Here is a 1,153,433-nt window from a genome sequence, read left to right as displayed (position 1 = left end):
ACTATTATGTTGTTAGGATCTGTCCTATAACTTGGGTCTTATACATCCAAAGCCAGTGCTTTTTTCAGAAGGACCATGTCCTTCTTCCCTCCAAATGTCATACATCACAGTAATTAGTATTCTTATTATTTTAACTATTAGCTACATTTTTAATAGATTTATAGTCTTCTTGGTTTGTTTCACATGTAGCATGATTATCTTCTCCCTACTTAAAAAATTAAAAAGACCCATGGTTACAGCAGTCAGCAGAAAATTATTCAGGCAAGAATATTCATTAAATTCAACTGACTCTTTTTTCCAAGTAAGTTAACTCAGATCTAAGCCTTCAGGGAAGTATAAAGTTAAGTTTTTATAGAAACTGTAAGGTATATTTCATAACTCACCTATTAGAATATTTTGAATATTACATCTTGCCCATAATGTAGCAATATTAAAGAACTTAAGAATCTCTACTTTTAAACACTTTATATATAATTTTATATTCCCTCAATATGTCTTGTGATTTCTTACTAAAGTGATGTTTTATATTAGATATGTATATTAGAATCTAGCAATATTTGAGAAATTTGGTTAATCAACTTGGTTAGTTTTCCTTTAAGGTCTATGCTTGAGGAGACATTTCTCAATGAAAGCTGAGGTAGTTCATCCAGAACAATATAAAATATTGACAATAGGATTTATATAAAATAATTTGAGGGCACAGTTAGTAATATACTGAATGTTTGTTTTACCGGGAGTTCAAGTATCAAGAGTCTCAAGTATCAGCACCAAGAGTTCAAGTAGTACACTGAACACAAACTAGATCTTTCTTTACTTCTGAACATAGGTGGGCATGAGCAATTCTCTGTGGTTGTAAATGGAAAAATATCTACTTTGTACTATATATAACTAAGACCTTTAGGAGGAGACCATGAGTTCTCTGGGCATTTTGAGGCTTTTTGAGGAGAGGCTGGCCAAAGAGGTATCAGTAGTTTTGAAGCAGTAAGAGGTTTTGAGGTGACAGCAGAAAGTGAGCAGTCTTTCAGGAGACATAGCACTGAAATATGTGGAATATCAGGAAATAATTCCAGGTGAGGGAACTGTGTGACCGAAGACACAAAAGTGGGACTGAACTTGGACATCTTTGGTTGGCAAGGACACTGGTCTCATAAGTAAAGGCACTCAAGCTGGGAAGTAAGATTAAATAAATGAGATGAGAACAAATCAGAGGGAACCTGAACACCGAACAGGAGAGATGAGATTTAGAAAATGTGAGGAAAGAATAAGAAGACACTGAGTAGACAAGTATTGTGTGTTGCGCCATCTATATCTTACAATTAGTCCAGCAGTAAAACCAGCTAGGTTTTGGCCACATGAAATTAGAGGACCAAGATTTGGCTGGTGGTGTCAAAAATTAAGAAGGGATGTGTATGAGATTATAAAAGTTCAATAAAAGATTTTCACTGATCAGATATAGGAGATAAATTTTCATTTATAATATATTTTTTACTCTGAACGTCTTCTTTTTTAACTTCTATAAAACACAAAGAATTTAGACCCAGGAGGACTAGGAATTAGTAGTTATAAAGTATAGTGATGAGAACTGAGTCTTTAGAGAAGGGAACTGGTTGGTCCAGGGCTATACAGATGTAGTGGGTTTGTTGTCAGGAGGCCTGGGTTCAAATTTGAGCTTTGCTGCTAACTATCTTCATGACCTAGGGCTTCCCAGGTGATGGGAAAGAGTCTGCCTGCCAATGGAGGATACACAGGAGATGTGGTTTCTGTTTTTTTCTTTTTTGAGCTTTTGTTTTTGTGTGTGTATGTGTGTGTGTGTGTAAACAACCATCCTGCTGGTCAAGCATTCTGACAGGTCTTAATCACAATTTTTGGAAATAATTTCAGAGGTTCAAATACTTGTTTGGGTCTGAGAGAAAGGTTCTGATGCTCTCTATGGCTCATTCTTCCAAGTCTGACCTATTAACACGTAAAGTTCTTTGGGAGCTATTTTGTATTTTATTGCACCAAAATTAAAATTCCCATAGCATTTCAATGTCCATAGCGTTTCAGTGGCCTTCAGGTGATGCTAGTGTTAAAGAACCTGACTGCCAATGCAAGAGATGATAAGAGATGTGGGTTTAATCCCTGGGTCAGGAAAATTCCCTCGAGGAGGGCATGGCAACCACTCTATTATTCTATTCTCTCTCAAATAATAAATATATACTAAATAGAAAGGAGCTAAGAGACAAGAAACTTTGCAGCTTTGAAAAAGTATGGTTCTAGTTATAAGGCAGGATATTGCAGGTGGGATATAATGATGACAATTATGAACATCTAGTTTGAGAAGAAATGACTACTGTCTGGGCTGGAGATAGCAAAATTGTCACTGACGAGAAATAAAATTGGTTCCATAGATAGCCTAAAGGAAAAGCTGAGAAGGCAAGTGACTCTGGTTATGGGTCTAATAAAAGATGCTGGAAAAGGGTAATGCAGGCTGTTGTGCTTGATATCTTGTATGACACAGGTTAGCGTTCTTGCCTCCTTTTGGCTAAAGTTACATGCTTTATAACTGACACTTTCAGTAGCCATTTTTTTAAATCATATTGACTGTTACTTCTAGATCTTTTATCTTTTTGAACTAATTGAAAATGGGATCTTTACTTCATAGTTTTTACTGCTTTTTATAGTAAAAAGTAATATTTTCATATTTACTTGGTAGCTAATCTCACTAATTCTCTTATTACAAAATTTTAGAGTTGATTTTTCAGAAGGTTTTAAATAGGTAATCATATTGTGTCCTACATTCAAATATATATAACTCATTATTTCCTTTTTTTCTTATAGAGGGACATTTCTTATTTCCTTCATGAGAATTTGCAAAAAAAAAAAATACAAAAAAAGTTATGGTGTTATGTGTAGGCATGCTGTTTTTCTTCCTGGCTTCAATGAGAATTACCACCATTTCAGTTGAGAGTGACCCCATGGACTGTAGCCTGCAAGGCTCATCTGTCCATGGGATTCTCCAGGTAAGAAATACTGGAGTGGGTAGTTATTCCCTTCTCCAGGGTATCTTCCTGACCCAAGGATCAAACCTGGGTCTCTTGCACTGCAGGCAGGTTCTTTACTGTCTGAGCTACCAGGAAGCCCTATATTGGCTATTAGTTGATCACATACCTTTTAAAATAGTCTTCAGTTCTATCAGTTAACACTCTGGTAGATCCATTAAGACGATGATATAATTTTTCTGCTTTGATGTATTATTATTTCATTAATTACATCAAAATAATTCTGTTAATGTAATTATAGTAATATAATTAATATGATTAATTGTATAATTATTAATATAATAATCAATATTCATATGTGATTAAATTAATAATTATATTGCTATAATTATATTTATAATTATAGTAATATAATTATATTAATAGACTCTCTTATGTTCTTACTTCACTGAACTGACCATACTTAATTTACAGAGCTTGAACATTTTTACTAGAACACCATTCTCTTCTGGCATGCTTACTATTTTTTTTCTCCCTCTCAGTTTCCTTTGCTAGTTTTGTCTAATCTGTTAATGTTTAAGTGCTACAAATAAATCTGATTTATTGCTTTCTGCTCTTGAACCTATCTAGTCTCATGGCTTTAAATACTATATATATGCTGAAGATTTATAAATTTATGTCTCCAGTTTTGACTCTTTCTCAAGCTCCAAAATGACAACCCACTCCAGTATTCCTGCCTAGGAATTCCCGTGGACAGAGGAGGCTGGCGGGCTACAGTCCCCGGGGTCACAAAAGAGTTGGACATGACTGAGCAACTAAGCAACAATGCTGAAGATTTATAACCTTGTATCTCTAGTTTTGACTCTTTCTCAAGTTCTAAACATGTTTATCCAGGTGCCTACTTGTCTCCTATTAGACATCTAAATTCCTCTTGTGTGCAACATGTTCAGAACATTTTTTGATCTTCTCCTTCAAATTTGCTCAGTTTATAGCCTTCCCAATTGCACTTGATAGTAGCTTCATCTTTCCAGGTATTGAGGATAAAAACCATGTAGTCACTGTCATCTCCTCTCTCGCCAATACATCAGCTATTTCTGACGGTTGTGTTTTCAAAGTATATCCAGACTCCAACCGCTTCTTACCACCATGCCAGGAACCACACTGATCTAAGCCACTCACTTGCCCAGAATACACAATCATCTCCTGTATTCCCAGGTCCCATCCTTTCCCACTACAGTCTACTCTCAGTACAACAGCCAGAGAGATTCTTTTACAATGTAGATCATCTATGTTATTGCTCTGCTCTAGTCCTCCAAGTCTCCCCATTTCACTTGGGCTTAGCCTGGAACCCTAGAGGATCTGGCCCTGGTATTTCTCCCACCCCAGTCTCCAGCTCCTCCCATACTTCACTCTCCTCCCACTCCACTGGCCTCTGTTGTTCCTTGAGCCTCCCAAGCATAATCTGGCCTTAGGGTCTTGGCTCTGGCTATATCCCCTGCCTAGAATGCTATTCCACAGAGTATCCATAAAGCTGACTCCCAGGTCTTCATGTTTTCGCTCAAATGCTATCATCTCAGTGGAGATCTCTTCCTGAACATTTATTTAAAATGGCAATCCACTCCTGATCTCATCACCCTGATCCCTATCAGTTCAGTTCAGTCGCTCAATCATGTCCGACTCTTTGCGACCCCGTGAATCGCAGCACGCTAGGCTTCCCTGTCCATCACCATCTCCCGGAGTTCACTCAGACTCACATCCATCGAGTCCGTGATGCCATTCAGCCACTGTATTCTGGGTCTCCCCTTCTCCTCCTGCCCCCAATCTCTCCCAGCATCAGAGTCTTTTCCAATGAGTCAGTTCTTCGCATGAGGTGTCCAAAGTACTGGAGCTTCAGCTTTAGCATCATTCCTTCCAAAGAAATCCCAGGGTTGACCTCCTTCAGAATGGACTGGTTGGATCTCCTTGCAGTCCAAGGGACCCTCAAGTGTCTTCTCCAACACAACAGTTCAAAAGCACCAATTCTTTGGTGCTCAGCCTTCTTCACAGTCCAACTCTCATATCCATACATGACCACAGGAAAAACCATAGCCTTGACTAGATGGACCTTTATTGGCAAAGTAATGTCTCTGCTTTTGAATATACTATCTAGATTGGTCGTAACTTTTCTTCCAAGGAGTAAGCGTCTTTTAATTTCATGGCTGCAGTCACCATCTGCAGTGATTTTGGAACCCCAAAAAACAAAGTCTGACACTGTTTCCACTGTTTCTCCATCTATTTCCCATGAAGTGATGGGACCGGATGCCATGATCTTCGTTTTCTGAATGTTGAGCTTTAGGCCAACTTTTTCACTCTCCTCTTTCACTTTCACCAAGAGGCTTTTTAGCTCCTCTTCACTTTCTACCGTAAGGGTGGTGTCATCTGCATATCTGAGGTTATTGATATTTCTCCCAGCAATCTTGATTCCAGCTTGTGCTTCTTCCAGCCCAGCATTTCTCATGATGTACTCTGCATAGAAGTTAAATAAGCAGGGTGACAATATACAGCCTTGACGTACTCCTTTTCCTATTTGGAACCAGTCTGTTGTTCCATGTCCAGTTCTAACTGTTGCTTCCTGACCTGCATACAGATTTCTCAAGAGGCAGGTCAGGTGGTCTGGTATTCCCATCTCTTTCAGAATTTTCCACAGTTTATTGTGATCCACACAGTCAAAGGCTTTGGCATAGTCAATAAAGCAGAAATAGATGTTTTTCTGGAACTCTCTTGCTTTTACCATGATCCAGCGGATGTTGGCAATTTGATCTCTGGTTCCTCTGCCTTTTCTAAAACCGGCTTGAACATCAGGGATTTCACGGTTCACGTATTGCTGAAGCCTGCCTTGGAGAATTTTGAGCATTACTTTACTAGCATGTGAGATGAGTGCAATTGTGTGGTAGTTTGAGCATTCTTTGGCATTGCCTTTCTTTGGGATTGGAATGAAAACTGACCTTTTCCAGTCCTGTGGCCACTGCTGAGTTTTCCAAATGTGCTGGCATATTGAGTGCAGCACTTTCACAGCATCATCTTTCAGGATTTGAAACAGCTCAACTGGAATTCCCTCACCTCCACTAGCTTTGTTCATAGTGATGCTTTCTAAGGCCCACTTGACTTCACATTCCAAGATGTCTGGCTCTCAATTAGTGATCACATCATCATGATTATCTGGGTCATGAAGATCTTTTTTGTACAGTTCTTCCATGTATTCTTGCCACCTCTTCTTAATATCTTCTGCTTCTGTTAGGTCCATACCATTTCTGTTCTTTATTGAGCCCATCTTTGCATGAAATGTTCTCTTGGTATCTCTAATTTTCTTGAAGCGATCTCTAGTCTTTCCCATTCTGTTGTTTTCCTCTATTTCTTTGCATTGATCTCTGAAGAAGGCTTTCTTTTTTTTTTTTTTCTTTTTTTAAATTTTATTTATTTATTTATTTATTTTAATTTTAAAATCTTTAATTCTTACATGTGTTCCCAAACATGAACCCCCTCCCACCTCCCTCCCCGTAACATCTCTGTGGGTCATCCCCATGCACCAGCCCCAAGCATGCTGCATCCTGCGTCAGACATAGACTGGCGATTCAATTCTTACATGATAGTATACATGATAGAATGCCATTCTCCCAAATCATCCCACCCTCTCCCTCTCCCTCTGAGTCCAAAAGTCCATTATACAGAGCTGTGTCTTTTTTCCTGTCTTGCATACAGGGTCGTCATTGCCATCTTTCTAAATTCCATATATATGTGTTAGTATACTGTATTGGTGTTTTTCTTTCTGGCTTACTTCACTCTGTATAATCGGCTCCAGTTTCATCCATCTCATCAGAACTGAATCAAATGAATTCTTTTTAATGGCTGAGTAATACTCCATTGTGTATATGTACCACTGCTTTCTTATCCATTCATCTGCTGATGGACATCTAGGTTGTTTCCATGTCCTGGCTATTATAAACAGTGCTGAGATGAACATTGGGGTACACGTGTCTCTTTCAATTCTGGTTTCCTCGGTGTGTATGCCCAGCAGTGGGATTGCTGGGTCATAAGGTAGTTCTATTTGCAATTTTTAAAGGAATCTCCACACTGTTCTCCATAGTGGCTGTACTAGTTTGCATTCCCACCAACAGTGTAGGAGGGCTCCCTTTTCTCCACACCCTCTCCAGCATTTATTGCTTGCAGATTTTTGGATCGCAGCCATTCTGACTGGTGTGAAGTGGTACCTCATTGTGGTTTTGATTTGCATTTCTCTAATAATGAGTGATGTTGAGCATCTTTTCATGTGTTTGTTAGCCATCCGTATGTCTTCTTTGGAGAAATGTCTATTTAGTTCTTTGGCCCATTTTTTGATTGGGTCATTTATTTTTCTGGAATTGAGCTGCATAAGTTGCTTGTATATTTTTGAGATTAGTTGTTTGTCAGTTGCTTCATTTGCTATTATTTTCTCCCATTCAGAAGGCTGTCTTTTCACCTTGCTGATATTTTCCTTTGTTGTGCAGAAGCTCTTAATTTTAATTAGATCCCATTTGTTTATTTTTGCTTTTATTTCCAGAATTCTGGGAGGTGGATCATAGAGGATCCTGCTGTGATTTATGTCTGAGAGTGTTTTGCCTATGTTCTCCTCTAGGAGTTTTATAGTTTCTGGTCTTACATTTAGATCTTTAATCCATTTTGAGTTTATTTTTGTGTGCGGTGTTAGAAAGTGATCTAGTTTCATTCTTTTACAAGTGGTTGACCAGTTTTCTGAAGAAGGCTTTCTTATCTCTTCTTTCTGATCCCTTTATCCAACTCTAATTTTTCTTTTCTTATCTCATTTGTCACTAACGTACTGTGAAATGTACCTGTTACTGATACCAGTGTGTTGCTGTTGTTCAGTTGCTAAGTCATATCCAACTCTTTGTGACATGGACTGTATCATGCCAGGCTCCCCTCTCCTTCATTGTCTCTCTGAGTTTTCTCAAATTTATATCCATTCAGTCAGTGATGCTATCTAACCATCTCATTCTCTGCCACCTCCTTCTTGTTTTGCCTTCAATCTTTCCCAGCATCAGGGTCTTTTTCAAATAAGTTGCTCTTTACATCAGGCGGCCAAATATTGGAGCCTTAGCCTCAGCAACAGTCCTTCCATCAGGGTTGATTTCCTTTAGGAATCCCCTGCTATGAAGTAATTTCCATGAAAGAGATATCTTTGTTTTATGATGATATACTCCAAATACTGAGAATTATAATTGTATTATAAATGCTTAATAAACATTTGTTGAATTGAATTAATAGATAGATTGAATCCCACTTAATTATGTCAGATACTTCCTTTGATTCATTACAGGATATGATTTACTAACATTTTGCTTTGGATTATTGTATTTATGTTAGTGAGATTGGTATTTTAATATATTTTTTGGGGGGTGATACATCTACTCTGGTTCTAAGTATCATGATTATAATAGCTTTTTATAAACAATCAACAAGTTTTCAAGATTTTTCTATGCTGAAGGAATTAAAATCGTCTGGGGAATGATCTGTATTTTGAAGAAAGAATTCTTCCCTAAAACTGAGTTTGGCTTCTCTTTGGACATCTTGTTCAATTTCTTTCAACTTTTATCCTAGAAAATTATTTCATCAGTGATTCTAATTTTAATATTATCATAGTATTGCTCATAATTGAAAAATCTGTTTCTGAAGTTAAATCTCTCTTCTCATTCCTTATGTTAAATGTTTGTATTATTGTTTTTGATGAACTCATAGCTTATTTCCCCAGCTGCACATTGGGTATCCAAAGTATAAAGAAGGTTATAATCCTGGCTTCTTTTGAATATAATTCACTCTAATGTCTGAATGTAGCATTTCCCCAGTTGAAAGTATTATGACAACCAGAACTTAAGTTTAATGTGTAAAATGTTTTATATCATAAATGAAAAATAAAAGTAAGCTTTTATTGATTTTTAGCTTTGGAAGGGATTATAGAAATCATATTGGCCAATGGCCTACCCACCATTTTTGTATGTGTGTGTGTTTGTGAGGAAATCAAAGCTCTAAGAAACTGATTTGCCCAATAACACACCTATTTGTTAGAGTTAACATATAGAAAAGAGGATATTTTCATTTGTTTGTAAAATTCATAACTTTTTAAATTAAGAATTCATCAAAATGTTACATAGATAAAATGATGAAGATGCGCAATGTAGCATTTTAACAGATGGTTCTTTTTGACATAGTGTGTTAGAAAAGTAACGTGATGACATTCTGCATTTGCTGGAGCAGACAGACATTTTGCAAATGTTAAGGCAGCTTATATTTAAAAATACTGAAGAACTGGGCCTGGGAGTTCTGACCTCAGTCAAAGCTTCCTAGCCTAATTTCTCAGATCAGTCTTCTTTACCACTGGTGTGGACATTTGACAACATCTACAGGCATTTTTGGTTGTTACAGCTGGGTGGGGGAGATGGTGGTTGCTACTGGCATCACTAGGGCTCATTAGTGAGTACTGTCAAACATGCTACATGCTCTGGACTACCCCCCACAGCAAGGAATTGTATGCCCTCAGTTATCAATAGTGCCAGGTTGAGAAAATCTGACTTGTGGTGATGACTCTAACATTGATTGTGCCAGTCCTGAATTTACAGATGTTTGTAATCACTTCAAAATGAACACTACATTGTATTTTTTAATGAGAACATCTTACCCAAATGTGTTCTGTGAAACATAAGTCCAGCAGATATTCTGTGAAGAAACAGCCAAATATGCTTGGGAAACAACACGTATGATAGTGCCCTTTTAGTCTTCTTCATTGGAAGGACTGATGCTGAAGCTGAACCTCCAATACTCTGGCCACCTGATGCAAAGAACTAACTTATTGGAAAAGATCCTGATGCTGGGGAAAATTGAAGGCAGGAGGAGAAGGGGACGACAGAGGATGAGATGGTTGGAGGGCATCACCGACTCGATGGACATGAGTTTGAGCAAGCTCTGGGATTTGGTGATGGACAGGGAAGACTGGTGTGCTACAGTCCAAGGGGTCACAAAGAGTCAGACACAACTGAGTGACTGAACTGAACTGAACAGAAAGTTCCTCAGCAAAATCCAGCATATTAAAGGCTCTGATATGTCCTTCAGTGAAAATCCCTATAACATTGCTTCATTCATAATATTCTAGCTTTATTATACCAATGTAATGTTTTGACATAAGCTCTCTATGCATTGCTGAAAAGAGCCTTCAAGAAATTCAATCACTATGCTTCTCAGTTCTCAAACTTCTTTCATATTCGATCTCATTGGATTCTATCAATCATTCTATAAGATATAATTCTAAAATAACCTCAGCATTTTCCCCAAATAATCTTCCTATCCTAACATATTCTTTCTCCTTCATTTCTTAGAGCAGTAAAGATTTTATGTCAATTGAGATGAATTTACTAGTACTAGAAATAGGCTATTCTTTTGGAAAATACACAGAATGCAAAGAAAAAAAACAAAAAAGTTCTATAACTCCTTCATTGTTGACATGTTCTTATATTTTCAGTTGTTTTCTTGTCAGTATATTTTAAAATAACAATGTAAATGCTTTTCATAAACTTAGAGGTTTTTTTAAGTCAATACCTTTAATATTCTAGCATTTTCATTTAATACTATTATTACTATCACATGATAACAACATAACATGCATAGTGAAGTATCAACTGGATAATTGCTGGATATTTCATTACATAGAATGTGATGCTTTATTTAAGGAGTCCTTTATTAATGGGAAACTACTAGTTTCCTTTTTTGCCTAATTTTCAGTATACTCTAATAAATGCTTCATACATATTTTTTCACATATTCTTAGTTGTTTCTTTAGGAAGGTTGCTAGAGATGGAATTATTGTATCAGTAGGTAGGGAAAAGAATATTGTCAAGAGAGTGGTGACAATGTGGATGGATATATTTTAAGGCATTCCTGGTGAAAAACTGCCTTTTAGAAAGCCTATACAACTTTAACATTTCCAACACTAGTTTATAAAAGTGACGTTGGGCCTTTTATTTTATTTTGGAAAGAACACTTAATAAGAGATCTATTGTCTTAACAGATTTTTAAGTGCATAATATTAATACATTATTATATTTTACTGTTGATTGGATTTAGGTCTCTTTCTTTTCATTCCCCTGCTGTTAGACTTCTCTTTTGGCTTCCTGGTTATCATATTATATTATTCACCTCCATTTTTTTGTTCATGAAAACTCTGTCTAAATTCTTATTTCTCTAAAATGTCTCCCTATGTCAATCAGCACCAGATTCCATATTTCAGTTTGACATGGGCTTATGTTGTGTTTAACTGCATTATACATGCATGTCTTAGCTATTTCACCAGGTTGTTAGCACTAAAAGAGACCAGATCCAAACACTCAGTGTGTCTCAGTCCTGTGTTAGGCTCCAAGGCTGTGGGAATAAAAAGCCCTAGTTCTTGAGCTGCATACAGTTTATAGAGAAAACAGAGGAACGGTAGACTATAGAAATCACTATGACAGCAGTGAACAGAGTACTAGAGGAATATAGACTGGGATTTGGTGCCAGGGAAGACTTCCTGGGTGAGAGGTCCTCACAGGGAGATTTAAAGGATGAAAATGAGTTCTGGGTAGTGAAAGATAAATGTGTGAAGACATAGAAAAGTCTTTGTGTTGTGACCATATATGTACATTTGTATGTGTATGCTATGTCAGGAAAAGATGAGAAAGAGCATGAAATGTACACGGAGGAGTAGCAAGAAATGAATCTGAAGATATAAAGAGAATGAGGACGAAGTCAGAAGGGCTGTATGGGTGCTGCTAAGATATTTATGCTTCATCCTGATGATGCAAGGAGTATGGAGGGTGAATTGACTGAGGCAAGGATGCTGGGAAACCATGTTTACAGTTTTTTGCAAGCCCAGGGTAGCAAGTGAGGGATTGGTCCCAAACCTATGTGTGTGTGTGTGTGTGTGTCTTTTTGATTGGTTAAGATTCCTGGACCTGTCATTTAATTTTCTTGATCCCTGACATCCTAATCAATGATTATGTTCACAATTATACTTCTAATACAAGACTTAATAGGAATGGGAATGGAGCATACTGTTTAGTGAAAATTGTCTGAAGTGATAGGGAAGTTATGTTAATAGTTTCCCTCCTCCTGTTTGGCCTACGTATGTTTTAGATGCATCTATGTCCTGCTACTTCTACTTCAAGCCCAGTTAATGAGGTTGTGATATGTAGGGCTGCGTTATTGAATCATTTGAGTTGCCTTGGGAGACTTTTTCTTGATTATGCACAGAAGAGAGATAAATAGAGTTAGATAGACAAGAATGACCTCTCTCAGAGAAATCATATTTTTGTCAGGAAATGAAAATCATTTTTATTTTACTGAGATAAAAGGAAATTTTGTTTATGAAATGATTTAATATTTAGAAATCTAATTATAGCTTTTAATATAAAACTTTGGATTCTGAAAACATAATAGTAATAACAATAGACACCACTGAATTCTCTTTCTTGCACAGGGATTTCTGCTCAATTTAAGAGCTCATTGTTTAACAATGAGGCTTCAAAATCACGTCTATTTGCTGTCTTACTCATATTTTAGCCAGATAAAAGAGTCTGCAATTTTATCATGAGAGCTTTTTTAAATGCAGAATGAAGATGCCGATAGTAACTTTTCACACTTTGCCAGCTACCTCTACCTAGTTAGAATAATTTACTACATTGACAAAGAGTGCTCAGTAACTGGAATCACTCAGGAGAAAAATATTCTTTAAATTCAAATTGCTATACTGTAATTATTAGTAAATTGTATTAACTTTCTTTAAAGAACCTTATTAAAAGCCTGAAGCATACTTGTCATCCCATGAGGTGTTTGCTTCTCACTTTATGGATGGTGAAACTGAAGGTAAATGATTTACTCAGTCAAAGGAAATGATTACGTGAGATCTGGTATTGAGACGAGGTACCATTTTAAAATATATATATATTTATTTATTTTTGTCTTTCTTAGTTATTTATTTTAAATATAGCAGTGTGTTCATGTCAGTTCCAAACTCTCTAACTATCCCTCCGTTCAGGTAATGATAAGCTTGTTCTTTAAGTCTGTGAGTCTGTTTTGTAAATAAGTTCATTTGTATTATTATTTTTTTTAAGATTCTGCATATAAGCTACCAGTTCAGTTCAGTCGCTCAGTCATGTTCAATTCTTTGCGACCACATGGACTGCAGCATGCCAGCCTTCCCTGTCCATCACCAACTCCTGGAGCTTGCTCAAACTCATGTCTATTGAGTTGGTGATGCCATCCAACCATCTCATCTTCTGTCATCCCCTTCTTCTCCTGCCTTCAGTCCTTCCCAGCATCAGGGTCTTTTCCAATGAGTCAGTTCTTCACATCAAGTAGCCAAAGTATTGGGGTTTCAGCTTCAACATCAGTCCTCCCAATGAATAAACAGGACTGGTTGGATCTCCTTGCTATCCAAGGGACTGTCAAGAGTCTTCCCCAACACCACAGTTCAAAAGCATCAGTTCTTCGGCACTCATCGTTCTTTATAGTACAACTCTCACATCCATACATGACTACTGGAAAAACAATAACTTGGACTAGATGGACCTTTGTCAGCAAAGTAATGTCTCTGCTTTTTAAGTATATAAGCCATATCATATGATATTTCTCTTTATCTCTTATTTCACTCAGTATGACAATCTCTAGGTCCATCCATCTTGCTTCAAATGGCACTATTTCATTATTTTTAATGGCTGAGTAATATTCTATTGTATATATGTACTACATCCTTATCCATTCATCTGTCAATAGACATTTAGGTTGCTTCCATGTCTTGGCTATTTCAAACAGTGCTACAGTGAATATTGGTGTACACGTGTTCTTTCAGACCATGTTTTTCTCCAGATATACGCCCAGGAATGGGATTTCAGGATCATATGGTAGTTATATTTTTTAGTATTTTAAGGAACTTCCATACTGTTTTCCACAGTGGCTGCACCAGTTTACATTCTCACCAATTGTGTAGGAGGGTTCCCTTCTGAGAAGAGATATTATTTCTTAGACAGGTTTCTAGGACTTGACTCAGACCATTGGTCCAGACCTACCCTACCTTCCTACATAAAATTGCCTTTGGCCTACATGTGCTGTCAGAGGCAATCTGGCAAGTTTCAAAGGATCTCTTCTTTGATCAGCCTCAAGAGTCAAACAATTGACATCCCAATAAAATCTAAATGATAGGTCACCAAGTGTGTTTGGAAAAGAGACTGTGAAGCATTTCCTGTTTGTCATACAAATATCTAAGGAGCACAGCTATCAACTGAACTTTAGTTATACATACTTACATACTTATAAGAGACTGATACCTGATGTATCAAAAAGGAAGGAGACATATAGATTTACTGGCATTTAAGCGTTCAAGACACTCAGTGATGTATGTTTCCCTAAAGAACTTTGGAACCACTAATGTGGTTCATTGCAGAAATATGTTTCTACCTATAAATAAGCATAGTAATTTATTGTTAAATTATAATAGAAGATAATTTCCAATTTATCAATTTATTTTGGAATTTTTAGTGGATCATTTACCTTGTCTTCTTTGCCACCCTCAAGGACTCATGCAGAAAATGTTCTTCTTTTCTGTATATTTTGGAAATATTGTTGTACATGGAGAAAAATGAACCATTTAATGCTTCAGTTGCATTAATAATCATTAGCAGCAGAGTCTAACCTGGCAACTCTGGCAGTTCCAGTCTACAGTGAGAATCTATGTCTTGGATGAAATGTGCATGTCTACCTCCTCTCATACCCCTTAATGATCCTTGCATGACTAATACACAGTGACATTTAAGGAGCACTCATCTAAAACTGCTCATATTCATTTTGAAAATATTCATCTGTGGCGTATTCACCAGCAAGAAATGCAGCTGAAAAATTGTTAACCCATTCTCCCTCAGTATTAGGGGATCTGGTTTTCTGATCACATTCTGCTGACATAACCAATGCGATACTATAGAGTGAGGTATTTAAAACATAATCAAAGACATTATTAGAGATGCAGTCTGTAAAATGATGAGAAGCTTTGAGGAGGCCTATAAAATAGGGACCCCAGGGTAGAAACCAGTTCAATGGGAAATAGCCTGAGGAGATCATGTAGGAAAATGATTAGAATAATAAAGTGATGTCGGTACTGAGATGAAAGGAGTCTATCGGCTGGTTGGATTGCTGTATGATATAGTTTATCACAAAATGATTGAAAATGTCTAATGTTTGTACAAGTTAGTATGGCAACCACAGGTCTCAATCATGAGGTTCTTCATATTGTTTTAGGATAGTATATTTGGAAAGATTTTGTGAGTGAAATTGTTCCATTTGACTTCATTGATTTTGCTAGTAGTGATTCTCCTTTGAAACTTTCCAAGTCTGTGTATTAAGCTCAGTTTGTCATATCTTTCTCTCCTATATGCTGGTTCTCATTTTATATGTCTAGTATTTTCATCTAGCTACTTGATTCTATTTTTAAGTCTCCACCCTGAACTCCAGGATTGCAAAGAAAAGAATAGGGAAGAGGTACTCAGTAAGGTATCTTGATTGTCTTTACCGCTAGTTGAAGAAGTTTCCAGCATTCTCTCAGGTATGACCAGGCTTCTTTTGGTGGGAAGAGAGTTCATTACTTGTCAAAAAGGCCCACTAACTTTGTATTTGTCAATTACTTGTTGCAACATTTTCTGCATATTTAGTTTAATTCTGTGATCTCTAGCTCCTGATTCCCGGTAGATCTGGAGACTTACTCAAGCACTCCTTCCTGTCATGTTTCCACTCAGTGTACATCTCATTTTTGAACTGTAGTACCATTTTTTAGCATATCTACCTCTTTCTCTTGTCCTTGATTTTCTTAATTCCAGTAGTTTTCCCTGTGCCTGTGCAGGTTTAAGAAATCAACAAGAATTTGCTCAGCAGATCAGTGAAAGGCCTTTCTCCATCTGATCATGATGGTTTCTCTTAGTCTCTTGTCTCCAGGCAGGTGTGGTTGAACTCAGCCACTGCAGGTACCTGTGATCTGCATCAAGAATACTCTGCACTAAAAACACTTCTGTGGTCAGTTTTCAATTACTTGCTCTGTCCCACTTAGCATGTTGTGGAATCTACAGAGGAAGTTTAAATGCATTTGGCCAGCAATACCATCTTCCATCTCCAGCTTCAGAGGCAGCTAGAGTGTGCTGTTCTACACACACATATGCACAGCCATTTGATATGTTAAAAAAGATGATGGAATGTTGAAGGGTGTTTTCATCCTTCATATATTTTTGTGTTTATGTGTGTATGTTAAAATTATGGATCTTCAAACATTTGCTCTTTTCAAATGCACTCTATTTGTTAACCACTAGCCTGGTACCAAAACATGAAATAGTGATTTACATTTTTATTACTTTTTTCAGACATTGAGACAGTAAGTAACAATGTATCCTTCTTATAGAATGTCACGTCTAGGAAGATGTTATGATCAACAATTGCACTAAAAAAGCAAGAGTCAGGAGAGATGAGAGTACATAACAGGGATACGTTGAGTCACTAAAAATCTGTATATACTCCTTTTATGATTAATACAAAACAAAGACAGGTGGATGAGAAGAAATGAAAGCTAGAGAAAATCAGCACATATGCTGAATGAGAAAATGTAGAAGATTTAGTTGAAATTTTAAGTAAAGTTTTGCAATTGAGGAGAGACGACATGGAAACAGATTTAAAAGGAAATTAAAGTGCAATTGTTAAAATCAAGAATTTAGTGCCATGAATAGAGATGGAGAAATGCAGCTGGGAGGGGGGAAAAAGAGTGAGGAGGAAGTAAAATTAGTCACAGATGTGAGTACTTAGGGAATTCAATACTTGTTGATTTGCTGTTTGCAATGATGGTGGATCCATAGGTTAAGCAATCAGTGTTAGGGTTCAGAGCTATGGAGAAAGAGAGAAAGCTCACTCTGGAAAAGTGGTTCTCAGTTTTGGCTACATTGTTACATTGGGGTAACATGCGGAGTTATATACATTACTGAATCTTCGGTTCACCTCTCCTTTCCCCTGAGACTCCAATGTAATTAGTTTGGTGTGCGGCTAGTGGGCTGAGTTTCAAAAACTGCAACTCATTCTATTGCGCGGCTAAGATTGAAAACCACTGCTCTAGTTTGTACCAGCCCTGCAGATGGCGCTAGTGGTAAAGAACCCGCCTGCTAATGCAGATAGACGTAAGCAACACGGTTTCATCCCTGGGTTGGGAAGACGTCCTGCAGAAGGGCACGGCAACCCACTCCAGTATTCTTGCTTAGAGAATCCCATGGACAGAGAAGCCTGATGGGCTACCGTTCATAGGGTCGCAAAGAGTCGGGCACGACTGAGCGACTTAGCACGCACACACGCCCTGGGGAGGAAGGTCTGAAATGTGCCACTCTCAGGAACACAGTGGAATCGGGACCACGGGGATATGTGCTAGTCCTTACCCAGTGGCCTCTGGGCGCCACAGGACCAAGTGATCAACATTGAGGACTCAGCAGTGGGCGAGACCTAGTTTCAAAGATCGGCTGTTTTATGCAGTTTGGCTCTTTAGTTGCTGTTTCTTTGTGTGTCATTTTTAACTAAATAAAGTCATAGAGTTTGGCATCAGAAAAAGAGAGAAGGCTAAGATAATGTTTTAGGGAAAAAAATGAAGAATATTAGTTAGAATTAAGCACCTTGTCAGGACTCAAAAAGTATTTGAGAGAGGAAGGTAAGGATAATAGAAAACTAGAATTGGAAGACACCTGGACTGGGAACATAGCATTTTTACCAAGAAAAAAATAAGAAAAAAAAAAGTGAAAATTAAGAGAGTAGAATGTGGAGCTGAAAGCAGAATCATCATGGAAACTTAGGTAAGGTTCATTTAATTATTCATTTAACAACTATTTACTAGCGCCTACTACTATACATACTTCTGGCACTGAGCTTCGTGTTATAGATACAGCAGTAATCAATAGAGTTGCTGATTTCAATCCAGCTAAAATTTTAGTAAAGGAAAGAGGGGAGGGTGGAGAATGTGAAACTCTTCTCCAGGACAAGAATCTGGGCCTCATCAAAGAACATTCTCCAGCCCCAGGTGGGATTTCACAATTATTGTGGAATGAATCCCATGGACGGAGAAGCCTAGTAGGTTACAGTCCACAGGGTCGCAAAGAGTCAGACACGACTGAGTGACTTCACCTTCACCTTCATTGACTACTTTGGGTCTTCCAATTCTTTTGCTCTCTAAATGAGAGTGTTTATTGCACTTACTCTGTTCCTGTTCCACTACTGTATGCAGGCAATATACAGTGAAGATAGTTCATTTTTAAATTTTTTAGTGTTTTGAGCTTATTACACATCACCAGGAAATGCTAAACACAGCTTGATACTGTGGCCAGGTGCAATTTTGAGTAGCTTCAGAAGCATGATAGATAAGCACAGGGTCTGTGGGAAAGATGATGAATGTAATATTTGCTTACAGGAGGGGCAGAGGGTGATAGTCATTAGTGCCGTATACTGACTATTTCTAGTTCTTTTCCGTCACTCAGATGTCATGATTGATTGCAGCAACAGCATTACCTAACCTATCCTGACTAATGTTGGAGGCTTTTTCAGAAACCTCCTGAGAGATAATGGTGGCCATGAATAGGGTGATTGCAGGAAAAATGGAGGAAGTGCTGTAACTCAAGGTATACACTAAGGATAAAAGCATACCTGCTAAGTTGCTTCAGTCATGTCCAACTCTGTGCGACCCCATAGGCGGCAGCCCACCAGACTCCTCCGTCCCTGGAATTCTCCAGGCAAGGACACTGGAGTGGGTTGCCATTTCCTTCTCCGTAAAAGCATACAGACATTGCTATTAATACTTAGATATGGGGAGGGAAGGAAAGGAAGAATGTTGGGTTGTGTACTATTGCTGCTTATTGAGATCAGAAAGAAAGAAGGAGGGGTGACATTGAGAGGATAAATGTTTAGCTTTAGACACATTAAGACAGATTTCTGTGAAATATCCAAGTATTAAATGGATATGCCAAATATTAAAAAGCAGCTGGATATATGAGCCTGGGGTTCACAGTAAAGATTCATGCTGGAAACCGAAGTTTCTAGGAGGAAAACATATGAATAGTATTTTTTTCTTTTTAAAAATTTATTTTTAATTGCAGGATAATTGCTTTACAGAGTTGGGTTGGTTTCTGCCTTATATCAACATGAATCAGCCATTGGTATGCAGATGTCCCAGATTCCCTGGTGGCTCAGATGGTAAAGAATCTGCCTGCGATGCAGGAGACTCAGCTTCAGTCCCTGTGTGGGGAAGATCCCCTGGAGAACGAAATGGTAAACCACTCCAGTATTGTTGCCTAGAGAATCCCACGGACAGAGGAACCTGGTGGGCTACAGTCCATGGGATAACAAAGAGTTGGACACGACTGAGCGACTAACACACACACACATACACACACAAACACACACACACACACACGTCACCCACCCCCACCTTGAACCCCCCTTCAACCTCCCACCCCATTCCACCCCTCTAGGTTGTCACAGAGCACTGGGTTTGAGCTCCTTGCATCATACAGCAAATTCCCATGGCAATGTATATGTTTCAGTGCTACTCTCTCAATTCATCCCACACTTTCCTCCCCGCACTGTGTCCACAAGTCAGTTCTAATGACATGGATGAACCTAGAGCCTATATACAGTGTGAAGTAAGTCAGAAAGAGAAAAACAAATATCATATATTAGTGCCTATAAGTTATGACCAACCTAGATAGTATGTTCAAAAGCAGAGACATTACTTTGCCGACTAAGGTCCGCCTAGTCAAGGCTATGGTTTTTCCTGTGGTCATGTATGGATGTGAGAGTTGGACTGTGAAGAAGGCTGAGCACCAAAGAATTGATGCTTTTGAACTGTGGTGTTGGAGAAGACTCTTGAGAGTCCCTTGGACTGCAAGGAGATCCAACCAATCCATTCTGAAGGAGATCAGCCCTGGGATTTCTTTGGAAGGAATGATGCTAAAGCTGAAACTCCAGTACTTTGGCCACCTCATGCGAAGAGTTGACTCATTGGAAAAGACTCTGATGCTGGGAGGGATTGGGGGCAGGAGGAGAAGGGGACAACAGAGGATGAGATGGCTGGATGGCATCACTGACTCGATGGACGTGAGTCTGAGTGAACTCCGGGAGTTGGTGATGGACAGGGAGGCCTGGCATGCTGCGATTCATGGGGTTGCAAAGAGTCGGACACAACTGAGCGACTGAACTGAACTGACTGATGGAATGTCAAAAGATGGCGGCCTTCCGTTGTGGTTCAGATAAGAAAGAGTCTGCCTGCAATAGGAGAGACCTGGGTTCATGATGAACCTATCTGCATGGCAGCGCACATGAATAGTATTTTTAGTCAAAATACACAAGATCCCATAAAGTGGGAAAGAAACTTGAGCCAGGACAGAGCGTGGAGAGTCACCAACACTTCTAGGTTGAGTTTGGGGGAGAAGAAATCTCAAGAGGAGATTGAGAAGGAGTAACCAGGGAGGTAGAAGAAAACTCAGAGTACAGAGTCCCGTGCTCAGTGGAGGGGTGGAATTGTCACCTCTGATGAATGCTCCTGAGAGCTTCGGGGAAAAGACGTGTTCACCAAAATGGTGGGGGCAGAAACCAGACTGAAGTGGGTTGAAGGATGAAAGGGAAGTGAGAAAGTGGAGGCAGCACAGTTAGTGCTTCTTTAGAGGAATTCAGCTATGAAGGAGGTAACAGAATATTTTGGGATTGAGAGAGTTTTGGTATTTTTTGTTTTGGGTTTTTTTTTTTTTTTTTAGATCCATGATACCGCAGGGTATTTGTATAAAGATAGCATTGCTTTCATACAGAGGGGAAATGCTAACATAGAACAAGAGGAACTGACTAAAAGCAGTGACATCCACCAGCTAGAGGGTGGGACCCTGATCACACAAGGAGGGACCAGGACTTGATAGGAAGGAAGAAGGAAAAATGGTGCACATGCTGAGAAGATAAAGCAGATCATTGACTTTCTTATTTTCAAAGAGTAATGAGGTGAGGCCCTCATACGAGAGGGAGGATGAAGTATGTATGAAATAGTTCTCAGTGAATTAGAAGTAATACTACTTGAGAGAAACACGGTAGGACTGTCAGGCATTAGTGAGCATCCACCTGTCTGTAGTCATGAGTTTAAAGTGAAACCAGTCAGCTGGGTTGAGTAATTTTTCTTGAGGAATGTTCAGCTGCTTATCTGTAGGCATAGATAAGCCAGCTTATCCATCAGTTTAGTGAAGGGAGAAAGGAGTAAAGGAATTGAGAGTATTTGCAAGGCAGGGAATAAATACTGGCTCTTGAGTATCTGGGCTGGGTAGAAGGGCAGCAAATGTAGGAGGGGATTGATGGAAGATGAAGTAAGTGGTGACACTGAAAATGATGATAAGTGTGTGGTTGAAGGAAAGTTGTGAGCTAAGAGTTAAAATAGTCAACAAATGATTGTGCATGAGTAGGGCTTTGGCAGATGATTGCAACAAGTGTGGGGATAGAGTGATATATCTGGTTAGCAGGAGTCGAAGGAGCAAGGATTTTTGTTAAGAGTCAGGAAGACATGGGTGAGGGGAAGTGAAAGTTGCTGGGGAGGAGCACAGGGTAAGATAAATAAAATAGCATTTCCTTAATAGGGATTCAGAGCAGGTGTTCTCCAAACAGAGATCTTTAACAAGAGGCGAAGTGTTCCAAGAAGAGGCTGAGGATGAGGGGGCTGGATGGCTCCAGGGGTCACAAGTGGGAGGGTTTGGGATGGGGTGGGGGGAAGCAGAGATGGGAGATTGGATCACCTTAGGGACTTTGTGGGATGAGAAAGTGCATAACAATGTAGAATTGGGGAGAGAATTTAGCGGCAATGTTACGTGAGTAGATTTTTTTCTATGTGTGTATGTGATAGTCATTCAGTCGTATCCAACTCTGAGACTCCACAGACTGTGGCCCACCAGGCTCCTCTGCCCGTGGAATTTTCTAGGCAAGGATGCTACAGTGGGTAGCCATTTCCTTCTCTAGGGGATCTTCCTGACCCAGGGATCGAACCCAGGTCTCCTGCATTGTAGGCAGATTCTTTACCGTCTGAGCCACCAGGGAAGATCCCTCTTTTTCTATAGTCATCCATTATATCTGCATTCTGGTTGCACATTTACCCTCAGCATTATTTTTCCAACCCTAATGTGCCACCTGCTTCTGTTATGTCTTCCCGTTTGCTAGGGGAAGAGCTGGAGTTTGCAGTGACTATTGGCATTGCTTCCCCACACTAGATGTCACTGTTGCTCACCTCCTAATTTCAGTCCTTCCACAGCTTATTCAGTGTGACCGTCAGGGTGGCAGTGATCACTCCTGGCCCACCCCGTGGCTTACCCACACACAGACACACATAAGATTTAATAAGACTCTGGTACTTACAGAACCACTGAGATGTTAAATAGCTTAGGGTTAAACATAGCTTCTTCTGTGTGTATTCTAACAGGCTTATTATTTAGTTGTTTCTCCCCCCTGCATTTAGGAATTAAAAGACTGAGTGAGAAATTAGACTGGAATTCTTTGCAGAAAACACATCTCCTTCCTCCTGTGAAAATATGGCATTTTACACTTACATTCAAATTTGGTTAATGAGCTGCCTCCTCACCCTCTGGTGTGGGGAGCTGGAAACCTGCCGTGAAATTGTCCTCAGGTACTTCTGATACCTTGATGTGCACTAAGGAAACGTTGTGTCCTGACCTTGGGTGTGGTGTTTCCACACGAGGGTGTCTGCTGATGGTCTGATCTAGGAGGACAGCACTGGATGGCTGGTTTCTTAGTCCAGAGAGGAGCACAGAAGACCCTGTTGGCAAAAGAAAGTCCAGGCTGATGTTTGGAAAAATGGCAGACTCCATACACCTTTTTTTTTTTTTAATTGGAAGATAATATCTTTATAATGTTGTGTTGGTTTTGCTGTACAACAATGTGAATCAGCCATAATTATATATATATTTAATTATATATATATATATATATATATATATATATATATATATATATATAAAATTCTCTCCATCTTGAGCTTCCCTTCCCCTCACATCCCACCACTGTATGTCATCACAGAGTGCCAGGCTGGGTTCCCTGTATACACTCACTTGTAAGCCCCTTTTATTAGCCAAACCAGAAATTGCTGGCACCTGTGGAGCCTTTTTTTTCTCTCTTTCTGGCACCTACTCAAGAAATGAGAGGAACTTTCAGAAAGAGGAATGAGGTGTAGATGGGAGACACCATTATTTTTTGGGGTTTCCAAAGCAGACCAAGCATCCAGTGCTTCCGTCAGGCAGGCAGGTAACCGGTATTTACTGTGTAACTTTGATGTGTCAAATGTGGCTTAAGGCACTGGGGACATCTACAGAGCTGGATTGGTTCTTGCTTGCATTGAGTTTAATTGAGAGAGAAACAACATGCCAGATTTGTTTTTCAGAAAGCAGCTTTGCAGAAAATAAAGCAGAGTGATGGGACTGAGAGTCTTTGGGTGATGGTGACATCTAAGCTGAGAACTGACTCATAGGACGTAACTAGGAAATGATCTGAGGGTTGAAGGTGGTTTGTGCTGCAGAAAAGCTGACACAGAGGTCCTACAGCGGGAATTTGGTGGCTTGTTCAGGGAAGGGAATGAAGGCTGGATGGGCCAGCATGCAGTGGGTCAGCCCTTTAGCAATGGGCAGCTTTGGACTGTCAACCCTACTCTCAAGTCAATAATTTGAAGCTTCAGGATGCTTCTATCACCAGTCAATTCCAGGTCTAAGGTGAGGAATGGGGGTAGGGCTGGGCAACGCAGCAATGGAGGAGGAATAGGAGGAAAACATCGTCTGGAAGAAGCTGGGGGAATCCAATGGTGCTTCTCCGTTGCTGCTCTCCTTGTCTAAATCATGAGGGCGTTTCATCTTGGAATAAACTTCCTGATACTGTTTTCAAGGCAGAGTTGAGGTTTTGTGTTTTGTTTTTCCTTTCATTTAATGTGACAGAGGCCGGAAAACGACCATGCTGGCAGCACCACTGCCGCCGGGAGATTCCAGGGTCTGATACCTAGGGGGATCACTGGGTCTTTTGGTGAAATCACTGAAAGATCAGGGGAGAGAACGCTAATCCGATCTGTGTTTACCTTTCCAACATAAATTCCAACAAATCTACATGTGGGAATATAGGAGAGGCTTGTGGTGATGAGTGGTGCTTTGGGGCCACACATATAACTGGGGACAAATGTATCATCAGATAATAGACTTAACTGACATGTAGGCCTCCATCATCTGTAAACTCTTTTTATGAGTTACTACTGTGCTCCCAGATTCTGGGATTAACTCATGTTAGTTCTGTGAACTCAGTGGTACTGAAACACACATTGCATAAAGAAGAAGGGTGTGATATAGAACAGTTAAAATCACATGACTAGAAAGTGGCAAATTAGAATTAAAACCCAGAGGCTTCTGTGGTGGTCCAGTGTCTGAGACTCTGTACTCCCAATACAGAGGGCCTAGGTTTGATCCCTGGCCAGGGAACTAGATCCTGCATGGCACAACTAAAGATCCAACAAAGCCCTGGAAAATGCAAATAAATATTTTTTTTTTAAAAAAGGACTTGAAATCCAGGTCCCTAGTCTTAATGATTATACTATGCTGCCTCCTAAAGTCTTTTGCTAGTGATGTCTTTCTCAAGTGATGTTTTTACTTATATACAGTTGGACATTTGTGAATTTTTCTGTTTAGTCTTTATAAACAAAGCTTTTTTAAGAGCTGAAAGTATTTGTTTCCACGATTTTTAGTAGCTAATCTTCTGTTATGCCTACTATATGACATATAACACAACCGCAATATTAATTTTGAATAATTCTGACTAATCTATCTCTAAAGTGATGTTTTAAACTGGTGACTTTGAATTATGAGGCTATTTATTATACAAATAGTCACATGAAAGACTGGGTAAATTCTCATCAAGTGTTCTTCTTTTCATACTTAGAACAAAACTACTGGAGCAGCGCTGACAGCACTTAACAGTAAGTAAACCCTCTTTTTATCAGTTAGTGTTCTTTGTTGTAAGCGTCGGAAGCTGATTCTCTAACTTCAGCAAAGAGAGAGCTGCTGGCAGGCTGTCAGGAAGCTCACTTGTTTGCCGAGAGGCCTAGAGACCCTGTAAATTGCAGGAATGCACGTTCAAGCAGGAGGAACCAAGGCCAAGGTCATGGTGCAGAAATAGCCTGGTGAGGACATTCCCCCTGAACTGTGCTGACTACCACGCCTCCCCTGGCCACCACCCCAGACAGCGGATGCTGCTACTGGCACTGGGAGACGCCTCTTGGAATGAATTCTAACCTGTCCCTGTTTCTTTCTTTCACTTGCTCACAATTCAGGCAAAATCATCAGATTGATCAATGCTGGGTCACCTGTCCTACCTGTCTGTGGCAGACAGAGGCAGCCTCTCACCTGCTAGGATTTTCAGAGACAGATGAAGAGTTGCCTTTTACCAGGTAGGAAGGGGTTTCAGATGCTGGACAGTTAAAAGAATGGTGTATATCTTTTAAACTATAAAAGTAACATCATTTTAGGTAATAAGGGCTCCCATAGAATTTTTCAGGTTTCTTGAAAAGGCAACATAGTTCTGGAGGGAAACTGCTTTCCTATGTAGTATAGATTTCAATTATCTCAAAATAGCTGCTGAGCAGGGAGGGGTCACTCCCTCTGCATTTGCATACAGACGATCTTGCCAGCCATTTGGTTTTGTGTTGAGAATTCCAATATGACATTCGGCAGTTATTGGAACAAAGACCGCGTCTGCGTCTTCCTTCCATTTATTTCATTTATCTCTGATAGGCTTTGTGGGAACAGTTGTCTCTAATCCAAGCCATCAGAAAGCCTTTTACACGTTCCTTCTGTCGATGTCTAATTTTCAGTGTTCTTGGAGTAATCAGTTGGCATTTTTTGTTAATTGAACTCATTCAAGAGCAACTCCTCCCCGCAAAGGAATGTTATGTTTTTGAATTTTATTGTTTTGCTCAGAGATCAAGCATTTTGTATCACCATAATCTGAAACCTATCCTGCCAACCTATTAGTACTATGTTGAAATTGATGTGGCAAAGTTTTAATTCATGCAGTAATTTTTAGCATTTACCCCTCTAGCTTTAAAAGCACAAAGACCAGAGGACATGCAAAAGGCCACATGAAATTTTTAATGTAACACGTTTACTGTCATTTTGGGGCAGTCTTTATTCTCATGTGATAGAAGCTAGTCAAATTGGGTCTATTAAAAATGAATTAAAAGCCATTATTAAAAATACAGACAAAATAGTAAAATTAACAGTGCTACATGTTATGGAAACTGCAACTGTTAGCAAAAGGCATTATAGGAAGTGTAATAGAATTAAAAACAAGAAACCTATTTGAAGCAACCAAGCATTAATCTTGTCCCAACAGGGGCACTCAGTATAATCTAGACCTAGTGAGACTGCATTCATAAATCATTTATGCCCCACTTGACAGTAGAATCCATGAAACTTATGTGATACGGAGAAAAGTAGATTCATCCTATCCAGGATCTCTCAGTACTCCTTCTTTCAGCTCATACCTAACAAGCCTAAATTCATTTCTGTAGTTTCTAAGTATGCTGTACAGAGAAAATCCAAAGAGTCAACCTCAAATAGACCTCCTTTGAAAAAGGATCAAAGTATAGTACAAATTAGAGAAGAAAAATCCAGGATTACCATCTACAGAAAGTGAGTACGAGAGTCAGGCCAAAAATTCTTACTTGTGGATATTACAGAAAATAAAAGGTTTTCATTGGGAAGAAAGTCAAAGAGTGTAAAAATATTTTATTCTTTCTGCACACACTAATTAGTTATTGTTTCTTGGCATTGTGTTAACTCTTATTTTATTTTTCACATGCCAGTCACCGTGCTAAGGATTTTGTATACCTTATCCAATTTGATCTCTCAAATAGCCCCATAAAATAAGTATCACTAGCTCCATTTTATAGTTAAGGAAACTGAGGCTTTAACAAGCCAAACTGGGACTTCCCTGGTGGTCTGGTGGTTAAGAGTTTGCCTTCCAGTGCATGGGGTACAAGTTCAATCTCTGGTCAGGGAACTAAAATCCTACCAGCTTCTGAAACATAAAACAGAAGCAATATTATAACTAATTCAATAACAATTTTAAAAAATGGTCCACATGTAAAGAAAGAAAGAAAAAAAAAAAAAAAGCAGAAACTCCTTTGAAATTAAGCAACTTAGTATCTGGACTCTGTCTAGGATTCAGTGTGTACAGCCTTTAACCCCCATGTGCACTACTGCCCTGAAGTATACTCCTTCCTTTAATGCTCATAAACTACTCAAAGCCATGCTAAGTCTCACTTTATGCTACTTGAGGGTAGGAATAACATTCCACATTTTAGACACCATGCTCGCCTAAGACAGTGCCTGAGTTCAGTTCACTTCAGCCGCTCAGTCGTGTCCAACTTTTTGCAACCCCATGGAACGCACCATGCCAGGCCTCCCTGTTCATCACCAACTCCTGGGGCTTGCTCAAACTCATGTCCATTGAATTGGTGATGCGATCCAACCATCTTATCCTCTGTTGTCCCATTCTCCTCCTGCCTTCAATCTTTCCCAGCATCAGGGTCTTTTCAAATGAGTCAGTTCTTCACATCAGGTGGTCAAAATATTGGAGTTTCAGCTTCAACATCAGCCCTTCCAGTGAACACCCAGGACTGATTTCCTTTAGGACTGACTGGCTTGATCTCCTTGTAATCCAAGGGACTCTCAAGAGTTTTCTCCAACACCACAGTTCAAAAGCATCAATTCCTTGGCATTCAGCTTTCTTTATAGTTCAACCCTCACATGCGTACATGACTACTGGGAAAACCATAGCTTTGGGAGATGGACCTTTGTTGCTAAAGTAATGTCTCTGCTTTTTAATATGCTGTCTAAATTGGTCATAACTTTTCTTCCAAGGAGTAAGCATCTTTTGATTTCATGGCTACAGTCACCACCTGCAGTGATTTTGGAGCCCCCCAAAATAAAGGCTGTCACTGTTTCCATTGTTTCCCTATCTATTTGCCATGAAGTGATGGGACCAGATGCCATGATCTTAATTATCTGAAAGTTGAGTTTTAAGCCAACTTTTTCACTCTCCTCTTTCACTTTCATGAAGAGGGTCTTTAGTTCTTTGCTTTCTGCCATAAGGGTGGTATCATCTGTGTATCTGAGGTTATTGATATTCCTCCTAGCAATATTGATTCCAGCTTGTGCTTCATCCAGCCCAGCATTTCTCATGATGTACTCTGCATAGAAGTTAAATAAGCAGGGTGACAATATACAGACTTGATGTACTCCTTTCCCTATTTAGAACCATCTGTTGTTCCATGTCTAGTTCTAACTGTTGCTTCCTGACCTGCATACAGATTTCTCTTGAGGCAGGTCAGGTGGTCTGGTATTCCCATCTCTTTAAGACTTTTCCACTTTATTGTGATTCACACAGTCTCTTTGGCATAGTCAATAGAGCAGAAATAGATGTTTTTCTGGAACTCTCTTGCTTTTTCAAGGATCCAACAGATGTTGGCAATTTGATCTCTGCCTTTTCTAAAATCAGCTTGAACATCTGGAAGTTCACGGTTCACGTATTGCTGAACTCTGGCTTGGAGAATTTTGAGCATTACTTTGCTAGCGTGTGAGATGAGTGCAATTATGCGGTAGTTTGAGCATTCTTTGGCATTGCCTTTCTTTGGGATTGGAATGAAAACTGACCTTTTCCAGTCCTGTGGTCACTGTTGAGTTTTCCAAATTTGCTGGCATATTGAGTGCAGCACTTTTGCAGTGTCATCTTTCAGGATTTGAAATAGCTCTACTGGAATTCCATCACCTCCACTAGCTTTGTTCGTAGTCATGCTTCCTAAGGCCCACTTGGCTTTGCATTCCAGGATTTCTTGCTCTGGGTGGATGATCACACCATCATGGTCATGTAGGTCATGAATGTCTTTTTCATATCATTTTTTTGTGTGTTCTTGCCACCTCTTCTTAATATCTTCTGCTTCTGTTAGGTCCATACCATTTCTGTCCTTTATTGTGCCATTTTTGTACGAAATGTTCCTTTGGTATCTCTGATTTTCTTGAAGAGATCTGTAATCTTTCCCATTCTATTGTTTTCCTCTATTTGTGTTGATCACTGAAGGCTTTCTTATCTCTGCTTTCTATTCTTTGGAACTCTATTCAAATGGGTATATCTTTACTTTTCTCCTTTGCCTGAGCTTCTCCAAAAAGAGTTGAAGTGATAAAGTTATTGATTTTTCCAGACTTGCAGTAATAATCATCAGAGTCTCAAAAATCAGGCTTCATTATACTAGATTGGGGGTTCAGTTTTGTAATTAGCTCATATAGGCAACCTCTGTAGGGAGAGGGTGCAAATTTTGCTGGGCTCTTAAAATTGTGACTAAAGAAAAAGTCCTGACAAGGTTACACTTGAGACCTTTCCCCCTAGGATAAAAAGAGAATTCCATCAAAGGTGCTGTACTGCTTTCTAAAATGTTAAGCAAAAACAAACAACAACCAAAAAAACTGGATCTGGTGGGGATCCACAGATAAATTCTATTTCATTGAGAATTGTCAGTAGAATGGAATAAAAGAAGTGCTATATATTTTCCTATATTTTCTTAATATGTTTCACCTTGACCAAGACACATTAGTCATCTCTTCCCTAGTTTGGATCCCATACGTCTGCTTCAATACATGAATAAGTTATTTCATTTAACTTGTGTAAAATCTTAAATACTTAGAATCAATTAAAAGAAATAACCACATCCCCACCATCCAGCTTTCCCAATTGTTCATTTAAAAGCAACCCCCCAAATTTCAGTTCACAGGAAAACATTATTAATTTTCCACTACAAAATATTCTCAATGAGACCAGGGTTATTTTTATAGTGATGTTGAAAGTCTATTTCTCATGAAATCTGAGAAACAGATACATAGGACAAATGGATTATATTTGATATAGAGTCCTGAAGTTATTGCAGGGACTCTTTTATTGTGTTATAAACCTGTCTTTCAGACACTGTGGGATTGCTTGAGGGCATTATATTACGTCATATTACATTATTAACTTCAATGTTTGAAAGTGTTTTGAGGAGATGAGATAACCTTGCCAAGAAAGGAAGGGAGGAGTATATAAAAGCTCAGCACTTAGAGAGGATATCTGTATTCAAAGATGAACATGAACCATCATATCCACTGTTTTTCTGTATCAAGCACTCTACCTGGCATGAGGCATCAGCATTACATATCAGTGGCATCAGTTGAAGTTTAATTTCAGTGGAGATGAAACTTGCATAAGGAAAATTTTCTTGTTAAGATTGCTGGGTTTATTCTTTTACTGTAACAGCAGATTGAATAGTGTCTCCCACTGTGTTGGAGGACTACTTTAGGTGATAATTACATGAAGGGAAGCATATGTGTCATTTTACATGGGACCATCTTGTTGCCACTGTTCAAAAAAATCCATAACACATATGTTATGCATGTATATGCTACAGTACAGAAATATAATGATGAAAGCAACTTTACCCCTGCCCTAAAGGAGTATGTGAAATGAGATTGTCAGAAAATTTCAGTTTAATACAGTTTGTTGATGATACACCCAAAGTACTGTCAGAATGGTGAGGCGGGACCTCTGTCCATCCTAAGGGTTCCAAAAATCTTCCTGGACATCTGAATTTTAAAGGACCATAAGGGCCAAGTTTTTTATCAACAAAGATAATTATTATGGAAACATGACCTTTTACTTCCTTCTATATAAATAAGGAGGGTTATTTTAATTGTTTTTCTTATCCATTGTTTGTTCACATTTCCAATAAAACATAATACTCAGGTACAATAGAGTTAGCTTCTTACTTACAGGAACACAAACTACTAGTGACTCCGTTACATTCCATTCTCAGAACTAGTGCAAATATCTCTATGTCAGGGTATAAGACAGGGATAGGAGAAGATAGAAGTTTTTTATTTTTTTCTCCAAGCTGAAAATACTTATCAAAGAAGGAAGCCAGCATAGTGGGGAGTGTGGGAAGGACATTAGGCAAAACATTTCTGACATTTCTGCCCATTACCGTTTTGTTTTTGTTTTTTCAGTTCAATCACTATAGGTCTTCCAGAGTATTTCTTAGTATCTCAGCTTCCTGAGAATAATGCGTTATTTTCTGTACTATTCTTATCTCTTCTGAGGGAACTTAGAACTCTAAATCCATCAATCTATGTCTGAAAGTTGCTGAGACATGCTTGTTAAATGGCCTAATTCTAGCAAGAAGAGTAAATCTGGGTAACCCTGTATCTGCTCTCTTTTTCTGCTTCCATTGTGTTCATGCACGAATGTAGTCTTTTGTCAGTGGACATGTTTTGCAATCCATTCCAATCACCAACTTTTTGAAATGTCTTTCTCCCTTTTTCTCTCCTCTGCTTCCTCCCTTCCTCTCCCTTTCTTTCTCTCTTTCTTCATTTTATATATTTACTGTGTGTCAGATATTGTGCAAGGATTTGAGGGTTTGTTGGTAAATAAGCAGATGTGGCTCCCCACCGCATTAGACTTCCATGTTTTCGGGGCAGATACTCATTTTAACAAGTAACAGCAATGCGAGGTTAAGAGTATGATATCGTCTATATGGAAGTAGATACTGATGAGAAAAGTGAGGGAAGAGTGCCCTCAAAGAAAAGTGTATTACATTCAGATATGAAAGGTGAATAAGATGTTTAGACACTGTTACTGCTGCTGCTGCTAAGTCGCTTCAGTCGTGTCCGACTCTGTGCGACCCCATAGACGGCAGCCCACCGGGCTCCCCCGTCCCTGGGATTCTCTAGGGAAGAACACTGGAGTGGGTTGCCATTTCCTTCTCCAGTGCATGAAAGTGAAAAGTCAAAGTGAAGTCGCTCAGTCGTGTCCGACTCTTAGCGACCCAATGGACTGCAGCCTACCAGGCTCCTCCGCCCATGGGATTCTCCAGGCAAGAGTACTGGAGTGGGTTGCCATTGCCTTCTCCACTAGTCAGGCAATTTACCAATTTTTAATCAGTTAGTGAATTTAAGCACTGATATTCATCAACTGCTCACATTACAATAAGAGGGACAAACCAATATTATACATTCTTTGAGTGAAGAATAAAACACAACCTATGAGGTAGTCCTGGGGGAATAAACACTTGATTCTTATTGTGTTTAGATACAGGTACCGAGTTACAGCAAATATGGAAGCCAGAAAGTGAAAGTGAAGTCCCTCAGAAGTGTCCAACTCTTTGCGACCCCATGGACTAAAGCCCACCAGGCTCCTCCATCCATGGGATTCTCCAGGCAAGAGTACTGGAGTGGGTTGCCATTTCCTTCTCCAGGGGAATCTTCCCAACCCAGGGATCGAACCCAGGTCTCCCGCATTGCAGGCAGATGCTTTACCATCTAAGCCACCAGGGAAGTCAACAAAGATGCCATCAGAATTATCCGGGATCTGGGGCACTCTGCTAGACATCCAACCCATTTTCTTCAATTAATAAATTGCAAAAGATGGAAGAGCTATCTGAGATTAAAAAAGACTTCAGTGCTGTATCAATTTATCACAATGTACTAAACTTCTGTGGCTCTTGAGTCACATAAAGGAATTATAAGTATAAATAATTTTACATATATGGAAAATATGAGGCAGTTGGATGCTTGATCTCTCCTGGATAGTTTAAGATTTTAATTCATTTTTAAAATACAAAAATAATGATGTAGTTATGGTAAAAAAAGTCCTTATAATTTAGAGGTACGTATTGAAAATTTCACAGATTTTACAGAAAATGTAATGGTTATAATCCCAGCTCTTTGAAATTTATTGAGACTAGCATTACATTTATTTGATAAATTTTGTAATTGTTCTCCATGAGCTTGAAATTAATATGTATTCTACAAATGATGAATCTAGTTATTTATATATGTTTATGTATATAAAGCATATTAATTACATGAATTGAAGTTTTCAGTATCTCTACTAGACTTACTTAGACTTACTTGTCTGCTTAGATTAATTTTTCCTGTAATTGCCTTGATTTTTTCTCATTATATTTAAAGACAATGCCTCTGTTTTTTCAGGATTTTTATATATTTTAATTATATAAAGTTTTATAACTATATATTTATATGTTTTAATATATTTTCTGAATTTTTATGTATTTCTGAATTTTACTAAGTAGTGACCTTTTATCTTAAAAAATTTTTTTTTTAGTTTAAATCTATTTTGTGTGATAATAAGAGAGGGACACCAATTTCTTTTGGTTATTGTTTGAGTGATCTATCTTTTTCCATCATTTGTCTTTCAATATATCTGAATTCTGTATCTTTTTTCTTTTTTTGTATCTTAGATGTTCCTTAAGAGATCCAAGGTAGACATCCAATAAATTAGTCGTGATATTTGTCTTAAGTGAAACATTTTTTCATTTATATTTATTGCAATTATTAAAGTATTTGATTTTATTTCTACAGCTGCATTTTTTTATTACCTTGCTTATTCTGTATTTTTTCTTGATTCTTGCTTTTTTTTTTTTCCTTTGGATTAGTTTATTACTTTAAAATGATTATCCCAGAAAATTTAGCATGCATATTTTTGAAGTCTAAATTTAATCAGTTTTACTCTCCCCTTCAAAAAAAAAAAAAAAATATATATATATATAAGGGCCTTAAAATCCTTAAATTCAGTTACTTCTTTCCTAATTTTATGTTATTATTGTCATCTATCTTTTTATTCCACAGTACATTATTATTGTTTAATTCAGTCAGTATATATTTAGATTTATCCAAATACTTACCAGTGTTTCTCTCTTTATTTTCTCTTGCTTCTCAATCTTATTTATTCTTGCTACTCAGATCATTTTTTTTTTTTCTGATCTGAGAATCAATTTCCTACTGCCTAATGTATATCATTTATGTTTAACTATAGTAAGGTTCTATAGATAAGCAAACACTCATGTTTTCATTATATGATAGTGGCTTATTTGTCCTTTTCTTTGGTAAGATATTTTTACTTGATTTAGGATTCTAGACTGATGTTTGCATTTTTTTTCTCAATATGTTGAAAGCATTCCCCTTGCTTCTGGCCTGTATTGGTGCCATTGAAAAGTCTGCTATCAGTATAATTGTATTTTCTTTAAAATTCAGCCTATCTCTTCCTTCTGTTTTAAGATTGTCTTACTTTTTTGGCAGATTTACAGTGATTTCACTAGGGAATTGGTATCTTTTTTATTCATATTGCTTGATATAAATTAAGACAGAAATGTTAGACTTTCTTATTTTCTCTTCCATGTTTCAACATTTAAAAAATTTCTTTGTCTGTCTCTGCCTTTCTGTGCTGCAGTTTTGTTATATTGTACTGAATTAAACTCATCTATTAAATCCATTTATTGAGTTTCAAATTTCAATCATTTTTCATTTTCAGAAATCACTTGATTATTTTTCAAATATGACTGGCCATTTTATAGTCTCTTGTTCTTTATTTACTTTATTGTTCCTTTATTATTTTTTAAAAGCATAATAAACATACTTATTTTATATTCTATATGATAATTTCAATGTCTGAACTGTATACTTATTTGATATGTCCTATGTTTTTCCTGTGGCAATTTATTCCAGTGTTTCCTGATTTTGGCTGATAGTACTTCTTGGAGTTTAATCTATAGGAATAATTTGAGATCCAGGATAAATGCATGTTCATACAAAGAAGAGTTGTATTTTCTTCTGCTAGTTCCAGTCAAGAAACACTTGAAATTCTCATCTTGAGGTTTTTCAGATTAAATAAGCAGTATGCATTTAAGTAAAACCCATGTGAGGCCTGGATTATGGTTAAAAGTTCTCAAGGGTGTTAACTTTTGCTCAGAACCAAGGCAACTCTCTTTGCAGTCACTCTGAGAGGTAGGTGGTTGGATAGAATTGTTTCAAGCTCACTCTCACCTTTCCCCTGAGGTTATAGCCATTTGAGGTCCAGTTTTATGGTGGAAGATCTTTTGACATTCTCCAAGTTAGGAGACCCTGAATTTTTTTCTTCTGTCTGTGTTCTCTAATTTCAAAGTCATAGAAACCGAGCAGAAAATGTATCACAATTTGGCAAATATTCACAAGGTGAAAGCCAAGTTTTGTCATTTTGGTTTTTTCCCCCAGTATTTCCTACTTTCTTTTCAACTCATAGGTAAATTTAAGATTTTAAAATGACATTTGATCCATACTTTTTCTTCATTTTTCCCCCTCTTTTTGGTTAGAGTTTCTATCAGGGTACTGATTTCACCAGATTGTTACTAAAAAGTGAGCTGTGGTATCAGTAACTAGGGGCATCCTTGAGAGAGTATTTCAGAGGATTGGTAGGTGGTTTAAGCCCGGTGCTAGCAGATTAAGGAGAGAGCAGAGGGTGAGGCTACGTGGTGGGAGGGGAAGGAGTCCAGAACTGTAGTCTCTATTTAGGCTCTTCCCATAGAGTCGGACACGACTGGAGAGATGCAGCGGCAGCAGCAGCGGCAGGTCCCCTCCTTCTTGCTCGCTTTCACGCAGTCCACGTCTCAGCGCTCTACCAGGATGGGGGCCACAGTATCTATTCTACAATCTGAGTCTTTATTCATAACAGATTCAAATAAATTGAATTAATTAAAGATTCTATCATTGAAGGACTTTTCGAGCCCATTGAAACCAAGTTTTATTCTGTTCAAGATTCAGAGCCAGGGAATAAATCTTGGTATGATTTATCAACTTCACTGATTACTAGAAAGCTGCGATATTTCCTCCAATATTTGACTCTTTATTACATTCCAGGCCTTATAATACCTTGTATCAGTCTTGGGTCTCTTTCGGCTCAACTGGCCTTTTTGGAAGCCATCCTACCTCTGACAAGAGGTGCCATGTCCAGATATGTGGATTCAGCATAGCTGAATAGAACGGGCAGCCCAGCAGGAGCAGCGGCAAACCATAAAATCCACAATTTTAAAGTGTCAGGATAAGTATTTCACGGACCCATCCTGTTACTCTAAAATCCGATCAACTGGGAGCATACTTTCCAGCCAAATTTTGACAGGTGCAGCTACTGCCACAGCTCTGCTGTTCTTTCTCTAATCTGCCCATCTGCTCCCAGGATTCCTCTGTTTCTCTTAGAATATTCCCTCTTCTGCTTTCTGTAGCCTCATATCCTCCACTTTATAGTTTAAGACAAGGTCCACACAAACAAGTCAAAACAGACAGGATCAGAGCTATTATTATGTAATTAGAGCAGTAAAGCCAGCCAGTTTGAATAATTCCATCTTGCAAATTGGTTTTCTTATCTGTATTAGTTTAATTTACCCAGTATTCTCTGAATTTGGGGGGATTTTGCTGGCTGTATATAAGCAAATGAGATAGCTAATTAAGCTGTAAATAATGGATAAAAATGTTTAAATAAATTTATTAACATAAAAGTTTTCTATGAGCATCATCTAAGTACTAAACACTATCTTTCCTTTATAGCAGTTAACAAAAACACTATTTTGTATTTTTCAGAGTTTATTAAAAGCAATATTTGTTAAATCTTTATCATCTTTAAATTTTGGTATGAATTATTAGGTTAAATTTTTAGTAGGGATCAGAAGAAAATAATGTCACATTGCTGGTTATATCCCTTGCAGGACATACTATAGGTAGCTTACAGCCTGTACAAAAACAGGAGATAAGCTAGATTTGGCTGATGGGCCAGAATTTGCTAACCCTTAGAACAATCATAGAAAAGATTTATTGTTCTCTTTTTTTCAGAAGAAACAGACCAAGAGAAATTAGGTCAAGAGAACTTAGGACCAAGAGAACTTAGGTAGCAGAGCTAGAATTTTTTTCTCTTATTTCACAAAAACCTGTGATTCTCCCTTTCTAAGTTGTACAGATTCCTAGGAAGGATGGGGACATAGACTGCAGTGTTATGTGGAAAGTTGGGGAATTGAGGACTCCTAAGATAAATGACATCTGTATGTCTTTAAAATCCTGTGTCTATAAATCCTGGTCCTCTCTGGAGTTGGTGACTCATGTGACTGGTACCTCCCTACCTCCCTGAAAGCATATCTAGCCAGGCTGATTCCATTCTAGATCTTGAGAGTATAAAATGTATTTGAAATGCAGAGTGTCTCCCACACCCTTTTCTCTTGTTAGTCAATCACCTTTGGGTTCTTGGATTCTTTATATTCTTTCTAATATCCTGGTAAATCCCTACTTAAGGAGAAATATCATTATACTAAGTTGTTAATGAATGAGGAGGCTAGTGATGTTCCCCTTCTCAAGGATTTGAATTTTTACTTTGGACAAAGCCCTGAATCACAATATTTAATATCCTAATGCTATATCTATCATCTATGGGTAATGTAGGTATGGAGAATATTTTTGTGGGTCCCATAAACAGATGTCCATACTTTATATCTTGTCATGAAATTTACATGAGCCAATGTTCCTTAAAGTATTCCTCAATTTACTGTTAAACTCTTTCCCAACTTGCTGGAGTCTTTAATCTTTTTATTACTAAGAAAAAGGTAGGGCCTAAATATACGTGTGTGTGTGTGTGTGTGTGTGTGTGCACACACATGTGCATGTGTATGCTTATATATATGTAGAAAAATGACACTGTATCACATCAATTTGCTACTGTTGGTAACAGACTGCCCCCAAATTATTGGATTAAAATAACAACCATTTATACACTGATTCTTCTTTAGTTTTGGCTAGGTTCAGCTAGCGATTCTTCTGCTGATCTTGTCTGGAGTCATTCCTGTGTCTGCGGTCATCTGGGGTTTTACTTGTGGCTGGATGGTCCACAGTATATCACTTGCATGTCTGGGGCTCTTGGCTGAGGTTGCTTAGTTCTCCTCCATGTAGTTTCTCCAGAAGGATAATTTGATGGGAGTCTTCCAGAAGAACATGCACCAACATTTTAGCACTTATTAAACCTCTGCTTGTGTTATATTTGCTGTGTTTTACTGGCCAAAGAAAGGCATGTGGGCATACTGAGAATCAGTGTGGGAGCAGACTACACAAAGATGTGGCTATCAGGATGGGGGAATTCATTGGGGGTTTTATGGTGGAGATAAGATCTCCCTCCAAAATGTTATGTTGAGAAAAGTTGATGATTCTTACTATTGCAGAACAAATGATCCATAATGGATGTTTCACAACTTTATATAGCTGATTTTAAGTATTGCTCTGTTTAATGTTCTGTGCTATGGCATTCTGAACAATTAAAATGATTTTCCTAAGATGTTGTGTCCTTGCAAGAGGTAGAGGACATGGAGTGAAGCTACATTATATTTCAGCAGTATACTATGATGCTCCACAGTGCTTAAGAGAATTTTGGTTAAAAACATGGGCTTTAAGGGACTTCCCTGGCTGTCCGGTGGCTAGAACTCAGTGCTTCAAATACAGGGGGCCTGGGTTCAATCCCTAGTTAGGGGACTAGGATCCCACAAGCCACATGGCACATCCAAAAAATTGAACCACCCCCCAAAACCATGAGCTTTAATTGCAAACTCTGACATTTGCCGAACATCGGACAAACTCTAAGCCTCTCTGAATTTTGTCAGCTGTAATAGTTGATGGTAAGAGTTTAAAGGACCCTTACATATACTTTTCCCAGTGACTGGCACATATTAAACCAAGAAAAGTTTATCTATTATTATTATTTAATAGTAGTAGAGAAAATTTTCACTGTGTATTCAACCTGGATTCTTCAATAACTCATCATCCATGTATCTGGTCAGTCTTTTCTTTACCAATTTAGAATGAAATTGTTGTTATACATACTATATGCAGGTGCCACCATCACAAAAGACAACAAGCAGTTTACTTCCAGTTGGCTCCCTTTCCCACTGTATCTGCTGGTTTACATAGAGAAACCTACATTATATCCCTTGCAGGATATACTAGAGATAGCTTACAGCCTGTACAAAAACAGGAGATGAGCTAGATTTGGCTGATGGGCCAGAATTTGCTAACCCTTAGAACAATCATAGAAAATATTTATTATTCTCTTTTTTCAGAAGAAATGGACCAAGAGAAATTAGGTCAAGAGAACTTAGGACCAAGAGAACTTAGGTAGCAGAGCTAGAATTTTTACACCTCATTCTCCTGAGATCTCCTTCCTGAAATGAGCTAATATTATTTGGGGATCATAAAAATTTTGTAGATATTTATATAACCCTATTTCTTTCCATTCTACCTTTTGTATATAAAAAAAAGCCAAGGTGACAGAGTAGTGGAAATCTGAGAATTTGGAATCAGGGAGAGCTGTATGGAGATCTCACTGCTGTCACATATAGCTATATGACTCACATATAGCCACATAGAGTTATATGAGTTCAGTTTTTCACCTGTAAAATGGGAATGATAATATAGCCTTAGCTGGATTGTAAAAATTCAAAAAGATAATATTTATAAAATGGCTAGGTCAGAACTGGGCTAAATAAATAGCTTCTTTTGCAATAAATTTAAAAGTACTTTTGCAGGATTATGTGGATTCATTATCTAATCACAGTCTAAAAATCGAGCTTTATGACACCTTGGTGTATAAGAATATTTCTGCTGCCAAAGCTATCACTGTAAGTTTTAATCAAAGCTTCTGGATAACTGTGATTACTTTGCATTTCTGTGTCAAGATTGCCTCGGGACATATCCAAGAACAAATAGCCTACTGTCGGGTGGAAATATGGAAACAGACTTTGGAACGCTCGCATGCAGCTAGCTCACCATGACTATCTCTCAGACACTTCAAAACTACTCCAAAAGACATAAAAGACAGAAGGAGCCATCAGGGAATATTTATGGAAAATAATCAAGAGAAGACAAATTAGCTTTAGAAGTGTTCTGTAATAATTTTCAACTTATATGCCTTTTCAAATGAATGTGATAGTTTTAAAATTTTGAGGGAAACTGTACAGAGCGAAACAAATATCTGAGCAAATGAAACAAAACTTCATTTCTTTCCCTAGAAATTTGACCTGATTATGTTCAGCTCATTTTAAAGTGACATTAACTCTTTAAAACCTTCAGGTTACTGTTTAATAAACTGCACATCTTCACTGCAGTTAATAGAATCGTAGGAGAGTGATGTTAAAGATCTTTCTAAAAACATCAGGATTCTGGCCATGGTATAGTGGGGGTGGTGGGCGGGGTTGGGGGTTGGTGAAAGATATAATATCTACTTTACAAACCAATTTCATGTTTCCTGGTTCCCTTTGGTCCAGAGTGGCTGGGTGTCTGGGAGTGCAGCCTGTAGAGGTCAGCATCTCTTAGATACAGAGCTGAGTGGAGGAAGGGCTCGGAAGGAATTTGAGGGCAAATTAGGTGAGCCAAAAACCAGCACAGGAAGCCTGACACATGAAGATTCTTTTACCACAAGAAGATTGAAGATCAATGGTAAACATATAAACTAAATTATTTCATATTGTGTTAGAAGAGGATGAGTGCCAATGGGGGAAAAAGTAGAGGAAGTCGAGAGAGACAGAGATGGCCAGATAGGATGAAAAGAGTTAAACAGGATGTTTAGGATATGTTTCCTTGAGAAGGTGAGAAAAACTAGAAAGAGGTAAGGAAACCAACAACACAGCCATTGAGGGCAGAGTGTTCTAGGTTGAAGGAGCAGTAAATGGGAAAATGCCCCAAGGTGAAGTGTGTTGGGCAAGTTCAGGGACCAGCAGAGAGGCCAGTGTGGACAAAGCAGTGAGTGAGGAGGAGGATGGCAAGAGAAAGGTGCAGAGGGCCAGCTGGAGCTGTGTCATGTAGAGCTTTATGGGCCAGTATAAAGGTTTTGGGTTTACTCTGGTGAGTGGAGGGCCTTGGCAAGGTTTTGAAGAAAGAGACACTGCATAACTTCAATTTCTTAAAGATCCGTCTGGCTGCTGAGCTAGGAATAATCTATAGCAGTGGTCCTCAACCTTTTTGGCACCAGGGACCAGTTTTGTGGAAGATAGTTTTTCTAGAGACCAGTGTGGGATGGGGGGATGGGATGGTTTCAGGATGATTCACGAGAATTACACTCATTGTGCACTTTATTTCTATTATTATTACATCATCTCCACCTGAGATCATCTGTCATTACACCCCAGAGATTCAGCACTCCTGCTCTATAGGGATGAAGGTGGAGGAGGCAAGGGTAGCATTCAAGAAACTTGTTAGGAGGCTTTTGCAGTAATCCTGATGGGAAATGATAGTGGCTCAGACCATTATGAGCTACCATCATCTCATTATTTCAGTGTTGTATCCTGAGATGATCAGAAGTGTCATATCATGAAGTTATTTTGAATGTAGAGCCAACAGGATTTCCTAATGGAAGTCAGTGAGGACTTTGGCACGTTCATTTTTGTTAGTCTACCAGTGATTCCAAATTTCTAATTATCGGCTGAGCAATCAATTATAATCCTTCCCAGCTGCTCAAGGCAGCACACTGAATCAGACAGCGATGCATCTGACCTTCCAGGCACACTGGGATTGAAGCAGAAGGAGCCAGAAGGGGCTGGATTTGAACATGCACTCCTCTTGTAAGGTAACCCCCCCAGGTAAGGAGGAACAGTCTCACAGACAGTGAGGGAATGGCAGTTCACAGAGGTGAGAATGAAAGTTGGGGTTCAGAATGCTTTGTGTCTCCCAAAGCCTTTTATTTACCCCATCACAGTTTATAGGATACTATTCTTTCTTCATTGCTACTGTAACTTTTATGTGAAAGAAACCTGAAGAAGCTTTAAACTTCAGTGGACATAATTGAATAGCTTTTGGCCACCTCAACCCTAAAGTTTCAAGATTTAAGAAATCCTTTAATCTATTCAGAGAAGGTCTAATCCCTATTGACCTAATATCCAGGTATTAGTTTGTTTATTAAGGCAAACATTTAGGGATATAAACTAGTCATTCTCTTTAATCTGTTCAGTGCCCCTGGAAGAGGTGTCACCAGCAGGTCTTGACACTCACAATTCCTTTCTTGATGTGTGGCCTTCCATATCTTGCCCTTGTTGGTGCAGCCTCCTCCAGGGGACCATTTTTGTTGTTCCTATTGTTGTTGTTCATGAAGTTTTCTAGTTTCAAGCAACAAAATGAAATCTGACTATTTCAGCTGAAAATGAATTGTCAGAAACACTAATGGATTAGCCTAGGAATAGCAATCAATAAGGCATTTGTAGCAGGCAGTGCAGCCAAGGTCATGTGTCAGAGCAGTCTGTTTGGGTTTCCTGCTGGAGACTTCCAGACTCTGCCTGATGACTGGAGCTGACATGGCTCTAATCTGAGCTTCTGCATTAGACTCCAGTCACTGAGCTTGTGCATCACACCCACAAGACTTCCAGTCCTCAGTGGGAACACCAGTTGGCTAACCATAGATTATATACATTCACTCTCTCTGAGGGCATGAAGTTCCTAGGAATAGGAGGAGGAGACTTCCCTCATAAGGTACAATGAGGGATTTTCCTCCAGAAGAAAGTATTTGGATGCCGGGTAGCAAAACATAGTAATGAAATGAAATAATGCAACTGGAAACATTTTAAAGGAAATACATTTGCATAGAAATGCATAATGATTTGGATATGCCTTACATTTGCACTAACAGACTCACTCCATACTCTATCCTCAGATACTTTTCTATTTAAAATGTTATTACTGTTGACTTGGAAATATTCTCCTTTTTAAAAATAAAACTTTTGAGTTCTTCACTGTTTATCATCTTCCGCTCTTCTTGCTCAACTTTTATTTCTTCCAGTGTGTAAGCATTTCTTTTCTTCCTTCTTTTTTTCACTTCTTCTCTTATTGACTTCATATCCTCTTTCTCTCTACTTATTTGATTGAAAATATCTTGCTGATATCTTGTTTTCCTTTCTTATACTGTTATAAGAAATGTACTGGTAAGAACCCAACTGAAGTCATGTATCAATAGTTCTGTTTATTTTCAATCCTACTTCACCATTAACCCCTTCCCCATATCCTGACTTTGACCGTTATCACTTTCAATATTTTCTGCCATTTCCCAGATATCCAGGGGTTCCAAAGAGCTTGCAATTAACCTCAGAAAGGCACTGCAGTACATGACTGAGAGCATGTCCTCTGGAATCAAACTGTTGCACGTGTGCTAAGTCACTTCAGTCATGTCTGACTCTTTGCGACCCAATGGACCATAGCCTGCTAAGCTCCTCTGTCCATGAGGTTCTCCAGGCAAGAATACTGGAGTGGGTTGCCATGCCCTCCTCCAGATAAAACTGAGTATCAGTACGTTATTGGGTTTTTAAGAAGTTTAAATGAGTTATTACTTATTATGTATTTAGAACAGTGGCTGTAACACAGCAAACACAGTGTAGGTGTGAAGCTGCCCTTGTTATTATTACTATTTTCGGTATCAAAGTATATCTGTTCTCAGTCCCATTATTCCAGAGCCTCTTTCTCTGATTTCTGAAGTATTAAGAGGATGTCCTTAGCATGATGTATTCATGGATTTAAATGGTTTAAGTTGTGGTCTCATTCCAGGCAACATGTCTCTATTTCTTCGGGAGCCTTAAAGAGCTATAAATATCTTAAGCAAAAGAGATGTTAATGTCTTTTTGGCACCCCAGTGAAGGTGCCCTTGGGCCTTTAAGCCTTTTGGTATTCTTTGTAAGTAACATGGTAATGTCTAGAGTTTCCTTTCTAATTAGATCTTTTAAACTTCTAGGTATCTCGCTAACCCCAAATGGTAACATTTTATTTTGAAAATTTTCAAACACCAAACCAAGTTGAATGAATTTTGCAGTGAATTCCTTAGTTCTACTACAGATTCCTAGAATCTACACTGTACATTTTTTCTATTTTGTGCATCATTAGATTTAGTTGTATTAGGGGAGCAACACAGAAAGTGGGAAAGGATGAATGTTACATTCAGAAACCTATATCTGAATCCTGTTGCTTGGCTTAGAGCTATATTCCTACAGTTGATTTCTTAAATTCTTTGAGTTTAGTTTCTTTAACTATAAAGTGTGAATATTAATACTGACTTTAAAGTATTACTATGAAGTTCAAATGACACAGCTTATGTATATAGTAAGCAGTAGATAAACATAAGTATACTTTTTCTTGTATTTTTTGCATTGTTTATTTATTGCAGTCATTTTAAAAATAATTACACTCCAGATCATTGGCTCTTCTTTAGTGTTTTCATCTTTCAAATTCATGAAAGAAATGAGACAACTGATATAAACAAACATGTTTTATAAAAAAAACTTTACACTAGCTATTGTGGTAACTTATTGTGGTTTATTCCTTTTTTTAATTTATTTTTTATTGAATGATAATTACAGAATTTTGTTGTTTTCTGTCATATCTCAGCATGAATCAGCCATAGGTATACTTATATCCCCTCCCTTTTGAAACTCCCTCCATCTCCCTCCCCATCCCACCCCTCTAGGTTGATACAGAGCCCCTGTTTGAGTTTCGTGAGCCACACAGCAAATTCCCCTAGGGTATCTCTTTTATATATGGTAATGTAAGTTTCCATGTTACTTTTTCCATACATCTCACCCTCTCCTCCCCCTCCCCATTTCCATAAGTCTGTTCTCTATGTCTGTTTTCCATTGCTGCCCTGTAGATAAGTTCTTCAGTACCGTTCTTCTAGATTCCCTATATATGTGTCAGAATACAATATTTGTCTTTCTCTTTCTGACTCACTTCACTCTGTATAATAGGTTCTATGTTCATCCACCTCATCAGAACTGACTCAAATGTGTTTTTGATTATATACTTTCATGAACTTTAGGTGTTCTGTTTAGTTGTTTGCAATCTTCTCTGTAGTTTCAAGTGAGATTTTATTGTTTAAATCTCTTATTTTCTTGGCATGTGGTTAGCATTTATGTCTGTGCTTCAATATTTGAAACACGTTGCCTCTGTTAATTTTTATTTTCGGTATATCCCATATCTGTGTGACCTTTTCCAAATCTTTTATTTCTGCTTAAGTTTCCCTCCTTATTTCTGTATGTGTGATCTGGGTTTATCAGTACCTGCATGCTTATTTTCTCCAATTCCCACTGCTCCATCCATTCTTCTTTGCAGTGTTTCTTGATCTTATTCATGAATTCTACAATAAGGAAGCACTTAAGTTATTTCTGCCTAGCTCCTTTTTCTATTTGGAAAAATGCAGACATTTCTTCCATCAATCAAGCTACTCCTCATGCATATTTATATGTTACTCTTATTGGCCTTGTAGCATTATGGTATCATTCCTTTTCTAGTTCCTTCCAAGTTTTCAAGCCACATTATTGAAAGATGTTCTTATCACTGAATGTGATTCAGCTTTTCATTTGTTATTAAACAGTTTTTATGTACTCCTGCATTTATCCAATCTGGTCTTTACCTTAGTGGATCTACTGAATTCTACTTTTCCTTTGTACAGACATTTCAGAAACAACCAAATTTAAAAAGCCTTTTGAATTTATTATTAGCAGGTTATTATTTTCAATTTATATTTTAATAATCTAGTTCAGTTCAGTTCAGTCTGTCAATCATGTCCAACTCTTTGCGACACCATGAATCACAGCATGCCAGGCCTCCCTGTCCATCACCAACTCCCAGAGTTCACTCAGACTCACGTCCATTGAGTCAGTGATGCCATCCAGCCATCTCATCCTCTGTCGTCCCCTTCTCCTCCTGCCCCCAATCTCTCCCAGCACCAGAGTCTTTTCCAATGAGTCAACTCTTCGTATGAGGTGGCCAAAGTACTGGAGTTTCAGCTTTAGCATCATTCCTTCCAAAGAAATCCCAGGGCTGATCTCCTTCAGAATGGACTGGTTGGATCTCCTTGCAGTCCAAGGGACTCACAAGAGTCCTCTCCAACACCACAGTTCAAAAGCATCAATTCTTTGGCACTCAGCTTTCTTCACAGTCCAAGTCTCACATCCATACATGACCACTGGAAAAACCATAGCCTTGACTAGACAGACCTTTGTTTGCAAAGTAATGTCTCTGCTTTTGAATATGCTATCTAGGTTGGTCATAACTTTTCTTTCAAGGAGTAAGCGTCTTTTAATTTCATGGCTGCAGTCTCCCTGGTAGCTCAGAGGGTGAAGTGTCTGCCTGCAATGTGGGAGACCTGGGTTCGATCCCTGGGTCAGGAAGATCCCCTGGTGAAGGAAATGGCAACACACTCCAGTATTCTTGCCTGGAAAATCCCATGGATGGAGAAGCCTGGTAAGCTACAGTCCATGAGGTTGCAAAGAGTCGGACACAACTGAGAGACTTTACTTTACTTTTTAAAAGATGGCTTTCTGTTTGATAAATTCTAATGGATATGATAGCTTATATTTCCATTTATCTTTATATATCTCACAAGTATTTTATTAATAATTGCACTGGTGATAGATGTTTCATGTGTAGTTATAAACCAAATAAGTATAGTTAACATTGTAATTATTTGGCATCTTAATTATAGGAAACGGGTATGAGTCCAAAAGTAAATAATACAACCCCAAGTTTGAGAAATGCAAAAAAATATCTCAGAAGATGTAAATATGAAGAGGTACTATGTTCAACAGAGTTCTCTAATCCTAGTGCTCTGTTCTTGAATTTGGTGGGATTTCTGAAGGTTAATCCCACTGTGGTTGGGAGCCCTCCTAAAACTGTGACTCTGAGGAGTTTCTTACTTTGATACTAATCCACATTCAACTTCTAATAATTAGTCTAAATTATCTTTATGTGCTCCCACTATTTAGTGGTTGTATGTGTGTTGTGTGCTCAGTTGTGCCAAGCTTTTTGTGACCCCATGGACTGCAGCCCACAAGGCTCCTCTGTCCCTGGGGTTCCCAGACAAAAATATTGGAGTAGGTTGCCACTTCTACTCTAGGCAATCCTCTCAATATAGGGATCAAACCTGCATTTCCTCTGTCTCCTGCACTGGCAGGCAGATTCTTCACTACTTGAGAAGACGCTTCACTACTTGGCCACCTGGGAAGTGCTTAGTGGCTTCTACTCTTAGATTAAAAGATTGAGCTGTGATGCTTTAGATTCACTTGTCTCTCCAGGTTTCAGGGGTGGCAGTTTGCCCTGCAATCTCATTTCTCTGTTGGGTCCAAGAAAAGTCATTGATTTTCAGTTTGTTCAGTATTTTTCTTGTAAGGATGGAGTGATGACTTCCAAGCTCTTTGCATGTTGGAACTGAAGCTGGAAATCCAGGATCGTTTTTCAACAGATGGTGCTGGAACAATTGAACATCTATGTGAAACAAAAAAGAATCTTGATTCATATCTTGCATCCATTTAAAAATTAACTCAAAGTAGATCATAGACCTCAATGCAAAACCTAAAACTATACAACTTCTAGAAATAAACATGGGAGAAAATCTTTGTGATTTCAAGTTCAGCAAAATTTTTTTAGAAATGATATCCAAGGCTTGATGAATAGAAGGAAAATTTGATTTCATCAAGATAAAAAACTTTTATTTTCCATAAGGCAGTTTAGAAAAATCAAAAGACAAGTCACTGAATGAGTAAAATATTTTCAGATTCCTACATCTTTTATGAAGAATGAGTAGCCAGAATCAGAAGATGATTGCTTCTTGACAGGAAAGCTATAACAAACCTAGAGAGTGTATTGAAAAGAGGAGACATTACTCTGCCATCAAAAGTCCATATAGTCAAGGTTATGATCTTCCTAATGGTCATGTATGGTTGTGAGAGCTGGACTGTAAAGAAGCAGAGAGCCAAAGAATTGATGTCTTTGAACCGTGGTGCTGGAGAAGACTCCTGAGAGTCCCTTGGACTGCAAGGAGATCAAATCAGTCAGTCTTAAGGGAAGTCAATCCTGAATATTAATTGGAAAGACTGATGCTGAAGTTCCAGTATTTTGGTCATCTGATGGGAAGAGCCAACTAATTGGAAAACTCCCTGATGCTGGGAAAGATTGAGGGTAGAAGTAGAAGAGAGCATCAGAGGATGAGATGGCTGGATGGCATCACTGGTGCAATGGACATGAACTTGGGCAACCTTTGGGAGATTGTGAGAGAAAGAGAGGCCTGGTGTGCTGCAGTTCATGGGGTCACAAATAATCAGACATAACTGGGCACCTGAACAACAGTATCCAAAATATAGAAAGAAATCTCATAACATAATCATAAATTTAAAAAAAATGATTTAAAAGTGAGTAAATTATTTGAATATATACTTTACCAAGAAGAAAGATGGATGGCAAATAAGCATTTTTCTTTAAGAAAATGCAATTTAAATCCACAAAGAGATAACACCACACATTTGTTAGAATGCTTAAAATATAAAAATAAAACTGCTATTACCAAGTACTAGCAAGGATGTGGAGCAACTGGAACTCTTAGGCATTGTTGTTGTTCTATCACTAAGTCATGTCCAACTCTTTGTTTTCCCAGGGATTGCAGCACAGCGGCTTCCATGTCCTTCACTGTTTCCCAGAGTTTGCTCAAATTCATACCATTGAGTCAGTGATGCTGTCTAATCATCTCATCCTCTGCCTCACTCTTCTTCTTTTGCCTTCACTCTTCCCAGCATCAGGGTCTTTTCCAATGAGTTGGCTCTTTGCATCAGCTGGCCAAAGTATTGGAGCTTTGGCATCAGTCTTTAGGCATTACTGATATGAACATAAAATAATATAGCTACTGTAGAAAATAGTTCTCCAGTTTTTTATGAAGTTTAACATAACACTTAAAATAAGGTCTGGCATTAATACTCTTAGGTAATTTATTTAAGAGAAATAAAAATAATTGTACAGTAATGTTTATAGCAGGTTTATTTGTAATAGCTCCTAAACTAGTAACAACCAAAATGCCTGTGCTGTGCCTGTGCCTCAGCTGTGTCTGACTCTTTGCAGCCCCATGGACTGTAGCCCACCAGGCTCCTCTGTCCATGAGGATTCTCCTAGAGTGGTTTGCCATGCCTTCTCCAGGGGATCTTCTCAACCCAGGGATCAAACCCAGGTCTCCTGTATTTCAGACAGATTCTTTATCATCTGAGTCATGAGGGAAACCCACCAAAATGTCTAGCAGCTAATAAATGTATATATCAACTGTGGGACATTCATAAAGTAGAATACTAAGCCATAAAATGAAATGGACTACTGATACAGGCAATGGGTAGCTGAATCTCAAAAATACTAATGTGCTGGGTAAAAGGGAGACAGTGAAAGAGGGGAAAATCTGGCATGCTGCAGTCCACGGGGTAGCAAAGAGTTGGACATGACTGAGCAACTGAATAACAACAACACTGAATGATTCCTTCTGTATGATGTTCTGGAAAAGGCAAAAGTGTGAGACAGGCAACAGATCAGTGATTGCCAGATAATGGGTGTAGAAGGAGAGTCTTAATATGTTTGGGCTGCCATAACAAAAATGCCGTAGACTGGGTGGCTTAAAAATGAAAGAAATTTATTTCTCATAGTCCTAAAAGCTGGAAAGTTGAACATCAAGGTGCCAGCAGATTCAGTGTCTTTGCTGTGTTCTCCATGGTGGTAGTGGTTGGAGAGTTCTGTGGGTTCTCTTTTATAAGGGCACTAATTTCATTAATGAAAAACACAACTTCATTACCTAAGACCTCCCAAATACAATATCTCTTAATACCATCAAGTTGGTAGCAGTGTACAAGTTTTGGAAAGATATGAACATTCAATCTATAGCAGGGAGAGCTTAACTACAAAAAGATATAAGAGAATTTTATGGAGTGATGGACCTGTTTGTTGGTTTGGTTTGTTGGTTTCATGAGGGTTATATAATTCTAAGCAATTATCAGAACTGCCTATAGAACTGAACACTATAAAGCATGAAGTTTGTTATACATGTGAATTGTACATCAATAAATATGACTGAAATAAAGAAGTAAATAATCTATGAAATTAAAGCCAAGAGTTAGTAAAATTTTTTAGTATAAAATACACACCATATCTTGATGTGTGATTGTTGCTGTTAACTGAAGAATAGCAACAACACATCATACAGTATTTTTCATCTTTATTTTCTTAGTACTGTCCTTAGGGCAAAACATTTGATACATGTAATTCATGGGGTTCTTTTTCTCCCTTTTGTAATACCCCCAGTGTTCATATTTGAAGAGATGATATTTACTAAAGAATTGTTAATACAACAGCATCTCAGGATCTTTTTAATTAATGAAATTTACAGTAAATATGTATTAATAGATTTCATCTGCTATAGTCTATCTGAACAATAATAATGGTCTCACATGGTTCTAGGTTTATAATTTCAAATTAACCATGATACAAGACATACTTTATTCTGTATGTCCAGTATCTATCACTTTGAGAATGCACATCCATTTATTTTGCTTCTACTATTTTATTCATGAAGCATTATTTTAGGGGTTCATATGTGTAATTTTTAAATCACACTTTTTAAGCCAGGGATGTGGAAAAGCACTGTAGAAGCTATTGGGCCTTTTATTTAGTTCTGTAATTCTAAAACTTCATGATACAGTGATGACTCTTTCTTTTGGGAAAAAAAAAAATGCATGTGCCTGTAGAGTAGTTAAGGATTAAGGCAACTTGAATTTTCCTTTTTCTATTATTTTAGGGTGTATCAAGATTTTTCTAAATCTGTATCTCCCGTTAATATTCTAATTCAGCAATTCAGTTCCACCATAAGTGGTTTGATAATTGAACAATTTTTCACCCATAGGTTCTGATTTAAAGTAGAGACAGATTATCTTTAACAACAAACTTGACCAGTTCTCATGATTTGCCTACCATGGGAGTGAGACTGAAAGTGAAGTTTGCTTGGTTGTGTCCAACTGTTTGTGATCCCATGAACTATACAGTCCATGGAATTTTCCAGGCCGGGATACTGGAGTAGGTAGCCTTTCCCTTCTTCAGGGGATCTTCCCAACCCAGGGATCAAACCCAGGTCTCCCACAATGCAGGTGAATTCTTTACCAACTCAGCTATGAGAGAAGCCCATGAAGGAAACAACTTATAGGAATTAATTAATCTAATAGGGTATTTATAGCCCAGTTTCATTAGTTTCTAGTACCACAAATTTGAGTGTTATAAACTGATGAAGGTAAAAGAGGAGACTGAAAAAGCTGGTTTAAAACTCAACATTCAGAAAACTAAGATCATGGCATCTGGTTCCATCACTTCATGGAAAATAGGTAGGGTTTTTCCAGTGGTCATGTATAGGTGTGAGAGTTGGACTGTAAAGAAAGCTGAGTGCCAAAGAATTGATGCTTTTGAACTATGGTGTTGGAGAAGACTCTTGAGAGTCCCTTGGACAGCAAGGAATCTAAGCCAGTCAATCCTATAGGCGATGAACCCTGAATACTCTTTGGAAGGACTGATGCTGAAGCTCCAGTACTTTGGCCACCTGATGGGAAGAGCTAACTTATTGGAAAAAACCGTGATGCTGGGAAAGATTGAAGGCAGGAGGAGAAGGAAGTGACAGTAGATGAGATGGTTGGATAGCATCACCAACTCAGTGGACATGAGTTTGAGCAAACTGCGGGACATAGTGAAGGACAGGGAAGCCTGGTGTGCAGTAGTCCATGGGATTGCAAAGAGTTGGACACGACTTCGTTACTGAACAACAACAACAACAACAAGCCACAAATTCAGTGTTATAAATGGAAGAAATTTATTGTCTTACAGTTCTGGAGGTTAGACATCCAAGATCAAGGTCTTTACAGGGTCGTATACCCTTCTGAAGGCTCCAGAGATGGATCTGTACCAGACCTCTCTCCTAGCTTCTGGTAGTTGCCATGGTTTGGGACAGCATAACTCTAACTGTCACATGGTGTTCTCCCTGTGTGCAAGTCTGTATCCAAATTTCCTCTCTTTAGAAGGATGACCTAATCCTGTATGATTTCATCTTATCTAGTTATATCTCCAATGGCCCTATTGTATTGTATGTTAGTCACTCAGTCGTGTCTGACTCTTTGTGACCCCATGGACTCTAACCCACCAGGCTCCTCTGTCCATGGGATTCTCCAGGCAAGAATACTGGATTGGGTTGCCATTCCCTTCTCCAGGGGATCTTCCCGACCCAGAGGTCGAACCCTGGTCTCCAGCATCACAGGTAGAGTCTTTACCGTTTGAGCTACAGGGAGATCTCGTCTACAAAGGCCCTATTTCCTAATAAATTCACATTCTAAGATACTGGGGGTTAGGACCTCAACATATGAATTTTGTGGGGAAGATACAATTCAACCTATACACCTGTATTCACACTTGATGTCAGAGACAGAGGTTTCAGTGAAGGCCAGCCAGCTCTTCTGACATATGATTTCCATAATATGACTGCAGACTATTGTAAAAAGTAAGGAATGAACATTAGAAGCAGGCCATTCCAGTGATTTGATTTGATTTCATTTGAGTTGACTTTTTACTGAAGTATAGTTAATGTGCAATATTATGTTAGTTTTGGGTGTGCCATATAGTGATTAGACAAGTAAATATATTATGAAATGATCACTGTGATAAATCTAGTAACCATCTGTCAGTATACAAAATTATTACAGTGTTATTATTAACTATACTTCTTATGCTGGCTTCCCTGATAGCTCAGTGGGTAAAGAATCTGCCTGCAATGCAGGAAACCCTGGTTTGGTTCCTGAGTTGGGAAGACCCACTGGAGAAGGGATAGGCTTACCCACTCCAGTGTTCTGACCTGGAGAATTCCACAGACTGTATAGTCCACTTTTGCTTTCACTTTCACTTGTGCTACGTATTCCATCCCCATGACTTACTTATTTTATAACTGGAAGTTTGTATCTCTCAGTCCCCTTCACCAGTTTCACCTAACCCTCCATCCACTCCTCTCTGGCCACCGCCTGTTTATTCTTGGTATCTGAGAGTCTGTTTCTGTTTTGTTTTTTAGATTCTACACATAGGAAAGATCATATGCTATTTCTCTTTCTCTGTCTTATTTCACTTAACATAATACTCTCTGTGTCCAAAAGGTTTCGTTCTTTTTTTATGACTATTCACTTAAAATTTTTTTTCCTGTCTCTCTATCTCTATGTATGTGTCCTTCTCACATCTTCTTTATCCATTCATCTATTGATAGACACAGTTGCTCCCATATTGTGGCTATTGTAAATAATACTGCAGTGAACATAGGAGTTCATATACTTTTCGAATGAGTGTTTTTGTTTTCTTTGGATAAAGGCTCAGAAGACCACTCCACTGATTTTAGTGTTTAGAGGAGTCTTTCCAACTTCTTTTGTTAGCGTATCTGCTTAACAAATAAGTTACTTTGATTTTTGTGGTTTGTGATATTATATTCCTCTTACTTTCTTTGAATTAAGCTGTGCTTAAAGCAATTACAGAGACAGATCAGATCTTTATGACAGAAGGTTAGTAGCTAATGCTTATGTTTCAATTCGTCCTGTTCCAATAAAATCGTGGAAAAGATTAACTTATACCTTTAGAAGATGATTTTGTCGTATAACCGTTTGCTTTGTCCAAATTCCTTTTCATCCCATGTAGTTATTATTATTAGCTTCTGGTCATTAAATCTTTTTTCCTCTCTCATTTTCACAGCATGATGTAGCCTTGGTCCTTGACTACTAAGGTTTGATGAGAAAAAATATAGGAAAGAAAAATTTAGGAAAGCTCACATGCTAGATATAAAATGTCAACCACACTTTTGCACCCCCTGCTTTGGTTGGCATTTTTCACTCAATGTGCTGGGTGTTATTTCACTGCTTTTATTTTACTTTTATTTCTTTATTCTTATAGTTAGTAGACTTTTTCTCTTTTTAAAGATTCTCTTTTTATGTAATATTTAGAAATGTTATTGTTTTTTATTCATTTTACATTACTCAGAATTATTAGTTAAAAAATATTTCCTCCATGTTCTCATTGTATATGTTGCTATTATCTATTTACACATATTTTCTTTTACTCCTTTCAGACTTCTTCAATTTTTCAGGTGGGACTGACCTCTACTTTTGGTGACAACATAACTTCAGACAGGAATGACTACTCTCTATGTTAGATCAAAACTGAGGGTTTGGGGAAGCTATTTTCAGAAAATAGGCACAAACAGGATCTTTCACTATTTTGGGTCTGGTCATCAGACAGCTAGAAAGTCACTAAACATCATTCAACTGAAATAGAAGGAGTCATTGCTCCCAACATTCATTCAGGTCATTCACAATGTCCACCCCTCAAAGGGAAGCAGAGTATTGCTTCTGTGCAAAACAGAAAAACTAAATGAACGCTGGTCCACTTGAGGATTCTGTTGTTGTTTTAATATCTATTTATTTGACTGCACCGTGACTTAGTTGCAGCACCTGGGATCTCTGATATTTGTTGGGGTATGGGAGATCTTCAGTTGCAGCATAAAGGATCTAGTTCCCTGACTAGAGATCGAACCCCACCTGCCTGCATTGGGAACACAGAGTCTTAGCCAAGGGAAGTCTCATGGATTCTCTTCTGAAACAAAGGTCAAAATAGATCTTTAGTTTCCTGGAGGACAAGAACCATGCAGTTTTTAATTTGACGTGGCACCTAACCCACTGTATTGTGAGCACTCTCTAAGAACTAGATCAAACTATTAACTATTGGTTCTGGAATTCACATTCTTCTGGATTGTTTGACTCCTTATTCATATAGACTCTGTAGAAATTGACTGTGAGGTTCTTTATTCAAGATCCTTATCCACTTCTGTGTTTTGGTTTAAAAAACAAGTCAAAAACCACTGAAGTGTTAGTGAAGACTCCCTCTAGTGATGAAGAAGAATCCCCTACTCCCACTCTTGAGAGGATGTCAAAGAGGCACGTTGGAAAAGGAGGGGAGGTTTCAAATCCTGCTTTTGAGATCCCAATGGCTCCACAGGGATGCTTCAGGATGGTGAAATAGCGAAGTATTCTCCACCCAACAGTTAAAATTTTAACTGCCCAAGGAACTCACCATTTTTTCCATTTTGTATGATGATGTATATCATGTACATTACATGATATATGTTATAAATATGTGTCATATAATAGAATTCTATATTGAAATATAAAAAGATAACTGCTAAGAATGTTCATATCATATATGTGCCTTAATGTTTTGGGGTGAGAGAAAAAAATGTCTTCTCCTAGACATCTGCTTTAAAAGGAAAGAGTTGAATTCTGTTCCTTTCCAACCAGCTTGTAAGTTCCCTGAAGCATTTCTTTATAATTTGTATTACTCTTTCTTTGTTATTTGTTGATTCTCCATGGCCAGCACATTGTAGGCCTCCACAAATTTGTATTCAATGAGTAATTGAATGAAATGGTGAATGGGCCAATAAACATACAAGCAAAGACCCTGTAGTATTTTGTTTTGGTGGCCAACCGGCCGCCAACAGCCTGACTTTGGACAAGACAGCTAACATGGAAATAAGAGAGTTCTACTAAAGTTGAGCTGTACTAAAGTTGCAACTTTCTCCTGTCTTGTTGGGAATTTGGAAGTTCTATTCTTGCTCTGCCCTGATTCTGAGCATCAATGAACTAGTATACATGGGGTAGCAAATAGGCCAGGAGATATTACCCTTTCATCTTCTGTTATCAAAGTTAGCATTTTTGGATTATTTACATTTAGCTTAGTCTCTGTGACAGTGCTTTCACTGTAGCTTCCTACAGGATACATGGGACAAAAATCTAGTAACGCAGAGTCCCATCTGATTGCCTGTTGTAGGTGCAATAATAGAATTGGTGAGGAAATTACTCTTTTTCTTTTAACTATGTATAGGTGCAAAACTATAAAAACTATAGAGAGATAAAGAATAGCACAATTATACAACTGCCAAGGAGGTATATGTCATATCAAGAACCAGAACTAGCATATTTTTCATAATTTTTGGCTATATGTACATAGATATATATGGGATTTCCCTGGTGGCTCAGTGATAAAGAATCTATCTGCCAATGCATGAGATGTGGGTTCAATCTCTAGGTCAGGAAGATGCCCTGGAAAAGGAAAAGGCAACCCACTCCAGTATTCTTGCTGGGAAATCACATGCACAGAGGAGCCTGGAAGGCTGCAGTCTTTGGGGCTGCTAAAGAGTCAGACATGACTTAGTGACTAAATAATAATAATAATATATATCAAATATACATATAATGTATGATAATATAATATGACAATTTTTATTTTCCATTTTGATTAACAATTATTTAACAGACCACTATGTGTAGGTCAAATATGACAAATGGGTTAAGATATAGACTTTGTGTTGAATAGGCCCTGGAATTCAAAGTATTAATAGAATACAAATAATTCTAATTAGGAACAAGTAAGAAAAGTACCAATAACTTATATGGAGTTGAAGAGCAGAAACTAGTTCATGTAACTAAAGTCCATGAAAAGGATGACGTTTAAGATGGACATGAAGGGGTAGGATTTTGTTTGGTGGGGAGCAAAGGAATTGGAGAAAGAAGAGCATGAGCAGAGCTTTGCTGGTGGGAAAGTGTTCTTCTGTTTTGAAATAGTGAATATTTGAATACTCACTATTTTGTAATTGTTGAATGCATCTAGATCTAAGTTCACTTGGAGAAGTGGTGGAAGATGAAGATAGACAGGGTGGCCTTACTGCAGAAAGGCCTAAATATTAGTTGAAATATTAGGTGAAATATCTCAGACTTCATTTAACTGGAAGTGTGGAGCCACTGAAAGAGTCTGAGGAAAAGAAGAGTAGGTTTGGTGCTATGGTATAAGAAATATGGTCTGGCAGATATGATGGTGGGGAAAGATAAGGGGTGAGAATTTGAGAAGTATTACATTATTGCAGTACTCTAGCACCTAGATTATTGAGAGAGGACTGGAGATTTAGTAAGAATGTAAGAAGTGTTACATAGGGTCCAGATGGGAAACAAATGGCACATTCAATTTGGATCATGGAGGAGAATTTAATAGAAGTAGTTTTCAAAGGTAAGACTAGTTATGTGGGGGGAGCCATAAAGGATAGATAACACAGTTCTTTGGGCTTTGTTAGAGTAGGAACCATCACCACTGCTAGGTCTGAAGTGGTATGAGACAGAAGTTTTATCAGGACCAGGAGAGAACTCTGCAGAGCAGAAAGCCTTTGGGAGAAAGAGGCAGTCAGTTCAGAGTAATTTTAGGGAAAATATCCTGACCTTATTCTCCTCCCTACTTCTGCTTTCTCTAGAGATCTCCCACCTTGACCAAGCATGAATGGAAGCCAGAGGTCAACAGAGCTGTTAATGTCTTCCATTTGGGTCAGCCTCCAGGGCACACAGCAGGATGGATGGTGATCTGGAGGGCAATTGAAAGCTGTCCTGTGTAGTTATAGACCAAATGCAGGGCACTTTAGCTGAGATGTCAAGCAGAGTTAAAAATGCGATTTGGAGCACATGGTAACATTGGGCTCAGGAGGAGGGGTTTGAATTGCTGAAGTTATGAGAGTGGATGAGACCATGGGGAAGGAGAATGTACAGAAAGATAAAATAAATTCACAGGATACAACTTTTAGGAAAAACTATATTTATGCAGAGGAGAGAGTGAAGAAGATGAGGATTGACAGGAAATAAAACCATGAGCAAAGAAGAATGGGGATCAGGAGAAAGAGGGGGATCAGCAGAAAGGGGCAGAAAGGAAGCCAGGGGCAGAAAATATTTTAAAGAAATGTTTTGCAGAAACCTTGCCATCGACTCTTTGCCAGTGTAAGGTAAACAGTCAGCTTTGTTCCTGATGCCCAGAACTTCCATTGTGGTTGTGGTTTGAATTTGGGAAGATATGAAAGAGAAAAACAATCAATGATTGTGGTTAAAGTGAAGGAGTTGAAGCCAAAAATGAATAGTTATATCTCCTCCCTTTTCCATTTCATTCTGTTTTCTTCTTAGTCTCACTACTTCTCTTATTTCTTTTTTCCTTCTTTGCATTTATTGAGCATCTATAATATACTAGACACTTAACTTACTTACAGCATCCCATTTCAAAGCAGTGGAGTCGAGTAGATACCCACATCATACATGAAAGAAAGTTTCAAAGAGCTCATGAATTTGCTCATTGTCATGCATTTAGTAACAACTCTTGATTAAGGTGAAAGAGGAGAGTGAAAAAGTTGGCTTAAAGCTCAACATTCAGAAAACTAAGATCACAGCATCTGGTCCCATCACTTCATGGGAAATAGATGGGGAAATAGTGGAAACAGTGGCTGACTTTATTTTTATGGGCTCCAAAATCACTGCAGATGGTGATTGCAGCCATGAAATTAAAAGACACTTACTCCTTGGAAGGAAAGTTATGACCAACCTAGACAGCATATTAAAAAGCAGAGACATTACTTTGTCAGCAAAGATCTGTCTAGTCAAGGCTATGGTTTTTCCAGTGGTCATGTATGGATGTATGGATGTATGGATATATGGAGAGTTGGACTATAAAGAAAGCTGAGTGCCAAAGAATTGATGCTTTTGAACTGTGGTGTTGGAGAAGACTTTTGAGAGTCCCTTGGACTGCAAGGAAATCCAGCCAGTCCATCCTAAAGGAAATCAGTCCTGAATATTGATTGGAAGGACTGATGCTGAAGCTGAAACTCCAATACTTTGGCCACCTGATGCAACGAGCTGACTCATTTGAAAAGAACCTGGTGCTGGGAGGGATTGGGGGCAGGAGGAGAAAGGGACAATGGAGGATGAGATGGTTGGATGGCATTACCAACTCAATGGACATGGGTTTGGGTGAACTCCAGGAGCTGATGATGGATAGGGCGGCCTGGTGTGCTGAGGTTCATGGGGTTGCAAAGAGTCAGACACAACTGAGTGACTGAACTGAACACTCGGGCTCCAAACCTGTGTACTCTTTTCATGGTATCAAGTACTGCATTTGACACATAGGAGTTATTCATCCACCGGTTGAAAAAGGAATGAATGAAGTGTGGCATAGAATACTGCCTAAGAGATAAGCAACCTGGGTTTCCAGTGCTATAGCCATGCTGTTAAATACAAAGCAACTTCTCTGTTAAAAAAAAACAAAACAAAACCAAACACTTGCTTTTAACTGTTCTGAGAATAATCATGTCATGGAAACACTTTCCTTAGAGAAAGCTACTATATAAATATTAGATGAATCATGAATATTTTCCATAATGCAAATATTGAAGGCAGATTAAATATCTTCTTTGTAAGATCTTTAAAGTACAATATCTTTATCATGTCATTGTTACTGATTTTACCTCAAGGAAGTGGATGACTTAATTCTAGATGCTTTGTCATGTGCTATGTCCATTTTTCAGTTTACAGTATATAAAACAAAGATATTGCCAATTACTCACAATGTGATCATAGTAAATTGTTGTGAAATTAGTGGCATCTAAGAGTTCAGGCCAGATGATAATGCAGAATCCTGTGCAAATAAAAAATAATGGGAGCCCTCTGACTAATGCCCTTCCTCAAAAGAAAAATGAAAGCACCCACTGCTCTTCCTCTTTGCTGAAAAATCAGAACTGAGCAATCTGGTCTGTTCTTGAAATGTTTGCCTTAAATAGGAAGTGTCCATATTTTTTTTTAGCATCCCGCCAACACAATTAACACTTAGCCTTCCATTCATGAACTTTTGCTATGCTGTCAAGAGAACACCGTCTGTCTACCATATAACATTTTGTAATGATTCTGTGACTTTTTTGATATCAAAGGCATTGAAATGACAGAAATTATTGGCTAAATACCTTGATCATCTTTTAAAACTTGTAATTCAGCCAGTATATACATTTTCTCATTTTTTCCCTCCATAAATCTGTTTCTCTTTAGAAATCCCTTCAGTTTTGTGTAGCTCTCCATAGTGCTGTCCTCAGACTACTTGAGACATATTGTAGATAATTAACATCCCCTCACACTTGTAAAGTAGAAAAGTGACATGTTTTTATAATCCTCATAACACAATCAGAATACGATACCCAGAAATGTTAACTGATTTATTTGACATTGGGATTAATGTGGAATTAGGGGGGGTGCAAAGAATGACCCAGTGTCCAAATAACAAGTCCAGTGCTCTCAGTTAAGTTCAGTTCAGTCGCTCAGTCATGTCTGACTCTTTGTGACCCCACGGACTGCAGCATGCCAGCCTTCCCTGTCCATTACCAACTCCTGGAGCTTACTCAGACTCATGTCCATCTAGTCGGTGATATCATCCAACCATCTCATCCTCTGTTGTCCCCTTCTCCTCCCACCTTCAATCTTTCTCAGTATCAGGGTCTTTTTCAATGAGTCAGCTCTTCGCATCAGGTGGCCAAAGTACTGGAGTTTCAGCTTCGACATCAGTCCTTCCAATGAATACTCAGGACTGATTTCCTTTAGGATGGACTTCTTGGATCTCCCTGCAGTCCAAGGGACTCTCAAGAGTCTTCTCCAACACCACAGTTCAAAAGCATCAATTCTTTGGCACTCAGCTTTCTTTATAGTCCAACTCTCACATCCATACATGACTACTGGGAAAACCATAGCTTTGGCTAGATGGACCTTTGTTGGCAAAATAATGTCTCTGCTTTTTAATATGCTGTCTAGATTGATCATAGCTTTTCTTCCAAGGAGCAAGTGTCTTTAATTTCGTGGCTGCAATCACCATTTGCAGTGATTTTTGAGACCCCCAAAATAAAGTCTCTCACCAATGCTCTAGAATTCACCAATTAGTCTATGTTCAGAGCACTATATTCTTTCATTACAGCCATAGAATATTCTCCATAGAATATTCACCCACTTTTGAACATACCAATCCATTGGTTAAAATGGATGCAGCTCTGCAGTTGAAAAGGTCTGAGGTCTTCTGGATCTCTCATCTTATTTTTATGTTCATTTACAGACACTTTCACAGTTAGATTTTAATTCCCTTCTGTTTCTTCTATTGCATATCTTTTAGTAACTTCAAAAAAAGCTCCTTTAAGGCAAGAATGAAGTCATTCTACATATTGCTAAAAATGAAAAACTCAATATTACTTTAGAACTTTTCATCTATGATGAATTTTGAGGGAAGTGTTAGGAGTCAAGTGAGCGCAAATTTTTCAAGCAAATAATGTTCACATATGACTGAAAAATGAAAATGCAAAGAAAGTCTGAATGATTATGACAAATTTAATGCGGTATTAAAATATCAGGGAAAGAAGAAGATGATGTCTTTGAAGTAGTAGATCCTAAATTCATTTCATGACAAAAGAATCCATTCATTTGATCAAAGATGTTAATGTAAAAGGTTTTAGAGTATGTAAAATGAAATTTACTTTCTCCTGACCTCATAGTCTCCTAAATTATCCACATGGATAACTTTTGTAAACAACCAGCTTATTTATTCAGCAAAAATAGCTTTTAAAGGGTTTGTGTTGGGATATTCTATCTTCAATGAGAATCTATGATTATTTAATATAGTATCTAACACAGACATAGTGAACTGGATGGTTAGTTGGGATCCAGACAAAAGGAGAATTTGGGAATCCTATGTTTGTTTTGCGAGCATAGTGATATCACTGTTATTTCTGGGTGAGTCAGTATTTTCTTAATATATCAGGCTTATTATCATCATATAAGTGAAGTGAAGTCGCTCAGTTGTATCCGACTCTTTGTGACTCTGTGGACTGTAGCCTACCAGGCTCCTCCGTCCATGTGATTGTCCAGGCAAGAATACTGGAGTGGGTTGCCATTTCCTTCTCCAGGAGATCTTCCCAACCCAGGGATTGAACCTGGGTCTCCTGCATTGTAGGCAGACGCTTTACCTTCTGAGCCACCAGGGAAGTCTTTATCATCATATACATACATTGAATTAAAAAGCATTTGGTTCCTCTCAACTATCATGCATCATTTGGAAATAATGACAATTATCTGCTTGTTTGAAGTTGTTAATTGATGTATTAAAAAAACAATTAAGTCCCTTCTATGCCCAGTTGTTGTGTTCAGCATGGGGATTCAATTCATCCTACTAGCCCTCCTGAGCTAACAATCTATGGATCTTTCTGGAAAAGATGCAGAACAGTGTAAATTTCGACATAAAGAAAGTTGAATTGCAAAAGAAGTGAGGAACGAAAACTTAGAGATACTTGAAATTTTATCTGAAAAGTTCTTTTCTTTTTTTCTGGGAATAATTTGGAGATGTATTTGATTGGGGGTTGGAAGATTCTAGAAGTACCCTCTGCACATGCTTCCTCTGTGTGGTTTCTTCACTAGCAGTACTGGCCTCTTCTACCTCAGGATCAAGATGTTAGGTAGTTAGAATAGGAAACAGGAGTCCAGAATGGCGGTGGCTAAAAGACAAGGAAGGGAAAAGCCTGCAAAAACAGAACAAAGGAAGGTCCAAGAAGCCAAGTGAGGACCTCAGGTAGAAAAAACAGCACTCCTGGCCAGCCCAATTTACCTAGGTCAGGCCCAGTGGGGAGGAAAAGACATATAAAAGGAGGAGACAAAGGGCCAGGAGTCTCTCTTTCTCTCTCCTGCGCTGGGGTGCTCTTCTCTTCGCGCCTTTGGGTCGACATGTCCTCATACCTTGAGGATGGATTTTCCTGCTAGTTTCTAAATAAAATAGAGCTGTAACACAGAGCTAACACTGATTTGTCTAAGAGCTATAACACAGTCTGTCCAAGACCCGTGAGCCGTGACACACCGAGGGCTTTAACGTCCGTCACTCCAAATCTCTGTTGTGATGAGACAGAACTGAGGAGCATACACTCACCTGACAAAGGGAAGGGCTGTGTGAGTCCACACACAGTGTGAGTGGGCTCACTGTGAAAGCAGCATCTGCCTGGACTGTTGGCACTCCATTCTAGAGCCAGTGAGTGACCTAAAGCACATCTATCATTACTGAAGTTTACATTTGTGGGTAGGGCTAAGATGGCAAGGGAAGAAAAATATCACAGAGGTTTAGGGACTCTAGTCTTTAAACTTCTTCTGTGGAAAATTATGAAAGGAGATGGGAATACCAGACCACCTGACCTGCCTCTTGAGAAACCTGTATGCAGTTCAGGAAGCAACAGTTAGAACTGAACATGGAACAACAGACTGGTTCCAAATACGAAAAGGAGTATGTCAAGGCTGTATACTGTCACCCTGCTTGTTTAACTTATATGCAGAGTACATCACGAGAAATGCTGGGCTAGGGGAAGCACAAGTTGGAATCAAGATTGCCAGGAGAAATATCAGTAACCTCAGATATGCAGATGACACCACCCTTATGGCAGAAAGTGAAGAAAAATTAAAGGGCCTCTTGATGAAAGTGAAAGAGGAGAGTGAAAAAGTTGGCTTAAAGCTCAACATTCAGAAAACGAAGATCATGGCATCCGGTCCCATCACTTCATGGCAAATAGATGGGGAAACAGTGGAAACAGTGGCTGACTTTATTTTTCTGGGCTCCAAAATCACTGCAGATGGTGATTGCAGCCATGAAATTAAAAGATGCTCATTCCTTGGAAGGAAACTTATGACCAACCTAGACAGCATATTAAAAAGCAGAGACATCACTTTGTCAACAAAGGTCCATCTAGTCAAGCCTATGGTTTTTCCAGTGGTCACGTATGGATGTGAGAGTTGGACTATAAAGAAAACTGAGCGCAGAAGAATTGATGCTTTTGAACTGTGATGTTGGAGAAGACTCTTGAGAGTCCCTTGGACTTCAAGGCGATCCAACCAGTCCATTCTGAAGGAGATCAGTCTTGGGTGTTCATTGGTAGGACTGATGTTGAAGCTGAAACTCCAATACTTTGGCCACCTGATGGGAAGAGCTGACTCATTTGAAAAGACCCTAATCCTAGGAAAGATTGAGGGTAGGAGAAAAAAGGGACGACAGAGGATAAGATGGTTGAATGACATCCCCAACTCAATGGACATGGGTTTGGATGGACTCCAGGAGTTGATGATGGGCAGGGAGGCCTGGTGTGCTGTGGTTCCTGGGGTCACAAAGAGCTGGACATGACTGAAAGACTGAACTGAACTGAACTGAACTTTGTTTCTAATTTCACAGAAAAGGGCAACGTATTTCTGATCAGAATTAATTAAATGGAGGTGGAACCAGAGTGTTGGTCTCAGGAATGGAAATTCTGTGTCTGTTCTAAGACCACACTGCCCTCACAGTGATTGGCAGAGGCAGTGTTGAGGGAAGAGAAACTTTAAATAGGTAGGATCATGGAGCACAGAGCTCCTTTCCATCCTTTCATGGGATTTATTTTCTCTTTCTGCATCTTCATCTCTGAAAGACAAAAAGTCTTTTTTAAAATTTTTAAATGAAAAAGAAATTTATTTTAAGCTACAAGCATACCTTTAATTCTTTAACCACATTCAATTCCAAAATAGAGGTTCAGCTCTGCAAGAAGTGTCTGGTGTTCCTTTTTTTTTTTTTTAAGAAATTTTAAATTGAGGTATAATTGATGTACTACTTATAACATAATAATTTGACATTTATACATATTGCAAAATGATGACCACAAGTGTGATATTATCCATCACCACATATAATTACAACTTTTTCTTCTGATGAGAACTTTTAAGATTTACTCTAATAACTTTCAAGTTTGTAATACAGTATTATCAATTATACTAGTCACCATGCTGTACATTATTTCCCCATGATGTATTTATTGTGTAATTGTAAATTAGTACTCTGACCCTCTTCTCTCATTCTGCCCAACTCCTAGCACCCACTTCCAGCAACCACCAATCTGTTCTCTGTATCCATGAGCTTGGTTTTTTTGTTTAGATTCCAAATATAAATGAGATCATATGGTATTTGTCTTTCTGTGTCTGACTGACTTCTCTCAGCATAATCTCCTCAGGTTCTATCTGTGTTGTTGCAAATGGTAAGATTTCCTTCTTTTTTTAACTCGATAATAGTCTATACAATCACATCTTCTTGATCCATTCATCCATCAATGAACAGTTAACCTGTTTCCATATCTTGGTTATTTTAAATAATGCTACAGTGAACATGGCGGGGGGGGGGGTGCATATATCTTTTTGAGTTACGGTTCTCATTTTTTTGGATAATACTAGAAGTGAAATTGCTATATTACATGATAATTCTATTTTTAATTTTTTGAGGAAGCTCCATACTGTTCTCCTTAGTGGCTTCATCAGTTCACATTCTCACCAACAGTGCACAAGGGTTCCTTTTCCTCCACACTGTCCCTTTCACTGGTTACTTCTTGCCTTTTTGATAATAGCCATTCTAACAGGTGTGGGATGATACATTACTGTGATGATGAGCATCTTTTCATGTACCTGTTGGCCCTCTGTATGTCTTCTTTGGATAAATGTTATTCAAATCTTCCGTCCATCTTTTATTGGATTTTTTTTTTTTTTTTTTGCTAATGTGTTTTATACTCTTATACACTTTGGATATTAACTCCTTTTGGGACATATGATTTGCAAATATTTTCTACCATTCAGTAGGTGGCCTTTTCATTTTGTTTATGGTTCTGGCTGTGCAAAATATTCTTTTGAAATGTAGATCAGACCCTGGCCTTGGAGGAGAGACCGTCACAGATTAGTTACTATTTACTTATGGAACCTCAGACTAGTTTCTGAATTTTGGGGGGCTTCAGTTTTACAAATCTGTAAAATAAGAGCTTGAATTAGAAGATTTCTAACATTCTATTTCACTTAAAAATGCCACATTGGGTTATGATTTTATTTGATGTCAGTAATGTTGTGCATATTAAAACATCATTATCTCCTAAAATGTCTACCTAAAAATTAATCAGCAACACAGTTAGATTCAGGAGGTTCCCTGGTCCTGGTAAAGAAGAATGTGACTTAAACATGTGAAGAAAGTTAGCAAATGCTGCTAGCCTAGGACTTCTAGCATTTAAGTACACAACTGCCCCTGAGAGAAGTAAACATATCCTTTCAAGTCACCTTTCTGGGACAATCTGAATGTCTAAGTTACTTTCTCAGAATAAAGTTTCCACAAATTAAAAAACATTCTGTTGTTTGTTGACACCAAAGCGTTCTCTGACAGTATCACCTGTTGCATGTCGTCTCCTCTATCGGAAGTGTAAACTCCTGGAAAGACAAGATAGAACCAAGCACAAATTTGTATTCTCTACATTGCTGCATTCTCTACTGCCTTCCATAGATTATGTGCTCAACAAATATGATTGAATGAATGATGCTAGGATAAGTGAACTGGTTTTGGAATATAGCTTGTTACCTGTGGGGTAATAAGGTAAAACATAAATCAATACCCATCGTCTCAGTCTGTCTACTGCTAAGATCAGCATTTTAAATCAGATTTTGGAAATTTGGAAAAGATGAAGAGAAGAAGAGGACTGATTTCAACTTTGAGGGAATAGACCTTGTGAGAAAAATCTCAAGGTAATGGCGTTACCTAAAAAAGAACAGATTATTTGAAGAAATAAGGATAGACCACACTCAATTAGGTATGAAGGCATGCTGTCATCACCTTTTATAAAGGTGGGCAAAGTTAAAATTTGGTTTATGGTAAATATTTTTGGAAACAAGTTGAATTTCATGTCATATATTAATTCATTAGGCTGAAAATATGTCACTAAAATCATGTACTTTCAGTTTACAGCATGCTTTCATAATTATTATTTTATTTGTTTTCATTTGATTCTCAAAAAATATCCAGAAATGTAGGTGGAATAGATATTTTTTTCATTTCAGGAAAAATAAATCTGCAGCTCAGAGAGGTTTTGCCCTTTTTCCGAGGACTCACGATAAGCAAGGGGCAGATGGAACCAGAACACAGATTTCCTGACTTCACTGTAATATCCTTTGCATTAGGCCACTCAGCCTGAAAGGCAAGAATGGAGTCACTTCCTGTTTAAAAACTTTAGGTTCTCAAATAACATGCAAGGGCTTCATGCACAATTTAATGTTATGTTTATACCAATCTTTTGGATCACACCTGGTTAGTATTAAAAATGCCTTATATTTGTATAATCACACTAAATGTACAAAGCAAGTTTAAAGACATCATTATGGGATCTCTTAATCTGAATTCATGTTCCTAAAATTAACTTCGTTCTGAATATTTGAGGATAAAATTGTGACAACAGTCCACACTGCGATGCTGATGGGTTAATTTCCCCTTTCTACCTTTAGATTTGTCAGGAAAGTCACTTTTTCTCCCTGGTTTGCCTCTTCACTTCAGAAGATGAAGCAAGAGCCCATTGGGAGAAATGGCTTGGATACACAGTATGCTGTGTGGATCACAATAAACTGTGGAAAATTCTGAAACAGATGGAAATACCAGACCACCTGACCTTCCTCTTGAGAAACCTGTATGCAGGTCAGGAAGCAACAGTTAGAACTGGACATGGAACAACAGACTGGTTCCAAATAGGAAAAGAAGTATGTCAAGGCTGTATATTGTCACCCTGCTTGTTTAACTTATATGCAGAGTACATCATGAGAAACTCTGGGCTGGGGGAAGCACAAGCGGGAATCAAGATTGCTGGGAGAAATATCAATAATCTCAGATATGCAGATGACACCACCCTTATGGCAGAAAGTGAAGAAAAACTAAAGGGCCTCTTGATGAAAGTGAAAGAGGAGAGTGAAAAAGCTGGCTTAAAGCTCAACATTCAGAAAACTAAGATCACAACATCTGGTCCCATCACTTCATAACAAATAGATGGGGAAACAGTGGAAACAGTGTCAGACTTCATTTTTCTGGGCTCCAAAATCACTGCAGATGGTGATTGCAGCCATGAAATTGAAAGATGCTTACTCCTTGGAAGGAAAGTTATGACCAACCTATATAGTATATTCAAAAGCAGAGACATTACTTTGCCAACAAAGGTCCATCTAGTCAAGCCTATGGTTTTTCCAGTGGTCATGTATGGATGTGAGAGTTGGACTATAAAGAAAGCTGAGTGCCAAAGAATTGATGCTTTTGAACTGTGGTGTTGGAGAAGACTCTTGAGTCCTTTGGACTGCAAGAAGATCCAACCAGCCCATCCTAAAAGAGATCAGTCTTGGGTGTTCATTGGTAGGACTGATGTTGAAGCTGAAACTCCAACACTTTGGCCACCTGATGCGAAGAGCTGACTCATTTGAAAAGACCCTGATGCTGGGAAAGATTGAGGGCAGGAGGAGAAGGGGATGACAGAGGATGAGATGGTTGGATGGTATCATTGACTCAATGGACGTGGGTTTGGGTGGACTCTGGGAGCTGGTGATGGACAGGGAGGCCTAGCATGCTGAGGTTCATGGGGTCACAAAGAGTCAGACATGAGTGAGCTACTGATCTGAACACAGTATGAGCTGTCTAAACTGGCTTAAAGCAGCAGTTCAGGCAAAAAGAAAAACTAAGAATTTCAGTTGTCTGTTTTAGCACCCAAATGGAATTAGCAAGAAACAGATAAAGACTATAGATAATAATTATATTCTATCAAAAAGATCTCTAGCAGACATTTCCTGAAGCTATCATCAAAACAGGAGGAAAAGGCTAAAAGTGTAATTTTCTCCTGTATCATTTTTTGCCACTTTAGTGATTAGAATAAATTAAGCAAGTGAACAAAGAAAATTACCTACTGGGTCAATGAAAATCAACTTGTTTCCTCAAAGGAATGGTAATGTAGATGAATTTTTTTCCCTTTCTAATTATGAAATAATCTTTAATGAGCATCTTACTAGAATAATTCATATACTTACACAAGTCTAAAATTCAGTGAATACTTGTGTAGCTCCTCCAGTGCACGAGGCACTGATTGAGTGCTGCCTCCAAAGAATTTGCAGTGATGTGGAGCTTCACATAGTATTAATAAATAGCTCCAATAAATGCTAGAAAACTATAGTCTTGATTCAAGGGATATAGGAAAGAAACGATGGGAATTCAAAAGCAAGAGAGATTATTTCTAGTTAGAAGAAATCAAAGAGATCTTTTTGGGGGAATTAGACTTTGGCTAAATTAGGAAAATCTCACAGATTTGAATATGTAGAGATGGTAGGGGCATCATTAAAATATTCTAGGTGAAAGAAACTGTGAAAAAAAAGGATCCCATGTGTAGCAAGAAAATCACAAAATGTCTTAGATCACACAGAGTGAAGTTTAACCAGGGCACAGGGCCCGTGAAGATTAGTGGGAAAGTAAGATTGGAAAGGTTGCTTGAAGGCCATCAGGAATGTGGATTTATTCTGTGGGCAATGGAAAACCACTCAAGGTTCCTGAGCTGAGAATGAAATGATCAGGGTTCTACATCTGGAAGATTCATCTGGCAGTGAATCATATAGTGTGCTAAAAGGGGAAGAGACTGGGGGATGGGGATTCCAGTTAAGGAGTATTATAGTAACCTAGGAAAGTGATGATGCCCATCTCACTTGGGAGAGGCAGTAGGTATGGGGAGAAGTGGGTAAGTGAAATATACTGTGCCTTCATTCAATCAATATGTACTGGATACCCCAGACTCTGCTAGATTCTGAAATAACCCTGGCGAGCAAAACAGAAATTGACTTTGACTTCATAAGATTTATGACATAGTAGAAGGCAATGGCAACCCACTCCAGTACTCTTGCCTGGAAAATCCCATGGATGGATGAGCCTGGTAGGCTGCAGTCCATGGGGTCCATGGGGTCGCTAGGAGTCAGACACGACTGAGTGACTTCAATTTTCATTTTCTTCACTTTTCACTTTCATGCATTGGAGAAGGAAATGGCAGCCCACTCCAGTGTTCTTGCCTAGAGAATCCCAGGGATGGGGGAGCCTGGTGGGCTGCCATCTATGGGGTTGCACAGAGTCAGACACTACTGAAGTGACTTAGCAGCAGTAGCAGTGGGTAAGAAACTGCAGTCCATGGGGCCGCAAAGAGTTGGACATGACTGAGTGACTGAACTAACTACTAACTAGTGGGCAAGAACCTATTCAAATAATTGCAAATAATTACGTAAATACAATCACTGGGCTATGAAGGGAATAAACTTGGTGCTACAAGATGATGGATTAGATGATCTGACCCAGGGAAGGGTTCCCTGTAGAAGTAACATTAGATAAAAGGGTAAGAAGTACATACAAAAGAAGGGGGGTGGGGATGAAATAGTATTCCAGGCAGAAGGACTAGCTTATTCAAAAGCTCAAGGTGAGGGAGAAACTGGTGTTATATTCAGGCAACTGGGTGGAGACCCGTGAAACTGAAGCAGAGGATAAGAGGGAGAGCAGTATGAAAGGAGAGGCCAGATCACTCGAAGTCAGATTAAACCTTTGTGTTTTACCCCAAGAATGAAGGACTTAAAACAGTAGAGACATATGACCCTGCAATCCCACTACTGGGAATAGTTTCCTGAGAAAAACCATAATCGAAAAAGATACATGTACTCCAATGTTCACTGCAGCATTATTTACAGTAGCTAGGACATGGAAGCAACCTAGATGTCCATCAACAGATGACTGGATAAAGAAGTTGTGGAACATATATGCAATGGAATATTATTCAACAATAAAAAGAATGAATTTGAGTCAGTTCTAGTGAAGTGGATGAACCTAGAGCTTGTTTTACAGAGTGAAGTAAGTCAGAAAGAGACAAATATCATATATTAATACATATATATGGAATCTAGAAAAATAGTACTAAGGAACCTATTTGCAAGGATGGAATGGAGATGCAGATATAGAGAATGGACTTGTTGGACACAATGGGGGAAGGAGAGAGTGGGATGAATGGAGGAAGTGACATCAACATATAGACACTACCATGTGTAAAATTCATAGCTGTAAGAAGTTGCTATACAACACAGGCGCTCTGTGATAACCTAGAGAAGTGGGATGGGAGAGGGGAGAGAAATTCAAGAGGGAGGGGATTTATGTATAATTATGGCTGGCTCGCATTGTTGTAAGGCAGAAACCAACACAACATTGTAAAGCAATTGTCCTCCAAATAAAAAAACAACAACAGACATTTGGTTATGATCTAAACTTAATACTCTTGTCAGATAACATGGAGAATGGTCTTGTGATGGGCAAAACAGACCTGGGGAAACTGATTAAGAGGCTATTACATGAGTGAGGTGATAGTTTGAATAAAGTTGGTTGAAGGGTATTACACAAGTGAGGTGATAGTTTGGACCAGGTTGGTTGCAGGGAAGAAGAGAAAAGTATTAGTAAATTATGTAAGTGAAAGTGAAATCACTGAGTCGTATCTGACTCTTTGCGACCCCATAAACTGTAGCCCAAAGTCTCCTCCATCCGTGGAATTTTCCAGGCAAGAATACTGGAGTGGGTTGCCATTTCCTTCTCCAGGGGATCTTCCTACCCTGGGACTGAACCTGGGTCTCCTGCATTGCAAGCAGATGCTTTCACCATCTGAGCCATGAGGGAAGCTCATGTAAGGCCAATTAATAAACTGTATGTGGGGTTAGAGAAAGGGAATTATTTTTGTTGTTGCTGTTGGGGTTTATAAAGCCATTCAAACAATTAGAGGGAAAACTATGATTTTGGATTTGAGATGACAACATAAATATCCTTTGAGACATCTAAGTGGAGAAAGCTGGTGGGCTCTGGTTATTTGGGCCTAGAGCTAGAGATAATTTGAGAATCATCAGATGGATTATAGCATGAGTAAGGTGAAATCACCAGGAAGATCAACGAATATGTAACTATAGAGAGCAGAAGAGAGGGATTAAGCCTGGCACTTGAAGATATTGACTGTAGTGGCCAATGTGGGGAGAAGGAGCCAGTGAGTTAAGAAAGAGAAGGAAAAGCCAGAGGTTTTTGAAGAAGAATTAAGTGAGGGGTGTCGTGGAAGCAAAGCAAAGAGAAAGGAATAGTGACAAGCACTGTTGAATGTCAGATAAAAGAAGCCCTGCAAATATCCAGTGAATTTAGTTATTCAGATGCCATTGCAGACCTTAGAAGGTGGCACTTCAGTGGTGTGATTTTGCCACAACAGATCAAAATCAGATTACAGAGGTTTGAGGAGAAAGGAAATTGATCAGTGAGTTAGAAAATCCTTAGGAGAATCTTGAGTATGAAGGAGATGAGATAGACTGTTAGAAAGAGAAGTAGAATGAAGAGATTAAAACCAAAAGGTTACTTCCTATAGAAGATAATTTGTGTAACTTTGTGAAAAATATTAAATATTTAATACTGTCTAAACAAAATAAAAAAGCAAAGTTTTGTAAAAGCAAAGATAGAAAATAGTCTGTTCATGAGGGGTAATTTAGTTAGTACACTTGAAGGTTAAATTTTACTCAGGACTCCTCAGATACTTAGGCAAATAAAGACAGTGATATGTATATATATGCTTCATTCAATTCAGTTCAGATCAGTCACTCAGTTGTGTCTGACTCTTTGCAACCCCATGGATTGCAGCATGCCAGGCCTCCCTGTCCATCACCAACTCCCAGAGTTTACTCAAACTCATGTCCATTGAGTTGGTAATGCCATTCAACCATCTTATCCTCTGTTGTCCCCTTCTCCACCTGCCTTCAATCTTTCCCAGCATCAGGGTCTTTTCCAATATGTCAGTTCTTTGCATCAGGTGGCCAAAGTATTGGAGTTTCAGCTTCAGCATCAGTCCTTCCAATGAATATTCAGGACTGATTTCCTTTAGGATGGACTGGTTGGATCTCCTTGCAGTCCAAGGACTCTCAAGAGTCTTCTCCAACACCACAGTTCAAAAGCATCAGTTCTTTGGCACTCAGCTTTCTTTATAGCCCAACTCTCACATCCATACATGACTACTGGAAATCTGATAGTAATTATAAAAGCAACTAATATTAATGAGTAATTTCTGTCACACATGTAGTATCTCATTTATTTTTCATTAAAGCAGGCAATGTAGGAGACTCAAGTTTGATCCCTGGGTCAGAAAGATTCCCTGGAGAAGGAAATGGCAAACCTCTCCAGTATTCTTGCCTGGAAAACTCCATGGACAGAGGAACCTGGAGGGCTACAGTCCATGTGGTTGCAAAGAGTCAGACACAACTGAGCACACGCGCACTCAAAGCCCACGAATTAGTTACTACAATAATATTCATTTTCCACACGTGGACGCCGACCGAAAGATGGTACATCTAAACAGCTTCTTTTAGAGAAGATGACTGTTCCTTTTGGTTCTAAACCCTAAAAAGAATTGGTCACATGGGGTCTTACACTAATGAATGTCGAGGTGGATTGGAATTTTAACACCTACATTCTGGTTCTTACCTGCTGCATATAACAACAGCAGCTGCAGTTCTCCATGTCTGCTTAGGAAATTTGTCCAGGTTTTTCCTACACTCAGTCTTTAAAGCCCTCACTTACCTGTCCTACAGGGTTTCATTCTTGTCTCCTATACATACTTCTCCTTCGTGAGCTTCTTAGGATTGGTTACTTTCTGAGACAGTCAGAATGAGGTTTTGTTGTTGTTGTTGTTTTAAATAATAATAATAATATCTGTTTATTATATAAAATTCAGAGAAATCAGAAAATTATAAAGAAGAAATCAAGGATCACTTGTAATCTCTCTACCTCTACATAACCATTGACAACATTAAACATCCTACTGTCTTTGTTCTTTGGATTTTCATGTGTTTTACAAGTTTCATTTTATCTATGCTCTGTGCTAGAAACTTTGTACTAATATTTATACAGGTGAAATAATACTATAAATAACATTTTGTAAAATGCTCTCTTTACTTACATATTTTGGATAATTTCCCAGGGTATTAAATATTTCTTTTTGAAACAATTTAATCTTATTTTGTCAAAAAGGGTGAACATTTTGTGTTTACCCAATTCTATATTTTTAGGCATCCAGGTTTTCTTCCCACTGTTTTGACAGTTATGGGTGATGCTGCTATAAACGTTGCATATAAATTTCTGTGCATGATACTTTTCCCCTAGAAAAAAATTTAGAAGATAAATTGCTGTATGAGACGAAATTTTAAAATTTTATCTGCTTATTTGGGAAAAACTGGCTCTTCTCCAGGGTAACGCATCTTTTTTTTTTTTGAAACCACTTTGTTTAGTTATGGTTGACATACAAAAAGCTGTACATATTTACTGTTTAATATGTCATGAGTTTGGACCATGAAGCTATCACTATAATCAAGGCCATAAACTTACCCATCACTCTCAAAAATTATCTCCTGCCCCTGCTATTTATTTTTAAAATATTTTTCTTTTGTGGGAAGATCACTTAGCATAATATCTACGTTCTTAGCAAAATTTTAAGTATGTGATATTGTGTTGTTAACTATAGGCCTTATGTTATCCAGAGCTAATCATCAAGTGTAACTGAAACTTTGTAGAAGGTACCAAGTGTTAGATTAAATCTGAATGCATATAGTAAATAACATAGTACTTTGTACTTAGTAGTTCCTCAATAAATGATAACTATCAAAATCACTGCAGATGGTGATTGCAGCCATGAAATTAAAAGATGCTTACTCCTTGGAAGGAGAGTTATGACCAATCTAGATAGCATATTGAAAAGCAGAGACATTACTTTGCCAACAAAGGTCCGTCTAGTCAAGGCTATGGTTTTTCCTGTGGTCATGTATGGATGTGAGAGTTGGACTGTGAAGAAAGCTGAGCACCAAAGAACTGATGCTTTTGAACTGTGGTATTGGAGAAGACTCTTGAGAGTCCGTTGGACTGCAAGGAGATCCAACCAGACCATTCTGAAGGAGATCAACCCCGGGATTTGTTTGGAAGGAATGATGCTGAAGCTGAAACTCCAGTACTTTGGCCACCTCATGCGGAGAGTTGACTCATTGGAAAAGACACTGATGCTGGGAGGGATTGGGGACAGGAGGAGAAGGGGATGACCAAGGATGAGATGGCTGGATGGCATCATGGACTCAATGGACAAGAGTTTGTGTAAACTCCGGGAGTTGGTGATGGACAGGGAGGCCTGGCATGCTGCGATTCATGGTGTCACAAAGAGTCAGACACGACTGAGCGACTGAACTGAACTGATTATCATTTAAGATGAGCAAACTGTAATGTGACACTGAACTTAATTATAAGAATATTTGCCTAAAATGGGAATTATTTTCAAATTAACTGTTTTACTATCTAATTTTCTTACACAGAGTCCATCTTCTTCTTGGTATTCCTATATAATAATGATGATGATAACGGAAAACACTCAGGTTTTTTTTCTAATGTAGCAGACACTGAATGAAGCATTTTATGTGTAACATGTCACTAACCTTTACATGCACAGCCACTATTATTATACCCATTTCACAGATGGGGAGGTTGAGACTGTAAGGGGATATGTCCAAAGTTACATACGTTTTAAGTGGCAGAGCCAGGCTTCAAAAAAGGCATTCTGATGCCAGAATCTGCACATTTCACCACTGTTCTATGAGAGAGAAGGCAAATAATGTGAATATACCACAAGAACCTGTTTCTTGTTATTGAAAACATAATTAATGCTGACTTCAAAGTTAGTCACTTGCAGTTTATCTGTATCATGTTGAACAATAATTTTTCTGTATCATTTTGGGAAATAATTTCTCTCTCTCTTTTGTCTAAATTCATTCTGAGGTTTCTCATGTTTGTCATCCATTACTGCTATCAAGCTGTAGTCTTATAAATGGATCTCATACATCATTTAAGGTTTCTCAGAATTTGCAATTGTAATTTAGTAGGAGCTAGCATTTTAATCCAAACTCTTTTCTAAGTCTAATGATGGCATTTTCAACCTTAGAAAGTTGGTTGGGTAAGGAAATTGGTGAGGCAGGAAGCCTTTCTGAAAGAACAGGAGGTAGACAGCTACACACAGTACCCACTTAGAATGCCAGCCCTTAACTTTGGTCTCTTATTTCTCTCTCTCCTTCCCCAACCTCTTTCCTCAGCTATTTCTTGAGAGCAATTTAGGGCAAGTGTCGTTAGGAAAGTAATAAAAATGAATGCACCAATGCTTTTGGAAGCAAGCAAAGTGATTGAGAAGTGAGGTTTATGTTCATTACTTTCTCTCTCTCTCTTTTTTTTTCAAAATTATGGCTTTTGGCTTCAGAACCTTTGGTCCACAGGAAAAGCATGCTAGACTGGTTCCAAAGAAGGGGAATGCAGACAGACAGCATCAGTGGGAGGGCAGGGGTGAAGCAGCTTTAGATATTAGGAACCTTCACTGTGTTTTTGTTTTAACCCTCTATGTGGCTTAACAACACTGTGTGGCTCAGTGTTGACAGCTCTTAATGGAAGGATTTCCTTCAACTAAAGGAAAATGTTTAAGAAAATGATGGATTTTCTCCCTCCCATTGGCTGGGGAACTAATAAAGTTTTTGCCTTGATTGCGTTTTCAAGAAGAAATTGGGAGTGGAAATTACTCAGGACATCAGCTTTTATTGATTTTTCTCATTTCTTTCTCCAGGTGGGTGGAGGATGATTTTGTGAAGTTGGGAGACATGCAAGTAAATATACAGGGCTTCCCTGGCAGCTCAGAGGGTAAAGCATCTGCCTGTGATGCCAGAGACCCAGGTTTGATCCCTAGGTCGGGAAGATTCCCTGGAGAAGGAAATGGCAATCCACTCTCGTATTCTTGCCTGGAGTATACCATGGACAGAGGAGCCTGGTGGGCTATAGTCCACAGGGTCACAAAGAGTCGGACACAACTGAGTGACTATACTATGCTACACACACGTAGACAGTAGTGAAGAAGGACAGAAGAAAGTTGGAATATGTGTGCAATGGCCCTGATAATGTCTAGAATCAGCCATATGTGTATGTGCATGTTTGTGTGCCCAGCTGTGTCTGACTCTTTTCGACCCCATGTACTGTAGCCTGCCAGGCTTCTCTGTCTATGAAATTTCCTAGGCAAGCTTAGTGGAGTGGGTTGCCATTTCTTCCTCCCGGGGATCTTCCTAACATAGGGATCAAACCACGTCTCTTGAGTCTCCCACATGAGCAGGTGAGTTCTTTACCAGTAGCTCCACCTGGGAAGCCCAGGACCTTTCAAACCAAGTTTAGACTTCTACTATAACCAACATCCCAGCCAAACAGACCAGCCAAAGAATTTCACTGGACACAAGGGGCAAATTGACAGTTTTTAAGTGTTATCAGCAAAAGTCTTCTATAACTTAGAGAGAAATTATTCATTTACTCTATAGTTGTAAGCTCAGGCTCAGCAGTATCATAAATGACGTGATTTATGAGCCCACTATAGTTTATCTGGTATACCTTAAGGGTTTGCTGGTCCTTGCCTGTATATTGAGACCTTGGAACTAACCAACTGAGCTATATAGCTCAGATATCTCACTGATTTTTAGTGAAGGAAGATAGTTGTAAAAGAGTTTGAGAATTAAATTCTTGTTCTGTTTTTTTTTTTCCTAAGGTCACTATGTTCTTACTTTTTATATTAGTTTGTACAGTGTAAGAGGAGGAACTGAGGTAGACGTGAAATTTTATTCCTTCCTTCAGCTCTGTAACAGGTGGACCAGGAAGAAACAAAACTTTCATCTCCATAGTATCTCTAGTCCCATTTTGACAACTGAGTTCACTTTTGAACTATTTAAGTCAAAAAGAAGGAGAGCCAGGATAGGCTTCTCTGAAATGTGGATAGAAAACTGAATTTTCAGCCTGTACATGTGACCTGCTAGTCTGGTTTCCAAACAGCTTCTAAAGTCTGCCTCCTCCACGTGCTTTCCCCTCCCAAACCTCTAATTCTAGCTGCACTAAAGAAGTACTCCAGTCTTCCTATCATGATCCTAGTGGTGTTGGGCTTGATAAGCAGGTTACACAAAATTGTGAGGTCAGATGGGAAACTGAGACTAAAGAAATCATTTTCAGTTCTCTGATATGGCCTTGTTGAGTGAAACTGGAAAAATTTGTGAGGAATTCTGATGAGAGATGGGGGAAAGAAAACTTCTAAAACAAAGTGTTTGTATAACACACACACACACACACACACACACACAGTGTAAGCCAGAAAAGAATGCAAAATAGTGCAAAAATACAAATCTTACAAGTTCACTGGGGGCTCTTTGAGCTTCTTCTGCTGATGCTTATACAGATTCTTGACCCTTGAATGTGTCCATGCATGTCCCGGTGTGGACACATAGAAATATGTTTGCAAATTTTGCCAAGCAAAGGCAAAGGAGGGGAGCCATCTGGTGTGGGAGGTGCATGCTGGTTAACTCTATCAGGAAGCAGGTGGCTGAGCTGCAGGAGGTTTGCAGAGAACTAGAGAACTAGAGAAAGGGCAGAGAACTAGAGAAAGGGCAGACTTCCTTGGTGGGATGGACACTGAGACCTCAAAGTAAGAGAAAGGCACTTATGGACCCCGGAGAAAGAAGTTCAGAAGGAGACACTGCTTCTTTCGCTCTGTTTTCACATCGGCTAGCATTCAAATTCATTCCTCAGGCATGTATTGAGTGCTGCCAGATATGACTCTGTGCCTTTTGGGAAATATGAAGAACTGTCATGGATGAGAAGGAAGAGTAATTCTATGGGGAAGAAACAGTTCTAATGGGCATGATGCCTCATAACTCCCTAAATGCCTGAGAGACTGTAACACATACTGTGCAGAATGTTTCTGAAGCTGAACTTCTTCTCCAGAAGGCAACAGTGTATATACACAAGTCAAGTAAAACTGAAACCTAGGTTTGTTTTAGAAAGGGATATTCATTTATCTTAAACACATATGTATTTTGTTAGGTGTGAACTCGTTGTCTCTTTTTCTCACAGATACACCCCTCCTTCTCAAATACAGTTTATTTTAACCATTTAATATTTGTTACTCTTAAGTTTCTGAAAGGTTGGACCAAAGTAAAAAATGAGTATTGAAAGGGTTGCAATAAAAACACAGAACAAACATAGAAAAATTAGAAGTTTATATAGTTTTCTATATATTTTAATAAAATAAACATGTTTATATTTGTAACAAAATTATAATTGAAATGATCAATCCGTTCATTCAATAAAAAGTCAAAGTTCAAGTCTATGTCTGATGCAGGATACAGCATGCTTGGGGCTGGTGCATGGGGATGACCCAGAGGGATGTTGCGGGGAGGGAGGTGGGAGGGGGGTTCATGTCTGGGATCGCATGTACACCCGTGGTGGATTCATGTCAATGTATGGCGAAACCAATACAGTATTGTAAAGTAAAATAAAGTAAAAATAAAAATTAAAAAAAAAAAAAGTCAAAGTTCAGAGAAACTGAATGACTTGCCCAAGGTCATGCAACCCATTAGAGGTAAAATTGGGGAATAAGTCAGTTCACTTGCTTTTTAATCTAGAGGTTATAAAAATGACAATGTCACTTCTTGAATTTGAGAAAACAAAATATATCGCATTGGAACATGTATGTGAGCTTTATCTCCACCTTCCTTTCTTTAGTATTGTCTGGGAGACTCACTTTGTTGTTATTATTTAGTCCCAAAGTCATGTTCAACCCTTTTGCAACCCCATGGACTGTAACCCACCAGGCTCATCTGTCTGTAGGATTTCCCAAGCAAGAATACTAGAGTGGGCTGTCATTTCCTACACCAGGGGTTCTTCCTCATCCAGGGATTGAACCTGCATCTCTCGTGTCTCCTGCATTGGCAGGCGGATTCTTTACAACTGAGCCCTCAGGGAAGCCCCCAGGAGACTCACTAAGACTCAACAAATTTCTTTTTTGCCTTATGCAGTTGCCCTTCTGCAATGTATGTGCTTCTAATAAATTGTTTTATTTTTGAAAATATGTGCAGTCTCTAGTCAATAATCATTTGATGAAGCTTTAGCATTTATTCTTTCATATTCTACTGACAGATTAAGTTTTCAATTTATTTTCTAAATTAGCTGTCTATTCATGGTTAAGCTTTCTGGAATTGCATTTTGACTGAGGCTGGATCTTTGCACAATACTCTGCCAAAATTTAGCATGAGGCTTCAGCTCAAAATCACTGAATTCCTAGGCTATACCACACAATGAGTTATATTGTCACAGGAAGTGCCACTTCAGAGAAAATTAGAAAGAGCCAGAGCATTCTTGAGTATGTTTCCCAGTAATGTGATATGACCTCCTTTCTTTAAATCTAGAATTCTATAGTGTAGAATCTTCACAAAAATTTATTTTGGTAACTTGTCTGTTGTGAGTGGGGAGAAAATATTAGAGGGATTATTTTTGATATGATGGAAAGAATGTTAATTCTTGGTTTTGGGGATAATTGTAATATATATATATCTATATATATTCTTATAGCAGTAGAGATATTATCAGGAAGAAAATGACAGAAAAGCTAAGGAGGTGGAATCAATGTTTCAGAGCAGATTTTAGTTAGTTTTGACAGAAAAGATCTGTTCTTGTCTGTATTTTATTTATAACTTTTTCTTACAAAGACACATTATGTGAACAATACTTTCTGGTGGGTAACTGTAATGAAATCATGACACTGCTGTTCTTATAGGCTGTAAATAGTTAGTAGGGCCCTGGTGAAAATAGCAATTTATTTCTGCTACTGAACCCTTCATGTTCTTTTGCCCTGTACATCGTACCTTTGCCTTGAGTCTACCAACCATAGGTTAGAATTCCTTATACATAGGTACTTTGATACCAGATTTAAGGCTTTGCAAGCAATTCTTTAAAATATCCGCTATGCCCCTTTAATGGCTAACATGTATTGATTGCCCATTGAGTTCCCTGCTAGCTCAGTCAGTAAAGAATCTGCTTGCAGGGCAGGAGACCTGGGTTCGATCCCTGGGTGGGGAAGATCCCCTGGAGAAGAAAATGAAAAACCACTCCAGAATCCTTGCCTGGAAAATCCCATATACAAAGGAGCCTGGTGGGCTGCAGTCCATGGGATCACAAAGAGTTGGTCATGACTGAGCGACTCACACTTCCACACTTTTCATGGCATTCAAGGCATCATGCTAAGGCTCTTAAAGATAAATACCATTTATAATCCTCCCAACAACCTTGAAGACAGCTACTTTTATCTCTATTTTACAGATGAGAAACTTAACACTCGCAGAGGTGAAGTTACTTGCCAAGGTCACCTAACCAGTAAGTGGGACAATTAAGATCTGAAATTGTAACACCCAGAGGTTAGTTATATCCTCCGTCACTGTGCTCTGGTACCTCACTGCAGATTCAGATGGTCCTGCTCCTTCACTAGTAAACTTCACTAGTAAATCGAGAGCTGGTGTTGCTCTTTGAGATTGATCTCTGTTGTCAGTGGGCTCATAAAGATGGATGTTAAGTAGGAAATGAAGATAAGATAAAATCCATCAAGGCATTAGAAAGGGGCTTGAGAGCATCCAGTGACTTATGAAAAGGCCAGAGACATTAGCACCACCTGGAAGCTTGCCGGAAATGTAGACTCTCTGCCTCCCCACCCACCCAGCCTCTCAATTAGAACCTAATTTGATGGTTTTCACATACTTGGACGGTGGAAATTTCTAGACTCTGAAAGAGTCTGCCTGGGCTGTAGAAGCCTGAAGCGTTCATTCTGCCTTTTTAGTCAAAGAAGCTCAGGTTTGACTTTTTTCCCTTTCATTTCAACTTTTGTCAAATCTGAGACTCCAATATTTCACTTGAACAGTACATTTTGCTGCTTAAAAAAAAGTTCAAATCACCAATGTATACACGATTGTGCAACTTAGGAAACTAAAGTTCAATGAATGATTTGCCCCAAACAAATTATGGCAAATACAGAACTGGAACTCAGAATTCCTGCCTTTTGTTTAAATGTATTTGAGCATTGTGTTTATGGAATGGGGAATGCTTTAGAATCAGAAGACCAAGGCTCTGTCTAGAGTCAGCAGGATCATCTCCAATGGTCCAAAGCCCTTTTGGCACAGAGATGGGTTTCATGGAAGAAAACTTTACATGGACTGGAAAAGGGGGGCTGGTGTTGGAATGATTCAAGCACATTACACTTATCATGCACTTTATTCCTAATCTAATGCCGCCAATTCACCTGATAGGAAGTACTGGTCTGAGGCATGGAGACTGGGGACCCCTGATCTCGATTAAACAATGACTATGTCATTATTTCTCTATGACTTGGTGTTTATAATCTTTATGTTCCTATCAAGCTTTTATATTTGATGTAAATCAATCAATTCAGTCGCTCAGTCGTGTCCGACTCTTTACGACCCCGTGAACCACAGCACACCAGGCCTCCCTGTCCATCACTAACTCCCAGAGTCCGCCCAAACCCATGTTCATTGAGTCGGTGATGCCATCCAATCATCTCATCCTCTGTCGTCCCCTTCTCCTCTGCCCTCAATCTTTCCCAGCATCAGGGTCTTTTCAAATGAGTCAGCTGTTGGCCATCAGGTGGCCAAAGTATTGGAGTTTCAGCTTGAACATCAGTGTTATTGTCACCCAATTCCTAAAATGTCTTATGTTTAAAGCAGGTTTAAAAATAATATGAAAATAATGCGATGGTAAAAAAAAAAAATCAAATAGTACACGAGTCTAAAACAACGATGAGTCTCCTTGCCTGTTTCCACCACTGGCCTGTGCCACACAAGCAAGCATTAGTGGCTTTTGTTTTTACTTCTTTCAATGATTACCATTTAAACAATATACTTGTAGGTTGATTTCTAGTTTGACTACTAGAAAATATTGATTCCCTTTATAAAAGATGAAGGGAAAACATAAGTCAAAAAACAAATATCAGAGTTTTCCTGGTGGCTCAGTGGTAAAAAATTTGCCTGCCAATGCAAGAGACAGTTTCAATCCCTGATTTGGGAAGATCCCACAAGCAATGGAGCAATTAAGCCCAATCACCACAACTGTTGAGCCTATGCTCTAGAGCCTGGAAGCTGCAACTATTGAACGCCACGTGCCCTAGAGCCCGTGCCAATGAAAAGCCGGCAATGCAACAAAGGGTAGCCCCCACTTGCCACAACTAGAGAAAACCTTGTGCAGCAACAAAGACCCAGCACAGCCAAAAATAAATAATACAATAAATAAAATTCAAAAAATTTTTAAAAAGCTACCAGGAAACTATTCACTTTCCTCCTATTTTTTTTAAAAAATTATGTCTTATTTTTAGTTTTTCCAGTGGTCACCTTTATGACTTTCAATAACATACCCTCCATTTATTCATTTACCCACTTTAGAACATATCTTTTAATATTTTTCATCTCTCCTGTTATGAACTTTATAATGAATATAAATAGCTATTCTTTGTAAGTTGATTCTGCAATTTCAAAAGCAAATTAATGTATAGTAATATTATAGTGCAAATGTTGTAGCAGACAGACCCTAGGATGGCTACCATGTTTACGTCTGGCCCTTGAGTATAGGTGACACCTTTGACTTGCTTCTAAAAATAGAATATGGCAAACGTAATGGATGTACTAGGTAATATAATCACTTCCATGATTACATTAGGGTGTGTAGTGGGCTTCCCAGGTGGTGCTAGTGGTAAAGAACCTGCCTGCCAATGCAGGAGACCTAAGCGACTTGGGTTTGATTCCTGGGTCGGGAAGATCCCCTGGAGTAGGAAGTGGCAACCCACTCTGCTATCCTTGCCTGGAAAATCCCATGGACAGAGAAGTCTAGTGGGCTACAGTCCGTGGAGTTGCAGAGTCAGACATGACTGAAGTGACTCAGCACAACACACACTAGAGAGAGAGAAGATACTTGGTTTTCTTGGAGAGTTTTGGCTTCATTCTACTCTGAATCTAGGTTCTTCTGCCTTCCGTGAGAGGTTTTCCAAAGGACAGGAAAAAAACTCAAACCCCAATTTAGGGTGAACAGAAGTGAGGGGACATGAGCTGTGAAGTCAGGAAGTTGAGGTGTCAGAGGTCAGACTGAGGTCCTTCTGTCCATCTGGGTCCTGGCATTTGGCCTGATGTGGCTTTAGTGTAGTGGCAGGTGGAGGGCCTACCCATCAGAAGTCTGTGTCCTTTTCAACAATTTCAAAACTTTGCTCCAGTAATGTATCTGAGCAATGATAACCAGTGTACAGCCCAACCATTAGGTGAGAAGTTGGTTGTCCTGGGAGCAGGTAGTATCTACACAGGCCCAGTTAACCCAGAACTGGATTAAATAGTGTTCCCTATTATTAAAGTCCTTATAAATTTGAAGGGGAAGGGAGGTAGGCATGGGTTAGGCAGACATGAGTCAAATATGTACAGTAAATTATAATAGATGTTATGAATAAAACTGTGTATGATATAATAGTTAAGGGACAAAGGAGAGAGAAATTGAATGTCTTAGGACAAAAGAACTCTGAGAGTTGGTATGGTGGTTGAGCTGAGTGTTGAGGAAAACACAGAGGCTCATTCTCATGACACACTGTATTTTTCTTCTGGAGCACTAACAAATTCTAATTTATTAACTATTCATAAAATTAAATTGCTTATTATTATTTTTCCTGCTTGAGACTGTAAGCTCCTCTGGAGCTTTTGTTCACCTTCATATACACAGAGTTCTGTGATTTTACTCCACACTGCATATATTCGGCACTTTAAAACATTTTATTATGGAAACTTTCAAAGATACAGAAAGTAGAGAATGTTGTTCGGTGAACCCTCAGGTACCTATCACCAGCCTCAATAATTTCCATAATTTTTCCAATTTTATTTTAACTATAATCTACTCATTTTTTTTTGCTTAAGTATTTTAAAGCAAATTCTATGTCATTTCACCTAACATGAATCTCTGACTGAAAAGAATATTTTAATACAAGAGCCACATAATTATAATATCTAACTAATTAATGATCATTTCTTAATATCATCTAATACCCAGTACATACTTAAATTTGTCTAATTATCTCAAAAATATCTTTTTAGAGTTATTTTGTTGGAATTAGGAGCAAAATAAGATCCACCTATTGCATTTGGTTATGATGTATCTTTGTATCTTTTATTCTGTCCCATATTCTGCATTTGGTTAATTGTTTCTTTGGGGTGTCATTTAGCTCGTCTTTCTGTTCATATGTTTCTAATAAACTGATTGTTAGACTGAGGAGCTTGCTTAGATGGAGTTTCTACTTTTTTGAAATTATATTTTATAGGCAGAGATGAATATTTCCTAATGTATCACATCCATATCATGAAGCACATAATGTCTGATTTTTCCATCATTAGTGCCCCACCATATTTGGAAAGATTTCACTGAGGAGGTTTCATTTGAACAAGAGTCTTGAAAGAGCCTTGGCCAAGGGGTCAAGCAGAGTGGGTTCTTCCCAACTGAAGGGAAAAGCAAACACAGAGGCTTAGAATCATCACACAAGGGCATGATGTGAAAACTAGCAAATTCTGCTTTTCTTTTTATCTCAGATTTAGAATTGATAATGCCTTTCAATTTTAAGATTGAATTTTAAACTCAATTTCATTCACCATTACTTTTAGGATAATTACTTTTGAGACTGGAACATTCTGCACTCTTGCTAAACATAGATTTTGCTATTTAAGTCACTCTTAATAATCACATTTTCTTTTTTTATGCCTTAATGGAGAAAGTTTACTATTTTAATCTTGAGAGATATTTTCTGGCCTGTTGTGTGGAGGTCATCTCTGACACAAGAACTTCTAGTTTGATATCATTGTCTGATCATTTAGCAGCACATAAATAAAGCTCTTAGCAATGTAATTTGCTAAATTTTGCTCAATTAAATCTCAGGTTTTCCTTTCTGGAGTAATTGACTCTAGAGATCAAGAAAGATGTTTTACTGAATGAAGAACACTGTAGAATTTATCAGGAACATCCTGAGATGATGATATATCAATTTTATTAAATTAAAGACCTTGACATTTGGTTAATAGGAAACAATAGAACCTGATAGGAAATCTAATTACTGGCAGTGATAGGAGAGGCTGCCATTTAATTACTGTCTTCAATAGAGTTTAGTCATGTTGATCATTTACACTTTGGAAGCCTGAGGACTAAGGCTAGGAGGTCAGTCCATTTTGTGTAGAAGAGATAAGTAGGTTCCTGTGAGAAGGATTTCTTCCCTGGAATATCTCCTCTTAATTTTGCTGCTGATGACTGAGATTTGACCACTAGTGAACAGTTGCTCATCACTAGAATGAAGCTACTCAAAGCCTGATTTTGTAATAAGCTTTACCAGTGTTAGCAACTTAGTGTGTATTAGTTTTGGTGGGAAAGTCTCTGCTTGAGAGGATAAGCAGATGTCAGTAGAATAATGAGAAAAAATGGTCAAAATGAAACAAAAGGGAACTTCCAAGGGAGTTGAGGCTCAGGAGAGGGAATGTGACCAAATGAGTTGGGCTGAGATCATTATTTGGATTGAGGTGAACTCCCTGATGTTCAAACTGGTTTTAGAAAAGGCAGAGGAACCAGAGATCAAATTGCCAACATCTGCTGGATCATGGAAAAAGCAAGAGAGTTCCAGAAAAACATCTATTTCTGCTTTATTGACTATGCCAAAGCCTTTGACTGTGTGGATCACAATAAACTGTGGAAAATTCTGAAAGAGATGGGAATACCAGACCACCTGACCTGCCTCTTGAGATATCTGTATGCAGGTCAGGAAGCAACAGTTAGAACTGGACATGGAACAACAGACTGGTTCCAAATTGGAAAAGGAGTACATCAAGGCTGTATACTGTCACCCTGCTTATTTAACTTATATGCAGAGTACATCATGAGAAATGCTGGACTGGAAGAAGCACAAGCTGGAATCAAGATTTCCAGGAGAAATATCAATAACCTCAGATATGCAGATGACACCACCCTTATGGCAGAAAGTGAACAGGAACTAAAAAGCCTCTTGCTGGAATTGAAAGAAGAGAGTGAAAAAGTTGGCTTAAAGCTCAACATTCAGAAAACGAAGATCATGGCATCTGGTCCCATCACTTCATGGGAAATAGATGGGGAAACAGTGGAAACAGTGTCAGACTCTATTTTTCTGGGCTCCCAAATCACTGCAGATGGTGACTGCAGCCATGAAATTAAAAGATGCTTACTCCTTGGAAGAAAAGTTATGACCAACCTAGATAGTATATTCAAAAGCAGAGACATTACTATGCCGACTAAGGTCCGTCTAGTCAAGGCTATGGTTTTTCCTGTGGTCATGTATGGATGTGAGAGTTGGACTGTGAAGAAGGCTGAGCGCTGAAGAATTGATGCTTTTGAACTGTGGTGTTGGAGAAGACTCTTGAGAGTCCCTTGGACTGCAAGGAGATCCAACCAGTCCATTCTGAAGGAGATCAACCCTGGGATTTCTTTGGAAGGAATGATGCTAAAGCTGAAACTCCAGTACTTTGGCCACCTCATGCGAAGAGTTGACTCATTGGAAAAGACTCTGATGCTGGGAGGGATTGGGGGCAGGAGAAGAAGGGGACGACCAAGGATGAGATGGCTGGATGGCATCATGGACTCGATGGACGTAAGTCTGAGTGAACTCCAAGAGATGGTGATGAACAGGGAGGCCTGGCGTGCTGCAATTCATGGGGTCGCAAAGAGTCGGACACGACTGAGCGACTGAACTGAACTGAAGATCTGCTAATCCTTGAATGACAGTAAGTCAAGCTAGGCATGGTCATAGGTGAGTGTATTTATTTTTATGGCTAAGGTGTTTAGTTGATGAAACTGGTAAAAGATGAGAGTTGAAAAGATGAGCTTCATGTATCTGATACTTTGTCATGCTGAGAAAATCTATGTTAAACATACTTATTAGCACATATAATAATGCATGGTTTGCATGATATATTCTATTGTAGATCAAACTATTGTACCAATTCCTTCTGTAAACTCAGGGCAAACCAGATGAAAACTACCGCCTGGGGTGGTATGTACATCTAGAGTTCTAGTGGGTAGAAACAAAGGGGCTTTGTTTCTGGGAGCATTTGCCAAAATGGAGAGATGAAGCCGTGAGCAAGAGAATAGCCAAGGTCAGAAAACTAGGATTGATGGGATTGTGTGTCAATCCAAGGTGTCAGCTAGTTCATGAGTTTCACCTATTAAGGGAAACTTGGATCTGGATGCTCTGTATGTGCTTAGTGGCATATGCTTCTGGGACAGACACACATGCTATAACGAGACATCATGGGGAGTGTCCCAGTAGTTCAGCAGTGTTTTTTCTAATGTAAGTATTCAGGAGAATGACACGTGGATGTGTCAAACAATAAACAATGTTAATGTCACCTAGAAAAAACAAATTCACAAAGTCACTTAAACACTCAATTTAAAGTGTAGCTGTGCTCTAAGTAATGACATCCTATGTTCTGTTCTGAATTGGTGTTTGGGGACATTAAAACCTCCCAAACAAATAGCCATGGAATACATTTGGTGGTAGAAGAAGAGTTATTTCTACCGATTGGTATTTGAGCCAATATTTTTTCTTAATTATAAACGTAAAATGTGACTAGAATATATTCTCGAGCTATTCCACAATCAAATGGGTGCCATGAATGTGTGAACTTCACAAGTAAATAAAGTAAATGTGATTTTGAATATGCATGTCTGTGATATAGAAGAAAACTGAGCTGCTGGTAGAGTGAATTGGCAAAGAAGGTGAGACGGTATGAAGTATGGATGCCCTAGCCTCGATAGTACCATTTCAGAAGAAAATGTTATATTTCAAGAAAGAATGTTAGGTGTCAGCTGTGATTAAAATATAAAAAGATACTGTCAACTTCTTTGCCCAGAGTGGCTTCCTTCAGGAACCTCATAAAACTAAAATGGTAGAGACAGAAGATAAAAGACAGGGGGTCTCTCAAGCTGTATTTTTCTCTGCTCCTTTGTGTGGGGGCTCACTGATGGATAACATCTTCCATAAGCTAACTTCCTGTGTTTCTGTATCCTGCTTGGCTGTGTTTCCTTCTTCCTAAAGAGCTGCCTGGTCATTTATTCATCCAGTAAACATCTATTGAACACCTTCTATGTGTCACATATGATGTGCCTGTTGGGGATAAAAGATATAAAGAAGACACAGACCTTGTTCTCCCGGAGCTCACAGTCTAGGAAGCTAGTTTATAGCATATTCCTTAGAAGGACAACTGCTTGATGTTGCCTATTTCAGATAAAAATAGAAAATATGTTATTCCTTTTCTCTCTTTTTCTCTCCTGTCTCCCTGTGATGCTCACCTTCCAATCAGCAACAGTTATATCTTTCCAAGCTTCTATCAGTGGCTATTTTTATTCTGGCCAAGGCACCCACCCTTCTTGGTGCCTCCCTCCTCCCCTCTTTTTTGCTCCTGATCATTAGCTCCTAAAGATAAGGTTTTCTTTACTGAAGCAAGTGGACCACTGATTTCAAAGTTGCTTCTTTCTTCCTTGCCCTTTCAAACACATTTTTAATATACCAAACACATTTTATTCAAAAAGCATACTTTTCAAAATGCTTTTTTATTATGATCCCTGTTCACCAATTGTATAGATCAGGGGTACCTGATATTCTGAAAAAGATGTGTGAATGCTTGTGTACTCAATTCAACCAAGGAAGCCACCATCACATTTAGAGGAGTTTTATAAATTTCTACTATCACTGACTCGTTTAAATGAAGGCTGCCTTGACAGAAGGGAAATTCATGTTCTCAGGGATTTGATGACTTTCTCAAAGGCCAGTGTGTTAAAAGCTGAAAAGAAGAGCATACACCATAATCCACCCAGCTTTCCACAGAGGAAAACAGATACTTCCCTAAAGTGGTAGACATCTGCTCGCTCAGTCTTTGGTCTATTATTTGTTGTTGGTAAGACACCGCCACCCCTGTGCTGAGATGTCAATTGATATTCTCTGAGTGGTGTTATGTTGGAAACTGCTTAATGAAAGCACTCTTTAGCTTTCACTGTATCTCAGGGAAAACAACCTTCAAATATCCAAAAGAAAGTTTATTTTTAAAGGCAAGGGAGTCTAATATTTTCCTTTTTGAGAGCCTGTACTGTTGTTAATTCTTCTATGACTTTGTTTTGTTGTAGTGGCCTATGACAAGATGCCATTGTTTGAATGTCCTCGAGTTGGACTGAATATCTACAATATTCAAGATCTTTAGGACCTCGTATAGCCTCTCCACATCCTTTGAACATTCTATTAATGAAAATGTAATTCATCTCCAATATATCACTATCATGGAGCGTAATTATAAATATATCTGAAAGCATCAATTGAATCAACTGATTCAATGGAAACTAACAAAACCTCCTATACTTCCTGTAAGTTAGGTATTTATAGTCTGATATCCTTTCAGTCTTCCCTGCTAATGCATTAATTTTCTTCTTTTGATGGTGCAACCTTTTCTCTAGTCAGTAATCTAGAGGTGATGGAACAGTATTTTAACAACTATCTCTTCTTTTTATATTGTATCCTCCAAAAAATGTGTGTCTTACATGTCTACTCTAGATAGAGGAGGAATTGGTAAAATATTAAGCCTTCTATTCTTGTATGTACTCATGCTCTGCATTTTTAACAACAACACTCCTCCCTTTTAAAACTTTTACGTAGGGGGAAAATTTTTTTTAAATCTGTACCATCAAAACTTTGGTAAGTTGTGGAAATATTTCAACCTTAAACAATGCACTTTCAAATGAAAGCTTATGAAGCTAGTGCTAAGTTGCTTCAATCATGTTCGACTCCTTGAAACACTATGGACTGTAACCAGCCAGGCTCCCCTGTCCATGGGATTCTCCAGGCAAGAATACTGGAGTGGATTGCCATTTCTTCCTCCAGAGGATCTTCTCCACCCAGGAATTGAACCTATGTCTCTTATGTCTCCTGCATTGGCAGGTGGATTCTTTACCACTGTGTACTCAGTCACACAGTAGAGTCTGACTCTTGGCAGCCCCGTGGACTGTACTTCTCTGTGCATGGAATTTGCAGGGCAAGAATACTGGAGTGGATTACCATTTCCTTCTGGAGGGGACCTTCCTGACCTAGGGATCAAACCTGCATCTCCTGCGTTGGCAGGGGTGTTCTAGCATCACCTGGGAAGCCCATGAAAAGCGTGGTAGAATAAAATAACTGGGAGAAAAAGACTTTCAAGTACACTTTGGAATGCATATCTGGGAATTATAAAGAACAAAGATTAGTAGAGCAATGTTAAATATTTTTATTTTATTGCAGGTATAAATTAGGACCACTCATGTATTGAAATATAGCCCTTAGTTCGTGGTATACTTTTTGCGGTAAACTCAGGGAAAGCAGCACACATATGTGTTCCAGTTTGTGGAGTACCTCTCCCAGAAGAGTGACTCAAAATATTTAGCCACGACTCTCCAGAAAATAGAGCCCAGAGTGGAACATCATTCTAGGAAGCGAGGCAGTAGCGAGGCAAAACGGAAGGAGAGGCAAGGGAGGAGAATCAGTCAGCGTGGGGTGGTTCATTACCAAACTTGCATGACAGTGAAAAACCACAGTGAGTTGTGGCTGAGATGAGCTGTGGAGCCCACTGCACTTCAGAACAGTCTCAGAGAGGAAGGAAGGGAGAGGGATCTGTCAGCTCCTTATTGTCATCTTCTGCACTTCCGGATTTGGGGTCTTAGAAGCTAGATTGTATGTCCCATGTCACAGCACTTTACATGAATATGGAAGAGTGGGAAAAACCAGAATTCTGGGTGGGGCTTGGGGCCTGGAGCTGTGGCAGCTGCTGCCTCAGTGGGTGGAACAGAGGCCGGCATAGCCCAGCCCTAACACAGGACGAGATGTGGTGGCAGAAGCAGCCATGTGACCTTGGACACTTTTTTTCTCTTTAAATCTTTTTTGGCTTCAGAGTCCTTACCTAAAATTAGGGGTAGTTCATGTCTCTCTCAGTTCCAAATCTTATGAGCTGTCACTAAAATCATATGATGTTGGCAAGGCGTGCCCTCTTTAGGCTCATTACTGTCTTCAGGCTCGTTCTGCAAATTGAAGAAACTGATACAGGTAGAGAAAATACTTGGTGGTGCAGTGCAGACCGGGGCTTACAGGCAGAAAGACAGAAAGGCATTAAAGCAGATAGAGATAAAATATGTTTTTTTAATCTTCTGGAATGAATATGATTAATATAATCACTGTACATGAAGTTGATAAATATAAACATATACAGGGAACAAGAGTTGAAAGAGACAAGAAGCTCAGTGCAACATCTTTCCTTTTTAATACCACTCATTCTCACTGTCTTTTGAATAGGTGCTAGAGGCATTAATTCTGAAGCTGCTTTTCTTAGGAGCAGAAGTGTTGGCGGGTCAGCTGCTGAGGGCACCTCTGCCATTGTTTGGCAGCTGAGTGCATTGGCCTAAAATCCCTGCAGCCCTTCTCCCTGAACTGCTGTCTCATGAAGGAAGCTGTCACTTCAACCCTCAGGTTCTGTTCTTTGAAACAGCCACTGATAGGACATCATAGGTTTGTCCCGTTGCTCATTACATATTTATGTTGAGGGGAGTCTTCAAATTACCTTTTAGTTTCTCATTATCATTTAATATTTCCTACTTCTAAGTGAAATCAGGCTAGAAAGACAGGGAGAAAAATTATGCACGGGTACTCTTATCTCTTTCTATTGTTGAAACTCTTTGGATTCACCTTTCAAGCAAGGGGAATAACAGTAATGATGGAATAACAGTAATGATAAATTAACTGCCCTGAAGTTGTTACAGACGTTCTTGCCTTGCTTTGATTTCACTGTTTAGGCTTCTCAATTTCCCAGCTTCTTACGGAAATAGGTACTTTAGCATGAAACCAGACTATTGCTTCTTCTAATCTTTGAATTTGTTTGCTTTTTAATATTTTATACTTATTCTTACAACTCTCAGCTTCTCTCCGGTCATCCACTGAATTATTTTTAAAGTAAGCATATTTTTAAAGTTTGTTCTTGTTCCCTGATTGTTCCTTTTTCATTAAAGCTTAGTTTTCATTTGCAAGGTAAAAATTCCTCTGAGAATAATAATTGTGTGTATATAGATTATATGTAATATGTGTATTATATATAATTTATGTATATATATTATATATATATATATGTATGTGTGTGTGCTCAGTTGCTTCAGTCGTGTCCAATTCCGTGTGACCCCATGGACAGTAGCCCGCCAGGCTTCTCTGTCCATGGAATTCTCCAGGCAAGAATACTGGAGTGAGTTGCCATTCCCTGATCCAGTAGATCTTCCAGACCCAGGGATTGAACCTGCATCTCCTGCAGTTCCTGCACTGCAGACAGATTCTTTACCACTGAGCCACTGGGGAAGCCCCCATAAGACATATATATATATATATATATATATATTTATATATATATATTTATATATATATATATATATATTTATATATATATAAATCTTATATATATATAAGATTTCCCAGGCAAGAACACTGGAGTGGGTTGCCATTCCCTTCTCCAGGGGATCTTCCTGACCCAGGGATCAAACCTGTATCTCCTGCACTGGCAGGCAGATTCTTTACCACTGAGCCACCAGAGAAGCCCAATATGAATCAGAAACCCGATGAGGATACGAGGGCTTAGATAGGTTTGGAAATCTGCTCAAAATTATAGAATCATGCATAGAGAGGCTTGGAATCCATCCCAGGGGGTCTGATTCTAAGCACACATTCTTAGCCATTTCACATTCTGCCTCTTGATACTAAAGGACAGAATTATTTTCCAACAAAAGGTTTTGGTTTCTTGGTGAGGGGAGGGTAGTATACTATTTTGGTTTATCTACGATTGTGATTTATTTCATTAATATGAAAAATAAGAACTAATTAAGCTAGACATAGAAAACACAGCTACATAATTATGGGAATACCCAGAAAATTTGCCATATTCACAAGAGAAAAGTGCTAGAAATAATGCATTTAAAATTTTACTTTTATCTGTAAATAGCTATGAAGTTGTTCTGTGTGTATGTATTTTAAAGACTAGAAGTATCAAGTTTTTACTACTCTATGGTTGATTCTAAAAAAAGCTACATATATGGAATCCATCTTGTTAAAACAAACCAAAATAACACTATAAACAATTTTAAGTATCTTATATTTTAAAAGCCCTGGATTCAAATCTGAAACTGATATAACATTTTTATTAAAAATGTCTCAATGCTTTGTTTTTCATGGTCAAAAATTTTCAAGACTTAATTTTCAAGGTTTATTTTCATGTGAGATTCTTGCTATGTAAGGAATTTTTCTTTCTTTAATAAAGAATATTTACGGTAGAAGAGATTTTGATTGCTTCGTCCCTATGTGTCCTTTTCTAAACATAATTTTGAACAGCAGATGGTTAGATTCAGACAACATAGGATTTAGTTCATTTCTTTGTCATTACTCATAGCTTGAAATTTAGAAAACTCAAATTCAGGGAAAGAAGGAAGATAATCAATTTATAGTAAATTTGATCTCGCATTTCCCACTCTGTGTGAGTGGGATTAACCATGTCTTTATAGTGTCGAGATGCATTTTACATCTATTCTAGGCGTTTGAAATGTTTTGGATCAGGTTGTTGGCCTGCCCTCAAATTATCACATACTTTTCAAGCTGCTTTGACTTCAGAGGAGCTCAATGAGCTCTCATTTTTGAAAATGGAAATGAGGCGATGGTTTAAAATATTTTAAATTTCTTCTGGTTTTGTCAGTCAATAATACTTATTTCAAAACCACTCTCTGCTGAGAGATTTTCTTGGTGGCATAAAGTATTGAGGGTGAAAGTGAAACTGTTACTTTCATTTAATGTTGCTGTAATATACAAAACATGAGATCTGCTATTATCCACCTTTTTCACAATGCATTAGAGACAAAGTCAATATCATCTGTTCTGGCATCTATAACATCTCATCTCTTCTCTGAATCCTTTTGCCATTTAAGAAACAGAAGTGATACATTCATTCTTTTTTAAAGAGAGATAATTGACATAACATTTTGTAAGTTTAGAAGATATAAAGTATTGATTTGATACACTTATACACTGCAGTCTGATTACCACCAAAGCATTAGCTGACACCTCTATCACATCCCATAATTATCATTTCTTTTTTTTGTGGTGAGAATAATTATGACCTATGCTCTTAGCAGTGTGAAGGATACAGTATTATTGGCTATATATAATTACTATACTGTGCATTGGGTATCCAGAACTAATTTATCTATTAGTTGTAAATTTGTACTCTTAGACAAGTTCTCCCCAATCCCAGTTTCTGGCAACCACCATGCTATCTCTGTCTCTATAAGTTCAGCTTTTTTAGATTCCATGTATAAATGATATCAAACAGTATTTGTTTTTCTTTGTCTGACTTATCTCACTTGTCATAATGTTCTCAAGCCCCATCCATGTGGTTTCATGTGGCAAGATTTTCTTCTTTCTTATGGCTAAATAAATTCCATGATTTCCTTCTTTCTCATGGCATAGGGAGAAATTGAACTGTGATGTAGGCCTAATAAGAACCTCAACCAATCATAAGGGAAACTCTGGACTGAAGTGGCAGTTCAGAGTTGTCCCAGGTTAGGCCATGTCAAGCCCCCATGAGATGTCGGAAATCCAGGGAAGCGGTATCACCCAGGGGACTCTCTGCAGCTGATGGGGCTGACAGTGGAATATGCTCACAGCTAAGGTAACAGGATCTTCCTGGATAGGAATCTGGGCAGCACACCACAGTATCCACCATCAAGACTCAAAATCCCTCTTAGAAAGATATTTCAGTTAAATAAAATGTTATATATATAAATCTAATTATTAACCTCAGAAGAATTTTTGCCCATGAATCAAGAATAAGCTTTAATGGAAAAGAAACAGAGAACAAGAAAAAACTTAAAATTGTTTACTTAAATAAAAACCATTCATTGGATGACTGAGGAGTAAAATAGACTTGTGTGACTGCCAAGCCTATTATTTGGAAGATAAACTTGAGAACACAGAGCTAGGCAATAAAAAGTTGAACAAAATATTACAGAAGCTAAAATACATCAGTGAATATTTTAACTGATAAAGATATTCTTCTAATGTGAAGTTTAAAATAGGAAATAAAGTTGAGGGAGGAGAGGGATATTAATGAGTCACGAAACAGAAAACAAAACATCAACACAGGTCTGAAGAAATAGACAGTTTTTAAATGAAAAAAGTCCATGAAATTCCAAGTGTGTTTAATAAAAAGAAAAAAAAAAAAAACTGACCAAAACCTCCAAACCACACCTAGATACAATCTGGTAAAATTTAAAACCCATAGGACAAACAAAATTCTAAAGCCTTTCGGAGAAAAAAAGGAGGTCACTTGAAAGGGGTGAGAACTACTCTGGCATCAATAGAAAGCAGAAGATTATGAAACAATTTCTTCAAAGTTTTGAGGGTTTTTTAAAAATTATTTTTATTTATTTATTTTTTTAACTTTACAATACTGTATTGGTTTTGCCATACATTGACATGAATCCGCCACGGGTGTACATGAGGGTTTTTAAAAAAAATATTTTAGAGCCCTCAGTCAGACGGGCGCGGAGACGCTTCTGGAAGTAACATCGCGATGGCTGCCCAAGGAGAACCCCAAGTTCAGTTCAAACTTGTTCTGGTTGGTGATGGTGGTACTGGAAAAACTACATTCGTGAAGCGTCATCTGACTGGTGAATTTGAGAAGAAGTATGTAGCTACCTTGGGTGTTGAGGTCCATCCTCTTGTGTTCCATACCAACAGAGGACCTATTAAGTTCAATGTATGGGATACAGCTGGTCAGGAGAAATTTGGTGGACTGAGAGATGGTTATTATATACAAGCTCAGTGTGCCATTATAATGTTTGACGTAACATCAAGAGTTACTTACAAGAATGTGCCTAACTGGCATAGAGATCTGGTACGAGTGTGTGAGAACATCCCAATTGTGTTGTGTGGCAACAAAGTGGATATTAAGGACAGAAAGGTTAAGGCAAAGTCAATTGTCTTCCACCGAAAGAAGAATCTTCAGTACTATGACATTTCTGCCAAAAGTAACTACAACTTTGAAAAGCCCTTCCTCTGGCTTGCTAGAAAACTGATTGGAGACCCTAACTTGGAGTTTGTCGCCATGCCTGCTCTTGCCCCGCCAGAGGTGGTCATGGACCCAGCCTTGGCAGCACAGTACGAGCACGATTTAGAGGTTGCTCAGACAACTGCTCTCCCGGATGAAGATGATGACCTGTGAGAAAGTGAAGCTGGGGCCCAGCGTCAGAAGTCTAGTTTTATAGGCAACTGTCCTGTGATGTCAGTGGTGCAGCGTGTTTGCCACTTTATTATATAGCTAAGCAGAACATGTGCTTAATCTTTGGATGCTGAAGGAGATGGATGGGCTTTGGAGTGAATGTGGCAGTTAAAAAAAAATACCTTCATTTTTTGGACCTGCATATTTAGGTGTTTTGGAACACAGTTGTTTCCTCCTTGAGTTTCAAATATAAGACTGCTATAGTCACATGACAATATTGAGAGGTGGAATCTTGTTTGTTACTGTCATTCCCATTCCTTTTCGTTTAGAATCAGAATAAAGTTGTATTTCAAATATCTAAAAAAAAAAAAAAAAAAAAAAAAAAAAATTTTATACTAGAGTTTGCTGACTAACAACTTCAGGTAGACAGCAAAGGTACTCAGCCATACATATACACGTAACCTTTCTCCCTCAAACTCCCTTCCCAGCCAGGCTGCCACATACAAGCAGAGTTCCCTGTGCAATACAATAAGTCTTTGTTGGTTATCCATTTTAAGTATAGCAGAGTGTATTTTAAAACCCCCAAATTTATATTCAGCTAAATTATCAGAAAAATTAAAAAAAATTTGAACAGAATGGTACTTGGAACACTTACTGTTCATATACTCTATCTGTAAAGTATCATTCTCAGGGAGTAAGTACTTCAATAAAATGATCAAAACAATAAAATGAATACAATAAAGATGGAACAGGATACAATAAATAAAGGTAGGCAATTATATCTAAGAAAAGTGAAATTTGAGAAAAAGTTGAAAGAGAATTCAGAACAACAAGATGCTAGTTGCTTATCTTTTAAGGGAAAGAAATTTTAATTATTTCACCTTAGGTCCAGTCACACCACTTACTATTACCATAAATAGTAGGGAGGTGATGAACAATGTCTCACAGTGTGAATCAAAAATTTGAGTCTTCAGTGTGCTATTTAAACTTAAGAGAGAAACCATTAGAAGAACTACATATAATAACATAATGAAACAAAATGGAGAAGTGGCAGGAGTTATAGAATATAATATAAATTCATCTTTAATCAAAAGTATCAGACATTATATTTATTAACTATAAAAAAGAAGCTCAATTACATTATGTAGAGCTGTGATGGCAGTCTCCCCAAAAACCAAACCACACACAATATAAAGTGGCCATTTTTGGGACCTAGACCTCAGAAAAAAGGGTACAGGGAGATGTTACTGATTTTATATTCTTCTAAGTAGTTATTATTTTTTCTATCATGTAGAAATTATATTCATTATATAAAAGCTAGTCTAAAAACACTTATGTGAATAGAATATGAATGTGTTGATAGATTTCTCTGTGTTAGAATAGTATCCAGCAATTGGTTTACAAAAATATATGAGAGCAGTAACAAAACAACTCCAGGTCTAAAACCCACAGGGTAAAACATTCTATTGAGTGGATTTAATGTAAAAATGTGGACACTGACTAAGCCTTTCAAAAATACTTATATTTATAATATAATTATTTGATGCAACAAAGAGATTATTCAGTATAAAATTATCTAATTTATAGAAATTAAATCTTGCTCCCCAACACTTTTTGTGGGGAGGTAGAATGGGCAGAAGACCATAGTTCCTTTCTTATGTAGGTTTCCCTGGGAAATAGACTCTGGGACAGAGATTTGCATGCAAGTGATGCAGATGACACCACCCTTATGGCAGAAAGTGAAGAGGAACTAAAAAGCCTCTTGATGAGAGTGAAAGAGGAGAGTGAAAAGTTGGCTTAAAGATTAACATTCAGAAAATGAAGATCATGGCATCTGGTCCCATCACTCCATGGGAAATAGATGGGAAAACAGTGGAAACAGTGTCAGACTTTATTTTTTTGGGCTCCAAAATCACTGCAGATGGTGACTGCAGCCATGAAATTAAAAAATGCTTACTCCTTGGAAGAAAGGTTATGACCAACCTAGATAGCATATTGAAAAGCAGAGACATTACTTTGCCAACAAAGGTCCATCTAGTCAAGGCTATGGTTTTTCCTATGGTCATGTATGGATGTGAGAGTTGGACTGTGAAGAAAGCTGAGTACTGAAGAATTGATGGTTTTGAAGTGTGGTGTTGGAGAAGACTCTTGAGAGTCCCTTGGACTGCAAGGAGATCCAACCAGTCCATTCTGAAGGAGATCAACCCTGGGATTTCTTTGGAAGGAATGATGCTAAAGCTGAAACTCCAGTACTTTGGCCACCTCATGCGGAGAGTTGACTCATTGGAAAAGACTCTGATGCTGGGAGGGATTGGGGGCAGGAGGAGAAGGGTACGACAGAGGATGAGATGGCTGGATGGCATCACGGACTCGATGGACGTGAGTCTGAGTGAACTCTGGGAGTTGGTGATGGACAGGGAGGCCTGGCGTGCTGTGATTCATGGGGTTGCAAAGAGTTGGACACCACTGAGTGACTGGACTGAACTGAACTGAACTGAACTGAGGTATTGGGAGTGCTTTTAGAGAAAACACCTGTGAAGGAGAGAGGACAGAGGGATTGGGCAAGGGAGAAACTGAACTACCATGAAGTTGCAACACTCAGTGGGCCCCATGGGGATCTTTGGGACTATAATGGACTCTCAGAGTTGTCCTACCTGGAGTCAAGGGTGCTGGACTTCTGTACCCCCACACTGCTTAATCACTGAATAGAGGTTACCCCCAATGAGGGCATAAGATTGGGTGAAGACACTCTCTTTAGTTGAGGACAATGCTTCCCTGATGGCTCAGATGGTAAAGAATCTGCCTGCAATGTGGGAGACCCAGATTCTATCCCTGGGTCCAGAAGATGCCCTGGAGAAGGAAATGGCTTTCCACCTCAGTATTCTTGCCTGGGAAATCACATGGAGAGAGGAGCCTGGAGGGCCACAGTCTTTGTGGTCACAAAGAGTTGGACACAACTGAGCAGCTAACACTTTTCAATGCTTACTTATAGCGAGACTCAGCTGTGAACCATTGTTGATAAGCGCATCTGGCAGCTGCAGAAGTGTCTCAGGTGGTCCTAAATAGATCTGGATGGAATACCAAAGCATCCTCCTCAGGACACCAACTTCAACCTAGTTTCCTTGCTGGTCCCTCAGTCCCCTGGGAGTGTCTCCCCCATTTGGCTGCCTAGATGATCACTATGAGTAAGAATATCAGGATATCTGGTCAAAACAGGGTCCAGAGCCTGTGTCAAGTCTCAACCTCCAGTCTAAGGAGAGTGGAAGAGCAGTAGGAAGTTCTAGAGGTATAATGAATGGTGAATGCTCAGGGCTTGTTATGTTTAACAAATCCTAATACGTTGGATCTAGATGCGAAGAGGAACGTTCAACTCTGCTACAACCTACAGATTTTGATCACAAAGATACTGATGTCCAATATATATCTGAAGTTTCAATAACCTTTTTCATGAAATGGAAGAGTGGAAAGTGGTAATTATAGTAGACATGACGAGAATCAGATCCTTCATAAACATTTTGAATTTTTATTTTCTAGATTTTCTACTGAATTCTGTAGGCTTCCCTTGTGGCTCAGCTGGTAAAGAATCCACCTGCAATGGCAATGTGGGAGACCTGGCTTTGATCCCTGGCTTGGGAAGATCCCCTGGAGAAGGGAAAAGCTACCCACTCCAGTATTCTGGCCTGGAGAATTCCATGGACTGGATAAATCCTTGGGGTCGCAAAGAGTCAGACATGACTGACTTTCACTTTCACCTTCACTTTACTGAGTTCTGTATAAGGTACAGAAAAGATGTCCGTAAATTTTTGCATTTCTCCTGCATGTTATTAATACTAACCATGATTTAGTGTGTGTAGAATATACTATTGCATACCTGAATAATTAAAGACCATTAATTCTGGAAAGAATTGCACAAATCACTGGGTGCTGCCTTCTTATTGCAGATGTCTTGTCTTAAACCAGCAATCCAGAGAGAGATCCATACAACTCACCCACAGTCACATAGTGACCTGCTATTTGAGACAGGACTCAAGTTATGGAAGCTGTCATCACCGCTGGACCAAATTTGTGTTTGTCTTAATATTTGTATCAGATCTCTGTATAATTAGGGAAAGTTACTTGTTCTTCTGGATCCCAATTGCTTATAGAATTAAAGTTGTATGAATTAGATAATCATCATTAGTATCTAATTATGAATTTGATTGAACCAATAAGTGATCCTTTCCTTCATGTTTAGTATGTGATACCGTATTTCAGTAATTCTAAGATTCCCATTTTTTTCATAATTAACACCTTTGAAGTGAAGATGTGGCATACAGTTGATGACATAGCATAGTTTAATGTCCATTATCTGTTTTTAAAATGGTATATAAAATACTTGTGTGCCATATACTTGATAATGCCTTACATTCAATGAGATAAAGTATAATAGAAGCAGACATCCAGAGTAGTGCAGAATTAGTAGCAAAGTATTGGCTTAGGTATTGGCTTACAAAGTATTGGCAAGTGCGGCGATGCTTGAATTCCTGCTGTTTTGCCAGGTTGTCCTGTGTTGTTTAGCTTCTTTAGACCTTAGTTTCTTGAAAATTAAGCAGTTTGGCAGCTTTATCTCTAATATTCCTTCTAGTACAAACATTCTATCATTTTTGAGGATGACGACAGTGATGATGATGACAATTGACACCATGACTGAAAAAAGGGATGATATACCTGCAAGTTGACACATTCAAAACCAGCAAACCATAATTATCTGACTCTATCCATCAATCTAGGCTTGCTGGTTGATGCAGCAGTACAGAATCCTCCTGCCAATTCAGGAGATGTAGGAGACTCAGGGATGGAGGAGCCTGGAAGGCTGCAGTCCATGGGGTCGCTGAGGGTCGGACACGACTGAGCGACTTCACTTTCACTTTTCACTTTCATGCATTGGAGAAGGAAATGGCAACCCACTCCACTGTTCTTGCCTGGAGAATCCCAGGGACGGGGGAGCCTGGTGGGCTGCCATCTATGGGGTCATACAGAGTCAGACACGACTGAAGCGACTTAGCAGCAGCAGCAGCAGCAGCAGGGAAGATCCTCTGGAGGAGGAAATGGTGACTTACTCCTGTATCCTTATCTGGAAAACTCCATGGACTGGGGAGCCTGGCAGGCTGCAGTCCATGGGTCACAAAGAGTCAGACATGACTGAGCATGCACACACCGTCCATCAGTCCACTCTATTTCAAAAATGATAGGAGATAGCTTAATTTTTGACTGGTTAAAGGCCTATATATTCGTGCTACCGAAGAGGAATGATTTCATACAATGACTCATGGATGGCTTTCCAAAAAAGTGTGGTTGCCTAAGTTTAGTAAAAATAAAATGTCACTGCATGCTATTTTATATCCATACAGTTAAGTGCATGCATCAGATCAATTATATATATTGAATATTATGAGAGACTAGTTTAAATTTCAAACCTATCTTAAATGTATTTTTAGCTTTCATTATTCCATGCTTTCAAATCCTGTGGGTTAATGCCATTTTGGTTAGATTCTTGATTATTCTTTAGAACTCTATCTGGGTTTAGGATATAAAAACAATAATTTTAATATTCCCAAGGAAACTGCTGAAAGGTGCTGTGTGTATGTAAGATCGGGGCTATCTTTATTCCTTCATCTACTACTTGCCATCAGTCTTTTGTCAGCAGTAAGTAAGAATGGAAGCTGTCATCCAGACCTCAGTGTCTACTTCAGAGCCTTCAGGCAACACATTTCCATTCACTTTTCTTAAGCACTGAGCTTCTTTCTGTCCTTTCTTGATAACCAGAACTTGACTTTATCAGCACCTGTCACTCCAGCCAGTACACAGATTTTCTCATTACACTTGTCTTCCATATCATTTAAAAGACTTAGCTATGATTATAGCTTGCTTTCAAAAACACTTCCTTCTGATCATAGCTGTTTATATCTTCTTATGCAGAAAAAATATGCAGACATGAGGGCCCTATGGCAACAGAAAGAGTGCCCATAAAATGCTGAGGATACACACTAGTATTAATGCACCAACTCAAGTTAATAGAGGTAAAGCTAAATTTTCAAGCCTACCTTTATGCTCTTGTATTCAGGAACTGAGAAGTGTCTGTTAAGTAAAGCATGTGCAGCAGTACTTTGTACAAAGTGATTGTGAAAAATGTGCCTTCTGAGTTTTTTTTATCCCCTTAATGATAAATGTGATCTAATCAAACCATTAAAATGACTTAAATGCAGTGGAATGTCATTTGTTGCTTGCCATAGTGCTTTAAGAAAAAATAGTCATTATGAACTCTTTAAAAGGTCTTAATTGCTTTCTAATCTATGACAGCTCTGGGTGACTGGCAATAGTCATTTAGCTTTTGTGGAAATTATGAACTTTGGAGGTCTAAATGTCATGTCTATATGAGGGTATAAAAAGCGTTCCCACTTATTTTTCCTTTTTTTAAAAAATTATGTTTTTATAATCATCTAGAAAGATCTGAAGAAGTTAGAAGTTGAAATAGCCTAATGACTTGTTTCATTCAGTCAGTATGGTCTCCTGAGCTCTGACCTAATTTAAGACATTTGAGGTCAGTCATCACTGACCGAATAGATGAGGTAGTCTTGGCTCTATTATCTTCTGGGTCAAAAATAGTTTTTATTGAGAAGAAAAGACTCTGGTCAACAAATGTGCCACCCCTAATTAAAACTTTTATATATGTGAGTTGTAGAATATAGTGTTTCATAGGTTAGAAAAGAGAGCAGTAATATCAAAATCTTGGAGAATATTATATAGAACAAGTAAATGGAATATCATATCATTAGGTGAGTATAATTCAGCTCCATAATGAGTATAAAGATAGGTTGATTTTCTTTATCATTAATTTGCTCACTGATTCGGCAAATATTGATTGAACTTCTATTGTGCTTAAGATGTTACAATGTATCTTTTGGATGTTGGTAGTAATAATCATTTAGCTTTTATTTTTTTAACTGGGTTGCCATTTATAAAATTACACACAGCATCTGTATTTTTCTAAAAAGTTTCCCCTTAGATGAATAGGGGTAGAGCAGACTAAGTTTTTCTCTGAGTCTTGTTATTCAGTGAGTGAATAGCAGTGAGCAGCTGACAGAAGAAGGGCACCCTGTCTTTTAGTGACTCTCAATGAGGACAAGGCCAGAGGATAAATGTGATCCTTAATTCAGATAAGGAGAGAAGACACCACAGCAGTTTTTCAAATAGAGTTGGGTCAAAAGAAAGTAGCTGACACAGTAAGAACATGTATGGCCCTGGAGCCTTGAAATATTATATGTTTCAAAGTAAGCTTTGATCTTAAATCTATAGATTGGTAATGATCTTATATCTACAATGTTAATAATTTTATCAAGCAAATAAAATTTTAGTCACCATTATGTTTAGGGTTTTTGCAATTATAAATCTTGCTCCAAGTTGCAAATAAATCCAAATAAGAAGAATGTTAGGAGTGTGTGTATTGAAGTTTAGAGGAGACCACATATGTTCCATGTATGCTACCAGAAAAAAAAAATTGTTGCTATCAACTTAAAACTGACTCTGAAATTATGAAATATAAGTCATATTCTAATGTACAAGTTGGTAAGAAACTTATTTATCCACCAAGAGAGAAAATAAAACAAAGGGACCGCAGGTGCTTTAGCATCCTTCAGCTGATGATGCGTTCTAGTCGAGACGGTCAAGCCCGGCAGATATTGGTCCTGCTCATTTGCCCGTGTTGACTCTTTCCATTTGCTCTACATTTCTTGGTACTCATGTTTCTTATTATGCTTCAGTTACATAATACTTTGGCAAGAACTACAGCATCCTATGTCTTTGAAGATTTTGTTTCAAGTATTTGAAATTGATGTCATTAGTGCCTGGACCATTGTCTGGCATGTTGTAAGCATTCAGATGCTTGTTTACTCAGTGGATCAAATCATGTCTGGTGACTCAGTTCCCTTTCTTTCTCTCTAGCAATCTCCCAGGGACCCTGCCTGTCCCTTATAAAGCCTTAGACCATTAATTCTCCCTATTCCCTCTCAATTTCTGCTCCATCACAACATCCCCTCTCTCCTGCTACTTTAGAATTCTCTGCACAGATGGTTCAGCAAGTCATCAATGTTCCAGAGATGGGTAGTGTTGATTTGGGCTTCCAGATAATTGCACATATGTGCTACCCTGCTCTCTGTTTTACTTAGCATAGGGCAGCTCTGCTGTTTTTTCATTTCAAGTAATTGTGAAAACTGTGTTTCAATACTGAATTTCATTTTGTCTACCTTCAAGAAAAACTAACTTTTCTTGATTATTGAGGTTATAGGCAAATGAAATATTAGTTGAGTTTAGTTTGGTTTCCTAGATTAAGTACAAGCTTCGTAAAGTTCAACTGTCATTATAGTAATTTGATTTTTTTCCTAATAATGAGATTGAGGATAGATTTTAAATTATTTAAATATTTAATTTAAATGTTTGGTTTTCTATGTATATTATGTAAAGTAATATTAGCAAAAAGTAAGACTTGCACTCCTATGCATGGTTCACCACTGTATTATAAGATAACTTATGTTTACATGTTCTACCAGGGCAAAAACAAAAATACAAAGAAAACATTTTCACAGAGCCAGTATTCTAAGCATAGAATTCATCATGATAGCACCATACATTTCTCTGGACTCTTGATAACTCATAAATGGAAGAGCTTGGAATCTCAAGGAGAGTTATTTTTTGTCATTTTATTTAGGAAAAATATTCTATTGGATAATTAAAAACTACGTAACAATTCGTTTAAAACTATGGACTACACATGATGTATGATCCAAGTGTCTTACAGTACAAAACAGTATTACAAAGTAGCCTACATGCTAGCAAAACATATATGAAGTAAACAAGGATTAAGAATGAAGAAAAGAAAGCTCATATGTTTCTTTCATTTCTCCCCCACCCTCATCTCAAGAGGCAGAGTACATCCTAAGAAACAAAGCTGTGGATTAGGAGCTCCACCGCTATCCACATCACCATCAATTAGGGATTTGTTTGTTTAAGGAGTATAATACTTCCGGGAAATTGCTACCTGGAAGATTTATCTTTTTCAGTTTATAAACCAAAGTCCCCTGCTTCAAACTTCGCAGAACTCAGAATGTGATTAAAGTTTTAAGCTAAATGAAGTAACTGGGAAAGAATTTCTGATATTAACATGGTCAAAAGCTCTCTTTATTTTGGCCTTTAACTCTTGCTTACATGTTTATCAACACAAGTAAAATAAGTGATGTGAGGTCCCACGTTTTAGTGTATCCCTTTTCAAAACAGACGCTCTTTTAATCCCCCCCCCCCAATACTATTAATTTACTGAATAGTCTCTCAAAAATGTGTGCCATTCTTTGGCTTATAAATTACAAGCCTGAAGTTATTGGTCAATATTCCATGCAAAATATAAGGAGGTGGTAGTGGTGGGTTGTAAATGCCTATGATAGTTAAGTTTTGTACAAGTGAGATGGGCTTCCCTGGTGACTTAGCGGTAAAGAACCTGCCTGCCAACGCAGGAGATGATCCTGGGTTTGATCCATCCCTGAGTCAGGAAGATCCCCTGGAAAAGGAAATGACAACCCACTCTAGTATTCTTTCCTGGGAAATCCCATGACAGAAAAGCTTTGTGGGCTACAGTCCATGGGGTCACAAAGAGTCAGACATGACTTAGAGGCTAAACAGCAGCAACAACGAGTGGGACAGCTATGGTTCCTATCCTTAGACCTTACAGCCTAGCCAGGAATATTAAATATATCTTTATATCAGGGTTCAGTTACAACCATGATATAAAGATTATGGACCCATTAACTGACTAGTTATTCCATTTAAATTGTTTAAAGCTACTTGCTCTGCTTACTTCAGAGAGATGAAATGGACTTACACGAAGGTTTATGTATCCTTGGAAGGGGTTTCACTGGTCTGTTCACCATGTTTAGCATGGTTATGCTCATAGCATGTTTCAGGAAGTATTAACTCCCTAATGCTCATTATCTATCAAAGCTCTGGTTGAGAGAAACTGTATTTAAGAGGGATTGGGTTTAAAAATATGCTCTTCATCCTCTTTTATATACCCTGTCCTGGATGAAATCAGTACAATAGGTTGCTGTCTGTGTGGACTGCATTTTATTGCTCACCTTCCCATGTGGAGTTTGTATTGATTCTCACTTCAACACAATGCCATTAACTTATGTTGAAGGATGTTGCAGTAAACAGCCTGATGAAATGCATTGCTATGCACTGTAAGGGTGTTGTCCATTTCATTTATACCTTGTCTTCCAAGAAAGCCCAGGGGGATTTTCCTTCAGGGTTTATGGACAAGTATTTGTACTTCTTCCTGTCAACTAGGTTGTCTTTATTTCATTATCTATGTCAATTAAATAACTACCACTACTTTCTGTCTTCTCATTTGATGCTAGGTTTGTGGCTTATGTGTAAGAAATTTATAGTATTTTAAGACATGCATTAAAAAAACACCAGCCTTCTTTCCTTTTCTTTGTTTCCTCCTTACTTTGTTTTCCCGTCTACAATTCATCTTATCTTGCTGTATGATACATACCTTAGTAAACCATCTTAAACTGTTTAAGAACAAAGAGGGGTATAAAAAATAAATCTAGTCAATAGCTAAGCAATTAGCCTAGTAGCATTTATCGTAAAATAATTCCACTCTATTTTAATCCATGATGTCTACTTTATCATATATTTAATACTTTATGTATACTGAGCTCTGTTCAGGCAGTTCATTTTGTTTTGTTGTTGTTTAGTTGCTGAGTCCTGTCTAACTCTTTGTGACCCTTGGACTGTAGCCCATCAGGCTCCTCTGTCCATGGGATTTTCCAGGCAAGAATACTGGAGTGGGTTGCCGCTTCCTCCTCCAGGGGATCTTCCCAACCCAGGGATCGAATCTGGGTCTACTGCTTGGCAGACAAACTGTTTACCACTGAGCCACCTGGGACACCCTTCATTTTGTTTTTTGCCCAACCCAGGGATCGGGCCCACATCTCCTGTGTCTCCTGCATAGCAAGTGAATTTTTCACCCGCTGAGCCGTCAAGGAAGTGCTTCATTTTATTTTGCTCATTTGCAATACTGTATTGACTCAGAAATTTCACTGCTTGAAATTCATCCTAGGAAAACAAGGATAAGCACAAAGATTTAACTATAAAAATACCCATTGGGTCATTTTTTATAATAGTAAAAATTGGGAAACAAGCTAAATATTTAGACATAGAGGGTAAACAGCAAACTGAAGTTTAGTACTGTCATGGAATACTTGCAAGCAAGATAACATTATGGTTTGTTTATTGACATGTTCACAATTTAGTAAGTGGAAAAAAGCAAAGAAAATGTACAAATGATCATATTTATGTTAATACATAGTTAGCTGTGATTCTTTCCTTAGTTGTTTAGGGAGAAAATAATGTCTTTCAATAAATAATATCCAACATTTATGTTATGACAGTGGAGCATCTTCTTACAAATAGCAATAAATTTTTTTTTTCACTTTGGTTCCTTCTTCACTGATATTTCCAAGAACACCTAGGGATGTTTTTTTCAAGTTGAAAGGACCCATCCTGCTATTGCTAGCCATGTTGCAAGAGTCAGAATTTAGCCACTCTGCCTTGAGGGTGAAGGACAGTATGTTAGCACTGAATGCTGGTTGCTTTACCAGGTTTCCAACAAGGCAGGAAGCAGGTGTTGCCCCTGTGGTTTGTCAGCATGAAATGATAGGGTTGGGGCCAAGCCTCCTGCTCTTTCACTGTCCCCTCCGTGGGTGCACATCCCTGCTCAGCCCAAGGATCCTGGGAGTGTGAGGGAGGAACACTCTTTATTCAGTGTTATTTTCTTCAGCCAGAAATTCTCAACAGGAAGGTTGGCTCTGCTCACAAACTTCTGATCCTTTTAATGTTCACTCATGGCCCTATTTTCAAGGCAAGTCCACAGTAGCTGGGTCCAGAGGGTTTTTCAAGCTGTCACAACTGTAAAATCAGCACATCACTTTTGTCCAGCACTTAGTTCCTGTTGCTACAGATAAATTCTATTTCTTCAAATACAAACCACCACTTTTTTATACATGTACATACTTTGAAAAAGATTTGGAATGGTGTTTATCACAATGACATTGTAATTTTAGTTTTAATTGTGCTTATCTACGTATTTTAGTTTTTCTACAAATCATACATTACTAAATAAAATCTTCCACTACATCTAAATCCATTTACTACTTAAGTTAGAAAAAAAATTTTATATTATAGAAACCTTAAAATATACACAAAAATAGACAACACAGTATTATATAATTATCTCCAATGTACTCATCACCTGGAGACAAAAATCATCATTTATTTTCATCATTTTTTATCGCTATTATACCCAACATTCTATTTTGCTGAGACATTTTAAAAGCAAATCCAAGATATCATGTCATTTTTACCTATAAATACTTTCATATTCATTTGTAACTGCAAAGGCATTTTTAATATACTCATTCTCTCATTATCATGCCTATTCTAATTAATCATAATTCCTTAATATCATCTGATTATCCAGACTATATTCATATTTTCTTGTTTCTCAAAGATGCATTTTTACAGTTGGTTTATTCAAATCAGGAATCAATTGTGTTTCACATATTATTTTTGTACTTGGTCTCCTAAGTCCCTTTTATGGTATAATAGTCTCCCCACCCACCCTTTTGATTTGTCATTGTTTTGTTAGAAACTAAATCATTTGTCCTTTAGAAGGTGCAGGATGAACGAACCTTGAGTAAATGAGAGATAGAGGAAAGAATGGGTAAGCTAAAAGCTTCATCTTTGAATACAGAGTTAGTAATTCTGTCTAAAATAGAGCAAAAAAAAAAAAAAAAGTGATACTAAATTTTGTATAGTAACAAATGTAAAAAATAGATGAACTGAAAATAATGATATAACTATATTAGGAAAGAGGGGACGTAAGACAGAGAAGTGGTGTGAATGAGCTAAGGCCCTGTCTATTGATCTGCTGGAATAGATGGTATCTAAAGTTGATAAATCAAGAAAGAAAAGTAAAATCATGTCATTTGGAGCACCAGATCTAGCGTCAAGATTAAAAATGGAAATTTGGGACTGGGGATACAAAGATCTGACATGACTCTGCTGCTGCTGCTGCTGCTGCTAAGTCACTTCAGTCGTGTCCGACTCTGTGCGACCCCATAGATGGCAGCCCACTGGGCTCCCCCGTCCCTGGGATTCTCCAGGCAAGAACACTGGAGTGGGTTGCTATTTCCTTCTCCAATGCATGAAAGTGAAGTCGCTTGGTCGTGTCTGACTCTTCACAACCCCATAGACTGCAGCCCACCAGACTCCTCCGTCCATGGGATTTCCCAGGCAAGAGAACTGGAGTGGGGTGCCATCGCCTTCCTCCCTGTTTTCTACTCACCAGTCTGGAGTGGTTTGCCTCATTCCTTGGTCTCTCCTTGCTCTCTGTGTTGGGGGCTGGTTTCAGATTTCACCAGAAAAAATCCCAAGTTTGTGAAGCAACAAATGGTAATGAGCTATATTGTCATCTGTGTGGTAAGGTTGCATTGATATTTTCTCTGGAAGCTCAGAAAAAAAAGATAATTAAGCACATTCCACAGCAGAAACTGAAGAGTTCCACTGTGCTTGTGCTTAGTTGCTAAGTGGCTCGGTCGCTTCTGCCTCTTTTGCAACCCCAGGGCCCAGGGCCCACCAAGCTCCTCGGTCCATGGCATTTCCCAGGTAAGAATACTGGAGTGGGTGGCCCTCTCCTTCTGCAGGGGATCTTCCTGACTGACATATCATATACATACATATATATATATATGTACATATATATATCTATATTTGATATATAGTCACTTATGCATATGTATGGTCTTTAGCCAAATGCAATCAGACTCTGTATTATTTTCTGGCTAGTGTGTAAGAATGACTGTTACATTGTCAGTATTTCAGATACCTCCTGTTTTTCCATGCCTTTATCTCAATGTTCCTTAATGTTTACCATGGTAGACATTTTATTATTTTACATATATATTTTAAAAATGGAGTTTGACTTCCTCTTTCAAGTCCCACCTTGCTCTTCATAACTTTTTTATGCAGAGTAACCATGAAAGATTCAAGAATACTGAGATAAAAGCTAGTGGGAAAAGCAAGGTATGAGGTGATTACAGCAACAAAAGTCAATCATCACAGCAGTGTGTGAATTCTAACCAGAAAAATCTTGGCTAATGCTCATCTATTTGCCAGTACACAGGGTGGGATTTTTAAAAAATGTTCTTTTCACTGTTGTAGTTGATTTTGTGTATCAAATCACCAGTCTGTGGGTAGGCTTCAATTAGAATATCTGTTCTTTTGATTTTTAACATTTATCACAATTTGCAAGAATATATTCACATATCTTTTCACAGGTATAACACTGATCACTTACTGAATAGTGAACTCCATGAAGACAGAGTGTGAGTCTTCTGTTTGTCAATCTGTAACACTTGACCTATAAGGGGGTTTCATAAATAAAGACTATTGAGTGAATAAATGAATGAGAGGAAATACTACTGTTAACTGTGTGTTGAGGTTAGTGTTTGTCATTCACTACTGATTGAATTCTTAACTTATTCTTCCAGCTTTGACTGTAGAAAAACAGACTGGTATATATCAGAGATCAAGGCCCTGCTAAACTTTCTGTCACTTCATTTTGATAACTTACCAGTAGGAAGAAAGTGAGTTCTTTTAGCTTAAAAGGAACTAGACAAAGGGGGAAAACATATTAGGGCAGATAATTGGAAATGCTCTAAACTATAAACTATATTATATAGAAAATATTACATTAAAAATATAAAAATGTTTATATTTTTAATATGTCTAAGAAATTGTAAAGAAGCTATGTGATTTGAAAAAGCTGTAAAAGTATAGTGTTGTTTATACTGAAGACATGAAATTTAATAGCAATAATTATTTTAATGTTTCCCAAGACATGATTGCAAGATATGAATGTACCATAAGGCTTGAGAATCACTACTGACATAAAAGTTAAATTTATCACTTAAAAATGGAAGCAATGACCTTGAGAATGGTGAGTGAATTTTGTTAGTTTGAAAATACCATAAGAACCTCATTAATTCAGAGTCTATTTAATTTGGAATTGGCAATCATTTGCCAAGACTGACATTTCCTTTAATATTATATTGAAGAAAATTTTAACTGAACAGATGAATAGCTTAAAGAAGATAATGGGAGGTATTTAACCTTTATGAAAGAGAAAACATAATTTTAGAAGACTTTAGAACATTGTTCATATGTAAATGCATGCTATTATTTATGAATTGATTTTTGTCTGTTTATTAAAGCAAGCCTGGAATAATTTGTTTTTACAAATACAGATTTAGTTACTTTAGCATACATATAATAATTCCAACTAATTATTAAAGACAGTAAATTGTAGATGCTTATTATTCACTTATCTATTAAATAAGTATTTATAAGTGTAATCATGTGCAAGGCCATTTGAAGGGGACAGAGACAGACATAATCCCTCCTTTTGTGGACTTTATGGTCTACTGCAATGCTTTTAATGTTTGATTGAATAGCTTTATTAGAAAAATATTTTTAGAAGCAACAGTTAGCATATGCATAGTTATTTATAAATTACATGCCTGTACTATTTTACTAATTTATCAAGTGCATAAAATAAATACATTTTGATGGGATGAAATAAAAAGAAACATAAAAAAAGTTTTAATAATGGAACCTCAAATGCAGCCCATGTCAACCTGCTAACCTTGTGAGAAACTCAGCCCAGTAGGTGAGATAGACATTGAATCATTAGAAAGAAAAATGTTTGTTTAATTTTAAATATAACAAGTTTGTGAAGAAAATACAATGATATGGGAAGGGAAAAAGGGGAGATCTAAGTTAGACAGTGATGTTGGAAAGACCATTCTGAGGAAGACACATTTGAGCAGAGGTCAGAATTAACCAAGTCAAGTAGGGTGGGCAGAGCATTCCAGGATGACAGCAACCCAAGCTCAGATTTCTTGTGGTAGGAAAAAGTTCAGTGCATTTGAGGAGCTGAAAGAAGTCACTTTGGCTGGAACACAAGTACTGAGAGCATGTGTGGCAGATAAGTGAGGTTAAAGATCCTGGAGGGCTTATAATAAGAAATTTGGACTTTTTGGCTCAGTTCACAGACAACATTTTGAATGGTTTTAGGTAGGGGATTATCATAATCTGATTTATGTTTCAGAAGTAGATGTTGGGCTTATGACACCAAGGTGTTAGCCCCAAGAAGCTGAGTGATTGGTGCTACATTTATCAAGATGGCCAAGAGTGGGCAAGGAATGTCCTGGAGATGGAAAGTTCTACTTTGGACATGTTACCCTTGAGAGGTTATACTCAGAAGATCAAACCAGTCAATCCTAAAGGAAATCAACCCTGAATAGTATGAATTGGAAGGACTGATGCTGAAGCTGAACCTCCAATACTTTGGCCACCTGATGTGAAGAGCTGAATCACTGGAAAAGACCCTGATGCTGGGAAAGATTGAAGGCAGGAGGAGAAGGGGGTGACAGAGGAAGAGATGGTTGGATGGTATCACCGACTCAATGGACATGAGTTTGAGCAAACTCCAGGAGATGGTGAAGGACACAAAAGCCTGGTGTTGCAGTCCATGGGGTTGCAAAGAGCTGGACACAACTGAGTAACTGAACAACAAAACCCTTGAGACGTTATCCTTATTAGACTGATGCTGGCTGTCATCACAACTAAACTTCAAATTTCATTGGCTTAAAAACATAGAGGGTTGTTTTCCTGGTGGCTTTTGTCTGTCCGTTGAATGAAGGATTCAGGCTATTTCCACCTTAAATCTCCCCATAATAGAAGTCCTTAAATTCCCTTGAATCACCAGCTGGTGGAAAAGGAAAGAGAGTAGAAAGAGTGAGCACTTGCTTCTTCTTACTCTTAGAACAGAACGGCTTCCAGTTTCTTCTGTTTATATTCCTTGGGGGGAGGAGGAATTAGTCATGTGGCTCCACCAAGATTGAAAGGGTTGAGCATGTCTAACAGATGCCTGTCACTTAATGGACATGAACTTGAGCAAACTCTGGGAGATAGTGGAGGATGGGGAAGTCTGGCGTGCTGCATCCATGGGGTCCTCCCAGGGAGGACCTCCACCCATGTATTCTATTTCCTCTGAGTCCCCTCCCAGGGGCACAGGTCCTGACCTGATCACTCCTCTTCCATTCCTACCCAAGTCCATGTGGCTCTTTCTCACAGTCTTGGTCATACTGAGTCTTTCAACCAGTTTTTGGTTAGTGTTCAGTGTGAGTTGCTTCACATGTAGATGTATTTTTGATGTGTTCTTGATGAGAGGTAAGTTCTGTGTCCTCCTACTCCATCTTCTTGATCTGAATCTTAGGTTATATGATTTGGATTCATATTTGTTTATATACATGTATCCATCAGATTTCATTTTCAAATTAATGAAATTTCAAAATTTAACATTGGAATAATCACCTTGATTTTAGCCATAAATTTCTACTTAAATTTATGAGATTGTTTGGATGCTAAAAAGTCAACACATAAGTAAATGGAATCCATAGGCATAAGAATTGAATAAAAGTAAATAGATCTTTCATTAAGCCATCAGTTTAATTTAATTTGTTAAAATACCACTACTTTAGTTTGTTAAAGTACAGATCATACTGGGGTAAATTTAGAGCAGAGATTAGCAAACTCCAGTCTGTAGGTCAAATCCAGTCTGACACCTGTTTGCATAACTCACAAGCTAAGAATAATTTTTGCCTTTGAAAACAGTTCAAAAATAGTTACAAGAAGGATATTTTTGACATAAAAATTTTTATGAAACTCCAATTTCAGCCGAAACAAATAAAGTTTTATTGCAACAAGGGACTCCAGTTATGTACAGTCCATGGCTACTTTGATGCCATGTTGACAGTTAATAGTTGTGACAGAGATAGGTAGGGCCTAAAATACTGTCTAGCTCTTCACAGAAAAAAATGTGCCAACCCTTGATTCAGAGTACAGAAGGGAAGACAATTGCTATTGAAGAGGATCTATGTAATATGCTGAAACAGAAAAGACACAGAGAAAGGCCTTCAGTAAATATTAGTTCCTTTCCCATCCTTTTCCCCATGATTTTTCATGTTTTTTGTAGAGTCATTTGAGGAGATTTCAGAATATTCAGAGCACACTCATACTGTTGAATTCAAATACATTTGCTTATTATGTTTACTTACTAGGAGAGCTTCATATATTTGAATATGGATTAGAATCACAATTTTTTTGTTAAACATCTTAAGTGTATAAAAGTGTTCTAAGACAGACTGTTGTAAATTTATAAAATGGTTGTAGTAGGCGTTTAATAGCAGTATTACATAAAGGTGGCATCTTCAGTTCACAGAATTTCCCTTGCATTAAAATTTGCTGTCTTTGAAAATCCAAGTATTAGAGGCAAATAGGGAAATTCAACTTTGTCTTGAATCTGTTTTTTATTTAATATTTAGGATTTTGGTATGGTGATCAGGTTAGTTGAATATCTCGGCACTACTATAAATTAAATCTAAATAAAATTGTCAAGCAAGAAAGCATAATAGAATAAATATATTAATATCATACTATAAATACTGCAATAATCAGGAACTCTGTCTTTTAACTCTTGTATTCTCCTTTAAATAGAACAAAAGTGTTTCAATTTGTATAATGTAACTGGTAGTCAGTTTAAAAAATTTCAAAGCGAATTGAACATCCATTTTGGATAAAATATTTGATCTAGTTTCCCATTTTGACAGAATTTAATCTAGTTTATACATATTTAAATTTCCCAGAAAACTATGCTACTATAAATTATAATACCAAGGGCTTGAATTTTGATTCAAATCAAAATCAAATCAAAATTGTGTTACCTTGTGATTAAAAATAATTTCTCTCCTGGTAATCATGTAACTTTCTTCTTAATCATTTCATTTTTTCCCTTTTTGCATATATCCTTGTTTTGGGGGAATGGCACTCATCATTAAATACCTTGAGATGCACATTTCTTTTAAGGTAGCCTGAAAAATAATATCCAAAATGTCATCCAAGTGTAAAGATGTAAAGGAAACAAATTTCTCTGCAGTTGTGCATTATAATGGAAAAAATAAACTCCTCACTCCCCAGGACTGCCAAAAATATTATTTCCTCTAGAACATCAGCTTTAAATATTTCATGGAAATACTTCTATGCTAATAGAAGAAAAGCTTAACTCATCAAGAATAAAACTTACTGCATATATAAAATGTATATATTATAAATATATATGTGTATATGAATATATATACATATATACATATGTACCAGTTTATGTCACAGGTGGTAAAATACGTGAAGTCAATCTGCTTTACAATATTATATACATTTTTTTCTGAGTGTGGGTATGAGAATGTGGTACAGCTATCTCTCAGGTTGATGAGAAGGAAAGCATTTCTGTGTTTGTGGAAAGAATACAAGAGGAGATGTGGTCAGAGACGGACCTTTAATCATGTCTAGGGTTCTCCATGTGAACAAAAGAGAACATTAATCTTGGATGTTGGTATAGTTTTCAGTCCTGATTTTTCCAGCCTGAAGCCTTGAGACAGGTGTTTGTTGTCATTAATGAATTTTTTCTTTTCGTGTTTGCCTTTTGTGAAAGGATCGGAGGGATCTCACCGTGTCTTTCTACTTACTGAGTATAACTTTGCCCATTATTTTTCTTATTACTTTGAGGTTTGAGACAAATCTAACTAGATTCCTCAGCTGCAGCTAAGATTTTGTGCTCATTCATATGTTATTGGCAGTGGGTGAGAAGAGATACTAGATATTCCTTAGTTATGTGTGAATAACTGAGCAGCCTCAGGAATGTGCAAACGGATTTCACCATGGTCTCAGAAAAGCTCATGTTGATATTTATTTGTAATAAGATATGTATATTTAAGGCAACTACAGTTAACCATAATAACAAATGAAAAAGGAAAAACAAAGAAAACTTCTGCAAATAGAATCTGTCTCTCTTTAAAAATAACAGTAGTTTTTAAAGATTTAATTGGTTACCAGGTCTGACAGTTGACACTCTGATTCCTCTGAGAAAACTTGTTCTATCTCTCCAAGGTTATCTCACGCATCAACATTACTATTTGGACCAACTAGGTCAGATCTGCTCTTTCTCTTAAAAACAACTTCTTTGTACAAAAATGCTCTTTCTGAGCAATTAAACTTCCTTTCTTCTTACAGTCTCAGCCTCATGCCTTTTCTTTTCTAGTAAACATTTTTTTTTTATTAGACGTGGCTCTTGCATTTTACAATATGGCCTCATGTTCTGAAGGCTACACCATCATTTTTCCTTATAAAGTCCACAAAAATTAATGCAGCTTAGCAGAAACTAGATTTTCACCAAAATGGATATGCACTTACTGAGTATAAAATAGTTTTAGCTGATACTCATAGAAACAAAATACCGTTGATACATTTAAAGGAATGTAATAAGTTTTGAGATAATACTGAAAAACCTACTTTAATGATTACTGTTCTTAAATCTTTGAAATAAGGGTATCATTCACTGATTATATTTTTTGAGATAATGAAGTAAATGACCTTCCTCTCCATCAACTGCCCAAATATTTAATTTCAGATTTTGTTTTAGAAGATTAATTATTCTTAATTTCTTTTGTATACATTATTAGTAGCAACAACCCTATTGGAAATCTTTGTTTTTCATATATAAATTAAATATATATCATTTTTCTTTTTAGTTGCCTAATTTTTATAGCTTAGATTTATTAACCATGGGTGGCTAAGTATGAAACATAATGCAAAAGAAAACTCAAAATAGGTTCTCATTTTCTGGAGGTTGGAGTAATGATACTTGTAGCTTCTCTCAAAAAAAACACAACAACAACAACAACAACAACAACTGAATATTTATAGCTTACATTTCTATACTGCTTCAAAAGTAGGTTCCCATAGAAATCCTATGAGATATATTATTATTTGGTCCAGTTGAGACAGATTCAGGGAATTTACAGATAATGTCAATGTCCCACTTGTATCCCTTTGGCTTTTATCATTTCTGTGCATGCCAGCTTGCTTTCAGATTGACAATAAATGTGACCTTTTGCCTTTCCAGCAACCACAATCAAAGGGCCCACAGAATGTCTGATTTATCATAATGGAATCCCACATGACATTGCTTGGATCAAGGGAAGCACTTACAGGGTTAGAAGTTCAATAATGAGTATATGACCTAGGGACCCATTAGTTCTACTATTAATGCATCACCCAGAAGATGCTGGCCTATGGAATGCTGTTCTTTAGTTTTTAAAGGCATGGTTATAAAGCCAGCTGGGGATGAAGCTTTGAGGAGGTGGGGTTCTGCTTTCAAGAGGTATTATGTACTTTGAATTTCTTGCTATTGTATGACTCTGTGTCCCTGACAGAAAAAGAACTGAGGGATGGAAGTCAGAGTGGCCCATCAGTTTGATTGCGGAATTTGTGATTCCTCTCTCCACAACTTTAAACTCTGCTGCATTAGAGGTCTTGGTTTCCAGAATGGGAAGTAAGTCTTCTGAAAACAGACGTGGTGAGTGTTCCATTCAGTCTTAGCCAGGACTGTCATCTGGTAATTCTGTGCTTCTCATAGTAGTAGTAGTTGTTGTTCAGTCGCCCAGTTGCATCCAACAATTTGCAACCCCATGGACTGCAACACACCAGGCTTCTGTGTCCCTCACCATCTCCTGGAGTTTGCTCAAACTCATGTCCATTGAGTTGGTGATGCCATCCAACCATCTCATCCTCTGTTGTCCCCTTCTCTTCCTGCCTTCAATCTTTCCCAGCATCAGGGTCTTTTCAAATGAGTCAGCTGTTTGCATCAGGTGGCCAAAGTATTGGAGCCTGACAAGCAGGCAAAGAAAGAAATTACCATACTGGCAGGATAGCATACCCTGATTATCAAGAGGGGATAGAGTTGCTGATAGCTAATGAGGAAAAGAAAGAGCATGTCTGGAACCCAGGGGATTCAGTGAGATGTCTCCCATGCCTGATAACTTTGATTAAACACTGCAGCAGTCACATTCTGACAAGGCTATGAGAATCAGGACTCAGACCCTTCAGGGATGAGAGTTTGGGCTGCCCTACCAGGCAAGCAACCTAGAGAAACAAGTGCTGGCTGAAAAGGAAGAAAAAGCGAGCATGAATGATAAAGAAGGACGCTCAGTCGTGTTCGACTCTTTGCGACCCCATGGACTGTAGCCTATCAGGCTCCTCCGTCCATGGGATTTTCCAGGCAAGCGTGCTGGAGTGGATTGCAATTTCCTTCTCCAGGGGATCTTCCCAGCCCAGGAATCGAACCGGGGTCTCCCGCATTGCAGGCAGACGCTTTACTGTCTGCACCACCAGGGAAGCCCTAAAGAAGGACATAGGGCATATCAATCAGGGTCTCAGGATCAACTGGAGCACTGGGAACTGCTCATATTCCTAAAGTCATTTTACAAAAGAAATTGTGAACCAGTGATATGATGGAGTGACCTTCATGAAGTATGAGAGAATCTGAATGGTGCAAGGGACAGAATATAGCAGGACACCACAGGTGTCATACTCATAGCCCTTTGATAATCGCTACTTCCACGCACCCTGCAAAATCTTCAAACTAGTAGGATTTGCTGCTCTTTCACTGAGTGTTTACTCTGATAAACTGATCCTTCTCTGTCTGTTCTAAAGGAACACTATCATAGAAGTAACATCTCCTCCCCCCACAAAAAAGCTCCCAATCAATGTCTGATAGAAACTGCTGTTTAAATACCCCATCTTCCTCATCCTGGAGTGAAGTTAACTCTGAAGGTATCTCCTTTATAGTCTCTCTGAGTTCCCAGAAGGAAATAGCTCCAGTTGCCCACAATGATTATTTGATTCATAATTTGTTACTCCTTTTTATAAATGTCTTTATTTTATATTGAAGCATAATTAAGTAACAATATTATGTTAATTTCAAGTGTACAACAGAGTGATTCAGTTTATATACCTGTATCCTTTCTCAAATTCTTTTCCCATTTATTACAGAATATTGAACAGCATTCCCTTTGCTATACAGAAGGTCCTTGCTAATTATATATTTTAAATATAGCAGTGTGTGCATGTCCATCCTAAACTCCCAATCTATCTCTCCCTCTCACCCTCCTCACCTGGTAACCATAAGTTCATTCTCCAAGTCTGTGAGTCTGTTTCTGTTTTGTAAATAAGTGCATTTGTATCATTCCTTTTTTTAGACCCGCCATACAAGCAATATCATATATTTGTCTTCCTCTGACTTACCTCACTTTATATGGTAATATCCGAGTCCATTCATTTTGCTGCAACCATCATTATTTCATTCTTCTTAATGGCTGAGTCATAGTCCCTTATATATATGTGCTATATCTTCCTTATCCATTTATTTGTTATTGAACATTTAAGTTGCTTCCATATCTTGGCTATTATAAATAGTGCTGCAGTGAACGCATTGGGGTGCATGTTTGTATTCTTTTGAATCATCTTTTTCTTGGGATATATGCTTTTTTGTGCAGGAGATAGTCAAGTACTATGGACTTGAACTTTGTAAAAAGAAAATAAGCACAGTCATAATTTTTCTCACTCCAGTGCCTACTTTAAAAGAGGGAGAATTCCACTGTCCAGTGATGGATCAATTTCCAGTTCCTTTCTTGCACAGAGTAGGGCAGAGTTTGGCTGAGGTGCTGATTCTTGTGAGAGAAGCAGATTCACTGCACCTCTTTCTTCTGCACTTTGGAATGTTCTGGAGAAGATTGGTGGATGAAGTGATGGCCTGAGCACGACGGGAGAGAAATTGGAAAGCAGTGTGCAGACCAGGGGAGCTGCATTCATGAACGAAAGGAGGAGTGACTTTTAACCATTAACTTTAGGGAGAAAATATGGAGAGAAGGAAAATATGGGTTGAGTTTTTGAGAGCATCTCTGCCTGTGCAGAGAACATTGAGAGTAGCAATGATGGCTAGTAAGGATTTTTAAGGCTCTTTCACTATGTATTGGAGAAGGAAATGGCAACCCACTCCAGGGTTCTTGCCTGGAGAATCCCAGGGACAGGGGAGCCTGGTGGGCTGCCGTCTGTGGGGTCGCAAAGAGTCGGACACAACTGAAGCGACTTAGCAGCAGTAGCAGCAAGGGAAAAATACAGATTTGAAATAACTTTTACTTACTTTTATTTGTTTGCCTATGTTTCTTTGATCGTGGTACCCTGCCAGACGAGATCACAGCAGATCCCTGTAATTTCCAGGTTAGAAGTAATTACAAATACTTGAGAAAATACAGTTCAAATAGACTGCATATTAAGTTTAGCTTGTGGACCTTCTTATACTTGTGAGAGAGGCTTGTATTTCTGACGAGGCAGTGAGACTGCCCTTGGGATGAGGGGTAAAGGAAGAGCAAAGAAGAAAGCACAGCACATTTAATTTACAGAAAATATCAGGAGGAAAGGGCCCAAAACTCCTAAAGCAATTTTCACTGCTTCCAGTTTTCAGTCTACAGCTAAGAGCTCAGGCATCACTAGTTCAGGTGCTGGAGGAGTCAGGGGAAAGCAACAGTTGAGCATTTTGCTCAGGCGACTGTGGTCCTTGTGGAGGGGAAAGGTACAGCGGGTGCCCACCAGGGGGCGTTTGCTTGTGCTGCGCTGTTAGCGGAGGTCCTCAGCTCAGCCAGGCCTGTGTCCCGCAAATGGGAGATTTCAAAGAGAGGAGAGGTAGTGTGAGAAGCTGAATTGGTGTGGAAAGAGAAACAAAAGAAGGAGAGAAAAAGGAAAACAAGCTCACCTTGTTGGCTTAGATATTTTTTAAAGATAAGGACCAGTTTCAGGAGGAGTTTTAGAGTAAGCTTGAAAGATGTTGTTGAGGCTCTAAAAGGATGCTGCTGGCAATGCCTTGGAGGGAAGAATTGCAGCGAAGATTTGCCACAGGGGGTTGAGATGAGTTGTTCAACCAGGGAACACTGATTAGAAAATCAGTTGGATTGAACACAAGAGGCATGTTTGAGATAATTAAAATCCTTGTTATTAATGGATTTTCTGTAAGCTTCAAATTGGTGGGGAAAGAAAAAATGGATCAGACTTTGGAGAATACATGAAGGAAGAGAAGCCAGGACCCTGAAGTGATCTTAGTGATTCCTCTGAATAAGTTAAGAAAAAAGAATGCTACACAAACAAGTAAAGGTCAGAAAAGGTGTGACTGAGAGACACTGTGGCTTTGATAGAGGTACAAGCGTGGAAGCTATAACAGAAGTGGAAATAGGGAAGAGGAAAGAAATAGAATTGAAAAATATGGTCAGAATGGCAGTAGATCAAGAGGAGAATTCAAAGGATGTTTTGAGAGAATCAATTAAACACACTGTATTAACAAAATGAGAGTGAGAACATACTATAGAGCAGGGTGGCACTGTAGAGTCAGACACGACTGAAGCAACTTAGCAGCAACATTGCTATTCTGATTGGCAGAGAGAGATTTAAAGGAATAGTTGAGGACAATGGTGTCATCTCGGGAAGAGGAGGACAAGAGAAAAATGATTGCTTAGAAGAAGCCAAAAAAAAATGAAAATGACAATGAGAGAAACCAAAGTAAGATTTTAGTTCTCTTAAGATATTTGAAAGGCCACAGCAGCAACTGTCTTCTTTAGAGAGCAGGGAAAGCCAGTCACTGAGATAAATCGAAACAGAACACCAAGTCGGAGCGTAGCAGTCCTTCCACCATTGCATTTCATCGTCTGGCCTCTTCAGAAAGGTACCATAGAGCTATGTAAATACGCAAATAAAAAAATTAGCAACTCCTGTTCTCCAGAGTAAAGAGACCAATCAGAGAACTGGAAGGTAACTCAAATGGAAAGAGGTATTTCTAGATCTCATAAGAAAAACTGAGTCAGTGTTAATTTATACATACAAGTGTCACTAATTTATTACATTAGAGCAGGAAGGAATTACTTAGCAATGTCTGCATCACTGTTTTCTCAGTTGTACGAGAAGTGGGGATGTGGGGATACAAGAAGAATAAATAAGAATCATTTTAAGTTCTAACTTCGCACATGAAGATATATTTTCTATCAAATTCTTTATGGCCATGGCATATTAAAAACACAAATATTTTGAGCCTTTAGGAAAAGTTGCATATTTAATATATTCAGTTTAGAACAACAGAGCTGATGCACTTTGGAATCATTTTGAATTTACACATTCAAAACATGGATTTATTTCTAATTTAATATTTAAGCTATTACCATTATGCTTTTCTACTAGTCAGTACATTTTTTTTTGTCTAGTTGCTAAGTTCTGTCCAATTCTTTCACGACCTCATGGACTGTAACCCACCTCTGTCCATGGGATTTCCCAGACAAGGATACTGGAATGGGTTACTATTTCCTTCTCCAGGGGATCTTTCTGACAAGGGATCAAACATGCATCTCCTGCATTGCAAGTAGATTGCTTACCACTGTGCCATGAGGGAATCCTAGTCAGTACTAACTGCTGCTGTTGCTGCTGCTAAGTCGCTTCAGTCGTGTCTGACTCTGTGCGACCGCATAGACGGCAGCCCACCAGGCTCCCCCGTCCCTGGGATTCTCCAGGCAAGAACACTGGAGTGGGTTGCCATTTCCTTCTCCAATGCATGAAAGTGAAAAGTCAAAGTGAAGTCGCTCAGTCGTGTCCGACTCTTAGCGACCCCATGGACTGCAGCCCACCAGGCTCCTCCATCCATGGGATTTTCCAAGGAAGAGTACTGGAGTGGGGTGCCTAAGGACCTCCCCCAAAAGTAATATCTGTTTCATCCATGTGCTCTTTGTACTTGTAAACCCTTTTCTTCTTCACCCCAATTCTTCTAATGAAGTAAGTATACACAGTATGCCTCTCCTCCCCTTTGAAACTCTTTCTTGAAAAGACAGGGCTGAAGAATGGGGAAATTCCTTGCCATGTAAATATGTTAGCATTATGCTTTCATCCTCCTTCGCTCCAAGTTCTCTGCCCAGGTAACAGGAAAAGATGATGGTTTAACTGGGGAGAGGGACATCTGAGGCAAAGAGAAATGGGTATTGTGAGATCTAACTCACAGGTGGAAATTATAGGCAGGATTTAAGTAGGCTAAATTGGGAAAGGGGAGGAAAGAGGCATCGACTGTAAGACTATGTGTTTAGCCTGTATAACAGGAAAGGGGTTGGTGCCATTTACTGATATGGGAAAGATTAGGAGAGGGGGTTATGTTAAAAGATTCATCTGGAATATGTCAAGTATGAGATTCCTATTGTATATCTAATTAGAAATACAGGATGTCTATGAGAGGAGCGTGGTGCTAGAGATAAAATTTTGGAAGTCAGTTCAAAAGCATCAGTTCTATCTGTAGAGCTGGAAGAGATTACAGATGGTGAGGCTAAATACAGAAAGATTAAGAACAAACCTCTTGGGACTGAGCCTTAAGATTCTCCAATATTTAGATGTTTGGAAGAAGGATGAAGCAGCAGAGGAGAGAGAAGATAGAATAAAAGGAAAACCAAGACTGTGTGACAACATGGAGGTAAAGAGAAAAGTATTTTAATAAAAAAGGGAGTGTTCTGTGAATTCTACTAAGAGGCTAAGGAAGAGAAGACCAGAAAGATGGGCTTGGATTTGACCAGATGATGGTTTAACGGTTGCCATATAAAGAACAGTTTTGATTCCATTGTGAAGGAAACCAGAATGATTGAAGAATGAATGAAAATTGAGGGAATAAAAAGGAGGGCAGATTTTTGAGAAGTTCTGCTGTGAAATGGGGGTCAGAGATAGAGTATTAGCTATATTAGCTATAGGAGTATTTAGAATTAAGGAGAAAGTTTATGTTTTAAGGAAAGCATACCCTAGAACATGTCAATGGTTGATGGGAATGGCATGGTCAAGAAGAAGGAATCAATAACGCAGGAGAGAAAGAGATAACTGCAGAGGAAAAGCCTTTGAGAAGGGAAATGGAAGTAGGATCTGGAGCACAAGTAGAGGGTTGGCAGGCCATGTCTTCCATTATAACAGAAGACAAGGTAAAAAATCAGGGTAAGGATATAGTTAGATTCATTGATTTCATTGTGAGAAGACCAAGGAGTTCCTATGGGGGAAAGAGGGGGGAATCTGCATTTGACAAAATCCAGAAGAGGTTCCAGGCAAATGTCACTTTGATCACACTGGCCAAGTGACGTGCCAGTTCCTCAGGGGAGAGGAGGTGACCTGGAACTGATGCTCACACCTTAGAATATACTTTATGTAATTTCTCTACAGAGAGTCAATTTAGTCATTGCCAACAAATCCTTTTATCATTGTCAGAAAATCTCCAAATAAAGAACTCTTCTATGTATTATTAAAAATAGATCCAGAGATTTGAAGGACTCCCATCTTTCCACTGGATCATGGTCCTGGTGCCCTCTGTGTGGAGGAGTGGAGGTCCTGTGTCCTGGTGTGGAGGACAAAGGAAGTTGACTTGTCTCAAGGAGCTGAGGGACATTTTGCATATGAAATAATATTAAAACAGTGAGAAAGAGGAGAAGAAGAATAGCTTAAGATCTACTAAGTATTGGCACTGTGTGGAACACTACCCTGTTTAACTAGTATCCTATGTAATTCTCATAACAGAGCTCTAAGGTATGTCTTGGAGAAAGAAATGACAACCCACTCCAGTATTGTTACCTAGGGAATCCCATGGACAGAGGGGTCTGGCAGGCTATAGTCCATGGGGTCATAAAAAATTGGACCTAATTGAGTGACTAAACAATGACGACAGCAAGGTAAGGATACTACTTTCTTTTCACATTTGAGGAAACTATGGCATAGCAAGGGAAGTGTACAGCTAGGGTGTGAACTTAGGCCAGTGTGATTTCAGAAGTGGCAAAGGGTGTGTATGTGTGCTTATGTGTTCACGAACTAAGCAGCTTGACAAATGTTGCCAGATTTGAGACTTCTAGAGCAGAACATTTACAGATTCTGGAATCTGATTTCTCTGGAGTTCAGACCAAAAACAAGAAGAAGTAGACAACAAATAAAGTAGAAGTTAAAGTTAAAAGGAGCAAAAAAAAATAATATTGCAGAATTTAGGACTGGAAACTCAGAGAAAAGTTTGGTTCTAGTCTTATGTAAAAACAGAAAATGGGGAACAAGATGACTAGGTATAGATGCAGCCAGACAGGCACGGATACTATTACTGATTCTTAGAGCTACAGAATTTCCAGCACGGGCTGTAACCCCACACAGCAACCCCAGTGAGTTTTCTTATTTACAGTGAGGAAAGAGAGGCCCACCGAGGGGCAGTGGTTTTCCTAAAGTCAAAGAGAGAGTTAATATGCCAGAAGTCACTCCAAATCTCTTGCCTCTCCTGGGCTTTTCCCTTGTATCATGGGGCCTCCTGTATGCATAGATAGAAAGAAAAAAGAGAGTGAAAAATAAAACATAAATAGTTAAAGAATATAGTTAAGAGATGGTGAAAAGGCTAAGGAAAGAAAACCAGAAACAAACAAGAGAGTAGATGCAACTTACATATACGGAAACATGTCCAAGTAAAGCATATTGACAGTTGTAAGAGAGCCATGCTCAGACGTATATGAATGTACCAGAGAAGAGGGAAAGCATTGAAAACGTTACATAAAATGAGTTCAGAGATCACTAAAGAAACAGAATTGGGAGAAGAGTGTCAAGGTCCATGAAGCGATGGAGGAAGAAGTTTTCACTGAAAAATTACAGAAGTTATGGTGGGCCAGAGATGTGCTGAATTTTGGATGTTTGAAAATATTCTTATCTAACTCAGATGAAAATCTTCAGTGATGTATGGAAAATGTCAAATGACTACAATATTGAAATAATAACGTTATTTTAAAAAGAATATGGCAAGAGAGAAAACCTTGATGTTGGTAAATGTAATTTTCCAGTCGTCTTTTTTTTTTTTTCCTAGTAATCCTGCTGCAAATGTTCTCATGAATAGTTTATTGGATGACACATGAAGCACAGTGGTATACCATAAATCAGAAGGAAATGATCAGTGAATAGCAAAATATGCTATTTGAGGAAGGTAGGGAGAACACTTTAGATTAGAGAGACTGTGTTTTTCTGCTCAGGACCACACTGGGATACGTGAGAACATGACATTCAAATGAACCTAGGGTTCCCACACTCAGTAGTGGTGGGAAAAGATAAAATGATAGGTGGAGTGGGATAAATGATCTTTCTTTAGTGGGTGGCCCTATGTTCCTCCTCATAAGGAGACCTGTCACATTTATGCTAAGCTAAGTTACAGTGAGAGGCTTTCAAAAAAAAAAAAAAAGACTTGTACAGGCTTTGCTTGTCAGATGATGTTGCCTGGGCAGCTACAGAAGGATGGATGAGAATGTGTGACAGACTGTAGCAATGGGGATAGTATTAAAGATGAAAATTAGTAAAGCAGTAGGCAACAAATCTTTAAAAATACTTCTATTGTTCTTTGTATGCCTTATAACTTACTAGTATCAGTAATAACATGGGTTTTATAGTTATAATGTGGTAGGATAAAACATTGAGCTATTAATTTATGGCAGGTATAATCACAGGTTTTTAATTTGGAAAAAAATAGAAAAGTCCACCACCACTGACAACATACTTTATGATATGCAAAATATTTCTCTCTGTAGTAAAACATGCTAGTTAAAAAAAATCATAAACTTGGATTGACAAGCTTGAAGCTAGACATGGTATGTTCCAAGATTACATTTCTAACTAAGTAAATGAAACAAGGAAAATGAACACATAGATCAGGTATTCATATTTTTATATCATGTATTATGTTAAGAAAGTTGAAATGTGCTATTTTTATTTTGTTGCGTTTTCTATCATTTCAGTAGAAATTTTTTTGTTAGAGGATCAGTGCTTATGTTTCATTTCTCTTAAGGTATAGTCTAATTAAAACTGTCATTCCTACATTCTAAGAACATTTAGATTTTAATCATGCAATTGTATAGGGACTTAATTTTAATACTGTATTTCTTAGATAACTGTGTTTCCCTCATATTGCTATCCTGGTTAAAATATACACACACCTGTTGGATTTTAATTATGAATCTTGGGATATCCCCAAAGGAATACTTTAAAAATATCATCTGTAGTGCAATATTCTAGGATTCTTTTTACTCTTTGTTTTTAACTAAATTCTCACAAGATAAGTGCATTGAGAAGGATATCCAGTGTTTATTCTTACTTCATTTTACACTGTTCCCTGTTTTGTGGGCCCAGAATCCTGGGAAATCCCTGATTCTTTTGTTGGTATGACTCCAGTTTTTATCAACGAGAGGCACTTGGTAAAATTTGAAAGTTGTAAGGAAAGTAGAGAATATTGTTCTTTTGCTAAAGTAATAAATAAATATGTGTGCTTCAGCAAACATGACTTTTGAAAAACCTTTCAATTGAGATGTAACATGTATCCTGTAAGGTGCATTAAGATTATGGCTTGGTGAATATCTGTGTGTGTATTTATTTATGTAATCAACACCCTGTTAAAGACACAGAATATTTTTAGCACCCAAGAAAAATCCTTCCTGTTACATGTCAGTCAGTTTCACTCTCTAATTAATCTCTGAGGTGACCACTCTTCCAACTTCTGACACCTTAGATCATCTTTGTTTGCTTTTGGAATTCATATAAATACACACAGCATTTACTCTTCCCCAGATTACTTGAAATATAATTTACAAACAGAATTATAATATATTTAAAGTGATGATTTGATATATGTATGTGTTGTTGTCAACCACTTCACGTATTTACTTTTCTTTTTACACTGGTATTCCTTCTTAGGAAATTTATGCAATACAGTATTATCAACTATAGTCACTATGTTATAAATCAGATCTTCAGACCTTATTCATTTTATAATTAAAAGTTTGTAACCTTTTACCAATTTCTTTTTCAATTAATTTATTTTTTATTGAAGGATAATTGCTTTACCGAATTTTGTTGTTTTCTGTCAAACCTCAACATGAATCAGCCATAGGTATACATATATCCCCTCCATTTTGAACCTCCCATCTTCATCCATCCGACCCCTCTAGGTTGATACAGAGCCCCTGTTTGAGTTTCCTGAGCCATATGGCAAATTCCCGATGGCTATCTATTCTACATACGATGAGGTAAGTTTCCCTGTTACTCTTTCCATACATCTCATCCTCTCCTCCCTTCTCCCCATGTCCGTAAGTCTATTCTCTATGTCTGTTTTTCCATTGCTGACCTATAAATAAATTCTTCAACACCATTTTTCTAGATTCCATATATATGTGTTAGAATATGGTATTTACCTTTCTCTTTTGGACTCACTTCACTCTGTATAATAGGTTCTAGGTTCATCCATCTCATCAGAACTGACTCAAACGTGTTCCTTTTTATGGCTGAGGAATATTCCATTGTGTGTATGTCCCACATCTTCTTTATCCATTCACTGTTGATGGACATCTAGGTTGCTTCCATGTTCTAGCTGTTGTAAATAGTGCTGCAGTGAGCAATGGGATACATGTGTCTCTTTCAGTTTTGGTTTCCTCAGGGTATATGCCTAGAAGTGGGATTGCTGGGTCATCAGTTCAGTTCAGTCGCTCAGTCGTGTCCGACTCTCCGCGACCCCATGAATCGCAGCATGCCAGGCCTCCCTGTCCATCACCATCACCCAGAGTTCACTCAGACTCACATCCATCGAGTCCGTGATGCCATCCAGCCATCTCATCCTCTGTCGTCCCCTTCTCCTCCTGCCCCCAATCCCTCCCAGCATCAGAGTCTTTTCCAATGAGTCAACTCTTCGCATGAGGTGGCCAAAGTACTGGAGCTTCAGCTTTAGCATCACTCCTTCCAAAGAAATCCCAGGGTTGATCTCCTTCAGAATGGACTGGTTGGATCTCCTTGCAGTCCAAGGGACTCTCAAGAGTCTTCTCCAACACCACAGTTCAAAAGCATCAATTCTTCAGCGCTCAGCCTTCTTCACAGTCCAACTCTCACATCCATACATGACCACAGGAAAAACCATAGCCTTGACTAGACGGACCTTAGTCGGCATAGTAATGTCTCTGCTTTTGAATATACTATCTAGGTTGGTCATAACTTTTCTTCCAAGGAGTAAGCGTGTTTTAATTTCATGGCTGCAATCACCATCTGCAGTGATTTTGGAGCCCCCAAAAATAAAGTCTGACGCTGTTTCTACTGTTTCCCCATCTATTTCCCATGAAGTGATGGGACCAGATGCCATGATCTTCGTTTTCTGAATGTTGGGCTTTAAGCCAACTTTCTTGCTCTCCTCTTTCACTTTCATCAAGAGGCTTTTTAGTTCCTCTTCACTTTCTGCCATAAGGGTGGTGTCATCTGCATATCTGAGGTTATTGCTGGGTCATATGGTGGTTTTATTCCTAGTTTTTTAAGGAATCTCCATACCATCTTCCATAGTAACTGTATCAATTTACATTCCCATCAACAGTGCAAGAGTGTTCCCTTTTCTCCACACCCTCTCCGGCATTTATTGTTTGTAGACTTTTGGATGATGGCCATTCTGACCAGTGTGAGATGATATCTCATTGTAGTTTTGATTTGCATCTCTCTAAGAGTGAGTGATGTTGAGCATCTTTTCATGTGTTTGTTAGCAATCTGTATGTCTTCTTTGAAGAATTGTCTGTTTAGGTCTTTTTCCCACTTTTTGATTGGCTTGTGTGTTTTTCTGGTATTGGGTTGTATGAGCTGCTTGTATATTTTGGAAATTAATCATTTGTTTCATTTGTTATTATTTTCTCCCATGCTGAGGGTTTTCTTTTCACCTTGCTTATAGTTTCCTTTACTGTGCAAAAGCTTTTAAGTTTAATCAGATCCCACTTGTTTCCATTTGTTTTTATTTCTGTTACTGTAGGAGGTGCAGAGAAGGCGATGGCACCCCACTCCAGTACTCTTGCCTGGAAAATCCCATGGACAGAGGAGCCTGGTAGGCTGCGGTTTCACGGGGTCGCGAAGAGTCGGACACAACTGAGCGACTTCCCTTTCACTTTTCACTTTCATGCATTGGAGAAGGAAATGGCAACCGACTCCAGTGTTCTTGCCTGGAGAATCCCAGGGACGGGGGAGCCTGGTGGGCTGCCGTCTATGGGGTCGCACAGAGTTGGACACGACTGAAGTGATTTAGCAGCAGTAGCAGGAGGTGGGTCATAGAGGCTCTTGCTTTGATTCATGTCATCGAGTGTTCTGCCTATGTTTTCCTCTAAGAGTTCTTTAGTTTCTGGTCTTATATTTAGGTCTTTAATCCATTTTGAGTTTATCATTGTGTATGGTGCTTATCATTGTTGTATGGCTGCACGGCACTGGAGTGGCAAGCAGCTGAGAGGAGATATCCCACGTCCAAGGTAAGGAGTTGCTGGAGCAGCCTTGAAGAGATGTCCCACATCCAAGGCAAGAGAAACCCAAGTAATATGCTAGGCACTGAGAGAGGGCACCAGAGGGCAGACAGACTGAAACCACAATCACAGAAAACTAACCAATCTAATCACATGGACCACAGCCTCGTCTAACTCAATGAAACTAAGCCATGCCATGTAGGGCCAACCAAGATGGATGGGTCATGGTGGAGAGTTCTGACAGAATGTGGCCCACTGGAGAACGGAATGGCAAACCACTTCAGTATTCTTGCCTTGAGAACCCTATGAACAGTATGAAAAGACAAAAGGATAACACACTGAAAGATGAGCTCTCCAGGTTGGTAGGTGTCCAATGTGCTACTGGAGATCAGTGCAGAAATAACTCTAGAAAGAATGAAGAGATGGAGCCAAAGCAAAAACAACACCCAGTTGTGGATGTGACTGGTGTTAGAAGCAAGGCCCAATGCTGTAAACAGCAATATTGCATAGGAACCTGGAATGTTAGGTCCATGAATCAAGGCAAATTAGAAGTGGTCAAACAGGAGATGGCAAGAGTGAATGTCCACATTCTAGGAATCAGGGAACTAAAATGGACTGGAATGGGTGAATTTAACTCAGATGACCATTATGTCTACTACTCTGGGCAAGCATACCTTAGAAGAACTGTAGTAACCATCATAATAAAAAAAAGAGTCCTAAATGCAGTACTTGGATGCAATCTCAAAAACGACAGAATGATCTCTGTTCATTTCCAAGGGAAACCATTCAATATCACAGTACTCCAAGTCTATGCCCCTACCAGTGATGCTGAAGAAGCTGAAGTTGAATGGTTCTATGAAGACCTACAAGACCTTTCAGAATTAACATTCAAAAAAGATGTCCTTTTCATTATAGGGGACTGGAACTTAAAAGTAGGAAGTCAAGAAACACCTGGAGTAACAGGCAAATTTGGCCTTGGAATATAGAATGAAGCAGGGCAAAGGTTAATAAAATTTTGCCAAGAGAGCACACTGGTCATAGCAAACACCCTCTTCCAACAACACAAGAGAAGACTCTACACATGGACATCACCAGATGGCCAACACTGAAATCAGATTGATTATATTCTTTGCAGCCAAAGATAGAGAACCTCTATACAGTCAGCAAAAACAAGACCAGGAGATGTCCGTGGCTCAGATCATGAACTCCTCATTGCCAAATTCAGACTGAGATTGAAGAAAGTAGGGGAAACCACTACACCATTCAGGTATGAGCTAAATCAAATCCCCTATGATTATACAGTAAAAGTGAGAAATAGATTTAAGGGCCTAGATCTGATAGATAGAGTGCCTGATGAACTATGGACAGAGGTTGATGACATTGTACAGGAAACAGGGTCAAGATCATCCCCAAGAAAAAGAAATGCAAAAAGGGAACGTGGTTCTCTGAGGAGGCCTTACAAATAGCTGTGAAAAGAAGAGAAGCTAAAATCAAAGGAGAAAAGGAAAGATATACCCATTTGAATGCAGAGTTCCAAAGAATAGCAAGGAGAGATAAGAACACCTTCTTCAGCAATCAATGCAAAGAAATAGAGGAAAACAATGAAATGGGAAAGACTAGAGATCTCTTCAAGAAAATTAGAGATATCAAGGGAATATTTCATGCAAAGATGGGCTCGATAAAGGACAGAAATTGTATGGACCTAACAGAAGCAGAAGATATTAAGAAGAGGTGGCAAGAATACACAGAAGAACTGTACAAAAAAGACTTCACGACCCAGATAATCAAGATGGTATGATCAGTCACCTAGAGCCAGACATCCTGGAATGTGAAGTCAAGTGGGCCTTAGGAAGCATCACTATGAACAAAGCTAGTGGAGGTTATGGAATTCCAGTTGAGCTATTTCAAATCCTAAACGATGATGCTGTGAAAGCATTGCACTCAATATGCCAGCAAATTTGGAAAACTCACCAGTGGCCACAGGACTGGAAAAAGTCAGTTTTCATTCCAATCCCAAAGAAAGGCAATACCAAAGAAGGCTCAAACTACTGCATAATTGCACTCATCCCACATTCTAGGAAAGTAATGCTTAAAATTCTCCCAGCCAGACTTCAACAGTACATGAACTGTGAACTTCCAGATGTTCAAGCTGGTTTTAGAAAAGGCAGAGGAACCAGAAATCAAATTGCCAACATCCGCTGGATCATCGAAAAGGGAAGAGAGTTCCAGAAAAAAAAACACATATTTCTGCTTTATTGACTATGCCAAAGTCTTTGATTGTGTGGATCACAATAAACTGGAAAATTCAACAACAGATGGTAATACCAGACCACCTGATCTGCCTCTTGAGAAATCTGTATGCAGGTCAAGAAGCAACAGTCAGAACTGTACATGGAACAACGGACTGGTTCCAAATAGGAAAAGGAGTATATCTAGGCTGAATATTGATACCCTGATTGTTTAACTTATATGCAGAGTACATCATGAGAAATATTGACCTGGATGCAGCACAAGTTGGAATGAAGATTGCTGGGAGAAATCTCAATAACCTCAGATATTCAGATGACACCATCCTTATGGCAGAAAGCAAAGAAGAACTAAAGAGCCTCTTGATGAAAGTGAAAGAAGAGAGAGAAAAAGTTGGCCTAAAGCTCAACATTCAGAAAACGAAGATCATGGCATCTGGTCCTATCACTTCATGGCAAATAGATGAAGAAACAGTGGAAACAGTGGCTGACTTTATTTTGAGGGGCTTCAAAATCACTGCAGACGGTGACCACAGCCATGAAATTAAAAGACGTTTACTCCTTGGAAGGACAGTTATGATCAATCTAGACAGCATATTTAAAAAGCAGAGACATTACTTTGCCAACAAAGGTCCATCTAGTCAAGGGTATGGTTTTTCTAGTAGCCGTGTATGAATGTGAGAGTTGGACTATAAAGAAAACTGAGCATAGAAGAAATGATGCTTTGAACTGTGGTGTTGGAGAAGACTCCTGAGAGTCCCCTTAACTCCAAGGAGATCCAACCAGCCCATTGTAAAGTAGATCAGTGCTGAGTGTTCATTGGAAGGACTGATGTTGTAGCTGAAACTCCAGTACTTTGGCCACCTGATGTGAAGAACTGACTCCTTGGAAAAGACCCTGATGCTGGGAAAGATTGAAGGCAGGAGGAGAGTGGGACAACAGAGGATGTGATGGTTGGATGGCATCACCAGCTCAATGGACGTGGGTTTGGGTGGACTCCAGGAGTTGGTGATGGACAGGGAGGTCTGGTGTGCTGCAGTTCTTGGGGTCACAAAGAGTCAGACACGACTGAGTGACTGAACTGAACTGATGGTGTTAGGAAGTGTTCTAATTTCATTCTTTTACATGTAGCTGTCCAGTTTTCCCGGCACTGTTTGTTGAAGAAGCTGTCTTTACCCCATTGTATATTCTTGCCTCCTTTGTCAAAATAAGGTACCCGTAGGTGCATGGGTTTATTTCTGGGCTTTCTATCTTGTTCCATTGGTCTATATTTCTGTTTTTGTGCCAGTATCATACTGTCTTGATGACTGTAGCTTTGTAGTGTAATATGAAGTCAGAAAGGTTGATTCCTCCAGCTCCATTCTTCTTTCTCAAGACTGCTTTGGCTTTTCAGGGTCTTTTGTGTTTCCATATGAATTGTGAAATTTTCCTGTGAAAAAATGCCTTTGGTAATTTGATAGGTATCGCATTGAATCTGTAGACTGCATTTTGTAGCATAGTCATATTCACAATATTGATTCTTCCTACCCAGGAACACAAAATATCTCTCCATCTGTTTATGTCATCTTTGATTTCTTTCATTAGTGTCTTATAATTTTCTGTGTACAGTTCTTTTGTCTCCTTAGGTAAGTTTATTCCTAGATATTTAATTCTTTTTGTTGCGATGCTGAATGGGATTGATTCCTTAGTTTCTCTTTTTGATTTTTCATTGTTAGTATATAGATATGCAAGTCACTTCTGTGTATTAATTTTGTATCCTACAACTTTGCTAAATTCACTGATTAGCTCTAGTAATTTTCTGATACCATCTTTAGGGTTTTCTATGTACAGTATCATGTCATCTGCAAGCAGTGAGAGCTTTACTTCTTCTCTGATCTGGATTACTTTTATTTCTTTTTCTTCTCTGATTGCTGTAGCTAGGACTTCCAGAAATATGTTGAATAATAGTGGTAAAAGTGGACACCCTTGTCTTGTTTCTGATCTTAGGGAGAATGCTTTCAGTTTTTCACCATTGATAATAATGTTTGCTGTAGGCTTATCACATATGGCCTTTACTATGTTGAGGTAAGTTTTTTCTATGTCCATTTTTTGAAGAGTTTTAATCATAAATGGGTGCTGAATTTTGTCAAAGACTTTTTTGCATCTACTGAGATGATCCAGAGAAGGCGATGGCACCCTACTCCATTACTCTTGCTTGGAAAATCCCATGGATGGAAGAGCCTGGTAGGCTGCAGTCCATGGGGTCGCTAAGAGTCTAACACGACTGAGCAACTTTACTTTCACTCTTCACTTTCATGCATTGGAGAAGGAAATGGCAACCCACTCCAATATTCTTGCCTGGAGAATCCAAGGGACAGAGGAGCCCAGTGGGTTGCCTTCTATGGGGTTGCACAGAGTCAGACATGACTGAAGTGACTTAGCATTGAGATGATCATATGGTTTTTATCTTTCAATTTGTTAATATGGTGTATCACATTGATTGATGTCTGTATATTCGAGAATCCTTGCATCCCTGGAATAAACTCAACTTGATCATGGTGTAAGAGCTTTTTGGTGTGTTGCTAAATTCTGTTTGCTAAAATTTTGTTGAGGATTTTTGCACCTATGTTGATCAGTGATATTGGCCTGTAGTTTTCTTTCTTGTGTGTTGTCTTCATCTGGTTTTGGTATCAGGGTGATGGTGGCCTCATAGAATGAATTTGGAAGTATTCCTTCCCCTGAAATTTTTTGAAAGAGTTTTAGGATAGGCATCAGCTCTTCTCTAAATGTTTGATAGAATTCTCCTGTGAAGCCATCTGGTCCTGGGCTTTTGTTTTTTGGGAGATGTTTGATCACAGCTTCAATTTCAGTGCTTGTAATTGGGTTGCTCATAATTTCTATTTCTTCCTGGCTCAGTCTTGGAAGATTGAACTTTTCTAAGAATCTGTCCATTTCTTCCAGGTTATCCATTTCATTGGCATATGGTATGCTCTTATAATCCTTTGTATTTCTGCATTGTCTGTTGTAACCTCTCCTTTTTCATTTCTAATTTTGTTAATTTGATTCTTCTCTCTTTCTTTCTTGATGAGTCTGGCTAAGGGTTTGTCAGTTATGTTTAAATTATCAAAGAACCAGCTTTTAGTTTTATTGATGTTTTCTGTTGTTTCTTTCATTTATTTTTCATTTATTTCTGCTCAGATCTTTATGATTTCTTTCCTTCTACTAATTTTGGTTCTATTTTTGTTGTTGTTGTTCTTCTGTTTCCAGTTGCTTTAGGTGTAAAGTTAGGTTGTCTATTTGATGTTTTTCTTGTTTCTTGAGGAAGGATGGTATTGCTATAAACTTCCCTCTTAGAACTGCTTTTGCTGCATCCCATAGGTTCTGAGTAGTCATCTTTTCATTGTAGTTTGTTTCTAGAAATCTTTTGATTTACCTTTTTATTTCTTCAGTAACCTGTTGGTTATTTAGAAGCATTGTTTAATTTCCACGTGTTTGTGTTTCTTAGTTTTTTTCTTGTAATTGATATCTAGTCTCAGCATTGTGGTCAGAAAAAATTCTTGATATGATTTCAATTTTCTTAAATTTACTGAGGTTTGATTCATGACCCAAGATGTGGTCTATCCTGGAGAATGTTCCATGTGCACTTGAAAAGAAGGTATATTCTTCTGCATTTGGATGGAATGTCCTGAAGATATCAATGAGATCCTTCTCACCTCATATATCATTTAAGATTTGTGTTTCTTTATTAATTTTCTGTTTTGATGATCTATCCATTGGTGTAAATGGGTGTTAAAGTCTCCTACTATCATTCTGTTACTGTCAATTTCTCCTTTTATATCTGTTAGCATTTGTTTTATATTTTGAGGTACTCCTATGTTGGGTGCTTTGATATTTATAATTGTTATATCTTCCTCTTGGATTGATCCCTTGATCATAATGTAGTGTCCTTCCTTATCTCTTGTAACCTTCTTTATATTAAGGTCAACTTTGTCTGATATGAGGATTCTTTCTCCAGCTTTCTTTTGCTTCCCATTTGCAGGGAATACATTTTTTCATCCTCTCACTTTCAGTCTATATGTGTCGTGAGGTCTGAAGTGGGTTTCTTGTAGACAGCAATATATATGGGTCTTGTTTTTTTATCCATTCAGCCAGTCTGTGTCTTTTGGTTGGAGCATTACATCCATTTACATTTAAAGTAATTATTGATATATATGTTTCTATTGCCATTTTCTAATTGTTTGGGATTGATTTTGTAGATCTTTTTTCTTCTGTTGTATTTCTTGACTATTTAAGTCCATTTAACATTTGTTGTAAAGTTGGTTTGGTGGTACTGAATTCTCTTAACTTTTGCTTGTCTGAAAAGTTTATTTCTCCATCAAGTTTCAATGAGATCTTTTCTGGGTACATTAATCTTGGTTGTAGATTTTTCCTTTTCAGTACTTTAAAGATATCCTGCCACTCCTTTCTGGCCTGCAGAGTTTCTGCTGAAAGATCAGCTGTTAAGCACATGGGGTTTCCCTTGTATGTTACTTGTTGCTTCTCCCTTGCTGCTTTTAATATTATTTCTTTGTGTTTAGTCTTTGTTAGTTTAATTAGTATGTGTCTTGGTGTGTTTCTCCTTGGGTTTATCCTGTTTGAGACTTTTTGTCCCCCTTGAACCTGGTTGACTATTTCCTTTTCCATGTTGGGGAAATTTTCAACTATAATTTCTTCAAAAATTTTCTCACACCCTTTCTTTTTCTCTTCTTCTTCTGGGACTCCTATAATTAATTCAAATGTTGGTGTGTTTGATATGGTCCCAGAGGTCTCTGAGACTGTCCTCAACTCTTTTCATTCTTTATACTGTATTTTGCTTTTCAGAATTTATTTCCACCATTTCATCTTCCAGCTCAGTAATTTGTTCTTCTGATTCAGATATTCTGCTATTGATTCCTTCTGAAGTGAAGTGAAGTCGCTCAGTCGTGTCCAACTCTTTGTGACCCCATCGACTGTAGCCTACCAGGTTCCCCCATCCATGGGATTTTCCAGGCAAGAATACTGGAGTGGGGTGCCATTTCCTTCTCCAGTAGATCTTCCCGACCCAGGGATTGAACCCGGGTCTCCCACATTGTAGGTAGACGCTTTAGCATCTGAGCCACCAGGGAAGCTCTATTGATTCCTTCTAGAATATTTTTAATTTCAGTGATTGTGTTCTTTGTCTCTATATGTTTATTCTTTGATTCTTCTTGGTCTTTGTTAATTGATTCTTGCATTTTCTCCATTTTGTTTTCAAGGTTTTTTGAACATCTTCACTATCTTTATTCTGAATTCTTTTCAGGTAATTTTCCTATTTCCTTTTCATTTATTTGGACTTCTGTATTTATAGTTTGTTCCTTCATTTGTGCAGTATTTCTCTGCCTTTTCTTTTTCTTTTTTTTTTTTTTAAGTTATTTTGTTTGAGGTCTCCTTTTCCCAGGCTTCAAGGAAAGTTGAATTCTCTCCTTGAAGAAGGTTGAATTCTTTCTTCCTTTTGGTTTATGCTCTCCTAAGGTTGGTCCAGTTGTTTGTGTAAGCTTCATAGAGGGTGAGATTTATGCTGAGTTTTTGTTTTTTTGTTTGTTTTTCCTCTGATGGGCAAGGCTGAGTGAGGTGGTACTCCTATCTACTAATGATTGGGTTTTTATTTTTGTTTTGTTTGTTGTTTAGATGAGGTGTCCTGTGCAGGGTGCTACTGGTGGTTGGGTGATGCTGGGTCTTGTATTCAAGTGGTTTCCTTTGTGTGAGTTCTCACTATTTGATACTCCCTAGGGTTAGTTCTCTGGTAGTCTAGGGTCTTGGAGTCAGTGTTCCCACTCCAAAGGCTTGGGGCTTGATCTCTGGTCAGGAATGAAGATTCCACAAGTGGTCTGTTATGGCATTAAGTGAGATTAAAACAAATATCCAAAAATGAGAAACTGAAGATGAACCCCAGATGAATGGCAGTTACAAAATGAGGCAAATAATAATTAAAATAATGAAATGTACACATATACATATACACCCATGGGCAAAGTGAAAACAGTCCAACTAAAATAAAGTACAGTAGATTGATCTGGTGAACAAAGGAAATAAAAACTTATATTTACCAGTTAAGAACAAAACTAACTTAAGCACAAACTGGAAAATAAAACTAAAACAAGGTGCCAAGTGGGAAATAAAGTAATGGAAACTAAACTAACAAAATGTTGAATGGAAAGGAGGGAAAGAATAGATATGCAAAGTTAAGCAGAGGTAGATGAAGACGATTTATATACATTAAAGATTAACTGCAAGGGGAAAAGAACAGTAGTAAAGGCAAACAAAGAAATAAATGTAGAAAAATTACAATAGGTTTAAAAAATTAAAAATTAAAATCATAAAAAGGAGAAAAGAGAAGAAAACAGAAGAGGAAAGAAAAAGGGGGGAAAAGGGAAACTCTGAAGAACTGCAAATCTCAATGTAGAGGCAGAGGTTTATAACAATAGAAAATGTGACTAAATATACACACATATATATACACCCATAAGCAAAGTCAAAACAGTCCAACAAAAATAAAGTACAATAGATTGACCTGGCGAACAAAGGAAACCAAAAATTATATCTACCAGAGCAAAACTAATTACAGCACAAACTGGAAAACAAAACTAAAGCAAGTTGCCAATTGGAGAATAAAGCAATGAAAATAAATCTAACAAATATTTTGAGATGAGAGAAAGAAAAGAAAGAAAGAATAGGTATGCAGAGACAAATAGAGATAGATAAAGAAGATTTATAGACATTAAAGATTAACTGCAAGGGGAAAAGAACAGTAGGAAAAGCAAACAGAGGAATAAATGTAGAAAAAATAATAATAGGTTTAAAAAATTAAAATTAAAAAAAGAGAAAAGAAAAAAGGAGAGGAAAACTCCACAGAACTGCAAAAGCCCAATGTAGAAGCAGAAGTTTATGACAACAATAAAAAATGTGACTGAGGAAAAAAAACACTCAAAAGCTTAATTGGATTTCTTAGTGCCAATAAGGAGAAGGCAATGGCGCCCCACTCCAGTACTCTTGCCTGGAAAATCCTATGGACGGAGGAGCCTGATGGGCTGCAGTCCATGGGGTCGCTAAGACTCAGACACAACTGAACGACTTCACTATCACTTTTCACTTTCATGCATTGGAGAAGGAAATGGCAACCCACTCCAGTGTTCTTGCCTGGAGAATCCCAGGGACGGGGGAGCCTGGTGGGCTGCCGTCTACGGGTCGCACAGAGTCGGACACGACTGAAGTGACTTAGCAGCAGCAGCAATGCCAATAAAATTGACAACTGTCGGGGGTGGGCGGGGGGTGGCGGTGGGTAGAAAGTCCGAAAAAATCTACAGAACAAGTCAAAAAATAAGGATAATAAATACTTTTATTGAGTCACGGCTGTCAGAGTCCTTTCCTGTGCTGGGAATCACAGTTTACCTTACCTCCCTAGGATGCCCTCCAACACTGTGCTGATTTCTGGACCTGCTGTGGGGGCTGCTCAGATTCTAATCAGGTCCTACTCCTGTGTGTTCTTGCCTCCAATGTCCACAGCTATCAGAGCTAGTGTGTTTTCTTTTGTGGGCACTCTCAATGGCCTTTTATATATTCCATAGGCACAGAGTCTGCATAGTTGATTGTGTGGATTTAATCTGCAGCTTGTACAGCTGGTGGGAAGGTTTTAGGTCTTTTTCCCTAGCTACACTGCCTCTGGGTTTCAATTGTGGTTTTATTTCCACCTCTACATGTGTGTTGTCCATGGGCTTTAGCTCCTGAGGCTGTCCTGGAGGGCTTGGGTTTGCCCCTGTGAGGGCCAGGTATGGAGGTGGTGCAGCTGCTTGGGTCACACGGGTTCTGGCAGCACCAGGTACTCAGGGGGGTTGGTGGCTAGGGTAGTAGGAAATATAGTGCTCTAAAAAGATATGGCAACCAGTCTTGTCCAATATGCTCCAGTATTCTTACCTGGAGAACCCACTCTCTGACGGAGAAGCCTGGCAGGCCAGTCTACAGGGTTGCAAAGAGTCGGACACAACTGAAGTGACTCTGTGCGCATAAACGCAAGACTTTTTTTTTTCCTGTGGCAGCTCTGCCCCAGTGAGAGTTGAGCATGAAGGTAGTGCAGCTGCTTGACTTGCGGGGACCCTGGTGGCACCAAGTGTGCAGGGACACAGACCGCCTCCACCACAGGAGTTATGGCCCTATCAGAGACTTTTTTTAAGCCTCTTCTAGCTGGCAATCAGATGGCCTCTTTGGCCAGTCTTTCTCTGTTGCTCTGCCCATTCAGGCACTTAGAGGGCTCCCTTGCCTGGGGTCCTTCTCCATTGTTTAGTGGGTCAGGCACATAGAGGGGCCCCCCTGACTGGGGTCCTTCCCTGTAGAACAGATCATCAGTCACCCAGGGGCACCCTGGGTGGGGTCCTACTCTGTAGTTCAGTGCATCAGGCATTTGATGGGCCAGCCTGTCTATTGTTCAGCTGCTGATCCTGGCATGTGGAGAGAGAGGCTGTGGTGATGGCTCCACCCCTTACATGTGACTCAGCAGTATTGCTTTGCTTCCATGGCTGCGTGGCTTTCCTCCACCGGCATTTCCCACCATGATCTCCCTCACATTCCCTCAATCTGTCTCTCCTCAGTCAACAGCAGCCCTTGTCCTGGGATTGCTCCACAATCCCTTAACTCCAGCTCCCGCCCGCTGTCCCTTCCAGGAGACCAGTGTTCCTGTCTGAGGTATGTATGGCTGCAGCAAGGACTGTCTGTTCTCACTCCATTTCAGTTCAGTTCAGTTCAGTTGCTCAGTCATGTCCAACTCTTTGCGACCCCATGAATCGCAGCACGCCAGGCCTCCCTGTCCATCACCAACTCACGGAGTTCACTCAGACTCACGTCCATCGAGTCAGTGATGCCATCCAGCCATCTCATCCTCTGTTATCCCCTTCTCCTCCTGCCCCCAATCCCTCCCAGCATCAGAGTCTTTTCCAATGAGTCAACTCTTCGCATGAGGTGGCCAAAGTACTGGAGTTTCAGCTTTAGCATCATTCCTTCCAAAGAAATCCCAGGGCTGATCTCCTTCAGAATGGACTGGCTGGATCTCCTTGCAGTCCGAGGGACTCTCAAGAGTCTTCTCCAACACCACAGTTCAAAAGCATCAGTTCTTCGGCGCTCAGCCTTCTTCACAGTCCAACTCTCACATCCATATATGACCACAGGAAAAACCATAGCCTTGACTAGACAGACCTTTGTTGGCAAAGTAATATCTCTGCTTTTGAATATACTATCTAGGATGGTCATAATTTTTCTTCCAAGGAGTAAGCGTCTTAATTTCATGGCTGCAGTCACCATCTGCAGTGATTTTAGACTGCCCCATAGCAGCTGTTTCACGCTCAGCCTTAAATGTTTCTCCTCTGACTCAGACAATTGCCTTGATGTGGGAATCAGACCCCTGCTTCTGTTCCCCCACCCGCCAAGGGCAGGTCCAAACCTACAAACACTCCTGTTTCTCCCCCTAGTTCCTTTGTCCTACAGAGTTTTGCATGGTTCTATATATTCTTTTCCACTGGTCAGGTACCCCTGTCTGCTCTCAGCTGATGTTCTGCATGCATTTCTGTGTCTGAAGGTGTATCCCTGATGTATCTGTGGAGAGAGATATATTCCATGTTCACAAAACTGAACTGAACTGAACTGAACTCCTCTGCCATCTTGTTTTCTCCTACCAACTTCTTATTACCCCAATCTGCCAGCCACTGACAACCACTTTTCTACTCTGTTTCTATGAGTTCTTTCATTTTGTAGATTGCACATATAAGTGAGATTATATAGTACCTTTATTTTTCTTTCTCTGACTTAATTAGCATAATGTCCTCCATGTTCATCCATGTTGTTGTAAACGGCAGGATTTTCTTATTTTTAAGGCTAAATTATATTTCATAGTTTATATTCACTGTTCTTTCTTTATCCATTCATCTGTCAACAGACACTTCGGTTGTGTCCATTCCTTGACTATGTGCTCCAAGGAACACAGGAGTACATATATCTCTTCAAGGTCCTGGCTCCATTTCCTTTAGGTAGATACCCAGGAGTGGGATTGCTACATCTTATGGTAGTCCTGTTTTTAATTTTTTGAGGAACTTTCTCCATACTGTCTTCCACAACTATAACAGTTTACATTTCTATCAACTATGTACAAGATCTCCCTTTTCTCCACATCCTCACTAGCATTTATCTCATCTTCTTGATAATAGACATACTAATGGTGTGAGGTGATTGTTCATGTGGCTTTGACTTGTATTTCCCCAATGGTTAGTGATAGTAAGCACTTTTCATATACCTTTAGACCATTTGTTTCTCTTCTTTGAAAATAACATCTATTCAGCATCCTTTACTCATTTATTTTTTGGCTACTGAGTCATATACATTCTTTATATATTTGGACATTAACCCCTTATCAGACATGTGGTTTGCCTAGCCTTTAGATAGCTATGCCCAGTGGAACTGTTTTCTGGCAGTTTCTGAGTGGGCACTAACAGTACACATGAGGTGTAAAAGGAAATTTCCGTGACCTTTATTTTCCTTCCTTCTAGTGTAGTTTTAAGTATAGAATTCTCTGTTTAATCTTATTCTGCTTGAAATGCCTAAAATGATTTCTGTTAACAGAAATGGCTCCAGGATATAGGATGTCAGAGATAGAAATCTGATATTATTTATCTCACTTAGAGGTGCCGGATAAAATACACAGCACCCAGTTAAGTTTGAATTGCTGATAAACGACAAATAATATTTTAGTACAAACACATCCCATACAATCTTTGTATTTTTATTGGCTAAACCTGTCAGCCCTAATTAAACCTAGTTAGGAAAAGAGCAATGATGCTTTATCATCAATGGATACTACCAGCTCATGGGATGCAGAGGAAATACAGTCCCTTTGTTTCCCTGTGGTTTCTGAGAGTGAAGCATAGATGAAGGCAAGGCCTTGGGAGACCAAGTGGGGTTTTAATGATTTTGTCAAATCTCAATTTTCCATGTAATTGCTGTAATTTTGAATGATTGAGAATTCACCCCAGAGAATAAGATAGAAAAAGGCACTATATCAGTTAAAATTTCTTTTGTTTCTATTGACAGTAAATCCAACCTGAAACAACTTCCTAAATAATTGTTTATTCATACACTTAACTAAAAAAGACAGAGAAAGGAATGGAGACAAAGATCTAGAAAATGGGCTTTTGGACACAGAGGGAGAATGAGAGAATGGGATGAATACAGAAAGCATCATTGACATATATACACTACCATGTGTAAAATAGGTGGTGAGAAATTGTTGTATAACACAGGGTACCCAGCCTAGCACTCTGTGATGACCTAGAGAGGTAGGATCAGGGGAGGGGAGAGAGGCTCAGGAGGGAGGGTATATGTGTAATTATGGCTGATTTGTGTTGGCACTAGTGGTGAAGAACCCTTCTGCAAATGCAGGAGACATAAGAGAAAGGGGTTCTATTCCTGGGTCGGGAAGATCCCCTGGAGAAGGAAATGGCAACTGACTCCAGTGTTCTTGCCTTCGCCTCTTCAGCACCCCCAGTTCTCATCATTTGCAGAGACTCCTTAGATCACTTCAGAGCTCTGCAAACAAACTTTAATACTTGCCTAAATAATACTCAGTGTTTGCCACATCTCTTGTTGGGCTTCTCTGGTGGCTTAACCTGTAAAGAATCTGCCTGCAATGCAGGAGACCTGGGTTCGATCCCTGGGTTGGGAAGATCCCCTGGAGAAGAGAACAGCTACCTACTCCAGTATTCTGGCCTAGAGAGTTCCATGGACTATATACTCTATAGGGTTGCAAAGAGTTGGACACAAGCCCATTTTGCTTTCACTTTCATGCTAAGCAGACCTGATCATTTCCTGTCTCTACTTGACTTTTGTCTGTTTATTTTTTTATATGTTAGAACAATTTATTAATGTAAAATTGGAACACCATAAAATGAATGCATCAAAAAGGTACAGTTTCAGTGTATGGATTTATCATTCCCCAAAGTTTCCATTAGCTCCTTTATAATCCTGCCCCTTCCCCTCTATTCCCAGACAACTTCTTTCTTGCTTTCTATCACCATAAATCAGTTTTCATTTTCTAGCTTTCACTCAAAAGGAACTGGACAGTGAACACAGTCCTTTTACTCAGCATAATTATTTTTCATCCACCATGTTATGTGCATCAATTGTTAATTCATTTTTATTGCTGTAAGTAATCCAGTGTATGCCTACACCAGTTTGTTTATACATTTACTTACTGATGGACACTTGGGTGGTTACCAGTTGTGGACTATTGCAGGAAAAAAAATACCATTATGACTGTTCATGTTCAAGCTTTTGTATGGATATGGCTTTTCATTTCTTTTAGGTAAATACATATTAGTGAAATAGCTGGATCACAGTATAGGTATATTTTTAAGTTCTTAATAAACTGCCAAGTTGTTTTTCAAAGAGGTTGTACCATTTTACATTTTACAAGAGGTGCACTTATCATACTTGGTGTGGTATATTTAATTTTTGTTTTTTTTTCAGTTCACTTGCTCAGTCATGTACAACTCTTTGCAACCCCATGGACCACAGCATGCCAGGCCTCCCTGTCCATCACCAAATCAGGGAGTTTACCCAAACTCATGTCCATTGAGTCGGTAATGCCATGCAACCATCTCATCCTCTGTCATCCCCTTCTCCTCCTGCCTTCATTCTTTCCAAGCATCAGGGTCTTTTCAAATGAGTCAGCTCTTCCCATCAAGTGGCCAAACTATTGGAGTTTCAGCTTCAACATCATTCCTACCAATGAACACCCAAGGCTGATCTCTTTCAGCATGGATTGGTTGGATCTCCTTGCAGTCCAAGGGACTTTCAAGAGTCTTCTCCAACGTCACAGTAAAAAGCATCAGTTCTTTGGTGCTCAGCTTTCTTTATAGTCCAACTCTCACATCCATACATGACCACTGGAAAAACCATAGCCTTAACAAATTGGACCTTTGTTGGCAAAGCAATGTCTCTGCTTTTTAATACGCTGTCTGGGTTGGTCATAACTTTCCTTCCAAGGAGTAAGCATCTTTTAATTTCATGGCTGCAGTCACCATCTGCAGTGATTTTGGAGCCACCCAATATAAAGTCAGCCACTGTTTCCACTGTTTCGCCATCTGTTTGCCATGAAGTGATGGGACTGGATGCCATGATCTTAGTTTTCTGAATGTTGAGCTTTAAGCCAACTTTTTCACTCTCCTCTTTTGCTTTCATCAAGAGGCTCTTTAGTTTTCACTTTCTGCCATAAGGGTGGTGTCATCTGCATATCTGAGGTTATTGAGATTTCCCCCAGCAATCTTCATTCCAACTTGTGCTGCATCCAGCCCAATATTTCTCATGATGTAGTCTGCATATAAGTTAAATAAGCAGGGTGACAATATACAGCCTTGACGTACTCCTTTTCCTATTTGGAACCAGTCTGTTGTTCCATGTCCAGTTTTGACTGTTGCTTCCTGACCTGCATACAGATTTCTCAAGAGGCAAGTCAGGTGGTCTGGTAGTCCTATCTCTTGTTGAATTTTCCACAGTTTATTGTGATCCACACAGTCAAAAGCTTTGGCATCTTCAATAAAGCAGAAATAGATGTTTTTTTTCTGGAACTCTCTTGCTTTTTCAATGATCCAGCAGATGGTGGCAATTTGATCTCTGGTTCCTCTGCTTTTTCTAAAACCTGCTTGAACATCTGGAAGTTCACAGTTCATGTACTGTTGAAGTGTGGCTTGAAGAATTTTGAGCATTACTTTGCTAGCATGTGAGATGAGTGCAATTGTGCAGTAGTTTGAGCATTCTTTGGCATTGCCTTTCTTTGGGATTGGAACAAAAACTGACATTTTCCAGTCCTGTAGCCACTGCTGAGTTTTCCAAATTTGCTGGCATATTGAGTGCAGTGCTTTCACAGCATCATCTTTTAGGATTTGAAATAGCTCAACTGGAATTCCATCACTTCCACTAGCTTTGTTCATAGTGATGCTTCCTAAGGTCCACTTGACTTCACATTCCAGGATGTCTGGATCTAGGTGAGTGATAATACCATCATGATTATCTGGGTCATGAAGATCTTTTTTGTACAGTTCTGTGTATTCTTGCCACCTCTTGCTAATATCTCCTGCTTCTGTTAGGTCCATACCATTTCTGTCCTTTATCGAGCCCATCTTTCCATGAAATGTTCCCTTGGTATCTCTAATTTTCTTGAAGAGATCGCTAGCCTTCCCATTCTATTATTTTCCTCTATTTCTTTACACTGATCACTGAGAAAGGCTTTCTTCTCTCTCCTTGCTATTCTATGGAACTCTGCATTCAAATGGGTATATCTTTCCTTTTCTCCTTTCCTTTGGCTTCTCTTCTTTTCACAGCTATTTTTAAGGCCTCCTCAGACAGCCATTTTGCTTTTTTGCATATCTTTTTGAGCGATGGTCTTGATCTCTGTCTCCTGTACAATGTCAGAAACCTCAGTCCATAGTTCATCAGGCACTCTGTCTATCAGATCTAGTCCCTTAAATATGTTTCTTACTTCCACTGTATCTAATAGATATGTAGTAGTCTGTGGGGTTGCACAGAGTCGGACACGACTGAAGCGACTTAGCAGCAGCAGCAGCAGCAGCAGCAGCAGCATCTCACTGTCATTTGAGTTTATATTTTCATATTAGTTAATCATGTTGACCATATTTTCATATATTTATCTGCTGTTGAGATATGTTCAATTATTATCTTTGGTAAAAGTCTCCGTTCAAATTTTCAACCCATTTAAAAAAATTGGATTGTTTATTTTCTTGTTAAGTTTTGAGAAGTATTTATATATTGTAAATACAAGTCCATTATTGGGTTTGTGCTTAGTCGCTTAGTCATGTCCAACTCTTTGTGACCCCAAGGATTGTAGTCTCACGAATTTCCTCTGTCCGTGGGGATTCTCCAGGCAAGAATACTGGAGTGGGTTGCCGTGCCCTCCTCTAGGTGATCTTCCCAATTCAAGGGTCAAACACAGGCCTCCCGCATTGCAGGCAGATTCTTTACCATCTGAGCTACCAGGGAAGCCAAGTCCCTTATTAGATTCATGATTTTTAAATACTTTTCTCTTGATCTGTGATTTGCTTTTATATTTTCATTTCAGTGTCTCTCAAGGAATAGAAGTTTTTAATTTTGAGGAAGTCCAGTTTATCAGTGTTTCTTTTCTGGATCATGCTGTTAATGTATCTAAGAAGTCTCTGCCCAATCGAAGAAAAAATATTTTTTACATTATATTTCATTCTAGAGGTTTATGGTTTAATGTGTTATATTTAGGCCTATGATTCATTTTAAGCTAACTTCTGTGTAGAGTGCAAGATATGAATTAATGTTCATTTTTTTTGCATATGAATATCCATTTGTTTTAGCACCATTTGTAGAAATCATTATATTTAATGACTTTCCTGATGGCTCATGTGGTAAAGAATCTGCCTGCAATAAGAGAGATCAGGGTTTGATCCCTGGGACAGAAAGATCCCTTGGAGGAGGAAGAGGCAACCCATTCCAGTATTCTTGCCTGGAGAATCCTATGGACGGAGGAGCCTGGTAGGGTGCAGTCCATGAGGTCGCTAAGAGTTGGACACAACTGAGCGACTTCACTTTGACTTTTCACTTTCATGCATTGGAGAAGGAAATGGCAACCCACTCCAGAATTCTTGCCTGGAGAATCCCAGGGATGGGGGAGCCTGGTGGGCTCTCACTTATGGGGTTGCACAGAGTCGGACACGACTGAAATGACTTACCAGCAGCAGTAGAATGAAAAGGATTATTAAGTTTAACTTGGTGAGCTACTACATCATTTTCTTCAAAGAACTAACATTTTAGAAAAATAATAGAATACAAATGGAAAGCTTAAGTATATCTGAAATGATGAACTGGTGCATGCAAAAAAAAAATAATTCAAACTTTATATAATTATACCTGACTTCAATTAGGGGTGGTTTGTGAGAAGTAGGCCAAGTGTAAATTAAATGTGTCCAGTGAAGTGGCTCCCAGCTAGCACTTCCTAATAAGCATTGCATTGTTCTGAAGAGTAAGCAGATATACCTTAATTTATGTCACAAAATGTTGATTGAAAGAACTCTTAGTCTACTACTTTTAAAAGTTTTAAAATGAATTTAATACCACTTTAAATAGAGTTGGAAAATGGAAAGGATTCTGATATAAATTGATTCCTTGTTACTAATTCATAGTAAAAAAAACTGAAAGATCTATTGAATAACACTTTTTAATTATATTTTAATGGTAATCCTACTTTTAAAGAAACCCTAGAAAGTGTGGAAAAGATCACTGAAAAATAAGTAATATATGCTTTGATGATAATGTTGTTTTCTTCCCCAGGATATATTTACCTACCCACAGGTCATTTAGAAACACAAATAAAAGGGGAAGAAATGTGTACTTTCACCTTATTGGCTCTGTTCACAAGAGGCAGTGTGAAATCCATTGGTCAACAAGGGATAGGTCACCTTATTTAAACTTAACTTAAGAAAAGATAAATTTTAAAAATCTTTACTAATAGTCGCTATGTGTTTGCAGATTCCTGGTCTTTAATATAAAATGAATCATGAAAGTTTTTATTTTACAGAATTGCAAAAAGATATCTTGAAAAGTTAAATAATTGAAAAAGTGATGCAAACGTTTAATATAGACTAAAGGTAAAGGCAAGTCTTTTTATTTTCAACATTTTCTTAGCATTTTCTCTGCACTTGGAATATTGTATTAATAAAAGTGTATTTTGCTTATGACTTTGAACAGAGAGCATTTATAATACTGAACCAGAGAATTAATTTATGTGTCTGCACAGTCGCTCCATTATGTCTTACTCCTTGTGACCCCATGGACTGTAGCCTGCCAGGTTCCTCTGTCCATGGAATTTTCCAGGCAAGAATACTGGAATGGTTTACCATGCTCTCCTCCAGGGCATCTTCCCAACCCAGGGATTGAACCCAGTTCTGCTGCACTGCAGGTGGATTCTTTACCATCTGAGTTACCAGGGAAGCCCGAAAAAATTTATAAACAGGGCCAAAAATTTGAACAGACATATCACCATAGAAGATTTACAGATAGCAAATAAATACATGAAAAGATGCTCCATGTCATTAATCATTAGGGAAATGCAAATTAAAACTACAATGAGATGAAACTGTGCACCTACTAGAATGGTTATCCAGTGTTGGGGAGAATGAGAAGAAATGGGAGTCCTCATATTTTGCTTGTGAGAATATAAAGTGGTATATCCAATTTATGAAGCAGTTGGGAAGCTTCTTTAAAAGTGCAATATCCACCTGCCATATGATCTAGCAATTCTACCCCTACGTATTTATCCAAGAGAAATGAAAGCAGAAATGAAAGTCAGTTAAAGTTCTTTTGTCTTTATCTTCCTGGGTCAAAGGACATACCAATTATTTACTCAAGGAGCATCTTAGTGCCCTATCTTCAAGTTTCAGTAATCCACAGGCTAATACAATAAGGGCCTAATGGTCCTATGCATGGGAAGGAATTTGCACCGTAGGAGAGAGATTCTAAAATAATGAATCTCAGATTTTATAGAGAACAGGTGGCAAATATACCCCTTTTTCTATTCCAGAGAGAGAAAAAAGCAAGCAAGCTTTGCTCCGGAGTATATAGAATGTAAGTGAAGCCTCTCTAAGGAGGTGAGGGAAGGTCTCTAGCATCATCACCATTTAGAATGGAAATGAATGATGTCTTTAGGGAGAGAGAAGGGGCTTTTCAGGTGTCTCAGTGGATAAAGAATCTGGTGCAATGCAGGAGATGCAGAAGATACGAGTTTGATCTCTGGGTTAGGAAGATTCCCTGGAGAAGGAAATGACAACCCACTCCAATATTCTTGCCCGGAGAATCCCATGGACAGAGAAGCCTGGCAGATTACAGTCCATGAGAGTCAGACATGACTGAGGCCACTGGGCACACATACACGCAGGGAGAGAGAAGACTTCACATCTCTCTCGTTGTCTCCATTTTTTAAAATTTATTTTTAACTGAAGGACAGTTGTTTTGCAATATTGTGCTGGCTTCTGCCATACATCAATATGAATCAAACATAGGTATACATACGTCCCCTCCATCTTGGCCCTCCTCCCCCCTCCCACAACACCCCGCCCCTCTAGGTTGTCACAAATTACCTGTTTGAGCACCCTGAGTAATACAGCAAATCCCCACTGGCTGTCTGTTTTACATATGGTGGTGTATGGGTTTCCATGCTGCTGTCTCCATGTGTCCCACCTGCTCCTTCCCCTCATGTCCACAGTCTGTTCTCTATGTCTGTGTCTTCACCGCTGCCCTGCAAATAAGTTCATCATTACCATCTTTCCAGATTCCATATATATGCATTAATATATGATATTTGTTTTTCTCTTTCTGACTTACTTCAGTCTCTATAATAGGCTCTCAATTCAGTTCAGTCACTCGGTCGTGTCTGACTCTTTGTGACCCCATGGACTGCAGCATGCCAGGCTTCCCTGTCCATCACCAACTCCCAGAGTTTACTCAAATTCATGTCCATTGAGTCGGTGATGCCATCCAACCATCTCATCCTCTGTCGTCCCCTTCTCCTCCTGCCTTCAATCTTTCTCAGCATCAAGGTCTTTTCAAATGAGTCAGTTCTTTGCATCAGGTGGCCAAAGTATTTATCCATTTCATTAGAATTGACTCAAATGCATTCCTTTTTATGACTGAGTAATATTCCAGTGTGTGTGTATGTATATACACACACACACACACACACACACACATACACCACAGCTTCTTTATCCATTCATCAGTTGATGAACATCTAGGCTGCTTCCATGTCCTAGGTATTGTAAATAGTGCTGCAATGAACACCGAGGTACATGTGTCTTTTTCAGTTATCCTTTTCTAGGGTATATCCCCAGTAGTGCTACTTGATTATCTCTTAATACAAATACCAATGTTCTTAGCTCACAGACAAGTGAAAATTTTCGCTGAACGTTGTTTCCCAACAATGTCCATGTACAATTTGTATATGAATGCTCATGGCCCCAAAGTGGACACACATCCATCAACAAATCAATGAACAGCATTCTTGATATACCCACACAATGGAATATCAGTCAATAATAAAAAGAAATGAATGACTGAAATATACTGCCACATGGATGAATCTCAAAAATAATTGTGCTGAGTGAAAAATGTCAGGCCAGAAATATCATACTGGATGATTTCATTTATATATAATTATAGAATATGCATTTTAATTTATAGAAACAAAAAGATCAGTGTTGCATGGGGAGAGAGACTAGGATGGATAGAAGGGAAAGACTAGAAGAGTACAAGGAAACTATCATCATTATTTATTTTTTGGCTGCACTGCACATCATGTGGGATCTTAATTCCCTGACCAGGAATTGAACCTGTGCCACCTTGCACTGGAAGCACAAAGTCTTAACCACCAGACTGCCAGGGAAGTCCCTATACTTATTATTTTGATTGTAGTGTTGGTTTTATGGGTTTATCCATGTTTCAAAACCTATAAAATTATACAAGTTAAGTATGTGACGTTTATATTACATGTTTTACCATGGTACAGTTAAAAAGATTTGGAAAACCAGCTCCTTTAAACTTAAAAAAAAAATATTTCCCTCAATTTCTGGTTTATGTGTACATGGAGTGAGAAAAGAACATGAAATAGTCTTTTCTACTGTAAGGGAGGTCATAAAGGCCACAGTGATTAAGTACCTCAGGACCACACTTAACCTGGGGGCTATAGCTGGACTTTGGTGATCTCAGTCTGGGAGTGGTATAAACAGAGGAAATTTCTCCAGTCCCTAGGTGAAGCTGCTCCAGTGTTAAAGTGACATCTGTGGTTTGTGATTAAGTTATGGGATAAGTGGCTCGTTTGGTGAGTTTGTGAGATGACAACTGATTTTCAAAATGCAGTGGGTAGCATTGTCATGAGGCTGAAAGGCTGAAAGCCAAAGGGGTTTATGGTCACATAACTCAGAGTCAGGAAAATGTTGAACCTTTCTTGGCTAGTGCTGGCTGGCTCACACATTTCAAAAGGTGATATGGTGTGGAAAACATTAAACCTGAAGGTGAGGCAAGTTCTGTGGATCAGGATGCTGCCAAAGAATTTAAAAGTATCTCTAAAATGTTACACAGAGAAAGGGTTATGTGGAAGAGCAGGTTTTCAATATGGATGGTGCTGGCTGATTTAACAAGGACATTGGCAAATGAACCTCTATAATGAGAGTGGTGTTTGGGTTGACAAAGATTTTGTGACCTGAGCCTCACAGGAGGCTAACCTTGTATTTCTTCCCGGAGAGATAGTTCAGTGTTGGCAGCAACTTTGTTGTTGCTGTGCTGTGCCGTGCTTAGTCATGTACAGATAAGAATACTGGAGTGGGTTTCCATTTCCTCCTTCAGGAAAGCTTTCTGACTCAGGGATCGAAACCTTGTCTCCCATAACTTTGGGCATTGCAGACAGATTCTTTACCCACTGAGCTTTCCGAGAAGCCCAGCAACCTTACAGAACATCAGTTCAGTTCAGTCGTTCAGTCGTGTCCAACTCTTTGCGACCCCATGAATCGCAGCATGCCAGGCTTCCCTGTCCATCACCAGCTCCCGGAATTTACCCAAGCTCATGTCCATCGAGTCGGTGATGCCATCCAGCCATCTCATCCTCTGTTGTCCCCTTCTCATCCTGCCCCCAATCCCTCCCAGCATCAAAGTCCTTTCCAATGAGTCAACTCTTTGCATGAGGTGGCCAAATATTGGGTTTCAGCCTCAGCAGCAGTCCTTCCAATGAACACCCAGGACTGATCTCCTTCAGGATGGACTGGTTGGATCTCCTTGCAGTCCAAGGGACTCTCAAGAGTCTTCTCCAACACCACAGTTCAAAAGCATCAATTCTTCGGCCCTCAGCTTTCTTTACAGTCCAACTCTCACGTCTATACATTACTACTGGAAAAATCATAGCCTTGACAAGACAGACCTTTGTTGGCAAAGTAGTATCTCTGCTTTTGAATATGCTATCTAGGATGGTCATAGTTTTCCTTCCAAGGAGTAAGCATCTTTCAATTTCATGGCTACAGTCACCATCTGCAGTGATTTTGGAGCCCAGAAAAATAAAGTCAGCCACTGTTTCCACTGTTTCCCCATCTATTTCCCATGAAGTGATGGGACCAGATGCCATAATCTTCGTTTTCTGAATGTTGAGCTTTAAGCCAACCTTTTCAGTCCCCTCTTTTACTTTCATCAAGAAGCCTTTTAGTTCCTCTTCACTTTCTGCCATAAGGATGGTGTTATCTGCATATCTGAGATTATTGATATTTCTCCCAGCAGTCTTGATTCCAGCTTGTGCTTCTTCCAGCCCAGCGTTTCTCATGATGTACTCTGCATATATGTTAAATAAGCAGGGTGACAATATACAGCCTGATGTACTCCTTTTCCTATTTGGAACCAGTCTGTTGTTCCATGTCCAGTTCTAACTGTTGCTTCCTGAACTGCTTATAGGTTTTTCAAGAGGCTGGTCAGCTGGTCTGGTATTCCCATCTCTTTCAGAATTTTCCGCAGTTTTTTGTGGTCTACACAGTTGAAGGGCTTTGGCATAGTCAATAAGGCAGAAGTAGATGTTTTTCTGGAACTGTCTTGCTTTTTTGATGATCCAGCAGATGTTGGCAATTTGATCTCTGGTTCCTCTGCCTTTTCTAAAACCAGCTTGAACATCAGGGAGTTCACAGTTCACCTATTGCTGAAGCCTGGCTTGGAGAATTTTGATCATTACTTTACTAGCGTGTGAGATGAGTGCCATTGTGCGGTAGTTTGAGCATTCTTTGACATTGCCTTTCTTTGGGATTGGAATGAAAACTAACATTTTCCAGTCCTGAGGCCACTGCTGAGTTTTCCAAATTTGCTGGTATATTGAGTGCAGCACTTTCACAGCATCATCTTTCAGGATTTGAAATAGCTCAACTGGAATTCCATCACCTCCACTGGCTTTGTTCGTAGTGATGCTTCCTAAGGCCCACTTGACTTCCCATTCCAGGATGTCTGGCTCTAGGTAAGTGATCATACCTTCATGATTATCTGGGTCGTGAAGATCTTTTTTTGTATGATTCTTCTGTGTATTCTTGCCACCTCATCTTAATATCTTCTGCTTCTGTTAGGTCCATACCAGTTCTGTCCCTTATCGAGCCCATCTTTGCATGAAATTTTCCCTTGGTATCTCTAATTTTCTTGAAGAGATCTCCAGTCTTTCCCATTCTGTTGTTTTCCTCTATTTCTTTGCATTGATCGCTGAGGAAGGCTTTCTTATCCTTCCTTGCTATTCTTTGGAACTCTGCATTCAGATGCTTATATCTTTCCTTTTCTCCTTTGCTTTTCACTTCTCTTCTTTTCACAGCTATTTGTAAGGCCTCCTCAGACAGCCATTTTTCTTTTTTGCATGTCTTTTTTTGGAGATGGGCTTCATCCCTGTCTCCTGTACAATGTCACGAACCTCCATCCATAGCTCATCAAGCACTCTGTCTATCAGATCTAGTCCCTTAAATATATTTCTCACTTCCACTGTATAATCATAAGGGATTTGATTTAGGTCATGCCTGAATGGTCTAGTGGTTTTCCCTATTTTCTTCAATTTAAATCTGAATTTGGCAATAAGGAGTTCATGATCTGACCCACAGTCAGCTCCCAGTCTTGTTTTTGCTGACTGTATAGAGCTTCTCCATCTTTGGCTGCAAAGAATATAATCAATCTGATTTTGGTATTGACCATCTGGTGATGTCCATGTGTAGAGTCTTCTCTTGTGTTGTTGGAAGAGGGTGTTTGCTATGACCATTGCATTCTCTTAGCAAAACTCTATTAGCCCTTTCCCTGCTTCATTCCGCATTCCAAGGCCAAATTTGCCTCTTACTCCATGTGTTTCTTGACTTCTTACTTTTGCATTCCAGTCCCCTATAATGAAAAAGACATCTTTTGGGGTGTTAATTCTAAAAGGTCTTGTAGGTCTTCATAGAACCGTTCAACTTCAGCTTCTTCAGTGTTACCGGTTGGGGCATAGGTTTGGATTACTGTGATATTGAATGGTTTGCCTTGGAAACAAACAGAGATCATTCTGTTGTTTTTGAGCTGCATCTAAGTACGGCATTTCAGACTCTTTTGTTGACCATGATGGCTACTCCATTTCTTCTAAGGGATTCCTGGCCACAGTAGTAGATATAATGGTCATCTGAGTTAAATTCACCCATTCCAGTCCATTTTAGTTCACTGATTCCTAGAATGTTGATGTTCACTCTTGCCATCTCCTGTTTGACCACTCCAATTTGCCTTGATTCATTCCAGGTTCCTATGCAATATTGCTCTTACAGCATTGGACCTTGCTTCTATTACCAGTCACATCCACAACTGGATATTGTCTTTGCTTTGGCTCTGTCTCTTCATTCTTTCTGGAGTTATTTCCCCACTGATCTCCAGTAGCATATTGGGCACTTACCGACCTGGGGAGTTCCTCTTTCAGTATCCTATCATTTTGCCTTTTCATACTGTTCATGGGGTTCTCAAGGCAAGAATACTTTGTGTGGTCTGTTGCAGCCACTGCACTTCTGTGCGGTCCCTTAAAGAATATAACTACTGAAAATAGTAAGAATCAACTGTATGTATTTAATCATCTTTATTTTTTCTCCTACCAAATTGAATTTCTTTGCTACTTTATGTCAGTGGGTAATCCTTTCTATAACTATTAGATATTTATTTCTCCAAACAAATTTTTATACAACTCTTGTCAGTTCCATGTGTAAATAATCAGAAACAATAGATACTTTCAGACTCAATGCATGAAAAAGTCAAAATACACAGACTATAGGTAGTTAAGATTTAAAAATTTCCTCTCTAAGGCCATATCCCAATCCAACCAGGTATGTTTTTATTAACCCAGGAACCTGGCTTGGGGAGGGGGATGTCTTTGTAAACACTTTATTATTTTTAGAGGCATAGAATTCTACAATAGACTTGGGTTTGAAAGAACCAGAACCCTTAAAACTAATGTCAGAGACTTCTTGAAATAGAGCAAGATTTATATGTGTTGAATGTGAGGAATGTGATTTAGTCGAACTCCTAATAAAGTAATCAGTTTTACTATACTTTTTTTTAAAAGACTGTATGAGTAAATCAGTGTTATTATTCCTGAGGTAAATTTTTATGGTTATTTCATTTCCTTTTCTTATATTTAACTAGTATTTTTTATAATCTTGTCTCATATAGCCAAGATGTAAACAATCAACATCATAGAAAGGTATAACTGTCATTAAACAGGTAAATAAGATCACATGGTGTATTAAGATGTTAAGAAATTCCATTTCAGTTTTTCAAGCTTAGTATTAACCATCTGGCAAGTTATAGCTGCAGAACTACCCATATGTTTAAGTCATTTCTCTTATTCCGAGTGCATAGTTTTAAAACCAGTCTTTAGCTGCTATTGTCAAAAAACCCTGCAGAATGTATCCCAAGGTATTTTCTTAATAACAAAGGATAATTATTTTGAAGGAGTTTAGTTGTAGTCATCAGTAAGGAAATATCTTCTTGTATTATATTGAATAATTTTAAAGCAATGATTTTATATCTGCTTTCAGCTTTTAATTATTCAATGAATTTAGTAAAATTTAGAGACTTTACATATATAATGTATGTAAAACTAAAGCATATTATTTTCTTTTTCTAAGAGTTTCTTCTAATTATATATTTGGCAAGTACAGGCTTTTTCATTTTGAACTTGGTTGTTAAATTGACTATTTTTACTTTATATGGAAACTTTTATTAGTCTATTGCCAAGAGCATAATGTTTGATTTACTGGCTTCTAGTTTTGCTAACTTTAATATAATTATCATTTATAGATGCTAAGAAAAACAGTTAAAATTTTTTCATTTGAGCACACTCATGTTCATAACAGCATTATTCACAATAGCCAGAGGTGGAAGCAACCCAGTAATCATCAGCAGATGAATGGATAAACAAAATGTAGGATGTCCATGCAAGTGAATATATTCAACCTTAAAAAGGAAGGGCATTCTGATACATATTACACCACGGATGGACTTTGAGGACATTACGCTAAGTGAAATAGGCAGTCCAAAAGGACAAATACTGTCTGGTTCCACTACATGAGGTGTCTAAAATGGTCAAAGTCATGGAAACAAAACAGAATGGTGGTTACCAGGGGGTGGAGAGAGGGAAAATTAAGAAACTGTTTAATGAGTATAGAGTGTCAGTTTTACAGGATCGAAGTTCTGAAAATTAGAGACCTGGAACTACACCCGTGGCAGGAGAAGATGCTAGAGTACAAGGGAGCAAGAACAGGATGCTCATCTGATTCTCATGAACTTGCTGAAAACTTTGGGTGACCACTCAACAAATCTCAGTTTCTTTATGTGTTGAAGAAGTGGACTGGGCAGTTCTGGAGATATTTTCTGCCTTTAACATTCTGCGATTTTGATCTGCTGCCCATGCATAGCACAGGAGAGACATGGCTTACTAGAGGTTCATTTGAAAAAGTGACATGACTTTCAAAAATGTGAATTTGAACTTAGATTAAAAAGAGAGAGATCTGAGTGGAGAAGGACCTTGGGTTCCATGCTGGGTATAGATGAACTGAAGTAAGGAACTGACACAGATCAGTTTGGGTGAAAGTGAAAGTCCTGGCCAACTCTTTGCGACTGCCTGGACTATACTGTCTATGGAATTCTCCAGGCCAGAATACTGGAGTGGGTAGCCGTTCTCTTCTCTGGGGAATCTTCCCAAGCCAGGGGTCAAACCCAGGTCTCCCGTATTGTGGGCAGATTCTTTACCATCTGAGCCATAAGGGAAGCCCAACAATACTGGAGGGGGTAGTCTGTCCCTTCTCCAGGGGATCTTCCCGAACCAGGAATCAAACTGGGGTCTCGTGCATTGCAGGTGGATTCTTTACCAACTGAACTATCAGGGAAGCCCTAGTTTGGGTGAGAGAAGACTAAAGTGAAGAGGCACGATGACTCTCAGAAAATCCCCTGGAGAAAGGACTCATTATCATCTGTGGGTACCATGGGGCCAAGCTACACGCCAAGGATTAAATGCCAGAGAGGTGAGTGCTAGGAAGTATTAATATCCAAGATTAAAGAGGTGAAATCACAGGAAATATAGCCAATAATGTTGTAATTACTTTGTACGGGGACATGGTAACTAGATTAATTTGTGTGATCATTCTGTAATGTACAAAAATATCAAATCACTGTTATACACCTGAAACTAATATAATATTGTAAGTCACTTATACTTCAATTTTTAAAATCTAGGTAAAAACTGGGTAATATGCAAGACAGAGTTCCGCATGCAGATCTATGACTTATATTTGTCTGGATAATTCATTGTATTATCATGAATTGTGTCAGTTCCTAGATATGTGTCTTTGTATGTCTATGTGTATGTGTCTTTGTGGTTTTTACTTGAGAGTGAGCCATGAAAGTCTAAAAGTGGTCCATGATCTGCAGGAAAAAATGGTTAAGTAGATAAAATATGCTTGGGAATATTGTTTCCAATTTTTTATACATACTTTTAACATTGGGTGAGCGATTTATCAATATTTGCAAAAATTTAGATAATTATAATTTAAATTTGTAGTGTGTTTCATTCTCTTCTCATTACTTTAGCTCCCTGCAGAACTAAATAAAAACACTGACCCTGCTCAGCATCACACAATTTGCTCCAAAGCTTGAGCTTTGCTCAACTGCTGAAATGTGTTAGAACACAGAGCTTTGCTTTAAGGGGAGTTTCATAAACCTTAAGAAAGCTTGCTGTTCATGTTTGTCTAATCCCATAAGAGCTGAAAGGTCTCAGAATTTTTATTGTCCATGAAGAAATAAAAGATAGAAAAGACCCATTTGGCAGCCTGGTCCTGGGCCAATGAAGGATTACTTTCTCAATAGCCCTGGAAATAATTTTCACTTTAACTTTAGAAATGTTAAATTACTGAACTTGAACTACTTGCCTTAGGAGACCATTTCAGAGAACAAATAACTGCTTGAGTTTATCCCCGTTCTATATTTAAATTATCATATAAAGCATTCTAAGGACTAAAGACTAGATAAATCCTGATCAACATCAGTAGCCTAGATTATCTTGGCCAACTGTGTTACTGATCCTCTTACTCTTCAAATTTTCATTTCAAAAACAGTGAATGTTATCCCTCTACATAAGAGGAATCCACAAGTATTTACAGTACAAAAAAAATGCTTCTTAACTTTTTAAAATTTGGTTTGAGAATCTCCCTTGAATTGCCCATAAATTGGTGGCAAAATCTGTACTTGAGCTCAAAACAGGGCACAATAGTCTTGATTTTGTTTCAGGAAAGTAGCAGGAACCTGATGCTGCTGTTCACAGTGGATGTAGCATCCTCTCTATTGTCACCTAAACTTTTATCTTTTCCTCTTGGGATTGGTTTGGTATGAGAAGCCAGGATGTCAAAGCCACTTTAGTTCTTGTGTTATATAGTTAGCACTGACCACCATCTTCTCTTTGGGTCTTCTGCCTTTCTGAAATCTCCTACTCACAGTCATGCCTGCAGCCACATGACCAAGATGGTTTGCTGTTGATCTGAGAGCAAAATCCCAGATTTATCTAGGCTCTTGGATTTATATGGGTGTGGATCTTACTGTGTCCCTTTTCCTTGTGAATTACAAGATCTATATATCGCCTTTTCTTTCTCTTGCCTTCTCTTAGATTCTCAGCAGCCTAGTTTCTGGTGCATTAAAATCATGTCCTTATTACCAGTTCCAAGTGTATAGTCTCTTTACTTACCCTTCTGGTGTTCATCATTGACTTTGTTTCTTCTTCTCCCTTGAAATCATACTTCAGGATCTAGAAAGTGAAAGTGAAAGTCAAGTCGCTCAGTTGCGTCCGACTCTTTGCGACCCCGTGAACTGTAGCCTACCAGGCTTCTCTGTCCATGGGATTCTCCAGGCAAGAATACTAAAGTGGGTTAACATTTCCTTCTCCAGGAGAATCTTCCCAACCCAGGGATCAAACCTGGGTCTCCCGCATTGGAGGCAGGACTCTGCGACACCATGAATCGCAGCACGCCAGGCCTCCCTGTTCATCACCAACTCCCAGAGTTCACTCAGACTAACGTCCATCGAGTCCGTGATGCCATCCAGCCATCTCATCCTCGGTCGTCCCTTTCTCCTCCTGCTCCCAATCCCTCCCAGCATCAGAGTCTTTTCCAATGAGTCAGCTCTTCTCATGAGGTGGCCAAAGTACTGGAGTTTCAGCTTCAGCATCATTCCTTCCAAAGAAATCCCAGGGTTGATCTCCTTCAGAATGGACTGGTTGGATCTCCTTGCAGTCCAAGGGACGCTAAAGAGGCTTCTCCAACACCACAGTTCAAAAGCATCAATTCTTTGGCGCTCAGCCTTCTTCACAGTCCAACTCTCACATCCATACATGACCACAGGAAAAACCATAGCCTTGACTAGATGGACCTTAGTCGGCGAAGTAATATCTCTGCTTTTGAATATACTATCTAGGTTGGTCATAACTTTTCCTCCAAGGAGTAAGTGTCTTCTAATTTCATGGCTGCAGTCACCATCTGCAGTGATTTTGGAGCCAAAAAAAATAAAGTCTGACACTGTTTCCACTGTTTCCCCATCTATTTCCCATGAAGTGATGGGACCGGATGCCACGATCTTCGCTTTCTGAATGTTGAGCTTTAAGCCAACTTTTTCGCTTTCCTCTTTCACTTTCATCAAGAGGCTCTTTAGCTCCTCTTCACTTTCTGCCATAAGGGTGGTGTCATCTGCATATCTGAGGTTATTGATATTTCTCCCAGCAATCTTGATTCCAGCTTGTGTTTCTTCCAGTCCAGCATTTCTCATGATGTACTCTGCATATAAGTTAAACAAGCAGGGTGACAGTATACAGCCTTGACGTACTCCTTTTCCTATTTGGAACCAGTCTGTTGTTCCATGTCCAGTTCTAACCGTTGCTTCCTGACCTGCATAAAGGTATAGTTTATTCCCTTATTCTTCTGCTTTATTTTAGATGGATATTTTGACCATTGTCTAAAGTTTTTTGCTTTAACTTATTCCAAGCCACTAGCTTCCCTAGTGGCTCAGATGGTAAAGAATACACCTGGAGTGTGGGAGACCTGGGTTCGATCCCTGGGTTGGGAAGATTCCCTGGAGGATATGGCAACCCATTCCAGTATTCTTGCCTGGAGAATCCCCATGGACAGAGGAGCCTGGAGAGCTACAGTCCATGGGGTCACAGAGAGTCGGACACAACTGAGAGACTAAGCTCACAGTACATCCCAATTATTGCCATTTTCCGGAAGGTTGTTTTCTTAAGACTGCTACCAGTTGTTCTATGTTTCCCTCTTTTTTATGGGGTAATTTGTGTTGGGAGAAAGCATGTGATTGTAAAGGGTGTGTCTTAGGTATGACTAGTGAGTCTGGCACTCAGCCTTGTAAAGTTAGAAATCCAGTCTCATATCTGTATTCCAGTGCTAAGAAGCTGGCATGTTGAATCATGTAAACAAGACGTCACAAAAGACCAGTATATAAAGCAAGAATACAGCTTATTACTTTAAAATGAGTATATAACTATTCAAAAAATCAGGTATATTTCTGGCCCTGACTTGCCCCTCTCTCTCTATAGACAAACAACTTGGGATTAGTGATGGTATAATTAGAGCAAGGGGTATTAGTTAAATGGGCTTGATGTGTAACAGCAACCATCTTTGAAAGCTAATAGTGTCCAACTATATAACAGAAATACTCTATCCAGATCAGATCTATGTTTATGCCTGCCTGGAAAGGTATTTTTCTCTCCTGGTAAGTGTTTGTATTATCACTGAGGATGTTTACCTCTGTGACAATCTTTTTCTGCTCTTATAGCTGTCTTTTTTGAATGGCATTTTCTATGCTCAGTTATAGCGATAATGTTGATTAGGTTATGGTCAATTCTTGCTGGCCAGATAAGTAAGTAAAGAAGTAAGTGTCAGTCCCTCAGTCGTGTCCAACCCTTTGCCACCCCACAAACTGTAGCCCTCCAGGCTTCTCTGTCTATGGGATTCTCCAAGCAAGAATACTGGAGTGGATTGCCATTCCCCTCTCCAGAGGATCTTCCTGACCCAGGATCAAACCCAAGTCTCCTGCGCTGCAGGCAGATGCTATACTGTTTGCTGGCCAAAGACTGTTTTTATATCTTCTGTATTTGCTTTTTTAATTTAATTATTGGAGGAAAGTCCCAACTACCCTTCTTTTCCTCTGTGTTCTTAGATGACTTTGATAACTATCCCTTTGATCACATACAAATTTCTATTTTTTAAATGCATGCCATGCTATATCAAGGTTATTATTTTGATTTTTGCTCTGAAAATAATATGGTGAAAGAATATATGTGCTTCCAATCTGTCTCATGTATACTTCTAAGCACCTGGCAAATATCCTTTCCTGTTATTATATTCTAACATTCTGGAGGCATAAGTGTACTTTGCACATTGGGTAAAATAATGTACTTAAGGAAAACTATAGGTTAAAGCATCAATGTGAGCTTCAGTATTTGTACTGATTTATGAGATATAGCAGGCACTGTATTAGAAGTAGAGGTGAGCATGTCATCATATTTGTTTTGGCACTCGAAGTATCATGGAAGAGGTGGATTTTCAGCTATTCTGGAAGGAGGGCAGGGGCTACTGAGAAGTCGTATTTGAGGTTTGTAAAAAGCAAGTAGAATTTTCCTGTCTGACAGGAAGACTGCCTGTGTGTTTGGGGGAGTTGAGTTTGGCCATAAGTGGGATGCACAACAGGAGATAAAGGTGATGGGAGAAGAGGGATCAACAGGTGATTCTGAAGGATCTTTTTAATGCTGATGAGGGATCTTGACCTCTTCCTATAGGCAAATGGAAGCAGCTGTAAGAACAGAGCTAGAAATTGACAGAGAGACAGAGCTGAAGACATGGAGTTGGGAGAAATCATAGATCACTGAAGCTGATTCTAACCAGAGACGGTTAGATACAGAAGTAAAGAGGCTCAGGGAGGCCAAGAATCTTTCCCTTGGTGTGGTCATGGATTCTTATTTTGGAATGAATTGAGACACCAAAGGATATACAATAGATATAGGGACTATCTATGCAAAGCAGATATTCTAGAAATCTGCACAAGTGTCTTGTTGAAAGGTAAGCCTTCCAAGCAAGTGAGAACAACAAGGAAAGTTTCTCTCCACCTCTTGCTCCACAGCCCCTGGGTCATGTTTGGACTATAGACTTGCAAACATAAGTCAAACAGTATAATGACTTTAGCTGTAAAAATTGTCATTCTAGCTATTAATCCATCATTAATCCATCTGATTAATCCATCAAACCTCTGACACTCATTTCTTTTTATTATTTCTAAACTTTGTCATTTATTTTTAATTTCTTGCCTTGTGTTTCTTTAGTCACGTAATAAACTTTCTTTCCCATCAACTTTATTTCTTCTAACTCCTTTGCTTTTTTCTTTTGACATCACTTTGAGAAGGATCCTCACCCTTTATAGTTTTCACATGTCCATCTGTTGCTCTTTGCAGCAGATTCCTTTCCTGGTTTCAGAGCATTCTTTCAGTGTCTTTTTGTATATCTTTATATATGCTCTGTCCTTTCCCTTGCCTCCAGCCAAATAACCATCCTCTCCTTTTTCTTGCTCCATCTAGTAAATCCTTGTCTAACACTTTTCTCACTATTCCCTTTCTTAACTAATTTACTGGCCTCTGTAAATCTCTTTTTAAGTTTAAAGCTTACTTTGAAAGAAGTCCTTCGTTAATTTATCTCATAGCACACCTTCATCAATCTTAGATACTATTTCTGAGAAAGGAACTGTCACATTTGGACATTTGTCCAGTTTGAGATGTTCTTAAAAGAAAGTTTTAAGTTAAACAACAGTTCTGTCATATTCAAAAATCTTCCTCATGCTTTTTGATTTTTAAAATCTGTTAATCTATTGTGTGTGCATGCTCAGTCGCTCAGTTTGTCCGACTCTTTGTGACCCCATGGACTATACCTGCCAGATTCTTCTGTCCGTGGAATTTCCAGGTAAGAATACTGGAGTGGGTTGCCATTTTCTACTCTTCTATCTATCATGAATAGAATTCTAATGGAAAAGATTTGAAACCATTCAATTTCTAAGAACTTATAGGTCCTGATACTATACCATATGTACATATACATTTATCATGTGGAGAGGATTCATAATTTTAGCTAATTCTTGTAGATCTCAAAGATGAAAATAAACATGCTTATTTAACAGTATAAGGATCAAGATCTTACCTTCAGCCTCTACAAGGAATAAGTTCAGTTAGATTTTTATATGAACTTAAAGTAATTGTGTATAATTGATATTGCTCCTTTTCTCCTTACCCTGTCTGCTTAGTACTAATATTACTTTTTATTAACTTACTGATCATTTTCAAGAAGATTTTATGTTTATGGACTGTCTTCCCATGAAATTAGCTATTTTATAATGATTGTGAATGTAGCTCTCTTTAAATTTGTTCTTTGAAAAAAGTTTTTTTCATTTTTTTTTTTTATTTTTAAGAACAAAATCAGAAACAGGAAAACGGGAGCTTCTGGCAGCCTAGAAGCAAAGTGTGTAATTTTCTAGCCATTCAGCTGCCACCTGCCCTGCCACCAGAGATTCAGTCTAATTATACTCGTTGATCTGAGCCAGCCACTGAAAGAGACATGATGTATGTGAAAGGGGAGGTTCTTTGAAGAGTTAAAGCAATCTTTCTTTAAAAGCTGGTTCTGTTTTTGCCTTGATGCTTGCTTTAACTGCTTCTTCCTGCCCACGACGTAAACCCAGATTCCATCCAAGTAGGTGACGGAGCGGAAGCTGAAGGTACTCACATTAATCAAGAGGAAGTTTAATTTTTCTAGCCTTCAGTTCCACCAAGTGACAGGGTGATTTTTACTTTTCTCTTCCAGAATCTTAATGTGCTGAATGATATTTAGAGTTCACACTCTCCTTAAAGTATCCTGATGTCAGTCTGACAAATGACCACATCTTCTGTAAGATGCCAGGGTTGGGATTATGGGTGCTTCTGGCTTATTTTCTTTTTTCCAGTGAAGAGGAAGGTTTGGTAAGTTTTCACCTATCCCAGGTAGTATGGGTTCAGGATTCTGGCTGACCCTTTCAAATCAAATAATGATTCTCCATTTCTGAATAAGTGCCAGAGGCTCCGATGGCTCCCATATCTATCCTTATCTGACATAGATACGGATACTACAAGTTTATCTTGGTGGTGTTTCACTCAATATTTTAATTCACATAAATTGAATATTGGGAAAGTGATGTTATATGCATTTAGTGAAAAGTTAAAGTGAAATTTGCCCAGTCGTGTCTGACTCCTTGTGACCCCATGGACTATACAGTCCATGGAATTCTCCAGGCCAGAATACTGGAGTGGGTAGTCTTTTCCTTCTCCAGGGGATCTTCCCAACCCAGGGATCAAACCCAGGTCTGCCGCATTGCAGGCGGATTCTTCACCAGCTGAGCCACAAGGGAAACCCATATGCATTTAGCTTAAATGTGTATTTGTTAGGTAATCAGTTGTGACTTTTGAAACTCTATTTTATTCAGAATCTAAGTAAATTTAATTCATGATAGTGCCTCTTAAGATACATAGAGTAAGCCTTTTTACCATTTTAGTAAAATCACATGCAAACAATTTCATATCTTAGTTTAATGTCCAAGTTTTATTAACTTTGGAACAAGTGATAGTGTCATTGCTTTATAAAATAATGCTAGTTTTGTCATCATTTGGAATAAGTTTTAAAACTTCCTTGTTTTCAGAAAATTTAATTTACTAATTATCTAATTTTCCTGGAACTTTAAGTTTAAAGCTCAAATTGTTCCTGTCTAGAGACTTCAGTCAAAGCTCTCCTTGCTCCTGCCTCTTTTCATTATGCTGACTTCAATAGATCATCTGATTCTATAGAAATTAATCATTTCCACTTGATTCAATAGAAATCAAAGTATTTCTCACCTCCTCACTATGCACTGTTTTCCTAAATTACTCTATGTAAATATGACTTGCTATACATGTCTATGGGGTCGCACAGAGTCGGATACAACTGATGCGACTTAGCAGCAGCAGCAGCATACATTTTATAAGAATACTTTAATAGCAAAGTCAGGGATGTGGTGGGCAGTGCTGGATGGTGTATTTGTTTTCTAATACTGTGTAACAAATTACTAGAAACTCAGTAGCTTTGCAACAATATCTATTTATTAGCTCAGAGGTCTGTAGGTTAGCATTCTGGCTCAAGGTAGCTGTGATCAGGGTCTCACAGGCTGAAATCAAGACATCAGCTGAGGGCTTCCCTGGTGTCTCATTGGGTAAGAATCCACCAATGCAGGGAACACAGGTTTAATCCCTGGTCTGGGAAGATTCTACATGCCTTGGAGCAACTAAACCCGTGCACTACAACTACTGAGCCTCTGTGCAGCAACTACTGATGCCTACATGCCCTAAAGTCCACAGGCTGCAGCTACTGAGCCCCTGTATTGCAACTACTGAAGCCCGTGCATCTAGAGCCTGTGCTGGGCAATGAGAGAAGCCACTGCAATGAGAAGCTGTGTCCCACAATGAAGAGTGGCCCCGGCTCAACTCTTGACAGAATTCAGTTCCTTGAGGTGATAGCCTGGGCTCCCCATTTCCTCACCTGTCACTGGGGTTGCTCTAATCTCCTGAGGTTACCTCCTTCCTTGCCTGTGTCCGCCTCCATCATCCAGCCGAGACAATTGCCTTGAACGCTCCTTGACTTCTCAGTTTCTGACATCTAGACCTGGTATTTAAGGGCTATGCGATTAGGTTAAAACCATCCAGATTATCTCCCTTTAAGTCAGGTGATTTGGGTCCTTAATCACATCTGCAAAAATCCCTTCATAGCAGTACTTACAGTAGAGTTTGATTGTGTAACTGAGAGGTGTGTCCACACTGGAGGCTGAGAATTTGGGGGCCTGTCTTAGAATTCGGACTGCCATGGATGAATAACCTAATTTTCTTCTCTCCTACTATGTGCAGTATAGAAGCTGGACAGCCACGTACTGTTTTCCAGCCTCCCTTCCAGGTAGGATAACTGGTTGATCTGGCCAATGGAGCATTAAGAGGGAATTCCCTGAAAAGCAGGTGAGAAGCCTTTGCTTTTCTGATAAACAGGTACTCCAGAACATTTCCTTCCTGTATGGAATGCAGGTATGATGCTTGGGGCTGCACTGGCCACTGATGACCATGAGGTGACACCCACACGTGACAAGCCATCTGTGTACAAGCATGTACATGATGCTCTTGATGATCAATTGATGATGTTCTTATTTGGTAAAACAACATCACTAAGGTGATGGAGAAAAAATTTAAACAGTCCACGAGGGCATTGTTGAGCTACTGTGTCAGGCTTAGATCTTTGTACTTCCAGACTTCTTAATTTTATAAGACAATTAATTGTGTTTACCAACAAAGCTACTATTATTTGTGCTCAAAACATCCCCAATGATAAAAGGCAAAAGGATATATTAATATTTATGAGTAGGTACTAAGTACCAGCTGCAGTATAAGATGTTTTTTACATTATTTCACTAATCTTCACAGCACTTCTGTTAGGAAGGAATTAGTATTACTCTTGTCCAGAGCTCTCCTGTCACAGAGATAGCAAGTGCTGGAGTACAATTTCAAGACAAATCTGTGGGGTTCCAAGTGCCCATATTTATTTCACTAAATCATGCTGCATCTCTTAAAGGTTTAGTCCTGTTCTTGAGAGCTTCTTAATCTTCTTCCTTCTTAGTGCTTCATCATGATAATTTTGGTATTTCGTATGTTTATAGATACAGAACAATAGTGTTGAAGTATTTAGAAACTCTATGCTGGGGGCTGAATTGTGTCTCTCTCAGATTCACATAACTGAAGCCCTAACTCCCAGTGTGATGGCATTTGGAGATGAGGTCTTTGGGAGATTATTAGGTTTTTAGATGAAGTTATGAAGGTGGAGTCCTCATGATGGGATTAGTGTTCTTACAAAAAGAGACACCAGAGAGCAATCTCTCTCTGTCTTGCTTTCCCTCTCCCCCAGCTCCCCATCTCTGCCATGTGAGGACATCATAAGAAGGTGGCTGTCTGCAAGCCAGGAAGCAAACTCTCACTTACACCCCACCTTGCTGGCATATTGATTTAGACTTCCAGCCTCCATAACAGCGAGAAATACTTTCTGTTGTTTAAATCTCCCAGTCTGTGGTATTCTGTTATGACAGCTGAGCAGACTAAGACAGGTGATACTGGCCAGGTCCCACTCTTCTTGCATTAGCGTCACAAAAGCCCACCCTTAACTTTGGATGTAGTAGATGCTGACTATACTCTTCAGTCCTTGGAGATTTCCAGGCCTTTTTCTCTTTGCTCTATAGCCAGATGAATTTAAATCTCTCACTGGGTACAGAAGAAATTGCTGAAGACAAGAAAAAGTATTTAGATATCTATCTTTCCAGAAAATTTATGCCTGCTTGGAGACTGTTCTCTCAAGTTAGTCCTCTGGAGAGAACTCTACCCTTTGTGAGCATTTTAAAAGGGTGTAACTCATTTCTGTAAACACCTGATCTCTGCCCCTTAGACCACTCTATTATTCATGTTTCTTCTAAAGGAAGATCTCTCGGGTCATGAAACTTCAATCTAAATCTTGAATTTATCATAGCTGTGCCATCCTTGCAATATATCCTCAGAAGACACTAAGCAATGTGTATAAACATGATCACTAGCTAGAGCATTGAACTCCAACCCCTCTCTTATCTTTTACTCCAGTGAAGCTGGTCTAAACCACAAGTGAGCCTCAAGAACGTTTTTACCTTCCTTCTGTAAAGGGACCAGACTAAAAGTAGAAAAAGGCTATCTCCTTCCACTAGATACATATATGGTTTTGCCTTTAGTTTCTACTTTAAAAACAGGAAGAGAAATTTGGGAAAGATCAAAAGAGGAACTTCATCTCCCATTGCTGGAAGTGCCCCCTATGCATCTCCTGCCTTAACACCACTCTAGTCCCATGTCTTTCTCATTAAAAGGTATTATTACTCCATCTTCCTCCTTAACGTCCTCAACTCTGTCTTAAATGGGAGTGAATGGAGAGGGTTCCGCGGAGGCAGATAGAAACAAGTCCCTCCCAAAGAGTGCTTCCATTCAAGTTCAGTGTGTAATTCCACTTACTAAAAGCTGTACTTCCTTACAATCTGGCCTCATAGTCTCCTTAGAGCTGCATTATATCCATCTCTTCAAGGGGAGGAGTTCAGATATAGAAGTGAGGAGTAAAGAAAAATTTGAGTTCCCACTTCTGAAGTAATTTGCAATATCTTTAGCCACATACTCTTTATTCCAGTAAAACTTTGCCTGTGCTGTGCTTCATCACTCAGTCATGTCTGACACTTTGCGACCCCATGGACTGTAACCCGCCAGGCTCCTCAGTCCCTGGTAATTCTCAAGGCAAGAATACTGGATTGAGTTACCATGCCCTCCCCAAGCAGATCTTCCCAACCTAGGGACTGAACCTCGATCTGCCGCATTGCAAGCAGATTCTTTACCATCTGAGCCCCCAGGGAAGCCCAGGAATACTGGAGTGGGTAGCCTATCCCTTCTCCAACGGATCTTCCAGATCCAGGAATTGAACTGGTGTCTCCTGCATTGCAGGTGGATTATTTACCAGTTGAGCTACCAGGGAAGCCCCAAAACCTTGCTTACTATCCCATTTATATAACTATTAAAGTTCAGAGATTCTCTTGTTGAATAAAGGAGTAGGTGGCACCCTAGATATTGGAGCACTGTTAGAAATAACTGACTTAGAGGTTAGAAAATGTGACCAATATCTCCTGGTCCAGGCCCATATTCCGAACATGCAGATAGGAAATAAGTCGTGGGGATGGAGAGAAGACTGGATCTGAGCTTTGGTAGGTCTGCAGCTGTGTTTTGCCTTACTCATTTTGATAGAATTGGTATGTACCATGGCAGAGACTAAGTCCTATAGAGGTGTGAAATATTTTTCCTCTGCATAAAATATTTTCATTCAGTAAGTAGCTTTTTGGTATCTAGACAGCACTCCTGGCCTGCTTCAGTCAACGGTGGAGAAAAAACGAGACATTATATACTCCATTTAAGCTCCAGCTCCTCCTTCATTTGTATCCTTACACATACCATAAGGAGAACCAGACGAAAGGCATTCTTTAAGAAAGAGAATGTCAGGAAGTCTGATTGTCAGTTTCCTAGGGTCACACAGCTTTCTTGCTTGGTGCCCAGGCAGAGGGTGGAGAGACCAGTGTTACCTGCTTACCACTTCCAGGTTCCTTTTACAACCTCTGAGGATCTGTTGATTTCCTTGCTACCAGCTCTGTTTCTGCACATGAGTAATTGGGGGCAGAGGCTGACCCTGCTGTTGTATAGAAGTAATTGACAACAGTAAATTTAGCCCTTTGTATTGCTCAGGTATAGAGAGTTCTTTATTTCACACTACCTCGTAAATTATCCACCTACAGCTGGGTCCTGAAATTGTCTTTCTCAACTTCAGTTAAAGTTCATGGAGTTTGATGTGTGGATTTAGTATGGGATTAATTCCAGAGCCATGACCTTAGACCCTCTTACACATGGGTATTTCGTGTATGGCATTTCCTATTAAGATAGAATCTGATTAGAACATAGATGTTTCTCCAGAGGTATTGATTGCAGAAGCAGTTCTCAAATACTTGTCTCAATTACCACTAAACCCTCTCCTTACAAAACCCTATTGATGTGGACTGTTTTTGTTTTTCCTTTGATGATTATTTAACTTTGATTTTCACATCACTTTATATTTAATCAGTCATATGTGAAAACATAAGTGAAAGGAACCACGTGAAAGTACAAAAAATTAAAGGACAGGCCCACATTTAGAGTTATGAATTATAAAAAAAAATACATAGAGAGGAGTTAGTATTTACTTGAATTTCTATCATGTTGATTGTCCAATTGCTAAACCAGCTCACTAACATTGAGCTGAGTCTCAGTTGTATTGCCTAATAAATAATATATTTTTGTGGTATAAATTAAGATATGATAGCCATACAAAGAACACTGCTTGGAAAGTAAACCCTTAAAGCAAAACCCTATCCCATGGTACCCTGTTTTAAGGCCAGGGTTGATAATTCCTAGGAACTTAGCCTAGTTTTGACCAATCTCAGTTCAGTTTTCCAATGCTGCTCTTTTTGTTGTCCAACTAAGTCATGTCTGACTCTTTGCAACCTCATGGACTACAGCACACCAGGCTTCCCTGTCTTTCACTATCTCCCAGAGTTTGCTCAGATTCATTTCCATTGAGTCAGTGATGCTATCTAACCATCTCAGCCTCTGCCACCTTCTTATCATTTTGCCTTTCATCTTTCGCAGCATCAAGGCCTTTTCCAATGAGTCGTCGTTTTGCACCAGGTGGTCAAAATATTGGCACTTCAGCCTTAGCAAAAGTCCTTCCAATGAATATTTAGGGTTGATTTCCTTTAGAATTGACTGGTTGGATCTCCTTGCAGTCCAAGAAATTCTCAAAAGTCTTCTTTAGCACAATTCAAAGACATCAATTCTTTGGCACTTGACCTTCCTTATGATTCAACTCTCACATATATATATGACCAGAAAACTGGAAGACCATAGCTTTGACTATATGGACCTTTGCCAGCAAAGTAATGTCTTTGCTTTTTAATATGCTGTCGAGGTTTGTCATAATTATTCTTCCAAGGTACAAGCACCTTTTAATTGCATGGTTACAGTCACCATCCACAGTGATTTCAGAGCCCAGGAAAATAAAATCTGTCATTGCTTCCACTTTTTCCTCATCTATATACCATGAGGTGATGGGACTAGATGCCATGATCTTCATTTTTTGAATGTTGCATTTTAAGCCAGCTTTTTCGCACTTATTCACCTTCATCAAGTTCTTCACTTTCTGCCATTAAAGTGGTATCATCGGCATATCTGAGACTGCTGCCCTTACCACTAAGTATAATCCCTATCTCTGCTTAGATAATTGGTGTACCAGTTTTTTCTTTGCTCATCATTCTGTTGTTTTTGTGGATACACTGAAAAGAAGAAGCTGTTAGCCCCAAATCTTTAATCACAGACATGCTTATTTCCTATAGAATTTAGGTATTTAAATGTCTGTGCATATGCCAGGTATTGGAATGAAAATAGAACGTTAGAATCTTGGAAGTTACCTGGGAAATTCTTTCTAATTGAACTGCTCTAACTCTGATGGAAATCTTAGAGTCCTTAAAATGGAAGGTAAATTCACTAGTCAGAGAAGGCAATTGGAATTTCAAAATTGTGTGGACAATCTAATTTTATGCCCTAAAGAGATTATAGATTTCCTTAGAATGTCCTATGAAATTCAGTAGTCAGTGGCGGAGAGCAGAAGATATGAGTAATGGGCAAGGAAAGAATGATTGCCAAGACATAACCAAAATAAACAGTAAAGGAAATGTCCATGTTGCAAGGACTTAGTGACCTGTAAGGAGAGACTTGTGGAACCCTCATGGGTCAGCAAGGTCATGACAACCGAGGTTGGAAGTAGAGAGTTCAAAGAAGATTTATTTTGTATTTCATGTCCTCTGTGACATGAGGGAAAGAAGGAATGATAAGGAAGCAAAAAAGACAAAAAAACAAAAAAAAACCTGTGAGACAATTACATAAATACTTTAGTGGAATAATTGCTAGAAAACCAAAGGGGATGCATGTATGTAGCAATGTGATGTAGCATTGGTCTTCCACTTTAAATAATACATCTATGGACCCTATCTCTACCTCTGTGCCCTTTACTTTCCAAAAGTTCTTCAACGAGTAGCTTAGCCATTGTAAAAATCAGTTTCTTTACCTGTAAAATAAACATGTTACCTATCTCATGGGGTTATTTACAAATTAAATGTTAATGCATATAAAGTGCTTGACACAGTATCTGGCCTGTGTCAATGTTCTATATATGTGAATTGATATTTATTAATAGTTATTATTCTGATTCTAATTATTTTAATTTGGTCCCACATCAAGCTTTGGGATCCATCCTATAACAAGGGCTGGCAGCTGTCTGATATGGAAACCTCTATCAATAGTTTCAAGTTCAGCATCAGTCTAACTACAGGTTCTGCTTGATTTATTTTGTTCATTCATGCATTTATTTATTCAACAGATGTTTATTGACTCTCTGTCCTTGAGGAATTCTATTCTAGTATAGAATACTATGATAAACAAAAAAAAATATATCAACAGAGAAGATAATTTGGGTGAATGATAAGTACTATGAAGAAAAATCAGGAGAAGGAATGAAAGGTCGGTGGGGTGGGGAAGACTGTTCTATAGAGAGTGTGTTCAGGGAAAGCCTTTCTCAGCAGATGATGTTTGAACAGAGACTGAATGAGGAGATGAAGACATCACAGGAAGATATTTTAGGAAAAAATTCCAAGTGGAGGAAATGGTAGAAATAAAAGCAAAGAGATGAGAAGGTGTTTGGTACATTTGAGTTTTAGAGATTTAGAATCAATATTGAAGCATCTAGACCACAGGGAACAAGGATGCTTCTGGGATGAGAAGGGGCTGGTGAGGCTGGGAGGGCAGATGGCTAAGGCCCTGAAACCTGTGATGAGGTGTTTGGATGGTTTATACCCAGCTGCCTAATTAAGTTGCTCTTGATCACCTCAAAAGCAATTCAAACTCTGCATCATCTTTAAATAAGCCTTTAACAATATTTTTGGAGGGTAAAAACTGAAATACCATTGTGGTTTTAATATATGGCCTTCATTATTTTAGTGCTTTCAATAACCTACTATACAAAAAGGTTGCAAATTTAGGAGCATTAAAAGTGTTTCAGTATCCCTGTTGATCTCTCCTAAGGGACCTTATGCCTTAGCCTCCTTCCTCTAAACCATCAACACCTTTCTCCTGGGCCACAGGAGCTGTCTGCCGTGGTCTCTGTTGGTTCCTTAGGTACACAGAATATCAGCATTCAAGCTACAGGCATAGGCCTGAGTTAACTCCTAATGCCAGAGGATTTCTGTTGTTAACGAGATACTTGAATTCAGTTTCAGACTTTTCTCTGACCTCCCCAAAGTGAGTTTAACCTATATATTCTGGTCCAAGGATCCAAATCCAAAAATATCATCCTGAAGAAATACTTATGTGCTCTAGTAAAGATATATAATGATGGAAAAAAAGCATTATTCTGTAGACCAGAAGAGCCCAAATGTGAACCTAAAATGGAATCATCATTGTATTCACTTTGTAGCCGGAGGCTTTGTGACCCATCCTTTCAGAGTCCTATTCACTGCGATGCAGGATCCACTCTCACATCTTCCTAAGGTCCAGTAATACCTTCTCATCAAAATTTATGAACCCAACTTCAAGTTACTCTGGTTGTACTTCCAGGATTAGCTGCTACTGCTAAGTCACTTCCGTCGTGTCTGACTCTGCATGACCCCATAGACTTACCCCTAAATCTGAGAAGCTGGTCTCTAAACCAGAGACATCATTCCTTCTCATTCAACACAGATTTACTTGGTCAGTATCATGTGCTATGTACTGGGGGCTTCCCAAGTGGTGCTAGTGGTAAAGAACCTGCCTGCCAATGCAGGAGATATAAGAAACATGAGTTTGATCCCTGGGTCAGGAAGATGCCCTGGAGGAGGGCATGGCAACCCATTCCAGTATTCGTACCCGGAGAATCTCATGGGCATGAGACTCTGGCGGGCTATATATAGTCCATGGGGTTGCAAAGAGTCAGACATGACTGAAGCGACTTAGCACAAGTGCAGTTCAGTTCAGTTCAGTTTCGTCTCAGTCGTGTCCGACTCTTTGCGACCCCATGAATCGCAGCACGCCAGGCCTCCCTGTCCATCACCATCTCCCGGTACACAGATGTGCCAGAAGCTCAGGTCATAGCACTTAACAATATAGTCCCAGAGTTAGTCATCTCTGTGGTAAAGTAAGTGGGGAAATTCCAAAGACCAGGCAAGTTCAGAGTGCTTAGTGCACAGAGCAGCATGTTAACGTAGATGGTGTATCTATTCTGGGACCTGGGTGAGGAGAAGAATTTAGGTACATGTGAAGTATTGTATTGGGAGGGAACTGAGCTTGAGGGAAGGTTGTATAATTCTGTAGTGATGACAACATATCTCTCTGTATATTATTTAAGGAATTACAGATTGTTCATACATAAAAAGAGTATGCATTCTTTCCCTAGAACATACAAATTTTCTACCATATAGCATGATTTTTTGTAACAAAGAGTGATTTCTTCACAATATATTTCAGTCGGACCCCTGGTGTCAAATTGGGTAAACTTTAAAATATCTTGGCAGCTTGATTCTAATATCTAGTGGCAAAACTTCTGGAGGGAGACTGATATTCCTGAATTTCTATCAATGTATTCTTACCACCGCATAATCATTGCACCACATGTTCTTCCATTTCATAGGCTATCTAACTAGCTCCCAAAGATAAAACACTGAAACAGTTACAGAGGTTGTAAAATCGGAAAACTTGGGGTACTCTTTCCCATCATACTGCTTGAGAATATTTTCTTTTTCTTTTGGAAGGGTTGAGAATCTATGATTGTTTGGGGTTGTATTGATTAGGGTGAGAAGAGTGGCTGAAGCATTGAGTCTGTAGAAGAAGGAAGATGAGTGACTTTCTCTTATTGGGCTTCTTCCCAGAAAGAGTCATCTGGCAAGTTGGCAAATACAAAATCCAACAGCCATGTGCCAGATGTGCATGGCTGCTGTTGAGCCATCTGCAGCTTGCTTTTGTACCATATGCCACTTTTACATTTGGTTGATTGGGCTATGAAAAGCAAAATTCACAATACAATTTTTTTTACATCATTCTTGTAGATGTAATCAGGAAGAAAAAAGAACTAATATCCAGCAAGGTTAGGGAATGAGCATAGCATAGTTGGTACAGAGAAAAATACTGCCAGGATTGTCTCAGGGTCTTAACTCAAAAGCCAGAAGCAACCTTTGACTACTTTTTGAGAAAACAAATGACAAAGAGGTTCTGTGATTCTGACTCTTTGGTGGCTTGTTAACTTGAGTCATCTGCCAGGCCATTTTTTCTTTCCTATTTTCTTCCTCTTAATATGTTCCATCCATTTTACTTTTCCACTTGTCTATGGGTAGCAACACTACTCTACCAAATAAAAACCTAGCCAATTGTTTCCTCTTTATTGAAGATGGGCTGTAGTTGAGGTTTTATATTTCTGAGTAGTTGGCTCACTTGGCACAGAAATACAACACAGGAAAAAAAAAGATTGCTTTGCAATTTGAATTCCATAGGTAATATAATAATGTCATGGACAGTGTAAAAGCAAGGAAAATTGATTATGATATACTTACATTTCATAACAAGAAAATAACTTCTTGTTTTCTTCCCAGACTTTTCCAAGACCATCAGCCATTTGTGACCATTTATTAATATGTTTGCTTTTTGCCAGCTTGGAATCTAGATGTGACTGAACTCTATTCAACACTTCTCTGAATCAAAGCCTAGCGTCTTAATCAAGCTAACAAATGACTACACTTCTTAACAGAAATGGTCATGACACTCCGCTATTTCCAGCAGCTGACATTCTTATTTTGGATATAGCATATATATATATACTGCGACGGTATATAAGCCAACAGCACACCTAAAATTAAGGTAGCTTATTCTTTTTAAAAATTTTGTGAATATTCTGTTGTTGTGTTAATGTATGAGTGAAATAAGTAAACCTCAGAGGCCTTAAAGATACATGAACAGTTAGTTGACATACAGGAAAGAAATTCAGAGGAAGTAGCATGGAAGCTATATTAAATCTACATTGTTTAATTAGAGCTAATTTAATATTTTGGGCTTCCCTGGTGGCTCAGAAGGTAAAGAACTCACCGGCAATATGGGGAATCTGGGTTAGATCCCTGGGTTGGGAGGATCCCATGGAGGACGGCGTGGTAACCCACTCCAGTATTTTTGGGTCTATTTTAAGGATTTTCTTCTGTAAGTGTTTTAATAAATGTTCTTGGTGATCAAAATGACTACAGTTTGTAATGTTTGGTGTATTCATATCAGTCTAAATTGCCACTTATGTTAAATCCCATTTAAAATTTTAAAATGATCATGAAGAGACCCTTTTAGATGTTTGGCATTTAAAGTTTGGGTTGAGAGGCATTCTGTGGTATCCTGATGGACTGGTTGTATTGGAAAATTTGCAGGCTTTTATAGACCATGATCTTAACATAGAATGGTGATGGGGATTCTCTGTGAGTGACTCAGTTCAGATTCCTCATCTGAAAAAATAGCATGATGGAGCAATTTATTTGAGGTCCAATTCAGCTCTTTAGAGTGTATGGTTATCACTTGCCGTATTTGGTTTCCCATCCCATGGCTATCTTCACGAACACAGAAAATTGAGAACAGATTATATGTAAAGGTCAGCAGCATCCATGGAGAATTGAGAGGAATATGAGAAAACATTACTGAGGCTTGAATATATTCCAGGAAGTGGGTAGGATGCTCTTCACGTATTATTTCTATAATCCCCTCAGCATACATATTAGAGTTTGTTATTAACTTAAACCACATGAAATTGCTGTCTTTATAGATAAAAAGCTGTGGAATATCAGCAGTGCCATATGGGCCATCCTAAATGTTATTCTCTCTATTTTACAGATCAAAACACTGAGGCCTCAAGAAGATAAGTAACTTGTCCAGCTACACAGCTACTAAGTGACCACTGGAATTTAAACCAGTCCACATTTTAAAATACTATATTAAACACTGCTTCTAAAAGCTGGATAAATATAGTTTATTATCAGCTATTTCCATTTGCATGTAAATAATACCCTAAAACTTTTTCAAATTGTAGTTTTAATGGATTAAATACGCCCCACCACGTACTTTTTCTTGCTGGAAAGCCCCTTTCTTTTTCTATTCTAAAACGCTATATATTAACTTTTAACAAGGAAGTGTAGAAATACAGATACTGTATCTCAAATGCCCACAATTAACATATTAATAAGGTAAAATTAACTTTGTATATAAGGTTGTAAAATAAGTGCCAATCCTTTCAATTTATTTCCTTTAGCCTTAAGCTTAAATTTCACTGATGGTCCTTTATTAGAGATTTTGTGTGTGTGTGTGTGTATGTGTGTGTGTGTGTTTGTGTGTGTGTTTGTGTGTGTGTGTGTATGTGAGGTATCATTGTGCTTTAGGAAAAAATGCATTTCTTTCCTTATGTTTCTTGTATTTAACATTTGGTAAGAACCCTTAAGATCCACCCTCTTAACAAATCCTTAAGGGCACGATACAGTGTTCTTAACCACAGGCACAGCTTTGTATGGCACATCTCTGGATTCTATCTAAGTGAAACTCGATATCCATTGAATTGCAACTGTCTAGTTTCTTACACATGTTTTTTTTTTGTTGTTGTTTTTTCATATTTGATTTGACTTATCTACGATTAACACACGTTGGATGCAGTTCCACCGGGTGGGCAAAGCAGGCAAACTCTATGTGTCTAAAAATATGCCTCCTTGGGCTATGTTTAAAGCCATTGCATGTGTCAGAATTTGAGTTTGGCAGGCTTCGGCATTTAACAGTCCTAGCCTGCCGTGGAGAAGTCAACAACAGAGAAGCCAATGTACACAGGTCATCTTTGGCCCGTTTATATAATAGTGGTTACCCAGGTATGTAGCTGTAGGGAAGGAGGCAGGGTGCAGCAGCCACTACCTGTGGCTGAAATACTACCTGTTCTTCAGCAATCACTGTGCTGCCAGAGGACAAAGGAAAAGGGCCACCTCTCAGAAGTCAGGAGCGGCCCCTTTAGTCAGAGTTGCTTCTCTATTCTCTGTGATCCTGTGGGATGAGGCCTAGGTCCTTATGTATTCAGACCCAAGTATGTGCCATGCATAGTGCTGGGTGAGTTACATAACCAGAAGTATTCTTCACATTCAGGTGCTCAACAAATACTTTTGAATAAATAAATGATCCCCAATATTCACAACAATATTAGAAGGTGGATATTGTTATGTGTACATTAGGGTCCCACTTCCTAAGCCCATTGATTTGAGTGGGCATTTGAGATACAGCAGCTGTATTTCTGTGTCTCAAATGCCTACTAGTTGCATTTCTAGGCTTCCCTGGTGGCTCAGTGGTAAAGAATCCACCTGCCAATGTAGGAGACATAGGTTCAGTCCCTGGGTTGGGAAGATTCCCTGGAGAAGGAAATGGCTACCCTCTCCAGTATTCTTGCCTGGGAAATCCCATGGACAGAGGAACCTGGTGGGCTGCAGTCCATGGGGTCACAAAGAGTCGGATGGGACTTAGCAACTAAACCACAACAGCTGTATTCCTAGTTCTTTGTCAAAAGGTAATATATATCAAATTAGAATAGAAAAAGGAGGGGCTTTCTAGTTAGAGAAATTGTCTGGTGGAATACATTTATCCCCTTAAAAAGAGCTTTTGAAAAGACTTTAGAGTATTGTTTATATGCAGGTAGAAATAGGTAATAACACACTACGTTTATCTAGTTTATAGAAGCAGCATTGTATATAGTATTTAAGAGTGTGAACTGGGTTTGGATCCAGGCTGGATAATTTCGCTGCCTCTCTGTTGTTGACAGGTGAGCACCGACACAGGAACACGTAGTGGGAAGATGATGTCTCTTTAAGCTGATGATGAAAAAGAGGACCAAGCCCTCCTGTACCTTGCTCCAAACAGTGTTAGGTCTCTGTTTCCATGTCTTCTCATATTCAGGCAGGCAACACTGTGTTGGGGAAAGGTCATTCATTTTGGAGTCAGACCTGAATTTGAGCCCTGATTTGTCAGATGGTACACATAACCTCTTGTGTCTTCAGTATCAGAACCTGTAAAATGGGACCAATAGTACATATCTCACAGTGCAGTTTTGAGAATAAAAATTTAAAATATCACTAGAGCATCTAGCAGATGATTTGGCTTGTAGTAAAACGCTCAACAAATGTTAGTTTCCATCCCTACTTTTTGAGCCTGCATTTTCTACATCAGGGCTTGATGAGACAAAACTACAGTTTTGCCAGTATAGAAATGTTCAGAGTGGGGATTGTTGAAGACAGTGGTTTGCTTCTCCCTAGCCCCTTTTCTTTTCCCAGGCGTAGTTCTAGAAATGGGTTTAACGCTAACATTTCCTCGGAAGCCATGGTGGTGGTGGTTTAGTGGCTAAGTCATGTCTGACTCTTGCAACCCTGTGGACTGTAGCCCACCAGGCTCCTCTGTCCATGGGATTCTCCAGGCAAGAATACTGGAGTGGGTTGCCATTTCATAATATCCAGCAATAAATGAACTGGGAAGCTAGGTTATTCTTCTTACTGAAGAACACAATAGAACCTGGGGAAAAAATGGAATGGAAGTAGAAAGATCAATGCACATGCAAGGACCTAGAAAATCCCAGTTTTCCTTCATGTGACATAAGCAGCTTGTTTTGGGGGTGAGAGAGAAGCTTGGCATAAGATAAGGTACTTTCTCCCAGTAAAAATATGCTGTCTTTGAGATGATGTCAGCAGGTAGAACTCCTGGCTCTAGAAGACTGCACACCAGACATCTTTATCACCTGTTAGGAAGTACTTATAGTATGATTCATATTAATATTTATTTATTCACTTGGAGAAATGTTTTGCTCTTTGTTTTTATATTTCTGGATGCTACATATATTTTTTTTCTCTTTGAAAATTCTAATGACCATCTGTGGCACTAGTAACTAGAGAAGTTATTATGACAGCTATATTTCAGATTCACTTAAGATTACTGCTAAAGTGCATGCATTAGCTTTTAAAAATGTGGGGCAGACTCTAAACACCTATGCAGTAGCTTTTAAAACAAAATATGTCCCTCTTAAATGCTGGAAATTTCTCAAAAAAGACAAGAACATAAAATCTGTTTGGCATGTTTCTTCGAGAATATTTTTCAGGGTGTAAAATTTTAACTTCACTTAATTAACTTTGGTTGAAACAGAACCATGCTTTTTCTTCCAGTAGTTGGCTTCCTTCGTGCTCTGTAGCCACTAACAAACACGAACAACCAACTCATTCTTCTGGAAGCTCTCTGCTCCCCTGATCTGGTTTCTCTATCCTAGTGTGACTCTTTTTCTATTCCTCTGACCTGTTTTCTTTATTCATTTTTCCTTCTCCAAAAGTGTGTCTTTAATCCTATTCTTTTCTTTTCGCATCCTCCGTTCTTTACTGAGCTCACATCTTCACACGACTTCACTGATCACCTCTAAGTACTGATTTTCAAATATCACTGTCAAATATCAGCCATTTTCCAGTTCTAGCCCACATATCCAATTCTTTGACAATACCCCAGAAGTTCCAGTAGCACCATAATGAAATCATTTCCACTTTTTGATACTGGCATTAAGAATTAAAACCCAAAATCTCAGCTCCATATTTGAGTCCTTCTTTTTCCACTCTACTTTCAGTTATTCAGTTATCATATTCTGTCAAAACTTTTAATCTCTTCCTCTTCATTATAGTCATTATAGTATATTTAATCAATTCTAACATCCATATTTGTTCAAATGTTAACATCTCTGAAAGTAAAATGCGGCATACAATTGATAGTATTAGGATTGTGTTAATTAGCCGTGCTTTCTGTTAATTCACAATAGCACATAAAATAATGACGCATCTTACAACTGACTTGATGTCCTACTTTTTATAAACTCCTATTTACCACTCTCTTGAATTTTGATAACTATTTTCTCAAACTCCAATTATTCTTTTCAGCACCAGAATATTCTTCTTAAAGTATAATTCTGATCAGTCACTCTCGTGTCAGGAACTTTTTTATCCCCATTAGAAATTATACAAATTCTGTGTCTTGTCATTCAAGGCCCTCTTGATGTCTTGTCTTCACATCTCTCCAATAGTCTTGCCATTTCATGCTGTAATGTCTTGTCTCTGTTCCTTCACTAAAGGCAGTACCCTGCTTCAAATGTTGCATTTTTTCTTCCATCTGTTGATGACCTACCTTGACTAAAGTAAGTTTAAATGTCACTAACACCAAGAAACCTTGATTTGCCCAAACAGTCTCTCTCACATGATACTACTATTCCTACGTAATAAAGGAGGAAGTTAAGAAATTAATTGGAGAGTTTTCACTCAAAGGTCAGGGACACTGACAAAGATAGGATTTGAACCTAGATCTTTTTGTTGTTGAATATTTACTTATTTGGCTGAATCGGGTCTTCACTGCAGCATGTGGGATCTTCATTGTGTCATGTGGGATCTTTCATTGCAGCTCACGGACTCTCTAGTGTGGCACCTGAACTCTCTAATTGTGGCATGCAGGCTCCAGAGTGAACGGGCTTCTGTAGCTATGGTACATAAGCTTAGTTGCTCCTCATCATGTGGGATCTTAGTTCCCCAACTAGGGACTGAACCCATGTCCCCTGCACTGCAAAATGGATTCTTTACCACTGGATCACCAGGGAAGTCCTTGAACCTAGATCTTTCCTACTTGAAATAATACACACTCTTTGTTTACATTTGGTGCATAAGGAATGAGCTGAGAAAAACAAGGAAAAGAAGTCCAAGCCTCTGTTTCTTGTGTTATAGAAGTAGAAGCCTAGTAATAACTTTATTTAACTTTAATATCTACTTATAATGACATAACCTGAGATATTCTATTTTCAACTGGGTAATTTATCAATTACTATGGGGAGAACTTCCCTGGTGGGTCAGATGGTAAAAAATCTGCTTGCAATGCAGGAGACCCAGGTTTGATCCCTGGGTCAGGAAGATCCCCTGGAAAAAGGAATGGCTACCCACTCCAGTATTCTTGCCTGGAAAATCCCATGGACAGAGGAGCCTGGAGGGCTACAGTCTGTAGGGTCCCAAAGATTCAGACAGGAATGAGCAACTCACACTTTCTTTCATGAGGAGAACTTAGAGCCATAACATTCAGTGTCTTTTTATGTATCTGGACACTGAACCATAGTAATTGATGTAGCAGAGAACTACATTCAACAGTGTTGCCAGCCATAGTCTTTGCTAATCAAAAAGTAAATAAATAAAATTAAAGGATACACTAAAAAGATAACATGACAAAACAATAAAAAGGTGAAATTAAAGAGAAAAATAGATTCACATGCATACATATACAAGAGATAAAATGTACAGCACAATTTTTCCACAGGAATAAATTGGCTCCTTTGAATTGAAGAGCTCAATTTCTTTCCTGTATTTCTATATTAGTCAGTCTTCTCTAGAGAAATAGCACCAACAGGATATGTAGAGATATGGATCTAAAGAAATTGATAATGAAAGACTAGCTCTTACCATTATGGGGGTTGAGAAGTTCCACCATCTACCCTCTGCAGGTTGGAGGTCTTGGAAAGCCAGTGTTGTCATTTCAGGGCAAATTCAAAGCAACTTCAAGGCCCTAAGAACCAGGGCCACCAATGTCTGAGGGTGGAAAAAGAAGGGTGTTCCAGCTCAATTGCAAGCAAATTCACTGTTCCTGTGTCTTTTTGTTCTAGTCAGGCCCTCACCAGATTGAATAATGCCCACCCACACTGGTACGGCTCATTTCTTTACTCAGTCTACAGATTCAAATGCTAACCTCTTCTGGAAACACTCTTATATAAATTATGTTTTGCCAGCTATCTGGACATCTCTTAGGCTAGTCAAGCTGATCACACAAAATTAACCATCTCAATCTCCATACAGAAAGCAGACAGTCTTTTGAGACCCCTGTTATAGGATGCCTCAGAACAACTTCCTCTGTCTTATGCTAAAAGCTTGGAGATAGTTTGTCCAACTCTACAATTATGTGTGTGGAGAGAAAGTCAGTGAGCTCAATTCAGGATCAGTTGGAGTACTCTGCACTCAGCCTTCCAAATCTGAAGTCCAGAATCTATTTTCTCTTAGAATCTGCTCTATAAAATCTCTCACTGCAGACCAAGTACCTCATATAAAATCCATCACTCACATGCAGACTCACCACCAGTATAAAAAAAAAATCAGCTTTTGCTTTTCAAAATAGCAATTTAATTGATGTATAATTTTTGTGAAAAAAGATCCATTAGAAGTGTAGCATTCCATGAATTTTCACAAATATAGCGATCACCACAATCAAGATATAGAAAATTTCCATCATCTTGAAAGTTTTCCTTATGCGCCTATCCTGTCTGTTCTCACCTTCTTCTCTGGCCCCTAGCAACCACTAAAATTTCTGCCACTATATACTAAATTTCTTGTGTTGAGACTTTCATATAAATGGAATCATATAGTATTCTTTTATATCTGCCTTTTTTGCTGAGCATCCTGTCTTTGGAGATTCAATTACGTTGTTGCATGTATCAGTAACTAGTTTCTTTTTCTTGCTGAATCCATTGTATGGTTCTATATGCTTACCCATTTACTTATTGATGGACATTTAGTTTATTCCCACATTGTGGCTATTACAAATAAAGTTGTGTGAATATTCTTGAAAAAGATTATTTATGAACATATGTTTAATTTCTCTTGAATAAGTACCTAGAGATGGAATTTTTGTGTTTTATGGCATGTTTAGTTTTATGAGAAACTGCCCTAGCATTTCTAAAGTGGCCATATCATTTTGCATTCCAAGTAACAATATATGAGTTCCTCTTCAAAACTTGGTAGCATAAGTCTTTTTAATTTTGGCCATTCTGGTGAGTTTGTGTTGAATTTCATTATAGCTTTATTTTTCATCTCAGAATGATGTTGAGCATCTTTATTGTGCTTTTTGGCCCTTTATTTACCTTCTACTAGGTTGCTTGCCTATCAAGTTATATAGGAAACACTCATTTTCTTTATTCACTGCTGGGAATACTTGTGATATGTGTGGATTTCCCCCCAATGCTGACCAGTTCTGTGACAACAGCTGAGTTTTCTAACAATTCAACTCAATTCTGACACTAATCAGAGTTAATGAATATCCCTCATTCTAAGGGCTCAATCTCACAAGATTGCTCCCTACTTCAGATACCAATCACAATCAGTGGGTCCCAGGTTACCTGCAACTTCTGCCTGACTTGGCTACAAATCAGAGGTTCCCATGATCCTCTTCTTAGTGTTAGTAATTTGCTAGAGTGGCTCACAGAACCCAGGTAAACAATTTACTTACTATTGCTGATTTGTTACAAAGGATACAAATGGATAGCCAGATGAAGAGCTATATAGGTGGAGATCTGGATGGGTCTTAAATGTAGGAGCTTCAGTCTCTTTGTAGTTGCGGTGTGCTATCCTCCTGGTACATGCGTATGTTCACCCACTCTGCACTTTTGGAATTTTTAATGGTGACTTCATCATATGGACATGATCAATTATTAACTAAATTTCCAACCCCTCTCCATTCTCCAGAACAGGGTTCAGAGTTGAAAGTTCCAAGCTTCTAATCATGGCTTGGTTCTTTCTAAAGCCCCCATCCAGGAGCTCACCAAGAGTCACCTCATTGGAACAAAAGTTGACCCAATAACCTAGAAATTTCAAATAATTTAGAAGCTCAATGTCAGAAACTGGGATCAAAGATCAAATATTAGCAGAAACAGGGGGCAGAGACCAATATATATGTATTATATATATATATGCACACACATGCAGGGAAATATATTTATTATTTCACAAATTGTAAGATTTATTAACATATGAGTACAAATCTTTAGTCATATATACAATATATATTTAATAATGTCATCACTATTTGCAACCCCATGAATTGCAGCACGCCAGGCCTCCCTGTCCATCACCAACTCCCGGAGTTCACTCAAACTCATGTGCATTGAGTCAATGATGCCATCCAGCCATCTCATCCTCTGTTGTCCCCTTCTCCTCCTGCTTTGATTGTGTGGATCACAATAAACTGTGGAAAATTCTGAAAGAGATGGGCATACCAGACCACCTAACCTGCCTCTTGAGAAACCTATATGCAGGTCAGGAAGCAACAGTTAGAACTAGACATGGAACAACAGACTGGTTCCAAATAGGAAAAGGAGTATGTCCAGGCTGTATATTGTCACCCTGCTTATTTAACTTATATGCAGAGTACATCGTGAGAAACGCTGGGCTGGAAGAAACACAAGCTGGAATCAAGATTTCTGGGAGAAATGTCAATAACCTCAGATATACAGATGACACCATCCTTATAGCAGAAAGTGAAGAGGAGCTAAAAAGCCTCTTGATGAAAGTGAAAGAGGAGAATGAAAAGGTTGGCTTAAAGCTCAACATTCAGAAAACTAAGATCATGGCATCCAGTCCCATCACTTTATGGCAAATAGATGGGGAAACAGTGTCAGACTTTATTTTTTTGGGCTCCAAAATCACTGCAGATGGGGATTGCAGCCATGAAATTAAAAGACGCTTACTCCTTGGAAGGAAAGTTATGACCAACCTAGATAGCATATTCAAAAGCAGAGATGTTACCTTGCCAACAAAGTTCCGTCTAGTCAAGACTATGGTTTTTCCAGTAGCCATGAATGTTGGACTATAAAGAAAGCTGAGCGCTGAAGAATTGATGCTTTTGAACTGTGGTGTTGGAGAAGACTCTTGAGAGTCCCTTGGACTGCAAGGAGATCCAACCAGTCCATCCTAAAGGATATCATTCCTGGGTGTTCATTGGAAGGACTGATGCTGAAGCTGAAACTCCAATACTTTGGTCACCTCATGCGAAGAGTTGACTCACTGGAAAAACCCTGATGCTGGGAGAGATTAGGGGCAGGAAGAGAAGGGGATGACAGAGGATGAGATGGAGGTAGTATGTATTTCTGATTCATAAATTTGGCATATATTTATATTAGTTTAGATCCTTAGGTTTTGTCAAAAATGTTTTACAGTTTATAGTGTACAAATATGACATGTATTAGTATTTTATTAAAATTTCCCTAACTATTTCATGTTTAAATATAATGAAAATAATAAAAATTAAAAGTTAAATTTCTAGTTTTTCATTATCAACAAATACAAATGCAGCGAATTTTTTTTTTATATATATAGTCCCCTTGTATCCTGTGAACTTGCTATTTTGCCTGTGAATTATAACACTGATAATTTTTGGTAGCTCTTTAAGGACTTTCAAGGAGCTTCCCTGGTGGCTCAGAAGTTAAAGCGTCTGCTGCAATGCAGGAGACCTGGGTTCGATCCCTGGGTCAGGAAGATCCCCTGGAGAAGGAAATGGCAACCCACTCCAGTATCCTTGCCTGGAGAATCCCATGGATGGAGGGGCCTGGTGGGCTACAGTCCATGGGGTCGCAAAGAGTCGGACACGACTGAACGACTTCTCTAAGGACTTTCAATATGCACAACCATTATTATGTTGTTTTAGAGTACGAATGGTTTTTACATATTTTTACCTCTTTTCATCTCTTCTGTTCCTTTTTTCCCCTCCTTTTTTGCATTATTGTACTGGCTATAGCCTCTTTTGCAATGTGGAATAAAAGTGGTGTGAGCAAGCATTTCTTTCTTATTTCAAATCTTAAGGAAATTTTTTAATCTTTAATCATTGATGATGTTAGCTAAAGGTATTTTTTGGACAACATTTATTAGATGAAAAACTCATTTATATTGCTAACTTATAAATGGATGTCAAATTTTGTTAAATGCTTTTTAAAAAAATTTCTTGAGATAATTGTGTGCTTTTCCTCCTTTGTTAATATGTTGAATTACATTGACTGATTTTCAAATCTTGAACTAACCTTGAGTTCCTGGGAAAAAATATAGTTGGTCATGGTATAGTAAGCTTTTCAGAGACTGTTGGATGTGGCTTGATAATATTTTGCTGAGGGTTTTTGTGTCTATATTCATGAGAGATTCTTGTAATATTTGTCTCTTGGTATCAAGGCAGTGCTAGCCTGTACTAATAATGTAAATTGGAAAGTGTTTCCATATTTTCTATTTCCTGAAAGAGTTTGTACAGTTTTTGTACTATTTCTTCCTTTGATGATTGATTAAATTCATATTGAAGACATTTGGGCCTGGGATTTTCTTTATTGTAGCTATTAATTGAAACGCTTTAATAGGTATATGGCTACTCAGAATTTCTGTTTCTTCTTAAATCACTTTAGATAATTTTTGTCTTTTAAGTAGTTTATCTGCTTGATTAAGTTGGCAAATCTATTGGCATAAATATAGTCCTCTAATATTTGATGATGGCACCTCTTCCATATCTAGCAGAGGTAACCTTGTTCTCTCTGTTTCTTTCTTTCTCTCTTTCTCTTTAGATATCTCAGTATATCTCATATGTTCATAGTCCATCAACTTTATTTTTAAAAAAAAGACAGCTTTTGATCTTCATGATTTTCTCTTATATTCACTCTCTTTATTTTGCTGCATACAAAATTCAAAATATAAAAATACAATATGATACAAACAGGATTTCTTTGGTAGCAAACAACTGAAATTTATTTCTCAGAAAATTATCAATTCAATAGGTAGAAAGTAATTAGTTTTGAAAGGATTAATAATAATTTATGTATGCTGCTAAGTCACGTCAGTCCTATCCGACTCTGTGCGACCCCATAGAGGGCAGCCCACCCCTCTCTGGGATTCTCCAGGCAAGAACACTGGAGTGGGTTGCCATTTCCTTCTCCAATGCATGAAAGTGGAAAGTGAAAGGGAATTCGCTGTCGTGTCCGACTCCTAGCAACCCCGTGAACTGCAGCTTACCAGGCTCCTCCATCCATGGGATTTTCCAGGCAAGAGTACTGGAGTGGGGTGCCATTGCCTTCTCTGAATTTATGTCTAATTAAGTATAAATAAATAAATATCAAATTCCAAAGAAACAGAACATGTATCCTCTTTTAAAGCCTTCTAATATATTAAAAATATTATGCGCATCAAAAGCTACATTTTTAAAAGTAGAATAAAGACATTTTTTATTCAATGAAAGAATAAATAGTAAAACTAGAAAAGAAAAATCCCATCATCTGAAAATTTAAGATTCACTTAGAAAAGCTTCATGATTAAAGGAATTCCCAATAAAAATATCAGAATCTAGAAAATTATAATAATTATTTCACAATCTAGTAGAACCATTTGTATTCAGCCTAAACAGTATTCAGAGAAAATACATATACTTAAGAATCCGTATAAATAAAAGAGTAAGGATAAAAATAAGCATCAAACTCAAGAAGTTATAAAAACATGAAAAAATTGGTTAAATGAAAACAGAAGAAAGGATTTGACAAAGAAAAAAGACACACAAGACTTGAAATCAGAAAGCAAAAAATTCCATAGCTGAACAACAAACCCAAGAGCTGTTTTAATAAAAGCAACAATATCAGTAGCATGAGTAAGGCAATAATATATTAGCTTATCCAAACAGCACATGAGAATAGAGAAATAGCCAGGACTTTGGTGGAAATTAGAGTCATAAGTAAAGTGAAGTCGCTCAGTCATGTCCAACTCTTTGGGACCCCATGGACTGTAGCCTACTAGGCTCCTCCCTCCATGGGATTCTCTAGGCAAGAGTACTGGAGTGGGTTGCCATTTTCCTTCTCCAGGGGATCTTCCCGACGCAGGGATCAAACCCGGGTCTCCCGCATTCCAGGCAGATGCTTTAACCTCTAAGCCACCAGGGAAGCCATAAGAGACTACAATTAATCAGAGACTGTATTTGAAAATAAAAGTGGAGGAAATGCAAATATAATTTATAAGTTATTGAAAATGAATTTAGAAAGAAATTCTAAACAAACCAACTGCCATAGTAGAAAGAAAGCTATTAAAGAACATCATGACAAAATGTACCAGGGCAAGATATAACAGAGATAAATTCTATCAGATCATTAAATAAAGATAATTTAAAATGTTACAGACTCCTCCTCAGCCTAGAAGGAAGGATTATAATGGAAGGTTCAGTCACAAAGCAAGTTTACTCTTGTCTGCTACTGTCCTTTGAAATTTGCTTAGCGAGCCTGTTTTTTCTTTTTAAAACCTCTGTCCATGGAGTAGTCCCATGACTTTCCTGGTCACAATGAAATAATAAAATATTGAATAACTTAGAGACTAGAATATCCATGCTTTTGTAAAATGGATATTTTTTACTTATCCATGCTTAAGTAAAATGGGTTTTCTTGTATCCCTTTTTCCTCAAGGAAGAGCTTACTGCGAATAGAAACTTGTAAGCAATGAGGAGGAGGCCAATGTCTTTCTACTATAGATAGCTGCAGGCCACTAAATTTTTGCAAATTCTTCTGAGTGTTCCATCTTACCACACATTTAGGGAGTTGCTGTCTCTCACTTAGGGTCTTGACCAACATTTCTATTGTTACATTGTGATATAAGAATGATTCAATAAAATTCACTAGATGAATAATTCCAGTGAAAGAAAGCATATGATTATTTATAAAGATAATAAAAATGTGTCTGATAAAAATAAATATTTATTTAATTTTTTAAAATATAGTAAGATTGGGTATATGGTTTCTTAACTTTATAAAATAAATTTATCTCAACTTCCAAACTGGTGAAATAATTAATATGTCTATTAGTGTAATGGTGACCCCTCTCACCATTATTATCTAACTTAGTCTGAAGGTTTCAAGCTTAATGATAGATAAGAGAAAGAAATGAGAGATATAAAACTGAAAAGCAAGAGGTAAAATCATTCCTTTTCTTAATAAATGATGTGTTGTTATCATACCAGAAAAATCCAAAGAATCAAAATAGTTTTCCAGAAGTAAGAAAACCAGCAATATTGCTGAGGATTGTTTTTGCAGAAAAATAATAACCAAAAGTAATAGTATTTTTTTTGTAGTTACACAAAAACCAATTTGAAAATATAATTGAGAAAAAGATTTAATTACAGAAAAATATAATATATAATAAACTTATAAGAAATATACAACACATAGAAAAAGAAAGCTCTCATGTGTTAATAAGATACCAAATTATAAATGAGAAAAGAAAAGGCATTTCTGTTCTTGTGTAGAAAGACATAAAATCATGAGAGTATTATTTTCTCTAACAATATGGGAAACATTTAATTTTAATAAAATACTAACAATTATCTTTTTATAATGCAAAATATGATTCTGAACTTTAGTCAAAGAAGAGAATAACAGTGAACTGGTTATGTTACAGATATTGAAAGCATAAACACTACAGAATTTAAAACAGTTAGCAAGGCAAATAGACCAGTAAGACTAAATAGAGTCTAGAAAAAGGTACAACTTATTAATAAATGATTTTAGCATATAATCAAAATCATATTGTTTTCTGATGGGGAACAGAATACTAATTATTCAGCAGATTAGGCTGGAGCAGCTAAATGACCAGCTAAAAAAATTTCAAAGATTTAAATATAAAAAGTCAAAGCAGAAATACACTAGAAGAACCATGAAAGATTTTTTAAAAATCCTTGAAGAGAGTCTGTTACAGATAATATAAAACACTTAAACTAAAAAAGAAAGCATATATAACTTTATATAAAATAAAGGAAATATGAGGAGATTAAATGGATTAAAATAAATACAGTAGACAAAGGGTGGAATTTATGAGTACATATAGTTTTCCTGAAAAATAAATTTTAGAAAAAGACCATTAACCCAGTAAATGTGAGACAAGACCAGGAAGAAATAGTATATAGAAGGAGACATGAGAATTACTCTTAAATATATAAAAGGTCCTAAATTTACTCTAAGGAGAAAATGTTCATATGTAGGATTGGCAGAGATTTTTTTTTAAAAAAAAAAGGATATACTCTAGATGAGGGTGCAGGGAAACAAGGACTTACAGTTATTGTTAAAAATGTAAATTGGGACAATTCTGTGGAGAGCAATTTGTACTGTCTATCCAAGTGAAAAAAATACATAATATGCTTTCACCACTGATATTGCTTCTTGAAATTCATCCTCAGGCTATACTCACACAGGGAAAAATAATCTATGCCTAAGGATATTTTCTTCAGTGATACTGCTTCAAGAGGGTGGATATGAGTTAATTTTCTAATAATAAGACACTACTCATTTTAATTACTGTATATCCAGGTAGCCATCAAAGAGGATGAAACAGTTTTATATGTATTGAAATAGAATGAACTCTGGGATAAATTATTATCATATAATCATGCAATGTTATTATTATGACATGTTAGCAGCCTGTTGAACAATGCACATAATGCCATATTAGTCACAGTGAATGGAAGATTACTCTTCTCTGTATATCCTTTGTACATTTTTAATTTTGTAGCATTTGAGTATTTGATGCTCACAATGACTGCTTGAAATCCATTATATAATACCCAGTTTACAGATAAGGCAATCGAGGCTCAGAGAGGCTAACTAATGTGCCCAGTATCATAGGATCAGTGACTCATTTACCACCTGGAAACCAAGTCTGTCTAACTTCAAAGTCAATGATAGCCAAGGTTTGGCCAAATTCAACTGAGCATCACATTTAACTAAGTTTAAATAGATGTTAACCATTTCTCCACCTCATTGAGCCAAATAGCACAACTTCTTCTCTTTAAGTACCAACTTTGATATAAATTAGCTAACTTTATCGCTATAGTTTGTGATTTTATGTACATGAAATCTTGTTCTCCTGAAAGATCCAATTAAGATTACATAAAGGTTTACAACAGTCCTGTTGTGTAAATGGTTCAACATTCCAACAACAAACTAGATAAACATTTTGCCAATCACTAATTAAAACACTGGCTCTAAGTACAATAACCTGGAGTCAGTTTGCATCCACATTTCTATTAAAGGCTAATGAATGCACAGCTAAACTAATTTAGTCAAATTGTTTCTTCATTGTGTTCAAAGTTAAAACTAACAATTCAGCTTTAGCCCTGAGTCTTTTAAATTATTTTTTCCTCCCCTGTTGAGTAAAAGTCTAATTAAAAGCTTTTAGTCTTTCACATTGTGCAGGCTGCTAAGTGATATTGTTTAGTCTGCAGGGATTCAATTATTACTTGGCTTTAAAATATACATCTCCACAAGGATTTTTTTTTAAGCTACTTTGCCTGGAAGGTTTTGTGGTCTAAAATTTAATTTGATAACAAGATTATTGAATTGTGAAACAAAAGAAAAATTATCTTTGGTGTAAGATTTTACTTGGTGCACAGTTTTAACTCAGTCCTAAGATTTACTGACAGTTTGCTATTAAAGTTCAAATTAGGTGGAATGGAGATGTAAAAAGTCTCCAAAATAATATGTAGTAGGTATGAGTTTAACTCTGCAAATTCACAAACAGGACTAGTTATAATTTGCAAGGCCTGGTACAAAATCAAAATGTTGGGTCCCTTGTTCATAAACCAGGAATTTCAGTATGGCAACAACAAAGCTTTAAACCAAGCACAAGGCCTTTTTGACCATGGATCTCTAATGCGTGCCTATGAAGCCACCCCTGGTCTCAAGTGCAGGGTGTAGAAATCTCACATTATGTTATTATTGCTTTTAAGATGAAAATGATTCCCCCAATCCCGTTCTACTAGATGATGGAGAAGCCCAGTTCTTCTAGCTCCCCAGTTTAAAGGTTGGAGGTCTCATAGACTCTGAAGGCTCCTGGTCTGTAATCTTCAGTGGTTGTCACTGCAACGTTTCTGGTCCAAGGCCCCCTCTTCTGTTCCTGTTGCCAAAGACACCTGACTTGCCTGGGGACTTGGTGCCTAGCATTCAACCTTTCTAGCTACACCAAATTTATGATCCAGATCAATAGATTTTGAGAGTGAACAGGGACCCTACTGACCTAACTGGCTGATAAGGTGGCCTATCTAGGCCAACCGGACTGTGTAGTCACCTCCCTATAGCCATTTACTCCTGAAGTCCAGTTGCATCTCCAGGCACCGGATGGGACTAAGGTGGGACTTCTACACTTAGCAGAACCTGCACACTTCCAGCTTCTCCATGAGTCTGCGGACACTCTCCCCTCTCCCACCTGATGTGTAAAACTTGGGATATTGTGTTAGTTGCTCAGTCGTATCCAACTCTTTGCGACCCCATGGATTGTAGCTCTTAAGGCTCCTCCATCTATAGGATTCTCCAGGCAAGAATACTGGAGTGGGTTGCCGTTCCCTTCTCCAGGGTATCTTCCCAACCCGGGAATTGAACCTGGGTCTCCCATGTTGCATGCAGATTCTTTACTGTCTGAGACACCAGGGAAGCCCTTAGCATATAGAAGACAGTCAATTCAAATTCATCTGAAATGCCTATTATTTTCTTCCATTCCCCTTTCTTTACTCAAATAAAGTAGTCAGAGATAGTTCTCACTTGAGTCTTTCTAGCTATTTAACTTCCCAGTGAGACATTTAGGCTATAGGTAGCCAAAAATTTTAAGTACTGTACAGCCAACCAAAAAAAACAAAACCCCAAGTATTATTGAAGAATGATTTTTTTCTAAAATAACAAATGTATAAATGTAAAGAAACAAACTAAAAATGTGAAAATATTTTTGTAGAAAATGTTTCTTGAAAACATAACTATTTCCCTGTTTTCTAAAAACATGTGTATTGTGTATAGTAGATTTGTCCTTTGGCTGTATAGGGTCATTGTATGAATTAGAATAGAGCTGTTTAAAGCATATGCTCTGGAGTTCAACCACTTAGATAGGAATCCAAGCTTAGTCGTAAGACAGTTTACTTAAATTCTCTGTGTCTCAGTTTTGCCATCTGTAAAATATAAATACTAACAGTTCCCATGTTATAGTACTATGGTGAGCACTACATCCTAATGTAAAAATATAAAGTATTTTGGACAGCACCCTCCAGGGGATCTTCCCAACCCAGGGTTCAAACTGAGGTCTCCCACATTGCAGGTGGATTCCTTACCATCTGAGCCACCATGGAAGCCCAAGAATACTGGAGTGGGTAGCCTATCCCTTCTGCAGGGGATCTTCCTGACCTAGGAATCAAACCGTGGTCTCCTGCATTGCAGGCGGATTCTTTTCCAGCCGAGCTACCAGGGAAGCCCAGTCAATCAATAGGAATACCTAGAATTAATACATTATACTTGATAAAATAACTCAGAGGCATTTATGCCTCCTTTAAATGATCCCATTTTGTAGTTATAAGTTTGTTTTAAAGTAAAAATAATGTGTCTGTATTTCAAATATTATACATCACTTACTACTATTCTTAAAAATTGTATACATCACGTTAAGTCACTTCAGTCATGTCCGACTTTGTGCGACCCCATAGATGGCAGCCCACCAGGCTCCGCCATCCCTGGGATTCTCCAGGCAAGAACACTGGAGTGGGTTGCCATTTCCTTCTCCAATGTGTGAAAGTGAAAAGTGAAAGTATACATGATAACAGCATGCTGTTCCTTTACTGAATGGCTTTATTAGTTGTTTTCTAATCATGTGCCGAATTTTCTTAGAGATGCCTAAAGTGAGGAGACCAGTCCTGGGTGTTCTTTGGAAGGACTGATGCTGAAGCTGAAACTCCAATACTTTGGCCACCTCATGCGAAGAGTTGACTCATTGGAAAAGACTCTGATGCTGGGAGGGATTGGGGGCAGGAGGAGAAGGGGACAACAGAGGATGAGATGGCTGGATGGCATCACTGACTCGATGGACATGAGTCTGAGTGAACTCCGGGAGTTGGTGATGGACAGGGAGGCCTGGCGTGCTGCAATTCATGGGGTCGCAGAGTCGGACACGACTGAGTGCCTGAACTGAACTGAAAGTGAAAAGAGGTTCGGAGTAAAACTGAGGGGCAATCGTAATAGTAGAATAGATTACTGATTTGAGTTGATTAAAATGTTTTGTTTCTTGCTTCTCTCTAGATGCTTGATCATACTTCTCAATAATTGAGATAGCTAATAAATGGGCCACTAGTTAAGTGAGCATTGTAATATCTCACAAGTTTGTTGTGAAGATGAAATGATATATTGTATATGGAAATTTTTTTTAGATACCATAGTGATACATACATTCAGGGTTTTATTATTGCTGATTCACATGCTAATATTGTTAAAGGTAGAACTCTTTCAATGCAAAACCCTACAAAAATTTAAATGGTATTTTTTCCACAGAAAGAGAAAATAATTCTAAATTCTGTAGAGAATCACAAAAGACCCATCATAGCCAAAGCAGACTTAAGAAGAGCAAAGCTGAAGGCATCACACTTAATTTCAAACCATATTACAAGGATGTAGTAATCAAAATAGTATTGCATTGGCACAAAAATAGACATGTAGATCAACTGAACAGAACAGAGAGCCCAGAAATAAACCCATCAGTAGATGCTCAATTAATTTTGACAAAGGAAGCAAGAAAGCCAAGAATATGCAATGAGAAAATGATAGTCTCTTCTAAAACCAATATTGGGAAAAGTGGACAACACATGCAGAAGAATGAAACTGGACCACTCTCTTATACCATGCACAGATTAACTCAAAATAAAATAAAGACTCAAACATAAGACGTGAAACCATGAAACTTCTAAAAGAAAACATTGGAAGAAAGCAACTTGATGCCTATCAAATATTTTCTGCATTTGACACAAATAGCAAAGGCAACAAGCAAAAATAACTTCAATTGCTTCCCTTTATACATTCTATTTCCCTATTCAGTGTCCTTGATATGGGCTTTCTTTTTCTTATTCAGTCTCTTCAGTTTTTTCCAAAACTCCAAATCATGTGAATAAAGCCAGAGATGTTTAAGTTGTAATATACATACAGTTTACATCTTATTCAAGCACAGGTTCCATTAGCATAATGGACATTTGAAGACTTGTAATCCTCTTATACTCATACAATTGGAGAAAACTCACTTCCCCAGCCTGAGAGAAGCCCCTCTCCTTTGAAGCTGGCAGGACCTCAGACAACAACTTATACAGCCTTGATTTCAACATAACCTCATGTTTCTCATTTAAAGCCTATAATGATAGTAATTAGGTAAAAATTGACTTTATTGGGTTTCCCACTCATTGACAATGTCACCTTAACCAACTTTTCAAAGAAAAAGAGAAACAGAGAACCCTGCAATTTCCTCTTATGGTAATTTTTACAGAACCTTAGCTTCAGTTACAATGAGATGCGACATTCAGATGGAAACCTTGAGGGAGCAGTTAATGGCCAGAATGAATTCCCCTTGTTACCCCCACTAAATTGTCAACTTGCTACCATAAGACTGTCTCAATAACAGTTAAATTAACAGTGTAAATGAATGAGATGTCAGTACAGAAGAACAAACTGGTGAAACTTTCTATTTAAACTCAATTTTCAAGTTTCCTAAGTTCTCAAGTCTTCAGAGAGCTATCATTTTGCTGGAGGAAAAAAGATCATATTCATGATTGTCTAGTTAGGTTTCATTTGTATCACTTTAGTCCCTTAAAAAAGAATTTTGTCTTAAACAGTCACTTTCTGTTTTCACAGAAAACAGCCTAGCTTTCTCTGGATTTTTCATAATTGCCTTTTGAAAGTGCGTCCCTCCCCCACAGGAAGTCATGGCACTATTTGAGATTCTGAAATGCTTTAAGTCCATAGTAACGATGTCAAAGCGAAGGACTTCATGAATACAATAATTTTTTTTTTTTTCCAGAGAAGCACTCCTCAACTATCTTCTTTGTCTCATCCCCTGCCCCTGTCTCTCTTTCACTGGTTTGAAATCTGGAAGGATCTATAAAAGTTGTATGTGTTCACCAAGGGGCCAATGAAACTAATATAGTTGTTTAAAGTTCTGGTCCAAGCCAGAGGCAGAGCTGAGACTAGAACTTAGGCCTCTATCACTCTTTTTGTTAACCAAGTCCAAACTTGCTGTATGACAGGTCAATAAATAGAGAGATGAGGTATTGCAGAAATAAAAAGCAACTTTATTCAGAAAGCCAGCAGACTGAAGAGATGATGAGCTAGTGTCCCAAAGAACCACCTTGCCTGGGTTAGATTTCAAGCTTCCCTTGTATTAACAGGAGGAGAGGTATGGCTGGTTATTGCAAACCTCTTGCTGCAATAATCCTTCATTCTTTTAGCTGTCTATGTAGGTCTGATCATAATGGTCCTACAAATCTCCAACAGGACAAATGCTATTTTCTGTTCTGTAACTTTTTATATGGATGGAAAAGTGTTATCCCTTCAAAGGTCAGAGCCTTGAGAATGAATTGTCATGTATATAGGTAACATTCTTTTACAGAATATTTGCATTTTTACAGAGTGCAAAGCCAACATGACTAAGCACAGGCAATAGAGCACAAAGGTTAGAGCTAAGGAATAGATCCAATATGGAGTCAGGTTTATTCTTCTCTGTTACATTTTTATTAAGCCAACTATAAAATAACCGTGGATTCTTTTTTTTTCTTTCTCACCGTGAGAAAGATGCTTTTGTTCTTTTCTACTTGAATCTCTCAAGACTGATAATTTCTTATTTCACTTACATTTATATTGTCGTATACTCTTCACGTTTATCAAGACTTTTTGGATCTTCCATTTCATAATATCTGTTGAATAAATGAATAAATTTGATGAATGAATCCAAAGAGAAATTAGAATGCCAATTTGATAGGCCTATCAAATCATAGGAAATGTTGATAATCCAAAATTACAAAGATTTATACCTAAATTTTCTGAGTTTCTTCAAGCTCTATATTTAGCTATCTGATCTATTTTGAGTTTTTTCCTGAGACAGTTGATTTTTAATATTTTCTTTAAAAAATATAAAGGAAAGTAACTCTTTAGGTCAATAAAGCTCTGGAAAATGAGGTTATTTTAAGTTAACTTTTGTATATAGTATGGACTATATAATATGGTGTGGGATCCAAAGTCACTTTGTAACATGTTTGATATCCAGTTAAACCACCACCATTTGTTGAAAAGACTATTATATTATATTGCCCTTTTGAATGGTAGTGACAGTTGTCAAAAATCAATTGACTATAACAGCAAAAGATCAGAAACAGAAATTAAGGAAACAACCCCATTTATCATCATATCAAGAAGTATATAGTACCTAGGAATAAACCTATGTAAGGAGACAAAAAACCTGTAGTCCAAAAACTATAAGACACTGATGAAAGAAACTGAAGGTAACACCCACAGCTGAAAAGATATGCAATGTTCTTAGACTGGAAGAACCAATATTGTTAAAATGACTCCTACCCAAGCAATCTATAGATTCAGTGCAATTCCTAATAAATTACCAATGGCATTTTTCACAGAACTATAGCAACTTTTTATTTTTTAATTTGTATGGAAACACAGAAGACCATGACTAGCCAAAGCAATCTTGAGAAAAAAAAAAACAAAGCTGGAGAATTCTTGCTTTCAGAATACACTACCAAGTTGTAGTAATCAAAATAGTATGGTACTAGTACAAAAACAAACATATAGATCAACAGAACAGGACAGAAAGCTCAGATATAAGCTTACACAGCTTTGGCTAATTAATCTTCAACAAAGGAGGCAATAATATACAATAGAAAAACACAGCCTGTTCTGGGAAAACTGGAAAACCACATATAAAAGAATGAGATGAGAAAATTCTCTAATACCATATGTAAAATGAATACAAACTGCATTAAAGCTGATAGATTTTTAATGACTTATTGAATGGTTAGTTTTACTCTTTCATTTAGATTCATTTTAGTAAGTTGTTTTTTTCAGAAAACTTTGTCTACCGTTTCACATTTATTAGCAGGAAGTCACTAATAGTATTCTTTTATATTTATTTTTTTACTTTCTGTAGTTACAACTCTTTTATCATTGTTAATATTGTTTTTCTTAATAAATCTTATAAATTTGTCAACTTCCTTAGACTTTTCAAAAATATATTTTAGATTCATTCTATACACATGGTTCAAATTTAGTCTACTGATTTTTTCCAGCTTTATAAATATAGCTCTTAACTCAGCAATTTTTATTCTACCTTTTTTTCTCTAAGTAGTTAAGGCAATAGGTCAGACTTTCAGGAACATTCAGCCCTCATTCCATAGTTTTGCTATGTTGCAAGTTTATTGTCATTCTTTTCCAAGTATTGTCTAATTTCCATTACAATTTTTACTTTTTTGCTCATAAATTGTTTAAAAATGTTGCTACATTTTAAAATTTCTAATGTTTTTCTTATCTGGTACTTGGTGTTCATTTATTCATTCAAGTTTATTCCTCTTGGACAGTTTCTCCTCCCTCTGTAATTAGATATCCTAACTCTTTACCCCCCATCAGTCTCCCAATCATCTTAACGGTCTTTCCACTTTAAACAGGGTTGCACAGGTGTTAAGCCCTGTTTTTATACAGACACTCTATCTTCCACTCTGCCTCAATGCTTGACTTTTCTTCACTCTATTTGGTTGCCAGTTTCTAACATTCCTGTCCTTATTCTGCATATTATCCTGTGGGCTGCTTCAAATCCTAGCCCTACTCTTCTTTCTTATATACACACAGGTATAGTCCTAGGATTTCTTTCCAGTGGATAAGAAGATGACTTGCAGATGTCAGTTATCACCAACTTTCCAGGAATTTTCCAGTTCTGTGGATTTCTCTTTTAGCACCTGGCCGTACCTTAACTCTGGCCTCATAGTGTTATCTATTCCATCCCATGGAGAAGCAGTAGTGGCTCTCTTTTCTTTTGCCTTAGCTGAATACTGAGCAGAATACTGAACACTAATCCCAGTTCTCTTGGCCCCTTTTCCTATCTTCAATGTATTTAAGGGCAACTGAGGTACATTTTTGTCAAATGGTAAAGAAGTCATGTACTGGCTTCATTGTCTCTTCTGCTCACAGGAACATTTTCCTGTCATATTTAGCATAATTTAGTGATATCTCTCTACTTGAATGGTCATCTTGGAAAAAATAAAAGGCTAGTATCTTGATTTCCTTCATTCCAGCAACCTCAAGTCATTCTGCTGAACAAAAGGCTTTTAAAGTTTCACTCCTGATTAAACACCATATGCTGAGAAATAACTCTCATAGCATAAATTCTATGAGATCTTCTCTTAGTTAAATACCTACTATTGGGTTTTTCTCCAGAATGCCTCACCAACAGAGGATGTACTGATTTATTTACTGCCATATGTTTATGGTTACCCAAGCCACTGCCTTGGCAAGAGAGCTGAGGCAAATTTCTGGGTTATAATTCCTTCAGATTTATATTCTTTGCCAAATTCTATTGACTCCCCACCCCACCAAGAGTATTTTTAATGGCCTGTAGACAGAGCAGCTGAAAAATGCACCTACATCTTTGGTTGCTTAGACTTAGTATGAGATAAGCAGTGAAACTTAGAGTCAGCTAGTATGATTACCCACCATTGCCCTTTGATATATAGAATTTGGCTCAAGTATGGCAGTTGTGACCAGAGTATGGCCATCCACATACGTGCTCCTTGTTAGTGATGACTTAACATCAGAGGTCCTAATTTGTATGTGAAACTCAGACATTCACTTTCAGTCAGATGGCCTCACCAAAGCTTTTGGCCTTTACACTTATTTTTTGTCTTGACTCAATCTCTATACTCCCAAACCTCGGGATCTGGGTCAATAAGGACATCACAGAGTATCGTCAGCAGAAGCTGCAGCAGGGTTCGCACTGGAGATTCTATACCAGGTCTTGACATTCTGTTCAAGGTGGGCACCCTGAGCTCTAAGAAAATATGGAGATCTGGAGGTGACTTGGGCTGGGAATCTAATCACCTAATGGGCTTCTTCTGATTTCCTTGGCTTTCCCCAACTGTTCATTAATAAAATAGAACCAAATAATTAAGCAGTTTAGTAGTTTGAAAACAGTTTTTCACACAAAAAGCTCTAAGCCCCAGTCATTTTTATTTCTTTATAATTGGTAGAGCATTGCCAACTGGTGTTGGATGGTAATGGTCCAGCACTGTGGACTCACTCTGTGCTTGAACACTCTGTGCCCAAAGTATTTGAGAAAAATTGGGAAGAAATGAAAGCTTCCCAGGTGGCACAGTGGTAAAGAGTCCACTTGCCAATGCAGGAGACACAGGAGTCACGAGTTTGATTCCTAGGCCAGGAAGATCCCCTCGAGGAGGAAATAGCAACCCTCTCCAATATTCTCACTTGTACAATTCCACAGATAGAGGAGCCTGGTGGGCTACAGTCCATAGCGTCACAAAGAGCTGGACACGGCTGAGTGACTGAGCATGCACAGGATGAAATGAGAAATGAGAATTGGTAATTCCAAAACTGTCCTCTCCAAACTGCTCAATAGTTTAAGTTGTGGTTACTCATGTTTCTTCCAAGTCCTATAGAGAATAATTACTTCATTTAATTAAAGTAATACTTCTGGATAATTGGTATCCCTAATTACCTCTTGTGTTAATCAACAAGAAATAGTAATTGACCCTGAAATATCTAGGACTTAAGTTTCAATTTTTTAAAATTCCACAGAGCATAGGGCAAAAGAAGTTCTTTGTCATCATAAATCATGGGTATTTTTCTAAATATTTTGGAGTGGAAAGAGATTCATTATCTTATCTTTGAAGATAATGAGAAGGGAGAAAGATTGTGTGTGTGTGTGTGTGTGTGTGTGTGTGTGTGTGAGTGTGAGTGACAGAGCAAGAGTGTGTGAGTGTGAGTGAGAGAGAGAGGTACTGGATTCCAGAATACACTAGGAAAGGACAAAAGTGGGAAAGTCTCAAGATCAGAGCCCAAGAGTGGCCTGCAGAAGGGGCAAACACCTCGAAAGCCCACCTGCTGTTTCCTGAGTCCTCTGGACTCTACATACAGGTACTCATTGCTTCAACAAAGATTTCTGCACTCCACACGTGACTAATGAGAAGCAAAGCTGCCAGGTCTGAATGGGCTGGCTTCCCATTTTCAGTAATAGGCAGGAGCAGTCACTGAAGAGGACTGTGCAATCCCTAATGTTACATGCTGTGTTCAGTCCCTCAGTCATGCCGTGACCCCATGGACTGTAGCCTTCCAGGCTCCTCTGTCCACGGGGATTCTCCAGGCAAGAATACTGGAGTGGGTTGCCATGCCCTTCTCCAGGGATCTTCCCAACCCAGGGATCGAACCAGGGTCCCCCTCATTGCAGGTAGATTCTTTACCATCTGAGCCACCTGGGATGTTATGTAAGTTCCTGGAAACTCTGCATATCTCAGGGAATTGGGGGTGCGAAAGAAGAATAGAGATATTAGTAAAAGTTTCGTTGACGTAAAGGAAAAAGAGAAATGGTTTAGTTTTTGCTAACTCGAGATTTTCATCAAGATTCATATTTGCTAAAGAAGGATAACATTTGTGTACTAGAAAAGATCACACTGAAAAAGAACAGATACATGTATATGCATAGCAATAACTTTGCTGTACCCCTGAAACTAACACAGCATTGTTAATCTACTATACTCCAATATAAAATAAAAGTGTTAAGAAACGATCACAGAAACTGCTGACACTGGTGCCTTTATAAACTAGGCTCACTTGATTACTGGCTGGCAATGAGTGAATGGCCAATTCCTGAAATTTATATATTCCTCTACTTCCTGGTGTTTTAGTTAGCTCTGAACATCATGGATGACATAAGTAAGTCTTTCTTTTTCAGTTACATTCACATTTCATTAACATGCCTCCATTCTTAACCACCATTTTGGGGATTAAGTTGGCAATATCTCTTAAAGTTGGAAATGAAAATGAACAAACAATACCCAATAATTCTGTGTCTAAACATATACTCTAGAGAAACACTTGAAAATAGGCAGAGGAAACAGTTACCAGTATGCTCATTGCATGACTATTTCCTCACCAAAAAGATGGGGAAATAAATATTTAATATCCATTAATAGGAGAATGAATGAATCATGGTATGTTTATCAAATGAGGTACATAGTAATTCAGATGAATGAACTAGATTCATATGTACCAGTATGGGCAAATTTTTAAAGTTTAATATTGAGTAGAAAAAGCAAGGTACATGGTTTTACCATTTATTTAAACTTTTAAAATGCATAAAACAATACTAATATTGTTTAGTATCACATATATTACTGAGCATATAAATAGTATTAAAAATTAAAAACTCAGGTGAATTGGATACAGAGTGATTTCATGAGAAGTTGCTTCCAGTGAGAGAGAGGAGAAAATGAAACTATAGATTGAATACTAGAGGGACTGCACTGTATCAGAAATATTTTGTTAAATTAAAAAAAAATCTGTGGCAAATAACACAAAATGTCAACATTTGTTGTTTATTTCTGGATGAGTGTTTAGTACATTAGTGTACACATAATCTACATGTAGTACATTAGGGCCTTAGTGTTCATTATAATATTTTTGCCCTTTATTTTAGAATTTTATATAATTTAAAAAATTATCCCCTCTTCTCCCTCATCTTTAGCAAGTCAGGATAATCTAATATCCTGTATTAGATATTAATTGTGAATTTTCCATTTTAAAATCTCCTTTGCAAAACATGCATGTAGTCAGTTAACACAAACTACAGTCACCTAATGCTTTAGCAAGGACAGACTCTGTGCTATGTGTGTAGCCAGAGGGGAGGGCCAAAGGGAGGAGAGGTGGAATTTCACTGGGCATTTTGGAAGGCTTCTCAGTGGTGGGGTCATTTGTATTGGACTTTACTGAAATCCCTTTCATTCTTCAGGTAGAGCATTCTAGGGAACAGAGATATGAAAGCTGCACAGTGCCCTCAGACAACAATAAGACATCTGCCATCCCCGGAGAGAGGAATTCTCACAGGAATGGCTGGGAAATGAGGCTGAAAGCAGGGCTGGAATCAGACCTTGAGAGAGCCATCATTGCCAGGGAATTTACACAGTGTTGTCAAAGGAGTGGGAAGCCACCAGGTTTTCTAAGGAGGTGAATGCTGTGATTTAGCCTGTGTTTGGGGTAGATAATTGAAAAAGTTTAAAGAATTAAAATAAAATACAGCCTGAAAGCTGACAGATGAGCCAGAAGGATGAGGTTAAAGTTAAAAGGACTACGTCTACCCTACATGGTAGTCAGAATCCATAAGGACTGTCGGTTAGAGATAAAGAGGGCCAAACCAGGGGAGCATTTACAAAGGGAATCACACGGTAACAAAGCCCTTGTGGGTGGATCATCTAAAGCTGGGAGCTGACGGAGAGGAACCGGAAAGGGGTTGAGAGGAATGAAGAAACAAGCTTGATATCAGTGGAGGCGAGGATTTCTAGGAGAGGATGTGAATGTCAACTGTTCCATGACTTTAAAATAGATGAAGTTTCAGCTGATGATCTGCTAGAGAGCAGCTCCAGTCTGGTGATGAGAGAGGAAGGCAGGCTGCAGGCTATGTCAGATTGAGATGGACTTTTCATTCTAGAAGTACAATGGTAAAGAGAAGAAACTCAGGGTAGTAGTTTCAGAAGAAAGAAAATTGATTCATAATTGTATCTGAAGCTTATTTTCAGATCCATTACATAATATCTGCCTTTCAGATATATGACATACACAACACCAGAATTATAATAAGATGGGTTATTGGGAGCTTTCAATAAAGGGAGGCATAGCAGAGTTCTGACTTTTAGCAAAGGACCTATGAAATATCTCATCATGAATTATGCTATTCATTTCCTCTTTCATTTATACCCAATACTGGATTGAAAGAAGCTTTCATAAGCAATTCTATCAGAGTAAAGTTCAGGGGTTTATGGGACAAAAGTACAGCATTTTTAGACAAGGGTATCTTTTTTTATTTTCTCATTCCTTGCTGGATGAGGTTTCCACAGCTTGAGGAACTCATGTTTTGGGAAAACAAAAAGTTGTGCTAATGAGAATTCTTTGCATTTCCAAAGGCTTTATAACATGTAATACAATAAAGAGAAGGCAAGCCGTCCAGGGAAAGCACTGAGTAAATTGCATGTTGTGGAGGAGTGCTTGGGGAGTTTTGAGATGCCCAGAAATAGAACCGTTTTTCAAACTTTCTAGGCAGCCCAGGTGCCACCCAATCCAGGACTAGGTTTTCTCTGTGCACAGCTGGCTGTGGGTGGATCACTTGTACCCACCCAAGCTGTGAACTGAAGACCAATTTCTTTGAAATTGCCTTAGTTAGAAAGTATTCTCTTCCTCAATTCACCCACCAGTCAGCCTCAGGCACTGGATGTTTTCTGTGTCTGGAACCACTGAGGATAGTGAAGGTCCTCTCCATTCCTTTTCACCAGATCCAACCATATATTATAGTTATAATATTTTACAGTTTATTAAATACACTGGCATCACCGACAAGATGGACATGAGTTTGAGTAGGTTCCGGGAGATGGTGATGGACAGGGAAGCCTGATGTGCTGTAGTTCATGGGGTTGCAAAGAGTCGGACATGACTGAGTGACTGAACTGAACTGAATCCTGGCAGCAGGAATTCTAATCTCTGTGTTACAGTGGAAGGACACAGAGGCTCAAAGGAGTTGAAGGAAATTATCCTGACTACCAAGAGGTGATTGGGAAGCTCAGCTCACATGGAAGGTTTTACCCTTTATTCTTTCAACTGGGGAGAGTGTCAGTGGAAACCATTCACTCCTTCATACACCTCACAAAAGAACATGATATTCTGCTCAATGTTTGGTACGCTCCTTGGTCCTTATATGAATGGTAAGGTCTTTGTGGTCCAGGGGCAGAAACAAGCAGCCCACTTTCCTCTTTGACATCTGGGTTCTCAGGAGGTGGGTCTCTTCCAACTTCATCTTTGTCATATACACATCTGGGCAAGTGATGTGGCGTTAGTTGTAAAGAACTGCTCTGCCAATGCAGGACAGGTAAGAGATGTGAGTTTTAGCCCTGGGTTGGGAAGATCTCCTGTAGGAGGGCATGGCAACCCACTCCAGTATTCTTGTCTGGAGAATCCCATGGACAGAGGAGCCTTGCAGGCTGCAGTCCACAGGGTCTCAAAGAGTCAGACATGACTGAAGTGACTTGGCAGGCAATGCAAGAGCCAGTCATTCCCACACCCACTGTAAAGGCTTGTGGGTAAGATGGTTAAAATTGAGTCTGAAGCTTATAACACCTGGGTTCAAATCTCAAACCTGTGCTTCTACAGTTCCTCTGCTCGCCGTTTTCTAGAAACATCTGGACAAGCACCACATGGTCTTCATAGCGCCTATGCTCCCTGGAGTGTGCAAGGACAGTCAGCAGAGCAGACATAAGTAAGTAGAACCCTTCTTTATTACTTTTCAAACAAAAGTAAAGCTTTTCTAATAATCCGTATACGAATTAACACTGGATCCCACACCCCTGACATCTCAGCCAGTAATCCAGGCCCTTGAGGCCTCCTGAAGGAGAAATGGAAGTTTCTCAAGGTGGAGGTGTTGACAGGGCTGCCCTCACTCATTTGATTTTGCCATCTTGTGACAAAAGTGTAGTTTATTTGCTGTTTACTGCCACCAAGGTGATTATTTTAATAAAAGCAAGAGCTGGAAATTTTATAATTTTTAAATACTTTGCAGTGAGAAGTGGAATGACTTTGAAAGTCTATTACCCATAGAAGTTTGCCATTTATCTGGCAGCAAAATCTATACAACAGTTGTTGAAGTGTAAAAGCTATATATTTTTATTTCATGAAAAGATAAATATTTTAAGTTTGCTAAATATTTTTGTGAGGGAAATGGCTTTCAACAGTATGCTATCTAGGAGCTATCAAAAAAATCTCACCAAATCTGTCCCTCTCAAAGGTAAAGATGACATTTAAACAATAAATGAGAAAGAAAATGTTACTTCTTAAAAAAACTCACTACAATGAGAGTCCTTCAAAAATTAATATTTGCAAATGTTTCCACTGCTTGTGTGATTTATTACTGAAAATAATGTGTCACCTATAAAAACTCTTGTATTAATAAACTCTACATACTTTCAAAACAGGAAAACTGAATTTCTTAACTTGTTTTTAAAATCTTCCAAATAAAGTTATTCAGTGAATTTTGAACTACTTTGTTTTTAAAAAAATAAGGAAAAATACCTTTCAATTTGTATGTAAGAACATCTTTTTTTTTTTTTGATAGTAGGTGATGTTTTTTTTTTGTTTTATTTATTATTTTTTTTTTTAAAAATCTTTAATTCTTACATGTGTTCCCAAACATGAACCCCCCTCCCACCTCCCTCCCCATAACATCTCTGTGGGTCATCCCCATGCACCAGCCCCAAGCATGCTGTATCCTGCGTCAGACATAGACTGGCGATTCAATTCTTACATGATAGTATACATGATAGAATGCCATTCTCCCAAATCATCCCACCCTCTCCCTCTCCCTCTGAGTCCAAAAGTCCGTTATACACAGCTGTGTCTTTTTTCCTGTCTTGCATACAGGGTCGTCATTGCCATCTTTCTAAATTCCATATATATGTGTTAGTTTACTGTATTGGTGTTTTTCTTTCTGGCTTACTTCACTCTGGATAATCGGCTCCAGTTTCATCCATCTCATCAGAACTGAATCAAATGAATTCTTTTTAATGGCTGAGTAATACTCCATTGTGTATATGTACCACTGCTTTCTTATCCATTCATCTGCTGATGGACATCTAGGTTGTTTCCATGTCCTGGCTATTATAAACAGTGCTGCGATGAACATTGGGGTACATGTGTCTCTTTCAATTCTGGTTTCCTCGGTGTGTATGCCCAGCAGTGGCATTGCTGGGTCATAAGGGAGTTCTATTTGCAATTTTTTAAGGAATCTCCACACTGTTCTCCATAGTGGCTGTACTAGTTTGCATTCCCACCAACAGTGTAGGAGGGTTCCCTTTTCTCCACACCCTCTCCAGCATTTATTGCTTGCAGATTTTTGGATCGCAGCCATTCTGACTGGTGTGAAATGGTACCTCATTGTGGTTTTGATTTGCATTTCTCTGATAATGAGTGATGTTGAGCATCTTTTCATGTGTTTGTTAGCCATCCATATGTCTTCTTTGGAGAAATGTCTATTAGTTCTTTGGCCCATTTTTTGATTGGGTCGTTTATTTTTCTGGAATTGAGCTGCAGAAGTTGCTTGTATATTTTTGAGATTAGTTGTTTGTCAGTTGCTTCATTTGCTATTATTTTCTCCCATTCAGAAGGCTGTCTTTTCACCTTGCTGATATTTTCCTTTGTTGTGCAGAAGCTTTTAATTTTAATTAGATCCCATTTGTTTATTTTTGCTTTTATTTCCAGAATTCTGGGAGGTGGATCATAGAGGATCCTGCTGTGATTTATGTCGGAGAGTGTTTTGCCCATGTTCTCCTCTAGGAGTTTTATAGTTTCTGGTCTTACATTTAGATCTTTAATCCATTTTGAGTTTATTTGTGTGTGTGTGTGGTGTTAGAAAGTGATCTAGTTTCATTCTTTTACAAGTGGTTGACCAGTTTTCCCAGCACCACTTGTTAAAGAGATTGTCTTTACTCCATTGTATATTCTTGCCTCCTTTGTCAAAGATAAGGTGTCCATATGTGTGTGGATTTATCTCTGGGCTTTCTATTTTGTTCCATTGATCTATATGTCTGTCTTTGTGCCAGTACCATACTGTTTTGATGACTGTGGCTTTGTAGTAGAGCCTGAAGTCAGGCAAGTTGATTCCTCCAGTTCCATTCTTCTTTCTCAAGATTGCTTTGGCAATTCGAGGTTTTTTGTATTTCCATACAAATCTTGAAATTATTTGTTCTAGTTCTGTGAAAAATATCTGATTAACATCAGGGAAGATGGACATTTTGCTATCTGAATTTTGACAAAAAATTTTATATAATTGGCAGATGGCAGTGAGTTTTATGATTTTGTAAACATAGATAGTGATGCACTTTTTTCAAACTATGTATACTTTGGGGATGTCTTTTCAACTACAATAGCAAATAAAAATCAAGTACTCATAAACCAGACTTAAAAAACCAGAACTTCTTCAAATAACTGAATCATAAAGTTGAAGCCAGTTAAAAAATAATAAAACATTTTACTAAATTTATTATAGACAATATTGTAAAAGGAGCAATAAAGATTATCCTATTATTAAAATTAATGTTTATAATTATTTACTCTCTCAGTTCAGTTCAGTCATTCAGTCGTGTCCAAATAATTGTGACCTCATGGACTGCAGCAGGCCAGACTTCCCTGTCCATCACCAACTCCTGGAGCTTACTCAAACTCATGTCTGTGATGCCATCCAACCATCACAACCTCTGTCATCCTCTTCTCCCGCCTTCAATCTTTCCCAGCAACTTTTCCAAGGAGTCAGTTCTTCACATCAGGTGGCCAAAGTATTGGCGTTTCAGCTTCAGGATCAGTCCATCCAGTGAATATTCAGGACTGATTTCCTTTAGGATTGACTGGTTGGATATCCTTGCGGTCTATGGGACTTAAGAGTCTTCTCCAGCACCACAGTTCAAAAGCATCAATTCTTCGGCGCTCGGCTTTCTTTATAGTCCAGCTTTCACATTCATACATGACTACTGGAAAAACCATAGCTTTGACTAGACAGATGTTTGTTGTCAAAGTAATGTCTCTGCTTTTTATTTTATTTATTTATTTATTTATTTATTTTTTGTTGGTTGGAATATTTATTGAGCGTCCCCAGTGCATTCCAGGAAGTGTCTCTGCTTTTTAATATGTTATCTAGGCTGGTCATAACTTTTCTTCCAAGGAGCAAGTGTCGTTTAATTTCATGGCTGTGGTCACCATCTGCAGTGATTTTGGAGCCCAAGAAAATAAAGTCTGACACTGTTTTCATTATTTCCCCATCTATTTGCCATGAAGTGATGGGACCAGATGCCATGATCTTAGTTTTCTGAATGTTGAGCTTTAAGCCAACTTTTTCACTCTCCTCTCACTTTCATCAAGAGGCTCTTTAGTTCTTCTTTTCTTTCTGCCATAAGGGTGGTGTCATCTGCATATCTGAGGTTATTGATATTTTTCCCAGCAATCTTGATTCCAGCTTGTGCTTCACCCAGCCTGGCATTTCTCATGATGTACTCTGCATATAAGTTAAATAAGTAGGGTGACAATATACAGCCTGGATGTACTCCTTTCCCTATTTGGAACCAATCTGTTGTTCAATGTCCAGTTCTAGCTGTTGTTTCTTGACCTGCATACAGATTTCTCAAGAGGTAGATCAGATGGTCTGATATTCCCATCTATTTAAGAATTTTCCACATTTTTTTTTGTGATCCACACAGTCAGAGGCTTTGGCATAGTCAATCAAGCAGAATATATATAGATCCACATCTTAACACAGAACAAATTTTAAAGGATGACATAGAGATTAAATGCTCCTAACAGCATGAAAAGGCAAAAAGATAGGAATATTTAATCTCTATGTCATCCTTTAAAATGTTCTGTGTTAAGATGCAGATCTACATATGTTCAGAATACATGCTCAAAAGCTTTTTACTACTGATCATAGTAGTCTGTCATTGCTCAGTCGTGTCTGACTCTGTGACCCCACGGAATGTAGCCCACCAGGCTCTTCTATCCATGGGATTCCCCACACAAGCATACTAGAGTGGGCTGCCATTTCTTTCTCTAACCACTGGGAATACCTAGCTAGAAACTTGCTCAGAAAATGCAGTCAGTGGTGGGAATACAAATTTCCCTAGTGGTGGGAATACAAATTATATCCTTTCTCTATGGGGATACTATAGTGAAGGTCTGCTGATTTGCTCCTGGAAGCTCACATTAGTAATTACGCTTCTCTTCAAATCCCTGATGTCCTGATACACCTCCAAATATACATTCTTCCAGCTACTCTTGGTGGCACATGTGTTGATGTGTCCTCCCCAGCTGCAATAATTATGTAGTGCCCTTGGTAAGTCAGGTTTCCTCCAATCCCTAAATCCATGTTGATTTTCACTGCCTGTTTCTTTGACCTTTGTCTTGAATATTTCTCAAGCTGTTCTAAAACTTACATCACAATTCTAGTTTGATAATCCTCCCTTGTGTCTATGTAGCATTTCCAGCAGTATTATTCACACACCAGTTAACTGCCTTATTCAATCACAGCTGCTTGTCAAAAAACAAAACAAAAGACAGGTACAGGGATAACAGCAGAGATATAACGTCGATTGTAGAACTCACTCAATTTAGAGTAGAAAACTCACTGTCTGAGTCCGTGGCTCAAGAGGGCACAAAACAATCTATTACTCTGATTTTTAATAACTATAAAGAGTCTTTTTATTAACATGAATTCAAAACTAGAAAAGTCAATTGAATTGGTTCAGCCTGTTGCTGAATTGTACTCTTCATAAAAATCCCTTTGATAAAGCTCTATTTCATGTCCACTTAGAACAGGGAACAAACTTTTTTGTAATCAGTAGGGAAACTCTGGATACAAACATCAACTAAAACTGTCGATTTCTCTCGGGTGTAAACCATCTGCACAGTTGTTTATGTATCTATCGCCTATATTCATGGTTCAAAGCTAGATGCATAGTAGAACTTCAAGAGATACTTGCTAAGCTGTGGGTTGATGTTGGTTGGTGAAATGGAGCAATGAATCTTGTAATGCAAAATTGCAAATATGGACTGCTAAACAATTTAATGTTGTTTTGAGTTCTGGATACTCCTGTATCTGACATTTCCATAGTATATACATTTCAAGATATGTGCATGTGTGCTCAGTTGTGTCTGACTCTGCAACCCCGGGGACTGCAGCCCACCAGGCTCCTCTGTCCATGAGATTTTCCAAGCCAGAATACTGGAGTGGGTTGCCATTTCCTTCTCCAGGGGATCTTTCCCACCCAGGGAGTGAACCCACATCGCCTAGGTCTTCTGGATTGCAGGCAGATGCTTTACTGCTGAGCCACTGGGGAAGCCCCCATTTCAAGAACGCATATTATTTATTCTGTGAAAACATAATTCAGAGGTGGTTGAAAGACAATGACTTCAGTTTCTTACCTCAGTGCTTTTAAGAGTCTTTAACCACTCTTTGATCTCAGTGGTGGAAATCTCTACATCAGTCTCTAAAGTTAATGTACTTTGAGCAACACTCTCCAGATTCTGCCTCAGTTTCCTGATTTCTCTGGAAGGAAAGTCATTTAGGTCTGTGCCTCTTCTTTGCTCTCCCCTGCTCCTTCTCTGCATTCCAGTAAAATTGAACTCACCTGGAGGGCTATTGAAAGAATGATTTTCTTCCCTCTCGGCTCCTGCTTAAGAAGCATAAACAAGTACACAAACACTGAAAAAGCGAACAGTGGTTATTAAATATAGACTCCAAAGTTATAATGTTGGAGCTCGTCTGAGAGTTTAGCTAAGATTTGATAAATTGAAGCTCTAGACTTTTCCCTTGGCTCCCTCTGGTTACCTTTTGGGTTCAAGCACTGGATTGAAAGGATTGATTCCTAGATACCCAGATTACTAAACTGACTAACTCTTATGGAAGTTCCCAAGGATCGAGTGCATTTTCTTATAGTAACATAAATCCAACTTAAAAATATATTAATATATACATCTTGGTGCTCTTTATTTCTCATTCTCCCATTTTAAAAAGTGAATGTGTGTGGTTCTCCTTCCTCCCAACTCTGTCTTTCCCTACAGAGCATCAGACTGAAGGAATGACAGAGATAGCACATGGCACCTTTATTACACTCCTTTTATTACCAAGTATTAATGCTTCTCAAATATTATTTTGTTTAACAGTATTATTTTCTAGACCAGTTTTTCCCAATTATTTTCCATTTCTACAGCTAATCCTGGATTTCATTTAAAAAGAGGAAAGAAATGGCATATTTATAGTTAATAGCCTAAACATGTCAACCTAAATGAGGTTCAGAGGACTCACATATGTATTATGCTTCTTACATGGGGAATTGGTGCTAACAGATTTCAAGTGCGTACAAGAAGGCTGCTTCAGGCATGCACATACAGGCCAAATACCATGAGTCAGTGATGCCAGAATGTACTGCAACAATTTGATAACATTTTCATGAAAAGCAACAGAAAGAAAACATGCAAAATATGATACACTGAGTAAGCCTTTTCTCCTTGTAAAAGGCCACAAAAATTGAAAATACATTCCTGGTGCAGACTTCAGACAGCTTGAAATAAATTACAGGACAACATTAGTTAGGTTCATTTTAACTCTCATCTGAAAATATATTTTCCATCCTTTATTTTGGTTTCTCTCTATCTTCCTTTTCTCTCTCTGTGAAGTATGTGATTTCTATGGTTTCCAGGCAAAAACTGATCTGAATCTTCTACTACCTTAGAAGAACATCAAGTGAGAGTTTATAGTAATAATAGTTTTAGCAAATTATTATTAAATTCAAGTCAATTATTGTTAATATCAAGACTTAAGAGAGTTCAGGGATAATTTCTGATGAAAGTACAATCTTTGGAAATTAGGAGAAGAATTTTTGTTTGACTTAAGATGGACCTTAGTGTGTATGGCTCATTCACACAGTGGTAGAACAGTGATGCTAGTTAGTCTTCATGGGGCCACGCATGCACACACGTGCACGTTGTAAGGTGTGACTTCCAGGCAACAGTCTTGAGTCGGAGGCTCACTTGCTCCTCCCTAGTCTAGGGCTATGCCATAGGCCTGTGTCCTCCTCTAGGTCTGTCTATCTAATTAGCGGTAGGAGCTTCCAAAGAGATTTTTTAAGTCCTTGAATACTGAATATTACATTTGTTTGTCTGCTGTACTCAAAATGCATACAATATCTAGTAGCGATATCTTGAAGTTTTGCCAAAGCTACAATTACGTCTTTCTAGTGAAGCAAGGATCAGAAGACCTTCTTCACACAAATCTCAACAAAATGCTGCCCTTATACCAACTGCTCTCTTTCTTACACTTGCAGAATCACAGCTGGGTCTCCTGAAAAGATAGCACATAAAATTGTACTAAATATGCATTAAATTACTTTGTAAAATGATAGTGGCATCCATTATAAATCCTGCATTGGAGGAGTTTAATCAGCTATTTAAATTTTCATCAGCATGCAAGTCAACATGCGAGTTCTTGGCCAAAGGCATTCTATTTACCACGTAAATATTTGTTGATTAAGAAAAGCACAGACCCCTACGTTTTTCTATGGTTTCAGAAGCACACAAGTATTTCTCAGGAGCAATAAATAAAAACATGAAATTAAAAAAAATTAAACTTGAATATTGATACGTTCTTTAGTTGGCAACTAATAATATGCCACTTCACAGTGATTTAATATTAATATTTTTCAGGAAATCAGGTTTCAGAGAGTGGAATTAGAGGGCACAGAAAATTCTAGTAATTGTATTTTAGAATAACAACGCTAATAAATGTGAAGCAAACTATTTACTGATTGTATTACACATTTTTATCTTAGGTTCTTCTGTGTTAAATCTTTTGTCCACCAGGCCACTTATTACAAAATGGCAAGGAATGGAGTATTTGAGATTATAGTATTTTATTTTCTTATTTATTTTCACATTTATCTGATCTGAGATACATTCAGGGTATGGATCTATATTGATCAGCTTCAGAAAACAAAACTGATACATTTTCCATCTGCTGGGGTCCAGGGAAGGGGTCAAGGGGAAGGTGTCTTCTTGTCCCCATCAAAGTAAGTCCTTCATTTACAGAGCCCTGGGTGTCACACAAGTGCTGGAGGGAGGAACGTGAGAAAGAGAGCAAGGGAAGGAGGATAGAAGGGAACTGAAGTCACCTTGAACTTGGTAAGGACTGATAGTAGATTACTGAATAAATTGTTTTACACATTTTCCTAAAATCATTTATTATTCTGAGATGAGAGGCAAGAATGGTGATTCTTTATAGAAAATGGAAATGGAACTCCCCAGTGAAAAAAGAGAAAAAGCACCGTACTTGGATACTATGGTTTTGCTCTTGGAATGGGAGTTTGTAATATCAGAGATGTTTAAATTCTCAGTTATGATTATATTTCTAATATCTAGCAATTAATCTGACAGATGTAAAATGATAAGGTTCTAAAAGACAGTAGAAGATCATTTAGGAGAACCTTTCTTTCCTTTTGTGAGAGATAGTTTAAGCTATATGTGTATCCTCATAAAAGCCATGAGGTATTTGGTCTACTCTGCTTTACTGTATTCATCAGAATTTACGTCCAGTGATGGAAAGAATTTTTCTATTTCGTTACCTTCCTTATTCCTGTAACCTGGGATGGTGTCTGGAACACAATGTTCATTGAATGAGAGGGTGAATGAATGAATGAATAAAATTGTGCTTAGGAGACTAACAGAACGAAGTGGAGGCAGGTGACTTTTTAAACCGGAAGCACAGTGCTTTTGCAGGGTTTCCTCTATGTAGATCAAAGCTGCTGAGTTCAATCCTTAGGGCTACTATTAGGTGAGAGATTTCAGTGAAGACAATAGTGCTTTTATTCAGTTTGTGTACCGTTATGTTATACTCTCCCCTCTTTGAAGATGTCACTACTAACATCTATATAATTGAAAGGAATTTTAAACAGAAGGCAATGGCACCCCACTCCAGTACTCTTGCCTGGAAAATCCCATGGACGGAGGAGCCTGGAAGGCTGCAGTCCATGGGGTCGCAAAGAGTCGAACACGACTAGCGACTTCACTTTCACTTTTCACTTTCATACATTGGAGAAGGAAATGGCAACCCACTCCAGTGTTCTTGCCTGGAGAATTCCAGTGGCAGAGCCTGGTAGGCTGCTGTCTGTGGGGTCGCACAGAGTCAGACACGACTGAAGCGACTTAGCAGCAGTAGCAGCAGCAATGGCAGCTAACGCACACTTCCATTATTCATGCATAAAGTCTTACCCTTGTTTTTACATGAAATTTTTGGCAGGCATTGGTTAGCAAACTGCCTTTAAGACTGTGTCACTCCGAGCCTTGGCTCCACAAATCTGTAATGCTACTTGACCCACCATTGCTAAGTAGGCATATGACCCTAGGCAACTCATTTACCTTCACGGGGCCTCAAATTCTTCATCTAAGGAGGGCAAGTTAGGGTGTTCTGGGAGACCGCCAAGATTTCTTCCAGTGTAATAGTCTATGAATTTACATTCTAAGATCTACCGTCACTGCTGCTTGCAATCTACATTATATGGCTATGTCACACTTGGGTGTATTTCACAAGTGTGTCTCTTGTTCCCTGTTGCCCTTAGTAACTTGCCATTGTCATGCATCTGCCCCTCCTCAATTGGGAATTGAGGTGGGTAGAGTTTCCATTCCCACAGGCACAGATACCTCAATCACTGAGGCCAGCGGGTGAGACAACTATGGGGCTGGTGACTATCTTTTCATTTAGTGTCGATAAGATCATAGGTAAGTCATGTCAGTATTCAAGAAGTTGCAAACAAGGTATCTCTTCAGTCGTATCGCAAAGCTACATGAAACACAGATTACTCATTTTCCTGCTGTGTAAGTGTTTGTGTGTATGCATGTTTGCTTGTTGAATGACTGTGAGTGTATGAGCCACTACCAGCAGAAAAGAAACGAAGATATGATCCTGAGATAGAAAACCATCAATTCTTTCATAAATGCAGAAACTCTTACAAGCAAAATGAGAGCAAGTGTTTTCAGAACCACAATAGTACCAATTAGTTCACAAAGCATCTCGCTAGTTGGATGGCAAAAGATTGACTCAGAAATCTAGTCTGTTCTCTGGGGCAATGAGAAGTCTGTCTGCTCACAGTATATTTAATCCTGCTCTCTGCTTCTATGTACTCCAGGATAATGGCTCTGCTACCAAAATCTTTCCTGATTTTGAGCCTCATTTCCTTTTTCTTCTTTCCATTCATTTCATCTTAATCATACACTTTTAAAGCCTCTTAAAATGTTCTCTTTTCAATGCATTTAATCACTTTTTCTATAAGTATTTGAAAGATGATTATAAAAACTCTACTCATTTAAACAATTTTAAGTTAATCATACTGCACACTTTCTCCTTCTTCCCTCCTCCTCCCGCCCTCCCTCCCTCTCTCATCATATTGAGAACTATGAGATTCTCTTGGCAATGATTTAAAGTTTATCTGGTTAATCTGAACAGCTGTTTATCTGATATTTGGAAGCTCACTAGAGCAATATCCGGTATTCAAGGTAAATAAACTTACCCCTTTCCCTCAGAGTTGTTGAACGTTTTGGACATTTTGAATTTTCAAAATCAGTGTCTTTACCAACTCCCCTCATCCTGTTTTATAAACTCACGATCATCTGCAAACTGTTATCAATACCCAGTGTGCCAGTCTCCTGGGAAATAAAGGGTAAAGAGATTTAAAATATTGTCTCAGACTTCAGAGGAAAGGGAGCTCATGAACATGAATATATTTTTAAAGTCATATATTGGTAGCATATTCTAAATGTTAAATTCACGAGGGAAATAATAATTACTGCAGGAGTTCAGAAGGAAAGATAGGGGCAAGTGGAAAGCTCCATGAGGAAGGAGGGCAGTGGTCTTCTAGGCTTCAGCCTCACAAATGGAAAGAAACCCAGTTATTGTGAGAGTGTTCCATCCACCACTAGAGGATCCACAGATGGATTTCAGATATGACAAGGAAGGGAAACATCCCTGGCAGTCCAGGGAGTCCAGTGAGTAAGATTTCATGCTTCCAATGTTGAAATGACAGGGGTCACCTGAAATGGCTTGGGAATTTTTGTTCATGCAAAGACAGGCTCAATAAAGGACAGAAATGGTATGGAGCTAACAGAAGCAGAAGATATTAAGAAGAGATGGCAAGAATACACAGAAGAACTGTACAAAAAGGATCTTCACAACCCGGAAAATCACGATGGTGTGATCACTCATCTAGAGCCAGTCATCCTGGAAAGTGAAGTCAAGTGGGCCTTAGAAAGCATCACTACGAACAAAGCTAGTGGAGGTGATGGAATTCCAGTAGAGCTATTTCAAATCCTGAAAGATGATGCTGTGAAAGCACTGCACTCAATATGACAGCAAATTTGGAAAACTCAGCAGTAGCCACATGACTGGAAAAGGTCAGTTTTCATTCCAATCCCAAAGAAAGGCAATGCCAAAGAATGCTCAAACTACCGCACAATTGCACTCCTCTCACATGCTAGTAAAGTAATGCTCAAAATTCTCCAAGCCAGGCTTCAGCAATACGTGAACCATGAACTTCCTGATGTTCAAGCTGGTTTTAGAAAAGGCAGAGGAACCAGAGATCAAATTGCCAACATCCGCTGGATCATGGAAAAAAAAAAGAGAGTTCCAGAAAAACATCTATTTCTGATTTATTGACTATGCCAAAGCCTTTGACTGTGTGGATCACAATCAACTGTGGAAAATTCTGAAAGAGATGGGCATACCAGACCACCTGACCTGCCTCTTGAGAAATCTGTATGCAGGTCAGGAAGCAACAGTTAGAACTGGATATGGAACAACAGACTGGTTCCAAATAGGAAAAGGAGTATGTCAAGGCTGTATATTGTCACCCTGCTTATTTAACTTCTATGCAGAGTACATCATGAGAAATGCTGGACTGGAAGAAACACAAGCTGGAATCAAGATTGCCGGGAGAAATATCAATTAACTCAGATATGCAGATGACACCACCCTTATCACAGAAAGTGAAGAGGAGCTAAAGAGCCTCTTGATGAAAGTAAAAGAGGAGAGTGAAAAAGTTGGCTTAAAGCTCAACATTCAGAAAACGAAGATCATGGCATCCGGTCCCATCACTTCAGGGCAAATAGATGGAGAAACAGTGGAAACAGTGTCAGACTTTATTTTCTTGCAGACGGTGAGTGCAGCCATGAAATTAAAAGACGCTTACTCCTTGGAAGAAAAGTTATGACCAACCTAGACAGCATATTCAAAAGCAGAGACATTACTTTGCCAACTAAGGTCCAACTAGTCAAGGCTATGGTTTTTCCAGTAGTCATGTATGGTTGTGAGAGTTGGACTATAAAGAAGGCTGAGTGCCGAAGAATTGATGCTTTTGAACTGTGGTGCTGGAGAAGACTCTTGAGAGTCCCTTGGACTGCAAGGATACCCAACCAGTCCATTCTGAAGGAGATCAACCCTGGGATTTCTTTGGAAGGAATGATGCTAAAGCTGAAACTCCAGTACTTTGGCCACCTCATGCGAAGGGTTGACTGATTGGAAGACTTTGATGCTGGGAGGGATTGGGGGCAGGAGAAGAAGGGGATGACAGAGGATGAGATGGCTGGATGGCATCACTGACTTGATGGACGTGAGTCTGAGTGAACTCCGGGAGTTGGTGATGGACAGGGAGGCCTGGCACGCTGCGATTCATGGGGTCGCAAAGAGTCGGACACGACTGAGCGACTGAACTGACTGACTAACTGTTCTGATTTTTCCTAGGGAGTCAGTTTTTTACTGAGTTAAGGAAAACTTTTCTTCTGTTTATGACTGGAGCTCCTGACTCCCAGTGTAGGATTACTCCTGCTCAAGACCTTAGACTACTCTAGTCCTTAGGGTTTTTGCCTCCACTCTGGCCTCAGGACTGTACTGATTTCCTGAATTCCTGTTTTGTAAATCAGGAGGTTAATTCTGATACTTCAGTTCAGTTCAGTTCAATCGCTCAGTCATGTCTGACTCTTTACGACCCCATGAACCACAAGACGCCATGGCCTCCCTGTCTATCACCAACTCCCGGAGTTTACCCAAACTCATGTCCATTGAGTCGGTGATGCCATCTAACCATCTCATCCTCTGTCATGCCCTTCTCCTCCTGCCTTCAATCTTTCTCAGCATCAGGGTCTTTTCAAATATGTCAGCTCTTTGCATCAGCTGGACAAAATTTTGGAGTTTCAGCTTCAACATCAGTCCTTCCAATGAATACCCAGGACTGATTTCCTTCAGGATGGACTGGTTGGATCTCCTTGCAGTCCAAGGGACTCTCAAGAGTCTTCTCTAACACGACAGTTCAAAAGCATCAATTCTTCTGTGCTCAACTTTATAGTCCAACTCTCACATCCATACAGGACCACTGGAAAAACCATACCCTTGACAAGATGAACCTTTGTTGATAAAGTAATGTCTCTGCTTTTTCATATGCTGTCTAGATTGGTCATAACTTTCCTTCCAAGGAGTAAGCATCTTTTACTTTCATGGCTGCAATCACCATCTGCAGTGATTTTGGAGCCCAAAAAAATAAAGTCTGACACTGTTTCCACTGTTTCCCCATCTATTTGCCATGAAGTGATCAACTGGATGCCATGATCTTCGTTTTCTGAATGTTGAGCTTTAAGCCAACTTTTTTACTCTCCTCTTTCACTTTCATCAAGAGGCTCTTTAGTTCTTCTTCACTTTCTGCCATAAGGGTGATGTCATCTGCATATCTGAGTTTATTGGTATTTCTCACAGCAATCTTGATTCCAGCTTGTGCTTCCTCCAGTCCAGCGTTTCTTATGACGTACTCTGCATAGAAGTTAAATAAGCAGGCTGACAATATACAGCCTTGACATACTCCTTTTCCTATTTGGAACCAGTCTGTTGTTCCATGTCCAGTTCGAACTGTTGCTTCCTGACCTGCATACAGGTTTCTCAAGAGGAAGGTCAGGTGGTCTGGTATGCCCATCTCTTTCAGAATTTTCCACAGTTGATTGTGATCCACACAGTCAAAGGCTTTGGCATAGTCAATAAAGCAGAAATAGATGTTTTCCTGGAACTCTCTTGCTTTTTCCATGATCCAGCGGATGTTGGCAATTTGATCTCTGGTTCCTCTGCCTTTTCTAAAACCAGCTTGAACATCAGGAAGTTCATGGTTCACGTATTGCTGAAGCCTGGCTTGGAGAATTTTGAGCATTACTTTACTAGCGTGTGAGAGGAGAGCAATTGTGCGGTAGTTTGAGCATTCTTTGGCATTGCCTTTCTTTGGGATTGGAATGAAAACTGACCTTTTCCAGTCATGTGGCCACTGCTGAGTTTTCCAAATTTGCTGGCATATTGAGTGCAGCACTTTCACAGCACCATCTTTCAGGATTTGAAATAACTCAACTGGAATTCCATCACCTCCACTAGCTTTGTTCATAGTGTTACTTCCTAAGACCCACTTGACTTCACATTCCAGGATGTCTGGTTCTAGGTAAGTGATCACACCATTGTTGTTATTTGGGTCATGAAGATCTTGCCACCTCTTCTTAATATCTTCTGCTTCTGTTAGGTCCATACCATTTCTGTCTTCTATTGAGCCCATCTTTGCATGAAATGTTCCCTTGGTATCTCTACTTTTCTTGAAGAGATCTCTAGTCTTTCCTATTCTATTGTTTTTCTCCATTTCTTTGCATTGATTGCTGAGGAAGGCTTTCTTATCTCTTCCTGCTATTCTTTGAAACTCTGCATTCAAATGGGTATATCTTTCCTTTTCTCCTTTGCTTTTGGCTTTTCGTCTTTTCTTAGCTATTTGTAAGACCTCCTCAGACTGCCATTTTTCTTTTTTGCATTTCTTTTTCTTGGGGATGGTCTTGATCGCTGTCTCCTGTACAATGTCACAAACCTCTGTCCATAGTTCATCAGGCACTCTATCTATCAGATCTAGTCCCTTAAATATATTTCTCACTTCCACTGTATAACTGTAAGGGATTTGATATAGGTCATACCTGAATGGTCTAATGGTTTCCCCCACTTTCTTCAATTTATGTCTGAATTTGGCAATAAGAAGTTCATGATCTGAGCCACGGTCAGCTCCCAGTCTTGTTTTTGCTGGCTGTATAGAGCTTCTCCATCTTTGGCTGCAAAGAATATAATCAATCTGATTTCAGTGTTGACCATCTGGTGATGTCCATGTGTAGAGTCTTCTCTTGTGAATTGTTGGAAGAGGGTGTTTGCTATGGCCAGTGAGTTCTGTTGGCAAAACTATTAGCCTATGCCTTGCTTCATTCTCTATTCCAAGCCCAAATTTGCCTGTTACTCCATGTATTTCTTGACTTTCTGCTTTTGCATTTCTGTCCCCTATAATGAAAAGGACATCTTTTGGGGGTGTTAGTTCTAAAAGGTCCTGTAGGTCTTTGTAGAGCCGTTCAACTTCAGCTTCTTCAGCATTACTAGTCGGGGCATAGACTTGGATTACTGTGACATTGAATGGTTTGCCTTGGAAACAAACAGAGATCATTGTGTCATTTTTGAGATTGCATCCAAGTACTGCATTTCAGACTCTTTTGTTGACCATGATGGCTACTCCATTTCTTCTGAGGGATTCCTGCCCGCAGTAGTAGATATAATGGTCATCTGAGTTAAATTCACCCATTCCAGTCCATCTTAGTTCACTGATTCCTAGAATGTCAACGTTCACTCTTGCCATCTCCTGTTTGACCACTTCCAATTTGCCTTGATTCATGGACCTAACAGTCCAAGTTCCTATGCAATATTGCTCTTTACAGTATCGAACCTTGCTTCTATCACCCTCAAGTTTCCAATAATCAAGCTTCCCCTGGGCTTATGTGGATGTATCCATCCCTCCCAGCTACCCATCTCTACCCTACCCCTCCAGAGAAAGAATTTTCTGTTGCTAAATAAACTTCTCCAAGATAGTTTTCTAGTATCTCTTTCCAGATTTTCAAATACTGGCCACTTGTCTCTCTGCTCTTACGCTGTTGCCTGACACCCAGCTTGAAAGGATGTCTTGAAATTCAGGTATGGTCTAGAACCTTTGACTGGGCATGGTTCGGTTCTATCTGTTTTTTCCCCTTGATCAACTCATTTAAAAATTTCATTTCTTCCTCTGGATCCATAATCTCATGCTTTGAGTTACTAATGTCCTTAATCCCTACCATCATTGTCCAACCTTTTAGGATTCAATGCTTGTCTAACCCTAGACAAGAAGTATAAGTAATCTTGAAGGATTTGTTTTATTTTGCTTATTACTCTTAGACTTGAACAAAGTATTGAAATTAATATAAGACCTAGTGCAAATTGAGGTGGGTAGTAGGGGGTTATTGAGAAATGGAGACTATCCTAATTAGAGGTAAGGGAAAATATTTAAGGACAATTAGAGAGGTAATCCTAGAGCAAGTTTGGGGAGAAAGAAGCAGTTATATGAAATAATAAATATCCTTTTATATAGTGGTTTTGATTGGAATAAAGTGTTGATACTTTGTTTATAATATCCTCTTAAACGGAGCTTCTAAAATTTTTAAAATTTGCAAAATCTCTAGAGATCTTAGGCAATATTGTTTCCTCAGAGTCAATACTTAAAGCTTTTATTGAGTTTCTATTTGTAGGTAATTCAAAATTAGGTATAATGTGTATGCAAGTACAGTCCTCATAATGCTTAGCATAGAATTGATTCTTGCACTGTGTTCACTATCACATTATGATATTTTGGAAGCACCATTTAGGGATTAAATGCCAAGATTCCAATCTAAATCTTGCCTCTTGAAATAATACGCATTGCTAATAACCTGTGATTGTCACACCAGTAACAATTTGTACAATACCATAAAGCATTATCACAAACAACCCATTTTATTTGACAGTTTTATATTTCTAAATGTACTTTGTTTTTTAACATGTGAATATTTCAGTTTTAAGCTACTGTGCCATGTGATGTTCTCCTTTTATAAAATTATTAACAGCACAAGCCTTGACTTTTAATTTAGCTTGGGTTTAGCTTATAATTTTTAAAGCATTTTTATGACTAGAAGCCATTTTTCGGTGATAATTAAAATTATATTAAGTGAATCTTGTAAAATCTAACACCATAAACTGTTATGGTAGTGCTAATCTGATAAATCTCAAAAGCAATGAACGTCATTAGCACTTTAAACATGTGGAAAACAAACATAAAGGAAGATACAGAAGCAAACATAATGGTAGTCCTTAAAGTTTGAAATAATTAGCAATAATGCTGATTTATAAGCTGAGTGTTTTCTGAGACTCTTGCAAGGGAATTAGCAGTTTCAAATTATGTTGCTTTATTTTATTAGAAGAGGAAGAATACCAAAATCATTTTGCTAAAATATTTGCCTTTGAAGAAAAATGAACCTATAATTGGTAAACTGAGCATTTACCTGCAAACAGAAAATAGAAGAAAACCTGGGAGGGAAACACAGCATGTCTTTATAAATGCATATTAATTTTGTGAGCCTGCAACTTATGCTTCAGACTTTCTCTAAGCTTCCCTGGGAATTCTGTTACAGGTTCAGGCTGGATGTTATAGCCCAAGGAACCTATGAAACATGAGGACAACACTGAAGTCCTTTGAGGCCCCAATACTCCTTTGAAGAGGAAGAATTAAGGTACCAAGGTTAGTGTAGCAGCATAGCTTAGAATCACATATGGCTATCCTGCTGCTGCTGCTAAGTCACTTCAGTTGAGTCCGACTCTGTGCGACCCCATAGACGGCAGCCCACCAGGCTCCCCCGTCCCTGGGATTCTCCAGGCAAGAACACTGGAGTGGGTTGCCATTTCGTTCTTCAATGCATGAAAGTGAAAGTGAAGTCGCTCAGTCGTGTCCGACTCTTTGCGACCCCCTGGACTGCAGCCCACCAGGCGCCTCTGTCCATGGGATTTTCCAGGCAAGAGTACTGGAGTGGGGTGCCATTGCCTTCTCTGATGGCTATCCTAAAACAGTCCATTTCTCCCCAGGGCCAGTTATCAGGTCCAGGCGCAAAGGAGACCATATCTTTACAATGGTCATTAAATTGTGTTTGAGAAAGCCCTGGACATTTAGGCTATAGAGCTTTCTACACAATATAATAATTTTTCTTCTAAAATCAAAATGTGAGATCATTTTTACACCCCCACCCTCTCAAATATAACAAGCATTAAAAAGGAATCAATCAAAAAAAAAAAGAAAAGGAATTAGTCAAATTTTGAAGTCTACTTAAAGTGAAAGTGAAAGTAAAGTCGCTCAGTCGTGTCGACTCTTTGCGACCCGGGGACTGTAGCCCACCAAGCTCCTCCGTCCATGGGATTCTCCAGGCAAGAATACTGGAGTGGGTTGCCATTTCCTTCTCCAGGGGATCTTCCTGACCCAGGGATCGAACCCAGGTCTCCCACATTGCCGGCAGACACTTTAACCTCTGCAGTTAGGGAAAGAGCAAATGGTTTCCTTTGAGGAAAATTTTATTAAATTAAATTTTACCTTATTAATGTTCAATACCATATGTATAATACAAAAAAATTACCATAACAGATTTTTGAGTTGAAATTTCTTAATTTAGTTTGTCCTCATACAAGTTTCTTTCCCTTGAGAACTGGGTTCAAAAAGTGCCTCCTCAACGTGGAGAATTTCAGTTTTAGGAGATGTGGAATTTGAAGCAATTTTGTGGCAGAAAATTGAGTGAGATTTAGGAGACAAAATGAGCCCCAGGGGAAGTGCATGGGAGAAGCCAGAGAGGAGGGTAGACCTGTTGCTTCTCCTCACTATCACAGTGTAGTGTCCCAGGTTCCGAATAAGAAGAAAAAAATGATAACCCTTAGAAACAAGGCAGAATTGTCCACAGATTTATGAAAGATAATCATCATTCTGGGACAGTAACTTGTCTTCTTCAGTTGTTATCTAAAAACAACATAGACTGTGCTGCTTAAGCAACCAAACTTCATTTCTCGTATTCCTGGAGACTGGCAAGTCCAAGATCAAGGTGCTGTCTTGATTCCTAGTGAAGGCTTTTGCCTCCTGGCTTGCAGTCATCTCCTTGCCATGTCCTCATCTGACAAATGAAGAGAGATTGAGGGAGAAAGAACCTCAGCTTGGGGGCACAATTCAATCGATAGCAGACTATATATTTTTTTCTTTTATTTCTTCTTATATGTTTATTTCCTAGTCAAAGCAGAAGATAAAAAACAGAGGTTGACTAGTTCATCACTTGTGGAAGCACCTAACACCACATTCTAAAAAGGGAAGTTTTATTTTTTCAGCTCTATATCACAGAGGTAGATAAAACAATGGTAATCAGCAATGCATGGGAGAGGATTTTTCAGTGTTGCCTTAAAACAGATATAAGAAGATGAAACAAACAACCCTAAGCCTTCCCTGTTAGATAGGAAGCAGTTAAAAAGTGTCAGAGAGGGCTTCCCTGGTGGCTCAGTGGTAAAGGATCTGCCTGCCAACGCAGGAGACCCAGGGTTCTATCCCTGGGTCAGAAAGACCCCCTAGAGTAGGAAATGGCAACCCGCTCCAGTACTTTTGCATGGAGAACTCCATGGACAAAAGAGCCTGGAGGGCTACAGTCCATGGGGTTGCAAAGAATCAGACACAACTGAGCACACACATGCCAAAAATATTTATAGGGCTTTCACAGGTCCCCTCATGCCATCAATTCCCTAAACCCATTCCTACAGAGTCTTAAATCCCTCAATAAGTTTTTCACATGAGAGTATTTCAAGAACACAGTGGAAGTCGAGGCGTTGTTTTTGAAGTTAAAAGAGACCTATACTCTGACTTCCTTTCCTGGTAATGGGGAAGTATTTGAAGTAATCCACCCATCCTCTTTCATCGCACCCCATCTTATTTCCAAGAGGTGGATAGTCACATGGATTTGGAGAAGAGGTTTCCTTGGATCACACTGTTGACTAATTTTTCAGGAACATGGCATTCAATCAGCTGAACTAATGCCTTATACTGCACCATCCATTTGAGTCAGCATGGATCAGGTGATGATTATATTAAAAAAAAATACATTCTTTGGTATTTTTTTCATTCTTTAGTCTTACCTAATGTTTTCTTTTGGGGGAGTGACACTCTTTATTTCTTGTCTTTGTTGGGTCTTGTCTTTTCCACAAACTACATTACACAGTAGCAGCTTAGAAAAGTAGAATACACATTCCATGCCACTTCATTATCCATAATTTTCGGGAACTATGGAGGAGCAGTAAATGGCTTTGTGTCTCTATCCTTTTTAATTCCAGCCACCCTTACACCCATCCAGATGTGAGACATTGCTAATTGAGTGGGTAAATTTTTAAACCATATCCTTGATGAGCAAGGACAACATATGTTAAAAACTGATGAACTCAGACTTATTTTTCCTTATGGGATTCAGCTTTGGATAGGAAATAATAAACCTAGTTTTGCCTTGAGATATAATCTGATTGTTAATAATAATAAATATGGAGGGTACCTACCATTTTATTAGTGAATGTAGAGCAAAAAGCAGTAATCTTATTGGCATCAGCCCAGCTTGGAAAGAGAGGGTACTTTGATTTTCATTTTCTCTTATTTCTTTTTGTTTAAATTCATGTGTTAGCCTAAAATCCTAAGTGTGACTATGAAGTAGAACTCCTTACCAACTCTTGCAAGATATTTACCCTGAGCAAGAAACATGGTTTTTAGCCAATAAGAATTAGATTAGTTTTACCTTTGGATATGTGGTTCATCATACTCCCAGGGTCTTTCCCTTTAACTATTCGTGGATGATTTGAGGTCTGATCTCCAAGTCATCTGGATTTCACTCAGGAATGAGGAGAGTGGTGTCTCTCAGCATTGTCCCAAGGTGAGCTGGATTGGTGTCTTCAGCTGTAACATGAAAGCCAGGTCTTGGTCTCTTCATAGTCAAGCTGAGAGATCAGGAAGGCACTACTAAATTCCTTTTCAACCCTTTGTTCTCAACACTGATTTCACAAACACATCCACTGAATTCACATCAGACTTGCCTGGCAAGCTTAAAAAAAATATATCAATAACCCTCACCCAGGACCAATTCATGGGGTAGGAAGGTTGGGCAGGTGTGGGTATTTAATATGCTGGTGCTTCCAAGTGCAGCTAGAACTGTGAATCCTCTTTGGGGAAGAAAAGGAAGGCTCTTTCTTATATTGTGATATTCTGGCAGGTGAAAATGATCCATATCATTTGAACATCACTCTTATTACATTATTTACTTACTTATTTTCTCCATTAATATCTGCCCTAACTAGACCATAAAAGTTTTATGAGATCAAGGACTTCTCTATTTTATTTGCTTCCCAGCAAATATTGTCTAGTTTTCCCAGAACAGGGAGCAGAGATCAGGGCACAGTTGGTGCTCAATAAATAACCATTGAATGACTAAAATATCACTGGAAACAGAAGTAAGAGATGAATACTGATTGTGAGGAAAACTTTGTCTAAGTATGACCAAGGGTTATATAATAAAGCAAATCATAGTAAAACATAAACACTGTAATAAATAGTAAAAAGATGGTCAAAAAACAGGAACAGATAATTTAAAGAAGAAATATAAAATGTATGAGCTATGAGAAAACAAAATTTAATCTCACTGTAAGCAAACATTCAAATTAACATATTAGTTTTACATACATTTTATATTAGTTTTATATATGCAACCCCGTGGACTGTAGCCTACCAGGTTCCTCCATCCAAGGGATTTTCCAGGCGAGAATACTGGAGTGGGTTGCCATTTCCTTCTCCAGGAGATCTTCCCAACCCAGGGATTGAACCCAGGTCTCCCATATTGTAGGCAGATGCTTTACCATCTGAGCCACCAGGGAAGTCTCTAGTTTTATATAGTTTTTATCAAGTTGACAGAGATTACATAAAAGTAATATTCATTGCTGAATAGGATGTAGTTTGATAAGGACCCTCACACTCCAAATTAGTGCAGCCCTTTGGGAGAGCAATTGGGAGCTATGTATAAAGAGCCCTGAAGAAGATAATTCCTGTTGACCAAAAAATCTCATTCATAGGATATATCTTGAGGAAATAAACATCAATTGTTTCACCCAATATTTGTAATCAAGGGCATTTATCCCAGCATTTTTCAAATAGTAGATTGGAAACAGTCTGTTTCTTAAATAGAGGTGTTTAACTATATCACAATAGATCCTCATAGGAAAGACTATAATAAAGCCATTGTTAAAATATTAATGATAGGAAAAAATGCTCCCATTATATTAAGGGAAATGGTTATAATAAAATGCCAGGCACCTTGCTTTTAAATATGTAAATTTGTAAAGCATTGCTGGGTGGTTAGCTTGATTTGTAATTATTTTTATAGTTTGTTCCTTCGTATTTTCAGAAGTATGTATCTGATTATATCTTGTATATACAATCTGGCCAGTAATAAACAGTTTATGTAAAGTAGGTTCTATATGTGAAATACTATTCAGAAGACTTTCCTTATAAAGCTTTGAAGTACACAGGTAGGGACTTTAGACAAGAAGTGATTAGGCAGTTTGCTCAAGGTCACCCAGCTCATAAGCTTGAGAGCTCATACTTCTACACAGTTAGAAAAGTCAACATAGGGAACAGGTTTTGGTTCTGAGGAAGAGTGTGTAAGAGACCACACTGGACAGAGCCCACCCAGGGTCTAGAAGAATTAGAGTTCTGAGGCAGTAGAGGGCTTTTAGAGATCAAATATGATCTGCCTTTTTTTCCCCCTTGATGAATAAAATTTATATTTGCTTTCTTTATCAATTTTTATTTATCTTTTCAGCCATACCTCACAACTTATGGGATCTCAGTTCCTCGACCAGGGATTGAACCTGGGCCCGTGGCAGTAAAAGCATGGAGTCCTGACCGTTGGACCACCGGGGAATTCCCAACATTTGTTTTCTTTAAAAAGCATGTTACAGCCTGGAGAATTCCATGGACAGGGGAGCCTCGTGGGCTATAGTCTATGGACTCTCAAAGAGTCGGACACGACTGAGCAACTAACACTGTTATTTTTCAACATCTATTATCCTACTTCAAAGCAGAAGCCTGGAGAGGTGATGTGATCACAGAGACACTCTCAGGGCTAGGAAACTCAGTCCATCCCTTCTGACCACTTTGCCCTGCCACTGCCAACCACCAGCCATCAACTTCCCTGACAGCCTGTTGTGGATGCTGCTGCTGCTTCTCTCCTGGGGAAGACACCTTGGGAAATAGCCCATGTGTTCTTGAGTGAAGTCTAACCCAGGGCACTGGTGTGACTCCATGACTCTGCTGCTTGGAACAAAATAGGGAACCCCAACCTTAGTTCATGGAGTCTGTGTTTCTGCTAGAGGTGAGAGATGTCCTCTTTACTAGCACACCCAGGGCAAGGCCAAGGGCTCTGCTCTTTCTCTGTTAGCTATCCACATTTCTTCTATTAGCAGCATCAGAAAGAACTTTGTGAGAAGAGAAGGGGGCTGGTGAGAATTAAATCATCCTTCTCAGGGGCAGGGGAATGGGCAGACTGAAGAGTTGTTCATCACTCTGTATCACTGTGCTCATACAGTGATTGTATAAGTGTCAGGTAGCAGTTTTATATCTGGTTTTCCAGAGATCCTCACTCAAGGGTATTGCCAGACAGAAGGGTCTGTGTCCAAGTAAACTCTTAAACCATCACTTCAGGCCAGTCCTTTGTCCTTACTCTCAGTGCAATAAGTGACTCCAAATCTACACTTAAAATGTGATTGGTGCTAATATTTACTGGCTTAAAGATATTTATGAAACTTCTATTTAGGTATCATTTTGTTCTCCCTATCTTAAACAAAATTTTTTTTGATATTTTAATTTAAAAACATACCACAAGGAACTTCTCCCAAGGTGGTGGTGAGATTTTCTTCATTGTGGCTTCAGTTAATAAAGCATTTTGGGATAATGAAGGGTGAAAATCACAGGATAAATGTAAAAATTCTTATATTAATGAAGCATAACATATTATTGGACCCTTCATGGAATTTTCCATTGCCAAATCAAGGCTCATTATTCTGCACCTGAGCACCACAGTCCCTAGAGTTCCATGGCATGTTTTAATAATAAGAAAACTGTCCCATTTTGTCTTATAAAACCTATTTTCCTTTTCTGATGGGCTTTATTTTTTTTTCTTCACTAGCTTTTAGTATGGCCTCAGAGATTCATGCTTTCAAATATAAATTCCCTTAAGACATATCTTTTTCAATTGTGTGGGTTGAAGCAGGGTAGGGGGTTGCTATTATCTGAAAAACAGATTAGCAAGTCTTTCCAGAAAATTTCCATTGGAAGATGTGTAATGAAATATTTCCGACTTTGGGTTTATGATCCAAACCATGACGTCTACAGCACAGACTTCATGGTATTTTAAGAGTATATATATATATATATATATATATAAAATGATAATCTTGTCTTTTTAAATTTCTGTCATGGACCGACATGTTGAACAATGTATATTGGAGACCCTGTTAGGAAAGGCAATGATTTCCTACTGCCTTCATTCATTGTTCGCCCAGGATTAATTTCTCCCTACTGTGTTCTCTCACTGGACTCTGTGTGTGGCCCTCTGTCTTTTTTTGTAATTGCACAGTTTTCTCATTCATAAAATCATTTCCATGCTTGACACATTGTTGAGGTTCAGTTGGATTGGGTGAATGGATATAATTACATTGATAGAATCAAAGCATTAATGCCAAATAGTGATTTCAGTTTATTCTATGAATGATAAGTAGTGATTTCAGCTTATTTTTTTTATCAGTTCAGAGAAAGAACAAAGAGCATATGAATAAATTTTAATATTAAATTCAGATTTACTATTAGGTGTAAATGTACCTATTAAAATTTTAAAAGAATCTCATATTGACCATAAATGTAAAACCTGAAGATTTTAAGAAGTAAAATCAGTAAAAAAACAAACACATTTTTCACCAAGAGCCATAAAGCAGGTTATAGTAAAAAAAAAAAAAGAAAGAAAGAAAAGAAAAAGAAAAGGAAAAGAAATCAAGGAAAACTGAAAACATTAAAAAAAAACAAAACCCACATGTATACAACTAAACCTCTTTCTTCCTCCTAAAAATAATTTCTGTCAGATTCACAATTCAATTCATAAATCAAAGAAAATATCAAAACCTGCTGAAAGATAGTATCAAAACAAAATGGTTGTAGGATTTCTAAGAAATAAAGATAAACTATATTATAAATCAAAAGTTAAAGGATATGGCTAAGAATGTACTCAGAGAAAAATACCAGCATTAAACATTTAACTTATTAAATACAAAACTAAAAAGATGAATTACTTAAATATCAAACTCAAGAAATTAGGAAAATAAAAATATACTCAAAAATACAGGGAAAAGTAATGTTAAAATAAAAATATTGGAAGAAAAGAAAGCAGTGGCATAAATAAATCAGAGAGCTATTTTGAAAAAAAATCTGGTTGAAAAAGCTAAGCTAGTAGATACTTTAATGAAGGGAAAAAAGGAAAGCAAAACACAAATAGGAATGAAAAAAAGCAATATTCTCTTAATTGAGGGGAAATATATACTTTAAATGTTAAGAGATTTCTTTGCATATTTCCATATTAATCAGTTGGGGAAAAGTTCTGGACAAAATAGTTTAAAAAATAAAATAAAATAAAAGGACTAATCTTCTTTAGGATGGACTGGTTGGATCTTCTTGCTCCAAGGGACTCTCAAGAGTCTTCTCCAACACCACAGTTCAAAAGCATCAATTCTTCGGCACTCAGCTTTCTTTTATAGTCCAACTCTCACATCCATACATGACCGCTAGAAAACCATAGCTTTGACTAGACAGACTTTTGTTGGCAAAAGTATTGTGACTACATTATAGTTACTAATTTTGAGGCTTGGGTATTTTCAATTTCTACCTCACATGTTTTATTTATTTGTAGCTTTAACAATGAGAATGTATTTTTTTAAGCACAAGTAAAATAGAATTTTAAACAGATTAAAAGGAACAGTGCAAACATATTCCTGACATATACTTAAGTTCCGTATAACAGAGATCCAGGACTACAAGTCAGGCTGAAGAGTGTATATAGTATCTCTATAGTTTCTAGGAAATAAAAAATGATAAATTATTTCTGGATAATACACAGCAAAATATTCAATATGATCTCTCTTACATGAGCTCTGAACTATGTTGCCTTGAAGGAAATGAACTTCAAAAAGTGTTTTACTTATTAACTTCTGTCAATGGATATGCTTTAAAAAAGTGACTTTTTCTAATCTTTGTGATTGTCTTTATTTTATCTTTAGAAATAGTTATTTCTACTAATGTTTGAGAAATGTTCTCAAAGTAAATTGAGTATGAGGAATTAAAAAAGGGATTTAGTAATATGTCTTTTTGAAATGCTAATCCTTGGAACATTTAAAAATTTTACAGCTCACATCAGTCTCCTGGTTACACTGAATAAATTGGAACATTTGCACTTAGCCAGTTAACTTCCTTGAGGAGGAAGCTTAGCAAGGAGCTTTTCTCTTTAAGTATACCCAAGTGACTTCATGCATTCTAAAAGATCCTGCAATTCAACACGATTAAAAGCAACATTGTATACTAAAATCTTAACAGCAGGTAATTATTTGAGAAAATACTAATTTTGAGACTGAGACAAGTCCAGACCACATGAAAAAGTCAAATTGCATATCTTTGTTCCTGCAGACTTTTGTCTCCCAAAGAAAAGAGTAACAGACTTTCTCCAGGAGTAGTTCTCAGAATGCAATATATTTATTCAACATTTACCAAAACTTGTAGTACTTATCATGTGCTCAACATTATTCTAGATGTGAGAAATATAGTATTGAGCAAAACAGACAAAAATACCTTCTTGGAGTTTATACTCTTGGAAATAAAACCACAGTTATATCATTCCTAAATATGAATTCATTTTAGACTGAGACAAGTGGGCAGGGGCTAAGTTTGTCAATTGTTTTGCTTAGAAATATTCTCCTATTAAAGGAAGAGTTTAAGAATCTTGGAGTTGAGCGATCTTTGAACTATCCTGAAATGAAAGTTTCTTAAATATTTTAGAAATGAAGCATTAATAATTTATGAACTTAAAAGTATAATATGTAAGGAATGATTACAACTAAACTAAATATGGGCTTAACTAATATTTGAGTTTTATAAATTACAGATATCAAGGGAATATTTCATGCAAAGATGGGCTTGATAAAAGACAGAAATGGTAGGGACCTAACTGAAGCAGAAGATATTAAGAAGAGGTGGCAAGAATACACAGAAGAACTGTACAAAAAAGATCTTCACGACCAAGATAATCACGATAATGTAATCACTCACCTAGAGCCAGACATCCTAGAATGTGAAGTCAAGTGGGCCTTAGAAAGCATCACTGCGAACAAAGCTAGTGGAGGTGATGGAATTCCAGTTGAGCTATTTCAAATTCTGAAAGATGATGCTGTGAAAGTGCTGCACTCAATATGCCAGCAAATTTGGAAAACTCAGCAGTAGCCACAGGACAGGAAAAGGTCAGTTTTCATTCCAATCCCAGATAAAGGCAATGCCAAAGAATGTTCAAACTACTGCATAATTGCACTTATCTCACACGCTAGTAAAGTAATGCTCAAAATTCTCCAAGCCAGGCTTCAGCAATATGTGAACCATGAACTTCCTGATGTTCAAGCTGGTTTTAGAAAAGGCAGAGGAACCAGAGATCAAATTGCCAACATCCGCTGGATCATGGAAAAAGCAAGAGAGTTCCAGAAAAACATCTATTTCTGCTTTATTGACTATGCCAAAGCCTTTGACTGTGTGGATCACAATAAACTGTGGAAAATTCTGAAAGAGATGGGAATACCAGACCACCTGACCTGCTTCTTGAGAAACCTATATGCAGGTCAGGAAGCAACAGTTCGAACTGGACATGGAACAACAGACTGGTTCCAAATAGGAAAAGGAGTACATCAAGGCTGTATATTGCCACTCTGCTTATTTAACTTATATGCAGAGTACATCAAGAGAAACGCTGGACTGGATGAAGCACAAGCTGGAATCAATTGCCAAGAGATATATCAATAACCTCAGATATTCAGATGACACCACCCTTATGGAAGAAAGTGAAGAAGAACTAAAGAGCCTCTTGATGAAAGTGAAAGAGGAGAGTGAAAAAGTTGGCTTAAAGCTCAACATTCAGAAAACAAAGATCATGGCCTCCAGTCGATCACTTCATGGCAAATAGATGGGGAAACAGTGGAAACAGTGTCAGAATTTATTTATTTATTTTTTTTGGCTCCAAAATCACTGCAGATGGTGACTGCAGCCATGAAAGTAAAAGATGCTTGCTCCTTGGAAGGAAAGTTATGACCAACCTAGACAGCATATTGGAAAGCAGAGATATTGCTTTGCCAACAAATGTTCGTCTAGTCAAGGCTACGGTTTTTCCAGTGGTCATGTATGAATGTGAGAGTTTGACTATAAAGAAGGCTGAGTGCTGAAGAATTGATGCTTTTGAATTGTGGTGTTGGAGAAGACTCTTGAGACTTCCTTGGACTGCAAGGAGATCCAACCAGTCCATCCTAAAGGAGATCAGTCCTGGGTGTTCATTGGAAGGACTGATGCTAAAGCTGAAACTCCAATATCTTGGCCACCTGATGTAAAGAGCTGACTCATTTGAAAAGACCCTGATGCTGGGAAAGATTGAGGGCAGGAGGAGAAGGGGACAACAGAGGATGAGATGGCTGGATGGCATCACTGACTCAATGGACATGCGTTTGGGTGGACTCCGGGAGTCAGTGATGGACAGGGAGACCTGGCGTGCTGCAGTTCAGTTCATATAAGTTCAATTCAGTTGCTCAGTCATGTCCGACTCTTTGCGACCCCCTTTTCCTATTTGGAACCAGTCGGGTGTTCCATGTCCAGTGCTAACTGTTGCTTCCTGACCTGCATATAGGTTTCTCAAGAGGCAGGTCAGGTGATCTGGTATGCCCATTTCTTTCAGAATTTTCCACAGTTTATTGTGATCCACACAGTCAATGCTTTGGCATAGTCAATAAAGCAGAAATAGATGTTTTTCTGGAACTCTCTTTCTTTATCCATGGTCCAGAACTGTTGGCAATTTGATCTCCGGTTCCTCTGCCTTTCCAAAAACCAGCTTGAACATCGGAAGTTCACAGTTCATGTGTTGCTGAAGCCTGCCTTGGAGAATTTTGAGCATTATTTTACTAGCGTGTGAGATGAATCCAATTGTGCAGTAGTTTGAGCATTCTTTGGCATTGCCTTTATCTGGGATTGGAATGAAAACTGACCTTTTCCAGTCCTGTGGCTACTGCTGAGTTTTCCAAATTTGCTGGCATATTGAGTGCAGCACTTTCACAGCATCATCTTTCAGAATTTGAAATAGCTCAACTGGAATTCCATCACCTCCACTAGCTTTGTTCGCAGTGATGCTTTCTAAGGCCCATTTGACTTCACATTCTAGGATGTCTGGCTCTAGGTGAGTGATTACATTATCGTGATTATCTTGGTCGTGAAGATCTTTTTTGTACAGTTCTTCTGTGTATTCTTGCCACCTCTTAATATCTTCTGCTTCAGTTAGGTCCCTACCATTTCTGTCCATTATCAAGCCCATCTTTGCATGAAATGTTCCCTTGGTATCTCTAATTTTCTTGAAGAGATCTCTAGTCTTTCCCATTCTGTTGTTTTCCTCTATTTCTTTGCACTGATTGTTGAGGAAGGCTTTCTTATCTCTCCTTGCTATTCTTTGGAACTTTGCATCTGATACTTATATCTTTCCTTTTCTCCTTTCCTTTTCACTTCTCTTCTTTTCACAGCTATTTGTAAGGCCTCCCCTGACAGCCATTTTGCTTTTTTGCATTTCTTTTCCATGGGGATGGTCTCAATCCCTATCTCCTGTACAATGTCATGTGCTGGGGTTCATGGGGTCACAAAGAGTCAGACATGACTGAGCAACTGAACTGAACTGAATATATTTGAAAATTAAAGAATTCATAGCTTTAAAATACCTTATATTATTAGAGTATTACATATATTATATATACATATAAGAATAATTTTCTTAAGGTATTGAGTTATTTAATTAAGTTTGGAATTTGAAATTCAAAGATTTTGAATAAAAGAATATTTCGTTTTTATTTTTATTTATTTGCTTTTCACTGTGTTGGGTCTTTATTGCTGCTGAGGCTTTTCTCTAGTTGTGGCGAGCAAGGACTACTCTCTAGTTAAGGTGCATGGGTTTCTCATTTTGGAGACCTCTTCTGTTGCAGAGCATGGGTTCTAGCATGCTGGGGTTTCAGCAGTTGCTGCTCCCAGACTCTAGTGCTCACACTCAGTTGTGGTGCACAGGGCTTAGTTGCTCTGTGCCCTGTGGGATCTTCCCAGACCAGGGATCAAACCCATGTCTCCTTCATTGGCAGGCGAATTCTTTACCACTGAGCCACCAGGGAAGCCCCAGGAATATTTTCTAACATGTCCTTTTGGTCAAAATGCTTCAAATTACTTAATGGAAATGTAACTAAATTTCTCAGGCTTCTATGCAGAGGTGGTTAAGGCTTACTTTGTTTTTGTTTTTTGTAATCAGATTAGCACAAGTTAATAAAAGCTAATAAAGAATAAAATCTGTTCTACTGACCTTTAGAATAAAACAGTTTGATACTCATGTTTTCTTACCATTTAGTTCAGTTCAGTTCAGTCCAGTCGCTTAGTCGTGTCCGACTCTTTGCAACCCCATGAATCGCAGCACGCCAGTCCTCCCTGTCCATCACCAACTCCCGGAGTTCACTCAGACTCATGTCCATCGAGTCAGTGGTGCCATCCAGCCATCTCATCCTCGGTCGTCCCCTTCTCCTCCTTCCCCCAATCCCTCCCAGCATCAGAGTCTTTTCCAATGAGTCAACTCTTTGCATGAGGTGGCCAAAGTACTGGAGTTTCAGCTTTAGCAACATTCCTTCCAAAGAAATCCCAGGGCTGATATCCTTCAGAATGGACTGGTTGGGTATCCTTGCAGTCCAAGGGACTCTCAAGAGTCTTCTCCAACACCACAGTTCAAAAGCATCAATCCTATGGCAATCAGCCTTCTTCACAGTCCAACTCTCACATCCATACATGACCACAGGAAAAACCATAGCCTTGACTAGACGGACCTTAGTCGGCAAAGTAATGTCTCTGCTTTTGAATATGCTATCTAGGTTGGTCATAACTTTCCTTCCAAGGAGTAAGCATCTTTTAATTTCGTGGCTGCACTAACCATCTGCAGTGATTTTGGAGCCCACAAAAATAAAGTCTGACACTGTTTCCCCATCTATTTCCCATGAAGTGATGGAACCAGATGCCATGATTTTCCTTTTCTGAATGCTGAGCTTTAAGCCAACTTTTTCACTCTCCACTTTCACTTTCATCAAGAGGCTTTTTAGTTCCTCTTCACTTTCTGCCATAAGGGTGGTGTCATCTGAATATCTGAGGTTATTGATATTTCTTTCGGCAATCTGGATTCCAGCTTGTGCTTCTTCCAGTCCAGCATTTCTCATGATGTACTCTGCATAGAAGTTAAATAAGCAGGGTGACAATATACAGCCTGACGTACTCCTTTTCCTATTTGGAATCAGTCTGTTATTCCATGTCCACTTCTAACTGTTGCTTCCCTACCCTCATATAGGTTTCTCAAGAAGCAGGTCAGGTGGTCTGGTATTCCCATCTTTTTCAGAATTTTCCACAGTTTATTGTGATCCACACAGTCAAAGGCTTTGGCATAGTCAATAAAGCAGAAATAGATGTTTTTCTGGAATGCTCTTGCTTTTTCCATGAGCCAGCAGATGTTGGCATTTTGATCTCTGGTTCCTCTGCCTTTTCTAAAACCAGCTTGAACATCTGGAAGTTCACGGTTCACGTATTGCTGAAGCCTGGCTTGGAGAATTTTGAGCATTACTTTACTAGCCTGTGAAATGAGTGCAATTGTGCGGTAGTTTGAGAAGGAAATGGCAACCCACTCCAGTATTCTTGCCTGGAAAATCCCATGGACAGACGAGCCTGATGGGCTACAGTCCATGGGGTCACAAAGAGTCGGACACGACTGAGCAACTTCACTTTCACTTTGAGCATTCTTTGGCATTGCCTTTCTTTGGGATTGGAATGAAAACTGACCTTTTCCAGTCCTGTGGCCAATGCTGAGTTTTCCAAATTTGCTGGCATATTGAGTGCAGTGCTTTCACAGAATCATCTTTCAGAATTTGAAATAGCTCAACTGGAATTCCATCACTTCCACTAGCTTTGTTTGTAATGATGCTGTCTAAGGCCCACTTGACTTCACATTTCAGAATGTCTGGCTCTAGGTGAGTGATCACACCATTTTGATTATCTTGGTCGTGAAGATATTTTTGTACTGTTCTTCTGTGTATTCTTGCCACCTCTTCTTAATGTCTTCTGCTTCTGTTAGGTCCATACCATTTCTGTCCTTTATCGAGACCATCTTTGCATGAAATGTTCCCTTGGTATCTCTAATTTTCTTGAAGAGATTTCTAGTCTTTCCCATTCTGTTGTTTTCCTCTATTTCTTTGCATTGATTGCTGAGGAAGGCTTTCTTATCTCTTCTTGCTATTCTCTGGAGCTCTGAATTCAGATGCTTATATCTTTCCTTTACTGCTTTGTTTTTCACCTCTTTTCTTTTCACAGCTCTTTGTAAGGCCTCCCCAGACAGCCATTTTGCTTTTTTGCATTTCTTTTCCATGGGGATGGTCTTGATCCCTGTCTCCTGTACAATGTCTCAAACCTCAATCCATAGTTCATCAGGCACTCTATGTATCAGATCTAGGCCCTTAAATCTATTTCTCACTTCCACTGTATAATCATAAGGGATTTGATTTAGGTCATACCTTAGTGGTCTAGTGGTTTTCCCTACTTTCTTCAATTTAAGTCTGAATTTGATAATAAGGAGTTCACGATCTGAGCCACAGTCAGCTCCTGGTCTCGTTTTTGTTGACTGTATAGAGCTTCTCCATCTTTGGCTGTAAAGAATATAATCAATCTGATTTCAGTGTTGACCATCTGGTGATATCCATGTGTAGAGTCTTCTCTTGTGTTGTTGGAAGAGGGTGTTTGCTATGACCAGTGCATTTTCTTGGCAAAACTCTATTAGTCTTTGCCCTGCTTCATTCCGCATTCCAAGGCCAAATTTGCCTGTTACTCCAGGTGTTTCTTGACTTCCTACTTTTGCATTCCAGTCCCCTATAATGAAAAGGACATCTCTTTTGGGTGTTAATTCTAAAAGGTCTTGTAGGTCTTCATAGAACCATTCGACTTCAGCTTCTTCAGTGTTACTGGTTGGGGCATAGACTTGGATTACTGTGATATTGAATGGTTTGCCTTGGAAATGAACGAGATTGCATCCAAATAAATGGTTAAGCAGCATTTACTTAACATCTTCAACTACTCTCACCTTTTTCTAAAATAGATTCATGTCTTTAAGAAACTGAACAGTCTATATTTTTTTCTTGTTCTTTTCCTTCTTTCCCCACAGATGAAAGACAATGATCATTTGTTGATGGTTGTAAGTTCAAAGTACTTGACATATATAGACTGGGAAGCATTAAATATTTTAGCTGCACATTTAGGACTTTAAATCATTCTAAATGCATTCTGAATTTCCTAATGTGCACTGACAGAAAAAGGTTGCTAAAAATGAATCTATTTTCTAGGATTTACAAAAATCATTTAATCATTCATCTTCAACTATCTTTATAAAATTTGGTTTTCACTTTTGAAGAAAATGTTTATTAGCATGTCTAAAGGTTTTTTTTTTCTTTGCTAGGTGAGGGTAAATTCAAACAACCATTACAGTCTGTGACTCTCGATTTGGTGGATTTGTTTTTCGCCTTCATGATCTTTGTTCAAGATAAATCACACGCTCCTTTTTGGCAATACGAAATTTGTTGATTTGTCCTGGTCGTTTTCCACTGGTACATTGGTTTCCTGCACTTTAAATGGGGGCTAGGCTCATTTAGAGGATTGGTTTATCTTATGTCAAAAAAGCAGATAAGTGAGCAACATTAAATGTTGCTTTGATGCCAGAATGGTTTCAAGTAAGCGCATCTTGTTTTATGGTGTAATATATGTAGGTATAATCTGCATCATCACCGATAAAGGGTAACAGAGCATAGAGGAGTGATTCGGGATCAGGCAAAGAGTAGAATGTGATTTTTTTCACCCCCAAAGAATATGTGGAATACAGTTTTATCACTCAGGTAAGTGAACTGTGTGAGAAATAGATGGTAGATGCTATTAATGTGTCTGACAAGCAGTTTGTTTTCAGATAGCCAAATGAAATTAAAATTACCCATAAGGTGACTCAGCTGGTAAAGAACCTGTCTGCAATGCAGGAGACCTGGGTTCAGTCCCTGGGTCAGGAAGATCCCCTGGGGAAGGGAATGGCAACCCACTCCAGTATCTTGTCTGGAGAATTCCATTGACAGAAGAGCCTGGCAGGCGAAAGTGTCAGACACTACTGAGCGACTAACACTTTCACTTTCAAGGAAAAGCAAGGCACATTCTATCGAATTAGAAGTAGTGTTTTTGAATATATATATATACATATATGTATATATATATTTAAAAGATACTGTAAGTATGCTAATTATTAGATGATGATAAAATCTATTTCTGCCTAATCACAGAACCTAACACTTTGGTCTTGTTAGGAACTGAATGGTTGTTCCCTCAAAATTTATATATTGAAGCTCTAACCACTAATGTAATGGTATTAAGAGATGGGGCCCTTGGGAGGTAATTAGGTCTGGATGAGGTCATGAGCATCGCCAATTGGATAACATCACAGATTAAATGGATGTGAACTTGGGTGAACTCCAGGAGATGGTGAGGGACAGGGAGGCCTGGCATGCTGCAGTCCATGGGGTCACAAAGAGTCAGACATAACTTAGTGACTGAACAAAAACAGGGGTATAGAACATGTCAGATTTGCCAAGGATTAACATTTGATTTTAGGGTAGCTATGCCTTGAATATTACATTCATAATAATTTTCATTCCTATGTGCTAATTTTGAGTGGGACAGAAAAAGGATAGATTTGTGGCTTATGTGCTGGAAATAATTGGAGCTAGTTCACACTTGTGAGACTCATTTGTGAATTCCAAAAAAGAGGTTGAGAACTTCAGGGCCTAATTTAGGTGGTCTGTAAGACTCTCTGTTCCATAACATTCCATGACCCCATTATTCCACTAGGGATGTTCTCCAGTCTTCACTCAGGAACCAAATGGATATAAAATATTCTTGGATTACTTTGTCTACCGCTGGGAGTTATCACTTTATTTCATTTTATTAATTCAAAAGAAAAAAAGTGAAAGTGTTGGACGCTTGGTCGTGTCTGACTCTGTGACTCCATAAACCCACCAGGTTTCTCTGTCTGTGGAATTCTCCAGGCAAGAATACTGTGGTGGGTAGCCAGCCATTCCCTTCTCCAGGGGATCTTCCTGACCCAGCGATTGAACCTGGGTTTCCTGCATTACAGGCAGATTCTTTACCATCTGAGCCACCAAGGAAGCCCAATTCAAAAGAAATCTAAGTGTTAAATGTTTGGAATAATTTGTTCTAAATTTACAACAGCAGCATTCCCGCTTATTTGTGTGTGTGTGTGTGTGTGTATGTATTCTAAGTGTGAACAGTGATTAAAATTGCTTTAAAGAGTCACCAAAACAAAGAAAAAGACAATGGGAAGGACTTCCCTAGTGGTCCAGTGGCTAAAACTCCAGATTCCCAGTGTTGGGGGCATGAGTTCCATCCATGGTTAGGGAACTAGATCCCACATACCACAACTGAAGATCCCACATACCACAAGTGAAACATCCCATGTGCTGCAATTAAGACCTGACACAACCAAGTAAATAAGTGCTTAACAAAGAGACACTAGGAAATGCAATGTAATCATTTAGTTCATCAAACTGAAGAACTATCCACTCACAGCGGATGTCAAATGTAATAACAAGGCTTAGCAAGACTGCAAGAGACAGGGAAAAACAGGTATAGCAGAAGACGACGATATTTACCTTTAGAGATTAAAAATGGTAGTGGGATAATTTACTGACATGTGACCAATGATGACAGCGTCCCCACATAACAATGAGGAGAGGGAGAGAAACACCCATTCAAACATTACAGTATTCTGAGGACACTTAGTGTAGGGCAAGTTAGGTTCTGCATGACTCAGTAACCCTCTAGGGATTCTTAGTGCCAATTTAAGACTAAAGCTCACCAATTAGAACAGCACAGCATTCTGGAATTATACAGTGTTGGGGAAAGCAATCTTTCTTACTTCCAAGAGCCAAAAATAGCAATATATTGCTGCATGGTTCAGTTTGTTGGTTGTTCATAAAAAATTTTGATTCATCAAGAAAATTTAAGAAATATTTTGAGAAACTTCTATTTTATAAAGCAGAAAGCTAAGTATATTTTCAAAAGACTTTATTGATGAAAAGAACACTTTTTGTGGAGTCTGAAGATTCTGATATTGTGTCTTCTGCTTACAAGTTAAGTGACTTTGAAAGTCATTTAACTTCTCTGAGCTTTCGTTTTTTATCCCCCTCTGTTTAGTGAAAATATTTGTTTTACAGACCTTGCAGAGTGAAGGAGAGGGTCCAAATCTAATTGAATAATGTAAGTTCTTCGAGTAATTGAAATGCATAAAGTATATTTGTAAGATTATCTTATCATAATTAAAATTTTTAAGGTTTGAAAGTATAGCTTAAAAGATAGGCAATCCTCCCTTTTTCCAAAAACCTCATTTCTCATGCCTGGTAAATAAAGCATGATTGAAGAATAAATCAGTTACTATTGATTTCAGGGGCCAGAATTCTTCAAAGGAAAAATGAACCAAATAAGTAAACAACAGGGAGATGACTTTATTTACATATTGGGAATGGAATTTTACTTGTATTGTAATTAAACTTGATTAAATTTCTGTTTTATACATATCACAAGGTATCTTCAAAATAAATGCAGTTTTCAGCCTCCTCAAAGCATACAGAAGTCTAACTGATGCTCTGTGATATTAGCTTTAAACATGATTTTATAAAAGATCAGATTTGCATTTAATGGGATCTTAACACTGACACATACTTGTCAGAGATATGAAGGAGCTGGCATTTTCATAATACAGTTTCTGCTTAATAGAAGCTCTCCTAAGTGGGAACCCAGGAGACCCTCAGCTGGGTTTAGCAACACTTGACTCCTTAAGGTGGCTCTGCCAGTTTCAACACACTGAATCTATCTCTAGTTACGTAAAAACATAGTTATTGCACATCTTTATGTGTACCTTTTTCATCTAACCAAAAGGATTGTAGTTTCATAAACACAGTGAATTTCTTATCAGCTTTGTCAGTGCTAAGCAGTGGGCTGGGGTAAGGTAATAAATCTCCGAATAAATTGGTTATTGTAGATGAACAGCATGATACATCAGGAAATATTGACTATTCATGTTTTCTTGCAGAATGAGATTTGTATCAAAACAAAGGACTTCTCCACCAAAGTCATGTTCATTTGAAAAATGAAAGAGCTTTATGCTTTTGTGATTGGTCATGTGTGGAGGCAGAATGGGGTGAATTTGTATCCTATCTTGCAGGCTTTCCAAACTAGAAATTTTTTGATGGAAGGACAGACCGGAAGATTTGCAAATTCATTTGGAAAGGTATGAGGACAATAAAGAGTTATTTCTTTCTGGTTTTTCATTATAGAATTTGCTGCAAAGCAAAAATGGGGGAAAGCAGGGTAGAAAACTTCTATTTTGGATACTTTCCACTATAGTTTAAAATATATATTCTCTGCTATTGAAAGACTGCTTTCACTGTTTTACTGATGAGAACAAAGCCTTTTTCAAAAGGTAAAAAGGACATCAGGTGAATGGCATTAGGCCACGTGATTCCATGAATTTTGCTGCTGGCCTTACTAGTTTGCAAGGTAGTGATGGAAACAGAGCAGAGTCTGTCTGCCTGCCCTGGGGGCTCTTCCACATACTTCATCAACTGGAGATTCGTTTGAGTGAATTCGTTCTAATTTGGGGAGGGAGGTTTGGACTCACTGTTCGTTCACCACTTCCTGTAAACTGTCTTGGGATCTGTTTCAGTGACTGGACATTTTGATGGGAGCCCGGTGGATAGAACAGAAAATGAGGTAAAGGAGACTGTGCCTCTGGAGACATATGGCTCAGACACATGTTCCCAGATCTTGTCTCCATTTAAAAAACTCTCTGTCTGTTGTATATAATAAGCTTTTCCTTGATTTGGGATTATAGAAGTCTAGGATAAAACCCTGTGACTTCTCAGCTATAGTTGCCAAATTTTCCTACCTGGGTAAAACACTCCTGCCAGGTAGTGATAGCCTGATCGGGAGTGTCAGGAGATAATGACTGATTAGGTGATGTCAGCGGACATCAAAACCATTGGAATGCTCAGGAGACAAGCTTCTTGTGCTCCTTTAGGCTGGAATGTGAGCTCATCTTCAACTAATAGTGGAGATTATGTGGTAATAATAACTAGTAGTAGTTATGGTTCAAAGGAATGAAGAAAGTGGAAAGGGGTGAGTCATGTGCTGGAGGGAGTCTTGGGGGTGGAATCTGCAAGCACGTGTTCCTGGCTTTCAGATGGCGATGTCCTCCATAGAGTTGTTGTATAGTGGGAGGGATATATGGAGCCGGATAATGAGGTGGTTCCTCAGAGCTGAGGTGGAGCAGAGCCAGGGCCAGATGTGGGGCTCTTCCTTGAAATGGGGAAAAGGAGGACTTCCCTCACTCTCCAGTGGTCAAGAATCCACCTTGCGATGCAGGGAACATGAGTTTGATTCCTGGTTGGGGAAATAGGATCCCATGTGCTACGGAGCGACTAAGCCCACGGTGCAACTACTGAGCTGGCATGCTCTAGAGCCCGGGTGCCACAGCTTAGAGTCTGTATGCCGCAACAAAAGATCCCAAATGACACAACCAAGACCCAGTGCAGCCGAATAAGTAAATGAACATTAAAAAAAAAAAAAATAGGGCAAGAAGGGGTTTGTGGAGGGTACTCAAGAAAGCCTCCAAACATAAGCAAAGTGGTGACCCAACTCCACATGAGGCTGGCTGGCCTTGTTGTCTTGTCTGGTGCCCAGTGGAACAGGAATGAAATGAGATCACGGAGTTAATGTCAAACACAAAGGATTCTATATTTTTAATTATTCTTCTATGTCTAAGCTTTTGCATTTTCATTTGTCATGCTTTCTTCCATTTGTTCTCAAAATACTTTAGAAAAGCTGAAACTCTGTTATCTAAGAAGTTGCATGGAAGGAGTGTACTCTCCACTTTTCAATCCAATGACATAGGAGAATGAAACTGAAAGAGGACCTGGGACAGAGTCCATGGGGACTAATAAACCTAATACACCTAAAAGTTTCTTTGAAGTCCCATGTCTTAAAGTCCTTATAAAATTGACATTATGTTATATAAACTAGTCATGCATGCTTATTTTAATATAAAGTCATGTGTCAAATTTCTTCCCAGTTATAATCCCAACACAGCAGCACGTTACTGTGCTGTTGTTTAATTGCTAAGTCATATCCAACATTTTGTGGCCCCTATGCTAGTAAAGTAATGTTCAAAATTCTCCAAGCCAGGCTTCAGCAATACGTGAGCCATGAACTTCCTGATGTTCAACCTGGTTTTAGAAAAGGCAGAGGAACCAGAGATCAAATTGCCAACATCTGCTGGATCATGGAAAAAGCAAGAGAGTTCCAGAAAAACATCTATTTCTGCTTTATTGACTATGCCAAAGCCTTTGACTGTGTGGATCACAATAAACTGTGGAAAATTTTGAAAGAGATGGGAATACCAGACAACCTGACCTGCCTCTTGAGAAATCTGTATGCAGGTCAGGAAGCAACAGTTCGAACTGGACATGGAACAACAGACTGGTTCCAAATAGGAAAAGGAGTATGTCAAGGCTGTATATTGTCACCCTGCTTATTTAACTTCTATGCAGAGTACATCATGAGAAATGCTGGACTGGAAGAAACACAAGCTGGAATCAAGATTGCTGGCAGAAATATCAATCACCTCAGATATGCAGATGACACCACCGTTATGGCAGAAAGTGAAGAGGAGCTAAAAGAGCCTCTTGATGAAAGTGAAAGTGGAGAGTGAAAAAGTTGGCTTAAAGCTCAACATTCAGAAAACGAAGATCATGGCATCCGGTCCCATCACTTCATGGGAAATAGATGGGGAAACAGTGGAAACAGTGTCAGACTTTATTTTTTTTGGCTCCAAAATCACTGCAGATGGTGATTCCAGCCATGAAAGTAAAAGATGCTTACTCCTTGGAAGGAAAATTATGACCAACCTAGATAGCGTATTGAAAAGCAGAGACATTACTTTGTCAACTAACGTCTGTCTAGTCAAGGCTATGGTTTTTCCTGTGGTCATGTATGGATGTGAGAGTTGGACTGTGAGGAAGGCTGAGTACTGAAGAATTGATGCTTTTGAACTGTGGTGTTGGAGAAGACTCTTGAGAGTCCCTTGGACTGCAAGGAGATCCAACCAGTCCATTCTGAAGGATATCAGCCCTGGGATTTCTTTGGAAGGAATGATACTAAAGCTGAAACTCCAGTACTTTGGCCACCTCACGTGAAGAGTTGACTCATTGGAAAAGACTTTGATGCTGGGAGGGATTGGGGGGCAGGAGGAGAAGGGGACGACAGAGGATGAGATGGCTGAATGGCATCACTGACTCGATGGACATTGAGTCTGAGTGAACTCCGGGAGTTGGTGATGGATAAGGAAGCCTGGGGTGCTGCGATTCATGGGGTCGCAAAGAGTTGGACATGACTGAGTGACTGAACTGAACTGAACTGAACTGATGGACTGTGGCCCACCAGGCTTCTTTGTCCATGGAATTTCCCATGCAAGAATACTGGAGTGGGTTGCCATTTCCTCTCCTGGTTGTAATCCCAACACAGCACCACATACTTCTGGCTACACGGACTATAGTTCTACATTCATGGGGTAAAATTTCATCTTTTATCCTTTCTTGTTTTCTGACCTTAGTCAAATTATTTACCAGTTCTAAATCTATGTCCTGAATAAAAAAAATCAGAGTAAGGACATTTCTGAAGTTTGCTCCGAATATTAAATGAGAGAATGTCTATAGCACTTAGTAGGCCCTCAATACATGGCCCTAGTACTGGAAGTCATTCTAATGAGCTTCCTTCCTGGGGGAGGAGTATTACCTCTACAACAGGATATTTTGGGAGGGCAGAATGTCAGCCAATCTGGGACTGGGAGGATATGGCAGTCAAATAGCTGTGGGTGGGCACTTTAGTAACATGATATCCACAGATTAGGCTAATTCTATTCTCAGGTAGAGAATCTGCCTGCAGTTCAGAAGACCTGGGTTTGATACCTGGGTTGGGAAGATCCCCTGGAGAAGGGAATGCCAGCCCACTCCAGTATTCTTGCTTGGAGTATTCCACAGACAGAGAAGCCTCGCAGGCTACAGTCCATGGGGATGCAGAGTCGGACAAGACTGAGCAACTTACACACACACACACACACACACACACACAGGAACCAATATAATTTCTAACTTCTGCCTTTGCCCATACATGTTATGTTGCCCACCTTCCCTTCTCTGCTAGAGTGTTCTCAGATTTTCATCTTTTAATGGCTATGGAAATTTTGATATCCTACTCTAATTGAAGAGTAAATTTTTAGCTTCTATTATTGTCATCTTCACCATCACATCCAAAAAAATAAAATAAAATTTTAGTGCTTCATTTTCTTACTGCAACTAGCAAAAGCACAGGGGTTATCATGTTACTTTATATATATGGGTGGATTCACAGAAGTAGGACCTTGAGCCCACCCCCACCTTCACTCTCTGACCATTGAGCCAAGAAGGGCTGGGGAAATCTTTATGTTTGACCCTTCACAAAGTTTCAGTGTGCTATTATGGGGCACTTCACCAGATTCTAGTAATTGTCCCTTGAGGGAAGAGGGAAAAAAAGAACACTAGGGTGCCTTTGAATATAAACTGAAAATGAGGCTGTGTTATACTAGAAGCAAGAGTCAGAGTACACTGGAAATGGCTCCGATGATTGTGTATCTATTCAGCAAATACAAGAATGGAAAAGCCAACGGCCATCTCTTGTTTGAAATGATTTTAATGATGGGGTTTTTAAAAACCAAAAATGCATCATATTTATCTATATTTCCTCTATTTTCCATTGCCTTTTCACTTAACAAAGAAGGGCCAACAGGACTTGTGGGTACACTCACCACCTTAGTTCCTTCTATACTCTTACAGATTTTTCACATCTTTTATACTTTTGTTGTTCTCCAGTCAAGAATTGATGCCTTTGAATTGTGATGCTGGAGAAGACTCTTGAGAGTCCCTTGGACAGCAAGGAGATCAAACAGTCAGTCCTAAAGGAAATCAACCCTTAATATTTATTGGAAGGACTGATGCTAAAGCTCCAATAATTTGGCCTCCTAATGCAAAGAGCCAACTCACTGGAAAAGACCTTGCTGCTGGGAAAGATTGAGGGCAAGAGGAGAAGGGGGCGACAGAGGATAAGATGGTTGGATGGCATCACTGACTCATGGACATGAGTTTGACAAGCTCCAGTAGATGGTGAAGGACAGGGAAGTGTGGGGTGCTGCAGTCCATGGGTTGCAAAGAGTCAGACACGACTTGGTATTCATTCAAAGTACCATAGTACTTATTCACAAAGCAAGTTGGATTGTTGACATCTAAATATGTTTTCTTGCCTTCAGCAGTTTCTTCTGTGTCTAGTAAAAGATTTAAATGCATCTAAATATGAAGCAAAGATAGAAAGGCTTGGAAGCTTGCAAGGATTGAAGAGTTTGGTCAAAATTAGCTGTATACAAATTGAATTTATTTATTAATGTGTTAAATTGATTTATTAGAACTGCTCTGGACAGTGAACACAGTTTGTTTACAGTGAGGAGTTACCTAACTCTGAACATACTGTACATGGTAATTAGAAATTATCTGAGAAAACCATAGTCTGTCTGCTGCAACCAACACAAAAACAGCCAGAAACAGTCGGGGAAATGTAGGGATGAGGTGGGGTTTCGTTTTATTATTAAAGAAAAAAAAATAACTCCTCAGGATTCTTAACAAAGGAAGTGAATATCTCACACTCAGGGAATAGATAACACAATACAAAATTACAAGTGTTTTGACTCCAATACAGTTCCCATTTCTTCCAAGACCAGAGATGGGAAAGAGACAAGCCATTCTGAGAAACAAACACTTAGAAACCCTACAGATATGACTAAAATCTAAGCTTCTGTTTGTCTTTAAAAATTTTTTAATATGTCAAATGATTTGCTTCAGTGATACACTAATCCCATCAGTAAATAACCCCTATACCCTCTTATCAGTAACAATCTCAAGTTGACCAACGAACATATCTCCAAACCCCTGCGTGTGTATGTGTGTCTTTTAAACCAAAGCTCGAGGGCTCAGGTGACTACTACTACTATCACGGGCTTCCACTTGTTAAACCAACCAGTATCAGTCTCCGCAGCAGGGTGAGCAGGGCACATAGAAGCCCTGAAGTGGTAGTGAGGGAATAACAGCCCCAAATAGCCAAATTTTCAAGCACCACCTCCCCACCCCTACTCCAAAGAAGATGCTTATTTCTACCCAGACTACTCCCCCCAAATTTGACTCCCTGTGACCAGAATGGTATTTTTCTCTTAATGAAAAAAAATACACATTCATCTTCATATCCATACAAATACTTTTTTTGTTTCTACATTAAAACATTAAAATACTACTCTGCTTAGTGTTATAAATGGAGGACCAAGCAACAGAGCTTTTTCTTTTGAGGTAGAGCTAACTATCCATTTATGGGCTTCCCTTGTGGCTCAGCTCATAAAGAATCCCCCTGCAATGGGGAGACCTGGGTTCGATCCCTGGGTTGTAAAGATCCCCTGGAGAAGGGTAAGACTACCTACTCCAGTATTCTGGCCTGGAGGATTCCATGGACTGTGTAGTGCATGGGGTCACAAAGAGTTGGACACGACTGAGGGACTTTCACTTCACTTCACTCCATCCATCCATTTATGGGGGCTCCCCTGGCAGCTCAGCTGGTAAAGAATCCACCTGCAATCCAGGAGACCTCGTTTGGATTCCTGGGTTGGGAAGATTCTCTGGAGAAGGCATAGGCTACCCCTTCCAGTATTCTTGGGCTTCTCTGGTGGCTCAGATGGTAAAGAATCTGCCTGCAATGCGGGAGATCTAGGTTCAATCCCTGGGTTGGGAAGATCCCCTGGAGGAAGGCATGGCAACCCACTCCAGTATTCTTGCCTGGAAAATCCCCACGGACAGAGAGGCCTAGTGGGCTACAGTTCATGGGGTTGCAAAGAGTCAGACACGACTGAGTGACTAAGCACAGCACAGCATATTCATTCATCTATACTGAGCTTGTCAGGGCATTTAGTCCCAAGCAAGGGAAGCACTACACCAGGAGATCTACCTGGAGGGCACCCAGGAGGGCACCCACCCACAGGGCATTTTCCTACCCGATTTCCCACCCTTCCTTCTCCCCTAATTCTTACTTTTAATAGAAAGTTGGTTATAACCTTGTAAATAGTGGGACTTCCCACCAAGAAGGAAAATCCTAACTTAACCACAGAATCAAGTCCCCCACCCTTCATTTCAGCTACCTCTCAGAGAAAGCCCTTCCCTTTCCTTCATGTGCTCTCTGTCTGGATAGCTATGCCTATTGGATAAACATACCTGATTAAACAGAAGCAGTGATTATGTTTCCCTATCCCCCTCCCTGTTTATATTGGTCTTTAGAAACATTGGTTCAGGAGAAGTAGGACCTGAATGATATCACATGTTTTTGTTGGCTAAACAAAATACCATAAATTGGATGACTTTAACAATGATTTATTTTCTCATTGTTTTGGATGCTGGAAGTCTGAGGTCACTGTGCCAGTATAGTTGGGTTCTGGTGAAAACTCTTCCTGGCTTTCGAACGGCCACTTCACTGTGTCCTCACATGAGAGAGAAAGAGAGGGTTAGCTCTGTGTCTCCTTATAAGGACATGAATCTTATCATGAGAACTCTCATGACCTCATCCAAACATAATTATCTCCTAAAAAGTCCAGTCTTTGGGGGGACTTTCTTGGTGGTCCAGTGGCTAAGAATCTGCACTCCCAATGCAAGGGGCCTAGGTTTGATCCCTGGTCAGGAAACTAGATCCCATATGCCACAGCTAAACACCCTGCCTGCTGAAACTGAGACCTATTACAGCCAAATATATATATATATATATATATATATTTTTAAGTAAAATCTGCAAATGACATCACAGTAGGTGTTAGAGTTTCAAAATATGAACTTTGGGAGGACACAATTCAGTCTGCAGTGTCATACAGCTCTAGGTTCAATCATGTCTCTTTGTCCCTAAAGTTGAGCCTGGCCCTGGAAAGCAAGGCATGCTCAGGACTCTTTTTCGCCTGGTGTTCTGGGTCAATGCTGAAGGAGCCTTGCTGCTGGTTCTCTTCTGACCTTAATGGCATCATATTTTTTTAAGAGATTTTATTTTTTAGAGCAATTTTAGGTTAATAGGAAAATTGAGCAGGAACTACAGAGGTCCTATATACTCCCTGACCCTCTGCACACACACAGCTACTCTCACCATCAACCTCCCCCATCAGAGTGACACATTTGTTACAACTGATAAACCTGCATCGACAGATCATAATCATCCAAAGTTCACGCTTGCGTTGGGCTTTACTCCTGGTTTTGTACATTCTATGGGCTTTGACAAACATGTCATGACACATCTCCACCATCATAGTGTCACACAAAATTATGAAATGATTACCATAATAAGTTTAGTGAAACTTCATCATCTCAAATAGATGTAAATTTACAGAAATAGAAAAAAAATTTTTTTTCCTTATAATGAAAACCCTTAGGATTTATTCCCTCAACAACTTTCACATATAATATACAGTGGTGTTAATTATATTTATCATGTTGTACATTACATCCTTACTATTTATTTATCCAATACTGGAAGTTTGGACCTTTTGACTGCCTTCATCCAGTTCCCCTTCCCTTTCCCCCCTGCCTCACAAATCTACTCTCATTTTCTACAAGTTTGTTTCTGAAGTATAATTGACTTACAGCATTCTGTTCATTCCTGGGACACCTTATTGTGATTTGATATTTATACACATTTCAAAAGCATCACCACTCCTCCACATCTTTTCATAGATAGTTCTTTTGTGTGTGTGTGCTGAAGAGGGTACCATCTATAATTGTCTGGATTCCTACTCTTGACTGTGAGTCTCTTTATGCCTAGATACAGCCCCAAGTGTTCTCTCTTGAAGTGCCCGAGTCTCCATCTCTGCTGCTAAGATCTTGGTCCTCAGAACTTGAGTTCTGTCAGCCTTCGTCTTTTTACTCATTTGTCTCTCATCTTAGATCCATGTTCCTTTTTACTGCATAGCTTGGTATCTCATTGACAGCTGCCCTTGGGTAGGTCCCTGGCTTCTGCTAAACCCACCGGTTTGGTTGGCCTTCCCTTGTGTGAAGTCTTATCCTTGCCAGAGTCCTTGGCAGTTGACAGGCAGGGAATAGCAGTAATGCTATAGAAATATTTATGCATTTGCCCTTGGCAAAATTCAAGCCTCTTCTAAGCAGCAAACTGGAATCTTGCTCCTGGGGAGAGAAATATGCAATGGCATGTGAATCTAATAAAAAAAATTCATGAACACACACACGTGTGTATACACCAAATGACTAATATATTAGGTAAGGTAAGTTATTAAAATATGTTTTTCTTATTTTCTTTTCAAAATGGGATTACTATTAGTAGCTAAGGTACAAAAAAACCCACTAACATAGTAGTTATTAAAATATTTTTAACAAAACCACTAACATATTAGTTATTAAAATATTTTTTTCTTATTTTCATTTCAAAATGGGATTAATGTTAGAAATTTTTGAAACTGATAAATTAACACTGTTTATCTTTACAAAAAAAATGATTTGAATGCAAAACATATTACTTTCCCTTCCCTCTCTCCCTCTCCCATCCTGGAAGTTAAATAGGAGAAAATCCAAACAGTGAGGAAGAAAGTTGGTAGCTTCATGGGTACCTATAATGTAGCAAGTCAGGGATATTTCTGAGAGCCAAGGCTTGACTCAATATCATTAACATGATCCGGGCCTATTTGGTTCAGTTCTTTTATCACCATCTGTAATTGTACTCTTCTTTTCCTCACAGAGAAATAAAATGGTATGATGCAGAAAGAACTCCATTAAGAGCACTGGAACATTAACCTTTTCTTAGTTTCCCTGTACTGATATAAATGACATAATTGCATATGGTGTTTGAATCTACATGGGAAGTCTGAAGGGATGTTGTGAGAATTCATCTGCAGGTTGTTCAAGCTCTATGGAAATATGAAAAGCCGCTATATTGGGGAAATACTACCATGGTAACAAAATGCATTGTTGTTTAACAGATGGAAATACGATGGAGGGGGAAGGTGGACTTGAGAAAGCACAGTGATGGGTCAGGTAAAGGAGATGGCTTTAACCACTGATATCTAAAGCAACCTTTTTGCTCCCTGTTTGATGAAAGTGGAGACAGTGCCAGGATTTTATGAATGTATGTCATAATTATGTTGGAGTATACTCACAATAACCTATTCTTGACTCATATCTGAGAACAGTTTGGTAGTTGTTTTTTTTCCAAAGGAGTAGTTGAAATCTTTTTTGTTTCTCTTTAAGTGTATGGCCGAATTCATTGTTATAGAACTACAGATGATTTTATTTAACATGAAATGAATGAAAAATGGACATACTCCCAACTTGATTGCTGTCAGCATTTTAATAGTGGAAGTGTCTTTTTACACCTAGAATTAAACAAGATCTGGGGGAGAAAAGGCTTAGACTGCAGGGCTGAGGAAGCAGCATGCTGTCTGTCCCCAGGGAGAAAAGAGATCTGTCCTCATTTTGAAATAGCTTTTGGCTATGGCTCAGAACCACTCAATGGGCAGCTTTAGAAATTGTAGTACTTTCTTTGACAAACAGAAAAATCACTGTATGTCTGTTTACTCTTAAGAGAGACAGAGAAGGTTAAGAAGTAGATGCAGAAATTTATTATGTGCTTGTAACAAGCACCCATACTATGAAATATCCCCCTTTTTTTAAAAAACACTATGCATTCTTCTGTAAATATAACTTAATTTTTTCCTGGGAAGTTTCAGATTTCAGTTATTTTGTTTCATACTGAGATCATGAGTTCCAGTTCTACATTAAGGAATAGCTGCTGCTGCTGCTGCTAAGTCGCTTCAGTCGTGTCCGACTCTGTGTGACCCTATAGACGGCAGCCCACCAGGATCCCCTATCCCTGGGATTCTCCAGGTAAGAACACTGGAGTGGGTTGCCATTTTCTTCTCTGACGCATGAAAGTGAAAAGTGAAAGTGAAGTTGTTCAGTCGTGTCCGACTCTTCGAGACCCCATGGACTTCAGCCCACCAGGCTCCTCCATCCATGGCATTTTCCAGGCAAGAGTACTGGAGTGGGTTGCCATTGCCTTCTCCGAAGGAACAGCTAGCTATATGTATATAAATTAATCAACATGTTAAATATACAGGAGGACTTTCACCACAGTCTTAGTTTTATTTTATTTTTTTCTTCAATGCTCTTCAATCTTTAAGAATATCTCATTTTGCAGAGAAGTGAACTGGGGGTACACATCTCCTTTTTCTATCAATGATATCTTTCTTTTCCACACTTGACTGTTTAGTCTTAGATTTCCCTCACTTACTTTATTGCAGGCAGTATAAAGTGTCAAACTTAAAATCAAGTTTTGAACTTGAAGAGTTTTTATAGGGTCAGTGGAGTTGAAAGTTAGAATTCTTTTCTGTTTAAAAGCTATGTCAACCAGGAAAATACAAGAATCAGCAATTGTTTTATTTGTTTTCTGCAGGATGCACTGTAAGAAAACTGACATATAAATAAGACATTTCAACAATATGCGAGATAAAGCCTTGAAAATTAGTTTAGTTTCAAAATGTTTCAGAGTTGTCCTTCTGGGAAAAAAAACTACTTTTATAGAAAATAGGGCAACACTATTTTGAAGATGCACTGATGGTACTGATGTGAAACCAAGCATATTATCAAAATACACACTTGGCCAGGAGAAGGCCTCCTATCACCTAGTACCTTTCATTTTCAAAATGGTATTTCTTTCTTATTAAAGTCACTCCTAGGGAGTAGAGTGAAAGAGTCTGAACTTCAGAAGTAAGCAAAACTATGCTCAACAAACATGAGTAGACTGAGGAACTGAGTACCCTTCAATGCCAGTCTCTATAACTTCTTTGCAGGATTGCTTTAGGCAGAGTTAGTGAGATAAATATCCAAAACACCTATTGGAGTGTCTCCATATAACATATAGTGGGTTGGGCAAAAAGTTTGGATTTTCCTGTAAGATGGAATGGAAAAAACTGAATGAGCTTTTTGGCCAACTCAATATTTAACAAAGTTTTGTTGTTGTTGTTGTTGTTGTTTTTAACCTTCTTCAATCTAAAAACCAGGACAAGGACACACACACAAAAAGTAATACTGTAAGTTCGCCATCAGATTTTATAGGGGAAACTTGAATATGGAACTCCTGCCAGAGTTACACAGTGATAAATGAGTAATCTCGGGGAAAAGAAGAAATAATTAGATTATAAGAGCTGTTCCAATAATTTTGTCTTAGTGACAGCAAAGGGGCAGATGCACTGCTGATGTATGCATTAAAAGCCCTGGGTCTTCTGAGCACAGTCGGATGGAATCACTATCTTCTAGAATTGTCCAGTTACTAGCAAAACAGAGGCTTACTTATGAAACTTGACCATCTGCAGTGATCATTCCTTGTATCTGATTATTAAATTCTATCTCAGAAGAAAAAAAATCAGTTTATAAGTTTGGGGAATAATTTTGTAATATTTTAGCTAGTAATTATGCATGGACACAAAAAAATATGTGATCCATAGTATACTATATAATGTTGTGCTTTAGATGTTAGAAATTATAATTTTTACAATTAAATTATTTACATTTTTTAAAATACTTGTGGGATAATAAGACTTCTTCAGTAAATCTCAACTTGATAACACATACAAAGACTTTTTCTAAATAAGGTCACATCCATAGGTCTGGGTAGATATGAATTTTAGAGAGACACTATTCAACCCAGTTAGAACTGGACATGGAACAACAGACTGGTTCCAAATAGGAAAACGAGTACGTCTGGCTGTATATTGTCACCCTGCTTACTTAACTTCTATGCAGAATACATCATTAGAAACGCTGGGCTAGAAGAAGCACAAGCTGGAATCAAAATTGCCAGGAGAAATATCAGTAACCTCAGATATGCGGATGACACCACCCTTATAGCAGAAAGTGAAGAGAAACTAAAAAGCTTCTTGATAAAAGTAAAAGTGCAGAGTGAAAAAGTTGGCTTAAAGCTCCACATTCAGAAAACTAAGATCATGGCATCTGGTCCCATCGCTTCATGAGAAATAGATGGGGAAACGTGAAATAGTGTCAGACTTTATTTTTTGGGGCTCCAAAGTCACTGCAGATGGTGACTGCAGCCATGAAATTAAAAGATGCTTACTCCTTGGAAGAAAAGTTATGACCAACCTAGATAGCATATTAAAAAGCAGAGACATTACTTTGCCGACTAAGGTCCATCTAGTCAAGGCTATGGATTTTCCAGTAGTCATGTATGGATGTGAGAGTTGGAGTGTGAAGAAAGCTGAGCACCGAAGAATTGATGTGTTTGAACTGTGGTGTTGGAGAAGACTCTTGAGAGTCCCTTGGACTGCAAGGAGATCCAGCCAGTCCATTCTAAAGGAGATCAGTCCTGGGTGTTCATTGGAAGGACTGATGCTGACGCCGAAACTCCTATACTTTGGACATCTCATGCGAAGAGTTGACTCATTGGAAAAGACTTTGATGCTGGGAGGGATTGGGGGCAGGAGGAGAAAGGGACGACAGAGGATGAGATGGCTGGATGGCATCACCGACTCAATGGACAGGAGTTTGAGTGAATTCCGGAGTTGGTGATGGACAATGAGACCTGGCGTGCTGTGATTCATGGGATGGCAGAGTCGGACATGACTGAGCGACTGAACTGAACTGAACTCATTCAACCCATATATCCCAGTTCTACGATTATCTCTAGAAATGTTTATTACTTGGGTCCAAATGCTAAATGAGTTTAATCAGGGTGATAGTTATAAAATTATTATGGTACCACTTCCTGTACACATTAACTTTAGACACAAATTATTAAATTAGTGTTTTTAGTGAATTTTGCTAAATGAACAAAATTTATCTCCTTTATAGAAATATTTGTTTTCAAGTTAGATTATGAGTTCTGTGTGTTTCTGATGATTTTGAATGAAAGATGAACACAAAGAACTATATATTTTTGCAGCTCAGTGTTTGATTTCAGATACATTTCATCATCTGGATAATGGTCAAACTGTGGAGGCCTGGGTACTGCTCCCATTTCACCAGTGACTATGATGTGATCCTGGGTCTGTCAAGACTATCACATTTTAAAATTTTTCATCTCCTCACAGATTTAAAAATATTAATAAATCCCTCCTCCAGAGTTTACAAATAAGTAGACAGAAGCCTATAGGAATTAACTGAGTTACAAAGACATTATATTTATGGGATTTTTCAATCAAGAATACCTGAGTGGGTTGCCATTTCCTTCTCCAGGGGATCTTCCCGACCCAGCCAGGGATCCAACTCAGTCTCCTGTACCTCCTGCATTGGCAGGAGAATTCTTTACCACTGAGCCACCTGGGATCACGTAAGAATCAGATCATGAGAGTCCCTTGGACTGCAAGGAGATCAAACCAATCAATCCTATAGGAAATCAGTCCTGAATATTCATTGGAAGGACTGATGCTGAAGCTGAAGCTCCAATACTTTGGCCACCAAATGGAAGAACTGACTTATTTGAAAAGACCCTGATGCTGGGAAAGCTTGAAGGCAGGAGGAGAAGGGGATGACAGAGGATGAGATGATTGGATGGCATCACTGATTTGATGGACATGAGTTTGAGCAAGCTCCAGGAGTTGGTGATGGACAGGGAAGCTTGGCCTACTGTAGTCCATGAGGTTTGCAAAGAGTCAGACATGACTGAGCAACTGAACTGAACTGAGCTACCTGGGAAGTGGTAACTCTTTTTAATGGTTATTATAAGTATAGAATGAAGAGAGAGAAATGAAAAATATTTGTGAATTCTAGATTGTCCTCCGTTATGGCTGAGACCATTTTCCAACAATTCTGGTTTCTGACACTTGGACCTTGACTCTGAAGTCCCTTATTGTAGTGAAATAGATACAGCAAAGTATGTATAAACATGAAATCTATGTCTTAATTTAAAATTAGTGAATAGTGGAAAATATTATAGAAATTACTACATTTCTTCCATTTTATCCCTCAAAATAGCAATTTTAATTAACAGCTATCATCAGAAATGTTTCCATATCACAGATTCTTTTCTTCTGTTTTCCTAATTACAGTATATATGTATCTAGTATTGTAGAAAGTTAGCAATTTGTCAGCCTAGAATAGCAAACAGAATATCAGGGACACTGTGTTTGAGCACATTTCCAGTTTATAAGCAAGTCTTGGTTGGATGGCTCTGTTTGTAAAATAGAAATATGGTCAACAGACCCTTAGTCCCTACAGTCCACAGAGAAGACTAAATCTGCTTCTGATTCTTACATGATCAACTACATAAAATATTGATACAGTTAAGTGATGCATTGCCGTTCATCTCTTTGTACTCAAATTCCATGTATATTTACAAAGGGACACTGATCTGGAAGCAGATTGAGACAGTTATCTTAATATATTAAAAGTTGGTACAACAGATTGCAAAATAAGTTTATTTTCCAGTTCTCACACTTTCCATTTGTATACAGAGTTTGGACCTACATTTTGATCCTAGCTTCTAGTCTATTTATTTTCTTTCCATTTTAAGCTTAATTTACAGAATTAAAAACCATATAATTTACAGATCCTAAAAACCGAATTCTATTACCTCTGTTGTGTGCTCTCCTACAGTGCATGTCCAAACAATCCCAACAACTCGATCCAACAGTCCGTGTGATCCTTTAGTTGGAAGGAATGTGAAAGGTAGGAGGTCGGCAGTGTCCATATTCTTAATGAATGTCAGCCCTTGAAGCTGGGGTCACCTGCAATAAGAGATTCAAAAGCTGCTAATTAGCATCACTACTTTAAAGTAGAAGAGGAAAAATCTATCAGGATCCTGGTCAGTTCGTCTATAACAGCTTTCTACAGCCTGGATGACCTCTCTAGGCAGGGCCCGTTACGGAGACAATAATTATGTATCTAACAACTTCTTTTATGATGAACTGAATTAATCAGAATGTTTCCCTGCAGAATGAAAATTAAATATAAAGCCCTATTCAACATTCTGAACCTAGTTTACAAAGTTTGTTTGAATACAAGCAAATATACAAGTGAACAGTATCCTATCACTGGAACAACCCAAGAACACAAAGTTCTTGGAGAGTGCTGGACTGCTATACAGTCAGAAAGTTGGTATAAGCTCTGGAAGGTATATCTTCTTTCATAGAGGAAACAGCTAGGAAGGTATTATCATTAAGGACAAATAGTTATTACTAGAAGTGTCTTTATCTTTAGTTCTTCCTTATTGCAAGAACTACTCTCTTGCCAAAGGATAGCCTTTAGTTTCTGTTGAGAACACTCTTACAGGATCAGATCAAATTCTGGGTTTTTTCCTTGGACTCTAACAAAGGCTGAGAAATGCCCTCTGCTTGCTTTTAAGCTGGCTTCCCCTCTGAGAGGCAGCTGCTTCTGGTTTCTGGCTCCGGATGAATCTTTCACTCAGGGGGTTGCTGAGGAAGCAGATCTGCTCAATATGAGTTGTTGCATATTCTCCAGCCCTCCATATTCCCAGCCTGAACTGTTGGGCTTTACCCCTCGCAGCTTAGTAACAGCATCTGAAACCCTCGGGATAAGAGAGAGCTGGGCAGATACTGCTTTGTTCTGCCTGCCTCTTCTCTTGTACCAGAAAGAACAATAAACTACAAAGTTGTGAATCCCAGTTTTGCCTTTGCTATTTGTTTGTCCATAGGCAAGTTACATACCTTTCTATATTTTAGTTTTATTATCCTTAAATTAGTAACTATAGTTTTGACAAGATTGTTCAGAGTCATATGTGATATTTTATGTAAAACATTTTGGAATAGGGTAGGACTTATATGGGCTTCCCAGGTGGCACTAGTGGTAAAGAAGTTTCCTGCCAATGCAGGAGAGGTAAGAGAAGTGGGTTCGATCCCTGAGTCAGGAAGATCCCTGGGAGGAGGGTATGGCATCCCACTCAAGTATTCTTGCCTGGAGAATCCCATGGACAGAGGAGCCCAGTGGGCTATAGTCTGTAGGGTCACAAAGAGTCAGACATGAGTGAAGCAACTTAGCATGCACACACACGTGCACAGGGCTTATATAAATAGCTATTTTTCCCCTCTGAAACTTTTTATTAAGCTTCCAAGAAACAGGAGAGATTAATGGTAGGTGGGGAATAGTCCTGAGGATTTGTGTTGGCAGTTCCTCCATGATATGACCAATTAAGATGCTGTTTTTTGAAGAAACATGTACTTCTGTCCCTGTGTGCCTTATCTCACCCACAGTGGGACCCCCTCTACCTGTCCGTATGCCTAAAGATCTTCAGAGTTTCTTCCCTCCTTAGTTGCAGGTGGGATGGGGAGTCTAATAAGAAATATTTTCTAGTACAATGCCTCTCTACTAGATGCCACTTGTGTGCCAATACATTCCGACTTTTATAACAGTGCTTTCTACAAAAGAAGGAGCAAGAATGTTATGGTCTAGCTAATAGAAGTGACTGTATACCTTTAGAAATATCTTGCAAAGTATATTGCCTCCATTTTTCCTCATTGTTTCATCTTCATTTCCTTAAAACATATACAAATACATGCTAAGATAATTAATAAATAAGTAAATTAGCTAGGGGTTGAAGAAGGACTTGGCCAGTTAGAGACTGGAGAGAGCAGGGGACAATGATAGTGAGAAAGATGAGGGGAGACAGTACAAAGTAACCTCAAGAACCTAAAACTTAAATTAGTAGGAAGGGTGGATGAGAATCCTTGGAATGCTCACAGATTTATAGACATTTAAGTAGAGTACTTGAGGAATACTTTGGTCTTGGTACTATTTCAGTAGTCCAGGCAGAAGTGAAATGATTAAGTGAGCAAATTTTGACACTGAGAAAGTTGGAATGCATTATGTGTGGAAGATGCTAAATGGAAATAGATTTACACATGAAGTAATAAACTGTCTATAAAAGTAGAAGAATGAGTCATTTCTGGTGACTTGGAGGTCTCATTGATGTGTTGAGTCTGGATATGGTCACATCCAGAATAAAGAGGATCAGTTGTATGTTTTAGATGCCTAGGGAGATGGGAAAGTGCATTGGAGGAGGTACTTAGGTCTCTCTGCCACCTTTTCTTTTCTGGGGGGTGAAGGGTAACTCTTCCAGAAAAAATAGCAGGCAAAAGCCTTGAGAGTTCAGAGTTCTGGCAATAATGATCTTCTCTGACTCACACTTTCATACGAAGAAGTTAAAACAAGGGTCCAGAGCAACCCCACACACTCACCACAACCTTAGCACCATAATACACCTTGGAGATCATTAGGCTTAACCCCTACTTGCCTTTTCTCCCTTTTTATAGCATCTTTGCAAGAAGCCTGGGGCCTCCAGGTTATTCTCTATCACTTCTCATCTCTATATTGCTGTGTACCTCTCCAAATCCCAAACATTTCCACTGTTCCCCTTGGAACTCTTCGTCTGGACACTAGGTATCCAGACGTAGAACTATCCTTAACCCACAGTGTGACTCTGAGTAAGTATGTTTGTTTAGATTTCATCATCTGAAAAATAATGTTGTCAGACTAGGTTGGTGGTTCTTAGCCTGGGGTTGAGGGGCTGATAAGCCTTCAGTGGGCTTCAGGTGATATGTGCATCTCTTATACTGTATGCAAGATTTCGAGGCTATGTGCCCAAGTGTACATTTTTTTCCACATACCAAGATCTGCGACCCTGAAATGGAGTAGAAGTCCTTGAAGTTCCTTACAGTCCTAACTTCATATGATTCTAAGTTTTGAAGGTGGATGGCAGAAGACCGTTTGATGTTGCACTGCCACAATTAGGAGGCAGTCTCAGTCCTGCCACATCCTGAGTTATTCATGCCTCTTTTCTCACCTTGGTTTATATCGCTTGTAAAATGGCACTGAACTAGATTATTCAAACAGTTTCTTCCAATTGAATAAATACATGTAACAAACCAGATGAACACAAAGAAACAAAACCTGGTAGTAAGCTTGGAAATTCAGAGATCCCTGCTGAGTCCTCAGGAGTCAAAATCCCAGACATGCTAATGTTTTAAGAGCATTTTGAGAAGGAAGATGGAGAAGTGGTTCCTTCATCCAATTCAAGCTGAGGGACTCAGCTACCTTCTCAAAGATGGGAGATCAGGGCTTCAGGATGACTGGGAATGACTTTCTCCAGAGAGACTTGGGATCTGATATCTTAAAGTTTAACTTCATAAATCCTGACACAGATTATGGAAAAGATATTACAGTTTTGGAGAATTTATTTTGAAGGTTTAAATGGGTGTGTATAGGCTAAAGTTCCCCTGTGAGTCCACTTTTCTCATTAGAATCCAGATAACATTTTATTTAGAAAATGAATTTGTCACAACTTGCATAATTTTGATTTGTTTCACTTTTCTCTCAGCTCTCTCCTCCTGCCCCTCATGCCCTTTCCAGTGCGTGTTATTTCTGTCTTTATGAGTGTGTCCTGTTTGCTCTGGAAAAGAAATTCACGACCAGGTTGGAAACGAAATTTACAACTAGGTTCTAAGAACACACATAGCACTTAGAGGAAGTTGCCTGATGCCACCTCTCTTTCCCCGAAACAACGTGGTCTTAGGCCCAGCAAGGTGAAAGTGGGAGCCTGAGCCCAGGAATCCCTTATTCTTTCATTCTGGACCTACTGCATGCCAGAGCCTATGCTTACCACAGCCAGATGAGGCACACTCCCTACATTCTCAGAGTAACAACAAAACAAAGCTGGATCCTTCCGCCCAGGGATTTGCCGCAGAATCTACTCTGTGTCCAGTGTTTCGCTCCTCCCTCCCCTGGAAGTGGGGAGGCCAGTCCTGTGATGACAAGGAAAGTGTCTTTGGCCAGTAGACAAGTTGTCTTCATTACTCCTGTGAGGCAGTGGGATTGAATGGGATATTTTACTGGGCCTGGCCCGAACTTGGCTGTACCTCGAGGGCCCATTAGGCTGCAGGTCACAGCAGCTGGAGCCCAGGCGCCCAGAGCCGGTCACGCGTCTGTGCTGCCCGCTCCAGGAGGCACAATGGAGTCATTGACTATTTATTTACTCCGTACAACAAGGCCGCTGTTGACTTAATTACGGGAGCCTCCCTTTCACCCTAGGGATCTTTAAATGATTAACTGGACGCTACATTGCCACTAACTCATCTACCTTAACTTCTCTAAAACCCGAGTGTTCCCTGTCTGGCCGTGGGCAATAGGCATGCAGGGAACCGGAGGGCCTGGAGTGGTGACCCGCCGGGTAGACTGGTGGTTTTGCTTGAAAGCCGGATAGCGTTTGTCGGGAGTAAGTTTCTGAGAGCTTCAGGGCTGGTCTGAGTCAGGCGTTAGCCCCAGGGTGTGGAGGGCCACAAGGCTGAGTCGGGAGCCGACAGGCGAGGGCTTAACTCTACCAGGACTGCAAGAAAGGAAGCAAGAAAGGACACAGGCTTGTCTCCAGCTTAGACAGCCAGTCCCTTGGGGGTGCAGGATCTCTCTACTTCCGGAGCTTAGGAATCAGAGACTGGAGTGTCCCCAGGGATGAGGGCAGCTCCCCGGGATCTCACCAGGGCCCCTCTTTACACAGCCGGTTTGAAAACTGTCTCCTGGCCCAGCGCGCCCAGCCTGCTGCCGCTCATCCTCAAACTTCCCAGCGAATCCGGCTGCTTGCCAACTTTCTCTGGGGGCAACTTTCAAAGTCTCTGCTCTAGTTAATATTGTAGGGCCGAGGATAAAATAGCGACGGTATTGAATAGATGTTGACTTTTCCGACCCAGAGGAGTGGAAATCGGGGATTGTTTGCAGAAGCTAATCGTTTCTACTCAGAAGCAGGGGGAGCCGGGTTTGCTCGCCACCGGCTGCCCCTCCCTGGAAGCCGGGCTTCGAGAAGTCTCGGAAATTTAGGTACCCCCTCCCCAATTCAGGCCTATTTAAGAAGTTTACTGGAGATTTTAGACCGCGGCCGCCAGGCCTGAAGGCTCTCCTTGGCTTCCTTCGCCAGTCTTTGAGTCAGAGACCAACGGTTCGGCGCCCACCAGATCTCGAACCCAATTTCCTTCTGCGATTTATTTGGATTGGGAGGTCAGGGATCTGGGAGGAAAGTAGGCGTCTGCCACTGAGGCTCCAGACGGGCTCAGAGACTGTCCGCTGACCCTTCTGCCCCCAGCCCCTGACTCGGGATTGTCTCTGTTTTTAGAGATGGAGGCATGGAGATGGGCGCCGTGACGGCAGGTCTAACGGAGTACGAATACCCGGGGGAAGCCCATTGATAAGGGTGCATTTGAGGTGGAGGTGGGGGTGAAGCGCAGGTCAAGGTTTTCTCACAGGGAAATGACAGAAGTTGGACTAAGAGGGCCACTTTGGAGACTACCAGCTTGCTCTCCAAATCCTGGCAGCAGAGTAGATTCGTTGCTATGGTTTCGGAGAGGTATAAAAGCCACCACCCAGAACAGAACGCGCGCGAGCTCCTTCTACCTGTTGTCCACCACCCAGGGCCAGGCAAATCCGTTGGCGATTTGCATCACTCCCTAACCAAGCATCATGTTTCCAGTCGCCCCATCTGAGTAGGCAGGCGCATACGGTGGGGGAAGTCCAGGCCGGGGAGTTCATTATGTCCAAGTGTGTGTGGACGCCCAGAATTTTCTCACCTTAGCTCCTACGGTCCAGGGCCGAGCGCTGCGCCCTGGTGGCCGCGGCGGCCCGGAGCGTGTAGGGACCGCGGGGAATAGAGCGCGGCGCCTTTAAAGCAAGAGGAGAGGAACCCCCGCCAGGAGGCGTGTCTGTCTCCGCCGCCGCCGCGGCTCCGCGGTCTTCGTCTCCGCCGCCGCCGTCACTCTCGCTCGGCGCCCGCGGCTGCGCTGCTCTGTCCGGCAGCCGGGGACTTCCCGCCCGACCTCCTCCGGCTGCTCCTCCCCGAGGACCACCCCTCCCCCTTCCCGCCCACCTCACCCCCAGCAAAAGGTAAGGGCTTCCCTCGGGTGGGCTCCGCTCCGGGCTGCCTCCGGAGACGTCTGTTCCCACGAGGACAGGAGAGACCCGGGGTGGGCGAGGGGCATTTTCCGCCTGGAGAGGAAGAAGGCGCGGTGGAGCTCGGTGCTCTCGGGGCACCCGCTGGACCGACTAGCTACGAGTGGCTTTGTCCCGCTCGCCTCAGCCAGTTCCCGTCAAGGATGCAGCTGGCTCGGTTGGCTGCAGGCGCTCGCGTTCTCTCCATGAAATAATTTAATAAGTGGACGTGTCAGGAAGTGGCCTCAGCTACTGGGACTCACGCGAGGCGAAGAGAGACAGATGGCAAGAAGCTGTGTGTCCGCCTGCGGGTCTGACCAACTCCCCAGCCTCCCTTCCATGCGCCCATTCATCTATTAACCCTGCTCCTTAGTTCGGTGCTGAGGAAGTACAGACATTCATTTTAACCGGTGCCAGTATTAAGAGCCTCTGAAAAAAACTCGGAGGGTGTCCCTTTAGGGTGAGGGGAGTGGTGTTACCAGGGTGGATCATAAACGTCAAGAACTTTTAATGACTCTCATCCTCTGATATTTTTACCTTCAAAGAGTTCCTTACTAAACTAGGGGACCTAGCTGAGGCACCTTAGAAAACGATATCCAATTTAGGGACTAGGAGAGGTTAGAAAACTTAACTACTACTATCCTGATGGTAACGCACAGATTATCTTCTCTCATTTCTTCATCTTCATGCTGTAAGTATCATGTCATCAGAAATTACCTTATGGATTGATGGTTATTTTAATTTCACAGCAGATCATGATTCATTTGAATCTTAGTTTGTAGTTTAGCTGCTGAAGATAGGCACTGATATGTCAATCTTGATTCGTATAAGTTCATTACCTTGTAACTTTTTATATAAATCATTCCTGTAACCACCAAAGCAGCTTCCAGTGGCCCTAGAAACTTATTAAACAAACAAAATGAAACACACAGAGGGAAGGTGTTAGAGAAATAAACGATGCTAGAAATCTTACCTGTTTTCTTCTATTTAAACCCATTAAAGATTACACAGTTCTGAAAATTTTTTAAACAGGTTTCAGGTCATGTGAATCTATTCCAATTCAATTTCTTAATTAAGATACACTTCTTTTCTCATCTAAAAATTAATTAAGCTCTAAATGTCATTAATCATCAATGCAGCAGAATGTTGGTGTAACAGCTGAAATGTGTTCAGAATCACAAGGGATTGCATAGCATAGCACTCATAGTTAGGAAGGGTGAAGTGCAAATATGCAACAGTGTGGTTTTAACTGATATCAGCTCTGACATTATTCTCTGGCACCTCTAATGCTATGGATGAACAGGCTGTTTATTTTGGCTTAGCTGCAATACAACAGGCCACATGCATGGAAGAATAGGTCAGGTGTTACTATAAGATGAGGTTTTTCAAATGTCACATATCAGCAGGACTTCAGTGACAAGTCAAGTGGAATTCTTAGAAAAAAATTCCATGTGAAAAACTGAAATATAGATATAACATGAAAGAACCTTTGAAAAAACCTTTGAAATTCAAGTTATCCTGGGATATGTATTTGCTATTTCTTGCAAAAGGTAGAGGCATTGTCTTTTAAAACCTTGTGCTGTAAGGATTATTACACATTTGTACATGCCCCAGCAGGTGGCAGCTAACTAGAATAAGATTCATTTTCACTGGGAGAATAGAAAACTAAAATTGCTTCTCAAGTAATAGTGCCCAAGAATAAGAGGTCATTAGTGTCAGTAAATATAAAAATAGAGTAAAAGATGAAGCTAATGGCTTTTTGTTGTTGTTATTGGAACAAGCTCTGGGTGAACATGGAATGCATTTTGTTCTTTGCTAATTTATCATGGGCTTGATATCTTTCATGTCAACCTTCTATCTGTGTGGTTTCTTTTTTCTTTTCTTTTTTAGGCTTGCTTTTAGACACAGCTCCTCTGTGTGTGTATGTATATGTGTGTGCATTTGCAGTTTGTCATCACTGCTTTGACCTTGGAACCTACAGAGCTTTGGCTCCTGGAAGTAAAGGTTGCCATATGGTTAAAATGAGAAACAAAAGCAATCAAAACCATGGAATAACATGTATGAACCTCAGAATTACTAAATATATATGATTGTCTGACACCACTAGCGTTTTTTTTTTCTTTTGAGGAGCAAATTACAAATTTAAAAGAAGAGTTAAATATGATCAGTAAATACTATATAATGACTCTATCAATCCTTCATATAGACCCAAAACTATGATGTATGGTATCAGTATTGTGGAGAAACTTGTAATGACTTCAGAATTGACATACTATAAGGCATCTTCTACACCACCAAATAATTTTGTTCTGATATTGGGGGGGTAATTTTAGGGGTTTTATTGTTGTTTTTGCCCCAGGAGTGAGTGAAGTTTAATAAGAAAGAATGAGAATTAGTCTGATAACCCTGTAAGAGATAGAAATCTGAAGGTGAAGAATTCTAAAGTGATAACTAATTATACATTTTAAAAATGTCTTTAGCCACTGAACACTGACAGAATTATTCAGTATTCTGAATTTTGGTGGTCTCTCAGGCAATCTTCTGTACTGAGAAACAAGTAGTTTAGTGCTCATGAGGGGACTCACAGTTAATGTAAATGAATGGCTTTTGTAGTAGTATGCCTTGGAAAGGGATGGCTATTGGCCCATCCTGGGTATGCTAAACAATCCCCATTAAGTCACACTGAAATATACACACAACACAGTTGACAAAATAGTCTTCTTGACAATGTGAACACTGTAATAATTCAAACTCCTAGAATCTGTATAGTAGAAATACGCACAGTGTCACTTCCGATGGTACATTACCCATTCAATGTACTGCTTTCACTGTACTGCTCCAAAATAAATCTACGTCTGGAGCGCTGTCCGCGGTACTGAAGAAAGGTCGTCTCTTGTCTTGCAGAAGTTCAATTGGACAGGTGGAGTTGCTGTCTGTGGTGTTGAAGTCTTTCAGATTAGCTGATGGATGTAAATGAACCTAATTTAGCATATGTGCAAAATTGGTTCTTTGGGGACCAATTAATGGTAAGAAAATTTTGCAATAGACTTTTTACTGCCTAATTTACTATGTAAGAACTTCATGAATCTGGAAGCTTGATCTTTCAGTACAGCTAGACACCCAATAAATAATCTCACAAAACCTAAATAGTTTAGGATGCTAGTTTTAAGTAGAAAAATTACAACTGTAATATCAAATGCCATTATGTTAACAGAGTATATGAACAAGGAGTTATGGTACATTTTGTTTTCTCAAGTTCCATTAAATGCTAACTATACTGCAAAACTGCCGTATTTTGATTAGCTATAACAGAACGTGCTCTTTTTAGGTAGAAGATATCAATTATATTGACATAAAATATAAGAATATTTATTTCTGCCCTGGCAATCATTATTATCTCTCTTAGGATCAAAGAGAAAAAGGACAAATAGAATGGAATAAATGAGACAGCAAATACAAGACAGGGCATGTTGGGCTGTACATGCTTTACAAGAGATATTTTAAACATGGACTGAAGGAGTCGCTAGATACCCTTGGTTTTAGCACAAGGTGTTCCCCTTAAAGTGCTCAAATAGTCAGATTGTTTGATTGAATTGCTTGCTACACTGCAGAACTAGCCATTCATGATATTTATTTTTGACACTGCAGATATGCCTCCATTAAAAAAAAAAAATCAATGCCCACCTAATGCCTTTGCAGAATGTAGGTTTATTTTGAGATCAGCATTTTATACTATCTTAAGAAAAATAGATTTAAAATAGATTTAAGAAATCTTGCTATCTAGAAGACATACTTCTCATATCACTCATTTAAAAATTAGGTATTCTTCAAATATGATATGATCTGATAACTTTTTCATAAGGGTTAACATATGTCCTCTTAGTTGGTTATGAAAAAGATATTACTTTTAAGATACAGTTTCAGCAATTTGCCTTTTGGGCTTCCTAACACTTAAAAATATTAATATATAGTAATATATTTATCACTGTTCAATTTATTTTCACTTACTAATATAACTATTATGGTTGGATATTTTATCTATATGCATCATACAGGACAGCTAAAATACAAAAGAAAATATAATTATGTACTTTTTTTCTTGAATAAATTGTGAAAGCCAAGACAATCACTGTCTGGGGACTCTGATTATTCTGATCAGAACACTAGAAAATAAGGCATTTTTAGACAAAACCATGACACTCAATGCCACTTAAGCTACAATTCCATATTTCATGTCTTCAAGAAAAAGATATTCAGAAAATCAAAGTGAGAAGAAATTTGGGCATAAATTATTGAAGCCTTTGGAGTTTGCTGCACCTTTTCAAATATCATTGTATTTTAATATATTCACAATTATTTTAGGATAAGGTAAAAAATGGGTGGGGAAATACGATTCCTTAATTTTATTTCAACATTTCCTCCCTAAAAGTCCACTTGCAGAATGTATTTTTATTGCTGGGTAGTAATCAAAGAATGTCTCACTCAAGTTTTTAAAGACTATCTTTACCTCTCCAATAGTATTTCAATTTATATTAATGCCTAGGCAAAATTCTAAAAGTATAAAAAGACCCTCGTTCAGCCTAAAAACAAGTTACATTTGCAGTAAATTTCTCTGTTTTATACCACTTCTTTATTTACAACTCCTAGGCAAAGTGACTTTGACTTAAGTTGTCATTTATTAAAATTCATCTGTTGATGTAGGAAGTCCACTTGCATGCCTCAGTCACTATGTTAGTAAAGACTTTTACTGGAAATAAAAGCACGTTCCCCCCCCCCCCCCCCCACGTAAATAAATCCAACTTCCTCCTTGCAATTCAAGGTGGGCAACCAGACTGGTTGCATAATAGATATTGGGAAACTCACTGGCAGGAAGCCTTAAGAGGCAAGCAGCTATCTCAATTTTTCTCACTTAATCTTGGCTTCACGTCAGAAGCTGTGCAGCAGTGCAGTGGAATAGGGCCTGGCGAAACCTTTGCGAGCAAAGCGCCTTTTGTGTTGGGACCGTGGATCGCTCCCGGCGCCTCGGCGGTTTCCAAGGCTGGATTTCCTATTGATTTTCCTCCTCCTCTGCTTCCCCAGGCTCGCGCGGCCGGACATTGTGGGTGTGTGTGCTGGCTTTCTCCCGGATGCTCCCCGACTAACATGGATGTCCCACCATCCCTTGCAGTGGAAGGTTGCTCCTTGGCGCAGTGAGTGAAGAACATGCAGCGATTGCTAATCGGTTTGGGAAGCGGAGACTCCTTCCTCTCTCTGTGACCATGCCGTGATCGTGTCTGCGGTCACCACTCGACGCATCCTCATTCCTACCCAAACCGGGAGCCTAACGCTAGATCGGGGAAGTGGGTGCTGCGTGTGTGGACACAGAAACACCATGAAGATTATTTCCCCGGTTCTAAGTAATCCAGTCTTCAGGCACACCATTAAACTCCTGCTCTGCTTACTGTGGATTGGATATTCTCAAGGAACCACACATGTATTAAGATTTGGTAAGATTCCCCATCCCTCTCCATTGCCTACTATCCGGCTCAGAGGCAGCCGGATGTAAACAGGCGTGTTGGCTCTGCTAGGCGGGTGGGCTCGGTGCATTTCGACCTGTTCCTGGCTCCGATGCTTTCCGGGGTTTGAAAGGACCCACTTGTGCTTTTCATTTCATTTATTTTCCCCCTTTTTATTTAAAAAAAAAAATAGCCGCTGGAGGATGCAGCGAGTGTCAGTGTGTGGTAGTGGTCGCTGCGTTACCTCCCCATGATAGCCAGTGTCAGAGTCGGTAATGACGCTGGGGGTACGGCCACCACCGCTGCTCCCGCTTGTCTTGTCTCCCGGGGAGCCTCCGGGCTTGGGTCGCAGCTCCTTCCCCAAGAACGTGAGCGGCTGGGGCTACACGCCTCTCAGATTGCCCGGCTGATGAGTTAATATCTGGTAACTCTGTGGCAAGTTGGCGCCTGTCCGCTTCCGCGTGGGACCTGGACAGGTCCGTAAGTGAAGGGCGCTAATCTTTTTGATTTGTCATCAGAGAGAGCCTTTTCGGTTAATCTCTCTATTTTCTCAATGCCTGGTGCCTTTATGGATACGCGGAGCATTAAAAAAATACTGTTGTAAGATTGAAGGTACTTAACACAGGGAGGCTGCTGTTTGAGTGAAATAGCGTCAGAAGGAAGGGTTTCTGTTTTTAACTTGTGAGTCTTCTCACATCTTGCTCGCTGTGCCTCCCGGACTAATACATGATAAACAGTGATGATAGAGGCCGAGGGAGTCTGTGTATGGCAGCCTAAGTCTGCACCTTTATTTCACTTGTAGCATGAATTAAAAAAAATAAAAAGCTGAAATGGCAATTATATATTAGGAGAATCGATTGTTTTCCTTAAGAAATCAGGTTTCTTTAGGGCTCAAAGGAAAATCTAAACATGAGACTCCAGTGGAATGGTTGGCCAGAAGATTTACTTGGAGGAAATGAAGCGTGGGCAACACTCAGCCTCTCTCCACTGGCCAATGGAATTTCAGTAGGAGAACTAGTCAGGAAAAGTTTCCTTAAGTAGATAAGAGCCAGAGAAGAGAAAGCCAACAGGGTAAAGTCTCCCACTGTGGGCGCCTCCTTTGACAGTTCAAGTGGATTTAGACCAAAGAGTGCAGGAAACCATATAATCCTGAGTATGTGTCTTTGAGATAAAAGCAGATACATTAAGTCACTCAAATTTAAATCAAAGAGTGATTGCCTGCATTTCCCATTATGTCAGCAGCATCTTCTCTCTTGTCTGTTTCTTATACGCTTTTCCTATAATGATAAAATTTATCATCTATCTGGGGCTTTGTGGAACCTGGGTAGGAATCCTTTCACATAGGGAGAAAGGGAACCCTTCCTTCCCTCCCCCACCAATACATAGACACACCTGGAGCCCACAGGACTGATAATGAGAAAAGACAATAAGTGGATTCCTACCCTTGTAGTTTTCCTGCTTTCTGCATGCCTTTAGATGGTACTTAAGCACGTTGCTCTTAGCAACAAGAGTCCACAGGAATGCTTGTTTCTTTGGATGAAATTAAACGGGTCGGTCCCTGTATCATTGGAATGGAGAAAGAAATGGCAACCTACTCCAGTGTTCTTGCTTGGAGAATCCCAGGGACGGGGAGCCTGGTGGGCTGCCATCTATGGGGTCGCATAGAGTCAGACACGACTGAAGTGACTTAGCAGCAGGTAGCAGTATCATTAGAAACGTTGTGTGTTCAGTTGCTCTGCTTCAAGCATTTTAAGTGCCAGTTTGGTAGTTCTGCCCAATATTTTGCGTAGTACAACCTATTTATTTGGAATACCTAGGTGTCTTCTGAACTGTGTTTGTGAATGAGTGTCTTAGTGAGTTTGAGGACGAAGGGGGAAAAAGAAGAAAGCTGGAAGCCGGAAAACGGTCACCAATACTCTATAAAGATTTAATTATTGCTGCTCTGGTCTTGCAGCATATTTGCTGAATCATTAGATTGTTACATTCGCTGATCATTTCATATCTTCATATTAAAAATCTTGGCGACTGTAGCAGACTGTGTAGCAGCTTTCCAAAAGAGCTGACACACACACAAAAATACATTTTCCTAGACCAGTGCTTACTAAGAATGTCCGTAAGAAATAGGGGGAGTAGGAAAACACCTTCACACCTGTGCCTTGCTACCTTAAACCAACTGTCCAGTTTCTAGATAACCTGTTATTTTCTCCATTAACTTCAAACATCTTCCACGCAGAGATCCATTTTCTCTGGTTTGTGACTCGAGTTGAGTGGTGAAAGATTGTCTACACTATAACCATTGGAACATTTCCCTGATGGAGATATTTTGATGCAATGGAGGGAGTTTTATTTTCTTCTGGGAAAAACATGCGCTGAATGAAGTGGAGGTTGGTTGCGCGCCTATGAGCCACTCTTGAGAAATGTTATTTTCAACTTCAGCTGAAAAGGTGAACCAGAGCCTCACCGCTGGCCCGGAGCCTTGGAAGGGAAGGGGGTTGACTCGCTAGTGGAGCAGTTGCCTCTGGGGCGCGGGTGAGGAGGTGGCCTCTAGCCCCTTCCCCCTCCGACCCTGGTGTGGCCTCTGCCAGCCGCTCGGCGTCTCTGCAGCGGCACCATAGCAACCGCGGGCCCAGTTCGGCTAGCGCCGGGTCCTCAGCCCCCTTTCCCGTAGGTGGTGGAAAACCACCGTCGTGGGCTCTATGCAGTCCTTTCCCGGTTTTCGCCGTTCCCACTGTGACGGTGACTTGACCCTGCGTCCTCCTACCAACGGGTGTGGGTAGGGGAGCAGCTTAGAGTGCTGACTGCTACTTGCCGAGTCCCTCGCTACCCCCGCCCATCTTCTGGATGGATGATCAGTCTCTCTCTCTCTCTCTCTCTCGCTCTCTGTCTCTGTCACAAACGCTCGCGCGCGCGCCGACAAATGCACTCTCGGGAAGCACGTCCACCACTCTGGCACAGTGACTCCTCTTTGGTTTCCGGGAAAACTTCCTGCAGTCGCGTGCGCCAGCGCCTGTATCCCGGCGCCCCCTCCCCGTCGCCTGACCTGGGGCTGCACACCCGGGCCTGCTACTCCGAAGATGCTTTGCAAACACTTCCGGGAGACCGTCTCCCGAGCGCCCACTCCAGGGAGCTTTCCCGAAGCTTTCGGGCAGCCCGGGGCGTTGGGGGAGCGACCTGAGGATCAGCCTAGGGTCAGCTCCTCGCTCGTGGGCGGGCCGGCGCCGCGCCTCGGGTGGGTCGTGGCGGATTCCCCTCCTAAGATCTTGGTTTGGCCCAGCCTGCCTTCTCCAGGGCGACCACCCAGCGGGCGCGTGCACACGGTGGAGCTTGGACTGTTGGAGGGTTAGTTTCCCAGCTCCAGGTTATGCCGAACGTCCGGGGGTCGGCGTTTCCAGGCGCGGAACTGCCACGCCCCCGCGGCCCTCTTTGGAGCGCTTCGGCCCCGCAGCCGGCGGCAGTGGCGGGCCATGTAAATGAGGCACCTTTGTCTCCCCGCAGCTGCGGCCCGGCCCAGCCGGCGGTTGGAGGGGCGCAGGCGACATCCTTCCGTCCCCTGGGGTGTGGACCCCACTGCCTCGTTCTCCCAAAGTGCCAGTGACTCGGAGGTACTTGAACGTTTCTTTTGTTACTTTCGCCACCCTCTCTTCCGGGTCCGCTCGACCTCTGCTCCCCGGAAAGCAAGGGGAGGAGTAGAAGGCAGCTGGGGAGCGGGCTCCGCGCAGGGCTAGCAGTCCCGCCCGGAGTTTGGGGGGAAGGGAGCTTTGGTATCTTCTTCAAGGAATCAATCCCCAAACCATCACTTGTTTAGGATCTTTGAGGTCGAGTTGATCACATTCCTTATCTGAAATGGCATTTCGAATGCCAAGAACGAAGACGTGAACCCAAACTTTCTCCCAAACTCGTGGGCAGTTTCTCCAAGACTGTTCTCTAGGAAGAGCTGAGCTGGTTTTGGTAGGCCACTAATTCCTTTCAGTTGTTGACCTAGCTTTTCTCTTCGGCTCGCCAGTAGGGCGGCTTTCTTAAAATTAAGGCTTTCCCAGGCGAGGTCTTCCCAGGACGCGCTCGGATCTCTTGGCACACTGTGCGCTGGCCCTGCGTCCATGCACACGCGTAGCCTCCTCGTTGTGCCCAGGCCGAAGGTGAAGGCCGCCAGCTCAGGGACAGCCCAGGTTATAAAGCCCACAGGGTGAGAGGGAACGGAATGGGTTCTTATGGAAATCCCCCTACTTAGTGGCTAGTTCAAGTGCTCCCAGATACAATAATTAGCAGCAGATGTACTACATCTTAGAGGAGTGTGAGCGAATTGACTGGGCTTGGAAGCTGCCACTCTCTACAAGTTCTTTGAAAGAGATTTTTCTTCCTTTGGGAGGTGAGGTGGGCGGGAGGGAGGAGTGGCCTTACATCTGGAAGCTGGAAAACTGGCTCTTGGGAGGCGGGGATGGGGGAGTAACAGCGGCTACTGAGTGAAACAGATAAAGCCCGAACACCTGCTCAGCTGAGCTCTGGAAAGCAGGGGAGGGGAATCTTTCCAAGAATCGCCAACAGTACTGCCACACTAAAAAGGAAAAAAAAAAAAAACAATCTGTTTTTGACATAAGTTCCCACTTATTCTTAAAGCTTCAAAGAATAGCTCTGATGTGATCCATCAACGGAGGCACACTCATTTCAGAAAATGACTTTGAAAAATGATCTCTCCGTCCTCTAGAAATAGCACTCCTTCTCTCCACCCAGACACATGGAACTCAATACGTTTTCTGGCGTTGTGAGGTTGTCTTTATGCAGGGGTTTGTATGTCAGTAGACATTTCTCCAGACAGACCACCTTTTGCTTTTTTACTTAAGTCAAGTGATCATCGCAGTGTGTTCATTCCCTGAATTCTCAAATGACACTGTTTCAACATTTACTCAGCACAGGGAAGTTAATGCTCCCACACAAAGGAGGAGCGTAACATAGACCAAACATGGGATGCATCATTGATTATCAGGGCCTTTTCAAGTCTATTCACCTTTAAATAAAGGGTTGCCTATGATGGTGATGACATAATCTTTGATTTTCTTTTAACTGTGAAAATTTCTGATAAAGAGATGCCTTATTCTTTTTGGTAGAAAGTCAAGTGAGAGAAATTTATTTTCTTTCTGTTCTTAGGATTTTACTGTGTTATTGTAGCTCCAGTTCCGTTTATTCCCTGGAAATTATCGATGTCCATTTTGACATATCAGAATAGAAAGTAGTTTACTGTCTTTCAACTGTGCTATCCTTACATCACTACATCATTCATCTGCATTAAATCATTAATCTACGGCATCCATAATACCTGGGGTTTCTGAGAGATCCTCCCTTTTCCTCTGTAGGATAATCTGAAGTATTGAAATGGAATTGTTGATTGTTTTGCATTTGGGTGGTGAAGCTTTATCTTCTATGGGTTTTCAATTTGTAATCCAGTTCTCAAGGTACTAGAATTGCTTCAAATGAAACTTAAACCCTAAATCTTAGCATGAAAGGTAAGGTCAAAAGCCCTTGAAAGGGAAGGAAGTAGGTGCTCATCATCCTTATTGACTGGTCTAGATTAAACACTGAAGAGGAAGATTTCAGTCTGATAACGTCATAAGGCTTCCTGTTTTTCCTTGCTGCTTCTGCTGACAATTTTGTAAGGTAATTAAATTGGCTGATTGAAGTCAGGGGTGGTCATGGGGTGATAAAGACCATTTGGATTTAATGGAATTTAAAACAACAGAGCACTGAACACAACTCTTACCGAACAAGAATTTTAATGGCCCATCCTGGGTGCTGACTAAATAGAACGCCCTTAACAAGTTTAATCGAAAGGGCAAGGCAGATTAGCTCTATATAGTCTTTATAGTTCAAGATTGTGGAGTTAAAATTATACCTTTAAAAGACTCATTAATGCATTTTCAAGATTTAATGTAGGTTAAATAAGCTTTCTTCAGACCTTCACCATGTACTATGAACCTAGGTTTAGGACCAGGTTTTAATAAGGAAATACCTTCAAGAGCTCACTTCATAAATGGAACTAAATGTGTTTTTCATTTCAAAAGTAAAAGACATTTAAAATTCTTTGAGATGATCCAGGTTGTTGAGGGTAAGTGATGATGAATCCTTTCTTTTCACTAACTGAAAAGAACAAATTTGACTTTTCTTTAAACATTTTTTTTCTTTAAACAGAACTTATCTGTACTAGAGAAGCTGCAAAAATAATTTTAAAAAATGTTGTTCTGCAGTTTCAGTGGCGTCCTGGATACTTGACCTTGGTTTTATGCTGTCTTTTTAATCCTTCCCTTGTTTTTCTTAATGAAACTTCTCTGTTCAGGTTACCATACTTTAGTGCATTCAGGTTCCTTCTGCCCCTGAAAAGGACAGTTCTTTGGTTTATATTGAGAACACGTTTAGTGACAGTCCCATAGTGAAAGTTAAGCCTCAGTCTCTTATGAGATTGTCCCTTCCAACTGCTTCTTGCCTTGTGAAATTGTCTTCCCAAAGTTGCCTGTTCCTTTGATTATTCCAGAAAAACCTGAAACCCAAATTTTTACTTAAAAATCTCCCCAATTTAGATTTTGCATATTTTTAAAAAATTGTTTAAGAAATTCCAAGTTGACCAAACCAAAAGCACTCAGCTAGATGGGTGAAAGTGGGAAGTGGCCTCAAAGTCACCAGTTTTCACCCTCCTGCCTACCCCACATTCCTACTCATTCATCCCTGGATTACTGGCTTATTTGTCCCTGCCTCACACATTTAGAGCCAAACATTTCATATTGCTGTATTTTCAAAGTGACGATTAGCTTATCAGATAACACTAATATGGTAAAACTGGGTGGGAGGTTAGAGAAGACCCTTAAAATTTTTCTGCAGGATTTTTTGTTTTCCATTTTGTTTTTCTATTTGGGCTTTGAGGCTCTTCTCCATTTACCACAACATTCAAATATAGCATTTCCCTATTGATTGATTTGAGCCCTTCATTCTCTTAATTAAAACTAAACATTCTTTTAATAGAGACAGGTGACTGGACAGCAGAGCTATGTGTAAAGATCTAAAAGGATCTGGGGAGGTTGTGGCTTTCAGATATTTTCCCCACTGATACATGTAGTTCTATCTATCAGTCTTTCTTTTTGGTTTAGCATTTGCCCTCTCCCATGGCCTTGTTTTAAGATAAGTATACTCTGGACGGGAAAGCACATGGTCCCTAGACTGTAAAGTTAGGATGATTTTATTACATCAGTCGATTCTGTCTGTGGCAGAGATGCTCCGATACAAAAGAGAATTCCAGGTGCCTAAGGACTTCCCTGGTGGCTCAGACGGTAAAGTGTCTGTTTACAATGCAGGAGACCCGGGTTCGATCCCTGGGTCGGGAAGATCCCCTGGAGAAGGAAATGGCAATCCACTCTAGCCTGGAAAATCCCATGGACAGAGGAGCCTGGTAGGAGTCGGACACGACTGTGCGACTTCACTCACTCACTCAAGGGAGTGCTGAGTGATTAGCACTGATGTGAAGGGGAGGCTGAAAAAAATACTGTCTGATACACAGTCATTTTTAGATTAATGCCAGACATCTTGGTGCATTGTAAATTGATCGTTTTGCTTGTATTAGTCCAAATCTTTGAGCATATGTGATGGTTTTAAATAAGATGTCAATGATATTCTTATATTGGCATATCCCCTCCCAGTGAAAAGGATCTTTAAATGCTTTTCACACCCTTTTAAATCAACAGGGCACTTTACCATCATTGAGCTAAAGCGAGTGTTTGGAAGGTGTTGCCTCTAATTCCCATTCCTGTCTACAGCTCTGTATCACTTTTGAATCCTCAACCTATTACAATGGAAATATTGCTCAGCTAAAGTGATCAAATAAGCAAAGCAGATATTAAAGAAAAGTTCTGCTTCAGTGTCACCATAGGCATTTGGTTTATTTTGTCTTTTATATCCCGCTTATCTTTTTAGCAACAAATGCTTCTGTATTGTTTATTATACCTTTTAGTACATTCAGGCTCCTCTTTGTCCAGAAGAAATGAAATGAAAACTCTCTTAAGATGAAGGAAAACTATAAAATCGTGTAATATCTGAGCCAAAGGGGTCTTTAGAGATCAGGTCTGGTATCCAAGGTTTAGACGTGATTTGCCAAGAGCAATGAAATTGCTTGTTCTGGTCACAGCTAGTTAATGTCAGATTTTAGATGAAAACATGAATATCCTGACTGCCGGATGAGTAATGTTTTTCAGTGAATTGTGCTATTTTTCTAGGGTAGCCTCTGACTCTCTTTGCTTTGTATCAGTTTTAGGAAGAGTTACTGGTTCCTGTCACTTCCCCAAGACTTTTGCCTGCTTTGTTTCTTCTACCTTTTCTTTCAAAGAACAGCGTCCCATGAGTTATCTATTTTCTTTATCTCTTTCTGTAGCTCCTTCCATCCCCTTCTCACATACCTGCCAAAGTTGAAGTCATCTTCTTCCTTGTCCAGAACTTTCACCACACCATTTATTTAGCAAATAATAATTAAGTACATATGATGTACCAGGCAAATATCAATAGAATTCTAAGATCCAGATTCTGACCTCAAAGATTTTGTAATCCCATTAAAGAGAAAACACATATATATATTAAAGTGCCATTTGAGTGATACAGAAAATATATACAATAGTTGTTTAAAGGAGATTTCTATAGGTTTGTATTTTTAAAGGCGGGATGAGATGCTGGCTGAGACCTGTTAAAGGAAAAAAAAATGTGTGATAGGGAAGAAGAGAGGGAAATGTATCATTGGCAGAAGACTCAGAACAAGAAAAGAATTTAGGTAGAAGTTAAGAAGGTGAGGTTTGGGACAGGGAATAGACTGGCCCTGTTACAGGATAGATAAGGCCTTGCTCTTTCAGAGCTTTAATATTTAGGTTACAGGGTTTGTACTCCTATTTTTACCCCTAAAAAGCAATTGAAAGTGAAAGGATGGGCTTGCCTTGGTCTGCAACACACTGTCAAGTGGTTTCTCAGTCTGCTGCTTACATTTTACGAAGAATAAGTGGATCTCTTTTCTCTGTGTATTGAAATGAAAGCAAAGAACCCGCCCTTGTCCTTGATCATTGAAGTTTTGAAGAAATTCTTTGCCTGGGATCACGGGTACTTCTTAAGTGAAATTCTGAAATGAAATAAAGGGATATCTTTTTAACACATGGCCATATCAAATGATTAAGCAGAGAAAAGTTTCCTTAATCTAAGGGAGATGCATTGGAAGCCACCTTAAAAGTACCATTAGCATCTTTGAGGAATATAGTATATTGCCTCTAAGGCATTCATAGTGTTGCTAATTCTAGGAGATTTCCATTACTGAAATTATATATGTGTGTGTGTGTAATCATTGTATCATTTTATATAATATAAAATTATCAGAATTTAAAATTAAATTAAAATTGAAAGCAATTTTAGTAGAATGAGTTCATTGTAGTGATATTTTCTAATTCTACATGAACTCAGGACCCCAGACCTGTTTGAATTATGAATTTTACTTTTTACTTTGTCATCTAGTGAAAAATAATTAAATCTCACTAGGCCTTGATTTATATTTCTGTAGAATGGGTACTTAGTTTCCATCTAACTTCCAAGGATAATATTTGAATTAACAGAAAGATGCATAGAACCCTGGGCTTATTGGTAGAAAAGGACTTTGGGGACTGAGGGTATAGTCACTCACTCACTGTGTATGGGTAGAGCAACGTCAAATTTGTTATTACTCATGTGCATTTCATTCAACTTCTTAAACTGTGCATAAAATGTTTGTGGTAGTCTGTCTTTTCTAAGACTTCCTTACATTGCACCTGAAGTGATCATAAACATGTTTAAAAGGTTTATTGACTTTTAGAACCAACTTTCTACTCTGTTGGTAGTTAGATAGAAGAGAAAGTCCACAGTTTCTTTTTTCATTTTTGTATATCAGGCATTTAATTGGCATTATCCACTGTACACAATAAAAATAGGAAATAAGTTACCACTAAAAGCAAAAATGGCTCAGCTGGTAAAGAATCTACCTGCAATGTGGGAGACCTGGGTTCGATTCCTGGGTTGGGAAGATCCCCTGGAGAAGGGAAAGGCTACCCACTCTAGCATTCTGGTCTACAGAATTCCATGGACTGCATAGTCCATGGGGTCACAAAGAGTCAGCCATGGCTGAGTGACTCACTTGCTTTCACTTAAAAGCCAAAATATTGTAATAAGCAAAGAAATTATGTTAAATCCAGTAGTTTAAGATTTTTCACTTTTCCACAACTGCATATTTTTTTCTCATTTATGTTTTGAAACATTTTCTGCAAAGCTGTGCCTGCTTTTATGTACACTTAATTTTTTTTTCCTTCTATCCGTCTGCCTATAAAGAACTTTAGCTATTATTCAGGTTTTGTAGATACACAAGTAACTGTACTTGACCCATTTGGAGCAGTGATTCTCAACTGATAGGCATGGAATAAAGGAGGGGCAATCTCAAAATTTAATGATAATCTAAAGGAAGAATGGACTGAATGCAGGCTGAAAAATATTCTGTCTTAAGTCTTGATTGTGTGTTTTCTGGAAGCACATCTGCATGATAGTGGAAATGATGTTGGAGAATGTGAAGTTGCAGTTGAATTCCTGCTTCTGGTGGGTGAAGGACAGAGCACTATTCTATTCTGTAACATTGCCCTGAGGGTTCTGGGTTGATCTGTTAGGGAGCCTGCCTGGAGACTAGGGGTGATGTTTCAATCACTCATCCTCAGCTTGTTCTCTAAGATGCATTTCTCTTCCTCTTGCTGTTCCATACATCAGCTGTCCTTTTAAAAATCTGGATCGTTTTGTCTCCTCCAAAGGGTCTATTTTAGATGGGGATTCTGCACAATAAATTCAAGCATTGGCAAGAAAATTTGATCAGATAAATGATTCCCAAATCTTGCTTCACATTTAATACTTTAATAATAATAATAATAATAATAATAATTTTAAACATTTAATAATTTAAACTCTTGATTCCCAAACCTGGAGATACTGTGATTTTAAATGTTTCATTTTTCACAACTGCGTAGTTTCACACCTGAATAGTTTCACAACTGGATAGTTGTGCTTTCACTTTTAAAAATATATTTTAAAGCAAACTCTTAAGGAATACACTTAAACACACACACACACACACACACACACAATAAAACTCCCAGACAGGTTGAAAATCAATCACTGAGCTAAATAATCCTAAAGAGATTTTAACCTTAAAATTTATAATTCCTCTGTTTATAGTGGGCGGGTACATCAACTTTCTGGATTGGTAATCGATAATCATGACTAGGCTGTGAAAAAGAGTGAGTGAATTTTGTAGATAAGGGTTGTGGCTTGGATATTTTATCATTCCTTGCAGAACACACACAGTGTTGGGCTCTCAGCACACCACGGATGGGCTGACTGATCCTTTAAAACTTAAGCATTTAGAATATTCACATTCACATAACCAACCCCACAGCCCAAAGGGATCTTAAGCAGGTGTTGTTTTACAAATAATGTCTACGATGATGAATAGTTGTGGGAACTTTCCCCCTCAACCTCCTACTAAAGTCATCCCTAACAGATCCTTTTAAAATTTTGTTTTCACAAAATCTATCAGAAAAACACTGTAGCAGGCATCTGGTCTAGTTAAGACCCTAACTCAGTTGCCCTGAATGAGTACATGGAAATGGCCCAGAATCCGGGCAGAAAATAGAGCCTAGCCTAGATGGTGTTCATTAGAAATCTCCTGGACTAAACTACATCCTCCCTTACCCCACTTCCCATTGCTGTGATTATACTGTCCGTGTCATTGTTAGGTCATGGAGCCAAGAGCTGAAATCTGTACACTGCTTTTGGAATGAAACCAGAATGCTTGTATATTTATTTCAGGTGGACATTGTCAATTATATATGTTTCTTTAGTATTAAAACTGATAATATTTGTATCTCTTCAAATTATTGGTAACTAAGAGCTTTTCATATTTATTGCCAATTAGGTAAGACACAAGTTTATTAAGTATATTCCAATAATTTAAATTTCAGTATGGGAGACTTTATATAGAATTATGTATAGGAGATACCTTATTGATGGTACCATTAATAGTAGCACAATTATAAATTGGTTAGAGGTTTTAAAGTATTGAAATCATCATAATTAAATGCTAATGATAATTTTAAGATATGTATTGGGGGAGCTCATTGAGTTAATTTTACTATTCCTCAGAAGTTTTTATTTGGATTTAGCTGTGTTTGCCACTATGTGTTTAAATATTGTCAATTATTTTAATTAATGGAAACATGTAATTTCAAAAACTTGTATTTGGTGGTGTGTAGTTCTCTGGAAGACACACAATGAAAAACCCCTTAATATGGTATGAATTTCACATTTTTTTTTTGTTATTATCTAATTTTTTTTTAATTTAAGTATAGTTGGTTTACAATGCTGTGTTAGTTTCAGGTGTACAGCAAAGTGATTCAGTTTTACATTTGTATATGTATATTATTTTTCAGATTATTTTCCTTTATGAGTTATTATATTGTTCCCTGTGTTACACAGCATGTCCTTGTTTATTTTATATACAGTAGTATGCATTTGTGGAGAAGGCAATGGCACCCCACTCCAGTACTGTTGCCTGGAAAATCCGATGGGTGGAGGAGCCTGGGAGGCTGCAATCCATGGGATCACGAAGACTTGGACATGACTGAGTGACTTGACTATCACTTTTCACTTTCATGCATTGGTGAAGGAAATGGCAACCCACTCCAGTGTTCTTGCCTGGAGAATCCCAGGGACGAGGGAGCCTGGTGGGCTGCTGTCTATGGGGTTGCACAGAGTCGGACACGACTGAAGCGACTTAGCAGCAGCAGTAGTGTGCATTTGTTAAACCAAAACTTCTGATTTATCCATTGCTTCCCTTTGGTAACCATAAGTTTATTTTCTATGTCTGTGAGTCTATTTCTGTTTAGTAAATAAATGTCATATGATATCACTTATATGTGGAATCTGAAAAAAATGATATAAATGAAATTATTTATAAAACAGAGATAGAATAGGTTTTCATATGTATATTTATACAATTATAGGTCTAGAATTATTCTGTCTTTAATCTTTCCATTTGTGGAGTATAAATTTATATATATATATACACATAGGATATGAAAAAATGCATACAGTAGATAATAATGCATTTATATTTATTCAAGGATACTCATTTATTGGCTTTAGATAGGGGTTTCTGACTTTACTAAACTTGACAGCCGCAAGTAAATGGTAAGGGAAGTGAACTGCTCAAAGTTCTTTGAATTTTGTACATCTTTTATTGCCTAGCAGGTCGCCAAACTACATTAGCATTTTGAATATAAACAAGGATAGAATCTTAGCTAAGGTTTCCAAGTACCATATTTTCTAAGTGAAGTGTGGATAGAATTTTAACGCTGAAATTTGTTTATTGTTCTCTTGTACTGTGTATGTTATAAGGTCACTGAACTTGAATACAAAAAATTCACTACATATTAGTAAGAAAAAGCTGTATTTAGTATAAGTAATCTCTCTCTTTTGATGCTATTGTTCAAGAAAGAGATAAAGCTAAACTTGTTTATCAGAAAATAGAGGTGAAGTCGCTCAGTCGTGTCTGACTCTTTGCGACCCCGTGGACTGTAACCTACTAGGCTTCTCCGTCCATGGGATTCTCCAGGCAAGAATACTGGAGTGGGTTACCATTTCCTCTCCAGAGGATCTTTCCGACCATTTATCAGGAAATAAAGTAATGCTTTATACTGTAATTGTAAAGTGAAAGTGAAAGTGAAGTCACTCAGCCGTGTCCAACTCTTTGTGACCCCATGGACTGTAGCCTACCAGGCTTCTCTGTCCAAGGGATTCTCCAGGCAAGAATACTGGAGTGGGTTACCGTTTCCTCTCCAGAGGATCTTTCCAACCCAGGACCCAGGGATTGAACCTGGGTCTCCCGAACTGGGGGCAGATGCTTTAACCTCTGAGCCACCAGGGAAGCAGGAGGAAGCCAAAAGCTTCCTATCAACTCTTTCAATTTTGCTTCCATTTTTGATTCAGATATTTAATTCAACAAATATTTATTCAGCATTGGTATCTAATCCAGTTCTTTGATTATTGACATAATACAATAATGAAAAGCGAGATATAACTGAAGCTTCAAAATATGAAAATTTCCCCCAATATAGTTATTACAAAATACATTATGTGGAGGTTCCTAATGCTACTGTTTTTTTTTTCTTATAGGCAGCAAGATCTATATTTTAAAAATTCTTTAATATAGGCCATGTTTCAATATTTTATCTCCTTACCTTGTTAATTTTGAAGAATCCACTGTATTGACTTTAGGAAATTCAGGACTTCCCAGGTGGCACAGTGGTAAAGAGCTCACCTGCCAATGCAGAAGATGCAAGAGGTGAGAGTTTGATCCCTGCTTCGGGAACATCCTCTGGGTAGGGAATGGGAATCGACTCCAGTATTCTTTGTTTGAGAAATTCCATGGACAGACGAACCTGGTGGGCTACAGTCCATGGAGTTGCAAGGACTCAGACATGACTGAGTACACACACACAAAGAAACTCACATTTAGTTTGATATACCTTATCAAAATGTATATGCTTGGAGATTTTTTTTTTACTAATATTTAGAGTTTGTACTTTAATATATGTCATGTAATCTATTGCCTATTTGTAATAAATACCTTGGTATTTAATTCTGTTCTTGTACAAGCGACCAGTAATCCTATTTGTTATTTTTTCATTCATTCATTCTTTGAATCATTCATTTAGCAAACATTTCACTGCTTACCTTATGCCACTGGCTTTAGGACACTAAGAAGTTCAAAGTCTCTGCATCAGGACTTCTTTGGCGGTCCAGTGGTTAAGAGTCTGTGCTTCCACTGCAGAGGGCATAGGTTCAATCCCTTATCAGGAAGCTAAGATCCTGCATGCCATAGACATGTCCGAAAAAAAAAAAAAGTCTATGTAGCTCTCATATTCTACAGGTATAGGTAGCCACCGAAAGGAAAATTGCAAAGCGAAGTGACAGATGCACACAGTAACATGTAAATACATAATCTAACATGAAAAGAGGAATCTGACTACATCTGCAGGGAAAGATTTCTAAAACCTGTTGTTTGCATCTTTCATTAAGACTTGTGACCTACTAAGGCATTTACTTGGACATCCCATTCTTGATATTAGATTAGCTATTAGAGGGGCTGTGCTGTGTGCGTTCCTTCTCTCCACTGCTCCTTCAGAAGTCTGCAGCTGGTCTGGGCCTCTCGTCTCAAATCACAGTGATGCCGTTAATGTTTTTCATATATATATGTATATACACACAGGTATATATTCACACACATATGCATGACACTTGCACATACACATTTGTGTGTCTCTGTGTGTGTGTATATATATAGAGAGAGAGAGGGAGAGAGAGAACTAGTGTAAATTAAGTGTTTCAGTACTATATTAATTAGAATGTAGATTCAGTAACATAAACTTCACCCTACCTTCTAGAAAGACAAAACTGAATGAGAGATATTCTCTTGGCCCTCACATACAAGTCAGGGATGGCATGGTGGATCTGCCATGCCATCTGCAGCCTGCTTGGGTCTGTGTTACTTCCAGCTGTCTCTCCTGGCATCTATATCTGGCATCTGATGTGGCCTTTCTCATGGTCCAGCCGTCTTGTGCACCTTCTCAAAAGCAGTATGGACACATCCTGGATGTTGCACAGTCCATTTTATCTCATACCTTATTGACAGGATCTTAGTCACATGGCTACATCTGTGTGCACAGGAGGCTGGGGATTGAAGCCATATTACAGGAAATGGGGCCAGTTGAAAATTTCAGGGTCTATTCCTGTAGAAGACATGGAGAATGAATATTGAAGGACCACTGATAGTCTTTGCCACAGGCATCCAATTATACATTTTAGAAAGTAGCTCAGCTCTTTAGAATTTTTAACTATGTGTGTGAGTGTGTGTATGTGTGTATAGGTATGGAGTAATGCTTTGTGATACATTTGGGAAAATATGGAAAAGTGAAAACGATCTCTCATAATTGTGCCATTCACCTAAAACCACTATTGTAATTTTGTTTTTATTTACTTGCCTTTTAAAGTTAAAATATTTGGATTGAGTATAAAAGTGATGCATAGTTATTGTAGAAAATAGAAATATATATATAAATGATTAAAGATCACCCATTATTTTACCATAAATGTCATTCTGAGATTTATCTCCTTGACTCTTTACTGAACATGTTTTGTTAATTTATTTTCACAACACTTTATTGCAAACATTTTTCTATCTTCAAGTATTTTTGTAACCAATTTTTAAGTATCTGACTTTCCACTGTATAGATGTCTGTCATTTATCAACCAGCTCTATTATAGGGTCATGAACTTGGGCTTGAACTAAGCATATCTTAGTTTGAACCTGGCTCTGCTGTTTTTGAGTTGTATGATTAGAACATGCTGCTGAATCTTCCTAAGTTTTAGCTCCTTACGAAATGGGCATGCTAATATTATTCATCTATAAAGTTATTCTTGGGATTAAAAGAGATAACACACATATAGTGCTTAGTGAAGTATCTGGTGTATAAGAACCTAAGTGTTAATATAATCAATCAATTGGTCAATCATTTAATTGATTTTGCAACACAGACTATTGATTTCTGTAATTGGTTCAGACTCATCTAGATCAGATGGTTCTGCATCTTACTCTCACAAGGATGATTTGATCCCGCGCCCCTCCCCCAGAGTTCTATGGGGTTTTTTTCAGGCCAGTGGGCTGCACTTCAGGAACAAGAGGGGCCAGATGATCAACCAGGACCCAGTAGACCTTTAGACAGGTGACAAATAAATAGTGGAGTATTTCTCTACAGTGGCAGGCCTCCCTCCACCGCCCCCACCACCTTCTGAAGATGATAATGGCTTTTTAGCAGTGGTGATGAGGTTGGGTAGGAGAGGAACAGCTGCAGTTTCACAGAAGTCCTCTTTTTGCATTCTGATTTGCTAAGCAAATTCCAGGTGTTTTACTTTCTAAACATATTATCATCCCCGATGCTTAATTATTTTCTGTAGGGAAATAGAGTTGTTTGGGGTTTTCAGGAAATTAAATTGAACTTCAAAAGTCACTTCCGCCAGTCTATGTCTGACGCAGGCTACAGCATGCTTGGGGCTGGTGCATGGGGATGACCCACAGAGATGTTATGGGGAGGGAGGTGGGAGGGGGGTTCATGTTTGGGAACACATGTAAGAATTAAAGATTTTAAAATTAAAAAAAATAAAAAATTAAAAAAAAAAAAGTCACTTCCACATCACAATTAACATTCTGAAATGGGTAATTCCTTAGGGTTTGTTGCTAGGTTTACCCAGGTTTTTCTTTAAAGGGTATACTTTTAAATAGTCGATTAATTTTTCTCTATGTATTTCAGATCATATTTTTTAAAACTGGACATGTTAAGGCTTCATAAATTTCTAGTATTATTTTTTTTCCGCTCAGTCGTGTCCGACTCTTTGCGACCCCGTGGACTGTAGCCTACCAAGCTCCTCCATCCATGGAATTCTTCAGGCAAGAATACTGGAGTGGGTTGCCATTTCCTGGGATCTTCCTGACCCAGGGATCGAACCCAAGTCTCCTGCATTGCAGGCAGACACTTTAACCTCTGAGCCACCCGGGAAGATTTCTAGTAAATGGTATATAAAAATGTGTGGCTGGAGCCCTTTGAGATAGATTAATGGTATGAACTCCAGAGTGGGACATTGGAAGTAATTATCCTGGGTTCTCTATTTGAGAGGAGCCTGTAGCACTGAAAGGAGATCCCTTTGGCCTGCTCAGAGAGAAAGAAGTGATTTCAATGTTAGTACAGCTAAAATCTGAGAACAGCTTACACTGTGTAAGAAGGTGAATTTTCACATGGCTGGTGGACACTGTCCATTTCCTTTAATAGAACCTATACAACCTTGGCACAAATATTTTCAGTTCTATTTTAATAAGGCAGAGATTCTAGAGATTATAAGCATTGCCCCTCTGTGTCTTCCCAAATATTGCTTCTCTAGTTACCCTGATGTACTCTTTTTAATCTTTTAGGTTGCCCTTAAGTTCAGTATTCTTATCTGTCTGCACACAGATATAGCTTCAGTGAATTTTAAATCTTGATCACTCTACCTTCCCCTAAAAGCGTGGAGGTGCAGAGTTCTAATTTAAATATTGTTATGTATTAGCCTATGGGAGGAGTTTACAAGTTATAAGAACAACAGCCCATTGCTGTGGTGATGGTGGTTTAGTCCCTAAGTCATGTCTGACTCTTGAGACCCCATGGACTTTATAGCCCCGCCAGGCTCCTCTGTCCATGGGATTTTCCAGGCAAGAATACTGGAGGGGTTGGCCTTTTCCTTCTCTAGGGGACCTTCCCAAACCAGGGATTGAACCCACTTCTCCTACATTGCAGGTGGATTCTTTACCACTGAGTCACCAGGGAAACCCATCGCTAATAGCCTACTATTAACAGGAACCTGATTTCACACTGATCTGCAAAAGGCATGTGTTTTTCCCGTGGACAATGTGGTTGGAAATGCTGAGATTCCAGGGCCAATTCTACTACTTAGAAAGTTGTGTAACCTAAGGAAATAACTCAACCTTTGAGTCTCATTTTTCTTATTTAAAATATAAAAATAAGAGTAATAACACCTCATGTGATTCTTGTGGGGCTTAAATGAAATAAAGTCCTTGGATTTGGGGAGCATCCAAAAACATCCCTTCCTTTTTTGTCATCCTGATAATGTGAGTGTGGAAGAACAGTTGAACAATAGGTTAGCTCTCTGTCCTACAAGGGCCTGTCTGTCAAATGCAGAGTTCTCTGTGTTTATTGACTACTGGTTTCAGCTTCTGTGCAGCTGAGATACAAATTCAGCCCTAGGCTTTTATCCACAGATCTGAGAGGAGGAAGGGAGGCACCTGTAATTATAGCAGCAGTGATGGGCTGCATTTGAATTGCATAGTGTGTTAAGGCTTTTCTCAGCTGCTTGGCTTGGGTATTGCTATAGCGATTCTGGGAGTAACAGACAATATTTTAGCGAGTATTTGCCTTTCTATTATCCATTCTAACATAATCCTAGAATCTCCACAGACACACAAGAGTTCTTTTGTTGCTCTCTGGCAGCAGATAAAAGGGCCTATTTTTATAAAGTGGTCTGTGCAGAGTTTAACAGCTCTGTTAGGGACTGGTACCAGACTACATATGGAGGGTAGGATAAAGATAGGTTTTCCACTGATGTTTGTAAAATTGTAGATTCAAGTTTCCATGAATCAAAATATTACTCCACGGAAGTTTGAGACTGAAAGCTTTGCAAATGCTTGTCTGTTGTGTTTCTTTTCCTTTCTTGTAGTTTCATGTCATGTGGGTTGGCCAGAAAGGCAGCTGTCCCTGTGGTGTTTCCACAGGGGCATGATGGAGTTGGTTGGGGCTTTCTGTGAGGGTGATGGTCAGGGGAATGAGGGAAGGAGGGAGAGGAGACTCCTTTGTTCCTTCTGCTAATCCTCTTTCATCAACCACTGTTTGTTCCTCTTTCTTCAAATTCTCATAATGGAAATGGCCATGTCCTCAATATCAGTTCAGTTCAGTTGCTCAGTTGTGTCGACTCTTTGCGATCCCATGGACTGCAGCATGCCAGGATTTCCTGTCCATCATCAACTCCTGGAGCTTGCTTAAACTCATGTCCATTGAGTCAGTGATGCCATCCAACAATCTCATCCTCTGTTGTCCCTTTCTCCTCCTACCTTCAATCTTTCCCAGCATCAGGGTCTTTTCCATTGAGTCAGTTCTTCACATCAGGTGGCCAAAGTGTTGGAGTTTCAGCTTCAGCATCAGTCCTTCCAATGAATATTCAGGTTTGATTTCCTTTAGGACTGACTGGTTTGATCTCCTTGCAGTCCATGGGACTCTCAAGAGTCTTCTCGAACACCACAGATCAAAAGCATCAGTTCTTCAGCATTCAGCTTTCTTTATAGTCCAACTCTCTTCCATACATGACCACTGGAAAAGCCATAGCTTTGCCTAGACAGACCTTTGTTGGCAAAGTAATGTCTCTGTTTTTTAATATGCTGTCTAAGTTGGTCATAACTTTTATGTCAAGGAGCAAGTGTCTTTTAATTTCACGGCTACAGTCACCATCTGCAGTGATTTTGGAGCCCCCCAAAATAAAGTCTGTCACTGTTGCCATTGTTTCCCCATCTACTTGCCATGAAGTGATGGGACCACATGCCATGATCTTAGTTTACTGAATGTTGAGTTTTAAGCTGACTTTTTCACTCTCCTCTTTCACCTTCATCAAGAAGCTGTTTAGTTCTTCACTTTCTGCCGAAAGGGTGGTGTCATCTATGTATCTGAGGTTGTTGATGTTTCTCCCAGCAATCTTGATTCCAGCTTGTGCTTCATCCAGCCCAGCATTTCACATGATATACTCTACATATCTTAGTTAAATAAGCAGGGTGACAATATATAGCCTTGACGTACTCCTCTCGCTATTTGGAACCAGTCTGTTGTTCCATGTCCGGTTTTAACTTTTGCTTCTTGACCTGCATACAGATTTCTCAGGAGGCAGCTAAGGTGGCCTGATATTTGCATCTCTTTAAGAATTTTCCAGTTTGTTGTGATCGACACAGTCAAAGGCTTTTGCATAGTCAATAAAGCAGACGTAGGTGTTTTTCTGGAATTTTTCAATATCAGTTGAATGAGAAATAGCTACGCTAAACAGCATCTGCAAAATGACAGTAATGAAATCCAGAAGAGAATGAGCCCCGAAACCCAGGTTATTTTCCAGTTTCTCTTATTCATTTGAGAATTCCAGTAACAGGGTCACCCTGACATGCTAAGGAGGTTTCAAATCACTACTGAAAAATCTTGACTGTGCCATTTATAATGTGCTCATGTCTGTAAGACTTCTTTTGCCTTTAAGAGCAGAGATGAGTCTCAGTTAGCTACCTAAGCTAGAAAGAAGAAAGCCTCTCATACTAACTTACATTGTTTTTCCTCTGACTTACTTTTCTCTGACTCGTTCCTTCCCTGTGGACAGCTCTGATGCCTGATCTTTTTTCTTCTTCCTCAGCCTATGCAGCAAACTGGTTTTACTCATTCTCTTTCTTTGTTCTATCTCATGATCTATCCTTTACAGTAGTATAGGATCTTTTCCCATCACCCTCCCACCTTTACAGGACTTACTTCCATTTCCTTTTTACTGATAAACATCCCATTCTATTCTGTGTATTTCTTTCACTCTTTGTCTAGTTAATGGCTTTACCAAATTACCAAAATCTCATACATGCCTGTGTGATAGGGCTGGGGTTGTGGGGAGGGTATTTAGGCTCACTGGTAACATAAGAGGATGGCTTAAGTTCTGAGATAATTAGAGATCATACAGGTACAATAACCACATTTTATAAGTTCTGAATCAAAACACAGTGTGACAGGTAGGTTTGGACTTACAGGGACCATGGAATAGTGTGGTTGAACCTAGGACTGTCTCACTGCACTTTGCACAAATAAATATACTTGTTTAATGGTTTGCATGTTGTGTATACTTGCACACACCATATTTATTTAATTCCTATCATAAGCCTAAAAAGTAGGGACTCTTAGTCTCCTTTCACAGATGAGGAAACAGGCTGAGAAAGGTTAAAAAGCTTTTCCCAAATGGTCCAAATAATGAGGAGTTTGAAGCTGGTTTAGACTTCTGACAGTAAATCTTCTGATTCTTTCATTTCAGTAGATGTTGGTAGAATTTAGTTGAATTTTGCTGTTCTGTGATCGAGATGTGGATTCTCCAAGCCCACATCTAGAGCAGGCATCACATGCTGTAATGAGAATATTTTCTTCAGCATGAAGAACCATCACTCTTCTGCAATAACTCTCAAGCAGCCTTTCCCAGCTCTGCTTTACTTCTTATTGAGAGAAAATGCATAGAAGAACATGAGTTATTCTGATTTCTAGAGTGTGGACCCTCGTTAAGATAATAATGGTGAAATTAAAAATAATGATGATGGTTATTATTTATTGAATATCTGCTACATGTCAGATACAGTAGAGGTACTTTTCACATGTTATCTCATTCAAGCCTCATAGTGGGTCTAAGACCCCCATTTTATTTTACTTATTTTTAAAATTTTTATTTGAGTAGATTTAAAATGTGCTATTTTCTGCTGTACAGCTAAGTGAATGAGTTATGCATATACATGTATCCACTCTTTTTTGTATTCTTTTCCCATACAGGTCATTACAGAGTATTGAGTAGAGTTCCTTGTGTTATACAGTAGGTCCTCTTTACTTACCTACTTTATGTATAGTAGTGTGAATATAATTCCAGTCTTCCAATTAATCCTTCCCTCTTTTTCTCCCTGGTAACCGTAAGATTGTTTTCTGTACGTATGACTCTTTCTGTTTTGTCGGTAAGTTAACTTGTACCACGTTTTTAGATTCCACATGTAAGTGATATGATACAAAATTTGTCCTTCTCTGTCTGACTGACTTTACTCAGTATGACAGTCTGTGTGTCCATGAACGTTGTGGCAAATGGCCTTGTTTTGTTCTTTTTATGGCTGAGTCCATTGTATGTATGTACCACGTCTTGTTTATCCATTCCTCCATGGATGGACCTTTAGGTTGCTCGCATGGCCTGGCTGTTGTAAATAGTGCTGGAGTGAACACTGGGGTGCATGATCGTTTTGAATTATGGTTTTCTCCAGATGTATGCCCAGGAATGGGATTGCTAGATAATATGGTAGCTCCATTTTGAGGTTTTTAAGGAACCTCTATACTCTTCTCCATAGTGGCTGTACCAGTTTACATTCCCACCAACGGTGAAGGAAGTTCCCTTTTCTCTACATCCTCTCCAGCATTTATTTTTTTAGATTTTTTTGATAGTGGCCATTCTGACTGGTGTGAGGTGGATACCTCATTGTATTTTGATTTGCATTTCTCTAATAATCAGTGATGTTGAGCATCTTTTCTTGTCCTTTTTGGCCATCTGTATGTATTCTTTGGAGAAATGTCTATTTAGATATTCCACCCATTTTTTGATTTGTTTTTTGCATATTGAGCTTCAAAAAATTTGAAAATTTGGGGGATTAATTCCTTGTCAGTTGCTTCATTTCCAAGTATTTTCTCCTGTCCTGTGGGTTGTTTTTTTGTTTATGGTTTCCTTTGCTGTGCAAAAGCTTTTAAGTTTAATTAGGTACCACTTGTTTATTTTTGTTTTTATTTTGAAATGGCAACCCACTCCAGTATTCTTGCCTGGAAAATTCCATGGACAGTGGAACCTGGCAGGCTACAGTCCATGGGGTCTCAAAGAGTCAGATATGACTGAGCAACTTCACTTTCACTTTCATTACTCTAGGAAGTGAATCAAAAAAGATCTTGCTTTGATTTATGTAAGAGAGTGTTTTGCGTATGTTTTTCTCTAAGAGTTTTATAGTATCTGGTCTTACATTTAGGTCTTTAATCCATCTTGAGTTTATTTTCATGTAGATGACAATCCATTCCAGTATTCTTGCCTAGAGAATCCCCCTGGACAGAGCAGAGCCTGGGAGGCTACAGTCCATAGGGTAGCACAGAGTCATATATGACTTAGCATGCACGCATGCACATGGTCTTTGGGAGTGTTCTAATTTCATTCTTTTACATGCAACTGTCCAGTTCTCCCAATACCATTTATTGAAAAGACTGTCCTTTCTCCACTGTATATTCTTACCTCCTTTGTCATAATTTAGTTTACCATAGGCATCACCTCCATTTTAGAGATAAGAAACTGAGGCTCCAGGCATGAGTTCTGAAAGTTTAAAGACCACTACCTGTTGAGTAACATTTGAAGTTATTAATATCATCCTGGGTTTATTTTCTTAATTATTTAGTAGCCAACTTCAGTAAGTAACACTTAACTACAAGTAGGGCTTGCTAGGTGGCTCTAATGGTAAAGAACCTGCCTAAGTGGTAAAGAGACATAAGAGGCATGGATTCCATCCCTGGGTTGGGAAAATCCCCTGGAGGAGGGCATGACAATCCATTCCAATATTCTTGCCTGAGAATTCCATGAACAGAGGAACAGGCTGTAGGTGGGCTACAGTCCCTAGGGTCTGAAAAAGTTGGACACAACGGAAGCGACTTAGCATGCAAGCACACAAATACATATATTTGTGCCACCAAGTTTCCAAAGAAAAGGGAGTAAATGTCTGCTGAATATCCTTTTTTTAAAAAACAGAATTTTTGAGAAATGAGCATTGACTCTCACCTGAATTCCCTTCATTCCATTGGTAATAACTTAGAAAATATTTTGACAGAAAATTTAATGATGGGGTTAGAACCTGAAGGTATGCAGGAAGAGGCAGGATACTTTGTGACAGTCTATGTTTTAAGTACCAATGGTGCTTTTTATGACATTAAAAAAGTTGCTCCTGTTATGAATACCTAATTTAAGTTAAATTCCCAAATGTAATTCCAGCCTTGTTATAAAGAAATAATTCGCATACACAAATAACAGCAGTTGTGTACTTAGCAAAGGCAGGCTGAATGCAAATCCTGCATAAGGAATGGCAGTCCCACCTTTGAGAATTCAGGAGAGGGCTCAGATAATCAGCACAGGTTCTTACCCAACTGATTAAATTATATTTCCTCTTCTTTTACTGGGGAGGGAAGGGAGAGTCTAAAGATTATGAAATCAATGCAAGCTGCTCTTGAATTGTATTATTTGCTTGAAATCAGGATCCATATTCTTCTCATCACCTGAAAGACAAACCGTATTTTTCTCCTGGTCCTTCAGAAATTCCCAGAGTATGTTCAGGTATTACATGAATAATGCATTTTACTTACTACACATTGCAGCACTTAACAAAGGTTATGGCCAGAATCCCCTCCTCGGGGAAGCTAATTTGGAGCATCATTATAGCTCTGACTTCTCCATGTTTCGCACTTTTATGACCTACCTGATGAAGTCCTCCTTTCTTTTTCAGTCTTTTTAGAGAAACACTTCATTTAAAATTTCATTGAGTATATTCTTGGAAAGAAATAACCTCAGCCTTCCATATTTACTCCACCCCTACTCCTGAGTAAAAAGACAAAAGGAAAAAAAAAAAGAACAGAGGTGTTTTTGAATATAAATTCAATATAGTACTCACAAATATTTCTTTACCATTAAAAATCACAGGACATGATTTTAATGTCAGGTGTATATTTCTCCCTGAATTCTTCAACATTAGAACATGACCAGGAACACCTCTTAGAACTCAGAATGGAGTCTTTTTATATTTTCCTTGAATTGTTTTTCATATGGCTCTTATGGGAATTCATATGAACCGTCATGTTGCCATAGTATCTCAGTGTCTCTTGGTTTTATTACCACATGGGATGTGTCCTGCCAGAGAGCAGATGGGCTTGTGTACTACAGCACATGCTAAATATAAAAGTCTGAAGGCAGTGCTGACTGCCCAGCTAATTCCACCAATGGACTTGGGTCTTTGAGCCTTACTCAGTCCACAACCCCCAAGGCAAACCCTTGGCCATACTGAACCCTCTTAGTAGATCCTCTGGGATCTAATGCCTCATCATCTGAGGTGGAGGTGGTATAATAGTAATAGAAATAAAATGCACAATATATATAATGTGCTTGAATCATCCTGAAACCACCCATCCACTCTGGTTTGTGGAAAAATTGTTTTCCACAAAACCGATCCCAGGTGCCAAAAAGGTTGGGGACCACTGCCCTTAGATACTTCAGGTTGGAACTAGGGAATTCCTCAATGACTCTGGGGAACACAGCTGAGTATCTTTTCCAGTCTGACTTAGTTTTGAATATCTAGAGAGAATCCCATTTTACTCACATGGATATGCTAGATAAACTTGTTTTTAGGTATACTTTAAAAAGCCCTATGGGGTATCCCTAAAAAGAAGAAAAACTAAACTTCTTCATTTTTCAGGGCACTTGGCCAATATGCATATGAAAAGATGTTCAAGTTTACTCTCAGTCAGGGAAAGGCAATTTGAAAATAAGCGATATATCTCTTCACACTCATCAGCCTGGCAGAAATAGAATAGAGCTTTTGCATATACTGTTGGCTGGGCTGTGGGGGAAAGGGTACTTTCATACTTTGCTGGTGGAAATGAGAAGCATTATAGCCTTTTTGGAAAGCAATTTGGCAGTATCTGTTAAAATTAAATATATATACACAAGCAGTATACTCCTAAGATCTTATCCCATATACATAAAAGCACTATGTGCAAAGACATAAGTAAGTGGTTCTTTATTTAAGTGTTGTTTGTTTTAGCAAAAAAAAAAAAAGGAAATACAGTAAGTTTCTATTAAGAGAATCATTGAATAAATTATATATTCATGCCATGTAACATTCTATCTATATTAAAAAAACAAAGTGGGACTATAGCAGATAATTTAGAGGATTTTCTAAAAGATATTGTTGAACAAAATAAGTAACAATATAGATATAAAATACGTGTGTAAATATATGTGCACATGTTATGTCTGTGTGAGTATTCTGAATGAGTCTGTGTGTGTATGTGTGCCTATGCCTTGTTAGATATAGCTCTGTATGAGATTATATGACTACAGAGAAGAAATATTGATTGTTGAGATAGATCCCTGGAGAAGAAAAGGTATGGATATATGTGGGAAATATGGATGCGAATGGGAAGACCAAAGGGAGGAATCAGACAAAAAAGGAAATGAAGCAACATGAGCATACTTAATGCATTTTTGTAAAATTATGTGTCATTTTATACATGAGTGAGAAAATAAAAATGGAGAAATGAAAATATTCCCAATTACCACCTAGCATGCAATTATCTCAACATTTTAACAACTTCCATTTTCAAACTGAGGCATACTGACTGAATGTCAGCCTCTTGGCGCCTCTTCTTCTTGCTCATTGAGCTTTTGTTGAAATCCCTGCGTATTCAAGATGAAATACCACCTTCACTCATCTTTCTGAGATCTCATTGCACTCCTAAATAACTCTGTATTTTGGAAGTCACGCATTTCTCTGCTCTTTTTTTGTATGTGAACACATATAATTATGTATGATTATCTCGGTAGCTAGAAAACAAACTTGTAGGCAGACTCTAAGCTTTCCATCTATGATTCCATACCCTGGTGCTCTTATCCTAGTAGGCATTCCATCAATATTTGCTGAGTGAATAACTTTGAACCAGCACTATTCAATATTTTTCCCTCCCCTGGAAAAGAATGTACCTGAGCTCCCAAGTATTTTTACACACTGATTGCAAATAAATGACCAGGTTTGAGTTACAGTAGTATTTTCTGTCTTTGAATTGTGTGAGAAAATATAGATCTGAACTGTTTTGTAAAATTAAATGATTCACTTAAAGTTAATTGATCAGTCTATTAGTAGGTTGTCTTTAGTCTACCAGCCAGTCAGTTCATCTATCGTACATACATTCATTCATTCATTCAATGAATGCCAACAGTTTGTAATTAAAAAAATATTGATTGTCTTTAATCTGTTGTACAATTTCTGGGATAATCTAATAGGCTGCAGAGGCAAAATATAGTATTTTTAACCTTTAGGGCAGTGGTCCCCAAACTTTTCAGCTCCAGGGACTGGTTTCATGGAAGACAACTTTCCCAAGGACTGAGGAAGTGGGCAGGGATGGTTTTGGGATGATTAAAGTGAATTCCATTTACTGTGCACTTTATTTCTAATTTAATGCTGCTGCTGATCTGACAGGAGGTACTGGTCTGTGGCTCGGAGGTTGAGGACCCCTGCCGTAGGGTTATCTATCTAAGATGTGATTTTAGAGACATCTTTTGCTCAATACATTCTGCCATGATCCAGTTTTCTTTAATTAGCTCATTAAGAATTAGTACTTCTGTCAGAAGTAATACTCAGTCTGCATTTTATCATCTATAAACAAAAATGTTGGGACTTCCCTGGTGGTCCAATGGCTGAGATTCCCAAATCTCAATGGAGGGGGTCAGGTTTCAGTCCCTGGTCAGGGAACTAGATCCCAAATGCTGCAGCTAAGAGTTCATATGCCACAACAAAAATTTCCCATATGCTGAGACTAAGACTTAGCACAGCCAAATAAATAAATAAAAATTTTAAAAATAAATAATTTTTTAAAAGTCAGTGATTTTCTTTTGTGTGAACCAAACCTACACACAATGATAATTTCTGAATATGAATCACTGATGTTAAAAAAAAGTCAGGGGTTCTCTTGAGCCTGGTGATTACCTTGTTGTTAACTATGTTGGTAGTTATGCCTTGAGAATACTTTAGTATGGTTTTCATTTGTTAACAGGCAGCTTTATGTTTCCCTCCATACTGAAGTGAGGAAAATGCATTTCACTTCCCATGCACTATTTTTACAGCATTGAATAAGAAGAGCAAAGTTGAGAATGCCTTTTGTCAGTCGGTTGTCAACACAAAAGAAAAAGCTTAAAGCTTGGGTCACTACAAAAAAAATTAACGTTTGGAAAATAATTTTTAAAATATTAGTAGGCTGATAGTATCACTTTATATTGATTTCTTGATTTTTAAGGGCTTATGGTGCCTTTGATAAGATACAAGAAAGTACACTGAAATTGAAGAGCTTGTACTTACAAAAGGAAATTGTTAACATGATCAAGCAAAACTTCCACTTTTATAAAGAATCAAGCAGGAATGATCCAAGTGTTAGTTTTTTTTTTTTTTTTTTTTTTTTACAAAAAAGCAAATATAATCAGAATCCATAAAACCACAGAGTTTAGAAACAGAAGGTAATGTAAAAATCATTACTTCCAATACATTCCACCCATAAGGAATGGGAATGTTAGTCACTGACTGGAGTTAGTCTACATTGGACTGTGTCTCCTACCTCCCAGTCTTGTGTTCTTCCAGCACATCCCAAAGTCATTCTCTCAAATTTACTTTATGATTCTTCTTTCTCCTCTCAAATTCTTAGGTTTCTCATTAAAATTTGCTACATTGAAATTCCGAGAATAACCTTGTGGAAAACCAAATGACTTCTTATTTACCAAAGATTAAATGTATATATCTGAAGCTCAGTTTGCATCTAAAATACTAATTGCTCTGTGTGTTGTCATTTTGTTTTAAGTCATGTTGGAAACAGTAAGTCAGGCTGAGCTTGTTGACCCCGACAGCAACTAGAGGGAATGACACATATGGACAGAATCAGATCTTTTCTAGTCGGAATGCTTTAGAAGTAGTTATTTGCCTGTTACTTCTAATTTAAGCACCACAGGAATCTTGGTTTTGTAAGTAGCATGTTAAGAAGGTGGCAGTAGAGCAGGTTAAGGAGAGAATTCATATAAGATCAGGTAAAATGATGCCCTGCTTACTCCTGAATATTTCATCAACACTTTAAAGGGAGATGTGTTACCCATCCTAACTATGTATGTGCTGTCCTTCTTCCCTTATATCTTGAGCAGGTTAGTTCACAGGTGCAAGTCAGAATGGTGACATAAGGGCCTCAGAGCTCTGATAATAGACCAAGAATTACCTTGGCAGAGAAATGAAGAGTGGATACTACTGAGATTCTAAAAAGGAAGTGCTAAGTAGATAATTAACATCTTTTCTCTCAGTGGCAACCTGGAAAAGTTCTTGGTCAGGAGCCATAAAAAGATCTCAGGTCTATAAAAAGGGAGACAAAGATAATAAACTTCCTCAAGAAAAAGAGGGTTTTGCCTTATGTGTGTGCACTTGGAGTGTTTGTGTATGTGACCTAAACAAGCTTGTGTTATTATTTTCCAGGGTAGAGCTTGTCAGTAGCATCAGTTTGGCCATTTGAAAAATGAGGACACATGTCATTGCTTTGTTACTTGGCCTGCAATGGAAACCTGATAGCTCTTGATATAATATTCTTTATAGAGAGGAGAAATTTCCAACACTCAATTAGGGTGAGGGGCATAAGGCTTCCGGCACTGGCAGCACTGCCCATTAAGTGTATGTTTTCTTTAAATGTGGACAGTTGGTACTAGGAGCCCTGTAAATGCACCATGTTCATATTCTCAACAAAATATAATTCCTTATCAAAAGCAGGATCTCCATTCTCATCTACTTTCCACATACAGGAAGCTAATAGTTCATCTTGAGCAACTGTTAAGGAATTAAAACTCTTATTCACAATTAAGAATCTTGCATCCATGTAATTTTTATTTTTCTCATTAGATCCTGTCCTGCTTCTCTCCAGACACACCATACTCTCATAATTCTCCCCACTTTCGCAGAGCCTCCTTCTGGGGCTTCTTACCTATATTTGAATTAGGCCTATTTTTCCAACATTTTAAGATTTTTCTCTTCTGCTTCCTCTAGGAAGAGTTGCTTTATGAAGCATTCATTCAGCTAATGTTTATGGGGATCCTGCTCTATTCTTGTCCCTGTCCTAAGTGCTTACTAGAATGGTAAGGTCCTCATTCTCTAGGAGTTTATATCCTAGTGTACTAATCCGTTGGACCTTTCTTTAATTGTTCTGATAAACTAATTTGTATTGTTGTGTCAGTCTCAAAAATGTTGGATTAAGTGACATTTCCTGCCCAGATAACACTCAACAAAAATTCACTCTGTAAACATTAATTCAACACCTAATGTAATGCAGTAATACAAAGATGAAAAAGCTACAGTTCCATATTCTGATAATATCAGTGAGGAGATTGGTACCTATGTATTGAGGGTGACATTTAAAAATAATTGTGCACTTCTCTTTTGCCTTTTTGGGAACAAAATTCATCCTAGTCTATCAAGAGATCCATCTGCTTGGGTTGATAGGAGGGGGTGATGATTAGAATTTGGTAAGAAAAGACCATGATAATATTCAGTTTCTGTCACTCAAGAGTAGGATTAGAGAACACAATTATAATCACACAACCTGGGCTATTTTCTTGAGAAGGGATCTTCTAAGTATCTTTTTCTTCCCAACAAAAGGAGGAGAGAAATTTCTCCACTATTAAGTCTTTGATGAGCCAGAGAAGAATATGTGAAACAGAGGGGGAAAAAAAGACACCCCCCTTTCCAGACTCTATTATTTTAAGGATGTAGTGGAGGAGGAGAGATAAGCTTGTATGACACAGTGAGCCAGAGGCACGGACTCTCAACGGACTTCAAGTTGAGAGCTGAGAGTCTTTGCTTGCAGGGTGAGAGACAGAGGCTGTGATGGACCATGTGGCTGCCAGAATCCCCAGTGATCTTTCTGTAAATTGGAGGCAATAATAACTATGCTGGGTGCTGTTGGATGGGCCACATGAAAAAAGTATGTGAAGTGTCCAGTAAAGTACCTGGCATCTAGAAAATTCTTGGGAGGTACATGTTGCTTCTAATTCTTAACCAGTTTGCCTCTGACAAGATTGAATCATCTAACTTCTTGAGGTTTAAAAAGACCAGAAGAATAAAGACTGTCCTGGCTTGCTGTTTTTCTAGCTGTGTGACCCTGAGAAAATTGCTTAACCTCTTTAGTTTCAACTGCCTCATCTCTAAAATGAGGATAATATTAGCAGCTCCCTTGTAGGATGGTTATGTAGATTAAAAGAGACAACGTATAAAGTGTGCTTAGCCCAGTGACTTGCATGCAGTAGGGATGTAACAAATGTTTATTATGCCTGAGAATAGAAATTTATATTTTGGTTTCTTCTGTGTTTCTATGTGTCTAAAACTTAGCTTCATTTTTCTCTTCATCAGGAAGTACATGTCTAAGGTGTTTTTTTTTCTTTTTTTAAACTGTTTTAACTGTTTTTGGTATGCTGAAGAACAAGATATACAGCTTTCTGTTTAGAATTCTACAACAGAGCAGGGGGTCCTTGGGGATGAGAACTTCTTTTTCCCTCTGAATCTAGAGGTGAGCTGTGTGATTAAAAGAGAAAGCTCTACATTCATTTATCCTCTATTGCCTGTATTTGCAGTCACCCAGTTAGTGATTACCAGTTGCCTATGCAAATTACTCCCTGGAGAAGCTTAAGGAACACTTTATGAGTCGTGCAGGCCAGGAATAGATCTTAAAATTGTGACTAGAGATTACAAGTCCCACTTTACTATGCTGGAAGAAACAGTGCATGACCAATCACAGAAGCTCCGTGGCCCCACATTTTACTGTGGCCCACTAATACAGGGGTGTATAGGTGTTTTATAGATCACCCTTAAATATGGAATGACATCTGTCTGTGGGATTTTTTTTAGACACTGGCAGGCAAACAGCTCAAAGCGGGTTTTCTATGCTTGCTCCTTATTCCAGTGGGTGAGATAGGCCACTGGCCACAGAATTCTAGAGGCTTCAGCAGAAGCTCCAAGAACTGAGAAAGAGAGTCTGCCACGCAGTACATGTCCTGGGGTCATTTGTGGGGGACATCCTATATGGCCCTGGGCACCTCCCTAGACTTGGATTCTCAGAAAAGTTTCCCTTTTCTCAGACAAACTCAAAGTAATAGAATCTAGAGCCGGAAGGAATTTTGGATATCAGCGGACAGATAGTTCAAACATCAAGTGTAGGTGGCTGATTCGGTAAATGGAAGAGCTAACACGTAGACTCCCCGCCCCCCACCACTAATTTGATATTTTTATGAGAAGAGACAAGAAAAAAATGAGTCATTTATATATTTTTCTTTCTGAGACATTTTTGAACATTGGGTAAAATGTTATAGCTCTGTTGAATTTTGCCTAGTGGTTTGACCATCATCTTCTGGATGTGGAGATTTAAAATGTATTCTTTCCCTGCCACTTTCTGGAATGAGATAAAGCCTTTCCCAGGTGAAGGGGATTTTCCTAACCTCGCTGCAATTATCTAATGTATCACCTGCTTGATCCTTGTGGAGAGCTGTCCTTTTTCCTCGAGGGTCTGTCCGATGTGTCAGTCTGAAGGCACCACCGCAGAGGGCATAGTTCTTTCCCCAGCTGGTCATCATACTCACTGAAGGGAAAACAGAAACCACAGGACATAAACAATATTTTGCTTATTTCTCTGCAACTACCCTGTGAGGACCCTGAGTACTTGGCAAATCTATTTTAGCTCCTGAGGAGGAACCTGAGGAGAAAAGAAAATTCTGTCCAGAGAGACTTAGGTTGTTCAAACTGAGCTTGCATTTTCAAAGAAAATAATAGATCACATAGTCCCAGCTCTTCGAGTTAAAATTGCTTCTTCTTTTTCATCAGTGCAATTTTTTTATTTTCCCTGTGTTAACAGTTTCTGGATCAGATTGTTGAGTGCTTTCATCCAGATCCATGAGTGTACTTTCTTATTCTTTTTCTCCTTGAATAAATATAGTGTGACTCAGCAGCAGTAATGATGTCTTGTGCTTAAGGCCCCAGTAGCTGTTGTGCACTGTAGGACCACTCTTGTCTTTGTCTGATGCTGATACTTCCTGCTGTTCAGAGCAGGGATCGTTCCCTTCAAGACTCTTGTCTTCACCTATCCTGCTTGAACTGTGCCAAGAACTGGACAATTTCCAAGTAATTTCATTCTGAAGGTACATGAGTGATTTCTATTTGTTTATTCATTTTTGCAACAGAGGAGGGCTTAAAACAGATGTTTTAAATCAGGATGTAGCATTGGTCCAGCCACCCCTACACCAAATAAGTCGCTCACCCAGTTTTCTTGTGCTCATTTCTCCCACAGCATCCTGGGACCTTCTGGGCCTCTCTTTCTACTGTTTCCCTTTTCCATCACCTCTGTACCAATGGGTCAAACAATTTCCTTTACATGCGTGGTTTCTGAATCTCTGTCTCTAGTCCTGTCTGCTTTTCATGCCATCGTAATTTCCTCTGGAACCTCAGAAGTCACGTGTCCAAACCACATTCATTTTCTTCTTCTAAGAATCCCTGTTATTCTTATTGATGCCAGTGACATTCTCCAGTTACTTGGACTCAGAATATTGGACTTGCCTTTTTATTTTTTTCCTATACGTACTCTCAAGGCTAAACCTTTTTCAAGCCTTCAAGACTTTATTCTCAGAGCCTCCCAGATCTGACTTAATCACAGTTAGGTACTCATTATTTTTGTTCACATGGATGATTAGAATTGGCTCCCAATTTGTTTATTGTCAATCTTATTTCATATAGAAATATTAAAATGTGTTGCACTTGATTTTTTTAGTGTTAGGATTTATTATTTATCCTTTTCAGGATTCAATTTAAGGTTCTCTGTAAGTATGATCTTGCTTGGTTCTTTTCAAATAAGATTTGTTAATAGATTCTATGCAGAATTCTTCAGAAGTAAAACATTTGAACAAGTTTATGTCTTTATATAATACTTAAATGTATATGAACAAATTTTGCTAAGTATTAATAATTATTCATTTTTATCAGATAAACAATTATTTTCAAGCTGTGTTTTTGAAGGCTGTTATATATTATATTCCTACAGTATTTTTCGAGTGTCAGAGTATTCCACAAACAGAAAGCTTGGCTGAAATGATGATGGCTTTTTTTCTCTGTACTGAACTCTTAGTGACATTGTTACTTTTTTTTTCAGCTGCAAGGCTATGTGCAGAGACTTTTAGCATTTGCCTTGTGAGAAAAAGTTCTGTGGCAAAGCTTGAATAGAGTGGGGGTGTGATGAATAATTAGATTTCTTCCATATTTAGATCCTATGATTTATGTTATCCTTGCTCTTACTGGAGCAAGATTTTTATGTGGGAGCAAGTACTAGTCTGCATGAAGAGTATGTAATTTGGAGAATTGGTATCTTCTGCAGATTTTCAGATTCTTCTTGGTTCATCATGTATAATCGTTTCCTAGAACTAAATAACCTGATTTAAGATCTTATAGTTTTTCTTGTTCTTTAAAAATTAGAGACCTTTGGCAGGGAGTAAAAATCAATAATAATTTAAAGCAAAAATAGTTAGCCCCAGATGATTTAAAATTATATTGCAAGTTTTTTCTAAATTGAGATTATAAATGGATTATTGTAGTTTTAAAGTAGAAATTTTTTCGTATACTTTATAATTGTATTATATATTGCATGTAATTATACAGTTAAATACTTCAGATTTAGCTACCTATATGAACATATATATTATATTTTTTGAACAAAATTAAAATAAACTCAGTGTCATTATTGTAGCCAATAGGTAGCAAAGAAATCCCCCAAACTTACATAGGACTGAAGGAGATACGTATAACTCTCCTGTCGCTTAATGCTGGTAGGGAGTAAACAGACCACATTTACTGGCTTATTTCCATTCTCAGAAAAATCTTCAGCTTGATTCCATCCTCACGTAAGGAAAGGCATTAGCAAAAATGTCACTTTGCATTCCTTCATGAGACCTATTTAGTTAATGGAAGTCTTAGCAAATATGTTCTTTTTCCTTTTATTGATAATGGTCTAGCTGCATAATAGAAACATAATGTGATGAGCATCTGATGTACTTCACAGCTGCCAAAAACCATGTCAATTAGGGCAAAAAAAGATTGTTCCATTTCTATTTATTTCAAAGCCCCCTTTAATATTCTCTGTTGCTATACAGTAAATATTGTGATTAAAAGTTTCCTACTCCATTTCGCTGTTATTTCTGTTATTATGCCTTCAGGAAATTGTAATTTCATAAGACATTTCTTAGGAATGTGAGAGTGCTATAAATAAATGGGTACACATTCTTAATATGTGAATGAATAAGGAAAAGCCCAGCCCAATGATTTCCCATTTTCCCAAAGTGTCTAAACTCTCCATCTTGCCATTTGAGTAGGTTTGGCCAACTAACATAATCTTTCTAAGTCTCAAATTCTTATCTGTAAAATAGAGAGAGATATTTATAGGAATAATGTATTGAGTAGAATTATAGTAGAAGTAAAGAAGCTAGCAAGGTGCCTGAAACTTTCCCCTTTATCTCCTTTCCAGCTCACCTCTAAGTTCCATCCTTCTCTAAATAGCTTGTGTTTTCATTGTGAGAGACAAAAACATACTGAAAAGGAAATAAAATTCAGAGCAGTGGGCAGAGAACATACAAAGTAGTGGGGAAAAACTTGGCATGAAACCCCGTAAACTCTAGTAGTTTTCTGATTTTGACACAAACAGCTGTAAGACCTTGGTTTGATCACTAAGTCTTTCCATGTCTCCATTTATCCATCATGTGAAGGTTTACCTGGCTTTGATTAAGTGCCAAATTTGTTATAGAGGCAGTAAGGATTATTGTAATTCTAATAAGTTAGTGGCCCTTGTGGATTGAAATGATTAGGAAGGTATCATGGAAGAAGAGGGACACAAAATGAGCTTTCAAGGTTGATTGGGATATGGCTAGTACAAGGGAAGGCACTCATTTGCTGTTGTTTCGACCTTAGCCAACTGAAAGGTTTTCGTTTTTCACAGAATGACATGGTTGGTCAGAACAATTTGTTCTGAAGTGACACTGGCCATTAATTGAATTGCTTTAATTCTTTAGATGAGTTTTATTTGAGAGATTTGAGATTACAAAGGCTGATATATCCTGTGAATAGGTCCATTATTGCACTTAAAAATAAATGTTTATTAGGAACTCCTGGATGGAACATAGATCTTTCCAATACAGGGCCTCTGGAAAGACCAAAATAATGCAGCTGCTTTGTGAGATCACCATCCACAAACATGTGATCAGCATCTTTTTTTTTGTCCCTGGCACACTCTTACAGAGAGTCCATATTTGTAATTTATAGGTATATGACATCACTGCTTTCCAGTAAATATATATAAAGTAATATTTAAAAGTGACATGTTGTATGTTATTAGTGTTTTTCTCAGTAAATTGATAGAATAAATTATGCCTTAAAATAAAGTCACAAATAAGGGGACTTTGAGAGTTGTCACCACACAGATAGAAATTGAATCCCTGGGAAAAGATTCAATTGCTTCAAGAGGGCACATCTATGATTACAAGAAGGGATACACTTTAGTAGTTCTATTGATTTTTGTGAAAATAACAGTGACTCTTGAGGTTGATGATAGAACTAATGAGGTTTGACATATCTGTCATCCTGGCTTCGTTTGCCTTGAGTCCCAATTTTGTCTCAGAATATCTAAGCCTGCGATATAAAACAGGCCATTTATATCTTAAACAAAGATTGTATCTTAAGCTTTGTTACTTTCAGCATACAGCTGGAGCTTGGTAACCACTTTGTCAGTTGTACTGAGTGTGTTTACTTCCCGAAAGTGGGTTTCATTGGGTTCTTACATTTATATCATATGGATTATTACTACTGTTCATTGCTCCATGGAACCTATCTCAGAGATGGGCTCACTTATATTTGTAGTTTGGCCACCAATCCCTTACCCAGTTAATTTTGTTCTAGAAAGCAGTGATGGTTTCACTGGATACCCATAGGGCAGAGTAACATCTTTATGCTGCGGGAACATCTTGGGACTTCTAGCCTTAGAAGGAAGCCATAGTTCTGGTAGCCACTTAATGTCGAAAGGCTCCATTATATGTATATTTCATTTAATCCTCACAGCAACCCTTTAAGAAAATTATCCTTAATCTCATGTTTTAGATCAAGAAACTAAATTTTAAAGCCCAATTACTTAAATTCATGCAAATAGACATTTGAATACAGGATTTTCTGATTTCCAAAGACTTGGGCTTTTCCCATTATGCTCTACTGACTATAATAGATATTACTCTTCTTTTCAAATTTCCTTGTTGAAATTATTATACGGGTGAATATGCATTTATTTTAAAATGGAAATACAACATACAATAGTTGAAATAACAAAAACAAGAAAAAAAACTCTGCAATGTAAGTTATATTATGTAGTTATATCTATTATAAGATTATGTTAAGATGGGAATTTGGCTCAAAATTTTGGGTTAAATGGTTATACCTAGTTACCTTGACTTAAAGGCAGTTTGCAATGAAAAGCAATGTTCTGCTTTAGGTAGAGTCTTGAGTAAAGAAGATTCTTGAAGATTTAGGAGAGTCCTGAGTAAAAAAGATTCTTGATATATGAATTATCATTAATTTTGTTCATAATAATTAGTGAGACTCTAGGATTAAAAACTACAATTATGGCAATAATGTTTTTATTGAAAAAATGAACATTTCAATGAGGTTATGAAAATGCTATGGAATGAACAAATGTTAGTAAATGCCAGTGGAAAAAACAGCTTCCAAGAAATACATTGGATTTATATATATATATATATATATATATATATATATATATATATATAAAATCATCAATGTACAGTTGCAGAAAAAATGATGGAATAGCAAATAAAAATGACCTTTTCATGGGAAAGTCCTTGAAAAAGACTCTATTAAAACAATAGGAAATAATAAAGGTGAAATTAGATACAGAGAAATTCAACAGAATTATGTACAAGACACATCATGGAGCAAATCTTATTTGACAGGGGTCAGTTGATGTCAACAGAAACTGGAGGGAAAAACTAGATTTTAAGAAGAAATGAACAAAGTTGCAATTTGGCTCAGTGCATTAAGTTAATCAGTAATTAAAATAATCCTGCTGAGACACTTGAATCTCTATTTCTTTACCCAGTGGTTTGAAGCCACAAGAACCCTAGGACAAATGCTTGCACAGTCGATCTGGTTAATCAGCCAGTTCTAAGACTGGTCAACTTTGAAGGAAAATCATTTGAGGAAGATTATTATGCCCAGTTGGAAGTAACTGGACTGAGGAACTGAAAGCTGTACATCTTTCTACCTCTTTAATAAAACTGGAACCCATGCAGGCTGTCCAACAACTCTGTTTCCTAATTCTTTTCAGTTTAAGAAATTGAAATTGATGATCAGATTCCAACTGGGGGCCCCTCTCTGCAATAGGACATATTGACACATTTACCCATATTTCTGTATGAGAGCCTAGAACAGCTCAAAGTTGTTTTCATAGACTTATAATGTGTTACTTCTGTTGTCTATCCCAACCTCCCTCCAACCCCCAAATCTCCAAAGAACTTTAAGACCCAGGGGTCATCAGACTCAGACCTAAAGATTCATCTTCTTTGCCAGATTCTGTAAGAAATGCCATGTTTTGGTTTGGTTTTTCAGTTTTACCAAAGATTCATAGTGGGAGAGTGTTAGACTGCAGGACTTGCAGTTGCCTTCCATTTTGCAGGCCTAATACCTTTATATTCCTCAGCCCTTTCCAAAAGCGCTCTCCTCACATAGCACTTCTCACCGGGTGACACTTTCTGTGTAGTCTAGTGTCTGTCTCCTGTCTCTACAGGATTTCTGCTTTTGAGGGAATTGACCCTGGCATTTCCTTAGGCTCGTGAATCAGATTCCGTTTCTATACCGGAAAATTAGGGAAAAAAAATAAATAAATAAGTGGCCATAGTTTCCTGTATTTCTAGAAGGTCTCCAGGTTGTTTTTATAGTGAGAGAACAAGATCATTTTGGTTTGTTTCTGTTTCATTTTAACCCTGGAGATGCCTGTGCCACATGGTATTACCAGCCTGAGGAAGTGATTTACCTCCTACAACAACGGATCATCAATAATTGTGCCTGATTGGTTATAAGACCTGGGAAAGCTTTATGAAGTAAGAAGTCTCTGTGGCCTCATTTTGTTGCTGAAACTACTGAGTACACGAAAGTGATTTGTGAAACTTTTTGTAGGGAAAGGATGCCAATTCTTGTTTCTTAGGAAATGCAAGAAAAGGATGAGCAGGGAAGAGTTTTTCTAATCCTTGGGAGAAGGGTAACTTCAAGAAGTAAGAGTGGGTGAGGATAATTTTAAAGAGGAAAGCAACATTGGCTAAGATTCCAGGGTCTGCTGGATGACAAGCAAGGATAGCATGGAGCTTGGTTTAACCATCGATCTGTCCTGAAGCTTGATAGTTGCTTGACACACTGCCACATTTCTTGAAAGACAAACCAGAAGCTTATGTTTTCTATATAGTACCACTGGACTTAGAAGAAAGTATAAGACAAAAAGAGTGGTGAAAGGACGAATTAAAGGAGAACTGTTTTGAACCTAAACCTAGGGTTGGCAGACAGTTTCTGTAAAGGGTCAGATAGTGAATATTTTAAACTTTTTAGGACATACAATTTCTGTAGCAAGTATTCAACTCTACCTTTGTATGTGAAAGTCATAAATGAATAGACACAGCTGAGTTTCAATAAAACTTTATTTGCAAAACCAGATAGTAGGTAGATTTGGCCTGAGAGCGATACTTTTCACCTTTTCTGTTGACTCTTTCCCAAGATTTCTGATATTAAGAATATTTATCATGCCTGGTATTAGCCAGTCATGAATGAACTAACAAACTACACAAGATACTTTCCAGTTTTATTTTCTTATTGCAAAGAGTTGGATACGATTGGGCTACTGAACTGATCTGAACTGAATGTTTATGATGGAATTGGACATGGAGACTTTCTATTCTACTACTACCTCCCTTTGCATTATACTGTTTCATTTTCATCACTTTTTTTTGATGTAATAGGATGCATCACAGAGTGATCAGCTTGAGATTTACTAGTCCCATTTCTTAATATCTGAAGTTGGAAATTGGTCATCAAGAAAAGGCACAGTTCTGTGCACTTAAGGAATAAGGGGAGCCAGTAACATTCTTGGTGGGGTGAAAAAAGTGAGTAGCATCAGTAGTGTGTGTGTGTGTTTAAGAATCAAACAGCTCACTTGACAGAAAATGAAAGGAGGAAAAATGTCTCTCTATATGGAAAACACTATCACAAAAATGAAATAATTGAATTCCAGTTTACATAGAGAAATACTATCATATAGAAAAGTTCTAAAAATATCCAGTGATTGATGGGAAAAAGCAGAGTATATTAACTGTCAAAACAAATTATGTGGTTGTATTATGATTATTCCTCAAGACAAATGAGGGAATATGTGTTTCTGAGTTTTAATCAAGGAATTTAATGTTGTTTAGCTTTATCTTGTGAGACAACAAACAAAGCTAAAATGGGCAAGTAAATTTTGGACACATGGAAAATTTTTTTGATAACCACTTTAAAAGTGATTATTATTTATTATATGTCAATGAAAATTATTTCCGAAATTTTAATAGGATGAATCGTTTGAATATGTGCATATTCTTGGAAAATTCCAAACTAAAGCCAGATAATAGTTTTCCCTCTTTCTTGATTACTTGCTCTAGGAATGTGATTGCTGTCAGGAACAATTTATACTTTATCAGGTATAATTTGGAATATCTCAGTCTGAAAATGTATTCATTGTATATTGTTTAAAATTGTGTTTTCCTTTATTTATTTTTTTAATTTTTATTGGTGTGTAATTGATTTACAAGGTTGTGTTCATTTCAGGTGTACAGCAAAGTAAATCAATTATGTATTTACATATATCCACTCTTTTTTATGTTCTTTTCCCATATGGGCCATTACAGAATATTGAGTAGAGCTCCATTTGCTATATAGTAGGTTCTTCTTATCTCTTTTATATATAGTAGTGTGTATATGTCAGTCTCAATTTATCTCCCCCAATTTATCTCTCCCCTATTACCCCTTAGTAACCATAAGTTTGTTTTCCACATTTGTAATGTTCTGCTTTGTACATAAGTTTATTTGTATCTCTTTTTTACATTACACACGTAAGTGATTTTATATGATATTTGTCTTTCTCTGTCAAACTTACGTCATTCAGGATGACAATTTTTAGTATCTCAGGCTGAAAATGTATTCATCTTGAATTACTTTATTTCCACCTCAAGGAAGAACATATTTTATGTTCTGAGATAAGGTCCTCCAGTGAAAGTTTTACTTGTTTTATTCATATAGTTATTACTTTTATAATTTTTACAAATATTTTACATTTATACTAAATAATATATTCAATTTAGTAAAAATATTTCATCTCAAATGAAACCTTGGCAGTTTGACCAAGGTTATGATTGTAAAATATTATGGGTTATTTGTAAAATGTGTTAAGGTTTCTGAACTAGAAAAGAAAACATTGTTTTATACAAGCCTCTGGTTTCTTTAGGGTTTTAATTTTCTTTTAAGGGTGGTTCAGTTCAGTTCAGTCACTCAGTCACGTCTGACTCTTTGCAGCCCCCATGGACTGCAGCACAGCAGTCTTCCATGTCCATCACCAATTCCCGGAGCCTACTCAAATTCAAGTCCATCGCGTTGTTGATGTCTTCAACCATCTCATCCTCTGTTGTCCCCTTCTCCTTCTGCCTTCAATCTTTCCCAGACTCAGAGTCTTTTCCAATGAGTCAGATCTTCGCATCAGGTGGCCAAAGTATTCAGCTTCAACATCAGTCCTTCCAATGAACACCGGGGTTGATTTCCTTTAAGATGGACTGGTTGGATCTCCTTGTGGTCCAAGGGACTCTCAAGAGTCTTCTCCAACACCACATTTGGAGTCTTCTCCAACACCACAGTTCAAAAGCATCAATTCTTCAGTGCTGAGCTTTCTTTATAGTCCAACTCTCACATCCATACAGGACAACTGGAAAAACCATAGCCTTGACGAGATGGACCTTTGTTGGCAAAGTAATGTCTCTGCTTTTTTAATATGCTGTCTAGGTTGGTCATAACTTTTCTTCCAAGGAGCAAGCATCTTTTGATTTCATGGCTGCAGTCACCATCTGCAGTGATTTTGGAGCCCAAGAAAATAAGGCTCCACTCACTGTTTCCACTGCTTCCCCAAATATTTGCCATGAAGTGATGGGACTAGATGCCATGATCTTAGTTTTCTGAATGTTGAATTGTAAGCCACCTTTTTCATTCTCCTCTTTTGCTTTCATCAAGAAGCTCTTTAGTTCTTCTTGGCTTTCTGCAATAAGGGTGGTATCATCTGTGTATCTGAGGTTATTGATATTTCTCCAAACAATCTTGATTCTAGCTTGTGCTTCATCCAGCCCAGCATTTCTCATGAAGTACTATGCATATGAGTTAAATAGATAAGAGTGACAATATATAGCCCCAACGTACTCCTTTCCCATTTGAAACCAGTTAGTTGTTCCATGTCCAGTTGTAACTGTTGTTTCTTGACCTGCATACAGATTTCTCAAGAGGCAGGTCAGGTGGTCTGGTATTCTCATCTATTTAAGAATTTTCCACATTTTGTTGTGATCCACACAATCAAAGGCTTTAACATAGTCAATAAAACAGAAGTAGATGTTTTTTTTGGAACTCTCTTTCTTTTTCAGTGATTCAGCGGTTGTGGGCAATTGTATCTCTGGTTCCTCTGCCTTTTCTAAATCTAGCTTGAGCATATGCTAGTTTATGGTTCCTGTACTTTTAAGCCTGGCTTGGAGAATTTAGAGCATTACACTGCTAGCATGTGAGATGTGTGCAGTTGTGTGGCAATGCCATTCTTTGGCATTGCCTATCTTTGGGATTGGAATGAACAGTGATCTTTTGCAGTCCTGTGGCCACTGCTGAATTTTCCAAATTTGCTGGCATATTGAGTGCAACACTTCCACAGCATCGTCTTTTAGGATTTGAAAAGCTCAACTGGAATTCCGTCACCTCCACTAGCTTTGTTTGTAGTGATGCCCACTTGACTTCACATTCCAGAATGTCTGACTCTAGGTGAGTGATCACAGCACCATGGTTATCTGGGTCATGAAGATCTTTTTTGTATAGTTCTTCTGTGTATTCTTGCCACCTCTTCTTAATATCTTCTGCTTCTGTTAGGTCCATATCATTTCTGTCCTTTATTATACCCATTTTTGCATGAAATGTTCCCTTGGTTCCCTCTAATTTTCTTGAAGAGATCTCTAGTCTTTCCCATTCTATTTTTTTCCTCTATTTTTTTACATTGATCACTGAGGAAGGCTTTATCTCTCCTTGCTATTCTTTTGGACTCTGCATTCAGATGGATATATCTTGCCTTTTCTCCTTTGCCTTTAGCTTGTTTTTTGTCAGCTATTTGTAAGGCCTCCTCAGACAACCATTTTGCCTTTTTGTATTTCTTTTTCTTGGGGATGGTCTTGATCACTGCCTCCTGTACAATGTCACAAACCTCTGTCCACAGTTGTTTAGGCACTTTGTAATCAGATCGAATCCCTTGAATCTATTTGTCACTTCCACTGTATAATCGTATGGGATTTGATTTAGGTCATACCTGACTGGTCTAGTGGTTTTCCCTACTTTCTTCCATTTCAGTCAGAACTTGGCAATATGGAGTTCACGATCTGAGCCACAGTCAGCTCCTGGTCTTGTTTTTGCAGACTGTATAGAGCTTCTCCATCTTTGGCTGCAAAGAATATAATCAATCTATTTCATTGTTGACCATCTGATGATGTCCATGTGTAGAGTCTTCTCTTGTGTTGTTGGAAGAGGGTGTTTGCTATGACCAGTGTGTTCCTTTGGTGAAACTTTGTTAGACTTTGACCTGCTTTGTTTTGTACTGCAAGGCCAAATTTGCCTGTTACTCCAGGTAGCTCTTAACTTCCTACTTTTACATTCCAGTTCCCTATAATGAAGAAGATATATTTTTTGCATGTTAGTTCTAGAAGGTCTTGTAGGTCTTCATAGAACCGTTCAACTGCAGCTTCTTCAGCATTACTAGTCAGGGCACAGACTTGGATTACTGTAATACTGAATGCTTTGCCTTGGAAACGAACAGAGATCATTCTGTTGTTTTTGAGATCGCACGTAAGAACTGCAATTTAGACTGTTTTGTTGACTATGAGTCTACTCCATTTCTTTTAAGGGATTCTTGCCCACAGTAGTACATATAATGGTCAACTGATTTAAATTTGCCCATTCCCATCCATTTTAGTTCACTAATTCCTAAAATGCCGATATTCACTCTTCCTATCTCCTGTTTGACCATTGCCAATTTATCTTGATTCATGGACCTAACGTTCCAGGCCCTTATGCAGTATTGCCCTTTACAGCATGAACTTTACTTCCATCATCTGTCACATCCACAACTGGGTGTTGTTTTTGCTTTGGCTCTGTCTCTTCATTCTTTCTGGAAGTATTTATCCACTCTTTTCCAGTAGCGTATTGGGCATCTACCAACCTGGGGAGTTCATCTTTCAGTGTCATAACTTTTTGCCTTTTCATCCTGTTCAAGTGGTTCTCAAGGCAAGAATGCTGAAGTGGCTTGCCATTTCCTTCTCCAGTGGACCGCATTTTATCAGAACTCTCTGCCATGACCTGTCCTTCTTGGGTGGCCCTACATGGCATGGCTCATAGTTTCGTTGAGTTAGACAAGGCTGTGGTCCATGTGATCAGTTTTCTTAGCTTTCTGTGATTGTGGTTTTCATTCTGTCTGCCCTCTGAGGGATAGGGATAAGAAGCTTATGGAAGCTTCCTGATGGGAGAAACTGACTGACGGAGAAACTGGTTCTTGTTTTGATGAGCTGGGCCATGTTTAGTTCAGTTCAGTTCATTCGCTCAGTCATGTCTGACTCTTTGTGACCTCATGAACTGCAGCATGCCAGGCCTCCCTGTCCATCACCAACTTCCGGAGTCCACCCAAACCCATGTCCATTGAGTCAGTGATGCCATCCAACCATCTCAGCCTCTGTCTTCCTGTCCTCCTCCTGCCCTCAATCTTTCCCAGCATCAGGGTCTTTTCAAATGAGTCAGCTCTTCGCATCAGGTGGCCAAAGTATTGGAGTTTTAGCTTCAGCATCAGTCCTTCCAATGAGTATTCAGGACTGATTTCCTTTAGGATGGACTGATTGGATCTTCTGGCAGTCCAAGGGACTCTCAAGAGTCTTCGCCAACACCACAATTCAAAAGCATCAATTCTTTGGCGCTCAGATTTCTTCACAGTCCAACTCTCACATCTATATATGACCACTGGAAAAACCATAGCCTTGACTAGATGGACCTTTGTTGGCAAAGTAATGTCTCTGCTTTTTAATATGCTGTCTAGGTTGGTCATATCTTTCCTTCCAAGGATAAGCATCTTTTAATTTCATGGCTGCAGTCACCATCTGCAGTCATTTTGGAGCCCAGAAAAATAAAGTCAGCCACTATTTCCACTGTTTCCCCATCTGTTTTCCATGAAGTGATGGGACCAGATGCCATGATCTTCGTTTTCTGCATGTTGAGCTTTAACCCAACTTTTTCACTCTCCTCCTTCAATTTCATCAAGAGGCTCTTTAGTTCTTCTTCACTTTCTGCCATAAGGGTGGTGTCATCTGCATATCTGAGGTTGTTATATTTCTCTCGGTAATCTTGATTCCAGCTTGTGCTTGCTCCAGCCCATTGTTTCTCATGATGCACTCTGCAGATAAGTTATATAAGCAGGGTGACAATATACAACCTTGACATACTCCTTTTCCTATTTGGAACCAGTCTGTTGGTCCATGTTCAGTAAATCTTTAATCCAATTTTCTGTTGATGGATGGGGCTGTGTTCCCTCCCTGTTGTTTGACCTGAGACCAAACTGCGGTGGAGGTAATGAAGATAATGACAACCTCTTTCAAAAGGTCCCGTGCAGGCACTGCACTGAGTGCCTCCAACCCTGAAGCACCCCACTGCTGACCTATGCCTCTGCCAGGGACTCCTGGACGCTCATGGGCATGTAGGGTCAGTTTCTTATGGGGTCACCTCTCCTTTCTCCTGGGTCCTGGTGCACACAAGGTTTTGTTTGTGCCCTCCAAGAGTCTGTCCCCCCAGTCCTGTGAAAGTTCTGGTGGTTCTTTGGTGGGGTTAATGGCGACCTCCCCCAAGAGGGCTTATGGTATACCCAGGTCTACTGCACCCAGAGCCCCTGCAGCAGGTCATTGCTGACCCGTACCTCCACAGGAGACACAGTTCTGGTTTAGTCTCTGTGGTTTGGGCATGTGTTTTGTGCCCTTCCCAGGTCTGAGCAGCTAGGTGACCAGGTGCTTGGCGAGTTCACTGTCCCAGGTGTGCAATGCATCCTAATCACCTCCCTGGTCCCAGCCGCTCGGTTTCCTGGGTATACAGGGAGAGCACCGTCTCAGGTGTGCAGTATGTCTCTGGAGAGCTGATCTTAGGCTGAGACTCTCCTAGGGATGTCAACCATCCAGGTTCTGAGGAAGACATGGTTAGCAGCTGGGAGCCTGCTCACAGTTTGCTGGAAGATGCTGCTGTCTTTGGGGCTGAGATTGTAGCAGCCCCTTGCTTTCTGGCTCTGGCTTTATCAAGCCTGCCTTTCTGCCTCTGAGCAGGGAGGGGTGGGTACCCAGAAGGCTAGCTCTCCTTTGGTATTAACTCAATCCTTTGTTCTGTGAATGCGCCAGGCTGTGCATTAGTTAGATTGTTAGGTTAGAGCTTTTTGCAGGAAAGTTCTCTTTTCCGCAGTTGTGGTTAGACGTATATTCTGTGTGGGTTTTTTTTTTTTTTTTAATGTTGCCTTCTGAGGTTCCAAAACTCCCCACAGACCTGCCTGTGAGAGGTTTCCTACTGTGTGGAAAAGGTGATAATGATCCAAATTTACAAAATCCCTTCCATTTTTATGTGAAGTTTATCTTAATTGCATTTTCTTATGGAACCACATGCTTTGCTCACTAAGAATTTCCAGTTTGGGAGTTTTGGTCCTTCTTTCCTATTGAAAATCTCTACTTTTTCAGATTCCAAAGAAAAGTGCCAACTTGGCCCACATGGTTGATGCTACTAAAGTCTTCATTAACTCTTGTCAGTTAACTCACCACTCCTCATGTCATTGCTAAACCTTGCGCATTGGCCCTCATGGATGGAACTTCTTTTTTCTTCAACATCCTATTGTTTTCTTACCCTGCAGTAAGCCCTCAGGATCCCTTCACCCTATCTGCTGTTTATCAGTTACCTCTACTTTGCTGTCGGAGAAGGCAATGGCACCCCACTCCAGTACTCTTGCCTGGAAAATCCCATGGACGGAGGAGCCGAGTAGGCTGCAGTCCATGGGGTCGCTAAGAGTCGGATACGACTGAGCGACTTCACTTTCACTTTTCACTTTCATGCATTGGAGAAGGAAATGGCAACCCACTCCAGTGTTCTTGCCTGGAGAATCCCAGGGAAGAGGGAGCCTGGTGGGCTGCCGTCTATGGGGTCGCACAGAGTCGGACACGACTGAAGCAACTTAGCAGCTACCTTGCTGTATGCACTTCTCATCCTGTTCGGAACACACTAATCCTGAGACTTGAACTCCTCTGCTTTTTATATTACCCCAAATTTGACAGCATCCCTGGAATCCTTCTAGAGTAGGCTACCTCTCCATCAAGTCCCTAAAAATCTTGGAACTAGGAAGCAAGCTCAACATAATCCTTGATGTCTACTGTTTTGCTCTCCTCTCCATAACTTTAAAGTTTGGTTTAGTCTTCCTCATTGTCTTTCTCTTGCCATTTTATTTGGAGACAATACTCATATGATGACCCTTGACTAAACTGGTATTAATATTGCATTGTTTTCATCTACTAAAACCTAGTGGCATTTGTATCTATTCAGTTTTAGCCAGTTTGACCTGCCTGTCATTGTGATTATATTTTCTATTATTACTTGAAAATATATTTTCAAGAACATAGTTTCTGTGAACACTACATCTTATCCCATCTTCTTTTCCATTCTCTTCTCCCTCTTCCACCCCCATAATGAACTTCTTGTTTATCTCCTCCCCCGAGTCCTTCTGTCCTTCTCATATTCCCTCCATGTCTTATTCATCCTGGTTCATCTGCTTAAATGTTCAGCTTGTACTCCAGGGACAGCCATATCAGAAGGGCACTTGCCACCACTTTAGAATCCATTGTTCCTTTGATCTTTTTACCAATTTCCTTTCATCTTTCCAAAGCACTAGTTATTCTCCTGTGTCTGTTTTCTCTTTTGTAATAGGCCAAAAAATTTAGTTGATGTGGGCCTTGGGACCACAGGAGTGCTGACTGACTAATTCTGCAACAAGCTCTTGCAGTTTTCTGGCAATCAGGTCATAGCCGCTTTTTCCATCTCTAGCTGAATCATTCACTAATGTAGCTGTGATAAACCTCTCCAGAGTTCAAGGCTTACAGGATTTTTCCTGTCACGACACACATAGAAACTATTGCGGTGTGATTTTTCTGTCTCTGAATGAGGCAAAAGTATTTGCTTCCTTTAAATTTCTGGACTTGTAAAGACTTAGTGAATAACATGTATAAACACAGTGTTACATCTGTAAGATCTTGGTATTATTTTCATTCCATGGGCACATCTCATACTTTACCACTTCCTCTGTGTCATTTAACCTGGTCCTTGACTATAATCTCCTTGCTCACATTTCATACTTAAATACTAGTCTCTTCTTTGTGACATCTTTCCACTTAGCACTCAGGTTGTTTCTGTTGGCTTTGCTGAGTAGAATCTTTATTTTGGATAATCTGTCCTAAGAGATTCTATGGTGCTGGCATCTTCGGTAGTAGTAAACCCAGTGATCTGTGTGTAGTTAGGTAGAATGCATTTTTGCTGAACCAAATTCAAATGAATGATAAGCTTTGCAAATTTAGAAGCATGCTCTTTATAGCACAAGGTTATGGGTTTAGTAGTTATTCACGGAACTTTTTTGAAATTTTCATCCTTTTTATATATTCAGTTCATTATTATACTTCATTATAAAGAATACAATTCTCTCTACATAGAATAAAATTATACAGTGTTATGATAATAACAGATATAAAGTGGCGCTGATGCTTGTCCTCGTCATTGGTGATATCTTTCTTTTGTACACTAAGAACCTTATGGTTTTAAAAGCATAAGATGGTCTCTCTTGTAAAAGAGGTTAATCACATTAGGTAATCAAGCTCTTGTTGTTAAGGCATATTTCTGAATCAGCACTGGTAAAGGAAAACAGATGATAGATCACTTTTCCCGCCCCCCAGAAAGGTTAACTTTATTTATTTATTTATTTTTTTACAGATCACTTTTCTCATTATCTTTTTGGGAGAATCAGTTCAGTTCAGTTCAGTCGCTCAGTTGTGTCCAACCCTGCGACGCCATGAATCGCAGCACGCCAGGCCTCCCTGTCCATTACCAACTCCCAGAGTTTACCCAAACTCATGTCCATCGAGTTGGTGATGCCATCCAACCATCTCATCCTCTGTCGTCCCCTTCTCCTCCTGCCCCCAATCCCTCCCAGCATCAGTGTCTTTTCCAATGAGGGAGAATAATTTCATTTAAACTTGCCATATATTTTCAAAATTGTCCTTAAAAGACCTGAACCTTGAAGGACAACTAGATTAAATGTCAAAACACTTAAAAACACTCTACACACATGACAATATTAGTATTTTTGTGGGAGATTTATGGAAATGCCACCCATGCCTTACTAGAGTTATAGAGTCACTTCAGTCACCTTGTTTCTTTGCTCTTGGCCAGACACACTAAACATGGAAAATACTTTATACATATGTCACTACCTTCATTCTCTCCTCAGTACATCTGAGTGATCTAACACATGACCTTCAATAAGAGTAGCTTCCTGAAGCAGTGATTTCTCACTGCTGTAGAAGAAGGCCAAAGGAGAATCAAAATCTTAGAGACTTTGAAGGTAAATTCTCTGAAAAAGACTTTTCAAATGTTCTCCAAAGAAGTTGTGCCCCTTTACACAAATTTCCAGTGGAAAACTATTAGTTATAAATTTTATCTCTTCCCAGGTAAATATATTTGAATTAATCTGACCCAATAATTCTTCAAGAGTCCAATTTTTTGCTTTGTAGGTAACATCCATTTCAAAACAAAGGTTTACCAAGAGACCTGTATTTACTCTCTTGATATTCTTGAGGAGATATTCAACAGACAACAGGTCTCTTGGGAGTTCTGATTAGTAATAGTATAAATAGATAATTTGGGAGCTGTAGTCATATATCTTACTTGTTTAGGTCTGTTGATTACCTAACATATTTGGATCTTTTAAAACATATATAGAAATGTAAGTTTCACAGATTTCTAGAAATCTATAGATTGCATGTAAAAATTAGAAGAAACTTGCCTGCCATGTAGTTCAGTTCTGATATCTTCTCTAGGAAACTTTTCACAGATAGATTTTCATCTGAGGTCATCTTGTACACACCTATGGATGGGACATTACTTATTTTAGAGCCCATTATTTATTGGCAATTCATATTGTTAGAAAATTCCCTAAATCCCCAGATTGACATCTGACCAAATAAGACTAATCCCAGTTGCATGTGAACATCTGTTTAAATATCATTTCTCTTTAATTAATTAAGATTTTTAAATTAAACCATTTGATAGCATAGTTCCCAGACCTCTTGTCATCCTATCTTTTGCGTTTAAATATTTTTTCAATGTCCCATTTAAAAAATGGACTTCTTAGAAGTGAACCCAGTAATCTGGCACAAAGTATATAGTGTGACCATGATGCGAGCATGGCTGTATATACTATACTTTAGGCTTCTATTATTTTAGGGAGCCTGATCAAACATTGGCTCATTGAATTTGTGGTCATCAAGAGGCATGGTTTAGATTTAGTTTACCTGGTATGCAATCTGTTGTGGTTAATTTGTCTTACATAGCTCATCCTCAAATTCCTTAACAAGAGTTTGGATATTGATCTCTATTTTCAAAATGTGAATATTTTATATTTTATGATAGCTCATTAGTCAAATATATTTTTTATTTTAAATATTAAATTTTTCATATATCAGCACCAAAATAAACTGATAACTGTGTTTAGCATGAACATCTAAACTGTGTTTAGCATGAACATCTTCAAATCTAAGCCTGAGATTTGAAGCACTGTTTAGTAGGTGATTTATGAATAAGGAGCTAAATATCCATGACATTTAGTTAATCAGAACTGCATGGACCAGTCCTTTCCCCCAAATTGTGCTAACCAGAAGTTAGTAGGCAGTAAAGTAATCTTTGGGGAATAAATTCATTTCTGAGTCTCATTATCTGTATAATCACATGGCTGGATATAAAGTTTATACAGTAGAGAAACACTCTCCAGACATATTTACTTTTTTAAACCTGATTTTTCTGTTTTATGAGCCAGTTTGAAGTCTGAGATGGGCAGGGGAAGAAACAGGCTCTGTAGATAGCTACAGGAAGATTATCAGGAAGTTATAGAGATCTCCTGAGAGAAGGGAGCAGACATAATTCCTCCCTTCCCCCAGAAAGACAGCTGTGCACTCATTTAAATAAACAGATGTAAGACTCAATAGCTTGGACTTCAGCTAGAAGTTAAGGCTAAAAGCTCTTCATAGTCTCAGCAGAGCCTGAGGACATCCCTGGCTCGTAGTGTGGTCAGTCTTCTCAGGTTCCTCATGAAATGGTCCAAATAATCAGAAAAGGAGAGCTAGGGTTAATAGATTACTAAGGTACCTTGCAAAATGGGAAGTACACATATACTTAATTCCTCTAAATACCTGATAAATAAGTGCATATTTGCTTACAGCAGGAGTACCAAAAATTTTATCCAACTTTCCTTTGCATGTTTATATTTGACTGACCCATGTGTAATTACTAATATTTGGCCATTTTTGATATATAAAAATAAATTTCATAAGGTTCAAACAAAATAGAGAGATTAATGATTTTTAAGATAACTGATTATAATTTTAATCTAATTATATATTAGATTATGCTTTTTATACTCTAGGAGAAAAAGAAAGCTGAACGTTTTAATAATTTATCTGGTAAATACTTATTAAGCACCTACTGCATACCATGTACTATTCTAGTTATTGATATTACAATAGAAAACAAGTCAGATAGGTTTTGATCCACTGCTATCAAAGAGAAATTACTCTCTTGCAGTGACAACAAGAGTTAAAAGAATTGAAATATAAACACAATGTCAGATTTGGATAAGTAATTGCATATCATATACATGACATTGACAATCAAGATTCAGCTGAACCTGAGAGATCTCCTAGGTTAGGGTAGTTTACTGACACATTAATATATATATATTTTACTATGTTCAGAATAAATAATATTCTTGATATGCAAAGAATCATACTTATTTCTTGAGAAAGATGTCATTTTTATATTAATGATGTTAACCATAATTCATATAATGTCAGCAGTTAGAGAAATTACATATAAAGCAGCAATTTAAATGATTCAGTTGGAAATTTAACATAGGAATTTTTTTTTTTTTTGTAGAATTCAAAGGGCTAATGGTAGATTGGGAAGAGTACCGAGTCTAGAGAAACTGTGGGTTCTCATTCTGATTATTATTCTACCAGAGTGACTAATTCAACTGCAAAATTTCAAAATCCTCATCAGAAATATGATACTGTGAATAAAAGATTCAAAGTCCTTTCCAGTTATAAAATATACAGTTCTTACTCAGGTGTATGATATATGAGACAAAAAGACTGAAAGAGTAGGTCAGTTTATAGAAATAAAAGATTATGAGTATTGACTATCTTCATTATTCTGAATAATTATTTGTGGTCGATGCTTTAATGTGGTGATAGCCTCAAGATATGCAATATGCTACTGGAGAAGAGTAGAAAAATAACTCCAGAAAGAGTGAAGAAACAAAGCCAAAGCGAAAACAATGCCAAGATGTGGATGTGACTGGTGATGGAAGTAAAGTCTGGTGCTGTAAGAACAATATTGCATAGGAACCTGGAATGTTAGGTCCATGAATCAAGGTAAATTGGAAGTGGTTAAATGGGAGATGGCAAGAGTGAACATCGACATTTTAGGAATCAGTGAACTAAAGTGGATTGGAATGGGTGAATTTAATTCAGTTGACCATTACATCTACTACTGTGGGCAAGAATCCCTTAGAAGAAATGGACTAGACCTCATAGTCAACAAAAATTCCAAAATGCAGTTCTTGCATGTAATCTCAAAAATGACAGAATGATCTCTGTTCATTTCCAAGGCAAAGCATTCAATATCCTGGTAATCCAAGTCTATGCTCCAAACAGCAATGCTGAAGAAGCTGAAGTTGAACGGTTCTATGAAGACCTACAAGACCTTCTAGAACTAACACTCCAAAAAGATGTCCTCTTCATTATAGGGGACTGCAGTGCAAATGTAGGAAGTGAAGAGATACCTGGATAACAGGCAATTTGACCTTGGAGTACAAAATGAAGCAGGACAAAGACTAACAGAGTTTCGCCAAGAGAACACACCGGTCATAGTAAACACCCTCTTCCAACAACACAAGAGAAGACTGTACACATGGACATCACCAGATGGTCAACACTGAAATAGATTGATTGTATTCTTTGCAGCCAAAGATGGAGAAGCTCTATGCAGTCAGCTAAAACAAGACCAGGAGCTGACTGTGGCTCAGATCATGAACTCCATATTGCCAAGTTCAGACTGAAATGGAAGAAAGTAGGGAAAACCACTAGACCATTCAGGTATGACCTAAATCAAATCCCATACAATTATACAGTGGAAGTGACAGATAGAGTCAAGGGATTAGATCTGATAGAGTGCCAGAAGAACTGTGGACAGAGGTTTGTGACATTGTACAGGAGGCAGTGATCAAGACCATCCCCAAGAAAAAGAAATACAAACAGGCCAAATGGTTGTCTGAGGAGGCCTTACAAATAGCTGACAAAAGAAGAGAAGCTAAAGGCAAAGGAGAAAAGGCAAGATATACGGATTTGAATGCAGAGTTCGAACGAATAGCAAGGAGAGATAAAGCCTTCCTCAGTGATCAGTGCAAAGAAATAGAGGAAAACAATAGAATGGGAAAGACTAGAGATCTCTTCAAGAAAATTGGAGATACCAAGGGAACATTTCATGTGAAGATGAGCACAATACTGGACAGAAATGGTATGGACCTAACAGAAGCAGAGGATACTAAGAAGAAGTGGCAAGAATACACAGAACTATACAAAAAAATCTTCATGACCCAGATAACCACAATGGTGTGATCACTCACCTAGAGCCAGACATCCTGGAATGTGAAGTCAAGTGGGCCTTATAGGAAGCATCACTACAAACAAAGCTAGTGGAGGTGATGGAATTCCAGTTGAGCTTTTCAAATCCTAAAAGACGATGCTGTGAAAGTGCTACACTCAGTATGCCAGCAAATCTGGAAAACTCAGCAGTGGCCACAGGATGACAAAAGGTCAGTTTTCATTCCAGTCCCAAAGAAAGGGAATGTCATAGAATGTTCAAAATACCACACAATTGCACTCATCTCACATGCTAGCAAAGTAATGCTCTAAATTCTCCAAGTCAGGCTTCAACAGTACCTGAACCGTAAACTTGCAGATGCTCAAACTGGATTTAGAAGAGGCAGAGGAACCAGAGATCCAATTGTCCACATCTGTTGGATCTTCAAAAAAGCAAAAGAATTCCAGAAAAAAAATCATCTATTTTTGCTTTCTTGACTATGTTAAAGCTTTTGACTGTGTGGATCACAACAAACTGTGGAAAATTCTTAAAGAAATGTGAATACCAGACCACCTTACCTTCCTCTTGAGAAATCTGTATGCAGGTCAAGAAGCAACAGTTATAACTGGACATGGAACAAAGACTGGTTCCAAATTGGGAAAGGAGTACCTCAGGGCTGTATTTTGTCACTCTGTTTATTTAACTGATATGCAGAGTATATCATGTGAAATGCTGGGCTGGATGAAGTACAAGCTGGAATCAAGATTGTGGGGAGAAATGGTGAAGTAAGCCAGAAAGAAAAACACCAATACAGTATACTAACACATATATATGGAATTTAGAAAGTTGTTAACGATAACCCTGTATGCGAGACAGCAAAAGAAACACAGATGTATAGAACAGTCTTTTGGACTCTGTGGGAGAGGGAGAGGGTGGGATGATTTAAGGGAATGGCATTGAAACATGTATAATATCATATAAGAAACGAATCACCTGTTTAGGTTCGATGCAGGATACAGGATGCTTGGGGCTGGTGCACTGGGATGACCCAGAGAGATGATATGGGGAGGGAGGTGGGAGGGGGGTTCAGGATTGGTAACACGTGTACACCCGTGGTGGATTCATGTTGATGCATGGCGAAACCAATACAGTATTGTAAAGTAAAATAAAATAAAAAAATAAAATATATATAAAAAATAACCTCAGATATACAGATGACACTACCCTTATGGCAGAAAGTGAAGAAGAACCAAAGAGCCCCTTGATGAAAGTAAAAGATGAGAGTGAAAAAGTTGGCTTAAAACTTCACTTTCAGAAAACCAAGATCATGGCATCTGGTCCCATTACATCATGGCAAGTAGATGGGGAAACAATGGAAACAGTGAGAGACTTTATTTTTCTGGGCTCCAAAATCACTGCAGATGGTGACTGCAGCCATGATATTAAAAGACACTTGCTCCTTGGAAGAAAAGTTATGGCTAACCAAGATAGCATATTAAGGAGCAGAGGCATTACTTTGCCAACAAAGGTCTGTCTAGTCAAAGCTATGGTTTTTCCGGTAGTCATGTATCAATGTGAGAGTTGGACCATAAAGAAGGCTGAGCACCAAAGAACTGATGCTTTCAAACTGGTGTTTAAGTCAATCTTGAGAATCCCTTGGACTGAAAGGAGATTAAATCAGCCAATCCTAAATGAAATCAGCCCTGAATATTCATTGGAAGGACTGGTGCTTAAGCTCCAATAGTTTGGCCCCCTGATACAGAGAGCTGACTCATCGGTAAAGACCCTGATGCAGGAAAGATTGAGGGCAGGAAGAGAAGGGGCTGACAAAGGATGATATGGTTGGATGGCTTATGTGACTCAGTGGAAATGAGTTTGAGCAAACTTTGGGAGATGGTGCAGGACAGGGAGGCCCAGTGTGCTATAGTCTGTGGGTTTTCAAAGAGTAGGACACCACTCAGTGACTGAACAACAACAGCAAAAGCAACAATAGGATATTTTAATATGAGTTTACTTTTTTGAATTCCTAAATTGCCCTTTTTATAATAACTTTTTAAGGATGAAAGTAAATATTAAAATTTGCCTAGGAAATAAAAGAAATAATTATTCCAATCATCCATGCTCACATATTTTGGCCATTAAACCTTTATTTTAATGCTATATCATAACAACTGAACAATAAATCAAAACATCTTAGTTTTAGAAGGAAAACTAATACATAAGAAAGTTGCATCATTCATTTGGTGAGAAAAATGGAGGCTTACTTATTAAATAACTGTTTATCAGACATTTGAATGCCTGTTAAAAGATAAGCAAGCAGGGCAAATACTTGAAAGAAATACATTAAATATCATCATTAGTATAGTGCTTCATAAACTCATAAGGGAAATCTTTAAGTATTAATTAGAAAAATCGACAAAGGACCTAAAACAGAACTCACATACTCTGAAATATAAATTCTCTTAATAAGAAATAAAAATGACATGGATTTACTATAATATTTTAAATCTCATTAGTAATCAAATAAATGCCAATAACAAAAACAAAATACAATTATTTAACCAATGAAGTGGTAATGAGTACATTCCTTGTTTGTAAGAGTATAAAGTGATGTTTACTTTTTATTTAATGTTACTCTATATTTTTAATTTTTTAGGGTATTACTTTATAATTGAAATCAACATAAAACAATTTAGCTCTAGGCATCCTGGAAGGCAGGGCAAAATGAAACACTTAGCAGTAATGCTATAATCTGATAAATGAAGACGTCTTTTTAAAAGGGTTTTTTTAATAAGAAATAGTAATAACAGAATGGACAGTGGCCTTAGTGGCTTTATTGGGAATACTTTTGGTTATTTTTAGATTTTTTCACTGTAATAATTCAATAATTTAATATTAAAAAGCAATTTGGCTGGGATTTTGTGAAAACAATATTAATTATCTGACAATATCAGTTTGGAGTGGCTAGCTCAGCCCTTTGACATACCAGCTATCTTAGCAGCACTGTTTACAAAGCTTGGATAATGATCAGTTTAGGGGTAAATCTTTGGGGTAAATGCTTCAGTTAGTCAGTCAGTGAAGTTGCTCAGTCGTGTCCGACTCTTTGCAATCCCATGGACTGTAGCCCACCAGGCTCCTCCATCCATGGAATTTTCCAGGCAAGAATATGAGAGTGGATTGCCATTTCCTTCTCCAGGGGATCTTCCTGACCCAGGGATCGAACCCAGGTCTCCCACACTGCAGGCAGATGCTTTACCATCTGAGCTACCTATGGTAAATGCCTAGAATATAGATATTCTGACATTGAAGGAAGATCAATTTGATTGAACTGATTGAGGGAGTTTTAATTCTGTTATGATTATGAAAAGGTTGATTTATTCTGTCTAGTCCTACATTATGAATTTGTATTCAGTCATGCAAAGATGTACTTCCTAACAATATGGTGAAAATTTACTTAAGAATTTTGAAATTATGTACTGAATGTTTGTGTGTATGTATATGATTTATAAAGAACCTGCCTGCCAATGCAGGAGACCTAAGAAACATGGGTTTGATTCCTGGATCCGGAAGATTCCCTGCACTAGCAAATGGCAACCTACTCTAGTATTTTTGCTTGGAGAACTCTATGGATAGAGGAGCCTCACAGGTTACAGTCCATGGGGTCCCAAGAGTCAGACACGACTGAGTGACTCACACTTTCGCTTTCATGTGATTTATATATAACATTCAGAATTTCTTCATTTTTGCTTCAATGCTTATGCCAAAAAAGGTTTATCACATATACAAATATTTTGTCAACATACCTCATGTTTGAGTATTTTGAGGTCCTCAGGATGTTGAATTACTATCATTTTACTTGGATGCTTAGTATATCAACAATCCAAAGTGAGGAAATTTAAAAAATTATGTTATTGATTAACACTTATTATAATGTATATTTAGATTTAAGGTGAATTATTTTCATGAATATTTTTTGAATGATAAAAATATTTAATAAATTTTGAGCAAAGTATAATTAATCATGAAAATAATGGCTGTTTTAAGTTGAATTATTTAAACTGAGGCTTTTAAAGTATTTTTGTTTGAAAATTTATTTAAAGTGTCAGTGGTAGTTCTACCGCTTTGAATATATTCGTTAATAAAATAATTCTTTCTAGATATTTCAGATGCCTTTAATAAATATTTCAAAATATAAAAAAGAACTATCTGATAGGAAGACTGTGAACGTGATTTTCTTTTTAAAATTATTTTTATTTATTTATTTTATTTTTGGCTGCACGGGTCTTTGTTGCTTGCACGGGTCTTTGTTGCTTGCACTGGCTTTTCTAGTTGCGGGGAGCAGAGGTGACTGTTGTGTGCAGGCTTCTCATCGTGGTGGCTTCTCTTGTGCAACAGGCTCTAGGTGAGCGGGCTTCCGTAGTTGCGGCTCAAGTGCTCTAGAGTGCAGGGTTAGTAGTTGTGGTGCCCTGGGTTAGTTGCTCAGCAACATGTGGAATATTTCTGGACCAGGGATTGAACCCCTGTCCCATGCCTTGGCAGGTAGATTCTTATCTACCGTGTGGCACCAGGGAAATCCAAACATCATTTTCTTGAAGTATGGAGACTACTAATACACAGATAAAACTTTGGGAAAGAGCTGAAAAATGGGAACATTTTCTAGTTTGGACAAAAGTCTAGGGAAATTACAATTATCATGACTTTCACTCTCTTCTTTATAAATTGCTCTGGTAAATTCACTGTTCAGCACATTTACTAATAGACTCCATAGTATTACTGAGTCTATTGAAAGCCATTCTGGAACTCAGGTAAGATATGTAATGGCTTGGAGTTTAGTTTCATTTGGGTTAATGTAATAATACTTATGGGGCGTCCCACTTGGCTCAGCAGTAAAGAATCCTCCTGCTGATGCAGGAGATGCGAGTTCGATCCCTGGATTAGGAAGATCCCCTGGAGAAATAATGGCAACCCACTCCAGTATTCTTGCTTGGAAAATTCCATGGACAAGCTACAGTCCATGGGATCTCAGAGTTGAACATGACCTAGTGACTGAGCATGCGTGCACTGCTACTTATTGCTGGTGTGATGCCTGATGAAGCATTCAGTGTCACTGGGCTGCAGTTTTCTCAGTGTAAAAAGAGAGGATATACTACTTGATAATCTTTAAAGTGGCTTTTAGGATTTTGGTTTTGATCCCATGACAATATCTGTCTCCTTTCCCACTCCATCTTTTTGTGTATTCTATACTTCAGCTAGATTTCTCTACGTCTTACCAGTCTCTAAACCATTATAGACCATCTCCCTTTGTAGATTAATCATTGTGTAATTTTTTCACACACTTGTCCTATGGAAATTCTGCTTAACCTTCATGGCTGAGCTCAGTCATCTTTCATTGCTTCCTTAATTCCTGATGCAGAAAAATTCTTCTCTGTCTGCTTTACAATAGTCCTTCTTGGTTTATACTTCTCTAATTGCCCTTTCTATATTTTTATCATCACTTATTATTTATGTAATGATACATTTGAAGACAGTGGTAGAATGTGTTTTATTCCTATTTCTTTGATAGCTGTTAGCAGCTCTTGATTGTATCACACAGTTAGTGAATTAGTCATTTCTTTTGAGATATGTGTTTCAGTTGTTTTGTAAAATTAGCCAAACAAAACTGCCTTTCTTAAAGATTGCATGGAATGGTTGGAAAAAAGTACAGAATAAAATCTGGATTTGTACTCCATTGTTCAGTTGCTAAGTCATGTCCGACTCTGTGACCCCATGGATTGCAGCACCCCAGGCTTCCCTGTCCTTTACTGTCCTCTGGAATTTGCTCAAACTCATGTCCATTGAGTCTAGTGTGTTCCATATTTTAACTTAATTATTGGATTGTCTGCATAAATTATTAATTTTTCTGAAATCACATTATTCGACTCTGATGATGAGTGCTACGTACCTCTCAGGAAATTTTTAAAAAGAAAAAAGAAATAATATATTTAATGTGACCAGAGGATTTGCCCTGAAAACATCAATTTTCTTTTTATTACTCTTTTAGTAAATGTTAGAAATTTTATTTTTCACTGCTTATTAGGTTAGTTCTTCCTTCCTATGGAGGTACTCATGATACCCAATATTACCTATTAAAGTATAAGACAAAGTATTCACTAATATTCAAACTACTATCCAGTACTTTACTATGAATTATAGCTTGAAATAATATTTTTATTAATTTTGAACCATTATGCATATAAAAATAAATTGCTGTTGTTGTTTAGTTGCTAAGTCACATCCAACCCTTTTGCGACCCCATGGATTGTAGCTCACCAGGCTTCTCTGTCCATGGAATTATCCAGGCAAATTCTTGGAATGGGTTGCCATTTTTTGCTCAAGGAGATCTTTCCAACCCCGGGATCGAACTTGAGTCTCCTGCATCTCCTGTATTAACAGGTGGATTCTTTACCACTGAGCCATCTGGGAAGCCCATAGTAATAAATACCCCTCTATTAATCAAAATGGAGGACATGTTTCTTAAGAAAATGACATATAGGATAAAATGATATTTTGAAAAATATACATAGAAGCAGAGCAGATGGATATGCAAGTGTAGCATACGGATTTCCATATGTTAAAATGCTTTCTTTAAAAATGTGGCTATAGTATTGATAATCAGTGTGCTATGATGCCCTGGTTTAATTAAAGATTAGAAGCCTCCCTTTAGCAATAGTAGAAACATTTCTAATGCTTTAAGAATTACTTTTTCTTAAAGCAGTGGTTCTAAGCCTGGCCATATAATCACCTGGGGAACTTTGAAACACTTCCGATGCCTGAGGGCTCACCCAGAGGCATTGTTATTTAATTGATTTGGGATTTCAGTGCAAACTAGAGTTTGGGGATTTTCTTTTTTTCTAATTCTCCAAAGTGTAGCCAGAGTTGAGAACTATTGCTCTCGAAGTATCAAATAAGACACAGCTTTTAAGTTCCTCCAAAACAGCTTTACTCTCTGATATTTTTTTTCCTAAAAAGGTGGCAATGATAGTATGAAAGGTACGTTTGCTCAACACCTAAGTTGAGTCATCTAAGCATCAAAAATTGAAGTGCCTTCAAGCAGAAACTAAATAATGCAAACTGTTTTTTTATTGGAAAGCAGGTTAGAATTCCATTTCAATGTTCTTCTTTATAGCTTTCCCATTTCTGAAAAATGGTGTTATAGTCCCGTAGTAAAACAAAATGGGCTGAAGAACGTGGTGAAACACTGAGAATACTGTTTGAGTGTGGTCAGTAGAAATCTCACTGCTTAATAGCCTCAGCTTCAACAAGAGATTGCACTTCAAACTATATGATTAATGAAAATAAAAGAAGATGACAGTTTTATTTTTGCAGTAAGTTTGCATCTTTCAGTTACTATAACAATTCAGTGTTCTATAACATAGTGCTAAAAAACCCTTTCTGTTTAGGGTCCTGCTTGTGATATGATGTACCAACTTTCTACATATTAAAGTTTTCAAAATGTATTTCCCTCTCTACATTTCAGTGACCTCCAATAGATAATGTTATTATTCAACTGTAACCTGCTATTAAGATCAGAATAAGAAATAGCAGCTTTAGATTTTTTTTTAATCCTTTTTTTGTTTTTGGTCCCTTCTCAGTAGTTTCTTTTTTTATTCATCTTCAGATTTATCCATCCCTGGCAATTTCAAGCTAGAAAAAACAAATTAAGAAAAAAAATTAATTGACTTTGTTTGCTTTAATGCTGCCAACCCATATTATCTGCTTTCTTAAATGAGTTTGGAACTGCCAGCTTTGGGGGTATTACATTACATTTTGGGTTGCTGCCAGCATATCCTGAGCAAATATATTTAAATCAAAGCTAAGCTGCTTAAATATTCATGTTATGCTCTTATTATGGTTTAGAGAGATGTGAAACCATTTAAGATTTGCAAACCTGTTACATGGCCAAAAAATGTATTTGAACTATCAGAAATATGCTTTAAATTGATAATGTTAACCTAGTTTAATAAGGAAAGGTTTCCACAGTCTTATTAGTTGTGATGCATTCAAAATATCTACTTTGTTTGTGATTTTCCAGTCACTAGAGCAATACAAATGTAATCTTTTTCATCAGAAATACATACTGGGAATGCCCCCAAAATGTTATGTTATTAAATGTGTAACCTTCCAGTCCATGTGCTCTATGTCTATACTTTGACGTTATCTGCACCCCTTTAGCACATATATGTTAATCTTATTGCATTGAATTTCCCTTCATTGACATGTTTCTTTGAAAATATACAACTGAGAAATCTTTAAAACATCAACTTACTTCTCAGTAACAGGCTTAGAGGAGTCCCAATTGTTTGAACAAAGCATAAGATCTAAAAAGGGACATTATTAGGAGATATTAAACACCAAATCATCGTTACCTGAAACAATAAAGTAAGTCAAGGAGAAGCTGAACTCACCTTTGTATGAGGGGCAAAATTGAGTTATTCCTATTGCATACTGAAGCAAGCAGACATATTTCACTGCTGCCTCCTCCCCCTGCCCCTTCTCGTCCTCCTTCATGTCTTCTCAGATTGATAGCATTACCAACTGCAGATTTAAAGCATCTGATTTTACATAAAACAGATTTGTTCCTTTGACTTTCCTTCAAGACAGAAAAACACTGCAGAATTTTAAAAGTCCAGGATACCAAAAGCTATTTGTTTATAATCATAGATTTTAATGACAGTGTAATAATCTATGATTTATGGGAGGGAGCATTTTTAAAGGAGTTTGTGAGATCCAGTATAAATTCATGAGATACCAGTGAGAGTTGCCAGGGTCCAACCTCTAGCTGTCACGTAAGTATGGCCACGCGTGCTAGCTCTTCACATGCTAGCTCTTCCCAGCAGGGGAGGCCTGGAAAGCTAGTGTAGCTGTCCTAGACAAACCACTGGTGCTGAATGATGCCTTCTGTTTGTTGCTGCTGCTGCTAAGTCCCTTCAGTCGTGTCTGACCCTGTGCGACCCCACAGACGGCAGCCCACCAGGCTCCCCCGTCCCTGGGATTCTCCAGGCAAGAACACTGGAGTGGGTGGCCATTTCCTTCTCCAATGCATGAAAGTGAAAAGTGAAAGTGAAGTCGCTCAGTCATGTCTGACTCTTAGCAACCCCATGGACTGCAGCTTACCAGGCTCCTCCGTCCATGGGATTTTCCAGGCAAGAGTACTGGAGTGGGGTGCCATTGCCTACCTTCTGTTTAAATGTCCGCATTTCAACACAGGAGAGTAACCAGCTAACAGCAGTGGGCATGGCCATGAAACTGCTCAGTGTAATGTGCCTGATACTGAGAATTTCTAAAACTAAACCCTTGGAGGGTACAGTTGGATCAAATTGGAGGATAATTGCTTTACCATGTTGTGTTGGTTTCTGCCATACATCACCATGAATCAGCCACAAATATACATATGCCCTCTCCCTCCTTAACTTCCCTCCCACTTTCACCCCATTCCACCCCTCTAGGTTGTTTCAGAGCACCAAGCTGAGCTCCCTGCATCATACAACACTGAAATATTTACATTACCATATGTAAAATAGATAGCCACTGGGAATTTGCTGTGCAAACATTAGGTTTTACTGAATTCTGCTCTATATGTTGTAGTGCTAGAGAAGTTTTAATACATTTCTCTGTGGAGAAACCACTAGTATTTTTTTTTTTTTTCCTTCCATGAGCTCTACTGGGGCAGAGCTTGGAAGGATTACAGTAGCATCAGCTTTAGTATTTTGTAAAGAGGATGAATTTGAATTTTTTTAAACTAAAATGTAGTTGACGTGTCTTCCCTGGTGGCTCAGATGGTAAAGAATCTGCCTGCAAATGGGCAGATCCTTTGGGGAAGGAAATGGCAACCCAATCCAGTATTCTTGCCTGGGAAATCCCATGGATAGAGGAGTCTGGCAGGCTACAGTCCATGGGGTTGCAAAGAGTCGGGCACAACTGAGTGACTAACACTTTCACTTTTCATAGTTTGTGTACAAATGTTATATGTTTCACATGTACAGCATAGTGATTCACAATGAAAGATTATATTTCATTTATAAGCATTGCAAAATATTGGCTATATTCCCTGTGTAGCACTATGTATCTTTGTAGCTTATTTATTTTATACATAATAGTTTGTACCTCTTAATCCTCTACCCATGACTTGACCCTCCCTGCCTCCCTCTTTCTATTGGCACTGCTTGTTTGTTCTCTGTATTTGTGAGTCTGTTCCTTTTATGTTATATTCACTAGCTTTAATTTTTAGATTCCACATATGAGTGATATCATACAATATTTGTTTTTCTCTGTCTGACGTATTTACCCTCACCCTCTAAGTCCATCCATGTTGTTGGAAAAGCCAAAACTTCGTTCTTTTTATGGCCATGTAGTATTCTACCGTGTATGTTTGTGGACTGGCAATTGTAAATAATGCTGCTATGAGCATTGGGGTGGCATGTATCTTTTTGAATTAGTGGTTCATTTTCTTTTCAAATAAATACCCAGGAGTGGAATTTCTGGTTGTAATGGTAGTTCTATTTTTAGTTTTTTGAAATATCTCTGTAGTTTCTTAAAAAAACAGTGGCTGTACCAATATACATTCCCGCCAACAGTGTACAAGGGTTCCCTTTTCTCCACATCCTCACCAACATTTGTTCTTTGTAGTCTTTTTGATGATAGCCAAGGAGGAATTTGATGATAGCCAAGGAGGTATAAATTTGGTGAGCTCTGAAGATTTTTAGACATTAATCTACATTTTTTTGATATTCAGTGTTACTTCTACCTTAGAATTCAAAATCAGATTAACAGCATACAATCATTAGAACTATTTTAGCTTTTTCAATTAGAAGATATGTTTTTAACGTGTGATCTCATTTCCTGCTTGTGAACAAGAGTAAACAATTGCTTTGTTCTTAAAATAATATGGTGACACTGCTAAGTCAGAATGAAAATGCTCTGTACAAAATGTACACACTGCTGTATTCAAACTGGATAACCAATAAAGACCTTTTGTATAGCACATGGAACTCTACTCAGTGTTACGTGCCAGCCTGGATGGGAAGGTGTGGGGTAGAATAGGTACATGTGTATGTATGGCTGAGTCCCTTTGCTGTTCACCTGAAACTACCACAACATTGTTAATCGGTTATACCCCAATGCAAAATAAAAAGTTTAAGTTTGAAAAAAAAATGCATTGGTAACCTAATGATCACTTTAAGGTCAGTCAGTTCAGTTCAGTCACTCAGTCGTGTCCGACTCTTTGCAACCCCATGAATCGCAGCACGCCAGGCCTCCCTGTCCATCACCAACTCCTGGAGTTCACTCAGATTCACATCCATTGAGTCAGTGATGCCATCCAGCCATCTCATCCTCTGTCATCCCTTTCTCCTCCTGCCCCCAATCCCTCCCAGCATCAGAGTCTTTTCCAATGAGTCAACTCTTCGCATGAGGTGGACAAAGTACTGGAGTTTCAGCTTTAGCATCATTCCTTCCAAAGAAATCCCAGGGCTGATCTCCTTCAGAATGGACTGGTTGGATCTCCTTGCAGTCCAAGGGACTCTCAAGAGTCTTCTCCAACACCACAGTTCAAAAGCATCAATTCTTCGGTGCTCAGCCTTCTTCACAGTCCAACTCTCACATCCATACATGACTACTGGAAAAACCATAGCCTTGACTAGACAGACCTTAGTTGGCAAAGTAATAAGGTAATCTAAAGGAAATTTTGGTTTTAATAATATATTAATAATTTAGTATACTTTTCTGATTAACCATTTTCATTATAGAAATTAAATATTGGTACCACAGAAAGTTTGGAAAATAGAAACGAAAAAAAGAAAAAAAACTTCAACTATAACTTTACCCCTTAACATAATTATTAGTAAATTAGTTTATTTTCTTCCAATTTTTTCATGCATTTATTTTTTATAAGCAGTTTTATATTCAGCTTTTTCACATAAGATTATACACATTTCCCCATGTTACTACAAGGTCTTTATAACCATTAGATTTTGTTTTTATTTCTTAAGTTAAAAATATTATGGTTATTTTTAATTTGTGGTCAGTTCCATATGATTAGAGGTCCAGGATTCACTCCAATGTTAGGATATAGCTCTAACCATGGAACATCTTCTATACAAAAACAGAATGAGGAAAGAAGCTGTCCAAAAAGTTAATAGAAAGCTAATAAATGGAGGAGGAGCAGCCCTAGGTGTATGTCAGTTCATCAGTGAGCAGGTATCAGTGATAATTGGCACTGATATTTTAAAATTAAAATTATTTCTGCAAATTGAAATTACTGGACTCACTGGATGTTCAAGGATGTCTGAATAATTAAATGGTTTGTTTTAAGCAGTGGACTGTGAAGAAGGCTGAGCGCCGAAGAATTGATGCTTTTGAACTGTGGTGTTGGAGAAGACTCTTGAGAGTCCCTTGGACTGCAAGGAGATCCAAACAGTCCATTCTGAAGGAGATCAGCCCTGGGATTTCTTTGGAAGGAATGATGCTAAAGCTGAAACTCCAGTACTTTGTCCACCTCATGCGAAGAGTTGACTCATTGGAAAAGACTCTGATGCTGGGAGGGATTGGGGGCAGGAGAAGAAGGGGACGACCGAGGATGAGATGGCTGGATGGCATCACTGACTCAGTGGACGCAAGTCTGAGTGAACTCCAGGAGTTGGTGATGGACAGGGAGGCCTGGCGTGCTGCGATTCATGGGGTCGCAAAGAGTCGGACACGACTGAGCAACTGAACTGAACTGAACTGAACTGAACTGAAGCTTAGTCATACTCTCTTAAGGAGCTTCCCAGGTGGCACTAGTGGTAAATAACCTGACTGCCTAATGCAGAAGATGTAGTGTGGGTTCGATCCCTGGGTTGGGAACACTCACTGGAGGTGAGCATGGCAACCCACACCAGTATTCTTGCCTGGAGAATCCACATGGACAGAGGAGCCTGGGGGCTGCAGTCCATAGGGGCGCAAGAGTCAAACTTGACTGAGCAACTGAACTGAACTGAACTGTGGTTAAATTTATACTTCCCAAGTTAACTTCAATGGAATATAGACATTTGTGGAATTCTTATAAGTTGAGGGCTCAATAATTTTTCTGAATTCTTGTTTAGTTGTCCACCTACCTGGATAATACAGGTAGGTATAGTTTGATTTGAAAAGCTTCATATAAACATGATAAGTCCACATTAATCTTGTGGTCCCATGTATATAGATTAAGGGTTTAGTAGGAAAGAAAATTATGCTGTTTATAACTTGATAGGATAATTTATTTTATGTCTGTGTGATCTGCTTGTACTATACTATTTCTGATTTTGGATGTGATTCAGCCAAATCAGAATTGCAATTCCATAAGCACAGGGCTTCCCTGGTAGCTCAGAGGTTAAAGCGTCTGCCTGCAATGTGGGAGACTGGGGTTCGATCCCTGGGTTGGGAAGATTCCCCTGGAGAAGGAAATGGAAACCCACTTCAGTATTCTTGCCTGGAGAATCCCATGGACAGAAGAGCCTGGTGGGCTACAGTCCACGGGGTCACAAAGAGTCAGACACAACTGAGCGACTTCACTTCACTTCAAGCACAGGATATGCTCAATATATAATTGATTAAATAGCTGGTAGTTTATCCTGGATTGAGAAATGAAAACTCTAAAGCCTGGGGCACAAGAAAACTGAAACCTAAATGTTGATTTTTTTCAAGGAACCAGATATACGATTTTAGGGAGGTCATGTAACACTTTTGGGTTTCTGTAAATGGAGTTTGACTGGACTGTCTTGAAAACCCTTTCTGGATCTGAAATGATTTTTAAATGCAGACTTATCCTGCTACCTGAAGTTTCAACCACTGTAATAATCTCTATGGATTAAGGTACTATCTCCAGGAAGCTTTTATTAGCATGTAACATATTACTGTGAAAGTGGTCTATTATCCCAGTAGGACCCACTAACACATTAGCTCAGCTTATCAGATGAGCTGGCTGCCATTTATCAGAGAGGATATCACAAAGGGGTGTTAGTGTGGGGCCTGACACAGAACACGCCCTTAAGAAACTCTCCCATTATTTGAAAGAGGAGATAATTTGGTATGTTTGATTCATGAACTTGATCTGGAATACAAGATACTTCTAATATAGGGTAGGTCTTGGGGGCTTTAGATACTTTTAACTTGTTGAATATTGGCAGGAATAGTTGCATATTTTTAAAAAAGAAAAGAGGGATGCTGAAGGGGGCATGTGCATTTGACAAGATAATAAAGGAAATCTTCATTAACATCATGATTTTTGATTGTATATGGCCTGAACTGATAAGACTGTCATGAATGCCTAGAACCCAGAAATGCTTTAGTAGAATCCAGAATTAGATACTGATATATTTTCAATTTGAGGAAGAATATTGTCTGTGGAAATATTTATACTCAAACTTACTTAGGCTGGATATTATTTGTCGAAGAAGCTACTTAATACTGGAGCTGTGTGGGGAGTGGAGATACAGGCTCCTTAGTTACAGTTGTTCAGAATATCAAATTCCAATAAGCAGAAGAGTTAAGTTTAGTCAAGTCACAGCAGTTGCAGCTGCTGCTAAGTCACTTCAGTCGTGTCTGACTCTGTGTGACCCCAAAGACGGCAGCCCACCTGGCTCCCCCATCCCTGGGATTCTCCAGGCAAGAACACTGGAGTGGGTTGCCATTTCCTTCTCCAATGCATGAAAGTGAAAAGTGAAAGGGAAGTCGCTCAGTTGTGTCCGACTCTTCGCGACCCCGTGGACTGCAGCCTACCAGGCTTCCCCGTCCATGGGATTTTCCAGGCAAGAGTACTGGAGTGGGGTGCCATTGCCTTCTCCAATGACCAACCTAGACAGCATATTAAAAAACAGAGATATTACTTTACTGACAAAGGCCCATTATAGTCAAAGCTATGATTTTTCCAGTAGTCATGTACAGATGTGAGAGTTGGACCATAAAGAAGGCTGGGCACCAAAGAATTGATGCTTTTGAACTGTGATGTTGGAGAAGACTCTTGAGAGTCCCTTTGACAGCAAAGAGATCAAACCAGTCAATCCTAAAGGAGATCAGTCCTGAATATTCATTGGAAGGACTGATGCTGAAGCTGAAGCTCCAATACTTTGGCCACCTGATGCAAAGGACTAACTCATTTGAAAAGACCCTGATTCCAGGGAAGATTGAAGGTAGGAAGAGAAGGGGATGACAGAGGATCAGATGGTTGAATGGCCTTACCAACTTGATGAACTTGAGTTTGAGCAAGCTCTGGGAGTTGGTGATGGAGAGGGAAGCCTGGAGTACTGCAGTTCATGGGGTCACAAAGATTCAGACACAACTGAGCGACTGAACTGAAAGAGGAATCCCTTGTAGCTCAGTTGGTAAAGAATCCGCCTGCAATGCAGGAGACCTCGGTTCAATCCCTGGATTGGGAAGATCCGCTGGAGAAGGGATAGGCTACCCACTCCAGTATCCTTGGGCTTCCCTTGTGGCTCAATTGGTAAAGAATCAGCCTGCAACGTGGCTCAGTTGGTAAAGAATCAGCCTGTAACGTGGGGTGCCTGGGTTCAATCCCTGGGTTGGGAAGGTCCCCTAGAGAAGGGAAAAGGCTACCCACTCCACGCCTGGAGAGTTCCATGGACTATACAGTCCATGAGGTCACAAAGAGTCGGACACAACTGAGTGACAGATTACAAAAAAATACAAAAAAGTTACCTAGTGTTGTTCTTATTTTATAGATCTTGGGTTTTTGCATTATTGTATGAAGCTTTATTTTCAGTTATGTATATGTTTAAATCTTAAAAGCTTTTAAATTTTGGGGGCTTTTAGTCAGATAAGAAAGAAAATGAACTTCATAGATATAAATATAACAAACACAATGTTAGAGAACAAGCTCAGAGTTTAGAGGATTATTGCTGGATTATTTGGGGAAAACCCAAAACATAGTGAACTTAATCATCTAATTGAAGCAAGCTATGATAAAAATGTGGCTTTTGACTTAGCTGATTTGTTGGATTAGCTAACTGCTAAACAATTCTAAAGGGAACACTTTGGTGTTTTGTTTATGTATGTATGCTTAGGAGAAGCAAAGTATATGAGTGAGTAAAATGACATGCTTATTAAGGTGTATGAATGTGAGAGTTGGATTGTAAAGAAGGCTAGGTGTCAAAGAATTGATGCTTTCAAATTGTGGTGCTGGAGAATAATACTCTTGAGAGTCCTTTAGACTGCAAAGAAATCGAACCAGTCAATCTTAAAGGAAATCAACCCTTATATTCATTGGAAGGACTGATGCTGAAACTGAATTTCCAGTACTTTGGCCACCTGATGCAAAGAGGCGACTCATTGGAAAAGATCCTGATGCTGGGAAAGATTGAGGGCAAGAGGAGAAGGGGACGATAGAGGATGAGATGGTAGGATGGTATCACTAACTCAATGGACATGAGTTTGAGCGTACTCTGGGAGATAGTGGAGTACAGAGGAGGCTGGCGTGCTGCAATCCATAGGGTCACAAAGAATAGGACACAACTTAGTGACTGAACAACAACAACATTAAACTGCAAATATGTAATTGTCAGTAATTAAGCCATGCACAGGAATTTATGAGTATATTCTGTGTGTATATCTGTTTTTTCCCTTGTGTACCTAATATTAATGTCACCAGTATTATAAACTAGGTAATTGTAATAATATATGGGAAACTTGATGAGACATCAGCACATGTTAATCAATTTGTACTTCTTGGAGTCATTTATTGATTACAAAGAAATCTTGGTATCTTTAATGCATATTTAATAGAGAAATTGCTTTTGGAAATTCCTGTAGGATGGTATCAAATATAATAAATAAATAAATCAAATAAATATATATATCAAATATATATGTATATGTAAAATTATATATATGTATATACAAATCTGTGTATAATCTTTATTAGCTAACATAGTCTATGCATATTTTACTCTTGCAGAATATTTAATTTTTTTCATAGCCAATCCTATCTTAATTAACATTTTGCCTTTCAACTTCTAGAAATAAATGCTCATTTTGGTCTCATCAGAGTCTCTCTGAATAGACTCTTTGGTCTCTTGAACATAACCAAATTTTAGTTAGAGTTACTTGCTAAATGCTCCAATGGGTTCTTTCATCCTTTTTGTTGAAGGAGGAGTTTTAAATACATTAACATTTAAGGTTTTTGTGCTTCACGAAAGGTTATTCCTTTGAATGTTTTATCCTATTTGACAAGGCTAACCTGGAATTAGAATTTGTTATAATTTCCTTGCTTGATTAAACAGCAACTTCTGGGATGTCACAGAATCCTGTGGCTACTACTCTGAATGAAAGCAAAGGTGAAGAACACCCAATGTGAGAGCAAGGTGTTTTACAATAAGTTTAAACCATCAAACCTTTCTGTAACACATTTATTTAAATGATGAAACTGATAGAACTTGAAATTAATTTATTTTGAAAGGCAAAAAGCAAAAACATTTAAACCATCATTTAAAAGCCTTTCATGAAAAATAAGTATTCCATAAAAACACACTGTGTATATTTTAAAAAATTCAAACATAGATTTCTGTTATTTAAACATAAAGGATCATTACTGAAGTGAAGATTTAATTATTTTTGTTCTATACTCTATCATTTTTCCCTTCTGGGAGGAGATATAATTATTTTAAAGAAAAATTCCAGAAAAATCTTAGTGAAGTGAAAAGTGAAAGTGAAAGTCACTCAGTCGTGTCCGACTCTGCAAAACTGTGGACTATACAATCCATGTAATTCTCCAGGCCAGAATACTGGAGTGGGTACCCTTTCCCTTCTCTAGGGGATCTTCCCAATGCAGGGATCGAACCCAGGACTCCCACATTACAGGCAGATTCTTTACCAGCTGAGCCACAGAAAAATCTTAACATTAAAATAAATGTTGTTCATATTTTGATCATGCAGCTGATGTATCCTATCAAATTATGTTTGTGAAAAGTTGTGAATCAGTCCCTTTTTAGCCTGGATTTGCTAGATACTTCCTTGATAGGGCTCTTCATTCATTTAATTCAGTGTTTCTGATATTTCTCCATTTTAACACACATAGAAAATGATTAGATTACCTATGGCTGAGTGGTATAAATGGAAAGATGAGAATGCTGGTAGATTGAGATAGCTGGCCCAGGCCTAACAATGCCCCTGCCTCCTTCAGGGCACCCCTAACCTGTGCATCAATTGAGAGGCTCTGATGTAATTAACATTCAATGAGTGCTGACAGGCCTGTGTCTTGGCAGTGTGGGTACAGAGCTCCATCAGGGTTGAGACCTTCATATTCTATGCCTACCACTGTGGTGATCATTTGGTAAAATCTGGCTCACTTCTGCTCTGTAACTAGGTTGAGCCTGGTGACGGTAGCCTTTAAACAAAAGATAGGGGTAGGTCTTTGTCAATTCCCTATGAGTACTACTCATGAAAAGCTAGAATATGGTTGATATTGGTTAAAAAATGTAAACTGAATCTTTTTTGCAATTACAAACCATAATTTTTAGACAGTACAGAAGTACAAAGTGTCACAATTCTCATTTTTTATTTTTTCTAAAGTTGGACGTCTGACAATAAAGCCTCTCTCCTCTTCCTGGGCACGGGCTAAGCCACCCAATAAACCTTCTTTGCAGGAATGGATTTTTCTTGACCAGAAGCAGAAACTGTCAGCTCACATGTAATGAAAACTATCCATGCATGATTTCTAGCCCAATTTGGCAGACTTCAAGGGTCCTTTGAAAGGCAGCTGACATTTCTGATGATCACCTAAATTGAATTGAACCTTTAAATGCTGTCATTTTAAAAGCATGTGAGACTCAGTCCAAAGAGGAAAAAGAGTAATAGCCATATATTATCATTTCTGTTGATGTGGAAGAAACCATTTAGTCTTCCATTTAGAAGTCACAAATACATTTACTACGCATGTTAAGAAAATCCATCATGATATATTTTTACTGAAATAACTTTCCTAATCTTTGTCAGTGAAATTCATATTATAGTTCTATTCATAAAGAGACTCAACATTTTTTTGAAAGGTATAGCTTATTTGGGCATAATACTGATGATTACTCCTACAGGTGGCTCTTAAATATGCAAAAAGGGAAATTTACAGGAAATTTCAGGTGAATTGAACTATGAATTTCACCTATATTGGAATATTTCTGGTGGTCAATGAGCAAGTCCCAAAATATAGAGGCTTCCTGCAGGGCATCCTTGATGACTGCCTCTTGTATTCTTGAACTTTAGGGGGGTGTTCTGCTTTGAAGTGTGGAGATCACAGACTGCCTGCTCTTATCCTCTCCTGTCATCCTCCAGATTCTGCCCCTACTTTTTCTTCTGCCACTTTCTTCTCTCTCTCTCAGTTTTCTAGATGTGCTGCTGTAACAATTTCAAAACCGTAGTTAAATACCACTTCCTCTGTGAAGCCTTTCCTAAATTCCCTCCAGCTTTGTATGCCCAAAGCAGAGTGTCACTGTGCTCTTCCTGCGGCCTTTTAGGTCTGTTTATACATGGACATATGCCCAGAGAAGGAGAGGCATTCCTCTAGAGTAACCATTTTGTAGATCTAAGAGCTTATATAGAACATTCTGGTAATATTAATATAGAGAATAGGTGTAAGCTCTCACCTGAAAGTTTTCGAGTAGAAGAATAAATCCCCAAATAAACATTATATTCATAATGCAATACTGGTTTAAAATAAAATTTGTAGCAACAAGCATTCTTAATACTGACAGGAACTGCTGCAAATAAACTAGAATATTCCTTTGCAGTTTGGATTACTTTTTTGATGTAATAAAAATGATACAGCACATTAACGCTTTGGCCCAATTCATCTAGATAGAGAGGTATTTACAACGCCATCCTGGAGAAATCAGCATTTAATCTTTGAACTGTAGGGGGTTATCTCCATGTAGAGAATCTTCAATTTTCACCATTGAATTCCTTCATATTCTCTGGAAGGATACCTTAAAGTACTAAATATGGATTCTCAAAGACCAAATTTTGTGTTCTTAGGAGGCTGAGAGAAAGCAAAAGGACATTTCTGACAAGTCAGTTTTTTTTTTTCTTCCAACAAAAGTCATCTTTTTTAAAATTTTGATTTCACAACAAATTGACTCCTGTAATTCAGTTTATGTAGGTATTCATTTTATGATGAGAGTTACAGGCAACATATAACTGTTTTTAACAGCAGTACTTTTAGTAACAGTGTGTGTGGGTGCCCACTGTCTATGGATTACTGTAGACATTTAACAGGATGATATTGCATGGAAATATAACTGGATAACACAATGTAGAGATGAAATGACAGCTTTTTAAAAAAATATTCTTTAATTAAGGCAAAAGGTAGTGAATTTTTTCAGTTCCTAAATCCTGGAGATGAAGCTATGTGGACCCATACATGTCGTCTCTGGGTGCTTATGTTAGTTTTCTGTTGCCGACATGGTATATTAACTTACAGTTCTGTAGGTCAGAAATCTGCTATGGGTCTCACCAGATGAAAATGAAGGTTTCAACAGGACTGAATTTCTTTTCAAAGTTCTAAGGGTGAATGCTCTCCCTGCTTATGCCAGCTGTTGGCAGCATTCTGTTTCTTGTGGTTGTGGGAGTATCCTGCTTACTTGCAAGCTGTCAGCTGATGGCTGTTCCCAGGTTCTAGATGCTGCCACATTCCTGGTCTCATAGTCTCCTCCATCTTCAAAGCCAATAATGGCTGGTCAGGTCTTCACATTGCACTTTTCTGATGCAACCTTGTAAAGTTCTCAACTTTTAAGGATCTGTGTCATTAGACAGGCCTACCAGGGGGACCATGATAATCTTCCATATCTACTGGCCCACACTCTTGATCATGTCTACAAAGTCCCTTTTGCCATGAAACATTATGTGTTCACAGGTTACAGGGATTAAAACATGGACATCTCTGAGAGGACATTTTTCTACTGACCTCAGTGCTGAAGAAAATGATCTTAATAGTTATCAGTTGCCAAATATCACTTAGCATTGGGGGTTACTGGGATAATACCAGTTTGGGTTAAATTGGGCTTAAAAACAAAAGGACTGAGTAAAAACTTAGTTTGGCAAGTACTAAAGCTCAAATCTTTTGAAATTCTTTTTCTACAGAACCAACATATTAGAGTGTTCTGTTTCCTGACATTTCTAGCTATTCTCAAGATTTGTGAGGCTGAAAATTGCTTCTCAGGTGGTGTTTGGTTTTGAATCTCAGTTCTGTCTGTGTAATAGTGGGGAATCTTGTAACCTTTCTATGCCTAATTTCACTTAGGTAAAATTGAGATACTAATAATATCTATTTGGGGATGTTTAATGTTAATATTCAATAAACTGTGGAAAATTCTGAAAGAGATGGGAATACCAGACCGCCTGACCTGCCTCTTGAGAAATCTGTGTGCAGGTCAGGAAGCAACAGTTAGAAATGGACATGGAACAACAGACTGATTCCAAATAGGAAGAGTACCTCCAGGCTGTATATTGTCACCCTACTTATTTAACTTTTATGCAGAGTACATCATGAGAAATGCTGGACTGGAAGAAACACAAGCTGGAATCAAGATTGCTGGGAGAAATATCAATAACCTCAGATATGCAGATGATACCACCCTTATGGCAGAAAGTGAAGAGGAACTAAAAAGCCTCTTGATGAAAGTGAAAGAGGAGAGTGAAAAAGTTGGCTTAAAGCTCAACATTCAGAAAACGAAGATTGTGGCATCTGGTCTCATCACTTCATGGGAAATAGATGGGGAAACAGTGGAAACAGTGTCAGACTTTATTTTTCTGGGCTCCAAAATCACTGCAGATGGTGACTGCAGCCATGAAATTAAAAGACGCTTACTCCTTGGAAGAAAGGTTATAACCAACCTAGATAGTATATTCAAAAGTAGAGACATTACTTTGCCGACTAAGGTCCGTCTAGTCAAGGCTATGGTTTTTCCTGTGGTCGTGTATAGATGTGAGAGTTGGACTGTGAAGAAGGCTGAGTGCCAAAGAATTGATGCTTTTGAACTGTGGTGTTGGAGAAGACTCTTGAGAGTCCCTTGGACTGCAAGGAGATCCAACCAATCCATTCTGAAGGAGACCAGCCCTGGGATTTCTTTGGAAGGAATGATGCTAAAGCTGAAACGCCAGTACTTTGGCCACCTCATGCGAAGAGTTGACTCATTGGAAAAGACTCTGATGCTGGGAGGGATTGGGGGCAGGAGGAGAAGGGGACGACCGAGGATGAGATGGCTGGATGGCATCACGGACTCGATGGATATGAGTCTGAGTGAACTCCGGGAATTGGTGATGGACAGGGAGGCCTGGTGTGCTGCAATTCATAGGGTTGCAAAGAGTCGGACACGACTGAGCAACTGAACTGAACTGAACTGAATGTTAATATGTTGTTCAGGTAGAATTATTTGTGCCTAGCATTGTATAGAAGTTATGTATAATTGTTGTAGGACCATACATTGCTACTAAGTCATCCCAATGCCCATCATTTAATGTCTTTTTTCCTAATATGGCAGCGTGCTGCATCTGAAACTGCATCCAAGTAATTTTTTTTTTATTGATGGCTGGTTGGAGAGAATCATGAGAAATTGTTGTTCTGAAGTTGACAGCATATTTTCTATTTCTCAGGAGAAGGTTGAATTCACCTAAGAGGGCAGGATGCCCCTTTGTTTTTAGAATAGATTGTCACTGGGCTTTTTCTTTTGGCAAAAGTAAAGTCAAAATGCTCTCTGAAATAGAGATATTCAAGATCTTGAGCAATAAATTTTCTCTGCTGTATTGTGTAAATTTTAGGAACAAGTGCATATTAGAATATTTTTTAAATTGTAGGTACAGGTGCATATTAGAAATTATCTTTCCTGTTAAGAAATGAAAAAGATTTTCTCTTCCAGAACTCTCCATGAATAGGAAACCAGAATTTCGGAAAGAAAGTCATGATGAAAAGGGCTTGTGGCTTGAATTGGGACTGGATGGGACACAGGGAATGGATAGCCTGTCTGTGCATCATTGGGACAGCTGGGGCTGAGGAAATGTTTGGAGCCTGAGCCTGTAGCGCTTGGGGACATTAATATCTACAGTCCAATTTCAATCTTTGTTTATGATTTGAAATTTCCCAAAGACTAGAGAAATGTCTCATTCTACACTCTGTTCTACTTTTTTGTCTGTGCTCTGGGGGATTAAAGTCAGGCCCTTGCCAGGGTTTTATTTTTTTAATTGGAGGATAATCACTTTACAGTGTTGTATGGGTTTCTGCCATACAGCAATGTGAATCAGTCATAACTATCTATAACCCCTCCTTCATGAGCCTCCCTCCCACAACTCCCCCATCCCTCTCTTCTGTGTCATCACAGAATGCTGGGTTGAGCTCCTGTGTTATACAGCAACTCTGCACTAACTATCTGTTTTACATATGGTAGTATATGCATGGCAGCGCTACTCTCTGAATTCATCCCACCCCCTCCTTTCCCCACTGTGTCCACAAGTCTGTTCTCTACATCTGCATCTTTGTTCCTGCCCGGCAATTAGGTGCATCCACCTTGCTGTGTTTTTAAGGAATTTGTTATGAGAAATTTAGCTAGTATATCCCAGGTGAGTGCAGAATGGAGAAGCAAGGGGTCAGTGCAGAAGAGCAGGGCAGGGGATTGGACTGGGCTTCTGTCCAAGGGGACAGTTAACGTTCATCCCTGATTTAACAGCCAAGCATACATCCCACAGTGATTCCCACAACCATGGGGGATGTGGTCAGTGAAAGGTGAGGATGGGCCAGGAGAACTGATAAGTGGGTCCTAGGGGGAAGAAGACGTCTAGCAACTTGGAACACCTGGGTTAACTAAGGAAAGGACTCTCTTACATAAGCAAGAGTTGAAGAGTTGAATAATGTTGAAGATTATTGTGTTAAAATAAGCAACTACCTTCTTTTTTATTGATGCACTAAAATACCATAGATTAGCAGTTGGGTGTTTTAAACATTTCAAACATTTATCTTTTGGGGAAAATAGCTATCAAAATATTTTGTTTGAAATTTGAATGAAGTACAATATGACAAATCCTTTCATTGACTATTCTTTTAACATAATTTAATAACTTAAATAATGACATTTTAAAGGCAATGTTTTAGAGACAAAGTCTCCACAGTCTGTAAGAAGTCACATAAAATGTATGAATTTTAGAAAAAGAAGCCATAATCTATTTCTGAATATCTTTGGTTAGTATTTGTTGATCACAGTATTACTTGATAAATACCTTTTTATGTCTGTGATGGTTAAAAGAAATTTGTCTTTAAAGATGGTTAAAAGAAGCTATGTCTTTAAAGAAATTTGTAGAAGTTCCCTCGTGGTTAAGACTTTTTTGCTGCCAATGCATGGGACCCAGTTTTATTCCCTGGTTGGGGAACTAGATCCCACATGCCACAACTAAAAATCTCACATGCCACAGCAAAGATTGAAGATCCCACGTGCTGCAGTTAAGACCCAGTATAAATGAATAAATACAAATTAAAGAAATAAATATGTGATGGAAAAAAGTCACTTGGTTTTCCTAATTAAGAACTGTAGACTGTCTTGATGCCAGTTATAATGGTTGGAATCAGAATGAAATTATGAAATTAGAAATTGTATTTCATGTTGACATTGCTTGTCTTTACATCAAACTAGAAAACTCAGTTTCCACTGGGAATATATACCTGGCCTTTTGGAGTAGTCCTTAAAATAATTTTTGAGAGAATGGTTTAAAATTCCATATCTCTTTCTCAGGGAACCACTTCACATACACATAAGATAAGGAGGTTCTTATAGGCACATACCTCCATGAATTTGCCTCCATTCAAGGACTTTAGGATTCTAGCCTTCATTGTACAGATGGAGTCAGGTTATGAGCACAAGGCAAAGAGACTCCAACATATATAGAGAACAGTATTTTCCAAGGTTGGTTCTGAGGAGCAGTAGTCCCAGTGAATATGGCTGTGTTTGTCCAAAAAAGGGTTCACCTGGGATACTGAATTGGATTATAACTTTTCCTTGATGTAAGAATTCTCATCTCCTTCAAAGCATTAATGTGTAGAGTACATCTCTCAGAGGAGGTAAGCTAGAAGGTACACAGTGTTTCACAAGATTACTTGATTATATTACCCGCTCATTTTTTTGTGGGGGTGTTTCTTTTTTTTTTTTTTACTGGGAATCCACTTAGGTGAGGTGTCTGTGGATAGGATTAGCAAAGGAGCACACGTGGAACAGAGCACCAGCACCAGTTTGGAAGCTGGCAAGGAAGACAGCAGGCAGAAAGCAGACTATCAGGAAGAAGAGATATCCTACACAAGATCAGCTCAGCCTAGAGAGGAGGTCAGTGTCCTTAGCAGTAATAGAGTTTAGTAGGTGATATGCAGTACAGGGAGAGATGCATGAAGCCTGGTGAAGAAAACGATGCAATTTAGTGCTCCAGATTTCAGACATTTTTTTGTTTTTTTCTTAGGCAGGAGATGGTGTCAGTGAGACAGATATAAACCTTGCCTGTAGTTAAAGGCAATTGCATCAAACTGTATTAAGAATTTTTACCACACCCTTTTGGAAAAAATAGTTTTTGGTGAATTCTTCAAGGTAGAACAGCATAGGTCTTTTAAATGGCGGACACCTGGCGGAGATGGGATATGTAGGGATGTTAGATCATTAGCTTTTTGTAAGCCAATTTTGATAGCAAGACTCTTAAATTCTTTCTCCACTATTTCATTACCTACAGCATTTTAATTGTCTTGAAATGCATAATGGTCAAGGAATTGATATCTGAGAACAATGGATCTTGGCTTTTCTTGGAAAAGTTATTGTAAAAGTATATTTTTAAACCTCAGATTTAGAGAATCTGACCTAGTAGTTCTGCAGTGGGATTCGGGGCTCTCCTCTTCTGATTAGCTACTGGTAGGATTGACATAGGAGGCCCAGGATCACTCAGACCACCACAGAGGAAACTGCCCTAAAACCTTTGGGATAAGAAAAATATCCCTCTTATGCCTGAGGAATATCAAGCCGGATACTTGGGTTATTTAAATCAAAGAAATTCAGACATGTTAAGATTCCAGTCAGGTCCAGTATTTAGCAGCGTTTCTCAGCAAGAAAATTGTCCTCAATTTGGAGAATAAGATGAGATTAATTGAAGTCTTATGGAGGCTGAGTGCTGTTTTGACTAGAGGGAGGCGATGTCTAAAAGCATGAGGTAAGATCATCTTCCCAAATGAGCTCAAAAACAAGAACAAGAACAACTATAAATCAAAGACAGGTTTTACTTGAATCTTGGCCTCCAGTCAATGTTGTTGTCATTGACACTCTCTGTTGTTATGGTTCACACTTATTCAGTTGTTTCCAAAATATTTGCTTCTGTCATTGCCAGTGTTCTTAATTTGTCAAATTATGTCTTTCTGGGTCATGGTTTTATCACCTTGAAAACTCTTCAAACTTCATCTATTCATTGAAATTAAATTGACCTGTTATTAAATGTATTCTGTTTACCTCAGAGAAGCACAGTTGTACTTTATGAATGTATCAGATTTAATACAACATTGATTAATATGCTTCTATTTTATTTACTTTTGCATAAAAGGAAAACAGCTAATGTGCAATTTGTACTGTATTTTTATAACTTGATTAATATCAGCATGCTATTATTATTAGCACCATTTCAGTGAGTTGAACAACCGTAAAAATAAGCAAAACTCAATAGGAAGTTCTTTGCGTGGTGCAGGTTGTAGCATCCATTGACTTCACAATTAGTAGTGAGTTTCTGTGTAAATAAAACCATTTAGAGTTAGTAGCAACATCTTTGTTGGTTACTTTGAAATATTAATGTTTAAAAAATAAAATCTGCATCATTAGCTCAACTTATCATGCCATGTATATCATCTTTCATTTGTACATTTTTGAAAATATAACACAAGATGCCAAAATTTATGGAGAACAAAGGAGGCATGAACTATTTTAGGCAACTGCAAAAACTCTGAAAGAGTGAGTGTGCTTTCAGAATGTTTAGAAGAAAACTCTTGCAGATGATGAAGGTGAAATCTAGAAATGTTCACTGTTGGCTACTTGCTGTTGACTATGCAATTGGAAACATTTACTTCTTGACTGATTAAAATTTAAAAGATGGATGAAATTTAAAGGTGCTTTTAAAAGCATTAATTGCTTTTATATAATGTATGAAAATAATTTCCTTTCTTTTGAGATTTGATCTAAGCACCTGCTATACTATACATACACACTAGTTGTGTCAGATAATGCAAGAAAATGAAATGTCTATTCATTCACTTCTGATTTGGCAAGTTGCATGTCACAAGATGTATTTTATACCCTTTTCCGGCAATAGAAATGTGCTTTTATTGTATAAAGTCATTTTTTATTGTAAAATTTTAAATAAATTGGAAATTTGTTAAAATTGAATTGTTTCTGGACCAGAGAAAGTGCTATGGATGGGGAATACATATAAATAATTTAAAAGTGTATAAGAGAAGAAGCCAAGAATTCATTTACATGTTTGAATAAAGCCAAACTTTCATTTAATTATACAGCAGTGGGCTTTACACATATATTTTTAGTCAAGTTTGTAAAACTGCCAGATGCTAAAATAGCATAGATGGGCCAATTATGGATTGTGTTTTACTAACATAATCAAAAATTTTATAAAAGATAAAAAGCTTTCAAGGTTTGGATCGGAAACAAGGTTTTCAGTGCCTCTGAAGAGCCTGGTAAAAATGTACAATGATTCATATGTAGAGTTGGGCAAGTTAGAGTCTTTCATCCTTTTTTTTTACTAGTTGACTAAGTCAGAGTTCTCACTCCCATTACCTGATATTGACCTTACTTGGTATAGTGGGAAAGGGGCAGGGGAATTCCCCTGGATGGCAGCTAGGACACTGCCAAGGAAACATTTTTACCCTGAATGATAACATTTAAAAGTGTTTATCTACTGGGACTTCCATGGTGGTCCAGTGGCTAAGACTCCACACTCCCAAATGCAGGGGGCCAGGTTCAATCCCTGGTACTGAACTAGATCACACATGCGGCAAGGAAGACGGATGATCTCGAGTGCTGCAAATAAGACCTGGCGCAGCCAAATAAAAATATAAATAAAAACAAATGTAGAAACTTTTAAAAATTAGTAAAAATGTCGAACTCTCTGTTCCTTTACGTATCATTCAAGTTCAGCAACATAGTAAAATGTAAACATATAAACATCAGGCTATTAGTTTACATACTGAATATACATAGGAACCCTCCGTAGTGAAAAGCAATCTAGATGATTATTTCTTATATGGGTCCCCAGTATGTGCTGCTCCCATAATCCTTTCCCATTTTTTCTACGTTCCTTCCTTTAGTTCAGTTTCACTTTCTCTTCCTCTACTAAAGCTTCACTTTACATGAATACATTCAATTTTAAAATTTCTGTTTATACTGGAGGACTAGATCAGATACAACTCTAAGTTCTAATTCCAGATAACTTTTTATAATCTTTTTACTCCATACCTTTTTATAGTATGCTTTACTTGGACCAAGAATTTCAGTTGCTATTCATGTGAACTGCAATGGAAATTCTAGGCAGATTTTAGTGTATATATATATATATATATATATATATATATATATATATATATTTAATATTGTGCTTCTCTGGTGGCTCAGTGGTAAAGAATCTGCCTACCAATGCAGGAGACATGGGTTGGATCCCTGATCCAGGAAGATCCCGTATGGGCCATAACTATTGAGCCCATGCCCTAGAGCCCAGAAGCCACAACTGCTGAGCCCAGGTGTTGCAACTACCAAAGCCCGTGTGCCCCAAAGCCCATGCTCCACTGTGAGAGAAGCCACCACAATGAGAGGCCAGAGCACTGCAACAGAGTAGCCCCCGTTCACCGCAACTAGAGAGAAGACCGTGCAGCAATGAATACCAAGCAGAGCCATAAGTAAATTTAAAAAATTAATTTTTAAAAATGTTGAAAATGGTGGATAGATACCTCTTGTGGTTTTTAGTTTGCTTTGGAGGCAAGTGTGAAAACCCATTCCTATTTGAACAGGTAATAGGACATGTTCCTCTGTACAGCTGCCCTTCCTGTTACCAATGTAATGGAACGGGAAATGGACAAGGTGGAGACCTTTTGTAGGTAGGTTCAAGGAGATTTCTTTGAACCATAATAATCCAGCAAACTGTGATATGCTCTTTCAAATTCATGGAGAGGAAACCTTCATATGTACTAAGGTGCCATATATAATAAACCCATCTTTCCTCACTTGCTCCTTCTCTCTACCTCCCCCTCCCTACACAAATCACTTACGTTCATTTAGTTGAACAGCAGTGAAATGCAGACCGTAGGGTGAGCAGTGAGTATGCCAGAGGACTGCTCCAGTCACAGTGATGCCATTGGAAGGCAATAACTGGAAATATTTAAATAGAATTTGGATAGTCCAGTTTCAGAAGTGTTGAAAAGAAGATCTTACCATGAGTGAGAAGCTTACCATCTGTTCTCTGATCACCCACCAACTAGCACATTCTATGGTTGTAATCCCATACTAGAGAAAATGAGGTTTAGTCAAGACTGTTGGAATTTAAGATTTCAGATTTCTTGATCCATGGCCTACCCTATTTTAACACATGGGATGCTATTTATCATTTTTATAAGATTGAAATAATGTGAAAATGAAAAAAAGGGAAAACTGTTACTGGCATGCAAGACAGGACAACTATCTTCCTCATGCAAGACTCCTTAATGCAAGACCCAAGCCAGCCAAGGAAATTACTTAAAATAGACAATATCACTTTTTTTTTCTTTTTAGAAGATATAAATTCACTAGGCCTATTTAGCTTAATAGACTGTCCAAACATAATTTCTGTTATTACTGATGAAGAACTGATTTGATTGATATGTAAAAACCAATGAGTTACACATTTATAAAGGCAGGTTCAGTATCTCTGAATTCAGTACATGGTGGGATATAAAGCCTAGAATGCTCTTGTTTTAACCATTCAGTATTGTGTTCACTTTCCATCCTTTACTAATAGCTTGAATAGATTCTACAACTTTCCAGTCATTTTAATTCCTTAAAGTCCATCCAGTTTAATAGTCACTTTCATTTTATCCTGTGCCATCTTCCAGCTGCACACTTGAGGGGGCTCATGGTTTCTTGGCATAGCACAGTTATTGAGAGTATAGTTTGCTTCTAGACACTTCTCTTCAGGATCTGGCTCCTCCAGGATTCAAAGGATCAAGAGGCAAAATGAAGAATACTCTCCTCTTAGGTCACTGCTGTTCGTATTTTTTGATTGATGATCAGTGATTCTAGGGCTAACACTACGTGGGTGCTCATGCCCTCTGTGTGGCTGGTCCACACTCAAGCTCTTTGGAGGCTCAGGGGAGCCTTCCCACTGGACAGGCCCTTAGCAAGGGAGGCTTTACTTCTTCCACTTTTCCATTTTAGCTCTGCCTCAGCAGTACAGCAGCTTGTTTCTAGGGTCCCCTTATGGTGGATAGCTCTCTTGAGTAGAGTATCAGCAAAATGACTTGAATTTGGCTCTTTCCTCCTGACCTGAGGGACGCTCCTACATCCCTGCAGGACAGTGGGTGGATTGTGAACTGCTTTACTCTGGCCCCTCTCTCTTTGCTCTGCCATCTGTTTCCATGTCTCTTTTCCTTGCTCTGTTATATATGGGAACAATCTGGAAGTTTGTTGTCCAAGCAGACTAAAAAAGATCTTCATGACCCGGATAATCACAATGGTGTGATCACTCGCCTAGAGCCAGATATCCTGGAATGCGAAGTCAAGTGGGCTTTAGGAAGCATTACTATGAACAAAGCTAGTGGAGGTGGGCTTTAGGAAGCATTCAACAAAGGTGATGGAATTCCAATTGAGCTATTTCAAATCCTAAAAGATGATGCTGTGAAAGTGCTGCACTCAATATGCCAGCAAATTTGGAAAACTCAGCAGTGGCCACAGGACTAGAAAGTGTTTTCATTCCAATCCCAAAGACAGGCAATGCCAAAGAATGCTCAAACTACCACACAATCACACTCATCTCACATGCTTGCAAAGTAATACTCAAAATTCTCCAAGCCAGGCTTCAATAGTATGTGAATTGTGAACCTGTAGATGTTCAAGCTGGATTTAGAAAAGGCAGAGGAACCAGAGATCAAATTGCCAACATCTGTTGGATCATCAAAAAGGCAAGAGAGTTCCAGAAAAACATCTACTTCTGCTTTGTTGACTATGCCAAAGCCTTTGACTGTGTGGATCACAACAAACTGTGGAAAATTCTTCAAGAGATGGGAATACAAGACCACCTGATCTGCCTCCCGAGAAACCTATATGCAGGTCAGGAAGCAACAATTAGAACTGGACATGGAACAACAGACTGGTTTCAAATAGGGAAACGAGTACATCAAGGCTGTATGTTGTCACCCTGCTTATTTAACTTCTATGTAGAGTACATCATGAGAAACACTGAGCTGGATGAAGCACAAGCTGGAATCAAGATTGCCGGGAGAAATATCAATAACCTCAGATATGCAGATGACACCACCCTTATGGGCAGAAAGTGAAGAAGAACTAAAGAGCCTCTTGATGAAAGTGAAAGAGGAGAGTGAAGAAGTTGGCTTAAAATTCAACACTCAGAAAGCTAAGATCATGGCAGTTGGTCTGATCACTTCATGGCATATAGTTGGGGAAGCAGTGGAAACAGTGTCAGACTATTTTTTTGGGCTCCAAGATCACTGCAGATGGTGACTGTAGCTATGAAATTAAAAGATGCTTGCTCCTTGGTAGAAAAGTTATGACCAACCTAGACAGCGTATTAAAAAGTAGAGACATTACTTTGTCAATAAAGGTCTGCCTAGTCAAAGCTGGGTTTTTCCAGTAGTCATGTATGGATGTGAGAGTTGTACTATAAAGAAAGCTGAGTACTGAAGAATTGATGCTTTTGAATTGTGGTGTTGAAGACTCCCTTGGACTGCAGGGATCTCCAACCAGTCCATCCTAAAGGAGACCAGCCCTTAATGTTCTTTGGAAGGGCTGATGTTGAAGCTAAAACTCCAATACTTCGGCCACCTGATGCGAAGAGCTGACTCATTTGAAACGACCCTGATGCTGGGAGGGATTGGGGGCAGGAGGAGAAGGGGACAACAGAGGATGACATGGTTGGATGGCATCACCGACTCAATGGACATGAGTTTGGGTAAACTCTGGGCGTGGGTGATGGGCAGGGAGACCTGGTGTGTTGCAGTCCATGGGTTGCAAAGAGTCGGACAGGACTGAGTGACTGGACTGAACTGAACTGAAAAATACCAATTTTACTTCTTGGAAGAGCCTTCTATTGTTAGGTGTCATTCTGTTTAAAATAGCCCTCACACATATAAGCACTTGCTTTGAAAGGGAATTCTCCCTTTTTTCAGAAGCCCTCTCATCGTGTTGATTATGAAAACCTCCTTTCTTCCCAACTGCTCTTCTTATGTATCCTAAGAAGAGGGAAAGAGTAGGGGAATAGTTCCTTTGGAAAGATGGGCTCAAGACCTGCAAGAAGGAGTTCCCTGATGGCTCACTGGTAAAGAATTGGCCAGTCAATTCAGGGGACGTGGGTTTGATCCCATGTGTAGGTCTGGTGCAGGAAGATCCCACATTTCTTGGAGCAACTAAGCCTGTGCAGTTGAGCCTGTGTTCAAGAGCCTGGGAGCTACAAATACTGATCCCATGTGCCACAACAAGAGAAGCCATTGCAATGAGAAGCCCACACAGCACAACTAGAGATTAGCTTGCTTACAGCAATGAGGTCCTAACACAGCCAAAAAAATTAATAAAACCACATTTATATTTAAAAAAAAGACAGGAAGGTCATTGTCTTCAGACTCAAGGAGTCTGATCTCAGTCTGTGAATTTAGTAATCAATTTCAGAGAAAGAGGAGATTCCCTATTCACTACACTCCTGCACACTGATATTAGACTGTACAAGAAAAATAGGAAGAAAACAACAACTTCTCAACTTTTTTTTTTAAAAGGACAATAGCCAATATTCAACATCTTTTTGTTTCAGGAATTTTACAGAAGTGAACACATTTAGTGGCGTGCATGATCTATAGCACAACCATGATGTTATAAAGACCAGTATGCTTTTGGGAAGAAATTATTAATTTGACTACAATAACTCAAATATAAATGCTATCTTTGGATGTATTCTTTTTATATCATAATGCAAAGTGATAGCCGAGGGCTTCTCTGGTGGCTCAGATGGTAAAGAATCTGCCTGCAATGTGTGAGAGCTGGGTTTAATCCCTGGGTTGGAAAGGTTCCCTGGAGGGAGGGCATGGCAACCCACTCCAGCATCCTTGCCTGGAGAATCCCCATGGATGGCAGGCTATAGTCCATGGGGCGGCAAAAAGTCAGACACAACTAACTAAGTACAAGGATGCAACTGGTTACTTTTCATTGCACAAAGACATGGCTGTATCAGTCCCATATTTTCACTTTCTTCTATTAATGTACTACCAGCATGTCCTGTTTGCATGTGCACTGGAAACAGGCCTGGACTTGACATCAGTCCAGAGTCCAAATCTCAAACCGGAGTTCAAACCTCAGTGGTCCCTTGGCTAAAACTCAGTTCTTCTAATGCAGGGGGTCTGGGTTCGATCCCTGGTCAAGGAACTAGATCTAACATGCCTTAACTAAGAATTCCCATGCTGCAACTAAAGATTTTGCATTCTACAGCTAAGGAGCCCTCATGCCATACCTAAAAAATAAAAAAAAAGCCTGCATGCTTCAACTAAGACTCAATGCAATTGATGCAGCCAAATAAATAAATAAAAATAAGCATTAAAACTTAATGATTTAATGTGCCTTCTCAATGTTGGCCGAGTGTCACCTGATTTTACTATGGTCCTAGTAGCCTGATAATTTCATAATGATTTGATGTCTGTAACTTTTACATGACCATGTTAAAATAGACCTTTAGATTCTTTCAGCTAATTATTTTGATTACTGTCATACAACAACTTAGATATATAGTGGTAAACATATCTTACAGCTAAATACCAATCAAAACAATGACTTTAAATAGTATGAAGAGTAGTTTATGTGAACCTGAGATGCTTTGAATTTTGTTAAGTCTCTATGTCTTTTTTTTTAAAATTTTAATTGGAGGTTAATTACTTTACAATATTGTATTGGTTTTGCCATACATCAACATGAATCTGCCACAGGTATACACGTGTTCCCCATCCTGAACCCCTCTCCCTCCTCCCTCCCCGTCCCTCCCATCCCTCTGGGTCGTCCCAGTGCACCAGCCCCAAGCATCCAGTATGATGCATCGAACCTGGACTGGTGATTTGTTTCATATATGATATTATACATGTTTCAATGCCATTCTCTCAAATCATCCCAACCTCTCCCTCTCCCACAGAGTCCAAAAGACTGTTCTATATATCTGTGTCTCTTTTGCTGTCTCTCACACAGGGTTATCATTACCATCTTTCTAAATTCCATATATATGCGTTAGTACACTGTATTGGTGTTTTTCTTTCTGGCTTACTTCACTCTGTATAATAGGCTCCAGTTTCATCCACCTCATTAGAACTGATTCAAATGTATTCTTTTTAAGGGCTGAGTAATACTCCACTGTGTATATGTACCACAGCTTTCTTATCCATTCATCTCCTGATGGACATCTAGATTGCTTCCATGTCCTGGCTATTATAAACAGTGCTGTGATGAACATTGGGGTACACATTTCTCTTTCAATTCTGGTTTCCTTGGTGTGTATGCCCAGCAGTGGGATTGCTGGGTCATAAGGCAGTTCTATTTCCAGTTTTTTAAGGAATCTCCACACAGTTCTGCATATTGGCTGTACTAGTTTGCATTCCCACCAACAGTGTAAGAGGGTTCCCTTTTCTCCACACCCTCTCCAGCATTTATTGCTTGTAGACTTTTGGATCACAGCCATTCTGACTGGCATGAAATGGTACTTTATTGTGGCTTTGATTTGCATTTCTCTGATAATGAGTGATGTTGAGCATCTTTTCATGTGTTTGTTAGCCATCTGTATGTCTTCTTTGGAGAAATGTCTATTTAGTTCTTTGGCCCATTTTTTGATTGGGTCATTTATTTTTCTGGAATTGAGCTGCAGGAGGTGCTTGTATATTTTTGAGATTAGTTGTTTGTCAGTTGCTTCATTTGCTATTATTTTCTCCCATTCTGAAGGCTGTCTTTTCACCTTGCTTATAGTTTCCTTTGTTGTGCAGAAGCTTTTAATTTTAATTAGGTCCCATTTGTTTATTTTTGCTTTCATTTCCAATATTCTTCGAGGTCTATGTCTCTTTTTAAAATTAAAGTTGGCATTGAGATTTCTGTCTTAAAGTTATTATTTGAGAAGTGATATCTTTCTTGAAAGTAGTTAGTTCTTAATTTATTAACTCGATAGCTTAAAGATCATTAAAACTTTAAAGTTGCTAATGTAACTCAAACATAAGCATATCTGTGGGTTGTAGTTAACTCATAGCTTTCTGGGTGGCTCAGATGGTAAAGAATCCACATGCAGTTAAGGACACCTGGATTGGATCCCTGGGTTGGGAAGATCCCCTTGAGAAGGGAATGGCTACCCACTCCAGTATTCTTGCCTGGAGAATTCCATGGAGAGAAAAACCTGGTGGGCTATAGTCCATGGGTTTGCAAAGAGTCGGACAAGATGTTAGCAGTTAAACAGCAACAATGTAGTTGACTTACAATGTTATATTAGGTTCAGGTGTAAAACAGTGATTTGATTTTTTTAATATGAAATTATACAAATATTGGCTATATCCTCTGTGGTGTACATAAACATCCTTGTAAATTCTTTATTTTGTACCTAGTAATTTTTAACCTCTTAATCCCCTTCACCTATTCTGGCCCTTTTCTAGTCCTCTCCCCTTGGTAACCACTAGTTTGTTATCTGTATCTGTGACTTTGTTTCTAGTTTTGTTATATTTTGTTTGTTTGGTTTATTTAGTTTTGTATTAATTTGAGAGAAATTCTTTTTACTTAGTATGTTTCCTTTTTATTAATAATACAACTTTAGTTATTTTGTATGTACATGAGCAGAAAAGAGGCCAGTATTGTAAGCACTCAAGTTTAGCTGTGTGCTCCATATGAATCATTTGTTGTTGTTCACTTGCTCCATTGTGTCCAACTCTCTGTGACACCGTGGACTGCAGCATGCCGGGTTTTCCTGTCCTTCATCTTCGGGAGCTTGCTCAGACTCATGTCCATTGAGTTGGTGATGCCATCCAACCATCTAGTCCTCTGTCGTCCCCTTCTCCTCCCGCCTTCCATCTTTCCCAGCATCAGTGTCTTTCCCAGTGAGTCAGCTATTTGCATCAGGTGGCCAAAGTATTGGAGCTTCAGCAACAGTCTTTCCAATGAATATTCAGGGTTGGTTTCTTGTAGGATTGACTGGTCTCATTTCCTTGCAGTCGAAGGGACTCTCAAGAGTCTTCTCCAACATCACAGTTCCAAAGCATCAATTCTTCTGCACTCAGCCTTCTTTATGGTCCAACTTTCACATCTGTACAGAATCATAGTGTTTATAAAAATATTTTTTTCCAATAAGGAATATTTCCCTATTATCATACAACATTTGAAATATAGTTTTTCTCTCAAGATACTTAGATATTGGGTTTATATTGCTAAACATTTATTGTTATTTATCCTAGATTATTAGTTATAGGATATGTTTTCCATACAGCAATGGCAATTGCTCTTTATTAATATCTTTTTTTTTTACAGCAGTCTAGATTTTTCCTAAGTTTTCTCTTTAGGAATAGCTCTTCTTTTGGAAATTTTAGCACCCCAAATTGCCTTTTTAAAGACATCCTTTCCTTTGTGCTTAATTTTTTTTGTTTGAATTTGTTTTTGCTATAGAGATACAATACTGTTTGGAAACATTGATACTGAAGATTATCTTTTGTTCTGGTAGTTTTAAAAATATCCAGGGTTATTTATTTTGACTTCAGTATTCAGTATAGAGTCCTAAGAGACACATCACAGATTTTCCATACTGAATACGTGCATTTTAAATAAATGCATCCATAACATATTTACAGAAATATAAAGCTACTGTTTTTTGTTTTATTTTGTTTTTGTTTTTTGTTTTTTTTTTAAAAACAGGAATGTCTCCCATAACTTGACTGACAAAATGTATGGCTTAAAGTCTATTCAAAATTCATGAAGTTTGTGCAGACCAAAATTTATTTTAAAGTGTGTGAATAAGAAACAATTTCCATTTCAGGTTCTTTTTGAGCAGGCACAATACATAATTACAATTAGCTGATTGGCAGCTTTTCCTTCTAGTGATTTAAAATCATTATGCAGTTTGTTGCACTGTCTGCTTTCAAAGTTCTTTGATTGCTAATTTTAAAGATTGATATTCATTTCAGGATAAGAAATGTTATATATTCAAAATGGAAAGCAACAAATTGTATTCATTTTCAATTTTTTAGTTTAATAGAAATTTCAGAATAGATGTGAGGAGGGAAGAGAAAGAGGTTTAATAACTAAAATTGAAACTGCCTCTAATTGATCATATCTTGTGTTTATTCAGCCCATTTTAAGGAAGTTCTTTCATTTCTGCATGATTTTTTACAACAGATTTTCTTGGTTTTATTTCTGAAACTTCAGTCCTATAATTAAAGAGAGCTTTTTAAAAAAGAGTTTGAGGCAGACAAAAAACAATTAAATTTTTAATTAAAAAAATGTTTAATTAAGAATTTGATATACTACCTCAGAAAGATGGATTAAATAATTTATTCCAGCTTTGAGGTTTCACTTACTCACTGTTTCTTTTAGGAATTTTCATGTTTTTAGACAAGTGGCACCCCAGTTTTTCTGTCTTCCTGTTTCCCTACACACAACATGGATTTGGTAAACAATTAGAATGCTTCTTTATTTTTGAGCAACATAGATAGCACTCTGGTTTGTCTGGCACTATACTTTTCTTTCAGCAAACAAAACCAGAATTAGAACTGAACTAAAAAATTTCAGTGACTGGTTTTGATATACTCTACTTCCCATCTTTGAGATAGCTTGTATTTTTGTTTCAGAAACAAATAACAACTAAATCATTTGGTTCTGTTACTAGTTGTGATTCTTTTTTTTTTTGCCCATATTTCCAACCTACTGAATGCCCTTAGGTTTGTAGCACATTTTATTTGTCTGCTCTATCATAAAGGAAAGCACTTACATTCATAGCTTTGAGGAATAGATGTGATCGATCACTAAATGGGAGGCATAGAAAAGTAAGCAGCAGATGTTGCCTTTCTCATGTTGCCTTGTTTTTCCATATCACAGATTAAACTTCTACACAATTTTGTAGGAATATTGGGCTACATATACTCTTACTGTTTGACAACTGAAACAAAACAACGAAACCTTGCTGTCTAGCTTTTTTAGTTTGTTTGTTTTTATTGGAATATAATTGCTTTGCATTGTTTTGTTCCCTTTTGCCGTAAAACAATGTGAATCTGCTATATGTAAAAATATATCCCCTCCCTCTTGAGTTTCTCCACCCCCACACCATTGCACCCCTCCAGGTCATCACAGAACTCTTTTACTTATCAGCTAAATGGCTAATAGACCAGTTCTTTCAATGACTCCTCTCCCCTACATTGTCCTACTAATGAATCCTGAATGGGGTGTTTGCAGAAAAGGTGGTTGCAGAGTGGGTTTGACATGAGGGCATAGTGAAAAAGAAGCAAAACCATCTTTGCTGCGTCAGTGCACCCCCAAAAGAGCTGTGACTATTTGGAACTGAGTCCAGTGTTACTATTTGACTGTTCATTTAAAATAATCTAGTTGACTGAATCAATAATTTTAAAACTTGAGATTAGGATTAACTTTAAAATTTATTTACAATTAGAAAGGAAATGTCCTAATCATTTGGAAATGAAGATTTCAAACTGCAAGGGCTCTATTTCTTAAGCCATGCAGAGTGTTAAATGGGATGCTTGTTTGAGGAAGACCATGATGACCAGAATATGGAGAAACTTTTAGTACATATTTCCTACCTAGTGTTAGTCTTATTATATATATATATATATATAAAATAAATGTCCTAAAGATTTATCTGGTCAAATAAAATATTTGACTTATTATGAGAAATTTAGGCTTGAATATTGTGCTTTGCATTTTGCTGTGGATTTTTCTGATAGTATGCTATGAAGGCATTATGGTTCTAAAAATCTTATTTCTATGATAATCATGTTCCAAGACCCTTACCCTCTATTTCATATTCATACTAAGCTTTTACATGTATCACTGTTACATCTGAGTCAGTGAAATAAATTCAGATTCCACAGGAGAAAAATAGAAGAGTGGCATGTTTTCTTCACTGTGTGCTTTCACTACCTAAATTGCATTGTACAAATTGGATATCAGATAACTTTTGTAGGTAAGGCAATTAAAAGTATAGCTTTCTTTAAAACTGTTTTTAAAAAGCTCACATGATGCTATTTATCACAGTATCTACAATTATAAATTTTGGGAAACCTGAAAAATAAATCTTCATATCAGTTATTTCTTTCCTACTCTTGTAACTGACAGATTTTTCTTCTTCCCATAGTCCTATGCAAGCAAACACTTGAGTGCTTCATTACATGGATCATTTGTGCTTCCTAGATAACCAGAAGATGTAACATTTGTGTTGATCAATTATAGGATACTTCCCTTGAGGCCTTAGGAAAAGGATTCTTGAAAGACATTCTTATCTGCTTTGCCTGACGTCTCTGATGACTGATAACACATCTAAAGCCTTATATGTGTTTGAAGTTGACACACATTTAGGGAAGGTGTATTGTGCCCTAGAGAGTTGATGCTTTTCTTCACTGACTAGAATTTTATCATCCTCTTGTGTCTAGCGAATTTAGAAAAGCCAACTTGATGGGCAAACACATAAGTAAATGTGTTATTTTTTTTTAACATCAAAAATATACCGTATTTGTCTGACTCCATCAAAATGATGTGTTAAAATTGCTTGTGAAATGTATTAGATGTAGTTAAAAGAAATTATTTTGGCTGAGACAAAAGGAAGTTGTAGACTCTAACCTTTAATCAGTTTAAAAGTTGGAATGCATTTAAGATGTTTATAAATAGCTATTTCATCACTTTAGTGCCTTTGAAAACTTTTGTTTCTGTTTTTGGTTTGTTTGTTTTGCCATGCTTCTGTTAGATTTTGTGTTATACTGTTTGAAGAATTCAGGGCCTCTCTTCCTATCACTTTTCTTTCTATCAGCAAAAGGAAGGAGAGAGTTGCAGAAAGTATTCAGTAGTCATCTGTTAATATATGGCACTATTTGTAGATATGAAATATCTTATTGACAAAATGTATACAGCCTTGAAATTTAAATCTAAAAGAGGCAATGTTTATGTGGATGAATGGACTGTGAGAAGAAGACATATGAGAATGAAAACCATTATGCTTAAATAAATAGACTATAATTTTGTTGTCTATACAGATTGAGTATGAGTAGTCGAATCTTAGAGCAGAATATAAAGAATAGATACTTTTAGATGTAGAGTGAAATACATAGAAAGGAGTTGTGACAGTACTGTATTTGATCTGCCTAATATGGAAGATTTTGCAGAAGGACAAAATAGATATGTCATAAATGAAGTATTTCAACTTTAAGTCATTGGAAAATATAAGGTCATGCTATCTTTTTCATTCATCCAACAAATATTACAACTAATCCCAGGAATACCTAACAATTAATTTAGAGTTTAACTACAATGGACTCAGCTGTTATGTGCTCTCTAGTGGAGTTAGATTGAACTATTAGAGAATAAGTAGCTATCTATATAGTTATCTTCATTCATCTCCCATTTGAAATATACTTCTGTTACAGAAAGATTTGTTCCTCTCCACACCAATCTTTCGTTATTTTTGCTTTTGTTTTTATTCATTTTGAGGGCAGTAATAAGTAGAGAAATGCAAATCTCAGAAGAGATAGTCAGCTTTTTAAGAAGAGTTAACTGGTAGGGACCTTTCCACTGGACAACTAGCTGAGAACAAGTTGGTAGAAGGCATATTGTAGTAATTAAAGGAAAAGGCTCTGGAGTCCACTAAAACTTGATTTGTATCCTAATTATATAACCTTAGTTTTTAAATCTTTAATGTGAATGATTATAGTAGCTTCCTTGTAGGACTGTTGGGAGGGTTGCCAGAGATAAGACATATAAAGAGCCTGGCACATGGAAAGAGTTCACTAAATTTAATCTTATTTATATGGTAATTATACTTTGGTAGAGGAAAGAAGACGTGAAACTTTAGAGTAGTGGCTCTTAAACACTCGTGAGAGTGTTTAATTTTTTAATGTTTATTTTGATGATCTATAAAAATAATCCCCTCTCTTAACCAAATGATTGATTAACCACTGAGATGACCAGATGTTAAACATACAGAATCTCATTCACACCATTTTCAGACCAAGTGATGTGAAGTCAAGGCTCTAGGAGTAAATTGTTTTACAGTGGTTCTAGGAAGACAAAGTGCTGAGATCTTAGATCCCCACCCAAGGTGTAGTAGTGTAATCAACCTAGAAGAAACCATTCCATATTCAAATATCCAGCAATTTATCACAGCAAAGCAGCGAACTGTGATTAATTCAAATTAACTATTTACTAATTGTAGAGGTTTTAAAATGTTATTTTGTAAAATTTTTAACTCCCTATGGACTAAAAGTTTACCAAGATTCCACATGGTTTATGTTTGTATGTGTTTGAGTAACCTTGTAAAATAAATTAAGACTAGGAGACTGTGAAAATGTTCTTTAAAGGAAGTGATAGCAGTTCTGAAGTTTGAGACACCCCTTGAGAGCTTGGAACCCACACTTAGAGGGCACAGTTTATAGTGGTATGCCCAGAGTAATGATTAATATCAGTCACCACTGGGCTCTGGATTATTAGAAGGGAAGAGTCAGGGGATATTAGTGAGAGAAGTGGCAAGAGCATTGCCAGAATGCTGGCATTGATGAGGGAGAATCATGAATGATGAGGGTTACTAAAAGGTGAATGTTTCATATTTCAAAATCTACCCACAGCTGGCCCTTCTTCAGAGCCTGGCCCACCAAACAGTTCCTCAGATTATGTTTCTCATCCATTATGGTCTCCCTTCCTCTGTAGCTGTTCTTTGATTGGGTGGCTAATGATGAAGCACAGGGCTCAGGGCAGGATTCAAGCATGTTGGCTACTTTTCAGTCTATTCTATTGGCAGTATGTGAACCCCAACCATATGGTGAGGCAGGGCATTTACACTCATTCTGCAGGTTTATTCATATTGGCCTGCTGCAAGAAATTAGCACCGTTCACACTTGTTTAGCCTTAATAAAAATCTTTTTAGCTGAAGCATAGGGATAAGGTCACCATCTGCCACATAGAAATGCTAATATTAAATGAGCAACAGGGGGAAGGAGTCTTCCATTCTTAGGGACTTACAGAAAGAACTTCAAATAGATTAAGCACTAATTGATTCCTCTCTTTACCAGTTTAGACCATAATTTGCATTTTATACTGTCAATTGTATTATAATAGCTGTAGAATCTATCAGGATATCATGCTTGCCATTCCTGAAAATAGCACAACAGGTGGCTTTAAAAAATATGAATGTGTTTAAAATCAAACACTTACCGTCTGTGCCAGACACTGCTTGAAATTTAAGCTGAGATGGCTGAGTGAGCATCTTTGATTTTTGTATCATAGAGTTTGGGTAGATTATGGACTATGAACTAATCTTTACTAAAAAAGTACATTTTAAATGGGGCTGTATAATGTGGATGGGATTTTATAATTAATAAGTCCATTGAAAATCAGGAAAAGTTAATGAAAGCAGTCTTTTAACCCAGATTTTTACATGAGTGGGTGTTTTGAGTCCTTACAAATTTCAACGAATTCAAAAATCCGATTCTATCACCAGAATTTAATTGAGAAGATAGCTAAAATATTTAAATGAGACTCTGTTTTATCTTTATATCCTGTGTATTTTAGTGTATTTTATTTGTTCAGTGTTTTCTATGAACAAAGCACAAGATGCCTGGAAGAATAATTAAAATAATTTTAAATAAAGTCAAAATGTTGAGATTTATTTTAAAAATTACATTATATGCAAAGGAATAACCTTTTTTTTAAAAAAATTATGTTTTTATAACTTCTGTTTTAAAGGTGGTGTTAAAAATTGAAGCCTGAGTACAATATTAATGAATATTACACATTTTGCCTCATTCTACTTGCTTTACCTAGTTTGGTTATGGTCAGCCTTTTGTATGTTACTTGAAGCAGTATACCCTTAATTTGCAAACATATATTGGTGTTTTTACTGAAATAGATTATACTGTCCATTGCTACAAAATCAGCAGACTTTTTCAGTTGAAAAACTATTGGAAGTCTTTGTATTATCTTTGCAGCTTTTTTATAAACCTAAAACTATTCTAAAATAAAATTAAAATAATTTTTTTAAAATAAAAAAAGAGATACAACAGGGCGTGTAAACAACAAGCAAATTAAAAGCATGTGTAATCATGAATGAGAAAGCTGATAGTATCTTGTCCTCATTTTATTTTGGTTTTAAAAATTTAATCTTACCCAGTTACAAAAATTAGAGAGAGAATGTCTAGACAGAGCCAACCTCTCATTCTTGTTGTGGTGGTCACTAATCTCATTTACTTGACCTTATTTTTTCTGTAACCTTTACTTCTTAGTACTCTGTACCATTTGTTCTAATTTTATTAGCAATCATCACGTGGATATCTGTTTCAAAGGTGCTTTTAAGTGGTATTTGCTGGACAGTTATAACATATAAGTATTCCCTTCTTGGTGAGTTTGAATTTTTCTTTATATTTTAAGGTTAATATGACTTTGGCATGGTTGAAAAAATAGCCAAGTAAGTAATTTATCTTCATGGATATTTATTTATTTATTTTCATCATAGATATTTAACATGTGTTTGTAAGGAGATCTGCATACAGATTAGAAGACCGAAAGTTTGGGTTCTGCAAAATAACGATTTTATTTTAAAAATTAGTTGAAAAACTAATGCTAGTATTTTTGAGTTTCCAGTTTTTACTGAAAAAATTATTTTAATTCTAACTTCAACATATCTTATCTTTGGCTAACTTTGGCTCTTTTCTTGCTTGTTAAAGTAATAAATAATTAACAGTAATATGTAAATTACCTATTTAATGAAATAGGTTATGAAATTCATTTATCCACAACAAATGTCAACTGTCAACACTTACATGTCTTTTTAATTTTTATGTTTAGACACTGAAAAATGTTTCACTTTGTGAATGAAACTCAAACATTTTTCATTTTGAATGTTTTTAGACCTTCAGGTTATTTTTGTGGACAGTACCTTGAATTGTATATTCTAAAGTTTTTTATTTCAAAATATTGCAATTTTGAGGGGCAAAGTCATATTGTATTCAACAGAGAGAAAGGTAGAATTTGCCAAATCTATTAAACTTGTAGATCAAAAGAAAATCAACAGAGAATCCAACAGGTATCAACAGAGAATCCTTCCTGACCATACCCCAGGCAGGTTCAATCCCCTCCATGTGGTTTTGGCAAATTTATAAAGAGTGTAGAAAAGATTTTATGCTCCAGGTCATCCCATAGAAGGATTTCTGTTTATTCTAGGGAAGTTTCTTTTCTACAGAGTATGAACCCACAGGGGAAACTAAGCTTCTTCATCAGTGTCCACAAACCAACCATTTAAACCAGTTATTTTCAATAGTATTAAATTTAAGCTGATTTTAGGACAGCAAGGAAAGGAGGGTCTATATCACATCAATACAAATGACTTTAAATTGGAACCTTAGCTATTAATATCTATCTCTCAGGAATTTTGTTTTTTCCAAATTTCATCGCATTCCACTGGGCTCTCCTTTCCTCTTCTTCATGTCTTCCTATCTAATGTCCTCTTTTCTTTTGCCAGGGGGAAAACCAGTGTCATTTTCTTATTATAAAGCAAGCTCATTCTCCTACTTTCTACAAAGGCCCACTGACACTTAGTTGCTTTGGCTTCTTGGCTTTTATTTTCATTATGAAGTACAGCTTGCTTTTTAGAAAGTCAATGTTTTTATGAATAGAAAACGATGAAAAGACAAGGAAGCAGAAAAAAGAAAACTTAAACCATTCTTAATCCCAGAGTCCACAGATAACCCCCTGATCCTGAGCGTGTCACACACACACACACATATATGTATTTATATTGAAATACATAATTTTCCCCCTTTCCATTAATCATGTGAATGAATAGTATGTTGACAAACAGGAATGGTATTGGCAAATATAAAATGATTCTCTGTGAAAATGTATTTTCAAATTAGACGACAAGTCTCTTTTTAACCTTGAGATAATTTGATGTCCAAATAGCTCTGTTTGACTCTAAAGTTCATGAAATTAAAAAATAAACTTAATGACACATTGATTTTCTTTAACTTAACTGAGGAAATATATCATTCTTGTATTTTTCAAGAACTCTCTTTAGTTGGAATGAGAAACTAATAGCATAATTTTTGAAACCTTGTTGATTTTAGGAAAGGGAGTATGTAAGCTGTTTTTGATACTGGGAATGAATGCATAAGGCTATTTTGCTATTATTAGTGTCATAATTGTCAATTAGCAATTAATTAGTTCTTATTCCACAAGTAGAAGCTTGGAGTCTATCCTTGGAGATAAAGAGATAAATCTCTAGCTATTTTTAAACTAAATCTTAGAAGGCATTGCTACCAAGAAGGCAACATTCATAAAACAGTGCTTTGTTATAATTTATTTACAACTTTACAAATTACAGATTATTTACAAATGGACAGGTTACAAATTATAGAAATTAAAACAATTATTTACTATTCAATTAAAGTTTGTACTTTTTTGTACATATAGATGTTTCAAATTATTTTTGAGTATTAAATATACAATATTTTCAGGTAAATACAATTTTATTTCTTTCAGTTACAGGTGGCCAAAATTAACCTAAAATGTTTTTTCTAAAACATTTCACCATTTAGAAGTGCTTGGTTTGGAGTTTAATAGGTGAATGAGTGTAGATATAGGTCTTTATTATGTGCACCTGTGAAGCCGAAGTACTAATATTTTTATTCCCCTCAGCTAGTTAAACTTCCTTCCTTAGATTCCCTCAAGTAACAAATATAATTGAGCACCTATTGTACTATTGGCACGCCTGAACTCAGCACTGGAAAAATAAAATGAATTGTGCTCCATCTTCTCAGTGGATTCCTCAACTTTATCAACAAGCAAGGCAGGGGTTGTCAGTGATACTTCTTTGGTTGAAATATGCTGCCTTGAGTAAACTGGGGTTCAAATGGGCAAATCCTAATAGCCTGGGCACTTCAGGTCTCCCAAATTAGATGATGTCAGCTGGATGTTTAAGGATGTGTTATTGTAAATGGAACAAAGGGGAAGACATTTTTATACAGAGAAGTCAATATGAGCAAAGGTCTGACGGTGGGACACAGCAGCATCAGGGCCTAGCAGAGGAGAGTGTGTGAGGCCAGAAGGAATGAGATTAAGAATGGCTTTATGATTTAAACTAAGGACTGTGAATTATAGCACCAAATTTATGGGCAGTCTTTGAAGGGTTCTGAGCATAGGAATGGTAATCTGATTTGTATTTTAGGAAGATCACTCTGGAAGCAATGGACTTGTGTATGTTTTTAGTGTTGAAGTGAAGTTATGGGGGTTTAGGCACACTTGAAATACAGAAACCGAGAGAGAGGTGTTAGGAGACCGTGAGAGTAATCTAGATGAAAACTACTAATGTAGTTGAGTGGGAATGAGGAAGTAATGAATGGGATGGTTGACTCCATATAACTTAGAGACTAAGTGGACAGTGATAAAAGATGGGAAAGCAAGACTTTAAAATTATTCTTTCTTTCTTTATTACTTGTATGAAGCTGTTTTTAATGTTCATGAGAGAATGTTTTTGCTTGTTATTTTAACAAAGTGTACAATCAAAACCAGGAATAATTTTGTCTTTAGTAGTTTTAATAAACAATTATTTGCACCCAATATGTAATTCTTATATATTAGCTGTGTGGTACAAAGATGTTTAAAGAAAAATAGGTTTACAAATTCATCACAGCAGTTCTTATATTATTGTTTTTTTTTTTGTTATTTTTCTAAAGCAGTAGTCATAATTTTAAAATTTCATTTTTTAAATAGATCTTAAACTGTTACAGAGTTCAGAGTGAACATTTAATTTTTTATGAAATTGTACTTTCTGAGGCTTGTCCTCAAGAATTTTTATTGTGACAAAGGCTGCGCTGGGCAAGAGGCAATGACATAACTTTCAGTGATTTTTATTGGGTTGGTCAAAAAGTTCATTCAGCTTTTTCCATAACATCTTATGGAACATCTATCAAAGAAAATTTGTTAAATAAGCAACTGTCACTTCTTTAAGATTATTTCTGCAATACAATTAGCAGTAGGTGTAGAAATGCCACTTCTGAACCTTTAGAGTCCATACCAGCTGAGATACTTTCCTAAGTGTCATTCTTGCTTATTTAGATATGCCTTTTAAGCAGAATGTCACCTTTAAATAATCACCTTAAAAAACTCTACAAAACTGATATGATTTCTATGACTGTTTCTTTTACTGTTTCCTTGCATCATTTTTTGTTGCTTTGCTTTCCCTCTCTCTTCAACCAAAGAAATATTTAAAATAAAAAATTAATATGAACATTCTGCCAACACATTACTTAGCTTATAATAAGATATATTGGGCAGCTATTTAGAGTGTTTTGAGGATTTTCTCAAGTAAAGGAGACTGTGTCAGCATTGGCTTATAACCTGAGTTTAATTTGTTTATTTTTTATAGCTTTGCAGTCAACCTTATATCATATACATCTGATATTCCACGATCCTACTGATTGCAAAAGACAACAAAGAGCAAAATGAGAATTTTAGCAGAGTAGATATTAGTCCCAGTTGCTTGGCTCTTTTGATAGCACATATGAATTATTCACCATCATATTTAATAGCATATGTTATACTCCTTAATACATCTATAACCATCCGCTTCCAGAGGGAAAACTGTCCTGCTGCCTGTGGTTTGTTTAGTTTTTCAATGAAAGCTGAAGAGAGCATTGAATATTTCCCAGAAGACCTACTACAGCTTGAATATTACTACTTTAGCATATTATCCTCCATTGTATTTTCTGAAAAGATTTCCTTGGGAATCATCAGATTTTAAAAATAATTTTAAATACTGTATATTTATGCTTTTTATTTATGCTAATTAATTTTTACACTATATTGCTATGACATTTAAAGTGCATGTATATGTGTGTGTATGTATACACATGCACAGATACACACACAAACACACACACATATATATATAAATGTATAGGACATGATAAGTTTGTATTTAAGTCTTTGACATCAGTAAATGATATATGGTTAGGATAATGTTAAGATAACATTCAGGCAACTGTCTCAAAGGGGCAGTGAAATTCCCATATTGGGATCTTCTCAGGCAACAGAGAAGTTTGAAGTAAAGTATATTTCTTTAACCTAGAACAAGTACTTCTGGTTTTCCTTGACTGTTTCTGTTAGAGTTCAATGCTTAAATAGATTACACAGTTTTAGACAAGTATGAAATTATAGGTGCAGAATTTATGAGTTCAAAATGCTTCTTCTATTATTGACAAATAACTTAATCACTGGGAACATTTATCACTTTTATTGGCATGGCTGACAGACAGCAGACTGTTGCTGTCTTGCAGGAATCAGGCTGCAGAAGCATGTCATAATTCAATTGAAACACATTTCTCATATCAGGAAAACTAAATAGCATCAAATAACCTTGACTTTACATAGGGTGATGACAACAACCTTGACTAAACACAGATCATTTGCTTCAGCAAAAAGAACAGGTCTAAATATCCATGTACTAAATCTTATATCTTACTCTAAATTATGGAAACTAGTTATAGTTTTCAGTCCAGTTCAGTTTAGTCACTCAGTCGTGTCTGATTCTTTGCAAACCCATGAATCGTAGCACGCCAGGCCTCCCTGTCCATATTCATATATTTTGAAGGTACCTTAGCAACGAGATAATTCAGTTTCTTCATTTTATAGATGAGAACATTCAAGTCCCTAGAAATTATATGATCTTCCTAAGATTAAGTTTGTTGTAATGAATAGCGATGTAATTGAAGATGCATAACTTCAGGCCAGTTTACTATTGTTTTGCATTGCAATAAACTTAATTAATTTTTAGGCATAGTAAACTAATTTGAAAGACCTGTAATTTTTCTTTAAGCTTTCAAACATAAGTACTTTCCTTTTGTAGGAGCTTTGTGTATCTTTAAAATATTAAATCATTTAATGAAGAATACACTTGTGGCATTTTGGGGGAATTCGCTCTATGGTATTTATGTGATATATGGCAATAACCTTGTATATTAGTCATTTTGTTTTGATCATTAATTCTGAAAAGTAATTCTTATGGAATTTAGAGAAGGATTTGCATCATAAATAGTAGTAGATTTGATTATAACAGTCAGAGAGGTTTTATAGGGATAAGGCCAATTATGTTGAAATATACTTAGGTGATAAAACATGAATATAAAAAGAAAATCTTTAATACGAAATTTGTTTTAGAAAAATAACACAGTTACAGCTACTTTTCTGCATAATAGGCAAAGAAAAGCTATAGTTCTTTTGAACTATAATATGTGATCCAAAAGAGCTTTATATTTTCAATTTATGCTGCCATTTTTCTGATTGGTAAAAAAGAAAAATGTGTTTAGCAGACAGTTGTTATGCTACTTTGTATTTAGTAAAATAGCTTTACTTTATTTGAGGGTGGGGCTGGTGATATGTATGTAAAGCATTATGATATGAAATACATGGATTACTAGTTAAGACTTTTATGATTATCTGAAATTCAGTCTATCAACCTCTTGGTAATAAAACTGATGCATGTTGATGAGCTTTACTCTTGTGTCAAGGTTTCCCCCAAGAGAGATGTTGCCTGGGGAAAACTATGCCCTAGTGTTTTTTGTATCCTTTTCCCTAAAAAAATTTAACAGGTAAAATTCATGTTAAAATAAATAAATAAATAAAAACATCCTTGAAGTAAAAGGCAAACTGATGTCACCAAGGAAATTTTCAGCCTGAGTGGGTGTGGAGGAAAGAAGTCTATGGATCAGCAGTGACTGAATATTTATTTATGAGGCTGGCTTCTTTGTGGGGCATGCGAGTATAACCACTGGATTAGCATGATGGGAATGGAATTTTGAGGTGTGGTAGGTAACTCGGCAGATTGTGGAAAGCCTACCAAATTAAAAGATTTTTACTCCAAGCTACCAGTAAGAGGAAGTTACTAAGGCATTTAAGCCAGAAACTTGAATGAGGTCGATTGCCCAGAAGATACTTTTATTCTTGGAGTCACGTTGACCAACTCTTTGGGTGGTGAAAGAAAAACAGATTAGGAAAGAACCCTGATGATCTATTAGATCTTTGCTTGTACTTTTGTTTATTGACTCTAAAAGTGGACTTCCAAAATCTATTCCATCAATTCTGTTTCCAAGTTTTTCTAGTAGTAAATCAAAATGGAGCTTTGTCTACTAAAAATGAAACCCTCAAGAAAAACAGGAGCCAGAGTTTATATGTAGGTAATCTACTTATAACCCTTGCATGCATGATTTTTAGTAGTAATTGTGAGATATTTTAATTTGCTGATTACTCTCTCAATGACTATGAGTATAAAATAGCACCAAATCCTGAGAAGGGTGTTCTGTGGAATAAGATTAAGTCTCTAAATACTCTGTCTAGATACTTGGTTATAACACATTAGACTCCAAAATCAGGCACACAGGGCTTTATTTTTGAGGAGATGGAGTTTGTCTTTAACTAATACCTTTTCATTTGTAGAGGCAGTTTCATAGATGAGGAAGAATTTGAGAGGAAGAAGGGCTAGTACTGTCCCTCAGTTCAAACTGCGCAGATGTCTACTTATTCTGACTTTGTGTAAAGTCAGTCTTAGGTTCTGACGAAGTAATTTTTTGCCAGATGCTTAGTAAATTTAATGTAATTGAACATTTAACCAGTAATGCTTTAGTCTTTTACTACAGTAGTAATGTAGTTATGCTTGGGCTTCCCAGGGGGTGCTGGTGATAAAGAACTCACCTTCCAATGCAGGAGACATAAGAGACATAGCTTTGATCCCAGGATTGGGAAGATCCCCTGCAGGAGAGTATGACAACCCACTACAGTATTCTTGTCTGGAGAATACCATGTAAAGAGGAGCCTGGTGAATTACAGTCCATAGGGTCATAAAGAGTTGGACATGACTGAAGCAACTTAGCATTCACAATGCAGTCATGCTTAATATTTTTTGCCAGAATTGGATTATAGTACGCCAGGAAGAACCAGAGTGTTTCATGGAAGTAAATTATGGTCCAAGAGGTCAAAACACTGACTATTCTAGGAATGGCTGCTTCTGACTGACTTTACAGTGTGCTTAAGTTTCCCTTCCTCCTGAGCCTCAGTTTTCCACTTACAAACTGGAGGTAACTATATCAGTCTTACATGGAGCATAGCATTATTATAATATAAAATGGGATGATGCATGTTAGTGGGAATTGTTATTATTTTTTACTTGTATAAGAGCACGTTATTTTATAATATTAGAAAAGCTATCTTAGATGATAGTAAGCAATGTGGAGAGGGCGATGGCACCCCACTCCAGTACTCTTGCCTGGAAAATCCCATGGACAGAGGAGCCTGGTACGCTGTGGTCCATGGGGTCGTGAAGAGTCGGACACGACTGAGCAACTTCCCTTTCACTTTTCACTTTCATGCATTGGAGAAGGAAATGGCAACCCACTCCAGTGTTCTTGCCTGGAGAATCCCAGGGAAGAGGGAGCCTGGTGGGCTGCCGTCTATGGGGTCACACAGAGTCGGACACGACTGAAGTGACTTAGCAGCAGCAGCAGCAACGTGTAAAACAAACTGCTGAAAAAATACAGTGTGACATGCACATAGTAAATCACGCTGTTGAGTTATACAACATAAACTACTGAAAAATACAATGTGACTTACACATAGTAAGTCACACTGTGAGCTATCGTGTAACTTACACATAGTAGCCCCTCCTGTTTTGCATCATTCATTTGTTCATTCAACTATTTCTTAATACCATATGCTAACTATACTATTTGGTGCTCTAGGTGCTTGGGAATACAGCATTAAAAAAAAAAGACAAAAATCTTTGCTTTCATGGAGCTTGCCTTTTGGTAGGGAAAAAGCAAAATTAGGGAGAATTTTTTTTTCAGAATTGTATAGGGAAAGACACATTAACAGTAATAAATGTTATCATTTTACTTCATTAGTCAGTAGGCAAAATACTATTTAACAGAGTCTGATTTGGATCTTTTAATTCCAAGGAATGTACAGTTCAGTTCAGTTGCTCAGTCATGTCTGCCTCTTTGTGACCCCATGGACTGCAGCATGCCAGGACTCCGTCCCTCTTCATCTCCTGAAGTTTGCCCAAGTTCCTGTCCATTGCATCGGTGATGCCATTCAGCCATCTCATGCTTTGATGCTCTCTTCTCCTTCTGCCCCCAATCTTTCCCAGCATCAGAGACTTTTCCAGTGAGTTAGCTGTTTGCATCAGGTGACCAAAATACTGAAGTTTCAGCTTTAGCATCCGTCCTTCCAATGAGTATTCAGGGTTGATTTCTCTCAAGATTGACTGGGACTCTCAGCAGTCTTCTCCAGCACCACACTTTGAAGGCATCAGTGCTCATCTTTCTGTTTAGACTGTATTTGAAAGCCAAATATAAGGGAGCTTTAAATACATATGAGTCTTAAAATATTTTAGGCTTAGTTACTGTTCCTAGTAATATTTTTATAATATTTTCTTTTCTCCTTATAAATAATCATCCTGCCCTGTATTTAGCCAAATTATTCTGACTTAAATTTTGTTGAGGAATGTTAAAGCATGCTTATGAAAATCTTTAAAGTCTTCTCCAATAGTAGACGTATAACTTCTATAGTCTATGGCCCACAAAATTAATGTAATCTCTTGACAGGCCATGTGGGCAGAGGAGGTGAAAGAGGTCAAGGATCATGATATTCAGAAAGCTTTTGATTTCATTCTGTGGGAAAATATTTTTACCAATAGAAGAAAACAGTGCCTGTTATAATATGCCCAACTTGTTGCAGGTGTTTACTCAATTGGTAGAGATGAATTTGGCATGAATTTAATCTGAATTATTGTTGGGAAAATTATTATTTTCACTTTTAGTGCTTGTTTCAGTTAATACATTTATTGATGGATGGATGTCTTATTAGTTTTGGGGGAACCTGAATTCTGATTTTGGTTTTATCATATGCAACTTAGAAGCCACTTTTTCTTCTCTCGGCTTGTATTTCCTCATCTAAAATAAAGTGATCAGAGCAAATGATGTCTAAATACTTTGAATTAAGCTCTTACATTCACATTTATAGAAACTTTTAAAAATCCTTCTGCTTAATTTTCAAAATGATTTTCTCAATATTACTTTCCTGATAATAGGTGGATTTACCTTTTCTCTTTCACAAGGGATGAATTTATATGTATCAGTTCAGTTCAGTTCAGTCACTTGGTTGTGCCCAACTCTTTGCAACCCCATGGACTGTAGCACACCAGGATGCTTCCCTGCCCATCACCAATTTCTGGAGCTTGCTCAAACTCATGTCCATCGTGTCGGTGATGCCATCCAACCACCTCATCCTTTGTCATCCCCTTCTCCTTCTGCCTTCAATCTTTCCCAGCATTAGGGTCTTTTCCAAGGAGTCTGTTCTTTGCATCAGGTGGCCAAAGTATTGGAGTTTCAGCTTCTTCATCCGTCCTTCCAATGAATATTCAGAACGGATTTCCTTTAGGATTGATTGATTGATTGATTGATTGATCTTGTATTCCAAGAAATTCTCAAGAGTCTTCTCCAATACCACAATTCAAAAGCATCAATTCTTCAGCCTTCAGCTTTCCTTATAGTACAACTCTCACATTCATTCATGACTAGTGGAAAAACCATAGCTTTGACTATACGGACCTTTGTCAGTTAAGTAATGTCTCTTCTTTTTAGTATGCTGTCCAGGTTGGTCATAGCTTTTCTTCCAAGGAGCAAGTGTCTTTTAATTTCATGGCTGCATTCACCATCTGCAGTGATTTTGGAGCCCAAAAAAGAGTCTCTCACTGTTTCCATTGTTTCCCATCTATTTGCCTTGAAGTGATGGGACCGGATGCCATGATCTTCGTTTTCTGAATGCTGAGTTTTAAGCCAACTTTTTCACTCTCCTCTTTCACTTTCATCAAGAGGCTCTTTAGCTCTTGTATGTATAGCTCTTTATATGTATAGAAAATATGTAAATATAATTGCTGAATATTCCTTTATAATGAGAGTTAGAAGAAAAACTAATTGGCAGGCTATAGAAAAGAGAAGCTAACTAGTATTTCAAGAGGTGATTAGTTTTTAGAAAGCTAAATTTAAATCTGCTTAGTACAAATATGTCCAAAATAATGTTGAATATCTATATTTTAATTAGAATTATAAGACTGTTACTGTTTTGAACACTACAACCACTGGATATGATTTTTAAATATAAACCTACTTACAGAATATCCACATTCAGCTGTAGTTCCAAGTATTGGTGGTATTTTGAAACACTTCTGTAGAAACCAAAATTGTGAAATTACCATTTTTGCCTATTATGATAACATATTGTTTTATTTTCTTGCTAAACTTACTAAGTTATTCTCTTTTATATTAAATTGTTGAAGTCAAAGAAGTCTTCTTAGAGGCTCTTCAAATGATTGGCAAGGCGTCTCCAGGCATGTGGTGCTCTTTCATAAAGTTCTCATTTTCTAAATATGTGGTATGAATTTAGAAGACTCCAGATAAACCCAGCTACCCATCCGGACAGTGTTATGGACTATGCAATACCATCCTTAGGGCTTTTGTTCTCTAAATGAAGGTGAGAACATTCATTTGTTTTCTAAGTTAATATACTATTGGAAGTATATTTTGTCAGTTTTGAAAACATAGTATTTTTTCCTCTGAAAGATTCAGTTTCAGTGTTATAATAGAGTTACTCGAGAGGAAAAATCTTTAAAGGGTGATGATATTCTTACATGACTATAACTGTAACTTGAATATAAATATGACTTAATTTGGTTAACAGTATGCTCAGCGACATGCAATTTCCATGAAGAGACATACAGCAATGATAGCGTCATGGTTTTCATTTACAAGGAAATTTTGCTCTATGCTGAAGGAGAAAAGGATGTTTGCAGAGATGACTAACAAAATAAGCATTAAATAGTAATGTGTTTGGAATTTACAACATGCTATGAGCTATGCTAAACATCTTATGGGTCATCTCATTAAATAATCAAGAGTCCTGTGAAGCATAACTACTGATAATTCCAGTTTGCAAATGAGAAAGAAGAGACATAGAAAGCTTAATGTACATCTCCAAAATGATAGGACAGACTCATATTGGTAAGAGTCAAACTCCAGACAGTCTGTGCTTTTAACCTTCCCACAAACCCGAACCCACGAACCCAAACCCACGAAGGAGTATGCTCCAGACAAGAATTGTTACAGAGGTTCAGAGGAGGTAGTGGTTGTTCAGGAAGGCATTGTAGAGAAATGAGACCTTACCTGTGCTTAGAAATATGTTTTATATCAGTCAGCTCAGGCTGCCATAACAAAATATCATTTATTGAGTGACTTAAACAGCAGGCACTTATTTCTCACAGTTCTGGACTCTGGGAAGGCCAGAATGCTAGCAGGTTTGATTCCTGGTGAGAGCGCTCTTCCTCACTTGTAAGCATCTACCTTTTCATTATGTCCTAATAGGCAAGGAGAGAGATGGATAGTGCAGGGCTCTTTCTCTTATGAGGGCAGCGATCCCATCATAGGGTCCACCCCCATAACCTCATCTAAAACCCATTGCCTTCCAAGACTCCGTATAATATATCAAATAGCATGAAGTGTGGGATTAGGGCTTCAACATATGAATTTTGGCATTCAGTTTGTCTTGAATAGAAGCATTACTATAAAATAAAGGTTGATGAAGGAGATCATGGTCACATTGATTTTTAACAGTTTATTTTTAAGGGCACTAGGTATACTGCTTTTTATTGATATTTGGCCTGCCTCTAGTGTAAGTTTTCTACCAAGGAGAATAGCAAAACTACAGCATGGCACCCTTAGGAAAGTGGTGACAATGACAAAAACAACAAAAACCAGAACATCCTTAATGTAGGCACTATGATAAGTGGTTCTTATAAAAGGTTTTTTTTTTGGAATCTTCATTTTCATTTCTAGTAATAGGATGAACTAACTGATAGATAACATTAGCCACACATTCATATACCCCAAATACGCATCTTAAAATACAAAACCAGGGACATTCTTGGTGGTCCAGTGGCTAAGACTGTGCTCCCAATGCAGGGGAACTGGGTTCAATCCTTGGTCTTAGAACTAGATCCCACATGCCACAACTAGAAGCTCACATCCTGCAACTAAAGATCCCACATAGCACAAGTAAAGACCGTGCATATGCAATGAAGACCAAAGATCCCACATGGTGCAACTAAGACTTGGTGCAGCCAGATAAATAATGTGTGTGTGTGTGTGTGTGTGTAAGCCCCGAAACAAAAACATGATTGAGGAAAAGTAAGAGAAATCTTCAGAAATCAAACAGAGTAAGAAAGTTGGCATCTGGAGAGGCCTGCCACTTCCGGTTACTCTCTCACTTCACTAAGTCACATGTATGAAGGTCAGGGGGACAGAATCTGGACACTAGTAATGTTGGGATTGGATGGAAAAGGTCACCCAAAACCTGTGATCCTCAGTGCCTACTTTCTTGGAAAGTTTAGGAAATAAAGGAAAACAAACTCCAAAAAACCTGTCTGTCCAAATAAGAAATGTGCATGTCTTTTTTTTTTTTTTTTAAATTGGAGTATAAGTGTTTTCCAATATTGTGTTAGTTTCTACTGTACAAAAACTGAATCAGCTGTTATGTATACATATGTCCCCTCCCTCTTGAGCCTGCCTCCCACCCTCCCTCATCCCTCCCCACTAGGTCATCACAGAGCGTGGAGCTGAGCTCCTTGTGCTATAGAACAGCTTCCCACTAGCTATTTTATACATGGTGATGTATCATTTTAAAGCTTGTTTCTGAACAACAGGGAAAAGGAGAGAAGTTTCATAATCCTTTGGGGCTGGGGTTTATACTGACAGTCTCTGTGGCCTGAAAATCATCGATTCAAACTATAGTTAAGTTGTTCTGCACTGGTCCCCAGGCACAGGGAGGAAGCAGATACAGACCTGCTCTGGAGGAATGTAGTCTAATGTGTTAAATGATTCCAAAATTTTAATTATTAAAAAAAATTCAAACTTACAAATATTGAAATAGCAGTACTGGGAATACTCATATCCCTACCATTTAGCTTCAACATGTGTCAGCATTTTGCCAAATTTTCTCTATATCTGTCTCTTTTCTCTCTGTTTCTACTTTTCCATTTTCTGTCTCATTATTGACATATTTGAATGTAAGTTACAGATATTATAACACTTTACCCATAAATATTTTAGCATACAGCTCCCCAAAATACTTACATACAATGCTACTATCTTCATTACTTCTAAGATAATAATAATTTTGTAATATCATCTCATGCCTAGTGTATACTAAGATTTCCATGAATGATGCTAAGTCATTTTTATCATTGTTATTTTCATAGGATTCTATCATAGTTAACATATACATATTATACACATATATGCATATGTATAATATATACATGTATTAACTGAAAGTAAGTTCTAAATGCATATTAGGTAAAAAAACTTTTACTGGAAAAAATTACTTCTATTATGTATTTCATATTGCATTTCTTTAGGAGGAACAAGAAGTTAAAATATTGCTCTTAGACTAAGATTGATCACTTATTTAAGGTGGTGATTACCAGATGTTCTTGTAATTGTTTTTATCTTTGCCATTAGCAAATTATCCTTAGGATGATCCTTTGCCCCATATTGAATACCTTGATTCCAAAGGACTTTTCCCTTATTAGTTTCAGCATCCTAAAATGATATTAACTTAATTAATTACTTTGAGAGTTGATATTCATTAGCTGATATTTAACATTTGCTGATGTTCTTCTGTAATGCTGATATTTCGTTTATCAACTGAGAATGAACTGCCATTTGTCCTAAAAGGTAAATGATTTTTTTTCTTTTCTGTTGCCAATTCTTAGAGAAAATTATTGACAAAAGAGTCACCTCCAATAAGGACAAATAATAAATCTCTCCTCTTCTGCCTTTTTTTTTTCTTATCTTGAGCATCACTATGGACTCATTTTTAAAAATTTATTCTATGAGTTATAATAAATTACAGTTATTGTTCTTTTGAAGGCCACTTTGTCCAAAGCTTTGTCTTCTGTCTTGTTGACATGCCCTCATTTTTTTTTTTTTTTTTTTTTTTAACTTTCCTATTTGTATAGCACAACATGTCCTAGGCTATGCTTGTACTTTCTCTTTCCCAGACCTGGAATTAGGCACTTCTCCAGGGAGTCCAGAGTAATGTCCTTTAAAGACAGACAATTCTTTTGGATAAAAAATAGACAACATATATGATAAGATGAGTATCACTGGAGACAGTAGAGAAAACAAATTCTAGAATCAGAATTGCAAATAATATGAATATTATAATTATCATATTCAGAAAACCAAACATGTTTACTATACTAATAGAAATAAGAGTGAGGGTTGATGTTTAGTAAAATAAGACTATCAAAAATAAACTGGTAGATTTGAAAAAGAATTAGATAGAACTTCTGGAGAACTTCTTGGAATAAAATATATGTATTTGTATTTAGACGTACAATAGATAGTTTCAATAGTAGATTAGACATAGCTAAGAGAATTAGTAAATTAAATTATCTGCAGAATTATCCAGAATATAGTACAAATGTTAGAAAATTTCAGATATAGAAAGCTGATTAAAAAGGTATAATATAGAGTTCATCAGGCTGCTTGAAGGTGAGATTACAGAAAATAGAAGAAAAGCAAAAAGATTATCAGTAAGAAATTTCTGGAAATAGACACAAATCCTTAGATTCAGGAAATCCAACAAAAGAAATTCATACCTAGACATATAGTGAAATTCCACAATATTAAAGACAGACCAGAAAAATTTTAGGAGCAACCAGACAGGGAATAAAGATTATCTACAAATGAACAAAATTCAACTGACTTGTAACTTCTGAATAGAAACAATGGAAACCAAACGTTTATGAACTGATATCATCAGATTCTAAGAGACAGTAACTCTCAACAGAGAATCATATACTTTGTTATATTTCTCTTCAGAAACATGGGCAAAGCAAAAATATTCTCAGGCTACAAAAATTGAGACATTTCTACTGTGACCTATTAATCATCACCTAATGAAGCGACGCAGCAGCAGCAGCAGCAGCAGTGAAATTTTAATGAATGCAATGTAGGGAAAAAGAGACTTGAAATAAAGTCAGGGATGCAAAAAGAAATTATAGAAAATGGTCAACATGTGCACAGAAAGTCTAATTTTAAAAGTATAAATAAGAACTAAAATACTAGACAAAAGTAGCATTTAGACCTGAGGCATCGTGACTGAAATTAAAGCATCTATTATCTTCATATTGTTTGATTACAATTAGATTATGTCAGCATATATGCTATAATTTCTAAAGTATGAAAATAATATAAATAAGTAGGGAAAAATGGACGAAGTTAATCTATAGGGACAAGCAGGCATCTAGTCAGGAGCTTGAGGGGATTTCAGTCCTTGCTTGTGCACAACATGCTCTTTAAAAGCATCTGTATTAAAACCTCTGAGGTTTAAAAACTAAAAATTATTACCTTTACAGATTATACTGTCTGTAAGACTAAGTAGTATTCAATATAGAAAATTTGGAATACCAAATTATATAGTTCACAATACATCTTAGTACATTTTAAAACAAATAATATTCTGTATTATTTAATACCTTATAAATATATATACAATATATAAAAATAAAATTATCTTGTTATTTCTTTATTTAGAAATTGTCAGTATTCTGATTGGTCTTGCCTGGTAGTTCAGAAAGTAAAGAATCTGCTTACAAAGCAGGAGACCTGGGTTCGATACTTGGGTTGGGAAGACCTGGAGAAGGAAATGGCAACCCACTCCAGTATTCTTGCCTGCAGAATCCCATGGACAGAGCAGCCTGGCTGGCTAGCATCCATGGGGTTGCAAAGAGTCAGACACCACTGAGTGACTAACACATTCACTTTCACAGTAATTGTTAATGTTGTGATTTACCTTCTTTCAGGCTTTCTCCTAATTTATCTATTATGTAGTTTATAATATATAAACATATTAATATATTTGTATATACTATGTATTATATAATCTATCATGTAGCTTTCTACCACCTATACATCTACCTTTCTACATACCTATTTATTTGAATTCCCATTTATTAATTGTATTATTCAGCCTTTAAGATGCAGGTAATACTGGATTGGTTTCCATGAATTGTGGAAAGTTCATTGACTTCCCCAAGGTCAATGAGTCTTGGGCATGGATGCATCTCTGATTATTTTCTTATGACAAATATCTTAATGTGGGATTATTTAATAAAAGTTCGGGGATGTTTTAAGGCTTCTGATTCACACTGCCAGTTTACTATAAAGTTTTTAACAGTCTGGGACTTCCCTGTAGCTCAGATGGTAAAGAATCTACCTATAGTTCAGGAGACCTGAGTTGAATCCCTGGGTCAGGAAGTTTATATCTCAAATAGAATATTTGTGAATATACATTTCACTTACAAATACTGGGAGTTTGTTTTTTTACAAAAACATATTTGTTTCTGATCAAATTTTTCTAAGTAAATATTTTTACTGATTTTATTTTCTCTCCTATATTACATACTGATTTAGAGGCAAAATAGGATGGGAAAGAAAAGATGTTTGTTCATATTTTGTATATCTGGACTTTTCTAAGTAGAAAAATAAAATAATGAAGTGTCTGCATGGCCAAAAATATTCAACCTGAAAATAAAGCAGTTTGGGGAGCAGTGTTGTGACACAGTGTCTATGATTTACTTTGGAAGTGTGCCCGTAGCTCCCATTAGTAATAATGAAAGTTAATGACATGCGTTATGGGATCAGACAATGGTCTTTAATATTTGTAGCTACTTGCTGGGATAGAAGCTATTTTGTATTGTCAGTGGGTGTCAGTTTGTAATTACAAATTGCACAAACATTATACACGGTATGTATTTTGCCAACAAGGATTAACTTGGCATCTAGAAAAATGCTTCCTTTCAGTGCCTAAGAAAAACAAAATCTGTGCCTTTTAAAGTAACACAGTTTGGAGAAAAAATAAACACCCATGAATATAATTTATCATTTTCAATATCAATGAAAAAGTGTGTGTTTTTGGAATTTTTTTTTTAAAGTTTTAAGTGACCATTCACTATCATTCATCCCCAAATGATGAGTGCACTTTCAATTTCAAAAAAAGATCTGTGCTTATCCTGAGCTTGGAGATCACTTACAATTTGGGCCGATATATATATATATATATATATATATATATATATATTTTCTTTTTCTCCCAGCTTAGTTAAGCTGATAACATAAGAATTTAAAGAGAGAGTGATCAAATAAACCTTTGAAATAGCTTCAATCAAGCTTTAAGAATAGCTTTGTTACTTGATGGCCCCTGGTTTTATGTTTGGTAAAAGGGACCAAGTAGGCTAAAATGTTTTTAAAGTAAAATCCACACATTTTTCAAGAGGCTAAATGAAGCTAATTCACTCTCTTCTGCCCTTCTCACTCACTGATCCAGCTAACTCCCTGCCTCTCAAGTATACCAAATTCCTTTCCTCCTCAAGGCTTTCATCTGTGCTGCTTTCTTCTCAGTGTGTTTTCTTTTATTCACTCTCCTTTTTATTTCCCAATAGTTTGCTCCCTTGTGTGAGCCAGTGTAAGAAAGCTACCCTCTCTCTGCTTTCTCCTTATACCCCCTCATTTTGCTTCCTTCATAGGCCTTGCCTCAACTTGAGATTCTGTATTCACCTTTCCATTTGCTTATTCAGTCTGCACCTCCTGCATTAGATTATAAGCTCCACGGTGTCAGAGATCATGCTTAACTTTTTAACCATCTTCTGGTAACACCTGCCATAGTGCCAGGCACATAGTAAATGCTCAATAAATATTTTGTTGGCTTAATGTAATGTAAATAATAATGTAAAATGAATGAGTAAATGAATGAATCTGAAACATATAAATTTGGGGGTTGATTCTATTCACATTTTATTGAGCTTTGTTGAAATAAAAGGTTTTACACCTTAGGTTTTCACATTTTAAAATGGAGTAATAACATTTTTGTCCCACCAGATGGGAGTATGAAGTTGAAAAGAATGCTGAACCTATTATTGCTTATTCTTTTTTATATACCTAATATCATACAATTTCATACTTAGTAGTAAAGATTTATCCTTATCTAAAAGTTCCATATGTTCACATTCATAGGTAATTTAAAGTTAACTTTATATCTGCATTTAAAAAATGTTATGAAATTTTATTTTCAAATAAGAAATAGAAATTTATGGCTAAAATGTTCTAAGTTATGCTAATTGAATGTTCCAATTTAAATGTTAAATGTTAGTTATTTTTATAAGCTCATTTTTATTAATAAACACTGTAATAAACACTGTAAAGATGGAATGTGTTTACAAAAGACTTTGATACATGATGGTAAAATTTGCTTTAGAAAAATTTGGTGGTATTTGAAATAGCAATACTATTTTCTTTCACTTACCAAATGCAAATGTCTTGGTCAATCTAAAAGTAAAATATTCTGTTTTCTTTAGCAGGCTTCATGCGTTTTTATTGATATGTTAGTAGATTTTATAGCTGTCATAATGTAAAGGCTCTATTTGTCTTAGAACATTCAATTAATTTTGTAGCAAATAAAACTTAGGATTGTATTGTTTATAAAAGTGGCAATGATATTTAAATACATTTTAATGTACTTTGATTCTGTGATTGCTTTAAGTCTCCTCCCTTATTTTTATGTTTTCTTTTTTTTTATTTGTTTCTTTCTGGAAGAAATCAGTTAATTTTTCAGAACTGTATTGTTTATGCACAGTATTTGATAATTCTTCTCATATATTTCCTAAAACTTTTTGTTTTCAAATTGAACTATTTTCTTGATGCTTGTAGATTTACAGCCATAGTATAAGCATATACTCTATATTGAGATCCACTGGGGTTGGAACTGTGCTTGGCATTTAGTTTGTGCTCAGTGAATATTTATTTCCTTTCTTAATTAATGAAGGGACAAAGTGAACTGGTATTTCCTTTAAGTATCAGGGAAGGACCAGATTGAGTATTCTACATTTTCATGAACCCTGTGAAGTAAAATAATTTTACCTAGGAAATAATCTATGTCATGGTAGATTTTAGATTAAAGCCCTTCAAGTAAATTCTGTCCTCTGTCAAACTGTCAATATGAATTGGCTTTATATGCATAGAAAGAGTTGTGTTTGTTTTTTTTCCAAGAAAGCCAATTATCTTTGCATGAAGAATTTTTTAAAAATTGAATAAGTCTAGGAATTCTAAATTCTTAAGTAAGTGTAGCTCTAATATATGATAAATTAGAATTTATGACTCAAATATATATGGGATTTTCATAGAAATATTTTTTTTCATGGTCTTTATTTGTATTGTTGAGATTTGGAGTGATCTGAGTTTTCTAGGTAACATTGTTGTTTTTATGAAGGACTAAATTTGTTGGAAGAGACACCTGACTTGTAGGTTAAGGCAACTTTGCAAAAAATGATTCCCTCATAGCTCAGTTGGTAAAGAATCTGCCTGCAATGCAGGAGACAGGGTTCTATTCCTGGGTTGGGACGATTCCCTGAAGAAGCAAATACAATCCACTCCAGTGTTCTTACCTGGAGAATCCCATGGACAGAGGAGCCTGGCAGGCTACATTCTATCAGGTTGCAAGAATTGGACACCACTTAACACTTAAAACCACCACTTTTGGTGAATGGTTTTCAACCTGATCTTGATGAATTTCCCTCTGCATAATTCTGAATGAATTTAAATGGGTAAACTAGATGCTAGAAAAATAAGAGTTTGCTTCTCTTAACAGTACCCTTATCCTGTATGATTGATGGTAAGAGAACAAATGGAAAAAAAAAGCACATCTCTGAAACACTAAAATGTATTTTTGAAAATCATTGTCCCTCAAATGCTTTTATTCATATTTATTGGCATTTAGGTAATTGGTTATTCATGTTACTGATCCGTGCTGCATATTTTAGTAAAGTTTAGTTTTTAGTATCCAAAGCCAGGGTTTGGATCATGACAACTCTATGGCTGAAAATATCTGTAAATTGACTAAAACAGTACCTAACTTTCAAGGTTTTAATGTAGAGTAAAACAAGATATATCAGATGTTTAGATCACTGCTTGGTGAGAAGCTTGCTTGATAAATGCTAGTTCTTGTCATCAATACTTTACAGGCTCTGACAACTGTTCTAGAGTGTTCTTTTATCAAAAAATAAGAGATTGTTGGAACTTCCCTGTTGGTCCAGTGGCTAAAAGTGCATTATGAGTGTAGGACGCCTGAGTATGATCCCTGGTCAGGGAACTAGATCCCACATGTCACCATTGCAGTATTCTTGCCTGGGAAACCCCATAAATAGAAGAGCCTGCTGGGCTACAGTCCATGGGGTTGCAAGGAGCCGGACATGACTGAGCACAGCAGAACACAGATGCAATAAAGATGGAAGATCTCGCATGCCTCAGCTAAGACCTGGTGCAGCCAAATAAATTAAATAAATAAGATAAAAAAAATGTTTTTTAAAGAATCAGTATCATTTTAAAAACTAGAGATTGTTGTATATATATCTTGAGATAAATATGATGTTGAGTTACCTTTTAGTGTTAATAAAAGGAATGTTTTCTCAGCTTAAGGACCAGTTCTCTTGACAATCATGTAAGTACAGATTTAAAGGTAAACAAAACTGTCCAAACAGATTCAGAATCATAAAAAGCAATTTTAATAAAGGAAGACTCAGGGAAAAATCTCAAACCCGTCAATCTGCATCTCAGCATTAGCATATGATTCTACATAAATATATTGGAAGTGGATTTTTTTTTAAATTCCATTAAATAGGACTACTTTTCTAGACATCTGTTTTTAAAGAATTTAAAGAGCTAACTTGGGAGCCTTAGAACTGAATTAGTTTTATTGTTTTATTTTTTTCTAGACTCTGCTGTTAATTAAAAATTAAGAGATCAGTTAATGTTATGCATGTAGTATTAAATTTGAAATTATTATAGTAGACAATGATTTTTATCAAACTACTTAATACCAATTATCTTGCTTGTAATTTTAGATTGCATAATTACTTCAAAGATACTTCAGTAGCAACATATGTCATGTTTATTTACTAAATGACTACACTTCATTGTGTCTAGACATATTCTGATGGGCTTTACGTTCCAATTGACAAGTGAGGCCTAACTCACAGAAGGGCCTTGTGTGCTTTAGGTGATACTATACACACATAGGAGAGAAAAGTGTTAAGAAAATTAAAAGCCAATATTCAACAGGAAAGTGTAGGAAAGATCCCCTAAGAAGAAGAAGTCAAAACGTAGGCGAAAGCCTGGAGCTTGTAGCATTATTGGAATCTGGGGAAGACCAAGTTTTAAAAAGGAAAAGAGTGATTAAACATGTCAAAATCTATAGGAAAGTCAGCTTCATTAGGTATTGCCATTCATTTTAAAAGTATAGAGTGATAATTGTCAACTCTGATGAGAACAATTTCAATGGAGATTGGAGGGGTGGGGGAGAAGTACGATCTAGTCCAAAGAAGATTGATCAGTAGAAGGTGAGAAAACAGGCACTATATTATCAATGGGTATCAATAGGAGGGGAAGAGGGAGGAATAAAAGGACAGAGACTCTTTGTTGTCCAAGAATCTTATCAAGTTTTGAAAATAATTTAAGTCAGCATTTTTGGTAGAAATCCCAACTTCAAATGATTAACTGGAAATCAAATCAGTGCTATTGTTTAGGAATAATACATTTTGCAGCCAGTTTTTCTTGAAAGGTGACCCAAGAAGGTATATTGTTCTAATTTTGACATTTTTTTTCTTGGACACTTTGCTGAGATTTTTGATGATCAAAGGGGGTGTTTAGTAATTTATATATTTTCCCAGTTTAAATTTATTGCATTCATGTTTCATGATAAACTATTCCCTCTCTTTACATGGCTTGTAGGAAACTATGTACTTTGACACTCTCCTCAGGGTTTAATTTGTAAAATTTTGGCCTTGCTTATGACTTGCTTTCTGTCAAACTCTATACTTGTTCCCATCCTAGAGTTCTAGGCTAGCAGTAGAATTAGGCAAGATGCTGTAGCAGTAGGCTGTGGGAGGAGGAAGGGAGGAGAAGACAAGCTTATCTAGAAATGCTAGATGGAGGATATCTGGAAGCCATGAAGAAAGCGGTATGTAACATCATGGTTTAACCTAGAGATGTCTATAAATTATAAAAAAAAAATGAGAACCAGATAAGCCTAAATACTACTCTCTTTATTTCAGAGATGAACAAATTAGGGAGTGTGTGTGTGTGTGTGTGTGTGTGTATAAATTTTAAAATGGGTAATACATTCTAAATTTCATATTTATCTTTGGTCCCATTTAAGTTATTGCATTGATCCATGGAACAACCCAAATATTGCATGGTATTTTATACACTTCCTTGAGACACAGACAAAATACATTTAAAAGGTTGTATTTAGCAAAGGGATCATTTATTTTACATAAGTATTTTACTCAGTTATAAGGATATGGATCATGTACCAGGTGAGAATTATACTTCAATATGTATATGTTTATGTGTGTGATTTAAGACATCACTGTAGAAAACCTGGAAACTGTAGAAAAGTAAGAAAAATCCATGATTGCATAATTGAGACTTTATTATTATAACGATTTTTAGTAAAGTTTTCTTTCAGACTTTTTTCATTTGAAATGCCTTTAAACTAAAAGGAATATTTCTATTTGTGTTGGTCATACACAGATAAGAATAACAATATGAATTATACTAGTTTTGTTTTCATATACTGTGCCAGTAATTGAAAACCTGGATTTAGCAACTGAATCTTTAGTTAGACAGATATTATTATATAAAAGTACTATGTTTTGTTGTATGTTGCATTGTAAACTATCTTAAATCCTTTGTGGAGTTTAGGAGGTTATGCATGAAAAAATAAGGTAAATCTATCAAGAAGTACTGGAGCGACTTAGCAGCAGCAAGAAGTTGGAGAAGGCAATGGCACCCCACTCCAGTACTCTTGCCTGGAAAATCCCATGGACAGAGGAGCCTGGTGGGCTGCAGTCCATGGGGTCGCTAGGAGTCGGACACGACTGAGCAAATTCACTTTCACTTTTCACTTTCATGCATTGGAGAAGGAAACAGCAACCCACTCTAGTGTTCTTGCCTGGAGAATCCCAGGGACGGGGGAGTCTGGTGGGCTGCCGTCGATGGGGTCGCACAGAGTCGGACACGACTGAAGCGACTTAGCAGCAGCAGCAGCAAGAAGTTGCCTATTAGTTTCATAGCCCAAGATACCCCTTCTGTAAGCTATGTATTTCCCTCATACCATCAGAAATTTACAGGAAAAAAATGTGTCTCTAGACACAATCATAGTGAGTTGCATAGAGGAATGAGAAATGATTAGTTTTTGCAATTCAAATGTCATACTTGCTAAGTCAGTATTTTTTTAAGTTGGTATACTAGGCATATATATGCTTGCTTTAGGGACCAACCTCATTTGATAAAGTGCAGCTCTAGCATTAAGTTTAAAAATACTGTGTTTATTTAGTCTTTGGTGAATTTGATATCTTAGATTGCTGAGGACTGCATTGTTTTTATTACCCATATTGTTCAGTTAGCATACATTTTCATGTTTTATTTTCAGTACGAGTTTTCCATTCTGATTTGATGTCTTCTAGTACCTGGTACATTTTATGCCAAGAGAAGTTCATTTGTTGCTGCCTTTGAAAATGTTGCTTAAACTGATGTCCTTTTCCAATGACTTATGGAAGTTTTTCTACATTAATCAGCTGGCTCTTGTTTTGTTCTTCCTTATAGGAAAGTGAAGAGTGTTTTCAAACCTTGACTTAGCCTGCTGACTCTCTTTCTCCTTCAATGCTTCTGTTCTCTGTGACTTCTGAAGTTATTAGCAACAGCACTAAACTGAAAATGTGATTGACTTTATTGTAGAAGACATGGAAAACCAAAATAATGGTACTAAAACAATATCATTTATATTACATAGACATTTCCTTACTAAATGCATGCAAGTCCCCACAGTTTGTTGATCCAACTTCACAAAGTCCCAAGTGGATTAGTAACTAATGTATTAATAGTAGCTAATGTACTAATTTAAAGAGAGAAGTAGGGGAGGGAAGGACAGTCAATTCTCACTTCTCTAACATAAGACCTTAAAGAAAATTAGATTTACACAGTCTCCTGTATGACTACTTGAAAAACTTAAAAAGCAGAAGATTTTATTTTTTGTCTGAAAAATAGAGCAAAATGAGTGGCAATCTGTAATTACTCCCTTGATAATGTTTTAAAAAACTATATTAAAAATAAAATTTAAAAAAGCACTTAAAGGTTTTAAATTAGGATGCAATATGTTGTTACTGGAAATAGCACAGTATAAGTTAATAATCAAAATACAAATCTTTTTGAGTACCCACTATGTGCTAAGTATTGTTAGCGACCTTTGTCCAAACTAACCTATTTAATGTGCATTTTCATTCAATAAAACATTAAAGTATTGACTTATTAAAGTGAAAGTTGCTCAGTCCTTCCAAACTCTTTACAACCCTATGGAATAGTCCATGGAATTCTCCAGGCCAGAATATTGGAGTGGGTTACCATTCCCTTTTCCAGGGAATCTTTCCAATCCAGGGATCGAACCCAGGTCTCCTGCGTTGCAGGTGGATTCTTTACCAGCTGAGCCGCCAGTGTACAATGAAACATGCATTATAATTATTTTCGTTTTTCAGATGAGGAAGATAGTGAGTATTGAAATTCATTGCCTTCTCCTTGGTCACACAGCCATGAAGAGGCAAAACTGAGGTAAAAGCCAGGGCAGCTGATCCCACGCCTCATGGCCTGAACTCTGCTGGGGCTGCTGTCTAGTTAGGAACATTCTTCCTGGGTATTAGGACTCAGTTCAGTGAGTGGGATTGTTTTTTTCTTTCCAATCGAGAGAAGTTGGGCTAAATGTTTCTTTTTTTAAAAAACAAAAATCTTACTTTCACATGAAAATTTGAAATCCATATTCTTCTCATATGTATTATTGTATATCTGAATGATTCCAACCATATTTATTTAAAGTAACTTTAAAAAGAATTCAAATATTAATATTTCTAAATATGTGATTTTGGAGAAGACTCTTGAGAGTCCCTTGGACTGCAAGAAGATCCATCCAGTCCGTTCTAAAGGAGATCAGTCATGGGTGTTCATTGGAAGGACTGATGTTGAAGCTGAAGCTCCAATACTTTGGCCACCTCATGCGAAGAGTTGACTCATTTGAAAAGACTCTGATGCTGGGCAAGATTGAGGGCAGGAGGAGTAGGGGATGACAGAGGATGAGATGGTTGGATGGCATCACCAACTCAATGGACATGGGTTTGGGTGGACTCCAGGAGTTGATGATGGACAGGGAGGCCTGGCGTGCTGCGGTTCATGGGGTCACAAAGAGTCGGACATGACTGAGTGACTGAACTGAACTGAAATATGTGATTTTAGAACTGACATTTTCAACTTTCACTTTTGTTTTTATGTATACTAGATAAATATATACTTTCAAAAAGAAAGTTCCATGAAAATGCATTTAAAACTGTCACTTACAAATGTTTTCATTTTCATTTCTTGACTGTAAGGACTAGTGATTGATAAACCTCAATAGAGCTTTTCCTTCTAATTTGGAAAGAAGCTGCCAATAACATTAGCTCCTGATATATTTTAAATGTTGCTAAGAGTTTCATACATTTTAAAGTCTCAAAATGCACACCTATGTGCATATTTTGTAAGAGCTATGAATTGGGTAAAGACATGAGGAATATTTTGCAGAAATGAATCTGATACAAAGTACATCCTAAGCTTTCATACCAAGTAAATCACTTTACTAACTCAAGATTTACCTAAGTAAGGTTGGAATCATTAGTGAAAAACCTCTGTCCTTATTATCATTAAAATGATATTTGCTTGAATTATTCAGATTATTCTGTATGGAAAGTGGTACAGACAGCCATGCAACTTTCTACAGACCTTGGAAGCAGGAGGGATTCCTGCATTCCCATGAACTCTTTTGTATATCTAATTAAACATGACTGTGAGAATTTGATATGACTTTTTTAGGGATCTTGAAATGATACACTGATCCTAAAACTCATTCAGAAATTCACATTCTTTATGTTTATAATTAATTAGTTCGGAAAATATCTTCTTTGAAACTACACATAATAGCTGCTTTAGAGCAGGGGTCCCCAACCTCTGGGACCTAATACTTGAATTTCTGTGGTAGAGCTGATGTAATAATAATAGAAATAAAGTGCAAATAAATGTAATACTCTTGAATCAGCCCCAAACCACCCTTCCCCCTCCTGGTCTGTGGAATAATTGCCCTCCACGAAACTGGTTGCTGGTGCCATAAAGGTTGTGGACCACTGCTTTAGAGGACTTTGTTTTAATAAATTATGTAACTCCAAAGAGCAGAAGAGGCTCTTGATTAGTTGGTTTAGAGATATAACTTATTGCCTTAGAAACATATCTGTTTGTTCATATATACTTAAAGAGACTAATGATATTATTCTATTCATATATTAGAAATATTTCCTAATAAAAGCTTTATCAGATTTTTCCTATCTGGATTAAGGCCAGGTTTCTTTTGAAATGTTAAAGATTGAGAAATTAGGTTTAAAAATGTTTTAAAGCTGAAAAAGATGAAAATATGGTATATTTACACAATGGAATATGGTTCACTGGATGTAAATATGAATGGACTGCAGGCAAAATAAAGATGAATAATAGAATTATTGGACATTATGTGAAATGAAAAATATAAGTTGTAAGGGACAATGTATAGTCCCATTTTTACAATGCTTGAAAGTGAAATTGAAAGTTGCTCAGTCGTGTCCGACTCTTTGCGATACCATGGACTATACAGTCCATGGAATTCTCCAGGCCAGAATACTGGAGTGAGCAGCCTTTCCCTTCTCCAGGGGGTCTTCCCGACCCAGGTCTGCTGCACTGCAAGCAGATTCTTTACCAGCTGAGCCACACAATGCTTGAACACCATCAAAACTAACCTCTGCGTATTTAGTAATACACAAGTAAGTGTGAAATGATATTCAAAAATGTGGCAAGAAGAATGATAAAAAATCAGGATAATACCCCTATTGAGAAGGCTGGGTTTAGGGGAAAGATAATGATACCATCCCAGGATTTAAGTTAATGGTGGGACCACAAGAGTTAGTTTTATTATCATGGTTTATAACTTACATAGCATGCATTATTTTGGAACCACCAAATACTACATAATAGAAAAACCTGAAAGGCAATGGTTAATTTTCTACCTGTTTGTCATTGTATTTGCCTTCGAAGAAACTAGTGAAGTGGAGTATTTAGGCAATTAAGTTGTTATGTCCACATGAATTTTTTTTTTTTTTTGGATACAGCATCCTGTCTTAAAACTTCATAGTTTGCTTCACTATTTAATCTTCATTTCAAAGAGAAGATCATTTCAGAGCAAATTAAAGCATGTAAGAGGAAACAAAACTTAACAAATATTTACTGAGTTCTCACTTTGCTTGTCAGATGACACTGGATAGTGTGACGTCCCAGAATGAGGACAATGCATTTCAGGATCTTGAAGTTCAGTAGGGACAAGAGACTGAACGTATCTGAGTATAATTCCAATTAGTACAACTTCTGAAAACACAAAGTATTAGGTAAATTTAAATGAAAGGAGTCCTTTAGACTACCATCATTTAAAAAAATGTGAATAAAGCAAAGCTTTATATGAGAGCTTGTATAGAGAACATGAGACTTTTTAATATTGTCAGCTTTTTTTATTTAATAAGCTTGAACAGTCCTCTCTCTTAGGAATTTCTTTTGTAAGTTATTAAAATGCTAACAAAGTTCTTAAAACCTTGGTTTTAGATGGTGGTGCTTTAGTCACTAAGTTGTGTCCGACTCTTGTGACCCCATGGACTATAGCCCTCTGTCCATGGAATTCTCCAGGCTAGAATGCTGGAGTGTGTTGCCATTTCCTTCTCCAGGGGATCTTCCCAACCTAGGAATCGAACCCAGGTGTCCTGCACTGCAGGCAGATTCTTTACCAACTGAGCTACCAAGGAAGCTAAGTTTATGTAAGTAGGGGCAAATGTCTTAATTCCATGAAATAACTGTGATACAGCTTATCCCAAAGGTACATTTGTAGCAGAGACTCTTGGCCTGGAATCAGTTTGGTATGTTGAAAAGAGCATCAAGATTTAGAGAGACTTTTTTTGAATTCCATCTCTGACATTTTCTTCCTGTATGACTTAATGATTTAATTCCCCCAAGCTTCAGTTTCTTCACCAACGAAGTGGAATTGGTAACACCTCCCAGTCAGAGCTATGAGGACTACATTTTATGATGTATACAAAGCACCTAGCCAGCTTGACCACAGTGGCTGTTACTTGTTTATATCCACCATAATGCCACATAGAACATAAAGCCCCTTAAAGATAAAACCTTCAGTGTATGCAAGTCGATTTTTTTTTTAAACACTGAATCATGAATTCTCTAGTCCTGGAACATTATATGTGTCTAGTGGACTGAATTAATAAATGAATTAACTGGTAAAAGTTGAAGGTCAATGATGTTGAAAGACTCTTTCTAATTCAGCCGCTAGAAAATAAACTTTTAAATAAAAATGTGCAGTTATCTTTCTGCCTTGAACTGAAAGATTAGGAAGAAGTTATAGACAAGCTTTGACTACCTTATCTGCAGCCTACAGTGGAATGGGCCCAGAGGGGAAATGATCCAGGTAGAGGGTGAGGAATCTGGGAAACTTTCCATCTGCTTCTGAATTAGATATTAACCTCAGCTTTGCTATTTAGTTTGAAGTCTTGCCTGTAAAGTCCAAAACATCAAGGGTACTTATAATCAAATAGAAAGCAATGCATGCATTCCAAATGATATTTGAATTATTTGCAATTTGGTATTTTCTGCTCTATTGCTTTGCTCTCTTAGAACGAATTATAGGAGTTGACTGTAGAAATGTCACTACTGTGTGTACAGCACAGTGCAAAGAATATAGTTTACATTTCAATCTTTTTATCGTGTCTATTCTGTTCAACCAAGTTTCCAAAAAGGAACCATTCATGAATTATTTGAAATTTGCAATGCTTTGCTAGTTGTTTAGAAATGCTTACAAATCTCTTCCAAATCTATAATTTATTTATAATTAGCTGGCTAAATTTTCTCTCATAATCTTTTTATTAATTTAGAAATATGCAGTTAATTCCTATTAAGTAAATGACTATCTCAGTTTTTATAGAGGTAGAGGTAAACTTATGGGCTTCCCTGGTGGCACAGTGGTATAGAATCTGTCTGCCAAGCAGGAGATGATGGTTTGATTCCTGGATCTGAAAGATCCCCTAGAGAAGGAGATGGCAACCCACTTCAGTATTTTGCCTGGCGAATTCCAAAGACAGAGGAGTCTGGCAGGCTACAGTCCATGGGGCCGCAAAGAGTTGGACATGACTTAGTGACTTAAACAAAAAAAGCAATAGATAAACTTATTTCAATGACATTAAAGTGTCTTTTTGTTTATAATTTCTTAAAATCAATACCCATCACCTAGTAATTAGAAACATTAGGTTTCCCTGATGGCTCAGTTGTAAAAAATCCACCTGCAATGCAGGAAGCACAAGATATGTGAGTTCGATCCCTGGATTGGGAAATTCCCCTGGAGAAGGAAATGGCAACCCACTCCAATATTCATGCCTAGAGAATCCCATGGACAGAGGAGTCTTGTGTGCTTCACTGCTTGAGGTGGCAAAGAGTAGGTTATGACTTAATGTCTAAACAACAGCAAGGCTATTTTGAGTCTTTGTAAGCCAATATTTGGAAGGTTTTGACAACTGTTTGGCTGTTTTGAGGTAGGAGGGGGATGGTGGGAGAAAAAGATTTTTCAAAATAAATTTATCTTTTTTTTTTTTTCATTTCAAAACATCAAGTTTATTGTCTCATCTAAATTACTGCTAGTTTATACCCAGCTTGGGTATAGTCTTTTTTTTTTTTTTTTTTTTAAGATGATCAAATTTGTGTTTTATTATTATTATTTTTTTTTTAATTTTAAAATCTTTAATTCTTACATGTGTTCCCAAACATGAACCCCCCTCCCACCTCCCTCCCCATAACATCTCTGTGGGTCATCCCCATGCACCAGCCCCAAGCATGCTGTATCCTGCGGCAGACATAGACTAGCGATTCAGTTCTTACATGATAGTATACATGATAGAATGCCATTCTCCCATTTATACAGAGTGAAGTAAGCCAGAAAGAAAAACACCAATACAGTATACTAACACATATATATGGAATTTAGAAAGATGGCAATGACGACCCTGTATGCAAGACAGGAAAAAAGACACAGCTGTCTATAACGGACTTTTGGACTCAGAGGGAGAGGGAGAGGGTGGGATGATATGGGAGAATGGCATTCTATCGAAATAAATTTATCTTTAAAACTTTTTTTCACATGTTTAAATAATAGCTCATAATTCTACTTACACCATAGTTTGTAACAGTGGTTTGCTTCTTTAACAGAAAAATTATTTTAGAATTGCTCAGGCACACCTGAGAATTTTAATCCTGGGTTATTTGGAAATTAAACATCTAAATGTTTTAAAAGAATATTGATAATAGACAAACTATGATTTTAAAGAAAGTAATCCTGCAGTTATCTGGAATTTAGCCAAATGTGAAACAGCTATACATCCTGAGAAGTTGCTTAAATCTTTTCTTTTCGGACCTGCTTTCTAGGAGCAAGGAAGACTAATCTCACCACTAATTGGGAGAACATACAAGTTTGGGGTTGTTTCTCTATTATCTGGCATACTTTATCTGAATTTCAGAAATTGTATTAAATTTTATCTCTTTGTAAAAGAAACATAATTAGCTATTAAATTGCTATATTGACTTACATGATTCCTTTGGGTATCAAAGATTGCATCTTTAATCCTGTGATATCTTCTGTAGATTACCTATCTTGGCCTGGAGAAAATGACATTTCGATGTCACCTGGAAATTCATAATCTATGGATGTGTGCATACGCAGGGAAAAAATATATGTTAAAAATGAACTTTCAACATATATGAACTTTCAAGCCATTTGATTCATTAATATAACATATGATAATATATTATTATTTCATACATGGAGAAACTTGTACGTATATCTAGGCCCCTTGCAGTTAACAGGAAGGAATAGTTAGTTCAACTCTAGATTCCAAATAAAATCATGAGAGCAAAGTTATTTAGTAGTACAATCAATATTAGTTTTAGGGCTTCCCTAATGGTGAAGAATCCATCTCCCAACTCAGGAGACTCAGATTCAATCCCTGGCCTGATGGCTCAGTGGTAAAGACTCTGTCTGCCAATGCAGGAGACTCAGGTGTGATCCCTGTTCCATGCAGATCCCACATGCCCCAGAGCGACTGAGCCCATTCTCCACACAACGACTGAAGCCCCTGTGCCCTCGAGCCCATGCTCCACAACAAGAGAAGCACTGCAATGAGAAGCCTGTGCACCACAGCTAGAGAGTAGACCCCACTTGCTGCAACTAGAGGAAAGCCCAAACAGCAACAAAGACCCAGCACAGTCAAAGATAAATAAATAAACTTATTTTTAAAATATCCATTTCATTACCTATTAACTTACTCCTCAGTGTGTTCCCTGGTCCTGGAGAAATGGTGTTTCCTTGAAGCTGTTGGAAACGTAGATTCTCTGGTTCCCACCCAGATTTACTGAATCAGAATCTGAATTGACAAGGTCCCCAGCTAATTCATATGTGCAAAAAGGTTTGAGAAGCACTGTTCTTATAGATACTTAGAGGTTTTGTGGCACAAAATTGTTACTCAAGAAACATGAAGATTATTTAAATGTTGAAAGCATAAATAATATCCACATTAAAATGCATATATACAAGTTATATTGTTTACAAACTGGACAGTTACTTAGACAATTACTTAAGATGGGCTATATAAAAATTTTTAAACTGATAGCATGTGCAATAAAAATGTATTAGTTTATTCAAGGTTGACTTTTGTTAATATTTGAAAAGACAGACTGTAAACTATGTGAAAATCAATAATAACTGATTTAATAGTCATTCAATAATAATTCCAGATACGAGAACTAAAACTGTATACATGGTTGTTGTTCAGGTGGTAAATTGTGTTCAACTCTGTGACCCCATAGACTGCAGCATGCCAGGCTTCCCTGTCCCTTACTGTCTCCTGGAATTTGCCTGAACTCATGTCCATTGAGTCTGTGATACAGAATGGTACCTATTTATATTGGTGTGAAAGTGAAAGTCATTCAATTGTGTCCAACTCTTTGCGACCCCATGGATTATACTGTCCATGGAATTCTCCAGGCCAGAATACTGGAGTGGGTAGCCTTTCTCTTCTCCAAGAGTATCTTCTCAATCCAGGGATTGAACCTAGGTTTCCTGCATTGCAGGCTGATTCTTTACCAGCTGAGCCACAAGGGTATATTTTAGCTAAAATTGAGAGGTTAAACTGTATTTAATCTATTGATGAAGTAATATGAAAAGAAATGGAAATTGCTATAACAATTGAAATTATGTCTCATTTCATCTATTATGATAATATCATTAAGGACATGAGAATAATGGGTTAGCTCTATATGGAACTAGCAGCAGTTGTGCATATAAAGAAAAAGGTGAACAAGGCTAACAGTCATGACATGTTAGTCTTTTGTGCTTTATGCAACCCCTGGCATGACAGGGTTTTTTCTCAGGTTTAACAGAAAGAGCGCAGTCAAGGATTCTGCCCTGGGACTTCCTTGGTGGTCTAGTGGTTAAGAATCTATGCTTCCAATACAGGAGACATGAGTTCGAGTCCCGATCAGGGAACTAAGATCTCACATGGCTCATGGCCCAACCCCCTCTCCCCCCCGCCAAAAAAAAAAGGGATTCTGGCCTGGAGAGAAAAAAGGAGGTTTATCCTGAATTACTGCACCTGAGTGGCTGTGATTGTAATATTCTCAGGATTCAGGGGTGGGAATGTGGTTTGCAGCAGTTCCAATTTCATCATCCTCTGAAGGTCTTCTCCAGCTTCTTTGTTCCCCAGCAAAAGTGTGCTTGTATCCTATTGGCTCACAGTCTTTTTGTTTGGTTAGGTAAGGTTATAATCTGAGAGATGGGGAAGAATAGATCTTTAAACCACAGCAATAAAATAGGGCTGTTGTTAACAAAAAATATAGTGAATTCCAGGCAGGCAATGAACATAAAATACCCAGTAGAGTAGGATTCATAAAAATAAGATTATTGACTAAAAGATGCAGTATTCTGCTGTTGGCTCAGTGGTAAAAGCATCTGCGTGCCAGTGCAGGAGACGTGGGTTCACAGGTTCAATCCCTGGGTCAGAAAGATCTGGAGCAGGAAATGACAATGCGCTCCAGATTCCTCCCTGGAAAATCCCATGGACAGAGAAGCCTGGTGGGCTACAGTCCATGGGATCGCGAAGAGTGGAACACGACAGCTACTAAACAACAACAACAGTAATGCAAATGCTGTGGTGACCTTATCAAAGCAGCTTATGTACTAAGTGGAAACATTACTGGAAATATGCAAGACTCTTTATAAACATCCAGTTACTTGGCCTTTGAAAAGTTGCTCTGGCTCTGGGTAAATACCTTATGGGGCTAAGAATACTGATTATAATTACCTTGCAACAATGGTTTACATATAATCAGTAATTATTTATTCAAGTAAGATATCATTACGATTTAATTCACAGTAAGTCTCATGCATACATTTGTGTAGTTTAATGGGAGATGTACTGGATAAAGATTTACATGACCTGGTTTCTTGACCTTTATTTAACTAGCGAGTTATTTGGTTTCTACTGTCATTTAAATGAAGCTCTGGGGGAAGATCTTTAAGATCCTTTCCAATTCTGTAAAACCTTATGATCAAATTGTTTCAAGCAGCACTTGTGAAGTTAATTAGTACAGTAAAATTCCCTTTATAGAGAGAAATATTAATATAATCATTATTTAATGTTTATTTAAAATGTATATGTGTGGCATAGCTTAATGTATTATTAGTAAGCATTTTTGATTTCCAAGAAGTTTACAAAATATATATATTTTCTAATAATTAAAATTTATGGTTAGAAAGACACAAACAAAAAACCAAATTATTGTCTCAAGTTTTCTCTGCTATGAAATTAGCAAAATGAAATAGAAAATGGCAGTGCTCATTTCTTATTATTTCTGAATAGTTATATGACCTTGAGATATTTTAAAGTAATCTTACTCATGATTAACTTATAGAGTCGTTTAAAATGTTTCATTGAAAAATGTAGTGAATTTTTAATGAAACCACCTCTAATCAATGATTGGGTTAGCATCATAATTCCTGACATTTTGGACACATATAACAGAAAGGTGTAAACATTATTGGTTAATAGTAAAATGGAACTGGGTAACTACCCAAGAAAAGGAGTCTATAAAAAGTTGGGCCCTTAAAGAGTCATTTGTGGTATTTCCCTGGTGGTCCAGTGGCTAAGGCTCTATGCTCCCAAGGCAGGAGGCCCAGATTCCATCCCTGGTCAGGGAACTAGATTCCACATTATGCAGCTAAAGATCCCATATGCTGCCAGGAAGATTAAAGTTCTAACATGCTGCAACTATGACCTGGTGCAGCCAAATAATAAATAATGAATACACTTAAAAAAGATAAAAGGGTCATTTGCTAAAGCTGTGATTCCTAAAATTATTTTTGTTGAATATGTCTATTTGTTAAAACTGCATATATAATACATGGCATACATAAAATATCTTTAAGAGTATAATTACATTTATTTATGAGTAATATATGCTTGTCTTACATTGTGTACATTATAAAATTTGCAAGGTAGAAATATAAAAGAAAAAGATAATGGTGAAAAAACAGACTTTTTAAAAAGAGTTTAGTCTCATTCATGATATAAGCATTTTTTAATGACTAAAATATAGAAATGAAATAATTCTAACATTTTTGTGAAATAATGCATTAGACGATGAATCATTACTTTTTAGAAAATTCTCACTTCGAAATACAGAAATGAAAGTCTAGTTCTAAAATGTATTGGTTTTAATGGCTAATTCATAAATGAAGAATGATTCCTCATAACAATGTATAGATCCAAATGAGGAAAGAAATTTGTAGGCCAAAAATTTACCAAGGCTTTTATTGAAATCCAGTTGATGAATTTCTATCTCAGTTGAAGTGAATCAGCTATTCTTGTAAACTAATCATGTAGTATTAGATTTACATATTCTTTTTTTCTTAATATATATATTTTATTGAAGTATAGTTGTCTTGCAGTATTTCAGGTGCACAGCAAGGTGATTCAGTTATGGTTGTTTTGTTCAGTTGCTAAGCCATGTCTGACTCTTTGTGACCCCACAGACTGCAGCATGCCAGGCTTCTCTGTCCTCCACCATCTCCCAGAGTTTGCTGAAACTCATATCTGTTAAACTGATGATGCCATCCAGTCATCTCATCCTCTGTTGTCCCCTTCTCCTCCTGCCTTCAGTGTTTCCCAGCATCAGGGTCTTTTCCAGTGAGTTGGTTCTTCACATTTGGTGGCCAAGTGTTGGAACTTCTGCTTCAGCATCAGTCCTTCCAGTGAATATTCAGGGTTGATTTCCTTTAGGAATGACTGGTTTGATCTTGCAAAATAATACATGTGTATATGGTTCATATATATAATATATATGTATAATATATTATTTTGAAGTTATCTCCATTATAGTTTATTACAAGATATTGACTATAATTCCTGTGCTATACAGTAAAGCTTTGATATTGACTGTAGTTCTTGTGATATACAGTAAACCTTAATTACAGTAAACCTAATTCTAAAAATATCTATTTTTTAAATTAGAAATCTAGCATTCTATTCATACAAAGTCAAAGTGAAATCAAAATGTCATAAAATTTCTAGTTAGACAAAAATTCATAAGATTTCTAAAATATATATATCATACATACTACTTATATCAGTTCAGTTCAATCACTCAGTTGTATCTGACTCTTTGTGACCCCTTGGAATGCAGCATGCCATGCTTCCTTGTCCATCACCAACTCCTGGAGCTTGCTCAAACTCATGCTCATTAAGTCGGTGATGCCATTTATATATATACATATATATGTATATTATATATATGTATATAATATATATATGTATATAAAAGCTTTTCTACTACACTTAATAAAGTCTTGAGAAAGAATTAAAAAATAAAGATGGAGAAATTGGAAAACATAAACTAAATGAAATTGGAGCACTGAATATAAAACAGAAACAAACTAGATAAAAGGAAAAGCTCATCATATAGTCCAGTTGTTTTTTCTGATGCATATCATAATTATCTTGGAATTTTTTAAAAATACAAATGCCCGGGTATTACTATGTTTCTCTAAGGCTCCAGATATGTTTCTAATGGACAGCCATGTTTAGATTTACATATTCTTAACAAACTGGTTTAGAATCCTGTGAAACATTTCACACAATGAATATATTTCTAAACATCCACTTTTACTACATTCTCTTCACAGTAATAACTGTTTTCAATAAACCACCATTTTTTTCATTTTGCCATAATCAGCAAACCTTTGTGAGACGCAGGTGGTATTTGTGATCATGCCCCTCAAAACTAAGTACTATAAATATTCACTATGTTTTAAAAGCCTTGTTTTCAAATAATTATTTGTTTTGACAACATTCTGTCACACTTGGAAAACTTCTGGCTTCAAATTCTTTGTCATAATATTTTGACTGTGATTAATGTAAACAATGACTTTATCTGTATTGCTTTGCTAATTCTAGCTTTTTTTAAAAATTATATTCAGACTTATGATACTGTCATTTGTTATATAGTCTTTCCATAGAATATTATTTTTTAAGGAACTCATTTAATGTTAAGGTTATAAATTCTCTAATGCAATTTTCTCTTAATGGTTAATACTCGAAATTAGAACATGCTGTATTTTATTGATATAGTCTAACATCCCAATCTGAGACATGTTAGAGTTATGTTTGAGTCAGCTGTAGTAGCAATCTTACCACTTAAAAAAGAATGAAAGTGGTGACAGAATATAGGTCTTTTTCAGGGGAACAAGATCATGATGATAAATTATGTCTCTAACAAGGATACACAGTATAGAATCACATAAGGCAAAGGTTTTTCCAGTGGTCATGTATGGATGTGAGAGTTGGACTGTGAAGAAAGCTGAGTGCCGAAGAATTGATGCTTTTGAAGTGTGGTATTGGAGAAGACTCTTGAGTCCTTTGGACTGCAAGAAGATCCAACCAGCCCATTCTGAAGGAGGTCAACCCTGGGATTTCTTTGGAAGGAATGATGCTGAAGCTGAAACTCCAGTACTTTGACCACCTCATGTGAAGAGTTGACTCATTGGAAAAGACCTCTGATACTGGGAGGGATTGGGGGCAGGAGGAGAAGGGGACGACAGAGGATGAGATGGCTGGATGGCATCACCAACTCGATGGACGTGAGTTTGAGTGAACTCCGGGAGGTGGTGATGGACAGAGAGGCCTGGCGTGCTGCAATTCATGGGGTCGCAGAGTCGGACACGACTGAGTGACTGAACTGAATTGAACTGAAGGCAGTGGTCACATAGCTTTTTCAGTGTTTTGTTTTTCAGCTCTTCTGGGTAGATTCATAGAAACATTGAAATTCTGAAATGACATAATTTTTGAAGACATCTTGAAATCTTTAGTTCCTGAAAAAGATGAAACAGGGAATGTTTTCTTAATGGTACACTGATCCCTTATAGTTTAAATAACCTGAAAGGACGCTGTCTATATTTTATATGCTGTTCATTTATATGGATATAGCTATAATAAAATATAGACTTTCTTAGATTCAGTTAGAAATTTGGCTGCCTTCCCAGCAAAAGGCAAGTGTATAAAACTGAATTTCCTCATATGTTAAGCAAGTTGGCCTTCTCAACCTTTAAAATATATATCTATATATTTCAGTGATAACATCTTTTTACAATATTTGATAAATTCACATGCAGAAGAACAAGATATGTTTTGACTCTGGTAATTATTTTATGTAGTCTTGTGTTCCAAGCTAACGTTTTTTATGGAACAAATTGGACAGATTCTTAACTCACTATATAAGCAAAGGCCAATTGCTTTTTTCCTGGAATATGTATTTTATCCCCTGTCCTTTCTTACTGAAAATTTATGAGGCACTTACTTTTATAATTTTTTACTTTTTATTTAACAAATCTGCATCTATTATAGGATATGTTATAATACTATACGGGAGATTTTGTGGGAGTATATGAAGATACGGTGAAGAGCCAGCCTGCTGCAGGGGAAAGAGAACAGGTTTAAAATCGGATAGACTGAAAGTTGAAACCTAAACTTATCACTAGATACCTGTGAAACTTTAAGAAAGTTGCTTACCTTGAGTAAGTCTCAGTTTGCACATCTGAGAAGTGAGGTTAAATGTTAAAGGAACTATTTATAGTATATGAAAAGAGATTTTCATAGGAGATAGTCTAAAAATTATGTATCTTACTTTTATAAACTCTGTTATAAATTCAAAGAAAAATTTAACCTTTTTTAATATTTATTGAAATATTAAATATGGTATTTATCTTCATCTTTAAATCCAAGCTTTCTAAAAGAGGTTTCCAGTTGTTGATATATTGTACTTTAAAATAGGCAGCATGATGAACTTTAGTCAAGAAACAGTCAAGTGGGCAAACACAATTTTGACTTTTAAGTCTTCATTTTAATTACTGAGAATGTGTTGCCTTCTAAGTAGATATCAAGTCATACTCATTAGCTTCCTCTGATGTATCACGTGTTACTGGTTGTAATTTTACTCAGTGCCTTTCTGTTCTTCAAGCAATATTTGGCTACTTAATGAAGAATCTTATTAACGGGCTAAAGATACCTTAAAAACGACTGTGTGCTCAGTCATGTCTGACTCTTTGCAACCCCATGGACTGTAGGCCACAAGACTTCTCTGTCCATGGAATTTTCCAGGCAAGAATGCTGGAGTGGGTTACCATTTCCTACTTCAGATGATCTTCCAGACCCAGGAATCAAACTGGCATCCTTTATGTTTCCTGCATTGGCAGGTGGAATCTTTACCCACTGAGCCACCTGGGAAGCCAAAACATATGTGTTCAGTTCAGTTGCTCAGTCATGTCTGGCTCTTTACAACCCCTTGTACTGCAGCACACCAGGCTTCTCTGTCCATCACCAACTCCTGGAGCTTGCTCAAACTCATGTCCATCCAGTCGGTGATGCCATCCAACCATCTCATCCTCTGTTGTCCCCTTTTCCTCCTACCATCAATCTTTCCCAGCATCAAGGTCTTTTCTGAGGAGTCAGTTCTTTTCATCAGGTGACCGAATTATTGGAGTTTCAGCTTCAGCATCAGTCCTTCCGATGAATATTCCCAGGACTGATCTCCCTTAGGATGGACTGGTTGGATTTCCTTGCAGTCCAAGGGACTCTCAAAAGTCTTCTCCAATACCACAGTTCAAAAGCATCAATTCTTCAGTTCTCAGCTTTCTTTATAGTCCAACTCTCACACCCATACATGACTACTGGGAAAACCAGAGCTTTGATTAGACGGACCTTTGTTGGCAAAGTAATGTCTCTGCTTTTTAATATGCTGTCTAGGTTGGTCATAACTTTTCTTCCAAGTAGCAAACGTCTTTTTAATTTCATGGCTACTTTTGAACTGTGGTGTTAGAGAAGACTCTTGAGGGTCCCTTGGACTGCAAGGAGATCCAACCAGTCCATTCTGAAGGAGATCAGTCTTGGGTGTTCTTTGGAAGGACTGATGCTAAAGCTGAAACTCCAATACTTTGGCCACCTCATGTGAAGAGTTGACTCATTGGAAAAGACTCTGATGCTGGGATGGATTGGGGGCAGGAGGAGAAGGGGACGACAGAGGATGAGATGGCTGGATGGCATCACTGACTTGATGGAAATGAGTCTGGGTGAACTCCGGGAGTTGGTGATAGACAGGGAGGCCTGGCGTTCTGCGATTCATGGAGTAGCAAAGAGTCGGACACGACTCAGCGACTGAACTGAACTGAACAGCCACCATCTGGAGTGATTTTGGAGCCCGCAGAATGAAAGTCTGTCACTGTTTCCATTGTTTTCCCAACTATTTGCCATGAAGTGATGGGACCAGATGCCATGATCTTAGTTTTTTGAATGTTGAGTTTTAAGCCAACATTTTCACTCTCCTCTTTCACTTTCATCAAGAAGCTGTTCTTTGCTTTCTGCCATGGTATCATCTGCATATCTGAGGTTACTGATATTTCTCTTAGCAGTCTTGATTCCAGCTTGTACTTCATCCGGCCCAGCATTTCACATGGTTTACACTGCATATGTTAAATAAGTAGGGTGACAATATACAACTTTGACATACTCCTTTTCCAATTTGGAACCAGTCCATTGTTCCATGTCTGGTTCTAACTGTTGCTTCTTGATCTGCGTACAGATTTCTCAGGAGACAGATAAGGTGGTCTGGTATTCCCATTTCTTTAGGAGTTTTCCATAGTTTGTTGTGATCCACACAGTCAAAGGCTTTGGCATAGTCCATAAAGCAGAGGTAGATGTTTTTCCGGAACTCTCTTGCTTTTTTGATGATCCAGTGGATGTTAGCAATTTGATCTCTGGTTCCTCTGCCTTTTCTAAATCCAGCTTGAACATCTGGACATTCTTGGTTCAAGTACTGTTGAAGAATTTGAGCATTATTTTGAAAGTATGTGAGATGAGTGGAATTATGCAGTAGTTTGAACATTCTTTGGCATTGCCTTTCTTTGGGATTGGAATGAAAACTGACCTTTTCTAGTACTGTGGCCATTACTGAGTTTTCCAAATTTGCTGACATATTGAGTACTGCATTTTAACATCAACATTTTTAGGATTTGAAATAGCTCAGCTGGAATTCCATCATCTCCACTAACTTTGTTCATAGTGATGCTTCCGAATATTGATTCCAGTAGTCATAGCTTATGCTAACTATTTCTTCTTGTACTACTCTCACAGTTAGGAATTGACTCCTGGTGTCTGTTATCTTCTATACAATTATGTGATTATTTTAAATTGTAACTTTTTCAACCTATAGCTAATCTTTACACATAAAAAGATAAATTTTAAATATCTTAAAAAGAGCCATTATGAGCGTTTTTTAGACAACAAGTGTTTTGAGTTATTAAGATTGCAAGGTAAAGTTTTTATTGGAGTGTATCTTCTTGTTAAGATAAATATGTTGGCAATAAAGTTTTTAAAAAGTATAATAGCAACTGTTTAATTGTTGTTAGAGAAAATAGTGACTGTTATGTACTCCAGCATTTAATGATACTTTTGAGTGTGATGAAAGCCTAAAGTATCTTGATTAGTTAAAAAATGGAAATGGCTTTGAGTCCTATTTACTCTTTAGGAGCATTACTTTCCCATGTGCTCTGTTTGAACTTTTAGCATATATAATCTTTCTGTTGTTAAATATATTGTCAGCTAATCAGCAAAGATATATTGCACACTTTTTCTGCAGTATATGTTATGGTAGTTATGCAGAGCACAAAGATTGTAAGGTAAGGTAAGTAGCTTCCCATCACATGGGAGAGGCAATAAATTCTCTGCAAGGAACAGATAGCAATATTGGCTGATATATGAGTAAGTAATGAACAGCATTTCCCAAAGTATTCTATGAAATGTTATTTCCTTGAAATGCTCTGAGGAAAATATTCTATGGCCAAATGTGTTTGGGAAATGTGGCCCCATATATATCTCCTTTAGAGATTTACAGTATAACTTCAGCATATTAAAGAGTCTGAGAAGCCCTGCAATAGAGAAGCCCTGCAATAAAGGAGCCAGTAAAAATTATTTGGACAAGCAATTTTCCAAGCTTATTTTGAGCATGTCCTGAGTATCTCCTATAGGAGCCCACTTTAGAAAATACTCTTTGATTTAGAATCTAATTAATCCAACAGAGCATCCCCTTACAGGATGGGCAAACTTATTTACTATAATGAAAGATTTAAAAACAGTCATATTAAAAACTGCATTATTGAGGGCAGCAGAAATTGTTACAACTTTTTGGGAGGGAAATTTGGCAAAACACGCTAAAATATAAACTATTAATGCCCTTTGAAAGTGTATTTCTAGACATTTACCCATGTTTGAGAGTTTTTAATTGGCTAAGCCTTGCCTCTGAACGAAGGATAATCTCATCAGCATGCCATTCAGTATCCTCCACAATATTTCCCAGTGCACCTTGAGATATAACAGCATACACGAGATGTGCTGCTGAGATGAGAAGTAGAGACAGATTTATGGAGACTGGAAAGGTTGGAAAAAGATTCATGGAGCAGGTGGGACTTAAATCAGCCTCAGTGGATGGGCAATATTTTGATAGAAGAGACATCATTCTACAGTTGATACTCCAAACTCCAAGTCCAAAATGAACAGTTGGCACATTGTGAACTTAATGAAAGATTTTTTTTTTTTTTTGGCTAATGGTGCTAATATGAAACATTCTAAGAACTTTATTACAACTTATTCCACAAAATCATTGCATGCTATGAATGTTACTATTTCCTTTTTAAATGTATATAGGAAGACTGAGATTTCATGTAATTTTCCTTGGGTTACACTGCTAATGTATGTTCGAGATTCAAAACTCCATCTCTTGACCTAGACAGGTAGGATTGCGGGAGGGGGAGGGAGGTTCATGAGGGAGTGGATATATGTACACATATAGCTGATTCACTTCATTGTATAGCAGAAACTAACACAATATTGTTAAGCAATTATGCTCCAATAAAAAATAAAGTTATGAAAAATAAAAAGTATGTCCCTCCCCAAAACAGAAACAGAATGCCATCTCAGACCGCATTTTAGTCATATTGCTGTATTGGTAAAGAAACTTCATCTAATTAAGCTCCAGAATACAAAATACCTTCTCTATTTCATTCTTGAGGGAAAGTACGATTTCTTTTCTGCTACCCACATTCTTTGATTGAGTTGTTGTTAGGATATAAAATAATAGAAAAATTATGAACCACCCCTGTGGTTGACTTGAGTTGCAATAGTAGATATGAATAAAAATTACCAAAATATTTGTATAATTTTGAACTTCTTTTGATTCACAATGGAACCAGTCATAATGCTTATCTGAACCTTTGTATTTGACTTTCTCTTAAGGAATTATATAAATTCCTATTTCTGGAAGGTGCATCTGGAACAATTTTGATGACTTGCCTGTGTTTTTCTTTTAGTGCAATCAGCTAGAATTGATATTGAATTTTGGTTTGTGATATAAGATAAGCTCTGTATTGTCTACAGCAGAATATGTGAGAAGGATATCTATCTGAAAACGACTGAAAGACATAAATTGCCTCAAAAGTCAAGGAGTCTATGAGGATTCCAAAGTTATTCTGTCTTTTAAGTCCAACGTTATTAATAAACTATTAATGATAAGGACCATGTTTAGAATACTAAAATAATGAGAATTTTTGAAGTTACTATTTTCTATAATATATTATTATAAGTGGAAGAAAGATATTTTTTCATTCTACCAAATTCTAAAAAGGTATCAATATTTTTCACACTTTTTCTGAATTTTCATAGTTAATTGGATAACTGCTGTTTTGCAAAGAATTTTTTCTGTAACATTCAGTTCAGTTCAGTTCAGTTCAGTTCAGTTCAGTTTAGTCGCTCAGTCATGTCCGACTCTTTGCGACCCCATGAATCGCAGCACGCCAGGCCTCCCTGTCCATTACCAACTCCCGGAGTTCACTCAGACTCATGTCCATCGAGTCCGTGATGCCATCCAGCCATCTCATCCTCGGTCGTCCCCTTCTCCTCCTGCCCCCAATCCATCCCAGCATCAGAGTCTTTTCCAATGAGTCAACTCTTCGCATGAGGTGTCCAAAGTACTGGAGCTTCAGCTTTAGCATCATTCCTTCCAAAGAAATCCCAGGGTTGATCCCCTTCAGAATGGACTGGTTGGATCTCCTTGCAGTCCAAGGGACCCTCAGGAGTCTTCTCCAACACCACAGTTCAAACGCATCAATTCTTTGGCGCTCAGCCTTCTTCACAGTCCAACTCTCACATCCATACATGACCACAGGAAAAACCATAGCCTTGACTAGACGGACCTTAGTCGGCAAAGTAATGTCTCTGCTTTTGAATATACTATCTAGGTTGGTCATAACTTTTCTTCCAAGGAGTAAGCGTCTTTTAATTTCATGGCTGCAGTCACCATCTGCAGTGATTTTGGAGCCCAAAAAAATAAAAGTCTGACACTGTTTCTACTGTTTCCCCATCTATTTCCCATGAAGTGATGGGACCAGATGCCATGATCTTCGTTTTCTGAATGTTGAACTTTAAGCCAACTTTTTCGCTCTCCTCTTTCACTTTCATCAAGAGGCTTTTTAGCTCCTCTTCACTTTCTGCCATAAGGGTGGTGTAATCTGCATATCTGAGGTTATTGATATTTCTCCCAGCAATCTTGATTCCAGCTTGTGCTTCTTCCAGCCCAGCGTTTCTCATGATGTACTCTGCATAGAAGTTAAATAAGCAGGGTGACAATATACAGCCTTGACGTACTCCTTTTCCTATTTGGAAGCAGTCTGTTGTTCCACGTCCAGTTCTAACTGTTGCTTCCTGACCTGCATACAGATTTCTCAAGAGGCAGGTCAGGTGGTCTGGTATTCCCATCTCTTTCAGAATGCTCCACAGTTTATTGTGATCCACACAGTCAAAGGCTTTGGCATAGTCAATAAAGCAGAAACAGATGTTTTTCTGGAACTCTCTTGCTTTTTCCATGATCCAGCAGATGTTGGCAATTTGATCTCTGGTTCCTCTGCCTTTTGCATTTTTTAGTGTTTCTATATTGTTTCATACACAAAATTAATACATGAGCTCATAAGCACCAGCAATAATATGTACAAAGGATGGAGTAGCAATTAATAAACTGCTAGTACATGTATGTTTAATGTTATAGGTGTTATATAACCAAATAAGAAAAAGATGGGGACTTCTTTAGTGGCTCAGTAGTAAAAAATGCACCTGCCAATGTAGGTGACATGGGTTTGATCACTTGTCCAGAAGATCCCACATGCTACAGGGCTACAAAGCTCATGTGCTACAGCTGCTGAGCCTGTATTCTAGAGCCTGGGAGCTGCAACTACTGAGTCCACGTGCCACAACTACTGAAGTCCACATGCCCGAGAGCCTGTGCTCCACAAGAAGAGGCGTCACCACAATGAGAAGCCGTCACACTACTACTATAATAGAGAGTAGCTCCTTCTTGCAGCAACTGGAAAAAAGTCCATGCAACAAAGAAGACCCTGAACAGCCCTAAGTAAATAAATACAAAATTTTTAAAAAGGACAGAAAGGAAAAGGAACTCAGGGAAGACAGTACAATTGAAATACTGGTTATTTTATGTTTCTGCAATTCTCAAATCTCACTGGATGTACTAAAAAGATCAGAGGCTTCTTGTTTATCTGGTATCCAGTTTCATTTGGCATTTTGTTTATAACTCCTTTGTGAGAAAGTATATCTGCTAGTGAACAGTCAAAATAAGAATTAAAAAATGCAAACAACCAAGTGATAACAGACTAAGGGTAAAACACAACCTCCCAGAAATTCTCAGTGTACATACTGTGCAATGAGAAATGACATTATTACAGTACCACTGCAGAGCAATGTCTTGAAATCTTATACAAAGCTGTTTTATGATTGTTTTCATGGAAAATATATTATTAGATTCAAAGTTTTCATAATTACTAATGAATGTATGTATGATGTACCATGCGTTGCTGTACCATATTTTACATCAAAGAAATTTAGTTTCTAGCAAAAAAAATTTCAAATTTAGAAAGAAAGCTTAAATAAAAGGAGCAAAACTGTAATATTTGACATGCTAGTTTTTCATTTTTCACATAATTATTCATACGGTTTTTCAGAAAAATAAGACTTCTAGATTAAAGAAGATTTATACCCAATTTCTATAGTTTCTCTAAAGAAATGAAAGCATAAAATTACGCTTCAAAGATAAAAGTTCAATTTCTAGTAGCTAGAGTTGCCACATCTATTCTGGATGAGAAAAAGAAACTTGTATAGATAAAACATCATCCAGTTTTACTATAATAAGCTTTGTGTTTTTAATTTCAAACTAGTTTACTGGGATTTATTAAAAATAAAATTATCTTAACAAATCATTAATTTTATTAGCCAATCAATACTTATGAGATTTTTTTTTCCTGTGCGTTTCCAGAAGTATTATTTTATAGAACCATTACAAGTGTCTTCATGTAAACTTTTGTGGGTCTTTTTGATTACTTACTGTATTTCTGTTCCCAAATCTTTTACTACATTAATTGGCAGCACAAAACTGTTTTCCATGATTGAAGTTTTAATTCTCAATTGCTCAAACTAAAGTGTAATCAAGTTAAAAACTTGGTAAAAAAATGAACAATGTATTAATCAGAAACTGAGTAGAGTAGAATTTAAGATAAGATTAAGTGAAATAAAGTAACTAAGGTACTTTTAATTTAAAGCAGTTATTATACAGAGGACAAATGTTGTTTAGTTTTCTTTTTCTTTTTGTTTGTTTGTTTTTGACTATGCTGAGATACCCAGACCCTTGACAGTGAAAGCATGGAGGCCCAACCACTGGACCACCAGGGAATTCTCTAGCTTTCCTAATAGTACATTAGAGTTCTCCTGAAATAAGTTGTGATGTGACGTAAAATAACTACTTCCCTCTCTTTTTTTCTGGATTATGCATTTCTGGGAGATGATAGGAAATAACCACATAAAAGGAGCTCAGCTTTATTTTAATCCACATATAAAAAAAGAATCAAAAATTTTTGAAATATGCATTATTTAATTTTGGTTTATTTAAATCAAAGGTAAAGTAAGACATTTAAAGTAAGACAGTGTATTTTATATTTAATGAGATTTTAGTGATTGTGTTGGGCATTTGTTTTTATGAATACTCTGAAGGTATTATGGAGAAAGTATCTTCTTGGTTGTATCACTGTTGATTAGATATGTACCTCATATGTCCTTAGGAGCTATCAGAATTTTAGGGCTAAAAGACCAGCTTGAAAAAACTCCCTAAAAACTAATTACTTAGGATCTTTTGCAGCAATTTAAACCATAAAGTTAATTTTGCTCACTTTCTTAAAAGAATCTGTCATCTCTAACGTCAGGGCTTTGTCCCAGTTGATTTTCCTGCTTGGCACACCAGGTTCTCTCTTCTTTCCCACCACTTTCATTTACCTAATCACTGTTCATCCCTTAGATAGCTTTGTATTAGTCTGGATCAGCTAGATTATGATTCATTAAAAAAAGGAAAGACCAAATCTAAGCGGCTTAGCATAACAGGTTTTTATTTCTGAGTCATGCAAGCCTGTTGATAGAGGTCACTGTCATGGGCTGTCATGTCCTTCATGTGATGTCTTGTCTTTTAGTTGCTTCCATTCCTATAGTACTTCTATCCAAACATGATTTTGCAGTAGGAAGACTGCAAAGAAAGAAAGCATAAGAAATTAGGCAAAAGCTTTTAAGTACTTCTTTCTGGAAGTGTTAATTTGCCCACATATCCAGGAAGGAGAATGCTGGTAGACATTAGTAATATCTACCAAACACAGCTTAAATAAAACATTTGTGTATCTTTTTTTGACCACCGAACTCTCCCCTCATCTTCTCCAGAAGCTCTTAACATTTGTCCTTTATTTTTCCATTATCATAACAAATAGTTTCATTGTCTGTTTTTTTCTATCTAGACTGCAAGGTCTGTGACCTTCAAAGACTTCATCAATTTTTGCTAACAATTTTATTCACAATAACTGGCATATGATAACCTGCATATCTATGTTGTTGAATTAATGAACTAACAGTTTTCCATGATGTGCAGTCTTCTAGTTAGAATGCTAAATGATTAAGTTGGGTCTGTGTTAATTTCTTTTCACTCTCCCATGGTTTCATATCTGATAGTATGCAACAAGCAAATTCTTTCTTAATGAATGAATCAAATATTTTTAGTAAATATTATGTTCGTAACACTATTTGAAGAAATCTAAGGATAGGATTCTATTTGAGTGCAAGTAAAAAGAAACTAACTTCTGGCAGCCAGAAAAGTTGTCCCTATTTCTTTGCCATGATTAGCAAGGCATTTTTTGTAGATCTACTGTGATAAAAACTCTACTAGGAACTTGCTGAGTGGAGTCAGAGAAGGGGATTCAAAGATGAATGACGCAAGGTCTCTGTCCTGAAAGATTTGACCTTTGATTGGGACTAAGATGTAAATACAGTTAAAACTTGCAAAAAGCAGTATAACATAAGTGATAAGGGCTGGGACTATTATTCTTAGATCAACCATCAACAACATCTTCAAGTTAAGAATATTAGGAAGAGTTTTATGGAGAAAGTAGTATTAAATCTGAGCCTTAAATTCTTGAGCAGTACAGAGGGCCATTTCAACTATGGAGAAAACATGAATGCTATTTTATAAATGCATTAATTCAGTAGTTGAGATAAACATGGGTAATACCCATCAGTATTCTCAGTTCTTTTCTCCTTGCTGTAAAAACAGAAAATAATGTGTTTTAAAAAAAACTCTTATAGTGTCAGCTAGAGCCACAGGCTAATTCAGAGAGCTTAGTTAATAATGACCCTTTTGCTTTTTAAATGTCTGATACCTTTAAAGTACCAATTCCTGAATTTCAGATAAGAGCAAGCTGTTGAAATCATTCATATATTTTCATTCTCCAGTTTTGATTTCTTAATGCTTTAGGATGAGTCAAGATTCCTTGTTTTCTTATACTCACTTTACAAAATGTGTATTGTGAATTTCAAATATGACATGAGTGAGCAACTTTATGAAAATAATATGTGTGTATAACTGCTGTTGCTGCTGCTAAGTTGCTTCAGTTGTGTCCTACTCTGTGTGACCCCATAGACGGCAGCTACCAGGCTCTTCTGTCTCTGGGATTTTCCAGGCAAGAATACTGGAGTGGGTTGCCGTTTCCTTCTCCAGTGCATGAAAGTGAAAAGTGAAAATGAAGTTGCTCAGTCATGTGTGACTCTTCACAACCCCATGGACTGTAGCCTACCAGGCTCCTCCATCCATGGGATTTTCCAGGCAAGAGTACTGGAGTGGGGTGCCATTGCCTTCTCCAGTGTGTGTAACTACATGCTGCCAGTTCTGTTATATGTGGGAGGACTATCAAGTTCACATATTAATCAGGTATACAGTTTTCCACTTTCTTTTCATGAGCATCAGCACTGATTTAAGGACGATATAATATGATAAATAGAAGAGAGGAAAGCAAATACCACCAGTGCAGTAGAAAGTGTGATAGAGTAAAATAAAGTACAGCAAGATGCACTGAGACTGTGGAGGTTAATGTGCATAAGCCAGAAGTCGAAGCTGGGATGATGGCTGTGAAAGCAGCAGAGTAGAAGTGATTCCCTAGATGTGTGCACAGACCGACTCCTCTCTTAGACCTTCTCGTGGACCAGTCTCTGCACATGACTCAGTCCCTGCTGCCTTCCAACATTATCCCTGACTTTATTTCGGAAAAGAGAGCTTTATTAACTCTGATCTTTATTCTTAGTAGGGTAATGGTTTGCTTCAGTGTTCACTCTTCTAATTTTTGGTTCAATAAATTTATATACTTTTACAAACAGATACTTATTGACAGGGTTTTTAAAAATAGAAAATTAAGTGGTCATATTAAGTTAGAATTTCTAGTAATCAGGGTATATATATAAAACTATACACAATTGCTTATTGTTAAACCAGAACAAAAATATGCATAAATCAACGTGTTTCAACTCATTTGCTGGATAATCTTGTTCAGTTCAGTTCAATTCAGTTGCACACTAGTGTCCGACTCTTTGTGACCCCATGGACTGCAGTATGCCAGGTTTCCCTGTCCATAACCAACGGAGCTTGGTCAAACTCATGTCCATCAAGTCGGTGATGCCATCCAACCATCTCATCCTCTGTCATCTCCTTCTCCTCCTGCCTTCAGTCATTCCCAGCATCAAGCTCTTTTCCAATGAATCAGTTCTTTGCATCAGGTGGCCAAAGTATTGGAGTTTCAGCTTCAGCATCAGTCCTTCCAATGAATATTCAGGACTGATCTCCTTTAGGATGGACTGGTTAGATCTTCTTGCTGTCCAAGGGACTTTCAAAAGTCTTCTCCAACACCACAGTTCAAAAGCATCCATTCTTCGGCAATGAGCTTTCTTTACAGTCCAACTCTCACATCCATACATGACTACTGGAAAAACCAAAGCTTTGACTAGATGGACCTGTGTTGGTAAAGCAATGTCTCTGCTTTTTAATAGTCTAGGCTGGTCATAACTTTTTTTCCAAGGAGCAAGTGTCTTTTAATTTCATGGCTGCAGTCACCATCTGCAGTGATTTTGGAGCCCCAACATATAAAGTCTGTCATTGTTTCCCTAACTATTTGCCATGAAGTGATGGGACCAAATGCCGTGATCTTAGTTTTCTGAATGCTGAGTTATAAGCCAACTTTGTCACTTTCCTCTTTCACTTTCATCAAGAGGCTCTTTAGTTCTCACTTTGCGCCATAAGTGTGGTGTCATCTGCATATCTGAGGTTATTGATATTTCTCTTGGCAGTCTTGATTTCAGCTTGTGCTTCATCCAGTCCAGTATTTCTCATGATGTGCTCTGAATGTAAGTTAAATAAGCAGGGTGACAATATACAGCCTTGATGTACTCCTTTTCCTATTTGGAACCAGTCTGTTGTTCCATGTCCAGTTCTAACTGTTGCTTCTTGACCTGCAATCCAAAAACATGAAGGGAGATGCTCTATTATATTCTCTCACCTTACATGTAGCACATTAAATAATGGCTTATATATTTATTAGTACTAATTTTCTAATTCCACATGTTTATCTGGAGAAAGTCATTCTTCTCTACAGACCTTTCTCAGCTTACAATGGGTTGATGTCCAGATAAATCCATTGTAAATTTTAAATATCATGAGTCAAAATGCATTTAATATACCTAACCTACCCAACATTATAGCTTCACCTCACCTACCTTAAAAGTACACTATTAACCTACACTTGGGCAAAGTCATCTAACACAAAGCCCATTTTAGAATAAAGTGTTGGCTCTCTCATGTGATTTATAAATACTGTATTGAAGGTGAAAAGCAGAATGGTTGTGTGGGGACAGAATGGATGTAAGTATAGCGATTGTTTGTCCTCATGATCGCATGGCTGGTCAGGAGCTTCAAGTCCCTGCTTCTGTCTAACAGTGTGAGAGAGCATCACACGGTATGTCACTAGTCTGGGGAAAGATCAGGCTTCAAAATTTTAAGTACAGTTCCCTCTGATCATGAATCACTTTGGCACCATCGTAAAGTTGAAGAATCATTCAGTTGAATCAATATAAATAGCGACCTGTCTGGAAATGGGTGAGCTTTATTTGGGGGATGTAGACTCAGAGCTTAATGCTCCCTGTAGCTTCTCATGACACCCAGAAAGGATAAGCACTGAGCAGAGAGGTAAAGTGTTGCAATTTTTCATCCCTACACATGGATTTTAGCACAAGTTAATGGTTTATAAATAGAGTAACCCTCCTTAGGCTGTGGGCCCTGTAGAAGGCTGAGTCCTTTTCTGGGGTTCAGAGAAGGTACCCACTGGTGTTACAGACCTGACCTATATCCTGTTGCCTCAGGCGGTCCAGAGTAAAGGCTTTCGGCTCTCTTTCTATCGGGGTCAGCAAAGTGTTGCCTCCGCTCTTTTAAAGTGGACAGATCAAAGACAGCAGGTACCTGACACATCAAGGATGGCAAGGTGGCCCAAGTGTGCCCCGCACTCTCTAATCTGAAGCAAAAACTATCTGCTCAGCCTTTCAGAACAGTTAACCGTAAAACAGTCGCACACTGAAAACCACTGCATTATGATCAAACTCAATAGACTGACTTTAGCTTAGAGGTCTGTAGACTTTACCTCCTTCACAGGAAACGAAAGGAAGGCTCCTTACAAAATGGTGTCAGCTTAAGAATTCACTAAAGCTCTGCAAAAGAGGGTGGTCTCAGTGACCTTTTGTCAAGACAGATATATTACGGTGACAGTAGAGTTAGAACTGCAATTTGGAATGGAAATTGACTAAAAAGTCAATTTTTACTCAGTTTTCAATTATCATAGGTGTGTTTTCTCAGAACATGTTGACCACTTTGATTTTGTAATTTTGATGAAGGCCAGGCTTGCCTGTTTGTTTCCAACACTCTGTGGGTAACGTCAGGCTGTGAACAGAGGTATTTCTGGTGTTCTTCAGATTTTATTAGGAATAGAGGCCAATAGTGGTGACCATCTTAAAAGTTCATTTAAGGACAGGATTTCTCATTCTTTAGAGGAACAGTCCAGTAACATTCTGTAGAAAATAATAGAAAAAGAGGTGCTCTTTCCTCATTCACCCACTCTCTTCTAAGGAAAATTTAGCAAGTGACGACTGGTGGATAATTATGTGCTTTAACTTTCCATGTAGAGTCTTTATTAGAGTGCTTTAGGTAGTTAATTCTTCCAAAGAGCAGTTTTAATTTGACAGTGTCTCCCCACAAAACATGGAGAGTGATATGGAGTTGGTAGGAATGTGGGCTATGGTATCAGATCACTGATTTGGTATCCCAGTTCTACCACTCAGTGTGATGGATCATTCTGCACATGTTCCTGAACCAACCTTTACCTCAGTTTCTTCAGCTGTAAAATGTGAATAATCATAGAGTTCTTGTGATGAAGATGAGATGAGCTAATGCATATGCGATTGCATAGGAAGTACTTAGCTCACACCTCGTAAATGTTAATTATGATACTGTTACCTAATTACATTTGAAACCTGTGGGGCTATAGATTTTGGAATTAGAATATTTTAGATTTTATAAGTTATCTATACTTTGTATTTTGGAATACCCGCTTTAGGTTCTGGGACAGTGCTTCTTAAACATTTTGATATTTCTGCTGTAGAATCTCTAAAATATTCATGCTTTGTGGGATGATTAAAAATTATAAAGAGTCTTGGGTCAGTTCAAGCTTCATTTTGCTACTAAAGTTACCAAGAAAATCTTTTGTTAGAGATTGTTTTAGACTTTTTAATTTCAGGTGAATATTTCTCAGTGATAAAAAGGAATTAAATTGGGTCATTTGTAGAGATGTAGATGGACTGTAGATGGACAGATGTCGACGTCTGTGTGAAGAGTGAAGTCAGAGGAAAGCAAATATTGAATTTTAACACGTGTATGTGGACATGGGAAGGAGAGGGGTGAGAACTGGGAGACTGGCATTGAGCTGCGTGCACTACCGTGTGTAAATCAGCTGGGGGAAAGCTGCTATATAGCATAGGGCGCTATAGAGAGCACAGGGAGCTTGGTGCCCTGTGGTGACCTAGAGGAGTGCGATGGCGGGGAGGGAGGGAGATCCAAGAGGTAGGAGGTATATGTGTACATACAGCTGATTCATGTTTTTGTATGGCAAGAACTAATACAACATTATAAAGAAACTATACCCCAATTTTTAAAAAAGGAATTGTGGGTCTCTATTGCATTTTCTTATATTCCTTAGCCAAGGCAGATCCAACAACAGTATGGCAAGCATCCTAGAAAGGACATGGACAGAACCATTTTCTGTGGTTCTTAAACTATTGCTGACTCAGGCCTCTCTGTAGGGTAAAGCTGGCTTGTATGAGGGTCTTAATATTTAATTAGGACTGAAAAAAACTTACACATGGAATGAAAATATTCTTTACTGAAACCTCTTTGCTGGATTTTCAGAAAATATATTCTTACAATTTGGTCTTGCTTCACTACTTCAGAGATTTTCCTGTATAAAAGACAGGCAGGTCTGCCTCCAGCTGGATCTCATGTTCACAGAACCATCTTGCTTTGGGTCATCCCATTTTCTTTCAGAAAGCATCTGGGCTCTACTGATACCCACACCCAAGGTTCCATGCCTACATTTCAGGTCCCACATTGTCCCGTCTTGCTCTCCATAGGCAAAGGTAATGCCTACGTGTGCTTATGTAGAAATTGAGGTTTATTTGAAAATTTAATTCAAAGTCAAAGTAGGTAACAAAATGCCAAACTATCTAATTCTGTTATGTCCAGAAACCATAACTCATTTTCTTTCCTCTATTCTGAATATTTACTCTATGATGATGTTTCTAATTCATGGCATTTTTTGGTTATGAAATTAAAGCTATGGAAGAACTTTCTATACTACTCAGCTAGTTAGAGTAGCTGAGTACAGTTAGTTTACCAAAGCATGAGGTTGGGTGATGATACTATGGCTTAGTCTCTGAACATCTTCTCTTAAGGGCAAAATTCATGCATTTCACTTGGTCTGATTAATGGTACAGATGGAATGTTAAGCTAGATTTCTTTCTCATCAACAGTAAGTGGAGTGCCTAGGAGCCCCATGCCTTTTGAAATTGTACTTATATTATTATTAATTTACTTTGTGTCTCCATAAATTTCACAATTCTCTTAGGGTTTACTGAGGATGGCAAAACTCAAAGTTCACACAATTCAATTTATCTCCTGTTGGTTTCTTTCTTTTTTTTTTTTTTTTAAGCCTCCTTACAGAAGAACACCATCAGCGAATTAATTTTGTAAAATTTGATGTTTAGAAAAACGATGGCCAAATGAAGGCATTCCCACCCAATAATTCCGTTATAGTCTCCAAGGCTCACTATTCATTAATTGCTTTTTTACTTGCTTTATGAGAAATTGTTATTTGATAAGTCTTCTTTTTCTTTCTAAAGTCATTGACAGTTGGTAATTTGCTTACTAGATAATTTAGTATAAGTTACATAATTTATTTGAGCATTCACTAATAATTTCAACATGCTGAATTCTGAATTGCCCTTGTGATATAGTGTTCTTTGTTGATATATTTTTGATATTAATTATTTCAACCATTTATTCAACAAGTTTTGAATGCTTATGATGAGCAAGGCATTGATCCAAGTACTGTGGAATATATTAAAAGAGTTGTTGTCCTAAAGGAGCTTATATTCTATTAGTGATAGAAGACTAAAATAATTAGAATTCAAGGTTGAAAGTGATAAGTGCAGCTGCCACTGCTGCTAAGTCACTTCAGTCATGTCCAACTCTGTGTGACCCCATAGACAAGGACTGGGCAAAGTCCCATGGGAATTCAGAAGAAGGCTAGAGATAATTTCTGGCTTAGGATTTTAAAAATGGTTTAATGGAGTAAAATGCATTAAGTGGCATATCAAAGGATAAGTGCAACTCATTTTTTTATTAAAAAGTCAATTAAAATATTATCTTTATTTTCCCATCAAGAGAAGACTAAGAAATAATAATGTTGTTGTTGTTTAGCCACTAAGTCCTGTCTGATTCTTTGCAACCCCATGGGCTATATCCCACTAGGCTTGTCTGTCCATGGGATTTCCTGGGCAACAATATTGCAGTAAGTTGCCATCTCCTTCTCCAGGTGCTCTTCCTGACTCAGGGATCAAATCTGCATCACGTGCACTGAAGGCGGATTCTTTACTGCTGAGCCACCAGGGAATACCACAGAAATAATGATACATTTCTATAATCAGATTGATATTAAAATATTCAATGACCAGTGCAATGTGTACACTGACAATTCAGAATAGGTGTCTGACTTTTTAGAATGGACAGCTGCCATCCTCTGTGTGACAGTGGCTGAATGTGAACCTTATCTACAATGGAATATATAATTAAAATAAATAATGGAAAGATGTCTGCAGCATGTTGTTGCATAAAAAAGGCAAGTCAAATAGCTGCATACATAGTATGATTTATCTGTGTAAAATTATATACATATGTTTATAACTGGAGAATTATCTGAAAGATGTTAAACAAAAGTTGACTATTATTTCAAATGATTTTTACCTACACTTTGTGTTTACCTATTTTCTTTGAATTATTGGGCTTCCTAGATGGTGCTAGTAGTAAAGAACCCTCCTGCCAACACAGGAGACATAAGAGACTTGGGTTTGATCCCTGGGTTGAGAAGATCCCTTGGAGGAGGACATGGCAACTCACTCCAGTATTCTTGCCTGGAGAATTCCATGGACAGAGGAGCCTGGTGGGATACAGTTCTTAGGGTCACAAAGAGTCAGATATGACTAAAGTAACATAGCATGTTGCACATATGAATCAGTTTTACAAAAAGAAACCAAGTAATTTAAAAATCATTTTGTCAAAAGTCATTATGAGCACTATTTTAGCCATCAATGATAAATTATTGAAGAACACAGCAATTATAAGGAAATTATGGCTATATTTGTATATTCATGAATCCAGTTTGGTGGAAGCAGAAAAAGTGTAAAAAGGTGATGAAGAAAATATAGGTGACATGAAGTTGGAAAACTAATTGTTGGAAAATCCTAGAAAGCCTTAAAAATATACAGATTTGACTTTACGTGACTGACAAATGCAGAAAGGGGAAACTGATGTTTTGAGCTGAGTCATGATCACTAAGGCTTCCCTGGTAGTTCAGACAGTAAAGAATCTTCCTGCAATGCATGAACAAAATTCCTCATTTAAAAGTTATTCTAAAAACAGTCTTTAGAAGAGATTTTTGGTGAGCAAGGCTGGAATTAAAAGGGATAGTTAAGAGGTTAATGCAGAAGTTGGTTAATACAAGAGAGGTTGAAGGACATGGAATTTGACAGGGATAGTAGAGATGCAAGAGAGATATAGATACTAAAAATTTTTTGGAGAGAGGATGAAGGGAACTTACCCATTATCAATGTCAGGAAAGCAAAGGAGAGGAAAGAGCCACTAAGACTGTTGGTGTCAGCCTAAACAAAGAGTACAAAAAGCTACAGGTTTATGAGAAAAGTTCAGAGAAATTAGAGTGTTACATCTGGAAGTGACTATTTCTTCTCTCTAATTGCATGTAGGAAAATGAAAGGGAGGTTAAGTGGCTCTCATCAAAAGTTTTACAGTTAAATGTTGAGTTTAGATACATTGAGTTTGAAGTACCATAGGAAATTCAATTGGGGTATCTGATAAACCCATTAGAAATATAGTTTGAGAGCTCTGTCAAGCCCAGTATTTCCTTTTAGTAAAAATTAATGACCTCTCTGTGGTCCCATAGAATTATGCATAGGTATACCATTTTACTAAATTGTATTTTGTTTATTCATATTATTGACTTCTATTTATATGTATAGCTTAGGAAGGAAGGGACCACACCTTATTCATTTAAGAAAATGTGTACAGTTCTTAGTCCACTGCCAGTCCTGTAGGCACTCAAAATTGTTTAGATGAATAAATAAGAAAGAAAACAAGGAACATATGGATTCAAGAGTCTTCCATCACTGTCGATAATGACTGCGGCCGTGAAATTAAAATACCCTTGTTCCTTGGAAGAAAGGCTTTGACAAAACTAGACAGAGCATTAAACAGCACAGACATCATTTTGCTGACAAAGATCCGTATAGTCAAGCTATGGTTTTCCCAGTAGTCATGTAAGAATGTGAGATCTGGACCATAGAGAAGGCTGAGCACCGAAGTATTTATGGTTTCAATCTGTGGTGTTGGAGAAGACTCTTGAGAGTCCCTTAGACTGTGAGGAGATAAAACCAGTCAATGCTAAAGGAAATTAACCTTGATTATTCATTGGAAGGACTGATGCTGAAGCTCCAATATTTTGGCCACCTGATGTGTAGAGCTGACTCACTGGAAAAGACCCTCATGCTGAGAAAGATTGAGGGCAGGAGGAGAGGGGGATGACAGAGGGTGAAATGGTTGGATGGCTTCATTGACTCAATGGATATGAGTTTGAGCAATCTCTGGGAGATGGTGATGACAGGGAATCCTGGTGTGCTGTAGTCCATAGGCTTGCAAAGAGTCAGACAAGACTGAACAATAGCTAGTAGTTGTAATAGAACCTATGTGGTAAAAGTACTCAAGTAAAACCATATAATTATAAAAGAGCTTCCTTTAGCTGAGCTCTCCCACCCACATGTGTATAAGTATAGAGGTGTATTACTGATTTAGTGGAGACTTCCAAATATATATTTATAGCTGTGATCTCTTTCCTGCATTAGAGATAAGCCAAACTGCATTCTCAATAGCCCCCCAAGTCAAGAATTCCAGCACTGAATGAATCATGACTCTCCCTAATCATTCTTTTCTCCTTCCCAAGTCCTGTTTTGGTTCATTGCACCACCATGAAATATATCAGAAAGCTAGCAGTCAACATTTCCTCATAAACATGAATCTGATTCTTCTATTAAATGTACTTCTTGACCATCTCATAACTGTATACCTCCCTCTGCCCTCATATACTCCTGCTTCTCATTGATTCCAGTTCTCATAATTGATCAGCTGGAACATTGCAGTAACCCATCAACTTGTCTTCCTTTTCTCTAGTTTTACCTGTGCCCTCAACCTCCCACCATTAGAGAACAGAATTATCTTCATAGAACACAAATATAATTTTACTTATCTCTTAAAAAATGCTGCAATGGTTCTCAGTTGCTCAGATGACAAATCACACACCTCTGTGGCAGGGTGCCTGCTATGTTTTGTTTTCTCTAATTTCATTACTATTTTTTACTAACCTTTCCAACTATACTAACCTAATCATAGTTCAAACACTCCACTGCAATTTTGTACCTCATTAATTTCTCTTTGGGAATGCTCGCTCTTCTACTCTGAAGAATTCTTATTTCTTTTTCAAAAACAAGCTTAATTACCATCTCATCTGAATAAACGTTCTCTGACCTCTTCTGATAGATCTGACCACCCTCTTATGCCCTGAATGTACTTCATACCATGTATATTTTCTGTCATACATTATTGCACTTACATGCCTACCAGAGAGGAGTTTATACTGTGATATTTAGAAAGTAGAGACTATCTTAGTCATCTTTTAGTCAGGCACCAGGTGCAGTGCCTGGCAGATATTGAACATCCAATAAATATTTATCAGCTTCTGCATAGAAGTATGCTGATGACTAGACATTATTGTTTTTTTTTTAACTCAATTCTTATTTGTGACCTTAATATAATGCTTTTAGGAGACAGGTAAAGGGTAGTAATAGACTTTAGTAGTTTAAGGAATTAGAATGAGAAGACTCAGAGTCAGTGACTGTAGTTTAAAAAAATAATAGGATCGAATCTCAAAGGAGTATCAGAGTCCCAAGTCCCAAGATACTTTGAACGGGAAAATGTAGAAGAGAGTATGGGCTGTTGGAAAGAAACTGATATAAAAATATATTTGAGTTTTTAGAATATAGCTCTATGTAAGGGGAAATATGATTATACATGAGGAAGAAAGGACGAAGGTGAAGAAGGAGAGAATTTTGCCTTTTATCTTTTTTAACCACAGCTTAGGGCATGCAGGATCTTGGTTCTCCAACCAGTGATGGAACCTGCATCCCCTGCAATGAAAGCACAGAGTTTTAGTCACTGGACCACCAGGGAAGTCCAGGGCTCTGCCTTATATCTTTGTATTTTTCAGGTTTTTCAGATTATATTATTCAGTGTATTTACATAGAACTGCAATAAAGGAATGAGTTAATATGAGGAAAGGAAGAAACCATGGGAAAAACATAGAGAAGGTATTTTGAGAGTTAAGTTGAAGAACTTCCCTGGTGGTCCAGTAGTTAAGACTCCATCTGCCAATGCAGTGGACATGGGTTTGATCCTGGTTGGGGAAGATTCCACATGCCAAGGGACAACTAAGCCCTTGCACTGCAACTACTGAGGCCATGCGCCTTAGAATCCATGGTCCACAAGAAAACCTACCACAATGAGAAGAGTCGAGAGAGTAGTCCTGCAACTAGAGAGTAGTTCATGCTCCCCACAACTAGAGAATAGTGCCCCCCTCACCACAACTAGAGAAAGCCCACACGCAGCAATGAAGACAGCACAGCCAAATAAAATATATAAAGAAAAATTAAAGTTTTTTTTTTTAAAGAGTGGATAAATTGAATAAATTAATATTTAAGACAAAATGAACAATTAGGTCCAGCTTATCTCAAACCTTTCCATGAAACTGTCAACACGGGTCTTTCCTCATCCTTGTTTTTTAGCACACTTACCATCCATAACCACATTGGGAAACTAATTTATTAATTTGAGGTCAGATTGTAAAAGGCTTTAAATGCTATGATAAGCACTTCAGCTTTAGTCTGTTCTGTAAGGCTTCCTATTCCCTGAGTGTCCTTTTGCAAGTGATGCTTGAGTTGGATTAAGTTTACCTGGCTATAGGAATTGAGAATATCTCCAGGAAGAGCAATTAAGAAGCAAATACAAGTATCCAAGCAGAAATTGCCGGGTAGGGACTAATTTATCGTGAGAACAAAAAGAAGTATTGATGTGAAGTTTATCAGAGGAAAAATAGAAATTGAAGATTATTTAGCTTGGAGTCTAGACAGGAGGCTTCAGTCAAGTCTGGGAAAAGGAGAGGATGGTACTTTTTGTACCTTGTTATAACCTCCCTTTTGAAAGTCCTTTATTCTACTCTGGCAGATAGCATAGTGCATATGAAAGGATTTTTAGTTCACAAATGGTTGAGAACAGGCAAACCCGTTTGAAGACTTTAAATGGGCTTCTTAAATAGCTGAGATTTAAGAAGTAAATCTTAAATCTCACAACTTGCCTGCCGACAGTGCTGTTAGGCCATTCATGCATCCATGTACGGTACTGGAGAGATAATGTGAATTGTGCTCTGGTTTTGAGTGTGAGTGTCTAACTATAAGAGTTCAGTGATTTTACTGCATGACAGCTGTTGAACCACTTATTTTCATCATGAAGGAAATTAAACATCTGCCCTCACAATTAATCATAATCTGTTACTATCCAGTTGTTTCTGCCACTGAAACTTATTTATCATAGTTCAGTGGCATTTCTGTGTTTATTTTGCGTTTGTCCTTTCTTGGTTAGAAGTTCTGCTTTTATATTTTTTATATTCTTATATCATTGCTTCTCTTTCTTTTCATACCTTCTTAACTCATTGACATTAAGGAAAAGAATTTACAGATTCAAGAGGCAATTCTTACAAAAAGACCACATGCAGATCAAATAGATTCACTTTTCCTGATTATCTAAAAACAGTTGATGGTGGTAAGCTAATCAAAGCATAAGCTGTGATATAAATCAAGGTTTAACTTTTTTCAAATATAATTTGCACAGTTATTTAGCAGTACTTCTTATTTTAGGAAAATAACTTTCTTTGAAAGACAGATCCTCACAATTTTGTGCCTCCTGCTATTAATGGCTGACATAAGATTTCTTTGATATTGGTTGATTAGACACTGGTATTCAAGGGCACTACTGAATGCTTTCAATTTATGCTTTAGTACAGTTCAGTTCAGGCAGTTTGTGGTACTCACATGTTTGAGGAAGGAATCACGTTTAAGATGCTGTTTCTAGATACAGGGTTTAGTTTTCTTACCCACAGAATATTAACTCTACATGCCAGTACTAAGATGAGTGATTTTTAAAGTCAACTCAAATTATCTAAACCATATGTAAAAGGCATCTGTATTTTATGCTGGTCTTACTTTTAAAAGATGACCACCCAATAAAATCTGTGGAAATCCTAGTGAACACTGACACAGATAGATGACTTTACATTCAAAATTCCACTTAATGATTTCATTTATAAGGGCTATTCTTAATAACATTCAAGGGAGACAGTCTCTGTTTATAAAAATTCCTTTGAAGCATATTATTCTACAAACCCTGAAAAATGGTAACTTAAATCTTTGAGTGACTAAATCATTCTAAAAGCACTGAAAACAAAACAAAATTTGCCGATTAAAACTTGACCAACAAAATTTTAGATAATTAGGAAGAGTAAAAGATTGCCATTACAGTGCTGTTTTTTTTTTTTCAAGGCTTTTCATTTTTCTTTCCCTTTTACTCCTTACTCTAAACCAGCAGATTTATAAGCCATATACTTGAACAGCAAAACGATTTGCCATTTGGTAGAATTGGCTGACATTTCATTTTTTCTGGGCAGATTGCAGATTAGTTTGACATTATTTTGCTGGGTTCTGAGCTACATCATTAACATATTGCTTATGACTAAGAGTGAAGTAGTTTCATTTTGTAGCCGAATACCCCACATTTTCTACAAGTAGCAAAAAAGTATGATTTCTCTGAAAATAACTAGGTATTGCTCTAGTGTTGTAAAAGAAAAAAAAAACCAGAATTCTATTAATGTAACAAATGTATCACTAAAATGGTGTGTCAGAGGAGAACGAAAACCTCCATAAAAGCATGATGTGTTTACTGTTGATATCTCTAAATCTTGGCTAGAAATGAGAAACTTTCATGAAATATTGGGCTTAAACTGAGATTACATCAGTATGGTAGCAATATCATACTTGTCAACTAAAGGAATATAACTGCCTTGTTGTACCACATGAAAATGAAACTTCACTTTTTGAACTAAAGCATAATTCATTTCCTGTGTGTGTTGGGTAACTTTTTGTTTTTAATGTAAAGAAACTAAGAGCCAGGCAACTGTACTGCAAGATGGCTTTGTTTGGGGAACCTAGGGAATAACAAAGTGCTGATCATTTTTTAATTAAAGTCGAGATCAAATAATTGCCGATGTTATTATTTCAGTTTTCAGTATATTTGCTCACATCCCATTTTTCCTCCACTGAATTAACTCTAATATATAAAATAAATAGGGCCACATTGTACAATTGTTGTTGGGTTCTCACGCATGTAAAAAGCAATTGTAGTATTATAGTGGCATATGACATGAATGAGCTATGGTGGACAGATGACTTGCTATGACTTTTTCCCTTTTCTTTCATAATACTGACATATTTTATGAAGACAGAATATCTCATTACTGTAAAATACTGCTTTTACTGAGAGTAAGCACCTAAATAAAGTATTGTGTAAATGTTTTGGTCACACATACTTCAGTATTTAAGCAAAACATCAAACCAATTAGTAAGCCATACTTCAGAGATAAAGTATATAGTCTGTTGGATTTTAATACATTTTCCCCCCTAGTTACATTCATGGATTTATTTCTCCCTAGTTGCATGAAAATAGGGACAAACTACTATAGTTTGAGGGACAAACTAGAATTCCATGGTCATCTAAGATAAGTTATACTAATAACCTCTTATTAATTCCATTTCCCATTTGTTTCATTGACGTTTTGAAAGGGGAAAAGAGATTGTTTTTTGTGAGCTGGCTTTTAAACCCCTCACTTTCTTTCTGATACTGAAAGGTGTTCAGGAATGATGTACGTTGCTTCAACACTCTATTCAGGTTGTGCATCAAAGATGACCTGATTTTTGCAGTGCCTTAGATAAAATGCTATTATACTAGGAAAAAAAAAATACATTCAATTTTCAAGAATGATTTTAGGCACATCAGGCACATCACCTTTTCATTTTAGCATGCCCATCTTCTAATTCACTCTATATGTAAAGTTTTATCTTAAGGAGCTCTATATGTTCAATTTTCTCTAGGTACAGAATCCAGCATAGTCGGAGTGGGATAAGAAACACACCAATGAATAAGAAAAAAACCTTAGAGAAGACATTTATAGAAATTACAATTCCTTTGATTATAATTATCTTTTTCATTATTAGATTTATTCTGATATATATTATGCTTTAAGATATAACATGCTTTTACTCTGGTTTATTGTCTTTAATGCTTTTGGATAGATATTTATCAGTCTCTGGGTTATAATCAGATTATTATTATTATGAATTTCAAAATTTTTCTTCCATGAAAAGTCATTCATACACATTCATCTAGATTCTTCCAGTGGGTAATGATTCTTAATTAAAAAGCCAAATTTAGTTTAGTTTTAATCAATGCCACATTACTACAATGTAAGTGAGTTCAGCATTATTGAATTTTATCTCCATAATGAAGAGTAAAACGATAAAAATCCTAAATACATGGCTTTGGAAATGAGTGGTATGCTGTTGGTCTGTTGTAGAAGTGGATCAAAATACATGGAGGTATCTCTTTAAGGTTCCTGGAGTTTTATTTGGTATATTATTCTGATAGAACTGGAAACAATATCCAAGTAGGCCAGAGAAGTTAAAGTACTTCTGAAATAGATGTGCTTATTCTTGTCGAACACTTTTGGCTCCCCACATTTGACCAGTTACTGTAGGTGACTCTGGTAAAGAATCTGCCTGCTAATGCAGGAGATGCAGGTTGGATCCCTGGGTTGGAAAGATCCCCTGGAGAAGGAAATGGCAACCCACTCTAGTAGTCTTGCCTGGGAAATCCCATGGACAGAGGAGCCTGGAAGACTCCAGTCCATGGGGTTGCAAAGAGTCAGACATGACTTAGCAACTCAACAATAACAAAGGAATTCAGGTTAAATATGAACATTCTTTTCAGTAAGAACTAAAAAGGAATTTATAATATCTTTTATTTCCATTTGGGGACAGATCAACAGAGACAGTTTTGTTTTGCTTAATGAATATTGGTTCTAGCTAGAGTGAGTCCATTGCTATTTCCTCAAAAGCTAGCAAACAAAAACTAATGGGCATTCTGTGACTTGTTTTTACGTCACAAAATGAGAGTAGTTGTGTTTTTTGTTTGGTTTTTGGTTTTTTAAGCAAATCAGGGAGACAGTATTTCAGAGAGTGACAAAGGCAGAAAGCAATGCCTTCTTAGTGATTTCTTTATCTATTTTTCATAATTTGTGGCCAGATGGGCCTCTGTGTCTCAGAGAGAGGGTTATCATCTTGGCAAGGTAGAATCGCTTGAGAGGATTTCAAATTGTTCAATAAACTTATTTAAAAACACACTTACTATTTCTCTAGTTTGCTATTTGATTGAAGAAACATGCCTAGAGTCATTCACTGACCTCCACAAATCATCAGTCATGCAGCTGGAGAAGGAACTAAAGACTCGTATTTTCAAGTGCACTGTTTTACATATGCCACTGCCATTGAACAAAACATTTCAGCAGTGCTAGAGGGAATACCTTACCACGAGCAGTCATTTTAAGCACATGCCTGTCACACTAAGATTTTCCTGAAACCATCTGCATAATATTGTTTCCTTCGTATTTTCTGAAATATAATAGAGATGAAGTGTTCAGGTTTAGACTGACTGCAATGAAAACTTCAATAAAGGGAACTACTTATCACCATAGAAACAAGAAGATGTGCAAAAGATCAACAATATTTGAAACCAACAAGACTCTTGATAACAGCACATTATAACCTAGCATCCTTTGCTTACAGAATAATTTCAGTTTTGCATTTTTACTGAAAAACATACTAGTGGCTTTTGTTTGCAAAACTGGGATTCTCTCAAGATGCTATGATGCTCAGCTAGATTATTCAGGAAATATTTTATATTCAGAATCGATTAATCTAAGCTTAGTGACAGGAACTGGACTCCCAGATGTACAAATAGATAGAGTAAAAATTACACTGATCTGTGTTGTTATTGTGACATTGTATATTATTTGACAATGCTAGAGAATAAGCTGGGCTTCCCAGGTGTCTCAGTCATTAGAGAATCCGCCTACCACATAGGAGACAGGGATTTGAAACTTGGGTCAGGAAGATTCCCCCTGAGAAAGAAATGGAAACCCAGCATTCTTGCCTGGGAAATCCCATGGACAGAGGAGCCTGGTGGGCTATAGTACATGGGATCGCAAAAGAGTCAGAGACAACTTAGCAACTAACCAACAGCAGAGAATATGCTATCTCCCTGGTGTAATTTATCATATAATTAAAATCATTTTCAGCATTTGTAATATTTTAAAGTTTTCACTAGTCATAATAGAAAGTTTTGTGATGAGTAATCCTGGGTTGGGGAGATCCCCTGAAGGATGTCATCGCAACCCACTCCAGTATTCTTTGCCTGGAAAATCACATGGACAGAGGGCCTGGCAGGCTACACAGTCCATAGCATCACAAAGAGTCAGACATGACTGAAATGACTTGGCACGAATATATTCTTGACTTTTTAGACATAATACATTAAGCACATTTAACATTTTTCTTGACAGTCTGGGCTCATAATTAAGACTATTGATTATAGTGATTTACTGTGACCCATAGATATCCTCAGTAGATTTTGTTTATTTAGCCCTGCTTGTGTTTACTCTGGGTTTCCCTGTTGGCTTAGCAGGTAAAAAATCTGCTTGCAGTGCAGGAGACCCAAGTTTGATCCTGGGTTGGGGAGATCCCCTGAAGAAGGAAATGGCTACCCACTCCAGTATTTTTGCCTGGAGAATCCCATGGACACAGGTGCTTGGCACGTTACAGTCCATGGGCTCGAAAAGAGTCAGACACGACTATGTGACTAAGCATGCATTCATGCACATGTTTACTCTAAGTAACTCCAGACTGCTATAGTGCATCCTTCATATCAAAGGTAATACAGTTGCTGCCAGTGCTCCTTCTTCATATTATTCAGTTATTTACTGCTGCTGCTGCTTAGTCACTTCAGTCGTGTCTGACTCTGTACAACCCTATGGACTGCAGCCTGCCAGCCTCCTCTGTCCGTGGGATTCTCCAAGCAAGAATACTAGAGTGGGTTGCCATGCCCTCTTCTAGCGGATCTTCCCCACCCAGGGATCTAACCTGGGTCTCCTGCATTGCAGGCAGATTCTTTATCTCTGAGCCACCAGGGGAGCTCCCATTTACTTAGTATTTCCCATCAGTTTGAATATGTTAGAAATGTCTGCAGAACAAGAACAAACAAGCTCTGAGTAAACATCTAAGACTTTTCCTGTGATTAAAACGTGGGTGTCTTGATGAACGTTATATAAAATTTATTTCTGCTGCCCAAAGGTCTCTTTTATCAACTTCTAATTCCAGATGAATTTCATGTGATTGAGAATGCTGGATGGCTAACTTAATGATAAGTAGAGTTATTATGTTTTGAAAGGTATTAGATATAATATTGCACAAATGAAAAATCGGACATGTAGAAAAAAGAGTTTCAGGACTCATCTAGCAAGTCAATTAAATAATATTGAGTCATTCAACAAATAATCATTACTTAGAGACAGAGATTGAACTGTCACTTCATACTAATGGTTAGATAATTATTAACAGAGACTCTTGAAATTAAAAATGAGAGTTTTTGAAGGGCAATTCACTTGTGTTCTAGAGAGTAAATATTACCTTTTACTTTATTTACTTTTCTTATTACACCAAATTGTAATAGCAACCATACAGAACAGAAATACATAAATCTTTGGTGAAATAGGCTCTATACAGAAAAATACATCCCTGATAGGCACATACATTAAATACAAATTATTGCAAATCAACTCCAAATTCTGGAACATGAATAAAGCTATTATAAAAATGGAAGAAAGGAAATAATCTGATTATTTGAAGCCTTTTATTTAAAAGTTTTTAAGTAACTGAGGGGGAAATTGAAATTCTGCAATGACTATAATTTATCATCTCAGATTAATTACCATAGGGTTTAAATTTAATTCTGGGGTCTTGGCAACAAAGTCATTTGCTTATTAGGAGGGGTAGTAATAAGTTACAAACAGTCTCCATTTCTTTAAGTAGCTTTTTGGTGGTCATCCTCTTCTTTTCCCTAATATGTTATCTCCCAAATACTGTAAGGATTTGTCTCACACTCTGCATTCTAGATGGATGAGTTGCAGAGAAACCCATAAAGAAAAATTCTCAATGTCCTAAGTCATGTCTGCACATGAAAAATAATAATTTCTTAGCTGTTAGTTTTTCCTCACATCTTAAACACAAGAAATTCTTAGAGCTTTGAATTTCAAAAAGTGGCAGCAACTTTATTTAGAAAATAGTAGTTAATTCCCATGCCTCAGTTTCCTTGCAGTAAATTACAGAATTTTAGCTACATGATCTCTAAAGTTCCTGCCAATGCTAAGATTCATTGAGTCATATTAAAGATTGGAGGATGAGTGTGCATCCATTGATATTTGGCCTTTGGATCTGGTCTATCTGCCAAGAAATATTTATTTTCTTGGCAGCTTGTCATGAAAGGTCAGAGATTCTTGGCATTTTTTTCACCTGATCTTTTAATATTCATTCAAGCATGGCTATTTTTCTGTGGTCAAAATTGTGGTCTGTGAATATGTACACCCTTTTTTAAACTCCATTTTATTGGATTTTGAGTCTATTCTGACAGTTTGTGTTGGAGCATATTAGAAGGTCGGTTGATAGTGCAAGTGTCAAATTAAGAGCTTTTTTTAGGAAATGGCAAAGAATTTAATGTTTGAAAAGTTATGATACAAATTTATGAGACAGCGTAAATGCCAGGCCTTTCTGACAACTGGAATCATCTAAAAGGAAACTAACTGCCTTGTGTGGCATGCATTCCCTATCAGTGGGTGTATTCAAGGAGCCCCTGAATGGTTATATAAAGGAGATTGTCAAAACCAGTGAGTGGGAGACTAGATGACCTTGTCTTAAGGTTCTTAATTTTAGTTTTGACTTAAAATTCAATTTAAGTTTCTATGAGTCCCAAATTAAACATAATTATATTGATCTGGGAATTTTGCTTGAGTAAGGATTCCATGAAGAATTAGACTCAGAACATCTGTCTTTTTCAGCTAATGCATTAGGTAAGTTGTCCTGATATTCTACAGTGATATATTAGAGTCATTAATAAGCCAGGTTTTCAACAGAGAGCTGACTAGCATAAGCAAGAAAAAGAGATTCTTGGGGAATATCTTTGGTTTGCAGAATTGAATGAGGAATTGAAATCAAACCTTGGGCAAAGGTGGAAACCGCAGCAGCTCTGCCTCAGTTTCAGAACTCTTCTGTTCTTGTGTGTCTGTGTTTGGTATTCAAATTTCAAGAGAAAATCAATGGACCTAAATTAAGTTATAACACTCTGTTGTGAATGCAGGGAGTGGGAAGGAGATCAGTAGGTGAAGAGATCCTGGGTACTGTGACTGCCACCCACACCAGAATCAAGATCTAGTAAGAATATTGATTGAAAGTAGTATTTTGAGACAGGGATGTGTTAAGAGTTGCCAAAAGGAAATGAAACCAATTGGTGTCTTTTTGGGGGCCCTGAAGTGCTCTTGCACCACAGCCCTTTATGTCTCAATGCAGAAAGGAATTCAGAGAGAGGCAAAGTGATAGATAAGAAGTGATTTATTAGAACAGAATGCTTGTAAGGTTCATAAGCAGGCAGCCAAGCATTGTACTACCCTGAGTAGTTAGTAGTTTCCATTTTTATAATCAGAGAAAGAGAGGGAAGAGGAATAAGATCTTCTTTGTCTTTCTTGAGTAGACATCCCATTTCCATCATCATTTCCTCCCCCAGGTTGGGCAGGGAAGTCTACTTGTCATCACCTATATGGTCAGGCTAGAGAAGGCAATGGCACCCCACTCCAGTACTCTTGCCTGGAAAATCCCATGGATGGAGGAGCCTGGTGGGCTGCAGTCCATGGGGTCGCTAAGAGTTGGACATGACTGAGCGACTTCACTTTCACTTTCATGCATTGGAGAAGGAAATGGCAACCCACTCCAGTGTTCTTGCCTGGAGAGTCCCAGGGATGGCAGAGCCTGGTGGGCTGCCATCTATGGGGTCACACAGAGTCGGACACGACTGAAGCAACTTAGCAGCAGCAGCAGCATATGGTCAGGCCAGGACTATTGTAGCACGTTGGAAAAATATTTTCAGGTCTCAGTACAATGAAGGTCTTCCATTCTGAAAAGTCACCTTTCCGTAAGTAATTGTTTGTTTGTGTGTGTGTGCCCAGAGCCTGTTTTGGGAGTCATTAACCATCTGCCCTTGGTAACACCCTTGTTTTCTACTGTGGTTTTATTTTTGGGGGGGTATTGTGCAAAAACATGTCTTAGGGGTCAAAGAACATGCTTTGGGGGTTACTAACTCACTGAGCTCACTGGGTAGAATGTAGGTCTCATGCCTCCATTGTTTCATTGTTTGGGGGCTTCTCTTGTGCTTCTGCTGCTGCTACTGCTAAGTCACTTCAGTCGTGTCCGACTCTGTGCGACCCCATAGACGGCAGCCCACCAGGCTCCGCCATCCCTGGGATTCTCCAAGCAAGAACACTGGAGTGGGCTGCCATTTCCTTCTCCAATGTATGAAAGTGAAAAGTGAAAGTGAAGCCGCTCAGGTTTTATTGCTAAGCAAGCCTGCTTGGTTTTGTGGTTAAACAAACCTGCTTGCTCGAGTAATCATTAACTTAAAGTAGTCTCCCGTGTTTTTATACTTAGATTTCCTAGTGAGATTAACTATTTAACCACCTATTTTGTCCTTTCATTCTGTCCCTATCAGGAAGGATATAGTCTTTATTAAAGAATTTGTTCTTTTTCTGTCTTCCCAGTGACATCTAAGTCTTGAAATCAAGGATTATGTCTTTTTCACTGTTAAATCCTCTGCTCCTACACCAGTTGTTGGGGCATAGGATTTTGTGTAGTAAATGTTTGTTAAACAAACAAATGAATGCTGCGCTGTGCTTAGTTGCTCAGCTGTGTCTGACTTTTTGAGACCCCATGGACTCCAGCCTACCAGGCTCCTCTGTCTATGGAGATTCTCCAGTCAAGAATACTTGAGTGGGTTGCTAACTGAATTTAAGTGATATAGCTTAGAAGTTTGCTGGTCCACTCTCAGTAGGTGAAAAGAATACAATTTAGCAAGCTATTTTCTCAGAGACCCTCAGAGGCTATTATAGTACATGTTGACCACATTAGATAGTGAAGGAAGTTCAAGCTTTAATTTCTTCTTCCCTTTTCCTTTTATTTCCTTTTACGTCTTCTTCTTCCTAGCTCTCTCCCTTTCTCCTTCCTCCCTTCCTCCCTCTTTTCTTCTTTCTTGCTTTCTTCTAATATATATATTTGTTGTATAGTCTTCTAATATACATTCATTGTATAGTTACATATCATAAATACAATGTAAATTCTTTCCCTTTATTAACAAAATCTAATTGTACACAATGATATCTGAAATATAGCTGTTCTGTTTGTATTATCTTAATAGCTGAACACAGCAGATGGATGGTAAGAGTCTTTGCCAAAGAGTCTTCGATTCTAAGGTGTTTTTACTGTTTCCCTTGTTTCTAAGGAAACTGTAATAATCAAGCCTCTCATCTAATTTTTTTAAGCTTTGATGAAATCCAGTTCAAAAGTAGATGTAATCATAGTTTATAATGAGCTTTGGGAGATTTTCCGTGTAAATTTGAGGAATAAAAGAATCACACGAGAATTTCAAATGCTGTTAACGAGGCTGGAATAATTGTTGAAATCAGAAAATAACTATCTTAAAATAAATTGCATATTTATAGTGTTCATTGTATCCATGATTGAAGAAATATTACTGGCAACTCAGAGTTCTTTGCATTTTACAGGCACATAATCTGTATAAATGCTTCCATATCAGCAACAAACACACCTAAAGAACAGTCACCTTAGCATGAAGGTTGTGTTTGATGTACAGAATCTAGGAGAAGCGGTAGCATCTTCCTTTAAAACACATTTCTTTCTGTCAGCAAATGTACACAAAAGATAGTGGCTTATACTATTTCAAGTATTATGCAGAAATTCAAAGCATTTACAAGTCAGCCATTTTTAGACCTTACTTGCAAATAGCTGTTTGGGATCATGAGGCATTTGAAGTTTTTTTAATAGTTACATTGTTGTACAATAATTACTAAGAGTGTAAATGACCTTAAAACTCAAGCAGAAAATTAAGTAAACTATGAAACATTAATGTCTTCACATAAAATGAAAATTCAGTGATATCAAGAATGCTGCATTAATAATTATACTTCTGTTTTATTTTTAGAATATTATCAGTGGCTGTTTGATTTACAGATTTTTGTATGTTTAGGTAACTACTGATTTACTCAAAACCCACTGTTATAGGAAGGGTAAGAAAATACAAATAATCATTGAGATGATACCATCCATTAATGAAGTTAAGCTACACAAGAAAAAATTGTATTATATGGAGAATTGGATTATCTTCTGATTATCCTTATGGGATATATGTTTAGAAATTGGTAAGCTCAGAGCCATTTGAAAAACAAGCAGACAGAAAACAAACTCCAAAAATGATAGATTTTCTGCTCACTTGGAATGAATCAATTCTCTAAGTGCAAAGAAGAACATCCAGTGCAGGCAAAAATCAATGTGACTCCATGAGGAATGCTTCTTGTTGGATTAATCTAATTTTCTTTTGTGTCAGAGTGACAGACTTAGTAAACCCACCTAAAGTCAACGTATCAATGTAACTTGATACAGTGAGGCTTTTCTTCTGTTCTGAATTATTCCCAATTAACAACCTGGAAAACATAAACTTTTCTACCAATATTCAAAAGAATGGCAATAGTTTTGGCCAATGGGAACATTTCAAATAAAACCTACCAGAACAGTCATCTAATATAATCTAATTATGACCTCAACACCACCACCATCAAAACGATAAAGTATAACTGACATTTATTCAGCCCTTATCATATTCCAGGTGTTACTTATTCTTTGATGTTTCCATATATTAACTCAGTTATTCTATTCAAGAAGCAGCATCAGGTGCTGTTTAAAGTCAGGAACTCCAGAGTCTGGATTCATACTCTAGCTTTACCACTTAACCTGTGGCCTTGGGTGAATTATACCACTCTCTGTGCCTAGGATTCGTTGTGTATGTGTGTGTGTGTGTGCACGTGTGCACCTGTGCATGTGTGCTCAATTAGTCGTGTCCAACTCTTTGTGACCCGATGGACTGTAGCCCACCAGACTCATCTGTCCATGGGATTCCCCAGGCAAGAATTGTTGATAATAATCTTTAGTTTTTAGAGTTGCTATAAGCATTGGGTGAGCTATCGTTCTTAAAATGATGAAACAATGGCTGATCCTCAGCCATGCTACAGGCATTGTTAATTAGATAAAAGAGTAACCCAAATAGAATAATGCTTAGTAAGGAGTTAGCGAAAATACTGCTTTTCATGATGCGTTCCAAACAATACTCAAGATAGAAAATGACTGAGTAAGCAGAGTATAATAGAGCAGAAGTGCTGTGATCTCAGTGGGACATTGGTGGAGCATATGTCAAGAACACAGTGCTGTAATTACTTAAAATAAACAGACACTAGGTTGTGCTGATGGAAGAGTGTCAAAACAGCCTTGACACTGGGTTAAGTGCTTTCACCTCTTTTTGGTGTATTGTAACCAATTTAGTTTTCTCACCTCCCTCCTTCTCTTCTCCTTTTCTTTTAAAAAATAATTTGGAGAAAAATGAGATTACCTGGGAAAGACAATAGCAATGTCTTTATTTTTGAAGAATATGCTGGAGAAAATTAATAGAGTTTGGACTCTCTGAATAGGATATCTTGTACTCTAAACAGAAGCTTAAAGCTTTCCTGTTACATGTCATTACTGATGACAAAGCAGGATGGGCTCTGCCTTTTGATTCACTGAACTTCCATGTTTGTGTTCCACTGAATCGGGCTTGCACTGCACCCTGGGGAAGGAACACTTTTATCCTGCCTTGGAAGTAAAGTGTGTGTAACTCAATTTGTTGCACCCTGTAAGACCTGCACCATTGTTGAGGATCCTGTATGAATCATAACTGAAGTGTTTCGCTCTATAATATCTCCTCTCAGTTATTATTTTATTTTCTATTCATACCTGTGATATATTTCCCTCTTGCGATGTGCTATGGATTTTTTTTCCAAAGCAACTAGCCTTCTTTGAGTGGCCTCCTCTACACCATGCTCTGTGCTTTTATACATTTCAAATAATTTAATCCTTAAACTGGATCTTTGATATAGCTATCATGCTGCTCATGGTTTGGTTGGTGAAATAGGTTCAGAAAAGTTATCCTGCTCCAGGCTTTCCAAGGCAGTGGTGGAGCTGAAGTTCAAACCCTGGCTTTCTCACTGTACAGTCTGCACATTTCTTCCAAACCTGTTGAGTTGCACTCAAGGGGTAAGTATCAAAAAGTGCCTCCAAATAGAGAGTGTTCATTGTTCAGTCACTAAGTCATGTCCAACTGACTCTTTGAGACTTCATGGACTGCAACATGCCAGGCTTCCCTGTCTGTCACTCTCTCCCAGAATTTGTTCCAACTCATGTCTGTTGAGCCAGTGATGCCATCCAACCATCTCATCCTCTGTCACTCTTCTCCTGCGCTCAGTCTTTCCTAGCATCAGGGTCTTTTCTAATGAATCAGCTCTTCACATCAGGTGGTCAAAGTATTGGAGCTTCAGCTTCAACATCAATTCATAGAGGGTTTGTTTGCTCTTTTTTGGGAAAAATAAAAAAAGGGCCACCCTAGGGTAGATCCCACAGATGTTTCCTATTTTTCTCGGTAATTTGTTCAAAGCTAAATTAACATTTATTTCTATGCTCTTCCTTCCACTTGAAGTTTCTCTCCTCTTGAATTTTTAAGTGGGACACCTTTTCAAATTGTTTCTTAATTTAGATTATAATTTCTGTATTCTGTCTTGGAATATTTAGCTATGTCACTGGGGAGATATTGACAGATGATTGGCCTTTTTCCTGACTAAGCAGGTTAGTGCTGCTCTGATCTCCTACCTCCCAGGTACACAGAGACTCTGATGTATCATCTCACAAAACAAAGGCAAGCAGTGCTTCCTGCATGTTGTCATTTGAGTCTCTAAGGGCCTATAGGCCATTTGCATTTTTTTTCAGTTGGAGTTGCCTAAAGTGTCTTACTTTAAGAACAGATTTCTTGAAAGTTTACTGTTTTCTTTTTTAAATTCTATGTGTATTTTTCACTTTACTTAATAATACAGAGGTTTTTGTTGAAATAGAAAAATAATGTGTTCCTCAAGCCTTCCAGGAAATGTGCCTGACCAGATCTGTGGACCATGTTTATCCTGCAGATACATGTGTCAGAGCGCCAGGCTGAAAGCACTAGGGGTCCTTAAGAAGAGCTCTGCTTCATCTCAGAAGCTGCCTTCTGAGAACACATGGCACAACAATTATAAAATGTGTGTGCATCTTTGTTCTCCATCGACACTTGGCTCAATTTTGGAAGATATGGAAAAATAGACCATGAGTTTGTTACGTAAATATAGAGCTAATATGTATAATAGTCTTTCATAAAGCAATTTTTTACTTGGCTAAGATTTCCATTTGGGTTTAATTTAAGATAGTATAACCATAATTATATCACTCAATTCTTAAGCAAGAAACCTTGAAGTGTTTTTCAGAGACCTGTAAAGATTTATTTAAAATTTATATTAAGTGTTCCTTTCTATCATTAGCCTGATTATATATCTGCAGTTTTTACTCCTTTTCCTCTCCTTTCCTATTTTCATGAGATCAGAATTCTTATTTATCGATGCCACCCTTTAATTCTCAATATTTTTTTCTGAATTAATTTCTCCAGCTTTCTCATTTTACTGTATCTTATGCCCCATCCATCTCTCTCATGCTGCTGAATCAAGCAAAGCCTCTACCTTATTTAAATGTATTTCACATACTTTTCATGGTTATTCAGTTCTGGATTGTAGGCTCTCAAAAGGCACAGATTACTTCTGTTCACTTATCCTATGAACAAGAAGGATATCGCACTATGATAATAATAAACATGAGAAAAATCTTATATGGAATAAGCATCACATCATTAAAAACAATCATATAAAATAATGCAATTTCCTCAAATAACAATCAGGAAAAAACACGATAAACATTTGTTTTAAACCAAATTTACTTACTTTACCTGTTACATAATAATCACCTCTAATGATTAACATCATACTTTAAGAAATGTTGATGTTTTATGTTGGTATTTTGTTTAGGAATTTTTTCATATCTCCACTCATAGTTTTTCTTTTCTACTAATTGTTAAAGTTCTCAAAAGATCTTCTCCTTCATGTACTGAGAAGGATTATAGTACAGCAATTAAGGGCAAAGACGAGACAAACTAAAGGTATAAAATCCTGATTTCACCGCTTATCAGCTGTGAAACCTTGAGGAAATCATTTACTCTTTCTGTGCCCTACTTCAGAGGATGATAATAGTCTCCTTGCACAGGATAGTTGTGTGGATTAAATAAGTGATATATGTTAAAGAATTTAGAACAGTGCCTTACTCATTGCACCTGCTTCATGCATATTAATTAATATCATTCAGGGATATTATTTTGTTATCTCCTGAGCTGAACTCAACAATTCCATGGCATCTTTTTTCATACCTTGTGGCTTTTCTGTTTTTAAAGCTCATCAATTTTTGCATCTCTAGCTCATGTCTTACTTATGAAATAAACATCTCTATTATGATACTTCCAGTTTTCTCCTGTAATATGTGAAATTATTGAAAGCAGAGGGAGAGCTGAGTATTCTAATTATCCTCTCCAAATTGCACTTATTGGTTTGTGGTATGTATTGCCTACTAGCAATTTCTTTCACCATCACCATCATCTTGATCATAATCATCATTTCATCATAACTAACATTTACTGAACGCTTAGGACCTGCCAGGAACTAATCTAAGCACTTTACACATTGAATTATTGAATCTTCATAAGAGTCCCAGGAGGTAGGTAATATTATCCTTAGTTACAGATACAGAAATATTGTAGTGGTGTCATCATTTCTCCTGCTTCTTTTTCACCTTTGCATTGCCTCAGAGAACCGCTACAGCTGAAACACCCTCTTGTTGGTGATCCACCCTCCCTTCCCTGCTTTGAACCCTTGCTGCTGCTGCTGCTAAGTCGCTTCAGTCGTGTCCAACGCTGTGTGACCCCATAGATGGCAGCCCACCAGGCTCCCCTGTCCCTGGGATTCTCCAGGCAAGAACACTGGAGTGGGTTGCCATTTCCTTCTCCAATGCATGAAAGTGAAAAGGGAAAGTGAGTTCGCTTAGTCATGTCCAACTCTTAGCGACTCCATGGACCGCAGGCTCCTCCATCCATAGGATTTTCTGGGCGAGAGTACTGGAGTGGGGTGCCATTGCCTTCTCCGGCTTTGAACCCTTATAAGATGACAAATGACCACTGAGTGGATGATGTGTTTCTCATTTCTAACAGTTTTGAGGATTCATTTAGGGAATATTAAACTAGAGGGGAGTGTGAAGGAAAATGGATACATATATATGTATGGCTGAGTCCCTTTGCTGTCCACCTGAAGCTGTCACACCATTGTTGATCAGCTATACTCCAGTACAAAATAAAAGTCTAATACTTGAACACATGGATCGGCCTGATTTGGTTTTGGCAGGTACTAAAATTAAAGGGAGAAGGGTATTTGGAATAAATTGTGACAAAGAAGGAAAAGGAGTTGCTGTATGAGGTTTCATGCAATGCCTCCTGGATTGATCAAATGGAGAAATACTGAACTGTAAAAAAAACGGGGGCCTCTAGTATTGCTCTCTGGTAGATGAGGCCAGCCTGGTGGGGTGGGAGGAGAAGGCTTGGCACTTCACAGAGACAGATGCTTGAATGGATTTTGCAGGTGGTTTTATGCTAGTTCACGGTGGGCTCTTTGGCAGATCTTTCCTTTGGCTCTTTTAGCTCAATCCAGGCTTGAGGTGACACTGTGTGTCTCTGATAGCAATATATGTTCAATGACCTTACCAGTATCTTTCCAGCTTGATTTTAATACTGTAAGATTTTTTGGTTTTTTTTTTTTCAATTTAAATGTTGAGAGAGCCACTTTGTGGATGAAACTGCCTTGATTACTATATGAATCTTCCCTTAAAAGGCTAGAGTGAGAATAGTTTCTTAAATACCTGCTCTTGTTGGTTTCATTTAAAACCCCAGATGCAACATTTGAGACTGCAGTTATAGAAGCTAATACTTGCTGGGTGGTCACTGAGTATCAGTGTTTCACGTGCTTTACTTAATCTGTAGCTTTTCATTCTCACAACAATCCAGTCTGGGAGGAACTATAGATATCCTCATTTTACTCATGAAGAAAACAAAATATGGAGGGGTTAAATAACTTGGGCTTTTCTGGTGGCTTAGAGGGTAAAGAATCTGCCTGCAAGGCAGGAGACCTGGATTTGATCCCTGGGTTGGGAAGATCTCCTGGAGAAGGGAATGGCTACCCACTCCAATATTCTTGCCTAGATAATTCCATGGACAGAGGAGCCTAGCCTGAGGCTACTCAGGAGGTGGCCAAGTAAGATTTGTAGCCAGGTCTGTGTCTTCAGAACCCATACTCTTAACCATGACGACACTGCCTTTTGGACAGTCATCTCCAGGCAAGGTGCTTCTTTGCAGCTATTTTCTGTAGCTGTCAAGCACAAAACAAGCCAGAAACTCTCTTGCAGAGACATACAAAATGATAACTTGAACTTGTTTTTCTATGTTCTCTGCTTTTACCAGCTTGAGAATAGGAGACCTAAGTTTTTTTTTAATTTTAATTAGTCATATTGAAATACATTAAATAGAATCTGTGGTGGCAGCTGTGTATTCTCACTGTGACTTGAAAACTACATTCATTGATATCTTTTTAGTAATTTTTTTTTTGGAAAGAAATCTATTGTCCATTATAGCTGGTACTGCTCTGAACTCTTTTGATAATTGTCCATGTGAGTATCTGTGCTGTCTTCTTTGAGGAAAATGACAATGGCATACTGTACTTCACAGGTGCAAAAATGAAATGATTTGCTTCATCATTTAGTCCGCTTAATTTACAGCTTTTTATGTTTAATTGTGTCTATTGTTCATAGATTGGATATTGAGGATCCTACAAAGATGATATTTTGAATCAGCTTTGTAATGTCATTGAGTAGGTCTTACACTGCAGGATACGTCAATCTTTTCTCCAATTGTGACAGTTTGGATATCCTCAGGGGTTCCAAGCTGTCTTCAATTATGCCAGCTGTCTGAATATGGAATGTAAATCTACTGTTACAGTGGGGAATTAAATATTATTTGGCCCAATTTTACCTTTCTAGTTAAAAGTGAATAGCATGTGCCTTCCTGTGCAGTGAATGTAGACAGATGCCGTGCGTGCAAATGTGCTATGGATACAATTTCCCTTTCTAAGCATTTATGGTTTGGAGAGAACCCCCATCTGCCACTAAGTCAAGTAACCTTGGGTATGTTTCCTTACCTCTCTGGGATTTTGTTTCCTTCCCTCTAAAAGGAAGGGGTTATTCTAAATCTTTTGGAAGCCATTTGGGATTGAGTTGTGAGTATTTTGTGATCTTGGGAATTTTATTAGTCTCTCCTCTATACTGTTCCTGCTCCAATGACCTGGGGAAGCCTCAGGTCAGCACCCACCTAAGGCTCACCCATGACACTATAGTTTTCTTGAGAACAGACAACTGTAGCTAAATCACTGTGATCTCAAATTTCTCCCTATCCTGTTCCCCTTAGGGGTAATGTTTCCTGGAAGCTTGTCCAGAAAACATTCACAATGAAATGTAATCAGAGTATAAGATTTCCTTTTGAGATTGGTGAACAGTGAATTTCTAGCTGACTGTTAAATGTGCTGTTCCCATTTGGAGGAACTTCCCGTAGCATCTACAACTGAGTGTTTTAGGTGGTATTCCTGGTTGTAGAGAATAAGGTGATGGGTTGTGTTCACTTTCTTAAGTCCATAAGGAGTGTCTTAGTTCATCTTTGAATGCCACCTGAAGTTATGCATAACTTATTATGCTATTCCTTTTTACCACTATCCACAGGCATGGGAGACCTAGAGATTAGGGTTGTGAAAATGAACGTCACTCAGTCATGTCCGACCCTTTGAGACCCCACGAACTATACAGTCCATGGAATTCTCCAGGCCAGAATACTGGAGTGGGTAGGCTTTTCCTTCTCCAGGGGATCTTCACAACCCAGGGATAAAACCCAGGTCTCCCACATTGCAGACGGATTCTTTATCAGCTGAACCACTAGGGAAGAGATTAGGGTTGGGGTGCACAAAATTTTTGGAGACAATGTGGGACATTCATAATCTAGAAGCCTAAATTATTTTCAGTTAGTCATTGGATATGCTTATATCTGGATCTGGCTGAATCCCCATTATGTTCATTCATTCATTTGATAAATAAGAATTTGTTGTGCACCCAGCACCTGATGGCATTCTTCTAGGCCCTGGGGACACAAATGTGAACAAGACAGAAAAACATTTGCCCTCATAAGATTTACACCAGGAAGAGTTCAACAATGAGATGTGAGCTGACTTTCACCCAGGCATTATTGTTATGCCTACTGATGTAATTCTTTTGGTCTTTATTTTGCTTCTTTTTTGGTTGTTGGAATGCTGTCTTGTCACAAAAGCCAAACATATTGTCCCAATGTAATAGACAAAATGTGTTTATGTGGTGGCCTCTAACTTTCTGATACTGTGGCAAGGATTGTGAGTTGCAAAGATTGATGTAAAGCTTCAGCATCAAGCACAGAGCTGACTTAAGGTAATTAGTGAATCATAAATGAAAAATATTGGGTGAATTTTAGTTTGGTCTATCATTAGGTCAGTTGTGCTGGGGAGTACTTGGGAGGGAAAGAGGTGTATGGAATTTTTTCTCAGTGCCATGGCTGGAGGGGAGGAAAGAAAGACTATTTACTGTGTTTTAGAAAAGAGAAGACCTTGGAATTGGGAATAAATTCATAGTGCATGGCACAAATTGTATGTTCATCTCATTTGACAGTTGAAAAAATTTGAGCTGGTGTATTTCAAATGAATGATCAGAATTATAGAGAAATTTAATCAACCATTTAGATGTAGAAGGTTTGAGGCAATGAAGTTTAGCATTCTCTTCTTTCTGGTTTTGAGAGGATAGTCCTGAGCTTTCACCAAGATGATGTCTGTTCTTTACTTTTTTTTGTTCTCTTGAAATATATTATGTGTCTCATGCAGCATCATCTTCATAATGCCTTGGCTGGAATTTTTTTTGAAGTAAAACTTAGGAATCCCTTGTTATCCCCATATTTTCTCCTTATTGTCTACAGGGCAAACAATAAAAGGGTTAGAGAAGATAATCATGAAATTCTTAAAGAGGTTCCTCCCATCCAAAACTTGGTCCTGTTCCTTTTGGGCATTATGTGTGGGTGGGAAATCTCCAGTGTGTACATTTAGCTTTGTTGGCCTTTGGGATGCTTCATTGCACATGATGCGGCACTAATCAGATGCTCTGCCCAGCACAGATGTGTCTAACCTGCTGTCTGTACACCTGAGAATTGGAAAGGTGATGTGCTCAGCATTCTGTTATAAGCTTATTTCTCTAGGAACTTTAAAAAACCTCTAATGAAAAAGCCTCTCCCACCACCTGAGGCTTCCTTTTACTCTTTCACTGGTGTTCCAAGATGATCAATAGGAAATAGTCTCAAAACACTCTGTGTGAAGTTCAAACTACTGGACTCTGGTAGGTCGGGGCAGTCCTGCACAGAAGCACACTCTTTAACTTCCACTTACAATCATATTGGAAATGTACATGATCAAATTACTTAAACCTTCAGTGCTATCCTTGTGAACTGCTCTTTCTCACCCATTCAATAGTCAAGGTCAGTTATCTGTCAGGCACTGAGAGGAAATATAAGATGTCTTCAAGGAGCTCCTGTTTCCGGAAAGAAGAGATAAAAAGAAAATATTTGATGTACGATATCATAAGCACTATAATTGAATTATATGCAGAGTACCATAGGTATCATATGATATAACAATAGATGCTTATAATGATTATTCTTCATCATTAGAAAGTGGTTAAATGTTTCCAAAATTCTCAATTAAAAGGTTGAAATTTCTCATAGAAAGACAATTCAAAATGTGTTAATCGAAGGACTGTATATTGGTTGCAGAATTTGTCATTATTTTGAATATTTTATTTTCTAGAAATTCTGATGATTGAAAAATTATTTTGCTTGTATCTGGCTATAACCTCAGTATTTACAACATTTCCTGGCACACAGTACAAGCTAAATAAATATCTAATGAATGCATGAATTATCCTGAAATGAAAACAATACCACCATCATGTTTGATTAGAGAATCATAGTAGAAATGACCATAGGGAGTTTAAACTCAAAGCCTTAGTCTGTGCACAGAACTAATAAGGCCAAGGACAAAGTTTTCTTTCTTGTATGAACAAGTTAAATTTGTGTCATGGAAGGCAGCAGGGCAAAAATATTTGGGAATTGAGTTAAAGCAATTAGGTTCTGCAGCCATAGATCAAATTTTAGAGAACTGCAAGGAGCCACAGGATTCTAAAAGTCAAAGTAATAAGAACAAAGGCTAAAACAGGAAAAAACCAGAAAGTGCCTTAAACCTTATCAGGAGATAGCTTAAATCTCAGAGGTCAGTTCATGCCTGCCTCCAATCTGCCTGCTGACCGACACCGCTGCCTCAATGGACTCATATGGTTTGGGGCATTTTCTTGTCTCTGACTGGTAGGTTTGGATGGGCTCCTGACTCGCAGACAGCTAACCCATTCTTCAGTGCCTTACCTGGCTTAAGAATCTGAGGTGTGTATATCTATGAAGCAGAGATGAAATCTGCTAGTGGGAGGAGCTGAATCAGGAAAGCCATGGCTGAAATTATGAGGGAGCAAAACTCACAAGGCAAAGAATAGAGAGTTACGCAGAGGCCCCATGTGAAGGAGATCAGACAGCCCCTGAGAGACACCGAGGGAGAGGACTGCCAAATCTCCTGAAGGTTTTTCATTCCTGGTACCCATGTCCTTAGAATTTCACACCTGTACCCGCCCCGCCACCCCCTCCCCCCCACACACATCCAAGATTTTTATTGCTGTTGTTGTTGTTAGAGGTAACTAAGGTAGGATTTTGTTCTTTCTATCACATCCAAAAAGCCGATTGAATCATTCACAAATGCTAATTTGTTGTTGTTGAGATGTTAGGTGGGATTAAGAGAACTGTGTGGACAGAACATTTCCATCACTGTATTTGAATGAAAACAATTCAAATCTCCTAATTGCCCTCATGTCTACCCCATCTGGGTTAGCTGGCCTCTCAGACTTGCCCTACAAACTCTGTTTTATATATATATATATATATAATATAATATTTTATATTATATATATAATGGAAATATATATATCTCTCATGGAAATAAATATAGCTTCATAGTTCTTTCTTATTCAGACTCTGCATGCTCCACTAGATAGTAGGCTTTGAGGATTAAGGTTTTGAATTATTTATTGTTCCTCTTTTAGTGTCCACTATGGTGGTGGTGGTTTAGTTGCTCAGTCATGTCTGACTCTGAAACACCATAGACTTTAGTCCTCCAGGCTCCTCTGTCCATGGGATTTCCCAGGCAAGAATACTGGAATGGGTTGCCATTTCCTTTTTCAGGGGATCTTCCCAGCCCAGAGACTGAACCTGAATCTCCTGCATTGCAGGCAGATTCTTTACTGATTGAGCCGCCAGGGAAACCCAGTGTCCACTATAGTGCCATGAAAATGCCCGAACTGAATACATTCTTGACACATGATTGCTGAAAAAAATCTCTAGTTGGATATAGAGAGGATACACTTTGTTATTAAATATGCAGGCTTAAGTATTGAATCTTTCCCCAAATCAACTGTATTTATATGTAGTCACTCAAAGTGAAAGGATATTACGTGGTATCACTATAACTGGCTGATCTAATAACTGAGTTATTAGACAAGAGAATACAATGAGTTGCAACTGAACTTCCACACTCATTCCTGACTATCTTGTAATATTGATAGTTGAAGCATTATTGAGAACAATTTCAATACTGAATACTGCAAGTATGCTGTTTGTTGTCTTTTACTGTTCATTAATTTCTAATTTGGATTTTGCTGTTTCTGTTGTGGTAACCTCTTTAACTTTTATGCTAGTGAATCAAAGCAAAAGCCCTTTTAGTCTTCAAAATAAATGAGCTTCTTACACAGTGACTGGGCTCTGCAGAGGTGTGCTGTGCTGTGCTGTAAATAGAACTAGTTCCCAGCCCCACTCTGCTGTAATTACAGGGTCCTAAGGAAGCTTCCCAGGTGGCTCAGAGGTAAAGAATCCACTTGTCAATGAAGGAGATGCAAGAGATGTGGGTTTGCTCCCTGGGTTGGGAAGATCCCCTCTAGTAGGAAATGGCAACCCCACTCCAATATTCTTGCCTGGAGAATCCCATAGACAAAGGAGTCTAGCCAGCTACAGTCGACAGGGTCGCAGAGAGTTGGACACAACTGAACACACACACACACACACACACACACAGACACACACACACAGACACACACACACACACACACACACAAAAGGAAGGTTAGTGGAGCAGATGCTCTTATGGATCCTCTTATGGCAAACAGTATGCATATCATGGCTCTCTTAATTTTCAAAAAAAACATCTGGCTCAGTAGTTCTTGGCTCCTTTTTTCAATGTCTATTTGACCTATTTGCATTATAAGACACATAGATATATTAGAGTAACTTCTATGTCTGGAGGTATTTGGACTTCAGAGTTAGTCAAGAGAAAGTCACATCCATAACTGCAGATTTTCATCTAAAATTTAATGTGATTTTCTTTTTGTTGAGTACATTCTTTTTCTTACTAAAAGTATTTAGAGTATATATTCATTCAATCCAGCATTATAGTATTTTGTAAAGTTTCAATATTAATTACCTCAGTAATATTACTTTTTAAATTATATTTTCATGCATGTGAAAACAAACATCATGAAATACTTGATTATTTTGGCTGCATTATTTGATTTAATTTTCACTCAGCTATTTCCAGAGAATTTTGGGAAAATGTCTTTCATATGGGTAATAAATATCTGACTAACCACTGGAACACTGTATTAGTATAAGAAAGAAAACAAAAATAAATTAATGAGGAAGAAGAGAGAAAATAAGAGCAATGCTATGAATGGAATATTAAACACTGAAGTTTTTAGTAATTGATTATAATATTTAATGTTGATATTTTATCAGAATGCACTTAAGTGAGTATATTTTTATTTTTAATAATATGTATATAGCAGATATAACTTCAAATTGCAAATGTTAATCATAAAAACATGACACTTTTGAAAGTTATGCAAAAGTCTGTTCTCTATAAAGCATTTTAATAAGAAAAGTTTAATCTCTGCATTTAGTTTTCATATTTTTATTAGCATATTTATCTAATATGATAGATTTCTTTATAGAGTTGATTTGTCCAGAAATACTACTATTACACTGTGTGATATATTGGTAATATTTTAAAATTTGTTAATAGATTAGCAACTCGTCCTTCACAATTCAGTTCAGTTGCTCAGTTGTGTCCGACTCTTTGCGACCCCATGAATTGCAGCACGCCAGGCCTCCCTATCACTAACTCTCTATCACTGACTCCCAGAGTTCACTCAAACTCATGTCCTTCGAGTTGGTGATGCCATCCAGCCATCTCATCCTCTGTCGTACCCTTCTCCTCCTGCTCCCAAATCCCTCCCAGCATCAGAGTCTTTTCCAATGAGTCAGCTCTTCGCATGAGGTGGCCAAAGTATTGGAGTTTCAGCTTCAGCATCAGTCCTTCCAAAGAACAGGAGTATTTGATAAAAACAAAACAAAACAAAACAAAAAATAAAAAAAAAACAACCCAAACCTTTGTTTTAGTAAGAAAGGAAAAATGTCAGAAGGAAAATGCTTGAACTGAAGAACATTATCACTGATAACAATAGCTGCCATTGTGTGCTTGCTAAGTCTCTTTAGTTGTGTCCGACTCTTTCAGACCCTATGGACCATATCCTGCCAGGCTCCTCAGTCCATGGGATTCTCCAGAAAAGAATACTGGGGTGGGTTGCCATGCTGCAGGAGATCTTCCCAGCCCTGGGATCGAACTTGCATCTCCTGTGACTTCTGCATTGACAGGAGGGTTCCTTACCATTAGCACCACCTGGAAAGTCCAGCTGTTATTGACTGAGAGCTTATTCTGTGCCAGGCACCTTTTTAAATGGTCTATGTGCAGCAGTTGTTTATCTTCATTACAAACTTATGAGATTGGTGGTGGTCCCCAGTGCACAAAAAAGGTAACAGGTGTGGACAGTTTCAAGCTCTTGCCAAGATGACTTAACTAGTAAATGGTGGATTGAGTATTTAAATAGGATTGTTTGATATCAAACCTCAGCCTCTTATCCACAGTACTGTTTCAGGAACCTGCTTCATGGTGATATTTTGAAGATGATAAATGACACAATGAATGTGTGGTACTTTACAGTGGATTAAGTAAGAAAAATTCAAGTATCATTAGGGTTTGGAAAAATGTAGAATCTCTAAATAATTTTTGACTTAAGCATTGTGTTTTAAAATTGTTTTAGTCTATTTTAAGCCACATTTATCTGAAGAAGACCATTTGAAAAACTTGAAAAATTGACTTTGGAGTTAGTGCAGTCTAATGTAGGAAATATGTATATAATATAACAAAACACACACTGTTAATTATTTTTTCTAGATGTCTACTGACATTAAATTTCTTGATTTATATTTTTAGACTATAAGTACCATGAGAATTAGAGATGATTCTCCTGACTCCAAGGCAGAGTAGGATCCTGAAGTATTTTCTATGGCAGATAAGTAATAGAGTCAAAGAGTCATCTAATTTTGGTAGTAAGGGCAATTTAAGAAAAATATACCTGTCAAAATTATCAAGCTAGCTCATGGTTTATATAACTCTCTATTAACTGAGGTATTTTGTTAACCAGACTCATATTTATTACATATGACAAAGATGTTAAAGTTTATTAATTAGTTACTTAACTATGGGACTTTTGAATATTTAGCCTCAGTTCAAATAAAATGGATTTTTCTGTTTGTTACTAAATTATATACTTATGCTACCTTCCTTTATTCAATATCAAGTTTTTCATATTTCATTCCTTACTTACTCCTACACTCATGGAAAATGGCAGAATAATTCACCACCTAATCGGAGAAGCCATGCAGTAAGAAGAGAGATCTCTCAGTTTTTCTCATCTACAATAGAAGATTTCTACAGGGACACTACCTTTCCTTTACCTTCTAATCTCAGAAGAGGAATATTTCCCATTTGCTTTCAGCTATCTGTGCCCTTGGGGTTCCCAGGTGTTGCTAATGGTGAAAAACTGCCTCCAGTGCAGGTAGACTTAAAAGACTCAGGTTCAATCCCTGGGTCAGGAAAATCCCCTGGAGGAGGGCATGGCAACCCACTCCAGTATTCTTGCCTGGAGAATCCCATAGACAGAGAAGCCTGGCAGGCTGATGTCCATAGGGTAGCACAGAGTTGGACCCCACTGAAGCGATTTAGCATGCACATACCTGTTCCTGTAGGTAGCTCAGTGGTAAAGAATCCGCCTGCCAATGAAGGAGATACAGGAGACAGGAGATGCGGGTTAGATCCCTGGGTCTGGGAGATACCCTGGAGGAGGAAAAAGCAATTCATTCCAGTATTCTTGCCTGGAGAAATTCCATGGACAGAGGAGCCTGGAGGGCTACAGTCCATGGGGTCGCAAACAGCTGGACATGACTGAGCGACTAAGCACATATGTACCTGTGCCCTTGGTTTCTCTTTCTCTTAATCCCTCTCTACATCACAGTTACTCCTGTTATTTAATTTCTTAAATATGTACTTTCAGCTTAAAAACGTACTCAAGATTTCCTTATCCTTAACATTCCATCCCTCAACACTTCTTCCCTGTCAAGTTACTCTCTCATCTCTCAACTGCCCTTTAGTAGCAAATTATAGATAAAGTGATCTGTAGCTTTTCTAATTACTACCCACTCCTTCCTTAATCCTTTATTATCTGGCTTCTACCCACAGTACTGCAGTGAAATCATTCTTACAAAGGTCATCACTTCCTTCTAAATAGCAAATACAACTTCCTATTCTCTGTGCTAATTCTAACTGCTAAAAATCCTATAGCATTACTATCCACTAAACCTGCATTCAATAAGTGTTCTTTAGATGCCCATTATGTGCAAAGCCTTGGCTTTAGAAGTTGAATAAGGCCCTCCTTGATCCATCTGGAGTTCCCATTTACTTGAGGGAAACAGGTGCAAAAACAATGACCATACAGGGTGATGTGTGCTCTAATGAAGTTTACTGAGTAAAACATTGTGGGACAAAGAGTGGGGGAATATCATAGGGTAAGTGGTATTTGAAAGGGTTCAGTTCAGTTCAGTTGCTCAGTCATGTCCGACTCTTTGCGACCCCATGAATTGCAGCACGCCAGGCCTCCCTGTCCATCACCAACTCCCGGAGTTCACTCAGACTCATGTCCATCGAGTTGGTGATGCCATCCAGCCATCTCATCCTCTGTCGTCCCTTTCTCCTCCTGCCCCCAGTCCCTCCCAGCATCAAAGTCTTTTCCAATGAGTCAACTCTTCACATGAGGTGGCCAAACTACTGGAGTTTCAGCTTTAGCATCATTCCTTCCAAAGAAATCCCAGGGTTGATCTCCTTCAGAATGGGCTGGTTGGATCTCTTTGCAGTCCAAGGGACTCTCAAGAGTCTTCTCCAACACCACAGTTCAAAAGCACCAATTCTTTGGTGCTCAGCCTTCTTCACAGTCCAGCTCTCACATCCATACATGACCACTGGAAAAACCATAGCCTTGACTAGATGGACCTTAGTCAGCAAAGTAATGTCTCTGCTTTTGAATATACTGTCTAGGTTGGTCATAACTTTCCTTCCAAGGAGTAAGTGTCTTTTAATTTCACGGCTGCAGTCACCATCCGCAGTGATTTTGGAGCCCCCAAAAATAAAGTCTGACACTGTTTCCACTGTTTCCCCATCGATTTCCCATGAAGTGATGGGACCGGATGCCATGATCTTCGTTTCCTGAATGTTGAGCTTTAAGCCAACTTTTAGTGGGTGGGAATTCCAGGCTATTTAAATAGTACAAGGAAACACTGAGTTGGGAACAAGCATAGCATGTTTTGGAAACAGTGTGGTTCAAACTTTTAATGCCTGGGGATGGGATGGGACTGTGTATAGTATTAGAAAATTGGAAACAGTTCAGGGACAGACTGTACAGATTCGAAGCTTTTCTCTATTGCCTCTTTGATTCTTACTTTCCTTGGTTGATTCCCAATTTTTTAGATTACTCCTCAAAAACGATTTTCCCATGATATAGTATTGTTAGGGGAGTTTATAATTTTCTTGATTCTGTCTCATTGCAACAAAAATTTGAAGCAACTGATGGACAGTGTTACAGCCCAGTGTAATTTCCTCAGATGGACCAGTGTTACATCCCCATGTTACAGCTCAGTTTTATTTAGAAAGAAAAGGAAAATACATCCTTGAGGTGTGAGGGCAGACTGACCCAAAAGACATGAAGAGAAAGCCCCTGGCCCAATTTTGGCTCCTCTTTTTATAAGTTTTTTCTCCTCCCCATGGGCCTGCCCTATGTAAATTGGGCTAGCCAGGAGTGCTGTTTGTTTTACCTGAGGTCCTCCGGTCAGAGCGTGGGCTTTCCTCTTCTTTGTCTTTTAGTCAAGGGGCTTCCCTTGTGGCTCAGATGGTAAAGCGTCTGCCTACAATGCGGGAAACCTGGGTTTGATCCCTGGGCCAGGAAGTTCCCCTGAAGAAGAAAATGGCAACCCACTCCAGGATTCTTGCCTGGAAAATCCTGTGGATGGAGGAGTCTGGTAGGCTACAGTCCATGAAGTTGCAAAGAGTCAGATGTGACTGAGCGACTTCACTTCCCCTTCTTTCCCCTTCTTTGTCTTTTGGTCACCGCCATCTGGACTCCTTTTTCCTATTCTAACTACCTAACAGTATCATCTTATATCTTTGCCCAGGTGACATTTTCTACATCATGTTCTCAACCATTATATTAGGTACATGCCGCTTACTAGCATCTGTAATCTCTATCGCTGACTTCTCTTCTGACCACAGATGTGAATGTTAATCTTCTGTTGTATGTCAAATTCATCACATACTAAATATGGTCAGTGGGTGGTGGTGGTATAGTCACTTAGTCATGTCCAACTCTTGTGACCACATGGCTGTAGTCCACCCATCTTCCTTGTCCATAGTATTTTCCAGGCAAGAATACTGACGTGGGTTGCCATTTCCTTCTTCAGGAAATCTTCCCAGCCCATGGATCAAACTCATGCCTCCTGCATTGCAGGTGAGTTCTTTACCTGAGCCACCAGGGTAGCCCCATGGTCAATATCAATGTATACTTAATATTTAAAGTATTTGTGTTCAAATATTTTAATGGTGGTTTCACTACCTGGAGCCTCTTCTTCAGTTTACCTTTTATACTGGAGTAAATAATGTAAAACTATATACAGTGTGGTTTAAATCAATTATCTTTTTTTCTTTCTAAAGTTTTGCATATTACTCAATTATGTACAAAATAGAACCCAATGTTGACATTCCAGTCCAGAGGCTCTTTGATAATCTTTCTGACACCTATCTTTTTGCTCTTGAAATCCCTTGCATGACTACCCTACTCTATATTTTATCAATTCACTGAATATTCTCTTTTATTCTCTTGAGGATTCACTCAATATTTAGTATGTCCATCTCCTTGCCTCACTTGCACATGAACTGAACTCCCATTTTCCCTTAAGGCCCAGTGTTTTTAGGACCTCTTCTTTGTACCTTATTTCATAGCTCCGATTGGAACCACCTGATTTTTTTGCATTTAGTTAGCATGGTTTGGACCTCTGATAATACTAATGTATTCTACTTTGTTTCAAAGTAGTTAATTTATCTGTTTCTCTAATGATACTTCAATTTCTTAAGTGTATATTTCATATATTTTTGGCTATATTTGGGATATTATAATGATACCAAGTAGTTGTACTACTTGAATATTATAATGTGAATTCAAATGAAACATCCTATTCAAGTTTTAGTGTTCTTTGTATTGACCATACGTAGCTCAATTATTTAGAGATTAAGAGTGAATGTGATATATTTATTTGACTGTAAGCATTTCAAGGACGGGGATTTATTTATAGCTATATTTGCAATCAACGTGTCCCAAGAATTTTGAACACATAATACTGTTCAAATATTTATTGTTTAATACCTACATCCTTAACTGCCTTATAATTTCAATAACAATGAGGAAGATACAGCTTCTTTGTAAACCATGCATATTTATGATTCTTTTAAATCTCTTTCTCTTTCCACCAAATAATCTATTTGATTTAGCTGACTCGACTGCAGGCTCTCAAAAAAGCAGACTTTGTTTTTTTATTACCACACTAATTTCTTAATTTATACTTGAATTTACCTGTGTGCTTCAGAATCTCCTTCATTAGACAAAGAAATCACTAGTCAGTAGTTTTCAGTGTGTGTGTGTGCATATGTGTGTATATGTACACACATGCACACATACACATATATATATATGAACAATGAGAGATGTGATTTACGATGTTCAGATGAAATTCTGAACTTCTGTTGCTCATTTTAAAAGTTTAAAAATATCTATAATGCATGTTATTTTTGCTGATTAATCACCCCATCCCATTTTTCTGTTATTTCATGAAAGACAAAGGGATTCATGTGAACAACAGAGTCTTGGTTTATGCCATCCTTGAAAACTTTTATTAAACTTTAAGCCTCTCATTCTCATTTAATTAAAAAAAAACAAAACCAGAAATGTGATTTTTCAGAAGTAAACTTGTCATTTAAAGTTCATCATTTTTCTTAAATTTGGTAATTCTCTTTTAATTTGAGTATAAAACTAATTTAATTGGGACTACCACTATATTTTGAAGTGGAAAAAGGTGTTAAGTTATCTGAATGAGATATGTATTGGTTACCAAATGTGTATGTGTCTTCACATTTGTCATCTTCTTTTGAATAAAATGGGACTGTGTAAATTGTCGAGCTACCGGATTGTGAGAGTAACCTTTGTTTCTTTGAGGACAGAGCATTTAAAAACTGTTGTGAGACTCCTGAGTTATTTTTTCCTACTGCCATAGTGATCATAAGCTTCCTCGTAAGATTGTAGAACCACAAAATGGACCCATCCAAACCCCTGAATCATTGTTTGGACTGATGTTGCCTTACAGAGCTTCTGGACCTGCAGCAGATTTAGAGTGAGCCCAGAGATTTTGTTTTAAGCCACAGATTTCTTGAAATTTATTACTACACCTCAACTTGGCCTACCTTAATTAATACATGAACTGTGGGACTAATATGGTACTCTGCAGAAGTGTCCGGGACTAAGTGAGGGATTAGATATAGAGAAGAAAGCACAGTTTATAACAAAGGTTAGTAACTAAAGGACCACATTAGTTCAGTTCAGTTCAGTTCATTGCAGTCTCTCAGTCATGTCCGACTCTTTGCAACCCCATGAATCACAGCACACCAGGCCTCCCTGTCCATTACCAACTCCCAGAGTTCACACAAACTAATGTCCATCGAGTCAGTGATGCCATCCAGCCATCTCATCCTCTGTCATCCCCTTCTCCTTCTGCCCCCAATCCCTCCCAGTATCAGAGTCTTTTCCAATGAGTCAACTTTTCACATGAGGTAGCCAAAGTATTAGAGTTTCAGCTTTAGCATCAGTCCTTCCAGTGAACACCCAGGACTGATTTCCTTTAGAATGGACTGGTTGGATCTCCTTGCAGTCCAAGGGACTCTCAAGAGTCTTCTCAAACACCACAGTTCAAAAGCACCAATTCTTCAGTGCTCAGCTTTCTTCACAGTCCAACATCCATACATGACCACTGGAAAAACCATAGCCTTGACTAGACAGACCTTTGTTGGCAAAGTAATGTCTCTGCTTTTTAATATGCTATCTAAGTTGGTCATAACTTTTCTTCCAAGGAATAAGCATCTTTTAATTTCGCTACAATCACCATCTGCAGTGATTTTGGAGCCCCCCAAAATAAAGTCTGAGACTGTTTCCACTGTTTTCCCATCTATTTCCCATGAAGTGATGGGGCCAGATGCCATAATCTTAGTTTTCTGAATGTTGAGCTTTAAGCCGACTTTTTCACTCTCCTCCCACCACATTAGTTACCAGGTACAAAACACCATGGTGTGGTGGTTTAATCGCTAAGTTGTGTCTGACTTGCACCCCCATGAACTGCCATCTGCCAGGCTCCTTTGTCCATGAGATTTCCTAGGCAAGAATACTGGAGTAGGTTGCCATTTCCTTCTCCAAGGGATCTTCCCAACCCAGGGATCGAACTGGAGTCTCCTGCATTGCAGGCAGATTCTTTACCAACTGAGCCACCAGAAAACCTCTCAAAACACCACATGAGAAAGCAAGAGGGAGCAGGAGATTAGGAGTCAGGGAGATGAGGGATAGTCTAAGAAAAGGAGTTCAAAGGAGAAGTGGACAAAACCTGTGAACAAAGCAAGAATTCTGGAAGGATTTTTCAACTTGATATTGTTTCATAGCAAAGGAATGTTTAGATGCACTATTAGAAAAGTTGGTTACAGATTGTGACTTCAGAGTTAATCCTCACAACCCAATATTTAGATTGTTTGTGGGTGGCAGGACTCACCCTCATTGGGTGGTGAGTGTCAAAAGACTGGAATATATTCCTTCAATATTCCACATTTATTTATTGGTCCATTGTGGATTTTACCTTAGTAATATTTCTTACTTATAATTTTATATTACATGCTAGTGAGTTGGATTTTGCTGTTTAATGAATTTATGGGCATATCAGTACTTACTCTTGTTTGTAGTAAGAATGTCTTTTTGGTTTTTAGGGTCACTAAAAAATTTCCATCTGACTATAATTATTCAGGTCACATGTTATTATTTCTCATGCAGGAATAATATTTTCATGATCTTAACAATATTAGTTCTATCTTTTAACTTGGTTTATCATTTGGAAACACACTGTAGATAATTAGGGACTGGATATTACAAAAATAGTGGTAATTAAAAAACCAGATAAATTCTTAAAACTGAACACAGTGATTATTAATAAATGATTTAAGAGGCTTTATTTAATTCTAACATAAATCATCCAGACGTCTCTAATTTGGCAAGATAGCTTGATACCCTTTGCAGCAATAAAATTGTTTCTTTTCTCAAAGCAATGAAAAAAGAAGTCTTAAATGGAAAAAAATACCTCATGAAATTTCACTATTTTTAAAAATTCATTTCAAGTCATGTTGTTATTACTAGCAGTCTAAAGCTTATTATTTCCATTCCTTTCTTATCATCAGTGTGTTAGGAATTTGAAGATAGGATTTCTGTGATAAGAAAACAGAATGGCTATTTGGATGTTGTTCAGCAATGGTTTTTAAAAGAAAGACTGTATTAAGGATGTATTATTTTATTCTTTATATAAAAATGATAAGGATATTTGCAAAAATATCTATTAGTATTCCAAAGAATGTAGACTTGGAAAATAACAAAGTCTGTTCTATAGGGAATAGGAAATAAATGTAGACTTTAGTTATATGAGCTTTTACTTATCATTCACTGAAGATGTCAGCTGTGAGCCAGGCCCTGGACTAAGTGAGGAAAGAACAAAGATAGCAACCTGGAAACAGATCGCTCGTATACAGCTTCATTAAAGTGTGGGTATTCTTTTGCCAAAGGATGTAAGCGTTCTAAAGACACTGTGGGTTGGGTATTTGAGATAACTAGGCCCAAGGTGAAGATCAAGGAAAGCTCATTTGAAAGATGCAACATCTTAGCTGGCTGTAAAGTATGAATAGTTTGTGTTGAGATTAAAAGGGTTCTGTCCAAAGGAAATCATGAGGAAAAAATGGCACTTCAGAGGAATTTTAAGTGGTTAGTATGACTGGAACTTAGGATGCAAGCAAATTGATAGGAGGGAAGGATAAATATATACATAAGAGGCAGACAAAGATGTTGACCCTTATGCTTTTTGCTAAATAATTAAGCTCTCATTTTGAAAGTGACAGTAAGTCATTAAATGCTGTAAAATAGAGAAATGTCTCAGTCAAATCAATGTATTTGAACATTCACTTGGACAGCAGTAAGAAGAATATAAGCAAAATCAGTAAGTAAGTTTAGATAGACCAGTTGAGAAGGCAATATTGTACAGATGAATAATAAAGAAAACATGGACTATCAGAGCACTGATGTCAATGCAAAATAATGAATGTGTGTAAGAATATACAGATGGAAAAATCTCTTGAACTTCGGGACATCAGTGTATCAGTGATATCAGTAGGGATGAGGGAGAAGAAGGAATTGGACTTGGGTATTTGAGACTTGTGTGAGGGTCATCACCATGTTTTACAAGATTTTGATTGATTTTTGATTGATTTTTTTAAGTTTTACAAGAAATTTAGAAAAAAATGCGTGAAGATAAGAGTTCAGTTTTGGGGTCATGTAGCTTTTAAAATGCTGTGTGACACTAAGTGGAGGTGTTCAGTTAGCAGGTGGATATCAGAATAGTTAGAGTTATTTGAGGTGGAGACAAAGATTTGAGAATCATCATGGTAAAGGGATAGTCAATTAAATGGTTTAAATTATAATGCAGAAAGAGGGCAATAAATCTATTCTTGAATGAATCTGATTGGATTCAGATCCCCAATTCCTTAATTACTCTGTGACCTCAGAAATTCAATTAACCTTTTAATATCTAAGTTTCTTCATCAGTAAAATATGTATAATGTAGTAGTAAAAATGTGAAAATTTGACATAATGTTTATAATATACTAACAAAAGTAGTATATTCCTGAGGAGAGTGCACAGGGGAGGAGAGCTGGGACTGTAAACCTGGGAACAAACAGTTGAACAGTATGCCAAGAAGACTGACCAGGAAGGAAAGAAGAGTAATTGGAGAAAACAGAAGATCATTAGGTGAGAATACAGTTTCAAGAATAAGAAAATAATCGTAAGTGCTAAAGGATGTGGGGAATTCAGTATTATAAGCTCATATATATTTTCCATATTTGACAACTAAAGGTCGTGGATGATATTTTTTGGAAGTAAAATAGTTTTACTTGCGGGGGCAGGGGGAGGTAGAGAACAAACACCAGAGTAAGATATGCTGGGGTGTTGGTTAGAAGTGAAAGAATAAAGATGAGTGTTAACTACTGCCAATTCATTTCTTCAACATAAATTTGTTGTAAACAAAATGTGTAAAGCATTGTGTTGGGGCACAGTAATGGGATGATCTAGTCCTTAAGTCAACAAGTTTTTAAGCTTGTAGGAATGACAGTAATTAAATAACTGCTTTCCTATTTAATTTCGATTATACTTTTTATTGCAGTTTAGTTGGTTTATACTATTGTGTTAGTTTTCAAAATTTTAATGTTATAAGGGAGTATTGCTTTGCACTGTTAAGAGTGGGTACCTAGGGACCTGATTTAGTCTTAGAGGTTAGGATGCCTTTCTTGAAGAAAACTTTGTTGGGCTGAGCATGAAAAGAAAGATAGGAATTAACTATATAAGAAAGCAAGGGGAAAGAATATCAGGCAGAAAGGATAGTATGTGTGATTGCTCTAGGAGACAGAGTATGAGGCATTTGAGGAGCCAGGAGTAAGCCAGAGAGATGAAATGATGAGAGTGAGGAGGGAGTGGTGGAAATCAGCGGTGGGTAAGTCAGGTGTGTAGAATCTGATCAGCACAGTGCCAGAATTCTGTCCTCTATCCCAAGCTTGAAGATGCATTGCTGAATGGTTTAAACAACAGAGTGACATGATCACATTGAGTTTCAAAATGATCACCCTGATTACATTTTGTAAAAAATATTGACGGAAAACAGAATAGATCTGAGGGGACCAATTAAAAGGCAATCAGTATTCTAGGTGCAAGATGATGGTAGATCATTATATGGGTGGTGGTTGAAGAACTGAGGATAAATTGAAGGATTCAAGGTATATTTTAGGAGGCAAAATGAAATGGTGATTTACTGGATAAGAGCAATTGGTAGAAAGGGGTACCAAAGATGATTACTAGATTCTCACTAGCACTGGTTGAGGGTTGAAAGTAGGCAGACTTTTGGAAGAAGAGGGTCAAGTTAGTTTCTGACATTTAGAATTTGAGGTGTCTAGGTGTTATGCTAACAGTGTTAAGACAGTTTAATATGCTGGTTTGGTAACTCTACAGTTGCCAAGCTACAAGTGTTGATTAGATTGTCTTTGTGTGCAGGACAGATGGAGTCACTAAGGCTAACCCTTGAGAATCCGTGGCACTGGTTACTTTTGAGGAGTATGTTGCAGTTAGTGAAACTTTGTCACAGAAGATGGAGGCATAAGGTGAAATGTGATGTTATGGAAACCATTGCAGGAGTGGGTTTCATGAAGGGATATGCAGTAAACAATATCATAAGCTGCTGCACAGTCAAGAAAGATGAGAGCTGAAAACTATCCATGAATTTAGCAGCTTGGTAATCATTAGGACCTTAGTGAAAACAATTTGGTCTTTGGTATTAAAAAATTTGAAATTCAAGTGGAATACACATGGGGATATTATTAGAAGAGATCTGTTTGTGAAAGAACAGAGAGATATATTTGGCAGTAGCCCCTGGGTTGAGAAAATCCCCTGAAGAAGGGAATGGTTGCGCTTTCCAATATTCTTGCCCAAACAGAGGAGCCTGGCAAGCTACAGTCCATGAGGTCGCAAACAGTCAGACACAACTGACTGACTAAATACACACATAAGGATAAATGGTTTTCCATGTAGAGGATCATGTCATCTGCAAACAGTGAGAGTTTTACTTCTTCTTTTCCAATTTGGATTCCTTTTATTTCTTTTTCTGCTCTGATTGCTGTGGCCAAAACTTCCAGAACTATGTTGAATAGTAGCGGTGAAAGTGGACACCCTTGTCTTGTTCCTGACTTTAGAGGAAATGCTTTCAATTTTTCACCATTGAGGATAATGTTTGCTGTGGGTTTGTCATATATAGCTTTTATTATGTTGACGTATGTTCCTTCTATTCCTGCTTTCTGGAGAGTTTTTATCATAAATGGATGTTGAATTTTGTCAAAGGCCTTCTCTGCATCTATTGAGATAATCATATGGTTTTTATTTTTCAATTTGTTAATGTGGTGAATTACATTGATTGATTTGCGGATATTGAAGAATCCTTGCATCCCTGGGATAAAGCCTACTTGGTCATGGTGTATGATCTTTTTAATGTGTTGTTGGATTCTGATTGCTAGAATTTTGTTGAGGATTTTTGCATCTATGTTCATCAGTGATATTGGCCTGTAGTTTTCTTTTTTTGTGACATCTTTGTCAGGTTTTGGTATTAGGTGATGGTGGCCTCATAGAATGAGTTTGGAAGTTTACCTTCCTCTGCAATTTTCTGGAAGAGTTTGAGTAGGATAAGTGTTAGCTCTTCTCGAAATTTTTGGTAGAATTCAGCTATGAAGCCGTCTGGACCTGGGCTTTTGTTTCCTGGAAGATTTCTGATTACAGTTTCAATTTCCATGCTTGTGATGGGTCTGTTAAGATTTTCTATTTCTTCCTGGTTCAGTTTTGGAAAATTGTGCTTTTCTAAGAATTTGTCCATTTCTTCCATGTTGTCCATTTTATTGGCATACAACTGCTGATAGTAGTCTCTTATGATCCTTTGTATTTCTGTGTTGTCTGTTGTGATCTCTCCATTTTCATTTCTAATTTTATTGATTTGATTTTTCTCTCTTTGCTTCTTGATGAGTCTGGCTAGTGGTTTGTCAGTTTTATTTATCCTTTCAAAGAACCAGCTTTTGGCCTTGTTGATTTTTGCTATGGTCTCTTTTGTTTCTTTTGCATTTATTTCTGCCCTAATTTTTAAGATTTCTTTCCTTCTACTAACTCTGGGGTTCTCCAATTCTTCCTTTTCTAGTTGCTTTAGTTGTAGAGTTAGGTTATTTATTTGACTTTTTTCTTGTTTCTTGAGGTATGCCTGTATTGCTATGAACTTTCCTCTTAGCACTGCTTTTATAGTGTCCCACAGGTTTTGGGTTGTTGTGTTTTCATTTTCATTAGTTTCTATGCATATTTTGATTTCTTTTTTGATTTCTTCTGTGATTTGTTGGTTATTCAGAAGTGTGTTGTTCAACCTCCATATGTTGGAACTTTTAGTAGTTTTTCTCCTGTAATTGAGATCCAATCTTAATGCATTATGGTCAGAAAAGATGCTTGGAATGATTTCGATTTTTTTGAATTTATCAAGTTTAGAATGATGGCCCAGGATGTGATCTATCCTGGAGAAGGTTCCATGAGCACTTGAAAAAAAGGTGAAATTCATTGTTTTGGGGTGAAATGTCCTATAGATATCAATTAGGTCTAATTGATCTAATGTATCATTTAAAGTTTGCGTTTCTTTGTTAATTTTCTGTTTAGTTGATCTGTCCATAGGTGTGAGTGGGGTATTAAAGTCTCCCACTATTATTGTGTTATTGTTGATTTCCCCTTTCATACTTGTTAGCATTTGTCTTACATGTTGTGGTGCTCCTATATTGGGTGCATATATATTTATAATTGTTATATCTTCTTCTTGGATTGATCCTTTGATCATTATGTAGTGGCCTTCTTTGTCTCTTTTCACAGCCTTTGTTTTAAAGTCTATTTTATCAGATATGAGTATTGCCACTCCTGCTTTCTTTTGGTCTCTATTTGCATGGTATATCTTTTTCCAGCCCTTCACTTTCAGTCTGTATGTGTCCAAAACTCTCACTGTTTGCAGATGACATGATCCTCTACATGGAAAACCCTAAAGACTCCACCAGAAAATTACTAGAGCTCATCAATGAATATAGTAAAGTTGCAGGATATAAAATCAACACACAGAAATCCCTTGCATTCCTATACACTAATAATGAGAAAGTAGAAAAAGAAATTAAGGAAACAATTCCATTCACCGTTGCAACGAAAAGAATAAAATACTTAGGAATATATCTACCCAAATAAACTAAAGACCTATATATAGAAAACTATAAAACACTGATGAAAGAAATCAAAGAGGACACTAATAGATGGAGAAATATACCATGTTCATGGATCGGAAGAATCAATATAGTGAAAATGAGTATACTACCCAAAGCAATTTACAAATTCAATGCAATCCCTATCAAGCTACCAGCCATATTTTTCACAGAACTAGAACAAATAATTTCAAGATTTGTATGGAAATACAAAAAACCTCGAATTGCCAAAGCAATCTTGAGAAAGAAGAATGAAACTGGAGGAATCAACTTGCCTGACTTCAGGCTCTACTACAAAGCCACAGTCATCAAAACAGTATGGTACTGGCACAAAGACAGACATATAGATCAATGGAACAAAATAGAAAGCCCAGAGATAAATCCACACACATATGGACACCTTATCTTTGACAAAGGAGGCAAGAATATACAATGGAGTAAAGACAATCTCTTTAACAAGTGGTGCTGGGAAAACTGGTCAACCACTTGTAAAAGAATGAAACTAGATCACTTTCTAACACCGCACACAAAAATAAACTCAAAATGGATTAAAGATCTAAATGTAAGACCAGAAACTATAAAACTCCTAGAGGAGAACATAGGCAAAACACTCTCCGACATAAATCACAGCAGGATCCTCTATGATCCACCTCCCAGAATTCTGGAAATGAAAGCAAAAATAAACAAATGGGATCTAATTAAAATCAAAAGCTTCTGCACAACAAAGGAAAATATAAGCAAGGTGAAAAGACAGCCTTCTGAATGGGAGAAAATAATAGCAAATGAAGCAACTGACAAACAACTAATCTCAAAAATATACAAGCAACTTATGCAGCTCAATTCCAGAAAAATAAACGACCCAATCAAAAAATGGGCCAAAGAACTAAATAGACATTTCTCCAAAGAAGACATACAGATGGCTAACAAACACATGAAAAGATGCTCAACATCACTCATTATCAGAGAAATGCAAATCAAAACCACAATGAGGTACCACTTCACACCTGTCAGAATGGCTGCGATCCAAAAATCTGCAAGCAATAAATGCTGGAGAGGGTGTGGAGAGAAGGGAACCCTCCTACACTGTTGGTGGGAATGCAAACTAGTACAGCCACTATGGAGAACAGTGTGGAGATTCCTTAAAAAATTGCAAATAGAACTGCCTTATGACCCAGCAATCCCACTGCTGGGCATACACACCAAGGAAACCAGAATTGAAAGAGACACATGTACCCCAATGTGCATCGCAGCACTGTTTATAATAGCCAGGACATGGAAACAACCTAGATGTCCATCAGCAGATGAATGGATAAGAAAGCAGTGGTACATATACACAATGGAGTATTACTCAGCCGTTAAAAAGAATTCATTTGAATCAGTTCTGATGAGATGAATGAAACCGGAGTCGATTATACAGAGTGAAGTAAGCCAGAAAGAAAAACACCAATACAGTATACTAACACATATATATGGAATTTAGAGAGATGGCAATGATGACCCTGTATGCAAGACAGGAAAAAAGACACAGCTGTGTATAACGGACTTTTGGACTCAGAGGGAGAGGGAGAGGGTGGGATGATTTGGGAGAATGGCATTCTATCATGTATACTATCATGTAAGAATTGAATCGCCAGTCTATGTCTGACGCAGGATACAGCATGCTTGGGGCTAGTGCATGGGGATGACCCAGAGAGATGTTATGGGGAGGGAGGTGGGAGGGGGTTTCATGTTTGGGAACACTTGTAAGAATTAAAGATTTTAAAATTAAAAAAAAAAAAAAAAAAAAGGATAAATGGTGAAGAACATAATTTTTTAAAGGTAATATTGTTTGTGCATATATTTTTTCCTTGTACTAATTATCTTAACTGTTTTTGAACTAAGTTAACTAGCAGGCGTTCACCTTACCTTGAAGTTAGTAGATATCACCCCCACTAGCCTGGCAGAGGTGCAAAAAGTAATAGCATAGCTTTGTACCTGTTTTATTCTAATATTCCAGCTCAGTGTGAAAAGGGGGGCAGTCTGTTCTATTGTCTTGTATTCCTTACAAAACAGGTTTCAGAAGTATCCACAAACTAAAATGATTTAGATATGATAAATTTCCTAAAAAAACATTTGAGGAAGCTCTGATTCTGATTTTTATTTGGTGGTTAGTGCTATATTCTCCACGGTAGTATCTCTGGCATAATGGAAAGAATATCAAACAGTTCAAGTACTAGAAGTTGTTTGGTTTGGGCAAGCTTCCTCTCTCAGCCCGTTTTTTCTTCTGTTAAATGGGAACTGTCATATCTGTCTTTTAGATTTTTTTGTTTATCAAATGAAATAGGTAAAATGTTGAGTGCCATACACTTAATAAATGATATTTTCCATCTTGTTTTGAAGATGATGCTTTCTGTATCATACTGATAATTACCTTTCTATTTATTTGAATCCAAATGTCAGTTTCTGGTCTCTGTGCTTATTTTTTTATTCCATGTAATCATGATTTTAAAATGAAATTAGTAGAAATAAGAAAGGGGCAGTAAAGCTTTCTGGACTACCGCAGTTGTGGCTGCATCCTCTCTCCTAGCAAATTCACCAAGAATAATTTTAAGGGCAGTTACTCCTACCAGGTCTCAAAGCCAAAAGTATTTTTAAGGGCAGCTGTTCCTATTAGGTCTTTAAATCTTGCATTGATTTTCAACCTTGGTCCTTGCCCCTTCCTCCCCCAATAATGCCATATCCGTAATTTCCATCTGCTTATATGCAACTGGTAAACACTGTAGAGTAGAATAATAGAATCTTAGGTATGAAGGATTGGGCAGTGCACCAGTAGGCAGGACATCTATCATTAACTGTATTTTTTGGTGCCATTAAGTAGCTTAAAATAACCAATAATAAATTATTGTTGACTTTAAAAAGCTTAAAACACATGTTCTGAGAGAAGAAAAAGTAATTTGTTTTTGACTGACAAGATAATTTTATTTATAAGAAGGGAAGAACATATTTCCAACAAACATCTTGGTAATTTAGCTTTGTTGAAACCTGCACTGTCCTGTACTGTGATATGTAGAGCACTGATTTTAACAATTTAACTTCAGTTGAATGTTTTCCAAGGTTGTACCTAAATACTTAACATTATCAGAAGAATTAGTGTTTTTTGAAAATGTTTTTCTCACACAATTTCCCCTCCATGCAACTTTTGCATTTTAAAAGTTAAGAAAGCCTGAAGATCAAAATTTCTAAAGTTCAAAGAGGTTTCGTAAATTATAAATGAACAAATCTAAAGGTACTAAATAAGTTTTTTTAAAAATCTTAAAATTAGAATTTAAAATGTATCGTGACTATCTTATATAAATTGTAAAGTTTAGAATGCCTTTTTACTTACATTGTCTAAACACCCCTCTTTCCCATCAATCCTATGCAGCTGACTTGGAGAGTTATTATTCTTAACTGTATGATTTTAGCAAATTTTAGCCTTTAGAACATTTCCTTTTATCACAAGCCAAAAAGCTTAAGCTTTAACAAGGAAAACGTAAAATTAACAATATAAAAATTGCAGTGCAGGAGATGTAATATTCAATATTTCTATTTTAATCTACTATTTATGAATATTACCATAAAAACTTCATTATTTGCTCAACATAGATATCCTGGATCCCTTCCAGGCTGAATACAAAATAAGGCACATTTATTTTATATATCCAAATGATTAAAACCGAGCCCCTCATTGGGCTAATTGCTAGAAATTGTATCCCCTTGAGTCATTCTGAGCTCCTTTTGAGAAATTTCTAGTGCTCTCCTGCATGGAGCCTTGGTGGAGGTATTTCAGTGTCTTTCTTACCTATTACAACAATGCTCCTCCACTTGCAGTGACCCTCGTGGAATGCTTTCTGTTTTGCACAACTCTCCTTCATGGTAACCTCTGATGGCTGCTCAGCCACAGGGTAGAAGGGCTCTGGCTCCTTCTTGGACACTTTGACAAGTTTGCATGCATCTTTCCCACTGCTTCACAACAAAACTAAACTAAAAGCACAGACTTTGGTAAGGTTAGGGCATAACCTCTAGGATAATATGAGGTGGAATACTTAAATGTAACATCAGTTGGAACTGGAATGGTTTTTTTTAAAAGCCAAATGCCCCAAGTTGACTTCAGGTTCCCTAATCATGCCTCTTTGTCTAGCTTCTGTAATAACTGGCCTCCCCACTGGCAGGAGTCAATTTTTCCCTCAATCTAAGTATTTTTCAGACATCTGCTTGCCTTGGAGATTTGACCAAACTGTTGCCACATTTATTACTAGCTACTGGAAAGAGATAGGGCAGCCTAAATGTATAAAGTTTTGCTTGTTATTGGCCAACTTCTACTGTCCTTTTTTATGTCATTAGGTCATCTGGCCTATGTTGTACTCCTACATAGATACTGCTTTTCACTATTTACTAAAAAATACTGATTGTAGCAGTAAATCCTGGTTTGAGCTCAGACTGCTTTTTGACAGTTCCTTCTTCTGTTTATGTACTTTACTAAATTATCCTCTATGACAAAGGCTCCACCGGTTACCTTTATTACACAGAAGTCTTAGTATTGCATATGTTTTAAAGGAGATGCTTAATAAAGGTAATTTGAAGGTATAAATGATGCTACTAAGAATGTTAATCTTTTGGAACTTTTAGAGTGCAATACAAATGCCAACCATAAAATTTCTTTTTATAACCTTGTGATCATTTCTGTCATTCTTAGAAATGGTTAAAATTTTCCCTTAGGGCATTTTTGTTTAGGAGATTGCTTTCAATTATTTAGAATTATTTTTAAAGATTTGTTTATTATTCTGATAACAAGCCCATGAATTCACATATGAAAGTCTGTAGAAAACACTGTAGCATAAAACTACATTATTCTATAGCAATGAAATTCCTCATACATCAACTATGCTCTTTCTCAAAATGAAAATCAATTTTCCTGGAATTCTGTCTTTCAACAGACTCTTACAGAGCTGGAGTAGGAGGTAATTACAAAGACAAGGGCCCTCCATGGAAAAGGCCTTGCTTTGACAGCCCTGATATTCACAACTGTTACTAGCTATGAGTACATACCAGTGAAGGAAAAGCTTCTCTAATGTGAAAGGAGCATACATTCTGCATAATATCCATAGCTTTGTTGTTTCTGAGCCTTTTGTAATAGATCTAGCTCACATCAAATTTAGCTTCTCAAATAGTTTTAATTTTTCCTTTAGAAAATATACATTTTGGCATTGGTAGAAATTATTTAAAAAGATATTTAAATCATATAAAGTAAGAGAAAAATAATACTGAATAAAATGCTTAAAACTTCATAATAAGATGATTTTTAAGAAGCTGCTCTCTTAATGTTATAAATAAAGCTTTCCAAATAGTTAAGTAGATATTTAACTTTATGATTCAAATGGAATTGCATTCCAATCAAAGTTTATTTTATGGATGCTACCTTGAAATATATATGGCAAGTAATAGCCTAAGTAAATTCATAAAATACAAATGGTATAGAACTGATTAGCTTAACATTATTGCTGAATGCTTTTAAATGTATTTAGTGTGTTTATTGTCTGCTTGCAATGCAGGAGATAAGGAGATATGGGTTGCATCCCTGGGTTGGGAAGATCCCCTGGAGGAGGAAATAGCAACCCACTCCAGTATTCTAGCTTGAAAAATCCCATGGACAGAGGAGCCTGGTGGGCTATAGTCCAAAGTGTTGCAAAGAGTCGGACACAATTGAGCAGCTAAACACATACACACACAGTATGTTTATAGATGATACAGTGATACATATCTGCAATGATATAATCTTTATATGTACCATCTTACTCTATCCCATATTGTTACCCAAATAATAGGTGGAATATTCCAATGAATTCTTCATATTCTTGTGTATGCTGACATTTCTGTCCAAAGAATCATCAAAAATTTATGTATTTAAACAAAAAACACTGCTTATCTTTAAAAAGTGTTAGAATAAATCTTCAAATATATCCATTTAGAAGGAATAATTCTAGAAAGATGAGTAAATTCTTAGATAACTAAGATTAACCGCATAAGCCTGGGTATACTTATTTTAAATATCCTTGTTGGAAATCTTTTTGAATTTCTTTCTTTCTTGCCTTCTTAAATAAATAGTATACTGAGCTTGAGGCAAACATTTCTTCTTGATTCAGAATAATCTTCATGAACTTTATTGTGAAGCAATAAAACTTCAGGTACATGTAGTGATACAGATGGAGTGGAAAATGTAGCCAAATGGATCCAATGCCTGAGACTTGCAGAAACAGCTTAATTATGTTCTTCCTCAGTCATTGAATATAGTGTAGTGATTCAAAACAGAGTCCTTTGAAACACATAGATTTGAGTTTGAATCTGAGACTTTCACTTCTACAATCTGTTGTGGTTTAAGAAAGCTTATTTCACCTCTGCAAAATTTGGTTTTCTGAATGGTAATCTTACAGTAATAATATCAACCTCATAAAGTAGGCATAAGGGATAAATGAGATGATCTGTATAAATCACTTAAACTCACTTACTGGTATGTGATAAATACTAGACAAACTATGATGTTCTGTAAATAGCAATGTGAGAATTAGGGAAGGACAGGTCAGAATAAATGAAGATGGAAAGTTACACTTGGTGCTTGAAAGTCTGCTATTGTCTTTTTCTTATTTTCTGCTGCGACTTAATGTCTTACTTTGAAAGTCTTTTATCCATTTTGAGTTGATTCTTCCTTGTGGTGTAAAATAGGGGTCCAATTTCATTCTTTTGCATGTGTATCCAGTTTTCTCAGCACCATTTTTTGAAGAGGCTATCCTTTTCCCTTTGTGTGTTATTGACTCCTTTATTATAAATTAATTAACCAAATATGTGTAGATTCATTATTGGGATCTCTATTCTATTACATTAATCTATATATCTGTTTTTATGCAGATATCAAACTGTTTTGATTAGTAAAGCTTTGTATATAGTTAGAAATCAAGAGGCTGAAATGCCTCTAGCTTTGTTCTTTCCTATAATTGCTTTGGCTATTCAAGGTCTTTTATGGTTCCATATACATTTTAGGACTGTTTTTTCTATCTCCATGAAAAATGCCTTTGGAATTTTAATGGGAATGCACTGAATTTGTCTAGTGCTTTGAAATATCAACCTTTCAACAATATTAATTCTTCCAATTCATGAGCATAGAATACCTTTCCATTTTATTTGTCTTCAGATTTTTTTATGAATGTCTTATACTCTTTTATGAATGTCTTATACTCTTCAGTGTAAAGATCTTTGACCTCTTGGATTAATTTCTAAGTATTTTATTCTTTTAATGCAATTATGAACAGGACTGTTTTCTTAATTTCCCCCCTCACAGTTTGTTGTTAGTATATACAAGTGCAACTGATGTTTGTATATTAATCTTGTATCCTGAAGCTTTCTTGTGTTTGTTTATTAGTCCTAACAGTTTTTTGGTTGCATCTTTAAGATTTTCTGCATGTAACATCATGGCATCTGCAAACAGTTTTACTTGTTCCTTTCCAGTTTGGTTTCCTTTTATTTTATTTTATTTGTTTTTTGTCTGATTACTATAACTAGGACTTCTAATACTATATTGAATAAAAATGGCAAGAATAGCCTGTCTTATTCCTGATCTCAGGGGAAATGCTTTCAGCTTTTCCGTGTTGAGTCTAGTGGTAGCTGTGGGCTTGCATATATATATATACCCTTTATCATTTGAAATACATTCCCTCTATACCAAGTTTGTTGAGAGATTTTAGCATGAAAAATGTTGAATTTGTCAAGTGTTTTTTCTGTATCTATTGAGATAATTATATTATTTTATCTTTCATTTTGTTAATGTGGTGTGTCACAGTGGTTTATATATTTTGAACTGTCCTTGCATCCCTGGAATCATTTTGTATGATTCTTTTAATGTACAGTTGTACTAGTTTGCTTATATTCTGCTGAAAATTTTTGAATAGTGACTTGTAATTTTCTCTTTGAGTTGACTCATTAGAAAAGACTCTGATGCTGGGAGGGATTGGGGGCAGGAGGAAAAGGGGACGACAGAGGATGAGATGGCTGGATGGCATCACCGACTCGATGGACATGAGTTTGGGTAAACTCCAGGAGTTGATAATGGACAGGGAGGCCTGGCATGCTGTAATTCATGGGGTGGCAAAGAGTCGGACACGACTGAGCGACTGAACTGAACTGAACTGAATTTTCTCTTATCTGGTTTTGGCATGGGGTTATTGCAGGCCTTGTAAAATTAGTTCAGGAATCTTGCACCTCTTATATTTTTTGGAAGAGCCTGAAGACTGGCATTCATTCTTCTTTAAATGTTGGGTAGAGTTCACCAGGAAAGCCATCTATTTCTGGACTTTTCTTCATTGGGAGGTTTTGATTACTGATTAAATCTCCTTACTAACAACTGGTGTGTTCAGGTGTTGTATTTCCTTGCAATTCAGGCTTAATAAATTGTATATTTCTAAGAATTTATTGGTTTCTCTAGCTTGTCCAATGTGTTGGCATGTAATTGTTTATATTGGACTTCCCTGGTGGTTCAGCTGGTAAAGAATCTGCCTGCAATGCAGGAGACCTGGGTTTGATTCCTGTGTTGGGAAGATCCCCTGGAGAAGGGAAAGGCTACCCACTCCAACATTCTGGCCTGGAGAATTCCATGATTATTTATATTAGTCTCTTACAATCCTTTGTATTTGTGTGGTATCAATTGTAATGTCTCATTAATTTTTTAAAAATTTGAGTCCTCTTTTTTTTTTCTTGGATAGTATAGCAAATGGTTTGTACAGTGATTTTATTTTTCTTGTTTTTAGCTCTGGAAATATATGTTTCCTCCCCTGCTGCATGCCAGCATTCTCTCCTCTACCACAAAGAGTTTGAAACCATTCTGATATCCATAGTTTTGTTGTAGCCAATATTTTACTTTAAATGTTCATAATATAACGTGGCATAAACATATTCAACATTAACATTAAACTGAAGCTGAATTCATTTTATGATTAAATAGTAGAATAGGAGATACCATATGAGGAGGCCAAGGTTAGTTGTTTTATTTTTTGCTTATTAATTAAAATCTCTTATAGATATGTGTTCTCTTTAGAGTCACTCAAGCATAAATGAAGGTCAAGATTCTATTCAATGCAATTCAAAATTTATTGCAAGATGTTGTCTGTCACAAAGAATCGGTATTATTTTCTACTGTAGCAGCTGTGTTGTTTTTACTTGGCCTCAGTTTCTTCTTTTAGAATCATTTAAGTTAGTTGATTAATGTGTGGTGGTGGTACTGCTTTGGTAATGGTGGTGGAAGTCTTGTCTACTACAGGATTATGGCATGAAGAGAGTAGGAAGACCTCAAAATTTGTTCTAATCCTCTTCTGTAGAACCTGTGTACGTTTTAAACTTGATGGGAACAAAGACAGTTCAAGGAAACAAAGCTAACTATTGAAAGAGGCCACAGTTCTGAAGATGTATATTCCTCTTTGATAATTGTGGTGAGAATCAGCTCTAGTACTCACTCTGTTCCATGATCCATTTCTTTTCCTTTTAGAGTATTTCTATCATTTTTCACTCACACATGAGTAAATTCAGACTTAGTTTTATTTATTTCTAATCTCTAGAGCTTAGCACTTTGCCTGGCACATTATGCCATAATGTGTGATAACCTTGTGGTGGAGGTATTTTTGCCAAACCTGACTTCTATACTTTATATATTTATCTTTTCTCAGGGTGTTCATTTATTATAGATCACTTTAAACTTTGTGGGACAGGACAAAAATTCAAATAACATTTCAATACAAATAAACAGCATTTATCAAATTTAAATTGAGAATTAGGAAACAACAAAAGCTAAGGAATGCCCTGCCTCCTGCCTTGGTAGAGTTTAAAAGGTGGCTCTAGAAGAATGTCCTTTAAGTTATAAAAGTATTTTGCCAATAAAGTTAAACTCTTCTTGGACTCTGTAGTTAGTTTCTTCCTCTAAAGAAAGTCATGTAACTTACAGGCAGTTCCCATCATGGTGTGTTTGTTTCTCTGTAATACACTGGAATTTTTAGTTTGTACTGTGAAAGGAGTTTAGGTTTTGATTATTCCTGTTATTAAGATTATGTATAAAACTATCATAGAACATAAATTGAAAGGGAATATTATTTTTGAGGAAAAATAATAGATGTTATGGAAACCATTTATTAAAAAATAAAGGGATAATAAAAAGTAACTGCAGATTTAATAACAGCAAAGATGTGTTTTAAATCCAATCGGGGCAACTATGGTTGAATAAGCTGTTAAAAATATATGTATATTTCTGATAAGTTCTAATGTAAGAGTGTTACCTCTTTATTTTGTTAAGAAGGAAAACATGTAAGAGTTCCATGCTAAATTTTTGGACAGAAACATTACATGGTGGCAGAAGAATGAAGAATTGGAAAGTAGGCAATGTGTACTTGAAGTGTTTCATTGTTAAATCTTAATCACCATATTTTAGGACTGCCTAGGAGAAGGCAATGGCAACCCACTCCAGTACTCTTGCCTGGAAAATCCCATAGACGGAGGAGCATGGTAGGCTGCAGTCCATGGGGTTGCTAAGAGTTGGACACGACTGAGTGACTTCACTTTCACTTTTCACTTTCATGCATTGGAGAAGGAAATGGCAACCCACTCCAGTGTTCTTGCCTGGAGAATCCCAGGGACGGGGGAGGCTGGTGGGCTGCCGTTTCTGGGGTCGCACAGAGTCGGGCACAACTGAAGCGACTTAGCAGCAGCAGTAGCAGCAGTTCCATGGCAGTACAGGGCTTACTTCCGTAAAAACAATACAAAGCGCACTGCTAGTGTCATGCTATAAAACCTGGTTTATAAAACATAGTTTTAGTGGAGAAAAATGTGAATCTAGAAAGCAAACTTTAAATTTAAAAATTATAATCTAAGATGTAATTGTACATCAGATAATCATATTAAATATTATCATTTTTTGAAACAGCTACTGAATTAGCTAACATAAGGATTTCAGATATGTCATTTAGGATATGTTTATCTTTAACAAACATTTCCTATATTAATTTCTTGAAAATGCTGTTCTTTATTATATGCTGGGGGAAATAAGATTGAAATGAATACCTCTGTTATATGAAGAGTTGACTTTTCAAAGACAAATATGTTGCCCCTGTCATTAGTTAATATTATCACACAATTTATTCATATTTTAGATAATTTTATTCTTTCTTATATGCAATATATGTTATAATATTTTTATTATTTTCAAAGATGAGAGAGCAGAAAGAAATTGTCCCTAAGCCTCAACCAATTCAGTTCAGTTCAGTCGCTCAGTCGTGTCTGACTCTTTGCCACCCCATGAATTGCAGCACGCCAGGCCTTCCTGTCCATCACCAACTCCCAAAGTTCACCCAAACTCTTGTCCATCGAGTCGGTGAGGCCATCCAGCCATCTTATCCTCTGTTGTCCCCTTTTCCTCCTGCCCCCAATCCCTCCCAGCATCAGAGTCTTTTCCAATGAGTCAACTCTTCGCATGAGGTGGCGAAAGTATTGGAGTTTCAGCTTTAGCATCAGTCCTTCCAAAGAACACCCAGGACTGATCTCCTTTAGGATGGACTAGTTGGATCTCCTTGCAGTCCAAGGGACTCTCAAGGGTCTTCTCCAACACCACAGTTCAAAAGCAACCAATTAAGTTCTCTCATTATAGATGGTGACAACACAATATTATACTAGGTAATCTTAGGTTAATTACACCCATATATATGTGTGTAATACTTTTCTAAGTTTTTTCTTAGCAGACCAGGCTTTTACAGGTGAAAAAATTAGTATCTAAAAAAAAGTTTCAATTAAATAAAAGAAAATAAATGTATACACTAGTATAAAATGTAAACGACCATACTATAAGTCCATAAGCTGTATATTATTTCCATTCAGGAATTTTGGTGCATTTGGGAAGTAACCATTCCATATTAGTAAATAGGTCTTTATTTTGTTGGTAATTTGAGAAGAAACATACCAGTATGTGGCTTTTTTTTTCTTCCCTTTGGTTGATTTGCTTTTAGTCAAATCATGATTTCATGTGGAAAATATAAACAGTATCCTGTTCTTTAATTCCATTAATTGAACATATTTCTGAGACTTTCTCAAAGACACAGTAATTTTGTTTCTGTTTTTATTAAAACCATTAAGCTCTGGCTTTATAATCGTCACATAGTAAAGCAAGAGATTGATTATGGGCTTTTGCAGCTGGCCACATTTTGCATTATATTGTCTTAAATTAATGTCTGTAGCCTAGTCTGTGTGTCCTTTCATTATCATTTTCATTTCATGCCATCACTTGGCATTAAAGGCTCCTTTTCTGTGTAACCTATGTCAGAATTTCTGTTTCCACCTCCTCTGCTTTCAATCTAGAGATTTGTCTGGAAAGGCTAACTAATAAACAGGTGTTATTCTGCTAAACAACCAGAGTATTTGAATCTAAAATTTGTGCTTTAGTAAGGCAAATTACAGTATAATAAACATGGGTGGTTTGTTGAGCATGTCAAATATCCAGACATGCTCTCCAAGGTGCTCAGTTACCACTGATAAGGAATAAAAAACCATCTCGCTTTGTACCAATAATGCCAGTAGGCATTGGCAGGGTTGACAAGGGAATCAATAATTCTAGGGAGTACTTCAAACCATGCTTCTTGCTCTAAATTTTGTGAACCTGAAGGAACTTGTAATCTGTAGGAAATCTTCAGTTATTGCTGTAATCATGGTAGCATTTGTAATATTTATGCAGTGATAATTGTTAAGACATCTAAACCTGATATTCCACTAGGATCAGTATGAATTATAATTAATCACCATTTTTACCTTCTTGTTTGCCCAGAGGAATTATTTATCTTGGGTGAGTATACTTCACCCCTGGTGTTTGTGTATAGGAAATTGACATGTTTATCAAGATTTTTATATTTATCTCCAGGGTGATACACATTGGGCAAATACCTCTCATGTAATGCACAGAAATTAATTTTTATGTGAACTTCCCTGGTAGCTCAGATGGTAAAGAATCTGCCTGTAATTCAGGAGACCTCGGTTTGATCCCTGGGTCAGGAATATCCCCTGGAGAATGCAAGGCAACCCACTCCAGTATTCTTGCCTGGAGAATCCCATGGACAGAGGAGCCTGGTGAGCTATAGTCCATGGGGTCTTCAGAGAGTCAGACATCACTGAGCGACTAACACTTTCATTTTCTAATGCTAAATTAATCTCTTTTGCTCTTTTCCTACCAGGACATAAGAGAAATATAAGGTGTTTAAGAAAAATAGCATGTATATATTATTTTACTGAGCAAATGAGGAGGATTGCTGCCTAACATAGAGTGTGTGCTGTGTCACTTCAGTCATGTCTGACTCTTCCCAGTCCTAAGGACTGTAGCCCACGGGCTCCTGTGTGCATGGAATCCCCGAGGCAAGAATACTGGCGTGGGTTGTGATGCCCTCCACCACGGGATCTCTCCCACCCAGGGATCGAACCTGCGTCTCCCGCAGCTCCTACATTGCAGACAGCTTCTTTATTCTGAGTCACCTGGGAAGCCCTCATATTCAGAGCACCTGAACTTAAAATTGTTGGCAACTTGTTTGTTTCTAAGTTTGGCTTTTATCTAAGAGTTTTGTTGGACAGGTATAGTACTAGAGAGTCACAAACAAGAGTCATTTCAAAAAAAAAAATCTCCCTCTGCAATATTAAAAAAAACTACATTCTATAAATATACAATGAACACATCTTGTTTTTATATCTGGCAGTCTAATCAGCTTGTTTTTAGAAGCAAATGATGAGAATTTCAGCCTTGCCTAAGAAATGTCTTTACAATGATGTTTTGGATTAGAATATAGGTGTTTTACAGGTGTCATTAAAAATCAACTAATAGGTTGCTGATTAGATTTTGTTTGCTTGGTTACATATGGGTAAAAAAAAAATGAGGGTAAATGTAACTTTGCATCTGATTCAAGGTGTTCTTAAAGGAAGCTATTTAATTGGCTATTTTGCACTGTAAAGAAATAGCTTTCATTAAATTGATGTATTTAGTTTTAAAGGTCAACAATATGTCATTAAAAATCCATATAAATGATAGCAAGTAACATGATATTGTATGCTTTTAATAGCATAACATTTTTTATGTAAACAGTCTCCAAATCATAAATATTAATCAAATAATATTCCAACTAATCCACATATTCACAGAAAGCATAATTTTCCTTTTAAATGAAAGAATAATCCACAGTTCAGTTCAGTTGCTCAGTCGTGTCTGACTCTTTGTGACCCCATGGACTGCAGCATGCCAGGGTTCCCTGTCCATCACCAGCTCCTGGAGCTTGCTCAAACTCATGTCCATTGAGTCGGTGATGCCATCCAACCATCTTATCCTCTGTCATCCCCTTCTCCTGCCTTCAACCTTTCCCAGCATCAGGGTCTTTTCCAAGAGGTCAGTTCTTTGCACCAGGTGGCCAAAGTACTGGAGTTTTAGCTTTAGCATCAGTCCTTCCAATGAATATTTAGGACTGATTTCCCTGAGGATTCATTGATTTGATCTTGTGGTCCAAATAATAATCCACAAGTGAACCTCAAATTAGAACATATATAATAACTCGATGAGCCTTTAACCTAAATAAAATTTCAAATCACAAAAGATAACCAAATATTATATAGAAACATTCAGTAAAACAGGAGCCTTGGCTATTTAGGGTACATGTGAGTGAGTCTGTCTCAAATTGTATTGTGAATGAAAAACATAGGTCAATATAACTGATTAGAAGAATGGATGATTTATTAAACTGTTTCCTGCTGTATGATAATGAAGTTAGTAAAGTGTTAATTAGATCTCATGTTGTCTTAGAAAGAGATAAGTCAATGTAATATATATAATCTCTTGCTTGTAATGAAGCAGCCTTGAGAGAGAAAGACCATAGGAAAGCTACCATTAATGTGATGAATGGACAGAAAGCTCCTGTGTGTGGGCTGGGATATATAGCTAGAGTGGGAACAGTTACAGAAGGTCTGAGTCTTGATCATGAGCTTGACTTGCTGTAGCTGACAACTTGTTCGTGTAGTATGGATGAATGACACCTCTTAATCCAACTCTTCACCTCAGGTACTCCCTAAAAAGAAAGATTGGGACCTGTTTTTTATCCAACAGTGCATTTCACTAGGGCCAAGGGACATACTGGTTCATTTCTCCACAACGTTAAATAGTTCCCTTTCCCTCTTTTTGTCTTTTCTTGGCTTATATAAGATATAAAGACCAGATATGTGTGGGTCTATTTCTGGACTCTGTATTCTGTTCCACTGACTTACAAGTCCATTGGCATTGCCCACGTGCTTAGTCATGCCTGACTCTTTGCGACCCCATAGCCTGTAGCCCACCAGGCTACAGACTCTCCTGTCCTACTTTCTAAGCAAGAATACTGTAGTGGCTTGCCGTTTCCTCTTCTAGGGGATCTTTCCAACCCAGGGACCTTGCCCACGTCTCCCCACTTCCTGCACTGGCAGGCAGATTCTTTAGCAGTTTGCCACCTGGGAAGCCCCAGGCTTATGTAAAAGTATGCCTAACTTAGAAGAAACAAGCTGGAGGACTTGGGAGAACTGAAATAAATGCCCTGTGTATTAATTGAAGATATGCTAGGAACCATCCTGCAGCAGCAAGTTAAATCTGAACTCTGCCTATGCATTTTCTACATTATTGTCTAAAATGAGAGGATCAGAATAGGTTTTAAAGTGAAATTGAAAGTCAAAGTGAAGTCACTCCGTCGTGTCTGACTCTTTGTGACCCCATGGACTGCAGCCTACCAGGCTTCTCTGTCCATGGGATTTTCCAGGCAAGAATACTGGAGTGGATTTCCATTTTCTTCTCCAGGGGATCTTCCCGACCCAGGGATTGAACCCAGGTCTCCCACAATGCAAGCAGACACTTTACCCTCTGAGCCACCAGGGAAGCCCCCAGAATAGGTCTGGCACTGTAGTATTTCATTTTGTTTGAGTCTGTGCTCTATTATAGAACGTGATAAGCCAGAAACCAAACCATCATGGATTGGTTTGTGCATTGATGCCAAAAGAGCTAATCAGAACCTGGCATATGGGGCATTTGGACAAGAAAATTGGTGTTAAGTATCTGGTTCTGTGTTTGGACTGCTTCAGAAGCTGGTGGATTTTGCTTGGTAATCTTAAGAGATAGCAGGGAGCAGAAAGAGAACAGCTGTGGCCACTCTACCTGTAACTGGGCTAAATTACCTGCTTGGCCTTCCCACCTTCCCCATGTGAAAATTCATTTTTGGCTTCTTGGATGTTTTTCCAAACTGCTTAAAAGTTACTTGATGAAGAGTTATTTCTAGTTTTGGAACAAAATTGTTACTGAAATAGCGCATTCACATTCAGTGAATATTTATTGACTATAACTGTGTATCAGGCAACATATGGATTATATTCATTGAGATACAAAATAAGATAATGGGTAAGAGCAATTTTGAAGCCAGATCACACAGGTTCAAATGACAACTCCTGCCACTTACAGTGTAGAAAATGCAGTTAAACTGCAGGCATCTAAATTCTACGTGCTTTGTTTTCCTCATCTGTCATTGGGCACCTTATAGAAGCTGGAATGATTGTTGTTCATTGTTCAGTCACTTAGTTGTACCCAACTCCTTGTGAACCCAGGCACAGAAGCATGCCAGGCTTCCCTGTCCTTCACTGTCTCCTGGAGTTTGCTTAAACTCATGCCCATCGAATTGGTGATGCCTTCCAACCATCACATCCTCTGTTCCCTTCTCCTTCTGCCTTCATTCTTTCCCAGCATCAGGGTCTTTTCCAATGAGTTGGTTCTTCGCATCAGGGCCAAAGTATTGGAGCTTCAGCTTCAACATCAGTCCTTCCAATGAATATTCAGGGTTGGTTTCCTTTAAGGTTGACTGGTTTGATCTCCTTGCTGTTCAAGGGACTCTCAAGAGTCTTCTCTAGCACCACAATTCAAAAGCATCAGTTCTTTGATGCTCAGCCTTTATGGTTCCACTCTCATATCTGTAGTAGTAGTAGTTCAGTCGCTAAGTCATGTCTGACTCTTGCGACCCCGTGGACTATAGCTCTCCAGGTTCCTCTGTCCATGGGATTCTCCAGGCAAGAATGCTGGAGTGGGTGCATTTCCTCCTCCAAAGGAATTTCCTGACTCAGGGATTGAACCCATATCTCCCACATCTCCTGCACTGGCAAGCAGATGCTTAACCACTGAGCCACCTGGAGACTATCCTATGAGGATCTTATGTACTATTTACCTTATTATACTGTCTGTCTTTTTATTTGAATTGTGTCCTCTTTCATGAGTTGCATGAGATTAGGATACATACCTCATTCATCATTATGTGATAGCATAGTGCCTGGGACAAAGTAGACACTATTTGTTGAATGATTAAATAATTGAATATATAAATGCATGAATTCATCTTATCATAGTGGATGAGGAGATTCACATTCTTACACATTTGACATACATACATATATAAACACAAACAATTTTGACATTTTAAAATTAATTTTATTTAAAAAAACTGTGTTTGAGTTTAAATAAACACAGAGCCCTATAATCAACAAATTATTTTAAAATGTGATGGCAGTTATGGAATAAATTTCTGAAATTTGAAGATCTTACTAATTTATTAATGCTGATTATTTTTGAAAAAAACTCCATTTTTTTATATTATAATTATGCCTAAGGATTATCAGGATGTTACTATAAGCCTGTTAAATTAGTTATGTAGATGAGAAATAAGTAATTATAATGGAGGATTTCTCTACTTCACTTTTCAAATGAAAAAGATCCTTATTAGAGCTTAGGAAAATGAACAATGCTGGTTTACTGATCATGCTCCTTTTTCATGTAGTAAGCTCCCCATCTATTGAAATTTGGGGCATGTAACTTATTATATAAAAGACAAGCCCCATGGTCTTGCATTTTTGCAACTTCTGACATATAAGTGCATGTGTTTCTAACTTGTTATTGCATTAAACATCTTTGAACACCCTGTTAAATGGTCCATAATGTCAATTCCCTTTCTCTTTGTGTCTTCCAAGTAACATTGCTATAACTTTAAATGATTATGTTGATTTTGAATTTTTTCTGCTATCTTCTTTAAAACTATTATAAAAATTTAAACAACAGTGCAGCATAGAAGCAGCTAGGAACAGCTTTGATGCTGATTCACTTGACAAAGAGGAATTATTCCTCTCTTTGACTTTGTCTGCATTTTGCTCCTCAAGCAGTTTCCTGAATGTGGATTTATTATGGCATGTTTCAAATGTTAGTTTTGCTACTGTCTCCTGATGTTAAGAAAAGGTTTTCTGATGTTGAGCAAAGTATCAGACTTTGTTAGTATCCTTATTAAAAAGAAAAAGAAGTGCTGTGAAATTACATTAACATAGACTGTTTTTATTTGAAAACTTGAGAAGTATGGGTTGTCTTATAGAAAAGCCTTCGTCTAGAGAAAGAAACAAATTCTACTAATGCCAGAAAATAGTTTGAATTATATTTGAGTAGATGGGAAAAACCACCAAGAGAAGTTCAATTTATTTTCATATTGCATTTAAGTTCCCTGCTTTGCATCACCAAGTTCAATAAAGGAAAAATATATATTACAAATGAAGTAGAATTAAGATATTCCTCTACATTATAAATACAGATTTATGTCAAAATTTTACAATATTTTATATTTTTTTCTTTAAGAGAAAACTTGGAAAATACAACAGGCATTCAAAAAAGATCCATTTATCATTGCATTTATGCCTATAAGAACATCAACTGCAGCTATCATGCCCATATCCAATGACAGATGGCATATGATATAAAGAAATCTAGTTATATACATCTACATCATATAAAAATCTGCCATATAAAAAGACTTTTGCTCATATTAAAGCTACTTCTAATTTCCTGTGCCAGAGTAAGCGATTTATTAGGCAGCATGTTTGATGAGAGCAATTAAATTCTCATCTTTCTAGGATGGTAGCATCTTTCATGGATGAGACATACAATATCAAACAAAAAAACCAAATGAAATGAAAGGAGAAAAAAGTCCAGTTGCATACGTTTTCTCTAAGCTAGTTTTTTCTTGTCTCCAGCTGTCCAAATAAACAATGGTCTACTTTATGATAATACTATTCTACATGGAAAACACACCAGTAAATATCTAACAGAAAAAAATCGTAGGTTCTTTTCATTGCTATAGAGATTCTTGAAAGACATCTAGAAGTCCACTTCATTTGGCACATCACAGTTCAGAAGAGGAAGCTGCTTCCAAGAGGGCAAATTGTTTGTGTAAGGGCATTTGACTTGCAAGGATCAGCAATGCACTCAGTTGATTGTAAATGATAGGTCACAAGAAGCATCTATGATGGTAATAAGGCAGAAAAGACCCTCATAGGAATCCAAGAAAAGACATTTTATTCATCCATTTTTAGATCCAATATAAGTGATAACATTATTTGTGATTTTCTGTCTGACATTTCACTAAGCATAATACCCTCCAGATCCATCCATGTCACTGCCAATGGTAGAATTTGACTCTTTTTTTATGGCTGGGTAATATTCCATTGTCCATTAATCTGCTGATGGACACTGAGGTTGATTCCATATCTTGGCTATTATAAATAATGAGTCTGTGAACATTGGGGTGCATATATCTTTTTAAATTAGCATTCTCATTTCTTTCCAGATATATACCCAGGAGTGGAACTGCTAGATCATAAGATAGTTCTGTTTTTAGTTTTTGAGGAACCTCCATACTGTTTTACACAGTGACTGTACCAGCCTACATCTTACAGGGTACTATGGCTCCCTTTCTCCACATCCTTGTCAGGGTATATGAAGAAGCATCTACTACACATAACTGACATCTCCCGCTCCCTTGATGTGTGTATTCCACACACTTCTCAAACTGAAATGCATACTATTCTATCTATATAATCTACCTTTCCCATTGCTATATAGATTTGTTCATGTCATTCCTTCTGTCTTAATAATCCTTTAATACCCATCTCAACTCTTCTAGCTGAAATCCTGCTACATATTAAGGGTCCATTGCATATTAAAGGACAATTTCTTTTAAAAGCCCATCCTATTCCCCTTAGCATTTTACTTCTATTTTTTATGCCCCTGTATTGTTTTATACTGCAGATATTTGTGTGCTTTATTTCTCAACTTCGATTTTAAGTTTCTTGAAGGTATGGAGTATTTTTATCTTTTCTTTATTCTAAGCAGCACCTAATTCAATGCTGTATGTTTAGTGCTCAGAAAATTCTCACAGAATAAGTTAACTCAACCAGTCAACAAATATTTGTGACATGCCCAATATGTCCTGGGCAGTACTGTAAGCTCTTAAGATAAAGCAGTGAACAACAACAACAAAAAAGACAAAGATCCCTGCTCTCTTGGAAGTTACATTCTGCTGGAGGAAAAAATAAGTGTACAAGGAAAATATACAATATGTGAAAGGGTAGGGATTGTTATGAGGGAAAAGAAAACAGGGAAGAAAAATTTGCCGTGCTAGGAGCTAGCTGGTAATTTTAACAGATGATCAGGGAGCTGCTGACTGAGAAGGTGACAATGGTACACAGACCTGGGAGAGGTCCCAAGAGGGAGCTATCCAACTGTCTGAAGAAAGAGCACCAGGGGAGAGGAAACAGCAAAGTGCAAACACCCACAGGCTGGAGCATGTCTGGCATGTCCAAAAATGAACAAGGAGGTCATGGAAGCTGAAGGAGGAAAGGAGAGAGGAGTCATTGCCGAGGGCAGAGAAGTGATGGAGGGGACTGATGCTAAGGTAGGGCCTTAGAGGTGGTTGTAGGGATTTTGGTTTTTTTCCCAGCAGGCTGGTACTCTGATTTTACTTACACTTTGGAAAAATTATTATGTTGTGTTCAGAAGAAACTGAATGGGGGTAAGAGTAGATACAAGGTGACTAGTAGGAGCCTCTTAAATCAGTCAGTTCAGTTCAGTCACTCAGTTTTCTCCGAATCTTTGCGATCCCATGGATTGCAGCACGCCAGGCCTCCCTGTCCATCACCAAGTCCTGGAGTTTACTCAAACTCATGTCCATTGAATCAGTGATACTATCCAACCATCTCATCCTCTGTCATACCCTTCTCTTCCTGCCTTCAATCTTCCCCAGCATCAGGGCCTTTTCCAATGAGTCAGTTCTTTGCATCAGGTGGCCAAAGTATTGGAGTTTCAACTTCATTCCTTCCAGTGAATATTCAGGACTGATCTCCTTTAGGATGGACTGGTTGGATCTCCTTGCAGTCCAAGGGACTCTCAAGAGTCTTCTCCAACAACACAGTTCAAAAGCATAAATTCTTTGGCGCTCAGGTTTCTCTATAGTCCAACTCTCACATCCATACATGACTACGGGAAAAACCGTATCTTTGACAAGAGGGACCTTTGTTGGCAAAGTAATGTCTCTACTTTTTAATATCCTGTCTAGGTTGGTCATAATTTTCTTCCAAGGAGTAAGCGTCCTTCAATTTCATGGCTACAGTCACCATCTGCAGTGATTTCAGAGCCCAAAAATATAAAGTCTCTGTTTCCCCATCTATTTGCCATGAAGTGATGCGACCGGATGCCACGATCTTAGTTTTCTGAATGTTGAGCTTTAAGCCAATTTGTTTACTCTCTTCTTTCACTTTCATCAAGAGGCTCTTTAGTTCTTTGTTTTCTGCCATAAGCGTGGTGTCATCTGTGTATCTGAGGTTATTGATATTTCCCCTGGCAATCTTGATTCCAGCTTGTGCTTTACCCAGCCTGGCATTTCTCATGATGTACTCTGCATACAAGTTAAATAAGCAGGGTGACAATATACAGCCTTGACATACTCCTTTCCCGATTTGGAACCAGTGTGTCATTCCATGTCCAGTTCTAACTATTGCTTCTTGACCTGCATACAGATTTCTCTTATAATAATCAAGGTCAAAGATGGTGATGGGCTTGGACCAGGAAGTAGTGGTAGAGATGGTGAGAAGAGGTCAGATTTTGGATATAATTTGAATGTACAGCTGACAGATTTGGCTGGTAGATCACATGTTGGCATAAGGGAAAAAGAAGATTTAAAAATCACTTTCAAACTTTGGGCCCTGTGCAACTGGGAGGATGGAGTCACTATTTGCTTAAGCAGGGAAGGTGACAAAATAAGAGGTTATAGGAGGATAAAATCAGGAGTTCAGTTTGAAATATCATGTAGAAAGTTCAGCATAAGAATCTACAATTTGGAGGAGAAATCCATAAATTAAGACTTAAATTTTGGAGACATTAGATTTATAGTATTTAAAGTCACAGGTGTTAGATAAGATAACCTGAGAAAAGAGTGTAGAAAAAGAAGTGAAAGCTAAGGACTGGGAATACTGGTGCTTTCCTAAACATGAAGTTACTTCGTTCGTTTAACACTCTGCATCATACTAACATGAATCACAAGCTGGAATCAAGATTTCTGGAAGAAATATCAACATCCTCAGATATGCAGATGATACCACTCTAATGGCAGAAGGTGAAGAGGAACTAGGGAGCCTCTTGATGAAGGTGAAAAAAGAGAGTGAAAAATCTGGTGTAAAATTCATCATTCAAAAAAATTAACATCATGGCATCTAGTCCCATCACTTCATAGCCAATAGAAGGGGAAAAAATGAATACAGTGACAGATTCTATTTTCCTGAGCTCCAAAAACACTGAAGATGGTGACTGCAGCCAAAAAATAAAAAAAGATGCTTGCTCCTTAGAAGGAAAGCAGTGACAAACCTAGACAGTGTATTAAAAAGCAGAGACATCACCTTAATGACAGAGGTCCATATTGTCAAAGCTGTGGACTTTGTAGTCATGTACAGATAGCTCAGTCTAGCTGAGATGCCCTTGTAGCTCAGTTGGTAAAGAATTTGCCTGCAATGCAGGAGACCTGGGTTTGATCCCTGGGTTGGGAAGATCCCCTGGAGAAGGAAATGGCAACCTACTCCAGCATTCTTGCCTGGAGAATCCCATGGACAGAGGAACCTGGAGAGCTATAGTCCATGGGCTAGCAAGAGTCGGACATGACTTAGCGACTAAACTACTACTACTACAGATATGAGAGTGGGACCATAAAGAAGGCTGAGCACCATAGAACTGATGCTTTTGAATTGTGGTGCTAGAGAAGACTCTTGAAAGACCCTTGAACAGCAAGGAGATCAAACCAGTCAACCTTAAAGGAAATCAACCCTGAATATTCATTGGAAGGACTGATGCTGAAGCTGAAGCTCCAATACTTTGGCCCTGATGCGAAGAACCAACTCATTGGAAAAGACCCTGATGCTGGGAAAGAATGAAGGCAGAAGGAGAAGGGAACAGAGGATGTGATGGTTGGAAGGCATCACCAATTCGATGGGCATGAGTTTAAGCAAACTCCAGGAGACAGTGAAGGACAGGGAAGCCTGGCATGCTTCTGTGCCTGGGTTCACAAGGAGTTGGGTACAACTAAGTGACTGAACAATGAACAACAATCATTCCAGCTTCTATAAGGTGCCCAATGACAGATGAGGAAAACAAAGCACGTAGAATTTAGATGCCTGCAGTTTAACTGCATTTTCTACACTGTAAGTGGCAGGAGTTGTCATTTGAACCTGTGTGATCTGGCTTCAAAATTGCTCTTACCCATTATCTTATTTTGTATCTCAATGAATATAATCCATATGTTGCCTGATACACAGTTATAGTCAATAAATATTCACTGAATGTGAATGCGCTATTTCAGTAACAATTTTGTTCCAAAACTAGAAATAACTCTTCATCAAGTAACTTTTAAGCAGTTTGGAAAAACATCCAAGAAGCCAAAAATGAATTTTCACATGGGGAAGGTGGGAAGGCCAAGCAGGTAATTTAGCCCAGTTACAGGTAGAGTGGCCACAGCTGTTCTCTTTCTGCTCCCTGCTATCTCTTAAGATTACCAAGCAAAATCCACCAGCTTCTGAAGCAGTCCAAACACAGAACCAGATACTTAACACCAATTTTCTTGTCCAAATGCCCCATATGCCAGACTCTGATTAGCTCTTTTGGCATCAGTGCACAAACCAATCCATGATAGTTCGGTTTCTGGCTTATCATGTTCTATAATAGAGCACAGACTCAAACAAAATGAAATACTACAGTGCCAGACCTATTCTGGAGGCTTCCCTGGTGGCTCAGAGGGTAAAGCGTCTGCTTGCATTGTGGAAGTCCTGGATTCAATCCCTGGGTCGGGCAGATCCCCTGGAGAAGAAGATGGAAACCCACTCCAGTATTCTTGCCTGGAAAATCCCATGGACAGAGAAGGCTGGTAGGCTGCAGTCCATGGGGTCACAAAGAGACACAACTGAGCACTCACACATGCCCTGCTTCAGTAGAACATGTACAGTGCTGTCTGGTATTGAGTACCGAGTGAATTGGGTGCTCCAGGCAGAGAGTGTAAATGGCCCCATCCATGTGGTAGACAGAAAATGATAAATAACTTTCAAGCAAAAAGGATAAATCTGTTTTTTGTTTTCTAATAATATCAAGGAGGGGGGAAAGACACCTAAAGCAATAACAGTGTGAGTTGCTGTGATAATGCAGTGAGGGTTTTAGAGTTGGGGTTTAAGTCATTAGTGCTAATGCTAGGCCCTAACAATCAGATACTTGGGTTTTAATTCACAGTCTGGAATAGGAAACAATTGATCAGGTCAGTTCATGAATTTAAAACTGAGATCTCTGCATAAAGCTAAACTCTGGAAGGGCTAAATCTTCCATAGACTAGGAACTAAAATCTCTACCTGTGCAATCACAGAAAGAAGTAGGAGACATAGCTTTGTCCAAGGCTCTAAATGGAAAACAAAACAAAATGGGAAAAAAAGAGAACATTTTTTAAAATAAGAAATCAAAGCTCAAAGCTTGTTTCATACAGGATGTGATATATAAGTTTCACTCTCTTTATGGTGCAGGAATTTTGACCTGGACATTATATCATAAAAATTGACCTTACATGATGAAATCCTTTGGATATCTGGTAGAATCAAATGCAGATGCAAAACTACTCTGAAGGAATGCTTCCAGCCCAGTTGCTGTATACAGTGTCCCACTTGTGAAAAAATCCCTATCATGATGAGCTCTGTGACTCTCCTCACCACCCCTATAAAAATCATCCACTTTGAGTGACAGAAATTATAACAAATAGGAGCATCAGCATCCATGAGAACTTGAGATAAAACGACAATCTGAAAAGGACCATAAAATATCAGTTCAGTTCAGTTCAATTGCTCAGTCGTGTCCGATGCTTTGCGACCCCATGAATCGCAGCACGCCAGGCCTCTCTGTCCATCACCAACTCCCGGAGTTCACTCAGACTCACGTCCATTGAGTCAGTGATGCCATCCAGCCATCTCATCCTCTGTCGTCCCCTTCTCCTCCTGCCCCCAATCCCTCCCAGCATCAGGGTCTTTTCCAATGAGTCAACTCTTCGCATGAGGTGGCCAAAGTACTGGAGTTTCAGCTTTAGCATCATTCCTTCCAAAGAAATCCCAGGGCTGATCTTCAGAATGGACTGGTTGGATCTCCTTGCAGTCCAAGAGACTCCCAAGAGTCTTCTCCAGCACTACAGTTCAAAAGCATCAATTCTTTGGCACTCAGCTTTCTTCACAGTCCAACCCTCACATCCATACATGACCACTGGAAAAACCATAGCCTTAACTAGACGGACCTTTGTTGGCAAAGTAATGTCTCTGCTTTTGAATATGCTATCTAGGTTGGTCATAACTTTTCTTCCAAGGAGTAAGCGTCTTTTAATTTCATGGTTGCAGTCACCATCTGCAGTGATTCTGGAGCCCCAAAAAATAAAGTCTGACACTGTTTCCACTGTTTTCCCATCTGTTTGCCATGAAGTGATGGGACCAGATGCCATGATCTTAGTTTTTTGAATGTTGAGCTTTAAGCCAACTTTTTCACTCTCCTCTTTCACTTTCATCAAGAGGCTTCTTAGTTCCTTTGCACTTTCTGCCATAAAGGTGGTGTCATCTGCATATCTGAGGTTATTGATATTCTCCTGGCTTATCTCCATAAAATATAAGCAAAATGATGACAAAACTCTGTGTGTTTTATTTACCTTTGTATCATCAGTGTTGAGGATAATTCTAGAATTTGCTGGATGGATTATTATGTTTAAAACCAAGAGATTCAAAGGAAAACAGAGTTATTAGCAATAATTTTTTTTTAAAAAGGAGAGAAAATAAAAAGTTAATAGGCAAAGTGGAAAAAAACAAAGTCGTACTCTCTGGAAATGAAAATTATAGATGTTAAAATTTAAAGACATAGGAGATGGGTATAGGGAAAATTACACAAAACCATGCTCAAGAAGAAAGATGTGAGGATAATTCCTCAAATGAAGCACAAGTGAAAAAGAGATAGAAAATATGGGAGAGTAAGAGATATGGAGAATGAAATGATAGAATCTATCTCTCTGAAATAAGATTTCCAGAAGGAGTTGATAGAATAGGGAAGAGATAATTAAGGAGCTAATGACTGAGGGATTTTGAGTTAATAAAATATGTGAATCCCCAGATTGAAATCCACAGAGTGCTGATCAGATTACATACAAATAAATCCATTTTTAGACATAATGAACAAATGAATTAGAATTAGTTGGACAACAGAGATTTTCAGTGCTGAGAATAAATAATTGTCAGACTAGAATTCTAATTCAAAATTGCTAAATTAGTAATGAACATTGAGGCTAAAATAAAGACATTTTCAGGCAAAGACTGCAGAGGTTTCTATTTTGCAAAGACACCTTCTGATCTACTGAAGAGTATACTTCAGTATACTGAAGAAATTGAAAATGGGTAGAAAAAATGTGAGACATAAGCAGTGGTGAGCAAAGAATTGCTGAGCAGATAGGCAAATGTAAATAATTGATGGCTTTAAAAATAACTTTGGGGCAGCTAACAGAATGATATAAATAAAATACGAGACAGGTATAAAGGCATTTTTAGGGGGAAGACCTGTGCATAGGCATTCTCAAGTTTTTGTTTAATGGAACAGAGTAGAAATTTCCTTAACTTACTATTTTGTTAGGGTAAAATATGCATACAACTTAAAATAGAAGGGCTTTCCAGGTGGCCCAGCTGATAAAGAATCCACATACAGTGCAGAATTCCTGGGTTTAATCCCTGGATTGAGAAGATCCCATGGAGAATGGAACAGCTACCAACTCCAGTATTCTGGCCTGAATAATTCCATGGACTACTGTCTGTGGGCTTGCAAAGAGTCAGACACTACTGAGCAACTTCCACTAAAATAAAAGAGTAATTGGATTGTAAATAGGTACAACTTTGAAATTAGTAGATGAATTTACTAATTCATTAAATTATGAGTTTAAAAAAATTGATTAAAAAATTGATCAGGCCATTGGTAAGAAAAAGTAGATAGAAAAAAGTATAAATTAAAAAATAATCTAAGCAGAAAATGCTGTGTATGTAAAAACCTGAAAGTCAGGGAAAGCAGTTATGTTTGGAGCTGTAAATAGTTCTCAGTGGCTGAACAGGAGGTTGTTTGGGGTACACAGTCAGAAAAGGATTAGGGTGCAAGGCAAGATGAGGTTAGAAAGCTGATCCGGAGTCATAAAGACCGTCATGTGCGTGTGCTTTGTCGCTCAGTCATTATCTGACTCTTTGCAGTCCCATGGACTGCAGCCTGCCAGACTCCTCTGTTCATAGGTATTCTCCAGGCAAGTGTACTGGAGTGGGTTGCTGTGCCCTCCTCCAGGGGATCTTCCCAACCCAGGGCCTGAACCCAGGTCTCCCGCATTGCAGGCAGATTCTATACCGACTGAGCCACCAGGGAAGCCCAGAGATCATCATATTCCATTTCAAAAGCCACACGAGTTTTTTTTTTAATATAAGTGCAGCCACCAGATTCATGTGCATTGAAAGAGCAATCCTGCTGTGTGCAGCAACATGGATGGAACTTGAGGGTATTTTGCTAAGAGAGAAAAGTCAAAAAGGGAAAGATAAGCACTGTGTGATATTACATAAATGTGGCATATAAAAAACCTGAATTCATAGAAACAAAGTGTAGAATGGTGATTACCAGAGGCTACAGTATGGCGAATTAGGGAGATTCTGATTAAACCACAGCAGTTCTCAACATCTTGGCACCAGAGACCTGTTACATGGAAGACAGTATTTCCACAGATTGGGATGGAGGGATGGTTTGGGGATGATTCGATTACATTACATTTATTGTGCACTTTATTTCTACTACTATTACATCAGCTCCACCTCAGATCATCAGGCACTAGATCCTGGAGATTGGGAACCCTTGGATTAAAGGATACAAACTTGCAGCTTGCATTAATAAATATTAATAAAAAGTTAATGGAGATCTAATGTACAGCATGATGATTATAGTCAACTGTATTATATACTTCAAAGCTGCCAAGAGAGTACATCTGAAATTTTCTTACCACAAAAAAGAAACTATGATTATCTGACATGATAAAGGTGTTAGCTAAAACTTCAGCTATAAACATATTGCAATAAATAAAGGAATTAAATCAACAGCATTGTACACTTCATACTTACATAATGTTACATGTCCATTATATGTCAACTAAAAAAATAAAGATCATTCTTGCCATAGTAAATAATCCTTGGAAAAGAGAGACTGGAAGCAAGAATACCAATTAGCTGAGTGAAACAAAAATGTGCTGATGTTAAGGTGGTAGCAGTGGGACCAAAGGCAGTTACAGGTTGGAGAAACAAAGCTGAAGAACTGATATAATGCAGAAAATGAAGTGGGTGGTAAAGAGGGAGGAGACATAATAGGTGGAACCAAGGCTTTTTGTTTGACTATTATAGTGAAGATTCACTAAGACACCAAACAGGTAATTAGGACGTAAAGGCTGCTAACTTGTCAGAAATTTGTGAGGCCATGTTGGGAACATTTACACTCCAGGAATTGGCAGAAAGTATATTCAGGGTTGGTTTTTATTTTCAAGTATCTGACTGAGATTTGGATGTTAGTTCTAGAGGTACTGATAAGACATCCAAATAAAGGTGTTTGGTAGATAGCAGATTAAAGGTATGTTGGAGACAGAGATTTCAGGTTCAGATCTTGTGGGTAACTGAATTATTTATTTACTAACTGAATTTATTTACATATTTGAAAAGAATAGTCACAATTATTTATTTACTAACTGAATTTGTTTACATATTTGAAAAGAATAGTCATGATAACTTGTTAATATTTTTAGTGCTTCAGAAAGATAGACTGATTTTTCCTTGGCTTTGAAACATATGAAAAAGTGAAAGTGTTAGTCATCCAGTCACTCTGACCTCGTTGACTTAACCCGCCAGGCTTCTCTGTCTATGGAATTCTCCAGGCAACAATACTGCAGTGGGATGTCATTCCCTTCTCCAGGGGAGCTTCCTGACCCAGGGATCAAACCTAGGTCTCCTTTGTGGGTAGAAATTTATTTTATTTTATTTTTTTTTACCATCTGATCCACTAGGGAAGCCCTATCTAGAACTAAATGTATTTATCTGTCTATAGAATATACTCAGGATGCATTTGGGCATAATTCTTTATTTTTAAAACACAGTATATTTGAAAAAAAGTAAAAAACTGTAGTTTATTTTTCATTAGTTTGTGCTTCTTCTTATTTCATTTAACAAATTCTTATCATATCAAGTAAACTTGGAATAGACTGTACTAGTTATTAGCATATTATCTATCAGCTCCAAATCCACCTCCCTCACCTCCCCGTTTTGTGATACTGTAGCTGGACCCTATAAACATTTCTCCTTTGTCAAGGCAACTCAGTATTGCTGCTGCTGCTGCTGCTGCTGCTGCTAAGTCGCTTCAGTCATGTCTGACTCTGTGTGACCTCATAGATGGCAGCCCACCAGGCTCCCCCATCCCTGGGATTCTCTAGGCAAGAACACTGGAGTGGGTTGCCATTATCTTCTCCAATGCATGAAAGTGAAAAGTGAAAGTGAAGTCACTCAGTCGTGTCCAACTCTTAGGGACCCCATGGACTGCAGCCCACCAGGCTCCTCCATCCATGGGATTTTCCAGGCAAGAGTACTGGAGTGGGGTGCCATCGCCTTTTCCGAACTCAGTGTTAGATTTTGTCAATAGAGGACACTGGGGAATACTATATGTTAGAGAACAGGAAAGGGCTTCTCTTTTTTTTTTTTAAATTGAAATATAGTTTATTTGCAATACTGTTATTTTTGGGTGTACAGCAAAGTGAATTGGTTATATGTATATATGTTAAAGTTTTTCCATTACAAATGATTACAAGCTATTGAATATAGTTCCTATGCTACACAGTACACCCTTAGTGTTTATCTATTTTATATACGGTAGTGTATATTTGTTAATCCCATGCTCCTAATTGATCCCTCCTTCCTTCCCCTTTGGTAACTAAATTTGTGTTTTATGTCTGTGATCCTGTTTCTGCTTTGTAAACGTGTTCATTTGTACTGGTTTTTAGAGTGCATATATGTCGTATCACGATATTTGTCTTTCTGACTTATTTCACTTAGCGTGGTATTCTCTAAGTCCACCTGTGTCGTTGTAAATGGCATCATTTCATTCATTTTTATGGGGGCGTGATATGTACCACCTCTTCTCTATCCATTTGTCCGTCGATGGGCACTGTTAGGTTGCTTCCATGTCTTGGCTATATTAAATGATGCTGCAGTGACAACTGTGGTTCATGTATCCTTTCAAGTTAGAGTTTTCATCTTTTCCAGATGAAATCCCACCCAGGAGTGGGATTGCTGCGTCATATGGTAACTCTATGTTTAGTTTCTAAAGGAACATCCTTCCTGTTTTCCATAGTGGATATACAAATTTACAACAATAGTATGGGATATTTCCCTTTTCTCCGCACCCTCTCTAGCATTTATTGTAGATGTTTTTGATGATGGTTATTATGATTGGTGTGAGGTGATAACTCATTGCAGTTTTGACTTGTATTTCTCTAACAATCAGTGATGTTAAGTATCTTTTCCATGTATCTGGGGACCATCCGTATGTCTTCTTTGGAGAAAAGTCTATTTAGATCTTTTCTTTCTGTTTCTAGTATGACACTTCTTAGCATGCATGTGGGGATAGGCATGCAGGAACCCAACGCTACTGGCCCTTCAGTGAGTTTTTCCCCTCAATTTTTGGAGAATTTCTTCAGCACCCCAGTGGTTGTGGGTTGACTCTACTCTATGCCACCCAGCAGGTAATTTCTTGTGTACCAGCTCTGGCCCACAGTGCTCAAGGGAACTCTGATGTCAACCCAGATTGTGGCTTCCAGCCAGCTCCGAGCTAGAATACCCCAGGCAGACCTTTCCTGAAAGTCTGAATATCAGTCTTGTGGCAAGGGAATGGAAGAGCTTACAATGTGGCCCCTTCTTTAGATTTTCTCTATTGGCCCTAGAGGTAGAACTTTCCCTCTAAATTTTTTGTTTGTGTAGATTTCAGAAAGTTGATTTTCTAAGGAGGTGTGCTTTGGGGAAAGGACTCATCAGCAGAGGCAGTTACTGGGAAGGCTAGTAGACAACCTTTCCAGCAACCAAGGGAATAAGTCCTTTAGTCTTGAAAGTCTTGAAAAGGAATATAGAAGGCACAGAGCAGAATTGGTAATACATATATTTTTTGTGTTTCATAGACAAAAACTGTATCATCCATCTCTCTTTAGCAGGAATGACCCTGCTTTGCAGCATTGTCCATCAATAAATTTGTAGAATTGAAGCAAAACCATATGCATGGTCCTGGGATAGTGGATATAAAGAGAAGATTAAGACATGGTATCAGTTTTTAATGACATTTAGTGTCAGACTGGGAGACCAAAATATAATTTTAAAAGGAAGCAGTATAAGTGAAAAGAAAATGTAAGTAACAGTTTGATGCAACAGCAGAACAGATGCCACAAGGAATTACATTACATGATTAATCGCCAAATGAGCCACATTAAATCTTTGCTGGAACAAATAAAAATAAATTACCAAATTAATGATATAGACAATTATTGCTGCAAGAGTTTAGTTGGAGTGCAAAGTTAGGAAAACTGAGCAGTTGGAGGTAAGGTTGAAAGGCCTATAAATAAGGAATTTAAACTGTTTCTTCTAGGATCCTAGAAATGTTTGAAGGTGTTGACAGAAGTATTGGGAAGAACTTAGTGAGAAATTGGGCTGGCAGTAGCGTAGTAGCTTAAAGTAGGAGACTGGGGAATGGTAGGCCACTAATAGGCAATTTCCAAAGTCTAGACTCAGGTGACAGAGGTGAGACGGAAATGGAAGCAACTTTCTTTATTAGAACTTCCTAATTCTCTGCTCCATGTTGATTTTTCCTTCTCATCTGCCCCAGGCCTTATTGTGCAACACATTTTGGTCTTTGATAATTTGCTGTAATGTACTCATCATAACAACAATAATTGAGATTTGTATATTTATTCATATTTTAGAGAGTGCTTTCAGTACTCATCTGACTCTTCCAAGAATACCATGAGGTGGGCAGGACAGGAAATTTTATCACTGTTTTTACATATGAAAAGTAAAGTCCAGTTGCTTAATATTATTACTCCTTTCTTATAACACTATAAACTTCTTCAAGCTACAAAGCTCATTTCTATCCTAGGAATGAAATATGAATATTTTCTTGAATATGAAAAGCCATCAACAGATTTTAGTGGGAAGAATGGGAACTCATACTTGAGGCACTACGATCTCATAAAATTAGGCATTATAGAATATGCTGCCAAGAGATGACTCCAAGTAATATTAAAGTTGACTTTTTTTCATTTTTTACTTCCGAATGAGCAAGGTTTAGTCTTTGGATAGATGACAGCTTCATATGTTACTGCAGGTGTAATATCACATTTGGGAAACCTTTTTTCTCATGCTATAGGAAAATATTACAGAAAATACAGATGGAATGTTCTATATAAGTATTTCTCCAAAATGAATACAGCCCTCTCCTAAGGAAAATATATCTATATTTCTATACACTCTCATCACATGAACCAAATCTCAGGGAGGTAAGGCTTACATGTAAGAGTAAAATTAACATGGGAGCATACATTAAGTAGCTCATAATTTCTGATAATCATAATAGGTGATTTTCTTAATTTAGTAAGTTACGTCCCAGGTGGTGCTAGTGGTAAAGAACCCGCCTGCCAATACAGGAGACATAAGAGACATGGGTTTGATCCCTGGTTCGGGAAGAGTCCCTGGAGGACATTGCAATCCACTCCTGTATTCTTGGGTGGAGAATCCCCATGGACAGAGAAGCCTGGCAGGCTACAGTCCGTAGGATTGCAAAGAGTCAGACATGACTGAATCAAATTAGCACACATGCACTTTTTTAAAGATACCTTGAGAAGAAAACAATCAGATGGCAATTTAGTAATAACAATAGAGGCAGCATGAAAGTATGGAAACAAGCACTGGAATGAGCTTTGATGTTCTACCTTTACCAGTTATTTATTTCACAGCAGCATGAGAAAGTCAAACAGTGATGGAGTACATGATTTTTGAATTTTCTTTAAGATATTAAATACATTTTTTTCAGTTATTATTTAATAATATAGCTGATACTGGTGATATAACAGACAATAAGAAAGATATTTGTCCTCCTGGGTCTTTTATACTGATATTGTGTATTTGACTGATTTGTTGCATTACAGCTTGAAGTAGATAGAGTTTGTGCTTACAATAAAAACATTATTTATTTCAGAAAAGAAGAAAGCAGAACTATGAAAACTGGCCTGAGGCTGGGAAGTATAGCGTACGTTTGAGGAAAAGTTAGCAGTGTATTTTACCTGGGTACTGGTAGAAATTTTAGAAGGTCTCAGAAACCATGTCAGAAAAGAATTTCAGTAAAGACACAGCAAAATCCACTACCAAAGAGATCTTAAGGAGGAAGACAACAGAAAATAGATTATCAGTTAGTCCTTGATGTCTTCTGAGTAAAATTCAGTGGAGTAGCAAGGCAAAGCCAGATGTAAGAAATTTATAGTGTAGGTGGGTGGTAATAAAGTATAGGCAGTGGCATATGGGTTATGTTTAAAGAAATATTTGTAGGTTAGAAACATGGGTCAAGGAAAATAGGGTGGTGAGTTATAGAATGGCAGGAATATTTTTATGTTTTTTTGAAGGGAAAATAGAAAATATCGGAACAAAGAAGCATATGAGAATGGATTTGGGCAACGTAACGATGTCTGGAAGCTAAGTCAGGGCAAACTTGGGTGGTTAAACTTGAGGAAAATAGAAGTGAAAAGAAGAGGAAGGTGAAGATGCAGAGAAACAAAGTATTGTTTGAACATCAACAGACTTTTCAAAATCAGGAAAAGTTTGAAATAGTTTAGAGAACATGATGGGGAGATAAAAACAAGGAAACAAAAGGGAAAAAAGGAAGAAAAGTCAAGAGAATGAGAAGATAATCTACAGACAGAAAATGTTTGCAAAACGCACATCTGAGAGAGAACTGCTTTCCAAAACATACAAGGAACTAATATATCTTAAAAATAAGCAGGCAACCAAACTTTAAGGGCCACTCCAGTGTTCTTGCCTGGAGAATCCCAGAGACGGGGGAAGCCTGGTGGGCTGCCATCTCTGGAGTTGCACAGAGTCAGACATGAGTGAAGCGACTTAGCAATAGCAGCAGCAGAGACCTTAAGAGGTACCTCACTAAATAAAACATACAGATAACAAGGATGAAAAAAATCTGTCACATAACTTGACATTGCTGCTGCTGCTAAGTTGCTTCAGTCGTGTCCCATTCTGTGCGACCCCATAGATGGCAGCCTACCAGGCTCCCCCGTCCCTGGGATTCTCCAGGCAAGAACCCTGGAGTGGGTTGCCATTTCCTTCTCCAATGCAAGAAAGTGAAAAGTGACAGTGAAGTCGCTCAGTCATGTCTGACTCTTAGCGACCCCATGGACTGCAGCCCACCAGGCTCCTCCATCCATGGGATTTTCCAGGCAAGAGTACTGGAGTGGGGTGCCATTGCCTTCTCCAAACTTGACATTAGGGAAATTCAAATTAAAACAACAGTACAATACCATAACCCTCCTATTAGAATGGCCAAAATCCAGAACACCAGACCATCAAGTGCTGATAAGGATGTGGAGCAATAGTATCTCTCATTCAGTGCTAGTGGAAATGCAGAATGGAGCACCCATTTTGGAAGACAGTTTAGTGATTTCTCTCAAAACCACTAGTCTTACCATATAGTCTTACTACATGATCCAGTAATCACATTCTTTGGTATTTACTTAAAGAAATGGAGACCTTGTGTCGACACAAAAGCCTGCACACACATACTTATAGCAGCTTTATTTGTAATTGTCAAAACTTGGGAGCAATGAAGATGTCCTTTTAGCAGTGGAATGGATAAACAGTGGTACATCTGGATGATAAAATACTATTCAGGGTTAGGAAAAAAAAAGATCTATCAAGCCATGTAATAACATGGAGGAAACTTAAATGTCTATTAACCAAATGATGAGAGTCAATCTGAAAAGGCTACATACTGTATCATTTCAACTACATGATATTCTGGAAAGGGCAAAACTGTGTAAAAGATTATTGATTGTGAGGGGTTATTGGGAGGGGTGGGGTAGCAGGGATAGATAAGGATAGAGGACACTTAGGGCATCAAAAATATTCTGTATGATGCAATAATGGTGGATCCATGTCATTATAAATGTGTTCATACCCATAGAATGTATACCACCAAAAGTTATTTCCAATGTAAACTATGCGTGCATGCTCAGTCGCTTCAGTCATGTCCGACTCTTTGAGACCCTATGGACTGTAGCCTTTCAGGCTCCTCTGTCCATGGAATTCTCCAGGCAAGTAATACTGGAATGGATTGCTGTTCTCTTCTCCAGGGGATCTTCCTGACCCAGGGATCAAACCTGGGTTGCCTGCATTGCAGGCGACTTCCTTACCGCTGAGCCACCGGGGAAGCCCCAATGTAAACTATGGATTCTGAAAAATTATGCTGTGTCAATGTAGGCTCATGAATTGTAAAAAAAAAAAAAAAAACAAACAAACACCACTCTGGTGAGGGATGTTGATAATAGAGGAGGCTATGCATATGTGGGGATAGGGGGTATACCTGGACCTTCCTTTCAATGTTGCTATGAACCTAGAGCTGCTCTGAAAATAGCCTTTAAATATAGGGAAAAAATAGTAATGATTGACACTCAGTAAATGTTCTCTAATAGGCAGGAGGTTTGGAGAGTGATACCTGGGGCAAGGGACTTTTCCTATCAAGAGCCAGGTTTTAGAATTTGAAATTTAGAATTTGAAAGCCATCAACTTTGTTGCAACTATTTTACTCTGCTTTGTAGCATGAAAAAGCCTTAGACAATATGTAAGCCAAAAGTTGATGTTATATTCTTGCAAAAACAGATGGCAGGTTAGATTTGACCTAAGGGAAATGGTTTGTTGATCCAGATGATGCCAGTCTATTTGGTTACCAAACTAGCATGACTTTATGGCATTCCTGAATGTACAAACAGGGATTTCCTGGTTGTAAAAACAAGAGTACACACTTAGATTTATGTATGTATGTATGTAAATGTTTATATGTATGTATGCATATGTATTTTCATACACACATATACATGCCAGAAGTCATCTGGAATCTCTAATTTCTTGAATTTGAATAAGATTGGCCTGTTATAGAGGCCTTCTATTCTTTTGGTTATCTCTGATCTACCAAATTCTTCCCTCTGTGTTTTGCATTCCTTTCTTTACCTCTGCCCTGGGGTCAGCCTAACTGGAATTCACAACTTCTTTTCCTTCACCCTGGAGCTCCAAATCCACGAATATGAAAACATTGTATGAAACACTACTCTTCTTTCACTCAAGGTCTGTGAATCTGTTCAAGTCCTTGCATCATGATTCACATAGCAAACAATTTCAAACTTTTAACTAATTTTAGACGTTTATGTTCTTACAAGGCCTTTCGGTCATCATGCCACCAAGAGCTTTTCAGATAAGTGGCCAATAGACCCAGACAGAATTGTTTTTAAACTGATTATTTTTTTCCTTTTTGTCTGTGTCTTTTCTGTTCACTCTCAGGCAAAATAAGTGAAGGAAGAAATAATTGTGTTGTAGAGAGAGAGAGTCGGGTATATTTTTCATTATTTTCATTTCTACCAACTACCATTTCCTGGAAATTCACCTTTTCATCTGAGAGGCTTAATTTGTTATAAGCTGTATCAGGCTTTATTGTTTTAAACTAGGTTCTGAATTGCTAGACATCTGATTTATGTTCCTCTGTGTGATTACCATAACTCTCTACGGTTGGTATTCTCCTTTCCATTAAAAAAAAAAAATGACAGGAATAATTGAGGTGGATCAAGTGATGTGGTTGAAATGAAGAGCAAAAGTATATTTTTAGAAGTGAGTGCGTGGAACTTAGTATTTAGTGTCTCTGGGAGATGGGCTTGATGATATTCTAGGTTGAGATAAGAGATAATTAATAATATCCAATTCACCTTCTGCCATCTCACCATAAAAGTACTCAGAAAACCCTTAAATAGAGGCAATATTTTAACTGTAAGGGAGGTAGGAACAGTGATTAAGGCTCTTCTAAGTCTCAGGAGGGCTTTCCTTAAGAAAAATACATGTGGTTTCTGAAATGCAATAACTAAAGTGGATGACTCTTTCTTGAAAAATCTTTTGGTGATTTTAAGCAAATCCCTATCAAACCTTGTGTTAATTTTAGTGTATGTATAAAAAAGACAGTGGTTGAATCACTATCACTTAGAATGATTAGTAGTGAATACTGAATTAGAATGTCAGGCTGCTGCTGCTGCTGCTGCTAAGTCGCTTCAGTCGTGTCCAACTCTGTGCGACCCCATAGACGGCAGCCCGCCAGGCTCCCCCGTCCCTGAGATTCTCCAGGCAAGAACACTGGAATGGGTTGCCATTTCCTTCTCCAATGCATGAAAGTGAAAAGTGAAAGTGAAGTCGCTCAGTCGTGTCCGACTCTTAGCGACCCCATGGACTTTAGTCTACCAGGCTCTTCCGTCCATGGGATTTTCCAGGCAAGAGTACTGGAGTGGGGTGCCATTGCCTTCTCCGGAATGTCAGGCTATTGGAAGGTAAAGCTTATGAGTACAGGGATTCTTTTGACTGCTTATACAGTGCTCTAGTCCCTGGCATTAAGTAGATCCTCAATACTAATTTGTTGAATGAAATAATTTAGAACATTCTCAGTTTTAAAACAATATTGAGGCAATGGGATCTATTTTGGTAGAAAAGTGAGAAAGCATTGTAAGTTTCAGAGCAAGTTTAGTTTCCTGCACTGTTCCCACACCTGCCCTATCTGTTGTTCCACTGGCATTATCCTTAGATCCATATTATAGCGAAGATTTTTTCCATCTTCAGTATAAGATTTGTCTGGACTTCCCTGGTGGCTCAGACAGTAAAGCGTCTGTCTACAATGTGAGAGACCTAGGTTTGTTCCCTGGGTTGGGAAGATTCCCTGGAGAAGGAAATGGCAACCCACTCGAGTACTCTTGCCTTGAAAATCCCATGGACGGAGGTGCTTGGTGCAGGCTACTAGCCATGGGGTCGCAAAGAGTTGGGCACGACTGAGTGACTTCACTTTCTTTCACTTTTCATTAAGAGATAGTATTTAAGTATTAATGTAACAAAGATGCCATCAAGGCCACTTGGTCTTTTCCAATAACTTAAGAGTTTTTTTGGCAGGGGTGGGGATGGCGTTTTACCCAGTCATCTCTGGCTATAGTTGATTGCTTTGAATTCTCCCATTTTTGTCAGGTGTTGCAGCTGTTACTGCATTCCTCAAATATGAAAAAAAAAGTCTCCATTCTTTGATTACCCCAAAATACCAGCCACATAAAGACAGAAAGTATAACTGAATTTACTGAGTGCTTAAATGAGTAAAGGGAATGGCTATCCACTCCAGTATTCTGGCCTGGAAAATTCCATGGACTGTATAGTCCATGGGGTCACAAAGAGTCAGACACGAATGAGTGACTTTCACTGAAACTGAAACTGAATGAGTAAAACACATGTAGTAAATTTGAATAGAATATTCAGTTCAGGTCAGTCGCTCAGTCATGTCCAACTCTGCGACCCCGTGGACTGCAGCACAGACTGCAGCAAACCCATGGACTGCAGAATAGAATATTGCATCTCCCCATTTCTAAGTTATGCGGATAATGTTCTCTTTCTGTCCTCCTGCATTTTCACTTATTCTCTCCTGTTTGTATCAACTTAGCTTATACTTGGCTTCCTAATTGTTCTAAACCCCTTTTTTACAACCTTTTTTCCTGGTTCCCTTGTCCTTGTCTCCAACCCTGATTTCTTACTTAAGCAGAATAGCTTTGTCTCTGCTCATCCTGGTGGTGACGTAGTTCGGTGTTTAAGGATGTGAACTCTGGGCGATGATCTCATTGCTGGTCTTCCTCTGCTTTTTGTTAGCTGTCTTTCTCTGGGAAATAGTTTTAACTTTTCTGCGTCCTGGTTTAATTTCTTATATGATGTTTGCAAGGCTGTGATGAATTGATAAATGCAAAGCACTTAGAAAAGTGTGGTATGGTAGAACTCTTTCATTAAATGTTAGCTATTATTATTATCTTGCTTCAAGATCTCTCTTCTTAAAAGGAAAAAGAAAAGAAAAAAACAAAGTACCTTGTCAATGTGTTTCACCAAACAGAGACAGATATACCTACTACCAGTAGTCAACATTAATGTAAAATTATTTCCTCTCTGCTTAAGAAAGCAAATTGTACTTCTTTACTCTAAAACCAGAAGCCATTATTCACTCATTTTGATCAGCTGGTTTTCTCTCTTCTGGAGAAACTGATCATCATATATTTATTTTTTTATGGGTGAATTGGTCTTTTAGATTTTATATTACTAAATGTTGAAGCTTGTTAAACTCACTTTCATTGTGTTTAGGCAGCTTATAGGATTTTCGTGACAACTGAGTAGAATAAAAATTTTTCTTAACAGTTTTTCTAATGGCTTAAGACACCAGTTAATACTTCATAAACAGAAATTATTTCATTCTTTCTCTCATCTAAAAAAATTGAATTATGCTGATTCTCAGAGGGGGAGAATCAATGAATGATAGGCTTTTTTAGAGATGGAGGGTAGCTTAGAGATAACACAGTAGTGTCTCTACATTTTGACATGAATATTTGGGGCCTATTAGTTAGATTATTTATGGAAAGTTTTGGGTCTCTGTGATAGAATTGGAGTAAAGCAACTCTGAATACTATTGTTCCTGTACTCTTTTTTATTAATGTTATGTAACTATACAAAAAACAAAAAAAGGTAAAACAGTAGTGTTTACCTGTATACAGAATCAGTATAGAAAGAACAATCCTGCTTCCACATGTCTCCCAAAGCGAATGTCCAACAGTAATGTGAATTTATCACTAATTTGAATTTTTAAGTGATTCACATCACATTGGTTATGTCTCCACTCAAAGGAAATTATCTTCCAGAATAAGATGGCCATCGTTGTATTTCCTATGCAAAATGCTCAATCTCCTTCTTGTTGAATATATTCTACTATTGTATTAATTTGCATAATAGATGTCTAGAGCATTATTTCAATATATTAACTAACTTCCTTTGTGCTAACAAAAGTCAAATCAATAACACAATCCCCCAGTCTCAATGATGTTACCACTTAACTGAAAAATAATGGATGTGAACATAAGAGTGCAGATATTCAACATATAGCTCATCATTGTCAACTGAATAGAGCAGAATTTCACAACTTCCAAAATGTTCACATCAAGCCAAAGTAGAGAGTAGTTGATTTAATTGGCTTGATCACAGCTACCTTAGAAGCAAAGTGGATATTTTATTAAAGATCTGAGGAAAAAGGTTAGAAACATAAGTTTGTAGATAAGACAGGATCTGGTAGACTGTCGTGGGATGGAAAAATAGCATAAACATAATTTTGGCAAGCAGAATTTTTGATTGGGATACCAATGTGCATATGATAGGAAAGAGTGGTTTAATTTGGAGGGTTGAGTGGGAATAAGGCTGGAACTATTTGTGGAGAAACTTAAAGACCATGCTCAGCAAAATCTGCATATAATTTTATATTTTAATGCGCTCTGCTTTTACTCTCTTTTGGCAAGACCTTCCTTCATAAACTGAAAATAACTCATGAATGAATTATAGCCAGTATCTCTTCATGTTTTAGAAGCTCCATGAATTTATAATGAATTCTATTCTTTGTATTCTCTATTTGAGTGATGAAAGGGTCAGAAGCACAATTTATAGGTTAAATGATATTAGAGAACTGTGCATTGTATGACATATTTCATTAAAGCAGAGGCTATGAGCTGGGGCTTTAACAACCAGGAATTTCACACATCTGACCAGCAATCTTGTTCATAATTACTTTTATAATTGCCAAGAATAAGAAGAAAAAAAACTGTGTGCATGCATTTTTTAAAGTTTTACAATTGTAGTTTCTCTTCAGAGTGGATTATAGTTGTCTGGGGATGCTATGTTGTATAAAATGTAAACATAAGGTATAATAACTAGTTTTTAGCACTTATGTAAAGTGTAAAAATTTGTCTATAACTAAATGTCCTGAAAAGATATAGTAGCATTGTACTAAAATTAGAATTGAAATCCTTTTAAGGATGTATCTTTGTTAGTAGAAAAGGTTAGTTAGAAATTATCCTAAGAAAATTTATAAACCCTTGAAGCCCCTGCTTCTCATTAAAAGGTTAATTGCTACCATTTGATAACTTGTCTTAGAATCTCCCTGTTCATAAAATTAAAATATGTGTTTCAAAGTGAAAACAATGTTACATGTAATGTGTAATTATAATATGACACCAGATGCATGTGGATAATGCAGTAAAATCCAACGGATGTATTGGTAACTGACAGTAAAGACATCTCCCAGTTGCTTTCCTAGAGCCATGATGTTGCTTGAGCCTAGTTTATTTTTTTTTTAATGTAAGTACAGTTGCTTTTTATCTTTAAAAAAGTTTTATTAGAGTATAGTTCCTTTACAATATTGTGTTAATTTCTACTGTACAGCAAAGTGAATCATCTCTATGTACATACACACCCTCACTTTTGATACTCTTCCTATTTAGGTCACAACAGAGCATTGAGTAGAGTTCCCTCTGGTATACAGTGGGTTCCCATTATCCATGGTAACTTAGTTTAATGACACAAAGTTATGGCAGAAATAAAGAACAAGGCAAGACAATGTATAATTGATACAGGACACAGATTTTAAGTGTTGTTAAGGTTTAACAGATGTAAATATTGCCTTTAAGAAGAAGAGAGATTTTCCAAATTTTCTAACACTCATTTTATTCATTTTAGTCAATGGCCAAAGGGAATTTTCAGACAGGAGGATGATAAACTATGCCATCTGAAGGGCTGTTAGAAGATAAGAAAATTGCTTAATTAGCCACATAATGATAGTTTAAAATGCCAATAATCTATTTAAATATGTAATGACCTACTTGATAATGAACATTTTTCCTGCTCTTTCCTTAACACTATATTATAGTTTAATTTCCTTATGATAATATATAACATTTAAAAATAATTTTGAATAGCGTCCTTTTTTAGGCATTGATATTATTATGCACGGATTTCCCAGGTGGTGCTAATGGTAAAGAGCCTGTCTGCCAGTGCAATAGACTTTAGAGATGTAGATTTGATCACTGGGTTGGGAAGATCCCCTGGAGGAGGGCACAACAACCAACTCCATTATTCTTGCCAGGAGAATCCCCTGGACAGAGGAGCCTGGTGGGCTATGGTCCACAGGGTTGCAAAGTTCAGTTCAGTTCAGTTCAGTTCAGTTCAGTCGCTCAGTCCCGTCTGACTCTTTGCGACCCCATGGACTGCAGCACTCCAGGCTTCCCTGTCCATCACCAGCTCCCAGAGCTTACTCAAACTCAAACTCAAGGTCGCAAAGAGTTGGACACAACTGAAGCAATTTAACACGTAATTAAGCATACTAAGTTTTCAAAACAATGGGTGGCTTGAACCTTAATATTTAAGCTGCTGCTGCTGCTGCTGCTAAGTCGCTTCAGTCGTGTCCAACTGTGTGCAACCCCATAGATGGCAGCCCACCAGGCTCCCCCGTCCCTGGGATTCTCCCAGGCAAGAACACTGGAGCCGGTTGCCATTTCCTTCTCCAGTGCGTGAAAGTGAAAAGTGAAAGTGAAGTCGCTCAGTCGTGTCTGACTCCTAGCGACCCCATGGACTGCAGCCTACCAGGCTCCTCCATCCATGGGACTTTCCAGGCAAGAGTACTGGAGTGGGTTGCCATTGCCTTCTCCATGATATTTAAGGTAGGCCTACAAATTTGAAGAAATGAAAAGAACAATAATATGTAGTAAAAGGAGAGGAGTTCACCATTGTTAATGATCTTTGGAATCTTGTATAATTACTGGATGAAACAATCCCATTGATTTGTATCTCTCCCTTCTGGCTGTGTACCGTTCTGTCAGAGATAAGGTGTCACCATTTACATTTTTGAATGAATTCCTATCTTGCATTCTCTCTGGGCAAAATGCATATGTTGTGGCTGAAATACAATGGAAAGGTTTGATGTTTTTATACAGAAGACCTGAGTTTGAGTCCTAACTCCATTACCTTTCTACTGTGTGATCTTGAGCAAGTCACTTAATTTCTCTGAATGAGACTCTAATTTTTCATTTGAAAACTGGAATGGTATTAATACTTTACTCACTCATAGTAAATCTATGCTTGATTATTCGAACGGTGTACCCTTTATCAAGTGCTGTGGAGTCATTAGTTCTTGTATTATTTTCCCTTCCTTTTCTTCCCTCTCTCCCTCCCTCTGTGCCTCCAGTCCTTCTCTCTTTCATTTTCCTTCCAATAGCTATCCATACTGGGGAAGATTCTAAATGAAAAAAAATAGCTTGTATAGTGTTCTTAAATTGCTAGACGTTGGGTAAAACATTAAAAAGTGTTTTAACTCATATTTTCACTGTTTATGCAGATATTTAGGTGTCCTCTAACTACAGGATGACTAGATACCTCCCATAATTACCTTGGTATAAGTTGAAATCAGAGTTATTTCTTCCTAACCTTTTCTTCCAAGCTTGAACAAAAGTCATAGAAAATGATTTTTTAGAGCAGCTCATTAGCATAATAATTTCATAGGGTAGAAATATAATGATTGGGTTATTTCAAATACATTACCTCTTTCTATAAAGTAGAGCTCACTTCTTATTCTTGGAGACGATAATAATTTTCTAGTGGATGTGGCATGAACAGGAAAGGCAGCAGGCTGACAGAAATCCACAGTTATGATTTCTGCTGTTCAGTACAAGGTCAATGGTTAATTAAGTCACCACCAGTGGAAATTTGATCATGGATGAGGTCTCTAACTTTACCTGTATTACCGGGCTCTCAGTGGATGACTCAGCTAAGTCATTATATTAACTTTGCTTCCTCCAGACGGGTACATGATTCAGAGGAAACTGGCAGGGGATTTAGGATATGAGGTTGTAATATTACTTTCTAGATACCATTTCAGAAAATGCACGTTCACCTCAGAACCAGGATTTGTAAAGTTTTGTTTGTCATGCAAATTAATCACATGTTGTCATGAGTAATTTAGGTGGCAAGGATTTCATGGGTACTTTTATTATTCATTGATTCATGACATGATTCACTCATTCATCTCCACAAATAGTCAATGAGTTTTTGTTCTGAACTAAGCACTATGCTGGGCATTGGGATTAAGGAGATAAAAAGAACAGCATCAGCCTTGACATCACTCAGGTCCTGGAAGGTCCTCAATTCACAACCTGGTAAAGTGAGGCAGAGAACATATAATTGCCAAGTCTATAACTAGAATCTCAGATTGAGCCACTGCCCGGCTTGGCACTTACTATAACTATGATGCTTTTTAAGTTTTTCTGTCAATTCACAGAAGCGTCATATAGTATAATTAGGTTTCCTATATTTGTACTGCACATAAATAATGAAATTTAAACAACAGACACCAGAGAAAACGTAGGCGCATTTAGATGCAGACAGTGTAAATTAACAGCCCAAGAAAATCTTTCCTTGCTTTAGAGGAAGGGTATCTTTGTTTATGGGCTTCCCAGGTGGTGCTAGTGGTAAAGAACCCACCTACCAATGAAGAGATGTAAGAGACACATGCTGATCCCTTGGTCAGGAAGATTCCCTGGAGGAGGGCATGGCAACCCACTCCAGTGTTCTTGCCTGGAGAATCCCCATGGACAGAGGAGCCTGGCGGGCTACAGTGCAGGGGGTCCTAAAGAGTTGGACATGACTGAAGCGACTTAGCGTGCAGGCACATTTTTGTTTGCATTTGTACCATTTTCTTTGTATCTTCATTCTATGAGTCTGTCCATAAATAACCTTCTCTCTTTCCTCTAAAGTGTACTTTGTGCCACATTTTTATGCATCAGAAACAGGTATGTGAGAAGAAAAATAAACGGCACTTTTACTCAGATTAGGACTTTGGGATATCTCTTGTCCTTTGACAAAAGCTAAATACATATTCAAAGCATCCTACAAACATAGTGGAAATTCCATTTCTGCCTCTAGACTACCTTCAACTAGGTCATACCAGGCAGTTAGGGATATATATTGGTTCTTATGTGCCTATGGGGAGGAATCCATTTTTGGATGTTGGGCTGGGAAACAGTTTAGGTTGTGGCTTATGTATATTTATAGTGCTTGCATTTACTCGCTTGCTGTTCCCCTGTGTGAATTGTTGTATTGGTTCATTTTGACAGTATTGAATGAGGCACAATGTTTTAACCTCTTTTCTCTTGTAATTATATAAACATGTACACCGTACATGGTGACCTGGGAATGCTGATCAGAACATCTGTTATGATAAATGGAACAGTGAATGAGAGTTGATTTTTGAATTGTAAAGTACTAGAAGTCACTCTTCTGATCTGTGGCTTTTATGCAGATGATAATGTTTGAAAATGTTGCTGAAACCTGTCATTCTTTAACTTACCAGAGATAGAAAGAGAGTTTGCTTTGTATTATTCTCACATGGCTGCTGCCCGGCTAGGGAAGTATTTGTCTTTCTTGAAATCAATTAAGTTAACCTTTATAGCAACTTACATAGCAGTTTAAGCATTCTAGAGCCTGCAGGAAAGTGCTACCTTAAAGTAACCAATAATATCGGGATAACCTCAAGATATTCTTGGCAGAGGTCCTTCAGGGTACAGTCCACATCACTTCCATATGTCCTTGGTTAATTTTGGACTAAGAAGCCAAGAGCCATGGGATAAAAATTAATAAAATGAATATTACTCTCATTATCCTTCTCCTAAAATGAACAGTCAAAGAAAACTCTAGATTCAGTGGCAGATAAAGAGCTTACCTTACATGAGAACCTCTGCCCATTCTTTTGACACCTTACAAACCTTCACTGCGTTGTGATAGCCAGTCTCAGGAGAATTATCAGTTATCTTTCCCATTATCATCTTGGCTACAACTAGAAGACTTTTTTTAAAGTTACTTTTCCTGTATTTGTTTTTCACTGATTTTTAAATATATTTTTTCCCATTTAGTTTACAGTTGTCCTCTCATTTAAAAAGGAACAATTTTGATTTTGAATTTGCTTAGCACATTTGAGGCTGGGGAGAAAATTTCAACTGAGTCACTACTCAAAAACATATTGGAAAGTGCTGTTCTGAGGGATGCAGGTGGTGGTGGTGGTTTAGTTGCTAAATTGTGTCTGACTCTTGTGACCCCCTGAACTGTAGCCCACCAGACTTCTCTGTCCATGGAATTTTCCGGGCAAGAATACAGAAGTGAGTTGCCATTTCCTTCTCCAGGGGATCTTCCAGACCCAGGCATTAAACCCATGTCTCCTGCATTGCCAGAGAAATTCTTTACACTGAGCCACTAGGGAAGTCTGGCAGGTGCAGTGGATGCAGCATTTCCAGTGCCTGGTCAGAATCATCTTTCTAAAAACAGGGCATTTTCAGGCTTAGTTTTCAAGGTCATTGTTCGGTAGAAATAAAATGGTTCATCTCTATAGTGAAGGGCTAAGTTTGCTAAATTTATATTTGGATAATTTCCTATGATTGGAAATGTTCTCCCTTTAGCTTGGGTTCCATCCAGTCCTAAGAATCCAAAATTGTATAATCTTATGTCCTAAATTACTCCATCCTCAAAAATAATTTCTTCTATAAAGGTATCTCAGATATATAAAAATTCTTTTTATTTCAAGAAGTCTAGGAAATGGTCATTATCTATATTCCTATTATTCATAGATATTCTCCATGAATATTTTGGTATATATCCTTCCAGGCTTATATCTATGTATTTTTATCTTTATTTATCTGTTCAGTTCAGTTCAGTCACTCAGTCATGTCTGACTCTTTGCAACCTCATGGACTGCATCACACCAGGCTTCCCTGTTTCTCACCAACTCCTGGAACTTGCTCAAATTCATGTCCATCAAGTCAGTGATGTCATCCAACCATGTCATCCTCTGTCTTTCCCTTCTCCTCCTGCCTTCAGTCTTTTCCAGCATCAGGGTCTTATCCAGTGAGCAGTTCTTTGCATCAGGTGGCCAGAGTATTAGAGCTTCAGCTTCAGCATCAGTCCTATCTCTGCTTTTTAATATTCTGTCTAGGTTGATCATGGCTTTTTACCCAAGAATCAAGTGCCTTATAATTTCATGGCTGCAGTCACCATCCACAGTGATTTTGGAGCCCAAGAAAATAAAGTCTGTCACTGTTGCCATCGTTTCCCCATCTATTTTCCATGAAGTAATGGGACCGGATGGAGAAGGCAATGGCACCCCACTCCAGTACTCTTGCCTGGAAAATCTCATGGATGGAGGAGCCTGGTAGGCTGCAGTCCATGGGGTCGCTAAGAGTCGGATACGACTGAGCGACTTCACTTTCCCTTTTCACTTTCCTGCATTGGAGAAGGAAATGGCAACCCACTCCAGTAGTCTTGCCTGGAAAATCCCATGGACGGAGGAGCCTGGTAGGCTGCAGTCCATGGGGTCCCTAAGAGTCAGGCACAACTGAGTGACTCCACTTTCATTTTTCACTTTCATGCATTGGAGAAGGAAATGGCAACCCACTCCAGTGTTCTTGCCTTGAGAATCCCAGGGACGGGGGAGCCTGATTGGCTGCCGTCTATGGGGTTGCACAGAGTCGGACACGACTAAAGCGACTTGGCAGCAGCAGCAGCAGCAGCAGCAGCAGCAGCAGCAATAGCAATGGGACCGGATGCCATGATCTTTGTTTTTTGAATGTTGAGTTTTAAGTCAGCTTTTTCATTCCCCTCTTTCACTTTAATCAAGAGGCTCTTTAGCTCCTCTTTGCTTTCTGTCATAAAAGTGGTGTCATCTGCATATCTGAGGTTATTTATATTTCTCCCAGCAATCTTGATTCCAACTTGTGCTTCATCCAGCCCAGCATTTCACATGATGTACTCTGCATATACGTTAAATAAGCAGGGTGACAATATATAGCCTTGAGGTACTTTTTTCCTAATTTGAAACCAGTCTGTTGTTCCATATCCAGTTCTATCTGTAGCTTCTTGACCTGCATACACGTTTCTTAGGAGGCAAAGTCTTCGGCATAGTCAATAAAGTAGATGTTTTCTTGGAACTCTCTTGCTTTTTCGATGATCCAACAGATGTTGGCAGTTTGATCTCTGGTTCCTCTGCCTTTTCTAAATCCAGCTTGGACATCTGAAAGTTCTCAGTTCCCATACTGTTGAAGCCTGGCTTAGAGAATTTTGAGCATTAGTTTGCTAGCATGTGAGATGAGTACAATTGTGTGTTAGTTTGAACATTCTTTGGCATTTCCTTTCTTTGGGATTGGAATGAAAACAGCTTTATCAGTCCTGTGGCCATTACTGAGTTTTCCAAATTTGCTGACATATTGAGTGTGGCACTTTCACAGCATCATCTTTTAGGATTTGCAATAGCTCAACTGGAATCCCATCACCTCCACTTGCTTTGTTTGTAGTGATGCTTCCTAAAGCCCATTTGACTTCATGCTCTAGTTGAGTGATCACACCATCGTGGTTATTTGGGTCATTAGGGTTTTTTTTGTAGTTCTTCTGCGTGTATTCTTGCCACCCCTTCCTGATATTGTCTTCTTCTGTTAGGTCCATACCGTGCCCATCTTTTGATGAAATGTTCCCTCATATCTCTAATTTTCTTAAAGACATCTCTAGTCTTTCCCATTCTATTGTTTTCCTCTATTTCTTTGCATTGATTGCTGAAGAAGGCTTTCTTATCTCTCTTTACTATTCTTTGGAACTCTCATTCAAATGGGTATATCTTTCCTTTTCTCCTTTGCCTTTTGCTTTTCTTCTTTTCTCAGCTGTTTGTAAGGCCTCCTCAGACAACCATTTTGCCTTTTTGCATTTCTTTTTCATCGCAATAGTTTTGCTCACCATCTCCTATACAATGTTATGAAACTCTGTCCATAATTCTTGAGGCACTCCGTCTACCAGATCTAATCCCTTGAATCTATTTGTCACTTCCAGTTTATAATCATAAGGGATTTGATTTATGTCATACTTGAATGATCTAGTGGTTTTCCTTTCTTCAGTTTAAATCTAAATTTTGCAGTAAAGAGTTGATCATTTGAGCCACAGTCAGCTCCCGGTCTTGTTTTTGCTGACTGTGTAGAGCTTTTCCATCTTCAACTGCAAAGAATATAGTCAATCTGATTTCAGTATTGACCATCTGGTGGTTGTCCATGTGTAGAGTCATCTCTTGTGTTGTTGGAAGAGGGTGTTTGCTATGACCAGTGCGTTCTCTTAGCAAAACTCTGTTAGCCTTAGCCCTGATTCATTTTGTACCCCAAAACCAAACTTGCCTGTTATTCCAGGTATCCCTTAACTTCCTACTTTTGAATTCTAGCCCCCTATAATGAAAGGACATCTATTTTTGGTGTTAATTCTAGAAGGTCTTGTACGTCTTCATAGAACCGTTCAACTTCAGCTTCTTTGGCATTAGTGGTTGGGGCATAGACTTGGATTATTGTGACGTTGAATGGTTTGCCTTGGAAATAAATAGGGATCTGTAGATAAATATTTAGACATAAATCTAGATGGGTTCTCAGGTGGCACTAGTGGTAAAGAACCCATCTGCCCAATTCAGGAGCTGCAGGAGACCGGGTTGGATCCCCGGGTCAGGAAGATCCCCTGGCGAATGGACTTGCAAGCTACTCCAGTATTCTTGCCTGGTGAATTCCATTTATAGAGGAGCCTGGTGGGCTATAGTTTATTGGGGCACAAAGAGTTGGACATGACTAAAGTGACTAACACTTAACACTTATTGATAGCATAGCTAAGTTTTATTGAGAATCATTGTTGTAAGAGTTTTTATATATCCTTTCACTTAATTTTCTCTGCAATCCTATGTACTTGATAAAGCCAATAAGATAACATTTTTTCCAGTGGGCTAAACTGAGCTATGAATCCAAGCAGGCTGACACTAGAGATGTTATTTTGAACTATTACATAATATTGCTTCTTAAAAACTTGCTGATTTTGTACTTGCTATTCCATTAGCAATGTATCCTGAATGTTTTCCCATGTTAATAAATATACATCTACCCAAGAATGTTAATGATTGCACACTATTCCATTGGTGGTTTACAGTACTATAGAACCACTCTGCTGGTGATGTACATTTAGATTGCTTTCAGTTTATTTCCTTATTAAAAATGATACTGCTATGAACTTCTTTGAACATGTATGATTTCTAGTATAATTTGTCTAACTCTTAAATATCTTTGCAGTTTGCCTTTCTGCTGATAAAATTTGCCCTACAGAATTGTCTGATCAAAGATTATTCCTTGATTCTGCAGGTCAATAAAATTACATTAGTGAAGGAATTTTTAATTGAGCATGTACTATGTGACAGGCACCCAGCTAAGAGCTGAGGATTCAACTATAGCAATTGCTTGAGTTTGTAGGCTAGTTATTCCCACTAACTTAAGAATTTTAGACACACTTTTAAAAAGCTTTACTTGATCGTTTCCCAGGGTATGTTCAGGAGTTGTAACAGTTTTCAGTGAAACTTTTTGCCCGTGTGTGTGTTTGTGAGTGTGTGTGTTTATGTTTTGACCGACTCTCCATTCTGAACACCCAAAACAGAATAATCTACAGCTGGGCCATTTCATTTGACCATAAGACACATTGTTTAGGCTATATTTACATGGAGTCAGAGTAAACATTTTTGTCAGGGACATATTGCTTTATTTGACAGTGTCAGGTCACCTTGTTTTCTCCCCTACTTTGCCTCTAGATTAAGGAGCTGGTTAGCTTTTCTTCAGATCCTGCCTTTGTATACGCCTTTGTGGGCGTGGATCAGTTTTGCATGCATACTCACATATGTGAGCATTGTTTCTATATCAGGTCTCTACTGGCTTAGTCACATTATCTGCAATTAAAATTTCCACAGTGATTTCTCAAGTTAGATGTTTGGAAAAAGAAACTTACTAACTTTAATACTCTATTTACATATTTACGTTTTCCTTGACGTACAGTTGTCTGCAATATTTTCTTTCTACATCTGCTTTGAATTCTTTTAGTTTTTAAATTTGTCAGGAAATTAAATCCATTACTTAATATTGAAACTAGTTCTGAAAAGTTATGATTTTTATATAATTTCCGTATAATTTCCAATTAGCCTTAGAGATACAAACTTCTATTCCACAGGCTCTCCTAATTATAAAAAATAATTCATAAGACTAATTTATAAATGGCTTTAGCAAATAAGAGAGGCTTTATAGGTTATATTAAGAGAATCACAGGGAAAGGGACACAGTCTGATCCCCATGATTCTTGTAGTTGCCTGGGAAAAGGAAAATAAGTGTTGTGCATTTGGTCAGTTTCTATAATATTTCTTTTATATTGTATTGATATACATACTGCATTAGTACTTGCAATACTCATATTCTCTCCTCACATTAGTGGTTTATTGTTCAAACATATATTAAACACACATGTATGCCTAGCACAGTTAAGTCCAATGAGTCAAAAATGAATGAGTTCCATACATATTGAGCCATATATAGGAACAGAAGGTTATGACTATAAATCTAACTGAGGGAGTTTGTGGAGAGGTAGGCTTTACAACAGAGATGATGAGGTTTTATTAATGGTTACATGAATCCTAAAATTTTTAATAATCTCCAAAGATTTTATATCAGATTAATACTATAGCTATTAAAAGAGAAACAAAATATTTTTAAGGATTTAAGAAACTTTGCCCCGAAATGTGTAAATAATTCCTTTCTTTATTATTTGTTAATCCTCTCAATTAAAAGAAAATAATAAATGCAAAAATACACAGCTCATACATAATAGTTGATAGTCCAGCTAATAGCATAAAGAAGATTTTTTTAGGAAACTATGCACAATAAATATGTAAGGGAAAATGGAGGGATTTTCTTAATGTTATCATCCAGATAAATAATGTAAATTATTTTGCATGTAATATAAAATTACATATTTAGGCTGCTTCATGGGTTATATTATTATTATTAAATTGATTTCTTTTTAAAAATAATTTGCTAGCCACTTAAGGAAATTCATTTTAATACCTCTAACATAGCCTTATAACATTCAAATGCTCTTTGTAAACTCAAAACATACTTATATCTATATTTTTATTGACTGGATTCAGTAATATTTTGATGCAGAATTTCTCAAATCAATTTTTTTTTTCACAAATGAAAGTGAGGCTAGTATGTAACCAGTCCTTAACTTCTGACAGAATCAGTATTGCTCCTCAATTTACTGACCAATTCTTAAGCAATCGTAGAATCAGGAAAGTTTTCTGAACCTCTGATCTTCAAGATCATTTCACCCAACCCTTCATTTTGCAGAGAAGCAAGCATTTGTTTAGATAGTGAATGGAGTTTGCTCATTCAATCATTTTTGCCTTTTCTTATAGCTGACCTATTTCTTAAGAATCAATATAATTAAGTGTGTGCTTTTGGCCCTCAAATCATTGGTGTTATTTATACTGTTTATGTGGTGATTATTCACGTGGCTGCCTTCCCTGTTATCTCAGTTTGATCTGCTCTATTTATATCTCGATATTATTCCAGCATCTGCCTTCCCAATCAGTGTGTATTCCTTCTCAGTCCTAAATTGCTAACATTTAAGTAGCCATTTCCCAATTTTCCTCTCAGTATGTAGTACATCTACTTTAAAATTAATATTATTTGAATGTGTAACTCTGTGATCCTCCCTACCATTTTAAGGATCCATTTGTAGAAAGAAAAAAAAATCAACACCTATTTTCTATACACTAGCAAAAATTATGTTGGAAACAGTAGGAGGTTTGTAAAGTTAAAAGCATATTTATTTTTAAAATAAGCAAGCACATTTACATACCTGAGCATAACCAATCTCTGTCCAATGGAACTATAATGTCATTTCCTTCAATGTGATTTCAGTTTTTATGAGCCATCTAACTCATGTTCTTTATTCTTATCAGCAGCTTCCTTTCCCCAAATGACCACTACCAATTTGAGTTGTATTGATTATGATAGATGTGGAAGAGATATGCAAGATTAACTTTCATAGCTTCTATATTTAAAGAACTGCAGAGTACTAAAACTGCAGATAAGTACAGGACACTTTAAAGAAAAAATTTTCACTGGTCACATGTCTGTATATTTTTTGTTTACTTGAAATATTGACAAAGGTGTGAACTTGTATGCCTAGATGAAATTACACTAGTAACAGTACAATTCACAACATTATTGTCACTAGAAGAAAAGGTCTCAAAATTCTGAAGTCAGTCCTTTAACTAAATTAGAAATACCCATTGCTTCATGGCTCAAGGGAGTCAAAAACAAGAGAGGAGTGTCACTCCGTGTGAGGGAAGAGATGAATCACTGTTCCTCCTCTTGGAAAATTCATATATTATACCATATGCTTTCCACACAGTCCTTTTCTGGGAGCTTTGACCTACTTGTTAATTTTTCCATGGCATGTCAGTCATTCAAGACCATGTATGCATGTGTTCTGATTGCATACACTTAAGCAACCTGGGTGGTATCTATCAACTTCACGCAAAATCAGTTTCAGAGTGTTATAGTCATATTTCATACGGGTGTGAAAAACTCTAAGAATCTGTCTTAGAAAACTAAAAGTGTTTATCATTCAGAAAAAGGAAAGCTGCTGTGAAAACTACCAGAAATTGAAGATGACGAGTGGCAATCTCACCCAGCAGGAAGCAGTACAGCATAGTGATTAAAAGCTGGAGCCTAGATTAAGGTCTTCTGTGACTGAATCCAGTATCCATCACTTTCAGACCATGCAACTGACCTTAGGCAAGATTCTTAAGATGCTGGACCTGCTCCAAGGTCTTGCTAAAGTAGAGGACATTAGATGCAGTAAAGTAAGTCATTTGGCCTAAAAAAGTAAAATACCTTGTGAGGCAATGGATCATAAAAGAGAAGGAATTCTTAGGCTTACCAATATGAAAGACTTAAATATCAAAGTTATATTCAGAATTAAAATATGACATATTAGAGCAATGGTAATACACCGAAGACAGAAAATGTGATTCAGCTACATTTCTTGATGTCATTCTATTTATGTTTGAAAATTATTTATTATGATGCCTGATATAAAATATACTCTTAATGAATGTTGACTATTAGAAGCTTTCATCCTTCAAAGTAGCATGGGTTTACCATGTTTCATACTGATTTAACTTTCTTTCTTTTTTAATTTAAGTATAGTTGATTTACAATATTATAGTAGTGTCAGATATACAACATAGCAATTCAACATTTTTATAGGTTATACTATTTTCAGGGTTATTACTATATAATATTTATGTATCTTTGTGCTCTGCAGTATATCCCTGTTGTTTATTTATTTAGCATGTTAGTTTGTGTCCCTATCCAAGCAGTCCATCCTAAAGGAAATCAGTCCTAGGTGTTCATTGGAAGGACTGGTGTTGATGCTGAAACTCCAATATTTTGGCCACCTGATGCGAAGAGCTGACTCATTTGAAAAGACCCTGATGTTGGGAAAGACTGAAGGCAGGAGGAAAAGGGGACGACAGAGGATGAGATGGTTAGATGGCATCACCAACTCAATGGACATGAGTTTGGGTAAACTCCAGGAGTTGGTGATGGGCAGGGAGACCTGGCATGCTGCGGTTCATGGGGCCCCAAAGAGTCGGACTGAACTGAATCCCATATACTAGTCTTGCTCCTCTTCCCTTCCCTCTTCCCACTGATAACCACTATTTTGTTTTCTATACCTGTGAGTCTGTTTCTGTTTTGTTATATACATTCATTGTTTTCCTTTTTAGATTCTATCTATTATTGATAATATAGAGTATTTGTCTTTCTCTGTCTGAATTATTTTACTAAGCATAGTATTACCCAGATTCACCCATGTTGTTGCAAATGGAAGAATTTTATTGTTTTTCATTGTGTGTTTATCTAAATACAGAGAGAGATTATTTAATCTATTTTTAATTGGAGGATAATTGCTTGATAATGTTGTATTGGTATCTGCCATTCAGTTAAGTTCAGTCTCTCAGTCGTGTCAGTCAGTGATTCTTTGCAGCCCCATGGACTGCAGCATGCCAGGCCTTCTGTCCATCACAAACTCCCCAAGTTTATTCAAACTTATGTCCATTGAGTCAGTGATGTCTTCCAACCGTTTCATCTCTGTCATCCCCTTCTCCTCCCACCTTCAATCTTTTCCAGCATCAGGGTCTTTTCAAATGAGTCAGTTCTTCATATCAGGTGGCCAAAGTATTTGCAGTTTAAGCTTCAACATCAGTCCTTCCAATGAACACTCAGGACTGATTTCCTTTAGGATGGACTGGTTGGATCTCCTTGCAGTCCAAGGGACTCTCAAGAATCTTCTCCAACACCACAGTTTAAAAGCATCAATTCTTCATGTGATCATCTTCCAGAATTTGAGAACAGATACCAGCTTCTTACTGCACTTCCTTCTAGCCAGGTTAAAACTTAAATATTTTAATTGTCTGTCATATGACTATTCTGATCGATTCCGTCTAATCAAGACTATTTTTTCCACTGGTCATGTATGGATGTGAGAGTTGGACTGTGAAGAAAGAGATGAGTGCTGAAGAATTGATGCTTTTGAACTACAGTGTTGGAGAAGACTCTTGAGAGTCCCTTGGACTGCAAGGAGATCCAATCAGTCCATTCTAAAGGAGATCAGTCCTGGGTGTTCATTGGAAGGACTGATGCTAAAGCTGAAACTCTGATACTTTTGCCACCTCATGTGAAGAGATGACTCATTGGAAAAGACCCTGATACTGGGAGGGACTGGGGGCAGGAGAAGGGGATGACAGAGGATGAGATGGCTGGATGACATCAGCAACTCGATGGAGATGAATTTGAGTAAACTCTGGGAATTGGTGATGGACAGGGAGGCCTGGTGTGCTGCGATTCATGGGGTTGCAAAAAGTCGGACACGACTGAGTGACTGCACTGAAGTCGGCATTTTCTGATGAGTTTAGCCAGCAGAGCATTAAAAATTAAACTTCCTTTTTGATGGAGAATATATTTTTTAGTCCGCACCACCTCCTATTGTCTCTCCAGTGTAGGCATTTAGCTTTGTAGCCCCAGACAAAAGGGCACTGGGGCTCAGAGGGAAGGCTGTTCTAGTGACTGCATTTGGCTCTGGGGTGGTTTTGTGTCTTCCAAACTTTGGGTGTTAAGAAGTTGGTGTAGTGGTGATATAGATGCTCATCATTCTCTCTGGAACTTTGGATAGATGAGGTCTGGGGCATGCAGGACAGGATCCATCTAACTTTGAAGTAATGCCACTTCCAGTGGCAGATTCCCTAAGCTGCAGGTACTCAGGAATCAATTCAACCAGTACCCACAGAAGACTCTTAAGGACCATTCTTACTAAAGTTGTTGAACAGGAATCTGGGTTTTATTCCCCAGACCACCCTCTTCTTGGACCTGCTACTTCTGTAACTTAGATGAGGCCAACATTCTCTTAGTAAAAATTCTAGAAACTGGCATATCTTCTAAGAGGATAACAAATGATGTGTCATTCACAACATCAATTCCTTTATTAAAGTGAATGAGTATAAGACACTGATTGTACCTACTTTAAGATAGGATCTTTTTTAACTGTTATAGAAGTTAGCTGTGACGTTGACTGGCACATCTATCACAGGTTTATGAGTCATACAATCCTCAGTAGTGGTTAAAATTGACCTAAATGAGAAAAAGTTTGGATCAGCTTCAGCAGTTGACTAATATAAATCTTTTATTTCAAGTGTTGAGTAATGTTGTTCTTTTGTGAGTCATAGTCTGTGATGGAGAAAGCTGCAGTATTGTGAGTTCTGTGCAAATGAGGGATTCCTTACCATTTGGTCTTGTATATCTGCTAAACAAAGTGGGGCAACTATGGAAAACTTTTCCAACTACTTATGAAAAAGAAGTCTGTTCTATTCTATTCTGTTTCTTTTTTTACCTAACAGGCCACTTATAAAATGAAGAACACTATTAACTTTTAGTATAAGCTTGGAGAAAGAATCACAGGCATATTGTTTGAGGTAGGTAAGGTGGTCTGGTATTCCCATCATTTTAAGAATTTTCCACAGTCTGTGATTCACACAGTCAAAGGATTTGGCGTAGTCAATAAAACAGAAGTAGATGTATTTTTGGAACTCTCTTGCTTTTTCTATGATCCAGTGAATGTTGAAATTTGAGCTCTGGTTCCTCTGCCTTTTCGAAATCCAGCTTGAACATCTGGAACTTCTCAGTTCATTCACTGTTGAAGCTTAGCTTGGAGAATTTTGAGCATTACTTTGCTAGCATGTGAGAAGAGTGCAATTGTGCGGTAGTTTGAACATTCTTTGGCATTGTTTTTCTTTGGAATTAGAATGAAAATGACCTTCTCCAGTCCTATGGCCACTGCTGAGTTTTCCAAATTTGCTGGCATATTGAGTGCAGCACTTTCACAGCATTATCATTTAGGATTTGAAATAGTTCAGCTGGAATCCCATCACCTCCACTTGCTTTGTTTGTAGCGATGCTTCCTACAGTCCACTTGACTTCACATTCCAGAATGTCTGTCTCTAGTTGAGTGATCACACCATCATGGTTATCTGGGTCATGAAGATCTTTTTTGCCTAGTTCTTCTATGTATTCTTGCCACCTCTTCTTAATATCATCTGCTTCTGTTAGATCTATACTGTTTCTCTCTTTTATTGAGCCCATCTTTGCATGAAATTTTCCCTTGGTATCTCTAATTTTCTTGAAGGCATCTCTAGTCTTTCCCATTCTATTGTTTTCCTGTATTTCTTTGCATTGATCACTGAGGAATGCTTTCTTATCTCTCCTTGCTATTCTTTGGAATTCTGCATTCAAATGTATTTATCTTTCCTTTTCTCCTTTGCCTTCTCTTCTTTTCTCAACTATTTTTATAAGGCCTTCTCAGACAAACATTTTGCCTTTTTTGCATTTCTTTTTCTTGGGGATGGTCTTGATCACTGCCTCCTGTGCAATGTCATGAACCTCTATCCATAGTTCTTTAGGCACTTGTCTATCAGATCTAATCTTTTGAATCTATTTCTCACTTCTACTGTATAATCATAAGGGATTTGATTTAGGTCATATATGAATGGTCTAGTGGTTTTCCCTACTTTTTTAAAATTTAAACTGAATTTGGCAATAAGGAGTTCACGATCTGAGGCACAGTCAGCTCCCAGTCTTGTTTTTGCTGACTAGCTACAGCTTCTCCATCTTTGGCTACAAAGAATATAATCATTCTGATTTTGGTATTGACCATCTGGTGATTGTCCATGTGTAGAGTATTCTCTTGTGTTGTTGAAATTGGCAAAACTCTGTTGTTGTTCTATTGGCAAAACTCTGTTAGCCTTTGCCTGCTTTATTTTGTACTCCAAGTCCAAACTTACCTGTTACTCCAGGTATCTCTTGACTTCCTACTTTTGCATTCCAGTCCCCTGTGATGGAAAGGACATCTTTTTTTGGTGTTAATTCTAGAAGGTTTTGTAGGTCATCATAGAACCTTTCAACATCAGCTTCTGTGGCATTAGTGTTTGGGGCATAGACTTATAAGAATGTTTTGCCTTGGAAATGAACAGATATCATTCTGTCATTTTTGAGATTGCACCCAAATGCTGCATTTTGGATTCTTTTGTTGATTATGAGGGTTACTCAATTTCTTCTAAGGGATTCTTGCCCTTACTAGTAGGTATAATGGTGATATGAGTTAAATTCACCCCTGTCGTTCCATTTTAGTTCACTGATTCCTAAAAAGTTGATGTTCATTCTTGCCATCTCCTGTTTGACCACGTCCAATTTACCTTGATTCATGGACCTAACATTCCAGGTTCTTATGCAATATTTTTCTTTACAGCATCGGACTTTACTTCCATCACCAGTCACATCCATAACTGGGCATTGTTTTCACTTTAGCTCCATCTATTCATTCTTTCTGGAATTATTTCTCCATTCTTCTTCAGTAGCATATTGGGCACCTACCAACCTGGGGAGTTCATCTTTCAGTGTCCTATCTTTTTGCTTTTTCATACTGTTCATGGGATTCTCAAGGAAAGAATACTTAAGTGGTTTGCCTTCTCCAGTGGACCATGTTTTGTCAGAACTCTCCATCATGACCCATCTGTCTTGGGTGGCCCTACACAGCATGGCTCATAGTTTCATTAAGTTAGACAACAGCATGATCCATGTGACCAGTTTGGTTAGTTTTCTGTGACTGTAGTTTCCCTAGTGTCTCAGCAGTAAAGAGTCTGCCTGCCATGCAGGAGACCCAGGTTTGATCCCTGAGTCAGGAAGATCCTCTGAGAAGGGAGTGGAAACCCACTTGACTGTTTTTGCCTGGAAAATTCCTTGGACAGATGAGCCTGGCAGGCTACTGTGCATGGGGTCACAAAAGTTGGACACAACTGAACGACTAACACACATACTGTTTGATGCTGAAGTTATTTGAGATGTGATAGCCTTTCCTAATGAAGAAGGCAATGGCAACCCACTTCAGTACTCTTGCCTGGAAAATCCCATGGATGGAGGAGCCTGGTAGGCTGCAGTCCATGGGGTCGCTAAGAGTCAGACACAACTGAATGACTTCACTTTCACTTTTCACTTTCATGCATTGGAGAAGGAAATGGCAACCCACTCCAGTGTTCTTGCCTGAAGAATCCCAGGGATGGGGGAGCCTGGTGGGCTGCCGTCTATGGGGTCTCACAGAGTCAGACATGACTGAAGTGACTTAGCTGCGGCAACAGCAGCCTTTCCTAAATTAATACAAGCAAACAAAATAATTAAACCAAACAAAAACAAAACCATGAGAATGATTATCTTAGATTTTTTTTTTTTCAGAAAACCAAACATAAGTATAAGAAAACAGTGGAAATAAAAAGGAATAGGGAATTTGATTGTGATAAAATAGTGGTCTCTAGGTTCATGAAACTGTGTGAATCTTGGTACAAGTCTGTGGAAAGCACTTAATTACAGATTACTGAGATGCTGCTTCAGGATCTTACAGTCCTTCTATGTTCTTTATTACCCTGGAATGTATTTTATTCACCAAATACTTTTCTGTGAACTCCTTAGGGTAGCAATTCTGTCTTCATTACCACATGGTTATGAAATTTCATAATAAAAAGAATAAGTCCAGGACCAAACACCTTTTACAGCAGGTGCATAGCACAAGGTGGATATTATTTTGCATGGTAAGAGAGAAGGCCCTGTTCAGATCATGTGAAAAATTACCCTTTTGTATGTCTAGGAACAGATGGAGAAAATATTTCACCTTTCAATTTCTTGTTAGCAAGTTTTAAGATCAAAGATATACTTTTAGAATAAAAACAACTTATTTCTTCCACAGAGAATCAAATCTGTAAACTTCTATTTTCTACTTCATAAAGTAAATAAATAAAATATTTAATTTCTCAATTCGTTGCTCAACTCTGCATCAGCCTTGTGGTTGAGTAAGTAAGGTTTCTTTTATCCAAGGCCTAGCCTACTTCCCATGCTTTGAATTTGAAAAATAACAAATACATAACAAATTTGAAAAATAACAAATACATAAATATCTTGAAATTTCATACTATCTCTGGTTATTCTTCTGTTTTCTGCTACCCCTTAATATTATAGCTTCATTTTAAAATGTATTTTATCCACTTAAAAAAAATTATAACATTAACACAGGTTTATTGATAACTATTTAAAATGTACACAAAGAAGAAAATTAATCAGATGTCTATCATTTAAAATAAACCACAGTTAATACTCTGTTAAGTGTAAGTGCAAATTGTAATTTTTTATTATAAATTTATTTATTTTAATTGAAGATTAATTACTTTACAATATTGTATTGGTTTTGCCATACATCGACATGAATCCACCACAGGTGTACATGTGTTCCCCATCCTGAACCCCCTCCCACCTCCCTCCCCGTACCATCCCTCTGGGTCATCCCAGTGCACCAGCTCCGAGCATCCTATATCATGCATCGAACCTGGACTGGTGATTTGTTTCACATATGATATTATACATGTTTCAATGCCATTCTCCCAAATCATCCCACCCTCGCCTTCCCCTACAGAGTCCAAAAGACTGTTCTATACATCTGTGTCTCTTTTGCTGTCTCACATACAGGATTATCATTACCATCTTTCTAAACTCCATATGTATGTGTTAGTATACTGCATTGGTGTCTTTTTTTCTGGCTTAGTTCGCTCCATATAATAGGCTCCAGTTTCATCCACCTCATTAGAACTGATTCAACTGTATTCTTTTTAATGGCTGAGTAATACTCCATTGTGTATATGTACCACAGCTTTCTTATCCATTCATCTGTTGATGGACATCTAGGTTGCTTCCATGTCTTGGCTATTATAAACAGTGCTGCAGTGAACATTGGGGTACATGTGTCTGTTTCAATTCTGGTTTCCTTGGTGTGTATGTCCAACAGTGGGATTTTTGGGTCGTATGGCAGATCTATTTCCAGCTTTTTAAGGAATCTTCATTCTTATAAAACATTTTTGTCATCAGATACCTTCTATAGAGTAAAATGGCCAAATGCACAGTATTTTATTAATTATATGTACTGTATTTATGGAAACAATTAGCTCCCATTGGATATTTAGAATGCTTCTAATATTATTCTTATGAACAAAATGAGTACCCTTGCTGCTAAACCCCCCATATTTTCCTTAAGGTTGTATCCTATTAGTAGAATTAGCAAATTCAAGTGGGTATTTTAAAGCTTGATGAACTAAAAAATAGTTTTCAAGAAAGTTTGTAACAGTTTAGCTTTCTTTTGACTGTACTTTTTAATTCAGTTCAGTTCAGTTTAGTCGCTCAGTCGTGTTTGACTCTTTGCGAACCCATGAATCTCAGCACGCCAAGCCTCCCTGTCCATCACCCATCTCCCAGAGTTCACTCAGACTCACATCTATCGAGTCCATGATGCCATCCAGCCATCTCATCCTGGGTCGTCCCCTTCTCCTCCTGCCCCCAATCTCACCAAAGAAATCCCAGGGCTGATCTCCTTCAGAATGGACTGGTTGGCTCTCCTTGCAGGCCAAGGGACCCTCAAGAGTCTTCTCCAACACCACAGTTCAAAAGCATCAATTCTTTGGCGCTCAGCCTTCTTCACAGTCCAACTCTCACATCCATACATGACCACAGGAAAAACCATAGCCTTGACTAGACGGACCTTAGTCGGCAAAGTAATGTCTCTGCTTTTGAATTTACTATCTAGGTTGGTCATAACTTTTCTTCCAAGGAGTAAGCGTCTTTTAATTTCATGGCTGCAGTCACCATCTGCAGTGATTTTGGAGCCCAGAAAAATAAAGTCTGACACTGTTTCTACTGTTTCCCCATCTATTTCCCATGAAGTGATGGGACCAGATGCCATGATCTTCGTTTTCTGAATGTTGAGCTTTAAGCCAACTTTTTCACTCTCCTCTTTCACTTTCATCAAGAGGCTTTTTTGTTCCTTTTCACTTTCTGCCATAAGGGTGGTGTCATCTGCATATCTGAGGTTATTGATATAATTTTGACCTGTAAAAATTCCATCTCATTGTTTTAACCTTTCTTTTTCTCTGTTTTTGAACATTTTGAACGTTGTGTACTCATTGAATATTTGTATATAATATTTACTATCTATTCATACTCTTTGCCAATTTTTCCTTTGGTGTAATTATGTTTTAGTTGTTATTATTTTATATTGACGATACCAATCCTTTTGCATATACTATGTTTGTATTTGGTTTAACAAACTTTGATATATTTTCTTAGTTTTCTTTTAATCATTTTTATTAGTTTTATTATGAATTTTTTCAAATATTCAAGTTATAGTCAACAATATTGCCCTTATTTTTACTGCCTGTGTTATCAAACTTAGAAGAGTCTTTACACTTTTATGCAATTACTTTTTAACATAAAATTTTATTAAATGATGATCTATGCATGCCAACCTACAGAAACCATAGCATTAAGTCTTAATAATATACATCCGAGAACCTAGGATAAGAAACAGAATATCCCTAGCACCCAGAAGCACATCATACCCCCTTCCTGTACCTAACCCCCACCACCATTTTTTGAACTTTTAAAAGAATTAAATCATACAGCAATATTCTCTTGTGCCTGATAACTCCTTTCAGCATTTTGATCATGAAATTCATCTCCTGGTGTTGAATGTAGTTGTTCACTGGTGCATTTTTTCCATGCTGCTATGAATATTCTTATACATATTTTTTTCTACTGTTTAAACTTTTTAAAAAATTATTTATTTTTTATTGAAGGATAATTGCCTTACAGAATTTTGCTGTTTTCTGTCAAACCTCAACATGAATCAGCCATGGGTATACATATATCCCCTCCCTTTTGAACCTCTCTCCTATCTCCCTCCCATCCCACCCCTCTAGGTTGATACAAAGCCCCTGTTTGAGTTACCTAATCCATACAGCAAATTACCGTTGGCTATCTATTTAACATATGGTAATGTAAGTTTCCATGTTAGTTTATCCATACATCTCACCATCTCCTCCCCTGTCCCCATGTCCATAAGTCTATTCTCTGTCTGTTTCGCCATTGTTGCCTTGTAGATAAATTCTTCAGTACCATTTTTCTAGATTCTGTATATATGTGTTAGAATACGGTATTTATCTTTCTCTTTGTGACTCATGTTACTCTGTATAATAGGTTCTAGGTTTAGCCACCTCATCAGAACTGACTCAAATAATTCCTTTTTATGGCTAAGTAATATTCCATTGCATATATATACACCACCCCTTCTTTAACCATTCATCTCTCAATGGACATATAGGTTGGTTCCATGCCCTGCTGCTGCTGCTGCTAAGTCGCTTCAGTCGTGTCCGACTCTGTGAGACCCCATAGACAGCAGCCCACCAGGCTCCCCTGTCCCTGGGATTCTCCAGGCAAGAACACTAGAGTGGGTTGCCATTTCCTTCTGCAATGCATGAAAGTGAAAAGTGAAAGTGAAGTCACTCAGTCATGCCCGACTCTTAGTGACCCCATGGACTGCAGCCTACCAGGCTCCTCCATCCATGGGATTTTCCAGGCAAGAGTACTGGAGTAGGGTGCCATCACCTTCTCCCGCTTCCATGCTCTAACTATTGTAAATAGTGCTGCAATGAACAATGGGATACATGTGTCTCTTTCAATTTTGTTTTTCTCAGAGTATATGCCTAGGATTGGGATTGCTGGGTCATATGGTGGTTTTATTCCTAGTTTTTTAAGGAATCTCCATACTGTCTTCCATAGTGGCTGTATCAATTCACATTCCCACCAACAGTGCAAGAGTGTAACCCTTTTCTCCATACCCTGTCCAGCATTTATTGTTTGTAGACTTTTTGATGATGGCCATTTTGACTGGTGTGAGGTGATATGTCATTGTAGTTTTGATTTACATTTCTCTAATAATGAGCCATGTTGAACATCTTTTCATGTGTTTCTTAGCCATCTGTATGTCTTCTTTGGAGAACTGTCTGTTTAGGTCCTTTTACCACTTTTTGATTGGATTGTTTGTTTTTCTGGAATTGAGTTGTATGAGCTTCTTGTATATTTTGGAAAGTAATCCTTTGTCAGTTGTTTCATTTGCTATTATTCTCCCATTCTGAGGTTGTCTTTTCACCTTGTTTATAGTTTCCTTTGCTGTGCAAAAGCTTTTAAGTTTAATCAGGTCCCACTTCCTTCCTTTTTTTTTTCTTTTCATTACTCTAGAGGTGGGTCAGAGAGGATTTTGCTTTGATTTATGTCATTGAGTGTTATGCCTATGTTTTCCTCTAAGAGTTTTGTAGTTTGTGGTCTTACATTTAGGTCTTTAATACACTTTGAGTTTATCTTTGTGTATGGTGTTAGGATAGTTCTAATTTCATTTGTTTACATGTAGCTGTCCGGTTTTACCAGCACCCGAAGAGGCTGTCTTTGTCCCATTGTCTATTCTTGCCTCCTTTGCAAAAAATAAGGTACCCAAAGGTGCATGGGTTTATTTCTGGGCTTTCTATCTTGTTCCACTGGTCTATATTTCTGTTTTTCTGCCCGTACCATACTGTCTGGGTGACTATAGCTTTGTAGTATAATATGAAGTCAAGAAACTTGATTTCTCCGGCTCCATTCTTTTTTCTCAAGACTGCTTTGGCTATTTGGGGTCTTTTGTGTTTCCATATGCATTGTGAAATTTTTTTGTTCTAGTTCTGTGAAAAACACCATTGGTAATTTGATAGGGATCTCATTGAATCTGTGGATTGCATTTGGTAATATAGTCATTTTCACAATATTGATTCTTTCTACCTAGGAATGTGGAATATCTCTCTGTTTATGTCATCTTTGATTTCTTTCATTAGTGTCTTATCATTTTATGTGTACAGTTCTTTTGTCTCCTTAGGTAAGTTTATTCTTAGATATTTAATTCTTCTTGTTGCAGTTGTGAATGGGATTGGTTCCTTAATTTCTCTTTCTGATTTTTCATTGTTAGTATATAGAAATGCAAGTGATTTCTGTGTATTGATTTTATATCCCACAACTTTGCTAAATTCACTGATTAGCTCTAGTAATTTTCCAATACCATCTTTAGGATTTTCTATGTACAGTATCATGTCATCTGCAAACAGTGAGAGCTGTACATCTTTTCCAATCTGGATTCCTTTTATTTCTTTTTCTTCTCTGATTGCTGTAGCTAGGACTTCCAGAACTATGTTGAATAATAGTAGTGAAAGTGGATACCTTTGTCTCATTCCTGCTTTCAGTTTTTCACCATTGAGAATAATATTTGCTGTAGGCTTATCATATATGGCCTTTACTATGTTGAGGTAAGTTCCCTCTATGCCCATTTTTTGAAAAGTTTTAATCATAAGTTGGTGCTGAATTTTGTCAAAGGCTTTTTCTGCATCTATTGAGATTATCATATGGTTTTTATCTTTCAATTTGTTTTTTACCATGTATCACATTGATTGATTTGCATATATTGAAGAATCCTTCAAGTCAGTTCAGTCGCTCAGTCATGTCTGACTCTTTGCTACCCCATGGACTGCAGCATGTGAAGCCTCCCTGTACATCACCAACTCCCAGAGTTTACCCAAACTCGTGTCCATTGAGTCGGTGATGCCATCCAAACATCTTATCCTCTGTCATCCCCTTCTCCTCCTGCCTTCAATCTTTCCCAGCATCAGGTTCTTTTTGAATGAAGAATCCTTGCATCCCTGTAATAAACCCACCTTGATTATGGTGTATGAGCTTTTTGATGTTTTGCTGAATTCTGTTTGCTAAAATTTTGTTGAGGATTTTTACATCTATGTTCATCAGTCATATTGGCCTGTAATTTTCTCTTTTTGTTTTGTCTTTGTCTAGTTTTTGTAGCAGGGTGATGGTGACCTTGTAGAACAAATTTGGAAGGGTTCCTTCCTCTGAAATTTTTTGAAAGAGTTTTAGGAGAATAGGCATGATATCTTCTCTAAATGTTTGATTGAATTCTCCTGTGAAGCCATCTTGTCCTGAGCTTCTGCTTTTGGGGAGATTTTTGATCAGAGCTTCAATTTCAGTGCTTGTAATTGGGTTGCTCGTATCTATTTCTTCCTGGTTCAGTCTTGGAAGATTGAGCTTATCTAAGAATCTGTCCATTTCTTTCAGGTTATCCATTTTATTGCCATATGGTTGTGCATAATATTCTCATAATCTTTTGTATTTCTGCATTGTCTGTTGTAACCTCTCCTTTTTCATTTCTAATTTTGTTGACTTGATTCTTCTCTCTTTTTTTCTTGGTGAGTCTGGCTAAAGGCCTGTCAATTTTGTTTATCTTCTCAAAGAACCAGCTTTTAATTTTATTAATCCTACTATTGTTTCCTTCCTTTATTTCTGCTTAGATCTTTTTTATTTCTTACCTTCTATTAATTTGTGGGGTTTTTTTCTTCTTCTTCTTCTTTTTCCAGTTACTTTATCTGTAAAGTTAGTTGATCTGTTTGATGTTTTTCTTATTTCTTGAGGTTGTGGTGGTGGTTTAGTTGCTAAGTTGTGTCTGAGTCTTGCAATCCCATGGACAGAGGAGGCTGGCAGGCTACAGTCCATGGGATTCTCCAGTTAAGAATACTGGAATGGGTTGCCATTTCCTTCTCCAGAGGATCTTCCCAACTCAGGAATTGATCCCAGGTCTCCTGCATTGTAGAAAGACTCTTTACCAGCTGAGCTACAAGGGAAAGATGTTGTTTCTTGAGGTAGGATTGCATTTCTGTAAAATTCCCTCTTTGAACTGCTTTGGCTGCATCCCATCGGTTTTGAGTTGTCGTGTTTTCCTTGTCACTTGTTTCTAGAAGTCTTTGGATATCGCTTTTGATTTCTTCTGTAACCTGTTAGTTATTTAGAAGCACATTGTTTTATTTTCACGTTTGTGTTTCTTACAGTTTTTTCTTGTAATTGATATCTAGTCTAATAGTGTTGTGGTCGGAGAATATGCTTGATACAATTTCAGTTTTCTTAAATTTACTGAGGTTTGATTTGTGACCCGAGATGTGCTCGATCCTAGAGGATGTTTCATGTGCACTTGAGAAGAACATGTATTCTTCTCCATTTGGGTGGAAAGTCCTGAAGATATCAATGAGATCCATCTCACCTAATATATCATTTAAGACTTGTGTTTCCTTATTAAGTTTCTGTTTTCATGAACTGTCCATTGGCATGAGTGAGGTGTTAAAGTCTCCTACTATTATTGTGTCACTGTCAATTTCTCCTTTTATGTCTGTTAGTGTTTGTCTTATGTATTGAGGTGCTCCTATGTTGGGTGCATAAATATTTACAATTGTTTTGTCTTCCTCTTGGATTGATCCATTGATCATTATGTAGTGTCCTTTCTTATCTCTTGTAAACTTCTTTAAGATCTATTTTGTCTGATATGAGGATTGCTACTCCATCTTTCTTTTGCTTCCCATTTGCATGGAATATATTTTTCCAACCTCTCACTTTCAGTCTATATGTGTCTTTAGGTCTGATGTGGGTTTCTTGTAGACAGCATATATATGGGTCTTATTTTTGTATCCATTCAACTACTCTGCATCTTTTGGTTGGAGCATATAGTACATTTACAATGAAAGTAATTATTGATATATATGTTCATACTGTCATTTTCTAATTGTTTGGTGTTTATTTTATAGATCTTTTTTCCTCTGTTGTATTTCTTGACTGTAGAAGTCCATTTTAACATTTGTTGTAAAGATGGTTTGGTGGTACTGAATTCTCTTAAATTTTGCTTGTCTTAAAAGATTTTTATTTCTCCATCAATTTTTAATGAGATCCTTGCTGGGTACAGTAATCTTGGTTGTAGATTTTTCCCTTTCAGTACTTTAAATATATCCTGCCATTCCCTTCTGGCTTGCAGAGTTTCTGTTGAAAGATCAGCTGTTAAGCGTTTGGGGTTTCCCTTGTATGTTACTTGTTGCTTCTCCCTTGATGCTTTTAATATTCTTTTTCTTTGTGTTTAGTCTTTGTTTGATTAATATGTGTCTTGATGTGTTTCTCCTTGAGTTTATCCTGCATGGGACTGTTTGTCTCTCCTGGATTTGATTGGCTATTTCCTTTTCCATGTTGGGAAATTTCCAACTATAATCTCTTCAAAAATTTTCTCATACCTTTCTTTTTTTCTTCTTCTTCTGGAACCCTGGTAATTCAGATGTTGGTGCATTTGATATGGTCCCAGATGTCTCTGAGCCTATCCTCAGTTGTTTTCATTCTTTTTACTTTATTCTGCTCTTCAAAGATTATTTCCACCATTTTATCTTCTAGCTCACTGATTTGTTTTTCTGCTTCAGATATTCTGCTATTGATTCCTTCTAGAGTATTTTTAATTTCAGTAATTGTATTGTTTGTCTCTGTATGCTCATTCTTTAATTCTTCTAGGTCATTGTTAATTGATTCTTGCATCGTCTCCATTTTGCTTTCAAGGTTTTTGATCATCTTTACTATCATTATTCTCAATTCTTTTTCAGGTAATTTTCCTATTTCCTCTTCATTTATTTGGACTTATGTGTTTCTAGTTTATTTCTTCATTTGTACTGTATTTCTCTGACTTTTCTTTTTTTTTTTTTTTAAGGTGTTGTGTTTGAAGTCCCCTTTTCCCAGGCTTCAAAGAAAGTTGAATTATTTCCTTGAAGAAGGCTAAATTCTTTCTTCCTTTTGGTTTCTGCCCTCCTAAGTTTAATCAGTGGTTTGTGTGAACTTCCTATAGGGTTAGATTATGCTGAGTTTTTGTTTGTTTGTTTTTCCTCTGATGGGCAAGGCTGAGCGAGGTGTTACTCCTGTCTGCTGATGATTGGGTTTGTATTTTTGTTTTGTTTGTCATAGAGATGAGGCATCCTGCACAGGGTGCTATTGGTGGTTGGGTGATCCCGGGTCTTATATTCAAGTGGTTTCCTTTGTGTGAGTTCTCACTATTTGATACTCCTTAGGGTTAGTTCTATGGTAGTCTAGGGTCTTGGATTCAGTGCTCTCAATCCAAAGGCTCAGAGTTTGATCTCTGGTCAGAACAAAGAGTCCACAAGTGTTTGTTATGGCATTAAGGGAGAGTAAAACAAGTATCTGAAAACGAGAAACCAAAGATGAACCCCAGACAAATGAAAGTTACAAAATCAGGCAAATAATAATTAAAATAATGGAATATACACATATACATATATACCGATGAACTAAGTGAAAACAGTCCAACAAATATAAAGTACAGTAGATTGATCTGGCAAACAAAGAAAATAAAAAAATTATATTTACCAGTTAAGAACAAAACTAACTTAAGCACAGACTAGAAAACAAAACTAAAGCAAGGTGCCAAGTGGGAAATAAAGCAATGAAAAGAAAACTAACAAATATATGTTGAGAGGAAAGGAAAGGAATGAAAGAGTAGATATGCAAAGTTAAAGAGAGGTACATGAAGAAGACTTATATACAAGAAAGATTAACTGAAAGGGGAAAAGAACAGTAGGAAAAGCAAACCAATAAGTGTATGTAGTAGGAATGTGTATAAAAAATACAGTAGGTTTAAAAAATTAAGAATTAAAATTACTAAAAACGAGAAAAGAACAATAACGGAAGAAGAAAGAAAAGGGGGAGAGGGGAGGAGAACTCCACAGAACTGCAAAAGCCCAATGTCAAGGCAGAGGTTTATAACAACAATAGAAATTGTGACTGAATATACATATATACATATATACCCATAAGCAAAATCAAAATAGTCCAACGAAAATTAGGTACAATAGATTCACCTGACAAACAAAGAAAAACAAAAATTGTATCTACCACAACAAAACTAAGTAATAACAAAACTATAGCAAGATTGCCAAGTGGGGAATAAAGCAATGAAATTAAAACTAACAAATATGTTGACAGGAAAGGAGAGAAAGAAAAGATAGAATAGATATACAAATTAAATAGAGGTAGATAAAGATGATTTATATATGTTAAAGATTAACTGTAAGGGGAAATGAAAAGCAAACAAAGGAATAAATGTAGAAAAAAAATAATAGGCTTAAAAAATTAAAAATTTAAAAAAAAAAGGAAAACGAAAAAAAGAGGAAAACTCCACAGAACTGCAAAAGCTCAATGTAGAGGTAGAGGTTTATGACAGTAAAAAAAAAAATGTGTCTGAGGAAAAAGAAAGAAAAAAAGCACAAAAGTTTAATTGGATTGCTTAGTGCCAATAAAATTGACAACTACAACAGAGCAGTATAAAAGGAAAAAAAAAAAATCCAAAAGAATCTACAGAACAAGTCAAAAAATAAAAATAATAAATGTTTTTCTTGAATCGCTGCTGTCAGAGTCCTTTCCCATACCAGGAATCACAGTTCACCTTCCCTCCCTAGGATGTGCTCCAACACTGTGCTGATCTCTGGACCTGCTGTGGAGGCTGCTCAGATTCTAATCTGGTCCTACTCCTGTGTGTTCTTGCCTCCAATGTCCACAGCTATCAGAGCTAGTGCGTTTTCTTTTGTGGGCACTCTCAGTGGCCTTTTATATATTCCTTAGACACGGAGTCGTCTTAGTTGATCATGTGGATTTAATCTGCAGCTTGTATAGCTGGTGGGAAGGTTTTGTGTCTTATTCCTTAGCCACTCTGCCCTTGGTTTTCAAGTGTGGTTTTATTTCCACTTCTACATGTGTGTCATCCTTGGGCTTCAGCTCCTGAGGCTGCCCTGGAGGGACTGGGTTTGCCCCTGTGAGGGCCAGGTGTGGAGATGGTGCAGCTGCTTGGGTCGTAGGGGTTCTGGCATTCAGGGGGGTTGGTGGCTAGGGCAGCAGGAAATAGAATGCTCTAGAAGGGTGCTCAACCAGTTTTGGCAATACACTCCAGTATTCTTGCCTGGAGAACCCCCTCTCTGACAGAGGAGCCTGGCAGGCCACAGTCTACAGGGTTGCAGAGAGACAGGACCAAAACGACCCTGTGAGCATAAATACAAGACTTCTTTTTTTTTTTTGCCTGTGGCAGCTCTGACCCAGTGAGAGCTGAGCGTGAAGGTGGTGCAGCTGCTTAGCTTGCGGGGACCCTGGCGGCGCCAAGTGTGCAAGGACTCGGACTGCCTCTGCAGCAGGAGTTATGGCCCTATCAGAGCCCTTTTTTGAGCCTGGCGATTAGAAGGCCTTTTTGGCCAGTCTTTCTCCATGGCTCTGCCCATACAGGCACTTAGAGGGATATCTTGCCTGGGGTCTTTGTTGTTTGGCACGACAGGCACTTAAAGGGAGTACCCTGATTGGGATCCTTCTCTAGTTCCACGCATCAGTCACTGAAAGGAGCACCTTGGGTGGGGTCCTACTCTGTAGTTCAGTGCGTAAAGCATTTGATGGGCCAGCCTCTCTATTGTTCAGCTGCTGATGCTGGTATGTGAAGAGAGAGGCTATGATGATGGCTTCACTGGTGTTCTGCATGACTCAACAGTAGCGCCTTACTTCCATGGCTACCTGGTTTCCTCTACAGGCATTTCCCACCACGATCTCCTCCCTCACATCCCCTCAATCTCTCTCTCTACAGTTAACAGCAGCCCTCACCCTGGGATTGCTCCACAATCCCTAAACTCCAGTTCCCAGCCACTGCCCCTTCCAGGAGACCCACATTCCTGCCTGGGGTATGTATGGCAGTGGCAAGGAGTGTCTGTTCTCATTCCATCTAGACTGCCCGAGATCAGCTGTTTTACTCTCAGCCTTAAATGTTTCTTCTCTGACTCAGACAGTTGCCCTGACTTGGGGATTGGACCCCTGCTTCAGTTCCCCCACTTGCTGAGGACAGGTCCAGTCCTACTAACACTCCTGTTTTTTCCCCTACTTCCTTCATCCTACCAAGTTTTGCACGGTTCTATATATTCTTTTCCATTGGTCAAGTACTCTTGTCCGCTCTCAGCTGGTGTTCTGCATGCACTTCTGTGTCTGAAGGTGTATTCCTGATGTATCCATGGAGAGAGATGTACTCCACATCCACCTACTTCTCTGCCATCATGTTCTCCCTCTAAACTTTCTGTTTTGTATTGGGGTGTACCTCTGTCCATGGGGATTCTCTAGGCAAGAATAATGTAATGGGTTGCTATGCCCTCCTCCAGGGGATCTTCCTAACCCAGGGATCAAACCCAGGTCTCTCACACTGCGGATGGCTTCGTTACCATCTGAGCCACTAGAGAAGCCCCGAAATACTGGAGTGTGTAGCCTCTCCCTTCTCCAGGGGATCTTCTCAACCCAGAAATCAAACCAGCATCTCCTGTGCTGCAGGCGGATTCTTTACCAGCTGATCTACCAGGGAAGCCTTACTATGAATATTCTTGTACATGTTTTTCTTTCTTCTTCTCTTTTTAGCTGTTTGAACTTTTTGTTTTATATTGAAGTATAGCCAGTTAACAATGTTGTGAGTGTCAGGTGAACAATGAAAGGACTCTGTCATACATATTCATATATCCATTCTCCCCCAAACTCCCCTCCCATCTAGATTGCTGCATAACCTTGAGCAGAGTTCCATGTGCTCTCCAGTAGGTCCTTGTTGATTATCCATTCTAAATATAGCAGTGCGTACCTGTCCATCCCAAACTCCCTAACTATCCCTTCCCACCATCCTTCCCTCTGGCAACCATAAGCTTGTTCTTAAGGTCTGTGTGTCTGTTTCTTGTTTTATAAGTTCATTTGTATCATTTCTATTTAGATTCCACATATAAGAGATGTCATACAATATTTCTTCTTATTTTGGTGAATATAGATATACAGTTTTTCTTGGACATAAAACCTGGAGCAAAATTTTGGGCCACAGAGTTGGTGTAGTCTCAGTATTAGAAGACTCTGACACATCATTTTCAAAGTAGATTGTTATTTTGAAGAGAGGTGAAGGATAGGAAAGGTGTAACCTGCTATTATCATGTGTTGACCATTTCTGTATGCTTATTTTCTATTTATGCATGCTAAGTTGCTTAAGTCATATCTGACTTTGTGTGACACTATGGACTGTAACCTGCCAGGCTCCTCTCTGTCCATGGAATTCTCCAGCAAGAATACTGGAGTGGGTTGCCATGCTCTCCTCCAGGGGATTTCCCCCATTTTGCACTTATACAACATTCAAATTAAAATTTGAACAGAGAAAAGTAGAAGATTCAGTTTTTCATTTTATTTTGCTGTTAAGAAATGACTTCAGGTTTGCATTTCTGGAATCAATTCCATGTTCCTAATTAAGCTTAAGAAGTATTTTCCAATTACTCAATTATTTTTCTGTTCCATATATATGATCTTACATTTCTAACTGCATATTTTTATTGAAGTCATCTTATCTCATGTTTTAGGAATTAGGAAGTTTTGTGCATTTTGCCGGAATGAAATTTTGAAGAAAATTACTAAGTTGTAGTGGAGCAGGCAAGGGCTTTCAAGTCAGGCATGAACAGATTCTAATGTTGCCTCTATCATTTGATAGCCGCATGATCTTCAGTGACAAGATAGTTTTCTGTAAAACTATACTACTTGGGATTGCTTTGAAGACTCAGTGAAATCTTAAACACTTATGTAGTGTTTGCTCTATGGTCATCACTGATTCTAAGTGCTTTCTTATGACACAATTTGCTTTCTATTAACAATTCTATGTACTAGCTCTATCATCTCTTTTTTTAGAGATGAATAAACTCAGACTGAAGATTTAAGCAACTGCCCAATTTGCCTGGGATGACAAGTGGCAGAGCCAGAATGTAAACACAGTTTGGCTCTGGAGTCCATGCTCATACCACTGTTCTCCTCCACATACATGACATCTAATTTTGTTTTTGATGCCCATTAAGTATTTGGATGTCAATAAATACTTATTATCCTTCTGCTTAGCATAACTCACCATGATTTAAAACATATTCGGAGTATAATTTCACAATAAGTTGGCTGTTCTGTAACCATACCATCAAATTAGTTGAAAAAAGAGAAATATTTCCAACTAATATGATGTAAAATGAAATATTTCCAATTCTTCCTAAATATAAATTTGTCCAATCACTGTGGTATGTTCTGAGTCCTAATTCCTCATATTTGGAGGAATTATTACCATACCATGACTTTCTTACTCATTTAGAATAGGTAGTGTGCTGATGTCTCCTGACATTCATGTGTCAAAAGACTTTTGATGAGGTATGAATTGCAAGCTGTGGAAATGTCCTGTTCAAGGGAGTTTATTTGTGAATGACTTTGCTGAGAGTATGTGGTGTGAAGTTTGAAAGGGAGAAAAATAAATGTCCATTATTTTTAATGTTTTGGTTTCCTAAAGACAGAGGTTGGAGGATGTCAGCTATCAGGTGCTCCCCCTTTCATTTCATTCACCAAACCAACAAGGAAGAGATTCTCTTGGAGATAAAGTTCTCAGTTAGGTCACTCACAACTGAAGAGACAAAGAGGATATCAAGGCTGGGACACAACTGAGGTGACTGGCCTGAGACACAGCTGGTGGAAGGTGCCAAATGGAAAGAACACACGGTTAAATTATATTCCACATTTTATGACCAAAATTATTTGCTACAGTGTTATTCACTGCCTAAGGAATTTTCATGGTTTGGGAGAGCTATCTTTCAAAAATGTCAAGTCTTTTCTGAAACAGGATGTAGAGTAAAACACATAGAAAATGCTACTTTGTTCTTTTTCTTACAAGTAAAATGCTGCAATTTGCAAGTGAATTAAGTATTTTGGGTTTTTAACATGGTAAGTTATTATTAAACTTAAAACTATTAAAAATTATGCTAAGGAATTCAGATGTCTGAATTAACAGAGACAAATTTAATACAGTTTTCCCAATGCTAACCTTATAGTTATGTATCAATATAGAGGACTGATTATTTTGGAACTGTGTGCAAATCTTTAAGAATTCAGTACTTAATGCAGGATCTATACATACCTAGGCCCTAAAAGAAGCAACTACAAACTAAAAAGACAAAATCATATTCAAATCATATAAAACTTTGATATCAATATCAAAGAAATTTTGCCAGTGTGAATTTATGTTAAATGTGAATTTATGCATAAATTCAAATTTTTATTTGAATATTTGAAGTATTCATACTCCACATTCTTAGACAAATCACATATACTCACACACACTCACACAAATTAAGTACCCAAATACATACATAAAAGTACAGATACCTTCCAAGATTTTCTCTATCTTGTAAGAACGGTGTGATTTTTCCTTTCTTTGCCAGGTGGTATTTTTGAATATGTGGAATCTGGCCCAATGGGAGCTGAGGAACTTGCATTCAGATTTGCTGTGAACACAATCAACAGAAACAGAACCTTGTTGCCCAATACCACTCTTACCTATGACACCCAGAAGATAAACCTCTATGACAGTTTTGAAGCATCCAAGAAAGGTAATTGATAGATATTTAATAGTGTGTTTTCTGAAATTCAAATTTTTAGCTACTCTGAGAGATTTCTTAATCTACAAAGTAAGTAATAAGTCACTAGAAATATTTTCATGCAAATATTTCTTTTTGAGCTGCACTTACATATTTTTTTTCAGGAAAGGTAAAGTGATATGATTACCTGCTGAAAAAATTTGCTTATAACATGAAATGTAGTTAGGTCTGGGATAGTGAAGTTGTTTTCTTTTCCCCCGTTAATCCTTTTGTTTTATTACTAAACTATTTCTATTTTAAGAACCTACTAAAATAAAAAAAATACCATCAGTGGATTTTACCAAGGTTTACAATCCAATTTTACATTTTCATTTGCATTGTGTGTCAATTCTACTTTACTACTGTGGTCTTAATTTACTGAGTATCTTGAAAGTTCTATGGTTCTAAGTGACTTAAAAATGTCAGCCTAATTTTAAAACTTAATTGGAAAAATTTGATCAGTCTTTCATTTATGTTGCATACATTTTAGCCACTTGATATTTCTTTTTGTAACTGAGAATAAATGGCTAATGATATAAAAATTGGATTACATGAAGAAATAATAAAAATACCTTATGAATTTTATTTGTTATTTTATAAAGCTGTATTTTCAATATAAGAGTAGAAATATAATTTTCTGAGATATGAGTTTAATACATATGTTAAAGTAATAGAGAAACTACTGTCAAGGCATTATTTTAACCAAACAACAGTTTTAGAAATAAATATGTTTTGAGAGATGTTTTCATTGGCTTACTTTGTCTAAGTAGGTGATTTTTTTCTCTTGCATAGTTAGCATTCATGAAATTAAATTCCATAAGGTAGATTTTCTCAAAGGAGTGGACTTAGAAAGTGTTTGTTCTACATTCTTATTTTTAAAACAGTGCTTGCTATTCTGTAATGCTAATATTGTTTTATTAGCTACCTTACATTGATAGAAATGTACATAATTACTTATAATTCTAACTCAGTACAGAGTTCTTCTAAATTCATTAATATTAATGGCAGTTGATAAGATATAATATTTCTTAAGATGAAAGTATCCTTCTTTTCCCCCAGCTAACTAGTGTTTATCAAAGCCTATGTTCTGCCTGCCCTTTGAATTCATATCTTTATGAATAAAAATAAGTTTCCACATTTCAGAACCATGTCAAGGTGATGAAAGATTTTAAAGGCTGGAAAAGGGGTAAAGGTTATTGTGAAATATGACATGTGTCATCATAATTGCAAAATAAGTCATTAGCTGCAAGACAAGAGCATTTGATTAGTGATATCGTTCATGATTATTTCCATTAGGAAGAAGAAGCTCTGTCTCAAATGAAATAATTTAGACCAAAGAATATGAAATATGAGTACAGTATAAATAAAATATTAATAGATTCTTAATGGTGACTTCAAAGTAGCAACATAAAAAAAAAGTAGACTAGAGTGTTCTGTTAACAAACATCTTACTACCTTGGGAATATCTTAGCAAAATTATGAGGTGGTAAACTAATTTGGTTTTTAGAATATTAAAAAATATTTACAAATTTTTCACTCATTAAAAATCCATTGGGAATCTAATTCCTGAAGTGACTTTTGCCTGAAGCTAAAAAAGCTCAAATAAGTGTATGAATAACTTTCTTTGTGAGGTATTGAAATGGTGGATATCATGGTTTGGATCTTGCCTTGTGAAGCACTTGCTTGTTAACCTATGACTGCTTACGTGGCACAGCAATATGTAAAGAGATAATATGAAGTGAAAGTCGCTCAGTCATGTATGGAATTCTCAGCCCAAAATACTGACGTGGGTAGCCCATTCCCTTCTCCAGGGGATCTTCCCAACACATTGCAGGCAGATTCTTTACCATCTCAGCCACCAGGGAAGCCCAAGAATACTGCAGTGGGTAGCCAATCCCTTCTTCAGCAGATCTGCCCAACCCAGGAATTAAACCGGGGTCTCCTGCATTGCAGGCGGATTCTTTACCAGCTGAGCTACCAGAAAATCCCACTAATAAAAAGGAGAGATCTAATATAGTTTTGAATCTTATGAGACCTCAATAATATATGTGATACTGATATGATTCATTATAAAATATCAATTCATTTGGACATTGTTAAACTTTTTAAAATTTATTTTTCCAAGGCAAGAATGTAAGTTCAATGTTTAAATTTTTGCTGACATATGATCTTATATTTTTAATAGATAATACTGTTTTGCTCAATAAACTCTGATGCATTAGAATTTGAATTATTTTTTGAATCATATATTGCTTTTTTTAAAAATTTATTTATTTATATATATATTTTTAATTTTAAAATCTTTAATTCTTACATGTGTTCCCAAACATGAACCCCCCTCCCACCTCCCTCCCCATAACATCTCTCTGGGTCATCCCCATGCACCAGCCCCAAGCATGCTGTATCCTGCGTCAGACATAGACTGGCGATTCAATTCTTACATGATAGTATACATGATAGAATGCCATTCTCCCAAATCATCCCACCCTCTCCCTCTCCCTCTGAGTCCAAAAGTCCGTTATACGCAGCTGTGTCTTTTTTCCTGTCTTGCATACAGGGTCGTCATTGCCATCTTTCTAAATTCCATATATATGTGTTAGTATACTGTATTGGTGTTTTTCTTTCTGGCTTACTTCACTCTGTATAATAGACTCCAGTTTCATCCACCTCATTAGAACTGATTCAAATGTATTCTTTTTAATGGCTGAGTAATACTCCATTGTGTATATGTACCACTGCTTTCTTATCCATTCATCTGCTGATGGACATCTAGGTTGTTTCCATGTCCTGGCTATTATAAACAGTGCTGCGATGCACATTGGGGTACATGTGTCTCTTTCAATTCTGGTTTCCTTGGTGTGTATGCCCAGCAGTGGGATTGCTGGGTCATAAGGTAGTTCTATTTGCAATTTTTTAAGGAATCTCCACACTGTTCTCCATAGTGGCTGTACTAGTTTGCATTCCCACCAACAGTGTAGGAGGGTTCCCTTTTCTCCACACCCTCTCCAGCATTTATTGCTTGCAGATTTTTGGATCGCAGCCATTCTGACAGGTGTGAAGTGGTACCTCATTGTGGTTTTGATTTGCATTTCTCTGATAATGAGTGATGTTGAGCATCTTTTCATGTGTTTGTTAGCCATCCGTATGTCTTCTTTGGAGAAATGTCTATTTAGTTCTTTGGCCCATTTTTTGATTGGGTCGTTTATTTTTCTGGAATTGAGCTGCATAAGTTGCTTGTATATTTTTGAGATTAGTTGTTTGTCAGTTGCTTCATTTGCTATTATTTTCTCCCATTCAGAAGGCTGTCTTTTCACCTTGCTTATATTTTCCTTTGTTGTGCAGAAGCTTTTGATTTTAATTAGATCCCATTTGTTTATTTTTGCTTTTATTTCCAGAATTCTGGGAGGTGGATCATAGAGGATCCTGCTGTGACTTATGTCTGAGAGTGTTTTGCCTATGTTCTCCTCTAGGAGTTTTATAGTTTCTGGTCTTACATTTAGATCTTTAATCCATTTTGAGTTTATTTTTGTGTGCGGTGTTAGAAAGTGATCTAGTTTCATTCTTTTACAAGTGGTTGACCAGTTTTCCCAGCACCACTTGTTAAAGAGATTGTCTTTACTCCATTGTATATTCTTGCCTCCTTTGTCAAAGATAAGGTGTCCATAGGTGTGTGGATTTATCTCTGGGCTTTCTATTTTGTTCCATTGATCTATATTTCTGTCTTTGTGCCAGTACCATACTGTTTTGATGACTGTGGCTTTGTAGTAGAGCCTGAAGTCAGACAAGTTGATTCCTCCAGTTCCATTCTTCTTACTCAAGATTGCCAATATCACGGATGAACATAGATGCAAAAATCCTCAACAAAATTCTAGCAATCAGAATCCAACAACACATTAAAAAGATCATACACCATGACCAAGTGGGCTTTATCCCAGGGATGCAAGGATTCTTCAATATCCGCAAATCAATCAATGTAATTCACCACATTAACAAATTGAAAAATAAAAACCATATGATTATCTCAATAGATGCAGAGAAGGCCTTTGACAAAATTCAACATCCATTTATGATAAAAACTCTCCAGAAAGCAGGAATAGAAGGTACATACCTCAACATAATAAAAGCTATATATGACAAACCCACAGCAAACATTATCCTCAATGGTGAAAAATTGAAAGCATTTCCCCTAAAGTCAGGAACAAGACAAGGGTGCCCACTTTCACCGCTACTATTCAACATAGTTCTGGAAGTTTTGGCCACAGCAATCAGAGCAGAAAAAGAAATAAAAGGAATCCAAATTGGAAAAGAAGAAGTAAAACTCTCACTGTTTGCAGATGACATGATCCTCTACATGGAAAACCCTAAAGACTCCACCAGAAAATTACTAGAGCTCATCAATGAATATAGTAAAGTTGCAGGATATAAAATCAACAGACAGAAATCCCTTGCATTCCTATATACTAATAATGAGAAAGTAGAAAAAGAAATTAAGGAAACAATTCCATTCACCATTGCAACGAAAAGAATAAAATACTTAGGAATATATCTACCCAAAGAAACTAAAGACCTATATATAGAAAACTATAAAACACTGATGAAAGAAATCAAAGAGGACACTAATAGATGGAGAAATATACCATGTTCATGGATCGGAAGAATCAATATAGTGAAAATGAGTATACTACCCAAAGCAATTTACAAATTCAATGCAATCCCTATTAAGCTACCAGCCATATTTTTCACAGAACTAGAACAAATAATTTCAAGATTTGTATGGAAATACATATATTGCTTTTAAATGACTCCTCTGATACCCCAAAACTCTATTTTTAATTTGAAACACTCTTCAGAAGCTCTGTATAAGCTAATATGTTTTTAACATTTCTTGATTTGTGACTTGTCAAAAATCTAGAGAAGGAAGGTCTTTTATTTTCAATGTATATGAATTAAAATTTATGTGAGTGAAAAACTTGAGGCTCCAAACTTTCTACTGATTCAGAATTCTGATTATTACTTTAAAATTAAGAATCTATATGTGTTCAAAAACTATATATATATATCGTATTGTATTTTTGAAAAAAGATTAAACAAATGTGTTTTTCTAACTAAAATTTATTAAATACCTCTGTGCTTAAGAATCCATCCATCAAATTGCATTTTATGTGGCAAAATCTCTGAAGGAAAAATCAGTAAATTTTGCACAGTAGAATGACAAACTATTTTGAAAGGATTAAGACTGAAAATCTAATTGATCCCTGAATCCCAGTAACAATAGTCATCTGTTAAATATTTTAGTCATCCTTATATATTTTCAGGAATAGACAGACTGTTGCCTCTTGGAACAGACTTCCATATTTGAACCTTTCTTAAGTTGTGTCAGAATTCATGAGACGCTTCTATACATTTGCCCTAATTCTTCCTTTTCCAGTCAAAAGAAACTAATTTTAGCCTCTTTCACAGATCAGATTCTTCATGTATTTAAAGATGAGTTTCATGTTTCCAGTAATTATTGACTTTCTAGACCCAGACTTACCAGTTGCTTTAGTATACCTTACACAATTTAAAGTCCTGTCACAGTTTTGCTATTCCTGTCTGAATACCTTCTAATTTGTTTATGTGTATCTTAATTACTATAATTATTATTTATGTGAATAAAATTTTCTACATGTAAATATAAAGTTAAAACTAATTTAGTACATCATAAAAGTCTTATAGTGTCCAAAAGCCAAATAAATAAAGATGATTAAATATTTCTGTTTTTAATTAAATACTTTGATGTTCTTCCTACTCAATGAGATTAATCCCTATGAACTCACCCTCTGTGACTCATGTCAGGTTTTGTATGGGCCTTTGTATGCACAGCTTGACCTCTATCGTCAGATATTGCAGACACTAAACTATGTGCCCATCCATAGCTTTTTAGATGGGCCATGAAAAATAGATGGATTCTTTTTTTTTAATATAAATTTATTTATTTTTATTGGAGGTTAATTACTTTACAATATTGTATTGGTTTTGCCATACATCAACATGAATCCGCCACAGGTATACACGTGTTCCCCATCCTGAACCCCCTTCCCTCTTCCCTCCCCATCCCTCCCATCCTTCTGGGTTGTCCCAGTGCACCAGCCCCAAGCATCCAGTATCATTCATCAAACCTGGACTGGCAATTTGTTTCATATATGATATTATGCAGGTTTCAATGCCATTCTCCCAATAGATGGATTCTGATTCAGAATCTGAAATTGTAGAGGATGACCAGAGAATTTGGGAAGGAACATTATTCCCCTGATTCGAAGTATTTCCCTGAAGGATCCCCTGGATATGAAGTATTTTTGCAAAATGAATATTCACCCCTTAAATTCTAAAATATTCTCTCTCTTTCTCCTTCCCCCTCTCCTCCCTTGATATTATTTGTGGAGTTTTTATATTTGAACATTAGGCTGTAGGTGTCTAGGTGAATTTCCCTTCTAGCAAACTGAGAATATTTGGAGTTAGGCAAAACGTAAAATAAGCTAGATGTAGATGTTATATTAAGGGCAAACAAATCATCCTTCAGAATGATGCCTTTGGGACAATGATAATGTGGTTCTGTTGGCACACTGGCATCTCCTCTCATTACTGACAGACTTCTGTCTCCTCTGCAGCCTGTGATCAGCTGTCTCTTGGGGTGGCTGCCATCTTCGGGCCTTCGCACAGCTCTTCAGCAAATGCAGTTCAGTCTATCTGCAATGCTCTGGGGGTTCCCCACATCCAGACCCGCTGGAAGCACCAGGTGTCAGACAACAAAGATTCCTTCTATGTCAGTCTCTACCCAGACTTCTCTTCACTCAGCCGTGCCATTTTGGACTTGGTGCAGTTCTTCAAGTGGAAAACTGTCACAGTTGTCTATGATGACAGCACTGGTAAGAAAAAATCAGTAGCCTTTGGGGCTATGCTTTAAATGTAGATAATTTTCTGAAACTCATTTGAGATTCCTGCTGTGTTATTGTTTTTTGTTTTAAAATTAAGGGATAGAAAAACATTTGTAATCAAACACTGATTTCATATATCCAAATAAAGAACAACTAAATCATACATTTTTTTCCTGTGTGTGAGTAAAATAAGCACTTTTGTTGTGGGAATGATCAGTTACTGTGAACTATAGTGTTGGATGAAGGATAGAGATAGTATGAAATATCACATTGAAACATTTATTCAAACATTTTTTTTCTACCAGTTTCAGTGTATTTTCCCAAAGTAAAGCCTTATAATGAGCTGTCACTGAAACTTATCAAGAAATCTAGAGAAATAAAGAAATTTAGAATTTTGCCTTAACATTTTCTGTATTTATTGATGTGCAAAGAATGTGTATGAAAAATAATAACCTTTCTATCTGTATAGCATGTTAAAACTGTTTATATGCATACATAAGGGCTTACTACATAGTATTTATTTTTGTGTCTTTAAATGAATATTTGCTGGCTAGAGGTTGTCTGTGCTTTCTTGTTGTAATGCATGTTATTTTATATATGAATGGTTATCTTGAAGTATCAAATAAAAATAAATCTCAGAAATACAAAGAAAGTAAAAAGTAAAATAAAGTAATAATTTGCTTGGAAGTTATATTGGTGAAGAAACTGCATACTATTTTATTACCTAGTGATAAGAAATTTCACCTTAAGATGTTTATCACTGGTCTACAGGGAGTTACAGGATTGGAGAAACAATGTAAATAATTTGAAATTTTTTAAAAAATGGGATAAGAAAGAGTAAGTCTTAATATACATTAATAGTGTAATTTTGTGAGCTTTTCCCAGTTGGCACAGTGGTAAAGAATCTGCCAATCAGTGTAAGAGACACAAGAGACAAGAGGTGTGGTGTGATCCCTGGGCCAAGAAGATTCCCTGCAATAGGAAATGGAAACCCATTCTTGCCTGGAAAATTCCATAGACAGAAGATCCTGGCAGCTACAGCCCACTGGGTCACAAAGAGTCAGACACAGCAGAGCACACACATGCGCGCACACACACACAAGTGTAATTTTGCACTTTTTAGTTAAAAAAGTAAAATTTTTATTTAAAACTTAATTTTAGAAAGAATACTTAAATTCCTAAAATAACCTAAGTACCTTTGATGTGTTTTTTAGCTTAAAATAGAGTTATTAAATTTATTGCATTGTTTTATTCTAAATCATTATTTTGTGTCATTGATAAAGTTATATATGTCAAATTATGAATGGCAGGTTCTATGTGAATGGTTTCTCTGAGCATGTATAACATGATGTTCCAGGGCTAGCTCAGTTGCAAATTGGTCCACTTATGTTTGTATGTGTGTGAAGTCACTTCAGTCGTGTCCAACTCTGTGCAACCCTATCGACTGTAGCTTGCCAAGCTTTTCCATCCATGGGGTTCACCAGGCAAAACTAGGCATGCTCTTTACCATTAGTGCCGCCTGGAAAGCTCCACTTATGTTTATGAATGGTCATATATAGAAATATACAAAATATGAATATAAATTCATTCTGAATCTATTGTTGATTTACTTCTCCTTTCCTTCCTGTTATACTGCAGGTGAATTCTGAGTAAATATTTTATATCCTCATATGTACATGCACATACACATGGTACATACACACATATATATATATGTATGTTAGATGTGATATTTTATACTTATTTATTATCTTAAAACCCCTCATAGTAGAAAGAGAGTTGGCAAATGTCTGAAATGTTTATGATATACCACCTTTCCTTACTATTCTGTTTGTATGCATATGGGTGTGACATTTTTATTTCATATATGTGGTTCTTGAGTGAGTGAAAAAAGGGATAATAAGATTTGTAATCAAGGTCACATCATAATCTGGCAAAGCAGTGTTTCATATATAATTGATCCTTTGCTGGAGTATTATTCTAAATATTTACTTCATTGTGACAAATTTAAACAGATATATATATATATATGTATATATAGTCAGTTAATTAGATATATAGACCTTTAATGGAAACTTGACCTGAGATTAAACTTATTAAAAAGTTTAAGTTACTATTTAAAAGAAACTTTACCACAGCTAACACTTCAAGTTGATATCAATACTTACAAATTCCAAAAGTCTTTGATTATTTCAATATGAATGCTAAGAGTCATTACAGAATTATTCATCGAATAGGTATCCTTAAAAATCATCTGAGGGGAGAGAAAGCATGTTAATGCTTCATTTTATGCAATATTTAATCCAACAAATTTTGATTAAGCATCTGCTACATGCCAGGGACAATACCAGGTGTGAGTATATGCCAGTAAAAGAAACAAAATCCTGGCCCTTCTTGAGTTTCTAGTTTATAATTAAGGACATGAAATTATTCATGTTCTTAGTAGTATTTGTAGTGAAATAATTGCCTCTATAACCACTGTACTATGTGTGCTCTTCCCTTTAACAGACTTTTGAGAACTTTGCTATTCTTAATTATTTTTTCAGAGGCTAGAGCTGACTCAAAGATACATAGAAGATTCTCTTTGAACTGTGTTCATAAATCTATAGAAGTAGGCTTTTTTTGTTTGTTTGGATATGTTTAAAAGTCTCAAGGTGGAATTTTAACAACAGAACTCAACAGAGAAAATCTGTAAACTTCCCAAGTAAACAAGATGACTATTTGATCATGTGGGAGAAAATCTGATGACAGCTAGGACAGTGAACTGAACCGGGAGAACATCCACTTTATACCCCATGAGATAAACATTATTAACTTCATTATGGACTTATATATCTGCTGTTCATTGCAGCATGAAGTGCATTTTATCTATGTTTCTTTTTTCCCTTTCCAGATTTATTATGTGTGCTCTTCCTCCCATTTATATTCATTTCTATTTTGTTGTGTTGTCCAGTTTGATACATGATAATTATACTTTCATCCAGTCTTTGTTCCCACCCCCAAAACAGATGGGGAGATAGATGAAATATAGTGCTGGAGTAGGAGAAATTCTTAGAACGATGTTAACAGGAGCTGTTTATTTTTTATGATAATTAGCATTTGTTGTTGTCATGGATGAATGCTTTTAAACACCCTGAAAGTCTGTTATAGCTCTGAACGATGTCCAAAATGATGGAAAAGAATTGGCTTCAGAAACAAAGCTGTGTTTCTGTCAGTCATTTTGGAACATATGATTCATTTTAAATATAAACTAAAAATAAGTTGGATAGCTCTCAGCTTGTAAGCAATTCCAAGATAAGTTGTGAATATTTGCTTTAAAATTCCTGTGTTTCATCTTTGTTTATAGATCAGCAGACCATTAACAAAGAACTCTGAACTGGTAAACAGAAGCCTGGGATTCTAGTCCCAAATTTGTTACTAAATTACTGGTACAACTTTGGAAAAGAGAAGAAGGAAATTGAAATGACTACAGAAAACAGCTATGATGCACTAGGCATTGAGGTAGCTGCTATTGTACATAAATTATGATGCTTAATCTTCAGAGCAATTCTATAAAAACAACACAACTGTAGGGATGTAGGTTATCATCTCACTATCCTTGCTTCCTCCGGTAGTTGGCTCTTCTGCCCACCAGTAGCCCAAGGTAGAAACCTGAGCATCTGCCTTGATTCCAACCTTTCTTCAGCCCCACAATCAAGCTCTAATGGTAATTTAATTCTATACCTCTGAGAACTCTTAAATCTGTTCATTCTTTCATGCTTTCTAACTAATTCTTAAGTCAAAATATTTCATCTGGATTATTACTAACAGCCTCCTAACTGATGTTCCTGCTAATCCAGTAAAAAGTAAATTTTAAAAATGCAATTCTGACCCATTATCCTATTAATAGTTTCTCTTGGTCTAAGGATAAAGTCAAAGCTTTTTTGAAAGTCTTATAAGATCTAATGTGATCTAGTTCCTGTACCTCTCCAATATTTGAATGTAAACTTGAGTCTAAATCCTTCACTTAGGTCTTTTAAATTGAGCCATTAAATTTCCTTTGGTTTCTGAAAAATACTGTCCTGTCCGCCTGTTTCTCTCATTCTGACTCCTGCTCCTCCTCCCCAGTAAACACACACACATACACTTGTGTATTTGCACCCACACATTCATTTGCACCATTTGACTTAGATGTCACAAAGAAAGGCTGTCCTGACCCCAGCTCCCAAGCAGAAATAGGTTTCCCTCAATACATTCCCATAGCCTTGTGGTTCTCCTGTGACCCTCCCCCATGAGAACATCATTACATCACAGATAACTGTTCTTGGCTGAATTTTCCACTAGATCAAATACAAATCTGAATAGCTTAGAACCTAAGGTTGCCCACCATTCTATCACTAGCACCTAGGTATTACCTGGCTAATGGAAATACCTGAATCAATATTTAAGGAATGAATGCATAAAAAGGTATTATCATATCCATTGTTTAGACAAAGAAGCTCCAATGGATTAAGTCATCTGTCCAAGGTCGACTTAGTTTGACAGCTTTTTAATACTTTGCCATTGAATAAGTAGATTCAACAATAATTCTCAGATATATAGACATGATTTCTCCTATCATTTCAAAAATTTTATAAGTAATCTGGAGTGAATTGTGCTTAAATGTTAACAGCAGTTAAAATATATTTACTTGTTTACTTATTTGAACAATCATTGTCAAGTATCTTCTATATACCAGGTACAGATCTATGTTCAGCATGAGAGACAGGATTATAGGTAAAACTTTGTCTCCATGTGCTCAGAGTTGAGTGAGGGGAAGATAGAGGATGTGAACAGGTACTATTATAGTGTAACAAGTACAGATAGAGACAAGAAAATAATATTGTGACATTTTAGGAGATGAATATAGACATAAAAGAATTTAGGGGAGTGGAAGGTTTTAAAGGCAGAGGAGAATTTTGGAGAAGGTGAGATAATTTTGAAATTATCATAAAGCACAAGAAGAAATGCTTCAATTAGAGAAGGGGCTTAAGGGAGTAAGGTATAAATATGAGAATGCCTGGGAAGCTGGTTTGTCAGGGAATTGCAGGCACTTCATTACAATGGATCATCAGGAAAAGGAAGATGAGGAAGAATGAGGGAGAATGTGTACAAGGCCAATGTAGGAAAAATCAAGAGGAGCTTTTTCCTAGCTACTGTGCTTTGGAGTTTGCATGTTACAGCAGTATCAGTCATGTCTGCCTGATGTGAACCTGCTTTTCAAACCACATCGAGTGCCTCGGGAATAGAAAGACACTCAGTCAGTACCTTTCAGAGGCAATCAAAAAGGACAGAGAGAGGGATATCCATAGACTGGACTTTGGATTGAAATTCTGGTTCTGTTGTGTAATTTTCAGCAAGTTACTTGACTTTAAAGACACAAGTTGACAACATTTGTAATTTGAAGATGATGCATACATCAGGGGATTGTTGTCATAATTAGTGAGATATGCAAAGTGCTTTATAGCTCCCATGTAGCCTCAGTTCAGTTCAGTCGCTCAGTCGTGTCCGACTCTTTGCTACCCCATGAATCGCAGCACACCAGGCCTCCCTGTCCATCACCAACTCCTGGAGTTCACTCAGACTCACGTCCATCGAGTCAGTGATGCCATCCAGCCATCTCATCCTCTGTCGTCCCCTTCTCCTCCTGCCCCCAATCCCTCCCAGCATCAGACTCTTTTCCAATGAGTCAAATCTTCACATGAGGTGGCCAAAGTACTGGAGCTTCAGCTTTAGCATCATTCCTTCCAAAGAAATCCCAGGGTTGATCTCCTTCAGAATGGACTGGTTGGATCTCCTTGCAGTCCAAGGGACTCTCAAGAGTCTTGTTCAACACCACAGTTCAAAAGCATCAATTCTTCGGCGCTAAGCCTTCTTCACAGTCCAACTCTCACATCCATACATGACCACAGGAACAACCATAGCCGTGAATAGACGGACCTTAGTCGGCAAGTAATGTCTCTGCTTTTGAATATGCTATCTAGGTTGGTCATAACTTTTCTTCCAAGGAGTAAGCGTCTTTTAATTTCATGGCTGCAGTCACCATCTGCAGTGATTTTGGAGCCCAAAACATTAAGTCTGACACTGTTTCCACTGTTTCCCCGTCTATTTCCCATGAAGTGATGGGACCGGATGCCATGCAGGGGCTTAAAAATGTCAACAGTAGAAATGCCTTGGGGGCTTCCCTGGTGGCTCAGGGTTGAAAATCTGCCTTCCAGTGCAGGAGACACAGATTTGATCCCTGGTCGGGGAATGAAAATCCCACACATGCTGCAGGGCAACAACAGAAGTCCACAAGGTAACCAAAGACCCGGGCAGCCATGAAAAAAAAAAGCCAAGTGCTGTGTTCTGTTTATTCCTAACTATAAGAAAAGAAATTATCTTCAGTCCTATATTTTAAAGTATGAGGATATTTAGATGTAGAAAGTTGAGGTAAGTTGCCCAAGGTTTCACAGCAAGTAAATGGTGCTGTGCTGTGCTTAGTCGCTCAGTCGTGTCCTACTCTGCAACCCCATGGACTGTAGCCCGCCAGTCTCCTCTGTCCATGGGGATGCTCCAGGCAAGAATACTGGAGTGGGTTGCCATGCCCTCCTCCAGGGGATCTTCCCGACCCAGGGATCAAACCCAGGTTTGAACCCACATTGCAGGCAGATTCTTTAAAGACTGAGCCCCCAAGGAAGCCCAAGTAAATGGTAGATCTGCATTTTTGACCCAGCGCTATCAACTGCAGAACTGACTGTATTAAATATTGTGACATAATGATAGCTATCATGTTTTTATTTGGTTCATTTTGTTGTCACTATTTTATTTTAAGAACAGGAATGACTTAGTCAGAACTTCTTTTGGTAGTTTCTCTGATTACAGTGTGGAGAATGCATTAGGGCTATTCAGATAATATGGGGGATAGGATAAGACCAGAAGCAAGACAATTCTGAATTAGTCAAGTTGAAAAAAAGATGTTTCAATTAAAGAGTTTTTGATGGAAGGATATTGAAATAGAATTCTGGGAAGATTTAGGAGATACAAATTGTAGGACTTAGTATGTAAGTAAACAGAGAAGGAATGGAGAGAGAGTCGGTAAGAATGACCACTCTATTTCTGGTCTGGACTACTAATCAATGGCACATTTACCTAAAAGAGGAAAACAAGAAAAAAAAAATGCGGGAAAAGGTATAATAAGTCTGACTTTTAACACATTAAACTTGAAGCACCTTTGACTCATACAGTTATATTGGAGAGAGAAATCCATCTTGAAAAATGGAAGTTTAGTATGGGCATATAATGCTCCTCTGCTTTCCATTTGGACTTCTTTGTGATAGGAGGAAATGAAAACAGTTGACAAAAAACAGAGTCATGGTACAAGAAAGTTCAGAGTAGGCAGTCATGAAGATGCATACAGACCTGAAAATAATTTAGGGGAGAGAATGTAAATTTTTTAAATTAATGAGGAAAATCAGTAAATTTTTTAGATGTTAACATTTACAAACTTAACTTTGATTAATTTCATGACGTGAGTATAGGAAAAAAGGTCAGGACCTTTATCCTAAGCAAAAGCAGAAATGATTTCTTTACTAACTTTATTAACTTAATGAACTTTATTTATAGACTATTTTCTAGATACTCTTGTGTGTGGTTAGAGTTAGTTTAAGAAAAATGTAAAGTCATTTAATGGGGCTTCCCAGGTGGCACAGTGGGTGAAAATCCACATGTAATGCAGGAGAGGCAGGAGACAGCAGTTCAGTACCTGGGTCAGGAATATCCCCTGGAGGAGGACATGGCAATCCACTCCAGTATTCTTGCCTGGAGAACAAAGAGTTGGACATGACTGAAATGACTCAGCATGCATGCACGAAGTCAATTAACAGTAAAAATTATTTTATTTTGGGGGGGATATATTTGTTTAAATAGAATAAATAAAATTAAATAATTCAATAGATGCTAATGGGAAAAATATGTTTTTAGAAGTTACTAACTTTTGAATAATATAACAATTCTAGGGAAGCCTGTTATAAAACATATAACCAAATAAATTTAATTTCATTTCAAGGACTGGGATAATTTGAATCTAAGATGATTGATTATATGTTATATGTTCTAAGTACAGAGTCTTCAAGTTCTTTAGTTCCAAGTGGAAATACAATTAGCAGTTATGAGTTAAAACTAATTATTTGGATATAGGTGAATACATAGCATGGCATATTACTGCTTCCATTAAGTTGGTTCTGCATGAACATAGGTTCTTTATTCCTATTTAAGCAAGCCTCAAGATTATTTGGAATATTATTATTAAACTTTGGTTACACAATAGTATTTTTAAACATGTTCATAGAACTAATTCTTTCTCTGAGTTTTAAAGTCTTTAAAGTACTGCCAACTCTACAAGACAAATATCCAATTTCTAATCCATAACAATCATACATTTCATATTTCTGCCAATAGTGGAGTAAATACACATGTATGTCTACAGTGTCTACAATGATCAGTAATATTTGCCAGTATTAGAAAATAAACAAAAAAATAACATAAAGTGAGAATAATTTCCTGGTGATAGTCAAACACCGCCAATTTTCTATATTTAAATCTGAAACATATTGGCATGAGTATCTTGGTAGTTACTTTTCTGCTAGCCTTTTTCTGGTCTTGTCTGTCTCCCTCTCTATGCTGTGTAGGAGAAAGATAGCACTTAAATTATCTTTCTGATGTACTTGACACTTTTGACTGTTCCTTTCTTTAGTGGAAGAGTAAAAATTTTCCTAGTTTGGCCTGTGTGCCATCATTCTCTCCTTGTTATCTCCTTTTCAGCCATTTATTCCCATTCTCATACTCTTAAACTCTTTTTTTCTTTCTCTGCTCCTTAAAAGCTCATGTCATTCAAGGTTTTATTCCCAGGCTTCCTGTTTTGTACTTGTTTACCTCACTTTCCCTGAAGCCTTCCATCTGACTTATGCCTTTCTTTGACTGAATGCTATAGACTCACCACTGGATATCTTAGATCCAGTCACCCATTGGTCATCTTTATGTGGATATCTCACCCAGCATAACAAAAAACAAACATACTGCTTTTATTCCCAAACCTGCTTTTTCTCTTGGGTTTCTGTCTTCATCTAGCTAGATTCCTAGTGGTCGTTCTAGATTTTTGTTTGTCCTCTCAACCCTCATTTCTAACTGATCACTTAATACCTCTCCTTTTTGTATCACGTTTCTCAAATTTACCTCTTCCTCCATCCCAACCAGCTGTCTTAGTTAATATCCTTATTCTAAATCACCTAGACTATGTTCTGTCCTCTATTTAAGTTCATATCTCTGAGGCAGACAAAATGGTCTCTTTTAAAAGGGCAGTGTGGTGCTGTCATGCCCAGGTATAAAGCTGTTTGGTGGTTCCTCATTTCTGGGACAGATGAGTTCTAGATCCACAGCATGGCGTGCATGGCTTTCTTCGTTGGCACTCTCATACCTCTGATTTTCTTTCCCTGGTCTTTCCTTTCTCAACACTTATGCTGCAGCTCTCCCTGAATAATTGGAGTTCACCCTTAACAATCATCCTCTGTTCTGTCAAATCTCTTTGCTGTGCACAAATTGTTCTCTCGGCTTGTTATGCTCCTCTCTTTCAAGGATCTATTCACCACCTCCAGGTTTACCTTAAAATATTCTTACAAGGTTAATTTGTGAAGTAACCGTCCCTAACTTTTCCTGACATGAGCTCATAATTCTATGCTTTGTGCATACGATGCAGGAGTTTAGTTGATAATATAGTTCATCATCAATTTTGTAGTATAATTATCAACATGTTCACATGACCCATGTAGCAAAGGTGACACTTTGCTTAGTCGAAGAGCTCTAAATATTTTATGTTTAATTTATCATTTGTTTGTTTCTTCATTTAAAAAAAATAATTTATTTCTTATTTAGTTCACAAGTATCACACATTTACTCTGTGTCATTATTGTTTTAGTACTGGAGATATAAGAGTGAACAAAACAGACAAAACTTCTTTGCCTTGTGGAGTTTGCATTCTAGTGTAGAGTGATAATAACAAAATATGTCAGTATATAGGATCAAATATGACGTGTTATGCAGAGAAATAAAGCAATGGAGGCATTAGGGAGTATTGCAATGTTAAGCTGCATTGTCAGAAGAGATCATATTTAGAAAGTGAAATTTAAGCTTGGTCTTGAATGAACTGAGGAAATATGTGATGGGAGTGTCTGAAGAAAGAGTGTTTCAGGTGAAAAGCAAGAAGGTAAAAAAATAACCAAGGGAGAAGAGAGAAAGAATTTTAAGTAAAGCAGGGTTTTGTGTGTGTGTGTGTTTGTTTTTTTAATTTCAGTTTAGAAAAGGATGTTTTCAGAAACTGAAAACTAAAGGAGAGTTTTATGACGTCTGTCATTTTTTAATGTGTATATGTGTTTATGTATATATGTACATATATGGCTGCATATGTATATGTTCCATTATGACGTGTTCCGTATGTCTTGGCAATGGTAAGTTATTTATTTAAAGATAACTCATTGTAGAGACTTTCCCACATACAAGCTTATTTGTGTATGAGTTAGTTAGTAGTGGTTATGGCCCAGAGCTGTGTTGTGGTCTCATTTGCTCAGTCGTGTCTGACTCTTTGAGACTCCATGGACTGTAGCCTGGAAGGCTCCTCTGTCCATGGGAATGTCCAGGCAAGAACACTGGAGTGGGTTGCCATTTCCTTCTCCAGGGGATCTTTCTGACCCAGGGATCGAACCCGCATCTTGCATCTCCTGCATTGGCAGGCAGATTCTTTACCACTAAGTCACCTGGGAAGCCCATGGTCCATAGCACTGACCCTTAAAATAGTGATAGGATTCATTTATAATTGAAATAAAACTTTAGGGAAAGAAGAAAAAAAAAGTAAGTTTGAGATATTCAGTTCTGCAAGATGTAATAGATCATTTATCAGATACTTGATTTAAAATAAATTGGTTCTGTATCAGAAATATTTTTTAAAAAATCAAGATCCTGAATGGATTAAAACAATGATATTCATTGTACATCAGGTGAACACGACTGTCTTCTGTAACAGTTTTTTGTTTCCTATTCAACATTCTTTAAATGTTTATCTTGTTTTAAATATAAGGCATATAAACTATATTTGGGGGCAAAGTTCTCTAGAATCAAACATTTTGAAAAGCAAAAAAGAGTTCACACCCCAGTTCTAGACAGGCTAATTGTGCATCATTATTTTAGAATTATTCCAGTTTGGAGGTGGCACAGTGTCCACTCTGTATTTCAGTGATTCAAAACGAACCTCAAAAAATGAATTTTTTGCATAAATGCATTAAGAATGTACTAAATCTATCCTGTCATACATAGAGCTTTGGTTAGTGGAAGCTAATGATGATGCAAAACTAATATATACCTTTCCTGCCTTCATATAATAACCAAAGGTATTATTTTACTCATCATAAATTCCTGCATTTCTGTAAACTCAGTCATCTTGCTTTGATAAAAGAAAATTTATTGTATAACAGATGTTAAAATTAAAGTCCAAAGCTCTGGTTCTTAAATTTAATTGATATCAAGGAATGGGATTTCCAGGGCTACTGTTAAAACTAGAGGTTTCTAGGCGAACTGCTATTACTCAGTAACTCTAGGGTTGTAGTCAAGGACTTGCAATTTGAATAGGACACATAGCTAATTGTGATAGGCATTACTAATGTTTATCAGTATGTGGCTAATTCTACTTATAGACAGAGAGAGATTGAAGTCTCACACCTATTTAGGTGTGACCACATGGATTGTTTTAGGTGATGGAGTGTGGGCAGGAGGTTCCTCACTTCTGGAAGCATTTAATTTCCTGTACTGTTTGAAGTATCTCAAAATACTGAGCTAAAATATCAAAGAGACCTGCCTTGGGAAGTTATTTAGATCTATAGCAGACCTTGCTTTTATGTGACATAAAATCTTGTTCTGTTAAATTGCTGTGGTTTGAAGATCGTTTTTCCTATACCACAGCCTAGTCTAGTCGTTCTCAAACTTTTTAGTGTGCATTAAAATCATTAGGGAAATGTGTTAAAACACTGCTTCCTGGCTTTCCTCCCAGCTTTTAGTAGGTGTGGGATGTGGCCTGAGAGTTTTTTCCTAAGTACCCAAGTGATCATGCGGCTGGTCCAGCGACAAACTTTTGAGAGGCATTGATCCATCTAATCTTGAATATTATGCAAATTATCATATTTGGAAAAATAATTGATGGTAAGTCAAATTTGTCAGTATAATAAAGTCATAATTTTATAGATAAAAACAAATTTTAAAATTTTAATAAAACTAGAATGATTTGTAGTGATTTAATAATGACAAAAATTATCAATCACTTATTAAAAATATATATTCATTGTCTGAACTTCCACATTGAGTAGTTTTAATTCTGATAAATATGTTTGTCCTTGGAGTATTTTAAACCGCTTTGAATTAGTTATAATATGGAGGAAGAATATTGTAACATAAATATGATAAAAATTTTCAAGTGTAAATTAATATGATTTCAAATAATCAAGCAGATAGATAAAATATTTTATAATATCTATTTCAACAAGTTTATAAATAGTTTTACTTTTAATTTTAAAAAGATTTTGTATAAAGTGATATTTGCAGGACTGATGAGCATGATTTGTCAATTAAGCATTTAAAAAAAATCTCCTGTTCCATTTTCATAATGAACATTTTATGCATTTATCCAATTGAAATAACTGTCTTGGCATTAAAGAAAGAAACTTAAGTCAGCCCTTGAAAGCTTAATACTAACTTGTTAATTACCCTATAACTACACAATGAGAAATGGTGCTGCTAAGTCGCTTCAGTCATGTCTGACTCTGTGCGATCCCATGGACAGCAGCCCACCAGGCTCCCCTGTCCCTGGGATTCTCCAGGCAAGAACACTGGAGTGGGTTGCCATTTCCTTCTCCAATGCATAAAAGTAAAAAGTGAAAGTGAAGTAGCTCAGTCGTGTCCGACTCTTCAGGATACCATGGACTGTAGCCTACGAGGCTCCTCCCTCCATGGGAGTACTGGAGTGGGTTGCCATTGATTTCTCTGACACAATGAGAAATGAAAAGTTATAATTTCCTTTTCTAAAGTGTGGTTGAAGATCAAGGAGCTCTTATTGGTATACTGAGAGACTGAAGGAAATGATGCAATTTTTTTCTTATAAATACCATCAGATGTCATTGGAAACTCAGCTAAGGAACTAGATAAATGTTTAAGCATAATCTTTAAAATTTGTTTTTTATCTGTTTTCAAAGGAAACACCACCTATTACATATTAAGAAGTAACCTGATGCTCAATAGCAAAAAAACAAACAATTCAATTAAAAATGATGAGAGGGCCTGAACAGGAGACAAATAAATAGCCAAGGGTTACATGAAAAGATGCTCAACATCACTAACCATCAGGGAAATTAAAATCAAAATCACAGTGAGATATCACCTCACATCTGTTGACAATAAATAATAAGTGTTGGCGAGGATGTGTAAAAGAGAGATGCTTGTGCACTGTTGGTGGAAATATAAGTTGGCACAGCTGCTATAAGAAACAGTACAGTGGTTCCTCAAAAAACTGGAAATAAAAATACTGTATAATACAGCAATCCTAATTCTGGGTATCTACCCCCCCAAATGAAACCATTATCTCAAAGAAATATCTGCTGTTCATTGCAGCATTATTCACAGTAGCCAAGAAATGAAAACAACCTACGTGTTTGTCTAAGGATAAATGGATAAAAAGATGTATGAAAGTGAAAGTGAAGTCACTCAGTTGTGTCTGACTCTTTGTGACCCCATAGACTGTAGTCTACCAGACTCCTCTGTTCATGGGATTTTCCGGGCAAGAATACTGGAGTGGGTTGCCATTTCCTTCTCCAGGGGATCTTCTCGACCCAGGGATCGAACCCAGGTCTCCTGCATTGTAGGCAGACGCTTTACCGTCTGAGCTACATATATGTATGGATAATATACACATGGAGACTATTCAGCCCTGAGAGAGAGGAAAATGCTGACATTTGCAGCAATATGGGTGGACCCTGAGGCCCCTATAATAAGTAAAATAAGTCAAAGAAAGACAGATATTATATGATCTCATTTACATGTGGAATCTAAAGAAGCCAAAGTCAGACAAACATAGAATGATAATTATCAGGGGTTGAGGGATAGGGAAAATGGAGAGATATTGGCAAAAGTGTACAAACTTCCAGGTATAAGAAAAATATGTTCTGGAGATCTAATGTATAGTATCGTGACTAATCTTCACAATGGTGTATTATATTTTTGAAAGTTGTTAAAAGAGTTAGACCTTAAATGTTTTCACCACCCTCCCCCTCATAAAAGAAGAAACGGTAAATTTGAGAGGTAATGGAGGTATTAATGACCCTAATATGATCATCGTTTTACAATGTGTACATGTATGAAGTCATGTTGTATGGCTTAAACTTATACAAAGTTATATGTCAATTATATCTCAATAAAGTTGAGGAGAGAAAGAAGTACATAGCAAAGATCTTCGTATTTATATGTTGTTGTTCAGTCACTAAGTCATGTCTGATTCTCTGACTCTGTGGACTGCTGCATGCCATGCTTCCCTGTCCTTAACTGTCTCTCAGAGTTTGCTCAAACTCATTCCATGCAGCCATTTCATCCTCTATCATCAATCTTTACAAGCGTCAGTGTCTTTTCCAATGAGTCATCTCTTTGCATCAGGTGGCCAAAGTATTGGAGCTTCCGCTTTATCATCAGTGCTTTCAGTGAATATTCAGGGTTGATTTCCTTTAGGATTGACTGGTTTGATGTCTTTACTGTCCAAGGGACTCTCAAGAATCTTCTTCACAGAATTTGTGAGGGTAAATTCTTGGGCACTCAGCCTTGTTTATGGTCCAACTCTCACATCCATACATGACAACTGGAAAAACCATAGCTTTGACTATATGCACCTTTGTTGGCAAAGTTGTGTCTTTGCTTTTGCATACACTGTCTAGGTTTGTCGTAGCTTTTCTTCCAAAGTGCAAGTATCTTTTACTTTCATGGACAGTCACCATCTGAAGTGATTTTGGAGCCCAGGAAACTGAAGTCTGTCACTGTTTCCACTTATTTCCCATCTATTTGCCATGAAGTCATGGGACTTGGTGCCATGATCTTCAGTTTTTGAATGGTGAGTTTTAAGCCAGCTTTTTCACTCTCTTCTTTCACCCTCATCAAGAGGCTCTTTAGTTCCTCTTCACTTTCTGCCATTAGCATGACATCATCTGCATATCTGAGGTTATTATTTCTCCTGGCAATCCAGATTCCAACTTCTGCATCACTCAGCCCATTATTTTGTATGTTGTACTCTGCATGTAAGTCGGATAAGCAGGGTGACAATATAAAGCCATGACATACTTCTTTCAGAGTTTTGAACCAGTCCATATTTCCATGTATGGTTTTAACAGTTGCTTCTTGACCTATATATGGGTTTCTCACGTGGAGGATTAGGTGGTCTGGTATTCCTATCTCTTTAAGAATTTTCCACAATTTGTTGTGATCCACACCAGTCAAAAGCTTTAGCATAGTCAAAGAAGCAGAAGTAGATGTTTTATTGGAATTCCTTGTTTTTTTTCTGTGATCCAGTGAATGTTGGCAATTTGATCCCTGGTTCCTCTGCCTTTTCTAAATCCAGCTTAAACATCTGGCAGTTCTCAGTTCATGAACTGTTGAAGCCTAGCTTGGAGGATTTTGAGCATTATCTTGCTAGCATGTGAAATGAACACAGTTGTATGGTAGTGTGAACATTCTTTGGCATTGCCTTCCTTTGAGATTGGAATGAAAACTGACCTTCTCCAGTCCTGTGGACACTGCTGAGTTTTCCAAATTTTCTGGCATATTGGGTAGAGCACTCTCACAGCATCATCTTTTAGGATTTGAAATAGCTTAGCTTGCATCCCATCACGTCGGCTAGCTTTGTTTGTAGTAATGCTTCCTAAGGCCCGCTTGACTTCACACTGTAGGATGTCTGGCTCTAAGTGAGTGAACACACCATCATGGTTATCCAGGTTATTAACTCCTTTTGCATATAGTTCTTCTGAGTATTCTTGCCACTTCTTTATATTTTCTGCTTATGTTAAGTCCTTGCCATTTCTGTCCTTTATTGTGCTCATCCTTACATGAATGTTCCCTTGGTATCTAATTTTCCTGAAGAGATCACTAGTCTTTCCCATTCTATTGTTTTCCTCTATTTCCTTGCATAGTTCATTTAAGAAGGCTTTTAAAAAATCTCTCTTTGCTCTTTTCTGGAACTCTGCATTCAGCTGGGCATTTCTTTCCCTTTCTCTTTTGCCTTTTGCGTCTCTTCTTTTCTCAGCTATTTATAAGTCCTCCTCAGACAACCACTTTGCCTTCTTGCGTTTCTTTTGCTTGGGGATGGTTTGGTCACTGACTTACGTGTTATTAACCTATATCCATAGTTATTCAGGCTTTGTTTTTGTCTACTATATCTAATCCCATGAATCTAAAGAAGCCAAATCTATAAGGCCTTTCACACAGTGTCCAGATCTTAGCTTTTACACTTTTGACAAAGAATTCTTTATGTCCTTACCTTATGATAAAGATCAGAGAGTATTTACAGAGGCTGTTGGTAAGAGAGATACACAAAATATTTTTCTTCTCTGCCTGTTAAAGCAATAATTCTTCAAAGTCTGGGGTTTTTTTGTTGTTGTTGTTTGAATGGAATAAATCTAAGTTATATTGGACAGATTTTACATATGCATTGACTGAATGTGATATCATTTATATAGTTGTATATGTTAATTTTTTCTCAATACTGTTTATTGTTATGTAACTTATTGTCACTGGTTTGGAGATTAGGATAGGTTCTACAAGACTTTGTAGAACTAATATTTTTTGCAACTCTGTTGTTTGTTAGTTTAGAGTAGAGACAGACTTGAAACGTGTGCAATGTTTAGTTGTAATTTTCTTAAAACACATATATAACACCATAATATTATAGTCAAAACTTAAAAAATTTTTAATTGTGATAAAATACACATACCGTTTACCATCTTAACTACTTATAATTTACAGTTCAATAATATTATGTATATTCACATTGCTGTAAACCAATTCCCAAAACAATTTCATCTTACAAAACTGAAACTCTATACTAATTAAGTCACAATGCCCCATATCCCCTCCCTTTAGTCCCTGGCAGCCAACATTATGTTTTCTGTTTCTAAGAATTTGACTACACTGGATACCACATATAAGTAGAACCATATAGTTTTTATAGTTTTGTGAGTGGCGTATTTCAATCTTTTAGGTTTACTCACGTTGCAGTATCTGTCAGAATGCCTTTCCTTTTTTAAGGCTGAATAGTATTCCACATTCCATCATATGTGGTTTCTATATTTTATTTATTCATTCTTCCGTCAATGGATACTGTAGTTACTTCTTTCATTTGGCTATTGTGAATAATAACACGTTCTATGAACATGAGCGTACAACTATCTCTTCAACACCCCTTCTTTTGGTTATATATACAGAAGTTGAATTAATAGATTATATGGTTAGAGATTGAATAACAAAAGGTGATTAGTCTGTGTTTAATTTTTTGAGGAAACACCCTACTGTTTTCCACAGAGAATACACCATTTTACATTCCTTAGCAGTGAATGCAGGTTTCAATTTCTCTACATCCTTACCAACACATTATTTTCTGTTTTTGTTTTTGATAGTAGTCATCCTGCTGGGTGTGAGCTAATATCTTATTGATATCTCATTGTGGTTTTGATTTACATTTCCCTAGTGAAAAAGTTGGCTTAAAGCTCAACATTCAGAAAACTAAGATCATGGCATCCATTCCCATCACTTCATGGCAAATGGATGGGGAAACAGTGGAAACAGTGGCTGACTTTATTTTTTTGCACTCCAAAATCACTGCAGATGGTAACTGCAGCCATGAAATTAAAAGATGCTTGCTCCTTGGAAGAAAAGTTATGATAAACCTAGACAGCATATTAAAAAGCAGAGATATTACTTTACCAACAAAGGTCTGTCTAGTCAAAACTGTGGTTTTTCCAATAGTCATGTGTGGATGTGAGAGTTGGACTATAAAGAAAGCTAAGCAGCAAAGAATTGATGCTTTTAAACTGTGGTGTTGAAGAGGACTGTTGAGATTCCCTTGGACTGCAAGGAGATCCAACCAGTCCATCCTAAAGGAAATCAGTCCTAAATAGTCATTGGAAGGACTGATGCTGAAGCTGAAACTCTAATACTTTGGCCACCTGATGTGAAGAACTGACTCATTGGAAAAGACCCTGATGCTGGGAAAGATTGAAGCAGGAGAAGAAGGAGACGACAGAGGATGAAGTGGTTGGATAGCATCACCAACTCAATGGACATGAGTTTGAGTAAACTCAGGGAGTTGTTGTTGGTCAGGGAGGCCTTGCCATGTTGTAGTCTGTGCGGTCACAAAGAGTTGGACACAACTGAGTGACTGAACTGAACTGAATGGTTAATCATGTTGTACATTTTTTTTTTTCATTTCTTGTTTGCTTTTTGTATATTTTATTTGGGAAAATGTCTAAGTTTGTTGCCCATGTTTGTATCAGATGGTTTGAAATTTTGTTATTGAGCTATAGGAGTTCTCTTTATATTCTGGAGATTACCCTGCTCATTGGATGCATGATTTATAAATTTTTCTCTCATCTCATGGGTTGACTTTTCACTCTATTTATTGTATTCTTTGATACACAGAAGTTTTTGATTTTGTAGTTTTATTTATTTTTGCTTTTGTTTTATGCGCCTTTTGTATCACATCCCAGAAATCATTGCCAAATCTCCAAATGTTATGAGCTTTTTACCCTATGTTTTTATAATTTTGCATCTTAATTTTAAATCTTTCTCCATTTCGAGTTAGTTTTTGCCTGCTGTGTAAGGTGAGGATCCATCCAGTTTTTCTCTCTTGCATGTGGATATACAATTTTCCTAACATTAATTGTTGAGAAGAGTCCTTTTCCTACTGAATGGTCTTGGAATCCTTGTTGAAAATCACTTGACTATATATGTGAGGATTTGTTTCTAGCCTTTCTATTCTATTTCGTTTGTTTGTCTTTGTGCTAGTACCGTATTGTTTTGATTTATGTAGCTTTGTAATACCTTTTGAAATTAGAAAGTGTGAGACCTCCAATTTAGGTGTCTTGTTTTGTTTTTGTTTTTGTTTTTGTTTTTTTTGCCATTTTTGATCTCTTGAGATTCCAAATGAATGTTAGGATGGAATTTTCTAGTCCTGAAAAAAATGCCATTGGGATGTTGGTAGGGATTGCCTTAAATCTGTAGATTGCTTTGGATAATATACTTGGAATTTCTAAATTTAAATCTAGGCAAATTTGAGTTATAGTAAAATATATTTGTTGATGATACCACATTGATTTTTAAATATATTAACCTAGTTGACAGACGTCAACTAACAGAGACTCTTTATGGATTCAGATTTCAAAGCAGTACATGTGGTGGTTCAGCTAAGTTTCACCATTCTTCTTTAATTTGGGCTAACTTCTTCATCACTTCTGAGTGTTAGATTGAGGGAAGTCATTTTGCATTAGCTCCTATAACATCATACTTCATTTGAAGATATAATTGAAGGAAACAATTATTTTAAAGTCATTTTTTTCTTTGTAAACTTACCTTATACTGATGATACATACTGATTAAATAAATTAATTTCTAATGAAGTCCTTTATTGGCCAAAGAAGAACCAAATGTGAGTAAAACGTTTCCTATTCTTCAAGTATTTAAAATCTGGTATTGAAAGTAAATTATAATGCAGTATGTTAAGTGCTAAAAATGTCACATAAAAAGTATTATGACAAAACAGGAAGTGAGAGCAAGCAAATCAGCTTGTTAGAGATAGTAAATATAGTTGACATTTAAATTGAGTCTCAAGATATATGAAGGTTAGGTAAGACAAGAAATTCCAAAGGTACAGAGCTGTGAATGAGTGTGGTGAATTTGTGGCATGGTGACATGTCTACTGTGTTTGAAACAGAGAGTATGTTAGCTAGGAATGTCTAAGAATAAGAACAAATAGGTCAGAAAAGATCATGAAGAGTCTAGTATGCCCTGACCTCAGCATATAACCATTTAAGAAGTAACCCTGTGGAGACAGCCAACCCTGGAACTTGAAGTGACTAAATATAACTGGACAGGTTGGAGGTGTAAATAGTTTCCTAGGAGCAACACTAGAAATAGTCTTGGTTTTAGTATCATAATGTTCGTTAATAGGAGTCAATAAACTTTCCAGGAGAATTGGTGTAATTAATTTTTAAGTAAGTAGATTTTTAAAAACTATGTAATATATTTTAGAACATTAAAAGTTAGTTATTAAGTTTTATAGTTATTAAGTGCTATTCACCAAATGTACTTGGCTCTGGTTTTAGGCACAAATCAGCCTTGCATTTTCTCACAAGCTGTGAAGCTAAGCAAAGTCATGTGATTTTCTTTAAGCAGTGAAATGTGAGCAAGAATACTGAATCACTTTTTGCAGGAGGCTTTGATGATCAGTTTGTAACATTTTCTTCCCCATGCCGTGATAATGATGATAGCAATGTCCACACAGAGGTCCTAGAGCAAATGCAATGTACCAAGCCACCCTACCAATCCGTGTTAGACAAGTTGTAGGAGACAGGAGTAAACTTGCATGTTGTTAAGCTGCTGAGATTCAGGTGCTGATTTTGTTTTTAATCACAAAATCATTTGGTTTATCCTAACTACTAGAAAACATAAGACCTATTCACTGTAGAAAGACTTGATTATAAGCAGAAAAGGAAGAAAGACTCAAAATCCACCACAATCTTACCAAAAAGAGGTAAGGGCCATTAACTATTTTGATATTCACCTCTTAAACTATATTTGTTACTATGTAGAAGCTTAATCATCACTTCAATTATAAACTTAATTGTGACAGATGTTCACTCTTCTAAAGTTATACACTCTGATCTCCCTTCCAGGAGATTAGCTTTTCTGTCAGTAACTGTTGGATTATGATCCAGCTTGTAATCATAAAGCTGTAGGTTTTTGTCTACAAGTGTGTCAACTGGCTATCAACAATTTCTCCCTTAGATGGAAGACATGATACATAACTGAGTTGTTTTGAATTCACATGAGACAATATGTGTAAAATAAGTGTCACATAGTACACTCAACAATAAATGCTAGAGGGGCTATTTTGTCTTTCCGAAGGTTTGTTTATTAAACATTTTAAATATTTATTAACTTTAAGATATAAACTATTTTCAAAGAAAACTGGAGCACAGTAGCATAATATATACATTCCCTATCTATCCTAAGCAAGTAAATTTTATGTTGTCCTTTAAGCAATTATGAACTTATTTGATTTGTTGAAAATTCTCTTTATAGAACTGATTTGATAAATTGCTGATATTTTTTGCACCATTATCTAAAAATCATCCTGAACTTTACTGCTCTTGACTAGTCTTATTTTCCCTCTAAGAATTTTGAAGATAATTCAGTATGTTTAAACTGCATTAATATATACTTATTTTAAATATCAGTCATGCTTCTCCTTTTCACTGTCTCTTCTAAGACTAGGGCCCAGAATGAAAAATTCAGCTTTGTTATGGAAGCCTTATTACATATAAATGATATTTGCAAATTCTTTTTGTGATAAAACATCTCACAACTTAGTGCTTTCAACAGTATTTTTCTGTTGTTGCCACTTCTTTTCAAATTGCATGTAAAAAAAGTAATGTGGGACTTCCTACTCATCTCATAAGAGTTTAGTTTATTGCTTCTCTCCTCAATAAGTCTTTCCAGGGAATTTATCTTCCTTAGCCCTGTGTCCTCACATGGAAGAGAACCTAGTTGATGGTTATATGTATATTTGTTGAATGAACAAATGAGTAAATACTATACAGTCATGGGATCTAAGAATCTGTATTCTGACACAGTTCCATGTCCCACCTGGATTTCAAAGGAAAAGCTTTTGTTACTTTCTTCATAATTTAATTATAACTCTGTATGTCTAGTTCAGAAAATGAGATTTGCTTAAATCTACCTCTTTGTTCTTACCTCTTATTCTTGTTCTTACCTTCTTGTTCTTACCTCCTGGCCTTATATGAAAAAGTAAAAAGTAAACATCATTACAAAAGGGCATGAGGAAATCTTCATGGGTGATGGAAATATTTATGTTGATGGTAGCTATGATTTCTTGATTCAAAACTGATCAAATTTCATACTTTAGATATATGTACTTTAGTTCACTTCAGTTATACCAGAAAAAAATTGAAAACTGAAAACAAGAATAACATATCAAATTGCTTTCTGTAATAACTACAATGTTTTTGTAGATATTCTGCCCCTACATTTAAGATTTGTGAAAGATATCGCTATAGAAAATTGAGGAAGACTTTTGAGATTCTTTGTAAGCAAAATATATTACATTTCTTGCCAGAGAGAAATTAAACATGCTACATTTTGTCTCTGCCAGTGCTATCTTAAAATTTCTAATCTTCAACCAAGAATATATGGAAAGGAGTGAAACAGAGACATTTGGAAGGGAAATTATTCCATCACCAGTAACACAGAGAAAAGACAGGGAAGATCTGACACATGAGAGATAAATATCAATATTGATCATCATGACAAAATTTCTATTGCGAACTTGCTGCATGAGTGTTATGGTCTGCGTACTTAGCACACATTCCTCACTTTCTACTTTCACAACTCTCTTTTATTGTTCCCATGAATACAAGTGTGGAATCTGAGTCATAAAGACATTAAGAAACTTTCTAAGGTAAAATACTACTAAGTGTCAGACTCAGGATCTGACTTCCAAGTATTGAACCCAGCACTCATGTTCTTCATTACAATTCCCTACCTTCTCACAACAGACACAAGTAAGGAAAAATTGACGAACCACAAGTGAGGGGTGACTGACAACGAAAGAAGCAAACTTCTGTACATACTGGCATTTGAGGAGGGACTTGGCATCTGAAGCTAAATAGGAGTCTGGGGTCCATAAGTGAAAGTCGCTCAGTCATGTCTGACTCTTTGCAACCCCATGGATTATACAGTCCATGGAATTCTCCAGGTCAGAATACTGGAGTGGGTCAGGCCAGAATACTGGAGTGGGTCAGGCCAGAATACTGGAGTGGGTCAGGCCAGAATGCTGGAGTGGGTCAGGCCAGAATGCTGGAGTGGGTCAGGCCAGAATGCTGGAGTGGGTAGGGTAGCCTTTCCCACCTCCAGGGGATCTTCCCAACCCAGGTCTCCCACATTGCAGGTGGATTCTTTACCAGCTGAGCCACAAGGGAAGCCCAAGAATACTGGAGTGGGTAGCCCATCCCTTCTCCAGCAGGTCTTCCTGACCCAGGAATCGAACTGGGGTCTCCTGCATTGCAGGCAGATTCTTTACCAACTGAGCTATCTGGGGTCCATAGTTAACTCTGACTATCTCTGCATGGCAAAGCTCCAATGTAGACAGTTTTCCCCAGATAGGGAAGTACTAAGGCCTCCAGAAATTACTTAACTGAAGTAATAATATGATCTTTATAACTGTTGTACTGTATAGGTTTTTGAGGACCCAAAGTTTTCACTGGAAGGACTGATTCTATAGCTGAAACTCCAATCCTGTGGCCACTTCATGCGAAGAGTTGACTCATTGGAAAAGACTCTGATGCTGGGAGGGGTTGGGGGCAGGAGGAGCAGGGGACGACAGAGGATGAGATGGCTGGATGGCATCACCGACTCGATGGACGTTGAGTTTGGGTAAACTCCAGGAGTTAGTGATGGACAGGGAGGCCTGGCGTGCTGCAATTCATGGGGTTGCAAAGAGTCAGACACTACTGAGCGACTGAACTGAACTGAACTGAAAGTTTTCACCAAGGCTATAGAATGTGTACATTAAACCATGGTTTTGTTTTATGCGACCAAGAAACTTTTTTCAGACAAAAATAGGAGATAAGATGAGTAAATGATATATAGTATCTCTGTTTTACATCAGATAAAGATTAGATCTCAACCAGGACTGTCACTATAAAAGGGATGCATAATGCCCCTGTAAGAACTCACTCAGTCATTTTTTTTTTAACTTAAGATGAATAGTCTCTGCCATATTATAAAAGGGCAGGCAAAGTAGTTAAATAATGGAAAATCTACCTAAATGGCTGGAGTACACATCTTATGGATAAGGACAGAAGGCATTCAGCATGAGAAGAAGATGAAATTACCCATCATTGTGATGTGCTAAGTGCCATTCTCAAATATCCATTGCTGAGGCCAGAGTTTCTTGTCCTTGGCACTGTTCACATTGAGACCAGATAATTCTTTGTTGTGGGGAGCTGTCTTGTACATGGTAGAATGTTTAGAAGCATCCCTGGCCTCTACCTGTTAGATGTCAGTAGAGGTCCCCACCCCCAGTTGCAGTAAGCAAAAGTGTTTCTAGGGACTTCTCTGGTGGTCCGGAGGCTAAGACTCCACACTGCCAATGCAGGGGGGCCCAGGTTCAATCCCTGGTCAGGAGATTAGATCCCATATGCCACAACTAAGAATTCATATGCTGAAAGTAAAGATCCAGCATGCCACAACAAAGATGGAAGATCCTATGTGATGCAGCTAAGACCTGGGGCAGCCGAATTTTATACATGCATGTATACACACACCCTGAGGGAAACATCACCCCTGATGAAGACCTGCTGGCTTCTCCTAATAGATTTCCCCACATCATTTAGTGGAGCTTCCCTTGTGGCTCAGCTGGTAAAGAATCTGCCTGCAATGTGGGAGACCTGGGTTCAATCCCTGTGTTGGAAAGATCCCCTGGAGAAGGGAAAGGCTACCCACTCCAATATTCTGGCCTGGAATACATTCCTCCACAATATTACATAAATGTAAAACTATCATTAGTACTATTATTTATATATTATTAATATTTATTATTAATAATAATACATTATTATATAAATACAATGCAGACTTTCAATAAAGATAGGCTGCAATTTTAGTTATGGCTTAGAAGTCTATAACTGAGAAGCTAATAATATACATAGCTCAGGATAATTAGAATTGGGCTAACAGTGTCACTATTCATGGGTCACATAAACATTTGTTAATTACCAACTAAATGCCGGTCACTGTTTCAGGTTCTGGAGGTATAAAAATAAATGACATAGTTGAGATCTGAATTAGACCAAGAATTACATAAACTATTCATCCATCCAGATGCTCCAATGTCTATTCTTGTATTCTCTTAGCTCAATAGAAATCACAAATTGTGGACTTTATTATCTCATATCTACATAGATATATTTTCACTGAGTTATCATGTTTTCACTGGGAAATAGATATGAGCATTGCCTTTAAAACTATTTTTTAGTGTTTTTTTCTTTTAAAGTTATGAGCCAAGATACCGTACACCATGCTGTTCAATATCCTTAATGCAAACAGATACTTATGTGATAAACTAAGACTTGAGTTCAATGCTATAAATATTATCAACCGTGTGATCCTATGTATTTGCTATTTGAGATAATAACAACTATACTTCAAAATCATTTTTATTTTTAGAGAATTGTAGAAGGGACTAAACATTCTAAATAATAGCTGGAATCATTCTCTTTCCAGAAGCTCCTTTCTAACTCCTTCCCAAATTTTACTTCCCTCTGACAGTAGGTCAGGTCTGGGAATATACACAAACAAATAAGTAAAATAATAGTAGTGCCAGAAACTGTAATACATATTTTATTTCTGTCATCTTGTTTAATCCTTTCAGGCAACATAGGGAAATCACAGGGATCATAGAAGGTGTAAATAAGTTATGTAGCTTGCCCAAGGTCACACATTAATTAATACTCATGTCTGGATGGATCTAAATTTATGCTTTTGCCATTTTACCATTTTGCCTCTGGGCCACAGTAAGTTGAGGTAATATTAAAAATGTTTAACAACCAATTTCCTCAAGCAGTAACCAACAGCTGGTACAAATTGGAGATGTTTACTCGCTGATAATTAGCCCTGGATTTCATAGCTGACCCTAGTCCACATACATGTACAAGCCACATTCAAGCTTCTACCTATATTTGCCTACCTTGTTAGAACTGAGTCTCCTTCCTAAACCACTCTGGACATCCTCCCCATAATGACTTTGGAGAATTAAAATTTATAGTGAACAAGCAAATAAATTTATGATATACAAGGCAGGAGTCACCCTGCTTTAGGGTAGGGTCAAGGATATCAGACCAGGTGTCAGCCAAGAGTCAAGGTTAAAATAGTCAAAGATAAAACCCACAATACCAGCCCTATATCACTTACAGCTGACACTAGTTGGCTGAGAGAGTGAAGAAAAGGAGTTTATACCATGTGGGAGGTAGAAGGTATCAGTTCAGTTCAATTCAGTCATTCAGTTGTGTCCGACTCTGCAACGCCAAGGACTGCAGCATGCCAGGCCTCCCTGTCCATCACCAACCTCCAGAGTTTACTCAAACTCATGTCCATTGAGTCAGTGATGTCATCCAATTATCTCATCCTCTGTTGTTTCCTTCTCCTCCTGCCTTCAATCTTTCCCAGCATCAGGGTCTTTTCTAATGAGTCAGTTCTTCACATCAGGTGGCCAAAGTATTGGGAGTTTCAACTTCAGCATCAGTCCTTCCAATGAATATTTAGGACTGATTTCCTTTAGGATGGACTGGTTGGATCTCCTTGTAGTCCAAGGGAATCTCAACAGTCTTCCCCAACACCACAGTTCAAAAGCATCAATTCTTTGGTGCTTAGCTTTCTTTATAGTCCAACTCGCACATCCATACATGACTACTGGAAAAACCGTAGCTTTGACTAGACAGACCTTTGTTGTCAAAGTAATGTCTCTGCTTTTTAATATGCTGTCTAGGTTGGTAATAACTTTTCCTCCAAGAAGCAAGCATCTTTTAATCTCATGGCTGTAGTCACCATATGCAGTGATTTTGGAATCCAAGAAAATAAAGTCTGTCTCTGTTTCCACTGTTTCCCCATCTATTTTCCATGAGTGATGGGACCAGATGCCATAATCTTAGTTTCCTGAATGCTGAGTTTTAAGCCAACTTTTTCACTCTCCTCTTTCACTTTCATCAAGAGGCTGTTTAGTTCTTTGCTTTCTGCCATAAGGGTGGTGTCATCTGCATAAGAAGATGGTATAGAGAGCTGGAAATAGCCAGCCAAGGGGGTCCTCAGTATCACGTCTGAGTAGAGACCATGCCTTAGGGCTGCATGTGAGAGCAGGCAAGTCCAGAAAAATCCTTTTAACATCCCTCAGTCTTGTGGAAGTAAGCCTCCTGCAGTTAAAATTGCAACAGGGCTTCCTGAGAGATCCAAACTGTTTCCTTTGACCAAAACAATCTGAAAGCAGGTTGGGCCCCCTTTTTAAGCTGAATTCAGATACTTAACATTCTCCTCAACCTTCCTTGGAAGGCAGAATTTTTCATATCACAATTGAGGAGCAAAGGTTTAATATACCAGTAATCCCACTAGGAGAAACATATTAGAAACCAGTTAGTAAGGATATCAGTATAAATGACCAGAAATATGTCTTCCTCTCTTTAGCTAGAAGAAGAAGAAAAAGCCTGCAGTCCCCTTGGTTCTTGAAGCACTGGAGGGGTCATCAATGAGAGGGAAAAGACAGGAGGGGAAACTTTGGGCACAGATAAATTTTATCCATTTTTCTTTCAGTTTCGCCTTCAACTGCCCCCTGAAAAAAATACTCAGTAGACAAAGAGAAGCTGTACCAAAAATTGTTTCATCTCTTAAGTGGATGTGCTTAGGGACAGCTGATGCAGGGGCAGGATGCATTAATGGAATGCCAGCTACAGCCCTAAGACAAATTGACAGTTGGGAAGCCAAGGGTCTCTTTGAGGAGACTCCAGCCTGCACCTCACAGCACCCGCTGCCCTTCTTTGCTCCATTAGAAATAATCACTTCTAAGTGGCCCATCATCAATGTCAGCATGATTTTTTTCACATTTACTAAAAGCTTTTCCCTTGGCCCACTTCAGTTTTTTTTCTTTTGTTTCTAGGTAACTATTTAATTCCCTTCCCTCTTTATTTTGCCATGGACTGATTGAAAAAAATCTGATTTGTAATGGGGCTTACAGACTGACTTCTTTTTCCTTCTGTGCAGCCAGCCCTAGCTCTTAGTAACAGCCACTGCATATGCATTAGCCAAAAGGCCCATTAGTGGGACATTGCTTTGCACTTTTGTAGACAAAGAAGAAACAGACTTCCAGTTGGAGTGAACTCTTTTTGTATTTCTTCTTGGCAACAAATAGCTTCCTTTTAAATTCAGAAATGCAGTGTCATTGAGGCCCTAAATTGCTCTCATCTAAAATGTTTTACTCCCATCTTCACTTTCAGAGATTATGATCAATTTTCTCCCAGAATGAATTATTCAAATTGAGCCCAGTCTTCTGAATCCTTAAAAAAGACAATGTCTTAGCACTTTGGGTCCTACTCACTTATCACTTGGCACATTCTGCCTGGTCCTGGAAGACATTCTTTTTTTCAACATATAATTTATTTTCCCAAATGGACTGCAAGCTTCTCAAGAATAAAGATCATTCATTCATTCAACAAATGTTTTTGAACATCCACCAAGTTCTAGACGTGTTCTAATAACCGGAGTTACATCTAAGAAGTAATCAGACAAAAATCCCTGCCTCCATGGAGTTTGCATTCTAGTGGTATGAGACAGAGAAAAAGTAATTAGTCTCATAAATATGTCAATTATAGGATAAGTTAGCAGGTGATAAGTACAGCAGAGGGAGAAAAACAATGTAAGAGGAATCTGAAATTATAAAGAGAGAAGACTACAGTTTAAAAATAAGGTGGTCAAAGCAGATGAGAGTAAGCCATCCAAATAAGTAGGAGAAGAGCATTACAGGTAAAGGACATATACTACAGAGGAACTGAAAGAAAAGTATTGCCATCAACTAACTCTGGGAAGACTGTTAAGGGGGCAGTATGTATGGCTATGGATAAGTCAAGTTCTGGGGGTTTGTTAACAGCCAGATATGTGATGATGTAGGCAGTTGGATGAAGAAGACTAAGAGCCCAGTAGGGTCTCTACTGGATTGTTCATTTGAGAGTAGTATTAAAGCCATAAAACTGATGAGACAAGTAAAAAGATATTAGAAGATGACAAAAGATGGTTTGTAAGACAAGAGGAAATCCAAGACAATGGGATATCCTGGAAATCAGTGAAGATATCCTATCAAGGAAGCAGGGGGTGATGTTGCTGATATATCAAGTGAAATACAGGCTGAAACTTGCCCGTGGACCTCAGCAACCTAGAGATCCTTGGCAACTTGGACAAGGATAGTTTCCATGGAGGAGTGGGGATAAAAACCTGATTAGAGTGAGTTGGCCTGAAAGTCAGAGGCTGTGAATATAGGCAACTCTTCAGTTCAGTTCAGTTCAGTTCAGTTCAGTTGCTGAGTCATGTATGACTCTTTGCGACCCCATGGACTGCAGCACGCTAAGCCTCCCTGTCCATCACCACCTCCCGGAATTTACTGAAACTCATGTCCATTGAGTTGGTGATGCCATCCAACCATCTCAACCTCTGTCATTCCCTACCCTTCCCACCTTTGATCTTTCTCAGCATCAGGGTCTTTTCCAATGAGTGAGCTCTTTCTAGGAGCTTTCTTATAAAAGAAAGCAGAGGGATGAAGTGATAGCTGGTGGGGAAATTAGTCTCAAGAGAATATTTACTTAAAGTTAAATAAGGATCTACTTGTATTCTACAGAGAATAAGCCAGTAGAGAAGAGAGAATTGATGATGCAGGGTTGAAAGGAAAACTGTGGCCGGTAATAATGGTATGAAGGAAGTGTGAGTTTCGCTAGCAGGGAGCATAGTATTCTCCCAGAAGGAGACCAGATTTGTGATTCCTTTGATGACCCACTTGGCAGCTAGACCTCCAGGCCTTCACTGTCAGCTGGTTCTTTTTTTAACTAATTTATTTTTTTATTGAAGAATAATTGCTTTACAGAATTTTGTTATTTTCTGTCAAACCTCAACATGAATCAGCCATAGGTATACATGTATCCCCTCCCTTTTAAACCTCCCTCCCTTCTCCCTCCCCATCCCACCCCTCTAGGTTGATACAGAGCCCTGGTTTGAGTTTCCTGAGCCAAACAGCAAATTCCCATTGGCTATCTGTTTTACGTATTGTAATGTAAGTTTCTATGTTACTCTTTCCATACATCTCACCCTCTCCTCCCCTCTCCCCATGTCCATAAGTCTATTCTCTATGTCTGTTTCTCCATTGCTGCCCTGTAAATAAACTAATTAGTACCATTTATCTAGATTCTGTATATGTGTGGTAGAATACAATATTTATCTTTCTCTTTCTGACACACTTCACTCTGTAACAGGCTCTCTAGGTTCATCCACCTCATCAGAACTGACTCATATGCTTTCCTTTTTATGGCTGAGTAATATTCCATTGTGTGTATGTACAAGTAGTTTATCCATTAATTCATCAATGGACATCTAGGTTGCTTCCATGATCTAGCTATTGTAAATAGCTCTGCAGTGAACAATGGGATACATGTGTCTTTTCAACCCTGGTTTGCTCAGGATATAAGCCTAGGAGTGGGATTACTGGGTCAAATGGTAGTTTTATTCCTAGTTTTTTAAGGAATCTCCATATCATCTTCGATAGTGGCTGTATCAATTCAAATTCCCAACAACAGTGCAAGAGCATTCCCTTTTCTCCACTTCTCCAGCATTTATGGTTTGTAGACTTTTTGATGATGGCCATTCTGACCAGTGTGAGGTGATATCTCATTGTGGTTTTGATTTGCATTTCTCTAAAAATGAGTGATGTTGAACATCTTTTCATGTGTTTGTTAGCCATCTGTATGTCTTCTTTGGAGAAATGTCTGTTTAGGTCTTTTGCTTACTTTTTGATTGGGTTGTTTGTTTTTCTGGCACTGAATTATATGTTCAGTTCAGTTCAGTTTAGTTGCTTAGTCGTGCCTGACTCTTTGTGACCCCATGAATTGCAGCACACCAGGCCTCTCTGTCCATCACTATCTCCCAGAGTTCACCCAAACTCATGTCCATCAAGTCGGTGATGCCATTCAGCCATCTCATCCTCTGTCGTCCCCTTCTCCTCCTGCCCTCAATCCCTCCCAGCATCAGGGTCTTTTCCAGTGAATCAGCTCTTCACATGAGGTGGCCAAAGTATTAGAGTATCAGCTTTAGCATTAGTCCTTCCAAAGAACACCCAGGACTGATATCCTTTAGAATGGACTGGTTGAATCTCCGTGCAGTCCAAGGGACTCTCAAGAGTCTTCTCCAACACCACAGTTCAAAAGCATCAATTCTTTGGCATTCACCCTTCTTCACAGTCCAACTCTCACATCCATACATGACCACTGGAAAAACCATAGCCTTGACTAGATGGAACTTTGTTGGCAAAGTAATGTCTCTGCTTTTGAATATGCTATCGAGGTTGGTCATAACTTTCCTTCCAAGGAGTAAGCGTCTTTTAATTTCATGGCTACAGTCACCATCTGCAGTGATTTTGGAGCCCCAAAAAATAAAGTCTAACACTGTTTCCACTGTTCCCCATCTATTTCCCATGAAGTGATGGGACCAGATACCATGATCTTTGTTTTCTGAATGTTGAGCTTTAAGCCAACTTTTTCACTCTCTTCTTGCACTTTCATCAAGAGGCTTTTTAGTTCCTCTTCACTTTCTGCTATAAGGGTGGTGTCATCTGCATATCTGAGGTTATTGATATTTCTCCCAGCAATCTTGATTCCGGATTGTGCTTCTTCCAGCCCAGCATTTCTCATGATGTACTCTACATAGAAGTTAAATAAGCAGGGTGACAATATACAGCCTGGACGTACTCCTTTTCCTATTTGGAACCAGTCTGTTTTTCCATTTCCAGTTAACTGTTGCTTCCTGACCTGCATATAGGTTTCTCAAGAGGCAGGTCAGGTGGTCTGGTATTCCCATCTTTTTCAGAATTTTCCACAGTTTATTGTGATCCACACAGTCAAAGGCTTTGGCATAGTCAGTAAAGAAGTAGACATTTTTCTGGAACTCTCTTGCTTTTTCAATGATCCAGCGCATGTTGGCAATTTGGTCTCTGGTTCCTCTGCCTTTTCTAAAACCAGCTTGAACATCTGGAAGTTCACGGTTCATGTATTGCTAAAGCCTGGCTTGGAAAATTTTGAGCATTAATTTACTAGCTTGTGAGATGAGTGCAATTGTGCGGTAGTTTGAGCATTCTTTGGCATTGCCTTTCTTTGGGATTGGAATTAAAACTGACCTTTTCCAGTATGGTGGCCACTGCTGATTTTTCCAAATTTGCTGGCATATTGAATGCAGCACTTTCACATCATCATCTTTCAGAATTGAAGTAGCTCAACTGGAATTGTATGAGCTGCTTGTATATTTTGGAAATTAATCATTTGTCAGTTGTTTCATTTACTATTATTTTCTCTCATTCTGAGGGTTGTCTTTTCAACTTGCTTATAGTTTATTCAGGTCCCACTCGTTTACTTTTCTTTTTATTTCCATTACTCTAGGAAGTGGGTCACAGAGGATCTTGCTTTGATTATATCATCGAGTGCTTTGCCTATTTTTTCCTCAAAATGTTTTATAGTCTGTGGTCTTACATTTAGGTCTTTAATCTATTTTGAGTTCATCTTTGTGTATGGTGTTAGCAGGTATTCTAATCATTCTTTTACATGTAGCTGTCCAGTTTTCCTAGCACCATTTATTGAAGAGGCTGTCTTTGCCACACTGTATATGCTTGCCTCCTTTGTCAAAAATAAGGTACCCATAGGTGCATGGGTTTATTTCTGGGCTTTCTATCTTGTTCTATTGGTCTGTATGTCTGTTTTTATGCCAGTACCCCACTCTCTTGATGACTGTAACTTTGTAGTATAATCTGAAGTCAGGAAGCTTTATTCCTCCAGCTCCATTCTTCTTTATCAAGACTGGTTTGGCTATTTGGGATCTTTTGTGTTTCCATATGAACTTTGAAATTTTTTGTTCAAGTTTGGTGAAAAAATGCCATTGGTAATTTGATAGGGATCACATTGAATCTGTAGATTGCATTTGGTAGCATAGTCATTTTCACAATATTGATTTTTCCTACCTGGCAACATGGAATGTCTCTCTATCTGTTTATGTCATCTTTGATTTCTTTCCCCAGTGTCTTATCATTTTGTGTGTATAGTTCTTTTGTCTCTTTAGGTAAGTTTATTCCTAGTTATTTAATTCTTTTTGTTGCAATGGTGAATGGGATTGATTCCTTAATTACTCTTTCTGATTTTTCATTGTTAGTAAATAGAAATGTGAATAATTACTGCGTATTGATTTTATCCCTACAACCTTGCTAAATTCACTGATTAGCTCTAGTAACTTACTGATACCATCTTTAGGGTTTTCTATGTACAGTATCATGTCATCTGCAAACAGTGAGAGCTGTACCTCTTCTTTTCCAACCTGGATTCCTTTTATTTCTTTTTTTTCTCTGATTGCTGTAGCTAGGACTTCCAGAACTCTGAATTGTGGCAAAAGTGGACATCCTTGTCTTGTTCCTAATCTTAGGGGGAAAGCTTTCACGTTTTCACCATTGAAAATAATGTTTGCTATAGGCTTATTATATATGGTCTTTACTATGTGGAGGTAGGTTTCTTCTATGCCCATTTTTTTTTTTTTTTGAAGAGTTTTAATCATAAATGGGTGATGAACTTTGTCAAAGACTTTTCCTGCATCTATTGAGATTATCATATGGGTTTTATCTTTCAATTTATTAATATCACATTGATTGATTTGTATATATCGGAAAATCCTTGCATCCCTGGAATAAACCCAACTTGATCATAGTGTATGAGCTTTTTGATGTGTTGCTGAACTCTGTTTGCTAAAATTTTGTTGAGGATTTTTGCATCTATGTTCATCAGTGATGTTGGCCTGTAGTTTTCACTTTTGTGTTGTCTTTGCCTGGTTTTGGTATCAGGGTAATGGTGGCCTCGTAGAATGAATTTGGAAGTGTTCCTTCCTCTGCAATTTTTTGAAAGAGTTTTAGAAGGATAGGCATTAGCTCTTCTCTAAATGTTTGATAGAATTCTCCTCTGAAGGCATCTGGTCCTGGGCTTTTGTTTTTTGGGAGATGTTTGATCACAGCTTCAATTTCAGTGCTTGTAACTGGGTTGCTCATAACCTCTATTTCTTCCTGGTTCAGTCTAAGAAGATTGAACTTTTTGAAGAAACTGTCCATTTCTTCCAGGTTATCCATTTTATTGCTATATAATTGTTCATAATAGTCTCTTATAATCCTTTGTATTTCTGCCTTGTCTGTTGGAACCTCTCCTTTTTCATTTCTAATTTTGTTGATTTGATTCTTCTCTGTTATTTTCTTAACAAGTCAGTCAAGGCCTTGACAGGCTAAAGGCCTGTTAATTTTGTCTATCTCCTCAAAGAACCAGTTTTTTGTTTTATTAATATTTACTATTGTTTCATTCCTTTATTTATGCTTGGATCTTTATGATTTCTTCAGTTCAGTTCAGTTCAATTCAGTCTCTCAGTTGTGTCTGACTCTTTGCAACCCCATGAATCACAGCATGCCAGGCCTCCTTGTTATCACCAACTCCCAGAGTTCACTCAGACTCATGTCCATCGAGTCGGTGATGCCATTCAGCCATCTCATCCTCTGTCATCCCCTTCTCCTCCTGCCCCCAATCCCTCCCAGCATCAGGGTCTTTTCCAGTGAGTCAACTCTTCACATGAGGTGGCCAAAGTATTGGAGTTTCAGCTTCAGCATCAGTCCTTCCAAAGAACACCCAGGACTGGTCTCCTTTAGGATGGACTGGTTGGATCTCCTTGCAGTCCAAGGGACTCTCAAGAGTCTTCTCCAACACTACAGTTGAAAAGCATCAATTCTTCAGCGCTCAGCCTTCTTCACAGTCCACCTCTCACATCCATACATGACCACTGGAAAAACCATAGCCTTGACTAGATGGACATTTGTTGGCAAAGTAATAGCTCTGCTTTTGAATATGCTATCAAGTTTGTTCATAACTTTCCTTCTAAGGGGTAAGCACATGATTTCTTACCTTCTACTAATTTTTGTTTGTTTGTTTGTTTCTTCTTCTCTTCTTTTCCAGTTGCTTTATGTGTAAAATTAGGTTGTCTATTCAATGTTTTTCTTGTTTCTTGAGATAAGATCATATTGCTATAAACGCTATAAACTTCCCTCTTAGAACTGCTTTGGCTGCATCCCATAGGTTTTGAGTTGTCATGTTTTCCTTTTCATTTGTTTCTAGAAATTTTTTGACTTCCCTTTTGACTTCTTCAGTAACTTGTTGGTTATTTAGAAACATGTTGTTTAATCTCCATGTGTTTCTTACCATTTTTTCTTGTAGTTGATATCTAGTCTCACACTGTTGTGGTTGGAGAAGATGCTTGATATGATTTCAATTTTATTAAATTTACTGAGGTTTGATTTGTGACCCAAGATGTGGTCTATCCTGAAGAATGTTCCATGTAGACTTGAGAAAAAGTTGTATTCTTCTGCATTGGGGTGGAACGTCCTGAAGATATCAGTGAGATCCATCTCACCTAATGTATCATATAAGACTTGTATTTCCTTATTAATTTTCTGTTTTGATGATTTGTCCATTGGTGTGAGTGGGTGTTCAAGTCTCCTACTATTATTGTGTTACTGTCAATTTCTCCATTTATGTTTGTTAGTTTTTGTCTTATGTATTGAGGTGTTCCTATGTTGGATGCATAGATTTTACAATTGTTATGTCTTCCTCTTGGATCGATCCCTTGATCATTATGTAGTGTCCTTCCTTATCTCTTGTAAACTTCTTTATTTTAAGATCTATTTTGCCTGATTTGAGAATTACTACTCCAGCTTTCTTTTTCTTCCCATTTGTGTGGAATGTATTTTTCCATTCTCTCACTTTCAGTCTATATGTGTCTTTAGGTCTGAAGTGGGTTTCTTGTAGACAGTATATATATGGGTCTTATTTTTTTATCCATTCAACCAGTCTGTGTCCTTTGTTTGGAGCATTTAAAGTAATTATTGATATGTATGTTTTTATTGCCGTTTTCTTAATTGTTTGGGGTCAATTTTGTCGATCTTTTTTCTGTTGTATTTCTTGACTATATAATTCCCTTTAACGTGTGTTGTAAGGATGGTTTGGTGGTACTGAATTCTCTTAACTTTTGCTTGTCTGAAAGCTTTTTATTTCTCCATCAATTTTAATGAGATCCTTGCTGGGTACAGTAATCTTGGTTGTAGATTTTTCCCTTTCAGTACTTTAAATATATCGTGCCATTCCCCTCTGGCCTGCAGAGTTTCTACTGAAAGATCAGCTGTTAAGTGTATGGGGTTTCTCTTGTATGTTACTCATTGTTTCTCCCTTGATGCTTTTAATATTCTTCTTTGTGTTTAGTCTTTGTTAGTTTAATTAGTATATGTCTTGGTGTGTTTCTCCTTGGGTTTATCCTGTATGGGACTGCTTGTGCATCTTGGACTTAATTGGCTATTTCCTTTTCCACATTGGGGAAATTTTAAAGTATAATCTCTTCAAAAATTTTCTCATACCTTACTTTTTCTCTTCTGCTTCTGGGACCCCTATAATTCAAATGTTGTTGCATTTGATATAGTCCCAGATGTCTCTGAGCCTATCCTCAGTTCTTTTCATCCTTTTTACTTTATTCTGCTCTTCAAAGGTTATTTCCACCATTTTATTTTCCAGCTCACTGCTTTGTTTTTCTGCTTCAGATATTCTGCTATTGATTCCTTCTAGAGTATTTTTAATTTCAGTAATTGTGTTTGTCTCTGCCTTTTTACTCTTTAATTCTTCTAGGCCTTTGTTAATTGATTCTTGCATTGTCTCCATTTTGCTTTCAAGGTTTTTGATCATATTTGCTATTATTATTCAGAATTCTTTTTCAGGTAGTTTCCCTATTTCCTCTACATTTATTTGGACTTCTGTGTTTCTAGTTTGTTCCTTCATTTGTGTAGTGTTTCTCTGCTCTTTCATTGTTTTTTTTTTTTTTTAACTTTTTGTGTTTAAAGTCTTCTTTTCCAAGACTTCAAGGTTGAATTCTTACTTCCTTTTTGTTTCTGTCCTCCTTAGGTTGGTTCCTTTTTGTTTCTGTCCTCCTTAGGTTGGTTAGTGGTTTGTGTAAGATTCTTTCAGGGTGAGATCTGTGCTGAGGTTTTGTTTGTTTGTTTTCCCTCTGATGGGCAAGGCTGAGTGAAGTGGTAATCTTGTCTGCTAATGACTGGATTTCTGTTTTTGTTTTGTTTGTTGTTTAGATGAGGTGTCCTGAGCAGGGACTATGGTTGGGTGATGCCAGCTCTTGTATTCCAGTGGTTTCCTTTGTGTGAGTTCTCACTATTTGATACCCCTAGGGTTAGTTCTCTAGTAATCTAGGGTGCTGGAGTCAGTGCTCCTACTCCAAATGCTCAGGGCTTAATCTAGGGTTTTTTCCCCACAGCTCTCCCAGGAATCATGAATTGAAGTTTGAGAAAGCCAATTTTTAAATGGCTGGCATGAAATAGATTTTTGGTCAGTTACAATACAGCAGAAAGGGGGAGACTCCTTGCCTGACAGTAGTCTTCCTCCAAGTTCCATACAGTGAGTGTTTGGAAGGAAAAGGGGTTCTTCATGAAGCTCAACTACATCAGCTGGTTCTTATGATTGAGAGCGTTAGGACAGAGTTTATGTCTGTCCTGAGGAGGAGGGAGAGAAATAGACAGTGAATGAATGTAAGAGCCAAAAGTGCTCAGGAGAAGACTCCATGTCACGTAACCAAGAAGAGAGACTTGGGGATTTGGGGAGTGTGGCCCGTCTTGTGATGTATACCTCTCTGCTGTCTTTCCTGATAGCTTTTCAGTAGAATCTGTACTCGCAGGTGTTCTTTTGAAACTACCAAAATGTGCTGAGAGTTGCCTCAGAATTGTAACAGATTTATAGAGTGAAAGAAGAGCCTACCTGTGGAAGGATACCACATCCAGGTTACATAGCTAATTCCTTCTGCCAGACACCTGTCGTCACTGCTTGCCTCAGCTCTAATTATTTAATATTAGGTGACCCTAGTGGTAATGAACCCACCTTCCACTGCATGGGATATAAGTAATGTGCGTTCAGTCCCTGGGTCAGGAAGATCCTCTGGAGGAGGGCATAGGAACCCACTCCAGTAGTCTTGCCTGGAGAATTCCCATGTACTGGGGAGCCTGGCAGGCTACAGTTCATAGGGTTGCAAAAAGTTGGATATGACTGAATTGACTTAGCATGCAGGCATGTTGCTAACTTTGACCTTTGATTAGTATGAAAACTGTGGCTAAGGAATATTGTATGACAAATCAGTGATTCTCACTCTTACTTCTAATAAAAAGTTAACAGTTTTCAGGTTGCCTCTGACTTCAAAGTGGTTACTTAATGTCCATTTCTTCTGTCACGCCTCAAATTCATAGGTTTCCTTCAATTGTCCCAAAAGATCCAAACACATTTTCATATTTCATATGCTAAGAGCATTTTAGATTTGAGTACATAAACTGCAGAGTCTGTGTTCTTCCCAGGAAGTCTGGTACATGAATTTCTGGTAGAGTAGGAATTTTTGGTAGAAATTTATTCCATCTTTCATGTAAATGGCTAAATATTCTTCTTAAGGCAAATTATTATCTATATATTTTGGTAGGTTTGGCAAAAAGAAACAGAATAACCCAACCTAATTGAGCTCATTTTACCAACTATTCTTATGACCAGTTGCTCATGAAAAAAATATAGCTGTACTGAGTAGAGATTCCAGCTCTGTCATTTATTAGTTAAGCCATTTTCAACTGGCTCAAATCCCTGTGCCTCTTTTTCATGTGTAAGAGGATAAAAGTACCTCTTGGAACTTTTGTGAAGAATTAGTAAAACACTAATTTTGTGTATAGTAAGTGATTATAAACATTATCAAATATCATGATCAAAACTCCTCTGAGTTGTGAAAGCATGAGAATAGATAATGTACAGTTTATTTTTTATTTTCTTTTTTATGTTTAGGATGAATACCAGTGTGCCATAGAGACACAAATAAAGGAGCAACCAGTAGTGATGTCAAGATAGCATTGTGCTGATAAAGAACAAGGACAGAGAACAATGTATAAATATCCAAGTGTGTGTGTGTTTGGTCTGTGTGTGTCGGGGGTACTAACTAGACTCTGTATTTAGGAGTTCCACATGGAATGGCAATCTAGGACTATTGCTTACTAACAGATATGAGAGAGACTGTGTCATGCATATGCTATGATTTGAGAAAGAAATAGAAGAGTCTTCCATCTTATTAAGATGAAGTTCTCCTTCATCTTATTAAGACTGAAAAGTTCTTAGATGATTTATGGGAAAGTGAGAAGGATTTGAAAAATAACAGAAGTGACAAATGGTAATCAGAGGCAAAAATATACATGTAAGATAATAACTGAAAGAAAATATGAAGTTTAAATTCTAAAAATATTTTGGTATAGAAATTTTAAAATAAACATGCTTAAGTACAAAGGCAGATTTTATGTTTGGATAACAAATAAATGGCAAATAGAATAGTTTTACTCATCAAACTCATTATGCACAAATAAAATTCAACCTACAGAACAATTTGATGGATTCTTTGGTACCATTATCACATTGAAATTGGGAGTAAAGTACTTTGGAAACACCTGGAAATTAAGTCACGCTTTAAGAATTAAAACTATGAAATCAAAACATAATGGATGAGAATGAAAATTTGCAAAGCCACCTTAGAAGTCAGAATGCCTCCTGTCTGAAGGTACCTGATACATCTAAAGAAAGAATATGGCCATCAGAGAGAAGATAAGTTAGACATTTGCATTCTTTAGACCAAAACAGGAAAATGCAGATGACACACCTAAAAAATGTTAATGGAAAGATTTTTAGTTGATTTACTACCAAGAAGATGAGACATCTTGCATTCTGGATGCAAAGTTTGAGTACTGACTTTGGAGAAAGATTCCAGGGTTGGAATTTGGTTTTGTGACTTACTAGACATGGGATTTGAAAATAATAACCCACGTATCAGTGTCTTCATCTCATCTGCAAATTGGGACTGAAAACAGTACCTCTTTAGAGTTCTTACAGATAAAACACAAGCCTGCAATTGTGCTATCTATGATTATTACATTCATTGGGCCAATTACCTTTGTTCTGATCCCAAAGTGATATTAAGTAAATTTAAGATTGCTGTATGGTTTTTCATGTAATCTGAGAATGCTTGGGTTATGCAATTCAAGTTTTGCCATGTCTGTGACAAATACATTTCTCATTATAAATTAATAGATTGGATTATATTTCACTCTCATGATCTTGATTAATGTGAGTGCATTATGCTAGCAACATGGCATTTGTTTCAGAGCAACCTAAAGGTCTTTTGAGCTAAAGTCAATTTCAAAACTTCAACATATATTGCCTCAGTTAAGGATGTGGTTAAATTCAGTGACAATTTTTCTTTATAAGAAATTATACCTCCAGAGAAGTGGATAATAGAGAATGCTTACAGATACATGGTAGGATGTTACCAAAACCAAGGAAAAGGGAAGAGTGTAGAGAAAATGTCTCCTGCTATTCTCTCATTTATGCTAATAGAGGCCAAAACACAAAACAACTTCCTTTCCACTAATATCTTTCACTATTTCAATATCCCCTAGTATATCACACACAATTCCATCCTGTGTAGACAATCAAAATGATGTTTTAACATCAAATTTTATTTATGTAATTTGCCTTACTTTACTCAGTGATTCCATAGTGATTCCCCCAGCTTCCTCATCCTCAGAGGTGGAGTCAAGGCTCATATTCAGTCTTTACGGTAAGTCAGTGCCCCTGGCTACAGTTGATTAGACCAAGGGCTAACACAGCTGGGCCAATTAGATCCTCTCTCCAGGAATTTTGAATTGGAACCAAGAGAGATTAGCTGGTCTCTGCCAGCTGCTGTATGTATAACAAGTAAACTCAGGAGTAAATCTGAAGCATGGCCATGTCTCCTGTGTGAACTGTGAAGAACAGAAAGCTGGTCTCATTGGAAAGATCAGAATGAAGCAGACCCACACAAAAAAGAACAGAAGTGAGAGATGATATCTTAATAACCCTGCTCCTACTTGTTTCTAATTCTGAGGAATGACTGATTTCTCACCTGGGGGTTTCATGAAACTACCTAGATTTTTCTTAAAAATCTCCATTTCTGCTTAACCCAGCCTGAATTGTTGTTGTTTTACTACTCAAAACTGTGAAGTTTCTTTACTTAGAAAGTACATTCTTAAAAGGTGCCCTTCATAACTGGTTTTTGTCTATTACGGGTCCAGCTTTACCTCCCACTGTGTGACAGCTCATATTCAATTTTCTAGTAGCAGCCACCAAATAACTCATGATTTTTGAACTGCCCGTACTCTCATAACACTTTCCATGCTCTCATAAGTTTTCTACCTGCAGTTTCTTCTTCCTACAAGTAATTCATCGTTTTGCATCTGACAAATGGTTACCCCTCCTTAGACATTCTATCCCCACCACTTCCATTATACTTTAGAGTCATGTTATTATATAAAATTCCTTGTAGAAAAATGATTTGCAAGTCTATCATCCTACAGAGACGATAGACACTATCATATAATCTCTGAGATGGCAAATATCTACTGTATATGGTTTGGTATTTCACTTCTGCCAATTCAAAGCGTAGAATAAGTGCTGTCATGTTTCTGATATATCCTCATGTTTCAGTCTTTCATAAGATAAAATATATGTTCAGTGAACACAGTTGCTAGAGACATTGGTAGTTAATGGTTTTCTTCTCTGGGGCAAAAAGATAAAACTCCAGAGTTACATTCTGCTCGGCATTCCCAGCAGCACACAGTAGTTCAAGTAATTATTGTTAGTCGTGGGCCCACCTTATAAAGTTTCTTGAGCTGTTTCATCATGTTAACTTTAAATCATGTGGCAGGATAAAAACTTTAAAGTGGCAGGATAAAATCAGTAACAGCAGCATCCTGGGACAGAGCCAAAAGAAGAGCTGTGAAGGACCATTTGCTGCTTTATAACCCCACTGACCTGGACACAAGTAGGAATTAGAAAAAACAGCAGGCTACCTAATCAGCCACTGTGTGGAGAGCTGAAGTTGAGATATCACAAGCTGAGAGAACAGGCAGAGAGACAGAAGGATGGTGCACATCTAAGCAGGATCATCTTGAGACGAAGGGACCCGCAATGTGGCCATCAGAAATGAACAATGAGGCGAGCCGGTCTTCTAGGGGTGGGTCAGTAACATTGTCAGGACGACAGGCAGTCAAACATCCATGATGAAGGATGAATGAATGATGCTGTGAAGTAAGAGGAGGACTGCTCAGAACTCCGGGTTTGCCCTGGACATCCTGGGTAATGCTTATTATCCTGGACTAATTGCTATGCACTTACCACTACCCCCCTTAGATTAAAAGGGCCCTAGTTTGATTAAAAAATTATAAAGTGACTTTTAATTGTAAACAACCACTGAATCAAAATAACACCAAGCTGGTCACAAACCAAAGTGCAGTCATCATTTTTAAAGAATTTCTAAAACACTGCTGTGACATTTCTGGGTTGCCTTCATTTGTGTTGTTCAGTCAGAATCCCTTTGAGGACATCTTCCTCGTCTCTGGTTCAGATGAGGCTGGCTTTCTTTCCCCATAACCCAATAGTGCGTCCTTCCTTTGTCCCTCCTACTCCCACCAAATAACCCCAATGCAGGCCAGAGTCCTTCATAGGATTTGGATGAGGCAGATCTCTTTCTTGAGTGTGATATTCTGTTGGTCATTTGTGTCATCAACTGGGAAAACATCAAGTGGTAACAAAAGTAGCATAGAGGAAGAGAAAACTGAGCAATGAAGAATTCCTCTCTCCAACCAGGCCCAGGGTTTATTTTCAGTTACAGAGGCAGTTAAGTCTCATTTTTGCTCAGTGTGGTGTGAATTAGATCTGCATATATTACCAAAAGACTCCTGACAAATACAACTGCCTTCTCATTAAACTGCCCAGCTTTTTACCTGCCCTATCTCGTTATACCAGGCAGAGACCCACATTCAGCAGGTATATGAAAAGGACAAAGAAAAATTAAATGATAGGATAGATCTAGGGCTCGGTGAGCCTAGGACAAAGCCACTTATCATGACTCTGGTACCCCCTAGTGAGCACAGCACTTAAGTTACCGTTGCTGGAAATCAGCCTCTAAGGTGCTTATTTTCTCATGAATTTGTGCAAGCAAATTTTAATAGCAGTAAGAAAGAATGAAAATGCAGCATTAATTCTATTGGCTTTCACAAACTGGAACATTCCGAATGGAAAATTGACCTTTGCACACATTGAACTTATACCAAAAGGCTTTAGAGACCAAAGGGTTTTAGCTTTGATGTGGTCAAAAGCACTGCTTGCTTCTTAATAATGACATAATTGCTTTTTCTCATAGCAGCAAAAGAAGAAATAGGAAAAACATATTCTGGCATCAACTAAAAGAGTAATAGGCTGCAGCCCTTACCTTCCAGGAAGCAGTGATACACTACACGTAACACTTGAGCTCAGTCCATTTTCTAGGATAGGCTGTTACCAGGTAGAAGCCCTAGGGGTGTGATGGAGCTTGTCTTGCAGCTTAGATCCAGCCTCACACACATGGTAGGTGTTCTGGCATTCTCTGTCCACTTTGTCCCCATTATTCCTGTTGTGTCCCCCATTTTGAACTTGAGACCTCTGGGTATAGCTCTGAGGCTCAAGTAGGATTGCCTTGTGCTTTCTCTACTCTTATTGAAACAATTTTCTCTAGATGGACTGATTGTGTAGAGGTATAATATTTCCCTTTACTTGCCTGGAGAATCACAAGCCACTGATATCATTTGCCTCATGCTTTAGAATCCTTTATGTATCGAGTCAAGCCTTAGGACTTCAAATTTCAGTGGCCTCTGAGCGTATTTCTTCTTACCTACCCTAATAGTATCCACAGCTGTGCTCTCTAAAATCGTTCTATGCTAACTAAAATTCATAAGTCAGTCACCAGATTTATTAAATACATACCATAGGGTATGAATCACTACTGGCTAAACCTAGATATATAAATATTTAAGGGCAGTGCATTTATTTTATAATAATCCATTTGATAGACAATAGCTCAATTCAGTGTATTAGAAATAGTAAGAGTTAACAGCTTTTTATATATATTTGATGGTAAACTTGATAAGATTTCTAATAAATTGGCTGTGAGGTGTGCTAGAAAGAAAGGATTAAAGATGAAATCAAGGTTTTTGTCCTATGTAATTGGAATGATAAAGAGTTGCCATCATCATAGATGGAGACGATTGAAGGAGGAACAGTTTTAGAGATGGAAGAGATGAAGAATGTTTTTTAGTATTTACTATACATCAAGGTAGAGATTTTGCTTTCTGCAGGAGTCTCCAAGAACACCCTTACCTTTAACATCAGTTCCAAAGTTTGAGGGTCTACAAGATCATCTTCACTTCTGATACCAAGTGCCGTTTTAGGAGTCCCCAAGATTACCCTCAGGTTTGATAACTCACTGGAACTCACAGAATGACCAAAAGCTGCTATACTCACCATTACAGTTTATGACAAGGATACAGAATAAGATCAGCTAAGAGAAGAGGCAAATGGGGCAGAGTCCAGGAAAGGTCTGCCTTCAGGTTCCAGTTGTCGTCTCCCAACAACAGTTTTGTAGGGAGTCCTAACTTTTCCAGGAAACAGTGATAATAGGCATGGAGTAATGCCAACCAAGAAAGCTCACACTTGATGTCCAGAGTTTTTATTGGGGTTTGGTCATGTACACCTGGCTGACAACCTGCTTGACTGACCTGTAGGTCTCCAGCCTTTCTAGGGGTTTGCTGATACCTCATGACCCAAAGGCCTTAAGATAAATTAATTACATTGTTGTATATCCTGTGTGGCCCAAGTCCTCTGAATAAACAAAGATACTCGTCTTGGGGCTTACAGATTACCATCCAGGAGCTAACTGCAAAGGCCAGATCTCTCTGTGGGTAATGTTAATTTTTTTATTATGCAGTTGTCAAATAGGAAAGTGAATTTAGGAGTCTAGAATTCAAGGAAATGGTCTGGTAAGAGATAAATTTGGAAGCCATCAGCATATAGATGGAGTATTAATTAGGTTCCTAGCAGGAAGCAAACTTCCTTTACATGCTTGAAATGAAGAGATTTTGATAAAGACCACTCACAAGATAACAGGCACAGTTTAGGGTGCAAAGATGGCCTGTTGAGGCACACACGTAGCAGGAATCTCTGAGCTCCAAGAGCGTGATTACCAGAAACCAGTGAGAAGTGTTAACATGCTACAGGCACAGTGATAAGCGATCTCTGTGTATTAGCTCATTTGATTTTTTAATATGATTATAATTACTATAATCTCATTTTCACAGATGAAAAAATACATGTTTTAAAAATTTAAATATCTTTGTCTATAGTCATTCAGTAGAAAGTTAATGATGTAAGAGTCAACCCATGTCTGCCTGATGCAGACTTCTATGCCACAATACAGTTCAGAAATTTGGCATCATGATGTCACATATAAGATTAACCTATGGGGGACTTTCCTGGTAGTCCAGTGGCTAAGACTTCATGCAGCCAATGAGGAGGGCCTGGATTCAATTCCTGGTTGGGGATCCCACATGCTGCAACTAGGAGTTCACAGGCTGCAACTAAAGATCCAGTGCAACCAAATAAATAAATAAATGTTAAACTCATGAAAGGGTTTCAAAGTGTTCGAAATGGTCCAACCTTTCTTCATGACTATCTGCTAAAGGATATTCAGGGTATTCTAGCTAGTGATTTACCACTTAGGCCTTCCTGGGCCTCTGCTTTGCTAGATTAATGTTTTATAAGCCTTTGTGTTATGGGCTTTCCAGATGGGAGCTGAACATAAAGAAAACGAACATCATGGCCAGATACTCCTTGGAGGATATGTCAGGGCAGAGACAAATTAGATTTCCCAGGGAAACAGTTCAGTTCAGTCACTCAGTCATGTCTGGCTCTTTGCAACACCATGGACTGCAGCAAGACAGGCCTCCCTGTCCATCACCAACTCTGAGTTTACTCAAACTTATGTCCATTGAGTTGGTGATACCATCTATCCATCTCATCCTCTGTAGTCCCCTTCTCCTCTGCCTTCAATCTTCCCCAGCATCAGGGTCTTTTCATGACAAATAGGTGGGGAAAGAGTGGCAGATTTTATTTTTGGGCCCTCCAAAACCACTGCACATGGTAACTGCAGCCATGAAATTAAAAGATGATTACTCCTTGGAAGAAAAGTTATGACCAACCTAGACAGCATATTAAAAAACAGAGACATTACTTTGCCAACAAAGGTCTGTCTAGTCAGTTGAGTTCAGTTCAGTCACTCAGTCGTGTCCAATTCTTTGCGATCCCATGAACTGCAGCACGCCAGGCCTCCCTGTCCATCACCAACTCCTGGAGACCACCGAAACCCATGTCCATTGAGTTGGTGATGCCATCCAACCATCTCATCCTCTGTCGTCCCCTTCTACTACTGCACTCAATCTTTCCCAGCATCAGGGTCTTTTCAAAGGAGTCAGCTCTTTGCATCAGGGGACCAAGTATTGGAGTTTCAGCTTCAGCATCAGTCCTTCCAATGAACACCCAGGACTGATCTCCTTTAGGATGGACTAGTTGGATCTCCTTGCAGTCCAAGGGACTCTCAAGAGTCTTCAACACCACAGTTCAAAAGCATCAATTCTTTGGCATTCACCCTTCTTCACAGTCCAACTCTCACATCCATACATGATCACTGGAAAAACCATAGCCTTGACTAGATGGATATTTGTTGACAAAGTAATGTCTCTGCTTTTGAATATGCTATCGAGGTTGGTCATAACTTTCCTTCCAAGGAGTAAGCGTCTTTTAATTTCATTGCTGCAGTCACCATCTGCAGTGATTTTGGAGCCCAGAAAAATAAAGTAATCCACTGTTTCCCCATCTGTTTGCCATGAAGTGATGGGACCAGATGCCATGATCTTAGTTTTATGAATGTTGAGGTTTTGCCAACTTTTTCAGTCTCCTCTTTCACTTTCAACAAGAGGCTCTTTAGTTCTTCTTCACTTTCTGCCATAAGGGTAGTGTCATCTGCACATCTGAGGTTATTGATATTTCTCCCAGCAATCTTGATTCCAGCTTGTGCTTCTTCCAGCCCATCGCTTCTCATGATGTATGCTGCATAGAAGTTAAATAAGCAGGGTGACAATATACAGCCTTGATGTACTGCTTTTCCTATTTGGAACCAGTCTGTTGTTCCATTTCCAGTTCTAACTGTTGCTTCCTGACCTGCATATAGGTTTCTCAAGAGGCAGGTCAGGTGGTCTGGTATTCCCATCTCTTTCAGAATTTTCCACAGTTTATTGTGATCCACACAGTCAAAGGCTTTGGCATAGTCAATAAAGCAGAAGTAGATGTTTTTATGGAACTCCCTTGCTTTTTCGATGATCCAGCAGATGTTGGCAATTTGATCTCTGGTTCCTCTGCCTTATCTAAAACCAGCTTGAACATCTGGAAGTTCACAGTTCACATATTGTTGAAGCCTGGCTTGGAGAATTTTAAGCATCAGTTTACTAGTGTGTGAGATGAGTGCAATTGGGCGATAGTTTGAGCATTCTTTGGCAGTGCCTTTCTTTGAGATTGGGATGAAAACTGACCTTTTCCAGTCCTGTGGCCACTGCTGAGTTTTCCAAATTTGCTGGCATATTGAGTGCAACACTTTCACAGCATCATCTTTCAGGATTTGAAATAGCTCTACTGGAATTCCACCACCTCCACTAGGTTTGTTTGTAGTGATGCTTCCTAAGGCCCACTTGACTTCACATTCCAGGATGTCTGGCTCTAGGTGACTGATCACACCATCGTGATTATCCAGGTCATGAAGATCTTTTCTGTACACTTCTTCTGTGTATTCTTGCCACCTCTTTTTAATATCTTCTGCTTCTGTTAGGTCCCTACCATTTTTGTCCTTTATTGAGCCCATCTTTGCATGAAATGTTCCCTTGATATTTCTAATTTTCTTGATGAGATCTCTAGTCTTTCCCATTCTATTGTTTTCCTCTATTTGTTTGCACTGATTGCTGAGGAGGGCTTTCTTATCTCTCCTTGCTGTTCTTTGAAACTCTGCATTCAACTGGGTATATCTTTCCTTTTCTCCTTTCCTTTTCACTTCCCTTCTTTTCACAGCTATTTTTAAGGCCTTCTCAGACAGCCATTTTGCTTTTTTGCATTTCTTTTCCTTGGGGATAGTCTTGATTCTTGTCTCCTGTATAATGTCATGAACATCTGTCCATAGTTCATCAGGCACTCTGTCTATCAGATCTAGTCCCTTAAATCTATTTCTCACTTCCACTGGATAGTCCTAAGGGATATGATTTAGGTCATACCTGAATGGTCTAGTGGTTTTCTCCACTTTCTTCAATTTCAGTCTGAATTTGGCAATAAAGAGTTCATGATCTGAGCCACAGTCAGCTCCCAGTCTTGTTTTTGCTAGTCAAGGGTATGGTTTTTCCAGTAGTCATGTATGGATGTGAGAGTTGGGCTATAATGAAAGCTGAGCACTAAAGAGTTAATGCTTTTGAATTGTAGTGTTGGAGAAGACTCTTGAGAGTCCCTTGGACTTCAGGGAGATCCAACCAGTCCATCCTAAAGGAGTTCAGTCCTGAATGTTCATTGAAAGGACTGATGTTAAAGCTGAAACTCTAATACTTTGGCCACCTGATGCGATGAGCTGACTCATTTGAAAAGACCCTGATGCTGGGAAAGATTGAAGGCAGGAGAAGAAGGGGATGACAGAGGATAAGATGGTTGGATGACATCACCAATTCAATGGACATAAGTTTGTGTGAACTCTGGCAGTTGGTGATGAGCAGGCTGGCCTGGCATGCTGCAGTCCATGGGGACATAAAGAGTTGGCAGAACTAAGTGAGTGAACTGAAATGAACTTCGTGTGTGTATGCATGTATGTGTCAGAGTGAGTTTTCAGGATTTGGAGATTTCAGAAGAGAAACAATATAGCATTTTAATGAGTTGCTTCTGGCAATATATTTACAAAATTCTTAAATGTGTTTATGGGACTATAAGTATCAGAATTACTATTTGGATTCTACTCATTTGAATGCCTGGTTCAGTGTAGAACCATAAGGGGCCTGGCTTCAGTAGAGAGTGTGGTGCCTAAAATGTATGATCTGCCATGTATTATTTTCCATTCTGAAGCATAGAAAATTTTTGCCATCCATAAAACAATATCATGGATAGGATTTGATGACACTAATAAATAAAGAGATCGTAATGTAGGGAAGACTGATGCATGATGCCACCATGCCTGCCTACCCCACCACTAAGGTTCACATCCCTTCCTGATACATGCCCCTGATCACAGAAGTGGTCTCATGCACCTTCTCAACACACTGCTCCAGGTAGCCACTGATAATCAATTGACTCTGGAATGTAAATTGAAACTCGTTTACCAGTTGGTTTCTAGTACATCAAGCAAAAAATGTTTTTACATATTTTCAGTCTTGAATTATAAGGCTCTGTCACTCTTTTTAATTACTATTTAAAATTTTATTTATTTTTTAATTGGAGAATAGTTTCTTTACAATATTGTATTGGTTTCTGCCGTACGTCAACATGAATCAGCCATAGGTATACACACATTTCCTCCCTCTTGAACCTCTCTTCCATTTTCCCACTCCATCCTACTCTTCTAGGTTTTCACTGAGCATGGGTTTGAGCATCCTGAGTCATACAGCAAATTCCCACTGGCTATCGATTTTACATCACGAGTTTACATTGAAACTATACTTTTCAGTGCTACTCTCCCAATTTTTCCCTCCCTCTCCTTCCCCAACTGTGTCCACAAGTCTGTTCTCTATGTTTTCATCTCCACTGCTGCCCTGAAAATAGGCTCATTAGTTCTGTCTTTCTAGATTTCATACATATGCATTCATTTATGATACTTGTTTTTGTCTTTATGACACTTAACTCTGTGTAATAGGCTCTACGTTCATCCACCTCATTGGAACTGACTCAAATGCATTCCTTTTTATGACTGAGTAATATTCCATTGTATATGTCTACCATCTTTATCTAGTCATTGTTGATGGACAGCTAGGTTGCTTCCATGTCCTGGCTGTTGTAAATATAGCTGCAATGAACACTGGGGTACATGTGTCTTTTTCAATTATGGTTTCCTCAGAGTATATGCCCAGTAGTTGGACTGCTGGCTCAAGTGGTAGTTTTATTCCTAGCTTTTTAAGGAATCTCCATACTGTTCTTCATAATGGCTGTATCAATTTACATTCCTACCAACAGGGCAAGAGGATTCCCTTTTCTCCATCCCCTCTTCAGCATTTATTCTTCATAGATTTTTTGATGCTGGCCATTCTGACTGGTGTGAGGTGATACTTCATTGTCATTTTGGTTTGCATTTCTCTAATAATGAATGATGTTGAACATAGTTTCATGTGTTTATTAGCCATCTGTATGTCTCCTTTGGAGAAATGTCTGTTTAGGTCTTCTGCCACTTTTTGATCAGGTTGCTTGTTTTTATGGTATTGAGCTGTGCAAGATGCTTGTCCATCAGCTCTGTCATTCTTTAAAAATATAGCAAATTTCAAAAAGAGAGAAATAAATAGCTGTCTGTACAGTTGAAAGTGAAAGCGAAGTGAAAGTGTTAGGCCCTCAGTCATGTGCGACTCTTTGCGACCCCAGGGACCCCACCAGACTCCTGTGTCCATGGAATTTTGCCGGCAAGAGTACTGGAGTGGGTAGCCATTCCCTTTTCCAGGGGATGTTCCCAACCCAGAGACTGAACTTGTTCTTCTTCCCGACCCAGGAATTGAATCCAGATCTCCTGTATTGAAGGCAGATTCTTTACTATCTGAGCTACCAGGAAGCCCCTGTAAAGTTAATGTTAGGATTTAAGGGTTTTTCCTCCAGGAAACCAGAGCTCTAATTTTGCTTCCATAGTGCTCTCTCCCTTTTTGAAGAAGATGAAAACTACACTTGAAGTTTCCTTTCATCTTTTCTTCTCCCCACTTTTTTTCTAGACACCCCCCTCTTTTCTTTATTTTCTAGTTTCTCTGAGCTGAACAAATTCACCTCACCCCCAAGGAGGGGAGGGCTGACAAAAATTTGGAGATAGTGTTTTTTTTTTCAGTGTCAATCTACCTCTCCTGTCAAAGTTATTTATGATTTTCTTACAATGATTGGCTTCCTTCTTTTATACTTAAATATTAACATACGTTACAAGGTCTACAACTGGTTTACATATTTTATTTAGTTTTATTTTAAACACTCTGTAGCACCAACAAAACATTCAATAACAATAACTTCCTGAAATGTTATACTTGGCCTTTCCATAAATTGTCTTTTCCCCACTGAAAAACACATTGGTGGTGATTGAACATAGATGAATCATTTTTATGCAGTGCATTTTGGGTGAGGGGAGTCTGGCCTATACACAGACCACATTCACTGAGATGATTAATAGGCCTGATGAATAAGCCAGGTGGCAAAGCTCTAGTCTGTGTGGCTTCTGAAATGGATACGTCAGTCCAGGAGGAAACTTGGGACTCCCTTCCTGGGGCTGAGGGAGGCTGGACCTGCAGGGAAGGGATGTGATTGATCTCATTAGAAGCAAGTGCCAGCTGGAGTGTGCATAAATGCTCCTGCTGGATTCTCCTTAAGAATTAAATTGATGGCAACTTCTGAAAAGAGCATCTCAAACCTCTGTCTCCTGTAAGCTTAAGATAAACCTTGATTTTAAGCACTGTAAAATAACTGAAAGCAGAAAAAGCTTTAAAAAATGTACTCTCAGTGAAGGAATTAGAGGGGATAGAATGTTCCTCATCTACCAAAATAAAGGGATAATTGCAATGTGGTGCTCTTCTTTGTTAGAAGATTTTCAGGAACCCATCTGTGCAAATTGTTTCTATTTTATTATCATTACATCAACTAATTACATTAGGGAAAAGGGGATATTTTAATTAAAAGACTGTTTTAAAGTGTTGCAATTCTACCCTCCCATAAAATAACTGAACCAGGTGCCAAATTTGTTAAAGTAAACTACATTTCTGAAAACTGTTATTTGGAAATTATTTGTGTTAACCATATTTTAAACAAAGTAGATTTTGCCCTTTTATTTTATCTAGTAGCTGGGCTCTTTTACTTCTCTTCTGAACAGAGCACCATAGGCCAGGATCACATATGTTGTTGTGTAGTCAGTAAATCATGTCTGACTCTTTGCAACCCCATGGACTATAGCCCACTAGGATCCTCTGTCCATGGGATTTCCCAGGAAGGAATACTGGAGTGGGTTGCCAGGGATACTTCCAACCCAGGGATTGAACTCACATCTCATGCTTGGCAGGTGGTTCTTTACCACTGAGCTACATGGGAAGCCAGGAGCACATATCAGTTCAGTTCAGTCACTCAAGTCATGTCCAACTCTTTGCGACCCCATGGGTTGCAGCATGCCAGGATTCTCAGTCCATCACCAACTCCCAGAGCTTACTCAAATTTACATTGATCAAGTTGGTGATGCCATCTAACCGTCTCATCCTCTGTCGTCCCCTTCTCCTCCTGCCTTCAATCTTTCCCAGCATCAGGGTCTTTTCTAAGGAGTCACTTCTTCACATCAGGTGGCCAAAGTACTGGAGCTTCAGCTTCAGCATCAGTCCTTCCAATGAATATTCAGGACTGATTTCCTTTAGGATGGACGGGTTGTATCTCCTTGCATTCCAAGGGATTCTCAAAAGTATTCTCCAATACCACAGTTCAAAAGCATCAATTCTTTGGCTCTCAGCTTTCTTTATGGTCCAACTCTCACATCTATGCATGACTACTGGAAAAACCATAGGTTTGACTAGATGGACCTTTGTTGGCAAAGTAATGTCTCTGCTTTTTAGTATGCTGTCTAGGTTGGTCATAGCTTTTCTTCCAAGGAACAAGCGTCTTTCAATTTCATAGCTACAGTCACCATCTGCAGTGATTTTGGAGCCCAGAAAAATAAAGTCTCTCACTGTTTCCATTGTTTCCCCATCTATTTGCCATGAAGTGATGGGATCAGATGCCATGATCTTAGTTTTCTGAATGCTGGGTTTTAAGCCGGTTTTTCCACTCTATTCTTTCAGTTTCATCAAGAGGCTGTTTAGTTCTTCTTTGCTTTCTGCCATAAGGGTGGTGTCATCTGCATATCTGAGGTTATTGATATTTCTCCCAATCTTGATTCCAGCTTGTGCTTCATCCAGCCCAGCATTTCTCATGATGTACTCTGTATATAAGTTAAATAAGCAGGATGACAATATACAGCCTTAACTTACTCCTTTTTCTATTTGGAACCAGTCTGTTTTTTCCATGTCCAGTACTAACTGTTGCTTCCTGGCCTGCATACAGATTTCTTAGGAGGCAGGTAAGGTGGTCTAATATTCCCTTCTCCTTAAGAATTTTCCACAGTTTATTGTGATACACACAGTCAAAGATTTTTGTGTAGTCAATAAAGCAGAAGTAGTTGCTTTTCTGGAACTCTCTTGCTTTTTCGATGATCCAGCAGATGTTGGCAGTTTGATCTCTGGTTCCTCTGCCTTTTCTAAATCCAGCTTGAACATCTGGAACTTTTCAGTTCATGTACTGTTGAAGCCTGGCTTGGAGAATTTTGAGCATTACTGTGCTGTCTTATCACATATAAACTATCCCAATTATTTTGAAGAGCTTACTTTTTTCCTAAATAGGGAACTCTTTTGTTTTACAACAAAATAGTATTGACTTGTGTATGATGGATTGATTAGGGTAACCCTTTCTGAAACTGGCAGTTTTAGACTGTGATATGTTGCATAGGAATGCTGTTGGAGGTAGAAAGATCAATAGAGATCCACAGCAGTAAATACATGGCCAGTATTGTAATTAAAAGACATTCCTATTGTTTAAGCCCTTTTTCCTTTCAATAAAAACCTCATCTACGTATATTAACTTACAGGGATGCCATCAAATAATTCATATTAAGTTCCCGAGTAAAAATCCACTCCAGGTGTCTTGAATACACCTCCCATTTTGTTAACTCTCTTATTCTTTCAAGGTGTTCTGAATAATAGAATTCACAGAGGGGTTTGTATCTAAATGTCAAATAGTAGGGAAGGCAGAGGATCTAGAATGGAAGTATGGATAAATGAGAAACAATAGCACTGGGCAGAGTAACGAAATCTTAGAAGCCAAGAGAAATCTCTACGCACCTGTGCAGGAGATGATGGAAAGCCGGAATTTAAAAATCACAAGTCTACTTTCAGTATTCAGACAACTCTCTGGATTTCTTCTCTTTGATTAAAATGTTAAACCATTTTTATTCCAAAAACTGATTGTGAAAGGCGTTATAGAACTGTATCTCATGTGGTTAAAGACTGAATAAATGCTATTAATCTAATCATTATATTTATCCATGAAACAATGCCTTGTACATAGTAGACATGCAGTAAATACATGTTGTGTATATAAATGAAGACAATAATTCCCTTGAATTCAAGAAGGAGATGGCAAGTCCTACTAGCAACAGCTATTTTTTTTTTTTTTTAAATTTATCTCTTGAGTATTATTCCTCAGGGAAGCTGGCAAACTGAAATCTGTTACATTCATGCCAGCAGGGATGTATATATGTGAAGAGAAGTAAACATTTATTGTATCTAGTGGCTCAACGGACTATCCACATGAGTTCTTAAGACACTTGAAAATAATTGACACTATTTATACTTAAGGTGAGCCCTACAAATGCTATTTGTAGATTTAATACTTCTGAAAATTTCTACTTCCAAGTCAGTTGAACTTTTTAAATTCAGAACTGTTGAGCTAATCTCTAACTGTATAGCTACTTTTTCTTTGATAATGAGTTTATCTCAACATTTTGATTGATATTTTGGTGGTGTTAGGTTTTCAGTCTATATCGGTGTCAAAATAACTTCCAAGAATAGATTAGTAACCAACACATTTTAAAAATAACTATATTCTTTCCTTCTTAGCCCAGATAACAATAATAAAAACCCACTACTTATTGAAAGTCTAATATAAGCCAGTTCCCCTTTGGTGTTTTATGTATTAATTTATATATTGATATAGGTTATATGGTTTTACCCTCTAATAGAAAAGAGGAAAGCAAAACAAATCTCAAATATAATATCTTGCATAAAGATTCACATATCATAGATTTTTTTGAACTGAGATTCACACTCAACTCTCAGGATATTGCTACTCTGATAGACTAAATATCCCAAATTTACATTTGACTCACTCAAAATCTTGTGAGATAAGTTAGTGAAGGGTAGCTTTCTTTTCTTTATTCACCTAAGGTTGGTATTAGATCTGTCTGTGTTTATATAAATAATGAGAATAATAGAAATTTAGAACTAAGAATATTTTAGAGGTAATCCAATAAAGATTTATTTGATGCATGAGTAATGAATTTTTTTGTCTTTCTCTCTCTTATTCCTACACTCAGTTGTATTTACAGTTTTCTAACTAATTCTTCCTGGTTGGAAATCATTTTAAAATTATTTTATTGTCTTATGCTACTAGTTAATATAAAATACTTATTATTCTATTAAATTGCTCTGCCAAAGTGTTTCAAAGGGTAGCTCTCATAAGACACCAAAAATTGGATCTATCTTTGGAAATTGACCACACTCTTTGATGACCAAGAAAATCATCTGGAGCAATTATTAAAAATCCTCATGCATGAGTTGTATCCCCTGAAGATTCTGACTTGGTTATTAAGATTGTACCCAGCTTCAGATTACTGTCATCCATTCCAAAGTTTGGAAGTCACTGCCTTAGAGCAAGTCTCCTCTATTGATAAAAAGTTGTTAAACAATATTACTGTGTGTGTGCCCTCAATTGCTCAGTTGTGTCTGATCCTTTTCGGCCCCAGGGACTGTAGCCCAGCAGGCCCCTCTGCCCATCAAATTTTCCAGGCAAGAATACTGGTGTGGGTTGCCATTTTCTATTCCAGAGGATCTTCCTGACCTAGGGATCAAACTCGTGTCTCTTGCATCTCTTGCATTGGCAAGTGGATTCTTTACCACTATCCCACCTGGGGGAGATGGCAATGGCACCCCATTCCACTACTCTTGCCTGGGAAATCCCATGGATGGAGGAGCCTCATAGGCTATAGTCCATGGGGTCGCTAAGAGTCAGACACGACTGAGCGACTTCACTTTCACTTTTCACTTTTCACTTTCATGCATTGGAGAAAGAAATGGCAACCCACTCCAGTGTTCTTGCCTGGAGAATCCCAGGGACAGAGGAGCCTGATGGGTTTCCATCTATGGGGTCGCACAGAATCAGACATGACTGACATGACTTAGCAGCAGCAGCAGCATCCCACCTGGGAAACCCAAAACAATATTACTATCCTTTAAATTTTTATTGTAACTTAGTTTTGAAGTAACCTCATGTGCAAAGAAATGCATAGCATTTTATCCACATTTTAGAGAATTTTATAAGTCTAATGTTAAACACTAATACAATTAAGCATGTGTTATAAAGTCAAATATTTGTTTTCACCTTTGTACAATTCAGTTTTAACACCTGTACTCGTTACATACATGATTCCCTACATTGAATTATATTATGTTCAATGGGTACATTTGATGTCAATTAATTATGTAGTATTTATTTTACTATTGTTAGTAAACACTTAAACTTGTAAAACAAAATAAGATAATTATATTGTGTAATTTATGTAAATATTATTTGCAAAATTTTAAATGTCAAAATTATAAACTAACAAAGTAAATTTTATGGGACAATACTTTAAAAGCAAAAGTTATTAGGTATATTTATGAATTTATATATTTTTTATCTTTTATGTCCTAAGGATGACAATACTTAAAATTAGTCATATTAATTTTATTAACTATGTTGAAACCTGTTAACATGTATATAGCATTGTATGTCTAAGAGGATGTATTATTTAGTTAAAAACTGAATGAAAAAATTCCCAGATTTAGATTTTGTTCTTTGGATCTCTTATATTATTTTAATATGCAGTATATTTTTGTCATAATAGAAAGTTTAGTCTCTCAGGCATGTCTGACTCTTTGTGACCCCATGAGCTGTAGCCTACCACACCCCTCCATCCATGGGATTTTCCAGGCAAGAGTACTGGAGTGGGTTACCATTTCCTTCTCCAGAGGATCTTCCTGACCCAAGGATGGAACCTGGGCCTCCTACATTATATGCAGACGCTTTACTGTCTGAGCCACCAGGGAAGTCATAATAAGATACTTTTTATTCCTGTTTCCAAACAAAGTTATACATCTATACCAAATTACTAGACCACTACTTGTAAAATAAACAAATAAGAAAGAAGCCTTTGAAGTTTTTAATAACAGAGAATAACTGCATTAAGTATATCTATTAAAAACCATTGTTTAATTAATTAGAGAAACTAGAACAGTAGTCACTGACATAATAACCTGTAAGACATTCTCACAAAACAACTATTAAGGTACAATAAAGCCCTCTATGTATATATGTGCAAATACATAAGAAATATATGGAAGATAATATTTCAAGCCATCAACCATGACAACCCACTGGGAGTAGAATTAGGGTCAAAGGGAGACTATTTTATTCTATAGTCTTTTATGTATTTAAATTGTTTACATTTAACTAATAGCCATGTATGTCTTTCATTCTTTAAGCTATACCCTAAGATTTTGAGAAGTAATATTAACTAAAATGGGGCTTCCCTGATGGCTCAGAAGGTAAAGAATCTGCAATGCAGGAGCCTCAGGACAAGCCGGTTTGATCCTTGGATCAGGAAGATCCTTGGGAGGAAGAAATGGCAACCCACTCCAGTATTCTTGCCTGGGAAATCTCATGGACAAAGGAGTCTGTCAGAGTCCATAGGGTCACAAAGAGTCAGACATGACTAAGCACATGACACATTAACAAAAACAACTGGCAATTAGGAATTCTGAAGCAGGACTTTCAGTGGTCACATCGTGAAATGTACATGGTCAAGAAAATCAGGTGCTGTAGTGTGTTTTGTGATTTCTATGATCCACTGTGATTTTTCTCTAACGTTCTTCTTGTTGTTTTTTTTTTTTTCGTTAAAGGTCTCATTCGCTTGCAGGAGCTCATCAAAGCTCCATCAAGGTACAATCTTCGACTTAAGATCCGTCAACTACCTGCTGATACAAAGGATGCAAAACCCTTACTGAAAGAGATGAAAAGAGGCAAGGAATTCCATGTCATCTTTGACTGTAGCCATGAAATGGCAGCAGGCATTTTGAAACAGGTAATTGCTAAATTATTTAAGTTCTTAATTTCTTTATTACATTTGAGTTTGAAGCATTTTTTTTGTCTGTTTTTGTCCACATTGCATGGCATTTGAAAATTCCCCAAACAGGGGTTGATCTGTGCCACCTAAGGTGAAAACAGAGTCTTAACCACTGGGCTGGCAGAGAAGTCCCCTGGTTTTTGATTTTTAAATGAAGTTGTTATTGTTACATGGTCAGTTTAAAAAAAAGTCAGAGAAGTCACTTTGATATAAATTTTCTGATAGAAAAATCTGACAAGTGCTTTTAAGTAATTGTCTTAAAAGGAAAGTAATATAGATAGTGATGATCTTCAAAGCAGATTGAAATTCTGAGGTTAGTTTCAAATAGCTAAATACTGTTTGTTATTGTGAATATTGATTAAAGCAATATATATTTCTATTTTGTGCTGAAATGATGGAATAAACTTCAAAGCAAAAATAAGAGAAAACAAACTGTTCTTTACCTGACATGTATGCTATGCTGGGATGCCTTATGCATATGATCTTATTTAATCATCACCATAATCAAAGGATTATGTAAAAAGTGATTATGTAATGATTATGTTAAAAATAATCAAATAATTATGTAAAAAAAAACAAATGATCTGTAAAGATGGAGACTAGCTCCACTTTACAGATAAAGAACCAAAGTCTCATAAAGGTTAAGTAACTTTACTAATTCTATCAGCAAGTGTATAGCAGAGGGATTTATATTTCTCCTTAGTGATGTTAGAAACTATTCTTTCTAGAATAAAGCATTGCCTACCTAAAAGTGAAAGTGAAAGTGATGTTGCTCAGTCGTGTCTGACTCTTTGCGACCCGTGGACTGTAGCCCACCAAGCTCCTCCATCCATGGGATTCTCCAGGCAAGAATACTGGAGTGGGTTGCCATTCCCTTCTCCAGAACCTAAAAAGATAATACTAAATCAACTAAAGGAAACAATTCATAGCAGTAAAAACCTCTTACTATGACTTCAACACTATTCAAACCTTACAGTCCACTGAAAAACAGTTATTATTAGGTCATATATAAAGGGATTGATGTAAGGGGTTAAATAGCTAGTACAAAGCTGTACTATATAGTAGAATCTGAATTTGAACACAAGTCTTTGGACTTTGTTTTTTAAGCTCTTTTATACATGCTGGCACTGGAAATAAGTCAACTGTCTTGATAAAATTTATGACCAAATATCTCTACTAGAGGGTTATACTGACTCAGATGTCAAATTATATCTCATAAAATATAACTACCAATAGTAAATGCCTGTTATAACATGGTTAGTTTATTAAGCAGATGTTTGTCCAGTCTTCCAATATGGATGTTGATTTCACTACAATAAAATATTTAATTGTATTTGGAAAATTGCTCTAGTGTTATATTTGAGTAATAAAGAATGTAAGCATGGTTGTGGTTGTTTGGTTGGGATTTTTGGAATAAAATGATATAATAAAGTAAGCACTGGAATTTAGAGTTGGAATTTATTTTTCATTCAATAACAAAAATTCTTGATGATGTTCGTAATATACAGACTTGGAAAGAATACCTTTCCTTTATGCCTGGAGTGGGTAGCACTGTACTATTTGTCAGTGACAGATATTATGCTTTCTCTAGACTTCCAACAAGTATGTATGATGATCAGTTGTCTTTTCTCTAGAGTAATTAACTCTGACTTATTTTGCTGTTTGAAAGATGAGACTATCTATCACTTTTAATAACGGAATTTCCATTCTTTCTTTTATTGATTTATCCATTATTTTATATTTGCTTTCTGATGTGTAACCTGCTATTTAGAAAATGAAAACAAAATTAAAGTTGTATTCAAAATATATTAAACAGTAAAATTATGTAATTTAAACAAGATTAGTAGGTGAAAAATCAGAACAAAAGTAAAATGAGAATATGAAAGTTAAGTTGAAGTCAGAATAACACTTTCACATAGAAAGCATGCTTTTCGATTCTATAACACTAGCAGATCACATATGGTGAGGTTATTTTTAAAAACTTACCTTGTCCCAGAAAGCATTTGTCTCATATATAGATCTCAGTTAGTCTAGAAACCAATTCAAAAAGAAAGTAAATAGCTTATTTTTTTGTAAATGTAGCAGTATATTTAATAGGACTCCACTTTATGACTTATGAAATTGTTCTGAGATTCCTCAACACTGGCTAATGATGAAACTCCAAAGAAATGGTTTAAGAGTTGAATAACAGGCATAAATGGAACTTTCAGCTTGTCTGGTTTACTCCAAGAACAAATATTAGGAATATCCAGAAAAAGAGATTTTTGTTTGTTTAATTTAAACTAACATAGCTCTTACTAAATTTGGAATTTTCCTGCTTCAAAGCTTTAAAAGTGAGTGAAGCCTGGGCCTGGCTAGATTTCCTCTGAGGCAGATTCAGGGCACTCATTGTTATACATGCGTTAATAGGAAGAGATTCCAGTCTTCTCACATTTGCCAAAGAGAATCCCCTATGGTAGGGCCAAGATGATGTGCAGTAAAATCTCAGGAGGACATTCTATCACAGAAAGAAGTAGCAACCAAGAACTTTGAAGTCTATATCAGAGAATGTGAAATCAAACTTTTTAGCCTGGAAAATGTAAAAGCAGGAGCAAAGAAACTGCTGCATTAGCAAGAAATAAAATAAAATTTCAAGAAAGATGTATAAAGTCTACCACTCCAATTGTTAACCTTAAGCAATGTAACTCATGGGCTTCCCAGGTGACTTAGTGGTAAAGAATCAGCCTGCCAAGCAGGAGACATGGGTTCTATCCCTGGGTCAGGAAGACCCCTGGAAAAGGAAATGGCAACCCATTCTAGTATGCTTGCCTGGGAAATCCCACAGACAGAGGAAGCCTGAAGGGCCACAGTCCATAGGGTCACAGTCAGACATGGTTGAACAACTAAATGATGACACTAATGTCCGGATATAACGTGAAGGATAAACTGGCTGCAAATTGTATGCCTGAAATACTGTGCGTGCTAATTTGTCATATGATATTGTTTACACTACATCAGTTAAATGTTGGGAAATTCTAACAATGTTTTTATTTTGGAAAAGTTAATCTGTGGTGTTTCTTTCCAGGAGGGTGACATGGCACAAACAATTTTCTATTGTGGTCTCTCTGATTTATCCATAAGAAGATGATAATTTTATTCTTCTTAATGAGATCTGAAGTGTGCATATAGTTCATTCAAATGTAGTACTAGCAAGACCTAAAGGCGTTAATTAAAAGAAGATTGAGTGCAAGTTCTTTTTAAATTCCCATTTGAAATTGCTAGCTCACCTTCCAAGAGAGTATCCCAGTTGTACACTTATGTTCATGTTATAGCTAAACTTCTCTACTTAGATCTTAGTTCAAAGTCCATAACTGACTCTTGTTTTCAGTATCAAAGACTTAAGGGAGATCAGTGAAAGGCACACACAGTCCTCAGTTATTCCTTACAGTTTTCTTCTCAAGAACACGAGGAAGAAATCTGCAGCTGGTGCAGAGTGCTCTCTCCTTAACTACATCCCACTCTCCTTCAAAACACAATTCCCAGCTTTGGCCTGAGATTACCAGGTTTTCAAATTATCAAGGAGGAAACAGCCAAAATTTTAGAATGTATAGATTGTAAAATGATCTATATCTTTGGGAATATAAAATACACCACTTTATAAAAGGCATAGACTATGCCGTATATACCAGCTCCAGGAGTTAGAGACCTGGAGTTCATCTTTCCATGCTCTCTCAATTTGTTGGCTAATTTATTCTTTCTTATTATGTCTTAGTTTCTTCACCTGTAAAATAAGTATGATAATAGGAACTACTTCATAGGTTTTTTAATGAAGCTTAAATTGATTAAAATATGCAGTGTGCTTAGAATAGTACCTAACACTTTTTAGGCATTATATAACTGTTATTTATAGTTATACATCTGAATTGCTATTTCTTTCATATATCTCTCTATATATTTCTATGCCTATTGAGTTCATAAAGTGAAAAATATTGACATGGGTGATGCTGAGCTGCCACTGAGTGGTTCTGAAGTTGAGAAACCTTTACTGAATATCCATCAGGGACAATTTCTTCTTCAAAGAAAATCTTATAAATTTTCATTTGTAAACAGTTTCTCTCATCTTGCTTAAATACAAACTTTATCAGTGTTATTGGCTCATATAATTTTTTTTTGGCTCATATAATTTTTAGCAATTCAGGAAACATTATTTGTTTCCTAAAGGCTGTACATCCAATTCAACTGTGCTTGTGGAGGGTGGGGAGGGTGTTCCCCACACCACAAGCAATGTTCTGACACCAGCTCATTGTCCTACAATCCAACTCAGTTTTGACAGTATCTATCCAGAGATATGGAGAAGGAAATGGCAACCCACTCCAGTACTCTTGCCTGGAAAATCCCATGGACGGAGGAGCCTGGTAGGCTGCAGTCCATGGGGTCGCTAAGAGTCAGGCATGACTGAATGACTTCACTTTCATTTTTCACTTTCATGCATTGGAGAAGGAAATGGCAACCCACTCCAGTGTTCTTGCCTGGAGAATCCCAGGGACAGAGGAGCCTAGTGGGCTGCCATCTATGGTGTCGCACAGAGGCGGACACGACTGAAGTGACTTAGCAGCATCCAGAGATAGCATCAGCCTCCACAGGTTAAGGGCTTAGTCCTATTAACATAAGACCATCTTTCTCCTTCCTCCCCCATCACCTCAGATGCCAGCCACAAATCCAGGTTATCATCTATGCTTCTAACCCATTGGCTATAGATTGAAAATCCCCTCCTTAGGTTTGTTTAACTTGCTAGAGCAGCTCACAGAAACACTTTTCTTACCAGATTCCCAGTTTATTATGAAAGGATATTACTCAGTAACAAGCAGATAGAAAAGGTGCATAGGTCAAAATATGGGGAGAGGGAAAGGAGCTTTCATGCCCCATCTGAATAATCTACTCTCCTTGCACGGTCACATGTTCATCAATCTGGAAGCTCTCCAGATCCTCTCCTTTAGGTTTTTATGGAGGCTTCAGTACATAGGCATGCCTGATTGAATCATTGGCTTGAGGTGATTGAACTCTATCTCCAGCCCCTCTTCCCTTCCAAGAGTTCAGGGGGCAGAGAGGGGTAGAACTGAAAGTTCCAATTTTCCTTTAACAAGGCTGCTTTCCCGACAATAAGCAACCCTCTCCCGCCCCTGCAATCTTTAGGGGATTTCCCCAAATCATCTCTTTTCATGTAAACTCAGTTGTGGTTTAAAGGTGCTTGTCAAAAATAACAAGGCATTCATTTCACTTTTATGGCTCTGAAGTAATTTCAGGAAATGAAGAAAAGAGACCAACTATAATAACAAAAGTTGTTCCCATTGCTTTTATCATTTGGGAAATTCCAACAGTTTCTGGAGCTCTGTGCCAGAAGTGGGGATGAAGACTAAATACATATTTTCTTATTATAAATCACAGTATCACACTTTCTAAATTCCTTTGCTCTGCTCAATTCTTTGATGCCAACTTTCACTAACAAATGTTTCTCCCTTTTAAAAAAGTACATTTTATACGTCCCCCAGATTTTTCAAAAAGCATCTATCTTTTCTTGACTGATAGAGAGTAATTTGTAGAAACACAAATTTTTTTAGACCTAATTGGTTAATACCTTCCTATGAACATGGAATAGAGAGGATGCAGCTAGGGCAGCCACTTAGTCAACCAATTTGAGTAGTTAGTTGTAGAAGAGTATTAGACGCACCTGAGAATACTTGTTTACTAAGAGCTCTTCATTCAGCTCAAAAATGCACCATTTTTCAACTATCATCACCAAATATTGTTCATTGATAAACAGCTATTTCAAATGCATTCTCTATTTTCAGAGAGGAAATTGACACTTATGACTGGAAGTTCTACTCTGAAAGCCTTTGTTTTAGGACTGATGGTTTAAAATTGACAAGGGCTGTAGAGGTGTGAAATAAAACAGTAAATTTCAATCGGTCTATTAATAAAAAGCAAAAAAACACTATCTGTACAGTGGTGATTTCAATTTGCTTCATTAATACTAAGAAAATGTCTAAAATGCTAAAAAAAATATTCGTTGTTATTATACTTTGGAACATTCTTTTCCTAACTGAGTAACACTTTTCAACAAAATAAAAGGTGTTCCTTATTACGATATTTGTAGTAGGGACATTACAAATATAATGAACTAGGACGTGCTAATTTCAAGTTTTGTTTCACATTTAATGCCTCTTTTAATATATAAAGCTATAAGCCTTACAATTGCAAATATTCAACTAATAGCTTTTCTGTCAAGAGAACTGGTTCAGAAATTCCTTCCTAATCACTAATCTTTAACTATGGAAAAAAGATTTAATTTGTATGTAACCCAGTTTTAATGTAACCTGAATATTATACACTGATTCTTCATTACATATTAACTATTTTCTTCTCATTTGTCTTATTGACATAATGTATTTCATGTAATATGTACCTTCAATGTTAATATTTAAATATTTATTTTATTTTTTACTTCTTAGGCATTAGCTATGGGAATGATGACAGAATACTACCATTATATCTTTACCACACTGGTAAGTAATTTATGAAAAATATAAACATAATGCTCTAAAGTTTTTTATAATGAATTTCAGGCTGAAAAATGTTTTCAGTGGGAAGAAATATAATGGCAGCACTTTTATAGTTAGAATTTATTTTATTTTGATAAAACCCAAGAGGAATTATCATCACAGATAACTAATGATTCTTGGTGGGAACCTGATGATTTTAAAATAATATAATTTTAGATATCAATTCAAAATAATGTCTTATTTTTATATTGCTTAGAAGACTGTCAGGACATCATGGATTTTAAGATTAGTTTGCTGAGAAATCAATGTTTTAGAAAAGCATAAATTCTTATGTTGTTAGCTCTATTGACTTAACAAAAATCACATTTATTTAAGCTGCTCCTTTAGTAGATTAAATTTCTATTTTGTTTTTGCATATGTTAAGTTGGATTTTTTAAGTATATATAAAGTAATTTGCAAATAGCAAATTGAATGTTACCTTTATCTTTTGCTTTAATACTCACTACACAGTTTTTTTCTTAATATGCATGCAAACCAGACTTTTGTCATTTATCAAACCTACTTACCCTTAGCTCTATTTCTTACCAACACATTACCCTAGTTTTCCATTCACTGTGAAACTGGTATCTGTCTCTATTACTAGTTCTCTCCTGCCTACCTCCCAGTATGAAAGTATCTCCAAGTTTGGGCCTGTATCTTATTTTCTTTTATTCTCTTCAATTATTTTCTTCAAAAGTGGTATGTTTTTATAGCTTAAATCATTACCTTTGTTCAGGTGAGATCTAAATGCCCATCTGTAACATCCCTGAATTGTTGTATATTGCTGCATTGCAGAGCATTTCTAATTGTTGTGGCTTTAATATAGTTTCAAGTTATTTAAACCTTAATGGATTGCCTCTCAATTGACTCATCTTCTGAATTCTTCAAAAATTCCATTATCTTTGACTCCTGTATCCCCAACAAACTCTACTGATTTTTCCTCTGTAGTGTCTCTCAGTTCAGTTCGGTCATGTTAGACTCTTTGCGCCCCACCCCCCATGGGCTGCAGCATGCCAGGCTTAGGTTAGGGTCTCTAGTATGCATCTTCTTCTTGCAATGACCAATCTCACCAGTGCTCTTTCACTGTTAACTCAGAAGTTTTCCCGTTGATCTTTTTGCTTTTAGGAGTCTTAAATTTATCAGAACAAATTATTAAAATTTAGTTGATCACAATAGCTTCTTATAAAAACAATTCTTCTCCAATAAAGATGCTTCACACAGTAGGTTGTATTTTACTTGTAAATACTAAGGTTAACTCTGCTGTATCTCTTTATTCCTTCTTACCAGGTGGCGTTTTGCAGCCCATGGGAAACTTAGTCATGGGCTGATGGAGAATGAGTAGGAGCCTTCACTTGTCAGCAAATTATATTTCAATGCTTTGCAACTCAGTTATACCATAATCATAAGATTTTGGGAAATCAAAAGTATCTCTTAAAAAGGAAAAAAAAATGAGTAAAAAAAAAACACTAGTATATATAGAACTCATTAGCCTATAATTGAAGGCCTTTTATAGTTTGAGTCTAACCTAACTTCACTACTTTCTTTTGTTGCTGTTCTCCTTTATGAATTCTCTTATGGCCAAAATGATTTAGTCTCCTGAGTAGCTTTTATATTTTCTAATTTTTGTGTCTCTACTGACATTTGGTCTCCTTTTGCCTATCAAAAGCATGGCCATTGTTTAATGGCAGCTCAGATCCCATCTGCTCTATGAAGCTGTTCCTGACTATAAAAATTGAAAATCATTTGTCTTGCTTCTGACTGCTTGCACGTGTGCTCTTTTGTCCCTTAGCATATATTGTATTGCTGTGTGTGTGTCTATATATATAGCCATATATATATATATATATATATATATATAGCCAAAGAGAGAGAGATTCTCCTTGGCTAGACAGCAAACTTTGAAAATTGAAAACCTGAAAGTTCCTTATTTTTTTCACAGCACAGAGCAGAACTCAGGCCAGTGTCAGCTTCTCTCCACTGAATTTAGTTCCTATATCTAATCTAGAGCTTCTTTTGTGGCTCAGCTGGTAAAGAATCCACCTGCAATGTGGGAGACCAGAGTTGGGAAGATCCCCTGGAGAAGGGAAAGGCTACCCACTGCAGTATTCTGGCCTGAGAATTCTGTGGACTGTATAGTCTATGGGACTGCAAAGAGTCGGATACAACTGAGCGACTTTCAGTTCACTTAACTTCATCTAGTCTGTACAGTTGTCTGGGTCTAAGGCAAGCTATGCCCAGCCCAGGCCCAATGGCATTGATCTTGCCCTGCCTAATTCTCAATGGTTCTCATTGTTGTCCTCAATATCTAAGGATTACTAATGTTAACTCAAAGAGGGCAGAAGTCCCATATCTTGAATGTTATCCTAGTGACATCTGACTGCCCTGACAGCTTTAACCTCCTATCTCCTGGGGAAACCAAAGGGCAGATCCAGAGCATTCACTGTACAGAGAGTGGAAGGGCAATCACAATCTAAAAGGTTATTTGTAGGGGAGTTGCTGAGTAGAGTGGAACTATCAGAGTTCTGTAACCAGTAAGGCCAGTTTGGTGACTTTTTGCCTCAGCTTTGATATAATAAGCTAGAGGCCATATATCATAACTTATTTCTTAAAAATAAAAGGCAAGGCAAAATACACAAAAATGGCAATCATAAAAGAAGCAAGATATGGAAAAATACTGATAGTCAGTGCAGTTCAGTTTAGTCGCTCAGTCGTGTCTGACTCTTTGCGACCCCATGAACCACAGCACACCAGGCCTCACTGTCTATCACCGATTCCCAGAGTCCGCCCAAACCCATGTCCATTGAGTCAGTGATGCCATCCAACCATCTCATCCTCTGTCCTCCCTTTTTCCTCCTGCCCTCAATCTTTCCCAGCAGCAGGGTCTTTTCAAATGAGTCAGTTCTTCGCATCAGGTGGCCAAAGTATTGGAGTTTCATATTCAGAATCAACCCTACCAATGAACACCCAGGACTGATCTCCTTTAGGATGGACTGGTTGGATCTGCTTGCAGTCAAAGCGACTTACAAGAGTCTTCTCCAACACTACAGTTCAAAAGCATCAATTCTTCGGTGCTCAGCTTTCTTTATATTCCAACTCTCATATCCATACATGACCACTGGAAAAACCATAGCCTTGACTAGACGGACCTTTGTTGACAAAGTAATGCCTCTGCTTTTTAATATGCTGTCTAGGTTGGTCAAGGAGTAAGTGTCTTTAATTTCATGGCTGCAATCACCATCTGCAGTGATTTTGGAGCCCAGAAAAGTAAAGTCAGCCACTGTTTCTACTGTTTCCTCATCTGTTTGCCATGAAGTGATGGGACCGGATGCCAAGATCTTAGTTTTCTGAATGTTGAGCTTTAAGCCAACTTTTTTGCTCTCCTTTTTCACTTTCATCAAGAGGCTCTTTAGTTCTTCTTCACTTTCTACCATAAGGGTGTTGTCATCTGCATATATTGAGGTTATTAATATTTCTTCTGGCAATCTTAATTCCAGCTTGTGCTTCCTCCAGCCCAGCATTTCTCATGATGTACTCTGCATACTTATACTCAGTTAAATATAAAACACAAATGCATAAAATTAAGGGCAAGCTATCCCTAACATAGAGAAGAAAGCTTATGCAAACTTTAAAGGAAGTTTGTGGAAAAGCCTATTGTTCCATTAGTGGTTTGGAGTAATATATATATATGTACATGTTTAAGTAGAGTATATATATATATATATATGTATATTTACATTGACAAAACATGATAATAAGTGTATTTGAATCTTGGGGATTTGTGACGTTAAACATCATTTGAGGCACAGTAGTATTAACTTTCCTAAGGGGAGCAAGAATACATGATTATTTCAACTATACTTGCCTATGAATATTTTCTCTTGATACTAACACAAAGAAATTTGTCTTTTAGGACCTCTTTGCTCTTGATGTGGAACCCTATCGATACAGTGGTGTTAACATGACAGGGTTCAGAATATTAAATACAGAAAATACACAAGTCTCCTCCATCATTGAAAAGTGGTCTATGGAACGGTTGCAGGCACCTCCAAAACCCGATTCAGGTTTGCTGGATGGATTTATGACGGTATGAATACCCACTTTAAAGATAAGTTTGCGTAATTCTAAGTAACATTATATAAATTATTGAATCCTATGGATCCAAACTTTGATTTAGTTATCAATGTTAAAGGCATGCTATCAGAAGCACAATTGCAAATAATTCTATTAACAAAAATTATCTAAATCAATTTTACATGGCAATTTAGACTTTTATCCACGTATCTCAAAAAGCATTACAACTACCATTAGAATACTACAATAAGGGATTTTTCTAGTTAGTTACTGCCATATATAGGATAAATTAGAGACTTGAAAAGAAGATATTAACCTGAAAGTTATCCTTCTGATCTTAACTACCAATATATGATTACTCCTCATCATGTTGATTTCCGATATCTGATGTCATATAAATGACAAAATTTTCCCCTGAACTTACCCTTTAAGGTTCCAGATTAACCAATAATCACACTTGTTATTTTCAAGTCTTAGTTTTAAACCTAAAATCTGCATTAATGCATAAACCATAAAAGGATACATTCTTATATAACTTTAGTTGCTTATACCAGTTCTGCCAATGAAAATCTAATGCAATATAAGTACATAGTTTCAAATTTTCTTATAGCTATGTTAAAAAGCATACACAAAAGATAAATTTCAATATTATTAATTTATTTTATTTAACCCATTATACCAAAAATGTCATTGTTTATACAATCAATATAAAATTATGAGTGAGATATTTTACATTCTTTTTTTCTACTAAGTCTTTGGAAGTTGGTTTGTACTGGGCACTTTATGTGTTAGTTCTGACTAGTCACACTTCAGGTTCTCAACAGCCAAATGTAGCTACTGGCTACCTTATAGGACCAAGTAATTTTATACTGTACTATTTAACAAATTATAAATGTCTGATAAATTCTCATTAATCTATTTTCTTTAGACAAAGTTACTACTGTAATTTAGGAAATAGCTCAGTACTTTGGGAATATTTATATTTCCTAGGTCATTAAAAAGTATCTTTCTAAATGGAAACTTTGTAAGCAGAAACATCCTCTATCCTGATGTGGGGAAAAGCCTTTTCTATTATAGTTGCAATGTTCGCATTAATTGTTTCAATGGGGCTTCAAAGTATGTTTGTAATGTTGTAGCAAAATAAGGGAAAATTTGGTATTTCTTTTCCCTTTGAAGGTTTAGTAATACAAACTGAGTTTCTTCACAGAGACTGTGAAAAAAAATAAACTACTAGAATTTGAAAATGTCTTATATCCACATTAATTTAAAAAATAATAATAATATGAGGGGAATTTTACTCCTTTGTATAAAAATAGGTGATTGACTAGTTCTAGTATATTAGTTTTATCTTAAAGTATATTTGAGAGGCTTTATTGGGAGGAAAATACATAATCTAAAAATGGAAGTATTTTTCCTCTGAAATACATCCAGATTAAAAATAAGATACAACTAAGAATTAATTACAAATATTATAGTTTACCCCCAGTTTAAAGATGGTGAATCAAACTTTTGGCACCTAATAGACAATGTTACTTTTAAAAATTAAAATATACACTACCTTTTAAATTATTTTAATCATGTATATATTTTTCCCATATATGCTTTCTAACTCTTTTTGCCTTTCTTTAATTTCAAGATGGATTTTGTTATTCATTATTCAAAATGTTGTCAAATGGTTTTAGGAAAAGTATATTAATAAGTATCATGACAGTCTTAACACTTTCATACTTTAAGACTTCCACTGATGTGTCCAAGAATTAGTGTCCTTTTTTATATATATCAGAATTGCCAAAATTATCCAGCCTTACTTTTGTACTCTCTATATTTCTATATGATTCCTGTATGATGCTACATGTCATCCCCTGAAAATTCAAATAACTTAAGTAGACTATTGAAAGAGATAAATTCAAAGGAAGGTAAATTAATTTCTTATCTAGAAAGGTAAGGGCTCTCAGAGAGAATTAATTTTCATAAAATGGATCAAAAAGACAAGAGTGTTAGGATGAATGCAGTTTGGGTTTTTTCTTTCTAGTCCTTTCCTCAGTTTTGCCCTTCTTCTCTACTGACAAGTAATTTAGTGGGAATGGAAAAGTGATAGAACAAAAATGTATCGATGAGAAAATGATTAGCCTATTTATTGAAAATTCTGGGCATTGTATATAATCCATAGATATTGACATCTTCAAAAGAACTTTTAATGCCAACACTCTCTTCTTTGTTGTAGTAATGAAATAACTTTTCAAATAGATCTTAAATAAGAAAAAAAAGAAAGTATGGGAGATAATTGCCTTTTTATTTATATATTTTTGTTTGAGTTTCTGGAAAATATAAGTTTCATCAGAAGGTTTATAGGAGAACATTTTTTTTAAATGAATGAAGATTAATTTCCCTATGTGAGCACTCTGAATATTTTTTACCTAAAAATGTCTGCCAGCTATTTATGTTATTATACTTATAAATAGAGCATGGAATACAAAGTATTTTGGAAATAAACATAAAATTTGCTATCAAAATAAAGACCTTTTAAAATGGATGCAGACTGATGACTTTTTTTTTCAATTTTCCTGTTGGAAAATTGATATTATCTTTTAAAATATTTTCATTATATAGTATTACATAATATAAAAGATTATATGTAGGATATATTATTATATGAAATTAATTAATTATAAATAGTACGGGCTTATTTAAAAAAAAGTATGAAATCTGTATAAAAATGTTGGTATATTTATACCTTGCATGAGTATTCTCTTTCTTTTCCATTTAAGTTTATATTGTAAGCATTGTCCTAGTTATTAAAGGAAAAGAAATTAATAAGCTATTTCCTCTGTGAACAGGCTAAGGAAATTAAGAGGATTCTAGTTAGAAAAGAGAAGAATTATAGCCTAGCATTGTAAAGTTGGCAACATTCCGTTTAGTCAATTCATGAGATCTCAGTGTTTATATATCCCTTGTTCTTTTTTTTTTCCTATGGTCCCATTAAGAAATAGATTATCAGCAAAATTCCTAGAGTTGGAGCAAGACCTATTATTATCAGTATCATAGTCATTTGTCACTATGTAAGATCACAGTGCTTAGACTTTCACTTTCTTTATATTTGAGCTATAAAAAGAAACAATGAATGAGATTCATAAGAATTTTTCTGGTTAACTTAGCACCTTAATTGACCCCTGGGCTAAGTGTTTATCTGCTAAGTGACTTGAATACAAGACTATCTCTCCCATAGTGGTAGTTCCTTCTTCAATGGTATGGGACATTTTATTAAAGGTATTAATGTTAGTAGTAGCTCAGTAGAACTCTTATCTTTATTTGGTATAAACCCAATCAGGAAACCAAGTTACATAGTACATCCAAGCCTGATCTCATCAGGAAGGAAGAAAGCCCAACCCTCTTCCTTCACACAGATAAGTTTTGTTTTTAACTTCCATCACCTTTCTTCCACTCTTCCCCATGCCCACACACTGCCATCCAGGTAGTGCTTTAAGAATCTTCCCTAAAGGACATGGCTACCAACTCCTTGGAGAATCCCATGGACAGAGGGGCCTGGCAAGCTACAGTCCATGGAGTTGCAAAGAGTCAGACTCAATTGCGCGACTAACACAGACATGAACCCACATTGTAAAACCCTTTCTCTACTGCTCATCCTTTATTAATTATTTTACATATCCATCCCCTTGGGAGTGGGGAAGTCCCCTTCAGTGAACATTATCACTGTCCTTTACCCCATAATCAAATGGCATTTCACCCCATCTTCTGACCAGATGTCTATTTTCCCAGGCACGATTACCGTAGGGTGGGAATTCACTTTTTTGAACTCATCAGTTTGACAATGGTTACATTCACCATTGATTTATTGAGTTTCCAGCAATCTTAGTTTAAGACAATAAAATCTAGTACAAACAACTCAAGGTAAATTTTAAGTTTGGCTATGTCCTGGAACTCCTTCCCAGTTTTCCCAATATGCCATACATCTTTTTTTTTGTTTCTTAATTAGAGGATAATTACTTTATACTACTGTGATGATTTTTGCCATACATCAGCATGAATTGGTATTAGGTGTACATAAGTCCCCTCCCTCGTAATATGCCGTCAATCTTAATAATTAACAAACCTGTAATCCAGGTAGTTTACAAATACGATTCTTATGTTGATATCTAATACTGCATGTGTTCCTTCACAAGGTTGCAACACATACATTATTATTGTATCACATCAATAATGACTGTTGATTGGCTTTCTCATTCAAATTACTATTCAATTTGGAAATTGAAAATTTTAGATATTTACTTCTTCATTTTCTTTCTCCTCTCTTCACATCCATCCAACAATCAAACACTGTCAAATTTATTGTATCAATATATTTCTTATTTCTTAACTGTATTCTCTTTCCCCCTCTGGAGCTATGCCTTGATTAAGGACCCCGTGGTCTGTCCCTTAGCTGTTGTAGTAGTCTCCTCACTGAATCCCACTCCTAACATCTCTCCTACACTTACCTTTATCCTAGTGTGATCTTACCAAAACATTACCTGTGACTCCTTGTCATTTGCTAGGTGAAATTTTGGCTCATTTGCCAAGACTTCAAGGCCTTCCATGATCTGGCTTCTGCTATTTGTCCAGCCTCATATTTGCCTACTCTCTGCTCTTCCATCTCACCATCTCACCCTGGCTGAATCAGCAGTGCTGACACACCTCCTCATTTCAGTGCAGAATATCCTCATCGTCCGAACCACTTACCCCTGTTTGAAGCTGGTGTATTCCTACTCGTGCTGTAATTTTCAGGACTTATGTAGCATTTTCTATGAATTTGCTCTGAGTCCTCTAGATATTTCAAACATGTGCACCTTATTTATGCACTTGATATACAACTCCATGTTAAAATTTAATTCTGGGACTTTAGTTTGTTTTCATGCCCTTTTCTCAATAGATTGTAGGCTATTTCAAGGCAAGAATTAGGTTTTGCCTGTCATTCCTGAAGGCCCTAGACTGAGTTCAGTAACCAGTGCAAAGCAGGGGCTTATCATGAGGGATGACTGCGTGCCTGAATAAATGTGTGGGTTAATTTGTTTTAATAATGCTGCATGCATATTCTAATCATTTCCCCAAATGAGTTCTGGAGAGCTTTTTTAAATCTACCTACTAGTATTTTATTATCAAGATATACAATCACTTAGAAAATCCAATTAGGCCAGTCTCAATTATTTGTTAGAATAATACCTGAAAAAAAAATTAGAAGTGCTTTTGATTAAATAGTGAAAATTTAGTGCGTTAGAGTAGTTCCCATTCTCTTTTACAAAAGAAGGGAGGATATTTAGAAGGGAGGTGAGTCTTTATGTATTTAAATTCCAGTGTCCTCCTAATTAAACATTATTTCTTTATAAAAACAGACCATGATCCATAAACTATTATTTCTTTCATCATTTGATTAACTTAAAAACATAATGTCCTGCATATACCTTCATAGCAGGGAGTTAGCTCATGAAATAAGGGGGCACAAGTGATCACTCTGTTACTGTACAAAGATTTACCTTTAGAAAAGTCAATGAAAATAGTACTGCAGAGAAATAAAGAATGAACGGCAGGCTGTCATTTGTTGCTAGAATTACAATCTGCCTTAGCTGTTGTCTGCTTGTCTTAATTAGCTGTAGCTAGTTTATTTGATTCAGTTAAAATGAGAATAAATACAGGACCTTGCCAGACAATGAGTCAAACTAACTTGCCATTTTTTAATCAATGAAGACATTTTGAAAAGGGTGGTTTTATTTCATATGCCACTATAACATCAAAAGTATAAAAAGTAACACAATAATGAATTAATTATCCTTTCTTTGATCAGCTTTATTCATGAGTATGTTGTACACAATACTCTGGATTTTATACCAGGAATTCAGGGTGGTAATGAAGTCAGTACTTCTGTTTCTTCAAAGAACTTAGGGAACTGACAAAATCAAAAGACTGTGGATGTCTTACTGATCACATCTCGTATCTTTATCTGTACAAAAATCATATTCCAACTTTAATTTTTAATTTCAGACTGATTTGGTATTTCTTTAGTTGTTCTAGTTCCTAAATTCTCTTTCAAGTTCTTGTTAAAATCCCTTGTTTTCCACAATATTCTGTGACAGCAAGGACAAATATATATATACTTACCATGGACTTTAGATAACTTCTTAGCATTTTGCTGAAAATGTGTAACATTTCACAAAGTTTATTTGCATAACTGATATTTTCACTCTGGTCTTTACCACAGACGAAATGTTTTGTGGTCTGTATTATAAATGAATATGGTAGAAAATATTTCCATAAGATGTTTCAGGGTATGTAATGAAATCATAAGCACAACACTTATTTACATATGTATATGACTGATTTAATGAATAGTAAAAGAACATGAGTATGTGGCATGAATAAGAGAATGGTCTTGTATTTCTTCCCTTTATATACCTATTAATCTTTTTGATGTACTAAGCTGCAAGTTGAATCTGAATATAAATAATTGAGATGACTTGGCAACCTCCATTTTTCCATTAACATGGAAGATTCCATTTAATTGCCTTTGTTCATTGGCACATTAAATAATCAGCATTTATATAAAGCTGATAAAGAGATGAAGTTTCCATTTTAAGTAACTGTTTTTTACATGAAAGATGGCAATAATTCACTTCCTTCATAGTTGAGTTATTTTTTAGGTCAATTTTAAAACTTTCCACTTGGAAAAAGTAAGATTGAATCAAAAGACTTGCCATCCTGAAAATCAGAATTTATCTTCAAAGCATTGATCTGAGATCATGTACTACAAACTTGTAAAGGATTAATACATTTCTGTTCACAGTTATCCTCAGCTCTTTATTATAGATTTAATAGCTACATAGTTACTTATGTATGTAAACAATCACAGAGGGTATGAGGAAGTGTATCTAAACAAAAGTCTGTGTTGTTCAAAATGAGGGTCCCTCGAGTGATAGTCAATGACAAGAATACCTAGAGAAGATGATGGCCAATTTTCTGACAAGAGGGCAAAGTTCAACATTCCAGAGTCTGGAAATTGCAACATTCTGAGATTTATGACTCCACATTTGTACTGATCATCAGGATAGAATTGAAGCAATGAATGTAACCTTGAAATTTAAAAAAACAAAAACAAACACAAGAACTTCCAAGCAGATCTTAGAGGTGAGGAGTCATCCAATTTGGGAAAGCAAATACAGTGCGCACTATGAAGGTGATGTGCATGCATGCTCAGTTGCTCAGCTGTGTCCAGCTCATTATGACCCTAAGGACTGTAGTACACCAGGCTCCTCTGTCCATGGGATTCTTTAGGTAAGAATACTGGAGTGGGTAGCCATTCCTTTCTCCACAGGGTCTTCCTGACCCAAAGACTGAACCCTCATCTCCTGCATCTCCTGAATTGCAGGCAGGTTCTTTATCCACTGAGACACCTAGGAAGCCTGCAAAGGGAATACAAGGTGGTTAGGAAAATAAGCAATGGCTTTTTTTTTTTTTAACTAGAGTTGGTGCTCAGGTTAGAATAAGGGTAATGGCAAGTTTAACATACTGTTAAGTGTCCTGGATTAGAGAAATGGATTGGAAAACAGTGGAAGATAAAGCTGGAATAAAAGTTTCACATATCAATTAACCGATTATTTTAAATGTACACTATTTACCATATGGGAGTTCAGAATAAAGTCAGCATAAAATAATAATTGAAGTTATTTAAAAACAGAAAGTAAGAGATGACATTGAGGACCTATAAATAATAAGAAATATTACTCAGATACATATTCCCAATAAACTACAGAAAAGTTTTGGGGAAGCAAGGATAATTGTTATAAAAGACAATATTTCTCTTCATTGGATCTATTTCTAAAATGGAAAGACAGAGTGGATCTATTTATAAAATGTACAAAATATGTTTTCTGGCTATTTTGCTTTGAGAGTAAAATATTCAGCTACATTCTGTAATTGAGTATAGAGTACAGAATGAGAGGTAGTAGACAGGTCATAAGTACTATCAAAACTGTATGTTTTCCTCTATTATTCCATTTTTATTCATAATTTTAGGAATTTATTTTAGGTATTTTATTTTTCATTTTCATAATTTTGGAATTTATTTCTAACAAATGTTAAATGTAATATTGATAAAAGATATCTTGGCCTTGCTAAATCTTTACACAATACAGATTTAAAAATAATAAATAGTAATGTAAATTTTCATTTATTTAAGTACTTATATTTGTTTATATGCCTTATATAAAAACAAATAATATATATATTTAGGATTTATATAAATTTCTATTTAGATGCTGTTGAATAGTAAGCTATATATTTTTATTTATTACTAGAAAGACAGTGATACTGGCTGAAATATTAATAGTATAATTAGCATTTATAATGTATTACCTGAAGATACTAAATGTATAAAAGATTTTGTTAGATTTTTGTTATGAAACATTAACTATAAACTATTTATTTATAAACACTTGATACATTAAACTATAACCATAACCTGCCATGCTCTTCAGTCCAGCATATTCTCCAGGCAAGAATACTGGAGTGTGTTCTCCAGGGGATCTTCCCAACTCAGGGATTGAACCCAGGTCTCCTACACTGCAGGCAGATTCTTTACCACTGAGTAGGAAGCCTACTAAACATAACTGTAAAACTATTCATTTATAAACACGAAACACATTTAACTATAAGATTCATTAATTTTGGACCCAATGTGCTGTGCTTAGTTACTCAGTCATGTCCAACTCTGGGACCCCATGGACTGTAGCCCAGCAGGCTCCTCTGTCCATGGGGATTCTCCAGGAAAGTATATTGGATCTTCCCAATCCATGGATCGAACCCATGTCTCCCACATTGCAGGTGGATTCTTTAGCATCTGAGCCAGCAGGGAAGCTTTTGAACTCAATACTTCTGCCAAATTTTAACTGATTTTCCTTCTTTACTACTGTGATTTGTAAGAAACAAATTGCAGCTTTTTGTGTCATGCTCAATTTTAGAGGATTTTATTTAAAAATTGAGATAGATGGAAAATATTGCAAAGAAATCAACAACCTTATATAATAAAATTTACATTGTATATAATAAACAACTATTATAACATGTTTTCCATGTAAATATATACCATAGTAGATGTTGCCCTTTTTTTTGTTTTTAAATTACCTACCTCTGTATCTTACCAATGCAGAAATTCTCTTGCTTGATCCAAAAAAATTACCTGACTCTGTTAGTAGAAATAGGAGCATATACATATATAAAGTGAATATTAAGAACCATAGGAAGTATAAGAGTCCTAGGACATTTGATCCAAGCAATGACTTTGCGTATAAACTTTGAATCTAGTTCCTGTTGCATGGTATCATTTGTATTGACAGTCTCTGCTATAAAATAGCCTACTTGTGAAATCTATTTAGTGCTTAGTACATCCTAGGGCTAGTATTGCCTTGTAACAACATCATGGGGACAGTTGTAATCCTCATTGTACAGATGCATATACATAGAATAGTAGATTATATACAAAGGAACATCCCAAGACTATAGTCAGAAGCATATAAAAGAATCCTTAAGTGTCCAGAGGTAAAACTTGTGTGTGTGTGTGTGTGACTCAGTCATTTCTGACTCTTTGTGACCCTGTAGACTGCACCGGTCAGACTCCTCTGTCCATGGAATTCACCACGCAGGAATATTGAAGTGGGTTGCTATTCCCTTGTTGAGGAGATCTTCCCAACTTAGGGATCGAACCCAGGTCTCCTGCATTGCATGAAGATTCTTTACCATCTGAGCCACCAGAGAAGCCCAGAGCTAAAAGTTAGGCATGATTAAGTCAAAACCAGAAAAGAATGTTACATGTGTCGCTTACTCTTAAACTTTAACATATAGTGCTGCATACCACTTTGGCTTGAGACGATGTAGCTGGCCCACTAAACTCTTTCATTTCCTTCACAAATAGATTAAACCCAGAGAGAACAGAAACCAACGTTTGAATCCAATTTCTAACCCTATCTAATACTGTTATTTTAAGCAAGCTACTTAATTAACCTCTTTGAGCCTCACTTGTCAAATAGAAACAATAAATGTTAGTGTGTTGTCCTAAGGATCGAAGAGATGATGAATTAACATAGAAAAATATTTTAAACTTATCCAACTTTTTATAAGTATAAGCTGAATTATTGCCTCCTCTTAAAAATCTCAGTGCCTTACAAATATGAAACAAATTTTGAAACAGTGCTTATAGCTTAATTAATTCAATCATATTATTTCAGCATCTTTTGTTATCTCTTGTATACAGTACCACTGTAATAGATATGTTGTGTGTCTGTGTGTGTGTGTGTGTGTGTGTGTGTATTGGATGGTTAATTGGCATGGAAACCTTGAGAAGCATTCATACAGAATCTTCTTAGTAGTAGAATCTACTAGTCTTTTTAAAATAGAGCCCAATTGTGATAATTTGAAATGTTCTATTTGAATGATACATCTTTATTTAACAGGTTTTAATATCTAGTTAGAAGTTTATGAAATTGTATGTGCCATTTATTTCCTATGTCAGGTCACTTCATTTTTAGGTTGAGAAGATGGCTTGTTGAGCACAGAATTAAAGGATGCGCTTTTACTTGAAATTTTTATGCCAATTATAGAAGACTATGAAATCACTTCTGTTCTCATTTTAGGAAAAAAATTTTGGAATCAGAATCATCTGTCTATTGATACCAAGGTCTGCTTATTAAATCTTCCTTTGTAAACTTCTGCTAATCATTTAGCATCTTTGAGCCTCAAGTACAGCATCTATTTAAAGCAAACAGTAATGCCTACATCAGAGAATCACTATGAAAATTAAATACATAACTTTTATACTGCTCAAAGACAGTGTCTAGTACATAGTAAGTCCTCCAAAAGTGATATTTGTTTACTTTAAGGCAAATACTTTCTCTGCACTTTAACATAAGTGCTATTTCTATTCAGGGTAAAACTTACATTCTCAAAGTCTATTGATTCCCTGTTTGTACATATATAACAATTGAATTAGGACTCAACTGTGTAAATACTAGCAGCTTCCCTGGTCAGCCAGTGGTAAAGAATCCACCTGCCAATGAGGGAGACGGGGATTTGATCCTGGATTGGGAAGATCCCCTGGAGAAGGAAATGGCAATCCACTTCAGTATTCTTGCCTGGGAAATCCCTATGGGATCACAGAGAATTGGACAGGACTTAGTGGCTAAAACAAAAAACAAAAAAGTCTAAATACTACTTTGAAAAAGTAGTTGCTTACTTTGATGCTCTGGATGAGATGAATGAATGACATGTATCATCACCAGTTTTTCTACCAAATTATTGATGTTCATTTCATCTCACTGCTACCTAAGTGCTTGTGTTTAAATTATAAAGTTTTTTTTTTTAAAGTGTAGTCCATACAGTTTTGTGATATAAAAGTCTAAGAAATGGTCAAAGATCTACTCTGATGCACTAATTTCTAAGATATGCTTAGCCAACTCTTTAAATCAACATTAATAAATCAAAAGAATATTTCAGACAAAATGAAATGAAGAGTTTTAGGGTGAATTTGCCTAAGGGATATTAGGAATTCTCTTGCTCTATTATGCAGAGAGGAAATATTATGTTGATCTTTCATTTGCCTTTCTAAAAGAATTCATAAATATTTTATTCATTAATCTTCAGAATACCCTGTGACCAAATTGAACCAGAAGGGAAAAGTGAAATTATTAAACAGACACAAGATGTTGAAATGATACCAAATTGATCCTTCATGAAAGTCCTTTATATTGTTACTCACTAATACATTCTCCAAATAGTTATTGCATACCTACTATATGTGATTTATGTTAATAAATCATGTGGATGATAAGAAAATGCATATATTTAAATGTGTTATATATTGCATGATGTATGCACCAGAGGAATTATCAATTAAGTAAGATAAGTAAAACATGGCCTTAAATAATACAAAAAATGCTGACACATAATAAGGAATATTTTTCAGAAAATAGTGTGTTTGGAAGGGAGTTAATCTACCTTGTGTTAAGGATGCAATTAAAACTTCACATAAAATCACAGCTTCAGAAGGGTTACATACCCACATTAACAGGAAGAACTGTTCTCTTTCTTTGCAGTGTCCTCACTGGACATTGTCAAAAAACCACCATCTTGAGATGAATTCAGGAAACTGAGAGACTTGATCAGGTCGATCAGTCCAATTGATGGAGCCACAGGCTCCACGGTAGGATGCACCCCTCACACGTGCCCTGTTCAGGCTGGAGCATTCCATGGCTGCTACCCGGTTTGAGGCACTGCAGAAAGTAGTAGAGCAATCCTGGTGCTGCTGCTGTCTTTGAGGTCTCTGTATTTCTGCTGAAAATGAGGCTGGCAAATGATCATCTCTATCCGCTCATGCATCTATCGCCCCATGTGTTAGGGCTGTTTTTGCCAGTAGTCTCTCCCCATCCTGTCTGATCACTCACCTCTGGAACTAGGGCTCAGGTTCATTCTCAGCTTGGCCTGCCTTCCCACTTTCAGCTTTTCAGTTACTTAAGTCTTTAATTTATGCAACAACTTGTACCTGAGAACCTGCCTATATTGCCAGCATGGCTGAATTTATAGCACCTGTCAGTAGTCACCAGCCCTCGTTCAGTTCTCCCAGGCCTTGTCTGGACTGTGGCCTCTCTCAGCTGCGAGTGTTTCCTCTCTGACTGCACTAGGGTAGCCTCCATCTCTCAGAGGTATTCTAGATTGCGGTCTTGATTGTTTTTCTCCTAGGGATTTCTTTGACTCTTTTGCAAATGTTCCCACTTCTTTCCAGCCACTTTCAAACCCTCAGTATTAAGGAATGGAGAAAAGAGTGGTCTCTGTAAAACCAAATGCACAGTTGCTATGGCTGCCACAGAGATGGTGCAGAGTGGGCTATCATCTACTTCAATACCTTTCTTTTAAAAGGTCACTCAATGGATCTCCTCAGAAACAGAAAACCTATACCAAGAGAATTTGATATTTCCATCATTCAGCATACAGCTAGATTAATAGTTATTATATCATTAGTCCATCATGACAAGTACTGGACACACCTGCTGCATGGCTGTGAGAATCTGTAACAGCAGTGTCTTTGGGAAGTTTGGTGATATTGAGAAGGGAGTTTTGAATGAGGTAGTGCTTGAGCCGGATCTTGAATGTGAATTTGAGCACAAATTGCATTTTGATAAGATTAGATGGGAGCAGGAGAGCCATGTTAGAAGAAGAGAATGGGAAGTCATGAAATGTTTTAGAATGGGACTGTGCACTAAGAGTAATATTTACATTTACTGTGTATCCATTCTTTGTTAAACATTATGCTATTTGTGGTAATTGTATAAAGATATGCTTGCCTCACACTCTGATTCTTACCAAAGTCATGCAAGATAAGCATTGTTTTTCACTTTATAGATGATGGACCTGAGCTCAGATATGCTTAGTATGTTGTCCAAGGACACTAAGCTCAGGTGGAAGTTGAACTTTAAGTCTAGACCTTTCTAACTTGGTAGCTTGTGCTCTTCCTGCTCCACCCTGAAAGGCTCATCTGGCGGCTCTGAGCAGGTACATTCGACTGACCGCAGTGCTAGGCAGGAAGCTGTAATTCAAGTCAGCAGTAACAGTGACTGAAAAGTAGAGTGAAGAGATTTCAAAGGAACAAGCGAATGGGGAAGCCTATTTGAGGTCAGTAAGAAGAACAAGAGGACTAAAAAGCTTTCCAGCTTTTCAGCTTGGGTGACTGGGAGAACAATAGAGTTTGTAACCAAAATGGGGCCATCGGTAGGGGGAGTTGGCTTCGAAAGGGGATGGCGTTGTCTACAGACTTGTAGAATTTGAGATAATGGGAGGAGGCCCTGGTGGAAAGTTAGAAGCCACAATATTGTTTCCTATTGAGGTAATGCCTCAGTTTCCTTCTCAGAAATAGAGGGAAACATCCTAGCTCTATGAGTAGATGTTTGCAATCCTAAGGATATGATCTAGCCAACATTTTTAGCCATCTAGACTAAGCAACCCTACTGGTGAGAAAATTTAAGTCGCATCGAATATCAGTAAAGAATTACTGCACCTTTTAGTGCCTTTGTTTCTCAGCAGTTCTGCCAGAATAGCCTGAGGCTCTACAGCAAATACATCTCAGGTCCCGGCAATGTGCCTTGGGAAAAAAGATGTTAATTTGAATTCTGGTCCTGGTTTTCAAGGAAAATATTACTCCTGCTAAATGTTGCCTTTAAAAATCAACTTTTCAGACTCTATTCTCAGCCTTTAAATATTTATTCCTCTCCCCAAATCCTTTACTTTATCAAAGGGAAAAGGGAAATGAATAAGTGATAAATTAAAGACTGTGAAATGCTTTTCAAATATGAACTTCTCTAGCCCCTAAGGCAGGTGCACATGAATTTAACTGACAAAAAATCATGCCCAGTTTTCCAGGTCTAAGAGCCTGCTGGACTAAAATTTAAGTAAATTTGAACAATCAAAATCACAATAAGATAAATACAAGTGTTAATCACTATTAATATTCACTTTTAAAAGTATCGATGAATATTTTGAATATTAAACATTATTTAATTTTTATCAAATAGATTATGCATACTGTAAAGAATGTGTACACTTAAAAAATATATATGGAAGAAAATGGAAATATCCTGATCATTAACACCAAGCAAAGAGAATGACAACCAACATTTTCGGGGTGGGAAGCTCTTTTAATTTACCTTCCCTTAAATGATTCAGGGGAGTAACCAAAGATTTCTATCTCTCTATTGGCTAAAATAAACTGACGTTCATAGCCGCCTGAAAACTAATTCTGCTTCTCTGTTTTCCTCCCACAGTTGGATATTCATAGAAAGGTCATTAGTGTTTCTTCCAAAGTCAATTTATGCTTGTCATACTTATTAATGACATAATTCAATTAAATATTACCTAAAATAATAAAACACAAGGGCATTTTCAATTAAACCAAAACTGGAAATCATGAATAATCCATTATATTTGGGGTTCATGCAAATCAGAAGAGGGGTTCCAATCAAGAAAATGACAACTCTACCTTGATATATTAGGGATAAATGTATAGTTAGATGTTTTACATAAAAATGAATTTTAAATTATATATTTAAGTATATATTTAATCAAGCATCTTAATTAACTGGCCAAATATTAACTTTGCTTACTTTGGAAAAGAGGCCTTCCCTGTACTTATTTCTCAATTTTCCTGTGAAGTTGTACCTACTTTATTAGAAATAAGATCATATGGTATATGTTTGCATATTTTCTTAAAGTTGAACTAATATTTATTTAAAATCTGCTATGAGTCAGGCACTGTTACTGACATAGGAATATGGTGATAAGCTAGATAAAGATGGAGTTTACCTTCTATTTGGCAAAGTAGAGACTACATAAAAGGAAACAAGTTAGGGTAAGGGGGCAGGCAATGAAGAGAGCTGCAGAGAGTTCTTTAACTAGGGTGTTGGAAGGAGATGATGTGTGGGGTAGGCCTAAATAATGAGAAATAGGGAACCATGCAGAGATTTCTAAGAAGTAGATCCTAGGCAGAAGGAAAAATAAGTGCAAACTCTTTGAGATGGAAACAATAAGTTAAGTTGTATTTGAGGAAAAGAAAAGTGACCTTTCAGTAAGCTGGATGATTTCAAGTAACAGGGAAAATGATAGAAGATTTGGAGAAGTGGTCATGACACGTAACAGTCAGGTCATTGAAGGACATGAGAGTTTGGATTTTGATCTAATTGCAATGGAAGCCCTGGAAGACTTCACCGAAGGGAAGGTGGTGATACGATTCAGACACTGAGATGATGCCTGTGGCTTGTGTGTGACACTGAAGTAGGAAGAATTAAACATCTGTGTTAGTATTGCTGATGAAAGACGCTGATGACTTGGGCTCAGGTTTGAGCTGTTGAGATAAAATGATAGAATTTGAGTTAAAATCTGGAGTGATGACAACAGGACTCATTCATGGGGAAATGAGGGGAAGCAGCAAAGGTAAGGAGGAAGTAGCAGCTACTCTCAGTATCTTACTGAGACACATATCCCTCTGACTTTATGGTTCAGGGTACCCAGAAGACCTGTAGCTGCCAGTACCTGCTTCTTGGCGTCTAAGGACTTTTTCCGGAAGGAATCTCTACTCTTGTGTCTAGCAGTCTGATACTGGGCAGTTACTCCCTTCCCCCATGGCCCAAATAAACACTTAACCAGTGAGAATGAATGTATAAATATCCCAGCTTCTTCAGTCTCGGAGCAAGATAATTCTGAGACAAATCCTGTGTATAATTTCTCAAAATGTCCCTGTAGGATCAAACTCCATTTACATATATGGTAGCTGGCTTACTTGCCATTTATTAGTTGCTTTCTCTTCCCTATCATATATCATATATCATCTTCCCTTTCTTACCGGTAGTGCCTGCAACTCCCAGGTAAGCCACTTGTACTGAATCCTTATCCCTGAGTCTGCTTCTGTGGGAACCCAAACTGAGACAGAGGAACTCTAAGTTTTGAAAGTCGGAGGGAGTTGATGGAAATGGGGCCATGTATGGAAAATAGAGGGCTTCCCTGGTGGCTAAGATGGTAATGAACCTGCCTGCAGTGCAGGAGACCTGGATTTGATCCCTGGGTCAGGAAGGCCCCCTAGAGAAGGAAATGGCTACTCACTTCAGTAGCCCTGCCTGGAGAATTCCATGGACTGAGGAGCCTGGTGGGCTACATTCCATGGGGTCGCAAAGAGTCAGACATGACTGAGCAACTAACACTTTCACTTTTCACTTTCATGGAAAATAGAGAATATTTCAAAGCTGATTTGAGGGTGAAAAAATCAGAAAACCCTTTTGATGCATTGTTTGAATTATTGCAGATAGTCAAGTGATATTTTGTTTTGTTCAGCATTGTATTCGTTGTACCTTAACAGTGTCAAACACATAAAAGACACTCAATATTTATGTAATGAAGGAAAGGATTATTTGGGGCAATAAATACTTTGGGGATGGCAGATGTATTATGAGGGTAAAACTTAGGTGAAAAGTCAGAATTGGAGTACAGATTTGTGAGTCAACAGGACATGAAGTGAAGTGAAGAGAAGTCTCTCAGTCGTGTCTGACTCTTTGTGACCCCATGGACTGTAGCCTACTGGATTCCTCTATCCATGGGATTTTCCAGGCAAGAATACTGGAATGGGTTGCTATTTCCTTCTCCAGGGGAACGTCCCAGCCCAGGGCTCGAACCCAGGTCTCCCGCATTGTAGGTAGACACTTTACCATCTGAGCCACAGGACATAAATAATACTTAAAGCCAAGAGGCTGGATAAGATCATCTAGGAAGATAGTGTAGACAGAAAAGTATCAAAGACTGATCTGAAAAGTAAGGAACCAGTAAAGGTGATTCAAGAGAGATGTGTAGCAAGGTAGAAGGAAAACAGAGAAGAATCTGATTTCTTGGAAGCCTAGAGATGAAAGCATTTGGAGAATGACAGCAGTCGATTGTGTCATATGATGCTCCTGACACTGTTCAAGTATGATGAGTTTAGAGTTGTTCATTAGGTGCAATTCATATGTACTCACCTTTACAAATGGGTATTGACTAAACTGATCACTAGTTGCTGGGAATTTTTCTTATTTTTGGTGTTAAAAATTCTTTGCTATTATGTTTTTATCTTAAACTTTTTATTTATTTTTTTTAGGCTGTGCTGAGTCTTCTTTGCTGTGCAGGCTCTTTTTCTAGTTGTGGCGAGCAGGGCCCACTCTTTAGTTGTGGTGGTGTGTTTCTCATAGCAGTGGCTTCTCTTGTTGTAGAGCAGTGGTCTTCTCTGAAATGCGTGGTCTTCAGTAACTTCAGCACATGGGCTCAACTGGCTGTGGTAGTGGCTCCCCGGCTGTAGAGCCCAGGCTCAATAGTTGTGGCACAGGGGCTTTGTTGCTCTGGAGCATGGGGAGTCTTCCCAGGGATCGAACCCATGTCTCCTACATTGGCAAGGATGTCAATTGGCAAGGAGAATGTCTCCTACATTCTCCACCACTGAGCCTCTAGGGAAGCCCAATTTATCTATTTTTTTAAAATTGGAAGATAATTGCTTTACAACGTTGTCTTGGTTTCTGCCATATGACCACATGAATCAGGCATAACTATATATATCTTCCCTCTCTCTTGAGCCTCCATGTCTGTCTCTTTTCATAATAGAATAGTGTTACTTTAGTTGTTGTTCAGTGACTAAGTCATGTCTGAGTCTTTGCGATCCCATGAACTGCAGCATGCCAGACTTCCCTGTTCTTCACTGTCTCCTGGAGTTTGCTCAAACTCATGTCCATTGAGTTGGTGATGTTATACCATCTCATCCTCTGTTGCCCCCTTCTCTTCCTGCCCCCACACTTTCACAGCATGAAGGTCTTTTCCAGTGAGTCAGCTCTTCACAGCAGGTGGCCAAAGTATTGGAGCTTTAGCATCAAACCTTCCAATGAATATTCAGGGATGATTTCCTTTAGGATTGACTGGTTTGATCTCCTTGATGTCCAAGGGACTCTCAAGAGTTTTCTCTAGCACCACAGTTCAAAAACATCAATCCTTCAACACTCAGCTTTCTTTAGGGTTCAACTCTCACCATCTGTGCATGTCTACTGGAAAACCCAATAGCTTTGACTATGGGACTTTTGTCAGCAAAGTGATGTCTCTGCTTTTAATAAGCTGTCTAGGTTTGTCATAGCTTTTCTTCCAAGGAGCAAGCACTTTTTAATTTCATGGCTGCAGTTACTGTCTGCAGTGATTTGGGAACCCAAGAAAATAAAAGCTGTTACTATTTCCACTTTTTCTCCATTTATTTACCATTAAAGTGATGGGACTGCATGCCATGATCTTAGTTTTCTGAATGTTGAGTTTTAAGTCCGCTTTTTCACTCTTCCTCTTTCACCCTCATCAAGGGGTTCTTTAGTTCCTCTTCAATTCCTGCCATTAGAATGGCATCATCTGCATATCTGATGTTGCTGATATTTCTCCCTGCAATCTTGATTCCAGATTGTGATTCATTCAGCCCAGCAATTTGAATGATGTACTTACTCTGCATGCTCTTGGAGGGCACAAACAAAACCTTGTATCCAACAGGACCTAGGGTAAAAGGGCAGTGACCCCACAGGAGACTGAGCCAGACCTTCCTGTGAGTGTTCGAGAGTCTCCTGCGGAGGCCTATATCAGCAGTGTCCTGCCATGGGGACAAGGGAACTGGCAGCAGCAGTCCTAGGGGGCGTGGGTTGGTGTAAGTCCTCTAGGAGATCTTCAGTAGCCTTACCATAGAGCCTGTAGACTCCAGAACTGGGTCACCTCAGGCCAGACAACTACCAGGAAAGGAGCAAATCCCCACCCATCAGCAGGCTACTTTATTAACCATTTAATGAGCATGGCTCTGCCCACCAGAGCAAGACCCAGTTTTCCCCACAACCAGTCCCTCCCATTAGGAAGCTTACAAAAGCCTCTTATCCTCATCCATTAGAGGGCAGACAGAAGAAGCAAGAATTACAATCTTACAACCTCTAGAGAGAAAACCACAATCACAGAAAGCTAACCAAAATGATCACATGGATCACAGCCCTGTTTGATTCAATGAGGCTATGAACCATTCTGTGCAGGGCCTTCCAAGACGGATGAGTTATGGTGGAGAGTTCTGACAAAACACGGTCCACTGAAGAAGAAATAGTAAACTGCTCCAATATTCTTGCCTTGAGAACCCCATGAACAGTTACTTTAGAAGGAACAGAAAAATCTTTATAGACTGTGCATATGTTTCAAGTGGTGACAAAGGAAACAGAAAATTTGGTAAAATGTATCAAATTGTATGTAAAATAGAACTAGTGACAGTTAATATAAGAATTTGCTGTTTTAATATGCTACCAGTGTAAGACAGCAATCATTTATAATTGCCAACAAGTGACAAAGTTAAATGCAGTAAAAATATCTTGCATATCAACTAGTTTTACCATCTACTTTGATGCTCTTTAAATATTAAAAATTGAATATGCAGTTCTTTAAACTGCATTGTTTCTGTTTCTTTAATGTGCTATTTAAAATAAATTTGTTAAGAAGTACAAAAATAGAAAAAGAAATCAACAGGGTTAGGGAATATATAAGGAGATATGCAGAATACTAATATTCTTGCTGGTGTTTTATTCAATATTTTGCCTTCATCAGGATGTGCCCATGGGAATACAGCTGGACAGAATATCCTTCTATGATCTTTAGTGGCTCTGTAGTACCCCATAAATGACTCAGCTACAAATCAGTGAATGTGCTTCAGGCTTTGATTTTTGTTTTTAGTTCAAAGATGAATACCATGAGGACACCACCCAGAGTAAGTTATCGTATTTTGTTTCAGATCTCCTATAGTAGAAGATGAATTGTCTTGTTTTTATCCTACTGAATATCTCCTATGCATGATAGTTATAAATTAATAAATCATTTTTGATATATTAGAGACTGTTAACCAGAATGTAATATTAAAGTAGGTGTCCCCACCCTCTAAAAAATATAATACCACCCCAAGACTTGTCTGTTAGCATATTCGTTATTCAAAAATTTTGTTTTCTCATATTGTTATATATTTGCAAACATGTACCTATATTACACAAAAAATTACTTTTTAATTTTGTAATTAAAAATATATCCAATATGGTATCTGTTTTGGTCATCTATGAAACAAGATGATTAGATGATTATTGGCAGATATGCGAGTAAAGGATAGAAAGGAAGGGAGACTATGTAGGGAGTCTTCAGATTGAGATGCAGGTCTGAAACTATGAAAGGAGAAAAGGGAGTTAGAATTGGATCGGAAGAAGCTCAGACTGCAATGCGCAGACTCCTAGCCATGCTGAAGGGGATTTCTTCAGTCTGAATTTCCCCCTAGAAGAACATCAGGCAGGAATGATGTGGGTCTATGAAGGCTGCCGAGCTCAGTCTTTGGCCGTGAGCAGTCCAGCAGAAATATGTTTTGGTGTTGCATAAGAAGGTGCAGAACCTGAAGGCTATTAATCAGCTATCCTCCCTATAGCATTTTGTCTTAAAGGAAGATTTGAGCAGGGCATCTACACTGCCTTACACATACAGATATTGGGCCTTTTAGTGGAGTTATTCTCACAGGGATGTAGATTTTCTTCCTTGATTTCTTTGCTTTGTAATGCCCATCCATAACTCTGAGCTATGAGTGTTATCGGGCTTCCCAGGTGGCTCAGTGGTAAAAAATCTGCCTACTAATGCAGGTGACTCAGTTTCGGTCCCTGGGTCAAGGAGATCCCTTGGAGGAGGAAATGGAAACTTACTCTAGTATTCTTGCCTGGAGAATCCCATGTTCAGAGAAACCGGGTGCGATACAGTCCAGAGGGTCGCAAAGAGTCAGACATGACTGAGTGACTGAGGATGCATGCATGCATGCACATATATGTTATCAGGTGAGAGACCAAGGATGGACTGTGTAGCTCCATCATGGTCTTAGATTAAAAACAGCAGCAGTTAAATAAATAAATCTCAAGACATATGTCCTGATTATAGGACAATGTAAACTTTTATGTGTTTACAAATGAATAAACTTGTTTTCATTTGACACATAATGCTATGAACAAACTAATTCAAAACTGTAAGATGACTATCAGGCTTTCCCAGTGGCTCGGGGTAAAGAATCTGTCTGCAGTGCGGTCGACATGACTGGGTGTGATCCCTGGGTGGGGAAGATCCCCTGGAAGAAGGCGTGGCAACAGTATTCCTGCCTGGAGAATCCTTTGGACAGAGGTGCCTAGCAGGCTACAGTACATAGAGTTACAAAAAGCTGGACATGACTGAAATGACTGAGTGTGAGCACAAGAGGATTATTATATTTTAATGGGGAATGCCCAGCTGTGCTCATCAAAACAGGAAAACTTGTAAGTAAGCAGGGAAAATAGTGCAATCAGATTAGAAGGCACATAGATCTACTAATGAGTTAATTGAGAATAGCCATATTACTTACAAATACATTAAATAAATTCAAAGAATTGTGATAGTATCATCTCTCTGAAACTGAAACTCCACAGCACAGGGAAAGATGAACAGGCTCTCTCATTGAGCCCTGAAAGGAGCTCAGCTTACTTTATCTTAATTAATAGGTCAGAATTTAGTTTTTGATTCACAAAAATTCACAAAGATTGAAGTATTCCTAGATGATAATTTATTATAGTTACTTTAAAATGATCATTGTGCAGTTATGTTTCTTAAAACTTAATAAGTTATAGTGAGGGTTGATTATGTGCCAAGCATTGTCCTTCAAGGGAACTGCCAAAATAGCAGGAAAACAAAGCAGATGTTATCCTTTCTTTTGTTGGTTAATTGAAATTTCATTCATTCACCCCCTAGAAAAATAGAATATGTGTTTTTCTCTTGCTTTTCTACATACTGGGGATACTGCAATAAGTAGACAAAGCAGACAAAATAAATTAATGAATAATTAAATAAACAAGCCCCCAAATAGAACCAACAATTGTGTAATATCCCTTTTTAGACAGAATCTTTTATTCTGTATTTAATGCTACTAAATTCTTTAATAGATTTTATTGTAGATCCTACAACTTGAGATATAGAATACTTAAAAGTCAACTTAGATCTCAATAAAGAATAAAGTCAATTTAATTTATTTGATGAATTCTATTTTTGAAAACATTATTGAAAAATAAGCTGAGATAATAATTATACATTCTTGCTTTGTAATTATATCTTTAAATACCATCTTAATTATCTCCTGCTAAAAATTTTTATTTTAAGAAATTAAGATATAAATTGGATAATACAAATCTTCAGAATTAGTTTAATTAACAGTTTGATATATATTCTTCAATAATTTACAGTCATAAACTCACCCACAGATATATTTTTAACATGAATTTAATTTCCCTATACATGATACTCAGTAGCTTGGCTTTTTTATTTAATATTTATGAATTTGTTGTTCGTTTTTTTCTTTTATTTTTCCTTATCTTTTTTGATTACTACAGAGTGTTATGTATAGGTACAGAATTTATTGATGATATTTAGGTTGTTTCCAGCCACTTAATAAAGTTCCTGTGAAAAAAATATTTTTTTATTTATAAATTTTTATAAACATTTCTATTACTTCCTTAGGATAAATTCTTAACAATGGTACACTTAATCAAAGTATGTGCTTTTAAATTTCCATGTGTATGCCCACATAACTCTTCAAACCTCATATAATAGTTTTCCAGTTTTCCTCTGTTATGGATTGAGTTATGTCTCCTAAAAATATATATATTGAAGTCTTGATTCCTAGTATCTCTGAATGTGACTTTATTTGGAAATAGTTTTTATAGATATAATCAGGTTAAAATCAGGTCACTGAGGATGGGCGGCTGTCATTTGATATGACTGATGTCTTTGTAAGAACAGGGGAATTTGAACACAAACACACATACTTATAGAGAAGAACATCACATGAAGAAACTTGTGTTGTTTTAAGCCATCTCAGTTTGTGGTAATTTGTTAACGTAACCCTAGGAAACTCATACAACCTCTGATAATATTTGAGAGTTCATTCTTACCCATACTCTTCTCAGATTGAGCATTCTTACTATTGTATTCCTTTCATCAATCAGAAAAATAAAATTTAAAAGAGACTTCATGAAACTTATTATATAGAAGACAGAGAATTATTATGTCATTTATAATATGAGAGTGCGTAAGAATGCACGCTGAGTTGCTTCAGTCATGTCCAACTCTTTGTGACCCCATGGACCATAAGGGCCAAGCACCCCACCAGGCACCTCTGGGGAAGCCAATCATTTATATGTATTTATTTAGGAAGCCCACATATTTATTTATAGGGGCTTCCCTGGTGGCTCAGATGGTAAAGAATATGCCTGCAATGCAGGAAGATCCCTGTTTGATCTCTGGGTCAGGAAGATCCCCCAGAGAAGGGAATGGCTACCCACTCTAGTATTCTTGGCTGGAGAATTCTGTAAATATTTATTTATACTTTATCTAAATATCTACCAATTAACCTACTTTTAATCCTTTACTTTGTTTTGTAAAAAGATTTAAGCAGCTGTTTTCTAGTTAGTATAGAAAAAAATGCTGTAAATTTGAAGGAAGGGAAATTTCCATTAAGTAAATAGGCTTATATATCATCCTCTCAGCTGAATAACTGGCCTCAAAAGGTCTAGGTATTTAAGCTGATGGCTCAAGTAGTGACTGGGTTGTAGGGTGCAAACGTTATGTTGGTGATTTCTGGCTAACCTCTTATCTCTTCGCTTCAGGTCTTGGCAAAGACCTAGGATGGCAAAGAGTCATCTGCTATTTCTATGGGATATAAGGCAGAGAATTCTTGTCATTAATGTTCAGCCTTTCTCTCTAAAGAGCTAAAATATGCAGAGTTAGTTCTAGAAGGGAATGAGTTTCCTGACAGTGTCAATTCAGGGATGTTCTGGGTTTATCCTTAGCCTCTGGGGATTATATCATGAGAGGCAAAATTTTCTACAAAACATTCATCAGTGCCACTGTCAGAGAGAGTTGGTCCTAAGTTGATTTGATCAGAATGACATTTATTATGTTTTAAGCATATGAAGAGCCCACTGTGGAATCCTCATTTCAAAGTATTTTCAGACAGAGAGTATTTTAAATGCCTTCTCTTGGGATGAAGAGACAGTGCAGAGTGTGAGGCAGTAATGGTGAAATGGAAGAGCAGAAGATTTGCAATCAGATGCCTGGATTCTAGTCCTGGCTTTGCTGCTTGTGTGCAATGTATTATTGGAAAGGTGACTTGAACCTATGTTTTCTCATCAGTCAGGTGGGCTTATAAAGTTCACCACAAAAGCTGACTGTGAAGGCTAAATGAGACCACATTTCTGCAAATGTTTTGGGAATACCCACAGTTAGATATAAGGGCTTCCCTGGTTGCTCAGATGGTAAAGAATCCACCAGCAATGCAGGAGACCCTGGTTCAATTCCTGGGTCAGGAAGATCCCCTGGAGAAGGGATAGGCCACCCACTCCAGTATTCATGGGCTTCCCTGGTGGCTCAGATGGTAAAGAATCTGCCTGCAAGATGGGAGACCTGGATTCGATTCCTGGGTTGGGAAGATCGCCTGGATGAGGGCATGGTGACCCTCTCCAGTATTCTTGCCTGGAGAATCCCCATGGACAGAGGAGCCTGGAGGGCTACAGTCTATGGGGTCTCAGAGTCAGACATAAATGAGTGACTGAGCACACACACACACAGCTAAATATATGTAACATTATAGTTTGAATCAAGAGTAATTAAACTTTGTGATCTGTAATTATTTCTTCTCTCTTTATAAACCTTTGAGTCATATTTAATCTATAGATGAAAAAATAAAATAAAGCTCTTTAATAACTAAAATTTTGTTTGAGTGATGCTGACTCTAGGCATAGCCCCTCCTATGACTCAACCATCCCACCCATCATGGAATTCCTTAATTTCCATGTGGGCTCATTCTAAACCTGAGGTCAGTGCATTCATGGGAGCCAAACTGACAGGTAATATTCTTGTTATCCATGCAGATTTGATAGTTGGAAAAACTAAGTATAAATCTGCCTTGATCTACCTATTGTCAACCGGGACTCTTTTTATATACTGCCTGATAATTGGTAGGCATTTTGACAGTTGAGTTGACACTTGAAAACAATTTGGTGCCACTTCGCCTTCTATTCCTAATGTTAAACCAGTGCCATCACAGATGTAGACTTTAAAGGGGAGGTTCAGTTGTTGATGAGAGTTCTGGTTAGTTGTGAATGGGGAAGATAATTTAAAAATTCCTGATTATATGCCACTTCCTACTTAACTCTTTTAACAGTTATCAAAACTCTAAATGATGCAACTCTTTTAATGAAGATCATAGAAACTTTTGATATATATTTCCCTACCTAGAAACTGAGATGAAACATTGGTAAACCATTAATATATACATATATATATATATATATATATATATATATATATATATATATATATATATTAGGAGACCCGCTGCTTTCTTATATGGCTATCTGTATGTTTATTGTAAAGAAACCTTGATGTTTTTCTCTTTGTTTGTTATATAAGCGAGTTAGCCACCTCTGGCATTTGGCTCCGAATATTTTAGGAGAATACTTCTTCTCTTGGAGTTTATTTACTGTGGAGAAATACTGGAATATTTCTATTCCTTTGCCTCAACCTCCATATCCGGTGAATCCCTTTTGTCGTCAGCGAGGTCTCATCCTAAGTGTCATGCTTCCTCAGACGCTCCCCGCCCACCTCCGTGGCAGACATATTCCCTCTTAGTCACTGTGATGTCACCTGCTTTACTCTCCTCACAGTGTTTCTTTGTGTGTTTACTGTGTGATGTCTCTCCTCTCAGTGGATGGTCCACAAAGGCAAGGATCTTGCCTGTCTTGATTATCACTGTAGCCCCTACCTCTAGAACAAACTTCCTTTATTAAATGAATGAATGAACTTGTTTCATCATCTGAAAAATAAAGATAACATCAACTTCAGAAAGTTCTTAAAATAAGTATGTGAAACCATGGAATAGGAAACTGTAAAGCATTTCCTACCGTGCCTCAAGGGCCTCCTTCCTGGCTCAAATGGTAAAGAATCTGCCTGCAATGCGGAAGACCTGGGTTATATCCCTGGGTTGGGAAGATCCCTTAGAGCAGGGCATGGCAACCCACTCCAGTATTCTTGCCTGGAGAATCCCCATGGGCAGAGGAGCCTGGCAGGATACAGTCCACAGGGTCTCAAAGAACCAGACTCAGCTAAGCACAGCAGCATACAGTGCCTTGTGAGCACTCAGTAAATGCTGATTGTTGAGAGAAATGTAGACTCATATTTTAAAACATCTATCTAGAAGAGAAACATTGGAGCACCAGAGTAAAAATGTTATTTTATTTTCTGTGGGAGAAGTGATAGAAATTGATCTAAAAAAGGTAAGGATGATTTAAATGAGTGTATTTAGACTTGTATCCAGTTTCTTAGCCTTAGGAAGATTGTGAAGAACTGCCTTGTTTTACTTATGCTGTTTTTATCTTGCTTGACTTTGGCACCTGGTTGAGGTTCTAGTCACCTTGAGGATTTTAGTCAGTGCATGGAGCCTTGCTGGTGTGGCTATGTGGACAACCTCAGATGGCCACCCATCCTTTATGAGTGTCATATTTGTAAGAATTCTCTGAAATAGTAGGAGTAACTGGGGCAATGCTAGGCATTCACAAGGGAAACACACACGTTTTCTGAGTTGGCTCTTATGATTGCACCTATTTATCGCATTTATGCACATGTGCTCAGTTGTGTCCGACTCTTTGCAACCTCATGGACTGCAGCCCACGAGGTTCCTCTGTTCATGAGATTGTCCAGGCAAGAATACTGGAGTGTGTTGCCATTTCCTCCTCCAGGGGATCTGCCCAACCAAGGGATCAAACCCACATCTCCTGCGTCCCCTGCATTGGCAAGCAGATACTTTACCACTATGCCACCTTTTGCTTTTTTGTGTGTGTTTTTGCATTGGCAGCTTAATTGGCTGCTGAATTTTAGAAGATAAACTATGAATGTTTATGACTAACATTAGAAAGATTTAAAACATTCTTCACAATAAATTCAGTGTAATGATGAAATTCTGACTGTATAGTAAATATGATGCCAAATATATAAAAAAAAAACCACAAAAGAATATTTTAAAATTATCCTGAGCCTACATTTTGTCCATCTGTGTCCTAAATTTGGTTCCATAATTTGAGATACAAGAAAATTTATAATTTTAATATAAAATTTGGAGAATAATATTCATGACCATATGCTTATACATGCTCTCTCTAAATATATGGTAGTAATAGTAATTATTAATAAACTACATAATGCAGTGATTTGCATTAAACAAGACAATTGAAATTAGATAGCTTTTTCCTTATTTATACTTTACTTCCTTGGGAAGCCAGCAGCTTACATCCAAACCCTCTGAAGCAAAGCATTCAGATAAAATTTCTTTAATGCTGGGATGAGAATTTGAATGTCAAAGTACACTATTGACTTACATGTTAAGATCAAAAGAGGAAGTGTGTTATGTCAGCTAAATCAGAATCAGTAGAAAATTTCTACTTAAGGCCTGAGCTCAAAGTATCATAAGTAAAAATGTATGGTGGCATTTTTATGTATTCTGGGCATGCATATCAGCAACAATTGGCCAAAATATTACATGATGAAAGCTAGCAAGCAGGATTTTTTTTTTCTTCAAAAATACTAGACTATGGCATTACACTTGACATTTAGTAAAGATTCTTATAGTTGTTTCTATCAATATTTCTAGAGCAATTTCATAGTAAGATGGTGTTTATTTTGCTTTCTAAATTTTCTTCAACTGCTAAGATATGAACTATAAATAAGTTATCCCCTGGATAGGTCAAATTAATCACTCCAAATGACTGAGTAAATTTGCAGCCAAGCTGAAATTAGAATTTTCAATCATGATTAGAAACATAATTGAAACTGAATGAAGTCAATCATAGAAAAAATTATATTTAGCTCCTCAACACGTTGAAGTTCTTTTGTTTAGGCCATAGGATTATAGTTAATTGCTATCATTTAGAATCTTGTTATTTTGTGTGTGGTTCACTGACCAGGAACCTTAGTATCAATGCAGAAAGATAGAATCTCAGGCCTCACCCTAGACCTACTGAATCAGAATCTGCCTTTCTAATAAGATCCCCAGTGATATGTATGCCCACTAAGCTTGGAGAAGTACAGATTTAGAATATCATTATGTATTTTCTCATTTTTTTTCTTACAAGTAATAGACACAAACTACTTACCAGGTGGACTGCAAATAAATTTTGTAATGAAATATCTAATATCCAATAGACTTTCTGTGTCTATCTGAGGATGAGAAATCCAAATTCCCAAGAGTGAGCTATGTAATATATATTTTATTTTCTACGAATGAGGTGTTGATATTTAATTACTAGTAAACATTTAAAACTAAATGCTTTGTTCAGGTGATAAACTAGTTTTGGACAATAAGGTATCAGGGCTGAATTTTTATTTCTATCACCATACCACAATATTGTCATACATCCAATGTTACTAACTGACTAGATTCCTACCCAAACCACACTGTTCAGCAGCACATTGTTCACATCTTATTTACAGTTTCCAACTGGACTTTGAGTAAGGGCTGTTGTCAATTCACATAAAAGACACAGTAATTAACTTAATCTTATGATCAGAACTCCTTTTTCTCAGATATTTTATATGCTTTCTCTTAAAAAGTAGAGTTCTTTGAAAAACTGAGCCTATCTCTATGCTAATATTGGGCTGAGTATATAAGAAAAACATATTTCTAAGATGTTTGGTAAAGAGGAGAAAACAAACAAAAGTCCTTCAGTTTTCCATTTTGCCATGGAAACTTGTTACAAAGAATAAAGAAAAGGGGCAGTGTGGATGCAGTCGCTAAGCGTGAGAGAGTAGGCTGTAAGAAAAAAGTGACTGTGACTAAAGGCCACTATCTTTTCGGTTGTGAGACTACCCATTTAAAAATAAAAATTACACCACTTTTCTACTGAAAGTAATGATGTCTGTCATCACTGCTGATTTGTATGCATGAAAAAACCCTCCTGACCTTTTCTTCACTAAATTTTATAACTCATGTGAATGCTCTTTCCTTAAGGACTTATTAATTGGAGCTATTTCTTTCTTGATAACTCAGAATACTAACTTCCTCCAGGTAATGGAATTTATAGAGACTGCCTCTTGGGAAACCTATATGCAGGTCAGGAAGCAACAGTTAGAATTGGACATGGAACAACAGACTGGTTCCAAATAAGAAAAGGAGTACATCAAGGCTGTATATTGTCACCCTGCTTATTTAACTTCTATGCACAGTACATCATGAAAAATGCTGGGCTGGAAGAAGCACAAGCTAGAATCAAGATTGCCGGGAGAAATATCAATAACCTCAGATATGCAGATGATACCACCCTTATGGCAGAAAGTGAAGAGGAGCTAAAAGCCTCTTGATGAAAGTGAAAGAGGAGAGTGAAAAAGTTGGCTTAAAGCTCAACATTCAGAAAATGAAGATCATGGCATCTGATCCAATCACTTTATGGCAAATAGATGGGGAAACAGTGGAAACAGTGGGTGACTTTGTTTTTCTGGGCTCCAAAATCACTGCAGATGGTGATTGCAGCCATGAAATTAAAAGACGCTTACTCCTTGGAAGGAAAGTTATGACCAACCTAGATAGCGTATTGAAAAGCAGAGACATTACTTTGCCAACAAAGGTCCATCTAGTCAAGGCTATGGTTTTTCCAGTAGTCATGTATGGATGTGAGAGTTGGACTGTGAAGAAGGCTGAGCACCGAAGAATTGATGCTTTTGCACTGTGGTGTTGGAGAAGACTCTTGAGAGTCCCTTGGACTGCCAGGAGATCCAACCAGTCCATCCTAAAGGAGATCAGTCCTGGGTGTTCATTGGAAGGACTGATGCTGAAGCTGAAACTCCAGTACTTTGGCCACCTCATGTGAAGAGCTGACTCATGGAAAAGACTCTGATGCTGGGAGGGATTGGGGACAGGAGAAGAAGGGGACAACAGAGGATGAGATGGCTGGATGGCATCACTGACTAGATGGACATAAGTTTGGGTAAACTCCGGGAATTGGTGATGGACAGGGAGGCCTAGTGTGCTGCTATTCATGGGGTTGCAAAGAGTCGGACACGACTGAGCAACTGAACTGAACTGAAGTCAAGGGGATACTTTATGTACAAATATGCAATGTCATAGTGTAAGTTCTTTTTAGTAAAATAGATATTACTCAGTTATGTTTTAACAGAAGAAAATCTCAAAATGGACTTTATTATCTTATAGAATGAGACCAGTTAAGTTGAATAGATATTCAGTGAAAGGTGAGAAATCCATTTCCTTTCACTGAAGCTACTTTGACATTTTCATTCCAGCTACTTCTCAGTCTAAGGCTGCATGCTGCTGCTGCTGCTAAGTCGCTTCAATCATGTCCGACTCTGTGCGACCCCATAGATGGCAGCCCACCAGGCTCCCCCATCCCTGGGATTCTCCAGGCAAGAACACTGGGTGGGTTGCCATTTCCTTCTCCAATGCGTGAAGGTGAAAAGTGAAAATGAAGTCGCTCAGTCATGTCCGACTCTTCGTGACCCCATGGACTGCAGCCTATCAGGCTCCTCCATCCATGGGATTTTCCAGGGAAGAGTACTGGGGTGGGGTGCCATCTGAGCAGCTATTTCTTTCTAGTGTCCATATTGGTGTTTAAACCATCTCTTAGGTAATCAGAACCTTTTACTTTTTTTTTTCCTAGTGATTATGATTAGAAATAAGCAAATTTATGGTCACATTTGTGACAGAGAAAGTTAAGCCCTCTTATCCTTGTCTTTTATAATATCTGTCTTGAAGTGAACAGCCTAGTTGTCCTTTGTCACCTTATCTTCTCTTCTCTAAAAAGTGAAAATGGGTTGAGGATGAATTATAGAGTATCCTAAAAACCTTTGACTTAAGGATTGCTCTCTTTCCTTTATACTAGATTAAGTTAAAATTAGAAATCTCTTTTTATTTAAGCTGTCAGATGAAGTTTATTTCTTTCAAAATAAGCTTACTTCTTAGTGAAATAAATCCCCCTTCTTTTCTTACACTGAAACACAAAGAAATGTCTGATATATTTTAGAGTAGCATATTTTGTTTATTATTTACAGAGGTCAGTATGGAATCATGGTAGGTTACCAAGGCATCCCCTTCTAAGCTGAAAAGCACTTTAGCTTTGCCCAGTTTCCTGAGATGTTTCTCTTAATTGTTGGAAAGTTATTTTTAGTATGAGGAAAATCATCTCCAAAAATAAAGAATTAAAAAATAAACGTGGGCAGTAACTTTTGGAAATACTTTCCATAAGACTTTCGTGATTTTTATTTGTTGAGTCATTAGTAACCATCCTTTTTGATGTCTTGACTCCCACACTTTTAATAAACTGATCTTACTCCACATGTCTTTCTCTAAAGAAGTGTTTAATTAGCACTTTTGATTCTTTTAAAATTGGCTTTAAGATTTCATTTTAGAGGAATACTTTCAAAAATAATATTTGACATTAACCTTTCTGTTTCTCTTCTCCATTGGGGTTTTCAGTTGGATGCTCAGTTTAGGGATGGTCACACACAACTGCTGTTTTGTTTTGGTGCAACATCTGTTCTCAAGCTTGATTTTTACCATACACAATGTCTAATTTCACTTTAACTCTTCTTAATTCTTTTCACTGTGTCACAAGTACTGTGTTTTGTTTCCATTTTGTTTCTTTTTATCCTTAGTGTGGTTCACCTCTCCACTTAAAATTCTTAAAAATGATTATGATCATTTTTAATACCAGATTGCATGAATTTATTTTAAAATAACCTGATATATATCAAAGAAAGCAATATGATATTAATACAAACCATTATATTAATTTGAAGTATTTTCCAAAGTTTAGATAGCAATTATCCTGTAAAGTAATACATTTAGATACAAATCTATGAGCCATGTAACTCAAAACTAATATTAAAGGATACTTTGAATGGCTTCACTCTTGACCCTAATGTTATTGTATTTAAATGTTTATATTCACTTACAGGGTCTTAAAGGAAAGGTTCCCTGTAAGATTTTACTTACAGGAAATGAATAATATAATTTCAGACAAAAATATCATAAATATGGGCTTTGCTTGAAACGTTTGAGGTGGAGTTTAGGAATTTTTATAAAAATGTTAAGTTTCCTGTTATTTTTTGTTTAACTTCAGAAATATCACTGTAACTCTGACATTGGCTAGACTCTTTTTATAAGCAGACACCAACTGGAGAAGTATATATACCAGTTGCTGCCGCTGATAAGTTACTTCAGTCGTGTCCAACTCTGTGCGACCCCATAGACGGCAGCCCACCCCCCCCATCCCTGGGATTCTCCAGGCAAGAACACTGGAGTGGGTTGCCATTTCCTTCTCCAATAAATGGTCCTATAATTTAATTACTGTCATTTATGGTGTTAAGTGCTTATGGAAATAGAGCACACAGCACAAGAGAAGGAGATAAGGAGACTTTGCTCTGGTCTGAAGGAAGCCCTCACAGCACATGTGAGGCTGAGCTGAAACTTGGAGGATGAATTCTTGGCTGAAAAGAGGAAAGGCAAGACTGAGCGGGAGTGTTTTAGTCAGAGAAAGTGGCTTATCAGAAGTCATGGAAATACATAACAGTTGGGGCTTCCCTGATAGCTCAGTTGGTAAAGGATCTGCCTGCAATGCAGGAGACCCCAGTTCGATGCCTGCGTTGGGAAGATCCGCTGCCGAAGGGAGAAAGCTACGATCTGGCCTGCAGAACTCGTCCACAGGGTCGCAAAGCGTCGGACAGGACTGTGTGTGCGTGCATGCGTGCGTGCGTGCGTGCGTGGGTGCGTACGTGGGCAGGCATGCGCGAAGGAGAGCGGGAATAGACCTTTGGGCTTCCCTGGTGGCTCAGAGGTTAAAGCATCTGCCTGCAATGTGGGAGACCGAGGTTCGATCCCTGGGTTGGGAAGATCCCCTGGAGAAGGAAATGGCAACCCACCCCAGTATTCTTGCCTGGAGAATCCCATGGACGGAGGAGCCTGGTGGGCTACAGTCCACGGAGTCGCAAAGAGTCGGACACGACTGAGTGAGGCATAGTACCTAGTACAGCATATTCAGGAAACAGCCAGTAGTTTACTCTGATTTACATGGAGAAATTTAAGATTAAATCAGCATCTTTAATTCTACCAAGAATAAAATATAATCTGAAAGCTGTCCATAAATGTTTAAGATATGTAGAAGTTTTTAAAATTCCTTTATGAGGGAAAATTATTTCTAATGTAGCTGCCAAATCAGCACAGTAGCAAGTGAAGGAAGGACACTGGGAAAAGTCTGAAAATAAAGTGTTGAAATTCAGTAATGAATGTGAGAGAACCATGGAAGGGGAGTGCTGATACTTTGGTTGTTATTTCAATTTTATTCATAAACCAACTTTGTGTTCTTAAACAAGTCATGCTTGTTCCTATGTTTCTTAAATATATAATATTTTATCTAAAATAAGTAAGTTGCATTTAACGTGAGTGTGTGTTTTAACAAAATTGTGTTATTCAAGATAAAAATTGATTGTCTTTGTTGGAAATTTTGAAAGACTTCTTGAAACCAGTTCTCCTAACTCATTGTCTCCCCATCCCAGCCTCTCCACCTGCTCCTTTTCTCTACCGGCATTTTGCCGTCTTTCTACTTTTTCTTTCTGATATCAACTCCTGAGCTCCTATGGATAGAGCTAAGACTTTATGAATGCAGTTTGAAAGTTATTTGCCCGGATCATTTCTAATGTTCTTTTAGACAATCTTTTTCATACCTGAATGATGTTTAAATAATAATTAATTAATAGTGAAGGGGAGAAAGGAATAATGTAAAGAGATCATTTGGGGGCAGTGACAAAGAATACATCTGAGTTCAAATAGTTGTTTCCCTTCAGCAGAGGCAGGACCTAGTGAGGAGGAGAGATAGACAATAATGGAAAGGACAATAGCCAAGGAAAGTTCTAGAAGTTCTGATATTCTGAATGATTTAAAAAGTCATTGAAATACCATGAAGTGTTAGTTGCACAATCATGTCCGATTCTTTGTGACCCCGTAGACTGTGGCCCTCCAGGCTTCTCTGTCCAGGCAAGAATACTGGAATGGGTTCCAGGGCATCTTCCCAGACCCAGGGATTGAACCCAGGTCTTCTGCATTGTAGGCAGATTCTTTACCATCTGAGTCACCATATGGAACCAAAATAATAACCATAAATTCCTATTCATTGATTCCTTATTATGTTCCTGATATTTAAAATATTTTGATCTTGTTTAAATATCCAACCTTCCCTAGGGTAGATACATGAATTCCTACTTGCAAAGAAAGCAATGTGAGAAAGCAGGTTGAAAAATGGTTTCTTATGGACTGTACTGACAACGTATGGAGAGGCAATGGTTTTGTACTGGGGCCCTCATGCATATTAAAGTTAATACTCATAGCCTATGAAACATTCAAAGTAGGCACAATTATTCCCATTTTATAGCTAAAAAATTGAGATTCCAAAAGGTTAAATTAATTGCTCAACATAAGGACATCTGGCTTCTTCTCCAGTGCCCTTTCCTCTCTGTATTTTACTGCCTCCTAAATCTCCACAGGAATCATTTTCCCCTTTCTATCAGCCTTCAAAAGCTTGTTGATTGCTCTCTAATTATAAATACTTGGAGAAAAGTGTGTAAATTGATATGCAAATGATCTTTCCCCTTAGCAAATTAGCACTTTACTTCCATCTAATTAAGTAGCTTTGGGGAGGAAATGGATTTTTGAAAGAAGAATGGAAAGTGTTTGGATTTGTTCTAGGGGTGTTTCTGGTTTAGCAAGCCTTGTGAAAGAGGTATAGAAAAAGGAGTTGTGAGTGGGAGCACAGTGAAAGCAGAGAACAGACAAGAGGGTAAGATGAGATGAGAAAATATAAGCATAATAGCTGACAACCTTCATGGGAAAGTAAACTGCCTTTCATCTTTCATCCTTTTCCTAACGGTAACATTTTTTAAAAGTAAAATAAAACTTTAATACTGACTGTTCTGTTTCCACTCATACTGCTGAGTGTTAACATATAATTCATTGGAAATGGATATATTCAAGCTTAAATTACAAACTGTAAAGATTCAAAACCTATGTGCTTTTAATTAGGAAAAAAAAAATGATTCCTTAAATGTATTATAAGGACTTTCCTTAGAAGAAAGGTAACTTATCACAACAAAAATTGTTAAAAGAGAAATTGAGGTGTGTTAACATTTTCAGTAGTTTATTTGAGCAGAAATCAGTTTGAATTGGGCAGCATCCAGTGTAGCAGATAGAAAGGAGATGTGAGGAGCTGTATGAAATGAAAGACTTCTGTAGGCAGAAGGGAGCAGGAACAAGAAAGTTATACTAGGCAAAATGACAGTTTGGTTATGGCTTTCCCTTAGAAGGCTTCCCTGGTGGCTCAGAAGGTAAAGAATCTGCCTGCAATGCAGGAGACCTGGATTTGATCCCTGGGTGGAGAAGATTACCCTGGAGAAGGGAGGGACTGGCAATCCACTCCAGTGTTCTTGCCTGGAGAATTGCCCCCAGGCTCTTCTTGCCCTCCAGGCTCTTCTGTCCATAGGTCCACACAGTCAGACTGAGTGACTAACTTTCACTTTTCATTCACTTTCTCTTAGGGAGTGGCAGGAACCTGTTAAGCAGATTACCTAACTAGTGCTGATCAGGCAATTCCTGATTCACTGGTTTAAGATTTGTTTTCTGGAAGAGTCAAAACTGTAATTAAGGCTCAATGTGGTGTGGCAGGACTTAGCATAAGTGACTCCATTTTGGACTTATTGTTTTGTTTTTAACACAATGGGATAAAACTCTGTTCCTATATATGTTTAGTGAGTTTAGGAGCGAGGAGTGTTTGTGTGTGTGTGTATGTGTGTTTATGTACCTTCCTTCCATAACGGTACTGAAGCATTTGCCTGAATGTTGTTATCTTTGGTATTTGATACTAAAGAAGAATTTGGTACATATGTATTGAATATTTAAATATGTGAATTTGTTGTTGTTGTTCAGTCACTAAGTCATGTTAGATTCTTTGTGACCCCATGGACTGTAGCGTGCCAGGCTTCCCTGTCCTTCACTATCTCCCAGAGTGTTCTCAAATTCATGTCCATTGAGTTAGTGATGCTATCTAACCATCTCATCCTCTGCCAACCCCTTCCCTTCTCCTTTGTCTTCAATCTTTCCCAGCTTCAGGGTCTTTTCCAATGAGTTGGCTCTTCTCATCAGGTGGTCAAAGTGTTGGAACTTCAGCTTCTGCCTCAGTCTTTCTAGTAAATATTCAGGGTTGATTTCCTTTAGGATATGAAATATATGAATAAATAATACCAATTCAAATTTATCATTGAAAATAAATCAACTGATATTCATAATCATATTTTAAATCCATAATAATCCTTAAAAACTGGTATATGGATTTAGCAAAATACTGTATATATTTGGGGAAAGACTTTAGTCTTTGTTAAACTGTACTATACAGGTTCATAAATATCTGGTTTCTATAACTCATATAATGTTATATAAAATTATATTAGCCATTCTTCTTAATAATGCATTGCTGTTGAGTCGCTTCAGTCATGTCCGACTCTGTGTGACCCCACAGACGGCAGTCCACCAGGCTCCCCCGTCCCTGGGATTCTCTAGGCAAGAACACTGGAGTGGGTTGCCATTTCCTTCTCCAATGCATGAAAGTGAAAAGTGAAAGTGAAGTCGCTCAGTCGTGTCTGACCCTCAGCAACCCCATGGACTGCAGCCTTCCAGGCTCCTCCATCCATGGGATTTTCCAGGCAAGAGTACTAGAGTGGGGTGCCATTGCTCATGGCTTATTTATCCTCTTGCCCATATTGCTTTATGAAGCATTGTTATCTTATATGGACCACTCAATTCTTTTTTGGATTTATAGTGTTTACTTTATGTTTCATTCATTAAGACAAAATAAGAACAGCTGCAAACTGATATTAATTGAATATTCCAGCAAGGCTCAACTCTCCTATTGGCAAATTCACTTATCTTATTCTGTGTGCTCTTTAAGAAAAATAAAGAGAAATCTTGTTTGTAATTTTCTAAGATATTATGATGCATACAGGGAGGGAAAATGTACTGTAAAACAACTAGAAAACAATTGTCAGATTCATGTTTACCATAGAAATTAGAAGAACAATTTTATTATAAGCATTTCTATAGATAATAGTGAAAATATCACAAATCAGAGAAAAGGTCAGACATACAAGTCTTAAATTAGATGTTAAGTAGTCTTTTTACTATTCCTGAATACTGATATTCTGAGAACAATTGAAAACACAGAAGTATTACAAATTATCTCCAAGCTAAAAATTTTTATGAAGAAGGAGAAAAGATTGTGAGTTTCATTTTCCAACCATGGCCATCCTTCCCTTCTCTGGGCTGTGCCTCTCCCAGTGTATTGAGAAAAGCCCTTCCTAGACCTGGAGAATCCCAGAGACAGGAACCTAGTGGGCTGCTGTCTATGGGGTCGCACAGAGTCGGACACGACTGAAGCGACTTAGCAGCAGCAGCAGCAGATCATACTGCCAGTGGAGAATTCTACTGTTGTGTAACAGGAGGGGACTTTGAGATGATCCAGTTCATCATGTTAAATGAAGTTACTGAGGCCCAGAGAGGTAATTTGAGCTTGTCCTCTTATAGTGTTTAGAAGCGAAGATTTGATGCCAAGTCTGATACACAGTCCTCAACCAAGAGAGAAATTTCAACCCTGACAAGCTATTTTCATGCTGTGATTAAAGTCTTCATGTAATTATATAATTTGTCCAATAAGACAATACTTCTAAAGAAAATACAAATTGATGAGCATATCTATAATGGTTAAGCATATAAAATATAAACAGTAATCTATAAAGGATATATTTCCTTCAATATTTCCATCTTTTATCCCTCAGCTCCATGATTATTTCTCTATACTTTCCCAAAACAGTATAAATATATATGTGTATATATAATATTTTCATTTGAATATATTCTTAAGAAGCTGTGTAAATAAATGTGCATTCTGAAATGTGCAATATACTGTAAGACCTTTCTTTTCACGACTGCATATTGTCTCAAGCATTTTTAATTTGTTGCATGGCAGATTTCTGGAATCAAATAGCAGCTATTTGGGGAAAGTATTAAACACATTCTCTTCTGGCCCACTGGTTGTTGTTTTGCTTTCATATCTTCTCACCATAAACTATATGGCAGCTCGAGCAGAGGAGTTGTTAACAAAATATATTTTCATTGCTAGCTAAACATATACATGACCTAGTGGTAATACTTGACTTTATATCATTTACTTATATCTGTGTATGTCTTACACCAAGGGACTAACACCCAATAGGAGAAAGAAAATGGGGAAAAATTAACTAAGTAACTGTGAACCATCAAATAGCCCAGATTAAATAATGAGCCTTCAGTAGGCTGGAATAGAGTTACATTAAGTCTTTGGTGTTCAGTGGGCATTTAGATGCACTAATGGTAGTGCTGTGCTGGGAAAGCATATATTTTAGTTGGAATTTTTGCGTGGAGGTGATTGCACATTACGATATGAATAGCTGTGCTAAATGCATGGAAGTTTTCTGCCAGCATAGGAGGCGATTAAGGCTCCCTCTACCAGATAACAGCCCACTGGAGGAATGTAATGGTGGTGAAGTAAAATCTGAAAAACAGATGATTTCCCATTTAATAGTCCATTGACTCTCCTTCTAGAGCCACTGTGGTTACAGTACTGCTCTTTATTTTCATTTCACAAAGAAGCACAAGTTGCTGTGATATTTTTGAGCTCATACATGTCCAGAAAGAAAGGAAAGGAAAAAAGGAAAGATCGAGTGCAATTAATGCAAATGCAGTTAATACAAAGATTTGTTTTAAGCAAGATATTTCTGTGTTGTTTTTGTTTTTACTGAATACTTGTAGCTCAGGATGATTTTCTTTGTTCTTCCTCCCTCCACACCCTTGCCACCTGAATCTTTCATACTCCATGAAGCTGCAGCAGGGAAGACACTCACTGTATAGGATGCATTCTCAGTATCATTATGAAACAGGCCCAGCTTGACACCTCAACACCCAACTCAAGAAAGTTGATGTTTTGTCAACTCAAAACATTTGTATATGAAATAGCTAATGTAATTTTCCCACTGAAAACATTTTCCCATTAATTATTTTTCTCATATCTTCTATATGTTCTTTATTCACATAGTGTACAGGTGGAATATACCTGAGTATCTTAATTCCTCATTTGTTTAAGCATAGCATTTAATTTGTATCTTATTAACTAAGATCATGGCATCTGGTCCCATCACTTCATGGGAAATAGATGGGGAAACAGTGGAAACAGTGTCAGACTTTATTTTGGGGGGCTCCAAAATCACTGCAGATGGTAATTGCAGCCATGAAATTAATAGACGCTTTCTCCTTGGAAGGAAAGTTATGACCAACCTAGATAGCATATTGAAAAGCACAGACGTTACTTTGCCAACAAAGGTCCATCTAGTCAAGGCTATGATTTTTCCAGTGGTCATGTATGGATGTGAGAGTTGGACTGTGAAGAAGGCTGAGCGCCGAAGAATTGATGCTTTTGGACTGTGGTGTTGGACAAGACTCTTGAGAGTCCCTTGGACTGCCAGGAGATCCAACCAGTCCATTCTAAAGGAGACCAGTCCTGGGTGTTCATTGGAAGGACTGATGCTAAAGCTGAAACTCCAATAATTTGACCACCTCATGCGACGAGTTGACTCACTGGAAAAGACTCTGATGCTGGGAGGCATTGGGGGCAGGAAGAGAAGGGGACAACAGAGGATGAGATGGCTGAATGGCATCACCGACTCAATGGATGTGAGTTTGAGTGAACTCCAGGAATTGGTGATGGACAGGGAGGCCTGGTGTGCTGCAATTCATGGGGTCGCAAAGAGTCGGACACGACTGAGCAACTGAACTGAATCAAATGTTCCATTCAACTAATTTTACGTTAGACTTAAGAATGTACAATTGTAGCATTATCTATTAATAATTCCTAGTGTTTCTGCCCTAGGTCTTGAAAGTACTTTTCTTGGGCCAGTGTATTGGTATTTGCCCTGCTAAACATTGTAGACTCTTTTTATTTATTTACTGATATCACTTTCCTCATAGTATATCTATTTTCATGTACTTTTGAAAATAATAATAATTCAGTTATCTAATATTTACTTAGATATGGAAAAATCAATCTTAAAATGGCCTTATAGTAAAACAACTTTAAAAGAGGGAGGGAACATGTTTGTGTTGAACTCTATTTCCACACAAGGAAAAAAATAATTAAATGCAAAACTATGTTTTCATCCTTATTTTGCTGCTGGACAAAATGGGGTCACATTAAGAATTATTTCCAGATTGTGCTACAAAAATCTCTAAAGGCCGAATCTTAGTATTTATATTTCTTACGTAGAAAATAAATTGTTTATACATCTAGGTAGGGGTAGCAGGAGGTGGAGGTGAAATGATGAAGGATGGTCAGAAGATACAAACGTCCAATTATAAAATGAATAAGCCCTGGGGATATAATATGTAGCATGGTGACTACAGTTAGCAATACCGTATTGCATATTTGGAAGTTGCTAAGAGAATAGATCTTAAAAGTCCTCATCATAAGAAAAACAACTTATAATTGTATGTGGGCTCAGTCGGTAAAGAATCTGCCTGCAATGCTGGAGACCTGGGTTCGATTCCTGGGTTGGGAAGATGCCCTGGAGAAGAAAATGGCAACCCACTCCAGTATTCTTGTCTGGAGAATGCCATGGACAGAGGAGCCTAGCAGGCGACAGTCCATGTGTCGCAAAAGTTGGATACAACTTTGCCCTGTCTTTCTAGGTTCCTTTGCTTTAAAAATACTACTCAAAATAAATAAATAAATAAAATAAAATAAAATAAAAAATAAAAATACTACTCGTGCTAAGACTTGAGTATAGGTTGATCTGTAAGAAGTCTTGTAATTTCTTAAATTACTAGCAAAATTGAAAAGTCGGGATTAACCATTTGGATAAGGCAATTATATCTAATATGCCCATTTATTTTTCAGAATGAGAAGTTTTAATAATGTCGTTTTATAAACCAGGAAGTTTCTTTCAATCTACAGGTACTCTCGATGATTTAGCTTGTTCATTGTTGGTTCACTTTTTGTTGTCCAAACATATGAATGTCTCCTTTTTTTTAAGGCAGGTTTTACAACAGCCTCACAGAAACAAACTTTTATTTTTGTTGCATGTTCTCATTTCCTTTGCCCACATTTCAGTTTTCCATACTCTCTTTTTATAAATTGTGCCTTTTTGCACTGGCCTTTCCATTATTTTAATTTCATGCCTTTAACTTTTTGTAACTTGCTGTGGAATTCTGACATTTTTATATGCAACATATATATTGGCTAATACCAAACCTTCATTTTTCATCTATTTTACTAGCCTTAAAGAAAATCCAGTATTATGTTGTATGCTTTTCAAGGAATTCAATGTTTTCACTCACTATTTTCTTCAGATGTATTTTTTTCACACAAATTAAACCTAGATAATCTCTAAAAATATGATTTGAGTCCATTTCTGTTTTAGTATACTTATTAAGAGGAGGGGTCAGTAATGTTTTTACTTTATTAAAAGTATTAGTAGTAAGGAATAAATGTGATGATGTTATAGTTGTTGGTATTATTATTTACATCTACATGTTGAATATTTCTGAAAGATATATAGTAATTAATAGCATTCCTCTTTTAAATAGAAAACATCTATGGTATAAGATTAGTGACTATCTCAAGCTTTTACTGTTTATCTATGGCAGAACTAGACTAGAACCTGTATCTAGTAGATCTTTCTATTAGCTTGTCCATTTAAAACGCACACACACACACACACACAACTTTATTTCACCTACAGAGGGCCACATTTGAAATTGCTAATTTTGCCTATTTTTTTTTCCGTTTTCTTTTTACTTTCAGATCTAAGTACAAGCTGTGCATTTGACTCTACATCACCTGTTTGTGCTTTATGCTTTTCACCATTTTTATTACTGATAATATCATTTATATGAATAGTTAAAATGACTAGATGTAGTAACGACTCATACCTTATGGAAATTACATATGATGTTAATGAGCCACAAGGCCAGTGTTTCAAACTTCATCTTTAGTTCCATTTAAAAGATTTCTTCTCTTCTTCAACCAAATAGCTCACCTGGACTATATGTATGGTGGAATGGATACCTACTCTAAAAGCCACTTTTGGCATTGGTTATTGTTAAGCAAATTGAGGACCAAAGGAATGAAATGCTTTGAAACAAGATCATCGGGGGAGAAAGGAGTTTCCTAATTCAAAGAAATAAGTAAGATGGTAACTTCAGAGTCAGATACCAAGAAAGTGTGGGGCCAAAACCGACAGTACAGAATAAACAATATGTAAGAACTAGCAATCTAAGATGTGATCAGTACAGAATAATTTTGAGAGTCACTCATTTTTACTTGGAGAAGGCAATGGCACCCCACTCTAGTCCTCTTGCCTGGAAAATCCCATGGACGGAGGAGCCTGGTAGGCTGTAGTCCATGGGGTCCCTAAGAGTCGGACACGACTGAGCGACTTCACTTTCACTTTTCACTTTCATGCGCTGGAGAAGGAAATGGCAACCCACTCCAGTGTTCTTGCCTGGAGAATCCCAGAGACGGGGGAGCCTGGTGGGCTGCCGTTTATGTGGTCGCACAGAGTCCGACACGACTGAAGTGACTTAGCAGCAGTAGCAGCATTTTTACTACTAGCTCTTTTAAGGGGCCAGACCTTCTTACTCAGGGGTACATACATCTTGCACATAATAAAGAGATCATATCTAGAAACTTTATCCTTATACCGAATACTTATAAAAAGATGTGCTTAGTCATGCCTTGTTACAGGTAAGACAGAAACTGTGGGTAGGTTTAAATTCCTAGTCACTTTTAGAAAAAAGAACTCAAAGACACTATTTTGAGTGGGGTCAGCAGTGTCATCTTTAAGTACAAAGGATAATAAGACAGCCAAGATTGAGAAAGAAATGACTCATGTTCAACATTTATCTTTTTTTTTACAAGTCTATTGTTTCACAGAAACTAAATCTATGTAAACTGCAAAAGTAAAATTTTCATATACACACAGAGACAGTGTTTACCATTCTGCTCTAGACATATTAGCACTCAGCTATGAGTCATATCAGCAAAATGACAAAATTTTCCACTGTAGCATCTAAGAAAATTATTTTAGAAATCACAAAAATAAGACTAGATTGCAAAGTGCCTAGCAACATTTTTTGAGTAAGCCAGTTACCAGAAGCTTGAAGATGTATTTATCTCAGAAATATCTAGCAACTTCCTGCCTCCAAGAAGATATTTGTACTCCCAGGCTGTAGATTTTTTTACTATACTGTTATATCCATAATTATAAGATCATAATCCTAAGGCAGAACAAAATCTAGTGATCAATCCATGTGATTCCTTCTTATTATAGCTCAGGAAGCTAAAAACCAAGTTAGTTAAGTGAATAATTAGTAAATAAAATCCACTAAAACATGTGAAAAACTCAACAGTACTTTTATAATAATTAATAGATATAAATTTAAAATATGACATTAACTGTTGAGCAGTATAAGAGAGCTAAGTCAAGAAGTTAAGTTTCTTCCTTCTTAGTGAATTTAATACCTATGAAGAAAATATACATAGAGAATTTTACTATGTGCTGTTAAAAATCCTCTCTAACACTTCTCACTGTCTTTTTCTTATTTCACATTGTACAGTTATTAAATATGTCTATAAAACCACTGATATATTAAAATACTTTTGATAAAATTGGTAGTCTTCTCTTTCCTTTCTCAGCATCATTCCTTTCTTTCTTTCTTTTAATTATTGCTTTACCCAATTGGATGTAAACATGTGGGAACTGAGTTAATGTGTCATAGTTTAAGTAAATCTTTGATTTAAAATAGTAAAGACAAAACTCTGACTGTTAGAAAATTGGTTTGATTTGAGAAGAAATGGTTATAGTGAAATTTAAAGTAGAAAATCAAGGGAAAGGAGACAGATAAATGAGAAGTATGGGATTAACAGATACACACCAATATATATAAAATAAGTAAGGATTTCCTGTATAGCAAAAGGAACTATCTATATTCAATATCTTATAATAACTTATAAAGGAAAAGAATCTAAAGTTGAATACCTGAAACTAACACAATATTGTATATTATCAATAGGTAAATGAGATGAAAAAAATAAAATGGAAAAAGTCAAATTAGTTAAAATAGGAAGAAAGTGAATAAAGCAGTGAATATTCACTTTAAAATTAATCCTATAAATTATCTTTAAAAAACTTTTTAAATTACATTTCAAATACCTGTATCATTTAATTGTAATCTTCTAAAGACATGATAATTACTGACTTAAAACAACTCACAATTTAATCTTTGCTTTTTCAGAAGAGAAATGAGCATGTTATTATTTTCTGTTAAATTAGCATTTTTAATTCCAATAATTGTTTCAGGTTTAAACACTTGGAAGGCACTTACAGCAATCATAAAGATCATTACCATATCTGTTGCAAAAACTCATTTACGATATTTTGATCCTCTTGAGAAATACTAAGTCTGAGCCAATGTCAACTTAGAGAAAATTGGAACAGCTTAAAAGCAATTCTAGAATCATTTAGTGCTTAATATGTTCTAGCAGTGGAAGAATCAATATCATGTTTAATCAGTTTAAACATGTCATTCAGTAGAGAAAATGTCCTACTACTGGCCAATTACATTCCCACTGAAGTTAAGGAGAGCATGGTCCTTTATGAAGAAAAAAAATGAGTGCATGTGTACCCTTCGTATGGGTCAGTAGCTGTTGTCCTATTTAGACTGTCTTTACTTTGTAGTAACCCTCAATAAATTACAGAGTGGCCACCTTTATCTTAGGTCAGGTGGTCATATATTCTGTTGTGTCCTGGAATTCCTGGTTATTATAGTGTAATAGTTCATAATGTTCTCTACCATTCTCAAAAAAATGCCTCAGTTTGGGTGATAAATTATGTGGTCACCCTTGTCATATGTATAATCTTTATCTACCAGGCATAATGAAATTTATTGGATGCATAAAATGCCTGGGTGGATTTGGATGGGTGAGATATAACAGTTATAATGGTGGTGCTCAGTAACTAAGTCATGTCTGACTCTTTGCAACCCCGTGGACTATAGCCCATCAGGCTCTTCTGTCCATGGGATTTTCCAGGCAAGAATACTGGAGGGGGTTGCCATTCCCTCCTCCAGGGAATCTTCCCAAGCCAGGATCAAATCCACGTCTCCTGCATCTCCTGCACTGCAGGCAGATTATGTTACCGCTGAACACCTGACATCACATCTATGATCAAGGCATAATTCCTAGACTTGGAAATTGTTGCCTAGTTGGAGAGAGAATAAACACTTCAGGTAGTTAAGTCAGTATCTAATAAAGTGAGAGGATAAGTAATGTGACCGATTAACATGAGAGCTCAGAGAAGTGCCAGATTTGGTGACTGAAATGATAAGCAGTCATCCCTTTCTCTCCACTCTGACATTTTCTTATCCTGTAGATAGTCTCACTAGGAACCCCTGTGAAAACTGAGCATGCCTATTCAATCTTATCTTTATCTTCTTATTCTCTGTGTATTAGTATATGTTATGCTCCCATCTCTTCTAGCATTAAATTCTATAAAAGTTATTTTAACCTTTCTGTAAATTTAATGTATCTAATGGCTACTTTGAAACAATGATCCAGGCTTAAGGCTTTTCACAGATAATAATCGTTCATATATTAAGTTGCTGCTCTTATATCCAAAATATGTGGTCCTTCAAAGTGAACCTCAGCAGTTATTTCTTTCCTTTGGTCTGAACTTTTCCCAGAGTGGGGTTTCCCCAAAGAAACACTGTTAGGTAGATTTTTTGAGTAGTGATTGGCCCATGTTTTGAAGGTTATCTGGTTTTAGTACCATGGGAATTCCATAAAATGTTAAATCTGGAGTCAACACTATTTATAAACTATTTTATCTAAACCACCTCCACCAAATTTGAACTGACGTTGACTAAGAAGAAATTTCTCAGGGAATTGAAGTAGGAAGTGATCGTTTCTCTGTATTTGCCTTATACATCTATGAGACAACAGACACTTTGATTAATTTTTACTTATTTCTATACAGAAGACTTTTTTTGTGTCCATGAGTAAATCATCTGAGAAAAGATATCTAATCTTTTTAAGTTGCTGTTCAGGTAGTAAAATCATAATGACTCAATAATTAACTTTGGCTTTAATGTGGGTTTACCTTAGTTATACCATTATTTCTTAAATGTACAACTTTCATCTTCAATATTTATAAGGCCCCCCAGGTCTCTGATCACAATTCAAGAGAGTGTCACTTTGCACTTGTCACTGACAGTCCAAAAAGTTTTTGATTTTTATATTTTTATTTATTTATTTATTTAAATTTTACTTTACTTTACAATACTGTATTGGTTTTGCCATACATCAACATGAATCTGCCACAGGTGCACATGAGTTCCCAATCCTGAATCTCCCTCCCACCTCCCTCCCTATACCATCCCTCTGGGTCATCCCAGTGTACCAGCCCCAAGCATCCTGTATCCTGCATCGAACCTAGACTGGCGATTCGTTTCTTACATGATATTATACATGTTTCAATGCCATTCTCCCAAATCATCCCACCCTCTCTCTCCCCGACAGAGTCCAAAAGTCTGTTCTATACATCTGTGTCTCTTTTGCTGTCTTGCATACAGGGTTATTGTTACCATCTTTCTAAATTCCATGTATATGCCTTAGTATACTGTATTGGTGTTTTTCTTTCTAGCTTACTTCTCTCTGTATAATCGGCTCCAGTTTCATCCACCTCATTAGAACTGATTCAAATGCATTCTTTTTAATGGCTGAGTAATACTCCATTGTGTATATGTACCACTGCTTTCTTACCCATTCATCTGCTGATGGACAGCTAGGTTGCTTCCATGTCCTGGCTATTATAAACAGTGCTGCGATGAACATTGGGGTACACGTGTCTCTTTCAATTCTGGTTTCCTCGGTGTGTATGCCCAGCAGTGGGATTGCTGGGTCATAAGGCAGTTCTATTTCCAGTTTTTTAAGGAATCTCCACACTGTTCTCCATAGTGGCTATACTAGTTTGCATTCCCACCAACAGTGTAAGAGGGTTCCCTTTTCTCCACACCCTCTCCAGCATTTATTGCTTGTAGACTTTTGGATCGTAACCATTCTGACTGGTGTGAAGTGGTACCTCATTGTGGTTTTGATTTGCATTTCTCTGATAATGAGTGATGTTGAGCATCTTTTCATGTGTTTGTTAGCCATCTGTATGTCTTCTTTGGAGAAATGTCTATTTAGTTCTTTGGCCCGTTTTTTGATTGGGTCGTTCATTTTTCTGGAATTGAGCTGCAGAAGTTGCTTGTATATTTTTGAGATTAGTTGTTTGTCAGTTTCTTCATTTGCTATTATTTTCTCCCATTCTGAAGGCTGTCTTTTCACCTTGCTTATAGTTTCCTTTGTTGTGCAGAAGCTTTTAATTTTAATTAGATCCCATTTGTTTATTTTTGCTTTTGTTTCCAGTATTCTGGGAGGTGGGTCATAGAGGATCCTGCTGTGATTTATGTCAGAGAGTGTTTTGCCTGTGTTCTCTAGGAGTTTTATAGTTTCTGGTCTTATGTTTAGATCTTTAATCCATTTTGAGTTTATTCTTGTGTATGGTGTTAGAAAGTGTTCTAGTTTCATTCTTTTACAAGTGGTATATTGCGCTCACCTAATTATCGAACCCCCAAACAAAATTTATTCCACACATTCTTAAGGTAAATGATATTTGCTTTTGGTTTTCATGTCAATTACATAATGATTACATAATGAGTTCTCACTGAGGCTTTTTTGTAGCAATGCTTATTTTGTGAGTTTGATTAGCAAAGCCAAATCTTAAAGTCAACTTGTCAATTTTAAATGCAGCCATTAGTTTTTCAGGATTTTTAAAACAACACTAGATATGCCTTAGATAATTATTATAATTTTCTCTTCATAGGAAGATTTGAAGAATAATAATCCTTGTGTTTTGGATAACCTCTTATGCAAACAGTGTCCAGAAAAAAGACCTAATCCTCATTAAAAGTGGCTATGCTTGGTTAGCCTCTACATTTAATAGAAAATCAAGATTTGCTGGTGCAAAGATAGTGTCTGTTGATTCAGAAGATTATAGCAGTGATTTTTCTAGATGCTAATGGAAAGGTACTAAAGTGAATCAATAATCTTACTTCTACATGTTTTAAATGCTTAAAGAAAACTAGAATGCATAATATACATATGAATTGGTTATAGCTCTGTTTTGATAAAAAAAATTTGTGATTCAGATATGCATACAAGCAGGAATCAAGAGTGACAGGAAGGAGCATAAACATTTATAATCTCCTGCTTTGAAGGAGGAGAAGGCAATAGCAACCCACTCCAGTACTCTTGCCTGGAAAATCCCATGGATGGAGGAGCCTGGTAGGCTGCAGTCCATGGGGTCGTGAAGAGTCAGACACAACTGAGCGACTTCACTTTCACTTTTCACTTTCATGCATTGGAGAAGGAAATGGCAACCCACTCCAGTGTTCTTGCCTGGAGAATCCCATGGATGGGGGAGCCTGGTGGGCTGCCATCTATGGGGTCGCACAGAGACGGACACAACAGAAGTGACTTAGCAGCAGCAGCAGAGGCTTTGATAGGAACCAAACCTATGACAGTTACATTGATGACTGGAGTACCTACAAATGGATATAAGAATTTACTTTGGTGGAAATTGGAACATATATCCAAAGTAACATATAGTCAAATATTTCAAATAATGATTGTATGCAACATACAGAGCCTATAAAATTATTTGAGTGCTGTGTATATTTAGCATTTTATGTGCACAACTGTCTTCTCTTTGGTCAAATTGTTTACCTACTACATATTTTTAAAAATGAAAAGATATAGATGATACTAAACAATAAGTATTTTTTTTACATGAAAACCTATATGGTTAATAATTTTATTTTTATAACATTTCCACAGCATTGGAACCAAGTTAGAAAAGGAGTCAAAATGATTTTATGCTGCTGCTGCTAAGTCGCTTCAGTCATGTCTGACTCTGTGCAACCCCATAGATGGCAGCCCACCAGGCTTCCCTGTCCCTGGGATTCTCCAGGCTTATTTTTATAACATTTCCACAGCATTGGAACCAAGTTAGAAAAGGAGTCAAAATAATTTTATATTTTGAGCCTATTATATTTACTGGCCTGCCTGCCAACTTGCTTAGCCAGAAAGCTGCTACTTGCTTGAAACAATCACAAGTATTAATTTTTAAAAATATTTTATTTAAACTATGTTTTTATCTTTGTTTTTAGTATCTGACATTTTAAATTTTAAATATAATCTTATATATGGTAAAATGTAAATATTATTTTTATGAATTCATTCAGCTATATACAATTACTTAAATATGAAATACCAAGCATAAGCTATATAAAATAAGTGACTGCATCATTTCTCCCAATATGCCTTATTTAACACAATGAGACAACTAATTCTGATTTACATGCTTTTTAAATTTACACACAGAAACAGGTAGCCCTTTAGGGGAAAAACACAGAAAATAGATATTATTTCATCTTTCAAATAATACTGTTAATACAACTCTGAATAATGCAGTGTGTGTTAGTCATTCAGTCATGTCCGACTCTTTGTGACCCCATGGAACCCACAAGTCTCCTCTGTCCATGGAATTCTCCAGGCAAGATTACTGGAATGGGTTCCTTTCTTCAGGGGATCGTCCTAACCCAGGTGTCGAACCCTGGTCTCCTGCACTGCAGAGAGATTCTTTACTATTTGAGCCACCAAGGAATCGAAAAATGCAAAGGTAGTAAAAAATCATACAGAGTATTTGATATGGGAATGCACTTTAAAGAATAAAGCCCAGTACTGGCATGTTGAATTCTTGGAGTGCGTAAAAACCTTATCAAGAGAGTGAGTCTGCCATGATTCCATGTGAACGGCTTGGCCTGGCCCTCGTTGGCTTCTGGTCCAGCTTCCCACTCCTCCACTGGCTTCACTAGCCTGACCAGTACACAACAGGCATGTCACTTTCAACTTCTTTGATATTTTAATGATTTGTCTGGCTGATTTCTGTTTTTCTGAGTAAAATAATGGTGTTTGAAAGCTCAGAGTTATTCCTTGTAACTATCCTATAGTAGAACCCAGTCCATTTATCATTGAGTTGTCCAGAGAATACAAAGTAAGCATCACTAGAGAAGAGGTAAGAGTGTGAAGTGAGAAGGTAATAGAGAAAAAGGGCCCTGTGGCTCCAGCCCTAGAATGGATAGCTTAGAAATATAAAGCCAAGTTACAGCCTATAAATAATTGAGAGTTATCTATGTACATGTGAAGCGTGTGTGTGTGTGTTGTTTTAATGGTAAGAATTGTATACAAACTAATATCTAAAGCAAAAATGATAAAATATCCCATGTGTAGACAGTTGTGAATAAATTGCCAAATGATACTTTATCAAATGCAGCTGAATTAAGTTTAAAAATGATTTCATGAATTATTTAATTGAGATTATAAAAATATTTAACTTGCAATCCAAAGATATTTGAAATTATTTTACTTAGCACAAGTATGGAAGGTATGAGAGTTAAATGATAAGAGTCAGAGAACTGTCATGGGTTAGCTTTCAAATCGTTGAATACATATTATGTGCTAGACACAGCATAAACCTTATTTCATTGAATTGTATAAATAACCTTACATTATAAACATTATTTGTATTTCCATTTGACACTTAAGGAAACCAGTGCTTAGATAGGAAAGTAACTTAACTCAAGTCTTCATAATGAAGCAGCACAGCAAAGATCTTCATCCACATCCCTGACGCCAGGCATTGTTTTTAAAAAGAAAATGAAATTAACTAAGTTAATAGAGTGATCGAGATCACGGACTTTAAAGTTAGACCTGGGTTTAGATTCTGACTACCATTGATGCATAGTAGCTCTGTGGACTCATTCTGTTTATGCCTGGGTTCCCACATTTATAACATGGGGCTAACAACACATCCAGTAAGCACTCAATATTGCTAATACTATTAAGATAGATGTGTTACTTTAATTGACTCCATTATCTATGGTAAATATAACTCTTGATATTCACCCAAATATTTTAAGTGATATTTTGTCTTCAATAATATCGTAACCTATCTGATCATTCCTTTGTGATCCCAAGTAGAAGAAGCTCATAAAATGTAAGAGTCCATTATCCTTTCTTTCTAAGCAAGTTCCTATGTAAAAACAGGTACTTTATATCTTTGGGGTAATAATACTGCTAATGGAATATGGATACATTAAAAGCAACTCTTGGTGATAGCCCTTTATTAACAGCAATTAAATATATTAAGGAGCCTTGTTTTGCACATTCTTTCAGCCACAGAACATTAAAGATGTATATGTTATAATTACAATTATTCTTTTCTTCATTGTCCTGCTGAGGAATGTACTGTAATTCTGGCAGCCAGACTACAGAGTTGGCTTGCTTTCCTTGGATTGCAGATGTCTAATTGCAAGCAACCATTTCATTTTAAATGGCTCATTAAAGTAGAAACTATTTAGCATCAATAACATGGACCAGCATCCATGATTATGCATTTAATTAAAGAGGTATGTTCTTCCCACTTTTCTAATTTTTCAATTAATTTATGCCTCCGTCTATACATACATATGTGCACATACATACACACACAGTCCCACACAATTATACAAAGCCTTTCTTCAATATTAAATCTTATTGCTTTGAAAGAGTTAAAATTCCTTGGTTAATTGTTCCACTGAGCTTGTATAGAGAGTACTAATTATAAAATTATAGAACTTATATTGTTATTTAATCCAAGTAGACTGGGTAATATACATATAGGAATTGATTTCCTGTTTTATAGACTTTTCTAGATTAATATTTCACCTTAATAAATGTCTTTTTTCACTAACTATGACACTTTGTTGATTGTAATTCCAAAGAATTGAAAAATAGAGAAATACTTGTCAAATTCTGAACTACTGATTTTAACCAATCACTGAAATAGGATTGTAAAAAGAGAAAAAAGGAAGCAGTTCTGATATCTCTCATACATAAAAGATCAATCACTGAACCATGGTTTTGACGTGGTAGTATGATCTGTTTTTCATGTTGTAAAAATAGTTTTATGTAACAACATTTGTTCAGAAACAGAAGTTTCAAATGTATAGATATTTTACTTTTAATATAGTCATGTCCAACCCTCAGCGACCCCATGGACTGCAGCCTACCAGTCTCCTCCTTCCATGGGATTTTCCAGGCAAGAGTACTGGAGTGGGGTGCCATTGCCTTCTCCGTTTAAGATAATAATAATGGTAATTTAAAAACCTTTGAAAAGGACTGGTTATTATCTATATTATAATTCTACTACCAGAAATAATGAGCTATATGAACTGCAATTAGTTGACTATGAAGTTAATATATACATGATTATTTACAAGTTATTTTAAATAGCCTTAGGGTTTTTTTTAGATGCATAAATTTCAATAAGTGAAATGTCAGTTAGAAGCTCTGCTAATAATGGCCTTCCTCAGTGATCAATGCAAAGAAATAGAGGAAAACAATAAAATGAGAAAGACTAAACATATCTTCAAGAAAATTAGAGATAGCAAGGGAACATATCATGCAAATATGGGTACAATAAAGGACAGAAATGGTATGGGCCTAACAGAAGCAGAAGATATTAAGAAGAACTATACAAAAAATATCTTCATGACCCAGATTACCATGATGTTGTGATAACTCACCTGGAGCCAGACATCCTGGAATGCAAAGTCAAGTGGTCCTTAGGAAGCATCACTTCAAACAAAGCTACTGGAGGTGATGGAATTCCAGTAGAACCATTTCAAATCCTAAAAGATGATGCTGTTAAGGTGTTACACTCGATATGCCAGCAAATTTGGAAAACTCAGCAGTGGCCACAGGACTGGAAAAGGTCAGTTTTCATTTCAATCCCAAAGAAAGGCAATGCCAAAGAATGCTCAAACTACTGCACAATTGCTCTCATCTCACACACTAGCAAAGTAATGCTCAAAATTCTCCAAGCCAGGCTTTGACAGTACATGAACCGAGAACTTCCACGTGTTCAAGCTGGATTTAGAAAAGGCAGAGGAACCAGAGATCAAATTGCCAACATCTGTTGGATCATTAAAAAGCAAGAGAGTTCCAGAAAAAACATCTACTTATGTTTTATTGACTGTGCCAAAGCCTTTAACTGTGTGGATCACAACAGACTGTGAAAAATTCTTCAAGAGATGGGAATACCAGACCACCTAACCTGCCTCCTGAGAAATCTGTATGCAGGTCAAGAAGCAACAGTTATAATTGGACATGGAACTATAGACTGGTTCCAAACTGGGAAAGCATTACATCAAGGTTATATTATGTCACCCTGCTTATTTAACTTATATGCAAAGCATATCATAGAAATGCAGGGTTGGATGAAGCACAAGCTGGAATCAATTGCCGGGAGAAATATCAATAACCACAAATAAGCAGATGACACCACCCTTATGGCAGAAAGCAAATAAAAACTAAAGAACCTCTTGATGAAAGTGAAACAGGAGAGTGAAAAGCTCAATATTCAGAAAACTAACATCATGGCATCTGGTCTCATTACTTCATGGCAAATAGAGGGGGAAACAATGAAAACAGTGATAGACTTTATTTTCAGTTCAGTTCAGTCACTCAGTCGTGTCCGACTCTTTGCAGCCCCACGAACCACAGCACGCCATGCCTCCCTGTCCATCACCAACTCCGGGAGTCCACCTAAACGCATGTCCATTGTGTTGGCGATGCCATCCAACCATCTCATCCTCTGTCATCTCCTTCTCCTCCTGCCCTCAATCTTTCCCAGCATCAGGGTCTTTTCAAATGAGTCAGCTCTCTGCATCAGGTAGCCAAAGTATTGGAGTTTCAGCTTCAACATCAGTCCCTCAAATGAACACCCAGGACTGATCTCCTTTAGGATGGACTAGTTGGATCTCCTTGCAGTCCAAGGGACTCTCAAGAGTCTTCTCCAACACCTCAGTTCAAAAGCATCAATTCTGCACTCAGCTTTCTTTATAGTCCAACTCTCACATCTCTACATTCATGCATCCACACTCCATGCATCCATGACTTTATTTTGGGGGGCTCCAAAATCACTGCAGATGGTAACTGCTGCCATGAAATTAAAAGACGCTTGCTCTTTGGAAGAAAATCTATGACCAACATAGACAGCATATTAAAAAACAGAGACATTAATTTACCAACAAAGGTCCATCTTGTCAAAGCTATGGTTTTTCCAGTAGTCATATATGGATGTGAAAGTTGGACCATAAAGAAAACTGAGTGCCGAAGAATTGATGCTTTTGAACTGTGGTGTTGGAGAAGACTCTTGAGAGTCACTTGGACAGCAAGGAGATCCAACCTGTTCATCCTAAGGGAAATCAGTCCTGAATATCCACTGAAAGGACTGATGCTGAAACACCAATACTTTGGCCACTTGATGTGAACAACTGACTCATTGAAAAATACCCTGGTACTGGGAAAGATTGAAGGTGGGAGGAGAAGGGGATGACAGAGGATGAGGTGGTCGGATGGCATCACCAACTTGATGAACATAAGTTTGACCAAGGTCTGGTAGTTGGTGATGGACAGGGAAGCCTAGCGTGCTGCAATCCATGGGGTCACAAAGAGTCAGGCATGACTGAGTGGCTGAAATGAACTGAACTAATAATAGCTAAACATTAACTAGGCAGTCTTTTATTAGTTTTTTTTAAATTTTATTAGAAACAACAACTTATTTGCTTCTGTAGGATCACAATATGCTGACATACTAGATCATGTGTAATTGTGAGACAGTGAAGAAGAGACATTACTTTGCTGACTAAGGTCCATCTAGTCAAGGCTATGGTTTCTCCTGTGGTCATGTATGGATGTGAGAGTTGGACTGTGAAGAAGCCTGAGCGCCGAAGAATTGATGCTTTTGAACTGTGGTGTTGGACAAGACTCTTGAGAGTCCCTTGGACTGCAAGGAGATCCAACCAGTCCATTCTGAAGGAGATCAGCCCTGGGATTTCGTTGGAAGGAATGATGCTAAAGCTGAAACTCCAGTACTTTGGCCACCTCATGTGAAGAGTTGACTCATTGGAAAAGACTCTGATGCTGGGAGGGATTGGGGGCAGGAGAAGAAGGGGATGACAGAGGATGAGATGGCTGGATGGCATCACTGACTCAATGGACGTGAGTCTGAGTGAACTCCGTGAGTTAGTGATGGACAGGGAGGCCTGGCGTGCTGCAATTCATGGGGTCGCAAAGAGTCAGACACTACTGAGCGACTGAACTGAACTGAACTGAACTGAATAAGTCTCTGTTGGTAACTCCTGATCTCCAAAGAGCGAAGAAATCAACAGTCACATGGAAGTAAAACTCAATATGTTAAAACATATTTAGCAGGTATGTAACAGTGAGATTAAGACTGTGTGTGTGTGTGTGTGTGTGTGTGTGTGTGCATACAAAATAAGAATATAAGATGTGTGTTAGTCGTTAGTCGCTCAGTCATGTCTGACTCTTTGTGACCCCATGCCCCATGGACTGTAGCCCACCATGCTCCTCTGTCCGCGGAATTCTCTAGGCAAGAATACTGGAGTGGGTTGCCATTCCCTTCTCCAGGGGATCTTGAAGACCCAGGGATCAAAACCCTGTCTCCTGCACTGAAGGCAGCTTCATTACCAGAGGAAGCACACATAATATAAAACTTACTTCAGTTCTATCTTGTCAGGCAGCCAGAGGTGGTCTCATAAGTTTAAGCTCAGTTGATCTTTTATAAATAATTATTTTATTTTAGTGTTATTATTTTAAAATTGAAGTGTAGTTGCTGTACAATGTTGTATTATTTTCTGCTATACAACAAAATGAAAGTTAGTTGGTCTTGATGGGAGTTCTTTTACCTCCTCACCAGATGTTTATGTCGCATTCTCTTATCCCACAGCGACTAGTAACATTAAAAAAAAAAAAAAACTAAGTTCTGAAAGATACTTTTTACCACCCAACAAAAAAATTATTATACAATAATTGTTATTAATACCTTGATATGTGCATTTGTGTTCCAACTGCCTTTGCCCCATTCTTTTTTTTCCCCTCCATTCTTATTTTGAGTTGAAAGTAAGAAAAGAAACAAGTGGGAATGAGATTGTGAGAGAAAGAGAGAGAAAGAAGAAGACAGGAAGATGAACATCAAGAAAAAAAGAGAAAAACCGATCATTCACTGCAAGGACAGAGTCATGTAAAAAGGAGTAAAAATGAGACAGTCTATCAGCACTTGAGAGAATAAGACAGATGGAAAGTTAATATTAAGAAGACTGAGGGAAAGGGAGGGTCCCCAAAGCAGAGTCTGAAGTGTTAGTAAACTATGCTCCTCACATACCGCAATTTACTTGAATGTTCCTCTTCAAAGTGCTGTCATATCTTATCACTTCTTTGAAATGCAAAGCAGATGATTGATTACTATTCATCATTTTTCAACTTTCTTTACAAGCCAGTTCGTCAAGTGTTTCTATGCAGTTTCAGTCTGTGTAGCTAACAAGTCTTAGAAATTATCCCAACAGTGAAGAGAGCATGACATATCTTAAGGAAGGAATGAATTTAAACTAAAAGTGAATTGTGACTCTTTTATTAATAGATAATTCCCACCCTAACCTGGTTACCAAAATAAGTGTTTTGTTTCCTTTGTTTATCATCCCTGCCCTGCATTACTGAATAGCTTTTCTGGAGAGGGGACTGCATATATATGGAGGGCAGAGATGAGAAACAAGTAAGGGGAAAAAAACGCTTATTTTGGTAACCAGGTTAGGATCAGAATCTATATACGAAAGGGTCACACAGGGTCTGGTGGTCTTCCCTTATGGCTGAGCAGTAAAGAATCCTCCTGCCAATGTAGGAGACACAGGTTCAATCCCTGGGTCAGGAAGATCCCCTGGAGAAGGAAATGACAACCTACTTCCCCGTATTCTTGCCTGGGAAATTCCATGGATAGAGAAGCAGGCAGGCTATAGTCTATGGGGTTTCAAAAGAGACACATGGTTTAGCAACTAAAACAACACAACAATGGAGGTGACTACCAGGAAAATATCTTTGTGTTATCACTAAGAACTTAAGGATGGAATAAGAATAAAATGTATACAAAATCTCTGCCAAGTTCACTGTACTTAGGAAAACAAGGTTCAGTTCAGTTCAGTTCAGTTCAGTTGCTCAGTCGTGTCCGACTCTTTGCGACCCCATGAATCACAGCATGCCAGGCCTCCCTGTCCATCACTAACTCCTAGAGTTCACTCAGACTTACGTCCATCGAGTCAGTGATACCATCCAGCCATCTCATCCTCTGTCATCCCCTTCTTCTCCTGCCCTCAATCCCTCCCAGCATCAAAGTCTTTTCCAATGAGTCAACTCTTTGCATGAGGTGGCCAAAGTACTGGAGTTTCAGCTTTAGCATCATTCCTTCCAAAGAAATCCCAGGGCTGATCTCCTTCAGAATGGACTGGTTGGATCTCCTTGCAGTCCAAGGGACTCTCAAGAGTCTTGTCCAACACCACAGTCCAAAAGCATCAATTCTTCGGCACTCAGCCTTCTTCACAGTCCAACTCTCACATCCATACATGACCACAGGAAAAACCATAGCCTTAACTAGATGGACCTTAGTCGGCAAAGTAATGTGTCTGCTTTTGAATATGCCATCTAGGTTGGTCATAACTTTTCTTCCAAGGAGTAAGCGTCTTTTAATTTCATGGCTGCAATCACCATCTGCAGTGATTTTGGAGCCCCCCAAAATAAAGTCTGACACTGTTTCCACTGTTTTCCCCTCTATTTCGCATGAAGTAATGGGACCGGATGCCATGATCTTCGTTTTCTGAATGTTGAGCCTTAAGCCAACTTTTTCACTCTCCTCTTTCACTTTCAACAAGAGGCTTTTTAGTTCCTCTTCACTCTCTGCCATAAAGGTGGTGTCATCTGCATATCTGAGGTTATTGATATTTCTCCCGGCAGTCTTGATTCCACCTTGTGCTTCTTCCAGTCCAGCGTTTCTCATGATGTACTCTGCATATAAGTTAAATAAGCAGGGTGACAATAAACAGCCTTGACGTACTCCTTTTCCTATTTGGACTCATGACAATTTCAAAGCCTGTTATAAATGCAAAATTTAATTACAGTGCAAACTTAGAATTTAGAATGGAAATCTGGATAGACACATGACAAAAACATTCTTGTTTAGGGTTTATTTTAGGGAGTTTGGTAGAAATGAACGTAAATTCACCTTTTATATAAACCAAAGAATAGATAATGGTGTTCAAATATAGACGTAGAAATCATGATCCTCACATTGATGTAAAATTCAACACCTGTTAAACATTTTGTTTAACTTGCAAGGGAACCAGGCAGATATTAAAACCAATTGAAAAGAGAATCCAAAGAACATACATCTATAGACCAATAATATGCAAATAAAGGCAAAGTTCTTTTTTCAACAAGGAAGGAAAGTGAAGTCAAAAGGATCTATCAAACAAGACAGAATTTGTATGTGTGTTAAACATGTATAATTTATAAAGTTTTAAACTCTTTCATAGAATTATAATTTTGACCTGCCAAAGCCAAGAGTGCTATAAACAGTACACTGAGAATGGTGACTACAGCCATGAAATTGAAAGATGCTTGCTTCTTGGAAGGAAAGCTATGACAAATGTAGACAGTGTATTGAAAAGCAGAGACATCACTTTGCCGACAGAGGTCTGCATAGTCAAAGCTGTGGTTTTTCCAGTTGTCCTGTAGGGATGTGAGAGTTGGACCATAAAGAACACGGAGCACCAAAGAATTGATGCTTTCAAATTGTGGTGCTGGAGAAGGATCTTGAGAGTCCCTTGGACTGCAAGGAGATCCAACCAGTCGATCCTAAAGGAAATCAACTCTCAATGGAAACAACAACTCAATGGAAAAGATTGATGCTGATGCTGAAGTTCCAATACTTTGGCCACCTGATACAAAGAGCTGATTCATTGGAAAAGACCCTGATGTTGAGAAAGACTGAGGGCAGGAGGAAGAAGGGGGTGACAGAGGATGAGATGGTTGTATAGCATTAATGACTCAATCGACATGAATTTGAGCAAACTCCAGGATATAGTGAAGGACAGAGGAGCCTGGCAAGAGAGTCAGACACGACTTAGCAGCTGAACACCAACAACATAAACAATATGACATTTTCCTTTGAATTATAGATGTTTTCTCTCAAATAGTAACATTAAGAACCTAGAGAACCATAATAACACTCATTGCATCATCTTCAGATGACTAGTAAGTAGCCTATCATGAACATTACAAAAAATAAATACCTTGGTTACACAAATTATTGTATAAAACATTTTTCAGTTCTTGGTGTTTATACACACACATAGACACACACAATTTTGTTTTCTTAAGGTGATATCACTGCTTTATATTTTGGTTATTCCTTTTACATAGAACTTAATGTTTCACATGGTCTAATTAGTTGATCTAGTCTTCTGGGATTATGTTTTTTTCTGTCTTCTATGGATGAAACAAATTAACCTCCTGTTTGGATCTCGAATAGAAACATGTAAAGGTTTGATTAATGGTAGAATTACAGGGTCTGTTTTGAAGCAGAGGAAATGGTATAATTAATTAATTACACTCTATTTTTAGGAATTATCATTTTATTGAGATTGCATTAGATGATTATAATTTTTTTTTTTTTTTTTTGCTTTGCAATAGAGTAGATACTTGTTTTTCAGTAATAGTTTAAAGATACTATGGGAGGTCTGGTTTTATATCAACAGATCACCTGCACATGTGTATTTATTCTGTGGTTTAATTTCTTTTAACTTCAAATCAAATAATGCAGGAGGGACTTTATGCCAAGTCCAGAATTGAAAATATTCATATTCCGATTGCTTCTGTGTTTTCATTATCTTTATAATGAGATTCTGATTAGAATATAACATTTGTTTATCTTTCTACTTTGGAAAGTAACATGTCTAAATGCAGCCATCTCTCTTAAATTACTCCTTTAAAAAAGTCAACCGAATGTGGACTTTCGTGTCCTTGCTGAAAATTTTTCAGTTACCTCCCTTACTGAGGTCTACTGGACTCTGATCCATTTGGCCTCATCGGAGTCTCCTTCCCCTATTTTCCACCTCCATTTTTGCTTTTGTTCTGTTTGTTGTCGAGTTGTTAAGAGTCTCTTCTCTTACCTAATGTTGGCCCATAGTCTTGCCTGGAAAATCCCATGTGCAGAGGGGCCTAGCGGGCTACAGTCTGTGGTGTCACAGAAAGTCAGATATGACTGAGTACACATGCACCCATGATTACCAAGGCAGAGGAAATTAAGGAAGGAGAAAGGCTGGGGGAGATGATGACTGTAGCTTTAATATCTGTAGCTTGAGGGCCTGGTGACCTCATCTGGGCAGTGCAGGTCTGATGTTCAGATGTGCAGTCTGGGGTGATTGTACTCATTGCGAGTGGTCATGAGTTCCTTAGGGAAAGGCTGTAGAGATAGAGAAGAATAGGGGATTTAATGAAAAGGCACCAGCATTTAACGGATAGAGGAGGAAGTCACCCTCAGTTGTCCTTTGTTCCTATTGTGTTTAATATATCAGCATTCACACATTAACTCAGAAATATCAGGATCTAGAAAAAAATAGTACCCTGGTGTAAAATGTGCAGAAACCATGACTTCATTTAATCTCTAGGTTTGGGTCATATTTTAATAAGAGTTTCAACTTTTATTGCTTTTATGTTAATTTTCACATCTGTCAGCAAAATGCCTTTGTAGGCGGTAGGTCTACTTTGGCTATAGATGTGAAGTGGATGGTGCATCAAGCAAGAGGTTGAGCAAAAATCAATCTACCTCAGAATTGATTAAAATCAGGAAAAACTTCCAATTTCAACAGGATATTTAGGATGGGAATAATTAAATGAGATTTGGAGGCAAATGAATTATTGATTACTCAGAAATATCAGGTCTAAGAAGATAGAGATTTAGATGTATGACTTTTTTTTTTTCCTAGTAAAAAGTAACAGACAACTCCACTCCTCTGGAACTTAGAATTAAATGGTCGTGTGGAGGAATCAGAAACTTATCACAACATTATAGACAAAATAGAGTAAAGCTATGTAAATTCTTAAGAAATTAGTGTTGCAATTTTCTACTATCTTTAGGATTTATGCTTTGATGATGTTCAAATTTTAGTTTTGTATTTTTCCCCCGGAAATTGTTCTGATGTTCCTACCTGCCCTATCTTCACAGCCTGTTCGTCCACTACCTTCTTTATCCTCTGAGATGCGGGCACCATTCACTCCTTTATCTATTAATTCATCGGTAAATATTTATTAAGCAAAAGAGTCTCAAGGTTACATTCTAGAGCAGGGTTTCTCGATATTGGCACTCTTGACAATTTAGATAATTATTTGTTTAGAGGGGTTGTCATGTTGGATGTTTAGCAGCATCCATGGACTCTTTCCAGTAGATGCCACTGCTGCTGCTGCTGCTAAGTCACTTCAGTCGTGTCTGACTCTGTGCGACCCCACTAGCACCTTCCAAAAATGCCTCTAGACAGAGCCAAATGTCCCCTTGGTGGCAGAATCACCCTTGTAAGTTCTAGATGGAAGAAATAGGCAGTCGAAAACACGATATTAGTGGTGATCAGTGCTGTGAAGTAAAAGTCACTAGGATTGTGGTAAGAGAGGTAGCAGGGCACAAATTCTAAAGGTTTCTCATCAAGGACAGAGGCAACATGCAGCAGGGACACATGAAGGCCTATTTCTCTTTTCATGGGTGCTCATCAGTCATGAGAGCCTTTCTATAGAATTGTCAATTAAAGCAAGTGCCTGATGTTTTTGGAAAAGAAAATGGTGACCACTCCAGTATTTGCCTGAGTAATCCCATGGACAGAGGAGCCTGGCAGGCTACAGTCCATGGAGTCTCGAAAAGTCAGACACGACTTGGTGACTAAATAATACAACAGCCTGATATATTATTTATATGATTACATTATCTCTGATTCTTGACCATTTACAAAATGCCACAATCACAGTAAAATTTTTTTTTGTATATGTCAAGTTCCTCCACTGAATAGAACATTTATAACTTCAAATACACTATCACATGCTATTGATTTTGCTGTCCTATTTCTGCCACTGGGAAACACGAAGATCAATAAGTCACATAGCCTCTCAGTGGGTGGTTGGAAGGTATACTTATTTAAGATTGTTCTGTTAATTTTTGTTTGTTACATTATTTAATCTATCTTAAATAATTAATTTTTATTTGTTACATTATTTAATCTGTCATTTTTATGAATTTCACAATTGTCAGCATCCTGAATTAGGCTGTGACACTGTGGTAAATGAAGAGCAGTGTCTGTGAGTAGCACATGAAAATTCCAGTTCAGGTTCTGTTATTACCTGGCTGGGGGGACCTTGAGCAAATCGATTTACCTTTGGTTGTCTTCCCTTCAAAGGAACTATTATACATATTTAAGGAATTTACTTCATAGTTTTATATGAAAAATGATATAGTAGAAATAAGAGCATTTTGAATGTTATGAATATTAATATATAATAAAAAGTGAAAAAGTGACTGTGTTAGTTGCTCACTTATGTCTGGCTCTTTGCGACTCCATGGACTATACCCCACCAGGCTCTTCTGTCCATATACTGAAATATTCTATATGTATATATAAAATATTGTATACACACTCACATATATATATGTATTCTTCCTCAAGGGATTATACATAACACTCTGCCACAAACTTTTGAGCTCTTCTGCAGGATCTAAGACCCTTACCTAGGTAGAAGATTGTGACTAGACATAGATAGATAGATAGATAGATAGACAGACATAGATACAGATATAGATGCCAAGCAACAAGAATGGTTGGTTCATCCTCAAAAAGCCTCAGTGGCTTTCAGGGAAGGATTTGTAAAGGCAACATTTGGGGTGAGGGTTGCAGGGTGCATAACTTTCTTCCGATTGCTAGATAGTGAGGTGGTGGTGTTTCAGGAATCTTAATTATCAAACTTCTGGTTCCAACCAATCTGGGATCTGCAAACTTCTGCTCAGCATGTAGACACCATCCTCTACCTGGGTAAGGATCTTAGATCCCGCAGAATAGCTCAAAAGTTTGCGATAGAGTGTCATGTATGTCCTTTGAGGAAGAACTCTGTTTTATCACAAATTCTTGACTGTTTTTTTGTTGTTTCTTCATTCTCACTTCCCTAATGAGTGACTGCTCTTTGGAACTTAAAGAAGGCTTAGGAGACTAAAATCTTCTACAAACAAGAAACAGGGTATAAGGGGAGTTTTTGTACCCAGGAGGGCCCTGCATTGTCTGCTTAGTTTTAGTCCCTCCTTTTCTTTGGTACTTGTCAATTCTGAAGGGAATAGGAGTAGGACAAGAAAAGGAATACGATTTTAGATAGTTTAATTATAAACTCGGTAGGGAAATACACTTTTGGAGGGCCTCAGTTTCCATATATATCTGTTTAAAAATCAGGTAAATATATTAAAGATGATTTGTATTTCTCAGATACTACTGAAACCAAGGGAGAACAAATGTCACTATTCCTATTACTCAGTGTTTCTTTGGATCAACATCTTTTACTTTCTCAGCCTCCTGCACTATCTGGTAAATTTACCTCCAGTCTGCCATGTTTACCTTTTCCACTGAAAACTTGCCGTAATTTTCTGTTAGACGTGCCCTACCTAACAAACTACAATGAGACTCTTACAGCTTTTGTTCTAGGGCAGTGATTCTCGTTTTCATTACCAGCCCTCAGCCCCCTAGGAGCCTTCTTAGACATTGTTTTCCTAACTGCTCACCCCATGAAATGTAAATGCTGCACATTTGTTCCAGCTCAACAACTGATTTTGCCCCCTGGGCTTGATATGGCAAAGTCCTTTCTTTCCCACCTCATTGAGAAGACATGCTTTAGTGTTTCTAGATTCCAAGTTGGAGTATACATTCCCAGCAGCTTTTTTTTTTTAAAGATTCAATCCAGTCCATATCCAATGTGGCTGTATAGTATGGTACAGTGGCTTATCTAATAGGATCTCATGTTAAACCCCTGCATTCCAGGCTGGTTTATCCTTCTCAAGTGATGAGTAACTTAATAGCCAGAAGTATAAACTTATATACTATCCCAACAAAGAAGGGGGAGAGGTTTAGGGCTTCAGTGGGAAATTACTGAGGATTTTATTGGGCTTTTTTATGCTAGTGAATGGGCAGAACTTCATGAACTTAATATCTCTGAGAGATTATTTGGCTGGAAAATAGCAGTATATTCGCTACTTCTGAGTTTTTGCGGGGATTAAGTGAAGTGGGATTGGTGAAATCACACCTAAAAGCTCTTAGGACAGTGCATGGCACACAATAAACACAAATGTTCTTTATTACTAATATCTAAAAACAAAATGGAAACAGAAAATGGTAAGAGGCTAGCGATCTTCCATCAGACTACTGTGTTTTACACTTGTGCAGTGCTGATTTTCACTTTATTTTTTAGACTAGGCTGAGAACTTAACCTTTGCTCTTGTTTTTCTTTTATCTTGTTAGATTTGACCCCATGTTTTAGCCTGTCATCTGAAAATTTAATTGACTTTTGTGATTCTTATCCAAGATGAAATAAACAAACTAGAACTTTGGGGAAGGCAAGGTCATGGCAAGGCACAAGCACACAAGTATCCAACTAGAGATTTCCCTTAGGACAGTGGTTCTTAACCTCCGCTACACAAACTGGACTGAGAAGTGACCTCAGTGTTCAAACTGTAAAATACTGACCAGGTGATCAGTATGTGAAGCATGGTCAAGAGACACTGTATATTTCAATAGTAAGGAATCCAATAATAACATAGACCATTTCGCCCAGATTTCTCCTTCTTACAAGGGTATTACTAGACTTTTCACATAATTTCCTGATGAAATACAGATATAACTTGTCTACAGATTTTATCTATCAGAAAGAAATTTTTCCTCTAGTACCTTTAGGTTTAAAAGATTGAAACCCGCAAATTAACTGGCAATAGACAGTTTAATAGGAAAAAAATACTCTCACAAGCACATATACACATGAGACTATAAGTGAATGATTAGTAGCTTGATGAATGGCCAGAAGTAAAGTTTTATATGCATATGTGTGCTAAGTTGCTTTCGTCGTGCCCATCTCTCTGCAACCCTATGGACTGCAGCCCGCCAGGCTCCTCTGTCCAAGGGTTTCTCTAGGCAAGAATACTGGAGCGGGTTGCCATGCCCTCCTCTAGGGGAGCTACATGATCCAGAGATCAAACCCGTGTGTGTCTTAAGTCTCCTGGATTGGCAGGCTGGTTCTTTAACACTAATGCCACCTGGGAAGTCCAGTGGTTTATGCATCATCACAAGAAAAAAGGTAGAGAGCTTTAGAGCTTCAGTGGGAAATCATTCAGGGTTTTATTGGGCTTTTTTATGCTAATGAGTGGGAAGTCTTTTTCCAAGGCAGCTGAATTCACAGGAAACTCCCATAGAAAGGGGTTCATGGCAGCTGTGTTTTCTAGAGACTTGGCTGTAGTCAAAGGAGGCAAGTTCAGAAAAAATTCCTTTCTATATCTTTTGTGTATATTTTTCACTTTATTTTCACTTTAAAATAATCTTTGTGCCCAAACTCTGATGCATTCATCTGATAGCTCTTAAAACCAGAGAAATATTGTATGGTCCACAGCTACAGAAAAAAAAAAATTATATAATTTTATGTCATATTTGAATGCTTACTATGTCCCATTTTTTGTTCACGTAGGACAAATATTCTATCCAAGGTCAAAAGCTAATAAACAGCAGAGTCAGGATTAACTCTAGGTTTACCTGACTTCAAGGTCAACATTTTCTATTATATTATGTTATTCTCTACATGGGAACATTTCTGGAGTTTGCTGTCATTTCTGACTCTTGCGACCCCATGAACTGTAGCCTGTCAGGCTATTTCATCCATGGGAGTCTCCAGGCAAGAATACTGGAGTGGGTTGCCATTTCCTTCTGCTTATGCTAGATTCTAATTGGGTTAATAATGCATTTGTAAAATTTTGCTTGGGATGATAATTAGAATATACCTTCTTCTATATCTGGAAATAGCAAATTGACATTTTTTTTATAGCTTTCAGTATCTTAGAGGGGCTTGAACATCTCGTTTGAAAAATTTCTCAGTACACTGGGATGAAATTCACTTGAGTGCAGAAACATTGAATTTAGACAGCCAAGTGCTGTCTTCCTAATGACTCTCTATGTTGGTCTTCAGAGGCCTCTTTCCATAGTCTTTTTCATCTTTTCCCATCAAAATGCTTTTCTCTTTGCCAAAGAAAAAAAGAAATAAAATTGGAACTCCATGGTTTTCTCTTCTTTCTGTCTGGTCCCTGACAATAATACTGTAGGGGAGGAAAATGTGTTTTCCTCAGCCCTTTTAGATTCTGACAGGTTCTGAAAATTAAACGGACAAAGATTATAGGATAAAAGCATTCACATTTATTTAATATAAGTTTTACATGACATGGGAGCCTACATAAGGAAAAGAAGACCTAAGAAATAGACTTGAGTATTTTTATGCTTGGTTCGATGAAGAATGGGCAGTCGTGGAGGAATATGATAGGTTAAGAAGTATGAGGTAATTGCAACAAACTGAGGGAGACTTAGCAAGGCCTGTTCACTAGGTTTCTTCTTGGCATCCTTTTCTTTTCAGAGATAAGGATGCTCCTTCTTTCCAAGTAGAAGAAGGGTACCTCTTCCATGGAAGTTTTATAACCTGTTTCTGGGAAGAAGGTTGAAGTGAGGGGAGGAAGTCAGAGTATCCTTCCTGCTTCTGTCATTTAGTCACACATTTACTCACACTTCTTTAGCTTAAAATATTGAAAGGACAGGTTGTCATATTTGGGGGTAGCATATCCTGAATCCTATCAACCTTTCCTTTAATATTGATACAATGGGTCCTATGCGGTAGGTTTTGTAATTTTCATATTTTTTTCCTTTCTCAAAAAATAAATTCAAAGTTTAAGTGGCTCTTTAGGAGAGCTTAGCACTTATCACTTAAATGTAAGCATCTCCGTCAGCTCTCAATATGGGTACATGACAGATGTTCTTCCTGAATTTCAGAATTAGGACATGACCATGCTCACCGTATTGCACAAGAGAAATCTTACCCTGGGTTGTTTTGATCAAACCGTCTTCCATGTAGGCCTGGTGAAGTAACACATCCCTTCCACTTCCCCTAAGGCAAGGGGAGTAAATTTTGACCTCAGCTCCAACTTGCGCTTTTATTCTCTGGGTTTGTCACTCCTAAGGGCATTTCTAATGGAAAGGACAAGGAGGCCCCTCAGCTGAGTTTCCTCTTAAATGTTAAACAGCATGGATTTATGCAATCAGGTAGCAGTGGCTGATGTTTGCTAAACCGAGTGTTTAATTGACTTATTTCTCATTTAGCTATACCATAAATTGAAGAATCCTTATTTACTAAAGTTTATTATACTTTTGTTAGTATATTAGATTAAATTTAGTTTGGTATTCTATTTGTAAATGTTAATTTAATTTTAAAAGTAATAGATTATTTTTAGGGATAAACAAAGCCAATTAAGGCAAATCTTACAGTAGACATTATAGCTACTTTATTTAAGCAATGCTTTAATCTGAGTCTCCTTGTAGGCAAGGCAAAAAGGAGGTAAAATGATTTATGCAATTTCTGTAATGAAAGGAAAAGTATTTCTTTAATTCATTTGAAAAGAGAATTTCATGCTCTAAGAGAAATGTACTGTTAGTGCTTAGATAAGGAACATCAAACAACATGCTCTTAAAAGAGTGCATGCAACATTCTTTATAGAATTTAGCTTTTTTCAACTTTTGATAAAAGATCAGAATATATATCGACATGTTACTCAATGAAAGAATATCCACAGGTAATGAAAAGTGTTAAACAAGAACTAGATTTTGGAGATCTAAAGTTTCAGTTCAGTTCAGTTTAATTCACTCACTCAATCACATCCAACTCTTTGCAACCTCATGGACTGCAGCACGCCAGGCTTCCCTGTCCATCACCAGCTCCTTGAGGTTATTCAAACTCATGCCCATCAAGTCAGTGATGCCATCCAACCATCTCATTCTCTGTCATCCCCATCTCCTCCCGCTTTCAATCCTTCCTAGCATCGAGGTCTTTTCCAATGAGTCAGTTCTTCACATCAGTCCTTCCAATGAATATTCAGGACCAATTTCCCTTAGGATTGATTGGTTGGATCTCCTCACAGTCCAGGAGCCTCTCAGGAGACTTCTCCAGCACCACAGTTCAAATATATCAATTCTTTGGTGCTCAGCTTTCTTTACAGTCCAACTCTCACATCCATATATGACTACTGGAAAAACCATAGCTTTGACTACATGGAAATTTGTTGGTAAAGTAATGTCTCTGCTTTTTAATATGCTGTCTAGGATTGTCATAGCTTTTCTTCCAAGGAGCAAGAGTCTTTTAATTTCATGGCTGCAGTCACCATCTGCAGTGATTTTGGAGCCCCCCCCAAATGATGTCTGTCACTGTTTCCATTGTTTTCCCATCTATTTGCCGTCACGTGATGGGACTGAATGTCATGATCTTCATTTTCTGAATGTTGAGTTTTAAGCCAATTTTTTCACTCTCCTCTTTCACTTTCATCAAGAGGCTGTTTAGTTCCTTGCTTTCTGCCATTAGTGTGGTGTCATCTACGTATCTGAGGTTATTGATATTTCTCCCAGCAATCTTGATTCCAGCTTGTGTTTCATACAGCTCAGTATTTCTCATGATGTACTCTGCATATAAGTTAAATACGGAGGGTGACAATATACAGCCTTGACAGCACTCCTTTCCCTATGTGGAACCAGTCTGTTGTTCCATCAGAGAAGGAAATGGGAACCCATCCCAGTACTCTTGCCAGGAAAATCCCATGGACAGAGGAGCCTGGTAGGCTACAGTCCATGGGGTATTAAAGAGTTGGACATGACTGACTGAGTTCACTTTCACTTCTCACTTTCATGCATTGGAGAAGGAAATGGCAACCTACTCCAGTGTTCTTGCCTGGAGAAGCCAGGGACAGAGGAGCCTGGTGGGCTGCCTTCTATGGGGTTGCACAGAGTAGGACATGACTGAAGTGACTTAGCAGCAGCAGCAGCAGCTGTTGTTCCATGTCCTGTTCTAACTGTTGCTTCTTGACTGCACACAGATTTCTCAGGAGGCAAGTAAGGTGGACTGGTATTCCCATCTCTTGAAGAATTTTCCACAGTTTGTTGTGATAAATATAGTCAAAGGCTTTGGCATAGTGACTAAAGCAAAAATAGATGTTTTTCTGGAACTCTCTTGCTTTTTCAATGATCCAAGAGATGGCAATTTGATTTCTGGTTCCTCTACCTTTTCTAAATCCAGCTTGGACATCTGAAAGTTCACTGTTCACGTACTGTTGAAGCCTGTCTTGGAGAATTTTGAGAATTACTTTGCTAGCATTTGAGATGAGTGTAATTAATTCAGACTTAAATTGAAGAAAGTAGGGAAAACCACTAGACCATTCAGGTATGACCTAAGTCAAATCCCTTACGATTATACAGTGAAAGTGACAAATAGATTGAAGGGGTTAGATCTGATAGACAGAGTGCCTGAAGAGCTATGGACAGAGGTTCATGACATTGCACAGGAGGCAGTGATCAAGACCATTCTCAAGAAAAAGAAATGCAAAAAGGCAAAATGGTTGGCTGAGGAGGCCTTACAAATAGCTGAGAAAAGAAGAGAAGGTAAAGGCAAAGGAGAAAAGGAAAGATATACCCATTTGAATGCAGAGTTCCAAAGAATAGCAAGGAGAGATAAGAAAGCCTTCCTCGGTGCTCAATGCAAAGAAATAGAGGGAAATAATTGAATGGGAAAGACTAGAGATCTCTTCAAGAAAATCAGACATAGCAAGGGAACATTTCATGCAAAGCTGGGCTCAATAAAGGACAGAAATGGTATGGACTTAACAGAAGCATAAGATATTAGGAAGAGGTGGCAAGAATACACAGAAGAACTATACAAAAAAGGTCTTCATGACCCAGATAATCACGATGGTGTGATCATTTACCTAGAGCCAGCCATCCTGGAATGCGAAGTCAAGTGGTCCTTAGGAAGCATCACTTTGAACAAAGCTAGTGGAGGTGATGGAATTCCACTTGAGCTATTTCAAATCCTAAAAGATGATGCTCTTAAGGCGTTGCAAGTGATATGCCAGCAAATTTGGAAAACTCAGGAGTGGCCACAGGACTGGAAAAGATCAGTTTTCATTCCAATCCCAAAGAAAAGCAATGCCAAAGAAAGTTCAAACTACTGCACAATTGCACTCATCTTACACTCTAGCAGAGTAATGCTCAAAATCTGAAGTTCAGATCTGTACAATTTAGGGAGTGGCTAGCTGCCACGTCATGTAGTCCCCCTCCGTGTGTTTGACAACACCCACATGGTAAACAGCTGAATATGATGTGTCTGCTTTTCTGCTGATTACCAAGAGGGTCAGTGCTTAAAAAGCACCTGGCAAAGTTATGGACATTAAAAAAGCTGATTGGTATTCTTACCCTTGGGGATCGAGGCACATTTTATTAAGAATAGATGGGCATTTGGAAGTTACATGTAAAATTCAGGTTTTTTTTTTAAACTGGTCTCAAATTTGATGGTACCACCTACAAAACTGAAAATAAGGAAAGGACAATTTCTTAGCCATATCTCCTCTTTTTTTCTCTCTCTCTCATAAATGTCTTATTAAACCTTAGCTCTTCACCATGCTTCCCAGGCAGCTATAATTTTTAGATGTTTCCCAATTTCCCTCCTCATCGGGATCATTTACCATTATAACATTTTAATTTCAATGTTTATGTTATTTCTTTTCAGTCCTTTCTGATTGAGCTATTTCACCATATAAAAGTCTTAGGTCTTCCTACTTTCTGAATTTTTAAAATCTGGCTTGTTAAAACATAGACTAAATTTTCATTGTATCCTGTAATTTTCACCTGCTAGCCACCCTTTCTGAACATTAATCTGAACTTTATGATGGAAAGTAATATTCATGGAATCTCATCTTTCCAGATTTCCCACCAGCTTCTTCTTATTGATCCAGAGTGACTGTACTCCTTCCTCTGGCATCTGAGGCATTAAATTGCTATGCAGCCAGCAAACAAAAAAATAACTTGTTCAGCTAAAAGACACTCCAAGGAGAGTTGAACACCCTTTCTGATCATTTGTATAACTAATCACTCTAGTATTGGGGGATATAAATGTGAAATAATCATCTATTTCAATCATCAAACCAAAAATATGTATTAATCTCACAGATGGTACCATGTACAATTCACTGTTCTTTTATTGTAAAGTCCTGCTGCCTTCAAATTTCTATCTAGGCAGATAAGATAGATTTTGTGATTTAATTCTTCTAATAAAATAGTTTCTTCAGTTAAAAAATACGCTTGCCACTGCTGCATTCTAATATTGAATCCCTCAGTTTCCCTTGGCAATACACATGTAAACAAGTGAAAGGACATGCACAATCAACCATATCCATTTTATTATAATACTCTGGCCATTGATACATAGCTATCTGAGGACACAGATATTTTCTATATCCAGTTATGTTCTTTTATGAGCACCTTGGGCTTCCCTGGTGGCACAGTGGTAAAGAATCTGCCTGCCAATGCAGAAGATGTGTGTTCAATCCCAGGGTCAGGAAAATTCCCTGGAGAAGGAAATGGTAACTCACTGCAATATTCTTGCCTGGGAAATCCCATGGACAGAGGAGCCTGGCAGGCTTCAGTCCATGGAGTCGTGAAGAGTCAGATATTACTGAGTGACTAAACAACAAATGAACACCTTGGGAAGCTCCCTAATATTTTTCTTTCTGGGTCACATCTATTTTAATTTTTATAATCCTTGTTAATATTTTGATAATATTTTCCTCTCCTTATGCATTTTACTTTAAAATACTCAGATAGATCAGCAGTTCACCAGAGAAATAATAATGTCCATTATTTTCTTGGCCAAGACCCACCAATTTTGGCATCTTAAATCATGATTTTGCCATGATTTTGTCACCACCTATTTAACTAACAACTCAACATTTTTTCAGACTGATGCTAAAGCTGAAACTCCAATACTTTGGCCACCTCATGCAAAGAGTTGACACATTGGAAAAGACTCTGATGCTGGAAGGGATGGGGGGCAGGAGGAGAAGGGGACAACAGAGGATGAGATGGCTGGATAGCATCACCAACTTGATGGACATGAGTTTGGGTGAACTCTAGGAGTTGGTGATGGACAGGGAGGTCTGGCGTGCTGCAATTCATGGGGTCACAAAGAGTCAGACATGACTGAGAGACTGAACTGAACTGAAATCATACATTAAATTGGAGGAAGAGTTTAAAACAGCATGTGGGTCCCAGGATCCCTTTAGTTCCTGCTTAAGATATTGTGGCTTCTAGAAATGATTTGTATATTTCTCATGATGACCCCATTCATACCCACAGAACCAGCAAGCATGGGTAGTTGTCAGCAGGTGTGATAAATCTTGGCAGTTTTTCTATTATGTCCTGTTCACATGTTCCAGAAAGAATGTACTTTCTATTTGGCTGTGTCAAGTCTACATAAAATGTGTTCTTTCTCCTTGGTGAATGACAGCCTTTATCCATGGCCCTCATTCTTTCTTGAAAAATAGATCTTTACTTTCTTCTAAGTCATTAATACCTAGTTTCTTGGATATTTTGAAATTTCTGTGCTTGATGTCTGTAGATTCATTGATGTATGGCTGTCTTTATTGAGTTAATATACTTAAAAATAATCTGAAAATTAATAACACTTTTGTAATAACAATATAGACATTAGTGTTGATAGACACATAACACACTGTTATTTGGGTTATTTAAATTATATCTGAATACTAATTAAATTCAGATGAAAATAGAGAAAAAGACTACTTCTATGGCTTTTTGAGGCCACAGGACATATAAGAGAGAACCGTGATATAGAATTTATATTTGAATATTACCAAACAACAATAATATCTGATTTTGTTCTGTGGCTGGCAGATCGTGTGCTGAAGAGGCCAGCAGCCAGAGTCTCTGCAGGGAGATTTCAAATTTTGCCAAGTCAGAAAGAGATACCAGCCAAAGGGACTTGGCATTGTAATTGCTAGAATTTTTCCTAAAAATGTGAACATTTTTAGGAAAAATTAATAAAATTATATACCATAGCAGCTACCATGTAAAACCGGGGGCACATTCTGGTTGGGTTAATGTAGGTTATCAGATGTTGTGAAAATGGAAAGTGTGTAATATTTTTATAGGCAAAATAAGTAAATACTTTGGACATAGCTATTTCTTATGCTAAAAGTTATTAGAATAAAATAGACTATTATATGTTATCTATTAGAAAAGGTCATAGAATACAGTCATAATTAATTAGGTTCTACCACTCTGATCAATTTAGCACAAAGCAGATAATTAAACAAAAATTATTTAGTAGTGATAAAATTTGTATTCTGGGAGTTAATCATCCTTGCTCAATTAATGGACAAATTAATGAAATTCTTGTACAGAATTAGGAAATTCTTGTACAACTAAAGACTTTAAGGAGGACATTAAGTATATTAATTAAACCATATGAAATTGCCATTTCTATAAGTCAAAAATGGTTGGTATCTATAATTTAATGATTCAAGTTAAATAGTTTTAATACATTATTTACATCATAAATATTTATGTAAATTTCTTCCTTTTGCCAGACTATGAGTTCCACTAGGTCAGAATTATTGATGTATCTATAGCCAGAATTTATCACAGAACCTGACACGCTGTCGATAGTAGAAATTAAACAAACAAAAAAAAAGTTGAATCGAGGGTATTAGTTGGATAGGAACCTGAGACTCTTCTTCAGGGTAACTGTCTCCACCACTTTAAAAAATGTTAATTATGATTATGTTCTAACTTGCTACAATGTTTTATACATATATATATAAAAACATATGCACATATGTTGAAAATTTTGAAAGTTTTTTTTTTTTTTTTTTTTGTCTAAGAAGATGAGAATGGCTTAGAAAAATTCCAAACTTTTAAAGTAGTTGTTAAATTTGCAATAAGTGCTTAAAAATAACCAGTGGACTAATTTAAATCTGGCTTTTTTGTTTTTCTAATTTTGTTTAAGGAAGGAAGTGTATTTCTAGTAATTAGATTTCAAGCTGAGACTGAGAGGTTATGAGACTGGCCTGAAACCTGGGCTGATAATGAAGCCTCACATGTGACTTTTTTTCCTATAGCTACATCAATGGCAACACAGATTAACTATTGTTTTTTGGACATTTATATGTTCCAGCTTCTATGAAATGTTTTACTGAAATTGCTTCATTTAATCCATAGTTTTCTAGTTGTATTATGTTCACCAATTTGCAGTTGAATATGTCTAAGCTTAGAGAGGCTAAGTAGGCTAGAATCACATAGTAGGGCTGGAATTTGAACAAAAGTTTCTTAAAATCCAAAGCCCATATTCTATAATCACAATAAATAATGCTTCCCTTCTTATAAGAGCCAAATTTTGTGATGTGTCCATGATGCCATATTTTTTTAGCCCACCTACAGAAGCTCAGATAAATGGGTTTGAAAACCATTTAATCATATTCATCAGAAATTGGATAGATAATATAAGTATCAAACTTTTATCAGAATCCTTTCTCTTCTCAATGGCATAACCAATATTTCTTCCACGGGCACTGATTAATAGCACACAAGTTGCATGGCTGTTGCCCATATCTATAGCATCAGCTATAGTAACAAGATTTATCAATGTCTCAATGCTATGGCAAGAAAAAGCATTCAGGAAGAATGATGCAATTATTTCTCTATATTGCTAGGCTTCTGGTTTTTGGAATGTTAACAACTGAATGGTCCAAGATGGAGTAGTTTTGTAACTGCAAATAGTTTGGTCAAGGCTTGTGGACATATGATCCCTAGAATGGTGGACTTCCCATGCTCTGTTTCACACAAGCCCACTGACTGTTTCCTTCACTGCTTTTTCATTTATTTTTTATAACCTTACTAGACTTAACAGGCCAAATGTTTCAAGACTGTTCTCCAAAGGATACTGTCATTAATTTCAAGTTAATTTGAAATTCTTTCACCATTATAAAATATTGTGAAACAGTGAAAAAAGGTACTAGATTCAGAACCAAAATGTTGTGATCCCTTTCTTACTACCTGTAAATACACAAAGTCACTTCTATTTTATAAACATTTTATGTTCTTTTCTTTTTGATTTTTACTTTTTTTAAAATGGTAAATATATACAAGGGTGGGCAAACTCGTAATAGCAAATCTTTATGAACTCTCTGTAACTACAAAGATTATCAGTTCACTATGTTATTTTAATTCATTATCCCTTTCTACTTCATTCCTAAATATCACATCATTTTATTCATAAATATTATATTATATATCACTAAAAATTAAGGACTCTTAAAAATGTGATCTAATTAACAGTTTAGTACCTAAAATTAATGAACTATTCTTATAATCATCTAATACACAATGTTCTAATTACTAATTGCCTCATGAATTCTATATACATTTTTCTTTACAGATGAGTTTTTAGATTGGGGTCCAAATAAGATCTATTCATTATAATAGGCTGACATTATTTTAGTGTGAATTTTACTGATTGGATCCACATGATAATCTCTGACATGTTCATTTGTCCTCTGTATTTTCTGTAAATTGATAGACAATTATATTTAGGTCAGATAGTTTGTTTGGGGACAAAATTACTTCATAGGCAATACTGTAGTTTTCCATCAGAAAGCACTTGATGTTTGATTGCCTCTTGCAATGTTAGAATGATCAGTGCCAAGATCCATTAATTCAGAGAGGTAAGATCAAGAGATTCTAGTTCTTTCATTTCTTCATTGTTTGTTAGCTGTAATACTTCTGAAGGAAGAACCTTGCTTATGTATTTGGATTCCCAGTAGTACAGTTTTCTGGAGGAAAGAAAAATAATAGTTTCTTAATCATTTCCTTTTACTTATCAGTTTCCAAGTTAATAAATTACCTCATTATCATCTATCAATACTAATCAATTAGCTTATTTTTATACTATTGCCAACTACAATTAATTATATTTACTGTTGCAATCTATTTCAGTATTCTTAATTTTCTAGTTATTTTGTTTTGGCAATTGTGATTACTTCAAGAGAAGACTCTAAATAATTTTGAGTCAGACTTATTTTTCATCTATTTTCATTTTATTGGGCAATAACAAGCTTTTCCAGGTTTATCTTAATTTTGTCCCAGTCCTAAAAGTAGCAGTTTATTCAAGGAGTCTGATTCCTTTTAGTAGGAAATGGTGTATCAAGAATATATTATGGCCTTTGGTGGTACTCATTGCTACTGAAGTACTATTGTTTATAAGTATCTTCTGTGTACTACAGAACTGGGAAATATTTCTTTTGTTCAAAATTATGAAACATACCATATGTTTATTTTGAGAATTTAAATTTACAACTACAGTATTTTTATTTATTTTCTTCTATTTTATCTTTTTGTTCTCTTCCTGAAAGTGAGAATCTAGTTTCTTAATGTTACCAGAAATTATAGAATTGTAATTTCACAACTATTCAGCCATAAAAAGAGGTGAAATTTTGCCAGCTGCCATAACATGGATGAAACTTGAAAGTATTATTCTAAGTGAAATAAGTCAGAGGGAGAAAGACAGATACTATGTGATTTCACTCATTTATGGAAACTATATATATATAAAAACACAACTCTCCACCACCACATAAATAAACCAAACTAAACAGAAACATACATAGAGAAAGCAGAATAGTAGCTACTAGAGCAGAAAGAGGTGTGAGAGGAGGCCAAAAGGGGTAAAGGGGGTCAATTGTATGGTGATGAATAGAAACTAAACTTTTGGTGGTGAGCAAACAGTTGTGTATAAACAAGATAAAGTATAATAATGCAAACATGAAACTTATATAATATTATAAACCAACAAAAAAGACTATCCCATAGCAAATCACTTACTTTATTCTACATATTCAAATATTAACCTCAGAAACTATATTGAAACCTTCCCCCTTTCATCCTCCCACTGGTAACCACTAGTTTATATTCTGTGAGTCTGCTTCTTTTTTGTTTTATTTTCTAGTTTGTTGTACAATTTAGATTCTGCATATAAATGATATCGTATGGTATCTGTCTTTCTCTGTCTGACTTATGTCACTTTGTATAATGCCCTCCAAGTTTATCCATGTTATTGTAAATGTCAAAATTTCATCCCTTTTTATGGCTGAGTAGTATTCCATTGTGTGTGTGTGTGTGTGTGTGTGTGTGTGTGTGTGTGTGTACACACACAATGTATAAAAGAGCTGTCTAAACTGTGTTTTGTATATGATTGGTTGTCCCATCTCAAATTTGCTTAAGGAAACAAAGATACTGCAGTTTAAGAACCAATACAACACATTGGGTATGGGATCTATTCTGGATTATCTGACCCACTTTTCTCACTGACCTGGGGCCATTCAGTTAGCCACCAGGGAAGACCAAGAATACTGGAGTGGGTAGCCTGTGCTTTCTCCAGCAGATCTTCCCAACCCAGGAATCAAACCAGGGTCCTGCATTGCAGGTGGATTCTTTACCAACTGAGCTACCAGAGAAGCCCATTCAGTTAGCTACTGAACATTTAATTTAGTGAGCACTTACCATACACCAGACCCATGATACCCACCCACAATAAAAACAACCACAGGAGTCATGATCTTTCTCCTCACAGCGTTTAAGTTCTCTTGAAGGAAACAAACAAATGCATGATTAATCTCCATACAGTGTGGCAAGTACTGCGAAAAGGGAGGACAGGTTGCCAAATGAGCACAAAGCAGAGCGTCCAGGTTGATACCCTGAGTGCTCAGGGAGATGAAACCTCTATTAACTGGGAATTGGGCAATGGGGAACAAGGATGGATGATCTGTTTGATGGAAGCAGCATGGGCAAAGGCTCAGAGGTAAGAAAATGTAGGTCCTGTGAGGAAATAAAGCATCATTCAGTGTAGCTAGATCATGGAAATCATGGGGATGGAGAGAGTGGGACATGGTAAAGACCGGATGAGAAGAGGCTAGAACATGAAGGGTCTCATAAGCCACATGGAGGATGTGGACTTGATCCAGTCAGTAATGAGGCTCTTCTGAAAAGTTTTAAAATTCACTCAGACTTAAGCCTGGAGAATGGATTTCAACAAATTGCTACCAGAAACAGTGGAAGAGATAGGAAAACCTGGTCATTTAAACTCACTCTCCCTCATGACAGAGCTAGCATAAATCATCTCTAAAATCACTCCTAACACTATCTGAATCTCAAATCTCTTTTACCTAGTCTTGAGGCTACAGAGTTTATGGGGACATAATGAAAGGAAACTAGTTCTGTCTTCCAGGTAAACTCGTGTGTCATTTGCCATCGCTTGTCATATAGATCAGAAATAGAACTACATACTAATAAAAATCTGATTTGAAAGCATTATCTATCTACCAAATGGGTAAGATAAGTTTTCAGTCATCGGGAGCAGAGTATTATCAGAGATAGCACTATCATAACATTAATAAAATATGCAAAAATAGTAGCAAATTACTGTGAATTTTAGCTTTCCAGGTGGTACCCACGGTAAAGAATCTTCTTGCCAATGCAGGAGATGCGTGTTTACTCCCTGGTCAGGAAGATTCCCTGGAGAAGGAAATGGCACCCTTGGAAAATTCCAGGGACAGAGAAGCCTGGAGGGCTACAGTCCCTGGGGGTGCAAAAGAGTCAGACATGACTGAGCATGCACTGATGATTGTGAAGTATTCTGTCCTCTTATAGGTATACCTGTATGTATACCTGACCTATTGGAAAAACTGATGTATGCAGTGAATTTTATTATAGGAAAGCAGCTTAGAAACATTGTTATAAGGGAATTATACTGTTTCAGTTAGTTGTTGAACATGAAGCTTTGAACACCTGGGGGAAAGTGTTTGTAAGAAATACTTTCTGGTGAGGGAGGGCAGGTAATACTGCACTAGGAAGTTTTTATACTAGAGGACATTTATAGGTGATGTACAGCGTTCTCCCTCCAGGTTTTGTGTTCCTTAATAACATCTGAGGCTAACATGATGCCATTCCTAGTTAGTACGGCTGCTGCACAGTTCAGACAAGACTAGCAGAAGAGGTAAGTTTCCCTGAGGGAGTAGTTAGAGAATTAATTAAATGGAGGAAGGCACTAGCTTATTTAGAAAAGAAATTAGAGTCAAGACCAAACATAGGCGAGAATAGAAATGAGCAAGAACCAGGGGAGAATCAACTTTGCTGTGTGGCCTTTGTAGAATGTGTGCCAAGTCCCTTCAGTCATGTCTGATTCTTTGTGACCCCATGGACTGTAGCCTGCCAGGCTCCTCTGTCCATGGGATTCTCCAGGCAAGAATACTGGAGTGGGTTAACATGCCCTCCTCCAGAGGATCTTCCCAACCGTGGGACTGAACACAATTCTCTTACCTCTCTTGCATTGATAGGTGGGTTCTTTACCAGGAGCCCACCTGGCAATCTAGTGCCTCTGTCCTAAAAGAAACATGGAGATAATTTTTCTTAGGAAAATAAGCTTCCTCTTCCCATATAACGTGTACTTGTAAAGAACTATAGATATTAGGCATTTTATACCAATACTGTTTAAAAGGTACCTTCTATCCTAAATGAGGAGCTTCCTTGGTGGCTTAGATGGTAAGGAATCTGCCTGCAATGCAGGAGACCAGGTTTTAATTCCTGGGTCAGGAAGATCCCCTGGAGAAGAGAATAGCAACTCACTCCAATATTCTTGCCTGGAGAATCCCATGGACAGAGGAGCCCGGTGGGCTACAGTTCTTGGGGTCGCAGAGTTGGACACGATTGAGTAACTAACATTTCTCTCCCGAATAAAGGCTTCTGCCAACTGAGACTCTCAGAGGCTGTTTAAAATACCATTTGGAAGGTTGCTGCAGACTCTGATGAAAGGACAAGACTTCATATGAAGTCAAGACTTCATATGAAAATAAATATTCAGCTCTCTTGGAAAACAGTTTCTTCAGATGGCCAACATTTGAATTTCAAAAGTCACCTTTGTTCTCTGTCTTGTGCACATGCTCAGTCACTGTCAAGTCTGACTCTTTGTGGGCCCATGGACTGTAGCCTGCCAAGCTCCTCTGTCCATGGAATTTTCCAGAGAAAAATACTAGAGTGGGTTGCCACTTCCATCCTGAGCTAACTGAAAATGCCAGAGAATTAGAACTTGTTAGACAAGTAGGCTCAATCATTGCATTAGTTAAAATACTAGAGTTAACTTGTCTGCCACTCACTATTCATGGATTCCTTGATTTTCATGAAATTTGGCCAACAAAGTGACAAAGTTTTTGCTATGGCACTTATAAAGAGTTCAATTCCCATAATCCTTAAATCAAGGGGATGTTCTTAAGGGCAAAGTTTTTTTTTTTTTTTTTGTATCTATGCACTTAATTTTGAAGATCCTGAAATCTTATAAATAATTACTTGCTAAAGAACTCCAGTGACTGGTGTTCAGGTTTCAAAAAGTTTGATTTAAAAAGCTGATGGGACAGGCCATCAGGGAAGGAGAATAGAAAATATTTACCCAGTTATTGATACCACATTGCTAGGTTATCATGCTTTTCTTGCCTTTGAACCAGTATATATTCAAGTACTTTTTTACATCATTTATCAAAAGAGATGCATTTTCAAACAGGAAAACTGAAGTTTAGGCTACAATTTTCTAACTAAATCAATAGTCATTTATATAGTATCTATGTTATGGGGGAAATAAAAACGTTCAAAAAACTAACTTCTTCCTGGAACATAAAATATAGGAAGTATGGAAAATCATGAATGTATTAAATTATTAAAATATAAACATTAAGTAAAAATCAGATGATTCTTATCCTATTACATATAGCGAAGATGATGATAAGAGCTAAGCTTTCATGAGTGAGTGTTTAGCCCAATGAAGCATTATTTCATTTAAATTTTCAAACTGGGATCAAAATTAACTTATTTTCCCAACATCTGCTTGAGGTAAACACAACTGTCTTTCTTATTTATTGGTATTGCATTGAGGTTGAGAAGAGATGAACAAATTAGGGTCGCGTAGCTCAATGTTCAAACAATGAAGTCTCTTTCCCATTCTGTCTCACCATCTGAGTTCTAAGGGCCTCTTTTAAGTCGAGGCACAAGCTCTGGAGCCCATGCATTAAGGGAATTGATGTTTTCCCAGGTATGGTTTGGTAGGACAACTCGTGGTCTACAGACTGAAAAGAACACTCAAGTGTTTTCTTTTTCGAAGGTATCTCCTTTAAAAGTTTTATCCTTAACTTCACTCTATGTTTCTGTTGTTTAGTCTCTAAATCATGTCTGATTGTTTCGTGACCCCAAGGACTGTAGTCCGCCATGCTCCTCTGTCCATGAGATTTTCCAGGCAAGAATACTGGAGCAGGCTGCCGTTTCCTACTCCAGGGGATCTTCCAGACCCAGGGATCCAACTCACAGGTCCTGCCACATCTCCTGCATTGCAGGCAGATTCTTTACCACTGAGCCACCAGGGAAGCCTCGAATCTACAGCAATATGTACATGCCAATTTCATCCCTGGACTTGATAGGTAAACCCATTGTGTGAATATGAAAGTGTAACTAAACTTCAGTAGGTTGCTTAAAAAGTATACTGTATAGATAATATATAGTATTTTAATATTACAGTGTATTTTAGTAGCTACCTTGTTTTAGTCAGAGTCCATGATTTGGGGACTTTTATTCATTTGATGTATTATTCTCCTTAAAATACAGTTTATGTAGTTCAAGGCATGTGCAGATTAAGTGCACATTGTTTATAGTTAAATGACTTACCGATGCTCATGTATTACTCCCTGTTGGAAGACACTCCACTGGTGAAAACAAAATCTCTGCTGTTTGTTTAATTGTGCCATGGGGTAGAGATGAGAATGTGTCTAGGATCTAGGAGTGAGAGAACACCAGCTTTAATAAGCATACAATGCAATTTAACAGTTCATAAAACAGTAAAATTTAATCCTGGACTGAGAGATTTATTAAATTTCACTTAGCAAAATGGAGTATGGGATACAAGAGCAAGTGAGAATTAAGTCAAATGATTTCAGGGGTAATAGATTTTATTACCTGATAAACTGGGGGGATTATCCTTTTTTTTTCAAGCTATTTCTTAATTCATTCTTTGGAAATAATTGGCTTACATAGGATAGCTTTTAGCAAACAAAATAAATAAATTGGGAACAAATAAAAGCTTTTGTTTAACTTTGTTTCATTTCAAAAGAATAAAACTATCTCACTGAAATCATATGGAGGTTGTGGCAGAAATATTTTAAATTATAAGTTAAAGTATTTTGTATTCAAGTAGAATTGACTGATTCTCTTTTTTTTTCTTTTAAGTCCATTTACAGTGCCCCCAAACTAAATGATGCTTGACAACACTGCAGTTTCAGATAATTTCGTTTTTGCATGTCAAGTAGCATACTAAAAAATTCTTAGGCAGATTTTCTACATCTATAATGATCAAATCCACTGAAGCTTTGCCATAAATGGACAATACATATTTTGTTTTTCCCAACTTTGATGTTATTTAAAGAAGTATTAAAATCTGAATATGATATTAAAGAATACAAGTTACAATTATATGAGTTCCTTCAATGTTAGACCTAAAAATTGCTACTTTTTATTATTGTTGTTGGGGTTGGGGAAAAAAAAAATATGATTAAAAGAAAGAGCCTTCCCCCAAGCTGGAAGTATCTAGATTTGAATAACAAAAGAAGCAGCTGATGACTGCTTAGACATTTAAGTGTGCTTTTACATACATTATGTCCTTTAAGCTCCCTTACACCATGGTTTACTAAGTAGAACAGGTATTATTGCTCCCAGTTTATAGCTGAGAAAGATGGGGTTTGGAGAAGTTACAGTTTACCAGGGGACATAGGGCTATTAACTGCGGAACAGATCAGATGCTGGTCATTTGAGTTGAAGTAGTAAAAACACCATTAAGGTCCTTTGCTGTATATTAATCAGCAACAGTTAATGTCATTAATATTTGAGGCTTTAGATACTTTTATTTGCATTATAATTTCCCTAGTAGTTATTTCAAAATCTGTGAGCAATTTCAACAATATTCAGTTCATTAGAATAAGGTCTCTCTTTTAGTGATTACTAGCTAGATCACTGCAGCACTTAATTTTTAAACAAGAACATTTTAAATTGTTTAATATCCTTGAGTGAGGATATACCTATGAAAGTTTTTATAGGCTATTGAAATATGAATTTAGTGGTACTAAATTGAGTGAGATTTTAGAATTAAAAATATACATAACAGGGTTAACACAAACAATGCCTCCTGTGCTAGGCATCATTTTGAGATATTTGCTTAGTGAATATAATTTTTGAGAAAGCTAACACTGTCAGCCAAAGTTAACTTTTCATCTCTTGACTTTGACAATCATGTGTTTACATTATCTGTACAGTATCTGTCTCATATGTGATACTTAGTATATGTTAAACAGTAATGAGAATCAAGGGTCAGCTGTAAGTCGATGGATGACACAGTTTCAGTGATGTGCTAGTAGTGAATCTGAGTAAACTCTCTTAAGTCAGTTAAATCCTCCCTAGAATTCATATACTGAGTGCCTTCTTTTGCCTCCATTTAGAGAGATCTCATGGACGGAGGAGCCTGGTAGGCTGCAGTCCATGGGATCACCAACAGTCGGATATTTACTGAGCAACTTCACTTTCACTTTTCACTTTCATGCAGTGGAGAAGGAAATGGCAACCCACTCCAGTGTTCATGCCTGGAGAATCCCAGGGACGGGGGAGCCTGGTGGGCTGCCATCTATGGGGTTGCACAGAGTCGGACATGACTGAAGCGACTTAGCAGCAGCAGAGAGATCATACCTGTCAGTCTGGAGAGAAGTGTAGATCACACATTAATCTTTTCAAGCTCACTTGCATGTGAAAATCACCTTAGGGCCAGCATCTCTGTATTTTCTGGCTACAAAGAGAAGTAATGTCAACTGTTGGGTAGCCTTTTTGTTTTGACTGATACTCATCACTTGTAAGGGTTTCCCAGATAGCTCAGGGGTGAAGAATCTGCAGGAGACACAGGAGACGTGGGTTCAATCCCTGGGTCAGGAAGATCCTCTGGAGTAGGAAATGTCAACTTGCTCCAGGATTCTTGCCTGAAAAATTCTGTGGACTGAGGAGCCTGGTGAGCTACAGTGCATAGGGTTACAAAGAGTCAGACAGGACTGAGCAACTGACCACACACAAACACATCATTTGTGAAAGGAAGCAGGAGCATTTACGTCTATGTGACTCTGATGGTTTCATCTGCCCTTCTTTTTGTTGTTGTTCGAGCACCTTTTTTTTTTTTTTTAAACAAGTCCACACAGGGAACTTAGCAAAAGGATGAGGACACAAAATTGTGTAACTGTGGCCCCTTCATTTCTCTCAGGGTTCCTGACAGTACACATGCTCTTTCCCTGGTGGCTATGCTTATAGTTTCATTGTCATTCTGCAGTATTCCTCTCCTGACTCTAAAATCAGCAAACTTGTAAAGTACTTCACTAGAATAGGACCCCAAGAGTCTTTGCTTTTCTTCAGACTCACAGTAAAAATTTTTGTGGCCAGAATATTTCAGGGTTATATTTTTAACAAAACCAGATGCAAAAATTTTACCTAATCACATCTTTCCATGATGTTCCCATTTCTTTTCTTAATTGGATACCTCCTAATCTTCCTCAGAAGGAGAGGGGGTGATTTAGATCTATATATGCCTCTGAATCTGGGTATTCAGAGTGACAAGACCAGTGTTTCCCGGGTCCAGTTTGATAAATGGCTTAGTCTAAAATGGTGTCATTGGGTACCTTGACTTGACAGGGTTTGAGATTTGTCTAAATTCAAGATGCTAATTACAGCTTTCAGGTCTAGTTAATATTCACCTAAAAAGTAGATATGTCCTATGGGTCAGTTTCAGACACCCCTGAGATTCATCTAACAGCTAACTAGAGTCAGCATCAAAGTCTAATCTTTCAATACATTCTGCTATTCTTTTTTGGCATAATCATTTGGATGAGAAACTTTATTATGACTGAATTGTCAGACATAAAACACTGGCTTTTAACTGCATCTCCCAGAGTCAGGCGGGCTGTCTCAGCAGCAGGTACTGATCCCAGCACTGTCTGCAAGAGGCTGCAGTGCCAGGACAAATCATGCTGGGGGTTCCTTGGAGATGCTCATGTACAAATGAAATAATGTTTCAAAGAACATCAAGGCCATCCTCCTGAGAAACAAATAATGACAAAAGGACAATGTAAAGATCGAGGGTCTTGGCAGAAAATCAAAGGGCTGTGCCTACTGCTTTGATTCCTTGACAATGTGGTAAGAACATTGGAGTCTCAGGATTTGTTTTTAACAACTGAGTGATTCCCTCAGCACCAAAGCTCTGGGCTGGTGTAATTGTCCTAATTCACTCAATCCTGAAAAAGACTCTGAATCAGAGGTTTCTAGAAATGGAATATCAGCCTTATTTAGTCACTGTCTGTTATGTGATCACTGTCAGTTATTTGAATAAATAACTCAAATTAACTGGCTATTTGGATATATTGTTAATGCTGTGTATCCCAGAAGATAAATATTTCATTTCCAGTTTTTTAATGGAAGGAAATTACCACCTTATGATCATGCTTGGTTTATTCAACCAGTCAAAATCATCAGTATCTTCTACTCAAATTAATCCTTTTTGATTGATTGAGAAGTCATATATCTCTCTTGCTAATAACTCTAACACATCACAGGATTCTTTTCTCTTGCCCACTAAAGATTTAAGAAAGTTTCCAGATGAAATGTTTTGTCTTTTGTGGAAAATAATATATTACTGTTTCATTCACTTGAACCTATTTGAAACTAGAAGATGAAGATTGATTCTAGAGTCAATTTTTTGAGCATGTGATTTGTACAGTCACACGGGACCCAATTATTAGAAGAGACATGTGCTTGTTTTAATGCTATGCTGTTGCCATTGTGCAATCTTAATTTTGAGTAGATGCCTTTTTTTTTTCCTTTTTTCAGTTTTTTTTTAACTAAAGGATAATTGCTTTACAGAATTTTGTTGTTTTCTGTCAAACCTCAACATGAATCAGACATAAGTATACATATATCCCCTCCCCCTTGAACCTCCCTCCCATCTCTCACCCCAAAGCCATATATTTTTATTTCAAACTGGGCACCACAAATCATATAACCAGTCCTGATTGTTGCTAGTACTGCTACAGACTTGTCACTGGCACAGTGGAAAGCAAAAACAACTTAGGAATTTTGTCTGACTTGATAGTGGGGAAGAGATAAACATTTACCTTAAGGAAGGTCAAAGCAAATTCAGAAATTTACAAAAGTTTTAATTCTTGTATCAAGATGATGCTGTGAAAGTGCTGCACTCAATATGCCAGAAAATCTGGAAAACTCAGCAGTGGCCACAGGACTGGAAAAGGTCAGTTTTCACTCTAATCCCAAAGGAAGGCAATGCCAAAGAATGTTCAAACTACCGCACAATTGCAGTCATCTCACATGCTAGCAAAGTAATGCTCAAAATTATCCAAGCCAGGCTTCAATGCAGTACATGAAGAGTGAACTTCAAATGTTTAAGCTGGATTTAGAAAAGGCAGAGGAACCAGTGATCAGATTGCTAGCATCCATTGGATCATCGAAAAAGTAAGAGTTCCAGAAAAACATCTACTTTTGCTTTATTGACTATGCCAAAGCCTTTGATTGTGTGGAACACACAAACTGTGGAAAATTCTGAAAGAGATGGAATTATCAGACAACCTGACCCCCTCCTGAGAAACCTGTATGCAGGTCAAGAAAGAATAGTTAGACCTGGACAGGGAACAACAGACTGCTTGCAGATAGGGAAAGGAGTACATCAAGGCTGTATATTGTCACCCTGCTTATTTAACTTTTATGCATAGTACATCATGAGAAATGCTGGTCTGGATGAAGCATAAACTGGAATTAAGATTGCCAGGACAAAACCTCAGATACGCAGATGACACCACCCTTATGGCAGAAAGTGAAGAAGAGCTAAAGAGTCTCTTGAAAGTGAAAGAGGAGAGTGAAAAAGTTGGCTTAAAGCTCAACATTCAGAAAACTAAGAACATGGCATCTGGTCCCATCACTTCATGGCAAATAGATGGGGAAACAGTGAGAGACTATTTTTCTGGGCTCCAAAATCACTGCAGATGGTGACTGAACCCATGAAATTAAAAGACGCTTGCTCTTTGGAAGAAAAGCTATGACCAACCAAGACAGCATATTGAAAAAACAAAGACATTAATTTACCAACAAAGGTCCATCTAGTCAAAGCTATGGTTTTTTCACTAGTCATATATGGATGTGAGAGTTGAACTGTAAAGAAAGCTGAGTGCCAAAGAATTGATGCTTTTGAACTGTGGTGTTGGAGAAGACTCTTGAGAGTCCCTTGGACTGCAAGGAGATCCAACCAGCCCATCCTAAAGGAAATCAATCCTGAATATTCATTGTCAGGAATGATACTGAAGCTGAAGCTCTAGTACTTTGGCCCCTTGATGTGAAAAACTTACTCATTAGAAAAGACTCTGATGCTGGAAAAGACTGAAGGTGGGAGGAGAAAGGGACGACAGAGGATGAGAAAGTTGAATGGCATCACCAACGCGATGGATGTGAATTTAAGTAGGCTTTGGGAGTTAGTGATTGACAGGGAATCCTGTCATGCTGCAGTCCTGGCATGTTTCAAAGAGTAGGACATGACTGAGCAATTGAACTGAACTGAACTTGCTTTCCCTGACACGACTATCTCCTGTCTCTCTATACCTGTGGCCTCCCTCTCATACTTCTCTTCTCTCAGTGCTTAAATAGCCTTGAACATCAGGACGCTTTTCTTTCATTCTACTTTTTTTTCTGAATGTTATTTGCTCCTGGGTTTTATTTAATCTTTCTCCATTTGTTGGTGATTTCCCAATTTAAATCCCTGGCCCACGCCTGTAACTTGAAACAAATTCATGTGTCCAACTCATCTGTCTGACATTTCTACTTGTAGGTTTCAGAAACAACTCAAAGTTATCATCCAACCTGAAACCTCTTCTCTACTCATGGATATAAGCAGTGAAGTCTCTGTGCCCATGGAGATTATGTTCTAATGGAGGGGAAGAGAACTACACTCTGCCTGTGCACATGTGTGTGGAGTCAGATCATGACAAGGGCTCTGAAGAAAAATCAGACAAGCTAAGAGAATAAAGTGATTGTGAGGGCATATTGTTGATAGCATTTATCTACATTATTTTATCTTCAGTTCAGTTCACTTGCTCAGTCGTGTCTGACTCTTTGCAACACCATGAATTGCAGCATGCCAAGCCTCCCTGTCCATCACCAACTCCCGGAGTTCACTCAAACTCACTTCCATTGAGTCGGTGATGCCATCCAGTCATCTCATCCTCTGTTGTCCCCTTTTCCTCCTGCCCCCAATCCCTCCCAGCATCAGGGTCTTTTCCAGTGAGTCAACTCTTCGCATGAGGTGGCCAAAGTACTGGAGTTTCAGCTTTAGCATCAGTCCTTCCAATGAACACCCAGGACTGGTCTCCTTTAGGATGGACTAGTTGGATCTCCTTGCAGTCCAAGGGACTCTCAAGAGTCTTCTCCAACACCACAGTTCAAAAGCATCAATTCTTCAGCTCTCAGCCTTCTTCACAGTCCAACTCTCACATCCATACATGACCACTGGAAAAACCATAGCCTTGACTAGACGGATCTTTGTTGGCAAAGTAATGTTTCTGTTTTTGAATATGCTGTCTAGGTTGGTCATAAATTTCCTTCCAAGGAGTAAGCATTTTTTAATTTCATGGCTGCAATCACCATCTGCAGTGATTTTGGAGCCCCAAAAAATAAAGTCTGACACCATTTCCACTTTTTCCCCATCTATTTCCCATGAAGTGATGGGACCAGATTGCATGATCTTCATTTTCTGAATGTTGAGCTTTAAGCCAACTTTTTCACTCTCCTCTTTCACTTTCATCAAGAGTCTTTTTAGTTCCTCTTCACTTTCTGCCATAAGGGTGGTGTCATCTGCATATCTGAGGTTATTGATATTTCTCCCGGCAATCTTGATTCCAGCTTGTGCTTCTTCCAGCCCAGCGTTTCTCATGATGTACTCTGCATATAAGTTAAATAAGCAGGGTGACAATATATAGCCTTGATGTACTCCTTTTCCTATTTGGAACCAGTCTGTTATTCCATGTCCAGTTCTAAATATTGCTTCCTGATCTGCATATAGGTTTCTCAAGAGGCAGGTCAGGTGGTCTGGTATTCCCATCTCTTTCAGAATTTTCCACAGTTTATTGTGATCCACACAGTCAAAGGCTTTGGCATAGTCAATAAAACAGAAATAGGTGTTTTTCTGGAACTCTCTTGCTTTTTCCATGATCCAGCGGATGTTGGCAATTTGATCTCTGGTTCCTCTGCCTTTTCTAAAACCAGCTTGAACATCTGGAAGTTCACAGTTGACGTATTGCTGAAGCCTGGCTTGGAGAATTTTGAGCATTATTTTACTAGCTTGTGAGATGAGTGCAATTGTGTGGTAGTTTGAGCATTATTTGGCATTGCCTTTCTTTGGGATTGGAATGAAAACTGACCTTTTCCAGTCCTGTGGCCACTGCTGAGTTTTCCAAACTTGCTGGCATATTGAGTGCAGCACTTTCACAGCATCATCCTTTAGGATCTGAAATAGCTCAACTGGAATTCCATCACCTCCACTAGCTTTGTTCGTAGTGATGCTTTCTAAGGCCCACTTGACTTCATATTCCAGGATGTCTGGCTCTAGGTGAGTGATGACACCATCGTGATTATCTGGGTCCTGAAGCTCTTTTTTGTACAGTTCTTCTGTGTATTCTTGCCACCTCTTCCTGATATCTTCTGCGTCTGTTAGGTCCCTACCATTTTTGTCCTTTATCGAGCCCATCTTTGCATGAAATGTACCATTGATATCTCTGACTTTCTTGAAGAAATCTCTAATCTTCCCCATTCTGTTGTTTTCCTCTAATTCTTTTCATTGATCGCTGAGGAAGGCTTTATCTCTCTTTGCTCTTCTTTGGAACTCTGCATTCAGATGTTTATATCTTTCCTTTTCTCCTTTGCTTTTTGCTTCTCTTCTTTTCACATCTATTTGTATGGCCTCCTCAGACAGCCATTTTGCTTTTTTGCATTTCTTTTCCATGGTGATGATCTTGATCCCTGTAACCAGTTCAATGTCACGAACCTCTGTCCATCATTAATCAGGCACTCTGTCTATCAGATCTAGTCCCTTAAATCTATTTTTCACTTCCACTGTATAATCATAAGTGGCTATCATAATCATCTTTCTATTAGCTTCAATATTAAGAAAACTGAGAGTTACTGTAACCTCCTTTCTTCTTGTCACTACTCCTTTCATGTCCTCAATAATCAATCAATGGAAAGTCTACGTCTAAATATTTCATTAGTTAATTCATTTTTCTCTTTGTCTACCATAAGGTAGCTGATTATGGAATGCATGTGTCTATTGGTGTGCGTCCTCTCTGATTTTCTTCTGACACTAAATATGTTATGACTAAATTAATGTATTATTGGGTTTCCATGGTCACTCAATGGTGGAAAATACACCTGCCAATGCAGGAGACATGGGTTCAATCCCTGAATGGGAAGATCCCCTGGAGAAGGAAAGGGCAACTCTTTCCAGTATTCTTCCCTGGGAAACGCCATGGACAGAGGAGCCTGGTGCGCTACAGTCCATGGGTCACAGAAGAGTCAGATGTGACTTAGCGACTAAACAACCATGTACTGTTATGTAAAAATTAAAGTGAAGTCTCTCAGTTGTGTCCAACTCTCTGTGACCCCATGGAGTGTAGCCTACTAGGCTCCTCCATCCGTGGAATTTTCCCAGCAAGACTACTGGAGTGGATTGCAATTTCCTTCTCCATGGAATCTTCCAGACCCAGGCATCAAACCCCGGGTGTCCTGTATTGCAGTCAGAGGCTTTACCATCTGAGCCACCAGGGAAGCACTATTATGTAAATACAAACACAGCTGGGCACATCATTTGGATTTTAATAGCTGGCATATTTTCTAGGAAGAATAGTGGAATGAATGATTCAACTATTCAGACTGTGTTTTGGTTTTAGAGAGTGTATTTGCATCCTTTTTTGCAAAAGCTACTTGGGTTAGTCTTAGAGTTATTCTGCCTAACCCAGAGGTAGAGACTTAATATACTGCTGAAAGAAGGCACATGAAAACAGAAGCAAGATATATTTTTTTTCCCTTGAGGGAGGAAGTGTTTTCTTAGGAAATCAGCCCTTCTTGCTTCCTATCCATGGAGCAGAAACGTCCATCTAGTCAAGGCTATGGTTTTTCCAGTGGTCATGTATGGATGTGAGAGTTGGACTGTGAAGAAGGCTGAGCACCAAAGAATTGATGCTTTTGAACTGTGGTGTTGGAGAAGACTCTTGAGGGTCCCTTGGACTGTAAGGAGATCCAACCAGTCCATTCTGAAGGAGATCAACCCTGGGATTTCTTTGGAACGAATGATGCTAAAGCTGAAACTCCAGTACTTTGGCCACCTCATGCGAAGAGTTGACTCATTGGAAAAGACTCTGATGCTGGGAGAGATTGGGGGCAGGAGGAGAAGGGGACGACAGAGGATGAGATGGCGGGATGGCATCACTGACTTGATGGACGTGAGTCTGAGTGAACTCCGGGAGATGGTGATGGACAGGGAGGACTGGTGTGCTGCGATTCATGGGGTTGCAAAGAGTCGGACACGACTGAGCGACTGAACTGAACTGAACTGAACCTATTCTTCAGAGTCTGTAGAAATGGCAGGCACTACCTTTAAATGAAGTTAATCTGGGTGTGTAATGATTAATGTGACCCCTTATTTGGAAATTAGGAACATATCAAATTTAGGTTTTCTTATACATCTACTGAAGTCTGATTTCTCAAAAAAGTTCTAGAAGTCATTTATATGGAATCCATTTTGTTTTGCATTACAAATATTGAGGCTAAATTTCAAAATGTTGAATGTGAGTTTAATTCCATTAAAATTTAAATTAAATGATTAAAACAACATTTTAAGCTATCTTTGTTTTGCAAGATGCATTGACTGGTATAAGGAGCCAAATATTAATTTATAAATGTAAAGCATTTTCAATATGAAGAAATCACTTATTTTAAGAAAATGATAGACTGGCATCATTGAAACAACATTTTACTGGTAAAATTTATGTACTTATTCCACTTATGCTTAAAATGATAGCTCACTGATTTGGGACTTGATTTTAGAGAAAATTGAGAAAATCAATATTAGTAGATAATTTTAAGACAACCCACTCCAGTATTCTTACCTGGAGAATCCCAGGGATGAGGGAGCCTGGCGGGCTGTAATCTGTGGGGTCTCACAGAGTCGGACATGACTGAAGCGACTTAGCAGCAGCAGCAGCAGCTATAGTATTAATTATAAATTTTTAATAATTATCCTTTAATATTTTTTCTAAATCTTATGGTTCAATATGTGATATCATTGATAATATCAAAATAATGGTCCTAAACAGGTCCTGAAATATTTAAAACCTTCCTCAAAGTCATGCTTGACATACTGTATATGTGTATTAGCCACTCAGTTGTGTCCAACTCCTGTGACTCCGTGGACTGTAGCCCACCAGGCTCCTCTGTCCATGGGATTTTCCAGGCAAGAATACTGGAGTAGGTTGCTATTCTCTTCTCCAGGGTATCTTCCCAACCCAGGGATCAAACGTGGGTCTCCTGTATTGCAGACAGATTCTTTACCCTCTGAGCCACCAGGGAAGCCCTCATATTTGATATAAATGAGCACATTTGGATTTATGTAAAATTCAATTTGGGAAAAAAAGATTGGCTGTGCTTACCTCAAATATTTTTTATAACAAAGTCAGCTATACATAAATACATAAAACTACTATGTTTGTTCGAAAACATCTAGTCATGCCATATAACTGTCAAACTGTTTTTTAGGTAAATACAGCATGTCTTTCAGACCAGATGACTTCTGGGAGTGTCATCTTGTAGAGCTGAGTTGCCTGCTAATCGCTTAGCTCAAGACAGAAAAAAAGTGTATTAGTGTTTTTCCAAATGAGCCTCACACTTAGGGAGCACCACAGTAATTTTATTTAATAGCTTGGGGCTTCATTTGCAGGAAGCAGATACCATGTTAATTAACAGCACAATGCTTGTAGGAAAGCTTTAAGATATGACTTGATTAATCACTCTTTCCTTTTGATGTCCATATTTAGAAAATAACTCTTTATGTCCACTGACGCAGATGATGGCCTGACGGGTTGTTTGTAGTTGTCCAAAATGGGCAGTCTTTACAATGACAAGTCATCCAGGCAGCTCTCATCTGACAGTCTTGGGACCTGACCTTTACTTTTGGTTGAGTTTACATGCATGAAGATAAAAAATCTGTAGTGGAAAACTTTAGGGAAATTAGAAGTGGCTTGTGTAAACAGTGAGTTACCTAGAATTCAGAAGAAAATATGCTTTAAAAAAGATAATTACTGGAGTGTAGTTGATTTAAAATGTGTTAGTTTCTGCTGTATAGCAGAGTGAATAAGTTATAAATATACATATATCCACTCTTAAAATTCTTTTTCCATGTAAGTCATTACAGTATACTAAATAGAGTTCCCTGTACTAGACCACAGGTCCTTGTTAGTTATCTATTTTATACATAGTAGTGTGTGTATGTCAATCCCAATCTCCCAGTGTATCCCTCCCCGCCAACACTTTCCCTCTTGGTAACCATACATTTGTTTTCTATATCTGTGCCTGTATTTCTGTTTTGTAAATAAGTTCATTAAACATGCTACTTTTAATAAAAACATAAAATTTGAATTTGTTTCATTAAGTCATACCTTAAAGTTATTGCAAGTTCAGTTCCAGACCACTGTTAAAGAAAAGTTATAGCAATTTTTAAATTTTCCAGTACATATAAAAGTTATGTTTCTACTATACTGTAGTCTATTAAGTGTGCAATAGCATTATGTCTAAAAATACAAAGCACAACCTTAGTCAAAATACAGTTAATTGCTAAAAAATAGTAACCATTATCAGAATCTTCAGCAAACTGAAGATTTTAATCTTTTTGCAGATCATCATAGCAAGTAATAATAAGGAAAACTTTTAAATATTGTGAAAATTATGTACATGCAACACGGGCACAAAGCGAGCGAATACCGTTAGAAAATAGTACCAATAAACTTTCTGGATACAAGGTCGCCGCAAACCTACAATGTATAAAAAGCATGGTATCTGCAAGGTACAATAAAGTAAAATATGCCTCAAATTCTGCTGTTTATAGGCACAACACATAATTATCCACTATCATGCATGAGTACAACTGTGCCTTAGGAGAGGTATAACCTATATTTTGTTTATGACTAAACAATTTATATCTTAAGAATATCCATAATTGAAATTTATTCAGTAGCTAAAAATGATAAAGTAGAATCTAACACTAACTCGGAAGGGTATATTCTTAGTTTAGTTTAGTTTTTTCTTCTTTTCTTTTTAAAGCAACTTGAGACTATTCCACTTTTGATTAAAACAATAAAAATAAATGCAATATCTATGTGGGTTTGTGTTTATACTTCAATGGTATTGAGAATAATTACCTCAAAGTTTGGAGCATGGATGGCAGACTCTAAATTGTTTTACTGAATGTAAGCCTATATGCTATAATCCATTACAAGAGGAATATATTATTTTATAGCATGGATATCTAAATTTTAACATCTCTACTTAAATGTCAATACATATAGCTCTAGACAATAATTTAATAGTTTTGCAATATTCAGTTATATAACATTAATTTCTTAGCTTTGAAATTCAGGCTGCTATATTAAAAAAAAAAGTATAAACCGTGTTTTATGCATGTATTTGTATATACATCTGTGTGATCTTGTATTGTTGTCTCAATGGAGTAAAATTTCCAAAGGGAAATTGTAATGTCCCAGTTTGTGCTTGACACTGATTTCCAGATTGTTTTCTGGAATAGTATTAGCTGTTTTTTCTAGCACTCAACTATAGGTACTAGCACACCATTATGCACCTATGTCTCATGAGGAAATTGTGATTTTTCTTACCTAGAAATTTTACTGACTCTTTCTCACCTCTGGATTGAAAAAAAAATAACTTCATGTCATCAAGAAATGAAAGCTGACTTTTCAATGATGAAAAGCTTTGGATAAAAGCTATCTTTTCAGTGATCTTTGTTTCATAGAGCCCACTGCATTAGCTTAAGAGGAGTGGAGCTAGTCTCTAAAATAGATGTTAACTTGTGCTCTCTAGCCACTGCTATAAATAGCCACAATTGATGTCATAATGTATCATGGCTTCAGAAAAGCAGAATCTCTCAAGTGTGCCCCTTACTGGATGATTTAAGCCTCAACTCTTCAGAATCTTTTACCCACACCATTAGATTGTTAAAGAAAATTAAATCATATCTGAAAAGTGCCTACACAATGCCATATGGTAGGAGTTGTAGAAAGTAATTAAATAACTTCTTTGTGAAGTATTTACTTTCTAACTTAAAAAGGCAAAACATCGTTCATGGGATATAGTTAAAAATCAACATAATATGCCAATGTCATAACAGATATGCTTATTACCCAGTTTTTTCATATCTAGTAAATTTCTCTCTTTTACATTCTGGTCAATGATAGTCCTTGTGATTCACCTAATTTCAAAGAATAAAGAAATAAAAGTAAACTTTATTCTTCTGTTTTGCATGATAGATATGTATAATAACTTTGTACTGGTTTCCTTGAGAACAAAAGCAGTTGCAAATATCTAATTATAAAAAAGTCTGTCAAATTCTGTTCAACATTTAACATAGAATTATGTTTATAATTGCAGTAATTTTCCCTTCAAAATATCTGTGGGTATTCATTCAAAGTATCTGTGGGTATTCATTAGGTGGCTTGTATTTACAAGGTGAGAAAGGAAAGAGAAAGCCCTGAAGGATATACATTTGGGGAAGAGAGGAACAGAAGGACTCAGGGTTAGGAATGCAAAGGAGCAGAAGAAATATTATTTGATGCTATGAACTCTGGAAACACAGGAGCCTACTCAGTGGTTAACAGCCTTGCACTGAGGCTCACTATACTTACTCAGATGCCTTCAGTGAGTTTTGAGTCAATGCATGCTTTATAGAACTCCTATAAATGAGCTAAGCTCAAGGATAAAGTTAAATATGGAATGTCTTTTATTTAAATTTTTTCCTCACAAATTTATCAAATTTCTCTTTCAACTAAGAAGGAAAACCATTTTAAGCTCTTTTATTTTCAGAATGCTTAGGCTATTCTTTTTTTTACTGCCTCATCACTTCTTAAATTTCCTTTTGTTTCTTCAGATGATCATTTTTGTGCCTTTTAAGACATTTGTACCATCCTTTTATGGCTAATTTCTCTGTGGAAATGTTGTTACTTCTGGTTTTCCTCTGAGTCTCCTCTTCTCACCCTCTAGTCTTACTTTGGCTGCAATTATTCAGTTGTAAAATCCACCAGGTGAAGTTTAGCAAACTGTCTTCTCTTCTGAGTAAAGTGATATCACCTTCACCTCTTGCTCTTTGTCTACTTTGAATTAATTTCCTCAGTGACATAGGATTCAGCATACACAGAAAAAGGTTGTAATGAAAGTCTTTTATGTCCAGGTTTGTGATTTATAATTTGTTTCATCAAGTATAAAACTCAAAAGTATAAATGTCAAGAGTTAACTGATACAGTTTAATCAGTCATTTCCAATTTTGATGTCAGTTTATTAACCTACTGACTAAAAGGGCATTGCAGAGGGTTAGTTTACATTTGGTTTGAGTCCTCTGATTTCTTTCTTAATAATGTCCTCAGCAGTGTACCATTAAAGTTTTTTGCTTCAGTTCACATTCTGATTGTCCCTGAACCTGTATAATTCACAGTAGGAATGGTAATATTGACTGAGACAAGTTTTGGCAGGCAGAGTATATACATCTCACAGTTGCTCCATTTTGTATTTTTATTACTGTAACCAATTCCCAATGCTGTAGATGTCTTAGTAGTTACCCCCAAATTTCCTACTATATTAAATGTTTCTCTACAAGGAATTAAGAATTATTAATAGAAGATAGTAATTATACATTTGGTGAATTTATTTAATGTAATTATTACATTTTCTAGTGTTTGCATCTGTAATATTACATATGGCCTCTTTTGCATATATCTTCCTATTTTTCTAAATTTATATCTGTGAGTAGATAGAAGTAGTAATCACATTTTGCCTTGAGGAAATCAAAGCCTAGACCTTCATTATTCAAGATTCTTTTAATTTTAATTGCCTAAAATTCCCTGAAAATTAATTAATAACAAAAGAAAAGCATGTTGAATCTCTAGCTCATAAGTAGAAGATAATCTGTCCTCAGATAGACTTGAATCCAGTTGATTCCAGGTAATAAAGTCATAAACAAGCTAATCTCCATCACTCTGCCCCTTTTTCATTTGTATTGGTTCCGTTCTCAGACAGAGGGTGCAGAGGCACCACGAAAGTTCATATACACAGGTACAGAGCTTCAGGAGAAGGACTGTGTTTCTTTTTTGGTGGCTCCTTCAAAAGGCCTGGATTTAACCTGGCCATGCCTGAACCCGTGGTAGTTATCAATAGGCCTGTAGTGCATAGAGCTAGGAGACTGGGTCAGGGAAAAACTGGGAGGGGAAAATATTCTGCTGTAATAGGAAGAGATGGTGAGAATGCATAACAATAGAATTGCATCAACATAGTTACATTATTTTAATAAAATCATATTCTTGGTCTTCCGAGTTCCATGCTCTATTCTTTTAATCTCCTGTTTAGATCAGTTATAAGATGAACTGATATATAAAGACTCAACTTTAGGAGAACCCTTTAATATCTATTTCATTAAAGAACAAGCATATTTTAATTGTCTTGAAAGGAGATGTTAGCAATCTCAGGATATGAACAAAGTACAGTCTTAAAAAGGACTTCTCAATGGCTCAGGGGTAAAGAATCTGCCTGCAGTGCAGAAGATGTGGGTTTGATCCCTGGGTTGGGAAGATCTCCTGGAGAAAGAAACGGACTCCAGTATTCTTTCCTAGGAAACCCCATGGACAGAGTGAGTACCTGGCAGGCTACAGTCCATAGGGTCACAAGAGTCAGACACAACATAGTGACTAAACAACAACAAATAATCTTAAAAAAAAAAAACCACAGAAACTAGTGAGAATTCTGGTTTGACTTTTCCCTTGATCCTACTATCCTTTCCAACTTCTGCTTTCTAAGCTTTCCCCCACTCCTTTTGTTTGTTGAAGCTATAAGTGCTAATAGGAAAATCTTTCATACAATACCTACTTTCTAACATATCAATAGACAGGCATTGCTCCAGACAAAATCAGATACCTCTCCTTTACCCATCATGGGGCAGTATATTAAGAATGTTGATTTGTTTGTCTAAATAATTGGCCTCTCAGTCTTATTACCCAAACTCATAATTGTGTTTGATGTTAATTACATTTTATAGTGTTCATTACATTTTATTACAATGTAATATTACATTATATTTATAAATGTTGAATGAGTGAATCAAACTAAAAATCACATAAAGACAAATTAAATAAAAAAAGATAATTGGGAAAGCATATGCTCATATGGGAAAAGGGATATTCATGAGACCCAAGAGTGGGCAAGCAAAGACATTTCCTTTTGGCAATAAAAACAATAATTAGTTAAATAAATGTATTTTTAAAGTAGGAATCAACCAGGTTATTTAAAGTAGTGAAGAGAAAGGAAAATTTCACGTTAAGATCTAAGGTACACTGAAATGTGAACGTGCAAATCAATTGTTATTTTTTTTCCCTCAAAGACTGAGTCCTAATCTAAGTTGATATTACTAGTGTTAACATTCTTGAGATTCTCACTTACCCCATTCTGTAATTATGACACATTTAAAACCTTTATAGTTCTCACTTTTCTAAATTTATCTAATTTGATCCTTATAATGTGAGATACATCATTATTCTACTTATTTTAAAGATAAAAAAAATGAAGCTAGGAAAGATTGCATGATTTCCAATAGGGACTAATACATTACAAAGCTAAACCTGTAAGTCCTGTTAAATTTCTGTGAAACTTTACTTTTTTTCACATTTCTATGAGAAGACTTTACCACTGAGCCACCAGGGAAGCCCCTATGAGAAGTTACTATTACAATTTTATATACAGAGCACAATATAAAAAGCTAGACTCACAAGAAGAGCACAAAAATTTGTTTTGGACACATATAGGTATGATTTATTTGGATATCATTTTATTTATTCAGAAATATCTGTATCAAGGATTTCCCTGGTGGCTCAGATAGTAAAGAATTTGCCTGCAATGCAGGAGACCCAAGTTCAGTCTCTGAGTCAGGAAGATCCCCTGGAGAGGCAAATTAGTACCCACTCCAGTATTCTTGCCTGGAGAATTCCATACACAGAGGAGCCTGTGGGGCTACAGTCCATGGGGTTGCAAAGAGTCAGACACGACCGAGTGACTAACATACACACATTGGTGTAAACTTCAACTTTATTCTTCAAATCATGCTTAAAATAGATCTCAACTATCATTTAATTTTTGGTTTGGGTAAATAATATATAAAGTATCAGGTTCTCAATTTTTGTAGGCATTTGAAACTAGTATTTACATGAACTCAAATTTCTGGTATATTTTTGGTTTGCATAGTCTTGGATCTCAAATTAGAAAGAATCAGTCTGTTAACAGTATAAAATCAATTTTAATTCATTACATTGAGAAAAGTAAATATAAGCAATATTGAGGAATGTAAATTTTTTAATGTAAGAAGCTAATTTGAGCTCCAAATATCAGAATAACTGGATGTACTGGACATATGCTGGAAGTGCAGAGAACACTTCCCCTTGATATTGACTCTTCTCTAGATCAATAGCAGTTCCAAATGTAGTAAAGCAGCAGACACGATTTAACAGGACCTAAATTATTAAGGCCAGTGCATTGTTGCTAGAGAGTTCATTAAGAATCCCATCAGTACAGTGTGGTTCATGGGCGCTAGTAAGAGCTTCGTGGAACATTTTAAAAGAGAATGAGATATCTCAATGGACTGATCTTAGTGGAAAAATTTAATTAGGTAAGAATAATTACATTAGTTAAATGAAACTTTTAATTGAAAACTTGTTGGCATTTTCCAACCTGCTTCACAGCTGTTCCTTAATCATTTTATATTTAAAAATGAAGAGTTTCTCTACATGGTATTTGAGAAACATCTAAACATCTTGGAATTTGTATATAAATGTTTAAAGTACTTTAGAGAGTGTGGCAGTGAAAACAAATATTTTCTGCTTGGGAAATGGTGCATTTTAAAGATATGTGTAGGAAAGAAAGAAAATTATATAGAAAATATTTGAGATGAATATATATAATTCTTGGAAAGAATGCAAAATAGTCATCTAACGCTTTCGGAATTCTAACGTTAAAATTCCGTGGACTGAATTTCTTACCTTATAAAGATATAAAGGCTTACAGAGAAATAATGTTGTTTTGTAAAATTATCTTGTTGACTGTTATTAAAGAAACTGCGTCCAGCAAGAGTTCTTGCAAGATTGAAATTGTATAATAGAAAATTTTTTAATGGAAACATTAAGAGCCAATGAAAACTCTTACTCTCAAAATTAACACTTAGATTGCCTATTCAAAATAGGTGAAATTGCTGCCACAGTTTTGGGGGTAGCTTTTAAAGCCTAAGACAGAGAGTGTTGGTTTGAGAAAACATAAACACTTACCTAAATTCATAAATTTAACACATCCATTAATTACTCATTGCATTAATCCTAGACCAGGCCTTTTTTTCCCTTTTTTTTCTGAATCCCAGCAGCACTATCATCCAATACTGTTTCCTTTTCTTAATCTTCAAAGCTTTGCTGAACTTGAATTTTCTTCCTAACTCATCAATTTGAACTCATTCTATTCTTTTCCCTTCTCTTTTCTTTATATTTCCGTTAAGCTCTTATTCCTTTTTAGCCCTCCTGGGTACCGAATGCCATACAGGTAACTACAAAAATCCATATTCCTTTTAAAGGTCTTTTACCATGCAGTTTCTGGAATCTCCTTTTTTTTTCAACTAATCTTCAATACAGGCATCATTCTGGTTAGTTAAAAAAGATGAAGAACAGGCATATCTATCTATATCCTAACTGTGAAGAGGAACAAAACATGATAAAATCTTGGGATAGTTTAGTAAATGACTGAATAACAGAAGGGGCTTTAGTTTTTCTCTGCAGAGTATCAGGAAACCAAGGTGGGTTTAATGTGCATGAGAAGTTTTAACAGTAAAGTTGAAACAACAAAGAAACTATAATACAAGTATTGGCAGATTTTGTTGGATCAGGGAGGAAATGGGTAGAGTATGAACACAGACAAATGATTGAAGAAAAGTTAACTTTAATTTCTCTTATTTATATATGTGTATGAAATGTTGATATTAAAGTTTATTGAAAAAGTACACAAAGCATAAAGAATTATAGGGAGGAGATGAATAAATTAAGATTATGATTGTATTATAAAAGCCAATATAAAATCAAAATGAAAGATGAGTTTTTCTAACAGTGCAAATGTAAACTACAGGGCACCTGAAAATTCACTTGGTTCCTGCCCCTCCTTTTACAGATGAAGAAACTGAAGACTAGAAAAAACTGCAAGGCAGATTTACCCAGGTTCACATTGCCCGTGGGTAACTATCTGTCCAACAGCAGTCCTTTACTTAACAAAATTCAAGATGCTGTAATATTTTACCACTTATCTTTAAATTCTAGACTTGTCAGATACTGTGTGTGTTCAGGAACTTTTCTTTCTTTTTTTTTTTTTTTTTTTTTGAGCACTGAATTGTGGCATTATGTACACACCACATTTTATAGGGATCACATCGTTGTTGTGTGTTAATTTCCTTCCTGCTCCTTCTCCCTCCAGAACTTGATCTGCTCTCTTGAACAGCATGAGGCCTGTTCCTTCATTTAGGCTAACAGTGGGGGCAGAAGGGTTGAAACATTGTACTTTCTAAACCGGCTCCTTATTCTGGATAGGATCCATCTTGATGAGATTACCGCTCTTCTGGCGATCGTCATCATCATCATCTAACACCTGCCTATGCACCGCGAGCCAGGGATTGTGCAAACTGCTTTAATGTATTATCTCATGCCGTCTGTGTAGTCCAGGCAGCTGCTGGTAAAGAACTCCGTTTCAGAGCAGTACAAAGAGCCGGCAACACAGTAAGCATAATGGCAGCTGCAATGTAACTGGGAGAATTGTCTCTGACAATTGGCTCCCGACTGGGTCTGAGGGCATTTCTTCTTCCATCCCTCGGTTTCGTTACCAGCCACTGTGCACCTGCTCTGTGCCAGGCAGAGCGCTGGCTGCAGTGTGCCAGCTGAATGAGCGAACACCAGCCTGCCTTCCATGTGTGACCCTCACCCTTGCTCAGAGCAGTGGCTGATTCTCTATCCCATTTAGGTTGTGCTGATTGTGCGAGGGAGCTCCAGAAGTCAGAATGCAGTCCCTTCTCTACCACCGTTAATAGTCACATCTTCTAATAGAAGAATCAATATTTGTAACCGTTCTTCTCTTGAAACTATCTGGTTTATAAAAGTGACTTTTTTTCCAACAAGGAACAGATATGGCAGATCATCAGTTTTCATTTCCAATTATAAAATGAGGAAACAAGGCAAATGGGGATTTAAGAATTTTTATTATTTGTTTTAGATAAAAGATCAAGTCAACGAAACAGCCAGGATTCATAAACTTAAACTCCATGTATTAGACCAACCAGGCTGCTCTCTGTGCTGTGCACCATACTTCAGATGGGAATTCAGCAATGAGCAAAATCTGAGATGCAGGAGTTCCAGAACAGATCTGCCACCTGCCAGCTAGCATTCAGATCTCAAAGGGGACCTGCCTGCACTTATTTAATGGAAAGATAAATGTGTTCATGAAACTGTTACTATAAATTCATTTAGAAACGGGACAGAGGCTGCACTCACATTCCTCCCAGATTTGAGCTGCTGGCAGATTTGGTTCACTGTACCTCTGGGAGGGAATACATTCTAGCTAGATGGCAAAGTGTGATTGTTATTCAGAGCTTCCTAAAGCCTATTCTTTTATGGTGTAAATGAACTTTTGGGTTGAATCATCAACTTATTGAAAAATGCTTTTATACATGCCCGTAGTAAAAAAGTGTGGACGAAGCAATATATGGAATACTGTGCATGGTTTTCTGAAGAGAGATATGATTATTATACAAAAGGTATTTGTCTAGAAAAGAAGATAAAATGTGAAAAAGTGTAAAGAATTTTATTAAAAGTAGAATAGTCAAGAAGGAAAGAAGATACAGATCAGTGATCCTTCATTTGTGAGAATTCTAGATATCTATAGAATAAAATGAAATCTACAAACAATCTTCCCAGAAAAATGCATGATCAGTTTCTTAATAGCTGTATTAGAGTAAAATTGATGTATTGTAGTTGCCATATTTAAGCTGTATAACTTGATAGGTTTTGACCTAAGTATACACTCATATAAGCATCACTACAATCAGGATATGGCGATACTCTTAATATTAGTCACATATTATATATGTAACATACATATATATATATATACTTTATATATATTGTGTATCACATCTCTCTTTAGTTACATTTAAATGTAAATTATTAAATGCAATATTGGGTGTGTTTGGAGCCCAGATCAAGAGCCCAACTATGTAAAAAGTGCTTAAGCAGAAAGACATTGTCATAAATGTAAATCTGCTGGCATAATACAGAAAATAAATTGAAAAATACTGTTTTACAACTTCTCCCAGGCAAAACTCAATGGAATGCCCAAAAGCGTTATATCCTAGGGGACAGAGCATTCCAAAAGGCTGACTCCCAATTGGGAAGAAAGGTAAATACCTTTGGTAGCTTTTGTGAAAAGAAGTCTTTAGTGTATTTAGTGTATTGAAGAGATTTAATACAGTGATGTTTGCTTCTATGATCCTGTGTAGTTCAAAACTGCTCATTTCTAACTAATTGCTTCATCCCTCATGCAAATAAAAGCTTTGTTTTAATTTTTTATAACTCTAGAACATCTATCCCACAACTTTACAAAGAAAATGTTTAATGATGATGATTATAGTGATCAGAAACTGAAATAACATATGCACTTCCCATGGACATGCTTGGTAATTAGCACTTTGTACCAGAGTCTTCTGTAAATGAAATTTAAGTACATAGAAATATTTTAGCTTTTCACAGAATCCATTAATATTCCTGTTTTTATTATTTGAAATGTTTCAATCATATATCCTAAATCAAAAGTATTTAGCAGTGGTAATTCTTATCATTTTGAAAGCATCTAATCTGTATGAGTTTTCAATTATTTAAAAATATGCACTGGACTTTTTCCAAGCATAAAAGAAATGTAAGCATATGTACATCTCACTGTTCCTTCGATGCTTTACAGTCTCATCAGACATGAGGCTACTTGAAATAGATGAAAAAAGTACAGGGTGACTAAACCAATTTCTGTGGCAATAGCTCAACCATAGAAATTAGCATTCATCACTCTTCCACCTGCATCTCCGTTACACACTCCATGCCTAAAAGTAATTAGACTGGGTATAAGATAAACCCAGCAATAAGTTAGGGAGATGGTTAATGCATATTTATAATATATGAGAAGGCACTTGTGATCTTTTCAAGCCATCCATTTAAAAAGATCACTGTTGTTTTACTGAAATGTGTAGGACTATATTGCACAGTTTTAAAGGTTTGCAAAACAAGTTTCTGGATGATGGACATGCTTTGTAGGTTAACTAATTTATTTTGGAAAGAAAAAGTTCCAACTCCAGTCTAATCTGAGATAGGACCTCAAGAGGGCTTGTATAGCTATTGATAGATGCTTGACCTAGCAGTGAAATAGGGAGGGCTGCACTTGGATCTGACTGTACGTACCTAGACTGCACTTCCTTCTGGGCTATATTCCCAGGGTGAACAGATATTCTAACTTTCCACACAATAAGTATGATCTATTTATATATAAGTAATTATACCTGAAAGAGAGAAAATAGGATAAACTCTTTTGTCTTCCTTGCTGATTTTTTTTTTTTTTCTCTGCCTAGCTTTTGTCTTAGCAGTTTAAGATCTAAATAACTACAACTTTTTCTAACCCTCTCCTATGGATTTTAATAACCAGATTGTATACATACTCTATTTTAATTGATTTGGTTAATTCACATTTATGTTTATGTAGCTGAAGATTTTTTTCGAGGTAGCTGTGATGTGTAAGGAAAAAAAAAAATTGACCTGGAAGACAAACAAACTTTTGTTTGAATCTCAGCTCAGAGACATGCTTTATGGGACATAAATTTCTGGTATTCAGCAGGATCTCCAGAAAGATGAGATCCACTGCTGTCCCTTTCCCTTCTATTGCCTGTCATAGTTTCAGTGGGAATTTGGTTTAAGAGAGGTAATTGGTTATGGTAGTTAGGACAGTGGTTTCAAGAATTAGACTGTGTCTGAATCTTGTTTTTAAAATCTTTTGTCTGAGTCTTATTTCTGCCAATCTTGTTATGATAGTTTGGAGGGTCGTTCTAAGAGCTAAGTTTTGGCTGAGTCTCTTTTCTCAAGGTGATGAGACCTTGAGAGGATTACTTCAAACTTGCTAAACTTCAGTTTTCTCTTCTCTGATAAAAGTAGTATCAACTAAAATATAGGGTCTACACGAAGTACGTGTGAAGAAATTGACACAGTTGTGTGGCATAGAGTAAGTGTGCAATGTAGCTTGTTAGTAACATTATTAAAATATTGACAAAGTAATGAACCCGTGTATCTCCTCCATTTTTCTCCTCTTCTCTTCTACTCCTCCTATCTTTCCTCGTATTTTCCCTCTAGAGAAGAGTCAAAGCAAAGGATTATAGAGTCAATATGAGAGAGTGGAAGGCTTAGCCAGAACAGCTCAATAAAACTCTACAGTTTAGAGTTGGAAGTAGAGATGCCTCTTCAGCATAATCTTAAAAGATAGTCTTGGACCTTTGCCTTGTGAAAATCTACTGAGCAGCAACTGTATAGAACAAATCTAATTCTTTCACAACCTCGTACCTGGTTAATACTAACCTTCTAACTAACCTATGATTGACTCAATCTCATACATTATTGTATTTATTTTTTGTGAATTTATATTTACCAGTTCTCCACAATCTATTTTCCTTACTTTATAGTGAATTTTCATTATGTAAATATTTACTGTTTATCAAAAATTATATATATATTAATGTATTCAAGTACTTATTGATGTTTCTTATATTTTGAAAATTTAAATTGTTTTCCTTTATTCAAAGTTGAACACTGAACAAAAACTAGAGAGAAGGATGTAACCTCTGGGTAGTATTTTTAGATTTAAATCCAGCTCCATCTCTACATGCTATGATTTTCAAACCAGTTGTTTAACTGTCCTCTACGTTAACTTCCTATTTTATACAGGAATTAAATTCATCAGTGAATTTCCAACTGCATGATGGTCATAAGAATTAAAGGCAATGATTTAGGGCAAGTGCCTCACACAAAGTAAATACTGAGTGAACATTACTAATGTTACGAAATTAAGGCAAATTGTCAAGTATATGCATTCTTGTGAAAATAAGAAAAACATTTTTTATAAACTGGAGCTTTCTCAAAATTTTTCAAAGTTGAAAGAATTTACATATGTACAGTTTTGTGAAGAAGATAGTAAAGTTAAGTCTGACAGGGTATCAGGTCTAAATGGAAAACAATTCCATATTATCACATAAAGCAACTAGTTTAAAAGTAGGATGAAAAAAGCACCCTAAGCAGATGAAAATACAGAAAGTAGTTTCAGAAGTTCTGTTTATTACTTTATAATAAATCAACATACTTTAAACTGGAAATTCAAGAAAATATTTAAACAGCAACTTTTTAACTATGATTTTTCTCTAATACTTATCTTTACCTTATAGCTTAATAAATATTGTTTCCTTTTTGCAATTACATTTAAAATCACAAATCTTAAATGGTTTTATTGTCATCTAGTATACACTGTGATCCAGAAGCTGAAATTATGTACCAAAAATCATTTTCAAATTTTAATTAGGTAAAATTCTTTCCTAGTGTTGTCATTAATAGATAAGGTTACTATTCTAGAATTTTCATATAGGTCACATAAGATCATATATCTTCCCTGGTGGCTCAAAGGTTAAAGCATCTGCCTCCAATGAGGGAGACTCGGGTTTGATCCCTGGGTCCTGGAGAAGGAAATGGTAACCCACTCCAGTATTCTTGCCTGGAGGATCCCATGGACGGAGAAACCTGGTAGGCTACAGTCCATGGGGTCGCAGAGAGTTGGACACAACTTAGCGGCTTCACTTACTTAAGATCATATAAGGCAGTAAGTCCCAGCAGGATAGCAGGAGCATCATAGATTGTGTTCTTTTAGCTATTATATGACAAAATTCCATCTTGGAAATAATTCCAATGGTAATTAGTAAACCTCTATCTTAAAAAAAAAAAAAAAACTGTAAAAAATAAAGAAAAAGGAGAAAAATATAAATTTTACTCACTGCTATCTCCCAAGAGTAATCAGTAGTATCATTTTAGTGTATTTTCTTCACTTTAATTTCGTTTATTGTTATTCACATAATATGCCCAGTGTGATGTTTATGAATACTTTCTATGACCAATGAGGCTGTTTGAATCTGGGCCTCTCCACTTCTTAGTTGTATGACTTTGTTAGTTACATAACATCTCTCAGCCTTGGTTTCATTATTTGTAAAATGGATACAATATCAGTATTTTTGTTAAATTATTATTGTGAGAAATAAGTTAAATAGCATATATGTTAAGTACACAAATGCTGGAAATACAGTTCTGTATAATCTGTTTTCACACTTAGCTTTATATCACATGCAGTTTCTCATCTAAATGATTATTTTTTAAAACATGATTTTTAATGGTTATATAAAGTATCATTGTGATTTTCTGTTTCCTTATTGTGAACATTTATTGATTTATACTGTTTGTTATTTATTAAAACAAATACTGTGTGTAGCTTTTGTTCTTATCTTTTATTTTCTCAGGGCAAATTCCAGAAAGAGAAATTACTGAGCTAAAAAGAACATGGATATTTAAAAAATTCCCTTGTGGTGCAACTTGCAAAATTGCCCTTTATCTTCTCTCTAGTAGTCTCTTAAAGTGTTCATATCTCTATACATTTGTTGATTGTGACTTTCAAAAAATTCATTTTATTTTAAAATCAAACATATCTTTCATATCTTGTTAACTTTTTTTATAACCACCAGTGTGGTGTATGAGATATGTCCTCTGAGTGTTAACTCAGGCCAAAGATAAATATCAGCCTGATCCTCAGGCTCATGATATGTGCCTGTATCAACACCACTCCTCTAGTTTTCACTCTGCAGCCATCAATGTGCGAAAGTAGTCAGCTGGTATTTACCAAACGAAGGTTATGAATCTGAGCTATATTCCCCAAAGATTTATGAACTATAAAATGGTATTATTATTATGTCCTGTCATCGCACTGGGCTCTTTAGCCGCCTTCCATTTTATGTGGTTAAGTTCCTGAGGATCCATTTGCATGAAAGCTACTGTGTGTACTCATTTCGTATTGTATTGTGGCAAACGCTATAATCTACAGGGTTCCTATTCATTTTGGAATTCATTTCACAGCTCACTAATTGTGTGAATGAGAAGAGGAAATATATGCTTTTATTCCAAAGCATGCCAAGCAGATGGCCCAAAGTTCATTGCTACCCTCATTGTCAGCGTGGCTCTCTTCTGTAGGTAGTGAGCCTGGCATAGATCCGTCAAACACAATGTGAGGGTCCATTTAACACAGCATTTGACAGTTCCTGAGCCTCTGGTTTGTTATGACTTATAAACAGTTTTTTTTATCATTCACCTCTAAAGTGGCCAGTCATTTGAGCAGGTGCAAACACAGTAGAATTCATATTCATTTTGCTTGAGAAGCCAAAATGAACTTTTATTCATATGGAAATTTTGGGAAAAGAAAACAGTACAGGGGATTAAGCTTAGTTTCTTGAAAAGGGATTAACACATGTATTGAGATTCAAAACTGTATCATCATTTCTGAGACTGAACCTTTTGAAAAGCTGAATTGCAAGAAAAATTAGGGTTTATCTTTAAGCTTTTTAGGTAAATCTCTTCAAATCTCTTGTTTCTTTCTATGAAAGGAAATTATTTACTCATTTACTTTTATACACAATATGTAATTTAAGGAACCATTAAAATGCTCATATTTGCATTCCTTGTGTATGTGCACACACACACATATGTATAGAGGAACAGAGTAAGCTAGAGACAAAGGGTGGGACAAAAAATGAAATAATGCATGTCTGCACACATTTCCTACTTAAGCAGAGACAGTGGGATGATATGAAATTATGTTATCACTTCAGGAAAGGGAGGGTAGGTCAGATGTGCTAATGGAGCCCATGAAGGGATTTGATCACAGTAGCTTCTTTAAGAGAACCACAGCATGTGGAAATATTGTTTTCTCCCTTACATGAAGAAAAACTGGGTATTTATTTCTCTCACTGGTTCTTTATCTCTACTTACAAACCTGCTATCATGGGTTTCCCATGTTGTATTGACGCCACTTTTCCTTTTCTCTCATTTTAAGACTGATGCTGCTCTCATGTATGACGCTGTGCACGTGGTGTCTGTGGGTGTCCAGCAGTTTCCCCAGATGACAGTCAGCTCCCTACAGTGCAATCGACACAAACCCTGGCGCTTTGGGACCCGCTTCATGAGCCTAATTAAAGAGGTGAGTCAGGAGAAGTGTCTCTGCTCTGTCTCACTTGTCCTCAAGTTGAATGAATTGAGATTATTGCAGTTTCCCTCTCAGGTAATCTTTTACTTGTATCTTTTAAATTAAGCTTTCTTATTTTTCCCATACAAGCAAAATTAGCATTTTTACTAAATAATATGGAAGAAAGGGAAAAATTACATGATAAATAAATGAATTTCTACAAAACATCTATGATTGTGTGAACAGATGAGAATCAGTGATATATGATTTATGACATGTTTGCTCCTCACCTTTAGGAATCTTTATGTATGTTGTTGTGTTGCTCAGTCATATCCGATTGTGTTATTTTTCATTTATGTGGAAAAATAGATATTTAAAGAATATCTGTAACATAGATCACGAAATATGCAATGAATTTTTAACTTGAATGTCCTTTGCACGACACTAAATTACACCCAATTTGTACATTTTCAAGAATTACTTTTTAGAGCTATGGTTGCTAAGTATAACATCTAGTTATTTTAATTGTATTAGCATTAACATAAAACAAAATATATAGTCATAAAAGTGCAAAGTTTACTTCATGTTGCATAGTATAACCATTTTTATGGCAATGTATCATTTCTGATTATGTCTATTACAGTTTAAGACCAAGTATGCTCATCAGTTCAGTTCAGTTCTGTCTCTCAGTCGTGTCCGACTCTTTGCGACCCCATGAATCACAGCACGCCAGGCCTCCTTGTCCATCACCAAGTCCGGGAGTTCACTCAAACTCACGTCCATCGAGTCCGTGATGCCAACTAGCCATCTCATCCTCTGTCGTCCCCTTCTCCTCCTGCCCCCAATCTCTCCCAGCATCAGAGTCTTTTCCAATGAGTCAACTCTTCACATGAGGTGGCCAAAGTACTGGAGTTTCAGCTTTAGCATCATTCCTTCCAAAGAACACCCAGAGCTAATCTCCTTTAGAATGGACTGGTTGGATCTCCTTGCAGTCCAAGGGACTCTCAAGAGTCTTTGCCAACACCACAGTTCAAAAGCATCAATTCTTCAGCACTCAGCTTTCTTCACAGTCCAACTCTCACATCCATACACGACCACTGCTTATAGTAAGGATAAAAAGGGAGAATTTTTAAATATCATACACAAACATGCAAACTCACACATTTACTTCACATACATATTCTTCCTATTCATCTTCTCATGAAGGAAATACCTTTGTCAGCTAAGGATATTTTTTATTTGATACAGCAGTTTTTTATTTTTTATTAAAGTACATTTGACTTATGAGTTTTTATATGAAAGGTTAACTATGAATATTTAATCTTCACTATGAAAAGTCACAACTGTTATTACCACATAGATGATTTTTCATTTATTGCTTAAAGGAAATCATCAGCTCATCATAGAATAAATTATTTATCATGAAAATAAAAGTGCACACAGAATCATAATTAAGAATCATCAGGACCTTGGCAAAGAATATTCGTGAGTTCCTTGTCTAATTATTACTGAACTCTGAGTAGGTGGAATGATATTCCTGTAACAGTATATTGTTCTCTTATTACTCCACATTCTGCATTTACTTCTGGTGTAAAACTAAGTCTCAGAAGATTGCTAACATAGCACACTGGTTTGGCTAGTTGAAGAAGAGCTTTTTCTGAATGAAGCACTTGACAATTGAGACATGTGTCAAACAGCCCTGTAAGAAACTGAATTTGCTATTGTATTCATTGGAGGGTGTTATTGAGGATCTTGTCCACTAAATCACATAGGGTCTCTCTTATGAAGACCAAAAAGAGAGATTTCTGTCAGGTTTCAGTACTGGGAAAAGCGGTTTCTCCTGGGTAATTGATGTGTCTTAAATTACGGGTCTTGTATCTTGTATTTTCCTCATATTTTCTTCTTTGCTTTGGTTGCTGGAAAGTTCAGAATTTAATTTGTGATTGGTTTTATTAGTTGCGCAGTTTCATTGATGTACATTTCCCTGTGCTTTCTTCAACCCAGATTTCTTTGACTATTCGCAACTTCTTCTGTACTTCTTGATCCCATTTCTTATTTTTATCCTCTACAGATTTTTGTTCACTGCCCACAATTATTTTCTTTGGAAAAAATTAAGTTAAAAAATGTTTTCTTTCCTTACTGGACAACTGTTGACACATGGTAACCTCAAGGATGCCCTTTTGTAATATGCACTGAGATATGTATTATAGTTTTTTAAAAAATTTACTTATAATTTATTAGCCTAAAATGGTTTTAGAATTTCTACATATAAGTATCCAAGGAACACATGGAGCCTAAGAAATGTAGTAATAATTATATCCATTTGTAATACTTTTTGAAATGTTACCCTTTACTGGGTTTTACCTCTTTGGAGTCTCAGTATATATTCAAACATAATTATGAGTATATGTTACATTATTTAAAAATTTCACATGTAACTATTTTTCCAAGCTGTTTGCAAATGACATATATAACATCTAATTTGGGCTATATAGCCAGCAGAATGAGAAATCTTTTTGTATTAAAAAACCTAGATATTTGCTCACTCTTGAGGGATAATCCATTGTGTATCTAGATATTCTTACCTCTTTCTACCTGAAAAGATGCTCCTATAGGAAGTGTACATTGATATGCAGTAATTTTGATACATTTCTCCCAGTATCACACAGGGTAAAATAAAGCAATGTTGATTATTCTAAGTATAAAGTGTATGATTGAAGTAATATAAGAAAATGTTTTCTAGATTCAGTTTCTTTAATTGTAATAAAATATTTATTTTGTATTCGTTTGATGTTAGGAAGAGTATTTTGTAATAGTATTTCTAGTTGTAATCCCCCGGAGAAGGCGATGGCATCCCACTCCAGTACTCTTGCCTGGAAAATCCCATGGACGGAAAAGCCTGATAGGCTACAGTCCATGGGGTCGTGAAGAGTCGGACACGACTGAGCGACCTCACTTTCACTTTTCATTTTCATGCATTGGAGAAGAAAATGGCAACCCACTCCAGTGTTCTTGCCTGGAGAATCCCAGGGACAGCGGAGCCTGGTGGGCTGTCGTCTATGGGGTCGCACAGAGTCGGACACGACTGAGGCAATTTAGCAGTAGCAGCAGCAGTTGTAATCCTCAGTGAGATATTTACTATTTCAAGTTCTCACTTTGCTGGAAGAGCTTTGCTATTTACAATATAAGCCACAAGTTTCTCATAAAGGAAGGTTACACCTGGCAAATGCAGTATTTAAAATGAAAAATTTGCAATAAATTTTTCCTGAGACTTGGATAGCATATTTGGAAGAAACATCCTTCAAGGTTCAGAAGATAATAAAATGATAAATATTAAAAATGGGCAACAATGTAAATTTATGAGAATTAACAAAAATAGTGTTTCTTTTTCCTTGTACAAAAAAAGGTTTATCTTCTCATCCTTTACATATTTAATAATCTATGGTTTCTGTTTGTTTGTTGGTTTTCCCCACAGGCACATTGGGAAGGCCTCACAGGCAGAATAACTTTCAACAAAACCAATGGCTTGCGAACAGATTTTGATTTGGATGTGATCAGCCTCAAGGAAGAAGGTCTGGAAAAGGTACTTGAAACATTCAGTTTATTTACTTTAATTATTAAATAAACATATCCTAATGAAGAAATAAATATTTCCTGTTGTAGTCACATTTCATTGACTTTTAAATTTATTGAGTAACTCTAAGAAATTTGTTCTCAATTCATTATATTGGACATAATAATTGGCAATTAGAACTCAAGGATAAAGATGTCTTTTAAGATATTTTATGTTTTTATTTTCTCATCAGGTTTTTCTGATTCTCTGCATATAATGTATGTAATCTTAATTTAATGTAAGGTATACTAATGCATTAATATAATCCTAATTAGCTATAAGATATAATTAAAAGATATTTGGTATAGTGTGAGTCTTTGAATATGTAGCTTATAATTACATGTGCCTGCATAGTAGACTTTGCCACTTAGAGCAGACCATATAAAATGATTAAATACTAAAACATGTTTCCACTGCTGGGTCATATTCAAGAGAAATGTCTGAATTAATGTGCACAAGTAAATTAGATATGAACATGAATGCTACACATTACACTGACTCTGTCTTCCTTGATTTTATTTATACAACTGAGGTGATGTACAGAGTTTGGGTGTGTATGTTCTACTTTTAGAACATTTTAATAGAAGTTCGCTTATATTTTAAAATATATGTATTTTAGATATTTTTTGATGGATTTATTGAAAGCTATGAATTAAAATAGATATTTTGATAAGAACTTTAGGAAAAAAGTTTGAGATAATATTACTTTAAAGATATTGTTATATTTCATCTAACAATTGAACATGGAACATCACTCATAGATGGAAACTAAAGAAGGAAATTGAATCAACAGAAGGGGTCTTTTAGCCTGAAATTAAACTATATATATATATAAATGTTGATTAAATGATGTAGGAGAGAGAAAACACATATTTTTAATGTCACCAAGACAAGTATATCATGACGAATTGATGAGTAAAATTAATAGGAGTATTACCTCTTTTCATTGAGAGTTTGGTTGTATCCCTTGTCAAGACCATGCAAAATCAGGAATCTTATAATAAACTGAAACTAAAATATTCGTGAGACTATCACTTCCTAATTACCTTGCTTCCAAGGTTGAGAACATCAGTTGATACCCAAGGCTGGAATTGAGAACAGTAAAGTGCAGTCAGCTCATATGGACTAATCTCAGTATTTACTGGGAATGCTATTACCTTATTCTTTGGAAGTACTCAGGTCACTAGGATGAGCCTCAAGCACTAGTTATATTTCAACACATTAACATAAAAATGGTGATGCTCTTCATGTTACCACAGACCCAGTCCTATTTTAGACTCAAAGAAAATATTAGAGGTTTCTGCAGGCTTAAATGTAAATTATAGAAATACCCTGAATGTAATAGTTACCAGGTATATGTTATGATCTATCCTGTTGGTAAGCAGAGTATAGTAATGTGAGTTATACATGTTGCCTTGACATTTCATTGGTATTTTGTGTTCTTATCTGAAATTTGAAAATTTGTTTTGATAAATTAATTACACGTAGTCCTTATCCTTAAGAGGCTCAAGAGGCTTTTTATATAGAATGATCAGGTAACAAACATTTGTAAGTAAATACAATGGAAAATCTGTTTTAAGCTTCAAAAGAGTAATAAAAGAATATTTCTGATAAGAGTATAATTAAGTATATCATAGCACACAAGATTCTTAGAATTATCTTAGAATAATGGAGAATTCATAGATTAATAGAAATTGAATAATTTCAAAAAGATGTAATAATATAGGAAAGACATGCATAATGTTTCATTTGATCATATATATATATATATATATATATATATATATATATATATATGTACACAGTCTTCCCTGGTTGCTCAGCTGGTAAAGAATCCACCTGCAATGCAAGAGACCCCAGTTTGATTCCTGGGTTGGGAAGATCCCCTGGAGAAGGGATAGGCTACCAACACCAGCATTCTTGGGATTCCTGGTGGCTTAAATGGTAAAGAATCTGCCTGCAGTGTGGAAGACCTGAGTTCGATCGCTGGGTTGGGAAGATCCTCTGGAGGAGAGCATGGCAACCCACTCCAGTATTCTTTCCCAGAAAATTCCATGGACAGAGAAAACTGATGGGCTACAGTCCACGGTGCTACCCAGAGTCAGATACGACTGAGCACACATATGCATATATATTCGCTTGATAATTTATATACACTTAATATTTTATTTGATTTATATATATATATGCATAGGGCTTCCCAGGTGGCTCAGTGGTAAAGAATCTGCCTGCAATGCAGGAGACCTGAGTTCAATCCCTGGGTGGGGAAGATCCCCTGGAGAAGGGAATGGCAACCCACTCCAGTATTCTTGCCTCGTAAATCTGGACAGAGGAGCCTGGAGGACCACAGTGTATGGGGTCACAAAGAGTTGGACACAACCAAGCATGAGCCATATATATATATATACACACACACACATATTATATACACACACACATTCTCTCACATACTGTAGAAGTGGGAAATAGAGCTAAAATGCTGATTTGTGTCGTACCATGAACACCTTGTCAAGATATTTGCAATCATATTTGCAATGTATACATTGTGAATTCAAAGAGGGTTGCTTGGGAAGATATAGTTTGGAATAACTTTACTATGAAGCCATGAAACTCTTCTGAGAGTATAATTTAGAGTACACAGTGACAGATGGTATTAACTGAACCTTCATCAGTGTTAGTTTAAAGAAGAGCAGACTATTGGGACTCTGTTTTTAAGGGATAATGGTGGTGCCTATATGGCAAAAGTGGAAGGAGCTAGTTATAGAACTAGAAATCAAACACTGGAGAAAAAAAAAATTAGGAAAGGAAATTTACTTTAGAATGAAATTGGCACAAATCTCCTGAGAAGACAGATAAAGTCCTGAGAGTGGGTGAAGTTAAGCTATAGGGAAAAGGAACTAAGAGTTCACATCAAACAGTTTCAGAAACTTTTAAAATTAGTACATGAAGTCATCAGCTAAAAGAGGGAAGTGGAATTTAGTTTAGTCAGTATTTTAGTTTAGTCACTATTTTCCAAATAGTGGAAATATTTTGGAAATGCCATTATGGCAGACTTGACTTTGAAATTATAGGAATGAGAAGTGAAAATTGCTCAGCTGTGTGTGACTCTTTGTGACCCCAGGGACTGTAGCCTGCCAGTCTCCTCTGTACATGGAATTCTCCAGGCAAGACTAGTGGAGTGGGTAGCCATTCTTCTCCAGGGGATCTTCCCAGCCCAGGGATTGAACCCAGGTTTTCTTCATTGCAGGCAGATTCTTTACCATCTGAGCCACCAGAGAAACCAGTGAAATATATTCATTTTTTAATTTAGTAGACTGATTAATAGATCAAGGACTAAATTCAAACAGAACTGGACTCAAATGTTTGTTCCACCATTTAGTATTTACAAACAGGTTTCTTATTCCCTCTAAAATACAGTGTCTCCAGCTATATCATGGGTAATAGCAATATTTGCCTCCTGAAGGCTCATAAGTCTTGTTGATTTTACCTTTGTATTTTCCTAAATAGTATAGTTACCAATTCATAGATGAAAAGACAGAGTTCCTAAACTGATAGAGTTCACAGTTTGAAGGGTTCATAAATGGTGATTCAGGAGACTTAAATTACAATTCCAGTTCTATCACAAGTGTATGAACGTCATCCTTCCACCCAACTTCACTATGCCCAATTCCCCATCTCAAAAAAGGCTGAGAGAAATGGACTTCCCTCTTGTACTGGCTGAAGAAAAAGATATCATGGTCTCTAAAAGAACCTAAAAATACTACATTAATATGAGTAAGGCTAGGAATTTTAACTATCCTCAATCCTATCTGCTCATGCTACTTTCTTTTCTGATTCTTGTCATCTTTGACTTTATTCATTCATTTAATTCCCTAACAAATATTCGATAAACATCTATTTTATGCCTTTACAATGGTTGTACTCTGGTGAAGAAAGCCTGCCAATAATAAATGAATTCATAAAATTATAAAAAGGATTGGACAGTCATATATGTTAAAATAAAGACTTCTTGTTTGTATGTATATTAAACAGATATATTTTGAATTGTTTTCTCAAATGTTAATCTTAGGATTAAAACAGTTAATGGCAGTATAATACATACTTCTGATATTTGTGACTGTGGAGCTTCCTGTGGAGGAAGGAACAGGTATACTTCTGACAAACAGAGAGAAGTAGGACATATTCATGGAACTGAACTTGGGGTTAAAATGCTACTCTGGATACAGCTTTCCTCTTATCTAGGAATCATAGATCAAAGTGAATTCCTTCTCCTTTGTCTTGCCAGGGACCTTGATAAGAACCCACCCCAGTTAGTCATGGTCTAAGAAGGGTCACCTGTACTGCATAAACAAGCAGTCACATCTATTGTTATTATTATTATTATTGGTTTAATTGGGGCGAGAAAAAATGTCTTTATTCAAAAAGCCAGGAGTTAGATCAGAATTCTTTTATACTGAAAGGGGAGGAGGTAAAGTCAAACATTTCCTGGATCTGGTCAGCTTCCGGAGGGGAGGTGCTAATTTCTTCCTTCCTGTAGTCATTCAGAGATGGACCTGGTCAGGTATAAGAAAGGTCAAAAATACTGCATACACATCCAACCACATCTGTCCAAAAAATCCCTTGGGACATGGCAGTCCTTTCTCTGAAACAGAGGAGGAAGATTAAGGATATAAGACAGTAAATGACTTTGTTTCCCTCAGGCAATGCTAGGACAGTTTCTTTAAGAGCCTGGTATTGATCATGGCATCTGATCCCATCACTTCATGGTGAATAGAAGGGGAAAAAGTGGAAGCAGTGATAGATTTTACTCTCTTGAACTCCAAAATCATTGCAGACAGTGACTGCAGCCATGAAATTAAAAGATGCTTGCTTCTTCAAAGGAAAGCAATAACAAATCTACATAGTATATTAAAAAGCAAAGACATCACTTTGCCTCCAAAGTTCCATATAGTCAAAGCTATGGTTTTTCCCGTAGTGTTGTATGGATGTGAAAGCTGGACCATAAAGGAGGATAAGTGCTAAAGAATTGATGCTTTGGGACTGGGTGATGGAAAAGACTCTTGAGAGTCCCTTTGATAGCAACGAGATCAAACCAGTCAATCCTGAATAAATCAACCCTGAATATTCATTGGTAGGACATGTTGCAGCTGAGGCTCCACTACTGTGGCCACCTGATGCAAAGAGCTGACTCACTGGGAAAGATTGATGCTGATGCTGGGAAAGATTGAAGCCAAAAGGAGAAGAGGGCAGCAGAGGATGAAATGGTTAGATAGCACCACCAACTAAATAGACATGAGTTTGACCAAATTCCAGGAGATAATAGAGGACAGAGGAGCCTGGAATGCTGCAGTCCAGGGGGTTGCAAAGAGTTGGACACAACTTAGTGACTGAACAACAATTGAGATTCATAACAGTACAAAAAGGAAAGTTACAATAAATGATTTTCTCAGCTTGAATCATTGTTCAAAGATCAGGTTGTATATTTCACTTTCAAAATACGTTTAGAATCCATCTACTTCCCTCCCCATCCTTTGCTATAATTATAACCAGGAGACCCTTCACCTGGGCACTACATTGGAGATATACAAATTTATTCATAACTGACAATAAAATTAATAGATTTTTTAAAGGATATGTAACTATGATATAATTTACAATTGGAAATGGTTTGACTTTACTTATCTTGTACTCTGAGACTTAGCTATATTTTAGGAAAGACCAGTTTCAGATGGAACAAAAACATGACTAATGGCAATAGATATTAAGAAATATTCAGGTGGTTCTTAGAATATGACATCAAAAAGATTCTGTTTAAAGCAAAAACAGTTAGGAGGGTTTTACACAAAATAGGTTTGAACTGAGTTGATGACAGTACATGATAATGGTTCATTTCCATTGCAAAATGAGCTATCTAAAGGCCATTAAAAAAACACTTAGACTTTAAAAAGAATTCCTTCCAAGAAACTGTGTACAATAATAAGTACAATAATAAAATTGCTTTATTCTACCACCTGATTGAATTTTCTTGCTGAATGTTCTTTGTGACAACTATGTATATCATGAGCTTTCCAAGAAAAAAAAAAATCAATCTCTTGCTATTATATTTTATTGGTTATTTAAATGGATTTTTTTATTTTCATCTAAATAGAAATGTTAAACTAAAATCATAATTATGTACCTCTCTTGCCCTCTCTATTCTGGTTATTTTTCTGATAGTCTCCTAAATGTGTATTTAATATATTAAAATAGAACTTAGAGAATAGAATGTTCTGTCTTCTCAGTGGAAAGGCCTAATAAATCCTTATTGAAATGTGGCTGTTTTATTAATATTATATTAACTAGAAAAAACACAAAAATCAAACTAAGCCTCAGCATGTTTTTAGAATAAAATCAGCCCCCTTAGGGACAATCTTGAGAGAGAAAAGTGGCTATCAAGAGCCATCTTATGGAATATATGTTTGCCAGTTTCTACAAAACTAAGAATTTATATAAATAACATAAATCAAGATGACCCATATTTGCAAACCTGTAAAAGTTTGAATTTGTTGTATTTTACTATCAAAAAAAGATTCAGCTTCTAAAATCTGTGCTTTCTGAATATTCACTACTTGCATTTTTACCCACATGTAGAGAAACTGCTATCAACAATCCATAGACTTCTTATAAAAACTGAAATATTTTGATAATATATGGAAAGAGTAAGAATTAGTAGTGAGACTATGCCTGTCTGAGTTTACAAATATATATGTTCCAGGAAGAGAACATGTTTCAAAGTGCATTTGAAGAAATTTTTTGTAGAATATATATATTTTTAAAGAAAGAATGGTAATGTCTGTATAAAATTTTACTGTTGAACTTTGTCTTGTCAGAAGAATCATTAACCCCCTCTGATTCAAATCCCAAAGAAAGGCAATGCCAAAGAATGCTCAAACTGCCGCACAATTGCACTCATCTCACATGCTAGTAAAATAATGCTCAAAATTCTCCAAGCCAGGCTTCAGCAATATGTGAATCGTGAACTTCCTGATGTTCAAGCTGGTTTTAGGAAAGGCAGAAGAACCAGAGATTAAATTGCCAACATCCACTGGATCATGGAAAAAGCAAGAGTGTTCTAGAAAAATATCTATTTCTGCTTTATTAACTATGCCAAAGCCTTTGACTGTGTGGATCACAATAAACTGTGGAAAATTCTTTAAGAGATGGGAATACCAGAGCACCTGACCTGCCTCTTGAGAAACCTATATGCAGGTCAGGAAGCAACAGTTAGAACTGGAAATGGAACAACAGACTGGTTCCAAATAGGAAAAGCAGTACGTCAAGGCTGTATATTGTCACCCTGCTTATTTAACTTTTATGCAGAGTACATCATGAGAAATGCTGGACTGGAAGAAACACAAGCTGGAATCAAGATTGCTGGGAGAAATATCAATAACCTCAGATATGCAGATGACACCACCCTTATGGCAGAAAGTGAAGAGGAACTAAAAAGCCTCTTGATGAAAGTGAAAGAGGAGAGTAAAAAAGTTGGCTTAAAGCTTAACATTCAGAAAACGAAGATCATGGCATCTGGTCCCATCACTTCATGGCAAATAGATGGGGAAACAGTGGAAACAGTGGAAACAGTGTCAGACTTTATTTTTCTGGGCTCCAAAATCACTGCAGATGATGACTGCAGCCATGAAATTAAAAGACGCTTACTCCTTGGAAGGAAAGTTATGGCCAACCTAGATAGCATATTAAAAAGCAGAGACATTACTTTGCCAACAAAGGTCCATCTAGTCAAGGCTATGGTTTTTCCAGTAGTCATGTATGGATGTGAGAGTTGGACTGTGAAGAAGGCTGAGCACCGAAGAATTGATGCTATTGAACTGTGGTGTTGGAGAAGATTCTTGAGAGTCCCTTGGACTGCAAGGAGATCCAACCAGTCCATTCTGAAGGAGATCAGCCCTGGGATTTCTTTGGAAGGAATGATGCTAAAGCTGAAACTCCAGTACTTTGGCCACCTCATGTGAAGAGTTGACTCATTGGAAAAGACTTTGATGCTGGGAGGGATTGGGGGCAGGAGGAGAATGGGATGACAGAGGATGAGATGGCTGGGTGGCATCACTGACTCGATGGACATGAGTCTGAGTGAACTCCGGGAGTTGGTGATGGACAGGGAGGCCTGGAGTGCTGTGATTTATGGGGTCGCAAAGAGTCAGACATTACTGAGTGACTGAACTGAACTGAACTGAAAAGATATCTGAATGGATTTACACTCCAAAATTTATCTAAATCTGAAAATCTACGTTAGATCACTGAAGACTTTTTTTTTTTTAATAGATTTGTAAACACCTAATGCATAGCATTTGCTTCCCTGGTAGCTCAGATGGTAAAGCGTCTGCCTACAATGCAGGAGACCCAAGTTCGATCCCTGGGTCGGGAAGATCCCCTGGAGAAGGAAATGTCAACCCACTCCAGCATTCTTGCCTGGAAAATCCCATGGACTGAGGAGCCTGGTAGGCTACAGTCCATGGGGTTGCAAAGAGTCGGACACGACTGAGCAACTTCACATAATGCATAGCAGCTTTTATCTTTCTCTCTTTGATGACACTTGGTACATACACCTTGGTCTCCATGGCAACAATGACCCCTAACTTTCCTAGGAACTAAGATTTATTTTCCTCCCTTTAGGAAAGCAATGATAATGATGATGTTGACCAACAATCTTTACACCTGTGGTAAATGTGTCATTTGCTTCTTGAAAAGCAAAAATTGATCCTAGGAAGGACCCAAACTTAGTGTCTGTCTTTGAAGATGTTAACTGTTTTTGTCTGAGTCACACAAAGAATCATTACATGCCAAATTTCATAACTAATGATATTTTTCAGTTTGTTTCAGTGTATTTATAGTTATTATTTTGCTTTATAACTGTCACAGAGTTAGACACAACTGAAGTGATTTAGCAAGTAGCATGCATGTGTACTAAACATAATTATAATGCATTGATTTGAGTTCAAAGTCATCTCTGAATGACTTTTTTATCCTTGCAAAACAATGGCCCTTAATTGAATGTTATCACAGTTATATTAGAGTAAATTCATTGATTCAAATTGTATTTTAAAAATCAAAAGTATCACCTGTCTCTTAACTCTTTAATTATGTTTAGACTTTGTTTTAAACAAAAATAAAAATCAGTGATGGAAAAAAATCTATGTTTAGATTATTCAGCCCTTTCTGTAAGATCATTATATACTTATTGATTTCTTGTTCTCATATTAATGCTATAGTTCTCAAGTGGTGAAATTTCAGACTTATGTTAACTGGTAGACAGTTTTAGAAAAGTCATCAACTGAGGAGTTCTTTGCATTGTGTTACTATTGTTTTTTAGTCGCTAAGTTATGTCCAACTTTCTTGTGACTCTATGGACTGTAGCCCACCAGGCTCTTCGGTCCATGGCCTTTTCCAGGCAAGAATATTGGAGTGGGTTCCCTTTTCCTTCTCTAGGCTATCTTCCTGATCCAGGGATTGAACCAGTGTCTCCAGCAATTGAGGTGGATTCTTTACCACTGAGCCATTGGGAAGCCCTAACATTGGAAGGGGTGAAGTAAATGAAGGCAAAAACTGTCTACCTGTAATACTTCGTAAGAAAACTGCTATGTTGAAAAAACTCAGTGCCCACTATTCATGTTCCATGTAGCCTTGAGAAACCTGAGTTTGCAAATTATTTAGAAAGAATAGATGCACTAGTTAACAGAGAAATATGCAGCCCACCAATTACATTGGTGCTTCCCTGGTAGCTCAGTGGTAAAACACCAGCCTGCCAAAGCAGGAGACACAGGTTCAGTCCCTGCATGTTTGTGTGTGTGTCTGTGTGTGTGTGTGTGAGAGAGTATGTAAATATATATATACATATGTATATAATAATTATATATGTATTTATATATATAATCTCTTATTTATCTATTTATCTGTGATGAGTAGTTAGATTGCTTCCATGTCTTGACAATTGTACATAATGCTTCTGTGAACACTGGGGTGCATTTATCTTTTTGAATTAGTGTTTTCTGTTTTGTTTTTTTGGTCTTTTTTTCTTTTTTTTTATATATACCAAGGAGCAGAATTGCTGGTTCTGCTGCTGCTGCTGCTAAGTCACTTCAGTCGTGTCCGACTCTGTGCAACCCTATAGACAGCAGCCCACCAGGCTCCCCCGTTCCTGGGATTCTCCAGACAAGAATACTGGAGTGGGTTGCCATTTCCTTCTCCAATGCATGAAAGAGAAAAGTGAAAGGGAAGTCGCTCAGTCGTGTCCCACTCTTTGCGACCCCATGGACTGCACCCTACCAGCCTCCTCCATCCATGCATTTTCCAGGGAAGAGTACTGGAGTGGGGTGCCATTGCTGGTTCTATGGTAGTTCTTTTTTCTTTTTTTTTTTTTGAGAAAGCTCCATACCTTTTCCACAGTAGCTGTACCAATTTACATTCCCACCAAAGTGCACAAGAATTCTCTTTTCTCCACATCCTCACCAACATTTGTTACTTGTGTTCTTTTTGATGATAGAAGTTCTGACAGGTATGAGTTGGTATCTCACTGTGGTTTTGATTTGCATTTCCAAGATGATTAGTGATGTTGAGCACCTTTTCATATATTTGTTGGTCATCTGCATTTCCTCTTCGGAAAAATGTCTGTTAAGTTCTTCTGCCCAGTTTTTATTTGGGTTATTTATTTTCCTGATTTTGAATTGAATGCACTATTTAAGGAACCCTGATGGCTTAGCAGGTAAAGAATCTACCTGCAACATTGGAGACATGGGTTTAATACCTGGGTCAGGAATCCCTAGAGAAGGGAATGGCAACCTACTCCAGTATTCTTGCCTGGAGATTTCCATGGATAAAGGAGGCTGGCAGGCTACAGTCCGTGGGGTTACGAAGGGTCGGACATGACTGAGAACGAACACTTATATATGTCAGATATATATTAACTACCCTTATTGGTCATATCATTTGCAAATAGTTTCTTCTATTCAGTAGGTTGTCTCTTTGTTTTGTTGATAATTTTGTTTCCTTTTCTGTGAAAAATATTTTGTTTAATTAGGACCCATTTGTTTTTACTTTTATTCCCTTTGCTTAGGAGACAGATCCAAAACTATATTGCTATGTTTAAGTCAAAGATTTTTCTGCCTATTTTTTCCTCTAGGAGTTGTATGGTTTCTGGTCTTGTATATAGGTCTTTAGTCTACTTTAATTTATTTTTATGCATGGTGTTAGAGAATGTTCTAATATCTTTTATAAATCAGGAAGAATTTTTTTTTTAAGCAGCCTTATTTTTTGATAGACTCCACATTGTGCTAAGACTGTATATAATGTACAGTGTGTTTTCTCATTATCACTAAACAGGCCTTTAGAAAATTGCCAGTTATGCTCTTTGCTCAAGACATATTTGTCTAAAATTAAGTAAAAATTATGTATAATCAGAGAAATTTTTTTCCTTTTTACATTGTTCTGTGATGAAAAACTGTATCATTTTTTTCCTTATTCCCCAACATCCATGGTTGTATTGTTAGCAAATGCCAGGAAGAGAGTGTAAATAGAATTTTAATAGATTCTATGATGCCAAATGTTTTTTAGTGGATAAATCATTTCTTAACCTTAAATGAGCTTGACTTCATATATAACTAATATTTTACACCCAGCTGGAAGTGTTTATTTTGTTTCTACCTGAGAAAGTTTTTGGTATACATTTTGAAAATCATTATTTCAAATTCCATGGAGAATTAAAAAACCTGTCCCACTGAATCTGCTCACAAGGAAAAGTATTAACATACATGTTTAGAAGAAATGACAAAATGCTAACTAATTACAGATGAGGCAAACAATTACATATCTCAGGAGAGGAAAGAAAACATTATCTCAGCCAAAGGAGTAATATGAAGTACAAAACAAAGAAAATTTATGCTGAGAAAACTGTCAGAAACAAAGATAAATAAATAAAGCATCAACTAATTAATGAGATACTCAGATAAATAACTTTAAAATCATCTGAAAATATATGTTTTTCTACATGAGAAAATAAATCAAAGCAACAAAAGAGAAAATGTAGTTTACCACACAAAATTATATGAAGAATTTTTTTAAATCCTGAGAAATATAAAAAATAAAGCACATTGTATATATATAAAATTCTTATGAATATATATTTTAACATGATGGGTGGGAAGGAGGTTCAGAGGGAAGGTATATATGCATGCATATACCTGATTCACTTCATTGTACAGCAGAAACTACACAGTTTATATAATTGCTTTATGTAATATTGCAAAGCAATTATACTTCAACAAAAAATAAAGAAATGAAGAACCATTGTGTATAAGTAGAAAATGAATTGTGAGGAAGTTTTATTATGCTATATATGGTCAGGTGGATCATAATGAACACAGTAATAGTTTTGGAAAGCTATATAGCAACATGTACTAACAATCTTGACTTATTATTATTTTTTTTTGCTCAGTAATTCCAATTCTAGGAATCTGTCTTTAAAATACTAAAATATGTGGGCAAATATTTGTAAATAACTGTTTTACTAAAGCCTTATTTTTTAAATTTATTTTTTAATTGAAGGATAATTTTTTACAGAATTTTGTGGTTTTTCTGTCAAACATCAACAGCCTTAGGTAAACTGTTATATGTTTATATGATGTTCCTGTTTCATAATCATTAAAATTTTGAATGTGATTAATTTTTAATGCCAGAAGAAAATACTCATAATAGTATGAAAATAGGATATGTTAATTTCTATAATAATTGTAGCACACTTATAAACATATCGGGACTTCCCTGGTAGCTCAGATGGTAAAGTGTCTGCCTACAGTGCGGGAGACCCGAGTTCAATCCCTGGGTTGGCAAGATCCTCTAGCAAAGGAAATGGCAACCCACTCCAGTACTCTTGCCTGGAAAATCCCATGGACAGAGGAGCCTGGCAGGCTACAGTCCATGGGGTTGCAAAGAGTCAGACACAACTGAGCGACTTCACTATGAACACATTACAGTGTCTATCACTTGATCCTCACAAGCTCTTTGAGGCAGACAAAGTTATTTCCCCATTTATAGATGAGGAAATTGAGTCGGAGAGAAGTAATGTGCCCCAGCCCCCCAATGATAAGTTGTGGAGATGTAATAGGACCCTTGTGATCTGACACACCCTTCTGAGTCTGGGAGATTACCTACAAGACTGTTGGAAATTATGTAAGGAAAATACATGTGAAGATAAAAGAGGTAAAGAAAATACATTAAATCATTAGCCATGATTGACATGGGTATGTGCTTAGCTTCAAAGTTTAAATTGATGTTCTCCTTTCTATTTGTATGTTTCATAATTTGATATAAAGAATATGCATTCTTTTTATGAAGAAGAGCAAATTTAAAAACTGTTCAGAACATGAAACAGAAAAATGAGTAATACCATGATTTTCTATTGTTCTTTGTGATTTTTGAAGTACTTTTGTATTACTTTTATCTAATTTTATGCTTATAAGTAAAGTGAACTTATGATTTATCCAAACCATGACATTTTAAATTGTACAAGAGGGTTGCTATACCAAGAAGATAACTGTAAACTTGAAGTATTCAAGTAAACCAACCGACAGACTCACTCTATTTAACATAACTCTTTGAGGTCAAGAGTACTTAGATATCTTTATTATATTTTGAAATTGAAAATAATGTTAAATGACTTGATTGAATAATATAATGAAAAAATTATGGTTCTGAAAATAGATTTCAAGAGAAAAGAGTGTCTTGATTTAGTCTATGGCTCTTGTGATTAAAACAAAACAAAAAGCCCCACTGGTGGCAATTTCTTCAATCAATAGAAATTTTTGAGTCATACAGTTCTAAGAGACTTAAAAATCAGGGAATCATACAAAATTTTATTTGATTTAAATTGTCATGCCACTGAAATTTCTGAAATTTTTTAATATTCTGTGTAGAAACCTGAGACTTATAAAGAAGGATACCTAATATTTGTGATTATAAGTAATTATGGATTCATGAGCCAGAACCTCTTCATTCAAAGAGTGCTAGGAAAACAACCAACCGAAAATGAACCTAGATTAGTAGGTTTAGACGAGTAAACATTTAGCTAACTTATTTTTTGTAAGTGTAATCCTGGAAGATAACAGTAAGTGAAATGGACAATATTTTGTATTGGTGATTTGGTTAGAAAGTTGAAAAACTTAGTGGTCAAGCTTGTCATTAGGCAGATGACACTGGGTAAATGATGCCTGCCAGTGCTTTGCTAACAGAATTATATGTCTGAAAAAATCTAACTATTTAGCCAATAATGGGCAAAGAAAAAGACAATTAAATCTAAGGGACAAATGTATAATAGGTATTAATCATAGATCAGGATCAGAAAAGTGCCAGTCACTGCAAAATACAGTCTGCAGATGTCTATTTAGCCAACAGGGCAATTTTGTTTGGGTTTGTTTTTTTTTAGTGATTTAGAATTTGAAACAATTTACGCAGGTCAGCAGGAATTCTAGGTTTGACATCTCTTCTGTCCTCCACCCAGGTCCTCAGCAGGGCCTCTACTAACTCTGGTGATGCCTTGCTAGAGATTTGAAAAAAGTACTTATTCTGGGTGTGCAGCCCAAGGCACACAGCGGAGCAGGTTTGGTCAGTGGGCCCCAGTTGCTTTTCTGCCTTGAGATGTTTTTGAGATTTAAAAAGTGCACATTTTAGCCTAGAAATTCTTACTACTGGCTTATGCCCTTTCACTTCACACATTTATATGACCCGTCGAGCCCCTGAAAACCTTTCATTATTGAATTGAAATTGTAATTAGTCTCTTTATGACATCAAGGGAGTCACATTCTTAAAGTAATTTAATTTGTACTACTACAGTTAAAGCAAGATAGACACCTTAAAAAGTTACAGATAAAGCTATGCAAATAGAGAGATCAAAAAGAGCACATATAGTAAAATGTAAAGAAAATAGAAAAGATCACAACATTTAATTTGGATTTAAACCAATGAGATCTTTGTTAGCATATTTAGGTAGGCGGTTCATCTGGTAAAGAATCTGCCTGCAATGTGGATGACTTGGGTTTGATTCCTGGGTTGGGAAGATCTCCTGGAGAAGGGAAAGGCTACCCACTCCAGTATTCTGGCCTGTAGAAGTCCATGGGGTCACAAAGAGTTGGACATGACTGAGTGACTTTCACTTTCACTTTCAAATCAATGTCGCTTTAAAAATAATTTAATTTACAGGCAATTCTCAACTTTTGATTTGTCAGCTTTATAATGGTGATAATGCAAAAGTGATGCATATTCAGTAGAGACCATACTTCGAATTTTGATCTGTTTTTCCTGAGCAGGTGATATGTAGTATGACAGTTTCTTGTAATGCTGGCAGCTCATTGAGCCACAGCTCCCAGTCAGCCACTCCATCACTGGGGTAACCAACCAGTACCATTACAACCATCCTGTGGGACATACAACCAGTGTGTTTTTTACTTTCAATACCGCATTCTATAAATTGCATGATATATTCAGCACTTTATATAAAATAAGTTTTCTGTTAGATGATTTTGCCCAACTGAACCCCACTCCAGTATTCTTGCCTGGAAAATCCCATGGATGGAGGAGCCTGGTAGGCTGCAGTCCATGGGGTTGCTAAGGGTTGGACATGACTGAGCGACTTCACTTTCACTTTTCACTTTCATGCATTGGAGAAGGAAGTGGCAACCCACTCCAGTGTTCTTGTCTGGAGAATCCCAGGGACAGGGAATCCTGGTGGGCTGCTGTCTGTGGGATCACACAGAGTCAGACATGACTGAAGTGACTTAGCAGCAGGCTAATATAAGTGTTCTGAGCATGTTTAACATAGGCTGGGCTAAGCTAGGGTGTTTGGTAGGTTGGTATACTGAATGCATTTTTGACTTAACAATATTTTCAACTTATGATGGGTTCATCTGTAATTGAGAAAGCTTTTTATGTACAAAATTTTATGTTAAAATAAATTAATAATTTATAGCTTTGTTTGGGTACTTGGCTAGGGACATAAGAAAGACAAATTTCACTACTGGCGACTCCCAGGTTTGAGAGGGTGAGGAAAAGTTAATGCTGACTAAAACACTGACTCTGTCTCCTTTGCTTCTGCTTTCTGTTAGTGGTCACTATTGTTACATGGCATGCAATAGTGCAGGTGCCTGTATGTAAACCGCTCAGTCTACATATACAGTTGTATCTTATGCTTATATGTATCTCCAGAGGTCATTCTATAAACTGTGTTCACTGAGAATAATATATCTGAACACAGCATTTGGCTTAATCTTTCAGAGGGCATTATTAATATTAGGTGCAGTATTACAGTGCAGTGATGGCTCAAGAAATTTGCAAAGGAGACAAGAGCCTTGAAGATGAGGAGTGCAGTGGCTGGTCATTAGAAGTTGACAGTGATCAACTGGGAGCAATCACTGAAGGCTGATCTTCTTATAACTACATGAGAAGTTGCAGAAGAACTCAGCCTTGACCAGTCTATGGTTATTCAGGCATTTGAGGCAAATTGGAAAGTTTGATAAATGGGTGCCTCTTGAGCTGGCCTCCCCCCAAAATAAAATAGTCATTTTGAAATGTCTTATCTTGAACCATTTCTTGATCGGATTGTGGTGTGCAGCAAAAAGTGGATTTTATACAACACCCCACAATGACCAGCTCAGTGACTGGATTGAGAAGAAGCTCCAAAGCACTTCCCAAAGCCAAATTTGCATCAGAAAAAGGTCATGGTCACTGTTTAGTGGTTTGCTGCCAGTCTGATCCACTGCAGCTTTCTGAATCCCAGCGAAACCATTACACCTGAGAAGTATGCTCATCAGACGGATGAAATGCACCAAAAACCACAACACCTGCAGCCAGCATTGGTCAACAGAAAGGGCCCGATTCTTCTCCACAAGACCTGACAGCACATCTTATAATCAATGCTTCAAAAGTTCAGTGAACTGCGCTATGAAGTTTTGCCTCATCCACCATATTCACCAGGCATCTTGCCAACTGACTACCACTTCTTCAAGCATCTCAACAACTTTTTGCAGAGAAATTGCTTCCACAATGAGCAGGAGGTTGAAAATGCTTTCCAAGAATTCATAGAATTCTGAAGCATGGATTTTTATGTTACAGGAATAAACCAACATATTGTTGGCAAAAATATGTTGATTGTAATGGTTCCTATTTTGATTATTAAAGATGTGTTTGAACCTGTTATAATAATTTAAAATTCATGGTCCAAAACCACAGTTACTTTTGCAACAACTTAATAGTTAAAATACACACTGAACAGAATACAAGTAATATTAGAATAGGTTATCCAGATGAGATTTTGCTGTAATCTCCTTTTTTGGAGTATTTTAAAAGCTTCAAAGGTATATTTTTAAAACTTCCAGAGGTAGTTTGGGGTGTGATTTCACCTTACTGTGGGGGTGCTGTGAATGCAAATAAATACCCCTTTTAAGTTGCCTTTACCTATTAATTTATCCTGGATCCCCAGGTCTTGCTCTTTTAGCTTTGTCCATATAATATGGCATGTAACCATTGTAATGAAAGGATAAAATAGATCCATTACTATAAAAGATATATGCTGTTAATGAGTTTCCAGCCAACTATCTAGGTATCATCAACTGTGGTTTATCTTGGTGAATGAAAGTTTGAATGGAAAATTAAGCTCCCACACTGACTGTAGAAGTGCAGTGGATCATTTTGTTCTTTAATGTCACAGTTCACTGGACACACTTCACAAAGCAGTGAATCATGCTTAAAACAAGCAGCCTTTACTTCAGCAACAGCAGATAATGTAGCAGAGGTGAATAATAAGTGTTAGCAGTCTTAACTTTCTCTGCAGTGCTCTCTCCAGGTGTCTGATGGGTGATTTACAAAGTACATATGCTATTTTATAGATTGGAACTTGGGATCCAGCCAGTGGCCTGAATATGACAGAAAGTCAAAAGGGAAAGCCAGCCAACATCACCGATTCCTTATCCAATCGTTCTTTGATTGTTACCACCATTTTGGTAAGTATTAGTTTTTCCATTCTTTTTAGATAAATGCAAATAAACATGGAAGTGGATAGAAAAAGACATTATAATTGGAGTAGTAATGAACAGAATGTAATATATTTTACAGTTATTTAACAATTGCTGTATAATGGATGAGTCAGTGTTAATTTAGTCACAGTTTTATTTTGTTAGCCTTTAATGATGTAAATTATATTAATGTATGGGCTGCTTATGTTGCTTAATAATACAGCTTTATCTATTACTGGGAATCTTTATGTTTCTACAAAATTAGTTGCTATTGAAAAACTGTGAATTGTTAAGATTTGAAAAATACATGGACAAGCAGTTGTATAAATATAGTTATGTGAGAAGCTGCATGTGAAGTTTGCTTCTGCTTTCATTTCCTGCAAATGAATTTCAGAGGTCACGCCATTTATTTTTGAGAATTTTTTTCTGTTATAATTATGTTTTAACCTTGCTTTCAGTTTAATTGTTTTCATCATGGCAAATCACTTTTACTTTACTAATCTCCCTAATGAAATCAAATGACAAGTGCTGTTTTAAGTCAGAAATATTTTCACCACCAACAGAATTAAATTAATACTGATAAGCTAGATATTTTTACCCCTCTTGCAATTATATGTTTTAATTAAATCACAGTAATATTCATGTACGCCTACTATGCCATTTGCAAATAAGAATTTTAATTTTAGGACAAGCAAGGAACTTTTATATAATTTAGTAAGTACTTTCACCTACAGAATAAGTTTATCGATGTTGATTCCTCTTGTTCCCCAGGTAGCCAGTAAGGATGTGAGATTAATGTCCAAAACAAACCTCCACATAATTTTAACATTTACATGATTTCTAAATTTGATTTATGGCAGAACATCAAGCCAGGAGGGATTCATAATCTTGTCCTTTTAGTAGCAATACAAGATGTTAGATCAAAACATGTCCAAACAAAACAGCTTGTGTTAAAGACTCTTGATAATGAAGCAAGCTAGTGATCCTGAAATGATGGTGATAGAAGTTCATGAGGTGTTTTTTAATAACTCCTTTGCTAAGAACTTCAGTGAATACTTGCTCCACTATATCCAAACTTCTCTGGTCCCCTTTAACTTAATTTTGTATCCCCTTCTCTTTTCAAAGCTAGCTCTCACAGGACACTACTACGTTCTTTTTCTGCCAGTATGTTCTGGATCTCATAACCCGCTGCTGGAACAATTACAGCAACGTGTAACTTCCTCCTGCTGACAACCTTTCCCCTTTATAATATACTTCACTTTCCACTGTGCAGATCTAACTCTGTCATTCCCTGCTTCTCTGCTCATAAGTCTTTAGTGAGTCCCTGCTGCTGTGCTATGCTCAGTCGCTTCAGTTGTGCCTGACTCTCTGCAACCCCATGGACCGTAGCTCACCAGCCTACTTTGTACAGAGGATTTTTCCAGCAAGAATACTGGGGCAGGTTGCCATATCCTCCTCCAGGGACTCTTCCCAACCCAGGGATTGAATCCGTTTCTCTTTATTGCAGACACATTCTTGTTTGAGTCTATATTGGACATTAAAAAGGTCCCCAAATCTTGACCCTGTTATTCAAAGCCTTTTACAGTCTTCTCTCATCTTTCTATCTTCATTTCCCATTTCTCCCTTTCAGTAATCCTGTATTTTAACTGATCTAGGGTAACCAGTTAGCTCACTACTGTGATAGTGTTAGCCCTGTTCCCTTTGTTTGCAATATATTTCTCTCCATTCCTGAAATATAGAACTTGTCAGTACTTGATATTTAAGTTTAACACTATACTATTCTTGAATTATTTCATGTGTGCACTATTTCTCCAAACCTCACTGACCACTCCTTTGAGAATTAGGATCTGACTAAGTCTCTGGTTTGTATACCATATATGCCTCTACAATGCTCGCAAAATAAAGTGTGCTGGACAAGGGCATTTGTCTTCGGCAACTAGGCCCTGTACTACTTTCTCAGTTCTCCCTGATACAGCCAAACTCTCAAATGCATCACTTATTTTATGGCTTCAAATCTTTGCCCACTTCATTATGTTCTCCCGTGAAAAGTTTTTCATCCTTCCAGACCCATCTCAGTTTGCATGCACTCTGTGAAACTCTTTGATCTTTCCATTCAGTTGTGTATGTTTGGGGCAGGCAGGGAAGTGTACATGTGTATCATAATACTTTTATCATTTTACTTACCATACATTACTTTTTTTATGTTAGAAATTTTGTGTTTATCTGACCTCTATTTGGTATGAATCTATACAAGGCCAGAAATCAAATTTTACACTTTTTAGATCTCAGTGTCAGAGAAAAGTGCCTGGGGCATAGCAGGCACTCAGTAAGTATTTGTCAAATTAAATTTTAAAAATTGGTATTTAATTAAGCAGACAATTAGAGAGAATAAATACTTTTCAAATGACTGTATTTAAATATTTTTTCAAGTGTGCAGGTTATTGCAAACTTCTTGTCCAAACAAAGCAGGTGATTAGACTACCCATACAATTTCTGTTTTGCTTAATTACTCAAGAGTTATTTGGTAAGAAGTATTCAAATATTTTTCTCACTAATAAACAATTTTATATTTGTTCATAAACAACTGGTATTAAATCTTAATATCAGAGCCAGAGAAAACTTTTTAAAAACTATTGGGCTTTGGATCTTGGACATTTTTTTTTTCTGATCTTTAATGATGTTTGAGACATATTCCTCAGATCATTACTCCATATAACCAACATGTATAATCAATTCTGAAATACACTCTAAGCTTCAGTTCAGTTCAGTTCAGTCGCTCAGTTGTGTCCGACTCTTTGCGACCCCATGAATCGCAGCACGCCAGGCCTCCCTGTCCATCACCAACTCCCAGAGTTCACTCAGACTCACGTCCATCGAGTCAGTGATGCCATCCAGCCATCTCATCCTCTGTCGTCCCCTTTTCCTCCTGCCCTCAATCCCTCCCAGCATCACGGTATTTTCTAATGAGGCAATTCTTCGCATGAAGTGGCCATAGTACTGGAATTTCAGCTTTAGTGTCATTCCTTCCAAAGAAATCCCAGGGCTGGTCTTCTTCAGAATGGACTGGTTGGATCTCCTTGCAGTCCAAGGGACTCTCAAGAGTCTTCTCCAACACCACAGTTCAAAAGCATCAATTCTTTGGCACTCAGCTTTCTTCACAGTCCAACTCTCACATCCATACATGACCACTGGAAAAACCATAGCCTTGACGAGATGGACCTTTGTTGGCAAAGTAACGTGTCTGCTTTTGAATATGCTATCTAGGTTGGTCATAACTTTCCTTCCAAGGACTTTAAGCTTATATATTAATAAATAGGTCACTTTTAGATTTTAGACTATGTCACTGTGTTAGTTTCAAAGTGATTGTGATTTTCTTAAAAAGAAAAGGTATTTTATTATTTTATATCACTTAGTTGAAAAATCTTTTTCTGAACAGTCTGATCACAGAGTAGCCATAATTAGGAAAAAGATTTAAAGAGATTATTTCCCTTATTTTTATAAGCCAGCTTGATATAATTTATTGATACTTAACTTATATTTTATAAAGAAGTATGATCATTTGATTTATTCTATGGTTATTTTTTCCCTTTCTTTCTTCAAAAATCTCAGAGGAGATTCTGGCTATGTTGTGAATAATGATATCTTCACAAAGAGAAGTTCATTAAATGCTTCTTGTGCGACATTTTTATTATGTGTCAAAAAAAAAAAACAGTGAAGTATTCTAAAATTTGACCTTATCAATATGCTTCTCATAATTAGCTCCATTTCTCTTAGATTTTATTTACTTTACTTTTTATCATTCTTTTTGTATTTAACAAATATGTACTTAATGATAATGATATACTAGGGTTTATGCTAACCACTGTGTTTAATGGACAAAATAGACATGGTCTCTGCCTTTATGAAACTTAGAAAATGGTAGAATTCATAAGGAGAACTAAACACACATACACGCACACACACAGAGAAATACCCCCTTGTGACTAGTTATGAAAGAAAGATACATGGCATGCTGCCTTTTACAGAATGATCAAGAGTGACACCAAGGATCAGGTGTGGAAGGATCAATCAGGTTAGACTTCACTGCAGAAGGATAGAGAGCTGAAGTTTGAGAAGAAATTATCAAAGTAAAGGGAGGGTGAAGGAGTATTCTCAGCAGATAAAACAACATATGCAAGGCCCTGAAGCAAGAAAGATCTTGAAAAAGTTGCAAAATTCAAAGAAGACCATAATGACTGAAGCCAGTTTTTTATATGCTTCTCAGGTTCATTAAATACTGCCATATGAATATGGTTCATTACCAAAAATTAATAGCACACATCTTTGGCATGCTTGCTAGGTGCTTGACAATGTTCAAAGCACTGCTCTTAGATTTACTCATTTAATTGTCATAATAACCTTTTTTGTTAGACACCATTATCCATACTCTTTCACAGGTGGGAAAACTGGTATTCAGATTGTCCAGTAACCTACTCATGACCACAGAGCTAGAAAATAGAACAGTAATTTTTTCAACCAATCTGTAGCCTACTTGAACAACCAATACTGTAAAATGAAATCTCTAGTGTCCCAGCTTGGAAAAGTCTAACAGCTATAGTTTATGACCAAAATAGTATCTTGACTGAGAATTGTTCACCTAAAGAATGTTTCTCATCCAGAAATCCCACATATGCTAAAGTACCATGATACCATTATAGGTGTGTCCCCAGACATCTAGACCTTTCCACAGGGACCAAGATTTAGATTACTCTTGCTTGGATGCCTTGATCTTCTCATTTCTCTCCTTTCCTAATTTAGCACTCAGTTTTCTTTCAGCTTCTTAAAACCATCATCTCAGGTCTTTCTAGGCAATCAAGATTAATGGAGCTTAACTCACTTTTTCTCTTTAGAATTGAGATTAAGCATCTTGTTTACAAATAGCTTTTACACCTCTTCAACAACATAATCTATGCCCAATACACTGTATAGGTATAGAATATAGTTATCTCATGGAAAGTGTTCATTTTCAGAAGCTCTAAACAATTTTTAAATATGTAATTACTTTTTTTTTTTTAGTTTTTAATTATATGATACTGTATAATTTGGAAATTATGTAGCCTCTTCTGCAGGAGGAGGCTAGACCTACAACTTGAGTCTACTCATACCATCTCCTGGAATATTCCTCATATTATCTCTCTGGTTTTAGAATTTCAAATTCAGTGGTTGTTAAAATTCCCTTGCTTCTTGTATTTATCATTACAAATGGAATTTTAAAGTATCAACCTTAGGATCACATTTTTATCTATGATGATTTCATAGATGAGCATAAATGAGCATAAAATTGTAAAATGGCTTCCCTCATGGCTCAGATGATAAATAATCCACCAGCTGTGTGGGCCCTGTTTTGATCCCTGGGACAGGATCTGCTGGAGTAGCAAATGGCAACCCACTCCAGTATTCTTGCCTGGAGAATTCCATGGACAGGGGAGTCTGGCAGGCTACAGTCCACGGGGTCGCAAAGAGTTTGAAACGACTGAGTGACTAACACTTTCACTTTCAATTGTTAAAATATAAATTTATAATCACCAAAATCATAACAAAAATACTCATTCAGAATGAGATATAGAGAGCTTTTGAAGACCAAAGTGTGCTCTATTTTCAGTTTATCAGCCTCATCCTGTTGTCCTTACTACCTTGGGTACACTAGCAAGGGACAGTATCAGGTGGCTGGATATTTATTTAAGCTCATAGAAGGAATGCTTATTTTCCCCTCTGTGCTCTTGGTTTTTAATAGATTTTTTCATGCCTGTTAAAATATACTGAGTGCTTCCCACTCTGTGGCTCCTCTATAATAATTGATTTTTGTCCATCAAAAGATTACTAGCACTAAATGCCACTGTACATGCTCTTCCCCTTAACGACTAGTAGCACTTTAGCATGCCAGTGACTATGAAATTTGGTTGCTTTTTCAGAGAAATCACTCCTAAGGAGATTCTTTCTTCCCAGTTGCGCAATGAATTGAACAAATGTGCTTGCATCTGCAACTTAGTCTTATTTTTTATTTTCCTAGCACTTCCTGGAAGGTTGTGTATTTCAGTGCTGAGTTTACTTGCTTAGGTTTATTAAGCTTTGTTGTTGGAGTCCACAGCCTACAGGTGGCTTATCTGGAAGCAAACTCCCAAGAACGATGGAAAGAATCACAGTACAAAAGAGAGAAGTGACCAACTATCCCCTAAATGGTTCTGCAGTTTCCTCCATCATATCAACAAAAGAAGTTTTCTAAGGCTTCACATCTGTCCCTGCAATAGGGTTTTCCCTCTGATTCTTATCTTCCCATTGTCACAGGGTGACTGCCAAGCATGTAGTTCTTCTTAGAGAGTTACTAGCATTCAGGCTTGGAAACCCAGACACTGGTGCTTTACAGAGAAAAAGGTTTTTCATTGTTATCAATCGCTATACAGTTTCTAAGCAGTTTTAATCATGTGCTCTGGAGATAGTAGGATCAACATAATTTAAGGGAGATACAGTAGGTATACATGTACAAGTACTACTTAAATGTTTATGTGAGATGAATGCCTCATTCAAACTCAGGCTGCTCATACCATATTCAAAAGCAAGCAAATCTTTTTCATCATATTTTTTTTCTTCTGTTTCAGAGATTGTGCTTTTGTTTTCATTCTTTAGTAGCTCTTTGTATTTTATTTCAAATATATTCTCATATTCTTTAGACCTCCAGATTAGCTAGATTAACATAAAACTGTCTGTAGTTGTATCACAGAGTAAGAAACATGTTCTTTCCCTTAATGAATAGTAGTATTTTAGCGTGCCAGTGACTATTTTATTTGTTTTAATGTGAAATTAGGCATACTTTAAAATCTTAGAGTCTCAATCTTTAGAGGCTTTGTAAGTGACCAGAACCTCATTTTTTAGCACATAATCTCACATACACACACATACACACATCTACTTCCTTCATCCTTCTTTATTAAATCTAATTTTAAAATGCTACCATAATAAAAACCCTTACGTGTTTTCATTTTGTTGTCATATTCTTTTCAGTTGTCAACATTATTATCAATACTGTAATTTTGTTGGAGATTATTTTCTTATAAATAACATATTCCAAGTTCTAGAAGAAATGATTGGAGAAATATGAATTTTTGGTTCAGTTTAACCACAGAAAACTACATGGAAATGAAATAATTTTGCCTTAGTTTTCTCAAAGATGTCATCACGATAGTACCTTGTAAAATTGTATAATCTAAATTTTAACTATGTCCTGATCTGAGATTCAGATGTAAATTTGTAACTACTCAGGACATGTATCTAGCTGCATGTTGAAGATCAAACTCAACATGATTCAAACATCCTTCAATCAAGGCCTCATCATATCTGTTTCTCCTATATTTCCAAGCTCTGTTTATGGTTCCAGTAATTTTATATTTACTCAGCCAGAGTAGATACCCTAGTCTCTTTAAATCCCATATTTATAATTTAGACACCAAAAAGAAAGATAGGATGAATCCGTGAATGTCCTTTTCTAAGACCGTTCAACAAAGAATTGAGTCAAAGAACATTTTGAACAAGGGAGGTATGGTTTGTTCACGGGTACTGATGAATGGGATATTTATAGAGTCTGATTTGAGAGATATTGTACCCAGATGCAACAGAAAAGAGAAGACAATGTTAAAATATCATGTATGAGATTTATCATGAATGCATAACATGTGGGGCAAAAACAATTGAGAAAGGTGAACAAGGACTTCAAAGTTAAAAGCTCATGAGGCGGGGTATTAGCATTACCACAGAGCATGATAAGGATGTTGGAAAGGGAGATAATGAGTTCTATTTAGTCCTGTCTGAATGGAGATGTTGGCAGTAATTTTGTGTAGTCGAATCTTGATTATTCATGTAAGGGGATAATAAATTAGATTCAGAAATGAAATGCAGTTTGGAGATTAGCTAATAGGTGCAGTCTCCCTTCCCATCAAACCATTTACTGGAAGAGCAGTGAAATGGCACATTTGATTGAGTGGAGCTTTGGCTTTTCTTTTCTTCCCTCTTTCTTCTTTAACCTGTGAATTAAGCTAATGAAATATTAAATGGCTAAAATACAAATTCCAGTAGAAGGACAGTAACAACCCAGATCTCCAATCTAAACTGATCAGTCAAGTGTAAGAATTAAATAGCATACCAGGTTTTTTTTTTAAATAAAATGAATGATAATCACTAAGCCAAGCCCTGCTTTAAATCCATATTGCTCTGACAGAAGCATCTTTCCTGAAATGTTGGGGAACAGCACAACTAGCAGAACTCTAGTCCTTTTTTCCTGACAGTTCGTTTCAATCTGTTACACTGTCAGTTACAGTTTCTGCATTTCAGAGAGAAAGATATTCTTCTCACCTTTCCAAATTCTGGGAGATTTTCTGTAGACATAGATTAAAAACAAAAACTCTATAGAATGGTAATTGAGGCCAATAAAACTTAGATTTTTTTAACATTATGTAAGTTCTCTGAAGTTATTCTTCTGAAAAGAGGTAAACAGTTTGCAGCAGCTAAGAGTGTGCTGATTGTGCCTGCAATAGTATAGTAAAGGGATGTGTGTGTGTATCTGTGTGTTTGTGTGATTATGTGAGAATCAGGCCTTAAAAAGCATGCCTTTCCTTAGTAGATTTGCAAAACAAAATAAAAGAAAGTAACTTTTGTAGTTTGCCTCAGAATGCACTTGAATTTTGAAAAAAAATAAAAGGTAAATAATAAACATAATTTATATTAAAAATTAAGGTAACAATTCTACCTCAATTAGCATGCTCTACATGCCTGCTGCACTATTTTGTTGTTTCTTTAAAACAAAAGCTCCAGATTATGATAGTTATTTATTTTCAATCCAGAATGTTCATGTGAAAGTGCCTTTATAATGTCTTGAGATGTCAAAATCAGGCGAGAGAACACTGTATGAGCTCAGATGGAGACTCTCATCAGTACTCTTTGATCCTAACAAGCCAGTCATCTTTAGTATTGCCTCTTGTTGAAAACATTAAGCTGTTTTGATGGTAGCTGCTAGGTTTTTCACTTTCTCCTCCTGGTATTCTCACTTTCAATTGAGATAGCCTGTAGTGCACATTGGCTTTTGACATGAATGTTAATTATGGATGGCAGAGTTCAGATTCTAGGAGCCGTGATGAATGGAAGGAAATTTAAAGACTGGGACTCAAACAGTGGAAGATTTCTCAGCCCTACAGCAGTAAAAGCATAAGAGTCTGCCAAAAAAAGAAAGAAATAATACTGTCCAATCAATGGACTGATAACATTCAACTGTGTAATTATTATTTATGCTTATCTGTTGCTTACGATTGTTATTGGTCATTTCTTGCCTAAAGAATGGAACATTTTTTTGATCTGTCAGGCTTCTATGTATTTTTCCAACTACATTTAGGGTAATCTGAATCATTAAAATGTAATGAAATAGTAGTTAAGTTTATTCTTAAATAATTCCCTTAAATATGACCCCTTTCCATTTTTAAGATCAAAGTTTATTACATGCATTTATAACATTTCTTTAATTGAGCTAAGAAAAAAATAACACAATTATTTTAGAATGACTAAATTGTGGTTTAGACCAGTGGTAGTATTATTAAAAGTGAAATTGTCTGCAGGCCTTAGATAATATAAGTTATAAAACCAAGTATTCAATAAACTTCACAAATATTAATAATACTAGATTCTGATTAAATCTCATTGTTTTAAAGTAACAAGATGAATGCAAATAAATACCTTAAAATGAATCATTTATATATAATGTGGTAACCTTCTGAATTTATTTTGAAAGAAAGTATAAAACATATCAACTAAAATATCACTTATATATGTATTTGGTATAATATTGATAAACTTAAAATTCTTTTCTTTTTAAATCATCTTCCAATTATGAGATACATAATTTCTTTCATACTCATTAACCAAAAGTTGGCTAAGTTAGAATAAAGCTCTATAAATCTGTATTTTTTCTGTCATAATAAATGTTTCCATGAAATTTTCCTAAATAATAAAATATGATATATATTTTTGAAACAATTTAGGATAAACATAAGAACAACCAACCTTTTTCAGAGGGAAAAATGCAAACTGTTTAAAAATCAGGACATGAGAATATTGGTTCTCTCTGCTTGGAGGTGTCTGACCATGACTTGGCTCCTCACTTGGCAGATGGTCTGGAGCCCCTATACCAGCTGTCAAGCAGGAGACAGAGCTGAAGTTACTTTCGGAAAGCTACTTATGACGTACCCAAGTCAGATCTAAATAAAAACAGAGCTGAAGGAATAAAGCATAAAAGTCCTCTTCATTCAGAGCCTGCTTTCTGTTTAAACATGTTCTCTATTTTTTATCTTTAATCTACTGTTTCAGTACTAGTGGTCATTTTTATTTATTCTGGTATTGGTTTTACAGTGCTAACAATTAGAATTGTCTGCAAAGCTGTAATCAAAGTATTCACTAGATTCTGTTCATAATAGAAGTTATTCTGATTAATACTGTAAAAGATATGTTCTTTCATAGCATTTCAATAAAATTCTCATTGAATATTAAAAAAAAACAGAAAGCAATAAAAAAACAGTGATAGAATAAGCTAAAGTTAACAGGAGACCAAATGCCATACTTTCAAGAGAATATCTGTTAAATAGAGCTTGTGAACAGACTGCTGACTGTCTTTTAAAACAGCATTAGTGGGCTCTACGGGCATACCTGGTAGCTCAGCTGGTAAAGAATTCTCCAACAGTACAGGAGACCTCGGTTTGATTCCTGGGTTGGGAAGATCCTCTAGAGAAGGTGAGATGGTTGGATGGCATCATCAACTTAATGGACATGGGTTTGAGTAAACTCCAGGAGGTGGTGATGGATAGGGAAGCCGGGCGTGCTGCAGTCCATGGGGTCGCAAAGAGTCGGACACGACTGAGCAGCTGAACTGAACTGAGTGGGCTCTATTTATGAATTCGATGTGATTTTATGTTTTTTATGATACAAATATAGGAAAATAATTTATTTTTGAAGGTTTTCCTTAACTTGAGTCACTTTATTGAAATATTCCTATATTTAAGAGTTTTACAGGTAATTTTCTTTGGTAGTTTTTAATTTATTTTTATTTCTTGATAGTTTAGCTATTTTATCATGCTTCTTACACAGAGCTATAATTTCATCTCTTCTTTACTAGTTTTCATTGCCTTTATCTGTTTTATTGTTTACTTGTATTTGATGAGAACTTTGTTCTCTGTTTTCCTTGTTTCAATTGTACTTTTTATTATTAACTACAATAATAGCTGTATTCTCAAGAATACTTTTTATTCATAGTTTTCCAATTAATTATTTTTCAAAATTGTGCTGTGCTGGGCTAAGTCACTTCAGTCGTGTCCAACTCTTTGCAACCCTGTGGACTGTAGCCCTTCAGGCTCCTCTGTCCAAAAGATTCTCCAAGCAAGAACACTGGAGTAGGTTGCCATGCCCTCCTCCAGGGGATCTTCCAGATCCAGGGATTGAACCTGTGTCTCTTATGTCTCCTGCAATGGCAGGCATGTTCTTTACCACTAGGGCCACTTAGGATTGGATGCTAATTATTATTGAATACATTAGTTATCTGTGGAGATTATTATTAATTTTTCTAGTTGTACTTATTTTTCTGAAGAATGTGTTAGTCAATTTCTGAATATTAAAATATTTATGTTCCAGACATAAACTATTATTGGATATGGTAGAAAATTATTTCAATGGACTGCTATGTTTTGTTTGTTATATCTTGTTTTTAGGAATATTCGATAGTGACTGACCCTTAGTTGGGCTTCCCTGGTGGCTCAGACGGTAAAGCATCTGCCTATAATACGGGAGACCTGGGTTCAATCTCTGGGTCGGGAAGGTCCCCTGGAGAAGGAAATGGCAACCCACTCCAGTATCCTTGCCAGGAAAATCCCACGGACAGAGGAGCCTGGCAGGCTACAGTCCATTGGGTCCCAAAGAGTCGGACATGACTGAACGACTTCACTATGACTTCACTAGGACCCTTAGTTACAGTGTTTAACTATTTTGCTGGCTGTTTTTGTCAGTGTTATGCTAACTGCTGGAGCCGATTATACAGAATAAAGTAAGCCAGAAAGAAAAACACCAATACAGTATACTAATGCATATATATGGAATTTAGAAAGATGGTAACGATAACCCTGCATGTGAGACAGCAAAAGAGACACAGATGTATAGAACAGTCTTTTGGACTCTGTGGGAGAGGGAGAGGGTGGGATGATTTGGGAGAATGGCATTGAAACATGTATAATATCATATAAGAAATGAATCGCCAGTCCAGGTTCGATGCAGGATTCAGGATGCTTGGGGCTGGTGCACTGGGATGACCCAGAGGGATGGTATGGGGAGGGAGGTGGGAGGGGGGTGTAGGATTGGGAACACATGTACACCCGTGGCAGATTAATGTTGATGTATGGCAAAACCAATACGATATTGTAAAGTAGTTAGCCTCCAATTAAAATAAATAAATTTAAATTTAAAAAAAATTAAAAAAGAAAAAGAAAAGAAAATATGCAGAATCCATGAGATTGATATTTAAATGTTTTAAATGGTCAAGTAAATGTAAATATTAACCCAAGCAATGAAAAAAATGTAGCTACAATTTTAGTGATGTTTTTAGATTTCTATTAGTGCAGAAGTATTACTTAAAGTAACAAAGTATTTGGGTATTATTTAAACCTAAAGACATAAGCTTGATAACTGTCATATTTTAAGTTTTAGATTGGTTAGGATGAATTAAGGGTTCAGTGTGTCTTTTCAGAGTCCCAGGTTAGCTTGTTTCATTACTACGAATTCTCAAAGAGCTAAAAAGGAAAATTCCAAAATTTGCTCAGAATGTAAGAGAAATTGGCATGGGAAGATATAATTGAATTCTGGGATATTCAGTTCCCATTATAAAAATATTTATAACTTCTAGTTATAAATGAGTCCTTGAATATAATGTGCAGCATGGTGATTACAGTTAATAATATTATACTGTATATCTGAAAGTTGCTAAGGGACTAGATATTAAAATTTCTCATAACAACCAAAAAAATTGTAATTATGCATGGTAATGGATGCTAACAAGAATTATTGTGGTGATTCTTTTTCTCTATATGCATCATACCATTATGTTCCACATCTGAAGTAATATAATGTTACATCTCATTTATATCTCAATAAAAACATAGATGATGAGATGAGTAAAAATAAATAAATAAATAAGAAAGGAACTGGTCCACGGTATTTGCTGTGCTCTAAAGCAGTCCATTGGAGAAGGCGATGGCGCCCCACTCCAGTGCTCTTGCCTGGAAAATCCCATGGACGGAGGAGCCTGGTAGGCTGCAGTCCACAGGGTCACTAAGAGTTGGACACGACTGAGCGACTTCACTTTCACTTTTCACTTTCATGCATTAGAGAGGGAAATGGCAACCCACTCCAGTGTTCTTGCCTGGAGAATCCCAGGGACGGGGAGCCTGGTGGGCTGCCGTCTATGGGATCGCACAGAGTCGGACACGACTGAAGCGACTTAGCAGCAGCAGCAGCAGAAAAGCAGTCCATATATTGAGGTTATTTGTTTTATATTAGGTCAAAACTAAAAACACTACAGTATTTAGATTTTTTCTGGGAAGATTTATTTAATAACTGATATAATTTATTTTATAGTTGTTGCCATATTCATTTTGTCACCTCTTTTTGAGTCAATTTTATATGGTGCATTGATGCATACCAGGTATTCAGATGTACTAGAGTTTTTCATGTATGATCATCATACAAATTTTATAAACTTTGTCTACTGAGTCACTTTCTCATGTAAAGTTTTATTCATTTTTTCTTTTTTTAAAAATTTAGTTCATTAAATTTTACCAAGACATATTATTTTTGCTAAAATACATGCTTATAATTTAGCGATTTTCTTTCCTGTTTTTTTACTTCACTTATTTTTCTTTTATTTCCTATTTTTCTTATGTTTTGCATAATGTCTTCTATTATTATATATTCTTATTTATGTGTTCTATTTATTTATTTTGTTTTAAATAGTTTAATGACAAATTTATATAAGGCTGAGCTTTTCTCTGAAAAGTGCTTTGAAGACATTTTTAAAATAGAAGCTGCACCATACAGCTTAATGTTTAGCAGAGTGCTTTGAAGTTATGCAGAACCATCATCTCTCAAATGACATCAGGCTTGAAATTCAGATAATAATGGACTGTTTGAGGGGATGTGACTTTCCATCTGGAGGGTCTGATAAACATTTACATCTATATATCTAGTCTCCATGTTATATAATTTCTGAAAGAAATCCTATAACCCGTAGTCCAGGTGACATCATCTTGGGTGCTAGCATTCTCAATCAGGAAGGAAAAGAAGGTTGTAGAATGAACTTTTGACTGATGCAAACTTTAATTGTGTTCTCTAGATTTCAGCATGATTAATCCAGAGTCCCATTAATTCAGTTTTCCCTCAGTTTCCTGCTAGGGTCAAGGCAAGGGAAGAGGGTAGTTTCCCAGAAATGTATTGGAGAATCTACCTAGTTGTCTAGTTGGCATGGAGTATGGACCTCTGAGCAAGAACTTCTGATGAGGAAAACAAAGCATTCCTTTCAGCTGCATTTAGGAGACCAAAGCTTCTTGGTTTCCTACAGTCTACATTTAGTGTCAATTCTTTCAAAATGATAGTCAAGTTTCCTCATCAATTGCCTTATAAGTGTATATTTTCAAGAATTATTTTTAAAAAGTCGTGAATTCTAGTCATGTGAGTAGGACAGCTTGACCACCCTGCCCTAGCAGCATACTGTTGCATTTTCTACATCTAAATGAGAAAATATACTGAATTTTGGATCTACATACAGTTTCCCAAGAATCCATTCTTTGTTTTAAACAGAATTCATCATCAAAACCAGTCCTCTCTTTTCACTCTGCTTTTCTACAATTTCTTAGGAGCCGTCTAGAACATGCTTTATCTCTCAAGTAGAAAGGAACCCTTTTTGATGACATGTTCATGCTCTTGCCCTAGTGTGTTTACACATTTACTGTGTGTGTGTGTGTGCTTAGTCGCTTCAGTCTTGTCTGACTCTTTGCAACCCTATGGTCTGTAGTCCACCAGGCTTATCTATCCCTTGGATTCTTCAGGCAAGAATATTGGAGTGGATTGCCATGCCCTTCTCCAGGGAACCTTCCAAACCCAGGGATTGAACCTGCATCTCACTCTTACATCTGCTGCAATGGCAGGCAGGTTCTTTACTGCTAGTGCCACATAGGAAGCCCTACACATTGTCTGCAACCTAGCAATTATCTTCCATATGTAATCTTCTGTACATATCTAAATTCCAACCCTACAACTTTCAGTGGGACTTTGTTACTCTTACTTTTCACTGTCAGGAGTTTTTATATTTGCCCAGAACCTAAGAAGTACTTTGGTAAAGAATTAGGAGAGGGGCTGCCACTGCCTGCTTTCCACAAATCTTGAGCTATATTTACTTTGGGAGTAGGGCTCCAGTAGGTCAAGAATACCAGATATTTCAGGCTGTGGGAAAAGTATGTTTGAATGCAGAAAACTGTAAACCTTTGCGCTCAATCATACCCAACTCTGCAACCCCATGGACTGTAGCCCGCCAGGCTCCTCTGTCTATGGAATTTTCTAGGCAAGGACTGGAGTGAGTTGCCGTTTTCTACTCTAAGGGATCTTACCTACCTGGGTAGATGTTGTGTCTCCTGCATATTCTGCACTGGCAGACAAATTCTTTACCACGGGGCCACCTGGGAAGCCAGCTGGGAAGCCACCTGGTAGCCTGTGTTTGAAGGTGCAGACATGTGAAAGAGCTTACAGCATATGAATAACTACCTGTAAGTACTCCGCTCCCAGTGGAGTACAGCCAATGTGTGAGAGAAGTGGTGGGCAAGGTAGAAGGCAGGCAACCAGAGAAAAGGCCTTTGAAGGCCTCCTGAAGGAGTTAAGACTGTCTGCTATTCATAATGAGACAATTTAGAAAGATGTTAAGTACATGACTGATAAAATCAACTTGAAATTTTAAAATTCCTTCTTAGTATTGGAGATAGAATTGTGTGTAGTTCATGAGAGAGAATTTAGTAAGACTAGCCAAGAGAATATTGCAAGAGTGAAAGATGATAAGTTCCAAACTATGGCATTGTTCAAAGATAGGGGAAAGAAATGAAATTGCCAAGTCATATAGGGTGAAGAAAGGGGGATAAAGGGGAGTAATGGTTTGCAAGTTGGAGTTTAAGAAGAGGTCAGAGGTTAAGAGCACTTTTATTTTTCTGGTAAATATGGCTGGAAGCAGAACTGACATAAAATAGCAAGTTGGGATAATACAAATTGAATTTTAATTTTGAACGTATAGCATTTAGTTTTTCTATGGAATATGATCTGGTTGGCAGTTAGACATGTAGTTCCATACCTAAAGAGAATGGTCTGGACTGGAAATCATATTTGGAATGATCAAAATAGAGGTTTGAATCATGAATATTAGTGATACTGTTCATGTAGAGAACTCGTGTGTGTTTTCTGTGAATCTATACCACCGAACATTTTTTCCTTTCCTAATGCTTTTGTTGCTTCTGTCCTGACCATCTGCTGTATTCTATTTGGCTTGACAAATAATTATAAATTCAGGACTTAACAGGAATGTAAAAAGTCTGGGAGAAAAAAATATACTATCCTTTGAGTCAGACTCAAGAATCCCTTACACATAATGGGAAATTGTGGTTGTCAGATGACAGTTATGAGACCTTCAAGACCAGTAAGTCCTGAATCATGGCAGATACTTCCAACTTAACTTCCCTTTCTGATTATCAGTGTCTGATATTCAGGTCCTGATCTCTGTGGTTTTGAACCACACTTGATTACTTTACACTGATTCCTAATTACTTCTCTTTATTTGAGATTTAAATGGTACTCTTAGTGACAAACTATATCCTAACTCTGCTTAACTCTACTACAGTGACTCAAGAAAGAAAGATACAGAATTCTTTCCATGGTATAAAACACATACATGTTTCATTTTCCTGGCATCACTAAAGTGAGTATTTTTTGCCTAGAAATCCAGGATAACACTTGATTCCCCCAGTTCTTACCCATTTATCAGTCAATGTATTTTATTAGGTCTACTACTCGTAAGGCATTTATGCCACTAATTAGTCACCTAAATAAAAATGAGTACCATTAACTAGGATCTTATAAATTTTATGTTCTGAGTCCTCTTAGTTTTAGTTCTATGTAGTAATTAATTAAAAGAAATAACTCATTAATTTGTTTTCATCACTTTGTTTGAGTTAAACCCATATTGGTAAAAGAAACCAACTAAATGGATATTTTTTTAACCACTTCATTTCAGAACTAATAGAAAAGAAATGCCTTTGTCACACAGCTTTGGAAAGCATTTCATATTATATGGAGAATTTTTTATACTGAATTCAAATGTAATTAGAGTCAAAGGTCATGGATTTGTTCATGTTTGTCATAGCTTTGTGCTCTTAAAAATAAAATCTAAATTTATATTTTCTCTTTGGAACTTTTAAATTTGCAATTGTTTGGCAAATATGATACTATCTGACCTTAGAAACAAAACACTGCTTTTACATTACAGCTTGCACTTTCTATGTGTGTAGCAATATAATTTTTTTTTTTATTACCTCGGTTTTCCCAGGTGGTGTTAGTGGCAAAGAATCCATCTTCCAAAGCAGGAGACACAAGAGATGCTGGTCAATCCCTGGGTTGAGAAGATCCCTGGCATAGGGAATGACAACCCACTCCAGTATTCTTGCCTGGAAAATTCCAAGGATAGCAGAGCCTGGGACACTACAGTCCATGGGGCCACAAAGAGTTGGACATGACTGAGTATACACACACACACACACACACACACACACACACACATTTGGTTACTTAAGAATGTTGGAGTATGGTCCACAATTCTGATAGGTATATGATACAGGCACTCCCTACAATGACTCTGTGATTCACAGATTTTCAGAAATACTAAGTTAAGCCAAATTTACTAGGTTTTCTTATCACCAAGTCTTTAATAAATTCATATGTATCATGGATATCTCAAAGGGATGTGATTATGTAGAATTTCTAAATATTTTAAACTGCAGAGTCTTTTCTAGAAAATAAAACTTGTAGGATAATTTTCCAGACGAATACACTGTGTACAAATACCTTATATTTAAGTTTAATCATAATGATTTTTAGGTACTCGTTGATTTTTATGATGAAATTTATTTATGTATGCAAATCCTTAAATTACCTACCCCACCCATCCTCAGCAGAGGAGCAGATAGTTTCAATGGTTTGTTGACACTGGGTAACAGTTTAATACCTAACTAAGGGCTTTTCTGCAGATTGAAGGGACAAATGGAAGTCAGAAAATCTAGGTTTGAATCTTGAGTTGGCCACTTAGTAGATGAGCTACCTTGGGTAAGTTACCATAATTTAATAATGAGGATAATAAAATAGTATGCAAATTAAAGTGTGTAGTAAAGATAAAAATTTGGAAAATATGAACATAGTTCCTGGTACAAAGTTATCAGTAAGTGATAACTTTAATGGATATAAAGTAATTCAAAAATTAGTAAGTAATGAATAGTTCTCATCTTACTATTTTCCCATAAGGCTTTCTAACATGTTTTTGAATATCTTCCTCTTAGAAACTGTCGTTCCTCTTCTTCATTTCTCTTGCCTGAATAACTCTTAAGTGCTGTGCTCAGTCACTCAGTCCATTCCAACTCTTTGCAACCCTATGGGCCATAGTCCACCAGGCTTCTCTGTCCAGGGAATTTTTCAGGCAAAAATACTGGAGTGAGTTGCCATTTCCTACTCTAGGGGATCTTCGCAACCCAGGGATGGAAACTGTGTCTCTTGTGTGGCTTGCGTTGGCAGGAGAATTCTTTACGACTGCACCACCTGAGAACAATTTTTTTTTCTCCACATTTATCTAATTTATACTCATTGTACAGTCCATTTTTCTGCTGCCCTTTTCTCTAGGATGATTTATCTGACTACTTTGAGACATTTTTACATCCGTTTAATGGGCCCACCTAATGGTCCTTTTATCTATACAACTTATTTCTTAGGCACTTCCATGAAAATTTGTATTCTTACTTTGCATTTTCCTGTACAAGTTCTATATTTTCAATTAGATTAAAAGGTGCTTAGGAGATGCACCATTTTCCTAAAGTATGGTATTTTCTTTTAAATGATGGATACTCAATAAACATTTATTGATTTTATTGATTACAAAAGGCAGCAGCTGAAAGTTATACTCCCTGTTTATTGTGTAAAGAATAGCTTTCAGCAGATGGATGCTGCTAACTGCTGCTAATCACTGATAAATAATCCTTATTGTACATGTTTTGCATGCATATTCAGAAACATTGAAAGGTTTGCCAGTATTTGATCAACTTTGGATGGGATAAGGGTAGAAACCCAATTAGTATTAGTTCTTCATTCTAATCCATTTTTTTTTCTATCAGCGTATTTCAGCCTTTTTTGGAGAAGCATAAGAAGAGTTAGTGGATGGTTAACATTGGGTCCTCCTTTCTAAAACCCAAAAGTCTCCAACCTCTAATCATTTCACTAAATTATAAGAAACCAAATCCTAATGATTGAAAACTCTACTTTTTAGTGACTTAGCAAATCATATCTTCCTCCTTTTGGTTTGCTTTCTCTCTCTCCCAAACATGCATTCAAATTCATCTAATGTCTAAACAGTAAGAAATTACCTAAAAGTAGATTATTAAAGAAAAAAAAAAAAACCCTCAACTTAATTTCCTGCATCAAAATTGGTTTTAGGTAGATGCTTAAAAATAATCTTAGAAAAGAAAATGCCATTCTAAGCAGGATATGAATTCAAGCACTGATGATCAACAGTGATTATATTTAAGTTGTATTTCAGAATTTTATAGGAATAAAGTCTGCTTCCTTACTGAGGTTCTCATGATATTAATTCCCTGTACCTTTCTTGTCCCACACTTTCCTTTTACTTAAATCATACAAAGCTCTTTATTCTTTTCAGCATCTACATGAACAATTTTCTTGCTCTGAAATATTACCATCTAGAGCACTTTAAGACAGTAGTTTTCATTGCTTACTGCATATAGGACCAGCTATACATTTCCACCCAAAATACAAAACAAAAATAAGACTCTCTTTCTAAAAATTGATAAGAATTTCAAAAGGGCACCAGTTGAATATTAAACCTAGTACAGATCTTCAGAGTTCTGGGTCCTGTGAAACTACACAGATCACACACTCTTAAACTGCCCCAGCCATACATGACAATCATCTAGAAAGTTTTTGAAAAGTAATAATGCCAGGGTAGCATCCTAGATATTTGACTTCAGAATCTCTGGGGATGGAGCACAGGTATCAGTATTATAATTTTAATTGTAAAATATTTAATTTAATTTTTATGTACAATCATGGCTGAGAACTGAATTCAAATGCTATTTCCATAAGATTTTTATTTATTTATTTATTTTTTGTGTTCTTTTTTTTAATTTTTTTTATTTCCATGAGATTTTACATTTACTTATCTGTTAATTTGTCTTAGTCTCTATCTCTGTCTCAAGACTGTAATGTTTCTTAAGAATAGGTACCATGTTTTCTTAGTCTTATGTTCATGACACAGAACAATGCCTGCAGCTTTATAGACATCTATTAAGTGGTTGTTGAATGACTGAATAAATGAATGGATAGAGTGATATGACTTGTTTATTCATTTTATAGATAATAAGGAAAAAATAAGATAAAAACAGACTTATTGGTGATAATTTTAAATATAGACAGAGAAAACATGCTCTTTGAAGAGATTCTGTTCAGTTCAGTTCAGTCACTCAGTCATGTCCAACTCTTTGTGACCCCATGGACTGCAGCACGCCAGGCCTCCCTATCCTTCACCAACTCCTGGAGCTTGTTAAACTCATGTCCATCGAGTAGGTGATACCATCCAACTATCTCATCCTCTGTCATCCCCTTCTTCTCCTGCCCTCTATCTTTCCCAGTATCAGGGTCTTTGAAGAGATTGGAATGGAGTAAAATAAGAGATTTGAGAAATTATATCTAATAATTAATTTTCTTATAAACAAGGTGATTGACCCACAGAATAGGCCCTGTAATGCTGTGCTTAGTGGAAAATTTATTTTATTTATACTATTACTCATTAAACTTTCAGTGTTGAGGAAAAAAACAAATATAAGGAGATATAGGTTTTGCCTCTGTCTACTCATTGTAGAGTTTGGTACCCAAGCCTTGGCCCTCCTGAGATAAATACAATTTGAAGTAAGGATTTGTTCACACTTTTCACAACCATTACCATTGATTTTCTTAAAACTCGAAAAAAAGATTTAATCTTTAGTAATCCCCCTGGCCAAATTCCATGCCCCTGTATAATCCTATAGGATGGGGACAAAAATTAAAAATATGTTTGCTTCACCTTGAAGCCTGACCGTGACATTTCTAGGTGGAAAGCATCCCCCAGCTTGAAGGTTGGTGCTATTTCTCCTCTCAGGGAGCTGAGAGGTCTCCATTGACTTGAGCCTGATTCTCCCATAGGCAGGGGGGAGGGGCAGCAATGGAGGGGACATCCATGGATAGCCATGTGGCAGCCCCTCTTCAACCTCATCTCTAAGCATTTGCCAGGTGGGTTCCAGTGGATGCTGTTCCTGGAATCAAGGCATCCTGAGTCTGATCAAGCAAAACCAAAGCCTAGAGTCCTGGGAGTAGGTTCACAGGTCATCAATAAGCAGTGGACCTTTGGGGGCGGGAAGACTTTTGGTCTGTTTTAAAATTTTTTCCTGCAGAAGTGGAAACACTGTATTTTCATTTTAATTTTTATTTGAAATGTATTTAGTTCATGAAGTACATCTGCTCCTTCATCTTGACACTGTATGATCCTTTGTATGTAATGTATTTACATGTTAAGTTGTTATGTCTATAAATATACAGGGTCTCAATAGATCAATGTAGTTAAAGGATGGAAGATGAAGATATACTAATCGGTTACTGGAAATACCTCATTCATCTGCAGGAAAACATCATTAAAGTGAGGGAACGGTCAAGCAGCTCCTCCTTTCCCTGCAGACTCAGAAACTTGGAAGGTGTCTGGGAATAGCGTGAAGGGGGTTGGGACTGTGGACTGAAGAAACCACACCAGCTGATTGCTCAGTCTAGAAACTTTTCTGGCACAATATTACATGAGATGTTAACAAAGGAAACAGGAATCATTTCAAATAAACTGCTTAGCAATCTTCAGTCTTAAGGCAGTTAGTAGTATTTTAAACCTCTCTAACAAGATAAAGGAAGTCACCAAAAATATTTGCAAAATGGTCTAATTGTTGATAGCAAACCAAAACCAAACTATTAATCAAACATACACAACTTCAGGGATAACATGTTTGGTGGATTTGTACCCTTCTAGCAAATTTCACCTTGGGTTTGTTTTGTAAATGTTCTATAAGAGGTATTGTCCACAGACTTCTAGGCTAAGCTGTTTTTACAAGAAGTATTTATTTCAAACTGCTTGGGTGGAGAGGGAAAGGGACCTAAAACCTTCCTTACCCTACTTTTTGGAGTGCAGTTAATCCTGAATCTGCGAGCCCACTTCTACCCTAAAATATTAAATCATTTTAATATTTTTATTAAACCCATATACTTCATAGTAAAGAGGGGCAGGCCTTTTAACAATATTGAGTAGGATACAAGGATCAAAACAAAAATGGAACAACACAACTCAAAGCACCCAAATTTGGCACATTTATCAAACTTGTAGTGAGAACAGTGTCTAGATGTGTATATCACTAAGGGATGCCCAAGAAATAGAAGTGAACTTTAACTTTTAAACTTGAAAAATTAGGCACCATCTATGAAATTGCACATTTTTAAAAGGTAGAGCTGTGTGTGTGGCTTCTAAAACGGAACGCTGGAAAATGCGTTTTGAATGGTTGTGTTCCCACAGTTAGGTGATAGTTCCTTGCTGAGGCTGCTTTGCCTGTGTAAATGTATTGACTCTCAATCTATGACTGCGATGTACTCAATAGCAGATCATCTCAAGCCCTTGAGCACTCAGTCTAGTGAAGATGTTGTCATGTACAATAAAGAACTAGTTGGATTAACTGTGTGATGTTAACTATTATTAATAAATTTTAACATTTTTCAAATATATATAAAAAAAGTAATCACTCCTTAGATATGTCTATCATAGTTGAGAATTAAGGGAATGTATTTGTGGTGGAGGACTGTTTCTTGAATGTACTGTAGAGCTTGTTAGTGAAACTAGTGTTGTAAAGTAACAGACTGTTATTAGCTATTTGTGAGATCAAAGTAATGGAGAAGGCAATGGCACCCCACTCCAGTACTTTTGCCTGGAAAATCCCATGGACGGAGGAGCCTGGTAGGCTGCAGTCCGTGGGGTCGCAAAGAGTCGGACACGACTGAGCGACTTCATTTTCACTTTTCGCTTTCATGCATTGGAGAAGGAAATGGCAACCCGTTCCAGTGTTCTTGCCTGGAGAATCCCAGGGACACGGAAGCCTGGTGGGCTGCCGTCGATGGTGTCACACAGAGTCGGACACGACTGAAGCGACATAGCAGCAGCAGCAGCAGCAGATCAAAGTAATAGAATAAATGCAATTGTCCAGGCAGTTTACAATTCTGCCTTCTTCCCTTTCTGGTTGCACAGAGACTAAAGTCCAGTCTTTTTGGGTCTTTTCTGAGCCGACATCCTGCCACAGGCACATATGTGACTTTCTAGGTTTCCTTGAATATGCTGGGGTTTCTCATAACCCTAATTGTCCCAAGTCTCTTTCCTGAGCCTATTCTGTCCTTTCTATGCCAGACATTTTAGTTTATCTCTTGCTCCTGCAGTTTCTTCTTGCCCAGAAGGTAGTGGCTAAGTGTATTTGCCTTTAATGCTTATGAAAAAACCACCCAGGAAGCAGCTTCAACCCTGGGAAGCTGCTATGTAGGCAAAACAAAGGCAAATCCTTGAGCTGATTCTTCAGGGAACCACCACAAGGGTAAAAGCACAGAACTACATTATTTGAGAACAGGTCCACAGTGTTCCCTGTGGGGCTGCGCAACCTGCATCAGGAATAGGTTTCCATTTTCAAGGCTGCTGCAGCGCTGGGGAGTGTCAGTAGTAACTGGGTAAATTGATATGCCACAGAGCTCTCCTATCAAAATTCTATACTTTTCCTCTTCACAAAGCATTCTCTTGGTTGCTGTGAGTTTTTATGAGATTCCAGAGTTCTAAAAAATTGATTTTAAAAGAGTGTTGTTGACACTTTTTGCCAGCCTAGTCATTGCTTCTATGGCTGATTTTCTCTACCACGGTAAAGTTGAATGGTTACAAATGTATTGCCCACAAAGCCAGAGATATTTACTATTTGTTTTTTAAGAGACACTTTGCTGACCTCTGTTTTGAAAATTGGTATACAAAATTTGCATAAAAATATTTCATTAGTGCATGCATGATTGATGCGTTAGTGGATGAATGGATGGGTGAACAATAAAACTATTTTACATTTATATTTTAACATTAGATTATTAAATGTAGATATCTGCATGCATCTTGTTAAACATCATCTAACAACTTAGAATCTACTGTGTTAGAGAAGCATGGTCATTCATTGATCATCTTCAGAGTTGCTGTTTTTACTTCTAGGTCACTATTCCATTTAAGAATGGTGATAGCCAGTTAAAATCAAAACATGCCAACTGAAAGCATATTTTAGTAATGAGAAAACATCCTTACTGTTATAAGCTTTTTCTTCACATGTTTACATTATTCATTATGTGTTCTTACTCCATCCATGGATGTTGTTTATTTGAGCAATGAGATAAGTCATGGTAAGATAGTTACAGTGAGTTGATAACTTATTTGTTAAAGAAATATCCATCTTCTTGGTATTGCTGTGTATGATACTGTTTTTTCTTCCTTAATCTCCCTTTTGAAAGCATGATTCTTCATTTGCCTCCTTTGAGCTTCCAAGGGCCAGATGTTGAGTTTTTTTTTTATTTTTTCTCATATTAAGTTATAATTTCTATACTTTCAAAGAACTGACTCACCTCCCTCAGAAGCCAACTTCATCAGCATCATTTGTCCACTATTCATGCCGCCCAGTCATTAGCCTTTTACTTCTAATCAACTTTGTGGCACCTACTTGATTTCCACACTCTGTTAATTAGGTTGTTCTCTTATTATGTAATTCTTTCAGTATGAGGACAGTGATAGGACACAAAGAGTATAGAGGTCAGAAAATAGAAAGAAATAAATGATTCCTTGGGAAAATATAAACTATTAAGTTTTAAGCTTTAATCTCCATAAGTTTAACATGATATTACTATTATACACATGTGTCTTTTTCATTTGGTTCATATGAATACTATTAAAAAAGATATTTTTTGCTAGCTCTTAAGAGACATTAACAATATAAATATAAATTCATAAAATATAAATACTTCATAGGCAAGGATATTGTTACCCATAAACAAATGCAGTTTTATCTGGCTTTTGCAAACAAATTTTAAAAGAGTTTTGGTTATAAGGGTAAATTCTGAACCTGACTGGGGCTAACTGAATATCCATTTCTGTGTTCCCAAAGAAATGAATTGAGGGTCGTAGATCCTGATACACACCCGAATGTTCTAAGACACAGAGTCATGTTTCTCAAAAACGTACTCTCTAGTGATATTTTCTTCTGGTAATTAATGAATCAAAGTAGCCATTAAATGATACAGAATTATTTAAAATAGATGAAAACTTTAAATTCATCACTAGATTGAGAGTTCCATAAGGGCTGGGATTTTAGGTATTGTTTTGTTTTGATTTTCATTGTTAACCTGAAGTCTAAGGAGTATATATCACAATAAGAGTTTGATATATGTTTGAATAAATAAATAAATTAGTTATTATTCTTATCATTGTAATAGTAGGGGATATTTTATACATATCATAGAAAATTAATTTGCATCTTAATATCTTTTTAAATCATTTAAGACAATGATAGTTCAAGTGTTAATACATGAAAAAGATCATTTATATCTTTTTAGATAAGGGCTGAGGGATATATGAGTTATACATTTAAAAAGTATAAAATTTTATTATATTTAAATAAAACATTTTGTTCCCTTTAACCTTAAACATATTTTACTTTTTCAGAACTTCATTTTGGGTTTATTCTGTGTCAAATCCCAGTCTAATACAGATAAAAATACGTGAGTTATTAGGTTCCTTAAAACTGGGGTTGATAGTACAAATGCTGACAAATCCTTATTACAGATGCCAGTGGAATGAAGTGCCTTTACCTCTAGCAAATGCTGATGTGGAGATTTAAGACTATGTGAAAAACTAGTAAAGTTGCCCAGGAGACTTTTATCATATTATTCATTGAACTCAGTATATGGTACAGTAATTGCTTCTGGAATCATTTTTCTTTTCTTACACGAGGTTATTATTTATCCTTGTGCGGTGTGAAACAGAGAAAGAGTCTAAAGGAGAGTCATAACTCGATGTAAACTATCTTGTGACACAGTGTAGCTGGAGATAGGAATCACAGCTGGAAAAGAGTGTCTTACTTCTCAGAATTAAATATGGGAAGAATGATATTAGACACTGTGGAGACACATAAATACCAAAAAGATGCACTCAGACAACATATTTTTTCCCAGTGATATGAAAACCTGTTTAAAATATACATCTAAATAGGCTTTTTAATCTCACAGAGAAGAACACATTTATTTTCCTATGACAGAGGTTTTCTTATTAGCTGATAAGTTAAGGAAATCAAATTAATAGGTAGGATGGTTACTACAGAAAGCTGGATGGGTGACATTTAAATAGCACAATAATTTTTGGAATTTTTGCTCTGCTTTTGTACCTTGTACATGTATGTCCTTTTGCCTTACGCACTTTTAAGTAATCACTAACATTTATCATATTCTCTCCAATGTTCAGGTAAGTTTGTATGAAAAGTATACCATAAATATTTTGGAGCAAAATTTTTAAATAGAGACAATCATGACTTAATAGTGTAAATAGGGGGAAAACATTTTTTAGACACTAGTATGTTGCTTCCTAAATCTGTTGGGCTGAAAATATGCTATTCTTACAAATTATTATATTTTATTTTTATTTATTTATCTGGCTGAACTGTCATACAGGATCTTAGTTCCCCAGCCAAGGATAGAACCTGTGTCTTCTGCAGTGAAAGCAGAGCATCCTAACCACTGGACAGCCAAGGAATTCCCTATTTTTACAAATTCTTCAAGTATTATGATAAAAATGTGTGTTTTTATTTGAAAAGAAAATAATTTATTATGTAGAAAATCAATTTTTAGGATTATATATTTACCTCTATTTACCAATTTTGTTTTGATTGCATTGTGCAATTGATAAATGTATTGCCATTTTGCATGCAGTATACTAATGACTAATCCCAGTTGATTGAAAAAGTAATAATAAAACCAGACCATACATGTTAAGTTAGCTAATGAGCCCTGTATAATTATGCATTTGTATGCAGTTTGGAAACCATCACTGGGAACTATTTAATGTGGGAAGTATAGTAGAAAGGTAAGTGATTCAGTAGTCCGATTGCCTAGGTTGTATGCTGGCTGTTGACCTTGGGCAAAACACTTAGCACCCCAGCCCTCAGTTTATTTATCTGTAAAATATAAAAATTAATAATGATTTCACTGACCTCACTTGCCTGTAATGAGAAATGAATAAATTAATCCAAGGAAAAGCTTTTAGAACAGGAATGGGCAGTAATTAAACACTTGGAAAATGTTAGTGCTGTTACTTAGTGTCTGGAGCTTGAAAAATGGTCAACCTGTGGACTTTTAAATAAAAATAATACACATTTGTTAACTTATAAATCAGAAACTGACTGCAACCGAAGTATGAATTTGATAATTTTTGTACAAAAATGCTTCTTTGTCCCGCATTCCACCAGCCAGAAATGTTCTCGCTGTTCCTTCCTCTTAAGGGGAATATGATATATTCTCAAGTCCCTAAACCCCTGGCCATTGGTTAGGAACCTGAAGATTTGTTACCACCTTCTCCAAACCCCATAGAACTTAGCTGTCTTATAAAATGTTTCCTTCAAGTTCAAGTTGCCTTGGATTCCCCAGTTGACCATAACAGTCCATTTCCATTCAGTTCATTACACAGTCATTTATTTGCAACCCTGCTATGTGCCTGGTGATGTTTGGTGCTTTTGATGCAAATTTGCCATATAAATGGCTCCTATCTTGCCATACAAATGGCTCAATTCTAGTTCAGAAGATATATATGTAAATCAGCACTGCCTACTCAATATGATAAATATTATGGTAAAAATTATTGTGGGGCGGCAGAAAAAGAGCTAACGGACTGTGCCTGAACTGTGAATACCTAGCACAAGAAAGCTGTTCAGCTGCAGGGCTTCCCTCCTCTCCCCAGGTAACAAGGGCATTTAACTTATGATCCATGGACATGTGTCATCCAACTTTAAAAATTAGAAGGCCAGGAGGTGTAGAGAGGAAAATGAGTATAATATCCCTAAGGGTGGAAGAGGACTATATCTGTCAGATTTGCAGCACTCTGTATCCCTGGGAAATACATTTTATACATAATCACATAGTACATAAAAATTAGTGTGTGCATGCTAAGTCGCTTAGTCAAGTCCAACTCTTTGGACTGTAGCCCTTGAGGGACTCTGTCCCTGCGATTCTCCAGGCAAGAATACTGGAGTGGGTTGTTATGCCCTACTCCAGGGGATCTTCCCAACCCAGGGATCTAGTCTGCATCTCCCGCATTGAAGGTGGACTCTTTACAACTGAGCCACCAGGTAACCCCATAAAAAATTAGACAGGATCCTAAATGTACTTTTTACTTTTTGGTAAGCCCAAATATCTAACTTTGAATTTAATTACATATTAATTTCTGACTTCCATGTATTTTAACTAATTCCATTTTAAAATGCAGCATATGTGAAAGTGTGAAGTTGCTCAGTCGTGTCTGACTCCTTGCGACCCCATGGATTGTAGCCTACCAAGCTCCACCACCCATGGGATTTTTCAGGCAAGAGTACTGGAGTGGGTTGCCATTTCCTTCTCCAGGGGATTTTCCTGACCCAGGGATTTAACCCAGTTCTCAGATTGAACCCGGGTCTCCGATCTAACCCGGGTCTCCCACATTGCAGGCAAATGCTTTACCCTCTAAGACACCAGGGAAGCAGCATATCTGGGTTTTCCACAAGTTACCTAAATGGTTTAGAAAGAAATATGAGATTGTGGGAAAGTATGCATCTCAGAATTTAGAAAACCTGAGTGCAAATCTATCCTTTGACTCCTCTTAGGTGTTCTTTATGGAGAAGGCAATGGCACCCCACTCTAGTACTCTTGCCTGGAAAATCCCATGGATGGAGGAGCCTGGTAGGCTGCAGTCCATGGGGTCGCTAAGAGTTGGACACGGCTGAGCAACTTCACTTTCACTTTTTACTTTCATGCATTGGAGAAGGAAATGGCAACCCACTCCAGTGTTCTTGCTTGGAGAATCCCAGGGACGGGAGAGCCTGGTCAGCTGCCGTCTATGGTGTCGCAGAGTCGGACACAACTGAAGCGACTTGGCAGCAGAAGCAGCAGCAGGTGTTCTTTATTTCTTCTCAGCTGTGTGGCCTGGGAAAATTAACCTCTTTGAAAAATGACAACAGTAAAAGAGTCCTAATGAAACTCAGTTGAACCATATGAAAAGATTCTCAATATCATCTTTCCGTAGAGAATTGTGCAATAAGGAAACATTGAAAAATTACTGCATACCTGTTAGAATGAATAAAATCCAGAAAACTGACAACACCAAATGCTGTTGAGGGTGTACAACAACAGGAACTCTCATTCATTGCTGGTGGTGAACTCCAACTGGTACAACTAATTTGGAAAACATTTTGGCAGTTTCTAGCAAGACTAAGGCAGTGGCACCCCACTCCAGTACTCTTGCCTGGAAAATCCCATGGATGGAGGAGCCTGGTGGGCTGCAGTCCATGGGGTCGCTAAGAGTCGGACACAACTGAGCGACTTCACTCTCACTTTTCACTTTCATGCGTTGGAGAAGGAAATGGAGACCTACTCCAGTATTCTTGCCTGGAGAATCCCAGGGATGGGGGAGCCTGCTGGGCTGCCGTCTATGGGGTCGCACAGAGTCAGACACGACTGAAGTGACTTAGCAGCAGCAGCAAGACTAAACATACTCTTGTATGATGTAACAATTGAATGCACCTCTGTTTATCCAAATATGTTGAAACTTATATCCATATAAAAACCTGCGTGTGAATGTTTATAGCAGCTTATTCATAATTGACAAAACTTGGAAGCAACCAAGATGTCTTTCAGTAGGTGAATGGTTCATCAAACTGTGGTACATTCAGATAATGGGATATTATTCAGCACTTGAAAGAAATGAACCATCAAGCCATAAAAAGATTTGAAAGAAACGTAAATGTATATTACTCGGTGAAAAAAGCCAACATGAAAAGGCTACATACTTATTATAGTATTAATCCAATTATATGACATTTAGAAAAGAGAAAACTGTAGACAAAAAAGATTAGCAGTTGCCAGGGTTTAAGGAGAGGGAGGGGTTAATAGGTAGACCACAGAGGACTTTTTGGGCAGTGAAATTATTCTGTATGTTGCTATAATGGTGAACTACATGTCATTATATATTTGACAAAACCTATAGAAAATACAATCCTAATATAAATTGTGGATGTTCGCTGATAATTATGTATCATTGTAGGCTTGTTAAAAATAAGTGTATCAGTCTGGTGGGGGATACTGGTAATGGAGGAGGCTTGGCATGCATGATGGCAGGGGGTATATGGGAACTCTGAACTTTGCATTTAATTTTACTGTAAATCTAAAACTGCTATAGAAATAAAGTCTATTAGACTCCATGGAAAATTATTGCATCTAAAATAATGAAATAATATTAAGCTATATCTGCTACGTTCCTTTTGTTGAATTCTCAAAACAACTTAAAAGCATTGTTGAATCAACTTAGAGACAAGAAAACTGAGTCTGAAAATTAATTTATCATTTATACAATTAATATTTTCTTTGCACATATTATGTGCCAAGTATTATATTAAGCATGGAGATACTATAATGAATCAATGTGGATGTTATATTCCAGGGAAGTGAGATGTGGAATAAGGTGCTGATCTTTGAGCAGGACTTCTTTTACACACTGGAGCATCAGAAGAGCAGGAAAGTTAAAGTGTGTAAGAAACAATAGGGATAAGCCAGGTCAAAGGAGATGGGAAGAGAGGTGGAATTAGTCTTGTTTCTGAGATGAGTATGGGCAAGCTGACACATTGCTGTTGGTCCAAAAAGTCTTTTGGTGTGATGGCCCTCATGAGATGACTGATATTCTCCAGGGGCTGAGAAGAGGGTGATAGCTTGCTAAATGGATTGGCATGGGAGTATCCTTAACTTTTTCACTTTGCAACATCTTACTCTAGAGAGAAACTTCCAGAGGTGTTGTACTGTCAAATAGTAAGTAGTAGAGCCAGTTGCACCCTAGTTTAGTTGTAGGACAATCTGTCGTATCATGTTCCACCCACTTCCAATAAAATATGCTGATACATGGATTTTCTTAGCGCTTAGTTAAACATACAGTATTTGATAGGGCCTGCTTTGCAAACCCTTATAAGATTTGGCTCCTCACTTGCTCTTCATTGGGCTTCCCTCATAGCTCAGTTGGTAAAGAATCCACCTGCAATGCAGGAGCCCCCAGTTCGATTCCTGGGTCAGGAAGATCCCCTGGAGAAGGGATAGGCTACCCACTCCAGGATTCTTGGGGTTCCCTTGTGGCTCAGCTGGTAAACAATCCACCTGCAATGTGGGAGACCAGGGTTCCATCCCTGGGTTGGGAAGATCTCCTGGAGAAGGGAAAGGCTACCCACTCCAGTATTCTGGCCTGGAGAATTCCATCGATATATAGTCCATTGGGTTGCAAAGAGTAGGACATGACTGAGCGACTTTCACTTTCACTTGCTCTTCATTTTTACCGTATTCAACTAATTCCCTCACCTACTTACTACATGTGACCTCAATCATATTGAGAGCTGTGGTCCTCTTCCGGGTACACTCTAGTGTCATGTTGATCTCAGGGTTTTTACTGCTGTGTCCTTGGCTTGAAATGCTCTTCTTTCAGATTTTCAAATGGCTCGACTCCTTCTCATCTTTTAAGTTCTAGCGCATGTTTCATCTCCTCAGAAAAGGTTTCCAGACATATTACACAATTTTGTCTTCTCTTATGTTGCAAGTACCTTGATATTTCATTCAATGTCTTATTGCACTATTTTATGTTTTTATACAGTTGATTAGCATCAGAAGTAATGGGTTCTGTTCATTTGGGCATTTATTATTGGTTTCTTATTCTATACCATAAACTTCATGATTCAGGAATTATATTAGGTACTCAATAAAATGTTGGATGAATGAATAATCACTTGATATGTGTTAGTTTCTTCTCTATACTCTAAAGTAAGCTATTGTTTTTTCTTTTATAATTATAATAGTTGTAATTTTGATAGTTCTTAGAACAGAATGAGATAAAGAATGAGATAGTGTGAATATAAGTGCCTAATTCAGTTCTTAGCTAGTGGTAGGCAATTAGATAATGACTTTTTTCATTCTTTTATCAATAAATCTCACTAAAACAATGTACTTGAAATTAATTATAATTCAAATTGGGATATTATAATCATATATTGTAATTAAATATAATATATTGAAATTATATCTTGGTATATTATATAGTATATAATCATTTTATATATTATTTATCATATGTTATATAAGATGTGGTATAATATATATAACATATCATTTTATTATAAGTTTTGTTGATGTTATTATATTTAAATATCTCTTATGAGACATAAGTGTTCTCAAAGTAATATGCCTTCTTAGTTAATCACATATGCCTATGCTAATCACAATGAGAAAAAAATAAAGTTGACTGCTTTAAATTAATGTGGAATTTTCTATCTTTACCAACTTATTACCAAAGTTATAATTTTTGTAATAGTTTCATGATTAACTAACACTTCGTCCCTTCATGTTCACTGTTTCCAGGAGGAACCCTATGTTCTGTTTAAAAAGTCTGACAAACCTCTTTATGGAAATGATCGATTTGAGGGCTATTGCATTGACCTCCTCAGAGAGCTATCTACAATCCTTGGCTTTACATATGAAATTAGACTTGTGGAGGATGGGAAATACGGAGCCCAGGATGATGCCAATGGACAATGGAATGGAATGGTCCGTGAACTAATTGATCATGTAAGTCCCTTTTCTCATTATTACTACCTTTGGAAGATTTCTATTAGATTTACGTTTTTTTAATGGTCAAGGGCTAATAAAGTCAAAGAACAGTGATGTATTTTAAGTATTTACTTTTTCAATAATGTTATTCAAAGTATATATTTTTGTCAAGCATAAAGAATATAAGGGATGAATATAATTCTATTAGAGACATGTGTCTATCTTAAATTAACTAGTAGTTAGTGGTTTAATATCCTGAAGTTTTGGTCTTGATTTGTAAGATGGAATTCAGTTTTTTAACAGTGAATTTCTTTTTCACTTTTGTAATATTAGCTTTCTAATCAATGGAGAGAATAGGTGGTACAAATTCTAAATTTCATGATAAAAATTTTTTATACTAAGATAAGATACTTATTGTCTTTAAAGATGAAAGTAATCTGTACAAAAAATCTAGAATCAAATACTATATAATAATAAAGCAAGAATATTAAGCATATTAAAGCAGAATGACAGATATTTTATTTATTTTTTTCTTTTTTAAAAATTTGTTTAACTTAAGGCTAATTACTTTACAATATTGTAGTGGTTTTTGGCATACATTTACATGAATCAGACATGGGTGTACATGTGTTCCCCATCCTGAGCCCCCCTAGTTATTTTATTTTTTAAGAAATAATTCAGGCATTTATTCTTGGTCAAGAAAACATTATTTCATAATTTGTCAGTTGTCAGTGTTAATTAATTCATCTATTTGAAAAAACTCTCTTAAACATCATAACATAATATTTGACTATGTGTTTTGTAACATTTAAGCATATTTTGACATTTTCCTTAATATTAAGGCACATAATGATTGTAAAGAATTCTGGAAAGTTATTTAAATAATTTTCTTTTAAAAAACTTTGTGAGTTGTATCCTAAATAAAAATTCTTACTTAATAGAAGTAGCAAATATAGGCAATTTTCAAAACATTTTGAAGATACTTTGCCATTAATTACAAAGTTCATCATCAAGAAAGAGAATAAAGGAGATCTGTCTAGCTATCTACCTATCTCTCTGTCAAGAAAGGGATATTAGACAATGGTTAGGAACAGATTACCATTTTAAAAATTCCTTTTTCTTCAAAGTGAAGTGAATGAAAGTTGCTCAGTTGTGTCCAACTCTTTGTGATCCCGTGGTCTATAAAATCCATGGAATTTTCCAGGCCAGAATAATGGTGTGGGTAGTCTTTCCTTTCTGCAGGGGATCTTCCCAGGTCTCCTACATTGCAGGCAGATTCTTTACGAGCTGAGCCACAAGGAAAACCCAATTTTCTTCAAAATTTCAGTATATTTATTTTAGTGACTTGGAATTTACTCTGTAAGTTCCTGAACTCCTAGACTTGATCAATTATTTCTCACAAATTCTCCTTATATGGGACATTTATGTTTTAACTTTGTAAAATACATTGAGAGATGATGAACATATACATGATTTGGGATCAAACATAAAACCTTAAACTGTATGTTCAGTTCAGTTCAGTTCAGTCACTCAGTTGTGTCCGACTCGTTGAGACCCCATGAATCCCAGCACGCCAGGCCTCCCTGTCCATTACCAACTCCCAGGTTTACCCAAACTCATGTCCATGGAGTCAGTGATGCCATCCAACCATCTCATCCTCTGTCATTCCCTTCTCGTCCTGCCCCCGATCCCTCCCAGCATCAGGGTCTTTTCTAATGAGTCAGTTCTTCGCATGAGGTGGCCAAAGTACTGGAGTTTCAACTTTAACATCAGTCCTTCCAATGAACACCCAGGACTGATCTCCTTAAAGATGGACTGGTTGAATCTCTTTGCAGTCCAAGGGACTCTCAAGAGTCTTTGCCAACACCACAGTTCAAAAGCATCAATTCTTTGGCACTCAGCTTTCTTCACGGTCCAACTCTCACATCATACATGACCACTGGAAAAACCATAGCCTTGACTAGACAGACCTTTGTTGGAAAAGTAATGTCTCTGCTTTTGAATATGCTATCTAGGTTGGTCATAACTTTCCTTCTGTTAGTTTATATTAATATAACACTAACTTTCATAAACCTAACTCAAGCTGGTTTAAATAATTTATTGGTTTGCATCTCTGTGGAATCTAGAGGTAGTGTGGCTGGATTTGGAATATTAATATTTTATTTCTCTTATCTTTTGCCTCATTTAGTTCTCACTTCCTTATATTCATCTAACTCTTAGACATGTGCCTCTCAATAGGTGACAGCAACAATTGCTACCAGCAGTTCTAGATTAACCCTCTAGGTAGAAATATAGCACCTGAAAGGTATAATTTTATCAAAAACTCCAAATTCAGTTTTATTTGCCTGACCTATGTGTGTGTGGGTAGTCACTCAGTCATGTCCAATTGTTTGCACCTGTTTGGAAGGGTCCTCAGTCCAGGGGATTCTCCAGGCAAGACTACTGGAGTGGGTTGCCATTTCCTTCTCAAGGGGATCTTCCCAACCCAGGGAACAAACCCACATCTCCTGTGTCTCCTGTATTGCAGGCAGATTCTTTACCTGCTAAACTATTGGGGAAGCCCCTTCCTGACCTTTGTGAGTGCTAAGTCACTTCAGTTGTGCCCAACTCTCTGTGACCCCATGGACTGTAGCCCACCAAGCTTCTCTGTCCATCAGATTTCCCAGGCAAGAGATACTGGAGTGGGTTGTCATTTCATAAACTAAATTCTGTGCCAGTTATCCAATTCAGAGGCAAATGGTATTCTCGTTGATTATTCTAGGCATATACTCACAAGAAACTAGGAGGTAGGGTCAATACCTTAATTAATTATTAATTAATTTTTTGGCTGCATCTGGGCTTAGTTTCAGCATGAAGGATCTTCATAGTTCCCCCTGGGGTTTGTGGGACCTTAGTTCCCTGACAAGGGATCAAACCCACTTTCACTGCATTGGAAGGTAGATTCTCAACCACTGGATCACCAGTGAAGATTAAAACCATATAGATTTAGAGTTGGGAAACTGGGTTTTCAGAAGAAAATTAGGTTGCTTATACTTGAAGAAAGTGGACTGAATGCTATACAGAGCAATACAAGGAATATTCACTATAGATTTCTATGAATAACTAACTTATGGAAGACTTTTATTTTAGTCAAAACCCAAAAATGTTATATCATCAATGCCTCTATGCCAAACCAATCCCTTTATGCTTTATACTTGTCATGTGTGCTTAATGTTCTTTTATTTAAGTTTTTTGAGATTCAAAATTGATTAGAAGTTTTATGTTTCTTAGATTTATTTTTTCTTGATTTTGTACCTATATGTTTCTCTAAGAGAACTATAAAGTAGAAAATGAAGGTTGGGTTATAGGAATAGAGCTGTGGCATAAAAGATAATAATACATCAAATGAAGGGATAGTAAGGAAGGTTTTATTATTTAACATTTATTCCTCAAAAAGTATTTTTGGTATTGAGTTGAGACCACTGATGCAGCTTTTAAGTTGTTTAATCATTTATCCTCAGTGTCATACCTGTCACTTCACCTTCTGTTTTTTTCTGTGCTAAAGTACTATCCTATTTCAATACACCCTTTCTTGATACTTTCCTCATGATACATACTGTTGGCATAGCCTTAGTTTTTAATGTTTGGCATATGTCACATTTAACTAGAATGATAACTGTAGTCAGTGTATTTTCCCTTGTACCGCCTCAACTTAGTTTGCATGTTCATGAATATGCTAATTTCAATGTAAAGTAGTAACTGAACTACTAATCAACACCCTGAACTTCTCCCACTCCTTACTTTACTAAGATAAAATTATCCTCTTTCAGAGCTTGATTACCATTCTCATTCTGAAATTTCTCTATTCTATATCTTCAGCTCTGAGCTTTCCACCCATGTATCTAACTACCTCTGGTATATTTTCCATGTGAATGTCTCATAAGCACCTCAAAGGAAGCATGTTCCAGGCTGAAGGTATTATTCATTTTTTCTGAATCTGTTCCCCCCAAAGAGTTTCATATATCAATAAGTGGCATTAACAATTCAATAGTTTTCCCAAGCCAAAAATTTAGTATCATGTTTGCAGTGTATATTAAGTGTGCTTCTTAAATCATTCTGAAAGCTACCCACTTCTCTCCAGCTCCATTGTTACATGGATTAAGAGCCCCATATGAGAATTATTTCCTTCTAATCTGGTGAAAGTGTCTTTAGTCACTCAGCTGTGTCCGACTCTTTGCTTCCCCAAGGACTGTATAGCCTGCCAGGCTCCTCTGTCCATGGAATTCTCCAGGCAAGAATACTAGAGTGGGTAGCCATCTTCTTCTCCAGGGGATCTTCCTGACCCAGGGATCAAGCCCAGGTCTCCTGCATTGCAGGCAAATGCTTTACCATCTAAGCCACCAGGGAAGCTCTCTAATCTGGTATCTATTCATATCTTCAACTAGAGTCTTGTTTAAGAAAGAGAAATCTGATCATGCCCCTCTTTTGCATACAATCTCTCAGTAGTTTTCACTGTCGGAAGGATATAGGACCGACTATATAATATATTTACAAGCCCTAGTCCCTTGGACTGCAAGGAGATCCAACCAGTCCATACTAAAGATCAGTCCTGGGTGTTCATTGGAAGGACTGATGTTGAAGCTGAAACTCCAATACTTTGGCCACCTGATGCGAAGAGCTGACTCATTGGAAAATACCCTGATGCTGGGAAAGATTGAGGGCAGGAATAGAAGGGGACCACAGAGGATGAGATGGTTGGATGGCATCACCGACTCAATGGACATGGGTTTAGGTGGACTCTGGGAGTTGGTGATGGATAGGGAGGACTGGCATGCTGCGACTCATGGGGCCGCAAAGAGTCAGACACGACTGAGCAACTCAACTGAACTGCATTGATTATTGCTTATCTCCTGTGGAAATCTTTTTGACCCTTCAGACAGACTCTCAGAGCTTCTCCACCCTGCTTTCATACTGGGAGGTTGTTCCAAAATAGAATAAATCAACAGAGCTTCCCAAGCAAAGGTCCAAGTCAGAGAGGATAGTAAGGTTAATTATTTTGCTCCTTGTTCCATACTCTGAGGTAGTGTCTTAGATTGGCTTGTGTCCTCACATTGTGTGCCAGTTTCTTGCAATCATGTCTGCTCTACACAAATCTCTGCTCTGCTCTCAGTTCCAATTTATACCCTACATAGCTGTGTTTATTCTGATCTTAGGGGTGGTTACAGCTTAGCTGCTAATGGCTTTGAGTTCCTACACCATTCCTTAAAGTTCTCTTTACCAGTAGTTCTCAAAGTATATTCCATAGAGCTGCAGAATCAGTATCACTTTCAAACATGTTGGAAATGCACATTTTCAGGTCCCACTCTAGACCTCCCTGATCTGAAACTGTGGTGAAATCTGGCAATCTCCTTTTTAACAAGCCTGCCTGATGATATTCTGATGTTCTCTGAAGTTTGAGAATCAGTTAGTCCTTTTGTAAATAAATCCTGCTCATGTATCCTCATATGAGTGTGCACCTATTTTCTGTTGAAACTCTAACTGACACACCTTTGTATATTTTCATCTACTCTGCTCTCTCCACCCACATGTGGGCTTTTTTCATTCTTGTTCTCCTTTGCCTCCAGTCTAGTTTTCTGTCTTCAGAACTCTCCTCAACCCCCATCTAGCTCATCTGATCCAAACTACTTTTGCTCAGCTTCAGAAACCCTTCATCAGTGAGGCTTCCTCACCAGGCCCCAGGAAGTCTACCTGCAAAGAATTTCCACATAATTCTTATTGTATAACACCATTACACTTTAATTACCAACTTAATATCTATACTATTTACTTGCATGTAATTTATATAGTGTTCTTGTGTGGGAAATCCCATGGACTGAGAAGCCCTGTGGGCTGCAGTCCATGGGGTCTCAAAAGACTCAGACACAGCTTAGAGATTAAACAATAACAAAGTTGTACAGTAGTTTTAATATCAATTGGGGCTATATGAGTTGCAAGTGTATGAACCTTGGCTAAATAGAGCTTATACAAACACATATTTTTTTAAAGTCCCACATTACAAAAAACATCCAACAGTGATTTTCACTTCAAGTACATTCAACCCAGGGGCTTAAAGCAGGCCATTGCATACATTGTTCTCTCTTTCACTGCCTTGTTATCTCTTGGCTTTACTCTCTTTATTGATTTTATTCTTAAACACTTTCTTTCTACATGGAGACAAAGGTGGCTCAAGTTGGTGCTAGGCCAGTGGTTCTCAATTCGGGGCATTTTTTTTTTTTCCAGCAAACATTTGGCAATGTTGGGGAACATATTTATTGTCACAATTTAAGGAGGTGGGAGGGGTGTTACTGCTGTCACTAAGGGGTAGAGGCTAGAAATACTAGCCTCTGAATAATGTACTTAGGCCCTCAGAATAAAATGTTACTTGTCCCAAATACCAGTAGTATTGAGGCTGAGAAATCTAGGTTTACCTATTTCTTAGAGTCCTTCTTCTAAAAAGAGAGTGGTCTCCTTTAGCCAAAATTTCAGCAAAACCTATTTTTAGGGTGTTGGGATGAGGGGAGAGGGGTGTCAACTGGGGCAACTAGGACCATGTCCCCATCTGTGAACTAAGCCGTAAGGCTGGGACCACGAAGGTGGCTAGTGGAATGGCCCCACCTGGATCATATGTCAACATCTAGAATTGTGGGCTACAGTCAGCTGCATCTGAATTATGGTACTTATCATTTGTATGTGAACTTGGGGGACAGAAGCAAATGATATTTATCTTATACAGGCTATGTGCCAATCCACTTTTGTAGACTTTCTTGAATTTATGGTCAAGTAGAGGGGGCATAACCAATAAAGAAACTGTATTTATTCAGGTGTTGTGATGGAGAAATGTAATTACAAATAAGATCTTCATCCAACCCAGAAAATGTCTCCACAAAGGTAGAAGAAAAAGAAAATAATATTATGGAAAAGCATTAAACTGGAATGTGATGTGCACTGTAGGCAATTTGCTAAGAGATGGCAAAGACAGAAAAAAATATCAGCCTTTAATATAGCCAAGCAGACGCAACCCATTATAGTACATATGTGTTCTGAATAGAAACAACTAGTCCTCAAGAAGCCTTGAAAGTACTACTCATCACACATAGTTCATATTAAATTTGTTTGGTAACTGGAGGAGAAGGGGTGACAGAGGATGAGATGGTTGGATGGCATCACCAACTTGATGGACATGAGTTTGAGCAAGCTCTGGGAATTGGTGATGGACAGGGAAGCCTGGTGTGCTACAGTTCATGGGATCGCAAAGAGTCAGACATGCCTGAGTGACTGAACTAAACTGGGATAACCATCTGTGTTAGATAATTGGCTTTATACTGCCAATTATACTGTAGAAGCGGAGAAGGCGATGGCACCCCACTCCAGTACTCTTGCCTGGAAAATCCCATGGACAGAGGAGCCTGGTAGGCTGCGGTCCATGGGGTCGTGAAGAGTCAGACATGACTGAGTGACTTCACTTTCACTTTTCACTTTCATGCATTGGAGAAGGACATGGCAACCCACTCCAGTGTTCTTGCCTGGAGAATCCTAGGGACAGGGGAGCCTGGTGGGCTGCCATCTCTGAGGTCACACAGAGTTGGACACGACTGAAGTGACTTAGCAGCAGCAGCAGCAGCAGCAGCAGCAGCAGCAGCTGCAGCAGCAGCAGCAGCATACTGTAGAAGAACTAGCTTCTCATACTTTTATGACAGCAGGTAGATTTTAGGCACTCACCCACAGAAATTTCCACAGAAATTAGGAGTTAGGATGCACTCTTCCTGGGTGATTCTATTCCTTTTTTAAAAAAATTATATGATTGGAATATAATTGTCTTACAATGTTGTGTTAGTTTCTGCTGTACAAAAAAGTGAATCAAATATATATATATATAATATATATATATATATATATATATATATATATATATATATATACTTATATCCCTTCATTTTTGAGCCTCTCTCCCACCCCTGGTGATTCCATTTGAAATAGTTACTATTCAGGTCCTTAAAAAAGGCATCCTCTAGTGGGAAACCTGGCAAGAGGCTTACCTGACTTGTAAAGATTAATTCAGTCCATGGAGTTGCAAGGGCTTCCTCAGTGGCTCAAATGGTAGAGAATCTGCTTGCAATGCCAGATGCTTTCAGTCCCTGGGTTGGGAAGATCCCTGGAGGAGGGCATGGCAACCCACCAGTATTCTTGCCTGGAGAATCCAATGGACAGAGAAACCTGACAGGTACAGTTCATAGGGTTGCAAAGAGTCGGACATGACTGAGTGACTAAGCACAGCAGCAGCACGGTTTGGATCTCTGGGTGGGCAAGGTTCTCTGGAGAAGGAACTGGAAACCCACCCCAGTATTCTTGCCTGGAGAACTCCATGGACATAGGAACCTGGAAGGCTACAGTCCATGGGGTTGCAAAGAGCTGGAAGCAACTGAACGACTAACACACACATGGAGTTGCAAAGAACTGGACACAACTCAGTACTGGAAAACAACAAAGGGTAATAGACTGATTGACTAACTTTCACTTTTTCATAAATGTCAAAAAGAGAGACAAGACTTAAAATTACAAGTTTTCTTAAGTAAATGTTCTAAGAAAAGCGGAAGGGTCTCTGATCATTTTCAGTAGAGAGGATTGAGTCTCTTATGTTTAATTTTAATTTGCCCTGACTGTTGGAAGTCTATTTTTGTAATAACTGCTTTTACCCACTTCTTCTCTCTCATTCATTCTTGAGAGGATCCTCAGTATATAAGGTTTGTTATGATCTCTAAGTTTATTTTAATCTTACCAGGGACCGTTCTTGATGGTGCGATATGAAGACAGAACCTCAGAAAGTTATTAGGAGAGAGTGGCTCCCTGAAGCCTTGTTAGTCTTTGGAAAATGATAAGCCTTTTCCCTTGAAACACCTTCCTCCCCCATCATTTCCAAAACAGGGCTGCACAGAAAGTATCCTAGTAAGTACTTGGTGAGACAGATGTTGGTTCAGGTCCTAATTGTTTCACTATATAGTTTTATGCTTTGGTCCCATTGCTTCAAATTCTTTCAGCCTTAATCTTCTCAAAAATAAATAGTTATACATATTAATAATTATTAATTATATATACAAACATATGTTTCCTAATGTAGTGTATGACAATAGATAAGAAACAGAGATATGTTTGAACTAATAAATTCAGTTTGTCTCTTCTTACTTATTCTGTTTTTATTATAGCTTATGAGTATTATTTTTGAAGACTAAAAATATAACATTTAGATACTATATTATGAGAAAGATGTAGGGATTATAGTTGCTATTGATATTAATTTTATGTTAAACCATAGTAAAATTAGTGTTAAGTTTTAATGTAAAATTTATTCATTGGAACCTTCAATGTTCCAATATCTCAGTGCTTTCCTACCTAAATGATCCATGTCTTGTGAATGGTAGTTTTATATTAGAATTAATTAAACATAGAGAAGAATTGATAGGAAATCAAGGGACAAGCTAATTCTTTTGAAAATTTCTATTTAATATTATTTTTAAATCAAATAAATCATTATTGGAAAAGTCAAAATGTTTTTGGATCTTCTTATATTTATTGTATAATTTGGTATTGTGTCAAATTTGAGTTAAATGTATGACTGAATGTTCAAAGGCTTATCTTCCTTGCTTTAATCCTTTAAACAGACATTTCTCAAATATATACTTTTAAAATAAAAATTTTCCAGAATCATATTATTTGAATGTTTCATGGGATATATTAATAGTAGGTATTATTACAGGGAAAATGAAGTAAAATCTATGCAGTTTTTCATTAACATAGATGACCTACTCATTTTAGTATTTTAATGCTAAGAGGAATATTCATCAAACTAGCCATGATTTGAGTTTTTATGATGATTGTTGGGCCATTCTATTTGAAATGTGCTGGGCAGCTATAAAAACTGAAAATTTTGTGAGTCACCAAACTGATTAAAATCTATATCAGGACACTATTTTACTGTATCAGTTCATTGCTTCCATAAATCCTCTGGTATTGAGGTACGTGCATGGTAGTATTCATGTGTTTCAAATATACTGAAAATAACTAGGAGACACAAATAATAGGATGAGAGAAAGTGTTTAGTATTCAAGAATGAAAGAATGACATAAATGGTCCATAGTGTGCCACAATAAATGTTACACTCAAACACCTTGCTCCTTAGAGAATATGCAATGTGTTTTCCAAATTCTTTTTTTTAATATCATCTTCCAAGGGCCCCAATGAGAGTGTCTATTCAAGCTCCAAGGAATGAAATAAACAGTGACACATTTTCCTCAGGAAATTAAAGCATCATAGCTTTTTGTATAATATTTTATGAAATATCTGATCAAATTTTTCATTATTAAAATCAAGCTTAGCTATTGAACCTGTCAGTAGAGATGAGTACACAGAAACTTGGTGATGCAACTATGGTAATAAGTTGAGCATACATTTACTTGTAGCTCTGGGCTATGAATTCCTTATGGCTGATAACTCATTTGTGGGCTCATGAGACAACTGTTGTATGTTATTCATAAATCCAGCTAGAGTTATTAATAAGTTTGAAGGGAAACATATAGTCTACAATAAACTAGCAGCACATATTATTATGGGATTCCTTAAAGGAGACAAGGGCAGTTGCATTACTTTCCAATCTTGGATGATGTTTGCCTTAGCAGTGGGAACCTAGGAAGATGTACTTGTATATATCCATACATAAGCTAATAAATCAGGATGTCAAGTCTCTTTTTGTGCAGGGTAAAAATAGGCCTTAGATCTGTCCCTTTCTTCCAGTTTTATACTCACACACTTAGTTCAGACACTTGCCACCTTATTATGTCTTTATTATGTACTCCCTGCCTCTTCTTTAGGAAAAGGCAATGACACCCTACTCCAGTACTCTTGCCTGGAAAATCCCATGGACGGAGGAGCCTGGTTGGCTGCAGTCCATGGGGTTACTAAGAGTCGGACACTACTGAGCAATTTCACTTTCATGCATTGGAGAAGGAAATGGCAGCCCACTCCAGTGTTATTGCTTGGAGACTCCCAAGGACAGTGGAGCCTGGTGGGCTGCCATCTATGGAGTCACACAGAGTCGGACATGACTACGCGACTTAGCAGCCTCTTCTTTAGGAATGTACCTACACATTATAGTCAGATTCTTCTTTAATCACTAGTGTTTTCTCAAAGCTGTCCTACTCAAAGTATTGCAGAGATACTGATAGATTGTAGTATAAACTTTCAAATATACATGTAAGTGAAAGTCGCTCAGTAGTCCAACAAAGAGTTCGACTCTTTGTGACCCCATGGACTATACAGTCCATGGAATTCTCCAGGCAAGAATACTGAAGTGGGTAGCCTTTCCCTTCTCCAAGGGATCTTCCCAACCCAGGGGTCGAACCCAGGTCTCTCGCACCACAGGCTGATTCTTTACCAGCTGAGCCACCAGGGAAACCCAAGAATACTGGATTAGGTAGCCTATCCCTTCTACAGAGGATCTTCCTAACTCAGGAATCGAAGCAGGGTCTCCTGCATTGCAGGCAGATTCTTTACCAGCTGAGCTACCAGGGAATCCCAGCATGTCAAATACACGTGTTGACATCTAATATATTTCTCACTGTCCCCTGACACCTGGTGATTCATGCAGTCCTTAGGCTTTTTCTCCTTGTTCCCTGTTTAAAGTTTGCCTACAGGGTTCCATGTTGAAACTCTGATCACCAAGGCTTTTCCTGATCATTTCATATTTCTAAAGAGCCCACTGAAATTTTAAAAGCAAACAAAACTTGAAAGCATTTGACAGATTAAGAAAAGAATGAGAAAAAATAGGTTATAGTTTATAAAACAACTATTACAGATTGGGTAGTCTTTTAGGGCCTATTCCCTCTTCTTTTACATATTTTTTAAGACCAGTAATGCAGCGGTTCCCAGCTGCCTGAATGCTTCCCTGCATGCTGGCTCAACAACATAATTGGTGTTTAACACTATCAAGCCTTTTATACTTCATAAGTGAGCCTGAGAGGACCTCACTGTACTTTGCCTTGCCTTCTGATTGCTCTTTTATTATATACCAGGGAGGAAGTCAAACATTTGTTTATCAAGGAACTTAAAAAGTCTCCAGGTATTATCACAGAAATGGGAAGCCTAAATCAAAAGCCAGTTTCTACTAAATGGGAATTAACTTGTGCCATAGCTTTTGAATTTTGATAGCATGTTGCCTCAAGTTTGCATTCTACTGGAAGCATTATGGTATTTCAGTTTTAAAAAGTTAGGCAAGGGTAATATTGTTATTGTTATTATTTTTTTAATTTGAGGAAAATCACTAAAACATAGAACTGCAAATTTATTTAGAATTTCTCATGACACAAAGTAGCAACTGTTAACATGTTTGTTGACTTTGCTTTCAGTTTCTTTTAGCATAAAGGTTATAAAACATAACATAATACTGAAGTCCCTTGTTGTTGTTCAATCACTAAGTTGTATCTGACTCTTTGTAACCCCATGAACTGCAGCTTGCCAGGATTTCTGGTCCTTCACTATCTCCCTGACTTTGCTCAAACTCAGGTCCATTGAGTCAGTGATGCCATCCAACCATCTCATATTCTGCTGGCCCTTTTTCTGCTTGCCCTCAATATTTCCCAGCATCAGGGTCTTTCGGGTCAGCTCTTTGCATCAGGTGGCAAAGTATCGAAGCTTCAGCTTCAGCACCAGTCCTTCCAATGAATATTCAGGGTTGATTTCCTTTAGGATTGACTGGTTTGATCTCCTTGCTGTCAAGGGTCTCTCAAGAGTCTTCTCCAACACCACAGTTCAAAAGCATCAATTCTTTGGCTCTCAACCTTCATTACAGTCCAACTCTCACATCCATACATGACTACTGGGAAACAATAGCTTTGACTAGACAGACCTTTGTCAACAAAGTAATGTCTCTGCTTTTTAATGTGCTGTCTAGGTTGGTCATAACTTTCCTTCCAAGGAGTAAGCATCTTTTAATTTCATGGCTGCAGTCACCATCTGTAGTGATTTTGGAGCCCAAAAATATAAAGTCAGCCACTGTATCCACTGTTTCTCTATCTATTTGCCATGAGGTGATGGGACTGGATGCAGTGATCTTAGTTTTCTGAATGTTTAGCTTTAAGCCAATTTTTTCACTCTCCTCTTTTCACTTTCATCAAGAGGCTCTTTAGTTCTTTGCTTTCTGCCATAAGTGTGGTGTCATCTGCATATATGAGATTATTGATATTTCTCCCAGCAGTCTTGATTCCAGCTTGTGCTTCCTCCAGCCCAGCATTTCTCATGATACATTCTGCGTATAAGTTAAATAAGCAGGGTGACAATATACAGCCTTGATGTACTCCTTTCCCTATTTGGAACCAGTCTGTTGTTCCATGTCCTGTTCTAACTGTTACTTCTTGACTTGCATACAGATTCCTCAGGAGGTAGGTAAGATGATTTTCTTCACTTTCTGCCATTAAAGTAGTATCATCTGCATATTTGAAGTTGTTGATATTTCTCCCACAAATCTTGATTCCAGCTTGTGAGTCATCCAGCCCTGCATTTTGTATGATCTACTCTGGGCTTCCCTGGTAGCTCAGATGGTAAAGAATCTGCCCATAGTTTGGGAGACCTGAGTTTGATCCCTGGGTTGGGAAGATCCCCTGGGGAAGGGCGTAGCAACCCACTCCAGTATTCTTATCTGGAGAATCCCATGAACAGAGTAGCCTGGTGGACTACAGTCAATGGAGTCACAAAGAGCTGGACAGGACTGAGCAACTAACACACACACACACACACAGACTCTATATATACTCACCATAAAATCTGTCAATTTAGTAATTTCCAAATCAATTACAAAAATATAATTACATTTCCCTCATCCTTCCCCACATGCAGTTATTCTTGTTTGATATTTTTTCAGATCATTATGTATTAATTTTTAATAGTTTGAATAGTTGACACTAGGAACATACCATTTTTATTTAACCAGTCCCTGTGGAGAGAGATTCAAGTTATTTCCATTGTTATGCTGTGAAAATGGATGCTGTCAGAAGAGCCATGTCTTGTCTTGCTGTCTTGTCTTCTGGAGCTCCTATGCAAGAGCTGCTCTAAGAGATGCACTAAAAGAAAAGAATTGTTGGTCAGAGTTTACCCATATTTTTCATTTCATTAGATACTGAAAATACTATTCTCCAAATTGTTTTACCAATCTGCATTTCTAAAGTCAGTTTACGAGTTTCTGTTTCTCTGCAAAATCACTAACTTGAGATTCACACTTTTGAATTTGGTCAGTCAGGGCTTCCCTGGTGGCTCAGATGATTTTAAAAAGTGAAAGTGAAAGTGGCTCAGTCATGTCCGACTCTTTGCGACCCCATGGACTGTAGTCCATGGAATTCTCCAGGCCAGAATACGGGAGTAGAGAGCCTTTTCCTTCTCCAGGGGGTATTCCCAACCCAGGGAATCAAATCCATTGCATGCAGATTCTTTACCAGCTGAGCCACAAGGGAAGCCCAGATGTTGAAGTATCTGCCTGCAGTGCGAAAGACCCAGGTTCAATCCCTGGGTTGGGAAGATCCCTTGGAGCAGGAAATGACAGCCTACTCTAACATTCTTGCCTAGAGAATTCCATGGACAGAGGAGCTTGGTGGATTCCAGTCCATGGGATTGCAAAGAGTTGGACACGACTAAGGGACTAAAACACACAGTCAGGAGATAAGGAATCCCATTGCTTTAACTTATAATTCCTTTATTAGTAGTCTCTTCCCCCGCTTCTTCCATGTTGATTGACTTTTTCGTTAGTTTCTCCTCCTTTGATTTTCCCACTTACTTCCTTCACCTTTCCTTTTAGATATTTAGTAATGTGTTATATTTTTTGTATACTGATAATGCAAACATTTTTCCTGGTTAGGATGTTGTCTTTTAATTTGTTTAAAGTATGTGTATGTGTTTGTGTTTGTGTGAATTTTGGAATAGACTTTTTAAAGTTTGGGTTTGTTGATTTACTTATTTTTTCTTCAGAGTTATGTTTACCTTTCTTTGTTGGGGAAATCCTTCCTTAGGAATTCATTAAGCTATTCTATTATTTAAGAGTCTTAATATTTTTGTTTTTTTCACATTTAGTTCTTACACCACATGCAATTTGTTCAGTAATTTGTGCGGACTTAAGTCTGAACGGGTTGGACTTATACTTAAGTAAAAGTCTGAATTCTTTCCACTCTCTTCATGAGGATATACAACCAAATAGGCTAAGTCAGACATATTAGTTAATAATTTTCCTTTGGGGGAAAAAATAACCAGTGTAAAAAAATGACTTTTACTTTAAATGAGAAATCTTCTGACTGTTAACTGAGACATTAGAGCTAAGTACTTTGAAGAGTTCATGACATGTTAAGAAGGGCTAATGTAGTTCTCTGGAACTGAACTATTTTTTCAGTGATTAAAACAGCAAGTTGTTGAAAGTGGAGATAGTGTAATTCTGATTTATACTGTATAATAGATCACTATTCACAAGAAATTATCCCATAGTTGATACTTACTTAATAGCAACTGCTTATTGAATATCTCCCCTTGGAAAGAGTGTTAACTACAGCATTATAATATCTTTTAAATATAATGGTTCTATTTTATCTTTTCTGTTTACTTTTGCAGTAACATTGACATTATCTTTAGAAATATTTAAGTGTTTTTTAAACATAATTTTAAAAACAACTGAAAAATTTTGATGTATCCTCAAGATTTTTAAAATTTTCCTGTTTATTTCCCTAATAATGAACTCCTGGTAATTTACTATTTGGTTGTAATATTATAGTAAAAACCAGTCTTAAGGATTATTTTATTTTGTAACTATATATTGTTGAATAAATATCCCCCATGGATACTACTTTCTTCAAACAAGATTGTTAAACTTATAATACTTAAAATTTTGTAAAGTGAATATTTTCAATATAAATATTATCAGAAAAAAATACCATAAGACGTAATTAGAAACTTTAGAAGAAGTAAAAAGCTAAATCGGGATTATAGAGATTCCTATAGATGTATGGAGACTTCTGTACACTCCTATATATAATTTTGCCTCTGACAAAACAGTGCATAGCTAATCAGTCTCACACTGCCAGGCATTGAAACTTTTCCTTGACATAGTCAGGAAAAGCTTCTTAAAAAAGAAAGAAAACTCTTTTAAAAAGCTTCTTAAATGAACAGGAGAAAACAGATTAGAATGAAGAAGGTTCAAAATTGGGGATTTGGTGATGACTCAAACAATAAAGTACTAAATAAACATGAAAGTAGAACAATAAGGGCAAAGGTATTCTGGGAGAAAATTGCCCACAGGAGCAGATCAAAAATCTACAATTATTTGAATTCAATAATAAGAAGTTTATATTTGACTCAGAGAGTGAATTTACAGTGACACTGTTGAAGCAGTAGACTGAAAAATTCGTTTATCTGTGGTATAAGGTGTTACTTAATCATAAGCACTGACATGCATCTATTATAAGAAAAGCAGAATAAATGTAACTGAAAACAGATATAAAATTATTTTCCATTAGGGTATAGATTATTAACAATGTGTTTGTTTCAGGTGTACAGCAAAGTGATTCAGTTACAGATATACACGTATCTATAAATTTTTCAGATTCTTTTCCTATTTAGGTTATTACAGAGTATTGAGCAAAGTTCCATCTGCCATACAGTAGGTCCCTGTTGGTTCTCTATTTTAAATAAATGTGACTTTTTTAAGGTGACCTTTTCTTTAGAACATAAAACAAATCTAAACAATAACAAAACAAAGTTCTAAACAGAAGTTAAAATAACTTTAAAAATTCAACCATAGAATGAATTTTCTTAATAGAATAAATACCATTTTTTTAAACTGTGCCTGGATTTTCCTTCCACAGGAGTTATGTGGAACTGCTTTTCAAAGTAAACTCGAATAGTGGAAATAATGCAATGGCCAAAAAATGATATTCTTCAGTATATCCCTAAGTGAAAGTGTTAGTCTCTCATTCATGACTGACTGTTTGCCCTAAATAGAAGTATAATTCAGTACTAGTAACTCAGCATTTTTCAGTCTGTCCTAGTTTTAGCCACTGAAGACTAAAGACAAGTATGAATCCTAGGTGACATAGGCACATAAATACATTATATATACTTCAGGTAATGCAATAATAGAGATCTTTGCAAGATATTTGGGAAACTTGAGGGGTATATATCTAATCCCACCTGGGAGGAAAAGGATCAAGGAAGTTTTTAAGCTTAAATTGTAAGAAAATGACAGATGCTTTTTCCAATATACTATATTTAGCACTGCAGTTAATTTAATTTTAGAATGTAGTTCTACCTAAAAGATGTTAGTTTATATAACATCACACATGACTAAAAGAATGAACTATAACTTGGTCAGGTTCATTTAAGTGCATTGAAAAACAATTCAATTTAAGATAACTCTGATCTGATTAAGAATACTTTTAAAGACAGGATTAACAAAAGATTTCTCTATCTCTTTGCCAGATGGGTTTATTTTTATTAATTAAGAACAGTCTATTGAGAATGCATTTATTTGTTATTATGCAATTACACTAACATTAACCAATGTTGTTTTATGCTAAAGCATGTGTCTTCACCTACAGAATTTCCTAGTCATTTTTAATTATATTTAAGTTTTTCTGGTTCCTCAACTTAGGAGCATCAGCTTCAGCAGCAAGGACATTCAGTTTGCTAAAGTCATTGAACAGAAAAGTTTATTTTTCATATATTTAATTAGGATGATATTTGTGATCAAATTTTTAAAATCAAGATCCAAGTTGGATTTTGGAATGTCAAAGATATTGTATATGGGATGTATTCAAGTACAAATGTATAATATGTACTTCTTTATGTGTCCATAGTTTAGTATTAGACAATATAAAATATTTAGTCCTTGCATTTTCTTCTTGTAAGAAATGATTGTCCTTGATACCTTATGATGCACTATACTTTTTTCTTTCACCTGAGATTAATTTTTTTAGCAACAGTTAGATTCCAAATATTCTCTCTGATGTCACTTTCTGTTATTCAATAGATACATCTTCAGGCTTCTCTCTCTGTTTAGGGTACAAGCTTTGGATAATCTGTGTCTCTAGGACTTAGCACAGTGCCTAAGACACAGTAGATTTTCAATGCTGTTGTTCAGTCGCTCATTCATGACTCTTTGTGACCCCATGGACTGCAGCACACCAGGCTTCCCTGTCCTTCACCAGATTCTTAATGAGGGTTTCTTAAATAAATCAACCCTATTTTCCCATCCATGTCAGTTTGGCCAACTCCACCTACAAAACTTCTTATAAATAGGGATATGCCTCAAATTAATTTCCCCAACACTCATATTTTGGCTGTCAACTTGCATGCCTTGTCTCCACCATGCAGGTGTCAGTACCTTCACTGAGGCAGGAATGATTTCATCTTCCTCTTGGTACCTCCCATAACACCCAACACACAGAGTAGAGATGGTTAAACAATATTCATAGAATAGATGGATGGGTATCGATGGTCCATCTTGCCTGTACTCCTCTGCACACCAGCAGAGTGTAATAAACTTCACGTCATACCTGTGATTTTATTCTAAGCCATAGCTCTCCTATCATCACAGATTGCTTCTGAAAAAGAAAAAAAAGTGGGGTAAGACTGTTGAACTTATGAGAAGTTAAAAATGGAGAAATTAGTCACAGCTAGAGAATAATAGATAAAAGCATTCTGAAATACTTTGTATCCCAATTGTAGGCACATAGGAATGTCAGTTTTAAAAGTTTCTCAAGCAAATATTGTCAGATATATCAGATAATACAAGATGTAATAATAGGAGGGCATGAGTTATAATAAGAACCTTAGAAAAAGTAGGTAGCTTTGTACTTATTCCCCTCAAAATAACAGGTACACAGAAGGTTAAAATTATCACAATTATATTTGTATAAATTAAATGAAATCTGATTACATATGACACAGTCAAAAGGTAGCTTTTCCTCAGGGAAAGAACAGAATAGAAATATGTAAGTAAAGGATCATCAGTATAAAAGTAACAATTTTAGCATCAGCTTGTTAGGAAAACAAGTCATCCTGGTTATTTTTTTTTTTTCATCCTGGTCATCTTTTAAACACCATTTTTAAGTCTTTTTGGATGGAAACATTTCTAGAAGGCATAACATATATTTAACTCTTTGAAACTGTATATATTGAACATAATCCGAACTCCAATTGACAACTTTATATCTGTCAATATTTTCATGGTAAGTTTATTCTTTACATTACAATCACCCAGAAATATAAAATTAATTGCTCCCAAATATTTTCCTGTGGTTTGTGTTGGCAATACTGCAAACATCAGCTCAGTAACCGTACATTTCTACTCTTTTACCATATTCATGGATTCATATGGATACTTGTTGATTGATTCACTTAGTCCCCATATCCCATCCATCCCAAATGTACTTACCTCACATTGTGTCTCACCGTATCATCTTCAGCCTCGATAATTTCCTGATACTCTTTTTAAAAAGTTTGTCTACTTTTGGCTGCACTAGGTCTTCGGTGCTGCACATGGGCTTTCTCTGGTTGTGGTGACTAGGGGGCCACTCTGTTGCAATGCACAGTGGTGTTTTCTCTGCTTGCAGAGCATGGGCTGTAAGTGCACAGGCTTCAGTAGCTGTGGCCCATGGGCTCAGTAGTTGTGGCTCAAGGACTTTAGAGCGCTGGCTCAGTAGTTGTGGCATACGTTCTTTCTTGCTCAGTGGCATGTGGGATCTTCCCAGACCAGGGCTCAAACCCATGTCCTCTACACTGGCAGGTGGATTCTTAACCACTGGACCACCAGAGAAGCCCCTGTTATTTTCTATTTATTCCAAACTTCCTGACCTATGTTTTGCCGGCTTTTATACGCAAACCGTTACACAGACTAGGTGAATTTTATGTCTATTTTCAACCAGCATTTAAATAATTAGAAATGCAATTTTTTAAAGATATGTTAATAATAAGCTGAATTCTGAGCTGTGCTTCATGAACTGAGGATAAGATTAAGTTAAACATGTTTAACACTGGCAGCACTTCTCACCAGAGCCCCTCATTACAAACCAGTGATTCCATAGTGGAGATCTCCTGATTCTGGTTCTAGTCTTTAGTTATGCACATCCTCAGTACTTATTATGCAGTATTAAAGAGTTATTGAGATAACTAAGCATACAGAATTTATTTTGAAACCAGAATATTAACTTTTATGGGAGTGCAACAGGGATCGGTGCTTCTGGTGTTCTTACTCCCATTCCATAGGTGCAAATAAAAACCAACTTAGCAGTCAACCAACTTAGAAATAAAAGAACAAAGCTCGAGTAATCAGCTCTCTTATTCTGTGTTCTGATGATGTTTATATCTAAGTACTAAATACAGAGAATTAAGAACCAGTGCTTCCATTCCTGGGGTTAAAACCCTGAATCTACTATTTTTTCTCTCATTTTACTAGGAAGACTCTCACAAACATTTTAACTCAAGGATTTAACTCAAGTTACAGTACAATTAAGTCAGCTATCATTTTTTGAAAAAGCAGCTGCTTTTCTTGATTAGATGGACAAGTGATTAAGACACAATGATAATCTCTCAGGACAATTTCATTTTTATCATCTAAATTTGCTCCCTTTTTCTTTTTTTCTTGATTTCTTTTGGATTGAATGAATTTTCTTTGGTCTTAATCCTTTCTTCCTCTATTAGTCTAAAGTTATAACCTTTATTTTCTTTTTATTATTTTAGTGGCTATTTTAGCAAGCATGCTTAACAAGCTGTCAATATCAAAATGATGCAAGGACCTTAGAAAGCTTAAACTCTGGCGTGGTCTTTATTTTAGTTGACCCACTGAGTATGAGTATGCTAGGGCATGTTGCTTTTATACAAAAGGCTCACATCTGATCTTTCATTTCGCATTTTGTTTGAGACCTGGGCCTTATCTTTGGAGTTGGGCTTCTTAGCTTTGGAGTCTACCTCAGAGCTAGACTATGAGGGTTAGAGAGTTGCCAGTGTACTCAGCAAATGCCAGCTCAAAATCTCTGGCTTCGTATTTCTTTCATTTTAGTTGTTCACAATTAAAACTATTCTGATCGTTTAATCCCTCTGGAAATGCAACTGGTGGGATATCTCTACAAATACTTAGTCCCTTTCATTGTATATTGGATTTTGGTATTGTCGATTTTATTTCTTTGGGAAATGACATTTTCCTGGCCTCATTCCCAAATGAGAGAACATCAAAATTAAATACATAATATTTAATTAAACAAAACCATAGGAGTTATAAAAAAGAGAGCAATGTTGTCAATATCACTGAGAATAAATATATTCAACAAGAAGCCCAAAGGACTTTTATTTCATTTATTCATTGAACGACTGCTGCTTTTTTCTCTGCTCTGTGCCAGTCACTGTCAGTGTCACATAGATAGACTTGTGTGTCACAGTGTCACACGCCTCCCTTTAGAATATGTAATGTGGTACAGAAACTAGATGTGAATATACAGTTACCATAAGAGACTTATTAAAGAATCAGATGTCATGATGCACCTGGGAGGGCTGGAGAGTAAATCCAGCACAAAGAGAGAGTATCTAAGATTGGAAGCATGCTAAAGGTGTTGTGGTGAGATAGCATTGTGAATGCGTCATGAGAGATCCAACATGATCAGAGTTGTGAATCAGAAAATGTGTTCAAGAAATGTTTTTGTATAAATACCAGTCACCATTGTAAAAGAAAACAATGTTTACAAATCAGTATAAATTATTTATTATCACTTTCTCCTAAAATATTATTCACTAGTCAACAACATCTGTCAACAATTATGATGAATCAGTTGCAGGAAAATGTATATGCAAGTGTGCACACATACACACATAACTATTTTGTTTCATTTTCCTTGCTTAAAAAAGCTAATTAATGTTTCAAAGTAGAGTAAAATGATCTCTTACCTTGGGATCAATATTACAAATAAAAATGTAATCAGGTGTCAGTATTTAGAAGTCAAAATGTAGGGAAAAAATGTTCAGGCAAATCAATTAATTATGTAAATAGCAATATTAGGTTGAAACATAAAATTGATATTTTTATACATTAAAATGAAATACCACATAAAATGAAATGCCACAGGTTTCATTTGATCCAGTCTATACATTTTCTCTTATTATCATACCATTAAAAGGTTTGCAGACACTTTTCTTACCATGGGATTTAAATATATACCCTTTAAAGATTAATTTAAGGGCAACATTAGGTTCTTTGCTTTAGGAGATGGATGTGGCAAAAAATTCTTTTCTGATACTTTCAAGTTTCCTTAAGACTCCAGATCTAATGAAAACTGATAACTGGTCTAAATGACCAAAATGTGGTTTCCTACAAAAACAAACAAAAAGCTTCATTCTTGAAGTATAGTTCAAGGCCCATGTTTTCGGACAGTGCCAGAGGCCTGTCATTATTGTTTAAACCTTGGCAAAGTTCAAAGAGAGCTCATCAATGCACAGTGAGAATTAATGTGCACCACTCATGACCCAGCTGAGACCCTTTGTTAAAACAGTCAATTCCTATGCTGTTTGTAAGGTTGTGCGGTTGTAATACCTGGATTACTGCCAGGAAAAGCCAGAGTAACAAGACAACTAGTGTCCTTCTGTTTTCAAATCAATCTTTCACGGTGTAAAGAATTTATTTGAATTATGATGAATCTTGTTGCCAGGCAGTACTTTCAGGTCATTCTAAGACCTGAAATAAATGATGTTGCTTTTATGTATTTGCTAAGGTAGACAGATTCATTCCCATGCATCTCTTTACATAAATTACTTATGTTATAGTTTGTCAAACTATATATAGTTTATATAATACACAAGGTTGAATTTTCTAATTAAAACAGAATATGTAATATGCATACAAATAATACTAATGTTTTGATGTATTCTCTTTGTATCTCTATATAAGTCATGGTGTATTGTTTAAGTGTTTTTTAAGACAAGTAAACTTGACCTTCATAATTTTTTAAAGGACTTGGTATAATAGTACAATTACACATAGACAAACATGCATGTTTATGTATATTTTTATAGGCATGTGATATATATGTCTATTAATTTATACAAACAGTATAAAAGTATGTATATGTGTATTAATAATTTTAAAGGAATAAAAATATCTGAGTAAAAATATAGGTATTGTTTGAATGAATTAAGATTCAGTGTTGTTGTCAAGGACAATTTCTCATAGTTAAAGTTCAATATGAACTTAGATAATTTAGTGGAGATTTGATCATGGCTTCATTTGCTATCCTCAGTAAAATCTATTCTTCAATTCATTATTCCTTAATACATTTTCATTCTATGTTGAAAGATAATCAGTCCATCGAATATATTTTTGTATTAAAATTCTTTAAAATTATAACTAGTAGAATAACTGCAACAAGCCAGATTTTCAAATCCCCCCTCTATTTATTATCATAGGCTGATTTTGAGCAACTTGCCTAAGTCCTTGAGCCTCACTTTTTTATTTTTTTAACCTGAAAAAGAATATTGACAAAAGCATAAACTTCATGCTAAAGATTGAATGACATAAAACATCCTAAGTGCTAAAATTAAGGCCAGGTGTATTATAAGCTTTCAGTAAGTGTTACCTGTCATTAGTAGTTTTTCTTTTCTTTTCTTCTATTAGAAAGGAAAGCAAGTATCTGAAATGAATGAAAACAAACCCAGACATCTCACTGCCTCTTCTACTCAGTCTGCTTCCTATTGAAGTTATCAATAGAATAAACAAATAAGGAAAAGTCCACATCCTCTCTGGAATCTATGGACAGGACCATCCAAATGTCAAATTTTATGCCTATTTCACCTAAATCTGTGACTAGAGAGAGGGAAGAGGAGAGGGTTGGCACTGGATTCTACTCCTAAAACAAGCAGCGTGTGTCAGAATTTTGTGGAAGGCCATGAAAACTTGCAATTTGTGTCCTTAATAGTATATTTTTTAAACATGAAAAGATTTTTTAAACAAAATGTACCACACAATTTTATTATCAGACATTATAAACACTCTAAGACTAACTGGTCTATTTAATTATTCCTGTATTTTTATTTGTACAATGTACTGGGATATTTTGACTTTGCTCTGACCTATGTTACCCCTTGTTTCCTTTCTCAAAAGCCATTTATTATATTCTCTGTACCCCTATCCCTCCATCATTAATAATCATCCTTCCTTTCCATTCTCTTCCTTGGCTTTTTCCTACAACGTTTGGCCTCTCTCCTGTTCAAATTGCTCCCTCTCTGTAGCCTTGTCCATGATGGCTACTCTGTCTCACCTCACTTATCTTGAGAGGCTGTTTTTGTTGTTCAGTCACTAAGTCATGTCCAACTCTTTGCAACCCCATGGACTACAGCAAATCAGGCTTCCCTGTCCTTCACTCTTTCCCAGAGTTTGCTGAAACTCATGTCCATTGAGTCAGTGATGCCATCCAACCAGCTCATCCTCCGTTGCCTCATTCTCCTCCTGCCCTTTATTTTTTCCAGCATTAGGGTCTTTTCCAATTTGTTGGCTCTTCTCATCAGGTGGCCAAAGTATTGGAGCTTCAGATTTAGCATCAGTCCTTCCAGTAAATATTCGGGGTTCATTTCCTTTAGGATTGATTGGTTTGATCTCCTTGCTGCCCAAGAGACTCTCAAGAGTCCTCTGTACCACAAACTGAAAGACTCAATTCTTTGGTGCTCCAGTACAAAAGGCTGGGTCAGATTCCTAAGAAAGACTGGATCAGGCACCATGAGCTAAACCCAAATGTCTGTAGTTCTTGCCTACAGAAATTGTTTCTCACTTCAACTATGTATTGATTAAAGGCCAGCTGAGGGTTCTGCTCCATATTTTCTTGGTAGAAGCCAAGCTGATGGAGCCACTGCCGTGTGAGCATTGCTGATTGATCACATCAGGGAAAGAGGGGGAACAGTGAATTGGACACTGTCTCTTGAAAGTTTCTCCTTAGAAATGAAAGCATACTGCTTCTCCTTTTATTCCACTGACCAAAGTAGCATATGACTATGCTCATCTTCGTGGCAAGAAAGGAGTATAGTCAACTATGTGCTCAGAAAAAGAAAAACCAGAATATAATTGAATGCCTCAGTACCCAATACCACTCTCCTTATTGCTGTTCCCAGTTCATGAATTCTCTAAGCTCCAGAAAAGCCATGCTTCTTTGAGGTGCATGTCCCTGGATATACTCTTCCTTCTCTTTTTTAAGTTATCCTCCACTCACTTCTTAATCACAGCTACTCATCCACTGTTAACTTTAACCACTGGATCACTTTAAGATAGTTGATTTTATGTCTTTATAAAACTTTTTTTGTCTTTATGTCTTTTTTTGTTTTTATGTCTTTATGTCTTCAATGTCTTTATAGATGACCCATTCATCACCATGGACCCAAGCTTCTTGAGTTGTTCATTCCCAGGAGCCTTTTAGCCACATGTTTTGTATATGCCTATGTGCTGTACTTATTTACTCAGTCGTGTCCAACTTTTTGCATCCCCTTGGATTGTAGCCCGCCAGGCTCCAACTGCATCACCATTATTGTGACTCAAAGTACACTAGCTCTTGGATCAGTAACTCAGAAATTCAGCTCCTTTCCTCTTACTTTCAAATTGTATTACACTTGATTTTGACCCTCTCAGACCTATGAGTTGATCAATCATCAATTTGGTTTTCATATATCAGTTCTTTCCTTCATTGTATTTCTCCATATCCAGCTTAGTTTCTCTCTTTTACTGTCACAGACATTCTTCTCTAGTACCGAATTTATTTTCCCTCTGTCGTTTTATAGCAAAACTTGACCTTGTATTTGTGTCATTATCTTCTCCAATGGGCCTGACTCAGAAAAATAAACTCAGCTAGAGAAAATCAACCCATCAGAAAAAATGGAGCCTCTATAACTGATAGTAATATCAAATGAGCTGTCAATTCTGTCACAACTGATACAAACTCTTTGTAGTTACCACACTCTCTTACATTCTACAACACTGTTCTTAAAGTTTCTTTCTGCTTCTCAAGTCTACCAGTCCCTCTCCAACTTAAATAGTAAACCTGCTCTCCTGCTTCTAAGAGAAATAGTATCATTAGATAGGAATGTCCTACCTCAATGCTGATCATCAAATTTACAAGCACTGCTCACTAACTGCTGTTTTGTCCTCTTGTAGGTTTGACGGAGAGATTGGTCCTTCTCAAGGATTATCTTTCCATCTTTCTTTTCCATTCTAGCTTGTGTGTTCAGAAATTTTTAGGTCTATGTTCCTTTCTTTCTCTGCTTTAGACATCTAGGCCTTTCACTTCTGATCAATTTACATTTGTGTTTTTAAAGGATCATGTTTTCTCATTAAGAAAAATAAATTTCAGCAGTCACCCAATGTTTCAAGTTACCTTCTGAGGCAACCTTCCTTATCATCTTTACCTTTCCTTCTTTATTTGGTTGTACAGTACATCTCATATCTCACCAATAATTGTTTTTGAGCAAACATGTCATCAAAAATTGCTCTTATTAATGTTGCCGAGTTGCTAAATCCCATAGATATTTGTCAAGCTTTATCTTATTTGATCTGTAAAAAGCTATTTATTCAACTTCCTACTCTGAAGCATTCTTTGCCACTGATTTCCATACAGTTTTCCTCATTTTTCCCTCTTAGGTTGCTATTTGCTATCTTTACCTCTTTGAACCATCTTTTAAATGTTGCCAGAAAGTGTGTATATTATAATAAACTTAGGGGAAAAAAACCCTACTCCTTTATTTCTTTTTTTTTTTTAGTTTATAGCATGTGTTTATTTTATTATTTATTTTTTTATTTTTTTATTTTCTTTCTTTTTTTTTAATTTTTATTTTTACTTTATTTTACTTTACAATACTGTATTGGTTTTGCCATACATTGACATGAATCCACCACGGGTGTACATGCATTCCCAAATATGAACCCCCCTCCCTCCTCCCTCCCCATAATGTCTCTCTGGGTCATCCCCGTGCACCAGCCCCAAGCATGCTGTATCCTGCATCGGACATAGACTGGCGATTCGATTCTTACATGATAATATACATGTTTCAATGCCATTCTCCCAAATCATCCCACCCTCTCCCTCTCCCTCTGAATCCAAAAGTCCGCTATACACATCTGTGTCTTTTTTGCTATCTTGCATACAGGGTCATCATTGCCATCTTTCTATTTTCCATATATATGTGTTAGTATACTATATTGGTGTTTTTCTTTCTGGCTTACTTCACTCCGTATAATCGGCTCCAGTTTCATCCATCTCATCAGAACTGATTCAAATGTATTCTTTTTAACAGCTGAGTAATACTCCATTGTGTATATGTACCACAGCTTTCTTATCCATTCATCTGCTGATGGACATCTAGGTTGTTTCCATGTCCTGGCTATTAAGATGATGTAGAAATATCAAGCTTTGAAGACTCTTCTAAGACCCCAAAACTAATTAAGACTCCTCCTTGGTTAATACCCAAAACAAAAATCCATGCAAAATAAGCAGAATAAACCCAGCTAAAGCTATCAACTCCAGGGCCCTGATGCGTAAGTAGAGCTTGTTGGTCTAGAATTATCCACTGATTAAAAATTGTGAGGAAATTAACAAGATGTTGCCAGTCAGAATCTCTCACCCCAGGCTCTCATGCCCTCTCACCCCATGTTCTGTAAGCAATGACTTTGCACAGTTATGTAACAGCTGAGATTACTTACAGCACTGCACATGCGCATCACAAGGTATTTGCTTGGTCATGGGCTACTTTGTGCAGTATGCTTGTATGAGCTGCACCATGAAAGCCCTGGCTGCTGCTGCACTGGGGCTACTACATTGGAGCAACGTCATGGTTATGTTATATGAGGTTATATAATGGCTCTGTTATGGCTGCTTCTGAAGCTGCTGTGTCAGCCAGGATAGAGGCTGTGTCTGCCAGGATAGAGGCTGTGTCAGCCAGGATAGAGGCTGTGTCATGGCTGCTGTGCCATCCAGGAGAGAATAGACATGCCTGCAGTTCCTATGGCTCCTCACGTCTTCTTCCAGCCTCTTAGTTCATGCCTTGCCTACCCTGGGTTCAGCAAACAGTGTGAACAGCAAGACAACTGGCATCACGAACAGGATCAGCAATACAAGAGTGCTTTGTGTGAAATCTAAGTGTGAAGACTGGTTTACTGCTTGAAACCAAGACCTTGGGTGTGGTTCGAAAGCAGCATTAAACTACTGCAGCTAAGTCGCTTCAGTCATGTCTGACTCTATGCTACCTTATGAACAGCAGCCCACCAGGCTCCTCTGTACACAGGATTCTCCAGGCAAGAATACTGGATTAGGTTGCCATTTTCTTCTCCATTAAACTATTGGAGGCTTTGGTTTATTTGAAAGTTGTGATCCTAGGTAAACAGAAAGGCACAGATTCAGTCAGGTAAGTAAAAACCCTATCAAGTTACCTAATAATTTCAGAACTAGATTCAAAATACCAACAATATCACCAGGGGATGTGAAACTCAAAGTACCCTTTTGAAACATTGCTATGGATTGGAAGATGAGAAAGGGATCACAGAATGAAACAAATAATAGGGCCACTTGAAAGGAATCTGTGAGGATATTTGAGCGAGTGAAGGAATGAAATAGGTAAAAAATAACAAAAAAATGTGAGCTTATATTGAAAAAAACACAATAAAACATTGTTTTATCTTTGTGAAATACATTCTGTACAACTGTCAATATTTTATCAATAAAAATTAAAGGCAAATATCTTTTAAAATTCTATACAATGCATGAAAAGAAATTATATAGTAAAATTATATATGAAAATATGAAAAATAAAAATAATGAATGTTTAACAAGTAGTAAAAATATCATTAAAAAAGTAGACTAGGTATACTGAACATGAAAAGAGAATAAGTTAAAAATAGTGATTAATTTAATCAACACAAAACACAGATAAATAAAAAATGTGTAATTTTTTGTAAGAAGAGATAAGGGGAATGGAGAATAAATTGAGAAGTTTCATCATATGTTGAGTAGGAGTTCCAGAAGAAAACAATAGACATAATTGCAAAGAAGCAATATTTAAAAAGATAATACCTGAGAATTTGCTGGAATGTTGGTAAAATATTTGCCAATAAATAAAAAATATATTCTAAGAGATAGGATAGGCTCAAAAAAATAAATAAATTTACCCCATTGTGAACAATACAGAGAGAAAAAACATTAAAAATAAGGAGCAGACTGACTTCTAATGCATGTAACTGACAAAGGAATTTAAGTATTCAGACTACAAGAACTTTTGCAAATAGGCAGTGAGAATGGGATATGAATAGAGACATGGGTTTCTAAAATTTCAAGGCCACAGGCTCTGTGAGCTGGGTTTGATGGTTTGGGACCAATTCCTAGGATCTAGGAGCAAATGCTTTTATCCAAATAGTGGGCAAGAAGATTCAGGGGCTGTCTTTTGCTGTTGATGAATTAGAGCCTAGAAAGCAGGAAGTAGTGCTGAAGTACGCTGTCCAAAGGGTGCATTGCTCAGGAGGAAGAAAGTGTATTATCATGGATTTAATGCAAAGATCCCCATGGCTCTAGCTGAAAGGCAATGTATCTGTGGCTGCTGCATTAACGGGTCTCATTGGTGAAACAGATAATTTCAACCTAAGGATCTTGCCATCTAATATAGATCACTCGACTGGCCAAAAACATGGGAACTTTGAGCGATTAGCGAACAACCAACACAGTGCTCAAAACTGAAAGTATTGATAAATGAGTCTTGCTTCCTGGTGGGGAGCTGCTCTGCACCTCCATTCTCCCTGATCCCTCTCACCATCTCTAGCAATCCCAGTTTACTCAAGAACAAGAATTAGCAGAGATTGGAACAAAGTCTTTCTGTTTTCCAGAGAGACTAAAGATCGCAAACATCTGTTTGTATATATTGGAGAACTTTGGTCAGGTAAGAAAATTTGTATGGCTCTGTTGGATACAGGTGACCAAGGCACCATACTGCCTAGTGTCATTGGTATCATGAGTCATCCACATTCTGCTGATCAGTGTTAGTCAGGATCCACAATAGAGGAAGGAATCAAACATGGCCTTATGTTAAGGGTCGGAGAAGGCAATGGCAACCCACTCCAGGACTCTTGCCTGGAAAATCCCATGGAAGAAGGAGCCTGGCAGGCTGCAGTCCATGGGGTCGCGAAGAGTCGGACATGACTGAGCAACTTCATTTTCACTTTTCACTTTCATGCATTGGAGAAGGAAATGGCAACCCACTCCAGTGTTCTTGCTTATATGAACAGCTATTAGTTTGCAGCTAGACCGCTGATGAAAATGAATGCCTGATCCACAGAAACCTTGTGACTCTGTGGCTTGATGGTCCTATTTTGAGGTAGGGCAACTTAGGCTTTAGTAACTAACAATATGGGAATACTGTGAAAGTTTCACTTATCAAGTGGAAATAGCATATTGAAGAACTCAACCAGCCAGGCAGCAGTGACATCTTGGCTTTATCTGAAGAGAGGTAACTTTCCCTTTGGGGGAAATTTTATCCTCCACTTCACAGCTTAAAATAGCTGCTGACTAACCAGGGCCCTCAGTTCATAGCAGTTCTTCTACATGCCTAGACTTGGTTCACTGACAAGTTGAAATGTGATGTTGTCCACTGGGCTTCTGTGAATATCCATGATTAATGCTAGCTAAACAGAACCCACAGAGAAGGCAATGGCACCCCACTCCAGTACTCTTGCCTGGAAAATCCCATGGATGGAGGAGCCTAGAAAGCTGCAGTCCATGGGGTCGCTGAGGGTCGGACATGACTGAGCAATTTCATTTTCACTTTTCACTTTCATGCACTGGAGAAGGAAATGGCAACCCACTCCAGTGTTCTTGCCTGGAGAATCCCAGGGACGGCGGAGCCTGGTGGGCTGCCATCTATGGGGTCGCACAGAGTTGGACACGACTGAAGCAACTTAGCATCAAACAGAACCCAAACTGGATGTGATCTTTCTTACAAGTGAGCCAAAGTCAAGGTCATTTTTATAACTATGACCCCCACTATTGCCGGTACTCTATGTTTTAGTCTGTTATTTTGGAAAACTATATTCTGGCAGACTAAATATACCTCTCTCTGCAGCTACCTACCATGGAAATAGATTCTGGATGCTGATCAGGAAGTTTGAATCACTAATAAATCCAGAATCTATGATTGTTAATTGCTATATCGGTCTTTGTTGCTCATAGTTTAAGTCTCAAAGTATTCCCCGAATCTTCTCCTAACAACTCCATTGATCTTTTCTTCATACAATTCATTATGTTTTTATAATTCATTTGGTATTTCTTGCTTCAGGGAATCTTATATACATTCTGGGAGGGATCCCTATTCTCCCTAGTCTACCAGTAAATAGTGATTGATAGAGCCTGTCATATTGTTTCACAGTTGAGAAAATAGAAGCTTATTTTACTCTACTATGAGATATATTTATGTGAACTTTTAAGCCAGTGAATGAATAGTAATTACCTTCTGAAGTCATGAATATTTAATGTTTTTATAATTTAGTCATTGTTCTGAGTTTTTGTGTGGATATGGAAAGATTCAGAAATATAATCAAATTGAGTATTATTCCTTCTTACTCCTGGAAAAACTCCATGGATATATATAAAAAAAAGCTAAGAATCAATAGCTATGATATATAATAGTACTTTCTTCAACATGTTATTTAATATTTGATATCAGATACTTCATCAGAATTGTTCAGAATAAAATACTTATTATGAAAGGGGAGCTTATTATATACCCTCAAACACATTGATTGCTTTCAGAAATTAAAAGTAAAGAGTCCTTTAACTATTTACACATTTCATGTTTTAAAATTATTTACTATCAAAAGAAAGCTGTATTTGTGCTAAAGTTAATTGGTAAGTTTTGGTCAAGTAAAATTTTTCATGTGTATCTCAGTCTTTATATTCTTAAATAAAATGACCACAAAAATTCTCTAAATTTAACTTATTGTTCATAGTTGCATTTCATTTGATTAGTAAAAGTTTTCAAGGAAGGATACATGTATATTTAAATGATACATATTATTCTTTCTCTTTGGAATAAATAAATTTTCAATATATAAAAATTATAAAATTAAGAAATAATATAAAAAAACTGTTATTCTAACATGGAATATGTGTTATTAACTTTTTGCTCAGTTTATTTACATTGATTCTATACTTTTAAAACATTGTTTTATACAACTTTTCAAAATGTACAAATAGAAAAGTAAAATGAAGTTTTATGTACCCATCACCAAGCCTCATGGATTATAAACACATGGCCATTTTTATTTCATCTCTGCTCCTGCACACTTGCTTGCCTGCCACCTGCATTATTTTGAAACAAATCTTAAGACTTTATATCATGTTATGTACACTTCAGTATTTACCGCTAAAATGAAGGAACTGAAATTTTTAAAAAATGGACACACTCTCATTATCACATAAGAAAAATGACTCCTTAGTGACATCAAGGACCCAACAATCAGTACTTATTTACATTTTCCTGGTTGTCTTGTCGTATTTAATTTCTGAAATTGAGATATAAAAATGCTGTATAATTTGTGATTAGTTGGTATAACTCAAGATCCATATAATCTATAGGTTTTATCTTTACTATGTTTTTATTGACTTGAATTCATGTTTAATATTGTGTTTCTATATTCATTGACTGTTGAGGGGATAGGCAACCCACTCCAGTATACTTGGGCTTCCCTTGTGACTCAGCTGGTAAAGAATCTGCCTGCAATGTGGGAGATCTGTGTCCGATCCCTGGGTTGGGAAGATCCTCTGGAGAAGGGAAAGGCTACCCACCCCAGTATTCTGGCCTGGAGAATTCCATGAATTGCGTAGCCCATGGCGTCGCAGGGAGTTGGACACTAATGAGCGCCTTTCACTTTCACTTTCTCAGTGTTCAGGCAGTTTCATTGGAAACTTTGTAAAATGCTGCTTAATAATGTATAGTAGTTCTTTCTGCTGCTGCTGCTAAGTCACTTCAGTCTGTCCAACTTTGTGTGATCCCATAGATGGCAGCCCACCAGGCTCCCCCGTCCCTGGGATTCTCCAGGCGAGAACACTCGAGTGGGTTGCCATTTCCTTCCCCAATGCATAAAAGTGAAAAGTGAAAGGGAAGTCGCTCAGTCATGTCCGACTCTTTGCGACCCCATAGACTGCAGACTACCAGGCTCCTCTGTCCATGGGATTTTCCAGGCAAGAGTACTGGAGTGGAGTGCCATCGCCTTCTCCGGTAATTCTTTCTGGATCTAATTTATTAACTATTCCCTTATAAGGCATGAAAGCTACTCACAGTCCCAGATTACAGGTGATCTTGAGAAAATATTTTTATATATCAGCCTCTTTCTGAATTTGGAAATTTTCTAAAAATTTGAGATGTGAAATTCTAGTACAATGGATAGATATAAGATCTAAGCAGACTGGAAGAGTAGCCTATTTTTCATTCAGTAAAAACATTTTTGCTTATGATTTCCACCAAGTTCTTCTACATCTGAAATTAGACTTTTAATTCTATTGCATAAAGTTTTTAGCAACACGCATAAAGTTTTTAGCAACACCCAAAAAGTCATTTGTTCTGGTTTTAGGGAAGTAAAAAGGAAGAAGAGAAAGAGTTAGGAAAGAAGAAAGGAAGGCAGAAAGAAGGACCAAAGTGGGGGTAGCTTAGAAAAAACAATAAATGGAAAATTCTAACCTTTGTTTTATGGATCTATTTCTTAATATTGCATGCAGTTTTCTACTATCAAACACTACTGGAACTATAGCAGTATTAGAGAGATTTTTGTTTGCTGTTTTGCAGGACTTTTCTTATTTAACCTTTTTTGTTCAGACTTAACTGTGAGTTATTCAAGCATCCTTAAATATTATGGGAATATGTTATTAAATTGTATTAAACAAATATGGGAATAGCTTCAATTTTTATTAACATGAAGAAGTGGTATCAGCTCAATTATTACACCTGGATTATTAGAAAAATCAACTATTCTGAAAGGAAATTGCTGTTCCTCAGTGATATTTGCAGAAAATCATAAAGCTATTTTTACTAGTAGACAGATTTCTATAGGGTGTCAGTGATCACATGGGTGGATATAGGAGTAAGGTCATGTCACAAATTCAGAATTACTGTGGACAGTGTTATTGACCTATTCTTCTAGTATTATTTATATAAAACTGAATTACCACAAACATGAGGTTCTTCTTAAATATTTAATTGGTATTATAGTATTTTAATAAATACTAAGGCACAACTAAACAGCTCTTTTGCAGTTAATTTGAATAAAAGAATTTGGAATCACATTTATAAGGTAAACAGAAGAGCATAACGGAGAAGGCAATGGCACCCTACTCCAGTACTCTTGCCTGGAAAATCCCATGGATGGAGGAGCCTGGTAGGCTACCGTCCATGAGGTCGGTAAGAGTCGGACACGACTGAACAACTTCACTTTCACTTTTCACTTTCATGCATTGGAGAAGGAAATGGCAACCCACTCCAGTGTTCTTGCCTGGAGAATCCCAGGGACTGCGGAGCCTGGTGGGCTGCCATCTATGGGGTCGCACAGAGTCGGACACGATTGACGCGACTTAGCAACAGCAGCAGCAGAAGAGCATATATCTAAATGTCATTTCCTTTTATTGGAAAAACCAAACAAGAGTGAAATGAGAGGTGCAATAACAAGTTTTCTAAATCTGACACCTTTTCTTTAGGGTTTGAAGTGTGTGTCATATGATGTTTCTATATTTCCAAGGGACTTTCTCAAGAGCATGATTAAAGTGAGAGAAACTTGTGGGGGGTGGGGGGAGGTGGAGACGTGTATACTACTTCTCCCACATACCCAGCTCCTTTCTACCCCAGAGCTTTTGTAACTTGTATGTCCCTCTGCCAGGGAACTCAGATCAAAATATCTCAGGGCTTTATCCCCAACTTCACTGAGGTCTGGACTCAAACTTCAGGACCTTGGAGATATTTCCTTTGCTCATCTTAGTCCCTTCTTCCCTAGTCACACTCTGATCCTTTTAACCTGATTTATCTTCTTTCTCAGCACTCTTCATGTCCTGACATTATAGCATCTAATTGTTTCCTGATAAGTGTCTGTTTTCTTTACTTCGTCTGTCTTTGCAGTACTATGAGCATCTAGAACAGTTCCTATTACAAAGCAGTCATTCAAGAATAAATATTTGTTAAATAAATTAGTGAACTGCTCAAAAATTTGTTAAATAATTGAGTGAATGGTTTCAGATAGATGTCAAGATTCCTAGTTCCCTCATACCTCAAACATTTTGAAAGTGAAAGTGAAAGTTAGTCACTTAGTCATGTCCGACTCTTTGTGACCCAATGGACTGTAGCCCACCAGGCTTGTCTGTGGAATTCTCCAAAGAAGAAATACTGGAGTGGGTTGTCATTTCCTTCTCCATCAAACATTTTAACGAATATTAAATAAACAGTTAAAACCTTTAAAGCAATTAAGTAATGCAGATTTAAAGAATTTCACTGGAAATCCCAGGTGGCTAAAGAATCTGCATGCCAATGAAGGAGATAATGGGTTCCATCTATGAATTGGGAAGATTTTCTGGAGAAGGAAATGGCAACCCACTCCAGTATTCTTGCCTGTGAAATTCCATGGACAGAGGAGCCTGGCCAGCTAAAGTCTATGGGTTTGCAAAAGTGTCAGACATGACTTAGCGACTAACCAACAGCAACAAAGGAATTTCATTAGTCATGGAAACCAGAGAAAACATATTACAAAGTATTTTTTATTAGAGTATCAATTATAAAGATATCTACATGCCATGCTGCTGCTGCTGCTAAGTCGCTTCAGTCATGTCTGACTCTGTGCGACCCCATAGACGGAAGCCCCAGGCTCCCCCATCCCTGGGATTCTCCAGGCAAAAACACGGGAGTGGGTTGCCATTTCCTTCTCCAGCTACATGCAATACAGGCTAGCTATTTAGATATATCTGAATATTTTATTGCCCCAAATTATTTCTTACTGTGTGTATTATTATAACAGTCTATCTGTTTCATTGTTGTTTAGTTACTAAGTTGTGTCCAGATAACACTAATGATAAAGAACCCACCTGCCAATGCAGGAGAAATAAGAGATGCGGGTTAAATCCTTGGATCAGGAAGATCACCTGGAGAACAGCATGGCAACCCACTCTAGTATTCTTACCTGGAAAGTCTGATGGACAGAGGAGCATGGCGGGCGACAGTCCATGGGGTCACAAACAGTTGATATGACTGAAGTGACTTAGCACATACATATTCTTTACCACTGAGGCACCAGGGAAGCCCTTGTTTATCTGTTTAACAAATATAATATGTGCTTTGTATTTGTTCTAAGCATATAACACAGACTTTTAAATTTAAGGAGTTAAGTAAATTTATAATTTAGATTTGACCCACTTAGTTAAGTTTGCCTAGTAATTCAGCATGTGAGGTAAATCTATTTGTAAAGTAAGTTCTGGGAGAGAGGTATGTTCTATTCAGCAAAATGTTATCTCTGTTCTTAGATAAGAAGAGAGCTTATCCTCTATGTTTGACTCTTTGCAACCCCATGGAATTCTCCAGGCCAGAATACTGGAGTGGGTAGCCTTTCCCTGCTCCAGGAGATCTTTCCAACCCAGGGACCTAACCCAGGTCTCCTGCATAGCAGTTGGGTTTTTTACCAGCTGAGCCACCAGGGAAGCCCCAACAGTGCAGGAACACAGCCCAGCTCATCAACTGAAAGTTGGATTAAAGATTCACTGAGCATGGCTGTGCCTGTCAGAAAAAGGACCCAGTTTCCCTCTCAGCCAGTCTCTCCCATCAGGAAGCTTCCATAAGATTCTTATCCTTATCCATCAGAGGGCAGATGAAATGAAAAGCACAATCACAGAAAACTAACCAAACTGACCACATAGACCACAGCCTTGTCTAACTCAGTGCAACTATGAGCCATGCCATGTAGAGCCAGCCAAGATGGATGCGTCATGTAGAGAGTCCTGACAAAACATGGTCCACTGGAGAAGGTAATGGCAAACCACTTCGGTATTCTTGTCTTGAGAACCCCATGAAAAGTAAGAAAAGGCAAAAAGATATGACACTGAAAGATGAACTCCCCAGGTCGGTAGGTGCCCAATATGCTGCTGGAGATCAGTGGAAAAAATGACTCCAGAAAGGATGAAGAGACAAAGCCAAAGCAAAAACAACACCTAGCTGTGGATGTGACTGGTGATGGAAGTAAAATCCGATGGCAAAAACAGCAATACTGCGTAGGAACCTGGAATGTCAGGTCCATGAATCAAGACAAATTGGAAGTGGTCAAACAGGAGATGGCAAGGGTGACCATCAACATTCGAGGAATAAGTGAACTAAAATGGACTGGAATGGGAGAATTGAACTCAGATGACCATTATATCTACCACTGTGGGCCAGAATACCATAGAAGAAGTAGAGCAACCATCATAGTCAACAAGAGTCCAGACTGTAGTACTTGGATGCAATCTCAAAGATGACAGAATGATCTCTTTTCTTTTCTAAGGGAAACCATTCAGTATCACAGTAATCCCAGTCTATGCCCCAACCAGTAATGCTGAAGAAGCTGAAGTTGAACAATTATATGAAGACCTACAAGAACTTCTAGAACTAACACCCAAAAAGATGTCCTTTTTCATTATAGGGGACTAGAATGCAAAAGTAGGAAGTCATTGTATACCTGGAGTAACAGGCAAATTTGGCCTAGGAGTACACAATGAAGCAGGTCAAAGGCTAAGAGAGTTTTGTCAAGAGAATACACTGGTCATGGCAAACACCCTCTTCTAATAACAGAAGAGAAGACTCTACACATGGACACCACCAGATGGTCAATACTAAAGTCAGATTGATTATATTTTTTGCAGAAAAAGATGGAGAAGCTCTATCCAGCCAGCAAAAACTATACTGGGAGCTGAATTTGGCTCAGATCATGAACTCCTTATTGCCAAATTCAGACATAAATTGAAGAAAGTAGGGAAAACCACTAGACCATTCATGTATGACCTAAATCAAATCCCTTATGCTTATACAGTGAAAGTGAGAAGTAGATTCAAGGGATCAGATCTGATAGACAGAGTGCCTGAAGAACTATGGATGGAGGTTCATGACATTGTATCGGAGACAGTGATCAAGACCATCCCCAAGAAAAAGGAATGCAAAAAGGCAAAATGGCTGTCTGAGGAGGCCTTACAAATAGCTGAGAAAAGAAGAGAAGCTAAAGGCAAAGGAGAAAAGGAAAGATATACCCATTTGAATGCAGAGTTCCAAAGAATAGCAAGGAGAGATAAGAAAGCCTTCCTCAGTGATATTGAAAAGAAATAGAGAAAAACAATAAAATGGAAAAGATTAGAGATCTCTTCAAGAAAATTGGGGATACCAAGAGAACATGTCATGCAAAAATGGGCACAATACAGAACAGAAATGATATGGACTTAACTGAAGCATCTCTTCCCTGGTGGCTCAGACGGTAAAGCATCTGTCTACAACGCAGGAGACCCAGGTTTGATCCCTGGGTCGGGAAGACCCCCTGGAGAAGGAAATGGCAGTCCACTCCAGTACTATTGCCTGGAAACTCCCATGGACAGAGGAGCTTGGTCGGCTACAGTCCATGGGGTCACAAAGAGTTGGACATGACTGAGCGACTTCACTTTAACTGAAGCAGAAGATGTTAAAAAGAGGCAGCAAAAATACACAGAAGAACTATACAAAAGAGATCTTCATGACCCAGATAACCACAATGGTGTGATTGCCCACCTAGAGCCAGACATCCTGTAACGCGAAGTCAAGTGGGCCTAAGGAAGCGTCACTACAAACAAAGCTAATGGAGGTGATGGAATTCCAGTTGAGCTATTTCAAATCCTGAAAGATGATGCTGTGAAAGTGCTGCACTCAGTACGCTAGCAAATTTGGAAAACTCACCAGTGGCCACAAGACTGGAAAAGATCAGTTTTCAATCCAATCCCAAAGAAAGGCAATGTCAAAGAATATTCAAACTACCGTGCAATTGCACTCATCTCACATGCTAGCAAAGTAATGCTCAAAATTCTCCAAGCCAGGCTTCAACAGTACATGAACCATGAACATCCAGATGTTCAAGCTGGATTTAGAAAAGGCAGAAGAACCAGAGATCAAATTGCCAGTGTCCGCTGGATCATCAAAAAGGTGAGAGATTTCCAGAAAAGTATCTACTTCTGATTTATTGACTACACTGTAGGCTTTGACTATGTGGATCACAACAAACTGTGGGAAATTCTTCAGGATATAGAAATACAGACCATCTGACCTGCCTCCTGAGAAATCTGTATGCAGGCCAAGATGCAACAGTTAGAACTGGACATGGCAAAACAGACTGGTTCCAAATCAGGAAAGGTGTACATCAAGGCTGTATACTGTCACCCTGCTTATTTAACTTATATGCAGATTAAATCATGCAAAATGCTGAGCTGGATGAAGCAAAAGCTGAAGCATAAGCTGGAATCAAAATTGCTGGAAGAAATATTGATAACCTCATATATGTATATATGTATACATATACATATATGTATACATATATATATATATGTGTGTATATATATATATGTATTTGTATAACCCCCTCATGGCAGAAAGTGAAGAACTAAAGAGCCTCTTGATGAAAGTAAAAGAGGAGAGTGAAAAAGTTGGCTTAAAGCTCAACATTCAGAAAATTAAGATCATGTCATCTGGTCCCATCACTTCATGGCAAATAGATGGGGAAACAATGGAAACAGTGACATGCTTTATTTTCGGGGGCTCCAAAATCACTGCGGATGATGACTGCAGCCATGAAATAAAAAGACACTTACTCCTTGGAATAAAATCTATGACCAAGCTATACAGCATATTAAAAGTTTTAGACATTACTTTGCCGAACATCCAGATGTTCAAGCTGGTTTTAGAAAAAGCAGAGGAACCAGAGATCGAATTACCAACTTCCGCTGGATCATTGAAAAAGCAAGAGAGTTCCAGAAAAACATCTATTTCTGCTTTATTGAATATGCCAAAGCTTTTGACTGTGTGGATCACAATAAACTGTGGAAAATTCTGAAAGAGATGGGAATACTAGACCACCTGACCTGCCTCTTGAGAAACCTATATGCAGGTCAGGAAGCAACAGTTAGAACTGGACATGGAACAACAGACTGGTTCCAAATAGGAAAAGGAGTACATCAAGGCTGTATATTGTCACCGTGTGTATTAACTTCTATGCAGAGTACATCATGAGAAACGCAGGGCTGGAAGAAGAACAGTTCAAGTCAAGATTGCTGGGAGAAATATCAATAACCTCAGATATGCAGATGACACCACCTTTATGGCAGAAAGTGAACGGGGACTAAAGAGCCTCTTGATGAAAGTGAAAGAGGAGAGTGAAAAAGTTGACTTGAAGCTCAACATTCAGAAAACTAATATCATGGCATCTGGTCCCATCACTTCATGGGAAATAGATGGGGAAACAATGGAAACAGTGTCAAACTTTATTTTTTCGGGACCAAAATCACTGCAGATGGTAATTGCAGCCATGAAATTAAAAGATGCTTACTCCTAGGAAGGAAAGTTATGACCAACCTAGATAGCATATTCAAGGCAGAAATATTACCTTGCCAACAAAGGTCCATCTAGTCAAGGCTATGGTTTTTCCAGTGGTTATGTATGGATGTGAGAGTTGGACTGTGAAGAAAACTGAGTGCCGAAGAATTGATGCTTTTGAACTGTGATGTTGGAGAAGATTCTGGAGAGTCGCTTGGACTGCAAGGAGATCCAACCAATCCATCCTAAAGCAGATCAGTCCTGGGTATTCATTGGAGGGACTGATGCTGAAGCTGAAACTCTAATACTTTGGCCACCTCATGTGAAGAGTTAACTCATTGGAAAAGACCCTGATGCTGGTAGAGATTGGGGGCAGGAGGAGAGGGGACGACTGAGGATGAGATGGCTGGATGGCATCACCGACTCGATGGACGTGAGTTTGAGTGCACTCTGGGAGTTGGTGATGGACAGGGAGGCCTGGCTTGCTGCGATTCATGAGGTCGCAGAGTCTGACACGACTGAGTGACTGAACTGAACTGAACTGACTGAACAAATGTATTAAAGAATGTATCACTTTAAAGATCACTTCGAAAAAAATAAAGATCACATTAATTTTTAACCTCCTCAGCATAGCTATTGTTAATCATGTGATGGACAGTAAATACTTTGGAGCTTTACTACTGCTGCTAAGTCACGGGAGTCATGTCCGACTATGTTCGACCCCACTGATGGCAGCCCACCAGGCTCCCCCCATCCCTGGGATTCTCCAGGCAAGAACACTGGGATGGGTTGCCATTTCCTTCTCCAGTGAATGAAAGTGAAAAGTGAAAGTGAAGTCACTCAGTCATGTCTGACTCTTCGCGACCCCATGGACTGTAGCCTACCAGGCTCCTCCTTCCATGGGATTTCCCAGGCAAGAGTACTGGAGTGGGTTGTCATTGCCTTCTCCGTAGGAGCTTTAAGATGGCTTATAATGCCTCTCACTTTTCCTTTTTGAGTTCATCCCACTTCCTTTAATACAACAACTGATGGAGCATTTATGTATCAGTCCCATTTCAACTCCAGGTTTTGCAGGATTAATGTAAATTCTGATAAAGAATATTATTTTGTATTAACCCATTAAAGTAACAATGGGCCACATCAGTAAAATTATAGTACAGTTGCACCATATACATACTTTAACTGATGTACTTATTATATCTTTTCAGTTGTTTCTATGTTAAACTTTCTTGTGTAGCTGTCACCTGAGAAATGAGATTGTCATAAACACCTTTGTATCCTAAACTTTGCCCAGGCCTGGTGCATAGTCAGGTTTTAATAATCCTTTGTGAAGTAACATTATTGCAAGACATAGTCTCAATAAATTAATAATAAATTTATTCTAAACCAAGTAATGTCCATTTTAACACTAACTGCTCATAACTGGAAAATTTAATAATGTTGGTTATTTACCACTCTTATAATTTATCTATTATTTTAAAATAGATCCTGGAAATTCAATGTGCTTAATCAGTTGTCCATTGATGGTTTACTAGAGCAGAATTACAAGTTCACAGTTCCATTAAGACGGTTCCTTGTAGTTTATAGGCATCCATTCTGGTGCTAGTAGTTTTCCTTGGTTCACCAGTTCTGTTCCCAGAGCATTTAAACCGGGGTATGAAAACAGGTTTAGCTGAAGATATATAGGTGGAATAATAGCTTAAATCAATAAAAATGAATTATATAGGCTCAAGAAATAACCTGAGATTTTAAATACCATGTTGACATGTTTCTAGTTTCTGGTTTGAAACTTCCATATAAATTTGTGTCAAAGCTGTGATTCAACATCTCTCACTTCCCAAGTACTTGTTGGATGAATATAGAATCACATTTTGAATAATATTTTAGATTGTTTTCCTTGTGTTGTTTTTACTGTATGTTTAAATATAACCATAGGAATTGTAGAAAGTAATAGAATATCATTCCTACTTAAGTGATTGTCCTTTGCAGAATAAAATATTTTAACTCAAATTATAATTTTAAAAAACATTAATTATTTAAAAATCAGGAAATCTGTAATACCAAAAATGCAGAAAGAAAATGTCAGAGACACCATCATTCAGTGCTTTGTTTATGTATATAATACATATACTCAATTCCACTTTGAAATACTAATATGCATGTTTCCAATTGTTTTTATTAGAAATTTAGTGATCTTTAAACTATCAATGTGAAAAAAAACCTTCAATTTCTGTGAACCTATTTTTTTTTTCCTGAGGGAGCTAAGTAAAGCTTAATTAATACATAAATACATAAATTTCATGGAAATATTGCAGTGAGAAAAGAGGTAACAATTTTAGTATAGGAATATTAATTTCTAAACCAATTGAGAGCTTACAATGAAATCAGATTCTGGATGGGAATGAACAGAAAACAAACTCTAAAAAAATTAACCACCTATCTCTCACCACCAAAACAAAAATCATTGTTCTGGGTTCATGGCTCTTCTAAAGAATTATCGGTTGAGAAGTTCATTTTTCATTCTGTCATTAGTGGCAAGATTGGTAGATTTAGTCAATATCATTTGAAATTATCAGCAGGCTTACTTAAACACTAATAAAGTGACAGCTGCTGCTTCAGCAGCTGAATCTACTACTATTAGTGTTTAATTTTTGACTTTGCAGGTTTTTTTTTTTTTTTTGGCTGCTCCATACAGCATGAGATCCTAGTTCCCAGCCAAGGACTGAACCCATGCCCTCTGCAGTGGAAGCTCAGTGTCCTAGCCATTGCATAACCAGAATTCTCTTAATTCTCATTCTGTTGTCCTTAGTCAGGTCTTCAGGTGTGAAACGATCCTTATTTTAAAAACTCGTTTGACTGCTTTACTTTCCACTGTGGACCTTGTGGTTGCTACTTTGATGAAAAGCAACTATAAGGCATATTTTTCAAATATAAGCTTTTTGTAAATCTAAAAATTGGATACTAGGTTGTATACCATATGTTATATATACAATTGATGGAAGTTTAAACTTTGATATGAAATTTATACAACTTATGCATCTCTCTTTCATGCTGCCAGAAATAGAGACCTAAAAATATCAGTGGTCTGAAGGAAAAGGAAGCAGGTGTTTTCCCTAAATATTTTTATCTTTATTACTGTATGGTCTTTATGACAACAATGATACAAAACCAATCTAGAAGAATTCTTTAGGAGAAAAATCAGTCAGAAGATGAACCTCAGGAATATTATCTTCTGTAAAGAAGTTTGGGGAGTGGCTGGGGGTAGAGTTAGCAATAGTGATAGTTTTATCCATTTATTCATTCACTTTAAATGTTTATTAGTTTATTTATTATAAATTATTAATTTGTTAATTAATGACTACTTTGTCATTAATTAACTACTAGTGTTAGGCACTGTACTTAGGTACTGGAGATACAGAATTGTACAAAATAAAAGAAACTCCTTATTCTAAAGGAACCTCTATTCTATTGGAATAGGTTGACAATAAGTGACATAATTGCAGGTTATGAAAAGTTTTATGAAGAAAAGGAAAACATGGTCAGTAAATAAATGTGATAGAATGAATGGTCAGTAAAGATCCCTTTGAGTGACTGACATCAGAACAGACACATACATGAAAGAGGAGAATAAGCTATGTGGAAGTATGAGGGACAAGATTTCCAGGCAGAAGGAATAGCAGGTAGAAAGATCTTGAACAGAAATGTGTGCACAGGTTTGAAAATTAGCATGGGGACCAGAGTTGTTGGAACAAGAGTAATCCAACTAAGACCAGCAGGTGATTGGAACTGATGACATAAGGTAGCGTGGGTGTAGGATGAGATTAAATTTTATTCTCTGTGTGTTGGAAGTCAGTAGAAGATTCTGAGCAAGAAATGATAATTTGGTTTGTACATTTAAATGACCAGAAAGGCTTTTCTGGTAGCAGGAGAAGAAATGGGAAAATGAGTGAGTGTGCATGTGTCTGAAATTCACCATTTGCTCCCACATGTGTCTCGCTGAACAGGTATTTAATGTATTTCACTCCTGACTGCAGTGTGGATGTATTTTGCCCCCCTCCTCCATGTTTTCTAAACCTAAACTTAAAAAGAGTCATCAAATCATCTTTTTCAAATGGCTCAGGACTGCATTTCTTTTGCTTACCCTATGCTCTTGGGTTCTATAGTATTTCTATAACTATGTAACAAGAGTGTTGCACTGTAATCTATCATATAGAGTTATGTGTATGGAAAATTTTGATCAGTTTTTTTAAAGAAATGTATTCTGTTTACAAAGCTGCAATAAAGTTGCATCTAATAGACCAAAGGCAATAAAGCTAACAATAAACCTTTTTTAACACAAACCATATTCACATTCTCTGTTCATTTGATCTTGAGAAAAAGTGAGTGTATCCAGTAGTTTCAGGGATCTCATTTTAACTTAAAAGGTCCTGATATATTTAATTTAAAAGTTTTAGATAGATATAATAGAATTTTGGGAAAATATAAGAAATGCTTTGTTAATGTGTGTTTCCTATGTAAAGCACATGGCTTCTCCTGTGTATATTTTTCAAAATTAAAGAAATACACATTTGAAAAAAAAAGTCCAGAAAGATCTTTTAAATGAAAGAAATCAAAGATGAGATAAACAGAGGGAGAGATATTCCATATTCTTGGGTAGGAAAAATCAATATTTTGAAAATTATTATATTACCTAATGCAATCTACAGATTCAGTGTGATCCCTATCAAATTACCAACGGCATTTTTTCACAGAACTAGAATAAACAAATTCACAATTCATATGGAAACACAAAAGATGCCAAATAGCCAAAGCAGTCTTGAGAAAAAAGAATAAAGCTGGAGGGATCAACCTTCCTGACTTCAGATTATACTACAAAGCTACAGTCATCGAGACAGTATGGCACTGGCACAAAAACAGAAATATAGACCAATGGAACAAGATAGAAAGCCCAGAAATAAACCCATGCACCTATGGGTACCTTATTTTTGACAAAGGAGGCAAGAATATACAATGTTGCAAAGACAGCCTCTTCAATAAATGGTGCTGGGAAAACTGGACAGCTATGTGTAAAAGAATGAAATTAGAACACTTTCTAACACCATACACAAAGAAAAACTCAAAATGAATTAAAGACCTAAATGTAAGACCAGAAACTATAAAACTCTTAGAGGAAAACATAGGCAGAACACTCGGTGACATAAATCAAAGCAAGATTTTCTATGACCCACCTTCTAGAGTAATGGAAATAAAAACAATAGTAAAGAAGTGGGGCCTAATTAAACTTAAAAGTTTTTGCACAGCAAAGAGAACTATAAGCAGGTGAAAAGACAGCCTTCAGAATAGGAGAAAATAATAGCAAATGAAACAACTAGCAAAATATTAATTTCCAAAATGTATAAGCAGCTCATATAACCCAATGCCAGAAAAACAAACAACCCAATCAAAAAGTGGGGAAAAGACCTAAACAGACATTTCTCCAAAGAAGACATACAGATGGCTAACAAACACATGAAAAGATGCTCAATATCACTCATTATTAGAGAAATGCAAATCAAAACCACAATGAGATATCACCTCACACTGGTCAGAATGGCCCTCATCAAAAAGTCTACAAACAATATATGCTGGAGAGGATGTGGAGAAAAGGGAACACTCTTGCACTGTTGATGGAAATGTAAATTGATACAGCCACTATGGAAGGTGGTATAGAGATTCCTTAAAAAACTAAGAATAAAGCCACCATATGACCCAGCAATCCTACTCCTAGGCATATACCCTGAGGAAACCAAAACTGAAAAAGACACATGTATCCCGTTGTTCAATGTGGCACTATTTACAATAGCTAGAACATGAAAGCAACCTAGATGTCCATAAAGAGATGAATGGATAAATAAATTGTGATACACAATGAGATATTACTCAGCCATATAAAGGAACACATTTGAGTCAGTTCTGATGAGGTGGATGAACCTATAACCTATTATACAGAGTGAAGTGAGTCAGAAAGAGAAAGATAAATATCATATTCTAACATACATATATATGGAATCTAGAAGGATGGTACTGAAGAACTTAACAGGGCAGCAATGGAGAAATAGACACAGAGAATAGACTTACAGACATGGGGAGAGGGGAGGAGAGGGTGAGATGTATGGAAAGAATAACATGGAAACTTACATTACCATGTGTAAAATAGATAGCCAACAGGAATTTGATGTATGGCTCAGGAAACTTAAACAGGAGCTCTATATATAGAGGGGTGGAATGGGGAGGGAGATGGGAGGGAGGTTCAAAAGGGAGGGGATATATGTATACCTATGGCTGATTCATGTTGAGTTTGACAGAAAACAACAAAATTCTGTAAAGCAATTATCCTTCAATAAAAAAAGAAGAAAGAAACAACTGAAAAAAAAAAATCTAAAAACCTTTCTGGCTTTTAGATCAAGAACAAATACTAGTTGCATAAGACTGAAAGCAGGTATCATGCAAGATTCCAACTGGGAGGATTCTCTACCATATTTACAGAAAATGAACTGTTTCTCTGAAAGTACACACAGAGGCAAAGCATTTGTTCAGATTTATACTTCGTGAAGAATTTGGGAAAGTATGCTACCACTGATAAGTGACATTTAATTTAATACACATCATTTTTTTAACTAGCTTAAATGTCGTAACTAAATCAGTTAAAACATTCCAATTTATTCATGTGCACTTACTACTTTATTTTACCCTTTTACTAAGCATTTCAGAAAACTATGGAAAAGAAAATGTTTAGAACTGGTTTTCCATGGTTAAACTGCAAGAACTTTCAGAAGTATGTATAAAATGTCTCACTGATCAGGTCACAAATAACATAACATTGTTATGTTCTTTGATTCTTGGACTTCATAATAGAAGTTTCCTTAACATGATCAAATTTGGGGTCATTGTGGCATTCATGAAGATTTGCTTTATTATCTAATTTTTGTATTATGGAATTAGAACTTACACCAATAAATTCTACCATTCTACTTTGATCTTTAATGAGACATTAATCAAAGGACTACTATTAGCTATATAACTCCACAAAAAGAATTATTCTGTTCTCCCTAGATGGCTAGTTCACTAAGAATTATATTAATGTACAAATAAATCTCATTTCTAGTACAAGATCAGAAAAAAGTTTAATTTTAAAATTCTCAGTGATTTCCTTTTAATTTTCTTTTAACATTTCAGTAACTTAAATTGAAACTGTGTTCAGCAAACATTTGCTAAGCTATTCCTTGGTGTCAGATTTGTCCAATACCCTAGAGACGTTAGATTGATTATGATCAAGGGCTAAATAAGACAGTTTGGAAGAGTTTCACATAGAATGATAGTAAATTAATCCTTATTAAATTAATAAAATAGTGCTGCCTAGACATCTTTGTGAAATTTCCAGGGAGAGCTACTTTACCATTCTCAGTTCAGTGCTATGTGCTTTGATTGAAGAGAATGCCTGCAGGCTTCAAAGTGCTTACATTCTGATAATACAATTGCAACAATGTGTGCATTCAGAACTCTCATATTAGGTGACTCACCTGTGAAAAACTCAGAAATAACACAACAAAGTACTGTTGCATGTTAAATTGCGTGGTTAAGTTTATAAGGGCATACACATTTGCTTCAGTTCATTTCAATTCAGTGGCTCAGTCGTGTCCAACTCTTTGTGACCTCATGAATTGCAGCACGCCAGGCCTCCCTGTTTATCACCAACTCCCAGAGTTCACTCAAACTCATGCTTAGGAGAAATTAATGTGTAGAGTATATTCAGGGATGCCTACATTGGAGGAAAAGTATCAGAGATGTGTCATAGGATTTGTATAGTGGAGAAATGGGGAGATCATTTGGGGTAGGGGAATATAGGAACTGTAGCAGAAGAATTAGTCATGATGTATTTGGATGATTGTACAGAAAATGGTGGGAAATTAATACGGTTAAATAATCTTTGGGATCAAACTGTTTAAACTCTCACAGTTCTGGTTTTTTTCATCCATGGAAAGGAAATCACACTACAGATTTGGTTTATCTGTTGTGAGAATTGATGATAATTATTATGGGCAAAGAATGCAATATAGTGTTGGCCCAGGATGAATCCATTTGATGCTAGCTACTGCTAACATATTATTTTTTCCTGCTATTATCACCCTCCTAATTCAGACCTTTGTTATCTCAGGCTCCTTCTTCAAGCTGTAATGCAAGTATAATTGTTTGGAAAGGTCTTCTGTGACCCAATCTGGTGGTAGATGTGAACTCTCCCTTTCGTTTGTACTATCCATGTGACACTTAACAATTTACTTATTTATATTTCTATTGATGAAATAGTTTTTAAAAATCAGTTTTGACTACTGGCTCTTCCTAATCCAGGAATACTTTATTCTTTAAAATAAAATCAATTACCAAGTCAATTTTCATCAAATCATACTAACCTCTATCTACAGAGATTGAAAGTTCTGAGGTGATTCTATTTGACCCTCAGGGGCTTTTCTCCAAATGCTCAATCTTTAATAACATGATGTTTCATGGGAAAATACCACAGCTCTCATTATAAACATCTTTAATATAATAACATCTTGAATCTATTCCAAAAATATTATATTATTAATGGGTTTCTAATGAGGTCAGAGCTTATTAACAGATAATGCTATAATGTATAAGTAAGTGGTCATCTTTACTGCTGCAAGATAGTTCTGAGGTCTCATTTTTTAAATGGATTTTTAGCATATCTTTGGTGTGCATTCAGTTCAGTTCAGTCGCTCAGTCATGTCCAACTCTTTGCGACCCCATGAATCGCAGCACGCCAGGCCTCCCTGTCCATCACCAACTCCTGGAGTTCACTCAGACTCATGTCCATCGAGTCAGTGATGCCATCCAGCCAGCTCATCCTCTGTCATCCCCTTTTCCTCCTGCTCCCAATCCCTCCCAGCATCAGAGTCTTTTCCAATGAGTCAACTCTTCGCACAAGGTGGCCAAAGTACTGGAGTTTCAGCTTTAGCATCATTCCTTCCAAAGAAATCCCAAGGGACTCTCAAGAGTCTTCTCCAACACCACAGTTTAAAAGCATCAATTCTTCGGTGCTCAGCTTTCTTCACAGTCCAACTCTCACATCCATACATAACCACTGGAAAAACCATAGCCTTGACTAGACGGACCTTTGTTGGCAAAGTAATGTCTCTGCTTTTCAATATGCTATCTAGGTTGGTCATAACTTTTATTCCAAGGAGTAAGCATCTTTTAATTTCATGGCTGCAGTCACCATCTGCAGTGATTTGGGAGCCCAAGAAAATAAAGTCTGACACTGTTTCCACTGTTTCCCCATCTATTTGCCATGAAGTGATTGACTGGATGCTATGATCTTCGTTTTCTGAATGTTGAGCTTTAAGCCAACTTTTTCACTCTCCTCTTTTATTTTCATCAAGAGGCTTTTTTGTTCCTCTTCATTTTCTGCCATAAGGGTGGTGTCATCTGCATATCTGAGGTGATTGAGATTTCTCCCAGCAATCTTGATTCCAGCTTGAGCTTCTCCCAGCCCAGCGTTTCTCATGATGTACTCTGCATATAAGTTAAATAAGCAGGATGACAACATATAGCCTTGACGTACTCCTTTTCCTATTTGGAACCAGTCTGTTGTTCCATGTCCAGTTCTAACTGCTGCTTCCTGACCTGTTTATAGGTTTCTCAAGAGGCAGGTCAAGTGGTCTGGTATTCCCATCTCTTTCAGAATTTTCCACAGTTGATTGTGATCCACACAGTCAAAGGCTTTGGCATTGTCAATAAAACAGCAATAGATGTTTTTCTGGAACTCTCTTGCTTTTTTGATGATCCAGCGAATGTTGGCAATTTGATCTCTGGTTCCTCTGCCTTTTCTAAAACCAGCTTGAACATCTGGAAGTTCACGGTTCACCTATTGCTGATGCCTGGCTTGGAGAATTTTGAGCATTACTTTACTTGCGTATTCAATATGGCTTATTTTTGACCAGTGATGTTCAGTAAATTTTGTGTTTTACATTTAATAGTTAACAACCTAGTTTTAATTAATCAAGATATAACATGAATTCTACTAACTGAGGATATGGTTTAAAAACTCTTATTTAAAAATAGTTAATAGGCATTTTAAGATCTGTTTTAGGTTTATTATTAAATTCTGCAGGAAGTAGAGATTCCATATATCTTCTCTATCTTACCCCCTTTCCCTACAATTGCTCTTAATATCAGATACCATGAGTGTAGTACATTTGTTACAAGTGATGAACTTTTATTGATATTATTAGCTAAAATCCATATTTTTCACTAAGGTTCATTCTTCTTTGTATCTTCCATTTTATGGATTCCTTTTAGTTTTATGGATTTTGATAAATGTGTAGTGTCATGTATCCATCATTGCAGTGTCATACAGGATAGCATCACTGCCCTGAAAATGTTCTGTGCTCTGCCTATTCATTACTCTCTCATCTCTGGATATCTGGGTACTCACTGATCTCTTTATTGTATTTATAGTTTTGTCTCTTCCGGAATGTCGTATATATGGAATTGTACAATATGTTGTCTTTTCAGACTGGCATCTTTCACTTAGCAATTTGTATTTAGGGTCTTCTGTGTCTTTTTGTGGCTTGATAGCACATTTCTCGACGGCTTCCCAGGTGACACAGTGGTAAAGAATCCACCTGCCCATGCAAGAGATGCAAGAGTTGCAGGTTGGATCACTGGATTGGGAAGATCCTCTGGAATAGGAAATGGAAATCCACTATAATATTAATGCCTGGAAAATTCCATGGGCAGAAGAATCTGGTGGGCTATAGTCCATGGTGTCACAAACAGTTGACTGAGTGACTAACTCACAGCACATTTCTCTATGTTGCTGGGTAATATTCTATTCTACACATGCAACACTGCATTTTTTTTAAATGGGTAAAAGTGTCTGTATCTTTTGTTTCAAATAATTGATTTATTTTATAATTGAAAGCATATTACATATATTTGTGGGGGTTTTTTCCTTTAATAATTGGAATATAACTTTTTTAGGCAGTGCTGAATAAATTTTGAAATTTGATGTATGCTTTGTGAATCATATTAATATAAGCCTATGGAACAACATCTTTGGAATAATGTGGTAAATTTGTATCAATATATATTACTTGAATTGTTTCTTAACTTTTGATAATATTGTACAAATTAAAAAGTATTTTATGAGTTTAAAGCATATTCAATTGCACATTTTATATGTGACAGAATTTTGCTTTCTGTGTGCCTAAGAGGAGGGCAGGTTATGAAGTTCAGTGACACATGATAAAACTGTGCTGAATTCAATCAGCAAATTAGGAATAAACCACCACTCTATGTTGTCCTTTTTTTAAAAAAAATATATATACATTTATATATATAAACCTTGTAGTTATCACTTTCCTTCTCTAACTTGTTTGTTTTTTCAGACAATCTTTACTTCCTTTTTTCTGTCTTGGAGGAAGTGCTATCTCTTTTGTGGAAAATACTCTATTTGCTTGTACTCTGCACCTGACCCTCTAAATTCTGAGACTATAATCTATCAATTCCCACCCTTGCTTCTGTGGATTCTTGTTCCCTTTCCAGTTCTACAAAATCTATCATGAATAAATGAATGATGTCTCCATGGTTCCATTTCTAGTTTCTGAGATGCACGTCTTGGTTAGTTTTAGTATAGATTCCAAAAGCTTAGGTTTATGCCCTTGGTTCCATTGCTAAATTCACACTATGACAATGAACAAGTTTTTAACATCTGTGGTTTCACTTTACATATCTGAAACTGGGACTAAATAGTAGGATTGTGTAATAATTAAATGTAACAATTCAAGGAGCCTTCTTAGCACAATGCCTGTTGCATAGCAAATTCTCCAGGGATATTATTAGTGATAAGTTGATATTCCTTGACTTATGAATGTGAAATAAGATTGTACTCTTCCCAGGACCCTGAAGATCTGTTTTTCCTTTCTGGTTGTTAGGAAATGTCTGTCTTTCTCCATTGCTACTATCAAAGATATTCTATCCAACATCTCCCACGCCCCCCCACAACACACAAATGCGTATAAACACATACTCAGAATAACACTGTCAACAAACTTAGCCTCTTAGAGAAATTTCTTCCTTAGGTCCTCCAACAATTCCTGAGAAAAGAAAACAGTAAAGGGCCAATTTCATTTTGTTGTACACCTTGCTGTAGCTCTTTCAGATGAGCATTTCTATGTATTCTCTGAAAGCTCCATATATTTATAAACATAAAAGAAATATAGAAATATAGGTTCCTATCATAGGTTGAAATAAATGCTTTTGTTATTTCAAAATATTATAATTATTTTTTGAAATACGTTAGAGCTTAAGTTCATCCCTGACAGATGGTTATAACATGGTGAGTGGAAAGCATTAGTAATTTAACATATTTAAGCTACCGTGGAAAATTAGCAACTTTGTGAAAATTGAAAAACTAATTTCCTAATGTGATTTAGGCAAGGCTGCAAGGATTTTCATTAAATAATATAAAACAAATTAGAGAGATAGAAACAAAACTCAGAGGCAGTAAACACAATCATATTAAAAGAGGATTTTTACAATGTTAACTGTTTAAAGACTAAAACATTTTAACGGTACTCTATAGTTTTAAAACCAGTAAAAGACGTGTTTCCTGATTATCAGTTAAACAATTTGAGGTAGTTATTATTATTGTTTACAATTTGACCATAGTGTTTAGAAAATAACAATTGATATTGTTTATAAAGTTCAAATTAAAGTATTATGAGCTAGTTTAATAGCATAATAATTCAGGTCCTAAATGTATGATAGTTTTTTCAGTTTTTTCATCCTATACAGTTTTTTCTTTCTATATGTACTTGCCATAACTGCGGATTTGCTAATCTAGAAAATCATAGAAATAAGTAGCACAGTAAATCAAATACTTCACTTCAGAGTAAAGAATGCTTTAAATGTTAACGTGACTGTTTTGAGACAATTCTGAAGTGTAAAGTCTTTGTTTTATTTAATATGATTGCTACCTTCTTGTGACTTAAGAGCAATTTTTTTTTTGCTTTTTTATGTTTCTCTCTACAGAAAGCTGACCTTGCAGTTGCTCCACTGGCTATTACCTACGTTCGAGAGAAGGTCATCGACTTTTCCAAGCCCTTTATGACACTTGGAATAAGTATTTTGTACCGCAAGCCCAATGGTACAAACCCAGGCGTCTTCTCCTTCCTGAATCCTCTCTCCCCTGATATCTGGATGTATATTCTGCTGGCTTACTTGGGTGTCAGTTGTGTGCTCTTTGTCATAGCCAGGTAACATGCTCACTTTTGTGATTTTTTTGGCAATTGTTACCTCTTTTTTCTAACTAATAATTGTCAAAAGTCACAATCAATTTTACTTTTCTTTTTCTTTATTTCCCATGAAGTGCTGTAGAATAATGAACTTCTAAGTCATATAGCTTATAAAATGTACTGTGATGCCTTTTTGGGCAGAAAGCATGCTGGTTATGTCAGTAAGCTATAGCAACCCACTCCGATACTCTTGCCTGGAAAATCCCAAGGATGGAGGAGCCTGGTGGGCTGCAGTCCATGGGGTCGCTAAGAGTCGTACACGACTGAGCAACTTCACTTTCGCTTTTCACTTTCATGCATTGGAGAAGGAAATGGCAACCCACTCCAGTGTTCTTGCCTGGAGAATCCCAGGGACGGGGGAGCCTGGTGGGCTGCCATCTATGGGGTCACACAGAGTCAGACATGACTGAAGAGACTTAGCAGCAGCAGCAGCAGCAGGGATGTGTTAGAGATTACTCTTCTTAATTAGGAACTAAAAGCAGTTCAGATCACTATGATATAAAAATTACTTCCTCATTTTGAAAATTTATCTTGGACCAGACAGCAAAACAATATGTTTTACTAATTTAAATTAATGAAATACTTATAAGAAAAACCAAAGTAGTAAAATTTAAAAGGAGGCTTAAAAAAAAAAAAAAGCTGATCAAAAATAAGTTTTTTTAGTATAAAAACCTATCATGATTTTCTATGTAAAATGTATATATTTTTTCACATAATAAACACATCACCACAAAAAATTCCATTATATTTGTTGACATGTAGGTATATTTAAATCACAGGATGAGAAACTCAATTGCCTAAGTGAAAAATACATATGTTTATGTCTTATAATGACTTTTAAAGTCTATGATATACCTCACTATATGTGGTTTTTGCTACTCTGTTGTCACTCTGGAAGTGAATATTTGTGGTCATGTTTTATTTCTGTTTACCTATCAAATTTTCAACAGAGAGATTATTTTGATATGGTTTAGTTTTTTGGTTTTTTTTTTAGTCTTGATTAAGGAGATTAAAACTATACCAGACTCAGAGTTCCACTGTTACTCAAATGACTTTCCAAGTCAATACTTAGTGTAGTCTTTGAATATTTATTTTCTATCAGATATCAAAAAGAGAACTCTAAATCCAAGATGAATTATAATTTTTCACATTGATAATAACACTTAAAAAGTGCAACTATAAATATTTTTGTTTTAATCCAAATTTAAGTATTAAATATGTGGGTTATTTTTTTCAATTACATTATGTGGGAGTCTTCTGATCAATTATCACTAAGAACATTTGTTCTTCCTTGAACATTTTTAACAAAGTCATATATTTTTTCCTAGCATGAAAAATGCTTAGTTTATTCAGTTAAGAAAAAAATAAAATTATCATATATTTATATTTTTATAATACACATTTCTGAAATATATGTGTATATATTTACACATAAATGTTATATAGACTTATCATTTTCCACCTAATAATTTCAGTATTAACATGTGAGTTCTTCAGAAAATTATTAGTTGTATTTGACTGAAAATCTGTATTATAATCATATATTCATATTACATATGTAGTTATATGGTAGATTGAGTTAAAAATTTTATTTGAATTTTAGAGTGTTTTCCCCCCAAAGTGAGAATTTGGTATATGAAGCTCATAAATTTTTAGCTCCAGTTTTTTCCATATCTTATGCAAATAAAACTCAACCTCATGTTTGAGATTCTTTGGACCAATTGCATCATTTTTTATAGTGTCTAACACAAGCCATCCTGGTTTATGTGTTCAGAGAATTGAGTTCATGGATTACAGCTTAAATAATTCAATGAGTAAAGAACTCTGCAGCCCACCCACAGAACAAACAGAAAAAAACAAAGATTCTGAAGTATAGAAAAATTCTTTCTTGATGTCTGCAGGTACACCTGTTCCCTCTTAATCAATTAACAAAATTCTCAGGAAGCATATAAACAAAGCCTAGAGGAAAATGTCCTGAGACAGTTATGAGGCCATTGTGTGGGCATCAGTCAGGCTAAATTAAGTTCTAATATCAGTTTCCAGGGAATCTTAAGCAGAGACTATTGAATTACTTTAAAATCAACTTAGAAATTTTAGATATTCCTATATTCTGTGCCTAAATCTTCTAAAATTAGGTTCAAAAGCAAATATGGAGACATCTGAATATAATTCCAGCTTAAAAGTGTATTAGCAAATAGAATCATGTGATATTGATTTGCACTTCTAAAATTATCTATAGCTCTTACTTTGATTAACATGAAATCATATAATATCTGTAGAATTATGATAAGCTATACAAATTTTACAGAAAAGAAATCCATCCATGCCCTTCTATCTGAAAACATACCATTAACAGGTATGCCATTTTTTTGTCTTTGACTTTTAGAATATTACTGTTGAATTTTGTCAGTGATTAAATGAATGGATTTGAAAATGATTCTATTTCAGCACATCATTCAATAATGAGATAACAATTTCATATAGTTTGAAAAATTAAGCTTAATATCTTCATTTATAGGTAAATTAACAAATATTCTATTAAAATAGTATAGGGTATCCTCTATTAAGTAATAAATATATTTGATGTTCTTGAAAAAGTATACATAGTGAAAATCAATTCTTTACATATTATCTCAGAATATTTCCTTCAATTCTCAACATTGTTATCTCATATAAATATTGTCAAATTAAAAAATAAAACTAAAACTCAAATGAAAAGAAAATTTCATGAATAGAGTCAATTTAAATTCTAAACTGAACCTCCAAAACAAAATGATTTTGGATAACTAAAATCCACTCTGACATTGTATTGAACTCCTGCTACTGTGAAAGAAGTTCACGATGTACAAATAACAGCAAAATGTCTGAATTTCAATTGCAAAGAACTTAATTACTTTTCTAACCAAAATGGCATTATAATCATTTGTTATCAATTCAAAATAAGCATAGCATTTTTATCTATGAATAAGCATTATATCTTATGCCATATAGAGATCACTGATTTTGAAAAATGAAGTGAACATCATTATTGATGTCAAAATTAAAATCACATTTTCTTTATGCATATTCTTTGTCCTTATCATAAGATAACAAAGAAAGACAAATTACATGTAAAAATTCTCAGATATCATTTTATTTCCACTGAAATTCATAAAAATGAAAAGTTCTAAAGTAATATCACTTCAACAGAATTCATATTTCTTAGATTATTGCATATTATTTTATATGATATTTTGAGAAACTATGTAATATCTATTTTATCTCAAAATTAAAATATAATAAATAATTAAAATATAATTATAATTTTTAATTGGCATTACTTTACTTTTTTTCAGTCACCAGATGACATTGTCCCAATTTTTACTGTTGCAGTTAATCTTCTTTATCTTTTTAGCTACCAAGCCACACCTTCAGTTTGTTTTCTGTTTCCACTTTAATTATTCCATCAATCATTCACTTGATTAGTCAAATATTTCTTCAACCTGTAGTGAACACTGGAGAATTAGTATTCCATAAAGTATTAAGCATTAATTTATACCCTTCATCTATAGATTAATTTATTCAGCAATTATCTACTAGATACCTATAATGTTCTAAGAATTGTACCAGATGCTCAAATCCAAGAACAAACATGACTTGATACATTTATTCACTAATAAGCTCTTAACCAATGTGTTTATCTGACACATATATATTGGGTTTGAATGAAAGTGGTGAAAATATTTTATAGTTATCCAACATTTTTAATGATTGCATATATTTTATATGTATTTATCTGAAGATGACTTGTTAATGTATGTTTCACTGAAAAATATACAACTATAAAGGAAATAAGACATAAAGCAGTTTGTTATTTATCACTAGAATACTAGATTTGAGTCTTATTGCATATCTGTTGTATCACAGTATTAACAACATTAAATTTGTGATAAACTGATAAATGATAATAATTCTTAGATTTTTATATTTTTAAAATTAAATTTAAAGGTAAATTATAATACCATTTTAATATTTCCCCTCACTTTTTTATAAGAAAAATTCTAAGAAATACTTGAAGATTCTCTAAATTTATTTTAGTGAATATTAAAATCAAGATATATGATATTGTTTGTTTGTCCCGGAATGGCTTTATAGACCATGATCTCTCACAAACAGTTGCATTATTGTTTATAGCATAATGGCATAATCAGCATGCTTATCTTAATTAACTGAGAACTCTTATTTAAAAGTAAAAATGAACCTGAGCTACTACATTCTAGGCATACAATGGCTTTACCTTAGGTATTCTAACAATAGCTCCTGGTTGACAGAGGATTAGGAAGAAATCTTTTCCGTAATGGGCTTGTACTTAATCATATGTGCCCCTAAATCTTTTCCTCTTTCTTTCTATTCTTTTATTTTCTTTTTCTAGGTATATTAGTATAGAGATGGCAGTTAGTCATATAATAAGCCTATTTAGGGAACCCACCCTTTGTACTAATGAGAGATTATTTTTCACCTTGCTTCAAATATTTCCTTTTTAAAAATATAGATAGTATTGCTAAGATAGGTCCTATTTATAAAATGAGTCAATTTAAATCCCTGTAATATTAGAGAGTTTGAAATTTTCTTTTAGCTATAGTTGTTTCCAGGAAAACTAGGGCTGTTTAGAAATTTAGCATGTAAATCTTGGTCTGAGGTCCTTAGTAGTTTGGTATATAGAAATTAAGAACTAAAAATTGAACCTAAAAGAAAGTAATAATGACATATACATTTCCCTCCAACAGGATTGATGTAAATTTAATAATATTCACTAAGCATATAAGAACATTGCATATTTTATTCTGAAATTGGCATTTTAAAATTAGATACAAATAAATTCTGAAGATGAAAAATAACACTATACCAAATTTGGTAGTAAGGATATTATTACACAGAAAAATTTCTTAGGTTACTTAAATGAGCAAATGAATAGGACAAATATAAAAGAAAGAGTAAAAGAAACCAAGCAATATTGACTAACCTGGCCTTCTTATCAAGAATAGCAAATCAGGGCTACTCAAACTGTTAAATATATAAGATTAGATTTTCTTAGTTAAAAAGAATATAGGAATTTCTTATGTAATTTTGTGTTGAATTACTTTGCATGGTTTTTATGATTTTAGAGTATTAACTATTGTATTATTGGGTTAGTTTGCAGGGGAGCAAGGGTTCGTCTGCCTAGAACCTGTTCAAGGGTTTGTTATTATTACAGTGACTGCCAAGACCATCTTGATATATGTGTTGGCTCTAACATGGTCTGCAGTCACAAGATGACAAGGCTATTGCCTTACTGAGAGTCCTCATACTTGCAAAAATAGTCTATATTTCTCTTGGAGCTCAGGGGTAAAGATGTTGTAAACATAGTGGGTTTTTTTTGATGGTTTAACTGGGTTTGGAAAACCCTGTCCAAAGTGCTTGCATTAACAGCTTTGATTTTGGCTCCTGACTAGTGTGCAGTAGCTTTTATATTCCTGTCACAATGATGGGTGACATTTAATATACAGTGAAGGGCAACAATGAATTATTATGCACTTGGAAATGGATTACTGTTTTGGTGGGATGTGCAATGTTAACTAACCTGCTGTCAAAAAGACTGTTGTCACACTGAAATGAAATGCCAATTTTGTTCTATGCCTTTGCCACCAACTTTCCCACCTCTTACTAGAATATCATTTCAGGTTTACCTCTCCATAATTTTAGATATATTTTGCTTTTATTTTTCAGTATTTTTTAACCTAAGTAAATTGCAGAGAAGCCTATCTGTTGTTCCTCTTCCTATTTAGATTTTTTTCTAGAATTTAATGAACGTTTGGCTTGAAGTAGTCCTCTTCTGCCTTTCACACCTGTGAAGTGATTATTATAATTGATTATACTAACAAATATGTCAATTATGAACCTAAAAGTCACATTGAACAAAACTAAATGCACATTCAAATTACATTTCCATACAAGTTAGGGCCACTTCTGTGTTACCAGGCCTTTTTTTCACAATTGCTATTTGGTAAACTAATTGTAAAATAATTTACCTCTTTATTTTTAATGATTCCAATAATAAACATGGTTTTAAAGTATAAATGAACTCACTAATGAAGAAAAAAATTAGTTTTTGAAACTGATAGAAAAAAATTAATTGAAATTAAGTTGAATCAGTGACTTTTTTTTAGCTATGGTGAATATTGTATCTTGACAATTGACACAGTGGAGCTTTTGACTGAAATTATCTGTATTGGATAAAGAACAGACTCTCAATCATCATAAAAGAAGATAAACATTTTCTACTTCTCAATTTCATAATTATGCTAGACATTTACAAGGATAAAAGATACGATAAAAAGTTGATTAAGACAAAAACAATTTAAAATTAAAGTGATTTTTTTGTAATCTTCTGTAATCAAATGCTTGTTGGCATCTTCTTTTAAAGATAATTATGCTTGACTATCTTTTACAATTTCCATATCTCTTTCCAAAGTATTTTTTCACATTTTTTTTTATTGTTAGGACAAAATTAAGTATAAATGCAAGACAAGCGTGGTAGTCTATTTTCACTTTTTGTATCCTATGGATAAATTATTTGCCTCTGTGTCTTCACTTGCCTCCATCACTGAATTGAATTCAAATACCCCTAGAAGCAAAAAAGCTCCCTCTGTCTAGTCACTTAAGTGTGTCCATTCAATACCTATCTCAGACAATAAGCTTCTGAGAACTCTGATCACCTTATGGTGATTTATTTCAATTTAGCCGTTGAAACAATGCCTATCTCAGTAAATCACAGAAACTGATTTCGGTAAGTTACAATGTATAGACTCACATTAAGAAACTTAAGAATGCTAAAAAAAAAAAAAAAACACCTTGGAGTTGGATGTTTATTAAATTATTTTATTTGCTGCCAAAAATAGCACATCTCTGTTCTTTATGAATCCTTTATGGAACATGTAATCATATTTTATATACTCATGTGCACACAGATACTTTATCATATATGCACACATCCTGATGAGAAGCAGTAACTTGTAAGAAATTATGTTTTTCTTTGAAATATTTGGAAAAGGAGTGTGGTAGCTCTTTGGCAGTTGCTACCATGTCTCTAGTACATTTCTCATTAGCTAATTCAGATAAAAAAAAAAAAACTAATAGGAAAAGAACAATACTCTGTTGGCTTATTTCTCTTTCTTTTTATTTTTTCTTTGCTCTCTTATCTTTTCTTTTCTTTTATGACCATTAGAAAGAAATTCTTTGAGATGACTCTTGAGAAAGAGCCTACAAGATAAAAAGAACCCAGAATTTCACCAAGTAGTACACTTTTTCTTTTATATTTTGTGATTTCTCAATAGCTCCTTCTCCCACAGCTGCAGAGTACTGTAATTGTGAGAAGCTGTTTCACAGGCACATTTTGTCTGTGTTAATTCTGCAAACAAAATTGCACTTCTCTCTTTCCAGTGGTCCCCTTGGACTTTGGGGAGGTTTCTCAGCCACTTAAGGCAGGTCTTCACGATCTGAAACTATCTCAGGAAAGTCAGTGTCTTTTTAAAATAATTTAATAATATTCATTATAAAATATTTTAATCTACAATGTCTTGTCAAGAGAGATCAAAGCTCTCACACACACTTGGAAACAGTAGAGGCTGTGCAGGACACACCAGTGAAACAAAGATAGTGAGTAAGGAAATATTCTCTAGGAGGTTGTTTTCCTCTATGTACGTTTGTACAATGATTGAGACTACTAGCTCAAAAAGGTAGTCGTCTTAAGAAGTGCAGAGAAATAGATGTTTTTAAAATTTAATCATAAGCATGGCACCTGCGTCACATTTTTTACTTGGATGAAGCTGTCCCTTTGCTGTCAGTTCCTTGGAGTAAGAGTTCTTTTACATGGATGTTTTCTTTTGTAGTCTTGTACTGGGCTGGTGCATGATGTGAAGGAAGTAATTGAGAGAGATAAAGGAGGGAACTAATAAATACTACATGTCAACAATAGTCAAATTTGAGAACCATAAAGAGATTAATTTATTAGCTTTTTTCAGTAACTATTTCTATGGCTTAAGAAATAAATAGGTATACATCATTCCTGCTCCCATGCCTCTCAAAAATTAGATGAGAGATGTTTTCTGTTTGTTTAATACTATTACTGTTATACTTTTAAAATTCTAATTTATTATACAGAGGAAGTTCTAGAGAAAAGAAAACAGATTTAGAAGAAATGAGAAAACAAAATTTTAAAAGATACTTCTATCACTTGGGTCTATCTGACTATCACATTAAAGTCATCTTCCACCTTTTCCTTCTAAAATTTCAGAAAAAAAAAAAGACCTTGGCTACTTTTAAAAATATTTAAAAGAATGCTATCATTAATATTTGCACTATGTGCTAGTGGTATATTGCTTTATATTAACAGGTGATTCCTTAAATATGTCACCCTAATTAGGGTGAAAATACAACCTACACTTAAGAAGTATGTATTTTCTCTTTAGATCTGAAAATAAGAAAGCTTTAAAAATATTTCCAGTCACTTGGGAATCTAAGCAGGCGACACAGGCCATACATGTGTAAATTTGCTTTATAAACTTACTCTCTAGAAATGCTAACTTTCTTCCCCTGAAAATCACTAGCTGCATATAGTGAAGAACTGAACCATGTTGTGAGCTTTCCTGGAGAATACAAAGTGCTACTGATATTGTTTTGACTTTTTAAAATAATTTGTGGATGTTTGAGAAATATCATCAATATTAAATGAAAATGTATGGATGCAATTTTTAGTGGTAATTTATGACTTTATTTCTTCATGCTATGTAACCTAATGCACTCTATCCAAATAATTAATGAGTAGGAGATATAGTGTCATCAACCAATGTAACTTCATTCATTAGAGCATGTCACAACACTTTAATTGCTATAATTTTTTTACATTCCATTACATAATTACATCATTCAACTTAAATTGTTTTCATATCAATCCTGTTGGGTATATATATGTATATTTTTTAGGGTAAAATATTGTTCTTTCAAATAGCAATAGGAATTTCAATATGATATTTGAATGGAATGAGCTTGAAATCATTTATTTTATATATAAATAGGATTTGTAAAAGAAGTGACAACACAAACTATTCTGTTAGTTTTCAACACCTATAGTTTTAAATATTTTTACTCAACCATTGCATACTAAGGTACACTGTAAAAATGTGATGTTATCTCTGTTAGAAATATGTGGATTTTATATCTATTTTTAAAAGTTTGTTTGGAAGCCCCAGAAACTAAACTGATGAATTTATGACCCCCACCCCAAAAACCTTATTAGTGAATTAATTATACACATTATACACATTTGCATTTTAAAACTGTGATAATTCTATTTATCTAATGTACACTGAATTGAAGCAGAATTTCAGTTTCAATACTTTATAATAAATATAAAAAGTCATTCCCACTTCCCTTCCACCCCCAAATCTGGATATAACTTAATTTCCTGCTATTCTTTATGAGAGATGCTTAACACTAAATTATTTTAAAACATTACCCATTGTCCTGTGGCCTGACTACCTCTGAGATGATAAAATGAGGTGAATAAATTTAAAATAGATTTTCCATTTAATTTAATGGACTTGATATTTGAAGCAAAGGTGAAATTGTAGGCTTTGAATGTTACTGGCATGATAAACTTTATAAACAGAATAGGGCTACAACTGTCATCTAAGTTGGTTCAGAATATGCACCTGAATATTATTTTAACATAATAAAATTTAGGTAAGTGTTTCCCTGCTTCCCTTACTATTACTGGTACTGAAAATGGGGGTGCTGGGAGGTGTGTTAAACATAAGTTTAGCAATTCATTAGACTGACTGAAGGTATGTTTTGGAAACTGATATTACTAAGGTGATTTTACCAAAAGAAATTGAAAATTGTGAAAATTTTGCTTGTAGAAGGACATGCAAAAACAATTTACATTCAGGGAAACATGTTGATTTCAAAATGTTCATATTACTGCCTCAGTTTTCAAATAGGGCTTCAAAATTTTTAAATTAGGAAGATATTAAAAATAATGTTTTAAGTCTTCTTTCTGCCAAAAAAATTAAAATATTTATGTTGATTTTTAAAAATTCAGATATTTGAGCTGAAAAGAAAGATAGTGAATGCTTTCCAAACATACTTCAGTTGTTTTAGATACTCTGCTATGTATATGGTGCATACACTTAAGTTTAAAAGATTTTATTGATATAGTTGGTACACTAGGTTAAATTTCAAAAGATATTTAATTGAAGAACAGAAAGCCCACCTGTGAAATTTTATTTAAAGTCATTTTATATTTAAAAATTCAATGAGAAAACAAGCCTTGTAAGCCTTGCATGTTTATGGTAGCTTATTTGGTACTTTGGTATATTCCAGATATTTGCATATTATCTAAAGCAATTTAAATATTCAATTGATGCTTAAAAAATAAAATGCTACCATTTTAATGCTGGCTTCAAATTCTTGTTAACTCTTGTTGATAACTTCATTTACTGAATGTCCTTTAAAAAAAATGCATAGTCTGTTTCATTTTTCAGTATTAGAATCCACATAACCATGAGACTGATCAGAGGACAGTCTGCTTTGAGCTTTTTAATACTGGACTTTTCTTTTAAAATCTTTAGCAAGTGTATTGCAAGCTAAACACTTGCTTCTGATGTGTAAATCTAAGACAGAATCTTTAATCTGTAAATTATGCTCATATTGATTTTAATAGAACTACTTTTTAATATTTGGTACTTCACTTGGAAACATATAGCTGTATTAGTAAGATATTGATAGAACAAACTTATACTTTCTGATGCAATGTTGGTATGTTAGATATTTTCCTTTTTATTCTCAGTTTAAAGCCACTCAGTTTAATTTGATTGAACAATTGAGTGTTTTTTGAAAAATGGCATTTTAACTATTTAATGAGACAACAGAAAAGCTATTGTATAATTAAAAAAGAAACGTTCCAGCTTTAAATGTAGAAATCTATATTTTTTATCTTACATTTGTAAAATTAAGTCTGGATTTTATGGAAACCAAAATAATACCTTTCCTTCAGAAATCTTAAAATAACTCATAGGTGATTATAATAAGGCCTTTTCTTATTTCATTCAATGAAAACAGTCTGAGATAGTTTAAAATATAAATAAGTTGTTGTACATCCTTATGACTTGTTTATTTAAAAAATATTTCTTAGAATAAGTGTAGGTCATAAGAATCTGAAATCAGCCTATTGTTGAAGTTAATTTCCTACATCAAATATAAATTTTAAATGGAAATCAGTAGGAAGTCCTACATTTTGAAAACATTTATTTTTTCTAGTAATCCCTTTATAGTTGATAGTGATATTTAGTATTTCTCGATTCCACCTTTAATACAACTGATTACAATTTAAATTTAAATTTGTCATTACTAAATTACAAATCAATGAAACTGATCATTGTTACCATTTCATTAAGCCCTTCCAAACCATTTAGATCTAGTAAATAATATGTTCAATAACATACTATTATAGCTTTAATGTACAGGTAATCCTTGTGCCTCACTGTGCAAATCTGGTTACTTTTTGATATTAAAGCTACCAAATAAATGGTGCCAAAATTAATTAAGGAAAAATGTAAGGCATAGAATTTTAACATGAATGATTTGTATTATTCAGTGGTGTGATAAAAATTGTTTAATAACTGACTACACCAATGAGAGAGGCTTTGATTTGTACTTATTGCCAATGTTCATGGTATTAAATACTACCACTATGGCTAATATCAAGTTACCAATGGAGTCTCACTGAACATGGAGTTGGGAAGACAGGTAGAAAATTAGTAGGTCTCACAAGCCAGTATGAGCTGCCTTCAGCATACTGCTAGATATGTACCAGGTTCAAATGAAGGGGGAAGCAAAGGTCATAAAAATGAATAGCAAATTATCCAGTTGGAATGTATTTATAGATATATGCAGGTGTATCAGAAAGATGAGGATGATTTTGTTGTTCAGTTGCTAACTTGTGTCAGACTCTTCGCAACCCAGTGGACTGCAGCCCACCAGGCTCATCTGTCCTCCCCTATCTCCTGGAGTTTGTTCAAATTCTTGTTCATTGAGTCAGTGATCCTTATCTAACCATCTTATCATCTCCTTTCTTCTCCTTTTGAAGGCTAAAGGAGAAGCCACCCCCTTCTGCTTTAGCCTTTAATCTTTCCCAGCATTAGGATCTTTTCCAATGAGTCAGCTCTTCATATCAGGTGGCCAAAATATTGTAGTTTCAGCTTTAGCATCAGTCCTTCTAAGGAATATTCAGGGTTGATTTCCTTTAGGATTGACTGGTTTGAGCTCCTTGCTGTCCAAGGGACTCTGAAGAGTCTTCTCAATAACACGAGGTTATAAAGCTAGCTGCAAAGGGCTTCCCTGGTGGCTCGGTCAGTAAAGAATTTGCCTGTAATGCAGGAAACAGGGGTTCAATCCCTGGGTCCAGAAGATCCCCTGGAGAAGGAAGTGGCAACCCGCTCCATTATTCTTGCCTGGGAAATCCCATGGACAGAGGAGCCTGGTGGGCTACAGTCCATGGGGTCGCAAGAGTTGGACAGGACTTAGTGACTAAACCACCACCAAAAAACTTCAAAAGAAAGAGTTAACAGTTGGGTTTTTATTAATATATTAGAACCTTTGAAGTAATTCTAAACTTAAATATCATTTTTCCCTTCACTGATAAAATAATTTGATATCTATACAATTTGCATAATTTTTGAAGTCAACTGCATATTAAAACAACTAAAAAGAGAAAATGCAGTGAGGAATATGCTAGCTATCTGACAGTCTCATGAAATTTGTTATTGCGGGTGCCAATTTTATTATCCTATTAGAAAACCTTAACTCTTTACATGGAAAATGTTTGATCATAAAATGGTCTTCCTTGCTTATAATTTTTAATCAAAAAATCTTAAAAGATACATTTTCTAAGAGTATTCAGTATTAATATAAACATCAATAATATCCTCTGAAAATTTAAGTAATAGGTTCAGACCTGTGCTAGTAGGAACTGTTTCACGTGTGGGTAATGGGAAATCTGATGAAACAGTTATGTAAATAAATAAAATTGTTGTTCTACTGGAGGCTTAAGAAGGGCAGGGTTGAAACAGCTGCTTAAATGTGGTATCAGGAATCTTGGTACCTTCTATCTCTCTGCTACACTATTCTTAGAAAGGAGCTCTCATCTGTTTTCAGGGTGCCTACCTCTAGCCAGCCTATCTCCTTCCTGTTTTGTTATTTTCTTTTTTTTTTTAAACAAGTTAATAAAGCTTGTCTTTAGATGTATGAAAAAGAAGTGTAAATATTTCATATTTTAGAGGTCCTGTATACTTTCTGTCTTCTCCTGGCAAATATTCTTGATACACGAAATTACTAAATTAGTTTTGTATAGGAAGCATGAATTGTTACCCTATGCAAATTTTCATTCCTATAGAAAATAACTCTGCTTTATTATTGATACGGAATATTCCAGCACATCAGTGCTTTCCCTAACTTTTCTAAAACAAGGAAGAAGTTTGAGCCTTAAAAAATGTGTAGGCTCCATAGCACACTATATAAAAGTATTATACAGTATTTTAGGGATAATACAAACTCTTAGACGCTAAACTCTTTCTAGAGGGAATAAAATGAACCCAAGATCCCTGGTGGCTCAGCGGTTAAAGCGTCTGCCCCTAATGCAGGAGACCTGGGTTCGATCCCTGGGTCGGGAAGATCCCCTGGAGAAGGAAATGGCAATCCACTCCAGTATTCTTGCCTGGAGAATCCCATGGACGGAGAAGCCTAGTAGGTTACAGTCCATGGGGTTGCAAAGAGTCGGACACGACTGAGCGACTTTACCTTCACCTTAAGAGCGTTCAACAACTGAGTAAGGTCAGGAGAATTGTGTGCTAGATCCTCCTCTTGGAGATCTGCTATTAGCAAATTAAAGGCTCTGAAAAGGTTTGCAATTAAAAAAAAATTACATTGTGTTAGTTTAACGAAGCCATTTCCAAATATTTTTGGCCGTGAACATTTTTCTTCTTTTAATCTCTAGCTTCTCTCTTATTATATGTTCTTCATTAATAGCCAGGCAGTTAATTTGCTGAATCAAAGGTGTGAAGAATTGCTTTAATGTACAAGTGTATTTAAATTTTTAGTTTTTATCATACCCATTCTGTATAGATTGAATCACCTTTACCAGACTGATTTAGCATCCATGCTCCATTCCTCAAGGAGTTATTATCAGCTCTCATTTGCTTATTTATAAAGACAAGATTTTTTTCACATCTATTAAGTGGAAATATATTAATAATTAGCATTTAAAGTTTTATAAATTTTTTATTAATTTTTCATTTTTAATATTCTGTTTTTTAAAAGTCATATAATAAATGTGAAATTTTCAAGTTTTATTAGGTAATTAAAATCTTTTTTCTTCAGTTTAAAAATGTCTGATATTGTGACATTCATTATTACTTACATGTGAACTTGATTAGAAAATCAAGTTTTTCTATTATATTGTCAGAAAGATACTCATTGAATTTCAAAAAACAGTTCCCTAAATTTTTTAAAAGTTATAAAATAATTAGGTAATTGGGAAAAAATTTATTTTGGAATAATGATAAATTTACCAAACAAACTCTGTTTTTTATTCTGGAAAATTGTGAGTTGAGTGCAAACATGTATCTTAAATATATTCCATCTTTGTTAATAGTACTTCATGTGTTTAAGGAGAAAGTATTTTATAAAATAGTTGATAACTTATTTTGTATTTATTGCAGGGATAGAATTAATTATCTATTTTTGTATATAAATGATCAGAGCTCTCAAGGTAGATAAATTATATACATTTTAACTTGAGACATACTTTTGAGGCTACATATTTTTATGAGGGCAAAACCTTTTTAAACTTTTACTTGTTTAGCTTATGACTCTATTCTATAAATAAGGATGAATGGTCACTGTATTTTAAATTTAACTTACATATTAGACAACATCAAAAATAATTGTTAAGGCGGTAAATTTAATATGGATTACAAGTACCATATGTGCAAAAAGCCAGAAAATAAGTAGTTAATTCAGCAGACATGTGAGCCTGAAGTGTTTAAAACTCAGCTACAAGGATATTAAAATGGCCTGTCTTGGGACAAACAGCATTTTTTTTACCTGCTTATAGTTTGCTCACTGTATGCAGGTTGGACAGGTAGCAATTTTGAATGGCTCATCTTAAAATGAATGCAATTATTAAAGGATATGCTCTATCCTGCAAGATATTTGCTCATTTTAATCTTTTGTTTGCAGCCTTCTAGCTCCTCTTACACACTCTCATTTATAGTTAATAGAAAGTATTATAGGTTAGGTCTTAGGCTAGTTTGAATGAAAAATGCTATTAGATAAAAGCTTCATAAATGGCAGCTACACCATCTAATTTAGACCAAGTATTGTTTATTTGCTTTTTAGAATCAATGTAAATATAACATTTATTTACTTTATGATCATATGATGATATATATATATATAAAAGTCTATGGTCATAATTTATAACAAGTTTGAAGTTACATAAATTCAGATTAGGTTCTAAACAACAATCCCCTATGATTTTCAGTTCATTGATCTTTTCATTGTCTGAAAATTATACCAGCTAGATCTATCAAAACTCTTTCTATGTCCATCAGTTTATTAATAAGTAATACCATATTAGGAAAGATGGGCACAATAAAGGAGAGAAATGGTATGGACCTAACAGAAGCAGAAGATATTAAGAAGAGGTGGCAACAATACACAGAAGAACTATACAAAAAGGATCTTAATGACTGGAATAACCACAATGGTATATCACTCACCTACAGCCATTCATCCTGGAGTATGAAATCAAGTGAGTCTTATGGAGCATCACTATGAACAAGGCAAGTGGAGGTGATGTAATTCTAGCTGAGCTACTTCAAATTCTATAAGATGATGCTGTTAAAATGCTGCACTCAATATGACAGCACATTTGGAAAACTCAGCAGTGGCCACAGAACTGAAAAAGGTCAGTTTTCATTCCAATCCCAAAGAAAGTTGGTGCCAAAGAATGTTCAAACTACTTCACAATTGCACTCATTTCACATGTTAGCAAGGTAATGCTCAAAATCCTTCAAGCTAGGCTTCAACAGTATGTGATCTGAGAACTGCCAGATGTTCAAGCTACGTTTATAAAAGACAGAGGAACCAGAGATCAAACTGCCAGCATCCATTAGATCATAGAAAAAGCAAAAGAATTCCAGAAATGTATCTACTTCTGTTTCATTGACTATGCTAAAGCCTTTGACTGTGTGGATCACAACAAATTGTGGAAAATTCTTCAAGAGATGGGAATACAAGAGCACCTTATATGCTTCCTGAAAAACCTGTATGCATGTTAAGAAGTAATAATTAGAACTAGATATAGAACAATGGACTGGTTACAAATTGGAAAAGGAGTATGTCAAAGCTATATATGGTCAACCTTCTTATTTTACTTATATGCAAAGTACATCATGAGAAATGCTGGGCTGGATGAAGCACAAACTGGAATCAAGATTGCCAGGAGAAATATCAATAAGCTCAGATACACAGATAATGCGACTTTTATGGCAGAAATCGAAGAAGAACTAAAGAGTCTCTTGATGAAAGTGAAAGAGGAGAGTGAAAAAGTTGGCTTAAAACTCAAGATTCAGAAAACTAAGATCATGTCATCTGGTCCCATCACTTCATGGCAAATAGATGGGGGAACAATGGAAACAGTGAGAAGCTTTATTTTCCTGGGCTCCAAAATCCCTGCAGATGGTGACTGCAGTCATGAAATTAAAAGATGCTTGCTCCTTGGAAGAAAAGCTATGGCCAACCTAGACAGCATATTAAAAAGTAGAGACATTACTTTGCCAATAAAAGTCTGTCTAGTCAAAGCTCTGGTTTTTCTAGTAGTCATGTATGGATGTGAGAGTTGGACTATAAAGAAAGCTGAGCACTGAAGGATTGATGCTTTTGAACTGTGGTGTTGAAGAAGACTCTTGAGAGTCCCTTGGACTGCAAGGAGATCCAACCAGTCAATATTAAAGGAAATCAGTCCTGAATGTTCATTGGAAGGACTGATGCTGAAGCTGAAACTCCAATACTTTGGCTACCTGATGCGAAGAAATGACTCACTGGGAAAGACCATGATGCTGGGAAAGATTGAAGGCGGCAGGAAAAGGGAACAACAGAGGATTAGATGGTTGGACGGCATCACCAATTCACTGAACATGAGTTTGAGTAAGCTCCAGGAGTTGGTGATAGACAGGGAAGCCTGGCTTCCTGAAGTCCATGGGGTGGCAAAGAGTTGGACGCAACTGAGCAACTGAACTGAACTGAACTAAACTAGCTTTATGTAGTTTATAGAACTCAGTTGAGCTAATGTACTTGAAATTTCTACAAAGAGGGGTATGAATTGATAATTTAAGTGCTTTAAATATATACTAAAGTGATATCGGATTGAGTGGAAATCTTTCGGATGCTGAAGGAGGGAGCTACTTTCTTATTTTAAAAAGTTCACTTGGGATTGAGTTTAAAAGTTATTTATTGCGAGAAGTTGGAACAGTTTATTGGATGAATCAGATAGTTGAGCTTGAGATAAAAAATATTTTGAGAAATTAAAGAACTGATAGCTCAGATAAATGAACAGACAGATGGACTTCTTGGCCACCTTTCACGAGCATATTTCCTAATTTATTGGCTTAGAATAAGTAAATATATTTAAATGAATAAAAATGTAGAAGAAAACTTCATCATTTGGAAAGATACAGTTTTCTCTAAAAATAAATGGCTATATATGTGTGTAGAAGATTGTATATAAACATATATATACCCTGGAGAAGGGAATACAACCCTCTTCAGTATTCTTGCCTGAAGAGTTCCATGGGCAGAGGAGCCTGCTGGGCTGCAGTTCATGAGGTCACAAAGAATAGGACACAATTGAAGCAAATTAGCCCACATGCAGGCATGCATATATATGCAAGTGTATATATTCGTTCTCATTTGCTGCAAGTTAAAAACAATTCTTAATTGCATGACAAAACAAATCTTATTTGTATAAATGCAATACAAGAATCAGTGAGAGAAAAAAATTCTGATTAATTAGAAATGTTTAAAATTTTGAGAACACATAACTAATATAAATGTTATAAAGTGTGTAAGCTCTGATATGATTATTTTTAAGACATGAATTGCATAAAATTCACCTATTATATGCAGTTACAGAATTTGAGAATTAAGCAGAATTACTTAAACTTTAGTATTTTGCAAAGAATAAAAAAGCAGTATATTTTTCTATATCAAAGAACAAAAGAAAGACGTTATTTTAATCTAATACATAAGTATTTTGTATATGTTAAATAGTCTAAAGTTCCTGTTTGCACTCAAAATTGTTTTATACAAATTAAAATATTGTGACTTAATGGTACTTTCAGGACTCTTTGCCAATATAATTCTTATGCCATTTTCAAAATCCAAATGCTTAGGGAATTTTCTCTGGAAAAAATAATAGTACATTTTAGAAAATATTATAATTTTCCTTACAATTATTAACTGTGTTCTAAAATTTTACATATAACATAAAAGGAACTAATATAAAGGAAAATAACTTCCCTGGTGGCTCAGAGGTTAAAGCGTCTACCTCTAATATGGGAGACCTGGGTTCGATCCCTGAGTTGGGAAGATCCCCTGCAGAAGGAAATGGCAACCCACTCCAGTACTCCTGCCTGGAGAATCCCATAGACAAAGAAGCCTGGTGGGCTATAGTCCACGGGGTTGCAGAGAGTCGGACACGACTGAGCGAGTGAAGTTGAAGAAGTGATAGAGAATTCATAACCTGATTTATATTTTAGTGAACAGTTACTAGTCTTCTATTACTGTTTACTGCTACTTTCTACTAATCTACTTCCGTGTCGTACAAATGTAAGATGTCTTTAAATGCATGCTTTCTTAGTTAAAGTTAACTAGTACTCCATTTTGCCTTTCTGACTCCAGGATTTTATTCTAGCATACAGTTTTAGAAGTTAAAGCTGCTTCCTCTGCCCACAAAATAAGACAAAAATCACATACAGAATAGGAGGTAATAGAGTAAAGGTTGGCTTTATACAAAATGCATCTCATTATATAGTGTGTATTTTGTATCGCATTCCTAACAGCCACATAGTGCATTGATATGGATGTAGAGATAATAAAATATAGTAGAGCTACAATAAATATACAAGTGATATTAGACATGGATAGTTATTTTCTGATGGTACAGTTGAAAGAAATGATTTTAGGGAACAAGGCTGGACAATATTAGTTTTAAATTTAAGAAAAGGTTTAAGGAATTGATTTGAGCAAACAAAAAATGTATCCATAATCTGAATTTATCCCTCCTGTTTATATCCAATGGCAGATTCTAAGAAATTATTAAAATAATTGCGCAGCCATACTATGAATTGATTATAAAAATAGTAGAAACTCATATGTGATCTTCCAGATCAGTGTAGCTTACTATAATGTCCAAAACAACAAGCAAACTTGAATAGGCAGGTTGAGTCATAAGGAGGCTACAGGGTAAATTTTTAAACATTGGTATGAAGGTATATATTAATGATAAGGTTCATGTTATGTTATGTGTGTAAAAGTAATTAGAAAGATGATCCACCTTCTTATATGTATGAAATTTATAAAATGCCTTTATCCAAACAATAGAATATCATCATACTCTGGAGCTTGTTCCAATGTTATAAAATAACCTAAGGCAATGATTCTTTTTCTGGCATTAAATAAATGTGCCAAATGCTATTTTAAGTCTTGGTATTCAAACTGCATAATAAGTTATATCATTTATGTTTTAAGTTTTCTCAACCATTGTTTACATACAAATCCATTAAATGTATCCATATTTTTTATAATATTCAGATAATCTCACAGTTGCTGTGAATCAATGTTGCTATATATTCCTAGTCCTAAATTCTTAACTCTCTTTGTTTTAAAATAAGGAATGTTTTATTCATATTTATGAAAAGGTATTTTGATTGAGTCACTGACAATGGTTTACTGTGAACATAAAAGCTCTAAACATATTAGTGATTCATGCATTAGAGCATAAAATAAGTTAACCAGATGCAAAACCCAAACTAATCTAATGTTTACTCTGTTTTGGCCTTAAGTGAAAACATAACAAACTAAATTTATTCTTCCAGCCTTAAATTGATAACAGATAGAAGACAAAAAGATAAAGATGGCATGTCATCAGCTCTTATCGAATTAAGCAGTTTGTAATTTTGTGAGATTTTTTTTTTGGTGATAAATATGTAGCATGGTTTTATACATAAGGCACATAGCTCTAAATCATGTTGTATATGTATATATGGGCATATTATATATTGAAATAACATGGCTTTCAGATGTTTTCATTTTCTTAAGTTTATAAAAATTACAGTAACCACCTAGGCTTGCCTTTTAATTAATAGATTTTGCCATTTATCTTGAGGGCTTCCCCAATGGTTTAGCAGGTAAAGAATCTGCCTGCAATGCAGAAGACACAGGAGACACTGGCTTAATCCTGGGTGGGGAAGATACACTGGAGAAGGAAATACAGTCCATTCCAGGTATTTTTGCCTGAAAAACCCCATGAACATAGGAACTTGGTGGGCTATAGTCCAAAGGGTCACAAAGAGTCATAATTAAACAAATGAGATGGTATAGAGGTTAAAGAATGCTGTAAACATTCTATCAAAATGATTGGATAACCATAACTAAAGAGAGTAATAGTAAAATACTGCAGACTCACAACACACACACACCCCCATATACAGCACACACACGTTATCAGGTTAATAATTTTTCAGGTATCTTTATGCATTGTTAGATGGCATTTTTGTTTTGCCCTTTAGGGGATTCACTTCATCTGTAAGTACAGTGGTCCCTTAGCGCTAGAGAAGCAGCCAGTCACTTTCTGCATTATTGCCCTCTTGTCACTGAAATTTAAATGTGAGGGCTGTTTTGTCTTCCATTCGGGTTATAGTAAACAAGGAAGAAATGAGCTGGAAAGGAGAGGTTAAACTGTATCCAGAAGAATCAGAGCCAGTTTAGGGGAGTTGATCATACAAGGAAAATAGACAGGAAGGTAGAAGGAGTAATTAATGCCCTCATGAGGAGACTGGAACTATAAAAAAGTGCTTTAACTGGAGTCTCCCCTTTCTTGCCAACATGGGGTGCCTGCCACAACCACAGAACCATTTGTCTCTATGCCTATGGGTCGAGTGTTCAGATCTAATTAATTATTATAATGATATTTCATCAGCAGGTATTTTATTTGTATCTATTTGATTAAACATATTTCATTATTATAGTTCTATTTCCTATATATGTATATATCTCCTCATATATTGATATTTTCAGATATTTATGTATTTATCCATATATCCACTAAGTAAACAAAGGAAAATAACTATACTTTGATCACAATAAAAATTTGTGCAAGCTAAACCAGTTTTCTATTCCTCTAAAATATAACCGTAAGTAGTAAATGACAAATCTGCACTGAATTATGCTCTGAGAATGACAGTTTTCAGAGTTCTTATCTAGATCAAATTTATGCAATTATGTTATTACATCATAATTTAAATATGCATGTTGAAAGAATTGTGCTTAAATTGCATTATTTTGTAAAGTTTTTACACAAATTTGCTTCTATATTTAAAGCTTATCCTATTTGTCCTGTTTGAATAATTACTCACATTATTGTTGTTTAGTGGCTCCATTGTGTTGGACTCTTTTGTGACCCCAAGGACTGAAGCCCTCCAGGCTCCTCTGCCCATGGGATTTTCCAGGCAAAAATACTGGAGTGGGTTGCCATTTTCTACTTGAGGGATCAAACCTCGTCTTTTCTGCAAGCCTCCTGCATTGCAGGCAGATTCTTTACCAATGAGCCACTGGGGAAGCCCCAACTACTCGTATAATATGGTGCAAATAGGTAGATAGTTAATGGACATAGTTTTAAAAGAATAATGAAATCCTGGACTATTAATATTGAAGGAAGCTGTAGTGATGACCTGGGGCAGCCTCCTCACTCTACAGATAAAGACACTGAAGATGAAAGATAAGACATAGAGATGGTGACAGATAAGAATACTAATAGTAATGGAAAATTTTTTGCAATAATTATTTCTTTATCTCTCTATTTGTTCAACAATGTCTGCACACATACAGTCTTATGTATTTGACATATATTTTAAATTTAAAACATTTCTGATGTCCATATTTAACAGGCAAAATATTTGTGAATAATAAAATTAAAATGATAAAATTGAATGCAATTAAATTTTAAGATTTTCTTAAAACTTTAAATAATCTATAACATACTTCTAGAGTTGCAAAGGATGATGTTGAATAATGACTTCTGATTCTTGAGGAGTTAATATACATAAATTTCACACCCCTGTGGCAGTATTTTATAGATATATCAGTGAGTAGTTTAATACCGTGTAAAGTATAAAAGCACCCACTGTATTGACTGAAGGAAAGACCTATAAATACACATAAAATTTTATTTAAACTTTTAAAGAGTTAAGGAAAAAATATTTCTCTTCCTATAAATGTAATAAAAGCTATCTGGATAGTTTTAGTCTATCTGCCACTGACTTCGAATGTGCTATTTTATGAGATATTGAGTTAAAGATTAACGTAGACATCCTTTAAAGTGATCATTATTTGTAACTTATTTGTTTAAACATTTTAATAAATATATTTAGATAATTGATTTTTTTACATTGAACTTATTTTTCATCTTGAATCTAACCCAATGGAAGTCATTTTTCTTCAGAATCTGACATTTGAAGTGATGGTATCACACATTATAAGTAATACTGAACAAAGTGCCACAGGATTATATATATGTATGTGTGTGTATATATATGTACATATATATATACAAGTACACACACACTCAATAAAACAATACTGTTATTAAGTACTTATTTCCAATATTGTTCTAATGGTATACAATATGTAAAATTACAATGACATGCTCCCTTCTTTTAAACAGCATGCCATCTATCCCAATAAGTTAATTAGACTTTAAAAGATGAGGAAAACTATATTAAGTAGAAGAAAATGGAGAGAGCATTTCAGATGGAGGAGTTTAAAATAAACATAGTATGTCTTCTCCTATGAAAAGACTTATTGTCCATTAATTAAAAGTATGTTTTAATTAACAGACTGTAATGGAATATTTTCATCTGTAGGAACAGCAATAGCAAAAATGTGGAGATGTTAATATGAATGTTTTATGTGAGATATTTATTGGTTTTTTAAAATAGATTATAAGATTTTTGTTGGGATATAATAGGAAACATGGGGTTCCCTGGTGGCTCAATGGTAAGAATCTGCCTGCCAATGCAGCAGATGCAGGTTCTATCCCTGGGTTGGGAAGATTCCCTGGAGAAGGAAATGGCAACCCACTCTAGCATTCCTGCCTGGGAAATTCCATGGACAAAAGAGCCTGGCAGGCTACAGTCCATGGGGTTGAAAAAGAGTTGGACACGACTTGGCAACTAACCAACAGCAATAGGAAACATGGTGAGAAGGCTCAGCTTTCTAAAGCTTTGAAAATTGGACAGAAAAAGTTGGAAAGCAATATTGATTTCTTGTAGGATTTTGATGACAGAACTAACAATATTAAGGTCCAGAAAGATTTACCTGGTAATTATATGTAGGATGGACAAGAGAGATGGTGTTGGGAGAATCAAAAGTCAAGAAGACTTATTGCATTAGGGATAAAGAAAGTTTAGTAATAAGGCATTGCAAAATGGAAATAAAGGGCAAATTCAAAAGTTATTTTGATGAAAAATCCGGTAAACTTTGGTGATATGCTGAATAAAGACATTGAAGGGGACAGATGACTTCAAGAATATTCATCTCGAGCTTTGGAAAATGCCTAGATTATTTTTTAAATCAGTTGAGTATAGACATTGGGTTGTTTTGCTATGGGAAAGTTGACCAGTTTGATTTTAGTTGTGCTGAGTTTGAGGTATGGCTTTACAACCAGGTGGAAATCTCTCATAGGCAGCTAGAAATACAGGATAGAGAGCTGATGAGATTTAGAGAATACAAAGATGTTCAAGTTAAAGTCAGCATAGGATTATGCCAAGAATAGAGCACAGGACTGGTTTTCAGTTATATGGATAATAATCACTGTACAGAGAATCTTGAACATTATAGTTTTTGCAATAAGGAAGTTACTTTGGTTTGGAGTGTGAAGTCATATTATTGCTCTCATTTTTTTTTTGATCATCACTCTATTTGGGCATCTTCTGACACAGTGCTAACTGGCTAATATACTAAAATAGAATTTACCTACTTTTATCAAATGTGATCATGAATGTACGAATAACAGCTAATTCTTACTCCTTAAGATATATTTAATTGAACTAAATATATTTTGTTGAATTGTGTTTATTTTTTAAAATCATCTTTCTAAATTGCCCACTCATATTATCTCCTAGTTTATGTAATAATGATTTCCAAATGTTTTGTTCCTTTCATTTCTTTCTTAACCATAGTTTAACTCCATCCAATTTCAAACCCTCACCACGTCATATTACATTATGAAACCTTTTACATCTGAGCATTGAAAACACAATACAGCCTTAACTAATATCCTGCTCATTAATGATTTGGAAGGTAATTAAAATTAACTATAACCATGAAAGTCTTTTCCTTAAAAACCAATTCTTATAGTCCTTAATGTATGCATAATTAAAATATTCCAGTATGAGCTTGTATGATTCATAATCCAGTGCACACACAGTCACTTCAAGTAAAACAAATTTAATTTAATGAATAATAAGAACTATTTCAGGATATGTGTTTGTTATTGATGACTATCAACATAAAATATACAGTATCAACTGCTATAGAATATTAGTCATCTGTATTTGTCAAAATAAATTATTTAGTTTATTTAAACTATTTATTTGGAATGATCACAAAACTACTTTTCTGGCAAGAAATAGTGTTTAGAATTAATTATGCACCTAAAGTGGCCTATTTGGTAGTAAGGATTCAGAAAGCAACAAGCAATTGAATAAATTAAAAAAAAAAAACACTGAAAGTAAAATGATACTCCTCGAATATAAGGTGATCATGCCCTTTAAGCAATTGGTCAGAATCAGTTTTGATTGTTGGTAGAGCCTACTACTAAGATACCGCTCTTTTGTTTGCTGTGGAGTAAAGCTATTAGTGTTTGAGGAAACTGTCTCTATCTTAGACTTTCGGAACCATAAAAGATAAGGGGCAGGTTAAATTTTAGGATGACAAGTGCATTTTTAGAGAAGCTTCTTGTCAAGAAGCCCTGTGTTTTCGACAGATGTCAGAAAGAGAACCTAACAGCATTGTTGGATGTGGTACTTTCCCAAAGTCATATGGCACTATCTGATCACAATGCCGTAATGACTGCTAATATGCACACAAAGACACTTCAAGTTTACTTCTGGACGTTTTCTTTTCTGAAATCAAAGTTAATTAAAAATAAATTATTTTGAAAAATGAGTGTCTACTCTAGAACATTTTTTCCTCTTCCAAAATGCTAAATTAAATTCCCTTAACTTGATTTATGTCAACTCAAAGATACTGTGATGGTTCACAAAAGTTGCTGAGGCTCCTGCTTTTAGCGTTTTTTCATGGATTCAAAAATATAACTTTTCCTGACAGTGTAAGAGAAACAATATTATATTACATGTTCAAAATAGCTAGAATTCACATGGTGATGGTAAAATTATAGAGAAAACATAATATTGTAAAAATACTTTAAATTTAGGTGAATTTGAACTTTCCTTAAGGATTTCATATCTATGCATATATTATTAAATTTTAACATTTATAATGTATTATCAGGCTTAGTCGGGTGGTAAATTTAAAAACTGACATTCTTTCTGCAATATTTCTGAAATCAGAGAGTAGTTAATGCCTTTGTTAATCAAATTATGATATTTTGTTGAAAAATTTGGGAATATTTTTGTACTCCGGTGATATCAAGGCATTAACTAAATCTTAATGTTTGAATGCTCTGAATGTGCAAGAATTGACTTTACAGAGTGCAAGATATAAGTATGCTAAAAAGTGATAAAATAAAGTCTTTTTCTATCCCTAACGAAAATCAAGCAGTTTCTCACCGCTATCACAGGGAACTGAATTAGAACATAAGAATTCCCTTTTCCTTTTTGATGGGGTGTGATAACGATTGGACACTGCAAAATGAGATAAAAGGGACTTGATTCCACAGCTGACTCTAGCCTTCTTTGTGTCTTGGGAAGATCCCTGATCTGTCTAAATCTCAGCTTTTAATAATAATAATGACAATAACATTGTCATTCTCTCTGGTCATTTGTGGCAGTTCAGAATATAGCTGCACTTGTTTTTGTAATTGGCAAGTGTGACACAAACTGATATTATTGCTATTAATTCTATATTTCATTTCTAATAGTGTTTTATTTAACCTTGACTTCTTTTGAGTAAATCAAGTGGTTCTTTGGTGCCTTGCTTTAAACTTTTCCTACTACAAGGCAATCCTGCTTTTCAGAGACTTGAAAAGTTCCCACGTTATGTCTGCTCCCACAGGAGTTGTCATCAAAATGGCGTACTTTCAATAAATACACATGCTTTATCCCTTCCCTAGATTATAATCTGCTATTCTGCCCAAGTATGGGAACTCTTATAGCTAGCTCTCCTCAGGGCATTCCTGAATTAAACTAATGGTGCCTTTAACTTCTAGTAATGGAGTGACCTTAGCACCTCTCAGTCCATTTAGATCCAGTTTCTAGAAATATTCTCACATTTATGGCTATTTGCTTTAATGCTGGGGATAGTTATGACATCCACTTCCATGTTCTGCTTCTCAAGTAAGTACCAAATACACTGGTGGCTCCATGCTAACCTGTATTAGTGCAAACCTATCCTGATCACCTCTTTTGACCAAGTATGTCATTTACATGTGTCAATAAATTATATCATTTTTGTTCAGTGAATAGCTGAACATAACTGAAGTGGGGGGTGATTCTTGGAAAATTCAGAATTATTGCTGAAAACATGGGTTATAGTTATTCTGTGAACAGTTTTAATGTATATTGATTTTTTATATAGCATTTACTTGCTTCTCATTTCTTCTCTGAACAATCCAGCATCACCTGTCACTTGATTATTAAAAAAAAAAGAGAGAGAACAAATTTGGATTCCGTAACCTTTTTTGTTCAGAAGGATAATTTTATGTTCTCTTGAGAATTCTAAATTTTATTCAGTAAAATGTATCAATCATTGGATCATCATTTAAAATAGTCTATTTTCTCCACTAATCAGAGAAGTAATATTGAAGATTTGAATACCAAATTTTAGATTTTCAAATTATTTGGGTGTTAAACTGAAAAGTGTCAAAAGATCATTTGTTATTACATCCTCAGTTTAATTATATGACCCTGAAAAAAAAAACCATAGTCAATATGTAAATAGTATATAGTGCTAAAAAATTGTATTTTCATGCTAGAATGTTTGTTTATACTTGATTTTGGAAATGGTTATGTCTATTTTGTTTAAAAATAATTTCAGTTAGAACATTGTTTAATTCCCTTATTACAACCAGTTTAACCCCAAGTTTAAAATGAGGTGTAGAATTGCTGTCTCAGTAAATAATTAAGTAGAGTAAAGAAAAGCAAAAAATTCATAATATCACAGTTACTTCTGGTGAATTTTCAAAAAAGATTTGTTTTGAATTTATGATGCAGATGAAAGCTGAGGATTATTATAACAATGATGATGAACTTATGTTGAATTTAAATCCTGAAATATAAATGAGACACTTTGCAGAAAGGTCACTGCAGCTTAAAGAAGCAGCACAAAAATAGTATTCAGATATGTGAAAGTATATAGCTCATTGGTTCAAAATAATAAGTAATGGAAAAATTGTGTTCTCTACATTGGTTGTGGTAAAATTTGCCTCTGCTATAAAAAGATGTTCAAATAAATGTTAAATTAGCATTTTGCATAATATGGTAAAAGTATTTCCTCAATGAGCAGATTATTTCATATATAATCTAAATTATTTTTGATATAAGACTCTAGAGTAAGAAATCATTAAAAGATTATACACTTTTCATTAACATTTTGTAGCACTGTATAGTCTGCAAAGTGCTTTGCATATATTATCTCTCATGCTTAGTTTAGTTTTTTTTGCTCTTCTTTAGAAATAAATCTTCAGCTTAGAGAGATTTAGCAATATGTCATCAAGTACAAAATATACATATGGCTGAAACTCAAGTTTTATAGTCACCAATCCTGTAGGCATTCTTTTAGGCAATTTTTAGGCCCTAAAATAATAAAAAATATTATGTTTATTTTAAAATAAATAAAATATTAATAATGATAGTTATATTGATAAACAGCCTATCTAAAAGGCATCATAAAATTTTGAAAATAAAAAATTAGTATACAAAATGCCAATAGTAGAGCACAAGGCAATATGTAATATATAGAGATTTGAAATAACTAGGCTTTGGGAGAAAAGTAAGCACTATGGAATTTCAGAAAGGAGTAGCACAGACGCATGGCTGAGTGAGTTGACTGAAGGGAAGAGGATTTTTCTGTTAACAAGAACAGCATATACAAAGACAGTGAGACAATTGGCCAGTCTACATAATAGTTTGAATAAGGTGAAACACATTGAGTCATATTATATAGAGCATTGAAATTCAGAGGCATAGCAGGTTAAACCTGATTCAGTATTTAATAGAATTGATATGTTCTAGACAACTGGAGTTTCATGGTACAAAACTATATGTGAAGACATTTGCAAAACAAAATAGAGAAAATAGGAAACATGTAGGAACTGAGTCCTAAAACCATCTACTCAGAACTGAGATAAAGTGCATGGATGGAATAAAACAAAGAGGCATTATAAAACAAAAGTTGATACGGCTTAAGTGTATCACATTTGTATGTATTTAAGAAAGGAGATAGATTAAAATAAAATGGAAATAAGCTTTTAATCTCAACTCAGAGAAGTGCTACATCATTATAGAGCTAAAAAAAAAAAGAAAATGTGAAGGAAAGTATGGTTGAATTTTTTGGTTTTTATTTTAGGCATTTTAAGTATAAGGTAATGGTGAGCTGCCAAAGTTGGAATATACAAAAATGGATGGAAATGCTTTGAGAGAAAATTTATGGCTATAAATTAAGAAGATTTTGTAATTATCAGCACAGGAGTTCGAGCAGTGAGTGTGTTAAGTCATTAAAGAGGGAGGAAAGATCTGAGAGCCATGATTTAGCCAAAAGGGATCTCCTATTAGTGGAGCAGAGAACAAATAATCAGGAGAACACATCACAGAGTTAAAAGAGAGGATATCAAAGGGCTGGCGTTCAGTGAGAATTTCATTAGAAGTTGCAAACTGATTAAGTGATAGTCTTAAGGAAAAAGATGATGCATTCAAAAAGACTTACAGAGATGGAAGCATAGGGTGAAGGAGATATTAAGGTATAGAGAAATAGGAGGATTATAATTTTAGATGTATAGCCTGAAATTGAAAAGGAAAGCGAGGTAAAAAGATCTTCAGAATAATTCAAATATGCTTTAGATGACCACTAGGTTTAACACCTTGTGCTAGAAATTGTAGGAGACACAAGATTAATCAGATACTGCATTTGCATGTACTCATTCACAATTAATAAAAGGGGGGAGATATGTGTATTAAATTATAATGAAGAAACCAGGTTATGATAAATGTAACTTGAAGCTTTTAGAACTATAGATATGTAAAAATGAGCAGAGTACCTGAGTCATTCAAGTACTGGTTAAGCTTCTTTAACAAAGATAGCCAAAAATACAGTGCCTTGATTCAGAAAGCATTTATTTCTCCTACTGTGCAGCCTAGAGGAGTGTAGTATAGGTTCCTGGGGCATCTCTGTCATCCTCAACCCAGGGCTTCTAATAATCTGTAGGCATCACCATTTCCTAAAAGAGGAAGAAGGCAAAGAAAGTCCAAGGCAAATATCCTTAAAAAGAATTCTCAGAAGTTATACACATCACGTCTGTTCATATTGCAAAGGCTCATATTTAGTTACATTCAAGGGAAGAAAGTATAGTTTTATTATGTGGACATCAATGTTCTTAGTAAAACTCAGGCAGGACAATGAATACTTATGGGTAGTTACCAGTGTCTACCTTAGATACTTCAAGAAAAGATCAGGAAAGGTCAAACTAAATGATGGCAGTGATTGGAATTGAAGGGTGGATATAGGCTTTGAATAGTGGAGGGAGTAGAGAGGATATTACAGGGTAAAGGACAAGATGATCAAAGAAATGGGTAAGAATCAATATAGGATTTTGGGGGAAAGTGGCCAGAGGCTGGTGAGTAGGAAAAAAAGCAGTAGAACATAATCCTGGACTGGTATTATGGAGCACAGTGCAGAGGATCTTAAATTCCATGCTTAAATGTCTGGGTATTTTGTATGTAGGCTGTAGGCATGATTAAAGTTTTGTTTGTATCATTTTAAAAATTATTCTACATGACAGTAAACTGGGAAGCAACATTTAGAGCTTTTAAATTTGGAATGCAAGGTGGAAAGACTATCTCGGAGACAATAGCTACAGAGTATGACAACCTGAACTGGTAGTAATGCCAATGGAAATAAACAGGGAAGGAGGAGAGGAGGAAATGAAAGTCTTTCTGTAGGGAGACTGATTTAAATTGACAACTGAGGGCTTCCCTGGTGGCTCAGAGGTTAAAGCGTCTGTCTGCAATGAGGGAGACCTGGGCTCGATCCCTGGGTCTGGAAGATCCTCTGGGGAAGGAAATGGCAACCCACTCCAGTATTCTTGCCTGGAGAATCCCACGGATGGAGGAGCCTGGTGGGCTACAGTCCACGGGGTCGCAAAGAGTCGGACACGACTGGGCGACTTCACTTTCACCTTCACTTTGGAAGTCAGTGTTAGGAGAAATGAAATGTAAAGAACAGAAGTTGACTAAAATGTTCAGGATAAGTGAACTAAGGACTAAGAGCAGGACCTTTGTAACTTGATTTGGGAATGCCAGCAGGTGATGCTATTGACAGAGACGGAGAAGACAATAAAAGGGAAGGATTAGGGAGAAAGATTGTGGGTTCATATTGAACATATTAGCATTGAAAAGTCTATCATCTGGTCACTGGAAATTCACTTTAGATCTAGGAAGTGATTAGTGTTAAATATAGATTTGAGGTGATTGAAATTTTTCTGATGGGCAGAAAAAAGTGTGGAAGTCAATCGAATTTTTAAAAATGGTGAGTCAGAAGAATTAGAAGGAAGAAATATTGACTCAAGATCTGTTGGAAATACAAAGGAAAGGGTTAAACATCGCAGTTAATCTTAGATGGGAGAGGTAATTCAGTTTAGGAAAAACAAAACAAAACAAAACAGACTGGAACTAGAATCAGAGCTGTGTTGACTTCAATGTGAGGGAGATAAGCAGCTAAAGGACAGTGCAAGGCCAGTGAAGTGTGTGTGTGTGTGTGTGTGTGTGTGTGTGTGTGTGTGTGTGTGTGTTGAAGGATAACTTACATCACACTATTAGAAGAATGTTACTGCATCAAATGGAGACAGAAGAAAAGCTTTCTGAGTGTCACCATGAAGAACAATTGCAAATTCAAGTTAGATAGCATTTTTGTTAGGCTAATTCCACCTCTTTTGGGCCCGCTGGAGATCTTCATGCTAAAGTAAAAAGCAGACAGAGTGGAGAAGGTGAAAGGTGTACATAATTTGAATTTAAGTATTAGTTTGTCATACATTTTTTCTTTTCTTTCAATTAAATTATATAAAAATCACTCACTGAGGTAATTATTAGTCTCTTGAAACGAGTGTATTTCCAGATTTTTCCTCCATACTTTTTCCACTTCTCCTTCCACTTCCCTCCCTCATTTTTCTTTCCCTGCCTTCCTTCCTTCTTTTCCTACCTTCTCAGAATGAAAAAATATATGTATATTTTTATATGTACATGTAAAAATACATGCACATATGGAGAGGAAGGGCAGAATCCCCCATATTTATACTTCCATTTCTGCAACCCCCAAAACTACATCTCCCTCTCCCCATTCAATGGAATCCCCTGAAGCACTTATTAAATTCAAGGGCTTATGGGATTCTGTGTGAAAACCAGAGATCTTGATTAGGCAGGTTTTACATGCTCACCCTCTGTGGTTATGTTTTTAAGATTTGTCATGTACAAGAACTAAATTGAGCTTTTACAGACCAGCTTTATGTTTATAGCTGATATACTGTCAACAGTAGGAAAAGAAAAGTTTAATTATCCAGGAATCAGAATAGGAGTCAGAATATGTAACTACAGGCAAAGTCACATTTTAAAATATTTATTATTTAAAAATAGAGTTTATATAACTTATCCAAGGCCATGGAGATGCATGGTCCAGCTGCAGAGCCTGTGATCTGATTACTAGATCACATTTCTTCTGATGAACAGTAAATTGTTTATGGATAATTGAAAATTAATAATATTTTTCTTTTTTAAAAAAGACAGTCTTGGATAAAGTTTGATGACCAATATTCTAATACTTTGAAGTACTTTTAAAAATGTATATAACTATTTTTACTAGGGTAAAAGTAATAAAGGCATTTAAATAAAAATAAAATGTTTACAACCAAAGCTATTTCTACTTCAGTCAGACATAACAGATCAGATCAGAATGTTTAATTACTATCCAATCAACCTTTCTGTTCAGTGTGTCAGTTTAACTTAGAGAACCAAACAAAACATTCCTTCGTTTGTCAATGATAGCCTATTAAAACAAGGGTGTTCTAAAAATTGCATTAGGAGGATGTAAATGGTTTGTTTGATCTTCTGAATTTTAATATGTCAGAAAGACTATTGTGAAGAAAATTGGGCTTTTTGAAGTGACAGATACATTATTCAAATAACTTTGATTGAATGCAAGATTTTTTAATGCTTTCATAAAGGGCACACACACTAATTTTGATTTGTAAAAGAGTGGCTTTAAAATTTGAGATATTAGGGAAAATATTTTGTTTATTTTTTGATAGTACCATTAATTGAAAAATATATCTGGATTATAACTAGGATAAATTATGTGTACACATGACAATTTATAAAGTTCTTGGTTTATAGTTTTCAAGAGATTGTTTATATTTCTAAAACCATCTATAATTGGCTTCAAAAATTAATTGTCTTAAAGCAGTGATTCAAACTAATTGTAGATTTGAAAACAAATAATATGTGGATACCAGTGTCCATATGCATTCCTGCTTCTCATACTACTTTGATATCTTGCATATTGCCAGCCTCTCTGAAACACATAATGAAGTCAGAAGCATATATAAGAGTGTAGTTCATTCTGATCTGGTTCTATTTGGATTTGAGTTTGTCACACATAAAGATATAAATCCATGGTACTGTATTCTTTTGTGAAAAATAATTATTCACTGATTACTCAATCTCTTCCACTTTGGTAGTTTCTATAATAGCATAAAAAAATTCTGAAAGTGATTTTGTATCATTTCTCCTGTTTTTAACAGGTTTTCCACAGTTTTAAAAATGTTTATTTCATACCTGTTTGTTTTCTTCTTTAATGAATTTCTAGTCTTTAAAAAAATTTTGTTAATCCTTCTCTTGAAAAGCCTACATCTTAAAAATCTTTGTTTAATGATACACAGATTTTTCTCTTATGTCATATATGGTAAAGAAATGCTGCTAATCATCTTAGTATGTAATCAGCTGATAAGGATAGGTATCTTTAAAACCTAGAACTTGCTGTCATGAATATGAAATTATACTATAAAAATGCTGATTTCTGGTTTCTGCTTAATCTTACCTGTCTTTCTGTTTCTTTTGCAGCAAAAATGCTGGATAGAATGTCTTCTTACTGCCATTTAAATATATTCTTTTCTTCTGTCAATTACCACAGGTTTAGTCCCTATGAGTGGTATAACCCACACCCTTGCAACCCTGACTCAGACGTGGTGGAAAACAATTTCACCTTGCTAAATAGTTTCTGGTTTGGAGTTGGAGCTCTCATGCAGCAAGGTATACGATTCAGCCTGCTATTTCCCTTGGGCACCATGTCCCACTCTTTGCTGGGGGTGACAGCTCTTGCTGGCACAAGTCGCTTGCATGGGTGCCTCTCTGCATGTAACCATAATCCAGCTTCTCCATCTATCTGATGCATTTAGGCATTCTCAAATCCCATCCAAGGGAGATTCTGAGAAAATAATTAGCTTTTGCAATTGCACATAACGTATATCATCTAACTTTCTTAACCTATGGTAGATACATTATCTCATAGATAACTCAGCTAACCTGATCCATTAGCTAGAAGCTGCGTTTAAAGCACTACTAAGACTGCATCTTCTTGAGACAAGAATACAGTGTATTGCTCCTGTTTCTTGTTTCATTTTGATGTAAAAAATTCCCTTTCCTATCAATTCTTGATGACTAGATGCCTTTGTATTGCATGATTAGTAAATCTATTGCATATAAATTTGTAAAAATAAAATTTTTAACCATTTAGAGTTACCATTACAAGTAAAATATTAGCTGCATCTGATAGTATATAAGAATATAAAGTATTGCATGCTCAGAAGTGCATGCAAAAATACTCTTTCATAATTATTTAAAAATTATAATATTAATGTTAAAAGTAAAGGCTACATTTCTTAGAAAATGATATAATATATGCAATATGTTTTAATGGTATATTTATAACTATGAATTTATTATTTTAGTCTCAGTTCTCCCAAGCTGTTTTTTTTGCTGCTGTGATTTCTTTTATTAATCTTTCAATATTTATATAAAGTTCAGTAAATTAATATGTCAGACCTACTACTCAGTATAAAAGATTTCAAAACCAGACTATTTTATGCATTTAAAGTGTAATATTTTTAAGTTTTAAAATTTTGTAAATAAATCAAAATGCCCTTTAACAACTGACAGTGACTGGATTAAGGAAAGAAAACATACTTATTTGTAAGGGTTACCACACCCATATAAGGGTTTACCTTAAATTTTACTGGTGTATTTATGATCCACATTGAAGAAATTCATTTGGCAATTGCATTACAGCACTGAAGAAGAGAAAATTTATTGTTAAATTATAAATTGTTAATAAAATAGATACTTTGCTTTTGCATGTTTAATATTATGCATAAATCCATTATTTCTGACGGTTTCATTTATAAACTACTTCCTAAACTAAAAGTAAATATTTGCATATTAAAAGGAAAAAATTAACTTAAATTCATGTTGCAAGCAATCCTACTAATGAGATAATTTTTGCTTTTAAAAATATGAACATCCAGATATATATGTATTTAAATCTGAAACTTGAAGGTTCAGAGAACTCTTACATAAACTAATTAAGTGAGTGGCATCTCTTTCTAAATAAAATGAATAATCAATAACTGTATTTGCCCTTTCCTACATTTTGAGTCCAGTGGCTTTTTTTCCGCCTTAGATTTATTTACAGTTGGAAGATAATATTGGAGTTATCTTAAAAAATATAAACGTAAATAAAAATACATCATATGAGACAGGAATCTCTTCGAGGTAGCACTGGATTATGTGATTTACCCAGGCACATTGCTAGTAACCTTCTAATAACTAACTCTGATAGCCTGGAATGAATTATTCTCATAGTAAAGATCTAGCCATAATAAAGTTTTTAAAATTATTTTTCCTACCACTTTGAAAAATAGTATATTATTTTTATGTATAATTTATAAAATATTTGGATATTTTTGAATTTCAATATTGGTGAGATGAACTTGATATTTATAAAATCTAGCAATAAGAAATAAAATTATATCTAATATCTCTAAAAATGATGACAAGCAATCCAAGCAATGAAAAATTCAAATGTACATTTGCTTTGCCACAAACTTCACTGCTGGTGGATACATGAAAGAGGAACCCATACTATTCTGGCTGATGCCCAGCTCCCCAGGAATTAGTGGGATATAGTGCTGGACATGACGTTACCTTGAGTACATGACAGTCAGCCCCTAACCAGGCTCTGATTCACAAGCCTAAGAGGTATTCACTTTAAGTCCTTGGGTAAGATATGAACTTGTGGTAATTGGGCCTTTTTTGTCAAATGTCTCCACTGTTCTTTTCTTTCTCAGTCTTGTTTGACTTTATTGGTGTTGTTGTTCAAAAAAGAAAAAGAAAAGAAATGGTAGACTGGGCAGCCAAAGCTGCTGATCATGGTGGGAATATTTTAGTGTTTCGGTGTCCAAGTGTGTGTCTGACAGGGCCTAGGAGCAACTACATCAGAAAGGTACTTTTCTGTTTTATTTTGTTTTGTTTTTCTTACAGAGTGGTAGGCAAGAGTCCGGAGCTGGAGTTGGCTGTCATGTCCAAGTCTGTCTGCTTTCTAAAATGTTGTTTGTTTGTTTGAAATTGGAAGGGTAAGATGAACTGCAGTATAAGATGGACTGTTTTGCTAGAACCAAGTCATGATACCACTTCTTTTCAATGTTAGCATGAATAATTTGTTGTATGTTTAATGCATATAGAGATATGTTATCTTACTGTATTCGTTATTATATTTAAAAATATATAAAACATGGAGTCCATCTTTACTTCATTCCATTTTACTCAAACCTTATTAAAGTTAATTTATTTGTAGACAATGCTTTCTTGATTATAGGTTCAAAATGATGAAGGGTAAATAGTAATATATATACATAAATTTTGTATAATTTTCTTATTAAAAAAGTTATACATGCTGATATTTATACATTTACATATTAAGGCTATAAATAACATGGTAAAACTAAAAGACTCAATTTAAAAAGTGTTAGAATTTTAATGTATATCTAAATTAATTAAAATTAATAATAATCAAAAGCAATATGTAATGATCAGATCTCATTCTCTTATTAATACCATGAGCAGACAACTCCAGCCACATATTGTACTATAACTATGAAATTTGTATATATGTGTAAAGATAAATTTATGCCATTTTAACTATTTATTCTTATTCTGATTTCCCTCACTGAAGCTAACTATAGTGACAGGAGACATTTGTTTATGCATAAAAAAATAGTTGACTACCTATTTTAAAATAAAAACTGGACTGAAGCCCCCTGGCTCAAAAAATGTGAATAACTGAAATTGTTTTCATACATTACTTTTTAAAATGGCAGTATAGACAAGATTTTTGAGCTTCATGCACATGAATAATGAAACTTCACATAAATAAAGCTTGTTATGAAATGGATCAAAATGTACATTAAATCATTTCTTCTAAAACCTGCTTTTTTATAGAATATAAAAATCTATCAAAGTAGTTTATAAACAGGAGAGATATTCTCCATTCTAATGCTATTTTCATAAAGGCTATCCCGTCATTACTATGTGATTCTTATTTTGTACTGTCTCAGGTAGAGCTCAGTCTCCTGTCACTATATGTAAGCACAGATGTCCCAAGAGACATGCTATCTGAAGTTAGCCTCTGCTCTCCCATGGGTTGTTCCTTGCTTACTAAAGCGATATGTAAATCTATGATTTAAGCTTTTATTACACAGTGATTCCGTTCTTCCACTGTGACCAAAAGTACCTGACTGCTGATCAAATTCTCTGTATTCGTCTCACCTTTTCCCCCCAATCTTTGTTAGGTTCTGAGCTCATGCCCAAAGCGCTCTCCACCAGGATAGTGGGAGGCATTTGGTGGTTTTTCACACTTATCATCATTTCTTCGTATACTGCTAACTTAGCCGCCTTTCTGACAGTGGAGCGCATGGAATCCCCTATTGACTCTGCTGATGATTTAGCTAAACAAACCAAGATAGAGTATGGAGCAGTAGAGGATGGTGCAACCATGACCTTTTTCAAGGTAAGTCCTACTGGTTGTCTAAAATTTATGTATTAAAATGATAGAATACAAACAAACCTTTTCTTGTTAATGAATGTAAGAGCATAGGAACGTTGTTATTTGTAGAGAATAATCAGTAGCATATTTCTTATGGGATGGAGACATATTCAACTAAATATATGGTCATCAAAGCAAATCATTTTAATACTTGCAAATGGCAAGGAGTTGTTGCTTTATAAGTATTTCATCTTTGTTTGAAGGAAAATCTGTTTAGAAGTAACATTATTTTCCCCACCAAGGTTTTGTCATTGAATGTAAATAGACAAAGTAATGTATGTACTGAAAATTGAATAGTGGGAGATTCAGACTCTACAACGTGTGGATATTCCAGAAGAATAAAATGATTACATGTAAGAATGTTTTCCATATAGGCATTTCTTTTTGTTAAGATGAAACAGGTTTTATTTGTTGAGAGCCTACAGAAATACAAGGAAAATAAGCACAAGCAGTTCCTATTCGCTGGACAATCATCCATCTAATATTCTGGAAGGCGTAGAATCTCAAAATGGGCTACCCCGTTGGCATGCAGTGGTTTGCAGCGGGGAAGTCCGTTACACATTTAAGTGGAAATTATGGTGGCACCAAATTCCAGGTACATAGCATCTTGTCCTCCTCTATAATATTCAGATTGTCTCCTTACTTCCACTGATCTCATTGGGTCAGAGTAGAGCCAATGAGGAGATTCCACTTTAGGGAATCAGTATTATGTCATAATTTATTTTCTATTTTACTGAGTATTTTTATATTGTTTGTAATTTAGCAAATTTTTAAGCCTTGGTATTTTCCTTCATTGTTCACACAAATGCAATTGTCAGTTAGAGTGGACAGAAGTGGTATATTGTTTTTCTCTTTAAAAAATAATTGATTCAAGATATAAAATAAATTATTTCAACAAAACTCCAGGCAGCACCTGCCAAGTACCAGAAACTGTGCTACACATTGGGTATTCTAGAGCAAATAATATCTAATTCTCACTTTTAAGAAACTTATAGTTTGTTGCAGACCGGATCAGCGATCATATAACAGGATTTTATATGACTTAACTTGACAAATAATTATATAATTTTCTTTGTAAAAATTCTTACCAAATTAAATCAGCTTTTTGGGCGGTTCTGGAGATCACCAAATACCTAAAGAATGAAATCGATTGAATGTTTTGGTCAAATCCACATAATTCTTAAAATTAAATTGCTTTCAAAGAGAATATTTTTAATGGCTAGCTTAAAGATTGGATGCATATTTTACATTTAATTGGAAAACTATTATCATTTAATTAAATTTATTGAATAATCAAGTATGAGCAAGTCATTGAGATCAATATGGTGCTTTTTGATTATATTAATTGCAACTGATTATTTTCCCCAATTGAGTATTAAAAATTAATACAGATTGTTTTTCTTATTAAAAAACCTTTTTTAATATAAAAAGAGACTAGCTGTTGAAAATTATGAATGTATATCATCAGTGTTAGTAACTTTGTAAAGAGTGAGTATGTGGTGCATTTAGATTATCACAATATTCGAGGGACTTTTGAAGTTGAATTTGTACAATAATGCATATAAAATACTAATGCAAGTGGTCTGATACCAGAAGTAATAATTTTAGCCTCACAAATACTTCAAATTTTGTTTTTATTTCCTAGATTACCTACATATCCTGTTTCAAAGCTCTTGTGTATTATAGCAAGATACACCTCTGGAAAAATCACTGAAATTTTTCATCTTTTCCCCATCTTTGAGCTTATCTCTCCGTTTCTTTTCTTTACAATCTTTCTAGTCTTCTGGTATGCTTTTTGTTGCTGTTGTTTTAGTTCAGTTGCTCTCTTGCAGTGTCATTTTACCTAACTTCACTTTTCTTTGCTGCTCACTTTTCTTCTTAGTCTTTCATCTCTAGTTTTCCTTTCTCACACATGGGAGTGCCTCTAGCACCCAGAGAAAATTGATGTGAAACAACTTTCTGTTTTTAGCAGCACAGACTTTCTTTCTATAAAATTGAAGCCTTTGGAAATGTGCAATAGTCACAATAAAAGCCACACAGTGATAATCACTAAGGTGACAATTATGTTGATAGTTTTATCACATGCTGACATCTTACTGTTGAAACTTGAAAAGGCATTAAAATTTAAAAGGATACAGTATTCAGTAAATGTTGATTTTTCTTTAGTTATTTTAGTGTATCCCTAAATGATACTAATTTCAGCTACATATTTTGGCTTGTTAAACTATATGCTTATACCAGCTATTGGTATGAAATTTTGTTCATAGGAAATCTCCTTTCCTGGTGGCTCAGAATATGCCTGCAATGCCAGAGACTCGGGTTCGATCCCTGGGTTGGAAAGATCCCCTGGAAAAGGGAATGACAACCCACTCAATATTCTTGCCAGGAAAACTCCATGGACAGAAGAGCCTGGTGGGATACAGTCCATGGTGTCCCAAAGAGTCAGACATGACTGAGAGATGAACACTTTCATTTTCTATACCAGCTATTAGTATGAACTAAAAAAAAAAAAAAATCCCTACCAATCTGGAATTGAAGCAATTGCACACTCATTTTGAAATTCTACAGTGAATCAGAGACTATTGTGTGTAGTGAATTTACATCTGATACCATTATTTTTTTCTTAATTAACAGCAATGCATACAAACACTCTAGGAAGCACCCTTAAGGCATTGACTTTCTAAAGGAATTTCCATCCTGTTTTTACTAATTGAGTAAGACCCTGCTGCTAGCTAATTGTTCTGGAACAGCTCAGTTCCAAAATTTATTTTAAAGAATGGTAAAGTTGTATTACTGCAAGCAAGAGCTGGCTCAAGATATCTGGGTTTAAAGGAGGGGTGAGTGTTCAGTATTGCAAAAACAGAGTTACACAGTCATTCTACAGCACTGAACAATTCTTTTTCCAAAGAACATGCCTGACTTTGTTCATTGACCTTACATGTATACTGTTATCAAGAAGATTTCATTATCTCCCCTATATCCATTACACGCCACACACATTCTCTCCAGGGATAAATGTAAAGCAATGACTGGGAAAGTAACTCAAAATTGAGCAGATGGTGGTTCTTCATTGTAATCTCATGTAAAACAATAGAAAGCTATATGACATCACCAATATGTTCATAGTCATATTTAGATAATAAAATAGCTGAGGGCCCAGGGATCTTATTGAAAAACAATAAAGTAGGAGTCAAACCATTCTTCTCAGAATCTAGGTACTTGGTTTAGCCAAACTATAGCCTCACCCCAACACAATGTAGAATGTTACCAAGCAACTAGCATATTCTTTTCTCCTTGAAGTATAAAAATTAGGAGAATGAATACATGTAGATTATCAGCTCAAAAATAACTTAGCCATAGCCTGTAGGTAGTATGGTCTCTTTTGAGAATCCCTAGATTTTCAAAGTGGATTGTGTATTTTACAAATGATGCTGAAATCACCTTGTTTCTGTGCAACTCGTGACTCAGGTTTTTCAATTTCTACAAATTTTCTCTCTGAGTTTGGTCTCCCTGAAATCTCTGGTTTTGTTACATATACTAATATAGTCTGTCTTTCCTAAAGATATCACAGGAAATATGTGTCCTCTTTTATAGTTATTAAATAAATTCTGCCACATGTTGAAAGGACATTTAAGTAGTATCAAATATCTAATGTAAATCACTTTATACTTCTGAACCTATATTCTACAATTTAGAATAGTTAAGAGGGAAGGAAACTGGAATCAGAGAAACCTGAGCTTAATTCCTAACTCCACCATCTACTATCAGTGGTACATAGTTAGGTTTCCTTTACAGCAGCAACTCACTTTTTTTTAAAGCAAATTCTGTACAGTTATCTTTTGGAACAATGAATATTCCATTCATTGATGCAACACCTGTGATAAAGGATTTTAGCTGTGTTTAGAATATGCGTTTACTTTGAAAATTTTTCTATTCTGTAGAGAGTTGGAAAGGTTTCTTCAAAATATGTAGCCCTCTGTAGTATTTTCATTTTAGTGAAGTCGCTCAGTAGTGTCCTACTTGCGACCCCATAGACTGTAGCCTACCAGGCTCCTCTGTCCATGGGATTTTCCAGGCAAGAGTACTGGAGTGGGGTGCCATTGCCTTCTCCAGGGGATCTTTCCAACCCAGGGATCGAACCCGGGTCTCCCACATTGTAGGCAGATGCTTTATCAACTGAGCCACCAGGGAAGTCATCATAGTAACAGGCCTCCCTGTTACTCTATTTTCATTTTAACCTTGGGTTAAAAAATCAATTTATTCAAGCATGTATGAAGGTTACAGAGTTAGGAATGCAAGCAAATGAATTAATACATCTGGGAAGGGTAGTTTTATCTTTTGTTACTTAGAAGCAAAGAAGGTATTATTTTGTTTCATTTTTCTTTATGCATAGCTTCCCTCTTTAGAAGAATTCAAAGTACATTCTAAATGCCAACTCATTAATCTTGCCAGCAACCCCTATCAAGGTAGGAAGCAATTATCATTATGCTCATTTAACAGATGAGGAAACTGGGCCATGGAGAGGTTAAGTGACTTATTAATTATGAAACCAATAACCAAGGAACTCATAATATTGACAATAAAAGTAATAGCCAAAGACATCATGGCATAACCATCATTACTCAAAAGAGCTAAATGCATTTGTCATTTGGGCTAACCTACATGACCTCAACTATTTGATCATATTAAGTTTCTAAAATATTTGCCTTAAACCATTGGGGCAGATACAACTATAGCATGTTCGGTATAGTCTACTACTTATTCTAAGCTTATCAGTTCAATGGTCTTCTAAAATTAAATTATGCTTGGGTGACAGTATAGGTTTTTAAGGCTGAATTGCTTGCGTGGCATGCCTGTAATGATTTTCTGAAAGCTTGACTGATTTTTGCTTCTTAAATGCCAAGAGAACATAAGTAATTTCTGACTCAAGGGATAGAATGTAAAAAGTTGACAGTTTACTGCATGCACTTAATAAATGGATTTAGAAACTTACTATTCATAGATCTTAATTTGTACAAAACATAAAGTCTGTTATTTTTATTGAGAATAGTGCTGCTAATGGAATTATAATATATTTTCTATAAAGAGACTTATACATTAGGAAAGTAAATTCTTAACATGGCATCTATAGTTATTTTTCAGATCAAAAAGTGTTTTCTGAAATAAATGTTTATTTTCCCCTTAAGTTGATGGTAAAATACTTGGGAATTTCCATTTTGCATATTCAGGAAATTGACCTAGAATAGTTTTTGAACATGGCAAAGGTATTTAACATTAGTTTTGAATTTATTTTATTTATTTTTAGTTTTTATACAATCAACATGCAGCATTGTGTAAGTTTATGGTGAAAAATGTATTGATTTGCGAGACATATGTATTGCAGTATGGTTACCACTATAGCGTTAGACAATGTCTCAGTGACATCATAATTATCATTTCCTTTTTGCAGTTAGAACAATCAAGAGCTAGTTTCTTAGCAACTTGGAAGTTTATATTGCAGTATTGTTGACTATAATCATATGCTTCACATTATATCTCCAGAACTTATTCTTTAATGACTTTATATTTTTTTATGGCAAATTCTTAGTTAAGCATGGTGATCACAAAAAAAAGTTCAATAATTATTTGCACATGGATAGAAATTGAGTATGATTTTCATTGTGTAATAGATTTACTATTTAATATATTCTAATGATTTCTACCATTATCCAGAAAGGATTCTTTGACAATATAATAATTGGAAAAGTCATATGGTACTTTAGTAAGTACAAGGATAACTTCTTAAATATTTGCTCAATCTAAGGATTGTCCACTTTATTTAAGGTGTCACTAACCAGCATACAGCTTTGTTCATAGTTAATTTAACTTATTGGAATCAATTTATGCTTAGTAATGATACCCCCCTTTCTCCTTAATAAATTAGAAAAAAGGTCTCAAATGTTATTTTTCTGTCTCACGTGGGAAATATTTTCTCTATAACTATAAAATAATTTAAAGATAAAATATTAATATGAGAATAGTTATATTGGCATCAAATTTTGTGATTAAAATTTTTTACTCATTGGTAGAGTATGCCTCCCTATGTATGCATCAAAAATTCTAGACCAGCAGTCCCCAACTTTTTTTGACACCAGAACCAGTTTCACAAAAGACAATTTTTCCACAGACTGAGGTGTCTGGATATTTTCAGGATGATTCAAGCACATTACATTTACTGTACACTTTATTTCTGTGTACTTCCCTGGTGGCTCAGAGATTAAAGCGTCTGCCTCCAATGCGGGAGACCTGGGTTCGATCCCTGGGTTGGGAAGATTCCCTGGAGAAGGAAATGGCAACCCACTCCAGTATTCTTGCCTGGAGAATCCCATGGACTGAGGAGCCTGGTGGGCTGTAGTCCACGGGGTCACAAAGAGTTGGACATGACTGAGTGACTTTACTTACTTTACTTATTTCTGTTATTATTAAATCAACTCCACATCCAGTGATCAGACATTAGATCCCAGAGTTTGGGGACCCTTGTTCTAGACCATAGCCCAGTAAAGTTAGTCATGCTGACTACTTTATTAAAACTACTTTATTAGCACTACTTTAAATCATGGGGCTATTTTTTTTTAATCTACTGAAGTCCTAGAAAATATGGCAAACTATAGGACTAAATCACATGCATAGCATATGGAAATATGGTCTTGTCTGTGACAGTCATATCACTGATGAATAATAGTCTTGGTTTTCATTCAACTTTTCCTTTACAAAGGATAGAGTCACTATTTTGTCCTATTGGAATACCATCTGCTAAGTTATAAACATCTTTAAAATATCCATTCATGTACGTCATTAGTCTCAACCTATCTGTACATTAGAACAGTAGAATCACTTGGGGAGCTTTCAAAGAGCACTTCTCTCCAAGCCAAGTGATTAAAACTTTCTTGAGGCAGGATCCTGAGCATATTTTTTATAACCTCCACCAGTGAGTCTAATGTGCAGAAAGAGTTAATTTGATATTTAAATAGCCCCTTGTTTATTGGTAATAATTGTTAGTAACTAATTACATCCACTTCTACTTCTTTCAATTTACAGTAGGCATTTTTCTCTTCTGCAACTCAGACATTACAAAATATCAGACAAAGGCATAAAATGATAATTCTGCTGACCACATTCTTCTTTTAGATTATTTACTTGAATTGTTTAAAGCCTTTTTCAACAGGTTTGCTGAGAATAAATAGTATAGTTACATCTTCACTTTTGACACCATTCCTGGAGGCTCTTGATAGGTATGCGTAAGAACTGTCTTGGAGCAGGATGAAGAAGGTTAGAACTTTCTCCTGCTCAAAGAAATATGCTGGGGTAAATGCTGATTTTTGTTTGTGTACCTAAAAAGTTGAGAAAGCATATGTTTTATGGGAACTGAGCAGTGAATATATTCACCTTTCCTTTATAAACCTTTATTGCAGTTTCTTCTGTCAAGGCAGGGATGGAGGGGCAATTAAAGAAGAGACCTATAACAGGGCATACTAGAGTCTTGAAAGGATTGTGTTAATACATGTGACTTTTCTGTTTTCCTAATGGGGAGGAGATTAAGAAGAGATGAAATACTTCATACCATGTGTGTGCCTGCTGAGTTGCTCAGTTGTGTCTGACTCTTTGTGACACTATGGACTGTAGCCCACCAGACTCCTCTGTGCATGGGATTCTCCAGGCAAGAGCACTGGAATGGGTTGTCATTCCCTCCCCCAGGGGAACTTCCCAACCTGAACCATTTGAAATTTGGGCTCATGCAGTTTTCTTGCCTGAGCTTATTGTACAATTCTGTAATATTTGGTGAGCCACTGTCACTCCTTTCCTTGTGGACAAAAGAATGTACCTACATTAATGGATGGGAATAAATTATTACATAATTAAAATTGAAGTCTTCCTTTGTTTCACTATAATTCTTCAGTATCCCCCTAGAGATCTAAACTGAAGCAAAATGTTTCTCAAACCTAACATTCTGCTTTATCTTGGGGAATAGGAAAACCAGATAGTTTAAATCTTGGCCAAAATCTATTCTTGATAAGTTGCTTGCAAGTTACTACCTGGGCAATTACTCTGTGGTTATTCAGAATAAATAGAGACTTCGTTTTAAATTTTTTGTTTACTTTGTGTATTCAACTTTGGGGATAATTTAGTTTACTTTGAATTTTTTTCTATAAGCTTAGAAGAGTGAAACAAAACTTACAAGTTTTGTATGATTGAAAACCAGCATATCTGAGTAGTCAGTTTAGATTAGTGATTAATACTATTACTGAAATGTTCATTTCTTCATGTTGATATATTCTTCATCAGATACTTTTTTCTAGAAATAAAAAAACACAGATTTTTGTAGCCATGTTATTTCTCTGACTCTCCAAAATAATTTTTTTCTCTATTAATGATATCAGGATATTGATTGTGGGTAATGGATCATTGTTAACATTAGTTTAAATGCTAATATTTTGTTTAATATTATATGGTTGGTATTTTTGAAGTGTTTTTGTATTCTTTTCAGTTTCTAGTATGGCTTTGATATTAATTAGTCAAGTTTGAAATATTTAAACCATGTATTTATGATGCATTTAATTTATTGGCAGAATAAGGGAGTGATTTTTACCCAAAGAAGTTGTCTCCTTCCCCCATCCTCATCTAACACACAATTTATTGTATGTGAGGCCCGATCCTATGTTTATTACAGGGATTTGCATAAGGCCTACAGAAAACCAACACCATTTTACTATGTTCCCATTGCAAGAAATAAAATGGTGCCTTTGAGGAAAGCTGCTTCATCAGACACTAGTTTAGCATGCCAAGTTACAGCTATCAATGGTGAGACAGCAGATGTGAAGGCTAGCTGGCATCAAAGCATATGAGTCAAAGACTTCCCTATGGGAAAGAAAGTGCTCCATTACACTTTATCTATCCTAAGAAGAGTGGTTCTGTCAAGCTGTCTGAAAATTAGAATATGATGGTTTTTATTACCCAAGCTCTGCCAGAGTGAATTCAGTAGTTAAAAAGTAAGCGATAACACCATTCTGGGAATTATAAGTGATTAGAGTTTCAATGTATTTAAACTCGGAAGGAGCAGCCACTTTTATTCTAGCTTCTGTGAAATATCAGAGACAAAAATTTAGTCTCTAATTGTTAAAGTTTCACTATGTACCAATAAAGATTTGCAGCACTTGAATGAAAGAAACAAGTCATGCGTTCCACTGAAGTGTAAAGTTTGAGAAACAATGTTTTAATTGCCTTGGAAAGCAAGTATGTGGAGCTCCTGTTATTCCAGGATAGCTGTGGTTCTCTCTCTCCTTTGCCTTCCCTTCTCTGCTCTGTGCAGGGACCACTCTTGCTATTTGTGAGGTCAGAATGGCAACTCAAACACTGCCTTGTACCTCATCAATCGTAGGAGAGAGGGCCCCCCAGGGAATGAGAAAACTTGAAAATCAGTTAATATAGTGATGTCGAGCTGACATGTCAAGTGCTGGATAATGATAACAGTTGTCACTGTAAGAGTTTAGAGCCACTGGTTAGGCAAAAATTTGAAGGAAATTCAAGAAAGACGCATTTTTGGACACACAAAAACCAGGCTGATATAAATATAGAAAAACCCATCATGTTTTATTTCTTAAAAAATAAAGTGATGATTTCATCCAAATACATAGCCATATACAAGAATGATTCGAAAGCAAATGTATGAACAAAAAATCCAGACTCTCTGTTATGTAAATGTTTTTAGGAAATTATATTTATTGGCATTGGGGCTAAAAGATCTATTAATCATGCTTACTTTTTATGGGTTTTTTGGGGGGCATCCAACTTTAAAATATCATAAAAGACATATTATTCTATTCCTCTGGATCGTCTGTTGATTACAGAGTGACAACACTGAAACCTCTACTAAATCCAAAATATCTCTGGCAGTTAATGTTCTTGATTTTTCATGCACTGTAATGTCTCTTTGGAGAGAAGCTGTTCTTTCCTTACAAATGGAATTTACACTAATTAGAATTTTTGGTCAGCTGAATTTTCTTTTGTTCATTTGTGCCTTATTCCTTTCCCAAAGTCTGAATAACAGTAATATCACTTTGTTCTTTGATATTAAGAGCTGATTTAAGACATCACATGATTGTTGAATTAGTCCTTTCATTATATCATAAAGTAAAATGAAGTTTACTGTTACTGCTGCTGCCAATGGTTATTCCCCTTTGGAAGCAAACATAATGAATGGTTATGAGTCCTTCTGACACTCAGTGATCTGATACTCAATCGTCATGCATATTCACAAGGAGTAAAGAAGTCATAACTCATTCCTAGTTTTTTATATCCTTCTGCTTAACCTACACACAGATTGGAAAAAAAGACAAAATAAACTTCAGAACTTGTTAACAGGCATTGATAACTGCAGGCTGAATAATAGTGTCCTAAAAATATTGTTTTAAAAATATAACTGGATTAAACATTACTATTAAATGTCTTAGTTTTAACTCATTTCTTTTTCTGTAATATTAATGATCCTGGCAGTGTCTACAATTGTTAAAATATCTAATGCTTACTGGTGAACACGCTTATTGGCCTCAAATATTCAGAGAAATTCTTTAATAGTAATAAATAAAGAACATTTCAGATGAGTGAATATATGTGTATATGTGCAAACATGCTTGAATGAATGAGTTATTTAGGAATAAAACATGCCAGCTTAATTGGAGTTAAATTATGGATGATTACATAATTTATTTTTCTTATAACCAGTTTCCATGTGAAATCTGTTTTGGTAGAAAAATGTTACAGGGTTGGCAATAAATTTTACTTTTATATTTCCTGACAGCATTTGAATAAAGCTTTTGATTGTTATTAGCCTATACTAGTGGAGTATAGTGATAAGATTTGATTATCTCTAAAAGTAGGTGTTTCATTTATTAAATATTGTAATTACAGCTAATTAGAGGCTACACCATAAATTAGTTTGCTTTGTAGGTCCCTTGACTGTTTTCAGAACACTGTGAGTTTGTGCCTCATTTTAATTTACTACAAAAACAATTAAGTACAGACCAGAGAAACATAAAACAGCATTAATAAAGTATATAAAGAATTGTTGAGTCATTATAATGCATTTTAACATAATGATTAAGTGCATAGTCTAGATTGTGGCATGAAATCCTACATCTGTCTCCCACTTGGATTATTTAGCCAGTCTCTCCAGGTTTCTATGTTCTTAGAGGTTAAACTAGGGGTATAAATTTGGGTCTCATAGATTGTTTACATAGAGACCTGAACATGTGACAAACTCCCATTATGTACTTACTACAATTCTTATTGTATGGAATTTAATAGTTGAATTGTTAAACTCTGTAGCAGGTGAAATGATTTCCCCAAATATAAATGCTTTAATTCCTGGAAATATACCCAATTTACCTATTGTTAGTGCTAGGATCTGACACTTCATTGCATTTTTGTTTCATTAATAATTTGATCTTGATTGTAGATTATTTTCAAATAATTATTTAAGGATACTCTTCTGGATTATTATTTCAGCTCTTGTACTGCTGAAAAAATAAAACTAATCATGAATCTAGTCCCATCCATAACTTACACATAGTTTTTTAATTAATGGTTTATATTAATAGTTTAAATAATGGTCTTTTTAATTAATGTGAGATTTGCTTTGACAAAAAATTCATGTTCAGAATTTTTGCTTATATAGAAGAAAAACTCCCATTTTAATTGTTCTTCTCTATAAATTTTAGCCATTGTATTTTTAAGCAAAGTTCTTTTTCTCTTATGAAAATAATATATATGACTCATAATAATTTTAGGGGAAAATGTCCCAAGTCCAACTCTAAAGACAATTCTTAATATCCTGTCACAATAACCTCCAGCATTTTTTCTATAGATATATTTTGATCTTCTTGGCTTTCCTCTTATTTCAATATTAAAGACTTTAGCACTAATACACAATTAGTGTATTAGTGCACTAGCTACACAATTTCTTCTATTTTTACTAAGCACAGGTAATGGTGCTCTTTTCAGGAATACACTTTAAAGATTTAGTAGAATAAGATTATAAGAATGTTCTTATGATATGTATAGAAATATTTTTTCTTGCGGCATAGTTTTAAAAAAATAGTCTTTTGTTAATTTCCAAACCCATCCAATTTAATCATTGCACAATTGTGAAGTATGTTCATATATAAATGCACATATACAGCAGAGAAATCATTTTTAACTGAAATATTTAAGAGATTGGGATGTTCATTTTTAATGTTTATTTCATTAAAATATTAGAAATTCAATGCTTTAAGATATTTAAATTTAATAATTCTTTTTTTTAACAAACTTTAAAGTAACATCAGTAGAGAGATGATATTAACAGTTATCTGTTTAGGCTTCCTAATGTAATCTTGTTTTTAGATGAAAGAGGAAAAAAGATATGTAGTAGAAATAATCGTTAACCTTGTTCAGTTAAGTTATATTAATAAACATTTAGAGGAATGATCATAGAAAGATTTTTCTTTGTCTATTAGCTGCAGTTTATCCAGCCTTTCCATTTCTATGAATCAGAAAGATCGCTTGTATGCCTGTGCCCCTCTCACAAAGAGTTAACATTGAATGCATTTGGGTTGGACTTCAGTTTCTCATTGATACTAGGCTGCTCAGCACATGCTAGCAGCAGGGACCCCAGCCTGACGCCAACAAATAATTAGAAGTTCACTGGGCAAATTCAGAATCCATTTTATCAAAATGGAATGAAGTGATGGCATAGTTGGCCATGACTAAGAAATGAACATGGTTAAATATAACCATGTTTAGGCCTGCCTGGAATATTATGTTTTATAAAAGATCTCATGAACAAATTTGTTGGAGACAATTCCAATGATGATGTTGAAGGTGTTGAATATCTGACATAGATCCCCTTGAAATCCAGGAAAAATACTATTTACATTTGTGAGAAAAAAAAAAAAGAAGAAGAATTAAAGAAAAAATAAATAAAACAGCAATATTCCTTCTCAAGAGTCCAAATAAACTAGCCTTAGGTAAAGGGTGATCTTCCGAAGACAAAAAGACTTGTATCTGCATTTGAAGGTGTCTGAGAACTAATATTATGCAAGCCAAAGTCTTCAGATCAATTTATTAAGCCTTTGTCTAAGTGAAGCAGTTGTTGAGGAAGCATCAAGTCTGCCAGGCTTCACTTTCAGCGCTGCTCTTTGGGGTCAAACCATTGCAAGTTTTTGCTTCCATTTAATTCTACACTGATACAGTAACGTATGCCATTCTTAGTGTAAAACTCTTGTGGGTAGAAGAGCAAAATTAATTGTATATTGAAAATAAAAGTGATAGCCAAACCCTAGTTACATTTCTTTTTTTTCTTTGCATTGCCAGTAGACCCACAGTAGCTCCCTTACCATCCTTATTCTTGTTGTTCAGTCACTAAGTCATTTCCAACTCTGCAATCCATGAACTGCAGCAAGCCAGGCTTCGCTGACTTTCACTAACTCCACCCTAACTCATTTGAAAAGACCCTAATGTTGGGAAAGATTGAGGGCAGGAGGAGAAGGGGACGACAGAGAATGAGATGGTTGGATGGCATCACCGACTCAATGGACATGGGTTTGGGTGGACTCTGGGAGCTGGTGATGGACAGGGAGGTCTGGCGTGCTGAGGTTCATGGGGTCGCAAAGAGTCAGACACAGCTGAGCAACTGAAATGAACTGAACTGAACTGAACCCTAACTCATCCTTGTCAGAGTTTTTTTTTTTTTTCTTTCCAAATCTCAGGCCTAATGCATTGCTAATGATATTTCTTGAAAATAAGGATACAATGATTTACTGTTAGTAGTCATTAGAGAAACACTTGAGTATTTTGTCCTTGATCCTTTTTGAATTTAGGAAAACTTTTGATAGTATCAGTAGTTTATTATGATACTCTCCAAATAAGTTGTACTATCTCAGGCTAAGAAATAGGCCTGGATTTTTTTTTTATTATGGCTTTTCATAAAATGACTTTTCAGGGCTGTTGATCACCTGATATGTGGCTAGTGGAACTGAGAAATAAAATTTTTAATTTTATTTCATTTAACTAATTTAATTTTATTTCATTTAACTAATTGAAACAACGAAGCTGAGGCTGTATAAGATATTTCCCCATTAAATACAACATTGTATTCTATTTTAAACTTTGTATCATGAATGATGTTATACTATACAGCATGTGATTTAGCACCTGTGTAATTTTTATTGCAAATTAACACAGCAGTGATACAGTCAGCAGCAATGGAGTGACTCAGTTCAAAATGATTTCTTGTGTGTACTGGTGTAACATTGTAATGTACTTGTTTGAATAGTTTATGCAGATGGCATAAATTACACTGACTTATATAATCCATCTGGTACTTAAACTGAAGTATATACTATTATTTTAAACAAAAAATAATGAAATTATCTTTTTAGTTTAAAAAATACATATGGACAAATTTGAGGCTTCTCAGGTGGTACAGTGGTAAAGAATCTGCCTGCCAATGCAGGAGACACAAGAGACATGGGTTCAATCTCTGGGTCAGGCAAATCCCCTGAAATAGGAAATGGCAACCTCCTGCAGTAGTCTTGGCTGGAAAATGCCATAAACAAAGAAGCCTCGTGGGCTACAGTCCATGCAGTTACAAAGAGTTGGACATAACTGAGTGACTAACACACACAAAGGGGACTTAAAAGGAGTTTCAGAATTTCAGAGGATAAGTCATGATCAGATAATATTTAAATATTTTCATGTTCATCTATGAAAGCAAAGTCTAAAAAAATCAAATGTTGGAGAAACTACTGAAGGAAGAGAAAGGGTTTCCTTATATAGCCACAAAAATGGAAAAAGAAAGACAATACTGACAATATGCTGAACAGTCACGTTTAAATTTTCTTCATTGGTTCATTCATTCTTCTGTAATCAGTTTTTATACCTTTTAATTATGGAATTCTGATCTATTTCCATGAAATATGCCTGTCTTGGGTAGATAGAAGAGATCTAAAAATTCTGACTCAGTTCACTTTTACAGTCTGAATATTTTGTACTAATGACAGCCCAAAGCCTATATCCAGGAGTCTATTCATTAATGAGGTAAGAATTCAAAATACATTGTAGAACTTATTCATGAAGCTCTGTGAAGGCCTTTAGTTAGAGATAAAATTTTTATCTCATATCTTATATTAGAGCCTTTAGATATGCATCAAAGTCTGAATAATTTGTTTTAGTAACCAATTATGTTAAAAAAAAATGGAGAAGTATAAAATTTCTCTATTAGGGTCCAATACATAACTATTTAATACAAATTTGATCAATATTTCTCCTGAAGGTAACAAAATGATATAGATAATGAAGGCACTCTGAATGCTCCAGGGACTCAGATGGAACTTAAAATCACTTTAATAGTTACGCTAATAAGATTGAGCCAGTATAGCTTAACTAAGGATGAGTGCCTCTTTGATTTGAAACCCATTGCTGTTTAGCTCTTCCCAGTCAACTCAGTGCTTAACTAATTAAGCAATATGGAATATATGAAACAAGCCTAACTAATCATTTCTTACTTATTTTTAAAAAAAATTTACTCTTCCCTTAGCTCTTGGTAATCACCAATCTAATTTCTATCTCTACAGATTTGCCTATTCTGAACATTTCATACAACTTATATCAACATGCAGCCTTTTGTGACTGATTCTATCACTTAGCATAATATTTTCAAGGTCCATTCATGTTATAGCATGTATCAGTTTGGAATAGTCCCCTCTTCCATTTTTTGAAGAGTGTGAGAGGGGTTAATATAATCAGTCTTTTCTTGAGCAAGAGAAAAAGAAAGAAACAGGAACTATAAAAACAACCAGTAAATAATTAACAAAATGTCAATAAGTACATACATATTAAATGTTACTTTAAATATCTCTTGTAGCAAAAGAAACCTGGAGTGGCTACATTTATATCAGAAAAAAAAAATAATGCTTAGTTAACATACTCATGGGGCTTCCCGGGAGGCTCAGTGGTAAGGAAGCCACTTGCCAATGAAGGAGACACGGGTCCCATCCCTGGGTGGGGAAGATCCTCTGGAGAAGAAAATGGCAATCCACTCCAGTATTCTTGCCTGGAAAATCCTATGGACAGAGGAGCCTGACGGGCTACAGTCCATGGGGTTACAAAAGAGTTGGACATGATTTAGCAACTAAACAACAACATTATTATCCTCAGTGTTAAATGTTTCATTATATTATCTTAGAAATTATTTCCGTACTCAATAATACCCATTAACTAACTCAGTAATATTAATCTAAGGTTTAAGTTACCTAAATATCTTAGAAATTTTGTCAAACACACTGTAGAACACAAAATTATCCATATACAAAGTTTGAGAGAGTAATAATTCATTTTCAAAAGTATATTTTTAACAATATTAAGCATTTATATAGGAATGAATTTAGTTTATTTGATCAGTAAACCATGATAGTAACTTCATAAATTTATATTGCATATATTTTTCTTGAGAAATCAAACCTAAATCTTATAACAGTGAGTTATGTCCTTTTATATTATATCACATTGACAATTTACATAAAATCATATAACCATTTTTCTTTGGATAATTATTAAACCAATCTTATTTGGGTTTTTATTGAAAATGACCTTTGAATAAGCATCTTTTAGAGATTATCACAATTCATGCTTAGATATTCTGTTTATTATTTTCTGAGTATTTAAGAATATTCAGGTTTATGTAAGCACTTATTTATTTCTATAAACTCATCAGAATAGTGTTTGCTTAAGTTTAAGAGGTGCTATTTTATACTGTCAATACTGGCGTGCTGCAATTCATGGGGTCACAAAGAGTCGGACACGACTGAGCGACTGAACTGAACTGAACTGTATCAATACCAACCATTTCAATACCCTCTGAAGGTAGAAGTCATGAACTTTCTTAATGGGAGACACAGCAAAGAGTAGTTGAAATGATTGTTATTGTTTAAAAACTATTGTAGAGAATATGGTCACCTCAATGGCATAAATAATTATTTCCCAAAATATAATGTAAGTTTTACTTTCTAATAGAATTATTTCTTTTCTTACACCCATAAGATACATTTGGTCTTAGTGCATATATTTAATCTAATACATAGTCTTTCCAGTTGTAATTTTAATAAATGTGTCTCATGCAAGCCCAAGTGAAATGTAAATTAAAGTTAATGGTAAATAGAAACATCAGCGTTTGGACAGTAAATTCTTGATGTAAGAATGAGACGAGAGAGACTAGAGTTGTAATAGAACCTCTATGTTTATAATCTCTTAGGGCACAAAAAAAAAAGAGGCAAGATCACAAGTATAAGTTTATTAAAAAGATAAAAATCTGGACCGTTCCCCCAATTTACTGAATCAGAAACTCTATCTTTGGATCTAGAAGCTTTCAGTTTTAGCAAATACTCCAAGTGATGCCTTTGAATTCTTAATTTTAAAACCAGAATGCTTTAATAGTAGACACCTACTTTTAAATACATTTGTGCTTATAGTTGCAAATCTAATACCTAACATTCCAACAACTTAGGGATCTTTTGTAATGAAAGATGTATACTCAGAAAAATTCTATCTGGAAAAACACGTTTGTTGACTTTTCTTGGCAATTTAGAAACACTAGGATTTTTCAAACTCTTTGTAAAACTCAATCTGTGTCCTAGTTTCTATTTCATTTGATCATGTTTTCCAATTGTAACATTATTTGCATTAAATAATGCTTTTAAAGAATTAAGAATATGATAAGACTGGAGTATATAAAATCATTCCCAAGTGGCTTTTAAATCATCAATATTACTCAAAGCAAAGTTTCAGAACACCGTTCCTTAGGACACAGTGTGAACCAAAAACTTTAATATGGTTAAGTGTGAGAAATGCTGTATTGTGAGCACTTCTCAGTGCAGTATCACAGTAAATGCTGACATATCAAAGGCTCTGAGAAGTTATTTTATTTTATTTACTTATTTATTTTTGGCTGCACAGGATCTTCATTGCTGTGCATAGACTTACAGATTTTCTCTAGTTGTGGTGGCTCGGGGGATGGCTGCAGTCTAATTGAGGTGCATAGACTTTCTCTTGCAGTGGCTTCTCTTGTTGTGAAGCACTGGCTCTAAGCACATGGGCCCAGTATTTGTGGTACATGGGATTAGTTGCTCTGTAGTATAATCTTACCAGACCAGGAATCGAACCCATGACCCCTGCATTGGCTGGCAGAGTCTTACCATTAGACCCCCAGAAAAGTCCTCTGAGAAGTCCTGAAATGTCATAATGCAATCTGTTCCAATATTATTTAACCTAACTAAGGTATTTGGTCACTTTAACATAATAAAGCTTGAAGAAGTACAGCAGTAAATTAAATTATGTGAATCATTAATTATTTTTTAAATTAGCCATTAAGATACCATATTTAAATTATACCAAATCAAATTCTGGAAGTTATATTTATTGATTCTGTACTATAACTTTGATTACTTGTATCTAGAAATTTATCAAACTTGCCTTTTTGTAAAGAATTTTGCATAATAAATGCATTTTTAAAAATATATGTGATACCAAAGAGTATTACAAAGAATTAAAATAAATGAGACATGCAACATTCTTTATACTTTATTTCAATAAATGTTTTTAAGCATATACAGTATGTGATAGAAAATGTGCTAGATTCTAGGGATACTGATTAATAAAAGAGTTATATCCTGCCCTCCTGGAGATTAGTAATTTTGAAGAGAAGATAAATGTTGAAGACACAATTAGATATATCAGTTCAGTTCAGTTTCAGTCACTCAGTCATATCCGATTCTTTGTGACCACATCAACTGCAACATGCCAGGCTTCCCTGTCCATCACCAACTCCGGAGCTTACTCAGACTCATGTCCATCGAGTCGGTAATGCAATCCAACCTTTTCATCCTGTGTCGTCCCCTTCTCCTCTTGCCTTCAATCTTTCCCAGCATCAGGGTCTTTTCAAGTGAGTCAGTTCTTTGCATCAGGTGGCCTAAGTATTGGACTTTCAGCTTCAGCATCAGTCCTTCCAATGAACATTCAGGATTGATTTCCTTTGGATGATCTAGTTGGAACTCCTTTCAGTCCAGGGGCCTCTCAAGAGTCTTCTCCAACACCACTGTTCAAAAGCATTAATTCTTGAGTGCTCAGCTTTATTTAGAGTCTTTTGAAGCCTGGCATGGAGAATTTTGAGCATTACTTTATATATATATATATATATATATATATATATAGAGAGAGAGAGAGAGAGAGAGAGAGAGAGAGAAAGAGAGATGAGATTCAATTACATATATATTGAATGCTCAATAAAATATAGCAGGTGCTATAATAGCTGTATCCCTAAAAGTTCTCCAGAGAGTGAAAAAAAATTATATATAGATAATGAAGAAGATGAGTTTGTGTTTCTTTTAAAAAAAATAAGAGAAATAATAATGGTCCACAAATGCTCTGTGGAATCTAAATTTGGAATGGACATTCGAAGTTAGAAGATAGGGTGAGAAAAGAAAGACTAGTAGTCAGTACTCCCCACCAAAAAAGGTGCAGTAGCATGTATTGAGCAGATAAGCAAGAAAGGTGAAAGTTTGTAGTTGTGCAGTAGAATAACTTACTAAAGGAATGGAGGTTGCTTGGAGGAGTGGAGAAGATTTTTTAGAAGACAAGTTAGGTCTTTAACATATTTTCTGTATAGCTATAAAGCTGCTGGTATCATTTCAAGAATTACGTTGAGGTGAAAAGACAGCTCTCAGAAAGGGAGAAAATAATAGCAAATGAAACAACTGACAAAGGATTAATTTCCAAAATATACAAGAAGCTCATACAACTCAATGTCAGAAAAACAAACAACCCAATCAAAAAGTGGGACAAAGACCTAAACAGACACTTGTCCAAAGAAGACATACAGATGGCTAACAAACACATGAAAAGATGCTCAATATCACTCATTATTAGAGAAATGCAAATCAAAACCACAATGAGATATCACCTCACACCTGTCAGAGTGGCCATCATCAAAAATTATACAAGCAATAAATGCTGGAGAGGGTGTGGAGAAAAGGGGACCCTCTTATATAATGTATGTAAATGATTCAGGGAATGTAAATTGATTCAGCCACTGTGAAAGATGGTATGGAAATTCCTTAAAAAACTGGGCATAAAACCACCATATGACCTAGCAATCCCACTCCTAGGCATATACCCTGAGAAAACCAAATTGAAAAAGACACATGTATCTCATTGTTTACTGCAGCACTATTTACAACAGCTAGAACAAGGAAGCAACCTAGATGTTCATCAACAGATGAATGGATAAAGAAGTTGTGGTACCTATAGACAATGGAATATTACTTAGCCATAAAAAGGAACATATTTGAGTCAGTTCTGATCAGGTGGATGAACCTAGAACCTATTATACAGAGTGAAGTGAGTCCAAAAGAGAAAGATAAATACTGTATTCTAACTCAGCAGCAGCAGCAGCAACACATATGTACAGAATCTAGAAGAATGGTACTGAAGAATTTATTTACAAGGCAGCAATGGAGACACAGACAAAAAGAACAGACTTATGGAAATGGGGAGAGGGAGGAGAGGGTGAGATGTATCGAAAGAGTAACAAGAAAACTTACACTACCATATGTTAAAAGGATATCCAATGGGAATTTGCTTAGGAAACAAACAGGAGCTCTGTATCAATCTAGAGGGGTGGGATGGGGAGGGAGAAGGGAGGGAGGTTCAAAAGGGAGGGGATATATGTATACCTAGGCCTGATTCGTGTTGAGGTTTGACAGAAAACAACAAAATTCTATAAAGCAATTATCTTTCAATAAAAAAAATAATAAGAAAAGAATGGAGAGCACTGTGTCATAGGTGATAGTATCTTAAATGAGTGCAGGAGTTTCGAGGAATTAGGTAGAGACTGTAATAAGGGGAGAGAGGAATTTATAAAGCCTTATAGTATGAACTGGGCTTCCTTGGTGGTTCAGATGGTACAGAATCCATCTACAGTGTAGGAGACCCTGGATTTGATCCCTGGATTGGGAAGATCCTCTAGAGTAGGGAAAGGCTCCCCACTCCATTATTCTGGCCTGGAGAATTCCATGGAGTGTGTAGTGATGGCATCACAATAGTCGGACACAACTGAGCAACTTTCCCTTTCCCTTTCATAGTGTGAACTAAATCGGAGAACATTTTAGATGATAGATATACTTGAAATGGCTAAGACAGATTTATTCTTCTGAGTTAAATGCGTTTGTTGCTTGTAGAAGAAAATGATTGTAATTCCTTTCTGGATCTAAACATGTTTTTAAAAATCATGACAGTTGCATTCCTGCAGATGAAACATTTTTCTGAGTCCCAAGTATTTATATCCTCCAAGACTTAAATCCATAAGCTTAGTTACCAGTTAGCTTTCTATCTTCATGCAGAGTTTGACTTAGATGTCAGCATGTTAAGGATCAAATCTGTTGAGTTGAAATTCTACACATACATCACAGGTGTTTCCAGTTTAAAGGGGACGAGAATCTCTTAATTAGAAAACTGATGGTAGATGTATGTACTTGATTACACATTTCCACTCCTAATTATGAAAAGTTTAAGAATAGTATGCCCACATGTCTGCCATATATTACAAAGATCTTTAAAAAATGGTATGGGTTACAGTCAGTTCAGTTTGTTTAGTCACTCAGTCATGTCCGACTTTCTGCGACTCCATGGATTGCAGCACACCAAGCCTCCCTGTCCATCACCAGCTCCTGGAGTTTACTCAAACTGATGTCCATTGAGTCGGTGATGCCATCCAACCATCTCATGCTCTGTCATCCCCTTCTCCTCCTGCCCTCAAACTTTCCCAGCATCAGGGTCTTTTCAAATGACCCTGAATGAATATAGAATTATACATTGCTGTTGAGTTTCCCTTTGTTTTGACACTCAGATAGTAATCACAGGATATTTAATTCTGATTGACAGCTGTTGGACACTTACACTCATCTTATTTTTTTTTCTCTTTGAATATTGCTCTCTTTAAGCTCGTTATGTCTTCAATATCTTTGTGTCATATATTTGAAGCAATCTGGCAGAATAAGGACTCCCACTTCACTTTGGTGACAGGAAACCCTAAAAAGTATACTTGGTTGTCTAAGCTGTATATTCTGTGTCTCTTACTCCTCTGAATATTTTGCCTTCTCCTTATTCACTTAGTAAATAGTCATTGAATTGCTCCAAAGCATCAGAGGCCATAGTGAGTGCTTAGTCTTTGTCCTGCTGCAGTCAAGAGCAGAGGAGAGACAAACAAGTTACGTCACAAATAATGACCAATTAAAGCTATATCAATTTCCAGAGAGGAAAACTGCATTTGTCAGAAAAGCATATAGCTGGAGATTGAGATTTGTTTTTTGTTGTCAGAGGGGTTTCTTTGAAAAAAAAAAAAATGACATTTAATATTTTTTGAAAGGGTTCTGGTGAGGTGGGCAAACATGTCAGGCAGGAAGAAATTGTGGAACTGAGGCGGCCCCAAGCTTGGTATTTTTCATGCACTCTGTAAAATTCCCCTGAACGTCCCATTAAATCGCATACACTCTCCTTATGCTTGTAGTTTCTGAGATTGTTGAAAAAAGCAAATGTCTTCTGAAACCTTATAAGGCAACTTCACAAATGATTATTTTCAGCAGAATGAAGAATGTTTTACCATTGTTCACACTTCTCTAACTGTTTTGCTTGAATCTGAAGAAAAGGGAAATTTCTTTCTGAGTGAAGTAGTATCTTAGAGGCCCCTAAGTAGAACTGGAGATTTCTATATTTCTAAAGTAATTTCTTATCTTAATGGCAGAAGAATTCAAAGAACTGAGAAGAAATATAAAAGCAACAGCATGACTTACTCAGGTCTTTTAAAAACCATTTGCTCTTTTTCATATGATAGACTCTGTATGGTAAACAATCTTTACACAATAGTAAGTCAGCAATATTTATCTATCCCTTACTTTATGCCACCAAAAAAAAAAATACATGTTGTTTTTGATCAGTGTCACTTTTTCAAAGATGTGATTTGTGTACTTATATAATATCAGGATTTCTGAATTTACCCCATTTGTGTTTCTAAGTATATAAAAAAGATCTATCATGTCTCTATACAGTTTATTCTTGTTCCTCTGAAATAATTGTGATGCTACCTGAAATTGTTTAAAAGATTTGCCTTAGTTAAAAGAAAGTAGAAAGAGTACCTTAAAATATCATAAACTGGGTGGCTTAAACAACAGATATTTATTTCTTACAATTCTGGAAGCTAGGTCCACAATCAAACTACTGGCCAGTTCAGTTCTGGGTAAGAAATGTCTTTTTGGCTTGCAGATGTCTACCTTCTTTCTAAGTCCTCACATAGAAAAGAAAAATAGAGATGAAATTCCAGGCAAGAATACTGGAATGTGTTGTCATTTCCTGCTCCAGGAGATCTTCCTGATCCAGGGATTGAACCCAAATCTCTTGCATCTCCTGCCTTGGCAGACGGATTCTTTACCACTAGCACCACTTAAACCTAATTACCTCACAAAGACCTTACTTCCAAATACCATCACATTGGGGGTTAATGTTTCAATACATAAATTTTGCAGGAACATAAACATTCAGTCCATAACACAGAGCATATAATAAATAAATTAAAATTGTCTTTGTAAAAGTAAAAGATTAGAAGCAGCAGATTCATCATGACCCTCTCATTTTTTTCAGGATAGGTAGTTTGGCTTAGTTCCTGGCCAACTAGTTGTCTCTACATCTTCTTGGGTCCTTAGTCAGGCAGCTTTCTATAAACCATACCCTTTAGGCAATAGAATTGCATCTTAATCTATCATGCCAAACAGCAAACCAAGCTCCATTTTTCCGCTTTGCCTGGAACACTTGTATTCCATTTACAACATGAGCTGAATTCTCAGCTATGCCTGCCTGATTCCTGATGCAGACTCAACCAGTCTGGTGGAATCAACCAATCCACCCTCTCTACTCTGCTTTATTTTGTTTGTTTCAACTTTATTAATATGTCTCTTCTTAGCATCATGGACTTAGAATTTTGTATTTATAATATCAACATTGCCAGAAAATCCAGATATATTTCTTAACTTATATTCTTATCTAAGAAAAATACTTTCTATACAACAGATTCACTACGGTTTAACATCTTAGAGACCTGAGAAAGACTAGACCGGGCATTCATTTGGAGGTAGAGGGATATAGGAGGTTAGAAGCACTTACGGTACATTATCTATGTCATCAACATCATTCAGCTCAAAAATCATCAATTGAACATTTTTAATGCTCAAAATCTACTAGACACTAATAGTCAGTGTCTAATAAAGAAGTAAATGATCCTTGACTTCAGACGTTTTCCAGTGTAGTAGAAGTGTTCAGCCTTTTAGATTAACATACAATGACAGAGGAAAAGTTACTATAATGATAGTACACTCAGAGTTCTTTAGGAATTCAAAGAAATAATGGTTCATTCTATCATGAAAAGTCAAGAAAGGAGGGATATGGCAGTAAATTTACAGTGGAGTTATCATTTAAGCAATGCCTTGAATAAAAGTTTCAAAAAAAGAACAGTGGAAAAGAAAATTCTTCTTCCTCTGGGATGAAATGGAAAGAGAAGAAAAGTGGACGCTAAAAAGTATTTTGAAATAGAAATGAGAAAATAGAATTCACTTAAATGGTCTTGGTGTTCTTAGGTGAGTAGATAGAAGACAGATTTGTATGGTTAGTGAGAATGAGGTAGGGATCAAAAAACTAGGAGGATAACTGGGTGAATGTTTGGGTGGATGGATGGATGGAAGCAAAGAAATATAGAAACTATGGAAGCAAATATTTATTGAATTCTTAGTTTTGCCCAGGCAGTGTATTTTCACACCCCCAATTTTAAACCAAATTGAAAGAACAAAAGGGAACTGGAATATTAGAGTTTGTGATGGAGTTAGGAATATCCATTTATAATTAATTTGTATCATAGTTCAGCAAAAATGATTGGTCACTGGTCTTTTTGATCCTTAGCCTTGCCTATTCATATAACTTGGGCCCACTCTCTTTCTCTTAGGGAGAAAATAACTCTCAGGTCATTCTTCTGTGTCTTTCTCTAATGACGCTGTTTTCTAAATGGTTCTCAATGGTTGCCTCTGTCCTTGAGATTCTCCAGGCAAGAATACTGGAGCAGATTGCCATGCCCTCCTCCAGGGGATCTTTCCAACCCTGGAACTGAACCTGTGTCTCTTACATTTCCTGCACTGGCACGCAGGTTCTTTACCACTAGTGCCACCATATAGGTAAAAATGAAATGTGTGGAGTTAAGCTACAACACCATGATGTTTGCATTTATGGTCACTCTACCATATATATAAGATCATGAATGGTAGACTGAATAATCATCCATTTAATCTAAATGTGAGGGAAGGTAATTTAAAGGGTGGCTTCTCTTTAGTCTCATATAAGTTGTAGATGTAATTTAAGATAGGAAGAAGAGAAGTACGTCTTGGGAAATGAAAGTTGAAAAGGGCAAGAATGGAAATGCAGAAGCCATGGCCATTTTCTTATCATTAACTGCTATCATCACCCTTTGTGTTGTGTACAGGGATCAGCTACAGGGATAAAAGGTGCCCAGAATTACAAAAAATGCAGATTACATACAGCAAAATGCTCCAAAAGATCCATATGGCACCATTTGCACATACCTTTAAGATGTTGATGACCTTATAAAATGAATGGCATCTCAGCAGTGACATGTAAGAACCTAGAGTCAGCATGAGAACCAGACCCCTAACTCTATGTCTATAAAAATAAATCTGTGTCTTTATTCACTCAGATGTTGGTTTTAGAACAAAGAAGGAAGCGGGAAGTTCCCTTGAAAAGAAAAAAACACCTCTAAAAGATAGAATCCAAATACCAAGGTTTCCAAGGATAGCCCTGTCTGTTTAAATGAATTTAGTCTTTTAATTGCTTTAGTATCCACTCTTTAGTCACAAAACATTTCCATTGGACAATAAATGGCCATCTTGCAAACAAAAAGCTTGAAATTTTAATTTGGTTTAATATATGCCTGCTGAGACAGTAAAAAAATTTGCCTGCAAAGTTTGAGAACTCTATTTGATCCCTGGTTTAGAAAGATCCCCTGGAGAAATGAGGAGTGGCCCACTACAGTATTTTTGCCTGGAGAATTCCATGGACAGAGGAGCCTGGTGGGCTAGAGTCCATCGGGCCCCAAGGTTGCTTCAGTTCAGTTCAGTCGCTCAGTCATGTCCGACTCTTTGCAACTTCATGGACTGCAGCATGCCAGGCTTCCCTGTTCATCACCAAAGCCAGAGCTTACTTAAACTCACGTCCATTAAGTTGTGATGCCATCCAAACATCTCATCCTCTGTCATCTCCTTCTCTTGCCACCTTCAATCTTTCCCAGCATCAGCGTCCTTTCCAGTGGGTAACTTCACATCAGGTGGCCAAAATATTGGAGTTTCAGCTTCAGCGTTAGTCCTTCCAGTGAATATTCAGGACTGATTTCCTTTAGGATGCACTGCTTGGATCTTCTTGCAGTCCAAGAGACTCTCAAGAGTCTTCTCCAACATGACAGTTCAAAAGCATCAATTCTTCAGCTTTATTTATATTCCAAATCTCACATCCATATATAGCTACTGGTAAAACCATAGCTTTAACTAGATGGATCTTCGTTGGAAAAGTAATGTCTCTGCTTTTTATGCTGTCTGGGTTGGTCATAGCTTTTCTTCCACAGAGGAAGTATCTTTTAATCTCATGGCTGCAGTAACCATCTGCAGTGATTTTGGAGCCCAGAAAAATAAAGTCTCTCACTGTTTCCACTGTTTCCCCATCTATTTGCATGAAGTAATGGGACCGGATACCATGATCTTCATTTTCTGAATGCTGAGTTTTAAGCCAACATTTTTACTCTCCTCTTTCACTTTCATCAAGAGGCTCTTTAGTTCTTCTTTGCTTTCTGCCTTAAGGGTGGTGTCATATGCATATCTGAAGTTATCGATATTTCTCCTGATAATCTTGATTCCAGCTTGTGCTTCCTCCAGCCCAGCGATTCTCATGATGTACTCTGCATATAAGTTAAATAAGCAGGGTGACAATATACAGCCTTGATGTACTCCTTTTCCTATTTGGAACCAGCATGTTGTTCCGTGCCCAGTTTTAACTGTTGCTTCCTGACCTGCATACAGGTTCTCGGGAGGCGGGTGGTCTGGTATTCCCATCTCTTTCAGAATTTTCCACAGTTTATTGTGATCCACACAGTCAAAGGCTTTGGCATAGTCAATAAAACAGAAGTAGATGTTTTTCTGAAACTCTCTTGCTTTTTCTATGATCCAACGGATGTTGGTAATTTGATCTCTGGTTCCTCTGCCTTTTCTAAATCCAGCTTGAACATCTGGAAGTTCAAGATTCATGTACTACTGAAGCATGGCTTGGAGAATTTTGAACATTACTCTGCTATTGTGTGAGATGAGTGCAATTGTGTGCTAGTTTGAGAATTCTTTGGCATTGCCTTTCTTTGGGATTGGAATGAACACTGATCTTTTCCAGTCCTGTGGCCACTGTTGAGTTTTCCAAATTGCCTGGCATATTGTGTACAGCACTTTCACAGCAGCATCTTTTAGGATTTGAAATAGCTCAACTGCAATCCCGTCACCTCCACTAGCTTTGTTTGTAGTGATGGTTCCTAAGGCCCACTTGACTTCACATTCCAGGATGTCTGGCTCTAGGTGAGTGATCACACCATCATGGTTATCTGGGTCATGAAGATCTTTTTTGTATAGTTCTTCTGTGTATTCGTGCCACCTCATCTTAATATCTTCTGCTTCTGCTAGGTCCATACCATTTCTGTCTTTGACTGTGCCCATCTTTGCATGAAATATTTCATTGGTATGCCTAATTTTATTGAAGACATATCTAATCTTTCCCATTCTATTGTTTTCCTTTATTTCTTTGCATTGATCACTGAGGAAGCCCTTCTTATCTCTCCTTGCTATTCTTTGGAACTCTGTATTCCAATGGGTATCTTTCCTTTTCTCCTTTGCCTTTTGCTTGTCTTCTTTTCTCAGCAATTTGTAAGGCCTCCTCAGATAGCCATTTTGCCTTTTTCCATTTTTTTTTTTCCTTGGAGGTGGTTCTCATTGCTGCCTCTTGTATAATGTCACAAACCTCTGTCCATTGTTCCTCAAGTACTGTGTCTATCAGATATAATCCCTTAAATGTATTTTCCTGGAAAATTCCATTGACAGAGGAGCCTGGCGGGCTAGAGTCCATGTGGTCCCAAAGTTGCTCAGATGCATCTAAGAGGCTAACATTTCCACTTTTGTACCCTTACATGCTCCGTCGCTCAGTTGTGTCAACTCTGCAACCTCATTGACTGTAGTCCATCAGGCTTCTCTGGTAAATGGAATTTTCCAGGCAAGAATACTGGAGCAGGTTGTCATTCACTTCTCCAGGGGATCTTCCTGACCCAGGATAGAACCCACGTCTTCCACATCTCCTTCATTGGCAGGCAGATTCTTTACTACTGAGCCACCTGGGAAGCTTATATACACTAAAGTTATGGTTTTAATCCGGAAAGAGTAAACTTGACAAAGTTAATTAGCAGTTGTCTTTTGGTTGCTTTTCTCTCCATCCTTCCAAATTTCCTGCATATTGCACTATCATAGGAAACTCAAACTCAGATCAAAATTAACTATAGAAAATCAAGGTTATTTTTGCACATTACTTTAAATGTTTAAATTTTAAGCCTCTGCATCAACCTTGGGTAGACAGTTCAGTGTGAACTGCTGCTGTGTCTCTAATTGTCATTTTCTCATCATCATCTTTTATTAGAGTATCCATAAAAATTTTCTAGTGCAACCATAAACCTCGGGTATCTCTCTACTGATTAACACACTGTGCACTAATACATGTCTGTCAATGCAATTCAGTATTATTAAGTTTTTAATATTACTAGACACTGGCTTAAATTATTATGATCTTGCATATTAATGTAATTGTTGAGTTAGTGATCAAAATATCTCACTTGGTGATAAATTTACTTGAAATCCCTCTTTCATTTCATATAAAGCAGGGCTAAAACAAATTAAAATTTTTTCACCTGAAAGCACCCTACATTTTCCTATCAATCTCAAAGAGAATAGGTTGTGTTGAATAATGCTGTCTTAGGAAAGCATAGTGATTATTTACCTGCAATTCCTTAAATTAGTTTTGTTGATTTTTTTTTTTTTAAACTTAGGTTTCAAGTGTCTGAAATCCAAATCATATCCTGGTTTTATTTTCAGAATATCAACTTGAGAATAACCATAGTATTTAAAAATTTGGAAGGCATGTTTGTTATATTGTTCATAACATGGCCATCTTTTGTCATTTATTTTGAGTGAAATAAAAGCAAATTAAATATTTTTATAGGTATATTAAAACTGGGATTTTTCAAAGAGAAATCTTGTTTGTTCTACTTGTAGTACAACTACAGGAAAATAACCTTTTATAAGTTAGAAAAAATAGTCAAGTTTCAAATGAGTAAAATTACCAAATTTTCTCAAATATTTTTAAAGTACTAATTTGACAGGTATTTGTATAATGGGGAAAGAACAGAACAGAGATCACAGAGCTTTGGCTCTTATTCAGTTTTAAGTGATAATCTGTTAACTTTAAACTGGAAAGTTTACCATCCCTAGTAGAAAAGTCATTTGGAAATGTGTGAAATGAGATGTACTGTTTGGCTGCATCCTAACACAGAGGACAAGGGGTACTAACTTCCCATTCTTCTGTGTGAGGTAATGCCTGGCCAGCAAAAATCTATCCCCCACAAAATGTGTCTTTAATAGCTTTCTTCTTGACTGGGACATTGGAACCCTTATTAATTTATTTTCTCTGGATCTCAGTCAATCTTAAAGGATACTTCCAGTGTTAAAATATTGCTCAGCAGTTATCTAGAAATAGTTAAACTGAAACAATTAATCTAGTAGAATCACAGATATCTTTGTGTTTTATATACATGAAAACACATCAAACACATACACACATGCATATTTTCACTTTTAACAGCATCTTCTCTGTAATGAGATTTGATCAAAGGCAACTCCATTTTGGAATCAATTCAAGGAGAATTAGTTTTGGAAGCAAGAAGGAGTCTTTCCATAAGATTATTTTCCAGAAGCCAATCTATAAGGCAGACCCCAGTGGAGAGGGAGATGGCAACCCACTCCAGGGTTCTTGCCTGGAGAGTCCTGTGGACAGAGGAGCCTGGTAGGGCTGCTGTCTATGGGGTCGCACAGAGTTGGACACAACTGAAGCGACATAGCAGCGACAATGAAATTAAACTACATTTTTAGAACAGTGGTTTTAAAGCATCTTTTTTTCTCGAAGGAAACATGATTTTTTCAAATAAAGTAGCATACTCTCTAATGTAGAAAATGTATGAAAGTTGAGCTCTTCAGTGTCCCATAGTTGCCACCTTCTCCACATGATTTCTTCCTCTCCAGAAACATAAGAGATGTCTCTATTAAACCCAAGGACTCCTTAGAATACTATGGAAAATATATTGCTGTGAGGTAGAAGTCACCAAACTCAGTGACTAGTCAGATAATAAGCAATTGAAGTCAATTGTGCCAGACCTAGATAATCAGCAGTGGTAGGTTTGAAATGAACTTGGGACTTCCTATTACCCAATATTTTGTCCTTGAGGACTGCTTTTCTGCTGTATTCCAGATTAGACATTGTTACATTGTTAGAAGAAATTTTGTTAATTTATTATAATGAAACACTTATCTGAAAAGCCACCACCATTTTTAATATTTCAAGTCCAATAAAATGATAAAGTCCTAACTCCTTCCAGCAGTCTAGAGAAGTAATTCCACATCTCAGTCACATTCTGGCTTTTTGCATCCTCTTTGAATAAAATGTGAAATCTTTCATGAATTTTGGAGATTGATTGCCTTCTGATATATATGGACAGGTTTTGGATCTTATTCTGAAAACATAGATGTTAGCTACACTCAAAAACCAGTCAATAAATGAGACTCATTTCCATTAGCCAAACTCTAGGGCTATAATATGCATAATATTCTTATCCCTTAATAAAAGAAGCCAAAAGTTATCATTGGATGCCAAAAATATGAATGCAAAGTGATAGCCCAGGATGAACTTAAAAGAAAGTTCTTAGAATCAATGCATAGAGCATCCATTGTAATAGAAGAGTGTAGAAGAAAGGGGGGAAAGAAAATGGTAATGAAATGGAATGGAAAATGAAAGGCAGTGCTAAGGTGCACATATGTTAGTATCTTAATTTTTATCAGTGTATGGTGTGTGTAGTATTTTTGCCTCCGTTATATAATTACATCTTATATTTTCTGTCTAAAAATGGAAAAGATGTAATATAAATTTTATTGCATATTTTATACTCATTCTATTGAGAAACACGTGTCTCTCTTATAAGGTTTATGTCATATGCATTTTATACTATGAGGAACTACATATGAATATGAATTTATGTACTTTTATCTCAATGTCTGGATTTCATTCTTACAAATTAGCAATTAAATTGAACTAAACATACTTCTGATATGATTTAAATGTCATTTGATTCTTTTTCAGAGCACTCATGAATAGGATCATTTTATTTTAGTGGGTTACAATTATGAATTCAAAAAATGAAAACTTGATTTTTATTTCTCCAATTGACAAAGGAGTACAGACCCCAGAATTTATAAAAGAGATTTATATTTAAAATATAATTTTAATTTTACTTTCATTATATTTTACTGTATGTGTGAGAATTATGCCTCATACTCAAAATTAGAAGAGTACCTTAACAGTTCATGAACGTGTATAGTTTGACTGGATACTTTACCTGAACAAACCACACGTTAGTTTCCATATTTTCTGGATTGTTTGAACTTGACACCTCTCTTTTGTCATCACACTAGCCTTAGTAGTCATAAGGAGATATATGTCATAAGGAGTCATAAGTGTTTTAAATAATGTCCTGATGAAAATTTTTGAGGTTTATTTGCTTTTTCTATCAGACGTGCTTGAGCATATATGCCTGTTTGTTCTCTCTTGTTTTCATTCATTGGTACTTCACGTGCCTGCATAAGCTGGTGAAGCTGTGGAAGAGTACTATATCTAGACCTGAATATGATATTATACCAGAATTAGCAAAGAATCATTCTGTTACAATTCATGCGTGAAACAAAGCCAATGCTTATTGGTTAAATTAATGAATCTGTGAAAAAATCTGTTATATATGAAAACATGTAAAAGCCATTTTCAGTTCAAGAACAATAGTCTGCTTATCACTATATGAGAGGTATATCGTTACTCACTTTATACTAATTTTTGGAAGCCCTTTAGTATAATACATTGTGAAGACAGATGTCTACATTCAGAGTGGCTGTATATTAGGTTGACTCAATAATTATAGCAAATGGAATTCTAATGGTGAGGAAACAAAAACAGATAAGCGGTATTCCTTTATTAATGATTACTCCTCCAATAATTAATAATAATTCCTCCAAAATAATCTCATAATTTTGACTTAATAATTTCTATTACATCTAAATTTTAAGCATAATGAAGATGGATCTTTGATCATTTTTAATAGTAAGGTTGGCTTGTATATAAATGTAATGAAAATGTAATTGCTTATTAAATTCCTATTAGGTATTTGATACTTAATATAAGACATACAAGATTAATTATATACTAAATCCTACTAGTGAATTCATATTAAGCACTACTAGCTTCCTGTATTATAGTTATTAGATATATATTCATTATTAGCACAATAAAATGTAAAAGTAATAATATATAGTATATTTAACTGCATAAGTATATATTGATCAAATTATACTTATAGATTTACATTTTAATATATTCATTTTTCTAAGTTCTAATCAGTATAGATTTGTAATGTACATTATGTTGTCCATATATAGCCAGTGTAAATTTTTTTTTAATTTCTTGTTTTCTGTTTTCTACAAGGCTTAATCTATTGCTTGATTTATATTCATTTCTATGAAATGGTAGCATTGATTCCTTTTTCTTCTTGGGCTTAAAATTCCTGTACCCCAATTTATAGATGCAAATCCATAACTAGTTACCTTGGAAACTTATCTAAAGAACATAGTCCCTTTATTCTTTGTTTTTATCAGATCATAAAACTGCTTTCTTTCTCCTTCATCTGCTGCTTCAAATAACTAGGTGTTGTGGAAACTGATAATCTCAGAGATGATGCCAGTGTTAGGTCTATGTGTATGTGGGTATGTTCATGTTTTGTGCATGAGTTATAAAACTTGAACATAATGACATTGTATATATTGATGATATATTGCTTCCCCCTATTATTATTTGAAAGAGTTAATCATGTGACTAAAAGTTGAAGTTTGAGAAAATTATCTTATGAGTTTTCTAACATCTGAGTCTATAGTATGTAGTATTTCACCAGTGAGATATATGCAATATTATCATAGTTTGTATTAGATGATATGTTTGCAGTTATTTTTAAGTCTAATCTGTACTATGAGAGACTGCAGATAGAGATTTAAGATTGCCAAAGAGATTGCAAAGTAATGTAATGACAAATAATTTAGGTGTTGAGGCTCTACTGTCAATCTGTATCCCAGTTCCACCACACAGTAGTTGTTTGACCTTGGACAAGTTACTTAATGCTCTGTAACTGAGGCATAATAAAAGTACTCACCTTATAGTGTATAGTCATAAGGGATTTGATTTAGGTCATACCTGAATGGTCTAGTGGTTTTCTCCACTTTTTTCAATTTCAGTCTAAATTTGACAATAAGGAGTTCATGATCTGAGCCACAGTCAGCTCCTGGTCTTGTTTTTGCTGACTGTTTTGACTTCTCCACCTTTGGCTGCAAAGAATATAATCAATTGGATTTTGATGTCAATCATCTGGTGATGTCCATGTGTAGTCTTCTCTTGTGTTGTTGGAAGAAGGTGTATGCTATGACCAGTGCATTCTCTTGGTAGAACTCTATTAGCCTTTGCCCTGCTTGATTCTGTACTCCAAGGCCAAATTTGCCTGATACTCCAGGTGTTTCTTGACTTCCTACTTTTGCATTCCAGTCCCCTATAATGAAAAGGACATTTTGTGGGTTGTTAGTTCTAGAAGGTCTTGTAGGTCTTCATAGAACTGTTCAACTTAAGCTTCTTCAGTGTTACTGGTCAGGGCATAGGCTTGGATTACCATGATATTGAATGATTTGCCTTGGAGACGAACAGAGATCATTCTGTCGTTTTTGAGACTGCAACCAAGTATTGCATTTCAGACTCTTTTGTTGACTATGATAGCTACTCCATTTCTTCTAAGGCATTCCTGCCCACAGTAGTAGATGTAACGATAGAGATTCATGACATTTTACAGGAGACAGGAATTAAGACCATCCCCAAGAAAAAGAAATGCAAAAAAAGCAAAATGGCCCTCTGAGGAGGCCTTACAAATAGCTGTGAAAAGAAGGGAAGCAAAAAGCAAAGGAGAAAAGAGAAAAAATAATCATTTGAATGCAGAGTTCCAAAGAATAGCAAGAAGAGATAAGAAAACCTTCCTCAGCAATCAATGAAAAGAAATAGAGGAAAACAATAGAATGGGAAAGATTAGAGATCTCTTCAAGAAAATTAGAGATACCAAGGGAACATTTCATGCAAAGATGGGCTCCATAAAGGACAGAAATGGTAGGGACCTAACAGAAGCAGAAAATATTAAGAAAAGATGGCAAGAATACACAGAAGAAGTGTAAAGATCTTCACGATCCCAGATAATCATGATGGTGTGGTCACTCACCTAGAGCCAGACATCCTGGAATGTGAAGTCAAGTAGGCCCTAGGAACCATCACTACAAACAAAGCTAGTGGAGGTGATGGGAATGCAGTTGAGCTATTTCAAATCCTGAAAGATGATGCTGTGAAAGTGCTGCACACAATATGCCAGCCAATTTGGAAAACTCAGCAGTGGCCACAGGACTGGAAAAGGTCAGTTTTCATTCCAATGCCCAAGAAAGTGAGTGCCAAAGAATGCTCAAACTACCGCACAATTGCATTCATCACACACACTAGTAAAGTAATGCTTAAAATTCTCCAAGCCAGGCTTCAGCAATACATGAACTGTGAACATCCAGATGTTCAAGCTGGATGTAGAAAAGGCAGAGGAACCAGAGATCAAATTACCAACTTCTGCTGGATCATTGAAAAAGCAAGAGAGTTCCAGAAAAACATCTATTTCTGCTTTATCAACTATGCCAAAGCCTTTGACTGTGTGGATCACAATAAACTGTGGAAAATTCTGGAAGAGATGGGAATACCAGACCAGCTGACCTGCCTCTTGAGAAACCTGTATACAGGTCAGGAAGCAACAGTTAAAACTGGACATGGAACAACAGGCTGGTTCCAAATAGGAAAAGGAGTACGTCAAGGCTGTATATTGTCACCCTGCTTATTTAACTTATATGCAGAGTACATTATGAGAATCACTGGGCTGGAGGAAGCACAAGCTGGAACCAAGATTGCCGGGAGAAATATCAATAACCTAAGATATGCAGATGACACTACCCTTATGGCAGAAAGTGAAGAAGGACTAAAGAGCCTCTTGATGAAAGTGAAAGAGGAGAGTGAAAAAGTTGGCTTAAAGCTCAACATTCAGAAAACTAAGATCGTGGCATCCAGTCCCATTACTTCATGGCAAATAGATGGGGAAACAGTGGAAACAGTGAGAGACTTTATTTTTCTGGGCTCCAAAACCACTGCAGATGGTGATTCCATCCATGAAATTAAAAGACACTTACTCTTCGGAAGAAAAGTTGTAACCAACCTAGACAACATATTATAAGAGACATTACTTTGCCAACAAAGGTCCATCTAGTCAGGGCTATGATCAGAGAAATCTGATCATGCCCCTCTTTTGCATACAATCTCTCAGTAGTTTTCACTGTCGGAAGGATATAGGACCGACTATATAATATATTTACAAGTCCTAGTCCCTTGGAGTGCAAGGAGATCCAACCAGTCTATCCTAAAGGAGATCAGTCCTGGGTGTTCATTGGAAGGACTGATGTTGAAGCTGAAACTTCAATACTTTGGCCACCTGATGTGAAGAGCTGACTCATTTGAAAAGACCCTGATGCTGGGAAAAATAGAGGGCAGGAGGAGAAGGGGAAGACAGAGGATGAGATGGTTGGATGGCATCACCGACTCGATGGACTTGGGTTTGGGTGAACTCCAAGATTTGGTGATGGACAGGGAGGCCTGGTGTGCTTTGGTTCATAGGGTCACAAAGAGTCAGACAGGGCTGAGCGACTGAACTGAACTGAACTGAACATAGTCCTATAGGACTTCCCTGGTGGTACAAGTAGTAAAAAAAATCTTCCTGTAAATGCAGGAGACAAAATTCCTGGGTCAGAAAGTTCCCCTGGTATAGGAAATGGCAACCCAATGCTTGTATTCTTGCCTGGAAAATCCCATGTACAGAGGAGCCTGGTGGGCTGTTGTCCATAGGGTTGCAAAAAGTCCCAATTGAACATGCACATGCATAGGGTTATAAAGAGTTAGTTCTTGTAAGCACCTAGAATACATAGCTAATGCGTGTTACTTTGTTGCTGTTTAGTCACTAAGTAGTGTCCAACTCATTTACACCCCCATGGGCCATAGCCTGCCAGGCTCCTCTGTCCATGAGATTTCCCAGGCAAGACCACTGGAGTGGGTTACCATTACTTTTTCCAGAGGATTTTCCTGACCAAGGGATCAAACCCACATCTCCTGCATTGGCGGGCCGACTCTTTACCACTGAGCCACCTAGGAAACCCAAGTCACATTACAGATCCAACCAACTGACTTGAAAATAATGAATCTTAAACTTCAGTTAAAACCTATGCTAATACGTTGCTGATGATCTGAAGAGAAACTTAATTTACATCCTAAACTGATAATCTGCATGTTAAATATCAATAAAATCAAATACGGAACTCAGTAAATACCATGCATTTTTTAGTCCCAATTTTGAAATCAAAGTACATTGACTTTTTATGTTTTTATAAAAGAACCTTAAGGAGCTTGTTAATTATTTTTGGATGTCCTTGCAAACAGGCCCCTTCTGTTGCACATCTCACACCTCAAAGTTTTTTCTACATGAATACTTCACAGTGGTTTTGATGTTTTCAGATTCTTGCTTTATCAAAGACATTTATTAATTGAGTCTTTGAGTGTGTTATGTATGCTATGGATTAAGACATGCATGCTTGGAAAAGAACATCAGATTTTTTTAACTCTTCATATCACTTAGGGTATTTTTATTTCATATCACTTCTAGTCAATCCTGATATTTTAACTCCTCATATCACCTAGGGCATTTTTATCTCATATCACTTCTAGTCAGTTCATTTGGGAGAAGAACACAAGTGAATTCTGAGTTAGGAAAATTAGTTAATAAATTTGGGATTAGCAATGGCTTTGTTCAAATAAGAAAATTAAATTATCTTAAGTAAGTAACATTTTATTTCAGAAGAACTCACAAGCCTTTGTCTATCCTTTATCTTACCTGGGAAAAGATTCTTTCACCTGAACCTCAGTTTCCTCAATACATCATGGAGCTTAAGAAATTCTACCTTGCAGGATTCTTTATACCTGGGAGGTATAAAACACACTTAATAGAGGGTCAAGCTGCTCATTGATACACAATAAATTTCAGAGTCATTATTTCCTTAGTGGGAGCCATGATTTTTTTAAAAGTACTTTTGTTATTTTGGATTATTAGATTCTAGAAGCAGACATTCACTAAAAATATGATTACAACAGACAGGGAATTTAATTCATGACTCCTCTTGAGTCATTAGAGGAAATATGATATAGAGTCAAAGAAATAAGGCATCTTCCAGGAACATTCTCCTAAATATATAGATATTTATCCTACTCTGTATTTCTTCTTTGTAACAGGAAACTATTACCTTTCTTTTCATTAATTTAATTAATTATTAACGCAATTACTTAATAATACATTAATTAATCACAATATTTTTAGTTGTAAGGAGTCACCAACATGTGAATTGCCTCTTATTTGTAGGAATGATTTATTTCTGCCACACTGGTAATATTACCTAACGAGTATGTGGCACTAGTGGTAAAGAACTTGCCTATAGAGATGTGGGATTGATCCCTGGGTTAGGAAGATCTCCTGGAGGAGGGCATGGCAACTCCCTTCAGTATTTTTGCCTGGAGAATCTCATGGGCAGAGGAGCCTGGCAGCTACAGTGCATGGGGTCACAACGAATCAGATGCGACTGAAGTAACTTAATATGCATCCACTTTATACTGAATATATATGATGATAGGCCCTTTTCATGATATTTTTTCATATAATTATTACAATCAGGCTCAGATGTTGATGCTTTTATTTTCCACCTATAAAAGTAATTTTAAAATCTATAAATTTTAAGAAATTGATGAAAATGTAATTTTCATTGATAAAAAAGTAATTTTAAAATCTATAAAATTTAAGAAATTGATGAAAATGCAGGTATAAATTGCCAGACCTAAGATTTGAGCTGAGACAATCAGTTCAAACTACACTATGCTATAATTGTTCATTTTCTAACTCAAATTTCCACTTAATATTTCATTTCTCTGAAAATAATCAATGAGTTTGATTATTTATAACTCTAACAAATGATATTAAACACATTCTAAAGTCTGAATACCTCTGAAAGGAAATGGAAGATTTGTACATGCAGACTTAGAAAATGATATGAATGTAAGCGTGCCATTTCAGATGGCTTTATGAAGAGAAATTGCTTCAAAAGTCTTATTCTAATTTGAATAAATAACAGCTAAAGAGGGGATTTTTAAGTCTACTCCAATTTTTCAATAAAATCTATATTATTCAGGAACTAATATTATTTTCTTCAGGCCCAAGTTAAGTAAGTGACGAGAAATGATCATCATATAGGGATACATGTTTCATTGAAATTAACTTCTTAATTCTTTTCTAGATCTATCTAGTTTAGGGAATAAATTATAAAATGGAATGTTTTTAAATACAGTGTTCATTCATTTTAATGGTAAATATGCACACCAAATGCCCTGTGATGAGTAAATAATAAATTAAATAAAATGAAGTAGCTCTACATTCAATAAAATGTTTCACTGAAGCTCCTGCAGGTGTGAGATGCATATGCTAAAGTGTAAAACACCATTCTAAAAACTGCTTTTGTTGATACATGCTAGAATAATATTGCCAAAAATAAGAATTCTGAATGCATTCCTCCTCTCTGTGGAGTCCCACTCTAGCCATTGGTGATAATGAATCTCAGTAGTCAATGTTTGTTGTTGTTGTTGTTGTTTTTGGTGTGGACCATTCTTAAAATCTTTATTGAATTTGTTACAATATTGCTTCTGTTCTATGTTTAGTTTCTTTTTGGCCATGAAGCATCTGGGATCTTAGCTCCTGACCAGGGATCAAACCCACACTGTTTGCACTGGAAGGCAAAGTTTTAACCACTGGACTGCCAGAGAAGTCCTTAGTCAATGATTATTAACAGGACTCTTTACTGAGTATTTCCCATGTGCCAGGCACCATGCAGAATGCCTAATGCATAATATGTATTCCTTAGTTCTTCATTCTCATTTCATAGATGAAGGAACTAAAAGCTTGGGGACATGACTGAAGTGACTTAGCAGCAGCAGCAGCAGCAGCAGCAGCAGGGCATCTGATTCCAAAGTTCCAAATCTTATTTACTGTGGTTTCCTAAACCTTGCTACTCATTGCCTTTTTTATTTTATAAAGAATAAAAATAATGAAAAAATATGAATCACTTCATGACAATGTTAGAGGACTTTGATATATAGCTGCTTTTGAGCCCAGATTTCTATATTAGTGAATTAAAATACAATACTCAAAAGGACAATATGTTTATTTTATCTACTTAATGGACCAATGGAAAATTAAAGAAAATTCATAAATATACAGCAAATGTCATTATAATTATTCATGGTGTTCTATTTAATGTCAAATCAAATCTCTCAGAATTAGAAATCTAAAAAATGTTTTTATATTCATAATTATACTTTGGCAGTTGGATTAGTGGTAATAAAAATAAATTCTATATGTCTGATTCTGTCATTATTGCTAGAAGTAATAGACAAGGCTCTGTAAACATGGTTTATAACTGACCTTAAAACCTCTATGTTCTCCTCATATTTCTTTAATAATTATATCAATTTGTACTTACAGAATAAGCAATATCAAGTTATATATCATGTGTCAGAGAGTCAGACTAGTTTATTCAATATTGTCATCTAATTTCTGGGAGTATTTATGCACATGCTAAACACAAATTATATAATTGAAGAAAAAGAGGATACATATATATACAAACATAATTTTACATTTATTAATAGAAGTTATACTGCTTTTGAATCTGTAGAAACGGTAGAAAATTTTTTGCAGTTAAGTCATTTAGCGTTGTATTACTGTATATAAGATTCATACATTTGCAGTAACTGAAATGTCTTATTTTTGTACAGATAGATGTCCATGTAATCAATAATGTTATTTTCTATGATAACTAAGAAATTAGGAGTCAATTTTTAGAAAAGGAAGTAGATGCAAAGGAGTAGTAGATCAGCCACTTTCAGAAATCAGCCGTAAACAGCTTCCCACAGAGACTCATGATGTTGTTCCCAAGGAAAGACAGTTACATGACCTCAGATTAGTCTCTTCCTTATTATTTGATTTTTTTTGGATAAATAGATTGTGCTATGTTCTCCAAGTAAAAAGGATGATACATTCTAATATTACTGGAGCATTTGAAATGGCATAGATAAAAGCCTATTTAGGGGGGCATAAGATCACCATAAGCCTCTTGTCAATTTCCAAAGAATTCATACATATCAAAAAGGACTCAAAGAAAAATAGCAAAAAGGAACGATAATGAGCCAGTCAAAGCAAATGCTTAATGCTTCTCCACTTCAGCATTAATCATACTGTATGTGGGTGAGGGTCAAAGCGGCTGAGGTCAATAGAGAGGATTCTGGTAAAAGCAAAAAGAAAAACCAAGCTAGTGATTTCAGGCAGATTGAAATTTTAAAAGTGAAACATAAAAGGTCACAAAATCAGATTCAGTTTGCAGAAGCACAGTGGGCAAGTTTTAATGACTTCTCAGCAGAGCCTTTTAAGAGAAGTACTCCAGTTTGAACTGTCCAGACAAACGAGACTTCTTTATCAACAGGAAAATAAATGGAATATTCTGAAGATTAAATGAAATTATATAAGTTGCTTTATAGAGGGCATTTGGCTACTTTGAATGATTATAGTATCTCTTTTGTAAAAAGGGTTTAAAATGTGTGCAAGTTTTATTTAGTACAGGTAATTTAGATATCATTTCATATTACAAATATGCAATATGTAGATATGTGTACATATATATTTTTAGAGATATGATACTTTCTGTAACTAAACTGAGTATATATTCTATTTATAAGGCTTTAAAAACATTTCTGTAAATAATATCCTCAGAGGTCTCTAACTTCCTTTTTGACAGATTCTGAGAGAGAAGCAATTAAGTTCTTTGTCTAAGCATACTGACTCCATCAGACAAGCCACACTACATTTGAAAGCAAGGAGGACAAGGAAAAAGGAGGATGAGGGAAACAGGAACAGAAACATAAATTCTCCTGTTTATAATACAAATAGTTCTTTGTTAATTCTCTTGCTGAGGCATTTTCAATCTGATCTCAGGATTCTTTTCAAATATATTTACTATTGTTTAATTCAATTATTTATTCAAAGCTTATTTGATAAGGTACGTTTCAAGGAGTAGAAAGGTTTCAAGGATTATAAAATATATATGGTCTGTGCTTCATAGCTTTATAATTAAAGGTAGCTTTAATAAGTGTAGCATAAATTCAGGCATTTTTTGTAATCTAGAATAAAATAGTAACCATGCAAGTAGCTACTTAAAGCTTAATAGATAGCTCTGTAGAAGGCAATGGCACCCCACTCCAGTACTCTTGCCTGGGAAATCCCATGGGCGGAGGAGCCTGGTAGGCTGCAGTCCATGGGGTCGCTAAGAGTCGGGCACGACTCAGCGACTTCACTTTCACTTTTCACTTTCATGCAGTGGAGAAGGAAATGGCAACCCACTCCAGTGTTCTTGCCTGGAGAATCCCAGGGACGGGGGAGCCTCGTGGGCTGCCGTCTATGAGGTCGCACAGAGTCAGACACGACTGAAGTGACTTAGCAGCAGCAGCAGTACTGAAATTACTTCAATTCCTGACCCTTTTCCTTTAGAAATACAAACATTTATTTAACCATAGGTAGTTTTCCTTGAAAATAAATGTAATTGAATATATTGATACTGGCATATGTCTGAATCATATTAGCAATAATATATAAATATGTTTGTATATATATATAATCTTATTCTACTAAACTAATGTTCCATTCTCTATATCCACATTGCCACTAATTAGTTCACTTAAGCCACGTGGATTATTGTGGTCCAAATTGGACTTTCTGCTCATAATCATCCCAACCTGTCAGTGATCTCAGATACAACACCTACTTTTTGAGCTTCCCACATGCTAGGACACTTAGTAACATTTATACCCTCAATTATTTGCTTTTGTATTTTTAACATATAATTGCAGGATAATTGCTTTATAATGTTGTATTGGTTTCTGTTGTTCAAAGTGACAGCCATAAGTATATTCTCTTGTTCCAGAATTACATAAAATCATGATAAACATGAACTAATCTTTTTAATACACCTTTGTTTCTTTGGAAGATAGAAAGCACTCAATATATATTAAATCTTCACAGTACTCTTGAAAGTACACAGCAGGAAAACAATTTAAATTTATAGAGGGGAAATTTTACCATAAACATATTTTCCTAACATTCCTCCTCTAGTAGATGATGAACTAGCAATGAAATCCAGGACTCTTGGTCAAAAATTCTTCATCTTTTTTCATTACAGTTAGGGTGAAAATATACCCCAATTTCTCCAAGGAAGTCTTACCTAATATCTAATGTCTTAAATCAATAATTAATTGTGCCTTCTTTCACACTTAATAGTGTCAATAAATCATAAGGTTATCATAACTATTGCTCAGTGAGAAATAAGAAAAAAATCCGAAATAGACTAGGCTATACCAAAGTTATTTTGCTGTCAGTGTTGATCAGATATTAGATTATGACCATTCAGTCAGTTCAGTTCAGTTCAGTCGCTCAGTCATGTCCGACTCTTTGCGACCCCATGAATCGCAGCACGCCAGGCCTCCCTGTCCCTCACCATCTCCCGGAGTTCACTCAGACTCACGTCCATTGAGTCCGTGATGCCATCCAGCCATCTCATCCTGGGTCGTCCCCTTCTCCTCCTGCCCCCAATCCCTCCCAGCATCAGAGTCTTTTCCAATGAGTCAACTCTTCACATGAGGTGGCCAAAGTACTGGAGTTTCAGCTTTAGCATCATTCCTTCCAAAGAAATCCCAGGGTTGATCTCCTTCAGAATGGACTGGTTGGATCTCCTTGCAGTCCAAGGGACCCTCAAGAGTCTTCTCCATGATATAATAATCTATTTTAAATGACATAAAGGGTAGAAAACTTATATAAATATTTTTAACTACTTTGAGATGGACTATTGTTTTGTTTTGTCTATTATTTAAATACTACTGAATTATCTATGACAAACTCTGAAAAAAGTGAATGTTTTAGTGGCTCAGTCATGCCCAACTCTTTGTGACACCATCAACTGTAGCGTGTGATTCTCCTCTGTCCATGAAATTCTCCAGGCAAGAATATTGAAGTGGATTGCCATTTCCTTCTCTCGTGGATCTTCCCGACCCAGAGATCCAACTGGGGTCTCCTGTATTGTAGGTAGACTCTACCTCTGAGCCATCAGTGGCTCTAAATGTTGTCTAAATAATTTTAAGATGTTTCACCATGTGAAAATAGACCCAAGATAGATCCAAACCAATCAAGTTTGATATACCAGCCAGCGGATAAAATGGGGAAATTTAGTTACATGCCTTGTAACAGCTGATTCAGATTGAGTGAAATCAGAGAGGTTCTTTCTGATTAAACAGAATTCCAATTCAGTTCAGTGCAGTCGCTCAGTTGTGTCTGACTCTTTGCAACCCCATGGACTGCAGCACTCCAGGCCTCCCTGTCCACCACCAACTCCCGGAGTTTACCTAAACTCACGTCTATTGCGTCGGTGATGCCATCCAACCATCTCATCCTCTGTCGTCTCCTCCTCCTGCCTTCAATCTTTCCCAGCATCGGGGTCTTTTTCAATGAGTCAGTTCTTCACATCAAGTGGCCAAAGTATTGGATTTTCAGCTTCAACATCAGTCCTTTCCAATGAACACTCAGGACTGAGCTCCTTTAGAATGGACTGGTTGGTTCTCCTTGCAGTCCAAGGGACTCTCAAGAGTCTTCTCCACACCACAGTTCAAAAGCATCAATTCTTCGGCTCTCAGCTTTCTTTACAGTCCAACTCTCACATCCACACATGACTACTGGAAAAACCATAGCCTTAACTAGATAGACCTTTGTTGGCAAAGTAATGTCTCTGCTTTTTAATATGCTGTCTAGGTTGGTCATAACTTTCCTTCCAAGGAGTAAGGAAGCCTTTTTATTTCATCTCTTTAGTCACCATCTGCAGTGATTTTAGAGCCCCCTCCCAAATAAAGTCAGCTACCGTTTCCACTGTTTCCCTGTCTATTTGCCATGAAGTGATGGGACTGGATGCCATGATCTTAGTTTTCTGAATGTTGAGCTTTAAGCCAACTTTTTCAGTCTCCTCTTTCACTTTCATCAAGAGGCTAAAGGGACGTTAGTCTGTGTTCCCTACATAAATTAATAATTGACTACTAAGCTAACATTTGTCTAATTTTCTTTGATCTTATAACTTTAAAACTGGTGGTATGAAAACTGGGTGTTTTCTGATAGATGCTTATTTTGTAATTCACATATTTCTCTTCAGAAATGAACTCTTGACATTAGTGATCTTGGCTCTTTTGTCCAGTTTCAAAGATCTTTTTTTTTTTTTAGAAAGTTATAATTATTGTTACTATTTTATAGAAAATCATGGACTGCTTTAATGCTGCTCAGCATCCCAATTTCCAAATGTTGAACAATTTGACAGAAGTTGATGTTCAAATTTATTCAAGCCCAGTGTATGTGTATAAGATATATGTGAGATGTGAAAGGACTATGTGTGTGGGTGTGGGTGTGTTTGTGGGGTGTGTGTGTATGTGTGTGTGTGTGTGTATAAAGGACACACAGTCATTCCAAAGAACTTAGAGAAAATTGTTCCTGAAAATCCTATAATGGAAAGCACAGGGCAAGAATAAAGAATCTATGAATATGCCTGTTCATGAAATTATTTAAATATTTGTTTTAAAACAAGACATTAACATAACTATTATCCCCATTATTTTGGCTTAAAATTTATACACCCATTTAGATAAGTTCATAGTATGTTTTATATAATATATATAATATGTTATTAATACAAGGAGATATTTTAAGAAGAATATAAAAACTGTAGTGTCCATGTAACATCACTGAATTAGACTAGAGAAAAATCCACAGTAAGCTATTTGAACAAAATTTTTTCAGCTTTGTTTCCTTCAACTATTATTGGAAATTCTGCTATAATACCATAATACTCCTTAATTAATTCAGTTCTTGAGTTATTCTAAATTTCTCACTGTACTGAAGTCTACTTCTAAAACCTTGCATAATCCTGTCAGTGAGAAGTTTGGCAAAAATTATTTTTTTAATCAAAACTACTTTAATCTTATTCTCTGATATTACATTAGATTTTCTGTCAGAAGAGGCCATTATAGTTGGAGGGAAAACTTGATAACAAAGTGAATAAGGTAAGATGTTTCAAATGGTGGAAAATAATCTTTTACAACTACTACAATCAGGTTTATTTCTTTTCCATTATATTTGATAAGCATCATCCAGTTGTTCAGTTTTTGTATATAGCCAAAAGATGTCAAAAACTTCGGTTTCCTCTGAAATTTTTCAGCAGGACAATCTTCATATTTGCACAAAGGTACTTTCATTTGCTTGAGATGTTAACTTGACAGTGCTATTTTTCATAATTTCCAATATAAAATGGAGCCTCATCAGTGACAAGAAAGCGGTTATTAATGCTGAAGATTAGACATTGTAATTTGCATCTGCTTATGCTCTCATCAGAATGTCCTTGCTTCAGAAAGCAGACACAGAGTGATAGAGTTCTTTAGCTGGCCTCGTGGTTTGTTTTGTTGCTTGGATATGCTCGCCTGCAGACCTGTACTGCTTACACTTACTCAGCAAGGCTAGCTCATGGATTTGTTGTATTGAATCACTACTTACAAACTCAATTTCCTCCACCATTGAGCTATTTTGATGAGTGTTGTCAGTGCCAGTGTGGGGAGAATCCCAGGGATGGGGGAGCCTGGTGGGCTGCCGTCTATGGGGTCGCACAGAGTCGGACACGACTGAAGTGACTTAGCAGCAGCAGCCAGTGGTAGAATTTCCCAATCTTCCAAATACCTTAAATTACTTTAAGCCCTAGATTGAAATCTGTTAAAAAACATTACTTTCAGACATATTTGTTTGTTCATATTTGAACTCCTTTAAAAAATACATGGCTTGGAGAATTTTGAGCATTACTTTGCTAGTGTGTGAGATGAGTGCAATTGTGCAGTAGTTTGAGCATTTTTGACATTGCCTTTCTTTGGGATTGGAATGAAAACTGACCTTTTCCAGTCCTGTGGCCACTACTGAGTAATCCAGATTTGCTGGCATATTGAGCACAGCACTTTCACAGCATCATCTTCTAGGATTTGAAATAGCTCAACTGGAATTCTATCACCTCCACTAGCTTTGTTCATAGTGATGTTTCCTAAAGCCCACTTGACTTCACATTCCAGGATGTCTGGCTCTAGGTGAGTGATCACACCATGGTGATTATCTTGGTCATGAAGATCTTTTTCGCACAGTTCTTCTGTGCATTCTTGCCACCTCTTCTTAACATCCTCTGCTTCTGCTTCGGTTGCGCTCATCTCACACACTAGTGAAGAAATGCTCTTTCTTGTTTGTGAACCTAGATGGGAGCATTCAGTCTTCCATTAAGTGATATATTAGCTTCAGGGTTTTATTAAAACTTTTTATCAGATTGATGAACTTCTCTGCTATTACAAAAATTTTGGTTTTATAATTAGGAATAATTTTTCCCCTTTTTTTCCCATCTTTTGAGATGATCATATGTATAACATGGTGAACAAGATTTTTTTTTTTTTCTAATATGAAAGCAACCTTCTATTCTTGGGATAAACCCTACTTCTTTATGTTTTGTCCATTTTGTACATTGTTGGATTATATTTGGTAGAAATTTCTGAAGAACTTTATTGCATATATTCATGAGGAATATTGGTCTACAGTTGGATATTACTGTAATGAGTATCTTAGAGAATAAGTTAAGAATATTACATCTTCGGGCTTCCCTGGTGGTTCAGTGGTAAAGAATCCGCCTGCAGTGTGGGAGGGCTGGGTTTGGGAAGATCCCCTAGAGGAGGACATGGCAAGCCACTTCAGTATTCAGAATCCCATGAACAGAAAAGCCTGGTGGGCTGTAGTCCAGGAGGTCGCAGAGTCAGGGAAGACTGAGCATCTAAGCAGCAGCAGCATTTAATCCCCACTCTTTGGAAGAGTGTATTTAGAATTGAAGTTAGTGCTATCTTTAAGGTATGGTAGAAATTACTTAGGTAGTGAAATCACTTAGGCATAGAATTTCCTTTGTGAAAAAATGTTAATGACTAATTTTATTTTTTCATAGATGTGGGCCCTAGATATCTTATTTTTAGTACACTTTGGTAGTTTTTGCCTTCAAGAAATTTGTTCATTTAATCCATATTATTGAACTTATTGACATAAAGTTGTTTAAGAAATTGAAAGTGTGAGTCATTCAGTTGTGTCTGACTTTTTGCGACCCCACTGACTGTAGCCCATAATATTGCCTAATTATTATTTCTGTTTATATCTATAAAATCTATAGTGGTGTCAATTCTCTCATTTCTGATACTGGGAATTTTCTTCATCTCTGTTTTGTTCCTGATCACTCTGGCTTCAAGCTTATAAATTTTATTGACTTTTAAAAAAAGCTAGATTTTAATCTCATTGATTTTCTCTGCTGTTTACTGTTTTCTAATTCACCAAATTCTTTTCAATATATTATTTCCTTTTTCTGTTTACTGTTGATTTCATTGACTCTTTCTAGTTCTTACAGAAAAAATTGAAGTAATCGATTTATTTTTTCTTTTCTAGTATATGCATGTGTATTCCTTTGGCTTCTCATATCTAGGGTTGCTGTTGTGAAAACTTATAGTTGTTTCTTTGTTTTGATTTGATTTCCTTTTTTGATAGTATTTAAAATTTTCTACACTGTATAATTAGAAGTAGATTTAAAAATTTTTATCCTGCTTAGCATTCTAAAAGCTCTATTAATCTGACATTGTTTTTATCCTACTAACTAGAATTAATTTTTTTTTGTTTCCCTTATTTCCTGCTTTCCTTTTTTAGTTAAACCAACTAAAGACTCAAAGACTTCTAATCATGTAAGCATTCTTTAGTTGTAGTTCTTTATACATCTATTTTGTTCCTTAAATCAATATCACATTATACTACCTAGTATTTCTAGTTTCTTTTTTATATGTACCTATATTTGGTCAATCTTTTTTGGTTTTGTGTGCATATCATCAATTATTAATGTAATTATATTGATATTTTGTTTTGTTTTCTTATGTGTCTGTTCCATTAATTCTCTTCATTTTGCTCTCCCCTTTTCAGTGTGTCTTTAACAGTGTTTCATATTCTCTTTAGAGCAGATCTTTTTTCCTGTAATTTTATATTCTTCCAGAAACTTTATCTGCCTCAAGTTGTAATAAGAAACTGAGAGGAGGAAAACAAGAATAGTCTCTTGCTCACATTGTACAGTCTTTTAGGAGGTTAGAGAGAGGTGAGCTGTCCCGCTGGACAAATCTGCCTTTGCAATCTGTTCTTATTTGTCCATCAGCTTCTCCTGACTACAGTGGAGCATCCCTTGGGAGACTCTTTCTATACCTACATTCCAGGCCTGCTTATTTTTAAGATCCACATTTCAAAGTTGTAACCTCTAATCCCACATAATGAGTGAAGAGATGATTATTATTAGAAGCAATTCGATTCTGAGATGAAAGCATTGTCTATATCTGTGGCAGATCTTCATTCCACTGGCCTCTGGTGCCAGGTTGTTTTCTCCATCTCACATTGCAAAGGCTTAGCTGTCATTATTTCTATTTAGAATCATTGTAGAGCATGTTATGATATAGTCAATATGAAGGAAGAGAAGGGGGAGATATATATATATAATATAAAGTATTTATATATACTTCCTACCCTATGATGATAAATACCACCACCCCATTTTCTCAGATTCAAGTTTTCCCCTCCACAATAGAACTCACTTCTTTTTGTGCACCCAAGGGCTTATCAGAAGTCTAATATTAGTTTAAGGCATCAATAATCTCTTCTTAACTTATATGGGAAAGTGCGCATTTTCAACAGCTTGTGTTTATCTACTTTTTTGACAAGAACTAACAGATTTTCATGTGTTTTTTTTTTTTTCAAGGATATGGACATGGACATTTATGTATCTTAATTTTATGTGTGTATTTATTTCTGGCTGCACTGGGTCTTCATTGCTGTGTGGGCTTTTCTCTAGTTGTGGTGAGCAGGGGCTACTCCCTAGTTGCGGTGCATGGGCTTCTCATTGTAATGGCTTCTCTTGTAGAGTACAAGCTCTAGACCCATGGGCTCAGTAGTTGTGGCTTCTGGGCCCTAGAGCACCAGCTCTGTTTTTGTGGTGCATGGGCTCAGTTGCCCCAAGGCATGTTAAGTCTTCCTGGACCAGGGATTGAACCATGTCCCCTGCACTGGCAGGTGGATTCTTATCTGATGTACCACCAGAAAAGTTCTCCTTTTTCTACATTTTCTTTACTTATGACATTTTGATAGTTACATTTGTATTGTCAGAGATAGAAATATTATATATATATATATATATATATATATATATGGCCCATTATATTGTAGGCCATTAACTATATAGTTAATGGCTTATAATTTGCTCTAGGACATGACCATATCTATACATACATAATGCACACATATAATTGTACTCATATCCACAGTATATAATTATATGAAAGATGTTCATTAAAACGTCGATCTTGAAATGAAAGATTAATATATAATCTAAAATTGTAAATGTGTTTTTGGTATATATTTTGAATGGCATCATTTGTAAATTAGTCATATAATTTTATTTCTATTATAATATTTAGACGGGGAAATTCCAGAAGCCAATCTCTGAGCTCCAGGTCAGTGTATAAGTATGTACTGGAACCAGGAATAACAAAAGAGGGTTTACTCAGTCCTATGCATCAGTTAAACCCACTCCAGTGTTCTTGCCTGGAGAATCCCAGGGATGGGGGAGCCTCATGGGCTGCCATCTGTGGGGTCACACAGAGTCGGACATGACTGAAGCAACTTAGCAGCAGCAGCAGCATGCATCAGTTAAAGTAATAAATCTCTCCACTCACCCAATCTTTTCAGATAAATAAGCTTTATAATTAATATATTAGAGACTTCCCTGATAGATTAATTTTTCTACTGGACCATTGTTTAGAATGCTAAAGCATTACATTTAGTTCAGTTAACTATCTTTAAAGCTTCAAATATAGTAAATTAAAATGTCTTCTATCTTACTCAATTTTATTCATTTGCTAGGGCTACCAAAATAAAATACCACAGAGTGAGTGACTTAAACAGCAGAAGTTATATTTTTCACAGTTTCGGAGGCTGAAGTTCTAGCTCCAGGTGCTAGTAGGGTTGGTTTCTTCTGAAGCCTTTGGCTTGGCTGACTTCTCTTTGTGTGTTCACCCAGTGTTCCCGCTGGGTGTGTGCATTCTTCCTGTGTCCAGATTTCCTCTCCTTATAAGGGCAACAGTCAGATTGGATTAGGGCCCAACTTAATTGAATCATTTTTCATTAATCACCTGTTAAAGGCTGTATGTCCAATACAGTCACATTTTAAGGTACTGAGGGTTCGAATTTCAACATATAAATTTTGATGCTACAAAATTAAGCCCATAATACCAAGATTTCTGTGAAGTAAATTTTTTGTGTAATAGTAATATAGCCACCTCATGGGAAGAGTTGACTCACTGGAAAAGACCCTGATGCTGGGAGGGATCGGGGACAGGAGAAGAAGGGGACGACAGAGGATGAGATGGCTGGATGGCATCACTGACTATGGACATGAGTTTGGGTAAACTCCTGGAGTTGGTGATGGACAGGGAGGCCTGGCGTGCTGTGATTCATGGGGTCGCAAAGAGTCGGACACGACTGAGCGACTGAACTGGATGTAGAGAAAAAATAAAAATTATGTCTTAAGGAATAAAACAAAACATTTATTTTGGAGAGTAAATTACTGAGCAACTCTATGAAAATACATAAATCTAGCTCCTATTATTCTTTGGTAGAACTAATTAGGAGATATTAGTAGAAGAAAATATTTGATTTGGGAACAGATAACAAGGCTTCTAGGCTCAGCATCATTTCTTATTAAACTAATGATCCTTATTAGGCCCCTGAGTTCTCTAAGTCTTGTCATTCTTTCTCATAATATGTTTAGTAGAGCAATGTTTGGAAAGATCAATTGAGTTATGTATATGCAAGTTCTACTATAACTGTAAATAATACATTCTCATTTGATATTAAATCATTATTATTATCACTATCATTATTAAAATTATCTTCAGGTTCATATAGCACATTTTTGATCAAAAAGAAATATATGTTCCCTGTGTCATTTCAAATGAAAATAAGTAGTATTAATTTTGTTGGAAAAATTTACATAAGACTTTTCAGTAATTTGAAATTTATACAGTATCTGAATTTGGTGGAAATCAATGAATATTTGTTGAGTCCCTCTTATGTATAAAATACTACCTTGGGTGCCATGCATGATACAAATGTGAGCAAAACTTATTTCTGGCTTTTAAGGCAATTGGTCCTAGTAAAACTAGTATGCTTATTTGAATATGGAAGTTTCCTTAAAGGTAAAACTCCATGAAGTGTGGTTACAACCTATGAGGAGATTTGTAGAAATTCATGACCTTAACTGTTGGAGCAAAGTGGAGTGATCAAAAATTATATTTTAAGAACATAATTGAAAAAGAGAGTGATTAGAGGGAAATAGACCAATTTAAGAATACATAGTGTGAGTTTGAATGAGAAATAATAAGGTAGTGAAATCAAATAACATTTGAGGAATAGATAAGGGAATGGTAAATGACAAAGACATTTAGAAATGAGTTTGTAATCTACTAAAATATTCTTTTTCCTCCACCTTCACTTTGTGGCTTTATTTATCTACTTTGCATCATCAAAATCTGTATTCTTTCGACCCTCCTATTAGAATCTAAGCTGTGTGAGGCAGAATATGTAGCACATATCTTGTTTTTCTCACAGAAAATACCATGAGAAAATTTACACAGTACATTCTTATTATAATTTAAAAGTTGAATTTTATTAAAATATATGGAATGTACAGTTTTGATTCTAGGTGATAGTGAGGGAAGAAAGGAGAAAGAGGTAATACCATATGCATGAACATAAGTTGGAAAAACAAGATTTTCTTGGGGAAAAAGTTTCAGTGGCTCTGAACTGGTTTGAGTTTAAGAGACTGGAACTACAAGTGATTGGCACTGTTAAATAAATAGACTCTTTCCTTGTTTGCTTACCAAGAGAAACTTAGATGAGAAAAGCATTCCATTAATGTATTATTATTCATACTCTTAAAGTTTTCACCAAAGGTAAAGTTTGAAAAGGCAATGGCAGAAAAGTTTAGAGAAATCAAATGTTAGAAGGGAGAGTTAGAAAGAAAGAAAGAAAATGACATCTTAAAATAGATTAGAGAGGTGGAACCATTAAACTATAATGTTATATAACACAAGAGAGAAGAGAGTGAATGTCAAGAAGACTGAGTAAAGAGAGAAAGCCATTGGTGTGTTTACTGTGCAAATAGGACAAAGTTATTTGAGAGGCTTTGGTCTTCCCTGGTGGCTCAGTTGGTAAAGAATCTGCCTGTAATTCAGTAGACCTGGATTTGATCCCTGGGTTGGGGAGATCCTCTGGAGAAGAGAATGGCCACCCATTCCAGTATTCTTGCCTGGATAATTCAATGAAAAAAGGAGCCTGGTGGGCTACAATCATGGGGTCTCAAAGAGCTGGACAAGACTGAGCAACGAACACACATTTGAAAGGTAGAGATGGAAGGACATGGGAGAGAGAGCATAGTTTTTGAGTCAGGACTTTGAGAAGTATAATAGCTCATGATCAAGCAACAGCATAGAGGTGTGATACAGGGAAGCATATTTCTAATAAAACACAAGGTAGGCAAGAGGGATTTGAGGGAACTGACATGAATGGCTTCAGTAAAACTGGAGACAAGGTCATCTGATGCAAAAAACAAGTAAGAATGGGTTTTGATGATTTAGAAGTATATAATCATTTTCTATGGCCATAGAAAGAGGTTAACAAAAATGATAACCAACAAAAAAGACTCATGTGAGATCTGTTTGTGGTGACCTATCATTAATAATACACTCTGAGATTTATTACTGATAGGTTAAGTGATAGGTTAAAAATGAGGCCGTTAGTTTGGGGGATTGAATTCTAGAAGTAGTGCTGCCTCTAAAACATAAAATACATAGGGTATATAAATATTAGATGATTTATCCAAGATTTTACTTTTGGCTTTTCCAATTGTAAAATGTTTTCTAAAGGCATCTGCTTGCATGCATTCCAAGTCACCTCCAACTATTTGTGACCCTTATGGACTGTCCACCAGGCTCCTCTGTCCATGGGATTCTCCAGGCAAGAAAACTGGAGTGGGTTGCCATACCCTCCCTCCAGGGGTCTTCTCCATTCAGGGACCAAACTGGAGACTCTTATGTCTCCTGCATTGACAGGAGGGTTCTTTACCACTAGCACCATCTGAGAAGCCCCACTAAAGGTTCATTTCTTTTCTAAAAATGATTTTATGTTCTGATGAGTCCAAGATAAACTTGTGAATCATAGTTAATCTTATTGAAAGAGAGTGCTTCAGGATTTTGAAAAAGAACAAATTACTGTAAAACTATGAATAGTCAAAACCATTACTATCATATTATAACTTCTGAGGAAAATTTTTAGAACAATGCATTATTATGATCTACTGTGTTATGCATGATATTTTATACATATTAAATAGCATATACATGCATGTGTATATATACATATATATTTACAATGAAATACATCAGAAAAACTAATGTAATAAGTTACAAAAGAGTACTTAGATCAAATTATTCAGAAGTAAGCTCACTAAGGATTGTTTAAATTAATTGAAATAAACTAGTCCAATCATTTATTTTGACAACAAATGTATATCTAAGCATGCATTAATTAGTTTTGGTTTGGATATTTCATGGTCATGTAGATGTGTCTTCTATGTTCTCAGAACACACAAAATGAAAAAGAATGAACAGATCCAGTTAAAAAAATTATGTAGTTCAGTATCAGGGACTTACTTTTGTCCATCCCTTTGAACATTGCCCCACTTTGTCTTCATTGTAATGGCTAATCCTGGCATGGCTTTTATATAAACTCCAAGTGTTATTGGTCTCCACTTGCAGTTATTTAAGAGATGTGTGCATCTCCAAAAAAAAAGTAGTTCTATAAACATATACTATTACTGTTCCTAGTTTACTAACACTTAGGTCAATGTGATTTTTTTAAACACAACGGTACACTTCACTCTCTGAAATGCCTTCCACCAACACCATAGAGAGATTTTTTTCCCCCAGTGGTAGCAGTAAAGGAAAGTTATAGACTGACCAAGCCTTTGAATAGAAGATAATGAGCTCCAGATTAATTACTATGTAAAACATCATATGCAAAAATATTCATGTTTTTGATGTCTTAAGTTCCTTTACTGCATTAATGACTGCCCTTCTGCCTTCACCTATTCCCCTGTCTTTGGCTTTACTTCTCTGATCATTTTCTGCACAACTGTCTAATGTCTGTTATATATGGGTTTCATAGGCAGATTCAGGAACATTGTGTATTATTTTAGGTAGGAAACTGTATTCTTGTAAGTCAAATACCTAATTAAATATGTGTATGCAATCTCCTGAGGAAAAATCATTAAAAATAGGAGAGTTTGGAAATCATGAAAAGTTAGGGCAAAACATGCCTGTGTGCTCAGTTATGTCCAACTCTTTGTGACCCTGTGGACTATAGCCCATAAGGCTCCTCTATTAATGGGATTTTCCCCAGTAAGTTGCCATTACCTCCTTCAGGGAATCTTCCTGACCCAGGAATCGAACCTGCATTTCCTGCATCTCCTGCATTGGCAGGTGGATTCTTTACCACTGAGCCATCTGGGAAGCCCAGAGCAAGGCACACGCCTGTGTATTAGGTCACTTAGCTTGAGTGTAGTGAATAACTACAGCTTTATGACAACTTAAGCAACATTTTTTTTTAATGGCAACGTTGCTAGGAAAGGCTTTAAAGAAAACAATTTTAATTATTTTACTAACAATGCACCTTTTCTAAAAGTAACTAAGCAACACTCTAAAATATTCTATGAGTCATTCTAAAGGCATTTTCTTTTGTTCAAAATACACATTGAAATATTTTAGCTTCGCTTTTCCTATAGAAGGATTTTAAGAAATAGTTTATGATGTTTCCAGTTGGCTCTTTTGCCTCAATTTTTAAAACAAAATTTTCCTTGACATCATTAAAATGGCTATTTTATTAGTAGCATTTGCTCAGGCAAATTAGTTGGTTATGATAGCAGTTGTGCTTAGTTTTATCAAGTCAAAAAGATGTCATCAGCCAAAATTTAGGACTGGAGTCAGTCAAACTGCCATCTCAAAACTTGTCTTTACCATCTGGTTTGATGCTGTCTTGACATAATATCCTTTTGATGGAAGGAACAAAAACTTGCCATCAGCAAAGGCAGCATTCCTCAACATCTGCAGCTTCATTAGAATCAACAACAGGATTCTGCTGGGGTAGCTGTGACACCTACGTCAGCAAGTGCTTAGTCTGAGTGAACTGGAGAGCAAGCTACTTCTTCCCATGGCAATTGCCCCTTTAGGCAAAGATTCACATTCTTACTCAGATACCTGCATTGCATCCTGAGGTTTCAAACCCCTGTGTCATCCTGGAAATGGATGTAGTTATTTCTCATCTGTAGGCATTTATTCTTTAGCTTTATCTCAACGGTGTGAAGGGCAGCAGTTTTCCATGTCAATTGATATAGTAGATTTTGACCAACCTCTTCCACCTGTTGCCTCTCAACCAGTTTGGAATATGAGGTACGTTACACACATGGGAATGTGAGATATATCCCACTTAACCCAGGGCAAGAGTGTTGAGAATTTTAGTCAGAACACAGCTCTTTCTTAAATTATCCTTAAATATCTGTTCTTAATCTCTGTCATTATCTTATATCCTCTGAGAATCAGTCATCTAATTGCTTCTAGTGTGTGTGCGTGCTAAGTCACTCCAGTCACATCTGATTCTTTGCAACCCCATGGACTATAGCCCACAAGACTCCTCTGTCCATGGAATTATCCAGACAAGAATACTGGAGTGGGTTACCATGACCTCCTCCAGGATTTCTTCCCAACGCAGGGATTGAACTTGTGTCTCTATGTCTCCTGCTTTGCAAGTCTGTTCTTTACCACTGAGCCACCAGGGAAGCGCAATAGCTTCTAGATATGCTATCAATCGGGCTTTCCAGGTGGCTCTAGTGGTAAAGAACCTGCCTGCCAATGCAGGAGACATGAGAGACTCAGGTTCAATCCCTGGGTTGGGAAGATCCCCTGGAGGAAGGCACTACAACCCACTCCAGTATTCTTGTCTGGTGAATATCCATGGACAGAGGAGCTTGGTGACCTACAGTCCATAGAGTCACAAAGAGTCAGACATGACTGAAGTGACTGAACATACACACGTGCTATGAAATGCCTTCTGGTTGTATATTTCACAGTTTGTGTTTTAAGTCAATTTTTTCGTGGTGTCCAACTGAAATATCCAGTTGAACATCCTGTTACCCATACAGATGTTAAAGAGATTGTAGGCAGATTTAGTTTTTATATAAATATTTTCCCTCTAAATAGATAAAAAATATTAAAAATAAATAAAACCATCTTTAAGAGGACTACATTATGTACAAACCCTGTAGACTGTATCCATGAAATGAATACCATTCATCAAAGAAAACCCCTCAAGGGATTATCTTCAACATTGTGGTTTGCTAAAAAAAAAAAAAAAAAAATTCTTAGAGCTTTCATTTAGGAGTTACTTTTAAAACATAGTTATATACAGCACAAGAAAACCAGCTCCTTTTATAAAACTATCCTGCTTTCAGAACAACAACAAAGGTAGTGTACAGCTTATATTTAAACATTGTTTTACTCCAAATATGTTTTCTTCTTTTCCAAAGAAAATTTATCCCAATAGGTATGATAGTTTAGTTGCTAAGTCATGTCTGACTTTTTGGGACCCCATGGACTGTAGTTCTCTGTCCATGGGCTTTCCAGGCAAGAATACTGGAGTGGATTGCCTGGGTCTCCTGCTTTGAAGGAGGACTCTACTGGCTGAGCCACCATTGTTAATAATGAAAATATTTGAAAGGATATAATATAACATCTGAAGGCAATTCTAGAAAAAAGTATTTTAAAAATGCATCAAATTTAAGACAAAGTGAGTATTTTGAAAGTGCAAGAGTCATCTGGATGTGTTGATTGGATAATGTTCATTTAATAAGTTATTGATTCGTTTTCTATTTATGGAAAACTGTGTGCTTTCTGGACATGGACACAGTCAAATGGAAAGTAAAAATAAAGTGACAAATTCATTCTATTGAAAAGACTAATACTCTTTATGAAAAAACTTTTTTTATTTTCTAAGGCACAATAGAAAGCATGACTGATAAAGAGAGATGGCTAAACAGAAAATACTGAAATAATATTGTACTATATTTTCTAATATTGTTGTTGTTATTAATTTCCCAGCTATTATTGTAATAGAGAAGTGCTTTTTTTCATAAAATTCTTGAATTCAAAAGTGAGTACCAAATTATCATTATTTATCCATATTGAAGTTTTAACTAGTCCTTCAGTTTTACTTTCCCTGATAGAGATTACATGGTTAAAAATATACTGTCCAGAAGGTGAATAATCATATAATTATATTAGAAATAAAAAGTCCATCTATGTTATATTTACTGAATTTTAGTTTCTTTTCATATCATTTTTACATTATTTATTATGCAATTTTCACTAATGCTATTCATTAGCTTTCAGTTAGGAATTTGCTAATTTATATTATAATAAAATTTTAATGCCTATTAATGAAAGTGAAGGTAAAGACCTAAAATTTTACTGTTTAGTCTTTTTAGAGGTTCATTGAAATTCTTAATCACATTCCTTAGGCTTAATATTCTTATTTTGTACCATATTTTCACTTGATGTTTCTTTTCTTTAACTAAATCCATCCATATCTAATTTCATGCATTTTTAGTCACAGCTGAGCTCCCATGCCTGTGTATTAAGAAGGCTGAATTATGGTTGTTATTTTTTAAATTGCCCTTGAAACCTCAATCACATCCAAAATTAATTCAAAATTTTAAAAAGTGAGTTTTGTGAATGTGAATAAGTTTGTGTTTAAATACTAGCATATACCTTTCTTTATTTATTTCAACCACAGTGTGGCCAAGGTGGTGTCCCCACATTTAAAGATTAAAGCTCTGTATATAAACAATTCAGAACATTTTCTTGTTTTTTATGAGTATAGTTAGACTCACATATTTATCCAAGCAATCCATATTATTCTTTAATTTCATTGGCATTGTCAAGAACAATTCTTTCTAGCTTTTAAAGTGAACTTTTTTCCATTCATTTTGAATGAGTCTATTTGTAATCATTTCTTTTTTTTTAATTTTTATTTTTACTTTATTTTACTTTACAATACTGTATTGGTTTTGCCATACATTGACATGATCCACCACGGGTGTACATGCATTCCCAAACATGAACCCCCCCTCCCACCTCCCTTCCCATAACATCTCTCTGGGTCATCCCTGTGCACCAGCCCCAGTATACTGGTTTCCCTGGTGGCTCAGAGGTTAAAGCGTCTGCCTCCAATGCTGGTAAGCCGGGTTCAATCCCTGGGTTGGGAAGATCCCCTGGAGAAGGAAATGGCAACCCACTCCAGTATTCTTGCCTGGAGAATCCCATGGACAGAGGACCTTGGTAGGCTACAGTCCACGGGGTCACAAAGAGTCGGACACGACTGAGTGACTTCAGTTTCACTTTTCAAAATAAAGTCCATAAACCATGATACAGAATTTTATGTACTTTAAATGAATGACTGTTATATACTGTTAAATGAATTAGAGGAAAAATAGATTTTCAGTTAAAGAGTAGTAGTAGTCTTAGTAGCTTAGTCATGTCTGACTCTTTACAACCCAGTGGACTCTAGCCCACCAGATTCCTCTGTCTGTGAAATTCTCTAGGCAAGAATACTGGAGTGGGTTGCCATTCCCTTCTCCAGGGCATCTTCCCAACCAAGGGACTGAACCCAGGTCTCCTACCTTGGCTAGCAGATTTTCTACCCTCTGATCCACCAACTGTAGGGTTTTCAGTTAACTAGTTCTTCCTAATTTTAACAAAATTGACTGATTAAATAGGAACACACATACACAGACACACGTCCGAAAATATTTTTTTGTAACTACACTTTTGAAACCTTACTTGGAGTGCTTGTTTATTTTTAATACTATTACTACTTATACTTCAGTAATTCATTCAAAAATGTGGATATTCCTTCTAAAAAATAGTTGAAAGTTTCATAGATTACATAGATTATCTGTGATCAAATGAAGTTTAAGATTGGACTTATTTAGAAAGAAACCTAGATCACTGGTATAAAAAGCTTGGCATGGTCTACTGTTCTTGAGTGATTGTGTCTGTGGAGAAAGAGAGATCTGGAATGGAGTTCCTGTTGCAGAGCTTACTGAACAAAATTAAAGCTTAAACATTAGCAAGCGGAAATAAAGTGGAATAAGATCTGTAGCTACCTAGGTATGGAATGCTAAGTCAGGAACTTATTTTAAAAATAATAGTTCCATTCCTCAGCCATGTCTGACTTTTTGTAATCCCATGGTCTGGAGCACACCAGACTTCCCTGTCCATCACCAACTCCTGGAGCTTGCTCAAACTCATGTCCATTGTGTCAGTGGTGCCATCCTAACCATCTCATCCTCTGCTGTCCCCTTCTCTTCTGCCTTCAATCTTTCCCAAGATCAGGGTCTTTTTCAGTGAGTCAGTTCTTTGCATCAGGTGGCCAAAGTATTGAAGCTTCAGCTTCAGCACCAGTCCTTCCAATGAATATTCAGGACTGGTTTCCTTTAGAATGGACTGGTTGGATTTCCTTGTAGTCCAAGGGACTCTCAAGAGTCTTCTCCAACACCACAGTTCAAAAGCATCAGTTCTTTGGGGCTCAGCTTTCTTTATGGTCCAAATCTAACTTTCATACATTAGTACTGGAAATACCATAGCTTTAACTAGATGGACCTTTGTCAGCAAAGTAATATCTCTGCTTTTTAATGCGCTGTCTAGTTTGGTCATACCTTTTCTTCCAAGGAGATGAGCGTCTTTTAATTTCATGGCTGCAGTCACCATCTACAGTGATTTTGGAGCCCAAGAAAATAACATGTCTGACTGTTTCCACTGTTTCCCCATCTATTTGCCATGAAGTGATGGGACTGGATGTCATGATCTTAGTTTTTTGAATGCTGAGTTTAAAGCCAGCTTTTTGGAGGTCATGATAGGCCAAACAACAGGGAGAAATCACAGCTCTGCCTATCAACAGAAAATTTGATTAAAGATTTACTGAACTTGGCCCCGCCCATGATAACAAGTCCCAGTTTCCCTCATGGTCAGTTTCTCCCAGCAGACAGCTTCCATAAGCCTCTGAAAACCACAGTCACAGAAAACTAAGGAAACTGATCACATGGATCACAGCCTTGTCTAACTCACTGAAACTATGAGCCATGCCATGTAGAGCCAACCAAGATGGATGGGTCATGTGGAGAGTTTGACAAAATGTGGTCTCCTGGAGAAGGGAATGCCAAACAACTTCAGTATTCTGGCCTTGAGAACTCCATGAACAGTATGAAAAGAGAAAAAAAAAAAAAGGTATATACCAAATATAAAACTTGGACTGAGGAAAAATAAAAATTAATTATCAGTTTTATTGAGGCAGTACCTAAAAGACAACCGCCAAATCTATGCTTTTCTAACTTGAAATGGTTATTGAATGCTAGGAATTAATCAGAGATATAGCCACATGTGACCTATACTTGAAGGTACAGGCAGAAGATTCTAATAGAGATTTGTATCAAAACAAAGAAAGAATTCTTGACAAAAGTAATTTTAATTAAATACAAAAGAGTTATGGCTAGAACACATGCCAGTTGTCTCTGCCACTGCCTTTGATCGACAGTGTTAAATAAAGCATGTAGTTATTGACCTTCCGTTCTGGACAAAACCCTAGGCTGGTTAATGGTGGATACCTACTCATTTTCCTTGTAAACTGTCTTGAAATTGGTTTGAATTTAGCCTCTAACTGCTTAAAATATTGTTTTTGCACCCAGTGGATATAATTTTGTTCAGGTGATATAGGGGGAATTGAACAGGTTGCCAACATCTCTCTCTCTCTCATACACACACACACACACACGCACACAGACAAACCACAAATATTCTTACCATCCTCTTAAATTTAAGGTTAAATTTAGCTTTATTTAGGAATCACTTAACAGATACCTAAAATCATCATTTTTTTGAATTTACTTCAAAGGGTGTTTCTTGAAAACTCAACTATATCTTATTATGCATATAATTCTGGTGTGTTTTTTTTTTCCCCCTTCTTCTTTTGGTATTTCTACTGGATTTTTGTTGTTGTTGTTTTCCATTATATATACTCATTTGCATAAGTATTTTTTGGTGTTCCTTTTAAACTTTGGATTGTTTAACCTGTTGGTGTTGGTTTAATTGCTAAGTCGTGTCTGACTTTTGTGATCGCATGGACTGTAGCTGACAGGTTCCTCTGTCCATGGGATTTTGTCTTGCATCTATTTTGCTTCGTCCTACAGTACTTAAAGTTTATTTTGGTGTATCTCTAAATCACTGCCTTAAGTAATACCAACAACTAATTACAGAAAAGCAATTTCAGCAAAATTGTGTCCACTGTTAAAACTCACAGCAAGTGGCTTTAGTAGGCAAGTTGCAAGTCTTCCTTAAATGTTGGGATAGATGTTTAATTTCCCTAATCTCACTTTTCTCATTTTTGTGATGGCTATCCCAAAACCTATATCACAGGGACATGAAGAGATTTAAATAACATTATGTTCTTAAAATGCTTAGCATAGGATTTGCACAATAATAAGTTCTAAGTTGAGTAGTTTTAAGAAAAGTAGCTAAGAAAATACATAGCAATATCAATCTGAGCCTTCCTTTAATGGATCCTTACGTTAATGGTAATTAGCCCATAATTTAAACTTACCTGCATGAAGATTGGACTTCCCTGGTGTCTCAGAGGTTAAAGCGTCTGCCTGGATTGCAGGAGACCCGGGTTCGATCCTTGGATTGGGAAGATCCCCTGGAGAAGGAAATGGCAACCCACTCCAGTACTCTTGCTTGGAATCCCATGGAGGGAAGAGCCTGGTAGGCTACAGTCCATGGGGTCACAAAGAGTTGGACACAACTGAGCGAATTAGATTTAGTACATTTTCATGATCAATCTGAATATTTCTTTCAGTTATCCCATAACTTCATGTGTAGTTAATACCTTTAGAATTAATAAAAAATGTATTCTCTAAATTTGGCAGGGATGCTTCTTCAGCAATACTATATTTTTTATAATAACCTGATATTTCATAACTAATTGCTTACCACTTCATTAGTGTACTCTATCCATTCCTTCAAATATATATCAGATGCTTTTCTCTCAGTACCTGTGCTAGGTGTAGAGAAACACTTGACACTGTAACTCAACAGCCATCATGAAGAGTACAAAAAGTAACCAAGTAATCATTAAATAGGATACATACTTTAAAATTGCAAAGGTTGGCTACCATATACTATGAGAACATGTGAAGTGAAGTGAAAGTCACTCAGTTGTGTCCAACTCTTTGCAACCCCACAGACTGTACAGTCCATGGGATTCTCCAGGCCAGAATACTGGAGTGGGTAGCCTATTCCCTCTCCAGGGGATCTTCCTGACCCAGGAATCGAACCAGTGTCTCCTGCATTGCAGGCGGATTCTTTACCAACTGAGCTATCAGGGAAGTCCTTCTATGAGAACATAGAATGATTTAAAAATCTACTGGCTCAAACTGATTCCTTTTTATGGCTGAGTAGCTTTCCATTGGAGCTTAGGTAAGTTTCCAGGTTGTGCTAGTGGTAAAGAACCAGCCTGCCAATGCAGGCGATATAACATACACAGATTCAATCCCTGGGTCTAGAAGAGCCCCTGGAGGAAGGTGTGGCAACCCACTCCAGTATTCTTACCTAGAGAATCCCACAGAGAGAGGAGTCTGGCAGGCTACAGTCCCTAGGGTCACAGAGTCAGACACAACAGAAGTGATTTAGCATGCATGAACACAATATGCCTTTAACATTTAAGCTAGTAACTTTTAACATAATTATATGTTCTCATAGAACACTGTAGCCAACCTTTGCAATTTTTAGGTATATATTCTATTTAATGACTATTTGGTTGCTTTTTGTACTCTTCATGACTCTTGTTGAGTGGTGGTGTCTAGTGTATCTCTACACCTAGTACAGGTATTGAAAGGAAGGCACCTAACATATTACTGAAATGACTGATTGGACAGAAGAGCCTGGCAGGCTATAGTCCATGAGGTCACAAAGAGTCGGATGTGACTGAATGACTAACGCACATGCATGCACTCACACACACTTTCTATAAATAGCTTCCAGTACCTAATGTACATCAGGCACTATTCTAAGTAGAAGGGGATAAAATGATGAACAAAACAAGGCAAAATTTTCCATCTTCGTGTAGTTTATCTCATAACAAAAGGAGCTAGGAACTGAACTAATACATCAGTAAAAAATAAGAAATATGTAATATACTATACAGCATAGTTATTAAGTGCTATGGATGAAAATAAAGCAGGAGGCGCATCTGTGTTATCTTGGAATGGCATTATAAAGAGAATAAACAAGGGAAGTCCCTTTGAAAAAGTGATGTTCAAGCAAAGATTGAAAGGAAGTGAAAGTATGAGGCACGCAGATATGCAAGGGAAGTATCGTAGAATTAGAGAAAATGGCAAGTTCAAGCATCTGGGTTAGATACGGCTCTTCTAATTAAAATATGCCTCAGGTTAATGGTTTATATAATCATTGATGTAATTACCTTATATGTATTAAATTCATGATTATTGTGATTAAGTAAACTTGATTAGCCAATAGATGGAGAAATAATTCAAGTTGTTTCTCTCTCCTCCCTGTGGCTTGACTGATTTTTTTTTTCTACTATTTAGAAGCAAAGAATCCATTTTGTATATATATATACATATATATATATATATATATGGTAACCACAATACAGACATTATATAAACATCATTCTTAAAATGTTTTGATGAGATTTGTATCATTTCCCAGTAAAGTTTAGAAATTTTGAAAAAGGTACCGGTTGAAAGTGAAATGATGGTACTATTTTTTTTTAATTAATTTATTTATTTTAACTGGAGGCTGATTACTTTACAGTATTGTGGTGATTTTTGAAATACATCACCATGAATCAGTCATGGGTGTACATGTGTCCCCCCATCCCAAACACCCTCTCCCTCCTCCCTCCCCATCACATCCCTCTGGGTTGCCCCAGTGCACTGGCTCTGAGTGCCCTGTTTCATGCATTGAACTTGCACTTGTCATCTAGTTCACATATGGTTTCAATGCTATTCTCTCAAATCATCCCACCCTTGCCTTATCAAACAGAGTCCAAAAGTCTGTTCTTTACATATGTGTCTCTTTTGCTGTCTTGCATATAGGGTCATTGTTACCATCTTTCTAAATTCCATATATATGCATTAATATACAGTATTTGTGTTTTTCTTTCTGACTTACTTCACTCTACATAATAGGCTCCAGTTTCATCCACCTCATTAGAACTGACTCAAATGCATTCTTTTTAATAGCTGAGTCCATTGTGTATGTGTACCACAACTTTCTTAACATTCATCTGCTGATGGACATCTAGGTTGCTTCCATGCATTAGTTATTGTAAACAGTGCTGCAATGAACATTGGGGTACACCTGTCCCTTTCAATTCTGGTTTCCTTGGTGTGTATGTCCAGCAGTGAGATTGCTGGTTCATATGGCAGTTCCAATTTTTTAAGGAATCTCCACACTGTTCTCTATAGTTGCTGTACTAGTTTGCATTCCTATCAACATTGTAAGAGGGTTCCTTTTCCACACCCTCTCCAGCATTTACTGTTTGTAGACGTTTTGATGACAGCCATTCTGACAGGTGTGAGATGGTACCTCATTGTGGTTTTTATTTACATTTCACTGATAATGAGTGATGTTATCTTTTCATGTGTTTGTTAGCCATCTGTATGTCTCCTTTGGAGAAATCTCTGCTTAGTTCTTTGGCCCATTTTTTGATTGAGTCATTTATTTTTCTGGTATTGAACTGCATGAGCTGCTTGTATATTTTGGAGATTAATACTTTGTCAGTTGTTTCATTTGCTATTATTTTCTCCCATTCTGAAGGCTGTCTTTTCACCTTGCTTCTAGTTTCCTTTGTTGTGCAAAAGTTTTTAAGATTAATTAGGTCCCATTTGTTTATTTTTACTTTTATTTCCATTATTCTGGGAGGTGGGTCACAGAGGATCTTGCTGTGATATATGTCAGAGAGTGTTCTGTCTATGTTTTAATCTAGTAGTTTTATAGTTTCTGGTCTTACATTTAGATTAGAAAGTGTTCTAGTTTCATTCTTTTATAGGTGGTTGACCAGTTTCCCTAGCACCACTTGTTAAAGAGATTATATTTTCTCCATTCTATATTTTTGCCTCCTTTGTCAAAGATAAGGTGTCCATAGGTGTGTGGTTTGATCTCTGGGCTTTCTATTTTGTTCCATTGATCTATATTTCTGTCTTTGTGCCAGTTCCATACTGTCTTGATGACTATAGCTTTGTAGTATAGTCTGAAATCAGGCTGGCTGATTCCTCCAGTTCCTTTCTTCTTTCTCAAGATTGCTCTGGCTCTTCGAGTTTTTTTTGTGTTTTCATACAAATTGTGAAATTATTTGTTCTAGGTCTGTGAAAATTATTGCTGGTAGCTTGATAGGGATTGCACTGAATCTATATATTGCTTTGGGTAGTATATTCATTTTCACTATATTGATTCTTCCAATCCATGAACATGGTATATTTCTCCATCTATTTGTGTCATCTTTGATTTCTTTCATCAGTGTTTTATAGTTTTATATATACAGGTCTTTTGTTTCTTTAGGTAAATTTATTCCTATGTATTTTGTTCTTTTCATTGCAATGGTAAATGGGATTGTTTCCTTAATTTCTCTGTTTTTTCATTGTCAGTATATAGAAATGCAAGGGATTTTTGTGTATTAATTTTATATCCTACAACTTTACTATATTTATTGATTAGCTCTAGTAATTTTCTGGTGGTGTCTTTAGGGTTTTCTATGTAGAGGATCATGTCATCTGAAAACACTGAGAGTTTTATTTTTTCATTTCCAATCGGTATTTCTTTTATTTCTTTTTCTTCTCTGATGCTGTGGCTAAAACTTCCAAACCTATGTTGAATAGTAGTGGTGGACACCCTTGTCTTGTTCCTGACTTTAGAGGAAATGCTTTCAATTTTTTTCCATTGAGGATAATGTTTGCTGTGGGTTTATCATAGATGACTTTTATTATGTTGAGGTATGTGCCTTCTATGCCTGCTTTTCAGAGGTTCTTTTTTTTTTTAATCATAAATGGGTATTGAATTTTGTCAAAGGCTTTCTCTGCATCTATTGAAATAATCATGTTTTTTATCTTTCAATTTGTTGATGTGGTGTATCACATTGATTGATTTGCAAGTATTGAAGAATCCTTGCATCTGTGGGATAAAGCCCACTTGGTCATGATATGTGATCTATTGGATTCTGTTTGCTAGAATTTTGTTGAGGATTTTTGCATCTATGTTCATCAGTGATATTGGCCTGTAGTATTCTTTTTTTGTGGCATCTTGGTCTGGTTTTATTAGGGTGATGGTGGCCTCATAGAATGAGTTTGGGAGTTTACCTTCCTCTGCAATTTTCTAAAGAGTTTGGGTAGGATAGGTGTTAGCTTTTCTCTAAATTTTTGGTAGAATTCACTTGTGAAGTCATTTGGTCCTAGGCTTTTGTTTGTTGGTAGAATTTTGATTACACTTTCCTGGCTTGTGATGGACCTGTTAAGGTTTTCTATTTCTTCCTGGTGCAGTTTTGGAAGGTTATACTCTTCTAAGAATGTGGCCATTTCTTCCAAGTTGTCCATTTTATTGGCATATAGTTGCTGATAGTAGTTTCTTATGATCCTTTTTATTTTTGTGTTGTCTGTTGTGATTTCTCCATTTTCATTTCTAATTTTACTGATTTGATTCTTCTCCCTTGTTTTCTTGATGAGTCTGGCTAATGGTTTGTCTATTTTATTTATTTTCTCAAGGAACCAGCTTTTAGTTTTGTTGATTTTTGCTATGGTCTTCTTTGTTTCTTTGTCACTTGTTCCTATTCTGATTTTTATGATTCCTTTCCTTCTACTAATTTTTCAGGTTCTTCATTTATTCTTTCTCTGGTTGCTTTAGGTGTAAAGTTAGGTTATTTATTTGATGTTTCTCTTGTTTATTGAGGTAAGCTTGTAATGCTAAGAACCTTCCCCTTAGCACTGCTTTTACTGAATCCCATAGGTTTTGAGTTGTTGTATTTTCATTTTCATTTCTTTCTATGCATATTTTGATTTCCTTTTTTATTTCTTCCACGATCTGTTGGTTATTCAGAAGCATGTTGTTTAGCCTCCATATGTTTGTATTTTTAATAGTTTTTTATCCTATAGTTGACATCTAATCTTACCTCATTGTGTTCAGAAAAGATGCCTGAAATGATTTCAATTTTTTTGAATTTATCAAGGCTAGATTTATGGCCCAGGATGTGATCTATCCTGGAGTATATTCCAAGTGCACTTGAGAAAAAGGTGAAATTCATTGTTTTGGGGTGAAATTCCCTGTAGATATCAATTAGTTCTAACTGGTCCATTGTATTAGAAAATGATGGTTCTTTTAAGAGTTTCAAATGTTGATGATTTTTTTTCCTCACACCTATTTATATTTCAGAGTTTCAATTAGAGAGGAGCTAGAGACCTAGCAAAAGTGTAATTAATTTTAATCGTAAAGGAAAGGGAATTATTTCCTCTGACTTCCTGTCATACATCCCCTCATCAATTTAGGTTACACCTCATCTGTCATTTGTCATGACATTTATCCCACCATTTCATAATTCTTAGTTTACTTTTCCAGCATTTATGAGATATTAAGCTTTGCATCCACAGTGCCTGCTATGGTCTTTTTTACTAAGCTGGTACTCAACACATATTGGAATGAAAGAACAAGTGAGTGAATGGGTAAGTGAGTGAATGGGTAAACAAGTGAATGTTTCCATGTTCCTATAAATTATAAATTATTCCAAAGGTAAAGGAATAGATATCAGAATTTAATAGGTATATGCTGCAGTCCTAGAAGAAAGTTGTTATGTTTCTCCATTGATTGATCATATAAGTTTGCAGCAAGAATAAAATCCTGATATCTTTAGAGAGTTTTATTGCTAATCAAAGTGACTTTATGTCTGTTCTCATTCATTCCTCCTTAACATTTCTGTGAAATTGTTAAGGAAGCATTTTATTCGATATGGCCAAGAAATTGTGGTTCAGGTTCTTCCTTTGACCAAATGAAGATGGTTCCTAATTTTATTTAAATTTGACCAAGTGACAGTAAAATCTATTACTGGTTGCTATTATTTATGAGAGAATAAAATATTTGAGCATGAAATTTCATGATATCTCATTTAAAGAATAAAATGCAATGGCCAGAAGAATCATCAGCAGGAATTCTAAACAGGTTAGAATGAACTATCAAATCCTGACTCATCTTCCTCTAAAGGACAACTTTACCAAATAACTTTAAACTTGCTGCCCATCATATTATGCTCAGTCATAATTCTCTGTCTTATTCCTCTGCTAACTCTCAATAATATTAAGAAGAGCAGTTCTCTCTGTTTTGTTGTCTTTCCCTTCAAATAACCTGTTTTAAAAGATTACAGATGCTTTGAGATAAAGCTGCCGGGATTATTCCAAGGACTGTCAGGTTTGCTAACAACCAAATGCTTTCAGATCACTGCATTTGCCTCAGATCCACCTTTGATATGAACCACATATGGCTTCAGTCCTGTTTTCCTAAATTAACTCTAATTTCCTAGTGACCAAGGTCAGATGAGTCCAGATAGGGCTCAGCTGTTCTTACCTAGCACATATGTTCCAGTGTTGTTGGTAATTTATTTACTGTAATAAAAAATTAAAATGCAAATCTCAGCCAGATTCTCCTTTACCAAGGTCTCCCTTGGTATGGGCTTTTTCAAATCACATATTAGGAATGAATACATACTGACTTTTTCATAACAATATGAAAAATGTTATTATAGCATTTTTATCAAATATTTAAGTTAATATTAGAAATAAAATTGGTAATGTGGAATTTATTGAAAAGGAATACTTTGAGTAAGTGCCAATGACACCAAATTTACTTTGGTAATTTTGAAAAATCATCAGAAATTACTGCTTCTTCTTCTAGTACTTCACCATATCCATTCATACATTAGAGTTCAACTAATTCTGCTAAGGAGATAAGTTATTGTTTCATGAATGTTTTATATTTTAAAATAAAAATAAATGGGTTCTTAACATAAATGAAGTATATCTTTAAAGTTACTTCAAGATGTTTTAGGTGCTATGCTACTAGATAAAAGGGCTTCCCTGGTGGCTCTGAGGGTAAAGAATCTGCCTGCAATACGAGACCCAGATTCGATTCCTGGATCAGGAAGATCCCCTGGTGAAGGAACTGGCAACCCACTCTAATATTCTTTCCTGGAGAACCCCACGGACAGAGGAGCCTGGCAGGCTGCAGTCCATGTTGTCACAAAGAGTTGGACAAAAAGCCCTGAACAACAACTACTTGATAAACTTTTTTAAAGAATTTGAGTTGTAGCCAAAACTTCAAATATTATGTTTTAAAAAACATTACAAAATAGCACTGGATTTTCTTTGTATTGTTGATGCTTTGTGGTCATAATAGTTCAAACTAGATTAATATTAAAGATTTCTTCTCTTATTCAATAAAATAAGCTTTCCTGTAGAACAGGCATAAAAAGTTAATTTAAATTCTTGTTTCCAGAGGTTTCATAAACATTTTCTTACCATTTTTAAGGTATCAGATAGGTTTATAGGTCCATAGACACAAAATGATTTCTGAATTTTATTTTTTCTGGTTTTGCATTTATTTAAAAATGAATTGTAATATAATTGCTTTACAATGTTGTATTAGTTTCTGCTGTATTATGAAATAAATCAGCCATATTCCCTCCCTCTTGAACCTTCTTTCCATCCCTACATCCTACCCCTCAGTGTCATCACAGAGCACCCAGCTGAGCTCCCTGTGCTTTATTTGAATTTTAGTTTGTATTTGACATTGAGCAAAGGGAGTGGGGAGAATAATTCACTTGCATACTAAACAATTTAAGTCAAAGATTTTTTTTAAAGATGGCTTTGAATTTGTAAAATATGTTGTTCACAATAAAAGTTCTATGCCAGTGGTACAAGAATAACTGTTACTTGTTTGGCTTTCATAACATTTTAGATGGGATAGAAACAAAATTTCAAAGCGCTGGAGAAGGAAATGGCAGTCTGCTCCAATAATCTTGCCTAGAAAATTCCATGGACAGAGGAGCCTGGTGGGCTATAGTTCGTGGTATCACCAACAGTCAGACACTACTGAGTTGACTAAACAACGACAACATTCTTACACTAATATCTTACCAGTTGTAAATGTCTCTCTCTAGAACGTTCAGGAAAAATGTTGCCTAAAACCCATTAGTTATTGGAGATCTGCAAAGAGCCAGATACTTTCAGGTTGCATAGTTATCTTGAGTTCTGTCAGAAACTAAAGTTATATATGTTTACATTTGGAATCATCTATATATTTAAAAGCTTTTAAGTATACTGAATGTTATTTTTAAAGCACAACATCTTCTGGCATCTGTGAATTTTTAAAAAGTCTTGTATTTCTTATTCTTAACAAGATTTTTTTAAATCCGTTCGTTTACATTTCATAGCCTCTGAAAACTGCTATTATAAAGAGACAGTGCCTTATGAATTCATTTTATTGGTTTTATGTTGATATAGCAAAAACCAAGTCAACTTACAAGCCTCAGCATTTTGATAAAATAAACACTGCTAAACATTGACATCCTAAATCTGTCCAGTATAGAAGGAAAAGTGTCCTTAATATGGGACACACACACGTATATACACATCCCAAAAGAAAGAAATTTATTCTGGTGTTTAGAGTGGCTGTGTAGTTGTGTGAGAAAATCAGATTATTTTATTTCAAATATTTTAAATATATTTCCCTGGTGGCTCAGACAGTGAAGAATCTACCTGTAATGAAGGAGACCCAGATTCAGTCCCTGGCTTGGGAAGATCCCCTGGAGATGGAAATGGCTATCCACTCCAGTATTCTTGCCTGGAGAATTCCATAGACTGAGGAGCCCGGTGGGCTATCATCCATGGAGTTGTAGAGTTTCCTTTATATTGCTTTGATTTTACTATTTGTTTCAATCAATATCTATGAGACTTGATTTATCTACTTGACTTTATATTACTGTGTACAACATAACTATAATGATAATACTTGGGAATATTTTTCATTTTTGCTAAAGACATTATTGTCTCATTATGAAATTAAAATCCTTCTTTAAAATTATGATGTCATAAATCCTATCAGCAAGTTTCTCTTTAAAATCTGTCTTCACTACTATTTTTTTTTTTAATCAAGTAGCCTTAGTATACTCACCTGTGAAGTAAAGGAGTGAAACAAGATGTTCTTATGTTTAATTTTTTTTCACTAACTCATTTTTTAACTTGACTTTACTCTATCTGAATAACTTCTCTTCTATATCTAATTTGCCATTACCTTAATTCTTGCCTTATGGAAAATTTATAATATTTCATGCTTTGTTTATTACCTGGCTTTCGTTTTTCATGTTTCTCTTAAATAATACATTATTCTAGACTGTCCGTCCTAACAAATTTGGCATCATTGGTGCCAACCTATATTCCAATTCCTTAGTCTTTTCTGGTGCTCTGTGTAGGTCCTCACTTCTCTATGTCACTGTTGCTGGAGAACCTTCAAAGACTGTTTACATTTGGTTCAGCAGCTTATTCTCCATCCCTGATTTTATCTTGTCCCTTGGCAATGATCACCAGCTACTTTATGGAATGAAGCTAACATTAGTCTAAGAGGAGATTGAGAGGACATAATATACAGATCAATCTTTTAACATGCCCCATCTTCTACCTATGAGCTTTAGTTCACATGGCAACTTGATATTTCCTTATTTCTACATAAGTGAACATAAACTTTCAGACAATATATAAATATTTATTACTTTTGTTTTTAGTTACCTGCTTACTGACCTTAAATGAGTTCTTCTTCTTAATATTTAACTTGTAAAGCTTTCATATACTATTTTTAACCTTAGAGATCCTATGGTCTTTCCTATTTTGAAAGTATTCAACAATTTCTATTTTGCTAGAAATAAAACTAGCTGAGTCTCCTTATTTCCTCCTTATGCATTAGATCTTAGAGTATTAGCACAATTCCATCTGTATTTAATATATATATTTTGAAATTAGAGGTCAAGTCAGTTGCACTGTTTTAAAATCCTCTTTTATTCTACATTTCACTTGAGGATTCCATTTTTTATATCAGATTTTTAATATGTATCTGATCTTTGAACGTGTTATCTTTCAACAAAGTCTATTTAGAATTTTTCTTTGAATTTATGCAATATCTTTTACCTTGCTAAGGATATTAATGTCATTTTATTTGTTTTATTCTTTATCATTTATGTTAGAGACTCACTGCAACCACAAGTGCTTAATTAAGGATGAAAAACTATGAGCTTCACTTTAGGGTGATGTAGTGGTTCATTTTTTTTTTGTAAATCCATGATATGTGCCTTTAGCTGTAGTTGTTATAGTACATCGTTGTTAAGACTATGAACTGGTAGCCTGTTTACCCATGTTTCCCTCCTACTTTTGCCAGGAAGAAGCCACATGAGTTTAGGTGAACTATTAACTGCTCTATGTTTTCATTTTCTAATTTTAGAATGGGGACAAAAATATCTACCACCTAATAAAAATGTTATAAGACTTAAATGATTTAATATGTATAAATAATTTATAATAATGTTTGGCACATGCTGAACTCTATATGTGTTAACTGCTATTATTACCTTTTTTGTTGTTATTGTTTTATTAATATTATTACTGTCTCTTTAGAGAAGTTCAATTTTGCTTAAAAATATCTTCCTGGAGGAATTCAAAGATCAAAGACAGACAGAGGGCTGACTGATCTCAACATTGGTTATAGATTCCAACATGTTCATTCTAGGCAAGTGTGGCTTGCCTAGATCAACTCATCCAGTGTGCTCTTGTTTACTTCCCACAGAATAAAACCTCTCGGCCTTTGCTTGGGTGGGATGGAGCAGTCACAAAGAGAGTTGTTTTTAAGACATTTTTTCAATATATTCTACTTTTGTTAGACCTTTAATCATTCTGGCTTTGAGAGGGATATGGAAATGTTAATCTCAGAAACTTTTGCAGGGGAAAAGAGGGCCTTAAAAGTTGATTAGCTCAACTGCCATTCATCTGTCTGCATTCCTCCTTCCAAAATTTTGTTCTGCTGCACTTTATCTGATCCTCTTTTGCCTTGTAGTTTCACACCATAGGAGAGAATATGTGTTCAAAGATGATATTGGTGTTTTTAACAAAAATAAAACACAAGCACTTGGTAGTATTATGCTCTCTTTTTAACAAATAGAGTAACAAAAATGTCTTATTACTGCATAGTGTTTTTACATGTAGTGTCCTTATTTAATCCTCACAAAAACCTTAGAAGTTTGGTAGATATTTGACTACCATGTAAACTAAAATTAAAAGAGATTAGTTAGCTTGCATAAGAACATATTTTTTTAACAAAAGAAAAAGAATTGGTGATCATTCTGACTCGGACCTACATTATTCAGAATTTATCTATATATTAGTTAAGTATAGGTAACCAATTACTCATGTGTGGCCATATTTATAGAGAAAAGTACATAGTAAGCTTCATATTCAGCCTTAGTGTTTTGTTCAGATACTTTCTTCATATACTTTATAAGAAATCTTAGCTGCTTTAAACTTAAGTGTTTCAGTAAAATTCATGTTCAAGCCTTTTGTTTTTAAACTAGTGATAACTAACGTCTATACTATCTTCACTACTGAAAATGATAAAAGTAATAAAATTTCCAGGTGACCCTAAAGACTAGTTTTGTATTTTAACTTTCTATAGAAATAGTTTGAATTTAAAGGCCTCACATACCAACACATACATACATGCAATCTACAAAGACTTTAATCTTATCTCCCATATCTGGCTACACAGTGTTGTGTTTTATAGCCATAACTGATAGATGACTGTGCTCAGTTGGAAATTGTAGTCAAAGAATGACAGCCAAACTAGCAAGCAAGCCATGTAAAATGTGAGTGAGCAGCAGATAGGCAATATCTCTACACTGAAATATTTGGGTGTTTATTATGAGAAACAAAGCAGTTTGGGTAACTTTTCTATCAAAACCTATTATCCCATATAAGAATACTAGGAATAGGCTTATTTTCTGTAGACAGGAAAGATGATTGAAACTGTACAAAAATCATAGACAATAGATTCAAGAAAACCAGAAATATATTAAGAGATATTTAAGTAAAAATGGAAGACAGGAAGTTATTAATAAGGACCTATTTTATAGCACAGAGAACTCAATACTCTGTAATGGCCTGTATGAAAAAAGAATCTAAAAGAGCCTGGCAGGTCCATGGGGTTACAAAAGAGTCAGACACAACTTATTGACTAAACAACAACAAAGATGTTACATTTTAAATTGTCAAGTAATGAACATGCAGTTTTGATACATGAATTTTTAGTATTACATTCATGGGATTGTGTTTGTTATCAGTCACAGATTCACTAAATCAAAAACTGTGTCCAATTTTATTTTTTACATAAAATCTCTTTAATCTGAAAGTGAGCTCTGATTTTGATTTTATTTTGTATTTTGACCTCACTTAATCCAAAACATTAGGAGAAAACATTTTTTACCTTTGAAAGGAAATGAACTTGTTGTAGCCAGCCTCATTATGTTCCTAATTTGGATAGCGAAATATATCTTTGCAAAATCTCACTATTGGTCATAATGATTCCAGTAAAAATATCACCACAGTCTTCCTTTCATTTCCCATTTCTACTCCAAACATTTGACTATTTTCCTTAAAAACAACTGACATGCCACCATAGCTGCCCAAATTTGTTATCATGCCAATCTCATTCTGGGTGCTCTAGCTGCCTTCTTTCAAAGACTGGCCTATCAGCATGTTTTAATGTTCATTGGAGAGCAAAGGTTTGCATTTTTATTGCTTCTTAGCTCTAAGCTATACTTGTTTTTATAAAGCATATATTGCACCGTTAGGTATTTCCCCACCTCCACATTAATTTTTTTCTTCCCATTTTATCATTGAAATAGTGCCATAATTTTTAAAAATATTATTCTGTACTATCTTTTAGTGGGAGGAATAATAATATCACGTTTATGTCCTGGCACATGTAGGACTAAATTTATACTTATACTGCAAAAGATTGTATACCTGTTTATTGGAAAATAGTTTCAATGTTTTATGGCAGAACAACCAATGAGGTGAAAATCCTCCTTGTGTTTATAATTGGAATATTATGTTTTGTGTTGGTATAAGAATGAAACTAAGGTAAGGGTTTCACAAATGAGCTTTCCATAAGCAGATGCTAACCTTTTTCCTATTTATGTTTTAGCAGTGCCTTCTGAACAAAACCCATTCCTTTCCTTTAGCAATAAGTCGTACTGAAGTCCTACTGAGAATTTCCAGCTGGATATAAAAACTCTTCTATTTTCTTGGTCCAGGAATCCTTAGTTAGTAAGACCTGGATGATTGATTTCCTGTTGTCCTGAGGCAGGTTAAAAGAAGTTCTATGGTGTCCAGATTGTGTCTCAGCAGAAATGTAGTCATCTTACTTGTAATATCCTTATTTGTAACAAATTCCTCTTGTCTCTTCAACTTATATTTGTATGTGTCCTTGGGGGATAATGTAACATCTGTGTCATAGTCAACAATGAATTCGGGGAAAAAAAATCTCTTACACTTTTATAGTGTCAATCGGTGTCCAGTGTCTGCATTTTCCAAATTTGGTGCTATAGTAATGTTGAAAGATAAAATTGTACACATGAGATACTCATGTGAGATACAAACACAAAAATCCCTCCTTATTAGTCTGTTTTATTCTTTCTTTTTTTATTGCCTCCTATGATTTACTAGTTGTGATATTTTAAATCTTAGGGCATTTTTTTTATATATTTGGCTAAATAAATCTGCTCCATGCCTGGAAATACAATGAAGAATTGCTCTGAGAAATGATTCTTCACAGATTTTGATTTTTGTTGTTGTTGTTTACTAACAATACAATTATACAGTATTATGAGCAAACTAAACATAGTTAATTTCATCAAAATATTGTAGGATCACATGGAAACTAAGGAATATCTTTCTTATGTATCCTGTTTTTCCCCAGAAATCAAAAATCTCCACATATGACAAAATGTGGGCCTTTATGAGTAGCAGGAGGCAGTCTGTGCTCGTCAAAAGTAATGAAGAAGGAATCCAGAGAGTCCTCACCTCTGATTATGCTTTCCTAATGGAGTCAACGACCATCGAGTTTGTCACCCAGCGGAACTGTAACCTGACACAGATTGGTGGCCTCATAGACTCCAAAGGTTATGGCGTTGGCACCCCCATGGGTAGGTTTCATGTCAGCCGCTTGTTCCTTGTTCATTAATCCTAGTTGCTGCGAGAAGGGAGAAAAAAACAGTGCCTCCATATGCCATTAGGAATTTTGCTTCAAACAAATGTATCTTGCTATATTCTGTGACTATATAAAAACAGGAAAATATAAGCAGTTGGACATCTGCTTCTAAAGGAATGAGTAACAAAAGAAAAAGTGATTTCTACTAAAATGGTCAGTAGACATTTTTGCTATATCAGAGTTGAAAAAATCCACAACACCCCCTGTAAAGGACCTTCTCTTTAATTTTACACTTAAAAAAAATTCGATAGTATACTAACACATATATATGGAATTTAGAAAGATGGCAATGATGACCCTGTATGCAAGACAGGAAAAAAGACACAGATGTGTATAACGGACTTTTGGACTCAGAGGGAGAGGGACAGGGTGGGATGATTTGGGAGAATGGCATTCTAACATGTATACTATCATGTAAGAATTGAATCGCCAGTCTATGTCTGACACAGGATACAGCATGCTTGGGGCTGGTGCATGGGGATGACCCACAGAGATGTTATGGGGAGGGAGGTGGGAGGGGGGTTCATGTTTGGGAACGCCTGTAAGAAATAAAGATTATAAAATTAAAAAAATAAAAAACTAAAAAGAAAAAAAAAAAAGAAAATAACCTGCAATCACACATAATAGCAAGCATAAAAAAAAAAAAAGTTCGATGAATAAAATAAAGTTTTTGGAACTTTATATTTTTGGATTAGTGGTGTATGAATATAGTCTTTGATTTTGCTGACTCAAAGAATGAGCTTTAAATGGTTACTGTGAATAATCATTTTATTTAAGAGAAGTGTATGTTTTATTTAAGAGTACTAGCAGAGGATTTACCAGTAAAATACCTAGAATAATTTACACTAGGAGTGATTGTATTTAACATTCTTCTATATGACAAAATTAGTTTCAGTAATAATCATGGAATGAAATAATAATAATTGCCAGAAAAGACAATGAAAATTTACATTTATTGAGCTTAATATTTATGTATAATATATGAATATATATATATTTATATGATAAGTTAATGAATCAATAAATACATAATATTAGAGTATATACATACATGCTGTGGGCATAAAAATGGCTCCCCCCAAATGTCCCTGGTTTAATGCCCCAAACATGTGAATATGTTGCTGCTGCTGCTGCTAAGTCGCTTCAGTCGTGTCCAACTCTGTGTGACCCCAGAGACAGCAGTCCACCAGGCTCTGCTGTCCCTGGGATTTTCCAGGCAAGAACACTGGAGTCGGTTGCCATTTCCTTCTCCAATGCATGAAAGTGAAAAGTGAAAGTGAAGTCGCTCATTCGTGTCCAACTCCTAGGGACCCCATGAACTGCAGCACGCCAGGCCTCCCTGTCCATCACCAACTCCCAGAGTTCACCCAAACTTACTTCCATCGAGTTGGTGATGCCATCCAGCCACCTCATCCTCTGTCGTCCCCTTCTCCTCCTGCCCCCAATCCCTCCCAGCATCAGAGTCTTTTCCAATGAGTCAACTCTTCCCATGAGGCGGCCAAAGTATTGGAGTTTCAGCTTTAGCATCAGTCCTTCCAAAGAACAGCCAGGACTGATCTCCTTTAGGATGGACTGGTTGGATCTCCTTGCAGTCCAAGGGACTCTCAAGAGTCTTCTCCAACACCACAGTTCAAAAGCATCAATTCTTCGGTGCTCAGCGTTCTTCACAGTACAACTTTCACATCCATAGATTAACCACGTGGGTCCAATGTAATTGAAAGAGTCCATATAAGAAGGAGGCACAGGTGTCAGAGTTACAATTAAGGAGATAACACAACAGAAGTTGAGAAAAAGAATGTGCATATGCTAATCCACCTGGGCTGCTAAAAAAAAAATACCAGAAAGTGCTTAAAAAACAATCGTGAACAATGACACTATAATAGTTTTAAAACTTCTGCAAAGTTTTCAACAACTGGGTCAAAATTGATTTTCATGTAATTGTGTTTAATATATGGTATAGCCATATTTCTCAATGTATCCTCATTCATAATTTTATTGCTTTTAATTTTGAAAAGTTTCTTTCAAATCAACAAACATGTATACTATAATTACATAGTGAGGCACAGATTCATAAAAAATCCCATTTCATGATAAATTCAGAAATTGCAATACTATCCATGTCTTTGTTTCTTTGGGATCATTTCTAACAACTTTCAAAAGTCTAGAAAGTCCAAAAATTTTCCACAATAATAGCTTCAGAAAAATTCAACATTAAACTCTTCCATATTTGGTAAAGTTTATTCAGGTTCACTATAGCTGAAAATAGTTTGAACTGGCTCTGAGAGAATTTTGAGATATTCACTCCTGTAACATTGCATATTCCAGCATTTATATGATAGATGAAAAATAATGATTCCACAGTCGCTGTTGAAATAAATAAAGCAAAACAAAACAAAACCAGAAAGAATCTGCCTGCAATGTGGGAGACCTGGGTTTGATCTCTGAGTTGGGAAGATCCCCTGGAGAAGGAAAAGTCTACTCATTCCAATATTCTGGCTTGGAGTATTCCATGGATGGCATAGTCCATGGGGTCACAAAGAGTTGGACAGGACTGAGTGACTCACTTTCACTTTAAAGCTATATAAAGAGGATTCTCCAATTTAGTTGCCAAGTGGAGTACAATGTTTATTAAAGAATAAAAAATAAATATTTGCTAATTCAAAGTTCAATAAGTAGGGTTGTTAAAACTCAATAATAAATATTTAGAACTCAGATGAACAAAAGATATTTTACAGGGAGGGATGTTTTATTATTGACATGTTTTGACTTGCCAGTGTGTGTGGTGATAGTTGTTGCTACTGTTGTTTTAAAATTCTCTACACAAAATGAACCTCCTTTTCTGCTCACACTGGGAACAGACCATCCAAAGCTTTGCCATTATTGTGCCAAAGTATATATAATTAATTCTAACATATAAAGATGATTGAGTTATCCTAATTATAATAAGCTTAAGGGACGTGTCTTTTCAAAATGTTTTAACTTATATTCATAATAAGGATTGAGTTCATTATGATAGTTTTATGTTGATCATGTGTTCAAATTCTAGCATACTCCCTAGTTAGATCCCATATGGTTCTTTCCCTCTGTAAGAATTCCCTAACGAATTCAACAGTTTCATGCATTCATGTACCATTTATTTGGAGTTTATGATGAGCAACTTTGATAAATTTTCAAGCTTAGTGAAAGTGAAAATATTAGCCACTCAGTCGTGTCTGACTCTTGGCCATACCATGGAGTATAGCCTTCCAGGCTCCTCTGTCCATGGGATTCTCCAGGTAAGAATACTGGAGCAGGTAGCCATTCCCTCCTTTAGGGGATCTTCCCAACCCAGGGATTGAACCCAAGTCTCTTGCAAGAATCTCTGGCAGATTCTTTACCATATGTTAGAAAAGAGGCTGATTATATGCTCAAAGCTATCATCACGTAGTATTTTGCACAATGATATTCTATATTTAGTCTTATCATTTATTGTGATCTTGGACAAGTGACATGAAGTTTATATTTTCTGAATTTCTCTTTTTTAATTAGTAAAATTAGAGAGTTAGACTAGGAAAACCTAAGGTCTATTTAATGCTAAATATGGTGTTTCAGATAATATGCTTGACAGATTCCTAGAGTTTGAGTTAAAGTGGGAAGGAAACTATCATGTGAAGCAATATGGTTTGCTGATGTCTCAGAACAAATTTTAAAAATCAAACACCTTTAACACCTATGAAGAATGGAAGCAGTGATTGATAGGTTCCTATTGCTTCACAGTTTCATTTGGAAAGAACTGAAGAAAATAAATTCATTTTGTTTCTGAAAGGAGTGAGATTCCTGTATATCCATACCTTCTTACATTATTCAGTGTGATGACCTAACTGAACAAGAGTGATTCAGGGTAGTGAGAATTAAATAAGATTTGGGGAGGATATATAAGGATTTTGGAGTATGTGTGCTAAATCCCCTCAGTCGGGTCTGACTATTTGTGACGCTATGGACTATAGCTCACTAGGCTCCTCTGTCCATGGAATTTTCCAGGCAAGAATACTGGAGTGGGTTGCCATGCCCTCTTCCAGGGGATCCTCCTGGATCTTCCCAACCCAGGAATTCAACCACATCTCCTACACTGCAGACAGAGTCTTTAAGGCTGAGGCACTGGGGAGGCCCTCTTTGGAGTATGGGGCCTGGGGGCATCTCATTTTGGTTCCTGTTCTCATCACCATACAGGCGCCTGAGGTAACTAACTGTTGGAGGCCATCCTGTTAACTTGCTTCTCTTTGGAGTATACCACAGATAGTTTTCATGAATGTTAGTTACATAATAACAGTCATAATTTCAAATTATTAAAATAAAGAAATTTGACTTATATTAAATATAAAACTTTAAGCTTGAGAGTTTTTTGTTTACTTGCTTGTTTGAGTTGTAAATACAATGTGTCAGTGTACCAAAACTGTCATATTGTTTTGCTTTGAGGACATGCTTGCTACAAGTCAATCAAAGTGAATAAAAGTCGCTCATTCATGTCAGACTCTTTGTGACCCCATAGACTGTCCATGGAATTCTTTAGGCCAGAATACTGGACGGGGTAGCCTTTCCCTTCTCCAGGGGATCTTCCCAACCTAGGAATCGAACCGAGGTCTCCCACATTGCAGGTGGATTCTTTACCAGCTGAGCCACAAGGGGAGCCCAATCAATCAAAATAGTATATAATTCTCAAAAACTCACTGGGATATTTCAGATGTGAAAGCTATTTTAAAAAGGAAAGATAATAGTTCAATCAGTTCCAGGGAAGCTCCCTGTTATAGTTTATGGGAACTATACAAAGAGCAGCTTTTTTATTCCTACCCTCGACAGTGTTTACTGTAAGATATTGACTTATAAGGAAAATATAAAACAATTTAAAATAATGTATATATATATATACTTTACTTTTAATGTAACTTTTTAAATTAAGAAAAATATGCAACATTTGGAATTTCTGTTTCTTCTCATTTTAACCTTATAGATAAGATGAGAGAACAAAACAAATTAAGCTATAAACCTTAGGATGTAGTCTCTTTTTTTGTTTTTAATCTACTCAACTCAGCTGATCAGATCAACTTTTGCCCTTCTTAAAAAGTTTAGTTATTGTGAAAAATAGTCACTGATATTTGCAAGGTCACTTGCATGAGAAACTTGTAGAAATCAAGTTGGATTATATATCTATGTGGAATCATTTTTGTAGTATGTAGTCAGTGTGGTGTAATAATGTAATATATTAGTGTTTTAAATAGAATGAATTTTTAAAAATTAGAAGCTAGCACATGATAAATTTCTTTTATAAGGAACTTCTTGGAATTTTAATATAAAATTATCAGTATATATTAGTACAGATTCAAAATATCTAATAATACTTTGAAATAGCAAAATTATAGACTAGGAAGAACATTTCACCATATTTTTATTTTCACTGCCAAATAATATTGAATTTAAATTTATTAAAATGTCTCTTTATTATAAAAGTTATTTAATACATTCAACATACACTTTATTTTTAGCCTAATTCTGAATAATATAAATACATTTAAAGGAATAAATATTCAAATCAGTCACCTGCAGGTATTACAATATACTTTTTGTTTCTCTTGTTCAGATAACTTGTTTTCTTCTGTTTGACTTGATAATATTAAATTCTTAACTTAGTAAATTTTATTTTATTCATTCAAGAATAGCACAAAATTAAATGATTTTGAGTCTCCCATACATTATGAGTCTTATTAACTCTTTTAAATTCATCAAAGTGGTATAATCTAGAAACAGGCATTTCACACTTTAACCCCTCAAATGCTTCTGAAGAAAAAAAATGCTTCTGAGGCAGTAATTTATGATTTTTTGTGTCATAGCTCTGCCAAAAATATAACTTCATAAATTATTACTTGTCATTAATAAATGAAATGACATGCAACTCTAGTACTTGAATGAGATTCTGACATACCATAAACTTTCAACCAACATCATAACCTGAATATCTCAACTCATTAATTAGCATTTCCCTTTTATATAATCTTATCCAAGAACAGTTATGATTTTTTGATAACTTGTATTTACTTAATTTTAAAATTTTGTTTAATTATAAGGAATAAATTTTTGAAAATAATGCTTTTCGGTGTGAAAAATAAAAGGTTATTTGAATTTCTTTTCTGAGCAAAAGTTAAGGAGATACTCTATTCAAAGCAAAGCAATGCAGGCTGTTTCTGGAAATTTAGATAGATACCAGAAATTCCTCAGGATTTTGAGTTTATGCCTGCAGGAGCCATAAACTGAAATGAAAATTCTATTTTTATTAATATTGTAAATAGATCAAAGAGGAACTCCCTTTGCCTTCCTTTTACTGTTACTCAGATTTTTAGTTACTGTCATAGAGGCATGTGTGGTTAAGTGCAGGAGGTTAAACAGAAATACTATGTCTCTTCTGGACTGAGTATTGAGAAATATTTCAAAACTCATGTGTATTTTCCGTTTTTTCCCCCAAAAGTCCATGTGTCCTTTAAGCCTGCCAGGCCTCCTGTGATTCATCTAGGGGCCTGCTGTGACCATTCATCACTCTGAGTGTGATGATTACTGCCCAAAGCATGTTGTGGACTCACTGAATGACTCAGATAGAAGCTATTTAATTAGGGAAGCTCTGTTTACACAAAATACCTTAGTGGAACAATCAACAATGATTCTAAGGAAAATGCTAAATAAGCATAAGCTCGCTTAATTAAGCTCGTGGTGACATTAAATCCCTTTCATAGTTTTCCAGAATGCGGTGGTGCTATTTAAATGTCATGTTTATGGTATGGTAGATTTTTGAAGTTTTGGTGTTCTTATAATAAGTTAACTGAAATTCCTTTTCATCCATTCAAATTAAAACAACAAAAACTGGATGCGGGGTGGGGGTGTGGTAAAGCAAAAAATAAATCACAGCAGTTTTCATTAAGGAATACTAAAATGTGTGTGAGAGGTTGCAGTCTTGCTTGTTAATTCAGCATAGGTTATGATCTATTTAGTCGAATAGGGAGCATTTCTACTTAATGGCATTTTCCGCTGCCTTGTCTCCCTTCTGACCACCCATACTAAAAGCCTTCTTGGCTTCTGTCTTTGAAATTTTGAGTGCATAGTGCACTTTGAGGACTAGGCAGACTCAGCAGTTGTGAGCTGGTAGGAAAGCAGCAATCTAGAGAAATCCATTAGAGCCAGTTGGTGTTATTTTGCTTCACTGTGTTCAGTTTGGTAGAAATATTGTAAAGTGTCTGTAGGGTCCCATTAAAACTGTTTCTATCTTTAACAGTAAGCTAGTGGTACACTTCATCCATTTATTGGTGCCCCCACCAGTAATTAACATATGGGAAATACAAGTCAACTGAAAAAGGGATGCAGGAAATCCTGTTTATGGGCCTATCATCCACAATGCTAAAAATTTTCTATAACCTTATGTATCCCCACTTAACTTGTGGGGTTACATCAATAGTAAGTTTAAATAGTCATTGTATAATTATTTCTGTGAACTAAATCCACATTAAATTACTCATATCATAGAAAACTACTGAAATATATATAATATATGAAGAACATAATAGGCAATATAGAGACAAAATAAAGATGAATGCAAAGATACTGGCTTTATATATGTCTTATTTTTTATATATGTCTTTAATACTAAGGTTAAATTTAAAGACAATTTTATCAGACACAAAATTGTTATATACATTATATTTCTATTAAATTTTCTATGTAAATGTATTTACATTTTATTTCTATTTTATTTACACAAAATTATTTGCATCTTATTTCTACTATATATCTATTTCTTTTATATGCAATTATGGCTCAGACGGTTAAGCGTCTGTCTACAATGAGGGAGACCCGGATTCGATCCCTGGATCAGGAAGATCCCCTGGAGAAGGAAATGGCAATCCACTCCAGTACTATTGCTTGGAAAATCCCATGGACAGAGGAGCCTGGTAGGCTGCAATCCATGGGGTCGCAAAGAGTCAGACACGACTGAGTGACTTTACTTCACTTATAAATAAGATACATTCTTACTTCACAATTGGAATTTAATATTACCTTTATAAACTGTTTTCTAACATTTTATATTAACAAATATAAAATAGCTATAGCCCTATTAATAATTCTTAAGTTACTTTTATCTCATTATAATGTCCTCCCACATAATCAGCCTAAAGTTACAGTAGGACTTTAGGCTGATTATGGTATCATAGACTCTTTATGGTAGAAGGATATCACTTTGACATGAACAATGTGAAATTTCTTTCTTGTATTTTCTAATGTTAAATGCATGAGATTTCACTGCTTCTTTATTTCTTGTTATTTGACTAAGTGAGAGATTGGGATCAGTACTAAAAAGAGGCATGTTGTTTGTTTAAGGCAGATGCCCATGTTTATAAAAATAGAAATCAGTATGAGAAGCATGTTTTTCCCCTGTTTTGCTCACCATCCAATTCTAGAATTCCCAATTCATCATATAATAGGTACTGTAATATTCATCATTATAGATGCATAAAATTGCTGGTCTTTAGTTCTTCAGCTTTACTAAAATGAATGAATACATTTGTCTTCATTAGTTGAACATAATGCACAAAAATTGATGCGAATTATTCATCTTTCTGCAGGTCAAACCTTCCATTAAAATGCATTCTATTTTTTCATTGCACAAGCAGCATAATTTTAATGTCGGTGAAGTGATTTTGCAAGTCTCAATTGAGATCTAATAATTTTCAGAGCCTAAATTAAACAAACAAACAAAAAGCCAAAATACACCTGTATTTTCCTGGCATATTTGCTAAAGCCTAGATTTCATGTCACTGAAAACAGATGAGTCTCAGGAAGCTATGCATACTCCACAGACATCATCAACAAACTCTGAAAGCTAGAATCTAGGAAGTTTCCAGAGGGAATTTGATGAATTGTGAGCACCAATGTGAGCAGCCTTCATTAATATTGTAAATGTTGACCGCATGGTACCTAAACAATAAATATATGGATAATTCTCATGAAAACAGAGTCTGTCCCGATAGATTTTATATGCAAACATTAGACTATGAATTTATTTTGTTGGTGCCTTGTGGTGATTACTCCAAGGCCATGGATTCAAATTACATTATAGATTAGTTAGCCTGATTGACTGTGCCAGGCTGTCATCCTTTGGTTAACATGACTAAGTAAGATCAATGAATCACTGGTATTAGGGGAAAAAAAAAGTCAAAGCACAGGAGTAGAATGTATAAGCACTAAATTCCAAAGATGAGTGCCTTGCATGTGTTGCCCTACCATATTTTCTGTAATATGTGGCCATTGTAGACATGACTTATATAAAAATCTTAGTCCCACCTAAGTGTCCCAGGAGTCATAGGTGAAGTTACTAAGCCTCTCTGAGACTCAACATGGGTAGAATCATGTTTACATTATTGGATTAGATAATTTGATTTGATAATTGCAGTGACTATCTGTGTTAGCTAACTGAATTCATCCAAAGAAAAATTAAGTTATCTTTTGTTATGACAAGAGGAGGGTTTGCAATTTGGAGTGAGGTCCACCAAAGTAGGCTCCTACTCTTTCACAGAAACTAGAAAATGGGACATTAGATTCTTTATGATTATATTTCCCCCCCAGCCCCCCCAAAAAAGACAGGTCCCAAATTCTTGAGGAACATCTTCCTTAAAACTGAAAAGTGGCTTATTTAACTCCTAAAAAGATTTGAAGCTATAGGGAAAGAAAAACTTATAAAACACAATCTTCCAAGCCAAGTGCTCTAGAAAAGGGGGAAATAAGGTCTTGCCCTTTATTTTCAACATGAAGAATTAGGGTGCTTATATTTTTAAACTGATCTGTCCTTTCATGATATGAGTTCAATTCATTTAATTCAAATTTAGATACACACAAACGTGTAAATTAGACGTGTCAGCGATCAATGCAAAGAAATAGAGGAAAACAACAGAATGGGAAAGACTAGAGATCTCTTCAAGAAAATTAGAGCTACCAAGGGAACATTTCATTCAAAGATGGGCTCAATAAAGGACAGAAATGGTATGGACCTAACAGAAGCAGAAGATATTAAGAAGAGATGGCAAGAATACACAGAAGAACTATACAAAAAAGATTTTCATGACACAGATAAATACGATGGTGTGAGCACTCGCCTAGAGCCAGACATCCTGGAATGTGAAGTCACGTGGGCTTTAGGAAGCATCACTAAGAACAAAACTGGTGGAGGTGATGGAATTCCAGTCGAGCTATTTCAAATCCTAAAAGATGATGCTGTGAAAGTGCTATACTCAGTATGTCAGCAAATGTAGAAAACTCAGCAGTGGCCATAGGACTGGAAAAGGTCAGTTTTCACTCCAATCCCAAAGAAAGGCAATGCCAAAGATTGTTCAAAGTACTGCACAATTGCACACATCTCACATGCTAGTAAAGTAATGCTCAAAATTCTCCAAGCCAGGCTTCAGCAATACATGAACCGTGGACTTTCTGATGGTCAAGCTGGATGTAGAAAAGGCAGAGGAACCAGAGATCAAATTTCCAACATCCATTGGACCATTGAAAATGCAAGAGAGTTCAAAAAAAAAAAAAATCTATTTCTGCTTTACTGACTATGCCAAAGCCTTTGATTGTGTGGATCGCAACAAACTCTGGAAAATTTGTAAAGATATGGGAATACCAGACCACATGACCTGCCTCTTCTGAAATCTGTATGCGGGTCAGGAAGCAACAGTGAGAACTGGACATGGAATAACAGAGAGGTTTAGCATAGGGAAAGAAGTACATCAAGGTTGTGTATTGTCATCCTCTTATTTAACTTATATGCAGAATACACTATAAGAAACGCTGGGCTTGATGAAGCACAAGCTGGAATGAAGATTGCTGGGAGAAAAGTCAGTCATCTCAGATATGCAGATGACATCACACTTATGGCTTAAAATGAAGAACAACTTAGGAGCCTCTTGATGAAAGTGAAAGAGGAAAGGGAAAAAATTGGCTAATTCAACATTCAGAAAACTAAGATCATGGCATCTGATCCATCACTTCATGGCAGATACATGGGAAAACAATGGAAACAGTGACAGACTTAATTTTGGAGGCTTAATATCACTGCAAATGGTGACTGCAGCCATAAAATTAAAAGATGCTTGCTCCTTGGAAGAAAAGTTATGACCAACCTAGATAGCATATTCAAAAGCAGAGACATTACTTTGCCAACAAAGGTCTGTCTAGTCAAGGCTATGGTTTTTCCTGTAGTCATGTATGGATGTTAGACTTGGACTGTAAAGAAAGCTGAGCACTGAAGAACTGGTGCTTTTGAGCTGTGGTGTTGGAGAAGACTCTTGAGAGTCCCTTGGACAGCAGGGTGATCCAACCAGTCCAGCCTAAAGGAAATCAGTTTTGAATATTCATTGGAAGGACTGATGCTGAAGCTGAAACTCCAATAATTTTGTTACCTGATGTGATGAACTGACTCATTGGGAAAGACCCTGATGCTAGGAAAGATTCATGGCAGGAGGAGAAGGGGACAACAGAGGATGATATGGTTGGATGGCATCACCGATTCAATGGACACGAGTTTGGATAAACTCCAGGAGTTGGTAATGGACAGGGAGGCCTGACATGCTGTAGTCCATGGGGTTGCAAAGAGCTGGACATGACTGAGCAACTAAACTGATGTGATTCCTAAGCAGTTAGAAATCATTTCTTTTGGAACCTAACCAGGGTTTTAGCATCAACATATCAGTATATTGTAGGTTAAGTAACCATCATTCAGAGGAAAGTGATCAATATCTATTCTATGGTTTAGTCACTAAGTCGTGTCCAACTCTTGCGACCCCATGGACTGTAGCTCGCCAGGCTGCTCTGTCCATGGGATTTTCCAGGCAAGAATACTGGAGTGGATTGCCATTTCCTTCTCCAGGGGATCTTCCCAACCCAGGAATTGAACCCAGGTCTCCTGCATTGCAGGCAGATTCTTTACTGACTGAGCTATGAGAGAAATCCATCTATTCTATTAAAAACAATTGTATTATAAGACATTACCTGAATGAGCAACATAATTTTTTTCTTAACATTTCCTGAATATTTAGTAAACAGAATCCAGGTTGTATTCAGAGAGGATTACCTCTGAAGGCATGTTTGTTTCCTTCTAATTTTTGTCAATGTATAAGAAATTTTATCACTCTTCAACCAGTTTGGATCTGTAAAATACTGAACATAAAATATAAATATAGATCATCCCTTTTCTTAAGGAGATAGACTTTTAAAAAGTAGATACAAATTTAGATAGGAAAACAAATTTAACATCAAATAAGGGGAATGCAATATTGAACATAAACTAGTAGTCTGTTGTTTAATGCAGGGATTCAGAGTGGTAGAGGTTGGTGAGACCCAAAAGTTGGCAAAATTGAAAAACTGACTTGAGTTCTCCCTTAGAGCCAGGGTCTACAACCTCCAGGATCTAATGTAGGATGATCTGAGGTGGAACTGATGTAATAATAATAGAATGAAGTGCACAATAAGTGTAATGTGCTTGAGTCATCCCAAAACCATCCCCCATGTCCCAGTCCATGGAAAAATTGTCTTCCAGAAAACAGGTCCCTGGTAACACAAAAATTGGGGACCCATTGCTAAATGACAGGCATTTTACTCTCCTGGAAAAGTTATTCTCTCCCAGTTTTGAGGTTCTTGAAGATTACATAGTATGATGATTTTAGTTCAGATTGTCCAGTTATTATAATTCATTCATCAAAGTTTAATACTGAACTTGGAACAAAAACATCATAGTGAGGAAAGTATTCCTGACATTATCACTCTTACCGCTATTCAAATGATTACCATGCAGATGAAAAATTGTTAGGAAGACAGGGCTTCTAGAGTGAAACTATTTCTGTTTTCATATTTTGTGTCAGGGTTTCATGATTTAATATGTAGCAATGTGACGACAAATCTACGTCACCAGTCACTTTTAACTAATATGTATGAAGTAGGTCAGAACAAGTGATAATAGTTTACTTTTTCATTATGTGCTGATAACATTTGCCCTTCTTATTGTTTTTTCACACAAATCAAAGAATATTCAGAATAGTAATAAAAGGTAACTGGATAGAATATCTACCCTGCCATTTGAAGGTTTTTATTGGTACATTTTGGAGTAGGAAATGGCAACCCAACCAGTGTTCTTGCCAGGAAAATACCATGGACAGAAGGGCCTGGCTGATGGCAGTCCACAGCATCACAGAGTCAGACACAACTGGAGACAGCATGTACCTGCATTGATGCACTCTGTGTGCCTCATATACTCGTCTCCTTTTGTGATCTTAGATACTTAAACGCTCTCCTAAGGATTCTACAAATATTCCTTTAAGTAGAATCTTTTTTTCCATAGAGGTCTTAACACTTTGAAATTTGAGGTCTACAACAGAGAAAAAAAAAAAAAAAAACAATCTCTATCCAATTTAAGCCAGTTATAGAATTTGAATGTAGGTATTTAGCTTAATTACTTTTTAAAATTTTATCTTAAATTTATATATATATTTGGCAGTCCTTGGTGGTATATCCACATTCCTACATTGACAGAAGCATTTATATTTGGTTCCATTCCACCATGAACCCAATATCTTGAACTAGTTCTCTGTATCTAGAAAAATGAACAAAGTGAGTTTGGGGGTGCTCTCATTATTATTTGCCATTTTCATATATACCTTTCTAAACCAGGAATGCATATAGAAAGGAAATAGAGGAAAAACAGGTGAAAGGCAGCCGAAGAGAAAGAAGAGTTATTGTCCCTATGATCTTCAAAGTAATGCAACCCTTTTTGCATACAAAATCAGCAGACTAACATAGTTCCATCTGTCACATGTTTCTATAATATGGTGTTCATTATAGTCATCTTCATAGTTGCAAAGGTTATTCAATACATGTGTTTTGTGTTACAGTAAAATCTCAACTTACATTGTTCATCCCTATATGCCTAGCACCTGTGTATTTATATGTAATGATTAGAATCTATCACCGGTGTTTGTACATGTAATAATAGTAAAAAAAAAAGATTCATACATGACTCTCAAACCTGGGTCTCTCACATGGCAGGCAAATTCTTTAAAATCTGAGCCATCAGGGAAACCCTCATATCATTATTCAATAGGAAAAGATATATAGCAAAACATTAGAATACCACATACCAAATGTTGTACTGGGGTATCTGCTATGTGCTATGACTCCAAACAAGAAGGATCCTGTATGTCTCTGTGACAGCCAAAGGAAAGTGTACAGAGTCAGGGAAAGGTGAGCAGCAGATTATCTGGTTGTGAGGATGTTCAACCAGAAAATTGGAGAAAGTAGGAAAACATGGCCCTCCAGAGAAATAGAACTTCATAGTTTGTACTAATGGAATGTCAGTATACAGTCTGAGAAGTCTGTGATATGTTGACGAAAGGGGTTTTATGACATCATTAGGAACTGAGCTTGTATTCTATAGATTTATTGCTTTGTTTTAGTCACTAGGTCACATCTCTTTTGCCATGCCAAGGTCTGCAGCCCACCAGGCTCCTCTGTCCATGGGATTTCCCAGGCAATAATACTGGAGTGGGTTGCCACTTCCTTCTCCAGGGGATCTTCCCAACCCAGGGACTGAACTTGCATCTTCTGCATTGACAGGTGGATCCTTTACCACTAAGCCACCAGGGAAACTCGTCCAATAGCTTTAGAGCACCACTAAAAATGTTTAAGCAAAAAATGATGTGTATAGATTTCCAGTGTGGAAAGATCACAAGTTATCATGGAGAAATGATCACGTATAGCACTCATTTACTGTTCTGTGATTAAACATTATGAGCTGGTAATTTGTTTCCAAGATAAGATTAATCTCCTTTAATTTTTATGATTATCACTTGTGAGTTCTTTATACCCCTATCAAATTGAGATTTTTTGATAGAATACCTTCAAAATAAAATGCAAAGAATGATGACTGTAACTTTACACTAGTTTAGCTTTTATCTAACAAGAAATCTGAAATGGGTCCCATGGAGTGTTTAGCTATGTATATTAAATACTTCCTTTGAAATAAATGTAATTATTGCATATAGGTTAAAGATAAATAGTTTAGGTTCATAAGAAATAACTGAAGGTAAATTTGCAGGTATGCATGACCAGCTGTTAAGTGATTAATATTTTATTCATGCATGCAAATATTATATTTGGTCTTCCCAGGTGGTGTTAGTGGTAAAGAACCCACCTCCCAATGCATGAGACACAAGAGATTCAGGTTCAATCCCTGGATCTGGAATATCCCCTGGAGGAGGGCATGCTACCCACTCCAGTATTCTTGCCTGGAGAATCCCATGGACAGAGAGGCCTGGTGGGCTATAGTCCATAGGGTGGCAAAGATTCAGACATGACTGAAGCAACTAAGCACACACTCTTGCACAAATGAGTGTGCCAGGTGTTCTACTAACAAAGCAGAAATAACCCCTGTCTTTATGAAATTTACAGCCTGTTACTGTAAATGAGCATTAAACAAATAGTCACAAATTATTATTAATTACAAACTGAGACAAGTTCTATACAGGAAAAGAACAGTGATGCTATGGTATTGTATAACAGCACTGTTGACTGAATACAGCATAAAACGAGAATAGCAATGTAAAACTGAATCTGAAATGTAAATATAAAATTTAACTTAACACTTCTTAAAAACAAATATGAGAGAGGCAGTGTCCTAAGAAATAATAAAACCCATCTTTTACTGAGGAAAAAGGCTCTAAGAAAATGTGGCCTAGTTCCAATATCATTGGAAGATTTTATCATGGAAAGAATGGTAAAAAGAGACAAAGCTCTAAAAGCACCCAAAATATGTTGTGCATTTAGGGCACCCAACTCTCATCTCAGCATAGGAAGCAGGGAGCAGTTTCATAAAATATAACATTGCCAGCAGCACTGTAATTTAAGAACGAAAGTTGATGGTTCCAGCAGATAGCCTCAGATCTTTTGTGCTAACAGTTCTTTTACTTATTAAGGCACTGACCAAGGGACGCCTCTGACAGCTGATGGATGGCATAAAGATGTATGAACTTGCTTATCATCCTAACTTATCCCAGATGGTCAACACTAAAAGTGTGAAACTCATATGTTTATGAACTCTATGTGTTCTACTGAATTTAATAAGAAACTGAGAAGATATCAATATCAGAAGTTGTATACCTTAACATATTTTGACTATATCATAATGGATTTTTATAACTGATTCAATTTTTCATTCAAAAAACATTGTTAAATGCTTACTTTGTGAAAGAACTGTGCTAGATTCTGGATGAAAAAAGATGAATAATGGATGGTTGATTACCTATAACTGACAGGTAGCCTGATGTTTTAAGTCATTATTTAAAGCACTTCAAGTATTTGGTATGTGTCTTAGAAATATTTATCATATTAAACACCTTCAAAGAAGAGGAATAATTAAGGAATTATTGAAACTCTTTGAGTCAAATCATTGAAATTATATATACTTAGTGAATATAGTATAGTCACATTCCCATACAATGTGTAAGTTACTGTACTTCAGAAAGTGCACAGTATCTTGGAGAAATGACATGCTATGCTAGAGGAAACCTAAACTTATGAGTAGTCTATTTCATACAAATATCTTCCCAGATCCAAATAAAACAAATACCAGGATGTTACCGGCTACTACTGCTTCTAAGTCGCTTCAGTCGTGTCCGACTCTGTGAGACCCCATGGATGGCAGCCCACCAGGCTCCCCCGTCCCTGGGATTCTCCAGGCAAGATCACTGGAGTGGGTTGCCATTTCCTTCTCCACTGCATGAAAGTGAAAAGTGACAGTGAAGTCGCTCAGTCATGTCCGACTAGTAGCGACCCCATGGACTGCAGCCTACCAGGCTCCTCCATCCATGGAATTTTCCAGGCAAAAGTACTGGAGTGGGGTGCCATTGCCTTCTCTGGGATGTTACCTAAATCTCTGTAATACACAGCTCATAACATCTCTATGATGAGTTGAATAACTATGAAATATAAAACAAAGGACACTAAACTCCTTTAGAAAGTGGACAGTGGGGATTTGTTATTATGAGAAACATAGATACCTAGCCAGCCTCTTATAATTTTAACAAAATATTTAAAGGATCTGGGTACTATTAGGAAAACTAAAGACAGTGTATTTTCCCCCAGAAATGGTTTCATCAGTTTTGATATACAGATAGATTTAAATAACTCATAACTATTATCACTCATTGTGATGTGGATACTTATGAGCTGATGCTTCATGAAGCATATGAAGAGAAGAAAAAGAACATACAAAAAATATGTGACTTGATTAGTAGTCCTGTGATGTGTAAATTCAAAGCCAAGATCTAAAAAGAAACAGCTTATTTTTGACAGAGAGAGCTGATGTAGTAACAGTATAATTACTGTTATTGAAGGCAGTGCTTTTCAAATTGAGATTAAAACAAAATAATTGATGGGAACATTAATCGATAGGAAGCAAAAAATTCTTCAATAAAACAAATGTAATCATTTAAGACATTTTTAAACTTTATCCTTCAGTAGAGAGATAGCAACCTTTTATTTTGCTAATGTACAATGTATATTTACACAAAAGATATATTTGTTATGGGGTATTCTTCAAGCTTATTTGAGCAATGAATTCTTTAAAAGTGAAACACAGATGTACACTTCCCAAAAAAGAAGTGTATGGGGAAAATCCAGTTTAGGAAATATTGTTATAATAAGTTTTAGAAAGAGGTTTTTTTTAAGAAAGAAAGAGTGATTTTTTCCCCCCTGATCTTAGTAATCGATTAAAGCATGCAGAAGCCTAATTTGAAAGTAAAAACATTTTTGGCAGGATGGATGGGAGATTGCTGGTATATGGATATTGTGATTTTAAAATATTTCTCTAAAGCATGATAGGTATTAGAAAATTTGCTATGCAACCTTTAAAGAAAAGCTTTATATCCATTAATAAGCCTCTCGAAGAGTTAAAAGTAAAGTTACTTCCCTTCTATATTATATTACCTGAATAAGATAAGGAAAATGTTTCGTACACACTTAAATTGGTATGCTTGTAAAGAGCATGAACAAAACAATCAAATGAGCAAATCGATAATTTATGTGTAGCAGATTTAAACTTCATAACCAAGAATGTATAACTACATGTGTATTCCATTCTGGAGGAAACATCAAAGGATTGAAAGGAAGGGAAGGAGGGAGGGGAGGTAGGAGAGGACGGAGAAAAAAGGAAAGGGAGTGGGAGGGGGAAGGAAGGAGAAGAAGGAAAGCAAACAAAGAGACAATGTATGAAAAAAGTGAAGGAAAGGTACAAGGAAGGTAGGGAGGGGGAAGGAGGGAAGAAAGTAAGAGAGAAGGGAGTCAACTCAATTTAGTAAACCCAGCAAGTTGGCTCAGAACTACTTGGTGAGATTTATATTAATTGGTTATAACAAATCAGTTTATTTACCTAAGGAGCTTTTAGTCTATTTGTTAGGAGAAATGTTCATGAAATTATAATTTTATGTAAAGTCCTTTGATCAAAATTTAACCTTTGGGGACATTTGGAGACTAATATTTTTTTTTTAATTGAGGAATTCTGAATAGGTGTGTTTGTAGGTTTTATTTATGCACACATATATATTGCTTCTGTTTGTCACTCAAAAGTCCTTTATGTCTTCTTGATTGTTCTTTTGAGCCCCAGGCCTTATCAAGGGACTTCACTATGTAGTAATCACATGTCTTTTTTCCTTCCTTCCTTTCTTCCTCCTTCCCTTTCTTTCTCTTTCACTCTCCTTTTCTTTCATGTAAGCTAGAAACAGTTTTATCTGGTAAATGGGATCCTTCAGCAACTTGAAAAAAGACTATTTTTAAACATAATTGTTCCTTATTGTCAGAATGGAGCATATGTTTAAACAGCCAAAGAAAGTCTCATTGTAAGCAGGAATAAAATGAAATAAAAACCAGAAATTGCATAGTGAAAATCAGAGAGCTAAATTCAGCTTTAAGAGGTATTTGCCTTTCTCACATGTTGTTTTTAAAAGTAACTTATATGCCAAAATCTTAATGTAGAGAATTTTAGACAAAATATTTCCTGGGATATAATAAAGGTTTAAGTATCTGGCACCCCACTCCAGTACTCTTGCCTGGAAAATCCCATGGATGGAGGAGCCTGGTAGGCTGCAGTCCATGGGGTAGCTAAGAGTCAGACACGACTGAGAGACTTCACTTTCACTTTTCACTTTCATGCATTGGAGAAGGAAATGGCAACCCACTCCACTGTTCTTGCCTGGAGAATCCCAGGGATGGTGGAGCCTAGTGGGCTGCCGTCTATGGGGTCGCACAGAGTCGGACACGACTGAAGTGACTTAGCAGCAGTAGCAGTAAGTATCTGGGAACCCTGTGTTGAAATTCCCACAGATTTTTAAATAAAACTTGAACTGAAGATTATCTTTCCATACTTGATGTTACAATTTTTCAGATCTTTCTGTCAAACTTGTTTCTTCACAAGTTACCTGTTTGCCCTCTTAAGCATTTGACAATTGACTTTTAGATGCAAAAGCATATGTTATATTAGACATATTTACAATTTCCTCAGTAGTTTTCTAATCCAGCTTAAGAGCCCTGTTGCAAAGGTACTCATCTTCCTTGAAGGCAACCTTATGGTACATAACCCCAGCTTCTCACAGCTGCCACTCAATGGCCTCATAATTCTTGGCTTGACAACCTATGGATTGAAGCTAGGTTCATACTTGAGCAAAACTTAAACTCTGACTAATGGCTGTTCACTTCATTAGAGCTAAGTGAATGATTATTCATGTTGAAAAGAAGATAAAAGATAGTTTTATTCATTGATCTCAATATCTCCTTGAAATTTTTCAACTAGATAAAGTTTCAAACCACTTTTGACTTTATTGGTATCTGCTAGAAATGCTTCCCAAGGTGCATCAAATAACACATCAAAGAAGTAATGTCATTATTGATGAATTATTAGTTTTTAAAATAAGTCAATAATAGATGGCAAAGCAATGCAGTGATTTAGTGTCATCAATTATATTATCTGTATTATTTCACCCTGTTAAAAAACTCAAACTGAGGTATATTAGTTTTTTAGCTTGTATTTGAACAGATTTCTATTTACATATTATGTTTACACTGGAAAACACGTGTGGGGAGGTCTGCTAGCAACAGGACATTTTCATATTTACAATAAGGGCTGGAGATAAGCCCAACTAGCAAGAAATCAAGATGTGTCCATCATTTGTTGAAAATTGGTTTACTTTTATTTGTTAATCTGTGCCTTATTTTGAGAATGTAGTAGAGAATATGGTGTTTGAAAATATTAGAATAAACATCATTATGTAATTCAGGAGTTTTGGTGAATTGGCAGTAAAATAATACTCTTTCAATTTTGCTCAGGATGAAAAATGACCTGCCTCAAAATATTACTGGAGAAGGAAATGGCAACCCACTCCAGTGTTCTTGCCTGGAGAATCCCAGGGACAGGGGAGCCTGTTGCGCTGCCGTCTCTGGGGTTGCAGAGAGTCGTACATGACTGAAGCAACTTAGCAGCAGTAGCAGTAGCAAAATATTACTTAAATGGATCAAGAACTTTCCATATTTCAAAGTCTACTTTTCATGTCAGTATCCTCCAAACATTTGTTTATAATTGCACGTTCAGTCTATATCTTTATATTAGCCACCTATGGTCATTTCTATAAGTACTAAAAGTACAAAATTTGTTTCAGATGCTATTTTTCCAATGGAAGGATATATTTGATAAGCTAAAATGATTTTTTCTCAACCAATGTTTATTTTGCCCAGGACATACATGATTAATCAGAATGGTAATTCAGAGTACACGTGACTTAAAAGCTGGTTCTAGACTAGATGTAATGAATCAATGAAAACTGGATAGCCAAACAAGATGACCTTCATTTATATTTTTTAAATACATGCCAGAGAAGTCTAAAAGCACCCCATTGTTACTTTTACAGTATGTTAGAGTTTATAATCTACTTAGGAAAATAGATCACATCTTAAAAGGTAAATAATAGTGATACTTAATGACCTAAGCTGAGTCTCCAGTAAATGATCAAGGTAGAAAATAGTATGGACTAGGCTAATCCACTGAAATCTAAAGGGCTAAGAGGAAGAATTTTAACTGAGCATCTTCATCAGAGTAGTATTTGGAAGAGGACAGAGGAAGGAAACTAGGGAGAAGAAATTATCCTACCATAATTAGATTTTGCACAGTTAAAAAAAATTAATTAGTTCTAATTACAGGAATGGATAATGCACCTTTTAGGAAGATAGTAAAAAAGATATATAGAAGCCATGTACTTAAACAATTCTTCTACATAAATTGAGGATTACGTTAAGGAAACAGCTTTCTATCTGGACGTGGTGTATCTTCACTCCAACTTTTCAGTAAGGTACTAACTTTTCATGATTTTCCTTGTATGTCTGCTTTTTAGCTTGCCTGTTCTTGCTAAAAGAGCAGTGCTGAATTAGTCCTGTTATACTGATCAAGTGAAAAGAAGACATATAGTGCTGTTCTTTGTGGGGCAAAATAGTTTCCAGATCAGGTTTTTAACTGCTTTTAGCAAAAATAATCTTTAGGGGTAGATGCAGGAATATTTAAATCAAGACAAAATCACAGACAACATGGAATGCAAGCTGAAATCAGTATGTTTCTATAAGCAGAAAAAACCCTTATGGATGAATTTGTGCAGAAAACTGTAATGTGCAGTGTTTAGGAAAAATTAGAGTTTAGGAATGATTGAACACTAATAACATACTATTTTCTGGATGAGAGAAAGCAATAAGACTGATCCTTTGGGACAGATTGTGAAAGATGCAGATAGTTCAGTATTATTCCATGCTTTGGGGCAACCAATTAGAAAAGTCATTACTTATCACATAACACTAATGCAGATGAACATCTATCCCCATTAGCATCTATACTAAATTTCATTTATACTGTTGCTTACAATGAAAATAATATTTCTTTCCAAAGTGTAAAATGGTAAACAAACAACCAAAAAAAATCTTACAATGTGTCACCATGGCGATTTTTGAATGATCCAAGTCTGTACAAACTGTTACTTCTGGTATTTGTCTCAAAAAACAAATATAAATCATTACTATCTGCAAAATGTTATCCGCTCCTTCCAGCTGAGCTATTTCAAATCATAAAAGATATTGCTGTAAAAGTGCTGCACTCAATAGGTCAGGAAATTTGGACAACTCAGCAGTGGCCACAGGACTGGAAAAGGTCAATTTACATTCCAATCCCAAAGAAAAGCAGTGCCAAAGAATGTTTAAACTACCACATAATTGCACTCATCTCACACACTAGCAAAGTAACACTCAAAATTCTCCAAATTAGGTTTCAGCAGTACGTGAACTGAGAAATCCCAGGTGTTCAAACTGAATTTAGAAAAAACAGAGGAATCAGAGATCAAGATGCCAACATGTGTTGGATCATAGAAAAAGCAAAAACATTCCCCTAAAAATCTGCTTCTCTTTCATTGACTATGCTAAAGCGATTAATTGTGTAGATCACAATAAACTGTGGAAAATACTTCAAGAGATGGGAATACTAGACCACCTTACATGCTTCCTGAGAAATCTGCATGCAGGTCAAGAAGAAACAGTTAGATGAACATGGAGCAATGGACAGGTTCCAAATTGGGAAAGGAGTACATCAAAGTTGTACATTGTAAACTTGCTTATTTAACTTATATGCAGAGTATAACATGCAAAATGCCAGACTGGATGAAGCACAAGCTGGAAACAAGATTACAGGAAGAAATATCGATAACCCCATGTATGCAGATGACACCACAATTATGGCAGAAAGCAAAGAGGAACTGAGGAGCTTCTTGATGAACGTGAAAAAGCTGGCTTAAAACTCAACATTCAAAAAATGAAGATCATGGCATCTGGTCCCATCAGTTCAGTTCACTTCAGTCGCGCAGTCGTGTCTGACTCTTTCCAATCCCATGGACTGCGGCACGCCAGGCCTCCCTGTCCATCACCAACTCCTGGAGTTCACCCAAACTCATGTCCATTGAATTAGTGATGCCATCCAACCATCTCATCCTCTGTCATCCACTTCTCCTCCTGCCTTCAATCATTCCCATCATCAGGGACTTCTCCAGTAAGTCAATTCTTTTCATAAGGCAACCAAAGTATTGGAACTTCATCTTCAGCATCAGTCCTTCCAATGAATATTCAGGACTTCCTTTAGGATTGACTGGTTTGATCTCCTGTCAGTCCAAGGGACTCTCAAGAGTCTTCTCCAACACCACAGTTCAAAAGCTTCAATTCTTTGGTGCTTGGCTTTTTTGTAAATAGTCCTGCTATCACATTCATACATGTCTACTGGAAAAAAAAAAACAACCAAAAACATAGCTTTGGAACTTCACTGTTCACAGATAGCTGAAGCATGGCTTGGAGAATTTTGGGCATTACTTTACTAGCATGTGAGATGAATGCAATTGTGAGGAAGTTTGAGCATTCTTTGGTATTGCCTTTCTTTGAGTTTAGAAGGAAAACTGACATTTTCCAGTCCTGTGGCCACTGCTGAGTTTTCCAAATTTGTTGGCATATTGAGTGCAGCACTTTCACAGCATCACCTTTTAGGATTTGATAGCTCAACTGAAATTCCATCACCTCCGTTAGCTTTGTTCGTAGTGATGCTTCCTAAGGCCCACTTGACTTCACATTCCAGGATGTCTGGCTCTAGGTGAGTGATCACACCTCCTTAATTATCTGGGTCATGAAAATCTTTTTTGTACAGTTCTTCTTTGTATTCTTCCCATCTCTTCTTAATATCTTCTGCTTCTGTTAGGTTCATACCATTTCTGTCCTTTATTGTGCCCATTTTCGCATGAAATGTTTCCTTGGTATCTCTAATTCTCTTGAAGAGATCGCTATTCTTCCCCATTCTGTTCTTTTCCTCTATTTCTTTGCACTGATTGCTGAGGAAGGCTTTCTTATCTCTTTTTGCTATTCTTTGGAACTCTGCATTCAAATGGATTTATCTTTCCTTTTCTCCTTTGCTTTTCATTTCTCTTCTTTTCACAGCTATTTTTAAGGCCTCCTCAGACAGCCGTTTTGCTTTTTTGCATTTCTTTTTCTTGGGGATGGTCTTGATCCTTTTCTCTTGTACAATGTCACGAACCTCCATCCATAGTTTATCCAGTCCCATCACTTCATGGAAATAGATAGGGAAACAATGAGAGACTTTATTTTCTTGGGCTCCAAAATCACTGCAGATGGTGATTGCAGCCGTGAAATTGAAAGATGCTTGCTCCTTGGAAGAAAAACTATGACCAACCTAGACAGAATATTAAAAAGTAGGGACATTACTTTACCAGCAAAGATCCATATTGTCAAAGCTATGGTTTTTCAGTAGTCTTGTGTGGATGTGAGAGCTAGACTATAAAGAAAGCTGAGCACCGAAGGACTGATGCTTTTGAGAAGACTCTTGAGAGTCCTTTGGACAGGCAGGAGATCAAACCAGTCAATCCTAAAGGAAATCAACCCTGAATATTCATTGGAAGGACTGGTGCTGAAGCTGAAGCTTCAGTACTTTGGCCACCTTATGTGAAGAACTGACTTATTGGAAAAGACCCTGATGCTGGGAAAGATTGAAGGCAGGACGTGAGGGGGACGACAGAGGATGAGATGGATGACCAATGACAGACAGACTTGATGGACATGAGTTTGAGCAAGCTCCAGGAGTTGGTAATGGAGAGGGAAGCCTGGCATGCTGCAGTTCATGCAGTCGCAAAAAATTGGACATGACTGCGTGACTGAACTGAACTGAACAGAGCTTGTTAATCATGACTGCTTCAGATTATTGCAACTTAATCATGGGAAACACCATTTTTTGCACAACTTTCCTAAAAACCAAGGTTACCATTTTGTCAATGCTCTGTTTTCGGTGTTGAACAATTCCTAGCCATTAACTAAATATCCTTGCCCGCTCTGCATTTCTTTTCGTAGATTTCTACTTACCATTTATTGTTTTCCCAAATCTCTGAGTTGAGCCTGCATTTAGAAAGAGATATTTTCCTCTTTCAAAACAAAATGTATTTTAACCATCAAAATCAGAAAGGCCGCCACCTCTATTTATTTTGTTAAACTTGTATTTTATGCCATTTCCAGTTGATTTTTCCTGCTGAAAATAAATACTGGCATATTGCACAGTGTTTGGAAAGAGCTCTGTTCTTTCATCATGTTAACCTTTAATTATGAAATTCTGGTTTCCTGGAAAGCATTAACAAACCCTCTCTTTTCTTAGGTTCTCCATATAGAGACAAAATCACCATAGCAATTCTTCAGCTGCAAGAGGAAGGCAAGCTGCACATGATGAAGGAGAAGTGGTGGAGGGGCAATGGGTGTCCAGAGGAGGAGAGCAAGGAGGCCAGTGCCCTGGGGGTTCAAAATATTGGTGGCATCTTCATTGTTCTGGCAGCCGGCTTGGTGCTCTCTGTTTTTGTGGCAGTGGGAGAGTTTTTATACAAATCCAAAAAAAACGCTCAGTTGGAAAAGGTAAATGTCACTTTTTTGCAACTTAAAACAATCGTTGTTATAATAAAGCCAACTATTTTTTATCTTGCCAACCAAGGGTAATACTTAGAACTGTGACTGTTAACGATCTTCTGTCACTCGTTATATACAAAGGTTCATAGAACTCAGGATTAGCTTTGTGCTTTTAATTTAAAGGTAATATTTTTAAATGAACTGTTTCAAAACCGGCGACTATTTTCCCTTTTATTAAAGTCTAAATTGGAAAAACTTTTGCTGTTTGAATTTCACTGTGATTAGTTTATTGGAAGAATATAATTAATGAAATAAAACTCAGAAACGGTTATATGAAGAAAAAATTGTCTCTGCAGTTAAGTGGTGTAAGATATGATACTCATTAATAGTTTCAAGTTAGAGAGTAAATATAATTTTTATTTGAAGATTTTTTTCTCCAATACATTTCTATTTGAAAAATCTCAAAGCGCATTGTGGAAATTTTAATGGATATTCTACATTAATGAATATGTGAGAATATTGTGGGTGTCTTCTTTGCCACTTAATATTATTCTTAGTGCATCTTTTTTGTCTTGCACTTGAGTCTTTAGAAGAATATATATAAACCTCAAAATATTGTGATTATTGCAATTTTCCTTAGGATTTTCATATATTTAATCTTTGTACAAATACGTTTACATTCTAGTCTTTAAAAACTTTGTGAACCTAGTTCATATTATATATTTCTAGTCCTGTAATTCCATTAGTTCTAGAAATATGAGAATGGATATTTATAGAGAAATATTTCTGATAGTATGTGCTACTCTTTAATATAAACGTATGACTTGGAACATGAAATTCAGCTTTAAAATTTTTAAGCCTTTTGGAAGTCTTTGAATATATAAACATCTCTTCTGTTTATAACTGAAAAGCAGTTTTTTAGATCTTAATTTTTAGAGACTGCATCAGAGTGAGGTTATATTGCTTTAAATATTGAAAAGGTTTATAAACATTTATTGGTAAATATAAAAGTAGAAATATGATATTTACTTCATATTTAATAATTTATGATACAGTTATCTTTTCTGAAATCAAAATTCTGGATACAGCATTCCTACACCTTACTTCACTTAATACACTAAATTCAATTTACTTCACTTAATTTAATTAAGGAAGGTAATTAATTCCTTGAAATAGTGTTAAATGACTATTCTGATAGTACCATTCTATGAGTAAAATAGCCAACTAAAAAGTTTGAGAAATTTGGACAACTATATGGTTTATTTAATGGCTGTATCTGCTGATCTGACTAAATCAAATATCTTTTGCCACAGATGTTACTGAAAAATAGGCCTAAGTACACTTAACCAAATATCTTTTTCAGCAGGTGTGACTGAAAAGTGGGTCTAAGTACACTTTTTACATTATGATTTTATTATGATGTCAAAATGAGGTTTGCGGTCAAATCCTAAGAACTAATAATCAAAGAAGAAAGTTATTAAGTCCTCAATTTTCATGTTTACTATAAGTTATCAACAAATGTGATATTTGGTTAGTTAATGCTTAAAATGAGTCCCAAAGTAATGTAAGGAACTTAGGTTGCCTAGTTAGAACTTCACATCATCCATATGCAGTAGTTTTCATTCACTTATAGCTCAGGTTTAAAATAAAACACATACATTAATCTCTTGACAGCATATGATAATCTATTGCCCTTTTCTCTTTGTATCCTGTTTGTATGATTTACCTGGGCCTTGTCTCTATGTACGATTATTTTATAGCATTAAGGTTTTTAAAGGACATGGGAATTTACTTTTTGTACAATCACCTTTATTGTTCTTATAAATAACTAGTTTAGTTGCATTTTTCACATATCAACCAGTTCTCAGTTTCTGTGGACTTCTATGACCTTCTTAAAAATTAAAGTGGGAATCAATTGACCTGTTTGGGCTTAAGCAGATAAAATATTATATTGGGAAAAAAGAGCTGTTTTGATAGGATGTGAGCATATGAGTCACATCCTCTGATGTCAGCATCTCCACAAAGCTTCCATAGTGAAGTTCAAATTCTCTAGCTTCTCAGAGGAGACATTCCAGGATCTCTCTTTATTCATCTTTGTAGTTTCATATTTTGCTTCTCCCAAATTTGTGCTTGTACTATAACTGCACTAGATTGCTTTCTATTTTCCAAGGTCAGCCAGCTTTTTAAAATACTCTTCCCATTTGACCTGAGCAACCTTTGTCCATTTTTTACCTGGCAAATTCCTACTAGTCATTTTAGATTAGGCATTCAAGACTAGGCATCAACTTACCAAGAAAGGTTTTCCTAATCAATAGGTATAATGAATCTGTGTACAGGGTACAACTATTTCCACAAGGTGGTGTTAGATTTTTATTTTCTATTCCAATGAAATTGGCTCATCAAAAAAGAAAGAGAGTTCCAGAAAAACATCTACTGCTTTATTGACTACGCCAAAGCCTATGATTGTGTGGATCATAGCAAACTGTGGAAAATTCTTAAAGAGATGGGAATACCAGTCCACCTAACCTGCCTCCTGAGAAATGTGTATGCAGGTCAAGAAGCAACAGTTAGAATGGGACATGGAACAATAGACTGGTTCCAAATCGGGAAAGGAGTATGTCAAGGCTGCATGTTGTCACCCTGCTTATTTAATGTATATGCAGAGTACATCATGTGAAATGCCAGGGTGGATGAAGCACAAGCTGGAATCAAGATTGCCCGGAGAAATATCAACAACCTTAGATATGCAGATGACACCACCCTTATGGCAGAGAGCAAATAACTAAAGAGCCTCTTGATGAAAGTGAAAGAGCAGAGTGAAAAAGTTGGCTTAAAACTCAGCATTCAAAAAACTAAGATCATGGCATCCAGTACAAGCACTTCATGGTAAATAGATGGGAAAACAATGGAAACAGTGAGAGACTTTATTTTTGGGGGGGCTCCAAAATCACTGCAGATGGTGACTGCAACCATGAAATTAAAAGATGCTTGCTCTTTGGAAGAAAAGCTATGATCAACCTAGACAGCATATTAAAATGTAGAGACATTACTTTGTCAACAAAGGTCCATCTCCCAAAGTTATAGTTTTTCCAGTGGTCATGTATGGATGTGAGAGTTGGGCTATAAAGAAAGCTGAGCACTGAAGAATTGATGCTTTTAAACTGTGGTGTTGGAGAAGACTCTTGAGAGTCTCTTGGACTGCAAAGAGATCAAACCGTTAGTCCATCCTAAAGGAAATCAGTCCTGAATATTCACTGGAAGGACTGGTTCTGAAGCTGAAGCTTCAATACTTTGGCCACCTGATGTGAAGAACTGACTCGTTGGAAAAGACCCTGATGCTGGAAAAGATTGAAGGCAGAAGGAGAAGGGGACAACAGAGTACGCAGTGGTTGGAAGGCATCACCAATTCGATGGACATGAATTTGAGCAAACTCCAGGAGTTGGTGATGGACAGGTAAGCCTGGCATGCTGCAGTCCATGGGGTCACAAAGAGTTGGACACGACTGAGTGACTGAATCGATCTGATTTAAAAGAAAACCATATGACTCTATCTGTACATCTCATTTTTTGAAAAAGCTTAGCTAACTTCAGAAACTATTCTCATTCCAAGAACATTTGCTGCCCCTTTGAGAAAGTTGGGAATGAGGTTTATCCATTTCAAACAAGGTCCATTCTTTCATCTGTGAAGACTTTGACAAGAGTTCTCCCTTGAAAGTGAAAGTGAAAGTGTAGTCTCTCAGTCCTGTGCAGCTCTTTGTGACTCCATGGACTGTAGCCTGCCAGGCTCCTCTGTCCATGGAATTCTCTAGGCAAGAATACTGGAGTTGGGTTGCCTTTACCTTCTCAAAGGGATTTTCCTCACCCAGGGATCAAAGCTAGGTCTTCCTCTTGGCAGGCAGATTCTTTACCATCTGAGCCATCAGGGAAACTTAGCTCACTATTTTATTCATATTTGCTGATTTCTGCAGGGGAGGGGGGGGTCCCTCTTTCCTTATTAGATTCTTACCTCTTAATTCCTTTAGGAAAAGGGACTAGTGAGTTTGATTTGTATCTCCATATCTCAGACAGTTTCTGTTGGTGTAAGACTCTTTCTTCCTTTTTATAGTTCTCTGTTTTTCTCCTTCCTTCCTTTTCTCTCTCTTTACCTGTTAAATAATGAAACTGATTCCAGAAACTTAGAAAAGTTGATCATAAAGAATAAAAAAGAACTATGTTTTCACATAATTGAAAAGAAATACGTTTATAAACTAAATAAATAATAGGTTTATTAGATGTGATCCAGTGTATTTATTGTGATAACTTATGTTCTGAGCTCCATTCCTCTTCATTTTTCCTGAGAAAAATATTTTACTTTGTTGGGTTATATGGTTTAACACCTTAGTTAATTTATTAAAATTAGCTGTGAAATATTCCTAGATTTTATTGTAAAATATGCATGTGAGTGCACAGAAATTTAGTTTATTTGCACTTGTGATTTGTGTCTTTAATTGAGATTTTTAGATTTTAAAACCAAAGTAAATATTTTTAAAATTATTCATTTACTCAATAATTATTTATTGAAAACCAAGTGTGCAATGAATTTTATTTGCACTTTGGAGTAAGCAAATATATATTATTCATAATTCCAGCTCCCAAATACTTTATCTCTTACCTCTTTATCTTTCTCTGTTTTATTTCTTCTTTCTTTAATTCATAATATTCTAGGATTTTTAAAAAGAACAAATGAAAATTTCTCTTTATCTAAATAAGCTGGTGGATATGATATACATGAAATCTAGTTGAAAATGAAGTTTATTTATAAAAGTTATGAATAACTAATATATTACTTTTCAAGTCTTACCTCTGATAATGATAATAAAATGAGTGATTATGATTAAAGATGAAAATAATGTCTTTTATAGTATATATTTTATAAGATATTAAAGGATCACACTGGTCTTAATTAACGATAAAATTTTTATATTTCTGAGCTGTTTGAGAATTAAGTGTACTATAAGAATGTGTTATTTTTAAATGAGGGCAGGTTAAACTAAAAAGAGAAGATAATGCTGAAATATGTAGACCTTATAAAAATATAAAAATTGTAAGTTGCATTCCTTTCCAATAACCACAAGATGGTGTATTATAATTTTTAAAATACTTAATGATTTTAATTTTGATGCAAATATTAATGCCTCAAGGACATATTGCTTTTCACATTTATTCAAACTTGTAAACTAAATAGGTGTTTTTCTTTTTTTGATGGTTTTCACCATATAACCTGACCATTACGAAAGTTACTTAAAATGTTTTTCCAATTTGAACATGTTTGAAAAACAACTAATCAACATGTGCATTTTCTAATTTTCTCTTTGCCTTGTATTTTCCTTGCTTTTAAAAACATAAGTACTTGAGGTTCATTCAGTAAGCAATTCAAGAAATTGTTGCACATCTTAGGCAATTATCAATGCATTTCAGGTAACATAGATTTGCTTGAAATAGTCTGTGTTTACCTTTTAAATCTTACTTATAACTTAAAAAACTTGCTTAATATTTAGAATTTTAATTTCTCTGGTAATATATTTTTATGATAATACATTGATTTTTGTAAGTATGAATTATAAATTGATGTAATAATTTTTATAATACTATTTAATGATACTTATTGTTTATTAATTTATGTTTGGAATTATTAATCATTTCTCAAATTTTTGAATATGTTCACTTTTGAAAGCTATATATAATTTTGCCTTCTTTTGATATCCAGTGAGAATGGTAATATAACTTACATAGTTACACCTTTTGTTTCTGTGTGATACATATATAAATAGATTTATTTCCATGTAACTGAAATAGATTTGCCTGTACAAAGTGTTCCTTATTGAACATAAGGTTGATTACAAATCTTTGCATTTCTTGATATGAAAATATAATAAAATATTCCCTTTCTATTATTTAAGCATAAAGAAAATATAGTAAATACATCTTAGAAATAAAAATATATAAATTATTGCTGGATATTGAATTTCTAAGCAACATTCCGTGTCTTGGATACATATTTTGTGCTTTCCTGCAAGGTGATTAAAGTACATTTTAAGAGCTATTTTGTACAGTTGTTTTTCAGGACATAGTACATTTTAGTGTACATAGTTGTTTGTATTATAGAACACTGGTAAATCTTATCAACAATAATCTTTATATAATGTGGTGATTTTCAGTCATTGAAAATTCCAAAAAAGTGTTGTGGGCTCATAGAATGTTATTCAGTGTACAGTTGAATGAGAAATGTAGAAGGCAGTTGTAACTCATAGAAGGATAAATGAATGAAACAAAGAAATATGAGGAATAAGAAGAAAATCATAATGGTTTAATTTAAACTTGCAAGACTAGAGATTCTGTATGAAAGATTATTCAGAGGAAAAACACTTTTCAAAGCTGGCTGAATCTTTATTTCATGGAATCAGGAGAATTAAAACAAGTTGTTCATAAATCCTTATGCACAAATTGCTTCCAGAATGCTCAAGAATTAGTTCTAACAGAAGTAATGCTTCATAAAAGACATTTATTGGAGAAGATATATGAAAGCAAACATTGTCATAAATCATCAGTTAAAATTTATTACAATATTTACATTTTTCCAAATAATACTTAGTTATAAACCATGGAATATTTGTACTTTTCATATAGGGAGTTTGTATTTAATATATGAAGTTTTAACTGTTAACATTCTAAGTACATTTTTAATATAAAATCTAGCTATAAAGCATGTTGCTACTCAAAAGTTAAAAGTGGCAGATAAACTTTGGACAAAAGTGTATTTTGTCTTGTTTTTATATTACTGCCTTTCTCTGAAAGCAGAGCATTTCTCAATTTCCACCTAATAACCTCTATAGGGACTAACTGGATGGCTCAAAACAAAAAACCTTTTTATATATAAATATAAAATAACACTTCAATTGCCAGTCTTCCTTTTGCTCACTAAATAGTTGCAAATCAGCAAAAGAAGTTTTGAGTCATTTGTTTATGATGGCTCATACTCTTTTAATGCCCATAAAGTTTTAAAACAAGATTATAGCTGGTTTTCATAAATGACTTTAGAATTTTTAAAGTGTTATATGTCATGTGAGTACAAAGTTACTCAGAGCTATGCAAAGATTATTATCCATATTGAGCAGAAGAGGATAAGTATATCAAGGGTTGAGTATGTTTCTCAAGTTGAAATATGCCTATTCTGTTTACACCACTATGCAGGACATAAAAGTAGAAGATTTAGCTATTTTTCTTGGCAGGTTTTATCCCTGATGTTGTATTGACAAAATGTATGGAATAGGAGTTTGAGTTAGATAAACAGACTGTGGGCTTTGATCATGAGCCCTGTATAGTTATTTCACTTTCCTGGACATTAAGCATGAGTTTTGAAATTTAAAAAAAAAAAAAGGAAAGACTTGGAATCATTCTTCAAGTGTGTTCAACTTTGTGTTATATTAATCTTTCTATATATCTTTTAAATAAATGAATGGGTTACAAATACACCATAAATGAAAATGTTTTAGAAGTTAATATAGTTAACATATATAGAGCTTTTTGCATGTCTGTCATATACTAAGAAGCTTTCATTATAATATAATTATTATTTTTATTTATAAAACTGATACATTTTAACTGCTGTACTTTAAAGGAAAGAGAGCTTTCCTGGAATTAAGCATTAGTTATTTGGATGTTACATACTTTGTTGAAAAAATGTTATTATTATAACTACTGGCAAGAATATGATTAACATTGCTTTTTCTTAAAATTCATTTCACAGCTGTATCGACTAAAATGGTGTTGAAGCTTGTCAGACCTAATTTATTGATTTTTCTAACTTAAGTAAGGGAAGTGTAAAAATGTATAATGATGCCCCATTTTTCTCTGCCTCATTTATTTGCAAAATGCAATATAAAGTTATTCAGTAAGAGTCAAGGTTTCTGAGAATATTTTAATCTTTGGTTATGTTTATCATTGTAAAATAATCCAGGCTAAAACATAGAAAGCTTTGTCATTTTATTTATTGAGAAAAAATAATTTAGTGCCATAATTTTTTCTGTCTGATTTATTATTTAGTATTCAAAAATTACCATTTGTTAATAATAGAGTCCAGGTAAAAGAACTTAGCTGAAATTCAAATCACTGTTAGTGAGGCAGGCTAATATAATAACACACAGAACGGAAGTCAAGAGAACAGTATTCCTCTTTTAGTTAGAATATCAATGTGTACATACCTGTCTGACTAGTGCACAGCATATTTAAATAATATATATGTATATATGGACTTTTTAAAAAGAGTACTGCTCTAAGACTAAGCATCAAGATCAAAGTTTATATATATATATATATATATATATATATATATATATATTTTGGACATGAGTATCTTAGCTAGTCATTTTTCATCTCATTGCTTCACTGTTACATTCATACAGCTTTAGGTAAATCCATAACTCTGATAGATAGCACTAGCTATTTGATATTTTTAAAAGACTTCCAATTAAAGAGTAAAATCAAAAGAAATGGGCCTTGTTAAATGACATTTATCTTCATTATTTAGGACACCAACATTTATATAAAATGTTGCATATTGCATCCAATATACTTTTTATTTCCCTTTAGTTATTATTCAGTTAATTTAGGTATTACCTAAAGTGGAACAATTTTCCACAGGGATTAATTACAGTGACTGTTTGGATTTGTCTCTACTACATGTGATCTGGAATTCTTGATCAAATGGTCTACAGCATCCGAAATTAATTAGAAAATGTCTGAGAATGAATGAGGTATCCATAATCAGTGAACAAATAATTTAAATGACAAAAAAAACCAAAACATTTTCGTGAGAGATGCTGTGTATATTAGGACGTTGCACTACAAAGTCTCTTAGAAGCAGTTTAAAGGTGTTTTGAGTGAGTGAGTGAAGTCGCTCAGTCGTGTCCGACTCTTTGCGACCCCGTGGACTGTAGCCCACCAGGCTCCTCCGTCCATGGGATTCTCCAGGCAGGAATACTGGAGTGGGTTGCCATTTCCTTCTCCAGGGGATCTTCCCAACCCAGGGATTGAACCCCGGTCGTCCTCATTGCAGGCAGATGCTTTAACCTCTGAGCCACCAGGGAAGTCAAAGGTGTTTTAATAAGCTTCAAATAGAAACTGTACACAAATATGGTTGGAAATTGTTCTGAATATTGGAATAATATTTAGTTAATTTAATACCCTTAAAAAATAAGACAGTAAGATTTATAGCATAGTTTCCTCTTTACATAATAAATACTAAATAGAGACCTAATAATAGCATATAATATTTATGATTATTTCTCCTTCAATTGGTATATTATTATATATTCAACATGAAAGTGATGAGTTTCAAAGTTTAAAAAATTAAACTTATTTTTCATCAGTTGCTTTTTTTTTAAGACATTGCTAAACATAAAGGATTTAACTTAAAAATGAAGTTTAAATATATCACTGTTCAATGTGGAGCATGTTTGCAACTAGATTTCTAATACTAAAAAAATTTATGTGCTTCTCAAAATGCTATCACATCATGTATCATATAAACATATCTATAAATTAGAAAGTTACGCTGTTTAGATTAAATTATTCTATAACACCACAAATGATATTCTTGAGAACATTTATCTGTGGACTATTTATGTGTTGTCTTATACTTAAAAGGCAATGTACATTTAGACAAATTCATAATTTTTAAGGTTTCCAAACTTCATTGTTTCAAGAATTAGAGATGTGTAATACAGGTTGCCTCATTAAATATAGTGAATTTTATAATGAGTTTAACTAATTTAAATGCAATTATACATGCTAACAGCTCAAAGATTTAAATTTTCATTTTCAGGAATCTTCTATTTGGTTAGTGCCACCCTACCATCCAGACACTGTTTAGTAAACTTTTGAAACTTACTAAAAGAGGTTTTTTTAATGGTTAGTATCCTTGCACCTTTTTTTCTTTTTGTAGTCTGTCATATTGTGCAGAAACATTTTTGTTGTTGTTTTCACCCTAAGAAACTTACTTTGACACAATTTGTGTGTTTCTGTCCCTAAGAAGTGGTTTGAAAAGCATGGTAGTTTTCTCTTTCTTCCTCCCTCAATCTCTCTCACTTCTTCCCTCCCTTATTTTCTTCCCTCTTTCCTTGTCCCCCACCCCCTTTTCCTCTCTTCCTTTCTCTTTTTATTCTTTCTTCTCCTCCCCACTCCTCCTCCTCAGCTTCCTTCTTCTTCATTATAACAGAAAATTCCTGTCAAGTGCATTTAGGTTTTTCAAAATCTTATTCTATAGTTCAATAAAAGGACATGTAAGAAATTCTGATCATGATATGAATTAGGAAACACATTTGTCTCTATCAAATGACAAGTTAGAAGTTTAAAAATCAGACATGGTAATTTTTTGGCAACGTACAACACAGAGAAACAGCTATATTTCACAATCGTCTGTACAGTTTGAACTTTAGGTCTTACAGAGATCAAGATACAGAATTTACATTTTAAAGCTTTAAAAATTTTTTTAAAAATGTGTTTTCTTTAGCGATACAAGTGAACCATACTTTATGGTATCATTAAATTTTTAAAATTTTTCAATGTTGTCTGAAATTTTTGCTCAAATCTAAAGATTTTCATAGTTTTGTGAAGGATTGGAAATATTATATAAGTATGAAAAGAACCTACAGTTTCATGGTGACTGTATTAGAACCTAAGATAATACTTTTTTTTTTTAGGTAAAACATATTGATAAATCAAAAAGAACTGTCAAAGTCAGCTTATTTAGAGAAAAAAAATAACAAAAGTAGTAACATGATATTATAATCAAAACTACTGATTGACTGCTTAAAGCTCGCTTGATTAAATTTTTTACTTTCTAATGGCTCAAGATAATAGAGAAAGCCTAAAATGATAATGGTAAATATCATTTACTTGAGATAATTTTAAATTATTTATGCTTGATTGGGGCTGGATATATGCTTATAATTTATATTAATCAGTATTACAAGTTTTATGTTACATAAAATTGCTTTAAAAGAGTTTAAATGCATTTATTTGTAGTCTGAAGTTAAGTATAGGCTATTAATACAATTGACTTCCTAACTAACTAGAAATAAAACTGAATTGGTTCATGGTTGAATAGTTATGTACATTTGTAAGATTTTTTCCTGAGAAAATCAGTTGTTTAGACCACTCTCTTACTATGGACAAAACAATATCTCTATTTTATTATTTTTGAAATCAATATAATCATGATATCTAAAAACTGAGTTTGCCAAAGAGAACATTATAAATTTTTTAATATTTGGGAAATTTAGTTATTTTAAATGAAGACTTATTTCAAACAATTAACATTATTCACATCCTATAACATTTTTAAAGTGTCGATGGCATCAAGTTCTGACATTGTTATATTATCTAATCAATTCTTCTGTTAAATGTTTCAACAGAGAACCAAGACTAAATTACCTCAAGACTATGTATTCCTCCCTCTTTTGGAGTCAGATTTTTCCATTTCTACAGTGTTGTCATCATCACCATCTTCATCATCATTTTCATCATGTTCTTAATAAATACATCTAATAGTAGGTATTAAGTAACAAGAAACACTGTGTCCATATACTGGCTATCAGGTGTCATATAGATCCTTTAATAGAAATAGAATCTGTGAATTTCAAAACCGTATAATTTAGCACATAATAAATAATACATAGAGATAACTTGCAGTTAGTTTGGAATTCATGTATAGCATTTAATCATCTCCCATGACAAATACTAATAAATTAATATTTTTATTAATTTAATGTTATTAAACAAATAAAAAAATTTTATCTGATTAATTAGCTCACTTGTACACAACGTATTTTACTAAGATTCTGAAAAAAAATTTTAAGCAATTGAATTATAAGCATTATTTAAAAAGAATTAAAATGTTAAGGTCATGTATGGCTATTGTTGATTCAGTCAACATGTGTACAACAGTGCTGTGAGCACTTGATCTCTACTCTTTACAATTCAATGAGAGGAACACATGGAAGCCCAAGAGGTCAGACAGAGAAACATGATAGTGAGGGAAAAATAGTAAATTGAGTAGAAATAATAAGCCTGGTCAACTGGAAAGTGGTTCCTGAATAAGTTAAAATTTGAGTCATGTCTGGAGGTAAGGGATGAAACTGGACCGATGTGAAAAATGAAAGAACTCTGCTGAGTACCAGAGCAAGAAGACACAAAGGAGAAAAACTTTGGAGGTCCAAAGAGAAGCATGTATGTAAAGAGAGAAAAAAAAAAAAAAAGAAGAAGAAGAAGAGGAAGAGGAAGAGGAATAGGTTGGGGGAGAGATAAGGTAAAATTAACTCAGAGAGGTCATGATGGAAAAAAGAGACTTGGATTTCACCTGTTTATTGGACAAGAAAATACTATTAATAACTGATGTTTAAAACAATAGATTATTGTTGATAATTGTGAGAATTTCAGGAATAGACAAGGCATAGATTTGGGACGATCACTAAGGAAACTCTTCAGCAACCTAAAGAAGAAAAATGAGAATATAGCCAGGAATGGCCAAGAAGCTATCAGGGCAGGATCAAAATACATAAAATTGGGTATCAGAATATCTTGCTGGAGGTGCAGTTGTGAGCTGCAGAAAGTGAGTTATCCTCTGTCATATAGATGCCCAACTTAATTCAGTATTAGTCTGTGTCACAAAAGGTGATATATGAAACGTATTTTAAAAAATATAAGGCATGTATATGGTATTGACCATTGTTATCCTACATTATTTTGGAATTCAGTTCAGTTCAGTTCAGTCGCTCAGTTGTGTCCGACTCTTTGCAACCCCATGGACTGCAGCACAACAGGCTTCCCTGAACATCACCAACTCCCGAAGCTTGCTTTTGGATTTTGGAATTAGCCTAAGATGATAAACAGCAAAGAAGCAACACAAAATGCAAAACAAAAAAGACTTCACATGCATATTTGATTAGGTTTATTTCATTATGTTTTCATATCACTTTTTGGAATTGTGTAAATTTTTCATTCTTGTCCACATTTTTAGTTGTTGTCCAAATTTTTTGTTCTTGCAAGAAAAGAGCCTAAGTCTTAGACCATCTGAATGTCAACAACAATATGCAACTAGTTCATGAATCTGATTTATATGTAACTAACGCATGTATCTCAATTAGATGGAAAGGGAGACTAACAAGTTTCCGTCTTATGTTTTCACTCTGTAGTAGGTATTTGAGGAGTGTGTAATAAGTTCCAGGTATATAGAATTTCTGGCAAATCTATTGCCAATGAAATAGGAATTTAAAAAAAACATATATAGGGTCATTTCTTCTTCATGGAATAAATTATTTATCAGTCCTCAGTAATCAAGTTGATGATACCAAAAGATTAGTTAATATTTGTGCATGGATTTTTAAATGTGATACTATGTCATTTCATGATTAGGTCATATGTGTTTGTAATCTTCACCGATAGTTTTATAGGCATGATCACAAAAAAGATATAATGAATACCAAAAATAATTTTCCATATTTTATGTCTAAATGTGTGAGTGCTATTTTTGCTCTGTTTTGAAAGACAAAATGAAGAATCCATGTTTAAAGAAAATTTTCATATCTTACATTATGATCTAAAAGCCAGTACATTTTGTCTAATTTTTTTTAATAGCATGGATGGATTTCTGGTAGCTGATTTATTTGTGCTTGTATTTAAAATTTAAGGTAGATTATATCTTATGTTAATCAATTATATGTCTTAAAACGTCATTCAAATTATGTGTAATGTATGCCTTCCTAGCTGGCAGTTCACTATCAGGTGGAGATTTTCTTTAAACTTGCCCACTTTGATAAAATATTTTAATTACCATGTTTTGAGTATTAAAAGTGGAATAATTTGATATAACCATTATAATGGAATTTTTCAAAACTTCAAGGCTGCTATGTTGACAAGTCTGTTGAGACTGAATTTAATATTGTTTCAGGACCATTGCAGTCTATGTGTTTGTAATATTTCCTTTTCTGTGTTATTCTGTAGAGGTCCTTCTGTAGCGCCATGGTAGAGGAACTGAGGATGTCCCTGAAGTGCCAGCGTCGGTTAAAACACAAGCCACAGGCCCCAGTTATTGTGAAAACAGAAGAAGTTATCAACATGCACACATTTAACGACAGACGGTTGCCAGGTAAAGAAACCATGGCATAAAGCTGGGAGGCCAAACACCCAAGCACAAACTGTCGTCTTTTTTTCCAAACAATTTAGCGAGAATGTTTCCTGTGGAAATATGCAACCTGTGCAAAATAAAATGAGTTACCTCATGCCGCTGTGTCTATGAACTAGAGACTCTGTGATCTAAGCAGTTGCAATGATCAGACTTGATTTATAAACATCATGGATCAACCGAGTTACACGGGGTTACACTGTTTATCATGGGTTCCTCCCTTCTTCTGAGTGAATGTTACATAACCATTTTGTGGCTGGTTTCAAATGCAGTCCGGGAAGAAATTACAGGTTCCTTTTGAGGTTCAACTGTTGCCAGGAGATGGAATATCAATGCCCCAAGGGTAACCAGAGGAAAAAAAAAATCATTAAGAATAAAAATACTTGGAATCAGAAAAAACTGTAGTGTTACAAGAGACAGTTAAGTCTTCTGAACACCCAGATAAGAGGGTGATGATGTCACTAGCCCCCAGCTACTCAGTATAATGGTCATCTGAATAGACAATATGTGCTTATAGGATGTGAAGAAATGTAAAGCAAAACAAATCTGAATTTCATGGCAAGTGGAATATAAAGCAGATCTTCATCAGTGTTTTTCTTTCTTTTCTTTTTGTTTTTTTGACAGTCTGTGTCACTGATTGAAATAGAAGTGTCAAATTACCAAGGCAATAATGTTTTTTCTTATATTCACTGTGGCAGGAGATTTAACATGTATCTCTACCAAATCCCTACCTATTCCAGCTACCCTTTCCCCAACCTCACACCAAGAATAAAAAAGCAACAGTTGGTTCAGAGATTCTGAATTAAAATGGATGATGTTTTGCAATCTTTTTCTTAAGCTGTAAAAGAGGGCTGAGTATTGATAGTTCTATGGAAGACTGAAACTTTCATTCTAACATTCAGACATGTTAATCCAAAACCTCCTTCCTGCTATAAATGAACTTGATGGAGCCTGGGCAGATCTCAGTGAAAGGAGAAAGGGGACTGGTCATCTAAAGAGAAGTATGTGTGGTGAACTCTGACGTGGACTGCATTTATCAATACAGTCACAATGTTAAATGAACAAAATTCTTGAGCAGTTTTTTTCAAAAAATGTTCAGGTTTATTTGTGGAAATGCAAGATTTCTATGAAAATAGTTTTTGTATGGAAATTTTTGTAATACTTTTTATCAACAAAATAAGAACACGTGTTCCTGTCAGGGGTGTGATGTCGAGCATGAATGGTAGTGCGTGTGCACCACCAACGTTTGGTGAAAACTATTTTTATCAAGAAAAAAAGGAGTCATAGAAGAGAAATATTTTCAAGTTAGATAATATAAAAGCTAGGTGCACTACCACCACTGCTTACCATGCCACACCCCTGGTTTCCACGAGGCTGATAACATACTGTAATGAACAATTGTGTGTAAAATGGTAAAAGACACAGACCTCTTGACAACATTGTGATAACAGTTGAGTGCACACAGTTTGCTGTTTGAATCCAATGCACAAAATTTAAAAAATCATTAAAATTATGTCCATTTTACTTTCAGCTTTGACTTTCATTTTTCTCTAATATGGGTAAATGAGTACACTATTTGTTGTTTGCATGAAGGGAAGTACACTTCCTGAATCCTTCCAGGTCATCAAGGGATGACCACTTCAAAACTGCCTGGAGAAAAGAAGAAAAAAGATCAGGCTAAAAGCTGGGCCAGAATATAAAATGTAATCTTCAGGCTTAGGACAGTTCAAATGTGAAAAAGAACAGTTTTAGAGGATACAGTCATGATCTTAGCTCTTCTGTGAGTGGATATTGATTATGTCCATAGTGTTGTATAAGACAGTATAGTGAGTATGATATTATATGTGAACTTCAACTCATGTCCAATTTAAGAATTCATTGCACATTGATAATTTAATTCAGTAAAGGGAGAGGAAGAGATAGGCTCAATATCAACAATAAATTAAAAAAAAAAAACCTCATTTTAACTAGAACTCCTATCCAAAAAAAAACCCCAAAACATACATTTCTAATAGCCATTACTTAAAAATTCAATTTCTAAGGGTTTTCAAAATTTCTAGTGTCAGGATTAAGTTAAATTTCATATTTCAAGGACAATTATGTCCCAAAATTAAATTTTAGGAAGTTGCACAAGTTGCTGTTACAAATCTCAACATTTTTTTTTTGTATTGGTAAATAACCTCAAATAACATAGCTCATAAAATATTCAGATTTTGGTCTGAATATTAAGCTTTCACTCAATTAGATTCTAATAAGATTTTAAAGCACTTTTAAATTTCAATTCTTTATTATATTACAAACTTAATAGGCAGAAAATGATTACTATTTTTTAAATAGTCTGGAATTAATTATTTATATCTTTGGTATGATCTGATAATTTAAGAATTAACTTAGAAAGTTTAAAAAGTATAAAAAATTCTGCTGTATTTTAACTCCAAAGGTTATTTAGAATATAAAAATGATGTATAATATTCAATTTTTATCCATTTCCTGAAAGGTTTCTACATTACTGCCAAAATAGATATTACTCTATTCATTGCATACTTATACATATATGAAGTACTGTTCTTAATTTTATTAAAATTTGGTTAGTTTCAAAATAATTTCAACCAGTGAAAGAACATCTCTTATCTGTGGAAAGGCAGTGTATTGGCATAAGATTATTTTCCAGTGTCTACCACTCAAATTGTAAGAAGAAGAAGAAGAAATGCCTGTTCTAGTTGACAACATAACCTGATGGCTCCAGGTACTAAGTGGAGATACATACATCACAAATAAATAACTCTGGCCACTAAGGAACACTGGGGGAAGATATATTTATATATATCACCACTAAATAATGCTAATCAGATGAAAATATCAAGGATTTATATTCCGTATATTTCATAGATAATTAGTCCTAACAGCTATGAGAATGCCACAGAGATATATTTGTATATTTACAACTGAATAACCCTAATCATTATGGGAGCACCAAGGGAATAGATTCTATTTTACAAACATGTAAAATGGATAAGGATATTTTATAAATTAAAATCTTTCAAATATTTTTCACTTCAGTTATATATTTTTAAGAATAAGTTCCTTGTTATTATTAAATGAATTTATGTACTAAACAATAATGCTTTTAACAAATTTTAGCACAGTGCTTCTAAATGTTTATTATGAAATATGAATACAGCCAATTGTGTACAATGCAATGTATAAAGGGAATCATGGCATCAGATGTATAATAGAATCATAGCATCAGGCCGTAGTGTGCATCAAAGATTGTCACTGGGTGTGGGCTATTCTATTCCAAGACTAGGCTTACTGACAGTCACTTCCAACACTGAGGTGTATATATAAGCAGAATACTTAATAGAGATAAGAGATTGCCCACTGTTTCAGGAAAGAGAGCATGAAAGGTACAGGAATAACTTCATTTGTTTCTGATCAAGGCAAGCAAGATATGGAAAACAATATGGGCCAGGCTCACTTAGGAATTTTGTCCTCAGTTTAAAAGATGGTGCAATGGCAGTTGGCTCAGGGGTAAAGAATCTGCCTACCAATGAAAGTGACTCAGGAATTGTGGGTTTGATCCCTGGGTCAGGAAGATCCCCTGGAGTAGGAAATGGCAACCCACTCCAGTATTCTTGCCTGGAGAATCCCATGGACAGAGGAGCCTAATGGGATACAGTCCATAGGATGGCAAAGAGGCAGACACAAGGGAGTGACTGAGCATGCACACAGGCACAGTGGCAGGGAGAACCTGGTCTTGAAGGTCTTGAGTGTATCTGTGATTTGAATCCTATTGCTACACTACTGACTCACTCTCAGACAGCCCTTTGTGTCTGCAGCACAATCATTATTATAGAGAGATTTCTCTCTTTTCTTGCCTTCTGGGGATTTCCTTAATTTCACTACCATGTTGGATCCCCTGTTGCTTCTAACAGATGTTCTCCCTTTCCTAGGTTTATCTCTAATTTTGATGAATTATAAAGAAGGACTACCTCAGAGGTCAAGTTTTTTGATATTCCAGTCTAAAAAATGCTTTTATTCTACTCTCATATAAATAATTATTAGTTTTTTGGGGGGTGTCTAATTCTAAGTTGAAAATAATTTTCTTAGATAAATTTGAAAACCTTCTTTCACTGCTTTCTTACTTTCAACTCACCTTGTGCAAATGTGAAGGCATTCAGATCTCCAATTCTTTGTGATTTTTTTATTCTCTCTTAGATTTTTTTTCTTCTGATTGTCCAGAGTACCCTAAAATATTGGAGCTACTGAAGTCCTGAGTGTACATCTGTAAGATTTGCTTTCCTATTTCTCATGTCTGTCATCTTTATATTCCAAATTACTGAATTGAGTGTTTTCATTTCTACCTAATTATTTTAATTTTTTTGAATTCTTATTTTATGAAAGTAATAATTTCACATATGTTTGAAGTGAGTAACAGTAATCTTAAGACATTTCCTTCTTCCTGAAAAGACCTCAGTTTTGTTTTTTTTTCCAAGTTGCATTTTTCTATATGCTTGTTTGGATTTCTATCTTTGTATTAGAGCTTTTCTTCAGATGCTTGTTAATTCTTCACAACCTGTTAATGATTAAGAAAAGGGAACTAAAGTCTGAGTTGAGAGCTCTATGTGCACAACAGGGTAGGGCAGACTTTTCATTTAGTTAGAGTTTTACCACAGATAAGTCTAGTTGGACTGGACTATTTATTAATGAATCCTTTGAAACATCCCTATCTTTGGATCTTTCCTTTGATTACCCCCCAGGAGTATCTTTTAGTTTTCTTCCTGAAGATTAAGCCTCAACTGCCAGTGTTCTGCTAATCACTGATTAAGAGCTCTTGAGATCGCTACATTCTGCATTCAGAATGACTAAGGTCACTTATTATCAGGTGTCTCAGGAGTAAAAAACCCGCCTGCTAGTGCAGAAGACATTAAAGATGAGGGTTCGATTCCTGGGTCGGGAGGATCCCCTGGAGGAGGAAAGGGCAACCAACTTTAGCATTCTTGCCTGAAGAATCCCACGGACACAGGAGCCTGGCGGGCTGTAGTTTGAGGGTCACAAAGAGTCAGACGTGACTGAATGACTGAGCACTAAGGAGCATACATATAACTCAAATTTGACACAACACAAAGTCATAAAATAAATGCAAGGAGATCTAGGTCACTTAATCACCCTGTTCTAAAATTTAGCATTCAGGCTTTCTACTGAACCTAGCACATTCCAGTCTGAACTCCTTCCTTTTTTTTTCCCTTTTGAGAATAATTCCTTATTACTTTGATGGGTTGAAGAACGGTCTTGCAGGGGAGAAGGAGGAAAAGAATACAAGGATCCATTGTTTTCCAACTACTTTCAAGAGGCCCTCCTTGTTGTATTTGCTCTCCTGCATTATCAGTTATTAACGCACATTGCACAGCTAGGTCCTGTGCCTTGGAGGATTCTGTGATGTCATCTTATTGGTTCACAGCTTTTCACACTGACCACTTAGAATTCTACTTTTTCTAGTCTGCTTGATTACCCATCATTTGTTCATATGCTTTTCTCCTTCCAAAAATGTTACTGAAACTTTCGCCTTTCTTGTTCACTTTTTTCTTGGAGTTTAATACTTTAAAAAACAAAAAACTCTCTGCTATAATTTTTATGGCTGAGTAGGGAGCAATTTTTGACACATGCACTCAATCCTTCACTCTTATTTTGGTCAAGAACCCCGTATTTAAAGAAAATATTGTGCAGAAAGGATAGAAGCAAATAAAAACCAGAACTACTCTGGTTCCAAGATAATGGAGGTAGAACAGACTTTGCTCTTATCATCGTAAAGAATGTAATATTGCCCATGTTTTCTTCTGACCGAATGCTTTTTCTAACTCAATATGTAAAGGTGATACTTTTTTTTAAGGAATACTTTTACAATACAAATGAATTTCACAAAATAGATCCCAATAATATTTCTGAAGTGGAGAAGATTTTAATTTTCCCCTTGTGCTTATCAAATAATGCTAAATTTGGAATCCAATGTAATTTATACCCTAAAAGCTTAGGTCTAATTCAAAACATTCCAACTTCTATTTTACAAAGCTCAAGAAGTATGTTTGAAGATAAGGAACACTTTCTAAGCAAACCATGATGAACTGTAAGATATTAAGAATCCTCTTTAATGTACTACCTTACACAATACTGTATTTTCAAATTTATTGAATGTAATTAACAAAATAAATACATCCCTGCCTCTTTACAAAGGAGAAGAGCTGTTTTTCTACCTTTCAACTAGATATTTCTATAATATCACATCATCAAAAATATAGCACTCTCAATTACCAATTAATTAACCTTAAGGTCAGTCTGTAGAGCTTAATATCTAATCTAATATCATTGATATACTGAAAAATCTCAAATCATAAATTCCACTCACCTTGGTCAAAATTCATCAGTTAAAAAGGGAAATAAAAGACACACTACACAATGCTCTTTCCATAATATTTAAATTACATTTTAACATATACCTTGTATATCAAGGCTTCCTTGGTGGCTCAGCAGTAAAGATTCCACCTAGTGCTGGAGATGCAGGTTTGATCCCTGGGTTGGGAAGATCCCCCAGAGAAGGAAATGGCAGCCCCCTCCAGTATTCTTGCCTGGGAAATCCCATGGACAGAGGAGCCTGGCAGGCTACGTGTAGTCACAAGAGTCAGATGTGACTGAGTGACTAAACAACAACAATTATAGCCTTGTATCTCAGCTCATAATCCAGGGTTTTCATATATTAATACTTTAGAATAAATACTGTAGCTTCAGCCACTATAATCACATTTCCACCAGGAGGAAGAACAAAAGGAAATTTAAAAGGTCTTGTGCCTTCCTTGTAAGGATACATACCACAAGTTGTACATTAAGGTGGTAGAAATAATGATATGTTCACACTTAGCTGCAAAATAGGATTGGAAATAGACTAATATAGGCAGCCATGTGCTAGGGGTTCTATTACTTTTAAAATGTATAAACAGATTTGAAGGGACATCTTTTGTCTTCAGTCAACAAAGAAAGAAGCATTTGGTAATTTCTTTGCAGAATACCTTTCATTTAGTTATAGACAAAGACCTAGCTTACATTAACCGTTTCTTTGATTCCCAAAATATTCTTTCTCATTCTGTAAAAATCCAGACACCTTGATTAGAATTGACTTGTTACTCTCTGCCCCACTACTATGAATCAATTAAACATGCACACATTTGTTTATATTTAATAATTACTGAATCTACATTATAAACTAAGATTTGTGTTAGATGCTGGGTATGCAATATAATCAAAAAGAGACATGGTGCTTACTTTGGTAACCCAAAGGCTAGAAGAGGAGACTGACCTTAATCAAATGTGTTAAATATATAAATACAATCTGAAAAGTGCTGTCACCAAGAAGTGTTCCTTTCTGTCAGATTCAGATGAATGATGAAAGTTCACTCACTTGATATCAAGTGGTACAGTTTAATACTTGGAAATGTGAAAACTTGGATTATATGTATAAAGGATGCACAGAGAAGCATTTATTGGTATAATGAAACACACTACTGCTTTGTGTCTTCTTCCCAGGACTACATAGCTTCTCTTGGCTTCAAATCATGGCAGAAAGTATGATTCTTCCAGGTCTGCAGAGCAAAAACTGAGATGTAAACTCTATTAGACCATTATCATCATCCTGTTACTCAGGGTGGTGATGTCCCACATGCAAAATATGATACCATAACTTTACCTAAGTTTTCCTCTGACCTAAACTATTGCACTTATGTTGATTTTTTTGGTCCTCATTTAGGTAAAACAAAATATGTCATCAGTGCTCTTTTTTTTTTTTAAGGTTTCTTGTCTTTGTTTCATGGTAGAAATGAACAGTGACCTAACAATTTAACAATTGGTTTTGGAACACTGAGAACATTCTTGTTGAAAGAGGGTGAAATAGCCAAATTTTAAATATTTAGTTCTTGGCCAAATGTTTGCTGAAAAATGAAACTTTTTACTAAGTATGTGCTTCTCATCATTCATATTTTTGCACAGTCACCACTTCCTCAGGAAAGTCTACCCCAATTCTCTAGTCTAAGTAAACGTTTTTTTATTATAAGCTCTCATAAAACACCATATAATTCCTTCCCATAACCACACTTCACTCTCTTTCACACAGGTTATGGAAAGGAACTGTATGGTAATTGTGCAGAAATGTGGATGATGAGAAGCACATACTTAGTAAAAAGTTTTACACGCCTGTGACAAAGTACATGTAAGAGTCATGTGACAGGAGAGGGCATGGCATGTTCTTGAGGAACTGATAGGCAGCCAGTGTTGATGAGCACAGGGAAGGCACAGGGATATGTAATCAGGATACATTTAAACTATAGTTCAAAGCTAGACTTTAGCCAGGTGATCAGTGACATTAATAATTTGATCTTTGTCCAAAGAGCAATGAAAACCACTTACATCTCTTAAGCAGAAACCAGATTGTTGGATAAGATCTGCATTTTGGAAAGAACACTCAGGCTTCAGTTGGGAGTATGATTTACATAGGTACCACAGTGGTTACAGGAAATTAGTGAAGAAGTAATATCAATAAGTAGTCTGGGCAAGATGGGCTTCCCAGGTGGCTCAGTGGTAAAGAATCCATCTGCGGTGCAGGAATCTCAGGAGATGTGGGTTCGCTCCCTGGGTTGGGAAGATGCTCTGGAAAAGGAAACGAAAACTCACTCCAGTATTCTTGCTTGGAGAATCCCATGGACAGAGAAGCCTGGTGGGCCACAGTCCATAGGGCTGCAAAAGTCTCATGCAACTGAGCACAAGCAGTCTGGGTAAAATACTATGTTAGTTTAGATAAAAACCCGATTGGTTGCTATGAAGATCAACAGAAAGATACAGAATATTAAAAATATTTAAAAAGACAGAAATAGTAAAAATATTTACTAGGCAAAAATTTACATAATTTCATTATAAATTCAATAATTAGTGGAAATATTGCTAATATTTTTTGCCGTAATTTATAATAAGTATTTTATATGAATTATTTATTCCAGTTCTCTGAGTAACACTACGGGCTAGGGCTAATATTATTATCACTTTATAGACAGCAAACCATAGACAGGAGAACTTAAATAAATTTTTAAAGAATTACTGTAGTCGAACTTGGGCAGATAACTCTTAGTCACTATTCAACCAATACACAGTGCAAGTGAGAATTTCCGGGGAGACAGAGGGATAGAAAGAGAAAGAACAAGTATGACATTCCAGAATGTCTTCTGAAGCTTTCTTTTTAAACTGGAATTTACATTACTAAGACTTTTTTATGTTTCTCCTAAGAGTTCTTTCTCATCTTTTTCTGTTTTTTTTTTTTTAAATTGTATAATATTGACTGTACCTACTATAATTTGTTGTCCAGATAGTAGGTATTTACTGTTCTTTTTCTTTTTAAGCTGCATATTATGCTAGTGTGTATATTTTTGCATTGTCATCTGTAACTGATCTGTTAAACTGTTTCTTGGATTGCATAACTGAACAGCCTCAGGGTATGTCACCGTTCTGCTCTACAACACTGCCAAAGCCACTGTAACAATCAATGTCTTAATCACCAATATGTAAGAGAAACTGATAATCCATTCCCTTTCACACTCTGGCATTCTGTCATATTTTTAAAAAATTTTGCTTTTCAAATATGCCAAATGTCATTGTCATTTTCCTCTTGATTAGTAGAACTTATACTTTCCCCTATGTGTATTCACATTCCTTGAAGTGTCTAGCTACTCAGGTCTTTTACCAAGGTTTCTATTGAATTATTTTTCTTAATGATTTCTAGAAGTCTATACAGCAGTGATGTTATCTAATCTGTTATTTGATTTTATTTTCTGGAAACACCTCTCCCCCATTTGTTATCGATGTGTTTTTCACTTTTCTTAAAGGCTGTTTGATAAACAGAGGTTGCTAATCTTAATGTTGCCAAATTTATCATTCTGTTACTTTGTTAGTACTTGTGGTACCCTGTTTAAGAAATGTTTTCTTTAGTGATAATGAAATATCATTGTTCATATTCATCTATGTGTTTTTCTAAAAATTTTAGTTTTGTTTTATACTTTCAGTAAATTCAGATGTGTGCTTCCCCCTGCCCCCATCTGTATAACTATTTTACTCCTAAATTTGTTACGTGGTGTCTTCTCTCAGTGGTCTGCCATACTCCATCTGGAACATATTAAGATTTCCTATAAGGATCCATCCATTTCTGGATTTTATATTTAATTCTTTCTTATTCTTTATCTTAAGAAATTTCTTGTCGTATCACATAAATTTCAAAATCAACCATTCAAGATAAACGTACATACACATTGGAACTTTAATCAGAATGAAATCAAATCTTTGTATCAATTTGGAAAGAATTTATTTCTAACTCATAGACATATATTTGTCTTTAATGTCCTTTACAGCTTTTGTTTACAGTTCTCACACACTTATTTATTCCCATGGAATTATAGTTTTTCTAACTATTATAAATGATGTTTTTAAAAAATGCTGTTATTATACTGTATGTTACTTGTACATAGAAATGGATATATATGTATAATATATATATATCTTATATTCAATATATCTTACATTCAACCACCTTGCTAAATTCTCCTTTAATTTCTGTATATTTCATTCTAAGTTGTTTCAGATTTTCTATGTAAACAGCCACATGAAATGCAAATAATGAGTGTCTTCCTCTTCCTTTTGTTTTTCAATTTCTTCATGTCTTATGGAGCTGTCTATGACCTCCAATACAATGCTGAATATACTAGGTGGCAGTAGACATCTTTGTGTTTTCCTGACTTTAAAGGAAATGTTTCCAACCTCTTATGACCTTATTCATTTTTCCTCAGTCTTCCTAAATTGCTGCTTAAATCATGATCTCCACTTAAAAATTTCCCTCTCCCCTTACCACTTGTCTAGATCTCCACCTATATTTCGAAGACTGTTGATGTTCAAGTTACAAAGATACGGTATACCACCTGAACTACATTCTGTCCTCTGGGACAGACTTTGTGGTGGAGCTACAAAAGTAAACAAGTAAATGCCCTCAGATATTTTGAATTCTTTGTGTATGCACACACGGAAGCTGGATCCTTATTATATTTGCGAGTATTTTCTACCTAGCTTTTCCGTTTTTCCAGTATTTTGCTTTTTAATTCACACCCCCAAGAGATGTTTTTTCTGTTTTTTGTTTGTTTGACAAAATAGACCTGATAAATAATGTGTTTGCTGCAAAGAGCAAAATAGTCTTTGTTTTCTCTGTAACCTATAACATAAACAGTAGCTTTCTGACCTGCCATTTAGACATTTTGAACTCACGTAAACTGATTCCAAACTGTCTTCTTAGCTCCATTTTCCTTGCTGCACCCAGAAACTCTGTGTTCCAAATCTGTGTGTGTGCATGCATGCTCAGTCATGTCTCACCCTTGTGACACCACGCACTGTAGCCTACCAGGTTCCAGGCAAGTTACTGGACTGGGTTGCCATTTCCTAATCCAGAGGATCTTCCCAACTCAGGGACCAAACCCGAGTCCCTGGAGTTTCCTGCTTTGGCAGGCAGATTCTTTACCACTGTGTCATTTGGGAAATCATATTCCAAACATCCCAAATAATTAATAATTTTGCTGCAAAATTTCTCATTTTCTACCCTTTCTGTACCTGAAAGGTTCTTATCTCATTCTCCCCGTACAAAAGTTTCTACTTATTTTTCATGGTCTCCTCACAAGTAGAAATGTATCTAAGTTGAAGTATTGAAGTATTGACGTTTTCTAGGAGTTAGCATTAGTGTCTTTCACTTAGTAAGTGTTCAATTATTGAGATATATAAACTTTTCTTTCAGAAAAAAATTTTAATTTTAATTTTATAGTCTGAACAAATTAAGCAAATAACTTTTTAAAGTTAGCTAAATTTCAGTAAGGGAAGTATAAAACGAGAATTTTAATATATTCTTATGGCCGTATTGGCAACAGACACAGAACTCACATACATAGTTCATTTATTATAGCTTCAAGTGCATAATGATATGTTTTAGGGATTTGCTTCCACATTGTCATGTTTTTGTTAATTATTCAGTCCTTCCTAAGGTAAATCCTATTTGTCATATGTGTCAGTAATATTTCTGTTAAGGCTAGTTGAGAGTCTGTAGATCATGATTTATAATAGACTTCCTTCTAAAGAAAATAACCTGAAGCATGTTAATTCCACAAATGTTTCCTCAAAAGTTCTGTATACCATTAACTAAGGAGTTGACATTAGCAAGGAGATTGGGTTTTTCTGATAGAGGCTATGGTACAATGCATAGGCAAATGTTGCACAAATAATTAGATCAATATATTATTATATATTAAAACCAATTACCCAGTAGAGTGAGTACAGAACATAACAGAGTGTAATTTACATTCATGAGTAAAGATTGTCTTTGAGTAAATGAAATTTTAAGTTAAACTATGAAAATTGGAATTGAATAAGAAAAGAGAGTGAAGCTGAAAATTCTAGGAAAGGATAACAATAAATAGCATGGGTCACAACCATTGTAAATCAACTATACTCCAACATAAAATAAATTTAAAATAAATAACAAAATAAAATAATAAATATAAATAAATAGCAAGTGTGAAAACACTGAGGCAAGGAGGATAAAAAGACTGGTATAAGCAAAGCACAGTGAGCAAGCAAAAGAATGACTTGAGAGTAAGACTGGCAGTTTCACATAGACTGTCTCATTAGAGGCTTTGATGCTCATGTAAAGAATTGTATATGTTTAATACAATCAGAAGGATTAAAAGTTTTTGAATAGAGGAGTTATGTGTTCAAATTCGAGTTTTTCAAAGACAGCGTTGGCAGTTGTCTTTCATGAAAGAGTATCCAATGACCCTTCAGGACATGTATGAACCTGCAACCTTAAGATGTGGAAAATTCATGGATCTAAATACACAAAGACTTACTTTGCTGATTTTCCCAGTAAAAAAATCCAAAAGAAATCTTATGTCTACTAGTAGAACAAATCCTTCCTGATTATTCCATAGGAAGCTAGGAGGCAATGTCTTGTGTGTTGTTCTCTTTCACATTATTTGTTTTTGTGTCTGTTGAAAATTTTCAAGGTTTAGACTTCCAATAAATATTTGTTGAAAAAATAATGCATCTCAAAAAAAATAACAATGCATTAATTAATAGTCAAAAATCTATTGGAAAAGAATGATTGGAGGGATGAGGGAAGCTGTTTTGGAGATCTGATTATAATGAGATGTTAGGAGAGTCAAGTTGAACATTAAAAACAAATAGTATTATGAAAATATAATATAAAATATTAAATTCTAAGCTAGTAATAAGATCATATAGAAAGATGGGAGAAAACATGGGTTACTGTAATCTTTTAACTTTTAATATTGAACTATGGACTGAAAGGAAAATCAAGAAATCATCTAGAGACTCTGCCTTTCTTCTTTCTTTCTCAACATACTCATCCTCCATGGATATTTTATACAACCACCTCATTGCTTATGTTACTAATGAGATTTCAGTGACTCTCGTATCTATATCAAGCCTAGAATAATTCTCTGATTGCCAGATATCTCTATGTAACCAATTTGACATCTAGAGATTTCTTCCAAGTCTCCCTCTGTATTTCACATCCTGATTAGAATCATGGCTAAGTACCCTACTAGATGCTGAAAAACTGAAATCAAGTATATTATAATAAACAGCTCAAAATTCTTTGTAAAAAGCGCTTTTTCACAGGATTTTATGACCTTGTTGAGAATGTGTGGGTGTTTGCTAAGTTGCTTCAAAATCTTTGGGACCCTATGGACTGTAGCAAGCCAGGCTCCACTGACAATGGGATTCTCCAGGCAAGAATCCTGGAGTGGGTTGCCATGCCCTCCTCCAGGGGAATCTTCACGACTCAGGGATTGAAACTGGGTCTCTTATGTCTCCTACTTTTTGCCATTAGCACCACCTGGGAAGCCCTAGAAGGTTGGGAAAAATGAACAGGGAAAGGCTCCTCAAGAGATCGGGTATAAGCTGCCTAGTGGAACCTCCGTGGCAAAGTATGTTGCTTGAGATGGGAAGGCTTGCTGGTAAGGGGGATATGTTTAAATATGGAAAAGATGAACACCTTTTGATGCTAAAGAGATGGTAAGGAGGAAAAGAGTTCACCTCACTCAGAAATCTGTGAAAGTTTAAAAAGTGTCCAAAGGTTACCTTTCAGGTTGTAAATACATCAGGGAAGAAAGAACCTAAAGATATGCCATTCTGAGACATTTCTACTTACCCATTAGACAATGGGCAGGTGTTGAAACATTAATGGGATGATTTGAGTATACTGGCATTTTAGGCAAAAGACATCACCTCAGTGGCAGGATGAGAACCAGTTTGAAGGAAACTTAGATTGGAATATTAAAAGAAAACAACAAAAGAAACTGATGATTGTAATCCCTGTAAGGAAAGGGGTGGGGGAAGGACAACACAATATAACAAAAAAGCCAGTAGATATGAGGATGACCAAATTTGAACAACTTTGAGAGAAATTAAAGAATTAAAAAGTCAAAAGATATAATTACCTGTGGAGAAAAGGTAAGGGATTAATCAAAAATGACTCCCTCAGGTTTCTGGCTTGGTAGCAGCATCAAGGATTGTGTCTTATAATAGGATAAGAGAACATAGGATCGAAGGGATTTGTGACTTATCTCTCACACCATTCTCCATTACCCCATACTCAATTCTATTAACCTCTACTATTAACTGTATTAACTTCTCTTCCTGAATAGTTTTTTCATTCCTCTAGTGATTATTTAGTGATGCAAATGTACTTGAGCTAACATACTGAGAGTTATATACTTGAGCTAACATATTAAGTGTTAGCCCCTATCTCTAACAAACTTGTAAGCAAATGTCCTCCTGACTGTTTTTGAATTTATATTCTTTCCAGTACCTTTAATACTGCCTTACTTCATACTGGGTATGTTAACTATTTTCTTGCCCCCGATCTCACCTTCCCTTAAATAATTCTCAAAATTACTGAGAGAATCACCTTTTTGAAAGCAGCTAAAACTATTTCCAGTATAACACTAACAGTGTTTCTCCACTTTTTGGCAGTGATATTCTTATACCAGCAGTCTGTGTCTCTGTTTTCTTTGCATTTAGACCTTCTACTGTGGGGTGACAAATATTACTTATACAAATGTTTTTGAATGAGTGAATGAATGAGTGAATTCATGAATAACTAACAGAAATACATTCGGTTGGAGTTTTAGAGACACCAGTGAGAAAAGATGAAAGAATGTGGTTCCATAAGACTTTGATTTTTTCATTACAGTTCAAAATCTAGTCACAAGTTTTGAAAGTCCAGAATTTTATTTTATCTGTATTAGAGTTGTTGATCTCCACAGAATTGTCATTTCAGAAGCGGTACCTGTAAACTAAGGTGACATATCCTTACAAATACAAGTTGCTACACTATGTACAAATGTATGAGGCCATCATTTGGATCAGGACTGTCCAACTGAGCTCTCTGTATTGACTGAAATGCCATAGACCTGCACTATACTGTAGAGTAGCCCCTAACTTCATGTGGTTATTGAGCACTGATATGTGCAGCTGACAAAACTGAATTTTATTTAATTTTAATCGTGTTAAATATGTGTAAATAGTAACAGCTAACTTGTGGTGACTTTATTGTGCAGTGCAACTTTATAATAAGGAAATTATTTTTTTCTTTTTTTAATTAAGCTTTAAATAAATTTATTGGAGTGCAGTTGTTTTAAAACATTGTGTTACTTTCTGCTCTACAGCAAAGTGCAATATTTATAAATATATCCACTCTTTTTTAGATTATTTTCTCATATAGGTCATTATAGGATATTGAGAAGAGTTCCTTGTGCTAAAAAGTAGGTCCTTATTAGGTGAAATTTTTCTCCCAAGTTATTTATTGAATCTTATCTGAATTTAGTATCAAATTATATGTATTTTTTCACTTCATGTTTTGCTTATGCATCTGGTTTGCCTTTGTCTTTTTTTAAAAATCATATCTAATAAAATGAAATTGGATCTCTTCCACTGCCTCTGCTGCCAATCTCAGTTGCAGAGAATCTCATGTATTAAGCATTGTCTAGTCCAAAGTTCCATATCTGGCTCTCAACTCTAGAATCCTACCCCTAGCAGCCAAACCTTTTCCACATGTGGATTCTTATTGTACTGGTCAGCATTACCCCAAAATGACTATTCAGTTCAGTTCAGTTCAGTTCAGTTCAGTTCAGTTCAGTAGCTCAGTCATGTCTGACTCTTTGTGACCCCATGGACTGCAGTATACCAGGCCTCCCTATCATCACCAACTCCCGGAGTTTACTCAAATTCATGTCCATTGAGTCAGTGATGCCATCAACCATCTCATCTTGTCATCCCCTTCTCTCTGGCCTTCAATCTTTCCCAACATCAGGGTCTTTTCAAATGAGTCAGTTCTTTGCATCAGGTGGCCAAAATATTGGAGTTTCAGCTTCAACATCAGTCCTTCCAATGAACATGCAGGACTGATTTCCTTTACGATGGACTAGTTGTATCTTTGTGCAGTCCAAGGGACTCTCAAGGTCTTCTCCAACTCCACAGTTCAAAAGCATCAATTCTGTGCTCAGCTTTCTTTATGGTCCAACTCTCACATCCATACTTGACTACTGGAAAAACCATAGCCTTGACTAGACAGAACTTTGTTGGCAAAATAGCAAATCTGCTTTTTAATATGCTGTTTATATTGGTCATAAATTTTTTTCCAAGAAGCAAGCATGTTTTAATTTCATGGCTGCAGTCACCATCTGCAGTGATTTTGAAGCCCCCCACCCCCACAAATAAAGTCTGTCACTGTTTCCATTGTTTCCCCATCTATTGCCATGAAGTGATGGGACCAGATGCCATGATCTTCGTTTTCTGAATATTGAGTTTTAAGCCAACTTTTTCACTTTCCTCTTTCACTTTCATCAAAAGGTCTTCAGTTCTTCACTTTCTGCCATAAGTGCGGTGTTCTGCATATCTGAAGTTATTGATATTTCACCCAGCAATCTTGAATCCAGCTTGTGCTTCTTCTAGCCCAGCGTTTCTCATAATGTATTCTGCATATAAGTAAATAAGCTGGGTGACAATATATAGCCTTGAAATACTCCTTTTCTGATTTGGAACCAGTCTGTTGTTCCAAGTTCAGTTCTAACTGTTGATTCTTGACCTGCACACAGATTTCTCAGGAAGCAGGTCAGGTGGTCTGGTATTCCCATCTCTTTAAGAATTTGCCGCGGTTTGTTGTGATCCACACAGTCAAAGGCTTTGGCATAGTCAAGAAAGCATATACTTATGTTTTAATTTGAATGAAAAATTGCAAGTGTAACTAGAATATATGTTGGTTTGTCAGGTACTCTCTACCCTTTGAGAAAAACCACACAGGAAACCAATTATTTTTTTTTTTTTAAGGAAGTGATACAGGACTTGCTGGTGATACAAAATTCAGATTACAGGTAGTGAGTTTTGTGAATTTGAGCAGCTTGGAGTCTCACGTTATCTTTTTCCTCAGACTTCATCAGAGATCTTCACTCTGTGTGCCTGCCTCAGAAGAGAAAGAGTTCTACTAGCAGACAGCAGGTCTTCTCTTGGGAGAGGGCTTAAGGCACACAGATTTTAACTTATTTTGGGAATCTCCATTTTCTATGGTTCAGCTTTGCTAACATCCTTTCTCTTACACATATTTTCTCCTTTGAGGTAAAACAACTGTCACATCGTTTATCCTCAGTCTAGTTTTCATGCCGGAAGGTGTCAGGTATCATCTTTATTTACAAGTTTCAAGTTCTTAAGCTTTTCTATGGCTTTTGTCATGCTCACATACACAAAATTTCTCAATTGTTTCAACTTAGTTGAGTGAATAAATCATGGGACACTAGATTCAGTTTACCTGATGTGTCAAGTAAACTTAAATGATTTAACAAATAATTTAAAAGAACTATAAGGAGAAAATTAAGCTTCATCTGTGGGGAACTTCTATTCACCCTCTTCATATTTACCTTTCCCGTTTGTAGATACTAGATCAAATGTAATATTGTGAGCAATTGTTTAAGTTTTATCAAGATGGTCCAAATTCTCTATGAACCATACATCTACACTTGAGAATAATTAACGTTGGTCAGTAATTGGTGAAGACTATCATTATTATGCATCTCAAATATAAATGACATCATAGTAGATTATAAAAAAATGAATTTTGTATTTAATAAATACAGTAATAAGGTTACTTCCCTAGAAATCTACTGCTATAAATTTCTAAAATTCTATATTTCTGAACAACAAATTATGAAATAAAATGAATAAAATATATGAATGTGAACATATTTAAACTGGGTTTGGGCAGTGACTTATTTGTAAATATATGTAAATAAATCATAAATAACATATGAATGAACACATATAAACACCAGAGCTTTATAATTTATAGATTTATATGATAAATCTATAAATCATTTTAAACTTACCTAGCACAAAACTCTCAGAACTTTTCAGGGAGTACCTTTGTTTACCAGCTTTCTTTTCTTTAAGAGAATAATCTAAGGCATATCTCAAAAGAATACTATAAAAAAGTCAGACCAATGAAAGTGTTAACCTTAATCTTCAAAATATAGTAACTCTTTAAATCATGATGACTATATAAATCCATGACATAACTGGGTTGGGGAAAGAAAGTACAATTATATCAGAGAAATGTACCCAAACTCTCTTGTATAGAGCTGGAAAAAAAAAAAAAACAAACTATTCATGGGAGAACATTTTACATGGCAAAACTCTCAGGTGTTTAATCAATGAAAAATTCGAGAGCCATTACTCTGAAATGAATTCTCCATAAACCCTTATTAAAATTCAATTCTTGATATTTCTCAGTAGCACTTCAGTAGTTTGGCTGCTTCATAGGAAATGCAATAAAAAGTTTACATTAATTTCAAAATATGGTAAAATTTTAATTATTAGTTTCTCATAAACTTTGTAATATATTTAACAACAAAAGTTTTAAAAGTTTGTATATTTGCTACAGACTTGTATTCAGGAAAGAATTTACAGTCTGTTTTGACTTATGTGAACTATGATAATTTCAAATTGTTTTTAATGCATATTAATGGTGATCATTATATAGAATTTTAATTTCCTTCCACAGAAATGGGTAAATGACCTAAAATTGTTTAATGACATATAAATATGGTGATAAATATAGTCATTAAACATTATAATGTAGAGTGGCATCATAATCTTAAAATGAACAGGAAAAATATAGAATGAAAATGTGTATATTCTGGTAAAAGTGAAAGACTCTGCTCAGGGAGTTAGAAAAAAAAAATACACTGATGAGTATTTGAGAATTAGATTTCCTGGGATTGACAACTTTTAATTTCCCTTAGCTGAAGTACTTCCCATTATAAAATATTTTGTGAAGTATATGGAAGCCATCAAATATTTTATTTTAGCTATCAGGTATGGCAGAGCAAGAAAGTAGGTAAGACAAACTATATACTTTGTCATGAAAAAACTCAGAATAATTCCTTTTTAAGAATATGGATTATGATTAATTTTTCCTTTAAAGTCAGACAGGCACTATATAGTTAAAGATGCATTACTTATATTGCTTACAGAAAAACATTAAAAGATTATTTAAATTTTCATGTTATACTATTACTAGGGAATTAATGAAGTTGTGTAATCAATTACAAATTTATCAGAAAATAAAAGAGTGAGTTATGACAAAACTCATATTAAATATTACAGTGCCATGTATCAACAGTGTCAAATGTGTAAAAGCAATTGTTCTCTTGTTCACATACCACAAAATATTTTGCCTTATAATTTCTTCAAACCACTTCTATATTTATTAAGAATTAACTGTTGGTACATTTCTAATTTATATGTAATGAAAAAATACTTTATGACTTTTTGCTTAATTTAATATTAAAAATTCATACAAGAGAATAGGTTTTTTTACTAAAGATGATTTTGTAAGCCATATTGTATACATGGAAAACTGTCAAGGGATAAGTTATGATGGGACATTAATAAGAAACTATAACACTGTGTGAAAAAAAGTTGTTTTTGAATATCAGCACCAAGAAATTAGTTGATGGTCAGAAACACCTCTATTGTGATTCTAGAAGACAAACATCAGATTTCATTCAAGTGGAGATCTACTTCAATTCAGTTCAGTTCAGTCGCTCAGTCGTGTCTGACTCTTTGAGACCCCATGAATCACAGCACACCAGGCCTCCCTGTCCATCACCAACTCCCGGAGTTTACCCAAACTCACATCCAGCGAGTCGGTGATGCCATCCAGCCAATCTCATCCTCTGTTGTCCCCTTCTTCTTCTGCCCCCAATCCCTCCCAGTATCAGAGTTTTTCCAATGAGTCAACTCTTCCCATGAGGTGGCCAAAGTACTGAAGTTTCAGCTTCAGCATCAGTCCTTCCAATGAACACCCAGGACTGATCTCCTTCAGGATGGACTGGTTGGATCTCCTTGCAGTCCAAGGGACTCTCAAGAGTCTTCTCCAACAGCACAGTCCAAAAGCATCAATTCTTTGGCGCTCAGCTTTCATCACAGTCCAACTCTCACATCCATACATGACCACTGGAAAAACCGTAGCCTTGACTAGACGGACCTTTGTGGGCAAGGTAATGTCTCTACTTTTGAATATGCTATCCAGGTTGGTCATAACTTTCCCTTCCAAGGAGTAAGCATCTTTTAATTTCATGGCTGCAGTCACCATCTGCAGATATCTTGGAGCCCCCAAAAATAGTCTGACACTATTTCCACTGTTTCCCCATCAATTTCCAATGAAGTGATGGGACCAGAGGCAATGATCTTCATATTCTAAATGTTGAGCTTGAAGCCAACATTTTCACTCTCCTCTTTCACTTTCATCAAGAGGCTTTTTAGTTCTTCTTCACTTTCTGCCATAAGGGTGGTATCATCTGCATATCTGAGGTTATTGATATTTCTCCCGGCAATCTTGATTCCAGCTTGTGTTTCTTCCAGCCCAGCATTTCTCATGATGTACTCTGCATCTAAGTTAAATAAGCAGGATGACAATATACAGCCTTGACGTACTCCTTTTCCTATTTGGAGCCAGTCTGTTGGTCCATGTCCAGTTCTAACTGTTGCTTCCTGACTGGCATACAGGTTTCTCAAGAGGCAGGTCAGGTGGTCTGGTATGCCCATCTCTTTCAGAATTTTCCACAGTTTATTGTGATCCACACAGTCAAAGGCTTTGGCATAGTCAATAAAGCAGAAATAGATGTTTTTCTGGAACTCTTTTGCTTTTTCCATGATCCAGCAGATGTTGGCAATTTGATCTCTGGTTCCTCTGCCTTTTCTAAATCCAGCTTGAACATCTGGAAGTTCTCAGTTCACATATTGCTGAAACATCACTTGGAGAATTTTGAGCATTGCTTTACTAGCGTGTGAGATGAGTGCAATTGTGCAGTAGTTTGAACAATCTTTGCCATTGCCTTTCTTTGGGATTGGAATGAAAACTGACCTTTTCCGTCCTGTGGCCACCGCTGAGTTTTCCAAATTCGCTGGCATATTGAGTATAGCTCTTTCACAGCATCATCTTTCAGGATTTGAAATAGCTCAACTGGAATTCCATCACCTCCACTAGCTTTGTTCATAGTGATGCTTTCTAAGGCCCACTTGACTTCACATTCCAGGATGTCTGGTTCTAGGTGAGTGATCACACCATCGTGATTATCTTGGTCGTGAAGCTCTTTTTAGTACAGTTCTCTTGTGTATTCTTGCCACCTCTTAATATCTTCTGCTTCTGTTAGGTCCATATTATTTCTGTCCTTTATCGAGTCCATTTTTACTTCGATTACTAACTACTTTTTTAGACTCTTGTGATACAACTGTGGCTTGAAACTGCACATGGCTGCAAGCCAAGGAATTTTCATGGAAGGTGTCTGGTAATACCAGCATAGTCAAGTTTTCCATTTAACAACAAAGTTTATCATGCTATATACAAGCAAATCTCGTTTTTTTTTGTTTGTTTATTTGTTTTTTTCAATAAGTAACCCAACATAAATATTGGGTCAATTGAAACTAAACAGAAAAATGAAGTACATAGCATACATAGGATATACGTACTATATATAATGCATATGCATCATATAGTGGTGCTGATGGTGGTTTAGTTGCTATGCCATGTCCAACTCTTTGGAAAGTATGTAGCCTGCCAGTCTCCTCTTTCCATGGAATTTCCCAGGCAAGAATACTGGAGTGGGTTGCCATTTCCTCCTGCAGAGGATCTTTCCAACCCAGGAATCAAATCTTCACCTCCTGCTGGGCAGGTCAATTCTTCACCATTGAGCCACCTGGGAAACCCTTACATTATATACACTGTATAATATTTAAAATCAATGAGGCTATGTTAGTGTCAGATAATAGGATTCAAAACAGGAATGCATGTGCGTGCTTACTCAGTCACTCTAGTCATATCTGACTCTGTGACCCTATGGACTATAGCCTGCCAGGCTCCTCTATCCGTGGGATTCTCCATGCAAGAATACTGGAGTGGGTTGTCATGCCCTCCTCCAGGGGATCTTCTTGACCCAGAGATTGAACCCAGGTCTCCTGAACTGGCAGGCAGATTCTTTACTTCTGAGCCACCAGGGAAATCCCTCAAAACAGGAATATTACAAAGAAAAAGGTGGATATTTCATAATGATAAGAGGATGAATGTACTAAGAAGATACAATAATATAAAATGTGTATACACTAACTATCAGAGTAATAAGATCTTAGAACTAAGGGGGAAAATAGAGAAATTAAGGCCATAATGACAGATGAAAATAATCTAACTGAAAAGCGTATCATTGCTAAAATCTTCATTTTAATGCCCTCTTCTGGTAACTCATAGAACAAATAAATAAATCAATAAAGGCATAGAAAACGTGAACATTATCAATCCATTTGAACTTTTTGTGAACACTACATGCAATAGTTGCAAAATTCATGTTCTTTTAAATGTGCATATTGAGCACTCACTAAGATAGATCCTATGCTGGGTCTTAAAATTTTTTTGATAAGATGAAAAAGTATGTAATCTCTGATCACAAGAGTATTAAATTAGAAATCAAGAGGACCAATAAATATCAATGACAAATTACCTAGAAAATCTGAAAATAATTAAAAATTAACTAACAGGTATAAATAATCATAAGCTAAAGAAGGAAACAAAAGAAATTAGAATATATTTTATATTCAAAGGAAATTAAAACAAAATGTCAAAGTCTTTGGGACAAATCTACAAAAGTCTTTGTATGGAAGATTGCAATTTTAATTGCTTACATTATAAACAAACTTATGATCTGTTTACATTAAGAAGTAAGGGGAAAAGGGCAAATAATATCCAAAAAATTAAAATAATAGATATAACACTGGAACTGAAGACATGAGAAATGAATAATCATTAGGAAAATATTTAAAAACCATAGCTAATTCTTTGACAAAACATAAAAAGTGTTAATTAAAACCAAGCAAGAAAACAAAGAAAGAATATACATGATTTAAAAATATAGCTAAAATAAATAAATAAATGAAAATATGGCTTCATTTTATACAATGAAGTTAATACAGGAATGTTATAAACTACTTTATGCTAAATTGAAGTATTTTTAAGATGTAACATTAAACTATAGTAATTTAGATAATGTGGTATTGGCATAAGTATAAACAAGTGAATCAATTAGACAGAACTGAGAGCCTTGAAGTAGATCTAAACTTAATTTTGACCAATTTTTTGAGTTAATTTGAGGAGTAGAAAGATTTTCTTTAAATTGATGTTATAATCCATATTAAAAATCTGTCAAACCTTAACTCACTCCATACACAACAATTAATTACAGATTTATCACAAACCTAAGCATTAAACCTAAAATTATGAAGGTTCTAAGATAAAATATAAGATTATATTTGAAAGAACAAACATAATAATAACTATATGTAAAAGAAAATATTAATGCTGCTTTATCCAAATTAATGTTTTCTGCTTATTAAAAGACACTAATGAAAAATGAGGGGATCAACCTCAGATTATTAGTAAAATAGGCAAAATAATTATAACTCACTCCAGTTCTTATATGAAGAATATATAAAGTACTTCAAAAATCAGTAACAAAAATTAGATAAAAAAAGAATAAGGTGACAAATACATACACCATAAAAAATATAAAAATGACTAAGTACATGAAAATCATCCATTTTTGTCCAGAAATTAAAAATTTACTACATCACACTCATAAGAATAGCTACAGTTAAAACAATTAAAATGCTGAGAAACCAAATTATAGTGTGATGTTGGAGAACCTAACATTCAAAATTTGTTGGTAGATCTGTAAGAGACTCCTACTACTTCAGTAAATCAGTATCTGTAAATTTCTTAAACACTTAAATTGCATTACCCTATGATCGAGTAATATAACGCATTCAGTTCAGTTCAGTCGCTTAGTTGTGTCCGACTCTTTGCGACCCCATGAATCGCAGCACGCCAGGCCTCTCTGTCCCTCACCATCTCCCGGAGTTCACTCAGACTCACGTCCATCAAGTCAGTGATGCCATCCAGCCATCTCATCCTCTGTCGTCCCCTTCTCCTCCTCCAAGCATCAGTCTTTTCCAATGAGTCAACTCTTCACATGAGGTGGCCAAAGTACTGGAGTTTCAGCTTTAGCATCATTCCTTCCAAAGAACACCCAGGGCTGATCTCCTTCAGAATGGACTGGTTGGATCTCCTTGCAGTCCAAGGGACTCTCAAGTGTCTTCTCCAACACCACAGTTGAAAAGCATCAATTCTTCAGTGCTCAGCCTTCTTCACAGTCCAACACTCACATCCCTACATGACCACAGGAAAAACCATAGCCTTGATTAGATGGACCTTAGTCGGCAAAGTAATGTCTCTGCTTTTGAATATGCTATCTAGGTTGGTCATAACTTTTCTTCCAAGGAGTAAGCGTCTTTTAATTTCATGGCTGCAGTCACCATCTGCAGTGATTTTGGAGCCCTGCAAAATAAAGTCTGATATTGTTTCCCATCTATTTCCCATGAAGTGATGGGACCGGATGCCATGATCTTCGTTTTCTGAATGTTGAGCTTTAGGCCAACATTTTCACTCTCCTCTTTCACTTTCGTCAAGAGGCTTTTTAGTTCCTCTTCACTTTCTGCCATAAGGGTGGTGTCATCTGCATATCTGAGGTTATTGATATTTCTCCCGGCAATCTTGATTCCAGCTTGTGTTTCTTCCAGTCCAGCATTTCTCATGATGTACTCTGCATACAAGTTAAATAAGCAGTGTAACAATATACAGCTTTGACGTACTCCTTTTCCTATTTGGAGCCAGTCTGTCATTCCATGTCCAGTTCTAACTGTTGCTTCCTGACCTGCATACAGATTTCTCAAGAGGCAGGTCAGGTGGTCTGGTATGCCCATCTCTTTCAGAATTTTCCACAGTTTACTGTGATCCACACAGTCAAAGGCTTTGGCATAGTCAATAAAGCAGAAATATATGTTTTTCTGGAACTCTCTTGCTTTTTCCATGATCCAGCAGATGTTGGCAATTTGATATCTGGTTCCTTTGCCTTTTCTAAAACCAGCTTGGACATCGGGAAGTTCACAGTTCATGTTTGCTGAAGCCTGGCTTGGAGAATTTTGAGCATTACTTTACTAGCATGTGAGATGAGTGCAATTGTGCGGTAGTTTGAGCATTTTTTGCCATTGCCTTTCTTTGGGATTGGAATGAAAATTGACCTTTTCCAGTCCTGTGGCCACTGCTGAGTTTTCCAAATTTGCTGGCATATTGAGTGCAGCACTGTCACAGCATCATCTTTCAGGATTTGAAATAGCTCAACTGGAATGCCATCACCTCCATTAGCTTTGTTCATAGCGATGCTTTCCAAGGCCCACTGGACTTCACATTCCAGGATGTCTGGCTCTAAATTAGTGATCACATCATCATGATTATCTGGGTCATGAAGATCTTTTTTGTACAGTTCTTCTGTGTATTCTTGCCATCTCTTCTTAATAGCTTCTGCTTCTGTTAGGTCCATACCATTTCTGTCCTTTATCGAGCCCATCTTTACATGAAATGTTCCCTTGGTATCTCTACTTTTCTTGAAGAGATCTCTAGTCTTTCCCATTCTGTTGTTTTCCTCTATTTCTTTGCAGTGATCGCTGAAGAAGGCTTTCTTATCTCTTCTTGCTATTCTCTGGAACTCTGCATTCAGATGCTTATATGTTTCCTTTTCTCCTTTGCTTTTCGCCTCTCTTCTTTTCACAGCTATTTGTAAGGCCTCCCCAGACAGCCATTTTACTTTTTTGCATTTCTTTTCCATGGGGATGGTCTTCATCCCTGTCTCCTGTACAATGTTACGAACCTCATTGCATCAGGCACTCTTATCTATCAGATCTAGGCTCTTAAATTTATTTTTCACCTCCACTGTATAATCATCAGGGATTTGATTTAGGTCATACCTGAATGATCTAGCGGTTTTCCCTACTTTCTTCAATTTGAGTCTGAATTTGGTAATAAGGAGTTCATGATCTGAGCCACAGTCAGCTCCTGGTCTTGTTTTTGTTGACTGCATAGAGCTTCTCCATCTTTGGCTGCAAAGAATATAATCAATCTGATTTCAGTGTTGACCATCTGGTGATGTCCATGTGTAGAGTCTTCTCTTGTGTTGTTGGAAGAGGGTATTTGCTATGACCAGTGCATTTCTTGGCAAAACTCTATTAGTATTTGCCCTGCTTCATTCCGTATTCCAAGGCCAAATTTGCCTGTTACTCCAGGTGTTTCTTGACTTCCTACTTTTGCATTCCAGTCCCCTATAATGAAAAGGACATCTTTTTTGGGTGTTAGTTCTAAAAGGTCTTGTAGGTCTTCATAAAACCGTTCAACTTCAGCTTCTTCAGCGTTACTGGTTGGGGCATAGACTTGGATTACTGTGATATTGAATGGTTTGCCTTGGAGATGAACAGAGATCATTCTGTCGTTTTTGAGATTGCATCCAAGTACTGTGTTTCAGACTCTTTTGTTGACCATGATGGCTACTCCATTTCTTCTGAGGGATTCCTGCCCACAGTAGTAGATATAATGGTCATCTGGGTTAAATTCACCCATTCCAGTCCATTTTAGTTTGCTGATTCCTACACTGTCGACGTTTACCCTTGCCATCTCCTGTTTGACCACTTCCAATTTGCCTTGATTCATGGAGCTGACATTCCAGGTTCCTATGCAGTATTACTCTTTACAGCATCAGATCTTGCTTCTATCACCAGTCACATCCACAACTGGGTATTGTTTTTGCTTTGGCTTCATCCCTTCATTCTTTCTGGAGTTATTTCTCCACTGATATCCAGTAGTATATTGGGCACCTACTGACTTGGGGAGTTCCTCTTTCAGTATCCTATCATTTTGCCTTTTCATACTGTTCATAGGGTTCTCAACTATAAGGCAAATGAAAGTATAAAATGTTCATATAAATACTTGGATAAGAATGTTTGTAGCAGTTTCATTCAGAATAGTTCAAACCTGGAAAGAACGTGAATATCTATCAATAAGATGATAGATAAACCAGGTGTTGTATATTTATACAATAGAATGTTTCAAACCAGTTAAAAGAAAACTTCTGATATGCAAAAACATGATTGAAACTCTAAAGCGAGGGGAAAAAAGGACATAAAACAGTACATATCATATGCTTCTTATTTATTTAAAATTCAATAGCAATCAAAAGTAATTTTTAGTTGATTTAGATGAAGAGCAATGGATATTCTCATTTGTTGCTAGTGAGAATACAAATGCTAGAGTTATGGTGGAAGAGAGTTCAATAGTTTCTCGCAAAGATAAACATAGTTTTGTCATACAGTCCAGCAATCAAACTGCTGAGTATTTACCCTACTGATTTTAAAATTTATGTCCAAACATAAATCTGAACACAGATATTTATAGCAGCTCTGTTTATAATCACTAAAAACTAGAAGCAGCCAAGATGCACTTCAATAGTTGGAAGTATAGACAAACAATACTTTCATACAATGGAATATTACTCAGTAATAAGGAGGAATGAGATATCCAATCACATAAAATAATGAGAATATCTTAAATGCACATTGCTATGCAAAAGAAGGCAGTCTTAAAAGCTACACATTGTATAGTATCATATGATATGCATATTTGTATGGAATTTTGGAAAAGACAAAACTTTAAGATAATACACAGAACAGTGCTTGTTGGGTACTTGGCAAAGGGAAGAATTAAACAAACACTGAGGATTCTTTAGGGAGTGAAATTATCCTGACTATGTATCATGATCATGCGTTTGTCAAAAGTCACTGAACTTTATACTACAATGAGTACATCTTAATATGTAAAGATTTTAAATAAATCATTAATTAAGTCTGCAATCCCAAGATGGAACACAGACTCTGCCAAAGAATCTGTTTTAATGAATGAAATAATTTCACAGGGTTTGGTTAAAACTTGCTCATTTATGTGACTTTGGAATGATTGAATTCTGTAAGATTAAGGGAAAAGGAATTATACAAAAGAGGTTAAAGCATCTGCCTCCAATGCAGGAGACCTGGGTTCGATCCCTGGGTCAGGATGATCCCCTGGATAAGGAAATGGTAATCCACTCCAGTATTTTTGCCTGGAGAATCCCATGGACAGAGGAGCCTGGTGAGCTACAGTCCATGGGGTCGAAAGAGTTGGACATGACTGAGGGACTTCACTTCACTTCACTTCATTCTAGCTGGTGATGTTTTGAATTTTACCTCTCGTTGAAAGTACTTATTGGAGTACTAGTTAACAATTCTGAAACCACTGTACATGTAAGTGAGGAAGTAAGTGGATTTTGGATGTTGTGAATCAGACTGATTATTGTTGGAGACTGATTATTGTTGTTCAGTTCAGTTCAGTTCAGTTGCTCTGTCATGTCTGACTCTTTGTGACCCCAAGGACTGCAGCACACCACTCTTCCCTGTCCATCACCAACTCCCAGAACTTCCTCAAACTCATGTCCATCGAGTCAGTGATGACATCCAACAATCTCATCCTCTGTTAGCCCCTTATCCTCCTGCCTTCAACCTTTCCTAGCATCAGTGAAGTCGCTCAGTTGTGTCCGACTCTTTGCAACCTCATGGACTATAGCCTACCATGCTCCTCCATCCGTGGGATTTTCCAGGCAAGAGTACTGGAGTGGGTTGCCATTTCCTTCTAGCATCAGAGTCTTTTCTAATGAGTCAGTTCTTCACATCAGGTGGCCAAAGTATTGAAGCTTCAGCTTCAGCATCAACCATTCCAATGTGTATTCAGTACTGATTTCCTTTAGGACTGAATTGTTTGATCTCCTTGCAGTCCTAGGGACTCTCAAGAGTCTGCTCCAACACCAGAGTTCAAAAGCATCAGTTCTTCAGTGCTCAGCTTTCTTTGTGGTCCAACTCTCACATCCATACAGGACTACTGGAAAAACCATAGCTTTGATTATATGGACATTTGCCAGCAAAGTAATACCTTTGCTTTTTAGTATGCAGTCTAAGCTGGTCATAGCTTTTCTTCCAAGGAACAAATCTCTTTAAACTTCGTGGCTGCAGTCACCATCTGCAGTGATTTTAGAGCCCAAGAAAATAAAGTTTGTCACTGTTTCCATTGTTTCCCCATCTATGTGATGAAGTGATGGGACCAGATGCTATGATCTTACTCTTTTGATTGCTGTTTTAAGCCAGCTTTTTCACTCTCCTCTTTCACTTTCATTAAGAGGCTCTTTAGTTGTTCTTTGCTTTCTGCTATAAGGGTGTTGTCATCTGCATATCTGAGATTATCGAAATTTCTCCCTGCAATCTTGATTCCAGCTTGTGCTTCATCATTTTTCATGTACTCTGCATTTAAGTTAATAAGCAGGGTGACAATATACAGCCTTGATGTTCTCCTTTCCCAGTTTGGAACCAGTCCATTTTTCCATGTCTGGTTCTCACTGTTGCTTCTTGACCTGCATACAGATATCTCAGGAGGTAGATAAGGTGGTCTGGTATTCCCATCTCTTGAAGAATTTTCCACAGTTTATTGTGATCCAAACAATCAAAGGCTTTAGCGTAGTCAATAAAACAGAAGTAGATATTTTTCTGGAACTCTCTTGCTTTTTCTATGATCCAACACATGTTGGCAATTTGATCTCTGGTTCCTCTGTCTTTTCTAAATCCAGCTTGAACAACTGGAATTTCTTGGTTCACATACTGCTGAAGCCTAGCTTGCAGAATTTTGAGCATTACTTTACTAGCATGTGAGATGAGTGCAACTGTGCAATAGTTTGAGCATTCTTTGGCATTGCCTTTCTTTGGGATTGGAATGAAAACTGACCTTTTCCAGTCCTGTGGCCATTACTAAATTTTCCAAATTTGCTGACTATTTGCAACACTTTCACATCATCATCTTTTAGGACTTGAAATAAGTCAGCTGAATTCCATCACCTCCACTAGCTTTATTTGTAATGATGCTTCCTAAGGCCTGCTTGACTTCACATTCCAAGATGTCTGGCTCTAGATGAGTGATCACACCATCGTGGTTATCTGTGTCATGAAGATTATTTTTGTATAGTTCTTCTGTGTATTCTTGCTTCCTCTTCTTAATATCTTCTGCTTCTGTTATGTCCATACCTTCTGTCCTTTATTGTGCCTATCATTGCATGAAATATTCCCTTAGTATCTCTAATTTTCTTGAAGAGATTGCTATTCTTTCCCATTCTATTGTTTACCTTGATTTTTTCGCATTGATCACTTAGGAAGGCTTTTTTTGTCTCTCCTTGCTATTCATAGAAACAAAGGGCTAGAATGATCTATGTGGTGGGTAGATTCGAATTGGAGACATCAGTAGCATGTTTAGCTTAATATGTATAAAGAAGGATCAATAAAGACATATTTATGCTTATGTATATTATTTATACAGTTTAGTATACACAGATCTTCCCTGGTAGCTCAGATGCTAAAGAATCTGACTGCAATATACAGGGGACCCTGGTTTGATTCCTGGGTTGGGAAAATCTGCTGGAGAAGGGATAGGCTACTCACGTCAGTATTCTTGGGCTTTCTGGGTGGCTCAGCTGGTAAAGAATTCACCTGCCATGCAGGAGACCTGTGTTCAATCCCTGGATTGGGAAGATCCCCTGGAGAATGGAATAGGTACCCACTCCAGTACTCTGGCTTGGAGAATTCCATGGACTGTATAGCCCATGGGGTCGCAAGAGTCGGACATGCTAAGCAACTTTCACTTTCACTCTACTTTAATATGCACACATTTCCAAGATTTGCCATCTAAGAGATTCAGAAAATGAGGCACTGCAATGATAATGAGCACATTATTAGAGACCAGATCTTGGCTTTAATATCATTATCCAATAAAATTAACTAGAGATTGTTGGTGAAATGGCTGATTCTAGGACAAGATCAAAGAATATACAAGATAAACCAGGAAGCATATTGGAGTGCCAGAAAGTAAAGACACTTATTGTTGTTGAGAAAACAACAGCAAAAACAAAAGGGAAAAAAAGGGCAATGCTCAGAGTGTGTCAAAAGGATGCAAAAGCAAGTCAAAAGAGCCCCCAATGGCAAAACTGGAACAAGTTGAATAACAAAGTAAAGAAAATAGTATTGGATTGTAATGCCAAGTATGAAATAAATATCTATGCATCTAAATGAAATAATTTATGATTAAAGAAGTAAATAACTATGGAAAATAGAAAAAATCCCATACAGAATCATGCTAAATAATTTATATAAACACTTTCTTCTAATGGAGGTGAGATTAACTGGAAGGAGACAAGGAGAAATTTTACATCACAATATAAATGATCTATATTTTGATTTAGGTTGCAGTTACATAGGTTTATATATATATGGATATATATATATGACATATATAGACATATATGATATATGTGTGTGTGTGTCTAAACTCATTAAATTCTATATCGAGATCTATAATACTATACTTCTGCTTCTGGAAAACTTAAGTAATAGGGATCAGATTTTCCTGCCTATTTTAAAGACATAGGTAAAACATAAGAAATAATGACACTCAAGATCTTGAAAAGCAGGTAACACGACAGTGAAAACTGAGTGAAGGGAAACAACAAAAGTGAATTGTATTATTTCCCTAGCTTATTGCCCAAAGGAGGATTAAAGACTGTGGCCCAGGCAGTGGCAACTGAGTAGATAGACCGCAACAGTCTCCCAGAGTTGAGAAGCTGGAGCCGAGAGTTTGGAGATGCTCACACAGGTAGAGTTCACAGGATAGAGTTCTAAAAATTAGAAAAAGCACACACAGAAAATTAGAGAGGGTGCTTGTCAATTACTCAGCTGAGTACTAATGAAAAAATGTATATGAGGAAACTAACGAAGGGTAGAGAAAAAAATCACCAAAGAGAATTAGAAGAAATAATATATAGAGTTCACATAGGGCAGCTGTTTCCAACAGATGAGACAGGAAAGTCACAGTTCAGGTGCTTGGTTAGAGCTGTATTCAGTATCAACAATCTGTGAGCCATATCTGACCTGTGATCTATTTTGATATTAATTTTGAGCTAAATGGATTTTTTTATATTAAAGATATATAAATAAACAAAATACACACAAATGAAGAATTTGAGACAGATACCATGTGTGGCCCACAAAATATAAAATATGTACTGTTTTAGATAAATATGTCTCTATGTAATTTGTTTACAGTAGTTGTTCAGTAGTAAGGGGAAGTGAATCCTAGATTGTTGTTCAATTTGCTAATATTTTCTTTTACAAAAAACCTACAGCTAATATCAAAGTTAATGGTGAAAGAATGAATGTTTTCTCCCTAAGATCAGCAACAGAACCAGGGTATCTGTTCTCCAAACTTTTATACCATCAATACTTTTTTCTGGAGAATACGGTCATATTTTGTTTGTGCTGATGTTTCGCAAGTGTTAACATATGTCAAAACTTGTCGAATTGTACCCTTTAAACCTGTTCAGTTTATTGTTTTTCAATTACACCTCAAAACAGCTGTCAGAATCTATATATCACACAGCATCTAAATTATATTGTGAGAAAAATATTATTCAGAAAATATCATATGAGTGATACATATCTCAGGAAATCTTGAGATTTTTACCCAGTGAAAAAATAACATATATCCTGGAAAAAAGGACAATATCATCCTGGATTCTAGGTCCAAAAATTTCCCTAGCTATTTTCTGGAGCTTGAATGTTTGTGTCCCTTTCCAAATTCATAGCTTAAAAAGCTAATCTTCCATGTGATGACTTTTGAAGGCAAGGCCTTCCTGGGGTGATTAGATCATGCTGGTGGAGCACTCACAAGACAGAATGGTGCCCTCATAATAGAATTCCTTTGGCCCTTCCACCATGTGAAGTTCTAGTCTGTAGCTAGAAGATATCCATCTCTAAACCAGGAAACAAGTCTTCACCAAACACTGAATCTGACAGCACCTTGATCATGGACTTCACAGCATTAGGAACTTTGAGAAATAAGTTTCTGTTCTTAAGCCACCCAGTCTAGCGAGTTCTGTTACAACAAACTGAATGGGCTAAGACACCACTGAACAAGAATGCTCTCTCTTTCTAAATACCAATTTATATATTCCATCTCCCCACTTTAAGATTTTCACTGACTCTACATGACAGACTGGTTAAGAATGACCTATAATAGGTCTATACATTGTTTAATCTCTGTTTTTATCTCTTGCTAGCATCTAACTTCCATCTTCTGAAGCACTTCATTTCTTTTCTCCACCCATGGGAAGCTGAGCTCTGAACATATTTCAGAATATGCTATACAATATCTTCCCTTGGTTTCTTTAAAATGATTTTTCTCTGCCTGAAAAATTCTTCCTCACTATTCACATTTCATCTTCTACACTTCCTCCAGAGATCTTTCCTGGACCCTTTAGACTTAATTAGGTTCCTTTGCTTTGCATGCTGTGCTACATTCATGTCCAACTCTTTGTGACCCCATGGACGGTAGCCTGCCAGGCTCCTCTTCTGTGGGATTCTCCAGGCCAGAATACTGGAGTGGGTTGCCATTTCCTTCCAGGTTATCTTCCTGACCCAGGAATCAAATCTAAGTCACTTATGTCTCCTGCATTGGCAGGTGTGTTGTTTACCACTCAAGTCAGTTCAGTTCAGTCACTCAGTCGTGTCCGACTCTTTGCAACTCCATGAATCGCAGCACACCAGGCCTCCTTGTCCATCACCATCTCCCAGAGTTCACTCAAACTCACGTCCATTGATTGAGTCGGTGATGCCATCCAGCCATCTCATCCTCTGTCGTCCCCTTTTCCTCCTGCCCCCAATCCCTCCCAGCATCAGAGTCTTTTCCAATGAGTCAACACCACTACCCACTAGTGCCACCCTAATCAGATTATTGTCTTACTCAAGAGTTGTTGATTTCTTCATGTGAGAAAAAAATGCACACAGATTTCAAGTTACTTGATTTAAAAAAATCAAAACAACAAACACTAGCATGTTAGCATTACTCTTCACATGTAAATTACTATTTGCAGTCAATGTCCAACTTCTAATTGTGTAATCAAAATTATATTTTGTTTTTAAACTAGTGATATTCACTTTGGAATCACCATCCAGGGCCAGAATGTAGAGATGATATAATTATTTAAATAAAATATTGTAATATATGAATTCTGAATGTAATTGAAATATTTTTCTTCACAAAACTTGAAAAGAAACCTAGAGTTTTTTCTTACACAACAAATGTAAACAGCCCAGTAAACACCATTAATTATATTACATGTTACTATACTTAACATGATTAAAAAGATAATTTATTAGCAAAATATTATCACCTCAGAAGTTATTTCTAAATACTACATTAAGGTTAGTGATGAATCTGTGCACAAACAAATAACAGTCAGAGTAAGTATAAGGAAAATTATATAGAACTGCCAGTATCTGAGAACCAATTTCAATGTAAATATATTGGCTTTATCAATTACAAACTTAACTATAAGAAGTGGAGTCACTACAAGATATCTATCTTATTAGAACTATGATGATACATTCCTAAATGCACTTAAAAGACGGAGATTTCTTTTAGGTAATTGAAAAAGAAATGAAAAGAGCTATACTGAACGCATGGTTTCACAGCAGTTGGAAAATACAAACTTCATGAGGGAAAAGGAAGAAAATTGCCTTTATATCAGAGAGGCCTTGGGGAAATCAGTGGGTCGTGTGTTTGTGTGAATGTGTGTAAAATGTAGAGCAGCAGAGTTGGCTTGGGAGAGTGTGTGTTCAGGGTGATGTTGCACCCATTTTTTAAAAGGCTAAGGCTCACCTAATAGAAAAAATAAATCACAAAATGTGCTTTTGAATAATTTTCTATTTTCCAGGTTAATTCTTTCTTCAGCTTTGGTCTATTTTTTAATCTGAGATGTTCCTGTGAATATAAACTTGACCTCTCTAGTGAGAAATACAAACGGCTTTCAATTATTGAACTATCTGTAATAGAGATAAAACCTCCTGTTTAAACAATTAACTTTGAAAGTAGAAACCATTCATGGTATTTTTAAATTGTTCTCCGTTCTGGATTGTCTGGTAACCATAAAGACACAGTGTGACTTTAAAATCAAGTATAAAACATTTTCTGTAAGTTCAAAAATCTAATATAGAGTTGTAAAGTAGGTTGTAAGGAGAAGACTATAAGGTAATTATGAAAATGATGGAAGAGAATACATTCTGATATACATATTCAAGTGGTTGTGTTACCCACCAGGTTCTTGGACAATTTCATCAATAAACATTAATACAAGGCCATACAAGACATTCAGACAAGGCTGTGGGAACCGTGTTGCAGCGCAAGGGAGTGGAAACAAGCAGCATGCTCCCTTGCTCCACCCTTGAGTGGGTGTGGGGACTGATTGCTTAATATGATGCCAGATCCTGAAAGCCTCGGAGTTGCCACCTTGTGGTTGGAGGCGGTAATGAACGAACAGATCATTTTCTGTCCTTGGCCCAGGATTCTGCTCCTGGGTTAAAACGAATCCTGAATACTTAACCCATTGCTGTGATGTCTGAGCCTACTTGGGCAGACTTTACATTCCCTTTCTTCCAAAAAACATAAGACCTTAACAGTATTTTGACCCAAATCTTGCTTTGTTTCACCATTTATCAATAAATCAACGATAGAGTGTAGCAGAATTCCCTTTGCAAGTCTCAGTTCCCTTGCTAAGGCATTTCCAGAAGGATGGGTGCTCTCCTACAATCCAGTGGAAGCACTGTCCAAATACATGGTGTAGGCTTCAGAGTGTCAGGGTCCCTCTGTGACACGTGGGTGAATATGGTTATGGGTTTGGTACCACTGGGTGGATAGATGCCTGCCTCACTTATTGCTCCTAAGTCTCGTCAAACTAATACTTTCTGCCAGACTTTGAATAGGGGGGAATTGAGGTGTTACACGGGGATTGGCAGAGTCTAATGACTAGGTTTTTTAGGAATTTAGTAAGCAGTGTTTGAATCTCCCTAGGCCTTTAAGCATTATTGTCTATTCCCAGGGTATTTTACCCTAGACTTTAATCTTATTTCTTTCGGGGGTATACATTTTGTCTGTCCTGGTGCTGAGGTGTCCCAAACTACAGGATCCACCTGTTCTCTAATTTCCTGGGGACTATTTTGTTGACCAGCAGTTAGGTCATCTGGGTCTACTAATAGATGTGTTCTCTGTTTGAATTCTCTTCACTTTTGGATTTCACCTTTTCCTAAGAATATACTAACTCTTAGCAAATATGTTCCACGGAGTGAGCCAGGTCATTCTGGCATATTCAAAAAGCTGTGAGTAATAATAACAGATATGATTTTTGTGAAGAAAAGGAAATTCTCCTAAGTGGTTGGAAGGAATGCAAACTTGTATAGTCACTATAGAAAGTAGTATGGAAGTTCCTTAAAAAAACTAAACATAGAGTTGTCATATCATGTAGCAATCCTACTCCTGAGAATATATCTAGGGAAAACTAATTTGAAAAGATGCATACACCTCAATATTCATAGCATCACTGTTTACAAGAGCCAAGATACAAAAGTGGTCCATCAACAGATGAATGGGTAAAGATGCAATATATAATACACTATACACACACACACACCTACAATGGAATACTGCTCAGCCATTAAAAGAATGAAATAATGCCATTTGCAGCACATAGATGGACCTAGAGATTATCATGTGCTAAGTGAAGTAAGTCAGACAAAGACAAATAGGACACGATATTCCTTGTATGATACAAATGAACTTATTTGTGAAACAGAAACAGACTCCCAGACATAGAAAACAAACTTAGGGTTACCAAAGGGTAAAGGGGGTGGAGGAGGGATAAATTAGAAGTTTGGGATTAGCATATATAAACTACTATATATAAAATAAATAAAGTCCTACTATATATATATATAGCACAGGGGACTATATTCAATATTTTGTAGTAAACCATAATGGAAAAGAATATGAGGAAGAATATAGAATATATGTGTGTGTGTGTGTGTGTGTGTGTGTGTATACACACACAACACATAACTGAGTCACTTTGCTGTACAATAAAAATTAAAACAAAACTGTAAATAAACTATGTGTATGCTGTGTTCAGTCGCTTTGTTGTGTCCGACTCTTTGTGACCACATGGACTGTAGCCCACCAGGCTCCTCTGTTCGTGGAACTTTCCAGGCAAGAATACTGGAGCAGGTTGCGATTTCTTACCCCAGGAGAGCTTCCCGACCCAGGTATTGAACCTATGTCTCCTGCGTCTCCTCCACTGGAAGGTGGATTCTTTACCACTGAATCCCTTGGAAAGTCCCCAAATCAGCTATACCTCAGTAATAATAATAATAATGATAATGGAACCAACTATGCAGGCAAGGGAAGATGGAATTTGCCTTACCTTTGGCTGTCCATTAGCTCTGTTCACAGTAGTTATGGTTGACGAGGGGGTAGCCAGCCAAGTCGCAGCAGAGTAGGTGCTTCCAGTGTCCTTCTCCTTCATGTCACGTCGAGGGTGACTGGAGGCTCTGCCACGTGATGAGGGTGGATTGAGTAGTATCTGAAGCCAGACAGACACTGAGGCTCCATCAGTCTGTGTGCAGGGAACCTCTCATCCTAGAGATTCAAGAGGAACTGGGGCCAGTTGGGGTTATCCTGTGGACATCCCACAGGAAGGCACTCTGGATATCCCCCCACATTCCAGTGCCCTACTTCTGACAGAAGACAAACTGTTTCTAGCCCATGTAACTTCTAGGCTCTGTGTTTGGTCTTCTCAGCACTCCAGGGTCCCATGAATGTGGCTGGCGAATCTCAGCAATTTTTTTTTTTTATTAGCCTCCAATCCTTTTTAGCCTCAACTGTTAATTCTTGGCTATTACAGACCTTGAAGGTCTCCTCTACATCTACCCTCTGCAGGAGGGTTGGGGCCCAGCCTCAAGATTTTGTAAATTTATTCTGAAAATCAGTAATGAACTGGCTGATAACATGCCTGGCCATAGCAACCTCCTTTCTGCAGACTCATGGTCTATATTGGTGTCTTTCCTGAATGCCTCTGTCACCTGGCTCAGGAAGACTGCTAGTTTTCATCTTTCTCTTGTGTAACTTCTCAGAGCTTATTATAAATTACAGGCTTCACCATACACCTTTCATTCCTTCTGATAAACAAGTAATATAATATGTCATCCTAGCCTAGCTTATGTGATCATCATAGTCTCAGTGTAGTTATGTTCTGGGATTGCATCCTTACCTGGCTGATAAGTTTGTTTGTGTGGATTGGTGGCCAATAGGCCATTCATGTCTCCTTTGACCTTTCTCAATATAAGCTCCTTTTCATTTGGGGTGCAACAGAAATAACTACAATGTCTTGTCAGATCAAGTAGAATGTTACACTCAGCTTGAAAAATACATCCCTAAGCTTGTCAGATTATTCTGAGAACCTGCCAAACCTCTCCTTACAGATTTTTTGGTCCTCCAGCAAAAAGGGGACCTACACTCTAGTAATCCCTCCATTCCCATCAGCTACTTCCTGAGGGGGTAAAAGCCATGTGGGATAACTTTGAACTTGATCAGACCACCATTAGGGAAAGCACTGGGGGCTCTGATTTTGGAATTTTTGCTTGACAGGGTAAGATGGGGGTCTGGGGACTGAAAATGACGCTGAAGGGGATGAACCCAGGGCCAGTAACTGAAGCTTGGTGTGCACATGGCTAGCTGGAGGCTGAGCAGGGCATCTGTGAAGAAGGTCTGGCTCCAAATCTTTTGGGGGCAACACAGGAATGAGGCTCCACACACACTATAGGAATCCCTCAGATGGAAGTCGATAGTTTCCTAAACGTCTGCACCTATAGGATGTCTCTCCATCTTTGAGACTGCTTACAAAATAGTTCCATCATTCTAAAATGGTATTAAAGTTAAGGTATCGAGTCCATGGGCACTTCTCCTTGTCACCTGGGGCCAGGCTTGATTACAACAGAAAGCCAGCTTATTCCTTTTAAAATCTTCTAATTTAAAGTTTCTTCAATTGTCAAGAATCCAACTCAGAGGGGAGTTTTGGGACATTCCATAGGTGTTTTCCAGGCTGAAAACTAGCTACTTGAGGTCCGGAGTGAGGACGAAAAGGTTCACAGAATTCTCTGCCCAGAATTAGTGAGATAGATGGAGTCTGCGGAATGAAAGAGCCCAGAGTATGTGGGTGAGGACCAAGGGAGAGAGGTAGAGAAGAGGGAAAAGAGAAAGAGGGAGATTGTGGTTTCAAGTCTCTCCCTATGAGTGGCAATTCAGGTTTTAGTCTCCATGCTTCCAGAAAAAGCCAGTGAAGGAGGAACATGCTGTCCATTCCCCACTAGGGGCATCAAGCCCAGAAACCAGCTATCTGTAAGTCGTCTGTTGAACTCTGACCCACAGGTTTATATAGGAATCTGCCTTTTCAGCCTGTTCCCAAGGGGACTTCTCTTGGATACAGGAAAATAAAAATGATAATATTTTGAGAATCAGACTTTCAGCTACTAGAAGATATGAGGAGCGAAACTCTATCACTCAGAAATCTCCCATCAAGGAGAGCCTATAGGACTGAGATGTTCAGGGTGGGAGGCCAGCCTCTCCCTGCCCTGCTTGTCACTCATCCAGGTTAGCAGGTGCTGGCCAGAGGGAGCAGGTCTCCCAAGTTGAAGAGTGATGCTGTGAATACCCCACACCCACCCTCTCAGAAGGTCAGGAGAAAAGTAGGAGAGGACAGAGAGAGAAGTAGAGAGAGGAAAGGAATGAAGGGGAAGGGGAAAGTGGTGAGGGGAAATGGACAAAGGGTGGGAGGAAGCATGGCCCGAATGAGAGTATTGATGCCCTCATGAGCAGGAATTGCAGACTTACTCAACAAGATGAAGCTTAAAGAAGAGATTTGGGATTCTTCTTGTCACCCACAGGGAAGCTGTATTTTGTAGTCCCATAGGTGCAACTGTTGCTGACATTTTGAGAGAAGTTCTTGTCAGTACTTTTGGCAATATCAGTCCCTTATTTGGTATGTGAGTATGGCAGATCCTTCATGGCCCCATCAGGGTTTTAAAAATCTCCAGTTTCTGTAATGGACTTGTCTTGTTCCTTACTGGGAGAGAGTTAATAAAAACCTCCCCAAAGTCTGTTTCCCTGTGTCCACAGGCCTTTGCCATCCATGTGACAATTTTGTGCCTCCACTCAAGAGACAGTTTCTTCACTCTCTTTAATCTAGGCTGGTCTATAGGATGCAGTGAAAGTACTGTTGCAGCTTTTGTTACTTCTTTCTTGGAATCCTGGCATCGCCATGCTGTGAAGTTCAGGTTAGCCTACAGCAAAATGAGAAACATTGTGGAAAAGAATTAAGATACTCAGTTGACAGCCTTGACACATTTTCTGGCATGTGAGTGAGGACATTTTGGACCCTCCCACCCCAACAGAGCTGATATGAGTTCAGGTGCGTGAGGAATCCCAGGTAAATCCAACAGAACTGTCTAAAATGCTACCATATGTGAAAAGTAATAAACTTGCATTGTTTATGATTTTATTTTTTTTAATGTAGCAACAGCTTATGGAGCAATTCCACAACAATTGTGGAACAGTTCTACAGAGCCTTCTGACTCTGTGCTCAGCCACTGTCCACAATCCACACTTCAACCTGTTATCACCATCATGTATGGAGGATTTTCTGCATCCCTCCCATGCTTCATGGAATGGAAGGACATAAGAATACAAACTCATGTAATTCACTTGTTTGTAATGAGAGATGGGGGGTGGGCAGACATGTGCTTGTTCATTTATCCTTGGACCCTTGGGTTGTGATATTTATTTATTTAGGCTATGCTGGGTCTTTGTGGCTGTGCAAGGGTTTTCTCTTGTGGTGAGCATGGGCTACTCTCTAGTTGTGGGGTGAAGGCTTCTCTTTGCAGTGGGGAGCACAGGTTCCAGGTGCACAGGCTTCAGTAGTTGTGGTACAAGGGCTTAGTGGCCCCGTGGCATGTGGGATCTTCCTGGATCAGGGATGGAACCTGTGTCCCTTGCATTGACAGGCAAATTCTTCACTGGACCACCAGGAGAGTCCCTGCTGTGATTTAGATAGACTTTTTTTGGGGGGCACAGCTTGTAGGATCTTAATTACCCAATAATAATAGTGTTAGTTGCTTAGTCTCTTAGTTGCTTAGCTTGTTGTACGATTCTTTGCGACCCCATGGACTGTAGCCTTCCAGGGTCCTCTCTCCATGGGAGTCTTCAGGCGAGAATACTGGAGTAGGTTGCCATGCCCTTTTCCAGAGGATATTCCCAACCCAGGGATAGAACCCAGGTCTGCCGCATTGCAAACAGATTCCTTACCTGTCTGAGCTACACAGAAGTCTGTTAATTACCTGACCAGCAATCCGACTGCCCTCAGCAGTGAAAGCTGAGAGTCCTAGCTACCGAAACTCCAGGGAATTCGCTACATTTTCTTTTAGAGGGTTCTTTGATCACTCTTGGGTATATGTTCAGGCTTCCATACCTCTTCTCCATCACCTCTTCTTCCCCAAGATGTCAATGAGCTATTAGTAAAGAAGGTATGATGCTGCTGGGCAGAGATGTATATCTGCCTTCTGGAAATGGCAACCCACTCCAGTATTCTTGCCTGGAGAATCCCATGGATGGAGAAGCCTGGTGGGCTACAGTCCACGGGGTTGCAAAGAGTCGGACACGACTGAGCGACTTCACTTTCATTTTCACTTTCTGCCCTCGATTTCTCTCAGATTTCTCTTTCTTAAGATGGTACTCACTGTAGAGCCTAGAGCTGGCAAATTTTTAGTTGTTCTCTTGGTTTACTAAGGACCACTAATCTTTTCCTATCACTTGGTACCACCTCATCGTTGTAGGTAACATAGACATTTATGATTGATGTTAATCCTCAGTCTGGTGAGAAACATTTTGTCTCTTCTAGAGGTAAACCTTATTCTATCAGCTGTCTTCTTACTGTTTCATGAAGCTTCTGCAATATTCTGAATGTCTTCCACACCTTATGGGAACCAATATTTCATACTCCTTTTTTGCATGTTACTATTCCTCCCATTTTCTAGGTCCATGACATAGGAATGGATGCCAGGGGTCTATTCATAAGGAACGTGGATATATTTTCAAAATTTCACCATTAAATCCATATTTAACTTTTCTCATATTTTGAGAATAAAATTCTCTACATGAATAAAATTCTAATCAAGGGTATTTTCCCTCTAGCCAAGGTCCCATAGGTAAGCTGTAAAACACTAAAAAGGCAATTTGTTTATCATGAGAAATATAGTTGTTACCCTCACTAGACTATGTAGATCAGCTAAGAAATGAATCTATATATTTTTAAAAAACAAAAAACAAAACCATTGCTACTGCATTTTCAAATGTAAATTGCTTCTTTTGTCCACATTTACCTGTAATGTACAATGTTTTATTCCTTCTGATCAACTTGTTATCATTCATTTTATTCTTAACTCCTCACTCTAGTATCCTTGCCAGGGAAATCCCATGACAGAGGAGCCCGACAGGCTACAGTTCATGGGGTTGCCAAAGGATCGGACATGATGTAGTGACTAAACAACAACCACATTCTTAACTTCACTTAAAGGTCACCTTCTCCAGGATGCCTTCCTTGACTTTCTTCACTCTCTATTCTCAGCTCCCATGGTTTGATGCTCCCATACTCTCATGTTTGTCACACTAAACAATAATATTTTATTGCAATATTTTATTGTTCTTTCTCTCTATCTTCCTACCCCTCACCTTTCTCTCTCTCTTGTCCTTTTCTCTCTTCCAGTCTCTCAATCTCTCTCTCATCATGGCAGTGATTTTTGACAGCATGATCTGTCTTGGTGTCCCCACTGGCCATTACACATCTTTTCACATGGTAGATGCTAAATAAAAGTTGAATAAAAGAATGAGTATATATAATTCTACAAGAAAAGTCAAAAGATAATCCAGAAGACTGGTTGATAAACACATTATTAGAGCACAGGAAGTAAAGTTGTAGATTCCAAATGATTGACGGCATCATGCTATGATTGGCATATTCATGCATCTTCATAATAAAATGAGGACTTTGGGGTGCTTAAAACATTACAGAGGAATTTCCCTGGCATTCCAGTGGTTAAGACTCCATGCTTCCAATGCAGGGGGCAAGAGTTCGATCCCTGGTCTGGGACCTCAGATCCTGCATGCTGAGTGGTATAGCCTTAAAAAAAAAAAAAAAAAAAATACAAAAACAGTTATAAAAATATCCTGACCCAACATCATTGCAGTTGGGTCATGCTTGTACAAGCAGAACCTGTGACAATTATATTTCTAGACTTCTTTTACTCACTAACTCTTCTCTGATTGAAACACTGTTTCTTTAGATATGCTCTTACTTTCCAATGACCTTAATTCTGGCCAGAAGATGTACTTGCCTGTCTCTGAATGGATCCCTTCTATTAATTCTCTATTTTAACTTCCTGGCAGCAGTCTTCTTGCCCTCATTTTGGACTTCTTTTATATATCATCCAAACCAGGACAGTTTTGAGAGTGAGTGAATGTGCTATTAATAATTATGACAGAACAATAGACATGAACCGATTTATGGCTTATGGACTGCTTGGCAAAGTGAGATGCCACCTTACTGATTTTCAGCTGAGGAAGGGCATTCACAGTGGTACCAACTGAATCCCTATCCAACATGCCAGCCTAAGAGCAGTGTGCCCATAAAAGACACAGGGGGCTCAAGAGTTCATGGTAACACTATTGCAAAAACAAAATTTAGTCAAGCAAATTTAGAAGAAAAAAAAAGAACAATAAATAGACAAATATTATGAATATTTAAAACAAAGTGAAATAAACAACCATAATATTAAGTACGTATATTCTGTATGTCTCTGAGACAATTGGCATCATAGCAAAACAAATACATAAGATACGACCTCTTTTTGAACTTATTTGGTTGTCTTCCACAATAGCACAAATTCTGTTGGAAATAGGGAGATTGTTAATCTATTTCTACTTGATTTTCCAAGTTCAACAATGCTCTCTAGTTTATTTACACAATATCTTTCTGACTTCCATCAATTCAAAATGCCTGTTGTCATAACTGATTTTTTTTCTTTCTTCTTCATGAAATTCAAACTAATCAGAGTCTAAATATCCTCTAGTTCACTTCTGCCTACACCATTACTATTTTACTTTCCTATGCTTTGGGAAATAAAAACAAATATACCTCTACACACACACACACACACACACACACACACACACACACACACACACACATACTCTCTTTCATGCACTTTACAAAACTCATCCTGTACAACTAAACATTTATTTTTCTTCACTGTTTGAGATTAAAATAAAGAAAATCACCTTCCTCAAATAATTAAACTTTGTGAGTGAAAATACCAAATCAAAGTAGAGGAAAATTCTGAATATATTCAATTCATTGAAATCTAAGAATTAAGATAAAAACCAGATCAAAGGGGAAAAAAAATGAATGATCCAAGTAACTATGGTAAATGGTTGAAAAAGTAGGGATTATGTCTATAGTTTTCAGTTAGTAAACAAAGATTCAATATAATAGTGATTAGTTTGACTTCCTTGATTGTCATTAGGGTTATGGAAAAAAAGAAGTGTTGGAGGAGTTTGTAATTTCCTCGGTTCTGTCTCACTGCAGCAAAAATTTCAAGATATGGATGGACTAGTGTTGCAGCTCAGTTTTATTTGGCAAGCAAAGGAAAATACATCCTCGAGGTGTGAGGGTGGGCCAACCCAAAAGACTAGAAGCAAGGCCAGAGGCTCAATTTTGGCTCCTCTTTTTATGATTTTTTCTCCTTCCCCTGAGCCTGCCCTATGTAAATTGGGCTAGCCAGTAGGACTGTTTGTTTCACCTAAGGTTCTCACTCCAGTCCTCAGACCTTCCTTTGTTCTATTTTTGCAGGCTTTTCCCTTCTTTGTCTTTTAGCCACCACTTTTAGTCCTTTCTGGACTCTTTTTTCCTATTATAACTACCTAACATTTCCCCCTCAAGAGATAGGAGGCCCAATTCTTTGGGTAGAGGTGGGTAAAGGTCTCTCTGGCTACTTCCTGGTGAACTGGGATGGCGAGGGGCATTGCACCTCCCTCTCTTGCTAGTCTCCAGCCTCAGAGTCCTTATAGCAGTGTCCATCTAAGGATGAGTGATAATTTCCATGGTCGGGTGAAGTTTTATATATCCTTGCTGAACTGGCACTGCATGTTGTACCTTGTTGACCTGGGCAGAGACAAAATGGGTTAGACAATTGATAATATATGGAGCAATCATAAACGGCATCAATATGATGACAACATGGATTAGTAGGCACATTAGCCAACTCCAAATTCCCCATTGCCAGGAGACAGATCCTCCAAAGAGAGGTTGTAGTCACCCCAAGAACTTGCCAGCTCATTCTTTGAGATCCTATAGGGTCTGAATGTTTTTCTTGAGGATTGTGAGGCGTTCTTTAACTTAGCTGGAAGTATTTACTCAGAAACAACATATCTCATTCAAGATGGCTCAAGTCCATCCTTGTTCAGGGATCAGGAAATCTATCTCCTGTCAATTTTGGAATACAACTCCCGCCAAGCTGTGTTAGCTCTTTAGAGCTGTCCTGAGAAATCTTATCCCCAGAAACCTAATTTGGGGGGTTTCATTAGAATGACACTGATTTGTAGTTCTGAATAGGTATCTGGGATCTTCCAGGGCTCACAGGTGTATTAAATGTCCTCTTCTGTTTTCTTCCACGGCTTGACTCATGAGTGGTAAATCCAGGAGTCATGTCCTATTACCTTGACTGCTGTGGGGGTGGAAAGTATTACAGGGTATGGGCCCTTCCATGTGGGCTGGAGTTGAGCCTTTGTTGATCCATCTTTCCAGACTTTAATTATGACTTGATCCCCTGGAAAATATAGTGGTGGCTCTTTAGAATATTTTGGGTCCTGGTTGATACCCCACAAGCATATATCCTGTTGGAATTGCCCAATGGCCATGGTATAAGATTGGAGGGATCTAGGAAGAGGTCATTGACATAAACAAAAGGGCTCCCATATAGCATCTCATAAGGACTAAGACTAACCTGTTCCTTAGGGGAAATGCGGGTACAGAGGAGAGCTATTGGTAAAGCCTCCTGCCATCCCAGGGACGTCTCCTGGGTTATCTTTTTTATCACTGATTTTAAGAAATGGTTGGCTCTTTCTACTCTTTCTGAAGACTGAGGCTTCCAGGCTCAATGGATATAATAAGTAATTCACAATGCTTTAGAGACCTCTTGGGTGACCTTAGAAGTAAATGATGTCCCATTGTCACTTTGTAATGACCTGGGCAGACCAAACCTTGGAATTATTTCATGCAGCAGTTTTGTTTTGTTTTGTTTTTACCACCTCCTCAGCCTTCTCAGTCTGGGTTGGAAAGCCTTCAATCCATCCTGTGAATGTTATCTATCATGACTAATAGGTGTTTATACTGTTGAGAAACTGGCATTTGGATGAAGTCCATCTGCCTACTTCTCCTGGATAGGTCCTATGTCATTGGATGCGCTGGGCCAGTTAAGGTGTTTGAGCTCCTTGGGGGTTTTTTAATTGGCAAGTGGGACAGAGGAGATCACTTGCCTTGTAGTCATTTGGAGGCCTATTCCTCTGAAGGTCCTTTGTAGTAACCTTTGGAGGGCCTTCTCCCCTAAATGAGTGGTGGCATGTAATCAGTTAGCCAACTTCCATTGGAGGTTCCCAGGCAGAAAAAGGAGTCCCTCCTTTTGGAACCACCCCATATATTCATCTTGAAAGCCCCCACTTTTGGCTTTAAGTCTCAGATTTAGTATATGAAGGAGTTTCTGGCAAATTAGCCTGTGGAACTAAGGTAGAAACTCCTGTTAGGTCATTGTTCTGTAATGCTGCTCTCTTAGCTGCCAGGTTCCCTCATGCACTTCCATGCTCCCTTTTTGGTGTCATTTACAATGGGAGACTGAAACCTCTGTGGGCAGATGAACTGTCTCCAAGAGCTGAAGCATTTGATCACCATATTTGGTTGGGGACCCTCAGGTGGTCAAGTGGCCTCTTTCTTTCCAACTAGCAGCACGTGCATGTAGTACCAGAAAGGCATACTTGAAGTCAGTGTAAATGGCTACTCTTTTTCCTTTTCCCAGCTCTAAAGCTCGAGGCAGGGCTATGAGCTCAGTTAAGTGGGCTGAAGTACCTGGTGTCAAAAGGTTTAGCCTCTATTGGCTCAAAATTGGAGACTACTGCATATTCGGCTCTTCTTTTTCCATCCAAGACAAAGCTGCTTCCATCAGTGTACCAGATTTCCTTAAGATTGGTCAGAGGATCTTCTGACACTCCCTCTCGGGGTTTTGTCTAGTGGTCCAAGGTTTCTAGGCAAGAGTGAAAGGAGAGAGAGCCCTCAGGGGTAGGCAGGAGGGTGGCTGGGTTAAGAACTTCACAAGGAGATACAGTCAGGCCTGGATTTTCCAACAACACTGCTTGATATCTGAGGATTCTTTAATTAAACATCCATAAATGGCCTCTCATTTGGGAACTGTTTCACTTGGTGGCTGGTAAACAGAGTTAGTTTGCCCCCAAAAGAGAGTTTTATAGCACCTTCTATCAGGATTGTAATAGCTGCAAGATGTTGAAAGCAGGGAGGCCAGCCTTGGGCGGTTGGGTCGAACCTCTTGGATAAGTAAGCTACAGGCTAGGGCTCAGGTCCCAACCTTTGAGTTGACACTCCCAAGGCTATTGCTTCCTTTTCATGGACATAAATTTGGAATGTTTTTTCTGGGTCTGGCAAGCTCAAGGTAGGTGCTTGAGTTAAGGCTTGTTTTAGTGTAGCCTCTGCCTTATTTTGAGGAGTTCCCCACATCAGTGGGATTGAATCATCCTATCCCTTCAAGCTTTCACATAAGGGCTGGACAATTAGACCATAGTTGGGTATCCAGATTCTACCATATCCAGTTAGCCCAAGGAAAGCTCACAATTGTTTTTGAGTCATGGGGGAGCACAACTGGAGGATTCCTTCAACTCTTCCAGAGGACAGCCTCCTGGACCCATGTGCAATCTGAACTTCCAGGTAAATGCCCTTTGTCTCGACCATCTGTGCCTTAGCATGGGAGAATTTAATCCCTTCTCTGCCAAGAAGTTTAGAACCTGAATTGCAGGTTGTTGGGCATTTATCTCATCTGGAGAGCAGATTAATAGGTCATGTACATATTGTAATATTTTCCTGTTAGGTCTAAGGTCCACATCTAGGAGATCCCAGTTAAGAGCCTGCCCAGACAGGTGGGGGCTATCTCTGAACCCCTGTCCAAGTCATCTGTTGGTGTTTTTCCCCTGGGGCCTCCCGCTAGAAGGCAAGAAGATATTGGGATTCTTTAGCCAGTGGTATGCAAAAGAATGCATCTTTGAGATTCAGGACTGTAAACCACTTGGCACTGGGTGGGATTTCTCCCAAGATTACATACAGACTCTGTACTGTGGGATGGAGCGGGGGGACTACAGTTTCATTTATGATCCAGAGATCTTGAACCATTTACTCAGGGTGTTATATGGTGAATAGTTGTAACCAATAGCCCACAGGCAAGGAATTTGTTTATTAGAAGCTGTAGTCCCTTATGAGCTTCTCTTCTGAGGGGGTACTGTTTCAGTTTGGAAACTGAGTGGGATCTCGGAGGACAATGACAACTGGCCTCATCTAGGAGTCCCCTGGCCCCATACCTGGGGGTTAATTTCGTTCTCCCATAGTATTTAGTCCCTCCCTATTGGAGAGGGTATAATGGATTTCTCAGTAGTAACCAGAAGCTATAGGGCTTTAGGGGCTAAAAAGCTTCCTCTCACAAGGGTGGTCCCCAGTTTAGTGAGTTTATCTCTTCCCAATAAGGGAGTAGGACACTCAGGGACCACCAGAAACTGGTGGGAAAATATTTGTCCTTTCCAGGAAGAAAGAAGTGCTTGGGTGAATCTTTTTGTAACTGTTTTTCCTGTAGCACCCAAAATGGTACAGATCTTGGAGGAGAAGGCTCCAGAGTAGGAAGGCAGGACAGAGTAGGTAGCCTGTGTGTTAACTAAGAAATTCTTGGCCTACCTGCCTCATGCACTTGCATACTGGGCTCTAGCCTCATGATGGTGACAGGCGGGCCAGCTGGAGTGGGCTGCTTCAGTCCTGTTGAACTATGAGGGAAGGCTTGGCGCTTGATCTTGAGGCTCCTGGGTCCCCAGGGCAGAGTGCCACCCAATGTCCCAATTGATGGCATTTGTAGCAAGCCATTTTAGAAGACTTGCCATGGTTTGGACACTCTTTGGCCCAGTGTCCCACCTGTCTACAGATTAGGCATTTGCTCGTGCCTTGTCTTTTAAGGACTCAGGTTTTGCCATAAGGCTTCCCTGGAGGGCAGCTAGATCTGGGCATGCTTTGTCTCTTTTCTTCTCTCCCTCTTCTGGGCCTTGGCTTCTCTCTCCTGTTCTCTGTTATAAAAAGTATTGGTGGCTGTCTGGAGAATCTCATCTAAAGAGGTAGCAAGATCCTGCTGCTGTAGCTGTTGTAACTTTATCCTGATGACCGATGCACACTGGGACAGGAATTTGTCCTTTAGAATCACCTGCCCCTCGTAAGAGTCTAAGTCCAGACTGGTAAACTTTTGGAGGGCCTCTTTTAGCCTTTCCAGAAAGGCAATGGGGTTCTTGTTGGGCTCCTGAGTTATCGCTGAGAGCCAGGCATAGCTGATTACTTTTTGCTGGGCTGCCTTTAGTCCTGCCTTTACACAGATCAGAAAATGATCCCTTTCCCAGATGTGTTCAGGGTCATTATAATTTCAATTAGGATCTGAGGAGGGGACCGCAGTTTCCCCTACTGGGTATTTATCACGTGACATGTGAAGTCCTGTAGCATAACTTCGGGCTTCAAGACCCTAGCATGCTCAAGGTCAGATGAAGTTTGACTAAATATAACCATGGTTTCCTTCCACATCAAGTCAAAGGCCAAGATAATGTGTTGGAGTGTATCTATATATTTGCCTGGGTCATCTGTATAGCTTCCCAGGTCTTATTGGATTTGTCTTAGTTCTAAGAGGGAGAAGGGTTTATGGGCCTTGGCTGGTCTGAATTCTCCTCCAGTTTCAACTAAGGGACCTACTTGAGTTGGCTTTTGTGGAGGGGTTGCTCCCAGACATGGAGGCACTTTTGGATACAGGGAAGAAGCACCAGGCAACTCGAGAACCATGGGAGGTGAGTCTGCATGGGGGGCTTCCTCCTCTTGGTTGTCTGTGCCTAACACCATTTGCCTTGTAGGCTTACTCTTAAGGCATACAACAATCCCATACTTAAGACAGAGTTCCTTTATATATCTTAATCAGAAGAACATTTGGACATAGGGGATCTTTATCTATTTCCCTCCTCTTTTTCAGAATAAGTCTAGCTGAAGGATGGTACTGTAATTTAAACTCTCATCCTCAGTCCAGCATCCCTTGTCCCCCAGAGGATACTGTAGCAACGCAGTGGCACAAAAGAATTTTAAGCAAGCAACCCACTCCAGTATTCTTGCCTGGAGAATCCCATGGACTGAGGAGCCTGGTGGGCTGCAGTCCACGGGGTCACAAAGAGTCGGACATGACTGAGTGACTTTACTTACTTACTTACTTACTTACTCTCCTTAGAGTTAGAGGATTGAAAATCTTCCAGTTATCAAGGATGCATCTCAAGGGCATCTGTTGGGAAGTGGATTGCTTATTTCCCATCTGAAAGACAGTGATGACAGGAGGAAAAGAAAAAAGAAAAAAAAACTAATAGGCCTCCTTCTATTTTTATGCATGGACTTCCTTAGGCGTGAGTCTTTTTGAGACTTATCCTACCCAGTACTGTTGCAACCTGAGAGCCAGGCATCCCTGAGTCAGGGTGCAGATCCCCAGGCAGGCTGAAGTGTGACAGCCTCCTGGAGATTGCATCACCGGGCAGGTCGAGGCAGGTTGGCCTTCTGAGAATTGGGTCCCTGGGCAGGTCGAGGCATGTTGACCTCCTGGGACCCCTGGACTGGCAGATCCTTGAGCAGGTTGAGGCATGACAACCTTCGGAGTACCAGATTCCTAGGCAGGTCAAGGCAGGCCGACCTCCTGGGACCCCTGGACTGGAGTTGGTCATCCCCAACATCTTCAGCATGACCAGTGCTGCACAGGATTAAGGGGTTGTAATCTTCACTCATTGCTGGTTTGTCCACCACAGATGGGAGTAAATACCATAATGTAAAGCAATCCAAGTCTGTGCCCTGAGACTGGGATCCTGGTGAAACAGCCATATGCCTTATCTTCTTATTGCTCTAAGGGAAAGTAAGTCACCAATTTCCTCCCCTAGTCCTCCATAAGAACAGCTTACGGTGTTTCCAATGTAACTATTTCATTGTCATAGACCCATTTTAGGTAATAGCAGAAGTAATGACAAAGGAATAGGTTATCTGGCCCTGTTAGAGGCATTAAGAGTATTTTAATAGTAAGTGGGGTGGAGTGATGTTGCTTACAAGGGGGCAGGGTCCTGATTGTAGGAGTTAGTAAACAGCTTAAGAACAAATTAGTGAGAGGCAAAGAGCCAGATATTCTATAAAAGTGGACTGGAGATTTGATCTGGGGGTAGGTTTGTAACTTTAGGAGAAGGGTGGTAAGGATTTGGGCCCAAGCAGCCTGCAGGGCTAATTCCCAAGTGGCAAACATCCCTGGAAGCCCAGTTGCCCTTGATGTGATGCCACCAACAGATGGACTTCTAGCAGGCATTGTGTACCTGTCACCTGCCCTAGTGGGTTCACTGAGAAATGCTGTTGTTGCACATGTTGTGGGAAACCTGGAAGATGAAGGCTTGAATATCTAGAGGGATTGGATATTATACAGTATTTTTCTCTCAAGGACCAGCTATTTTCTGGTTGTACCTCCAGAAGATTGTAGAGGAAACACTGCGGGCCCAGACAGGGCTCAGGAAAAGAGCATGAAACAAGAGGCAAGGGATAGGGCACAACTTTTGAAAGTATGACATAGCCCAGGGGCATAATATAAATTGAATAAAATCAAATGGGTTCAAGATGTCAGACAAGTCAAATTTAACTAAACCTTGATTCTTGATCTGCTAGCTAAATGACACACCCAGAGGTGCCAGGACAGTTTCAAGGCACTGTCAAAAGACCAAGGAGTGGATGGTTCCCCAGTTGTTGGAATGAACCTCCCACTCATTAGCATGTGAAATCACCCAGGTAGTGAAAACTAACCATACCACGTTCCATGGCGGCTGCACTCCCCTCTGTTATGGCCCACACTCCTGGAGTGTGCCTCTCTCCAAATCTGAACAAATCCAACTCTTACCTATTGCTGTGTCTCTCACTGAAATTTTGTAATGAGACATCAAGAGCCTGAGCTTCATTAGGTCCTAAAACCAGGCACCTTGAGTTTTGGTCGGGCTCAAGTCCCTGTCTGATACTACTGAGTGACTTAGCATAGCACAGAGTCCCTGCCACGTGGGTTTGAGTCCCAATCTTAGATAAACAGTTTCAAACACAACTTCCAGAAATGGGAAGATGAGGACTTGCCCAGTTCTTTGTAAGCAGTGGCATAGAAGGAGAGAGGAGCTAAAGGAGGAAAAATCAGTGGGAAAAATGTGCTGAGGAATCCCCTTCATAACCTGCCAGAAAATCTGCTAAATACCTGACCTGTGCTCACAGTTTTCATTGGCCTGATCCTTGGCACAAAGGAGGTTGACAGAAGAACCCCCACCCACCTGGGCAATAGCTACAAGAGGGCAGAAGATAGTGGAGCCTTTGGGACACACTGGGGAGTAGCCTCTCCAGAGTCCCTCAATTGCACCCACTGTATTCACCTATTTGCGGGGGGTTTGAGGAAACAAGAAGTGAGAGATTGTAAAGGAATTAAGATTTTGTTAGCCAAATGTCCTTCCAACCATAGGAGTGAGGACTTCTTACCTTAACCGGAGGTCTCCTGGAAACAGAGACTGAGCTTTCTGATGAGTTTGTCTTTGTGGTCCTGGTTTCCAGCATGCTGGGCTTCTTGTCACTTCCACTGCGCTGGATTTTCTTCATGTTCAGCTTCCACTGTGGGAGCTTTCTCCGAGTTGGGCTTCTGCTGTGCTTGGCCTCAGCCTCATAGGGGCCAAGCAGAGGTTGTTTCAGCCAGGTTAAATCTGAGTCAGGGCACCATTTTTGTTGGGGAAGTTTGTAATTTCCTCGGCTTTGTCTTGCTGCAGCAAAAAATTAAAGAGATGGATGGACCAGTGTTACAGCTGTTTCATTTGGCAAGCAAAGAAAAATATATCCTTGATGCATGAGGGTGGGCTGACCCAAAAGATGTGAAGAGAAGAGAGGCCAGAGGCTCAATTTTGGCTCCTCTTTTTATGTCTCCACCCCCGACCCCAAGCTTGCCCTGTGTAAATTGCGCTAGCCAGGAGGGCTATTTGTTTCACCTGAGGTTCTCACTCTGGTCCTCAAACCTTCCTTTGTTCTATTCTCGCAGACTTTTCCCCTCCCGCCTTTCTGGACTCCTTTTTCCTTTCTAACTACCTAGCAGAGAAAAGAAGGAAAAAGGAGAGACTGGGGGTTGAAAGTGTAGATGGGGAGGAAATGGGAGAAAAGAAGAGGAGAGACCCAGATCTTGTCCAGCCACCAGTGACCTATATGAGAGGTGCTCTGCCACATCTCTTAAGCCCAGTAGTTGTCTGAAGCCCATCATGTCTGCTGGCGGATCCCAAGAAACTCCAGTACCCTGGCTACACCTACCAGGCTTCAAGGAAACTCTGACGATTCCCAACACTTTTGGACTTACTCAAAGTTCTTCATTGTGCATCTGAAGTCTCCAGCATCTGACTGTAGTGTCTGGGTAACACTCTTGGAAGCACAGGAGAGTTAATGCTCCATGGGAAAAGCTGTGGGCAACAAGAAGCAGATGACTGGAAGGAGACAGTAAGTGCCTTGTCCTCCCCACTGCCAGGTGTTTGAGGTGCAGTATTCCCATGCATACCACATGACTGATCAACCAGTAATGTTTCCAACAGGCCAGGGCTTGTTTAATAGCTCATCACTTTGTATTTGCTTTTCCTCCAAGTAATTGCTTCTCATTATTGTCTTCCTTGCCTAGAGGCCTGGTAAAATCTTTGCATATAAGCTTCGCCTCAGGTTCTGTTTTCTAGTGAAACCACCCAAAAAGTAGAACCTCTATTCTTCCATAGAGAAGAGAGAAACTCTATTGGAAATGGAAGCTTCACTGTTACATAGATTTTTAAACATTTTAGTAAATTAATTTTATCAATCATATCCACCTTGGTCATTTTTATTCTAAATTTTCATGAACTCTGTCTCTTCCTTTCCACTCCTCCTCACACTGCTTTAATAACAGCCATCACCCTCTCTGTTCTGGAATATAATTTAGGTTTCTTCTTCTTCTAGTCTAGTTGTTGGATTCATCATCCATGCAACTGTCAGAGGGATCTTTCTAATTCTAAATATGAATTTTTTTTCTACTTTAAAATTTTTAAATATCTCCCTTTTGGACGATAAGAAAAAGTCTCCTCTTAAAGATAAGCAGATTGTGCTCTGGGACCTAATTCCCTTTTTAATTGGAATATAATTGCTTTACAATGTTGTGTTAGTTTCTGCTGTACAGCCACATGAATTAGCCATATAACACATATATCCCCTCCCCTGAGCCTCCTTCCCAGCTTCCCATCCCATCCATCTAGGTCATCACAGAGCACCGAGCTGTGCTACCTGTGTTATACAACAGCTTCCCACTAGCTCTAGTTCTAATTCTCTGGATCTTTGCTCATGTTGGTCTTCTGCCTAGGACACCTCACTGGCCCACCCTCTGCTCATGTTAAATCCTACTCTTCCTTTAAGGCAATAGTTTTGACATGCTGGGAGTTGGTGACATTTTGCTCTTCAGGTAAAAGCTATGGGATCATTCTCAAGAAAAAAGTATGCTCACACTTTGCACCATATTTAGAAAGACTGTGGGCCTTCATCTTCCCCATAAACCTACTCTTATACAGAAGGTCATTTCCTCTATCTACCTCTAGATTGGGGTGCTACCCTCCTGAGAAGCCTTCCTGATCTCTTGACATTACTGCCTCTGACACTAAAATCACCTTGAGAGCCCAGATTGTGCTCAGCTGGTTTCAGATTTTCCAGTGTCTGTCATGTAAGGAGCAAATGATATTTATGTTTGAGCAAATATATTTATCTATTTGAGCAAAATAAATTAACTTATTTGGTCTTCTCACTGGATCTCTGAGACACACAGGACATGACTGATAACAATTTGCAATATATAACAGTAAAAACTATTCTTCCAAATGGAAGCAGGAATCTTAGAATAGCTAAGTGACTTCATTCAATGACAGAACTAGAACTTAAACCACTTTTTCCTGATTAAAAGTCTAGTATCTAGTATGCATGCTTACATTTTGAAACAGCTTTAGCCTCTTTTCTTGACTATTTTTGCCTTGACACTTTCAGGTTACTAAGAGACCATATTTTATTCTGAATATGCATCAAGGCTATTTTGTAATCTGATCTTTAGAAAAAATCTTGATTGAAAATTATTTCTGATGTGAAAGATACATAAGTGAGTGTCTAACCCAGATGCAAATTGGCTTATGAATCATAAGACTATCAAATTCGTGCAAATATTTCAAGTGGCTGTAAAGAACCAGACTTTTCCATGTGTGAGTGCAGGCCAACAGCTTTGCTTTTGTTTTTGCAATTGATATCACAGTTTACTTTAGGCATGAGAATCTATTATCTGGGCTGACTGGCTTTGAATATGTTTTCCCTAAACTCATATACTGCTAATGAGATTCTCCTTGAAAACATTTCAGAGTCCTTTGCTGAGGGCTTTGATAAAGAAATTCATTATTATCTTATTTGAAATATGAAAATCATTTTTGCTTTATAAGTAAGCTTTTTTGTTTTTTCTTTAATTTTAGATTTTTACAACTCTGGTAAAAGCAAAGCCTTTATGATATGAGCAATTTACTTTTGTTTTTCCTAATAATAGATCATCAAAAGTTTAATGTTTTCAGCTTATTTCTCATAGAGTTGCCTGAAATATATATATACAATAATCACAGGCCCCTGCTTTATTGTTCGATAGCCAAATACATTATCCCCAAATGATCACCTTGGAGTGGGTCAAACAAGTATTTGTTTTTGTCAAGATTTAATAATTTCACAGAACTAAAATTTCCTGTCATTCTGCATACAAGCAAAGGCAGAACTATAAAGACTGACAACACAGACCAGAGAAAAAATAGATTAAAATGGATTTATCACACTAATAACAATACATCAAAATATAAAAATAAATCAAGAGAAAGATTGATTTTTCCCTATTTCTACCTACAATAAACTAAAATTCCTGGACATTATATAAAAAATAAACATGAGAAGAGAAGGCAGACTGGCTTGGGACCTTGGGATTCTCAGAGTTCAAGATCTGTAACCTAGAAACTCTGACCAGCAAAAGTCCAAACAGAAGCTTGCTCTCTCTCACCAAAGGATCAGGAAAGGGTTCAGCTTAATGAAACAATTATCTGTGTATTCCAGGCAAACACCACTGGGAAAGCTGTGGTTATACAGTGCCAGCAAAGGCAGAGTAGAGAGTCAGACCTCCTCCTTTGCAAAGTTGTAATGAGGTTTCCCAACACCAGGAGAGGAGATGGTAATGTCAGAGAAAGCCAAGGAGAAAGCCTGGACTTTCATCCCTGAGAGCTGATCATGAGGCTACCATCTCCTCTTGTCAGTGGAGACTATATAAGGAGCCTGGGTTTCCATTTGGCAGTCACAAGGTGTCGACCAGGTTTGTGCCAATGAATGGGATTGCTGAGAGAAGATTGGTAATAACTGTTGCCCCTCAGAATGATATCTGTCCTCATGGCAGGACATAGCCTATGAATGCTGTGGCTATTGTTGCGAATAGGAGGACTACTCCAATGTTTCATGTTTCTAAAAAAGTGCTGGGGTGGTATCAGAGGAGCCCTAGCCCAATGATCAGGGCCTTCATCGTTGCCCACTTGTAATGAGGAGTCCTTCACCACCGTGTCCATGGAGACCATATGAAAAGCTGGAACCCTCGTCACATTTTAGAAGTTTTGAAGTGTGCCACCCTGTCCCCATTACAGGGTGGTAGAAGATGTTAATTGGAAAAACTGGGCTTCTACCTCCACTTGACATTCAGTTTAATTATCTGAATGTTCCTCATAGTTGAATAGCTCATCCTTTATTCATTCACATAACATATTTTCTGAGAGGCTCCAGTGCACAAACATGTGCTCATATGGGAAATACAGTGGATAATAAATGGTTTCTGTTTCCTTGAAGACTTCTGAGAAGGCAGTTTCCTGCCCCTGCTGGCATGGTGTCAGAGAAATCCAGTGAAAACAAAGATTTAAGTAAGACCCAGAGTCTCATAATATGAAATGGTTCAAGTTTGAAATGGAAATCATTCTTATATCAATAAACAGGGAGATCTCAACAAGATGCCAGTACTAAGATGAGTGATATTAGAATGATCTGAAAAAGATAAAGAAAGCTCAATGAATGTGCTCAACAGTGGAATTAAGGTTACAGAGGAAGGATTAGAAGGAGACAAAATAATAGAAACACAAAGTAAACTAGAAGATGAAATAATAGAAATTACATAGCCTGAGTAACAGAGCGAATTATATTTTAAAGTTTAGCCCTAACATTAGTCCTTTAAGTTGAAGAAAAATAATTACAAAAAATCAAGTATTTTTCCAAAGTCAGATTTATCATTGGATGTAAAAGATACTGCTTCACTCAGTGCCTCCATCCCTGCAGAAGGCCACCGCTGATCCATGCCTCTGCCAGAGAATCCTGGAAACTCACAGAAAAGTCTGCTTCAGTCACTTGTGGGGTCACTGCTCCTTTCTTCTGGGTCGTGGTGTGCACAAGCTTTTGTTTGTGCCCTCCATTAGTCTTTTTCCCAGTCCTATGTTCAGTTCAGTTTAGTTGCTTAGTCGTATCTGACTCTTTGTGACCCCATGGACTGCAGCACACCAGGCCTCCATGTCCATCACCAACTCCTGGGGTTTACTCTAACTCATGTCCATTGAGTCAGTGATGCCATCCAACTATCTCATCCTCTGTCATCCCCTTCTCCTCCTGCCCTCAATCTTTCCCAGCATCAGGGTCTTTTCAAGTGAATCAGCTGTTTGCAATCAGGTAGCCAAAGTATTGGAGTTTCAGCTTCAACATCAGTCCTTCAAATGAACACCCAGGACTGATCTCTTTTAGGATGGACTGGTTGGAACTCCTTGCAGTTCAGGGGACTCTCAAGAATCTTCTCCAACACCACAGTTCAAAAGCACCAATTCTTCAGTGCTCAGCTTTGTTTATAGTCCAACTCTCACATTGATACATGACTACTGGAAAAACCATAGCCTTGACTAGATGGACCTTTGTTGGCAAAGTAATATCTCTGGTTCTAATATGCTGTCTAGGTTGGGCATAACTTTCTTTCCAAGGAGTAAGTGTCTTTTAATTTCAAAGCTGCAGTCACCAACTGCAGTGATTTTGGAGACCAAAAAAATAAAGTTTGCTGCTGTTTCCCCATCTATTTGCCATGAAGTGATGGGACCAGATGCCATGGTCTTTATTTTCTGAATGTTGAGTTTTAAGCCAACTTTTTCACTCTCCTCTTTCAATGTCATCAAGAGGCTCTTTAGTTCTTTTTCAGTTTCTTCCACAAGGGTGGTTTCATCTGTATATCTGAGTTTATTGATATTTTTCCCAGCAATCTTGATTCCAGCTTGTGCTTCTTCCAGCCCAGCGTTTCTCATGATGTACTCTGCATAGAAGTTAAATAAGCAGGGTGACAATATACAGCGTTGACGTGCTCCTTTTCCTATTTGGAACCAGTCTGTTGTTCCATGTCCAGCTCTAACTGTTGCTTCCTGACCTGCATACAGGTTTCTCATCAGGCAGGTTAGGTGCTCTGGTATTGCCATCTCTTTAAGAATTTTCCACAGTTTATTGTGATCCACACAGTCAAATGCATTGGCATAGTCAATGAAATAGAAAGAGATGTTTTTCTGGAACTCTCGCTTTTTCACTGATCCAACAGATGTTGGCAATTTGATATCTGGTTCCTCTGCCTTTTCTAAAGCCAGCTTGAACATCTGGAAGTTCACGGTTCATGTATTGCTGAAGCCTGGCTTGGAGAATTTTGAGCATTACTTTACTAGCGTGTGAGATGAGTGCAATTGTGTGGTAGTTTGAGCATTCTTTGTAAGTTCTGGCAACTTAATGGTGGGGTTAATGGTGACCTCCTCCAAGACAGCTTATGCCATACCAAGGTCTACTGCACCCGGAGCCCTGCCCCTGCAGCAGTCCACTGCTGACCCATACATCCACAGGAGACACTCAGACCCAGTTCTGGTTCAGTCTCTGTGGAGTCTCTGGGTCATGGTGCACACAAGGTTTGTTTGAGCACTCCAAGCATTTCTGGCATGATTTTAAACATGATTTTGCCCCTCCTACAGTCTTGCTGGGGTTTCTCCTTTGCCCTGGGACATGGGGTAACTTTTTTCGGTGGGATTCAACATTCTCCTGGCTATGGTTGTTCAGCAGCGAGTTGTAATTTTAGAGTTCTCACAGGAGAAGCTGAGTGCACGTTCTTTTATTCTTCTTGGGGATCCCTCCAAAGTAGGAAGTCAAGAGGCACCTGGAGTAACAGGCAAATCTGGCCTTGGAGTACAAAACAAAGCTGGTCAAAGGCTAACAGAATTTTGGAAAGAGAACACACTGGTCATAGCAAGCACCCTCTTTCAACAACACAGATAAGACTCTACACATGGATATCATCAGATGGTCAATACCAAAATCAGATTGATTATATTCTTTGCAGCCCAAGATGGAGAAGCTCTATCCAGTCAGCAAAGACAAGACTTGGAGCTGACTGTAGCTCAGATCTCCTTACAGACAAATTCAGACTTAAATTGAAGAAAATAGGGAAGACCACTAGACCATTCAGGTATGACCTAAATCAAGTGAGTGAGTGAAGTGAAGTCGCTCAGTCATGTCCAACTCTTTGTGACCCCATGGACACTAGGCTCCTCTGTCCATGGGATTTTCTAGGCAAGAGTACTGGAGTGGGTTGCCATTTCCTTTTCTAGGGAATCTTCCCAACCCAGGAAATTGAACCCAGGTCTCCTGCATTGTAGACAGACGCTTTACCATCTGAGCCATCAGGGAAGCTCTCAGAGACCTAAATCAAACTCCTTATGATTATGCAATGGAAGTGACAAATAGATTCAAGGGATTAGATCTGATAGAGAGAGTGCCTGAAGAACTATGGACAGAGGTTCATGACATAGGAGGCAGGGATCAAGACCATCCACAAGAAAATGAAATGCAAAAGGCAAAATAATTGTCTGAAGATGCCTCACAAATATCTGAGAAAAGAACAGAAGTTAAAGGCAAAGTAGAAAAGGAAAGATACACCCATTTGAATGCAGAGTTCCAAAGAATAGCACACAGAGATAAGAAAGCCTTCCCTAGTGATCAATGCAAAGAAATAGAGGAAAACAATAGGATGGGAAAGATTAGAGATCTCTTCAAGAAAATTAGAGGTGCCAACTCATTTGAAAAGACCCTCATGCTGGGAAATATTGAAGGTATGAGCTAAAGGGAATGACAGAGGATGAGATGGTTGGATGGCATCACTGACTCAAGGGGCATAAATTTAAGTAGACTCTTGGAGTTGATGATGGACAGGGAGGCCCGGCAAGCAGCAGACCATGGAATCACAAACAGTCAGACATGACTGAGTGACTGAAATGAAATGAACTAAACTGAAGGGAACATTTCATGCAAAGATGGGCACCAAAGAGGACAGAAATGGTATGGACCTAACAGAAGCAGAAGATATGAAGATGCGGTGGCAAGAATACACATAAGAACTATACAAAAAAGATCTTCATGACCCAGATAACCATGATAGTGTGATCACTCACCAAGAGCCACCTATCCTGGAATGTGAAGTCAGTGGGCCTTAGGAAGCATCACTAGGAACCAAGCTGGCCACAGAACTGGAAAAAAGTCTGTTTTCATTCCAGTCCCCAAAAAGAAAGTCAGTGCCAAAGAATGCTCAAACTACCACACAATTGCACTCATTTCACACGCTAGTAAAGTAATGCTCAAAATTCTCTAAGCCACGCTTCAACAGTATGTGAACTGTGAACTTCAAGATGTTCAAGTTTTAGAAAGATTTAGAAAGATTTAGAAAAGGCAGAGGAACCAGATATCAAATTGCCAATATCTGTTGGATCATTGATAAAGCAAGAGAGCTCCAGAAAAACATCTACTTATGCTTTACTGAGGAGAAGGCAATGGCACCTCACTCCAGTACTCTTGCCTGGAAAATCCCATGGGCAGAGGAGCCTGGTAGGCTGCAGTCCATGGGGTTGCTAAGAGTTGGACACCACTGAGTGACTTGACTTTCACTTATCACTTTCATGCATTGGAGAAGGAAATGGCAACCCACTCCAGTGTTCTTGCCTGGAGAATCCCAGGGACGGTGGAGCCTGGTGGGCTGCCGTGTATGGGGTCACACAGAGTCAGACATGACTGAAGTGACTTAGCAGCAGCAGCAGCATGCTTTACTGATCATGCCAAAACCTTTGACTGTGTGGATCACAACAAACTCTGGAAAATCCTGAAAGAGATGGCAATACCTGACCACCTGACCTTCCTCCTGAGAAATCTGTATGCAGGTCAAGACTCAACAATTAGAACTGGACATGGAACAACAGACTGGTTCCAAACAGAGAAAGGAGTACATCAAGGCTGTATATTGTCACCTTGCTTATATAACTTATATGCAGAGTACATCATGAGAAACTCTGGGTTGGAAGAAGCTCAAGGTGAAATCAAGATTGCCGGGAGAAATATCAATAACCTCAGATATGCAGATGATGCCACTCTTATGACAGAAACTGAAAAAGAATTAAAGAGCCTCTTGATGACATTGAAAGAGGAGAGTGAAAATGTTGGCTTAAAACTCAACATTCAGAAGACTAAGATCATGGCATCTGGCCCCATCACTTCATGTCAAATAGATGGGGAAACAAAGGAAACAATGACAGACTTTATTTTTTTGGTCTCCAAAATCACTGCAGTTGGTGACTGCAGCCATGAAATTAAAGACACTTGCTCCTTGGAAGAAAAGCTATAACAAACTTAGACAGCATATTAAAAAGGAGAAACATTACTTTGCCAAGGAAGGTCCATCTAGTCAAAGCTATGCTTTTTTCCAGTAGTCCTGAATGGATGTTAGAGTTATACTATAAAGAAAACTGAATGTTGAAGAATTGATACTTTCGAACTGTGGTGTTGGAGGAGATCCAACCATTTGGACTGCAAGGAGATCCAACCAGTTCATCCTAAAGGAAATCAGTCCTGAATATTCATTGGAAGGACTGATGTTGAAGCTGAAACTCCAATACTTTGGCCACCTGATGCAGAGTACTGACTCATTTGAAAAGCCCCCAATGCTTGGAAAGATTTAAGGCATGAGAACGGTACAACTAGGATGAGATTGTTGGATAGCATCCAACTGACTCGATGGACATGAGTTTGAGTAAGCTCTGAGAGTTGGTTATGGACAAGGAGGCCAGGCGTGCTGCAGTCCAAGAGATCACAAAGAGTCAGCTATGCCTGAGCGACTGAACTGAACTGAAATTAAAAAATAAAACTTAATATATTGAATTTTAACATTCAGGCAGTTATATTGACCTTAATTTTTTACTGTCTTAATTTATTTCTAACACTTTTGTAAACTAAGCAAAAATTGAGAATAAAGAATAATATCCAGATATTGAGAAAGTTTCACTGTACAGAAGTATTCCCAGAGAAATTCTTTTTCTGCCCTTCAATATAATGCAAGCTAGAAACATTTCAATTATACTCCTCTTAAATCTTTAAAATGGTAAAGTGGACTCATGGATCTCATGGGTCACTTTTTTTCTCCCCAAACCACAGGGTATGTATATTTTAAAATAACATGTTGACATTTCTGCAAAACTGTGTATAAACTCTGGTGCTATAATCCTAAATTTACAGACATAAAACTAAATGCTAAAATTTCTTGAACCACGGCTACATCATTTTGTATTAGCTATTAAACCATTCTCAATAGACCATAATCACAGTGAATTCTAATACTTTCATTTTTATTGGAATCCCTAAGGCAATTTTTTCTGTCAATTTTGAAATCATCTCAATGCATGGCCTTGAGGATAAAATCAGGAAGTGATTGGTAAATTGAGAATGCCTGTCTGTGATGTGACAATCTGTACATCTCAGTTCTTCATCTAGCAATACATAGGCTCAAAAATACGTAGGACACTGTGAAATGATAACAATAAAAGCACCTTATGAAAGGAGATGGATTATTCTTAATTATAGAAAAGCTTTTTCATTGCTGTCTCTTCTCTCAGTATGTCAGTTTGTTCCTCAGAAATCTTCAAGAAGGTAGAGTCTCTGTTCTCCGCTGTATCTCCCATGTGAGCTGGCACACGTAAGCCACTCAGTTAACGTGTGGTGTCAATGAGTAACGAGTAAGTTACCTCAATTTGAGGAATCCTTCAATAATATAATTGAAAGTAATAATACATTTAAAAGCAAGCTGTAAACTATGGAGTTCTAGTCAACTAATTGATCTACTTACTTCTTACTTGTGCTTCTAGGTCTAAACCATACTCACTTGCTTCTCTCTTTGGTTTGTTTGTGACTTTTTTGAGTACTTTAAGATCTATGACACAATTGAGAGAAAGGTACAAATGTTTCTCATATAGCTTCTGCCCCCTCACAAGCACAGACTCCCCCATTATTAATGTATGCTCAGTTATGTGTAACTCTTTGTGACCACATGGACTGTAGGCCATCAGGCTCTTCCATCAGTGGAATTTTCCAGGTAAGAATAATGGCATGGGTCACCATTTCCTACTCCAGGAGATCTTCCGGACTCAGGAATCAAACCCACGTCTCTGCATCTCCTGCACTGGCAGATGGATTCTTTACCACTGTGCCACCTAGGAAGACAGACAGATTTGGGGAATGATAATTCCTCCTGCTTTTTGACTTTTTTTTTTTCGCCTGTTGTCTTACTGAACTTTTGGATAAGATTGTTAATTGCTTCAGTGCTTATGGGAAATTCTCAGCAAAATTAACCCACATCAGAGCTGGGTGAAGGACCAGGTCCCCTAATTCTCTCCTCAGGGCTCTTCTTAGGATATAACACCATAATATTTGGTTAATAAAAGATGGTCTAGTGGTCAGGGTTGTGAACATCAATGGTGTGGTGCTTGTAATTAGGATCTCCCTGGCAGTTTGTTAGATACACAGCTTCCTGACCCAGAGGCTGAGGTGGGACCAAGGAAACTATATTTTGGACATGTCCTCAGAGGATTCTGATGTCCCACACCACCCTCTGGGACACACGGGTCCAGCCCATTATTAATATCACTCACAAAAATCTTACTTTGTTATAAAGATGAACCTACACTGATATATCATAATCATCCAAAGCCCTTCATTTATCTTAGGGTTCACTAGTACTGAGTACGCTCTGTGGGTTTGGATAAAAGTATAATGACATATCCATCATAATCATTATAACATCATACAGTGTTTTCACTGCCCTGAAAGTTCTCAGAGTTCTGCCTATTCATCTCTCCTCTTTCCCTACCCCTCCCTACTACCAACAACCATTGATCTTTTTGTTGTTTCTATGCTTTTGCCTTTCCCAGAATGTCTTGTGACTGGAATCACACAGTTGGCAGCCTTTCTAGATTGGCTACTTTCACTTAGAAATTAGAATGGAAAGTTTGTTCCTCGACACTGAGATTCTGATCACCTGGTCTAGACCTGCCACCTGCTGACCCTCTTTTGTCAATATCCCACCTCCATGGCATTATCATCTTCATTCTATAGACATTTTAGTTCTTGACTGTGGTGATTAGTTTTGTGTGTCAACTCAACTAGACTCTGCTGCCCAGTTGTTTGGCCAATCATTTACTACTGTGAAATTTTGTTTGTTTAGATGTGATTGACATTTATATTCAGTAGACTGTAAGTAAAGCAGATCACCCTCCATGACAGGTATGAGTCTCATCCAATCGTTTTGCCAGAGAAAAAATTGATGTTTCCCAAATAAGAGGGACTCATGCCTGAAGACTGTAAAATACATACCCTGGCCAAGTTTCCAGTCTGATGGTCAGCCCAGCAGGTTTAGACTTGCCAGCCCTCACAGTCTTGTGAATCAACTCCTTAAGATCTCTTTCTCTCTCCTATACTCATTCTTTCCCTCTTTCTCTCTCCTTTAGTATACTAACTTCTATAACTATGGAGCAAATAGTATTATTGAAACAGAGCAAACATTAACAGTTGATTCATTCCAAAAACATCATGTCACTGAGTTACAATGGGGACTGTATTCTCTGAAATATGATTAATTGTATTCATCTTCTGGGCTTAGAACTGTAGCTAAGGCAGAGCAGAATAATGCAAAGTGGGATATTTAAGAAGTGCAACAGGAAAGCATCCAAATGCCTTGAGAGTATTCTCATATAAACATTGATTAACTTATTTGAAATATTACCTGCTTAAGAACCTTGCTGATAATTTTCTTTGAAAGCCAAGTGGAATGATAAGCATAGGCAGAGGCAGAAAATCCCTGAATTCTAGATTAAGGTATTTTCCTCACATTTTATGGATTCTATATACTATATATAAGCTCTCTTTTAAAGTACACTTTATAGTCCTTCTGGTGGTCAAGATAGCCTTCAAGCTGAAAATCAATGTATACTCTGAAGTGAGGGTGAATTTCCTTCATTTGCTTTATTAAAACATTTATTTTTCTGCATATTTCAATATATGGAACAGAATAATACATATTTAGCAATAGCACAGAACAAAAGTATGTCAATTATAAATCTCTCAAACTCTTCTTGGGTTACTAATAGTGCTTTGGCAGTCATGCTTGTGAGTAAAAATAAATGTTATTACAAATTTCTATCTTGTACAATGTACAATTCATAGAGGCTTATTGCCTCCAAAAGATACCTTTTGCAGACAGTAGGTACAATTTTACTGATTTTGGATGGCAGTTTTATATCATATTTCCTCACTAAAAAAGATAAATAGATGTTTTTTGTGTTAGGCTAAATCATCCCCTCATATTGTCCATGCCCTAAAATCAGATTACATTACTCTTTAAGTGGTAAAAGGGGAGGTGTTTATGTGGTTTAGTTAACGATTTTGATATAAGATTTTCATGGATTATTTGGATGTGTCCAATGTAATTATGCTGGTGGCAAAGAACCTGTCTGCCAATGCAGGAGACATAAGAGACACAGGTTAGATCCCTGGGTTGGGAAGACCCCCTGAATGAGGAAATGGCAACCGACTCCAGTATTCTTGCCAGGAGAATCTCATGGACAGTGGAGTCTGGCAGGCTACACTCTATGGGGTCGCAAAGAGTCGGACATGACTGAAGTGACTTACCACGCACACAGTGTAGTCGTAAAGATCCTCAAAGGAAGGCAGGAGAAGTCACAGAGAGGAAAAGGTGATGTGACCAAGGAAGCAGATACTGGAGTGATGTGACTACAACCCAAGAAAAGCCAAATGTTTTAAGAAACTAAACACGAAACAGATGTTCCCCTGAAGCATCTAGAAGAATGCCAACTTTTTGTTTTCTGCCCTGTAATGCACCTTTTGAATATTGTTACAACCTCACCAGAGCCATGACAGGCTCAGAGATGTGCACTAGGCCAAAAATAATCCCTGAGTCCCTTCAGGGGCTTCCAGGGATGATAACTCTGGCCAATCAGAGGGATGATAACTGGACAATCAGTAAATACCAGGAAACCCCTGCAGCCAATCAACCCTTGCCAACTCCCTGTCTTTGTTCTAAACTTATAAACACTGCTGTAAATCCGGGATCCGGGCTCTTGCTCCACTCCACTGCGTTGGATGTGGTGGTGGGGGATGGGGTGGGGGTTGGGGGGAGTGGGGGGGTAGGGGGGTGAGGGGTGGGGCGGTGGGGCCCCTGGCTGAGCTAGAAATAAAACCCCTTCATGCTTTTGCATTGCCGTGGACGTCTTGTTCTATCAGTTTTGGGGACTTGGACTCTGGGCAAAACACATATTAGGACTTCAGAACTTTTAAAAGAAAAAACATTTGTGTTGTTTTAATCCACTAAATTTGTAGAAATTCATTACAGCAACAATAGAAAACTAACATACTTTTTCTGAAAAAAGTGATTGATGTTTATTTATCTAAATGTTTTAAGTAATTTAAGGTGAAAATCTATAGGACAGTTATTAAATAAATATATCCTGAAATCTAAAAAATATATATTACAAATAGGCTGAAATATGAGTGATAAAAATATTTGTAATCTATTGATACATTATGCTTAGGCAAAACTTAGAACATTTTAAAAGCCAATTTCCTTATGATAAAAGTACTACATAAAAATATTATTTTTGAGATGGAACATAAAAAGCTATGGTTTATTTTTAATGAACTTAATATACACACTTATTGAAACATACAACTATTTTGACCTATCTCATAGATTACAGTTATCTAGTTATAATAACTCCTAGTAAATTAAGGCAAACTGTTTATTTAAAAACATTTCCATTTTGTCTCAATCACTTTTCTTTTTTCAACTGTGAGCATGTCTAAATTGAAGAAGAAGTGAAACTTAGAGAAAGACTGTAATAAAAAATACATCTATAAAAAAATGAATTTTCTAAACACAAAATACAGCAACTATTTTCATATATCGAACAAACATATTAAAATTTGACAGAACTAATTTATATTGAACAAAATAAATTTTTACCTTTAAGACATGGAAAAAATCTTACTGATACAAAATTTTATCATCCCTGCAATTATATAGCAGTTCTTTCTACTAAGGTTGATTATTCATTTTATCTTTTGAATAATAGCTTCCAGGTAATATGTATTTTAAAAGAACAAATTATGAGCCTTTGTCTATTAGTAATTGCTATAATGAACAGTTATTAATTTAATAATACAAAAATTTTAAAACATTTTATTATTTCAGATGTATTAACATGGATCCTACTGAGAAAGCCAAAAAAAAAATTCCTTTATGAGTTATGTTTTTGGAGAAACAAAGAGGAAAATGTTTGAGCAATATGTTAAGAAGCCTGTCTGAGCTACAAGGTGATCAAATTAAGGTGAATGTGTTATATTATAAACAATAAATGACTAAGAAATGACTAGGAAATATATACATGGCAGAAGAAACTATAAATGACTAAGAAATATATAAATGAATAAGAAATATGTATAAAGTACTAGTAATGAAAGAAATATAAAATTAAAAATATCTTCAGGTCTGTGTTGCTCATCAGACTGGAAAGCGATTTTTTTTGATGTGGATCATTTTTAAAGTCTTTGTTGAATGTTTTACAGTAGTATTTCTGTTTTATGCTTTGGGTTTTTGGCTGCAAGGCATGCGGGATCTTAGCTCCCTGACCAGGGGTTAAACCTGCATCCCCTGTAATGGACGGCAAAGTCCCAACCACTGAACCACTAGGGAAGTCCCTCATGAAGTGATTTTTAATATGATGATAAGCAGATTAATTATGAGCTGATGGTGAACAACACATTTGCATTCTTAGTGCTGAGGTGAGCTTGCTGCAAAATCACTTCAGTCGTGTCTGACTCTATGCGACCCCATAGACAGGAGCCCACCAGGCTCCGCCATCCCTGGGATTCTCCAGGCAAGAACACTGGAGTGGGTTGCCATTTCCCTCTCCAATGCATGAAAGTGAAAAGTGAAAATGAAGTCACTCAGTCGTGTCCGACCCTTAGTGACCCCATGGACTGCAGCCCACTAGGCTCCTCTGTCCATGGGATTTTCCAGGCAAGAGTACTGGTTAAAAATGTACAAACTCTCTCAAGGATGAACTGGCAATATCTTGTGTCTCTAGTTCCAAGCAGATATTTGCTTCGATATCTGCTAAAATTCAAATGAGCATGCAACAATACTAGCCTCTTAATGGAGCAAGGAAAATCTGGGAAAGTTTTTGGTAAAAGTTGATTCCAACACTTTCTTTTAGCTGATTATAACCATATGCCGTTTCTATGAAGACTGTGTGAAAAAAATCAATGGTGGTCTTTTTCAACTGTTGTATGAAATTATTTATAAATATGATGCTTGTGGGGAGGATCATGAAAAGCAGTTTCCTTCTGTGTCATAACCAAAGGATCAACACAGAAAGGAGTTAAGAACCAGACACAATATTTGTAATGAAACAAAGGTAATGGGGAGTGTGATGCTTTCAGTGATAATCATAAAAATCCCATTGGCCTTACCATGGGGTGTGTTAAAATTATTTGTTTTCCACTAACATGAAAGACAAACCTTGTCTTTCAAGTAGCTGGATTTCATGTACCTCCTACCATGCTATGTACACCACAAGTCCTTTGAAGTGCTCACTTTTTTCCATCCAGCAGTAAGTCATTACTGTTTGTGAGAGAGAAAGATGAAAAATTTGCAGGGGAGGAAACATTAGGAAGTACATTTTTTATTTATTAAAATATTGAACCAGAAAATCTAAATTTCATGACATATTTTAAACTCTTAAGATGTACAATGCTAGAAAAACACCATTCATTTCAGTAGACTTACTTGAAAGCTACAATCTTTTTCTTTTCAGTTTGAGAAGTTTGCCTGTGCTTTTATTATCTGCAGGATCTGTTTATAGGGGTAGATAGGATTTGGGGGTCTTTGGACATTATATATAAATGAAAGGGTGGTAGAAATATGATAATCTCTGAAATATTTCCAAAAGACTTATGCCAATTGTATGGGCATGCTGTATTTAATACTAGCACTACTTGAATCAAAACAAACCATAAAACCTGACACTCAAGGACACTAGAGGCCCACATTCTTTCTTTATGCAAACCATTTCCCACAATCTTACCCTTTAAGTAAACTCTGGGAATTGCTGATGGACAGGGAGGCCTGGCATGTTGCAGTCCATGGGGTTGCAAGTAGTTAGACACGACAGAGAGACTGAACTGAACTCTTTAAGATCATTGGCATCAATCATCTTTCTAATTTGGCTTTAATATCACATTGATGTTCTCTTGCTGTGGTAATAAATTACCGTAAACAGTGAATAACACACAGATATACTATCTCACAGTATCTGTGGGTCTCTTGTCTAGTGTATGGGTTCACTGGGCCCCTGCTCAGTGTTCCTCTCACAAGGCTAAAGTCAAGTTGTTGGTTGTGTTTATTCTCTTTCTGAAGCTGGGATCCTTCTTAGAGCTCACAGGTTGTCAGCAGAATTCAGTTCCTTGAAACCACAGACCAGATAGATATCCCCATTCTTTTGCTAGCTGTCAGTTTTTAGGTCTTTGCCATATGGTTCCCTCCAATCTTCTGACTTCAAAAAGGGCTGGCCTGATTACATCAGGCATAACCAGATCATCTGCTTTTCAATTAACTCAAAGTCAATTGATTGGTAGCCTAGTATTTAATATTCTGCTGGCACTCAAGGCAGAGGGATTTTGTAAGCTGTCCCCATTAGAGGGTGGAAGTCCTGATCTCTCTGCCTACCACAGATACAAAAGTGTATGTCTCTTGCTTGGCCTCAATGTGCCATTACTACTTGAAATTTCACTATTGATACATTTGCTGTGCTTTATAAGAGGTGTTAATCAACTGCTCATTTTGCCAATAAAATGTAAAAATGGCTTTTTATAAAACTCCCTAAAATTTTAGGGAATGACCTGAAATTTTATATTTTGATTAAAGTTCTTGCTGTGGTGTTTAAATTTCTTTTCTAACATTTTTCAGTGTGGAATAAAACTTTCCATAAGATTCAATGCTGTGAATAAGGGGAAAAAAGAGGTTTTGATTCTTGCATTGTTAATAATAACTTGATTAAAAGCTTACTTTATGATAAGTCCTATACACAAGATGCCAAGATTTATATCATCATTTAATCCTCATCTCAGTCCTTTGAAGTCAATACCATTATCCTATATTACAGATGAAGAAGGAGAAGCTCAGAAAAGATGATACTTCTAAGAAGTATTTAAGCTGGGTCTATATTCTTCCCTCTCCATACCACATTTTTGCTGATAAATTCATTCAGACAGAGACTGCAGTTCTAAAGCAGAAGTTATCCTTGGAACCACACAGTCTTTGATCCTTGCATGGAATATTAGAGCAACTCTGAAATGGTTATTTTTAAAATGTCTTATGTGGAATGATGTGATTCTGGAAATGTGTTATAAAGGCTGCCTGAGTGATAAAAGAAATACTAAATTACATTATCCCTTCAGATATATTTTGGCATTTGGGACAAGGGAAGGTTATTCCTAAATATGGTAAAAAACTAGTCACATTGTTCAGCACCCTATTGTTTAAAGAAATAAATTTATATAACTATATATATAGTATGTATTTCTTTAAACATATATACATATATATATATAGAGAGAGAGAGAGAGAGAGAAAGAAGGAAAGAGAGAGAGAGGGAGGGAGATGGAGACAGAGACAGAGAAACCTCTCCATGTATATTTATATTACATACAAACATATTTCTTTTCTCTCTCTCTTTTCAAATTAGGTAAAAATTACATTTTGAACACTCATTTTCTGCCTTTTTTTTTTTGCTGCTGTGACCAAACAAAGTAAACATACTTTTTCCACAGACAACACTCTTAAATTTATAAAACATTTAATAACATGCTTCCTTAGGTATTGTTACTATTTCTTGCACAGTGAGTGATAATGACGATGCTCCTTTTTATGCCTGTGATAGATAGACTGTTATTCTTCAAGTTGTTGTCATCCTTGAGTTTTAACACCAGGTTCTGATCAACAGGTTCTGTTTTTGTCTAGTGGAGTTTTCACATTCTTTCTGGACACCGTGCTGTACCTGTACTGCTGCTTGTCCAGAATATGCATGTGGTCTATTGTGAGAGCTAATAAATTATTTTCCAAAGTACTTACATGATATCCAATTGTACTATAAGTGTATTGATTCACCTTACTCTATAATCACAGCAGCACATTTACATTTTTTTCAAATTTGTTAACTATGAATTATTTCCTCATTGTACTTTTATTATGCATTTCCTGACATTGAGTATCAGTCTCTATATTTATTGTTCAGTTGTGTTTGGTTTTGAGTAAAATTTCTTTTCATATCATTTCTTCAGTTTCTATTAGGATGTTTCTTTTTGTCATATTGATTTGCAACATTTGTATATTTTCTCTACCCATATAGTTTTCTGTTACATCAGCTGAAATATTGCCTCCTAGTTGAGAACTGGTCTTTTCACTTTCTTATAGTATCTTAAGACAACAGTATTTCATAATTTTGTGATTTATCACTTTTCCCATGATAGTTTGCCCATCTTATTTATAAAATGGAACAAAACAAAGCAAAAATCTTCCCTTTCCTCAGAGTCATGAATATATTTCCTACATTGTCTTGAAGAATTTTAAACCTTTGCCTTCCACATTTCAGCTTGAAATCTATCTGAAATTTTAAGCCTTGTCAGAGAAGATACAATTTTTCTTTTCTGTTTGTTTTATTAGAAAAACACTTTTATTATGAAAGATTTATAGCACTTCTTTTAATACCTTTCTTCCCTACTGATCATAAATACTGACTCGTTATATATATGTAACCCACCTATGACACTCTGTCTCTGACATACACTTATTCCTCTTGATCAGTGTGAAAATCCACATGCCAATAGGAAGCTACAGCTGGCTCACAACATCCAAACCACGAGTAACAGAGAACAATGCTAAGCCCTTGGTAGGACACTATTCACTAAGGAAGTCAATCAGACATAAAACAGCCATTGCTTAACTACAATCTTTCTACCCATATTTCTGTCTCATGCTCTTTTCAGGGGTGACAGACCTGCATCACAATTTGAAATCTCTACCTAAACATCTTTTTTTTAACATGAGAAAATTTTCACACAAGATTGTGGGAGCTCTCAGTAACAGGAAACTCTTCTTTCTAAATAAATTTCCTCCTAAATCCTTTACATTTCACAGGAGTTTTCTCAAATAAATCCTTTGCTCATCTAGTTTAGTCTTGGTGTCAAATGTCATCAACTGAAACCTGTTCCTCCTGAGGGCATTTGCTTATGTTTTGTCCAAATATCTGAACTCACTACCGTTAGATAGTTATTTTAGATTAAATTATTATCTTGGATTTTTCTGAACCAGGGGTTTTGATTCTGAAAATATAATGAAAATATGGCTAATCAAAATATAACTTCAGTTCTAATTATGTCCTTCTCATCTAAGAGAATATCCAAAGAGGCAAGTTTCTATATCATCTCTCTTAAGGACAATATATTATCTTTTTTTGGCCTTCCTCAGAGGATATGCATTTAGGAGTCCCAGGTATTTTTTGTTTGTCTCTATTTTTTAAATTAATTAATTTTTTATTGAAGGATAACTGCTTTACAGAATTTTGCTGTAGGAGTCCCAGTTTTATGCAGAAGTCTCCATTGTGACTTTCCGACCTTGTGTAAACACTGGTTTCTCTCTCATCTCCTCAATGAATTCATTGAAAGTCCTGCATCAAATTTTGCTTCTGGTCAATATGGGATAACATGACCATATTTATCCAAAACATGAAACAACAAGCTTAAGACGATGAACATCAATCAATAAAGATAAACATCTCTGATTTACTGCTAGACATTGTGAATAAAAGCCAATGCTCTCTACTATTATCCCAGCATACTGTCTTGAGAGAGTTTCAAGATAATAGGGTAGGGAGGGAGAGACCAAGCAGAATTTGAGGACTCTTTGAATTGAGGAGATGCAGCTGAGAATCTGGGGAAAGGCAATATATTGTCAGTTCACAGGAGCGAACGCTGAACAAGAGGGAAATGCACAGAGATATGACTCCAGAGATCTATAAAGACTTTCCCTTGAGCATTCAGTTGAATATTGATCAGTATGTATGTATGAGGACATCTGATGCTAAGCAAAACTCTTCTAAAGTTTAGAGGCAGCAATCACTGTTGCATGTGAAGGGTCAGGAATAGTGCCTTCTCCCTTCAGACAGACTGGAAAAAGTCCCATTTCATGCAAGACTGTGTAGAGTAAGGAGAAGGATCTTGACTCTGTAGAGGGAAATAAATATTCCTAGACTGAGTAGCCATTTAGAAATCTTAAAAGATCAGATGGCTTCCAAGTAATTTAGCTGCATCACAGGCAAAATCTCAAGAATATAGAAATACAGAAATATAAAACACTTGAAAAAGTAAAATTATAATGACTGCACTAAAAAAAAAAATAACAGGTCATGAAAACATCAGGGAATTTTGATACAATGAGGAGAAAAATCAACCATTCAAAACTATTAACTCTCATATCTTTAAGTTTTGAGTTTTCTCCTCATCATGTGCCATGTTTTCCTATAACCAGTATATATAATTTTAAAACTCTGAAAATTCAGTTTATTATTGAAAAACAATCTGATAAAAGTGTGTCAAAGTTTTGACTTGACACTTCATCAAGAGTACTACTATAGACCTGTCATCAAAGGAGATATACAGCTGATCAATAGGCAGATAAAAAGATGGTCAACACCATTATTAGAAAAGTGAAAACAAAAACCACAAAGAAACATAAGTATAAAACTATTAATTTGACTAAAAATTGAAAGAGTAGTCACAAGCATGTTTACAAAGCTGTGGAGAAAATTGAGCTTGTATCACTTCTCCTGGAAGAGTAAAGTGTTGCAATCACTTTAGAAAACAGTTCTGCAGTTTCCTAAAAAGTTAAACACACCTTTACAGCATGATTTAATCATCTTATTTTTTTTTGTTTACATAAGAGAAATGAAAGCATGTTTTCATACAAAATCTTGTACATGAATGTACATTGCGGCTCTGTGTGCAAGAGAGCTGAACTGGAAACAACCCAAGTGTTTAGTGACTGGTAAATGGGTGAATGAACTATAGGACACTTCTACAACAAGATAATATTTAGCATAAAGGAAGGAACTATGCAACATGGATGAATCTCAAAATAGTTACTCTGATTGAAAGACATCAAACAAATAAACAAATAAAGAGTACATATGTAAGCTTTAAGATGGATAAAATTCTAGGAAAAGCAAATGAATTTATAGCGACAAAGCAAGTCAGTGATGCCCTGGGATGGGGGGCGGAAAGGGAGTACAAAAAGGTCATAGGGAAACAGTTAGGGAGATAGACAATTCATTATTTTAAATGTGGTAAACTGTTCATGAATTTATGCAATTTTCAAAAGTTATAAAATCATATACTTTAAAAAGGTGCAGTTTATTGAATGTCAGTTATATACCAACAACAACAACAAAAACTATATCTGACTTCTGAGAAAATTAATTTGAAATGTGCTGCTGTAATTTTGAAATCCTTGTTTACTCTCTTTTTTTTAACTTTAATTGATAGTTAATCTTTCCACTCTTCTGGAAGCTACCTATGTACACAATGCTGTCCCTTTAATTGTATCATATTCATTGCAAATATACTAAACAGAGCAGAGACATGGAGAATATCTTTGTGATTCCAGCAATTTTTTACCCTTAGTTGAAACTGAATATTTGTTCAGTCTAATTCTCACTTGTCTAATACATTTTTGCTGTAACATTTACAGAAATTTATGTATCTTTGTATTGCTTATCTTCATCTTGATTAGAACCAGACATGGAACAGACTGGTTCAAAATTGGGAAAGGAGTACGTCAAGACTGTATATTGGCACCCTGCTTATTTAACTTATATATAGTGTACATTATGCGAAATGCCCAGCTAGATGAAGAGCAAGATTGCTCTGGATGGAATCAAGATTGCTGGGAGAAATAACAACCACAGATATGTAGGTAACACCACCCTTATGGCAGAAAGGGAAGAGGAAGTAAAGAACCTCTTGATGAAGGTGAAAGAGGAGAGTGAAAAAACTGGCTTAAAACTCAACACTTAAAAAGCGAAGATCATGGCATCCAGTCCCATTACTTCATGGCAAATAGATGGGGAAAAAAATAGGAATAGTGACAGACTATTTTCTTGCGCCCCAAAAGCACTGTGGATGTTGACTGCAGCCACAAAAGTAAAAGACACTTGCTCCTTAGAAGAAAAACTGACAAACCTGCTGCTGCTGCCGCTAAGTCGCTTCAGTCGTGTTCGACTCTGTGCGACCCCATAGACGGCAGCCCACCAGGCTCCGCCGTCCCTGGGATTCTCCAGGCAAGAATGCTGGAGCAGGTTGCCATTTCCTTCTCCAATGCATGAAAGTGAAAAGTGAAAGTGAAGTCGCTCAGTCGTGTCTGATTCTTTGTGACCCCATGGTCTGCAGCCTACCAGGCTCCTCCGGCCATGGGATTTTCCAGGCAAGAGTACTGGAGTGGGGTGCCATTGCCTTCTCCGTGACAAACCTAGACAGTGTATTAAAAAGCAGAGACATCACTTTGCAGACAAAGATCCATAAAGCCAAAGCTATGATTTTTCCAGTAGTCAAATACAGATGTGAGAGTTGGTCATAAAGGAGGCTGAGCACCAAAGAATCGATGCTTTCGAATTGTGGTACTGGAGAAGATTCTTGGGAGTCTCTCGGACAGCAAGGAGATCAAACCAGTCAATAGTAAAGGAAATCAGTCCTGAATATTCACTGGAAGGACTGATACTGAAGCCGAAACTCCAACTCTTTTGCCACCTGATGTAGAGAGCCAATTCACTGGATAACATCCTGATGCTGGGAAAGGTTGAGGGCAGGAGGAGAAGACAAGGACAGAGGATGAGATGGTTGCATTTCATCACCGACTCAATGGACATGAGTTTGAGCAAACTCTGGGAGATAGTGAAGGATAGGGAAGCCTGGTGTACTGTAGTCCATGGGGTCTCAAAGAGTCAGACATGACTGAACAACTGAACACCAACAACATTTTGCTATACTAATTTATTAATTCTTTAAAAAGAAAGGATGTTCAATACTACTTTAACAGCTTCTAATGTATCCTCCAGTCCATCCACTTGACAGCAAATTCTAAAATTTTTGAAATTTTAGAAGCTAAGCCATTTTTCAAATTCATCAATGCTTTCTTTCTCTATTAGTCCATAGGGGTTTTCCTCAAGGATTATCAATAACATTTCTATTATCATCTCAACTCTTCTCCTAGAACAAAATTAATCAAGCTCATCGTGTGTACCACATTATGTTAACTCAGGGCCCAAAGTCTGAATTTTAGGATTTCCTGAAAACTCTCAAGTACTTCTCATTTGAATGAGCTACTTATTTGAAAACACTGTTCTAGCTTAATATCAAACTTTTAATCCCCATTGTGCACTGAATATGGTACAAGATTTCCAATTTAAAATTAATGACTGTTTCTTCTAGTTTTGGTTAGATAAGCAACTACACTTTTAAGTTTACTTTACAGAAAATATCAGACTTACCAATGTGGCTATTACTTTTTATTCCAATAGACATTCTGATGTGAAAATCTGCTCAATTTTTAACTTGCTAAATACCGACTTTTTATTTTAAATGACTTAGAAGGGGTGGCAGTTTATTTTATGTGTCTACTTGATGGGTTCATTGGGGAAGACCGCATAGTTAACCTTAATATTTTGGGCATTTCTGCAAGAGTGTTTACAGATGAGATGAACATTTTAATTGATAGATTAAAGCAGATTACTCTCCATAACTCAAGTTGATTCCATTCCATCAGTTGACAGCCTAGATTAAACAAAAAGTCCTCCCCCAGGTAAGGGATAATTCTCCAGCAGACTGCATCAAACCTTATCTGCAACATCACATTGGGCTTTCTTACTGAAAGCCCTCAGAGTAAAACAACATTTCTCCCCAGGTCTTCTGCCTACCAACACACTCTGTAGATTGGATGCACCAGCATGCATAAATGTGTGAGTCAATTTCTTGTTTTACATATATGTATATGCATACAGGTGGCACTAGTGGTAAGGAATCCACCCGCCAATGCAGGAGGTGTCAGAGGCAGAGGTTTGATTCCTGGGTTGGAAAGATCCCCTGTTAGGTAGTTAGAATAGGAAAAGCAGTCCAGAATGGCGGTGGCTAAAAGACAAGGAAGGGAAAAGCCGGTAAAAATAAAACAAAGGAAGATCCGAGGACTGGAGTGAGGACCTCAGATAGAACAAACAGCATTCATGACTAACCCAATTTACCTACGGCAGGTCCAGGGGGAGGAGAAAAAATATATAAAAAGAGGAGCCAAATGGCTGGGGGTCTCTCTCTCTCTTCTCTTCATGTCTTTTGGGTCAGCATGCCCTCACACCTCAAGGATGTATTTTCCTTTACTTTCTAAATAAAACTGAGCTGAAACACGGAGCTGTAACACCGGTCCATCTGAGAGCTGTAACACTGGTCCATCTGAAGCCTGTAAGTCTGGTCTGTTGCTTCAGATTTTTGTTGTGATGAGACAGAACTGAGGAAATTACATACTCCCCCAACACCCTGGAGAAGAAAATGAGCACACACACACACACACACATATGCACACACATAAAATACAACTATGCATATTATAAATGCACACATGTGTAATATAAATAAACTATAATGTATCATGTAAATAAATACTATAATATCTAATTGGATAGCATTATTAATATATATCATCCCATTTATGCATATATGGTCTCCTATTGTTCTTTCTTTGGAGAACCCTGAGTAAATATATAAGGATATTACCAAAATACAGACACAGAGATGCATAAAATACCACAGGCTCTTCATAACTTGGGATCATTCATTTCCTCATGTTTCTAATTCAAATTTACTAAGTAGAATTTTTCCATTTAGAGTGGATTTTGTCCAGGTTTTCCTCTCTATTGTGTCTTTTCTCTCTAGTTTGAGGAGTTGACTTTAATTATTTTGAAGCTTTTATAAATACTTAGACTTGCATTCCATAGTATAAGTTATGGAATCTGAGTTATAGTATCTTCACTTTTACTGTCTAAGGAAATTTATTGACTAAAACAAACCATCTAGAAAATAACATACAACATATTTTGTTATTTTGTAAAAACTATTTTAATGCTCAGCCCCAAGCAGAGATGGTATCTGCATTTAATAACAGCTACTTCAAAGATATGCAAAAACACATTTGCATATGCTACGACTGGAAAAATTTATGTACTTAGTTCACGGATATTAAAATTAATTGTAAAATGCCAGTAAGAGAATTTGTCTTTTGATGTTCTCTGTAGGGGAAAATTTACGTTTTGAGATTAAACATTAAAAATGAAAAAACTGAAAGAATGTATGTTTTCATCCTGTGATTAGTGGGTAGGGCACTGATACATCTCAACACATTATTAATTGAGTGTTTTCAAGGATCTGTGTTTAGATAATGCCAGAGGAACACATTCTCAGTACTTTGTGAAGAGCTCAATTTCTCTTCTTAATAAATAATGCTATGCAGGCTGCCTTTGCTCTAAAAGAAATTACAGCAGGTATGTGAATTTTATAGAGATATTTACTGGTCATTCATCATTTAAAGGTTAGAAAAGGCTTTTAATTAGTAAATACATAATAACAAACTTAAGGGAGTTGCTTAGCAAATTTCAGCTCACATAAAAGGACTTTTTTCCATATATTAATAAGACTGAAAATCAGAGGCAAAATTGACCTCCTGCCCTAGAATAATCTCATCCCTTTTCATAATTAAGTTTCCCAGCCGTGGCTCTTAAGTAACATGATCCTTTGGGTTCTTAGTTCATGTCTAATTTTCTCCATTCAGTATTTCTGAAGAATCTTTCAGTCTCAGTGGACATGCCTTGCTAATCCCCCTGCAAAGCACTGCCATATCACTGGCCTCTTGAAGTGCTGCCAACTCACGCACAGTGCTGAAGGAGCCTCAGTTGAAGTGCACTGAGGGGACTGACACAGCCAATTTATTGCCCAGTTTTTGCCATAATAAAAAGGAACACAAATAATAGAATATTTGGGATGGTGTTTATGAGATGTAAAAACATCTAGTCGAGAATCACAAAGTACAGTCAACGTTTGGGCTAATTTTAGGTACACACCTGCTTTATCCTTAAGAGGCAACCACAGAGTTTAGCGGTTTCTGTGAGTTCACCAGGAAGGTATAAAGATTCACAGGGGAAAGAGAAAATGAGGTTTGTAGAAAGCAGATGGAAGGTAGGGAGGGATAAAGGAATAAAAGAGACTGGTGCAAGAATAAAAATGGTAGTGTGACAGCCTTGCTGGGGATATTCTGATATCCCCTGCAAGGGGATATTTCCCAGCCTTGCAGGGGACATTTCTGATAGAAATGTCTGGATCTTGTGGTACCAACCAAATTAAATAATTGACTCATGCCAGTGAGAATAAAAATAACTTCAGTTTTGCAGGGCTCTTAATTGAGTTCTTTGATAAGACAATAGGTTATATAAAAAATTTATCAGAAAGAGTGTAGAAAAAAAATTGATGAGGATTATCTCTGACAGTTTGTAAATTGTATCAAAGGACTTCTATACTTCTCTTGCTGGTAGGTGTCAGGGATAGGAAATTAGTTTCCTAATCCAGTAATTTATCCTTCTACTTTAGGATTTCCATATACATCAAATATATTCTAACATGAAATATGTGAAATAAAGTATGTCTGGGGACACCAATTGATACGCCACATCTTCAGATAGGCTCTCTCCTTCTGTCCCACTGAAGGGCTTGCCTTCTCTGGTCAATTTTTCTGGGAGGTAGGATGGATACCTGGGAGTATAATTAAGATCTCAGCGATCTCCTTTTTGCAAATTAAAGTCCATTTACTCCTGGAAGAGAAACTAGGCCCTAAGAAGGGAGTACTTACTGTGAAGAGCAGGAAATGGAAGAGAGTCCACAGTATGATTTTGGAAAGATCAAGGGTAGTTAAAACACTGGAGTGAGCCAGCTTGATTAGTAAGCCCTTTATTTACTGAGGACAGAAGACAATGAATTCGTGAATATGCATTAACTTTCACTACACTTGTAAGATATGACTTCATGAATGTTGGACTAGTAAGATGTTCAATTTTTACTTGGGGAGAGCCCAATAAAGATGCGGGCAGAGGACACAGTATTCCAACACTTAGTTTTCATGTGGAGAGGGGACTCAATTCTTTTTCCTTGTGATCGGGGGACAAAATGTGAAAAAAAGTCCAAAATGCCTCCAGTAATTTTGCACCTTATGGTGAACACTGTGAGGAGTCAAGTGGAGGAAAGAAGTGTCTCATTTATATAAATTAAGTCATCAGAGAGATAAATATCAGCCAAGGATCATCCTGGAGTTCTGACTCAAAACTTGGTCCATTTCATGAATGATTTATTTATTAAATATTTCATACAATAGTGCCTGGAGTATTGCTAAGTGTTGAAATGAAAGAGAGCTCTTTATTCTTCTGAAGGTTACACTTCACTGGGGAAGATGAATTCTAATGAAATTCTCTTGGTAGATGATCAAAATTTGGTGAGGTACCAATATAAAAACAATCTATAAAACCATTGATAAAAAAGAAGTCAATACTTATTACAAAGCCTTTTATGTTCTTCTAGAATTGTGCTCTTTGAGTCCAAATGGGATAAATCTTAGATGGGCTTCTGGCAAAATCATTCTCTACATGATTTCTCCTTTCATTTCTTTTCTTTCCTTTCCCCTACCTCCACCATCATGATGTCAGTATTTTTCCTTCTTTTATCCTCCTCTCAAAGAGCCAGTTCTCTCAGAAAAAAGGTATCAACTAGTCCTGATGTGCTGCCTATAATTACTCATTCTATCCAGCAAGATATTACCATGTATTTACTGGATATATTATACCAAGAGGAAACTTTAAATGTTAAATTAGCTTTCTAATGAAGTGTCTATAAGATAAAGTTTTTCTAAGGATGTTTACCATAGCAAAACTTCAATATCTTATTAAACTAGTGAATTTTGTTTTATTTACTCTCTTACTAAAGAGATGAAGAGAAGGAATAAGAGAGAAAATTTCATTTGGCTATTACCAACAAAAACATTGAAAAAAGGAGTAAATAATACATTAGTAAAATAAAAATGATATATACGTATGTGTGTGTATGTTAGTCACTCAGTCGCGTCCAATTCTTTGTGACCTCATAGACTGTAGATGACCAGGTTCCTCTGTCTACGGGATTCTCCAGGTATGAATACTGGAATTGGTTGCCATTCACTTCTCCAGGGTATCTCCCTGATCCGGGTATTGAACCTGGGTCTCCTGCATGGCAGGCAGATTCTTTACTACCTGAGCTCTAAAGGATATAAATGATAGAAAGATGGATGTGGGACAAAATTAATTGAAGTATGTGATGTGGATGCTTTCATTATAAATTTTGTTTTAAAAAATGAAATATTTGTAATACTAGAAAGGGAAAAATTCAGGCAAAGTGAAAGAAGGATAAGAATGAAGCCCAGAAATGACAGCTGGGGAGAAGCAAGTTATACAAAAAACTATATAGAAAAGATTAGAAATTCTAATAATTATATTGAAGAACCAAATAAAGGAAAAAAGAGAGAGATGGATCTTTACTAGACAAAGCAACATGACTTTATAAAATGTTTTATATGCAATTTATAATCAATGCAGGTAATGGAGTTTTAGCTGGGTACACAACTATCAGTTGAAGACTGCCAGTCATTGTATCCTTTGTAACAATGTAGGGTTTTACGATTATGTTTTCCCTAGTGAAAAGTTAGTGGAATTAATATGTAAAATTTTCAGGTAACCTTACATATGTAGTATGTTAGTAGCTCAGTTGTGTCCAACTCTTTGTTACCCCATGGACTGTAGCCTGCCAGGCCCCTCTGTCCATAGAATTCTCTAAGCAAGATTCCATAGTGGGTTGCCATTCCATTTACAGGGGATTTTCCTGACCCAGGGATTGAACTCAGGTCTCCTACATTTGACCCACGAGGCTGTATATTGTCACCTTGTTTATTTAACTTATATGCAGAGTACATCATGTGATATGCCAGACTGGATGAATCCCAAGCTGGTATTAAGATTGCCAGGAGAAATAGCACCAACTTCCGAAATGCAGTTGATACCACCTTTATGGCAGAAAGTGAAGAGAACTAAAGAGCCTCTTGATGAAGGTGAAAGGAGAGAGTGAAAAAGCTGGCTTAAAACTCAACATTCAAAAAACGAAGATCATAGCGTCCAGTCTCATCACCTCATGGCAAATAGATGCGGAAACAATGGAAACAGTGACAAACTTTATTTTCTTGAGCTCCAAAATGACTGTGGACGTCGACTGCAGTCACAAAAGTAAAAGACGCTTGCTCCTTGGAAGAAAAGCTATGACAAACCTAGACAGTGTCTTCAAAAGCAGAGACATTACTCTGCTGACAAAAGTCCATGTAGTGAAAGCTATGGATTTTCCAGTGGTCATGTATAGATGTGAGTGTTGGACCATAAAAATGGCTGAGTGCCAAATAATTGATGCTTTTGAACTGTGATTTTGGAGAAGACTCTTGAGAGTCCCTTGGACTGCAAGGAGATCAAATCAGTCAATTCTAAATGAAATCAGCCCTGAATATTTGTTGGAAAAACTGATGCTAAAGTTCCAATACTTTGGCCACCGGATGTGAAGAATCAACTCTGGTAAAGACTGAAAGCAGGAGAAGAAGGTGATGACAGAGGATGAGATGGTTAGATAGCATCACCGATTCAATGGACACGAGTTTGAGCAAACTCTGGGGGATAGTGAAGGACAAGGAAGCCCAGCATGCTGCAGTTCAATGGGTCATAAAGAGTCAGATACAACTTAACAGCTGAGCAACAACAATCTATATGTTGCTGAAGGGACTTTGCAGATGTAAATATACTCCTTAATCAGTTGCCCTTAAGTAAAGGAGATTATCCTCAATAATTTGCATTTGCATGGTCTGACAATCAGTTGGAAGACCGGAAAAAAGAGCTTAGACTTCCAGGTTGTGAGTGTGTGAGAGTGTGTGTGTGTGTGTGTGTGTGTGTGTGTGTGTGAGACTGAGAGAGAGAGAGAGAAAGTAAAAGAGAGCGAGGGCATTAATATAGTTTTTCAGATCTTTGATGTATTCCAATAAGTAAGTATTGTAACCAACTGGGATTGGGTTAAGGAAAGAGCAAGGCACTAGGCTCCAGCCCCCTGTACTACTCTGTATTGTATGAAACATATCAAAGAATATAACCTGTTAGGATGCTTGTTGCCTATGGACTGTCTGTGATTAGATGACCAGGACTGTCTGTTGAAACTTTAAGTAGAAATAGTGACATGTTAAGAAGTGGAATGCAAATATGTAATTGCGGTACAACAAAAATTCCCTTATATAGACCCTTGAGAGTTAATGTAGAACTTTCAGCCTAAAGTGCTACAAAACACAGCAAGTCCTCAGTTTGGGGTTGTTCTGCCTAGAAGGTTTCTTAACTCTCATTCCACATATTTAGAACTTTGAGCTCATATCCACAAGAAACTGGAAGGAACTGATTGTCACTTTCTCTTACATATCCTTTTACAACGTCTGGTATATTCTGTGCTGGTTTATAAACAAACAAGTAAATAATACAAAGCAAAAACAAAAAAGCAATCAGTAAAACCCAAATTGTTATTTTTGTCAATGGCATCCTGCAGAGTTTGTCCTGACTCATTCTGCTGAATAATGTCTTCAGTAGAAGAGAAAGAGTGGATTTTTTCTTACGTCTTGTCATATCACAGATCTTGGTTCAGTGTCTGACACATTGTATGTTATAGTAGGTATTTATTAAATAATTTGTGATTTAATGTGATCATACTCTTCTCCTTTCCAATAGTTTACTGCCAATTTCCATAAGATGCCCTACTAGCATATCAAATTCAGTATATTCAAAATTTGACTTATCATCAAACCTCTGTGAAGATCGTTACGATTTGTTATCCCACTAAATGACAATGCAGGACTCAATAGCTGAAACTAAAAACACAGGAATCTTCTCTTCCCCTTCTCAGCCACCTCCTTCATTTAGTCTCTAATTCTATCAACTATCTATCAATTACCTATTTATATCTATCAATTATAAATAGATCATCTATAATCAATTGTCATTAATATCTATCTTATCAATCATCTACCTACCTGTCTATCTATCCATCAATCGTCTCTCTCCCTAAATTTCATCTAGCTTACTACAGAATTCATACTGGGTATATTAATGGGCTCTTGGCAAGAAAGTTAATAAGCATAAGAAACACAATATTCCTAAGGAGTGTGAAATGTTTTGCACTATAAATCATTAGCACTTCATTCCATTTCTCTTGCTTTGAGAGAGGGTAAAGAAACCAAACCCTTGTATAAATCTATCCCTTATAGGTAACCTTAGTTACATTTGCATCTAACTAGCAACACTTGCTACTGCTTCTTCCAAATTCCCACTAAATTTTTATAAAAACATGAACAAATAAAAATATAAGAATGAAACTCCAAAACTAAATCTGATATTCAACTTATTAATAATATTTAGGAAACATTTCTACTAATGAAAATTATGGTGAATCTAATAAAAAAAATCAGCAAATGACCAAACACAGAACTCAATCAAAAAACACACAACAATGACAAAAGTGACATCCTGTCTCCTGAAAGTCTGTAAGAAATGGATCCACTCCTTTCTCAGGAATGGTCTTTGGCTCAAAAAAAAAAAAAAAAAAGAAATGAACTTTTAAAATGCATATTATTCTTATAGTGTATATACTGCATACTGAGTGGCCCAAAGTATTTTGTCCTCATACCACCATCATTATCTTCACGAGTGCCTCTAAACAACCACCTTAAGATGCTAAATAACAAAATGCGTCTGGATGAGACATAGTATAGTAGATGAAAAAGTGTTGGGTAAGATGGCCAAGTCTCTTCTCCGAAGGTTTGGGCTCAGCAATTCTTATGCTACAGGTTGGGGTAGAGATCACTGTATACTTGAGACTATCCTTTTTCTTCTCCTTTCTAACTCATGATTAGAGTTTCAGAGAGCCAAGGAATGAGGGGTAGGGTAAAAATAGAAGTCAACACTTTTTGTAATGTTTCCTGTGTGACAAGTGTTATTCTAAGCACTTTATGCATGTTAACTCAGTTAACTCTCAGAACAACCAATAAAGTAGGGATTATTATTATTTTTGTTTTAAATGAGGAGATTGAGTCATGAAAAGTTCAGGTAACTTGTTCAAGTTCAAATAGCTAGTGAAATAATTCAAGCTCTGGTTTCAAAATTCATGCTCTTAACAACTATACTATACTAACAGGATAATCTTGAACCAAGAATGCTCATTAGACACTAGAGACCAAGCTGGAAATTACGCATTTAAACATGCTTATTAAGCTGCGTCTGTGAAGGAGATGTGATCGACACAACTGAATAAGGACTCAAGCCAAATGGAGTATACATATCTCTTTTTAAATAAGCAAAGCAACTGATGAACTATAATGAGCATCTAAAAATGGAAACATAATCTTGAAGACTTATAGTAAGGATCATATAGTCTTTTGAAAATTACTTACTAAAGACTCAGAGAATTACTCAGAATTCTACTAGCATCCTCAATAACACATAGAAGTTCTACCTTGAGAGAGAAACAAACACCATGAAGAGGATATACACGGAGATGAAAAAAATACCACGTTAATATTATGTGTGGCATGGATGACTGAAAGGAACTAAATGTATCACGAGGAAATATAAATATCAAGGGACTTATAAAGGTAAGTAAACAATATAAAAACTTGAATGAGTAGTTTAGAGGTATAATTTATTTCTTATAGAACGCTTAAGAATGAATGAAAATAACAAGTGAGAAGCTGGTACATATGGAGAAAACAAATATCTGAAATAGAAAATTTGGGGTGAGAGCCATAATCAGTAACATGATTGAAGAAAATTGCAGTGAACTAAATAGCCTCAAAGTATGGAAACCAAAAGGACTCACTGTAGTTCACACAAAAAGTCTTAGAATATACTTTTCCAAGGTATGTCCCAATGGAGAAAATTTGCTAAATGAATAAAAGCATAAAAAACTATGAAACTACCAAACGGCGAAAACTGGTACTAACATATTAAATGCATTAGAAATGATATATTTTACTGTTTCTTATTTATTGTCCTACTGCCTAGATTCTTCACTTGAGTTATTTAAAATATTTTTCTATTTATTAAATGCACACCAAAATAATCTCTAAGGTGTTAGAACATCATTTACTCAATAAATCCTCAAATTTTCTCTAATATTAGCAAAGGTATGACAGACATGCTTGCAGCTACATTCTGGCATATAGCCATTACTGTATACTTAGAACAATGGAAACTGATGGTTCATGTAGTATGCACATTCTTAGGAATTTTGACTTTAATCTTGAATGTATTTAAAAGGATCAATTGGTTAAAAAACAATTGTCTTAGCATCCACCTTTCATGTGAAATATAAATATATATACATAAAGGTCATCAAAATATAGTTTTTATTATTTTGTTGCTTAGGACAAGCAGTTTCAGGATACAGGTTAAGAGTTTATATCCATTTTAATAATATAAATTGTCTAATAATGGGTATAACCCATCCCTATTACTTAACTATAGTACTGGACTTGATAAAAATTTTTGTGCTTCTGTTGTCAAACCATAAGAACTTCATATATCTGTATCATAAATCACTTAATCAAATGCAATCATACATTACTGTGCAATATGCATATAGGAAATTTTCTCATGCCTTTGTATAAATCATGAAAGTATTACCATATCTATTATATAGTTACTTTCTAGGTGCTATTGTTGTAAAGTAAATAAAATACATATTCATTTATACGCCAGGTTTCCAGCATAGAATATTTAGCAAGTAGGGCATGAGACAACTTTGACATTTTGGAACAAATACATTAAAATATAATTTTTTTCTTATAGCCTTATATTAGGTTGTCAAAAAATATCAGTGCACATACCCTCTGTCATCCCAGAAGGCAGAAATATGATCAAGAATACAAAAATGTAGTGAGAAATATGTTGGCTCATGGTAAAAAAAAAAAATCACTTTCTTTGTCCCTGCCACCGCTGAATTTATATGCCTCTCTATCTCTGGCTTCACCCAACATTTTCTTAAACTCCTCCCAAATTAATATCCCTGAATTTTACTCTGCCATGTCTTTTGTGCTCAAAAATTATAATAGCTCCTCAATAACCAACACATACTGTGGGTGGGTGGTCCACGTTCTCTGTAATCTGACAGCAGCTGATGTTTCCTACTTGTCCTTTCACACTCTTTCTTGAAACTGAAACACTTTTATTGTTTCTGATCAAATGTTTCTTTCTTTCTGCTTTTGTGGATTTTATTCTCTCATTGTGAATTTTTTAAACCCCACCTTTAATTCTACTAATCACCCTTTCCCTTTAAGATTGGCAAAATACCTTAGTGCCAAAATGTTCATTAGACACAGACTTTGGTTTAGGTTCTAGATCCACCATAAACATGCTGTGTGGCTTTGAGATAGCATCTGGCATTCCAAGCTTTGACCTCCTCATGAGTAATATTTAGAGGATGACTGTCTTTACCTCCATGAGCACTTACCACATCACAGTTACATGGACAGTGTCTGGCACAGAGAAATGACTCAGGAAATTCTAGCTCTTGTTATTTCATCTAAATCCTTTATGGAACTTACCAGTTTTAATTCATATCATGCTTATGTGCATACAAGCCTTCTTTCGTCCTCAGCTAGACTAAGAACTACTGATATCACCAGTTGTGATTTCCTTTTTAATTGTCATAATGCTTTACTATATCACCTTGCTCATGATAAGCATAAATTAAATAAAAATCTATTAGAGCTGATTAACAAAGTAAAGCTTGCCTCACAAAGTTTCCTGCTACTGAAAAAGTGTTCAAGGAGAGATTAGGTGAATAACACAGTAGAAAATGCAGAGGTTAATAAAGTATGAAGGAGATCATACAAGACAAACTCTTAGAAGCAGAGTCTAATTTTAAGATTATTAGAAAAATAAAAAGGATGACACTACAGTTTAAAAAAATACAGTAGGAAATAATTATTGGATGGCTTTAGATCATCATAGTATATTGTGAGAGCATTGTGGTAATTTAGGTGAAGTGAGTGGGTGAGAGGGAAGTGGGAGTCATGGATTTTGCATTACTTTATCTAGGAATTAAGAAAAAATAATTTTGAAACATTTTTGCTTAATGATGCCTGTTAAAAAAAACTATATTCCAGTGGTAATCAGAATTAACTGAGGATCCTGAAATTTAGTTTTGTAATGAAGTAGCTGTGTGACTTTGCCAGTATCCATTAACCTCTCAGGATCTGTTTTCTCATCTGCAAAATTTCTGCTTGAACTAGCCAACCTTAGTCTCTAAAGTGGAAAGGAACAGTGAGAAAACTCCCACCTTTTTAATATACACAGTGTAAAATAGATTTAAAAAATTCTTATTAAGAATAGTAGAAATTTGGAAGGGCATAAATATTCAGCAAAAATGGCCAGATTCCTGACAAGCAAACTCTGGTGTGTTTTCTCATTAACCTAAATTAAACTGCGATTGTACCCCAAACAGCCTTATATATCTGTGGGTTCCTGCCAATATGCAGTTGGATTTCTCCTCTGCAGCTGTCTGTGATGCTCTGAAGAGACAAGTGAATACTGTTGTCAAATAAAAAGTGGAGAAATGGAATCATTAAAGCAGAATGAATAAATTACAATGGCCTTATAAAAGCAGTTTTAACAAATGAACATGAATAAGAGTTAAAGTACAGACTTTTGATTTTGCAGGAGTTCAGCATCGAAGATTTTTAAAGTAGACATTTTAATTAGATAATATATAATTTTATTTTGAGTCTTCCCAGTTGGCACTTGTAGTAAAAAACCTGCATGCCAATGTTAGGCTTCCCAGGTTGCTCAGATGATAAAGAATCTGGCTGCAATGCAGGAGACCGGGTTCAATCTCTGGGTTAGTTCTACACATTAACTTTGCCATGTTAGGCAGGTTTTGTTTTTGAAAGCACTTTGAAAATTGAGCTTAATAAAAAGATTCCTGGAAGTGAAGTCGGAATAAGTGGAATTTCAGTTCTATTAAAGGTCTGTGTTACATAATTTTATTGTATCTTAATATCCTCATGTGTATGTAAGTTAAGACTAGATTATATCCAAAAGAAAGAAAGTGAAGTTGCTCAGTTGTATCCGACTCTGCGACCCCATAGACTGAGACGGACACGACTGAAGTGACTTAGCAGCAGCAGCAGACTGTAGACTACCAGGCTCCTCTCTCCATGGGATTTTCCAGGCAACAGTGCTGGAGTGGATTGCCATTTCCTTTTCCAGGGGATCTTCCCAATCCAGGGCTCCAACCCCGGTCACTTTACCGTCTGAGCCACCAGGGAAGGTCTTGCTAAAACTCTGTGATTCCTTGATCCTGTAAGTGTTCCACTTAGTACTGTAGATACATGCCCAAAATACTTGGTTTGCATTGCATGCATTACAAACAAATGTGCACACTGTTATTTTCATATACTATAAATTAGTTGAAGTTAATTTGAGATTATTAATGAAAACATCTTGGTACACACAGACAAGTTAAATGTTTCTGGGAAATGGAATTAGAAACTGAAGCAGGTGAAACATTTGTATGTTCAGTGCAGGTGTCAGACAGGAGCAATGCAGATATTATTTACTTCAGCACTGGAGTCATGGGAAAAAATTAAGCATTTTTATGTTTGTCACAAGTGTATTTGAACTGTGTAGTCACCTCAGATATTTGAAACAAAGACATGGCAACAGCAGCCATTGTTAATAGCAAGAATATGGGAACTGGCAGCGACAATTTAGCAGGTAGGCAGACAGTACTACAAAGGGGCACAGAATTGGCACTGAGCATTCAAATGAACAGGCACAAGAACTGAGGCTTTCAAAAAAGCTGTTACATTGTCTGTCACACCTTAGATGACTTCTGAACCATATGTTTAGAGAAATGGTGTAGGGTTGGGATAGCAGGTGGTCAGAGCAGGCAGCAGAAACAGTTTGATTTGTACTTGGAATGATGCATACACAGGCCGTGGAGTTGCAATCTGAGCCTGGGGTGCAGGTGCTAATTATTTTTTCAGTGGCAACAATGGAGTTAGAGAGTGGAGCCTGATTTACAGCCTATCTTCATGTTAGTGACCAGACATAAGTAACTCCAGATGCCAAGTGCGATGGGGGTGCTGGAAGGGCTCAGTGATAAATAACAATGATAAATTTTTAGATGAAAATTGTTGCACTTCTGTCCTATTGTTCTTTTTGCTAAGTAAGGATTATTCTGAGTTATAGAATGTGGATTTGTGCTGACAGATGTTAAAACTTGGACTGAATTTCAGTATAGTTTGACAAAAGTTATTTTTCCTTTTCTCACCCATATCCCACCCAAGTATCTCACAGTCAGCCTAGATCACATAGTTAACATCTTTTATCATAAAATTAATCATTTAAGAAATAAAATATTTATAGTTTAATTTGTGCCATTCTTCTAAGCAAATAAACATTAAAACAAAACCAAAAAACGTTTTAGAATTATCTGCCCTACTTGGCTAACTTGTTGAATCTGTACTTATAATTTGAGAGTTGACATCAACATCATGAGATCTATGAAGTCAGAAAGAGTTTTTTTCTCCAATCTTGCACCACAAATTGGGGCTTCCTGGATGGCTCAGCGGTAAAAGAATCCATCTGCAATGCAGGAGATGCAGGTTTGATCCCTGGGTCAAGAAGATCCCCTGGAATAGGAAATAATAACCCACTCCAGTATCCTTGCCTGGGAAATCCCATGGACAGAAGAGCTTGATGGGATAGTCACTGAAGTCACAAAGAGTTGGACCTGACTTAGTGACTAAATAACAATAACAGTATCCCAAATTAAACACATTTGTATTATACTAAAATATTTGTTAGTCTTCTTCACAAGCTCCTGAAATTCTGATAGTAAGAAACTCATCTCATTGTAAGTATTTATTTAACAGGTGGTTGCATGGATGACTGGATTAATGGATGGATGATATGCTGATAGTACTATCTTGACAACCAAAGGTCCAGGCTGTGGGTAATGGTTGGCGCAACAATGAATGGTAATATCAGTAGCTTTTGAAGCCAAGTGAAGGCTAACACTGGAATTCTCATCTCTGAGTATGATCAGGATCATGAGAGAATTTTTTATAAAAATGCTAACATCAGAGTCTTACCCCTTAGTGCAGTAGTTCTCAAAAACATTCCCTGGACCAGTAGAATCAGCATCACCTTAGAATTTGTTGGAAATATCTACTAAATCAGAAACTCAGGATGAATCCTAGAAACTTATGTCTTCTGAGGCTCTCCAGATGATTCTGATTCATGGTAAAGTTTAAGAACCATTGTGAGATCCCCATTCAATTTATCTAAAATGTAGATATTTGTATTTTCTCTACAGCTCTTCAGTTGATTCTAATGTACAGTCAGAGCTGTAAACCATGAAAATATCAGAAGACAGTAGTAAGAAGTAGATGCCTATGAAGTCAAATTCACAAGGAACTAGAGCAAAATGGATAAAAATAGAATGAAGAGAAAAGAATGTGTGCAAGATATTTAATAGGCTATGATTTTGTTTCTTTTTTTTCCTTGTGCTTGTCTCTGCCATACAACAATGTGAATCAGTCATAATCATATTTATATATATATATATATAAATTGCCCCCTCCCTCTTGAGCTTCCGCCACCCCATTTGTTTCTTATTCTATAAGAGAAGCACATTATAGAGAGAAATGTTTTCCATAGACTCCTATTAGGAGTGATTTGATTATGCTACAAAATTTCATGTTAATTCTGGATGCTATGTTCCTCAACTTTAGGCAACAATCAAACCATAGACTATTTCCTTCAAGAATTGTGATCAAAACATGCATAGGTATAAATGTGAATCAAACTCTATCTTATTTAACCTTCAAACAATCCTTTGAGGGATAAGTATTATTACACTGACTTTTTACAGATATGTAAGCTGAATTTCAGTTTAATTAACTTTCCCAGTCATTTAGCAAGGGACTGACATAGCTGGGATTGGAACTCAGGTCTTTTACATCATACATCCTTGTTCTTCACAAGCAAACATGTGGGATATTAACATTGTTAAGTATGAATCATAAAATAATATTTTTAATGCTGTAATTAAAGCCCAGAGTGGGAGTTTTTCTCTACATGGTTTATAATTAAGTTTACCTATTTCTTTACTTGTATTGAGATATAAGAGAAGAAAGGAAATAATGTATTTTAGTGCCTCTAATTGCCCAAGCACTGAACATTCGATAATGCATTTGCTACAGGAACGGGTCCCCTTCCAGGGCCCAAACCTGGGCTCTTGTCTAACATTCAGAAATGAATTGTCCGAGGAGACACGTGCTGACAAAGCAAGAGATTTTATTGGGAAAGGACACCTTGGTGGAAAGCAATCGGGTAAGGGAACCCAGGAGAACAGCTCTGCCACCTGGCTGGCAGTCTTGGGTTTTATGATGATGGGATTAGTTTCTCGGTTGTTTTTAGCCAATAATCTGACTCAGAGTCCTTCATGGTGGTGCATGCCTTGTTCAGCCAAGATGGATGCCAGAGAGGAGGATTCTGGGAGGTGGCTGGACATGTGGTGTCTCCTTTTGACCTTTCCTGAACTCTTCTGGTTGGGGTGGCTTATTAGTTACATGTTCCTTACCAGGACCTCCAGCCCTAAAACAACTCATGCAAATGGTTACTATGGTGCCTGGCCAGGCTGGGAAGTTTCTGTCAGTGTGCTTTCCCTAACACATTTATCTTTTAAAAATCCTCAATTGTAAGTATTATAACTATTGGCTGAAAGTGATAGGAATGGTAACTAAGTCTACATATCTATGTAGCACTGGATGCAAAATCCAGCTCTGTCTGATCACAAAATGTTTTGACCACATTCATTCTCATTACACTAGCACTTTCCTCCTTCAATCAACAGGGACGAGAAAAAATATGACTGGATAATTCTTTAATTATCCTGAGATGGAAAGTAATGACAAAAAGTGGGGTAAAAAAGATAAGTTGAAAGTAAAAATAGCAAAGAGCAATGAAGAAAAGCGAATGCTAATTTAATGGCACAAATTTAAACATTTTTTTAAATGACAAGCTTTTCAAAAAGGGGAAGGAATCTAAGCAAATTTAATGCAAAATGAACATAGAAGTGGAAAATTAAATACAGTGCTGTGGACACTGACAAGACAGTGAATCTTACGACCTAGAAAGTCATGCATGAATTAATGAAAGAATCAGTCATGAAAGAAAAGAGATGAACCAGATAGAGGGAGTAGACTGAGCATCTTACGTGGAAGCAAAGACTAAAACGCAGGGCAAGGTTTGAGAACAATGAAATTAAAAGACACTTACTCCTTGGAAGGAAAGTTATGACCAACCTGGATAGCATATTCAAAAGCAGAGACATTACTCTGCCAACAAAGGTCCGTCTACTCAAGGCTATGATTTTTCCAGTGGTCATGTATGGATGTGAGAGTTGGACTGTGAAGAATGCTGAGCACTGAAGAATTGACGCTTTTGAACTGTGGTGTTGGAGAAGACTCTTGAGAGTCCCTTGGACTGCAAGGAGATCCAACCAGTCCATCCTAAAGGAGATCAATCCTGGGTGTTCATTGGAAGGAGTGATGCTAAAGCTGAAACTCCAATACTTTGGCCACCTCATGCGAAGAGTTGACTCATTGGAAAAGACTCTGATGCTGGGAGGGATTGAGGGCAGGAGGAGAAGGGGATGACGGAGGATGAGATTGTTGGATGGCATCACTGACTCAATGAACTCCAGGAGTTGGTGATGGACAGGGAGGCCTGGCGTGCTGCAATTCATGGAGTCGCAAAGAGTCAGACATGACTGAGTGACTGAACTGAACTGAACTGAACTGATGAAACAATGAGAATAGGACCAAAGATACAATCCTGAGACATATGCTAAAGACAGATAACGGGAGAAAGCCACCATCAAGGATATAGGAGGTGTTATATGAGTGATGGATGAAGTAGAAGCGTAACCTTGGTTGGAAAAATGCCTTATCACTTTCCCAAATTTAGTATCTTCAGTTAAAACAGTTAAGTTTTCACCATATCTCTAGGCCATCTATACTTTTATCAACAACAGGAACAATAACAAAACATGTACAGAAGGACCACATTGTTCTAATTCGTATTAAAGTAGATATGTAACTGGATTGTCACAAGGGTGGTAATGTTTAAGAAAAAAGATTCCAAAATTCGTAAACAAATGTTTCTATTTCAAAAGCTTCAGTTTTCTTTGTATATGGGAAAATAACACGCAGCAGTGCCCTGCTGGGAGAACAAGCTCCCTAGTCTTCAGGTCCCAGTGCTTTGATGCTACCTGATTAAGGTGAGAATCTCATCAAGCCTGCAAGAAGTTGCCTGTCATTCTCACAGCAGGGATTCTACCCTCCCAACTGCTTATCTTTCAATCACTTTGCAGACTCTGCTTTCCATCTCTCTGCCTGCCCCTTGAGCAAGTCAGTGGTCGCAACACCAGGCACACTGGAAGATTTCCCCTTAAAAGTGAACCATATTTACCATTCCCCTAGGCTTCCCTGACAGGTTTTGGAGCTGTCTGATTCTCTTCTAGAAATAACAAAAACTGTTCTGTGTATCACAAAGCCACATATCTATCAAAACAAGATATAAAATGATAAAGAATGTAAACTTAGAGGAAAAGATGTGCTAAGCTTTTAAAGGAAAACTATCGTGGGCAAATCATTGCTTTAGTTAAACAGGTTCAGTGTTAAGAACTTCTTATTCTAAAGGGTTGTTTAGACTAAGATTACAATCCTGGGTTAAGTAGTTTTTAAAATTCTTTTTTTTTTTTTTTTTAATAAATCTTAACTTTTACCTATTCATCACTTATAAAGCTGCAGTTTCCCCCAGTTACTTTAAACAAAAGGCTTATATTAAGAAGTTTAAATATAATCTTCAGATTTTGGTGTGACATTTATTGTTTTTACAATTATGAGTATGACTATGATTATTTTCACTTCCTAGACATCCATACTGAAAGACAGACACACTCAGATGCAGTCTCTTTTCCATAGCACAAGTCTTTACTAACTACTGGGTAGAACTGACTAGAACTGAAGGCTTTGTACTCTAGACAAAAAAACCCTCACTCTTTCACTAGAGAAAGTTTTAGGGGATTGGTGAAAATCCTCAAACTTTGTGGAAATTATTAGGCACATTTAATATTTTTTTCTATGTCAATGTATGGCAAAACCAATACAGTATTGTAAAGTAAAATAAAGTAAAAATGAATTATGGAATACAACTTCCATTAGAAGTGCACATTGATCTGTGAGTAACATACGCATGCGCACATGTGAGAGGGGAGGGGGAAGTGAGAAATTTCACCATCCACTGTTTTTTAATTACTTTCTGCAATTCTAATGTGTTTGAACATGATGAATGGCAGATTTTATTGGTCTCTGAAGTCAGACTTTGAATTGATATAGTTGTGCAGGGTACAACTACATAGCTGTATCTACATACACTATAGGACACTATGGTAGTATGCTACCATAATGTACCTACTGCACAGTAGATTTAGATTTTATTCTATTTTCTGTAGTTTTAGAAAAGAATGTTGTTTCCATCATAGAATGAAATTCACAGCTGCCTTGGCAGTATATCCCAGCTGAATTCTGTGAAAATTGTATTTTAGTTGTTGTTATGCCCTTCCTGGTTCTCTATAGTTAATGAAGTAAAATGGAATATTCACTCGAGTTTGCTCTACGAGTTTCTGTTTTTTTTTCACTCCTTTTCAGTCTTCTCAAGGGTACTCTACAAGTCCTAAGAATTTGTGATAGAATACTGGTATTGGATCATTAGAACATGGTTCTCAAAGAGACTCAACAGGCCATGGGTATTATCAAGTGTCCTTGAGTCAGTCATCACATATAAATGAACTTGAGATTAATGTGCCACTGCTTCTCCAATTAGTGTGGGTAATCAAGAACTGATTGCAACATTAGGACAACAGAGATCCAGCCTTTGTAGGACAGTGGCAAATAATTTTTATTTTAATGTTTCTTTCCCTGGAGAATTCTGCTCATGCCTTTTCTATCATTTCTTGTATATATATAATGATTTAGTTCAACATCTTCAGAGCAATTTGACCTTTGCCACCTCCACCTGCCATTGTTATCTGCCCCAAACTCAAGCAAGAAACAGAAGATGCACTATAGAAAAGGCAGTGAACTGTGAATTTCTTCTATCATTTGATGCAGACCTCTCTTGCTGTGAAACTGACCTTCTTTTTTTCCATTAAAAACTCTATTATAATGTTCCTTAAAGAACTTTTAAAGCATTTAGTCGATAATAGCTACGAGTTTGCTATAATGTAAGGTAGGAGTACTAATATTACATTGATTTTTTATTACTCCTTTGACATTGCTAAAACACACAATGTTTGACTTTAAAGAGTTTACTATAAAATATCCAATTTATATGAACCAAGGTATTATTTTTTTGCAATTACATCTTCCTACATTAAAATTCATGGGAAATAATAGTTTTTTTAAAGTTTATTAATATGGGCCTTTGTTGTAGCCATCAAATTTATTTATATGCATGTGGTTTCTGAATTCTTCCTCTTCTATCTATCACAAATGACTGTCACATTAAACATTACACAGTCACTTAATTGTGACCCTACTGCTCACAGACCTTCAGATTCTTTATACCATCAAGTAAAGTGAAAATTAAGGATAATTTACAAAGCTTTCAAGATTTGATCTTGTTGTAACTTGTAACCCTTTTTCTGATTACTCATTGTTTTTATACATTATAACCTGGCCCAACCATATTTTGCACTGTTTCTCTTAGAAGCCAATGACCCTCTGTTCTTTCCATCTCAGTTTCTTTGTTGCTTATAATCAAATTGTAGATAATGGTTTTTCTTCTGACAACAGTGACTTTTTCCTTTGAATTTTACTTCTGTCAATTATTTGCATTCATTATACTTCTTTATCAATTAGATATGGGTAAGGTTGTTACGGGTTCTTGACTATACTCTGTAGTCTTTGAGTTCAGAACTGTGTTCATTTCACTTTGTATTTATTATCAATAGAAGCTATCAGATTACTTTGAATATTATAGGTATCAAAGCAACCTGTATTCAAAGAAAGATGGAATGTAATATGTTACTTAAAAAGGTGATTGATAACAATATCATTAATTTAGTCAATAATTCACCAAGTTGATGAGGTGCCTACTATGTCCTAAGGATTATATAGTATGTTATATAGAACCTGGTCTTCAGGTAGATTTTATCTAGAAATCTTGACTTCCTCACATATTTCTCTGCTTTCCGGGACTTTTCCATCATACTGCCATCTTTTGGTATCCCTCTAATTAACTAGATAACTTGTAAAAATTGCTGCTGTGGAAAATGACTGTCCTACAGAAATCCACCCATGCATGTCATCCTTTACTATCTCAGAAGGAACCTTGTTCGCCCCTGGAAAAATATGGATGGTATTTGAATTCTCTATGCCTTTCTCTTGAACTGATGGCCTGATCCTGCAGGGGAGACTAATACCCCTCTATCAGCTTCTCAGATTCCCATCCTGTGGCAATCATAACTTGATCTGCTTTTTCTTATAGGAAACTTTAGCATGGCATGCTATTTATTTATGTCATCCACTGCAATTTTCTGAAAATACAGTTTCAAGCAATATCTATGACTTTAGAATTATAATTTTAGTGAGAATTAGGAGTCATAGCTTCATGGTATAGATAAAATCTGATTTAATATAACCTTTATTTCAAAGCATGGTCATGTAGGTTTATTTGTTTTAGAAGACAAATACTTGGGCAGACACTGTATTTGCTAACATTTAATAGAAAGCCTGGTATATGGTATGTTCCCAATATATATTTATGAATCAATAAAATGTAGTGCTTTTGTGCATTAAACAAAAATAAGAACAAAGAACACTTGAAAATGGAGCTCGTGTATGTTTGTGTGTGTATGTGTATGAGTGTTTTCTTTAGCTGTAAGACTATATAGACTCTGGCTCCTCTAGTTCTGGCTGCCACTTTCATTTGGAATATCTGAATCTATTCCTGGCACTGTATATGCATTTAACTTATTTGACCTTTACTTTTCTTCAAAATGAAGGGAATTGATTTAAATAATCTCTAAATTATCTTCTAGCTCTAAAGTCTGAGATTCTATGGATTAGGTCTCCTTGTCTTATTCTATTATGTTATTGTTGTTATTCTTGGATGAATTTTGTGTTTGTTTTTCCACAGGACACTAAGGCACTGTTTACAAATGCATTCATAGTAGAATACATAGAAAATGATTTTAAAATTTTCCACTAAATAAATGTAAAAATATATGAATAAAGTAGTCGTTTTAGGACTTCTTATTTCAAGGATTGCTTTTAAAGTCAATCATTAACATAATGCTTTTAGCAGCTAGCTTCTTGTATGAGGAAGGCAGAAGTTGATGATAAAATTGTCTCATTAAAGTGAGATTCAGCTTTCCTCTGAATGTCAAGTGTATAGATTCAGGCTTAGAGTAAATCTGGGCCCTTTGGCAGTTGCTGTATCTATGATTGTGCACATCCCTCTGGACATTTTTCTTCTCTACTCTGCACTGTTATTTATTTCCTCACAGCTTTGCACAGCCTAATTATGAACTCCTCAAACATATGAATCACGTCCATATTTTAATTAAAGCTTTCAGTAAATTGAGGATTCTTTTATAGAATAGCTATCATTCAAAAATAATATAAACTGTATGAATTAACTTTAAACTTTTTAATCCTTAAAACTTTGGTATTAGCAATTTCATTTGAAGGAGTTTTGTTTGCTGCCAGCAAAAATCCAGAAATTTTGTGAAATCTTGCTATTTGATTTGGACCCCACTCTTTTGGCTCTGTTTCTTAGTAATAAGCATGGAGACTCAGTATTTCTTTTTTTAGATACACTGCCATTTGCTGCCTAGCAAGGATTCATAGCAATGGTAGTGCCTCAAGAGACTAAGAATTTCCTCTGCCATTTCCAGAATGTCTTTCTTGATCATGGTAATCTCACATTCTCCCACATATATCTGAAGGTAGGCAAAAAGAATTTCCTTTTACAAAATTAGCTTCAGTTGTAAGTTCTTTAGTATTGAGAACAAAATTTCCCTGTGAACAACTATTTAACAAAATATAAGCACACGCTGGTAAAGTAATGCTCAAAATTCTCCAAGCCAGGCTTCAGCAATACGTGAACCATGAACTTCCAGATGTTCAAGCTGGTTTTAGAAAAGGCAGAGGAACCAGAAATCAAATGGCCACCATTCGCTGGGTCATGGAAAAAGCAAGAGAGTTCCAGAAAAACATCTATTTCTGCTTTATTGACTATGCCAAAGCCTTTGACTGTGTGGATCACAATAAACTGTGGAAAATTCTGAAAGAAATGGGAATACTAGATCACCTGACCTGCCTCTTGAGAAACCTATATGCAGATCAGGAAGCAATAGTTAGAACTGGACATGGACTAACAGATTGGTTCCAAATAGGAAAAGGAGTAGGTCAAGGCTGTATATTGTCACCCTGCTTATTTAACTTATATGTAGAGTACACCATGAGAAATGCTGGGCTGGAAGATGCACAATCTGGAATCAAGATTGCCGGGAGAAATATCAATAACCTCAGATATGCAAATGACACCACCCTTATGGCAGAAAGTGAAGAGGAACTAAAAAGCCTCTTGATGAAAGTGAAAGTGGAGAGTGAAAAAGTTGGCTAAAAGCTCAATATTCAGAAAACGAAGATCATGGCATCTGGTCCCATCACTTCATGGGAAATAGATGGGGAAACAGTGGAAACAATGTCAGACTTTATTTGGGGGGCTCCAAAATCACTGGAGATGGTGACTGCAGCCATGAAATTAAAAGACACTTACTCCATGGAACAAAAGTTATTACCAACCGATATAGCATATTCAAAAGCAGAGACATTACTTTGCCAACAAAGGTCTGTCTAGTCAAGGCTATGGTTTTTCCAGTGGTCATGTATGGATGTGAGAGTTGGACTGTGAAGAAAGCTGAGCGCCGAAGAATTGATGCTTTTGAACTGTGGTGTTGGGGAAGACTCTTGAGAGTCCCTTGGACTGCAAGGAGATCCAACCAGTCCATTCTGAAGGAGATCAGCCCTGGGATTTCTTTGTGGGGAATGATGCTAAAGCTGAAAATCCAGTACTTTGGCCACCGCATGAGAAGAGTTGACTCATTGGTAAAATCTCTGATGCTGGGAGGGATTGGGGGCAGGAGGAGAAGGGGATGACAGAGGATGAGATGGCTGGATGGCATCACTAACTCGATGTTCGCGAGTCTGAGTGAACTCCGGGAGTTGGTGATGGATAGGGAGCCTGGTGTGCTGCGATTCGTGGGGTCGCAAAGAGTCGGACACGACTGAACGACTGAATTGAACTGAACTGAACTGAACTGAACTGAAGCTCCTCTGAGGTAAAACATTTTCGTCAGTTTACTTGGGTAATATTTCCACGGTTTCTAGAGCAGAGCTCACACATATCACACAATATATATGAGCTGGTAACCTGACATCACTTTAAATCTCCCATTCCTGTGCTTTCCTGGCATGTGCCTTAGAATGATTAATATAAAAATGACTGGTATCTGTCAACCCACTGTGAAAGAATCCTTAGCTGAATCTACTGCCCAGCCCGCTACATTTTGAACTATAGTTTAATTTTTTTTTAAGTTGTGTTTTCATTACAAAAAACGAAATAACAGTACCACTTAAATTAGCTTAAGAATAGTGCACTTATAAATAATTACTCTAGGCTGTACAGTGGAAGTCAAGGATAGGATCTGAGCTAGACTTCAGAGTAAAGTAGAATCCAGTACTTGAACAATATCAAAATTCTTTCCATATCATCCTTTCAATCTTCATTATACATCTTCCATTTTATCTCTCTGCTTTTGTAGACTATACTCTCTACTTTTGGTCCACAGGAATATACATGGTCAAGAACATGTCCAGAATCTTTCTTGCAGCTTCAGCCATTTGACAGTTTATTTTGTTCATCTAGGCTTTATCAGGGGAATACCATTTAATGACTCATGTCATTTAAATTCTCTTTCAACCGATTAAAATGATAGTTCTCATAGAAATATGGAATAAACATTTTCAAAAATCTATTAAACTTCTCAATGAGAAACCTTACTTTTAAAAGTTTAAGGAAAATAAAGGTATTTCTATTCAAAGTATTTATTTCTATTTAGAAAAATAGAATGCTAGAATAACATTTCAGAATCACACACAAAAGAACAAAAAAGGCTAATTTCCTAGTGGACAATAAAAATATTTCTATTTGCATATGAACATTCACTTGCATTGCTATTTGACATGAAACATGGTCACTACTATCAATTTTATTCAAATCAATGGCTACCTTTACAGAATTCTTAAATCCTCAATTAATAGTAGACAGTATTCATAAATATACTAAAATAAAATGTATATAACACCAGAAGATTAATGCACTCTTGGCCAACTAGTATATTTTTCCTCCTTTCTTTCCTTCACTCTTTGATTCCTTCTTTGCTTTCTCCCTCCCTCCCACTTTTACTCCTTATCTTCAGTCTTCCCTCTGTCAAAAATCCAGGAACAGTAAATGTTAAAACCAGATGAGTAAAATAGGATTTGTTAAGAGTATAGTGCACATATAAGAACACCTCATAAACTGGGAGTTTTCAAATCCAAAAGGGATACAAACTTAGAGGTGTAATATTACAGGATGGCTTATAAAGTGAAAATAAGGAAGTTATTTTAACCTTTACAATGAGAGGTTGTTACAATAGCGGTTCCAGACATTAGGAGATTGGTTAAAAATGACTATGCCACTTTAGAAAGATAGTTAAAGTTTCTTTTATAATTATCATTGAAGGGATTTATAAGAAATATCCTAAATTTTGCTTGGTCATGACTTAAACTAGATTTAGTTTTGCTTACATGGTTTAATTGGTTTTGTCTGAGGGATTTTCAAGCCTGGCCTTCATTTTACTTTAGCATCTCATTCACTTCTTCCCACTACCTCTCTCTCTTATTCCCTTCTCTCTCTTAAATTCTGACATGCATATAATTAGCTAAGCTATTTGTCTTCACAGAATTAAATCAAGACAAACAGTCCACTTCAACCCTGTATCTTCTGTTCCAGCAATTCCTGTCTTGCCTCACTCTGCTGCAGATGTATAGGCCTTGGGAAATTACAGGTTTCCCACTGGTTCTTATAGCTTCTGGGAATTCTCAGCTCCCAGCTTTTTCCAAGGCTAATTCACTAACTTCCTTCAAATCTTTTATTCTCAAATCATCTTCTCAGTGATATCTCCTCTGTTTGATTTAAAATAGAACTAAAACTCCATTACTCCTTTCTCTTTTGCCTTGATCATTTTTTTAATACTATTTAACCCTTCACAGGTATCTCACTATTTAATTTTATATTGTTTTTATTTGTTGATGTCTATCTCTACCCTCTCTCATCAAAACACATTAGAATATAAGCTTTATGAATACAGAGATTTTTGCCTATTTTGTTTACAATTATATCCTGAGTCTAGAAAAATTCCTGGCAAATTAGAGGTTCTAGACAAAGATATCTGTTGTAGATTTATTGAAAAATAAATGTCACAACAGGGAAAACAAGCAACGAAACTACAACTCCATTCTTAGAAGGTGATTCTAGTAGACTTTATATAAAGAAGTCTTGGACTTTCCTGGTGGTCCAGTGGCTAAGACTCCATATTCTCAATACAGGGGGACCAGGGTTTATCCCTGGTTGGGGAACTATTCCCACATGTCACAAATAAGAGTGCTCAGGCTGCAACTAAAGATTCCAAGTGTCACAACTAGAAGACCCCATGTGCCACAACTGACACCTGGTGCAGACAAATAAATTAATTGATTAAAAAAATAAGAAAGTTTTCTGGTGAGAATAATCTGTTAAAGAAGACAAGCTAACAAATAAACACTGGTGAGATTCACTCTTCCTATTCTGGAAGCTATTAAATATTATATTTTTGAGGTCTCTTTATATTGAGGTCTCTTATATTCAGAGGTCTCTTTCCTTGGATACTTTTAGCCTGGTTACTCTGGATTTCTTCCACAAGTGTTGCATCAGGTATTTCAGAAAAGGTTAAATTTATGAATTAGACCAGAAAATGTCAAACTCTAGTCTGTGAGCTTTATCCTATCCACTGGTTATTTTAATACCATCTGTGACCCTAGAATTATTCCTACATTTTAATAGTTGAAAAAATTAAAGAAATAACAGTTCATCGCATATAACTATCATATGAATTCAGTTGTGTCCATAAATACAGTTTTATTGGAACATAATCACATTTATTCATTTCTGTGGTATGTATGATTTTTTTGTGCTGCAAGTTGCCGACTAAGGTCCATCTAGTCAAGGCTATGGTTTTTCCTGTGGTCATGTATGGATGTGAGAGTTGGATTTTGAAGAAGGCTGAGCGCCAAAGAATTGATGGTTTTGAACTGTGGTGTTGGAGAAGACTCTTGAGAGTCCCTTGGACTGCAAGGAGATCCAACCAGTCCATTCTGAAGGAGATCAGCCCTGGGATTTCTTTGGAAGGAATGATGCTAAAGCTGAAACTCCAGTACTTTGGCCACCTCATGCGAAGAGTTGACTCATTGGAAAAGACTCTGATGCTGGGAGGGATTGGGGGCAGGAGGAGAAGGGGATGACAGAGGATGAGATGGCTGGATGGCATCACTGACTCAAAGGACATGAGTTTGAGTAAACTCCGGGGGTTGGTGTTGGACAGGGAGGCCTAGCGTGCTGCGATTCATGGAGTCGCAAAGAGTCGGACACGACTGAATGACTGAACTGAACTGAGCTGAACTGAAGTGAACTGAAGATTCATGAGGGCTTCCCCCATAGTTCAGTTGGTAAAGAATCTGCCTGCAATGCAGGAAACTCCAGTTTGATTCCTGGGTTGGTAAGATCCCCCGGAGAAGGGATAGGCCACCCACTCGATTATTCTTGGGCTTCCCTTGTGACTCAGCTGGTAAAGAATCCACCTGCAATGCAGGAGACCTGGGTTTGATCTCTGGGTTGAGAAGATCTCCTGGAGAAAGGAGGGGCTGCCCACTCCAGAATTCTGGCCAGGAGAATTCCATGGACTATACAGTCTATGGGGTCACAAAGAGTCAGACATAACTGAGCAACTTTCAAGTCACTTCACAAGATGCATGAGTCCATATGATACAATAATAACAAAATAAAGTAACAAGCAGAGGAGATAAGACACATATTCCCTACAGAAGAGTTTCAAATATTAGCAACAGAAGGAAAATAGCAATTAGAAAATTAGTAATCATGGATGCAGATATTAGTTTTTAGCAGAAATAGGATCTTTGTGCAGTCTCAAGATATGTCCTACAAAATGATTAATATTGAAAAAGGGAAAACAAAGAAAATTCACAAAATGAAAGCAAACATCACTTTTACCTGGTGGTCAAGAGCAAGGTTAACATCACCAGTAATAGATATATGTCTATCATATACTCCTGCTATGACTAAGAAAGGCATGTGATCTCTGAGATATCCTTCCCAATAACAGATAACATCAATTTAATCAAGAGAAAATACTAGAAAAATCAAACGGAGGGACATTCTATAAAACAAATAGCACTTTTCAAAAGCATAAGGGTTTTTAAAGAAAAGAAAATTCTGAGGCACTCCCCTACATTACAGGAAACTAAGGAGACATAACAGCTGAATGCAATGCAAGATCCTTGACTGGATCCTGGAAAAGAAAAGGACAATAGTTAAAAAAAAAATAAAGATGAAATTCACATAACTTTTCACGTAAATTATATATTTTGGTTAATAGCATTGTATCAGTGTTAATGTCTTCGTTTTGATATTCTATGGTTAAATAAGTTATTAGCATAAGGCAAAACTAGTGGAAATATATATAGAAATTATATATACTATTTTTGCAACTCTTCAGTGAATGTAAAGTTATCTAGTCATAGAAAGTTGTTTTTTCTTTTTTTTAATTAATGCTCTCTATTACCTTACCTTTTCTCTTTTGTCCAGGAAGTCCCTAACAATACTGAGGAGGCTAACAGATACAACACAGTTCCTTAGTAAGCAGGCAGAGAATGGACAAACCAGCCTATATAACCCTTAAGCTGCTTCCTAAGCCTACTGACACTTTCTTTTCCCTGAGGAACAAACATAACCAGAAGTGAAAAGTGAGCAGAAGTAGAAAGTCAGAGTGGCTTATCTTCTTTTCATGCTCAGAACGAAGAAGAAAAGCAGCTCTTAGAAACCAGAGGAGAGAAATGGTGAATATGATGTATTATTTCCACACTTAAAAAAAATAATTTTATTGCTGGAGGAATAGTCTTCAAATAGCAAAATCTAGGCATTGTACTAAACACAGTTCAAATAAGAAGTTTAGCATATTTATTATTTTACCCTTGTTCCTCATAGATGTTTAAACAGAATAAAAGCAAATGGCAATCTGATTCCCTCATGTTCATGGAAAAGATGGGAATAGCACTGCCTGGAATGCTAATTAATGAAGATAAGTTTTCTAAAGAGCAGAGATGAGATGATTTTTAAATCATCTTATTAAAATGTAGAGGAAAACTTTTTTTTGATTTATACATATATTTCAGGCCACAAATTTCAATAGTTCTTTGACTTCATTATTTTCATCCGTAACCAAGTAGAATAGGAGTGAGTATGCAAGAAAACAACATGAGTGAGTATTGGTATTCTCACCGACGAATATCATCAGCAAGTAGTTCAAGCAAAAGTTAAATCCACTAAGTTGCAAGTGTGTGTTTGTGTTAGCTGCTCGGTCATGGTTGACTCTTTGCAACCCCATGGACTATAGCCCACAAGGCTCCTCGGTCCATGAAATTCTCCAGGCAAGAATACTGGAGTGGATTGCCATTCCCTTCTCCAGGGGATCTTCCAGACCCAGGGATTGAACATGGGTCTCCTGCATTGCAGGCAAATTCTTTACTGTGTGAGCCACCAGAGCAGCTGAAGTTGCAAAGTAATTAATCACAAATCTTTACTTAAATCACTAGCAATATCCTGTCACCCGAAGTGAATGACCCTTTTCCCCCTAAGTCCCAGGGGAAGGATAACAAATTCTGTAACTTAGAGGGTCAGGCAGATAAAAATAACTGAATACATTTTTAAAAATAACTGATAAAAATAACTGTGGCAGTGGTTCAGTTCAGTTTGGTTCAGTCACTCAGTCGTGTCCGATTCTATGTGATCCCATGAACCACAGCATGCCAGGCCTCACTGTCCATCACCAACTCCCAGAGTTCACCCAAACCCATGTCCATCTAGTCAGTGATGCCATCCAGACATCTCATCCTCTGCCATTCCCTTCTCTTCCTGCCCCCAATCCCTCCCAGGATCAGAGTCTTTTCCAATGAGTCAACTCTTCGCATGAGGTGGCCAAAGTATTGGACTTTCAGCTTCAGCATCAGTCTTTCCAATGAACACCCAGGACTGATTTCCTTTAGAATGGACTGGCTGGATCTCCTTGCAGTCCAAGGGACTCTCAAAAGTCTTCTCCAACACCACAGTTCAAAAGCATCAATTCTTCGGCACTCAGTTTTCTTCACTGTCCATCTCTCACATCCATACATGACCACTGGAAAAACCATAGCCTTGACTAGATGGACCTTTGTTGGCAAAGTAATGTCTCTGCTTTTGAATATGCTATCTAGATTGGTCATAACTTTCCTTCCAAGGAGTAAGCATCTTTTAATTTCATGGCTGCAAACACCATATGCAGTAATTTTGGAGCCCCCCCGAAATAAAGTCTGACATTGTTTCCACTGTTTCCCCATCTATTTCCCATGAAGTGATGGGACCAGATGCCATGATCTTCGTTTTCTGAATGTTGCACTTTAAGCCAACTTTTTCACTCTCTTTCACTTTCATCAAGAGGCTTTTTAGTTCCTCTTTACTTTCTGCCATAAGGGTGATGTCATCTGCATATCTGAGGTTATTGATATTTCTCCTGGCAATCTTGATTCCAGTTTGTGCTTCTTCCAGCCCAGTGTTTCTCATGATGTACTCTGCATATAATTTAAATAAGCAAGGTGACAATATACAGCCTTGACATACTCGTTTTCCTATTTGGAACCAATCTGCTGTTCCATGTCCAGTTCTAACTTGCTTCCTGATCTGCATATAGGTTTCTCAAGAGGCAGGTCAGGTGGTCTGGTATTCCCGTCTCTTTCAGAATTTTCCATGGTTTATTGTGATCCATACAGTCGAAGACTTTGGCATAGTCAGTAAAGCAGAAATAGATGTTTTTTTCTGCAACTCTCTTGCTTTTTCAATGATCCAGCAGATATTGGCAATTAGACCTCCGGTTCCACTGCACAAACACAAAAACTTTTGTCTCAAGAGTTAATTGTTTCTTTGCAGGAATGTAAGTTAAATATTTTCAGACTTTTTTTTTTTTTCCAAGAGAAGGCAAAACCCCAAAATTTTATATAAAATCTCTTCAGCATGTGATTTCTTTCCCACAGGAGTATTAGTGCTACTTGACATATAAAGCCTTTGCTTCTTTTCCAACAGAAGAATAGGCAACAGAGGCAGTGATATCCTAGGAGAGTAAGAGGACAGGGGTTTGTCATTAATAAAAGACTATACACTTGCTAGAATTTGTTTTCTAAATCTTGGTTCAAAGAAGAACGGGTAACAAAGACTTAAAGAAGGTTTGATTTCCTCTAGAACACGTAAGGATATTGATACGCTAAAGCATATGTAAACCTCCAAGAGGAGATTCAGTTCAGTTCAATTCAGTTCAGTTCAGTCATTCAGTCGTGTATGACTCTTTGCAACTCGATGAACCACAGCATGCCATGCCTCCCTGTCCATACAAAGTCCCGGAATTTACCCAAACTCATGTTCATAGCGTCAGTGATCCATCCAACCATCTCATTTTCTGTCATCCCCTTCTCCTCCTGCCCTCAATCTTTCACAGCATCAGTTCAGTTCACCCACTCAGTCATGTCCGACTCTTTGTGACCGCATGAACACAGCATGCCAGGCCTCCATGTTCATCACCAACTCCTGGAGTTTACTCAAACTCATGTCCATTGACTCGGTGATGCCATCTAACCATTTCATCCTCTGTCGTTCTCTTCTCCTCCTGCCTTCAATCTTTTCCAGCATCAGAGTCTTTTCAAAAGAGTCACCTCTTCGCATCAGGTGGCAAAAATGTTGGAGTTTCAGCATCAACATCAGTCATTAAATGAACACCCAGGACTGATTTCCTTTAGGAAGAACTGGTTGGATCTCCTTGCAGTCCAAGGAACTCTCAAGAGTCTTCTCTGAGAAAATAGTTCAAAAGTATCAATTCTTCTGTGCTCTGCTTTCTTTATAGCCCAACTCTCACATCCATACATGACTACTGGAAAAATCATAGCCTTGATTAAATGGAGCTTCATTAGCAAAGTAATGTCTCTACTTTTTAATATGCTGTCTAGGTTGGTGATAACTTTCCTTCCAAGGAGTAAGCGTCTTTTAATTTCATGGCTGCAATCACTATCTGCAGTGATTTTGGAGCCCCCCCAAATAAAGTCATCCACTGTTTCCACTGTATCCCATCTATTTGCCATGAAGTGATGGGACCAGATGCCATTATCTTAGTTTTCTGAATGTTGCATTTTCAGCCAACTTTTTTACTCTCCTCTTTCACTTTCATCAACAGGCTCTTAAGTTCTTCTTACCTTTCTGCCATAAGGGTGGTGTCATCTGCATATCTGAGGTTATTGAGATTTCTCCCTGTAAGCTTGATTCCAGCTTGTGCTTCATCTAGCCCAGCATTTCTCATGATGTACTCTGCATATAAGTTAAATAAGCAGGGTGACAATATACAGCCTTGACATACTCTTTTCCCTATTTGGAACCAGTCTGTTGTTCCATGTCCAGTTCTAACTGTTGCTTCCTGACCTGCATATAAGTTTCTCAGGCAAGTCAAGAGGTCTGGTATTCCCATCTCTTTCAGAATTTTCCACAGTTTATTGTGATCCACACAATCAAAGGTTTTGGCATAGTCAATAAAGCAGAAATAGATGTTTTTCTGGAACTCTCTTGCTTTTCCATGATCCAGTAGATGTTGGCAATTTGATCTCTGGTTCCTCTGCCTTTTCTAAAACCAGTTTGACATCTGGAAGTTCACAGTTCACTTATTGCTGAAGCCTGGCTTGGAGAATTTTGAGCATTACTTTACTAGCATGTGAGATGAGTGAAACTGTGTGGTAGTTTGAGCATTCTTTGGCATTGCCTTTCTTAGGGACTGGAATGAAAACTGACCTTTTCCAGTCCTATGGCCACTGCTGAGTTTTCCAAATTTGCTGACATAATCAGTATAGCGCTTTCACAGCGTCATCTTTTAGGATTTGAAATAGCTCAACTGCAATTCCATCACCTCCACTAGCTTTGTTCATAGTGGTGCTTCTTAAGGCCCACCTGACTTCACATTCCAGGATGTCTGGCTCTAGGTGAGTGATCATACCATTGTGATTATCTGGGTTGGTCATGAAGATCTTTTTTGTATAGTTCTTCACTGTATTCTTACCATCTCCTCTTAATATCTTCTGATTCTGTTAGGTCCATATCATTTCTGTCCTTTATTGAGCCCATCATTGCATGAAATATTCCCTTGGTATCTCTAATTTTCTTGAAGAGATCTCTAGTCTTTCCCATTTTATTCTTTTCCTCTATTTCTTTGCATTGATCACTGAGGAAAGCTTTTTTATCTCTCCTTGCTATTCTTTGAAACTGTATTCAAATGGGTAAATCTTTCCTTTTTTTCCTTTGCTTTTGAATTCTCTTTTCTTAGCTATTTTTAAGTCCTCCTTGGAGAGCCATTTTGTTTTTTTGCATTTCTTTTTCTTGGGGATTGTCTTGATCCCTGTCTCTTGTTCAATGTCACAAACTTCACTTTATAGTTCATCAGGCCCTCTGTCTAGTGCCTTAAATCTATATCTCACTTCTACCATATAATCATAAGGGATCTGATTTAGGTCATACCTGAATGGTCTGGTGGTTTCCCCCACTTCCTTCAGTTTAAATCTGAATTTGGTGTAAAGAGTTCATGATCTGAGCCACAGTCAACCCTCCGGTCTTGTTTTTCCTGACTGTATAGAGCTTCTCCATCTTTGGCTGCAAAGGATAGAGTCAATCTTATTTCAGTGTTGACTGGCTGGTGATATCCATGTATAAGGTCTTCTCTTGTGTTCTTGGAAGAGGGTGTTTGCTATGATCAGTGCATTCTCTTTGCAGAGCTCTATTATCATTTTCAATTTTTTCCCTAAATGTTTCAAAGTATGAAAAAGATATTTTATGGCTTCGGGAGTGCTAAAATGACATGTATCTAAATTCACCTGCATTTATATATATATATATATATATATATATATATATATATAATATTTATGAAGTTTTGTGTTGGGTATTTCTGTAGATTGGACACAGATCCATTTTCTTGGCCGTCTCATGTTTCAGAATTTCTATCTAAATTTGACAAAGTGTGACCAGCAGATTGTTTTACCCCAGGCAAATGTGACTAGTATTCTTGAGTTGGGTGAAAGCAGATGTTTGCAGAGCTTTTCTCACATTTCTGATTTTGGTACTTGAGCCTGTTCTTTATGCTATGATTATGTCTCTGCACTCTATAATCATGCCTCATCAGTTCACACTGGTTCCGTGTATCCTTGAAGTGTTTCTTTTGTGAACCTCACTTGTTGTTGCCCTACTCCAGCTGGCTATGGGAGCCTGCTGAGATTCATTTTTCAGCACATGTCCTTTTGAGAGCAATTGTCATCTCAGTGCATTTAGATAACTCTATATATGTATACATACTTTTGTTTCTTTTGTTTGAACTGAAATTTTTATAGTTAAAATTTGACGTGTGTTACAAGTAAAATCTCACCGAAATGCAATCAAAGCCTTTAACTGGTAATCAGGATATCCTGACTTTGATTTTTTTTTTTTTGCTTTGCCACTTGTTAATCATAATGACTTCACAAGGCCAGACATAGTTACCCTCTGTTTCTTTATCTGTGAAAAGAGAAAATCATGTTAAATGGCTGTGATCACAAAGGTTGTGATATTCAAAGATAGTGGTTCTCAAATAAGAAAACATTAAAATCATTCATGGGACTTCCTTAAATGCAAATTACTGGGCCCCACACCAAAGATTTGATTTAGTAATTCAGGGGTGAGGGTCATGAATTTACAGTTTTTACAAGTACCCTGGTAATGACGATAGATGGTTTTCCAGAAAACACTTTTTGTAGTGCTACATTGTGAAACATCAGGCATCAGCACATTGCTATGTCCAACTTTGAACAATATACTAACTTTGTAAATTTCCTGATTCTATACGACTTTAATAATTTTAGAAGACTGCATGGGAACACAAGGCACAACAGTATAGTAGAAACAGTAAGAACTCTGAAGTCACTTACACTTTAGATTGAATCTCATTTATCTCTGTAAACTCTTTGAACCTCAATTTCTTCATTTCTAAAATAAGCGGACTAACATTGCTTCATAATGATCCTATAAGGGTTCAGTTCAGCTGCTCATTTATGTCCGAATCTTTGCAACCCCATAGACTGCAGAATGCCAGGTCTCCCTGTTCATCACCAGCTCCCAGAATTTACTTAAACTCATGTCCATTGAGTTGGTAATGCCATGCAAACCTCTCATCCTTTGTCATCCCCTTCTCCTCCTGCCTTCAATCTTTCCCAACATCAGGGGCTTTTCAAATGAGTCAGCTTTTCACATCAGGTGGCCAAAGTATTGGCCTATAAGGGTTAAATACATGTAATTATGTGCATTACATTTAGATTTTAATTCCTCCTTCCTTCACCACCTTCCTCCTAACTCCCTGCTCTCATTTTATTGCAAAGATGATTTGTTCACAATTCAGGCAGCTAACACAATAAGAAAGTTTAGTTATTTCAATATTTAACTGATAATTTTTTGTCTAGGCATGTACAAGTGACAGGGAGACTAGGTGACAAGAAAATATAATGAAAGTGAATAATACACACCACCAGTTCTCAGAAAGTTTCACTCTAATAAATATTGAGAAGAACTAAGGATACAAAGTCCAACTTTGCAATGTGAGATAGGATGAGATAGTAGAGTCAAAGAATGCATCTGAGTGAAGAATTTCCCTTCACTTGTATTTTTTTTTCCTTTTCTAAAATTTAGATAACTATATATATATATATGTATATATATATATATATATACACATACTTTTGTTTCTTTTGTTTGAACTGAAATTTTTATCGTCAAAATTTGATGTGTGTTACAAGTAAAATCTCACTGAAATGCAATGAAAGCCTTTAACTGGTAATCAGGATATCCTGACTGATTTTTTTGCTTTGCCACTTGTTAATCATAATGACTTCTCAAGGTCAGACATAGTTACTCTCTGTTTCTTTATCTGTGAGAAGAGAAAATCATGTTAAATGATTTTAACTCATGTTAAAATGAGTTTCTAGATAAGAAAGGCATTTTAGAAAAGTCTATAGAATAAGAGAGGTATAGACAAGAACTCTTTGTTTTTGGAACTATATCATGTGTATAATGGCAGAAAGTGAAGAGGAACTAAAGAACCTCTCTATGAAGGTGAAAGAGGAGAGTGAAAATGCTGGCTTAAAACTCAACATTGAAAAAAATGAAGATTATGGCATCTGGTCCTATCACTTCATGGCAAATAGATGGAAAAAAAAACGTGGAAACAGTGTCACATTTCATTTTCTTTGGTTTCAAAATCACTGCAGATGGTGACTGCAGCCACAAAATTATAAGATGCTTGCTCCTTGGGAGAACAGCTATGACAAATCTAAACAGCATATTAAAAAGCAGAGACACCACTTTGCCAAGAAAAGTCCAAAAATTTAAAACTATGACTTTTCCAGTAGTCATGTATGCATGTGAGAGTTGGGCCATAAAGAAGACTGAGTACCGAAGAGTTGAAGCTTTCAAACTGTGGTGCTGGAGAAGACCCTTGCTAGTCCCTTGGACTGCAAGGAGATCCAACCAGTCAGTCTTACAGAAAATCAACCCTAAATATTCATTGGGAGGGCTGGGGGTTGAAGCTGAAGCTCCAGTACTTTGGCCAACTGATGCAAAGAGCTGACTCATTGGAAAAGACCCTGATGCTGGGAAAGTTTGAATGCAGGAGGAGAACAAAGGGACAACAGAAGACGGATGGTTGGATGGCATCACTGACTCAATGGACACGAGTTTGAACAAACTCAGGGAGATAATGCAGGACAAGGAAGACTGATGTGCTGCAGTTCATGGGGTTGCAAAGTGTCAGACGTGACTTAGTGACTGAATAACAACAACACACACACACACACATACACACATATATATGCAAATAATATATATATATATATATATATAACTTGTTAATCATATATATTTTGATTTTTTGTCAACTTGGCAAATCGACTAATAATCATTTCCTTGTTCATGATTATACAATCAGGGCATATTTGAGCAGGGATACATCATCTGCTGCACAAGCATCACACATATGACTGGCCATTGGAGCTGGTCACTGGGTGCATCTTAGCTGAAGTTATTTGCTAAAAGTTGGAGTTCTCCTCCATGTGGATCTCTCCACAAGATCTACCTTAAAACTGGATTCCAAGAATGAATATTATTGACAAGGGTGAAAGCAGAAGCAAATCTCTTTAAGCCTGACTTTCGGGTTTGAATCTTAGTCACATCTGTAAAATTATTGGACCTTAATTTCTTCACCTATAGAATGGTAGTTGTAAGCTTATATCATAGAGATGACACACAGGGTAATCTATGTAAACTCATTAACTGAATTTAGATGTTGGGTAAACAGCATGACTTCGACCATATTCTAATGGAGAAATTCAGTCATGAGTGTATGGTGATGGTGACAGTGACTGGACACCACCTCTCAATGGGAAGAGTACAAAGATGTTATGGCCATCATCACTACCACAGTGAGAGCAAGGCAGCAGGGCTAAAGAAACAACAGAGATCAAAACATGGAAAACTTTATAAACTATCCTTAATGCTTCACTTTCATCTTGAAGCTAAAAGAGTGTCATTTTAAACAGCAGAGAGACAGGCACATATTTGGTTTGTAATTCGATTATTTTGACAGCATTGTGGGCATGGTTTTGAGCAGGGTACAACTGGAGTAAAAGCAACCAGATTTAAACTGCCGCAATTTTTTAGATGTCTGGGCATAAAAATTATTCTGAGAGAACAGTTACAGAAAAGAAAGTGACAGAATGGAGACAGAGATTTAGATATTGGAGACTGAGGCTGGAGATGAAGGGATTTGTTTTCTGATAACTCTAAGGAAGGCAGCCTGAACATGTCTGGTGGGGAGGGAGGAAGGGGAACTGTGGGAAGATGATGTATTTAATTTGGGACATTTGAGGTTAAAGGAGAGATTTCAGAGATAGTGGTACTATTTTGAGCTCAAACTTGTTGAATTTTTGCTTTGTAGGCCGATGGTACAGAAAGAAAATATAACAGCAAAAAATAGTCTAATATTTGTGGCACAATAAAAGAAACTTCACTTTTTAAGAAAAGTCCATAAATGATGGAATTACATGTCTAAAGGAGAACAGCTAAAAGACACCTAGATATTAGAATTAAGAGAAAATACAGTGCTTTCTCTATTTGTTTAAATGTTAATTGCTAATTAGCAATTCATGAATTGATATTAACCTATTCATAGAATGTGAATGTATATTCTTGCAAAGATGTCTAGTTTAAAGTTTCTGTGGAGGTTGGTGCCATTGTCTGAGTTTATTTACCCTTTATTGATTTGTACATCTTATAGAAAAGAGATGTCAAGATCCTTGTCTCTGCTCTGTCCTCCACAGTATCCATGAGTAGTTTTCTGCTTCTTCAATAATCGAAACAAAAGAATTGCTATTGAACCCCTTTCCTCCTTGATCCATACTCAGCCCCTCCCCAGTAAGATAGTGGCCTTTTAAAGAAAAACTCATGCAAATCTGACACATGAGTTGGTAAATCAATGTATGCTATCTTTCAAATCTCTTAATCAACCAAGTATAGAATACTTACATTATAGAACACATCTTTTCCATATCCATTTTATACTGCAAGTATTCTAGCCAAAACCCAGCTGTTTTTACTCTAAAATAATGCATATGTGCTCAGTCACTTCAGCTGTGTCTGACTCTTTGTGACCCCATGGACTGTAGCCTGCCAGGCTCCTCTGTCCATGGGGATTCTCCAGGCAAGACTACTGGAGTAGGTTGCCATTTCCTTCTCCAGGGAATCTTCCTGACCCAGGGATCAGGCTGGTGTCTCTTATGTCTCCTGCATGGGCAAGCAGGTTCTTTACCACCAGTGTGCCACTGGGGAAGCCCCCAAATAATGTATATATCCTATCAATGTTTCATGCATACATTAATGAATTAAATTGTATCAATATAACTTCTGTTAAATCTACGATCCTTCTGCACTGCTTTCCTCTGGCTCCATGTTGCCATTCTTATTTACCCACTCAGGGAAAATAAACTCTTTAGACTGTTTTGAACACAATTCTAATTCATATAACCAAAATTCTACTCCTGTTGTATTAATTTTATTTTTTTCAAGGTTTATTGAGATAAATTAACATATAAAGTTGTGTAAGTTTAAGGTATAATATTCAATGATTTGATAAACACATACTGTGAAAGTATTGCCACAGTGAGGGTAGTCAATATATCAATTATCTCACATAGTTACCTTTTTTTTCTGTGTAAGAATTTTAATATCTACTATCTTAATGATTTGCAAATATAAAATCTAATACTGTTAACTGTAGTCACTATGCCTTACGTTGCATCCCCAGAACTTACTAATCTCATCACTTAAGTTGATACCCCTTGACCACCTTCACTCCTCTCTTGGCAATAGTAATTTACTCTCTGTTTCTATGAATTTGGGTTGTATAGATTACAGGTATAATTGAGGTCAAACAATATTTGTTTTTCTCATATTTATTTCAGTTTAAATTTAAATATTCAAATTAAATATTGTTGCAAATGATAGCATTTTCTTATTTTTTATGGCTAAACAATACGTATTTGCGAAATTTTCAGTCTTTCACCATTGACAATGATGTTAGCTATGGGCTGTTTATAGGTGGATTCCATTATGTTGAGGTAGTTTTCTTCTTTCGCTAGTTCATTAAGTGTTTTTATCATGAAAAGGTCTTGAATCTTGTCAAATGTTTTTTCTTCATCAATTGATATAATTATTTTTTTGTCCATTCCATTATGTGCTATATTACATTGGTTGATTTTCATTTTTTATTTCATATATTGAATTGTACTTGAATTCCAGGAATAAATCTCATTTTGTCATGCAATATAAACCTTTTAACGTGCTGCTGAATTCAGTTTGCAAGGGCATTGTTGAGATTTTTACACAAATAATAATAAGAAAGATAGGTCTATAGTTTTCCTGTATTGTCTATGTATGGCTTTGGCATCAAAGTAATGATGTCCTCATAAAATGAGGACTTATTTCTTCCTCTTTAATTTCTTGGAAGTTTCAAGAGTATTGGTGCTAATTCTTCTTCAAATGTTTGGTACATCTTTTTAGTGAAGCCATGTGAACCTAGGCTTTGTTGGGTTGCACAGCGACAGGGGATTTGATTATTGATTGAAATTACTTACCAGTTGCTGGTTTATTGAGATTTTTCTATTTCTTCATAATTCAGTCTGGATAAGTGGGTGTTTTTAGAAATTTATACACTTCTTTTAGGATATCAAAATTGCTGGTATATAGTTGTTTTTAACACTATTGTATAATTCATTTATCTTCTTGTGTCATAGGTAGTAATATCCCGCTTTCATTATTTTATATATTGTGTACCCATTAAGATAGACTAACAGTTTTTAAAAATATTTTTGTCACATATTCTAGGCACCAAAGTTTTAATAACACAGGTTAATATATCTATCCATGTATTAAATTTACTACAAAACTTTATATTTTCATTTAGTTTCATGTTCTAGCTTCATGCCATCTAGCATCCTTTGGTTCCCTTTTGTGTTCCATATGGAGTTGGCCTTGTGTTAATAAACTCCCTAAGTTTTTGTTTATCTAGGAATATTTTAATTTCTTTTTCACTTTTGAAGGATTTTTTCCCTGAATTTAATGTTCTTTGTTGACAGTTTTACTCTTTAAGCATCTAAGTGTGTATCCCAATCTTTACTGGCCTGTAAAGTTTATTCTGAGAAATCTGCTGACAATCTTATGAAAGTTTTCTTTTATGTGATGAGTCACTTATCTCTTGCTGCTTTCAAGATTCTTTGTGACTCCTGGTAGTTTATAAAAATGAATGTGTAACTGTGCAGTTCTATTTGAATTTACCCCAAGTGAGTCTTTGAGGTTTTCAAAATTAAACCTCAGTTTATTTCATCAGATGTGGGAAATTTTTAGCCATTATTATTTTGAAATAAGCTTTCCGTCCCTTTTTGTCTCTCCTTCTGGAATTTCTATAATGTGTATTTCAGTCCATTGGATCAGTTCAGTTCAGTCACTCTGTGTACAACTCTTTGAGACCCCATGGCCTGCAGTGCACCAGGCCACCCTGTCCATCACAAACTCCTGGAATTTACTCAGACTCATGTCCATTGAGTCAGTGATGCTATCCAACCATCTCAGCTTCTGTTGTCCCCTTCTCTTCTCATCTTCTATCTTTCCCAGAATCAGGGTCTTTTCAAATGAGTCAACTCTTCACATCATGAGCCACAGTTTTGGAGTTTCAGCTTCAGTATTAGTCCTTCCAATGAATATTTGAGACTGATTTCCTTTAAGATGGATTGGTTGGATCTCCTTGCTGGCCAAGGGACCCTCAAAAGTCTTCTCCAATATCACAGTTCAAAAGCATCAATTCTTCGGCACTCAGCTTTCTTTATAGTCCAAATCTCACATCCATATAGGACTACTCAAAAAACCATAGCCTTGACTAGACAGACCTTTGTTGGCAAAGTAATGTGTCTGCTTTTCAATATGCTGTCTAGGTTGGTCATAGCTTTTCTTCCAAGGAGCAAGAATCTTTTAATTTCATGGCTACAGTCACCATCTGCAGTGATTTTGGAGCCCCCGAAAATGAAGTCTGTTCTGTTTCCACTGTTTTCCCATCTATTTCCCAGGAAGTGATGGGACCAGATGCCATAATCTTTGTTTCCTGAATGTTGAGTTTTAAGCCAGCTTTTCCACTCTCCACTTTCACTTTCATCAAGAGGCTCTTTAGTTCTTCTTCACTTTCTGCGTATGGGTGGTGTCATCTGCATATCTGAGGTTACTGAGATTTCTCCTAGCAATCTTGATTCCAGCCTGTGCTTCTTCCAGCCCAGCATTTCTTATGATGTACTCTGCATATAAGCTAAATAAGCAGGGTGACAATATACAGCCTTCACGTACTCCTTTCTCTATTTGGAACCTGTTTATTATTCCATGTCCAGTTCTAACTGTTGCTTCCTGACCTGCATACAGATTTCTCAAGAGGGAGGTCAGGTGGTCTGGTATTCCCATCTCTTTCAGGCTTTCCCACAGTTTATTGTGATCCACACAGTCAAAGGCTTTGGCATAGTCAATAAAGCAGAAATAGATATTTTTCTGGAACTCTCTTGCTTTTTCAGTGATCCAATGGATGTTGGCAATTTGATCTCTGGTTCCTCTGCCTTTTCTAAATCCAGATTGAACATCTTGAAGTTCATGGTTTACGTACTGTTGAAGCCTGGCTTGGAGAATTTTAAGCATTACTTTACTAGCTTGTGAGATGAGTGCAACTGTGCATTAGTTTGAGCATTCTTTGGCATTGCCTTTCTTTGGGGTTGGAATGAAAACTGACCTTTTCCAGTCCTTTGGCCACTGCAGAGTCTTCCAAATTTGCTGGCATATTGAGTGCAGCACTTTTACAGCACCATCTTTTAGGATTTGAAGTAGCTCAATTGAAATTCCATCACCTCCACTAGCTTTGTTTGTAGTGATGCTTCCTAAGGCCCACTTGACTTTACATTCCAGGATGTCTGGCTCTAGGTGGGTGATCACACTATTATGATTATCTGGGTCATGAAGATCTTTTTTGTATAGTTCTTCTCTGTATTCTTGCCACCTCTTCTTAATATGTTCTGCTCCTGTTAGGTCCATACCATTTCTGTCCTTTATTGTGCCCATCTTTGCATGAAATGTTCCCTTGGTATCTCTCATTTTCTTGAAGAGATCTCTAATCTTTCCCATTCTATTCTTTTCCTCTATTTCTTTGCACTGAGCACTGAGGAAGGCTTTCTTATCTCTCCTTGCTGTTCTTTGGAACTCTGCATTCAAATGGGTAGATCTTTCCTTTTCTCCTTTGTCTTTCACTTCTCTTCTATTCACAGCTATTTGTAAGGCCTCCTTAGGCAACCATTTTGCCTTCTTGCATTTCTTTTCCTTGGGGATGGTCTTGATCACTGCCTCCTGTACAAAGTCACAAACCTCCATCCCCAGTTCTTCAGACAATCTATCAGATCTAATCTCTTAAATCTACTTGTCACTTCCACTGTATAATCATAAGGGATTTGATTTTGGTCATACCTAAATGGTCTAGTGGTTTTCTCTACTTTCTTCAATTTAATTCTGAATTTGGCAATAAGAGTTCATGGTCTGTACCATAGTTATCTCCCAGTCTTTTTTTTGCTGACTGTATAGAATTTCTCCATCTCTGGCTGAGGAAAATATAATCAATCTGGTTTCGGTGTTGACCATCTGGTGATGTCCATTTGTAGAGTCTTCTTCTGTGTTGTTGGAAGAGGGTGTTTTCTATGGCTCATGCGTTTTCCTGGCAAAACCCTATTACCCTTTGCCCTGTTTCATTCTGTACTCCAAGGCCAAATTTGCCTGTTATCCAGGTATCTCTTGACTTCCCACTTTTGCATTCCAGTCCCCTATAATGAAAAGATTTTTTGGGGTGTTAGTTCTAGAAGGTCTTATAGGTCTTCACAGAACCATTCAACTTCAGCTTCTTCAGCATTATTGGTCGGGGCATAGACTTGGATTACTGTGATATTGAATAGTTTGCCTTGGAAACGAACAGAGATCATTCTGTCATTTCTGAGATTGCATCCAAGTACTGCATTTCAGACTCTTTTGTTGACTATGATGGCTACTCCATTTCTTCTAAGGGATTCTGGTCCACAGTGGTAGATATAAAGGTCGTCTGAATTAAATTCATACAGTAGTAGATATAATTGTCATCTGAGTTAAATTCACCCATTCCAGTCCATTTTAGTTTGCTGATTCCTAAAATGTCAATATTCACATCAACATTTGAAAGGCAAAATGGTTGTCTAAGGAGGCCTTACAAATAGCTATGAAAAGAAGATAAACAAAAGGCAAAAGACAAAAGGAAAGATATATCCATGTAAATGCAGAGTGCACTTGATGGTATTCTATAAATCTCTTAGATTTTATTCATATTTCTTAATTCTATTTTTTTCTCTTCTGATTTAATGACATCAATTAACTTGTGTTCAAGCTTGGTCATTCTTTATTCTGCCTAAAAAAGTCTGCGATTGAAATCTTTCAGTGAATTTTTTATTTTTTTTCAACTCTAGAATTTCCATTTGGTTCTTTTTGAATTTGTTTTTGTTGGTATTCTCATTTAGTTCATGGACTGCTTTCCTGGCTACAATTTTTTTTTTTTTTTAATCTGTAGTCTCTTTAAGTTATTGAACATTTTTATGACAGAAGCACAAGATATTAAGAAGAGGTGGCAAGAATACATGGAAGAACTGTACAAAAAAGATCTTCACAACCCAGATAATCATGATGGTGTGATCACTCATCTAGAGCCAGACATCCTTGAATGTGAAGTCAAGTGGGTCTTAGAAAGCATCACTATGAACAAAGCTAGTGGAGGTGATGGCATTCCAGTTGAGCTATTTCAAATCCTGAAAGATGGTGCGGTGAAAGTGCTGCACTCAATATGCCAGCAAATTTGGAAAACTCAGCAGTGGCCACAGGACTGGAAAAGGTCAGTTTTCATTCCAATCTCAAAGAAAGGCAATGGCAAAAAATGCTCAAACTACAGCACAGTTGCACTCATCTCACATGCGAGTAAAGTAATTCTCAAAATTCTCCAAGCCAGGCTTCAGCAATACGTGAGCCATTAACTTCCTGAAGTTCAAGCTGGTTTTCGAAAAGGTAGAGGAACCAGAGATCAAATTGCCAACATCCGCTGGATCATGGAAAAAGAAAGAGAGTTCCAGAAAAACATCTATTTCTGCTTTATTGACTATGCCAAAGCCTTTGACTGTGTGGATCACAATAAACTGTGGAAAATTCTGAAAGAGATGGGAATACCAGACCACCTGACCTGCCTCTTGAGAAATCTGTATGCAGGTCAGGAAGCAACAGTTAGAACTGGACATGGAACAACAGACTGGTTCCGAATAGGAAAAGGAGTACGTGAAGGCTGTATATTGTCACCCTGCTTATTTAACTTTAATGCAGAGTACATCATGAGAAACGCTGGACTGGAAGAAACACAAGCTGGCATCAAGATTGCCAGAAGAAATATCAATAACCTCAGATATGCAGATGACACCACCCTTATGACAGAAAGTGAAGAGGAACTCAAAAGCCTCTTGATGAAAGTGAAAGAGAAGAGTGAAAAAGTTGGCCCAAAGCTCAACATTCAGAAAACGAAGATCATGGCATCCGGTCCCATCACTTCACAGGAAATAGATGGGGAAACAGTGGAAACAGTGTCAGACTTTATTTTTTTGGGCTCCAAAATTACTGCAGATGGTGATTGCAGCCATGAAATTAAAAGACGCTTACTCCTTGCATGAAAAGTTATGACCAATCTAGATAGCATATTCAAAAGCAGAGACATTACTTTGCTGACTAAGGTCCGTCTAGTCAAGGCTATGGTTTTTCCAGTAGTCATGTATGGGTGTGAGAGTTGGACTGTGAAGAATGCTGAGTGCCGAAGAATTGATGCTTTTGAACTGTGGCGTTGGAGAAGACTCTTGAGAGTCCCTTGGACTGCAAGGAGAACCAATCGGTCCATTCTGAAGATCAGCCCTGGGACTTCTTTGGAAGGAATGATGCTAAACCTGAAACTCCAGTACTCTGGCCACCTCATGCGAAGAAGTGACTCATTGGAAAAGACTTTGATGCTGAGATGGATTGAGGGCAGGAGGAGAAGGGGACGACAGAGGATGAGATGGCTAGATGGCATCACTGACTTAATGGACGTGAGTCTGAGTGAATTTCGGGAGTTGGTGATGGACAGGGAGGCCTGGAGTGCTGCGATTCATGGGGTCGTAAGGAGTCGGACATGACTGAGAGACTGAACTGAACTGATGATAGTTATTATTAAATTATTGTTAGCTAATTCATACATCTGTATTATTTTTAGTTTTGGTTTCCATAATTTTGTTTTGTTCCCTTGAGTGGGTCATTTTTGCTATTTCTTATATGCCTTTTAATCTTTTTCTGGAACACAGGAATTTGGGGAAAAAACAAAAAAAAAACTCCTCTGTATTCCTCTTATACACATTGACTTTACGAGGGGAAAAACATTTGTAGTCAGCCTAGCTAAGGGTTTGCACATGTGCTAAGTTGATTTAGTCATGTCAAACTCTTTGTGACTATATGGACTGTACCTTGCCAGGCTCCTCTGTACAGTAAGAAATTTTAATATCTACAATATAACAATTTGCAAGCATACAATATTAAAATTAATTTAGTATTGTTAAGTATAGTCAATACGTCTTACATTTCACCCCCAAAATTTATTCATCTTGCCTGGGGATTCTCCAGCCAAGAATACTGGAGTGGGATACAATGCCTTCCTCCAAGGGATGTTCTCAACCCAGGGGTTGAACCCACATCTTTTATGTCTCTTGCATTGGCAGGTGGGTTCTTTACCACTAGAGCCACCCGGGAAGTCCAGCTAAAAGTATTAGGACCTCTCAAACCTTTTCTTGCTGCTTGCTCCCCTTGTAATCTGCATGTGGAAATACAGCTCTAACATGCAATGGAGCTTGCTTATTGTTAGTGGCTTCAAGACTCTACCACAGCTCCATAAGTGGTCCAAGAAATGTAAGATAAAAACCATTCCACCAGTCAACTTTCTAACAAGCTAGAATGTTGGATGTACTCTTGTTTCCATTCAATGGGAGAGTCCAAATATGGTAGCTTTTTTCTGCTCGTATGCATAATACTGTGTAGGTAGACAGCCACAAATGTGTATTTAACATTTGTGGGTTTTCAAATCGTTTTTGCTGGAATTCCTTTTTGATTTTATATATATATGTAAATTTTATAGCTTGTCAACTAGAGTTCTGGTCTATATACTATTAACTCAATGTTAACTTAATGTCTTTGCGGGGAAAGAAGGTCTGTAGCATTCTATTCTGCCATCTTCATGACATCTCTCTTCTAGCACCATTGTTTGATTTCCTGGACTATAGCCACAATATCTTATATTGTATATTTTCCTTCCCAGCTTATTTTCTAGTGTTGGAGTAACTCTGAATTTACTTTCTAAGAATGGATATAGGGTAGAGTGAAGAGTATATAAGTGAAAGAGAGATGAGATTGATTATTCAGCCTCAGATTTTCAAATAATATTCAAATTTAAATCTCCAGCTCATTGTTTCCTGCCTTTTTGTAGTCCCAGGCATTCCAGGTATTCTTTAGCCTTCCAGGATAAAAGCTCAAATTTTCTGAAGTCTCTCCATCAGTAACTGCTTCTTCTTTTACTTTCTGTCTTCCAAAATGTTAATGAAATGATGTGCAATGATGTTCACATCTTGTTCACTTTTTGGTGAATTTTCTCATACGTTTTGTTTTATTAATCTTACATTACTGGGGTTTGGGAAGGACATTCCATCGAGTTCTATTCAGTCTACCAACTTGTACTTATTCTCTATTTTTCCTTTGTGGACTTTTTATCTGTTATTCAAATTGCTCAGTTCGTCAAATATTTATTAAGCAAGGTTAGCTTGTTGCATGCTTCATAATATAAGATCAAAGGTCTTTTCAAATATGAGAATTTGAGTTCAAAGATTATGTCAGAAAACATGAGTTAAAAGAGATTTGAGAACTCTGCAGTCTAATAAAACAGATGCATAAACAGGTACTTGTCATTCAACATAGTACTAATATTAACTGTAATTTGGGGTATGTCATATGTGTTAAGCATTGAAAAGTATACTATGTTAAGCCTCAGTATGGTGATAGGTAGCCACACACTTTCTGAATGCATATGCATATGCATAGGAAGACCTATGCATATTTTGTAATCAATTTCAAGAGATTCACTGAACCCATGAAACCAATCTATGGGCTCCAATAGATCCCAGATTAAATGTGCTTAATATATTTTCCATTCATTTGTTTACTAGAAAATATTTCTTGAGTACCTACAACAAGCCAGCCATTATTCCAATATGGAAGAGATACAGCAGTCAATGAAACAAAAATATCTACTTTGTTCAAATTTATAGTCTAGAGTATATAGTATGGTATATTAGAGGGTATAAGGAGGAAAATAAACAAAGGAAGGAGCTTGAGATACTAGCGGAGCAATCATTTTTAAATAAATAGAAAACAAGACTGAAAATGAGGTGAACAAAAGTTTGAGCGAAACAAGGAGCCAGGCTTCAGGCAACTAGAGAAAAACGTACAAAGTGATGGAGCAGCAGTGACATAATCTTGAGAAAAGAGAATGCCTGGCACATTTGAGAAACAGCAAGGAGGCCAGTGTGACTAGTGTGGAGTAAGACCATGAGATAGTGAGCTATGTGATGATAGAAAGTTAAAATAGACACATGGGTCTATTTGGCAGAGATTTACACTTAAGCATTAGTGAAAAGGGTTTAAATAGATGCGAAAGACTACTGACATCATCTAACTCTTTGAGGAAGTAAGATTTAAACATATGAATGCCTGAAAAGCATTAGCTAGGCAATCACTTCAGTTTAGTCTCTCAGTTGTGTCCGACTCTTTGTGACACCATGGACCAGCACACCAGGCCTCCCTGTCCATCACGACCTCTCAGAGATTACTCAAACTCATGTCCATTGAGTCGGTGATGCTATCCAGCCATCTCATCCTCTGTCGTTCCCTTCTCCTCTCACTTTCAATATTTCCCAGCATCAGGGTCTTTTCAAATGAGTCAGCTCTTTGCATCAGGTGGCCAAAGTATTGGAGTTTCAGCTTCAACATCAGTTCTTTCAATGAATATTCAAGACTGATTTTCTTTAGGATGGATTTGTTGGCTCTCCTTGCAGTCCAAAAGACTTTCAAGAGTCTTCTCCAACACCACAGTTCAAAAGCATCAATTCTTCAGCACTCAGTTTTCTTTATAGTCCAACTCTCACATCCATACATGACTACTCAAAAAACCTTAGCCTTGACTAGACGTACCTTTGTTGGCAAAGTAATGCCTCTGCTTTTTAATATGCTGTCTAGGTTGGTCATAACTTTTCTTCCAAGGAGTAAGCATCTTTTTATTTCATCGCTACAGTCACAATCTGCAGTAATTTTCAAGGCCAAACAATTAAATTCTGCCACTGTTTCTCCATCTTTTTGCCATGAAGTGATGGGACGAGATGCCATGATCTTCCTTTTCTAATGTTGAGCTTTAAGCCAACTTTTTCACTCTCCTCTTTCACTTTCATCAAGAGGCTCTTTAGTTCTTCTCCACTTTCTGCCATACTGGTGGTGTCATCTGCATATCTGAGGTTATTGATATTTCTCCTGGCAATTTTCATTCCAACTTATGCTTCATCTAGGCCAGCATTTCTCATGATGTACTGTGCATATAAGTTAAATAAGCAAGGTGACAATATAGAGTCTTCACGTACTCCTTTCCAAATTTGGAACCAGTCTGTTGTTCCATGTCCAGTTCTAACTGTTGCTTCCTGACCTGCATACAGGTTTCTCAAGAGGAAGGTCAGGTGGTCTGGTATGCCCATCTTTTTCAGGATTTTCCACAGTTTATTGTGATCCACACAGTCAAAGGCTTTGGCATAGTCAATAAAGCAGAAATAGATGTTTTTCTGGAATTCTCTTGCTTTTTCAATGATCCAGCAGATGTTGGCAATTTGATCTCTGGTTCCTCTGCCTTTTCTAAACTCAGCTTGAACATCTGGTAGTTCATGGTTCATATACTGTTGAAGCCTGGTTTGGGGAATTTTGAACATTACTTTGCTAGCATGTGAGATGAGTGCAATTGTGCAGTACTTGGAGCATTCTTTGGCATTGCCTTTCTTAGGGATTGGAATGAAAACTGACCTTTTCCAGTCCTGTGGCCACTGCTGAGTATTCCACATTTGCTGGTATATTGAGTACAGCACTTTCATAGCATCATCTTCTGGATTTGAAATAGCTCAACTGAAATTCCATCACCTCCACTAGCCTTGTTCGTGGTGATGCTTCCTAAGGCCCACTTAACTTCACAGTCCAGGATGTCTGGCTCTAGGTGGGTGATCACACCATCATGATTATCTGGGTCATGAAGATATTTTTTATTAGTTGTTCTGTGTATCCTTGTCACCTATTCTTAGCATCTTCAGCTTCTTCTAAGTCTATATCATTTCTGTCCTTTATCAAGCTCATCTTTGCATGAAATGCTTCCTTGGTATCTCTAATTTCCTTGAAGAGATCTCTAGTCTTTCGCATTCTATTGTTTTCCTCTATTTCTTTGCACTGATCACTGAGGAAGGCTTTCTTATCTCGCCTTGCTATTCTTTGAAACTCTGCATTCAGATGGCTATATCCTTCCTTTTCCCTTTTGCTTTGGCTTCTCTTCTTTTCTTAGCTATTTGTAAGGTCTCCTCAGATAGCCAGTTTGCTTTTTTTGCATTTGTTTTTCTTGGGGATGGTTTTGCTCTCTGTCTCTTATACAATGTCATGAACCTCTGTCCATAGTTCATCAGGCATCTGCCTGTCAGATCAAATCCCTTAAATCTATTTTTCACTTCAATTGTATAATCATTAGGGATTTGATTTAGGCAAGTAGCTAGGCAATGGAGAGGGTAAAATTACCCCAGGTAGATGGAAGACCATAGGTGAAAACTAAACTTTTCCCTTTAAAGGAAAGATCATTTCTCGTGATTTCTCTCCACTTCAGTTCAGCAGGGTGAAGTATGTGATAAGATATGAAGGTCTTTCAGCATTGGTTTTTTTTTTTTTTTCGTTGCTCCTTGGTTTAGCAATCCAGCATTAATTTCCTAATGACAGCATTAAGACAAACTTCTAATTAAATGGAGAGTGCTTTTAAAAATAGAATTAGGCAAACATTCTAAAATCCTAGGCTTTATTACTTGGATCGACACGAAACAGAGATTTTTTTTTTTCAATAAAATTTTGGCAAGCCCCCAAATATGACTAATTCCAAACTTCTAACAGTCAAAGCAGCATGAGGACTTCTAATGACTAAGCTGTAAGCTGCATATAGAACATCCACATATAGGCCAATACACAGACAGGTATTTTCTATTTTGTTCTGTTTTCAATTTTCAAAAGTTTTAGTTTGCAGTCTTAGTGGTTTCAAACTTAAAACAGCAACAACAAAAACAACTTAATGATGAAATATTTTTTCCTTTTTAAATAAACTGCCTAAAGCTTCAAAAATAACTGTTGAATGGATGATAAAATAATCTATTTCAAAACTCTAGAGGAACTTCCAGTATAGTCACATGCTAATAGTCTAATTCTAATAAAAACATTTTTTGTTTATTAAGTATCAGTACTCTACATTTTAGAAAGGTCTTTTATATACACTCAGTGGCATGGATGCATCACTATTTCATGGAAGCTGTTTTTAAGTCAGTATAAAATCACACAGAGATGAAACAAATCCAAAATGAGTCTGCCAAGCAGATTAAATTCCACTAAGGATGGAAAATGCCATAAGAGCATACTGAATATTGATTTGTACTTCATTCTTTGATTTTCATTTTTACTGAAAAGTCTGTGACTTAGATGTACATAAATATTTTCTTTACTATTTATAATAGAGCAAGAATATTGCAGTAAATTCCCAATTATGTTGTTTGTACTGAGGAAGGAACTTTTGTTTTGGATTTTTGGATTTTGTTTGGTTGGTTTTTAAATAGACTTAATTTTTTAGAGCAGTTTTAGGTTCACAGTAAAACTGAGCAGAAGATACAGAGATTTCCCATATACCCTCCTATCTGCCATGCATCCATAGTATCCCCTCTGATCAACATCCCTCACCAGAGTGCCTCATGAGTTACAATCCATGAACCTACACTGACACATCACTATCACTCAGGGATCATAGTTTATATTAAGGTTCCTTCTTGTTATGCATTCTGAGTTTGGACAAATGCACAGTAATATGGACCTACTATTACGGTGCTATATAGAGGAGATTCACTGCCCTAAAAGCCCTGTGTGCCCTGCCTATCCAACCCTCCCTCCCTGCTAAATTCTAGCAACCACGGACCTTTTTCCTGTCTCCATAGTGTTGCCTTTTCCAGAATGTCATATGATTGGAATCATATGGTATGTAGCCTTTTTGTACTGAATTCTTTCACTTAGTAATATGCATTTAAGTTTTCCCCATGTCTCATTCTGGCTTGATAGCTCATTTCTCTTCAGTGCCGCATAATATTCCATTATCTGATGTAACCAAGCTTATTTATTCACTCAGGTAGCGAAGGACAACTGAGTTACTTCCAAGTTCTAGCAATTATGAATAAAGCTGACATAAATATTAGTGTGCAGATTTTTGTGTGGACATAAGTTTTCAATCCTTTGGGTAAATAGCAAGGCATGTGATTGGTGAATTGTATGAAAAGAGTATGTTTAGTTTTCTAAGAAAGTGTGAGGCAGGAAGTTTTAATTTTCTTTTTTAATCTGCAAATGTTGCTAAGCTTCTTAGAGATATATTTATAATCTTATGCTTTATTTAGATATATTAGAAGTCCCAATGAAAAGTGTTTTACACAATGCTCATGTATGAAATAAAAATAACTTAAACTTAGGCAAATTTGTGTTACTTCATAATATTTCAGTAGTCACTAAATTTATATTTTATGTGTTACATACATATATATGTACATGAAAAATCTATATGTATATTTTCATATATGGGGGATATATATGTATATCTACAAATACACATCCATCATATATATATATATATATTTGCTTTCTAGAATACCTAAGCAACTATTAAGTTAGGAGGAGGGTAGATTCTAAAGTTGTGTGTGTACTCAGCCATGTCCCACACTTCGTGACCCCATGGACTGTGGCCTGCCAGCCTCCCCATCCCTGTGGTTTCCCAGCCAAGAATACTGGAGTGGGTTGTCATTTACTCCTCTAGGGGAACTTCATGACCCAGAGATTGAACCCACGACTTCTGTGTCTCCTGCATTGCAGGTGTATTTTTTACTACTAAGCCATCATGGAAGCCCTAGATTCCAAAGCTACGAGTGCATAATTTTCACTGCATGCATTTCTTAGTATTTGAAATTTTTTACTCTTTTATTCTGAGCGACTTCACTTTCACTTTTCATTTTCATGCATTGGAGAAGGAAATGGCAACCCACTCCAGTGTTCTTGGCTGGAGAATCCTAGGGACGGGGGAGCCTGGTGGGCTGTAGTCTCCGGGGTTGCACAGAGTCGGACACGACTGAAGGGACTTAGCAGCAGCAGCAGCATAGCCTGATATATATTTTACATATTACTTTGAAATATAATAATGTAATACTTTTAAAGGAACTATTATATATATATATATATATATATATATATATATATATATATATACATATATACACATATATATTTTAAAAGCCAAAGACTGGTATATATTATGGGAGCTGAAGGGACCTTACCTAAATTCCTGGATGATCCTTTACAACAATCTCATATTTAACTTCACAAACAAGACAGAGAAGATTGACAGAGAGTCAATAACAGAGTAGAAATTAAGGTTTGCCCCTCCTTTCTCCATACTTTCTGGAGGCAGTGAAACTTGGCTAGGGAAGCATTTCCCTTCCTTTTGCTCAGTGGCAGAATGTTGTAGTGAGGGAGTTTGGTATACCTATATGTCTTTCTGAAATCTATTCATTTACTAGCTGTGTGTCCTTTGGTACCTAATTACTCTCAGTATCAATTTCTTTACACATAAAGTCTAGATAAAAACACTAATTACTGCTATAATTAAACAAAGTAATGTAGATGAAGCACCTGGAATACAGTAGTATTTAATAAATGTATTTTATCCTGTATTAAATATAATAAAATATCATTTATGACATTAGAACACCCTTAAAATAGATGTGCTATGTCTTTTTGTCATCAGGACATCCTTGCCTCTAGGACTTCTATCTCTACATCTTTCTTTCTGATTTTTTGCTCCAGTAAAATAATACACTGAGATTGTCATTTTTGGAGACTTGGTTTAGGCACATGCACACATGAAGTTATATGAAATTTCTTTCAGAGATTTAAGGGAAAGATACACTAGAAAGCAGGATATTGCCACAGATGTCCTGAACCTGGCTCGTTCTCTTTCTCTTCTTGCCCCTGGAATATGTGTAATCACAGCAGTGTCTGTAGTTTGATTCATAAGATGAGACGTCAGGATGACTCTCATATTTACTTTAGCATCTTTTCTGGAAGGTCTGCTTGTTCTTTATTCTGTTGATGCATTTACTGCTTGTTGTATAACATTGCATATTTTAATGTCTATCCTGTGTCCTAGAGATTTTCGGAGTCACATCCCAAGTTCTATAACTTTGTTATTATATGAAAAATGCCTACATTTTACTGGTATCTGTGTGGGGATAAAACTGAAATTGACTAATAATTCTCATACCAAATGCTGTGCACTCAGTCTTGTGCACTGTTTCAGTAAAATTGAATTATTTTTAATAATTAAAAACATGGAGATTTCACATGAAAAATGAAGAAGCCACAACCACACAAATCAACAATGACCCAAAGCCAGAGGCAGCTGCCCTTCTGGAAAAAGCATATGCTGTGCTGTTCACTGTTACTCCACCTGGTCCTTTCACTCATTTATGCTACTTCCTGGTGGGGCCAGGCATTTGAGTTTATGATCATTGACATAGACAATTTAGTCAATTCAGTATAGAGAACATTTTGCTTAATTAGGTTTGTAAAATTGCTTAATGGTTTTTGAGAACTACATAAAAATACTCAGTACCCATAGAGTAAAGATAAGTGAGTTCATAAATCTAGGTGTATTTTCAGAAAGCTTAGTTTTCAAAGCCACGTGGTACTTAGGATATTCCCTACATAGCTCATATTCACTTTAGCAGATGGAGGTTCCCAAACCCAAAGCAACTTCCAGCAACAAGACTGTGTAACTGCTGTGAGAGCATCATTTTCATTATCTCAATCTAGTATGGTTAATCATTGTTACAGTACATTTATGAAGAAAGAGTTAAAGTTGCTTTGAATTGATATAGCTAGGGAATAGAGAAAAGAAATTAGTAAAAAAGATTACCTAACTGATAAAGGAATTGAAGTATTATCTTTATCCCATATGTTTCCCCACTTTCAAGACTGTCTGTACTATTTAAATTGAAAAGAAGCTCTTTGAATGTACAATAGTTGCCTTTATATTAAACAAAAACAACCTCATTTTTAATTCCCTAATATTGATCTTTTTATTGTTATCCAGTTTTTATTTACTTTTAACTCTGAAAGTTTACTGATGGAGACCTTGGATTTGTGTTTTATGAAGCAGCAGCTACATTTTAGTTTTGACATTAGTATCCATAAAATATTATAAATTAACTATAAATTATTAATTATAAATTAACTATAAGCTCCACAGTAGGCTTCATGATAAGCAACTAATCAGTCATTATTATTTTGTAAACTTTGTAACCTGAAATTTGTGCTAATAAAATATGCTATCCATACTTCATAAATTTAATTAAAATATTATGTGTTGTGCATATACAAATGTGCATGTACATACACACATACATAAAAACTTTCATATTATTATATGTAGAATAAAACTTGATTGGAATGACATGTAGCTCAATTTGAAGATTGTTTATATATCAGATATTTAATTTTTCCTAGCAGAGTCATGGAATTGCTGATGTTTATTTAATAATTCTTCTGTTAACCATAGTACAATTTTATTATTTTATTTTATTGGTTCTAATATTTCTTTTTAAGGCTTCTCAGGTGGCACAGTGGTAAAGAATCCACCTGTCAAAGCAGGACATTCAAAAAATGCAGGTTCAATTCCTGGGTCAGGAAGATCCCCTGAAGTAGAAAATGGTAACCCACTCCAGGATTCTTGCCTGGAAAATTCCATGGAAATAGGAGTCTGGCAGGATACAGTGCAGAGTGGGGCAAAGAATCTGACATGACAGCGATTAAGCACACATTTTGTTTTAAACCTATTCATAGGGATTTAAGTGCTATTGTATATGATCTACGATTTCCTATGAGTGCTTTAAAACTGTTTATAAAATGCATGTTGAAAATCGTAGCTATTAGATGTTTAAAATCTATTTTAAAACTCAGCTCTTAAGCTGATTCCTTGGTATAACAGCTGATATTCTTGTGTTTTTTTGAGTAACTGTTGAAATCTATTCAGAATAATAATTTCTTTTCTTCTTTTAAACATTCATATTGATTGCTACCTTTTCTCCTCCATTTGTATGAACTATTTTAGTAGTTAATGCTATTTCAGATAGTCTTTGTTGTTCAGTCACTCAGACATGTCCAACTCTTTGCGAGCCCATGGACTGCAAAATGCCAGGCTTCCCTGTCCTTCACTATCTCGCTGAGTTTGCTCAAACTCATGTCCATTGAGTCAGTGATGCCATATAACCATCGCGTCCTCTGTTGTCCTCTTCTCTTCTTGCCTTCAATCTTTCCCAGCCATTAGGGTCTTTCCCAATCAGTGGGCTCTTCATATCAGGTGGCCAAAATATTGGAGCTTCAGCATCAGTCATTCCAATGAATATTCAGGGTTGATTTCTTCTAGGATTGACTGGTTTGATATCTTGCAGTTCAAGGGACTTTCAAGAATCTTCTCCAACAGCACAGTTCAAAAACATCAGTTCTTTGGCACTCACTCAGACTTCTTTATGGTCCAACTCTCACACCCATACATGGAAAAATCATAGCATTGACTATACAGACCTTTGCTGGTAAAGTAATGTCTCTGCTTTTTAATACACTGTCTAGGTTTGTCATAGCTTTTTTTCCAAGGAGTAAGCATCTTTTAATTTCATGGCTGCAGTCACCATCCACAGTGATATTGGAGCCCCCCAAAATAAAGCCTGTCACTGTTTCCATTTTTTCCCCATCTATTTGCCATGAAGTGATGGGACTCGTTGACATGATATTAGTTTCTTGAATGTTGAGTTTTAAGCCAGCCTTTTCACTTTCCTCTTTAAACCTCATTTTAGTTGCTCTTCTCTTTCTGTCATTCGGGTGGTGTTATCTGCATAACTGAGAATATTGATATTTCTCCCAGCAATATTTATTCCAGCTTGTTCTTCATCCAGCTGGACATTTCGCATGATGCACTCTGCATAGAAGTTAAATAAACAGGGTGACAATATATAGCCTTGACATATTCCTTTCCCAATTTTGAACCAGTCCATTGTTCCATATTTGGTTCTGTTGCTTCTTGACCTGCAAACAAGTTTTTCAGGAGGCAGGTAAGGTGCTGTTTTATTCATATCTCTTTAAGAATTTTCTAGTTTGTTGTGATCCACAAAGTCTAAGCCTTTAGCATAGTCAATTAAGCAGATATTTTCTGGAGCTCTCTTCCTTTTCTATGATCCTGCAGATATGATAATTTGATCTCTGGTTCCTCTGTCTTTCTAAATCCAGTTTGTACATCTGGAAGTTCTCAATTCACATACTATTAAAGTCTAGCTTGGAGAATCTTGACAATTACCTTGCTAGAATGTGAAATAAGTGTATTTGTGTGGTAGTTTATACATTCTCTGGCATTTCCCTTCTTTGGAACTGGCATGAAAACTGACCTTTTCCAGTCCTGTGGCCACTGCTGAGTTTCCCAAATTTGCAGGCATACTGAGTGCAACACTCTAACAGCATCACCTTTTATGATTTGAAATGGCTCAGCTGGAATTCCATCACCTCCATTAGCTTTGTCTGTAGTGATGCTTCCTAATGCCCATTTGACTTCACAGTGGAGGATAACTGGCTCTAGGTGAGTGATCATCATTGTTACCCAGGTCATTAAGGGCTTTTTTTGTATAGTTCTTCTGTGTGTTTTTGCCACTTCTTCTTAATATCTTCTGCTTCTCTTAGGTCCATACCATTTCTGTCTTTATTGTGTCCATCATTGAATGAAATGTTCCCTTGGTAGCTCTAATTTTCTTGAAGAGATCTCTAGGCTTTCACATTCTATTGTTTTCTCCATTTCTTTGCACTGTTCTTTTAAATGCTATTTCAAACAGTAGTAGTAGTATACAATCTTTGTCTTATTTCTGTGCCACTTTAAAAGTATTTGTAATTTTATTCAACATAAAGTGTATTTTTTGAATAGCTATACTTGGTGAATTTTATTAAATTTATTTTTAGAAGGGTTGGTTAGAAATATCATTGGGAAAAGTTAAAATATTTTCAGGTGGTTGTTTTTTTCTCTTGATACCTTTAATAATAATTATAAATTACCACATTATAATTACAAAAAACAATCTATGCATATCCTGCTAGCTGAAATGGTTGAGTTTAATAGCCTAAAATAGATACTATTTTTGGAAATTGCTTAGGGATATTTAAAAAGCAGCTATTCTCTCTGGGAGGATTTAGAATTTGATTCAAAAACGAATTTTTATCTGAATAATTCAGATCAGTAACTTATTACAAATTTAGAAATTAACTTATTTATCCAGAGGGAAGACATGTGATAAAATCTCCTACCACAGAATTTATGCTAATTTTGTTACATTTCTAAGGTTACTTGTTAGCTGATCACTGTCATTCTGTCAATTCTTTACTTGGCTTGTGAAAGTTTATGGAGTTGTAGATTATATGTTCTATGAAAAAATCAAATGATGTTACTTTTTAATGAGTTTTGCATTTATTTTTATTTTTCTTGTGATAGTACTGGAGATAACCAAATATCTTTCATTTGCATTTCTCTAGCATAAATTTTCTATATTTTATACTTAATCTTTAGCATCCAATTTATTCTAAGTGGGTAGATAATATGTGGATTTTTTTTCACATATTTGGTAAGGCTTTATTTGTTTCAGAATTTATGAAGCCTTGTCTTTCAATGCTGATTTTATTCCTTTTACATATTTCATAAAAACTGATGTTTTTAGCTCACATTTGTTATCATATAATTAATATGTCTGTTTTTACATATAGTTTACATTTACTAGGTATGCTTTAAGTTTCTTATCTTACTAAGCATGCTAGTAATAGTACCCAACACAATTTATCCTAAATTTTTTATTAATAGTGTTACAACAAAAAGGTATCTTGAGTCTCCATGGCATAAACCAAGATATTAAACAAGAGATTTTTTCCTTGCTCTTATCTTATTTTCTGTTTTCATTAGCATAATATGAGATTTCAGATTCATTATTACTATTTTTATGTTCTTATTGTTGAATTCCTTAGTTTGCAAGTTATTTATTAAATTTTCAGCTCATTTAAAAACTATCATCTAGTGTCGGTGGTTAAAAAAAAAAAAATCCCTCCACGCTTCTTGATAAGCCATGGTTCCCCGTTTTTTTCTCATTTGGCTCAGATCTGCATAATCATAGGTAAACACATAATCAGAGATAAGGTTGGTTACTTTCTGAATTGTGACATGAAAATATCTCCTGTCGTATCAATAAACAAGCAATATCACAGCTATCAACAATTTCTGGCCTCCAAATGTGAAAAGGGCTCTCAAAACTGGGATCCAACAGATGCTGCCACTCTCCACAGTGATTGCTGAGGGGTTAGAGGAATGCAAGAAGCAAGGTGAACAAGGAAACAGGATTTGGCCCCAGATAGCTGAGTTCCAAATGAAAGAAATGAATTCAGTGAGTCCAGAGGCTTGCATTTTCCCATGCACAGAATGCTACATTCTTTAACTTAATATCTGATTTTTGATATTCAGACTCCCTGCTTCCATTGTAGAAAACTTGTATACAGCCTGAATTCCCCTCCTGCCTCCTTGGAGCAGTTTTCTCAGAGTTGCCGAGGTGCTGTCTCTTGGTTCAGAACCCTACCCACCGAATAGAATAACTCTACTTTCAGGTTGTGATTATATTTTTTAGTCAATAGACTCTTTATTAAATCATTTTTTGAAACATAAATATCTATAACAATGATTTTTATTTCCCATAAATCACTTCAAAACTAAATGCTTTAAATTAACAATTTTTAAGCTCATGATTCTGTGGGGGCATTTCTTTGGTTCCGGGCCATTCTCAGGTAATTTAGGCTGGTCCTGCTCAATTGGTTAGTCTTAGCTGGGCTTGGTCACAGGACCTGCAGTTGGTTGACTGGAGGCTGTGGCCAAGTGTATGATGGGGACCATTGTCTCTCCTCTCCAGGAAGGTAGCTCATACTTCTTAAGGACAGCTGGGTTTCAAGAGAGGATAAGCCCTAAAGCACAATTAATTTTTAAGAGCTTGAATCTTATTTGCTGATGTCTCATTGGAAAGCAAAGAGTTAGACTGAGAGGTTTCTCAACAGTTCTTTAACCAGGAGAGGGATGAAGTGATAGGAAAAATTGCTGGCAATTGCTCTCTACCCAAAAGATTTCAGACTTGATTTACTTCCTTTTATTTTACCATATTTGTATAAACCAAAATATGTTTATCCTTTCTTCCTGCCATTTTTCTTTCCTTATTTCTCCAATTTCTGCTTATAGTCTCTTGAATTTATCTAATTACCTTATCTTGGATGTGTTAATAATTAGTGATGGTGTGTTGTCGAAATTTCCTCACTGTTTACCTAGTTGCTGTTTTAGCACGCTCCTCAGATCTTAAGCTGGAGGGCCTGTGGATATAAATTTGCATTTCCTGTACAACAATTTAACAGAATGACTCTAATAGCAAGGGAAGCATAGCTCTGGGCAGTTTCAGCAGAGAAACTTCATTTTTGCACAGCTTATTCTCTGTGTTAATGAGGTAGTTGCCCTGGAAGCAAGGTTTCTGCATTTAGCTTTATGATTGACCTGGCTTTCTTGCCAGCTACCCTTGTGTCTGTTTTATAGACAAGCCCAACTTTCTTTTGGGTGCATTAGGAAAAACCCCAATCACATTCAGCTGATTTTGAATGTTTCTGATAGTCTGCAGGTAGAATAATTCCAATTGTGGGCTCTGTCTGGCCTGTTCTCTACTCATGCCTCCAGGTACATGCACTGTAAATTAGAAGTCAGTGTGATCCCGCCAGGGTATCCTATGCTACCCTGGATGACACACAGCATTCATAGAAAATACAGTTACATATTGAATCTATTTGTCTCCGTTCCAGAATTATCTGCAACATGCCACTATATACTGTAATACTTCCTTGGATGAGGTTCTCTTATTTTATATTTTCTTCTCAGGTGATATCACCCATATACATGGCTTTATTATCTATAGTTAAATTAATCATAAATTATTATATACATTCACTATACTTTCTACAATTGAAGGCCTGACAATTTGGCCTGTAGTCTGTTTTTTAAAAAACTATCACTGTCTGACTATTTAGGACTCTACCTGTTTCCCATTCCATCTATACCCTTTTCCTTATATTCATGTGAAAAGGAATGGGTAGTTCAAGGCACCAGGGTTTTACTTTTGAATTTCATTTTTATTGCACAAACATTAGCTTAGAAGTCCAGTAAATCCTTGGCACTCACCTCTCCTCTCAGATGCTTCGTATGTAACCCATTACTGAGGAATAAATTTTTAGACAGTAAATGTAGGACTCTTGAGACCTTGGTTCTTTTTTTTTTTTTTTTTTTTCAATTTCAATGCTTTTCTTCTCAAGTAAGCATCTCACTTCATTAACTTAAAGCTATACTCTTTGTTCCAGTTTCCAGGGATTCAGAGGAATGTCCCTCTGGTCTGGTAAGTCATAAAACTTTCAGGCCCAGGACAGGACAACCATTAACTGCTGCCTAGCTTATCAAGAAGAATACCAGGTGGAGCATTAACTCTTAGCCCACACATCTGGTCCCTAAATAATGGCCTGGGGTCTTGGATGGGTCACCGGAAGGATCACAGGATGGCAACTCAATGTCTGAGCAAACTTAAAAACTGGGGATCAAAAAAGCCATCAAGATACCAAATTAGGTACTGGAATCTTCAAACTGATTGGTCAAAAATGGTCATGAGCCAACCAAAAGTGTAAAAATCAATACTTGTAAAGATATAAACTGCTGTAATTCCTACGTTTTGGGGTGCATTTCACTCCCTCTCAATGTCTATGCCGAAAGCATTACATCTTCTCTTTCTCTCTGAAATGATCTCTTCTTGCCTGCTACTGTGAATGTTTGAGTGTTCATGAAGTTCAGTCTTCATCTCCACAAATAAGAACTTGGATTCCCATTTCATCACAATATTCTGTTGATCTTTATGTGCTAAGCATTTAATAAGTTTCTCCAGGTTTCTTCATGTTCATAACTCTAACACAAATAAGTGTTCTAATCCCTTTGATATTTCAATAGTTTCCTAGCTACTTTCCTTGAACAATATGTTTAACCTCCTTCCATTTGTACTTGTTCCCTTTAGGTTTATTCTCAACACTTTAGCTGCAGGAATCCTAGTAGAGAGAAGCCAGATTATGTTAGTCCTCTGCTTACAATTCTCCAATACTCCACAAAGCATGCAGAGTAAAACATCACCAATGACAGGAATGCACATGATCGACTCCAAATTACTTTTCTGAATGCATCATCTATTGCTTCTCTCTTGTTCCCTAGGCTCTGACCACACTGTCCTCTTTGCTGTCCCTTGAACACACCAGTCATGCTCCTGTCTCACAGTTTTAATGCATTCTTCCCACCTGGTTGGAATTCTCAGTCAGACAGTGATAGTTTTAAAACATGCAGAGTAAGTACATGCCAAATGGTCAGGTGTTCACTTGTAGGAAGGATATTGAATATTCATAGGACCTCTTACCTGGCCATCTCCAGGCTTTATAGAGCCATTTCTTTTCAGTTAAGACTTCACTAGCCACTTTCTAAAACTATAAATCTCCCAACACCATAAATCTTTTCCTCTTTCCCCATTATATTTTAGCTTTTTCTGACAAATTTTACTGGGAAGGTTGGTGTTTCTCAGCCTTGTTCACAGTTCACAGTCATCTACAACTGTTCTTGGAATATGTATGTGGCTCAGTGAATATTCCTTTGAATTCAGTTTGATGGAATGAAAGAATAATAGAAAGTAAATGAGAAAATAGTAAAGTTTAAATTTAATTTGGACCTGAATAGATGTAGTTTTAAATTCCAAGCCTATTACTTTGAGGTTGTAGATAAATGATGACCTAGGGTTCAGTTTCCCTAGGAAAATAATTATAATACTTTTTAACAGGATCATTGTGATGACTAAATGATGCTATGTTATAATATCCTTACCATAGCTCCAAGGAGTTAGTAGGTGGTCAAAATTGTCAGCATTTTAATCTACTCCATGATCTGAATGTAAATATGCTTAGACTAATTTTTGTGTCTACTATCATGTTTTGTTAAAGCTACTAAATTGAAAAATGTGGTCATTTTCTAAAACACATCAGCTTTTTAAAATTGTACAATACCAAACAATTTTTCTCAAATTCTGAAATATATAATTTCTTTTCCTATCAATATATTTTTAAGTAACAGTATCTCTTGTTTTATTGAAGCTCTTAGCCTTCAAAATATAAGAGTGATGTGTTCCTTCATGCAATTCTGTCAAGTTTTCTTGTGGTCAACTTTTAACTTTCTTTGAGCTTACTTCAATAGAATTTCATTATATAAATTTCAAGTTCTCTTGCAAGGAATATTATGTTTCTCTGACTACCAGAAATCAATGTTCTAGAATTTTTAAAAAATTGCTAGGTATATATATATATATATATATATATGGATGAAGAAAGAAAAAATATTAATACTTAAATATTAAGTATTCATTTGTTTCAATATAAGTATTGATTATTTAATTTATATTATTTAAATTCTAGATGATGCAAAATATAGCTTTTTAAACACCAGAAAAAAAAAGTCATTTGTGCAGTAACATTCTCATATTTGCACAAAGGACATATATAACAAATATATAATTTTCATTATGTGAAAAACTGTACTAGTCTACTACCATAACAAATGCAAAATTCATGCAATATATCACTCTTAATGGACAGGTTTTCCTTAGCTAATTTTTTTCTATTCTCAATCTTCAATATGAAATTAAAACTGATATGTTCTTAATAATGCCCATTAATACAGAGAAAAATAAATACATGAACAAAGATAGACATTAAAATAATATTTTAGAAGATATTTTTCTAGAATATAATAGTTTGCATTTGATCTTTAAAATAACATCTCTACAATGAGTTATAGATTTCATCCTTGGCTTTGAGCTGCACACTTGAGTGACCTCTTTTACTCTTCCTCGTACCATAGATGTTTTGGGGAAGTTTGCTTTGATACATTTTTCTTTGTATATTCTTTTTTTAAAAATAGACCTGAATTTTTCAGTATCTTTTCTTCCTTTTGTAATTTTAAATAATTACCTTTTATTTTCTTTGATTTTTTTTCTTTACAAAAAGAAACAAATAAGGAAAATATTTTCTGCTCCCTTTTTATATATGCTATTTTCTGAATTGACATTTTATTCTCAGTTAGAGCCTGTTATACCTAGTTCAAGATCTTCAGCATCTAGGTTCTGGGACAGGAATGAAGAATGCAAACTGCAAAAGCTAGAACATGGAATGATTCCCAGATGGAAAAAGACATATAAATAAAGGCACATCTTTCAAAAGTTTTGGAAACATTCAGTTCAGTTCAGTTCAGTTCAGTGGTTCAGTCACATCCCACTCTTTGCAACTTCCTGGACTACACAACACGTCAGGCCTCCTTGTTCATTACCAATTCCCAGAGTTTACTCAAACTCATGCCCATTGAGTCGGTGATGCCATCCAACCATCTCATCCTCTGTCATCCACTTCTCCTCCTGCCTTCAATCTTTCCCAGCATCAGGGTCTTTTCCAATAAGTGGACTCTTCGTATCAGGTGGCCAAGGTATTGGAGTTTCAACATCAGTCCTTCCAATGAATATTCAGGACTGATTTCCTTTAGGATGGACTGGTTGGATCTCCTTGCAGTCCAAGGGACTCTCAGTTGAGAGTTGAGTCTCAAAAAGACTCAAAATTCGAGTGTTCTCCAACACCACAGTTCAAAAGCATCAATTCTTCGGCACTCAGCTTTCTTTACAGTCCAACTCTTATATCCATATGTGACTACTAGAAAAACCATAGCCTTGACTAGATGGACTTTTGTTGGCAAAGTAATGTCTCTCCTTTTTAATATGCTCTCTAGGTTGGTCATAGCTTTTCTTCCAAGGAATAAGCATCTTTTAATTTCATGGCTGCAGTCATCATTTGCAGTGATTTTGGAGCCCCCCAAAATAAAGTCTGCCACTGTTTCCACTGTTCCCCCATCTATTTGCTATGAAGTGATGGGATCAGATGCCATGATCTTCGTTTTCTGAATGTTGAGCTTTAAGCCAACATTTTCACTCTCCTCTTTTACTTTCATCAAGAGGCTCTTTAGTTCTTCTTCACTTTCTGCCGTAAGGGTGGTGTCATCTGCATATCTGAGGTTATTGATATTTCTCCTGGCAATCTTCATTCTAACTTGTGCTTCATCCAGCCCAGCGTTTCTCATGATTTACTCTGCATATAAGTTAAATAAGCAGGGTGACAATATATAGCCTTGACGTACTCCTTTCCCGATTTGGAACCGGTCTGTTGTTCCATGTCCAGTTCTAACTGTGGTTTCGTGACCTGTATACAGGTTTCTGAAGAGGCAGGTCAGGTGGTCTGATATTCCTATCTCTTTAAGAATTTCCCAGTTTGTGGTGATCCACACAGTCGGAGGCTTTGGACACATTAGGGCATTCTTAACAGCCCTGTGTTACTTGTATTGGAGAGAACAAAGATCAGCATGGATTTCTAGGTTAGAACCATACTAGGTTAGAGTTTATAGCAAACAAACAAATTTTTTTTTTTTCCCAGAAGCAAGGGTAGAAAAGAATGCATAGGTCATGAATAATCGTCTAAAGGGATAAACATGACACTGCAAACATAGATGTATAAGTTCATGGTGTATGGAGGTTAAAGAAGCAGAGAAATGCATAGACCAAGACTCAGATTTTCCTTACAGAAAAAATAGCAACATATCTATTTACTAACATATTTATGCAGTTTTCAAGGCATGAATACTGAAAGTGGTTTGCCATTCCCTTCTCCAGTGGACCACATTTTGATGTGAGAGTTGTACCATAAAGAAAGCTGAACGCTGAAGAATTATTTTGAAGTGTGATGTTGGAGAAGACTCTTGAGAGCCCTTTGGACTGCAAGGAGATCAAACCAGTCCATCCTAAAGGAAATCAATCCTGAATATTCACTGGAAGGACTGATGCTGAAGCTGAAACTCCAATACCTTGGCCATGTGATGAGAAGAATTGACTCATGGGAAAAGACCCTGATGCTGGGGAAGATTGAAGGTAGGAGGAGAAGGGGACAACAGAGGATGTAATGGTTGGAAGGCATCACCAATTCGATGTGCATGAGTTTGAGCAAGCTCCAGGAGCTGATGAAGGACAAGGAATCCTTGCTTGCTGCAGTCCATGGGGTTGCAAAGAGTCAGACATGACTGAGCAACTGAACTGAATTGGATATATTTATGCTCAAATATAAATAGAATAAGGGCTTCCCAAGTGGTGCAGTGGTAAAAAGTCTGCCTACTAATGCAGAAGACGCAAGAGACATGTTCAATTCCTGAGCTGGAAAGATTCCCTGAAGTAGGAAATGGCAGGCCCTTCCAGCTCTCTTGCCCAGAAAACCCCATGGACAGAAGAGCCTGGTGGGCTCCAGTTCACGGGGTTTCAAAAGAGTTGGACACAACTTAGTGACTAAACAACATAAAAGATAGCTGTTACTGCTTAATTGAGTTTTAAGAAAAGTTGATTAAGTTCAATTAGCAGCAACCCCAAAGTCTCACTGGCTGATGCTGAAAAAATTGCTCTTCTTACCCATGATTTGGTGAGCATCAGGGGTGATGATTAGGTTCTGGTTTTCTCCAAGTGTCTGTTCTCCAGTGACTTTGCAGCACAGGCGTTCTCACAGCAGATGGCACAAATGCTATAGGCGCAACTGAGGAAAGGTGATGTCTATTGAATGCTCAGCTGGGTACTAGCACTTTGTCTCTTTTTCCCACATTCCACTGGCTAAAGCAAATCTTATGGATGCACTCAACAGTGATATGGTGGGATTATACTTTCAGTTAATGGAGGTAACCAATGATGAGGAAGGAAGAAATAACTGTAAACAAGGTTGGCCATTGTTCATGGTGAAACGATATTCTATGTTACCAACAATGAGTTAATATTTACATAAAAGCCAAAGTCTAAGTACAGTTATTAAGTCCCACTCAGAAAACATATAAATTCTACTTTTTTGCTTCTACTACAGAAACTTTCAAGTATGATTTGACTAAGGTATATTTTCTTTTAGTCTAGTATAAAAGCTTAGATGTAAGAAACAAACTTCTAGCTACTAAATTTCCATAATTATTATTGTTTTTTAAATCATGAGGACATCTAAAATTAATTAGGTAGGTGGTCATGTCGTCCACCTGCTTGCATGCCGACTTTGATGGTGTCCCTTATATCAATGGTTTCCAAACTGGTGAGTTAAAAAAAAAAAAAGAGCTTTAAAATATCTTTATAAATACTTTAAGTGTTCCTTATGGCCATGTTTAATGTATATGTGGTCATCACTTCATTTTTCAGTGAAAAATGAAGTAAAAAATCCCATTTTAAAACAAATTGGGATTTCAGAGATATACATCCTAAAAAAATTTAAAAAAATGTTTTTGACACAATTTTGTCCTTAAATATAATTAGAACTATTCTTAATAAACAACTTAAGTATTGTGGTTTCTATCCAAACATATTGCCTTTACAATATATGACATCTTACATTATGATTGCAATTTTTGTTCTCTTTTAGATAATTCTCCTCTGAAACTTTAATTATATATTTTCAAAGTTAAATTAAAAATAAAAGAAGACTACTTGAATTTCTCAAATACAAATTTTATGCATGGATTATTAGACTTTTCTGTTACAAAAATGGCCTCTGGTATTAAAGAATAGATTGAACAATTCCTCAGAGTTAACTTAAAGTTAATTATTTCTGTGGTTTTCTGACATCAAAACGCAGTTAAAAAAAGTAGAACACATATCTACAACATAAGCTAATGTGTTCAACGTCATTGTTGTTCAACCACTAAGTCATGTCTAACTCTTTGTGACCCCCATGGGCTGCAGTGCATGAGGTTTCCCTGTCCTTCATTATCTCCTGGAGTTTGCTAAAATTTATCTCCATTGAGTCAGTGATGCTATCTAACCATTTCATTTTCTGTTGCCCCCTTATTCTCCTGCCCCCAATCTTTCCCAGCATCAGGGTCTTTTCCAGTGAGTCTGCCCTTTGCATCAGGCAGCCAAAGGATTGGAGCTTCAGCTTTGGCATCAATCCTTCCAATGAGTATTCAGGACTGATTTCCTTTAGGATTAACTGGTTTGATCTTGCAGTCCAAGGGACTCTCAAGAGTCTTCCTAAGTACTGCAGTTTGAAAGGATCAATTCTTCAGTACTTAGCCTTCTTTATGGTACAAATCTTATATCTGGACCTGACTACTGGAAAAATAATAGCTTTGACTATGTGGACTTTTGTCAGCAAAGTAACGGCTCTGCTTTTGAATATACTATCTAGGTTTATCATAGCTTTTTTCCCAAGGAGTAAGCGTCTTTTAATTCCATGGCTGCAATCACCATCCATGGTGATTTTGGAGCCCAAGAAAATAAAATCTGCCACTGTTTCCATTTTTTCCCATCTATTTGCTATGAAGTGATGGGACCAGATGCCATGATCTTACTTATTTTTGAATGTGGAGTTTTAAGCCAGCTTTTCACTCTCTTCTTTCAACCTCATCAAAGCTCTTTAGTTCCTCTTCTCTTTCTGCCTTTAGAGTGGTCTCATTTGCATATTTGAGGTTGGTGCTATTTCTCCTGACAATCTTGATTCCAGCTTGGGGTTCATCCAGTCCCATATTTTTCATGATGTACTCTGTGTATAAGTTAAATAATCAGGGTGACAATATACAGCCTTGACATACTCCTTTCCCCGTTTTGAACCAGTCCATTGTTCCATGTCTGGTTCTAACTGTTGCTTCTTGACCTGCATACATGTTTCTCAGGAGGAAGGTGAGGTGATTTGGTTTGTTCATCTCTTTAAGAATTTTCCACAGTTTGTTGTGATCCACACAGTCAAAAGCTTTACTCTAGTCAATGAAGCAGAGGTAGGTGTTTTTCTGGAATCATTTTGGTTTTTCTATGATTCATTGGATGTTGGCAATTTGATCTTGGGCTCCTCTGCCTTTCTAAATACAGCTTGTACATTTGGAATTCCTTGGTTCATGAATTGTTGAAGCCTAGATTGAAGGATTTTGAGCATTACCATGCAAGCATGTGAAATGGGACAATCATTGATTCTACCAATACAAACTCATATTAAACATTTTATTTATTTGTGTTCTCACTTTCAATGGTTAGTTCAATTTTTGAAGGTTCATTTCTAAAAATAGATATTGGGGTTGGTAAACTTTTTCTTTACTGTTTTGGCTTCTACAAAGCAACAGCCAAATTATGGAAATGGGGCTTTCCTATGAAATTTTATAGAAATTTGTTTAAAAAGTTTACAAATATGATGATAGTAATTTTTTTTTTTTAATATACAGACCAATACTGCTGCTGCTGCTGCTAAGTCATTTCAGTCGTGTCCGACTCTGTGCGATCCCATAGATGGCAGCCCTAGTAAGGATATCAACTGCTCTCTAAGTCACGTCCAAAGAGTGGTGGCTGCGCTGGCGCAGGAGGGCCGAGAGGAACTACTCCACGTTCAAGGTCAGGAGGGGCAGCAGTGAGGAGATACCCCTCGTCCAAGGTAAGGAGCAACAGCTGCACTTTGCTGGAGCAGCCCTGAAGAGATACTCCACGTTCAAGGTAAGAGAGAAACAAGTAAGACGGTAAGTGTTGCGAGAGGGCATCAGAGGGCAGACACACTGAAACCATAATCACAGAAAACTAGTCAATCTAATCACATGGACCACAGCCTGGTCTAACTCAATGAAACCAAGCCATGCATTGTGGGGAGCCACCCAAGACTGGTGGGTCATGGTGGAGAGGTCTGACAGAATGTGGTCCACTGGAGAAGGGAATGGTAAACCACTTTAGTATTCTTGCCTTGAGAACCCCATGAACAGTATGAAAAAGCAAAATGATAGGATACTGAAGGAAGAACTCCCCAGGTCGGTAGGTGCCCAATATACTACTGGAGATCAGTGGAGAAATAATTCCAGAAAGAATGAAGGGATGGAGCTAAAGCAAAATCAGTACTCAGTTGTGGATGTGACTGGTGATAGAAGCAAGGTCCGATGCTGTAAAGAGCAATATTGCATAGGAATCAAGGTAAATTGGAAGTGGTCAAACAGGAGATAGCAAGAGTGCACGTTGACATTCTAGGAATCAGCAAACTAAAGTGGACTGGAATGGGTGAATTTAACTCAAATGACCATTATATCTACTGCTTCAGGCAACAATCTTAGTAGATGGAGTAGCCATCAGGGTCAACAAAAGAGTCCAAAATGTAGTACTTGGATGCAATCTTAAAAACGACAGAATGATCTCTGTTTGTTTCCAAGGCAAACCACTCAATATCACAGGAATCCAAGTCTATGCCCCAGCCAGAAATGCTGAAGAAGCTGAAGTTGAATGGTTCTATGAAGACCTACAAGACCTTTTAGAACTAACACCCCAAAAAGATGTCCTTTTCATTATAGGGGACTGGAATGCAAAAGTAGGAAGTCAAGAAACACCTGGAGCAACAGGCAAATTTGGCCTTGGAATATGGAATGAAGCAGGGCAAAGGCTAATAGAGTTTTGTCAAGAGAATGCACTGGTCATAGAAAACACCCTCTTCTGACAACACAAGAGAAGACTCTACACGTGGACATCGCCAGATGGTCGACACCAAAATCTTTGCAGCCAAAGATGGAGAAGCTCTATACAATCAGCAAAAACAAGACCAGGAGCTGACTGTGACTCAGATCATGAACTACTTACTGCCAACTTTAGACTTAAATTGAAGAAAGTAGGGAAAACCACTAGACCATTCAGTTCAGTTCAGTTGCTGAGTCATGTCTAATTCTTTGCGACCCCATGAATCGCAGCATGCCAGGCCTCCCTGTCCATCACGAACTTCCAGAGTTCACTCAGACTCACATCCATTGAGTCAGTGATCTCATCCTCTGTCGTCCCCTTCTCCTACTGCCCCCAACACCTCCCAGCATCAGAGTCTTTTCCAAGCGTCAACTCTTCACATGAGGTGGCCAAAGTACTGGAGTTTCAGCTTTAGCATCATTCCTTCCAAAGAAGCCCCAGGGCTGATCTCCTTTTTAATGGACTGGTTGGATCTCCTTGCAGTCCAAGGGACTCTCAAGAGTCTTCTCCAACACCGCAGTTCAAAAGCATCAATTCTTCAGCACTCAGCTTTCTTCACAGTCCAACTCTCACATCCATACAAGACTACTGGAAAAACCATAGCCTTGACTAAACGGACCTTTGTTGGCAAAGTAATGTGTCTGCTTTTCAATATGCTATCTAGGTTGGTAATAACTTTTCTTCTAAGGAGTAAGCGTTTTTTAATTTCATGGCTGCAGTCACCATCTGCAGTGAATTTGGAGCCCAAAAAATAAAGTCTGACACTGTTTCCACTGTTTCCCCATCTATTTCCTGTGAAGTGATGGGACCGGATGCCATGATCTTCGTTTTCTGAATGTTGAGCTTTAGGCCAACTTTTTCACTCTCCTCTTTCACGTTCATCAAGAGGCTTTTTAGTTCCTCTTCACTTTCTGCCATAGGGTGCTGTTATCTGTATATCTGAGGTTATTGAGATTTCTGCCAGCAATCTTGATTCCAGATTGTGCTTCTTCCAGCCCAGAGTTTCTCATGATGTACTCTACATATAAGTTAAATAAGCAGGGTGACAATATACAGCCTTGACGTACTCCTTTTCCTATTTGCAACCAGTCTGTTGTTCCATGTCCAGTTCTAACTGTTGATTCTTGACCTGCATATAGGTTTCTCAAGAGGCAGGTCAGGTGGTCTGATATTCCCATCTCTTTCTGAGTTTTCCACAGTTTATTTTGTTCCACACAGTCAAAGGCTTTGGCATAGTCAATAAAGCAGACATAGATGTTTTTCTGAAACTCTCTTGCTTTTTTGATGATCCAGCAGGTATGACCTAAATCAAATCCCTTATGATTATACAGTGGAAGTGAGAAATAGATTGAAGGGACTAGATCTGATAGACAGAGTGCCTCATGAACTATGGACGGAGGTTCGTGACATTGTACAGGAGACAGGGACCAAGACCATCCCCATTGAAAAGAAATGCAAAAAAGCAAAATGGTTGTCTGAGGAGGCCTTACAAATAGCTGTGAAAAGAAGAGAAGCGAAAAGCAAAGGAGAAAAGGAAAGATATAAGCATCTGAATGAAGAGTTCCAACGAATAGCAAGAAGAGATAAGAAAGCCTTCCTCAGCGATCAATGCAAGAAATAGAAAAAAACAACAGAATGGGAAAGAATAGAGATTTATTCAAGAAAATTAGAGATACCAAGGGAACATTTCATGTAAAGATGGGCTCGATAAAGGACAGAAATGGTATGGACCTAACAGAAGCAGAAGATATTAAGAAGAGGTGGCAAGAATACACGGAAGTACTGTACAAAAAAGATCTTCACTACCAAGATAATCACGATGGTGTGGTCACTCACCTAGAGCCAGACATCCTGGAATGTGAAGTCAAGTGGGCCTTAGAAAGCATCACTACGAACAAAGCTAGTGGAGGTTATGGAATTCCAATTGAGCTGTTTCAAATCCTGAAAGATGATGCTGTGAAAGTGCTGCACTCAATATGCCAGCAAATATGGAAAACTCAGCAGTGGCCACAGGACTGGAAAAGGCCAGTTTTCATTCCAACCCCAAAGAAAGGCAATGCCAAATAATGCTCAAACTACCTCACAATTGCACTCATCTCACACGCTAGTAAAGTAATGCTCAAAATTTTCCAAGGCAGGCTTCAGCAATGCGTGAACTGTGAACTTCCAGATGTTCAAGCTGGTTTTAGAAAAGGCAGAGGAACCAGAGGTGAAATTGCCAACATCCCCTGGATCATGGAAAAAGCAAAAGAGTTCCAGAAAAACATCTATTTCTGCTTTATTGACTATGCCAAAGATTTTGGCTATGTGGATAACAATAAACTGTGGAAACTTCTGAAAGAGATGGGAATACCAGACCACCTGACCTGCCTCTTGAACAGAACATGGAACAACAGACTGGTTCTAAATAGCAAAAGAAGTACATCAAGGCTGTATATTGTCACCCTGCTTATTTAACTTATATGCAGAGTACATCACGAGAAACTCTGGGCTGGAAGAAGCACAAGCTGGAATTAAGATTGCTGAGAGAAATATCAATAACCTCAGATATGCAGAGAACACCACCCTTATGGCAGAAAGTGAAGTGGAACTAAAAAGCTTCTTGATGAAAGTGAAAGAGGAGAGTGAAAAAGTTGGCTTAAAGCTCAACATTCAGAAAACTAAGATCATGGCATCTGGTCCCATCACTTCATGGGAAATAGATGGGGAAACAGTGGAAACAGTGTCAGACTTTATTTTTTGGGCTCCAAATTCACTGCAGATGGTGACTGCAGCCATGAAATTAAAAGACGCTTGCTCCTTGAATGGAAAGTTGTGACCAACCTAAATAGCATATTCAAAAGCAGAGACGTTACTTTGCTAACAAAGGTCCATCTAGTCAATGCTATGGTTTTTCCAGTAGTCATGTATGGATGTGAGTGCTGGACTGTGAAGAAATCTGAGCACTGAAGAATTGACACTTTTGAACTGTGGTGTTGGAGAAGACTCTTGTGAGTTTCCTGGACTGCAAGGACATCCAACAAGTCCATTGTAAAGGAGATCAGCCCTGGGTATTCTTTGAACGAATGATGATAAAGCTGAAACTCCAGGACTATGGCCACCTCATGTGAAGAGTTGACTCATTGGAAAAGACTCTGATGCTGGGAGGTGTTGGGGGCAGGAGGAGAAGGGGACGACAGAGGATGAGATGGCTGGATGGCATCACTGACTCGATGGACATGAGTTTGAGTCAACTCTGGGAGTTGGTGATGGCCAGGGAGGAATGGCGTGCTGCAATTCATGGGGTCACAAAGAGTAGGATATGACTGAGCGACTGAACTAACTGAACTGAATATTTTTTAAATAGATCAACCTTTTGGTTTAAAGTTTGTGGCTAAATATTTACTATTTAATAAAAGATAGTAGGAGTCAATTAAACAGTTCTGTTAGGTATATTTATTTTTTTATTACCAAGTATATATTTTACTGGTATTATTTATTTTTGTAACTTCGTTTTGAAAGATTCAGAAAAGTATTACTTTTTCTGTCAGGTTTATTTATTTTTGTCTGCTACTCAGGAAGGATTCATATATTTTTCATTAGAGCTAAAAAATAAAGTTTGATAATGGTGAAACTTGTCAAATTTAGCTTGTGTATTTTGAAATGATGTGAATAAAACTTTTTAGAGGTTTAAATTAGAATACAAGGGAACTAAATTGAGTCTCTAAATTGAAGTTTTTATTTCAAAAATCAGAGAAGTCTTTGCATTAAGTAAATCTAATTTGACAAATATTTGCCATGCTTTCCCTATACATTACATTCTTCAGGCACTGGTAGTGAAAGGAAGGGTATTTTGTGCCTTACCTTATTTTAATTGATATCTTAAAGTCAGAAGTTAACACCAATGTTCAGTGATTCACTGCAGCTTATTGGTACCTGAAATTCTTACAATA

At 37.0% G+C, this 1,153,433-nt stretch overlaps 2 protein-coding genes and 1 non-coding gene across 3 annotated transcripts; 2 read left to right on the top strand and 1 right to left on the bottom strand.

The window, feature by feature from the left end:
• Positions 1–61,664: 61,664 nt before the first annotated feature.
• Positions 61,665–61,736, bottom strand: TRNAC-ACA (transfer RNA cysteine (anticodon ACA)). Its single transcript has one exon. It is a non-coding gene; the product is annotated as a tRNA-Cys (tRNA).
• Positions 61,737–96,148: 34,412 nt separating this feature from the next.
• Positions 96,149–97,199, top strand: LOC128053213 (GTP-binding nuclear protein Ran). Its single transcript, XM_052645678.1, has one exon. The coding sequence runs from the start codon at positions 96,196–96,198 to the stop codon at positions 96,844–96,846; it is 651 nt and encodes a 216-aa protein (XP_052501638.1). The 5' UTR covers positions 96,149–96,195; the 3' UTR covers positions 96,847–97,199.
• Positions 97,200–273,734: 176,535 nt separating this feature from the next.
• Positions 273,735–1,000,316, top strand: GRIK2 (glutamate ionotropic receptor kainate type subunit 2). Its single transcript, XM_052645572.1, has 16 exons — positions 273,735–273,849; positions 548,954–549,121; positions 555,796–556,053; positions 614,291–614,472; positions 621,003–621,056; positions 625,003–625,176; positions 735,895–736,038; positions 739,499–739,606; positions 757,564–757,677; positions 790,855–791,061; positions 844,768–844,991; positions 879,018–879,136; positions 882,730–882,947; positions 960,252–960,477; positions 985,870–986,120; positions 1,000,152–1,000,316. The coding sequence occupies exons 1-16, from the start codon at positions 273,735–273,737 to the stop codon at positions 1,000,314–1,000,316; spliced, it is 2,727 nt and encodes a 908-aa protein (XP_052501532.1).
• The last annotated feature ends 153,117 nt before the right edge of the window (positions 1,000,317–1,153,433 follow it).

This window comes from Budorcas taxicolor, chromosome 9 (genome assembly GCF_023091745.1).
Source record: "Budorcas taxicolor isolate Tak-1 chromosome 9, Takin1.1, whole genome shotgun sequence".
In the NCBI taxonomy this organism is placed as follows: Eukaryota; Metazoa; Chordata; class Mammalia; order Artiodactyla; family Bovidae; genus Budorcas; species Budorcas taxicolor.
This window is presented reverse-complemented; position numbering and strand designations above follow the sequence as displayed.

Coding starts and splice junctions, on each gene's coding strand:
- LOC128053213 (XM_052645678.1), top strand. CDS start 96,196: ATGGCTGCCCAAGGAGAACCCCAAGTTCAGTTCAAACTTGTTCTGGTT.
- GRIK2 (XM_052645572.1), top strand. CDS start 273,735: ATGAAGATTATTTCCCCGGTTCTAAGTAATCCAGTCTTCAGGCACACC. Junction 549,122..555,795: donor TTTTGAAGCATCCAAGAAAG/GTAATTGATAGA, acceptor TCTCCTCTGCAG/CCTGTGATCAGCTGTCTCTT. Junction 986,121..1,000,151: donor AAAACGCTCAGTTGGAAAAG/GTAAATGTCACT, acceptor GTTATTCTGTAG/AGGTCCTTCTGTAGCGCCAT.